Genomic DNA, 975,706 nt, shown 5'->3' on the forward strand with positions numbered 1-975,706 from the left:
CTGTGCAGCACATCCTAAACTAGGTATCACTGTTAGCAGTTGAAATTATTCCTTTGAAGTACAATTTAGTCAAACGGAATATGAACGTATACGTTCAGACGGTTTTTTCCCACCACCGTCAAGATTTTGGGTGCAACGCTAACTGAAAACCGTGTCAAAGGTTGGCCCAACGCCAGGTTTCTGTTCAACCCCCAATGCGTGGACCCCGGGTGTGACGTCTGAACTTTTTGCAATTAAAATAATTCCTCTCGGAATATTCACACAACAGGTATTGTAGATATAGATGATCGCGCCAACCATGAAACAGAACGCACTGTGCGTGTTGAGAACCTTGTCTGACACAGACTACAACCAGATCGCCTTAGAAAACAGAAATAATCACGTTAGTCCAGGGAACAGAGCGTGGCCAATCAGAACAAGATTAAACTTGGAAATCAAGGCTTTCTGCGGTGGTGATTACAAAGAAGCCGGGGGCCATGCTAGATACAGCTGAATTCAAACAAAAGCTAAAGTCAAACCAGCGCCAGATCTAATCCACAGAGTCAAACATGTATATACTGTATGTGTGCATTTATCCTGCAAATCGTATTTGTCCACGGTTCTGCCTCTGTCAATTTGCAAGGTCATGGTTACATGGAATCCACGTGTACAGACAGGCCCTGGAAGAGTTTCTGCTGTTATTTAATCCAGAACGTTACCTATGGGTGGGGATTCTCACTGTTTACCAAATGAGATGAATTGCAGTTTATTTTTTTTGGTTTGACGCTGTTAAAGCGTGGTCTGCGTTCACTTCGGCCCAACATATTCACAGAGAAATGGAAATAGATTGAAGTTAGATCTGGACCCAGCAAGACAACAATAACAGTTGAAATGTAATCATTAAATTGATTGTCTGGGGCTCTTCTGGAAGTGAAAGAGGATTGTGTGTGTGTGTTCGGAGATGTTGATGGTATGGATTTTGTCTGCAGGTTGGATTTCCTGCGCCGGGTAAAAGGTGGCAGGTGAACAAATCGCAGGCCCGGAGCTGCTAGAAACAGCCTCTCTTTTGCAAACGTCACCATCACCAGTACCATCTGCTGTCAGCCGGGGCTACCCACACTAACACACAAAGGTACCAGCTTCCAGCCAGCAACCGTGACTAACTCCTAACAATAGAATTCAAGTCGCAGACTGCTTAATCCACGGGATCGAGGTTTCCACAGATAACTGACAGGTTGTAGATTAGTTACAATTATCTGGCAAATCTCTTGATATTAATAGGTGACATAACGAGCACTATATTCCTCTTCCTACTTAAATGATTTTATCAGAATAGAAAATGCAAGTACTTAATTTCATATAAATTGAATTGTGAATTAAAACCTGTAATTGCTCCTGGCGCCTAATATATTGCTTGATGTTGGAATGGTGTCTTCATCCAGTGTGATTGACAGCCTGTAATTAATCATCGTTATTGCTCTTGTAACTATGCGTTTATTTTGAAACGCTCATCAGTATTTTTTTCGACTACAATAATCAGGCGTTTTATTTTCCTGCGCTCCATGAAACGATAGGATAATAGATTAAATTACAAATAATATGCTTACACGAACAATTTAATAGTGCGTTGATGGCACATTTTGATTGCTGGGAACCCTTGCGAGTAACATTTTAGGGTTGCAGCTCCGCCTAGTTCTCTCTTTCCTGGGTCCGTTTTAGTCAAGTTCATTTTGCAAAACAGTTTTTTTTAAAATCCTGTAGCAAAATATGCTCGTAAATTATCAGTAATGAGAAGTTGAAGTGAATATGTATGTTTGGATTTAAACGCAGGAGACGGGGGGAGGGGTGCAGAGTAAGGGATTGTTAACATTGATAGGCAGAGGAGTACAAGATTTCAGTTCAGCGTGTCATCACAATGCATGTTTATCGACGAAACGGCTAAACTTTAAGAATGTGATAGCGTTCGTGAAGCATCCTTCGGCAGCATGACATCCGCAGCTTTAATTCCTCGCAGTAATCCGAAAGGGGGAGGAAGAACGCAATATGATTGTCTAGTCTTGGATGTCTGAGGCCCTTCACGCAATCTCTGCTCACTGGCACTTCTCTCCAGTTCTACACCACCTCCCACGTCTGATAGAAGGAAGCGATCAGGTTAGTCAGCAGGAGGCGCTCACCAACTTGCAGCGAACAACAAAAGAGATGCATCAGGCGAGCAGGAGGCGAGCGCTTCCACCGCGCAATTAAGAAGTGTTACAATCCTCACACTAATGGCTGGAGTTGAAATTTGACTTACGTAAGCATTTGACCTCGTGATCCCAGAGAAATGTGAGAAGAGCTTTTTCACCCCCCTCCCCTCCTTAAACTGTACAACCGTAAAGCAAACACTTGGACTGTAGACTCCTGGTAAACTTCAGCAATATCATTTCAATTAGCCAACGTGTGGATATGTCGGGCTCTGCAGGGGAGGGGCATGAAAGCTACCTGCCTTAATTGAACAGAAGTTACTGCCTACTGACAACTTCATTTGTCATGGTCTCAGCGCCTAACTTTCACTCCAGAAGCTGGATCCCCAAGACGCGAAGAGTGGGTGTTATGGGATCTCTACATGAAAAATGCACAGGGCTCCACCAACTCAATATAGCACGTAAATACAAAATGAAATACTCGTATAAATCGTAAAACATTTTCCTTTTGTCACTAACATGCAATTCAGTATAAATGGAAATACCTAACACTTAAAGAGGACTGCATGCGTCATGAATGGAAGATCTCAGTTCAGTTGAGTCCCACTTGTCCGTACTCTGTATTGCCTGAAGTCTGGGATACAGTTTGCATTCATGGTCGGTGCCTCCCTCACTTCTCTCTGAACGTACCAAATTCAGCATGAACATCAGATCAAACCTTATCCATGACCTGAGTAATTAGTGCTATTTTAGAAATATGTTATTAACAGGCTCACTTGATGTTAGATAAACTAATCTGCCGCTAACTCCGATTTTAGTGCTCAGTCAACTCATTTTCTCAAGGTGCTGCTGAAATTAATGCATGGATGTTGATTTTTCTGGCCTGTGCCAAAATCAGCCTGAGTTTCACAGCTCTTCCCCCACAACTAGACAACAAACTGTGTTAATCAGAAGGAAACCCAATCCCCACAAAACATTTCCCTGCATTGTTTTACCTGTTTTAAAAGATTACTTCCGAGCAGTGCAGGTTTGACTGCTAAAACTGGTTAATGATATATTCCATCTATTCTGCCTCTGCCATTCCTGATTGGGTAAGCATGTTTTAGAAAGTGCAGCTGTTTAAATGATTGTCAGCGCTCTCGTATTACTTGAGTGTGTTTTGGTGTGTCGTTCACCCTGATTGTTTACAACTTGGTGAGTGTCCGAATGCGATATAACTGTGTGTATGTGTGTGTGTGTGCGCGCGCCTGTGTATTCACTGGGGACTGTATCCTACTGGATTGAAGTATCCTGCTACCCCTCCCCCCTCAGCTCTCCCTGGTATTTAACAGTCTGCCGTCAAAATTATCATACGCCAAGATAATAAAAAAACGCCCCAGTCTGATTTAATTACATGCGAATGTTATGATCTGGACAGTAACGATTTGTTCTAACTGGGTAATTTGGTTAATCAGGGAGCTGTATGAACGGGTCGGAATATTCTCGGCGTTGTAGATTTCAAACTAAAACGTCGCGGAAACAAAAACCATTTAACTCCATTGAGAAATTTGGAGATTTGCAAATCCCAATGTATTTGCAGCGAGGACCAATTATTTCCCTAACCTGCATCCGAACTGTACTCGGCACTGCAACGATTCCATTCTTTCCATCTAATCCTTGCTAACACGTTTAGCTGGAGTGACTGCATTTTTCACAATGGACACTTATTTAAAACAAAACTTTAAAGTCGAGCGTACAGTAGGCTGCAAGAAGCTGCTAACAAGACTACTTCATAATGTCCTTTCCACATCAAAAGGATTCAAGATGCTTAATGTATCCTCGCAAGGAAATATTATTTCGCTCTTTAACTAAAGGGCCCTTTTTATTTGATGTGTTTCTGCACGTTTTCCTCTTTTATGAGCGGAGTTACGAGGTTAGCTGCAGGGGGTATTCGTCTGCGGGAAATCTGTCTACAAATGAACATTTTTAGACGCAGAAGTGTTACTGGAATGTTCGATGCATTCGCTTTCTTAGTTAAAAAGGCGCACAACAGTATGTGATTACCCTGCGGGCTCGGCTTCCAGTTCAGGAGAGCAGCGTTTTAAAAAATAACAACAAAACAGCAAAATGATGTCATTTCCCTTACAAATGTTGCTGTTGTACATATTCACACCCACACTGAGGCCAGTTAATGAAAATGGGAGGGTCAATTTCCCCATCCCATTGTTTGGTGTGAAGCATGTTAAAATATTTGAAAGTGAAGCAATTGGGAATTCGATCTGATCTCAATCTCCCCATCCCTGATATTTAAAATAAAGTGAGATTCCCGGAATTGCGACATTTATTTGTTTTAACCGAATTTTAGTTTATTTTGCACCGATCCGTCTGTTTATAAAGCTGTAAGCAACTTGCTTCCGCAACAAGCAACTGCATATGGAAAAGCATTTCAGAATAAACTGTTTTCTGGGTTTATTTTAGCGATCAGTGCGTACTTTATTTTTCAGAAAATAAATTATTTTTTTTTTAAAAATAAAGTTTAGTGCTTTGCGTTCAGATCATAAAAGTAAACGGATAAAATGAACCTTGTGTGTACCTGAACCGGTTAGCCATTGAGTGGGTGAAATCAGGGTTTCAAATCGGCAAAAACTAAACGGGTGTCCATTACAACATATCTGGAACGCCGTGTGAAATGAGGGACCAGTACATGAAGATGATCAATTAACTATGGCTGATTCGGCCCACCAAGAGCAATAGAGTTAGATAAACCTAAAATGCTTTCATTCACCTCAATGTATTGATGCTAATGTCGCTTAGTCATTTTGATGTCTATCATTTTCATTACTGCTAATAACTGGTAGTTTTCAATTTGGAATTTATTTGTTTTTATATCTATAGGTATCTGTATCACACTGTGGTTCAAACCTCCCACTTCTCATTAAATTGAATCACCTGCAGGAAATATTCCGCGCATCACCCCTGCAACTAAGGGATCGACGTGTAGTTCCATTAATTAAAACTCAAACCGAACACTTAAATGTCGCGCTCCGGAAAAGCCAGCCAAAATGTCCAAAAGGCCCACACACATAAACGCCTTTAAACAAAATTAGAAAGTACACTTCACACATTGAACCGAGCTTATTCCAATCGCACTTTTAACATCTTTGCCCATCATCAACTCAAGTAGCAATTAGCTGGTCGTTTCATTAATTAACTATTCCTGGTAGATTTTTACAGCAGGACAGGGTATTACACCCCATAGCAGGAAGGTGTGAAAAGAATATAGACGTATTTGGCCATTCCCACAATGGGAAAAACTAATTCTGCGTTTTTTAAAAATGTGTGTGTGTGTGTGTGTATTGTTGCTTTGATGAGAAGCGCGTCAACATGTTTCACAGGAAAGTAGTTTAATTAAGTGCCAAGTCAAACATAAAAAAGGTGAAAGGTCAGTTATACGAGTTGAGTGTGATTATGGCCATTTTAGCACTGCCCATCTTCGCCACATCTTCCAACACCATTGAAGTGTTTATTATAGGAACAGGGAGTGTTCAAATTGAAGTATTTTGTGAGTTTCACAAATTCGACCCGAAGACAACCAGAGGCGCACTTAATCTGTGGTTAATTTTTTGAGCCAGTCCATGAGTGAACCACTGGTTGCTTTTACATTTCTTGACACTGACAGAGGCTACTGGTTCAGGTGTCCTGTTGCTATAGGAAAAACTCTGAGCCAATTTAGAGGCGAGTTGGAAAGAATTTCAACAGGACAATTTACTTCCATCGGCCAAACACGGTTAAAGGTAAAATTAGTAAAATCAAACACAATTTAACCTAAGACAGACACACCTTTTATGAGGCTTGGTCCCGTAAGATTATTCCTTAAGTGTGCAGTTATTTTTATAGAATTATTGAATTCCGACAGAGCAGAAGGAGGCCATTCGGCCCATTGAGCCTGCACCAACAACAATCCCACCCAGGCCCTATGCCCGTAACCCCACATATTTACCTTACTAATCGTCTTGATACTAAAGGGCAAGTTAGCATGACCAATCCATCTAACCCGCATATGTTTGGATTGTGGGAGGAAACCGGAGTAACTGGAGGAAACCCATACGGACACGAGGGGAATGTGCGAACTCCACACAGACAGTTACCCAAGGCCTTAATTGAACCCGGCTCCCTGGCGATGTGATGCTGCAGTGCTAACTACTGTGCCACCATGCCACTCTTTTCACTTTTACTTTTCACTGAAAATCACTTTTACACCAGTACAAGATGGCAGGATATTTCGAAAGGCATCTTATCGCTACTTAGAGATAATATCAGTGGAATAAAATGATGTTGTTTATTCAATTAAATGAGTATAATTACAGAAAATTATTGTTATAAATCAGGGTGGGCGATGTACTTAATCCCACAAAGCACACTGGGTGCCACTAATCCCGGGAAAATCTATTAAGTGCCAACATTTTATTCTTTAGATTAAACTTTCATTTGCATTATGTTCAGTAATCTTTATAATTTACTTCATTTTTGTATTAAGTTGTTTAAATCTTTCTGGGTAACATCGCTTCAGTTTAAAGCATGACCCAAAACTCTGAAATTTGACATTTTTGTAGATTTCTTTTATATTTCTGAGGTTTCAGAAAGTTTAAACTTCATTGTTTAAAGTTATCGGGAAACTAAATTGCACTGCTTTCTTTTTAGATTAAAAAAAACTCTGATGTAGGGAGCTCAAGTTATTTCTTTTAATGAGAAAAATCACCCGAAACGAATAGGAACGCCCGTTGTTTGTATAAGAAATTACTGACTCGTGTTTATTCGTTTTGCTTAATCAGGGACTGAAACTCGCACACCCACCACAGGAATCAATCTGTTACATTGATTTGTTCACACCTCTGACCACGTGTGCTGTGAAATCTGCACTGTGACTTCTTACTGCAAGCCACTGTTTGGAAAGCAACTCTTTTTGGTCGAAACATCAACCCAATAGTTCATTTAGGCCCCCTCAAATATCTGTTTAAGGTATAAATAGATATTACAGGGAACACCGACAGACCCTGTTGTCAGCTGCAATTTGTGTTGGGAGATGTCTGGTCAGCTGACGATGTCTGATCCTGGATGTGAACACAGTCTGTTGTAGTAACTGGTCCCTGTTGTACAACAGATTAATCATTAATTCAGCCTGACTGACATCTGTTGACCAGTTGTTACCTCTCTACTCTAACAAGGCGACTGGACTGATAAAACAGTTCAAGCATATTGGACTTTACAATCATTAGTTACTTTAGTTAATCAATTGAGAAGACCTGACCGGTCAAGCCATTAATACCCAGTAAACCAGAATAATTAATACTGTCTGTTAACATTGCGAGGGTGATATGGGGTCAACTGTACGGAATACAACTGTGCCAATGATAGATTTAAGTTTGGATGCTAGCCAATGGGGCACTATAGGTAGACCATAGAATTAGACACGAGGGAATTGTACAAAACACAATATATTCATAGCGCTGGAGAGGTTAAAATTGCAATATAAAGTAGATATTGATTGTTTACTTTTTTAACAAGGTCCAAATATCGATATTTTTTTCCTAGTATGCGTTGAGGGAAAAGGAACAAATATTTAGAAGCTAGCTTTTCAATTGCAGACTGAGGGAGGTAACACTTTATTACATATTAAGAGCGAGCGGAAAATGCGAGTTCTAGAGTGCCCAACGATTGGGAGTATTTTGTAAACATTTGTGTCCCCTAATTTTCATTAAGAAACCTGGTTTCACTAGTGCTCCGCACGTGCTGCCGTTTGTTTTAGTAAAACGTGTCATTTATTACGTTTCGAGTCTTCCTTTTCCCCTTGCAAGTAAGCTCAGTACTAATTGAAATTCAAAGTTACGTTCTCAGTATCTTAGCCCTATTAGTACCTATGCCAATCAATGGATGCCTACATGATTTAGTTTGTTGTATTAACCTGCTCGGTAATGCTCATAACCTACCGCTATAAAATGTTAAGAGTAAGTGTGATTTTATTGTGTGATGGTGTGGGAAGGCGTGGGGTGTTTACATTAGGACTTTCTGGAACATGGCCAGAGTCAATAGCGATTCGCTGACCACAATTTTATATCAAAACACAATTAAATCGTTACTCGGTGGAGAGGTTTGCAATACCAAGGCTAACTTTCTGATTAACTACTTTGCAAACGTATTTGGAAATTCATGACGTTGAATAGGTGTCTTTCCAATCCATCAAAAGGCAAGTGCAAGCTGTCAGCAATTGATGTGCCTTATACTGTCGGATAATATGATCTATGCTGTACACTTTAGCTGTGACATCAATTTATTCCACACTTGATTCATTAATGCAGCCTATAGATCAATCAGCTGTTTGGGTTAGCAACGTATTTCAACCCTCTTCTTCTAATCGTTTACAGCTATCAGTGTCCCGTTCCATTAGTTGTATGTGATGTTTTTATCCATTTCATTCAACAAACTCAAGACCTGTATCCCGAAAGTCTGTCAACTTTCTAGTCAAGGTGCCAGAGATATTAAGTCCGCCCCTCGGGTTCAATTACTTTGTAAATAATGTGGCGAACACGAGCGAAATCACGGCATTTTAACCTACACCAACTTTGGAATGATCACTGAAAACACGCGGGAAGGGGCACGTCCGCGAGTTAGCTGCTGCAAAACTGACAACACAATTCCAACTTGCCAATTTGACACTTGATTCCAAACTCGAATGATGGATTTGCGTTTGCAGAGATTGAACAAGCTGGGAAAAGTTAACTCTACAGTGCATATCAAAGCACTGAGCGTGCATGGAACGTGTATGACAAAAATAACTAGCGCCCTAGCCTGTAACACATTGTGAGAGGCAATCTTATCCAATAATCCGTGAATTTAACCATCGTTCACAAACTGTAAGCAAATCTATCGTTCTATTGATGTACAACTTACACCAGGAAGGAGAACAAACGTTTACTCCCTATTTTTATTTATCTTGGAAGATGTCATTTTTAAATCGGATAGTTTACATTGATTTCAACTAGCTTAACCAACACTACCGGGTGTAGTTGTGAGTGGAACTGAATATTCCAATGGGAAGAGTAAAAATGTCCTCACAGTACTCTGGTAGGTATGGAATTTCTTAATGATGGGAAACAGAGACACGCAGTTTCGGTTTAGTAACAAACTGTCCTGGAGTTAGAATAAAAACAAGGTGTAAAATCGAAGGGGTTTACAAAAAGATGATGCCCACTTTGAAGGACTTATTACAAACTTGCCAACCAAATCACAATCTAGTCTTATTGTATAATGCTAAGTTTAGTGCTATTTACGTTTTAGCATGTTTTATATTCAACCAATATTGGACATCAGGCTTAACACCAAAGAATGGCAAATTTCTTAACATCTCAAAGGATTATAAAATATACAACTGCGTTTAGCTGAAACTAACAGCCTTGTAATTTATGTTAAATAATGGAAGGCAAATTCTTTCAATCGTTTCTTTTTATAGGCAAACTTTTTCAAGGTTCCAGACGATTAAGTTTAAAACTTTACCCAAAGCCAGAATAAAATAAGCACAGGAGATCGCAGTATACATAATGTTCTTTTATTTTCACACAGATTTCACCAGACCCCTTGTTTTGAATGAGATATAAAACAGCACACATTCTGTGAAACAGCTCGATTTCCTGTTTTTATTAACATTCCGACAACACACGTTGTTGAACCAAAGGTAACAGCAAAGATAACAATAAATATATCGCAGGAGGTGGACATTGAAACTATCGAGATATGGATGCAGCGTTTCTGTTAAGCAGAAACACATGAAGACGACATGCAATCTGATATGCCCTGACAGTGTATGTGACACTGCTAATACGGGAAAAGCGCTATAGGAGTAAGTCAAACTATCTGGAAGCGACATTTGGATAATTAGCCACCATTGAACGGTCAATCAAGCGAGCAGAGAAACAGGACAAAAAACCCACAGTGGAGTTGCAAAACAAAAGAAACCTCACCATGCCCAGGATTAACCGCTCTAAAGCGATCTAAATGCTGTTGTATTTGAAAGGACCGGTCCCCACTGTACCGCCGGTAAGCTAATTGTAGGTTAGTCCGGTTTAAACTACCATTTTCATTTTTTAAAAGCATCGCACCAAACCGAGCGCGAAATACCTACTCAAGTACAGGAAAGTGCACACAATACATTTATGTCAAATACTGACACTAGAAAGGCCTGTTTTATCCTTAAATGTTGCATGCCTGCGTTTATTTATGCAATCATAATCAGTATTGATAATTTCCTGTCTATCTGTCTCTTTAAGTCTACTTCATGATGATGAAAAGAATTAAAATCCATAACCTTAAAGCGTCCGCGGATCTACATAATAACATTGCCACTGCTTAAAGATCGGCCCCGTCCTACACGGATCCCATGTAAATTAAAGCATGCAGAATGCTTAATTGAATAAATACATATTTAATACATGCACATTCGATCAGGGCATCATAACGTCTAGATGTTGGTTTATACATTATACATCATTCTTATACACAGGATGTCTGCAGGCGTGTATGAAATATGATATTGCAACATTCACAAACGATTAATGCATCAACCAAGCATAAATTAATCACTGGTGCTAAATCTTCACACTCTAATAAATTTGCAGTTGACTCGAATAACATCACGCCACCATTGGATAAATGATGCCTTACCGCCAGCCAGTCTCGTCCTCTGCTGAGCGCTTTCCAGACTCGTCTCCTTCCAGGACTGTAACCTGGATGTTTATGAGCACTTGGACTATCTGCTGTTCGGTCCTCGCTAACTCCGACGAAACACCACATACAGCTGTGATCTACAGCCTCACTCCCTTTATAATGATTGTGTTTAACTGACCTCTGACCCATCCGCATCGTCAAACTCCTTGGTTGCATCAATTCTTCATCCATTTTTTGAACTTTATGAAGTAGGATCGGATGACTTTTCCTGTTAGAAAGTGTCTCTGATAGACAAGTCAATCACGTTTGATCACCATCTAGGTAACGCCAATGACAACGCACCTCACACCCGTCAGATTTTTTTTAGATCGGAGCATGCACAGTCAACATGCTCTGCCGACTTATTTGACAACAGTGAGATAATCGTGTAATAATCAATTGTAATTAATCCCAAAAGCTAGCACCAGCTCTGCGCAGTTTAAAATAACTAACCCAATAATAATGGGAACGGGGACAGGGTGTTTAAAAATGGTAATGGTTTTGAAATGAAACGTACCTCTGTTGGAATAATTGTTGCATAGCCAGACTGTCTCGGGTAGCAAAGGACCCCATGCACCGCCCGTTTAATAAGTTCAAGACATGCCCTTTACCTTTATTTCCCTTAGTCTCACTCAGTGGAAATCAAATCCTTCCGATGAAGTGCTATACCGGAAACGAATAACTACTTCCACGTCGGTTGCGTCTATTAACAGGGAAAATCATGTTCGCCCCATTATAACAAATGGTTTTTATTACCTTTTTTATAGTCAGCCACCTCGTCCAGCAAAGCCCATTGAAAAGCAAGCACATGTCCTTTCTAACAGCGTGAACTCGGGGACAAGCATGGAGTCTTTAGTGAAGAGAGAAAGGAAAATAGCACGATTCCACTTTTAAGAAGGATGTTTTTACAAACTTGGCAGTTGACTGGTAGAACTGGGTAAAGGAGGACAGCTGGCAATGCGTTCAGAATATGCGTGAAGACAGAAAGAGGGAATAAGTGTTGTTAAAAAGAGAGGGCTGATTATTACTATCAAAGCGCATGATGGACAAATGGCTGCTCCTTTGGGGTTTTGTAATTGCTATTGATTCTTAATCTTGTAGCAGTTTTTGTTTTATTTGCGCAATTCAGTTAGAGTTTATTTTCTGTCTGTAATGCATCTTGTCACAATCCACATTTTCAGGACCTAAGTGAACGCTTCGCGTGTCCCCCCTGTCCCACACTGTCTTCCTCAAAGTTCTGTGAAGTGTCATTATTTGGAAAACAGTCTGTTTGGAGGTGACAAGAATGGTAAGCACCGACTTCATTTACATCATTCATATTACATGAACCTACTTAAAGTCCCAACGTGTGACAGCGCTCTTTCGCTGTAGCAGTAATGTTAAGAGAAACAGTTCAAGTGCTCAGACTCCCTTTACCTGCCCGCATCCCAGGTTGGCATATGTGATGTAGCAGGGCTAGCCATTTTAAATTACCACTGGTCCTCCTGTGTAGGAGTTGATGACCCTGAATCTTTCCGATGATATATTAGAAATGACATTATGATGATTGACACTTTCAGGGACTCGCACTCTAAATTCATATGCTGTAATCCGTACATCATTTGGCACCTCGGTACATTTGGTTTAAAATACGCTCCAATATTAACATAAATAAATGACTATACACGTAACTTTAATGGGCTCAAAACAGAAACACAAACAACATATCAATACCATTGAAAACAAGGAATTAAATTGAGCGGCATTTTAAACCTGAACATGTTCCCGAACGATATAACATCAACTTGCATGCACAGGACTATTTTGTTTTCTGGGATTAATTGGCTCCATCGCAACATTCCATTAAAGGCTTTTTGTAGTAAAGATTTGAAATTACACACAGATTATACTCATAAAACGTAACATTTGGCGTTTGTTGGATTTTTTAATTTATACAACACATAATCGCTGTTGTCCTGCATTTAATTGGACTTACAATTGCCAATAGCGAGATGTTAATCAAAATAAATTGGTGTTAAACAGTAAATCATTAAATCTGTATTGCAATGTAAGTGTAACTAATGTGTTTTGACTTAAAGCAACTGAATGCAAATAATGAATCTGTCACTGAAGATGTGCTCATTAAATAAAGCTCTGTGCACCAGGGTCCATCAGATAGAAATTACATCGTCACGTGTGTGTGTGTGTGTGTGTGTGTGTGTGGGGAGGGGGGGGGGCGGTTTGGCGGGGGGGGATTGTACTTAACATAATGATATGTTAAAAAAACGGAAAAAGTCAAGAAAGATGGGAAGGAAAGAAAACAGCATAGCTTAAAATAAAATACTTCTTCAAAAAATTTGGAGCATCCGTCAGTATAAACTAGAAAGAGCTTTTTGAATATTGACATGTGTAATTACATTAAACTGAATAGCCCACGCCAAAACAGAAGCACTTGAGCGGCATCATGCATTGTTTTTGCTTACTGCAATTATTTGAAAAGTAACAATCTGAATACATTATCAGCTGCAGTTATAGGCCAGGTTGGCGTCAGTGAAATCCAGTCCTAACATTTTTGTACTATGCCATTTCAGAGGGGGATCTTACCTACCCGAATCTTATGTAATACATAGACAAATGTATGGCGGTGAAGAGGTTCTTTTCCCCCCAATTAAATCACCCGACTTAAGAATCATTATGATTGAAATTACTCGGCGATTTCCAGATGTTTCTATTTCCCCTTTCCATAGTTACCTTGGCACCAAATGAAATCCGGGATTCTGATTAGAATTTGAAACCAGACTGGATGGAACCGCAGCAATTTCTTTTGCCAGTAGATGTGAACCTAAGGGGATTTTATTCCCGTATTCTCCGATCCAAGTTTGTGCACTAATGTCGATCTTAAACAATTAAATGTGCCGAAACGTAATAACTACACAGTTCAACCGTCCTCGTTTAATAATCGACCTTAAAATCTGCAATTCTGTTTGTCGATGTCTTTCTCTGCTCTTCAATAGCTATCTTCATTCATCAATCTTTATCTGTCAGTTTTTCAATAGCTGGCCAATATGCATCCATGTGCTGCTAGGTGCCACACGTACCATGTTCTTACCCCAGACTAACGGGTCATTTGGAACTGCTTCTTAATATTAGTTTACAACTGACAGTTCGTGAGGATAACGTATTACTTTGCACAAACGCTGAACTTCTGATATTTTCAACGTACATTCCTGAAGGCAGATAGTTTGCTCAATTTTGAGAACAGGTCTGCCGTATCATTTATTGGAAACTTATTGTCATTCAACTGGAAAGGATCCTCTTGATAAGGTGTTCTTTTATATGAGGGTGACGGTACAGATAAAGCAATTGAATTAATTCAACTTTACACTTTTCTTACAAATATAGATTTTCTTAACCGTGGCCAAAGTCAACTCTATGGGCTCTCCCAAGTGAAGCTGGACTTGCATGATTCACTGTGTAATCCTGCATATTTTGATTTGATATGTTATATTTTGCTCTTTGTGTATTATTATAACTACAGACGGGAACGAGTCTGTGAATGGTTCTGACTAACGGCCCCCCTGTAAGGACAAAACATCCTGTAAAAATCTTTCCCTTTCACTCCCTTCAGTTAATATCGCCATATCTGTGCCATCCATTAGATTCTCTTTATTTCTGAATACTTCGGTGTTTTATACCTCCGTATTGTATTCCTATCCCCGAATTCCTCTCTCGTTTTCTCATTATTCACTGCGGGTCAAGAATTTAATTGCTTCTTAGCTCGTTTCTTCATCGTATTTCACCTGTATTAAAATACCTTTTCCTCCTCCTGTTTCCTAGGGCCACTGGCTCTTCCCAACTGAAGAATTTAGTGTTTGGTTGTTCCCATCCGCTATCAAACATGACCATTAATATATACGTTTGATGCCTGAATGGGGCACTGGGCTGAAGTCAGAATCACTCCAGTTCAAGTCATATGAAGGAATAATGCAGTTGCTTAAACTACATGCTCTATTGTGGTATGAGACTGTCAAGTGGCGTGCCATCAGCAAAAACAATGTTTCTAAAAGGGTGCTCAATTCTTTTCAAAAATTTCAGTGATATCTGTTAAAACATGTAAGATGAATACCAACCCTCCTCCCTTCCCAAATGTAGACACTGGACATTAGTGAACCCACTCTCACCTTGTTATTGTGTCAACCCAGGAGAATGTATTTCTTCCGGTGTCTCTATAACTGATCTTCTCCTGGTTCCAGCTACTGCAGGAAATCAAACTATTTTCAAGTTCTAAAACAAAAGATAATTTTGCATTAGCCTCAATGTAACCAGCAGCTGGGTCGGTCAGAGCAATAACCCGTCAACACGTCTGCTTTTTTTTTAACTCGAAAAAGACTGCTATCCACTGTGTGGAGAATTATGGATGCCAGCCATTGTTTTGCCACGCTGTTTTTCTTGTCGACTCCTGTTCTGTTGGTTGTTTTACTTCTCATGGTCCCTATAACATATAGCATCTATTCATCCCTTACTGCATGCCACTCCATTCCCCGACCCCCTTTATCCCAAAATGTTCCCAGATTTCTCTGCTGTATCTACAATATCTCATTTTGATTTATTTTGGGAAGTTCGCCTCGTATCTCTCATTTCACTAAGGTGGTGTCTTGCACTGAACTATGGTTCTCAGCAAATGATTAATTGTGATTGTGTTCTTCTGGGAAATCTGTGGGCTAGTTTATTTGGTCGTTGGAGATGGCACCAGAGTCGAGCTCTGTCTGCACTTTCAACGCAAAAGCTGAAACCCTGATTGATTTCCCCCCGAAACGCTTGCCAAGGAATGCGGAGGCCAGTTGGAGCCGAGAACAGAAATCATATCCGGTCACTGTTGTCTCGGTGTTGCGCCACTGTATAGAGCTTTCTTCATATTCCTGATCTGGGTTGCTGCCCGTGGTCGAGTTCCATTTCCCCTTTCTTATCTGGAAACTCACGGAATGAACATAGACCCGCGTTAGATAGAGTTGAGAGTTGAGAGGAAGGACGGGACAAAGATATAATGGCAAAATCAAATAATAAACAGCCAGACTCCACAGGGTGGCACGGTGGTACAATGGTTAGCACTGCTGCCTCACAGCACCAGGAACACGGATTCAATCCCGGCCTTGGGTGGCTGTCTGTGTGTAGTTTGCATGTTCTCTCCGTATCTGCGTCGGTTTCCTCCGGGCGCTCCAGTTTCCTCTTACACGCCAAAGGTGTGCGAGATAGGTGGATTGGCCGTGCTAAATTGCCCCTTAGTGTCAGGGGGACTAAGCTAGCGTTATGGGGATGATGCCTGGGTGGGATGTGGTCTGTGCAGACTCAATGGGCCGAATGGCCTCCTTCTGCATTGTAGGATTCTATGATTTTATCACAAACAACCTACTGGTGTCAAGGTGCCCGATATCCACAATCAACTTGTCACCTTCTCCAACAAAGCTAACAGGAAACATATCATTGCTGTGTTCCATAACCACGAGAACATAAGTCGCAGGAACAGAGGTCGGCCATTCGTCCCATCCAGTTTGCTCTACCATTCATTGAGATCAGGGCTGATCTGATGTGATACTCCTCAATTCCGCCTTCCCGTTTTATCCCCACAGCTCTTGCTTCCCTTACTAATTAAAAATCTGTCTATCTCAGCCTTGAACATCCTCAATGAACCAGCCTCTACAACCCTCTGTGGTAAGAATTCCAGATTCACTATCCTCCGAGAGAAAAAATTCCTCCTGATCTCTGCCTTAAATGGGCGACCCCTTACTCTGAGATTGCCCCCTGGTCCTAGACCCTAGAAGGGGAAACAACTTCAGCATCTACCAGTCGGATTTCCCTCCTTCCCCTTCTGTAGATTTGAACATTACTGTTTTTGGCTGGTAGGATTTGCTGAAAAAGGGTCAGGTTAAAAAAAAAGGCATTGTTGCAGTTAGAATCAGACACGCTATCAAGTCAATTCTTTCCACAGGTCGAGCCACACATACAGAAAGGCACCATTTAGCCGCGGGTTGTGTGGAGGATTTTACGTGTGGGAATGGAAAATGATGCAGGAACTCCCTTTGGTCAAATAAACTTTGGTCAAAGCCCAAGGTTTATCCTTCAGTGTTATATGGGGATGGCTAAACATGGGGATGGGGATGTCTTTATAGAAGAAGGCTCTGAGGGCAGTCACCCAACCGGATCGCCGTCTGGATTGTCCCCTTGCCCTTCAGGCACTGGTCCTGACCCTCATTGGCCCCATTCAGCAGCCGCCATCCCCCACCCCCCCCCCCCCCCCCAGCCCACCCCCTCAGCCATTTACACTTCTCGGGATTCGGGGAGAGACCGGCTCAAGGCGTCACCGCCACCACTCCCCCCCCCCACCACCCACCCACCCACCCACACACCCACCTCTCCCCCTCTCCCGCTTGCATCCTGAAGGAAACCCATCTGTCTCTGTTGGGAGACGAAGCTTTGCAGAGTCTAAGCCTGGGCAATTCATTCACAAAACACTAAGTGGATTGCAGAATAAAGTGAACGGGAAAGTTTCACAATATTGGAAAACTATAGTCAACAGTTGGAGAAGTTTCATTTTCATTTCCTCACGTTGTCAATTGTTTTACAAGATTGTTAGCTCATTCATTTTGTTTACTTTTCCCATGTTTACTTTTCCATGGTAATGGGGAGTGTGGGGGCGGGAGGGGGAGAGAGGGATGTAAAGACTCTCACGTGGAAAGTTCTGGGAAGGAATTTGAAGGGGAGCCTGGGGATGGGGCAATCTGATTAACTATCAACTCTCAAGCAAGCTGTATGTACCCTGGCAGCTGTGGAGGAGGAGGGAGGAGGGGGCTACTGAGGTAGAACCAAAGGAGATTCCTCTGTATTAAACAGCGTCTAGATACACACGGTGAGGGTTACAGGTAATTTGGAAGACACTTGCGAAGAAGGCAGGACAAATACTGGAAATAGCCCTCTTCCTGAGAAGATATTAAAGGCGGACCAGGAGTTTCATGTGTAAACAGTTCTTGTTAAAATTAAATGAAATTCTGCCAGCGTCTAACATTCGAGGGGAAAGATCACAGTGTGTGTGCCACACAGACTACAGTTACGTTGCTTTAAGCTGACCTCTTGTAAATAAATGGTAATTGTGGCATTTTTGTGCTCAATGCCCCTGCAGTTCTGTGCGGTGGACACGCTCCCCCGGGGAACACTGGCCTGAGAACGCCCGGACTCATCCTGCAAAAGAGAAGGTAATCCTTGGAGAATTGTCGGAGAAACAATGTAACAGCAGAGAGCAGAGCACAAAAACCGGTGACTAAACGAGCCGCGCCGCGTTCACACAGTAAGGCAGCGGTGCCTTTCTTTGCTCAAGTTAGAACTCAAAAGTGACAGAAATCCGAAAACACTTCGGAGGTCTGCCCATCATTATGAAAACGCTGTTTTTGAAATTGGTGCAAAACAAAAGAAATCGAAACACTTTGGAGCCTTGTTGTATAATTATTTGTGCTCCCGAATAACACTGACAACTATTTCTATCGTCTCGCTGTCTGTCAGCTGGCTCAGATTTGCTGACAGTACATTGAACGGTGTGATATTGCTGAGGTACACAAAAGAAAGATGTTTTTTTGTGGAGTTGATAGCTGCAAGACCCGCCATGTTATGAATTCTCAGCAGCCTAACCTGAGTACACATGTCGCCAGCGATAACCCCGACTTCTGACCCCCGGCACCATCGCTTCATCGCAGTGTCTGGTTGAAGCAAATGAATCAGTCACCCAGCTCCAAAAGTAATTCGCTGTGTGAAGTGGTTTGAGACAGTTCAGGCGACATATAAATGCAGGCAGTGTATTTTTTTAATATACCTGTTGAGAAATAGAACTCGCCGTACAAAGCCATTTTTAAAGAAATTATTCAATTTCTTTAAAAGGGATGTGAAGGGTGGAAAAGACCCCGATCGAGTTGTACAAATGAGATCGTCAGATTGGGAATTGAATTGTTAGATCTGAGTTAGGAATTGCATGGCGAATCAGGCAGAATAATTTAAAAAATATAGTCACGGTTACTATTTTTGAATGTATATTTCCTATATTTCCATAAAAGGGAAATCCTATTTGTAACTTCTTGCGATTTTGGTGCCAGGAAAATCGTGAAACTCTAATCTGATATTAGTGACATCTGAAAGCCACTCAGCCCATACTCATCTAGTGTAAACCTCTTCAACACTGAACTAACTCTCCAGTTCATCGCCATTTGGTTTCTTCAGCTACTACAGGGTGGGATGGATTCATTTGTTCGATGTATTTGTGCTACAGAATTGTCAATGCTTCAATATCGGGACAACTCAACTCCGACCAGGTGGGCCTGGTCGTAAGCAGCGCCAACCTGTTAACAGGCAAATTTCAAGATCCGCAGACAAAAAATGAAGTTACAATGTCGCGATATAAAAAAAACACAGGCGTCGGCACGGTTCTTTCACTCGGATGTAGAGGGATTAGTTTTTATTGATTGTAAAGGATGAAAAGATAAAATTGCTCCACGATGCAGCAGGAAATAAACATGGCTCGAAATATGAGTAAATTTAAAATTGTTAATTCACTCTACCTTAACACACACTCTTCCCTCCTTTAATGAAACACTGGAGAGCCAAATACTAAGGATCACAGGATAAAGTTTTAACACGACCCCGAGACAGGTCTCTCAGTTTTAATATGAAGGAAGGTGTTAGAGGGTGCCGGGGTTGATGAAGTCGTCCCCTCATATCAATGTATCCATACAGGCGAGCAGTGCACAAGTACTAAACAGTTCATGTGATGATAATATAACATCACAATGGGCGTGATTCAAGTGCTGGTTCCTTTTTTTCAGTGTTCTAGTGTCCAGCAGCCCTCTGAGTTTAAGTTTGCTCCAGCTCAGATGCCAGCATTCTGAAACAACACAAATTGTGAAGGGGCAATAGATAAGAAAGCAGGGTAGCACAGTGGTTAGCACTGCTGTGTCACAGCGCCAGGGACCACGGTTCAATTCCAGCCTTGGGTCACTGTCTCTCTGAAGACTGCACATCCTCCCTGTGTCTACATGGGTTTTCTTCAGGTCGTCTGGTTTCCTCCCACAATCCAAATATGTGTGGGTCTGGTTGATTGGCTATGCTAAATTGACCCTGGTGTCAGGGGGATTAGCAAGGTAAATATTCAGGTTACGAGAATAGGGCATGGGTGGGATTATGGTCAATGGTCTCCTTCTGCACCAGAGGGATTTTATGAAATTATGAAGATGTGAACAGGCACAGGCTGCCTCAACGTTTCCTGAATTTAGATCCTCTGGACTCCACCTTTGAAGATTGCAAATCATAACAAATGCATTGATAAGCAACCCCTCTTGCCTCTGCTGTATTGATATCTACAGTAAGAAGTCTCACAACATCAAACTATCAGTACCACATTGCACTGCCATGAATATCAATAATGTGAAGATACCAGCATTGCACTGGGGGGTGGGGGGGGGGCGCACAGTAAGAAGTCTCACAATACTAGGTTGAAGTCCAATAGGTTTGTTTGGAATAACGAGCTTTCGGAGCCTTGCTCAGGCGAGTGGACTCATGATTCCAAATAAACCTATTGGAATTTAACCTGGTGTTGTCAGACTTCTTACTGTGCCCACCCCAATTCAACACTGGCATCTCCACATTATTGATATCCATGGCAGGGCAGTGTGGTACTGATAGTTTGTATCAAGCAACTTGTACAGCTACAGTATGCTTGGAGAATATATGGAGGAGTTAGAAGGGATTTGGAGAACACACAATTACCCACTTTCCCACCCACAGGACATATGGGGTCTTATGAGGATATTCACTTTGAGAATGAAGTCATATGAGGCTCCTCACGCCAGGGTCAGCATGTAACCATGCACACATAACTACAGATGTACTACCCAAAAAACATGCAACACCGTGAGTCCAGCAAGGTATACTAGAAGACTCCTGAGTTGACATATTGTGACTTAGGATCACTGTTCATTTGTGCATGAGCCTGTACTGACAATTTTTACTTCTGTAACCACTGAGGCACAGATTGGGCCATGTAGAGAAAGGGAAGAAGAATAGAAGTGGGAATATCATGAAGCCAAAGTATGAAAACTTCAGCATCAAATTCATACCAGAAGCATGGCATCTGGTTGTTTTGATTATGAGAACTGTTCAAATAATACAAACTTTACATCTTTTAGTTATTCAACAGCGAAGGAGAAAACATAAAGACAACTCAACCCTGGGAATCTGTCCATGACAAAGTGATTAAATCTATTTGTAGAGCTCACTGAGTCGAGAAGAACAACCAGATTTGCCCTCCTGTTGTTGGGGCTCAATCTGCTGTTGGCACTTGAAGTGGTATGTAGCTGGGAATGTGGTGAAAGAAGGCTTTGGTTACTTGTTAATGCAACAGTATGTGGCATAGTATCTGTCTCTTGCATCTGTAGGTGTCTGAAAAACCATATGTGGCAGAAGTATTGAAGAAAGGGGCATTGTTCACTGCGTTATGGATAGTCATTTGTGTCTTCAGTAGCTAAGTAGCACATCTCAGTTATAACATGCTTGTTGTGTCTAGGTATGCAGTGTTTCTCTGCTGGCCCAGGTAACTGATAGAAATATGATACAACTGCTTCCAAGGGCTGTTCTGGTAATCATTGCCTGATAGTTAACCTACAATTCAGTAGCAGCTCTTGCAGCTGTACCTGATAAGAAAAATGGCTATAACGACCATTGGATGCATTTTCTGGGGATTAAAATAATCCAGTGCACAATACTATGTAGGTATATGACACTCCTGTGTCTTTTGTCCCCCCACAATGTTTACTCATCTTCTTAATGGCTATCTATTTTGCAATATCTCCAGAAACCGCAGGTTTTAAATAAGCTCTCTATAATTATGAAAACAAGCTTTTTCCTTTCCCACTCATTACACCAATTTTAGGTTGTGAAAGGAAAACAAACCAGAACTAATAATTCCAGAAAATTAAGTAATTGCCTTCCTTTTCCCAATTTAGGCTTATTTCTTTTACTAAACTGAACACACAGGAAAATACACTCCGATTAACTGTCTCCCAGTTAAAGACTGGGAAGACCCAAGCCATTAACTAGAAGACTCATGAGTTGACATATTGTGATTTGGGATCATTGTTCACTTGAGCATGAGCCTGTACTGACAATTTTTACTTCCATAGCCACTGAAGCTCAGATTGGGCCATGTAGACAGGGGATAGACAGGGGAATTAAGGGTTATGGGGAGAAAGCAGGAAAGTGGAACTGATCCACTTCAGATCAGCCATGATCTTATTGAATGGCGGGGCAGGCTCGAAGGGCTAGATGGCCTACTCCTGCTCCTATGTTCTTATGTTCATTGTAACCCTGCTACAAACTCTGTTCCCTAGACACTAATATCACACTTCTGATTGGCAGCTGCCTGATGCTGAACCAGGCTATTCACAGTCTTGGTATCACAACTGACCCCCAGATGAGACTCCAACCATGTATCATTAAGATACCTCTACTTCAATTGTACCACCCAACTCAGCCGCTACCTCAGTTCAGCTGCTGCTGAAATCCTCATTCTTGTCTTCTTTACATATAAGTTTGACTGTTCCAGTGCATTCTTGACTAATCTTTTACATTCTGACTTTCGTAAATGGGAGGTCATCCAAAACACTCTTGCCCATATCCTAACTCACAGCAAGTTTTGTTTGTTCATTGTCCCCTCGCTTACTGATTTACTTTGGCTCCTGGTGAAGCAATGCCTCAATTTTAAAATTTTCATGTGTGTTTTCAGGTCACTCTATAGCCTTACCCCTCCCTACTTTTGTAAACTCCTCCAACCACACAATCCTCCCAGATATCTGAGATTCTTTAATTCTGGCTCTTGAGCATTCCTGATTTTAATTGTTCTGATGTGGCGATGCCGGTGTTGGACTGGGGTACACACAGAGATGCCACCAGATACACACTTGCAACTCAGCCAACGTTGTCTACCTGATACGCTGCAGAAAATGGTACAGTGGGGAGACCACGCAGACGCCATGATAACGGATGAATGAACACTGCCCGACAAGAGCGTTCTCTTTCTGTTGGGGAATATTTCACTGGTCACGGGCATTCGGCCTCTGATCTTCAGGTAAGTGTTCTCCAAGGTGGCCTTCACAACACATAGCAATGCAGCGTCGCTGAGCAGAGACTGATAGCCAAGTCCCGTACACGTGAGGACGGCCTCAAACGGGATCTTGGGTTCATGTCACACTATCTGTAACCCCATGACTTGCCTGGGCTTGCAAAATCCCACTAACTGTCCTGGCTGGAGACAATACACATCTCTTTAACCTGTGCTTAACCTTCTCTCTACTCACATTGTCTGTACCTTTAAGACTTGATTACCTGTAAAGACTTGCATTCCAACCATTATTTTGTAAATTGAGTTTGTGTCTTTACATGCCTTGTTTGTGAACGGAAATCTCACTCATCTGACGAAGGAGCAGCGAGCACTCAAAAGCTAGTGGCTTTTGGTACCAAATAAACCCGTTAGATTTTAATCTGGTGTTGTGAGACATCTTACTGTTCTACCATTAATGGCTGACAAAGCCCAAAGCTCTGGAATTTTCTGTCTAAACCCCTTCACCTTTCTGTCTTTCTTTTCTCCCCTGAGACACTCCTTAAAACCTATTTCTTTGACCAAACTTTTGGTCATCTAGCCTAATATTGCCTATGTTGTGCCATACCAAATTTTGCTTTGAATGTTTTTTGAAGCATGGTGTGACCTTTTATTATCTTAAAGGAGCTATATAAATATAAATTGTTGTTACAATTCACTAAAGAATATAAATATCACACTCATATAAATATGAGTGTGATATATACAGTACCAAGTAATTTGAACTTACTTGCCTGGAATCTTAAAAAAACCCTTTCACTCATTTACATACTTCACTTTAAATCCATTCTGGCAATTTGCAACATGAAACAGTTTCTCATCATTTTAGAGATGAAGAAAATTTAAACCCACATTAAGAGCAAAATTGTACTAAGCTGCCAAAATATAATCGGAAGGCAGATATAAATTTATTGTCTTTACTTTTTCCAGTGGAGGTCGGTTCAAAATAGAAATGATTATCATTCTTGTTCATTATGTAAATAAAGTGTAGAGTGACTGCAGTTAACCTTCTCAGATTGGTACCTGGAAAATTATGCACAATTGCAGATCTCTTCAAGTCCCAGTACTTTATACCATAAATGAGTTTTGTGAATGCACCCTTAAAACCATGCATAGTGCTCAGTTCTAAGGGCGGTGAACAGTAGTAAGATTGTTTGATCCTTAGGAACAGTAAAAACATTAAAGATTTCAGTAATTCTCAGAAAGCCCAATAAAATATTTGTGGCTCTAGTAAAAAGGGCACTGCTGCCTCACAGCGTCAGGGACCTAGGTTCGATTCCAGTTTGGGTCACTGGCTGTGCAGAGTCTGCATGTTCTCCCTGTGTTGGGGTGGGTTTCCTCCAGGCGTTCTGGTTTCCTCCCACATTCCAATGATGTGCTGGGTAGGTGCATCGGCAATGCTAAATTCTCACTCAATTTACCCAAGCAGGCGCTGGAGTGTGCTGACTCCAGGATTTTCACAGTAACTTCATTGCAGTGTTAATGCAAGCCTACTTGTGACAGTAATAAATAATATTTTTTAAAAATTCAGCTTCACATCAAGTTGGAGTTGTACTGCAGCTGGTATAAACTCAGGCTGATGTGAGATTATCTACTTATTGATGTAAATGTGTTCACACTTCTATGTTCATGCACCAAAAACCGCTTTGTATCAGTGAAACAATGGGGCATAATTACAGCTTTAATCTTCTATATTGATGACTCAAGAATCAACGTCATCACTATGCATTGTTCAGTCTAAATTTTAAAAATGTGTAATTGCTAGTCCAAAAAATAGATGTATAAAACTACCGATCTACGAAGTAGTGAAGGTGCTAACTGTTTTATTGTATAAAATAAGTCATTAGGTGTTAAACTGTAAAATAGATTGCTGCAGTTTGACTTTAAGATCAGTACTGGTACCACAGTTCCCAACCCTGCTGTTTCACAAGCTGTTGTTTTGCTACATTCTGTATTTGTTTAGTGATGTCTAATGACTTGAGCATTCAGATCGTATCTACAATGGTAAACACAAAGCAGCACCATTACAGAAGAAATAACAACAGTGTCATGACTGCAGACATTAATGTAGGAAATTGATATCATTCCAAGTGTGACACCTCAGTATTTAAGTTTGACTTTAGTACAAATCATTCTCCATACTTAGTACTGAGACAAATAATGGAATGTGTTACACTTACATTCTGATCTCATTGGCCCCCAGATCATATTCCCATATTGGAATGTCTTGTTGTACATCCTGAATGGAAATGCATCAAACAGTTGTCCACATGTAATGTCCTCAAGGAGCTGCCCATGGCTGATTGTTGCAAATTGGTGCGTACCAAGGTCCAGTGCATTGTACTGAGGGATATGTTAGAGCTTGGGGCAGATGCTGCAAAGGCTCAATGGGGGAAGGTCATGGTCTCAGATCCTCCTGCCAAAGTACACTGAGGAGCAAGTAAACATGTAGAATCATTTAGATCATATGTACCACTGCTTCATACGAAGTGTAAACGTAAATTGTAAATATAACCTATAACTATAAGTGTGGTGTAACACCACAACATGCCATGTACTGGACTGAAAGAAATTGAACTGTATTTAAATTTTAGTAAGGTCATATTTTAATTGTTATGTAATATAATTTTAAAATCTTGTGAATAAAGTATACTTTTTGGGAAAAAAAATCAAACACTAAATTTAAATGCCCAATGGGTTTATTTTGAAAATGACAATTCTATATTGCTCTGTGTTAAAACTACAAAGGTCATGGAAGATGATCAATAAATCTATCTATGGGCTTTGTGGAGTGTGAGCTGCCTTATTGAATGAGCGGAGGCTCACCCAAATGGAAGCAGCCAAAAGGGGTTTTAACCTGTAACTTTACCTGGACCAGAGTTGTAGGTCCTGGTTTGAAGACTATAAGACATGGGAGTGGCCTTTTCCTTTGGTGCACAATAAAGACTGTTGGTGATGGAAACCAGCATGTGTGGCTGAATTGCCCCTTACATCTCTTTTAAATTTTCCCCCTCTCATTTTCAACCTATGCTCTGAATAATTGACCCTTCGACCCTGGGAAAAAAGACTCTGACTATCCATCCTATCCAAGCCTGTCATAATCTTGTATACCTCTATCAGATCCCCCCTCATCCTCTGACACCGCAATGAAAACAATCCAAGTTTGTCCAACGTTTCTTTATAGTTCACATCCTCCAAACCAGACAGCATCCTGGTAAATCTCATCTGCACCCTTTCCAATGCATCAACATCCTTCCGGTAGTGTGGCGACTAGAATTGTATACAATACTCCAATACAGACAAAGCATACCATATATAAAGAAGGAAAGGACTCAGTGCACAATGTAGTGTTACAATCATAACTAGGGTGTAGAGAAAAATCAACTTAATGTGATGTAGGTTCATTCAAAAGTGTAATGGCAGCAGGAAAGAAGCTGTTCTTGAGTCAGATATTATATTCTCTTAGATTTTTGTATCTTTTTCTTGATGGAAGAAGGTGGAAAAGAGTATGTCCACGGTGCATGGGGTCCTATGCTGGCTGCTTTTCTGAAGCAATGGGAAGTAAAGACTGTCAATGGATAGGAGGCTGGTTTGAGTGATGGACTGAGCTTTGTTCACAACCAGACATACTAAACTATGATGCAACCAGAAAGAATGCTTCCTATGATGCATCTGTGAAAGTTGGTGAGAGTCGCAGCAGACATTTCCTTAGTCTCCTGAGGAACTGGAGGCATTGGTGAGCTTTCTTAACTATAGTGTTGGCATGGAGGGACCAGGACAGTTTGCTGGTGATTGGCTCCAGCAGATTTGGCTCAACTGGTTGGAGATCTGCAGGCTAAGATTGGAGGGACTATGTGAAGTTATCAGTAGATGCCCTGGAGTTTTTCAGGAGGGCCTGGGGAAAATAGAAGGAGCCAAGACCAACTTCTATGTTGACCCAAATGCTACACCTAGAGACAGGCCAGTCCCTTATTCCACGCTGAAGAAGATGGAAGCTGAATTAGGGTGTCTTAAAAGCTTGGGTATAATATTCCCAATAAATTTCTTATTATCAGCAAACTTGAGAATATTACATTTGATTCCCTCATTGAAATCATTGATGTATATTGTGAATAGCTGGGGCCCAAGCTGTGATCCTTGCGGTACCTGACCAGTTACCGCCTGTTGCTCTGAAAAGGACCCATTTATGCCTATTCTCTGTTTTCTATCTGTTCACCAACATTCAATCCATGCCAGTAGATTACCCTAAATCCCAAGTGCTTTAATTTTGCATACTTACCTCTTATGGGACATCATCAAAAGCTCATGTCACTTTTTCTTAATTTGCCCTTTTTGTTTTGCCTTTGCCAACATATTCAAAGACTCTAGAGTTTTCCTGCAATATTGGTCACTATCACCATCCTCTTCCCCCATCTTAGTGCCTCCTCTGAGCTAGTCCTTCATGAATTAACAAGCGTCTCACATCCTACCTTGGAGTCGAACTGTCCAGCTGGAAATAACATTGCTCGCAACCATGTAGATTCGGGCAATGTCATCTTGGCATCAAACACATGCTTGTTGCCTTATTATTCATTATGCCGCTCAGGGACACAGGGCCCATTGTTTCATACCATATGCACCCCTTTTCTGGGCTTTGCATTCACCTTAACTTTTGCTGCTGGCCAATGAAATTATTCACAGTGGTTAGCACTGCTGCCTCACAGCACCAGGAACCTGGATTCAATTCCCGGCTTGGGTCGCTGTCTGTGCAGAGTCTGCATGTCCTCACTGTGTCAGTGTGGGTTTCCTCTGGGTGCTCCAGTTTCCTCCCACAGTCCGAAAGACCTGCTGGTGTACTGTCCATGTTAAATTCTCCCTCAGTGTACCCGAATAGGCGCCAGAGTGTGGCAACTAGGGGATTTTCACAGTAACTTCATCACAGTGTGAATGTAAGCCTATTTGTGACAAACAAATAAACATTTTTTGCATATTCCTATCACCACTTTTCTCTTATTTCCATTGACTTCCATCTTCTTAACATGCCTATACTTTGCCAAATGTCTTACACTATCTGGATCAATCTTCTTCATTACCCCATCAAAGAATTCAAATAAAGTCAGTCAGACATGATTTTACATTATAACAAATTCATAAATTTCCATTTGTTAATGTATAGCTTTCCAAATGCAAGTTTATTTTGTTCCTGCAAATGATTTCCAATACCTTCTTCACCACTGTTGTTAGGTTAACTGGCCTGTAGTTTTCTGGTTCCTCCCCTGTCCTTTTTTGAAAAATGGTGCGACACAAGTTAATAGAGAATTTTTCAAGCATTAACAGAATACAGATGTCAAACTGGGAAATTTAGAGGACACATGGAGTATCGGCATCTTACATTTTCGGTGAGGGATTTAAGATTTAGAGACAAACTGCTGCTCCTGGTAACAGGGAGGCTTAAACAAATTGTTAAACTTTCATACTCCTGCAATAATATCAGAAGCCAAAAGTAAGCTTGAAACCTACTGTGACCAATGTTATCAATAAACACCTTGACCTAGAAGTTGTCTTGTACTGGCCAACTGTGTGTGTGTGTGTGTGTGTGTGTGTGATGTTGAGGGTGCATGCTGAATGACTCTGGGCAGTTTGCTGATGAGGGGGCATTGAATCCCAGGTTGCTTTGTCATCAGCAGCAGCTCTCAGTTGGGTCCTGAGATTTGAGAGGTAATTGAGAGGTTGCCAAGCTGTAGCCAGCTACTGTCTTTGGAGTGGTGTATGCATTCCTGGTCCACCCGGTTCCACACTTAGGTAGCAAATTCACTGTTTAGGTGATGTCCCTTTAACAACCACTGGTTAAGCTGCATGCAGATTGTCCTGGCATGGCTGCATTATGGACAGACCTATTTTGCAAAGGAGACTGCTTATTTGCATATGTTTGTGCAGACTGAGCGAACATATATAATGTCTATTTTATGCCAGTACATTGATAATAATTTCGAAACTTTAGATGCTCACAAATTCTGATCCAGTCTCTGTGCAATGGCATAATTAGTACCTTCTTGAATATAGTTATAAGGCGACAGCACGAAGAGACTAGATAAATTGTTCTCCTAATTATCTAAAGAAACTGAGCCTCCCAACATCTTCCAGCGTTGCACTACTGATTATTCACATACACATCCATTCTCATTTCCTGATATCATCTTCAATTCAGTTAAATTTTACTTTATATATGTTAATCCCTTACAACCAAGTACCCTGCATACCTCATGATATATGTATTATTAAGTGCCAGTTGTACTTCTTATATAAATAGTAGCCAGCTATTTCTGGAAGGGACATAATAATTTGATTACATTGAAGTATGCAGTCCCTGCCCTAATGCATGTAATCAAGATTCTGGTTACTCCATTCCATTGAATGTGACAATTGGACTAAACTACCTGTATGATCAAAATTAGTGTTTAAATAACAAGATTGCCACTGGAGTTATAAAATAGAATGATTAGAAATAATAATATATTTTCAGACATTGTGTCATAAAGTAACAATTAAAGTTAATTCCCATAACAATTTTTCTTTGATTACAAAAATGCATTTAAAAAAATGTATTTATAATGGTAAAAATTTGCAGGAGCTATATTGAATCAAAGGATGGAAATTACAGCTATCATGCTCAAGTGTTGGTACGAAAGTAACAACAAAGTTATCTCCCAGAAAAAATAAGAACAAAGGTGAATTTTATGGCTGCTGAACAGAAATCAAAAGTAAAGTTTATTAGTCACGAGTAGAGTTACATTAACAATGCAATGAAGTTATGGTGAAATTCCCCTAATTTGGCCCCCGTTCGGGTCAAATGCACCTAACCAACACGTCTTTCAGACTGTGGGAGGAAACCAGAGCATCTAGAGGAAATCCATACAGACACTGGGAGAATGTGCAAACTCCACACAAACCCCACTGGTCATCACTATGCTTCACTGGAATTGACCCCAGGTCCCTGGAGCTGTGAGACAGCAGTGTTAACCACTGTGCTACCGTGTTGCAACCTTTGAAGGCTTTGAAACATTAATATTGATAAGGTCTTTTTTTTTACTGAGAAATGGGAATCTTTTTCAAACTTTTTCCAGTAATCATTCATTTGTCAGAACATGAGGCACTTTGTCTTATCAAAACCAAAGACTACAATAAATCTGTAACCTTGAAAAATTGAAGTGCATTGGAAAATTCTTTTGCTTTTATGATCACTGGAATGTTTATGTTTATTGTCTTGCAGTCAATTAAATTTCAATTAAGAGACAAGTCACACAAAATGCTGTCAACTCACTTATAAAGCTATTCTAGATCAATGGGGGTTTAAGGTTAAGGAGGTGTAGCTTGGTGCATTCTATTCAGAAATCTTATGATAATTATAAATCAATCAAAAGAAGATGAAACACATTAGTACATTGAGCAGAGTCTGCCTTTCACTCAACAATGGAAGCAGAAAGAACATTGTCAGCTTTGAGCAGGTTGGTACATGAAGCAATTCTCTGTAGGGAAGGATTTCACTATGGGGAAAGCAAAATGAGCTCACTCAACAAGAGTTCTTCCTATCGACTTGCACATAAAATTATATTCCATTGTGTGAATCACTACTCAGGGCAGGAGAGACACAGGGGGAAAGACTCGAATTAGGGAGGGGGCAAAGGTGCCACTTGAAGTGATAATTTTAATTTGGTCCATAATATAGCAGTGGAGCTTGAGACATAGCTACATAAAAATCAGAACTAGGAATTAAACAATGCTGTGTATAACTTATTTAGAAAAGATAACAAGGGAAAAGGGGCAATGGAGTAGCTGTACTTAGTACAGGGGTAACATAATGTCAGTAGAAAAAAGAGACTCAGCTATCAGCAAGACAAACATAAAATCCATAAGGATAGAGATAAAAGATGACACAGGATCAGTCACACTAATTGTTGTTGTCTACAGACCACCAAGTAATGGAAGAGAGGAGGAGAAAGAAATTTGAGTAAAAACATGGAATAATGTTAACAGGACTCTTTCCTAACCCAAGATGTAAAATGACAAACAAAGGAATAGTTGCTTTGGAACTAGTAATGAGGGATGAATCTGAACAGATAAAAGAAGTAAAAGTAGGGGAACGTCCAGGAAATAATGACATTATATAATACACTTTAAGATGATAATGGAGAAGAACATTAAGTTGATGAAAACCAAGTTAACAGGTTTTAAGTACATAGACAGTAGGGATGTGCATGATAAAAGTAAATATGAAGATATTAGGGCAGAGATTAAACTTAGAAAGGCAAAGAGGAAGTATGAAAGAAAATTATTAAGAAATATAAAGAAAAATAGTAAAATATTTCACAGGCACACCAATTTTTGAAAAAGGATGCTGTGATGGGAACAGGGATAGAACATAGAACATAGAACATTACAGCGCAGAACAGGCCCTTCGGCCCACGATGTTGTGCCAACCAGTTAAAAAACAATGACCCACTAACCTAAACCAATCCCTTTTCGTCCATAAACCTATCCACGGATCTCTTAAACGCCCCCAAACTAGGCGCATTTACAACTGCAGCAGGCAGGGCATTCCAATCCCTTACCACCCTCTGGGTAAAGAACCTACCCCGACATCCGTCCTATAACTACCCCCCCTTAATTTAAAGCCATGCCCCCTCGTGCTAGATTTCTCCATCAGAGGAAAAAGGCTATCACTATCCACCCTATCTAAACCTCTAATCATCTTATATGTTTCAATAAGATCCCCTCTTAGCCGCCTTCTTTCCAGCGAAAACAACCCCAAATCCCTCAGCCTCTCCTCATAGGACCTCCCCTCCATACCAGGCAACATCCTGGTAAACCTCCTCTGCACCCTCTCCAAAGCCTCCACATCCTTCCTGTAATGTGGGGACCAGAACTGCACACAGTACTCCAAGTGTGGCCGCACCAGAGTTGTGTACAGTTGCAACATAACGCTGCGACTCCTAAATTCAATCCCCCTACCAATAAACGCCAAGACACCGTATGCCTTCTTAACAACCTTATCTACTTGATTCCCAACTTTCAGGGATCTATGTACACATACACCTAGATCCTTCTGCTCATCCACACTATTCAAAGTCCCCCCGTTAGCCCTATACTCAACACATCTGTTATTCCTACCAAAGTGAATTACCTCACACTTCTCCGCATTAAACTCCATCCGCCACCTCTCGGCCCAGCTCTGCAACCTGTCTAAGTCTTCCTGCAAACTATGACACCCTTCCTCACTATCTACCACACCTCCGACTTTGGTGTCATCAGCAAATTTACTAATCCACCCAACTATACCCTCATCCAGATCATTAATAAAAATTACAAACAGCAGTGGCCCCAAAACAGATCCCTGAGGCACACCACTCGTAACCGGACTCCATGATGAATATTTACCATCAACCACCACCCTCTGTCTCCTATCTGCTAGCCAATTCCTGATCCAATTCCCTAGATCACCCCCAATCCCATACATCTGCATCTGGGATGGACAGGATAACCCCACAGCTAATGATAGAGAGATTGCAGAAATATTAAATCATTGTTTTGCTTCGCAATTTACTAGGAAGATGAAACAGGTAGACATGACATTAAATGATGAGATGACAAATGAAATAAGAAAACTGAAAATAAAAAAAGGATTTATTGACTATACCAATTAAATTCAAAGAGGATAAAACTCCTGGTCCACATGGTTTACATTCACATATTTTTAAAGAATCTAGGGAAGAGACAGCAGAAGCCTTATCATACATATTTAATAATTTGTTAGAAAAAAAGTGGGATGCCAAATGACTGGTAGACAGCTAATGTAATTACTACATTTAAGAAGGGAGGCAGAACATGCCCCAGTAATTATAAACCAGTCAGTGCAATTTCACTGTAGGAAAAGTAATGGAATCTTTGTTAAAGAAGGGAATAGAAAAACATTTAGAAATGGTAAATATAATAATAAATAGCTGTGCATTCTGTAAAAATCTTGCTTGACCAACCTTACTGAATTTTGTGAGGAGGTAACAGAGAGAGTTACAATGATAATGCAGTAGGTCACCTTCAATATGGCATCCCTTAATAGACTAATGAATAATGTGTAACTAGGAGCAAGTTGAAAAAGGATTTGGCACTCAACAGAGATCTTATATAATACATATTTGAGAAGGTAGTCTATGTAGAAATCAGGGGAATCTTGGCTGTGATTCCCCTATTGTGACCCGCAACTTTTCTGTTGGGTCACAAGTGGGAGATGTGCATCTCCGGCCTTCAACAGAGATCTGTGCTTGTGCTGAGAAAGCATGCGCATCTTCCAGAACAGGCAAACAATCGCCGGTCAGACCATGCTGGAAACCAGCAGGAAGGCAGGTAAGTCAATTAAATCTTTTCTGCATGTATTTTAAATCTGTATAGTTGTCCATTATTGGGACCTGACTGAATCTCCCACCCCGCCAGGAGTACTTCATTCCAGTGGGGTTCAGACTAGCACCCCACATTTGGGGTGAAAGGGGTGCAATCGGGGCCCCCCCAAGGGGCAAAGTGCCCATGCCCAGGAAGCGCCTTGGGACTGCTCACTGGGCGTCAGGCAGTGCCAAGTGTCAGGGCCTATGGGGGCAGGGCCTAGGGGCGATCGGTGAGGGGGTCCTGCTGCCACTCTGCAGACAGGACCGGTTTGGGATGGAGGGAGGGCAGCAATTGGGGCAGGCTGGAGGGGACGGTCTCCGGGGGGGGGGGAGCTGACACCAGGGGAAGTGGTCAGTGGGGAGGGGAGGTGGCTGGGGTGATGGGGTTGAGGGGATCACCACTGCTGGGGGGTGAGGCCTGGACATTGGGGTGCTCGGGACTTGGGGGAATCAGGGCTGGCCCGGGAATTGCTGTGGAGGCCAGCAAATGGGGGATGGCAGGAAAGCCAGTGATCGGGAAGCCGGCGACTGAGGGACCAGTGTGCATGCACTGATCTTTGCACTGACAGATTGGCACATGTGCAGTGGCCTGCTCAGTGCTATGCTGCCGGCCTCTCGGGGGGACTAGGCCCTGCCCTCTGCTTTTCAGAGTGAATCCCGCTGAGGCATTGCCCAAAGTGTTGAGATCATTCGGGTAAGTATACCCAAAAAATGGGCATGAAATACTCCCATTTTCCCACCTGTTGGGCACTTAGATTTGTTTTGGGTGAATCCAAGCCATTATGTTAAACGTGTATCAAAACTTGGTTAGACCACACCCGCATACTTATCTGGTAACCACATCATTAAAAACCCTTACGCATTTGATAGGATATAGAGACAATTTACAAGAATGGTACCAAATCTTTGTAGGTATATACATTAGGAAAGTATGAACAGACTAGTCACTTTTTCTGTTGTAAAATGAAGGTCTTTCGAATTATGAAAGGTTTGATTGTGTGGATACAGGAAGAGTGTTTCCACTTACAGGGAAGAACATAACTAGAGGTAATCAATATAAAATAGTCATCAAGAAATCCAGTAAGTTATTCAGAAGACTGGTGAGAACATGGAACTTGCTACCATAGACTGTTTGACGTGAATAGTAGAAATACATTTAAGGATTAGAAGGCGGACAAACGTGTGGGAGAATGAATAGGGTTACAATGGTGGGAAAGGTGGGAGAGGCTTGAATGGAGCATAAATGCTGACAGGAACTGGTTAGGTTGTATGGCATGTTTTTGTGTGCCATACGCCCTTTGTAACTCTCTGTCCTTCCTGTACATGTGGGAAGGTAAACTCAAGTGAAAACTTCAGTTAGCCAAAATTAAAGAATAATGAAGTATTTTATGAATTCCATTACAATTTTTCAGTCCAAAACAAAAAGAAATCGTAAACCTTGATACTAAAAATTAATATCTATATAGTTAAATATACAGGTTTGCTTTGTTGAATACATTTATTTTTAGCCAGATCATAAATCATTCAAATTTGTACTCTGAATATATTTTACCATGTAAACTGTATACGTTTTGACCTATTTTGTGTGTGACTTTGAAAAATGTTTGCACTCTATCCTGAATAGATTTAACTCTGAAATGCAGTGTTAAACTATTCAGACAAGGCAATGGTAGATTTATATCGCAGATAACATTATTTTTTTCAAAATTTACTATTTTGGGCCAATTCTAAACCCAAACCACATGCAGGAAAGTGCAGGTTATGTATTTGCTTGAACTTGATCCTTTTGCACTATTTCCAATGTTAACGTCCAAGGTTCTGCAGGCTGGTGAAGTGCCTGCTTAAAGCCTGTGCAAGTATCGAGTTCCCATTTTGTCAAAAAGAGTTTTTAACTATGGCCAGAGTGGGGAGCCTGCCATGGTGTCCCCTGCAGGCTGAAGCAGGTTTGCTGGCAGAATAGCTTTCAAACATAAACATAAAACTTTCCTTTGTGGGGCCAGAAGATGTAAAAGTGCTCCCTTGTTTCTGCATAGAAACATAGAAACTAGAAGCAGGAATAGGCCAATCAACCCTTTGAATCCGCTCTGTCATTCATTTTGATTATGGCTGATCATCAAATTCAATATCCTGATTCCATCTACCAGCCCCATAACTCTTAATCCCTTTAGCCCCAAGAGTTATATTGAATTTCCTCTTGAACTTCGACAATGTTTTGGCCCCAACTACATTCTGTGGTAGTAAATTCCACAGATTCACCACTCTTTGGGTGAAGAAGTTTCTCCTCACCTCAGTCCTAAAAGGTTAACCCCTTATCCTCAAAGAATGACCCCCACCATCAGGAACATTCTTTCTGAATCTACCCTGTCTAATCCTGTTAGAATTTTATAATTTTCTATGACATCCCCTCTCACTCTTCTAAACTCCAGTGAATATAATCCTAACTAATTCAGTTTCTCCTCATATGACATGGCTGACCCCAGTTTCCCACCTTGCTGGCAAGCCTTCCCTCAGTGCTAGTAGGCCAGCCTCTCAATGTCTGTTTGTTGCTTCCTGCCTGGAGACCAGCTGTTGCTCTCTGCCTGTTTTTGAAGAGCAGCTGACCAGTGGTTTGAAGCCTATCCTCTCACCCTTGTATTTGATCTGTCTACCAGGTTAGCCAAAATCTACTACAGGTTTATCAAAATGGGGTGGCACAGTGGTGCAATGGTTAGCTATGCAGTCTCACAGTGCCAGGGACATGGGTTCAATTTCCAGCTGTGTGGAATCTGCACGTTCTCCCTGTGTCTGTGTGGGTTTCCTCTGGGTACTCTAGTTTCCTCCCACAGTCCGAAAGGCATAGTGGTTAGGTGCATTGGCCACACTAAATTCTCCCACAGTGTACCCGAACAGGCCCCAGAGTGTGGCGACTAAGGGATTTTAAGAACATAAGAAATAGGAGCAGGAGTAGGCCATCTAGCCCTTCGAGCCTGCCCCGCCATTCAATAAGATCATGGCTGATCTGTCGTGGCTCAGTTCCACTTTCCCGCCCTCTCCCCATAACCCTTAATCCCCTCTCTTATCAAGAACCCATCAACCTGCTTCTTAAAAATATTTAGCGAGGCAGCCTCCACCACTTCAACGGGCAGAGAATTCCAGAGATTCACCACCCTTTGAGTGAAGAAGTTCCTCCTCAACTCCGTTCTAAACCGCCTCCCCTTTATCTTGAGGCTGTGCCCCCTAGTCCTACTGTCTTTTTTGAGCGGGAAGAGTCTCTCCACCTCTATCCTATCCATCCCATTCATCATCTTATACGTCTCAATGAGATCTCCCCTCATTCTTCTAAACTCTAACGAGTACAAGCCTAGTTTATTCAGCCTCTCCTCATAGCTCAATCCCCTCAACTCCGGTATCAGCCTAGTAAACCTCCTCTGCACTCCCTCCAGGGCCAAAATATCCTTGCGCAGGTGCGGCGCCCAAAACTGCACACAGTACTCCAGCTGCGGCCTCACCAATGCCCTATACAGCTGCAGCAAGACCTCCCTACTTTTATATTCAATCCCCCTCGCTATGAAGGCCAGCATCCCATTCGCCTTCCTGACCACCTGCTGCACCTGCAAGCTGGGTTTTTGCGACTCATGCACAAGGACCCCGAGGTCCCTCTGCACCGTCGCCTGCTGCAGTTTTTCGCCACGTAAGTAATAGTCCTTCCTACCATTCTTCCTACCAAAGTGGACCACCTCACACTTGCCAACATTAAATTCCATTTGCCATTTCCTGGCCCATTCGCCCAGCCTATCTAGATCCTTCTGCAGACTCTCCACACCCTCCGCACAATTTGCCTTTCCCCCAATCTTGGTGTCATCAGCAAATTTCGACACCCTGCACTCGGTTCCCTCCTCCAGATCATCTATATAAATGGTAAATAGCTGAGGCCCCAGCACCGACCCCTGGGGCACCCCACTACACAGTAACTTCACTGCAGTGTTAATGTAAGCCTACTTGTGACAGTAATAAACTTAAATAAACTTAAAGTTAAATAGGGGTTTATTTAAAGAATAATAAATTCAGCTTTGAAAATATTTTTGTGAATCAGGGTATAATATTATTTACAATACGATACAATGTAAATAATAGCAACCTTACTTAATTAGCACTGCTGCCTCACAGCACCAGGGACCTGGGTTCAATTCCAGCCTCAAGTCACTGTCTGTATGGAGTTTGAACATTCCCCCCCCCATGTCTGTGTGGGTTTCCTCTGGGTGCTCCGGTTTCCTCACATGTTCCAAGTATATGCGGTTTAGGTTGACTGGCCATGCAAAATTGCCCCTTATTGTCAGGGGGATTAGCAGGGTAAATACATGGGGTTACGGGGATAGGGCCTGCGTGGAATTATTGTTGGTATAGGTTCGATGTGCCAAATGGTCTCTTTCTACATTGTATATTTTAATATTTCTCATTTTTATGCTTCAACAATTGCAAATTTATCTTTCTATTTTTTTCACAAATCTCCCCTTTCCATTAGAAATGACAGATGCCTTATTAAACATCTTTTCCATGTACTGAATATTGTCTAAATGGTCTTCAGTCATGTGCAAATGGCATTATGGTTGAGTCCAGCCCTATCCTCACCCATATAATTTCAGCAGGGTTTTCTGGATGGTGTTCAGCAGGAGTAACTGTTCAATTTGCTTTTCGATGACTGAAGGCCAATTCTATGGCTGACATCAGGCCACTCAACACAAATCAACAATTGCACTTGGAATCTTCCTGATTTGCATGGTCCAGCTATCCTTTGGATAAATGCATTAGGAAAACTAGATCTTTCTATCTGTGACAATGAAGTAACTGATATTATTCTCACTAGCATGGAAGTTTTCATGTTTCACACTTTCCCTTCCGTCAGATCTGGCACTGAATCCAAGTTCAATTACGCCTGCTGTTGTGTTATCTCTTGAAAAAAATCTCAGCACTCTGGCTGTCATGATCAGTCTGAAGCATTCAGAGCCAACTTCATGTTTGATTATAAACTTTGTATATCCACTATAAGAGCTATTAAATGCAATGTTATTCAAAAAATGTATTATTTACTTCCTTCTGCCTTTCCCAAAGGACAAGATGCACTAAACTGGAGATTACAGCTACATTAGTTCAGTATTGATAGCCTGAAAAATGCACAGGCCTATTGCAAAGTGGGCAATGGATGATTGTCTATCAAGACTGAAGGTAATAAACAAAAACCCACCACAAGTTTATGAAAGGAAGTAGTTATCTCCATTGTTAGAATTTTCTGAGGATATATTTGAGTTTGTAGGAAAAGGTATTGCAGTAGAAATGGCTTCCGTCAAAACTACGGATATAAAACTGGAGTAAAGGAATCAGAAGAGATAATGTAACATGGATAGTGAGCTTGCTTAGCAACAGAAAACAGTAGGAAATTTTGAAGAATAATTGTTTACATTGGGACTCCTTAAAGAGCTAAGTCTATAGTGTTTACATTAATTAACCCAACAGTACAACATTTTTAAAGTTTAAATTTGCAGAAGATGCTCATTTATCTAGAAAGGATAAATATACTCAAAGGCTAGATATCAACTGAGGGATTAATAAATGCTTATTATCTGAAAGTACAAGTATTAAGTTACATTCTGTGCTGGCAACATGAAACAACGCATGAAACAAGTGCTTAAAAAAAAGTACCATCAGAAACTGAGGGGCAGGACTATTACTTGATTTGATGTGCTAGTTGAGTAATCATAAAACAAAGATCCAAAATGTAAGGCTGGAAATATAAAAGCAAACTAGGATGTATTACCAAAGGTGTAAGTTATATATCACAGAAATGAATAATGAGAATTAATGATTCATCAATCAATCTCTGCTTGGAGTACCACATTTTTTCTCTTTCAAGCTGTTCCCAGCATACTTTCTAATGTTATCTTTTACTCCCATTTTTTGCTTCTAAAACTTAATTCCAACTCTTTTAAACTCTCTAATAATGATGACTTGACAATGAATACATTCTGTACTCTCTCGTTTCCTTCTCTACAAACAGTATGCTTTGTCTGTATAGCACGCAAGAAACAATACTTTTCACTATATACTAATACATGTGACAATAATAAATCAAATCAAATCAAAATTTCAAACTCTGGTCACCACATCTCCAAAAAGGTATGGGAAGCAGAGTTGGATATGCAACAATGTGGAGAGGGAACATAAAGATCATCCCTGGATTAGACTATACGGCTGTGAGGAGAAGAACAATGTGTTATAATCACACAACTAGAAGCTAAATATCCCACTTTAAGATTATCAACAATTAAAACAAAATGGCAACAAATCCAGTGCTCCAGCATTTACAAGTTTAGGACACACAATACTTGACATTTGTAGATGAACAGTTCTTAATTGGAGAGGCAAGTAGATGGCTGTGCCTTGGTGTTGGCACAATGGAGACAACAGTAAAATTATCTGTGTACATGACAAACTCAGAATATCTCGTCACTGCTGGCATGATCATTTCCCTGTTTCTACTGTAGGGATGGGCGTGTGGCATGTTGCATCAATAATTTATTTTGTACAGAATGTTTAGCTTTGCTTATTTGTGACCAATAGCAATCCAACGCTTCTAAAAATATATATAAAATGCTGCAGATGCTGGAAATCAAAATAAAAATGTTGGAAACATTCAGCAGGTTTGGCAGCAATTATGGAGAGAGAAACAGAGTTATTGTTTCTCGTTGATAAACTCTCATCAGATTTCCAGAACCTGCAATGTTTTGCTTCTCTGCTTGTGTCTAATTCACAGCCACATCTCTTCCAGGAATCCCCTACCAGGAAGAAATTCTGTTCTTCTCTGTGATACGATTTTTTGTTTACGTTTTACCATCTTCATCTTGATTGCTCTCTGCTTTCTTTCTCGTGTGTGATTAGCTATTTGCCAAAAATCACTTTCACAGCCACAGCTTTTTCCTCAGTAACTGTCTCTGGCTCTATTTTTCAATTGAAATGCCATTGCTCATGTTTTGGATTCTCCGCATCCCTTGACCCACCATTCTCGCTGCATCCTGTGATCCAGGCAATGTGGCATTGCATGCCTGCTCCTGGCCTCTCTTTTCAGTAGCACTGACTCCTTCAACCTCAAAGCTCTCCGACATTTCTAAGTTGAATGATGCTGCCAATTAATGGTTCAAAGCATATTTAACATTTACTAATGGATCTCCTGTGATGTTGTTTATGGGAAAAATGTCACAGAAAAAATATTTGGGATTCCCTATATCACCCCTGTGCTTGTTGACAAATCTTAGTTCCCAATCTGTCAATGCCTCAATTTAAAAATTCATATTCTATTTTCAAACCCCTTAATGCCTCATTCTGCTCCCCATCTTTGTAATCTTCTCCAGCTGTTGGAGATCTCTGCACTTCTCAAACTCAGTCTCCTGCCTGATTTTAATTCTTCTGCCATTAACAGTTGTGTCTTAAGATGCCTTGATCCCCATTTCCAGAATCTCCTCCCTTAAACCTCTCTGTTGTCTCTCCTCCTTGGAGGCACATCTGAAAACCTATCCCTTTGGCCAAGTTATTAGTTCTGGAGTGGGAGTGTGGCTTACTAAACCAGATTTGTTGCCCATCTGAAGTCTTCCTTGAGAAGGTGATGGTGAGCCACCTGCTTGAACAGTTGAAGCCTATGTGGTGCAGTTAGACCCACAGGGCTGTTAAGAGAGGAGTTCCATATTTTTGAACCAACATCTGCACTAATGTGGGTTGTGTCAAAAGTGATACATAATTGCAACTTGTTGCTTTTAGAAGGTGGAGCTAATTGTACCATTCTAGAAGCTGCACGGGCAGAATAGAAGCATTTAGACAGCTGCAGATGCTTCTTACCATTATAGTGTTACCTTTTAAAAATTTGTGCATATTTAATTAATTGCATGCAATTTCTTATTTAGCTAAACAATCGAACATTGGCCAGGGTTTTTCACTCCCTCCTGCATAGGCATCATGACAGGTGGGAGCAGAAAATGTTGCGAGAGCAAAAAATTCAGTTTTATGTTGGCAGGGATGACATTGCTCTTGATGTCAACGGTGGTGCATGTGTTTCCTGCCGCTGTATCGTTTTAATATCATTCATACTCATTATAATGACAGGAATCATTCCCCCATGCTGGATCAATAGGTCATGTCGGTGCCCAATTAGACCGATGTGTTTTCCAACTGCATATAAGTGACAGGTACCTGCCCGCCTGTACTTCTGTCACAACATTGAAATTCATTCACCAAACTTGCATTGCACAGCACTTGTGGCACCTCAAATTCAGCACCAGAAATCACAGGAAACAGCATGTTGCTTTCAGCGTGGTATCACAAACAAGGGTCTACCTACCAGACCACGGTAAGGCTTGTCATGGGCTGCAGTGCAAGGGTTCAACTGGGGGAGGGGAGAAAGTGGACAGAGGAAAGAAAGGAGCTGCAGGGCAAGAATTTGACCTGGAGAGGTTGCATGAATAGGGGGTGAGGGGTGGATGTGTCTTCTGATCCAAAATGGGGAAGTATCTCTTACAGAGGGACATAGGGAAGTTAAGTCAGAATATGAGGATGGTGGAGTGAAGGAGGACTTCAGTTTACATACCTGGCCTTGCAAGTAACAAAGAACAAAGAACAAATAAAATTACAGCACAGGAACAGGCCTTTTGGCCGTCCAAGCTTACACCGACCCTGCTACCCAACTGAACAAAAACCCCTTACCCTTCCGGGGACCATATCCCTCTATTCCCATCCTATTCACGTATTTGTCCAGATACCCTTAAAACTCACTATCATATCTGCTTCCATTATCCTCCCCAGCAGCGAATTCCAGGCACCCACCACCCTCTGTGTAAAAAACTTGCCTTGTACTTTAAACATTGCCCCTCGCATCTTAAACCTATGCCCCCTAGTAATTGACTCTTACACCCTGGGAAAAAGCTTCTGACTATTCACTCTGTCCATGCCTCTCATAATCTTGTAGACTTCTATCAGGTCACCCCTCAATCTCCCTCATTCCAGTGACAACAAACCAAGTTTCTCCAACCTTTCCTCATAGCTAATGCCCTCCATACCAAGCAACATCATGGTAAATCTTTTCTGTACCCTCTCCAAAGCCTCCATCTCCTTCTGGTAGTGTGACGACCAGAATTGAACACTATATTCTAAATGTGGCCGAACTAAGGTTCTACAAAGCTGCAACATGACTTGCCACTTTTATACTCAAAGACCCGGCTGATGAAGACAAGCATGCAGTATGCCTTTTGACCACCTCCTTCACCTGCGTTGCCACTTCCAGTGACCAGTGTACTTGTACACCCAGATCCCTCTGCCTATCAATACTCTTAAGGGTTCTGCCATTTACTGTATATTTCCTATCTGTAAAAGACCTTCCAAAATGCATTACCTCATATTTGTCCAGATTAAACTCCATCTGCCATCTCTCTGCCCAAGCCTCCAACTGATCTATGTCCTGCTGTATCCTCTGATGGTCCTCATCGCTAACTGCAAATCCATCAATCTTTGTGTCATCTGCAAACTTATTAATCAAACCAATTACAATTTCCTCCAAATCATTTATATATATTACAAACAGCAAAGGTCCCAGCACTGATCCCTGAGGAACACAACTCTCCATTCAGAAACGCACCCTTCCACTACCCTCTGTCTTCTACGATTGAGCCAGTTCTGTATCCACCTTGCCAGCTCACCTCTGATCCCATGCAACTTCACCTTCTGCACCAGTCTGCCATGAGGGACCTTATCAAAGGCCTTACTGAAGTCCATGCAGACAACATCCACTCCCTATCCTCATCAATCATCTTCGTCGCTTCCTTGAAATACTCAAACAAGTTAGTGAGACATGACCTCCCCTTCACAAAACCATGTTGCCTCTTGCTAATATGTCCATTTATTTCCAAGTGGGAGTAAATCCTGTCTTGAAGAATCCTCTCCAATAATTTCGGTACCACTGATGTAAGGCTCAGTGGCCTGTAATTACCTTGATTATTCTTGCTACCCTTCTTAAACAAAGGAACAATATTGGCTATTCTCCAACACTCTGGGACCTCCCCTGTAGCCAGTGAGGATACAAAGATTTCTCTCAAGGGCCCAGCAATTTCCTCCCTTGCCTCTCTCAGGATTTTGGGGTATATCCCATCAGGCCCTGGGTTATCTTATTGGAATAAATGCAACAAAGACTTGTGGTCTAATACCATGGTGAAATGTTTACTAAGTATATTATGATGAAACCTCTTCACCACATAAATTACTTTCTTTGTCAATCTGAGGACACTTTTTCTTAGCATCTGATAAAGTTCTTGATGCAAATGGCTAATCTTTACCACCTGACATCATGTGGGACAAGGATGCTTCCACTACATATATGTGTCACAGGTAACTACCAATGGTTTAGTTGGATCAAAATGGACAAGCAGTGCTGACAATTGTAAGGCTTGTTTTACTTTTGCGAATGCCATTTTTTGTGCTTCTCCCCATTTCCATCACTGATGATTCTTCAAAAGCTGGTGAAGTGGGGCTAAAATTGTAGACAAGTTTTGTAAGAAACTGCCATAACAGTTCACTATCCCTAGGAACAATTTTAACTCATATTTAGGCTGTGGTACTTCCTTAATGGCTTTAACTTTATTCTCCAAAGGATGTAGGCCTTTGCTGTCTATCCTGAAACTCAGGTACGTATCTTCATCTGCCCGGAAAGTGCATTTCTCTTGCTTCAAATGGGCACCCGCTCTTTAAAATCTTCTTAGAACCTCCTCTAAGTTTGCCCTATGTTCCACGGGGACACTCCCCTAATTAGGATGTCATCTAGGTGCACCACTATGTTGGGAATGCTCTACAATAACCTTTCCATTATACAATGGAAAATGGCACAGACTTATGGAACTCCGAAGGGTAAATGCATACTTTCTGGGTGTTGATGCTTAAGTCTTTTAGTTTAAGTTTATTTATTCATATCACAAGTAGGCTTACATTAACACCGCAATGAGGTTACTGTGAAAATCCCCTAGTTGCCCACACTCAGGCGTTTGTTCGGGTACACTGAGAGAGAATTTAGCATGCCTAATGCACCTAACCAGCACGTCTTTCAGACTGTGGGAGGAAACTGGAGCACTCGGAGGAAACCCATGCAGACATAGAGAGAATGTGCAGCCTCCACACATACAGTGATCCAAGCTGGGAATTGAACCTGGGTCCCCGGCGCTGTGAGGCAGCAGTGCTAACCACACTGCCCCATGATGGTATCTCACCTCTGGGACTATTCATTCAACTCCAGCTGTTGATAGGTGTGACTGAGATCTGATTTGGTGTACTTAAGGCCTTCTGCTAATTTTGTGTAGAGGTCCTCAATTTCTGGAATGAGGTTTCTTTATCTGGGCTCTTCAATTTACAATTGATTTACAATTACAATAGCTCCAAGAGTCGGCTGTTGAGGAAAACACCTATTGTGTTCACCACAAGCTTGTGGTTTTTGCACAAAATAAAATAAGCAAAAACCACAAGCTTCTGGTGAACACAACAGATCTCAACTAGGGCTAAAAGATAATGGGCTCTCTCAAGGTCTTGCTTTGTATATGAGCTCCATCTGGTCGGTTAATTACCAATCCACAGAGAACTCGTATTCAATGAGCCCCACAGGAAGGTCAATCAGTGATTCTCCATGCAAATCAAGGGGATTATCACAATAATCCCCACAGATTCCTACAATGCGATCTGGTTTTATAACAGGGAGTATGGGCACAGAAAACTGTACGGGTTTTATGATCCCCCAAGTCTTACAATCTTCCTAGCTTCAATTCTACCTTATGAAGGAGTGCATAAGGCACTGCCAGGCCCAAAATATTTTTGGAATTGCCTCAGGATCCAAATAAATGTTGGCTTTAGCCTCTTTTATTTGTCCAAGTTCCTTCTGGAAAACCTCAGAGTATCAGCACAGTGGCTCTTGACAACCTTGATCCTGAATATTTAATATCTCCAATATCTCTAATTTAATCTGCTTCAACCAATCTCAATCCATGAGACAAGATCTGTGATCCTCAATCGCTAATTTGGTTTCTGCGTGATTCTGTATCTGTAGCTGACCCTACTATCTTCAACATCACTCCTGTGCAAGTAGACAAAATGGCTCCTGAATCACTCAATCTCAAGGGTTGCAAACCTTTTTGAAGGTAGAGGAATGCTTGCTCCCCCATGACTGTGGCCACAGCTCCTATGTTGACCTCTATTTCAAGAGATTAGTCATTGATTATCAAGGCTATTTCAATTGAAGGCAGCTTATTGAATTGGACATAATTTAAAGTATATAATTTGGATACACTAACAAGCTCCTCATCCAATTTCTTTAACGGAGTTAAACTAACCATTTTTTTTTATGCATTCTGTTCTCACTGCTTCATTCTGCACCATGCTTGTAAATGATCTTCCTTTTACAATGGAAACATACATCATTTCTGCATTGCAAGTTTCTTGAGAGTGTTCTCCCCCATGTCAAAAATGAGCTTCCACCCTGATGCTGTCCTACCCATCTAGGGCTTTGCTGCACCCTCACTCAGGCTGTTCCTCCACCACAAACAGTTCACCTCGTTGGGCAAGCTTTGTGGCTTGCTTACATCCTGTTCAGTGCATTCAGTTGCCTGGACCATCTCCACAGCTTTTCTGAAAGAGATTTTAGTTGCAGCCAGCAGCCTTTTCTGTATTGTGAGGCTATTGATCCTGCAGACCAAACAGTCTCTTAACATCTCCCCTGAAGCTGAGCAAAATTCTGGCCAAGCTTGCTCTGTAACTGGAAAATCCTGCCCGATGTCAGTGAATCTTTTCATTGTCTGCCCCTTGTCTCCTACTATTGACATGGCAGGCAGAATGGGAAAATTCACGTCTTTGTGTCTGGAGCATCAGGCAATGTTACACTCCTCACTAGGCTGTAAATTTGTGGGCCACAGACTGCAAGTAGTATCACCTTTCATTTTTCCTCTGCTGTAATCTCATTACCTTTCAATACATTGCCCCCAGTTTTCTGCTTCTCAATCAAACAGCTCACTAAACATATTTTTATATGGCGCATGTACTTCATAGCTTTTATGGTCACTCTCCGCTCCCCTAATTGCCCACTGCAATTTCCTGATGATGAACAAAGTTTTTCCTCATTGCCAATGTGGTAAGTTTGAAGGCAGCTATTTGTTGCTTCAAGCAATTACTTGATTGATTAACAACTAAAGGTCTGAAAAACTGCAATATATCTCTACTCTCTTCTCCTTCTGGGTTTCAACAGGAAGTTACATAGGAACATAGAAAGTAGAAGCAGGAGTATGTCATTTGGCCCTGAGGTTTGATCATCAAAAATCAATAGCCTGATCTCACCTTCCCCCCCATATCCCTATATCCTCTCCGTCCCATGATGTACACCTTTGCTCCCAATTGGCTTGGCTTCCCACATTACCTCTCCATAGCATTTGGCATGATTATGTGGCCTACAAAGGACTGCCCCCTTAAAAATGCTTCATTACCATATGATCCAATCAAAATCAGAGCATTTCAAGCAATCCCCACATTGTCACCTCTGGAGCGTAATTATAAATTATTTTTAATTTTATTTCCATAGTTGATTTGCAGCATTTTTCAAGATAGAAATACTTTATTTGGTCCTGTTTTTTCTCAAATAATTGCAAGAGTATAAAAGATAAATAAAGGAATATCTTCTCTGTCTTACTTTCTACTATGGATTTGTGCTTTTTGTTGAAGCTGTTATTTGTGTAGCACTGTGGTATGGAAGATTATTTTCCCCCCATTGTTAAGTCTTTAATGAACTGGGCCTTAAACAGATGGCCTTTTAATATCCTCTAGACCTATCTGACTGACTAGATGTAGCATCAGAATTGGATGGTAGCAATGCAAGTGGTTTTTGATTGCTTGTCTTTAGTTCATTCAAAATTTCGATCGATTGGTACCACTAGTATCCCAGAAAGTGGTCATTTCAGCAACTGAGATTGTTTGGTGAAGACTTTTGAGGCGTGATAGCTACTTCTGGAATGTGACACTCAGGGACGTAGTGGATCATTTTGGGAGGGAAAATATAAGGTCAATTTTTGCATCATGTAAGATTTTTATGTCACGGATGCAAAAGTATGCTCAGTTTGTGGCAAGTGGTAATTGAAGATGTATTGCATTGTTATATTTGGAGACAAGGATAGACTCACTTTTTGGCAGCACGCAGCAGATGTTATACTTATTTAGAGACTTGAGTCACTTTTCATTTTTAATATAATAATAATAAGGATTAAACACACAAGCCACTTTGCATCACCAGTCTGTGATTTCTGCCCATTAAAGTGAATGAGCAGAAAATTGCAATCTGGTAAACACCTAAGTGAAAAACCCTAACCACTGTGTTCAGTCTTAGTCCATATCAAAACATCTGCCACGTACATTTACACGCTATATCTATTTCTCATTCATATATTTGCCCCATTAGCTTTCTTCATTATTTATAATATGGATATACAATCTCCATCACATATTATGCTTCATATTGAATATACATTTTCATAACATAAAACTTTTCATAACATTAGGCATTTTAATGTGAGCTGATAAGTAATCCCTAATCTGCTATTAAATTGATAATTATACATGATTTATTAGCCACAAATGCATCAATTTCCATCTATTGATTAAATCTGGCATCTGATTAATTATTTGGGCATATCTCCTCCTTGACACTGGCAGTCTCTGTTGGAAGGCTCCGTCTACACTTCCCACTGCTTCAGAAAAGCAGCCAGCATATTCAAGGGCTCCATGCGCCCCAGAGATATTCCCTTCTGCTTTCTTCCAATGGGAAAAAGATACAAAAGTCTGAGGACATGTACCAACCGACTCAAGAACAGCTTCTTCGCTGCTGCTATCAGACGTTTGAATGGACCCATTATATATTAAGCTGATCTTTCTCTACACCCTATCTGCAACTGCAACACTATATTCTCCACCCTCTTCTTTCCTTGCCTCTATGCACTCTATGAATGGTATGTTTTGTCTGTATAGCGTGCAAGAAACAATACTTCTCTGTATCTCAATACATGTGACAATAATAAATCAAATCAAAGGCAAAATAGGTACTTTTAAAGATCCAATCATAACATTTTGAAAAGGTGAATTTGAATGAAAGTGCAGAATATGTCTTATATAATGAAGTATAACATAAATCACATTGGAATAGCATGCCCTATTGCAATCATGCAAGTTTAATATTGTGACCCTGTATGGACCATCTCTCTAATGGGATCCCTGACATGTTGTTTTGGGAAGCTTGCATGTCAGGGCACTTAACTAACCAAGGTCAGACCTTTCAATTGATTTCAGAAACCAGGGGCAGGACTGGCTGCTGGGCAACCAAATGTTAGCAGATTTCCACTGTCAACTGCATTACCGAAAGTGGTGGCTACTTCCAGTAATGCTCAAGAATCAACCCTGGATCTAATAGCACAGGTGAACAAGGTAGGTTCACTGGAGGGGGCTGGAATGTGTTCAGAGACAAGGGCAGTAGGGTGACTTTCAGTGGCTCCACTGCTCTCCATCAGTAACACTGAATATGTTACAATGGGGTACCACCTCCCCTTGCTCCCTCAGTAAAGCCACAGGGAAATCCATAGGGCTTGCAGCATGTTTTTCTAGAAAAGCAGAAGGAGCACTGTGTGATTCCTAATCCCAATCCCTGAGCCACCACTGAACTCCTGTGGGCTCAGGGATAATTGGTGTCTAGTGGCTCTTTTAGATGTCCTGCCACTGGACAGGATTCCTGCATCAGGCCCTTCCAGTCCCCAACCCAATTGCAGACTGTTTTCCAAACAGCAGCAATCCAATACCTGATTTCAAGGTGAGGGGTAGGAGGTTTCGGAGGGATGTGAGGAAAACCTTTTTACACAGAGGGTGGTGATGGTCTGGAATGTGTGCCTGCGCTGCCTGGGAGAGTAGTAGAGACAGATTGCCTCTCATCCTTTAAAAAATATCTGGATTAGCACTTGGCACATCATAGTATTCAGGTCTATGGGCCAAGCGCTGGCAGATGGGATAAGGTGGGAGTTCAGGTGTTTCTAATGTGTCAGTGTGGACTCAATGGGCTGAAGGGCCTCTACACTGTATGATTCCATGATTCGCCAGATGGGCTCATTTAAATTCTTCCATTGACACTGATTCTCTCCATACCATCTGATCCGCTGGGCATTTTCAACATTTTCTGTAATGTATCCAAGTTTGTTGATGATTCAAGTAAGGTGAAAAAGTAAACTGTAAGAAGGATATGATAACGTTGCAAAAGAACTTACACAGGTTAATTGAGTGGGTAAGAATGGGGCAGATGGAATATAATATGGTTGGAAAATAAAGAAAGCAAAATATTTTTGAGTGGGTGGGATACAAATAAATGTTGGTATTCAGAGAGGCTTAGGTGCCCTTGCACAGGAGTCAGAGAAAATAAACATGCAGGTACAGCTAGCAATTAGGAAAAGAAATGGCATGTTAGCAAAGCAATTACAAAAGAGTAAAGAAGTCTTCAATTTACTGAGACCATATCAAGATATGTAAAGCTTTGGTTTTTCTACAACAATTTGTTTTATATATTGCCTTTAGCATCACAAAACGTCCTAAAGTGATTCACATGAACATTATAAAGCAAAATTGTACTCAACCCCAAAAGGTGATACTAGGATAGATGGCCAAAGATTTGGTTAAAGAAGTGGGTTTTGGGAAGAGAGAAAGGTGGACTGGTTTATGAAGAAAATTTCAGAGCTTTGGGCCCGGACAGATGAGAGCAGGACGTCAATGACATAACAACTAAAATTAGGGATACTCAAGAAACCAGACTTAGATGAACATAGATATCTTGGAAGGATAGAGAGGTGCAAGATCATGGGGGGGGGAGGGGGGGGTGTGGTTTTGAAAACCAGGATAAGAATTTTTAAATCAAGGCATTTCTTAACTGGGAACCACTCTAGGTCAAGGAACTAAAGTGATGGGTGAATGGGACTTGGTGCGAATGGAGACCTGGGCTGCAGAGTTTTGGATAAGCTCAAGTTTATGGAAAATAGAGGTGTTGAAAAGTCATGGATAGGAGTTTCAACAGCAGATGAGCCAAGGCAGGGCTAGATTTAGGCAATATTATGGTAGTTAGCTCAAGGACTGCAGTGGTTCAAGAAGGTGCATCAACATCATCTTCACAAGAACAACAAATGCTGGCTTAGCTAGTGAATCACACATCCTGTAAAAGAATATATATAAAAAAGGTGAAAATAGATGGTCTTAGGGTTGATGCAGAACTGTGATCAGAAGCTCACCTTGGAGTCAAATATGATGCCAAGAATACGAACAGTCTGGTTCAGAGCCTACCTGTTGCAAAGAAGAAGATTAGCATTGTTTGCTAAAGAACATAATTTTTAGCAGGGATAGAAGACAATGGCTTTGGTCTTCCCAATGGTTAAATGGAAGTAAATTTGGCTCCAGTACTGGATATTGGATAAGCAGCCTGATAAAATAACAACAGTTGAGAGAGGAGTCAAACGGGGTGCTGGTGAGAAAGAGCTGAATGTTGTCAACATTAATGTAAAAACAAACACTGCGAATGGAATCTTATGGATTTTGTGTGATGATACTGTGCTATTTTGATATATTTTATGTTTAAGGTGGGGTTGATTTAGGAGGCAGAGTTTGTTACAAGTGCCAATTTGACTGATAGACATGCAACGGTGGCTAAGAATGCAGGGTAACAATTGATTTTAGTTGGGAATGTGTTTATTTGGGCTCTCCTGGGATTTTAGACTAAGTTTACAGAATCATATGGTTAATGGGAAGAGCTAAGCTTGCAGAGAAGAAACACTGTTTCAGTTTCATTTTTAAATATAAGCAGTTGCTGCTAGGTTGCCAGAAGAAACATGTGTGTGTGTGTGTGTGTGTGTGTCTCTCTCTCTCTCCAGAGGTGTTCTGAAAGCTCTAGGACTGTGAACCAAAGGCAAGCAAGAATGCCTGTGTTTTGCTAACAAATTTTAAAGAGGGGGATTAAGTCTATGAGTGAAATATTGCTTGGACTGGAACTCATAACAATAGATTAGCAGTTAAGACTTGTATCTTGGTATGATTAAGTATTATTCAATTGTTAAAGGGTAAGCTAATTTATTTGTTATAGTTAAATTGTGTTATTAAATAAAGCTTGTTTTGATAAAAGTTTTTCAATTTGTCAGTAACTTCACACCTGGATTGAAACATCTTATCCTCACACTAATGCCAAAATTGAAAATTGTTGGGATCTAGTCTGGCTTCACAATATACCTTGTGGTTTCTGATCTGGTACCCTAAGATTAGTCCTTGCTGAAATGGCGGGACCATTTTCAGATCTGGAACTCAGTCTCTTCCTGGGCAGGCTTTGCTGAGCAACTGCATTAGCATCCCAGAACAACTGCATTAGCATCTCACCTCCAGCTTCCCTGAATATTAGGGAGGGTGGTAGGTTCATTCAAAGGAAGATTTTTTTATTAAAGGAACTATGTCACAGTTTCCAAGGGCTTATCAGCACTTGGATTTTTGAAGTTTCAGCATCCGCAGGAATGGAGATGAAACCTGGGACGGCCACCCTCTAGATGGGTCACCTAGAGGTTCTACTGTAGGATCACAGGAAAGGATTGGGGGTAGTGAATTGATCTCTCCCAAGGACGAGAGGATAACTTCTCCAACTAAGCAGACATGGATGAAAGTGGATAGGAAAGTCAGCAGAGTCCCTCCAATCTGAAGACAGTGCAACAAGAGGAGGTGTGACACATGAATGGCATAATAGTTTTAGAAGACAATCTCCACACGTTGACTTGTCAAGTATTCTTGTGCACAGCATTTAAGAACATAAGAACATAAGAACATAAGAAATAGGAGCAGGACTAGGCCATCTAGCCCATCGAGCCTGCCCCGCCATTCAATAAGATCACGGCTGATCTGTTGTGTTTCAGTTCCACATTCCCGCCCTCTCCCCATAACCCTTAATCCCCTTGCCTATCAAAAACCTATCAACCCGCATCTTAAAAATATTTAGCGAGGCAGCCTCCACCACTTCAACGGGCAGAGAATTCCAGAGATTCACCACCCTTTGAGTGAAGAAGTTCCTCCTCAACTCCGTTCTAAACTGCCCCCCCTCCCTTATCTTGAGGCTGTGCCCTCTGGTCCTAGATATATTGCAAAACATTAGCATTCCTTTCAAGAATCCAGAAAGAGCAATCATAAACAGTCATACAGTTAACAATGCAATTTGCAGTTCCACACTTTCCTCTCCGTAGGCACCGCATATCTCTATCTGAACTGCCAACACACCCTCAACCTATTGTTCTCACACATCCACGCCTCATAGTGGGAAAGAAGAAATCTAGGACTAAAAATGTTGTTCATTGACTCAATTGCTATCGGTCCAGACGGACTGCTGGACTCGAAACAGACACATTTTACCTCGCCAAAGTACACATAGTCCCGCATTGGGTAACTAACTCGGGTATAAGACCGTTAGTTCAGTCAGAGCCCTTGTGCTGGTGCAGTCAAAAAATGGACAACGTCCATAACAACACAAAATAACACTTTTGTTGCATAAAATGAGTCCAAACACGCACATACCAATGAAAGGAAACCACTTGCATCAGTGTCACATAGTGACAAGACTTGTCTGATCGCTGATATTGGGGGAAAACAAAAGTTGGCAAAGTCCAGATGATGGACACTTGGGGATGTTTTGGCGTTCACGCCGCGCGTGTGCGCAGTGCACTCTGGAAGTTGTAGTTGTCACTGTGACGTCTCCTAACCGGAACAAGGAGAGCGGGGAGGCGGAGGTGGACTACAACTCCCGGCAGGCACTGCGACCCCACAGGCAGGCGCTCTCCCTCTCCGCCCGGTGACCATGTCGTTCCCCGGCTTTGCGTGAAGGGTGAGGAGGAAAACACCGGGCTTGTTTCTACCGCTCGTTTGAAACGAACGGGCGGCGCAGCTAGCAACCATGGGGTCCAGGATCAAGTGAGTTCATTTCTCTTTCCCTTACTGGCGTGGCTAGATTTTGTGGCGTTTTGTGTGTGTGTGTGCGCGCGTTTCTCCAGCCTGTTGAGTAGCGCTAGGCCGCGGCATTCCTGGAGCTTGCCTGCTTCGGTCCACCAGCGCCCATTTCACTCACAAGGCAAGGTATCCAGAAGCCCCAGCCGCCAGTCTCTTCAGTGTAGTTGGGGTTTCAACGTGCTGATGTTTACAAAGAGTGAGGTGCAGTATGATGTTAATTCAGGCTGTCTCCATATTTGCAAGGGAAAACGACACCTGGATCATGATGCCTTTGGAGCCTTTTAGATGAGATGTCAGCTTCTGCCAGGCATCTGTCACTCTGTCGTCTTCCGTTTCATTTAATAAACATGAGTCCTAATAATCTCGTATGTTTACATGGAAGTAAATTTCATCATGATTCTTGCATCCCAGTTAACCTTTAACACTAGCAACGACATAGCCACTGAGTGCATATGATCCTGATCATATATTGGTGAAGCTACGATGTTTAAGGGATTAAATCTCAAAGATGACATGATTAGGAGAATGATGGACATCAGAGAAATTGTTCTACGTGCTATGGCCAGTGATTGAAGTTCAACATTATGTTTTAATTTATTTTGTTGGAGAGGACAATTTTGGTGGTCTGGATCAGAGTCTTCCTCCCATGATGAATATTCAAACAAGCACTTATGCCTTGTAAAACTTTCTATGGTGTAACTGTTGCTGAAAAAATCTGCAGTCTTTTTAGAGTTCTATATTTTCTTTTAAACATTTTAGTGAATGAACCATGATGATTTCAAAGAAAAGTGATACCAAATCAATATGTAAATATGGCTGCACAGGGTCACCCATCATTTATAGTTAATGTTCATAGTTTGTTTGGTTATTTATTATGGTATAAAATGGTTTTGGTTTTATTTATATAAAAAACTACGGATACAGCTATACGTCCCAATTGATTGCAAGTTAATATAGTTATGGCTTAAAATGGTGTCTTTGGCAGTGAGAGTTGTGCATCAAAAATTTGGCATCAGAAAGTCAAAGTTGGATTCCTGCCTAACTCTTATGATATATTGGGCATAAAAATCTATTTCATGTACGATACCTTATTCTTAATTTGAGAAGCCTAAATGAAAGGCTAAAGCCTTATTTTGGAATATCACTGCATTTAGAAGTAAAATGAGGTAAATTAGGAAATATGGTTCAGTGACATGCAACTTGGGTTTTCAAAGTTGTAGGAAGACTGGAGGGGAGATGTATTAATTCATGGGGTATGGGCTTTGGTGGTGAGGCTGGCATTTACTGCCCAATCCTTATGACCTTGAGAATGGTGGTGGTAGGCTACCTTCTTGAACATCTGCAGTTTGTGTGGTAAACGTAAAGCCAAAGAGCTATTAGGTGAAGAGAAAAGTCTCCTTTTTTTTGTGTCCAGCTTGTTTCTTTAAATGTGGGAGTAATATTAATTTGTTTTTGTCTGGCTGTGCATAGGTGGTACCTTAAAAGAGACAACTTGTGCGATATGCCTTCCATGTAGCTATGTGTAAAGGGATTTACATGAACATTGGCTGAGAATTCCAGGATTTTATTGGTGATGATGAGGGAAGACCAATACGTTTCTGAGTCACGATAGTGTATGACTTGGAGGGGAACTTGGAGATGGTGTTCCCATATGCCTCCTGCCCTTGTCTGTCTAAGGGTAGAGGTTGCAGGTTTCGGAGGGCAGTCAGAAACATTGGTCAGTTGCTGCAATGCATCTTGTATGAGGTACATGTTGCACAATGTTATGTCTGACGAAAGGAGTGAATGTTTCAGTTGGTGGATACTCTGTCCTGGATGGCAGCAAGCTTGTTGAGTGTTGTTGGACTTGCAAACAAGTGGATAGTGTTCCATTACACAGCTGATTGGTGTCTTTTGGGTGGCCCTTGGGGGTCAGAAGGTATGTTACTCACCATTGAATTTACAGCGTCAGACCTCTTGTAGCCACATTATTCTTGTGACTAGTCCAGTGAGATTTGTGGTCCTTGGTGAGCCCCAGAATAATGATTGGGGGATTCAGTTATAGTAATGTACTGAATATCAAAATATTTATAGGATCAAGAGAAATCAGAGTGTACTAGGTGTCGAGATTTTCTTTTCTTGGAGCTGGCCTTTGTCTGCACTTGTGTGACAGTTTGTATTACTTAATGATTTGTCAGTTCAGGTCTTACTGCATGTGGACGTGGACTACTTTATTTTCAGATGAGTTGTGATAGAATTAAACCCCATTCCTTCATCAGAAGTTCAAAACTGGTATTATGTGCTAATGATTGCAAGAACAATGATGAAGAAGTTGAAGATGGTTAAACTTAGGTCATTGTCCTGAGGAGCTCAGGCAGTGATATCCAGGGGCCGAGATGATTGACTTCCAACAGCTATCTTCCTTTCTATAACATATTCCAGCCAGTGGAAATCTTGTAAAGTGGTGAAGGGCACATGAAGATAATGCAAGACCATTGTTATGGGGTAAAAGAGAATAAAGGCTGAAAAGAAAAAGAGAACACCTGTAAAAGCTTTCTCTGAAAAAGAATGAAGGAGTGGCATTGGAAAAACCTCTCGTAATCTGTTTCTAATGCTATCTTCCATTACTAATAAAGGAGTTTGTGGGCACTCCTCTGATATTCTCGTAGAGTTAATCCTTGTGAGACCCCACATCCAACATGGACACTTGCCATTTTGGGTAGTATGACAAACAAGCTGGCAATGAAATCTCTCAGAATTACTCCAACTAAGATTATTTGGTGATTAACTGTGTCACACAAACCAGAAAAGGTCCCAGATTTAATTCAATCATGGAATCATAGAACAAAATATTTGACCCACTGAGCCAGTGCTAGCTCTCTTAAAGATAAATTCAGTTAGTCCCACCCATCTCCTTTTTCTCTACATCCCTGCAATGTTTTAAAAGTACTTTTTGATTTGTTTTTGAAGGTTATTATACAATCTGTATTGGCCAGTCTATCACGCGGCCCATTTCAGATCCTGATCACTCATTGTGTGGTTTTGTAGCCATTTGTTTTTCGCCAGTCATCTTAAATCTGTGCCCTCTGGTTTTCAATCCTCAGTCATTGTAATTACTTTCTCTTTATTTATCCTATATAAACCTTTATGATTTTGAACTTCTGTATTAGATCTTTTAGCATTGTTCTCCTTAGAGCAGAGATAGCTATCTATGCAAACTTAGTTGCTCTCCATTGTAGCAAACACATTACATTTTGTCTTGGGGATTTAACACATTGAGGGGGGAAGCAGGAAAGAATAAGTAATGACGTTTAATTACATTTAGTTGGCAAAAAATGTTGTTGACATGTTTTGTGAAAAAGAATCTCAAGAAGTATTGGTTTTGTAATATAGAACCTGCAGTTTTACCACATTATTCTTGATGAATTTTTTGGTAATTCACTGTCATGTGTGAATTGTATTTATAATTAATGGTTCAAAGGGGAAGCTACAGGGTGCAACTTTAAAACAATAATTTAGGCTAACAGCTAATTATCTGTAATTTAAGCGACAATTAAATGTTAATCCTTATGCAAAATGCTGTCTTTAATTCTTTGGCTACAGCAAAGCTTCATTAAACTGCAACCAATCACTTGTTATGTCTTTGCTCAGAAATATTTTTTCTCTGCAAGTACACATTTATTATTCCAGTGACGTTTGTTATTGATATGATAATCTAGAAGTAAATTTCTAGAGATGTGCAAGATGGCACCAATAATGAAAGTCAATGCATGTTCAGACAGGGAGAAGTACAGCATGGAATTGCAAAGAATTTACAACATGCCAGTAGGCCATTCAGTCTAACAGCTTATGTTTATCCTCTATGCAACCCACCTCCCACCCACTTTCATCTAACCCTAAGATTCATGTTATACTATTGTTTTTGGAATTTTTTTTGTACAATGTTTAGCTTAATGTTTCAGGTAAGCTTCACTTGTAGGTACTAACTCATTACTGGCACAAAGTACAGCTTTGTACGATTAGATCAGTATTTAAAAATATAGGATGTGGTTCAACTTGATTTTGTTTTTATACTTTGAGGGGATTATCTTTGTTCATTGGGCTTCACTCTTCGTTTGAAGTGATAGTTTCTGTAGCAAGCACTGTCCTCGAGAAGGGCTATCATTGACTGCAGACATGATGTGCAGCAGCAAATGGAGCTGAAGGTATTCTTATAGCGCATAAATTTATACTTATTTTGTTACGATTGGATCTGCTGGTGGAGCAACTAAAAATTCTAAACAGTATGCACAGACCAAAAAACATTTGATTTAGGGATAACCCTGTCTTGTTCAGTCAAATGTAAAGTATTTACAAGCTTAAAGCAATCCGAATAAGTCAACAGGTACATAATGCAAAAAAACCTATGTTATGGATCATGATCCTGAGCAAGAATTCATTTCAAAAGTGGTTATTATTGACATAGTACTGATTTGTTTTTATTAACTTCATTTGCTTATCGCTGGTTGCATTGAGGATGTGGTCGTGAGCTGCCTTGAAGCACTGAAGTTTGCGTGGTGAGGGTATTCTCACAATACTATTTGATAGGGAGTTCCAGGATTTTGACTCAGTGACACTGGAAGAAAATTGATATATCTCAAGGTCAGAGTGGTTTGTAATTTGTCAGGGAGCTTGGGAGGTGGTGGTGGTTCCATGCACTTGCTGCCCTTGTTTTAAATGGTGGATTTGAGAGGTGCTGTAGAGGAAGCCTTGGCAAGTTTTCCTAATTTTTCCTGACTCATTCTTCAGGTACTGATTCAAATTTCAGCATGCTTCCATGGAAGTTAGCATCTTTGTGGCATGTTGCCTAAGTGATCATTTACAGTGAGTGATAGAGGGGGTGTGGGGCACTAGTGAGAGGCATCTCTACTGAACTCTAACGTCACCAATTTCCACACAAGAATTTCCATCAAGACTCACTTGATAGTGATCAGAAATAGGGACCTTTTGCTTTTGTTCTTTGCTTCACATTTCCAAAATATTGAAGTTAATTGGCATGCATAACTACCACATTTACACCATAGTCCTGAAACTGGAATGTATTGATCTGTCTGGCTCTTTGCATACTTATTTACTGAGCTAGAGTCAAAATTGGCCAATAAATAGTTGCAGCGATGTGAAATATTCAACCAGGATCCAAAATTCTGGCATGGTATGTTAATACTAAAATAGTGCAAACGACAAGGCTGATGTAATGTACCAATACATTGTCTGTGGTAAATAATGCTTGTTTAACCTTTTTATTTTTCCAAGGACAATTAAACTCTCCCCAGAGTTCATGTTTATCTGGTGAAGATCAGGAAAATCCTAAATTTGATTCTCAGTCAAGGGCAGCACAGTTGCTTTTAGTGTCCTTGGCTTAGAGAAAAGCAAATTAAGCTGTGATTCCTACATCCAATCAATGCCTATATCTGGACAACGTTGAGAGCAGAATTGTGCTCGGCAGTCATGCCAACTCAGTGGGGAAAGAACCTACTAACATTCATTGTCAGGGCTCATTGTACTTGAGTGAGGTAATTGATGCCAACTCTAGCCGCAAGTCAAACCTTTATGAGAGGAGAAAATTAACAATAAGAGAGGAAAAAAATCTTAAGTCTGATTCCTAAGTGATAGCTGAGATCATTTTTCACTGCTACCTGTTACTTTAATAGTCTTCTTTAAATTTTGTAGTTGAGTGACCACATTGAAAATCCTCTTGTTCTAGATTGTATAATTTTTTAGTGGTTACTTGCCAACAAATTTGATTAGTTTTATTATTTATTAGTGTCACACGTAGGCTTACATTAACACTGCAATGAAATTACTGTGAAAATCCCCTAGTCACCATACTCCAACACCTGTTCAGGTACACTGAGGGAGAATTTGTCATAGCGATGCACCTAACCAGCACGTCTTTTGAACTGTGGGTGGAAACCGGAGCACCCAGAGGAAACCACACAGAGACGGGGAGAATGTTTAGACTCCGCACAGACAGTGACCAATCCGGGAATTGAGCCCAGATCCCTGGCAGTGTGCAGCAGTACCACCGTGCCGCCCCAAATTCCAGCAATATCATGTCTATCATGAAAATTAAGGTCTTGAATTCAATATGTTTGTGTTCCTGAATAATTTAAGGAAATACAGTGATTAAGTTAGTCCAATGGCTGTTAAGAACCTGAGCAGCTCTGTGCATCTTTAGATGCAGAGATCGTCAATGACTTCCTCTGCCTCTTTGTAAAGTTCAGCTGACAAACTTTATGTATAAAGTACTAAACAAATGTTAATGATTTTGGCTGATGTCTCATTGCTGATGAGCCACTGAAATATTTCAAATAATTTCAACGCTTACAAGATCAATTTTTTAATGAACACAAATGTATTTTGCTTATTAACTTATTTTCTTAAATCTTGGAGCTTATTTATGATTCTTGCATCTTGACTTGGAATATTAAAATGAAATAAATCATAGTATACCTTCATTGCAGAAGAAGGCCATTCAGCCCACTGAGCCTATGCCAACAACAATCCCACACAGTTACTATCCCTGTAACCCCACATATATACCTTACTAATTCCCCCAGTATTCCTCTCATGCTAAGGGGCAATTTAGCATGGTTAACCAACCTAACCTGCTCATTTTTGGACTGTGGGAGTAAACTGGAGCTCCTGGAGGAAACTCGCGCAGACATGGGGAGGATGTGCACACTCGAAACAGTCACCCAATGCTGGAACTGAACTCCGGTCTCTGGTGTTGTGAGACAGCAGTGCTAACCACTGTGCCATACTAAGAATTTTCAGATAAGAGCATTATTAACGTAATTCCTTAAATTATTCCTTAAGTTAAGTTGGCTGGGTGAGTGGGCGAGGACCTGGCAGATGGAGTATAACGTTAGCAAATGTGAGGTTATCCACTTTGGTAGAAATAGTAGTAGGAGGGATTATTATTTAAAGGGTGAAAAGCTGCAGCATGCTTCAGTGCAGAGGGACCTGGGGATCCTTGTGCACGAATTGCAAAAACTCAGTCTGCAGGTGCAGCAGGTGATCAAGAAGGCGAAGGGAATGTTGGCCTTTATAGCGAGGGGTATAGAATATAAAAGCAGGGAGGTCTTGCTGCAACTGTACAAGGCACTGGTGAGGCTGCAACTGGAGTACTGTATGCAGTTTTGGTCCCCTTAATTGCTAAAAGATATATTGGCCTTGGAGGGAGTACAGAGAAGGTTCACCAGGCTGATACTGGAGATGAGGGGTTAGCTTATGAAGAGAGATTGAATAGACTGGGCCTGGACTCGTTGGAGTTTAGAAGGCTGAGGGGGGATCTTATAGAGACTTACAAGATAATGAAGGGGCTAGATAGGTAGAGGTAGAGAGATTCTTTCCGCTTAGAAAGGAAAACAGAACTAGAGGGCATAGCCTCAAAATAAGGGGGGGGGAGCAGTTTAGAATGGCGTTGAGGAGGAACTTTTTCACTCAAATGGTGGTGAATCTCTGGAATTCTCTGCCTGTTGAAGTGGTGGAGGCTACCTCGTTGAATATATTTAAGTCATGGGTAGATAGATTTCTGATAGACAAAGGAATTAAGGGTTATGGGGAGAAAGCAGGAAAGTGGAACTGATCCACTTCAGATCAGCCATGATCTCATTGAATGGTGGGGCAGGCTCAAAGGGCTAGATGGCCTACTCCTGCTCCTATTTCTTATGTTCTTATTCTTTTATGAATTTGATGGATTCCTTATTTAATAAGGATTTGGAATTTTGGGAAAAGCCTCCCTTTTCTGGAGCCGAATTTTACTGTGCTTGATTGCACCTTTAAATTCTCTGGCTGTGCTTGCATATGACTATGAAACTCTGCACTCAGCATGTGGTGATAATTTCTTCTCAGACTTGGCAAAAGTTTGAAAACTGCTACAAGACTTCTGATTGAGAGCTTCCACCCCCAAATAGTTCATAACACAATTGAACGAACATTGGATAAAACTTCTCAGTGAAGGAATGGGACCTTGAGTATCATGTTTTGAGAAAGCTGCTGGGTGAAATGTTATATTGAAGTTTGCAGGATTTTGGGGCAATTTTGAGTTGCTGTTATTTATCTGAGATTTACAATAACGACTCAGCCTTGATTTCTGTCTGACAAATGCTTATAATTTTTTTTTGATCAGGGAAAATCCAGAGAAGGTATTTGAAGTGTATGCTGAAGTTACACGTCTTGAATCCAGTGGTTCAGGTACAGTGTCTTATCTTTTGTGACTATTCAGTTGCATCTTTCTTAAGTAGTCGAAGTTGCACCCTGTGGCAAGTGGTTGGAGATTTGAACTTCAACAGGGTTCAGGTGAATTTGCAACATTTAATGTCCAATATTTGTCAGATGCCAATGCCACAATCAAGATGTCAACATCACAATTGAGAGGCCTGATATTTCTTATATTTCTATTTCTATTTATATTTCTGATAATTCCCTGAAGCTGTTTCTCACTTATTCTCTTTCCAGTTATCTAGTTGGTTATATCTTGTGTTCACAATACTGGAACAATTTCAGTGTGGGTCATCATTATCTCTGAACCATTCATGTTATTGTACAGCTGCTGATTTGGCAGAAATTGTATTGTTGTTAATACCCAGACACCTGAAATGACCTTGTCATTTGAGCATGATGAATCTGAATGGTTTCTGCACTTGTGAAAGACATGTTAACGGAAGAAATTAAATGTCAAGATGCAAGTTGTATAAGATTCTGGTACGCATTGTACAAAACTTTTTTGGTAATTAACTGCAGATTATTTCCAATAAAAGCCACAGTAATGACATTTTTTGTTGTGTGAATGTCAGAGCGTGCCATCAGTTTGAGTCTGCAAAGACTTACGTAAAAATAAATAGCTGATCATGTGCAAAAGAGAAACCGTGAACTGAATATTGTGAATATTAGTAAATATCAAGAGTGATCAAAAGAGAAGTGAAATGTAATATTGGTGCTTTTTTTGATGACTACAAATCACTTAGATTTTAGACTGTATTTTTATTATATTACTAATCTGTGATTTGTTTCTCCAAGTAAGACCCAAGTTATACTGCAGACTACACTCCCTTCCCTTCTAAGGAAGAAAATTGTGCAGATGTTTAAGCTGTTTGTCAGAGTTTTACACTTATAATGGCTATTTTTAATGTTAGCAGAAAGTGCTGCAGCTTATCACATTAGACATTTTGCATTGAGTCTTTTTAATGTTTTCAACAGGATTTAGTGGAATGCTTGTGCAGTTTTTCTTACTAAATTGATTACTGATGGGACTTTTCTCAACCTACTATGAAGACAAATGGTATGACGCACTGCTTGACCTTGTGCACAAAACCTCATTCCCAGGTTATACTGCCACTTTCAGGTTGTTGCATATTAAAGTGTCTCACTTCAATGTGTATTTATGACTACATCCTTGCTCTTGGGGTTTATGATATCATTTAAGCCATTTGATTAAATAATACATGCATGTAAGCACTATCAAAAAAATTGCTACTTGAATATATGATGATGCTTGGTTAAGAATGAATAACACTGGAGTAATTTATTCAAGGAGTTCAAATGTGGATGTCACCTGGACGACAGGACTTAATTGCTGCCTACAGACTTTCATTAGCCCCAGTAAATAATGTATAACAAGTACAGTAATAGGCTGTATTACTGTTTGCTATAATGCAGTAGTAGTAGTGGAAAATGATTTAACAAATATGACCATTAAAATAGCAAAGACGTTTAATTGAATTATCCATTATGTCTTCAATCACTGTCGGATAATGACATGATTCACAAGAGAGTGTAATAAAGTAAATATTTTGCATGCAGTATGATATCAAATGAAGACGTAGGCTCATGTTAGACTTTACTCCCACACAGTATTTGAGCAAGGTTGAGAAACATCCATCACTAACTACTGATAAACGGTGGGAAGCATTAGCTCGTTATACTTGGTCACATATTTTTACATTGGTTGAACTTTATCATCATCTTGGCCCCCTGGGGTGGGGGGAGGTGGAATGTTGTTGCAATTACACCGGGCCTTGGTGAGGCCACACCTAGAGCATTGTGTGCAGTTTTGACCTCTTTTTCTGAGGAAGGATGTTCTTGCTCTCGAGGGAGTACAGTGGCATTTTTAAGATAATTACTTTAGATTTACGTCATGAATTTAGCAATTGTAACAAGTTAGAACTGATAGTTTGCCAGCCTTGATGTGCACACTTATTTACCTGGACGTTGAGACATAGACATATATGCCGTACGTTTTGTTTTTAATGTCTGTATGTGGGCAGACAATCAATATCAAGACTTTGATAAATTGCGCACTCCTGGACTTATGTTGCAATATGGCGTAACTCCTAACTTAGCAACATTTTGTGATCAATGTGGCATTCTGTGTCCAATGTTTCCAAATGCATTTTTACTTGAGTTTAGATTCCAACAGAATAATCAGTTGTGCCTTTTTCAGATTTTAGAAGATTAATATTGTAGAATGTTTTTATTAGGCATATAAAATCTTCTGTTGTATAACATTAAATGTTAATGGGGTTTTCTGATTCCTGCAGAAAAATTATTTTTCATTTTGTTTCAGGACTGCAAAATTGAACCCTGTGGTTTTGCACAGCTTCCCTCATACTTTTTGGCATTCATGCCAATGCAATTGGTTTTCAGAAGGTTGTTAGGAATGGATGTTTATAAAAACATTGTGTGGTTTATTTGATAACTCAAGCATGCAAATCTAATATGATTAAGTGATCTATTAATTACTGTATATTGACTTCAATTTGTTGGAATATGGTGCTACTGTGCCTCTATAATGCAGGATATAGTTTATACTGTGTTTGAAGAACTCCATTTGTAAAAACTGGTAGAAAGCAAGATAAAGACTTTCTGTAAAATCCCCTTCTGGTTGAGAGGGCGGGAGTTGGGATGTTGTTGGCATCTGTTGCTAGTACCAAGGGTGATTTTCCACTCCCTGTTAATACCTTCACTACTGACATGATGGAGGTCAAGATTGTGGACAGCAACACATAGTTTTGGGCTACTGTCTTGCATCGCCACGTAGTGTAATGTTTTCTCTTTCTCCTATTTAGTAAACGGTGCTAGGCTACGGGGCAAAGCTTTGTTCATTTTTAAGAAAATTGTATTTTTGATCTTAATTCCTTAAGGATGTTGAATCACAAAAAATATCTTTGTCCACATATTCCAAACGCAGCATACAATTTCATCTGTTTTCCCTCAAATGCATAATTTTGAAAAACTGCTTAAGGGTGACACAAAACTCTGTAAAAGCTGGATTTGTTCTGAATTATGCATCAACAAAGATTTTTATACCTTGATTTCCTGCTGTTTACAGGTATGCATTAATCTGAATACCCCAGTTCTTGCACATTTTTGACGCACTAAATTGCCTCAGAATTTAGTGAGTCTTAAGATCCTCAGTTATTTTGACTGATTTTATTCCAGTGTTGGCAAAGAAATCGTTGTTGTGTGATTAGTCATAAACTTGGCTTCTGATTACACCACACCCTCAAAAGTATTTTAGCCTAAGGGATACAAATAGTAGAAAGGTATTTCTAACTCTCTCAGAGTGGCATATTTGTTTTTTCTCTAAACTGTCTTATCTGGTCACTGATAGAAGAATGTAAACACAAGTTATTATTTTAACCTTGGTGTTTTGTTGTTTAATGAGCAGAGGGAAGAAACTTGGAGAGAAAATAGAATTGTCCTGTAATTCCTAGTGCTAGTCCAATACACTCAATGGCAGAAGCCAACAGACATGTCCTTTGCATGTTATCTTGGTCAGGAATGATGTGGTAGAAAGGGAGCTAAGTGTAGATAACTAAAAAACCTTTTGTGCTGTTAGATGACACTGTTGATTAGCAGCGTTTATATAAGAAATAGGAGCAGGAGTAGGCCATCTAGCTCTTCGAGCCTGCCCCGCCATTCAATAAGATCATGGCTGATCTGTCGTGGCTCAGTTCCACATTCCCGTCCTCTCCCCATAACCCTTAATCCCCTCTCTTATCAAAAACCCGTCAACCCGCTTCTTAAAAATATTTAGCGAGGTAGCCTCCACCACTTCAACGGGCAGAGAATTCCAGAGATTCACCACCCTTTGAGTGAAGAAATTCTTCCTCAACTCTGTTCTAAACCGCCCCCCCTTTATCTTGAGGCTGTGCCCCCTAGTCCTACTGTCCTTTCTGAGCAGGAAGAGTCTCTCCACCTCTATCCTATCCATCCCATTCATCATCTTATACGTCTCAATGAGATCTCCCCTCATTCTTCTAAACTCTAACGAGTACAAGCCTAGTTTATTCAGCCTCTCCTCATAGCTCAATCCCCTCAACTCCGGTATCAGCCTAATAAACCTCCTCTGCACTCCCTCCAAGGCCAAAATATCCTTGTGTAAGTACGTCGCCCAAAACTGCACACAGTACTCCAGCTGCGGCCTCACCAATGCCCTATACAGCCGCAGCAAGACCTCCCTACTTTTATATTCAATCCCCCTCGCTATGAAGGCCAGCATCCCATTCGCCTTCCTGACCACCTGCTGCACGTGCAAGCTGGGTTTTTGCGACTCGTGCACAAGGACCCCGAGGTCCCTCTGCACCGTTGCCTGCTGCAGTTTTTCGCCACGTAAGTAATAATCCTTCCTACCAAAGTGGACCACCTCGCACTTGCCAACATTAAATTCCATTTGCCATTTCCTGGCCCATTCGCCCAGCCTATCTAGATCCTTCTGCAGACTCTCCACACCCTCCGCACAATTTGCCGTTCCACCAATCTTGGTGTCATCAGCAAATTTTGACACCATACACTCGGTTCCCTCCTCCAGATCATCTATATAAATGGCGAATAGCTGAGGCCCCAGCACCGACCCCTGGGGCACTCCGCTAGTCACCAACCGCCAATCCGAATAGCACCCATTGACCCCCACTCTCTGCCTCCTATTTGACAACCAATCCTCTATCCACGCTAACACCCTACCCCCAACTCCATATCCCCTGACCTTCTGCTATAACCTCTTGTGAGGTACCTTGTCAAACGCCTTCTGAAAATCAAGAAAGACCACATCCACCGGCTCTCCTCTATCCACCGCCCTAGACACATCCTCATAGAACTCCAGTAAATTTGTCAGACATGACTTCCTTTTAACAAAACCGTGCTGCGTCTGCTCTATCAAGCAATTCCTCTCAAGATGCCTCGCTATTTCCTCCTTGATGACGGATTCTAACATTTTACCTACAACAGACGTTAAACTCACCGGCCTATAATTCCCTGCCTTTTGCCTGGCACCCTTCTTAAACAACGGTGTAACATTAGCCGTTTTCCAATCTTCCGGCACTTCCCCGGAATCCTTAGGAATTGCATCAGATAATTTGACAAGAAATGAGCTATTAGGACAGATGTTTAAAGACTGAGTCAAAGAGATAGTTTAACATAATGTCTCAACGGAACCGTGAAAGGTTTAGGAAAGAAGTTATGACTGGGTAAAGGAAGTGGGTTACAGAAGAGGGCAGAATTGGAGGAATGCATTATTCTCAGAATCTTTGAGACTGTTACAGAGATGAGATGGGGGGAGAGCCACAGAGTAACTTGAACGTGAGGGTGAGAATTTTAAAATTGAGATGTTGATCACCCAGGACCAGTGGGAATGGAGGAATGGGTTTTGGGTGAGTTAAGGAAAGAACACACACAAATTTGCATATATGTAGTTGGGGTACAGAGAGCAGAGCTCAAACTTATGGAGTATGGAGATGGAAGCCGAGCCAGGAGAGCATTGAAATAGTAAAATCTAGAATGAATGAGAGCGTGGATGAGGCTTTCAGTGGCAGATAGGATGAACCAACTCATTTTCGGCAGCTCATATGTAGCATAAAAAAAATGGATAGTGGGTATAGTGTGTGAATGATCTTAATGAGCTGTAGACTACTAAATTGAGTACAATGATCAGATTAACCAAATGAGGCTATTTCACTGAAATTACAGAAACACTGAGCAACGAATATGCAATCAACAGTGAATGTTGATAATTGTCATAATAGAATTCTACCAATGTCCAGGGGAGAAAAATGAAATATGGTTGCCGATGGTATACCTTGAAAATAGGATTTATATCAGAATGATAAATAATAATGAGAGAGAGAGTATCCTGGCCACCTTCAATGAAAGTCCCTTGAATGATTCCAGAATTCCATTATTGTCTCCTGAACTTGTTTCAGACAGTGACATGTTTGGTGTTTGAAACTAATACTGAGCATGCTTTCATCTGTTTGTATCTATGCCCTCTCATTTTGACAGAAAAAGTTACATGTATATAACAGCTTTCATGACCACAGGATATTCCAAAGTGTTTTACTGCCAATTGGGTACTTTTGAAGTATAATTGCTTTCATTGAGTTGGAGACATGGTTGGCAAATTGCACACATCAAGTTTGCACACATAACTGTCTGATACTGACTAGATAAACTGCTTTAGAGATGCTTGTAGAGAGATAGGTATTGGCCAGTATGCTAGGTGCCATCTTTTGAAGTAGTACCATGGGATTTTTATGTCTATCTGAGGGTGCACATGGGGCTTTCGTTTCACATCTCATCTGAAGGATGATACCTCCTTTAATGCCCCACTCCCTCAGTATTGTACTAAAGTGTCGGCCTTGTTTTTGTGCTGAAGTTATGGAGTGGGATTTGGTTCCACAACTTCTGGCCCAGAGGGGAGTGTGCTCTTGATGGAACCACAGCATAATTATAGTTGTTTTAACTAAAAATAGCGTTCCTGAATTAAGTTTCGTATTCTTCCTACTATCTTCTATACCTTCTTTAAAACCCGGTCATTTGATTTCTCTTCAGTACAAATTTATTTTTTTTCTGAGCTTGTGTTGTTATGGATCAGCTTCTTGACCTTTCCGTACAATGTCTTCAGCACTTGGATATTTTCTCAGAACAGAACATAGTGCTCAAGAGTAGTTTGGTCAGAACTCTGCACAGTTTTAGCATGATGACAACTGCTTTTTTTGATTTGACAATGTAGCCTAGCAAAAGTTAGCTTTGTTAACATACCCAGTCATGGCAGAGTAGGAGGAACTATGTCTCTTACAGCTGTCTTTCAGGCTATCCTTTGTATAATATCAAAGAACAATACAGCACAGGAAAAGGCCCTTCTGCCCTCCAAGCCTGTGCCGATCACGTTTACCGATCTAAATCAACTGCTTATATCCCTCTATACCCCGCTTCATATGCCTATCAAGATAAGTCTTAAGTGGCTAATGTAACTGCTCAACTACCTCCCTGGCAGTGCATTCCAGGCCCCCACCACCTTCTGCAAAAAAAAACAAAAATTTCCCCCACACATCTCCACTGAACCTTTCCTCTCTTATCTTGAACTAGTGCCCCATTGTAATTGTCATTTCTGTTAAAGCTTCCAACTGTTTGCTCTATCTATACCTCTCATACTTTTATAAATTTCTATCAAGTCGCCTCCTCAGCCTCCATCTTTCCAGGGAGGACAATCGTAGTTTGTTCAATCTTTCCTCATAGCTAATACAATCCATATTAGGCAATATCCTGGTAAATCTTTTCTGCATTCTGTCCAAAGCCTCCACGTCCTTCTGGTAGTGTAGTGATCAGAATTGGACGCAGTATTTCAAATGTGGCCTAACTAACGTTTTATAGAACTGTAACATAATTTTGTCAACTTTTATACTCGATGCCCCATCCAATGAAGGCAAGCATGTCATGTGCTTTCTTCACCACCTTTTCACCTGTGCTACTACTTTTAAGGATCTGTGAACCTGTACTCTCAGATCTCTCCCTGTGTCTATGCTCCTGATTGTTCTGCCATTTATTCTATAGTTCCCCCCTGAATTGGATCTACCAAAATGCATCACCTCACATTTGTCCAGATTAAATGTCATCTGCTGTTTCTCCGTCCAATTTTCCAATTTATCAATATTCTGCTGTTCTCTGACAATCTTCTTCACTATCCACGATTCCACCAATCTCAGTATCATCTGCAAACTTGCTAATCAGACCAGCTATGTTTTCTTCCAAGTCATTTATATATTATGAACAGCAGCGGTCCTAGCACTGATCTCTGCAGAACACCATTAGTTATAGACCTCCATTCAGAAAAACACCTTTCCACTGCTACCCTCTGTTTTCTAGGACCAAGATGTGGAGATGCCTGTTGGATTGGGGTAAACACAATGAGAAATCTCACAACACCGGGCTAAAGTCCAACAGGTTTATTTGGGAGTATAAGCCACTAGCTTGTGCTACCGAATAAACCTGTTGGACTTTAATCTGGTGTTGTGAGACTTTGTGTGGCCAAGCCCATTCTGAATCTATCTAGCTAGTTCACCCTGATCCTGTGAGGTTTAATCTTTTGCTCCAGCCTGCCATGAGAGACCTAGTCAAATGTCTTACTAAAGTCCATGTAGACAATATCCACAGCCCTTCCCTGATCAATCATTTGTGTTGCTTTCTCAAAAAACTCAGTTAAATTAGTGAACCATGACCTCACACATACAAAATCATGCTCTCTGTCGCTAACGAGACCATTCAGTTTCAAAGGTGTATAGATCCTATTCCTAAGATTTTTCTCCAACAGTTTCACTATCTCTGATGTCAAGCTACGGGCCTATAATTACCTGGGGTATCCTTGTTACCCTTTTTAAATAATGGGGCAATATTGCCTATCCTCCAATCCTCTGATACCTCATCAGTGGCCAATGAAGAAACAAAGATTTCTGTTAGAGGCCCAGCAATTTCATCTCTTATCTTCCTCAGTAATCTGGGATAAATGCCATCTGGCCCTGGAAATTTGGCTACCTTAATGCTTTTTAATTCACTGAACACTTCCTCCCTCATAATGATGACATGTTCTAAAGGGTTTACACACCCCTCCAAAACACCATTAATTGCTGTGTTCCTGTCTTCTGTGAGTATCAATGCAAAGTACTCATTAAGGATCTCGCCCAGTTCCTTTGGTTCTACACATAATTTCCTTCGTCCTTGGGTGGACCAACTCTTTCTCTAGTTACCCTCTTGTTTCTAATATATGTATAAATGCCATGGGATTCTCCTTAATCCTGTCTGCCAAGGACATTTTGTGGTCCCTTCTTGCCCTCCTAACTCCCTGCTTGAGTTTTCTACTTTCACTGTAGTCTTCAAATGCTTCGTGTTATTAATTGTATAGACCTTATGTACATATCCTTTTTTTTGACTAGTGTCACAATTTCCCTGGTCATCCACTGTTCTTGAATCCTGCCTTTCCTGTCCTTCCTATTCATTGACACATCCCTGTCCTGCACTCCAATCAACTGCTCCTTAAAATACCCCCACATGCCAAAAATGGATTTACCCTCGAACAGCCTCTCCCAAAGAACAGCATCCAAATCTTGCCTAATCTGGTTGTAGTTAGTCTTCGCCCAATTCCCATCCATTGACTCTGACAAAGCAACCAGCATAATTAAGGACCCCACGCACTCCGGACATTCTCTTTTCCACCTCCTCCTGTCAGGAAAAAGTCTGAAGTCACGTACCAACCAACTCAAACTGTTGTTGTCAGACTTTTGAATGGACTTACCTTGCATTACGTTGATCTTTCTTTACACCCTAGCTATGACTGTAAGACTACATTCTGCATTCCCTCTTTTCCTTCTCTGTGAACGGTATGCTTTGTCTGTATAGCAAGCAAGAAACAATACTCTTCACTGTATGTTAATACGTGTGACAACACATTCTTTTCCATTAGTATCCAAAAGCTTACAAAATTGTAGTCACGGTTCACCACATGTTCCCCCACTGCAATTTTGTTGATCTGGCTGGGCTCATTCCCTAGGACTAGGTCCAGTATAGTGCCCCCTTTCTAGTCAGACAATCCACATATTGTTCCAGAAAGCCTTCCTGGACACACTTAACAATTCCTCACCATCTGGACCCTTAGCGCTAAGGGATTTCCAGTCAATATGAGGAAAATGAAAATCTCCCACTATAACCACCCTATTATTTCTACATCTTTCCAGAATCTGCTTACATATCTGCTCTTCAATTTCCCCCATGAGCTTTTGGGAGGCTTGTAATACACCCCCGTCATAGTAACTCCCCCTTCTTGTTTCTGAGTTCTACCCACTCAATCTCAATGTCAAACGAGCACAGAAGAGCTGAGCTCCCACAGATGAGGTGAGAATGATTGCCCTTGACATCAAGACAGCCTTTGACTGAGTGTGATGCCAAGGAGCCCTAGCAAAACTGGAGTAAGTGGGATTGCGGAAAAGCTCCCTGCTGTTTGATGTCATGATTAGCACAAAGGAAGATGGTTGTGATTGTTGGAAGTCAATCATTTCAGTTTCAGGGCATTACTTTCAATTCTTTAGGGTAGTGTCTTATGCCTGGCCATCTTCAGCTGCATCACCATTGACCATCTATTCTATCATAAAGTTGTGTGGGGATGCTTGCTGATGGTTGGACATTGTTCACCATTTGCAGCTGTTTTGCCCAAGACCACAGGGAACTACAAAAGGTCGTGAATGTAGCCCAATCCATCATGCAAACCAGCCTCCCATCCATTGACTCTGACAAAGCAACCAGCATAATTAAGGACCCCATGCACTCCGGACATTCTCTTTTCCACCTCCTCCTGTCAGGAAAAAGATAAAAAGTCTGAAGTCACGTACCAACTAACTCAGGAACTGTTGTTGTCAGACTTTTGAATGGACTTACCTTGTATTACATTGATCTTTCTTTACACCCTAGCTATGACTGTAAGACTACATTCTGCATTCCCTCTTTCCCTTCTCTGTGAACGGTATGCTTTGTATAGCAAGCAAGAAACAATACTCTTCACTGTATGTTAATACGTGTGACAATAAATCAAATCAAATCCTCAGATACTAAAGCAATCCATATCTAAATTCAGCAAGACCTGGACAACATCCAAGCTTGGGCTGACAAGTGGCAAGTAACAAGCAATGACCATTTCCAACAAGAGAGAATCTAATCATCGCCTTATATTATTCAATGACATTACTGTCACTGACTCCCCCACCGTTAACATCTTGGAGGTTACCATCCTGTGGTGATTAACTTGTCTCCTGACTCCCCAAAACCTATCCACCATTTACAAGGCACAGATGAACAAAGAAAAAGTAAATAACTCATCTCTCATAGGACTTTGCAGCTTGCATTTCAATTACAATAGTTCTGCAAACTGATACATTGGGCCCTATTTTACCATTTTGATTGTAGGTACTGGGCGGACTTAACGGGGAATGTTTCAGATCCAATTTTTGGACCTGTTCTCCGGCACCCCAATATGCATTCCGCCTGCAAAAATATCAGCGATTCCTAATTGTGCTGCAAAAGCCTGTGGGTGTGGCTAAACGTGCCTGAATCCTGCAGCTCCGAACAGCACCTCCAACTATGCATGCACAGGGCAAAAAAATGATAAAAATGTGGCTCCCCTGCCACATTGCTCCCGTGCCGGATAATGCCTCCCCAACTCCCATGATTTTGCCCCACTTCAACAACAGTACTGACACCCTTATCCCCCCCAACCCATCTGTCACCCAGACCAGTCTCAGGCAGAGTGGCAACAGACTTCCACCCCCCTCCCCACTGATCTCAGGCTGAGTGGCAGAAAATCCAACCCCTCCTTCCCACTGATCCCAGGCAGAGTGGCGGTGGGGACACACACACACCCCAAACGCTGATCATAGGCGGTGTGGCAGTGGACAACCCCGTCCCCCACACAACCCAATCTCAAGTAGAGAATAGTTAGACCTGGTAAAGGGGGAAACCAGCGCAGAGGTAGGTGCAGATCACGCAACTTGCCTCACGCCTGACTTTACCAAGTTTTCGCGCCCGAAAAAGCGTGCAACGCGATGGTAAAATCTGTCCCATTGTGTCTCGGTCCTGCTGTTGTTCCTTGATTGTTTTATCAAACTTGACTGCCTCTTTGGCGTAGCATCCTATATGACGAACTGTGTGGGAATAATGTAGAACTTCAAAAGGATATAAAAGCAAAATACTGCGGATGCTGGAATCTGAAACAAAAACAGAAAATGCTAGAAAATCTCAATAGATCTGACAGCATCTGTGGAGAAAGAATAGAACCAACGTTCCAGTCTGGATTATCCTTTGTCATCAAAAAGATCAACAGGTTGATGGGGTGGTTGGACAAATGGTAAATATGAATTGAGTATTTTTTGTAGGAGAGAGAATATAAGATAAAGGGGACAATTCTAAAGGGAATGCAGGAGCTGATGGATCTGGCAGTATCTGTGCATAAATCATTGAAGGTGGCCAGAGAAGGTGGTTAATAAAGCATACTGCAACCTAGACTTTATTAATAACAGCATAGAGTGCAAAAGCAAGGGAAGTTATGGTAAACGTCTTTTGAACATTTGGTTCAGACTCAGTTGGAATTTTGTGTCCAGTTCAGGCAGCACATTAGGAAGAGTTTGAAGGCGGTAGAGAGTGCAAAAAAAATTGTAAGAATGGTTCCAGGTATACAAAACTTCAATTACGAGAATAAATTGGAGAGGTTGGGACTATTCTCCTTGGAGGTAACAGTTTCAGGGGTGAGGAAGTCCTGTCCAGTAGATAGATTGGAGAAATTGGGATTGTTATTCTTTGTGAAGAGAAAGTTGAGAGGAGATATGATAGTTATTCAAAATCATGAGGGGTCTGGACAGAGTAGATATAGCAAAACTGTTCACAAGAAAAATACTTTTTCATGCAGTGAGTGATTAGAATCTGGAATGCGTTGCCTGAAAGTATGATAAAGGCAGGTTTAATTAAGGTATTCATGAAGTATTTGGGTTATTATTCCAAAAATGAAAACATGTGCAGGGCCATGGAAAGAAGGTGGGGGAGTGGTACTCGGTGAAAAACATTTTTGGAGACCCAGTAAATATTGCAAGCCAAATGACCCCCTTCTGTGTTGTAACAATTCTATGATTCTTCGATGTAACAGTTCAGTCAAAACTAAATTCCAGGCAATTTTATGTTGATTTGATCAATACAGGTTGTAAATAGCTCCATTCAGTATATTCACCCATGCCCAGAAGCACACCTCTTAATGGTATCATCAGAGGATACAGCAGGATATAGATTGGTTGGAGGCTTGGGCAGAGAGATGGCAGATGGTGTTTAATCCAGACAAATGTGAGGTAATGCATTCTGGAAGGCCTAATACAGATAGGAAATACATAGTAAATGGCAGAATTGTTAAGTGTATTGATAGGCAAAGGGATGTGGGTGTATAGGTACACAGGTCACTGAAAGTGGCAAGGCAGGTGAAGAAGGTAATCAGGAAGGCATACAGTATGCTTGCCTTCATTGGCTGGGGCACTGAGTTTAAAAATTGGCAAGTCATGTTGTAGCTTTATAGAACCTTAGTTAGGCCGCACTTGAATATAGTGTCCAATCCTGGTTGCCATACTACCAGAAGGATGTGGAGGGTTTGGAGAGGGTACAGAAAAGACTTACCAGGATGTTACCTGGTACGGTGGGCATTAGCTATGAGGAGAGGTTGGAGAAACTTGGTTTGTTCTCACTGGAACGACAGAGGTTGAGAAGCAACCTGATAGAAGCCTGAGATTATGAGAGGCATGGACAGAATGGATAGTTAGAAGCTTTTTCCCAGGGTGGAAGAGTCAATTACTAAGGGGCATAGGTTTAAGATGCGAGGGGCAACGTTTAAAGGAGATGTATGAGGCAGATTATTTACGCAGAGAGTCATGGGTGCCTGAAACCCGTTGCTGGGGGAAGTAGTGGAAGCGGATACGGTAGTGACTTTTAATGAGTGTCTTGACAAGTACATGAATAGGATGGGAATAGATATGGTCCCCGAAAAGGTAAGGGGTTTTAGTTAAATCAGACAGCATGGTTGGTGTAGGGCTGAAGGGCCTGTTCCTGTGCTGTAATTTTCTTTGTTCTTTGATAGTGGTCTACGAAATTATAAGAGGCATAGACAGGGTGGATAGTCAGAGCTTTTTCCCAAGGTGCAAGTGTCAGTTATTGGGGTGGCACAGATTCAAGGTGAGAGGGAAAGTTTAAGGAAGATTTGCAGGGGATGTTTTTTATGTGGAGAGTGATGGGTGCCTGGAACACACTGCCAGAGGAGTTGGTGGAAGCAGGCACATTAGCAATACTTAAGAGGCATCTGGATGGGTACATGAATAGGGAGAGAATAGAGGAATACAGATTGCAAAAGGGCAGAAGGTGTTTTTTAGTTTAGGCAGGACATTATCAACACAGGTTGGAGGGCTGAAGGGCCTATTCCTGCGCTGTACTGTTTTTTGTTCAAGTACTTAAGATTTCTAGTTATTATTTCACCAATGACTTTACAACATAAGAAGTTTTGATTCTGTTTAAAACGGTATATAACCACCCATGCATGAAAACAGACTGAGACCAAATTTGCATTTTTGGCCAAGGATCTCTCGGCCTTGACTTGTTTATAGTTATAAATTATAGCAGTATAATTGGAAATTGCTTTCTCCTGAGTTGGAAATGTGGGTTTATATTATATTTGATGGGCTCAATGTTATTTGAGGATTAAACACTGTATTTTCTTGAAACCCACATGTTAAAATTTCAACGTCTATCATAAAAGAGCAACTTTCTAACTACCAGTCTTGTTCCATGACAAAGTTCTTGCTTAGAAGTCAAGTTTTGTAGCAACATTATAAACGCTTCTTTATTCAGTCTGAATTTGGTGCATGTCGTTGAACTGTTATCATCCTCTTTGTCGATAGAATCAGCGCTGACGTATTCTTTTGATTCATCCAACAGCTTTTCTAAAACTCCTTCGTTCAAATCTAGTAAATCTTCACAATCTTAAACACTCCTATCAGGTAACCCTCAGTTCTTCTTTTTCTGTAGAGAAGAGCCATAGACTGTCCAATCTTTTCTGATATGTATGATGATGGATTCTCCCATTTCTCCAGATCAGTGATCAGGCAAGGAGACCAGCTACTCACTGTCTAGGCTGGTGTCATATGTGGTGCGTAACTAATTATTGATTTGCAGATCCAGTTGCAGATAAGTCACTATGATAAGGAAGAGTGAAGGCTCAGGCTTTGTAGTGTGCCTGACATGTATTACTTTTCAGTCCTGGTATCATTCTAGTAAATCTTTCTCGCATATGCTCCAGTACCTCATTCATTTTATAGTATGGAGGCCAGAGCTGTTCACATTACAGTCAAGTGTGGTCTAACCATGGATTCATACAAGTCTATCATAAGTTCTCTGTTTTTCAGTTCTGTTCATTTAGCAATGAATTTGACACTCTGTTTCTCTTGATGGCTTTATTAAATCTACGTTACTACCTTTGGTGATCCTTGTATTTGTACTTCAAATCCCCCTGTTCCTTGATTCCCATTTAGACACTTGTTTTCCAAGGAGTACATAGTCTCCTAATTCTTCCCACAAAAATATGCCACCTTGCACTTTGCTATAATGAAAGGAATTTAAGAAAGTTTATTACATCTTTCGATATTTTGGCAGTACGCACGCATGCTTGAACACACACACACCATTTATGTAAACAGTGAATTATGCTGATCCCAGCACAGATAATTGTGGAACTTGCCTTTTGCCTGTTGAAGCACTCTATTTACAAAGCATTCCACACTTCAGGAAAAATCAATTCTTGCAAGCAAGCTTTGGCACAAGAGCTTTGCCTTCACTTAGTGCTAAATTCAATGCAGAAGTTGTTACATTTAGAAAGATAATGTCTGGAATATTATTAAATCCTGTAAAGAATGAACATGTTTTTGTGCAAAATATATACAAAATTAGACATGGTAATAATTAGAAATTACATTTTCAAAGTTCAGTTGAATGACTTATGTGGTTTGCACCATTTCGAACATGCTGAAAGACATGGGGTGGATGTTTCCCAAAAAGATCTGTGTCAGAACAGTGAGAAAACTTAGTAACTCCACACTGGTATCTCAGGTGTTCTCCGCATTACTATCTTTTGACACTCAGTGCAATGAAAGAGCCTCCATGCGCAGTCACACTGTCATGGAGACTCCAGGCATGTGACTTGCTCAAAATGGCCACAGCTGTGCACCACTGACGAAAGGAAGCTACATTTAAACACTAACGATGCACCTGTAGCCGGGAGCTTCACAGTTTATGGAGGGAGAGTTGGGCTGACTACTGGACACAGCAGAGGAGAGCCATCTTTTCCCCTAAGGACAGTTGGCGATTCAGGGTTTGGGCCTGGGCCGCAGTGGTAGTTGCAGTGATGTGGTGGACCAGCAGCCAGTACAGAAAGAAAATGAACAATCTCATTCAGGCAGCAAGGGTGAATGTCCCGTTCATCCTGGCATCAGTCCTATCTGTCGTGCCTGGAATGTCCATGTTGATCCATGCCCTGGCACCCGACCCCCTAGCACTTTCCTCCAACCCCTCTGCAACCCCCATCATTACCCCTGCCTGCTGAGGCACAGTGCTAACATACACCACCATATTGCACCCAAGCCAAAATCCCTGACACCCCGTGCCTTTCCAGCCGTTAGACTTTCAGTTCCCCCTCCTATCCCTGCAGGAAACGATGCTCCATAACAGGAGAGAGCAGGAGAAAACTGGTGGTGGGTTCCCTGAGCTGTGTTTCCTGACTCCCTTTTGAGGAGCATGCCATGGAGCTGTCAGGGAGGCTGAGGAGAGAGCTGTGACTGGCAGCCTGGTTGGCATGCATCACTGAATTGAGGAGCCACAGAACCTTTATTCATATGACCTTTCTCAAGTAAGCTGCGATTTGCCCAGAAACCTGTCCATCCCTTGCATTGAACCATGTGCCCTCTTTTTTGCAGTTTGTGACCCAAATGGGTTGTGCCATCAGATCTCCCCCCCTGCAGCCTCTGTCAATGGAGGGAAGGTCTGAGGAAACCTCAGAGGAAAGCCCCGAAGAAACCTCTGAAGAAAACACTTACCAGTCAACATGGGCATCACGTGCAACATCCACCGGTGTAGACTCATCACCTCGTTGGGAATGTTTGAGATGAAGCTTCTGAGGCACTTTCTAGTGAACATCACACAGCTGTAGATGCACATTGGGTGGAGATGGGAACACCCGAGGCAGGCCGAGGTGTCCTGAAGCCAAAGAGACCACTGGCCCCCAGCCAGATGCTGACCCATGGGATCAGTTCGCCCGAAGCTGCTGAAGAATCAGAGATATAGCTGGGGATTGCAGGAAAGGCTGTCAGAAACATTCCAGCAACAGCAAAGCTGTTTGGGGGAGTCCCACAGCCTTTAAGGTTAAGGAAGTGGTGCTGGCACTGTGTGGCACCCAAGCCAGCACTGCAAAGGTGCAACTGCAGTGGAAAGCCTGCGGCATCAAATGGTTGCCATCAGTGGCAGGGTCTAAGGCATGACTGAATCTGAGGACTATGGGTGACGCCTCAGGAGCATGCTTGAAACACAGCAGTTCATGGCTGCCAGTTTTGCGAGCCTGGCCCAGTCATGGGGGACCATGACTGTGGGCTTTGAGAGATTGGCCTACTCTCAGATGAATATCACTGAGGGGTTCCAGAGCTTGGTCCAGACTCAGAAGCATTGCTCAAGCTTTGCACACCATGGTGCTGACGCAGTTGGGCCTCCAGAACTGGCAGCGCCAGGTGACACAAAGACCTCTGGAGCTCACTTCAGCTGCCCCTCCATCCCATGGAGTGCCCTGGGGACAATGAGCACCCCGAGGGAGGAGGAACCACTGGAGCCCAGACTTGGGCCTGACACTTTCGAGACCCTGGCTGTCCCCAACCCTTCCTGACATTGATGCATCTAAAGGGCAGCGGCTGAACAGAGTGGCACGGTTCCATCCGTTACATGAGAAAGTTGCCCAGGGCCATCCAAAGGTTGCCTGCCATGGGTATCACGGGCTGGGGGAGAGGGGGGGGAACACAGCTGACTGCCTCCACCTCTGATGTATGTCAAGATGAAAGTTAAATTGTAGGGTCACCAAGGGAGCACAAGTGAAGGCGTGCACTAGTGAGGGTTTTGGTAATTGTCAATTTACAGATTCACAAATAAATATTATTTCACCCCACAGCTGTGGCTAATCTGTCTGTGACATTAAAAGGGGCCTGGAACTTAGCAAACTGTTTCCCATTGAGCATGAATCAGATTTTTAGCATCATATTCCATTTTCTCAGCTTGCCACGCTGATCATTGGCCGTGGCGAGGTGGTAAGGTCGCATCCATAGATTTCTTAACTTGGGCTTCAGGTGTTTTGTCCTATATGAAGATTACATTTCGTAATTTCAAATTACTTGGGATAATTTTTTAAAGAAGTGGCCTCTGAAAGCAAATGGTATGCGTCTTTGGCATCTCTATGGTGAGTTTTGATTGATCTCGTTATTAACTGTGCACGCTAACCAAGCAACATTTTATTTAATGCAGCGTCAACATCTGTCGTATAAATTGTTGAGTAGTGCTTTTTTTTTGGTAGGTAGGAGGTGGACTTATGGGAAGAAAGAGAAGGAAGGGGCTGGGGTGAAGGAAGGCCCTTCAATAAAGTACAGATATCCAGAAAGAATTTTGTAAGATACACAAGCCACGGCAGGTTATTGTGGACAAACAATGGCAGTAATTGAACTTTGTTTCAAGTAACTAGGTTATGGTTAAATGATGCATTTTAGTTTAGACAGAATCTAGTTTTTCTTCCTTTTGGGTTAATTTATCTGTTGACGATGAAGAAATACATTGTCTTTAAATTTATTTTCTTTGTACCATTTATTTACCAATATATCCACTGTACTTTGTACTTCTGCAAAATTGGTAAGGGACAATTGTGAAGGGTTTGTAAGGAATCTAGCCTTTTGGATTCACCTGTGAGATAGTGAGAATTGCATTTTAATCATTAACTTTTTTTATCCCTTTTGTTTGTAATCAAGAAGCCAAAATTACCTTTGGATTCAAAAACTGTTCTGGTTAACTTATTTGGGAGCTTATTGAATATATTTGAATGTCTGCAGAGAGAAATTTATTTGTTATCATTAGTCAGTGTACACCTTATTTTCACACTGGCATGATTTAAAAAATTATGTTTATGCAGTGTTGTCAATTATATATTTAAATATATGAAGTCCAGCTGAAAATCTCTTTAAAAAAGAATTAACAGGTTCATGAAGTTCAGGAGTTGTTTTGAAACTTCCACCATAACGAGTTACAAGTTTTGTTCACATTAGTTTTTCTCCATTTTGTTTGGTACTTTTCACACTATGAAGTGTGAGGTCAGAAATATTATTTACTGCTTGACACTTTATTCTCATGGTGGTGCCAAGAGTAGTGTTAAAAGACAAAACCTACTGCCAGACATCAAGTCCTTGTTTGATATCAGTATCTACTCATTCAGCACGCATTCTTGTGAAGGGTAATTGAGTTATCACAGACTTTATCACGATATTTGTCATATGTGTTAGAAGCAATGATGGCTTGGGAATTAGTGTAAGAAAGCGGGGTGTATAACTTACAAAAGCACTAAAGGGTATATCGAAGATTCACTTGAAGCACTGCAACATGATTATTGGCTCTTGGATGACCTAGGCCATCCTTAAGATATCATGGCATGTTGAAGGGAGAGGAGGAGTGAAGAATTTGAGCTGGAGGCAAAAAGTGATGGGGAAGGATTGTCAGTGCCAACAGGAATCAACAAAAGAATCTTGCCAGGAACATGACTATGTGAAGCTTGTTATAGACAATATCTGTCATGCATTGTCCTGGATATCATCAATGCACCGTCTGCCATAAACCAGTGCTGCCTTCATTGTTGGCATATTCATTCTGGAATACCAGTGGTGTGCTACATATCTTTTTAAATTAAAAATATTGCACTTCTAACTCTTTAGAGTAAACCAGATTTTTTTTTAACAATACATGCTTGTTAATCTTACAAGCACTGTTTAACAGAACCTTCCAGATAATATTCCAAACACTTTTACATAGAACAGCGTATTTTTAGAATATCTAGCAAGAATGTAACCATTTTATAAACTGCGATAGCACTTCTCTTTTTTTCTATGAGCCTTACAAGTTTTGGTTTAATTACCTAACTTCCTTCATCCCTTTGCTAGGGTTGAGAAAAGCTACAATTTCATCCTCTCCTAGACCAGTCCCTCAGGATTGTTCAGTCTTTGATATCCACCAATGTCCAACCGCTCAGTTTTGAGTAACAAATCTAACAAACAAATTAACAGATTTAGCATAAAACATTAAATACATTGTTACATATAGAAAGCTACAATTTTAACCAGTTCCATTCTGATTGTTGCACATCATTTGTTTCAGCCAGCTGTAAGTACCTAGAATGTACAGCACAGAAACAGTCCAGTCAAGCCATATGGCCTAAGCTGGTGTTTATGCTTCACACATGTCTGCTTCTACCCGTCTTCATAATGCCATATTGACATAACCATTCTTTTCTCCCCCATTTGCTTATTTAGCTTCCACTTTACATGCACTGAAGCTTTTGTCTCTCCTAAATGTGGAAGTGAAATTCATATTCTAACCACTCTCTGGGTAAACTACCTCTATCTGAACCACTTACTAGATTCATTAGTGACTATCTTTATGCTTAGGATTTTTAGTTTTGGTTTCCCCACAAGTGAAAACATTGCATATACTTTATCAAATATTTTTGTAATTTTAAAGACCTCTATCAGTTGTCCTCAGCATGTACAAGTCATTACTTAACTGATTACATTGGTACATACTAAAACATAGAATGAGAAAAGATTATGTGCTCGCCAAAATAATACTTTTCCAGCATTAATTTCTTCCCATAACTATCCAATCCTTCCATAAACATTTGCAAATTACCTGTCCTACGTTCTCCATGGATAGTAGGGTTGAATCATAGCATTGTTTTTGTGACAAACCAACTGGCTGCTCATGGTACACAGAATTTCCTGACCATCTAATTTTGTAATTTTTCTGGCACGTGCAATTCTTGACTCTGTTTTGCTCTCGGTGGTGCACAATATCCTTGCATGTGAAATCTGTGATTCCCCTCATCACACCACCTGGCTGACTTGTGAACAGTGCACTTCTGGCTGCTTTGAATTTTGAGAATCTGAGATGATTTGAAGCCAAAATTACTCACTCAAGTAGAATTCTAGTCCTCCTCTTGTGCCTATTCAATAAGTGTATCATGCATTTGGTACCATGTTATCTCTTGAAGTTTTGTGAATTACAGGACAGGTCAACTTCTACGGGGATTTTTTTTACCATTTCTGATCTATTGTTGAGCCCTAAACCCAACAAAAATTATGAAGTTGGCCATTGGGGAACATGGGGAGTGGGGGCAAGAAGTCATATCACTGGGCTAGTAATTCAGAAGCCCAGCCTAATGTTATGGGGTCATAGGTTCAAATCCCACCATGGCACCTGGTGGAATTTAAATTCAAATAATCAATCTGGAATATAAAACTAGTCTCAGTCATGGTGACATTTGCACTATCATCTCTTGTTTTTTTTTAAAAAAAATCTGGTTCACTAATATCCTTTAGGGAAAGAAATTTGCTGTCCTTATATGGCTCACCGACATGTAACTCTAGACCCTCAGCAATGTGGTTGATTCTTAACTGCCCATCCCTTGAACTAAGGGCAACAAATGCTGACCTTACCAGCGATACCCATATCCCATGAAAGAATAAAGAATATTGCAACCAAAATATTTCCGTGCACTGACCTTTTTCTAAAGGCTTGTATGCTTGCAATAGTAGCAAAGGTATATTTGACAAGTCCACAGACCGCAGTGCAATTCTGTCTTTCATGTTAAGCCTTCTTAGAATTGCTGAGCTTTAATATGAATGTTTGCAGGGAGTTTGAACTGTACACAAATATTGTACACAAGTACTGCTCAGTAAATCTGAATGATAAATGAGATGTACAGCTCTGGCCTGAATGGATCAACTTTTTTATCTAGCAAACATTAGATTATTGTATTTCTGGTAACTGTTAATGCAGAAATAACCCAAACTCAGTTTTATTATGAAACAAAAATAATTTTTGTCACTGACGTGTATAATTATGTTGATGCATTTATAGTTCCGTGCAGCTCCATGTTTATAAACCTTCAATATTGATCTATTGTGTCAGATTAGCCCTGTTTGTGGCATTCAGGCCTCTGAGTTAGAAGGCTGTTGGTTTGGTCCTCATGGCACGAGATGGAGCTCATAATGCAAGGTGACAGTTCCTTGCCATAATTAAGGAATGCTGGCTCATTAAAGGTATCTTCTTTGCCATGAGGTATTTAACTGAGCTCTTAAATTTTGTTCAGAGGCTGTTAAAAGATTCAGAGATGTATAGGAAATTCTCCTGGTATCCTGACTAGATTTCCTTTCTCAACCATGCCAGTTAAAAATAGATTTATTGGTCATTCAACGCTGTTTGTGGTGGTTTGTTGTGCACAGAGCAGCTGTTGCTTTTTCTTAAATAAGTTACTGCATTCCAAAATGATTGTGTACGTAAAGTACTTTTGAGTCTTTTCTGAGAAGCCTACATGAATGTAAACTTGTCTGTTTTTTCATCAGCCACATCAGTCCATGAATATTTGACCATGGAATCTCTACAGTGCAGAAGGAGGCCATGGAATTCTATGGATTCTATGAAAGCTTGGGCAACTCATGTTGCTTCTCTGTATTCATTTGTTTATAGGATGTGAGTATTGATGATGAGACCAGTATTTATTTCCCATCCTGATTGCCCTTGAGAAGGTGGTAGTTGGCTATCTCCTTGAATTACTACAGTGTGCCTGATGAAGATGCTTCAGCAGTGCTGATGAGAAGAGAATTCCAGGATTGTCACCAGGGGTAGTGAAGGAATGATACATTTCCAAGTCATGGTACATGAGTTGGAAGGGAATTTGCAGGTGGTGTTGTCCCATGTGACTGTTGTGCTTCTTATTCTATGTGGTGGAAGTTTTGGGTTTGGCAGGTGCTATTGAAGAAGTCATACTGAGTTGCTACGGTGTATCTTGTAGACAGTACATACCAAAGCAGTGTGGTAGTGGGCAAGAATGTTTACGGCAAGGAATGGAGTGCCATGAAGCAGACTCCTATGTCCTAGCTGCTGCCAGACTTGTTGAGTGTTGTTAGAACTGCAATCATCCAGGCATATGGAGAGTATTCATCACACTCTTGAATTGTTCCTGGTAGATGGTAGAGGGAGTTTAGAAGGTAAGTCACCACCTCAAAATACCCAACTTCTAACCTACTCTTGTAGGCATAGTGTTTATGTTGTTGGTCTATTTGCATTTTGGACAATGGTGAGCCCATGATATTGGTGATGTGGGATTTAGGGATGGGAATGTCATTGAATGTTGGGGAGCATGATTACACTTTCTCCTGTTGGAGATGGTCATTGCTTGCCACTTTTGTTGCACAAATGTTGCTTGTCACTCAGCCTAAGCAAAAATGTTGTCCTGGTCGTGCTGCAAACGGGAATACTTAAATATCTGAGGTTGCAAATGGAATGCATACTACAGTCATCGGCAGACAATCCTACAATTGACCGTATGATGACAAAAAGATCACTGCTGAAGCAGCTGAAAATGGTTGGCCATAGGATGCTGCCTTGAGGAACTCCTGTATCAACATCTTGGATCTTCTAAAATACTAGTGGGCCGTAACTTCCAGTGGCATGCCAATCAAGTTGGATTGCCACTCTGCCTGTAGATCTTCACGTAGAAATCCAGCGGTTCCTATGGTGCCCAACCTACCAACCCAGGCTATGCAAGATCTGTATTGCGCAATGGGTTCCTTTTTGTCCAGGTTTTGTTGGAGGTAAAGAGGGCACGCCTCCTTTTTGTTCTGCACTAGCTGCTGTAAGCCAAGTAAGTTTAAAGGTCTAGCCACTGAGAAGCCAAGGGGAAGGTTAGTTTATATGGTCACTGTTGAGGGGTGGGTCAACTGGTATGTGAAGAGGGAATGTTGGGGACTTGGACAGGAGGGCAGTCAGGATGGGGGTGTAGCTTTGAGGTGGGGAGGGCTGTTGGGATGTGGGGAAACCATTTGGGGAGGTCATGAGGTCCCTGATGAGGTCAGGAGGCAGGGGAAAGAGCAAGGTCAGGAGAGTTTTATATGGGGGATGGGGGGAGATCATGGGTTCCTAGTGGGGGAGGGGGGAAAAGAGGACAAGGTAGTTTCAGCTGGTGTGTTGGATTGGGGGGGGGGGGTGTTGTGTTGTGGTGGAGATGAAGCTAGCATGGAGGGTGAGAATATGGGTTGGGGGGGGTGGTTCCTGCAACTGGGTTGGTGGGGGAGGGGGAAGAGCAGACCTTTCCGGAGGGTTGAAGTTGGTTAGTGTTGCAATTACACAGAAGTTAGAAGTGGTTTTAATATTTCTAACTGTTTCTGGGTAGTTATTTCTGTAACCAGTCAGAATCATCTGAAGTTTGTGATTTAGATCTCATCATTGGATAGTTCCCAGTGCAGGGCAGTTGCCCATCAGAAGTTTGAATCTGGGAAATTAGTTGCCGCCTAGATATGTTTCCCCCGAGCTCAGCAGGTACAGGCCACAATTACTCATTTGATAATGATTATGGACTGAAATTTGTAGATTTTAACAGTGGGTAGAAGAATTATTTCACAGACTGTTGCAGACCTTTATCAAAAGACTTATCATATTCTTGCTTTCTTCCCTTTTCAAAGATTGCATGCTTGTTGGTCATTATTGTTGAAAAACTGAAAATTGCAGTTTATAAATGGAACACAAACCATTCACCATTTTATTATTCTATTATTCCAGACATTAGCAAAAATAACAAATTCATTAAAGTCTGTTTGGACTTGAGAGTTCAAAAGGTTGATCCTTATTGGAGGATATATGTCAATTTTATTTGAACTGTTCAGAGCAGTAATAAATAAAAAATGCAGACAGATTTCTAATGCATTTTTAAATTTGGCTTTCATGACTGTTGAGGATTGTTTTCAAATCTTTATTGGAACATTTGAAAGGGTTGTTCACTAAATTTTATAATTGTAATAATGTTCCTCATGATCCCCATATTGGTATATACTATGTCACTTGTTACTATGCATTGGTCTGTGCAATTTTTGATTTGTTGTGTTCATTGCCTCCAGGGACAAGGTAAAAACTAACCCTGCCATATACTATTAGCCAATAATAAATGTGACCCTGATAATAAGTGCTGAATGGCTTTCATTTCACTATATGTTTTTGTCACATCAAATTTCACATATGGTATATTTCCTAAATTGGATAGAATTTCAAAATCAGAATATGCAAAGTATTCATTTAACCTTGTGTCATGTACACAAATCTAAATGAAAAGATCTCTTTTTTGCAAGTTACAAAGCTAATTTGTTTGGTAGCTGAGCTTTTAATAATCAGAATCAGCATATTTTGGAATATTGTAAAACAAATGGTAAGAATGAGATTTTAGTGGTTTATCTCATTAAACTTTTAGGATTATGTTCAAAGTTTAGTAAATATTTGGTTTGAAAATTTGTGAGTAGTTACTAAGGTTATGGAGAGTTCTCTACACTAAAAAAAAACAGATTGTGAAGCAATTGTTCGAGGGGTTGATAACAGATATAATGGTTTTTGTGATAAAGTCATTGGTGTATAATGATATGGAAATACAACTGCAGCATATGGGACCGTTTAATGTCTTAGAACAACCCAGGGTGCTTCACAGGATGGTGATCAGAGAAACATGGACTGAGTTAGAGCAGGAATATTAGGGTAGGTGACTAAAAGCCATGCCAAAGAGGCGTTATTTATAGCGTAGAAACAGTCTGTTCAGTCCAGCTTGTCTATACTGATGTTTATACTCCACATCAGCATCCTACCACGTCTCTTCATTTGACTCTATTAACATAATCTCAATTCCTTTGTGCTTATTGGATTTTTTGATGCATGTATCTACGCTATTGCTTCAACAATTCTTTGGAGAGTGAATTCCACGTTTCACCCACTCTCTGGGTAAAGATGTTGCTCCAGAATTTTGTATTGGAATTATTCATGGGCATCTTGCATTTGTGGTCTCCAAATTTGGTAATTTTAATGAGCAGTATCTCGGATGGGAATTCAACAGGCTAGAACCAAGATGGATGAAGGTACAACTATGATGGTGGGATTAGGAACTGTATGATGCATTATAATAGTCAAATCTGGAAGTAACCAAAGAATGGATGAGGGTTTCTGCAGCAAATTGGTAGGGACTGGGATGGAAGTGAAAATAGGCAGTATTGGTGATGGAGAAGATTATAGGATCGGAAATGTAGCTTAATGTCAAGTACAGCATCAAAGTTGAGACCAGTCTGGTTCAGACTTGGACAGTAGCCATAGGATGAAATTGTTGCCTTGGCAATGGAGTTTGTAGTGGGGAGAGGAAGAGGTGACAGCAGTGGCTTTGATGTTCCCAGTGTATAACTGGAAGAAATTTTGCCTCATTCAGACTTGAGCAATCTGAGAACACAGGCAGTTGAGAAAGGTGGTGGTGAAGTAAAGCCAAGTGGTGTCTGCTATATGTGAATTTTGATATGCTTTTGGACAGTATCACTGAGGGAGCAACACGTAAGTGAGAATTATGGTGGGACTAAAGCTAGATCTTGGGATATATGGTAATGGTGCGAGGGCTGGAAGAGAAATTGTTAGAGGAGGCATCTGACTCGCTGGGTAAGAGTAAGAAATAACCAAATTGGAAGACGTTTCAGAATATTTATTCTAAAAATTACATTCAAGTTTCAAGTAAAAAGATCTATCTTATAAGTTACTAAGTGATTATTTTGTCTTTAATTCAGGGTGAACTTATGTAATGAAAAGGGGACAAATGACCTATGTTTGTTTTACCTGGCAATAAACCAATGTGACCAGTTTAGCATGGATGCAGAGAGTTGAGATCACATTTGCTGAAAAGTATATGCCAGATTTAACACCTGAAAACAAAGGTCATCTAGCTTTGCCATGGGTAGAATTATAGATGAAGGCAGCTGTTCTTACTTTACACAGACTTATAAATTTCCAGGCAGTCTAATTTAAAAAAAAGAACATTCTGAAAGCAGGGATAGAGAGAGGAAGCAGCAGCTGTTGTAAGTAACAAGGAAAAGCTGTTCTCTGCTGGCTACCAGGCAGAATGCTAAGGGAACTTGTCCTCTGAGTGCAGAGAAGAAACGTGCAGACATTTAAAGTCACAGGAAGACTCACCCTGAGGAGGTTGGGAGAATGAATCACTGGAATGAGTCTTGTTGCTGGAAGACAGTTTGTGAATTCTCAGAAGACTGAGGGAAATGCTTTACAACAGATGCTGGATATTAAAACGCCAATGAAAGGGAGAGAGAAGTAAACCTATTGGAAGCTGGGGAGACTGTTCCTCATAACAACTGCATTTCTGCAGACGTGGTGCAAAATGGGGTTGTCAGTTGCATTAAAACATTCATGAACATTATCTTTTCTATAGTTTATTTGTTGCCACTAAGCAATCTTTAGTTATGTTGATTTTAGTTTGTTAGAATAAAAGTATTAAAACATAATATTTTGTGAATCCTTTAAGTTGGTAATTGGGAATTCAATTTTTTTTAAATTAGTCAGTCTCTTATGGAGATTTTAACACAATTAATTGAATCTATATCTACCACCAGGTTAGGAATCTCCTTCAAAGACAGTGACATAGGTGTTTTATAATGTGTCAGCTGTCATTCATTTGGTAACATGCTTTCATCTGAGTAGCAAGTTTTACATTGTGAGAACTTGTTGAGCTTACCTCCCCATTGGCTTTTTACCAATTATTTTGTGTCTGCATCCTCTAGTTATTGACCCTCCTGTTATTGGAAAAAAGTTGTGGAAAACTGATTTAAAAAAAACTTACGTGAATATAATTATTCTCAGCACCCTCACTGGTCACAAGTAGCAGATTTGGCAGTGTTCTGTGCCAGTAAGTTGGAGCGTAATGAAACCTATTTTGATTACTAAGAAAATGTATGGTCTTTGGGACTTGGGCAATTTTGGACTTCGAATCATAGAGGCACAGAGTCATTTTGTAATTCATGCAGACTAGTGAATTTGACATTACTGTAAAACATTTTGGAGTCTAAAAAGAGTCATATTTAAGAAATTGTTCCTCACCGTCATGAAGACGAAATCAAACCCTGTCAGGCCTTTATCCTTGCCACCCTGCTGATGGGTGCAAAATCATAGGACTGCTAAAGGTTCTGCATCAAAGCTCTGGAGCACTTCACCAAGACACTGAAGCCCATCATGTGAATTTGATGACAGGACAAAATCACAAGCCCTACATCTGCTGGGCTCAACTGCATGCAAGCCATGCTCCAGAAAATTGAATTTAAATGGGTGTCAAGCCTCCTGCATGGATAACTGCAGAATCCCCAAGTTGATCTTTTACGGAAGTTGTCTCAGGGTAAAGAATACAAGGACATTTTTTTTATGTTGCAAACTATCTCTTTTTGCTAAGTATGTTATAGCTAACTGGCCCATGTGGAGGAAAACGCTGATATTTAGTTCTGTGTGTCTTAAGGATCATCTACCCCAAACTTGCATCATCCAGCATGACCAGAGGAAGGCCACAGTGCAACTGCAGATATTCGTCCTGGCAGCAACAACATGAACTATCAACTCTGTGAACATCCATGCCAATTTCACAGTAGGCTCTTCAGTGAGGAGAAGATGCACAGAAGACGATAAAGTCACAGCTTGGAAAAACTCCAATAATGGGGAATTTACCATCCTACATGTACACAGCTTAAGGAATAACTTTGGTAACCTACTCACACCCAAGTCCTTTTTATCCATCAGCATTGTGCTCCCTGACTATGTTGGCTCTCGATTAAGCATTGCCGTGATTTTAAAATTCTCATCCTTGTTTTCAAATACTATGGCTTCAATCTCCATCTTTCCTCTGAAACCAATTTCAGCCCAACCCTGAGATATATGGACTCTTCCATTCCTGTCATCTCACATATTTGCAAGTTTTAATCACTCTACCATTGGATCTTTGGTTGCCAAGATCCACAGTTCTGAAATTTCTCCCTAAAGCTCTTTGCCTTTCTACCTCTTTAACCAAGTATTTTTCCATTTACCCCAATACCTGCTTGTGCGTCTTGCTGTCAAATTTTGTTTTGAAGCAATAGCAGTAGTTATATGAGTGAAAGTTGTAATTTTGCTGACCCTGGCCTAGTTTCATGGAAAAAATGAGTTTGACTTCATTAGTGAATTTTTGATTGCAATTGGAAGTGCTTGAGTTGTCACAAGTATAGTACTTCTAACATTACTGCGTTTTGGGACTGTCACTGTATTTTGGGTAAAATGGAAGAATGATTTTGTCATTGACTTGTTCTGAATTCTGCCTGACAACAAACTTGAATGGCTTGGTGGTTAAAGGAGGGGGTGTGTGTGTGTTCGCCTCCTCAAAGCATACGTTCTGTCGTATCTGTCTCTCTCTTCTGTGTTCACAACCCCTCTCACATGTACGCTCACCCTCTGATGTACATGCACTCACCTCTCAGATGTGCGCTCACTAACTCTCACAACTTTCACTCACCCAGATGCATGCTCACCTTTTCGCTCACTTGCCTGCTCACTCCCTTACAATTGCCCAATGACACCCTCCATGGTTTCTTACATGTCAGCTTCTGCTCTCGTGCTTGCTCACTTATTCCCGCATGCCCCTACTCACTTGGTCCCTTGCCCACATTCGCCATTCCTCATAAAATTTGCTTGTGGTTGAAGGTAGGTATGATGAGGCCTGGAAGTGCCCAAATGCAGATGTGTTGAGGTGGGGGCGAACCGGGAGCATAACTGGGCAGGGGCACTGACAGCTAGGGGTAAGTGACTGCAGGTAGGCCACAGCACTAGCAAACAGGAGAAAGCATGGGTAGCTCAGCTGGAGCACCAGCAGTGGGAGAAAGTGGCCGCAGCCAGACCAGACCACTAGCAAATGTCCGCAGCCAAGGGACTGCAGCTGTAACTGGGCCTAAGCACCAGCAGCCCCAGGTAAGTGTGGTGAACGTGCACCCCAGAGTGTCTCTTACTATCATTAAGTAGCTGTAATTGCCAGTGCTCATTGTTCCTCCAATTTCTGAAACAAAATAAGGTGTAACCATAACCATAGAGGGAGATTTTCAGTAGTTTTAAAAGTAAATGGGTAATTTTTCTGCAGTTGAAGTACACGTTGCCCACTTTAGTCAATATTGCTTTTGGTTTGTTTGTTGCAGTAAAAGTCTCAAAACACAAAATCTTGTTATGTGATCCTTCCAGTCTGTCTTTCAATATCATCCTAAAAGTTATCGGTCTCTAAAGGGGTCATAACAGAGCACAAGAGTAGGTTGTTGATTCTCAGCCTGCTTGTTAATTGACAAGTCATACATGACAGTTTCTAGTAGATGGATAACAAATTATTTTTCTGTCTTGCTCTGAGTCAATATCTTCTCTGCTGTACGATAGCACAGAATGGTAGACAGACCTGAATACCTGCTGATAATATTGCTGAAATGGGGAGCAGAAAAAGATAGGAGAATTGTTAATGGAATGTAGCTGCAAAAATGGGTTAGAATTGTGTTGATTCCAGGCAAGAAGCCAGCGGCAAACTCTGGTTCCAACTCTTTAGCCCACTGACCACTCCTTTGCTTTCTGTTTTCTACAACTGGCTCCAGTGATTGTCTATGCAGACCAGGGCATTACACTATATGATACACAAGCAATGCTGTTGTTAGGTTTTCAGAAAATTATTTGTGAATACCTTATGCTGGAAGAAGCTTAGTGACAGATTTTGCAATAATTTAGAACAGTTCTCCATGTTGAGTTTTCACTTAAATGCTTGTGGATCAATGGATTTTACTGCATTGGTGACCAGTTCAGTTACCACTGGAGACTGAAAAAAAAATTGATGTTTTGAAGACCAGAATATTGAGTTTATATGAATTTACCAAAGATTGTTTGCATATTATGTTTGTATTAATTTGCTGTCTATCATATCCCACTTTTGGGATATCTGTGTTGTAACTTCTTTCAATTAATATTGTAGTTGATTTGTTTCTGAATGTTTCATGGAATCCCTACAGTGCAGAAGGAGGTAATTCAGCCCACCGAATCTGCACCAACCACAATCCCACCAAGGCCCTATCTCCATATCCCGTTCATTTACCCCAACTAATCCCTCTGATGCTAAGGAGTGAATGAGCATGGCCAATCCACCTAACCTGCACAACTTTGGATTGTGGGAGGAAACTGGAGCACCTGGAGTAAACCCGCACACATACGGGGAGAATGTGCAAACATGACACAGTGATCCAAGGCCAGAGCTGAATCTGGGTCCCTGGCACTGTGAGTCACCAGTGCTAACCACTGTGCCACCCATTTATAGGCAGAGTCTAAAAAACCCCTACTAGTCAAATGTTACTTAAATAAAAGCCAGATATTTCATCCTAGATAATAACTTGCACCCTGAGCAGCTTTTAACTGACTCTCTCAAGATTTATCCTTGGTCACCTCCTATTTCTCATTTGTATGCTGCCCCTTGGTGACCCCCAGCCCCTCCTCTCTGCACTGTTACTAAGTAATCACACAATTTATCTGACATTCAGCATTGGATGAGCAGAAATTCTCTTCAATCAGACCCCTACTCCAAACTTCGTCTGTTGCAGTCTTTGTGTCACTTTTAACGAGATCATCTTCTGACCAGATATTCGCGTCATTACTAAGACTACTTCTTTCTGTCTCTGTAATATTGCTCACTGTTGCTCCTATCTCATCTATTGCTGAAATCCTCATTCAAGCCTTTGCTTCTTCTAGAGTTGACAATTCTAGAACACCCCGGTAGGTTTCCCACAATCTACCCTCTCAACTTGAGACCATCCTAAACTTTGCTGCCTCTGTTTTTTTTCATTTTATTTCTTAGTTACAGAAACCTTATCATGAAGTAAACTGTGGTTCCCCTAAACCATAAACAGTCAGGTCACCTAATAATTTAGTTTGTGGTTATTCAGGGGTTATGGAATAAAACAGAGTTAGGTATGTCCAAGAGCTAATGTTACTACTTCTTGGGTAGCGTTTTAACTTACAGCAAGTCCTGCTGTCTACACCTGTGTGCTTGATGATTGACATTTGACTCATGGTTTGGCAGCGTCTTTAAATGAAAATTTTTGTGCTGATTTTCGAATCCCTCCATGGTCTTTTGGCTGCTATCACTGAAATCTCCTCCACCTGCCCCATAATTCTCTTTGGATTTTCCTCTAGCCTCACATCCTTTGGTGATGTGTTCCTACAACTCTGTCTTCTTGCACAAGGTGGATTTTAGTCACTCGAGCACTGGTAGCTGTGCCTGCAGGTGTGTTCATGTGTGCATGCATTTGCTTATTGACTGGACCCCTGTTGGAGAAACCCATTCATGTAATGTATGTTAGGGATCTAGAGGAGTATACAGCTAATAGGAAGGAAATTAGGAGAGCCAGAAGGGGTCATGAGAAGGCCTTGGCAGGTAAGATTAAGGAGAACCCTAAGGCATTCTACAAATATGTGAAGAGTAAAAGGATGAGATGTGAAGGAATAGGAACTATAAAATGTGAAGGTGGGAAAGTTTGTACAGAACCGGTAGAAATAGTAGAGGTGCTTAATGAATACTTTACCTCGGTATTCATGGTTGAAAAAGATCTGGGTGGTTGTACTGCAGGCTTGCGGCGGACTGAAAAGATTGAATATGTGAGCATTAAGAAAGAGGATGTGTTGGAAGTTTTGAATAGCATCAAGATAGATAAATCGCTGGGACCAGATGGGATGTACCCCAGGTTACTGTGGGAAGCCAGGGAAGAGATTGCAGAACCTCTAGCGATGATCTTTGTGTTGTCGATGGAGACAGGAGAGGTTCCGAAGAATTGGAGGAGAAATGCGAATGTGGTTCCTATATTCAAGAAAGGGAAGAAGGATAGCCTAGGAAATTACCGACTGGTGAGTCTAACCTCAGTGGTTGGTAAGTTGATGGAGAAGATTCTGAGGGACAGGATTTATGAACATTTATGCTCAATAGTAGTCAGCACGGCTTTGTCAAAGGCAGATTGTGTCTTACGAGCCTGGTTGAGTTCTTTGAAAATGTGACTAAATACATTGACGAAGGAAGAGCGGTGGATGTGATTTATGTGGACCTCAGCAAGGCGTTCAATAAGGTCCCCCATGCAAGACTTCTTGAAAGTGAGAGGGCTTGGGATCCTAGGTGCTGTTGCCTTGTGGATCCAGAACTGGCTTGCCCTCGGAAGGCAGAGAGTGGTTGTAGATGGGTCTTTTTCTGCATGGAGGTCGGTCACCAGTGGAGTGCCCCAGGGATCTGTTCTGGGACCCTTGCTGTTTGTAATTTTCATAAATGACCTGGATGAGGAAGTAGAGGGATGGGTTGGTAAGTTTGCTGATGACATGAAGGTTGGTAGTGTTGTTGATAGTTTGGAGAGATGTCAGAGGTTGCAGCATGACATGGATAGGATGCAAGGCTGGGTGGAGAAGTGGCAGATGGACTTCAGACCGAATAAATGTGTAGTGGTCCATTTTGGCAGGTCAAATGGGATGAAGGAATATAATATCAAGGGTAAGTCTCTTAGCAGTGTAGAGGATCAGAAGGGCCTTGGGGTCGGTTCCATAGGACTTTTAAAAATTGATATCATCGGTGCAACTTGTGGGCCGAAGGGCCTGTTTGTGCTGTAGTTTTTCAATGTTCTAAATGCGTAATGGTAAAGAATTGCTTTGCAATATTAACTACAGAAGTGTATTATTTATATAATTTTGATATGTGAGGGTAGCTGCCAGTTTAATTGTTTTCTAGGTAATGGAAAGCATTATCTATTTTCCAAGAAAAAGCCCAAAATAATTGATCAGTGCCTCTTTGATCACTTGTAGCCTGAACTTCTTTCCTCACTTGTGTATTGTAGCAGCAATATTCTTCTCCTCCAAGTGATATCATGACCTAACTCATTGCACTGAATCTTCAAGGAGCCATGGAAGTGAGAGTGTGTGGGTGGGTTGGGGTGGGGGAGTTGGAAACAGGAAGGAAAATTCCACTGGACTGTTTCTACTCACATGGGAACCTGCGAGATATGGGATGAGGTTGAGGCAAGTTATCTGATTAGTCACGGTGGGTCACCAATTAAGCTCCTAGAATCATGGAATAGAATCAGAGAATCCCTACAGTGCAGAAGGAGGCCATTCAGCCCATCAAGCCTGCACTAACAAGAATCCCACCCAGGCCCTATCCCTGTAATCCCACGCATTTACCTGTTACTCCCCCTGACACTAAGAGGCAATTTAGCATGGCCAGCGACCTAACCTGCACATCTTTGGACTGTGGGAGGAAACCAAAGCACTTGGAGAAAACCCATGCAGACATGGGGAGATGTGAAAACTCTACACAGTCATCCAAGCCAGGATTCAAACCTAGGTTCCTGACGCTGTGAAGTATCAGTGCTAACTATTGTGCTATTCTCCTGACACTCTCTGGACTTTCCAATATTGTACAGAGTACTGCCAAACCAAGATGGTTTTGTTTGATTTGATTTATTATTGTCAGATGTATTAGTATACAGTGAAAAGTATTGTTTCTTGTTATACAGACAAAGCATACTGTTCATAGAGAAGGAAGTAAGTGCAAAATGTGGTGTTCCAGTCATAGCTAGGTTGTAGAGAAAGATCAATGCAAGGTAGGTCCATTCAAAAGTCTGATGGCAGCAGGGAAGAAGCTGTTCTTGAGTCAGTTGGTATATGACCTCAGACTTTTGTATCATTTCCCCAATGGAAGAAGGTGGAAGAGAGAATGTCTGGGGTGCATGGGGACCTTAATTATGCTGGCTGCTTTGCCGAGGCAGTGGGAAGTGTAGGCGGAGTCAGTGGATAGGAGGCTGGTGTTTGTGTGATGGATTGGGCTACATTCATGCCTTTTGTAGTTTCTTGTGGTCTTGGACAGAGCAGGAGCCATACTAAGCTGTGATACACCCAGAAAGAATGCTTTCTTTGGTCCATCTGTAAAAGTTGGTGAAAGGCAGAGTGGACATACCAAATTTCCTTAGTTTTCTGAAAGAGTAGAGGTGTTAATGAGCTTTCTTAACTATAGTGTCAGCATGGGGGGGACCAGGACAGTTTGGTAGCGATCTGGACACCTAAAAACTTGAAACTCTCGACCATTTCGATTTTGTCCCCTTTGATGTTGACAGGAGCATATTCTCCAATATGCTTCCTGAAGCTGATGACAATTTCTTTTGTTTTGTTGACATTGAGGGAGAGACTATTGTCATTGCACCAGTCCACCAGATACACTATCTCATTCCTGTACTCTGTCTCATCATTTTTTGAGTTTCAACCCACTATGGTGGTGTCATCAGTAAACTTGAAAATCGAGTCGCAGGAGAATTTGGCATATATAGGTGTATAAGGAGCAGTAGAGGAATGAGAACACAGCCTTGTGGGGCACCAGTGTTGAGGATGTTTGTGGACTTGTTGCCTATCCTTACTGATTGTGGTCTGTGGGTTAGGAAGTTCAGGATCCAGTCACAGACGGAGGAGCTGAGGTCTAGACCACGGTTTGGAGATGAGTTTTGTGGGAATAAGGGTTTGATGACTGAACTGTAGTCAATAAATAGGAGTCTGACAAAGGTGTCTTTGTTCTCTAGGTGTTCCAAAGTTGAGTGGAAAGCCAGGGAGATGGTGTCTGCTGTAGACCTGATTTGGCAGTATGCAAACTATAGTGGATCCAGGCAATCCAGGAGACAGGAATTGATTCATGCCATGACTAGCCTTTTGAAGCACTTCATAATGATGGATGTCAGAGCCACCAAATGATAACCATTAAGCCGCCTGCTTGGCTTTTCTTAATACTGGGGTGATGGTCATTTTCTTGAAGCAGATAGGGACCTCAGCTTGTTGTAAAAAGAGGTTGAGGATATCTGTGAACACATCTGCTGATCCACGCAGGATCTGAATGCTCGTCTGGGTACCCCATCCAGGCCAGTCGCTTTCCATGGGTTGACCTTCAAGAAGGCTGCTCTGATATCTGCAGTGGTGACTTCAGATGCAGGTTCATCTGAGGCTTCCAGGGTGGAGGGCATGCTCTCACTGACCTCTTGCTCAGAACGGGCATCAAATGTATTGAGCTCAGCTGGGAGGGGTGCGTTGGAGTTGGCGATTTTACATGGCTTCATCTTGTAGCCTGTTATGTCTTTCAGACCTCGCCATAGTTGGCGGGGGTCCGTGTGGCTAGCCTGGCACGCTAGCTTGGTCCGGTGCTGTCTTTTGACATTGTTGATGGATCATCTTAGATTGTATCTGGCTTTCTTGTACAAGTCAGGGCCGCCTGACTTGAATGCCTCAGACCTCGACTTCAGCAAGCAGTGGATACCCCTGTTCATCCATGGCTTCCAGTTGGGAAACACACGGATTTGCTTCTTTGGTACACAGTCCACACACTCAGAGGTAACAACTTCCAAGCAGCAAGATGGGTAGTCATTGGAGCAAGAGGCACCATTCAGTGAGGATTTGGAACATCATTAGATAGCCACAACCATTGCAGTGCCCGTTACTGTGGAAGTGTTTTCTCTCTCCCGTCTTACAGTCCAAACCCACTTGGCCCTTCCCATATTGCCTCTTTGTGACTGGTGACTAGGAATGAATTTGCCTTCGCACGTTCCTACATACTTCAGCAGCACCTGTCTCTGAAGTTGGGGCCACCTGTCTCTGAAGTTGGGGCTACCTGTCCTTCAGTGCTGAATGGCCTTCTCTTGATCCTCCAGACTTGGGAGCCCACAACCATTCTTAATTAAAAAGGGTTTCCTAGGACAATCACCCTAATTGATCACCTCCCCAACAATCTACCTCTGTGACTGGCAAAAAAATTTTGTATTACGTCCAACGATGGAACTGGAATCCTGGAACAAAAGCTCTGCCCATTGTAAGGATTGCAGTGGGAGATTTGATAGTGATTCTTAGTAATGCTTAGTGTATTTGTTGAATTAATTTCATAACTTTGCAGTTGGGTCAGCATACGACATCTGTGTTCACATTTTACTGCTAATTAATCAGGGATATGAATTCCTCAGCAGAATACACAATACATTCAACATAGACCTTGAATATATGCTGAGTCAACTAGCCAGTCAGTAGAGATGTGATTTGATCAATAGTATCTCATACAATTCAGCACCGTGTAAAAAGGATTTGTTCATCTAAACAGATTTTTTCACTCGCCAATAGACCCCAGGTTATGAAAAGAATCAGTAATGTTGTTGAATTTAATTAATGTTCCATGAAATCCTAGTGCTTTTTATTTGGAAATCTTGTAGAAAAGTATAATTGGCTCCTATTCGGATAAGTAAGCTTGATTATTAATCATTTACTTAGAGCAGATTTAAATTACAGTGCACAGTTATTGAAATGTATATGATTCAGATGAGGCATTTAAACCTATTCTATTGATTAAAATAAATGATCAGATCTATTGTTATTTTGTTCACAATTTTGTTTTGGTTTGGAGTTTCCCCCGTTCTGTGAAATGCCTCTTAGCTTGACCTCTTCAGGAGTTGTGGTTTATATTGATTCAGATTGAACTATATTTGTTTATTGAGTGTGCTTATATTTTGTTTTCTTTGACCTCCTGAATAAAATGCTTGAACATTTCATTGACATGTTTCTTTAGCTTGTGAAGTTGCAATAGTATTAATTGGTGTAAAAGCTGAGGTCTGTGTTTAACGTGAGGGAAGTATGCATTTCTCAATAATACAAAGATGCTATTGTGTTTCTTTTGCAACTTACATTTGAAGAAAATACTTCAAGATGCTGTAGTTTATTGGTGGACTATTAAATAAAGTTATCCTGGATTTTAGTGAACTTGTACAATGTTCATCAAATATTGAGATGACATTGACAATTCTTTCAGTAATTCACTTTTCTTGTACTATTATGTAGACCAATTTTAGCACTAAAGACAGTTGTATTATTTTCACTTGCGTACTGTTGCGTGAGATTGAAATTAAAGTGACAGGTTAAGAAATTTCCCCAAATAGCTTTGTTTAATGCCCAAAGTAATCTAATGAGGGAGATTTCTTTCTGTAAATAATTGTAATACTAGTAGTTGTATGCCAGTGTCAAGTATGTGCATCAGAATCCAGAAGCGATTGAATTCCAAAGCTGAAGCTCAAGAATGTGAATGCATTCATTGACAGTTGAAAAATAAATTTTCTTCGTTGTTGCTTTGAATGACAGAAAACAAGAATAAGCTGCCAGAGGTAGTAGTAGAGGCGGGTACAATTTTGTCCTTTAAAAAGCATTTAGAGAGCTACATAGGTAAGATGGCTATAGAGGGATATGGGCTTAGTGGTTAACAACGAAAGGGCGGCATGGATAAGTTGGGCCGAAGGGCCTGTTTCCATGCTGTAAATCTCTGACTCTAAAACATTTGTTTTACTGTAAAACAAATTCTTTACTCATAATCACTTACCTGTAGAATGGAAAAAGAGGTTTTTAGGGTGGCACGGTAGCACAGTGGTTAGCACTGCTGCTTCACAGTGCCAGGGATCCGGGTTCGACTCCCAGCTTGGATCACTGAGTTTGCACATTATCCTCGTGTCTGTGTGGGTTTCCTCCGTGTACTCCAATTTCCTCCCACAGTCCAAAGATGTGCGGGTTAGGTTGATTGGCTATGCTAAAATTGCCCTCTAGTATCCTGAGATGTGTAGGTTAGAGGGATTAGTGCGTAAAATATGTAGGGATATGGGGATAGGATCTGGGGGGGAATTGTGGTCGGTGCAGGTTTGATGGGCCAAATGGCCTCTTTCTACACTGTAGGATTTCTGAGGTTTCCTCTAGAAAAATAAACCAACTGAAAAAACAACTTTAATTCTATATACATTTCATATTGATAAATGTCAACTTTATTAAACAAATCTCAGCTAAAATTTTTATGGATGACATATGAATATAAAACATAAACTTTACGATGATCATGGTTATGATTTGGCAGTGTCAATAAGTGTATTCCTCTTGGATCAAGTGCCTTGCTTGCTGTCAGCCATTGAAATTTTTCACACCAGTGAGACATAATCAAACACATTATTGTTGGGATTGACTTTCTCACCTATTTTCACCTGGTGTTGAAAACCTCCGTTAAGCTTGTTCAGTATTTATTGCTTGTTAACCGCCTGCATGGCAAGTTTTTGACTGCTGCATTTTAAAAAAAATAGTTTCAGTGCTTCTTCAAAAGGGGATGAACAATGGTGTCACACAAAGCTGATTTTTGTGATTTTAGGCATTTATTTTGTTGTACATCTTCTTTATCAGTTTGTACATTACTGAATTTTACAATAGGCCTACAATATTTTCCTTGTGTGGAAGGAGGCCATTTGGCCCATCAAGCCTGCACTAACAACAATCCCACCCAAGTCCTATCCCCCTAACAGTAAGGGTCAAGTTAATATGGCCGGTCATCATAACCTGCACATCTTTGGACTGAGGGAATGGAGTAGCCAGAGGAAACCCCACAGACACAGGGAGAACTTAGAAACTCCATTCAGATAGTCAGCTGAACCGAGGTCCTTGGCACTGTGAGGCAGCAGTGCTAACAATATACTACCGTACCACTGTCTTAAAGACACTTTTCCAATGTGTTTGCTGCAAATCTTGCTGTTGGTTTCTGAACACTGACTTTTTACAATAAAGAAATATTTGGAAAATTTAGACTTGAGTGTTAAGCAAATATACCCTCTGGAAATTAGCGCAGTTTAAAAGTATACTTAATCAGAATTGGGTTTGTTTGGTAATGCAAAAAAAGGTTGGAATTTAATTGAAGTAGAATTGTCCTTTAACCTCTGATAAATGTGTTCATAAATATATAAGTTTTAAATTTTAGGACCAGTCATTAGATTACAAAAAATATGTTTGGTTTTTTGAAAAGTCAGGTTCAACAGTTTATCATTTTTAATTGATGGATCTTTTAATGCCAGTTGTGGCTGAACTGACGAGATCCTCAGTATACATTAGGCTCATGGTTAGGAGAGCCGATTGAGCAGAGGAAGTGTTTATGTGTTGAAGGGTCACCCTTCAACACATAAGTTCAACACATAAACACTTTGATTCTTCAATCAACCCCTGATCCGCAGCTCTCAATGTAATGCTAGACTTTCTTGAATTTGATTTGAACAGCCATAATCAGTTGCCCCATAAATGAAACCCAGGTGCATTTCATTACTGGTGTTTTGAGATCTTCAAAAGCAATTTAATTTTTTGAAATTGCAATGTTTTCAGAACTCACTAATGAATACGCCTGTGAAAAATAATCTGGGGAGTTTTGAATCCATATTTTACAATGTTGGTTTTAAGTCTTTGCCAAAAGTAGGAGATGTTTATGTTGTATTGCTTGCAAGCAATGCTTTGCTGCACACTGCCATACCATTTATTTGATTTTTGTACATGTTCAGTTCAGTAAATGGAGACTTTGTAAATAGAACACTTGGCTAGTGATCAAAGTTCACTTTAGTTAAGCAAATTGAAAAATTGAGAGAGATTCATGATTACCTGAGTAATAATTTCCTTGAATAATTTCCATTAACAAGATCCTTTTACCTAGGTGTACTGCATTGCAGGTCAGACAATTTCCTTTTAACCAGCACTGCCTGCTTGAAATTCTGCAGCTGTATGGAAAATGCTTTTATTGAAAGCACTGATAAAATAACAATCAAAGCCAAATCCTCTGTGGTCTGGTGAAGAATAATTCTTAAATTTGCTGAATGTTCTTGCTGTAGCATTGCCAGTAAGTGAATTGTTTTAATGAATGGTTTTTGGTCAGAAATATTTTTTTAAAGAAACCTTGTAATACTTGAATTATGAAGTCAGAATACTGAACTTTAAAAGTTTGAACATTTCGTAATTTTTTTATTATACCTGATCCTTGCACCAGGAGAACTTTTAAAACTGTAGATATAATAATTCATCAGTAAATGTTGCCCATGATTCACAAGTTTGCAGAGTAGCTGTAGAGAGCAGCAAGGTTTCATGTTTAACACCCCTGTAAAAGTTGGTGCAGAAACGATGGAGGATGATTTTTGCCGGTGTCATTTTCTTATAGCTATGAGAGCTGCTTTAATACATTTTGTGTTTGGAATGCTCTTCTCCAACAAGCAGTGGGGGCTAAGTTAATGATTATACATAGAACATAGAACACTACAGCACAAACAGGCCCTTCGGCCCACAAGTTGCGCCGATCGCATCTATACCTACCAAGCCATAGAACTATCTGTAACTCCCAATCCCATTAGATCCCACATACTCATCCAGAAGTCTTTTAAAAGACCCCAGCGAGTTCGCCTCTACCACCACTGACGGCAGCCGATTCCACTCACTCACCACCCTCTGAGTGAAAAACTTACCCCTAACATCTCCTCTGTACTTGCTTCCCAGCACCTTCAAACCTGTGTCCTCTCATAGCGACCATTTTAGCCCTGGGAAATCGCCTCCGAGAATCCACCCTATCTATTCCTTGCAACATTTTATAAACCTCTATCAGGTCGCCTCTCAATCTTTGTCCCTCCAGGGAGAAGAGCCCTAGCTCCCTTAACCTATCTTCATAAGGCATGCCTCCCAATCCGGGCAACATCCTTGTAAATCTCCTCTGCACCCTCTCAATGGCTTCCACATCCTTCCTGTAGTGAGGCGACCAGAACTGTGCACAGTACTCCAAGCGGGGTCTGACAAGGGTCCTATAAAGTTGCAGCATTACCTCCCGACTCCTAAACTCAACCCCTCGATCAATGAAGGCCAGTACACCATACGCCTTCTTGACCACATCCTCCATCTGCAAGGCCGATTTAAGAGTCCTATGGACCTGGACCCCAAGATCCTTCTGCTCTTCAACCCAGCTAAGACCCCTACCCTTGATGTTGTACTCCTGCCTCCCATTGTTCCTGCCAAAATGGACCACTACACATTTATCCGCATTGAAGTCCATCTGCCACTTCTCCGCCCAGTCTTGCATCCTATCTGTGTCACGCTGCAACTTCTGACATCCCTCCAGACTATCCACAACAATTATATTCAAGGGAGTCAGGCAGGAAAGTGGAGTTAAGGCCACAATTAGCCATGGTCTTGTTGAATGATGGTGCAAGCCTGAAGGGCCAAATGGCTACTGTTTTTTCAATGTATATGTGTGTGCAACACACACACGCACATGCGCACACACACACACACCACAACCAGCTCTCTCTCTCTCTCTCTCTCTCTCTTCTCCCCCTGCCCGGCTCTGTGTGGAATCCAGAGCCAGAAGGCTGCATTCTACCAACCTCCTCCAACAAATGTTTGTACAAATAAATTGTGTGATTGTTGTAAATTTGTTCATAAATTAGAAGTTTTTGTTGTAAATGAAAGAATTTTAAAGGAGGATTTGCAGTCTGTTGAACTTAAGGAAGTTTTCTTTTGTCCACAGAAAATAACAAAACAGTTTTGGGAGCATTGTTCTGTCCTTAAAGTCAGATTGAAATCAGTGACCGTTTATATTTTGCTTCTATCATTGTGAGAAAAGACATGTTTGGTTAGGCATTTGTCAGTAGGTTTGCTTGTATTTCTGTTTGCAACTGCTGATGATTAGTACAAAGAAAAGAATCCCTGCAGCAGTAGTTATTTAGGCAGTGATGCTATAATTTATTTGTATTACCAGAAGTCCTGTAAAGAACAAACGTTAAGTTTAAAAATAAAGTTGAAATTAGTTTCCCTTCAATAAAGTAATAGAAAGTCACTCAATTTTGTGGTGTATAAGCTATGAAAATAACAAGAAGTACTGCCTCTTCTGTTGCAGTTTATCATTTAGCTCTTTAAGTTGGTTTGTTCTGCTGGAATCACAACTCCATTTCTCTTCCCAATAATTGAAACACTTGTTTACAGGATTAGCAAAGGAAATGTAGTTTGTATCTCTTTTTACTTTAGAAAGAACTGATGAGATCTTACTGTAAGCTTCTCCACAAGTTTTACTTCCTTCTCTCTCTCTTGTAATTGTACTGTTGTGTGGAAAGAATAGATTTCTTTTTAACAAGGGAACTATTGACTCCAAGCAAGTTAATCACACTCATTGCAAAGACTGATATTTACATTTGAATTGCAGTGGAGTTTAGTGCACCTCTAATCTTGTTCACACAAGAGCATAGAGTTGTCTGCATTTGAGGTTTAAAGTTTGAATACTTCCTATTTTCTGGCTCTTGTGCACAACAGCCAATAGTCTGTAACTAGGAGCGATTTAGAAGCTTCTGATTTGGCATACAGTAGGTGCTCCTATGTATTAAGCAAATGAAAATTGCACCACCTCAGAATGATCAGAGTTGTATGTTTTGAACTGTAACATTTACCAAAGAAATCCAAAGTTAATTCCACAACTTTGATACAGGGCTGTAGAGCAAAAATAACCTCTGTCTTACATGCCCAGCCACTTTTCCTTCTTGAAGAAAAGAACTCTTTGCCTTGAGTACTCCCTATGGGCAAAGTGTTCCATGCACTGAGTAAATGTGTTTGTAGTGGCACAATTTCCCAAGCTTCCTCTCTGGCATTTAGTCAGTTCAGCTGCACCATTGTTTGCCTTCAGTTTCCAATAGCATCATCTTGGTTGTCTTGCGTGTGTGTGAAAAATGGGAAGACTTCAAATATGATGGAGTGTACTGATTACATACCATCTGTAGCTTTTTATGTTTGAATTGTAAATATTTTTTCCAGTTGAAAAGTCAGTTTGTGTCTAACAGCAGGTTGGTGTATGTTTTACATATGTTTTTACACAAAATAGAATAGAGTTCCTACAGTGCAGAAAGAGGCCATCTGGTCCATCAAGTCTGCATCAGTTCTCTGAAAGAGCATCCCACCCAGGCCCTCCTGTCTGCTCTATCCTTGTACCCTGCACACTTACCACAGCTAATCCACCTAACCTTCATATCTTTGGACTGTAGGAGGAAACCCAAGCAAGCAGTGGGAAATGTGGAATGAATTTGTGTAAGTTTTTAACTAATAGATAAAAGCTGTGCATTTTTAATTCATGATTCACTCAAGAGTGTCTTTCAAATTAATATGATTCTCTTTTTACTTTGTTGAGATTAGAGAGAAAACAAATGGAAATTTAAGTGAAGTCTTTTCCTCGCCTTCATTAGTGTCAGACTCATTCCTTCTGCTGCTCTCACTGCTGATTGAGAGTCGCAATCCACTGAAATTCCTACTAAACTTAGGGTTTCACACAAAGTAGTACCATACCAAAAGACCCCAACCTAATCCTTTGACCTCAGTGTTACAAAAAAACCAGGATTTCTCTTCAGTTCTATTTTGCTAATGTCACCAATCTCCAACTCAGCAGTACCTTGGGTGATCTTCTAATTATAGATATTAAAGCCTTCCGTCGTCACTATTTTGAGCAATGCTCTTTATGTGCACACTTAGATATTGGAAAGACTTTTTAATATGTAAATATTTCTCTTGACCATCTTTATAGCCTTTACCTCCATTAGCTGCTTACTGGCATGGAGCTCTTCACAGCACCTGACTGCCTTCATTTCCTCTTAATGGTAAATGGACATTCCTCCTTATTCATTTTAAGGGATGCTGGGCCTGCATTTATTGCCTGTCCCTAGTTGCCCTCCATTTCAGAGGGCATTAGAGAGTGGTCAGATCAGATAAGGATGGCAGATTTCTCTTTGTCTAAAGGACCTTAGTGAACCAGATGGGTTTTTATGACAATTGACAATGGTTTCATGGTTAATTCCAAATTTTTATTGAATTCAACTTCCACCATCTGCCATGGCAAGATTTGAATCCAGGTCCCCAGATTTTGCTCTGGGTCTCTGGATTACTAATCCAGTGACAATACACACACACACACACACACACACACACACACACACACACACACACACACACACAATGCTCCTACTAATTTGTATACTTATATGTTCTGGGCTGCTTTCTATCACTCTGCAGAAGATAAACTGGATAGGGGATAGGAGAGGGGTAATAAGAATGGTATTAGAGCTCCAGTACCACATTTATTTGGTATTATTTTGTTCTCTGGTCAAACCTTTCCTTTTTAAATATATTAACATGTGGAGTATGCATGCTTATCATTATATTTGTGTTTCAGACCTCCGGTGCTAGATGGCACTATGATGTTAAGGCAATGCAGCCACCTTCTTCATGAACTTGACCTAGTGTCCTATTTACTCACAATGTAGAGACCTGTCTGCTTTTGCCCATTTCCTTTCCACCTCACCTGTCTTTTCCCACATTGCCTCTCATTAGAATTTGTCTTTAATGGTGCCTTAGTCTGTCCTATTCTTGCCTCCCCTGTTCCACGGAGTATATTTACTGATTATGAAGGCAGCAGTCCTTGAGGGAGAGCAGTGATAGAAATCTTAGCTGTTTGGGAGTCAGGAAGAAGGATGGAGAAGTGGGATAAGGGGACAGAAGAAGTCGCAGAAGGCACAGAATGAGGATCTGTAAGGAGATGCGGGTCAAATAATGGAATTGGAAGGTCATGGGTAAGGGGTGGTTGCAATACAAGAGGCTGGAGCAAATAATGATGGGTGAAAATAGGGAGGAGCTGCAGGAAATGGTGTCTGGTGGTGTACCTTTTTGGCCCACTTCATTCTTAAGTTGGCGGGAGCTAGAGTATTGGCTGTTTTATGGCACTGTCTGCTACTTCCTTATAGAAGTGTGCATGCATGTGTAATTTCCCAAAGAAGTTGTTTGAGATACTGAAACAACTGAGGGCAAAAAGGGGACTTGAGATTGCTCTGGCAGATAAGGCAAAGGAGAATTCAGAGAGCTTCTACAAATACATAAGTGGCAAAAGAGTAACTCGAGAAAGGATAGGGCCTCTTGAGGATCAATAAGGTCATCTATGTGCGGGGCCATAAGAGATGGGTGAGATCCTACTTCCTTGAAAAGCATAGATGTAAGGGAACTTGGGGAAATAAATAGTAATGTCTTGAGGAGTGTACATATTACAGAGAAGGAGGTGCTGGAAGTCTTAAAGCGCATCAAGGTAGATAAATCCCTGGGGCCTAATGAAGTGTATCTCAAGACGTTGTGGGAGGCTAGAGGGGAAATTGTGGGAACCTAGCAGAAATAATTGAATCATCGACAGCCACAGGTGAAGTGCCTGAAGATTGGCGGGTGGCAAATATTATGGTTTTGTTTAAGAGGGGCTGCAAGGAAAAGCCTGGGAACTACAGGCTGCTGAGCCTAATGTCTGTAGTGGGTAAGCTTTTAGAAGGTATTCTGAGATACAGGATCTATAGGCATTTAGAGAGGCAAGGACTGACTAGGGACAGTTAGCATGGCTTTGAGAGTGGAAGATCATGTCTCACGAATTTGATTGAAGGGGTATCCAAGAAGGTAAATAAGGGCAATGTAGTCTACATGGATTTTAGCAAGGCCTTTGACTGGGTACTGCATGCATAAGGTTAAATCTCTATGGATCCAGGGTGAGGTGGCCAACTGAATACCAAATTGGCTTGATGACAGAAGACAGGGTGGTTGTAGATGGTTGTTTTTCAAACTGGTGGCCTGTGATGTGCCTCAGGGACTGGTGCTGGGTCCACTATTATTTGTCATTAATATTAATGATTTGGATGAGAATTCAGGAAGCAGATGACACCATGATTGGTGGCATAGTGGACAGTGAAGAAGGTAATCTAGGATTGCAAGGGGATCTTGACCAGTTGGGTGAATGGACTGGTGAGTGGCAAATGGAGTTTAATTTAGATCAGTGCGAGGTGATGCATTTTGGTAGATTGAACTTACTCAGTTAATGGTAGGGCACTGCGGAGAGAGTTATAGAATAAAGAGATCTAGGAGTACAGGTTCGTAGCTCTTTGAAAGTGGAGTCACAGGTGGGCAGGGTGGTGAAGGAGGCATTCGGCATGCTTGGTTTCATTTGTCAGAACGTTCAATACAGGAGTTGGGACATCTTGTTGAAGTTGTACAAGAAATTGGTAAGGCCACCCTTGGAATATTGTGCACGGTTCTGGTCACCCCATTATGGAAAGGATATTATTAAATTAGAAAGAGTGCAGAAAATATTTACTAGGATGCCACTGGGACTTGAAGGTTTGAGTTATAAGGAGGCTGGATAGACTGGGATTTTTTTCTTTGGAGTGTTGGAGACTTCGTGGTGGTCTTTTGGAGGTCTATAAAATAATGAGTGGTATAGGTTAGGTAGATAGTTGACCGCTTTTCCCAAAGGTAGGGGAGTCTAAAACTAAAGGGCATAGGTTTAACGTGAGAGGGGAGAGATACAAAAGGATCCAGAGGGGCATTTTTTTCACAGGTGGGTACAATTTTGTCTTCTAAAAGCATTTAGACAGTAATGTGGGTAAAATTGGTATAGAGGGATATGGGCCAACAAGAGCAAATGACCAATTAATGGTAAAAACTGGGTGGCATGGACAAATTGGGTCTAGGGCCTGTTTCCATGCTGTAAATCTCTATGACTCTAAAACAGTGTGGTATCTGCTGCATAATTGCCAGAATCAAAACATTGACTGTGTGATGAGACCTAGAAATGCTACTATATTTATAAGGATATTTATTTGGGTATTTGGACAAGTTTTTCTAAAACAAATAATAATTTAGATTTTTTTTTACCCTTCTAGTATGCTGAAACTCCTTTGTTAGATTTGTTATTTTGGTTTAGACCTGGTGTCTATTTTCTTCATTGAAACTGCTTCGAAATATGTCTTGTTTTGGTGACTTTCTGGACTACAAATTCATTGCTTTGGCCATGGCTCAATACGTGTTGCAATATGTACAGTTAGCCTGCATGTTGATTCAACATTGCATATTTGGATAGTGGCATACTGTGCATGTATGACAAGATGTAAGTTTTATTCTTGATCTTAATGTGCTTACATGCAGGCTGCTGGGTTAGAACTTCAGTATGACCAGGTCATTTGCAACTGGAGCAAATTAGTAATCAGTGAAAACTGGACTCATCAGTGTAAATTTGGCATGTTCTGTATTTGTGTATTTGATATTCAGCTGGATGTCCCTGATGATCTTCCACTATATTTGTAACTCTTGAAATTATTTGGGTAACAGGCTATAAATGTTCTGCAGTGATGTTAGCTGCATTTTGCGATTGTTGGGAGAGAACTCTACATTTTTTCTAGAAATAGTCTACTTCTGATGATTAAAAAATTTGAATGATCTAAAATTATGAATGAAGCAATGTAATTGATACGATAGCGGAGGTTTAGTGCTTATCAGTTCAATTAGCAAATAATTTGAATCAAGGCTATGTTCTGTAGTTTGGTCATATATGATTATGATGCTCTTGTATCTAATAAATTCATGCTGGTGTTTTTCTGTACCTTTTTTGGCCCTCTTTATTCATAAGTTATCAAGTGGGTTTTATACTGCTGTTTCTACTTTCACTAGATAAAGGCTTTCTATTCCCAAAGGTTGACGTGAAAGTGGACCTGGTTTGAAAAGATAGTCTCTCATAATCTTTTACAGAGTGAACCTATTTTACGTTTTTAATGTTTTGTTGGTTTATCTTTCAGAAAAGCTTGACATCTTCATCAAGTTCACAGTGGGCTGGCTTTGTTTGCTTTCGCTTGAATGCTTGATAAGATTTTTGCCCATTGTTTCCTGCCACAAGAACAAGACTTGTCATGGCGGGGGCGGGTTTTTGTGAAACCACAATATGGTCATTGTCTGGTAGTGGATAATTGTGGCTGCTTTCTGTATAACCAGCTCTCAGGCTTTGACTGTGTACCCATTCCTTTTTCCTGCGTGAAAAGGGTCTAATCCATGTAAATATGGCCCACAAAATAAAGCTTTACAGAAAGGAAAAAGTCTGCCAAGTAGGAGGTTGGAGGTCAGCAATTTAACCTTTAACCTAACAAATAAAAAGCATGAAAGTTCTAGAATTAGTTTACAAAGGCAAGCTCCTGTGATCTGTCAGATTTTCTTTTCACCCAAAGAAAAAGTGAGGACGATTGACTGACACTGCAGCTTCTGACTTTGGATGCAAAAAAAGCATATGGAGAACTACAGGACTAGTGATCATTTATCATCTGTGCGTGGATTCCAATTCAAATATTTTGCAGCCAGTGTACACTTTGTTCGTCACATTTATTTTACTGCACTGTTTTCTTCCAATTTGGAATCATCCAGATACTACTTGTGTGAGTCTTTGGTTAAAAAGGTGCATTTCGTAGCTCACAGCTGGGTGTGGGAAGCATAAAAAATTAAATACTTCAACTTCACTCAGGAATATAAGAACCAATGCCTTTGGTGCAGTTGTTGCTTATGCAGGTTTATCCTTTTCTACGTTCCATATTGAGAAACATTTATTATTTCAAAAAATGAATTACACAAGAAAGTCTAATTGGACCTTGCACAGTGTGCTTTTGGTGTTATTTAACAAGGTTTAAGGTTTGACTATTGACTATATAGATTTAAAAGTCACAACTGATGTTTAACATTCTATTCCATTACGGTTGATTATTTTTCTGATACTGATTTTTTTTTTCACTATACAGTTCCAATTCTGTCGGGTTATAAAAAACATAGTGTTCCATAATTCAATATATAATGTTTATGGAACACATTTTAAATATGCACCTCAACCAGCACTTCAAATATATCTTGTGAACAGAACTGTTTTCTAATTTTGGGAATTGAATAAGCTTTTAATTTCTTCAGGATAACTTATACATTTTTAGTTTTCATATCCAAGTGTTTAGTAAACAATTGGGTCACTTGTTTGTTGTTTGCAGCATAGTGAACGCCTTTCCAACCAAATTCTAAGGTCTTAAGCTTTCAGTCCTGCAAATGCTGATCGTCTGATCTTGCCTAAAGAGTAACTGGAGTAAAGCTGCTTTTAAATTACTGTAATGCAGTATTGGTGTTGTTGGCTTCAGATGCCTATGTCTTGTGCAATTGCTGGCAACCTCAAAAATAAACTTGTTGAGATTCAGTAAGGCTAGTTGTTGGGAAGAGATCTTATTTGAACCATTTTCGTTCCCTGGCTTCATCTTATTAAAGTTTATTTAGTAGTCGTAAGTAGGCTTACGTTCACATGGCAATGAAGTTACTGTGAAAATCTCCTAGTCACCACGCTCCACCGTCTGTTCTGGTACACTGACGGAGAATTTAGCATGAACAATTCAGCTAACCAGCATATCTTTGGACTGTGAGAGAAAACCAAAGCATCCGGAGGAAACCCACACAGACACAGGGAGAATGTGCAGGCTCCACAGATAGTGACCCAAGCTTGGAATTGAACCCAGGTCCCCGGTTCTGTGACGCAGCAGTGCTAGCCGCTATGCCACTGTGCTGCCCCATTGCCATCATGCCACCCCACCAGAGGTTGGTGCAGTAATGTGAGAATAAAGCAAATTATTGCCTATTAACCTTTGAACTTGTATTCTTCATTAAATTGCTTTCCAAATTGGTGGTCCACTGCTCCTCCAGTTGCATTTAACTCCTTTGGCTCGTTCAGTATACCTGATATTAGCAGCTCGAGCTGGGGAAATAGTCTTCAGCTACATTGCTATTCATTGTGTTTAAGCATTACAGTGGACCATGGCATTCTAATGCCAATTGGATTTTCAGTTATTCTGGATCTTCAGATCTCAGAAAATCATCTACCTTGGAAATGAAATTCAAAGAGTGGTACATAGGTTAAAATAGGTAATGTGAATCTGAACATTACATTGCACTAGAGCATTCAACATGATACACTTTGCAACGTGATGTGGGGAATGTTGTTTAATAGTGGCTGGACATCTTATTTAAAGGATAATTTTTTAAAAACTATTTTAAAATAAGCTACTTGAAATTTCAATTGGGATTTTTTTTTTAAAAAGTAAGTAAGTTTTGGTTTTCTGCCTGTTGAATTCCAGGCCCAATGCTTCAGCCTCAGCTCTGAGGATAATCAATGCCAGATGTACAACTCCTAGCATGATCACAATTGATTTGACCAATAGCACGTCCCAACTTCTAACCCATAAGTAACAGGTCAGGGGCATGATACATCTCCACAAACGCCAGATCTTGTTTCAAAAAATACTGGCATCCTTGCTTACATTTGTGCAACTATTTGTACATAGGTAGAGGAATGAATGTGTTGGACCAATTTAACCAATCTCTGGCCTTTTTGTTCAATCCTGTGCCAAGTTTCAAATTATAAGTCCTATCTACCAAGAATACTTCATCTGCTTCCAACCTTCCTTTGTAGCAATTGTCATTGAAACTTGGATTTCTGCATTGTAGCGCTCACCAGCTTTCAAGTCCACTCAACATCTGCAACTTGACCACATCATGCTCAACGCATAGTCTTCTTCACTCATCCACCCCATTTTTATCATCCACTGCTAAGTTCTCTTATTCACCACTTTCAAAGTCCACTTGATAGTACAGAATTTGAGTATGCTGAAAAGAAAATAGAAACATACTGTGAAAGCTTTTATGCTTGTACTCATCAGGATTGTACTGAGAATGCCAAATCTGAGGGGACGAGAATTTACATCAGCCAAGCTTACAGTGTGGCTCACTTGCACGTGCTAGAAGCTATATTTATTCCCGCACGCAGCGTCGGTCCTTTGCTAACTAAAAGAACATGCCCATGCTTTGAGCCTTTTTCAGCCAAATAAGAGCTCGGGTGACAGCCATTCTCTCGTTCATTGATCAAGCAGAGTTGACTTGTCTGGTCTGAATTTAAACAAAACCTTGGCAATTAACTACTGCCTGGTGTATTCGCCATGGTAATACCTCTACCAATCAGAGTCCACTTGCCAACCAGCCCCCTCTTCGTACATTATAAATTGTCGTTCCCTTTGAGATTTGGTTTTCTTGCAACTGTCTTGATGAGTTTGAGATGCAAAGCTTCCAATGTGTGTCTCATTTTTTTGGCAACATTGAAAATTTTTATCTTCACTTGCAAATTCCTTCATCATCTTCCACTGTTCCTCTTTAAGCTGTTGAATAATATTCTGTGGTTTCTTATGATCTTCCCTGTGCTCCACCATTGTTAGAAGTCTCAACACCAGGTTAGAGTCCAACCTCTTACTGTGTTTACCCCAGTCCAATGCTGGCATCTCTACATTATCTCCACCATTGTTACCAGAGCTTTTACTTTTGTAGCCCGCTGTTAGGACCTTAAACATTGCTATTTCCTCCCATATTGAAATCTGTCTTTTTGCCTATCCTTCTGGTCAACCTTCAGAATACTTCTGCTGTTGGGTATCATTTTTCCTCTTTGAGCTATCTTGGGACGTTTTTCACTTAAAGGACCCGTATAAATGTTATTGTTTGTGATTCCAGGAAGCTGGGGAGGAAAGATAGTTGCATGAAGATTAAGCATGCATTCATCAAATTCGACACCGTTCTTTAATAAAAAGTCCCACTGAACCAGAAACCCACTTTGATCTCAGCTGCTGGTCATGCACAGCTACACTGATAAATAATAAGTGATAAATAGTACTGAAATACTATTTGCTACTGTTACTTTTTGTATTTCAGTGTTGAGCTCACAAGGTAAGGAGTGACTGTTCTGGCAGTGCAATTTTTTTTTCCAATTTACACCCACTGACAGTATCTCTCACTTTCCTGATTCCAGCATTGATTTCAAACACTGCAGCACCCCTTTATCCTGATTGTGCTTAAACCCCAGCCTGAGAAGAACATCCCAGTATGAAACAATTCCACTTCTTAACAATGTCTTTGAGCTCCTGTCAGGTTGCTGAATTAATGCCGATTGTGTGAAACTGCAAGGCAAGTTTGTTGACTTCAGTCCATGAGAAGTGGGATTGAAATTTCCCAAATTGTTTAATTCAAGCAGCCTTGAGACAAAAGAAAATTTTTTCACCCATGTGCAGGAAGTGAGCGAGCACACTCCTCACCCACTGTGCAGTGCACTTCGCCATTTAGTTTAATTGGTGAGTATTTAAAGATATCAAATCAAATTTCTTCATGATGTGTTATCACATCATGATTTTCAATACCTGCTAGTCAGTATAATTGAAGTGTTTTTGTTATAATTTTGTTAATAAAATTAAAAGGTTTTTGACGCTTTATGGTGTTTCCAATCTGTTGTGTTGGTTTATCCCAGCTGTTAGTGTTGTAGTTAAAAGTGTATTGCACAGTTTGTAAGATATTGTTATCATGGGAGTGACCCTACTTGCAATATACAACCAAGAAAATTGTAAAGAGTTTTTTTATGTTGATGAGAGATTGTGAGTCCTATCGTGATGTCATTTCCACTTGTACTATATCTTAAAAATTTAAATCTGTCTTGCATATATTTTTGTGTTTATTGATAGCCAGATATTAATAACATCCTTTTATTTTCAGGACTGGATATTTGTGTTTCACTTGTGCTGCTTCAATCTATCTGAAGGCAGATCAAGCAAACAATGATGGGATGAGGCTTGATACAAATCATTAAACTGCTTTATTTCACAGCAAGTGAACCTACAGAGCATTAGTTCACTTAGTTCAATAACAACAAATTGTCTTTGCATAATAATAGAAAAATAAAGAACATGCTGTTTTTTCACACATCAGTGGGTTGTCTTGCTTGATTTAAACTAATTTCTCTGTTGTCCTTGCATTGCATTCTCTCAGCCCTTTTCTGAGCCCCTGCTTTCAAGCTTTCGGTTTTAAAAACCCAAACTCCATATCATCCAGTTTCAGAAGCCTCTTGCTGTTTTTGCAGCCGTAAAAATCGTTCAAAGATTTCCCAGTGCATTGGGTGTGAGCTGTTTACTAATTAGAGAAAAGTTAAGGAATAGTTTATTGTTTGTTCTCTGAAAAACAATATTAAAGCTTACTGATTAATATTTGAACTACTATGGTATCAGCTTCCTTTTATTTCTCTTGCGTGAAAATGTTCAGCCTTAAAGTTTGTTATTCAAAAAATACCATATCCTCTCTGCAGAGAAATGACCAAGGATGTGAAGTGTGATAACATAGAAATGAAGTTTTAAGATGGAGGAAACATGGTTATGGCTACAGTGTGACTGTGACATGAGGTGCAAGCCTATGCCTGCGAATTAAAATTTGCCAGTGGTATGATGAATGGTATTTGAGTGAGGAGTACAATGGGTAAAGGAATATTAACTCAACACACAGGATTGTTCATTGATCAAATGGAATGTTAGTTGACTTTGAGTACTAGATCCAATCAGGAAATTTGCTCCTCGATATTCAAGCAGAGATGTGTCAGAATCAGTGTCGGGGAAGCTGATTTATTTGTTGACCCTGACCTGCAGTCATCTTTGGCATGATCCTCATGCTGTGCTTTGTCTTCAGCTCTAGACATTGGCAATTGTTTCTGGTTTCTTTCTTCACACCACAAATGAATCAATCAATTTGTGCCAACCACTGTGGTGACAAGATCAGGGTTAGGTGGTCTTTCGATGACTCCTCTTCAGACCCCACGAAGCCATTCTGCTGTTTTACGAGGCATGAGTGTGATGAAATACTTCGCTGTTGCTTGGATGGATGCAGCAGCCACAACATCATTCAAGAACCGTCAGATCAATCCAATCTGCTCGATCAGAACTGTACCTCTGGACTGTGGACTCAGCATTCAGCCCTCCATTACTAGTGCTCGAGGCTGTAGTTTGCAATATATACAGGATTCACAAAATGGCCTGAGCAAGTTTACTTCGGCAACATTGAATCCCAAGACTTTGGCTGTCAAGAATGACCAGAGTAGCAATATAATGGGAAAGGCATCAATTCCAAGTTCCCCTCCCAAGTTGGATGCTATCCTGATTAGTTTGTACTTTGCTGCCCCTTCATTGTTACAGATTTAAAACCCTGGAATTCCATTCCCAAAACAATAGTGAAAATACTCGTGCTGTATGAATTGCAGCAGATCAAAATGTTGTTTTGCCATTTCTTTCTCAGCATAAATAGGGAAGGGCAATGTATGTGCCAGTTTTTCCCCTTTTCGTTAGAATGTATGCATTGCTGGAAATGACAGCATTTACTGCCCATCTGCAATCATTCTTGAACAGGTGGTGAGCCACCTTCCTGAACTACTACTGTGTGTGGTGAAGGTGCATCTATGGAGCTGTTAGGAATGGAGTTTCAAGATTTTTACCATGAAAGAGCAATGATATACTTCCAAGTCAGGATCTTGTGTGACTTAGAAGGGAGCCTTGAGATGGTGGCATTTCCACTTGCCTGCAACCTTACTCTGCATAGGTGGTAGAAATTTCAGACTTGAGCGATAATATCGGATATTTTGGCAAACTGCTGCAGTACATCTTGTAGATGGTTCACACTACGGCTATATTGTGCTGATGGAGGAAGGAGTGAATGCTTAAAATGATCGATTGGCTTCCTTGTCCGGTATAATGGCAAGCTGTTGGGTGTTGCTCCACACATGTAGGCAATTGGAGAATATTCTGTCACACACTTCATTTGTTCCTTGCATGTACTGGAATTGCTTGTAGAATCATGAGGTGAGTCATTTGTGGCAGCATTTCCCAGCCTCTGACCTACTCTCGTAGCCACAGCACTTACATGACTGGTTCAATTAAATTTCTGATCATTGGTGACCCCTAGGATGCAGCTGCTGTAAATTTGGAGATAGCAATGTGATTGAATGTCAAGAGATGTTTAGATTCTCTCATGTTGAGATGGCCAGTGTCGTGTGAATTCTACTAGTCACTTGTCAGCCAGTGTCTGAATACAATCCAGATCTTGTTACATGCCAGCATGGACTACTTCAAATCCTGAGGAGTTGCAAATGGAACTGAACAGTATGCAATCAGTAGCAAGCATCTGCTCTTCTGTCCTTATGTTGGAGGAATGGATATTGATGAAGCAGCACAAGATGGTGGGGCCCAGGACGCAACCCTGTAAAGAACTTCTGTGGCAGTGTTCTGGGGTTGAAATGATTCTCCCCAACTGCCTTCCTTGGTAGTACTATCAATCACTTTGATGATTGGGAGAAGGCTGATGAGGCAGTAACAAGCTGGGTCAGATTTGTCCTGCCTTTTGTAAACAGGGAATACCTGGGCAGCTTTCATTTTGTTGATTAGATGCCAGTTTTGCAGCTGTCTTGAACGATTTGTCAGAGTGAGGTTAGTTCTGAAGCACAAGGCTTCAGCATTACATCCAGGATGTTGACAGGGTCCATAGCCTTTCATGTGTCCAGTTTATTATCCAGTTTCTTGATATCGTGCAGGGTGGCATAATAATTAGCACTGCTGCCTCACAGTATTGTAGAGGTGCTATGGTCCTTTACCATAAGGAATGAATCAAATTGTGATGGTTGAAACCTCAGAAGGAAGTTGAAGAGGGTTGCAAATATTTTAGTCTTGCCCTTTCTGCTCACTTGCTGGGTTCAGCCTTTCTTGAGGCACATTCATGAAGCCTCATTTTCCCATAATACATTTGCCCACCATATCTGTGACTGAATGTGGCAAGATTGCAAAGTGTTGATCTGCTCCTGTGGTTGTGGGATTGCTTAGCTCTTTGTATTACCGTCTTGTGTTGTAGCTTCATCAGAGTGATGCCTTATTTTTAGGTACAGCTGGTGCTGCTCCTGGCATGCTCTTCTACACTGCTCAGTGATCGATGGTTGGTTCCATGGTTTGGTAGTAATAGTAATGTGATGGATGTGCTGGGCCATGAGTTTACAGATTATAACTGGATACGGTTCTGTTGCTGTTGATGGTCCATAGCACCTCATGAGTGTCCGGCTTTGAGCTGCCAGATCTGTTTTGAGTCAGTCCCATCAGGGCCAGGTAATACAATGAAGAGTGGTGTGAAGTTGGGACTTATCCCCACAAAGGCTATGCAGTTATCACTGTTACCAATACTGTCATGAAAAGAGTCAATATTGAGGACTCTCAAGTCAATTTCCTCCCTCTTGTATGCTACTAAACCGCCACCTCTTATAGTCTGACCTGTCAGTGGGACAGTACACACCCAGGAATCATGGTGGAATTGTCTTGATGTTGGCTGTAAGGTATGATTCTTTTAGTATGGCTATGCTGATCTGTTGCTTGATTTGTTTCCAGGATAGTTCTCCCAATTCTGGCACATGTCCCCAAATACTAATGAGGGCTATTTGGATTGATTTAACAGTGTGTGGCTTTGTTGAATCCAGATTCTGTGCATTGTCAGTTTTCCCCATTTTAGAAGAACAAATAAAAAATGAGGTAGCATTGCTCAGCTATGTGAGACCAAGCGAGTTCTTTTCACAATTGGTGGATGTTTCAAAGCACTTTACAGCCTTGCATCATTGTTGGAGGGTAGGAAATATAGGACAGTACCTTACAAAGATAGAGGGAGGAAAAGTAGTTTATTTTGTGATACTCACTTTTGGCATGTTCCTGACTAATCACTGGATGCTTGACGGAAGTTATTCACACAGTAGAACATGGAATGAGGGGAGAGTCCCTTCCAATTTTATACTGCTTATCGCAGTAGAGTCCCGAAAGAAATGTCCTCGATATGGAGTGCCACCAACCTCTTGGTTAAATTATTTATTATAAAGTCTTATTTGAATATTGGTCTTCATGATCCAAGTGATTTAGCATTTTCTTGGTAAAAGTGAAGGGACTTTCTCCTCCTTTCTGTGCTCTTAAAACATTGCAAAAAATGCAGATTGCATGCATCTGTAAGTCTATCTACATTTTAAAAATCGGAGAAATCATTCTCTTCTTATTGGGATATGATTCCACTTGCGCATCACTTGAATTCTTATTCATTTGTGAGTCTTCATTGTGATTGTTGTTGTAGAGAGTACACAGATTTGGAGCGGCTACAAATGAGGGAGACCATTTGGTTCACCATTAGTGTATATTTGAGCAACTTTTTTTTAATTTGCCTAAGATTCCTTCCTCCCCTTACCACATTCATTGAATAAAGTTTAGAAGTGGGATCCCTTGGAAATTATTTTTTCCCATTTGTATCCAGTTGTACTATACCCAGTTTATCATAGGCTGAGATCAGCTAACTGAGCTTGGTCCGAAATTGTGTCGTTCAGCTACTTGTCGGATTAAGTCATTAGCATGCTCCCTAAAATCTAATAAATCTTATATCACAAAAGCATTTATAGCTTGTAAATTGAAAAGAATATTCAAATATCTGAGAGATAATTGCATTTAAGTGAAAAAAGGAATTATGATCTTTGGCATCCTTTTTATGCTTTGATTATTAAAATGAAAAATGGCCTGGTGTTTTAATATTCATTGATTTATTCTCCGCTCGGTGGAGTAAGTGACACGGGTGGTTAGTATGCTGTATTTAATAATTACCATAGTGAACTCAGATTATTTTATAGCTTAATATCATCTTGCTGGAGAAGCACAAATCTTTTGAAGTTGAGAATGTAAATGTTAATACTTTTTTAAACTCAAATTTTTAATGTTGGATGCTGAATACTTTAAATACCGAGTACAAAATAATTAACAAAGCTGTTGTACTTTTGAAAAGGTAGATTATTGTGAAAGAATATGTTAACATATTTTTTGGAATGCTTGATTGGTGCTGAAATCATAGCAGAACACGTTTACCTTTGGAGTTGTTTTCATAAAAGAGTTCCTCAGACGGCACAATTTTAAAAAAAACTAAGATCAAAAAGATGCGCAGTCTCTGGTTTATTGCAACAATGTGTAGAAATGCAAATTATGTATTGATGACTGCTCGTTTGGAGATCATTAGGAACTGAAGTAATTGTGTTACAGCTTTCTCAACATTTAACTGTGCTTCATCTTTTTCTTAGAAGGCTTGATCTATTGGGGAATGCAGCAACTTAAAAATAAAAATAAAAAAACCCAGGAGGACAGAAATGACTTGGCCAAGCTGCTGTGTTGGATTCAGTCTTTGTGGCCTTTCATGCCAGCACTCGCAATGGTGTGAAATGAAGTAAATTACTGTCTCTGTCAAGGTGTATTCTTTTCAATTCTCACTCATTATTCTTGTCAGATATGTGTTAAATTATATACTCTCAGAAATCACATGTAAGGATTTACAGGACATAAGTTATTAGGCACTTTGATTTTGTGTATATTTTCCTGCCGGGTTGGGCCAATTTTCGCAGTCAAGAATGTCAGCGGGTTTTCTGGTGTGTATCCAGCAGAGACGGCTACAAAATAAATTTGGAATACTAGACTCTGGTGCATGGTTTGAATTCTGTAGTCAATGGATTTCCTGAAATCTGCATATGTTATTGCTGGACGACAAGAAACCTCTTCTAAACACAATTTCAGTTTTTCTATTTATTTCTAACATGGCTACATTTTACCATTGATTTATATATTTGCTGTTTGAGGTTAAACTCTGATGTTGAGGTCTTTTCTGGACATGAAAGTTGCAAGAATTTTGTGCAAGGTTCTGAAATGTAATAATTTCAATGCAGTGTTTCAGTAATGGTTAATGAAATTCAGAACTGGAATGTCTTTAGAGTATACAATTTATGACCAAAAGTTGTTAATTTATACTCATGTTGAGCTTACCATTTATTGGCTACTGGGAAGTCAAGAGTTTTATAGCCGTTGACAGTAAATATCTTTCCAGACACTCCACTCTGTGAAGCACTGATGGTCACTAAGTTTTTTTTTGTCCTGGATCATGTAACCCTTCTGGCCTTCCCTAGACTAAGGTGTTTCTACTACTTGTGATTGCTAGTAAATTATGCTCTTCCAGTGATATAGCCAATGGTTTTATTGGGATTGAGGTATCATGTTTAAACTGATATTCCACTTTTTCCAGTTGCGAATTAAGGCTTAGATGAAAATGTAATTTATTTATTGAGTTTCCCAAACACTTTCAGCCATAGAGTCCTTTTGACTTTCCAAGAGTACTGACCGAATCCCTGAGAAACATTGTTATTATGTTGAAGAGCTAAACTATAAAAAGTTGATTGGCCTGTATACTTCATGGCTCCCTAGAGTCAGATTGGGGGGTACTCCAAAGACAGACTGTTGAACCCCTCTTGGAGGTTCCTAGATAAGGCTTTACCCAACAATTGGCCAAAGAACTAACTTCCCCTGGACAATTGGGCCATGCTAGAGACTATCCATCAAAGTGAATTAAATCACTAACTTCAGATGGTTCTGCCAAATGTTCGTTCATAGTTAATCTGAAAGAGTTATAAAAAATAAAAGCACTTCCAACTCCAGTGTAACTTTCCAAAGACCTAGAGTGAGCCCTGCATGAGGGAAACCACCACACACACACACACACACACACACACACACACACACACACACACACACACACACACACACACACACACACACACCCCCCCACACACACACACACTCTCCCACGGTACCCGCACCATGTCCAAACTCCCATTCACTGACCGTAGAAACTTACCGTCTCCCCCATGATGAGACCTTTCAACTCCCTTGCTTTATGGCAGCAAGTGGTTACATATTATGGAGCAAACTTTGATTTTTTTTGGGTCATGAATGTTTTGAGTTAGGCATTCAACAAAGAGCACTCCATTGAAGCTTTCCTTCCCTATAAATGGGATGTAGAAAAGCACTGAGCCATCAGTAATATTTATTCTTTTCTGTTGCAGTCACTTATGTTTTGAGTAGTAGTTGAGATACTGAGTCGTAGTTGAGATTTTCACAAACTGGAATTGAATAAATCATCCATTTAACAAAGCAGCAGTCGGCCATTAACACTTCAGAGTTATGTTGCCTACCATAGAAGTGCTAAGCTTGTCACTAAGTCATCTGACATCCAATACTAGATGAGCAGAAATTTCCTCCAGTTAAATATTGTAATGATTGAAGTCATTGTCTTCAGTCTCTGCTTCACTCTGTACCCTGGCTACCAACTCCAACCCTCTCTCTGGCAACAATTTGAGACTAAAGCAGTCTGTTTGCAACCTTGATGTCACATTTAACCCCAAGATGCGCTCTGACCTTCTTTTCATGTCATCGCCAAGGTGTTTATTCCCGCTCCTTGACATCAACTGGTGATGTCCCAGTCTCAGCTCATTTGCTGAAACCCTCATCCACTCCTTTGTTACTTATAAACTTGGCTACTCCAACTTGGCTACATAATACCTTGGGGTCATCCAAATCTCTGTAAATTTGAAATCAAACAAACCTTTTCTGCCTGTGTTTAACTCACAGCAAGCCCTGTTCCCCAATCATCCTTGTTCTTGCGGACCTACACTGGCTTCTGGTTATGCAAAGTGTGAATTTTAAAATTCTGATCCTTGTTTTTAAAACCATCCATGGCCTTGCCCCCCCCGTCTCTGTAATCTCCTGCAATTTCACAATTCTTTCCCTGCCCCCAGATATCTGTTCTCTTCAAATTCTTGCCTTATGTGCATTCCCTTCAGTTGCCTGGGCTTCTAGTTCTGGAATTCCCTCCCTACACCTATTCACCTCCTATATTTCGCTTTCCGTCTTTTAAGCTACTCCTCAAAGCATACCTTTTTGAACAAGCTTTTGATCATATAACCTAATCTCTCTTTATGTGTCTCAGTTCCGCATTTCATTAATCATAGAATTCCTACAAATCAGAAAAAGCCACTCAGCCAATCGTGTGTGCACTGACTCTGACTTAGTATCTTGCTCAGGCCCTCTTCCCCCACCCTATCCCAGCAATCCCATACATTCCCCATGGCTAATTCACCGAACTTACCCATTTGGGATACCAAGGGGCAATTTAGCATGGCCAGTCCACCTAACTGCACATCTTTGGACTGTGGCAGGAAGGCGGAGCACCCGAAGGAAACCCATACAGACATGGAGAGATTGTGCAAACTTGACACACACAGTTGTGTGAGGCTCAAATTGAATTGGATCCCCGGAGCTGTGAGTTAGCAGTGCTAACCAGTGTGCTACCGTGCCACTTCTGTGAAGTGGCATTCTATGAAGTGCCTGGGAACATTTCAATCCATTAAATGTGCTTTGTAAATATATGTTGTTGTTGCCATTCCATTAGTAAAGATGCAGTTGGTTACCAGCCATTTATTTTGCTATCTGAAATTAAGAGTGATGATTAAAATGCTGCTTCTCTCTTCTTGAGAATACTTCAATGTGATGGGCTGCTTTTCCTGCTTCTTGATATTTCTGCTGTTGGATGCTGGGAGACATCCTTAACTGTGTGTAATGGGAGTTTGACATCTCTACCAAAAGTTGCATATATATTGCATCAACGATTTCTATTAAATGTAATCTTATCAATGGCAGAGCAATCTCAAGAGGCTGAATAGTCTCTTTCCCCTAATTCATATGTATGTAATCAATTAAAGCTTTTCCATAATTTCCTGAATCATTTAAAGTTTGATAACATACAATGTACATGAACTGCTATGAAGTAGTTTATTAATGTTGTGTTCTTAAGTATCCCTTGCCACTGCTGGAATCTTAAGGGTATTTGTAACCAACTTTAGTGCTGTTTGTTGAATATGCAAAATATAGCAAGCAAATAGCAGTTTTAAGGCGATGTAACCTCATACATTTTTCTCTTCAGTGCTAGTTATTGGATTGCTTTGTATTCTGATTTAAATACACATTATGTAAGAATGTGAACCTCCAACATAAAAGCCTTGTTGGTAGATTTTAAGATTATGAAGTGGAGGATGCATCATTTATCCAAATTTGAGTGTGTTTCAAACAGAGAGAAAAGTGTAAATTATTCAGGTTTAATAACATTGCTTCATAGGCCTAATGTCCCTTGCATCTCCAAAATCTGATACCTCTTGCTCATAATTATAGATTTTAACCAATCCAGGTTCTTTCTCCTTTCTGACAATTAGCAGGATTCATGCATCCTTTTTAAGGAGAAATTGATGAGTGGATCTGATACTGACTTCAAAGGAATAAATGCATGAAGCCTGTGTCAGAAGTTTAGAGCAAATATTTCAAATGTTTTGTCATTGAACTCTTAAATTAGAAGTCTGTTATTGTGGTTAAATAACTTTTCCAACATGAATACAAATCGATTTAAATGTAAAACCAAATTGAATAGTTCAAGACCAATGGATGTCAACAGCACCCTTTTCTCGTCATAGGAGTATGACTGAAGTTTTGAGGTGACTTTTATTACAGTTTTGAAGTGACCCCAAAGCACAACTTCGAAAAAGAGTGTGACAATATTATTTGAGGGGAGGGGGATATAGAGGTGTCCTTTATTTAGAAAAATAAAAGATGCAGAATAATGTTCAATTTTCTTTTCCTACCATTGCGCACCCTCTCCTTCCCCATAATCGCCAGCATTTTAATTTAAGTTGCTTATGGCTGGTTGCTGGCTGCAGGCCAAAAAGATTTCATGAACAGACAGAGGATGAAGGAATACAGGTGGTTGGTCTAGATAGGACAACATGATGGGAGGGCCGAAGGGCCTGTTCCTGTGCTGTATTATTCTTTGTTCTTTATTAGTGCTCCATGTTTCAGGGCATGGTGACAGCACCTGTAGATGAGTAAACAAAATATTGGTGTACTGTTCTCAATGCATTGAGTGATCAGTACATTGATTTATTTTCAACCCTAATTTATGTTCCCTCCCCTTTCTTTTATCCAAATGATTTTTCCAGACATATCCATGTTATTGTGAAATAGGAGAATCAAGCACACTTCCCCATAAATGTTGACATAATACTTCAATAAATGTGGAATGGCTGGATCTATTGTTTTGCCATCTTTTTCTAGATCTTGACTGGTAAATGTGACACCCAGAACCTTGCAGCCATGTAGCTGAAATGACTGTACCATGGATGCTTGCTGTTAATAATGCAGGAGTAGAGATTTGACAAATGCAGAAATGTAGCTTCTGTTGTTTTGCTTCACATAGTGGGGCATCTCTTTCAGCTTTTGATACGTCTGAACTTGTAATCAAAAGAAGGAACTAACAGTCTGCTATTTTCTCCTTCTCAATGGAGAGATGCCATTGTTTCTGCACTGTTTGGATGGGGAATTGATCTGAATGTTGACATTTTGCAGTGAAACCATATTTTGTGCATTCTTTGATTGAATAGACACCAATAAAATGCTCAAGAGAAACCATGAATGCCTAGGGGAGAAAATGGATACTCACAAAATGGACTGTTTGTCCAGTATTAAGTATGGAGTAAAAGGTAGCCCGAGGAGCAGCCAAAACTATTAATCCAAACACACAAATTTATGGTTTCTCCCTTGCTGTTGTTTTCTGTTTCCACTTGGTATATTTCACTGCAAAAAACGTTGCACAGAACCCCTGTTACTCGTTAGTATTGCTGTTAAATGCGTGGTGTAACAATTAAAATTTGTACGTTCCTTGGCTTTGAAACTTTTTTTGCTTTACCTTGAGTTCAAAACTTGAATTGTGTTTTATTTATTACAATGTTAAGATATTTAGTAAATAGAAAATAGTATTCTCATGATATTGAGTTTATACACTTGAAGCAGAGTTGCTCATTTATTCGTGATTGTAGCATTTGGAAATTATGGATATTTCAGAATATAAGAAAACTGGCACAATACAAATAAAAGGTTAGCATTTGATTTATGTTGCTGCCCAAAACCAATTTCACTCTTTGTATTTCAGTCGGGAAAGTAAATTGTACACAAACAAAGTCACAGGTTTTAGGTATTGTATGCTATTTTATTCATTGTTTTCACAATAAGTACAAGAACATCATGTATGGATCTTGAAAATGCAGCTTAGGATGTTGCCTTTTGACGTGCAACATTTCCTTGAAGTCACACATTTCCTTGAAGTCCAGATTATATTTTCTGATCTTTCTATCTTTCATCCTGTCTCTTCAATTTTGCCCTTTATCTTTCTGTCTCTTGCACATGTTCTTTCCTTATCTCTTTATTCCTTTCTACTTCTCTGTCACTCTCAGTTGTATTCCTTATTTTTTTCTCCCTGTCCCTGCCCGTTTTACCCCCTGCCTTCCCTCCACATCCATCTCATACCTCTACCTTTTATTCTTGTTTGCTTGTATGACAGCATCATATCTTTGAGTGACTCCTTCACTCCTCCATTCTTATTCAACATAAAATTTTAAACTTTTTAGCCTTTTAGCTGATCATACTTTTGCTGGTTCCACATTAGAGTTATTTCCCAAAATCCATTTATCTGCCGTTAGCCTGTGTCCTAATGATATTTTTCTTGTCAGATATTTATCCAAACCCCTTTTAAATGCAATGATTGACTCAGCTTTGCTTGCTGTTTTATTTAATTCTTTCACTGCCAAACCTACTTCTACAAATACTCAATCGTATCTGTATAATCTAGTTTCTTATATATTATTAAATTGAAAATGCACCATTTTCCATTGCTCCAATATCGCCTCCTGTAATGGAATCCCCAAAAGTTCTTAGTCCAATTGTAATCTAATATTTGGCTTCTTTAGTACAGCAGAGGCTGGTACCTTGTTCAGATTTGCACTTGTACAAGCAGTACTGCTTCTCTTTTTTGCTTTGTGCTGTTTTTAGAAGCTGATTGTAGGCTATGGCGTGAATGTGTGGGTAGGTACAAAGAGCAGTATTTAAATCAGAAAAGAACTGAATAAGACTCGTAATGCTGATTGACTATCTCCATTGTGTGTACTAGTTTGATAATTATTTTGAGCTATGAGTAGAGAGATGGGTGTACATTTTCCTGGACCTACATTTTGAGGTTTTTTAAAATTAGCTGGTTGCAAAATTGAAGTTGTTCCCTTATGGACATATGCCTTTCCTGCCCAATTCCTTGTATTGCTTTTCAGTGGCACAGGCGTATGGTTGGAAAAATATACCTCATCAGCTTTCAAACATTTTGGGCTTATCAATATATTAAATTTTTATTAATATTATTGCTATGTATCCTTGAAACATGAAAAAAAAGCAAGTTATTGGTGAAAAGTTTTAAACTTCACTTCAAATGAATGTTCTGCATATAAATAGGAAAATAAATCCTGCCCTACACCAGGCACCACCTTCTATTTAACATTTTGGAAGAATTCAATAATGACAGAGTTTGCATTCAGTCTTATTGTTGACTTGACATATTTGCTGGGTAGTCCTTAAAATGGTTAAGAAGAATTTGCCTATTCCCCTTTTCTCCAAATATTAGAATGCAATTACAATACATTTTAGTTTTGTATTACAAGTTAGAAATGCATGCAACATCTGGAACATTCTGTGAATGCAGGATTATTTAACTATATCACCATGACTCATTGACTCACTTACCAGTAGTTCTGAATGAGTAAGAAATGGCTTCAATTCAATGGTGGCAAAATCCTGTTTAGTTGCACCATAACTTCATTTCCACCCTCTTCTGAACAGTTTAATAAAGCTGAGAAAGATGAAATGCTGTACCTTCAGCTTCGTCTGAAATCTCTACTTCCTGGCCATCATCAGGACCATCTATTTTGACCACTCTGTCAACATTGCTTACTTCAATCCCTGCTTCAGTTGCAGTGCAACTGAACTGTTTGTAAAGTGATTCATTTGCTGTAAAGTGCTTTAGGATGTTCTGTGGCTATGAAAGTTGCTATAAAAATGCAAGTCTGTTTTTCCTTCCTTTTTTTCTTGATCCCTGTATGTATTTTTCACCTCGACTTGATCATCGTTGTTTCCCAAGTTCTGCTATTGTTCCACGCCCACAATTCACATCTAGTACTTCATGTCACCCACTGTCCTCCCTGGCCAAAACCGAACGCTTCAAGATTCCGTTCTCATACAGCATCCTTTCTATGACTTGGCCTTTTTTTCCCATGTACGTGCCTGTGTCTTATGCTCTCCGCACCTGTTTACTCCCTTGTCTTTAGCTACAGACCCTTCATATGTCTCAATCCCACAATTTGGAACACGCTCCAACTAAATCACTCCACCTCTTTCAAACCATTACTGAGCACCTGGTTATTTCCACCCCTCTGTTAATTGGAACAGTTTATTTGATTAAGTGTACTGCATTAGTGAAGTTGTGTAATACCTCCAGTATTATCAGCTATTAATGTCATCAAAGACGTGATGAATATCAATAATGGATTCCTGACAAGGAATTGTTAGTTTCTCTCTCATTGTGAATATCGCTTACCACTTGTCTGGCACAAATGTTACCAGTCACTTTTAAACTTTAAACCTGGACGCTGTTCTGAACTTATTGCATGTGGTTATGGGCTGCTTCATTATCAGAATTACAGTGAGACCAAACACGGCAATCATCAGCAAACATCTCCACTTCTGCCCTTCTGAAGGGAAGGGCATTGATGAATCTACAGAAAGTTGTTGGCCCCCTCAAACACTTCCCCAAGGAACTCCTGCAGCAGTGTTCTGAAGCTGAGATGATTTGGCTGCAAATGACCAAATCCATTTCCCCTGTTGTGCCAGGTATGATTCCAGCTTGTAGAGAATTTTCCCCAGTTCCCGTTGGCTTCAGTTTTGCTTGGTCTCCTTGATGCACTCCGTCAAATGTTGCCTTTGTGTCAAGGATCATCACTCTTACCTCACCTTTAGAATTAATCTCCATTGTTCTTGTTTTGAACGAGGGTAGAGTGAAGTCTTGAATCGGTTTTTGTGTAAACCAAACTAAGCATCAGTGATTAGTTATTGGTGAATAGATACCATTTGGTAGCATGGTAGCTGACACTTTCCGTCAGTTTGTTGCTGAATAGGATGGTAATAGGCTGGATTGGATTGGTCCTTTTTTGTATGGAGAGGTCATACTGGACAATTTTTCGCCTGGGTTGTGTAAGTACCTATGTTGTAGCTGTTTGGAATAGCTTGCTAATGGCACAGTGAGTTCTAGAGTGCAAGTTTTTGGCAGTATATCTGGGGTGGATTTGGTGTCCATAGCCTTTACTGGATCCAACATGACCAATTATTTCATAGAATCACAACAGTGCAGAAGGGGGCAATGCAGTCCATCCAGTCTGCACCAAATCTCCAATGGAGCATCTTTCCCAGGCTTATCACTATAACCCCACACATTTACCCCGCTAATCCCCTCAACCTACATGTCTTGGGACAATTTAAAATGGCCAATTAACCTAACCTGGAAATCTTTGAACCAGAAACTGGAGCACCCGGAGGAAACCCATGCAGAGACTGGGAGAATGTTGAACTTCACGCAGACAGTCACCCAAGGCTGGAATCTCTGCTGCTGTGAGCAGCAGTGTTAACCACTGTTGTCACCATTTCTTGATATCATGTGAAGTGAATTGAATCCACTGAAGACTGGCTTCTGTGATGGTAGGGACCTTGAGAAGGCTGAGATGGCACCCAATGTTGCAACTGCTTCATCCTTGACTTTTGTACTAGTGCTGGGTTCTTCCATCATTGAGGATGGGAATGTTCATAGAGCCTCCATGTCCAATCAATCATTCAATTGTGCACCATTATGAATGGATATGAGAAGACTGCAGAGCATTAGTCTGATCTGAAGATTGTGCTGTATGACATGCATGTTCTTCTGTGTTGTTGCTTATCCAGGTTGGCACCTTGTCATGTACACCCAGTACTGCTCCTGGAATGCTCATGGATCACTGAGAAGTGTACATGTGGTTGTTCCCATGACATAATAGGAATGGTAGAGTTATGCACCTGCTAGGCCATGAGTTATAAATTGTGGTGGAATAAAATTGTGTTGTTGGGGTGGCACAGTGGGTGGTACTGCTGCCTCACAGTGTGCAGAACCTGGTTTCGATTTTGGCCTTGGATAACTGTCTCTGTGGAGTCTGCATGTTCTCCCGGTGTATGTGTTGGTTTCTTTCAGATGCTCTGGTTTCCTGCCACAGTCCAAAGATGTGCAGGTTAGGGGGATTAGCGGGGTAAATATGTGGAGCTACTGGGATACAGCAGGGCAGTGGTCTTGGGTGTGATGCTCTGTCAAAGAGTAGGTGCAGACTTGATGGGCTGAATTGCCCCCTTCTGCACTGTAGGGACTCTGTGACATGATGATAGCACAGTGTCTCATTGTGCCAAATTTTGAGCTTTCAGATTTGTTCTTTAGCTCACCCATTTTGTACAGCTGTGTGCCATATAGTGTGATGTAGGGTATCCTCAGTGTGAAGATGGGCTTTGACTCCACAGTGTACAGTAGAAAGGTCAGTGCTACTAATACTGTGTCGGACAGAAGTATCTATGACGGGAGATTGGTGAGGTATCAAGTAGATTTCTCCCTTTTGTTGATTCTCTCAACACCTGCCCCAAACCTGATCCAGTAGCTGTGTTCCTCAGTGGTGCTCTCAGGCCACTCTTGCTGGTGGAAATTAACAGTTCCCACTCAGAGCGTATTCTGTGCCCTTCCTACAGTCTGCATCTTCCAAGTGGTGTTCACCATGGAGGAGTACTGATTCATCAATTAAGGTAAGTCAGTAGATGATAATTAGCAAGATGGTATTCCTGTCCATGTTTGACTTGATGCCATGAGACTTTGTGGGGTCCAGAGTCAATGATCCACCTCCAGCAGATCTGCCCTGCATGAGGAACGGAAAATAGACAGGAAGCGTGATGGAGAAGGCTAGAACTTTGGCTGAACAGCATCTTTCTGTGAGTATGCCTCTGTCAGGCTGTTGCTTGATTGGTCAGTAGAACATTTCTCTTGGCAGAAGTCCTCAGATGTTTGTGCCGAGATCTTTGCAGGGGTGATGGAGCTTGATGTACATTTAAAATGCCAAGTACCTTGGTCAATATCTTGTTGTCCATCCTGGATTTTCTTGTTTGTTGTACCAGTTCGGAACACCTGACTGGCTTGCTAGGCCTTTTAACAGGGCAGTTAAGAGTCAACTAAATTGCTGTAGGTCTGGAGTTTCATAGAGACCAGATTGAATATGGATAGCAGAATATCTTCCCTGAAGGAAGTAGTGAACTACTTGGATTTTTACAACAATCTGGCAGTTTCATTACAAACTGTAAGCTTTGTATTTCAGATTTTATTTTGGTAACCGACTTTAACTTTCCTAAATGCCATTGTCAGATTTGAACTCTTGTCTCCAGACAATTTAGATCTGGATTACTTGTCCAGTAATATAAACAGCTTGTTGCTGCACTTAATAGCACGCAAATAATTCAGCATTTGGTTTTGAAGTCTCAGCGTACAGTACAGGAGGTTCAAACACATTATGACAGAACCTGTCATTTACAATACTGATTTTCTGGCTTCTGGCAGCAGAATTCTTTGCAGTTATGTTTTCTTGAATTTGTGACCACTTAATTGGAGATTCTTCAAAATATAGTTTATCAATTTCTCTCTAAATACATTTTTAATTAAGATTAATTGGTCTCATTAGTGTTTAGGATTAACCATTTCTGGCAAAGGTGCAATGTCAAACTTATAAAAAGGAAATTATTAGAGACCTTTGTCACATCTTTTTCATTCTTGGATCTAAGAGTTATACCCACCATTTAAATGGCATATCTTAGTTATCAGCATGCATTTGGCACCAGCAGCCCAAATCAATTGCAATTAAGCTAGAGGCTGCATTTCTATTACAAGTTCTATTGAATTACGCTCATATAAGCTATTACCAGGAGCATTTATTTACTTATAAAGCATTGATGTGATGTATGACATAGCATGCATTCACTGTTTTGGTCTACATTTGTCTCTAATGGTATCTACTTTGGCTATTGATTTGTGCCTTTCTAATATTTTTATTCATCTAGGTTAAGAGTAATGCCTGAATAAATGGCTCAGATATTCTGAACTGTTATGTGTGCTGTGAACAACTAATGCTGCACCAGTTAATTTATAGTTAACACAAAAACCAACTACTGCAGATGCTGGAAATCTGAAATAAAAATAGAAATGCAGTCCTCAACAGATCTGCCAGTATCTGTGGAGACAGAAACAGATTTAACATTTCTGTAAAGGTCACAAACTTGAAATGTTAACTTTATTTCTTTCTCCACAGATGCTGCCTTTGCATTTTGTGTTTTAATTTTTGATTAATGTTCCCTGACCATGTACCTAGTGCAAGCCCTGGAAACAGCTTGTTGCGTTTCTTAATGTGGACCATTCTTCTTTGCATTTGCAATATCATCTCGGGACTTCTGGTCAGGTTTAACATAATGCATCTAAACAAAGCCACAGCGGAAAGGGCAGGCACTGTGCCCACTGCTCCCTGGAAACCTTGATCTGTTGCCAAAGTATTTAAACAATTTATTGTTTTGGATTTTGTGTGCAACTGTTCCTCAAATCCCTTACTAATTAATCCCGTTAATTCTTTGTAGACTTGTTCTGTGTGGTGCTTATGACCCTCGCTTTGGAGGCAACCGATTTATTTTTTATGTAGAGGAAGGGCCATTGGGAGAAGTTAGTGTTCTTAAGTGAGGACTTGCAGATGTGTCAGGAATAGTTCAGGGTTGGTGGCAGAGTTTGTTTTATCCCATAATGTATTGCTTTACCCTTTGAGTGAGGTTGCCAAGGGATCTGCAAATGTTCTGTCATTACATGAACAATGCTACCAATATTTTCATAGTATTCTGTAATCACCTCTTGAAATGTTGATAGATTATAATTACATTCAGACTTTTATTGCAACAAAAGAATAAATTGCTGATTTGTCCTTTTTAAAATAATAAAATGAAGGAGATTTTCTTTCAACCCTACCGTTACACTCTACCTTTATTACAGACTTAAGCTCGGTGTGAGAGAATTCTATACAACCAGAATTTATTTGCCAAGTTTCTTTGTTACCTCAGCTTTTTAAAAACCCAGGTGAACAATATGTTCACTTTAATTTGTTCTGAGCTTTGCTGGCACCCTAGGTATGCAGAATTTTGAGAAAATATTGCAGCAAGATATAGAGCTGAATGTTGTTTTCCTGATCTTGAGGTTCTGTTGCCAAGTGATCTTGTGAGATCTGCTCTGCTCTGGACTGCCTTCTGGCTCAGTTCGCTCAAAGCTCCTTCTGATCTACTTCCAGTAGATAAAGCTAAATAAGCAGCTGTGTTTCCTACGAAGGAAGTAAGAAGAGGTTTGGGGACATTTGAGGCGCATGTTGACGTGGAAGGTTTAGCACAGCAATGTCATTTCGTCTCACATCTGACATTGAAAGATTGACACAAACGTGAGAAGTAGCTGCCTACTTTTGATTTAAATTACATGACAGTCTGACTGAAATTATTTGAATTTGATTGAAGTTATTTAAATATGTTGAAATAACTTGCATTTAAATCATGGTCATCCTTTAAATAATAGACTTTCCATTGATTTTTTTTTTCTCTGTAATTTAATCTCCCTAACTTTTTGGGGTTGGGAGGGTGGCAGGTGGCTCATGTGTATGGATCATTGAAAATACAGAAAATAATCAAAAATTCTAATGAAATACTGGCCATTATATCTAGAAGACTAGAGGTAGATGTTATGTTAGAACTGCAAAGAACACACTCTGGAGTATTGTGAACAGTTCCAGGCACTACAATTTAGGAAGGATAAATTGGTATTGGTGTCATAGATTTATCAGAATGTCACCTGGACTCCAAGGGTTAAATGCAAGGATAGATTATACAAACTAGGATTGTATTTCTTGGAATTTAGAAGTTTAAACGGTCATTTGACTGAAGCTTTCAAGATTTTAAATGAAGAGACTGGCAGGCTCAACATTTATTGCCCATTCCTAATTATCCTTAACTGTATGGCTTGCTCGAGTATTTCAGAGAGAAGTTAAGAGTCAGCCACGTTTCTGTGGGACTGGATTCACAAATGGACCAGACCGAGTGCAGTGTGCTGGCCGATTTCATTCCCTAAAGGATATTTGGGAACCTGATGGGTTTCTGTGACAGTTTGTTAGTTGCAAGGTCACCATTACTGCTACTAGTTTTTTTGTAATTTCAAATTTATTCATTAACAGAATTTAAATTTCCTTGTCCCTGTGGTGGGATTTGAATTTGCATCTCTGGATTATCAGTTCAGTAACACTGTGCCACCATGGGTAGAGAAAACCTATTTCTGTTTGTTGATGAGTTTAGTACCAGGGGAAATTTGAGTCAGGTATTTCAGAAATAAAGTTAGGAGACAGTTCTACATTCAAAAGTAGGAAGGAAGTTGGAACTTTCTTCTGCAAACAGGCAGTTGATACTGGATCAGTTCACTTTAATTTTTAATATTTTTTGTTAAGAAAAATCCAAGGATACCAGGCAGGACGAAGGCGAAGATATGTAGATGCAGCTTGCAACTTTGGTTCAGTTAAGACCAAAGAGCTGAACTCCAGAGGTGAGGGTGACTGCACTTGATATCAAGCCCATGTCTGACGGAGTGTGGCATCAAAGGGTCCAAATAAAACTGAAATCAATGGGAACCAGAGGGGAAACTCTCTGCTGAATCGGGTCATACCTAGTAAAAATAAAGATGATTATGGTTGTTGGAGGTCAATCATCTCAGGAGCCTGAGTGTGGCGACTAGGGGATTTTCACAGTAAATTCATTGCAGTGTTAATATAAGCCTACTTGGAACACTAATAAATAAACTTCATAAACTTTGTAGGAGCTGCAGGTAGCTGCTTCATCAAGACCTTTCTTCCATCATAAGGTTGTAAGTTGTGACATACGTTGATGATTGATCAGAATTCAACAACTTTGTGACTCCTCGGGTATTGAAGCAGTCCACGTCCAAAAGGCAGAAAGACCTGGAAGATTTCGAGGCTTGGGCTGACAAGTGGCAAATTACAACCATCTCCGACAAACTATAGCCCCTTAACATTCCTGTTGCTAAAACCCCTTCAATTGACATCCTGTGGGTTACCATCGACCAGAAACTGAACTGGACTAACCATGTATCTAGTGGTTAGTCTAAGAGCAGGTCAGAGGCTCAGAATCCTGTGGTGGTTAACTCACCTCCTGACTCCCCAAAGCCTGACTACCACGTACAAGCACAAGGTAGGACTGTGATGGAATGCTGTCCACTTAGCTGGATGAGTACAGCTCCAACAGTACTTGAGAAGCTGAACACCATCCAGGACAAAGCAGCTTATTTGATTGCCACTTCATCCACAAACGTCCATTCCTCCACTACTGAAGCACAATGTCATCAGTGTACTATATACAAAATGCAGGAACACACACCAAGGCTCCTTAGACAGCCCCTTCCAAACCCATGACCACTATCAGCAAGAAGGGCAAGGGAAACAGACACAAGCCACACACTGTCTTGGCTTGGAAATATCTTGGCATTCCTTCGCAGTCAGTGGGACAAATTCTGGAATTTCCTCCCTGACAGCATTTGGGTCTATCTATACACATGGACTGCAGCAGTTCAGTTAAGCAGCTCATCACCACCTTCTCGAGGGCAACTGGGGATTGGCAATAAATGCTGGCCAAGCCAGCGATGCCAACACCCTGTGAATTGATTTTTAAAAAATCATAATGGTGGAACAGGCTTTAGGGATTAAATGGCCTGCTCCCTTTTCTATAAATGAAACAGAGTTTTACCTTAAAAATATGGCCATGGCCATTCTCACCTGGAATCAACCAAAATGCCATGAAGACTGGAATTCCTACTCTAAACTCAAGGTTTTGAAACCCACCCTACTGTATTGTATCCAATAGAAGCACTTATACAGGTGTGTCTGTAATAAAATTAATTGTAAATAAATTGTGATTGATCTTAAATCAAGAGGTTTAAACATTCAATAACAGATTGCATGATATTTACTGCACAATATTATCTATGAAATAGGATAGGAAATTGTTGTGTCTGCATTTGTGTATGTTTATGAAACCTTGAGTGTAACACACACTGGTCCCTGAAGGTACTCCCAGCGGTGTCTCAGCGCCTCTGCTGTAGTCGCAGCTTTTAAGCTTGCTTTTCACCCGCAAATGAGCTCCATGTTATTCATTCCTCTGCCAACTAAATCTTACAATTCAGAAGCAACATTTTTGTTCATAATTGGCATAGGATTATTTGATTATTCAAGCACTTTGTGATTTTGCTTTCGTCCTTTAAGTGCAGTAAGAAGTCTCACAGCACCAGGTTAAAGTCCAACTGGTTTATTTGGTAGCACGAGCTTTTGGAGTGCTGCCCCTTCAACAAGTGAGTGAAGAGTTGGATTCACAAACAGGGCATTTATACACACAGACTCAATTATAAGATAATGGTTGGAATGCGAGTCTTACCAGGTAATCAAGTCTTTACAGGGGCAGACAATGTGAATGGCGAGAGGGTTAAACGCACATTAAAGAGCTGTGAATTGTCTCAAGCCAGGACAGTTAGTGAGATGTGCAAGCCCAGGCAAGTTGTGGGAATTATAGGTAGTGTGACATGAACCCCAAGATCTTGGTTGAGGCCGTCCTCCTGTGTGGAACATGGCTTTCAGTTTCTGCTCGCGATTGAGTTGTCATGTGTCTTGAAGGCCACCTTGGAGAACGCTTACCCGAAGATCAGAGGCTGAATGCCCTTGACTGCTGAAGTGAATAAGCACTGGATAAAATGCACTGGATAAAATACCCTGGGCCTTCCATAGCCACAGAACCACAGTTCAACAGAAAGGATGAACATTAGGATTTCTATATGTTAACAAATAGCAGTAAATGTTTTGGAAAAATATTGAGCAGAAATTGTGTGTTTAAATGAGTCATCAGCCTGATCGCAACCACATTTAAACAGCCTTTGAAAACTAATTTTGATCAAATCTCAAAAAACTGCTTGAATTTCAGCTCAATTTTGGATCATTCCTGAACAGTATTGGTCTGACAGACTGAGCAGGAGATCATTCAGCAGGACTGCACTATCTCAGCTCTTCCCTCTGTAGTGTTCATACCAGTTCCTCCTGGAGCCTCAATTCCTTCCCCAGGTGGATCATCTTGCCAATTTCCATGCTTTCTTGGTGATTCTAGTTGGTGTGTGCAATGATAAAACAGAGACCTCCCCCTGAATGGAGGTGCCTGAAGAACCATTGCTCAGTCTAGGCCAAGCTGTCCACTTTGCACCCTTATCCTGACAGCCTTGTTCCTCTCCAGGTGGGTATGCCCACTCAATATGGGAACCTCTGTCAGAAAGGACTTCCCCAGCATTAAGCTGAAACTTCTATTATTTGAAGCATGTTAATTTGTTATACCAAAGTTGTGAACTGAAGCAGTTGCAAAATAGCAGACTTTCTCAGCTCTGTGGGGAGAGTGTAGAGCCAACGTTTCATGTCTAATGACCCTTTGTTAGAGCTAAGAGCAAAGAGAATCAGCAGAGATTTATGCTGTGAGAGTTGGAGTGGCTGGAATTGGACACAGTGAATGTAAATGATGATGAAGGCCGAGCGAGGTGTTAAAAGCATCTTTTAAGTCCATTCTGCTGCCAAAATGTCTACACCAGAGAAATCAAACGCAGACTGGGTGACCGTGTTGCTGAGTACCTTTGGTGTCCGCAAGCAGGACCCAAACCTTCCTGATGCTTGCCACTTCAACTCCTGTCTACGTGTCCGTCCTTGGCCTTTTGCAATGTTCTAGCGAATCCCAATGCAAACTGGAGGAATAGCACTTTATCTTGCGATTTGGCACTTTGCAGCCTCCTGGACTGAACAGTATGAAGTCTCACAACACCAGGTTAAAGTCCAAAAGGTTTATTTCATAGCACAAGCTTTCGGAGTGCTGTTCCTTCATCAGGTGAGTGAAGAGTTGGGTTCACGAACAGGCCATATGTAGACACAGACTCACTTACAAGATAATGGTTGGAGTGCGAGTCCTAACAGGTGATCAGGTCTTTACAAGTACAGACAATGTGAGTGGAGAGAAGGTTTAGCACAGGTTAAAGAGGTGTGAATTGTCTCCAGCCAGGACAGTTAATGAGATTTTGCAAGCCCAGGCAAGTCGTGGAGGTTACAGATGGTGTGACATAAACCCAAGATCCTGGTCGAGGCCATCCTCACGTGTGCAGAACTTGGCTATCAGTTTCTGCTTGGCGATTCTATGTTGGCGTGTGTCGTGAAGACTGTCTTGGAGAACACTTACATGAAGATTATAGTTTGGATGCTCTTGACTGCTGAAGTATTCCCAACAGGAAGGGAACACTCCCGCCTGATTGTCGAGCGGTGTCCATTCATCTGTTGTCATAGCACCTGCATGGTGTCGCCAATGTACCATGCCTTGGGACATCCTTTCCCTGCAGAGTATCAAGTAGACAACTTTGGCTGAGTCACAAGAGTACATACCGTGTACCTGGTGGATGGTGTTTTCACGTGAGATGATGGCATCCATGTTGATGATCCGGCATGTTTTGCAGAGATTGCTTTGGCAGGTTTGTGTGGTGTTGTGGTCACGATTCTCATGAAGACTGGGTAGTTTGCTGTGGACAGTGGTCTGTTTGAGGTTGTGCGGTTGTTTGAAGGCAAGTAATGGGGGTGTGGGGATGGCCTTTACAAGATGTTCGTCTTCATCAATGACATGTTAAAGGCTCCAGAGAAGATGTCATAGCTTCTCCGCTCCAGGGAAGTACTGGATGACGAAAGGTACTCTGTCCGCCGTGTCCCGTGTTTGTCTTCTATGGAGGTCTGTGCGGTTTTTTGCTGTGGCGCATTGGAGTCGTCAATCGATAAGCCGAGCGCCATATCTTGTTCTTATGAAAGTGTTTTTCTGCATCTGTAGGTGTCTGTTGCGATCCTCCTTATCTGAGCAGATCCTGTGTATACAGAGGGCTTGTCCGTCAGGGATGGCCTCTTTAATGTGTTTAGGGTGGAAGCTGGAGAAATGGAGTATCGTGAGGTTATCCGTGGGCTTCGATACAGTGAAGTGCTGAGGTGATCATCCTTGATGGAGATAAGAGTGTTCAAGGGTTCATCTGATTCTGGAGGATAATCCATGGTGAATCTGAAGGTGGGATGGAACTTGTTGATGTCATCATATGGTTGTCTCAGTGATTGTTCATCATGAGTCCAAAGGAAAAGAAATGTGAAAACAAAGAAAATTACAGCACATGAAGAGGCCATCGGCCCTCCAAGCTTGCTCCAATCATGCTGCCCAATTTAACTAAAACCCCCTACCCTTCTGGGGACCATATTCCTCTATTCCTATCCTATTCATGTAATTGTCAAGATGCCCCTTAAAAGTTACTACCATATCTGCTTCCACTACCTCCCCTGGCAACAGTTCCAGGCACCCACTGTTCTCTGTTTTAAAAAAAAATCTGCCTCGTACATCTCCATTAAACCTTACCCCTTGCAACTTAAACCTATGCCCCCTAGTAATTGATTCTTTCACCCTGGGAAAAATCTTCTAATTATCCACTCTGTCCATGCCTCTCATAATCTTGTAGACTTCTATTAGGTCTCCCCTCAACCTCCATCTCCCTGATGTCATAGAATCATAAAAACCTTACAGTGCAGAAAGAGGCCACCTGGTCCATTGATTCTGCACCGACCACAATCCCACCCAGGCCCTACCCCCACATCCCTACATATTTACTTGCTAATCCCTCTAACCTACACATCTCAGGACTCTAAGGGGCAATTTTTAGTATGACCAATCAACCTAACCTCTTTGGACATTGATGTATCTAGTGTATAGTGTCGGTGTATAGCGTCCTGTGTGGTGAAGAAGTCTTGTTCAAACCTATACATGAACGTGTTGGCATATTGAGGTGTGTATTTGTTCCCCATGGCTGCTCTGTGTGTCTGGATGAAGAACTGGTTGTTGAAGGTGAAGACATTGTGGTCCAGGATGAATTACCTCAGGAGATTGGCAGTTGTCAGCACTGAATACTGAGGCAGTTGCAGCAATTCTGACATCGTGGGGGATGCTAGTGTAGAGTGCCGAGACATCCATTGTGATGACCTGATTTAACTGCTCCATGTGTGCTGAGTTTCTGTAAGAAGTCCATAGTGCCATGACAGAAACTGGGGGTTCTTGGTTTGACAGGTTTTAGGAGCCTGAGAGGTTTTGACACACGGTCCCGTTGCCTGATTGGGACGGCTGGATGTGTTGACCTTGTGTCAGTAAATATCTCCAATGCAGGGGGTCAGTGGGACGAGAGCATGGAGGGTGCTCTGAAAGTCTGGATCAAAGGCCTTGATCAGTCTGTTGAGTTGACAGGTGTGTTCTTTGGTCGGATCTGCGGGTAACTGTCTGTAGTATTCCTCGTTGTTCAGTTGTCTGTGCACTTCTTTGCAGCAATCTGTTCTGTTCAGTATGATGGTGGCCCTTCCTTTGTCTGCTGGTTTGACAATATGACAATGTTGTGGTTGCTCTTGAGAGTGCAGATGGCATTGCGTTCTGCTTGGGGCTGTCCTGTGAGTGTGGCTGATGAATCTGGCATTGACCCACCTTCTGACAGCTTGGGCATACATGTTGAGTCAAGGCTGGCCTTCTGGAGGAGTCCAATTTGACCCTTTCCTCTTTGGTTGCTGCACTGTGGATCTCTCTGTCAGCTGTTCCGGGTTCATTGGCTGTCTCATTGGATTCGGTGTTAGCCTCTTATATTTGTGGAAGAACTCCCGAAGCTGTACTCACCTGACGAGTTCCTCTGTGTCTGCTGCGAGACTGATGGCGTCCATTTTGGTGGTGGGGCAGAAATTGAGCCCTTGGCTGAAAACTTCAATTTTGTCTGGTTGAAGTGTGTAGTCCAACAAGTTGACAATAGACTTTCCTGCAGTGGTACTGTTTTCTACTGTGGTATCGGGAGAGGTTTGGTTGCTGCTGGTGGTGATGCCAAGTTTGTCAAGTTTCTGGTTCTTAATGTGCATGTAGGTGGCGTAGTTCCATTATCTTGTCTGTTTGGCAGTGTTTTGCAGCTGGTCTGCGTCCTGAGTGCAAATTGAGAATATGGACTCTATCTTGGTTTCCAGGTTGTGGCATGTGCTGCAGATGTGGTGTATGAGATGGCTGAGGAGTGTGAGAGAGGTGCGACGGCAAAGTCTCTTAGCGTAGTCTGTATTATAGTTTGACCTGAGTGGGTTCATGATCTGTTGTTCTTTTAGTATTTTATATGCTTTCTTGCATCTTTGCAGAAACTTGATGTCTGTGTCGTATGTGCGAACTTCTTGAAGATCCTCTCCACTTTGAATGGAGAGGATCTCCAAGAAGATCATGCGTATCTGGACTTAACATTGAGTTCAACAGCTTCAGAGCATGAACTCTCCTCCCCACCTTCACACCAATTCCATTTATTTAATTTCGTTTCTTTCCATCTCATTCATCCATTTTATCATCCTTCTGTCTCACTTCCATTTATTTCCATTTTTCCACTTCTTCATTCCAGCTCTCCATCTTACCCCGGCCACTATAAATCTATGCTACCTCTCTTTGCTCTTAACTCTGACGAAGGGTCATCTAAACGTGAAACATTGGCTCTATTCTATCAGACCTGCTGAGATTTTCCAGCATCTGTTTTCTAGCTGTTTTTGATTCAGATTCCAGCACTATTTTCTTTGCTTCTTTTTCAGTTATGTGTTCGGTTATTTGTTTTCTAAAATCTCAGGAGGGCAGTAATCCAATAACATGATTTGATTTCTTGTATGTATGTACACATCTATTCAAAATGATACTTCTGACCCCTACTGTTTATTCAGTATTCTGATGCTTAAATGCACCTTTCCCCAGTTGAGGCACTAATCTTGAAGCCCCACTCTGCGGTTTAAGCCAAAACTCCTCCCAGTCTCGTCTAAAATTAGCAAAACTGCTGAAGTTCAAATTGGCTTTTGTTGAAGTTCAAAATAGCTTAGCAGACACTTTTACTGTGTGGAAAATGAAGGTAGCTCCAACATTTACAAACTTGTAGAGCCGAGCTTTTGAATATTTAGCAGTAGCATATTGATAGTGTTACTTATAATGGTCACAGTTTGAAAGGAAGAATTGTGAAAGATAAGCTAGTAATACCAATGTAAACACGATTGTTCAGCCTCCTCTTGCTGCGGCCTGGTTTTACACTGTGTAGTATGAATGTGATAAGCTGCTCTAAGGAGCTCAGCAATGGAGTTTGTGGTTTAATCTCCTTGTTGATAGCCAGCCAAGGTCTTCCCTCTCAGTGCCAGCCACTTTCGTCTTCATTTATTCAGATACTACACAGAAGACAGCTTTGTATTGCGTAGGCTGTGTAATGTTTAGAGATTTTAAGCCTTCAGCTGAAGTGCTAGTGAAAATGATCATTATAGTCACAATTTGAAAGTTTAGAACAGTAATTCAAAATCAAAAAATATTTAATGTCCATAAAAAGTTCTGTTTTGTGAAAATTAATTTTGGAAAACTTGTCCTAAACTCAAATGTTTAACTCTGTGAAACCATTACCCTTAGAAAATATTGCAGTGTTAACCCTTTGAGTGCTACAAAAGCAGTTATTTTCAATTTTACCAATTTTTTTTCCCGCTTCTGAAATTAGTGATTCATAGTATTGAGGCATGGATACCACAGACATCAACAGTCCTCTGCCAGTTCATTCAAGAACCCATTCCTTTCTTGGGATTCTGAAAATAAACATCCATAAAGAAATTAATGGATGGGGTTATCACTGCAGCACCCATTTCTACCATTCAACAGTCCAAACAGGGGCACATTCAGTAGGGATATCAAGTGAGTGTGGACCCCTGAATTTTTTCTGGTGGGAGGCAAAGAGTCCCCCCAATCCTTTTGGTTGACAAGCAGTGAAACAGGCTGATGAGGGTTTTGGAGTTGAAGTTATGTTTATGAACTTGGAAAAGATGTTTGACAAAAGTACCAAATAATAATAATACTGATTTGCTCACAGTCTATGGAAGCGTGGATACAGAATTGGCTCAGAGCTGGAGAGTAGCAGTGAATAATTTTTTCAGATGGTAATGATGTACACAGTGATCCTGAGCAACATCAATGTTCCTTTTTGATATATATTAATGACTTGACTTCGATTTACTGAGCATAATTTTAAAGCTTGGAGGTGATGTGAAATTCAGAAATGTAATAAAAAAAGAGTTCAGGAGGGTGGACAGACCAATAAAATTTAATGGAGAGAAGTGTGAGGTCATACATTTTGGTGGGGAGCATGAAGAGAGGCAATGTAAACTAAATGATATAATTTTAAAGCAGATGTAGGAACAGAGAGACTAAGAGGTATAGGTACATAAATCTTTGAAAGCAGCAGAATAAGTTGAGAACGCTGTATTGTTATTAGAAAAACAGCAGCTGGGATCTCTGGCTTTACCAATTGCAAGGCAAGGAGGTTATGTCACACCTTGAATAAAACAGCAGTTTGGTCTCATTTGTGTTCATTTCTCAATTGTGTTCCTTTCTGGATACCAATCTTTAGGACGGGAGTCAAGAAAGCTTGTAGAAGAGAATTACTGCAATAGCAGTAGAGAAGATGGATTTCCATTATATGGGGAAGCTGGAGTTGGAGTTAAAGGTTGAGGAGATTTGATTCATAGCCATGAATGGTCTTGATATGGTAAATAAGGAGAAACTGTATCCAGTGGCAAAAAGGTTTGATATCCAGAGGACACAAATTCCAGGCAATTGATAAAAGAACCAGAGGGACATGGGGGAAACATTTTTTTACACAACAAGTTGTTGTGATCTGGAATGGACTACCTGAAAGGTTGTTGGAAGAAGATTCAATAGGAACATTCAAAAAGAAACTGGATATGTACTTGAAGGAAAATACATTGCATATCTATGGGGAATGACCGAGAGAGTTTGACTAGTTGTTGAATAACTACCAAACAGTTGACAGATGGCAGAATGGTCTCCTTCTGTAAAGTATCATTTGATGATTCTATGAAATCAGCTCTGTGGGCACAAATCTGGTACCCACCTGGAAAGTGAGCAATTTTCCTTTTTGATCATGGCATTTTGTATGACAGTTTTAAAAAGCAAACAATTGATGCACAGTTATTTATATAGGTAATTGAATTAAGGAATCATTCATTTCCCTCATGTGGGTGGAAGTATACCCTAGCTTGATAGCTTCTGAGGAAGCTGTGGTTAACCAGGCATGTAAAAATGTCATCATGACATTGTAGAAAAGTATAGCCATGCAATCTCCTAGTTTTGTATTGCACAAAATCTTAGAACCTGTACCATTACACCCATTTTTTTCCCCCCTAATTAACAACTAACAGACCGCTCGTTGTCAAGCTTAGGACGAAATCTCCAGCCTATCCAGAATGGAAGGTTAGATTAGTTGGACAAAACATCAATCATTTTGATACTTTATCCAGCTTGTCTGATTTTTTTTTGGCTTGTTGAGGTTTCTCAACAGATTAAGATGTTGATGTTGAATGTCAAACTTCAAAAAAGTATATACTTGGCTGTTATTTTCATGACAAGTATATAAACAGAGGCTATGTTCTTTAGTTGTATGGTAACAACAGTACCTTGCAGCTTGTTTGTTATAGTAAAATAAATTGTAGTGAGAGAAAAACTGACACATGGCGAATTTTTCCCATTCTGCCTACCATGGAAATTGGAACGCACGAGGGGTGGACCATGGAAAGGTTCATTGACCTTGGACAGGATTTTCTGGCTTTGGGGTGAGCGCGGCCAGAAAGTCCTGCCCATAGCCAAAGAAGGAATGATTAGAAAAGATGGCCAAATGCCTGCTCACAAAGTCAGATTTTAAGGGAGCTTTCTGGAACTTGAGGTCTTGGTGGCTGAAAGATTGTTATTGGTGGTGCAAAGAAGTTGGGAGATGAACAAAGGGCCAGTTGGAGGAATGCAGAATTTCTGGAGGGTTAAAGGAACTAATAAAGATCTGGAATTGTGAGGCTATGGAGGAAATTGAGCATGAGGATGAAAATTTCAGTGAAGCATTAGTGGTCCAGCAGCCAGTGTAGATTAGAAGAAAGCGTAATGTATGAACTTGTGATACAGATAGCAATAACTTGTATTTATATAGGGATATTTAAACCAGGGCAAAAATTTTAAAACGAGGTGTTGCATAACTGGAAACCAATGTGGGTCAGCAAGCGTAGGAATGATAGGTTAGTGGAACGTGATGCAAGTATGGACATAGGCAGCAGAGTTTTCAGTAAGCTCAGGTTTATGAAGGGTAGAATACAGGAGGCCAGAAAAATGCATTGGAATAGTCAGGTTTAGAGATAACAAAGGCACGATTGCGGTTTCAGCAGCAGATAAACTCAGGAAGGGACGAAATTACGGTGGTGAAAATAGGCAGTCTTAGTGATGGTGCAGATGGATAGTTGGAGGTCCCACTTGGGGCCAGATATAACACCAAGGTTGTAAACAGACTGGTTTACTCTCAGATCTTTGTGTGGGAGAAGTTTAAAGTTTATTGTTTATTTATTAGTCACAAGTAAGGTTTACATTAACACTGCAATGAAGTTAACACTCTGAAATTCCCCTCGTTGCCACAGTCTGGTGCCTGTTTGGGTCAGTGCATCTAACCAACATGTTTTCCAGATGTAGAAGGAAACTGGAGCACCTGGAAGAAATCCACACAGACATGGGGAGAATGTGCAAACTCCACGTAGACAGTGACCCAGCTGGGAATCGAACCTGGGTCCCTGGTGCTGTGAGGCAGCAGTGGTAATCGCTGTACTAACCACTGTGCCGCCGAGCCGTCGAGAATCATGGAGTTGATAGTTAAGGAATGAAATGGGGATTGAAAAAATGGCTTCGTCTTTCTCAATATTTAAATGGAGCAATTATCAGCTCATCCAGTACTGGATATTGGTTAAATATTTGAAATTAGTTTGGAAACACTGGAGGAGCCATGAGAAGTTATAGTGCAATAGAGCTGTTATCACCAATGTACATGTGAAAACTAATGTGCTTTTGGATGATGTCACTGAGGGGTGGTATTTGCATGTGAAATCAGACCAAGTTTTAGTGTTTTATGGTGGGTAGAGGATGGAAAGCTAACCAGAAGCACATTGGAATAATTGAATCTGGAGGTAACAGGAGAAAATGGGTAAGGGTTTCAGCAGCAAATAGATGAGGCAGAGATGTGGAATATTACATTGGTGAAAGTTGGTGACCTTTTATGTTGGAGAACTTATGAAATTGGAATCTCAGTTTGGGGGTCAAAAGGACATCAAGTTTGAAAACAATCTGGTTAAGCTGGTGCAGTTGACAAGGGAATTGAATGGAATTGGTGGCTAAGAAAATGTGGCAGGATATGAAGGTAATGGCTTTGATCATCTCGGTTTCTTTACAGGAAATTTCAAATAGCCTGCCAACAAATATGCAGAGGAGAAGTTGAGAGGGTTGATGGTAAGATAGAATTGGGTGCCATTGTGCAAGCGGAACTTGACGTTGTGTATTAATGATGCCACTGAGGGGCAGAATACACTTATGAAATATGAAGGGACCAAGAGAGCTCCAAATGTGAAGATGCAGGGGCAGCAACTGAAGCTACTGCAGAAGATTATCTGGCTTTTATTGAAGGGCAAGTGGAATCAGATGATGGCATAGTAAAAAATGCCACAACACCAGGTTAAAGTCCAACAGATTTATTTGGTAGCATGAGCTTTTGGAGCACATCATCAAGTGAGATGATGGCAATAGAGTAGAGGGTTTGGAGTATCGGGGTGGTCACTTTTCTCAAAGTTTGCAGACAGTTTGAGAAGGATGAAGGGAGACAGTGTGCTACACTGTTATATATGTAACAGCTGTAATCATAGAAAATCCATTATTCTTGGATGATCAAATATAGAGTAAATTAAGAATGCAAAACAAAGCCAGAATTTGGAATTTAGCAGCATATTAGTGTGTGCGCTCCAGCTTGGCTATTGTTATGTTGCTTACTCATTGGTATTACGACATGCATTTGACTACTTGACTTGCATCAAAAGTAAGCCTTTGTAGGATATCTGCATTAAAATCTGTTTTAAGAAAAAACTCATTTATATGATTTCTTGGTACATCCTCGGACATCGCAAAACCCTGCGCAACCAATTAATTACTTTTGGAGTAAAGCCACTGTCATAAAGGCACTGGTTTTAAAAGCTTTAAATAGAGTGCAGATACAAGTCCTTTCATGATTGCATGTACTCAGAAATGTTGAATACAGTGCTTGCCACACAAGATGCTGTATAATTGTGAGTTTTGTCCTCCAGCCTTCTGCTGCTTGTTCAAGCTAATTAATTTGTTTACTTCAATGTTATTCTGTACCTTTCAGTGTTATGAATGCCGATTAATGCATCTCCCTTCTCACTTCTGCAAAATAAGTAGTTAATTGAAACTTTTTTCGTAATATAGTCCCGTAAGGACTGAGGACATCCTGGTCAAACTCCTTTCAATCCTTTTTAATCCAACTTTTTGAAGTTGATTTGATCAAAACTGCATGAATGCCAAGCTCCAAAATAGGCCTCACCATTGCTGTCTACAGTGTTGGCAGTTCATACAGTACAATGCCGTGCAGCTGCGCCCCAGTACAATCCCCAGTCTGTTTTTTTTTTAACCAGAACCTTGTAATGGACATATATTTTAATATTTGTTGTATTTCAGTGATCACTCTCAAAACTTTTCGTGTTTTGCTTGTACTCTAATTTGATTTGTTTTCTGCCTGTAATTATTAAATGTGTAATGAGTTTGGGGAGTCTTAACCCAGGTACCATTGGACATAACATCATTCTGCCCTTAATTTGAATGTTGGCATGCAAAATCACTTTGAAAGATAGTTGTTGTTGGAAGTGAAATAAAATGCTCGTGTGTGTGTGTGTGTGTGTGTGTGTGCGCGCGCGTGCACGCATGCGGGCGGGGTGGATCCATAATGCTGGCACTGAGCGCTGGAAGTGGATATAAGCAAAAAACTGCAGATGCTGGAAATCTGAAATAAAAACAAATATTGGATAAATTCATCAGGTTTGGCAGCATCTGTGAAGAGAGAAACAGAGTTAACAGTGAGTCAGGGTGATTCTTCAGAGCTGAAGAGGGATAGAAATGTGATGGATTATATAGTTGGGGAGGTGGGTGAAGAAGGTGGAGCAGAAATAGATCATATAGTTTTACCTGAAGCACATTAACCTGCTGTAGCAATGTTATGCAGAAACTGGAAGGATTAAATATGCGTAAAGCTTCTACGTCAGTTGGGATATACTACAGAATCTTCAAGGAATGATAGAAATAAATCAGTAATGGTCAGGGTAATAGTTTTCAGAGATCCATAAATACTATAGGAGTAAAGGAGATCTTAAATATTTCTCCACAAAGAACGTTAAGCAAGGCAGCAGTCAGCGAGAGGTGGAACCTGAGGAGAGCTTGACAAGGATGTTATGGACACAAGACAAAGGAAGTGTTCAGCAGCTTCCAATGTGGTCACCTCTGCTTTAGGGAGACTAAATGCAGACTGAGTGACTGCTTTCTGGAATACCTTTGCTGAATTCACAAGTGGAACACCAGCCTTCTTGTCATTGCCATTTCAACTCACCATCTTGTTCTCATATCCAGATGCCCATCCTTAGCCTGCTGCAATGCTCAATTGAAGCCCAACGCAAACTGGAGGAACAACATCCCAAATTCAGATTAGGCATGTTTACAGCTTCCTTGTCTCAGCATTGAGTTCAACAACTTTTGACTGTGAACTTTCATAGATTTTCCAGTGGTGGCGATGTACATCAGCAATGTGAACTTCTATTCATTCGTAATCTGTATTTTCTACCAGTATTAAAAACTATGGGAAAATTCCACAGTAGTTATTCAATTCCAAAATGACTGAAATCAAAATATTCAAGACTAAAAGGGACAGTGGTAAGTATTCGCACTTCATCTGTTATTCGTATAGATTATTTAGCACCTAAATCAAAATCCTTGTATCCTAACTGATTTTCAGTGCAATTAGCCTGACTTGGACTCAGTTTTGCCACCAGACTTTCATTTTGAAACATTGTAAAAGAAAGTTGCTATTTTAATTTCACCTTTTCCAAATCTTATGAAGCAAAATGCAGCAGTCACTCCGTTTCGTCATTGAGGTGATGGAAAGAGAGAACGTGTTTCTGCCCCCAAGTATTTCACAGTCCACAGAAAGGACAGGGGAATCCTTCCCTACTTTAAATTTTATACCACTGAACTAATTCTTAAAACATCTGAAATTAATGATAATCAGATCTCTGCAAGTTATATGTGGTTCAACATGTCCAAGTTGCCACAGGCTTAAAGGACGCACATATTCATATCATCACATGGGAACATATTAAATGCTTCTCTTGTTTGTTTTCAGAAAATAAAATTACCAGTATAAAGTTCAGCCCTCCTTAGTGTTCCTGATTTTCATTAAATGAAGTGCATCTGTTGATGCATATTGCCTGTGTACTTCAGACCTGGATAATTGCCTCATCCAAATCCCTTACATGAGACCTGCCAACTCATCTGTGTAGCAGATATTTGGTACAATTAAATTACTGGAATTTGTAAATAGGAAGATCCCAGGGGCATCACAAATAATGTTACAGACGCAAAAGTAGTTTTAAGAGATTTCTATTTGCATTGGTAAACATTAGAAATTTTAAGTGCGTTTAAGATTTCTATGGAAGGACGGTAACAGCTATAGTTAGATTCATGCTGGATAAACGTCTTTGTGTGTGTGGGAGTTGGTTAAGTTCCAACCATGATTCTGTTGTGCTTAGTGAGGATTATGGTATGAAAGATCTTAAAAAAAAAAGCAGTGTTTGCTTAGCAACTGGGGACCTTGTAAGATAGAAAGCCTTTAAAGTTTTAGATGGAAATATTGCAGTTGAAGAAGGACCCAGAGAATGAACCTGTCTCAACTCTGCCAGAAGAAAGACTGGCCAGGATAGGAGCTGCAAAGAGTCAGGCTTCCCAAAGAACTAGCTGTAGTCTAGATAATGGGGGAATTGGGACAGAAGAGATCTTAAAATGAAGTTAAGAGAACAAAGCCATGTTATTGTTCAGAAGAATTCAAGAAAGAGTAAACAAAGTTTTTGAGTTTAAGAGACAATTGCAGTGTAAGCAGACTTCAGAGGTAAATCAAAAGATTGATGCTATTTTAATAGAGTCTGGGAATTGAGAGTTAAAGCAATTGTGAACAGTTTGTACAGCAGTTAAGGTGATATTGGATCCACTGTTAAAACTGGAGCAGAAATACTATTTAAGAGAGTCATTTGGATTGGATTTCAGAATGCAAACTGCTAATAGAAAGTATTATTGTGGAAGAAGGATTTTAAGCCATGTTTTTAGGAATGGAGTTTGGAAACTTTTGTGACAATAATCATGGGGGAATCCAAGGGGAAATCCAAAGACAATGACTTGGGTTCAGAGTGGTGTATGTGTTAATGAGCCATTGTTACTTAGAAATTTGTAATCTGTTAACTTTAAAATCTGTGTATTGAAAAGCTAAGGGGGATAATTCAAATTTTTCCTGTTAATAAGTTATTTTACTTCTGGTTGTTAAAAGCTAATTAGCAGCCCTGTGACTCTGTTCCTCCATGTTTTATAAAAGAGTAAAAGTTATGGTCTTTTGAGCCAAAGTTCCATTCTAGAATCTTCTCATCCAGATCAACTGGAATCGTAATCGTGGGAAGTAATATTCTTTGAAGCATCTTCCCAGGCAAACCTGCAGAAGATGTTTGAGACTAGCTCATTGTAGTTAGGAATCTGATATTTTCTTACCGTGGATATGAGCAAAGATTATTGAAAAAATTCTCTTTTATGTGAACAGTCAATTTGTAATTACCCAGCCAATAGTTTCCTTTCCTCTCTTCAGTTTCATAAAATCATAGAATCCCTACAGTGTAGAAGGAGCCATTTGGCCCATTGGACTTGCACCAACAACGATCCCACCCATCCCCGTAACCCTGACACCAACAGGCAATTTTTCATGGCCAATCAACCTAACCCGCAGACTTTTGGAGCCTAGGAGGAAACTTGAGCGCCTGGAGGAAACCCTTGCAGATTCAGGGCGGATGTGCCAACTCCACATAGACACTCATCCAAGGTTGAGATTGAACCACTGTGCTGCGCCGAACTACCTATCCTTTACTGACCTACAAAGGTGTACATCTTACCCTTAAACCTCATGATCACAACATGCAAGACTTAATTCTCATAGATGATAACAGATGAGTCAGGATGTGATCCCACTTACACTTACAAAGAAATTGATTTTGGCATCGGAAGCTTTATTAATCGCTAAAAAGATAAGGAGAAATGGTAAACACATGGACATACATTCATACAGGTTAGAAATAAAAATTGAGTCCAATAGTAAGTAAAAATAAATAATGTTATATGGAACAGTGCTTGACTTGAGAGGTGCAGATGATTAAGTGTGCGCTTGTTGTAAATTTATTCCAGTACAGTTGACTTCAGTAGGGAATATTTGATACTTTGATTCTGTGGTTTGGTGGGGAGATTTTAGTTCTTTTAATCAGCTGTGATCCTTTTGCTGTTTGGGCTGATTTTCTCATTCAGAGAGTTTTGATCTCTTCCTGCAAAAGATGCAGGAAATGCAAAGAAAGGCAGAGTTCCAAAGATTATTTTTGCAGGGGCACTGCTCCTATTATTTATAATATTCCTTCAGTGTGGAAAGACTTCCAGCTGCTTATACTCATAGCACACAGATGATCACACCAAGACACAGGCAGACATTGGGACAGCTTTCTCAGCCAGCTTTTAACTCCCTTTGTATATTGCAAGAGGAAACCGGAATACACTAGTCCTCTTAGGCAATTCCACTCTGAGTCTTTGAGATGAGATAGCCTTCGTGACTCTTTGTCTTTACTGGAAAAAGTTTTGGATGCTTTTGGAAGTACCTTGTCTGGAAAAAGGAATGGGTTGTATTGTCCTTAGAGAATCACCCAGCAGCCATTCCTGTCAGTGGCTAACTGTACATTCTCGGCCATCTTTGATTAAATTATATTGGTAATCACTGTTAGCTGCATAAATTATTGTTCTTGAGCATTGTCGCAATTTGAGTTAGAATCACATTGTTTTGTGGGAGGATCTCTGTTGAACTTGGAGGAGGGTTAAATAATTGTATCTAGACTGAAAGGTGACCTTTTTGATGGCCTGTTTATTGAAAAACATTAGATTGTTGTTAGATTAGGATCTCGTATTCTGAACTATATATCTTTGTATCACTATTTAAAATCTTTTATTGTTTGTTTTATCTTAATTGACTTGCTCTTCCTTACCTTTGAAAATTGTTGCATTAGAATTGACAGTTCTGTGGGCGTTATGGATGCCTTACTGAAACAAATGATGCTTCTCCAACTTCATGCACTTTAGTAGCTAGAAATGCAATTGTAGTGTTCCTGTACTTTGCATTCCTGTTCTCTGGTAGTGACAAGGGGGGAGCAGATTATGAAACCACTATGTTTATCTTACATGGTAAGAGAATAACATTGGGCAAATTGCCATGGGTTATTTTGTGTACTAATTCCTTGTGGGTAGCTCAGACATGGAAACAAGCCTCTGGTATTTTGTGGATTATGGCTAGTTGCTTACTTTCCAGAACAGTCACGTGTGATTTGGAAGAATGTAAAGGAGAAAAATTAATACAGGGTCTCCCCATTTATTGCACATTCTAATGCAAATCACACTATGGAATATGCTGAAATACATGATGGGTAGATAGATTCTATCCTTTGCTTCAGTTTGTGTCACTTTGCAATTTTTAGTTTTTGATTATGTTGTTCGTCCATCGTTATCGATGAGGACCTCCGACACCATTAGTCATTTTGAGGCTAGTTGCAGTGTGTCCGAAGATGACTGATCAGGCCAGTTCAGGCATGGAATGTCCTGGCACATGTTGGACAGACTTGTGTAGGCACTGAGGTTGTTGTGCTGGTGGCTGTGGACTTGTGCAGCTCGCGCTTAAGTTGTGCTTCAGCAATACACCTTGCTTCATAAGCTTGACAGCCTTTGTGGATGAGGCAGCACCAGGTAGGGCGGTTTTGTGCCATCATTTCCCAGGTGGCCATGTCTATGTCAAGTGATTTCAGGGGAGCCTTGAGTGTGTCTTTGAAACATTTCTTCAGCCCTCCATACGAGTGCCTTCCAGCAGAGAGTTCCCCAAAAAGGAGCTGCTTGGGTATGCGCTCATCTGACATACGGATGATGTGACCTGCCCACCGGCTCTGCGCTCTTATTAACAGACTGATGGTAGACTGCTCTAGAGAGAACTTCAGTGTCTGATACTTTGTCTTGCCATGTCATGCGTAATGTTCTGCTAAGACAAGTCGTGTGGAAGTGATTGAGCTGTCTTGCATGCCTTTGATACACAATCCATGTTGCATAGGCATACAGGAGCGTAATGAGTACCGCAGTGCTGCAGACCTTCAGTTTTGTTGCTGGGCTGATTCCTCGACATTCCCATACAATGGAGCACAGTCTACCGAAAGCAGAACTTGCCTTTGCTATTCTGCAGTTAACTTCTGTATCAATAGTCACTGCTCGGGAGGGGGTGCTGCCAAGATAAGTGAACTGGTCCACTGCCTGTAGTTTCTGCTCTTTGATTGTGATTATGGATTCTGTGTATGGTGCATGAGGAGCAGGCTGGTGCATGACTTTGGCCTTCTTATGGTTGATTCAGAGGGATTCAGAGTATTGTCTTCCTTGGTCGTTGTCGCATATTTGCCGATTGCCCTTCCTCTTGTCGAGGTGTACAATGGAAGCGCCTTTAAGTTCCTGAGGAATGGATCCTTGCTTCCAAAAGGACTGGAACAACTTGGTGAGTTTCTCGATAAGTACAGGACCAGCAGCTTTGTAGGTCTCTGAGGGTATGGCATCTGTCACTGGGGCTTTGCCACTGGATAGCTGATTGATAGCTTTCGTGAATTCGGCTACTAGTAGTGGATCATCCATGGCGCTGCTGATATCAGTCTGGAGAATCCTGTCTATTGCCTCTTCGTTAATAGATGACGGTCGGTTGAGGACGGCTTCAAAGTGTTCAGCCCATCTCTGCAGCATCTGAGCCCTCTCTGTAAGGAGAATTGTATCATCTGTACTCAGGAGGGGGCAGCTCCTGAGAGATTGAGGTCCGTAGGGAGTGTTGAGGGCTTCATAGAACTGTTTCAAGTTGTTTCTGTCAGCATATCCCTGTATTTCATCTGCCTCGGCGCACAGCCATGCATCCTGCAATTTACGCAGTTTATTCTGGACTGTCTTGTGAGCACTGGTAAAAGCACTTTTTTTGGCAGCTGATGATGGGTCGTTCTGACAGGCCCAATGAAGACGGTGCTTTTCAACAAGTAGAGCCTGTATCTCCTCATCATTCTCATCGAACCAGTCATGCTGCTTGTGGGTAGAGGGCCCAAGCATCTTCAGTATGGACAGCATCCCTGAAGTCGTCCTCAGCACTGCCTGCGAGGTGTATGTCAGCAAGGTTGATTTCTAAGTCTTCCGCCAGTGCTGAAACTATGCTGGGATTCTTTAGCTTGGCCATATTGATTCTTTTCATAACCTTGCTTCCTTGTGGTCACCTCTTGGGTCTGATGCAGAGCCTCATTTTGGAAACAGTGAGCCTGTGATCTGTCCAGCAGTCAGCACCACACATGGCCTTGGTCACTGTAACATCCTGCATGTCTTTTCTGCTGACAATGACATAGTCGATAAGATGCCAATGCTTAGAGTGGGAGTGCATCCAAGAGGTCTTGTTACGGGTAGGCAGATGGAAGGTTGTGTTGGTAATGAGGAGGTTGTGTGCTGCACAGGTCTTCATTAAGAGTAGGCCATTACTATTACACTTGCCCATTCCATGATTCCCTGCCAGATTGCAGAGTCACACCCTACTCTTGCATTGAAATCACCAAGCAAGGTCAGCTTGTCGGTACTGCTCACTGCTGATGGTAGGGCGTCTAGTTCTTTGTAGAACATGTCTTTCACCTTGTCCCGGTTGTTTATTCTGGAGGCGTAGGCGCTGATCAGGGTGGCTTGACTTCTGTTCTGTAGCGGAAGCGATAATGTCACAAGCTGGTCCTTCACACCCTTGGGTAGACTAGCAAGTTTCTGAACAAGGTGACTCCTGACAGCGAATCCAACTCCAGGGTCACGACGCTCATCGCTGCCGCGACTGCTCCAGAAAAAAGTGTATCCACCTCCAGTTTCAGTCAACTAACCTAGTTGGCAAGACGAGTTTCTCTCAGGGCTGCAATGTCAACATTGTAGCTTGCAAGCTCTCTGGCAACTAAGGCTGTTCTTCTCTCTGGCCTGTCAGCTGTAGGGTTGTCCAAAAGCGTGCGCACGTTCCAAGTGCCAGTGGTGAGCCGTGTGACCTTGTGTTTTGTTTGTTCGACTGCAAGAGGGATCCCCGCCAGCCGCAGTAAACTGGCCAGGGTGTAGTGAAGTAGACAATGTTTAGGGCACCTTTTCTAGCCCCTTCCTCATTTCTATGGAGGTGAGCAGTGCGCTCCTGAAGAGGGCTGCTCAGTCGCCCAGGTAGACGCCAAGTTTCACTGGTGCTTCGGTCAGCAGAAAATGACCATTAGACCTAAGCTGCCTGTGTGCAGGTCTGTGACTACAGCTCCCAGTGTATCCACACCTGCTGCTTTGTTGCTCGTCCATCGCCACAGGACTTCAAGGGTTGAACAGGATATTGTTGATGATGATGATGGTGTCAAGACTAGCGCTTGATTTGGGTTAAAGATGAGGGAGAGCTGCGCAGTGTCAGCCTCACTCTCTCTTCCCTATTCCCATCTAGATCCAGTGGCAAGACAAGAGTCAAGACAGCTGGAGATGAGACTAGGCGCAGTGGATGACCAGGATATCTTAAGAACATAAGAACATAAGAAATAGGAGCAGGAGTAGGCCATCTAGCCCTTCGAGCCTGCCCCGCCATTCAATAAGATCATGGCTGATCTGTTGTGGCTCAGTTCCACTTTCCCGCCCTCTCCCCATAACCCTTAATCCCCTCTCTTATCAAGAACCCATCAACCCGCTTCTTAAAAATATTTAGCGAGGCAGCCTCCACCACTTCAACGGGCAGAGAATTCCAGAGATTCACCACCCTTTGAGTGAAGAAGTTCCTCCTTCTGTGTCTTGTCCTGCTCTTTGCGTTCCATGATGCTTGCAGTGACCGTCTTCTTGACCGTTGGACCTTCCGTTGGTCTCATCCGCTCAATCCGCCAGAGTCTGTCTTCACGTGGGATAGACATCGCCCTATCTCGCTGAGGGTTGAGGCCCATCGGCTACACTCACCTGGCTTAGCCGGCTTGTTGAAGCTGTTGCCCGGGGTATGCCTGCTTTCGCACGCAAACAGCTACGGGGAGCCACAGGTGAGAGCTGAGTGCCAGGTGGGGACAAAGGGTGGACAAACTGCCCTGAAAGGATGCGACATGTTCCCCCACCAGAGATACTACCCCTCCCTGACACCCCATACACGCCCTTGGATTATATAAGCTTACTATAGATAGATTCAGTGACTGAATCCTTCAAATATAGCCATGTTACTTCTATGATTTTGGTTTCTGACAAACAACTAGAATAATCTTTTGTGCCAGGCTCCTTTCATTGTTGTTTCTTTTATCCTTAGCCCTTACCAAGCTCGAAAAATAAATGGATGGCATCAAAGTATTTTTCGCCAAGTCCTCCAGTAAGAAGAAAACTGTGAGATGACCCGATAGAAGTCTTTGACATTATGAAGGGGCTTGATAGGGTACACAGATGAAACATGTTAATACGTGGAGTGTTAAAAGATTGGGGTCATAACAGTAAGATAATTACCAAAGATACAATAAGGAACTCTGGAGGAAATATTATCATGTGGAATCTGTTACCACAGCAAGTGGATGAGGCAAATAGCATTGATGAATTTAAGAGGAAGCTAGATAAGTATATAAGGGTGACAGAGATCGAAGCATTTGTAGGATTCTGTGAGATGAATAGGGTGGAAAAAGGTTTGTATGGAACATAAAACAACAGTGTGGCCCAGTTGAACTGAATGTGTTGTAGATTCAACCTAATTCTCAATGTTCTGTACTTGTCGGCAATTAGAAAACTTCTGTTTAATTGTTGTCAACAAGGCCATACTTTTCAGTATATATATTTGTTATATGCCCAGAAGAAAATCGAAGTACAAGGTGTGACAGCACAACACGAGTTGCCTGATATGTTTCTCCACAAAGTAAGAGATGGATGTATGTCTACAGTTCTCCATGTTGAGCTCCTAACCTGTTATGCCTGTAGGGCTAGAGACCCAACAGAAGTCAGATACTTATTTTCTGATATAATGCAAAGAAAAATCTCAAAGACTCCAGAATCATTTTTCCGTCAGTGAGGAAATTAGAGGCCTGTGACCAGATCTTCTATCTGCTTTCTTAGCCTGAGGTTCGGTCCATGGGCTAGCAATGAATTAGAGAGAAGCAAGAGGAAATGAAATAGAAGATAATGGGGTGGAGGGCTCTTTGTGGGTAAATGATGTGATTATTCACTTGTAATCTAACACTTAAAATGATTTTCTGCTTGCAATTGGAAGCACATTTCAAACAAAAGTCAATACAGTGGAGAAAAATAAGTGATAAACTTGATGCCCTGATGTATTTTTGGAATGGATTAGAAATTCAATTGAGATGGTGTTAATAGTGAAAGCCCCAATGTGTGTTCCACTTGCAAAGACCTCTTGTACAGAATCAACCTTCCATTCGCAAGATAAATTCAAAAGCTATTGAAACATTTAGTGTAACAGCATTAAAGTTATAATGTTGGAATTGTAAGTTTACTCAAATTATGTTTTTTCATTATTTGACTAAATTTGGTGATTGTTAATTTTTAAATCTCATTCATCCACTGAAGAAAAATACTTCTTTAGCTTTGTAAATTTATCATGCCACAAAGTTTAAAGCTTGGGGGAATTAGCTCAAATGGTCGCTTAGCATGCGAGAGGTAGTGGGATCAATGCCCACGTTCTCCACTGTGCAGCACGGTAGCACAGTGGTTAGCACTGCTGCTTCACAGCTCCAGGGACCTGGGTTTGATTCCCGGCTTGGGTCACTTCCTGTGTGGAGTTTGCGCATTCTCCTCATGTCTGCGTGGGTTTCCTCAGGGTACTCCAGTTTCCTCCCACTGTCCAAAGATGTGTGGGTTAGGTTGATTGGCCATGTTTAAACATTGCCCCTTATTGTGCTGAGATGCATAGGATAGGGATTAGTGGGTAAAATATGTAGGGATATGGAGGTAGGGCCTGGGTGGGATTGTGTTCAGCGCAGACTTGATGGGCCAAAGGGCCTCTTTCTGCACTTGTAGGGTTCTATGATTCTATATCATGTTGCCAGGGAGAAAAATAGAGATGTGCTTGTTCTGCCCAGTTATCTGTGTTTCAAGTTCCAGTAACACTGCAGGTGACATGTTTTGATTGCATTCATTATCAAAGGGCTTACATTGTATTTTCCTGTAGGAATTGTGGTAATTTTTAGCATAATTTAATTTCAATCAAAAATATAACTATATTGAGCCAAGTTCCAAGCAAAATTGACATTTTGTACCATTACATAGATTGAGAACCTCAATATAGGTATAATTATGATATCCTGTATTGATTCAGAGTATTGAATATAAACTATGATCCAATTTTTGTCACAAACCTGAGAAATCATGTTTCACATTACAGAAGTTGCTAATGATGCCAGAACGAGAGATGTGTCAAATCCCCTGCCACAGAACATGAATAGGTTAGCAGAATGGACAGATGAACAGCAGATTGAATATAATGCAAAGAAAGCTGAGGTAATGCATTTTGGCAGAATGGCTTGGGAGAGGCAACATAAACTTAATGGCACAGCTTCAGAGAGTGCAGGGATAGAGGGACCTTCGGGTTCAAGTGCACAGATTGCTGAAGGTGGCAGGATATATTGAGAGGGTAGTTGGCAAAACATTTGGGATCTTGGGCTTCATCAATGGAACATTGAGTATTAAAGCAAAGAACCTTTGCTGAACTTTTTATAAAGCTCTGGTTAGACGACCATTAGTTCATTGCACCCAGTTCTAGTCACCATTTTTTGTTTGGGAAGGATCTGGAGCCCTTGATAAAATGCCAAGGAGATTTACCAAAATGGTACAAAGAACGAGGGACTACAAGGTTAGTTTGTAGAAGTTGGGTGGTTCTCCTTCAAGCAGATTTAAAATTTATTTATTAGTGTTACAAGTAGACTTGTAATGAGGCCTCAATCAGAATAGATTGAGGATAGATTTGTTAAAGGTATGCAAGATTGTGACAGATTTCAATAAAGTAGAGAAATAAAAGCTTATCCCATTAGCTGATACTGCAAGGACCAGGGAACACAGATTTAAGATTTTGGGCAAGAGATGTAGGGTGATGTGAAGACCGTTTTTTATGGTGGTAATAACCTGGAATTCGCTGCCAATGAGGGTAGTGGAAGCAGAGAAGATCCATGATTTCAAAGGAAAATTGAATGATGAGTCGAGGGAAATAAACTTGCAAGGCTTTTGAGATAGAATTGGGGAATGGAACTAATGAGATTGCTGTACAGAAAACTGGCATGCACTTGATGTGCCAAATGACCACCTTCTGTATGCAGTAAAGACTTTGGCATTGACCACACAGGTGCAGAAGATTATTTTGAAGAAAATGACACATGATTTGCATGAAATTGAATGTAGGCCAGTAAAGTGAAGTAATTTGGAGAATCTATGTCAATTACATCGCGAGTATAATTTCAAAGCACAAACATATTCTTGTTTCTATTCCTCCTTCTCACTTAGTCATGCGGAATAAGTGCTTTGACTGAACAAAATATCATGTGCAGAGGAATGCTGAGATTGAAACTCATTTGACACAAAACGGAAGTAACTTTATCTCTGCATCTCATTGCTAACTTAAGAGCACAATAAAGAAAGTATATTTAAACGATAATTTCCAAGTTCTGTAGGTCAAACTGAAAACAAAATATAATCCCCATGTGCATTCAAACTGCTTACCCTGCACCTATTAATGGTTTCACTTTTATAGTGAAAAGAGAGCTCTGACGAAACAAGCTTTAGTTAGCTTTGTGTCCCATTGCAGCATAAATCCTGTGCACTGTTGGCTACAGTCTTGACAAATCGTATGGTATTGTTGCACTGGAACTTGTACATTCATATTTCATTTTTTAAAAATAGTTGTTAATTATTTTCAAGTATTATAACTGGATGGCGATTTGAGTTGTTATGGAATTGTCTAGATGAAAGACTTTATTCTGCCTTGAATAAGAACAGTGGTAATAGATCCATTTTATTAACACTCTTGTTATATACCATCCCTTCTTCACCTTGCAGTGCTTCATGTTCAGGTGGTAAAGAGCTGTTGTGCTTTTCTTTCCCTAATGTGGCCCTCAAAGAGCCGCCTTATCACAGAATTCCTACTATTGATCTTGGTCTATGCTTTATCGTGTTTAAGCAATAGTGTGGAAATATTAGATAATTAATATTTGGCAGGACAAGAGGTCTTGATAGCTGTGGTTGCACTGAATGGAGATAATGCCATCACTGGGTATCTTGGATGATGTATAAAAGAATTTCAGTAAAGTAAAAATGAGTTAGCAAGATTATGACAGATTTAGATAAGGTAAACCTAGCTCGTGAAACATACTATCATTGATTTTATACAAGCTGTATAATGAGGAAATATTTACTCTTTGAAACATTTAAAATATTTTGAAACAAGATTTAAAAAAGACAAAAGCACCATCCTTGATAGAACTATCTATAATTAGATAATCCATGCTGTGCTAACTCTTGAGGTATTATATTTGTGGTTCTTAAAATGATCTTGCTAAAGCAGTCTTTACATTTTCTAAGCTGCTCTGTAAAATTTTCCAAATTATTTAGGACATTGCAAGATGAAAGTCCTACTCGAGTTAGATTGCGATGCAGTGAAAATGAAGCATCAGTGTCTGCTTTGAGCACTTGGCAGAAAACCATAAAGATAGTTTCATTTTTCTTCTGTTTTGCTGAGCGACTGAGTTGTCCAGTTATTGGTCATGAAAATCTCTGCTGTCGGATTTGTTTATTTAATGTGCTGAAATCAGTCTTGAGTGTAAAGTACTTCAGTGCCTACTTCATCATTCGAGTTTTTAAACAAAGATATGGGAGACGTAATGTGAAGTGGGTGAAGAGGACACATAAGAATAACATAAAACTGTAATGACTGTTATTGTTACTTGGTGAACATGGAAAGTTTATTTGTGCCAGTTAATAGGCAGCTTACTGTAGTTATAAAGATGCTGACAGTAATTTTCTGTAATATGTGTTCAGGGTTTTCACGGTGTAAACACTGAAGAATTTTAATGTCATGGTATGTTAATCAAACCTTCACAAAAATCTTTAAAGTAGTTGTACAAAGTGTAGTGATGCAGAACTGCAGAGAAACATTCTGGATGTTATGATTTCAAGTGAGCCAGCTTTAGTGCCAGAAGAATATCCACACTGCATGAAAAATTACACGTTAGCTAACATTTCCAAACTTAAGACATAAAAAGTAATTGCAGTTTTGTTTTTCATTTTAGACAAAGTTAGCTTATTTTAACATATTTATAGAAGTGGCCTTGATATTTTCCTTATCTTGTGCAGTCTGCCTTTGCCAGGAGAAAAGTTTCCACAGATTCCACTTTCGTGATTTTGTTTCATAACTTTGCCAATTAATTTTCTTATTACTTTTATATTATTTGAAGATTCAGAGTTGTCACTGCGGAGTAAGTTGTATTGTTGCTCTTTTACAGATTTGCAGTTAGGAATGTAAATTAAATTCTGAAGCAATGCATGGTTCCATGAATGTGCTAAATGCACACGCGCACTTCAGTGAGAACAAATGTAATTATTAAGCTGTGGTCTACTGTAGTCCAAATAATCCAAATCTTTTATCCCGGGTCACATCTTATTCTCCCCAAATATATTGCTCCATGTAAACTGCCTATCAGCCACTTCTTGACCTTGTCTTTTCACATGGTGTCACTACTCCGTTGTCTAAATTATAGAGAAGGCTATCTCTGATCACTTCCTTGTATCACACACCGTCTACATCTTGCTACTTTCCTCTGTATCTGTCCCTTGAAAAAAACATTCTCCAATTCTCTTGCAACTGCATTTTTAAAATTTTAACTATCTAGCTTTTTGCCTTCAGTTTGTCACAATATTTCTGCTGTTAATGATTTTCTCAACCACACTCTAACCTCCAGCACTGATACCTTAGTTTCCAATAAAACCATTACTCTTTCTCATTTTTGCAGTTTCTCCTGGTGTGCAACTTACCTCTGTTCTCTTGAGCCCAAACAGTGCAGATTTGAAAAGATCTGGTGGATGACTGGTTTAACCATCTGTCATGAGTCTGTTTAATAACAGCAGGCACAATAATTTAGCAAGGAATGATATGATACGATCTGCCCAGCAACAGGTTAAAAACTTGCTTTGCAACAGCAATAGCCGGCATCCAAAGGGGCTGATGAAAAGCAGCATTCCCAGAAACGAGATTAACAGGCATCCAGACAGAATCAAGTGTAAATGGCGCTATCATCAAGAATGGCTTACCTAGATGACAGAGACCAGCGAAGGTATACAGATGCTAATTTTGAGAGTCACAGAATGTGAGAGATGCAGACAACGCAATTGCATAAAAGGGCAAATCAACCAGGGTATAATCGCCAGCATCTGTACAAGCAGGCAGACATTGTAATATCTAAGAGCCGAGGGGTCAGTTTAACATCTTACAGCTAAGTGGCCATTTTAACATCCAAGAGTTTGAGAGGCCAGTTTGCAGCTCAGAGCTTGAGGGGCAGTTTATATTTAAGAAGTCTTAGAGCCAAGATAGTGCCAAAACGTTCATAAAGACAGTTTAAATATCTTTGCTGGACCAGGAAAAGATGTTTTGTATTGTGTGATAACTATAAGTTGGCTTTGACTTTTATATTTATTTAATTTAGATATTGTTTGGGAATGGGCAACTCTTAAGCAGTTCAGCGATCACATATTTTGGAACAACGGGTAATACCTATATAAACTGTGTGCCTGTTCAGTGATATATTTAATTGTTAGCGTATTATAGTCCTGTTCATGTGTACTTGCCTTTTCTTTAGTTTAATAAGTAAGTCTTTAGTAATTGTTACATACGACTGGGCTGGTTATTCTCACATGACTCCTATCACTATTCCAAAAGCAATACTATACACCAGCATGAACTGGTGTTTAAGCTGAGACGCCCTCGCAGATAACATTCTAGTGGTTTGTGACACATCCACTGCCTGATTTGGCTGGACCACATTAAACATGATCTAGTCCTATTCTTGTCTGGTAAAAGTGCTTACTATTCCAGGATCAATCTGGAATGGAAGTAAAACCCCAGCATTTTTTTCTCTGTTGCACAGTCGTCAAACTGATTTCCTTGTTTCCTCCACCCTTGTCTACAACTACAAGTACAAGGAGCTTGTGAATGTTTCACCAGCAAGTTTAAGACCATTCATTCAGCTACTTCTGCTGCATTCTTCCCTTCCAATAGCCCAATGCACAGAACCTTTTCTAAAACTCCCTGTCCTAACCCTGAGCTTGCGCCTCTTTCTCATCTGTTTCCTATATCTCCCTGTGCCCTCTCTGACTTCATCTTGTCCATGAGACCCATCTCCTGTTCACATTCCACGATTGACCATCTATCTCCCATTCTGGTCCTCATGTTAGCCAAGATTGGTATGTTTTGTTTCTCTTTTTGTTACTAACCCTCTCTCCTTTAAATCTGCTTTCCTCAATAAACCAATCCCTGACCACGCTATCCTTGCCCCTTCTCTAATATCTCAAAGGTCCTTAAGCCTATTGTTGACTTCCAAATCCATGCTCGTTTTTTTCCTGAACTTGCATTTGAATACTCTGATCAGGTTTCCACCCTTGCCACAGTACCAAAACAGCTCTTAAATCACATGTGACATCCTAAGTAAATGTGGCAAAGGTAAGCTTTGCTTTTTTATCCTTTTCGACCTCTGCAGCTTTTGACATGGTTGATTACAGTATCCTTTTAATGTTTCTCTGCTGTCATCCACTGGGTGGATTTCTCTCACCTGGTTCCATTTTTATATGTTGAAATACATTTACAGTGGTTCATCATCTTGCTGCCACACCGTTACTTCTAATGTTCCTCAAAGATCTATTCTTGACATTCTCCTTCTCCTTATTTACATGCTACCCTTTGGTGACATATTCTGAAAACTTAGCATTAGTTTTCACATGTATGCTGATGATACCCCGATCTATCTCACCATCCGTTTTCTTGACTACTCCATTGTTGTGAAATTATTAGTTTACATATCTAACGTCCAGTACTGAATGGACAGAAATTTGACTCCGAGATGAGCTTTCAATTGTATATTTATGCCAACTTGGCCTATCTCCACTTCCGACTTCGTGCCTCTCAGCTCTTTTGCTGCTGGCAGCCTCATTCATGTCTTCGCTACTTTAGGCTTGTTTACTGTTTTGCACCTCTGGCTGGTATCTCACATTCTATCCTTTCTAAACTTGAGATCTTAACTGAGAGCAAGTCTCGCTCACCTAATTTAAGCCAGCAAACAATATCTTGATTTTAACTCCAGGAAGTAGCAGCTAGGGTTAAACTGGCAGCCCCCAAGACATTCTGGCACCACTAATCAATGTTATGTCGTGTGAAATGCGTTCTGTGCTGCTGTGTATGGCTTCTCCATGAGATTGGCCCCTTTCTCAATGGAGGAATTTATGCATGCAAAACTTTGAGTAATGTTGGACACGAGTTGGATGGACTCCTTTGAAGCATGCTGCAGAAGAGCCATATTCAACTTGAAAAGTGAACTCTGTTTCTCTCTTCCACAAATGTTGCCAGACCTGCTGAGTTTTTCCAACACTTGCTGTTTTTATAAGAGATCTTGAGAATTAGCCTTGGCTGCCAAACCTGTCTCCATTGCCAATTAAAGGGCATGGAAAATTGGGGCTGGTGACTGTTACTCCCTGGGTGTGGACTCGGGACATAGAAATGTTCCTGACTTGTGCTTCCTCACACTGGAGGGAAAATTGAATCCTTAATGGGCAGTTTATTTGTGTAACTAACAAGTAGAAAATTAGGCTGCTGTAGGTAGTTTGGATATTTTTACCCCATTCATTTTGTGTCATGTATGAATTAAAAATGTGCCAAAACAAAAAGGTAGTCATTTTTTTTCGTAATGGTAATACCAGTAGTATAAGCTGATCTCTTTCTTCCTGAAAGATCAAATTTCACTAAATTTTTAACTGCTGATATTTCATTGAATAAGATGATGAAAATAGTGTAATGTAGATATATTCTAGTGAGAATTGTTCTGGCCAGTTGTCAAATAACTTATCATTAAACAAAAAAGCTATGTTGCAAATTTTAAAGCAAAGTTTTATTTTGTGTTTTTTGATATATTTGACATTGACAGTCTTGTCACATTGCAACAAACTCACTATATTGTGTGACTGGGGATGATTGTATCAGAAAAGCTTTGTTATTCGATGCAGTTAATGTTTCACTTGTATTTATTTGTGCTTCATACAGATGTAGTTGCGGGGGAGAAAAAAAAGTAAACTGCACGTTGCCCAAGGGATACCAATCTAGACTGCATTTTCTCTTGTGGAATACTGATGGTATGATTCCAGAGTCAACACATAGGCCGGAATTTTACCGGCATGCCAGCCCTGATTCTGGGGTGGGCTCGGCTCGGAGAACGGCATTCTCCATTGGCTTCGTGCGAAACTTGGGCGGACGTGCTGGTAAAATTCCACTCATAGTGTTGACAAAGGGTAGATACCACCCTTTGGAAGATGATCATTTCGAGGTCAAGAATGAGCGCCAAATATTAACTCATCACACTATTATATGTTTCTGCGAATGTCAATTAACTTTAGAAACTATTTATGGCAGATTGAAAAATATGATTCATCTAACATTGAAGTGAAGGTGTGAATAGACAGAAATTACATTTTATCACGATAAATCAGCAGTTGTAAAATTATGTCGTGCAGTGCAAGCTACAATGTTTAGTGTAATTCATTTATGAAAGCCTTTTAAACTAATTCTTCTTGATCTAGCATGAATTCAATTGCAGGAAAATAAAACTGTTTTGGCACTGCACCACCTTATTACTGTTATGTTCCTTGCCTGTTGTAGTTGAGATAGTTAGAAGTGTGATTCAGATGACAATGACTATTTTAATTTCACCTGTAACATAGTTGGTATGTCACAAAGTTCTAGCTAAGTAGCTTTGTGCACTTCTAATATATTAGGTGCAATTCAGCAAGAACCTATAATTGTGTAGATTCATCAGTCATTCAGGGATGCTTGTTTAATCACCTTACTGGTGTATTACACTTACTGGGATATTCATATTTTAACTGTACTGCTGTTGTGAAGTGGTTTAACTTTGAACTTATTTTAGTTCCTTGTGATTGTTTTACATAAGTTTAGCTTTGGTTCAAAGCCAAAACCACTTGTCACTAGTTCCAAACTCTGGTCTGATTGTACTTTAAGAAAATGGTTGGTGGTTCAGATTGGACCTTGCCACGTGTGCAGACCATGTTAACACTGAATAAACAGATGTTCAAGATCATCTAGATATAACTTCCATACATGCTCATGTTCATAGACCATCAGTGATTCAGAAATGGTACAAAAGAATATATACCAAAATTAGTAAAATAAAATAGTTCTTGTGATAATAATTGTCAAAATATGGTATGGATATTTATATGCAAAATTAAAGTCTCTTTTATTGTCAGAATTTGCACTTCAAGGGAGGTATTTAATGTGAACTAGATGCAAACTTCAAACTTGCAGCTTAATGATGTTTCACTATATTTGGTAAATGTATGGTATTTAATGATGAAAGACAAACCACCAATTAAGATGGAACAAGCTTTTAATCTTAAAAAAGGTTTTTTGATTATGCAAAGTTTTGCTGCTGCTCTTTTCAATTTTGAAACGAATGTACATCATTTAAAAAAAACCTATCACGGCCATTAAAGAGAAACTTGCACTTTCAGAAATATTTGAAATAATTCACTCTCACTTAGTTAAATCATTTTTCCGAAGTGTGCTAAACTACGTGTTACTAGAGCAATCCGTTTTAAAGTTTTGTTTGTCAAACCATGAGAGGAATTCAATTACTTTTCCTTTGTGCGCTGTGTATTACAAAGAGTGACATTATTGTGTCTAGCTTATGGTCTGTAGATTTTATAAATCTTTTCAGAGTGTTTTGACAAAAGAAATGACTTTGTTTGTGCCAAGATTTTCTGGAAAGTTGTTTTAATAGTGCAGCGTCAAAGCGCAAGCTGCTAACAATTATATTATCCTTTTCTGAATGCATAGCACCATTGAAGAGTAACACAATTTTCTGCTGCTGGAAAAATACAACCAAGGAATTTTATAGCATAAATGAGCCATTTGGCCCATTAGCAGTGCCAGTGTTATTCTCCTCAGTAGAGACCTAGTCGAATCCTCTTCTCCTGCTCTCAACCTGTACTCTCCAATACTCCACTTTTGCAAGGAACTAATTAGCTTCAAACTTTGTTGCAAAAATTGAATTATCTAATCACTTGAATTAAGTAGCACAAATTACACAGTGGATGTTTAAAGCTATCAAATAATCAGACAATTTGGATGAAGTAACTTCGAATTGGCGATAGCATATTCTTCTGAAACAGGTCTGAGAATTCAATTTCCATTCAGAAATCCAAACACATTTTAGGCTGATGCTCGCACATTATTATGGGAGTGCTTTACTGTTGAAGGTGTTGTCTTTTAGAACAGACAAACTGAGGTCCCACTTGCCGTCTTTGGTGAAAGTAGAAAATGCTGTGACATTATTTTGAAAGGAAAAGTTTGTTGACCAATATTTATCCCTCAACCCAACATTATTAAAACACAAATTCTGGTCAATATCACATTGTTTCTTGTGGCATCTTGCCATGCCTAAATCACCTGTTGCATTTCCTATGTTGTAACAGCAAAGAGCTTTGAAATATTCTGAGGTTGTGAAAGGTGCTATATAAATGCAATTGATATTTTTTTAAAAATTGAGTAGACCTATATGGTAAATTTGTGTCACTTTTGATAAAGCAACAATCATTATTTACTCTAATATCACTCTTCATAATCTTTAACATCTCTATTGGGCCATCTGTAAACTTCTTAGCTCCACTGAATAAAGTTCTCTTATAAAAGCCCTAAAACCACAAATTTCCTTTCATAACTGCAGTGAGTCATCCATAACCATATCCTGGTTAATTTACGGTATTTTTAATTGCTTTTAAATCTTTTCTCAAATGGGATGACCAGACAGTACACAGTTTTCAACTGTAATTTAAGTAAGATCTTCTGCAAGCTTTAAAATTACCTCCTTTGCTTCTGTATCCTATCTCTTCCAGGGGAAAAAATGCCAAGGATCTGTTTGGCTTTTCACACACATAGCTATTTGTGTTGCCATTTTTAATGCCCTGCATCAAAGTTTCACTCCTCCACTCCATTCAAAGCCTCACTATTTAAAGTGTTTTTCCTTTCTGTCTTCTTCCCAAAATATATTGCTTCATTTTCTACCACGAACTGCATCGGCCGCCAATTTTTCCACTCTGCTAACTTTCTGTCCCTCCTGAGATTTTTCGCAATTCTTCTCATCAATCTGGTTGGGGGAGAGGAGATTGTAGAGGCATGGAATGTCACAGAAATGGAAAGGGATGAGGCCATAAAGTCATTTAAAGACAAGAACTAATTTTAATTTGAAGTTTTGCAATATAATTTCCCCCTCAAAATTCTCCATTCCTCTAACTGTAGTTCAGCCAACGTTGCTGCATGCCTTCAGTCTGGCTCAAAGCTTGAATTCCTTTTCTAAACACCGTCTCTCCACCTTCTTCAAAGCCATGATTAGAACCCACCTCTTTAACCATAATTATAATTATTTCCACCAATCTCTTTTCCTATTGCTCCATTTTCTTTTGCCTCTTATATCTTTGTGAATTACCTGTGGATGTTTTACTGTATGAATGGTGCTTTGTAAATGAAAGGTGCTGGGAGTATGAAGAAAAACTCATGGAATTGAGCAATCTTTTATATCAAATTAAAGATGATTGCAAAGCGTTAGGTCTAAGTCATGAAAGTGCTGAAAGACAAATAATGTAGATACAGCAGGCCATTTAATTTGCAATATGAGTCAAAATATTGATGATTCTCAGTTCAGACTAACAGAGTTTTTAAGTTCTTTTCCGAATCCGTGGAGAGCAATGAATGTGTGAAGTTGTGTCCCATCAAAAGCAGTTGGAGTTATTTTGATAATTATGTGAAAAGAATGAGTGAAAATTATAAGGATAGTTATATAATTTATACCTGCAAGAAGTTTCAAGAACAGCGGGGTGGGAGTGAGTATTTCAGGATTAAGAATAATATTTGATAATTTCACTAGATTGGTTTCAAGGCGAAAAAAATTTTATTTTATCCATGTCTAAAATACTGTGCTATTTTTCCAATTCATTGAGATCAAGATCGAATGCACAATCACCTGCTCTAGTTTATTCTTTCTCAGGACTTCAGAAGTATGAAACTTTTAACTTCTTTCAGACTTCTAACATCTACATTTAGTGTCACCTAATCATTATGTCCTTATTTACTGTGACTCTTCTTTTACTGTTTTTACCTTTTGTGTTCTGAACTGGGCTTTCACCTTAATTTCTCAATTACACAAAAAGTTTACTACAATTTTCCTCTACCAACAAAACTGCTTTCATCCATCTCCTTTCATCATCGCAGCCACCTTATTGAATCTTTTGAATTAAAAAAAAATGGCTGCTATTTGTTGCCAGGTTAAATTAGCGCAGAATTCAGAGTAGTACAAGGGTACTAGTTGTTTTTACAGATTATAGAAAAGTTCATTCCGTATTGCTTTCCAGAGATCCACCGTATTCTTGTCATTGCTGCATTATCCTATTCTGCTTAAAAATAGTTCTTGAGATCCATTGGTACACTGCCATGCAATACAGCTGTACCAGATGACAAAGGTAACACCTGCACTTACAGCTGCCGCGAAGTGTTTTTTTGTCCCTTCTTCTTTAAGATGAAGTACTGTACTAGGTAGTTCAATTTAAAATGTGATTACTGTACAACAATCTTGACAGAAGAGAGCTTATGTGACCAGCCTCTGATAATGGCTTTTGAATTCTTGTGTTTCTTGATAAATAGAGTAGATGCATTGAACAATGCTTGAATGAAAGGATTAATCCCTATTTGCATCCAGGATTCATTAACTTGTGTATCTACTGGAAAGATTGAAGTGTATATATTTTTGTGTGTGTAATTGTTTTCACTTCCCACCTGCCAGAAAGAAGGGGAATTTATATTCCAGTATTATTTGTATGTGTCATCTGTGGATGATTTTAGACATTTGGATAAGTTAACGGTCTTTTTTTTCATCAAACACTGCTCCTTTTTCAAAATAGGCAAGCTGGGAGCCATAAACACTGGCTTAGCGCCCTAATAGCTTCAATATGCCTTATTAGGTTTTAACTAAACATCATAAGTGACTTCCTGTCATCAGATGCTGGATTCCTTTTGAAAATGGGTTTGATGTTTTTATTTTGGTGTTGAAAAGCTGTGAGTACTTGAATAATTAATTGTAGTTAAACTCAACTGCAGGTGTGTTCAGATTAATCTTTGACTTGATTTTTGTGAGTAATTTTTTTGTAAGCTGAGAGACTTTGCAGAGGTCCACACAGTTTTAAAATAATCAATTTTGGTTCTTTCATTATGAATTGAGGTAATTTACACTTGAAATACTGCATTTGTGTAGGGAATTAGAGAACCTACTCTCTGTTTCCAGTCTTCTTACTAAATCTTAAATCATGCCAATATTACCCCCAATCCCATGTGTTTTAATTTTGCACACTAACCTGTTATAGGGATTTCATCAAAAGCTTTTTGAAAATCCAAATATACCATGTCCACTGGTTCACCCTTATCTATTCTTCCTGAAGATTTTGTCATGCAACAACCTGCCTTCTACCACCTGGCCTCCACATGCATGCCATTGATCATTCAACATGCCCATCTTTTTAGCACATTCTATTTTACAACCTGATTAGACAATTCTCGACAGTCAAACACAAGTATTTTCCCTGTGCCGTGTCCGATTTCCAAGTCATGCTTGAGCACAAGCATCAAGGCTGACACTCCAGTGCAGTATTGTTGGAGATACCATCTTCTGGATGAGACCATAGCCTTGCCAGCCATATAAGGTGGATGCTTTGAAGAAGAGTGAGGGAGTTATCCCTCAAATAACATTGTGGAAACAAGAGCATTTGGTCATCATCACGTTGCTGTTTGTGGGAGCTTGCTGTACATAAACTGGTTCATCTCTTTCCTACCCTAAAGCAGTGTCTACAGATGAAAGTACTTTGGCTATAAAGCACTTTAATACATCCAGTAGTTGCAAATGCAAGTCTTTTTTTTTTATAATCAATAAGTGAGAGGATTCAAAGAAAATTAATTAAAAAGAGATTATTTTGTATTGCATCAGTTTGATCTTTAATTTCTGAAGAACTGAGGCTGCTAACCCTATGCCTACAGGTGTTCATACATGTTACTTGAACAATGGGAGTAGAAAAACAGTAATATCTTTTAAAATGGGCCTTACCACGTGTAAACCATACATTTGCAATTTTGATATCATACAGATGCCAAGGTCTTGCATGAAAGCAGCATTTATCAAAATTTGTACAGTTAGAAGTTTAGGTTAGACAAAATTGTGACGTATTTGCGTCAGTTAGTGATTCCATTGTTGTATGCTCTTAATAATCACGTTTGCAAAACACCATTGTCAGAGGCAATGTAAAAATAATGTGTGTGTACTTATTTGTTATACAAAGCTAACTGGATTCCAATTAGCATTATTAAAAGTACTAATCTCTGCAGGTGAAGATAATTCTGAAAGCGAGACGAGAGAGAGGAAAAGAAAATCTTATTTTGCTGAATTTTACAGCCTGATTATGTACACCCTTTAAAACATTAATTGAGCTGGGTTTACTTAAAAAATATTTGGGTACATAGGTTTTATGGTAAGCAAGTGTTAAATGGTTTTAAGAGGAAACCTATGCATTGAAAAGCAGGGATCGATTATTGAACTATTCACAAAATACTAGGCTGTTGATGGCCACTATCATTCTTTTAAAAGCTTGAATAATTTGACTCTAAGAACTATGGAGCTGCAGTAATTTTGGAAAGTGAATGGTTTTAAGTTTTAATTTTACAATTATGTAAGGTACAGAAAACAAGATACTCACCTAATATAAGTTATTTCTACCTGTCTTCAGTAGGTTTTGTTGCATAATTCACTTTTTCCAAAATCTTTTTCTTACCTTGCCCTTGTCCCGCTGTTCTTCACACACATACCTTTTAGTATCTATATCTTACCTTTGTTGAAGACTCGAATGCAGGGTTTATCAGTGCAGCGTTGGACGAGTTATGATCTGTATGTGTGAGAGACAGTCAGTAGGCACTCAGGGTGGTATTTGGGGACTTCAGTGTAGATTCTGGACTTGTGTGGGAGAGATTTCCAGAAGAGGATGAAGTGAGTCAACTTCATGCTGGGGTTTGGAACTAGGTGGGTGGTTGGAAGTCTGGGAGAAAACTGCTAAGGATTGTAGATTTATATCATATTTTGCATATTATGCCAATCTTCCTTCAGTGTACAATCTGTGTGATTCAATTAATTAATACATCAGAAATCAAATGCTTGTCTTACTAAAAATCAGCACAAAAATCCAGTAGTTTTATGAAGACCCAGCTGGCCCAGTAATATCTTCCAGGAGAGGAAATTTGCAGTCCTTGTCCAATCTGGTCTATATGTGACTGTAGACTCACACCAATGTGGTTAATTCTTAACTGCTGTTTTAAACGACCTAACAAACTCAATTGTTGATGGATCACCATTACCTGCTCAAAGGGCAAATAGGATTGGGTGTTTGGCCTGGCTGGTGATGGGTTGCTCATATCCCAGAAACAAATTTTTAAAAAGTCGTCATCTTTGAATGCATAATACTATTATGGCTACCTTGGCATAGCCATACTGAAATTACAAACCTTAGATGAAAACTAGTTAGCTTATGAGAGCAATAATTAGAAAGATTTCACAGTTCAAGGAGACCATGAATGTAAAATGGCTACACTGGAAGGAAACTATAAGAATCTTGAAACATTTTGACCAAAGGCTGTGCTTCTTTGACACTAAGCAACTTTTGGAGATGAGAACTGCCCAGAGAAGTGCTACGCAGGAAGGGCAGTGGCCAGGTAACTAATGACAGAAGGTAGTGCTTTACCATTTTCTACATTAAAAATAGAATATAAATAAATGCAAGTTGTTATTAATATAATGCAATGTGAAAAAACTGTGGAGTAATGACTACCTGATAAAATAATTTTAAAACACTAATTTCTGAACCAGTATCTCCTTCTCACAAGTGACATGCCAGACTTTTGAACTGGAGCATAACAAGGTGTCAGTTTCTGTGCTTCTAAAAGTAATAATGATCTTCATTTGCATTTTTTGTAGTGCTAAAAACCAAATTTTAAATTTATGTTAGATTTATCAATGTTGCCAAAAATATCCACTGGGATCAAACTAGCTTTTTTTTAGGAACAAGTAGAAGATTGATTATGCATGTAACTTGCTTAATATGATCTGCAGCATCTTGTTGTGTAGTGGCTTTACTGTATTTACCAGGTGCTAAAAAAGACTTGCACTGGAATTTTTCAAAGATTCAAATTTGGAGGGTAAAAGCCTTTTCTGATGAACCACACATTAGAATGTGCATCTGTGGGTGGAAATTTCCCTATTCTTTCTCAGAAAGCTACAACAATATCATCTCTCCACCTTTGTTCTCTCTTAAGAGGTCTTTGGACAGGGCTTGAAGCATCTTGGTGGCGGTACATGAATAATGCATTGGATGCAAGCCATCTACTCTTTCACTTCCAAACATATTATGATAAAGTTTTGGGGAACAAACAAAATTGCAGTAAGGCTGTTACTTTTTCTCCAGGGAATGTAAAATCATCCAGAATTAAAAATTCTTATCACGGAGCCCTGCAGGCTCTAGATGACCTGGACTTCATGTTGTTTCATTCTTACCTCCATACAAGTCAGTTCACTGGAAATAAGAAAAAAAACTATGCATGAAGATTGATGTTATTGGCAACCAGTGTTCCTTTCAGTATTCAAAGGTTTGTTTTCTTTCTGAAAGAATATCTTATAGATATTAGTGTGCTCACTATAACTTTTTACCAGCATATTGAATATTGGAAGCAAAAATTGACAATTTCTAAATGTTGGTGAGATGGCCATTTTTGAAGTTGAAAGAAAGAGAAACTTGGTCGTGTTTGTAGATTCTGAATTTAATGGGTGATTTTTGCAACTTGCAGGCATTGCATTTTGTGAAAATACAAGAGCATAGTCTATAATATTTCATATGTTAACATTAATGAATAGATTACTGAGATTTCCCAAGTTGTGCATCCTGTGAGCATTGCTGCCCTTGGAAGGGGAAGATAGATTTACTCACTGGAGTTTATTCATTTGTTTTCATCATAGCCTTAGTGACATTGTCTTGCTTCTTCTCTGGCTTTCTTCTAGCCTCCCCTCAGTCTACATCTCAATGTTATCCATTCACCTGATTTTCTTCTTTCTGTTCCTTAATTTCTTCTTCAGTTGTTGCCAGGATCATGCCATCAGGTCATAAAATACTTCTGGTCCCTCAAGCCTTCTCTGTCAATCAGTAAGATATGGCTGATCTGATTGTGGCCTTCACTGAACTTACCTGCCTGCACCCAGAACCTTTTGACTTTGTCGTAGATTAAAAATCTGTCCAACTGAGCCTTGAATGATCTAGCTCTGTGGCTCACTTGGAAAGAGAATTCCAAATGCTAATGCTCCTCCTAAGAGAAAAAATTACTACTTATCCTGTCTTTAGTGGAAACCCCTATTTTTAAACTGCCCCGGTTCTAAATTCTCCCACGAGAAGAGACATCCTCTCAGCAACTTTAAGTCTCCTCAGAATCTTGCATGTTTCAATAAGACTATCCCTCATTCTTCTTTGTTACTTAAATATGGAAACCAAAAACTGTACAAGTACTCTAGGCTTGGTTTCACCAACGTTCAGTGTTATAGCAAGGCTTCCCTACTTTTATATTCCATCCTTCTTACATTAGATCAACCTTCCATTTGCCTTTCCAAGCACTTGCTGTCCTTGCACACTGACTTTTTGTTTCTTGTACAAGGACATGCAGATTCCTCTGTACTGCCATGTCTTCATTTCCTGAATTTCTACTCTTGAGCTAACCCACCCTATTTGTCTTTCTGTCCATCTAGCTGGTTCTGTGGAGTAATATTCATCAAACAAATGCACTAAACTGTGTGGCTAAGTCAGTGGAGACAATGATCCTAAACTGAGCCTTGATGTGTTCAAATCATGCTTCGAGTACTGCATCCAGGTTTTGCGATTGAACATAGAAACATAGGAATTAAGAGTAGAAAGTAGGCAAATTCAGCCTTTCGAGTCTGTTCCACCATTCGGTCAGATCATGGCTTGAGGCAGGGCATAGATGGGCTACAGGATCATCCCTATCAGCAGAATATTAAGATATGAAGAAAGGCTTTTCGGTTTTGAATGGAGGCAACTGAGAGGAGATCTCATGGAAGTATGCAAGGTATTAAATTATGTAGAAAAGTAAAATTTAGAGCACTAATTCAAATTGTAACTCAATAGGACAAAAAGCAGAGGCTCCAAATGGCAAAAGGCAAACATTTAAGTCTAATTTTTGTGTTTTGTATGAGTATGATGAACACATGCAGTGATGTCAGAGTAAATTAGTAGAGACAACAACCTTGTAAGAATGTATTCTATGTTTTAATTGGGCAGTGTGAGATTGTAGGTTTTCATGATGGCAAAGGTTGAATAGGTCAACTTGCCTTCCTTGTTCGTGCTTTCTTTGTAATTTGATAATTATTGGGCAGTTGTCAACAACAGAATACCTATCCTCATTTGGAAAGAAGCAAGCATGAGGATGCTATTTGGTGAACGATGTATCACTTGAATTTGAAATATGGCAGGACCATATTTTGTTGGTACATGCAAAAGAAACTGTGGGTTTGTGGAGTGCTTGCATAACTTACTCTCCATAAGTAGATGTGTAAAATAAGAGAGAGGACTATTTTAGAGCCGCATGTTGCATGTATAATACATGAACCTAAGGACATATTTCAATATCAACATTTGTTTTTAAAGGAAGTAATTGCAGGTGTGTGCATGCAGGAAAAGATGTCTATCTTAATGGCCAATTTGAAGCCTACCTGGATCTTCTGAGGGAGATACTTCTTTGGCAATTTTCCACAGTTTATTAATTGGAATACAACATTTCTGTTTCAATACATTTTGGATGGAATGGAGAGTGTAAAAATATTTAAAATTGCTTTATACATTCTGTCGCCTCTGAATTATATGTAGGCCTGCAGTAGAAGACCTATATGCTTGTATTTCTGTTGGTTATGTCAACAATAACATGTACTTATATAGCATTGTTAACATGAACTGTTCCAAGGCACCTCACAGTATTAGAAAGTGAAGTAAGACACTGAGCCTAAAAGAGGATATTGGGTCAGATAGCGCCATGGGGCAGTATAGTGGTTAGCACTGCTGCCTCACAGTGCCAGGGACCCGAGTTCGATTCCTGGCTTGGGTGACTGCCTGTGTGGCGTTTGCACATTCTCCCTGTGTCTGCGTGGGTTTCTGGTTTCCTTCCACAGTCCAAAGATGTGTGGGTTAGGTGGATTGGCTATGCTACATTGCCTCTTAGTGTCAAAGGGACTAGCTAGGGTAAATGCATGGGGTTATGGGGATAGGATCTGGGTGGGATTGTGGTGGGTGCACACTTGATGACTAAATAGCCTCATTCTGCACTGTAGGATTCTATGATTCTATCTCTGACCAAAAGTTTGGTCAAAACGTTATGTTTTAATCAGTACCTTAAAGGAAGAAAGAAAGCAAGGTGGAAAGGCAGTGAGTTTTAGGGAGAGAATGTCAGAGCTTGGTGTCTAGGCAACTGAAGGCATGGGCACAATGGTGGATGAATTATAATTGGGAATGCACAAGAGATAAAGGAGTGCTGATATCTCAGGGTTGTGCGTTGGAAGGGATTACAGAGATAGGGAGGAGCAAGGTTATGAAGATATTTGGAAACAAAACTTTGCTTGACTGGGAGCCAACATATTTCAGCAAGCAAGGCTCTAATAGTGGGACAGGACTTGTTCTGAGTTAAGACATTGGCAGCAGAAGTTTGGAGGGGTGTATTTGAATAGTTGATGTAGAGGTCACGGAGGGATTGATCAGGGTTTTGGCTGCAAATGAGCTGAGATGGGTAAGGGGAGGGAAAGAGAAGACAAGTGATGAAACAGGTGGTCTTAGTCATGATATGAATATGAGATTGGAAGCTCACCTCTGCATCAAATGTGATGGTTATGAATAGACTGCCTTGTTTTCAGATTGTTGCCAGGGAGAGGCCTGGAATCAGTAGCTAGGGAATGGAGCTTGGACAGAGGAACAAAAATAACGACTTCAGTCTTCCCAATTTTTAATTGGAGGAAATTTTTGTTCATCCACTACTCATCCGAGGGTCACCCTGTTTAAAAAAAAATGGAAATGTTGTTTTCACAACTATAACTACTTTTATAATATTGTGCAATGAATATACCCTCTGAGGACTTTGTTTTAAGGCTGCTGAACCTTGGATGCTGATTAATTTTATGCTACACTGTGTGTTGCATTATATGGTATTCACTGCTTCTTAGCATAACGTGCAAAATGCCTCCCAGGGCCTGGTTTTATAATGAGAGTGGTGTGCATTTCAGTTCGCTTAAGATGTTAACAATTGTCAGAGGATGATGATGAGAAAGCAGTTTTGTTAAGTAGGTAGCGAAATTGAATTCAGTCTTTACTGCTTGAGATTTTTTTTTAAGTCCATAAAATTTTCCACTCTTTTTTTTTGGAAACTTTCCACATTTGCCAGCCCTCATAAAACTAAATTTTTCATCAAATCAGACAAAAGAAACTTTGTCTAACACTATTGATTGATTTTTGTAGATTTTATGCACTGCCTTCAGGAGATTGGTATCTGGAAAAGTGATAGTCCAATTTAAATGTTTGATCTTAAATAGAATACTTTATATTGGATTGTTTTCAATTTATGACCAGGGTTATACAGCTTCAGCAATTTGTGCTGTTTGGCTAAGAAGCTTAGCAATTTACCCTTCGTGGACTAACATGGGACAATGTTCATGCAGTGGAATGGGGCTCCACAACATCTAAAAGACCAATGCTTAAGTATCTTGCTAATGCTCTGTTTTGTGGCATATTCCCATCCTGTCAGCTGGAAAATCATGTCAGGTTGAGATTCAGATGAGAATCTAGCTAAGCCTGCAGTGTAGTCCTTAGAAATACTACTTTGGCTAAGACTCCATGAAATTGTGCAATGAGATTATGTGGTTTACCAGTATCAAAGCTGTGTATTCTAGTCTTCTGATGGTGGTTAGCAAGTTTCCTCATTGTTGGAGCTGAGTCTTTACATAGCATGCTGTGCACTAGCAAATTTACATTAATGCCAAATCTTTATCAACATTTATTGTTTTCACAAAAACTGGAGCTGTAACTTTTTGCTGCTCAAAAGAGGAAAAGTTTCATTTGTAAAAGTCGAAGAAACAATTACGAGGAGTTATAATTAAGTTGCAAGTTTTATATACAAGAATTATAATGCAAGTTGCTACAGATTCATTTGATTTAAATGTAAAACCACCAAAGTTATAGTCATGAGTTTTACAGCACAGAACGAGATCCTTTGACCCACTGTGTCTGCACCAGTCCTCAAGTACCTATCTGTTCTAATCCCATTTTCATAGAATCCCTCCTTACAGTGCAGGAAGAAGCCATTCAGCCCATCAAATTTGCATCGACACTCTGACAGTATCCTACCCAGGCCCCATTCCCATAACCCCACAAATTTACCCTGCTAATCCCCTTAGCTCCCACACCTCAGGACACTAAGGGGCAACTTAGAATGGCCAGTCAACCTAACCTGCATACATTTGTATGTTTCTAGCACTTAGCCTGCAGCCTTGTATGCTATGGCATTTCAAGTGCTCATCTAAATGCTTCTTAAATGTTGTGAGGCTTCCCACTTCTACTACCTTTTTTAGGCAGTTAATTCCAGATTCCTACACACTCTGGGTGAAAAAATTTTTTCTCTAATCCACTCTTAATCTCCTGTTTCTTAGCTTAAATCTATGCCCCCTGGTTATTGACCCCTTGACTAAGGGGAAAAATTTCTTCATATTTACTCTATCTACGACCCTCATAATTTTACACACCTCAGTAAGGTCTCCCCACCGCCTTCTATGCTCAAAGGAAAATAACCCCAGCCTAACCAGCCTCATCATAGATTAAACCTAGCTAAAAGGTAACATAGGTGAAAGATTTTAATAGATTTCCAATTAAAAGTCAATTAATTGCAGCAAATTCAAGTTATATTGAATCTGTTTACCCATTAGTACAAGATTATTCTAAGTTTTAAGCAAAGATAAAATTTGGCCTTTGTTATTTTGCACACAAAACCTCCAATATGCTGGACAATACTTATTGTGCTCATGTCGCTGTTCTGTATGATTCGGAGCCAAGACTGAACTCTTTTTCGAATAGAATTTGCCAAAGTCTTATTTCTAGTCTTGTTGAAATTCTGGACGTTCTTATCAGTATGTAATTTGCATTTACTTGTTACTGCATGGTTATATTGGTTCCTTATTGAGAATGGGACAGATTAAAGAAATAAAAAGAACTGAAAGAGCATTGCCCCTGCTTGTTTCACCAAATAATACAGCATAAAAATGTTCTCTAATTGCATTTGTTTTAGAATTTATATCCTGATTCCATGTGAAATGTTGCAGTATTTTTCACACCTGGAATAAAGTAAAAAAAATCTTGTTGCTCTTGAGTTGTTACTGTCATGTAAAATATCAAAATAAACTGAAAATGACTGTACAGATGATGAGGTGCACGTTATGACTTTAAAGATGTTTTATTACTCATTTCTCCCATCAATATTTTGATTTTTCTAACATCACTTCTCTGAATTAGTTGGACTGTACAAAGTTGGCTGATCCTAACTTTTTAATCAAGAGCAAAATCCATCCTTTCTAGGCTGCAGCATTAATTTTTTTCTTTGCAGTATAGGTTTAAGCAGATTAGAGGGTAAATATATGACCCTCGAGAGAAACCATGCTGTTGCTGTCTCAGTAATTGAGGTGTTATTCAGCTGCAACCTATCGGCTCCAGTGAATCCACGAGTGTTTTCTGTTCAGTTTTATCAATAATTACTTAGCCTCAATCTTGCTTCACTTCAGGAAATACTCGTGGATGATCTTGATCTTGATGAGAGGAGATTTATTTATTTTCTGTGGTTGAACACCTACCTGCAAAAGCATGTGTAAATATCCATTCCATTACAAAAATGGAAGCAGTGTGTCCCTAGCATCTTGATCCTCCAGCATTTTCATAACACTATTTAGTCTGCACTGCCCACAGCAAATAATTTAAAGTTGGCTTTTATTCTTTTCAAATATTGGTAGCTTATGTATGAATTATTAAATGTTGACTGAAATAAGTTTTTAATCCTTACCCATTGTACAAACAGTGCTTAAAAAAAGAAATATAAATGTTGTTGCAAACATTGCTATTATATGCAAAATAATTTTGGATCAAATAGGTAATTCCCTGCATTGGCTAGATTTCAAACCAGTGTATGTTTGAACAGTTCACACAGCGACATTCTGCCCAATTCACCTGAACAAGCACAGTGCTTTTAATTCTATGGGAAAGCTATTCTGTGGGACATATACACCCTGGGTTTGAACTGACCTTCGGCCCCAGCCAACTCTTGTGCTTAAATAAGACCTAAGAGAATGCACAAATGGTGTTGCAAGCCACCCTGGACCCCCCACCCCCTCCAAATTTTTAAGCTATGGATCAACAAATGCTTTCTTGTGCAGAAATTCTAGAAAGCCTACTTCAAAAACTATCTGTATGAAGAAGGTGAGCAACATCCTGTTGGAAAGCTGACATAAAAACCAAAAATGCTGGAAAGACTTGGACTATCTGTGGGGAAAGTAACAAAGCTTCAGGCCAAACATCAGAGCTCAGAACTCTGGTGCAGTAAAATGTACTACAGTGGAATCTAAGAGCCTGCCAGTGGTCCTGCAAGTTAAATTTGAGGCCCTAATCCAGTGGTCAGTTTGGAATAAAAAATGTACATTATTCTTCTAGCCATTCAACTGTTTTAGCTCAAATCCTATTTTGAAGCAGGGTTCTATTTTCGGCATGCAAGCATATAGATGACGATCAGAATTTGGCACGGAGGGCTCTTTAATAGATATTGGCCTCAGTTTTACACAATGTATGTTGTACTTGATACTTTAAGAAACAGCTTAGGAATTAATAGTTGTACAGTTCATTAGATGATGGGACTACAACCTTTACTGATGGCTGAGATTTTTTTGTTTCAAAATTTAAAGTTGAACTTTACTTATTAATGTCACAAGTAAGGCTTACATTAATACTGCAATGAAGTTACTGTGAAATATCCCTAGTCGCTACAGTCAGGTGCCTGTTCGGGTCAATGCACCTAACCAGCGCGTCTTTCAGAATGTGGGAGGAAACCAGAGGACCCGGAGGAAACCCACACAGAAAGGGGGAGAATGTGCAAACCCAACACAGACAGTGATCCAAGCTGGGAATCGAACCCAGGTTCCTGGCACTGTGAGACAGTTAACAACAATTGTGTGACAGCTTAGTGAGAGTGCTAACCACTGTGCTACCATGCTGCTCCTAACTGATTTCCCCACAAGAGTCCGGCTGTACAGTCCACAATATCCCTCCAGTATATTAGCTAAATGACCATGCTTTGAGCTTGGCCCTCTCAAGGGAGAGGAACAGCGGCAGTATGTAACTTCAATCTGCCTTCATCTTTTAGTCTCATTCATATGACCACAGTGTTATTTATACAAATAAATTTTGATCTGCGTGCACAGCTTTAGCCTACAATGGAAATCACCTATACTGCCTAGGTAAATTTGTCCTGATGTAGTTCCACCCTCTCACTATTGCTAAACCATGTAAATAGAGTCTAACTACAGATCAGCAATCTCATTGAAATAGTGACTCCTGTTTCCTGTTATATTTTGCCTTTGCTCCCCCATTTGTATTAGACTTGAATTGGCTTATCCAGTCACAGCTCATTTGTTTTAAAATTCCTACTCTCACTTGCACAGCCCTCCATAGCCACATCCTTTCTTGCCCACTGCACCCTTCTTACCCACCAAGTTATAGTGAGCATTCTACACTCTTGAGTCTCTGACCTTTTGCTTCACCAGTTGCAGCAGAGCTTTGCTCATGGGCACCTATGCTGAGTGCTTTCCCTAAACCCCTCTGCATATCTACTTTGTTACCTTCTTCAAAAGCTTCCATAAATTCTCACCCTTCTGACCACTCTCTGAACCCCTTCCTATTACTGCTTAGCTTTTTTCCTCATCAGAAGGAACAATATAAGTTTTAGCTGCTTTGGAACATGTTTAAATGTTTTAGTTACTATTTTCTAAAGTATCCAATCTGAAGTTTTGAAAATGATTTGAGGCCCTATTTTGAGTAAAGCTGAATTTAAGCAGTGCTGTTTTTGGACTAATCTGTGTTTAGTTTACATTATATTAATTAAAACTGAAACAGTATGTGTAGGAGGATGGGGAATTTTTTGTCAAAGTTACTTATAAATTGGTATCCAAGTTCTTTCCCGTTCAAGAAAATTACTGTCATCTTGTTTCGTTCCATGTTACGAGGATGATCAGAAAACCTATCTTCTGACTGATAAAGACTCTATGGAGACATCTCTGAAAGTGTAAGAAAATCTTAACAGTTTGTTAGCTATTAATGCAGATGTTTGGGCACTCATCTCTTTGGTGTAATTTTGAGGAGGTTTGTTCAAAGACAACAACGTGCATTCATTTAGTGCCTTTAACAGCACAAAAATACCCTAAGGTACTTCACAGAAACATAAGGAAAAAACTAGGGATTGAGCCAAAGTCACTACCCCAGGGATATTCAAAAACGTGGTCAAAGAGTGTTGAGGAGGAGAGGGAGGTTAAGGGAAGCAATTCCAGATCATGGGGCTACAAATAAATTTGAGAATCATTTCACATAAACAGCAGCTAAAACTTGGACTAGTTTCATGCCTCATGTATTTCATCAACAAGGCAGCCACATGGAGTAATTGTCACATATTTACCATGTGTTTACTGTTGTTTGATATGGCTGCAAACCTACACAAAGTTTGGACATAGCTCCCTCTGTTGTAGTATCATTATGTGAGAACAATCTAATCTTGAGAATGGTTAAAAAAAAACTTTAATTTACTTGTTCTGATTCAAACTCATTGCACACTGACCCATGGGGCATGCACTCTTTAAAAACATTAGATTTGGTGCACTTATGGGTAAATAACCAATGGATGCTTGACATTGATTTCTTTTCATCTTCCATGATTTTTTTCTTACAGAAATTGTTGTCCACAATGTGTTTCTCACTGTTGCAGATCAGCTGTCTTGCATTAATTTTAACCAATTGGCATTTTGTGGTTCATTGAGTAAAGTAACATAAATTTAAATACACTAAAGAATGATGCATTGTTTTCAATAATAACCATTTCCAACTGAAGATATACAAGACTTTAGAATGTTACCAGCCTATTTAAAATTCAATGAAATACACTGCTGATGTAATGTAATGCACAAAGTACAGTACTTGTAAAACCACACAGACATGCACATGGAATCCTGCCAAGCAGAAAGTTTTAAGACAGTTTGCTTAGCCACAGGGTGCCAGATTCTTACATGATCCATGCTGCTGCTGTTTGCAAGAAAAGTGTTCTGTTGCTGCTAAAGAATTGCATACAAAGCTGATTATATATTTATTCAATAAAGAATCTCTTTCAGCAGTCTTGGCTACATGAACTTCTGATTTTTTTTATGACACTTGGGTAGTTAAGTAAAAGTCAAATGTTTGGTATTCACATTGCATAACCCGTTAAAGTACATATATAAAAAACTTTTATTCTTTTAGGCCCAATCAATAGTGTTTATGTCTCATGTCAGCCAATAAAAGTGAGGTTGGCATCTTTCTACATATTCAGACAACCGTTAAAAAGATGATGTCTGACTTATGTGCGGTTTTTAATTTTGGTCTGCTGGCTTTAATTTAGTAGCACAGTTCTGAATGTGTTCAAAGAAGGGGGCGGGAATATAGACATGTGTATTGCTTTATACAGTGAAGATTTTGTTTACAAATCAAATTTATTGCTCATACCATGAATATTGATTGCATTGGGAGCTGGTACCTTATTTGTGTTTTTAGTGCAGGAAGGAGCAGCGTCAAGAATTTTTAGAACTACATTAACAGCATAACTGTCATTCTACCGGTGGGTTTCGAATCGAGGATTCTAGTGTGGTTGCCCGGTGGCCAACCACCTTCAGTAGATTACCTGAAATTACTGATCTGAAATTGTTGAACTTAATGTTGAATTTGTTAAGTGATAAAATGCCTAATCTTTCTTCCTTTAATGTTGCCTGTCTTACTGAATATATCCAGCAGTTTCTGTTTTTATTTTGGTAGATTAGTTGTCTACATGACTTGCCATGACAGTGCCCAGTGCATGTTAGAAGTTAATGGTTCAATGGTCTTGCTTTTGGAGGTTGTGATTTGTTCCTTGAGTTCATTTTCCATTTGTCAATTCTTTCAGCTTTTTATCTCCACCTTTGCTGCTTTCTGGTTGCTGTCTTGTGTAGAAGTTACAATGACTCCACTGTGTTCAAATAATATGGTGTAAGGATATTTTTTCAGTGCTCTTCTCCACATCATTGGGAGGGAGTGAAATCAGTGTTACTATGGCCTCTACAGAACAATCATTTGCCTCTCTTGCTCCCCCACAATGTTGACAAAATGTTTGCCAAACATATTTAGGTAGGTGCAGGGCTTTATGGAAGGAATCCTGTAACTGCAGTAAGAAAGTATGAGAAGAATGCCATCTGATTGTTCCAACATTGTGCACAACACCTTGTACATATACTTGAACTAAAATCGCTTTTCAGATTTATTTTCCACAATACATGATCCCAATGTTTTGTTTATTTTGTCTTGAATTGAAATGGCAGTAGTGGCTGGTCCATATAATTGTGTGAGTATCTGGCTGTGTTTAAAGGAATACCTTACTTATTGGGGAGAAACTTAATTTGAGATAATCACTTGACATCACTGTTGTGCCAATATATCACTCATACCCCTTTTCTTCCCCTCACATCTTGCCACTTAGCCTGCTTTCTATTCAGTGGAGTGTCTCTCCGTGATTTTTGTTTAATTTGATTTATTGTCACATGTATTGGTATATAGTGAAAAATGTTGTTTCTTGTGCACTATACAAAGCATAACATTCATAGAGAAAGGAGAGGGTGCAGAATGTAGTATTACAGTCATAGCCATGGTGTAGACAAAGATCAACCTAATGTGAGGTAAGTTTATTCAAAAGTCTGATAGCAAGGAAGAAGCTGTTCTTGGGTCAGTTGTTACGTGTCCCCAGACTTTTGTATCCCTTTCCCACCAAAAGAAGTTGGAAGAGAGTATGTCCGGAATGCATGGGGTCCTTAATTACGCTGGCTGCTTTTCCGAGGCAGCGGGAAATATGGACAGTGTCAATGAGTGCTATAGTATAAAAGGTTCCAAATCTGTATTGCAAGTAGAGTGGGGTTTATTTTATGCATATAAGCTATATATTCTAACTTATTTCACCGATGAGATATAAAAGAGTAGCCAGAACAACAATATGTATTCTGATCCAACTTCCTGTCTAGCTCTGAGTGAATTATGATTTAAATTGAGCATGTATCAAAATACAGATAAATCTTCTGTACAGTATTCCACACCAAAATGATACAGTTAAATACCCATTTTCCTTTCCCAACACCATATTTCATAAATGAGGAGTCTTTGAATATCATAAGAGAATGTTGAAAAACACTATTTTATATGTAACAAAAATGGGAAAGTACTGAAAATACTCAGCAGTTTAGACAGCATCTATGAAGAGAGAGAGAAGCACAGTTGCTGGCTGATGACCTTTTGTCAGAACTCATTTTTATGTTTAGCTTTCCATTCCTTTTGTGAGAAATTGTACTCCATGTCTGAGGGAGAGCTACGAGAGACACACTGAGCAGGGTTCTTTAATCGTGAAGATATATCACAGAGAGGCTCTTGTAGAGTTACATAAGGCATGTAAGATACTTGATAGAGAACGTACTGGTAAATCTGAGATTACAGCAGAACAGGGACTACAGTTTTGAGTGTTGTGAAGGACAAATTTAAGGAAATTAAGGGGCGGTACAGTAGCACAGTGGTTAACACTGCTGCCTCACAGCGCCAGAAACCCAGGTTCAATTCCTGGCTTGAGTCACTATCTGTGTGGAGTTTAATCAGTATTCTGTAAACTGAGTGTGTGTCTTTATATGCCCTGTTTGTGATCAGAACTCCCCACTCACCTGACGGAGGAGCACTCCGAAAGCTAGTGGCGTTTGCTACCAAATAAACCTGTTTGACTTTAACCTGGTGTTATGAGACTTCTTACTGTGTGGAGTTTGCACATTCTCCTCAAGTCTCCGTGGGTTTCCTTCGGATGCCCTGGTTTCCTCCCACGGTCCAAAGATGTGCAGGTTAGGTGAAGTGGCCATGCTAGATTGCCCCTTAGTGCTGGGGGAGGAGGGAGAGGAGACTAGCTAGGGTAAAATGCATGGGATTATGGGTTGGTGCCTGGGTGGGATTGTGGTCAGTGCAGACTCGATGGGCTGGATGGCCTCTTTTTGCACCATAGCATTCTGTGAACTCTATGAAAATGATGGGAAATAGATTCTTATGTTGGATATTTCTATTAATGGTGGTTGAGGCCAAGATACTTCACTCAATTAAGGTAAAAACTCTAAATGCTGCAATGGGAAAATGGTAGAGTTCTGGAAAAATGCATTCAAATTTCCATTTTCATTCTAATCTTAATGGTTTTAATTATTTCTGCAGCCATGGGTTATTTGTCTCAGCCTAGGACTACTTTGTTATATTTTGACTGGTGTGTTTATTTTATGATGCAGCCTTTGCCCAAAAGTGCAGTATCATTAATTTAACTGCCAGTTCGTGGTTTTTGCCAGGGAATTTTTTTGATTGCAAGATTGTTTTTAAATTATAGAGTTCTACCCACACTAACACACGTCTTGTGGACAGGAACAACATTGTTCAGTGGGTGAGTTGCATGCTTTCTTTTACTTCCGACACCTGTATTGCCCTACAGTTTGACCAACAGAATAAGCATTTGGTTTTGTCCTTTGTGGGAAGCTCCACCTGGTGGCTTTACTGAAAAATGGTACAGTTCAATCAAACAATCTGCTACTGTACTACAGTATGCATTAAATTAATACTTCTGCAGCTTCTTGTGCTTTTTTTTTTCAAACCTGGAGTTAAGGGAAACTAATTATTGGGATGTATGTACAAATATTTTTAATGAGTCATAGTGAAGATACTTGAAGCTATTGGGCAGTATTTAAAATGAATTCCAGTACACGGAAATGTGTCAATTTCCTGTGGGAATTGGATTTGACCAGGGACTGCCAAGTCTGAATAGTTGCGGCTTGGCAATTCTGCTTAATTTACAACTTGCACTCCTGTAGCATTCATCATGTATAGAAAGATTCCTTGGAGCGATTTCAGTGTGGTGAACAGAGAGTATAGTGAGGGAGAAAAGTGAGTGGAAGAGGGTGAGAAGGGAATGTCTAGGAGGAGGGAATAAAGATGCTTGAGTACAGGATGGCAGGTGGAAAAGCAGAGATGCTGACAAGGAGCTTCTTTACTCACAGGTAGCTTAAGGAACGATCAGTGATGGAAGTGGGGAATCCAGAAATATATAAAGACATGGAATCAAAGATCATAGAAATTGGAAGAGGCTAGGAATGGTGAGATTTTAAACTATATTTAGAAAGTAAATGCTATGTACTATATTTCACAGTTAAGTAATTAGGTAAAAGTCGATGTATTTGGCGCACTAACAATATAAAATTGTGTCTAAAGTTACTGCAAACTATGTTTTAAAACTTGTTTACCCTTTTCAAGGCATTTTAATAACAATTACTTCAAATGCACAGTAGGGAAACAGGCCATTTGGCCCAGCCAGTCCATGCTAGTGTTTATGCTTCATTCAAGCCTCCTCCCATCCTTCCTCACATAGCTCCATCAGTATAACGTACTATTCCTTTCACCTTCATCTGCCTGCCTGGATTTCCCTTAAATGCTTCGATAATATTCACTACAATTCGTCCCTCTGGTAGCAACTTCCACATTCTTATCACTGTGGGTAAAGGCGTTTCTTCCAATTTTTTAGTGACTACCTCAAATTGATGGCCTTCTATTTTCTTCCCACAGGTGGAAACGTGTTTGCTGTTTAGTTATATCAAAACTTTCATAATATTAAAGAAGTAATCTGAATTAAGTTAATGTGAATAAGTTGTTTTCTATCCAAAGGCCACTCCTTCTTTGCACCCAAAGCTTTGGAGTTCCTATGAACAGTATATATAAGTGGAATACCACTTACTTTGCAGTTTATACCTTGGCATTGGATCAATAAACAGCAAATATAAAAAAAAGACTGAGTATAGTAATGAAATTAGTGAAAATTGGCATAGTTATCCTTGTGTCTTATTATACATGCACATATATATAAATAAAATATATATAATCTGTGTACTGTGAATTAGTAGTTACGTGCACGTATAAGATACATGTCGTTCTCTACAGTGACTCATTAGGACAATGAAAATAAGTTCAACTTGCACCACAGCTAGGCTGTATGGTTGACTTGGTTGACGGTTCAGTTGTCAAGCTAGCTGTCTGCCTGCCTTTTGCTCTGATTATGGAGAGGAGTGTGTATCCTTGCTCCGAGAGCATGTTTTATGACACACAAGAAGAAACTTCTGACTTCAAATTTCCATAGTCTGAGGACTTGACTTTTCACAGCAATATTCCATTAAAATCCACACCAGTGGATCTACAGATCAAGGAAAATGCATCCAAAATAACAGTTAAATCAACAAGAAGTAAAAACAGCAGAATAAAACAATGGAAAACTGTAAATGTGAAGTGTGAGTGGAGGTGATAGTGGAATGCTCAGGGTAATTAATGTAAAATCTAGTGAACACGTTTATTTTCCTGATTATATAAACATGAAAATGAGACCTAGGCAACAGTTTTCTAGGTAGATGGATTCTGGAATAGTAACTTAAAAGTAATTTGAGAGTGATAAAATTATTACAGATATTCATTGAGCTCTGGATTCCAACAAGTATGTAAAATTCATTTTTTTACATGAAAAATCTATTAGCCAGGCTTATGTGAACCAATTATTTTTGCTTTGGAATATTAGATTGATATAGTGAATCAAAAATTTTGTAATGTGTAACCATCTTAGAATTAGATCTACTTCTTAGTTAAATATACATTTAGGCTCTTGCATATTATTTCAGTAATGTTATGCTGAACAAACCCAGACTCTCATGCAACACAATTTCAAGCCAATATTTCAATAACCCCAGTTAGAAACCTGATGCTTAAGATGTATTTCATTAAAGATCTTCTTGATTGTGGTGTCTGTGCTTTTGATGACATTGCAATAGTTTTCCAAGGAATAATATTCAAATTTATTTAAATCACAGCTCAATGGTTGCCCTACGCAGCCAAATAACCTAACACACATTATTGTGACTAGTTAGGTGGAGTCAGATTAATCAGTAGTTACAACTTACTATCAATGAACTTGTGAAGTGAGTTCATATTGTCTGTTAATTCTAGTTTTTCTACTGTTGAGCCATCAAAACCTCTGATTTGTTCGTAATCTTTACAGTTTTTTAAATGGATATTTTTGTCATATCAAGTTTCAATGTTTGCATAGAATAAAGCCTAAAGGGTTAAAGATATGTTCACCAAAATCAATAATGTTCGCAACTCAGGAAATCAAATCATTATGTGGATCAACTTTGTCTGAATTGACTTGCTCGACTGTTTTTTTCCCATTTACCTAGCAGCTACAGTCCTCTAGGGATACCAGAGCATGAATTGAGCGCAAATTACATAAAGTTGCTGGCATCAGTATTAGTACTCTGTTACGTACAAGCATACATCCTATGGCTGGAGGACGTGCTTTGCCTATACATTCTGCAGGAGACTTCTGAACTAATTTTACTCTAGAATTTTTAAAACTTTTTTTTTAAAAACCTGTATTTGTTTTAATACTTTTTTTTGACTCGGGAGTAGGGAGAATTTTCTTTGTTGTTGTTGCAAGATTGAATCAATATGCTACTGATCATTGTTTTTACTGTGTAATGCTGTTTCATCTGGATCAGCAGTTAATTCTAATTTTGTCTCAATTAACTGCATTCATGTAATTGAGGCTAATAGAACTACATGACAATCCCCTGCCAATATACTACATTTCATAATCTAATGACAGCACAGATCTGACAAAACAAGTTGAAGCGTATGTTTTATGAAATATTTTCTGTCACTTAGTGTTCTGTATGTACAGCATTCCTTTTTTTCCCTCCTTAAATCTTTGATACTGTTGTCATGCATGCTGACAAAGGTTCAGCACTGTTCTAATTAGCCTCAAGGAACTGTTTGGAATCAGGGATTTTTTGGAAGAATTCCACGCATTAAATTGACCCTTCTGCATGTCCCCCTATTATTCATAAGTTGATCTCTGATAACACTGTGCATGCTCTGCTGGATGCTGGTAGCAGAACATCAGTAGCTGGCAGAGATGTAGCCTAAATTTGGGACATTTATCTTATTATGCTCTGTAGTCAGCCAAACTAGGTAGCTAATAAAATCACAATCAAAGCAGGCTCTCTGGAATTTGAAAGACCTTCTGATATTCTGGCAACACATCTAGATGACAATTTGCAGCTTGTAGGAGGTTAAGGTAGAAAACTGTCTTGAAGCTAAAGGGTGCGCCAAATATTCTCCTTTTTTCCTAACTGGAGGAGGGAAAAGGGGAAAGCCTTGAACAGTTCTCACTGGCCCTAATCAACATAACAGCCTCAGCTGCCCCTTGGATCCCCTGCCAGGTCCCTATCATCTTCTGATCAAATATTAATGTGTGATACTCTGCTTGCTCGCTAATCCAAAGCCAATTAATATTATCTGTCAATTATTTACAGATCCTGAGGTGCGGAGGCAATTCCCCGAGGACTACAGCGACCAGGTTTGGAATGCGTAATTAACTTTTTTTAACATGGCAAAATTTATTTCAGAGTCACTCAAGATATCACTGCTGTTCAGTTTAATGAAGGAGACAAATGAATTTTTTTGGGGAAGAGATGGGGGTGATAATTAAGAGCCACTGATGAAGATGATGATGACATTGACAGTTTGAAAAGATATACAGTAGTAGGCAAAATTCATAACTCAGCATGGTAATTTTTCAAAGCAATTCTGTGAAGTAAACCCTAAGCTAACAAATATGAACAACAGATGAAATGTGCTATTTTAAATTTTCTTTGTCCCTGTTATCTGGCAAATAGCTGTTTAAATGACAAATTGAAAGTTCAAATAAAAGAGCATCAGTGACATGTGATGCAAACAATGCCTCTGTGAAATTTATGAAGTCCTAATGCATGATTGTACGTCTTGCAGTAAAACAGTTTCTCGGACCAGTTCTCTTCATGGCAGTTCTGAAAAAATGCAGTTTATTGTATACATTATTCTGTTATGACACATGTACAAATATGCTAGTTTATTATAGAATGTTACCAAAGTAAATTATCTTTGAAACATAATATATGACAAATCTTTCCATTTATTTTTCTCTTCCTCCCCGAAGCTCCAAGGCTAAGCGCAGACTGTGGATCTGTTCTGTGTTAGGATATTTTCGTGATGACTGCTAGGAGGCGTGTAAGACCCGCTTGTGTTTCTTGCTCTTTGATCCGCCACTGTCCTTGTAGCAATGACTTGAACTTGACTCGGTGCCTTCTTTTCATAGAATGGGTGAGACCTGATCATTGTCCCGTGTCTGGATCAATGTCCTGTATTTTAAACACTTGTTCCTAATTAATTTTATTATGGATATTGAAAACAGTAAATAACTTCTGAATGCAAGGCTATCACCCAACAATCCCCTTCATCCCCAATCAAATAATTTTGATCTTTTTGATGAAGTTCTGTAAGTGCCGACAGATCTATGGCACCTATGTGAAGTGGCCATCTTTAAGGTGTGAGACAAGAGAGATTGAGAGGGGACATGAATCGAAGGCTGTCCTCCAGTGTACCCTGTTCAGTAGGATTTAGTCCTAGCTTTGAACAGAAAACGCTATTGCGAATAGTTTAGATGAACTAATTGAGCACAAAATGGAATTGGATTTTGGACTTTTCTAGTGTGTGAGGCTCCTGTTATAACAAGTGGTGTGCTTTTCCATTTAACTTTTAGAATATGGGACCATTTTAAGCAATGAGACAGTATTTGAGATAACCAAGGGGCTTAAAAGATGGAACTTGAAAAAATTAATATCAGCAGGGAAAAGTTATTGGAGAAACTTGGACTAAAATCCAATAAATCCCCAGGACCTGATGGCTCCTGTCTGAGAGTTCTGAAAGAGAGAACTGCAAAGATGGTGGATATGCTGATTATGATTTTCCAAATTCTCAGATTCTAGAGCGATTCCAGCAGATTTAAAGTTCACAAATGTAACACCATTATTCAGGAAAGGAGTGAGATACGAAATAAGGTGCTACAGCCTGGTTGACCTAACAATCGTCAGGATACTACTGGAATCTATTATTAAGGAGGCATTCACAATGCACTAAGAAAAAAAAAATTATGATCAGACAAAGCATGGCTTTACAAAAGGGAAAGCATGTTTGACAAATGTATTAGTTTGTTGAAGCTGTAACCATTAGGGTAGATAAAAGAGAACCAGTAGATGTAACATGCATAGATTTTTGAAGGCGGTCAAATAGATGCCACTCAAAAGGTTAATTAAAATAAGGATTGTTTGAGTTGTGGTAATATATTAATATGGATTGAGGATTGGCTAATGGCAATGAAGCAGAGAGTAACGATAAATAGTTTATAGGCTGTGGCGAGTAAAGTGCTGCAAGGATCAGGGCTAGGACTTTGAGCTGTTGGCTAAGATCGAGTGTAGTATGGACATGCTGTGCTTGGTTGAAATCATTTGAAGCAATTTTTAAAAGCGGCATCTCAGCCTTTTGGCTGAGATGCAAATGAGATCAAGACTTGGAGGAGGAACTACGCCTACTCCAATCAACTTGGATCATGAAGATCAAGCCCAAGACAGGAGGTGAGAGCCTTGTCTTGTCAGCTTGGATCGGGAATGTATCAACTTGTTGAGACTCTGAATTGGACTTGATTGGATTGAATTGGAATAAAAACAAAAAAAAATCTACATTAATAATGTAAACAAAGAGACAGAGAGTAATGTACCCAAGTTTCCTGATGATACAAAGCAAGGTGCATCGGAAAGCTGTGGGGAAGACATGAAGTGGTTGCAAAATTGTAAACAAAGCAAAATGTTGCAGATCAAAAATACAAGTGGAAAACACTAGAAATACTCAGCAGGTTACACATCAGTGGCGAGAAACAGAGTTACCATTTCAGGTCAGTGACTCTTACTTACCTTCATTGCTTTCTGTTCCCTATCTTGCAAAGAGATATCGACAGGTTGAGTGATTGGGAAATATGGTGGCAGATAGAGTATAATGTAAAAATATAAAAGTAGAATTTTTTTGAAATTTGAATTCAGTAGAAATCCAGAATTAAAAATCTAATGACAATCGCTGCTGATTGTCGTAAAACCCCAGCATTCTCTAATGCCTTTTAGGGAAGGAAATCTGCTGTCCTTACTTGGTCCCACAGCAATGTGGCTGACTCTTAAATGACCACTGAAATGGAGGGCAGTTAGGAATGGGCAACAAATACTAGCCCAGCCAGCAACATCCACATCTTGTAAATGATTTTTAAAAAAGGCAACGAGGCTGGCGGAGCGCTATGGTCCACACCTTCTATTTCTTGTGTTCTTAATTGTAGCTTTTGTTCTCCCAAAAGATCTTATTTTGTTCCCAGTTTTTGGCTCTTACGGTTGTATATAACATATTCAGCTAAATTTTGCTGCAGTCATAGTGTCTGTCTGCTAAAGTCAATAACGTAAATATTAGTCAACATAAAGCAGTAATCGAACAACGGCCTGCTTTCAAAGAAGTGCTAGTTCGGGCACAGTCAAGATATATTCCATTGAAAGTGAAAGGTAGGGCCAACAAATTCAGAGTCCGTGGATGACAACAGAAATAGAAATGAAGATAAAGAAGAAAAAGTGGGCCGATGTCACACGTCCAGTACAAAATACAGTTGAGAGTGAGGTTGAATATCGAAAGTTCAGAGGCAAGGAGAGGTGAAAAACCAAATAAGAGAAATAAAGATAGGAGTACGTTATGAGGCTTGCAGTTAACACAATGGTGAGACTCAAAATCTTCTGTAGGCATATAAATAGTAAAAGGTTGGTCAAAGGAGGGGTAGGGAAACTGAGAGCTAAAAACAGATTTACAAAGTAGTAAGAGAATACCCAGGAAGATGTTACCCAGGGCAAGAACATTAAAAGTGTTTGTAGTTGAGGAGGAGGAACTATTGGATAGACTTTCTGTATTTAAAGCTGATAAGGCACCAGGATCGGATGAGATACATCAAGGATACAGAGGGAAACGAGAGTGGAATTTGCATAGGCACTGGGCATAATTTTTCAATCTTTCTTAGTCTTAGGAGTGGTGCTGGAGAATTGTAATATTTTGTACAAGAAAGGGTGTGTAAATAAGCCTGGCAACTAAGGCCAGTCATTTTAACTTTGGTGATGGGGAAACTTCAAGAAACAATAACTGGAGACAAAATTAATAGACATGTGGTGTCAACTAAGGAAAGCTAGCTTGGGTTCCTTGATGGAAAACCATGTTTAACTAACTGGTTAGAGTTTTGAAGAGAATTCAGTGAGCACTGATGAGGGAAATGTTCTTGATATGCTGTACATTTGATACTGTGCTGCATAACAGACTTGTGAGCAAAGTTCCAGCTCAGAGAATACATGAGAAGGTAGCAGCATGGATACAAGATTGGCTGAGTGACACAAAACAGCAAGTGGTGCTGAAGGATGTTTTTCAGGCTGGAGCAAGGTTTATAGTGGAGCTCCCTAGCATTGGGAGCCTTGTTTCTCCTAATATGAATGCGTTAGACCTTGGTCTACAAGGGCACAATTTCAAAATTTGCAGATTATACGATACTTGGAAGCAGCGTAATCTGTGACAAGTACGGTGTGGAACTTCAAAGGATATAAAAGGACACCAAAGGATAATTGGCGGAATGGACGGACAGAGGAAGTTCAATGCAGAGAAATGTTGGGTGAATCATTTTGGTGGGAAAAACATAGAGGAACAATATAAAGTAAATGCTGCAGCTGTAAAGTGGTACAGGGGCAGAGAAACATGCTTGTATATGCACCTGAGCTATTCAAGATGGCAGGACAGGTTTAGAGAGCAGTTAAAGAGTTCAGTATCCTAGGCTTTATAAATTGAGTAGAAGAGCATGAGGGCTATGTTCATCTTGAGTGGGATGCTGGTTTTGCCTCAACTTCAATATCCAATTCTGGGTGCCACTCTTTTGGAACAATGTGAAGGTATTGGAGGGAGTGCAGGAAGAATTCATGAGAATGGTTCCAGAGATGAGTCACTTCTATTATAAAAATAGACTGGAGAAATTAGGACTCTCTTTCTTGGAGAAGAGACAGTCGAGAGGAGGTTTGATCAAGGTGCTCAAAATCATGAGCACTCTGGACAGAGTCGGTCAGGAGAAACTTTCCTCACTGATAAAAGGATCGAGAGTGAGAAGGCATAGATTTTAAGTAATTGGCAAAGGTGAAGCAAAAAAACTTTTTCAAACATCAGCCAGTGAAGGTCAGTTGCAGCATTTGAAAGAGAAGGGTTATGAGGAGAAGGCAAGAGAATGACATTAAATGAATTGTTCATTGGAAAGCCGATGCAGACATGATGGGCCAAGTGGCCTCCTTTTGCTCTGGAACAGTTCTGTGATTCTTTTTTCACCTTTAACAAGCCTTTCATAAGAATCCCAATAATTGTGAACTTTCAAAAGCAATCTTCATTTTTACAATTTGACAAGTTAAAAATGAGCAGCTCTTTGTAGTTTCTCCCATGGAGCTTGGCACCAACAATAAAATTTTCCCATCAGTACCATAGTATTACATTATCAAAAATAATGACTGCATGGGAGTAATTTCTCATCTGGGGGTTTAGACAGTTGTTTTAAACTCCTTGAGCTTTTTCGACCTTATGATGTCATTTGAAGCTCTCGATGTGATTGCTGGCCTGTAAATCATCTTGGATGCATATAGGTCTTTATTAATAAGAAAATCTGGAAGATGCTGCCTATTTCTTAAAAAAAAGCCCCATTACTGTTTTCTTTGTATTTTTGGTGTCTACACAAAGAACCACTATTTAATATCTTTCTGAATTAATGGACATATAATATGCACCCACCATAATGAAGATGCATAGCACAATTGCCATTTAAGCCTTGTTCCTTTGTACAAATGTTTGGTGTAGTTTTGCACTTAATTGGAAAATGGTGGCCTTTTTGTCAGCAAGAAGAGTCTATTTGGTGGTTTGTCTGGTAGAAGCAAACATTACACTGACTCAGTCTTGTAACTGCCAAAAGAAAAATGATCTTTTTGAATGTATTGCTTGAAAAGAAGACTACCGAATCTGAATGTGTCTTCTTGTTTGTGGGTAAAATAAATTTTAGATGTACTATAGTCACTGCAGTGGATCAGAGGCTTTTGTTGGTGCTGTTACTACCAGTGAAATTTTATTCCTGAAGGTCTTTATACTACTGCGGGGGACTCTGTCACAAATTATTGTGGCTCGATCCTTTAGAAACAGAAAAAGCATGTTACTTCGGCATCTGTGACTGACTAATGATGGCCAGGCTTTTGGCTTCCCTTGAGCCACAAAGCTATTGCTGCCTTTAGAGAGGAAAAAGCATAAGAAGAAAGGGGAGGGATGAAAGGGAGTCACAAATCTGTGGCCTCGGAGATGTATGACTGCTAGGCTGGTTGTCTGCGTGGTATGATAATCCATTTTGATCTCCTCAGTCTTAATTGTCTGCTAAAGACAAATGGGCAGTAAAAGTTCATCAGTTTCATCTTTGCTTCTCATTTATGGGCAGAATAAATGAGCCATCACTACAGAAGAAACCTTTCTTTTTGACACGGAAGTAATGCAGACCTGATGTGTTATTAAAAGTCTTTCTCCCTCATTATTTCAGACTCTTAGTGCTGATAGATCTCAGTGTTTCATGAAAAATGTAATCTGAAATGTAAATAAGCTGTTTGATACAAAGGGATGATGTAACAAATGAGTTTTCCACATTGTAGGAGCCTTGCTTATAATTATTTACAGAGCGGAATCTATTCCCTCATTTGTGTGTGTATATTTATGGCAGTTGACTTTATGATGTGTGATAGTTAAATACAAAACTTACAGCTGCTGTCTTATTTGGGGAAATAGAATAGTTTGGCACAGTATAATGATTTTAAAATTGATTTTGAAACAAAATTGCACTCCTAAAAAAAAAATGGAGAAAAGTTGATGGGTTACATGGCATCAGTTGTTTTTGAAACTTCACCTGCTGAATGGAATTTTCAATTGTGGAAGGTGCAAAGGAAAACAGATTTTAATGTGCAAGTTGATATTATTTTTAAAAATGTAACATTGTTAAGATCTGAATGGTGGGAATGATGGCCTGAACAGGTGTTCGATCTTTTATTAAACTAGGGGTCACAATCATTATGATAAAGTGTATTATTAATTATGTATCATTTATTATCTATATTCCTATTTATAACAGTGCCTTTTTTTAAATAGTCCACGAGCATTATTAGTTGTAATTTCTTATAATGTACCCCATCAATTGATTAACTGTGTTTCCCCATAAAGGATGACATTTGCATTGCAGTAAGTGATCCATAGTTTTCAGCGGGCTGTCAGGAAAATAAAAGTCTCATTCTGAGCTTGCAAAAAGTCATTGAAGCCAAATCACTCACCCAAAGGATGCAAAATAAAAACATTGAAATGCTTTCCTTAAGTGTTTCAGCAGGTAAATGGATCATATGGTCTATCATTCAGCCTCACAGATACAAATTCCAGGTTTAATTCTCTGGTGTGTGCTGAGTTAGTTGATCCTGGCTGGAGCTTTATAATTGGATTTTAGTTCTGGGGCTCATTTTCTCTTCTGTCCCGTTAGCTCAACAAGAGTGTACATTTATAAGTTGCTTTGAATGTGGCAAAAACATTTCCAGTTGCTTCACAGGTCAAGGTTGGGACCCCTACATAAAGAGGAGGGGAATTCGGGAAGCGATTGAAATTGTATTTAAGGAAGTACATTTTAAAGAGGCTTATCCACATGGATACAGCAAAGAGAGGGAGTTTTGGGTAATAACTGAAAGTTCTTGCTTGTTCTAGTTATTGCTTTTGATTCCAGTAGTTGTTATTGAGAGGTAATGTGTGTGTGGAAAGATGAATATGCAGTTAGACTCAGCTGTGATGCCTTTGTAGAGTAGCACACTGCTCTTGGTTAAAACTTGCATCTGAAAAAAGCTCACTGACTTTGGGAGTATAGGTGAAGACAGAGTACAGTACAGCAATGAGATAGAGGATTAGCCACGATCATGTTGAATTGTGGAGCATGCTCAAAGGGCCGAATGGCCTGATGCTGCTCCTATTTTCTGTATTTCTGAAATGTGGCTGAATTTTTTGTGCACTTAATATTTTCACTTTAAATTGGTTCTCAGTCAGAACCTGATAATTAACAATTTGCTTAATTCAATTAATTCTTCCCTCTGTCTGAGAATATTATAGTAAACAAAATACATTTTGGATGTTAAAGAGAAAAATGACATGCATCAGCATGAGGCATGACAAGCAGATAGCCAGTAAAGTAACATTTTTACAGTGAACCCTAATAAATGCAGTTCTATTGAGGGTTGGGGGCAAAGGGGTGGTAAAGGGTGGGGGTGAATGAATAGGAGGAGAATCAATCCAGTACGTTAACCCATTTATTATACATGAATGGAATAGCATTTGTATTTATGATAAAATTGCTGCCTGATTAATGAAATTCTGAATATAAATATTTGGTTTTATACACTATATGAAGTAGTGGGCTGTGATTTCTAGTTCAGTGGCAAGTAGGTTGTAAAGCATTCCTACTTTGTATGTTGTCTCAAGATTGCAGTTACACTTCTTCGGGTACGGGGTGATGGGAATTGAAGTGACAGGGAATGCACAAAATTCAGGTTCAGCTGTGACTATGGAAGGTTTAAACATGACAGTTCTTTTTGCAGACACTAGTAAGAGTGCTTATTAGCCAGTTCTGGAATGGAACTTGCTGTTTTCATCAAGCTATCCAGTTGCCAATTTTCAAGTAGTTAATGATTGAATTAGTTGAATTGGAGCAGTTAAATGAAATACCATATGCTCATAGCATATTCAGAATCAAATCTGGGCTTTTTAGGAGAATGGTTATAGGCAAGAATATTATTTGCTCTCACAAGGAATTCTCCTCTAAATTGCACATTCCATTGTTTCCTGAATCACCGGAAATAAACTTCAATGGGGACATGCGACGCCAGAATTAACAACTTGCATTTTTCACGTTTTAGGTAAAAGTCTCTTTTTTTTTAATATGAGGACATGAGGAATGACTTGATTTCAATAACACAATTCAATTGTTAGAAAAAAAATCAATGATATATTAAATGAAACACAAAGGTGATGGAACTAAAAATGAAATAAGCATAATCAAAAAACAAGAAGAATTTGTAAAATTGGCAAAACTTATGATAACATGAAAGGAATAACTTGGTTCCCATGAGTAAATTGCTGGAATAATTTACTCAGGCTAAATTTTCGAGCAGTCAAATTTGTTTTTGTGCTAAATGCCAAATAAGTGTAAGGTGGCTGATATATATTGTAGTTGATTCTTGTCAGCCAGTAAACCCAATCCTCAGGCTGCTGGCACATTCAGGGAAACACAACTCTCCCTGAGGCAAGCTACTTTTGCATGCTTTCAGCCCAACCACTGTGACGCTGAAAATGTTGTAGTATTGAAGTTATTGAAACAGGAATTGTTTTGTGATTGTAGTTTTATCCATGAATCACACATTAAATATCTAAAATGCCATTTACATGAAAAAGAAACATCTTAACGGTGTTCACTTTGTAATATCCTTTTGATTTTCTTTCCTCATTTCACTTTGACTCACCTATCATATTAATTATTTGAAGTTTCAAATACCTTTCTTTTCCTCACCATCCCCAACATGACAGAGCCGGGATGAACAAACTTAACAGATTAATACAGAGACATTTCCAGTCACCTTTTCTGTTGTGAGCCTACTTTTCTGTTCTAGTACTAGTTTTATCTTGACATTTTCCTAGCCCTTTCCTCTCATTAATTTCCAAGCATAAATTATTAATAATAGAGAGAAATCAAAGGAGACCGAGATGGTGTGCTTTTCTACTTCAACAGCAAAAACATGACTTGTTAGGTGAGTGAACATTTTTCAAATTTCTGCTGAACATTTTAGAATAGTTTTAGTAGCATGTTTTTTACAGCAACAATGATAGCTTGCACTTACTCGATGGTTTTAATGTACTTAGATTATTTCAAAAATGGGATAGGAAAGGGATAAGTTGTGGAGACCAAATAGCCAGAATCGGGGAGATGATTTGAAGTCATGCTTCAAGAGATGGGTATTGAGGAGACTATTGAAAGCGGAGGGAGACGTAGTAAGGCAGAAAATTCCAGCATTTAGGGCTGGAATTTCTGTTTTCTCAGCTTCCAATCATGAAGTGGAAGGATGGGGTAATGCACAATTGACTTCAGTTGGAAGAGTGGATGCTATAGTCTGAGAAGTAGGACTTGAGAAATTTGCAGAGGTAACGTAAGTGAAGCCATGAGAGGATTTAGAAATAATAATGTATCGGTGCAGGATACGATGTTGGTTGCAGAATATTATATCAGTTGGATTTTGTGCAGGAGCGGTTGATAAAGAGGAAAGGCTAGCCAAAGTTGAAGAAGTCTAAAACTTACTGTCCATAAAAGTGTATTGGAAGTTTTAGCACTACTGGAGATGAGCAGAGGCAGGTGAGCAGTGTTATCAGTAATCACCTGGAAAGACTCAATTCAAGGTAACATTGATGTGAATGGGAGAGCACTTTGGGTTTGGTAATATTGACAAATTTCAGTGCAGTGAAAAAAAAACTTTAATGTCACTAACAACACTTAAAAACATACAGGTTTTTGCCTTTTGTACCAACCTGTTGATTGCTAAGTAACAACTTCTGAGTAACGTGTCTGACAACATGCAGTTCGCTTGCTGCACTTGTTTCGGTACAAATCACAATTCATCTAGGAACTCAGGTCAATGGGGGGCTGCTGTCAGAAATGATGGCCTTTTTAAAATATTGGACCTCCCAAATAAAAAGCAGGAAGGCCACTAAGTCTGGCAGGATGGCTGTACTACAACAGCTTGAGTGAATGTTTGGTCAGAGCTTGGGATTTAGACTGTAAACAATTGCTGGAACTGACATCTGAGCTGGACTTTGATCCACAATGTGAGGCTTGAGGCAGCAACCAATTTGTGGGTTGATTTTGCTTTACCACACTTGCGTTCTCACTCACCACCTGCATAATTAGATTTGAAAAGTTTGCAGCCTACAAGCTATGGATCTGTACCTGATGTGAATTGTCATGAGTTTTTTTAATGTTGTATTGAGCTTGCAATGTTTTTGCTGTTGACGTCAGATCATCATCAGCAGTTCTGTAAGTTAATCCAAATCCTTCTGTCCAAACCACATTGGTTCTGCCTGAGCTATCACCTATTCTGAGCTCTATCCTTAACCAAGATTTTTAATGAATAAATTTGCATTTTGAGAGGAGGTGTGTACCTTGAAAAGCCATCTTTCTTTTAAACCAGCAGGACTTGTTGCAGTTGTTTTGCTTATTGAGCTCCACAATATCAACATAACAAATAATCATACCTTTGAAAAATTATTAATGAACAACTGCATAGCTACTTCTGTTAATTCAGTTTCCACAGAACGTCGGACTTCTTCCTGCCGTTTCCCTTGATGGTGGTATTAGCACTTTGCGTGAGCAATTAGCTCTATGTTTAGAATTGCAAAAATAGAAGAATGTTAAACTTGGTCATAATGGTTTTCAGCTGTTTGCTTGGATTTGCTTTAGTAAGGCTTGGCATTTGTATGGTGTTAATGTATCACTTCTCAGCAGCTGGGTGACCTGCACCTAGACCTCTGTCTATGATGTTTGAAACTGTTTGCTAAAAGATTAGCCATGCCTTCCAGTTCTCTCTTCACTGGAAAATTTGTCCAGGATCTTCCGAGATGGATTTGACTACAATGAGGAAATAACTGCATATCACTTTGAGCATCATAACAATAGGAAATAAGCAAAAAATACATATTTTCTTGCACTTTCATGATCTCAATGTGCAGTCAATGATGAACTTTATCTATCGTAGAATTATAGAATTGCTAGAGCACAGGAGGCCATCCTCTCCCTATAGCCCGACAATTTTTTTTTTCTCTTCAGGTGCTTATCCAATTCTCTTTTGCAAGCAATGATCGAATTTTCCCTGATCACATTCAGACAGGATCAGGAATGCACTAATCACTCGCTGCATAAACATTCATCGCCTGTTGGTTCTTTTGCTAATCACCTGTGCCCTCTGTTTCTCTGCCTTCCACCAATGGGAGCAGTTTGTTTTCTTTATTCATTGAGGGGATCTGAGCATTGCTGGTAGGGTCAGCATTTATTGCCCATCCCTAAGTGCCCTTGAACTGAATTGCTTGCTAGATCATTTCCAAGGGCAGCTAAGCATCAACCACATGTCACATGTACACCAGACCAGGTAAGGATGGCAGATTTCTTTCCTTAAAAGACATTAGTGAACCAGTTGGGATTTTAAGACGATCAATAGTGGTTTCATGATCATCATTAGATTTTTAAATCCAGATTCTTTATTGAGCCCAAATTTCACCATGGATTGAGGTGGGATTTGAACCCGAGTTCCCAAAGCAGTACCCTGGGTCTCTGGGATACCAGTCTAGTGACAGTACCAATACATCACGACATCCCTCTAAGTTTCTTCCTATCTATTTTATCTTGATCCCTCATGGCATAACTATAAGGTTCAAGGCATAACTATAAAGTTCATGGTGGGAGATATAGGAGGGATGTCCGAGGTATGTTCTTTACTCAGAGTAGTTGGGGTGTGGAATGGACTGCCTGCTGTGATAGTGGAGTGGGACACCAGGAACTTTCAAGTGGTTATTGGACAGGCATGTGGAGCACACCAGAATTATAGGCAGTGGGATAGCCTGATCTTGGTTCTGGACTAAGCTCGGCACAACATCGAGGGCTGAAGGGCCTGTACTGTTCTATATTCTAAGATTTTGAACATCTTCATAAAATCTTCTTCTCAGTTCTCTTCTCTAAAGAGAACAACACCAACTTCTCCAATCTAACCAGAAAACAGAAGTTCCTCATCTCTGGAATCATTTCTGCACCCTCTCCAAAGCTTTCACATACAATCTGAAGTACAGTACCCAGAATTGGAAACAATGCATAAGCTGTGACAGAACTATTATTTTATAAAAGTTCATCTGAACTTTCTTGCTTTCCTACTGTATGCTTCTATTTGTAAAGCCAAGGATACTGTAGAACTATTTAGCCAATTTCTCAATCTGCCCTGCCACCTTCAATGATTTCTGCACATATACCCCCAAATCTCTTTGTTCTGGCATGCCCTTTAGAATTGTACCTTTATTTTGCCATTTGTTTTTCTTACCAAAAGGTATCACTTCACACTTTCCTGCAGTAAATTTCATCTACTATTCTGCCTATTTAAGATGCGCAAAATCATATGTCTGCCAATTTGTCTATGTCCTTCTGAAGTTCTACATTATACTTCTCACAGTTCACATTGCTTTCAAGTTTCATATCATATGTAAATTTTGAAATTGTACTCTGTGCACCAAGGTTTAGGTCATTAATGTATATAGTTAAAAGCAAGGGGCCCTGTACTGAATCCTGGGGAACTCTACTACAAATCTTCCTTTAGACTGTAAGAACATCCAATAACTACTATCCGCTGTTTCTTGTCACCCAGCTAATATTGTATTGATGTTTGCTATTCTCCCTTTTATTCCATGAGCTGTAACTTTGTTCATCTGCTGGAGGAAGTGGTAGAAACAGATTCTATAACAAGGTTCAAGAGGCATCTGGATAGATACATGAATATGCAGAGAATAGAGGGATATGGACCATGTAGAGGCAAGAAAATATTAGATGAGAGACACATCTGGGTCGGCACAGACTTGATGGGCCGAAGGGCCTGTTCCTGTGCTGTACTATTGTTTGTTCTTTGTTCTAGCCTGTACTGCGGTACTATATCCAATGCATTTTACAAGTCCACCTGCACCACATGAACATCATTACCCTCATCAACCCTGTCTATTAACCCTTCATTAAAAACTCTCGAAAATTATTTAAACATAGTTTTCCCTTAAACTCATACCGCCTTTCTTTAACACACACTTGCCCGTGTGCCTATTAATTTTGTCCCCGTTTATTGTTTCCGTAAATTTCCCCACCATCAAAGTTAAACTTACTGGCCTGTCGTTGCTGTTCTCATCTATACACTGTTATTTGTATGAGGAAGAACAGCTAAAGTCAATATAGATTTCTTTGTGATCAACACTGGGAAATTAATGGGAACACAGAAACTAAATCAATTTTTTTTGCCTCAGTTATCACAGTGGAGGACACTAGAACCATCGTAATACTAACAGGTAATGTAGAGGCAATTGAAAACGATAAACTTGAAACAATTACCATTATTTGGGAAAACATACTGAGCAAACTCTTGGGATTAAAAGAAGGCAAATCTGCAGTTCCTGATGGCTTACACCCTATGGTGTTAAAGGAAGTAGCAGAGAAATAGTGGAGACATTGGTTACAGTATTCTAAAATTTGTTGGATTCTGGAGAGGACTGCACATAAACAAATCATCAGATGACCCTGTCAATCACTACTCAGAAATCCCAAGGGAACTTAAGTAAACAAAAGCCCATTAACTCAACATAACCACTTGCTAGCTGAAAATGAGTAATTATCCTGCTTTTCCAGCATCTGACTGTATATAGAATAAAGCTGAATTTTTAAACGTTCCCTTTCAACATAATATGTACTCTCAATTGCACTGCTTTCATCACATCCATGAATATTGATATGCCAAATTTTGGAATTGGAATGATTCAGAAACAGTTTGTGAAAATCATGGACAAGACATGACAAGATTCATGATGGTACTAGCTTGCATGGTCAATTAAACAAAATTAAAACCTATGCTAATTTTCAAGCAAAAAGCCATGCCAAAAATGAAGTTCCCTGCAGGAGCTTTTGTGCACGTCTATGACCAATTAGATGGATGAGGATAGAGTGAAGTTATGGATAGTTAAATGTGTGGAATAGATATCCTAGTGGCCTGTGTAAAGAATGCAGCTTATTAAGGTTGGGCCATATATAACCAATATATAACCAATATATAACCAATGAGAGGAAGAGGCAGCATTGAATTATTTACCCCCACCCCCCCAACCCTGCATTGCAGTTAATCTGGGGGAAGAAGTTAAAGTCCATTTTAAAGAATGTATTGGCAAAGTCAGCATGGCTTCATTAAGGGAAAATTATACTTGACAAATTTATTAGAATTTCTTGAGGTGTTGGCACACAAGATGAATAAAGGGGGACTAGTAAATGTAATATATTTGGATTTCTAAAAAGTGTTCAGTATGGTACCACAAAAAATGTTGCTTAATAAGATGAGAAACCATGGAGTTGGGGTTGTATATTAGCATGGATAGAGGATTGGCTAACTAGTAAAAGACAGAGAATTGGGATAAGAGAGGCATTTTCAGGATAGCAACCTGTGACTAGTGAAGTGCCACAGGGAGCAGTGTTGGGGCCACAATTATTTGCAGTATATGTTAATGACTTTGAGGGAAGTGAATGTACTATTTCCAAGTTTGCGGATGACTCAAAAGTAGGTGAGAAGACAACTGCTGAGGATGACAAGAGTCTACAAAGGGATATAGACAGGTGAAGTGAGTGGGCAAAAACATGTGAGATGGAATATAATGTAGGAGAATGTGAAATTATACACTTTGGTAGGCAGAGAAAAGAAGCTGAATATTATTTAAATTGAGAAAGATTGCAGCATAGAGCTCTGGAGGTTCTCGCACATAAATCACAAAAAATTAGTATGTAAGTTTGACAGCTAATAGGGAAGGCAAATGGAATGTTGGCCTTTATTTCAAATGGAGTGGCATTCAAAAATAGGGAAGCCTTGCTAAAACTATGCAAGGAACTAGGTACACCACACCTGTGAACAGCTTTGGTCCCCTTATCTAAGGAACGATATACTGGTGTTGGAGGCAGTCCAGAGAAGGTTCACTAGGTTGATCCTGGATATAGAGGGATCTTCTTTTGAGAGGTTGAGTAATTTGGGCCTGTATTCATTGGAGTTTAGAAGGATGAGAGTCAACCTTATTGAGACGTATAGGATTCTCAGGGACTTGTAAGGGTAGATGCTGAGAGGTTGTTTCCCCTTGTGGGAGACTCTAGGGCCAGAGGGCATAATCTCAGTTACTTGTTACCCATTTAAGACAGTGATGAAATGGAATTTCTTCTCTGAGGGTAGTGAATCTGTGGAATTCTTTACTGTATGGAGGTGGTTCTGCTTAACAAAAATTAAAGAATTTTTCCAAAATTCTTTAACTTTAAACAGTTTTTTAATTTATGAGAAATGGCACAGGAGATTCACTATTTTGTAACAAGAACGTACCTTGAGGCTGAGATCTCAACTTTGGTTTTAGATGGTTATTTTTCAGCCATAGAGATTTTGTTCTTGAGATTTCTCAAAACCGTGAATCAGATTACTGCTTTGTGATCTCTCTTAAGTATCTGAAATTTAATTCTCACTTTTCAGTGCATTTCAAAAAATACTCAAGTCTCTGGAATTGAAAATATTTTTTCTAACTTAATTGCACCAGTTAGCAAGCATCTAATATCGAATGTGGACTGGGGGAGCGCGTTGGAGGGAGGGTCTGCTGAGGAGCAGCGGAGGATCTTTAAGGAGATCTTTCTTGGTGCTCAGCAGAAATTTATTCCGATGGTCAAAAAGGACCGTAGGAGGAGAGGTAATAAGCCGTGGATAACGAAGGAGGTGAAGGAAAGTGTTAAATTAAAAGCGGAGGAATTTAGAGTAGCGAAGAGGATTGGGAGAGGTTTAAATGTCAACAAAGATTGACAAAGAAGTTGATGAAGAAGGGTAGGAGAAACTATGAAGCTGGGCTAGCGCTTAATATAAAAAAGGATAGCAAGAGTTTTTATAAATACATAAAAAGGAAGAGGCTGGCTAGGGTGAACGTTGGTCCTTTAGAGGATGAGAAAGGGGACCTAGTGGTAGGGGATGGGGATATGGCTAAGGTATTGAATAACTTTTTTGTTTCTGTCTTCACGGAGGAGGACGTGAATAATTTGCCGGGTGTTAGCGATGGAAAGGTGGTAGGACTGGAGGGTCTTAATGACATTACTGTTACTAGAGAGGCGGTGCTCGACAGACTGGAGGGGCTGATTGTGGACAAGTCCCCAGGACCGGATGGAATGCATCTGAGGGTTCTGAAAGAAATGGCGGAGGTGATAGTGGATGCCTTGGTGGTTATTTTCCAGACGTCGCTGGATTCTGGGGAAGTGCCGGATGATTGGAAAACGGCTAATGTTACGCCGTTGTTTAAGAAGGGTGCCAGGCAAAAAGCGGGGAATTGTAGGCCGGTTAGTTTAACGTCTGTTATAGGTAAAATGTTAGAATCTGTCATTAAGGAGGAAATTGCAAGGCATCTTGAAGGGAATTGCTTGATAGAGCAGACGCAGCACGGTTTCATTAAAGGGAAGTCGTGTCTGACAAATTTACTGGAGTTCTATGAGGATGTGTCTAGGGCGGTGGATAGAGGAGAGCCGGTGGATGTGGTCTTTCTAGATTTTCAGAAGGCGTTTGACAAAGTACCTCACAAGAGGTTATTGCAGAAGGTCGAGGGACATGGAGTTGGGGGTAGGGTGTTAGCGTGGATAGAGGATTGGTTGTCAAATAGGAGGCAGAGAGTGGGGGTCAACGGGTGCTATTCGGATTGGCGGATGGTGACTAGTGGAGTGCCCCAGGGGTCGGTGCTGGGGCCTCAGCTATTTACCATTTATATAGATGATCTGGAGGAGGGAACCGAGTGTAGGGTGTCGAAATTTGCTGATGACACCAAGATTGGGGGAACAGCAAATTGTGCAGAGGGTGTGGAGAGTCTGCAGAAGGATCTAGATAGGCTGGGTGAATGGGCCAGGAAATGGCAAATGGAATTTAATGTTGGCAAGTGTGAGGTGGTCCACTTTGGTAGGAATAATGGTAGGAAGGACTATTACTTACGGGGCGAAAAACTGCAGCAGGCGACGGTGCAGAGGGACCTCGGGGTCCTTGTGCATGAGTCGCAAAAACCCAGCTTGCACGTGCAGCAGGTGGTCAGGAAGGCGAATGGGATGCTGGCCTTTATAGCGAGGGGGATTGAATATAAAAGTAGGGAGGTCTTGCTGCAGCTGTATAGGGCATTGGTGAGGCCGCAGCTGGAGTACTGTGTGCAGTTTTGGGCGCCGCACCTGCGCAACGATATTTTGGCCTTGGAGGGAGTGCAGAGGAGGTTTACTAGGCTGATGCCGGAGTTGAGGGGGTTGAGCTATGAGGAGAGGCTGAATAAACTAGGCTTGTACTCGTTAGAGTTTAGAAGAATGAGGGGAGATCTCATTGAGACGTATAAGATGATGAATGGGATGGATAGGATAGAGGTGGAGAGACTCTTCCCGCTCAAAAAAGACAGTAGGACTAGGGGGCACAGCCTCAAGATAAAGGGGGGGCGGTTTAGAACGGAGTTGAGGAGGAACTTCTTCACTCAAAGGGTGATGAATCTCTGGAATTCTCTGCCCGTTGAAGTGGTGGAGGCTGCCTCACTGAATATTTTTAAGACGCGGATTGATGGGTTTTTGATAAGAGAGGGGATTAAGGGTTATGGGGAGAGGGCGGGAATGTGGAACTGAGCCGCGACAGATCAGCCATGATCTTACTGAATGGCGGGGCAGGCTCGAAGGGCTAGATGGCCTGCTCCTGCTCCTATTTCTTATGTTCTTTAAACTACCTTTGTATTATTCCGCTCCATTTTGCAAAGCAGTGCTAACAGTAATGAATTGAATGAGCAGCCATGATAGGTGGTCCATTATCTCTGCAGAATGTGAGGTTTGCAAGATTGTGGAGATCATGCCAGCACCTTAATGGGACTCTTAATGATTGGTGCATAAAAGTGGTCTTATTTTCATCATGGTGCATGTTACTGAACATAACACAATTCTCTTTATTAATATAATGGCTCGTGCAGAGTTGGTGATGGAAATAAGGTGTAATGATAACATCATGTTTCTGTTGATTTATGTAGCCACTTAAAACTGGCAAAGAACCCTTGAGAATGAACACTTGTTCATTTCACTGCATTGTTGACCACTATCACTTTTGGTATATTAGTAGCCCAGTGTGCCACAATGTTATTGACAATAGGAGATGCTGCAGAAGCTGCTGCGGCAGCCTCATTTCCTTGGACTTTTAGAATCTCGATCATCATGCTAGCAATTAATGTGTACTGATTCTTAACAGGGAATGTTGGCATCAGGATAAATTTGTTATTATGTCCTTGTTGCTGACTATGTATCTCACATTTCCAAGTGGTTATTGTAATAATTGCGCATGACACAATTATTGAATATAGACCTGGAAAATATTGCCAGAGTTGAACAGTATCTCCATTGAAATTTAAGCACTGAACTTTTAAAATACCATAAAAACCTTAAGCCTGTTCTGGATCTTAACACCGAAGTTGCCAAACCAAGTATGTTTGCGTAATGATTGAACAATACAAATATCAAACTTGTACTGTGCTAGTATTGCAGGCACTGATACTGAATTTGAAGTGGTGATTCTGATAACCCACATGAGACCCATGGTGACCCACTGATTGATCTTCCTGTGGGGCTCCTTGAGTATGAGTTCCCCTGGTAACAGGCAGAGGGCCACCCAGCTGGAACTCATTACCTAAGCAGTTTATAAGGCAGGGCGAGGACTGAGCCTGCTGAACAGTACTCCCAGGCAGAGACTGGTGTGTGTACACTACAGTATTGAATTGTGTAATAAACTGTTTGTCTCTTTCCACTCGGGTTTCCTGAGTCATTAGTGATTTTCCCTCAACTCATAATTTAATTCCATACCTACTTACTGGATTCTTATGCATTCATATCAGCAACACAATTGGCTTTCTACCTTTAATCATTTAACAATGATTGTGAACTTAAATTTTAATGCAGACATTGTTACTAAATAATTCTGGGATTGAAATGTTTCGAAAATATATTGTGCCTATCATGTCTGGAAACAAGTGAAAATGGCTCAATATTGGAGAATGGAAGTTTAAGCTTAAATATTTTCTTGTTTTGAACTGTTGTGTAAAAACAAAATGGATAGGTTTTGGAGATTAATTTAGTGCTGGCAGCAAACCTGAAGCGTCAATGCACAAGCTTGGTGTAAATAAGTAAGGTAGGGCAATCAAGTGCTGCTGGTGCAACCATGAAGCATATTCCATCATACCATGTAAGTAGTAAACAGGCCATGGGGAGTCAGGATGTAAATCACTTGTCATTGAATGTAAAGAGGAGTTGTTTATACTAGTTATTTGAGATGGTCATTGCTCGACGGTTGTGTGGTGTGAATGCTATTTCTCGCATTATTTCAGGCCTCCGGGTTTGTTTCAAATGGACATAAACTTTCATTATTGACATACTGTGTTTGGAACTGAATACTGTACAATCATCAGGAAATGTCTCCACTTCTGACCTTGTGATGGATGGAAGGACATTGACAAAGTAGCTGAAGATACTTGTGCCTAGAGAACTGCCCTGAGAAATTCCTGCAGGCTGAGATGCTTAATCTCCAAAAGCTACAATCAGTTTCCTTTGTGCTCAGTGTAACTGAAGTCAGAGTTCTCTCATAACTTATATTAAATTCAGTTTTACCAAGACTCCCAGTAACCCAGAAACTTGGACTAATGCTTAGAGACACGAGATCAAATCCCACCATGACAGCTAGCGGAATCTTAATTTAATGAACTAACCTGAATAAAATTAGACCAGTAAGAAAGCTTGCAACAGAAAAAAAAAACAATCACACAATCTACAGATGCTCAACTCCTGCTTCTATTTCTTGTGGTTATGTGTACAGGTCAAATCAAAGCTCTGCGTTTGAGGACAAGTAACCTGTGGAGGAGTCTCCCAAAAACATCCTCTCCTCAGTAATTCTTAGCACAGTCAGGATTGTCTGGGAAGTGTTGTTCAATTAAGGATTCACATCTAATGTTGGATACTATGTTTTGAGTTTTGTAAGCACGGGCTGGCTGGGAACACTCGGTACTTGGATTGTTGAAAAAAAGAGAAAAGCTAACTTGATGTTATGGGTTATCACTCTAATTTCATTTCTTAATTCAGCTCTTGTGTCTGCATGTGGAGCTGTACGGTTTTGGCAGAACACAATCTGTTCACTGATGTTCAATTTATCAATGCATACGTGCCACTTGGTGACTCCTTTTATCAGTTTACTGATGATTGGCTGAGTTGGCATATTGCCATCGTCGATTGAGGAAAAAATGAGGAGACTTGGGGGGAGTAGAGAGGATTTCTGGCCTCTCCACAATATATTTCTCAGGGCGGGAGGCAGCACAAAGTTTGCTGGTGGCACGATCTTCTGGTCCTGCCGCTGTTAATGGGATTTCCTATTGACTGCACCTCATGCTGCTGGGAAACCCGCAGTAGGATGCGCTGTACACTGGACCAGAAGATTGCATCAGCATGAACAACCGGAAGATTTCAGCTGAGGAATTCTTCGAATGCTTTTGAGAGAGTTTCTTAGAATTGCATGTTCTGGAACCAACAAAGAGCAGGTTATATTAAATTTAGTATTATGTACTGTGACAGAATTAATTAATGAGCTCAGAGTAAAGAGTAAGTAAAGTTTATTTATTAGTCACAAGTAGGCTTACATTAACACCACATTGAAGTTACTGTGAAAATCCCCGAGTTGCCACACTCCAGCACCTATTCGGGTATATTGAAGGAGAATTTAGCACGACCACTGCACCTAACCAGCACATCTTTGGACTGTGGAAGGAAACCAGAGCACCTGAAGGAAACCCACGCAGACACAGGGAGAACGTGCAAACTCCACACAGATGGTGACCCCAGCCATGAATTGAACCTAAGACCCTGGTGCTGTGAGGCAGCAGTGTTAACCACTGTGGTCCCCCAGGGTAGCAGCAACCACAACATGATCAAATTTTACAGTTAGTTTCAAAGAGGAGAACAATAGTGGTTTAAACATAAACAAGGGCAACAATGTGGGCACAGTGAAGTGAACTGGGATACTAAACTAGGGGATAGATCAGTAGAGAAGCAGTGTAAAACATTTAAAAGGACATTTCAGAATACTCAGATCAAGTATATTTCTACGATAAAGAAAAATTCTAAAGGGGAGAGCCACCATCCATGCTTAACTAAATAAGTTAAGCAAAGTTTCACGCTTAAGGAAAAACATACAACTGCATAAGACAATGAGTGATAGTCCAGCTGATTAGCCAGAATATTAGGGAAGCAGAACATGACTAAGAGTTTAATCAGAAGGAAGAAATTAGAGGCTAGACTGCAGTTTGCTAGTAATGTAAAAACAGACGACAACAACAGTTTCTACAGGTATTGAAACAGGAAAAGAACAAATGAGTATTGGTCCTTTAGAGATTGAGAATGGGAAGTTAATTGTAGATAATAAGGAAATGGAGGATGAAATGAGCAGATATTTTTCTTCTGTATTCAGTATGGAAGATGCAAGGAACATTCCAGTAATATATATACAAATCAGGAGGTGAGGGGGACAGAGGAACTGGGTGAAATTATTATCAGTAGGGAGCTGTGGGCTGACAAGGCAGTAGATATGTTGTTGATTTTCCAAAATTTATTAGACTCTAACATTACGTTCCCTCAGATTGGAAAGTAGCAAGCATCATCTAATCAGGAAGGGAAGGAAGCAGAATACAGGAAACTGTAGCCAGTTAGCTTGATGTCTGTTATGGGACAGTTATAAGAATCATTCATTGAAGAGGATGGAGCTGGGCACTTAGATTAGCTCAAGCTAATTGGGAAGAGTCAACATGGTTTTATAAAAGAAAAATCATGTTTAACCAATTTACCAGAGTTTATTGAAGGAATAATGAGTGTTGTTGTTAAAGGGCAGCCGGTAGACGTACAGTACTTGAATTTACAAAAAGTGTTTGAAAAGTGCCACATCAAAAGTTATTGCAAAAAATAAAAGCTCATAATACTGGGGGAGTTGGGGGGAAACACATTAGATTGGATTGCATGTGCACAAATGGGTCTTTTATGATTGGCAGGATGAGTAGAGTCTTGCAGGGATCTGGTACCTCAACTTTTTACAATTTACATCAATGACTTAGGTGAGGGGAACAGAAGCATGGTAGCTAGATTCATTGATGACACAAAGATATGTAGGAAAGTATATTGTGAAGAAGACATGCAGTGTTTGCAGATAGATATAGGGTACGTAAGTGGAGTGAGTGGACCAAAATCTGGCAGAGGGAGTACCATGTGGGAAAATGTGAAGTTGTTCACTTTGGCAAGAAGAATAAAAAGCAGAATATTATTTCAGGGGTGCAGTGTGTAATCGGAAAGACTAATGAAATGCTATCCTTTATGACAAAAGGAATTGAAAATAAAAGTAAGGATGTTATCCTTCAGATATACAGAGAATTGATGAGAGTGCATCTTGAATACTGTGTACAGTTTTGGTCTCCTTATTTAAGCAAGGATGTAAATGTGTTGGAGGTGGTTCAGAGGATGTTTACTAGATTGATACCTGGAATGGGTGGGTTATCTCACGAAGATATGTTGGAAAGGCTGGGTGTGTTTCCACTAGAGTTTGGAAAAGTGAGAGGTGACTTGATTGAAGTAAGGTTGAGGAAGGTAGGTGGGTGACAGTCACAAACAGTACGCAGTTAGTTCAGGGGCCCCCTGAGGCTGTCATCCTCCCTCTCTCAAACAGATGCATCATTTTAGATCAAAGGATACTGACAGCAGTGACCAGGACAGTGGCACCACTACTGGCTCGATGTACAGCAGGAAGGGTCAAAGTGCAGGCATGCAGTTGTAGCCGGGGATTCAATAGTAAGGGACACAGTCAGGCACTTCTGTGACCGCAGTTGAGACTCCAGGATGGTTTGTTGCCTCCATGGTGCCAGGGTCAAGGACTCTCTCAACAGTCATAGGGCATTCTGAAGCAGGAGGGTGAACAGCCAATAGTCATGGTCCATGTTGGAACTAAGACATAAGTAGGAAGGAAAATGTCGTCCTGCAAAATGAGTTCTGGGAGCTAGGAAAGCAACTGAAATGCAGACCTCCAGGGTTACCTTCTCAGGAATACCCTCTCTGTGGCACAGGTTAGTGAAGAAAGTAATAGGAAGATAGTGCAACTTAATAAGTGGCTTGAGAGTTGGTGCAGGAGAGAGGGCTTTAGATCTTTATGCCACTGGGATCTCTTCCACGGCAGATGGAACCTGTGCAAAAAAGTCGGATTGCATCTTAACTAGAAGGACGCAAACATCCTAGTGGGGAAATTTGATCGTGCAGTTTGGGTGGATTTAAAGTAATAAGACAGGAGTATGGGATCCACAGCAGTAGGTCAGAGTATGGAGACTGTGGAGAACTCAGTAAATGGGTCCAATAAAGCTAAGAGAAATAAAACGCAGGGAGAGTGTATAAAACATGACAGAAACATGGTCTGAAGTACGCTTGCTTTAACGCAAGGAGTATGCCAGGTAAGGTGGATGAATTTAAAGCTTGGATTACTACATGGAATTATGATGTTTTGGCAATTATGGAAATTTGAATGAAAGAAGGGCAAGACTGGCAGCTCGGCATTCCAGGATGTAAATGCTTCAGGTGAGAATGAGAGGGTGCCAAAAGAGATGGGGGTGTTGCTTTACTGATTAGGGTGAATGACACAGCTATACAGAGGAAGGACACCTTGGTGGCATCATGCAGTGAGGCCATATCAGTAGGACTTAGGAACAGCAGCATTGTGATCACACTGTTGGGGTTGTATTACAGATTTCCCAACAGCCAGTATAAAATGGAGGAACTGATATGTCAGCAAATTATGGGAAGAGGTAAAAATAACAGGTTTGTTGTGTTGGGTGATTTCAACTTCCCCAATATAGACTGGGATTCCTTTCGTGCTAGGGGCTTGGACAGCACAGACTTTGTTCAGTGTGTCCAAGAATGCTTCTTGAAGCGATATGTAGATAGTCCAACCTGGGAAGGGTCTGTCTGGGACTGGTTCTGGGAAACAAGTCCGGACACATGATTAATGCCTCAGTGAGGGACCATTTTGGGAACAGTGATGACAATTGTGTAAGTTTCAAGACGCTTGCAGAAAATCATAGAAGTAGTCCCAAGAGCAAAAGTACTAAACTGGGGGAAGGCTAACTACAACAGTATTAGGCAGGAGCGAGGGAATGTAGACTGGGAGCGGCTGTTTGAGAGTAAATCCACATCTGAAATGTGGGAGTCTTTTAAAAGTCAGTTGTGAACAATTCAGGACAAGTATGTCCCTGTAAAAAAATGAAGGATAAATGTGGCAAGATTTGGGAACCCAAGAGAGATTGTGAGCTTAGTGAAAAAGAAGGAGGCATGCATAAATTTCAGGAAATTGAAAATGGATAAGACTCTTCAGGAATACGAAGGTAGCAGGAAAGAACTTAAACAGGGATTTAGGAGGCCAAAAAGGGACCATGCCATGTCCTTGGGAGTCAGGATTAAGGTGAATTCCAAGACTTTATATGCATATAGAAGGAAGAAGAACATAGAACATAGGTGAGGTTAGCTAAGGAAAGGATAGATCCACTCAAGGACAGTGGAGGGAATTTGTGTGGAGCCAAATGAGGTGGGTGAGCTCCTTAACAAATTCTTTGCATTAGCATTCACAAAGAAGAAGGATGTGGTGGTTGGTGAGTGTAGAAAGGAGGATGTTGACATTCTAGGGCATGTTGAGATAAAACAAAAGGAGGTATTGGAGGTTTTGAAAAACATTAAGGTGGACAAGTGCCCAGGGCCAGGTAGGGTCTACCCCAGAATACTGAGAGGGATAAGGGAAGAAATTGCTGAGGCCTTATCCAAAATCTTTTTATCTCTTTAGGTACTGGTGAGGTACCAGAGGATTGGACAGTTGCTCACATTGTTTCTCTCTTTACGGAGGACAGAAGAGACAATGTGAAAAATTAAAGACCTGTGAGCCTTACATCAGTGGTGGGAAATTATTGGAGAAGATTCTTAGGGACAGGATGTACTTACATCTGGAAGTGAATTGGCTTATTTGCGCTATACAGCATGTTTTCTGAAGGAGAGGCTGTGTCTCACAAACTTGATTGAGTTATTTGAGGAAGTGACAAACAAAATTAACTTGGGAAGGGCAATGGATGTTGTATGCGTGGACTTTACTAAAGTCTTCGATAAGATTTGTCATGGCAGGCTGATACAGAAGGTGAAGTCATATGGAATCTGAGATGAGCTGGTAAGATGAATACGAAACTGGCTTGGGCAGAGATTAACTGTGGAAGGATACTTTTCTAACTGGAAGTCTGTGATAAGCAGTGCTCCACAGGATCAGTGCTGGGGCCTTTGTTGTTTGTAATATATATAAATGACTTGGAGGAAAATGTAGGTAGCCTGATTAGTAAATTTGCAGAGTATACAAACATTGGAAGAATAATAAGTAACGAGGAAGACTGTCAGAGGATACAGCAAGCTATAAATCGGCAGGAGACCTAGACAGAAAGATGACAGATGGAATTTAACCTGGACAAATGTAGGGTGATGCAATTTGGAAGGTCTGCTGCAGAAGTATACAGTCAATGGTAGAGCACTTAGAAATACTGGCATGCAGAGGGATATAGATGTGCAGATCCACAGTTCCCTGAAGGTGGCAATTCAGTTGGACAAGATGGTCAAGAAGACACGTGGCATGGTCAGGGCATTGAATATAAAAATTGGAAAATCATATTGCAGCTGTAGAAGACTTTGGATAGCCACATTTGGAGTATTGTATACAATCTGGTCACCACACTACCACCTGAAGGATGTTAATGCATTGGAAAGGGCCCAGAAGAGATTTATCAGGATGTTGCCTGGTTTGGACGGTGTGGACTATGAAGAAAGTTTGAACAAATTTGTATTGTTTTCATTGGAGCGTCGGAGGATGAGGAGGGACCTGACAGATGTTTACAAGATTACGATAGGCTTGGATAGAGACGATAATCAAGAGTCTTTTTCCCAGGATCGAAGGGTCAATTATTCGGGGGCACATGTTGAAGGTGAGATGGGGAAAGTTTAAAAGAGATATATGGGCAAGCTTTTCACACGTTTTACCATTTTGATTCTAAGTGCTGAATCTGGGAGAATTCAGACCTGTTCTCAGGTGCTCCCATATGCACTCAGCCTGAAAAAAAAAGTCACGAGTCTGAATCGCGCTGTTGGTGGGGCTTAACACACCTGAAACACTGCAGCTCTGATCGGAGCCCTCAACTGCGCATGCGCAGTAAAAAATAAAATTGAGAAACATTCCCCTGCCACAACTCCCCTCCCTTCAGAAGCTGGAGCCCCCGAAACAGACCTTTGCCAAGCATGTTTGTTTCGTGCCGAATATGGAGGGGCAAATGCAGTGGTAAAGGGGGGGCATGCTGGTAAGTTTTGGTGTCCAGCTCGTTAAGTCAATGTAAATGCACGCAAATGCATTTAAATTGACGTTGCACCCATTTAGGGCGCTGTTCCGATCATGGCCGTTTTTGGGCGTTGGTAAAGTGGCAATCTGTGCAGGTGCAGATCACACTATTTGCCTCACGCCCGACTTTACCAAGTTTTCGCGCCCGAAAAGAGGCACAACGCAATGGTAAAGTTGGGCCTAGAGGGTGATGAATGCCTGGAATGGGCTGCCAGTGGAAGTGGTGGAAAGCAGATTGTATAACAACGTTCAAGAGGCATCTGGATAAACACATAAATTGGCAGGGAATAGAGGGAGTTTGACCATGCAGAGGCAAGAAAATATTAGATTAGAGAAACATCTGTATCATCATGGACTTGGTGGGTCGAAAGGCCTGTTCATGTGCTATACAGTTCTTTATTCTTTATGTATAAGATCATAATGGCATTGATAAGATAATTGTCGAAAGATATTTTCTCTTTTGGGTGAGTCCAGAACTCACCCAAAATAGGGGGTACTATTTTAAAACTGGTGGCCATCCTCATAGAACAGAGATGAGGAGAAACTTTTTCTCTGAGGGTTGTGTAACTTTGGAACCTTCTGTCTCAGAAGGCAGTGGAAGTGGGGTCACTGAATATTTTTTCAGGTGGAAGTAGATAGTTTCTTGTTGAGTAACAGAATCAAAGGTTATCAGAGGTCTCTCAGCAACCTGGAACTCATTTGTGGAACAAACAGATCAACCGCAATCTTATTGAATGGTGTAGCAGGGTTGAGGGCCCAAATGGCCTACGTCAGCTTGTGTTGCATATGTTCGTATGTTCATATTTGAGGTTCCTTCATTTCAGAACTACTCGTGACTGAACAGGCTTAATATGTGAGGCTCAATGAATACAATAGTTTGATATTGCAAAGTTCTCTTGCATACAGTTTCAGAGCATGTTTTAAGCTGTCTAGGTCCCCTGACTACAAACTACATTGTGTTTACTAGCTGACATTTGTTAGCCTATGTTATTCAATGGAGTATTCCTGTTAAAAAGCTCTTAGAGATAGTCATGTTGCTTCTACTTTTATTTGGTTAGCTGCTAAGATGTCTTCTGACATCAACACAGAAGATTGCAAGAACTACTTTTATCAGTCTCTGCTTCATTATATTAATTTTCTGACATAGCCTATGGTGTGAATAGCTACTGTGCAAATTAAGGTTTATCTGGATGAAAGGGTATGGCAGCTGAAATTTCAGTAGCTGTGTCGATCTTGTACGTTGGGAGGACTTGATTCAAGTTGATCTAAACAAGCAGTACTAATCCCAACTATCTAGGGGGATCCACTGTCAAAACAAGCAGCAGGCCCCTAAGGCAAACAGAACAGGCAAGAAATAAAGGCTGGGACTCAGGATACTCCAGTGAGTTTGCATTTGAGGCTGGCTGGAGACATTGAGTGAGTAAGAAATGGGAAATTAGCATAATGCCCTTTCATTGGGAAATTTGGGAATGCTCAGTGGCCCTGTGGATAGATCTGTGGATACAATACAGTGAGTCTATAGGAAAATCATTGAATGACCCAGCCATATTGACTGAAAAAATAAAAGGACACTAAGTACTGGTTGAGAGAAAGGAAGGACAGACTGCAGCTTTGTTTGACATCTGTTCTACTTCTCGCTAGTTTTGTTCCCTTGAATTCTATGTGGACTTTGGAGAAACCTAAGAAGGCTGAACATGAATCCTGTAATTTTCAGCTGAATATTTATGCAGTGGAACAGCCGTTAAGCTACCCTTTGGTTCAGCCTACTCCTCTCCCATTGTTATACACACTTAAATGAGGGAAGCATTTCAAAAGCTAAATAAATGTTTGTTTGTCTGTGAACAGTTAAACAGATTTGCATAAATTGTTTGCAGTTTGTCAAATTATCCCTTTCCTCTACCTTTACACTAGATATGGAAATATTCAGGAAGGAAATTCTGGCTACTATTTTGCAAAACCTGATTTGTGCATGGACAAATATTGATTGAACCAAGCCCGTGCAGTGTCAGCTTTGAAGAGAGCTGATAGCTGGGTAAAAGAGTTTCAAAGATTGTGTAAAAGGCTGTCAGGAGAAGGTCACAGATGGTGAATGCATGTATGCATTCTGGCATTTGAACAGATATTATGAATCAAAGCAAAATCTTTTTGTACAATGTTTAAGATTTTTAACTCTTTGAAACCCACACCAATCCAAAACTGGATTCTGTCTTGTATCTTTTGCAAAAATTGACATATTATTTTACGGAACATTAATATGAATAGGAATATTGTTAACATCCCCTCAGAATGAAAACCTTTAAAAAGGATGAATTTCCCATATGACCAACAGAGAAAATTAAAGTTTCTATGACTCTACGCTATATTTCAGACTGTTCGCCTCAAACAAACTAAAATGAATATAAATAACCCATTAATTAACAGGCAATTAAAATGTCAAACTAAGAAAAAGGTAAGTTTCACGTTCACTAACGCAACTGAAATATCTTGTGAAATTTATTCTATTCCATAGCTCTGGCAAATATGTAGTATTAGAGGAACCATCCGAAAGTCAATTGCAGCTCTCCACTAGAGGTTCACTTCTCTGGACCATGACTGCTTCAAATTTCTAATGTCCTTCAACAGTTGTTCCACTCCACCTAGGTTTTCCCGGTTACTATTATCATCAAGAAGGCGAAACTCAAAGACTCCCTGTTCCTTCAGTCTTTAAGATCCCCGTCTGTTCTGTTCCCTTTCATTTGAACAGAAACTGAACTCCTAACAACCTACTTGGTTGTTAACTCAAAACAGTTCTCCCTACTTTTTGTTCCTGTACCTCAGCCACAGTTCTTTTTCTGAGATGCTGTGAAAGATGCTAAAACCTTGCTGGGTTTCTATTTGCGTTTCTCTCCATGGCAGCTAGGCCACATTTCTCTGAACTGAGGTGCATATCAGGAATTTGGCCCCCACAACCCTCTTTTTGGAATGTTCTGTCTTGCCTTAGGTTAAAGAGCACATCTTCAAACGTGGTCATCTTGTAAATTTCAGCCTTCACGACAAAAAACTTGATGTTGCTACTAACAATTAACATGGATAATACTGAGCAGCTAAATCGTGTGAATAAAAATTAAAATTGTGATCTGATAGAACTTGGGTAACAATGAGTTTGTGCACTAGTTTTTCATCTCTGCAACCTGAGAGCTCTGGATTTCTCCAACTCTGGCCTCTTGCGCACCGCTTACTCCTTTGCCTCATAAGTACCACACCTTCATAAGTCGAGGCCCAAAGCTATGAGAGATTATTGTCGTTGCATCAGTTCACCAGATTCTTATCTCTTTCCTGTCCTCCGTACCATCATTGTTTGAGATCTGACCCGCTATGGTAGTATCATCAGCAAACTTGAAAAAACTTGAGCTGTAAACAGGAGTCGTAAATAGGAATCTGACATAAATGTCTTTGTTATCTAAGTGTTCCAGGTTGAATGTAGGGCCAGGGCCTGTTGTGGCGATAGCTGAACAAATACCCTGTGCCACGCACAGAAAATGTATGCAAAGCTGGCTGGGGTCTCACATTTTTTTGCATTAGATATGAGCCATGCCTACCTCTAACTGAAGCCTGAGGTGTCAGCCAGGAAGTATGCCACCACAAAAACTCACAAAGAACTGCATGAGTGTACTCGCTTGCCCTTTGGGGTGTCTTCGACTTGTGCCATTTTTCAAGGGGTAATGGAGAACATCCTTCAAGGGGTGCTCAGCATGGCTGTCTTATCTGGATGACATTTTACACTCAAGCTACTGCAAAGGAGCAGTAAGAGAGTTGAGAGGAGGTCTTATGACTCTCTTCTGACGCTGGCACCTGATTAAAAAAGGGAAATGCGTGTGTTCCAGATCAACAAGATATGAACCCCTGAGAACACTCATTGTAATCTCCAATACCTCCCCCTTGGGATAGGAGCAGTATGATCGCACTATTGAGGCTGTGGGATAAAATGTCCAATCACATATGCATCACAAACCCTGGCAGATGCAGAGTGGAAGTATGCCCAGATCAAAAAAGCTTCAGCCATGGCGTTCGCAGTGAGAAGTTCCATCATATGTCTACAGTTGGCATTTTACTGTAGTAACCAATCACAAACCTCTGCTGGACCTCTTCAAGGAAGACAAGGTGATTCCTCCCATTGCAGCAGCCCAGATCCAAAGCTGGGCGCTGCTATTTTAGTTTAGAAGAGCAAGAGGGGATCTCACAGAAACTTATAAAATTTTAACAGGGTTAGGCAGGGAGATATTCAGAAAGAATGTTCCCTATGGTGGGGGAGCCCAGAACTAGGGGTCATAGTTTGAGGATAAAGAGAAAACCTTTTAGAACTGAGATGAAGAGAAATTTCTTCACTGAGGTGGTGAATGTGTGGAACTCACTACCACAGAATGTAGTTGAGGCCAAAACGTTGTCTGATTTCAAAAATAAATCAGATATAGCTCTAGGGGCTTAAAAGAATCAAGGAATAGGAATAGGGAGAGGGGGATCAGGATATCGAATTTGATGATCAGCCATGATCAAAATAGTGGAACAGGAGTGAAAAGCTGAATGGCCTACTGCTGCTTTTCGTTTCTATGCTTCTATTAGTTTCCAATGAATATACCTTAGAAGTTCACCCAGGGAGACTGATAGCCAATGCGGATGCCACTGCTGCTACCCACCCACCTATTTTCTCCTCTGAAGATGGATGAAGTCGTCATGACTCTGAACTTCATGACATTCAGCCAGTATCAGCCAAGCAAATTCAGGCACGGATCCAAAAGGACGCTATGTTGGTACCCTCCTAAATATCAGAAATTGAGTGTGGAAGATTGTATCATCTTGTGGGGAGCCTGGATGGATGTCCTGCACCCAGCAACCAATACTTCAAGAATTGCATAGTTGCTGCCAGGAGTTTTTAAGGTGAAAATGCTTGCAAGGAACTATGTTTGGTGGCCTGGCATAGACAGAGATATTGAAAACATGGTCAAGAACTTGCCAGGAAAATCAGATGACCCCACTAGCAGCCTCTTTGTACCTTTTTGAGAATGGCCAGGGCTAAGTACACGCCGACTTTGCAGGTTATTTATGGGCTCCGTGTTTTTAATTTTCATCAACACCCATTCAAAATGGATTGACATGCAGCAGATGGCCTCTGCTACCTCATGGAGAAACTCTATCAGTCTGTTAATACGCATGGCATGCCTAAGATTCTTGTGACAGACACAGGACCCCATTTACCAGTGGGGAGTTTCAAACCTTCATGAGTAGAAACAGAATAAGGTACATCCACATGGCACCCTACCACATCCTCAAATGGCCTGGCTGAACTGATGGTCCAGACATTCAAAAGTGGCATGAAGAAACAAACCATATTTTCTCTTGAAAGAAAGCTGCATGTTTCCATATTAACTAAAGGACTATGCTGCCTATGATGATGGGAATAGCCTGGCAGGATCTATTGATGGACTGGTTTCTTTGGACTAGGCTTAGCCCGATGTTCCATAATTTGACCGGCAATATCAAGTTAAAACAAGAAGCCCAGAAAAGGGGCCATGATGGACAGAGATCAGATAGAGATTTTGAACTGGGAGATACGGCCTACCTGAGGAATTTCGTCAAAGGGTCTCCATTGATTCTGGGAGTTATCTTCTCAAAACCAAAACCGGTGTCTTACGTGTTAAAACCAAGGAGAATACATTAAAGAAGCACATAGATCACCTCTGTCACAGGGAACCCTCCGCACAGGCAACTGTTTCTGTGGACCTGCCACCAGCTGTTTCCTTCACACCAGCTTGTAGACAAGAAACCCTGCTCGCTTTAAAAACTTAAGAGCCAGTTACTTGGACGTTGAAGATTCTGGCTCGGACGTGGACCTAGGGGAGATGGACACCCAGTCAGAGGTTGCCATTTGAGGATGAATCCCCTGTAGTGACTCATCGATGCCCTTCATGGAAGAGGTTTTCACCTATCTGTTACACACTCATTGCTCAAATCCTATAAGCAATGGAGATGAGGTTGTGGGCAAAGAGATGGAGAAGACGCTGTCACCATGGGAGCGATGGGGCACCCTCAGACTTCCATAGAGAATATCACTGGTTGAACTCCTTTTGGAGCTTGTTGAGTATGAGTTCCCCTGCCATCCAGCTGTGGCCTTCTCAGATAAAATTCTTTACCTCAGCCTAATGTAAGGCCAGCTCAGGATTGGGCCTGCTGAACTGTCCTTATACACTTACATGCCCTGTTTGTGATCAGAACTCCCCACTCACCTGATGAAGGGGCAGAGCCCTGAAAGCTAGTGGCATTCACTGTTGGACTTTAACCTGGCATTTTGAGACTTCTTACTTGTTTACCTCAATCCAACTCAGACATCTCCACATCAGAACTGAATCCCTGGCAGGGAATCGTGTACGTAAACCATGGTAGTGGTTTTACTTTGCATTCTGTAATAAACCATGTTACTTTTCAGCTGGGCTTCCTGAGTCATTATACCAGGCTTTGGGGCAATTGGTGACTTCATCTAAAGATAGACTTTAATTATAAAGTTGTGATGTTGGGAGCTGGTAATTTTCTTTTAAGTTTGATTCTCACCAAGTTTTATTTGTGATTTTCTTTTGGTTTCAGCTGTGGTGTCCATTTAAAATAACTAAAAATAAACTACAAATTGAACTTACTGGATAATTGGTTTCTTCGAAAATGAGCATGTAAATTGTAAATTGACAAAAGAATCCACCAATTTTCTTGAATTATCCTTAATTGCTAGCTTTATTTGCTTAGCAGTAAATTACGTCAGTCAACATTAGAATATTTACGTGCCACAAGGAGTGAGGGTAAGAAGGAGAAAAATAAAAACCTTCTACAACCTTAACGGTTTCTAATTTTTAACTGGGGCTGATGGGGAATGTACCTGTGAGTATATTGCTCAACTTTTAAATAGAAATAAAATGAGTGATAATCAGCGATGTCCAAAGGTTAATAGGCAAATTATTTGGATGCTTAAGTGCTTTGACAATGGATTTGGGATGAGGGAGTTTTCAGGTAGAGTTGGGACCTCAATTAGTATCAAGGAATTGTTGCACTGGGGGCTCGAAATTCTTGGAGCATAATTCAGTGCAAGTAAGGTTTGGGTTAGCACACAATATTGATGTCAAAGAACACAGGATACTCCAAAACATGTCAAACTTGTATGCTGGTATTTTGTGAGGGTTGTGAGGTTCACCTTAAACTTGCATTTATTGACACTTTCCAGAAAAACTGAAATCTTTCTGCAGTTGGGGGAGGTTTCTCTCCTATAGTAATCTGGAAGTGAATTTAAAATATGCTTCATAAATTTATTAAAATTTGTGCCAGGATTGGCAAGATAAGTAATGACATCTGCGCTTGTGAACTGAAATGATACACAAACTTGTACAGGCATAACATTTTGACAAATTTGCATTGTATTTTTACATTCTGAATTGCGTATGGCTTTCATGTTAAAATATAATGTTTATTAGATATTTTATGTACAGAATTTTTAAGATTTCTTCTCTAGGTTTTCACTTTAATATGGTTCTTTATTACACATCCTCCATGCATCTTTGGAATATAGCCTAGGTTTGTGGAAAAAATGTGAATCTGATGAAAGAATTGGTGACGTTATATGTGAATTCTTATTCCCATGCCCGACAAAATCACAGACCTCACTATTTGTAGAAAGAGTGTAGAATAATGTAAGGAAAATACAGAAAGACAGGGTTGCAGACAGGGAGAAGTGGAAAGACGATGGAAATGAGAGAGTGAACCCATTGTGGGGGGCAAAAAGACTGGGACATTGGTGCTTGATGAAGGTGAAGGCAAAGGTTTGTGACTGTGGCAGGATAGAAAATGAGGCCATGATTGATAGAGGGGAGATGAAAGCTTCCTGGTAATGCCAAGGAGAGCACTTCTGCTCTGCCTAACTCACATGGAGTGCCTCAGAAAGCACTTAACTTCATGACCCAGCATTCCCGTCACCTTTTCACTGCCAGATTCCCCAAATGCTGTTGACAACACTAAATTTCAATCCAAACTAATTGTACTGTGGAAGCATAATTTAAATATGTCAATAAAGTACCCTACCTGTCCTTGATGGAACACTTCCACACCACAAAACCTGCACTGAAAATCGTGCATGACAGTTAGGGTTGCATTTCCTGTTTTTTATTATTTGCCATTCTATGTAGCCTGTCATGTAGGGGGCGTCAGTGGCGATGCAATTGTGTCAGTTAATCTTATCTTTAATGAAGTCTCTTTTCCCCTTGTCTCAGACCTCTCATTAAAATTTACAAAGTTATGAACTTGGGAGTTGGTTCAAATAGATAGAAGAGCAGAAATCTTCAAATCGTATGGGTTTCTTGGGTCACAGATAAAGTTCTCATTAGTTTGCATGCATTTCAACCAGGCACTCCTTACAGATTTTATTCTTATATAAGATTTGCTCACCAAAGAGACAATGGCGTTAATAATAAACCTATCTGAACTTTCAAATTATTTCCCCAGATTAATAGAGGACAAACCAATGAATAATAAATACATCTGACCATGTTCCAGGGTTCAAGAATCACTTCCGTATTGAAATATAAAATGCTCTTATTTAAACTCGTAACATGATGTGGAGATACAAGTGTTGGCCTGGGGTGGGCCACAGTAAGAAGTCTTTCAACACCAGGTTAAAGTCCAACATGTTTATTTGGTATCACAAGCTTTTGGAGCACTGCTCCTTCAAAGCACTGTGCTGACCCACCTGGTGAAGGGGCAACGCTTTAGTGTCCAAAGAGTTGTGAAACTCTTAACAGTATAGCCTTTTTTCAATTTCAGGATTCCTAGTTATTGGCATCAGAGAATGAAATTCTGGAAAAAAATCCCAAAAGAGTATTCTGTTCAGGATAATCATTCTAAAAAGGACACACGTACAAGAGCACAAGAAATAGTAGCAGGAGGCCATCAGTTTCTTCAAGCCAGCACCACCATTTAATACAATCATGGCAAAAATTTATTTTCTTGGGATTGATAATACTCAAGGAAAAAATATGTTGGATGCCTCCTTTCACATGCTCAGAGCATCTCAGCATGCTTTCCAAACAAGTGCAGTCTCCTTTTTTAAAGACCAGAATGGCTGCCGGATTGCATGTACGGTCCCCCCAAATAGCAGTGAGCTAAAAATTTTGTAGATTGAGGGATAAATGTTGGTTAGGACATGGAGAATTGTGCTAGTTAGTGTCATGGGATCTTCTGAGTCTCCCAATGATCATTTACAGAGAAAATTCAAATAATTCAAACAAGTTAATTTTAACAGCAATGGCATATTCTATTTATATAGTGCCTAATAAAACTTTCCCCAACAGTTCACGGGAGTGTTGGAAAGCAGAATTTGACACTGAGCCACGTAAGACCAAGCCTCCTCTGGCAGCACTTCAAAATCCTCAATCATCTGGAAGAACAAAGGCAGACAGCACATAGGGACACAACCACCTGCAAGTTACCCTTCAACTTCCACACCATCCTGACTTGGAAATATATCGTTAGTCCTTCACTGTCACTGGGGCAAAATCCTGGAAATCATTTCCTAACAGCAATGTGGGTATACCTATACTACAAGGACTTCAGCAGTTCAAAAAATAAGCTCACCATTCATTAACTTCTCATGGGAATTAGCAGTGGTAGATGAATGTTGACCTTGCCAGTGATGCCTGCTTCCCATTAATGAATAGGAAGAAAAGTAATATTAGGACAAATGCTTAAAAACTTAGTAAGAGTAGGCTTTCAGGAAAGTTTTAAAGGATGAAAGAGAGGTGGAGAGGTTTAGGGAGAGAATTCCATAGCTGATTGGCAAATTGATTTTGATTAGTTGCAGTATTGCTATGGGGAATGCACCAGGGAATTATTATCCCTCGAAAGTGTAATGCCTGGTCATGTTCTTTCTACTTGCAGACGTGTAGGTCCCTATCTTCTAGCAAGTGTAAGTGAACTACATTCTGAGTCTGACCATCTTAATTTAGTTGATAGCGTAACCCCGAGCACGCTCTGGATTGTGCAGAAGGTGCCGTCCAATTACAGAATCTAATGTTAGACATTATGTTTTGAGTTTTGCAACCATTGGATGATTGAGCATGGTCAGTATTCGGCTATTAAGAGCAGTTGAAGGAATATGCTGCTTGATATAATCCGTATCTGGCACCACTCTGGCACTGAAATTGAGATACCATATTGCTGATTTGTGTGGTAGATTTGGCTTGATGGCAGCATCCTTTTGGTGGTATAAGCCAGTCACATTACCATTGCACTGTAGTAGCATGAAATGACTAGCTTTATCTGTTGCTGAAATATTTCACGTACCTTAGGGGTAATTTGAGATTCGATATTTTTTGCGTTGTGGAAAAGGTGGCCTTCAGCTCAATTGTGAATTTGTGATACACAACCAGCGATGATTGGATTGAGGTAGGCATTATCCCACAGGATAGTTGTGTTGTGCCCTTTTTCAGAGCCAAGCCTGCACAGTGAACAAATGGCTCGGGCCCTATTTATGAGCGAGTGATGGTACGGGTGGTAATGGTGCAACAGTGGATAGCACTGCTGTCTGTCAGCTCTGAGGGTTTGGGTTCAATTCTGACCTTGGGTGACTGTGTAGAGTTTGCATGGTTTGCACATTCACTCTGTATCTGTGTGGGATTCTTTCTGGTCCTCCAGTTTCCTCCCACAGTCCAAAGATGTGCAGGTTAGGTGGATCAGCCACGCTAAATTCCCCTTTAATTTCCAAAGATACGTAGGTTGAGTGGATTAGCAAGGTAAATATATGGGATTAAAGGGATGGGGGTTAAGGGAGGGCCTGGGTAAGATATTCTATTAGCGAGTCAGTGGAGACTCAATTGTTAGAATGGCCTCTGCTGCACTGCAGGGACTCTATGATTCTATGAGTGGGCCTGCACAAATCCCAACACCTATATTGACCAGTGAAGGTAGGTTTACAGGATACAGTAGTTAAATGAACGTTAAAGTTGGACCCAGAATTTATTGTCCTATCATTTTCACTACCACTGCATGACTTACAACTGGAGCATTGTGCAAAGGAAAAATTATACCAGAGGACTGAAAGAGCCTTGCTGTGCACATACATAGCCAAATAAAATTGGCAGTGCAAATAAGAAATGGTGTGGAAAAATTGTTACAGCAGAGGTGAGACCTGAAAACTCTTTATGAAGCAGTGATGGAGGTTTCTGTGGAATGAAAACTTAAATATTTTGAAAAGAACGTAAAGGAATGATTGTGCCAACAAGGTTTACCCATGCACACATGTATATTTGATTGTGATGACTGGATAGCTCTTTCAAAGACCTAGTACAGCCACCTCCTGTTAAATTGGTAAATCTTGCCTGTTTTTATAAAAATAAAATTCCCATGCAAACCGAAGTATAGACTTCAGTCATGATAAGCTTGTGTTTACCATAAAATTGAACTGTAGAAGAAAATATTGGTCAGTCTAAAGATGTGCAGGTTAGGTGTATTGACCGTGCTAATATTGCCCTTAGTGTCCTGGGATGCATAGGTTAGAGGAGTGAGGGTTAGATATGTGTTACGGGGGGTAGGGCTAGATGGGATTGTTGTTGGTGCAGACTTGACGGGCCTAATGGCCTCCTCCTGCACTATAGGGAATCTAAGAATTCTATCTATGAAAACTTTGTTTTAGCATGGCAAGAGTCTGTCATATTTGCGTTTTATTGACCTTAAATATGATCATTTAAAAAAAAATCATTGTTCACTGACTGCCAAATATTATGAAACATAAAAATGCTTTTCATGAAGGATTGCATTCATCCCTCGCTTTAGGGCTTGGGCTGTCTTGGAGCTACTCCCCCAGTGTTATCATTAACCCTCACATTGTAAATAAACTGAAAACCACTTCAGTTATTTTTGATAATTTTGATGTGTAATTGGTTAACTCTGGGGATAATTTCAGAATTGAGCTAAGAAGGCTAAATAATAAGTGACTGTCCTTAATAAGTGAATGCCATAAAATAAAATCCTTCTGAAAATTATGATATTGTTTTTCTGAACCTCTGTTTTAAATAGTAAATGTTGATGACCTAATCAGAAAAATTGGCTTGAGGTGTTGCTGAACTGAATACAGTGGTTCAAGGCGGCTCAATTAACACAAATCGAAATCCAGTTATCAACCTGAGGGAGCTTCAGCTGCAAAATAGAGCTCCCTGAAGCTGTTTGAAAAAAAAAGGAACAAATGAATGAGGTGGTAATTTTTTGACTAGATGTACTGATCATGATTGTGAACCTCTTTTGTTATTTTATTTTATGGCTTTGCAGGTGATGGCAGCCACTCATTATTTAGCTTTCTTTGCTCAATTCTGAAGTTATTTCCAGAGTTAACCAGCTATACTGTGAACTATTAAAAAAATTGAAGTGGTTTCCAGTTTATTTACAAATATTGTTTAAACTGGGAAGATTAATGACAGCACTGGGGAAGTAGCTCCGAGGCACCCCAAGCTGTAAAATGACAGAGAAATACAAAATTTCTAAATCACAGTTGAGCAACTAGAGGTATGTTCTTTTTGCTCTGCAGTTCTGTGCCTGGGCAGAGGGTAGTACACGTTTAAAAACATTTAAATCTGGTTTATATAGATCTGCTTGTCCGGGGACAACAAAAGGCTTGTCTTTTTAGCTATCAGGTTTGGAAGAGATATTTTCCACGAGATTGTGAATCCAATCTAGTAATGTACATTGATTCTTGATTTTTGAGGATAAATGAAAAAGTTTATTAATATGGACGAGAAGCATATATTTATAATCAATTGAATATTTAGCACAGCAGCATTTTGTTTGAAGTCAGCATCTTTAAGTATTTTTGCTTAAAACTTCGCAGTTGAAGCTAACTTAATCAATGAGCTGCAGTCATCAATATGTGTATGGTTGGAAGTATTGATTGGTAAGGATTTTAGACAGTGCATGTGAAGCTTATAATGTCAGTGGTAGTTTGATAATGAAAAGAGTGGAACCTGGGGGAATGGAGACAGGTGGTGCATGTCCTATAGCCAGCAGTGACATGGCTGCTTTGAATCCCACTAGAGACATGGATCATGCCCTACTCTTTGCAAATGTGTCTGCTTGGTATATACCAGTTTCCTGTTCAAAATAACAAGCTTGAAACTAGATCACAAAATAAATGGTTGTTGAAATAGGAAACAATAGGATTTCAGGGGGGGAAAGAAGTGGTCTTGGAATCCTTAAAAACAGGTGTAGAGCACAGTACAAATACTTAGCCACCACTAGGTTAAAACTGTTTTACTGCAGTTATTTTTGATGCAAATTTCTAAACAAAGTAATGTTGCTTTTTAATGTACAATACTTACTTGTAATACCAACACAGTGATGATCCCTCTGTTCCATTATCTTTGTACATTCAAACCTCACCAGGTTTGGTGATTCATTTCTTTTTGATAATGTTTAAGTTATTTATATAAAATGCTTGCATTTTCTGTAGAATGCTTTTCTACATTCAGTTGACGTTACTTCACATGACTGGATTTGCTTTGCAATTTTAGTGTGCACAAGAAAATCATATTGATTTTAACTACAATAACTATTTGAGTGCATTTAATTGAATGGAATTCTTTTTTGCTCAATTCCACAGACACGTGCTCCACCTTGTATTTTATTGTTGTATGGTGGAATGTAAAACTGAATGGTAGTCTACACAGTATGGTATGATCATATAATCTAACTCCTCTAAACCTACAAAATTGGACTATTTGCACACTTCTCTATGATAAATATTTCCTCCATAATGTAGTTTTTGTGATCAACAGTTCAGTATCTTAAAATCCTTTTTATTTAGTGCTGTCATATTCTTTATAAATCTTTGTTTGATAAAATGGATGGTATGCCAGAAGAGTATTAAAAACTAATTGGTAAACTTGGGTATTTAAGTAATTCTTATGTGTTGATTAAATGGCCTTAATGGTTAGTAGTGCATTGGAATGGGTTTGTAATTGCAGAAAGGTATGGGTAAATATAATCAATAATATATTGCAGCGAAGAGTGCAAGACTTCCTGAAAAATAGGAGAAGGGCTAATTAGTGTCTTGTGTAATATAGCCTGCAATATTCTATCAGCTGCTTTGCCTGCCTCTGAAACAGTTCCGCCATGAAGTATGTTTACTTTAGCAGCGGAAGGAATTGATTGTTTAGAATTGCAAGAGTTTATGTAAAGATACCAAAGTTAGTTTGTAGAAGGCAGATCTGTGGCAACATGTGGTTGAAGGGTTAAATGGAGTAATGGGTCACACGTGTGATTCTTTGCTGTTGTTTGATTATAGTAATCGTTACAACAGGATTAATTTGTACAATTTAGAACAAACATTTTTGCAGGCAGATCCGTTGTGGGGGAAAAAAATATTTTGCATGATTGGTGATGACTGCATAACTAAGTGCATGGGCTATTTAACCTTAAGTCACTGCTAGAAATGTAGTGTTCGGCATTCAAGAGAACTGGTAAGAAAACTGTTACGTGTGCAAAATAATGTTTAATTTATCAGGAAGGTTCAAATTGGCTTTAGGCAATCCAGCCACAGCTTGAACTGGTTCACTGGGACCACAGGAAAATTTAATTAGCTATTTCTCATCCACATGTAAAATATATGAATATAAAGTGAAAATGTAATTAACATTACCAACCATTTTAAGAAAATTGTTTGTTTAATATATGGCTTATAAGATGCAAACACAAAAGTTAGCTTGCTATAATGAAAATGTAAAAAATATTTTGCCCCATCTGAAGGTGAATAGATTTTTTTCAAGAAGAAAGATGTTTTTTAAAAAGGATTGATATTATGAAAGTGGTATGCAGTGAAATATTTAATATACTCGTAAAGCTGTTTTATTTGATTTTTGACGTGTTGCCCTATTTCCATGCATTGTAGGAAATGTATTTAATATGACATTATAGATTATAACATTTATGGCTATGAAGAAGATGATTTCAAGTAACCTAAATTTACAATTTTAGAGCAATTCCTAACATTGGTTTAAATGATAGACAAATATGTTGAATACAATATAGCCTTCTATGCATATTTTACAGAAGTGGAAAGAACACTAATATTAGAAATATTTAAGTTGCTGTGAGTTTGATTTTAATATGGGATTTCAGCCAGTACAGTGTAGTATCCTTTATCTGAGCAGATGATTTTGCTCATAAGTATCTCTGTCCTTTCTGCCCCCTCCTTGCTTACATAGGTACTGTGCCCTCCAGCATTTTCATTGATTGCATTGTTTCAGCAGCATGCTTTTGAAACTTGACCTCAATACTACTTAAAAAAACTATGTATCTTTTAAACTTTTAATAATCTAAAGTTGCAGTTGTGTGTAGCTTAAAAGATATAATATTTTTAAAAAACCCTTTTTTGTGTTGTAAAATGGTGCATGTGTTAAAACATTTCATGTGCCTACCATTTTGTATTGCTTAAAAAAAATGACAGGCTGGAGAAAGGTGATGCTTTTTGTGGTCTTCCCTTTTGTCCAAAACCACATACTCTACCATTGGTTTTCTAATCCCATCAGCCCCTGTTTCTAGGTAACAGCCAAAGCTCTGGCAGCAGTGGCAGTCTGGGCCAAGATAAGCCCATGTGGTTTGGTGTTATTTAGTATGATCCATATGGCTAAGCTGAAGAGAGTCCCAGGAGAGGTGTTAACACTCAGCATCCCAACCTCCAATCCCCTGGGAGGTTGTGTGAGGTAACCCCTGCAGCCTGTCCATGTGTGAATCTTGATCGGGTTTTCCATATTTAATGAAGGTTGATATTGTTTCTTATTACAAGTGATTGACTGCTCATTGCTTCTTTTTACAAATGATAAGTGCGCTGTTTCTTGAACTGTCTTCCATTTTGTAATGAAGCACAGGAGGGTGGGGAGTGGGGGTTAGCAGGAGAGGAAGGTGTAATTGTATGGTGTAGTTAATATTAGATTTACTGGCCCCATAAGATGCATAAATTCTCTGTTTTCTCTCCACAGGAAGTTCTGCAGACATTGACCAAGTTTTGTTTCCCTTTCTATGTGGACAGGTACTGTTATCATTGCAAAGTTTATGAGATAAAGATGCTATAAAATTGCTCTGGAAAATAACAAAGAAACATGCTTGTGTTTGTGCCTTTAAAACCTCATTTAAAGCACCCCCCTCGCACATAAAAATGAGGAAACTGTTTTTATTTGCCTGTTAAGCAGGTATTGTAATTTACTGCAGGTGCTCTGAATCATAATTCTGTTTAGTGTCATCATAATGCTGCTGTTCTCTTGAAGTTGAAAGCAGTAGAGTGCCTAAGAGAAGCTGTAAATTAAATCTTCACTTCAGCAGAGCAGAACCATGGGTGGTTTGTGAATGTTACACATACCATCCCAGTTTCATGCACTTCAGAAATATTCATTGGACTTTTGGCAGTGTTAATTATAAGTTAATGAAAAGGGGGAACGGTGCTTACTTAAGATTTGTGGGAACTATTTTGTGACTGTTTTATTTTAAAATCTTGACATGGTGTGATTATGTTTGTAACTTTGTCCATCCTTTTCCCTCAGCAACTAATTTTAATTTCAGCTTATTTGCAAATGTTTGCAATAAGATTAATATTCAAATCAGTTCTTGTTTAAAAATTGGCTATACCTTTTGCTTTTTAAAACCTAAACAATATATTTACTTACTTAATAGCGCCCTCTGTAGATATTTTGAGAAATGCTTTGTCATTGAATACTTTTTTTTGAAAGAAAATGATTTATTATTTATCATCATGCACTTATTATTGAGCAAGCTGAGGTGTTAACTTTGGGTTATGTGTGCTGTAATATTGAGTATATTAAAATTATCTTTAAAATTATGAGCAAATTTAGTTTTCATGGCTAATATGTTATTAGAGAAGGCAAAAATTCAACTTTGCTGGCTTAATTTTTTATTAATCACAGTAGATCATATCCAGCAAAGTTCTTGCATGAGCTAACCAAGACCTATAAACTGTGCAGTGCAGTGCAGTTAGTATTGTGCTATCCCCTCCCCTCTGTGCTGCACTCCTCCTTCCATTTGACATTTACCTTTGCTGTGGAATTAGTATCCTTATTGCATCAGTACTTCCTTAAATCCCTATTCCATTTCATCCTTTCCACATCACCCCCATTCGCCCATTCCATCACTCTCCTGCCATCCACTCATCCTTCCCTTGCTGTTCTAATCAATTCCCCAAATCCTTCAACCAGGGCAACTCTGTTGTTGGGCTCCCTTTACCTTGCGCTGTTCCATTCTCCCCGTCACCACTGTTGGTGGCAACTGTTGGCAGCCACATGTGCCTCAGGCACTCCAGTCAGCAACACATTAGAGCAACTATGTCTCACAATGGTAATCACTATCTAAAGGTCACAGAAACCTAAAGGCTCATGTTTGGGGCGGGGAGGGAGAGGGAAGAGCATGTGGACAGATGACAACTTTGAGCTTTGCTTCTCATACTTTCTGATCTCTTGGCCTACATTCATTGGCAGAAGATAGAATGTCTCCCAGCTGTGGGAAGGGTTGGGGTATGGAGTGGGGAGGAAAGGGTACAGGCAAAGTGGAAAATCAGGTGGGAGAGTTCAATCCTTCAACATACAGGACGCCTTGGTGTTGCAGTAAAATTTTACAAGATTTATTAAGCCAGCTGTCAGCCCATGGTTGTAAAATTTCAATGGAATGACAGTTGTGACAGACCAAAAACTCTGTTTTATTATTATTATTATATATTACTCAGCTAATTTATAATACATTTCATGATGAGTGTCACAATACATTCCTAATTTTTGCTGGAAATGTTTAGAAAAAATTTTGGCACTTTGCCAAAGGATAGGAAAATTGTGAGCAAATGTTTGATTGTGACATTTATACAAATACAAGTAGTGGCAGAACAGCACTGCCAGTAACCTGGACTGATTTTCTTGGTTGGAGAGTGGTGATACATGTTAGGTGAGAGGATAGGATTGTGGCAAAGTGCTTTATCCTTCTTTTGAATGAGTTTGCTCGTCAGCAGATGCATTTGCTAATTTGACAATCCCGGACAATTTGAGCTATGTCAATGTATAAGGCATATGTAATGACACTGTGTTCCCATATGCTATTTTGATTTTAGACCTTTGGTTTGTTGGAAACCTCATAGAGAAACTAGTTTTTAGTATATGGAAACTCATTTTTGGATGTTCAGTCATTGAGCATATTCAAGACAGATTGCTAGATTTTTGGATACTAAGCAGTTTTTTTTCATGAGATAATGTTGGCAAAACCAGCATTTGTGGCCCATCCCTAATTACCCTTGAGAAAGTGTTGATAAGCCATCTTCTTGAACAGCTGCAATTTACCTGGTGTAGGTACACTCACTGTACTGTTGGAAAGGGAGTTTCTGTTGCATGACCAAAGGCATTGAAGGAATGGCAGTACAATTCCAACTCAGAATGGCATGTGATTTGTAGCGGAATTCGTAGGTAGCTGTTCATGTTTTTCTAAGTGGTAACAGTTGCAAATTTGGAAGATGCTGTTGAAGGCAAATTGATGTAATTCATCTTGTATTTTATTTATTAAGCTGTCACATCAAAGGTTATTGTAGTAAATAAAAGCTGATGCAGTGGGGATAACATATTAGCATGGATAAAATATTGGTTAGCTAACATGAAACAGAAAGTAGGTATAAGTGGCTAATTTTCTGTTTGGTGAGATGTAACAAGTGGTGTGCCACAGGGATCACCATTTTACAATTTATATAAATGACTTGGAAGAAGATATTGCAGGAGTTTTGGTTGCTACATTTGCTAATGACAAAAAAAAAGGAAAACAAGCTGTGAAGAGGACTTAAGTCTACAAAGGGATATAATTAAGTGAGTGAACAAAGATCTGGCAAATAGAGTATAGTTGTGAAATTGTACTCCATTGTGAGTATAATTGTGAAATTGTCCATTTTGGCAGGAAGAATAAGAAAGAAATATATTATTTAAATGTTGAGATATTACAAGTGAGGTGTAGAGGGATCTGGGTGTCCTAGTGCATGAATCACAAAAGGTTAGTATGCAGATACAAGTAATTAGGAAAGCTAATAGAGGTTATGCTTCAGTTTTACGGGGCATTAGTGAGACCACATCTGGAGTACTGTGTACAGTATTGATCTCCTTATTTAGGGAAGGGTGTAAATGCATTGGAATTGGTTCAGAGAAGGTTTATTAGACTAATACTTGGAATGGACCAGTTTTATTTTCTTTGTTCATTTGTGGACATCAATATTGTTGATTGGCCAGCGTTTATTACCCATTCCTAGTTGCCTTTTGAGCTGAGTGGCTTGCTGGGCCATTTCAGAGGACAGTTGAGAGTCAGCATCCTAAGAGAAAAAGCTTTGGAGTGGTTTGTATCCACTGGAGTTAAGAAGAGCAAGAAATGACTTGACTGAAACATATGGGATCCTGATGGGTCTTGACTGGATGGATGTGGAGAGGATGCTTCCCTTTATGAGACAGTCTAGAGTTAGGGGTCACTGTTTAAAAATAAGGGTTACCCATTTAAGACAGAGTTGAGAATTTTTCCTTTCAGGGTTGACTGTCCTTTGGACCTTTGCTTCCGCTACCTTTTGAGGAAGAAAGCCTTTAAATATTTTCAAGGCAAGGGTAAAGATGTTTGATAAACAAGAGCAGGAAAGGTTATTGGAAATAGGTGGGAACGTGAGGTTGAGGCTACCATCACATCAGCTATGATTTTATTGAATGGCAGAGCAGGTTTGAAGAACTGAGTGGCCTGCTCCGAGGATATATGTTGTATGGAATACACACCGATATCAATTTGCATTGATCATGCAGGGAGTTGATGTTTATATTGGTGGTTTGGGTGCTGATCAAGCAAATGAATGATGTTGAGAGCTGCTTAACTTGGAACTGTACTTATCCAATCAATTGGAGAGTTTTCCATCACAGTCCTGACTTGTGCCTTGTTGATGGTGAAAAGGCTTTGGGAGTTAGGAGTTGTGTTACCACAGAACTTCCAGTCTCTGACCTGCTTTTGCAGCCACAATATTTGTGTGGCTGGTCTAGTTTAGTTTCTGGTCAGTGGTAACCAAGAGGATGTTGATGGTGGTAGATTTAGTGATGGTAATGGAAGGGCAAGTACAGATGATTTGATTTTCTCATTTAAGATGATCATTGCCCGGCACTTGTGTGGTGCAAATGTTACTTACCACTTATCGGCCCAAGCCTGAATGTTGTCCAAATTTGCTGTACACGGACATGGACTGCATAAGTATCTGAGGAGTTGCGAATGATACTGAACACCGTGCAGTCATCAGCAAACATCCCCTCTTATGATCTTGTGTTGGAGGGAAGGTCATTGATTGAAGCAGATGAACATGGTTCGGTCTAGGACCTTACCCTGAGGAACTTCTGCTATAGAGACTTGGGACTGAGATGATCAGCCTATAAGAATTACAAACATCTTTAGTTGTGCTGGCATGACTCCAACCAGTGAAGAGTTTTCTTCCTAATTCCTATTGCCTTCAATTTTGTTGAGGCTCCTTGGTGCCAATTGGTTAAATGTTTCTTTAATGTCAAGGACAGCCACACAGCACATTCAGTTCTTTTGTCCAGGTTTGCTTTTGAGCTGAGTTGCCCTGGAGGAACTCAAACCTGCATTAGTAAACAGGTTATTGTTGCGCAAGCCCCACTTGATAGCGTTGTCAATAACACTTTCCATCATTTTGCTGATGATGAATGGTAGACTGACAGGGTGGTAGTTGGATGGTTTGGATTTGTGCTGCTTTTTTGTAGATAGCACATGCTGGTCAATTTTCCACATTCCAGATGTCAATATTACAGCTTACTGGAATAGCTTGGCAACACATCTTCAGTACCAAAGCCAGGATATTGCCTGGGTGAATAGTTTTTGCTGTATCTCATGTCTTCCATTTCTTGATGATACATGGAGTGAATGAAATTAGCTGAAGATGGGAACTGTGATGCAGGGAACCTGAAGAGGAGGCTGAGTGGGGTCGTCCACCTAGCACTTTTGACTGAAGATGGTGACACATGTTTCAGCTTCATCTTTTGCTCTGACTTGCTAGAACCTGCCATCATTGAGGACAGGGATGTTTTTGGTGCCTACTCCTCTGGTTAGTTGTTTAATTGACCACCATCATTCATGACTTAATGTGGCAGGATTGCAGAACTTTGATCTGATTCATTGGTTGTTGAATTGCTTAACCCTCTTTTGCATGCTGCTTCAAATTAAGGAATATGGAGATAGTGTGGGAAGGTGAGTTGAGGTAATAGATTAGGTTGATCAGATCAGTGGAGTAAGCTCAAACTGCCAGATTGCCCACTCCTGCTCCTATTTCTTATGTACAATTGTACATGGAATCCTAGAAGAAAAGTGTTTAAAATTATATTTTGGAAATGATCGGAATTATGGCAACAGTTGCTCAAAATGAGAGTGCTACCATTGAGCTAAGGCTACACTTACACCATTTCATAGGACACTGTATTTCAAAGTATATAAGTATCAAAACACACGTTACATTGGAAGCAGTTAAAATGGATGAGAACATTTCTTCAAATGTCCTGACAATAATATAAGGATTAGAAATTCAGCATCACTTTTCATACATTTGCTACCAGATTCTCATTACTGATTATTTTAAGAGCAAATTTTGTACAAAGACCTCCTATGAATCTGTCTCAGCAAGCTTTAACCATTCAACTTGGAACCTTTTTTTTCCCAAATAAGTAGAGGAACATTTTTCCCCCTTTGGAATGAGAGTATTGGGGAAATTGTGATGATAATGCAAGAAGAATTAAAATGTATTGAGTTTTATTTTATTATTGGCATATTAGGATATAAACAGTAAAGCTACAGTTGAAATTTGAGTAACTGTTACCATAATTCCAGTCATTTCCACAGCTTAGGAAATAGGAACTTGCTGAATTCAGTCAGTGATTTCCCTGCATCTATCAAGGAATATTAAACTGTAGCTGTTTTCACGTCTCAGAATCACAGAATTGTTACAGTGTAGGAGCCCATTTGGCCCATCATGTCTGCACTGACTGTCTGACTGAGCAATTCACTTGGCGCCGCTCTCCCATTTTCTCTGAACTGCTTTCCTGCTTGTGAAGAATGCTGCATAAATACAAGATGTTCAGTTCAAACACTGTTTTATATTTGTACGACAACCTCGAGTTGGATTGATTTTAGTTGACATTTCAGCAATGAGAAATAGTATTAGACCAGTGATCTTTTTGGTAGAATAATTTTATTTCTGAAGTTGAATCCATTTACTTCTGGCCTTATTCTTTACCAACTTGTTTTTGGTCAACAGCAGAATAAAGTTAGCTCCCTTATCACATGTTTCTTGGTCTTTGTGAGTTATTGCAGTTAGTTACTGTATTTTCCAGGTAAGACATGGTTCCAAAGCTTTCTGTTGTATCCGTAGATAATTGGGCACAGTTCTAATTGGAATAAATACCAAAGTTTTTTTTTTCCTACTGATGACATTCAGGAAACAGGACCAGTCACTGTCATGAATATGTGACAACATTCCTCTACTTATTTGGAAAAAGAAAGGTTCCAAGTTGAATGGTTAAAGCTTGCTGAGGCAGATTCATAGGAGGTCGTTGTACAAAATTTGCTTTTAAAATAATCAGTAATGAAAATTTGGTAGCAAATGTACGAAAAGTGATGCTGAATTTCTAACCTAAAATTATTGTCAGGACATTTGATGTAATGTTTTCATCCATTTTAACTGCTTCTAATGTAACGTGTTTCTACACTTACGTACTTTGAAATGGTTAAAAGTTGGTTAAAATCTTCATCTATTGTGTAAGTGTAGCCTTGGCTCAGTGGTAGCACACTCATCCCTGAGTCACAAGGTTGTGTAATTAAGCTGGATTTTGTAGAGATATGTGTACATAATTTCGACTAAGACTTTTTCACTGCAGAACTAAAGGATGATTGGATTGGCAGAGATGCAGTCTTTCAGATCAGATGTGAAGCTGAAGCCACATCTGCCTTCTTTTGTGGTCATACAAGCTTGCACAGCACTATTTTAGATGAGTAGGGAATTTCTCCTGGTGTCCATGCCAAATTTATCTCTCAGCTCACATCATTAAACAGATTATCTGGTTATTTATCTCATTGCAGTCTGTGGGACTGTGCTGTGTGCACACTGACAGTCACATTTCTATACATTCCATTTAATTGTGTAACACACCATACAACACCGTGAGACTGAATATTTGTTCTTTGCTGAATTACAAATGTTTAAAAACGTAGGCTAAATCCTTTTTTGATCCAAAATTTAAAACACTGTGGTGCACGTTTTATATTTGTAACAATGTGCAAAATATATAACTTAATATTTTTAATTGATGTATAGTTTATCAATGTGTAATGATCTAAAGTTGGTTAAATTATTGAAAATATGTTGCCTTGCATGTTTGGAACTTACTGAAATATTTTGTAAAGCTTATGAGTACTTTATTGAGATTAACCAATTTCAGAAGTTATCCATCAATGAATTAATATTCTTGTTTTGTTGTCATGCTTGCAGAATTTAATGTTACTTCAATCCTTTCTCTCACTAGTGCTAATTTGAAGTGAAAACCAGGCCTTTTATTTAAGCCTCTGAAACTTTTGCAATAAAATGGTAACTTACTGCTTCTGAGCTCTTATATTTCAGTTATTAGATGACTTAGAAAAATACTAAATTGGCTATCTTTTTCCTCAAAGTTAAATGTGGTGTAACTTCCCTTTCTGCTTAGAATCATATAATCATACAATGCAGAAGCGGCCCTTCAGCCCATCGAGTATGCACCGAACACCTGGCTTCCCACTTAATCGCAGCAATACCAGAATAGAATTATAGAATGTGTTTTATCCACAAACCTATTGAAACATTGTCATTCCAAGTCCTTGTGATTTCTCCTAAAGAGATTGGATTGAATCTTTGTTCTGGGGTTGGGACACTGACGTCTGGTACATTTTTCGATCCTGATTTTGCATTACATCTGACACCCATAGCAATGTTTTGCAGATGGTTAATTAGTGCCTAAGGAGTGCATGCACCATACATTTAAGGACTGTGGATGAACTCTTGAGGCCACTAGGAGGCCCTGAGAGATTGATTGGAGGGGAGATATGGCAGCATAGTGGTAACATCACTGGGCTAGTAATTCAGACAACCAGACTAATGTTATGTGAACATGGGCTCAGATCCCACTTCAAAAGCTGGTGGAATTTGAATTCAGTTAGTTAACAAATCTGGAATTGAAAGCTTGCCATGTAATAGTACCATGAAAATATCAGCAACAGTTGTAAAAGAACCATCTGGTCGTAAAAGTCCTTTTGGGAAGGAAATCTACCCTCTTTACCTGGCCTGTTCTACAAGTGGTTTTGCCGTTGCCCATATCCCATCAAAAATACATATTTTTAAAATTCTGTTGTCAATGAAGGGAACTGCTGATATATGTAGAAAAGAGAGTGGGTACCTCGAGGTGGCTGCTGAAGACCTTTGAAAAATTGTCATAGCTGCCAGACAGGTTTAAAAAAAAGACTGTGCTTTTCATGACAACCTGGTGTCTTGAAGTGATTTACAGCCAATGAAGTACTTTTAACATGTTCTAATGCCAAAACACCTCCGCATAAACTGCAGCTGAGCCATCTCGTGGTCATGGGGTGATGCGGCAAAAATGGTTGCTGGATTGTTCGACTCGCTCCACTGGTCTGCCAGCGGGAGGCCACCCCCTTACCTGGGCTGTGTTTCTTGGTGGGCTTGAGGGTGTGTGTGTGCAGGGGGAGAGACTTCCACACTTGTAAATTTAGGTTTCAGTAACAGAGAGGTTGATTAAAGTAATTAAGACTTCTATCATTACATAATGACCTCAAGGAGATAATTGAGGTTGGTCTCTTGGGGTATGAGCCACCAAAAGGTGCCCCTAATTGAGATAATGATTGCCTGCCCAATCATGGAGTGTCATCTGTATACATATTGAGGAGTGTCATGCTACTAGCACTCCCTCCAGGTTCTGATATTGCACCTGAATTTTCTCTTCGGGCTGGAATTGAGTTTTTAAATGAAAGGAATCTGGTAAAGGGACATGAGCCTCTGAGGAGAACAACCCTAAGGAACTTGCTGTGTAACAGCCTGCTTCACTTGGGGTAAGCCATCTTCAGGCATCATGCCTGTGTTTGGGAAACTGGACTCTTTTAACCCTGCTGTGGAGTACCGGGCCCAAAACATGGAACGCATGCCTTACTTTTTAGGGCTAACAACATTATCACCGATGGAAAGAAATGGGTTGTTCTTTTGTCCGTTTGTGGACTGTCAGCATTTGCTGTTATTCACAGCTTAACTTTCCCAAAGGCACCAGATACGAAAACGTTCCAGGAATTGGCAGACCTAGTGAAAGAATATTGTGACCCTAAGCCACCTCTGATTGTGTGTAGGTTCCAGTTTTACTCGGTACTCCAGGAGACGGTGGAATTTGTTACGGGTTTCCTAGCAACGGTGAGGCGACTGGCAGAAGCATGTGGATTTGGGTTGATGTTTGAGATGCTTAGAAAACATTTAGTATGTGGAATAAATAACATAACTATCAAAAATGCCTGTTGGCTGAACCCAAATTACTTCAAATAGTGCTACAGCTGCCCTTATCATTGGAAAATTCTGCAAGTGGGGCATATGAATTGCAAGGTATCCTGATGAAAGTGGACACCCATGCCAGCTCAACTGAGTTCCACTTGTAGGTGATTATGTAGCCTCCCTCAGGAAGTATCCATATACAAGGAAATCCAGGTTTGCCCGCAGTACAGCCCCTAAGCAAAGCCAAGCTTTGACCAGGCAGCTATAGTCCCTTCAGAATCCTGCTTGGCAAGGTATTGTAATTATTGCCGGTATGCAGAGTTGGACTAACAAAGTAAGCCTTCAAGACCTAGATTTGGGAAAACGACACAGGCCAGCTTCCAGAAGAGTGCACACCATGGAAGGTCCATCTACATCTGACTTGGAACAATTAAATTGTGCAGCAGTGTCCTGATTGGACCCAATTAAGATAACCGTAAGATTAAATGAACATCCTGTATTAATGGAGGTCGAAACAGGAGTGGCCAAATCAGCGTTCAGTAAAATTCACACTGGACCCCAAGCCGTAACTTTGATCAAGACTGTGAACTCGTACAGGGGAGCCCCTGAGTATTGTGGGTACAACATTTCTTGCTGTTTTTTATCAAAGGTGACTGGTTTGGTTACCAGGAATGATAGTGGAGGGCTTGGGCTCAAGCCTAATGGGGCAAAACCGGTTGAGAGAAATCCACCTGGATTGGATAAACATTTTCCAATTAGAAAATGGTTGCTTGAGTGAAGTCCTGCTCAAATACCCGGAAGTTTTCCAGGAACAGTTAGGAATCATAATAGGAGCCAAGGCGACTGTAACATGTTGACCAGGACACAGTCCCACAATTTTACAAGGCCCACCTGGTTTCTTTAAGGGAAAAAATGAAACAGAAATGAGAAAACTGAGGTGAGAAGGCATCATAAAACCTATCCAGTTCATGGAATGCACATCACCAGTCGTGCCTATTTTGAAGCCAGATGGTTCAGTCTGTCTTTACGGGGACTTTAAACAAACGATAAACCGTGACTTACAACCGGACAAATACCCGATTCCCCGGATTGAGGATTCATATGCACAGTTGGCAGGTGGACTCTTCTGCTTGAAATTAGCTATGAGCTGTCTATTTGCAGTTAGAGCAGGATGAGGATTTGAAGAAATGTTCCGTGATCAACACTTGAAAGGGCTTCTATCAGTGCACGATTTCCCTTTTGGGGTATTGTCTGTCTGTTGATCTTCCAGAGAACAATGGAGAACAGGTGGTGATTTACCTCTATGACGTTCTCATTACAGGTAAAACAAAGCTGGAGAACCTGAAGGAAGTTGTTTGGCATATGCCACCCCTTGCAAAATGTCTAAGAAGGGAGTAATGCATCTTCCTGGTACCTCAAGTGACTTATCTGGGCTACAAAGTGGATGTCAAGTCAACATCCTCTGGAGGACCAGGTGCAGGTGATTAAAGACGTTCCAGCTCCCATGTCCATCCAGCAATTCGAATTGTTTCTTGGGCTAGTATTTATACCAAACCACACCTCCATCTTGGTTCTGCTACATCAACTGCTAAAAAAGGTTCGAGCTTGGGAATGGTCCGCCAGTCAAGACCTGGCTTTAGAGAATAAAGCAAGAGCTGTCATTATCAAATGTCTTGGCGCATTACGATCCTAACTACAGTACGTCTCCATGTGGCAGGGTATTAACACACGGATGGCCAAATGGAGAGGAATGCCCAAAAGCATCTGTCTCCAGGACCTTGGCCATAGCGCAAAAAAGGTATGCCCATGTTGAAAAAGAAGGTTTGGCAGTAACATCTGGAAAAAAAAAATTCCACCAATGCCTTTATGGGCGGAACTTTGTGATCATCACTGATCACAAGCTGCTACTGGGGCTACTAAGAGAAGACAAAGCGATGCTACTGATAGCATTGGCCTGTATCCAGCAATGTGTATTATTATTGACTGCCTATAACTATCAATTGGATCGACCGGGAGGCTGCGTGGCAAACAGATGCATTGAGTGGGCTGCCTTTGGCAGACACCTCACTGATGGTATCACAAGTAGAAGAGATGGTAATGACCATGAATTTTCTGGATATCCTTCCAGTGGCTGCCCATAATACCTTTGGATGCAAAATGACATCACACTCATGGGAATGATTGGGTAGACCATGGACTAGGCTGCATGTGGATTGTGGAGGCCTGTTCATGGGCTCAATATTTCTAGTCATAGTGAATGTCCACCCTAAATGGATAAATGCCCATAGGGTACATTTGGTGGTGACAACAATAGTGGTAGATAAACTTCACACCTCCTTTTTGACATATGGGATCCCGGAGGTGCTAGTCTCTGACAATGGGACATCTTATGCTAGCCAGGATTTTACCAGGTTCATGAAGTCAAATGGGGATCCACATAAGAAGGCAGCACCATACCATCCATCATTGAACCGCCTCATGGATAGAGCAATCCAGACTTTAAGAGGTAGTTTAAAAATAAGCTGGCAATCTCGATGGACACCAGACTCTCCTGTCAATTATTTGATTATAGGATAACACCCATGCCAATGCAGGAATAGCTCTGGCAGAATTGAACATGAGTAGACGACTCCACACTAGATTGAGGTGAAAAAGTACTGGTAAAGAATTACACCCAGAATCCCACATGGCCACCAGGAAACAGTTGAATCTAGGATGGGGCCAGTATTCTACAGAATACTCGAGGTTGAGACCATCCAGCAAATACATCCCCAACAGGTGCGAGCCTCAAAATCATGTTTGTCCAGGAGCCAACTGTGCCTAATGGGCTGACAACTGAGGAGAGTCCTCCCAGACTGGACTCCCTCAACTCTCTGTTGCTCACAGTTAGGACTTTGGAGTCTGAAATGTAAGCTGTAGATTAAGCCACGATTTACTCCTTTGTCTCATGAATAATGGGATGAATCAGAATTCCAGTGCTCACTTCAAAAGAGATGAATGCCTGTTCAGACGCTGACTTGGAGGAAGCAGACCTGCTGCCGAAATGCCGCAAGAGACCCGTGAGGCACGTGAAGTCCTGAGGTTCCTCAGAACTAAGCAGCATGGCAGTGGGGGTGGGTGCTGGGGAGAGGGGGGAGGGTGGTAGTAATAGTAATGATCTCAAAAGCCCTGACACCACTCATATGTGTCAGCATCTGACAGCACTAATCGCATTGGCCTGTATCCAGCAATGTGTATTATTATTGACTGCCTACAACTATCAGTTGGATCACCGACCGGGAGGCTGCGTGGCAAACAGATGCATTGAGTGGGCTGCCTTTGGCAGACACCTCACTGATGGTATCACAAGTAGAAGAGATGGTAATGACCATGAATTTTCTCATGTGTCAGGGCTGCTGATACTCCTGATCCTGATTTTGTAGCTGAAGCACTCTTAGGAGCAGAATTGAGTTTATAAATAAAGGGAATCTTGTGAAGGGACCCGGTATCTGAGGAGCTATTTCACATTCAAAATTTAGTTTCAGTTGAATGGGCAACCTTCAGCTTTTCTGGTTAGTTTAGTGGGTAACCATCACTGAAGTACAAATGCTGAATTTGTGAGCAAGGTACTTCTATTGTATAGCTTCTGGAGGACCATGTGACTTGAACAGCTGTTCTGGAAGTTGCTGTCTGGTTTATTCCTTAATGGTGCATACCATTAGTCTTAAGGTTATTTGCATTGCAAAATATGGTCAAATAATGTTGGAGTTATTAAAATTGATCAACCTGGTTACTACTGTTTTTGGCCTTTTTAATATTTACCTTTGATGAAGGAATCTCTTGTCCTTGGTGGGTTTGCATATAGTCTTTGTTTGATTTTTGGCTGTAATTGTGTGTTAATAGCATTTGGAAAGGAGCAACTATATATAAACAAAAGGAGGGCTATGCTTTTGCCTGTACAATTTTTATCCACTCCGTCTTAAAATGAATGTCCAAGTTTCCCATTATTCCTTGCACTATATTGCTGTGACAGGTGATGTAAGCTTTGACCAATATTATATTCTGACATTGTTTTTCTGTAGTTAGACATTGGAACAGCTACATAAGTGATGAAAGCATGGTTCTACAAATTCTTTCAAAATTTCTGCTGAATGTTTTGCCATTGATTTACCAAATCTTTGGTCTTGGACATTATTTGAAAGTGCTCTTGAGCAAAAAACAAGACTTTGATCTTGTAGAGCTTTTTACTGAGCCTTGTGGTACTTTGCTTGGAAGAGCTTGTATGTTTTGGAATTTGTATTGCCTCTTTCCCTAGCTTATATCACTCCAAGCTCCCCGCTGTAACCTGTCACCAAAACACTACAACTTGCAACTTGGCCCAAAACCAACAAATTGCTTATATCACTACAAGCTCCCTTCTCTAACCTGTCACCAAAACACTACAACTTGCATTGATGTGTAGGGAGGGATTTTCCAGCTGTACTCGCCCCAAAACTGACAAATTGCACCCAAGATAACAGATTATTGCATGGTCTGCTGATGCCCCCCCCCCCCGCTACACGCGCACACACACGCTTTAATGTAGAAAAAACACTCCAGTGTAAAAACAAAATGGATGCTGGATCAAAGAAGACAACATTAGAAGAAGTTGACGAAATTGTGTTCACAGAGATAGGTTGTGAGGATGAAAATGAGGAGCAGTCGTTGGGGAGATAGCTGAAAGGAAAGCTAAGAGTCAGACAAATGGCAACTTGAGGGAAAGAGGAAGTAATGCCTGTAGAACTGGAGGAGCTTACAAACATAGGGAGGGTGATGCCCTTAGCTTTAAACATGAGGATGAGAACTTTTCATTGGAAGTGTTGGAGGACCCTGGAGACCATGTGGGTGAATGAATGCATGGGTGACATATCAAAAGTGGGCTGTAGCTGTGAGATTAATTCCTTCTACACAAGTATTCAAACTTTTATCACTTACATTCACTATAGGTAATATTTAAATTAGTTTTCTACTCCTCTCTTTCTTCAAAGTGCTCTTAGTTTTATATTCTCATTTTTATAGCTTTAAAGGGGTAAATTGGCAAAATCATATCCAAACTGCTAGTCTGCTTGGACAATGAAAATATCTGGTTTTTGATTTGATTCTTCAGTGGTCTTACTTTGTTAACTAATCTGGAAGAAACTTCAACATATTCTCTTTTCAGCATTTTCAATATACGTTTGACCATCTTCCCATGAATACCTTAACTGTAATTTATTAAGTCTGCAACAACTTTATATTCTGTATTGATGTATTCTATATTCTTATGTTGAAATTTGTAATCCAATTTGCCAAAGTTTTTTCCACAGTCCACTCCAAACACACAACCACTACTTCCTAGAAGGGCAAGAGCATCTGTGAACATCACTGCATGAAAAGTCCCCTCCAAGTTCCCCGCCATATTGACTTGGAAATATATCACTGTTTCTTCACTGTCGCTGGGTCAAAATCCGGGAACTCCCTTCCCAGCAGTGGTGGATCTCACCACCACATTTCCAAGGGCAGTTAAAGATGGACTTTGCAGCTGATGCCCATATTCCGTGAATGAATAAAAGAAATTAACATCCTTTAATCTAGAATAAGGCACGCCGCCCTGAGTTGTGCTCTAAATGCTTTCAGTACAATTTGGACAGTTGATTCTAGTTCCTCTGACTCTTGATTATGTCCAAATCTGTTTTGGTGAGGTAAACAGATTGAAAAATTGGGAAGCCAAATTAGGAATAATTTGTGGCCTATGTAACCCATGAAATTAAATTGAAGATACTCCCATGGCCAGGAATGAATTACATTATATGATTAACTCAAAATTATTTTCAGCCTGCAATGTAGATAGGGTGGACAGTGATAGCCTTTTTCCTCGGATGGAGAAAGCTAGCACGAGGGGGCATAGCTTTAAATTAAGGGGTGGTAGTTATAGGACGGATGTCAGGGGTAGGTTCTTTACCCAGAGGGTGGTGAGGGATTGGAATGCCCTGCCTGCTGCAGTTGTAAATGCGCCTAGTTTGGGGGCGTTTAAGAGATCCGTGGATAGGTTTATGGATGGAAAGGGATTGGTTTAGGTTAGAGGGTCATTGCTTTTTAACTGGTCGGCGCAACGTTGTGGGCCGAAGGGCCTGTTCTGCGCTGTAATGTTCTATGTTCTATATATTCCTTTGTTTTAATTATTTGAAATAACTGTGGCATTACCCAAAGTGAGATAAAATGTTTGTTTTGACTTTGGCAATTTTTTGTAATTTCCAACACAGCAGAAGACTCTTATGTGTTTGCTGCATTGATTTTGTACCACATGTATGTGACATCTGAGTTGACAACCTGAGCAAGATGCATAACATTGGATGTTGAGGGACAAAGTATGGATGTAACAGTAAAGGTATTAAGGATTAGGATAAGTAGATGGATAAATGGAGCTGAGTCCACGAAGATCAGCCCTGATCTTATTGAATGGCAGAGCAGGCTCAAGGGGCCAGACGGCCTACTCCTGCTCCTAGTTCTTATGTAATACTGGTGCCAAAACCAAGATGAAATTAAAGAGAAAGCCGCAGAATTTTAAGAGATGAGATGAGCTTCCGGCACAAAGTGAAGCTGCAATCAAGAGATAAAGATACAATTAACCAGAAAATGCAACGGAGTAGGAGAAAAACAAAGTGGATGTTCAACAAAAGGCTGAGGAAGTTGGATTTAATACAAAAATATTTGGAAAGATGATGGTGCATTGGTGAAGTGCAACTAAAGAAAAACTTGCATTTATATAGCATCTTTTACAAGCACCAGACATTTCAAAATGTCAATGAAGTATCTTTGAATGTGGCAATTTTTGAATGTGAAATATGGCAGCCAATTTGCATGTAGTTGACCCCCCACAAACAAAAATGTAATAATGACTAGATGGTCTGTTTTTGTGGTGGTGACTGTTGAAAGAAGTTGATAAAATATTTTTTATGGAATTCCTGTGCATACATCAAAACCACTGTATAATTAATATAATTATGTCAAAAATGAAATATTTATAAATTTTTGATGGCATTAGTTTGTGGAAAATCTGAGTGGAACTCAGCTATGCTGGTTCAATGACATGATTTGATTAGACGTCTTTATCTTATGGTCAGTTGAAAATACACTTCTGCTTTGTTCTCTTTTTCAGCCTTACAGTCAGCCAAGTTGGCCAGAACTTTACATTTGTACTCACTGACATTGACAGCAAGCAGAGGTTTGGATTTTGTCGCTTATCTTCTGGGGCCAAAACTTGCTTCTGTATCCTAAGGTGAGACAGCCAAGGAACTTAACATTAGCTTCTGGTTTGTGACAAAAATCACATTTCAGCTGACAGACACGATTCTCATATCCTTTCCCAACAGGTCATTGTACTAAGGGGTCAGTCCTAACTGCATTGTTTTGGGGACAAGGACCCTCTCTGATTAAAACGAATCTTTCGTGTATAGTATTTTCAAATTTGTTTTAGGCAAAGGCCCTTTATAGAATAAATAATCACACGCTTCTGGTATTGTTTAATTTTGAACTACACTTTATTGAACCAGTTCACCTACAGTAAACTGAAAAATTAAAAAGGACATTATCTTCTTCACTAGTTTGTGTAATTATATCCTATTTTTTGTTGATGTAACCACTGACAGATTTTGATCTATATTTAGATTGAAGCAATATGTATTCTGTATAGCATAGATCCATGTTTCAGCTTGCAGCATTATCTTTTATTGCAGCATTCTTAGGATAAAACTGGCATGAAACAGATAGATATAATTAAGTAAATATTAAAGTTATAACACTTTGAATTTAGTTCACAAATAAAGAGCAAACTGTAAATCTCTCTTCATAACACCAAAAACTTAGTGTAGTACTCAAGACATTTACAGGATCAAGCTGCCAGTGATAGAATTAAGCTGTTGAAATTTACAATACTCGTTCCTATAGGACTGATAATCAACCAGAAAGTTGACACTGTTTTACGAAACTGATTATTAGAAAGCGATTCTGAAAGTTTAAGTTTTAGCAATAGTTCAAATCAGCTTTCTAAGTTCTACAGCTACTGCTACATTGCATTTTTAAAACTACATTACTTTACAAGAATATATTTGTTGTATGTTGTGGCAAATGTCCAGACAAATGTCTGATTAATAGTAATATTGTTTTTGGTTAGTTAGACTATCACATTATGAACGTGTAATAATTATATCACAATTACCATTCCTTCAATGATTATTAAGTATCATTTTATAGAGAAACCAAGCCCCTATCTGATGTGACACTTGGTACTAGCAAAAATATAAACAAATGAAAGTAGAATAAAACTGCCACATCAATTCTACAATGATTGTAGCTTTTAACAAAAAAAACTTGATTTACAAGTGTGACCTCAGAAGATATAGCCTATCCATTTCTAAACGGGTTGTATTGAATCATTGTTTTTAAAATCTCACTTACACCTCCTTTTAAACTGGTGTTTTTCAAAGATGTTTTTCTTGGCTCTATCCTTATAACTAAAAAATGCTTAAATTTTATATTGCCTTGGTTACCATGCTCTGCACCTTCTCCAGAATTTCAATTTTCTTTTGTACAGGAACAAAAACTGGACACGATACTCAAAATGTAAATGTTCAATGTTTTCTACTCATTGGTCCACGCAATATATTCTAAAATCGTAATGGTTGTCCTTATAACAGTCTCACACTGTGCAACATTTTTAATAAATGGTTGAGTCTAAGCCTAGGTCTGTTTAAATATTTAATCTTTAATGCATACATCTAATTTCACGGGCAAAACAGCTAAATGACACCTGCCATACGTAAGGCCATTCACTTAATGTAACTGAAGCAGCTTTTTGTCACAGTGTATTTACTTATTAGTAAATTAGAAGTTGTGTGTGTGAGACATTAGAAGTGTACGTTATACTGTAAGAGTATCTGGGATGAATAAATTGAAAAGCTATTCTGATTAACTCAAATAACTACTATTAACTAACGTTTGGCTCAAATATTGTCACTTTTAAGAAGCTATTAATGAAAAACAGCAAACTATGTGAAGCCAATAAATGAAATTGTCCTATATAATATATTTATATCTCCACTATTTTGTCTTTCAAACTGCTTTAGGGTACCATTTTGACTTCTGCCTCACTTAAATGATCTGGAGGAAAATGTAGGGGTGTCTGATTAATCAGTATGCAGATGATACGAAGATTGGTGGAGTTGCTGATAGTGCCGGGGATTGTGAGAGGATGCAACAGGATATAGATAGATTGGAGACTTGGGCACAGGAATAGCAGATGGGTTTTAATCCAGACAAATGCAAGGTGATGCATTTGGAGGATCGAATGTAGGTGTGAATTATACTGTAAACAGCAGAACCCTAAGAACATTAACATACAGAGGGATCGGGACATGCAGGTCCACATTTCCCTAGAAGTGGCAACACTGGTGGCCAGGGTGATCAAGAAAGCATATGGCATTGAGTACGAGAGTTGGGAAATAATGTTGCAGCTATATAGAACTGGTTCAGCTGTATTTGGCGTATTGCCTGCAGTTCTGGTCACCACAGTATCAGAAGTTCATGGATGTTTTGGAGAGGGTGAATCTTCTTTGCACTAGGATGTTGCCTGGTCTTGAAGGTGTTGACAATGAGGAGACAGAGTCTGAGGGAAGACCTGGTAGGGGTCTACAAAATCATGAGAGGCATAGACAGAGTGGATAGTTAGAGGCTTTTTTCAAGGGTAGAAGTGTCAATCATAAAGGGGCACAGGTTCAAGGTGAGAAGGGGAAAGGTGAAGGGAGATGTGCACGGGAAGTTTTTCATGCAGTATGTGGTGGGTGCCTAGAACGTGCTCCCAGAGGAGGTGATGGATGCAGGCACATTAGCAATACTTAAGAGGCACCTGGATAGGTACATGAATAGAAAGGGAATAAAGGGATACAGACCGTGTAAGGGCAGGAAGTTTTTTTAAATTTAGGGCATCATGATTGACACAGGCTTAGAAGGCTAAAGAAGCTGTTCCTGTGCTGTATTTTCTTTTTGCTTTCTTTGTTATTTTGGCAATGGTCAAATACACTCTCCCTATTGAACCCAGTGAAAGTCTATGGATTTCGCTTCAGAATTCCCCCGCTTCCCCCAGATCGTTATCACAGGAGAGTTTCAAAACCGCTCCCAAAAAAATCTTTAAAATCTCCTCTCCCAACAATGCTTTCCATCAATGCTTTGCATTCCTAAATCTAGTCCAGGTTTGCTAAGTGACTCTTTTAAACAGCAGTTCCACTCCACTTTTAACACAGAATTATAATCCAGGTTTTATAATTCTCCCTTCAGGACTTCTTTGTTTTGACCGTTGTGTTAAGACCCAGGCCAGAAACTCCAAGGTATTGTCTGAAGTTAGCCTAGACCCCAAGTTTTATATTTGATTTTGGCATGGGTGACCATAAGGTGTTTAATTCCAAGTATGATTCAAGTGATCCACTAGGAAGCTTTTGTCAAATTTTATTTAAGAACACAATTAAAATATAACAAAAAGAATTAGAATAACTTTTACCAATTACAAGACTTAAACATGACACAGTATAGCGCCTAACAGCTAGTTATCTCTGCTGTTCCAAAGTAAAGCAACATCCCACGGACATGCACTATTCCTTAGACTTTGCTAGCACAAAAATAAGTATGCTTACGTGATGCTGCATTTTCAGCTTTGTAACACCTATGGACAAAAACCAAAAGCCAGCAGTTTTCAAAGGATGATATATCCTCAAAGCAGCCAAATTTCAGAGAGGTCAACTTAATCTCTGGTCGCTTCTAATCTTCAGACTCCAGAGAGGAGAAAACCACTGTTGTTTCTCTCAGCTTCTAGACAGCAAAGCTCAAACTCCACAGAAGGAGGGAAAAACTCTGCTGTTTCTCTCAGATGCAAACAGATTCTGAAAACAAAACTAAAACTGGAATGCTCTGAAAAATAGCTGACCTCAGTCACATGATATGACCTGTCAATTACCCCCAACCAAACTCTATTCAGCGATCCCAGGGTAACATTAAAACCACAGAACACTGCAGTAATTCAGATTGATGTCAATTATCCTGCTTCAATAACAATAACAGACGCCGCTACAGACAACATGATGCCAACAAAACATCCTGTAGAGAAACATGAGTAAAATGTACTTCTTAAAGGCATAGTATTGTCACAGCTGTACAAACTGTTCACCATTGCTTTAACTATTGGTTCATATACTACTGAAATGGCATCAAACTTTTGATTTATCCCTGAAGTCTGCTTTCCCATTTTAGCTGTGGTTATTGCAGCTGCCTCTTTACTCAGAGCACTATTTCCCCCTTGAATTCTCCTGAACAATACCTTGATTTCTGATCTCTTAATTTTAGCCTTCTCAAGACATTATTTATGTTCCAATGCCCTGGTTGCCTAGACTGTATCTGGTTTTTTGGGAGGTCTGTCTCTTTGCAACTCCCTTGCCTTGATCAGCTTTTTCTGACAGAGTTGAGAGATGTTCACTCCCTGGTATCCTCCATCAACTACAGCTAAAATTAATTTCAAAAGCCCCCTACCTTATTGGGCCTCTACTTGTTAAGCAACCATTGCTACTTCTGCCAGCTCTATTTACTCTTCACACAGTTTCTGTTGTGCTTGGAGAGGGTTACAAAGTTGAAATTGAAACCAACCCCCGCACATGCATTTTTGTTTAGCATGAATCCAACTGTAGTGTTTTACCCTTCCAGTCTTTAAGTTAAACTTGTTTTAAACCATACCTTATTTCTAATGTCTACCAATAAAAGTATGATTCCCATAAAACTACTTCTGTTTTTCTAATACTAAGTTGTCACCTTGGAGGTTGGCAAATAGTGACATACTCACCATTTCTAACTGGGCTGAACACTGCTGTGACATCTCCTCGCCTGTGCTTGATGCAATCTTGCAGTTTGCTGTCATGGATGAGACAGATAAAGGAACTTCTGCACTTGAGTTTGAGAAGGCCATAGACCACTTAGCAAACAAAGACACATGACAAGGGTGGAATTCCAGCTGAACTGTACAAGTACAGAAAATCCCATTTCTTACCACACTCCTCTGCTGAAAACCAGGTCCTGGTCCACAGGAAATGCATTATGCGAAAATTATCACACTACAAAAGTGAAGGTGATGGAGAAAGTTGCACAACTTCAAGGCACTCCACCCCTTAACATTGGGAAAGGTCATACTTAAAATACTTTAGCCACTTGCAGACAGCTTCTGTGCAGACCGATTGACTGTGTATATGATTTCTGCATGCGTCAGATGCAAGAGAAATGTAGGGAACAGAGTATACCTCTTTATTTTACGTTTGTTGATCTCAGTAAGGCATTAAAACAATACTTCTTACTGTATCCCAATACATATGGCGATAATAAATCAAATCAAAAACTGGCAGTCCAACAGAGTCCCTCAGTTTCATCTGCTAATTCCGTAACACTCTGCTGTGCAGCTTGATAGTTCTACAAACAACAGTTTCTGAGTGAAGAATGGAATGAAATAGTGCTGTGCCCCATTCTGCTTGGCATCCTAATCTCCATGCTCCTGACCTTTGCCTTCCCTTCTGAAAAGGATGGGGTACACTTGCATTCCAGGTCAGAGGGCAGTCTCTAGAGTTTATAAAGACTGAAAGTGAAAACTAAAACACAATACATACTGATCAAAGAAATCTACGCTGATGATGCTGTGCTAAGTGTCCGTACTAAACCTCAGTTACAAAGAAGCATCAACTGTCCGGTTCACAATCTCGGCTCTCATCCTGTCTTCAGTTGTCTATGCTGATTCCATCTTCAGCTGTCTGTCCTGATTATGTGTAACACACACACACACACACACACACACACACACACACACACACACACAACACTGCATCTAAATGTGCCTTCTCTGTACTCTCCTCTGTTGCAGCTCCTTTATGCTTGCCATGACTGGCCATGTGGCTTCTCTCTTAACTTCCTTCCTGTTGATACCATTTCCAGGTGAATGTTTGCCAGATCACATGGATCAGTTTTTCTTCAAGAAGGTTACAACTGATACAAACTCTTAAGTCCTTTTCACACATTCTCAAGAGCAATTGCATATTCCGCATCATTTTTAAAAAATTACAAATTTTCCTTACCATTCAGCTTCCTGGTCAAATATGGTACATGTGCCCAATTAAATGTAAGCGAACCTAACTAAATAGTATTTCTAAAGTTTTTTTAAAAAAGTCAATAAATATCATTTGGATAGTCACATGCCATGGTACTATTATCCAAATTCAGTACCTAAGACATCAAAATAGCAGAAATAGTATACTATTTATATGGCACCAATTTTATTAATTCCATTCAGTTCTTGTTTACTCCTTTCTGCTACTTTTGTTGAAAGAACGTTGATGATTCAACCTTTTAATCGTTTCACTCTGTTCTAGTCTGCCATTCTATGTGGTTTAATACAGGAGAGCTTCCTTGCTTAACCATCAGCTATGACATGCTGTCACTATTGATGCTAGGAACTTATTTATGTTCCTATTCCATTTTAATTGGATTATTACAAGTCTAAAAATTTATGTGGCTCTCAGTCGCTTCCTTTAGAAGTTTGTAACAACAATTTGAAAAAGTCGTATCCCTCTTGTATGGTAATGATAAACACTCTTGTATTATTTCGTAAATTGATGATTCCAGTGTTTTATATTTTAGTTGGGTTTTGTACTTTTTTGTTGTTTCCTCCCGTGGCAAATACTATTCCAACCAAGAGGTTGACGTGACACATGATTATTTCACTTCCTCATCAGTGTCCTGTTATTTGCCCCTGGCAGCTTGGTTGAACTCAGGAATTCAGTTAGTGAGGATCATGGTTGTGAGCTTATAAACTAGCACCCTGCAGTATAGCAGTTAACATGTACCATTTAGCTGCTTGACTCAATGTTTTTATGGTTTCAATACTTAATTAGATGGGGGAGTATAACTCTTCTAAATGAGTTCTAAATAATAATTAAGGCAGGATACAGGTAGCTGACTTTGTGATTGATTGGATATAATTATGTGATGCAGAGTAACTGATACACACTCTTGTGCAGCAGATTGCATGAGATTTATCATCTTGGTTTAATTTGAATTGGTATGAAAAAGTAAGGTTGTCATAGTTTATGTCGCATATTTGTATGCTGCTTTTTGACCATCTTTCTCAACATAGTTCTATCCCACTCCCCTTGCTGTGCTTTGAAACCCAGCTTTATTGTTGCCCTCTGTCTCTTCCTGTTACCTGCTCTCTGCTACTTTTGGCCTTCTTTACTTGCTTTACTTTGCTGTACTTCCTTGGAGTTGACCCATGTTCTACTTCCTGTCATGATGTGGAGATGCTGGCATTGGACTGGGGTAAACACAGTAAGAAGTCTCACAACACCAGGTTAAAGTCCAACAGGTTTATTTGGTAGCAAATGTCACCAGCTTTCGGAGCTCTGCTCCTTTGTCAGGTGAGTGGGAGTTCTGTCGTCCATATTTCACTGTTCCAAAGCTGTGTTTTCTGGTTGTTTCACTCACGGGTTTTATGTACTGAGGTCTGGGACCCCCTTAATATTCTGTTTTATTTCCACTCTTTTCTGTTTTGTGCCTCTCTTTATCTCCAGTTTTGCAATTCATTCCCTCCCACTATACTTTATCTTTTTCCCAGCCTCTGTATAGAGTGTAGAGGTATTTATGCAGCATATATATCACTTATGAATCGTCAAGAATGTATTCAAAATTTAAAAAAAGTTTTTGCTGACCTTGATAATTTGGCTGTTCACTTAATGATAAAAGCCAAGGATTTACAGACTAGTGCTGATCTACATAGACTTCCTCCAACACATAGCCGCTAACTAATCTCAGGCTCATCCTATTTAAACTAATGCTCCACAGCAACTGTCTAAGAAATGTCCTGATTAAATGGATTTATAGCTAATTTTAAAAAATACTCCATTGTAAAAGTTCCAAAGCCAATGCGCCGAGTAGAGAGGGCAGACCCAAATCCATCTCTTCGCTTGTTCCAAAAATATCACAACATTTATCGTGGGTGATCTATTTTCCATTAAGTGCAACTTCTTTTTATAAGACAATTATTATTCAAGATGAACTGGTGGCTAAGCTTACATTCTGGCACAAGACAACAAGATAAAACCAGAATTACACAAGACTTCAGTTTATGCAGTGCCAAAATGTTTAGTTTTGAGAATACTCCACGTTCCATTTAAATTGGAAAAATTGACAGAAAATGATTGGGTAGTTTACTTCACTTGACTACTTTCATTGTTCCATCTACTGTGCATTGCATTTCTGCATTGTATTTTTATCTACATAAATAGAATTATTAATTGCTTATTATTTTTCAGATGTTAATTGTAATCAAAAATCCTTTAAAGCAAGATATTATTACTTGACTGTCTTTTAGTTGGTGGTGAAAGGCAAATTTCAATCAGGAAATAGATTTTCAAAATATGACATTTTTGTCGCTATATTTAATGTTTACATTTAGTTTATATTAAGGATTAGGTTGTCCCTAGTTCTGCAATTCTAAAAATTCTGATGTCGCTGTTTAGTATGATGTGCCTTTTGCTTAGCTGTGATATGTGTATATTAGTATCATTTATTTTAACAGATTGGGAGTTTGGGGCTCTTTAAATAGCATTTATCAACATTCAGCCTGCTCTTGCCAGTGCTGAATTTAAGCATCTGGTGTCTTGTGATGGTTTTCAATTAGCAAATACGTAATAGTTGGCATACGTACTCCAAGTGAAATGTTATATGTAAACAGCTGAATGAAAAATGTACGAAAGGTTGGCTTTGATATTTGAGAGGAAATTGTATAATTAAATTCAGTTTTCCCATTACTGTACATATGCCAGTGAATTCCCTTAAACAGTTGTTTTATTACTACTGCAGATAACTGCTGTCAAAAATTGGGAAGACTTTTGCATTTCTTTCAGATGTTGCTCGGGCAGAATTTTTAAAGGTGCAGGAACAATAGGTACATCTGATGTACAGTATTCAATGGAAGTGTTAATCTGGTGAGCAGAATATGTTACACTTAGTGTCAGTCTCTTTATTTGGAATGCTCTTTTTGTGTTTGTCCGCGTGTTACATTTCCTTTTCCACTGGGCCTCTTTCCCTGAGTGCAGAGGGTGCGAAGTGAGAATTTTTTTTTAATTGAGCAGGAACATGTGGAAGATCAGGGATATCTCGGGGGATTACTGAAAAATTCTGAATTTGTACTTATTGCAGTCTGTGCTTGGAACATGGTCTGCTGGGAATAAATGTAGTTAGTGTGACCTCTGACCTAAGAAACTGTTGACATGGATGACAGCCAGAAACTGGCCACAGAACGCCTTTGTTAAACTCATTCATTGCTCCTTGAAAATTCTAGTCAGTGTAAGTTGCCAGCTCAAATCTGAGGAATGCAGAGCCCTCGTTCCCATGCTTTGGAAACAGAGGCTGCCCCTTAACCAGCAAGACTTCTTTAATGGGTGTATGTAGCCCTAAGCTCAATTGAAATTGACAGTTTCCTGGCTTAAGATTGCCAACTGGCAAATCAGTGAAACATGGGGACAAACAAGGCCCTTTAGGGACCCAAACCAGTGTTTGTATATAGAGAGCACAGCATTAACTCTTCAGCCATTGTTGTGTTCCTCTGCATTTAAACTGATGCAGTGCTGGAGATTTCTGGCCACAGTTTTAAGAAAAGGAAGCCACTGCCCTAAAATTAGATATTTTAAATGTTTTACTGAAGAAAAAAAGTTAAGACTTATACCAAGCTATATTTTGTTTTGGTTAAAAGCCTTTGAGAGGAAAACTTTGCATGAAACTAGAACTTGGTAACAAAGAAACCCAAGAATGAATTAATGGCCAACAAAAAAAGATTTAACTGTATCAAACTGAAGCGAACATAGCAGAATTTCAAATATTAAGGGGTGGTGTTTTACCAACCTGAAAATACATACATTAATATTTCCACATTCTGAGCACATTTTATATAATGGTTCAACGGTTTGTTTTGATCACTTGGAGTGTATAACACTGTACTGTTGAATAGTGTCAGCACATTGCTAATTATTAATGTACTTATGCTAGTTGCTAATCTGTATTGAGAAATAATTATATATTTTAATATAGTTGTGTATTAACAAAATGTCATTGCTCAGTATCTACTGTATGAAATTTATTCAAAGTTCTGGGGCGAAAAAATATAGCACCATGAATATTGTTAATATTGTGCAAGACTAGCACAGTTGTAATCCCAAAGTTAGCATTTAGCCCTAGAACTGAGCCAGTAAAAGAATGTTTAAAAATTTGTTCATCCTTGATTGTCTAACAGTTTTCCCAGTGATGCACACTTTAAAGTTTAATTCTTAAAAATTTTCAGGAGTTAGAAAATGATTTCAGAAATTGGTAATTTATCATTATGAACATAATGATATTGATAGCACAATATATAATACAACAAATGTGTCATCTTTATAAAGCCTAGCTTGAATTCTGGAAATGCAGTAAAGGACAGAATTAGTTGGAAGATCATCATACAGCATCATTTTCAGCAACATTGATTAGACCACCTGAGTGTTTGTACTTTTAGAATTGCATTGTTTTATTAACTCTTGCAAGTAAAATATTTTGACACGCTGGAATGATTTCAGTTTTGCAAAGATTTGGATTGTAATGTTTTGATAAAACTAAACCCAAGACTTTACTTCACAAATCATCGCTACTGTACTAAAAAGACAGGACCTAATGCAATGGAATGTATCCAAAATATAGTGTAGTCTGTCAGGATCTGTTGACTTTTTGGTCCTCAGGTCTTCAATGGTGTGTGTTAATCATTTTTCAAACATTTAATATGAATACACCAAGCACCTAGATTTAAATCTAAATTTAGTTTAATTTGGTATTGTTTTCATAGTTCAAATATGCTTCTCCAAATGAGTCTTGTATGGTGCAAGTTTTGGCCTAAGCTATATCTACAATCTGCTTTGCAAGGCTGGAAAATTGCAGTTGGAAAGCTGGGCAAGTGCAATAAGATCCACCAGACTTTGTTGTGAAGCACTAAATTACTATCATAGACACAATGACCGTTATCTGGCCTAAATTAATGGTTTTCAGATTTAGTTGTGCAGCTGTTTGAGTTAGCGTGGGGCTTATTTATGTTGTTAGTTAAATAACTAAGGACCAAAAAAAAGAAATCAAATAGTTTTTTAATGCAAGCCCTGTGAGGCACAGCAACTTTTGATATCAAGATTTGATATAATACTTTCCATTTTAATTGAACACATTATAGTAACTTTGCACTCAGTTACATATGTAATTGTGTGACCTGAAAAAATATATCAATAGAATTTACTGTTTTAATTGATTTTATGAAGTCCAATCAATGAGGCAACATTTGCTATTGAATATTCTGTTAAATGTCAAGAAATATGTAGTTGAGCATTTGTATAACCATTATTGTCACTTCTAACATGGATATCGAACTTAAGACAATTTCTGTCGATAGTATGATTCAAGCAATAAGAACTATGGGGAAGATTTTCAACTTAATGTTTTGGCATAAAACTGGCATTCTAATCCAGCACTCCTAGCTGAAATGTATCTCTCTGATATAAAATCAACTTTTGTTGATTGATACAATGGATAATGAATGTGTGGATTCAGGCATGGACAATAACCTTCAGCCTGAGGCAGAATAATTCACAGTGGATATATGCTATTCTGTTGTAATATAGCAAAATAAAAATATTATTGGTGTTGTGTTCAAGGAAGAGACAAAAAAAAGTGTGCAAAAACATCCAACAAATCAGGAATTAGGAACAAATCCAGCCTTAATGGGAGAGCTTCAGTTAGAAGAATTCAGAAATATTTTTGCCGAGGAGAAGGATGTTATATTACTGATCATACAAGTTAAGCACTGTACAACAATTTTATTCCTGGATTAATATTATGGTAACCTATGACAGAACTGTTTTGCCTAAGGACTGTACTTAACTGGGCATGATCCAGTGTACTGCAAGTCTACTCGATGGGGCTTCCTGTATATAAATAATGGAACAGTGAAGGGTATCAACTTGAACCAGTGCTTTTTAGTTGAAGCGCTGAATCTGCTTGAAATGTATAAAAACTTTCAAGATGTGCTTGACTGACAGTTTTGAACAAATTAGTTCGGTGTCTTGCTTATTCAGTATGAATTTGCCTGTATGCCATATAATGAGGTTTTCAGAATTCTGGAAACCATTGAATATTTCGAACATGGAAAGTAAACTATTGCAATCTTCATTGCAGTCAGCAGCTATACTTCTAAAGCAAATCAGCATTTTTTCCTTCAGAACAAATACATTTCATTTGATTCAAATGTATTTTGAAATTGTTATTTTAACCAGAGCAAACTCCCAATCGTTATAGGTGGCACACCAACTCCTCAAACGCAAGAGAGTGGAAATTCCAAAGCTGCAGCCTACACTGTTATTGTGCTGTAGAGTTCCAGGAAATGATGGCGCAAGTGAATTTTACTCAAATACAACACCACAATTTCCTCAACTTATGGGGTGTTTGCCAGAAGTTGAATGTTAATTGTCAATGCTCTGCCACAATCAACTGCAAGATTGAGTTTACTGCGTTAATGTCACTGTGATCACTTGCGGACCTTTGAAGAATGATGCTGATGAGTTAAATACGTTCAGTGCGATAATGGAAAATGTTGTTTAAATTGAAAAAAAATGTGCACATCAGTGATGCCTTTCTGATTGTATTTGTGGTCAATAGGTGCAACATGCAAAACAGCAAGAATTGTTAAACTGAATCGTTTTGTAAAGAAAGGGGAAAAAATATGGACATTGCAGTAGGGATGGGTAAAAATCATTGATGAGAGGGTGACTGAGCTCAAATTGTAGGCAGGTGATATGAAGAAGTGCAAGGAAAAGTCTTGTGATCTACTTCGGAGAAAATAGAATTCTTTAGGAGTCATTAGCTGTGACAAATAAATAAAGAAATACAAACAAAAATTACACGTCTGTGAGAGATAATTGCCAGTTTCTGGTCTTAAATTACCATCTGGATATAACTTTTTCTAATAAGTAATTCAAATTGCTAATCCTGTGAATTGTGACTCTGGTGTTAGTGATCACAGTATGTCCATTTACACCTTATTAAAATTTAAGTGGTAAATCAGAAATCGTATTGGGACTACAGACTGCCTCAGCAATTGAAGCCTAAAAGCCTCTGGTTTCTGTTCTGTTCTTACAGCCTCAATAAGAATGGGTGGGGTTCACTGTTCCATCTAATGAACTAACCAGACAGATATAAAAACAGTCCTTAAGGCAATTCAGCTCTTTGACTTGAATTTGTGCTTGTTCCTATCCATCAAATCTACCTTCAAACATTTATTTTAGACATTCCAAGCCTGGGTAGTATCTTATCACAAGGTATTTTTACTTTAGCCATTGGTTGCACTGATTTCCTGCTGTGCTCCCTCTGATGTATATTTTAATTATCTTTGCAGCAAATTATGGCAGTGCAAGATTGAGGATCACAGCAGGCTAATTTATGGTGGTGTTGTACAGTTCGATAAATGAGAGTTCTGCCAATATGACCATTGCACCGAATTATCAGCAGGTGTTCCAGGTTGAAGTCAGAGTCCTGGCACTCAAATATGTCATCTCGATTCAGCAGGATTTGTCAGTTCCAGACAAGGCTAACAGATTGAGCAAAATGAAAAAAATGTTGGGAGATGGAGAGAGAAAAGATTATCAATAGGATATAGTTCAATGTAGAACATAGAACATAGCGCAGTACAGGCCCTTCGGCCCTCGATGTTGTGCCGACCAGTGGAACCAATCTAATGACCCTCTAACCTAAACTATTTCCAATGTTATCCATATGCCTATCCACTGACCATTTGAACACCCTTAAAGTTGGCGAGTCCACAACTGCTGCAGGCAGGGCATTCCACAACCTTACTACTCTCTGAGTAAAGAACCTACCTCTGACATCCGTCCTATAATTACCACCCCTTAGTTTAAAGCTATGTCCCCTTGTGTTAGCCATCACCATCCGAGGTAAAAGGCTCTCACTGTCCACCCTATCCAATCCTTTGATCATCTTGTATGCCTCAATCAGCTCACCTCGTAACCTTCTTCTCTCCAATGAAAATAACCTCAAGTCCCTCAGCTTTTCCTCATAAGACCTTCCCACCATACCAGGCAACATCCTAGTAAACCTCCTCTTCACACTTTCCAATGCCTCCACATCTTATAATGCGGCGACCAGAACTGTACACAATACTCCAAGTGTGGCTGCACCGGCGTTTTGTACAGTTGTAACATAACCTCACGGCTCCGAAATTCAATCCCTCTACCAATAAAAACTAACACACCGTACGCTTTCTTAACAACCTTATCAACCCGTGTGCCAACTTTCAGGGAGCTATGCACATGTACCCCGAGATCTCTCTGCTCGTCAACACTACTAAGAGTCCTTCCATTAGCCCTATATTCTGTACTCCTGTTATTCTTACCAAAGTGAATCACTTGTTATGGTTCTTGCTGGCCAATCCAAGTACATTTGGCAGTTGTGGTGGAAAAGCAGAGTGTCTGGATTATTCATTCTTCAGGATGTGTGATCATGACAGGGTCTTAGAAGTCTGGACCTTGAAATGTAAGAGGAAACAGAATCCCATTTCTGTATTATTTTGCTGGTAACATGACAGTAAATCAATTAAAATGTTTTCAAATAGTAATTAGTGCATTTTTTGGTTGAAGGAGGTTCCAAGACTTGTTTCACTTTTGTGACATCACCTCAATAGATGCTACTTGCAAAATATGAATTTTCTCATTCAATATTACATATGAAATACTTTCAAAAATGAATTGTCTTTTGCTGCATGCATTGCAGACTAGCATCTTCCAGCTGTTTTCAGGCAAAACTGCAAATTTTACCTTTTTCTTTCCTACTAGATTAATTTAGAAAGTATGTAATTTGTAGTATTGGTAAGTAGATTTCTGTTATTATTGATGTGTTTTCACATTTACTTGATGTTTTTTGAGAATAATGATTGACTTAACAAATGTAAGCTTTGAGGAGTGAAGTGTGACAAGCCTAGAACAATGTTGTCTTTTTTTATAAAGACCTCGTTCTTAAAATGCCACTTTGAGTTTGGATTTTTTTTTAAAGGATTAAAATGCGCCATTTTTATTGAAACATTTAGCACCCAAATGTATGGCACAGTAGCAGCCAGGAAGTACCGGTAGTTGTTTACAATGGACTCTTGGATTCACACTCTTTCTGTAGAAGCACTCAAGCAGTAAGCACTCCACAGTCTGTTTGGCACAGTAGCAGCTCTCAGCTGGCCCCTGCCCTCCTGCTGTTAGATGGGGCAAAGGATGTGCCAGAACCCAGGTCGTAACAGAACGAGAACTGCCTGCAAATCTGCTTGTAGTTAGCATGGGGCCTTTTGGCACTGTTCTGTAGCAGATTGATTTAGTTGCAACTCTTTTTGTTTAATATTTTCCATCTGGCAACAATGGCTAATAAAGGCAGATGCAAAGCAGCGTTTGACACAGTGAATCTGGAAGTTAAAAGCTTCGAAACTTAATCTTAGAATAAAAAAGCCCTTTTAGATTAATAGTGGCTGTAGCATTCGATTTTTGTGTATGACCGATTTATAATTATTGGGATCATTTCCTTGCTCGATACATTAATTTGAAACTGGAAAGACTTTGTGGGAGCAGGTTTTCAAGTTTCTGTGCTGTCGGAAAACATGTTGGTCCTTCAGAAATTATTAAACTTCACTTAATTTTATTAGGTATAAATTTTATGGAAATATATACTTTTAGAAATAATGTTAACAAACTTCCTTTTCATGATGTGCAATTCTGCAAGTGAGATACCCTGACTATGTGGAGCTTGTAGCTTACCAGTGATAATAGATTAGCACTCAGAAGGTGCAAGATACTTTGCTCTTGATTCTACCATTCCTCTGGAGAAATCTGTATCTCAAAATGGAAAAGTTAAAATTTGGAGTGGCGCCATTGAAGTCACGTGGGGCTGAATTTATGCTCTACCACTTGGTGGCGCAGCCCATTAATATATTAATCCACTCCGTTCCCAGCTCGTGATCCACAAAGCAAATGGCACTAGGTTACCCAAACTTGGGAGGTGTAAGTAAAAATTGTCATTATAAAAGCAAGCTCGTATGAAAATTGTCTGCGAATTGTTTTACAACATACAATCGGAAATACATGTTGCTGCACACTTGTCAGTATCTTGCAGTTGAATTTGCTTGAAATTTTTTAATGTTTCAGTGATGAATATTTTACAAATCTACAAATAGAATGTTGGAATAAAGCTCTGCCATCTACAGGCATGCATTTTTTTTAATTTTTAAGAGATATGAATGTTGTTCTCAAAAATTAGTGTTTGTGGTCTTCATAAAACAAGTTAATTGGCAGAGAAATTTCCATGCAGTTATTGGTTGCATACTGTTCTTATGACATTTTTTAAAAAACTTGTATATGTGTGCACTTTTTGACCACAACCCTTTCTCCTAGCAGTAATGATTTTCACCCATGCTTTTCTGAGGCCATTGACTATGTAGTCACTTGACTAGTTTTTTTTGCTACGTTTGCCAGGATGTAGTTACAGACTGGCCACTAGGTGACTATAGAGAGGTAATTTCTCTATGTTTCCTCCAATTTCATTGCCATCTTTCACATTGAAGAAACGTCACATTAGCCAATTTATAGAATCCTTAGAATCATAGAATCCCTACTGTGCAGAAGGAGGCCACTCAGCCCATCGAGCCTGCACCAACAACCATCCCTCCTGGTCCCTATTCCCATTACCCCATGTTTATACCCTGCTAATCCCCCTAACCTATACATCTTGGGACACTGAGGCCCAATCAACCTAACCTGCTTATCTTTGGACTGTGGGAAGAAACCAGAGCACCTGGGAGTTTGTGCAAACTCCACACAGTCACCTGGGGCCGGAATTGAATCCGGATCTCTGGCACAGTGAGGCAGCAGTGCTAACCACTGTGCCACGTTCCGCCATAAGAAGTATATCAAAGTAATGTATTTTTTCTTTTGCACCTGTATTTATACTTCTTATAGTAATTAATGAAATAGGTAGATTTCAAATGTGAAAATGTTAATATTGGTACCACATGTTGTACATGTTCCAAACTGCATAATACTCAGTGGACTTAATATTGTGTGAGCAAAAGACAGCCAGTACTCAAGGCTGAAATGTCCTTTCTGTCAGAACCAACAACTGTGGTACCATTGAACGAATTGCCCAATAAAACATAGCTTTTGAAAAGTTGGCACTGAAAATGAATTTCATTAAACATATATTCCCTTCTACAATTTATTTTCTGCACATGTTCACCTGATAAGAAGATGGGCACCTTATCTGATTTCAACATACTTCGAATGCTGCTCTTGGTCTCTTGGTTTACCAAGAGGCAAACAGCAGCAGCTTGAAGTGAATTGCAGCTTTGATGCTGGGTAGGTATCTCGTTTCTGCTGTAGATAGCAACACTGCCAGCAAGCAGTTCTTCTGTGAAGAATTATGTGCAAAGTCTAAATTATGTTAGTCCATATTCCTATCCTAAAACCTCCACATTTTAAGTATTGTACCATTAATGCCAATTCTAGGTTTACTGCCCTTGTGAAAAATAATATTATAATTCTTATACATGGACTTTTACTTATTTTCATGCTGAGGAAACAGCCAAAGAGATGGCATTATAAATAATAAATAAAAACAGAAAATGCTGGGAAAACTTTACGTCTGGTTGCACCTGTGGAGAGACAAACAAAATTAATGTTTCGAGCCTGTATGACTCTTCCTCAGAGTTAAAGGGAAGAATATATGTGTTTGACTTTATGCTATTATGTTATGGGTGGAGCAAAATAGAAGGACAGTGATAAGTGAAAGCTCAGGAGTGATTTGACCGATGTTGCGAGCATGAAGCAAAGGGAAGGTGTTAAAGGCTAAAGAAAATGCTGATACGGCATGAAGGTAAGATAGTAAAATTGTTAATAACAGAACAAGGGCCAGCCATCTGTGAAAGCAAAACTTAAGAACAAATGGCAGGCAGCCCTATGGTGTTGCAGTGGGTTTGTGAGAAAAGAGTGGATTTAAAGATGGGATCAAGATCGAAGAGAGAATTCATAATCTGAACATGTTGAACTCATTGAATCCAGAAGGCTGTGAAGTGCCTACTTGGAAGATGAGCTGTTGATTTAATTTTTTATTGTCACATGTATTATGGTCTTATTAGTATACAGTAAATGCATTGTTATTGCACGTTGTTCCACCAGATTTTTCACTAAGCATCACTGGAACATTGCAGCAAGCTAAGGATAGACATGTGGCCATGAGAGCAAGATAGTAAGCTGAAATGGCAAGTAACAGGAAGGTTGGGGTCATGCTTGTGGATCGAGCAAAGGTGTTACCCTATTACCTCCTTTCCTCACTGTCCAAGGCCCTAAACGCTCTCTTCAGGTGAAACCTCATTTCATTTGCACCTCCTTCAGTTTGGTTTACTGTATTTGCTGCTCCCAGTGCAATCTTCTCTATATCAGGAAGACTAAATGCAGACTGGGTAACCACTTTGTAGAACACCTTCTCTCAGTCCACAAGTATGACCTCAGCCTTTGACATTTCAACTTACCATCTTGCTCTCATGCCTTTAAAAGGCTGTGGTCTGTATATACAGTTGTCTCTGCTGGGTTGCTGGCAACATAAATCTCAATGTAGGGCCAGTACCAGGCTTTAAATCTTCTTCTCAATAGTTGAATACTTCTTTTGGTGCCGACTTAATTTTCTTGAAATATCCCAACGGTTTCTCAGGGCCAAGTTCACCTTCCTAAAGCAACACTGACAACCAAAGTCACTAGCATCCACTGCCAGTTTGAACTACGTGTCGTAATTGAGTGCTGCTGACATAACAATATGGATAGACTTTCAAAAGACTTTTAAGGTACTACATAATGGACCCAACTGAAGTCAGATTGTATGGAGTTGAGACAAAATGGATAGGAAGCTGGCTGTGAAACAAAAAATAGAGATAGTTAAGTATTGCTGAAAAAATAGACAAATTATTGAAGTAGAGGTAGATCAAAAGACCAAATTCAGGATATCAACAAATGATACAGATAACTTACAGGTAAGTTAAGGTAACTTGTTCCCTTTGAAATTTGGCACTCTTGGATCTGTTCTGAGGAGTGAGATGAAAAGCCTTGACAAGCATGTCTTTTTTCAATAATTTTGAAAAATAGTGAGGATGAATGAAAAATAATTACTTAGGATGCCAGAAGGTGGAAAGTGGTGTTTCACAGGAATTAGTGCTGGGGCAACAGTTGTTCACTATTTAGATAAATGATTGGAATCTGTAATTGCAAGTGTAATATCAAAATTTGCAGATGATACCAACTGGAGAGCATAATTAATATTGAGGAAAACTGACAATATATTGGTAAGAACCCCACTGATGTTGCCTGCACAAGAGACTCAAAACCCTGAAGGATAACTCGAAATACTAGTGTTTATTGGTGTATATTTGTTTGGAATAATGTGAGGAACAGTTTACAGTCTGGTGAGGAACCAGTTCAGTTGCTGTGTAAACAATTAATTAAGTGCATTTATTAAAGTAAAAGAAAAGAAAACCACATGACAAAGACCAATATAAGTGATAACACTTAAGTATATTAATCACTAAACAAACTATTTTATCTGAATTTACCCCATGTTCCCAGAGTATGCACACATTCCCTGAACTCACTAAGACATGCTTTTTCCCAAATAACATCCAATTTTTTTAACCCTAAGTCAAATCCAGCTAATAGTTACCACACAGCTTATGTGACCAGGCCTGTGAAAATGTCTTTTTCTGGTTCAGCAAAGGCAAGAAATTGCATCTTTTAGACAAGAACGTCTGCAACTTGCTCCAAATGTTAGATGGAACAGACTTCTGTGGTGCTGATCATAGTTAGAACTGGCTTCTCTGAAGATGAGTTGGAGCTGACTTGTCTGACTGTTGGATGGAAAACTAAATTGATCCTAGTGTCAGGAAGATTAGCTGGGTAAATGTGCAGGGTTATGGGAATAGGGCCTGGGTGGGATTGTGGTTGGTGTAGACTCAATTCTGTGATTCTATGATGACCTCTTTCTCCAATGATGGCTATCTCTGTGTCTCAAATTCCTTGTCTTCGTAAGTTATTATTTGTGTAGCCCCATTGATCTCTGTAAACAGTTTTCCGATTATGGCAATTCACACCTCAATTTCTCTAGATGCCTCTTGTTACTTGTCTGTTATCAAGTTCAACTGTTAACTGTGTTAACTTCCCATATTGCTAATAATATACAGGCATGTGATTTTTCCATTTTTAACAAACTGGATTTTTGTTTTTATTTTGTTTTCGCTCTTCAGGCATTTTTAAAATAACTTTATGCCCCCCTCCCAATCCTGCTGTGTGCCCTCTAAGCTGCTGGCCTGTGTGACCACATAGCAAATTATAAAGTTCACTTTGTTATTACAGCTGTGGACATCCTCCAAAGCTCAAGCTCATTGGTGATATGCAGACATGTCTAATCAGCAGCAAGTGTGGGGTAGGACAACCTGTGATTGGAGGAGCAGCAGGAAAATGAATGAGGGTGCATTAGCACTGGAGTGACAGTGGTGAGACTGAGGGGCAGTAATGGTGAGAGAGATTGAGGGTAACGGGAGGGATCATGAAAAGAGAGACAACTACAGGCACCACAGAGAGGTACTCAGGCAGTCAAGCAAGGAAAGAGAGACTACAGGGATGAGCGGGATAGTGAGACTGTGGAGGTCAGTAAGAGTGAGACAGCGTGTGACAGGCGTCAGTCAACTTTCTTCCTAGCTTCAAGTGCTAATGCTTCAAAAAAGCAATTTTATCCATCACATAGATAGTAAATAAACAAGAATCTCTCCCTCAATGTCAGCAATACGAAAGAGATAGTCATCAACTTCAGGAAACTTAATGGAGAATATACCCCTGTCGACATCAATGGGGCCGAAGTAGAAATGGTGGAAAGCTTCAGTTTTTTTTTGTTTATTTATTAGCCACAAGTAAGGCTTACATTAACACTGAAATGAGGTTACTGTGAAATTCCCCTCATCGTCACACTCTGGCACCTGTTTGGGTCAATATACCTAATTGTCATCTCTTTCAGACTGCGGGAGGAAACCCACTTAGACATGGGGAGATCATGCAGATTCCACACAGTGACCCAAGTTGTGAATCGAACCCGGGTCCCTGGCACTATGAGGCAGCAGTGCTAACTACTGTGCCACCACGCTGCACCTAATTGTAGTTTTTAGGTGTCCAGATTACCAGCAACCTGGCCTGGTCTCCCCATGCCAAGACTACAGTTAAGAAAGCCCACCAACGCCTCTACTTTCTCAGAAGACAAAGGAAATTTGGTATGTCAGCTATGACTCTCACCCAACTTTCCCAGATGCACCATAAAAGCATTCTTTCTGGTTGTACCACAGCTTGATATGGCTCCTACTTTGCCCAAGACCACAAGAAACTACAAAAAGTTGTGACTGTAGCCTAATCCATCACACAAACCAACCTCCCATCCATTGACTCTGTCTAAACTTCCTGCTGCCTTGGCAAAGCAGCCAGCATAATCAAGAGCTCCACACACCCTGGACGTGCCCTCTTCCCCCTTCATCCATGGGGAGAAGATACAAAAGTCTGACGTCAAGTACCAACCAACTCAAGAATAGCTTCTTCCCTGCTGCTATTAAACTTTTGAATGGACCTACCTCACATTAAGTTGATCTTTTTCTACACCCTACCTATGATTGTAGCACTACATTCTGCACTGTCTGGATTCCTTATCCATGAATGATGTAGCGCAAGAATACTTTTTACTGTACACTAATAATATGACAAATCAAGTCAAAAAATCAAATTAAAAAGTTTTTTTACTTTCAATTGTAATTACAATAATTTATAAAATGTGTAGTCATGGAAAGAGTAGTTGAAAAGAAACTACCTGTAAAGGTTATCAAAAAGTTTGTAAATTTGAATGGGATACTCAACAAATATTTTGAGGATCCCCTGCCTAAGGGGGATTTCATGAAATAGCCTTTCACAGTTGGCGAGCCTACCTGAACAGTTCACGAAACAGTTTGACCAACCAGTTCATGAAATGGGCATTGCAAAACTTGTGCAGTTTGTGAAATGGCCAACTTTTCTGAACAATAAATACTATTCCATTCACAAATGCATAATCTGCTGAATTTTCTCCAGTTAAAAGCAAATTACTGTCGACGTTGGAATCTGGAACCAAAAGAGAAAATGCTGGAAAATCTCAGCAAGCCTGGCGGTATCTATAAGGAGAGAAAAGAGCTGATGTTTTGAATCCAGATTACCCTTTGTCGAAGCTTTGTTATTACAGCTTTTACATGATTAGGATACAACAAAAACAAATAAAGAACTCATGTATGCATACTGTGCTATTATTCAATATACATTTCAGATATTTTAGATTCATGGTGACCCAAACCATTCAAATCGCTTCTACATCAATAGTTACAAAAAGAGTATAAATACAAATCATACATATTTAATGTGCCAGCACTAATCAGTGTTGTCAGGTTTTAGTTCTGTGATAGATAGTATTGTAGCAGAGACTTGCTTTCAAGCAATCTTGATAAGTGGTTGCTTCAGCCGTGACACCTCTGGAAGCCTTGACCACCAGAAATATTTTGAGTGTGTACAATCTCATGAAACGCTGAGGTGTTCTGGTGGAAAGCCTTCTCACTCAGTCCATTGTACTGCAGAAATTCAAGCTAATTCTTGGTAAGTTTGTTTTTCAGAATCCCCTTACTGTGTCACCAGAACCATCTGCTGCCAGAACAACATCAATAATGTCTAGTGTGTCACTTTTGCTGTCACCTTTGCTGCACGCACTTGCCTGAGTTTCCCCGCGCAAGTTCGAACCCTGCTCGCAGCGAATCTAATATGAGATGTTTAAAGTTGTAATTTGCTCCTTAAAAGAGGCCAACATCAGCAGCCCAAATTGACTTTGTCAATCGTGCCATCATCCGCTCTGTTTTCTGCCTGCGACACTTTTCTATGCATCGCTAACCCTGCTGTCCTAGAGAAGATCATGGGATGCTTGCATACTTTACAAAGTTTCTTGTGCGTCTTTTCACTACCATGGCCAGTTTAATGTGGGCTTGTCATATGACGTCCAGGACTGCTTCCTTGGTAGTCATGTACTTACCATTGCTCTTCATAATCTTGTTCATACCACCTGGGGATGTAAGCACAAAAGTTGCCAGGACGTAATTACGGTCTCCTTGGAGTTTCTATCGCACACCTGAGGCTGCAATAACCTTCTGTTCATATTCAGCAGACCACAAAACAGCTCTCAATACAGTCATCCAACTTTAATGTTTGCCAGGGTTATGCTAGTTGATGTAGATTTCTATGTTTATCTACTGATTCTACAAAGCGTTATGAATGCCATCACGTTTTCATCTAGTTGCAACAAGGAAAAGATGAACTTGTCACCAATAAATTAAGTGTTCCTTGCCCAATGAGCTTTTGAAGTCAACATCGCCTTCCCTTCATCTGTTTTGAAGTCAAATGAGCAATTGGGAACTGGTACTTTTGAAACTTGTACTGCATTTTACTCATTTTACCGACCGCCATTTGTATCTTCGTAGACAAACTTGCTTTCCCAAATTCACAATGTTTCTGTTGTTACCAAGCAACTTAATACATGATGTTATGCTTGCAACACTTCAGTAATAATTCCACGAATAAGATTTTAAAATTTGTACATGGCCCTGACAGTTCCATGGGCAGTCAAAGTACAAATTTCATTATTTGTGCAATTTGTTTGCCCAGTTTGTGAAATGGATTCTACCAGTGATGATTACTAGGATTATTTTTGTCTTTAGACGTGTCAACTTATTTCTTTAAATGCTGCTGAAATAATGTACCAGAAGGTCCCATCTCAAAACAAATAGTTTATGACCCAACATGTGGAAATTCTTTAAATATCAAGAAAAATTTGACAAATTGGTTAAGGGCAGGCTGAGAGATGACTTAATTAAGGCTTTTAAACTTATGAAAGGGTTAATTCAGGCTAGGGATTAAAAAAATGTATGTTGCTAATAAATCAACAAGGCATTCAGAAGATGATTCTTTACTCAGGGATTGGTTAGAATGTGGAACTTGCTACAACATGAAGTAGCTAAGATGAATAGCTTAAATAGATGGATTACAGGTGAGGATAGAGCAAAAAGTAAAAAGATATGTTGATAAAAATGAGAAAAGTAAAATGGAAGGAGGCATGGATTGAATATAAATAGCAGCATGGACTTCCTCAGCTTCGACCTACCCCTATCCCTGACCCCTTTCCCCGACCCCTTTCCCCAACTAGATAATCAACTACATTTCTACCTCTCTTCAGCTGAGTCGTATGGACTCAAAATGTTAACTTTGTTTCTCTCTCCACAGAGGCTGTCAGACCTGCTGATTTTATTCAGCATTTTCGGTTTTTGTTTCAGTTTTGCAGCTAACATAGACCTGACTGACTGGACCGTACCTGTGCTGTAAAAGCTATGTAATATGTAATAACAGAATGGAATAATGATTCTGCAACTTCTAAAAAAATCTGATCTTTATATGGTAGTATCTATTTGTTTTCATAGTTGAATAATTTTTAATTTAGTTTAATAATGCATTGTTTTAACATATCCAGTTATATTAATGACCAATGCTTGGATCTTATACACTTCAATATCGAATGTATGGCCTACTCCTGCTCCTATTTCTTATGTTCTTATGTACTGAAAAGGAGATGATCACACTTGTTCCAAATAACATTTTCTAACTAGGTATTTTCTTGGCATTAATTTGATTTTTTTAAAAATCCTCTCTGAAATATTTAATACAAGTTAAAGGTACACCAAAAGTGGAGAACTTTAGTTTATGTCTGAAATCACCCAAAATGCTTCCCAGCTGCATTATATTTGAATTAAAAGTTTTAGGTAACCACAAAGAGTCCCACTGTGGTCGACAGCAGAGCTGTTCTCTGTCTGGCTCTGCTTTCAGACTCAATTTATAACTTTCCAATTAAGCTTTCTGTAAACTTTGACAAGAGGGACTCAAAAGCTGTGTTTGCTTCAAGGGCTTCCTTTGTATGCCTTTAACCAGTATGATTCGGAACTAGCAGCGGAAGAGTATCTGTAACTTTTGCTGCCATCACTTCATAGATTTTCTTTAACCCTTTCAGATCTATGGTATATTATACATCTGGTTAGTGTCATGCTAGAAGTTTTAAATACCATTGACAAACCCATGAATCCCTTAGGTGACATTTACAATTTATTGCACAGTTTATTAATGCTGCATAAGATCTCACATTCCATAGCTGGCTATCACGTACTGACTGTTCCAAATATATATGGATTGAATGCACCATCAATTTAATTTAAATATATTTATTAGAATATTAATCTGAAGGTTTTTTTCTCAAGTCGATAGCAGAAATTTTGCAAAATGCCATTGATGATTTGCTAATTCACCAGTTTCTGATGATTGGAGTAAAGTTCTTAACAAGGAACTCTGTCAATTGTAAGAAAATCTTTCAAATTGGATTAATAATAACATTTTTAATAATTAGGATTGGCGTATAAAGTCATGTTTTTCCCTCTTGAAATTTCTGCATAATCATGTAACATTTTTAATAATTGCCACATTTTTGTATAGAAGCTAAGACTGTAGGTAGCAATCTGTTTCTTATGCAGTGAGGACAATAAAGTCCACAGCACATGGAAACATCAGAGAGCAGCAGACTTTTAAGTACAGTAAAGTCATTCACGAAAAGCCAATTAAAAATGTTGCTGACACATTTATGTTCTGGCTGCACCATTAGTCTTACTGTGCCATTTAGAAGAGTAGGAAATCTTAGCAGTTAAGCCACTCTTTTATTTTTCAATAATGTAATGTAATTATGGTTCATGTGTATTTATAACACACAGTCCAGTTTATTTTAAATCTTAATTTTGAATCCAAATCAATAGTCTTTCTTGTAACTTGCAACTAGCATTTTCACATTGCAGTATGCTGTGATGGAAAGCATTTAAGTTGTAGTGTTAAATTTCTGCAAAGGGACAACAATTCATTTTCATGGATTAATAGTAACAGTACATCTTATTCACACTAAGATTTAACTTCTATTAAATTTCTATTTCAGGACTTCTGGGGAAAAAGGGACAGAGATGCAGCAAAGCAATTTATAATTTAAACGTTCTCCCACTTTTTAAATGATTTTCTTCATTCCACTGAGATTCTTTATTATGAAACACATTTCGCCCCCCTCTTTTTCTGTGTGCTAATCAAGAAGTACTTTATTTATTTGGTGCCTCTTCAATAAATTAAACTGTTCTTCAAGAACTGCATGTAATTAATTACTTCAGTTTTGGATGCAATGATGGCTGATATGTAAATAGCTAATCAAATTGCTAATTTTGATGGACAAGTTGTCTGCACACTAAAGATGGCAATGTCCATGATTGACATTCCTACTCACCCCATTAGTAAAAATTCAGTTATTATTTTAAAGTAACCAAAGCCACGTCTTTTAAATTAAAGACAACTTCTGGTTCTATAGAATTGCCTCCGGGGATTTTTTTCATTAAAATAGGCTCATAAATCTGTGTTTTGTTTGTAAACACTGAATAAGCAGATAGTCATGAAGGAGCTAGTGGAACAAGGACTCAGTGATCCTGTACAGAAGTGGTGATATGGTTGCAGGCTGAAGGCACAAAAAACAAACCTACTTTGCAAAAAGCAACCAGGCATATTATGGTGTCTTAGCCTTGCATTTGACTGTTTATGACCTATATCGTTGTAAAATTGTCACCTCAGATTTTGAAGGGAACATTTTGTCTTGTTAAGTGACTGGTGCCCTCATCACAGTAAACTCAAAACACACAAAATATTGTGAATCATCACATTTTGACCTTTTTCTTCTTTTTCCTTCGCTGTATTTATTGATACTTTTATGCCTAATCTTGCTTTCTGAACTTCTGAACTTGAAATCATTGCCTAGATCTTTATTGCTTTTATTCTTTTAATGTCCGTGGCATTAGTCCTCTTTCTATGCAGTGCTCTGGGCTATTTCAGCGCAGAACACCTCTTCCTTTATTTAACCTCTGAACTAAGAAAAATATGAGTTAATCAAAAGTTCTAAAGGGAGCTCAGAGGAAGGGGAAGTATTTGGTTACAGATTAAATGTGTGTGTGTCATTGGTCATAAATTCAGGATAGTGCTACCAGTTGTGCTACTTAAACTGCATGTGGTGAAGGCTGTTTTGGTTATAAATTTGAAATCCAGAATATGTTCACTCAGCTTCCTATAGTTAAGTGTGGGTTGGAGCATGTTGTCTGCACCAGGGTTTCTCTGAAGTAAATTTAGAACAATGTAACCAGGTTTGGCAGTCTTAAGTTACAAAAGGATTTCAATTAGAAGAAAATGCTAGACTTAAGTAGAATAAAATGTGATTTAATTCATAGCAGGTAGTTCTCCTTCCCTTCATATTACTTATGCTTACTTTAAAAATAGTGACCAATTTTAAATCCAGTAAACGGATTTAACTCCAATTTCATGTAAAAATTCAATCCTGGTATGAATCTCAAATCCAACACCTGATGATAAAAGTTCAGTTTTGTGGATTGTTGTTTGTTCTCACAGCAAAGCAAAGCCACAGTAAGAATTTTGCCAATATGCTAAGGGTGTGCTTGTCCACAGGAATGGCCATCTGTTGTATAGCCATTGTCTTCTCTGAACCAGGCTTTACACCATCGACTGAGTAAATGACCCATGTAAGGAACCTGGTTGACTCTGAATCTGAATTTTGCAGATTAAGCTTCAATGTATGATCCTGATTCTGTTGAGGTGAGGTGAAGAGATGCATCATGTTCTTGCATTGAACAGCCCCTAACAAGGATGCCATCAACAATGATCCTGCAAGGTTGGCCTGCGAAGAGTTTTTGCATGCATGCTGGAAGCCCTCGCTACCAGTGGATATCCCATAGGGCATACAAAGAAAATGATATCTACCTGCCAGAGACATGAATGTAGTTAGTTTTGCAGATCCTTCATCTGATGAGATCTGCCAGAACCTGCATATTGCATCGAGAATGCTGAACACCTTAGAATTTGGCATGTCTGAACAAAGAACAACCCAGCACGGGAAACAGGCCCTTCGGCCTAACGAGCCCGCGCCGCCATTTCAGCAAAGCATTTTCCTACACCTACCCTGCCCCATGTGTATGTGAATGGTACTCCTAATGTAGCCAGATTCAGGGGAGAATAGTGTAGGGTCAATTTGGTACCCCAATCAGCCTAACAGCACATCTTTGGGGTGTGGGAGGAAACTGGAGCACCCGGAGGAAACCCATGCAACCACAGGGAGAATGCGCAAAATCCCACAGACACAGGCCCATATCCATGTATCTCCACAGCTAGCAGTGATAGTCACTGAGCTGTTGTGGTGTCCATCTGCTGGTCCAGGATTAAGCACACACAACGACACGAAGTACTAGGCTACTCAAAACCTCCAAGTGCAGCCCGTGTACGACCCACCATGTGCATGCCCCTCATTTGACAACAAGGTAGACCGACACCGTGGATTAAAAGAGACAAAACATTAACATGTGATATTACATTTCCAGTGTCGTCCTGAGGCTCTGACCCTTTTTAATACTGTCTTCTATAACCCTCCATCCCTGTTTCACTCATGTGCCTATCTAAGTAAACCTTAAACAAGTCCAGCGTGCCTGCCTCCACCACCTTACTTGGTAGCGCATTCCATACCCCCACGACCCTCTGCGTGAAAAACCTTCCTCTAGTATCCAAAGTATACTTCTCCCCCCTCACCCTTAGATTGTGACCTCTCGTAATAGTTGTCCCCAATCTAGGGAAAAGCCTACCACTGTTAATTCTATCTATTCCCTTCATTTTTTTATACACCTCTATCAGATCCCCCCTTAATCTCCATCTTTTTAAGGAGAAGAGCCCCAGTTTTTCCAACCTTTCCTCGTAACCCAGTCCTTCCATACCAGGCAGCATCCTGGTAAACCTCCTCTGCACTCTCTCCAGGGTCTCCACGTCCTTCCGGTAGTAAGGTGACCAGAACTGGACGCAGTACTCCAAATGCGGTCTAACCAATGTTCTGTACAACTGAAGCATTAGACGACAGCTCTTATACTCTATACCTCTTCCTATAAAGGCTAGCATTCCATAAGCTTTCTTCACAACCTTCTCTACCTGTGTTGACACCTTCAGAGACTTGTGCACTTGCACTCCCAGGTCCCTCTGCATTTCTATACTCTTAATTGGCCTACCTTCTATCATGTAACTCCTCCCTGCATTATTCCTTCCAAAATGCATCACCTCGCATTTGTCAGGATTAAATTCCATCTGCCATCTATCTGCCCAGTATACCAACCTATCTATATCTTGCTGTGTCACCTGACAATCCGCCTCAGTATCTGCCAAACCTGCCATCTTGGTGTCATCTGCAAACTTGCTGATCACACCACGTACGCCCTCTTCCAAGTCGTTTATATATATTACAAAGAGAAGAGGTCCCAGTACTGAGCCCTGCAACACACCACTGGTGACTGACCTCCAGCCAGAAAATGACCCTTCCACTACTACTCTCTGTCTCCTGTTGCCCAGCCAGTTTTCAATCCATCTAGCTACCTGTCCTTGTATCCCATGTGCCTTAACTTTTTCTACCAGCCTACCGTGAGGGACTTTGTCAGACGCCTTACTGAAATCCATTTAGACGACATCAACGGCTCATCCATCGTCATTTGTCACCTCCTCAAAAAATTCTACCAGATTCGTAAGGCAAGACCTCCCCGAACAAAGTCATGTTGCGTGTCCCTAATCAGATCGCAATGCTCCAAATGCTTATACATCCTATCCCTAAGAATTTTTTCCAATAATTTTCCTACCACCGATGTCAAACTCACTGGTCTGTAATTACCAGGGTTATCCCTACTGCCCTTTTTAAACAGCGGTACCACATTAGCTACCCTCCAGTCCTTTGGGACCTCACCTGTGTCCAAAGAAGAGACAAAGATTTGCATCAGAGGCCCAGCAATTTCATCTTTCACCTCCCTAAGCAGCCTGGGATAAATACCATCAGGCCCTGGAGCTTTATCTGTTTTTATGCTACCTAAAAACCCTAGCACTTCCTCCCTCGTAATGGATATTTCCTTCAAATGAGCTACAGCTCCCTCCAAGACAATACAAGACACCAAACCCCTCTCATTTGTGAATACCGACGCAAGGTATTCATTCAGGATCTCCCCCATTCCCTCAGACTCGATGCATAGCTCCCCTCCTTTGTCCCTAAGAGGACCAATTTTCCCTCTAACCACTCTCTTGTTCCTAATATAAGAGTAAAATGCCTTTGGATTTTCCTTAATCCTATCAGCCGAAGCCATTTCATGCCCTCTTTTTGCCCTTCTAACTCCCCTTTTAAGCTCCCTCCTACTCTCTCTATATTCCTCCACCTATCAACTGTTCTATTGTTTTCACAGATTGATGAGGCCTGAGCAGCACCTTATTCAGGTGCACCCTGTCAATGCATATCCTGACTATGCCATCTTGATTTACTGCAGTCACCATTGCTGAAACTCATTTTGTGGCTTCATCTGTAGGAGTTATGACACCTAGTGTTGTCATCCAATGTAGCTCATTAACAACTTTTTGCTTCATGGTTACTGATATTCTTAGAGCACCCGAATCATCTAGTGGTGTACAACTGGTGAATTACCAATGATATCACAGTTGAAGCAATCTTTTTATGCTTTCATCTCTGGGATCTGATGTTATTGAGCGTGCACTTCTAGACCAAGTTGATTCAACCCCAATGTAATGCTGTCCCAAAGACCTTATAGTGGCTTTGCATTCTGGTCAACTTTGTGAAACCTGAAATTGCTCTGTGTGCAGTATGGAGTAGCTAAACCTTTGGTGCAAATGTCTTAGCCACCAGAAGCCACAATGCCTGCCTGGGAGGTAGAGTCTGGTACTGCACATGGGTCTAGTTCCTGTAACATTTGGCTATGCATTACGTTACAGTTTGCTTCAGTGTTCTCCTTTGTTTCAGTCCTGGGTTACTGCAAATCATGTTGAGTGTGGTGAAGATGGCACTCTGGCAGGAGAGTATTGTTCGAGTCTTTGTAGCTTCACTGCTTTGGCTGAACATCAGTTCATTCACCTTGCTGATGCTCCTACCAAAACTGACCAGCTACCATGTTGCTGATGGCAGAGAAAACTGCTATGGTTTCATTCTGCAGCTTTTAGCCAAGTGATTTCAGTTCCCATATTTGTTGCATCTTTTACCATATGCAAAATTGGCTGTTCTTAAGGTGCCGGTCCTACACTTGGAGCAGGGCATGCCCTGTACTGCGAATATTTATGTTTCCCACCTAAAATCTCTTTGTTTGTTTACCATCCAGATACTAATGTTTGTTTATAATGTTAGATCTTTTTTTGGCTTGCAGACTAAATTGCTGTGATTTCCACAAATGTTCAATCCCTGATTATTTTATCAGTGACAGTCCCAAATTCCCATTTCTTTGTCAATTTTTTCAGTGACCATATAAGATTGTATTGATTCATCTACTCTTTGGTTTGGTGAATTGAATGTGTACCTGTCGAAAATTGTATTTTTTAACTGGAAAACAGATATTTTTCAGAATGATTTCAGGGTTGTCTTTTTCGTACTTGAATGAGCGTAAATTGAGAAAACAATTAGAAATTTTGACAGATCCAAGGACCGTTCTGTTTAATAAGGAATGCCCTTTTCAGACAATGCAGTGGTACAGTAAATGCACCACTCCTCCTTGAATCTTTTCTCAAATACCTGCAATGCTCACATCAAAAGTGAGTGGGCCAATGCAGCGATGACTTTCAGTTACACTGTTAGCTCCTGACATGTAAGTACATTGGATTCCAGAATCACAGGCAACAAGAACTTATAATGAAGAGTAGTTTACTCACTCGCTCAGCAGCTACTTCATGCTTGTACTCTATCCCCACTCCCAGAAATAATTCCTGTGCTCCTAACACGTGATCCCTTTGAAGCCATATCATCACGTGACCACTCGGTCCACAGTTGGAAAGTAAGTATTGATAATTTCACATGAGGAAATTTGATAGTAATATAAAAATGCATTTCCAGTAACATCAGATCGAGCTGTTAAAAAGTTTATTAAATTCTTATTTGCTTAGCACTAATGACATTCTTAGGATATGTTTCCTTTCAAGACACTGATTTCAGATCCACCATGACCAATGATGTTCAATATAATGAATGCATGTTACTGTTTCAGAACGGAGAACAAATACAAGCCAGACTGGGAAAGGTTGTGCAATTTTTTAAAAAGCCTTTAAAAAGAAATTTGCTTTAGAGACTTGATTTAAGATTCATTCAACTGCAATTCAATAGTAACTATCTCTTTCTATATAATAACAACTTGTATGTCTGTTGGACCGTGGGACCTTTTTATGTCAAGGTATCAAACAAATACTGTTACTATTTGGCATTCATCTGTACAGTTTCCTTAATTTATTTATTAGTGTCACAAGTAGACTTACATTGACACTGCAGTGAAGTTACTGCAAAATCCCTCTGCCACCACACTCTGGTGCCTGTTCGGTACACTGAAGGAGAATTTAATATAGGAAGGTATCATAAAATGCACTTTGTTGAGGAAAAAACAGTGGACAGCAGGTAGTAGAGAAAAACAAAGAATAGAGCTATAATTTGTTTCCACACTCAAACATTTGGCAAAGATTCCCTGTTTTTTAAACCTATACCCCTTGTGTGTGTGTGTGTGTGTGTTACCTGCATGCTGTCTGGTTATCAGCAAATGCTCTAGGAACCATAACTTGATTGTGTCCTGTCTTCCATTGGTTAGCTCTTTGAATAACAATTTGAGAATTTACCGAAATTATAGGGGACAAAGAGATATGTTGGTTTTAAAACAGAAGCCATGCCTTTCTCATTAATTTGCTCTATGTGCACAAGTAGAAACTGCAACCAGCTAATAGGACAGAAAAAAACGTGGATGCTATTTATCCATTTTGGAAATGTGTATTGTATGTCATCAGGTGATCTACTCTGGTGTATTTGAGACCCTTTTGGCATGCCTTTTTTTTTTGTACTCCCATCATCAGCAGGAGATTGTTTTAAATGTTCTATCTTAAATCCTCTCTAATGGCTTTTGTACTTGCAGGAAGGAATATTTTAAGCTTGTGTTAATTTCCATTGATGCCTTTTTGAGTGGCAGCCTATATGAGTCTATTTTGGTCTGAATGGTGCACAATTATCTATCTTATCCGTGCCAGTTTCTAGCTTGCATCAGGTGGCATAGAACCATTGCAGTAATTTTTTCTTTTTGCTAACTTCTATCGTTGCACAACTTTTTAAGCCATCTAAAGATATGCGCATGTTTGATGTTTCTTAGCATTTTATGATATTTTCTTTTCCTGCTTTTATACATATTATGGCAATCCCTATGCTGATGTGAGGTCAAATTAACAAATGTGTATCATTAACCCAGTTGTGGCAGTGATGGCTTCAAACTAAATCTATTGTATTTTGTTTTTATAAAATCACGAGCATTAAAAAGAATTTTTTCCAGAACTTCAAATTTATTTCTCAGTTTTTACCTCCAGTTTATTTAGAGCTTACTTTTATGTTGTGAGTTTGATATTTTCAACCTCGCTAAATTGACTATGCTACCTGGTTGAAAATTTTGGCTCATCACTCTGTTATCTGTTTGAATCATTGGCTAAAGACAATACTTTCCCATTGAATTATTTAAAGCATTCACATTTAACAAAAATTTCTAATGAATATATTTGTGAAATAATAATGCTTTATTAAAGCATTATTGTCACAGAACAGTGTGGAAAGTAAAACATCCAACTTAAAAATCTCCAAAGCTTCCTAAAAATTTAAAATATTTTTTAAAAAAATGCAAACCATCAAAGCTGAACATTATAAAGGAAATTGGCAAATTCAATGTTTTGTTTTAGCAGGTGTAATATAATTAAACATTCCAATATTGTCCCTCTTACATTATTGTTGGTGCTTATTTTAATGCCACATGAATTCAAAGATTTTTGAAGATTTCTATTCTCTGCTTATCTGGTGTTGTAAGGTGTTGATTAAATGTGCGCATTGCAGTAAATTATTTTATTCATATGCTTAGAATTTTTAAACAATATAAGTGTGTAAAACAGAGTTTTTAAATTGAAAGACAACACAGATCTCCCATAGAGTTTCTGAACAAAATTAGCAATAACTTTTAACATGCACAAGGAAGAAAAATGACAATGATTATACAAAAAGCATTGGTGCCAAGATACACCTAAACAACAATGCAACATGTGGCATCTTTAATACTTCTGTGGTGTTTAATTCATTTGCAAACATAATAATTGACAATATTCCCATTCTCTTGCTGTTCTCATGTCTGATAGAAATAAAGCATGTAACATTAGATGATGACTAAGCATCTGTTTGATGGTGTTTCCTATTCTTGGCCCTTGGGAGATTTAAATTACTGTATAAAAGTTGCTGCTGTTGAAAAGCATTTCCCAGGTTATAACTTTGTTGTTTATGTTGACACTTCTGTCTGAAACCATTTTGAAGGAAATCTATTTAGCATCTACATTTCTACTCATTTTCTGTTGCACTATAACAAAGTTTTTGTTCTATCTGATGATTGACCAAACTAATTTGCATTCCAGATTTGATGTCCTTGCTGGCTCTTACTTCTGGTCTTAATAGCTTGCATGTTTGACTTAATGGACCAATACAGGAAACTCTCATGGCTGAGTGACAAGATAAGGTTCAGCTGTGAAATTTGGCCTCCCAAAAGAGGAAGTGGCTGATCTTTAAAGTGACGCATGTACTGAGATTGGTTTATTGACTACAGGTTTGGTATTGTTTGATACTGGTCAATCAGTGCAGGAACTGTGGTAAAATACACACAGGAGACCAAAGTGACACGAAAAAGGATGTCCAGCTGGAAAAGAACCAGCTGATTCACAACTGAAAAGACCTTTCAGTTTAACATTTTGCTGTATTTGCATGAAAATGAAGCAGTGAACACTTATTGCTATTAAAACCAATATCCCGTTTAAAAAAAATGTTATCAATATTGTTTAATTGCTTTGGCACATTTTTCAAATTTCATCTTGCTTTGAAAGACGGTAACTTCATAACTCAGGAATTTATAGGGGTGCTTTTTTTGCTACGATACTCAGGCTCACCAATTGCAAACGGATTTAATTGTTTAGAGTAAGTATTCAATTTTATAGTTTTATCATTGAATACATAGACTTAGCTTTGCTTTTTACATTGTTGTGTAACCTATAATTTCAGTAAAATACAGTATATTTTATTCAATTGAGAATAAAAATCACCCAATATTTAGCATTCCCAAAACTCTTAGTTAAAAACAATTTGAATGACCTTGTTTATTGTTTGTACAAGACAAGTTTTCGGCAATGTTTTTAGTTAATAAGAATCTCATATTCACTTTTCAAATGTTAATGAGCACCTAGAATGACACATTTTTCAGCATTAATAGAGAAATGGTTTTACGGAAATTGATGGCATTGAAGGTGGATAAATATCCAGGTCCTGATAATCTTCATCCCAGAGTACTTAAGGGAGTAACTCTGGAAATAGTAGATCCATTGGTGGTTATTTTCCAAAATTCTTTGGACTCTGAAATAGTTCCTACAGATTGGAAGGTAGCTAATGTAAGCTCACTATTCAAAAAGGGTGTTAGAGAGAAAACAGGGAATCATCAACCAGTGAGCCTAATGGCGGTACTGGGGAATTTGCATGGGTATTATCAAGGATTTAATAACTTGGCATTTGGAAGGCAGTGATATAATAAGACACAGTCAGCATGGATTTGCAAAAGGCAAATCATTCTTGATGAATCTGTTGGAATTTTTTGAGGATGTAACTAGTAGATTTGACCAAGAAGAACCAGTGGATGTGATTTATTTAAACTTTCAGAAGGCTTTCGATAAGTTCTCACAAAACAGACTTCTATGTAAAGTTAAAGCACATGGAATTACAGGTAATGTCTTGACGTGGATAGAGAGCTGATTAGCAGATAGAAAGCAAAGAGTTGACATAAATGGGTCTTTTTCTGATTGGCAGTCACTGACTAGTGGGATTCCGCAGAGACCTGTGCAAGGACCCCAACTGTTCATATTATACATAAATGATTTGGAAGAGGGAACTGAATGTATTATTTCCAGATTTGCAGATGATACAAAGTTGGATGGGAGGTTGAGCTGTGAGGAGGATGCAGAGATGCTTCAACGTGACTTGGACAGGCTGAGTGTGTGGGCATCTGCATGGCAGATGCAGTATAATGTGAATAAATGTGGTAGCAATAATAGGAAGACAGATTATTACTTGAATGAGTGTAAATTGAGAGAGGTGGATACTCAACAAGACCTTGGTGTCCTTGTGCATCAGTCACTGAAAGAAAGTATACAGGTACAGCAGGCAGTAAAGAAGGCAAATGGAATGTTGGCCTTCATAGCGAGAGGACTTGAATATAGGGATAGGGACATTTTGCTGTAATCGTATTGCTGAGGCCACATTTGGAGTATTGTGTGCAGTTTGGTGTCCTTATCTGAGGAAGGATGTCTTGCCACAGAGGGAATACAGCAAAGATTTAACCAGGTTGATTCCTGGAATGGCAGGTCTGTCAAATGAGGAGAGATTGCGTCAGATAGGATTTTGTTCACTGGAGTTTAGAAAAGTGAGTGGGGATCTCATAGAAACTTATAAAATTCTACCAGGGTTCGACAGGGTAGATTCAGAGAGAATGTTTCCATTGGTGGGGGATGGGGTGTCCAGAACTAGGGATCATAGTTGGAGGATACGGGATAAACCTTTTAGAACTGAGGTGAGGAGAAATTTCTTCACCTAGAGAGTGGTGAATGCATGGAATTCACTACTGGGATTCAATGTAGTTGAGGCTGAAATGTTGTCTGATTTCAAGAAGAAATTAGATATATCTCTTGGGGTTAAAGGAATCAAGGGAAATGGGAGAAAGGGGGATTAGCATATTAAATTTGAATGAATGTGAATGGTGGAGCAGGAATGAAGGGCTGAATGGCCTGCTCCTGCTTCTAGTTTCTATGTTTCTATTTTCCATTCTGCTTGACTTGGTTGCGTTGATATTTCTTCTTATATCTATCATCTTGTTTATATAGACATTTTATCAGGTGGCACAGTGATTAGCACTGCTGCCTCACAGCATCAGGGACCCGGGTTCGATTACTGGCTTGGGTTGCTGTCTGTGCGGAGGCTGCACGTTCACCCTGTGTCTGCGTGGATTTCCTCCAGGTGCTCCAGTTTCCTACCACAGTTCGAAAGACGTGCCATAAAATGTCAAGGGGTTAATAAGATTCACTCTTGTTGTAAATGGTGATTGCCTGCTACTTGTCTAACATGAATGTTTCTTGCCACTTATCCCAAGCCTGAATATTGTCCATGTCTTCCTGCATATGAACACGGACTGCTTCAGTGTCTGAGGGGTCATAAACCTTTTGAACATTACACAATCGTCAGCGGACATACCACTTCTGACCTTATGGAGGGAACGTTACTGATGAAACCACTGGACGTGGTTAGACCTGAAATACTACCCTTTTGAACTCATGCAGCCATGTTCCGACGCTGAGATGATTGACCTGTAAAAGCCACAACCCTCTTCCTTTATGCTAGATTTGACTCCAACCAGTTGAGAGTCTTTCCTCTGATTCCCGTCGATAGTTTTGCGAAGGCTGTTTGATGCCAACTTAGTGCTGCCTCATTGTGGTCATTCTCACCTCGCCTCTTAAGTTCAGCTCTTTTGTTCATGTTTGGATCAAAGCTGTAATGAGATCAGGAGCTGATGGGTCCTGGTACTACTGAGCATCAGAGAGCAGACTTTTGCTGAATAATTTGACACGTCCACTATGACTCCGTCAGATGCACAATAGAAAGTGTTCTTTCTGGTTGTATCCCTGCTTGGTATGGCTCCTGTCTAAGACCACAAGAAACTACAAAGGGTTGTAAACGAAGCCCAGTCCATCACGCAAACCAGCCTCCCATCCATTGACTTTGTCTACACTTCCTGCTGCCTTGGAAAAGCAGCTAGTATAATCAAGGACCCCACGCACCCTGGACATACTCTTCTTCCTTCAGGAAAAAGATACGAAAGTCTGAGGTCACATACCAACTGATTTCAAAACAAACAAGTTTTTCCCTCTGCCATCAGATTTCTGAATGGACCTACCTCATATTGAGTTGATTTTTCTCTACACCCTGACTGTAACACTACATTCTGCACCCTCCTTTCCTTCACTATGAACAGTATGCTTTCTATAGTGTGCAAGAAACAATACATTTCACTGTATACTAATACTTGTGACAATGATGAATAAATCAAAAAATGCTGCTTGTTAGCACTGTTGAATGACACCTTCACTTTGCTAATGATCGAGGGTAGACTGTTGGGGTTCTAATTAGCCTAGTTGGATTCATCCTGCTTTCTGTGAACAAGACGCACCTGGGCAATTTTCCACATTGCTGAATAGAAAACGGTGTTGTAGATGTATTGGAACAACTTGGCTAGCTGCGTGGCCTGTTATCACAAAGGAGTGAATCAAATTGGCTGAAGATTGATATCTGTAATGCTGAGGAACTCAGGTGGAGACCAAAATAGATCATCCACTTGGCACTTCTGGCTGAAGACAGTTGCAAATGCTTCAGCTTTGTCATTGGAGCCCGCCCTCCTTCAGCTAGTTGCTTAATTGTCCAGCTGCATTCATGATTGGTTGTGGCAGGATTGTAGACCTTCGATCCAATCCATTGGATGTGGGAGAGCTTAGCTCTGAATTGCATGCCAAACAGTGCTGCTTCCACTGTTTGGCATGCAAGTAGTCCTGTGTTGCATCTGAGGTGTTGACACCTCATTTTCAGGCATGCCCTCCCGCATTCTTCATTGAAGCAGGGCTGATCCACTGTCTTTATGATAGTGGGGAATATGCCAGGCCATGAGATTATTGATTGTGATTGAATACAGTTCTATGGCTGCTGATGGTAAATATTGGCTAATGTATAGCGTTCTAAGTAGTGCAGTGACGTCTTTTGCATCCACCTGAGAGAGCAGATGTGTGTGATGGCATTGGGGGCGAAGCAAGAAGGAGATGGAAAACTACAAAGATATCTAGTTTTGACAGTGGAAGTGGTGGGGGAGGAAGAGATTTCATAAAAGGATTTCAGAGCAGTAACAAGGGAAATATTTGTGCTGTTCAAGATGTAGTTGAGCAATTATTTTAATTACTTACAGATTAACTTGGGTTATTGCCAGGAAAATACTTTTAAATAATCTGCCGCAAATAAACCTCAGACTAGCCTTCAGCACAGCTGTTGGCGCAGAGGTCACAGTGGGAGTGAGGCATTCATTTTACCCAGTAACTGCTGAGTATTTGTTTGAAATAAGATAGATTTCCCCAATACTCAGAAAAATTACAAAGTTGAGACCCGGGATGAGAGTATGATCCTATAAGTTAAGAGGCCTATATACCCTGGAATTTAGAAGAATAAGAATTAATCATCCAAGATTCTGAAGGAGCTTGACAGGATAGATGCACAAAATGTTTTTGGCTGCGGAATCTAGAATGTGGAGACACAGTCTGAGGATAAGTGGCTGATCATTTAAAACTGAGGTGAAGAGGAAATATCTTCACTCAAAAAGTTGTGAATGTTCGGAATTCCCTGCTTCAGGGGGATATGGATACTTAATTGTTGACTGTAATTAAACTGGGATAGATAAATGTTTGGCCTTTTAGAGAATCATAGGATATGGGAAGTGGATGGGAAAGTAGAGTTGAAGTCAGATGTGATTGCATTGCATTGAATGGCGGAATAGGTTCAATGGCTCACATGGATCTACTCTTGCTCCTATGTCTTGTTCTTGTGAGTAAATAATCGGTGGCGTAGAGGGTGACAGGTTGCATTCAGTTTCCAAGATGGGCATCACAATACAAAGATGTGTGAGGTGAATAAAAAATAGTGGAGATTATCTTGGCAGTCTCCAAAGTAAGTAAAATTATAGTTTTAAATATAACAGAAGAACATGATTGGTGTTATGTAAATAGCTTGAGGGAAGTGCAAGTGACAAGAAAGTGTTATAGAAGTGATTGTTACTTTTGAAGTGCAAATGTAGAATGCAAAATACCTATTTGACAGTGGTGAAATTTTGTGAAGAAACACAGAAGTACCACAGAAACCAGAATTCAGCAAGTTCAGTAGGGGAAAAAGACATGGATAAAAACTGAATCAAGGAAATTTTTGGATCGTAAGTCAAATTCCATTTTAATCATGTTTAAAATGTTGATACTTCACCTTTCTCAACCCTTTTTGATATTGAAGTAGGCTTCTAGTTGGCTATCTTTAACAGCTAACTGTTGACTTGGCAAGTGCCCATCTCTCTGGCATGGTTGAATGATAAAACTTTGAACCAAACGCTGGTGTACCGAGCAGCCCTCAACTGGTTCAGCAAAGCTGCACATGTTACTTTAAAACTTACCAAGTTTTAGATGAAGTTGTCTGGTGTAATGTCCATGACACTATAAAGCAGTGTACTTTCTGACATACCTCAAGCAATACCTTGGGAGATTCATCAGTTGTATCATTTATTAATCCATGTGATCAAATGTAACTTGCTTTTCGTAAAAAGGTGGCAAACCATTTAAAGAATCAAATATTTTTGAGTTTTCTTTGTCCAGGAAAGATCCTCTCAGCCTCCTCTGAGAAGTTTCTAACATGGTGAAAACACTGACAAATACACCACAGCAGCATGATTGTTTTTAATAATATTGTCTTTTAGTGCTCTCAATAAATTTTTACTTGAAGGTCCCCATTCTATCAGAAGACCATGTTTGATTTGATGCTTTTCTGGGTTATTGAAGCGTCAGCTGAAGAGATTTACTAATAACCTGCAATTCTGTGAGTGATTGCAATCAGGGCGTCTGCATGGTGAAGAATTTCCAGCATGTTTTAGTATGATACTTTCTGTGCTGGCTAAGTGCAATCTTTTCTCATGCTAGAAACAGGATTTGAATTTCTTTCTTTCTCCCAAATGATTTGCAAATGAGCTGGAGGGCAAATTTTAAAAGCTTTCTGAGGTAAAGTTTCCAATGTTTTGGAGCTCTGTGTGATGCTATTTGGATGAGTAAGTGTTGAAAGAACCCGTGGCCTTCCAAGCTGCTGGCTGGATCCAGTTAAGTGGTGGCAGATCCAGTTACGTGTCTCCCTTGATGTCCTGCAGAAAACCAACAGCAATAACTTCCTGGGCCATATTGCAATTGCTGAGTGTTAATTGTTGAAACCATGTTTTCTCAAAAGGTGACATGATCACAGAGCGTTACTTCCAGAGCGATGTTTTTGAGGTATCTGGATTTGAATTATGAGCCATTAAGCCAATCAGACTGCATCTTTTGTGTGCTGACTATCACCTGCCTCACCACACATTATTAGAAACTGGACATTGAAAAGATGTCACCTGCATATTATAAATCGTGATGACTTGATTATTCATCCCTTCAGCAAATTTAGCGAAATAAAAAAATCTTTGAACAGCAATTGTTTTGTTCAAAAATTTGAAAGCACATTGGTTTTCTAATTTGATCTTTTTCTGTTTTAAGAAATTGATAGCAACTTTAATGTCAAACATTGGTTCAAAAATGCTGCTCAGTTTACGATTCAAATCGTTTGAAAAATCTTTGCAGCTTATTCCTGGCCCAACCTGAATGATGTCATGAGAATTTTGAGAATTTGTTTCTGCCACAAGTCCTAAAATTAATGGTTTATGTTGCCAGGTTTTTATAGAAAAAAATAATTATTTCATGCTTTTGTAAGAAATGGCAAGGGGTGGGCCTTGCAAGCAGCAGGTGTTAGCACACATTTTCTATCAAGTAAAATGAAGCACAGTTGGAATGTGAAACTTTGCTTGAATAAAGCTGTTGAACTTCATTCTCCAACTGGTTTTCAAATAATTTAGAAAAAGAAAGGAGCTCCATTCCTGTTGTACTGTGAGGGAAGAGTGTTCAGTTGGAGCCTTGAGAGAATTATCCTGATGTATGCTGCCATATTTTGTATGTACTCAGATTGTAGCAAGCATTCAATGAATTATTGAGAATAGTCACTTTGAAGAAAAGTACAAACTGAGAGCATAGGTTTTTAAGTGTGTCTGAAGCCTTGGTGTGAAAACCTTTTAACAAAATTATCCACAGATACAAGATAATGTTCTGTGGGTAAATATTTAAAACGTGTCAGCTTCAGCAGATTAATCATTTTTAACTTTATTTTGGCAGTAGCAATTTCAGCTACAGTAGAAAGATTGAAGGTTCAATTTTTTAAGTGGCTGAGTTTCTTCTGGCTAGGCTCCCCTTGCTAACAAATTAATGTGTTAACCCCAATTAATAGATGTGCATATCTGTTAATTGACAATGACCAAGTAGAATCCCAGGCTAACCACAAAGAACTCCTGCCAACTATGGCAAGGTCTGTAAGACAGAACAAGCTACAAAATTAAGGCATGTAAAATCATCGGCTCCAATGGACCTGCCCTGATGAGCTCAAGGCATTCTATGCCTGTTTCGAGCAAGAGGTCAGCAAGAGCATTCCCTGCATTCCGGAACCTTCCGACAAACCCGTACCCATTGCAGACAGCAGAACAGCCTTCTCAAAAGTCAACCTGCAAAATGCAGCTGGCCCAGATGAGGCTTCCGAACGAGTACTCAGATCCTGCACAGACTAGCTGGCAGGGGGTATTCACAGACAACTTCAACCTCTCTTTACACCAGTCTGAGGTCCGTACCCCTTCAAGAAGGTGACCATCATCCCAGTACCAAAGAAAAGCCAGGCAGCATGCCTTAATGACTATCACCTGGTGGCACTGACATCCATCATTATGAAGTGCTTTGAAAGGTTAGTCATGGCACAAATTAGTTCCTGCCTCCCAGACTGCCCGCATCCATTATAGTTTGCCTATCACTGGAACAGGACAACAGCAGAAGCCATCTCCCTAACCCTACATTCAACCCTGGAACAGCTAGATAACGAAGTCAACCCCGTCAGACTCCTATTCATCGACTACAGCTCAGCCTTTAACACCATCTTCCTATGAATTTCATCTCTAAAATTCGGGGCCTGGGGCTTGGCTCATCCTTCTGCAACTGGATCCTAGACTTCCTAACCCTTAGACATATCAGTAAGGATAGGCAACAACACCTCCTCCACGATCATCCTCAACACCGGTGCTCCCCAAGGCTGTGTCCTCAGCACGTCACTATAATCCTTATAAACCTATGACTGGCCAAATTCAAGTTTACTGATGACACCGCTGTCGTGGGTCAGATCTCAAACAATGACGAGAAAAAGTACAGCAAAGAGTTAGAGAATCTGGTGAACTGGTGCAGTGACAATAATCACTCCCTCAATGTCAACAAAACAAAGGAGATAGTCATCAACTTCAGGAAGCATAGTGGAGGGCATGCCCCTGTCTGCATTAATGAGGACAAAATGGAACTGGTTGAGAGCAAGTTTTTAGGTGTCCAGATTAGCAACAACCTGTCCTGGCCCCTCCACGTGGATGCTGATAAGAAAGCTGACCAACGCCTCTACTTTCTCAGGAGACTACAACTCTCACCAACTTCGACAGAATTATCATGGAAAACATTCTTTCCAACGTATCACAACTTGGTATGGCTCCTGCTCTGTCAAAGACAGCAAGAAACTACAAAAGACCATGAATGAAGCCCAGTCTATTAGTCAAACCAGCCTCCCATCTATTAACCGTCTATACTTGCTGCCTTGGAAAAACAGCCAGCATAATCATGGAACCCACACACCCTGGGCATGCTTTCTTTTACCTTCTTCCATCGGGCAAAAGATACAAAAGTTTAAGGACACGTACCAGCTGGTTAATCTGTTTAGTCTACACATTTGGAACATTAGGGGCAATTTAGCATGGTCAAACCATCTAACCTACACATCTTTGTGCCACCTTGCTGCCCGTTTTGATGTTTCCACATTTTGCAGGATTGCAAATAAAAACATGGACGTAGGGACCCTCAAAAATTTTCCCAGAGTTTCTGTTTTCCTCCATGGGAGAATTAGAATCCCAGAAGTTAAATCAAAATTAAAGTAATTAAACTAAACACCCCCACACAGCCCGGACAGAAAAAGATACAAAAGTCTGAGATCATCAACCGACTCGAGAACAGCTTCTTCCTGTTGCCACCAGACTTTTGAATGGACCTACCTCGTATTAAGTTGCTCTTTCTCTACATCCTAGCTATAACTGTAAAGCTACATTCTGCACTCTCTCCTTTCCTTCTCTATGAATGGCATGTCTTTTCTGTATAGTGCGCAAGAAACAATATTTTTCACAGTATACTAATACATGTGACAGTAATGAATCAAATCAAAAAATATCAAATTTACTGGAAAATTGTGAATACCAGTCAATTTATACTGCAAGACTGAGTATTTGGACCCAAGAAATTTGCGCATGATGTGTTACAACAGGCTGTTGCACGTAAGAGACACGAGATATGTGTATTTCTCGTGGCATTGCTCACTGTTAGTCATTTTATAACAAAAGGAGTGTTTTATTAAATAACCTAACGTTTTCGATTAGTATCAAGCTACTGATTTATGCTTTCTGGAGATATTTTTGAGTGGTTTGGGTATAAAATTGATTGGTTCTATTTTCCTGCAAAAACTATAAATAAGTGGCCCTTATTCATGATAGTTATTTTTCATTTTACTTTGGCTACTTTTTTTCAAGCTTAGGAAAGTAATAGGTAATGTGAAGCAAATCAGATAAGTGGAAGGGTTAACACATTGCACAAAGCAAGGGACATTTTTACTAGATTGAAAAGCTTTCCAGACTTTAGATAACACTTGGAAGCTTCGTGACACAGTAGATACTGTTTCATTTGTTTAAACAATTGAAGTAGTTACTGATGAGATACAAAGTTCTTTCTGATTGTTTACGTGGACCTGTCATGCTAAGTGGTACTTGAAGATTACTTTTTTTTAAACTGAACTCTGTTTTAGACTGAGATCAATTTGTGAAGTATTATATACATTTGCCATATGGGGATAACAGCTGCCTGAATAATGTAACAAAGAAATGCATTTCATTAACATTACGAAAATAGTCCAAATCATGAGGTGAATAAGACTTTTCAATACAATTCCAGTATTCTGTTTTATAATTAGAATTATGTGTACGTTGTATGTTTGTGTATTAATGGGATTTTCCTATTGGAATTTGAAATTGGCCATTAGCTCTGCCAATATTTCAGATCCTATAACTGTTTTATCTAAGTTGTTGCATTTATCATCAAAGTTCAGATTCTTACAGAGAGAGTTTTCTGTCCAATGAAAAGTCAACGTTCAACTGGTAAATATCCCTTAAGCAGCTAGTGAGTTTGCATAATTGATGTTCAGGAACATAGATGTCCTAGATGTGAATTCAGTAAAGTATCAGCTTTCCTCAGTTGTTACCACACCACCTCGCCAAGGCAGAAGTTTGTGGTTCAAGCCTATCTATGGAGCATAAAATCAAAGCTGACACATGTGGTAGTGAGACCAAGCAGCCTAACACACTGGCATAAGGCTTTAGTGTCTATAGTGACATGGGTTTGAATCCCAGCACTGCCATTAGGGTGGCACAGTGGTTAGTGTTACTGTCTCACAGGGACCTATGTTTGATTCCTGGCTTGAGTCACAGTCTGTTCGGAGTCTGCACGTTCTCCCTGTTTCTGCATGGGTTTCCTCCAGGTGCTTCGGTTTCCTCCCACAGTCCGAAAGATGTGCTGGTTAGGTGGATTGGCTATGCTAAATTCTCCCTCAGCGCACCCGAGCAGGCGCCAGAGTTTGGTGACTGGGGGATTTTCACATAACTTTGTTGCATTAGGGTGCAACGGTGGCATAGTGGTTAGCACTGCTGCCTCACAGTGCCAGGGACCCGGATTCAATTTCCGGCCCAGGGTCACTGTGCGGAAACTGCACGTTCTCCCCGTGGCTGTGTGTGTTTTCCCTGGGGGCTCTGGTTTCCTCCCACAGTCCAAAAGACGTGCTGGTTAGGTGGATTGGCCATGCTAAATTTTCCCTCAGTGTACCTGAACAGGCGTTGGAATGTGGCGACTAGGAGATTTTCACAGTAACTTCATTGCAGTGTTAATATAAGCCTACTTGTGACATTAATAACTAAACTTAAAAAAAACTTAAACTGGTATTTAAGCTTGTATCAAGATCCTGTCTCCCCTTTACATGGATATAATAAAAACATAGGGAACTCACCTAGCTAATACCTGCCTTCAAATCAGCTTGGACACAAGCTCATTTATTCGTTTGCTATTCATGCAGTTGGACAACACCAGTAATTACACTTTAAAAGTAATCAGTTGTATATAAAGTGCAATGCCAAGTCCTAAAGATGTGACACCATTTCAAAGATATCATTTAAATGTAAGTTTCATGCTTTCTTAAACCCCTTTTTCAAACTTCAGATGAATTATCTTGGGCATTAGCTATTTAATATATCACAATGATTATTGAATAAGCTTTCATATCTTGGATTGGCACCTTTAATTCGCACTACCTATAACTCCATTCAGGCAGTTGTTGGGGCAAGCTTCTATTGGGAGTTCCATTGCATTATTGTGAAGTGGAATATACTGCTAAAATTATGTTCCCATTAGTTGTATCACAAGTGCTCTATTTCTAAATTTTCTCATGCAAAGCAGGCCCCTTGCATTGCTAGTTGCTGTGTTTTGATATTAGTCATTTAAATTGAAGACTTTCTTTGCATATAAAAAGGAAAAACTTAAAAAACTGGACATCTAAACTTAGGCATAGTGCTCCAATTGTGTAAAGGTCTGATGCTGAGTTAAATTACAAAGCAGCAGTAACCTGTAAGTTCTCATTATCAGTTGACAGGCCTGATGTGTATTTCCAGCATACTGCTTTTATTTTCGGAGGTATTTTGAGGGAACGTTGGTTCTGTTGTGTTTCTTTCTTAATTTGGTCAGTGGGATGACACCTGTACCTGTCTTGGAGGAAGAGCATTAAAGAAATACTGAGCATGTGAGATTATACTAAAGGAAAATTGCATCCAGACAGCATTACTCTCCAATTCATAGATGCACATGTAGACACCCAACCTTTGTCTCTACATTCATTGTGCCATCTATGTTTTTTTAAATTCTATTTTTGCCTCCAACATCTATTGGAAAAGTTGAAATAACCGTCAAAAATATTTATGGGTTTTTAAATGCTGTATGTGGCAACTTGTCTTTAATTGGCTGTATCCCTTTTAAGCTTCCTATTAGCACTTGTCATCACCTTTTAAGGGCTGCTGGCTTTTTATTTCCCACCTCACATGGCAATCTCCCAATGCCAAGACCTACATGAGCTGGGAAATTGCTGTCTTATTAAAATAAAACTGACATCTGACACTCCAGTGAGGTGGTACTTCATGTTCCACACGTTGGGGGTCATTACAGATGGGTTAAAACTGAAAGTTCCTGGACTGAGCACAGGAACAATTTGAAAATACTAAGTTTTTGATTGCCTACTCAAGTGCAAACAGCTGATCTTTGCAATAACATTGCCTTAAACCATTTAATAAATTAACAGCTTATTCTTCTTATGACAGTTTGGCAACGCTTTTCTTCATATTAAGTTTGTTCTTTTAAAGCTACATTTTACTTTATTTCCATGGGCTTTAATCTCTGGTTGTGTTGTATTTATTTTATCCAAAGAAGTTTGGACCTCTTCTGGCCCCAGATCCTCTTTCCTGCTCTCTTCACCTGTAAGATTGCAACAGAAGGAGATTGCCTGGTAAAGGTTGGGTCTTGATGATGTGATCAGGACTCAAAATGGATTGGTGAACAAAGGACATCTCCAGTTGTGGACCAGTGTTCTTGCTGTCAATTAAAATTAGGCTCAAATTGGGAACAGTAAGCTCATAGCAGTTTCTGAGTGAGTAATTAACCTGGGCCATTCTCACTTCTCACCTTCCCTTTCCCTGCAGGACAGGTACGGGGCAAAATCATTCTCCGTATGCTTGGGATTCAAATCAGTGATACAAGGAAGATATTTGACAAAGTGCTACACTGTCATAAATGTATTGGGTTTTAAAATGGCAGGTTTCTCATGTTGGATATATAAAACTTAATTCATAACACACACCACTATAATAAGTTGCCTTTTCTCCGTATGCTGAACGGAGATTAAAGCTATATGACTTAATGTTTTGCAGTTCAGAGAACTTGCTGTATTAAAAATCATGCTTCTCTTCATTTTGGTTTTGAAGATCATCTGTTAAGTTTTCACCTTTACATTGTGATGCACTTATTGTAATCAACTCAGGCTTGGTTGCCAAGGCTACACTTCATAAATTAACTTTCTGCAAATGCCAAGAGGATTGAGCTCTAAAAACAAAAGAATGGTTTACGTTAAATAGCGCATTCCAAGTCTATCAGCTGTCTCAAAGCATTATGCAGTTGAATATGGAGTCAGGAAATGCAGCAGCCAGATTGTGCACAGCAAGCTCCCACAAATAGCCTTGTGATAGTGACCAGATAATCTATTCTTTTATGTTAATTAATGGATAAATATTAGCCAGGCTGTCAAAGATAACTTCCCTGTTCTTTGAAGTAATGCAGTGGAATCTTTTACATCATGTGAGAGGGCAGGTGGGACCTCAATTTAACACCTGAGCCAAAAGACAGCATCCTCAGCAGTGCAGCACTGCTCAGCATTGTATCCTCAGTACATCACTGGAGTGTCAGCCTTGCCTTTTGTGCTCAAGTTTTGGAATGGGATGAGCCTACAACTTTATGGCTCAGAGATGAGAGTGCCATCAACTGAACCACCGCTGATGCACTGATTTTTTTTATTATACAAGCCATGTTCTGGTTAAGCAAAGAAGTGAAGTACCTGTAGTATTTCCAATTCCAACAGAGCAAGTTTTGAAACTAGCCAATCACATAATTGATTTTTCTTTACTAAGACAACTTTGCTTAAAGTAATCATGAGGTGGAGATGCCGGCGTTGGACTGGTGTGGGCGCTGCAAGAAGTCTCACAGCACCAGGTTACAGTCCAACAGGTTTATTTGGAATCACAGGTTTTCGGAGCACTGCTCCAAACATGCTGTGTTTTTGAACTAAGCACCACTCATCCAATGAAGAAGCAGATGATTCCAAACAAACTTGTTGGAATTTAAGCTGGTGTTTTAAGACTCCTTAAAATAATCATAGCACTGTTTTGCCAATACTTCAGCAACAAAAGTGTTCAGTCTGCCTTGTAATTTTAGTGGATACTTTAGCTTCTGGTACTGTGTGCATTTCCCACACAATTCAGTTCCTGATCTTAGTGCTGTGCTCGGAATGCAGAGGGTAAGTCACCCTGGAAAGCTGTGATGTGCCTCGTCAAGCACAGCTAAGAACAACATTGCCAAAGAGTTGGGAGCAAGTTGATTGCTGGATTTTTAAGAAATAACAAATTTATGCAAAATACTGAACATAATTTTAATCATAACTTTTTTAAAACTGTAGAATTTTACGTGAGACTTTAGGTCTGGATTTTACGTTCCTCTACCAGTGGGTTTGAAGGCAGGAGGAGACTCAAAATCAATTGAATGGCCTATTTGCTGAGTACCTCTCATCTTCAACCTGTTCAAAACTTTATAAAGAGTGATGGAGGTGTCAGCTGGAATACCCACCATTGGGCTTTTTGAGGCTACACCCTATTCCTACTGCTATTTTGCCCATAGCAGAGGGAGGCTCATGCCAAATGGATAGCCTGGTAACATTGGGGTGAGGGGGTGTGGGGAATGACTTCATTTGTTGGCTCGCAGGGCACATCAGGGTCAGTCCCCTCTCCCAACTTCACACCATCCTTTACCCTCTGTCCTCCAACTGCCACCCCACTTTCTGACCTCTCAAACTTGGGCCCCACCCCTCCTAACCCCCTCATGACAGCCTGTCAGCCTGGCCCCAGTGATACCCCAGACTCACCTCAAGTCCGGATTCCTCTTCCCTTGGTCTGTCTGTAGCCCCAGCAGTGGCCACCACTCTCAGCTGGCACTGCTGGAATCACAGAGTTGTCTGTCATCCGGCTGACCAGCAACTAACTCTCTAAGGCAGATTGTCATCCCGTGAAAGGGGCAGATATCTAAGCTCAAATCAATTAATGCTGCTCCCAAGGACAGCTTTCAGCATAGTGGGCGGGCTCGCCACTGTCTTTTTAGCCAGGCAGCCAGGTAAAATCCAGCCCCATAGTGTTCCAGGTATTCAATCTAATGAATTGACTTGGACCTTGACCAAAATGTGTAACAGAATTGAACTTCACTCCAGGTGGAACTTCTGTCATGGTTGCATAACTTTAAAAATGTGTAGTTTTTATGGTAACTCATTGTAGCATTTTTATTTTTTAATACCCCAATGTAATGTTAACTAAAATTGCCAAGACCACCTTGCCCCTTGATTTTTTTTCAACTCTATTAAGCTTGTCCCAGGAGTAAAATTGACTCTTCAATATTTGTTTTCACAGCTATTTACCTTGGTTTGAAGTTTTCTACAGGCTTCTCAACATTTTAGCAGAATACACTGCCAAAGGACAGGTACATTCTTTAACATTTTGAATTAAGGTTTACTAATAAGATATTTCTATCTTTCATTCAAATTCATAAACCCTGCTGAAATTTTTATCTGAAAGAAAAGTATTTCAAATGTATTATTTTTGGCTGTATTTTAAAAATGTACATGTAAACTTTTCCTTTGGATTTTTTTAAAGTCAAACTTCAAAATCGATTCTTTGTTCTTTTGAACAGCATAAACTAATTTCAAAATTTCAGTGCAGTAATTTTACAATTGATTTGGAGCTTGGAAAAGTTTTCTCATTGTGTTGGGTTATGATTTTAATAAGCAGGTTTCTGTAAATTAACTACAAAGAGGACTAATCTGTCTTTTCTCCCAAACCCCTGTGAACGCTGTTTTTAGTATTCTACCACAACAGCACATTTCTTTAAAATGCAAAATTGTACAACTTTCTTCTGACACTTTCTTAATAACTGGTAGCTAAGCTATTTAACTTGATGATATTGAGTAGGTTTTGGCCCTAAAATCTAATCTTCTAGAACTGTCACTTATCAAGCTGAGTATAGATGTGAGCATGTTTTAAAAACAAGTAGTCTGAAGATATGTTTTTGTATCTGTGGAATGTTTCAGGGCTGTCAGTGGAAGGAATTGCTGGAAACACTATATAACCTTCCACTTCCAGAACCAGGCTCAACTGTTCACTTAAGTGTGGTAAGTTGAATGCACTGCTGCACATTAAATTCTGCACATATACAAATATTATCACCGATGCAGTGAGCAAATTCTAACTCTCTTGTTTTTGGAGTTTAATTAGCTGCATCTATCTAAAGGATACATTCACACACCATCTTCAGCATCCCGTTTGTATTTCATCCCGACACATCGGATGGTAAACAGAAACAATATTGGATTTTAACTAGTGTGCAAACTCCCAACACTCAAGGATTTGTTTTCTAGTTTATGGGTGCAATGTGAATGCTGGCCTTTGCAAATTGGAATCCGAGGAGTATAGCAGAGTAGGACATGTATGGGGAAAAAGTGGAAGTGTTCGAAAATTAGACTGTACTGTCTTCTCTTTCTTCATCTCTCCCTGTCTGTGATTTCAGTAAAAGGAAACCTTTCATTTTTCTGTTGTTTGAAGCATATAAAATTGATTATTCCTCTTGAAGATAATTGGAAAAAATCTTGTTAGTTACTTTTACCATGCACCAAACTAGCCTGTGTACATTCAGTCTGACCCCATGAACCATTCGCACCAACTTTCTTGTTGGAGTGTGACTGAAGTGGAAGTTTATGAAGTTAAAATTGACTTTAAAGAGTAGCATTTCATGCGTAGTTAAGAAATTCCGTTCTGTTGGAATGTTACAGTTTTTCAAATGGCTTTATTCTGTGAGGATTGGTTATGAACACAGTCTTTATGCATTACAAATTACAATCTTATTTGCTTCATGTGCTTCTTGTTGCTGTCAAATCTCTTGTCAAGTTTGTATCATTGTACTTTAATATGGCAGTAGTCGTAGTATTCCCATTGCTGAATCAAAAGGTTGTGTGTACAAGCCCCACTCCCAAGGTTTGAGCACAAGAACCAAATTTATTGTCCAGAATGGTGCAGGAGAGATGCTGCACTGTCAGAGGTGAGAGCTTTTGGATGCTGTGTTAAACTGAAGCCCTGTCGGCCCCCTCAGCTGGATGTAACATATCCCACAGCACTGTTTTGAAGCAGAGCCAGGGGATTTATTCCCATACATTTATCCCTTAATCAACATCACACAAGCAAATGATGAAGTCATTATCACATTGCTGATTTTAGGATTTTGCTGTGCATGAATTGGCTGCTATGTTTCCTACATTACAAAGTACTTGATTGGCTGTAAAATGTTTTGACACTGAGGTTTTGAAGGGTGCAGCATAAAAGTGAGTCTTCCTATGTACCTTATCCCCATGACACTATTCCAAAGAAGAGTTGGGGAATTTTCACCAGTGCACTGGCCAATATTTATTCCTTGATCAATGTTACAAAAGAACTGATTATATGACCAATGTCACATTGCTGTTTTTAGGAACCTGCAGTGTGTATTTTGCCTGCTATATTTGTTACATAAGAGTGATTACACTTTTAAAGTACTTAATTAGCTGTAAAGCATTTTTGGTTGTTGTATGGTTATGAAAGGTGCTGTATAAGTACACATTTTTTTATTTTTAATCCCTTAACTCCACATAGCAACGTCCTGGAAGATTTGGCAGTAGATTTTTTAACAAAATATGTATGGATGTTTTATTCGCCATATAGACCATGTCATTGGCAGATTTGACCTGCCATTCATCTATGTTAACTACTTAACATCAAAGGTGTTAATTTGTATGACTTTGTTCTGACTTCAATCCCACTGCTGAATTCGACTATCTCTGTTGGTTTTCCAATTAGTTCCTCTCATGCAGGCAACCTGTGACCGCCTTATTGTATTCCTCCCAATCCCAACCTTCCTATGTGGTCTTTTCTAACCTCCCTAATCATTCTTCCCCAAATCTAGGTTTTGATCCTTCCCAGATTGAAGCACATCCAAACATATCAACTTACATATGACTAACCTGAATCATTGGGTTTGAAATGTAATTTTTGTCTGACCTGAGGGAGTCTTCATCTCCCTTGTTCAGTCTGTTTCTGTCCCCCCCTCCGCAGCTCCGTAGTGCACTACCCGAATCCTAAGTTGCCCTCAGCATTATAGATGGCTTCTTCTAGATCTTGCAATCATGTATTATTCATTTAAATTGGAGTAGGGAGATATTTGGCAGGAGAGGCTTAGGAATGACACATTGGGTACATTGTACTTCCACATGGAGAGGAGACAATGGATCCAATTGTGAAATCATTGAATTCTCTGTGGCACAATGGTTAGCACTGCCGCCTCACACTGTCAGGGAACTGGGTTCAGTTCCCAACTCGGGTCACTGTCTGTACAAAGTCTCCTCTTGTCTCCATGAGTCTCCTCCGGGTGCTCTTGTTTCCTCCCACAGTCTGAAAGATGTGCTGGTTAGGTGCATTGGCCTGGTTAAATTCTCCCTCACTGTACCCGAGCATTCACCAGAGTATGGCGACTCAAGAATTTTCACAGTGACTTCACTGCAGTGTTAATGTAAGCCTACCTGTGGCTCTAATAAATTAAGTAAACCTCGAGTCTGGATCCCAGTCTCTGAGCTGCTTTGTAATTTAACAAGGTTTTTTTTGCTTTCTGTGTAATTAATATGATGATACAAGTTGCATGATTTGGGCAGTAGATATGCAGTTGTTGCTCATCTGTAATTGAAAATGATTTTTCATGCAAGTAAAAATCATTACTTGCTCATTTTCATTTAATTACATTATACACATAGTGACTGTAATGATGAGAAATGAGAGTAGAGTTTTCAACTGATTTTGACATTTGCAACAGGATCTCACATTCTGTTCCACAGATTTTGTCCATCTGATGCTTTCAGACAATTAAGTCACCTGTGTCACATCCTCTCTACATGCCGGTGACGAGTATCTAAACAACTTAATTGTCTCTCAAATTCTTCCTTAGCAATAAACACAAACAGCTGATGTTTAGCAGCTCTTCCCTAATGTTAATCGACAGGTAGCAGTTGTTTGTCCTTGCCAGGTCATTGGCTGGCTGTGGAGAAGACCCAGCTCTACCAAGCAGAGCCTTTGTAGGAACAGCATGCCTGTCTGACCTAAAGGGCAGGCTGTCTCGGAGGCACTGTAGTCTGATGGGATAGTTCAGCTCATTCCAGGCATTTTGTACTATGGTTCAAAAGAATGCTTCTAGTCTGCCCTCTGCTTAAGCATTTCATGGGCAATGGAGCAGGAAAGGATATCAAAGAACAGCTTATGGATGGCTTTGTTTCCTTTAGCTGTTCAGTTGCTGTGGGAGCATTTGAACTGAGTAGTTCAGCTGATGCGGCTAGACAGTTGAAATGGAAAGAGATGAAAAAATGTTTTAAAATTTTTGAAATATTGTAGTTGTCTGCCAGAGACTGGGATCAAATCCAAATCAGGAGGAGATCCTGAGAGAAGGCATTTTGAACAGCTGCTGAGAATGCTAAAATGAGAACGAAGCTTCTCAATTCAGTTCCCAGTGGCATAAAAAGTACCATCACGATTTTAAATTCATGGATGAGGAAGTCGGTGCTCTATTAGAAACGAGTCACAGAAAACAAGTAAAAGACCCAACTCCACATGGAAACAATTCCCATCACAATTTGTCAGAGCAGCAAAGTTCTTCTCAATAAAATGATGGGGTTATAATACTTTTCAGCTGAAGTTTGAAATCTTCATTTTCATTAACTTTTTTCTCTTCATTCTTACTTGCTTCTTCCTCCTCTTTATTCTTATTTGCTTCCCCTACCCTTGAATTTTGAAGGTGTTGATTCAGGTTTGGATGTGGTTCCCTATGTTCCAGCTGGTCTTTGAATTCCTTACTGAACTGTCCCGTTTTCCCTGTGAGATGCTGAAAAATGAATGTGAATGGTCCACTTGATTGTGCTGGTATCACAGCTGAGCCTGACCCTGTTCTCAGCCGACCTTCAGAGATGTGTGTTTCCTGCATGTTTCCTGTAGGATTAAGAGCACTCGTATGCTTTGCTATCCAGCTTGGCGATACTAAAACTACTAAAACAGCCCTGCCATCAACCTCTGATAAAGGACTGTGTGTGAAATTTTCCTAGTATTATTTTTCCAATTGAACAGGTTTTCAAAAAGCTATAGGATTGAAAAATATGCAAGTGAAAACACTTTTTATGTTAGTACAATTTTAATGAAATAACAAATTGATCAGAATTGAGGACGTGTGGCAGATGCATTGTGCCATGCTACATTTAAAAATAGGTCTTTAAAAATACTGTTAGTATAATTTTGATTATATCTTTAGTGCCATAAATGGGTATAAATACAAACATTGAATTTGCAAATTTAAATTGGTTGGTAAGTAGCTAAAGTTTTATTTCTGTATTAGACCAATAAGCAGTCATGTCCTCAGTTTTGCATATTTTCTGATGACAGTATTTTTCGAAAGCAGTTCTGAATATCTCCTTTTCTTGGCAGCATTCATACTTTACTACACCCGATACCAGGGAACTTCCTAGTATTCCTGAAAATGTAAGTACTCTGATGAAAGACTTTTCTGTAAACTGGTTTTAATTTTACAATTGTATGGTGTGTGAATTTTGAGACTCTGCACAGATTTATTCTTGGTGCTATGTTTCTTAGGATATTGCAACTTGATGGTTGCATTGTATCTTCAGTCTATCAGTCAGGTCCCCTTGTTTATAAAAATAGGTGAATATCCTTTACTCCTTGACTGTTGAATTTTATTATCTTTATAACTTTGGAACATTTAAGCATGTGTTGTATATCCATTCTAATTATACCATTAAGATAATGTTTGCTAAGTATTGCAATGTGTCATGCATTAAAACTGAAAAATGTATTTTTACAGATCATTTTAGAAATATGGCATATTGTCATATTTTTATGCTTAAGTTTTTCTTCAGTACTTATGGGCTTAAGAATATAGGAATACTTGAAGAATAAGAAAAAAACAAAGAAAATGTGAATTAGAGTACAAGTGAAAGGAAAAATAAAATGATCTGTCACTAGAGTTGTTAATAAAAGATTACAATTTGATGAACACTGTAGTACAGTTAAGAAATACATCTATGATTTAATTATGTCGAGATGATTCTATTCTCCTGCATAATTAACCTTGCTCATGCAATGTTACGTTGCACATTATATATTCCAAAAAAAGGAACTTAAACAGAATAGGTACTTATAAACTATATTAATTAATTCTCAATCTTTAAGGAGAAATCTTCATTACTGACATGATCAAGAGTCCAGGAAACTTGGTGAACACAGAAAACAATCTGCCAGTAACTTAAAACGCATATACACATGCATGTTGCTGTCAAGATTGTATCATATACTTTGCACACTTTGAAGTACTGAAATGTGGATCTGTGATGCAATAATATCTGCATATATCAAAAGAACTAACAGATACGAAACATAAAAATTAAACATTTAGCAAATTAAACATTCAGCAATTGTGGAGTGATTTGACAGGCTGCCTATGAAGGTCACATATAATGAAAGTGATAGAAAAGCAAGGCATAGCGTGCGATATTGCAACTTGTGAAGGGTCAAACTTTGGAGGCTGACAAGAGCATTTCAGCCATTGAAGCTAGGGGTGACAAAAGCATTTCACTGGTATTGAGAGTGAGGCAAAGGTTCAAGTGGAGGTAGGCAGTATTGGTCATGAACGAATCTCAATTCAGGCTCATTCAAAACACAGATGATTGGAGAAGGCTCAGAGGGTTGTGCAAAATTCTTGGAAGAAGGTATACAAAGTATCTTTGGTCTTGTTGATATTTGGTTTAATAAAGTTACTGCTCATCAGGATTTGAGGTTGGTTAAATAGTCACCCAATGCAGTGCTGGTCCAGCAATTGAGAGTATTGACAGAGGTAGAACTAGGGCCTGATTTTTTTTAGACTGGCGGGGATTGGCCTAGGTGTAAGCGATGTACATTTAATGTACTGATGATTGATATTACTGAGAGGAGGCATGTAAATAAAGAAGGAGCTCAAAATGGCAGACTGGAGTACACTTGTGGTGACCATGCACAGGCTACATGAGATGCCATTAGTAGTTCTCCACTTCAGTTGAAGCAAGTAGGAGTAGAACCAAGCTATGGCAGTGACAGAGGGAGAGGTAGTGAAGGAGGATGGTATGATGACTGTGTTGAGGATTGTAAGAGAGGTCAAAGAGGATAAGGAAGAAAAAGCTTCGCAATTGTGCTTACATTGATAAATTTAGTCAAAGCAGATAGTGTTCGAGAGAGGAATCAGAGGTATTTTTATTTTAGGGCTTAAGGGGTGATGATGACTGCTGCAGTATAATGGGAAAAAACATTGTTCAGATTTTCCTTGTTCAGGCTTTCCTCAAATAATACCAGAATGCACTGGGCCAAGGAAGAGTCATTCTATGATGTTGAGGCAAGAGTGCGAAAGGAGAATCTCAAGGGGGAGATGGGCTTGATAAGGACTGAGTGAGGAGGGGAAACAAAATTGAAAATTGAATTGGGAGAGTTTGTGGCGAGGCAGGGTGAAAATCCAAGTATGAGGACGAAGGAGAGTTTTTTATCTTTCAAATTTAAAAATATTATGGAAGATTGGAAATGATGGGAGAATCAGCCTTGTAAGTTTTGTTTTTGAACCTGTGTGTAGCTAACCCTTGACTCGTGGAATTCTCCAGCTGCCTCTTATGCAGATCAGCTTCTTCCTTAGTCTGCCAGTGTAACTTGTTTCCACAAAGATGTCATTTTGCAGAGTCAATTTCAGATGAATGAGTGCCTCCAAAAGTTTGGTTAAAGCTGACATGACATGAAGCCATTTGGGAATTTTATAAATAATACTGATGCCAAGAGTTGAAACAGTACTGCCCGGAATGGATGTTCCTGTGCTAATAAAAATTGTTACAGCTTTTACATGTTTTTATGCTGCTGTTTTCTAGTTACAAATTCCCAGGTCAGGGATCCATAACATATTCCTTATGATACATATAAAGCACATGTCTTTACTAACTAGCTTAATCTACCAAAAATGCTATTCAAATTCCCACTTTCATTAATATATCTTGGAAAAAAGCTGCCTCAGTATATACTATGGTATTATGATTACAGTAAGTCTGGCAATTAACAGTCAATGAGAAGTCACAAAGCAGCTTTGGTGCTGATTAAGAATATCATAGATTCTGCCAGTAATCCCTACCAGAAACATAACTAGGAATAAAAGAAGCAGCTTCAAAAACTATACACCATATGTTAAACTTAAAAAAAGGAATGACTTCAGAGTTATAAAACCTAAATGTTGGGTTCAGATAACTGTTAGAAACTATATAAAGTTCACTCTTAGAGCATATGATTTAATGTAAGTGTCTCCACTAAGCCGTGGGTGTCCATTATTCTATCTGTTGGTTTCACAGTAATCCAATGTTATGTATCAGCCACTAAAACAAAAATGCAGAGATAGGCCAATACAATGCTGCTGCAGCCTGTGTTCAGAATTGTCCCCAAACATTTGTTCAAGAAGCACACAGTCAGGTTGCACATTTTCACCAAGGATTTCAGTAGTCACTTTAAAATAAAATTATCCCTCTTACATGACAGCTGTCCTCGCCAATAAGTATTGCCTGGAGAAACAAGAGACAGGAAGAAAGAAAAGGCATTCTCTTGCACTCAAAAGCCTACAGCCATCCACATTAACCACAGCTTCAACTAACATTGCTACATCACAAGACAAATGAGCATTACGATGAGTTATTTGCACTTCAGATAGCTTGTGAAAGTCCAATTCAAGATTTCAAAATATACCCAACTCATTTGGACAGGGTACAGCATCTATTATTAAAAAGCTCAAGAATTAAAATACCTGTGTTTATTTCTGTTCAACCCACAATTGAATTCCCAGACTTGTTTACTATTAGGCCCACAAACTTGGCTTTTTAAGTTTAAATGCCCTGAGCCTTAGCAATGATAGATACACTTGCAGTTGGCATATTTTGCCTAGTGAAACAGCCTCTATTTAAAACAAGGGGGGCAAATAAAACAAGTGACTTAGTATATGTCCCGCTACAAATTCCAATACTACTCACACAAACTTTCTTAGTTTGGTTTATGGACATATGGAGGATATATTCCATGACACTATTCCTGATTTATAGTAGTTAGCTTTGGATGAAGAAAAGATTTACTAGGATGCTACCGGGACTTGATGGTTTGAGTTATAGAGAGAGGCTGGATGGACTGGGACTATTTTTCCTGGAGCATAGGAGGCTTAGGGTGATCTTATAGAGGTCTATAAAATAATGAGGGGCATCAATCAGCTAGATAGTCAACATCTTTTCCCAAAGGTGGGAAGTCTTAAACTAGAGGGCATAGGTTTAAGCTGAGAGGGGAGAGATACAGAAGGGTCCAGAGGGACAATTTTTTCACACAGGGTGGTGAGTGTCTGGAACAAGCTGCTGGAGGTAGTAGTAGAGGCAGGCACAATTTTGTCTTTTAACGAGCATTTAGACAGCTACATGGGTAAGATGGGTTTAGAGGGATATGGGTCAAACATGGGCAGTTGGAACTAGCTTAATGGTTTTAAAAAAAAAAGGTGGCATGGACAAGTTGGGTTGAAAGGCCTGTTTCCATGTTGTAAACCGCTATGACTCTATGATTGCAAACAGCACATCAGTGTTTTGTGCCAATAGTGCCAATGACCCTGTGAAAGGGACAGAAATCTGCGTAGAGAGTGAGTAGAAAACATTAGCTAGATGTAGAATCAAACTGCATTCCATATGAATTGAGAAGTGAAAAACAAGTCAATTACATGGACAGACATTTGGGGTTTTTTTCCAGTTTCAGACAAACATATAGAAAAGGTATCTTACATATCATAAGCTAATTACTCTGAAAATGTCCCTACCTTCGAAGGTCTATGCACATGAATCTCCACAGATCCCTCTATCCTTACGCACTGTTTCAAACTGTGCTATTTATTATAAACTGCCTCTCCCTACACTTTCTGTCAAAATGCATCACCCAACACTTCTCTGTATTAAAGAAAGATTTGCATTTATATAGCATCTTTCATGACCACCAACTATCTCAAAGTACTCTAAATGTGTATAGTTACTGTTTTACTGTTAAGGATATTGACACTGTCCTTTGTCACAATGACAAAGTGCACAGAAGGGTGTGTTGCCTGCCTGGTGCTCGGGTCCAGGATGTCACATCTGGGCTGCAGAGGAACCTGGAGTGGGAGGGTGAGAATCCGGTCGTTGTAGTACATGTGGGTGCCAACGACGTAGGCAAAATGCAAACTGAGGATCTGGGGAGGGAGTTTGAAAAGCTGGGAATGGAATTAAAAAGTAGAACCGACAAGGTGGTTATCTCCGGACTACTGCCTGAACCGAGTGCAGACGGGCATAGGGTTAATAAGATTAAGGAAGTGAATGGGTGGCTCAGGGATTGATGTGGGAGGAATGGGTTTGAATTTATGGGGTATTGGCATCAGTATTGGGGTAGGTGGGACCTGTTCAGGTGGGATGGGGTTGGTCTGAACCGTGCTGGGACCAGAGTCCTGGCTAATCGTGTAAATAGGACTGTAGTTAGGGCTTTAAACTAATTGGGGGGGGGGGGGGGGGGGGGGGGTGCGAGGGCAGGTGACGTTACGGGGTCTAAAGTAAAGGAGAGGGTGCAGGTAAGGGGGGAGGCCAAGGATGTCCCAATAATAAAAGGAGTAGGGGGTGTGAGTATGGTTGGTGGCGTTCTGGCAAATAGGGTACAGGTGAAGGCTGGGATGAAGGCACTTTATCTGAATGCACGAAGCATTCGGAATAAAGTGGATGAGCTGGTGGTGCAGGTCAGCACAAATGGATATGATCTGGTGGCCATTACAGAGACGTGGCTGCAAGGTGACAGGGACTGGGAGCTGAATGTCCAGGGGTATCAAGTGTTTAGGAAGGATAGGCAAGAGGAAAAAGGGGGGGGCGTAGCTTTGCTGATTAAGGATAGCATCAGGGTGGTAGTAAGGGATGATATAGGATCCAAAAAGCAGAATGTGGAATCATTGTGGGTGGAGATTAGGAACAGCAAAGGGAGGAAGACGCTGGTGGGTGTTGTTTATAGGCCCCCGAATAATGATTTGGAGGTGGGGCAGGCTGTTAATGCGCAAATAAATGCGGTGTGCAGGAATGGAACGGTGGTAATTATGGGGGATTTCAATCTACCTACTGATTGGCCGACCCATGTTGGACGCGGTGGGCTTGAGGAGGAGTTCTTGGAATGCTGCCGGGATAGTTTCCTCGAACAGTGTGTGTTGGAGCCGACGAGGGAGCGAGCTATCTTGGATCTGGTGTTATGTAATGAGGCGGGTAGAATTAGGGACCTTGTGGTGAAGGATCCTCTTGGGAAGAGTGATCATTGTATGGTGGAGTTTCTGATGCAGATGGAGGAGGACAAAGTGGGTTCCCGGACACGTGTCCTTTGTTTGAACAGAGGGGAGTATGGTAGGATGAGAGAGGAATTGGCGAATGTTGATTGGGGGAGTGCGTTGGAAGGTAGGTCTGCTGAGGAACAGTGGAGGATCTATAAGGAGATCTTTCTTGGTGCTCAGCAGAAATTTATTCCGATGGTTAAAAAGGATCGGAGGAGGAGAGGTAATCAGCTGTGGATAACGAAGGAGGTGAAGGAAAGTGTTAAATTAAAAGCGGATGCGTTTAGAGTAGCTAAGAGTCGTGGGCGAGAAGAGGATTGGGAGAGGTTTAAATGTCAACAAAGAATGACAAAGAAATTGATAAAGAAGGGTAGGATAAACTATGAAGCTGGGCTAGCGCTTAATATAAAAAAGGATAGCAAGAGTTTTTATAAATACATAAAAAGGAAGAGGCTGGCTAGGGTGAACGTTGGACCCTTAGAGGATGAGAGGGGGGACTTAGTGGTAGGGGATGGGGAAATGGCTGAGGCCTTGAATAACTTTTTTATTTCGGTCTTCACAGAGGAGGACGTGAGTAATTTGCCGGGTGTTAGCAATGGAAAGATGGTAGGAGTGGAGGGCCTGAATGACATTATTGTTACTAGAGAGGCGGTGCTCGACAGACTGGAGGGACTGATTGTGGACAAGTTCCCAGGACCGCTTGGAATGCATCCAAGGGTTCTGAAGGAAATGGCGGAGGTGATAGTGGATGCCTTGGTGATTATTTTCCAAACGTCACTGGATTCTGGGGAAGTGCCAGAAGATTGGAAAACGGCTAATGTTACGTTGTTGTTTAAGAAGGGTGGCAGGCAAAAGGCAGGGAATTATAGGCCAGTTAGTTTAACGTCTGTTGTAGGAAAAATGTTAGAATCCGTGATGAAGGAGAAAATGGCGAGGCATCTTGAGGAGAATTGTTTGGTAGAGCAGACGCAGCACAGTTTCGTTAAGGGGAAGTCGTGTCTAACGAATTTATTGGAGTTCTATTAGGATGTGTCTAGGGCGGTGGATAGGGGAGAGCCGGTGGATGTGGTCTTTCTTGATTTTCAGAAGGCGTTTGACAAGGTACCTCACAAGAGGTTATTACAGAAGGTCAGGGGACATGGAGTTGGGGGGTAGGGTGTTAGTGTGGATAGAGGATTGGCTGTCAAATAGGAGGCAGAGAGTGGGGGTTAATGGGTGCTATTCGGATTGGCGGTTGGTGACTAGTGGAGTGCCCCAGGGGTCGATGCTGGGGCCTCAGCTATTTACCATTTATATAGATGATCTGGAGGAGGGAACTGAGTGTATGGTGTCGAAATTTGCTGATTACACCAAGATTGGTGGAACGGCAAATTGTGCGGAGGATGTGGAGAGTCTGCAGAAGGATCTAGATAGGCTGGGCGAATGGGCCAGGAACTGGCAAATGGAATTTAATGTTGGCAAATGTGAGGTTGTCCACTTTGGTAGGAATAATGGTAGGAAGGACTATTACTTACGTGGCGAAAAACTGCAGCATGCGACGGTGCAGAGGGACCTCGGGGTCCTTGTGCATGAGTCGCAAAAACCCAGCCTGCAGGTGCAGCAGGTGGTCAGGAAGGCTAATGGGATGCTGGCCTTCATAGCGAGGGGGATTGAATATAAAAGTAGGGAGGTCTTGCTGCAGCTATATAGGGCACTGGTGAGGCCGCAGCTGGAGTACTGTGTGCAGTTTTGGTCGCCGCACTTACGCAAGGATATTTTGGCCTTGGAGGGAGTGGAGAGGAGGTTTACTAAGCTGATACCGGAGTTGAGGGGGTTGAACTATGAGGGGAGGCTGAATAAACTAGGCTTGTACTCGTTAGAGTTTAGAAGAATGAGGGGAGATCTCATTGAGACGCATAAGATGTTGAATGGGATGGATCAGATAGAGGTGGAGAGGCTCTTCCTGCTCAGAAAGGACAGTAGGACTAGAGGGCACAGCCTCAGGATAAAGGGGGGGGCGGTTTAGAACGGAGTTGAGGAGGAACTTCTTCACTCAAAGGGTGGTGAATCTCTGGAATTCCCTGCCCGTTGAAGTGGTGGAGGCTGCCTCACTCAATGTTTTTAAGACGCGAGTTGATAGGTTTTTGATAGGCAAGGGGATTAAGGGTTATGGGGAGAGGGCAGGAATGTGGAACTGAGCCATGACAGATCAGCCATGATCTTATTGAATGGCGAGGCAGGCTCGAAGGGCTAGATGGCCTACTCCTGCTCCTATTTCTTATGTTCTTATGTTCTAATGTAGGAAGCACAGTGGTACACAGCAAGCTTCCACAAACAACAATGTGATAATGATCCAATGGTCTATTTTTGCAAGGTTAATTGGGGGACAAATATTTGCCAGAACACTAAGAATAGCTCCCCTATTCTCCTTTGAAATAGTGTCATAGATTTTTCAGGTCCCCCTTTGAGAGCAGACAGGACATTGGTTTAATCATCTCATCTCTTTAATAGTGCAGCACTCCATCAGTGCTGCCCTGGAGTGTCAAACTTGATTTTTGTGCTCCAGTCTTGGAGTCTATTTGCCATTTGTCTGCCCATTCTTTTGGTCTGTCTCTGTCCTATTGTAGTTGATTGGTGTCATCTCCACACTTCCAAGTTTAATATTATTAGCAAATTTTAAACCAGCCTTTTATGTGACACTTTTAACAAATTTTTTCTTAAAATCCATAGAGACAACATCCGCTGTGTTTCCTTCGTCAATCATCTGATACCTAATCAAAAAATCCTATTGGATTAGTCCAACAATATCTGCCCTTTATAAACATGCCCTTCCCTAATCAACTCAGCTATTTGAAAATGTGTTATTTTTCTCCCCAATTATGGTTTCTAAAGTGTCGGACACTATCACTTGTACCCTGATTTCACACACACTAACTTTATTCATTACTCTATTATAGGGTATCTTGTCAAAGGCCTTTTAAAAATCCAAACAAATTACAGATACTGCATTTACATTGTCTACTCAATCAACCCCTGAAATAAATCAATGATGTTAGTCTACAAAAGTTTTCTTTTTTGAAATCCAAGCATTCCTTATTGTATTCTCATTTCTAAATGGTTATCTATTCTCTTTTTTAGTGATAGCATTATATTTCCGACCACCGATGACTGACTCGTCCACAATTCCTGGAACGTATCCTGTCCCCCTTAAATATAGCTTTTTCTAACAAATTATTAAATATCTGGAGTTAACTGTCACACTATGTTCGTTGTTCTTTCTTTCTTTCTTTCTTTCTTTCTTTCTTTCTTTCTTTCTTTCTTTCTTTCTTCACTTTCACTCTCAAATTACTGTGATTGTGGTCCTGGTTTGAAAAATTCACCAGACTTTCATCATGTAGCTGTTGGGGGTACTCACTGACCCCACCCGGTAGCGGGGTGCAGCCTGCCTGCTGTTGACTAGTGGTCAGATCTTCTGGCCCTGCCACTGTCAATGGGATTTCCCATTGAATCCACCCCCAGCCACTGCAAAATCTGCAGCAGAGTGCACCGTCTGTGGAATCGGAAGATCTCGCCAGTGGGAAGGGCAGGAAAACCCTGCCCTAAGTTTTCATTTAATAATTTTTCTCCAAATCCCTTGGCATCCAAGCAGCCTTGGTTTTGCTTCTCCTGCCTTTCCCTTTGTTGAAATGTATATCCAGTCCCTGAAACATAGTTCCTTTAAAGAGCACCTTTTGTCCCATTACGGTTTTGCCTGTTGAACTTCTGTTTCAATTTTGCTCTAACTATATCTTCACCCATTTAATTGAAGTTAGCCCTCTTTCAATTTAAAAGTTCTACTTTAGATTATTCTTCCATTACTAACTAAAACTTTTGATACATTGTTGAAGAAAAGTACTTTACAGATATATGGTGAAACACATACATTTCTTCCTCAATGGATAGAGGAAGGATGGTGACATAATGAAATTCAGCAATCCAAGATCCAAGAATTCCCCTCCCTGACACACATTGCAATCTCCAATCTTGGCAGGACAAATTACCTCTTTGTAGCCTTCATTTACTATTCTGTTGTGATTAGCAGAATCAGGAGGTCGATCATGCTGGATTATTTCAGTATATTGGGCAAGACTCTCTGACCTCCCATCCACATGTTTCCCACTGGTGAAAGGCAGTATGCTGTTCGCTAGTGGCGAGATCCTCTGGTCCTGCCGCAATGGGGTTTCCCATTGACATCACCCCACGCCACCACAACCCATGGGCAGGGATGCACTGTTGGTTGGACCGGAAAATCCTGCTGACATGAGAATTCCGTCCATTATCTCTAGGATTCCACTTATTGGACTTTGTATCCCATCTCACCATTACAACTAGTATGACTAGCTGCCTGATATAGGAAGTGTGATATTAACCACCCTAGTACAATAGCTGGTTAAGGGACCAGCCTGAGAGTTTCACTTTCCAGATATAAATTTTGTTATGTTGTCTTATTCCCAAATAGGTAAATTTACTCAGTGGTGCTACTGTAAAATAATACCCCTTGAAAATCATATAGCCTTAAGAAATGAGGCCACCTGCATTCGTAAGTGACAAGTAATGATTGAAACCATTGAATAATTTCTTACACAAGAGACAAATTTTATATTTTGTTACAGAAACAGATGTTGCATTTTTTTTTGAAAAGTGGTCAATTGTTTTTTGTCTTAGCTGCAATGCTAAATCACCTATATACAATCGAAGATAGTGGACTGATAGGTGGGAAGTTGGCATTCAAAAATATGATCATTACTGAAAACATTTTCTGATTTTTATAAACAACATTCTTTTAGACTGATTGAAAAAGGAAGAAATCTGTGACATAATTGGAAATGACCTTTGTTCTAATGTTCTTTATTTCCATACTATCAGCAATTTGTTCCATAAATAAGCAGATTTTGGCACTGGTCTCCTTTTTCCTCTTTTAAATTCTGGAAACGTTTATCTTTTTCAGAGAAACCTGACAGAGTATTTTGTAGCTGTAGATGTCAACAACATGCTCCATCTTTATGCCAGTATGTTGTATGAACGTCGAGTCCTCATCTCCTGCAGCAAACTAAGCACTGTAAGTAGTACTGACAGCAGCAAAGCATAAAATATAGTAAATCTTTATAGCGTTGGCTGTTAAAGAGCCTTGTTTAATACAGCATGTAGATATAGAAACCCTACAGTGCAGAAAGAGGCCATTCGGCCCATCAAGTCTGATATATAATGTGAACTTTACTTAAGGAAGGTATATGTTGAGATTCGTACTAATGGAGAGATGGGTTGCTAAGCATTCAAACTAATACTGTACTAGTGTCCTGTAGCAAAATTCCAAACACCACACTCATCTGTCAAGAAATGGTTCCAGCACAATGTGGAATGCTGCTATACTGTATATATGTAAATAGCCATTTTCCTACCTCTTTGTTTATAAATGTCATCTATATGTGTTTTATGCTGTTCATAAAAAGGGAAATAAAGGAGCATATTGAAGCTATTCCGGTAAATTTCTGGCATCAATAATATCTAACTTCTTAAGGTTACCCCAAAGGATTGGTGATAATCTGCCTGCAGCTCCTGCCAGCGTGCTATAATTTACTGTTCAGTGGGTGTATATAAGCAAAACATGTTACCTCTGTTGTGATTCGACCAGCCACCCAATCCCCACATCTTTTCCCTTGCAAACTGTTGAGCTTTTTCTTCATACCTTCCCAAATGGCTTAAGTCGAGGTTATTCGTATGCAAATCAAAGGCTCAAGTCTTTATACTTTCTAACTTGTTTCACACTTCAGTCTGATCAGTAGACCACCTTAATATTTGTAAAAGGTCAATATTTTCCTTATTTTTGTCTTATGCACTAAACATTTGTAGCTATAGTTATGTTGGACCTTTTCACATTATAGTTGTGTTAGCACGTCAGTCTATTCTAAATATAAATTAGTTACATATTCCTGTTTTCAATCTGCTATGGTACTTTAATATGTTATTGGCATTCAAAACAGTAATTGTAATCCAAATGTAACTCATAAGAACTACCTTAAAATTGCACAGTGATTGCTGCCAGGCATGAAGTTTACTTGATTAGAAAGGACAATTTCCTGTTAACATTCATGTTCCCTTGAGAGAAAATCTTAGTACAATTCGTAGTGTTTCCTGCATAAGGACGACTTCGGGAGACTTAGCACTTGAACAATCCAGGTTTAGACATGCTGTGATGTATTGTTGATTTGTGTTTTTTTATTGAACACTAGTTTGGTTAACTGTATTCCCAATAGTCCTGAAGACAACAGCTGCAAAATAAAAACCACCCACTCAGATGTCAGATATAGAAGATTTTGTTTCTTTGGACTCAACTCCAGCTGCTGCTCTGATCACAAGCTCAAATGTTTGTGTCATCATGAAGGTGCAGGAACATTTCTGTTGATGGCTCAGTTCATTGCCACTGGGCTGTGCAAACAAGAGGGCCCCAAGTTAACTTATCACAACCAAGGTGGCAATTAGCTCCAGTGTGCTTCGACTAAAGTACTCTGTGCAATGCCCTGAGATTTGTTTAAATATTTGGATGCGCTATATATTGTAAGATGTTGAGAAAAATCATGCTGGGTTGTTGCTCCTAAGTGATGTGGACATGAGCCCTAGGAAAGAAGGGTCGGGAAAAGATTGAGCATTGTAATGATCCCTGCCTAGTAGAATAGCTTGCTAGAACCCCCATTAAGGTACCAGTAAACACAGAACTGTATTCCTGAAAGATGCAAGAAAAGAAGAAATGTCACAGGAAAAAAATATATGCAGAAAATGTAATTCTTTATGGACTGTGCATCATATTCAGTGTTTAAGATGTAAACTTTCTATAACTTGCTTGGTACGAAATTAGAGCTTCATTATTAATTTTTTTTGGGGGGGGTAGTTCTGTTTGTTCATTTTTAACTCAGTCAACCTTGATATTGATAGAATCAGGACAAATGGTTTTCTGCCACTTTTCATCTGTCAGGAAATCCTTGAGCACTATTCTGCCACCTCAATGACATAAAGGACTCTTATCAACAGTGTTTACTTCATCTTCGCCTGACAGTGCTTAGGCTCAGTATTACTTAGACTTCTATCAAGTACCAGAATGATGAAAGCTCTGAAAGATCGAGAAGCACTATCACTCTCAAAGATGGTTTCACATCAATGAAATTATGGTCATATTTCTCTCACAGTTCAGATACACATACTGATTTTCTTTTTCCCTTGTACTGATCAATAAGTTTTGATGTGCTGCTGAATACAGATTGACAGCATTTTCCCAGATTATAGGCTTTTGCAGTGTTGAAGCGTAATGAAATATTTCCTTCAAGTGGCTACATAACAGTATAAAACAGCTTTGTTTCTTGTCATATAGCTGAAACCAACCAGAAATAAAGCTAGTGTTTTGGCAAAATATGATATTCTTTATCATATCTGTTACACAATATGAACACATCTACATAGGTGCTAAAGTTAATGACATACTTCCTTGCCTATATTAGTAATATAAACACAAGCAATTTGCTTCTGTAAAGATAGTATTTAGTAAAGGTGGTTTTTATACAATAGTATTCAATATCACCAATAGGTACTGAGTGGTACTTGAATTAATATCTAAACAATGTGCAGTGTGAACAGTTACTTTAATACTTCGCCTGTTTATTTTACTTGGATAAGCATTTAAAACATGCAAGTTAATATTCTGAAGCTACCGCACAAGTAGGTTTCACAAGCATATAAGGGGTTATTTTACATTTATTGTTTTGAGGGGGTTGATGATTTTTTTTGGAGCTTTTTTGTACACAATGCATCTGGCATTAATATATGTAAGCACAGCTTCATGCACTGGAATTACCTCTCTAAACCCCTTGGCCTCTCTATCGTGCTCTTCTCTGTTAAGATCCTTAAATCCAGCACTTTGATCTAGCTTTTGGCATCTGTCCTGATGTATCCTTCTGTGGCTCGGAATCAAAAACAATTAATGGTAATGGTCTGGTTAAGTGCCTTGAGGTATTTTAGTACTTTAAAGGTAGTTTATAAATGCAAGTTGTTGTTGAGAGAGAGCGTGGAAGCATTCAGCTGGTACCTTAGCAAGCTTAATCTACTAATCTAAGATTGTCAAGTATGTTGTATAAATGTCTACTGAGTGTTGCCCAATTGCAGCAAACTTTTCTGTGTGGCATCATGACTGTAACATGATTACCAAATGGAAAGTGGTAGGATACTGTTATCTAACAGAATCATAGTAAAATAATGAGAAAAATGATACGTTTTGGAGGAAATGAGAATTTATGTTCAGAGGGGTAGGACATATTTTGCTGGCTAGAATTATTTCAGTTTTTAAAAACACGATTATTATTAAGGCAACTAACTAGAGTGGGGAGCGAAGGGGAAGTTGCTGAAGTTTTGAAAGTTTGATGTATTAACAAGCTATTGATATTGATGTTAAAGGTCTTGTAAAAATGAGAAAGAATTACCAGGACAGCACAGGAGGAGGAATTGGTAACAGTTGTACAGAAGAATCAAGCAAAGCCTAGAAAGAACATAACAATATGAGCTTCCCTTAAATCTATTCAGTTGAAAATATTGTACCTACCTGAAATAACTCCTCAGAGGCTGGTATTCCTTCACCAGGTTCCCTTTATTTACAAACTCTCTTCCACTCCTAAGAGTGCTTCAGATACAAAGTCAGAATCCAGAGAGCCAGTATACCTGACAATTCCATTTTTATATACAGGTGAGGCTCCCTGATTGGGCAGGCAGTTATCAGGGAGCTCATACTCCAAGAAGCCAACCTCATGGGCCACACTGAAATCATTACACTAATCATCCTATGGAGATTGAATGGGTAATTTTAATAACATTAACTGTGGAATTACCAAAAATAGCAAAGTGTCAAGTTCAGACTGAAAACTGGTGTGTTTCTCTCCAGAGAAACAGGCTGGCTTTTTCCCAGGATCTTATGGCACTTTGTCAAAAATAAGCAGGGATTGTGTTTCTTGCCGTCATGTTGAGGTGTGGGGCCTAACATGCCGGAAAACCTGTCTGCAACGATCAAAACCAACATCCTCTCTCTCCCTTTCCCTCCCTCTACCCCCATTATGGATATGAATCTGGTTATGTCACCGGCAAGTGGTGGCAAAAGTTGGATCTTGCTGGCAAGATCTGCAATTTTGGGTTTTGCCAGATCTTGAGCCCATGCTGCCAATCCTGCAGACAGAGGGCGCAGACTCAAGATTATCATCATCCCCCCCCTACCCGCCCCAGTGTTCTCACTGTGGTGGACATTATTTGTTATCATAAAGGTATGTCCTGGTGCAGAGTTTTTAAAAGGGATATAGCAGAATCTGTAAAATACAGTCTGGGAATTCTGAAAAATCCAGTATTTTGTTTGCTTTACCCTGCAATATTAGAAAAGTCAAAAGTTACCTTATGTTGCATATCTCTCTTTCAGAAATGTTTTAAATAGACTATATGGAATTGTGCGTAGCACGTAACAACAGTCTGTATTTACATAACACGTTTAGTTTGAAAGATGTTTCTTTGTGCTTTACAGAAGTGTAATTGGAAAAAGATTGATCTGATCCCAGGAAAAGACTAATAAGAAAATGACCAAAAGCTTTGGTCAAAGAGGTGGATTTTAAGGAGAGCCTGAAAGCATCAGGACAGAGTGTCAATGTGAAGAGGCTGAGGGAGAAAATTGTAGAGCTGAGGACTTAGACTGCTGAAAGCCTAGCAACCAGTGTTGGAACAAAGGGAGTGGGGAAGATATTACAGTTCAGAATTGGAGGGATGCACTGTTCTTGGTGAAGGTTTGCAGATGGTTTCAGATACATGAAGGGATAGGATGCAGATTTGACGTGCAAGGTACTGGGAGACCAAGAGTCAGTGTCGGTCAGTGAGAACAAGGTGAGAAAAACTTGTAAACAAGTACATATCAATTAGGTGCGGGAGTAAGCCAGTCAGTACCTCAAACCTACTTCGCTATTCAATAAGATTATGGCTGCTCTCGTTGTGGCCTCAAATCCGCATTTCCTACCCTGGTAACCTTTTACTCGCTTGTTAGTCAAGAATCTGTCTACCTCTGCCTTGAAAATATTCGATGACACTGCCTCCATCACATTCTGGGGAAGAGAGTTCCAAAGACTTCCAATCCTCTAAGAGAAATAAATTCTCCTCATCTCTGTCCTAAATGGACTACACCTTATTTTTAAATTGCATCCCCTACTTCTAGTTTCTCCCAGAAGGGAAGATATCCTTTCAGCATTCACCCTATCAAGTCCCCCCAGATCTTCTGTGTTTTAATAAGATCATCCCTCAATCTTCTGAACTGCAGTGAATACAAGCCCAGCCTGAACTCCCTTTTCTCAGATGATAAGCCCCCTAATCCCAGGTATCATTTGAGTAAATGCTCTCTGAAATGCTTCTAACACACTTGTCTCCTTTTTTTAAAAAAATCCAAAACTGTGTACACCATTTCCCCACCATTTCCCTGGCAATAAACAACAATATTCCACTTACCTTCCTAATCACTTCCTGTACATACATAGTAACCTTTTTGTGATTGTGCCAAAACAGCCAGATCCCTCTGCATCTCAGGGTGCAAGAAAGATTATAGGCAGCAGAGTGCCAAGCACTAAAGGAAAATTGGCCATTTTATGTTGGTAACAGGAAATAAAATTTATTATTAAAATGTACAAATGTAGAGTGGTGAGAAAGGTAATGCTATTGGTGAACTTTTTTTGGGGGGAAAACTTACCCAAAGTAATCAAAAGGATTTGAGGAAAAGTACTAAAATAGTTTATGGCAATGAAAAGAACATGCTCCTTCTTTTGTACCTCAAACCTGTGATCTTGCTATTGACCTGTAGACTGAAGGGGCTGTTGGTTTTGGTTGCATTCAATTTTCTTTACACGTTTTGTGGTCCTGAAAGTTTATTGTCATTGCATTGTGCTTATAACATTTAACTTTGAGCTATATTACATAAGTACAAGTTTAAATAATCCTATTTATTCTTATTAATTTAAAAAATTACCATTCACCTTCAAATAACACCAAGCAACAAACTAATATCTACTCCTCATTCTGCAAAAATATTTCCTGTGAAGTTAAGCTGGAAATGGCAGGGTATAACTGAGACAGGTAAGGGCTTGCAAATGGTGAGAACCCATAACATTGAGTCCTTTCCCCTTTTCTGCTTGTCCAAATATTGCTTGCTGTGAGGGTTGAAGTTTTATTGTATTTTTTTCCTGTCATTTGCACCCCAGTATTGCTGCACACCAGGGTTGCATCCATTATTGCTGCAAACAAGCCTCAGAAGCAGAACTTGATTGCATCTGGGAAAGAGCTCAGTAGAGAACCTAGCCCTTGGTAAAATGTTTCAAATGTGGCATAAGCCAAGTGAATAGCCAAGGACTTCTCCCCAAGATAGGGGAATCCGAAACTAGAGAACATAGATTTAAGGCGAGAGGCAAAAGATTTAAGAGAGACCTGAGGGGCAACTTTTTCGCATAGAGGTTGCTGTGCCTATGGAATGAGCTGCCAGAGGAGATGATAGAGGCAAGCACAATTACAACATTTGAAAGACATTTGGACTGCTACATGGATAGGAAGTGTTTAGAGGGATACAGGCCAAACACAGACAAATTCAGATCGGTTTAGTTCAGTTTAGGAAACTTGGTCGGCATGGATGAGATAGGCCGAAGGGCCTATTTCTGTGCTGTATATCTCTGACTCTGTAAGAGAGCAGCCTAGATTATGCAGATCACAAGTTGAAATTGTAACTTGTTTCTGTTTTCAAGAAAATTAAACTGAATAATGAATTTGGCAATTTCTTTTTAATATTAACTGCCTGAATGATACTTTTTGGGCCCTATCTTTCATATTGACTTTATATTTCTTCCTCCCAGTTTCCCCATCTCTAAATATATGCCTGAATGGTGCTACTTAGACTCCAGAGCTTATGAAGTCTTCTTTTATTCAGCAGAATACCTCCCTTCATAGTGGCAGATGGGATCTTCAACTGCGTCTATCTTATTTCCTGTGTCCCTGTTTTCTTCTAACTGCCCACACTCCTCCCCGCCCCTCCCCAACTATGGTGACATTCTCCTTGCATTCTTATTCCACTGCACTAGAATCTTTATTTGCCAGATCACCTTCCACCATTGCTGCCACCTCCTGCATAATCCCATCACCTCTTTTTGCTTTGCAAAAAAATAAATTGCCCCCAAACGTTGTGGTTCATTCATTTGCAATTCTATCACCTGCTGCCTTTCAATTGCATCTTACAAGTGAGTGTAGAAGTTGCAACACCTATCTATTCACCTACCTATAAACCACTGCTCGTGACCCTAAATATTCTCGTCATACATGACTCGATGATTCACTTTTGCTATATTTACTACTTGCAACCCGTTCTTTACTTTGGGAGACCAAGCACATATTAGCTGAACTTGGTTGAGAATATCTTTTCAGCCTGTAAATGCTCAGGTTTGCATTTGTATCCCAAGGCTTCATAGCCAAGTGTAGTCACATATTATTTAAGCAACAACGCAGCAGCCAGTATGCACACTACATGTAGAAGACTTGAGTGCTGACTCCTTTTATAGAGGGAGTTAACACAAGCAAACGAGTTTTTCATTAGTTAGATGTAAGTGAGAATTGACGGATAAGACTGAGCATTACTTTAAAGAGCAAAAGGACATGAATATAGTAAAAAACAAAAGTGCAGAAAGGGAGTGAATGAAGTTTAAAGAGAAATGGAAATTTTACAGAAATGAAGAAAAGCCAGAAAATGCTGGAAGCACACAACAGATCACAGTTTAGCATCTGAAGGAAAGGGGTGAAACAATGGTTAGTACTACTGTCTCATAGCACCAGGGACGCAGATTCAGTCATGGGCTTGGCTGACTGTGTGAACTTTGCATGTTCTCCCCCGGATCTACCTGGGTTGTCTCGGTGCTCTGGTTTCTTCCCACAATCCAAAGATGTACAGGTTAGATTGATTGGCCTTATTGTATTGTTCTTTAGTGTCCCAAGGTGTATAGATCGTCGAAATTAGTGGGTTAAATATGTGTTGTTAAGGGGATAGAGGGATAAGATGCTCTGTCAGAGAGTTGGTGCAGACTTGATGGGCTGAATGGCCTCCTTCTGCAGCATACGGGTTTTATGAAAAGCAAAAGGGACAACTGACCTGCTATTACTTCGCTCCTTCAGATACTGCCAGGCTAGTTCAGGAGGATGTACTGGCATTGTGATTTTTCACTGGATTAGTAATCAAGAGACTCAGGATAATTCCCTGGGAACCTATGTTTGAATCCCATTGCAGATGAATTCAATAATTAATATCTGGATTTAAAAGTCTAATGATGACCAAGAACCCTTGTTGATTGTTGTAAAAACTCGTCTGGTTTACCAATGTCTTTTGGAAAAGGAAATCTGCCATCCTTACCTGCTCTGGCCTTACTTGTGACTTCAGATCCATAGCAATGTTGTTGACTCTTAATTGTCTTCTGAATTGGCTGAGTAAGCCAGTCAGTTCAAGGGCAATTAATGATGGACAATAAATGCTGGCCTAGCCAGAGATGCCCTGATGAATAAAAAAATTGTGTATTTCTTGCTTTTGTAAAGGTGGCTATGGTTTGAAGTTGCTTTATTGAATGATTTGTAACACTTCCATGACATTTTAATATTTCTCATTTTCCATTCCTCTTTCTTCCTTTCTCCTTCCACTTCATTCATTTTCACTTTTGGAGTATTTGTTTCTCTCTCTGTATCATGCAGTATGCAAGGCCTGTCAGCCATCTTCATGGCCTCTTCTTTTAATGACTTGTTTTATAATGTCAATTTCAATAACATTTTACTGCATCAGTGACTGGGTTTCACCTCAATTCAATTTTCAGTAAATCCATTTGCTCACTCCTTATCCAACCCCATTCTGCAACAGGCTTTTACCTATTGTTTTCTCTCCCTTTTTATCTGACTCAACCCTCCTATAAAACCAGCTTTTATTTTCGGTTCTGACAGTGGGTTAATCTGCAAAACATTAACCTGTCTTTTGACGGATGCTGATGGACCTGTATGTTTTCGGTATTTCAGTATTTTTGTTTTTAATGTCTTATCAGAGTAAGTTAACAAAATACATTTCATACATTATTTGAAGATTTCAATGCAGTGTTTAAACAGAAAGACAAACTAATCCCTTCAAATCTTGCAGCAACCCTTTGAAGGCAGGAGCAACAGCTTGCAACTGCATAGCATCTTTAACTTAGGAAAACCAAGGCAATCAGCAAGAGTGTCATCAATTGCAATATCTTGTCATTGAGCCACAGAAGGTGATATCAAGTTGGGTAACCAAAAGCTTGGTCAAGTAAAATAGAGAAGTTGAAAAATTTAGGGATGGCATTCTGTAGCTTGGGGCCAAGATGGCCAAAGCACAGCTGCCAATAATTGATTGAAAATCCACTGGAGTATAAATAATGGATAAGTTATACTATGTTTGAATCTTGGCTCGGGTTAGAAAGGGCACTAGAGCTATGCACTGTCTGATTTAGTCTCCACATTGTGGCCAAGAGGTGACATCAAGAAAGAAGCATACTGAGTTTTTGGTGGAAAGCATATTGCTTTCATAATGTAAAAGCATCTAACTGGGCAGAGATGTTGTGGAATCAAGGGTAATGAAGTCTAGCAGAAGAAATCAAATAACTTTAGGTACTCGCTGAGTGATGGTACAGGGAAGGAATGATCTGGTGTGTGCATTAGGGCAGGTAAGAGTGGAACCAGTTAATGGAAGTGCCACTGTGGTAGACCACAGAAGAGATATAATGGATGATGCTGCAATAGGGCATGCTAGAAACAAGAGGTTAGATTGTAACTGTAGCCCCAGAAAATAGTGTTCAGGGTGTTTGTTAGTGCAGCTTCCATGCTGTGGGTAGGATGGGAATTAAAGAAATTCAAAATGGAAATGTTAGGACAAGTAATGCGTTCAAGGAGGTTAGAATTGGGTGGTGATAGGAGAAAATTAAGAGATCAAATATGGGCTTTTGTGGAAAGCGGCAATAATAATAGTTGTGGACGGTAGGAACAATAAATATAGTGACCCTTAGGGATAGGCATCCTGTTTGGAGGTTTGGATTTAAATTGCAGGATGAGGGAGGGAGCAGGAATAACATCTCAGGAAATGAAGTATGGGCAAGTGTTGTGGGGCTGCTGTGGAGTGGGACAGTAAGAGTGGTAACATCCAGAACACTGGAGCAGACAGATGCAATCTTCAGGTTAGAACAAAAATGAATAGTCTTGACGCAGAAGATGAAAATTGAGGTATTCGGTCATGGGATGAAGCAGGAGAAGATTCCGCATATGACCTTAGTCTTAGTAATAATCCAGGGTAAAAGGAGAGTTTTGCCATGGCAGAGGGATGTACAGAGAAAATTCAATGCTTAAATCCAGCAAGTGCAAGGAGTAGCTCGACCAAAAGGCTGCATGAGGAGAAAAGGAAGGTGGTCACTGAAAAAGGCAATCAGCAGTGAGGAATTTGGAGAGTTATAGGTGGCTTGGAAGTGGGTGAATTGTGCAAATGAGAAGAAATATTGAAGGAATAGGAAAAAAGCCCTTTTTGTAGGAGGGAGGGAGTCATTTTCAATCTAACCCACCTGTTATAAAATTAATGGAATCACATGCAAATAGTTTTACATTAAAGTCAATGGAGTCTATGGTTTTGTCATTCCAGCAAAACAAGTGGGTTTTCTGCTTGGTGAGTTAGCTTAAAATAACCTCATTGCCCATATCCAGATTTGATCAGGTCCAGGATGCTGAATAAACTCATCCCAGATGAACTTGTGGATCAGAAAAAGCGTTTGCCCAAGAATACAAACACTTTGGAGGGTGACCAATGGAAAGCAAATCTTAAGTGGAATTTTCCTGTGGAGATAGAATTTCCTGTGGTACTAGAAAGCCCTGGACTGGGTGGCCATTAGCCCCAGGGTAGCGCAGTAGTCATGTCATTTTGATTGAGCATTTTAATTCAGGTCCTTCACACTGTTCAGGCCCAGTAACTGTTTAGGTATTGGCACTAATGGTGGGATTCATGAAAGGTCATCATCACCAGCACTTTTCTATTAGAACATTATAATCACCTTCCTGATGTGCCTAGTGATATCTCCCCTGTAGAGTTCACAAATTTAATTCTGCAGACTCCTGTGACATTTCTAATAAGAACCATGATATTTTGGCAATTTAATGTCAAAAAAGACTTCAAAAGTAAAAAAAAAGAGAAACAACATGATCCACATGGTTGACAGAAAATTACAGTAGTTTGTGAATCTTGCTCAATTTTTACATTCTAAAAAGCAAAATTTTAACTTCCACTATAATTTAGTATCATAATTTCTACAAAATGTAATCAAAACAAACTTATTTCTACTGCTTGTTTAAAGTAAATAAATACAAATACAAATTGTTGAATTTTTAAAAATCTGTAAGTAGAAATTGCTGCCATCCCACATGACTGTAAAAGCAGAATTTGCCTTTGGAAATAATTTTATTGCCATTACCAGCAAAGAATTTTGCATTTTCTGAAGCAGTTGCCATGGACCTGCTGCAAGCTTGGACCAGCCAATGTCCTGACAGGAAAACAGAGCATTGGAAATTAAATTCTCTATTTGACCAGTTTGAACAGCAAGAATCAGGGCTTTGAATGAGAAAGTCCCTCTGTCTCCCATGGGGTTTTGTTTGAAGGACAACATCAGCTGTATGTTAGCTCTCAGCTTTTGCATGTCTGACTTTATTAAAATGGCTGGCATTATTATCTCATCCAGCCGTGGGTTACAAAAAGAGAACTTCTTCTGGGTCTCAAATCAGTTCTGCCAGAAGCAGTAATTCTCTGTCATGTCCCAAAACCAACGGCTAATTATATGAATTTCAAAAAGATTATTCTTTTCTTGGGATGAAGTTGATGGGGGTGAACCTACTCTGTAAGGATGGCAATATTTCCTTATTCCTGGTTATGTTGTATGTCCTTTCAATTGGCATATATTGAACATAACTAAGATAAGGAATACCCTGTCCCATATCTTGCTCTAGTGACTCATTCCATTGTTACAGGAAATGGCTAGACAAAGGAATATTGGATCACTTTTACTGTTGCTGGCAGTAAACCAGTGTACATTTAACCCAATCTAGTTACCCTTTATAGCTTATGGGCTTGTTGAAAATGCACCTTTCAATGAAGGTATGCGTGTATAGTCAAGCGCATAAATAAGAAGGGAGGATCAAGGATCTGTCTCAACACCCTTTTAACAATGACAAGGTTATCCACACTGTGTTGAAGATATTTCTGATAGGTACTTTGAAGGAGATATGAAAGTGGATGCCTTGAGCAGGGGCAAATACCAGTCTCTCAGTGTATTTTCCATGAGAAGTATCGCAATTGGGTATTACACCTTTGGCATCTAGGGATATGGGAAGACAGACATTCCAGCAAAGTTCTAGAAAAAGACAGAGCCAAAACTTCGGATAAAAGCAAAGCTCTGACAAAGGCTTGTCTGGACTTGAAACATCAGCTCTTTTCTCTCCTTACAGATGCTGCCAGACCCACTTAGATTTTCCAGCACTTTCTCTTTTGAAGCCAAAACTTTGTTAGAATTTTCAGGACTGCAGAACAGTAAATTTCACAGACTTTGCGAATACAGAAGTGATGAGGGTTTTTATACTGCAAGTCCTAAATGTATGAAACTTCACTCAAAGACTAAAAAGGTATTATTTGAATTGGGTAATATCAATAGGGGAAAAACCGATGTTCCACCAAGCTTGATAATAGAAATAAGTAAGCTCTTAGTGCCCTTCCAAAGGAACACAAATCAACTAAGAAGCATTCGCAGAACTGCAGTTGAAGGGAGGGAAGAGTAAATAATACAGCAAAAGAAAGCACTTCAGCATTAGAACATAGCTTCACTTTATGCTGTTATCAATACCAAAAATGCTGCTTTGAGCTCTTGAGAACTCTGTAAATTTCAAAGGGAAAAGGAAATATATATCAAAGTTGAAGTTCTAAAACAACATTACCTTTAATAATTGAGTCAGTGGCTGTACTTGAAGAAAACCCACATAGGTAGCTCTTGGAATTATTCTGCCTGCTCTTATTTTTGAACCAGAAATTGCTTGGAGCTTTGACGTTCAGTCATCGGTCTGTCTCATTATAAACAGCTTGGTTTCAGTATAGTGATCACTAATCAAATGGTGACTGTTACACGTGTGCTATTTCCATGCTTGACAGAAGGTGTAGCCAAAGCTTTTCTCCCTGGAATTACACACAGCAGTCACTACAAGCCCCAGTTGGTGCAAATGAGGTTATCTCTGGGCCATCTAGTTTTCATGCTAATTAACTGCAGTTGCAGTTTTTTTCTGATTTACAACTCCTAGTGAAAAGCACCACATCCCTATTAGAGTGCCAAATGGATCAATGCAGATTATAGAAATATAATGGCATCTCAGCAGGGACATTTAGTTCTGCACCATTCAATTAAATGGCATATATTGATTGGTTTGGCTCAACAAATGAGTGATTGTTATTGGGTGTTGAATAGTTTCAGTACATAACTGGATTGCTTGTATTATTACTGAACTATCCATTGTCTCATGGGATATGTTGACTGTGTTATTTTGTTTGTTGTTGGCATGCAACATTATGGTATTCCCATGTAAAATAATGAGACAGTTGCCATTACCTGAAATAAAGTTGAGCAATGCAAACTATTTTGTTGGCAATGCTCAACTTTGCAGTCATTCTAAGATAGTGTTCTAAGATTTGCAATGCCATGTTTAATGGCTCTATTTGCTATTGTGACAGCAAAGCTACTTGTTTCCTAAATTATGAGTTCCAATGCAGTTTGAAATATTGGTTATTTCATATGCAGATCATGCAAAAATGTTTTATTATGTGTGCTTAGCAATGATTGGAAATCTGGCAAAAGCACTCAGTTTTTTTTCTGTGGGAAAGCCTGGATTGCACCAGTGGCCTCATGTGGAGCAAGTGTCACCACGTAGAGCAGCTTGAGTTCTGGGTTTTGGAGCTTGAGCAGTGACTGGGGGCATTATGGAGCTTCACAAGATTGAGTTTCATGGATAGTACATTTCTGGAGATGATCACCTCGCAGTTCAAACTTGTGTAGGCAGAGAGCAAAAGTTATTTATTCGTGTCACAAGTAGGCTTATGTTAACACTGCAATGAAGTTATTGTGAAAATCCCCTCGTCGCCATACCCTGGCGCCTGATCAGGTACACTTAGGGAGAATTTAGCATGGTCAGCACGCCTAACCAATACATCTCTCAGACTGTGGGAGGAAATCAGAGCACCCAAAGGAAACCTACGCTGACGGATATTGAAAAGCAGGATCTCAAATGTAATAATTTCTGAATTATTTCTGGTGCATTGTGCTAATGAGCTCAGAAGCAAGGAGATAAAGTAATGAATATACGGCTGTAGAGATGATGCAGGAAGGAGGGCTTTCGGTTCCTGTAGCATTGGGACTGCTTCTCAGGGAGGTGGGATCTGTACAAGGTTGTATCTCAACAGGGCTGCAACCAATATCTTTGCAGGGGATTTTGCTGATGCTTTGGTGGAGCATTTAAACTAGCTCAGCAAAGGGAATGAGAATTTACAATTAGATTCGGAAGCGAAAGAAAGGTTGGAAATAGATGGCACATTTGTAAATATATTTGAAAGGCAGAAGAAACAAACTTTAGGAAATAGGTAATAAGTGCATTTGACAGTTCTAAATGTTACACTACAATGCAAGAAATCTGAGGAACAAGGGAAATGATCTGAGAGTGTCGTTTGACGTTGAGGTATGAGATAGCTAATACTGATTCATGGCTGAAAGAAGGATAGGGATGGCAACTCAACATCCCTGGTTGCAGGGTTTTCAGATGAGATGGTGGGGGGCTTAAAAAGGGTCACAATATTGATTAAAGAAACAATCATAGCTATAATGAAATGGCAGAAGATGGAGTGAACTGAAGAAGATTAAAAAGAGGCAATCACACTGCTGAGATTGAACTATTGACCTCCAAACGGCCAGAGGGAGATAGAAGAGTAGATATGTGGAAATTTTGGCCATTTCATTTGCTTGGCTATCTTTTCAAATCAAACATAGAATACCTCTGTTCTTTTCCTCAAACTTTGGGAGAATTTATAGGAATTTAAACATCTCTCCACTAGGTTCTGATCTAGAAATAAACCCATCCTCACCTTCTGGTATCTCTTTAATTGTTTGCCTTTTAAGCTAGAATTCTCTGACTCCTTTTCTTTTTCCTCCTTTAGTAGCTTCTCCATTTCCAGTTCTCTTTTTTTTAGTTTTTCTTTCCACGCTCTTGTCTTTTCCTTTTCCTGCACATTATTTACCTGTGGCCTGGGTCCCTCTGCAATCCTGGGACTCTGGTGCCTATTCTTCCTGCAGTAACCACAGCCTCTCCAGTGGTACTGCTAAGGACTGGGGCTGCCAACCTCTGGCTGGCAGTTGTAGGTAGATGGTTGATTCCAGGGGAAGGCTTGTCGCTGGTTTTGCCACAGCCTGATTGGTGTGTGGTTCAGTAGGTTTTTCTGAAAAGGGTCTCTCATCAGCTCTCTCTAGCTGGCCCTGTTTCTGAATACACTGATGCGTTAGATGAAGGGTAGAATGTGGCAACAAACATAAGACTGTGGAGATTAACAAATTTAAGACAATAGAAAGGAATAACAGTATCTTAGTGCTGGTTGTGGTGGTAGTGGAAGTGCCATGACAATTCAGATACATATCCTAATTTAATATTTTGTTCTAATAGCTTTTATCATTCTTGTGAATTAGCTCCAGCAGACTTGTGCATTCCATCTTATTCCCCATCTTCATTCTGGCCTTTTGCAACTTGATCCATGGGGTATTGTGTTAATTGACAGTACGTAACTGTGAGTTGTTAGTATTAATTGTCACTGTAAAAACCCCCCAGTACAGGTGTTCACATGATTCCTATTGTCTGTTTGTCTAAACAATATGTTTCTTAATAGGCTGATCCTTTGTGTTAATAGACATGGTTCCACTCACTGTGTCAGGTAAATGATTAGTGTTTTAATTTAACACCTTCACAGACTTAGGATCAACTTCCATAAATGTAAATGGCACCCAGGTCTACCTTTCCACCACCTCACCTGATGCAGTGTTGTCATCTTGAATGAGTTGGTGTTTCTTAGCTGAACATAACAAGATTGTAGCTATTCTGTTTGGTCATACCAAAAACTTTGCATCTTTGATGTTGATTTCATCTTCCCATCACCCTTAAACCAGCTGTCTTGGCCGGCTTCCTCAGCTCCATCCTACACAAACTCCAACTCATCCCTAATAAAGCAGATCCTGTCCCATCTCATTGAAGTACTGCATCTCCACCACATTTATCACCCAGAAAAACCATCCTCCTCATTAAGATGTCAGTTTTTGCATGAAGTCATGATTTTTCCAAAATGGCAGTTAGGATGGAACTTCTAAATATTGTAGAATTTGATTTGATTTATTATTGTCACAAGTATTAGTATACAGTGAAAAGTATTATTTCTTGCATGCTACACATTCAAAGCATACTGTTCATAGAGAAGGAAAAGAGAGTGCAGAATGTAGTGTTACATTCATAGCTACGCTGCAGAGAAAGATCAACTTAATATGAGGTTGTCCATTCAGAAGTCTGATGATAGCAATGAAGAAGCTGTTCTTGAGTCGATTGGCATGTGTTCTCAGACTTTTGTACCTTATTCCTAACAGAAGAAAATGGAAGAGGGTATGTCTGGGTGTGTGAGGTCCTTGATTATGCTTGCTGCTTTTCTGAGGCAGCGGAAAGTGTAGACAGACTCAATGGTTGGGAGGCTGGTTTGCGTGATGAACTGGGCTTCATTCATGACCCTTTGTAGTTTTATGTAGTCTTGGTCAGAGCAGGAGCCATACCAAGCTGTGCTACAACCAGAAAGAATGCTTTCTATGGTGCATATGTAAAAGTTGGTGAGTCTTGGTGGACATGCCAGATTTCCTTAGTCTCCTGAAAAAATAGAGGTGTTGGTGGGCTTTCTTTATTATAGCGTCAGCGTGTAGGGACCAGGTGGTTGCTGATCTAAACACCTAGAAACTTGAAGCTCTCGACCATTTCCACTTTGTCCCCATTGATATAGACAGAGGCATGTCCTCCACTACGTTTCTCGAAGTCAATGACTATCTCCTTCGTTTTTCTGACATTGAGGAAGGGATTATTGTCATCGCACAAGTTCACTAGATTCTCTATTTCTACCCTGTACTCCATCGTCTCATCGTTGTTTGAGATCCGACCCACTACAGTGGTATCATGAGCAAACTTGAAAATCAAGTTGGAGGGCGATTTGGCCATATGGTCATAGGTGTATAAGGAGTATAGTCAAGGACTGAGAACACAGTCTTGCAGAACTTGGTATTGAGGATGATTGTGGAGGAGGTGTTGTTGCCTATCCTTACTGATTGCAGCCTGTGGGTTAGGAAGTCTAGGATCCAACTGCAGACCTGTGAATGTTACTCCTGAAACTGCTGGAAGAGACCATTTGCAAACCATTTCTCCAATTCTCTGATCGTACAATGAAAACAGAGTTGGGCTGATTATATTTGGCCAGAAAAAAAAAAATCAGGTTGTGGAATAATATTTCTCTCCTTAAATATTGCGTCTTAGCTTTAGATTGGGTATGTTACACTGTTATAATACTGGAGAGTAGCCGAAATTGAGAGTCAGATCCCACTGGCAGATTAAAGATTGCGATCATTAGCTTTTTTTAAAGAGGTGTGTGCTTTTCACCATAACATTCAATTTATTAATTGTGACCTGGCTTTGGAAGTGAAGGGGGGAATGTTATAACGTTTTGGGACTAGATGTGGTTGTGACCTGTTCAGATGGGATGGTCTTCATCTGAATCGTGCTGGGACCAGAGTCCTGGCAAATCGTATAACTAGGGCTGTAGATAGGGCTTTAAAGTAATTAGTTGGAGGAGAGGGTGCAGGGGTATGGGGAATTACAAAATCAAAAGTAAAAGAGAGGGTATGAGTGCAGGTTAATGTTGAGGACATTCCACTAGTTAAAGGAGTAGAGTGCATGGGAGAGGTTAGTAGCGTTTCAACAAATCGGGTCCAGATAAAGGCTGGCATAAAGACACTGTACCTGAATGCACGAAGCATTCGAAACAAAGTGAATGAGTTGAATCAGCACAAATGGGTTTGATCTAGTGGCCATTACAGAAATGTGAGTGCAGGGTGACTGGGGCTGGGAACTGAATATCCAGGGGTTTCGGACATTTAGGAAGGATAGACTGGAAGAAAAAGGAGGTGGGGTGGCTCTGTTGATAAAGGATAATATCAGGGCAGTAGTGAGAGACGATATAGGCTCCAAGGAGCAAAATGTGGAATAGTTGTGTGAAGGTAAGGAATAGTAAGGGGAGTAAGTCACTTGTGGGTGTGGTCTATAGGCCCCCAAATAATAACTTTTGAGGTGGGGCAGGCTATAAACAAGCAAATAATTGGCGCGGAACGGCAGTAATCATGGGGGATTTTAACCTGCATATTGATTGGTTGACTCAAGTCAGACGCGGTGGACTAGAGGAAGAGTTCTTAGAATGCTGTTAGGATAGTTTCCTTGAACAGTATGTTACAGAACCTACGAGGGAGCGAGTTATCTTAGATCTGGTACTGTATAACGAGGCAGGTAGAATTAGGGATCTTCTTGTGAGGGATCCCCTTGGGACGAGAGATCACAATATGGTTGAATTTCTGATACAGATGGTGGATGAGAAAGTAGGGTCCCAAACCAGTGCTTGAACAGAGGGGAGTATGATAGGATGAGGGCGGAATTGGCTAATGTAGACTGGGGGCGCAGACTGGTTGGTAGGACGGCTGAGGAACAGTGGAGGATTTTTAGGGAGATCTTTTTCAGTACTCAGCAAAAATATATTCCAGTGATAAAGAAGGACTGCAAGAAAAGGGATAAACAGCCGTGGATAACAAAGGAAACAAAGGAGAGTATTAAATTAAAAACCGATGCGTACAGATTGGCTAAAAATAGTGGGGAATTAGAAGATTGGGAAAGATTTAAAAAACAACAAAGAATGACTAAGAAAGCGATAAAGAAAGGAAAGATAGAGTATGAAACTAAACTAGCTCTAAATATAAAAAATGATAGTAAAAGTTTTTACAAATATATAAAGAGGAAGAGAGTGGCGAGAGTGAATGTTGGACCCTTGGAGGACGAGAGGGGGGATTTAATGATGGAAAACAAGGAAATGGCTGAGACTTTAAATAAGTTTTTTATGTCAGTCTTCACGGTGGAGGACACAAATAACTTACCGAATATTAAAGATAGAGGGTTGATACGAGATGAGATCCTTAATACAGTTACTGTTACTAAAGAGGTAGTGCTTGGTAGACTAATGGTACTCGAGGTAGACAAGTCCCCAGGACTGGATGGAATGCATCCCAGGGTACTGAAAATGGCAGAAGTAATAGCAGATGCATTAGTGGTTATTTATCAAAATTCACTGGACTGGGGGGAAGTGCCGGTGGATTGGAAAACAGCTATTGTTACGCCGTTGTTTAAAAAAGGTAGTCGACAAAAGGGGATAACTACAGGCCGGTTAGCTTAATGTCCGTAGTTGGGAAAATGCTAGAATCCATCATTAAAGAAGAAATAGCAGGACACCTGGAAAGGAACGGTTCAATCGAGCAGATGCAGCATGGATTCATGAAGGGAAAGTCGTGTTTGATGAAGTTACTGGATTTGTATGAAGATGTGACTAGTGCGGTAGACAGAGGGGAACCGGTGGATGTGTTTTTAGATTTCCAGAAGGTGTTCGATAAGGTGCCTCACAAAAGGTTGCTGCAGAAGGTTAGGGTACATAGAGTTGGGGGTAAAGTGTTGGCTTGGATTGAGGGTTGGCTATCTAACAGGAAGCAGAGAGTTTGAATAAATGGGTGCTTTTCTGGTTGGCAGTTGGTGACTAGTGGCGTGCCGCAAGGATCAGTGCTGGGGCCTCAACTGTTTACCATATACATCGACGATCTGGAGGAGGGGGCTGAGTGTAGGGTAACCAAGTTTGCTGATGACATGAAGATGAGTGGGAAAGCAAATTGCATGGAGGACGCAGAAAGACTGCAGAGAGATTTGGAATAGGCTGAGTGAGTGGGTGAGAACCTGGCAGATGGAGTATAACGTTGGCAAATGTGAGGTTATCCACTTTGGAAGAAATAAGAGGAGGATGGAATATTATTTAAATGGTGAAAAGTTGCAGCATGCTACTGTGCAGAGGGACCTGGGGGTCCTTGTGCACGAATTGCAAAAACTCAGTCTGCAGGTGCAGCAGGTGATCAAGAAGGCGAGTGGAATGTTGGCCTTTATTGTGAGGGGGATAGGATATAAGAGCAAGGAGGTCTTGCTGCAACTGTACAAGGCACTGGTGAGGCCGCAACTGGAGTACTGTGTGCAATTTTGGTCCCCTTATTTATGAAAGGATATATTGGCCTTGGAGGTTGATACCAGAGATGAGGGGGTTAGCTTATGAGGAGAGATTGAGTAGATTGGGCCTGTACTCTTTGGAGTTTAGAAGACTGAGGGGGGATCTTATAGAGACATATAAGATAATGAAGGGGCTGGATAGGGTAGAAGTAGAGAGATTCTTTCCACTTAGAAAGGAAACCAGAACTAGAGGGCAAATTCCTCAAAATAAGGGGGGGGGGGTGCAGTTTAGAACAGAGTTGAGGAGGAACTTCTTCTCTCAGAGGGTAGTGAATCTCTGGAATTCTCTGCCCGTTGAAGTGGTGGAGGCTACCTCGTTGAATATGTTTAAGTCACGGGTAGATAGATTTCTGATCGATAAGGGAGTTAAGGGTTATGGGGAGCAGACGGGTAAGTGGAACTGATCCACTTCAGATCAGCCATGATCTTATTGAATGGCGGGGCAGGCTCGAGGGGCTAGATGGCCTACTCCTGCTCCTATTTCTTATGTTCTTATGTTTAATGCCTCATCTTGGAGTAACTGATTGACCTAGTTTATAAAAACTGAATTTAAGGGTATACCTTCCCACCCATGCCTCAAATATTGATACAAAGCTGATGTAATGCATCTTTAGTCAAGTGTGCTCACTCACTCACCACTTACATTGCAGGAATTCATCCCACTGCATGAAAGTGATGTACAATTCGATATACTGAGTGTGTAGCTTATTTCGTGAGGGGTAGCCGAAGGCATTTCCACTGATAGGTGAAACTAGAAGGAGGGGACATAGCCTCAAAATAAAGGGGAGCAGATTTAGGACTGAGTTGAGGAGGAACTTCTTCACCCAAAGGGTTGTGAATTCCCTGCCCAGTGAAGAAGTTGAGGCTACCTCATTGAATTTTTTAAGGCAAGGATAGATAAATTTTTGAACAATAAAGGAACTAAGAGTTATGATGAGTGAGCGGGTAAATGGAGCTGAGTACAAAAAGATCAGCTGTGATCTTATTGAATAGCGGAGCAGGCTTGAAGGGCTAGATGGCCTATTCCTGCTCTTAGTCCTTATGTTCTTATGTTCACTCTTATCCGTGAGCTGAATTTCTGGTTAAGTTGTACCAAATGAATACAGGGAAGCTAAATTCCTCTTTAGAATAAGATACATAGATACATTGTGCAAAAGAGTTAACACACTATTGCAGTTATGTTTGGCTGGTTTACAAAATGGGTTTGACAGAAGATTGGGAGTACTGCATTATACAGGAGATCATAAGAATGTAGGATAAAGTCATGTAGAAAATATGGGAAATTTATTAAATTTGCATCCTATTTCCAGACATCCATCTTTTATATATGTAATATTAAAATTATTATACTTGCCTGTGCTTCTTGTCTGCACCATCTGACTTCCTAATGTTGCATTGTTTGTGACATATTTTCCTCATACTGAATTCTTATAAGGTCATTTATAATGTGTCTTGCCAAAGTAAAGCTTGTGTTTACACAATCTAGCTGTTCGGTGGCTTTGTGGCCAAACTGTCAACAATATGGCAGCTATAGTTTCTGAAAATTTCCAAGTATACTTTTCTGAACTACCTCATAGACCCTCAATGTTCAAAGCGCCCTGGCTGTACCTTTTTTTAAACCTGTTATAATTCAAGTCAGAAACTCCAAAGTGTTATATGAAGTCTGCCTGTATCACAAGTTTTGCAATTTGAAATTGGCTATGATTCAAATGACCATTAAGGGATCTTTTATCGTCAAAGATTTTTTAAGAATACAGTTAACATGTATAGAAAGAAAATAAGCAATAAAATCATAAACAAAAAAACCATGATATTCTATGAACCTTAACAGCTAAATACTGTTTCAACTAAACAAATCCCGTTTAAAAAAAAACCTTGCCACAGGTTTAGCACAGAAAATACAAATGCTCACGTGATGCTGGAACGTAGTCCTTTGGTTAGATGCTGAAGTTCTCTTGATTCATACACAGACAAGGTTGATGTCAGAACAGCTTCCCAAAACATCAGAGAGATAGTGTGAGAGAGAGACTTAAGGTACTGGCTAGCAAAATCACCAATAGCAGAATTTAAAAATGAATCCTTGGATTCTTCTGGGGAGGGGCCACTTGACTTGACTTGTCAATCACCCTTCCTCCTCACAAGGCGGGGGGGGGGGGGGGGGGGGTGTCATTAAAAATAAATCCCAGAAAGTATCTAAACTCCCAAGTAAAAATAAAATCTCATTGAAGCAGCAATAGAAGGACTTCTAGCTGACAGCTTAGCAACAGTGAAACCAAAAGGCCTGTTTACAACTGCAGAGAACATGATTTTTTTTTAAAAATCTCAAAGGTACAGTTTTGGTTTAGAGTCAGAAGCTGTCCTGGTTGTCAAGGTACGCTAATATCACAAACGTAGGGTTTGTTTTTTTTAATTTCTTCCCTTCAGTATATTTTGATTTGTGTGATCGCACACTTTAAGTTACTTTATATATTAATTATACTGTACAAAACTACTCTATTACAGTTTACCTGGTTTCAGAATTTCCAAGTAAACATGCCATGCTGTAGCAGCACTTTCACACTAACTGAAGTGCAACAAAATCACCAATGCTGGAACACAATTACAGTGTAACAAGTTTATATGGGCAGTATCTATTCCAAAAGTGGACACAGGAATTTATTTGTATTGGAATTCTGAAAATAATGGCGCTGTATAACTTTAAAGAATACACTGAAGTATGTTTATATGCCACTGTGCCAGCATTTCTCATCATCTAATGCTTTTCCTCCTGAAGATTATACTTGGCCTTAATTCCACAGAAGATCAGTTGGTCATGAAATGAAAGTTGCCCATTTTTTATTGCCTGTAACCATCTGTGCTGCTGCTTTGCTTTACTTTACACTGCTTGATGTTGCTTCATTAGCTCCAGAAGCTGCAGAAACCCATTCCTATCCCTAAAGCATAAATTTGAAGGTAATTTGCTATGTTTTGACTCTGGGTTGCAGAAGAGCTTAACTGATCACCACAAATAAACTAAGCTGGTCATACGTTAAGACCTAAATTTTGTTTATTTATCTCCTCATGAACTGTTACTTCCTGGAATCTTAGTCATGGTACACTTTAAATTTTAGTTTGCTTTGAAGTAACAGAGTTTATTTAAGGACCACAGTAAGATCCAAGGTAGCTACTTTTGTTAAATATGAAACTTCTATTTATTGGATCATTTGGTAAGCATTCCCAAAGTCCTTTTCATATCAAAAATGTTTCAATTAAACTGTTAAAATATTGGTGAAGGGTTCAGATGTCATTTACTTACAGAAATTTTACTATTAGTATGCTACTGGAAAATTGTCTAGCTGTTGTCTTCTGTAACAAAAGTTGTGAGCAACAATGTCCTGAAACAAAGAGAAGGAATAAATGGGTCTTTTCCTGAATGATAGGCAATAACTAGTGGGGTACTGCAGGGATTGGTGCTAGGACCCCCAGCTAATCACAATATGTATGAAATAATTTAGATGAGGGAACTAAAAACAATTCCAAAAACAAAAATGTTGCCACATGTTTAACACACAAAATGCAAATGTTCACCTAATGCTGGAACTGAGTCCTTTGGTCGGATACTGCAATTTTCACACACACACACACACACACACACACACACACACACACACACACACACACACACACACACACACACACACACACACACCATGGAGAGGGAGAGAGGGGCTCTTGGTACAAACTAGCAAATCACCGACAGCAACCTTTGTATTCCAGTAAGGCAAGAAGCCTTGTTTCCAGATAGCTAGTCAAATTTCTAATACCAGGAAGCAAGAGAGAGAAACACTAATGTCCAACCACCTTCTAACTAAATTGGCACCTAGCAGCCAAACTGAAAGTGAAACAAAAACAGAAAATGCTGGAAAGTCTCAGCAGCCTGACAGCATCTGTGGGGAGAGAATAGAGCCAACGTTTCGAGTCTCTTTGCTTTTTTATTTTTTCATTTATATAGAACTTTCAACATAGTCAAATGCCTCAAGCCACTTCATAAGATTGTCAGAACACAACATTTGATACCGAACTACCTAAGGGGGTATTAAGGGCACAAAGCAAAGTCAAAGAGATAGATTTTAAGGAGCATCTTAAAGGAGGAAAGAAAACTAGAGAGGCAGAAATATTTAGGAAAGGAATTCCAGAGTTATGTTCTTAGCAACTGAAGTTGTGACCCAAAAGATGGAGTGAGTAAAATGGGAGATGTGCCAAAGGATAGAATTAGAAGCTGGATTTCTCAGACTTGTAGGGTTGAAAGATGGTTGAAGCCGTGGAGATATTTGAAAATGAAAATTAGAATTTTAAACAGCAGGTACTGGTAGAACAACTCATCTGATGTAGTCTAAAATTAAGATGTTAGCAATTCAGTGCATAATAATATATTGGTTTTCAGCACAAAAGAAACACAATTTTAGCTTGCAAAATTTTAACTTGCTCAATGTAAAAATACTGTAACTTATATGAATTAATTATTTAGATGTTTTAATTTCAATTATGAGATTTTATTTGTGTAAAGAAATATAGAGCTGCTCTTGTATAAATATTTCTACACAAGTTCTATGCTAAATTCTGTTCCTCTGTTGAATTTGTGCATCTAGTTTGTTAATAAAATGAACTCCCTTCATTGGTCTCAGTATAGTGGCCCCTTGGAGGCAAAATATCTTTGATGGAATTGAAAGAGATTAATAATTACCCCTTGATGAATATTCATAATGACTAGATACTTAGGGCAAAATTTACACCAAGTGATTTTCTGTTTGTTTCCTGTGAGGTTTTGATGGGTCACTCTATATGTCACATTGCAGTTGAACAAAGGTGACCTTTACTGACATTCAGTTTACATGTATTTTTCTTAGTTAATTTTTATGCAGTTATACGAATAGGAAAATTATATTGCATTATTTAACAAAATTCATAGACTTATGTGGGGAGATGTTGAACGAATAAAATTTTACCATACACTGCAAGGATGAAGCTGTTTTCTGTATAATTTCAAATATGTGGTGTTATATGCTTGAAATCCAATGTGAAATAGCTATATAGAGTTTTGGGGGGGACAGTTTTACTAAGCTAGATTGTGCTTTATTTGCTTGCTGGAGGAGCCACAATAGCATTTGATGGGAAAAAGTTCCTGCATTTCGACCCATGCAATTTGAGCTACAGTAAAGCATGCCCTTTTCACTGCATTTTATACGGACTGACGTTTTTTGTGCACTTATCTGTCTGTCTTTGTGCATCTGTGTAGATATACATGTATTATAAATAATCGATCCCATCATATTACATATGAAGAATTGATTAAGATCAAATGCCTTGAAGTGAAGTAGATTAAGTGTTATTTTCTATTCTTATTTTTAAATAATATTTTGGTTTTATATTATAACAGTTTAATAACAAAAATGCCAATTTTAGAAGTAGACTTTGTTAAAACAGAAGTTTTACAGCAGTAATGGCTAAGGAATTGGGATGAAAAACCAGATGCTATGGCACCACTGCTTTCAATTACATATGATTGCAAAATGACAAATTTACACAGGCAGTTTCAATTATAAATGTGTGGGTAGGAAATTCTTCAGGTAGAAATTGGCATGAATGTGTGACAATCTGTCAACAGGAACTTAAGGTTTTGTGTATGGGAAATGTGCGCATACAAGAATTTTAATTTCTTCTCAGCGTTTAAAATATTTAAAATAGCATGATGTTTTTAGGTCATACCACACTGTCTGTGTCATGCTTCCATCATCATTCTTCATGTCATGCTTTTCTCATCAGACTCGATTGGCTCAAAATATATGCCTTGAAATAGCAACAAATCAAAACTCGGTTAGCTGTAAGAAATTTCTACCAATGAAAACAGAAAATCAGGTCATCAAATTGCTCAATATTTTTCTAGTTTTTCTATTAACCGCTATTTTTTTCTTCAGACAAACCCATGACACACACTTCAAAATTTGTAACGTAACAAAGATGTAAACAGTGACATATTTGCAATATTCATAACTAAACTTGGCTGCAAAATTACCTTAGTTAATGCTTTACTTGGAGGATTCGGCCTCTTTCAATAACCTAAGCATCGATTTTGAGACTCATTTCAGAGAACTATCCTTCCGTGAACTGAAAAGGGGCAAGTGCAAAGCTTGTACCTGTAATTCCCAAAATACTGCAACCTGTCTCGTGGCCATAACAGTAATAATGCGTTTGTTTTTTAAAACCACTTGGAACACGAGTCTTAAATTTGTCATCTCAGCTATTTAAGTGTGCTTGCTTTTGCTTGGGAGAGGTCAGCAGATCGGAAGTGTAGTTGGTATTGTTTCTGTCTTTCCTTTGTTCATATTGGAAATTTTAAAAGATTTTTGCTTTTTTTTATTTGCTCACGGAATGTGGGCATCGCTGGGTAGGTCAGCATTCATTACCCATCCTTAATTGCCCTTAATGAAGTGGTGGTAAGCCACTGCCTTTAACTGCTGCAATCCATGTGGTGTAGGTACACTCACAGTATTGTTAGGAAGGGAGTTTGATCATGTAATGGTGTAGGAACAGTGTTGTAATTCCAAGTAAAGATGGTGTGTGGGTTGGAGGGGAACCCACAGGTATTGATGTTCCCATGCATCTGATTCCCTTGTTCTTCTATGTGGTAGAGGTTGTGGGTTTGGAAGCTGCTGTTCAAGGAGCCTTGCTGAGTTGCTCCAATGCATTTTGTAGATGGTACACACTGCTGCCATTGTGTATCAGAGGTGGATGTTTAATGTGGTGGATGGGGTGCCAATCAAACAGGCTGCATTGTCCTAGATGGTGTTGAGCTTCTTGAATGTTGTTTGAGCGGCAATCATCCATCCAAGTGGCGAATATTCCATTACATTGCTGACTTGTGCCTTGTAGCTAGCGGACAGGCTTCGGGGAGACAATTACTAGCTGTAGAATACCCAACCTCTGACCTGTTATTAGAGCGACTGTATTTTTAAGGCTAGTCCAGTTCAGTTTCTAGTCAGTGATAACCCCCAGGATGTTGATAGTGGGGGATTCAGCAATGCTAATGCAGTTGAAAGTCAAGGGGCGATTGTTAGATTCTCTCTCGTTGGAGATATTAATTGTCTGTCACTTGTGTGGCACGAATGTTATTTGCCATTTATTAGCCCAGTCCTGAATATTGACCAGCTCTTGCTGCTTATAGACACAGACTGCTTAAATATGTGCTGATTGGTGAATCATCAGCAAACATCCCCACGTCTGACCTTATTGTAGTGGCACATATTTGCTTGCAGAATTTATTTGTTCATGGAGCAATGGTGTATGTTTATATATTGTTCAGTTGTATTGGGTATTAATAAATGTTTTTCAAAAAATCAATTCTAAATGCTTCACATGAGCAGAACTCCTACAAGTGTCTCCCATGTTATTTCACCTCAGTGTGCACCTTTCCCATCAGCATGATCTCAGCCCCTGTCAGAATAACATCTCTGGAAGGCTGATATTATATAAAGTCTGCTGCCTCTCAGCACCAGGGACTTGGGTTCAACTCCAGCCTTGGGTGACTGTCTGTGGACTTTGCCCGTTTTCCCTGTGTCTTTGTGGGTTTCCTCTGGGTGCTCTGGTTTCCTCCCATAATGCAAAAGGCATGTTGGTTGTGTGCATTGGCCTTGCTAAAGTCTCCTTCAATGTACCCGAACAGGCACCAGAGTGTGGCAACGAGGGGATTTTCACAGTAACTTATTGCTGTGTCAATGCAAGCCTACTTGTGACACTAATGAATAAAATTAAACTTTAAAAAAAGCCCCAAAATTCTAATAAGGGCCAAGATGTAATCTAGGTATTATTTGAGTTGCAGACCAGAAACTTTTGTGATGTCTAGTTCCCACAAGATTCTGTCTTGTGGCACAGTGGTTAGCACTGCTACCTCACAGTGCTGAGGGCCCTGGTTTGATTTCCGGCTTGAGTCAGTGTGTGGAATCTGCACGTTCTCCCCGTGTCTGCATGGGTTTCCTCCGGGTGCTCCGGTTTCCTTCCACAGTCTGAAAGACGTGCTGGTTAGGTGCATTGGCCATACTAAATCCTCCAGTGTACCTGAACAGGCACCGGAATGTGGCGACTAGGGGGTTTTCACAGTAACATTGCAGTGTTAATGTAAGCCTACTTGTGACACTAATGAATAAACTTTAAAAAACTAACCTGTATTTAGCTGCAGCCATTTTCTGATGAAGGGTGGTCATGTATGCTTGTTCCACCCACTGCTTTTGTGAAAAGTCTTGTTTGACTGGGGCAAATGTAGATGATCGAAAAGGATATTGCAGGAGTCCAACTTGTAGACTTGTATGTATAATGGCACTAGTTTTAAATGCTTAGGCACATGTACTTTTTTTTGTGCTGCTGTATCAAATAACAAAATGGTTAAAGTTGAAATAGATATTTGCATCTATTCAGAAGTTGGTTTTGACTTGCATCTTTAATAACCAATAGGGAGGAGCACCCATACTTAGAGGATGCTAAAATGATTTGAGGACCTGACATGATACTTGAGATTGTCGTAAAGTCCAGACTGAAAGATAAATGTTTCTTTTATCATTTGAACTCTGTAGTACTGCTGTTAATCTTTGAAGATCCACAATTGCTTTGTTTAAAAATACCTTTGTTGGAAGTATTTTGATGGGAAGTGGAAGTTAATTTGTGGCTTACATTTATGTTGAGTTGACATATGGTCTCCCTGATACTATTGTCCAATTAAAGTACAGTAATTCCAAGTGACAAAAAAATTTCCACGATATTAGACAGGATATTAGAGTCTACCAGAGTTTCAAACAGTGCAGGCTTGGAAGACTACAATGCTAACTTAGAAAATATACTCCTACCCTTATTAAATATCTGCCTGCAATTCATTCTCCAAGCCTGTATTTATTAAATGTACAAGGCATTCCTTCCTTTGCCCAGATCCCTTCCTCTCTTCAATTTCAAATTAGATAGCACCCAGCACCATTTCAGGACTGTTGGTGAAACAATTAGTATGAAACATTTGGGCGTGTAACCTCACAAATCTAAGAGAACAATGGTCATTTAACTGAAAGGTATAAAAAATATAGATAAAGGATGGACATCATCTGAATGAAGATTTAGCTTAATATTGCAACAAAACTGCTTGTAAGGCAATAGTAAATTGGACTGTTTCATTATAAAAGCAAAATGCTGCGGATGCTGGAAACCTGAAATCAGAATAGAAAATGTTGGAGCAAAACTCAGTAGGTCTGGCAGCATCCATAGAGAGAAAACAGAGTTAATGTTTCAAGTTCACATGACATCTTCAGAGCCCTTTATTCACTCACAATAAATGCTGCCAGACCTGCTGAGTTTTTTTCAGTATTTTAAGTTTTCATTTATTGGTAACTGTCTAATTAAAAAAAACCATGCCTAAAATTATCAATGCTGCTGCTTTCAAAGTAGATTGACTGTGAATTGAATAATAGTGCGTGAAGCTTTTTCATTTTAATTCAGCAACATTTTCAGGTGCTAAGTCTATAATTCTGTTCATACTAAATTTAGATCCATTCTGCTGTACCTTAATGCAGTGGGATGTAGCTCATGGTTGTATGCTTCCATTTCGAAAAGTATGACCTGGAGTACCTCATAGTTAGATGCACAGTCGGCCTCTGTCCTTAAGATCACCAGTAGCATTATGCATAATGATGGGATGTTTTTGAATCAAACACCGTAAATGACAGTGATTGAACAGTCAGTGCCTTGTGTGTTTTGAGGCTTGCAGGAAATGCTGTCAACTTTTACAGATGTCTGGAGAGTATACCAAATCTCTTTAGTTTCATGGTCCATCACACAAGCTCTTAGCAGTCCTCTCTCTGGAGGCAGCTGTGGGCAAATTTTGCTATTAGTTTCAAAAGTATTGTTGCACAATCATCTTTATAATAATCTCGAGTGAAACAGTAGAATTTATAATGTTGAAATTATTGCAACCAAAATGCACATGAAAGGTACACTGATTTAACGGTTATGAAACTAAATAGGACTTTTCAGCTCTTTTTGATTTATATACCACTGTAAAAAGAGTGCTCTGGTGTGATAAACAACAATATTAATGTATTAGCAATTACTATTGTGATTTTACCATATTTATGAAGTGACAGCATCTTTTTCTGAGATGTGCATTTTTTTTCCCAATCAGAAAGCATATATCTCCCTCTATCATGGCTGTTAAAATAGAAAATCCTTTCCCGCTTAATTCATTTGGACTTGGAGAGCAAATATTCCCTCACTAATTTTTGATAAGCCTTGAAAATTATGTTTTCAACCCAACTATCCAGTGATTTAATTTTGGCGCTAAACCCTTCTCTCTCCTCTCTGTTACAAGAAGCATTTCAAGATGTATTTGCTTGACAGCGAACTTGAGTGGTTTGAGTGTTAGATACTAAAGAGGATACAGATTGTTAAACTGAAAAGAAGATGAGAGATGTTTACATTTGCAGACAATGGCATCAGCCTGTTTCTAACAGTGGGTAGATCGAGAGTCTCCAAAATTCCGCAAAAGCATTGAGAAGGTTGAGTTGTAAATGGCTGTGCATTAAATAGCCTACTTGCTTCTCAAGGATAGTTAATCAGCATTTCTATCTGGATACAGGCCCCGTGAGATTCATGTCATGATGGACTTGAAGATGGGAAGGCTTCAGATGGAGCCATTGTGATACTGAGTTATCGCTTTTCCCAGTTTATCACCAAATATTATTGCCATGGATGGATTAGTCTGCTAGAATCAGAGAGAGAGAGAGAGCTGCTAGAGGCTGCATGTCTCTATGGTTCACTGGGCTAGAATGCGGGTGGAAACTCTCACTCAGATTGAAAAGACCACATTTGTAAAGAGTTAAAGTAAAGCTGGAAGATGCACCTAGCTTGCATTAGAGGGAGAATCTCCACTAATATTCTCACCGAGAAGGACAGTCCTGGGGCTAAATGTTACCAGACAGAGAAAGGGAAACAACAGAAGTAAATCCTCAGAAGCCAAGTATCAGTTTGGACTGATCTTGAGAATTGAAATGAAACAGTAGAATTTATAATATTGCACACAATTGAAAAAAACACTACTGAAAATGTTATTTTTGTGATTTGTTGGCTTAATTTTGTTTAGAAGTTGGAGATGCTTTCACTGATGCATGGTGAGCTGAGGTCATGTGACATAAGCATGACTTCTGGGCCTAAACATTTCACCAACCATTTGATATGCTGACAGCAAGTTGGTAACAACCACCTTTATTCAGGGAGATGTCTACTTCAAGCACAGTGTAACATCTATCAGTAAAGTGTAATTTTTTTTGATTCAGCTAAAAATAAGAAGGGTGGGTATTCCAATCTGTAGTTTGAAGTACAGGGTGTCTACAAAGATATTATTTGCTCAATGGCCTGTTTAGTGTTCTGTTATAGTAAACATGCAATTTTGTGGCATTCCTTCAAATATTAACCAGAAGTTCATTTTTTTCAAGTTATCCCTCTTGTGGAGATTGTAACCCAGTGCATTGTCTTCTCTATAGTTGTATTGAAACTGTAACCTACTTTCTGTAATATACAAAACCAGTAATTTTGAGTCAGCTCTTATAGGATTGTTTTTGATGTCTAATTAGAAACTGTTTTCATTTAAACGGAATTAAATGTTAGGCAAAAAGGGCAAATTATACCCGGGTTTAAAGATTGCTGTCTATTATACATGATACCTATCTGCAGAGAACAAAATAATCATTTTGTGATTGCTGAAAAATTCTGCAGGACGGATCTTCTTTTTCCTCAAACATTGCTGTGTTTCAAATTTAAAATCTGCACAAGTCAACTACATTGCACACAACTGAAAAATAAAAACAGTTCTGAATTTCTGTGATTTGTTGGCTTAATTTTTTTTAGAAGTTGGAGATGCTTTCACGGATGCGTGGTGAGCTGAGGTCATGTGACATAAGCATGACTTCTGGGTCCCAAATATTTCACCAACCATATGATATGCTGACAGCAAGTTGGCAACGCTTGGCATATAAAATTGTTTGGCAACCTACCCTTGTACCCTTGTTTCATATATCCTTGAAAAACACTTGAGAACTACAGCAAAGCCAGCTACAAAGCTGCGTGTCATCTTCCACCATATTACTCATTTTTAATGCCTTGCAAACAATACAGGATTTATTACAGACAACACCTTTATTCAGGGAGATATGGAGAATAAGCACTTGCTTGTAATTCATTTCATTGCAGTATTATGAGAAATGAAGTGTGGTCATTTGTTTTTACAATCCGGTGAAACTGCATAAAATGCTATTACTCCTTACTATATAACATGAAATAGTGAATCTTTCATACTGGTCACGTGACATGTAGGTTTCAGTGGTGCTGACTGCCAAAATACATTATAGTGAATCATGGATCTACAAACTGGGTTAAGTCAGAAAGCAAAAGTTGTTTGTAACCATGTTTCATTACAAAGGGATGGTTTTACCTGTACTGGTAATATCAGAGACACTTTGTAATGAAAAGATTTGTTTATCTCAAATTTGCATTTGTCTATTTGTTGGTTTGTACTGAAATTCCTTTGCTGTAATGCTGAGATGCCTGATCATTATCCTATTTGCTGTGCACATGTCAGTTACTTAGGCTACAGTAACTGACCCAGAAGATTCAGTCCTGATATTGAAGATAGAGCTTAATTATCTGACAGGGACCGAATAGTGTTTTAATCAGTGTGAAGCCTCCTATTTCAGCCTAACACATGTTGGATTATTCACTGTATTTAGGCCAGAGTGAATGATTTTTAATGTTTCTTTTGGAGATGTATGTTTTTACTGTTTATTCTAATTATTTTAATTTATTGTTGAGTTTAATGTACCTTAATTGCTTATTCAAATTCAAAAATCATGAGATAGTAACATCAATCAGACGATTTCATTTCACATGAACTCCATAGGAAGCAATCTACTTCATTATGAGAGACAGTTTCTGCTTGGAATGTTAATTTAATGATGTTTGATTTGATGAGAATTTTTTCTTTATCTCTTCCAGTTAACAGCCTGCATCCACGGGTCGGCAGCTATGCTATATCCGATGTTTTGGCAACATGTTTACATTCCTGTCCTCCCTCCTCACTTATTGGACTACTGCTGGTAAGATGTTAAGCAAATTTAAATGACAGAAGAATTGAAAAGAATACTCACATAAATGCTACCTGCATGCCTGAGCAGAAAGACAAAAATTTTATTGCAAAGCAAATATTGCTTTACTCTACTAGCCCCTTGGCATTTGACATTTGGGAAGATCAGCATGAAGCTATACAATGGCCCAGCCTTGATGGGGAATTGGAGGGGTGGGGTGGGGAGTTAGAAATTACAAAATGGGAAAATCGACTCCAACCCAGTGTGTGTCTGTGATTGTTTACAATTATACGTTGGTAGATTCATGTCATCCTTGGAAATGTGGGACACTTCATATTTAAATCAAACTATTACAGTGCATTTAGGAACCTGGGTTCACTTTTTTAAGAGTTGCCACCCAAGTTCCTCAGTTCATGCGAAAACCCTATAGTGAAAGGAAAGTGGAAACCATTGGCTGAAGAATGTAAGTGGATTTTGCAGCAATCCTTCCAGCCCAGGGAGAGTAAGAGTGCTCCCTCTCGACCCTTGAGCAAGTCTTCAACAACCCCTCTGCCAGTTGTGGCCTTTTTCCCTCCAACTGCCTCACCTGTCCAGTCCTGGCATCTCATTTGCTCCCTGGTGGCCAATTCCCCATTCACCTTAATCTGATCGCTCACTCCCATGATGGTCAGGACCAACCCCAAGGGTCTGCTGCAGCCTCTTGATGCAGGTTTTTCCATCTGCCAGGCAGCCAAACAGCTTGAGTTTCTGTCATGTTGGCATACAGAAGAATTATAAAGACGTCCTGCCATTAATTACAGTAGAACCTTCCTATGCCTTCCCCAACTCCCCACAGGTATTGTAAAAAAAAGTCTATCTTAATCCATCATTTTTGTTTGAAGAAGGAAAATCTGAAAAATAGCATAAAATTTGTACTCATACAAAAATGTTATTCTGTCTGTGGAAAAAGGGGTCCTGAGATGATCTAATAGTAGTGGTGCATACAAGCTAATCTCAGTCTGTAAATATAACCTATGATTCATCTATTTATTTCACTTTGTGTAATGGTTTTGTCCTATTTAATAACAAAGAAATGTTGTAAGTGACCAACCAGTTATTCATGCTTTAACACTACTACTCAAGTGGAAGACACAGATGACAATAGAAGAAATTGCATCTTTTGTTTATAGCAAATATATTTAACATGCCTTAAAAAAAATCCACCTAGGATTACATAGGATATGCAGCACAGAAACAGGCCATTTGGCCCAGCCTGTCCATGCAGCGTTAATGCTCTATTTGAGGCTCCTTCTATCTTTCTTTATTTAAATCTATTAACGTGGCTGTATAGATTTGAAATAAAAGCAGTGCACAAACTTAATGAAATGTTGCTCCAGCCAGTGAGAAACATACCCCTCACCCATTTAGATTTGCTTTTCTTGGCAGGTTTTTTTCTTCTGTCAAGCAGCAGCTGTTCATCATTCTGCTGCTGCTCTCTAGAAATGTGCTTTGTTTCTTTACTTGTCCCATTATCGTTCACTTTGGCCTTGCACAACCATTCCTTTTATCATTTAACATCTCTTGTTTTTCACCCCTTTTCAGACTATTCCTTTTGTTCTATTTCTGCTCCCCTCTTCCTTCCTTGAAATCTATTACAGTTATAACTTTTCCCAGTTCTGATGAAAGCTCGTTGACCTGAAGTATTAACTCTAATTCTGTCTTTGCAGATGCTGCCTGAGCTGCTGAGTATTTCCAACATTGTCTGTTTTAATTTCAGATTTACGTCATCCATTGTATTTTGGTTTTTGTCCTGTACTGGGTGATTTACTAGGCTGCAGTTAGGACCAAAGAACATACAAAGTCATGAATTGCTGTAGCTGAACAGGGACATTAATTCCACAGCTGTGCGCTCTGAGGCTTAATACAAGACTGAGCCTAAAGCCTACCCTTGACTGGTAACATCACCAGTGCTCATGTGACTCACCTCTTAAAGGGACATTGTCCCCACATAACATACATCAACCATAAAACATAACACTTTGGTTTTGTTAAAATCAAAACTTGTGAGCAGAAGAGCAATTTTAATTTTCAAAGATCAGAAATTATAATAAACTGGACTGACAGAACCATTGTGGTGTCCGCTCTCGTGAGGAATTAGTAAATGTTTATTACATTGTTCCGAATCAAATAGCCTGCCTCACCGTCGCCCGTGAGATAACTTCTGTTTATTTATAATCCAGTACAAAGAATCCCTTCCCAGGCTGCATAGCACAGGAGGGTGCCTAGGCCTTTTTACACATCAGATGTAAGCCATATGAAATATTTGGATTTTATGTAAAATTATGAATGACCTCCTGTAGTATGTGCAGTCCCAAGTTGATTTGGGGCCAGAATGTCCATGTGTAGCTGTGCTGGTTAGACATATACAAGCCCAAAACCAACAAGGAACATGATTCCACCTTTGTAGTCAATCCCCTTACCATCTGTCGTTTTGCATAATATTCGCATACTAGGTTGTTAAACTTGCTTGAATCTCTGTCATTAGAGGCTGATAACCAAGCAGAATGTGAATGTTGGAGGTGTGCAAATGCAGAAAAACAGTACGTTTTCTCCCCTCAGTACAAGCAGAGCATCAGTTTATATTCTTCAGAAAATCCAAGGGATTCAGTACTCTGCATCTATTAATGATTTGCATGTTGCATTAAAGATAAAAGATTATGCTCATTTAATAGCCCTGGCCTATAGCAAAAAAGCATAATGCACAAGTCATGTTTTCATGAGAGATGTATGGCATTTTAGATGTTGGGAATTGAGTTTGGGTTGTCATTTTAAGTGCACAAAGAAAACAGAAGTTCATTTCTTAAAACACAACTTAAAAATAAACCCACTTTACCCAGTTTTATAAAGAGTGAAGCTGCCTGATAGCTTTTTGCTTCAATTCAGGAATCCTCTTCATTTTTAAGGCTATGTGTTGCTTGAGGAAGGGAGAGGGGGTCAGTTGTGATTCAAACACCTCAAAAGTAAACCAAAGGACAAAGGAATAAAAGCTATTTAATTTAACAAGTAAATACAGGACACTTGCCAGCAGCTGTTTCCATAGCTGTTTCAGTTCATTCCTTAGTACTGCTCAAGACATTTTATGCAGTGTTGTGGATTAGTGTCTGTTTGTCAATTTTATTTAATCTGCATTAGCATTGATACATAGGGCTGGAACTTTATTTAAATCTCTTGGGCATGAATAAATGTTGGAATAACTTTTACCACAGTGTATTTGTAAATAGCAGTTCAAATGGGTTCCTTGACTTTTAAAAAAAGTCATTATAATTCTCATACAGTGGTTAAAAGATTGCTCCTTCAGTAATTAGTTAATTCTATTTTGGGCTAATTGAGCTCATCATATGGACATGCAATACAATCATGTCAATTGTAATTTTAAATCCAATTTTTCACCTTTTTGTCTTGGCTATATACTGCAGATAAAGTGACTGTTGCCATGAACAGCGTTATTTCAATATTCATGAAGTATGGAAAGGATAGTGTAATGAGAAATTGTCAGTGGAAGTCCACAGCCTTTATAACACCTGGTAGTGTTCGGATGTAATTGTTTTGCTTACTCCTTTCTGTATTATTGACTCTTAAATATTACATTTTTAATCATAATCTGAATCTCTTTAACTGAGAAAGTTAGAGAATAATGAGTAGTTCATAATAACTCCCATTAAGTAAATTATGAACGTATGTTCTTTTGAAATTTTGGCAATAGAGGTAAAGAGTAACTGACAGATTTTCTATTTGATGATCCAACCTTGGATTTCCTCATCCCACAGGGACTAATATTTAAAAATGTTATTTAGAGCCATGCTGATGTTTTTTTTCTACTCCTAAGTGTCTCCGCATCTGATACTAAAATGTAATTTTCGAAATTCATGATGAATTTGGAAGATTGCAAGACAGAGTACATGATGCATACGGTGCCAATGTTTCAAGATGATACAACAAACTGATGTAAAGCAGGCCACTTTTTAAAATTATTTCATGAGATGTGGGGATCACTAGCTAGACAGGCATTTATTGCACATCCCAAAATGCCTTTGGGAAACTGGCAAAGAGTCACATCTTCTTCAAACACTTCAGTCCGTGTGATGTAGGCATATCACAGTGCTGGGAGGAAGGGAGGTACAGGTTTTTGACCCAGCAACAGTGAAGGAATAGCTATAATTATAGGTCGAAGTGAGAATGGTGTGTGGTTTGGAGGACAACTTGCAGGTGATGGTACTCTCATATATCTGTTGCCCTTGTCCTTTCAGGTAGTAGAGCTTGTGGATTTGCAAGATGCTGCAGTGCACATTCTCAGTGATACTCACTGTTGCTATCGTGTGTTGGTGGTAGAGAGAATGAATGTTAAAGGTAGTGGATGGGGTGCCAATTAAGCAAACTGTTTCGTTGTGGGTAGTGTCAAGCTTCGGGGGTGTTGTTGGAGCTGCATTCATCCAGGCAAGTGGGCAGTATTCCATCACACTCCTGATGTACCTTGTAGATTGTGGACAGGACAGGCTTTGGGAGGTCAGTTGCTTGCTGCAGAGTTCTCAGTCTCTGACCTACTCTTGTAGCCACAGTATTTATATGCTGGTCTAGTTCAGTTTCTGGTCAATGATAACTCTTGGTAATCAGAACTAATTTCTCTTTGAATGACCCAAACATGATGTGGAGTTGAAAATAGCCACTTCTTAAGAAATTCTCCAAATTGATCCTAACAAACCTTTTTTTGAGAGCTATGACAGTGATTAGGATAGCCTTTCAGAGAAGCCTATGCCTGAACCACAATCTGAATAGGGAGCTTTTAACCAGTTTAATATTTAAATTACTTGAATATAATGCTGAGGTAGCCAATTCAGTTCTTTCAGTTGTCTTAAAGAAAAAACATTTCCACGAATCTTTTATTTTCTTTGAGAGTTTTGTGGTCTGCCAAGTCAATTTGTTTTCCCCAGCATCCCAAAGTGGATTGCTTTACATTGGCTGGTCACATTATGCTTAAAAGCCTGCATTTTATGTATTTTGTACTCATTCGTTATCAATTTGGAAAATTATTTCTCCAAGATATCCAATTAGTTCTAAGACTTTTTGCAAAGATACTCCAGTTGGAAGCGCCTTCCTTTCTGGAGACAGGAACCCCAGAGGTTCATCAATTACATTTCTTTTCACCTCTTTGCCGCCTTATTATGAATCTGACAGAAATTAGGGATAGAAAGGTTCTAAATAATTCTCTTTGTTCCCCTACTCATTAAATGAAGTATCTTTCTCTGGCATCATCCAGATGATTATCCAGATCACTGAGCTGATTTTGTTTGCATGGCAAAAGTATCTTGTGTCTCAGCCTTGTTTGCATTTGATATCCTATTTTTTTGAGTTTTAGGCCCAAGTTTTTGGAGCAAATTTTTCCATTACTGGTAGTAATTATTCTTATGACTGTTAAGAAAGCTTCTACCAGTCACATATGCAGCACTAAACCTGTCTGTTGTTGTCAGCAACAAATTTTCAGATAGTTTGTAAGTCTCATTTAGCTTCTTTGTAACGTGTGTATACAGAAAAAGTTTTAGATTGTATGACTTCTTGATGCTATCACAATAAAATTATAGCCCATTTAAAAGCGCATCAGTCAATCTCCATCTATTCTTCTTCAGATCTTGTTGCTCGTGCACTTACCTTGCTTTGTTTCTTAGTCCAGTTTTTTTTTCAGGAAGATCTTCAGAAAATGCTTCAAAACAAATAATGTTTTTAAAAGTGTGTTCAAATGAAACTTTGCCATCCAACTTCACACTCACTGATTGAATATTGCAATTCTTTTGTACTTAGTTTGTGGTTATGTTTCATTGATTGATTCTTGTTACATTGAACTCTTACTTGCTGAATTATTTCACAGGGATATTTCGTAAAAGAAGGACAGTTTGAACCTGCTATTGCCACTTCCTTCTCTTCATAGAGTGACTTGTGTTTATCTTGAGGCGCTGAGAGAATATTGCTCTGAATTATTTCCTCTCAGCAGGTCGTAACTGAATTGCTATAGGCATCATTTTTGATTTGATATTAGCTTGACTCTTTTGTAAAATAAGTTGCCATAAAGAAATATAAAGTGTGGTCTGCGTTGCTTCCTGTTGTAAACAAACAAGTTGCAGCGCCATGATGGCTTGCTAAGAATATGGATGGAAGGATACTTTAAAAATAACATTTTGAAGGTATCCAGAGTTTGTGGTGTACACAATCTTGCACTATTGCTTGTCTTTTAGCTTCATTTCTATATACTAACAGATCTCCCATTGATACACAATAACATTTAAAGACTGCCTGTGGCTTCATGTAACTCTGTTTCTGCTGCCTCCTTGAATTCTTTGCTCCCCTCTGTCTTTTTCTTTCTCTCTTTCCCTTAAGGATTTCCTTTGATATCCCTATGTTGCTATCATCTAAGGCTGCCTTCTCTATTTGCTGCGTTTTCTTGCACTTCATGTCTTAAGTGCTGGAAAAACTCAACAGGTCTGACAGTATCTGTGGAGAAAGAACACAAGAACATAAGAAATAGGAGCAGGAGTAGGCCATCTAGCCCCTCGAGCCTGCCCCGCCATTCAATAAGATCATGCCTGATCTGTCGTAGCTCAGTTCCACATTCCCGCCCTCTCCCCATAACCCTTAATCCCCTTGCCTATCAAAAACCTATCAACCCGCGTCTTAAAAATATTTAGCGAGGCAGCCTCCACCACTTCAACGGGAAGAGAATTCCAGAAATTCACCACCCTTTGAATGAAGAAATTCCTCCTCAACTCCATAGAAACAGAGCTAATGTTTTGAGTCCAATATGACCCTTTTTCAGAACCAGTTCTGAAGAGTTCCAAAGAATCATCGAACTCTAGAATCCCTACAGTGCAGAAGGATGCCACTCTGACCATCTATTCTGCACTGATTGTACAACAGAGCATCTTACCCAGGTTTATCCATCTGCCTTTTCCAGGTATTTACCCTATTAATACCCCTAACTTAAAATCTTGGTATACTAAGGGACAATTTAACATGGCTAGTCTATCAAATCTGCACATTGTTGGACTGTGGGAGGAAACCAGAGCACCAGCAGAAACCCACGCAAACACCAGGGATGGAATTTTCCCATCCTGCCCACCACAGGAATTGTAGCAGGCCAGGACACAGACCATGCACAGGTCCATTGACCTTGGGCAGGTTTTCCAGCCTTGGGGTGAGCCAAGCCAGAAAATTCTGCCCTGGGAGAAAGTGCAAGCTCCACACAGACTGGAATTGAACCTGGATCCCTGACACTGTGAGGCGGCAGTGCTAGCCACCATGCCACCCCTGTCATATTGGACTTGAAACGTAATGCTGCGTCTCATTCCACAGATGCCCTGAGAACTGCTGAGTTTTTCCAGCACTTTGTCTCATTTTGTGTTTGTCTCTCACTTTTGGCTCTCTTGCTTCCTTTCTTCTGCTTTTTTTTTTGTAAGCCCAATTTTCTAATAGCCGCTGCTGCAAAGAGAGAGCAAGGCATGGATTTAGGAGGAAATGCAGTTTAAATGGGGGAAACAGGATAATAATCTGTGGCTGGTAAGAGCCTCAACTTTCAGTTGACTTAGACCAACACTTATACCAAATTTTGTGTCCAAAAATGGCATGGTTTGGAGAGCGAGCAAGAGATGGGCTAGTATGCAACAATGGGCTGGGGTAGCCCAAGTAGAAATGGGTGACTCAGCCAGACATGCAGTTGGGCTTTTGGAATTTGGACTCAGATGTAACCAACTTAAGGCAGAGGAATAGTGATAGGAGCATCAGAGACAGATAAGATTGGACTTGGAAGGAGTAGAAAGACCAGTGTTTTAAGATGAAATTGGGGTTTGGAACAAGTGAGATCACTGAGGTTTGGTTACAAAGGAGCTGAGATAGTTGGAATTTAGGCTTGGAGGTGAAAGACAATATAAAGAGGCACTTGAGAATTGCGTGGGGAGTTACAGGAGTTCATTCCTGATAATGAAATGACAAATTAACCAGTTTTCTGGGTAGAGTATTACAATGTATATTCACAATGTATCTGCTAATCTTTGCCTGGGATACCCTCAGTTGATCAGATATACAAATGGAGTGTTTTTTTTTTGTTTTGCAGCGATTAGAGAGTTAATTCGTACAGAAGGACAGTTTTAATTTCAAATAGTTTGTATTTGTGGTTGTGATCCTAGAACCCCTAAATTTTGGTAAGATCCGGTTGGGGACTTTAGAGAATAAAGCCACAAAATTAGCAAAGCAAAAATGAACATTAAACAAGGTCAGAAAGATAAATCAAGTTGCAATATCCATCTTATACTCTAATATTCAGAGTGAATATAAGGTGCATGTGAATTAACAGGCACATTAGCTGAACACACCACACTGCACGATAGATGATAGCTATGAGGAATAGGATCCATAGATTTCTCACCAACCCAACCAGATGTCAGTAAACTCCGAGGGTCTACCTATTTCCCTGAAATTCTGTCTCTTTCGCGAGGAATTCCTGTCTCCATCTTTGAAGATCTTGCCTTGGAATTCTCTGCACAAGTTGTTCTATCTCCCCAACAATGGTCTAACTTATAGCTTTTCAATGCCATCTCTTGACATTCCATTCCATTTGTGGTAGCAAGTTCCATATTTTTTGCACATTCTTCCCCCGTCTGCATGGATTTGCCCCGAGTGCTCTGGTTTCCCTTCACACTTCACACTTAGGTGAATTGGCCATGATAAACTCTCCCTCAGGGTACTCAGTGTACTCAGCTGCTGAAGTGTGGCGACTAGGGGGTTTTCACAGTAGCTTCATTGCAGTGTGAATGTAAGCCTACTTGTGACTAATAAATAAACTTTAAACTTTTAAACCGAGGCCCTGTCTACCCTTGCGAGTGACACAAAAGGTTCTATGGCATATTTCTTCGTGCCAATATGTATTCCACAATCAACATCACAAAAACAGACTATTCAGCCTTTATCATATTGTATTTTGTGGAAACGTATTGCATGTAAATTAGCTGCTGTGTTTCCTACCTTAAAATAATGACTACACTTCAAATTCATTTCCTTGGCTGTAAAACGCTTTGAGACATTTAATCATCATGAAAAATGCAATATAAATTATTAAAATCCTATTAGGGACCATTAACATTTAAATAGGAGTTTGAACACCCAGCAATTGATTGACAGAATGACACCAGACAATTTCTTATTTTTACAACAAGAATTCAGCAAAGCAAGCGCTAACATGATAGTTTGTCGCTATTTAATGCAGGAACTTTGTTCTACTTTTCAATTCTCCCCAAGAGAAGTCTTATACGTTGAAAAAAGTCTTGAAGGTTCTTCCTTCTTGGGACAAACCCAAGGCATGCTACAGCCGCTTTCCTTGATTCCTCCTCAGTGTTCTAAATATTCTCTGAGGTATGAAATTTCATGGGGATCCTTTCATTAGCTTGGTTAAACAGTCCTCCAAATTCTCTTCTAAACCTCACGCCTGTGGACTTCTCAGTGCAATCTTAGGCTTCACTGAGTTCTTGTTTAGAGATTTATATATTAGCTCCTAATGGCCCTCTTATGCTCCCACAACTTCTGTACAATTGCTGGTCCCACAGCTGATTCCCATCTGTTGGTTGATATTTGTTCCAGGCTGACTGCTTCTAAGCTAATTGCAAACTACCTTCTGCCACAAGGCTCTGTGAGAACCACTGTAGGTTTCTTCCTCTATCTTTGAGGTAGACAAATCTTCTAGATTCATTTATCCTTATGAAATCCAAACTCAATCCAGCCTCACCCACGTTCCATTCAGTGAACTATTAAGGTAATAGTTTCTCAGCTTAAGATGTAGACCTGACTAATTATTTCATTTAGCTCTCCCAACTCAGTGACCTGAAGTCTACACCAAAACTATCAACTTTGATTTGAGCATATTGAACCATTGAGCATCCACAGCTTTTCGGGGTATCAAATTCCAGCGGCCCACAATCCTTTGCACAAAGAATTGTTTTTCTGCTCTTGGTTCTGTCTAGCCATCCCCTTATTCTGAGATTGTGACTCCTAGATCTGGACTCTCCAGCCAGGGGCATCATCCTCTGAGTATTTATTCCTGCTAAGCACCTTAAGGTTGTTTCAATGATAAGAACAAACTCAATGCATTGATCTCTTCAGTTTTGAACAAAAACAAAATGAGATGCAAAGAGCTAAGTATCATCAACATTTTCTGCCAGACTCCCCCTCCCAAAGAATGATTAAACACAAGAGGAAAATTGCAACAAATATCAATTGTTGCGATGGCTTCCCACATTACTTGAAAGCAAAAGCTGGAGAACCCACAGGGGGTTAAAAAAACGAAACTCACTGGGTAACCATAAAATGTTTGTCAGGGAAAAATAAATTCAGGAACTCTGAGAAATACAAAGAATTGGAATCATTCCCCCAAATTCCAGAAAAGGCAGTCAGAAGAATTGAAAGATTTTAGAGATGAACAGTTTTTAAGTATGCTCAGGATCAGAGAGCATGAGGCATGGAGAGAACACGAGGGCATATGATGGGATGGAGTTCAGGAGCTTACAAAAAAGGGATAGAGCAAGGTAAAATTAGGTGATAATGGGACAAAAACAAAGGATCAGTCCCAAAGAGATGCAGATGGGATAGAGGGATAAAGTGGCTGTCAATGAGAAGTGCAGGATTTTTAATTAATATGGAGTAACTGGGAAAATGAAACAGGTTCTTACAGAAAGTGTGTTGGTTAGAAGTATAAACAAGGTAGCTGTGGGAGGATTATTGAAATTGTTACAGCAAAATATCAGAGGAGGATGGGAGCATGGAAAATCTGGCAAAGCAGGGAGGGTTGCAGTGGCTTGAGAATAAGTAGAAGCAAGGTAGGAGCCCCAGCTATCTTGCTAACTAAGCACCAATGGAAGATCCCATCCCAAGTAGCAGTCAATGCCTCCTTTATTCCCAGTGACTCTAGTGTAACCATGCTCCCATTACTAATGCCTGTTGTCTGAAAGAAAATGAGAGTGGTGGTTCAGGTCTAAAGTTATTGATTGCAGTATTAAAGCCCCTGGAGTCGATGGAATCCCTGCTGAAATCCTGAAATACAATGGAGATACACTCCTGACAAGGCTGCACAACGTCATATCCCTCATCTGGGAAGAAGAACACGTGCCACTTCCTGCCAGCAGGGATGCTGTGATTGTGATTAATTTCAAAAAGAGAACTAATTGCAGGAACAATTGCAAAGCCTTCCTGTTGTCTGTGACAGGGAAGTTCATTGTAAAGATCTTTTTAACCATGTCCCACTGGCTGTGGAACTATTTCCAGAGTTGAGATGCACCACAAACATGACCTTCACTGTGTGGCAAATTCAACATTCCCAAAAGAGTCTCAATGTGTTTTGGTAACTTCCTGAATGAGCCTTCCCCATTTTGGTTGGCCAAGAACCAATGTCTCACATGAGGCAGTGGGTATATTTGACTTCTTCAGAAATGCATCCTCTGGGAGTCTAATTTCTGTAAAAAGTCTGACAACACCAGGTTTTAGTCCAACCTATTTATTTGATAATATACTCACTAGCTTTCGGGGTTACCCCCTTCATCAGGTGAATGGAGAGTTCTGGCCTCAGACAGAGCATATAAAGCACAGACAGTTTAGAGATTACTGATTAAAATGCAAATCCTTACACCTAACCTGCTGTTCAAGACCTGAAGGGGCTGATAATGTGAGTGGAAGGAGCACTGATCACAGTTTAAAGAGATGTGTATTGTCTCCAGACAGTACAGTAAGTGAGGTTTTGCAAACCCAGGCAAGTCACGGGGGTTACAGATAGTGCGACATGAACCCAAGATCCCTGTTGAGACCGTCCTCATGTGTGCGGAACTTGGCTATCAGTCTCTGTTCAGCGACTCTGCGCTGTCGTGTGTCATGAAGGCCGCCTTGGAGAATGCTTACCCGAAGGTCAGAGGCTGAATGCCCGTGACCACTGAAGTGTTCGCCAACAGGAAGGGAACAGTCTTGCCTGGTGACTGTCGAGCGATGTTCATTCATCCGTTGTCGTAGCGTCTGCATGGTCTCCCCAATGTACCATGCTTCGGGACATCCTTTCTTGCAACGTATCAGGTAGACAATGTTGGCCGAGTTGCAAGAGTATTTACCATGTACCTGGTGGATGGTATTCTCACGTGTGATGATGGTATCCATGTCGATGATCCGGCATGTCTTGCAGAGGTTGCTGTGACAGGGTTGTGTGGTATTGTGGTCACTGTTCTCCTGAAGGCTGGGTAGTTTGCTGCGAACAATGGTCTGTTTGAGGTTGTGTGGTTGTCTGAAAGCAAGAAGTGGGGGTGTGGGGATAGCCCTGGCGAGATGTTCGTCTTCATCAATGATATGTTGAAGACTCCGGAGAAGATGTCGTAGCTTCTCCGCTCCGGGGAAGTACTGGACGACGAAGGGTACTCTGTCCACTGTGTCCTGTGTTTGCCTTCTGAGGAGATCGGTGCAGTTTTTCGCTGTGGCGCATCGGAACTGCCGATCTATGAGTCGAGCACCATATCCTGTTCTTATGAGGGCATCTTTCAGGGTCTGGAGGTGTCTGTCACGATCCTCCTCATCTGAGCAAATCCTGTGTATACGGAGGGCTTGTCCATAGGGAATGGCTTCTTTAACATGTTTAGGGTGGAAACTGGAGAAGTGGAGCATTGTGAGATTGTCTGTGGGCTTGCGGTACAGTGAGGTGCTGAGGTGAAGTTCTCAGCCGAGGGCTCAATTTCTGCCCCACCACCAAAATGGACCCCATCAGTCTCGCAGCGGACACAGAGGAATTCATCAGGCGAATGAGGCTGCGGGAGTTTTTCCACAAACCCCAAGAGGCCAGCAACGAACACAATGAAACAGTCGATGAACCAGAACAGCCGACAGAGAGATCCGCAGTGCAACAGCCTAAGAGGAAGGAATCCAATTGGACTCCTCCGGAAGGCCGCTGCCCTCGACTGGACTTGTATGCCCAAACCATCAGGAGGTGCGTTAACACCAGATTCATCAGCCGCACTCACAAGACAGCCCCGAACATCACCCAAGCACAACGCAACGCCATCCACGCTCTCAAGACAAACCGCAACATTGTCATCAAACCAGCAGACAAAGGAGGGGCCATCGTCATACTGAACAGAACGGATTACTGTAAAGAAGTGTACCGACAACTAAACAATGAGGAACACTACAGACAATTACCCACAGATCCGACCAAAGAACACACTCGTCAACTCAACAATCTGATCAAGACCTTTGATCCGGACCTTCAGAGCACCCTCCGTGCTCTCATTCCACGTACTCCCCGCATTGGAGATCTCTACTGCCTCCCAAAGATACACAAGGCAAACACACCTGGCCGTCCCATTGTATCGGGCAATGGGACTCTGTGTGAGAACCTCTCCGGCTACGTCGAGGGCATCCTGAAACCCATTGTACAAAGAACCCCCAGCTTTTGTCGCGACACTACGGACTTCCTACTGAAACTCAGCACACACGGAGCAGTTGAACCAGGGACACTCCTCGTCACAATGGATGTCTCAGCGCTCTACACCAACATCCCCCACAACGATGGCATTGCTGCGACTGCCTCAGTACTCAATGCTGACAACTGCCAGTTTCCAGATGCAATTTTACAACTCATCCGCTTTATCCTGGACCACAATGTCTTCACCTTCAACAACCAGTTTTTCATCCAGACACATGGAACAGCCATGGGGACCAAATTTGCACCTCAATATGCCAACATCTTCATGCACAGGTTCGAACAAGACTTCTTCACTGCACAGAATCTTCAACCGATGCTATACACTAGATACATCGATGACATTTTCTTCCTTTGGCCTCATGGTGAACAATCACTGAAACAACTATATGATGATATCAACAAATTCCACCCCACCATCAGACTCACCATGGACTATTCCCCAGAATCAGTTGCATTCTTGGACACACGCATCTCCATTAAGGACGGTCACCTCAGCACCTCACTGTACCGCAAGCCCACAGACAATCTCACAATGCTCCACTTCTCCAGTTTCCACCCTAAACATGTTAAAGAAGCCATTCCCTATGGACAAGCCCTCCGTATACACAGGATTTGCTCAGATGAGGAGGATCGTGACAGACACCTCCAGACCCTGAAAGATGCCCTCATAAGAACAGGATATGGTGCTCGACTCATAGATCGGCAGTTCCGATGCGCCACAGCGAAAAACGGCACCGATCTCCTCAGAAGGCAAACACAGGACACAGTGGACAGAGTACCCTTCGTCATCCAGTACTTCCCCGGAGCGGAGAAGCTACGACATCTTCTCCGGAGTCTTCAACATATCATTGATGAAGACGAACATCTCGCCAGGGCTATCCCCACACCCCCACTTCTTGCTTTCAGACAACCACACAACCTCAAGCAGACCATTGTTCGCAGCAAACTACCCAGCCTTCAGGAGAACAGTGACCACAATACCACACAACCCTGTCACAGCAACCTCTGCAAGACATGCCGGATCATCGACATGGATACCATCATCACACGTGAGAATACCATCCACCAGGTACATGGTAAATACTCTTGCAACTCGGCCAACATTGTCTACCTGATACGTTGCAAGAAAGGATGTCCCGAAGCATGGTACATTGGGGAGACCATGCAGACGCTACGACAACGGATGAATGAACATCGCTCGACAGTCACCAGGCAAGACTGTTCCCTTCCTGTTGGCGAACACTTCAGTGGTCACGGGCATTCAGCCTCTGACCTTCGGGTAAGCATTCTCCAAGGCGGCCTTCAGGACACACGACAGCGCAGAGTCGCTGAACAGAGACTGATAGCCAAGTTCCGCACACATGAGGACGGTCTCAACAGGGATCTTGGGTTCATGTCGCACTATCTGTAACCCCCGTGACTTGCCTGGGTTTGCAAAACCTCACTTACTGTACTGTCTGGAGACAATACACATCTCTTTAAACTGTGATCAGTGCTCCTTCCACTCACATTATCAGCCCCTTCAGGTCTTGAACAGCAGGTTAGGTGTAAGGATTTGCATTTTAATCAGTAATCTCTAAACTGTCTGTGCTTTATATGCTCTGTCTGAGGCCAGAACTCTCCATTCACCTGATGAAGGGGGTAACCCCGAAAGCTAGTGAGTATATTATCAAATAAATAGGTTGGACTAAAACCTGGTGTTGTCAGACTTTTTACTGTGTTTACGCCAGTCCAACGCCGGCATACCCACATCAAGTCTAATTTCTGCCAAGACTAATTTCTGAGCAGAGCAGTTGTTATGATCCTGTTAAGACCGATAACTTTTAAAAAGAGATGAATTTCCTAACCAACTAGAGAACAGGTTATTTTAGATCTAGTATTATAGAACGAAAAATTAAAAATCTTGTCAATTTCCTAGTGTATTGATGATGGAAAACTTAGTAGTAATATATATTGTAAGGAAGATGCAAATCAGCTTCAAGAGAATTTGGACAGCAAGAAAATGGCAAATGTGCAGAGTATTAAGTGGAATGAGATTAGAAATTATAGATGTACAAAAGAACCTGGGTGCCATCGTAAGTAAGTCCCTGAAGACTAATATGGAGACGCAGCAAGCAATTACAAAAGCTAATGTTATGTTGGCCTTTATTGCAAGAGGGTTTGAGTACAAGAGTAGTGAAGTCTTACTTCAGTTGTATGGAAGTTTGGTTAGACTGCACCTAGAGTACAGTGTGCAGTTTTGATCCCCATACCTGAGGGAGGATATTATTGCCTTGGAGGGAGTGTAACAAAGATTCACCACACTTGTTCTTCGATGACAGGACTATCCTGTGAAGGGAGATTGGGGGAAACTGGAACTACATTCTCTAGAGTTACAGAATAATGAGAGGTGACCTAATTGAAACCTACAAAAGACTTCGAAGGATAGGTGCAAGTAGGATGTATCCCCTGTGAGTCTAGAACCAGGGGACACAATTTTCAAAATAAGGGAGAAGGCATTTAAGACAGAAGATATTTTCTTTCCTCACAAGTTTGCAAATCTTTCAAATTCTCTAGCCAAAGGCCTGTGGAAGCTCAGTCATTGAGTTGATTTAAAGCAGGGATTGACAGATTGCTAAATGCCAATGACTTAAAGGGATAATAGGGAGAGTGTGTGAAAAAATGCATTGAAGTAGATGATTAGCCCTGATCGTATTGAATGCAAAGCAGGCTTGATGAACTGAATGGTCTACTCTGGTCTACTCCAGTCTACTCCTGCCCCTATGTTCTGCTCATTTTCGTATGAGCTCTCACCAGCATCCTGGTTGGCTGCTAACACAAGCACAGTCATGCCATTCTTAGCAGCAGTCTCAGAGTCTCATTCAGTTTCTCTGTATCCAGAATGAAATCATATCACTTGATTTTTAATAGGTTTTGGTTTTCCCTATCGCAATCAAATCAGATGGGCGTGTTCTCAGACAGAGGTTTAATATAGCTACCATCTCCCCAATCAGGGGAAATTGTTTCACCTCAAATTAAAGGAGACATTTTAAAACCTAATCATCTCGTAAAGTCTTGCATGCACATAAATAGGCCTGAAACACAGAATGTTCTGCGTATGCCAGAAAAAGGCAAGCATAGATAAGACCCATGTGGGTTCCCATTGTAACATTCCTTATTTGGAGAAAGTGAATAGAAATGGGGCATTTTCTGAACTGTCTTGCATTATGACAATTATTGATTCCCCCATTTGCTATCCTTGGTGGTGATGTGTCATTGAAAATTTTGGGATTTGAACGATCAGATCTTAGCTTTGCAGATATGCATGTTGGATTTCCAGATTTTCAATATAAATATGTGAATTTCTGACAGAATGACCATTACAGTTTTAAAATTAGTGATCTTCACAGGTCAGAGACAAGGTGGTGAAGATGATTCCACTAGGGTGCCGGACTGAGGGCTGTGTTTTTCAAATTTATGATCCTCTGATGGCACTTATCACACTTGGGTTCTCATTACAAAGGTAAAATAACACGGTGTACAGCCTCCTATTTACTCTGGCAACATCAAAAAGTCATTAAACCAGTTGCCAGCAGGGATAACTAGAGTTTAAACTGAAGTGATAGGGGCTTGAAACATTTAAATGGAAGGAGACTGTTCCCTGTGGATGATTTAAATGTTAAATACACAGCCGTCTCAGGATTACATGGAATGTAATCTGAAAATTATTATCTCCTGTTGAAATGAACCTTCAATTTACTCATTGCACAGGAAGGGCAGGTTCTATTCATTTGCACTGCCAGCAGGTGCCCTTTCTTTGCATAATAAGCTTCATATGTGTAATTAACACATAAGGGTTGTGGCTGCCAGTTTTCTTTCAGGTGCATGCTGGTAGGAGTTCCAGGGACACTGGTACAAGCCACAAGAGCATTTGCTTTGGAGCCATAGCTTATATGCATTCAGAGACTTTTTGATAAAGGAATTCTAAGGGGTAAAACATTAAACCCTGCTGCTGAGAGCACAAGTCTGGATGAACAAAATTATTGATTCTTCCCTCAAAACTAAATTCATTTGATAGAATGGATTGAAGTTTTTTTTTAAAGAAAATATACCAAATAAATTACTTGTCAATGTCCTTTTGAGTAACTGGCCATATGACTAGTAATTTTTAAGAATACACTTATTCCAGATTAATAAACACTGACTGATTTATTCAGTTTGACATGACCCCGTTTAGAATTTATAAGGCACAGACTATGTTTGTCTGAATAAATTAATTTAGCTGAAATTTTATCACCTATGTAGTTTCTAAAAATAAACCACAGCTGCTTTGCTGTTTTTACATAAACAAAATTCTGCATTTTTGCACTTTTATAAACTAACAGAGCAGATTTTACCCCTAAGCCCAATGCCCTGCTACTGTTTTTAATTAGATTTATTTAATAAGGTAATCTGTTCAAATGTGAATTTATATTTTTACCACCCACTAGCATGTAGACTGAGAGCAAAAAATGTGACCTTTAAAGAACTGACTTTCAAAAACATCCCAGGGAAGCCTCCCTTTGTACAAGTGTGGCTTTAATTAACATTCAATTGCAACAAATTCTTGTGCAAAGAATGAAACATGCTCATTTAAATTAAGGAAAATTTTATATGCTTGATATCTGATCAATCACAATTATAATCTGGTTATAAATGGTTATCTGAACAGAATTTGGGCTAATTGTTAACTAGGTAGGACTAGATGGATTTTTATCACTCTGGAACTTGAGTAGTTGCCAGCTAATAGCAAAGCTTTGACCTGCATGAATATTTAATGCATGAGAAAGGTACTAAATTGTTTTGATGTCACTTGTCATTCTAGTTTAGACTTGCAGTGTCCAAGCCATATTCAGAATGATCTGAGTGTAATTTGGTCGTGCAAGAAAGTATTCTGACCCCACTTAAAGGGGAGATGTGATGGGTCATTCCTATACTGTTACAAATGATACCTCTTCCCTGGAGCTGTACTTTATTTTCAGACTCTTCTGGTTGACTGGAGTGGGGTGATGGTCAGTTGTTTTGTGTGGGACTCCTACTAATGCATTACTTTGAAACTTTGCGCCATTTCATAAACCATAGTGTGCGCTACGGTCCACTGTAGCCAGTCCTGATGCAATTTGAATAGAACTTGATGCCACTGAAGTGAATGTCTCCAGGTTGCTTCTAACCAGCAGGTAACATGATATGGCTAAGGAACATGTGAGTGGCTTCATGTTTTTTATTCAGTAATTATGGATAAATTCAAATAAGTTCAGACAGCTTTTAGCAATTGTAGTCCCATGGGTGCTACAGTCATCTGGGAGCAATTTCTGAGTATGATGTATAGGGGAGCATCATAATGTGGCAACTGGCCCATATCTACCAACATCCTCATCCTACTTTACTCTGGACGGATTGTGAGGATGGAACTTAATCTCTACAAACTCATCGTGCCGATGTTATGTTCATGAGCAAATTTCATCCCTTTTTGTTTTGCTATCGTGGGGTAAATTCCAAATAAAAGTCAAGTAGATTAATTGGATAATGAGGTGGAAATGTACTGTGCTTAATGTTTATGTTGTAATTAAATGTGATTAGTTTCTTCTGGGTGTTACACAGAAAGTGAGGAATCTGACCTGGGGCTTATTGAATTGCACATATTTTGCAGAGCCAGGAAGGAATATACCAAAAACGTTCGATTTTTTTTCTCTGTTTGAATTTCTGTACTTTTATCTTTGTGTAATGTTTTAGTGAGCACGGTTATTGCCAAGTCACAAAGGACATGAAAGCTCCAAGATAAACACGAATTCCTTTCATCCCATGTACACAGCACCCACTGGATGGCTGTATTTTTGCAGCTGATTATATTTTGCAAGGTCAAGAAATAATTACAGATAAAGATAACAGTTTGGCCAGGTTTATTTCACCCATCCAGAGAGATCTTAATGTCTCCACATTGTGTCACGCAAGTCAAATTTTGCCTTCACTGTTCTAACCAGTTGTGTATTCCATATGTCATTCACTCTGTGTGTGAAGAATTTCCATATCTCCTATGATTACCTTTTCTTCATCAGAACCTGTATTCCTAGTTCTACTCCCACTAATTTATAGCAGTATGTAGGATTAATTTTTCCTATTTTTTAATGACCTTGTATATCTTTAAGATTACCTCAAATACCTGTATTCTACAGTGGAAAAAATTGTTAGTCCAGTTTTAATTGTAACCGTGGCTCTTTTCTGCAATGCCTTTAGAACTAAAATGACTCTAGATTCTTAAGACACAAAAGCCTTTGACTCATGTCAGTCATAGAGACTTGTGAAGTAGCGGCTTCAAATTTAGTTGCCGTCAGAAATTTGTCACCATCCTCCGCTTCCGTGATGCCATGCAAGCTGTGATCCTCATCAATGGAACCATGGCAAAGTCTTTCACAATGAAATTTGGGGTCAAACAAGGCTGTGTCATTGCATCGCACCAATCCTCTTCTGCACTCCTTTTTGCAGTACTGCACCTCATCTTTAGCAATTATCCGTAAGCATGGAGATAATCGAGAGAGCAGATTTTTTATTGTACTTTGTGGGACATGGGTACCACTGGCTGGCCAGCATTTATTACCCATCCCTAGTTGCCCAAGAGCATTTCATGTGCATATCTAAATACTTTTTAAATGTGGTGACAATTTCTGCCTCCATTGTACTTTCAAAAGTTCCAGACCCCCCCACTACTCTCAGTGAAAAAAATTCTCATCAGCTCTCTTTTAATCCATTAATCAATTTGTTTAAATCTATAGCCTGGTTAATGAACTCTGCTAAGGAAAATAATCATTCCTATTCACTCTATCTAAGTCCCTCTTAATTTTATGCACCTTAAATAAATATTCCACTCAGCCTTTCCAGTTTCAAAGAAAATAGCTCTACCAGTCCAATCTTTACTCATAGCTAAAAGACTCCTGCCCTGGCAAAATACTTGGAAATATCCTCTGTATCCTTTACAGTGCAATCACATTCTTCCTGTAGTGCAGTGATCAGAAGTGTACCCAATACTGTAGCAGTAGCCTAAGTAGTGCTGTTAAGTCTCTTCTAATGATGCCTCGGCTAATAAAGAAAAGCATCTTGTATGCCTTCTTAATCATTTTGTTTATCTGCCTTAGTACCTTCAGCGATATGTGGCCCCACACTCCAAGGCCCTTCTTTTCCTGTGCTCTTCTCAGTATCCTCTCGTGTATTCCCTTGTCTTGCTTGCCCTTTCCAAATGCTTTGAGTTTGTATTCCATATGCCATTTTTCTGCTTACAGAACCAGTCCATTAATATCTTCCTGCAGCTAATAGCTTTCTTCTTCGCTGTCAACCATACAGCAAACGTTTGTGTCGTTTATAAATTTTCTAATTGTGCTCCCTACATTTGAGTCTTAAGTCATTAATATATGCCACAAAAAGCAAAAGACCAAAATGAACCTTGCAGAATCCTGTCTAAAGCAATCTTTCAGTCACAAAAACTTGGAAAACTGGAACTCGGGCACATCCAGCTCTCAACGCTGCCTGTGCACGTTTGTCCAAGGCATGAGAAGCATCCTGGTGTTCCCACATGGCAAAGGATGTGCATTCAATGGGAGTGATGTGCCCTGCCATGCCACCATTCATTAGACAATTTTCTAAACTTAAGAGAAATAAATTTAAGACATGATTACTTAATTCAGTTTATTTCTAGGCAGAGTTAAACTAAATTACCTGTAACTTACTCCGGCGCATCTTGTGATGCCACACGCTGTGGATTTTATGTACTCTATTGACGTGCCGTTGCTATTCTGTTAAAATTTCCGACCATTCCTCTGGTACCCCACACTCTGCTCATTGTGCTTCCATCATTTCGTGTAAATCTCTGGACCCTCTGGTTGTGCCTGCCCAGTGTTTAATAGCTGAAAGTTTGTGAGATATTATCTGCTGCTACTGAATGCAACATACCCTTTAGTGTAACTATCAAAAACTGTTTTTAGTACTGTTCAACAGTTCCAAATGGTTTTAATTGATGAAAATACTTATCTGTGCACTTCTCTTTGATGCTTCATACCTGTTGTGCTGATCCATATGAATAATTCTATTACCAATCATAATCAATTCATTTTGTACTTCTACTCACATTTGGCTGCTCTTTACAATTCTCCTGTGCATATGGAACGTTCATTTAATTTTCTCAGTTGCCTGCTAGTTTGTTCATCATGTTTAAAGTGAGTTTATCTGACATCTTAGCTGGAAGTTTCATTATTATGTCTGAGTTACCAGAGTAATTTTGAAGATTGAAAGCAAGATGTGATCCTGTTAATTAAGCTTTGCAGCTACACATTTGCAGTATAAGCTGTGTGACAGTTTTTGTTCCTATCTGGCTTCTGAACATATTAAAAATTACCAGTTTTCTTGGATGGAGTGACCTTCCTGTTTCTGTACAGTTCAGTGACCAGGGTTCCAGTAGACAAGACGTTTGCAGTCTCAAGACTTCCTGCCGTGGTCAAGGCCTTGCTCTTCTGACATCGAGCTGTCATTTTCCTGAATATGCTTAATTAAAAACATGTTCGCTGTATGTCATCTGGAAAGGGTTTAGGCTGTAAGACCTTTCTCTCAGTGATGTGTGAACATTCCTGTGGATAGCAGCTAAAACACATACATGAAATCTTATTTATGCACCAAAGTAAACTGCTTGATGTCAAGAAACCATAATGTGACACTTCGAAGTACTTTGGTAGTGTTCTCGACCAACCAGATCTGTTGCCACTTATTATTTTACATGGCAAATGTGAAATTGTATATTGCCATAAATGAAGTGAAGGTTTATAATCTTTGGGGTTCTGTTGGGAACATGTGAATTTTATCTCTGGTTTTGTCTTCCAAAATCAATTAAACCAGTAAACTGGACAGAAAGAGTGTAGCCTACTTTTAACCCAAAACCCCTTATTTCAAATTATTTAAAAATCATGTATTTTAAGCACTAAATTCCACTTTGCGGTGTTACTTAAATTAACTGTTTAGTGCAGATTAATGGATAATTAAATTTTTTTCTAACAAAGGTAAAGAACAATCTATTTTTGGAATAAACTGCCTGTATTAAAAATGTTCCATTATTCTAGCTCCTCTGAAAATAGCTTGATGTGTTTTTAACACAAAATCTAAGTGTGGAGCATTTTTACAATCTTAATTTAAAGTAGCGCAGAATTGTGAGGATACTACACTTTTCTGTAAGTTTGTTCGGTTTTCTATTTTATTTACCTTCAGTGGCATCCACACTTTCACAGCAATAACTCCAAAGAAAGAAACTGGAGTGCCTTTGTTTTTGCTTCCACTTGAAGAAATTGTCTTTTTACTTGGAAGGAATCCCAGGTATAGTCCATGCAGCACTCATCTTTTATAAAAATCAGTCATAAACCAGTCAGAGGATATTTTCATCATCACTGATAGAAATCATCCAAGTCACTCCAGTCGGGATTATTTTATTTTTGTGTTAATTCTGTGGTATAGATGCAGAATTGCATGTGGATCTTGAAATTGTTGGCAGCAGCCGTCAGATATAACTTGAAATGCTTGGAAATCTTTGCAGATTAATCTAATACTATAGTTACTCCACAGTTTTTATTATCCCAAACGATAAGCCATCAGTGAGGATGTTTGTAATGACCCAAATCAGGAGACAAACATTCTTATTGGGAATAACAAATACATTTTGTGTCTCTTTCCTTCAAATGGTCACCTCCCTCACAGGATAGTGTCTGAACTTGAAGATTATGGCGCCAACTATGCAAGTCCTTGTAGATAAACAAATGTGAACTTTGGGTAGCCTAGTTATCTTTTCAACATTTTCTTTCTTTGTAATTAGTAGTAATGTAGTAGTCAGGTATATAAACAAACAGTAGGCAAGCTGCAAATTCAGTCTTCTCTTGGCACCATGTGAACCAGTTGCTGATTTAACAAAACACTCAGATATTTTCATTCACCACTTTGTGGGGGTTCCTTGACAAGGGCATGTTCAAAACTCATTACTGGACTCTGCGTGCAGAAGTGTAATGATGTGATTCTTAAATATCAGAGTGTTGTTCTTATGGGATGCTTTTCCTTGATTTTTTGTTTCTGTTTAGAGCCCAGTTCTGTCACAAAACACAGCGGCAAAGTTAAGTCTTTCTCATAATCTTTTATTGGTTAGAGAAGATTTGGTTCATTCACTTCCTGGCACACAGCGTGACTGATTCTTCTGAATTTTATTATGGGTCTGTTTTTGTCAAGCACAACCGGGAACTCGACAACTCTCAGATCTTCTAGCTGACAAGATGGTTGCTGAGAGAGCTAGCCTAGAGAGGTGCAGATCAAGTGAATAAAAATTAGATATTCTTTTATACCTCCAATACTAATGAAGTGCCTTGCTTGGTTAATTACATCAAGTAGCAGCCCAGCTGGAAACTAACAAATCTCAATTCAGTTGAGGCAATGGAGATCAGGTAACCAGTAGCCCTGAGACACAACTCACGCCTTGCTTATGATTCTAGTTCTTACACTTGAGAGAACTTCAGTTCAAAAAGGTATGTACTTTCCAGGCAAAATCCCTTCTTATACAAAAACTAAATGCTGTGGATAGTGGAAATCTGAAATGAAAACAGAAAATGCTGAAAATATTTAACTGTTCAGGCAGCAACAGTGAAGAGATGCGGAGTTCACTGGAGTTTAGATGAGTAAGAGGTGACTTGATTGAAACCTTTAAGATTCTGAGGGGTCTTGACACGGTAGATATGGAGAGGATGTTTCATCCTTTAAGAGAATCTAGAGCTAGAGGGTCATTAAGTTTAAAGTTTATTTACTTGTGTCACAAATAGGCTTACATTTACACTGCAGTGAAGCTACTGTGAAAATCCCCTAGTCACCACATTCCGGGTACACTGAGGGAGTACTTAGCATGGCCAATGCACCTAACCAGCACATCTTTTAGACTGTGGGAGGAAACCAGAGCACTGGAGGAAATCCACACGGACATGTGATAGTGACCCAAGCTGGGAATTGAACCCGGGTCCCTGGCACTGTTAACCACTGTGCTGCCATGCCACCCAATCTCAAAGTAAGAGGCTACTCATTTAAGACACAGATGGGATGAAATGTTTTTTAGGAAGGCTGTTTGGAAGTAAGTGTTTGGAATTCTCGTCCTCAAAATACAGTGAAAGCAGAGTCTTTGAATATCTTAAGGCATAAGTACATGGATTCTTGATTAACAAGGGGGTGAAAGGTTATCGGGGGTAGGCGGGAGGTTACAATCAGATCAGCCATGATCTTATTGAATGCTGGAGCAGATTTGAGTGGCCTAATTCTGCTCCTATTTCGTAGGTTCATCTGTATGCAAGTACCACAGACCTGAAGCATTATTTCTGTTCCTCTCGCCATAGATGCTGCCTGGTCTGATGAATATTCCCAACATTTGCTTTTTTTAAAATTTTTTTTATTCAGTTCTGCAAAAGCAGCTTCTCAGACATGCACAATAAAAGGGAAATTTGGTGTTCATGCATGGAAGGTGTTTTTGTTCTGGAGAATTTCCTAAGAAGTGACTCAAAACATTAACTCGGTTTCTCTCTCCACAGATGCTGCCAGACCTGCTGAGTTTTCCAGCATTTATTATTTTTATTTCAGATTTCCAGCATCTGTGATACTTTTGCTTTTATTTTGGACATGTTTTGTAACAGGTTAATTATAATATTGCACAAGAAAACTTGAGTGAACCCCAGAAATTTCAACAAGCGTTAGAATAGACAGTGGAACTCTGCTTAAATATTTGCATGAACAATCCACATCCTAATTATACTTTGTGCATGCACACACGCACACATCCATGCACGCGTGCACTCACACACTTATCTGACCCATTAGGAGATGTACCTAATCTTACATGAGATATAAAAATGAGCTGCATCTGAAGTTTGACATAAGCCAGATGTTATGTTTATAAGAGTACAGCCAGGACTTTTAAGTGCTTCACTATTTGAGAAATCTTTAATGCTGCTAAGGGTAAGATTAGTCGCTATCAGCTAACTGTCATTCACTGCTGAGAATCACTTGCACATCTTGCTTCTGATTTTGTCATTTGTGACTAAAAAAACCACACTCACCAGTATGATATATGGATGACAATAGCAAAATTGTGGTGAGTGACAAGACTTTAATTCAGTTGAACAATTGCAATCATATCAAACTAAGAGGATTAATTTTGAATGGAATGTAATTGCTAGCAGGTTCAAGCGATGACTCAAGTCGTAACCTTCTATTCAAGGGCGAATGTGTATTCAGACTGTGGCATTCCCTATAATTTTGTTTGGTTACCTTGGCAGATCAAGGAGAAAACCCGGAGTTTAAACCTTTTCATTTCCTTCAAGATATCACAAGTTAGTTTGATCTTTCATAAGAAGACAGCACTTATTTGTGGAAGCTACTGGCACAGAAGACCAAGCAACTTTATCTCATTACGTGTTATTCTATGCTTCTAATCCCCATTAGTTAAACATTAACAAATAAAAGGCAGTGCATAGTACATTAAACGTCTTGCAACTAGTGTGTGCTTCCTGTTATTGTGCATTTTCTGTGTCAAGTTTGTCACAGCTTTCTTCTCATATTTCATCATCATTTGTACTTTTCAGTTCCTCCAAAAATATCACTTTTTTAAGATGGTACTTTAGAGATCAGTTTTTCTAGCTAAGTTTACAATATTCCTTGCAAGAAAATTTATTTTGATTTAAAATGTCTTGATTAACTTTAATTTAATTTAACAGTTATTTAAATTTAATCTCTATTGCCATCACAAGCCTCAGTTGCACCCGTTACTGGCATAGTTTTGGCCACCTCGCTTACATGCTTTTGTTCCTTCCACCCTCTCTCCTGCCATCCTGCCAGATCTTCCCAGCCCAGCTGCACAGATCCCCAAAGTGGCCTTCCCACCCTCTCTCCATCAGAATTTTCCACACCCAAAAATCGATGAACTTCTCCTTTTTCTGCCAAAGCCCTCTACCTGACCTTAAGTAGAAAACAATTTTCAATGTATGTTGGGTTGGATATTTCCCAAATAGTTTGCCATGACTTTTGCCTGTTCTATTAAAAGTGCAAATGTTTACACTTTACAGGCTCATTTATCTTTAACTCCTAACTACCTTGCAACACTTTAAGAACCTTCTTGCCCCTGAATTATATTGCACATCTACCTATCTAAAACTGAGACCATTTTCCCACCATTGTGCAGTTTTCTAGCTTTTAAGGAGCTATTAACAAGTTAAGCAACATATGTTAATAATCAAATAAATGCATTGTTGAATTTAATTGTCAAAACACTTGTTTTCTCCTATTATGTAGCACTCACTCGCAGTAGGATAGCTCACAATGTAAGCAGCTCAATTAGAGCAGTTTTCTGTTAATCTGGGATTGGAAAATGAGACAAGGATCTGCAGTACTCCTGGTACTTGGTGATTATTTGCCAACCTTGCAATACTCCCATAGGTTGGGATGTTTGCTAGTTGGATGAGTAGCCGGAAACCTCCAATTGCTATATGAGAGTAAGATGTGCAGTTTTTGTTAGCAAAACTCAGCTGAAATGGATTCAGTTGAGAGTAAGATTAATTCCAGTTATGCAAATTTAAAAGATGCTATATTTGGAGTTGTTGGTTCTGCAAAATTGCTCTAAGTAGTGAACAGCAGAATTTTTTAAAGCTTTATTCGTGGAATGAGGGTGTCGCCGATGAGACCAGCATTTGTTGCCCATCCCCAATTGCACTTGAATTGAATGGCTGTAAGGCAATTTTAGAGGACAGTTGTGTGTACCATATCGCTGTGTGTCTTGGTCAGATTGGGTAAAGTTGGCAGGTTTCCTTTCCTGAATATCATTAGTGAATTAGATTGGTTTTTACAACAATCAGTAATAATTTCCTTGGTCATGATTTATAGCTTTCTATTCCAAATTTTATTAATTCAATTTAAATTCCACCGGCTGCTGTTGTGGGATTTGCATCTACGTTCCCAGAATATTAGCCTCTGGATTACCTGGCCTCTGGATTATTTGTCCATTACATTACCACCACACCTCTATCTCCTCTATCATAGCAAACCCGTGATTCCAGGATCTGTATTGAACTCCGATTTTTTACAACCTAAATACATCTATCTGTATCTTGTGAAACTTTATGATGTCAAAAAATTATGTATATTTCTAAATGTGCAATCAAAAATCATATATTCAAATGTAAAGGAAGGCAAAACTCGGGCTAAAATAGGCTGGGCAGTTGGTTCTGGAAATTCTTCAACAAGCCCGCTTTATGTTGCAATGCCAAATGGAAGATCTCATTCCACTTTTGACTAAATAGTGGAAGCATCATAAATAAGAAAAAAAACAAAACGCGTACTACTTTTCCAGCCGTAACTTGAATGCGTCATATCCTAGCATGTTGAAATGCCAGTTTCTTTACAGGAAAAACTCTGGCTGATCTTTTAACTTTCAAAGACAAGTTTCATGAATGTTTTATGAACAAAGCTTCAGAATGTTTTCATCTTTGACACATGCTGTATTGGGGATTAAGAATAAGATGTTAAAATAGAAGGATAAGATTGAAGATACACTTTCAATCGAGGCCCAGCATGAATTCTGTAATACTATATATACGGAAGTAGGGTTTTGATATATTACTATTTTACTGTATGAAAATATTTATATAGTTGTGCTTTATTCTCTTGATGGCTTAACACATTCAACCTGTTGACTTGTGTGCGTTGTTCCCATTGTGAGTAGTCATGTTGCTTTCACTGAGCCTTGTGCTATTTTTTATATATATTCATTTCTAAACAGTTCTTTTGTAAATCTATCTGTGGAGCACTTTGAGGGGAAAAAATAAAGAATATAGCTTTTAAATGGCAAAGGTTTTCTTCAAGGTGGAAATGAAAACTGGATATGTGTACATTTTATTTCTGGAAGATTTTGTGATCGCTTGTGGAATCATTATACTTCAACAGTTTACTGGTTTTAACAGCAAAACAGCACCATCCAGCACAAAGCAGCCTGCCTGATTGGCACTCCTTTTACCACCTATGCCTAGTAGCAGCAGTATGTACCATTTACAAGATGCACTGCAGCAACTTGTCAAGTCTCCTTCGACAACACGTTTCAATCCTTTACCACCTTGAAGGACCAGGGCCGCAGTTTCCCTCTAAGCTGCACTTGGAAATACATTGCCTTTCCTTCACTGTTGCTAGGTCAAAATCCAGGGACTCCCTTGCTAACAGCATTGTGGGTATATCCAAACCTCATGAACTGCAGTGGTTCAAGAAGGCAGCTTACCATCGCCTTCTCAAAAGCAATTACAAATGGGCACAAAATGGTGGCCTAGCCAGCGATGTATGCATCCCATGAAAGAATTAATGAGAAAAAGCACTGACTTCTGATGGATAAAACTGAATTAGCAACAATTAGGCTGTATTGTGTTTTGAAATGTGTTGTAAATATTTTATATTCTATGACATGGAAGAAAACATCAATCTGTATGGTAGCACAAAATGAGGAATAGCAAATCAACAGCTTCTATTACATACAGCCCAATTTTCATCTCCACTAACTTTAATGAAAATTTATACAAAATTGGCAGCATATGCAATAGGCTGTTGAATTGATATCCCCCATTTCTTACATCAGCGGAAGTCAAATTTCATCCCCAATAACTTCACCTATAATCTGTATGATGGGATACTTGTTGAGTGATTTGTGTACATCATGATCTTATTAGAGGTGCCCAAGTACGTGTTCTGACCAGAATAATTGTAGCTCTAAAAATCTGTACCTATTTTGAGAGAGAAGTTTTTGCTTCATAAAGCTACAGACAGCCTTCTAAATGGATCTAAAATTCACATTCAAAAATACTAATTTTTAAGATTACTGATCTAACTGAAATGGAACTAGATGATTTGTCAATCAATCTGTTTATGAACGCCATGGATAATCACAATGATTAACTTGGGTTCTCTTTTCTGTTCTTAGTGCTCCAATGCCCTACCTCATAGGAGTGCATTCAAGTTTAATGGAGGTAAGTGTATTTTTGATTTGATTTACTATTGTCACATGTATTGGAACAAAGAACAAAGAAAATTTCAGCGCAGGAACAGGCCCTTCGGCCCTCCAAGCCTGCACCGACCATGCTGTCCAGCTTAACTAAAACCCTCTACACTTCCGGGGACCATATCCCTCTATTCCCATCTCATTCATGTACTTGTCAAGACGCCCCTTAAAAGTCACTATCGTATCCGCTTCCGCTACCTCCCCCGGCAATGAGTTCCAGGCACCCACCACTCTCTGTGTGTAAAAAATCTGCCTCTTACATCTCTTTTAAAACTTGCCCCTTGCACCTTAAACCTACGCCCCTTAGTGATTGACTCTTCCACCCTGGGAAAAAGCTTCTGACTATCCATTCTGTCCGTGCCTCTCATAATCTTGCAGACTTCTATCAGGTCTCCCCTCAACTTCTGTTGCTCCAGTGAGAACAAATGACGTTTTTCCAACCTCTCCTTATAGCTAATGTCCCCCATACCAGGCAACATCCTGGTAAATCTTTTCTATACCCTCTCCAAAGCCTCCAAAGCCTCCACATCCTCCCGGTAGTGTGGTGACCAGAATTGAACACTGTTCCAAGTGCGGCCTCACTAAGATTCTATAAAGTGACAACGTGACTTGCCAATTTTTAAACTCAGTACCCCAGCGGATGAAGGCAAACATGCGGTATGCCTTCTCCACCTGTATTGCCACTTTCAGTGACCTGTGTACCTGTACACCCAGATCCCTTTGCCTATCAATACTCTTAAGGGTGCTGCCATTTACTGTATATTTCCTATTTGTATTAGACCTTCAAAAATGCATTACCTCACATTTGTCTGGAGTATACAGTGAAAAGTACTGTTTTTTGCACGCTATACAGGCAAAGTATACTGTAGCCAGGGTGTAGAAAAAGATCAACTTAATGCGAGGTAGGTCCATTCTGAAGCCTAATGGCAGCAGTGAAGAAGCTGTTCTTGAGTTAGTTGGTACGTGTCCTCAGACTTTTGTATCTTTTTCTTGATAGAAGGCAAAAGAGAGTATGTCCTTGATTATGCTGGCTGCTTTTCCGAGTTTTTTTTCTCACTGGAAATGGATCACGTCTGCTATACCTCTTTACAGGCTTATTAGTTATTTCTAATAATCTTATTAAAATGCAACTACAAGTCAGTTTATGTAAGATATAAGCTTTCTTCATATTTTTCTTAAAGCTGATGTTTTCAGAACAAGTATTTAAAAGTTATTAAAATTGTGATCACTCACTTCAGTCTTCTACATTGATATGTGAAAAACACGACATGATTCAAAAATCTGAACTTTGTGATCTTATCAAATCAATAGAAAGTTCAGCATTTGTCACCCTTGGTGTTTTTACTTACGATTGGCATGAAAAACGCAAAGGATTTATTGTAATGAATGTATTATACCCTCTTGTTTTCCTTCTCTTAACATTTAAAAGCATAATTATTGTATACATTTACCAGCATTTCATTTTACCTGAAGAAGTTGGTTTAAATGCTAGGTCAGAGTAATCATGAATTGTGCTGTAGGCCTTTTTAAGAATATAAAAGATTGGCAAACGATGCTTTACAAAATCTTAATATATGCATATGCTTAAAACTGCAGTTCAAACCCACGTTATGTGCATTCTTTGATAAAGTTGAGTGCCTTTTACTGCTTTCTGAAAATAAAATTCCATAAATCTGAAATCATGGCCAGATTTTAGTTATTGGCCGAAAATCTCAGGCCATTCACGCCAGCGGGATTCTCTGGTCCCACCAGCAGTGCAGCCTTGCCCATGGGTTTAACAGTGTGGGGTGCCAACAATGGAAAATCCCATTGACAGCAGCAGGAGTAGAGGATCCCATTGCTGGCGAACAGCGCGCCACCTTCCACCACTGAGAAACATGCAGCTGGGAGGCTGGAAAATTTTGCCCATTGTCTCAGCCTCATACTTTTTAGCTTTAGGCTATGTTTTTCTTTGTTACTGTAATAAACCAGGGTGGGGGGTAGAAAACATATTCAATCAGCCATTTGCTGCTAAGTACAATAACATTGGTCTTTTTTAGATTAGGCAGATGCGTTGTTTATTTTATAATTAAGCCAATCTGTTAATAGTGTCGTCTAAATGATTTTTACCCCAATTAGTGTTTCAGTTTTTCTGCAGGAAAACTTGAAAACTAAAATAAATGCCAGTTTTTTTTTCAAAAGTGACTTTTTTTTGTTTGTCTTTTGGTGTTCCCATGGCAAGGCTGACAGGCAAACCATTAGATGGTCAGCCATCTCTCAGGCCTCTGCTAGTTGAATCATGGACACAAACTTCAGAAAGCTGGCTACCATGGCTAGAGCTCCATTGGTTCTTGTATGAAATCACCCAAGATCCTTGCTTCCACTTGGCATTTTGCGAAAATGATATAGCAAAGATTGTAGATGCAAATATACGCTGGGTCAATTCAACAAGAAAATTATTCAACAAGAGACACTGCTGCATTAATTTCAGTAGAGCTAAATTACAAACAGTACATGTCCCTGATGAAGGTTTGTTCCTTTCTTAAGAATCAAAACCACAGAGGGAGTGCTTTCTGTGCCAGGTACCCCAAAGACATGGAAATTATTACTTTGGATTACCATAGAAAATTACAGCTCAGAAACAGGCTTTTTGGCCCGTCTGTGCTGAACCATTTTTTGCCTAGTGCCACTGACCTGCACTTGGACCATATCCCTTCACACCCCTCTCATCCATGAACCCATTCAAGTTTTTCTTAATTGTTTAAAAGTGACCCCACATTTACCACTTTGTCCAGCAGCTCATTCCACACTCCCACCATTCTCTGCGTGAAGAACCTTGCACTATTGCAAGGAAATTGCACTGTTTTGGCCTTACTTTGTGCTTCCACAGCATTAACTTTTCTCCTGCGCTATGTAACTTCTGTACTAGCAAATATACACTTGCCAGTTTGCTTGTGTGTCAACCCGTAACCTACTTTGTCATTGTTAATTTTCTCAGTTCCTTTCTTGAGAGCCGTGATTCATCCTGGGGTATGGTTTCTGGCCACCCTGAGCCCAGACAGTGAGTGTCATTTGCAGGCTAATTGACCACAGAATATGTCATTGTAGAGCTCCAAATTGATCCTAGCATGCATTCCCAACACCAGTTCCTTCGTAATCAGAAGTGGGAACCTTACTACTTTATTGGATTATCTTGATTGGTAGAGGTTAGGAATTGAATTTGGGAATCTCTTGCCTATTAGACTCGACGCTACCAAAAGGGATACAGTGAAAGATTGATCAGAGAGTGTCACCTTATGAGGAACATAAATCTATTAATTTGATAAATGAAGGTGAATGGCCTAGCATTCTAGTTTGATACAAAATTAAGATTTTCTGGGTCTAAATCTGCATGCATTGTATAGATGCTGCTGGTGGGAGATGAATTCTGTACCAGACATTTAGCTCTATACATTACATAAATGAATGTTGTCACAAAACTCGATGCAGCCCGTTCCCACGATTGCAGGCAGATTCCAGAAGTATCTAAACAAATATTCCACTTGAACAGTAACAGCACTTCTCAACTATTATTCATTATTTTTAATTTTCTACATTACACAAACAGATTTACCAGTTCTAGGAAGGTGTGGGTATGAATTCAGGAATCATTAACATTTTGCAGTCTGTTGCAGTAGTGACCATGATTCTTCAGCTAAGATGAAAATACCATGCTCCACAAAGGAAACCAGACATAAAAGTTAACTGCTTGTTGATTCAAGTATAAGTTATAAATGTCTGGATATTATCAGTAGGGGAAATTGCCTTGATATTGTTTGAAGGGCCCTCTTCTGCTTTACGGAAAACAGCCCTTTCTTCGCAGCTGAAATGTTCCAGCCCAGGCAGCACCTTGGTGAATCGCCTCTGCACTCTTTTGAATGCAATCACATCCTCCCTATAGTGTGATGACCAGAACTGAACACAGTACTCTAGCTGTGGCCAAACAACTTTTTATACAGTTCCATCATAATCTCTCTGCTCTTCCTATTATCTACCTCACCTGATAAAAGCAAGTATTCCATATGTCATCTTAACCATTTTATCTATCTGACCTTTTGTGTTCAGAGACCTACGAACATGCACTCCAAGGTCTCTGTGGTCTTCTGTACTTCCTGACGTTCATTGTTTATTCCATTCCCCTGTTCATCTTCCCGAAAAATGCATCACCTCACACTTTTCAGGGTTAAATTCCATTTACCACTGTTCCGCCCATCTGACCAGCCTGCCTGTATCATCCTGTAATCTAAGGCTTTCCTCCTTGCTATTTACCATACCAGCAATTTTTATGTCATCTGCACATTTACTGTCACCCACACTTACGTCTGGATCATTAATGTACACTACATACATAAGGGACCCAGCACCAATCCCTGAGGTACACCACTGGACACAGGCTTCCAATCACAACATATCTCCAAAAAACTTCTGAATACATTGTTAGACCAGCCGTCTGAATAGTTAATGGTTTGATCGACCTTTTACAATCTGGAAAATGCATGAGAAAGATTTTTGGGCTTTTAATTCTAGTAGTTTAATGAAAATCTTTTGAAGCTTCATTTTCAACAGAAACAAGTCTGTTCACACATGGATTCTTACTAATGCCATATTAACTTTTATAAAGGCAGTAGATTTGTGTGTGATATTCAGCTTAGTCTGTTTTCTGGTGGTTTCCCATATATTTGTTTGATGGGAAAGGATTTCATGTCTCAAACACTCATCTATTTTCAGGACTAAGAATATAGATGATCTGTTGATGAAAACTATTGGAGAAATCCTAAATTAATGGATTGCAGCAATTCAAGAAGGCAGCTCACCAGCACCTTCTTAAAGGTGACTAGGGATGGGCAATAAATGCTGGCCAGCCAGCATTGTCCATATCCCACAAATGAATAAATAAATAGACAATGATCTAGTTTTCCAATCATCACTTATTTTGTATTTATACTGATTTGCTTAATCAAAAGCAATGTGAAAGCCTAAAGAGACCATCAGCTGTTAAAGAAATCTTACAGTATCTGCTGAGTAATGAAGTAAAATTGCAGTAGGTTAACTTAATTTATGTTAAATGAAGAGCAGAGTTTACTACAGATAACTCTACATCTCAGTAACATACATACTGCGCCTTCACGTTGGTACATTAACCTGTTGACTTACGAATGCCTTGACTAATTTGAGTACAAGTTATATTTAGGAATAAATAGTTGAAATGTGCTAATTTAGAGATTGTACAGGTTCCTACACTTTGTTTATTTTCCTGTAAAGATGACCTCTGTTTACCTAATTTGTTCAACCTACATCAAATTAGAATTATCTTTTGTACCTCTATCTCTTTTTAGTCTTCAGCATTATTACTATTGTAATATAAAATGAGATAAATAGACACGCTACCATTGAAACATTTGAACTATATGTTTGTGGTTTGAATATCCTATGATTTGTAGCTAGACTCAAAAGTACATCAGGTACTGGTGCCAATCTACACTGAATATATGAAATCAGCTACTGACTTTTTCGAAATATTGGGTAACTATATAAAAGTAGAATTTTCCATATTCAGAAATCAGAATAATATCCATTTTGATGGTGAAAATAGTTTCCAAACTGGTAAATATAATAGATTAATATTCAGTAAGCATATCTGTCATGAAAATTCCCAAAATGATGTTGACGTATTAGGGCACCAATTGGGCTGGTATGAAAGGTCTAAATTTTGATTTTACCATTGAAAATCAAAATCATAAATATGTCTTTGTTATAACAATGTAACATTTTACAGCATATTTAGATTCAGGCTCATTTTGTGGGTGGATGGTTCTGAGTATGCTTAATTCATAGTAACGTGGGAATTTTGGGATTCTGTCTGTTCATTGTAATTTATATGTATGATTACTTTTTCCTTTCACAACTTGCAGAATGAAACATGGCACCAAATACTTCTTGATTTGGCAACATAAATAAAACACAGAGTTTCCTTTTATTTCCCATGGGTCTATGTATCAACGGCTTTATTTTAAAGGAAGGTAGGATTGTCACCTTGCCAATTTAATCAAGGTTTACAAAATCCAAGAATTTTTTACTGTTGGAAGGAATACTTTCAAGAAAAGGAATTCAGTGGCTGTGATGAATGAAGAGGAATCTAAGCTAAAATACAAATAAAGAGAAAGTAAAGTTGTAATAATAATATAATAATATATACTTGTTTGTACCAGTGAAGCACAAGATCAAGGCAATGCACAACTTAAAATGTATTGTAAACTTTCATGGTGAAGTCATGCACAGAAGGCTGATGTGGAAATGAATATTGGTTTGGCTTGGCTTTGTTTGAATCAAATGGACTTCAAAATGTATAGTAGAAATATTAACTTCATCAGGGGTATAAGATGGGTGATTTCAAATCAACTATTCACTCTACCAATCAGATAGAGTCAATGGGGGCTTATCCTGCACCAAGCCAAACTTGAAAATTTGGTAACTTTGTGGCATTTTGTTGTAATATCCAGTGTAACAACAGTTTCTATACTTCAAAAGTAATCCAGTGATATTGAAGAACTTCTCTAGTTATTTCTTTTCTTTCCCTCTATTTCCTCCTACCTTCTGACTTACTTCCTTAGAAAATGCAGAAGCATCCTTCCACTTTCATATCATCAAGATGCAAGTCCTTCATGGCCAGTTTTATTCACCTTTTGTCATTGCAGCCAATTACCAGACAGCATAATCCTATTCAGGGTGCTTTTGGTTGGGAGATAAAAGTTGGTCAGGATACTCAGAGAACACTTGTTTCTTCTGTAGTGCTGTGATCTCTACCTGAGAGGGGAAATGGAGCCTCAGATGCGTGCCTAGAGGATGGTGCCTCCAACAGTGCAGCAGTCACCTATGTTGCACTGAGGTGTTGGCATTGATCACATGTTGAAATCTCCACAGATCCGACTGATCTAATAGGAGTGCTATCACTGTGCCAATATAGATGAATAATATGTGGAGGGAAAAGGAATGGGAAAATAATATGTTTGATCTGATGTATTATTGTCACATGAATTAACATACAGTGAAAAGCATTGTTTCTTGCGTGCTATACAGACAAAACATACAGTTCATAGAGAAGGAAACGAGAGAGTGTGGAATGTAGTATTTCAGTCATAGCTAGAGTGTAGAGGAAAATCAACTTAATGCAAGATAAGTCCATTCAAAAGCATGAGAGTAGCTGGGAAGAAGCTGTACTTTTGTCGGTTGGTACGTGACCTCAGACTTTTGTATCTTTTTCCCGAAGAAAGAAGGTGGAAGAGAAACTGTCCAGGATGTGTGGGATCCCTTAATTATGCTGGCTGCTTTGCTGAGGCAGTGGGAACTGTAGTAAGAGTCAATGGATGGGAGGCTGGTTTGCGAGATGCATTGGGCTACATTCACGACCTTTAGTTCCTTGCAGTCTTGGGCAGAGCAGGAGCCATACCAAGCTTAATACAATCAGAAAGAATGCTTTCTATGGTTTATCTGTAAAATATGTGGAAGGAAAGGTGAACAACTTGGGCAGGGCTTGTGCTATTGGGAGAGATGCTGCATTCTCCAAATGGCTGTTAACCTGAAGATGCTTAACTGAGAAATCAGCACAATTTTTCCCTTTGTCATTTAGCATTGCAAAAATTAAGAATATATACTTTAACCTGAAATAAAAGAAGGAAATACATAGTTGACTTCCATCGAGTCAGCTAGCATAATCAGTCCCTTTACACAAAACAAGATGGCATCTCCATCTGCATTCCAAAAACAATGGAGAAGAATGAAGTTCAACTAAATATCCTATTGCAGAGTCCAGTAGGATCTCTACAAAAACAATCATGGCATTGTTTTTAATTAATGTCATTGATGCCCAATAGACAATAAGAATTTTAATTTGCAAAGATTCACTGTCTGTGCTCAACAATGGAAACATTGGGAGGCAATGCAATCATTGCAATTGCTTAAACTTTTACCATCAAGGTATGTTGAATGAATCCACTTAAACAGCAGAAAGAGCTATTTTTATAGTTGAAATAAGATGTAGAATTACTAAAGAATGGATTTTGTAATTCATCCTTTTAAGACATCCCCATTTTCCATCTCTCTCATTGCAAGTAATCCCAGTTGCCCACTTTGTTTATAGCTAGGACTGCCTCATGTGCATGCAATATATAATATTTAATTGTTTCACATTAATAGCCATGATGATACTTCTGGGTATACTAAAGTCAGCAGGAAGTGTTCAATTTAAAACTACAACAACAGAAAATGCTCTTCATTGGATTTACCAAAGGGAAAATTTCTTGGGCATCCTTCAAGTTTGAATAGTTAGTTGCAGACCTTTGACAGCCAGTTTGTCACAGCTGTTTGTGATAATATACCCCAAAATCACCTGTTTAGGATCAGTGCTGCTGAGGACTCTAGGTAACAGGAAAGTGGAAAATGCACAGAAGGGGTTAGCAGCCCACACGCTGTGCAAGGATCAAAGAGTTTAAAGGTCAAAGGACATGTCTTGCCAAACCATATCTTTCTGTTGAATAGCTACTTCAGATCGTAAATCTGACGAGGATTTCATTAAGTCGTTCTGTCTGCTGCTGGGGCATGAAATCATAAAATTTTATATCATCAGCTTTTCCTGCTTCTGGCAGCCAGATTGACATATTGTTGTCCGTAAAAAGGACAAGTTTATGTCTTGTAGGAAACAAAGTATATTCTCACCAAAATCCCTTAAATCATTTTAGAGTCAAAGCACTGGTAAAGTTTAAAGTACCAAAAACTGTGAATACCATCGTTGATGAAAATTTAGTTTCATTATTTATTTGTGCTCATTGAAGCTGGGAGAGAATGGACCGAGCGATGAGCCTTTCTGTGGTATTTGAGGTTTTGAAGTCTTATCTTATTTCAGGGATTTGGAGAACACTTTTGTATATTTTTAATTGTCTGAAATTGCATTCAGTCACCCTGAGAAAATGATAGCAAGTGGCAGTGTGGTTAAGTCATATCTTGAAGGAGGGTTTAAAAAGACATATCATCAAGACAAATAGTACTAACTGCTTTCTATTTAATAGGCTGGTGAATAAGGCCCCCTGTAGTTTGTTTGAAAAGTTAATGCATTTTAACTGTGTTGGTGTCATTTGGAAAATTCAAAGCACTGTTTGCACTGAGAAAACAGCTCTTACTGATTAAGTCTGTAATTCTTGGTAAGCTACATTTATAGATGTAATAAACAATGTGTTCAGCAGTTGCTAAGATGGATTTCTGGACCTTTTGATTGCATGGAGTGTTTCGTTCATAATACCAATAATGCATAGATAGGTTTCCATCAGTGTGAGGACTTCAAATGAACTGTAGCACACAGCTAATACAAACTTGACCAACTGATGGAAGCATGGCTTTATTTAATTCTTTTCCAAGGAACTACTTATGGTTTTATTCTGATAGCAATACAAGGAAATGCCAAGTAAATATGCGGTTTTTTTAAAAAAGATTAATTACCTAGATTGTGTTTTCTGATATTCCAAGAAGTGTTGACATTAAATCATTAAAGATTTAAGGCTTATTGTTTGTGACAAACCTTCAAATAAATGCACTATGATAGGTAGATTGACTTATCTCAAATATACGCACCCCAAATGATGTTCTCCTAAACTATCTTGCAATTGCACTTTTCAGTTAAACATTTTTTGAAATTGATAACGTTTATCAGTAACATAACAAAGAGTAATTTGGTTTTTCAGAGTAGTTTTACTCCCAAATGTACAGTCCAGTTTTTATAAACCAATTTAGATTTCAAATAACATTTTTCAAAACTAGGTAGGATATGTTGACACATTTCCTTAAGATGAAATTTTTTGTTGATTTTTTTTCTACAACAGAAAGTGAGGAATATGGCCTTAGAAGATGTTGTGGTATTAAATGTGGACAACAATACACTGGAAACACCATTTGATGATCTTCAAAGCCTTCCTAATGATGTGGTTAGTATGGCCTAGCTCTCTCTTCTGTGTACTTGTATTACTGAACTCAACATTTAATATACCAATTTGTTTTGAAGCTTTTTCTTTCCATTATTCTATTTCATGTCCATTTAACAATGTTATTTAATCTGCCAAGTGTTTTGTTTTTCTATAGTAAGGGGCAGGAGTGCATGAAAGCATTCTGGTACTTTATCAGCAGTCCTCACATTTCACTCCTTTTCATCCTAAATTTAAAATTGTCTCTTTCTGGAGAAACATAATTGTATTATCTGATTTCTTTCTTTTAAAATCCATTTATGGTGTTGTTCTGACAAAATTATTAATTATCTGTGTCCCACTTTTGTTTCCTTCCAATTCTGTTTCATTTTTAAATAATGGAATGGTATTGTGAGCTAAATGGTTTTTGCTTGGCAAGAAAAAGATGTGTCCAATTTGTCTTGCACTGCATCAGTGCCACCTGCTACTGGAGTACTCTTAATTAATAGATCAAAGGGACAAGGCAGAGGTGGTAAAGTGTGTAATTCAACAGAAGATAGCAGCGTACTTTGATCTAAACAAAGTTGTTCCAGAAAGAAAAAGAACGCAATTTCTTTCCAATCCTTTATGATCGATGTTCTGATGCCTTTTTACATTTTATTTAATGTTGTGATTTTTAAGTTTGATAAAGGGTAGAATAGGTTTAGGGTGTTATTTAAAGGTCTAGCTAAAGAAAAATGCCCCTTTTGATGTAGAATGCTGACTTTAAAAGTACAGCAGATAAATGAGAATGGCATACACTGTTACATAGTCCAGTTCTTTTGTGTTTTCTTAAAAGGTGACATTGCTCACATCATTGCTCTATGTGGCACCTAGATGTTAGATGTGTAACCAGTTATTGTGCTGCATCCAGCACCTTTAGTTTGCAACCAGCTTACCATCTGTTTGAAGTACTGGCCTGCTTTGAGTAAGCGCCCAAAATGCTGACAGCATTTTGGATTTACTGCAATAAAAGCAATTTGACATTTACAGACATGAAAGTACATATTGCTCACAAAAAAATCCCCCCATAGGCTTTATTGTGCACTCATTGTGCTCTACAATTTGGCACTGCAATTGGAAAAAATAATTACACAGTAACAACTGTTCTATTTCAGTGGACATAACTTAACCCTTTCAGCGACCCATGTTCTTCATAGCATGGACAAGCTCATGGGATTAGACAAAAGGCTTTTACAGATCAGAGAAACCAGAAAAATGATTATACATCCTGACATTTACTGCCAAAACTATAAACACCTTTAATTATTCATTTTTATAATTCTTTTCATAATAACTTTTCAAAGGTCTAGTTAACTTTGACATCAAGATGGACCTCAATGCTAAGTCAAGTCTGCGCCATTTACAAACTTTTGATGCAGTGGGATAGTTTCAAAGGAAATAGCAGAAAACAAAGTAGATTTTGAGTGAACTCAACCATTCACTGTTAAACCTAAGAGCAACCCAGTTGCAGCACAGCTAGTGTGCTGCATCACAAACCGGAAGACTTGGGGTTACAGTCACAGCCTAGGTTGAATTCACATTTGGTTTACTCAAACAGTGGGGGAATTATCTCTGAGTGATTAGTAGCTAAAATGATGATGGCAGCCAATGTGGCTCAAGCCTGAGAAACTATGGAGGTTTCTTTGTTCACTTTAAAACATCAGATTTTACAATGCCAAATTTAAGTGTTTTAAGCATTTAAGGGTAACTATAGGCCAGTTAGCTTAACTTCTGTAGTAGGGAAAATGCTTGAATCTATCATCAAGAAAGAAATAGCGAGACATCTGGATATAAATTGTCCCATTGGTAAGACATAGCATGGGTTATGAAGGGAAGGTCATGTTTGATTGATTTAGTGGAATTCTTTGAGAACATTACTTGTGCAGTGGACAATGGGGAACCTGTGGATGTGATGTATCTGGATTTCCAGAAGGCATTTGACAAGGTGCCGCACCAAAGACTGCTACATAACATAAAGGTACACGGAGTTACGGGTGATGTATTAACATGGATAGAAGATTGGTTAACTAACAGAAAGCAAAGAGTGGGGGTGAATGAGTGTTTTTCTGGTTGGTGATCAGTGATTAGTGGTGTGTGCCTCAGGGATCAGTGTTGGGACTGCAATTGTTTACGATTTACATAGATAATTTAGAGTTGGAGACCAAACATAGTGTGTCAAAATTCGCAGATGACACTAAGATTGGTGGAAGAGCAAAGTGTGCAGAGGACGCTGAAAGTCTGCAAAGGGATATAGATAGTCTAAGTGAATGGGTGAGGTTCTGGCAGATGGAGTACAATGTTGGTAAATATGAGGTCATTTTGGTAGGAATAACAGCAAAATGGATTATTATTTAAATAGCAAAAAATTGCAGCACGCTGCTGTGCAGAGGGACCTGGGTGTTCTTGTGCAGGAATTCAAGGAGTTGGTATGCAGGTCGGCAGGTAATTGAAAAGGAAAATGGAATTTCGTCCTTTATTGCTAGAGGGATGGAGTTTAAAAACAGCAAGGTTATAAGAACATAAGAAACAGGAGCAGGAGTAGGCCATCTAGCCCTTCGAGCCTGCCCCGCCATTCAATAAGATCATGGCTGATCTGTCGTGGCTCAGTTCCACTTTCCCGCCCTCTCCCCAGAACCCTTAATCCCCTTGCCTATCAAAAACCTATCAACCTGCGTCTTAAATATATTTAGCGAGGCAGCCTCCACCACTTCAACGGGCAGAGAATTCCAGAGATTCACCACCCTTTGAGTGAAGAAGTTCCTCCTCAACTCCGTTCTAAACCACCCCCCCTTTATCTTGAGGCTGTGCCCTCTAGTCCTACTGTCCTTTGAGCGGGAAGAGCCTCTCCACCTCTATCCTATCCATCCCATTCATCATCTTATATGTCTCAATGAGATCTCCCCTCATTCTTCTAAACTCTTAACGAGTACAAGCCTAGTTTATTCAGCCTTTCCTCATAGTTCAACCCCATCAACTCCGGTATCAGCTTAGTGAACCCCCTCTCCACTCCCTCCAAGGCCAAAATATCCTTGCATAAGTGCGGCGACCAAAACTGCACACAGTACTCCAGCTGCGGCCTCACCAGTGCCCTGTACAGTTGCAGCAAGACCTCCCTACTTTTATATTCAATCCCCCTCGCTATGAAGGCCAGCACCCCATTCGCCTTCCTGACCACCTGCTGCACCTGCAGGCTGGGTTTTTGCGACTCATGCACAAGGACCCCGAGGTCCCTCTGCACCGTAGCATGCTGCAGTTTTTCGCCATGTAAGTAATAGTCCTTCCTACCATTATTCCTACCAAAGTGGACAACTTCACACTTGCCAACATTAAATTCCATTTGCCAGTTCCTGGCCCATTCGCCCAGCCTGTCTAGATCCTTCTGCAGACTTTCCACACCCTCTGCACAATTTGCCGTTCCACCAATCTTGGTGTCATCAGCAGAGGTGCTGGTGATGCCACACCTGAAGTACTGTGTACAGTTTTGGTCTCCTTACTTGAGAAAGCGGCACTGGAGGGGATGCAGAGGAGATTCACTAGATTGATTCCGGAATTGAGAGGCTTGGCTTTTGCGGAGAGACTGAGTAGACTGGGTCTATACTCATTCGAATTCAGAAGAATGATGGGAGATCTTACAGAAACATATAAGATTATGAAGGGAATAGATAAGATAGAAGGAAGGAAGTTGTTTCCACTGGTGGGTGAAACTAGAACTAGGGGGCATAGCCTCAAAATAAGGGGGAGCAGATGAGTTGAGGAGGAACTTCATCACACAAAGGGTTGTGCATCTGTGGAATTCCCTGCCCCGTGAAGCAGTTGAGGCTACCTCGTTGAAAGTTTTTAAGACAAGGGTAGATAAATTTTTGAACAGTAAAGGAATTAAGGGTTATGGTGAGCGGGTGGGTAAGCTGAGCTGAGTCCACGAAGAGATCAGCCATGATCTTATTGAATAGCTGAGCAGGCTCAAGTGGCCAGATGGCCTACTCCTGCTCCTAGTTCTTATGTTTTGTTTTTTAATTTGTACTTTTACCATGCTCTGTCAACAATCTTTCATTTGATTTCTTATCATTCTAAAAAGCATTGATATATGATGACTTGAGGTAATCTAGAATGATTAACTTGCTACACAAATACATAACGTTTCCCTCTTAAGAAGCTAAGGTGAGGTGGGAGGGAGCAAAATCATCTAATATGAACGTACTTTTTCTGTCATGCAGAAAAAAAATTAATCAGGTAAAGAGGAGTCGAGTAACTCCTGTTTTCCCCTTTCTTGTTTGACACTAACATGTTTTTTTCATTAAAACATATATACTTGCCACTTCAACATGTGTTTAACTGTTCACATGCTGTGGTCATAAAATACACAGTCAGACAGGTTTTCTTGAGTATTAACAAAGAAAAGAGGATAGCTTTTACTGTACTTAAACTGCCTTAAGTAAAATAATAAAATATGCTCAGACTTTCGTACTCAAAGGTCTCACACAGCAAATAATTTACAGAATGAGGAAAGATAGGTAAAGCAAGTTAGAGTCCAGTAAAATTAAAAGGGTATACAGTTCAAGGAATTTGGTGACTTGCTCGGTTTCAGGCTGAATTTAGCAGTCCTGTCACTTCACTCAATGACCTTAAGGTTTCCAACATGGAAATTATTTAGAGATGCAAATGACGATTTATCTGTCCTTCTGAAAACAGAAAGCTTTGTCTGCAATACCTGGGTTAATCACAATTAGTAAACATTGTTCAAAAGCTCATGAGTTGGATAGAACAAGAGAAAGGAAGGAATCCATGGGTTCTTGTTCTATCAGCGTCTCAGCTACTGGTCCTGTTCTGCACAGAACACAGGTGCTTAAAACACACAAAAGATTGCATTGTCCTCCAACTGCCCCAGGATCTAAATAAGGTCAGAGGGAGTTTAGGATTGTTCGATCATGGATGGAAATCTCTCTCTCTCTTATCCAAGGCCCACATTGTTGAAGGTGTCTTGTTTAATGGTTTGTCTTCACCTGGTTGAGTACCAGGATGAGTGTCTGAACGCTCTGCTGATGTGCTTCATGCACGTTCCCCTGAGATCATAAATTTGGTGTGTTTTTGCAGACAGGTATACTCCATGTACCTCATTGGTGTTGGAATTTGGAAAGCACAGTGCTGCAAATTGTGTGGCCACCCTTGGCTGAGAGTTCAAATCACTAGAATGCAGCTTCAGTCTAGTTTTTTTTAGATTCAAAAATCAGTTTTTGATATAAACAGGTTTTCATGACAACTGTTAATCTTGTCTTTAGTTTTTCTTTGTGTTTTCTGTGTACTTAGTTTTCACATTGGTGAATGATTAAAATATTTTAGTGCATGTGTTAGTGGTGAGTCTTTGAGCCCTGATTTCCATTTTCAACTCCTGATATATGGTATTGGCCCATAAATTCCTGGCTCCTCAGTGTCAGATTTGGGAGGGGTACACCTAAGGTGTGGTGGGGAACCTCCCTTGGAAGTTCCCAGGTAAGGCTTTATGCAGCAATTGTCCAGTAGGGCTAACTTCCCCTGTTGGGAACTATCTGACAAAGCAATATAAATCAGATGGTTCTGCCAGTTTTACACCTGTAGTTATTCTGAAACAGTTAGGAAGAATAAAATCACTTCTAATTTCAGTGTAACTATACCATGCCAACTAAACCATACCCTACTCTCCCCCTCCTCCCCTCAAAACCCCTGTGGGCCCAACACTTGAGTCCACCCCTCATCCACCCACCAGCCTAACTCAACCCCTCTCTAAGCAGCCCTGACCGGACCCCCACAAATTTCATGCATTCCTGGACACTCACCTTTTCCTTGGCCTCTGGGTTTCTCTGAGCCCATTAAACCTATCTGTTTTCTGGCAGCTAATGTAGTATAAAAGACTGGGGGGGTGGGGGGAACAGCATAGTGACATAGCCTCACTGAACTTGCTACTATTGCACTGTGCTGTGATCTTCAAGGATGCTTTCGCTGTAGGCACCAGGCAGCCCCAGTCAGCAGAGGTTTCAGCAAAGTTTCCAGAGCAGCTCAGTGTGTTTTACACTATTGTAATTCCAGTGGGCCATGATTTTAAGCTGCTGGGTGGATGTATGGTCTCATTGTGTTTGCATTCATTCTGCTATCGTGGTGTCAACTCTGAAAGATTCATTTTGGTCCCCAGTTTTATATCCAAGCAGTTGATGTTTGTCTTCCTGCAAGCAACAATATAATTTAGCAACTGCTGATTGTGACAAATTCCCCAACAACAGTGAAACAGAAAAAGTGCTTCAGGAAGCAATTTGTCAACATAAATGAGTGATTACATATGGATGTAATGACGCAAGTATGGATACTTTATTAGTTATGGTCTCAATATTATTTTCTTTTAATGTAGCACTAAAAGATTATTGATCAAATTATTGAATAATTTACCTTCAAAATGAATAATTTCTCAGTTAACGAACAAAATGCCTTAAGCAATCTTGAACTACAAACATTTTCTTCTCTTGCTTTCGATCACTGGCTTTTGCAAAGTGTAAGTCAGCTCCAGTTGAGCCTGGAGTTTTTTCATTTGCTATCCTTTGTCAGTCCTCCCTTTCTATGTCCTCATAATATAATATCCTTGTGATCATCTTTGTATTTATACCATTTTTCAGAAAGAGAATAATTTGAATTTCACTGTGATATATCAAGTACACCTTACAGTTTTGAAAACTTTATTAATTTGGATTTAGTGCTATGCTAGAATCAAATGCTCACACGAGCTGCATCAGTTCTTTTTCCATAGGCAGTGGCCAGTGTACTGTTGCTTTTCGTTGGACAGCCAACAAGTTTGGGCAATATTTCTGCAAATGGTTGAAAAACCAACTACTTTCACTGCTAATAATTTGGATTAATCCTGGATTTGCATGTATCTTAATTAAGCTAATAAAACTTGTCAAGTTGTCCAACAGCAAAGTTGTATTCATATTTACAAACATTAAAATACTGCAAAGAAGATTTACACTTTGTAATCTGTAAATACCACTGAATAAACTGGTATGAAATCAGCTGGGCCATCCTAAAACCCAGCCTTAACCATAGGTATCAGGAGACTGCTGAAATTCTTGAACTATTCTGCTTTCAACTAACAGATGTTCTGTGGCAAAGCTTTTTCAAAGAAACTAGAAGAAGGAGTAGGCCATTTGATCCTTCAAGCCTGTATTGCCATTCATTTTGATCATGGCTGATCATCGAATTCAATATCCTGATCCCCCTTTTATTGAGAGCCTTGGGCTCATTGTGAAGTTTTTGTAAAGCTACCAAAAATCTTCCTTTGAAGTATATAAACCTAGCCCCTTTTAAAAATATTAATTCTTAAACTGTAGGCAAATAATGTTGGACGTCTAGAATAAAGGATCATAGGTATAAGATGAAATTAAGACATTTGAAATAGAAAAAGAAAAGCTACATTATGTAGAGAGATGGTAGCTGTAAAATTTTGTTTCCAGTGTTGGCATTTGAGGCACAAACCATGAACATGAATGTTTAGGTTGGATAGGTGGATGTTGGAAAATAGGGTGAGGGGATAGGCGAACAGGGTGGCAAATGTGGTAAAAACAATTTACTCACCTGAAGGATAAATGCCGATGTGGATTGGTTGGCCTGTCTGTCCTATATGTGTTCTATATTGTAACTTCTCTGTATTTTTATTTCAATGCATGCCTGTATTTAGTTTGCCATATACAATAATTACAATCTTTGGCTGGCCAGTGAAATGTCCTGTCATGTAATGACTTGCACAGTGAAAATGTGACTTTTTTTGATAATTGCATATTATGGCACCAATATACTTTGGCACTGAATCATATTATTAGAATCAAAACAGATACTCTACTCCAGCTAGAGTTCCATTGTATTAGTCTCATAAATGTGGTTTGTCATAAGAAAAGAAACTGACAAAATTATAACTTGCAACGTTGAGATATGGCATATTCAGATATTTATATTTTGTTTTATTTTTTATTACATTTAAGAAAGGAAGGTGGGAGAAACTAGGAAACTGCAAGCCTGACGATGTAACATGAGTTGTGGGGAAGTTAGTGGAATCTATCATCAGTGACAGTGTGGCTGAGCACTTGAACAACTCTCAGCTGATTAAAGAGAGTCAGCATTGATTTGTGAAGCATGAGTCATGTTTGACTAATCCAGTTGAATTTTTTGAGGCGGCTGCTTGGTGGATAGAGAAGTATGTACAGGTATTGCTTGCATGGATTTCCAGAAAAGACTTGTTAAGATTTTGCACAAAAGTTCACTAGATAACAGAATTGGAAGTAACCTTCAGATGGGTTGACAATTAGCTAGAAGGAAGGAGACAGAGTAGCAATGAAGGGAATGTACTCTGTTTGACAGGGTGAGATGTGAACCTTGGGACCTGTACTGAGACCTCAGCCTTTCACCAAATATTTTAATGACTTGGATGAAGGAATCAAAGATTATATATCTAGTTATCTCATGGAGGTTCTTCTTTCTTGGCACATCTGGAGGAGAAACAAATAAAAGGAAACTGCTGCAGAGCTGCACTTTTAGCTTTCAGTTTTTCATGTTTGATAAAAGAAGTTCATGATGTAGTTTGACAGTTAATAGGGGACACTGCTGATTGGAAAGGAAGAGAAGAAACTACTACATTTTCCTCGTCTCTCATTCCATCCCCAAGATCTGAAGAACATATTGCTCAAAGAGGGTGTATATTTGTTGGCCAAACAACCATATGAAAAGTTTCACCAGCTAAGGGGTGAAAATGTCCATGTCTTCTCATTTTGAAGGTCTCTGCATTAGTGATAAAGCTACTTAGTCCAGAGATTCTATAGCTGTTCTGATGTTGGCTAAATTGGCTGGCACTTAGATGGTGTTGCTGTTGTCTTTAATGCAGTTTGATATTGATTTGGAGGCTTCAAACACAAGATCAAAACACAATAGAATTGGGGACAGATCAAGGCATTGATACATCATTTTACAAACACAGAAGATGATTGCCAACCTGTTCTTCAATACAGTGACTTCTTTCAAGTTGTGATTTTCTTATAATTTGGGAGGTTTTATCCACTGAAGGGAAATATCACATTATTGATGTACACATAATTTTAGGTTGCCACTTAGAAATAAAGAATATTCACTAAAACTGAACAGCTGTCTGTTTTCCATAGGAACACTGTCTCGAATTAATCTAGTGCTAAAGAAAAATCAATGAATTAAATAGTAGAGCGGACCAGTTTTTGCAGAGGGTGGGAAAGGGGTCATGGAGTTGTCATTGCTGTTTGAGCCCCTTTTAAAAAGTTGTACCTTGTTCAGTTGGGTGTAACTGAGTTTTAAACAACAATGACAGACTTGACACTGAAAGATAAGTTAAATTCTTTGTATTTTTTTTCGGCCCAACTTTCTTTTTTCCAAAAAATATTTTACCTTTCACCTTTTATTTTTACCCCATGTGTATGCCCCAAATTTAAATTTGTAAAAATTATTAAAAGCAGTTTCATTTTGATGCTTTCTGTTACCTTTTTTGTTTCCTGGAGGGGGGGTTGTGGTGCGGTGCAGTGGTCTATGAAAATCCTTTAATGTGATTGGCTGTTTAGAAAATCTGATGACATTACTGCAGGTCCATTGGTGAATGCCCAGTAAAGAATGCAGCAGGTAGGTGGTTCACACCACACTGGAACTGAAATTTTGACCAAAGCAATCACTTGATTTCTAAGTGAGACTTACTTTATGGTCAGTGTCAAACACCGTTATTTCATAGCTGACCGCGAAGCTTTGAGCCAGTATGTTTTATTATAAAGTTGTACAGAACAAGACCACCAAGGACAGTTAGAATGTGTTTTACTCTCGCTGTGATTATCTTGTAGTATATTGTCCAACATGTGAATTTTTCTGTGCTGTCTGCATGGTGGTCATCTAAAGTTTATTTATTCGGCACAAGTAGGCTCACATTCAACTGCAGTGAAGTTACTGTGAAAATCCCCCAATCGCCACACTCCAGCACCTGTTCGGGTACACTGAGGGAGAATTTAGCATGGCCAATGCTCCCTACCAGCACGTCTTTCCGACTGTGGGAGGAAACCGGAACACCCGAGGAAAACCCATGCAGACACGGAGAACAGAGGCAGGAATCAAACCCAGGTCCCTGAAACTGAGGCAGTAGTGCTAATTGCTGTGCCACTGTGCCGCCCTATCTGAAGTAGGTTGCATATTTTCATTATGCTATTGCCTTAATTTGGACACCAGTAGATATTTTGATGTGCAGTTCGTTTAAACATTTAGAGCACTAGACTGTTAAATTGGCGCAATCTTAATTATATATGGATCTATAGTAAATGAAGATGATTCCAAGGTTCTGAAGTCCAGTATATTGTTTAAAAGGTGAGAAAAGGATGGAGTTTATCCAAAGGAATTCAACATTGAGATGCAGTTAGACAGTAGCTTCTTTTTGTCACTGTTTTATATTCGTGTGAACTGAGGAAGCAGGAATTTGATTTCTGCAAGAGTCTGGTGATTGTGGGAGTTCAAAAAGACACTGGCTGGAATTTTTTGGCTGTTTAGCCCCCACCGCCACTGCAAGTGAGAGAGAAAAATTTAACACTCAGCCAAACCTCCGATCACTGCAGCAGCACCAGAAAATCCCACCATCGTGAATGGCCAGAAAATTTCCCCCCAACTATATTGGACACAGGAGGAAGGGAATGTACAAAATCCTTGTGATTTGTGGGGAGGAATATATATGGCCCACCATGGGAGCCCTGAGAGAATTCTCCGGTTCAAAGTATTCGGTAAGCATAGGCAATGACACTTCCTCCGCAATTATTCTCAACACTAGTGCCCTGTAAGGATGTGTCCTCAGCCCCTCCTGTTCTTTTTATACATCTGTGACCGTGTGGCCAAATTCCGCTCCAACTCCATTTTCAAGCTTGCTGATGACACCATCGTAGTGAGTTGGATCTCAAACAATGGTAAGAAGGAGTACAGGAAAAAGATAGAAAACCTGGTGAAGTGGAGCGATAATCTCTCCCTCAATGTCAGTAAAATGAGGGAGATAGTCATCAACTTCAGGAAGCGTGGTGGAGGATATGCCCTTGTCTACATCAGTGAGAATGAAGTGGAAATAGTCAAGAGCTTCAAGTTTCTAGATGTTCAGATCCCCAAAAACCTGCCCTGGTCCCTTCACACTGATGCTACAGTTTAGGAAACCCCTCTACTTTCCCAGGAGGCTAGGGAAATTTGGCGCTTCTAATATGACTCTCACCACTTTTTATAGCCACACCATAGAAAGCATCCTTTCCTGAGGTATCATTGCTTGGTATGGCTCCTGTTCTGACCAAGACCGCAAGAAACTGCAAAGGATTGTGAACAAAGCCCAGTCTATCACGCAAACCAGCTTTCCATCCATTGACTCCATCTTTATTCCCCCTCGCCTTGGAAAAGCAGTAGCATGATCAAGAACCCCATGCACCCCAGATATACTCTCCTCAACCACCTTCCATCAAGAAAAGGATACAAAAGTCTGAGATTATGTACGAACTGACTCGAACAGCTTCATCCCTGCTGCCATCAGACTTTTGAATGGACTTACCTTATGTTAGGCTGATCTTTCCCTACAGCTTAGCTATGATTGTAACACAATATTCTGCACATCTCCTTCCTCCTCCCCTATGTACTCTATGAATAGTATGTTTTGTCTGTATAGTGTTCAAGAAACAATACTTTTCACTATCCCAATACATATGCCAACAATAAATCAAATCAAAGAGGAATGAAGAATTCTTGCATCATACTCTCCACAATGTAGTGACTCAGGAGGCACAGCTGGATAGTTAATAACATTAGGATAATGTTAAGGAGAGAAGAGGGAATTAGTATGTGTTGGGACAACACGCCCCCGTCTCACTAGGATTGAATGGCCTGTTCCTCCATGACGGGATGGCCATCATGGCAATGGCTTCTGAATTGGCAGCTTCTAGTGATATCCCCTAAGTGGTCCCGCCCTGCCACTCACCAGCACAGGTTGGGAATCCATATTGGTTCTCGCAGCTGGACGCACTGAAAACTAGTAGAACTCGGCATGTCTTTTTTGGTACCTTGCTATGCAAATTATAGATACTGATTTTTTTTTAGGAAGACAAAAATAGAGGGGGCTTGTATTGTTATCCCATACGGTCTACTCGGGATGTTCAAAAAGGAAGAACCATAGCTGTAACGAGGTAAAATACAATGTTATGTAACTGGCACATCGAATTATCAAGCAATTTCCAGAATCATGCTTTGCATACCTAGGATAACTGAAAAGGGCTATAGGACTGGTGATTTTCTAGCTTTCAAATATAAATTTGTCACATTAGTAGTTATATTCATGGGTTCTGCCTTGGTCTAAAGAGTTATAGTATCTAGCCTTGGTGTACTCACTGTAATAATTAAATGGACCCTTTTATTAAAAATAGCAATTCCTTTTTTTTAAAAGCGCCTAGCCTGACCTGACAATCCAGTGCAGTACTAAGAAAGCACTGTACTGTCAGAGGTTATTATTATTGTCTGTCCCTTGCTAGGGAGGATGATTGTCTTCTATGAGTACAACGGCTGATGAGGCTGATTCGGGATCTGCACACAATGGAACATTGGGCATTTGTTGTCATGTGGGATGTCTCTCCCTGTGTTATCAGTTGAGGTCATGGAGTGACAGTGCTGAGGAAGTGTTGTACTGTCAGAGGGTATCGCTTTGAGATGACATGTTAAAATGAGGATCAGTATGCCCTCCCAGGTGGATGCAAAAGATCACCTGAGGCTGTTTTCCCCATGCTGGAATTCACAGATTGTTAGTATTGAAACTTGTCTGCAGTAATATAAGGTGTTATTTACTGCAGAAAGAACCTGCATTTATACTTCCCTTCTTACTATGTCTGAATGCAAAATTGCTTCACAGCTAACAACATTTTTTTTTAAAGTGCAGCCACTTTGTAGGGAAACATAACCATTTTATACATAAGAACTCACAAACAATAATGTGATGAGATAAGCGACCAAATAATCAATTTTGTTGACTTGGTTGAGGGGTGAATGTTGGCCAAGCCATAAAGAGAACACCCTTGCTCTTCAAGAAGTCTCATGGGACCTTTTGCACCCGCCTGAGAGATCATGCACATCCTTCGTTTAACATGTCACATCAAATCGTTCTTCTGACAGTGCAGAGCTTCCTCAGTACTGCACTGGGGCATCAGGCAAGATTGAAGTCAGGTGGATCTTTTGACTTGTAGGTGAGAATTCTCCCACTGATCCGAAGCTGATACCTGTTAGACTTGAAGCTAAGTTTGTTTAAAAAAACCTTTATTCTAATGTTTTATCAGGTTTAAGTAACTTTTAATTTGCTTAGCTACATTAACTCATTTGATTACAAAATACCCTGGAGCCTAGTGATGTGTTTACTCAATTGTCAGAGCTTTTGATTAATTTTTATGTAGCAAAGGAGATGCAGACAGTTCAGCCTTGACTTTTTTTTTGATTACTTGAAAAATGAAAATTTTCTCATTTTTCAGTCAATATGTTTGGAATTTTCTCCTGTATTCAGAAAGGGTGATGTGAGCAAAGAGGAAAAAAAAGCAAGCTAAAAGTGCCTTAAGGCTTTAGAATGGATAAAATGGGGCACATTATGTTAAAATAGTAAAAATAGGATAGAAAATATTGGGGAAAGGGAAGACAGGACAAGTAAAGTACTTTTAGGTTTGTTTTATTGAAAATGATTTTGTGGGTTTTTTTGTAATTTTATCAAATGTACTCTTAGCAATGGAGGACCTGGATTACATGAACGTTAATTTAGGCACCACAGAATGCAGGCTGAAAACAATTTATAAAAATGATTGACACGGTCATCTCAGAATGCTTAGGACACCGAAATTAAACCTTTTCCAGATTTTAATTGCGATTGATTTGTTAATGTTGTAGATAAAATACTTGAGGGTTGATTATACAAAATATTAATCCAAGCAGTACATGTATGACTGCACATCAATTTCATTTAGGTCACTTATTCTAATAATAACAGCTTGCACACCTTTCCAATAAACACACTCCATCAAAGACAGAAAGATGTCTTGACGCTGCCAGGATTAAAAACAAACGTGAAAGCTGGAATAGCTAATATTTCAGGCAGATGCTACAACATATAGTTACAGGTCTAGACAGTGACATTAAATCTACTTGATTTTTAAATGATTACTTTCCTGGGTTCTGACAATTTTGAAACAGCATGGAACTGATTATCCAGGAACTGTCGATTTGCACATAAACAGCATTGACTTGTGCACGTATTTATGCCGGAGTGTCTTTTAAAAGATAGCTGTCATAGGGTGTGCCCTTGAATTATCTGCTTTGGTTCAGCATTATACAAGTGATGGTCTCTTTGAAACAGTAATCCTATGGGACTTATTAAAACGGAATAAAGGAAGTTTGATGCCATACTCATATCCTGCACAGATGTCAAATACAAAGTCCTCGTATACTACACTTCAGTCAGTTTGCATTTTCATTAATACATTCAGCAGACATACCTCAGCATATGAACGTTGCAGCTGATTAAGCCCAAGGGCACTGACAACAGCTTTAGCAGCATCTTTTGTTTATACCATTTATTACAATTACAATCAAAAAGAGTTAGCACAATTGTAATTAAATATATAAAGTCATGAGGATTCAATGTATTTTACACTAACATGCAGAAGCTATCAGGCAATGATCTGAATTCACACATTTGTGTCCTCAACAGATAAACAAACTGAATTGCAGACACCTTTGGATAAATGCCTCTGTGAGTCAGACAGAGCATTCTAGTGTCCCAAGCCACATCACGTTTGTGCTTTTGGATGGAATTCCTAATGGAAGTACACTTAAGTAAATATGTAATTTGGATATAAGTATATCTGGATTCAATGCTTCACACACCCAGTATTTCAGTGTGTGCCAATTTAACCAAGATGTCGCAGTGTATTTTAGAAAACAGCCTTAAATTTGTTTCCAAAATGCACTATATATATATAGATGGGTGTATGACGTTACTCATCTTGATTGTGATATAAATTAGGACCAAGATATATTGAAGAGCACAGAGAACCAATTGTTAACTGCTATTTAGTAGTGGCGGGATTGTGGATAGCTATTGAGAGACATTCTTCTTCTCTTTGGATCAGAATAGTAATTTTTGTCCAATTACGAGGTTCTATTGGTAGAGTATGATGTAGTTTGAGCAGAAACATAGAAAATAGGTACAGGATCAGGCCTTTTGGCCCACCATTCAATATGATCATGGTTGATCATGCACTTTCAGTATCCCAGTCCCACTTTCTCTCCATACCCTTGATCCCTTTAGCCGCAAGGGCCATATCTAGCTCCCTCTTGAATATATCGAACGAACTGGCACCAACGAGTGAAGAAATTCTTCCTCATCGCAGTCCTGAGTGGCTTACCCCTTATTCTTAGACTGTGACCCCTAATGCTAGACTTCCCCAACATCAGAAACATTCTTCCCACATCTAGCTTCTCCAGTTCCATCAGGATTTCAGTCCATGAGATCCTCTCTCATTCTTCTCAATTCCAGTGAGTACAAGCACAGCCAATCCAGTATTTCTTCATATGTCAGTCCTGCCATCCCGGAAATCAGTCTGATGAGTCTTTGCTGCGCTCTCTTAATAGCAAGAATGTCCTTCCTCAGACTGGGAGACCAAAATTGCACACAATATTCAAGGTGTGGCCTCACCAAGACCCTATATAATTGCAGCAAGACATCCTTACTCCTATGCTGAAATCCTCTTGCTATGAAGGCCAGTACACCATTAGCTTTCCTCACCGCCTGCTTACCTGCATGACAACTTTCATTGACTGTTCCACCATGACAGCCAGGTCACGATGTACTTCCCCTTTTCCTAAACTGCCATCATTCAGAGTTAGGTTCTAGATGTTGTGAGTTCAAATCCTATTGTGGCAAATTGACAAATTGAATTCAGTAACATTTTCAGGAAAACGACTACACAAGCTGTTGTTCAGAATCTAAGTGGTTTGTGAATGTCCTTGTGAATATCACTGTTTTCAATATTCCAAGAACAAACATTTAAGAAAATTCAATTGTCATATCCAAAAGTCAAGATGTAACAATTTTGATCCTGTGTTCACCCAGTTAAAAGTATAAAAATCACTTTTGGAACTATCACTGACTTCAGATAATGAGCACAAATATTTGCTGAAACTATATATTCACTAACATGTAAATTATAGTGATCAATTAGGAAATACAAATTTCTGCACAATATATATTCTGGACAATGGAATTTCATGGACGAGAATTTTGATTGACTAGAAAACCAAAGGACAAATGCACAGTGTACCTGACATGTCACTTGTTTGCCAAGGATAGTCTGCTATTTAGCTTGCCACATTTGATTCTGGAGTTAACCTGTTGTCGTATAAGGATGTAAGCAATGAGGGAACTTGGGAAAGGAAGAGAGAAAATATCTGACAACTTTTGCCAAAACTTAGCTACATTGAATTAAAATAAATAGTCTCTTCAATGATGAATCCATAATGGATGCATGATACAGCCAACTAATTTACAAAGAAAACCACGTTATATCAAGCCGAGGTACAAATGGCACACTGACTCCACAAGTTCATTGTAGATGCAGTTGAAACGTGCATCCTCTCAATTTGATCAAGTTCAGCAAAACAACTCATTAATAACCACTCTGGAAATAATACTGCAGTTTAATTCTATACTTAAGTCAGAAATTATGTGCAAACTCATATTGGTAATAATACCCATATGAGTACTAAAGTACTCATATGAAGTACTCATAAAGAAGGGTAGGATAAACTATGAAGCTGGGCCAGCGCTTAATATAAAAAAGGATAGTAAGAGTTTTTATAAATACATAAAAAAGAAGAGGCTGGCTTGGGTGAACGTTGGACCCTTAGAGGATGAGGGGGGGCCTTAGTGGTAGGGGATGGGGAAATGGCTGAGACCTTGAATAACTTTTTTGTTTCGGTCTTCACGGAGGAGGACGTGAATAATTTGCTGGGTGTTAGCGATGGAAAGATGGTAGGAGTGGAGGGCCTGAATGACATTATTGTTACTAGAGAGGCAGTGCTCGACAGACTGGAGGGACGGATTGTGGACAAGTCGCCAGGACCGGATGGAATGCATCCAAGGGTTCTGAAAGAAATGGCAGGGGTGATAGTGGATGCCTTGGTGATTATTTTCCAAACATCGCTGGATTCCGGGGAAGTGCCGGAAGATTGGAAAACGGCTAATGTTACGCCATTGTTTAAGGGTGGCAGGCAAAAGGCAGGGAATTATAGGCCGGTTAGTTTAACGTCTGTTGTAGGTAAAATGTTAGAATCCGTCATCAAGGAGAAAATAGCGAGGCATCTTGAGGAGGATTGTTTGATAGAGCAGACGCAGCACGGTTTCGTTAAGGGGAAGTCGTGTCTGACGAATTTATTAGAGTTCTATGAGGATGTGTCTCGGGCGGTGGATAGGGGAGAGCCGGTGGATGTGGTCTTTCTTGATTTTCAGAAGGTGTTTGACAAGGTGCCTCACAAGAGGTATTACAGAAGGTCGGGGGCATGAAGTAGGGGGTAGGGTGTTAGCGTGGATAGAGGATTGGCTGTCAAATAGGAGGCAGAGAGTGGGGGTCAATGGGTGCTATTCGGATTGGTGGTTGGTGACTAGTGGAGTGCCCCAGGGGTCGGTGCTGGGGCCTCAGCTATTTACCATTTATATAGATGATCTGGAGGAGGGAACCGAGTGTATGGTGTCGAAATTTGCTGATGACACCAAGATTGGTGGAACGGCAAATTGCGCGGAGGGTGTGGAGAGTCTGCAGAAGGATCTAGATAGGCTGGGCGAATGGGCCAGGAAATGGCAAATGGAATTTAATGTTGGCAAATGTGAGGTTGTCCACTTTGGTAGGAATAATGGTAGGAAGGACTATTACTTACGGGGCGAAAAACTGCAGCATGCGACGGTGCAGAGGGACCTCGGGGTCCTTGTGCATGAGTCGCAAAAACCCAGCCTGCAGGTGCAGCAGGTGGTCAGGAAGGCAAATGGGATGCTGGCCTTCATAGCGAGGGGGATTGATATAAAAGTAGGGAGGTCTTGCTGCAGCTGTATAGGGCACTGGTGAGGCCACAGCTGGAGTACTGTGTGCAGTTTTGGTCGCTGTACTTATGCAAGGATATTTTGGCCTTGGAGGGAGTGGAGAGGAGGTTTACTAAGCTGATACCGGAGTTGAGGGGGTTGAACTATGAGGAGAACCTGAATAAACTAGGCTTGTACTCGTTAGAGTTTAGAAGAATGAGGGGAGATCTCGTTGAGACATATAAGATGATGAATGGGATGGATAGGATAGAGGTGGAGAGGCTCTTCCCGCTCAGAAAGGACAGTAGGACTAGAGGGCACAGCCTCAAGATAAAGGGGGGGCAGTTGAGAACGGAGTTGAGGAGGAACTTCTTCACTCAAAGGGTGGTGAATCTCTGGCATTCTCTGCCCATTGAAGTGGTGGAGGCTGCCTCGCTAAATATTTTTAAGATGCGGGTTGATAGGTTTTTGATAGGCAAGGGGATTAAGGGTTATGGGGAGAGGGCGGGAATGTGGAACTGAGACACGACAGATCAGCCATGATCTTATTGAATGGCGGGGCAGGCTCGAAGGGCTAGATGGCCTACTCCTGCTCCTGTTTCTTATGTTCTTATGTTTCTTATGTTCTTATGTACTAAATGTTGCTGTTTGTCCATAATTCAAAAGGAAGAACTGCAATCCTAGGCAATCTGCAAGTACCAATGCATATTTATTGTTAATAATTTATAAGTTAGCACAGTAAAAGTGACAATGTAAGCTTCTGTCTTTGGTAAAAATCTAACTGATTCATTAATGTCTTTCATGAAAGGAAGCCTACTACCTCTACCTGTCAGTCTACATGTGATTCAATCCAGTACTATAAGTGGAATTCTCCCATTTTGAGACTAACTCCCGTAGTGGGGTCAAAATGTGGAATGCCTCCCACCGCGGAGGCTGGTGGAAAAACATGCCAAATCATCCAGTCCTGACGTCATTAATAATGCACACAGATGTTTTGTACCATATTCTGTCATGGGGCAGGGTTGGATAGCATATATAGTCTGCTAACATGTCTGAGTGCTATTGTGAAAATGCATCCAAGGTCACTGACCCACTCTTAAAGAAAGAAGGTCCACCATCTGAAAACTAAAATACATCTCTGAGAACACTCTGAGATCGAAGATGGACACCCTTAGAATGAACATGGATCTGCAGGAACATTCTGAGGCTAGAAAATAGATCCTGTCCAGGACACCAAATCTGGAAGGTACAGCTACAGATGCAGCCCTGACCCACTGCTGTGATGTTCCAGGGTTGTGGGTGCTTTCATCCTAGGCTCTGGAGGCAGCCACAGCCCCTGTTTAGGTGTGTCCCAACATCTCCACACCACATTGTCTCAAATGCAGCCATGATTTCCCCCCAGCAGTGAGGAGAATCCGGTGTGGGGTGGGAGTCAGGCCTTCATCTGCGCTCCATTAACAGTGAGCACCCACGCCTGCTGTCACACCCCTGGGAGGACTAGGATGAATTCTGATCAATGTTATTTTCTTTCACGCCCTAAATGTGGGCAGTAGATATTTTCTTAACTGTTGTCCACGTCCCAGAATGAATTTCTAAAAAATTAAGAACCACAGTAGATTCCGAGGACAAAATCCATTAGCTTCTTGAAGTGGAAGACACCAAGTAAGCCCTCAGAAGTGCAAATTAATCTGATCTCCAGCATAACATGTTTGGAGATGGCTGAACTTATTTAAAAGGGGCAACATGGTGGCACATTGGTTAGCACTGCTGCCTCACATGCCAGTTCAATTCCCGGCTTGGGTCATTGTCTGTGTGGAGTCTGCATATTCTTTCCGTGTCTGCAAGGGTTTCCTCCTACAGTCCAAAGATGTGCTGGTTAGGTGCATTGGCCATGCTAAATTGCCCCATAGCGTCTGGGAGATTAGGAGCTTAAATACATGGGGTTACGGGGATAGGGCTTGGGTGAGATTGCTATTGGTGCAGACTTGAAGGGCCAAATGACTTCCTTCTGTAGTGTAGGGATTCTATGAAAATACCCTACCCAGGACTTAACTAACCAGAACAGACCCAGTGGAAAAGTGGGGAAGGACCCAGAGAAAATGTAGGGAAGGGGAATCAGGGTGCAAAAGGCGGCAGCACGGTAAGGAAATTCAGTGGGCGGGTAAGGGAAATGGGAAGCAGTAGCTTTGACTGTGGAGGAACTCATTGCTCTTACATCCATTGAAAATGCTACAAACATTAGGTCAGGCAATATCAGTAAAGAGAACAAACATTCTGTGTGCAAATTCTTCTTCAGAACTTCCAATTCTAATAAGAAATATGTACACTTAACTCATAACGTTATTTGATCACTCATACATGATGTCTGATCTGCTGAGTATTTCCAACATTTTCGCTTTTGTGTTAGATTTTCACCATCTTCAATAGTTTGGTTTTTGGTCACTGTTATATCTGTCTGATTTTAACCCCATCGGTCATGGGCGGCAGCACCAGTTTAGGACAGTTCAGAGCAATAATGTTTTTAGTGTGTTATGCTGCAAGTAATTGGGTTTACCATTTAAGTTTATTCATTAAAATCACTAATAGGCTTACATTAACACTAACAAAGTTACTGTAAAAATCCCCTAGTCACCACACACTGACGCCTACTGAGGGAGAATGCACTACCTGCACATCTTTTGGATTATAGGCAAAAACCCACACAGACACAGGGAGAACGTGAATTGCGTAACTGTATTCTAATATTAGTCACCACATTTAACAGAGAAGAAAAGGAAAGGGAAAGTATTTGGAAGAAAAATACAATCACACCTCTGATTATTTGAAATAAAGCTTGAACTGTGAATTGGATTTACTGTTATATACTCTTTTATGATGGAAAATTAAGTATATTTGAAGAGAGCACCATTGATATTTGCTCAGTTTCTTGCAATGAATACTTTCTTTGTACAAATGTTAATGAGGCTGTTAAGAACATGTTCACCTGAAGTGCAGCTTTGTGCATTAGAGGTAATTAAACAACCCCAGAGCTAAATACAAGGCTAGGCAAGGTTAAGTGATGAATAATCTAATGCCTAGGTGCTAAGTACAATCTTTACGGAGTAGAACCTAAATGCCAGATGAATAAAAAGCACTATTTTTACAGTGGCAATTCTTTTGGATCCAGAAAACTATTACTACCATTGGAAGCAACAGAATGCATCTAGTTCTCAACTTAAAATATTTCTTGAATTAAAATAGAATTATAGAATAGTCACAGCATGCAGGAAGTCCATTTGGTCCATTGTCATCTTGTTATCTCTCTGTAATAGCAGTTCATTTAGTCACACTTTCCCTACTTTCCCCAGTTGTCCAGTAAATGTTCTTGTGCATCTCTAGTTCCCTTTTGAAAGTCTCGATTATATCTGCCTTCACTGGACCTAGCGTGTATTCCAGATCTTAATCATTTGCTGTGTTAAAAAGTTTACTGTCATGTCGCCCTATGTCCTTTTGTTAAGTCACCTTAGATCAGAGTTCTTAGGTTCTTGATCCTTCTACTAATAGAAACAGTTTCTCCCTATCTGTCTGTTTAGACCTCTTATGATTTTGAACACTGCTTTCACGTGTTCTCCCAGTCATCCATTCTCCAAGGAGAACAATCCCAGCTTCAGCAATTTGTCCACAGAACTGCAATCCCTCGTTGCTGGAAATAATCAAGTCTTTACAGTACCTTCTCTAAAGCTTTCACGTTCTTGTAAACTGCAGTACTCAGAATTGAACATAATGCACAAATTGAAGCTGAAACATCATTTTATAAAATTTCATCATCATGTCCTTTTATATGTATGCCTCTATCTGTAAATCTCAGGTTCCATATGCCTACTTTCGAATCCGTTTTCCAACTGCCCTGCTACATTCAACAATGTTTGCACCTATATCCCCAGGTTCCTCTGGCCCTGCACACCCTCTTTAGAATAGTGTCCTTTATTTTCTATTGTCTCTCCTCATTCTTTCTAGCAAAGTGAATTAGTGGATGCTCCTGTGCGTTAAATTTCATCAGACTTGCATCCACCCATTCAACCAGCCGATATCCTTTTAAAGTCTTTCATTATCCTCCTCAGTTCACAACAGTTCCAAGTTTAGTGTCATTGGCATATTTTAAAATTGTGCCCGGTGTAGCCAAGTCTAAGTCATTAATCTGTATCAAAAAAAGCAATGATCCTCATGCTAACCCAGGGAGAACTTCACGTATAACTTCCTACAATCCAAAAATCCAAACTTCCTGTCAAGAGCAGTCACTCTCACCTTGCCTCTTGAGTTCAGCTTTTTTATCCATGTTTGGATCAAGATTATAATGAGGCCAGGAGCTGAGTGGCTCTAATGACACAAATTGTGCGTCAGTGAGCAGGTTATTGCTGAGTAGGTGTTGCTTGGTGACGCTGCTAATGATCCCTTCCAATCCTTTGCTGATGATCTAGAGTAAAACGATGGGGTGGAGATTGACTGGTTGGATTTATCCTGCTTTGACTGGACAGGATGTGGATGTGCCGGTGTTGGACTGGGGTAAACACAGTAAAAAGTCTGACAACACCAGGTTTTAGTCCAACCGATTTATTTGATAGTAAACGCACAAGCATAAATCGGTTGGACTAAAACCTGGTGTTGTCAGACTTTTGACTGGACAGAACATATCTGGGGAATTTACCACATTGCCTGTTAAATGCCAGTGTTTTAGCTGTACTGGAGCAGCTTGGCTGGGAACGTGGCTATTCTGCAGCACAAGTCTTCAGTACTTTTACTGGAATATTTTCAGGGCCCATAGCCTTCACTGTATCCAGTGTCTTCAGCCACTTCCTGATGTGTGGAGTGAATGTAATTGGCTGAAGACTGACATCTAAAGTTTTAAAGTTTATTTATTAGTCACAGCAAGGCTTACATTAACGCTGCAATGAAGTTACTGTGAAATTCCCCTAGTCACCACACTTCAGCGCCTGTTTGGATCAATGCACCTAACCAACATGGCTTTCAGACTGTGGGAGGAAACTGGAGCACCTGAGGAAACCCGTACTGACACGGGGAGAATGTGCAAACTCCACATAGACAGTGACCCAAATTGGGAATCAAACCCGTGTCCCTAGCGCTGTGACGCAGCAATGCTAACCACTGTGATGCCCAATCTACAATGCCTGGGACCTCAGGAGGAGGTCAAGATGGATCATCTACCTAGCACTTCTGGCTGAAGATGGCTTTTCTGCACTAATCCACACCTGTTCAAATGACCGTTAATGTTATCCCTGACTTTCTTTAAAAGATTTCCAATCACCAAACTTAAACTGACTAGCCTATAGTTGCTTGGTTTTTCTTAACACAGTTTTTCTTTAGCAAGGCTGCAATATTTGCCATTATCCAATTCTCTTGAACCACCACTATATCTAAGGCAAATCAGAAGAATATAGCCTGTGCCTCTTCAACTTTTATGTCCCTCTCATCCTCGGCTAAATGTATAAATAAATTGTATAATGTTGGTCAAAATCATTGTGGAAGTTGAGAGGGAGCGAATTATATATTAAGTTATCACTGTTTTGCTATTATGTTGGAACATTAGTTAGAAATACTACACAGGATTTTCTGCTATTCTCATGGTATGTTTTGAGGTGGCCGAGGCCAATGGTCCTGTCAATGTCAATGGGGTTTCCAGTGTTTGCCCCCTACACTGCCGGGGAACCGGTGACAGGTTTCACCATTAGTGGGACTGGAAAATGCTGCCCATTATGTTTAACAATCGTAATTTACTTGGAAGGTAGGCAAATATTGTTCTGTAGTATCTTGAAAGTTGTAATGAAATGGTCAAGTATTCACTTTGGCTGAATACACAAGTAGGCATTTATAATGTGAAATGGGGAGACAGTGCTGTATTTCTCTTAATCACCTTTTTCATTTAATATTCTTTCATGGAATGTGAGCATTGTTGGCAAGACCAGCATTTTGTCTAATTTCCCTTGAAAAGGCAGTGATGAGCCCCCTTCTTGTGTGCACTCCATGGTGCTGTTAGGTAAAGTATTATGGAATTTTGATGCAGCAACAATGAAGGAGCAGCTGTATATTTCCAAATCAGAATGGCTTAAAGGGAAACTTGCAGATGGAGATGTTCCCATACACCACTTACTCTTCACCCTCTAGATAGTAGCAGTTGCAAGTTTTGAAGTTGCTATCAAAAGATCCTTAAATAGTTGCAAAACTGTATCTTATAGATAGTGCTCACTGCAACCATAGTACACTGGTGGTGGAGATTAGTAAGTCACATGATGAAATTCACTCTGAGTGTAGTGGGTGAGTGGAATCGGCTGCTGTCGGTGGTGGTGGAGGCAAATTCGTTAGGGTCTTTTAAGAGACTTCTGGATGAGTACATGGGACTTAATAGGATTGAGGGTTATAGGTAGGCCAGTAGTTAGGCATATGATCGGCGCAACTTGTGGGCTGAAGGGCCTGTTTGTGCTGTAGTTTTTCTATGTTCTAAATAATACTCAAGATAAAATAAATTACTGTGGAGCTGATACATGACTAAACTTAAGTAATTAAGAACCTGATAATTAATACATCTATCTTCCATTGCATTCTTTCATTGTTTAGGCACTTGAAGCTATCCTTAAATCTGAAGTCCAGAAAATAAAAATTACAATAATGAAACACAAACAAGCTTGAACCATGTTTATACATTTTCTGCATTAGTCAGTATGGCAGTACATTCTGACAGTGGCCATTGCCTAAAGATGTTCCTAATTCCATCAATTTTCCTGCGTTGCGCTCAGAGCCCTATCATTTATTATACCACTTCATCTGCATTCTTATTTTCATTTGCAGTTTTTTGAGATTATTTCACCACGAATGGACCTCGAGGAATAACTTGGTGGAGAAGTTTGTAATATTGCACTCTTAAATTGAACAGAAACATGTGAAAACCAGTTATAGACTTCAGCAAAAGGCAATATTATTCCCGTGAAGATTAATGATATGGACATTGAACTAGTTACTGTCTAGGTGTCCAACTGGATGGGTTGAATGGGAGGAAACATGTACAGGTATGGTGGCCAAGGAACATACAGATTACGCTACCTCAGAAAATTGGATTGATTTCACAAATCATGAAACTCTTCTATATGGCGGTAGTTGAGCATGCTATCCTTTTTGGATGCCTCACTGCCACTGTTGTCTTAGGAAAGCAGAATCTTTAAGGGTACAGAGATTATTGAACCTGGGGAAAAGGCATTTGATGAGCAGATTTTTCTTAATGAAATCATCTTTTAAAGAATAGCAAAGGTAATGAGTGTTATGAAATATGAAAATCGCCTCTTGTCTCAGTATTATTGCTGGTTGTGTTCAGGAAAAAGGTTGCAAACCCTCAAGGTTCTTGAACTTGTTTGTGCCCTTTTTTGTAAAAAAAAACCTTTACCAGGAATTTAATGTATGGATCAGAATATACATTTTGGGTGAGACTCTGAATATTCTGGTACATTGGACTAGTTTTTAATGTATTTTTAATTGTGATTTTTGTAATGGGATCATTTTCTTCTTTGTTATCATTCATTTACATGTCATTTATTTAACAGCTGAGCAGTGTGCCCAAAATTAACTTCCATTTGGACAATAAAGTGAAATTGAAATTGATTACTGCAAAAGCGTCCTAAAATTAGTAGGAGGAAATTTTACTTTCGCCAAAAGGAAATGTATTATTTATGTTGCGGATTTTTCTTTACGCCACAATGCAATGTGATCTCTTACTGTTTCACATTCACCACATTGTGTTACAACACAGCCCTATTGACAAAGAATGGGATCTCACGGCAGGAAAATTGCATCTTGCCTCAGGCAAGGAGGTGTTTGCAGGCGCACTCGTGCTTTCACTGTTTTGAAGGAGAGATGAAAGTACTGCCACAAGGCTCACCATCACTTGACATTTTTGTGAGATGCAATGGCTATGGGGAGTGGAAATGATGCATGTAGAATAATCATATAATACTCAATGAACAGATTGCAGCATGTTCTTGATTCTAAACTCAGTCCCGATTAGTATATTCGTTTCTAGGGCATCGTGTACTTTGTGCCATAATTAGTTTCTGTTCAAATGTTCTTTAATATTTTTATTTGCTAATGGTTTTATATGTTTCTTTCACCCACCGTGCATTGTTTAGTTCAAAATGTTCACAGACTTGTTCTTATGGTGGCTGAAAATAGGTATTTTAAGAGACTAACCTTGTAAAGCTAATGGGTTTTAGACCATTGTATGTTTAGATTGCAGTGAAGCTATGACCAGATGAATCTGCCTTCCATCACCTGCTGATATTTGATTCAGACAAGTTTGATGCCAAATTACACTAAATGGTTCACATCAAGCCAAAAGCTAGTTTGCTTTGGTGGGAATGTAAGGTTGTGAAGAAGATGCAAAGAGCTGTCAAGGGATTTTGATAGGCTAAATGGGTGGGCAAGAATGTGACAGATAGAATATAATGTGGAAAATTGTGAAATTATCCACTTTGGTAGACATGCAGAGTATTTGATTTGATATATTATTGTCATATGCATTGGGATACAATGATGCTTGCTATACAAAGCATACGCTACAAAGAGAAGGAAAGGAGAGGGTGCAGAATGTAGTGTTACAGTCATAACTAAGATGTAGAGAAAGATCAATTTAAGGTAGGTCCATTCAAATGCCTGTTGGCAGCAGGGAAGAAGCTGTTGTTGACTTGGTTGATATATGACCTCAGACTTTTGTATCTTTTTTCCAATGGTAAAAGGTGAAGAAGCTTATGTCAGAGGTGCATGGAGTCCTTGATTATGCTGGCTACTTTTTCAAGGCAGCAGGGAATGTAGATAGAGTCAATAGATGGGAGGCTGGTTTGAGTGATGGACTGAACTTTGTTTTGATTCTTTGTAGTTTCTTGCAGCCTTGGACAGAGCAGGAGCCCTACCAAGCTGTGATCCAATCAGAAAGGATGCTTTCTCTGGTGCATCTATAAAAGTTGGTGAGAGTCGTAGCAGACATGTCAAATTTCCTTAGCCTCCTGAGAAAATAGAGATGTTGGTGGGCTTTCTTAACGTTAACTATAGCATTGGCACGGAGGGACCAGAACATGTTGGTGATCTGGACACCTAGAATATGAAGCTCTTGGCAATTTCCACTTCATCCCCACTGATGTAGATAGGGGCATGTCTTCCATTATGCTTCCTGAAGCAGATGACTATCTCCTTCATAAATTGGGAGAGATTTGGAAGTGTTGATGTCCAAAAGGAACTGTGTATCCTTGTTATAAGTCACTGGAAACAAACAAGCAGGTGCAGCAAGCAATTTGGAAGGCAAATAGTATAATAGCCTCCATTGCAAAGGGATTTGAGTATCGTGGTAAAAAGTCTTGCTGCAGTTGTATAGAGCCTTGGTGAGACCAGAGTGTTGCGTGCGATTTTGGTTTTCTTAGCTAAGGAAGAATATAGTGGCCATAGAGGGAGTGCATTGAGGAGTAATGTCTGAGATGGTGGGATTGTCTTATGAGCAAAGTTTGAGGATTCTGTGGTCCCGTATTCTCTAAAGTTTAAAAGAATGAGAAGTGACCTCATTGAAGCATACAAAATTCTTACAGGACTCGACAGGACAAATGCAGGAAGGATGTTTCCCTTCATTCAGGAGTGGGGGTGTCTCAAACCAGGGAACTCACTCTCAGAATAAGAAGCAAGCCATTTAGGACTGAGATGAAGAGGAATTTCTTCTGTCCAGAGATGGTGACTCTTTGGAATTCTCCACTCCAGAGAATTGCGGAAGTTCAATCATTGAGTATGTTCCAAACAGAGTTCAAACGATTTCTAGACACCAGTTACATCATGAGACATGAGATTAGAGTGAGAAGATGCATTGAGGGAGAAGATCAGCCATAATCTAGCCAAATGATGGAGCAGGCTTGAGGGGCTGAATGGCCTACCCCTGCTCCTATGTTCCTAACTCTGTAATACTATCAGTCGTTGTGTAAATTAAATGTTATTGACTTTCCTCATTTATTTGGATGACAGTTCCTTACAGTCAATAATATATCTATTGTAGCATAAATAAATTGTTTGATTTAATCTAGACATATTGCAGTCTGTCAAACAATTGAACTACATCTGTAAGGCAAATGAAATGCCATCAGTCTCCCATATGGTTTTAATTCATCTATCAACTGTTTCTTCCTGCTGACTTTAGTGCCCTGAATTGTGATCCACATGAAACCACTTTCAGCTTTCGAGAAATGTCATTTTTCAAGTACTACAGCATTTAAAATCCTTCCACAATCTTCATAACAATCCTCCTTATTCTGTTTGTAATCAGTTTAAGTTCCTAACCTCACCTTTCACAACTGTTTCCATTTTATGTACAATGTGTAACTTAAATATATCTCACTGCTATCAGAATTCTGTAGAAATAATAAATGGTTTACATCTATTGAACCAGTTTTCTCATTTTAGTTAGGAGGTTTGCTTTGATATGTATGATGTAGTTTCAATGTTTTAGAAGCTGTGCTGAAGCGTATAAGAGTTGTTTCAGGGTGCTGGATACTGTTTGGTACATCTTGCTGAAGTCCTCACAGTTTTAAATAGTTAACAGTATGCATTTATTAACTACAAGAACTGTGTACTTGTATGCAGTAAACGGGTCAAGCCAGGGCTGTCTCCATGCTTGTTTGTGCATGTGGCTCTGTCCAACGCTAGTCTGAACCTTAGGTGTAGGTCATATGTTCTCTTTTATCACTGTTTGGAAGGCACTGTACTCAATCCCTCATTGACCGTTATGCTACAAGAGTCAGTCCTTGTAGTGATGCATGACTTCATCAGAAACACAAAGGATATTTATTAAACCAGAAAAACTGAGGCAGGCAGACCCTCCACCATGTAACTTTCTCCCACTCTCCAGTGAGAGATTGGGAGAGAATTACACCAATTTTTTTGGGTGAGCTCTCAGACGCAATCGTACGGAACTTAGTGCAAAAAGAAGAGGTAAAGTGTGATTCACAATAGTAGGTGGAGTGGACGGAGTCTATGCTCACTGGGAAGCTAGTTGCTGACTGATAGAGGGCACTATTGAACATGCGCCTTGATCCCTACGTTCTTTCAGGGGTCTTTTGGTGCCCTCTTTCTGGGATCTTTCAGTACCCTTATTCTAGAGTCTTTTATCCACTTTCTGGTTCTTCCAAACTTCCTCTGAGGTCTCCCATTGCCTCCTCTTGGGGCCTGCATTGCCTCTACTGAGGCCTTTTGTTGCCCCTTCCTTGAGGAGGTCATTGCTTCCTCTGATGTCTTGCGTTGTTCTTTCCTTGAGGTCTTTGTTGATTATGGACCTTTTCGAGAGTTGTCTTCTTTCTGGGTTCTTCTCCAATTTTCCTGTCCATAGCCTTTTGTTTCCTTTTGTGGTCGTTGCTTTATGTGCACCGTCACATTAAAGGTATTACCACTTTAAATGCATAACCTTTTTAAATATATTATCACTTTAAGACTGTCAGCTTTTTTTTCAGCTGTCAGCTGCTGCTGGTTCTGCTTTTTTTCCCCACTCGTTTGAAGTTTTGGTATGAATTCTGGATGGTCCTTCTTGGACTTCTGTTTAAACTTTTAAAAGTTCTCTTGTACTGAGTCCTTGTGACAATCTTGGCACCTTTTTATTCACTTTTACTGCCTGGAAAATCAATTCTTTTTCTACTTTTGATGCTCCTTTTGTTAATTTCATTGCAAGATCCAGTGCCATCCGTTCAGGATTTTTTTTTAACACTTTTAACTTTTAGTGGTCGCCTCACTACAGGAAGGATGTGGAAGCAATTGAGAGGGTGCAGAGGAGATTACAAGGATGTTGCCTGGATTGGGAGGCATGCCTTATGAAGATAGGTTGAGGGAGCTAGGTCTCTTCTCCCTGGAGAGACGAAGGTTGAGAGGTGACCTGATAGAGGTTTATAAAATGCTGAGAGGAATAGATAGGTTGGATTCTCGGAGGCTATTTCCCAGGGCTGAAATGGTCGCTACGAGAGGACACAGGTTTAAGGTGCTGGGGAGTAGGTACAGAGGAGATGTTAGGGGTAAATTTTTCACTCAGAGGGTGGTGAGTGAGTGGAATTGGCTGCTGTCGGTGGTGGTAGAGGTGAACTCGCTGGGGTCTTTTAAAAGACTCCTGGATGAGTATATGGGATCTAATGGCATTGGAAGTTACAGATAGTTCTATGGCTTGGTAGATATAAATGTGATCGGCACAACTTGTGGGCCAAAGGGCCTGCTCGTGCTGCAGTGTTCTATGTTCCATAACTTTCTTTCAAACAGGTTGGGGACATCTTCTCAAAACTTTGGAACCTCACTGCCTGCAGTCCCTCAGTGCAGGGATCACTACCCAGACCCTTCGCAGACTCTGCTATGTTCGGGAGCCCAGCAATCTCAGTGTGTTCATCTTCTCACATTCTTTAAGAACTTGCTGCAGCTCTTTGGGGCAATTTCCCTTTAAACACTGCTCTCTGTACTCTCCTTTTGTCCCTCAAAAAATGCTGCAGCAACTATGCCTTGTTTTTAAATTAAGTTATACTTTTCTATAAACTGAAAATCACAGCTCTTGCTTCTGAAGACTTATGTTCTCTTGATTATTTTCTTTTATGCATTTCTAAAGTTTTGACTGCATCGGCCAATTCAGGTCCACTCTGTGTGTATCCCTTGATGATCTGGCAATATCTCAACATCTCAGGTGGGCCTGTTCGCCCAAAAGCAGGCATTCGGGTGAGTATTTCTTTCTTCAGACTTTGATTAAAGCAGGATACTCATATTTGTCGGGCCAGAGGTTATGTTCTCATAACCCATCCTGTCCTCGTCGCCAGTGTAATGATGCATGCTCACAAACTTCATCAGGAACACAAAGGATATTTACTAACCAGGAAGAACTGTACAGAGGCTGGCAGCCCCAATCTGTCCGTGGCTTCAGTCTGTCTTCTACCTAAGAGCAGACTCCACACCCTGGGATGATTATCCACTGTCAGTTCCAATTGGCCCCTTAAGCCAGGTGATCCTCTTCTGCTGTATGTCCCTTAAATGGACAGTCCTTGTGCTGATTGGTTTTCTGTCGATCCTAAATATTTTGAAAGGGTTTGTAATTTATGCAAAGTTGTGGTTTAATAGTTTATTTCTGTTGAAATAAATATTTTTCTATAACCTGTCACTCCCAATAATGTTTTCTTTTCAGTTGCAACTTTGCTTCATGAAGCATTGCTGAAAATTTCAATGAGGATCTGAAAGACACTACAACATCTTTAGAAAATGGTTCAGATTAAAATGGACAATAGAAAATATCTCAAATGGAAAAACTATGTTGGCAATATGTTTTCCTTCTCCAATGAATTTCTGTGTAGAGATATTGCCCAAGAAACATTAGGAACATGTGTAATATTTCAGCACAGTGGTTTCTAAATCTGAAGAACAGTTGCTAAGGTCAGCTTCTGGAATCTGCTGCTGGAATTGATGGAAAAAGCTAACTTCAGCAGGTTGATTGTTGTGATGCCCCCCGCCCTGTTGTATAGACTATCTTGAGTTGGCAACAAGGAAGGAAATTGGTGTTGATGCTTCGCAATGATGGTTTAGGAACATTTCCAAACACTTAGTTATACCTTTCAAAACAATGCCAATACTAGTGATTTTTCATCCAAAATATTATACTTGTCAAGTTGGAGGAACCTGCATGTGCAGCAATACCTTGGATGAAGTTTTCATTGGACATTGCATATAATGCGCTGTAAGAGTTTGGTGTTACCTCTGTTAAGAAACCATATCTCAACAAATTTTTATCACTTGACTTGATAAAGTAAATAGGAATAAATAATTTCTACGGGGCAATGAATTTGTGGCTAGAGGATATTAAATTTAAGATTATCATGAAGTAATAAAGAAAAACCCGAATTATTTTTATATGCAGAAGCTTATTGGAATATGAAATGTCCTATCAAAAACAACGATGGAAGCAGAACATGTAACAGCCTGCTAAAAGAAAGATGGTTAAATATTGAAGAAGGACAAATAAAATGGTGTGGGGAAAGAACAATGTTGGGGTTGAATGAATTGCTCTTTCAAAATGCAGGCAGTTTTGTGCTTTAAAATTTATGCATTTATCATTGCCTCTGGGTGAATGTCTCAGGAAGCCAGCGTATTAGGCAAAACAAAAGAAGAGAAATCATGAAAATCTGAGTCTTCCTTGAATTCAGTATGACTGTCCTTAGAGGAGAAAATGCATTTAGTCGCTCGGTAATACAGAATTTGAATATTGCTAAAGAAAGAGACATGCTGTCAAAGCTTTTCATTGTGCATTCATCAGGATACTACAAAAATTTCAAATTTCAAAAGAAATAACAATCTATACTGCTTAAGAATAAGGGTGCTGATTGGCCAAGACATTGCCAAATATAAGTGGGCCACATTGCAATCCCAACTGATAATCTTAAATAATTAAATTCAGTAGTTGCATTGTTTGCTAGAAGCCACTTATATTCATTCACTTGCAGAGGCCAGGTCCATACGTATGAAATAAAGATACAGTAAGAAGTATCACAACACCAGGTTAAAGTCCAACAGGTTTATTTGGTAGCACAAGCCATTAGCTTTTGAAGTGCTGCCCCTTCATCAGATGAATAGGAGTTTTGTTCACAAACAGGGCATATAAAGACACAAATTCAATTTACAAAATAATGGTTGGAATGTGAGTCTTTACAAATAATGAAGTCCTAAAGGTACAGACAGTGTAAGTGGAGAGAGTTCCGACGTGCCCCTGAAAAACCACACCAACCTCCTCGGAAGACAAATATGGGACACAGCGGACAGAGTACCCTTCGTCGTCCAGTAGTTCCCTGGAGCGGAGAAATTACAACACCTTCTCCGGAGCCTTCAACATGTCATTGATGAAGCCGAACATCTTGCCAAGGCCATCTCCACACCCCCACTTCTTGCCTTCAAACAACCACACAACCTCAAACAGACCATTGTCCACAGCAAGCTACCCAGCCTTCAGGAGGACAGTGACCATGACACCACACAACCGCTGCAAGATGTGCTGGATCATTGACACGGACGCCATCATCTCACGTGAGAGCACCATCCACCAGGTACACAGTACATACATTTGCAACTCAGCCAACGTTGTCTACCTAATACGCTGCAGGAAAGGATGTCCCGAGGCGTGGCACATTCGGGAGACCATGCAGTTGCTACAGCAATGGATGAATGAACACCGCTCGACAATCACCAGGCAAGAGTGTTCTCTTCCTGTTGGAGAATACTTCAGCGGCCACGGGCATTCGGTCTTTGATCTTTGGGTAAGAGTTCTCCAAGGCGGCCTTCACGACACATGACAATGCAGAGTTGATGAGCAGACACTGATAGCCAAGTTCCACACACATGAGGACGGCCTGAACTGGGATCTTGGGTTCATGTCACACTATCTGTAACCCCCACAACTTGACTGGGTTTGCAAAATCTCACTAACTGTCCTGGCTGGAGACAATACACATCTCTTTAACCTGTGCTTAACCCTCTCTCCACTCACATTGTCTGTACCTTTAAGACTTGATTACCTGTAAAGACTCGCATTCCAACCATTATTTTGTAAATTGAGTTTGTGTCTTTATATGCCCTATTTGTGAATGCAACTCCCACTCACCTAGTGAAGGGGCAGCACTCCAAAAGCTAGTGGTTTATGCTACCAAATAAACCTGTTGGACTTTAACTTGGTGTTGTGAGACTTCTTAATGTGTTTATTCCAGTCCAACACCGGCATCTCCCCATCAGAAATAAAGATATCCAGGCACTGCACCTTTTTTGAACTAAACAAACACATGTGACAATATTCCCTGGTACATTTCCCATGGCAGCACCTCAAACAATCAGCTTTAACTTCCAAGCTGATTGCCACCACTTTTTCCATGCAGTATAAATTGCCGCTCCCTTTGAAATTTTGCTTTATTTTGCTTGTTCTGATGAATGCAAGTCAAAAAGCTTAAACAGCATTTTTTAAGTAATTCTCAAGTTCTGTACTAATATGCAATTATCTGTTTTGACCTTTAAGGCAATTACAGCATAATGACACCATTTGTTTTTACATGAGGTGTACTGTCACTGTATTGACAGAAACTTTCATTTATATAGCTCCTTTAAATGTGGTAAAATGTCCCAGAGTGCCTCACTGGAGTATTATAAAATAAGATTTGTTAAGAAAATAAAATAGGACCACATAATGAGATACTAAGGCTTTGTCAAAAAAGTAGTCTGTGAAAGAACAAAAGAGATATTTAAAGAGCGAATTTCAGAGCACAACCTAAGCAGCTAAAGGCACTATTGCCAATGGTGGGGCAGTGAAAATTGGGATGTGCAAGAGGCCAGATGTGGAGGGGTGCAGACATCTTGGAAAGTTGTAGGAATGGAGAAAGATTTGGAGGCAGGGAAGGGTTAGGGCCAGGGAAGGATTGAACACAGATGAGAATTTTAAAGTTGAGGCATTGTCATACTGAGAGCCACTGTGGGTCAGAGAGTACAGGGGTGATGAATGAATAGACTTGCTGCAAGTTAGGGTGCAGGCAGCATTGTTTTGTTGAGCTGAAGTTACAGAGGGTTGAAGATGAGAGGCTGCCCCAGAGTGCATTGAAATAGATTCAGAGATAATTACCATATTGATAACATAACCATCTAATGTTTGATGGAGTTCTGGATTTGCTGATGTATATCCTTAGCAGTAGATGTTACTATCAATACATCTTATTTTATGTTACTGTTCAGTTGTTCAGCAAGACTGTGTGATAATAATGGCTTGAGTTTATTGAAGCTCCTATTAACTCCAATTCTGTCTTCTCTATAACAGCTACGTGACAGTTAATTTTCCCATCGGAATATCTTGTATCTCTACATTTCTGTCTCTGTCACAAATGCTGTCATTTCAATCATCATCTATCCTAACAACCCGAGTATATCTATTATGTCCTACCTCAAAACTGAATCAGACTGCTATTACAACTTCAAACCTAATAACAGATACGATGTATAATACCTGACACTGTTACGTCCTTTAAAGGCCTTATTGCTCTCCAGTTTTCAGTTAGTATTATTTGATCTTGCACAGTTTTCTTTGGTGTTTCAGCACCATCACAAATGGTGTGTCTAATTTCATCTGTATCAGCTACATCAAATTCTGTTTCCACCATGAGCTGTCTGCTTACTATGTTCCCCGTTATGCGTATCTTTTTTAACTTCACTATATAGATTTGACTTGTTGATCTTCAAGTTATTTTGAATAGTCAATGAATAGTCATTCTTCATTATGGATACTGTCTTTTAATCAGTTCCAAAACGGCCATGCGATTCAACCAACAAGAGATTGCCTTCCATTGCAGGGATTTTTTTTAACTTGTATCCTCTTGGAAATAGTGTATTTCCTGAGAAACAGGTTATCAGACATGATGGTTGCCTCACTTGACCATCTCGAATTACTTAGATGCAACAGTCGTACATGTGTAAACATAGTGTAAAACCATGTTTAATATGCTGTATTAGCGTACTGCTATGTAGTCAATAGTTCAGCTTTTGATTTATCATAATTTGTACCAACATGAATCACAAACACTAGATTCCTTCCATTCATTTTAATAGTTTTCTTTGAAACTGTAAATTGGTTTTGAGAGTTTCCCCAAGAGAAGCAAAGGACTGACAAGTTGATTTTTTTTCTGCCTAATAAACCTTTTTATCTGTTTCACTTGCTATAATCATTGTTTTAGGTCAACTTCCATTTGCACACAAAACTGTAGCCTTGACTGTCAAATCTCTGAATGAATATGTCAGAAATATATATGCAAGTAGGAAGAAAATAGCGATTCTAAATACACTTATTGGCTTTTCTGCCATTTGGCCATTCACACCCTTTATTCTCTCTGTGGACTGCCATTAGCAGCCTTTCCCCATGTTTTTGTAGCTATAATTCATTTTCATTCCTTCACCCTGCAGTATAAATATCTCTCACTTTCTATGTCTTTTAGCTTTGACAAAGGGTCATCTGGACTCGAAACATCAGCTCTTTTCTCTCCTTACAGATGCTGCCAGGCCAGATGAAATTATCCAGCATTTTCTCTTTTGGTTTCAGATTCCAGCATCTGCAGTAATTTGCTTTTATTCTAAATGCACTGTCTGGGAAGCATATAAAGTAGTCCAAATCTAATCTGATATTGTCTGACAGAGTTGAACAACTGTAAATGATTTTACTTAAGTATTTCTGTTTATTATAAGTGATTTTATTAACTTATTAAATGAATCAATATTGCAGCTGTGTCACCAATTTTGGAGTTCGAGCATTGGATACAAATTAAGTCATGGTAAATGGCAGCTGTGGATTTTTATTTGGACTAGATTTGTGGTAGCTCTCTTTAGATCACAATAATGTAATGACTTGTTTGTCAGGTGCAAGAGGAAAAGCACAATATTGTAATTAACTGCCCCAATTTAAAATCTGGTTACCAGAGTAAATCTTTAGCTTGGGCTTGGTTCAATAGCTCTCCATAACCCAAATCACAGTGATGCTTGATATTTGAATTATTTTAGATTCTTCAGTGAACTGATTATCTCTTCTTCCTTCCTTATTTTCATTCAAATATACAGTTGTCAACACTAAAGAACAGACTTAAGAAAGTGTCAACAACCACAGGTGATGGAGTTGCTCGTGCATTTTTAAAGACTCAAGCGGCTTTGTTTGGCAGCTACAGAAATGCTCTGAAGATTGAACCTGTGAGTTGAACAAAATTACTGCACTCCTCCTGCCACACAATACATGCATGTTATTCATGCTTAATAATGAACCAGCTGCACCTCTACAGTGTATTAATAATGCAATGACCAATCTATACAGTATTACATTTTGCGCACACACGTTTTTCTAGTTCGAGCTTTAACATAGAATATTTTGTTTAACAATTACTTTTAATAAGAATAATTTATATATGCAGCATTTTCTAGATATTATGGAGGAAATCTATTATATATTATTTTCATTGTGCAATAGGAAACTCTAATCTACATAATTAATTAAGTTGCAGTAGCAAAACAAGTAATTTGAGCTTATGTAAAAATGTAGTAATTTCTTAATTTTTTTGAAAGTTTGGAATTTCATTGTTTTGCCCACTCACTTATCCACTTTAATTTCTTTACCACTACTGTGCCTTATTCTGCTACATGAGAGGGCTGGGAAAATTCATGTCATTTCTAATGTACTTATCATAAGAAATTTTCCCTATCAGCTATAGGAATGAATGTCATAAAAATTAACGTTGTGTGAAAATAGATTGATTTATAGTATCTTGCCTGCAGAGCAATGGTCAGATTTGCATTCAGAACGCATTGTCATATTGATTCTGTGTACAGAAACTAAATACTGAAAGGATGCCATTAAACTGTCATGATTAGTACATATCTCATTTTGCAAAGAAGAAACTATTTTTGGATGATAACTGTTTTATGACCCCTTTGATGGTTTAGCTTATTAAGGCACAAAATAACAGGAGCAGGACATAGCAATTCATTCTCTAGTTCCTAGCCTACGTTTAATCAGTTCATCTCTGTTGTGGCGCTAGAGATGGCCTCAATGCCAGTGGATTAACGAAGGAAAAAATTGCTGTGTGTCCTGATCATTATGCAGTACTCCAGCTGAAAGTGTACATGTTAAACAGCATCAGGCTTGTCTGTGATTTTGCCACCACCTCCAGTGCAATAAATTCACTGACCTGTAGTTAGTATTTTAGCTCAAGATATGAATAAGGTACTTGAAGCATCCCCTAACAGTGACCAGTTTGAAAGGGAGAGATTGAAATGATTTTTAAAAATTATTTCATGAGGAATGGTAATCACTGGCAAAGCATGCATTTGTTGCAGATCACAAATTACCTTTCAGCTGAGTGGCTGAGAGGCCATTTCAGAGGACAGCTAAGAGTCAACCACATTGCTCTTGGTCTGGAATCACATGTAGATCAGATTAGGTAAGGCTCGCAGATTTTTTTCTCTATAGGACCAGATAAGGTTTTATATCAATAATGGATGTTCATTTCAGGGCACCATCACTGACACTAGTCTTATATTCCAGATGTATTAATTGAATTCAAGCTCTACTAACTGCGATGGTGGGGTATTTGAAAATTAGAGTTAATATCACTGGACTACTAGTCCAGTGATATTACCACTATGACTCTAAATCCTCAAATTAGTGAAGATAAAAATAACTGTCTTATTTATTACTTATCATGAAGGATATGTTTTATTATAAATACAACAATGTGAACGGTTCTGCCCTTTCTTGTGGTCACAGCTTCAATTGCTGGCTTGTGTTGAAATGGTTGAGGCTTAGGCAGGTGGAACAGAATTGGCAACTGACGTCAGGAAAGGTGGGAAAATTATCCAAGGGATTCTCTCTCTCATGCTATGTGATCTATGTCTTTGCACAAACATCAGAGCATTCAGGAGTCCACATTCTCTGCTGTGGAAATGGCAGCATTTTCTCAAAAACTAGAGAGTGCTATTCGTGCTGGCAAATTTTCAAGTTCTGATCTTACCGGCTCCTCACTGGTGGAGTGGCTTGAAACACACTGTGGTTCTGCAGAAAGTTCATTTTAGTATATTAGCATGTCATTAGTGAGCACCCTCTCTGGGACTCCCTCCCCCTCCCAGGATATTCAGCAACTAGGGAGGAAGGCGTTGGTGTTGGAGTGGGAGGCGATGATTAGGACGAATGTGGGGAGGGGAGAAGGTGCCAGTGATCAGGGGTGAGGGGCGCTGAGGAAAGCGAAGTGCTGACCCTAATCAGGGGTGGCGAGGAGACCCTGAGAGGTCTGTAATAGGCTGGGAGCAGAGTTTTACTCAGGTTCTGATTGGGATGCTCTTTAAAGATGGTACCTCAATCTTTGTGCAGTGGGGTTTTGCCAGCATGTTTAGGCCCATCTCCTTTTGTGACCATGTGAAACATGCCCCCTTGACTCTTTTGGCAGAGTGTCGTCAGATCTGGAGAGAAAACCAATCAGTTTCTTGGGACAGAAACTCGCTGGAAACGACACTGCCATTTTTTGATGAGATAGTTCCCCTAAGAAGTTATATGATGGTTTTAATGTGGGAAATTCACCACAAGACTTCACAGAATGGAGGAATAAAATGGACAGATGCGAAACTATGGTAGAATCTTCGGAGAGGTGACCAAAAGCATAGTCAAAAGACAGTTTTTGAGAAGGCTTTAAAACTTAATGGGAGAGGAGAGAACACAGAGGATGGAACATAGAACACTACAGCCCAACAGGCCCTTCGGCCCACAAGTTGCGCTGATCACATCTGTACCTACCATGCCATAGAACTATCTGTAACTCCCAATTCCATTAGATCCCATATACTCATCCAGAAGTCTTTTAACAGACCCCAGCGAGTTTGCCTCTACCACCACCAATGGCAGCTGATTCCACTCACTCACCACCCTCTGAGTGAAAAACTTTCCCCTAACATCTCCTCTGTACTTGCTTCCCAGCACCTTAAACCTGTGTCCTCTCGTAATGACCATTTCAGCTCTGGGAAATAGCCTCCGAGAATCCACCCTATCTATTCCTCTCAACATTTTATAAACCTCTATCAAGTCGCCTCTCAACCTTCGTCTCTCCAGGGAGAAGAGACCTAGCTCCCTCAACCTATCTTCATAAGGCATGCCTCCCAATCCAGGCGACATCCTTGTAAATCTCCTCTGCACCCTCTCAATATCCTTCCTGTAGTGAGGCGACCAGAACTGCACACAGTACTCCAAGTGGGGTCTGACAAGGGTCCTATAAAGTTGCAGCATTACCTCCCGACTCCTAAACTCAATCCCTCGACTAATGAAACCAATAATGGAGTGAGAACTCTGCTACCAATTAGAAGGAGAAAGGAAGGAGTGCATAAAAGACCAAAAGAGATTAATTTTGGAAGCACATTGGATCACAGCTGTCAAGGAATTTGAAGACAAGACATCTATATTCCATGTGTTGAGGAACAGGCAGCAGGTGCAGATCAACAAGGATGGATTCGATTGGCACGGAGAATAGGATTTAGACATCTGAGTTTTAATCATATTGCAGTTTACTGAGGTAAGACACCAGCAAGAAAGGTAATAAAAATTATGTCTGGAGGTGATAAAAATGTGGATAAAGATTTAGGTGACTGCAAGGTGGAGAGATAAAGGTAAGCAATGTTTATGTGTGGGAAATGAGCAATCTTAGTGAAGCAGGATGTATGAAGATTTTACATGACTCAAATCAGACTGAGTGAATGAGCAGAACCAGAAGTGGAACTAGTAGCAAGGGAGCAGAGCTTTTGGTGGAAGAGGGAAAAAATAACAACTTTGATCTTTCTATTCTTTAGTTGGAAAATGTTTTGTTCGTTCACAATGTAATGGCAGTCAGTCAATTGACAGTACAACAGTGATTGTAGGGTCAGGGAAAAGCTGAAGAGTTTCTAGCTGGGTATTTTCACCAGTCATATGGATATCAGATAAAACAGGGTTAGCCAAAACTGTTGACGACTCCCTTGTCTGATTATGAACTCCTATTGATTCTTTTAAAAAATCATTTTACAGGATGTGGCTGTCACTGGCTAGCACAGCATTTATTGCCCATTTGTAGTTGCCCTTGGGAAGGTGATGGTGAGCTGCCAACTTGAACCACTGCAGTCCCTGAAGTGTAGGTGCACCCACAGCACTGTTAGGGAGGGAGTTCCATGATTTTGATCCAGTGACAGTGAATGAAGAGTGATATATTTCCAAGTCAGGATGGTGAGTGACTTGGAGGGGAGCCTTCAAGTGGTGGTGTTCTCAGGTATTTGCTGCCCTTGTCCTTCTAAATGGTCATGGTCATGGGTTAAGAAGGTGCTGCCTAAGGAATGTTGGTGAATTCCTGCAGTGCGTCTTGTAGATGGCACGAAGTGCTGCCACTATTGGTCAGTGGTGGAGTGATTGAATATTTGTGACAGGGGTAGCAATGAAACAGGCTGTTTTGTCCTAGGTGCATGCGAACTTCTTGAGTATTGTTGGAGCTGCACTCATCCAGACAAGTGAAGAGTGTTCCATTATACTCCTGACGTGTGCCATGTAGATGGTGGACAGACTGTGGGTAGTCAGGAGCTGAATTACTCGCCACAGGATTTCTAGCTTTTGACTTACTCTGGTAACCACCATATTTATATGGCTAGTGCAGTTCAGTTTCTGGTCAGTGGTAACTTCCAGGAAGTTGATAGTAGGAGATTCAGCAATGATAATGTCATTGAATGTTAAGGGATGATAGTTAGGTCCTCGCTTGTTGGAGATAGCCATTGCCTGGCGCATGGATGGTGTGAATATTACTTGCCACTTGTCAGCCCAAGCATGGATATTATCCTGGTCGTTCTGCATTTGGACAAGGAGTACTTCAGTATCTGAGGAATCACGATTGTCACTGAACATATATCGAAAATAATAGTAGGAGTAGAACATTTGGCCCTTTGAGCCTGATCCGCCATTCATTATGATTATGGCTAACCGTGAAATTCAGTTCCCTGATACTGCCTTCACCCCCATATCTATTTAGCCCCAAGAGTTAAACCTAATTCCTTCTTGAAATCACATAACGTTTTGGCCTTAACTACTTTCTGTGGTAGTGGATTTCACAGATTCACCACTCTTTAGTGAAGAAATTTCTCCTCACTTCAGCTCTAAAAGTTTGACACCTTATCCCCAAACTCTAACCTCTAGTTCTGGACTCCTCCACCATCGGGAATATTCTTTCTAAATCTACTCTGGCTAATCGTTAGAATGTTAAAAGTTTCTGTGAGATCCCGTCACTCTTCGAAACTCCAATGAATATAATTCTAACCAATTTAGCCTCTCCTCACATGGCAGTTCTACTACCATCCCAGGAATCAGCCTGATAAACCTTTGCTACACTCACTCCATAGCAAGAACATCCTTCCTCAGATAAGGACACCAAAATTACACAAATTATTCCAGATGTGGTCTCACCAATGCCTTATATATTTGCAGTAAAACATTCGTATTCAAATCCTCTCGCTATGAAGGCCAACATACTATTGCCGCCTTTACTGCCTGCTGCACCCCTGCGCTTACATTCAGGGACTGGTGCATGAGGACACCGAGATCTCGTTGAGTATCCATCTCTCTCAATTTACACCCATTCAAATAATAATCACCTTTCTATTTTTGTTTCCAAAGTGATAACCTCACATTTATCTGCATTATACTGCATCTGCCATTCATACGCCCACTCACTCAGCCAGTCCAGATCACCTTGAAGCATCTCCATCATCCTCCTCACAGATGACCCTCGCACCCAGCTTTATATCATTTGCAAATTTGGAGATAATGCGTTTAGTTCCCTCGTACAAATTATTAATATATAATGTGAACAGTTGGAATCCTAGCATAGATTTCTACATTGCTCCACTATTCACTGCCTGCCAATCGAAAAAATACCCATTACTCCAACTCTCCTAACCAGTTTTCTATCCATCTCAAAACATGACCCGCAGCCCCGGCACTTCAATTTTGCATAATAATCTGCGATATGAGATTTTGTCGAAAGCTTTTTGAAAATCTAAATAACCCACGTCTACCGATTCACCTTGGTCAACTCTACTAATTACATCCTCAAAGAACTCAGTAGACACGTCAAGCATGATTTCCCTTTTGTAAATCTATACTAGCTTTGTCTGATTACACCATGGCTTTCCAAATGCTGAGCTAAGAAATCCTTGATAATGGACTCTAGCAACTTCCCTATTATTGACGTTAGGCTCACTGGTCTAGAGTTCTTTGTTTTCTCTCTACCTCTCATTTGAATAGCGTGCATACATTTGTTACTCTCCAATCTGTAGGAACCATTCCAGAGTCTAAATAATTTTGGAAAAGATCACCAATGGATCTCATATTTCTAGGGCCATTTCCTTAAGTGCTCTGGGATGAAGATTATGAGGCCCTGGAGATTTCTCTACCTTCAATCCCATTAATTTCCCCAAAACCATTTCTCTGCTAATCTGATTTATTTTAGTTCCTCACTAAAACTTGTGTTTCTCAGAACTTCTGATACTTTATTCATGTCTTCCTTTGTGAAGGCAGAAGTAAAGTATGAATTTAGTTCCTCGGCTATTTCTTTGTTCCCCATTATGAATTTCCCTGCTTCTCGCTCTAAGGGGCCTACATTCATTTTTAACAGCACGTTATGCAGTCATCTGCAACCATCTCCACTTCTGACCTTATGATGGAAGGAAGATCACAAATGAAGCAGCTGAAGATGGTTGGGCCAAAAACAATATCCTGAGGAGCTCCTGCAGTAATGTCTTGGAGTTGAAATGATTGACCTCCAGTCACCACAACTACCTTCCTTTGTGCCAGGTATGACTCCAGCCAGTGGAGGGTTTTCCCCCTGATTCCCACTGACTCCAGTTTTCCTCGGTCACTTTGATGCCATAGTCGGTCAAATGCTGCCTTAATATCAAAGGCTGTCATCTGGCCTCACCTCTGGCATTCAGCTGTTTTGTCAATGCTTGAATCAAGTCTGCAATGAGGTCAGGAGGTGAGTGACTCTGGCAGAATCCAAACTGAGTGTCTGCAAGCAGGTTATTGCTGAGTAAGTGTTGCTTGCAGGAGCTGTTGACCCTTTACACCATTTTACTGCCGATTGAGAGTAGAATGATGGGGCGGTATTTGACCGTGTTTGACTTGTTCTGTTTCTTGTACACTGAACATACCTGGGCAATTTTCCACGTTGCTGGGTAGATGCCAATGTTGAAGCTGTATTGCAACAGTTTGGCTAGGGGCATGGCAAGTTCTGGAGCACAAATCTTCAGTACTATTGCTGGAATATTGTCAAGACCCATAGTCTTTGCAGTTTGCAGTGCCTTCAGCCGTTTCTTGATATCATGTGGAATAAATCAAATTGGTTGAAGACTGACATTTGTGATGCTGATTGTTCCAACTCACCCTTTAATGAATAGAGCAACATGAAGAATCGAAAGTCTGCTGCATACTACATAATATCACAGAAATACTTACAAAAAAGGAGAAAATAAATGTTGTTTGTTTGCCCTATTGTGTATTGTAATCCAGTGATACAATGAAACCAAGATAATAGTTGGGATTCTTTTTACTAACTAAAACAACAATCTCTGAAGTTTATCTTGACCATATTCTAACATTAGTGTAGTATCGAAGTATAGGTTACAACATTTCAAAAATGATCTCATCTTTGATTTAGTACACATACAAGTTGCAATAAATTAATAAATATTATGAAAACTGCACTAAAATGTGTACATTCCACTAATCTTCAAATGCCCTTTAAATAGGGCATATTATCCTCCCTATGAACATTCTATTCCATATCCTACCCTATTAATAAAATTTATGGTATTTTTGCTAAATTTAGTGGAAGATTATGTTGCCTTTATAGAAGACAGTAATTATCTTAGCCCATTAAAATGTACCCTCAAGCATCTAAACCTTTTGTTAATTCTTCCCGCTCCCTCAATTCTTGTCCCCCCCCCCCCGATGTTGCAAAAACTGGGAGATTAATGATACTGTGTTTTCTATTACCAATCGCTCCCTCCATTGACAATTGCTTGCAACTTCAGTAGCTGCTGAGTTTTAGTAGACTTGTGGAAAGCTTCATAAAATAGTGTTCCTCACCAGGCACTTAATTGAATCAGGGAATTTCTCCAACTAGCTATGTTTTTTGTTCCTTTTCGCTTTAGTTTTTGTTCTCCTACAAGCAAAGTCTTCAACGGATTTGTATTATGTTATAGTTTGTAGATATTTTATCATTGAGTTGCTTCCTTATAAATTTTACATTAGATCTATGGAATTGAAAACATGTTTTTCCATCCTCTGATAACATTGCACAGAAGAAAATTTCTGTTAACTTCTTGGTATTCAGTTAGTGACAATTCTCTACAATGACCTCTTGTCACTGACATAATTCAATTTCCCTGTTCAAGGTATCAAAACTCTTCATAATTTTAAAACAATCTCTGAGACTTCCCTGCATCACTTGAAATAGTCCCAATGCCTTGTCTCTCCTCACGTAACTATAGTCTCTCATCACAGATATCGGGCAGGATTCTCCGGCCGTGCTTGCCTCAAAACCAAAGAATCTTGCCTGTGGTCAGTGGACCTTCTTATGGTCTACCCCCCACCTGCTCCGTTTCTCGTGGCGGGCAGGACGGGAGAATTTCATCTATCATCTTGGTGAATCAATACTACACATGCTCAATGGCTTTAGTAGCTTTTAACATTTTTTTCAACAATGAGGCATCCCAAACAGTATAGCAGTTCTACCAGTATAAATGTATCATTGCTCTTTTGATGTTATACCTTGTCTTTAGCCTTTGTTTGTAGCCTTTTAACAATGCAAAAGTGTTGATTAGTGATAATTAACCTCTCTGGCACCGAAAATTGACTACACCAAATGTGGAGCCACATTCTTCAGGTAATTGCTGGAGCGGTTTAAAAAAAATTAATACGTTCACTAATATTTTCTCTTTTTTTTCTTGCTCTTAATCTAATCAATTCCTCTTTCTCTTTATTTCTCTTTCTGAACCTAATTTGAAATTGAATTTGTTCTCTGTACTTTATACTTCTAAAATTCTTCATTCTGGTTGGTTAAGCAAATATAAAGCTTGTTTCCCTACTCACTCATGTCCTAGATGCCTTGTTACCATTACAAATTTGCACTTTTAGCATTACCACAGAGGCTGTAGCACTGTTTGTGATCTGAACTGGACATTTGGGTCTTTCCTACTCATCCCAGTATGCTTCACAAGTCATTTTGAAGGTGACTCAAATTAACTGTTGGTAGGGAGAAAGAAACAAACGTTTTTGGAATTTACATCAGAAAAAATGCAACATAAACCTGAGGTCTTGTATTTCTGTTGAAATGGATGGTTCTAAGTTATCTTGAATGAATTTGAAGACAAGTTCTTTGATTTGATTTGATTCGATTCATTACTGTCACATGTATTAGTATAAGGTGAAAAGTATTGTTTCTTATGTGCTATACAGTCAAAGCATTCTGTTCGTAGAGCTGGAAAGGAGAGAGTGCAGAATGTAGTGTCACAGTCATAGCTAGGGTGAAGAGAAAAATCAACTTATATGAGATTGATCCATTCAAAAGTCTGTTGGCAGCAATGAAGAAGCTGTTCTTGATTTGGTTGGTAGATGACCTCAGGCTTTTGTATCTTTTCCCCGATATATAGATCTCAATTTTGAAACACGAAATATTATTGACTTTGTCATTATGTCTTAAAAAAAATTTGCCTACACACAGCCAAGTGGTATGGTCTACTCAAAATGATTGGAAATGTTCACAATTCTTTTTTTTGAAAGACCCGATGGAAGTGTAAGTCTTAATAAAATAGATGCAACAAGAGCTTATGTGAACATGAAAGGTCAAACTCTCTCCTTTCTAAACCTACCTTTAGATTTGGAGTAAATTGGAAATAAAGTGAAAAAGAATCAAAATGAAGCAAAAGGAAGGTTTGAGGCATGGATGGGGATGATGCAGGTCATTATCATGAAAGACGACAGGCCTGGATGGAGACCCGGATGAGCACTCAGATCCTGTGGATCAGCTGGCGGAGGTTTTTGCAGACAACGTTAAGCTCTCCTTACTCTGATATGCGGTCTCTAACAACTTCAAGACGACCATCATCCCTGTACCAAAGAAAAGCCAAGCAGTGTGCCTTAATGAAAGATTAGGCATGGCACGCATTAACTCTGATCTCCAGATTGCCTGGATCCTCTACAGTCTGCCTATCGCCGCAACAGGTCCACAGCAGATGTCACCTCCCAGACCTTACATTCAACCCTGGAACACCTGGACAGCAAGGACACTTATGTCGGACTCCTTTTTATTGACTATGGCTCAGCCTTCAACACCATTATCCAACTAAATTTATTTCTAAACTCTGTGACTTAGAGCTCAGCTCCTCCATCTGCAACTGGACCGTAGGCTTCCTAGCCCACAAACTGTAATCAGTAAAGATAGGTAACGACATCTCCTCCACAATTATCCTCAAGTCTGTGCCCTCAGCACCTTACTATACTCCGTTTATGCTTCTGACTGTACGACCAAATTCCCCCCCAACTCCATTTGCTGATGACACTACCATTGTGATTCGGATCTCAAACAATGATCAGTATAGGAAAGAGGCAGAGAATCTGGTGAGCTGGTGTGATGGCAATAAATTTCTCCCTCAGTGTCAGTAAAATGAAGGAGATAGTCATTGACTTGAGGAAACGTAGTAGAGGACATGCCCGTGTCTACATTAATGGTGATGAAGTGGAAATGGTCGAGAGCTTCAAGTTTCTACGTGTCCAGACCACCAACAATCCGTCCTGGTCCCTTCACACTGACACTATAGTTAAGAAAGCCCACTAACACATCTACTTTCTCAGTAGCCTAAGGAAATTTGGATGTCCACCACAACATTCTCAACAATTTTTACAGGTGCATCATAGAAAGCATCCTTTCTGGTTGTATCACAACTTGGTGTGGTTCTTGCTCTGACCAAGACCGCAAGAAACGACAAAGGGTCATGGACATAGCCCAGTCCATCACGCAAACCAGTCTCCCATCTATTGAATCTGCCTACACTTCCTGCTGCCTTGGAAAAGCAGCCAGCATAATCAAGGACCCCATGCATCCTGGACATCTTCTCTTATGCCTTTTTCCATCAGGAAAAGGATACAACAGTCTGAGGACACGTACCAACCGACTCAAAAACAGCTCTTCCAGAATGTCATCAGACTTTTGAATAGACCTATCATATATTAAGCTGGTCTTTCTCTTCATCCGATCTGTACCTGCAACATTACATTCTCCACCTTCTTCTTTCTTTCTCTCCTATGTACTCTATGAATGATATTTTAGTCAGTATAGCTTGCAAGAAACAATACTTTTCACTATCCCAATACACATGACAAATCAAAAAAAACTGGAGAACTGAATGATATTTCATTGAACTGACATGACCAGTACAAAAGGGGAATGTAAAAGAAGATGCTTTGAATGCACTGATTTTGACATATTCCTTTGGTTCCTCTTATGGTTAGCCCAAGAGTAATAAAATAATTATTATCTACACCTTTTGGTCTGTAAGATAAATTATTGTCTTCTGTTGAAGTGATTACTAGTGTGAAATAATGTCCTTGTGGTTCTACCTTCCATTATAAATCATTCTTGACTCTTTTCTAACCTTTATTGGTCCAAATAAATGATATAGTCATTTTTTTAGGCAGTTCCATAATTTTAATTGGTAGCCTGAAGTGGTTGGATTTAAAATTAAACTGCTTCATGCAAGGCATATTGATGCCATGTGTTGGTGGACACAGCTTTCTCCCACAGTGCCTCCGATTCCAATTTACTGTCAGTGGTAGGTGCTGAGTATGGGCTTTGGTATCTTCCTGCAAGCTTCAAGCTAGCGTCAGTGGACAAGTTGCTGTGGGCTGTTTGTTACAATTCCTGACAGCCAGCTCAAAAACTGCATAGGGGATAAACTGAGACTTGCTTTCTCTCAGCCACGAATGATCTGTTGTCCAAAGACAAAGATATTGTCTAAGACGGTATCATTCCTCAAGATATGAGGGAGGTGATGGTGAGGAGGGAAATTGTAGTTAATTAACATTTTACTTGTGTAAGTTAGAACACACAGTTTGAGGTTGCAGTATGCTTCCTTGTGTGATATCAAGCCGTACTCCATCAGGAAAAGGCTATTAATCATTCAGAGCAGAAGCCAAAACGTTGGGGAATTTACAGTATTTTGTACAGCCCAATTACAAATGTAGTTCTGTATGTTTAACTATAAATATGAGTGATTTAATTTCTTTTTATCTAATCTGAACCTATCCCATTTATCATATGCACATGCAGCTTCAGTGAAATTAGTAATCATACTTAGAACTCTGTTTACTTCTAACATTTTCTGGATAGTTCGATCTTTTATGCAGCCAATTTAATCTTAATTGTGATGTATTCAAAATGCATCGTGATAATTGTATGCCATGCATGATCTTGTCCTTGTCAAATATTACATCTAATGCAAACAACACAATTGATGTTTTGTTTCATAAATACAGAAGACAACATGGCTTTTAAACTGGTGAAGTACAATCAAAACCCATGCTTCTAACATCATGATTCTATATAATTCTAGAGTTATTTTGACTACACTTAACATAAAACTAAGGGCATATTTTTGTGTAACTTAATGCATCTAAAACATATGCTTGGAATAAGTTATATACCAATTAAATTGCAGCATTCAAATAGTGCTAGTAGATTTCTGATTTCAGTTGAAAGCCTTCTAAATCATTCTTTTTATCAATAAATGTAATATTGCAATCAGTTAACTCGCAGTACTTATAACAAAGTACAGAGTAAGCAATGCCGAGGTTGTAATTCGATCCTCACATATTTTATGTGGATGGCACAGTGAGAGAGTGGTTAGCATTGCTGCCTTACATTGCCAGGGACCTGCGTTTGATTCCCAGCTTGAGTCACTTTGTGTGCGAAGTCTGCACGTTCACCCCATGTCTGCGTGGGTTTCCTCCAGGTGCTTCAGTTTCCTCTCTCAGTGATGGTTAAGTACAGTTGCCATACCCGGTGTACCCAAACAGGTGCCAGAGTGTGGCAACTTGGGGATTTTTACAGTAGCTTAATTGCAGTGTTAATGTAAGCCTACTTGTAATACTAATAAATAAAAATTACCTTTTATATACAATGTATATGAAATATGAATGGAAGTATTGCTTATCTTATGATCACAGGCTGCTAGAATTGAATGTTGATGTTATATTGCTGTTCTTGAACATAACTTTTCATCTTAAAGTTAGCTGTTTTATTTGATGTGATATATTTGAAAATTGACATTCTAGAAAGTAACTATGTATCTGTAACTACAGAATGTTCCTTCGTTAAACAAGCTTTACAAATAACTAATTTGAAATGAACGATAAATTTTGTGCAACGGGCAACTGCTAGTGAACATACCTTCCCTTTGTGGAATTGAAATCCTTTTGTACGTTTTCTCCAAATTTGAGCACTGATGTATTATCAGGCTCTGAACTATTTGACTGCCTGACCATGTGGCCTAAGGCACTTAAGTTGTCCAGCAGTCATTTATCGGGTTCTTTTACAAACCTGCTGAGTAACTACTTCACTTAAGATTGGATTCCCTTGATTCCTATTTGTTATACTCTTAAGAATCAACGGTACTTTTCTTTGAACTTCTGACCAAACTCTTCATGTTAGGAGGTAGAAATATCGGAGAGCTATTTTGGAAAAACTTGGCTGTCAGTTTAGTAACTCAAAACTTCGGCCCTGTACTACTGCAACAAATTCTATTTTATTTTTATATACATCTAGCGATTCAGAATTTTACATATTTGCTGTTTACAATTCCCAGAAGGAAATGCCCAGTATATTTGGTGGAGATTTATTCAGTAAAGATCTTTCAACTCTATGGTGTTTTCGTTGTGCCTACTCAAGAACAAAATTGGTCTTGGGAGTTACAGTTACATCAGCGATTATGGCCTAGATCTTCTGGTCTTTGGATCATCAGGAACCAAACAGCCACCAACCACCGCACCCCCCCCCCCCCAAAAAAAAGATGTGCTATGACCCTTTGAAGTCCCAGTGCACTGATTCAGTGGGAATTGCCAAAAAGTTTGAATTTCTTGTGGGTAGTTTTTTTTGCTTCACAGGACTCTCAAAAATCTCCAACTCTAAGTCAGAGATGGAGACTTTGGACCATCCAACTCACTTATGTAGAATCATAGAATTATAAAATCTTAAAGTGCAGAAGAGGGCCATTTGGCTCATCGAGCCTGCACCAACTATAATCCCACCCAGGCCCTATCCCCATAATCCCATGCATTTAACCTAGCTAGTCCCCCTGACACTAAGGGGCAATTTAGCATGGCCAATTCACCTAACCTGCACATATTTTGGAGTGTGGGAGGAAATTGGAGCACCTGGAGGAAACCCACGCAAACACGGGGAGAACGTGCAAACTTCACATGGACAGTGACCCAAGCCAGGAATTGAACTCAGTTCCTTAGTGCTGTGAGGCAGCAGTGCTAACCACTGTGCCACCATGCCGCCCAAATTACCTGAATAATTACCCAGGAAATGTTAGACAGACGATTCTAATCTCCTGGGTATCAATGCAATTGACACCCCTGACCTGATGACCGTTCCCCCCCCGCCCCCGCAATTGTCCCCTGACCTGACGAACTCTCCCAACCTGCGCTCCCAACCTGCACCCCCACCCCATCTCGTTCTCGTCGGACCTCGCCATCCTACCCACTTACCTCACTTACTTCATCCGCTCTACCCCTTTACTTCACCCATTATATTCCCTTACCCACTTAACTCATTTACCCTATTCACTTACCTCACCCGCCCTACACACTCGCTAGCAAACTGAAAAGCTGTTTGAATGTCCCAAAGCTTTTCACTGTGTTGGTGAATACTTACCAGAAGACAGCAGCTAATGCTGTAAAAGGGGCATGGCTTCTGTGCGGATTCCCTTACTGATGCCTGAGGTTTCCTGCACTGAGTAAGGTTCTCTCCATTGGTATCTTGTAGTTAGCTACATCCGAGTTAGGTACATTTTTCCGTTGTTTAATTCTATCACATCCACGTCAGATTGTAAAGTTTCATTAATTTTCAATTATGCCAAGTCATCATGCTGCCAATAGGGACTTAAGGAAAGCTGAGTGAAGCTGGTTGAGAAGATTGAAATGCAGGATGTGGAGTCTAAGCAAGAAAGCTGGAGAAACTTTATCAAGGGAATAGGTAAACTAATAAAATGAGAATGTAGCCAAGATTGTGTTTGGAATTCAGTGAGGCCAGGAATGTGTATCTATCATGTAGGATGTTGCCTACCAACTGTCAGGTTGACAGCAGCAAGTGGAGTGACTATGAACCGCAGATTAATGTAGTTAGCCGTGTTATCTCTCAGCATCAGGGATCTTGGTTCAATACCAGTGTGGAGTCTGCATAGGTTTCCTCTGGGTGCTCTAGTTTGGTCCGATGGTCCAAAAGTATGCACGTAATGTAGATTGGCTATGGTAAATGCATGGGATAGAGCCGGGGTTGGGATGTGGTTGTAGGCCTGGGAGGGATGCTCTTGATGGGCTGAATGGCCTCTTTCCGCACTGTTGGGGTTCTATGTTTACAGAGTGATCTGTCTATATTTCTGTAAGTGAGAGCTCAAAGTCATTTAACACTTATAGTAACACTTATTCAGTTCCATCATTAGGTTGGAAGTTCCGAATGTTTTGTCCTTTTCTGGAAAAATGCAATCTTTGTAGGCGAATCGCATCAGAAATTGATTATCATGTGCACTGTGTATTAGAATGATCTATTTAATACTATTGTCACTTGTATTACTTGGGAGTATATTTGTACTGAAATAAAAGAAATTTAAATTCTGAGTGTCTCAGCCATAGCTCAGTCATAGCATTCCTGCCTTTGATTCAGAAAGTTCTAAATTTCAATCCTGCTCCAGAGACTTGTGCACAAAACCCAGGTTGTGCGGTACTGAGGGTCTCTTTCATGTGAAATTAACTCAAGGTCCCATCTTCCCCACCCCCTCCCCAACTCTCCTCCCCTCAGATGGGCATTAAAGATCCAGTGGTATTATTTCGGAGAGGGTTCTTTGTGTCTTGACCAATACTTACCCCTTAATCAATGCTACAGAAACCTGATCGTTATCAACATGCTGTGTATTGTGCACACATTTACCTTTCACAAATTACAACAGTGACTGTATTTCAAAATGCATTGACTGTAAAGCTCTTTTGGATATCCTGAGATCAGGAAAGGTGAGTCTTTATGACTTTAGTTCTTTATTTGTATTTTTCTTACCTTTGTACTTTTAGGAAATCGACTGAAACTTTTTTATGATGCCGCTGTGGCATTGGGATGTTATTTCAGGAGAGATACATTTGTTTCTGTTGATGTTTTTCCATGTGCAGGATAGAAATGAAATTACAGGAGTCGATATACGTGCGGTGTTAAAGACTGAGAATAGACTCACCAACCCAGCAATGTATATCTTAGCCGTTCTCACACAATACAAATGGTTAGATCTGTAGTGAATTTCAAATCATGTTTATTTTCAGTAAAAACAAATTTATTGCAAGTAAGTTCAGTTTTGAAGCGCAAGGTTTAAATTTACTACAAAAAATCCCACAAAGGTTTTCTAAAGAGGATGTTAAACAGTTCGACAGTGCACAGTGTCACAGCTCTGGGTCTAAACTTCTGAGAAGTATAAACAAGAAAGAACAAAGGACGTTTATTGATCTTGTTTTATAATTAACTTGCTGTTGCAGGTCCTAATCTGACTGCTTTGCATTGCCTTCAATCCCAAAACATGTATCCTTTGCTGAATCAGCAATTGATTCAGTCCCTTTTGATTGTGTCAATATATACTGTGCTCGGTGACCATTAGTCTGTGCTGTGAGCATGAAGTCTGAAATCACTTTTTTACTTAGAAAATATGCTGTGAACCTCAGGGGGTGATTTTATTTTATTCAGAGTCGTGCCTATTATTTCTGCCTAAACAGTCTTTTGGCACAGATGTCACTGCCCAGTGTACTATCATTAATGTACGGATGACAACGCATGCTGATGATCAACAATTGTGACTGTTGCTATAGGTTTATCGAAGAATACTTTGTGTTGATTACAAGAAATAATAAGGCCGGTGGGAAATCATACATAATATGTGGTCTATGCGATACTGCTGCCTATAGTGAAATTGTATTATACAGTCAGCAAATTATGCGCATTCCATTGACTGCATTGTTTAAATACCAAGTTAGGTTAGTGGCATTTTGTTTTATTAATTTTGTAACTTTTAGCAACATTTTAAAAATTCGAATAATTTTCATTAATGTACTTTTACTGGCTTCCTTACATTTTAATGCAGCACCTACATATACTAAAATCCATCAGTAAGGTATGCATAACACCACTCTTTCGTTTTGTTGTTTTCAGTAACACAATGACTATCACCAAAGGAGATCTTTTTTGCAGGTAGCACCAGCCTCTGCAGAGTAGTTCACTCTCGATCAGGAGGGTGAGCAGCAAATAATTCACTTTAAGCAAACATACAGAATTGGACAGTGGACTGACAAATGGTGTGTGACCGTCAATAATAATGTCAAAAAAGGTTAGGTATGGTATTGCCCTCGTACCTCTTGATTGTGGATATTCTCTTCAATCACTAATATCTAGCACCTTAGCTTGGTAATCATGTCTGAGCTCTGCTGGGACAAATAGGAGATAAAGACAGCTATGATCGTCAGTCAGCAGTATCAGTCTTTTACATACTCCTTTTGGCAGGCTGCTGAGGAAAATACATTCCTTGTTTCAAGACTTTGTACATTCCAAAAACGTCAAAGACAATAAACAGATAAGGGTAGTGTGCTCCATGCAGGAATCCATTCTCAACAGTACAAAAAAGACAAAGCCAACTGTTAGTCCTCTTTAGGATAATGACAGAATGTACTTATTGAACTGTACACAGCACTGAAATAGGAATTCCATTTCTGAAGCAGGGAAGCAAAATGTATCAAAGTTCTATATTAACATTCTGTAATGATGCAAAATCGTTAGAAATGCCATCAACAATAAATCTTTTGCATGTTACTTTTGCTCCCTGTTAAACTCTGGGGTTTATTGGTTTTCAGCAGCAGTGATTTGCAGAAATTTACTAACTGGGTTAAATATTATTCATCTGTTGAATCATGGTGTACATAAGAAATAGCTAGTAGGCTCTTTGGTCCTGCAAGCTTGCTCCACCATTTATGGTCTTCCACATTTATAGAGGAAGTAGTATTAGAACTTCTCTCTGAGCTTTGAGATGTTTGAATATGAGACTGTGCACCTTTGCAGCTGTGTTTGCTACTGACTATGTTCGTAGAAACACCCCAAGTGAACCCCCTGCTAATATCTCTTGCTAATGGCTCCAGTTTTGACCTGAAACCTTGAAGGTTATCTGTGATGGTCAGGATAATCTCATTCGAGCCCTGCATTTTAGTATTCAGCTTGTTCAGATGGCTAAAAATATCTGCAAGATATGCCAGCTAAGCCCCCCCACCCAGTAATGACCAAATAGTAACTCTTGCCATGGTGGTTCATGCATTGTTGAGAACTCTTCGGTTCTGTCTGGAGCTCACGAACGTAGGAGAGAACCTTCCCCTTCGATAACCATTAATATAGATTGCAAATAGTTGAGGTCCAAACACTGATCCTTGTGAAAACCAGTAATTACAATCTGCCAACCGGAAAATGATGCACTTTCTCCTACTTTCTCTTTCCTGTCCATTACTCAATCGATACTAATATATTGCTCTCACTCCTGTGAACCAATAATTTCTTGTATGGCACCTTTATACATGCTTTAAAATTAAAGAGGGTATTATTGCCATTCTCACCCATTGTCGCACTTGAACGATGCCATGGGATTTTTGGATGCTTAACAAATGCCATGATAAATTCAGTAAGGTATTTTTTGCTAGTGCAGTTGCCTTGCTGCACTTTGTTATGCTAATCTATGTTTCAATAAATAGACATTCTTGTGAGTTTAACAAATAGAATGCCTATAGCTTATTACTTAGAAAACATTGATTATACATTTTTAAAAAATCAGATTTCATGTTGTACTAACTTGCATTCTAAAAAACAATTAAAGTCTGATTGTCCCTACCCTTTACAATACACCAGGAAGCAATTACACTTTAATTTAGTTTACCTTTGGTTCTGTTTTTGGTTTTAAGGGATCACAGATACCTCCCCAATAGAATTATAAATTTTGTATTTCTTGGTTTTAACATCTTTCTGTCCTTTAAGACATTTGACATAAACAGAAAGTGCTTGAAAATTTCAGCAGGCCTGATAACATCTGTGGAGAAAGAATAGAGCCAACGTTTCAAGTCAGGATGACCCTTCTGGATTTGTGGCTCTGGATTTGTGGATGAGTTTCAGGTGAGCTTCCCTGTATTTGAGGGTCACAAACAGACATAGATTCAGCCATTTTAGGTCTTTATCCAGTTTTAATTTTTTTAGAAATAACAATGAGCGTATCTCTACATGTTTAAAAAGTTATATATGCTATATCCATGGTGAGGTCTTAGCCCCCTTACACCAATGAGGAAGTTGGATCCAAGCAAGTTAATCCGAATGTTGTTGTTTTAATTCTTTCAGCTCTCAACTGACATTTATAAATGAAGGTAAGGTTTTATAACATGATAGCAACATAAAGTCACTGTAAAATAATCAAACTTATACAATACCAGTTTCTATGCTTAATGATCAAATCAGATGCAGGGCTGAGTCTTGAGTTCATGCAACTCTCCAAGCCCGTTACTGTTAGCTGGAGAGATGTAAGCTGGAAGACCACTGCTTCCAGCATATGCCTGTGCTTTCAATTCAAGAAGTTGTAAGATTTACAGCAAGACTGCCATCTGCAAAACATCTGCTTGTAAATGTCATCCTTTCAGTGCCAAATTGATCTAGATTTTGCAGTGATTGTTGAAGCAAGGGCTCGCTTGCCTTTGATCTCATACAAAGTTGCCCAGACAGATCCCCAGAGTTTGCTTTATGCTGTTTCTGACACTAGTTTAAATCTGGCGCCAAGTCAGCGGGATGCCTTGCCTTGCAGCAACAGTAATGTCAGCAAGCAGCCAATCAAATTGAAGTATTCACACACACGGCAAAACAGCAAGTTAAAAACACTTAATTTCAAAAGGACTTTTTCAGATTGTGAAGCACATTTAGTTGAATTGATTACGATAGAAACAGAAGTAAACATAAACTCTTTGGAATATAAAAATGTTCGCTTTTTTTAAAAATGTACAATTAGTTACCATTATAGAATCCTTATAGTACAGAAGGAGGCCATTTGGCCCATCGAATCTGCACCGGCCACAATTCCACCCAGGCCCTACCCCGTAACTCCATATATTTACCCTAGAAATCCCCCTGACATGAAGGGGCAATTTAATGTGGTCAATCAATTTAACCTGGACATGCTTGGAGTGTGAGAGGAAACCAGAGAACCCAAAACAAACCCACACAGCCATGGAGAGAATGTGCAAGCTCCAAACAGACAGGGCCATAATTGAACAGTCCTTTGTACTGTGAGACAGCAGTGCTTATCAGTGTGCCATCAGGTTATGGAGGCATTTGACATTTAATGTAAAATTAGCATCTCAGGCTGGTAAAAATGTTTAGCTGTAAGCATGATGTTAGTAATCATGAACATTGAGTTGGAGCTCATTCAGCAAGTCATAGTCTCACTGTTAAAACTCCTGAAAAAGCTAAGAGTGGAAGTGCAAGACTGTAAGTTCTCATCAGTTCAGTTGATTCCCATTCAGCGAGTGTTCGGGTTCAAGATCAAAAACTCCAAGGCACATTATAAAATTAGGCTAGACCCCAACTATTTGCTATTTTGATAACGTGAGGATATGACATTTCACTCCAGGCATGTTTCTACTGACAAACTAAGAAGCTTTTATCAAGACAAACTTTATTTAACAATACAGTTTAACTATAACAAATGAATTAGCTTAACGTTTATCAACTGAACAATCCTTAAACATGATAAGATACAGCTCCTCACTGCTAACCTATCTCAATTTGTTCCAATTCAAGCAATATTTCTCTTATAGACCAAACTCCTATTCAAAACTAGTTAGCAGCATAGGCTTACATGCTTGTACTTGGGTTGCCAGTACTCGATCCTTCAGAACATCTCTTGAGAGAGAGACAGAGAGAGAAACCTATTTCTCCTAGCAGCTCCCAAACAGCAGCCTCCAGTGAGAGAGAGAGAGACACCTTTTGGCTTTCAGAACCCAACAGTGCTTTTCCCTGCAAGTTTCACTCCTTCCATTAGCACATGATTCTGTCTCTGTCAATCAACCTAATCAAAACCCTGCTCTGAGAAAACCAAATAAACAAAAATGCATGAACTCAGATTAAAACAAACACCGAGCTAAAATCAATCATTAGCCTTCATTCTTCGCTTGTGACCTGCCTGGCATCTAAACAAATCGGCACCATGTGAAACAGAGCTGACTTTTAAACATGCTCCATATGAGAAACATGATTAAAAAAAAAAAAATTTCTTAAAGGCATAATATCATCAAGAGATTGACTCAGCAGTCTACCCTTTGCGGAAGCTTGGAACCTCTCACAGCAGCTTCTGGTATTCTGTTATTCTGCACAGTGGCGTTTTCCACCAAATAATCTTGTTGGACTTTAATCTGGTGTTGTGAGACTTCTTACTGTGTTTACCCCAGTCCAACGCTGGCATCTCCACATCATTCTGCACATGTGCAAACTCCAGAGATTGCTGTCAGTTTCAGTTAATAATGGTGAATACTGCAAATGTTGCCATTGTTACCAGCACAAATTTTGAGTCATTACTTAGAATGCACATCTCCAAGATAAACCACCTTTCCGAGTTGGTAGAAATGACACCAGTTCTAGTCACCCTACTATAGAAAGGATATTATTAAACTAGAAAGAGTGCAGAAGAGATTTACTTGGATGTTACCGGGACTTGATGTTTTGAGTTATAAGGAGAGGCTTGATAGACTGGGACTTTTTTCTGCTGGAGCGTAGAAGGCTGACGGGTGATCTTACAGAGGCCTATAAAATAATGAGGGGCATAGATCAACTAGAAAGTCAATATCTTTTCCCAAAGATAGGGGAGCCTAAAACTAGAGGGCACAGGTTTAAGGTGAGAGGGGAGAGGTACCAAATTGTCCAGAGGGGCAATTTTTTCACACACAGGGTGGTAAGTGTCTGGAACAAGCTGCCAGAGGTGGTAGTAGAGATGACTACAATTTTGTCTTTTAAAAAGTGTTTAGATAGTTACAAGGGTAAGATGGGTATAGAGGGATATGGGTCAAATGCAGGCAACTGGGATTAGCTTAGGGGTTTAAAAAAAAAGGACGGCATGGACAAGTTGGGCCGAAAGACTTGTTTCCAGGCTGTAAACCTCTGTGACTCTATGACACACTGGCTGAATTTATCAAGTTTTTTTTGAGATATCTTAGAAGTCAAGAATATGTACAGTTTCATGTTAAGTAAAGGCATGTCTTGTTCCTAACTTTAGAAGTGGATTGCATTCAACATATGATTTTCTGGAGCTGTCTTTCTTTTAAAAATAGACACCAAATAGGCTATTAAGATGGCTGCCAATCATGAGGTGACATCCATAATTTCTGCAGACAGAGGATTAACTTATGTCTGAAAATATCTCTAGAACGTTTCAAATGCATATGGTTTTCCCAGGTGCAAAAGAGACCATCCTTAGCACCTCAAGGGAAAGATTTAATCAAATAAAATTTCCCAGCAAGCTAATCATACCCAGTATGTTGACGAGGTTTTAGTCATGCCCCCGCTGTATTTCAACAACCTTGGCTGCAACCTATTATGTGGATAATGGGTTGGAGCCAAAGTTATTGAAATACACTGAAACTTGTCATCGTGTGACCAAAAACAGCTGCAGGTAACAAATTTATTATCCTGAGAACCTGGACAGTCCACAAAGAGCATTCACTGTAGAATAGTAGCTGCAGAAAAATGCAGTAACACCTATGCCTTTTGTAAACCTGGAGACTGCTACATCTTAAAAGTCTCCCAGACTAATTCCTATTCTACATCCAACTGTGGGAAAACTTGACCTCTTGATAAGAAAAGTGATTAACTTCTCAATCTGCTGAGCATCTACCTCTGAGAGAGTCCTGTAATAATCCTGATGTACAACCCAGCTATTGAACCCACGTAAGTACTGCTTTCAGAGTGATTAGTGTTACCTGCAATGGCCTGCAATGACTTTTTTTTTGAACAAGTCAAACACATGATCTATTCTTCTGTTGACAATTTGTAAAGGTGCACTGTTCTCTTGAACTGTATCCTTCTTTCTCACGTATGAGTGAATGACATTGTGTTTAGACTTTTCAGCTGAATATGTGAATGAATAGTGCTCTTTATTTGATCTGATGGAAGCTTGCTGCTATAACAGAAATTCACTGTGCAAAATCCGGGGTCTAAGAAACACACACATCTTCCTTTTCAAAAAAACCATACTGATAACAGACGGTAAGGGAAAGATTCAGGGTTTCAGTTCCCTCTCAACGCTGTCCAGAACAATAATGATGTTCTGCAACTGTCCACAGGTACAGTTGAGGATCAATTATTAATATAGTTGTGAGCCCCAATAAATGGGGAAAGACTCCGAGAAGGTCTGTGCATTTGATAATGCATTCTAAATGCCTACAACAGTTGGATTCTCATTTGTGTTTAAATAAACAAAGTGAGGAAAGTAAGAGTTCTCGATATGTATTGCAATATCATTGCCAATTTGTCCTATACTAGGAAACAAGCCTGTGTGTGTGAGTATGAGTGTGACTGGTTTAATTATACTGGGGACAGTTAGACTGCAGAAGTCAAAATATCAAGAAAAGAGATAAGTGGTTGAAATGGTTGTGAACAGGAATCATGATGTGGAGGTGCTGGCGTTGGACTGGAGTAAACACAGTAAGAAGTCTGACAACACCAGGTTTAAGTCCACCCGATTTATTTGATAGTAAACTCACAAGCTTTCGAAGTTCCCCTCTCCGTCAGGTGAATGGAGAGTTCTGGCCTCAGACAGTACATATAACAACACAGACAGTTTACATGTTACTGATTAGAATGCGAATCTTTACACCTAACCTGCTATTCAAGTCTTAAAGTGGCTAACAATGTGAGTGGAAGGAGCACTGAGCACAGGTTAAAGAGATGTGTATTGTCTCCAGACAGTACAGTAAGTGAGGTTTTGCAAACCCAGGCAAGTCATGGGGGTTACAGATGGTGTGACATGAACCCCAAGATCCCTGTTGAGACCGTCCTCACGTGTGCAGAACTTGGCTATCAGTTTCTGTTCAGCAACTCTGCGCTGTCGTGTGTCGTGAAGACCACCTTGGAGAATGCTTACCCGAAGGTCGGAGGCCAAATACCCGTGATCACTGAAGTGTTCGCCAACAGGAAGGGAACAGTCTTGCCTGGTGATTGTCGAGTGATGTTCATTCATCCGTTGTCGTATCGTCTGCAGGGTCTCCCCAATGTACCATGCTTCGGGACATCCTTTCTTGCAACGTATTAGGTAGACAACGTTAGCCAAGTTGCAAGAGTATGTACCGTGAACCTGGTGGATGGTATTCTCACGTGTGATGATGTCATCCATGTCGATGATCCGACATGTCTTGCAGAGGTTGCTGTGACAGGGTTGTGTGGTATTGTGGTCACTGTTCTTCTGAAGGCTGGATAGATTGCTGTGAACAATGGTCTGTTTGAGGTCATGCACTTGTCTGAAGGCAAGAAGTGGGGGTGTGGGGATGGCCCTGGCGAGATGTTTGTCATCATCAATGTCGCCCAGTACTTCCCCGGAGCGGAGAAGCTACGACATCTTCTCCGGAGTCTTCAACATATTATTGATGAAGACAAACATCTTGCCAGGGCCATCCCCACACCCCCACTTCTTGCCTTCAGACAACCGCACAACCTCGAACAGACCATTGTTCGCAGCAAACTATCCAGCCTTCAGAAGAACAGTGACCACAATACCACACAACCCTGCCACAGCAACCTCTGCAAGACATGTCGGATCATCGACATGGATGATATCATCACATGTGAGAATACCATCTACCAGGTACACGCTACATACTCTTGCAACTCGGCCAACGTTGTCTACCTAATACATTGCAAGAAAGGATGTCCCGAAGCATGGTACATTGGGGAGACCATGCAGACGCTACAACAACGGATGAATGAACATTGCTCAACAATCACCAGGCAAGACTGTTCCCTTCCTGTTGGCGAACACTTCAGTGGTCATGGGCATTCGGCCTCCGACCTTCGGGTAAGCATTCTCCAAGATGGCCTTCATGACACATGATAGCGCAGAGTCGCTGAGCAGAAACTGATAGCCAAGTTCCGCACACATGGGGATGGTCTCAACAGGGATCTTGGGTTCATGTCACACTATCTGTAACCCCCATGACTTGCCTGGGTTTGCAAAACCTCACTTACTGTACTGTCTGGAGACAATACGCATCTCTTTAACCTGTGCTCAGTGCTCCTTCCACTCACATTGTTAGCCACTTTAAGACTTGAATAGCAGGTTAGGTGTAAAGGTTCGCATTCTAATCTGTAAACTGTCTGTGCTGTTATATGCTCTGTCTGAGGCCAGAACACTCCATTCACCTGACAGGGAGGGGAACCTCGAAAGCTTGTGAGTTTACTATCAAATAAATCGGTTAGTCTTAAACCTGGTGTTGTCAGACTTCTTACTATGAATAGGAGGCCAGGGAAGAAGCTTGACTAGGAATTTACATTTAGCAAATTAAAGGAATAGCTTTACAGTGGACTGTTGGATGTCAAAGGAAATACATATAATTGGGAGATTGTAAACGTGTGAGACAAAATGGTAAGTTTGCTTTTTAAATATATGAACTGTAAAGTAATAAAAAGGTTGATCAGTTCTAGGAATAGGAGCTTCTAAAGGATTGTGAAAACAATAGTGTGAAGGATCAAATTGGAAGAAAGCATATTTAAAGAGACTGAAACGTGTGTCTATCAGATTTTGACCAGGATAGTGTGTGATGAAGTCAGCCCTGCGAACAGCAGTTTGCCACCACCCTCAAGATAGGAGTGTGAGAACTCCTTTAGAATAGCAGAGCATTGTGTGATAATGTTACTGGAAGTTTATGGATTAAAAATCTTTGGGGAATGTTGCCATCAAAAGAGTTTTAACTCTGGGTTTATTTAAGCCAATATCTTCTAAGAGTTGCTTGTAGATATATGTGTAAAGCTGTTCTTGTGTTATTTTCTCTTTTTTCTTTATTTTAATAAATGTTTAAATTTGCTATTTAAAGTCACCAGATATGGCCTGAGAATTACTTGTCTTGACTTCAGATACCTCCTGATAGTATACAAATTGCAACCATGATGGCAGCTGGTTTCAAGTTCCTGTTTGGGATTTGGGCAGCCGGACATTTACCACTTGCCTTACCATAATAGCAATGGTCATTTTTGTATCCACTATCCATTATCTACCCCATTGGTGGTCCTGCCACAGCATCCAGTTCTCTTATTCCCCTGTCCTAATGATCGGCATGTCGGTTCTGCCTCTGGGGTTAATCTTTTAAGTCTTCGCTCCAATTTTTGTTTCTTTTCCGTTGGCCTTGATTATTGGGTCTCCCACCATCAGCATGATTGATTTACATTGCTCTCCTGAATATTTATAAACAACACCGTCACCCATGTGCACATGAATAAATAGCTCTACTTTTACGCAACTTTCCTGAGCTCCAAAACCATCTTGCTGTCAGGCTGCCTGTGTGACATAACGTCATGCCTGAGGTAAAGCTTTCCCTGGTTCTTGGTTGATTGAAGCCCTTTTCAGGTATTTCCAGAAAAATCAAAATTTACATCACTTCCACAGTGCAGCTTTCATTGTTTCCAATCTAACCTTCAAACCCCACATTCTATCCATCAGCAAAATCATTTGGTTCTACCTTTGCAAAGTTGCTCTCCTCTGTTCATAACTCATTCCCGTTATCCTATAGACAATTACCTGTATAGACAGTTACATGAATAAGATTACCTGGGTACAGAGAGATATGGACCAAATGTGGGCAGTTGGGACTAGCTTAGGGGTTTAGAAAATAGGGCGGCATGGGCAAGTTGGGCTGAAGGGCCTTTTTCCTGTAAACTTTTATGACTCTATCCCCAAAACTCACCCTACCAAAACCTTTTGATTTCATTACTGCTAACAATAGTACGGACACAATTGGTTGAAGGTCCTCCTTTTGTTTCTCGAGTTCTTCCTGAGCTGCACCCTAAGCAAACTCCAACTTGGGCAAAGCTTTGCTGCCTGCCTTCTGTTCTGCTGTGATTTCTGTTTGCTTAAGAAGCTTGTTCTCATCAATTTGCATTGGTTACCAGTTCCCCAGTACATTAAATTCAGAATCACTCCATTATCTCACTCCGACTATTTCCACAACACTTTGCAGCCTTAATAACCATGCTGTGTCCATTGATGCTCTGACACTCACCTATTTATCCTATTCAACCCCACCAATGATGATAAAACCTTAACCTACCTTGAATCTGTTCTTGGGACATTTATGAACCCTTCCACTCTTTTGCCCTCTTTGAAAGCTGTCTTAAAGCTGGCAATTACATTTTCTCTCTCTCCTCCTAACATTCTCACAGCTGCTCTCTGCTTTCTCCTATAAAAATGTCTTGGGACATTTTGTGTTAAAGAGGTTAGATAATAGCAACGACTATAATTCTGAAAAGTAAGTTACAATTGAAAACATTTATTTTAGTTTATTTTTATAATACCTCTGCTGAGAGAGATGGGAAGATGCAAATTGCTTTATGCTTTATGTTGTAGCCAGTTGCTTCGTAAAGACATTCCATATTGTGACTACTTATTCGCGTAATTTTAAGGGGACAATTTTATTTATCTGTCTGCAGTGGTAATGAAAATAATGTTCATTTTCCAGGAACTAATAAAAATAACAATTACTTCACTGTCTCTTGGGTGATCCCTTATAAAACTCTTTCCATGCATATCACCACCCCTCCACCTCGCAACAGCATTATAATCTTTGACTCTGAACAACATCACAGCAAAAGAAAAGCATGGATATCATAATCAATATCTAGAAAAACTTGCATTTGTATAACTCCTTTAATGACTTCAGGATATTGTAAAACACTTCACAGTTAATCAAGTACTTTGAAAGTGTAGTCACTGGAGTAAAATAGGAAACATGGAAGCCAAATTGCACACAGCAAGATCCCTCAAGCAGCAATGTAATAAGTGAGCAGATCATCTGTTTTTTTAATGTGTTTGTTGATGGATGAAAATCTTGGCCAACACATCGATAAAACACCCCTGTTCTTCTTCAGATAGTGTTATGGGATCTTTTACGTCCACCTGAGAGGGCAGATGGGGCCTCAGTACAACACATCTGAAAAGTGGCACTCCAACAGTGCACCACTCCCTCAGTACTGAACCGAAATGCTAGTGTTAATTATGAGCTCAACTGTCAGGAGTGGAGCTTAAGAGTGCCACCTTTGAGCCAAACCTGATACCTGTCTTACAGGTATATTTGCATATGTGTATGACATTTTGATATTAGCAGAGACCTTTTAAAACATTTGCAATCAAATGAGTATCTTCACTTGAAGACAAGATTTCTGGTTACTCTATCATCAAATATGTTCACAGAATCAAAACTCACTCTGAAAAAACTCCATAAATTGCCCATGTTTAAAGACAGGCCTATGAATATAAATAGAAATTTTGCCAAAGATCTGTCCTTGTGACTTGATTATAGTTTTGATAGTCTGAAATATTGAAAATCTGAAAGTTTATTTGGGAACTGTTTTTTTTCCCCAAGATGATGAGGCAATAATGACACTGAGAGCAGCTCTTTTTTTAATCAAGTCAAAATATTTTTCCAAATTATTTTTAATGTATTGTTGTACAAAAATATATTGTCAGTTAAAATATATTTATATCCATTGAAATGACTTTTCCCAACAGACAAAAACTGAATATTATAATAGATTATTACAACACCTTCATTATCCAAAGTCTAATCTTGGATGAACTTCTACATCCTGGGCCTGATAGAAATCCAGCTCACAAGAGACAATTCCAATTCCCTCATGGAAGTAGCTCAGTCCAGCTATATATTCCATTATCATCTTTGCTTGAACTCTGGTGACCAGCCACTCATTTTCTTAGTGATTAAAAAGTTTAGGAATTTTCTGTGAGTACCAAGGGCAGCATTAAAAACACTTGCACTAAATAAAGAATAAATACAAATAATAGAGGACCACACATTTCAAAACTATTTAAAGATGTGTACATTTAGTTTCTTATCAATTTCCAACTTTTTGTCAGTAGTTTCTGAAACCTTATTTAACACTCTCCTTATGCCAGATCTTTCTGAGCATTATTCACTCTAGCAACATGCTTATTTTACACTATGTATCAGGAGAACGGGGAAATGCTCCATTAGTCAAGTCCTCAACTGGTAGGAAGGTAGCCATGGTTTTTTGGGTGATAGATATGTTTCCATTCCCTATTCAGGATTATTAATGAATAATGTATTGTTTTCTATAAATTAGTCAGTTTCATTTGTGAAGGAATATTTTAGTCTTGACTTGTACCTGTCCTTCATTGCTACATATTGAAATTGTGTATGAAAACTCAGTCTATTACCATAAGCTGTTCTACGTTAACCCAGCAGCTTTGACAGCCTGACATAATCTATTTTGTCATTGACTGTGTAAATCTGACATGTTAGTTCATTTTTGTTTTTCCCTGGGCAAAAGTTTGCTAATGGCAAAATATGTTTGGAGTACCAAATCAGACCCTTATTTTTTTTCCACAGATTTCTGATGCACAAATCTTGCTCTTTAAAAAAACATGCTATCATTTTAGATTGTTCCAAATAACAATCTATTGTTTGTTTCCCCCCAGAAGAATTGAAAAATGTTGAAAGTCACCATGTAGGCTAAAGTAAATGACAAGCTTCTCACCTGCCCTAAAACTATTGGCCGACCAGGAAAGGTCGGAAAATAATGAGGAGTGATTGTATGTTCAACTTTTATATTTGTCATATATTTTTAAGAAATAATCCTCTAGACTACTGTCGGGTAAGTAGAAAAGTGAATCATGCCCAAATCAGGACTTCCTTCCACTGCCCATCGCAAAATACATTATAGGTCAGGATGGTCTTTGGCAGTAGTTGAGATTTGAGTTAGGAAATTCAGAATTGTTATTTTAATGCTTTATGCCTGTTGTGCAGACAGATTTCACAGAAACCACTGATTGCTGAAGCAGCTTAAATATGTAACATAAATATTCTCATAATAGTTCAAATTTGTTTGATATTATATGCAGGACAGTGTAAATGTCACTCACTTTGTTAAGATAGTCTGTAATTCCTGTGGTTCTGACCTCATCATCTTCCTTGCGATACTATCTTTGCCTGACTGACACCTAGTGGGCACTGTTAAACTACAACTCGTAATTTGAGATATCTTACAGTTGTTTACTTCTGATTTTAGCTATCGACATTATAATTTTATAATGCAGATTATTCATAATGTATCATTTAATTTTCCAGCACAAAAATGAACCAACATTCACTCACTGATTTATGTCAAAGAGAGACCCTTCTTTAGGATACTTTGAGGGTACTTTGTGTTTCTGCTTTCAGGAGGCATCCATTTTTCTATTTATGAATCATTCCATAGAGGTCTTGGATAAACTAGAACAAGACTAGAATCTTAGAGCTAATTCACTTTGAGTTTAGATTATACTAATTCAGCTTGAAATGTGTTTTTGTGCATTATGACAGTGACTGAACCTTTGAACAACTTACATCCTTGCAATTTATTTAAACTGCATTGGCTTGAATTTGACTCATCTACTAACAACAAATTGGTAGTGTGCATTGTTTATGCAATTTACTATTTTGAGCACATCATTTAATTCAGTGTGTATTATAGAGATTAGAGTCTCAGTCCAGACAGTATCTTTAAAGTTGCAACTATTAGCTGTACCTTGCATTCAGCTTAATGCTCCCAAATAATTAGCAATGTTAGGAGAGCACAGGCAGGGGTTTTGGTTTGTTACTAAAACCAAAACAACTTAAATGTAATCTATCACTGTGCAATTTTGATTTGCCTGGTAACATTGGGTATTCTCTCCTCATAGGGGTGCATCCCACTTCTTGATGTCTGCTGTGTTTATGTGAAGGTTTGCAGACCCTAGGTTTGCGAACTCCAAGATTCCTTCATCTGGATCATTTAGCCCTTGAGTTGTTCCAATCTTGAATAGGTTAAGGGGATTTGCAGGGTAAATGCATAGGGTTACAGGGATAGGGTGGGGATATGTGCCTGGTTAAGATGCTCTGGTGGAGAGTCAGTACAGACTGGATGGGCCAAATGGCATCCTTCTCTAGTGTAGAGATTCTGTGATTCTATAAGATCATTGCTGGTCTGTGTTCAAATATCTTGTCCCTTAACCCTTTGGATAACAAAATCTGTCAATCTCAGATTTAAAATTAACGCTTGATTTAGCAACAACTGCCGTTTGAGAGAGGGAGTTCATAACTTTCACCATTCTTTGTTTGGAGAAGTGTTTTAAAATATCACTTCTAAAAAGTCAACCTCTCGTTTTTGGGTTTTTTTCCCTAGTCCTGGATTACACAACTAATGGAAATATCTATCTACCCTATCAATTCCCCTTAAAATCTTGAAGTCTTTGATTAAATCATCACTTCTAAATTCCAATGAATCCAACACTACTATGTGTAATCTATCTTTATAATTTAATCCTTGGCGTATAGTTATCATTCCAGTATATCTGTGCTGCACCCACTGTAAAGTCTTGCCCAGAATCAAATATTGTTCTCCTATTGTGGTCAAGCAAGGGGTTTGTATAGCTATGGCATGTCCTAGTCCTCTAGATACAAAAACCAACTTTCTGTTTTGCCTTCGTACTATTTTTGTACCTGCTATTGACATTCTATTCTATGTGCATGGACCTCCAGGTCTCTTTGGACCTCTACTGTTTCTAACTTTTCATCATTTAGAAAACACTGTGATCTGTCCTTTTTAAGTTCAAAGTAGATAATCTCAGACTTATCTATACTAAAATAATTTTGCCACAGTTTTGTTTATTTATTTAATCAATAAAATCTTTATGTAATTTGATGCTTCCTTCTACATAATTTATAATTCTGCCTATCTTTGTGGCAAACTTGAATATGTGGATCCATCATCTGAGTTGTTACTAAACGCAGTGAATAGTTGAGGCCTCAACATATATCCCTGTAGGAGGCCACTAATCATATATAGCCAATTAGAGAGCCTGTCCTATAATCCGAGTTAATTTGCTGGGACTCTGGTCTCAGTCCAATTCAATTGAAGGCTGTGTCAACGGTACAGCTCTCTTTTCCCAATACCAGTGCCAGTATCCCATGAATCAAAACCCATGTTTCCCACACCGATCTTTGAGCCATGAATTTAGCTGTCTGACTTTATTTACCCTCTGCCAATTTTCTCTTGGCTCAGGTAGTAAATTAGAGATTATTGGTTTTGCAGTTCTACTTAGCAGAACCTCTTTCTTTCTTGCTTCTGCTGAAGTCATTAGTACCAGCATGACTTGGACAAATGGATTCTTCCTCTCCCACTCCCACTCCCACTCCAGGTAGTTCTGAGAAGATGCCCTTAACCTTGGGAGGCAAGTCAACTTTTGGGATTTATTCTCTGGACTGCAGAAAATAGTGTTTGTCTAGCTACAAAGACCCTGACTTGTATTACATTCCTTTATATTGCCTCGTATCACGGTGTTGATGTCAGTTTGCTCATCTTCCCTGCACTCCTTGCTGTCTTCCAAACAGATTGCAAGAACCTCAAATCTGTTTAGCAAATGCAAGGGCTGAAGCGCCTTTAGCGCTACCTTCTGGATCCCTATACCTGCCTCATTCATATTTATGCCTTCTTGTCCCTAACCACAATAAAGATATGACTACTGCTGGAACAAATTGTCAATGTAATTTATTTTGATATGTTATAGTATCTGAAGCTCACCTCCAGCCATCAACTCTAAGTTTCTCCAACTGTAGACATTACAGATGTGGTTACTGTCGATCACGCTGGCGTCAACACATTACCTCCCCTGCCATCTCTATTGTAATTTGTTTACCTAATTAGTGCTGCAGATTTAGAAATACCACTTAATGATAATTTGTAGTTAGACTAAATAGTTTAATTAATTCAAATATTAATTGAATACAATGTCAATATCTTCCCATTATGAGGATAAACTACTTTCTCATACAAGAGAAAAAAATGAACCTTAAAATTCACCAATCATAAACTTACCTGCTTACCTAATTAATGTCACGACTTCAGCTCTCGGGTCTTGCCATCTATCGCTCCCTCTCTTGGACTACTCTTTGTTCTGTCGAAGACTAGAGCAGCACAGCTTTCCTCATTGTACTGAATTCCCAAGTCTAGCAGCACTCTGTCCAGCTGGCCTCTGCTATTTACTCCTAACTCCTCTTGACATAGCATTGATGTATCACTGTTTTTCCATTGGCTATAGACCTCATGTTGCTGACCTGACACCCAGCCACAATAGATACCAAGTCTTGGTTGTTTGAACAAATGCTGATAAGGCACAGTATCTCCAGAGCGTTTCCTAAGTTGAATTTTTGGATTTTATTGATTATTAAACTTACTTCCCTTCTTTGGGTTTCTGCAGTTCTGTATCAGACCACTGGATGGAGCATCATTCAACACTGGAATGTTTTATCTCAGGCGAGAAGCAACGATCAGACGTAATGTTGATCGCAATCAAAAATTGTCTTTGGATGAGTAATAATGTTAAATCCACAGTCAGGGTATTCTTATCTTCTAATGGAAGGCTGATGTGTGAGGTATCAGTAAAAGATTTGGAAATGAGAATAAGGTATAGATTTTCTTTAAATTGTGTTTAAAGGGTCAGAGTTTGCTTAAAAAATAATGAATGACACATACTCTTATTAATGTGCAAATCTCCCAGGAGGCTGTGAGGAAAATATACCCTGTGAATTGCAAATTAGTATAAATTACAGGCTGATTTACAATACTCCTCCTTTAGCTTTACGAAGATGCATCACATTCTTAACTACCCCACAAGTTACATGATGTTGTTACATTTGGGTATTAGATACTCCACGTTAAATTAGGTCCAGTAATTAATAGCGTAAATACTCTCTTAACGATGCAATAATTGTCAATGACTGGAAGTGAACAGTTGAGACTGAATAAAAATAAATGTGCTGGAAATAAGTATCTTGAGTGTTTCCAACATTTTCTGATATTTCAAATTTTCAGCATATTCCATATTGAAATTATGTATTATCATTTCTTCAGGTCATGAATTATTGATGGAGATTTTAAAATGCCATTTAAAAAAATAATATTTTCCATTCTGTCTCCTTTGTTCCTCTGTCTCTTAATCCAATCTTTATTTCTTGTTCTGTGCCTGATCTGACATTGAATTCACCCACTGTAATTTATCCTGCTCATCTATCCTTTCCCTCAAATCTTTTTGTTCTTGTTCTCCTTTCATCCCCCATTCCATAAATCTTAATTTAGTTAGTCCTGCTGCTCACCAAGTCCCAGATGCTTGGCAGTCCTTGCTGCATGATTATCATTCCCACTTCCAAAAACTTACAGGGCTAAATATTTTTCAGACAAAAGGTGTAGGAAGGAGTCTGAACTAACCAGGCACCTTTAATGCCCTGCTTCAGCAAATTCCTACCCATTAATTGATGTTTGATTGAAATGATGAGCTTCAAAGCTATGAAAGTGTGCATGTATTTTTGTTTGGAGGACAACTGTGGAATCCAGAAAGGGGGAAAAAAACATGGAATGAAATAGAGGGTGACGGAATGGCAAAGGAGATGGGACTGCTCTTATAATAAAGGATATCAAAAGGACATTAGTGAGAAAGAGTCTGACTTCTGAAGGTCATGAAGTAGAATTGGGTAAATAGGCTAATTAGGTATGGAGATAAACTAACTGTGGAAAACATTTAGCAAAATGTTCAACAAAAATATATTCCTTGAAGAATAAAGTCTCAGCAAGAAATATACATCCATGGCAAACTTGGAAACTTAGGGATAGTATTAAATTGAAGAGAGAGACATGTAATGTTGTAAAAACAGGAGCAAGTCTTAGCATTGGACGTGTTTAACAAACCAGCAAATGGCCACCAAAATGTTAATCAAAAGGGAAAGGTTAGAGTATGAGAGAGAACTAGCCAGATATATAAAACAGATTGTAAGAATTTTTATAATTGTATAAAAAGAGGAAGAGGGTTTCTAAATGTTGGTCTCTTAGAAGCAAAGATAGGAGAAATTGTGGTGAATGAGGAAGTGGCGGAGGCATTGAATAAATATTTAATGTCTTTCTTTACAGTAGAAGTCATAAGTCTCTATCCCAGAAATAGACAAAAGTCTCAGGCTAAAAAGTATGAGGAAATTCAGGAAATGAATATCAGATGAGATGATTGGAGAAACTTTTCAAGAAGAAAGGTTGGGGGGGGAAATGAGCAGTGAGCAGCAGACCAGTTGTGGGAAAAACGTTTGAATATATTGTTAAGAAGTCTTAGGAAAAGCATAGCATAATTAGAACAAGTCAATATGGTTTTACTAAAGGGAAATCATGTTAGACAAATTAATCAGAGATTTTTGACAATGGAATTAGTAGGGTAGTAGAGAACAGAGAAAGATTTCAAAGAAATATAGACAGCTTAGGTGAGTGGGCAACAAGGTGGCAGATGGACAACAGTGGCTCCCAATCGGGTGCGCTGCACACTGGTGTACGTGAAAAATATGCATGAAAAATGATTCAAAATTCATGTAATTAAACTAAAGCTAACCTTTGTCTTCAGCTTTATGGTTGGCTTCTCCAACACTTGATGCATCTTGGACATTCCACGCATGGGCTGGCTGGGAAAGAGCCGCACATGCTTGGTTTAGATTTTTTACATTGGTCAAGCCAATGCGCATGACCAACGGGACTTCAAGCTAAAGACAAAGATCCAATGCATCTGCACGAAAAGCAAAAACTCAAAAAGGGCACAAAATTCCTGAGAGAAGCAAGAGAGACAGAGATTAAAATAAAAAGGTGAGAGGACAAGGAAGCCGTTAAAAATGAAGTTTTCTTGTAAGGAAAGAAAGCAGAGAAAATAGGAAGTGTGCCTCAATTTTTTTTCAATTCAAGTTATGTCTTGACGTATAAAAGATTGGGAACCACTCGGATATACTTTAAGGAAAAGTGAAATCTTTTAGTCATAAGAAAATAAAAGCAGCTTATTATTTAAAAACTGAGAAGCGTGCAAGTATTGATTTTCAAAGAGACTTGGGAGTACTGCAACAGGCAATAAAAAAACGAAATGGGATATTGGTCTTTATTGCAAGGAAATTGAAGAACAAGAACAAAGAGATCTTTAGGATTTCGTGAGACTGTGCCTGCAGTGTTTTGTGCAGTTTTGGTCTCAACATTTAAGAAAGGAAATATTCATATTGGAGGCGGTGCAGTGAAGGTTCAGTAAATTGGCCCCTGGGAAAAGGTGGTTGTTCTATAACAAGAGGCTGAGTAAATTGAGCTTGTCTTCTCTTTTTTTAAAAACTTAAGAGGTGATCTCACTGAGATTCTGAAGGGGCTTGATAAAATGGATGCTGAGAGATTGTTCCCATTATTGGGGGAATCGAAAGCACTGCTGCCTCACAGCACAGGGACCCAGGTTCAATTCCAGCCTGGGGTGTCGTATGGAGTTTGCACATTTTCCCCATGTCTGCGTGGGTTTCCTCCAGGTGCTGTGTTTCCTCCCACAGTTCAAAAATGTGCAGGTTAGGTTGATTGGGCATGGTAAATTGACCCTTAGTGTTAGGGGGATTAGCAGTTGGGTTACGGGGATAGGGCCTGGGTGGGATTGTTGATGGTCCAGGCTGAATGGCCAAGTTCTGCACTGTAGGGATTCCATGATTCTTCTATAAGGGTTGATTATTTGGGACCAAGATGAAGAGAAATTTGTTCATTCAAATGGTTATGAATCTTTGGAATTCTCTACTCCAGAAAGTTGTCAGTGAGTGCTCCGATGTTGAATACATTTAAGCCTGGGATGGACAGAACTTTGGTGTCTCAGGGAATTAAGGGAGGGAAAATCATGTTGAAGCCAGAGATCAGTCATGACCCTATTGAATGATGGAGCAGGCTCAGAAGGCCATGTGGTCTACTCCTGCTCTTATTTCTTATGGCAAACTTGCAACTATGAGATTGTGCAGTTAAAATGATCCATCATAGTAAATAGTCTAACAAAATGAATAAGACAGTCTTCAATACATAAAAATGATAATGAGTGCATGTAAATGGTTATGAAGTACTAATTCAGTCAATGTATTTAAATTACAAATGAATTATGTTCAACTAAATACTGAATTTGAATTCAGGGTGGGATCCATTCCCCCCTCCCCCCCCATTGCACCAAGTTTGGGAGCCGTTCTGCTGTCAGGTCACCACTCCCTCACTCCAAGCACTGTACTTGAAGAGCAGCCACTCATGCCCTTCTCTGTTTTAGCTGCCCATTAAAGAAATGGCACCGAAACCCAAGAAGGCTGCAGTGTCCAGATTCAGTAACAGCTCACTGGAGCACCTGCTGGACACTATCGAGGCCCACCACAATGTCCTCTACCCCTGTTCTGGCTACAGGAGATCTACTAAGGTTGCCAATTGGAGCTGAGGCAGTGGCAGCGGTGGTCATGCCACGCGAAGACATCAGGCATCCAGCAGAGGAAGTGGATAAACAATCTCCCCTTGCCACTAGGGTAAGTCATCCATATCATCATGCTTAACCCATGCAGCTAACAAACCTATAATACATTCATTGGTATCTCACTCACCTGCCAGCTCAAGAGACATCACCACTCACTCTCACACACACCCTCACACTCCAGCTAGGTTCATCTTCTCTGGAGCTTTCGTCCTCATCCCATCCTTGGTTCCACTCACCAACCATAATTGCCAGGCACCCTTACATTTGCCTTGGCGTGCGTGTTGCTCTCATTCTATGTGCCTCTATGCAGGACAAGCCCATGCACAATCGCAGGGAGAGGTCTCAGACTGGGTGGAATGCCAGATCTGAAGGTCCTCTCTTAGTTCAAGAATTGAGCCATAGAGCTGCCTGTGCCGACAGTGAAGTGGACAGTGCATGCCCAAGTGAGGATCCTGCACCATCTCAAGCATCATACAATCATACTGTGAGTGCTTTGTCTTGTTTCGTAGGTAGCTCTGGAAAGCATCCAAGGCTATCCACTAACCAGGCTCTCACCTCCAACACCCGATGACAGCTCGGGTGAGAAACCAGAGGACAGCACCCTTGAAGACCTCAGCGCTCAATAATACCCTCCACCAGTGCAGAGAGACACACGTCAGCAGGACCTTCTTAAAGAACAGGCTTAGGGGCACAGTCTGGTGAACACTTCACACACTCTATTCCACAGCAGATGGAGGCAGGGACATCCAAGGTTGCTGGCACTTAGAGGACTACTGGAGGCACAATTCTGCCAAGTTCAAGTCAGGTGATGAGCTTCTGGACTGAGTCCTGAATCACTTGTTAGAGCTGTAGTATATTATGGGAACAAAAGGAAGGGATGTCAGCTGCACTCCTCCCATTACAATGCATGAAATGGAGTCTGCCTGCATTCAGTTTGAGGTGATGGATCTGGTATAGCGATATTGGCAGCTGCCATACAGATCTTGATCCAGGACATTGGTCCTGCACTGGTGGAGGAGCTGCACATGACTGTAATCATTGGTGCCATTCATCAGTGGCAATGCAAGAGAGGGTGGGGCACCTCGATCTCACCCCAGCTGCCCCTTCTCAAGCAGTCAGCCAGGGGTCCTCAGGTACCCATATGAAGAGGACCAACAGCTGGAATACTGGGGCCATCCACACAGGTGACTCCAGGACTCACCGGCCCATCCAAAACCCCTCTTCCTGTATCCCCATCACCTGAAGCTCCCCAGCCAAGGAGTGTGTATTGGCCCCACAGTAGGCGATCCAAAGCGTGTAATGGCCCTCTGAGCCTCAGACATTCAGAGGAGGCCTGCCAAGGTCATCGCAGACAACAGGGAAAGCAATCTGCAGGCTGCCTCCATCTCGGGGACTGTGGATGTCAGGGACCACCAAGATGCAGTGAAAGGGTTAGACAAGTTACAAGGATTTAGGATCATGACCGTGGCACGGGTGTTTACAATATATAGATAATGTACATAAATATGAATAAATTTGCACCCTGTTCACATTTCCTCTTACGTTTGACTTTTTATGATGAGTTGTGTTGCTGTCGATCATGTGTGATAACATAGTCCCTTCCCTACCTATTGCATTTGTCACGACACGATCATAGGTTTCTCGTTAACGGAATGCGCTTCCACATCATTGCGCTGTGCGGGTATTTTGCAGGCCATTCTTGATATCAGTGATGCCTCAAATATAATAAGTATGCTTGTGGAAACGGCCTTTCTTGTGCTCTGCAGCGTCATATGATGTTTAGTTTTATTTTTGAATATAACTTCTAAAAGGTCAGCCTCTAATCTTTAGGCTGTTTTCCCTCGACCTTGACTATGCAACAGTGTACATGGTTTCTCTCTCTCTGTACTCTATCAAATCCCCTTAATATCTCGAAAACTTTGATTAAATTGCCCTTTAATCTTATACATTCCAGTGAATACAACCCTATGTTGTGTAATCTGTATTCATAATCTAATCCTTGGAATATAGCTATCACTCTCGTATATCTATGCTGCACTCCTTCCAAGGCCAGGTTATCCTCCCTAAAGTGTCTTGCCCAGAACGGAAGACTGTACTCCTGTTGTGGTGTAACCAGAGCTTTGTATATCTGTGGCATGTCTTCTAGCCCTCTAGATACAAAAGAGTCTGGCTAGCCTTTACAATTATTTATTCCTGCTGTTGATATTTTAATCTATGTGACTAGACCTCCAGGTCTCTTTTGGATTTCCACTGCTTCTAACCTTTCACTACATAGAAAATATTGTGATCCACCCTTTTTAAGTTCAAAGGATAACCTCATACTTATCTATCCTGATATAATTATGCCACAGTTTTGTTCATTTATTTAATTAACTAATACCTCTATGCAATTTTATACTTCCACCAACATGGCTTACAATCCTGCCAATCTTTGTGTCATTGCCAAACTTGAATATGTGGCTTCCTATTCTATCGTCTAAGTTGTTATTAAATGCGTTGAATAGTTGAGGTCTCAACATATGTCCCTGTGGGACGGCATTAGTCATATGTAGCCAATTAGAGAACCTGCCCTACATTCTTAGTTATTCAGTTTGCTGGGACCTTGGTCCTCGGCCAATTCAAGTGAAGGCTGGCCCAGTGATACAGATCCCTCTTTCCCAAAGCAGTGCCAATCACCCATTGAATCAAACTGAAACCCCCATGCTAGTCTTTGAGCCATGAATTCAACTATCTGATCTGATTTGCTCTCTGCCAATTTTCTCTTGGCTCTGATAGTAATCCGGAGATTGTTAGCTTTGCAGGTCAGAACTACTTCTTGTCATGTTGTTGGTACCAACATGCACCATGACAAATTGATCCTTCCACTCTCTACCCCTGTAGAGATGCACCTAACCCTGGCAGCGGGCAGGCAACTCAGCTTTCGGGATTCATGCTTTTGGTTGCAAGAAACAGTATTCGTTTAGCTATAATGTCCTCTATTTGTACTACTTCCTTTCTATAGCTCTCTGTTCCGTGCTGTTGATGTCAGTTTGCCCATCCTCCCTGCGTTCCTTGCTGTCTTTCACACAGACGCAAGAACTTCAAATCTGTTAAACAAATGCAAGGGTTGAAGCACCTTCAGTGCTACCTTCTGGATCCCCATACCTGCCTCATTCATGCTTACCCCCTCTTACCCCCTCTTATCCCTGATGAGTTAAATAAAAATGTTAAATTCAAAACTCAGGAACCAATCTTCAATACTGGTATGGCTCATCCAGAATTTCAGCTGCTAACACTTTTTGCAGACTGTTCATGATTTCAAATTAATTTAACTGTGGTTCTGTAGTCATTTAGAATATATGAGAAAATATAAAGATTCTCCAGTGGCAAATTTCAAATGAAATCTTTCATTTATTTCACAAGCAGCATGTCGTACTTGTTAAGTAAATGATACTGTCAAGTTTCTTTTGGAAATTTTAACTTTAACAAAGGTTGGAAAGTTCATGCTTTCTATTTTGTACCAAAAATCCAGTTACGTTTATTGTTCCTGCAAAAAGCGATTTCCTTGGAAAAGTTGTTCTCAGTTTTTCATCAATATGCAAGAAAGAAATGTAGGGCAAGATCAGCTGTGAATGGTCACTCATTTTATCAAAAGAAATCTCTTGGAGATATAGGTATGAAGGCGTCCTAATAATTGTAGCCTGTTAAGTTATTGAATCTCAGCTAACAATGATCATTGAAATGCTCCAAAAATTATACTTTTCAGTGAGGCAAAGATTTGCAATGGAAAACATTATTGAACGCATTTTAAATTCAAACAATGCTACTGAGTTGACCCTAATTGGTTACTAACCTAGTTTTTTTCCACCACATCTGAAACTTCATTAATGCTTGGATAATTGATCACCTCCTTCTGTTGGCTTTTATGATCAATTTTGCTTTCTTACTGATTTTGATTTATTGTTTTCATATGTCTTAGCAGCTCCTCAATAATTTTTGTACCCATTTGATACATCTGCTCCCAAACTCTTCAAGTTTGTATTTTATGAAATTGGAGGAATTTGCATCCAAGTCTTATCCATCTGATACAAGAAGGCAATCAACTGCAATTGTAATGTATAAAATTTGCTGATGATTTTCCTATAATTGAGTGTGACAGAATATGGTCGGATAGATGGTCGTAGTTTAAACAAAAATAAGTTCAGCTGTGGCGTGGAAGTAGTTTCTGTACAGCCACACTGATTTGGGAAAACGAGTTAGTAAAATAGCTAATTTATGATTCATTATATAAAAAAACTAGGTTGTACTAATTTATTATTAAATTGAGTTTGAAAAGTAAGCATCCTGAATGTCCAGAATTGTATAATTAGACTGTAAATGTTTATTTGCTCTAATATGAACGAGCCAAACTACACAGCCCAAGTTGTGTATGTTTCTGAATATGTAAGCAAAGATGTTAGGCCATCCATCACTTTCAGAGAACTCAGATCACGAGTCCCTTTGTTATTAAAAACAATGATATTAGATCATTCCTTTTTACTTTAGATCATTGCTTTTTTGTGCCACTATGATTGTTTGTGAATGCAATGAGACAACATGCAACACCTGAACAGCGCTTTGTATAAAAAGACTTAATGATGGGAGTGATGGTAATTTGCTAGAATTACACAGTGATTAGTCAGGATTTATTCAGAGTCCATCTGTGGCTACATAGGTGAGGTCCAGCTTGGATTTAGGAATTAATGATATAATGAAAATACCCAAGGGATGTTTGGGTTTGAGTCTTAATGTCAGGCCAGGTGGTGCAGAAGGTTATAGTGCAAAATAAATAATGACTAGCTTTGCCAGTTCTTGCTTCTGCTCTACAGCTCAAGAAAATTTGGATCGTTGTTATCAACTTGCTAGCAGCTTAAGATTAATTTCACGTTATGCCTCATTGTCCAATATATTGAAGCTATGAAAATGTTTCCTTGTTTGACTTGTACATTTTATTATCTAAATTACAGAGTAATATCTCAAATTTATTTAAAGCACTGCAGCTTTAAGGATGGGACTTATTCATGTAGTTTCCGTACAGAAGTAAATTTATCAAAAAAAGACAACCAGATGAGACTGAAATTCCCCATGAATAAGAACTTTTAAAATGCAGTTGTTCCTTTTACAGGGCCTACTCAACATTCTTGCTGCAACTGCAGTAGACAATTACAGTAGGAATTTTTTTGGAAGGCAGCCAGATATGTTCTTGCAAGGTGTGTGTCAATGCCAAGTCATAGAATCAAGGAACTACGAGGCCAGCTGAGAGTAGTTTGTGCAGTAATGCTTCAAAAATTTAGCGGTGCTGTACTTTATTACCGATAGCTTCTATTCACACAAGTTCTTTTGGTTCCTTCATTATTGCTCCATTTCCATCAAGTTGCTGCGGGATTCCCAGGAAAGCATGAGACGCATAAATTGGTTCTGGAATTTCTCAAACTTCTTGACATTCTCTTCAAAATACATTTTTTTTTAATTATGCAGAAGAACTTTGGGTGGAATTCTCAGTTTTTGAGACTGTGTGGCGGTGGATGGCTCTGGCCATACTATCCCACTGTCCAGAATATCAGGAATGGCACTAGGTTCTACACTTCGAACTTCATTAATTTTGCATGGGCAAGTTCCCCTCCCAATTTCCTGGGCTGGCAGCTGATTTGGCTGCCTACTGTCAGCTGGTGGGTTTGAAGGTCCAAGTGGCATATTTAAGCACCAGTCCAGCACACTCATATCATGCTCCTCAATCCACCTGTCTTCACCAGACACTGCAAGATGTCAGCAACTCAGAAGGAAAAGGCTTACATCCTCCCCCCAGTACTGTACTGACCAGACACACACTTACAGGATGGTCCATGGATTTGGAAGCATGGTGCTATGCAGCTCAGTATGGGGATGGAAGGCAAGAGCTAGTCTGTCCCAGCAGAGTGATGAACAGCACAAGAGGAGAAGTGCAGCACTAGTATGGCAGAAAGACTTGGCTGCACTCATCTCAAATTCTCTTTTGAACTGAGGACTACCCTGTAAGGCTACTCTTTAGCAGTTGGGTTTTGCACCAACATGATTTCATGCCTGTAAGATTGCAAGTCCTGACAGGATGCCAGGGCCAGCTGTTTTAATGAGCATTCATGTGATGCAAATAAATGCAAATACTGTTCACACCACCAGCTAGTGGGAAGACTTTGGAAGAATTGCTGGCTGATTTTACACCAATGGGTTTCTGACTTTTTGGCTCCCACCAGATTCTTCACTCCTAAACTACCAAACAGGCTGTGGGTGAGATGGGAAAATTCTGCCCTTTTTTTAAGGTTTTTCTTGTGGTCACACATGTTCCCTTTCCACACTGCATGTATTTTTCCATTTTCTTCCTCTTACCCGCAACCCGTCCCATCCTAACCATCCCCATGGATGCCAATCACCTTCCCAGTATCTTGCCTAAGTAGCCAGTATTCATGTGTGCAATCTGGACAGTGAAAATTGATAGCCTGAAGAAGAAATTTCTGCCAATCTTTAATCTTTCCTCGTCCCTAATTCTTACTTTCATTGAATTGTTATAGTGCAGAAGGGGGTCTTTTGGCCTATTTTGTCTTTGGCCTTTACATGGCCATTTGGCCTTGATATCTGGAGGATTTGAATGTAAGGATGCTTAAGTAATGCTGCAGCTATAACAAAAGCCTGGTTACACCCCACTTGGAGTACTGTGAACAGATGAGGGCACAACATCTTAGGAAAAATATATTGGCCTGGAATGCAGCGTAGGTTTACAAGAATGATAGTTGAACTTCAGGGGTTTACTTATGAGAAGAGATTATGTAAATTTGACCTGTTTTCTCTAGAATTTAGAAGATTAAGGGGTGATCTGATTAAAAAGTCTTCAATACACTAACTGGAAAGAACAGGGCAAATAAAGTATTCCTACTGGTTGAAGAGTCGACTAGGGGGCATAGACTAAACTTTAGGGCCAAACCGGTCAGGATAGATGTTTGGAATCACTTCTACACACAAAGAATGGTAGAGATTTGAAACTTTCTTTCACAAATGGAAGTTGATGCTAGATCAGTTGCAGCATTTAAATCTGAGATGGATCCATCTTTGTTAAGCAATGATATTAATGCCAAAGGCGGGTATATGGAACAAGGGCACAGATCAGCCATTATCTCATTAAATGGCAAAACAGGCTTGATGGGCTGAATGGCCTACTCCTGTTCCTATGTTCCTTCCGACCTTTTCTTCTTCAAGGAATATAGTCGCAACTCAGTCTACATAACTGGTTCCAGGGATGTCGTGCCTATTACTTATGATTTTTTTCTGCACTCCCCTTTACATCTTTCCTAAAATGTGGTTTGTAGAATGGGACAAAATATTCTAATTGTGGCCAACCCATTGTTTTAAACAGGTTTATCATAAATTCCTTCCTTTTGTACCCTACGCCCCTGCAAAGCCCAAGATCTTGTGTGGTGTGTTAACCACTCTCTCAACCTACCCTGCCACCTTCAGTGATATATCCCCAGGTCCCTCTATCTCTACTCTAGTTTGTATCCTAGAAGAATCATAGAATCCCTAAGTGCAGAAGGATGCCATTTGGCCCATCAAGCCTGCACCAATAACAATCCCACCCAGGCCTACCCCTGTAACCCCACTTAATTACCTGGTTAATCCCGCTGTCATTAAGGGGTAATTTGGCATGGTCAATCAACCTAACCTGCACAACTTTGGACTGTGGAAGCACCTGGAAGAAACTCACACAAACATAGGGAGAACATGCAAACTCCACACAGACATTCACCTGAGGCCAGAATTGAACCTGGGTCCCTAGCGCAGTGGGGCAGCAGTGTTAACCACTATGCCACCATGCTGCCCTCTTTAGTATTATACCTTTTATTGCCTTTCCATATTCTTCCAACCAAAATTATTCACTTCACAGTCCTCTGTATTAAATTTCATCTGTCACATCCACCCATTTGACCAATCTCTCCCTGTCCTTTTAAAATTTAGCAAGCCTCTCACAGTTCGCAACACTTGTAAAGTTTTGGGTCATCCACCAATTTTGAAATTGTGCTCTGTACACCACAGTCGAGATCCTTAACATATATGAAGAAGAACTGAGTCCTAACACCCACCCAGGGGACTCCAATATAAACTTTCCTCCAGTCCAGAAAGCAACTGTTTGCCAGAACTCTCTTTTCTGTCACTTAGCCAATTTGTATCCTTGTTACCACTGTCTCTTTTATTCCATGAGCACCAACTTTCGTCATAGGTCTCTGTGTGGCACTTTATTGCATGCTTTTTGGATGTCCATGTACCCAACATAAATCACACTACACTTACCTGCCCCCTCTGTTAGCTTATCAAAAAATTGAAGCACGATAATTAAACACAATTGCACTTAACAAATCCATGCTGGCCTTCCTTGATTAGCCCAATTTGCTCGGCTGGCTATTAATTTTGACCCAAGTTATCATTTCTGAAAGTCTCCCCACCACTGAGGAGGAACTGACTGATCTGTTGTTGCTAGGCTTGTCTTTACACCCATTTTTGAACTGTAATTCTCCAGTTCTCTGACATCACCCCTGTTTTTAAGGAGGACTGCAAAATTATGGCCAATGCCTCCACAATGTCCAGCCTTACCTCCCTCAGCATTCTTGGATGCATTTCATCTGTTCCTGATGGCTAAACAACTTTAAGCTTAGCCAACTTTTTCAATACCACCTTCTTATCAATTTTAAACCATCAAGTATCTCAATACCTCCTCTTTAATCTTGACATGGGATAAAGACAGATGCAGAATACTCATTCATTACCACAGCCATGCTCCAAGCATAAATCCCCAATCAAGTCCATGATTAGTCCCACTCCTTTTACTATTTACATGCCTTTTGGATTCCCTTTTGCTTTACTGCATGTTTCTTTTCATGCTGTTTCTTTGCTTCTCTAATTTGTTTTTTTTTAATTTTCCCAAACCTTCTAAATTGAGAATGATTTTCAGTTGTATTATCCACCTTTTAAATATCTTATTTCTGTTTACTGTTGCTCTCTACTTCTCTTGACATCCATAGAGCTCTAGATTTATTTTCTCCGCCTTTTCCCCTGTGAAAACGTGTTCACCGGAAGACTTTCAGTTAGTAGCTGAAATAGTAGCTCTACATGATCTACCTTGGGGCATTGAGGTCAACTTTCCCTATCCACTATGCTGGCTTGAATCAGCCAGAATACAAGAAATCGCTGATCTTTCTGATCAGTATGATTTGACTACTATGCATTAGATAATCATGATGTGTAGTTTTTGCACTGCTATTCAATTCTTTGCTGAATGAACTCTCTGGTATTTTCTTGAGCCTATATAGTCTCGATGTTGACTTCCCGGTCTAATTTTTCAAAATCTCAATTCCAACTTCACCCCCACCTCATCTGTCACCTCCAACAATACATACGAGGCTCATTTAGACTTTTTTGTTCATTTTCTTGTTCAGCTGCACTGCCCTTTACAATGAAGATCCCTCCAGATTCCCCTCGCTCCAGTCCTAAACAAACATATTTCTCTAGTTCCTCCCCTATTATTGTTAACATTATAAATGGTTCTCACTCTTTTCAGACACTGTTCCCCTCTCTTTGATTAAGTGTCAGTGGCAGCTCGGTTGACAGTGCACCCGCCTCTGAATCGCAAGTTTGTGATTCAAATCGCACTCCAAAGCTTGAGCACAAAAATCAAGGCTGACACTCCAATGTAGTACTGACAGAGTGCTACACTGGTCTTTTGGATGAGAGGTTAAATCAAGGCTTGGTTCACCTGGATGTGAAATTCCATGGAGCTGTTTCAAAAAAGAACCGGGAAGATTTCCCCAGTGATTTGACCAATATTTGTTCCTCAGTCAGCATCACAAAAGAACAGATTATATAGTCATTATCATAGTGATTTTTCTGGGACTTTGCTGACTGCAAAGTAGCTGCCATATTTTCTACAACAATGACTTTGCTTCATCGCTGTCAAGTGCTTTGAGACAGCCCTTAGTCGTAAAAAGTGCAAATATTTCTTTAAAGCATTCATTGTCATCCTCTCCTCAATAAAGATACCATTGATCTCCCTGTTGATAAATCACTAATTTACCTCCAACCTCCCTTTCCCCTTCAAAGCTCCTTGAACCTTGGTATCTCCCATATCTACATTTTCTTTCCCACAGCTCCATGTCTTGCCAGGTAGGTTTCTGCCTCTGCCACAGCGCTTAAATGACTTTGACAAAGTCACAAATAACATTCTCTATGATTGTTCATGATGCACTCTGTCAACATCTTTGCAGCCTTTTACACGCCCTTCCCCAAAGCATTACTTCTGTTCTCAGTGGGATTGCTATCACTTGGCTCTTACCTATCCAATTGTAGCCAGTGTGTCTTTACCAATGGTTTTTCTTCCTGTCCCTGCGCCATTACCTTTGGAGTCTTTCAGAAATCGGTTTGGCCTTTTTGTCCTCATCAACATGTTACCACATGCTTACATCATACAAAGACCCATTCAAGTCCAATACGTATGCCATTCCATCGCCTCCCTTAGTCCCTCCATTGCAGTGCTTATCAAATTGCTTTTCTAATATTCAGTCCTGAACGAGCCATGACTTTCTCCAATTCAATGTTGGAAAGTGCAAATTCATTATCTTTGATATGTGCTACTATTTCCAACCCTCTCCCTGGTGAGGAAGAACTTGAACCAGACTGGTCGCAAACTTGACGTACTATTTGACTGTCAGCTCTGGTGACTTTATGACCCCGCATCCTTTCCATCACAAAAACCACCTCTCCCCTTCAATAACATTGCCCATACCCATCCCTACCTCCATCCATTTGCCGTTGAAACTCTATTATCTATCCTTGTCCCCTTCAAGCTTGACTACTTTCATAACCAGCCACCAGTCATATAGTCTACATAAACATCAGCTCATCCAGAACTCTGCTGCCTGTATCCTGTTCACCAATCATCCTTCTCTTTGCTGACCTAAATTACCTCCTATCCCGCAATGTTTTAAATTTACAATTCTCATTCTCCTGTTTAAATGCATTTATGGTCTCTCCCCTCCATATCTCCAACCTCGTCCAGCCCTTCATTTCAAGAATAACTATGCAGCTCTGCAATTCTGCTCTCTATTCCACCAGTGTCAGTCATGCCTTCACCCATATCTCAGTCCTAAGCTGTGGAATTTCACTCCCACATTCCTTTCAGACCATCCTTAAAACCTCACTCTTTAACCAAAATTTCAGTCATCTCTCTACATACCTATTTTATGTTTCAGCATCTGTTTCTCTCTGGCCAGGCTTCTATGAAGTACCTTGGGATAGTTTTCAATCTTTGAAGGCATTCCATGAATGCAAGTTGTCCTTCAATTTAGCAGCAAGGGACCGGAGGTGCCAGAGTTTTGGCAGCATAGGTGATTTTTTTTTGTGCACTCATCAATTGCCTGAATGAAATACTAAACTTTTAGTGCATTGTATGTGATTTGTCAGCTCTTTCAGAAGTGTTAGCTGAATCACTTTTCTGATGCTTTGTGAGTTATTTTTACTATCACTGATAAGTTTGATTTCTCAGGAAGCATACTTCCAAAACCACACATTGCCTTTTACCCACTAATGAAATTCTGTGAACATTAAAACTGAGTATTTAACTACTTATCCCACCACCAAAAAAAACAGACAAAACAATGCCATATTGTTATCCCCAGAATTTCTGCTCCAATAATTCATTCTGCTTCTGCAAAAACATTACAAAATTAGTTGACAACTGAGAATTATTTTCACATTTCTAATCCGGGGAGCTGGACAAAAACGGAACATTCCTGTAAACCACAGTACTCTTAACCCTTAAGATATTCTTAAAATAAGTTAATAATTATCGTGTTGATAAGTTTTTGTTAGTTAAGGGCATCAAGGGAATCAGACGAAGGGGGCTAAATTGGGGTGAGGTACAGATCAGGCAGGAGGTAAATGAATGGTGGAACAGGCTCTAAATGGACAATTTATCCTATGTCCATGTTAGAACTGATTTCATACATAACTTTTCATTTTCAACTATAGATACACCTTCCAAGAATACGGTCAAATAGTAACTGTCAAAAACACGGATATATTTTGTTAGTTTCATTCTCTAATGTATGTCTGTTAGCTTGACAGGCCAGAGATAGTTTTTTCTCAGACTAATGACTTATATACCAAAATTCCTTTAAGTTGCTCCTTTTTAAGACTTATCATTGGTCAGTTAATGGGTGGGTATTTGCATTTACTGTCAGTTTTGTTTTAACATTATTTCATGCTAGATATGATGTAGAGCAGCGCGATCCAATTGTTGGCTGACCCTCATGATCGCTGGCCAACCCCCATGGTCGCTGACTGACCCTCCTCCTCACCAACTCTCCAGCTTGCAGATTTTCCGGAAAACCCTGCAACTTGAAGCTGCTCTTCATACTTCTCACCATTGAGTCTGCACCGACTCTCCGAAGGAACGTCTTACCCTGCCCTATCCCCATAATCCCAAATATTTACCAGGGCTAATTCACCTAACCTACAAATCTTTGGTCATTGGCAATTCACCATGCCAATCAACCTAACCTGTTCATTTATGGACTGTGGGCAGAAACAAAAGCACCCAGAGGAAACCCATCCAGATATGGAGAAAACTTGCAAACTTCACACAGGCAGAGCCCAAGTTGGAATCGATCATGTGTCCCTGGCACTGTGAGACAGCAGTGCTAACCACACTGCCACCTTGCCACATCTTACATTGATTTTCATGGGAAAATTTGATTCTTTTAACAATGCACTTTTCAGGAATGCAATTATCATGTTAAGCAATAACTAACCATTTGACCAAAGAGAGTATTAAATCTATGGTGAGTGAGAAGAATTTAGTAAGGCTTCATAGAAATTTGCGATGAGTTGCATAGAGTAATGAAGTTTGATATTTTGGTGATGAAATCACAAGGAGCGTCTTAGACTCTCTTAAGTCTTAGTTATCATTTCAACTTATACTGTATTTATGACGTCCTGACAGCAATGTTCCTGTAGATGTTCTACTTCAAGGATTAGAGAATTGGGATCTCCTTAAAGTCCTCAGTCTTGAATTCCTCTAGCAACTATCACCTGAAGTTCTTCATTGAACATGGGCTCCAAAATGGACCTGATTTTAGGACAGATTTGTTAACTGTCAGTATACACACACATATATGGAGTAAATGCTTGTGACATTTCTGACAGTCAAATTATGAATGCAAATCTTTATATTGTGTATGTTAGAACAGTATTGAAAAGCTGTTGATCCTGAATTTACTAGAAAAGTAATGAAAAGTTTATGTTACTTGCCATTATTACAATGTTTAAAACCTACCTCCCTAGCGTCCAGTTCAATGTGACCATCATCTTGTTTCTTCTTTCCTTCCCTCCCCTATGTTTTCTATCAACCTTTCATTCCAGTCATAGTCTCTGTCTACTGTTTGCTCTAATGATGTGACCAAAATATTGTTCCTTTCAGTCTTTGTTATGTCCTAATTTCTTCTCTAATCCAGCCATTACCAGCACTTCACCATTAGTCTTTCTGTTTGCATAGGATATATTGCTGTCCTTCCATATGCCCACATCTTGAATGTATTCAGGTTAGCAATATTCTTTTTGTTTGTTGTCCATGTCTCTGAGTTGTTTAATTTGGATGACCAGATGTAGCACCTCAGTATTCTTTTCCTAAGTTTCAGATTCAGTCTATTTGATGTTAACACATTCTTCATTTTGACAAAGCTGGTCTTGGCTTTCTCAATTCTCCTATCATCTGTGATAATCTGCACAAGATATGTGAATCTTTTCACTTGTTCCAGGACGTGTTCGCCTACTCCATTTTTCTACTTCCAGGTTAGGTGTATGCTTCTCACCATTGTTTTGGTCCTCTTCACATTCATGCTTAATCCATGCTCCACTCTCCTTTTCTTCCCTTTGTCTAAAATATCCTTTAGACTGCTTCTGGCACTGCAGTTGGTGCAATGTTTACAGCATATCTCAAATTGTTAGCATTCAACCCACCCAGTGTTACGACTCAGTAAATCTTCTCTGTCTCTGAACATAGCTTCAATGTATAGGTTAAACAGTGTTGAGGACATAACACTAGGGTTGCAACCCACCCAGAATGGCCAGGAGTATCCCCCAGGAATCTGCATCAATGACCCAGTTCCCAAAGAAAGCCTTTGGAGATTTTAAAGTAATATTCCATTGACTTCATTATTTGAGTTGGGCCAATTGGTCCACAAGCATCATCACCTCCGAAACCAGGAAGGAGATTCCTGCAATGCTGGCTGGGGAATGTAATCTCTCTATTGCTACATGCCACACTGGGGGAGAGCAGATCACAAATCCCAATGGACACTGTATCTGGGGGTAGAGTGTCAGTCCAGTGATGTGACTTGTCAAATTAACTACCAGATGTTGAGGTAAAGGGTGAGAATAATGTCTGGATATAACTGTGACGTAAGGTAAGCAGCAGCTCAGTTGAGCTTAAGATTTTATAATTGTTGATGTTTCTCGTATCCATGCCCCTGCTCTTCCCCAAATAGGGGGATAGCAATAAGAGGAGTTTGGGGAGGATTTGAATTTTCTTTGTTCATACAGCTCATAAACCTAGAACCCACTGCCACTTTGCCACCAGCTTTCTGTGACGTCAGTTCTGCTGATGTCTCCTGCAATATGTCCAGCCCAAATTGGCAATCCTACATACTCATCTCTGCCTCATTCCTCTTTCATTGCAAAGCTGCCTGACAAATGCTATGAAGTTTTATCACAGCAGATTGATTCCAATATATCAGTTTCTTATTTCTGTCAGTTTCTGGCTTGCTTAAGTATGCCATTATTTTCTAATGGTAGACTCATACTCTGTAAAGCATAAAACATCCTGTATGCTCAGTACAGTACGGTAGTGCAGAAGCTGCTGCCAGGTACCCTGATGTATTGATAAGTTGTGCTGTTATGGTTTACCTATGGACTTACAATTGAAATGATTGCAACAGTATGAAGTTGCTTGATAGTTTTACACTGTAGGTGGCTGAAAGTGTTAGGGCTGGTGCATTATGTTATGAATCCCATTGATGTTTAATGCAAGGGCATCCCAAATCCCTGAAGGGAAACTTGGAACACCAGTTCTTCACAGTTTATTTTTGCAATTTGGAAAAATGTGAAAAAACAGGTGAAACCTGGTGAGGAAAGGAGTCAGCCTTGTTGTAAATTATTCCAACAACAAAACATTATTAAACTTTAAAACACATAACCTGAAAGGCAACGGTAAAGAACAACATTCACAATTAACTACAATAATGATTACCCAAACAGTATACTTTAATTACCCTCCAATCCAAATCTCTATACCTTCCTAAACCAAGAATACACCTTCCCAAAACCCATAGGTTTTAACACTATGAGCCAATCCAGCAATTAATTACCATATACGTCCTGTAGCTTGTTTTTGGGAAACGTTTATTCTAATTTACAGTGGAACATCTTGGGTCTAACACAGACAGCTTTCTTCTGCTTTTGGCATGACAACTTGACTTTCTCAGAGAGAACAGAAACTCTTTGCAAATTAGGTGTGACTATGTTGCAGATCATTGGACAGCTAAACTCCACTTTGCTTAACAAAGTATCGGTTTCACCCTGCAACTAGCCTAATCTGTATCTCACAAGTCCTTAATACAGTTTCATGCCAATCTTTAGAATTCCTCACTTTTCATTTCATTCCAACTTCTTAACAATTAGGAGTAAGCTTTAACTACATGATGAGTGACAATTACTGCTGAATAACCTTTCTGATCCTAAAGAAATTATTTTGTAAGTGTGGAGTTTCATTCCCTCAGAAGCAAATCAGTGTTGGAGATTTTTTGAAATGCTTGATTTACTCTTTCTGTCTGCTTCTATTATCTTAAATTCCACCTCTATTTTTCAGTCTTTGTTTTCAATCTTTCCCTAAATCAGTTAAAGGTTGTTCGTATTTCCTGTGTTATACTTCCCAGTTTCGAACAGCAGATTTCGGTGAAGATTCTTCAATTTGGTTGATTGTCTTACTCTCGGTTTCCCTATAGAGGATGACACACTTGATCGGATGTTCAATGGCAGATCTACCGTTAAAAGCATATCAAAACTTTATGACCTGTCACCAAAGAGGCAAACCTCAAGTGCCGTTCCTTCACCACTAACATAATCTAGTGGTAATCTAAGTGTAATACTATGTATTTCATATCTTGTTCCACAGAACCACCTCTTGACCAGAACTTGCAACAATTTGAGTTGAAATAACAAAATTGAATGAAACTGTTCATGCAGCAACTTAAGCATTGGCAGAACAGAGTGGTCAAACATAATTGCATTCAGAAAAAGCTTCTGTGAACATATGATGTGCACCTTATATGAGATATATATATATATATATATATATGGAACAAGACTCGGTAAAACATTTATACCCAAATCTATGTTTCACTTCAAAAATTACCACAAAAGAATTATTTTTCATCCTTCCTGTATGTGGCTATTTATTAGCATTTTAGGTTTTCTTGGTTGCGTTAAATCATTTGTAAGTTATTTTCTGTCTAAAAGAATGAGAGTCAGCCTTGTTCATTTTGCAACACGTCTATTCACAGTTCTTGAACTGTTTTCCTTTTTAAAAATAGTCTCCATTGAGTTTTCCTGATGGTATATGAGAACAATTTAGTAGGCTTATGACGCTGATCAGATGATCCAGATATGGAATTATTTTCTGTGCATTCTAGAGACATTGACATTCTAGTTTTATTGAAAATTTGGCTTCTTATGGCATATTTGCTGTTGAAGTGATCTGTGATACAAGCACTGTGCAATGATAAACGAATGTTCATCTTTTTCTGCTAATAACTCAAGTAGGCACTGTTAGCTCCATTCTGTTTCTCGTCTTCAGTAACAGTCTAGGGGATGTCACAAATGCTATTCTCTTTGCTGATGATATCGCACTCATCGAGGAAATGCTGAAATCTCCTTACTGACAATTGAACTATTGAAAATGCATATAAAATTAGATAGTGGGTGGACCAAATGGTTTGCTGTCAAACACGGGTAAACCAAGTCAACAATGGAAAACATTTGCTGTGTTTTTGCCTACTCATTTCTGCTCTAAGTTTCATTATGTTCACCCTTCTATAATGAATATTCAGCTCTTGGCTTGATGTTCTGAGTCTGTGTGTATTCCTGCCACACATTCACACCTTACACTTCAATCATGTCACCCACTACTGTCAAGTATGCTTTTATCCTCTTGATCAACAGTTTTTCTGAAGCTTTCTACATCAGCTTGCCCTATCCTGTGAAAATTATATATACAGCACTTGCCTTCACCAATCCCCTCTAGCTCCCTTACCTCATCACTCCGCCAATCAACCATCACATACACACACATGCGTATTGATTTCAAATTCATCATCCCTGTGTCCAAGTTCATCCATAGTAGTGCTTCACCTTACCTCTGGAGCCTCCTCCCAGCCCTGCATCCAAATCCTTTTAAGCCCTCTGTACATCTCCTGAAATTTAATATGTGGATATACACATGTTGAATCCCTCATGTGTTACTGGGGTTTGCTATATTAGATATTTCTTCTGGTCTTGACTAATCTGGATTTCTAAATGTTCAAGCATGTAAAATTATCAGGCTATAACTTTTGATCTCCCATGTTTCAGATTGGGATGAGTGGGTGCCCCAAAGATATGTTGGGGAACCATTCACAAATGCTAAAACTTCTCGAGCAATTACTCTGTGCTGGGAGCCATCTGAAAATGTGACTTAAATAGCAAATTTTGATGGTTCCAACGGAGTTACTCTATTAGTTATCCAAAAAAGGTTAGAAGAATTGAAACTATATCTAAAGGTCCTGTCGCTACATAAACATGGAGAGGTAGTAAATTGGATTAGACATTGGCTCAGTGGAAGAAGCCTGACAGTAGTAGTGGAGGATTGATTCTCTGAGTGGAGGCCTGTGACTAGTGGTGTGCCACAGGGATCAGTGCTGAGTCCATTGTTGTTTGTCGTCTATATCAGTGATCTGGATGATGATGATGTGTTAAATTGGATCAGCAAATTTGCTGATGATACAAGGATTGGAGATGTAGTGGACAGTGAGGAAGGTTTTCAAAGCTTCAGAGGGATTTGGACCAGCTAGAAAAATGGGCTGAAAAATAGCAGATGGAGTTTAATGCAAACAAATGTGAGGTATTGCACTTTGGAAGTACAAACCAAGGTAGAACATACAAGGTAATGGTAAGACGCTGAAGAGTGCAGTAGAACAGAGGGATCTGGGAATACAGATACATAATTCCCTAAAAGTGGCATCACAGGTAGATGGGGTGGAAAGAGTGCTTTTGGAACATTGGCCTTTATAAATCAAAGTATTGAGGATAAGAGTTGGAATGTTGTGGTGAGGCCAAATTTAGAGTATTTTGTGCAGTTTTGGTCACCTAATTACAGGAAGGATGTTAATAAGGCTGAAAGAGTGCAGAGAAGGTTTACAAGAATGTTACCAGAACTGAGAAACTGAGTTACAGAGAAAGGTTGAATAAGTTAGAACTTCATTCCCTGGAGCATAGAAGAATGAGGGGAGATTTGATAGAGGTGTATAAAATTAAGATGGGTACAGATAGAGTGAATGCAAGAAGGCTTTTTCTACTGAGGCTAGGAGAGAAAAAAACTAGAGGACGTGTGTTAAGGGTGAAGAGGGAAAGTTTAAAGGGAGTATTAGGGGGAGCTTCTTCAGAGAGTGATGGGAGTGTGGAATGAGCTGCCAGATGAAGTGATGAAAGCAGGCTCACTTTTAACATTTAAGAAAAACTTGGACAGGTACTTGGATGAGAGGGGTGTGGAGGGATATGGTCCAGGTGCAGGTCAGTGTAACTAGGCAGAAAAATGATTCGGCATAGCCAAGAAGGGCCAAAAGGCCTGTTTCTGTGCTGTAATGTTCTATGGTTCTAAGTTCTAGGTAATTATTGTACAGACCCAGATCAAACCCCCCTCCCTTCCCAAACCCACACCCTCTCACCCACCCATCACCAGTAGCCAGCTAGCTCACACCTGCATTGCGACTCCTTCCTGCCCCATCTCCAGGTCTGACCACTCCCACCCCCTTCCCCAGAGGCCCGATTTCCTTCCTCCACAAACCAAGACTGGACCCTATTGCCTGCACTCCACCCCCCGGCCTGACCTCTGATCCCTAACAAACTCAAACCCAATGTTCCCCTGAACAACGACCTAACACCACCCCCCAGATCTCCAATCATCTTTCTCTCCCTGCGCCCCCCCTCACCACCACCACCACCAAATCTTAAGTTACTTTAGACACACCAGCCTGTCATTTTCCATGGACCCTCAACCTTATCTGGTTTACAGCAGCTACTGCCATAAGAATGGAGCATGATCTCTTCACTTTGTCTCTTCTGCTCTTCAACACTAGGAGATGCGCTGCACTACCTGGTTCCTCCAATTTGAGTTAGAAGGTTGGATGAGACAGGCTGGGGGAAATATTGCACATAAATAATTAGGCATGCTTATTGCTGCTCTGGCAAATTTTAGACTCATTGTGTACAGCTCGCTCAAGTGGCTTTACTAAGTACTGTGTTTATTTGTCCCTCAGATATACTTGTATCAGTGTTATTTCCTTAATGGCTGTATAAACTTGAAAATAATGATGATTAGAGACCACTTCTATTAATGGATTAATGCAAAAGATCATAGCCTCAATTCAGATTCTCATTTGATCACAGTCTCTAACCCTTCTATTCATTCATTTAAAGATACATTTTAATAAAAGTATTTCATTAATGAATGTGAACAGACATGTTAAGTTGCAGTCCTAAATCTCTGACATCTAATTACTACAATGTACATTGATAACAAACAATTAGAATTCAGATTACACCCATTACCAATAAACAGGAAGCCATGGTGCATGAGGTTAAATTGGTAAAGCAAAAGGCAAATCATATTTAATCATGAGAACTGAACAGCTTTCAGCTTAGAAGATAAACAGATTTCCTCTTGCAACATTGAGAAAACTAAATGGTGCTGAAGAACCAGTGAGCTCTAGGAACCTTGGGGATCTGTATGATTGCAAAAGTGCCTTGCACGACCATAAGTTTAACTTTATTTATTAGTGTCACAAGTAGGCTTACATTAACACTGTGATGAAGTTACAATGAAAATCCCCTAATTGCAACACTTCAGTCCCTGTTCAGGTACACCAAGGGAGAATTTGGCACGGCCAGTACACTTAAGCAGCATGTTTTTCGAGCTGTGGGAGGAAACCAGAGCACTTGGAGGAAACCCACGCAGACGGAGCGGGGGAGAAGGTGCAGACACCGCACAGATAGTGCCCCCAGCCGGGAATCAAACCCAGGTCCCTGGCATTGTGAGACAGCAGTGCTAACCACTGTTGCACTATGCTGCCCTAGCCTCACATTACTTAGAATTATATAGCACAGAAGGGGTTTACCATATCGGCTTTATGGTTTAAAACTAAAGAAGTAATAATCCTTTTAATTTAGTAATATCCCAGAAACCATACACAGTCACAAGTTATTATGAATGCAATGTGTCACCTATAGAAAATGTAACTTTTTGCTGCCATTTAAATTACCTGTTTTGTTAGTGGTCGGTTTTTGCCTACAGAGTTCTTTCAGACTTGTCCAAATGAATATAATATCCTCTGAAATAAAGACAGAAGATGTTGTCAATACTTAGCAGGCCTGGTAGCACCTGTAGAGAGAGAAAGAGAATTAAATTTCAGATCAGTGATTTTGCATCAGACTTATTCCCATGCATTTGAGAACAAGTGTTATCTTGCCACTCCCACTCTTGCCTAATTTAAGAGACAATAAATCTGTGAAGTAAATGCATTTTTTAAAAAAAACTTGCGGAACAGTGGCTGGCCTCTTCACCAGACTGTCATATTTCTGACATTTCCGAGAATGACATTTCTGCAGTTAGACTCGCTTTCCTGTACCAGCAGCTGGAAATAATGAGCCGTGAGGTTGGGAACCGGAGCCCAAACCTAGAAAAGTAATGGGCTGATTTTTTTTCCTCCATCCTGTAAACGTCTTGAGATGGGTTTCTGTACATAAGAAATACTGTCCTAATGTCTTGATCATTGGCCTGGTGTCTTTTTTTTCATATAAACAGAAAATGGGTCTGGCAGCCCCTGTGGAAAAAGAAACTAAGCTAACATTTCAGGTCCAGGACTGACCATCGGAAGTGGGATGTGGGCAGTGCTGGCAAAGCCAGTATTTGTTGCCCATCCCTAATTGCCCTTGAATTGAACCTTTCAGAGCACGGTTGAGAGCCAACCACATTGCTGTAGGTCTGGAGTCTCATTTAGGCCAAACTGGGTAAGAACGGCAGATTTCCCTCATTTAGTGAGCCAGTTAGGCCTTTACAACTATCAGTGATGGTTTTTGATGACTTTCTTCACTGACACCGGCTTTTTATTCCAGATGTATTAATTGAATTCAAATTCCACCAGCTGCCTTGGTGAAATTTGAACCCAAGTCCACAGAGCATTAGCCTGGACCTCAAGATTCCTCTCCAATGAGATCACCATTATGCATCATCACTCTGTAAGACATAATGGGGGCAATCTTCCCCCCAAAAATTCTAAATGTCCTAAAATTCTAACAGTAGTGTTCCACACTCGTTTTCTTGAGCGAGTTTAGCACTGCAATCTTCCTACCTGCAATCTTCCCACACACTGTCAGTTTTACTGACGGCTGAGAGTTTTGCACCGGTTTGAGGGTGGAGCTAAGTAATGCCAGTGTTACCTCAGAGCGTAGAGGCATTTAAAACACTTTGGAAATGTTTCTCGGCATCTTTTCACACTCACATGAGGATCATCTTTGAAATGGAATAGGAATTAGCCACTCCTCCTTGTCCCAATCTGGCCAACTACATTTTACATTGCAGAGAGCAAAGATTTCCACCCCAACCTGGTTGTGTTCTCCTTAAACATTCATATCAGGTTCTGATGAACTTACTGGGCTTTGATCTGCTATTATCGCCTCAGGCCTTAACAGGGGTACAGTAAGAGCTTCTTTGCCAGGCCAGACTTTCTACAAACAGCAACCAGGGTCAGAAGAAGCTGTGTAAGACAGACCGATTTTTGTTTTTTTAATCAGGTTTTCTTGTGGGCCAGTGGGAGCAGCAGTACTTTTTTTGTGCCACTTATGGGACATTTGGACCTCTATTGCTCTTGGGTTTTCCCACCCCTCTGACCAAAATTCAACTACTTAATGAGGGAGAGCTATTTTGTCTGTTCTGGCAGTGGCCTGTTTTTAATCCTGCTAACAGGACCAGCACAAAACCCTTAGAGCCTTGCGAGCATTGCCAGTAGATCACATTGGTCAAATTGCTATGCCAATCCAGCCAGCATCATTAACTCACCAAATTGGGAGACTACACCATGGTATTTCACATTCCTGTTCCAAGCTGCTTCTAATTATTATGCTGCTCACGTTCATTTATTTCTGGATAATTAATATTGTACATTTTATATTCAGGAGACTCTGAGGAGATCGACTAGTACTTGTTATGACTGATGTGGAATCTATGTCTTTGATTTACTTTCATTGTCATAACAGAAGTAAGCCTCTTCTCATCTTGCTACGCTTTAATCGACATGTAAATCGCAGATAATTTTGCATTTGGGGTGATACATGAAAGGTCCCCAAAAAGTTTCCACACTTGTACTAATATTCTATGTTTTTATATAATATGCATTTTTCAAAATTATTTCAACAAAGAATACGCCTTTCTACCTTCGACAGACATTTTCTAATAATTTCCTACTCTCAAGATCAGTTTGAAAAAGGTACAGGGTTGGTAACTATAATTTTGTCATTGCAGTTTTATATTGTTTAGTTTTACTGGAATACGCCCTGACACTGTTCACTGTTTATCAAAGTAGGCACTGTTTTTTGATATGCATAATACAAAAATGATCAAAACCACTGAATCATGGTAAATGAATAAATTAATTTGAATTTTATTGTAATATATGGAAATAATCGTGCCAATTTCCGGTATGCCTCTATTTTATGAATGTTGTAAACCAGTGACCTTTATTATTTAATTAATTCATTCATTTCCTATCTTACCTTTTTAAAGTGTGAGACATGGAGAAGAACTTCCACAATATAGGCAGGCATGAGTATAGTAAGGAAGGGATTGTAAAATCTTGCATATTAGTTATTTAAAGTGCTTGTACTGTAATTCCTATCATATGGTTAGTAATTACAGTACAGTGCAGCAAGTACTTCAAATAACTTTGTAGAACCATAGAATCCCTACAGTGTAGTAGCAAGCCATTCAGTCTTTTAAGTCTGCACCCCCCTCATAATATCCATTTTACCATGGTTGAGCACGAGTAGGAATATATCAAGGACTTGGGAGAAATAGGGGATGGATGGGTGGTAGGGTTCGGGAACAACAGATAAATTGTTCAGCAGACTGTGGAAGAAAGTTCAAAAGTCTGGAAGGAAGTTATGTGCATCTAGATCTACAGATGGGGACTGAGAATAATGGTTTGCTAGGATCAAGGATGTTTGAGGGAGAAGTCTTGTGGTCTGAGAGAATTGCAGAGGGGGGAGTTTTTTGGCCTATTGGATTTTTTTTGTGGGGGAGGAGAAGCTAAGCATTAGTGTATTCCCCACAGAAGTGTTGTAAGACTACATTCAAAGCACCGAACTGGGAATTCTGTTTAATTATTTAAAGTACTTGCTGCACTGTACTGTAATTGCTGACCATATGTTAGGAATTACAGTACAAGCACTTTAAATAACTAATATGCATCTTGGCTCAGCGCTGCGGAAACCATTCTAGAAACTCACCCTGGAATAAGCTTGCAATTGCAATCTTGACCTTGACATAGAATTAGATTGAAATGCTTGAAATAGTTTATTTTACATTTAGTATCTTACTTTATATATATCTATTAAGTTTATATTCATAAATATTTCTACTTTGATAATGTATCTGTACATGTTCAGCAACCTTCTAAAAATCTATTTAAAAGTTTTGTGACTAGTGTGTATTTTTCAAACCTCAGTACATCACATTTAAAACGTCACACTTGGAAATTTCACACATGCAACATGTATATCACACATACACTTGACTGACTCAAATATATTCATAGATCTGTGTCCAGCAAAACATCCATTTCATTAAAATAAGCTTTTATCAAAACAGCTCATTATTTTCCAGAGCTCTGTCCAGGGTCTTCTGGTCTTCCTGGCCAATGCCATGAGAAGCTAAGGAAAAAAATAACACCTTTATAAGGTTTAATTGACACTGGGCTACTTAATGATGGAATTAAAATGGCTGCTTTCCCTCAGTGATGTCAGGTGGGTTACTGTTAATCAGAACTCATGCTTATGTTTGTCAACCAAATAGCATGGATAGCAACCAAAGAGGTAGACCCTCTTTGAACGTGACTGAATAGGTGTTCATTAAGCCTCTGCAAATTTTAAATTGGTCAATAACTTAAATGGTCCATTGAAGTGAAACAATAACTTAGTATAAAATCTGCTGTTCAGAGGGTTCAAAATTAGATTGTAACTGGTTTAAAAGATGTCCAGCATTCTGCAGTTGTTTTCCTGTTGAGACTGGAGAGATAAATAGGCTGTCTTGAAACAGACAGAACTGTATCAGCCACATTACAGGAGCTTGCTGGGCCACCCAGTAATGCTTGCATTGGAAACAAGACACCTGTGCAGAACATTCGAGTTCAGACTCCACCTTCTCATGGCATTGAAACTCACTTCCACTATGTTGGTATTTTGTACCAATTCTCCAGTATAATCCCACGTGATCCCCTTTTGGAATAAGGCATTATTTTATCAGATAGGGAAATACAAATTCCCCATCCCCTACCCCCTTTATTCCACAACTCCTCCACTGGTCTGAAACTTCTGATGATCAATTCAAGTGTAGTATTAACAGGTCTGAGAAAACCACACAAGTGAAAAATCCAAAAGAGAAAGGTAAAATGAATAAAACTAGTGTTTTAAGTGAAAAGTAAAAGGTTTTGATGCCTGCTTTATGCATCATAAAGTGCAAAGTTTATAACAATTGACTTTTTATCAAAGCCAAGAAACAGGAGGAATGTTTCTGGGATTTTCCACCATTTTAAAACTAAAACTCAAGATTGTTTTGTACTTCTGGGATAACTGTAATCTGCTTTTAATTTGTGATTCAACTTCTGTTTCCACAGTTACTTAGCTCATTTTCGTGCATGTTTGCATGGACAACCTTAAATCAGTTCTCTTCAATTGTGTTTCTACCACTTTCCAAAAGATTTGTTGAAGTTACAAATTGCATAAAAGTTAACATGGCCAGTAGCAGTGTAAGAAATATCTGAGATTATCTACCACTGAAGCTGTTAACTTGAAGTTGGTGTGTGTGAGAGAGATGTGCCATTTCCTGGCATCTAGCGGAACTTGCACCAGCTGTGAGCGTCTGGTGCCATATCCTTAGGGTGGCTGAAACATTATACCAGCCAGAAAATGTGTGAATATGACTGCTGCACTAAATCTGAATGTCTACTCTGATGTCAAATCATATTCTCTCCTCTTCCCACCCTTTACCCTTTCAGTTATTTTAAGCGCAGAATTACATCTGCAGAATTTAAATGGATTTGACTATTTGTGCTGAGGATAAAACTGTGTTAACTACTTATTTTGTTTGCTTTATGTATTAGATTTGGATTGTCATTTTATGTACAACAAAGTTATGTCTCTGGTTTTGTGCAAAACAAAATCAAATATTTTTAACACATTATTTCCCGCACTCTATGAGCAGGTTAAAAAACAAACATCCACTCTGACTGCTCTGTGCACACATTAGCTATATTAAACTTTTGTTTCAACTGATTGTGTTAATAATCTTCATGAAGTGTCCCATGCTCCAACCTTAATTGAAGGACATTGTTTCTCATTTATAACTGATAACACATTGAGTTCCTTTATGCTGTCAGTACTGAGAGGGTTAAGAGGTTTCTGTGTTGTTCAAATGACTTTGTGGTCAGGTGCTCAGGTGTCTGAGCCACCCTCAGCGACGTCAGTCACACAGGAGTCAGGTCAGCTGCTGTTATACGGTAGAGATTACACAGTTTAGTCATTAGCTGTGATAAGCTGCAGCTGATGCCAGACTCTAACCCTTTACACCTAATTAGCCTCATTAATGAGCTTTCCCACTCTCCGTAGAATGGTTTCTTCTGTGGGACAGGAGGAAAAAATATATACCTTGCCCAGGTAGATCTGCTTTTACCCTGTAATTAATGCCGACACCTGCAAGCCCAGTGACTTGCTTTGTTTCTGAGGTGTAGTGAATGGGGAAAAGTGAGCACAGTTCTGGCAGTACCCAGCTTTATTATTTTAAAACTATTGTTCTATTTTTTGTATTGCACTGTGACTATATGCTCACTTTAATTCACTCCTAAACAATTAATTCACAACACGACTCTGTTCCATGTTTCTTTTTAGATAGCATTTTTCAAAATTGAACAGAATGTCAGTAGATGCCCAGGAGTAATTATCAGGCAGTAATCTTGTGGAGAGGTTCAGATAAACTGCACTGTGTTCACTCAAGACTACTCGATGTGGCAAATAACAAACTAAAAGATTTAGTGATTGAGAATTACTATGTACAACTAAAGCTTTAATAGCACAGCTAATACAGGTCTACTCCCAACAACGTCCTAACTCCGACTGAAACCTTCCAGCTGCCGATTGGCTCAGGTTTGCGCGCTAGCACTCCTTTGGTTCCAACTTGGTCATGTGGCCTGTGAATGATCGCTCATTAATGGGGCCACATTACCACATAGCTTCTCACCCCCCCTCCCCCTGCAACTTCTTGAACTATGAATTGAATGAAAAGGAAAGAAGTTAACACATAGGCAGAGCAACAAAAATATCACAAAAGGGACAACTAGGTTCATAACACAATTCATAACATAAACTAGCCTGCAGACTCCTGGATCCTTAAGAAGTTCTGCAACTCTGTCAGAAGTCCTTCAGCAGCCAGTGGCACAGGATCAACTGATGGGGTGCATGTGCTAACCACCTCTGGAGTTAGCCCCTTTTTCTGCCTCCACCACTGAAGCCTGACGCAACCTAAGCTTCACTGAGAGTATAGAAATTTCTAGTTCAGAGGCTGGTGCGTACAAACTTGATTCAGGGCCCACTTGCTTGTCTCCTGAAGCTGGCCCTACTCTCTTGTGTAAGTGGTCAACATGATTACCTACTTGACGGCCATGTACCTCCACCACAAAGATGGCCCCATCTTTTCCACGACTCTCCCTAGCACCTAGGCAGGTCCGCCAGCAAAATTCCTTCCAAAATGAGATTGTCAATATTAAATGATTTATCCCTCTTCTGAGCGTCCTAGCCTCCACCCTCCCCAACAAATTTGGGAACGCAGGTGCAAACAGGTATGTAGGCATTGGTCCATTAGCAATTTTGCTGATGTGATCCCGATGGTGGCCTTAGGCATATTGTTCTTGGCAATCACGATGGCAATGACCTATGAGCCTGCTTCTTCATGGAAGCCTTGAACATCTGCATGGCTTGTTCCACCAACCCATTCGAAGCAGGATGGTAGGAGGCTGATCTGACATCACAAATGCCATTAGACTTGACGGAGGTTTGAAATTTCTGAGCCGTGAATGCCGTTATGTTGTCTAATACCAACACTTCAGGAAGACCATGGATCACAACGATCTGCCTCAGTTTTTCAATAGCAGATATAGCTATGGTGGATCTCATGAGCTGAACATCCAACCATTTTAAATGGGCATTGAATAAGATCAGGAACATGTGCCCCAAAAAGGCCCAGCAAAATCTACATGAAGCCATGTAGATTTAGCTTGGCCATTTCCAAGAATGCACATTCACAGGTGGCAGTAATGCTTGCCTAGTCTGACAATTTTCACACGACCCAACCATTTATTCTCTGCACTCTGGCCGAGGCACTAAGTGGCCCTGGTTTATCCTCCTGGAAAAGCCTCAACAGTGGCTTATGGTCAGGGGAAGTGCTGACCATAGATATATTGGTGAAAGTTTTTCATCACATAGATGACTGCTAGACTTTCTTTACCGATTTGTGCCTAATAAAGTCCTCAAAGCATATGCAATTGGCCTCTCTGCCCCATCAACCATTTTATGGGATAGAACTGCTCCAACTCTGTATGGCAAGGTGTCAAAGGGCGGCATGGTGGCACAGTGGTTAGCACTACTGCCTCACAACACCAGGGACCAGGTTCAATTCTGACCTCGGGTCACTCTGTGTGGAGTTTGCACATTCTCCCCATGTCTGCATGGATTTCCTCCAGGTGCTCCGGTTTCCTCCCGTAGTCCAAAGATGTGTGGGTTAAATTGATTGGCCATGCTAAATTGACCCTAGTGTTAGGGGGTTAGCACAGTAAATATATGGGGTTCTGGGAATAGGGCATGGGTGGGATTGTGGTTACCTTTTGCACAGTAGGGATTCTATGATGTGACTACTAATGGCTTGATTGGGTCGAAGTGAACAAGTAATATCTACAACTATAAAACCTGTCTGACTTGGGCAAAAGCCTTTTTCTGCATATGTCCCCACCTCCATGGTTGATGCTATTTTAAAAGCTGTTGTAGGGTCCAGAATTGTTGATGCATTTGGCAGAAACCTTCCATAGTAATTTATTATTCTTAGGAAAGACATCAGTTCTGTCACATCCCTGCATGTTGGAGCTGCCATAATATCTTTCACCTTATCATCAAGGGATGCAACCCCTTTGTTTCTGCTTTGAAACCAAGGTATGTAACCTAATTTGCTTGAAAAGTACATTTCTCATATTTTAAACGTATGCCAGCTTCCTTAAAACACTTTAGGGCCTTTTCCAGGTTTGCACCATGTTCTTCAGGAGACACACTTATAATCAGGATATCATCTGAGTATACTGTCATTTTGGGAATTCTCTGTAACAGGCTCTCCATGGCATGCTGAAAAGTGGCACAGGCTAACAAAACACCAAATGGCAATCCATGTAACCTCTTGTGGGTATTTATTGTAATTAACTTTCTGGAGCCCTCTTCCAGTTCCAGTTGTTGATGAACGTGATTTAGGTTTAGCTTAATGCATTTGAGGCTCCCTGCTAGCTTAGCATGGAGATCCTCTATCCTTGGAATGGGGTAATGATCCAGTTGAGCTCTTCTCTTTGCTGTTAGTTTGTAGTCCCTGCAGAGCCTCATGCTACAGTCTGGTTTTGGGATGGGGACGATGGACGTGGCCCATTCTGAAAGCTGCGGAGATTTGATGATGCCCAGGTCTTCCAACCTTTTAGTTCTACCTCTATTTTCTGGTGTAATACATATAACAAAAAACATAGGCGTAACCTCAGAGTTTAGGTCATTTTTTGCTTTAACCCCTTTCATCCGACTGAATTATCTCTGGAATACCTTCTGATATACGCATTGGATATCTGTGAATCCTCCACCCTGGAAATTAAATATTTCCAGCCAATTCAGTTTTTAACCAGAGACTGGACCTCTGTTCTTCAATCACCACGTTAGGTAGCTGAGCTGACTGGTTCCTTTATGGTACAGGCATGGAGATTGTCCCCATTATTTTTAGTGCCTTTCCAGTGCCTGTCACCAAAGCACCCTCAAAATGGCTAAAACTAAAGGGTTTCAGTACCTTCTGGAGATGTTTGACTGTTTTCTCACCTACGACAATGACTGCAGCGCCCATGACAACCTCCGTTTGTAGGGGGCCATTAACCATTAAAACAGCCTCAATGGGAGGTGTCTTGCTAAGTTGGACTTTATTGAGTATGAAAGCTCAGATCATTCCTTTGGTTCCTCCATCAGTTAATCCACAGGAACTGTTTGCATCATTTCCTTTTCTTCGTTGGAGTGTTCCGTGCAGCCTGGCCTCTATTTTTGCATCTGAAACAGATAAAATTCTTGCCCTGGCATGTCTCTTGGAGCTGGTCTCCCCTGCACTGAAAACATGCCTCAGACCCTGTTGCTGAATAACTCTTCTCAGGCTCTACCACACCCTCACTTGGGCCATTCTTAGCAACAGCTGGTTTCTGCCACAATTGGTTCACCTCATTCTGCACGCCTTGCTCAGCACACCCAGTTGCTTAGGCTATATTTGCTGTTTTGTTTTCTAGTGAAATCTTGGTTTCAGCAAGCGGTTTACTTTGGATGTTGAGGTTGTTGATTTCAGAAACCAAATGATCCCTCATATGTCTTGCAGTGAAAGCCCAAACTCGCAGTGCTGAGCCAGCCATCAAGGTCTAGCCACAAAGCCGGAAACTGTCTCTCCTAATAGCAGAGTGGAATTTGTACCTTTGTATGATAACGTAAAGTTGTGGGTTATAGCAGACCTTAACTAAACTGACTAGCTGGTTGAAGGTTTTTGCGTCTGGAGTCTTGGGTGATGTCAAACTGCTCACCAGGTTGTAAGTCTGTGAGCCACAGACAGTGAGCAGTATCATTTTCTGCTTCTCCTCGGCTGTTACTTCTTTTGCCATGAAAAAATGATGCAGTCTCTCAATGTACTGCCCTAGCTCTGGACTTTGGGATCAAATGGCTCCATTTTCTTGAATAGTGGCATCTTTAAAACAAAGTCTGTACCTTCTCTCCTTTAAACTGTGAGTGATCACTCTCCTTCCTCTCCCAACTCTGGACTGGGCTTTCAACAACTGACCTAATTTGTCCTCCTTGCCAGTCTGGTAACTTGAGGCTACTCAATGTGGCAAGTAATTAATAAAAGATTTATTGATTGAGAAGAACTAAATACAAGTAAGAACTTAACAGCACACCTAACACTGGTCTACTCCTGTCAATGCTCTGATTCCCATTGAAACCTTCCAGCCCCAGGAATACATGCTGTCTCAGGTTTGCATGTTTAAGTTCCATTGGTTTCAGCCTGGCCACATGGCCCACAAAGGATCACCCATTAAAGGAGAACACTACCTCAATCACCTTATCCCTCAGATAAGCCTATTGCCTGGGAATCATTAAGTTACCACTTTTCTGTTTTTTTTATTTAATAATGTATATTAAATGCATATGTGCACATGCTGTGAAATCATAAGATTGCTTGATTTCATTTCCACTTTTGTTTGGGTATGAATACTAGTAACATATACAAGAGGCTAACACATTCTTCTGCACTTGGAAATTATAAATCAACAACTACAATATAACCGTTAAATATTTATTGAATATTGAGAAATAGAAGTGAAAAGTTTCATTTGATGATTTGGTTCTAATTGTACCATACAGATTAGTTCCAATTTCATTTGTGTTAAGTTCCCTCCACCACAAACGAACAATGGTAGCTTTGTGTACCACCTACAAGATACATTCAGGAACTCACCAAGGTTCCTTGGGCAGCATCTTCCAAACCCATTACCACTATTGTCTGGAAGGACAAGAGCAACAGATACCTGAGCACACCATTACATGGAACTTTCCCTCCAAGTCACTCATCATCCCAACTTGAAATATATCACCATTTCTTCACTGTCACTCAGACAAAACTTGGAAATCTCTCCCTAACAGCACTGTGGGTGTATCTACACCATAGGGACTGCAGCGGTTTAAGAAGATAGCTCACCACCACCTTCTCAAGGGCAACTAGGAATGGGCAATAAGGTAGCCAATGATGTCCACAGCCGGCAAGTTATTTTTTACAATGTTAAACAATCTCAGCTAACTGATAATAAAGGTGACACGTTTGGCTGCGGCGTTCCTGAATTAAAAATGCTGAAAAGGTGAGCAAGGATTCATGACTGTTACCCAATGACCTTTGCTGGAAAGTGATGTGTGCTCAAATAAGATGAATGTGGGACCAGTTCATAGTGTGATGTCCTGCCGTAGAGCAGTAGACTACCAACACTTGTGCAGGCCCACAAAAGAATGACTGCTTGAAAGAGGCGAGGGTCGAGGGGAGCAACTGACCCTGTGCAAGCTTCATCCCACCAGGAGCATCTTTGGGACAGAAGTATACAAATTGGTCAACATCCATGAAAAAAACCCACTTCTGCTGGTAAACAGAACAAATGCGAATTAAATTAATCATGTTCATTTTGATACAGTGCAAAAATACTGTAGCAAATTTTAAATGCAGCTGTAAAACAGTCAATTTTATTGGCATATGTCATAGTTTAAATATTTCTTGAAAGTTTTGCAGACACACAGTAACCATATGAATTTGCATACCTCTATTAATGAGATATTTAGTAATGCATTTTGCAGTTGTAGATTGAATGAGTGCACATTCCTTAGTTCAAAAGAACGTATCTTTGCATCTATGGATAACCAGGCTTGGTCAAATCTGTTTCTCGTCACTATTGCGTAATTTTATTGTAAAGACACTTGAATAACTAAGAAATAATAACACGCACTTAATAGTGTAATCACTGCAATTGCATGATATTACTTTATTGTGGCAGTAATAATAGTTTGTACAAGAAGCTCCTAACTGTAATTCAAAGCTCATTGCCTTTTTGACAGTACTATCTTGGCTACCTTATTTGATTCTAAATAAGTTTACTGGACTTGCGACCTGATTTTCAAAATGTCAAAAAAAACACCTTTTGAGAACTTGTCTCCAACCCAGGGAAGTTGAAATATTCAATGAATAAAAGAGTTGGGACGTCTTGTTGAAGTTGTGTAAGACATTGGTAAGGCCACACTTGGAATACTCTGTGCAGTCTGGTCATCCTGTTACAGAAAGGATATTATTAAACTAGAAAGAGCGCAGAAAAGATTTACCAGGATATTACCGGGACTTGATAGTTTGAGTTATAAGGAGAGGCTGGATAGACTGGGACTTTTTTCTCTGGAGCTTAGGAGGCTGAGGAGTGATCTTATAGAGGCCTATAAAATAATGAGGGGCACAGATCAGCTAGATAGTCAGTATCTTTCCTCAAAGGTAGGGGATTCTAAAACTAGAAAGCATAGGTTTAAGGTGAGAGGGGAAAGATACAAAAGTCCAGAGGGTGGATTTGTTTTTCACACGCTGGGTCGTGAGTGTCTGGAACAAGTTGCCAGAGGTAGTAGTACAGGCAGGTACAATTCTGTCTTTTAAAAAGCATTTAGATAGTTACATGGGTACAATGGGTATAGAGGGATATGGACCCAATTCAGGCAATTGGGATTAGTTTAGGGGTTTTTAAAAAAAGGCCAGCATGGACAAGTTGGGCCAAAGGGCCTGTTTCCATGCTGTAAACCTCTATGATACCAAGAGTCTGGCTAAATCTTCCGATGCGACGTAAAGTTGACCAGGAGTATTGTAATGATTCATAATGTGCCTTGTGAAATGGCTTGAGAGGAATTAACACCATCATTCTGCAGTTGTTAAAGTTTGTACAGTTGTTATTTGTCTTATGGTCTTCAACTCACAGTGCAAAACCCACTACTGAATATGGAAGGGAAGCATTTTGTAAAACAGATTGACTTTCCTCCACCACTTTACCTGATAATCATGGGCAATTAGGAGGAAAGAAATCTCCAGTTTAGGCTTGCAGTGTATCTTCTCAACTTTCTACTATTCCAATGGTTATGTATATGGTTGCAAAATTAAGGTATTAATATGTGAAAATTGAATGTTCCATTCAGATGTGTCCACAGCCTTTGATGTGGTTGACCACAAAATTCTGTTCGTGTTCCACTACATGGGTGGAACTGCAGTTACCTAGTTTCATTCCTATCTATTCAGTCACAGCCAGAAAATGACTTGCAATGACCTCTCATCCCACTCCTACAACATTACCTTTTGTTTTGCCCAAAGATCTAGGCTTGGCTCCCTCATATTTCTCATCAATATGCTGCCCTTTAGCAACATCATTCAAAAGTACAATGTCACTTTCCATATGTACACCACTGACATCCAGCAATGCTAAGGGGCAATTTAGCATGGCCAGTCCACTTAACCTGCACATGGACCTGTGAAGGAAACCCATGCAGACATGGGGAGAACATGCAGACTCCACACATCAAATGTGGGTCCGTGGCATTGAGAGGCTGCAGTGCTAACCACTGTGCTATCCTTGACTGGTCTTCACCTCCAACTCCACTTTCCTGCCTGCTCCCTTTTTTTATATACATTCATGGGACATGGGTGTCGCTGGCTAGCCAGCATTTATTGGCCATCCCTAGTTGCCCTTGAGAAGGTGGTGATGAACTGCCTTCACATGCTATGGGTTGATCCACAATGCATTTGGGGAGGAATTCCAGGATTTTGACCCAGTGACTGCAAAAGAACATTGACATATTTTCAAGTAAGGATGGTGAGTGGCTTGGGAGGTAAACTTGCATGTGACGATATTTCCATGTATCTGCTGCCCTTGTTCTTCTAAGTGGAAGTGGCATTGGTTTAGAAGGTGCTGTCTTGGGATCTTTGGTAAATTTCTGCAGCGCACCTTCGAAACAGTACACACTGCTGCTACTGAGCGCAGGTGGAGGGAGCGGATACATATAGATGTGGTGCCAATTAAATTGGCTGCTTTGTCATGGATGGTGGCAAGCTTCTTGAAGCTGCACCCACCCAGGCAAGTGGAAAGTATTCCATTACACTCCTGATTTGTGCCTTGTTGATGGTGGATAGACTCTGGGGAGACAGGAGGTGAGTTACTCACCGCAGTATTCCTAGCCTCTGACCTGCTGTTGTAGCCACTGTGTTTATGTGATGAGTCCAGTTAAGTTACTGGTCAATGGTAATACCAAGAATGTTGACAATGGGGGATTCAGATTGAATGAATGTCAAGGGGCGGTGGTTCGTGTGTCCCTTATTGGTGATTGCCTGGCAATTGTGTAGCACAAATGTTATTTGCCACTTGTCAGCCCAAGCCTGGATATTGTCTAGATCTTGTTGCATTTGAAAATGGACTACTTCAGTATCTGAGGAGCTGTGAATGGTGCTGAACATTGTGCATGGCAAACATCCCCACTTCTGACCTTATGACAGAAGAAAGATCATTGATGAGCAGCTGAAGATTGTTGGGCCTAGGACACCATCCTGAAGGACTCCTGCAGAGATGTCCTGGAACCGTGATGACTGACCCTCCACAACCACAATCATCTTCCTATGTGCCATGTATGACTCGAACCAGAAGAGAGTTTGCCCATTGATTCCAGTTTTGCTAGGGCTCCTTGATACCACACTCAGTCAAATGCATGCATATCCTTTGATTCCCTTAGAGGCCAAAAACCCGTGTGACTCAGCTGTAAATATAAACAAGGAGCATCCACAATCCTCTGGGGCAGAGAATTCTAAATTCCCGACCCTTTGAGTGAAGAAATTTTGCACCTCTATTCTAAATGATTGACCCTATATCCTGAGATTGTGCTCCGGTGTTCTGGATTCCCAGCCAGGAGATTGTTTGCCTGATAAGCTGGATGAGCAGAGATGTCCTCCACTGAAATATTGAGACAACAGAAGCCAATGCGTTTGGTCCCCATTGCCCCCTTGCCACAAACTTCATCTCTCTCCCTGGCAGCCATCTGAAAGTGAACCAAACTGTGCAACCTTGATGCTCTGTTTAAACCCAAGATGAGCTTCTTAGCACAGCATCACCAACATGGCATATTTTCACTTCAGTAACATTGGCCAACTGCTTGCCTGCCTCAGTTCATTTCATCCATACTTTTATTTCCTCTAGAATTTATTACTCTGGTGCACTCCTGGATGGTCCTCCTCATTCTCACCTCTACGAATAAGGTCATTCACAGCTCTGCTCCAGGTATCATAACTCTTACAAGTACTGCTGACCTATTCCACTATGCTCACTAGCCTATATTGATTCCAGGTTAAGCAACACCTTGATTTTAAAACTTTCATTCTTATTTATAAATCTTTCCATGCCCCCACTCCTCCACATCTTTGTGATCTCTTCCAGTCTTCTAGCCCAACACCACCAACAACACCCCCCCTCCCAACTGATCACTGCATTCAGATGGCAGATGGAGCGGTGGTGACGTAGTGATATTATCACTGGGCTAGTAATCCAGAGACCCAGGGCAATGCTTTGGGAACTTGAGGTTTGAATCCCACCACAGCAGATGGTGAAATTTGAATTCAATAAAAATCTGGAATTAAAAATTTTAAGGATGACCATGAAACCATTGTCAATTGTCATTAAAAAACCGTTTGGTTGACTAATGTCCTTTAGGGAAGAAAATCCATGTCCTTACCTGGTCTGGCCCACATATGGCTTCAGATCCACAGCAATATGGTTGACTCTTAAATGCCCTCTGAAATGGCCCACTAAGCTACTCAATTGAAGGGCCATTAGGGATGGACAATAGATGCTCACATCCCATGAACCAATTAAAAACAAAACTCCTCTAATTCTCATCAACAGTCCTGATTTCATCTGCCAAGGCTCTGAATTCCCTCCCTAAATCTCTCCAGTTCTCTATTCCCTTTTCGTCTCTCTCATTAGAAAGAACTCATTAAAATGTTTAATCCAAGCTTTTGGTCAGTTGCCTTGATATCCTCTCTTGTATATCTGTACCAAATTTTGTCTTGTACTATTCGTAAAGTGTCTTGGGATTTTATATTACATTAAAGTCAATATATAAATCAAAGCTGTTACTATTATCTCTGTTAATCAATCCTGACCAGCACCATACACACCAGATAATATGTACCACCTAGGTCAATAGTTCCCATTTATCCAGGTCTAACATTTTGGCATAATAGGATCGTCTACTACAGTCCCATAATTTTTAAAAACTATATTGACCATCTGACTTTATTTTTAGAATCATTTGAGTTTTGTAAGCTAAACAGATGACATTGCTACCACATATGCACTGTTTAAGAAGAAGGAGCTACTGTGTGGCATTAGAACTAATAAATGTTAATGCACAAGATAAAATGATCACAAAATGCAGGTAGGCCTTGAGGGTAGCAGAGTTGGCAGTTTCTGGCCTTGTGAAATGCTGCCCATCTGCTCACTGTCAGAGTAAGTTAGTGGTGCATTTGGATTCGTGCCCTAGAGTTTCAGCTCTGAGCTAGTCATGTGACAGTCGCCACGACAACTCGACAAGACTTGTAAACTGCTGCTTGCAGAGCCAGATGCTCCAGTGCACATGTGGTCTAATTATATGTCGTTTTCTTTGCAATTATCAGAAAATTTGCACTGCTGTCTACATGCAAATGCTTAAAGGCATTATTGGTTCTTGCTTTAAATGCACACAGTAACTTGGGTTTGAATTGTTTTCAGTAAGATACTTTTGCATCATGCGTACAATACTAAAGATTCTGGTTTAGACTGTAGTAATACTCAGAGATTTGGAATGTGAATCATAGAATGATTACAGTGTTGTAGGAGCATATTCAATACATCATGTCTGTACTGACTGGTTGATAGTATCCAATTAGTTCCACTCCCCTGCCCTTTCCCCATAGTACTGCAAATTTTTCCCCTTCAAGTATTTGTCCAATTTCTTTTTGGAAGTTATTATTTAATCTGTTTCTATTAATCTTTCAGGCACTGCATTCCAAATCATAACTTGCCATGTAAAAAGAATGTCTCCCCATCTCACCACTGGTTGTTTTGCCAGTAGCCTTAAATCAGTGTCCTCTGCTACTGGAAATGGTTTCTCTTATTTCCTCTGTCTTTGATTAGAGAATTGAAACGAAAAGGTCTCACATATATTGAAGGGAGAGATGAGCAGCTTGAACGCTGGAAATACAGCAAGTTTAACCAATGAAATTGTATTAATTGCATTATAATAAAATCCAGTATTCAAGATCACAAAGGAAAGCAGCAGCTTGCTTTAATATAGAAAGCATTCCAGGGTCTTTAACAGAGCAGGAAGGTACTGACCTGTACTGGGAAAACGACTGAAGGTTTTGAAGAGGAGAAATTGGACAAAATGGGAAATTTTAGCTGGGGAGTATGGTCAAGTCAGTTAAGACCACTGCAAATACTAACTAAGCATTGAGTGAGGCAGTATGTAAGCAGGATGAAGACTGGAAGATACAGTCATTGAACCAAGTGAAATTTCAAGTTGAATGACACCATGGATGGATTTGTAAACAAATTCAATGAATTGGAGAATAAGTAGTTAGTGAAAGAGGTGGGCAGGACAGGGTGCTGTTTTCAGTGAGTTAGATTTTGTGTTGGGTGATACCCAGGACACCAGCAAGAAGAATGTAAGAAAAATTAAGTAACAAAAGTACAAATAAGGATTTGAGCAGTTGTGGGTTAAGATGAAAACACTCGAGTGGTGAGACATGGTGTCTTAGTTTTGGATAGGATAAAGGGTTTGAAGTGGAAACAGGGTGCAAGGTTGTGCACTGCCTGATCCAGCATGAGAGATCAGCCAAGATAGGGATGCAGACTGGATAAGCATCCAGACATTTTGGCAGGAGCTCCAGTGTTAAGCTGGAAAACATTATGGCGCATCCATTACATTGGATCTGACAATCAGTCTGACAGCAATCTGACAGTGGTTATAAGACAGAGCTAGTTACAACCAGGTAGAACTGGCTGTCAATGGCGTCTATGCATAAACTAATCCGATGGCTGCAGGTAGTGTTGCTAAGGGTGACGTGTGAATGGAGAAAAGGACTGGGCAACAGCTGGAACCTTGGGGATGACCATGCAGGTGAGGGAGAAATTGCCATTATTCATTAATTCAGTGCTATATCACATAATCTTCCCTGTGCGACACAATATTGGCTGAAATTATCGTCAAGTTCACAGTTACCAATGCCCATCTATTAAAATTATAATGTATGATTGTTGGTGGTATTTACTGAATGCAATTTACTTCCTTCAGGGTAATCGCTATCTTCAGAAAAAAATCAAGCAGGCAAAAATAAGATGCAGCAAGATTAAAATCAGTCGCACGTCACTCAGAACACTGATTCTGCTAATGTGTTGAAGATAGCAGACCACAGGTCTGAAAAGTTAACTGTAAAAAGGAAATGATCATCTCAGAGGTGAACTGCTTTGCGGTTTATAAATTCCGATGGTATTGTTTTGGAGGTGATGACCATCATGCTGATTAGATGTTTCTAGTTGACAGTGTTCCATAGAAGAACTTTATTAACCCAGTGACAATTTATGTAAATGATGAAGCTACATTTATGGTGTTTAAAATATTAAACTCAGAAATAGTATTTATTTATTTTGTATTCAGTGCAGTCATTTCTGACATACGTTATTGAATGCCCTGCGTCTTTGTCATTTTCCTTTTAAATTGACAATGTGACGGCATAGTTGAGCTCTGCGATCTAATCTTAGAAGTATGGGCGTCATTTCCTTAATTATAGCTCTGTTCCCGTGATAAGAGGGTGTGAATAGTCAGCAACCGTGGCTGCCTGCACCTTGTTACAATGCACAGACATACACTCCTGCAATAATTGTTGGGCTACTGTGTATTATTCACCTGTGTTATACTCTATAAGTTGATCAGTAATACCAATTTAGCATTTTCTAAAAATCCTCTTTAACATTCGTTCCAAAAATAAATTCCTAAAAATAGGACAAAATGTCATGTGAGGCGTTACCCAGTTAACTTTGTTAATAAAACTCTATGGTAATAGATATCAGTTCAACCACTATTTCTACGAGTTGAAGGAGTGCCTGCAATCAAATCTCCTGCTTTATACATTAAACTCAACCTTGTAATATGCTTTCATTTCTCCAGCCATTTTTTGGGTATCTCATGAAATATATGAACACAAGTAGTAATTATTTAAAGTCATGGGAATGTTGTTCTTGATATTGATTCCTATTCATGTGTTAGAATAGAGAAAATGCAAAATGAATATCCATTCATTGCATTCGTAAGTAATATTCTGAAATTGTGCTGCAATGGTTGAGAAATATTCTGGGTACTTAATTGTTTTAAAGTCTATTTATTACAAGTCAGCTTACATTAACATGTTAATGAAGCTACTGTGAAAATCCCCTAATTGCCTCACTCCAGTGCCTGTTTAACTTGTATTCTCCTTTTAACTGTCTCCAATAATGAACCATTTCAAATATTACATTGATTACATTGATACTCACGTAAGCCTGAGGGTGTTGTCTCAGATAATATGGAGGACATTGCAGAAATTAACTCCAAATTCTATAACTGAACCTCAAATAATGACTTTGTTTAGTTGAAGAATATATAGACAGGATGAAGTTCACAAGGAATAACAATAAATAACAATGTTTGAAACCATGTCTCATTTCCTGTGCATCCCTGATTTTGAATTAAAACAAATTCATTACAGGGAACATCCATTTTGTCTTGACCACCCTTGAATCATATGGGTGAAGTTCGATGGTGTGTTTGTTATTTGATATCTGTATAACGGCTCAATGAACTCCAGCACTTAACATTATAATATTACTGTTGTTTTCAGGAGGAACCCATAACTTTCAATGAAGATGTTTTTGTTTCACACCGCTCCAGTGCCATGAGACAGTTCTTGCAAAATGCCATTCAACTGCAGCTCTTCAAACAGGTAAGAGGTTAATGTCACCATTTAGGATGGTTGGCAGCACACTTCACCCTCGCTGTTTTCCAATGTATTAAAAACCTAAATGCAAGTTGAGCCACAAAAGGATAATTTTTCACTGAGATTGACTAAAATTAAGTTATTCTCCATATAAAATTCCAGCAGTAAACAGTGGCTTAAAAGCAATCATTATGGAAATTGCTAAATTGTAATACTGAAGTTATCAGAAGACTTCAACTAGCAAGAGATGCTTTCAATAAAGATTCAGACGACTTAGAGAATAAGCATGTGTGGAAGAAAACGTTTACTCAAATGTTCTGTCTGTTCAGCACTTCTCTATGATTGTGAAACCTGGACTATAGGCAAGCAAATGATCAAAAGACCCAAATATTTTGCAATGTGAGCATACAGAAAATTGCTTAGAATATCTTGGAATGGGAGAGTAAACATTCAATGTCCTGGGAATGAAATCCAGAAATAGCATGACGGACATCATCATGAACTGGAAATTCAGTTATTTTGACCATCTGATAAAGCTTCACAATATAGACAGAACACTGCTTGAAGGCTGCATCAATGGTAAAAGGATCCAAGAAAGACCAAGAACATCAAGGATGCACAGCCATGGGCTATCAGGAGGCAGTAAGGGCTGTTTACAGTAGAACCAACGGATACAACATTGCATCCAACCCTTGGCAAGAGAAAGGAACCTCAAACAAAATCAGCCAAATATTAGTCATTCGGAAGGAAAAAAGCTGTTTAGCCAAGTATTTTTATTTCCCAGTTTTTACAGTCTTTCCCTTGAGTAGAGGAAATAATAAAATTATATACAGAAGATAAAGTAAAATATTCAGTTATAGATGTTAAGAAAACCTCATCTTGAATAGTGTGGAATTGATTTGAAAGCTGAGTTCACCTATATACAACTTGGGATGTTATATGTGGTTATCATTTTTGCTTGCGAACAGCGGTGTGAGTGGTTTAACAAGCTGTGTAGGGATTGTCCAAATTTCCTTTTGAAAAGCAGGCTTCATGGACCATCATTCTGGACCAAGAGTTTAACGTTTTCCTTGGAAGCTATCTCATCAAGTGAGATAACATTTATGCACAGCCTCATTTTGAAATATTGGCAGATGAATTGGATTGTTTGTACAGTACAGTCCCGTTTTACTTAAGAGATGTGAAAAGAGAACGACACAAAGGGAATGCCATTATTCTAATTTATTATTAAATATTATCACTCAAGTCATTTAGGCAAGGTTGAGCCAACAGAAATTTCAAGAAATTTGATTCCTCAAGCCTATTTGCCATTCAACTAGATCATGACTGATCATCTACTTCAATGCCATTTTCCTGCACTATCCCAATATCCGTTAATATCTTTAATATCTCACAATCTGTCAATCTCTGTCTTTTATATAATCAATGACTGACTCTGCACAGCCCTCTGGGGTAGCAAATTTGAAAAATTAATCTTCTTCCTCATCTCATTCTGAAATGGCTTACTACTTATGCTAGGATTGTGTCCCCTGAACCTGGAATCTCCAGCCAGGGAAAACATCCTTCCTTCATCTACCCTGTCAACCATGTAAGAGTTTTGTATGCTTCAATGAGTTTGGTCTAGAATTCCTCACCCTGTACTGTACCATCATTGTCTTAGAATGAGCCAATGTGCCATGTTTTCTTCACAAGCTACAATGGGCTGACTACATGTGATTCCTACTCAGAATCCCATTATGGATAGTATCTCTTTGGCTAGCTGCTTTCTAATACTTGAAATACTCAGAATTCTGTTTCTCTTTGCCACAAAGAGATTTGCATTTTCCATTGCTCTTATTGATAAATGTATTTCATCCTTGTCAAAATAGTAATTTGCTTTTTTCTGTATCCTAATAAATTATTATGGAAATATAGCTTTTACGTCCCCCCCAAGCAACGCTCACTCCCTGAGGTAGAAAGTAACTAAGTCCACGTTGTTGATTCTTTTTTTTATATTCATTCGTTCACGGGATGTCACCGACCAGGTCAGCATTTATTGCCCATCCCTAATTGCCCTTGAGAAAGTGGTGGTGAGCTGCCTTCTTGAACTGCTGCAATCCATTTGGAGTAGGTACATCCACAGTGCTGTTAGAGAAGGAGTTCTAGGATTTTGACCTAGCGACAAGAAGGAACAGCGATATAGTTCCAAAACAGGATTCCATGTGACTTTAAGGGGAACTTGCAGGTGATGGTGTTCCCATGCATCTGCTGTCTTTGGCCTTCTGGGTGGTCAAGGTTAAAGGTTTGGAAGGTGCTTTCAAAGGAGCCATGATGAATAGCTGCTGTGTATCTTTTAGATGATACACACTGCTGCATTGGTGGTGAAGGGAGTAAATGTTTAAGGTGGTGAGTGGGGTGCCACTCAAACAGGTTGCTTTATCCTCGATGGTGTCGAGCTTCTTGAGTGTTGCTGGAGCATTCATCCAAGCAATTTGAGAATATTCCATTGCGCTCTGACTTGTGACTAATAGATGGTAGGCAGTGAGTTACGCACCACAGAATTCTTAGCCTCTGACCTATGCTTGTCAGTGATAACCCCTAGGATGTTGATGGTGAGTCATTCAGCAATAGGAATTCCATTGAATGTGAAGGGGAAATTGTTAGATTCCCTCTTGTTGGAGATGGTCATTGCTTGCACGTATGGTGCAAAGTTACTTGACACTTCAGGCCAAGCCTGAATGTTGCTGAGGTCTTGCTGCACATGGAAACAGACTGCTTCAATATCTGAGAAGTTACGAGTGGTGCTCAACATTATGCAATCATTGGCAAACTCCCCCACTTCTGACTTCGTGTTTGAAAGAAGGTCATTGAAGAAGCAGTTGAATATGATTGGGCCTAGGACACTGACAAGGTATAATGAATTGGAGGATTTCACAAAATAAAGAACACCTTGTCCCTAAATTGCATCTCTTTATTTGCCTGTATATGTTAACTTACAAACAGAAGTGTAATTTTTTCCTATAATAGTCAATTTGTTTCTATCCGATTTACAGATTCTTTTAATTAGCTCATCCCTATTTAATGGTGTTTTGACAGCACACGAATTGTAAATACTGTGTTTTCTTCAATATCTTGCTTTATGAGAACATTTCACATTTGAACAGTTGTTTTCTCAAAAACATATTTTGTTTTTCAGTTCATTGATGGTCGACTAGATCTCTTAAATTCTGGGGAAGGATTTAGTGACGTGTTTGAAGAGGAGATAAACAATGGCGAATATGCAGGTGGTAAGGCCTTACTGAGCAGATACAGTGAAGCTGAAAAAAGATTGTTTTTGCTGATATTTAGGCCTCAGAATTAAGAGCATGTGCCAGTTTATTGGCCTTGACTCAAGCCAAACTATGGCTCTCTTTTGGGAAGCAAAATCAAGTTTGTGATATGACACTTCTAAATGATGACATTTCTAACTTTGATTACTTACATTTGACACCATCTTTGCTCCCTGTGTCCCCTTTGGGCATAGTGCAGGTCAGCTTATAATGGTGAATATCGGACTATGAGCTTGTTCTCACAGTCAGATTAAAAAATGGTTCTGTTTTCTAATGGCTGTTGCGCAACATGGGAAAAAACAGGTTCTCACTTCGATTTTGAAATTTATCAGTCTTTCAGTTTTTAGTGTTTAAAAGAGGTGTTGAGAAAATGTGATAAAGGAGTATGCTGCACTTCTTTTTCAGTACTATTGTATGAAATGCATCCATGTAATGTCAATTTAAAGACAAATGATCAGATTGGAGTTTTTATTGAGGCTCAGACAGAGAGAAATAGGAGACAAGGCTGGGCAACAGGGCGTTGTGTTCTATCCTGTACCTCAAACAGCATCGTAATTAGGAGGCCACCCAACTCATGGAAAAGTATCAAGAATGTATGCTTGAAAGGAATACTGGGGGATAACACAGTAGGTCTTGCATGTTCTTTATCGTTTTGATTTCCATTACAATTGCATTTTTTTTTTGTTGGGAAAAAGTTTCAGATTTAATTATCTGATGAACAACCTCATGATGAAGAACTGGAACTTGTTAAGAAAGCTCAATTTAAAAATAGAGTTTATTTTAAATTAAAATTTGTTTTCCAATTCTAGGTGACAGTCTCTAAAATATAAAAACTATAGCTATTGTTAATTAAGGTGAATGAAAGTAGTATTTCTGATACCAGCGACTAACAATTATAGCCATTTTTTTAAATCACATTTTAAAGTTCCTGAAGGGGAAGCATTTATGGAGACAGTCATTTAACGCTTCTGAAAGCAAGTATCCAACTTACACAAATATTAAGTTTCATTTAATTTAAAATGATCAATTTAAAAGCTTAAAAAAATGAACTTTATTTCTAAACTTTGGAACTCTTTAACTTTGAGCAAAATGAATTTGGTGGTATGTGTTATTTCACAATGCATGTCTGCTGGTGCTAACATGTAAAAGCAGGTGAATTCTGGGCTCAGAGTTTCTCATTGCTCTCTCTGACCCTTCAAAAGCAATGAATCTCGCTTCACCATTAAATAAAGTCCATATTTTAGAAGCGCATACTAATTATTTACATCAAAAATTGATGCGATGAATAAAAAAGAGCACACTAATCTGGCTGTTTTACATTTTAATTCTTTCATTGTTGTTTTTAATTTTTTTGCCCTTCCTTTATCCCTTCCAGCTGGATTATTGTTAATGTGTGCAGAACTAAAGTTTACTTTAGTGACATACTCATTGTAATTAAATTACTTTATGTAAGGCCTTTGCCTTACATTTCAATTTTGAATTGTGTCCTAGCATTAGAAAAATAACTTAGTGATAATAAAATCTCCAACTTTTAGGAAGGCTGTATTGAATAATATCACGCCAAGGTTGTCAATGAATCAATGAAGAAAGATGCAGGACAAACAATTACTGCCACGATAGCGGGAAAGAAATTGCTGCTAAACAAAGCTAGACAAAAACAAAGGGAAACAATTACAAAAAGCCTGAGTGCAGGTTCAGAACTGGGGTCAACAAAATTAAAATAACAGGAGAAAAAGTGACTAGAACAGAACAAGGACGTTCAAAAAAATGAAAGCAGAATGTTCAAAAAAAGAACAATGAGATAGCACATAGCATGTGCAAGAACGAGATCTATGATCAAAATGAAAGAGATAAGATATCTTTATTGATTTTCTTCCCCACATCATTTTAAAATGAGACATTTTATATGATTTCATATTATGTCCAAACATTAAGATTTAATTTCAATATTCAATTTTTAGCATTAGCAGATTCCGAAATTACCACCTTGGAGTTGTGCTGGTGCATATCAGTATGTATTTGACTGTTCAAATACATTAGTTGATGTATGCATTTAGTATTTTATGCACAGTACAGCAGTGGTTATTTATTTCCACTGACTAGAATGTTAACTTCAGCCTGACTACGATTACATTATAGTTCTGTTGCAAAAATAAAGGATGACAGACAAAAAAAGTTGTGAAAGCAAAAGGATAATCTCTTAGCAAGGTCTACATGGAAGGTACAACATCAAGATGGACAGGAACTGCTTAACAATAAAGTGTACATGTGAAAGGGACATTGTTACAATAAAAAGAAGAAAAGGGGGAAGAAGCAAAGAGGAATGTGAACAGAATCATGAAAGCAGGATAGAATAACTTTTATTCTGTCTTTTCCTATTCCTCACTTTCCCTCCACTTTGTAATTTTTTTTCATGATTCTTCATGTCAGCTTGAAGAATCCAAAGATTTATCTGATTGTGCTCTTAATGCAAGAATTGAGGGGGATGCAAATGGAAAGAAGTGAACAGAATGTGTCCTTCCTGATTTTGTGACGGTGTAAATGCAGAGGCATTGTATTTGTTTTTCCGTGGACTGATTGATTAATGTTCACGTTGACCCAAATCTTTTAGTCTTTAGATGATCAGACCCTGGAGGTAATCTGGAAGATATGATCGATGCACTCACTATGTGGGAATTGTCTGGGCAATTTCAATTTCTATTGGGCAATTACCCTATCTCTGAAGCCCTCTAAAACTCTGATTTAAAACTGAAACTTCAGATGGTTCCATCTCACTGAGCAGAAAAGTAACTCAGGAAAAGTTAGAGGGATTACAGCAAGTTCTAACTCCTGAGCAATTATGCTAGTGATCCCCTGACTCCCCAATTATTGCCCCCCCCCCCCCCCCCCCCCCCCCCCCCCCCCCGCTATCACCCACCCTCCAACCAGCTCCCAGCTCTCCCATTATCACCCACCTCCAGCCGACCGTCTCCAACCCCCCTGACTAGCCCCACACCCTGGCCACCCCAGCTTATGATGCGGAGATGCCGGCGTTGGACTGGGGTAAACACAGTAAGAAGTCTGACAACACCAGGTTTAAGTCCAACCAACTTCAAACAAATCGGTTGGACTTAAACCTGCTGTTGTCAGACTTCTTACTGTGTTCACCCCAACTTACCCTATCCTGCACACCCACTTACCTTATCACCCTGAGATTTAAACTTACCAGCCTACAATAGTTAGTGCTGTTAAAAAGTGCAGATAACATCTTCCCCTGACTCTAGAAAAAAAGCATTTATCAGGTGGCTTGATCCAGAGGTCCAGAAGGACCAGAGCAGACTGGCAATCTAGCTTGTTTCACAGTAGGGTGACATTGCTAAATGGCCATTGGCTGTCCATCAATGACACCCCTTAACTTGCATTACACCAACATAACAGCAGCATCACTTCTTTTTTCTTTCTCACTTTGTCTAAGATTTATTTACTTCTGCTTCCTCCCAACCCAGGTAAGCAAAGTGGCTGACATCTTGTACCTAAAACCCACCTGGTTCACTAGTATGTTGTAGGGAGGGAAATTTGTCATCTTTACCTGGTGCAGCCTACGTTTGACTCCGGGCTTACAGCAATGTGGTTGTCCTCTGAAGTGGCCTAACATGCTTCTCATTGTATCAAACAACTAAAAAGTCTCAAAGATATGAAACCAAATGGAATGCCCAGCATCAAACTAGGCACCAGAAATGACAGCGGCAAACTCAGCCCTGTCAACCCTGCAAAGTTCTCCTAAATAACATATGGGGGCTTGTCACAAAATTGAGAGAGATGTCCCTCAGATTAGCCAAGCAAAAGCTTGACATAGCCATCCTCACGGAATCATACCTTATAGACAATGTCTCACTCACCGTCACCGGCCCTGGGTATGTCCTCTCCCACCAACAGAACAGTCAGAGCCTCCATGTTGAATACTGCTTGCAGGAAGTACTGAGGCTGACAAAGATGAGAATGTACTCTGGGAGGGAGGAATTTAAACTATATGAGCAACAGTGGATTTGTACCACCATGACTGACCAAGGTGGTCGAGTCCTAGAGGACGCAGCTGCTAAACTAGATGTGCGGCAGGTAGTGAGGGAACCAACAAAAGGGAAAAATATACTTGACATCATCCTCACCAATCTACCTGCCTGAGATGCATCTGTCCATGAGAATCAGTAAGAATGATCACCACATTGTCTTTGTGGAGACAACGTCCTGTCTTCACATTGAGCATATCCTCTATTATGTGGTGTAGCACTACCATTGCGGTAAATGGGATAGATTACAAACAGATCTGGTAACTCAAGGCTGGTCATCAATGAGATGCTGGGGACCATCAGTATCAGTGAATTGATCTCAGCCACGATCTGTAACTATGGCCCAGCATACCCTTCAGTCTTCCATTACCACCAAGCCTAATTCAACGGAGAGTGCTGGAGGAAATTCCAGGAGCAGTACCAGGTATAACTAAGAATGAGGTGTCAATGTGGTGAAGCTACAGCACAGGACTATTTGCGTGCTAAACAACATAAACAGCAAATGATAGAGCTAAGCTATTCTACAACCAATTGATCAGATCAAAACTCTGCAGTCCTGCAACATCCAGATATAAATGGAGGTGAGCAATTAAACAACTCACTAGAGGAGAAGGTTCCAAAAAGATCCCTATCCTAAGCAACGGAGGAGACCAGTATATCAGTCATAGAGGTTTACAGCATGGAAACAGGCCCTTCGGCCCAACTTGTCCCTGCCCCCTTTTTTTTTAAACCCCTAAACTAATCCCAATTGCCCGCATTTGAGCCATATCCCTCTTTACCCATTGTACCCATGTAACAATCTAAATGCTTTTTAAAAGATAAAATTTTACCCGCCTTTACTACTACCTCTGGCAGCTTGTTCCAGACATTCACCACCCTTTATGTGAAAAAATCGCCCCTCTGGAACTTCTGTATCTCTCGCCTCTCACCTTAAACCTATGCTCTCTAGTTTTAGACTCCACTACCTTTGGGAAAAAGATATTGACTATCTACCTTGTCTATGCCCCTCATTATTTTATAAACCTCTATAAAGTCACCCCTCAGCCTTCTTCGTTCCAGAGGAAAAAGGTCCCAGTCCATTCAGCCTCTCCTTATAACTCAATCCATCAAGTCCCAGTAGCAACTTAGTAAATCTTTTCTGAACTCTTCTTAGTTTCTAATACAGGGTGACTAGAATTGCACACAGTATTCCAAGTGTGGCCTTACCAATGTCTTATACAACTTCAACAAGACGTCCCAGCTCCTGTATTCAGTGTTCTGACCGATGAAACCAAGCATGCCAAATGCCTTCTTCACAACTCTGACTGTACTTTCAAGGAGCTATGAACATGTACCCCTAGATCTCTTTGTTTTGTAACACTCCTCAACACCCTACCATTAACTGAGTAAGTCCTGCCCTGGTTCAGTCTACCAAAATGCATTACCTCACATTTGTCTAAATTAAACTCCATCTGCCATTTATCAGCCCACTGGCCCAATTGACCAAGACCCTGTTGCAATTGAAGGTAACTCTCTTCACTGTCCACTGTGCCACCCAATCTTGGTGTCGTCTTACTTACTAACCATGCCCCTATATTCTCACCCAAATCATTAACATAAATGACAAATAACAGTGGGCCCAGCAGTGATCCTTGAGGCACACCACTGCTCACAGGCCTTCAGTTTGAAAAACAGCTCTCTACAACCACCCCCTGGGTTCTGTCAAGAAGCCAATTTTGTATCCATTTAGATACCTCATCCTGGATCCTGTGAGATTTAACTTTATGCAACAACCTGCTATGTGGTACATTGTCAAAGGCCTTGCTAAAGTCCATGTAGACAACATCAACTGCATTGCCCTCATCTGTCTTCTTGGTTACCCTTTCAAAAAACTCAATTAAATTTGTGAGACATGATTTTCCACTCACAAAGCCATGCTGACCGTCCCTAATCAGTCCTTGCATCCTTAAATGCCTGTAGATCCTGTCTCTCAAAATACCTTCCAACAATTTACCCACCACAGATGTGAGGCTCACTGGCCTGTAGTAACGATGATTCAAATATCTCAGCTAGGAGACCCGCAATTTCTTCCCTAGCCTCCACAACGTCCTCGGATATACCTCATCAGGTCCCGGGGATTTATCTATCTTGATGCGCTTTAAAACTTCCAGCACCTCCTTCTTTGTAATATGTACACTCCTCGAGATATCACTGTTTATTTCCCCAAGTTCCCTAACATCCATGCTTTTCTCAACAGTAAATACTGATGAGAAATATTCATTTAGGATCTCACCCATCTCTTGTGGATCGGCACATAGATGATCGTGTTGATCCTTAAGAGGTTCTACTCTCTCCCGTGTTACTCTTTTTCCCTTTATTTATTTGTGAAAGCTCTTTGGATTCTCCTTTGCCTTATCTGCCAAAACAATTTCGTGTCCCCTTTTTGCCCTTCTGATTTCTCTCTTAACTCTACTCTTACATCCTCTATACTCTTCAAGAGATTTACATGATCCCAGTTGCCTATGCACATCATGTGCCTCTTCTGCTTGACCAGGTCCTCAATATTCTGAGTCATCCAGGGTTCCCGACTTCTGCCAGCCTTGCCCTTCGCTCAATGAGGAATGTGTTTATCCTGAACCTTAAGAGGCTCTACTCTCTCCCGTGTTACTCTTTTTCCCTTTATGCACTTTTGAAAGCATGCCACTTACCAGACATCCCTTTTCCTTTTCACAGACGCCCCCAATTAAGTTTTAAAAGTTCTTGCCTGATATCATCAACATTGGCCTTGCCCCAATTTAGAATTTTAGGTTTTGGGACAGACCTATCATTCTCCATAGCTACCTTAAAACTAAGAAAATTATGGTCACTGGTCCCAAAGTGATCCCTCACTAATACTTTTGTCACCTGCCCTTCCATATTTCCCAAGAGGAGGTCAAGTTTTCCCCCCTCTCTAGTCGGGCCATCCACATACTGAATGAGAAATTCCTCCTGGATACACTCAACAAATTTCTTTCCATCCAACCCTCTAATACTATGGCTGTCCCAGTCAATGTTGGGAAAATTAAAATCTCCGACTATTACTACCCTATTTTTCTTGGAGCTATCTGTAATTTCCTTACATATTTGCTCCTCAATTTCCCACTGACTATTTGGGGGCCTATAGGACAACCCTATCAAAGTGATTTCCCCCTTCTTATTTCTCAGTTCTACCTGTATAGACTCAATGGCCGAACCCTCGGATATCCCCTCTCATTATGGCCGTGATGCTTTCCCTAATCAAAAGTGCAACTCCCCCTCCTCTCTTATCTCCCGTTCTATCTTTCCTATAGCATCTGTATCCTGGAACATTAAGCTGCCAGTCCTGTCTCTCCCTTAGCCATGTAATTGCTAAAATGTCCCAGTCACAGACCCATCAATGCCCTGAGTTCATCTGCCTTGTCCATCAGGTCTGTTGCATTGAAATAAATTAAGTTTAATCTGGACTTTCCTTGCTCTCTGTCTTGCTTCTATCTGATCTGTTTGGTTCTAGGATTACTGTCAGTCTTTACTAATTAATGTGCTCTCTTTAACTTCCATGCTATCCTCAAACCTTTCTTCTGTCTCCCTACAGCTTTGGATCCCACCCCCCCCCCCCCCCCCCCCCCCCCCAAACTAGTTTAAACCCTCCTGAGTGGCTTTAGCAAATCTCCCTGCCAGGATGTTTGCTCCCCCTCCGGCTCAAATGTAACCCATCCCTCTTCAACAGATCAGCCCTTCCCCAGAAAAGATCCCAATGATCCAAAAATCTAAACCCCTGTCTCCCTGCACCAGCTCTCCAGTCAGGCATTCATCTGCCTAATCCTCCTATTCCTACTCTAAGTAGCACGTGGCAGGGGTAGTAGTCCTGAAGTTACTACCTTCAAGATACTGCACGTCAGCCTTCTGCCGAACTCTCTATATTCACATTTCAGGACCTCATCCCTTTTCCTACCTATGTTGTTGGTACCAAAATGTACAGCGACCTCTGGCTGCTCACCCTCTCCTTTAAGAATGTCCTGCAATCGCTCAGAAGTCCTTGATCCTGGCACCAGGGAGGCAACACACCATCCTGGAGTCTCAATTGCGGCCACAGAAATGCCTGTCTGTGCCTCTAACTAGCGAATCTCCTACTACTACTGCTCGCTTGCTCTTTGCCCGATTCTGTCCCACAGCAGAACCAACTGTGGTGTCACAGGCCTGGCTACTGCTGGTATCTCTTCCTGACAGGCTATCACTTCAACAGCATCCAAAATGATATACCTGTTTGAAAGGGGAATAGACACAGGAGACTTCTGCACCACCTGCCTGCCTCTCCTGGCAGTCACCCATCTACCTGTCTGAACCTGTGGTGTGACAACCTCCCTGCAGCTAGTGTTTATCACACACTCTGTCTCCTGTATGCTCTGCAGTGCATGCACCTGCCGCTCCAACTGAACAATGCAGTCTGTGAGGAGCTGCAACTGGACACACTTCTTGCAGACAAAGTTGTCAGGGAGACTAGATTGCTCCCTAATTCCCTACATCTGGCAGGAGGAGCGTGCCACTGCCATAGTTGTCATATTGCTCTTATACGGATAAAAGAATTGCAATTCACCTCTCCGTTACTTGTGGTCCTCCTGCTGACTTTTATTTTGGATAGGGAGGGAGGAAAACACAGTAGTAGTGTTTGGGTCTTAACTGTCCCCTCACAGCAGCTCCTCCGCAAACTACCACCTGGTCACAATGACTGCACTTATGCAAATGTGACCTGCAATCGCCAATCACCTTCACCGGCAAGTTAGTTTTATACTCACAGTGAGGCTCTGCTCTGCCCTCTGACCACTCCCTGCAGACGAGATAAGGCTGAAACATTTGCTACTATCTTTAGCCAGAAGTACTGAGTGGATGATCTATCTTGGCCCCCTCAGGAGGCCCAAAGCATCACAGATGTTAGCCTCCAGCCAATTCAAGTTACTCCAAGTGAGATCCAGATACCATTGAAGACATTGAATACAGGAAAGGCTATAGGCTCTGACAACAATAGTACTGAGAACTTGTGCTCCAAGACTTGCTCTGTCCATAGCCAAGCTGTCCCAGTGCAACTACAGCAGTGGCATCTAACCAGCAACATGAAAAATGTATGTATGAAAAAAGCAGGATAAATCCAAGCTAGCCCATTACCATCCCATCAGTCTACTCTCAATCATCAACAAAGTGATGGAAGGGAACAGAAACAGTACTATTGAATGGCACTTGCTTAACAGTAACTTGTTCATTGGTGCGAAGGTTGGGTTCCGCCAGGGTCACTCAGCTTCTGACCTCATTACAGTCTTGGTTCAAACATGGACAAAAGAGCTGAACTCTCGAGGTGAGAGTGACTGCTTTGACATCAAGGCTGCATTTGACAGAGTATGGTATCAAGGACTCCTAATTAAAACTGGAGTCCATGGGAATTGGGGGAAATTTTCTCCTGGTTTCTGTCATACCTAGCACAAAGGAATATGGTTGTGGTTGTTGGAAGTCAGTCATTTCAGTTCCAGGATATCACTGCAGAAGTTTCTCAGAGCAGTGTCCTAGGCCCAACCATCTTGAGCTGCTATATCAATGACCTTCCTTCCATAATAAGATCAAAATTGGGGATGTTCATTGATAATTGTACAATGTTCAGTACCATTCGCATCTCCTCACATACTGAAGCAGTGTTCAAATGCAGCAAGACTTGAATATATATCCAGGCTTGAGCTGACAAATTTCCCAACATTCAGGGGCATTACCATTGCTAAATCCCACAGTATCAACATCTTGGGGGTTACTATTAATCAGAAACGTAACTGCTTAACTGGATTGATTTTATTAATGCTGTGGCAACAAGAGCGGGTCAAAGGCTAGGAATCCTGTGGTGGATAATTCACTTCCTCACTTCCCATAGTCTATCCACAGTCTACAAGCCACTAGTCAGGAGTATGATGGAATACTCTCTGCTTGCCTACAATATTGCTCCAACAATACCCAAGGAGTTTGACACCATCCAGGACAAAGCAGACTGCTGGATTGATTGGCACCTCATCTACTAACATTCACTCCCTTCACCACCAACGCGTAGTAGCAATAGTGTGTCCCATCTACAAGATGCAATGCAAGAACTCAGTGAGGCTCCTTGGACAGTACCTTCCAAACCCATGACAACAGTCATCTAGAAAGACCAGGGCAGCAGATAAATGGGAACATCACTACCTGGAAGCTCCTCACCAAGCCACACTCCATCCAGACTTAGAAATATATTGCCATTCCTTTACTGTCATTGGGTCAATATCCTGGAACGCCCTTCTTAATAGCACCACTGGTGTACCTGGACCACATGGACTGCACCAGTTCAGCTCACTACCACCACCTCAAGGGCAATTAGTGATGGGCAATAAATGCTGGCCTAGCCAGAAAAGCCCACATCTCTTGAATAAACAAAACCTGTAGAAATCTTAAAAGAAAAGAATGCAGCATTTTGCAACACTAAGCAATATGCATATATGGAGATGACTTTCCCAGATAAATTTGCATCACACAGTAATAGAACTACATTAGTTCAATTAAATTAAGTATCAGGCTGAGCATAAGCTCCATGCGATATTACCTGCTCCATAGAGCTTTCAAGGCAAATATCTACCCCTTGATGTCTTTTAATTGTATATAACTTGAGTTCAATTATCTGCAAGGTAGGGTATTAATTGGGTTTGCACTTGAGCACATATAAAGAGACAGTTACTGCAAGTGTGTTGAGGTTGGGTTAGGAGGTGTATGTAATGTTCATTCTCTAAGTAAATGGCTCCAGTACTATCCTTCACCACTTGGTTTTCTGTCCAGTGTGAAGTTGCAGCCAATTTTGATTAGGTAAATAAGCAAACTCAGTGAAACTGGATTTGGCATCAAAGCAAATATGTCATTTTTCTTTGTCTTTAGCCTTTCAAAAACAGTTAAATGGCTGCATCCTGCAATTCTCCAAACAAAAACAAAATATTATTCCTATAGTATATGGCATATTTGTCATATACCTAAGAGATCGGTCAAAGACCAATATTCCTTTCAACTATTTTGAAAGGGCTTTAAAAAACATGAACAATTAAATTCTTTGACTTGAAAATTGTTGTTGATATTGGATGACTTTCCAAGTAAAACACATTTTCTGCTTTATGTAGGAAGTGACAAATCTTACCATCAGTGGCTGTTCACAGTGAAGGTGAGTGGAATCTATTATTAAGATGAATAAAAGCTTTCTTAAATGGAAAACTTGTCCAAGGATAAACTGAACGTCAGTTTCTCTTGCATATGTCCTGAAGTGTTCCCCAAAAGTCTATATAGTGAATAAATTAATGCACTTGAAATGGCTGAAGAATACTTACTAAGATCCAAAGCGTCTCGATATTGATTCTCTATCGTAATTGTTAATGCTGTACTTTATTTTTCTGGATTTTCCCAAGTCCTCATCATAGGTCTTTGCTGTCTCCTTTTTTGAGCTCTTTGCTAGAATGTGCTCACTTGTGTGGTTCAGAGAAGTAAACTGGGTGACCTTCTGTATTCCTTCCCTGTAAAAGCTGCCTGGTCTGTGCTCAGTGACACAGTAGTTGAACCTTGCGCAATGAGCACTTGCAGTACTAATCTTCCTTCTGCAGCTATGCCAACATGCTAATCATGATCCTGTTCATCATCTATTCGTATTTATTTCCATTTTTTAAAATTAAGCGTTTACAATATGAGGACATAGTTTAGCTGACATAATGATTTCAAATCATACTTAAAATTAAAAAAAAATTCTATGTTCAGTTATTTCCAAGCAACAGCTATTTAAAATAAATAACTTAATAATGTAGAAACAATTATTATGGTCTTGTTTGTCATAATGTAGATGGAGATGATTAACATCTTGACCTTCCTTTAAGGATGTGAATAAGTGACTTTAGATGTGTTCAGAAATTACAGATAAGAGGATATTTCACGCTTCTCGCCTCACAACACTAACTGAAAGCATTTTTGCTAATTTTATAGCTAGAAGAATGTTTCTTTGTTGAAAATTTTTTTTTAATTAATTAAAATTTCTCATGTGCATTTTAACTTTTGTGTAGAGTTCCAATGCATTTCTCATCAGGTGAAAGCGAAGTATTAGGATTGTATAGCAAGCGTCTTCAGCTCAAGTAATTTGATAGCTGCATTGCCAGAGTATGTCCTTGTGAAAGTAAACTCAATTTTACTGTCGTGTTTGGATATTTTTGACTACTGGGGGAAGATGAAAGTTAGATGGCCCCGAATAGCTCGGTAAGCCTGGGGGGAAAAATATTTCCAGGGGTCTCATAGCTGGGCACAAATCCAGGGGCGACAGAGGTCCAGACCTTCCTTGTAGGGCATGCAGGAACTGGTTAAAATTCCATTGCAGCCATGTGCATAATGAGATGCTGAGTTACATTTGTCAATTAGATTCCCACCAGAGCATGCCTCATTCACCACCCAAAGCAACAGTGAGAAAAGCACAGATGAGATGCTCCATTTTAACTGCTGCCCATTCAGTTCCTGTCAATAGAGGAGAGTTAAAGTTGTTCTTTGCATGTGCAAAGCTGCTATTTAAAGAAATGCTTTTACAGTTGAGTTCAGTATTTGTGTTGTATGTTGAAGAACTGTCTGCAAAAGATTTTAAAATAGTAAGCTTTGTTTCTAGTTGGTTTATATGAGTAAAGGAGGATTATGTAGAAGCAGTTCAATTCCATAAAATATTTATGTTTGGATTCTTCTTTATTTCAGTTCAATGTAAATAATATTCTTTACATGCCTATTAAGCCTAATTATCTCACTAACAGTAGAACAAGAACTAGTCTTGAAAGCATAAACGCAAGGGACATTTCTCTCTGACCTATTTAAGAATGCACGGAAATAAAAAACCTGACTTTCCACACTTATCAGCGTCTGTGGAAGGAATGTGAACAAATTTGTGCATTTGTTTTGGAAAATAAAGATTGATGCATGAATACCTGATAAATCCACAATTTTGAGAGTTTCAATTAACAGTGTTGACATAAAGCTTAAATAATGAATGGAGACAATTCTGCATTGTTTCTGCACTGGAGGTGCAACTACCACCCCACACAGTTACACTCGAGACTAGTGTGTCTCCCACTACATTGAGAAATTTGAGAGTTTTTTTTATTACCTATGTAGCATTGCCATGTTTAGGGTCACTTAACAGAATTGTTCTCTAAGTTTTCCCCCAGTTTTTTTTACTTATGTACTTGAAGACAGTTTATTAAGACCAGCCTACTCACCCCATCTTCCTTGACCTGTCTACAGCTTTTGATGCTGTTGATCACACCCTCCTCCTCCACCCTCTCCATTGTTATTCAGCTGGGTGGGACTGCACTTGCCTGGTTCCATTCTTACTTATCTAACCATAGATAGAGGATTACCATCAGCGGTTTCTCTTCCTGTTCCCACACAGTTACCTCTGGAGTTCCCCAAGAACCTATCCTTCAACTCCTCTTATTTATCATCTATATGCTGCACCTCAGTGTCACCATCAGAAAACACATCAGTTTCTAATGTATGCTGATAACTACCATTTCTTGCAACCTTCTCACACTTTTGAAACTGTCAGATTGCTTGTCCAGCATTCAATATTACATGAGAAGAAAGTGCCTCCACTTAACTATTGGGAGACTCATGCCATTATCTATGGGTTGGTCGCAAACTCTGGTCCCTCGCTGCCAGCTCCACCCCTCTCCCTGTCAGCTGTCCATGACTAAACCAGACTGTTCGCAACCTGGTTGTCATATTTGACCCTGAGATGAGTTTCTGAGCGCACATGTGCCACCAAGACCATCTGTTTCCATCTCTGGTAATGTCACCTGACTGTGTCCCTACCTGAACTCTTCTACTGCTAAAAGCCCTCATTCAACCTTTGTAACATCCAGACTTGATTATCCCAAAGCACCCTGGGCTGGCCTCTTGTTCTACTCTCCAATAACTTGAGGTCATTCAAACTCTGGTGCCTGTGGCCTAACCTCCACTAAAACCTCATTAGCACAAAACAGTTTAATTTCATTATCTAAAGCAGACACTCACAATGTTTATCAAGTTGAACTTAAATCTTGAATCTCTCAGTAATTCAAGGCCAAGACTGCCACTGAAAAAATACGAGATTCTGTTTCATTTCAATGCTGGCGCAATAAAATTTAAAATTTATTCTTTTATGTATCTGCCCTGACCAACTATACATGAACTGTTAACCCACTAAATATAATTTTCAAGGTATGATGCACCTTCAATTTCTTCCAGTTTTTAAGTCACTGAGTGTTTTAATTTATATTTAATGGAAATGATGTAGTTATTTTTTCTGATGTGAAATAATGCATAATTGCAAAATTATACTAGCTACCTTAACATCATACTAGCTACCTTAAAATCATGAAATTTAGGAAAAACCATTGTGGCAACAGTGCTCTTTAAAAGTACAGTAAGGCAATACAAATATAGTTTTGATCTGTTTAAATGAATGAAATATTAAGAGTTGAATATTTAATTTTAAATTAAGATGTAGCTGTAAATTGAAGATGAATGTTTTACAATATATAGGAAATCATTATGCAGCTATTAATTTTAGTGTTTTGAACTTTGTATGCTGTATTTCTGTTCCAACAACTAATGTTTTATAATATCAAGTATTTTGTGCAAATCTTTTTTGACAAATATACTGATTATTGATGAAAAAAAAGACATTTTGTCAAAGCTTTTTGTTCTGCACTCATCAGGATAATTGCATAAAAAGCAATGTCAGGGAAAATAACAGCTTTATACTGTTGTGAGAAGCGTGTGTAGTCAGCTCTGATTGGTGGAGGTATTGCCATGGCGAATACACCAGTTAATGGTGACTGACAATTAATTGCCAAGCTTTGTTTGAAAATTCAAACCAAGTACCTTGACTCTGGTCAAGGCTTGCCCTAAGGAATGAACCAGCAAATGATGGTCACTTACTTCCTTTAGCTGAAACTGGTGCGATGTGTGTACATGTTCTATCTCTCAGCAAAGAACAAGGCCCCTGTGTATTTCTTTTGTATGTTTGCCAACCAATCGGCACACTCTTCTCATACAGTAAAGCTGCTGTTTCCCCTAACATTGGTATTCTTGCAATTGTCTGATGAGTGCAAGATTAAAATGTAACTATTTTTTGAGCAATACAGACAACCTGATAACTATGAATATTCTGACGTTTGAATGTCTAAAAGGCTATATCGCAAAAAGTTATGCTACACTTTTAATATTTAATTTGAAATAATTTATGTTTATGTAATAGTTTTGCACCAGCACCATTCCTCACCCCTCCCCACAACCCCCCAAGTCCCCTTCCTTTATTTCTGGAGCCTCCTGCATGGCTCATTTCTTCGAATACCTCCGTGACTATTCTATTTTCTATTCATCTGCTCAGAACTGAGTTCAGAATACACTAATTTTACTTAGCCGCCTTCCCATCCATCCTGATCTCTGAGACTTTGGCAGACAATTGCCAACTTTCTAGAAATAGAATCCTTTTCCTTGCTGCATTCTCCTGTACCTTTTCGTGCGTCATGCATTTCATGACTTCAGTTTTGACCCTGCAGCTAGTAGCACAAAAAATGAAAGAAATCAGAAAGGGAAAGTCACAAGAAACTAAGAAAATGAAACACACATTTATTCCAGAAAGAAGAATGAATGTATTGGAAAATAGTAAGCATCATCAAGATAAGATTACTAAAATTAAGGAATAATAGTTAAAAAGATGGAAAGGGGAACACTTTAAAAAAAAGAAGCATTGAAATATACTAAACTACAAAAATTAAGAAAAACTTGGACAGTTAATCTTCAATAATTTGGCCTTCATCAGATTCTCTGCTATTGCACTGGGACAGACTACTCTGTCCTGTCAAAATTCTGAAGGAAACAACTTCTATTGACGAGAGTCCAAAGTATTTTTGTATGTAAAATCTTACAGCACAAAAGGAACCAACGAGCCCATTATGCTAGCTCTTTGGTAAAGCTATTCCATTGCTCGCTACCAAGTTCTTTCTCCATAGCCCTTCAAATCTTCATTTTCATTTGTATATTCCATTTGATAGCTATTGTTGAAGCTGCTTCTACCCTCTTTCAGACACTGCATTCCATAACAAAGAACAATAAAAGTTACAGCACAGGAACAGGCCCTTTGTTCCAAGCCTACATTGATCATGCTGCCTGACTGAACTAAAACCCCCTACTCTTCCATCAACCATATCCCTCTATTCCCATCCTATTCGTGTATTTGTCCAGACGCTCCTTAAAACTCACTGTCGTATCTGCTTCCACTATCTCCCCCGGCAGTGAGTTCCAGGCATCCACCACCCTCTGTGTAAAAAAGCTTGTTTCGTACATCTCCTTTCAACCTTGCCCCTCACACGTTAAACCTATGCCCCTTAGCGATTGACTCTTCCACCCTGGAAAAAAGCTTCTGACTATCCACTCTGTCCGTGCCCCTCATAATCTCAAAGATTTCTATCAGGTTGCCCCTCACCTCTGTTGTTCCAGTGAGAACAAACCAAGTTTCTCCAATCTCTTCTCATAGCTAATGTCCTCCATGCCAGGCAGCATCCTGGTAAATCTTTTCTGTACCCTCTCCAAAGCCTCCACATCCTTCTGGTAGTGTGGTGACTAGAATTGAACACAATATTCCAAGTGTGGCCTAACTAGGGTTCTATAAAGCTGTAACACGACTTATCAATTTTTAAACTTGATGCCCCAGCTGATTAAGGCAAGCATGCCATATCCCTTCCTGACTACCTTCTCCACCTGCATTGCCACTTTTAGTGACCTGTGTACCCATACACCCAGATCTCTCTGCCTATCAATATTCTTAAGGGTTCTGCCATTTACATATATTTTCTTTCTTTATTAGACCTTCCAAAATGCATTACCAGATTAAACTCCATCTGTTGTCTCTCCACCCAAGTTTCCAACCTATCCATGTCCTGCTGCATCCTCTGATGGTCCTCATCTCTATCCGCAAATCCATCAACCTTTGTATCATCTGCAAGTTTACTAATCAAACCAGTTACAGTTTCTTCTAAATCATTTATATATATATATTACAAACAGCAAAGATCCTAGCATTGATCCCTGAGGAACACCACTTGTCATAGTCCTCCATTCAGAAACACACCCTTCCACTGCTACCTGAATAACAATTCGCTCCTTAAAAGATGTGTCTAAAGATGTTAGGGTTAGGTTGATTGGCCATGCTAAATTGAATCTTGTGTCAGGGGGATTAGCAGAGTAAATGCGTGGATTTCTGGGAATAGGGCCTGGGTGGGATTGTGGTTGATACAGACTTGATGGGCCAAATGGCCTCCTTCTGTACTGTATTCTATGAAAATTTTGTCAAATATTTTAAATCTGTGTCCTCTGGTCACTGACCTACCCACTGGTTTCTCTTCATTTACCCTATCAGAGCCCTCATAACTTTGAACATCCCTATTAACTCTTCTGTAACCTTCACTCTGAGCAAAATAATCCTAGATTCTCTTGTGTCTCCACATATCCAAAGTCTGTCATCATTGTTATTATTTTGGCATATCTTTTCTGCACCTTCCCCATGGTCTTGACACCCTTTGTTGATTTTTGTTGCTGTGTTTCTTTCATATTTTTGTTGTGAAAATATTCACTGGTGTATATCCTTCATGGTGCTACTTTAGCTTGTGAGGGTGAGTCAAGCCACAAGTTCAGCCAATTATCTATATTTTTAAAAATCCTATACCCCTGTAATTGTCAATAGCCCTTCATTTTCTCGTGCTGTCTGTCTGCTTTTTATTACATATTGGTAAAGTTATTAACATTCTGTAACAAACAATTTATTATAGCTCAGGTCTATTCAGAAATTAGCATTTTCATTGTTACAATCAGGCATCATATCAAGCTACATTAAGTCTGGAAATGCACCAGATTCGTCGAGGGATATGCCACTGCCCCAAATCACTTGTCCTAGTTATTACTGGAGAGTCCTTGTTAAAAAAACATTTAAGGCCTTGATCCTCTGACTGGAGCATTGTGAGAATGTGTTTGCTATGTTAATGGATTTGTGACATTATAAATGTGTTATGCAAAGGAATTAATCACCATTGTACTAATAGAAAGGAAGTGGAGCCATTATAAATACAATGAAGACGAAGGCAAATCCTGCAATGAAGACTGTATACAAGTTTGTAAGTAGGCAATTTTAACATGTTTGAGAAAGATGGAGTTTTGTGCTTCTGTGAATTTAAGTAAATCAGTTTACGATGACCATATGTACAGAAGACGAATATTAATTATGCATCTTGCTGAAATATTTATCTTCCGTGATGTGTTTGTAAGTGAAGAGTTGGCCTTATTATTAGGGGACTTCAAAAGCTCATCAGCAGTATATTCAGATGTTTTAGCTGCTCTGGGTTGAAATTACAAGTGAATTTGCAAAGGATACTTCTCTAGTTTCTGATCGAACCCTGGTTGAAAAAAGAATAAAGCTTCATTTCGTTCAGAAGATGATTGGTTGTGCTTTCATGCCTATGTGCGGCCTTTCTTTCTCTACTAAGGCTTTACGAATTACAATCTTCTTCTAAATACCTGTTATCAGAAGTATAACAACATTGGAGGCTAAGGAATAATTCATTTTATGTGAGCATATGAGAGGTGGGGGGAGATTTCTACTGGAACAGGCAATGCTAAGAGGTTTATTATCATTTTTGAAATAATTATGAAGCATTTTGATTGGGTGAAAAGAAGAAGATCATTGCGTCTGGTTGAGGAGTCATTGATGAGGGGTTATCGAGTTAAAACTCTCTCTGGTAGACTAAGGAAAATGTGAAAATGTATTTTGTGCTGAAAATTAACAAGGAGCTATTGCTACTACAACATTTAAGGGAAAAGTAGATGAAATGTTTCAAGCCAACAAACGAATTGTCCAAGAAAATAACCACTACAAGTACAATGGACTGAAAACTGTTGCTAAGATTCTGTTAAATTGATTGACATCAATATCAAAATGGTATCTCCTGGATAGTCATCTGGGTTTAGTGTAATAACCCTTCCTCCAAGGTCCTCCAATAGACTTCCTTCACCTACTAGGACTGATCATCTAATTGACTATAGGTGCCAACAAAGAAAGAAAAGCACAGGTGTGTATATATAGAAGATCTCAAAGGACCATTATTGATCATGTTTACAAATCATTCTGTTAAACCTTGTTGTTCCATCAAGTGATACAGATTGTGATAAGAGAATATAAATTGGTATGTGGTGTCAGAAGTTGTAAGTCCCCAGAAGCAAATGTGTAAGATTGCATTGCACCAATCATTTGTATGTTGCTACCTGTGTTTATTATTAGACAATTGAGAAAGACTAGATGGACACAGTGGCTCCAGTGAGTCACCTACCCTGAATTAGTTTAGCCTTTTCATATATATAGTTAGAATGTTAGTTCTGTTTCTAGCTCAAGGACTGAACCTTTTCGTTGTAGATCTTTGTCTAGCTAAGAACGATCTTCTGTGGGATATCCCCATTTGAATCAGTCCTTTTCTGTCGGATATTGTGAACAGATTTAGCAGGATTTTTATTTCTGATGAAAGATCATTAACCTGTGCTACGACTGGAATGGGAAGACTCTGTGGTTTCTCTAGCCGCACTGCTTCACAAGTTGCACCATGTGTAAATGTTTAAATCACTCACCAAAATAGCCACTTGTTTGCCTTCACAACTGCTAGATCCAGTGTAGAAAAGATTTTAACCAGATTTCTTTGAATAAACACAGGATAATTGATTGCTCGTGAAACAAAGCTTATTTTTTAAATAGGTTGCAAATTGTAATCTGGAAAGGTAATGATTTATCCCTTTCAAAATCCCAACACACACACAAAACAAAGATCAAGACAAATAAGTTCTCTGCAGAGTTTGGTGCAAGGCTAAATCTGTCCATAATATTCTGCAAAAAAGGAATGATTCAAATGGAGAAGTTAAATTAAAGAGGAAATATCCCACTAAGGGATGTTTTTAGCTATAGAATGCTCTATAACAAAAAGCTTCAATCCTTAGACTGGAAACAGAACTAAAGTTCTAATTAGATGCAAATGTTGAAGGGTAAAATATATATATATGGTAATGCTAAGCTAATTCAGGGGATAAGTAGCTCAATGGGGGCCCCAGTGCCCATATAGTCATTCTCAATTGTCTAATGATAAACACAGATAGCAATATCAAACTGATAGGTACAATGCAAGCTTGCATTGTGATTTCCAAGGACTTGTTACTTCTGACGCGTGCCAATCTTATTGTAATTTGTATCACTTTCTGCAGTGAGATAGCTAGATTCAACAGAAGAATCTGTAAACAGGGTCAATAATGGTCCCTAGAAAAGGGATAAATTTTGAAGATATCTTGATGTTGTTGATTTGGTTTTCCTGTCTTTGTCACAGTAATTTTTCTGGAAATCCTTTGCAAAAGATCTTCAGTGAAACACTGTCTTTGTTAACTCCCACTTGTCATAGCTTTGCAGACTTTATAATGCAGAGTGAGAAAAAGAGAGGAGCAAACTCCCTTCACATATTGCTTTAGTTACAATTCCAGTTGGTGTTATAATTGGATGAGAAGATCCCAGAATGGAACCCTGGCTCAAAAGTCCATAACTTTTAATTTTTTTCCATGAAGCATGGAGGAAGAGTCAGACAGCTGCCTATTAGTTTTAACAAGAAAAAAAACATTTATTAAACATGAAAAAATTGAATTATAATACAATACTAAGCTTGCCTTAACACAGATTTTAAGATTAACACGCTTTATAAAGCACATTGTAAGATGCAGTGGTCTCATTAACACATAAAGTCCCTTTTAAATACAAGATGATGATGGGCAAATACACTCTCTGTTCTGAATCCCAAATGAATGTCTGTGGTTGCCTCCTCAGAATTCCCCCGCATGATTGTCACAAGCGAGTTTCCAAACTCCATTCCCAAAAGCACTCTTTAAAATCTCCTCTCAGAATACTTTCCCTTAGCAGTTTGCATTCTGAAATTCAGACCAGGTTTTCCAAATGGCAGTTTTAAACCAAAGCTTAGGCTCCACTTTTAATCGTGAATCTAGTCCAAGATTTTGCACCAACCCATTTAGGATTTATTTATCTTGATTTTTATCCAAACAGTTTACAATTGCGTTAACTCTCAATTCCCAGACTCTTATTAAAATGACATCAAACATTTCATCTACCTCTGAAATCTGCTTTCCCATTTACTGTCTCTTTAACTCAGAACTCTTAGTTTACTCTTCCTTTAATTCTTCTGAACAATACCTTGCGTTCATTTAACTCCAGTCATCTGAAATATTTTTTCTGTCCCTCTTCCCTGGTTATCTGGACTGTATCTTGTTCATTAAGAAGCTTGCAACTTTGCAGTTCCCTTTCTCTGTCCAACTTCTCCTAGCAGGGTTGAGAGCTGTTAACTCCTCAATGGCCTAGTCCCAACTCCCCTGGCTTCCAGTAAAAACTAAGAACAAAGGAAAGCCTTCAGTCTGGAAAGTGACCCCCTTATTTATTCTTCACACCGTAGCCCTCTCTAAATGTAATAGAAACAGAATTGGAACTTAACCAACCCTCACACATAAAAACATCTTTGTCCAATGTGAATTTAATACAGGTTTTACCCTTCTAAGCACAAAAACATTAAACAGATTTAAAATTAAACTTTATTTCTAACATTTACCAATACAAATATTGGTAAATATTAGAATTCCCTAAAGACTAGCTTTTTTTTTTGCTAACACTTCCAAGACCCACACTGAGTTCAAGAAACATGTTCAAGCAGAACTTCTCCCAAGTTAGTTGTTTTTTTAATAGCCAATTAGCTGGAGCTCACAGCCTGGTAACAGGGATTTTTTTAAATTTACCTCAAGTAACAAAATAACTCCTGTCCTCCCAGGTGTTTCACTGGTCACTTGGCTGAAGTTATGTAATCTCTTGGAAAAATCAGCTTGCTCGCAGACCAAAGTGAACTTGTAACCATTTAGGAAAAAGCTCAGGAACATGTCCAAATAATGTAATGTCCTTTGAATTTTTAAAAAGCATATAGCTCTTGGAGATATGAATTCCTAGTAGTTGAAATATTATTTCCAGCTGTAAAGTTGCTGCCTGACCAACTGTGTATTTTCAGCACTTTTTGTTTTTAATTCAGATTTCTAGCAGCCACATTATTTTGAATTAGTTGATCCTTTATTTGACCAAAAATGTTGGTATCAAAAGAATAGAAGTGTTTCAGAGCTTTTAATTTTGACCTTGATAGAGTGCTGACTTCATAGTAATCACTGGACAAGCTTGAAATGTCCATCAGTATTTCAAAGTTTGCACTTTTCCCTCTGAACTTGTGTTCATTATATTTTCTCTTCTTTAATTGTTCCAAAGTAGGAAAAATAGAAATGGCTTAATAGCAAGCTTTGTTGCTATTGGAGACACATGAAGTACTGTGAAGAGGTTTTAACTTGAATTCTTTTCTGCAATACTAGGCAAAAGATCATGCAAAAATGGGAATAAAAGAGGTGAAAAATCGTTTGAAGCAAAAGGTACTTTGTTCTTCTTACCAAGCATTAAGTACCAAACCAGTAAATGTATAAATGTATTATCTGATCAATATGAAATTGTTTGAAACATTATAACCATACTTGAGAGTGCATTAACAGAGGCGATGCTGAGTGGGCTTTTAGAAAAATATGAAAGATGCCCAAGGTCTCTTAATGCAAAAAGGTGGTATTGTTTCTACCTGAGCTTTACTTTGATATCTGCACAGATGATTAAAATACGAGTTAGATGGTGGGCAAAGCTCTCACTTAATGCCCCAGCAATAGGCCTTCATCTCAACCTCAGCCTCAAAAGAACATCTTGCTGAATTTTTTAATGTTTTTATTTATTATAACACGGAAAGTCGTGTTCTGATTGAGTGAGAGTACTGCACCGGTTCTTAATTTATGGTTAGTTCCCATCCTGTACACTACTGTCCACTTGATAGAAGGTTGAAACTGCTCAAACTCATTCCACTTTGGATTCTGTCCTGTCACGAGATTGAGTTATTTCATGTTCTGGATGCAAAGGTGCAGTCGTGTTCTAATTCAGTTCCAAATGTGCTAAAATAATCTCAGATTTGTCAATATGTTTTCGTGGAAGTTGTATTCTAGTTCCTAATCTGTCCAACTGAATTCTGTCAAAAATTCTGAACAGAACTATCTCTCTGATTTTATAAAAAAGTTTGGATTGGATAATAACAAGCATCATGTTAGCATAGCCAAAATGCTGACCTTTTACACCATATGCATGAGTTAGATGTTGAGGTTAAATCTTTGCCTAATCATAGTGGTCTAGATACACACATGCCATTTTCATTGAGCCATTTATTTTGGTTTAAAAATATGGCAAATTTTAATGGCTGTCGTTCTTTAAAAATCCTATATAATTAAAGCCATAGAGTGCATAAAATCCCTACAGCGCAGAAGGAGGCCATTTGGTCTATCGAGCCTGCACCGATCACAATCCCACCCAGGCCCTATCCCCTTAACTCCACTTATTTATCCTGCTAATCCCTACCAACACTCAGGGGAAATTTATTATGGCCAATCAACCTAGTTCGCACATCCTTGTGACTGTGGGAGGAAACTGGAACACCCGGAGAAAACCAACACAGACACAGGGAGAACATGCAAATTCCACACAGACAGCTACCCCAGGCTGGAATTGAACCCAGGTCTCTGGTGCTGTGAGGCAGCAGTGTTAACCACTGTGCCACCGTGCTAGCCTCTTACTTGGATAACCCTGTGAACTATCTAACTAACTTCAATCATAAATCTCATTCCCTAATATTTCCCTGACCCTGACAGCTTTCCAGACATTTGGGAACTTTTTTTTTCTGCTGTGTCCCCCAATTGCTGATGAGAATGAGGCATCAGTGATACATAGGTCCTCAAGACTCACATTTATAATCAGGTTAGCTACAGCAGTTATCCTGATGTCAGTCTAACCTTGCTAAAAGTGGGTATGACTTTGTTTTCTGATCCAACATTTTCAACCTCCCTTTTGATATGTCTTAAGAGAAGATACTCATTGATTAATGGATTGTTCTTCTCTATGCCACGCTGACAGTTCAATACAGTTATGTCTTTGTTTGCAGTAAGTGATTGATGCGTCACTGACTGTGATTTTTTTTATACTTTTCTTGTCTTCCTAATATCATAATGCTTAGACAGCCTTTTCCCGTAGTACCTTCTCTTTACCCCTTACCTTTAATCAGGAATGTTCCTGGCCATGCAAATCACTTTTTCCTACCATGCAGGAAATGGCAGAAAATGGCTACTCTGTGGCAGGAGAGGATATCCATCAGAAGAGTATCACATCCCCACTGTCTGAGAAGAAAGAAAGCAAGCAGCGAGAGGACCGGCGACCAATAACTGTGCACTTTGGACAGGTACGTAGTTAACTTCTTCAATCTGTGCACTGAATTGACCTTGCTACAAGAAAGGAATATAATCACAAAAAGTGGCATTTCATATCATTCTGCTTTTTTGGTGACTAATTGTACGTAAATGAAGTGATTCCTTTCGTTACACTCCGCATAATCTTTCCTCCTTTTGCTGAGCTGTTTGCTTTTTTCTTATTTAATTGCCAGGAGCACTCCGTAGCTGGTCATTTAGTCTTTATTTCTTTTGCATTCTGTTCCTTGTAAGAATTATGAACCCATTAGGCTACAATGAACCGATGACACTATTAGTTAAGCATTGAAGTTGGTGTTAATGGAGATGAACTTAACATGGAATTGCAGCATGCAGTTTTAATAACTGCATTGCAGCTGTTCAGAATGGACAACCCAAAATCTAAATTATCTACTAGTGGGATTTCATAGTGAAAATTTGCGTACATCAAACTGTTATCAGTATTAGATCAGAAGCTAGCATTTTGCAGCAGGAGTGATTTTTTAGAAATGCATTTATTGCCCAATCCTATTTGCCCTTGAGAAGGTAATAGTAAGCTTTCATCTTGAATCATTGCAGTTCATGGGGCAAGGTGCTGCCACAATGCTGTCAGAGAGTGAGTTCCATGACATCGACCCAGTGATGATGAAGGACTGACTATATCCTTACTGTGTGATTTGGAATTGATGGTGTTCCTATACAAATGCTCCCTTTGTCCTTCTAGGTAGTGAAGGCTTTGGTTTCTGGAGGTATTGCTGCAAAAACCTCGACTAATTTCTACTGTTGCTAGTGCAACCTGCAGCCTTGGTGTTCTGGTGGTGAAGAGTGTTCAAGGCGGTGGATACGGTGCGAATCAAATTGACTGCTTTGACCTTGATGGTGCCAGGCTTCTTGAGTGTTGTTACTATTGCTCTGATCCATGCAAGTGGAAAGTTTTGCATCACACTCCTGACTCCCTAAACTCAGATCTTTAGTAGTGGCTGCAGCATGTATGTGATTGGTCCAGTTATGTTTCTGCTCCATGATGATCACTAGAATGTTGATGGTGGAAGGTGCAGCGATGTAATGCCATTGAATATCAAGGAAAAGGCAACTCAGTCTCCCGTTGTTGTAGATGGTCATTATGAGAAGCTTTTGTGATGCAAATATTATTTGCCACTTGGTGATTTTTGACCAAGCCCTGTTGTGTCTAGGTGCAGACTACTTCATTTTCTGGCAAATTGTGTGTTTGTATGTGAAACTGCAAAAAGTGTGCGTATCCAAATTGTAGCTAAGTTATTCATCTGTTTTTCACTTGTTCAAAAATTATGTCCTACTCTACAGTGTATGGAGAAAAACCTGATGATGACAGATTTTGAGTGGCTGACAAAATTCTCCTAGGACTATCGGTAATATATGTCATGTTTTAAACTAGAGTGCTGCAGGTTCAACAGGGACTTCTCTCTTTCTACACAAAAATAACTCTTAGAACAGGAATTTCAAGATCAGTGTGACCTATTATCCAGAAAGAGTTTTAATTGTGAGGCAACTGCGGAAAAAGAATAGAGTTTTATGATACCTGAAGTAGAAGGTTTAATTTATCTGGGACAAATTTCAGAAAGGAGCAACAATAAGCATTTATATAGAGCCTTTGACACATTTTCTTTTATAGAGATACTAACTGGCGTGATGAATACTTCCTAGTATTTTCTGTTTTATTTCAGAATTCTAGCATTAATATTTTTTTCTTTTCTTAAAATCTCTTCTCATTACTAGTTCTCAATCAGGCTACAAGAAGAAACATGCTACTGAATGAACAGAAAATATTGGATATAAGTTTAAGTAAGTTTATTAGTGTCACAAGTAGGCTTACACTAACACTGCAATGAAGTTACTGTGAAAGTCCCCCAGTTGACACACTCTGATGCCTGTTCAGGTATACAAAGGGAGAATTTAGAATGGCCAATGCACCTAACCAGCACGTCTTTTGGACTATGGGAGGAAACCAGAGGACCTGGAGGAAACCTACGTAGACAAGGGGAGAGCGTGCAAATTTAATATAGACAGTGGCCCAAGCAGGAAATCGAACCCGGGCCCCTGACACTGTGAGGCACCAGTTCTAACCACTGTGCCACATGCACCCGTAAGAAGTGAACTGGGGTAACTATATGTTGATGATTTTATTCCTAGAAGGGAACTCTTCAAAGTCCAATTTTCCTTTTAGGCTATTGTCAACACATTATTTAATAAACTGTTTATAATCATTATACAATGAGTTTTTGCGCATGGCATTCTTTTTAATTTTGAGAAATCAAAAGTACAATTTTCTTTTGTGTCCTTAAATAATTATTAGATTCCACAGATTTCTCAGCAACTCACCCAGATGTCTGTAAACACTGAATCAAAAAATCTTGGTGAAACCCTGTCCCTCAAGAGGAAGAATAAGCTTCTGAATACCCCCAAAGCTGTTCAAACCTAGGCTGCCTCACCGATTGCACACCTACCAGCATTTCAAGCTCATCTCCCTGAGATCCTGTCTCCCTGGATTTCCATGTCTATCGTCCAGCCTCAACTTACTCGCACAATTTCAGCTCTTTAATAGCCAGCTGGCTTCACTGAGCTGGAAATGCCCCTGGATCTCACCAAGCTTCAATCTGTCCAGCTACACCAAGGTATAAAGGCTCCCAGGTCTTCTCCTGAGCCCTCATGCTTTCCAGCGAGAAGCCTGTGATTGTCTGCCACCTTTCCAGACTTCAGGACCTCCGTTGAACCCTATATACATAGAGCTATCAAAAGGCTTCTGAGATCTCTCCTAAGCCCCAATGACACAGAGCCAGCTAACATCAACACTTGTGCTATCTGGAGCCTGCAGACAGCAGCACCTTTTCAGTATGACCTTTTCCCCTGCTGCAGGCCACTTACTTCCCCAACAAACACAGAGATAAGTTGAAACCCTAGAACTTTCTCAAGCTTCTCCATCTCCATGACAATGTAGCCTTCCAGGGCTCGCTTTTAAATTAATTGTAGCTTTAATTCCCAAAACAAAAATACTCTCTGGGCTGCATTTCTTTGCAAGCAGTGTAGACTGTGGACTGTTTCTACTCTCTGGAAAATATAAGCCCACCTGCTGTTTTATAATCTTGCGTCTCGAGCTGTTAACCCTTTAAGTCAACATGGCCCTGACCTATTAAGTGTCATAGACTCCATGATGATTTAGTTGCATTTATCCCACTTTCTATAGTTAAATTTAATCTTCCCACAACTTAAAATTACCTCTAAAATATCACTGTACATGATGAACTAGGTATTTATAACACTTCTGTCCCAAAGAAAAATGAAAATGCCTCACCAAGTGATGCTATTTTATTTACTATTCAGAATATAACTTATATATGTTATATATCTTAAAACTATCGCAAGCATGCAATGTGCACAATAATCAACCCCCCTTTTTCCAATAAAATGAACAAAAGTCCTTCAGCATTCTGCTGAATTCCATGTGGTGAAAAATAGTCCTTGCAAAGTTTTCTGAAACTCTTGCTCTTAGTGTTGTTATAGCCCAAAGATCCATCTAAAGGAGGAGATTTCCCATTGTTGTGTATAGGTGAATTTTCAAACTCTGTTTTTAAGAGAGCCTAAACTGATTCCATCTTTTAATCTTCATTGTCCTCCGCGTCTGTGGCTTTCTCATCTTTAAACTCCACAAAGAAAGCCTCAGTTAAGTCCACAGTCAAATTGTTGTCTTTTTCTTTCACTGTATTTGTATCTTCCTTTTCAAAGGTTATTTTCCAAACGTGAGCATTTTAAATTCTTTTTGAGATAAGAACAACTCGTTCCTTTGAACTAAATCTTCCCTCGCTCCTTGAAGAATGTCACTCAGATGTTTTTTATGTTCGGGTGGGAAGGTCCCATATTTTTGTTTGGTCTGATTTTAAATAATCTGATTTTTTCAATTTTTCCTACTACGGTCTAGAATAAATTTTATTTAATTTTTTCCAAGAGATATTAATAGTTTCTTCATTTTGGACTTTATTGTTCTTTCTGATACTTGAAGTTTTCCATTCAATTCTCAAATCACAACACTCCAATCCTGTTCAGTTTATAAACGGTCTTTTACTAATCATCCACTTGCGTGGATTCCTGCTGCTGTCTCCTGTATCTCAGCACTGGCAATGCCAGGAGTCATTTGACCCTTTCAGATCACTTTGCAGTCTCAATCCTTTTTGTAAATAATTTTTATTTGACAATTCTGCAAGCATTCTTGTGTTTCTCATTACTGAGATGTACATGTGAGGTTTCTTTACTTGAATGAGTTCTTTGCCCAACTGAATCACAAACAGGCAAGGAGAGTTTATTCACAGGAACAACTTTGGAACTGTGACGCTGCATCCCAGGTGGTGGAAAAACAATACTGCCCATTATATAATTGTCCAGTATATAATCTACAACTCCAGACTTACAAAACGCCTTCACCAGAGCGCTATTTAAGTTTACTTCATGCAAATGAATAGACACATACTTCCCATCAATAGCTGTTAATATTGGCCCAAATCCTTTGCTAACAAGCTCTGAGCCAAGCCAGTAGCTCTCAGGATAACAACTTTCCTAGGCTCTTTAAATGGAGCGACTTTGCCATCAAATGTAAACTGCTTAGAACCCTTTGCATCTGGAACTATTTCTAAGATAAAGCTATTAGATCTTACAGTCTTCTATTTATAATGCAGATTTCTCTGTGAAAATACATGTCACCTGCAGTACTGCAACTGATTTAACATCAATTTCATTTCCTGGAATGATCTTTTCTGAGAGCTCACTCCTATTACTGCCACCAGTTTACTTTTCAGTTCCCAACAATTAGATGTCCTGTCCAATGACAACAGAAACATACTGGAGTTCTTTGAGGATGCAACTAGGAGAGTTGACCAAGGAGATGCAATGGATATGATTTAATTGCACTTTCAGAAGATTTTTGACAAGGTTTCACATAGCAGATTACAATGTAAAATTAAAGCCCATGGGATTGCGGGTAATGTCTTGAGATGGATCGAAAGCTGGTTAGCAGATAGGAAGCAAAGACTTGACATAAATGGATGTTTTCTGATTGGCAGGAAGTGACTAATGGGATGCCACAATAAATGTTCACATTATGTTTAATGATTTAGAAAAGGGAATAAAATGTGTTATTTCCAGATTTACAGGTGATACAAAGTTGGGTGGGAGGATGAGCTGTGAAGAGGATGCAGAGATGCTTCAACGTGATTTGGGCAGGCTAAGTGAGTGGGCATATGCATGGCAGATGCAGAATGATGTTGATAGATGAGAAACAGCACAGTTGTTAGCACTGCTGCCTCACATTACCAGGCATCTGGGTTCGATACCCAGGTTGTGTCACTGTCTTTGTGGAATCAGCATGTTCTCCCCATGTCTGCATGGGTTTCCCCTGGGTGCTTCGGTTTCCTTTCACAGTTTGAAAGATGTGCTGGTTAGGTGCATTGGCCGTGCTAAATTGACCCTCAGTGTACCTGAACAGGCACCGGAGTATGGCAACTAGGAGATTTTCACAATAACTTCATTGCAATTAATATAAGCCTGCTTGTGAGTAATAATAAATTAACTTTATCTTCAGTTATCCATTTCGGTAGCAAAAATAGGAAGGCAAATTAGTATTTGAATGGGTGTAAATTGACAGAGGTGACTACTCAGCGAGACCTTAATGTGCTCATGTGTCAGTCGCTGAAAGTAAGCACACAGGTATAGCAGACAGTAAAGAAGGCAAATGGTATGTTGGCCTTCAGTGCGAGGGGATTTGAAAATAGAAATAGTGATGTTTTACTGCATTTGTACAGGTGTTGGTGAGGGTACATCTGGAGTATTGTGTGCACTTTTGGTGTCCTCATCTGAGGAAGGATGTCCTTGCTATAGAGGGAGTACAGCAAAGGCTTACCAGGCTGATTTCTGGGATGGCAAGTCTGTCATATGAGGAGAGATTAAGTTGGTTAGGATTATATTCGTTAGAGTTTAGAAGAGTGAGAAGGGATCTCATAGAAACTTATAAAATTCTAACCAGGTTAGACAGGGTAGATTCAGAAAGAATGTTCCCAATGTTGGTGGAGCCCAGGACTAGGAGTCATAGTTTGAGGTTATGGGGTAAACTTTGTAGGAATGAGGTGAGGAGCAATCCCTTCATCAAGAGAGTGGTGAATCTTTGGAATTTACTACTACAGAAAGTAGTTGAGACCAAAACATTGTGTGATTTCAAGAATAAGTTAATATGGTTCTTTTTTCTTTGGTACCTTTTCATAATTCCTAATCAAAAAAGCCAATTCAAATTAAGTCCAATCGTGGGACCCACTAGGGTCTAAAGAGATCATGGGACACAGGGAGAGGGTGGGATTGGGATATTGATTTTGATGATCAGTAATGATCAAAATGAATGGTGGAGCAGGCTCAAATGGCTGTTGCCATTCACTCAGGGATAATTCTTTCCCTCTTCAGAAAAGTCACAGCGGTTGACAAAGCCATCCTGTTTTTCAATCAGTATTGCAAAATCCGCCATAGAAACCTTATCAATTTCAGCCTCAGCAAATGTCAGCACTCATATTTGCCTGTGGATTTGAAATCCCGCAATAGCAGCAATATTTACAGCGTCAAAAAGATAAAACAATTTACAATATCTGTCTTATACTCTAAAATTTCAGGTTAGTATGAGATCAACTGTGGTCAAACGCACTACATTGTCTGATCAATAGCAAATGTGACCAAGACAGATCTCATGGATTTCTCAGCAACCCAGCCAGATGTCAGTAACAAGTTATCAAGTCTCGATGAAACTGCATATCTCTCACCAGGGATTCCAAACTTTTCATTTTTGAAGATCAAGGCTGTGAATTCCCTCGAGGCTGCTCAGTTTGGATGCCTCAATGACTGCACACCTCCTAGTATTTCAGAACTGTCTCCTGAGACATGGTTCCTTGGATTTCTGAATTGCGCTCCAGCTGCCACAATCTTCCACAATTTTAAACCTTTAGTTGCTGGCTAGCTTCACTAGGCTAGCATTGTCCTTGGACTTCAACAAAATTGAATCTCCCCAACTATGCCAAGCTATAAGTTGTTCCTAGGAATTCTTTTGAGAGCTAATCCATTCTAGCACAGAGCCAGTGACTTTCTACCACCTTAGCTCTCTAGAACTCATCCTAAGTCCTAAATACAAGAGCTATCAAACAATTACTGGGACTAGAGGCGGCATGGTGGCACAATGCTTAGCACTGCTGCCTCACCACACCAGGGACCTGGGTTCGATCCCAGCTTGGGTCTCTATCTCTGTAGACTTTGCATATTTTCCCCGTGTCTGCATGGGTTTCTCCGGGTGCCCCGGTTTCCTCCCACAGCCTGAAAGATATGCTGGCTAAGTGCATTGACCCAAACAGGTGCCAGAATGTGGCAACTAGGGCAATTTCACAGTAACTTCATTGCAGTGTTAATGTAAGCCTTACTTATGACTAATAAATAAGCTTTACTTTTTACTTTCTCCTGATGCCCACAAAACCAGCTAACGGAAATACTTTTGCTGCCTGGACCCCACTAACTGCAGCAACTTTTCAGTTCTTTCCCCAGCTGCAAAACACTAATTTCCCCATCCAACGCAGATACATTAAAACCCTTTCTTGAGCTCCAACCATCTCCATGACAACATAGCCCTTCAGGGTTGAATGTTCTTAAAATAATTGCAACTTTAACTCCAAAAACAAAATCATCTGCATTCTGCAGTCTTTAAGATATTTAACAGTATGTATACTAATTTTAATTGATTTAGCAAAATTTTCAGTTATCAATTGGTCTAATATTCATTTTGTATTGTTCTAAACCTACCTACAAGAACATGACTTTCCTACTGTATGTTTTATGTTGCTCAGAACTTTGTTACAAATTTGCAGCAGTTTTTCTTAAGTTTGCGTAATTTTTGAACTCCTTACTGCTCCTATTGCATGGCAATTGTTTCATTTCAAGGAACACATAAGCCAAACCCATGGAGATTCCAGAACCCACCAGTATAATACATTTCATATTTGCTACAGGAAAATTGCTGTTGGAGCTGAATTCTGAAAAAAATAACCCTTGCCATTTATAGAAGATTTGCTCATTATCATAACTAAAGCTGTTATATGAAGCTTGTAAAGGATTTCATCCATACACAGGAACATAGGAATTAGGAGCGAGAACAGGCAATTCAACTCTTCGAGCCTATTCCATCATTCTGTGATCATAGCTGATCTCCACCTCATCGTACCTTCACTTACCTGCCTTTTCCCCATAGCCCTTTGTCCCATTTTGGTCAAAAATTCATTTATCTATCTCTTGAATCCATTGATTCCGCATCCATTGCACCCTGGGGCAGTAAGTTCCATAGATTCACAACCCTCTGTGAGAAGTAGCTTCTCCTTATCTCTGTCTTGAACCTACCCACTCTTACTTTACAACTATGACCTCTTATCCTAGACTGTTCTAGAACATTTGGTTAACATTTACTTTATCAATCCCATTAAGTATTTTGTATACCTCAATCAAATCCCTCCCTCCCCATTCCTCTGTACTCCAGCGAGTAAAAGAGATAATAACTAAGTAAAGGAGATAATAACAACTGTTGCATTTAGCCAATGCAACCCTCAGCAACTTAGACAAGTTAGAATCAGGTATAGATTATGCTGGTACTGTTAGACTAAAGGAAATTTTAAATGCTACAAGCACAATTTTGCAATTTACTTTACAATTGATTAAATGTTCTGCAGTAAAATAAGGAACTTGACTATAACAAAATAACTGAACTCAATGATTGGAACTTTTTGTTTTAAAGTTTAGTACTTAGTCTGTTAAACTGCTCCCTTTATTTTAAAGTATTTTGTTCTTAGATTGTGAAATTCACACATTTTTCCAACCTATCGTCCAAAGGAAAATTCATTCAATGTCTCCAAGGAGGGTTTTTTCACTTATGCAAAATGATTCCGCAATAATTATCTACAGGTAATCAAGTCTTGTTTGTGCAACATAGAACGGATGGTCAGTAAAATGTAAATTGTTCGTGAAGAGATTGACACCAGAATTCCCTTAATTTAAAATTTAATGCAATTAAGGAAAAAACTGCAAGTTTTTCAAAAATTATACAATTCTGCTGACTTTTCAGTTCCCTGTCAGGTATGTTGATCAGTGGCTGTGGTATGATACTGGCAGCAATTCATGTTGTGCCTACGTTATCTCTCATTACCAGGAACTGGATCTAGCTCCAGCAAATATTGTTTTTGTGGTTTTGCGAGCTTGGCTCTGAGCTTTAGTTTGTTATTTGTGTATGTGAGTCAAGCAGTGGACTGTGCTTTTGTTCCCATATGTGTACACATTTGTCAGTTCACTTTACTTCTGTATTAGACTGGCCACAGCAAATGAGATTGATGCTAAAATCTACGGAAAGTAGTAGATGTACACAAAGTTACAATGAAACTGGAATGCACACACACAACTGGAGTGAGGAATATACTTAAGCAAGAGCAATAGACACATAACTGAAGCTGACTAATTGATTTTCTTACTATTATTAATTTGTATTATTTGACTAATTCAAATTTTCTTTAACATTTTTATTTGATTAATTTACCAGCTGCTTTGGAATATAGAAAGTATTTATTTGCAAAAGTGAAGAGATGGCAATAAAACTGCATTGAATACTAATGTGGCTTCATGCCATCAAGTTTGTTGAAGCCCATACGTAGGTTAGTGCAGCTGAAAGGTGCAACTTTATAAAATGCAAATTAGTTTCCATAAGTAGCAATAGGTATACAAGCTGCAAAATCTGACCGCAAAATATTTTTCCAATGCAGAATTGCATAGTTTATTAGAAGCTGAAGACAGTAGTTATAATATTTTAAAGCTTTCCTATGCAGATGATGAGACGAGCTGTTTTTCATCATTTGTCAACTGCTTAACACATCTGCCAACGTTATCCTGGTGTGCACAAGCAAGACAGGATTTTAAAAATGCATGCATGTGGATTAGGGTCAAGCCCTGTATTTTTCTAATACAGCAGGTTCGCTGATACAACTGCAGAAGTAGATCTAACCAACAGCAGTGAGATGCCTTAATTGAGACATGCTGTCAAAGTGACAAACACATTTGCATAAAGTGTATTTATTTTCACTGTAACGGTCTGCAGTTTGCTGTTGGTTGAACATTCTTAATCAGCTTTCTCTAACCGAGCCTGCTGAAAGCTGTCCTATACACTGTACTCTTCTACATTGCGTGACAGTTTGTCTAAAGGGGGAAGGGACAGAAAGTTGGAATTTTTATGCTGCTGTTTTTGCCATTTTTCTATTAAATCAGCAGGCACATTTACAACCCAAATGCCAGTGGACTTGTTTGCTTGGAGAGAGCACATGAAGAAGGAATGCTATTACTATTGCCTTTACCTCGCATCTATACATATAGCTGAAAACTGTGACTGTTGAAAACAGTTTTCCATCCTGCAGGTCTGTCATATGTATTGTGATCTGCATATCAATATTCTTTGAAAATTAGACATCGCCTTTCAAAAAAGAGACGAGCTTCAAGAAAATGGGTGCTCACACTTCAGGGAGAATATGGGCAATAAATAGCTTACCTTTTACCGTTTGATTCAGCAATCTCCAGTGCATGTGTATTGTGGAACAGTAAGGTAGCGACTTTGTTTGGCCTTTGAAAAATATTTTAGCCAAATAGTTCAGGGTGTACCCACTCCAGTTTTGGAGCCATAATTATCTTCAACAATATTTTACTAATTGATATGAGGTCTGGGAAATTTCATGACTGAAATACAGAATTTCATCAGCAACTTGTTTAGAATTACCTACTTCAGCATAAAATGATCCCTAGGTGTCTTGTAACTTAATTCTTTTTCTCCTGGCCAATCCCCAGTTGAGTTCCACCTCAAAAGAGCAGTACACTTTAGATGCTACTATTGTAGGTTATTAATACAGTGGTCGAATTCCACACTTCCATAAAGCAAAACAAAAATCATTTGGAGGAGGAGATGTACTCGACAGTGACAAAACTGTAGAGGATCAACTGGATGTGGTCTCCCTCAAGTGCTATTCACACACTGAAGAGCTAATGTTGACTTATCTCAACCACATCTGATAAATAAATGAACTTTGGGGGCTTCCTGTGAGAGGAGGTTATGAGGGAATTCTCCCCTAACGAGGGTAAAATGGAAGGTTCAGTCATCACTGAGTTGTTACAGCTCTTGTGTTCAACTTGAATCTAATAATATAATGGTTCTCAGAACCCTCCTATCTGACCCTATGATCTCTGACCTGGATAATATCTATTCTTGTGGCACTGTTAAACTAGTATCATTCAGGAAGGTCAGTTAATGCAATTCCTTGAAGAGGTATCTTCACATTTCATTGCACTCATTTTGAGCATTACCCATGGTTGTATCTCAAACCATGTGGTTGAGGAGATAACAATTATTATTTGAGTCCAACAAAGGTCACAGACTGAGCTATTGCTAATGAATTACACTGTGTTTACTGCCTTTTAACTGGAAGCCAATAGTTTTTATTAATCAAATTCAGTGATATGGGAGAACGAGAGAGGCCAGCGTGTGTGTTACAGATGTGGGATTATACAGCAATTCAGATGAATACACTTCATTGAAAACTGCCTTGTTAAAAGAATGTTTCCATGATGTTAATGACATGAAACTCATCCTAGGAACCATTGAGTTATATCAAAATGACAACATGTAGTGTTATTTGGGGGTCTCATGACAACCCTGAAAATAATGCATACCTGACTGCAGAGGGGAGGGTAACTCTGTGCCTTGTGGCTTTTCAGTGACATTGTTATTGTGATGGTATTAGTATGACAATACTGTGCCTTTAAGAAATGTGTTTGAGTCATGTGCATGTGCAGGATCTGTTGTGACAGATCTTGATAGAACATTTGTTTTAATCTGAAATAAAGCTGTTCTGCTGTTTTGAGTGTTTTCCCCTGGGATTTTGCAGAGGGGGACTTAATTGGGAAGATTTATAGGTACAATCATGTGATGGGGTGAATCTAGGCTTACACAGAATATTCAAACTTTGATGCTGCTTTTAAGTTGAGAGTGCTCTCTCTCAAGTTGGAGACTGGAATCTGCCAAGAGATAAGTCTCTTTCTTGGAGATTCTTTTGTATGAGAGTGGATCTTTCTCTGTGAGTTGCTATTTTAGAAGCTGCAGAGAGAGAGGTATCACTTTCTGTCTCTGACATCTGGAGAGTGGATGCTGCCAGAGATGAACTTTACTTCTCTGAAGTTTTGCTGTTTTGAAGATTCATCCTTCTCGGGAAACTGCTGTCTGGATCTCTGTCCAGAAGTGTTAAAGGCTGAAAATCCAACACCATGCGAGCATACTTGTTTTTGTAGTAACTAATTCTGAAGAAGGGTGTTATGTCTATGGAATACTGCTAAAATTGGAACAATAGAGATAGCTAGTTGTTAAACATTATATTTTGTCATGTTTAAGTATTTTAATTGGTAGAAGCTATGATAATTATTTTTGTTATAATCTAATTGTATTCTTAAATAAAGTTTGTTTTGATAAAAAGCTTCCAAGTGAGCCACTTGTATCGTACCTGGAGTGAACCACCTTATGCTCACCCTAATGCCAAAATCAAATGTAAAACTTAGAGTCTAGGTACACTTCATAATGCACCTTGTTACAACCCATTGAGTCCATTATGAATACTTAGCTGCGTTTCAAAAGCTCCAACCACTTATCTCAGAAGGGAAGGCTGAGTTCACGTTTTAATTAACAATTTTAAGTGGCTATTGAAGAATTAGTTATCTGATGTGGTGAGTGAACAGAATTTTTTTTAGCATCAAATTGATCACTGAGGGAATGAAAATTTTTCAAATGAGTTCCATGATTGGGAGTTTTTTTATGCGTATGAGCAGGAACTTTCTTAGATTAACATGGATAATGTTTTAGTGGCTGTGGAGATAGCATAGGGGGTGAGAGACTTTAGGGTTGGATAGGGTGGGGAAGATGGCCTAACATCCTTTAGAGCAAAAGAGCTGAATTCTCAGAGAACTTAAGCAAGCCTTCTGACCAGCTCACCTCATCAATCATCCACTTATATGGCCACTGGATTCCCTTACATACCCAGCTGTCCAGAACAGAAACGTGGTGGATGTGACTCTTAGAAGAGTCGTGTCTGCCAAGCTGGGAGATTTTTCGAGTCGCGTTTTCCACCTCAATGACAAAATATTGACCCAACATTTCAGGTTGTTGACTTTTCAACAGAACTTCAGACAAAACATCTGCAGTACTTTGCAGTGTACAAAATTTACAGTTCTAATCAATCAAGAGTGGGTTAGTTACCAGATTATGCAATTTGTAAATTGTCAGCAGTTCAAATGTGTCTATGTCACACTCATACTCTATGGCAACTGTTAAATTTACAGCTCACTTATTTTCTGAGATTGTTCTTTTTAATCAAAATATCTTTTGTCTAGTTGAAGTTTAAGGGTGGGATTTTCTGGCCATGCTTGCCCCAAGACCAGAAAACCCTGCCTGAGGTCAGTGGACATTTGCATGCTCCACACCCCCCTGTCACCAAGATTCCCATGGTGTGCATGACCAGCAAATTCTGCCCTAAAAAGCCTTTCAAAAATTCAGGTAATCAAAGTGTTATCTTTCAAAATTCTACTGTTAATCATTTTTTCAACTCACAAGGCTGCACGGTGGCACAGTGCTGAACACTGCTGCCTCACAGCGCCAAGGACCTGGATTCAAATCTCAGCTTGGGTCACTGTCTGTGTGGAGTTTGCACATTCTCCCGGTGTTTGTGTGAATTTCCTCTGGGTGCTCCGGTTTCCTCCCACAGTCCAAAGATGTTTGATTAGGTGGATTGGCCAAGCTAAAATGCCTCCTTAGTGTCAGAGGATCTAGCTAGGGTAAATGCATGGGGTTATGGGGATTGGGCCCAGCTGAGATTATGGTTGGAGCAGAGTAGATGGGCTGCACTATAGGGATTCTATATCGAGTGTAAACCTTTCATGTTTTTTAGGCAATAGATGTTATGTCAAAATATTATTTTTAGAGCTGGATATTCTACGTAGATTCCAATTTTTCTGTACTGAATATCTTTTGTAAATTCTGTTTTTTTTAATGTTTCTCTATTGCATATATGAAAAATTACTGAATTTTGTGCAACTGTAATTAATTCACAGTATTCACCAAGTAACCACAATCTTATATTTTAAAATAAATACATTGGCACATAAATAGGATTGCATTTCTCAAAGGACCTGTCTCTGATGACCTCTGAACACATGCAGCATATTGTCATAGTTAGAGAGCATCCCAGCAGTAAATACTCAAAACTGAAAGTAATACAACAGACTGTGCAACTGAACTCAGACTGCTTCTGGCTCACTCCCAATCCACATCTCTGGAGTCATCCATTATTATTATATAATCCTTGACTGAAGGTTTCTTTGGTTGTTGGGCTTTTCATCAAAAATATTTACCATCTGTTATTCTTATAACATGGAGAACACTTCACATTTTAATTTTCAAAGTACATGTTTATTTAAGTTTTGTTAGTGAAGTTCAAGAGCAAGTTAATTCTGAATGGAGATATCCACATAGACAACTAAAGATATGATAAAGTAAGTATGTTTTCAGAAGCAGCTTGAAGGAGGCAAGAGAAGTTGAAAGTTATGAGAGGAATTTGCCAACCCTAACCCTAACTGTAACTCTAACTCTAAACCTAATGCAAAGGAAATTAGGGTTGCACAAAAAATCAGAATTGGAGGGGTTCAGTGTCCTTGGAGTGCTGTAGGTTGGGAGGAGATTGCAGAGGGAGGCTGAGGCAGGACAAGGGATGGATTTGTAAACAATTTTGAACTCAAATCGTTCTTGAACCTGGAGTCAAGGCAAGTGTATGAATATTTGATACTGAGAGTTATATTCGTTTAATCAACTGTAAGATCTTTCAAAAATGGTGGTTGACTTTTTTTTCTACAGGCGTTGGAATGGAATATTTCCTGCCCCTTTTAGATTCTGATTTTTATTTGAAGGGCTAAGTGATCGAAGCATAGTGTCCTGGCATCTTTTGTAAATTGATCTCTTTTGAAAATTATCGTAACCAGTAAAGGCAAGTCCTATTCATAACTTTTAAAATGAGCTGTAATTGATTTGGAGTTGCTTGGAACTGCCTTTTTTTAAAAATGGGCATTAAAACGCTGCAAAAGTTGGCTGACGAGAGTCACCTGACTTGTTCTGTAGATTTTAGTTACCTGAAAAGGACAAAATAAACACCTTGTAGGATTTGATTTATTATTGTCACATACATACAGTGAAAAGCTTTGTTTCTTGTTAGTTATACAGACAAAGCATACCATTCATGGAGGAGGAAACGAGAGAGTGTGGAATGTAATCTTACAGTCATAGCTAGGGTGTGGAGAAAGATCAGTTTAATGCAAGGTAGGCGTATTCAAAAGTCTGGTGGTAACAGGGAAGAATCAATCCTCTCCCAAAACCATCCACAAGAGTTTCTTGACTTGAATGAATCTTTTCTGAACAAAAGATGGTAGTTGTCTCAGATCGCCACAATGAATGTCTGCACACAAAAACCCAAGTTGTGGCTAATTAACTTCAGCCCAGCACCATTGTTGAAATGGGGCTGTGAAGGACCATATAGTAAAGCAGCCATGTCAGTCGCCCTTTTTGGGGGAAAAAACCTTAAGGAATCTCTGCAGAACTATGACTGCAGAGACAGCAGCAGAAAGGACAGCAACATCTGTTACTTTAAGATTAGGAGACTAGAACATCTTCAGGTCTCCAAACCTGTTCCTTCTCAGGTCAACCAGCAGTCAGCTCCTGGTAATAAGAAGTAACTAACATCATCACCTGCTGAAAATCCATTTCTTCGAAGGAATCCTTCAGTAATCCAAATGTGTGACTACAGTGAATGAAACCACTTACATGCCCTTCAGGGGTGAAAACCCTGAATTCTTCACTAGGCATGCAATGCTTCTTTTTTTGACCAGACGAACCACATGTGAATCATGACTTGAAAAAATGCACTCTTTTAATCTTTAGTATTCCTCGAGTACATGTGAGAGTGGTAAGTGAGATAGCATTAGACGTTTGGAGTCCTTTATTTGAACCCACCAATAGCTGGTTACTCAAATTGACCACACTTTTGGGGTCAGAAACACACACATCTTCCTTTTCAAAAGGCACACTGATTACGGATAGTGAAGGAAGGGAACGGTTTCAATTTTCTCTCTTCCCTGTCTGTAATAGAATGGTTAAGGTGAGCATCTGCATAAGGGAATGTAACTATACTTACTGTTATGAAATACCAAGAAAAATCAGATGAACATCTGGCATGTGCAAATTCTTTGTTGGCTTATGATAATTGGATATATGAAACTGCTAGTCGGTGGAAGAAATAATATTTTCAATGAAAGGTACTTCCTTTTTTACATGTCCCCTGATCAGAGATTTAAGAAAAATATTATCTGTCAGAATAATCCTCTCTGAAATGTGCTTTTGTGGCGTTCCATTACTTGCATATATAAGATAGGCCGATAAGCTCTGTTAATATTGGACGGAGGTTACTTACATATTGTTTCTGCTAAATGTGGTTGAATATCTCATGATTATGATGTTAAGATTGATCAAATGACTTCTGTTCAGCAACATGCTTGTGTTTTTTTTTTAAATTTCAAAAATTATCAAATAACCAGTTTGCCTATGTGGCTTTGAGAAAGGAATATTATGAACAAATGAAATATGTTTGTTTTTGTCAAGAAGGCAATTTTTAAGAGGTGTATAAACTTGCATAATAGGATAAATCCACTGATCACATGCTCCCTGTGGGATGGCTATGCTTGAAGAATTGCCTATATCTGATCCACAGTCAGTTTAATTGTGGGCTTTGAAAATTTACACTGATATCTCATCATCAATGCAAAGAATGATGAATGTTAGACAGGGTAATGTTGAATGACTGAATTCATATTATATCTTGAGTAATATCCTTCTTACACTCAAAATTGCAGCACCATTGGTGGCCGTGCCTTCAATTTGCTATTCCCCAATCTCTGGAATTCCTTCCAGACACATTTCTCTACTTTGCGTTCCTCCTTTAAGACACTTCTTAAAATCTTCATCTTTGATCAAACGTTTGGTCATCTACCCTCATGGACAGAATTTCATGTATTTAGTAGGTTCAGCTGTCTGGTTGAAGAAGCAACCAGTGAGCTGATGGAGTATCTGAAAGGCACTTAACTGGCCCATTTCAGGCCTTCCCCAAAAGTAGAAATCAGAGGCCGGTAGCTCCCCATTACAGGAAGCATCACCAGCTAAGATATTTGCCTCCGGTAGTGCACCCATGGAGAAGCCCATGATCACCAAGGGATCCATAACACAGGTGAGTGCCAACAGCATGGATTCGGTAACAGGAGAGAGAGCCATGGGGTTTTGGAGGCCATGATGTGGAGGTGCCGGCATTGGACTGGGGTAAGCACAGTAAGAAGTCTCACAACACCAGGTTAAAATCCAGCAGGTTTATTTGGTAGCACGTGCTTTCAGAGTGTCACTCCTTTACCTGAAGAAGGAGCGACATTCCAAAAGCTCATGCTACGAAATAAACCTGTTGAACTTTAATCTGGTGTTGTGAGACTTCTTATTGTTTTGGAGGCAAGCATAAAAGGAGTAGCTTTCAGCAGCCACCCACTGCCAATACCAGGTCCCTTTGATCAGGCACTAAATACTTTTGAAAAATGGACCCCCAACAATCCCCTCCAAGGGCACAGGCAAACCCGACAAGAAAGCCATCCCCTCACATGTAATCCCTAAATCCAGTACTAAATTTCAGAGGGCTCAAGGACAACTGGTGTCAATTGGTTTAATAATGAACCCAATTTACAACCTGCTATGAGCGGATGAGTTTTCCCCTGTACGCCCATTCCACCTCCAGTTTAACCAAGAAACTGATGTCTGGCCTTTCCCAATATTAGGTGAGCCCAGCCACTGTTTCCCACCACAACAGCTACATTAAATCCAGTATTTCCTTATGTGACTTAGTGTCATATTTAGTTTCATAATGCTCTTAAAAGGCTGCTTTCATTGTTTTAAAGATGCTATATAAATATAAGCTGTTGCTCTATAAATATAAAGCTAATGCTATATAAATATAAGCTTACAATTCTAAGACGTAAGAAGGGTTTAAATGATGTATGAAGCACATAACTTGTCAACGGCCAACAGTGTATACAGTTCTTGTAAACCTTCCTAGAGAATACTAATACTGCCCCTCCAAAAGAGTAAAGCTCAATAGCCTGCCTCTCAGACAACCCTTTATTGAGTTGAAAGCTGTTTAAATATTGCCTGACTTATCTTTTTCAGTTCTGGACTCTACATGAAAATAATTTCGGATGGAGTTATGCTCTTCAAGCCTGGGCTCAACGTTTCTGACACATCACATGCACTGAGCGCTTAGATATTGATTATGGTCACATTGGGTGCCATTCCTGACTAAACAAGGCATTTTTCTTGTCTCTCCAACTTCATTTTTTTATAAATCTTGCCTTTTTAAACTTGCCTTTTCCAGTCGCCCAGAAAGAAGCAAAGGAGTACTTTGGGGAGCTTATTAAGAGATCCCTAGTGCCGTGAAAATGTTCTAACCTATAATGTGTTTCATCAATTAAAAATGAAAAATTCTGTGTGAACGATATTCAACCTAGCTTTCTGAGCAAAAGTGATGTGAGGGTGCAAGTTCTTAGCGCTCTAACAATGGGGTAATTAATTACAATTTTAAAAATAATTTTGTGAATTAACATAGTCCTAAAGTTGGGAAAGCACCAGAACAATGTTGAGAATTTCACTTATCCTGGAAAAGCCATAAGGCATTGTATGGGAACCGATGAGGAATTCCTTTATGTTCTAGTGCATGGATTGGAATATATCCACACATCAGCTTGACAGGAACATAAAGATGGAAATCATTTAATTTTTATTTGTGACAGTGGATGTAAGGTGTGGGCTGAGATGACACTGGTAAAACCTCTTTGTAATAGTCTTAGCAAGGCCAGTCTTCCATCATCGTCGCTCTTTATTTATGACAAGCTGAAAGCGCAGTTAGCGGCAACATATAAACTAGGAGCAGATCTAGGCCATTCAGCCCTTCATGCCTGCTCTGCTATTCTTAGTAATCATGGCTGATCATCAAATTCAAGATCCTTATCCTGTCTCCTCCCCCAGTATTCCTTGATCTGTTTAGCCCCAAGAGTTAGACCTAATTTCTTCTTGAAATCAGACAAGATTTTGGCCTCAACTACTTTCTGTGGTAGTGAATTCCACACATTCACCAACCTCTGGGTGAAGAAATTTCTCCTCACCTCAGTTCTAAAGGGTTTACCCCTATCCTCAAACTATGATCCCTTCTTCTAGACTCCCCTGCCATTGGGAACATTCTTGCTGAATCTACCCTGTGTAACCTGGTTAGAATTTTATAAGTTTCTATGAGATCCCCTCTCACTCTTCGAAAGTCCAGTGAATATAATCCTAACTGACTCAATCTCTCCTTATGTGACAGACCTGCCATCCCAGGAATCAGTGTGGTAAACCTTGGCTGTATTATCTCTATGGCAAAGACATCCTTCCTCAGATAAGGACACCAAAACTGTACACAGTACTCCAGGCGTGGCCTCATCAGTGCCCTATACAATTTGCCACAAAACATCCCTTTCCCTGTACTCAAATCCTCTCACTCTGAAGGCCAACATACCATTTGCCGTCTTTACTGCCTGCTATACCTGTGTGTCTACTTTTAGCGACTGATGCATGGGGGACAGTAAGGTCTCCTTGAGTATCCACCTCTCAATTTGCACCCATTCAAGTAATAATCTGTCTTCCTATTATTGCTACCAAAATGGATAACCTTACATTTATCCACATTACACTGCATCTACATAGAACATAGAACATTACAGCGCAGAACAGGCCCTTCGGCCCACGATGTTGCGCCGACCAGTTACAAAAACAATGACCCACTAGCCTATACCAATCCCTTTTCGTCCATAAACCTATCCAGAGATCTCTTAAACGCCCCCAAACTAGACGCATTTACAACTGCAGCAGGCAGGGCATTCCAATCCCTCACCACCCGCTGGGTAAAGAACCTACCCCTGACATCCGTCCTGTAGCTACCCCCCCTTAATTTAAAGCCATGCCCCCTTGTGCTAGCTTTCTCCATCCGAGGAAAAAGGCTATCACTATCCACCCTATCTAAACCTCTAATCATCTTATATGTTTCAATAAGATCCCCTCTTAGCCGCCTTCTTTCCAACGAAAACAACCCTAAATCCCTCAGTCTCTCCTCATAGGACCTCCCCACCATACCAGGCAACATCCTAGTAAACCTCCTCTGCACCCTCTCCAACGCCTCCACATCCTTCTTGTAATGTGGGGACCAGAACTGCACACAGTACTCCAAGTGCGGCCGCACTAGAGTAGTGTACAGTTGCAACATTACACTGCGACTCCTAAATTCAATCCCCCTACCAATAAACGCCAAGACACCGTACGCCTTCTTAACTACCTTATCTACTTGATTCCCAACTTTCAGGGATCTATGTACACACACACCTAGATCCCTCTGTTCATCCACACTATTCAAAGTCCTCCCGTTAGCCCTATACTCGACACATCTGTTGCTCCTACCAAAGTGAATTACCTCACACTTCTCCGCATTAAATTCCATCCGCCACCTCTCGGCCCAGCTCTGCAACCTATCTAAGTCTCCCTGCAGACTATGACACCCTTCCTCACAATCTACCACACCTCCAATTTTGGTGTCATCAGCAAATTTACTAATCCACCCAACTATACCCTCATCCAGATCATTAATAAAAATTACAAACAACAGTGGCCCCAAAACAGATCCCTGAGGCACACCACTCGTAACTGTACTCCATGATGAATATTTACCATCCACCACCACCCTCTGTCTCCTATCTGATAGCCAATTCCTGATCCAACTTCCTAGATTACCCACAATCCCATACATCTGCATTTTCTGCAGAAGCCTACCATGGTGAACCTTATCGAACACCTTACTAAAATCCATGTATACCACGTCAACTGCCTTGCCCCCATCCACCTCTTTGGTCACCTTCTCAAAAAACTCAATAAGGTTAGTAAGGCACGACCTACCCGCTACAAAACCATGCTGACTATTTCTAATCAATTCATTACACTCCAAATAACTATAAATCCTATCCCTAATAATTTTTTCTAAAACCTTGCCCACAACAGAAGTAAGACTCACCGGTCTATAATTCCCGGCAAAGTCTCTGTTCCCCTTCTTAAACAATGGGACAACATTCGCTATCCTCCAATCCTCCGGGACTACACCAGAGACCAATGACGACCTGAAGATCTGAGCCAGAGGCTCTGCAATCACCTCTCTAGCCTCCCAGAGAATCCTAGGGTAGATCCCATCCGGACCAGGGGACTTATCTATTTTCAGCCCCTCAAGAATTTCCAGCACATCCCCTTTATCAACCGTAATACTGTCTATTTTACACCCCTGCAACCCAATGTCCTCCTCAGCTATATTCATGTCCCCCTGCGTGAACACCGAAGAGAAATATTGGTTCAATACTTCTCCAATCTCCTCCGGTTCCACACACAACTTCCCCCTGCTGTCTGTAACTGGCCCTAATCTTGCCCTGACCAACCTTCTGTTCTTGACATACCTATAGAACGCCTTAGGATTCTCCTTAATCCTATCAGCCAAAGTCTTCTCATGTCCTCTTTTAGCCCTTCTCAACTCACTCTTCAACTCCCTCCTAGCCAATCTAAAGCTTTCTAGTGCACTATCTGAGCCCTCCAATCTCATCCGAACATAAGCCTCCTTTTTCTTTTTAACCATCGACTCAACTCTTTTAGTGCACCACGGTTCCCTAGATCTACCAAATCCACCATGCCTGACAGGGACATACCTATCAAGGACTCGCAGTAGCTGCTCCTTGAAAAAACTCCACATTTCAGACGTTCCCAGTCCCTGTAATCCCCTAATCCAATCCATGCTTCCTAATTCACTCCTGATAGCCTCATAATCGCCCTTACCCCAGCTAAAATTGCTGACCCGAGGTTCATGCCTATCTCTTCCCATCACTAAGGTGAACGTAACCGAATTGTGGTCACTATCACCAAAATGCACACCAACTTCCAAGTCAAGCACCTGGTCTGGCTCATTTCCCAGCACCAAATCCAATATAGCCTCACCTCTAGTTGGCCTGTCTACATACTGAGACAAAAAACCTTCCTGCACGCTTTGTACAAACACTGACCCCTCTAGCGAGCTAGAACTATAGCAACTCCAATCAATATTCGTAAAGTTAAAGTCCCCCATAACAATTACCCTATTACTTTCACTCCTAACCAGGATTGTCTCCGCAATCCTTTCCTCAACCTCTCTAGAACTTTTAGGAGGTCTATAAAAGACTCCCAACAGGGTGACCTCTCCTCTCCTATTTCTAATCTCCGCCCATACTACCTCAACTGACAAGTCCTCATCAAACTTTCTCTCCGACACTGTGATACAGTCCTTGACTAGCAATGCTACCCCACCCCCCCTTCTACCTTCTTCTCTACTCCGACTAAAGCATTTGTACCCCGGAACCTGCAACATCCATTCCTGACCCTGCTCTATCCATGTCTCAGAAATGGCCACAACATCAAAGTCCCAGGTACTGATCCACGCTGCAAGTTCATCCACTTTATTGCGAATACTCCTCGCATTAAAGTACACGCATTTCAAACCCTGCTCCGCCCCACCCCCACTATGCCGTGCCTTGCATTCCCCAACTATGCCCCCCTCACTTTCACCCCCTTTCCTCACTATCCCTCCCCCCCTCCGAATCAGTTTAAACCTTCCTGCATCGCTTTTGCAAATTTACCCCCCAGGATATTGATTCCCCTCTGGTTCAGGTGTAGACCATCCCTCTTATAGAGGTCCCACCTTCCCCAGAATGAGCCCCAATTGCTCAAGTACCTGAACCCCTCCCTCCTGCACCATCCCCTCAGCCACGAGTTCAAACTTTCCCTCTCCCTATTCCATGCATATTCCATGCATATGCATATGCCATGCATATGCCCACCCAGCCTGTCCAAAGCACGCTGAAGCATCTCTGCATCCTCCTCACAGCTCAGCTTCCCACTCAACTTTGTATCATCTGCAAATTTGGAGATAATACATTCAATTCCCTCTTCCAAATCATTAGTATGTAATGTGAATAGTTGGAGTCCTAGCGCAGATCCCTCTGGAACCCTACTTGTCACCAACTACCAATCAGAAGAATACTTATTTATGCCAACTTAGCTTTCTATTCATCTCAAGGGGTTGCCTGCAATTCCATGTGCTTTAAATTCACATAGTATTCTATTATGTGAGACCTTGTCGAAAGCCTTCTGAAAGTCTAAAACAAACCACAGCCACTGGTTCTCCTTGGTCAACTCTATTAGTTACATCCTCAAAGAATTTCAGTAGATTCGTCAAGTATGATTTCCCTTTTGTAAATCCATGCTGAGTTTGTTTGATTATACCACTGCCTTCCAAATGCTGAGTTATGAAATCCTTGGTAATGAACTCTTGCAACTTCCCCAGTACTAATGTTAGGCTCATGGGTCTATCGTTCCCTGTTTTCTCTCTACCTCCCTTTTTAAATAGAGGGTTTACATTAGCTACCCTCCGATCTGTAGGAATCAGTTCATAGTCCAAAGAATTTTGTAAAATAACCACCAATAGATCTACTGTTTACAGGGCCAATCCCTTAAGTACTCTGGGATGAAAATTATCAGGACCTGGAGATTTATCCATCTTCAATGTCATCAATTTCCCCAAAACCATTTCTCTACTAATGTTGATTTACTTCAGCTCCTCACTAAAACTTGTTTTTCTCAAAACTTCTGGTACGTTATTCATGTCTTCCTTTGCGAAGTCTGAAGCAAAGTACGAATTTAATTTTTCGACTATTTCTTTCTCATTATGAATTCTCCTGTTTCTGATTGTAGGGTACAATGTACGTGTCAGCCCCAAAGTTTTTCACCTGCTGGCCTAAGTGGAACCAGCTGGTTTTAAACCTCCCGCTGTTCCTTCCCTATTGGGTGAGCCTCGTCTCACCTAGTAGGGGAGCTGATATTCTATGAGATCCACTGGGAGATCTATTGACCATCCCCCATGGCCATCATAACACTCTTGGAGTTCAATATCAGACAACACTTTAGTTTGTTACTGCTTTGTAATAACCTCAGGCCATTCCTTCATTGTCACAGCGTCAAAATCCTGGAATTTGTTCTTAATGGCACATGGAATGCAACAGTTCCGGAAGGTGGCTCACGATCATCTTCTTAAGTGTAACCCAACATGGGTAATAAATACTGGCCTTGCTAGGGATGTCCAAATTACATAAATGAATTTTTTTAAATGTTTATCATGACAGATCTGATTATGGTAATTTGCTTAACAGCACAGTATGTGACTGTATTCTTTATGGGTGAACTTAGTTTTCAATCATAAAATGATGCAAAGTCTTCCAATTCAGTGTGCACAGAGCCCATTTTTAGACATTCTAGGTGGCTACTTAAAACAAGCATTTGTTTCTTAGCTCATTGTCAAGATCAATTAGGGGTGGACAATAAATGCTGTCCCTGTTAGTGATGTTTGCATCCTGTGAACGAAAATCACAAAAAAATGAATGAACTACTTAATGCTTCTTCAAAATTTGTTACTTGCAAGTGGGGCAGGTGTTGCGCCTGTCCTATACAGGATTCTTCCCCTGCAATAATGAAATGAAAGTATGTTTATGTGCTTTGAAAGTGATAAATGCTTCCCCCTAACTCCATAGTCTTTGCAATTTACCTTCTCCCCACCCTGCAACCACCCATCCTCATTGCTCACTGCAACCACCCCCCCTCTCTGAATCTTAACAAATAGCTGCTGCCAGCAAGGCAAGCTTTGTGAAAGTGACTTTCTCGTTGGAAAGTTGCGTGGCGAAGAGATGGCTGGTACTGGCAGCCCATCCCCAAATATGGTTCAGGTACAATGGGGGCAGACAGAAATCTATCCTCTGGTGTTTATGGAGATACTGGATCTGTACTTAGCTTGTCCTCAGTAATGAGGCATATGTAGTCTTTGGTCCATTACAGAAGCTATTGGAGCTAGAAGAGTTTCTCACAAAAGTTCCCAATTCCATAAAACCTGACTCTTAATAATTTCCTAACCCCTTTTGAAAAGTAGTAATTTAGTGCAGATATCAATATATTTTCTTTTCCAATGTAATAATTCAAATCTATATGCTTATTCCAGTGAACTGGCCACTGGAAAATTACGTGAACCCAGCAACCTGTAAGCTTTTCCATACATAATTTATTTTTAAGAGCCAAAAAGCAAGTTTTGAAATTGGACATGCTCTTAATATAATTTATTTCAAAATATTGTTTGACATATTGGTTTTAGCGTAACTTAGTAAGGCTTATTTTGTGACCGACTGTCAGTTTTTCGTAAACAATGTACTTTCTTCATTGCTTCTTAAAATACAATCTTCACTATTGACAGAAATGTAAACTTGGTAAGCAGTGAAATTGCACAATCTTACCTTAGATTGAAAATGCTAGGTCGTCAGCTGCCTAGTTCTTGAGAAGTTAAAAATTATGCAAGCAGTCATGAGCCAGAGGTGCCCTTGAGGGTTTTACTCTCTGAATTTCCAACAGTTGCACTTCGTTAGGAGCCTGGTGGTGTTTAATAAGGAGGTTGGACTGCTGGCACCTCCACTGCTTATTTGTTCTCGGAGGGCTCCAGGGCTGCTGCAGTAAGCAGATCGGCCAGAGCTGATCATTACAAGGGCATACGCTGCCATGAATAAAAATGTCACAGGATTTCTGTCCTAAGCAGTGGAAAATGTCATTCCTGTCAAACAGATATTACAGGACTAGTGTGTAGTCAGTACAAATTGGTTAGTTGCATGTTCCCTGAGTTTTTGACATTCATAGATTAAGTCTGAAGAAAAAACAATGTTGACCTATTTATCTGTTATTGCTGATGTATATTTTTTTTTGCATGAAAAAGCATTTGTCAACTACTAATTAAAAATATTTCTGTAAAAAGTGAAGTAAGGTGATTTGTTCATGCTGACAGCAAGTATTTGACTAACCAATACAAGTGGGATATTGCAGGTGCTTTCTGTAATATCCCATACGTAGATAATGATACATTGATAATGAGGTTTTTTTTAATGGCTCACAGTTTGTCCAGCCAGGCCCAGCTTTTTACCTTCTCTGTGACTAGCTGAAGGCAAAGAAATCTATACAATTTTTAAGTTAATTGATAAAGGTATCTTTGTCACTTGTTCTGTGCAGGCTGCTATTTTAGGTGCTGGACTTAATGAAGTAAATCGTCTTGAGATACACTTGACATTTCATCCTCTGTTTCCTCTGGAAACATACATACCTCCCACTGACTGAGCTTAAATGAGAAAAAGCAAACGCTGAATACTCATGGTCATCTTCTGAGCTCATGGATAGTGTATAAGCAGATTGAAGTTAAACGAGGGGAAGAAAAGAAAGTGTCAAAGCAAATATGATGCTACCAAAAATTGCAAGCTAATAAGAGAGAACAAAGTGCATGCAATTTGTTTTCTTAGAACCGGCTGCGATTGGATTCTTTGATTATATTGTCAATGTGCACAGGCTATTGATGAGATAAATGGTGAATATCGTGCAAACTCAGCTCATGGCTCTGTTTGTTTCGTCGATCTAAGTCAGCCAGCGTAATAGGAGGCAATGTAACTTTTGCATTTAAGTTCCTGTTTTGGTTGAACTAAATTCTAACAATAAGAAAAACATTAACCATCCTTTCTGGATGTTGACCATCTAATATTTTTGATGATTTTTCTCTCTATTTATTAACAGTAAGGTTTGGTCTCCAACAATTAAATTGGAGCTGTGCTATTTTTTGTCTTTGGGAAGATTGTCCACAAGATCGGATGTTTGAGTTTCTGACCATGGAGATCAGATGATTTTTCTTCTATTGATAGGTGCTTGTCTCTGTGACATAAATCAACAAATTTCACCTCCTGGCCAGTCAGGGAAACCAGAAAAACAAAGCTATTCACTGGTGAATTTTTGCTGGAGTGGGACATCTAATGTCATTAGCTGTTAGATTGTCTTACCCTCCCTTATTTAAATGTGCAAAGTTTTTGTGTGACATGTTTCTGAAAGTGAGAACTGATAATTCTTAAGGAAACTAGGGCATCTTGAACCTGAGTGAATAGCACAAGCAACTGTGAATCTTCTTAACTAGTTACATTGAGGAATTGTGAAATTAGCACTACATGGACCAAAAGGGAAATGTGAAATAGAATGCATGAATTTGATGTCAAATCAAGTACAGAAAAAACAATGAATAGAGGGGGAAGAAAAGAGAGAGGTAAAAAAGGGACAAGGTTTTAATAAATGTAAATTTTGCACTTTTAAAATCAACAACAATCAAACATTGAAGGAATATGACTCCATAATAGTTTATGTTAGCATCAGAACAGTTAGCTGGCAGTCATTAATACCTATCACACAGTTAAAATGGTAATTAGATTGGGATGGGCAAGATGTAACTTACAGTGGCAATCTATCTATTGTGCAAATACAACAATTTTCATGCATCTCAATGGTGAACATTTAGGTATTCGAATTGATCCACGCATATACTTCAGACCCGAAGTTGCTCAATAATTTCTCCATAAATAGCAGCAAGTGCCATGAACTGCCTGTTATTTTCACAAGAATTGAGCCACGAATGTGTAGAACCCGCTGCCTCTGGTTCTTGCTACAGGTGTGTATTTGCATCTTTTGCATATCTGATATGAACTCTCAGACTTTGGGCTTCACAGAATTGAACTTGCAGGATGCCATCTTTTCCCAAGGGAGATTTGGAGATGCCACGCCACTAACACCCAGTTTCATTTTAATATTTCAATTTTACTGAAAAGCATCCTGTTCTAAATTTTACATCTTTGAGCAAAGCCCATGCTTCATTCATAAAAGTTGAGTGAGCCTTATACTGACTCCTTAAAGGGGGGAGAGATAGGTTTTTTGATACTTTTGTTGGTTTTTATCTCCCCTTTGTTGCATGTTGTACCTCCCTGCCTTGTTGGGTTTTCTTCAGTTTTCGCACTTCTGGGATGTTTTCCCACTGGCATTTTGTTTCATTATTTTTGGTTTGGCATGCAAACGTACAAGAAACAGAACAGAAAGATTACTATGTAATCTGTTAGGTATATAAAACAACCAGAGGGAAAAATTATTGCTAACTCAGGAAAAATATTGGAAAATTCCTCTCATTCCGGAGGCAGTCAAGCAAAGTGGCAGGAGATGTAGTAGTCTATACCATGGCTTTGGTTAACCAGTACTTATCCTCAATAATTGAAAATGCCCTCTTGGCGTGCAAACCTGTCAAGTTTCCTTATAATGTCACACTGTACAGGGGTTGGGCATGGGTGGTTTTGAATGAACTACATAATTGAAATGAGGGACATGAGTTCCTGAAGCTACATTTGCTGGGTCATTTTGGTCAAGTCTGTCAGTGCCCAGGGACATACATTTATTGACTCCCTCCACATTGTATCTTGGACATGTGAAAGGGAAAATGTTTTTGTCACCTCCAGTTTACTGATTTAATCACTAATGCCCTTGTATTCAGCTGACGCCAGGTGGTTTTTAGCTCTAAAGAGCCAACTTGCCTTGGTGCAATTCCGGCAGGAAGAGTCCTAAATTTCCAGTTTCAGGAGGAACGTTGTTGCCCATCTCCATAGTGCTTTTCTAAGCAGTTATACACTGTGAGCGGCAGTGATGAAGTGGTATTGTCACTGGACTAGAAACCCAGGATAATGCTCTGGGAACCTGGGTTCAAATCCCACCACATTTTTCAATAAAAATCTGGAATTAGGAGTTCAGTGATGACCACAATGATTGTCGTAAAAACCCATCTGGTTTTAATCATCTAATGTCCTTTCAGCAAGAAATCTGCCATCCTTACCTGGTCTGGCCTATGTGTGACCTCAGAACTACAGACTGTCCTTTGAAAGGGCCTGGCAAGCCACTCAGTTCAGCGGGTAATTTGAGCTATAATCCTGTTCAAGGGAAATGCGTTCCCATTGTGATGCAGCACACCACCTGTGCTACTACCACTTGCTCCACCAATTTTACAGAAATCATTAAATTAGGGCTATATTATTTTAAAGTAAATACATTTAATTGGTTGGGAGTCACACCACTGAGTTGCCAGCATCTAAAAAGATGTGTCAGGTGGATGCCAGATACTTTCCAATGGAGTGAAAAGTAAAATTAGAGACTAATGCGTATTGGACAGTCAAGTACACTTCTACTGGGTAGCAGGTTGCAACAGGTCTGTAAGTTGCTTGCATTCTGTGAAGGAGCATTAGCAAGAGGAGTACAGAGAATAGCCAAAAGACCTCAAAGACATCTGAAGAAATTATAAAGGAACTGTAAAAGTAATCTGGATAAGCATTCTCCTTTAGTATTATTTCTCATATCTCTGCTTCCTAAAATATAAATCACTTTCATTAAATTAAAAGCTTGTTTACAGTGAATATAAACTCTATTTTGATATCAAAATCTGTGTATAATTTGTCATAGTTACTTGATGTCTTAGTCTTATTCTGTGCTTCTAAACAAATAATGCACATTGCTGAACAAATTAAACTTCAAGTGTCTAAATTTCTTTTGACTGTTGCGTTGACAGGCATAATGGAGTAAAAAGCAGGGTAGATCTATGACATATAGCTGAATTTAATTTTCATTGTTCCAGAAATTTGAATGATCCGAAATGCAGTCTTGACTTTTGTTTTAATATAACACACTTCAGTGAGTCTCTTTGCTATTAGGGCTGTTATTTGGCACCACTGCAGTGACCGTGATGCACAGACTGAGGCAGATTACTAATAAATCCTTTCAAGCATCACTAAAAATAGACTTTTTTTCTTCAGGTTTTATTGGTAAGCTGCTCATTGTAACAATTAATTAAAATGTTTCTTGAAATGTATGACATGGTATCATTTCTGTCATGTAAATGTAATAAATGATTCTTTGCATATTTCTAATACTGAGTTTACAAACCAGAATAAAGCCTATAGAATCGCAGAGCCTCAGGGTCATTTGCAGAGACGGAACTAAGGGAAAAAAACTTATTAGCAATTTCATACCCAAAATATAGCCTTGTCCTCGAAGGGTTTTATTAAATCCAGATGAAATCTGACCCTGTGCAGTTTGTGGATGAAGTCCCAAAGCATTGCTGGGGGGCGGGGGTGGGAAATAAATCTCAGACCATTCTTCCAATAAACTTATGCTTCATTTCCTGTTAGGTTCAATGATTGTGTGAAAATGATATTTCCACCTGTTTGTATTCAAGACTCCCTGGATTGTTTTGCAACATAGAAGGTTATTAATATTTGTGAACATTGAAGAACACATTTTAATTTGGGAAAATTAGAACTATACATTCTTGGGAAGAAAGGTCTCATCTTTTCGTTAAGTGACATAGTTTATTCTTCCAGTGACCTTGGATAATTAAATTGACGATCTATTTTGAGATTCCATTTCGAATTTATTTTCATCTTTAACTGGCTTGTTTTTAGTCCAAGCTGTTTGGAGAGGTACTGGGTTAAAGAATTTGCTTTAAAAAAAATGTACAAATCAAATGAATAATAATTATGCGGTATTGGGAAAATGTACTCCTAGTCACAGTATTGCTTAGGATTTAATGATCTCTGATTTAAGGGAATGTTTGTTGCAATAATTTATATTTTGTTGGTATTTGTTTTCATTCTCCTGTGACAAACTCTTAATGTACTGGAATACAGTAGCTATGTTTGCTCTTGAAATGGAATAACTTTTATTATGTAGGTAAACAGACCAATAACATCTCTCAAACAGCATTGGAATGATTCCGTCTTTAGTGGTACCTGCCAGAAGCCTAATATTGGCCTGGATATTGGGAGAGGTTCCTGTTGTACAGCTAGTATTGCAGATTCTTTAACCTACATCTGAACAGACAGACCTCATTTTTCTTTGCTATCTGTATGACTGCATTTTGACAATGCAGCCCTTTCCAGCACTGGTACGGACTTTAAGGTCAAGCTGCAGTTGGATGAGGTTCTACTTCTAGCTCATGATCAGTGCCCAAAGTTTCATTGACACAAGATGTGGCATAACTTGGAAATCAGGTCAGTAATCTGACCCTCACGTGTACTCACATGCTGTGTACTATAATGGATACCTGGTGTGAAACCATATTTTAAAAGTTTTCACTTAGCTCACTGGTCCGCCTGGTGACATTCGTTAAACTCAAATTATTCAGGCTGGACTCGCATTAAAAATCAGTTGTCTAGAAAGTAAAACTGTACTGTTTACTTCTAACACTAACTTGAGTTAGACCTGCTGCACAGGCTCCTCATAGCATTATAGCTTGGATTCACCTTACAACAGTCACCTTTTTCACAGATTCCATTATTTTAGCTATATAACTGAGAACACAATCAGAATTCAGAGTAAGTATGTGTCCCAATGACTGTTTAATTACCCTGTTGCAGTTCAGGAAACTCATCCTTTTCCCTGTTAAGGGGCATGGGATAGGAATGCACTTCTTGCATTCATTTTGTTGGCCTTGGGTTTGACAAATAATTGCATGATGTAACAGGGGAAAAAACACTTCAACATGGGAAGCTGCTAAAAGTGGAAACTGTTTTGAACAAAGTGAAAAGAAGTGGGTCAAGTGTGTCCACATTAAAAAGTAGCCAAGGACCAAGTGGAGAAGAAAGAAGTGAGTGTGAATTTTCATGATTGGAAAGATTGATCCATGTTATCTTTGTGAAGGTGGAGAAAATACAGTTCCTGCATTCTTTATCGTTGATGCTAAGCATCTTAAAACAAGACCATATTTTAGAGGAAGACTACATCAATTTTCTTGCGTAAAACCTTCTGCTCCCCCTAGATGAAGTGCTCAGCTATTGTAAACACAGTCCAACGGTCTGGCTAAATCTAGTAAAACTCATCAATGAGGAACAATAAACTCCAAGTATCTTAAGAGTGTATTTCAGCTTGAGTAATTTTATTATGGAAAACCAGCATGTGCTAATACAGTATAGCTCCCAGCTTTCCTCGTATGAATATGGGATGTACTGGATGTCATCCCCAGTAATGAAACACAGTGACATTACAATTGACAAGCCAAGCTGAATATCACAGAAATAGAACAAAATCCAAATAAATTCAGTTCAGGAAAGTTTCAATCTTTATTTGCACAAAACCAAATAGATTTAAATCATGATGTCTGCAGGAGCTACTTAATTTGATGAATACTGTACTCGTGATTTGAATAAAAATAATTGTGGTGCTCTGCAGCTTTACATGGAAGTGACACATTTTACAAAATTATGTATATGTATGTAAGGATTTCCACTGTGGGTTTTGACTGTTTGGTTTTTTTATTCCTTTCTCTTACTCCATAATTAAAAATAATGCCTTTTTGAAAGTTGGTGCAGGATAAATTATTTAAAAATATGTATAAGTTTGTTAAAGCGAGAGCCTGTTGTGTCAGATCAAATTCTTGGTATGAATACATGCATTTGAGATAATGAACTCTCAACATGTGCAAATTTCAAACCTGTATTATTTTGTAAGTTGCTTGCATGTTTGTTTTTATTTTAATTGAATTGAAGATGCTTCTGTTCTGATGTTTAAGTTTCCACTTTGATACAGCCAGAGAGAGTCCCTCCACCTCGCCCTCCTCCTCCAAAGATAAACAGTGCTACTTTGCCCGTGAGTAGACAGCAGTTGTGTGTCTCTTTAATTATGTTTAACACCACCTAAGTTGCTTTGCTGACTCTACTTACCCTTTTCTTCAGTTTGTGCTCTTTGGTCTTGTAGCAAGGGATTGGATCTTTGCTCAATTTTCTCTCAGATAGGTGTGAAACTTTGCTTCTTTCTTTCTCCAGTTCCTAATTCTTCTTGTGTTTGGTGTTGATTGTGATTGGCATTAGGATAGAGCCATGGCAGAAATATTGCTCACTTCAGTTGACTCAAGAATCCTGGGTAACACCAGTGCAACTGATATGGAACACTTTAACGCCTGGATATCAGTCTCTAACCTCGACTGCATGCTTGGATTTGGCAGTTTGTGCTTAAACGCAGGAAACATGCATGTTGTACATGCTCAGAGGTGGCCTAACCTTTTCACTGGGCTAATTGCATATTTATAATCTACAATATTCATAAGGTATGTAGTCTTCTTAAATAGCTCCACGCTGCTGTATGCATGAGGTTCATTTCAAGGGGTATTTTGTAGGGGTGTTTTTGCAAGTATTCTGAGATGTTTTCCCATTTCTCAATGTTCAAAGCTTTTGGAAAGTTAGTTCTGTGACTTGACCAGTACATTGTTGAAGTGAATTCTGCACATTCAAATGACTACAACAGAAGAAATGCAGTCGGTGTGGTGAAGTAGTGTGTTACTAATCAAACAAAACATTGTCTGAGTAACATGACATACGTTGACAATGATTCCTCCACTCAGAAGCTCCTATCTCAGTCACGATAGACAGTGGAGGCTAAATTCCTCCTCATAGGGAAGAAAGGAAAATCAGTTTATTACAGGATGGTGAAATCAGGGTGTGGAAACAGGTCATCGATCAGCTTTTTGAACTACTTAAGATTTAAAATACAGAAATAACTTGATCCCAATATATAAATGATTGTGAATTGGAATTGTGTGCATTATTACACTATTCAAATGCTAGACGTACAAGTAAATTAAGAAAATATTGTTCATTTCAACATGTTGTGTTGTCTTTGAGAAGTTTTTATGGTTTATCATTTGAATGCAAAAAAATCCAACTCACTGAAATATCATTCTTCAGACATTTTAGCCAATTGAGATATGTAGATGAAAGCAAATCCAAAGTGGCATAGAAGAAAATTATAGACAAAGCAAATTCAAAGTGGCATAGAAGGAAATTATAGACAATCATGTCAATAATTTTCATCATTGATTTCATCTTTTATACGGTAACCCACTTTAGCATTATCCTGCCTTTGAGGATCATTAAGGAATGTGTGATGCTCAGCAAGGAAGTCACAAGCAGTGAGCAGAATTTGTGCTAACCCATTAGCTGTAGCAATAGGGAACCAACCATATTAGCTGACTGGAATAGGGACATGTTTGACCCTGTGCCCCAGGCTCTGCAATTTGCTCTTAATCCAAAGGACCAAAAGGACAGTTGCATAAATATTAGCTGAGATTTGATTTGAAAAGAAAAGCAAAAGCCAAAATGGTATCAATTAAAGAAATGAAAATTAATGGACTCCTGTCCTTTGTATAAGAGTCGTCATTATCATTGATTTTTACTATTTGCTCCAGTGTCTCAGCCCGCAGTGGATTCTGCACATTCTGCCAACCCTCAGTCACACATCGCAGCAGGGCAAATGTCATGCTTCTGCAGTACCATCACATCAACATATATAAAACCATTCTGATTTATTAGGTATGGTATAGTGGGATGGAATCTGTGACACCTGCTCAGGTATGGTACCAAGTTTAATTTCAAACCGGTATAAACAGCTGACTTTGTGCATTATATCAGAAGGTCTGAAAATTTAGAATATATAACAGTATGATAGGCCTTTGATTCGTCATGAGAGGAAAGAGAGCCTTCTTTCCACAGAAGTCCATTTAACATTTTACCTTTCAGTCACGTCACCAGAAATGGCTCACAACCTCATTGCACCCAGATCTTTTTGAGTTCTGTTTCTGCATTCATGTGCCTGCCATGTCCCACTAATAACTCTGCTGTTTCACACATGCTTTTAGTAAACGCTGTAGTGGCAGTACTGAGATTTGGAATTAAAATTGAACAAGATGAGCAGGAACAATCACAGTCATTCCTTGTTGATATAAACATTACATTCACTTTCCTTACGCCAACTTGGCTGCTGCAAACATAAAGTCAATTCGTTATACCACTCTGAGTCACCTAATATGGTTATATTAGAATATAGTCTACCTGTTAGTAAAACAACTTTTTTTTAAAACTGCAACTTCACTTTATTAAAATGAGTGCAGGGTGTGATGTGGAATTTTTTCAGTTTGATATTAATACCAATGAAAATCATGTGAATTAATCATAAAGATATCTTGCAGCACTTAATATGGTGCACACAGCAACCCTCCAGTATCATTTCAGGAATAGCCAAAGGTTCTCTTCCTCTATAGTTTCATTTCTTACTGACATGTCCCCTTTTATAAGTAAAATTAATTCTCTTTTTTAAGTATAAAGATGTTCATGTTGCACCTTATCAGCATTTAAGGAGTCCTTGGAATAAATTAAATCTAACCATATCATGTTGTGTTACTGAGTCAGAAAGGACTTATTGTTCATTAATGTTGGCACCACATAAACTCCGTGAGGTATAGAGCTGCATTATGTAGTGCAACACCCTACACAAGTTAAATCATTAACATCGTATTTAAAAAAATCAGTGATATTTATTTTCGTACTTTGAAACAAAAAGGTCAGTGTTTTGTGATTATAGATTTAATAATAGTTAATCTCTGCAAATTTTGAATCTTTTCTAAGTACAAATTTGTTATGTAAAAGTGCCGTGCTATTATGTTGCTGCATGCATCATAGTTGCTGCTATTTTGAACATAAGCTTGAATTTTATGTTTAATGATTAAATGTGAGCAGTTGGGTCTAAAGCAAATTCAGCTTTGCCCAGTTGGATTTGTCAGGTTCAGAACACTGTAGGGAATCTGCTTTTTTTTCTGACTTTCCACTGTAGTCCCTTTAGGCTATGGCTCCAATCCTTTTTTGCATTTCTCCCCAGATATATCTGGTGTTGCTGACACTAGTGGGGTAATCGCTGGCTTTTCAAAGCTCTGGCGGAAAGGTGAAAGTATTAGCAGCACGATGACAGGCAAGCTTCACGCATCACCTTCCAGCTCAAGCTTAATTAAACAGCCTCTTTTCTCTTTTTTCCTTCTTCGTTCTATCATCCCTAATGAAGCAGTCTTTTCCATCGATCCTGCTGATTGCCAGGCCTCTCCTTTTGTTTGTTGGCACTGAGCCATTCAGCTGCGGTCTGACAGCTCAGCTCTGCTAATTAGCTCTGTTGTTCTTTTCCCCCATGTTTCTCCCTGTTGCAAGTTCAGGCAAACTTGCCATAAACTTAATCCTTCTGTTCCTACCAATGGGTTCACATGCTTAAGCTGTCTCCATTGTGTGGAAGGGCAGCTTTGTCTGGGGACTGGCCCCCTTCTCAGCAAGTTCACAGCCTGACCTTTCCTGACCCTTTACTTTTCTTCAGTAGCACTGGCTACACTGAGGTCATGGTTTGAACACCCTCCCCCTCGCTGCTAAACTTTTGTTGTATTCTACACAGAGTTAAATCCATGAATACTTCAGTTAATTTACTTTGTTTTTTTTAAATTATAGAACACAGTGAATGTAGAATGGGATCTTTTCCATGATTGATGGGATGTTGCTCACGTATCTTTTGTGATTAAGATGAGTGTTAAAAATAAATATCCTAAACAAATTTGTAACTTCGTAGATTGTTTATGGTTTTACCTTTCTAGTCCTGAACGGCAGTTGACAATACAATCAACATTCCAATCAGTAAATTTGAGAATTTGACTTTCAAGCTCCTGGCACTTATTCTAAAACATGTCCCAGGTTTCTAGTTCAACAATTCCCACAAAGCAACATCTGTGGAATCTTTACTGTTACTTCTTCACATCGAGCCCATTAATCAGAAATTGCTCTTTAATGGTTTTAAACCAGCTGTAATAGTTCATTTGGAAAAAAAGCTTAACTGAAACGGCTAAATATATTTAAAGACTGACATTATGTTCCATTTTGTGTCTGTCAGTAATTGATAATCCCTTTCATTAGCTTGTCTAGTTCATAAATAAAAAAAACTAGTCCAAAGCATCTGATAGACAAAACAACGAGGGAACAAAATGAGCCACAAAAGAAGCCAGCAACACAGCAGCTTTGCACCACTGTGGTTGTGAAGTCGTGTTCCAACAAGGTTCATAAGTGGGACATACCACCTTGAAGGGGAGGGGAGGGATAAAAGCAGTGCTTTTCCCTTTGAGTAGCACAGGGCTATTGGTATGAGACGTTGTAAAGGAAGCAGCTGGTTGAATCCTAGATGTTTGAACACTTATGTAAAAGGGCAGAAGCGCATGGGGTTGGTTTGGGCACAGCATTATGGGGGAGGGCGGGGGGGCAAGTGTTTTGGGGAGGTGGGCAGGGCATTGTGGGGTAGACAAACCGGTAAGAATAAAAGAGGCAAGCTATGCCATATTCAGAATAATTTTTAATTATCGCAAAGTATTTGATCTATATGTTTATAGACTGTAATGGTGTTAAACATTGTTTAAACATTAAACATTGTTTACTGGCTAACAGCTATTTTATTCTGTGATTGTAAATTTTTGGCAATAATTGTACCTTTGGATGACAATCCTGAACATGTTTCAGCCCAGCAGCACCACATGCTACTTATTAGTTTTCTTAATTGCCTTTAAATAGCAACTGTATTAGGTGATAACATCCAAAAACATTGGTTCCAACACTTTAATGCTTCAATATCACCAGATAAAACTGCTCTGCATTTCAACTGGGAGTAAATCAACTCTGTTTTGCAGCTCTCAGATCCCTCGCATAAGCTTTTACTCATTGAGAAATAAGACACTGCATTGATAGACTACTCATGGGTGTATGTATCTACAATTTCAAAATCCAGATGACTGTGAGTGTAACTATTGCTTTTCAGGAATAAGTTCCATTCCTCTTATGTGACGTTAGCTCTTTTTTTTCCAATGAAGAACCCTTTTCATCCATGTGATATGAAGATGCACGGTCATTTCTGTAGTTGGAATAAAGACTCTTGCTCAGGAATGAACACCTAGCATCTTTTAACACATGACCCTTCTCGGGCTCAGAGGCAGCCCTTCCCCTGTATTTCAATTTCTTGTATTACATCCCCTTTATAATTCTGGCACTTTCTGATTGGATGACGCCCCATGGGCCCCCTGCAGCAGAGAGAAATGGCAATGGGGACAGAACAAAGTCACATTGAGAGGGATGGCAGGGAAGGAAAAGCAGTTGTCAAAGGGAGCCTGAACCCAGGGCAAGCAAGCCAGTGAGTCAGATCTATGCACAACCTACATGCCTTCTGTTCACACATTTTAAATATTTTATGCTATAGAATGTTCCAACCGCAAATGATATATTTCTTACATTATCTACCAGGTTATTAGATAGGAAATTTTACAGTAGCTGTCTTGGGATGTTGAAGATGCCGACAAGGCAATATTTATTGTTTATTCTAGTTGTTCCAGGGGCATTAATACAACCATATATGGTGGGTCTGAAGATACATGCAGACCAGATCAGGCAGGGATTATTTTCTATGATAATCCACAAATTATTAGATTTGTTGAGTTCAATTTTATAATTTGCAATGCTAAAATTTAAACTTAATCTCTAGGTGGTTACTCCAATACCATAATCACTGGGCTACCATCCTCTGTTTATTATTGGGATTGTCCTAGTTGATGAAAGCTAATAACCAAGTTTTACTTACCAGTTTGGTTTTCAGTGAGAATATCAGCAACCATACTAATGTGTATAGGAGCCTTGTGAAGTGTTCTTACTAGAGTCCTCAGAACCATTGGTCCACCTGATTTCTATAGCACTGCCAACAGAAAGTTTTTTGGCTTGGAAAACCTTGCCAAACTCGATGGCTGGTATGATACAAAATTTAAGCTCTGATCTGAAAGCAGGCTTTTTTAAATACGATGTATTGGATTGCTGCTATGTTTATTATTTCAACTGTCTACACACTGAAGGGTTAACCCAATTATGCAAGATGAAAGATACTTTTTCACCATTCGCATAATGCTGTGTTATTCAGTATTAATATGTCATGGAATTCTTTGTGAGTCACTTAAGTACACTGCAGAATACTTCACTGAAAGCTGAGAATCTATTGCAATAAAGTTATCTGTGGTTTAAGAGAGCCAATATCCTGGGCTGGCTTAATGTTTAATCCAATCTCAGACTTCAGGGTATTGTATATAAGCTATGATATCATGCAAATCTGTTGCTTGAGGTACAGTGTTGGGAATCGTTCCCTGATACCTACCCATTGATTTGGGGCCTCTAAATATGCAGCTTTTGAGCATGCTCACAGCATGGTGAGCTTTGCACGCCTTGGCTACTTTAACCCTTTCAGCTCTTAGTGCTTAAAGATTCCACTTTAAGGTGACAGAATATTGGTTACATGTTACAAGCTACATGAAACGTTTGTTGTATTATGTGTACAAGGATCTTGCTGTCTTTGTTTATGGATTTGTGACCCTGAATCTGTCTAAATTTTCCCATCTGCTGGGTTCAAGATGCAGGATTCTCTTAATGTTCAGTATATTTCACATAAGTAGCATTGGTTTGATTTCACTATATTTAGGCACATGTTTAAAATAATGTTGGAAGAAGTCCTTATTAATTCAGTTATGGTGTTCACTAGCTGATTGAACATGAGTTGTTCTGATCAGTTGAAGACGTGTTTGATGACCTAGAAGCAGTTATTGGTTGGTAGCAGGCTTCCAATGTCTAAATAAGTTTAGGAAATTGTTTTTTTTTAACCCATTAGCGAAAGCTACATCATTATTTCATTGCATCTGGGTTTGACATTGGTTCATCCTCTAGTTTTTACCGCCTCTACTGGGTTGACCAAGGTTTCCTTTGAAGAATAATGAATAACAAGTTTGGCGCAGAGAATGTTGACAAACTAAAACTAAAGTGATGACGAGTTCTCTGCCTAGGTTTGTTCTGTAACTGTGTAGTCTGTCCTCAGTCTGCATATGTATATTTTCGTTATTACTTGAACTGTCTAATCGGTACTCTGGACTCTAATCTCTGGACACCTAGAATTGTTTTTTTGAGATAATGTCTGCAATTGTTTTTAATACTAACAAGTTTCTTTCTAATATAAATGTGTGTACACAGGCACGTCCTCCAAGGCCACCAGTTAAGAAACCAAGGGGTAATGCGTTGCCAGTTGAGGCTCGAATATCCTCCATTTCAAGCCCAGAGCAGTAAGTATTGGCTGCCAACTTTCGCAGTTAAAAGTTAATATAAAAAACTGAACATTTATAACAGTTCTTACAGTTCACACTTAAAACTTTCTATTTAATAACCCATTTAAACCTGGCATTCTCAATTTGCAGATAATTAAAAGTAGTAAGCTGAGCATAGTGGCCCTGAATTTAGCATATTGAATGCTTTTATTCTTGACTAAACTGCATTGTCAGATAACATGGTAGGTGTGACAAGTGTTTTACTGTGCAACTTCAGTTAATATTTCTCATGTTATACTATAGAAAGAGTCGTGAGACATGTCATGTACTTCAAAATACACCTAACATGTTCATCTTAGTTAAACAGAAGGATTTTTTAAAGCCTAAAAACTTCAAAATGTTTACATATTTTGTACCAATCTTTTAACATTAATTTTCATACATTGCCTACTCCCATATCTCCAGTGATGTTTTTCAGATTGTCTTACTGTGAGTCTTGGCCTAACAGTGTTAGCTCGGTAATGTGAGTCTGAGGTGTCCACTCACCTATGTTAGGAAAACGTATCTCTGCTTTTGAGCCTGTTTTGGTTTCACATGGCAACAGATTGTTGAAATAGAAAATTGACAATTGTGATCACAATCATTCTATTTTCCACTGGTGGTGACACCAGGGTGAATAAAGCAAACTGACAATTTGTTCAGCTTTATTCTGCATTGTTATCAATAATTAATTAAAATAACAGAAGAGGTGCTGTCATGTGGGGATGCAAAAAGATCGATGTGTGCCAGACTGGGCTGTGGTCAGGAAAGAACAGCAAGCAGAATTACAAGCATGAAGTGATCCACATTGTGGTCAACAAGTTAATCTTTCAGAATTTGGTGCAGTTCAAATAATTTGGGTCTTTCTGTTTTTAAAATGATGAGAAGTTTGAACACAGAATGAAATATTGCACCTTTCCATGTATCCCACTATTGTTCCTGTCTGCTATCACGTGAAAGGCAAGTGTATGCACTTTTAAGTGAAACAGTAGCAACAAATGTGAATGTCACAAGGAAAGAATGCTCAAATATTTATACCTAGTGGCCGATGGTGTAATGGAGGGCATTCAGTTTCTTTTGACTTACCCTTGTTTTTTTTATTTTATCTGCGCCCAAATGTTGCTGTGGTGATGACAGCAAAATTGTTTGCATTGGCCATCATTATGCCACTGAAACTAATCACAGCTTCTGGAGATCACACATTAACAGAATAGTACAGAAATTTAGAAATTGCTGCCAGTGATTCCAAGTTTCTTCAGAGAGCACCCACACCTTCTGTTCGCCCCCAGACCACAAACATGCCAATAAATGGAATTGCTGAGAACTTCCACTCAGACATACTTAGTCTCCTGTAAAAACCCTTGACAATGTTGCACCTTATTGAATGAAGTGTTAACTGAGTTTTTAATGGCACTCTAACCTCACAATTATCATGAAACACCCTGGCCATAAGAAGCTAATTTTATATTTATTGGAATGTCAAATTTCTATGTAATAAAAAACCCACATTTTTTAAAAAAAAACTTTATTTAACCTGCTATCTTAATCCAATTATAATTCATTTCACTATTGAAAAACTAAAGCGATAGTGAAGGATTAGAAGCACATTACTGTTTGTGAATACCCCAGTTTGATTAGCTGCCTATCTGCTCAGTGCTGCTGCTGGTCAAACAGCATGAATTAGCACCAGGTTTAAACTTCCATTGGGAAAGGGAAAAACCATGCTTTGAGCCCTTGCTTTACTGTTGACAACAAAATCCAGGCCAATGTTTGCTGAATCATTCTCCATGTTGGGTATCCAGTATCACCAACAAGTACTCACAGATGTAGAATAAAGTTTTCTTCTTACTAACAATTTGGGAGGTAGTGGGTTGATGGCAGGGTAATGGGGGAGAGAGTTAGACTTACTTTTTATTTATAAGATGTTTATGATTGCATAGGCAAGGCTTTTTCTCCAGTTGTTTTCAGCCCAAACTGGCACCCACCATTACAATGCCAATAAAGATTTTTCAACACACTGCCATTCTTCAAGCTTTCTTGAATAAAGTTGCAATTTTGGTGTCAAATTGTGAATCATTAAATCCTTTAGGCTGTATTTATTAGAAACTGTGATGTGACTGTTCAAGCCTACTTTATGTATGACCCTTATAGCCTATTAATCTGGTCTGAATTCAAACCCAAGTTTCAGAAGTCAACACGCCATGTCCTGAACCAATGTAGCATTCAGTTTTTCTCTAAACTCTTTCTACAATGCACTTTTTAAACTTTCACATATTATAAGCCAATAGTCACTTACTCACATCTTTATGCAGTTGAGAATTGATTCCTGTCCACCTTCATCTTTCTCAAACCAACTAAATCGAGAATTCTTGGGCCATAGTTCTTTCAATCATTGCTTTATCATTCACAAGAATTGTGGTTCCTTGTGCCATTGAGTCAGATTTGGAATCTTCTTTACTTCACCCAATTTGAGAAACGTCCAATGCTGCAGCTTCCTTTCCTGTGACTTGAAGGTTAGTGTTCCCCATGCTCCCTGATTCATTATTGAAGGTCAGTCTGTTAGGACTAGTATCCTACTGTTTGGAATTACCTTTCAAAATTGTTTTGCCTTGTTACTCTCTCTGCCCCTGACTTCAAGCCACCCCTTCCTCCTACTTTAACTGTGTTTGTTAACTTCCCTCTACTTTCTGCACTGCCCTTTCTCTCCTCCTCCTCCTCCTCTCCCCCCCACCACTACCCCCCATCAGATATCTGACTTCTGCTCAGTGCCCACATGTCTGCTTTGTTATATGTTCAGGGAAATTTATTAGCATTTCATCTGCATATTGCAGCCAATTCTAGTCACCACCCGGGGAATATTTGAAGGATTCAGGGTTTGTGGTGTAAAAAATTACTGTAATGGTCCTGAAGAATAATGGTTTTAGTTATTAACAGAGATTAAAAATCCTGGGACTGTTACCCCAGAGCAAAAACAGATAAGGGGAGATTCAATGGAGATACTTAAAATCGTGAAGGCCTTTGATAGAACGAGCAGAAACTGTATCCAACTGCAGAAGGGCTGTGAACCAGAATACCTAGACTGGGAACCAGGGACAGCATGATTGAAAAAAAAAATTGTGCTTTGTATTGTTATGATGTGGAAAACACTGTCTGGAGGGCGATGGATGCAGATTCAGTCACAACTTTAAAAAGGGGATTGGATATTTGGAGGAGGAAAAATTTTCTGGGCTGTGGCAAAACTCATGGAAGTGGCACTAACGTGTATCTGTTTCAAAGTACCAAAGTACCTTAATGGGCTGACTGGCCTGCTTCTGCATTGTATCATTCAACAATTCAATGGAAGTTAGAATCGCTATATAAATGAAAGATTTTCATATTGTATAAAGTGGAGAAGAGATAGATAACCTCATGATAATGATTTCTTCTGTCTGAAAATCCTAGTGGACAGGTTAGTTAGCTGTTAAGACAGTTCATTTAAAAGATTCTTGCCTAGTCCAGCAGAGAGTACCAAGGAATTCTTAATAGTGTTCAAACAAAATATCAGCAATTCCAGCCATGCCTTTTAGTAGATGAATGGACTTCACTCATGGACCTTGTGTAAATAACGCACCCTTTAAATTCACACGTCAGCTGTGCAAAACGCAAATTTTAGATTTTAAATCTTAACAATCTCAAAGACTTAGCAAGATTCTCTGGGTCAGACTAAATCCAATGGAGAAAACTCTAATAACTTCTGGATGTAATTCATGATATGCAGAGCAGAAATGTGCATGATATAATGAATCATATTTTTCCAGGGTTTTTTTGCGCAAAGCTGGCCAGTTACAATTTCCTTCCAGTTAATGGGTAAAGAGTGTAAAGGACTGAGAATATATCTGTGCAATTGTCAGTTAGAAAATAGTAGATTAAATTGATGATTACAGTAAGCGTGTACATGCAAGTCAGTCAGCCAGTATGTAATAGATATGAAACTGAATTATATATTGAGACCTAGGGCAGCCTGACTATTTCTTTTACAAAGTGGTTTATTTTCACAGAATTGTGATTCTGTATCGTGCCTGATCATTCAATCTGAGGTTCTTAATGCTTGAATTTATTTGGTGTGCAAGTGTATTTTCTGTGATTGAAGCTAGATAATATGTCAGGTTAGACCGTAATTCAGCAATAAATTCTTTCTTGTTATCTCATGTTGCCGCCATCCTAGTGGCTTTATGTTTTGATCATTGCAGCAGTAAGCCATGACAATATAGACCTGTTCTTCCAAAGCACCATTGATATGTATGAATTTAGACAGAGGACTGGACAAGACTGACAAACTGAACCCTTTATCTCTATTAACACATTTTGCACATGAAATAAACTCACTTCTCATTAAACACCAAACTGTGGCAGACACAGTTGACCTGAAAAAGAAACATGACCCAGTGCAGAAGAAAGCTAAGCTGAGTAATAATCCTGTTTCATACTGTTGGCTGTAATGCTTGCACGTTTATTAACTCGCTCATTTTTTCATACAAACTTTAAGTAATAAGCTGCCAAACAAAATAGAATTGTGAATAGTGTTCTCTTTCGTTGGAAGGTGTGGGTTTGTACCTGCATTGGACAGGCTATGAGAGAAGCTACTCAACACAGGAAAGTAGCTTCCCTGCAGAAAATGGGCACGCAGTTAAACAGGTTACTCTTTGCATGTTGCAGCAGCCATCTGTGAAGGCTGAGAGGAGAATACCTACCTGTTGTCCTCAGTGAGGCAATTAGATGCAACACAGAATTACCGAGAAAGGAAGAAAACAATTCTCACAATTTATTAGGATGAAACCAGGGACGTGATTCCCAATTTTTTTAAAGTTTTGATTAACTTGATAATCTTGTTACAACAAGAGTCAGACTCAGATATTCATTAAGACCTATTTGTTTTGTTTTTTAAATTAGTAATATTTTTAATGTCAAGTTCTTATTTTAATTTGTTTTGCAGCATATACCTTTTCCATCATCATAAATCTTCAACTCAGCTAAGCTAAATGAGCACAGGAGTTTAAATCTTTTGAATTCATATCTTTCTTCCCTAAATATGCACATATATTATGCTATACTTTCATAAATTCTTAGATATTTTAATTCTGAAGGTTGTTAAATAGAATAACTTCTTTTTGTGAAATCTGAAAATAATTTAATCATCGTAAATTGCAGTCCAGTTCTGTTTAAAAACAAGAACACGTTTGTATCTACTGTCACCAAAAGCAATATTATCAAGTAACTTTAAGTTAGATGAGTGTCCATACTAAAGTAAGATAACCTGCCTTCAGTGTTTCCACCCATGTTATGCTTTACTTCTCTTGTGTAGCTTTACTGCCTCCTTGTGGAATAGGGCAGGCAATGCAGTACAGAGTAACTTGAAAGTAAGTGTTTTAATAACAGTTATTATTCTGTTATTTTCCTCTATTTTGCTGCACTTATCAAGTAGAAATAAAATTGATGACGTTTAAAAGGTCTGTCTGTGGGGATAAAACTTAATGGTTCATATTCACTTTAAAACAAAATTAAATCTCCATTCAAAACTTAAACTTTGCATTATGCTTGCCTTATAGTCTCAATTAATTTAATCGATGTATCATATTTAAGATGATGCAACCTTTCAACATTATTTGCACTTAGATATAACATTTGACACACAAAATATTGAGAATTTTATCCATTCATATTTCCAGAGTCCCTATGCACTGATTATGTATTAGAAATCAGTGAGGGCTGTAGTTTTAAATTGATAGTAACCTACTAATAATTGATTCCATGTAGCTCTTTAATTTGACAGTGGAAACAATCTCCTCTAAGGTTTTGTAATATTTTTAATTAGGACTGAACATTGGCCTCTGCTGCACTGGTCAGGTAATTTATAATTGAACTCCATTAGAAAAGGGGGTGGAAGGATATACCCCAATGCATTAAAATTTACATATTTTATTAGCATTTTACCATTACTTGTATATAAAACTATATGAACATCATTAATATTTAGCAAACAATTCACCGCTTCGGACATATATGAATTCTGATGAGCTGCTAGTTCCTTTGAGACAAAGTGCTGTAGAGGTTAATACATTCAGCATGCAAAATCTACTTTTTTAATTGATGCATTTCAATTAAATGTTTCATTTTGCTTCCTGGTGTAATGTTAATAGGGCTAAATGCACTGTATTTTTTAATAGAAATCTTTAGAATGAATTGGGAGGGAGAAGCTCTCAGTTATATTTCTTTGTCACTCAAGGCACTTGGGTAAATACACAGCAGCAAGATGTGAAGGCCATGCAATCTGAGAGAGCAACATCATCTAAACGTGATAACAGCAACTTTCATTTCTTCACTGCCTTTAATGTAGCAAAATGTCCCAGGGACGTAAGAGTGCAGATATCTCTAAATGTTCAAGAGCGGGGAATGTTTACCGTGAGTCGGGGGAGAAGTCATGGAACAATCTGAAAACAAGGATGAGAACTTCGAAATTGAGTAATTGTTGAGCAGGAACCAATGTTGATCAGCAAGAATAGGGCTGGTAGGTGAACAGGCCTTGGTGCAAGCAAGGACACAAGCTAGAGAGTTTTGAATGGCCTTAAGAAATTTCTTTGTTTCTGAGGTTCAGAGTTACAGCAACATCTTCAGATTATTTTCAGGTGATATTGTCTTTTGAACTCTAGATACCTTGGCTGCTAAACTCATGCTTTCATTAAACTACCTTGTTTGTTCAACTTTCTTAACACGATATTGCAGTGAAGTTCTTAATTTCATGCGTCACTTTTTGTTTACAGCAAGCAAAGGATGCAAGATATTCTTCAGGGTTCTTAAAGGATTATCAAAGGAATCCACTTATTTCTTCTCAGTTAGCCCACATCATTTACATGTTACCTTTCCATGACTCACCTTCAGGGCATTTCACTTCCTTGCTATTCCCTCTTGTTCGTTAGATTCATCTGAGGCTCCCAGCCTTAGTGTGGCTAATATTGTGTTTACGATGCCATGGTATGTAGGTAGATCCAACATGGCCACTCTTATTGCAAAAATAATTATTTGTGTAACTGAATAGATCACTTCAGAAAACATCAAGAGTTAACCACATGATGTCACAAGCAGACCAAACATGGTAGGATATGAGTGAACGAGTTGGGATACTAACAACAATCCAGCAGCTTTCATAGCCTTTTTTTTCCTCTGATGCTTGCCTAAAATTACTAGCTTTGTGAGTTCAATTTCAGAATTTGGGTTGGTGGAATTTGAAGTTAGAGCAATGGAATATTGAAGAACAATTCATGTGTGACATTGGGGCCCATGAGCTGCATTTCCTGATAAGTTGTGAATTCTTCATGGTGTCCTATCACACAACACCAATCCATTTTATAAAATAGAGTGGATCTTATTGTGAATGGTTACATTGCAGTGTGTACAATGTAAGAAAATTGCTATGTGGCAGTCGGCTTCTATATGAGTTGATGCAAAAACTGCAAGTAATCCCAGAATTTGTTTATTTCATTCAATATTTAAAGTATAGTAGGTAAAAAAAATGTTTCAACAATACAAACTTCAAATTAACAGAATACAAACAATGTCTACAAATGAATTGGCTCATCAACCCTTTGAGCAATATAGAAAATATTGACTGCGCTTCAGGTCTCTGCATACATTGAAGTGGCAACATGCCTGTGCAAAAGGGCGTCCTTTGCTGCACAAAAATTAGGCACCAGCAGTAAAATGAGGTGTGTTGGGATGCCACAGAGCCATACGGCACCAGCTCTTGCTTCTGATTGCTCATATTCCACACTGCCAGGTTTGGAGACCAGCCACTTCCACAGAGGGGGGAGAAAAACAATCATAGAGACACACAAGGTAGTGGCAAATTGCAGGATGACTTTGGCAAAAGCCCAGAAACAATTTGCCTGCCTTCCCTCAGCCAGAAGATGCTACATTACACAAGAGGACCAAAGGAAGTGGAAACAAATTAAAATAGATTTCAGTCGACAACAATTAAAATGGTTGTGGTTTTATTCACAATCAGCCTTTGAGAAAATTATAAATATAAATTATTATTTTTAATGAGTGCTCCCAAAATGAGAACACGTCAGCTGAAACCCTTTTAAAAACAATGCTTGTTATTTTGTTAAAACAATCTCTAATTGAAAATTTAATTAATTTTATAATTTGTTCTTGTTTTGTTGCAATTGTAAATGTCAATAATTTTATCAACAGCCAGTAAATTTAAATGGATTAGTATATTGTTAAGTTGCTGCGTGCCTTGAATATTTCTAGGATAGTATGAAAATGCTTATGCATGAAACGTGAGTTCAGAACACTTTGTGAGCATGATTAATTCTCAATGATAATGTAGTAATAAAGTCCTGAATTTTGGCATATTCTAGACAAGCATTGTGGATCAAACATTTAGGTGACATCTTAAAGGATCCCAAATGACAGTGCATTGGAACAATGTTCTGAAGCACTGTCTTTTCACCTTCACCAGGTCCGAAGCCAGCCCAAGCAAAAGGGATGATGTTCCATTTTCTGTATCAGCCATTCAGGATCTCAACTGAAAAGCATCATGGCAGCCCAGTTAAGAATTGGACCAGAATCTTCTGTGAATCTCATGTCTGCTGAACAAAACTACCCCAAGCCAGCCATTAATGTTTGCTCTGAGATGGTCTTGGAGAAAGAGCAATTGTTGGTCACAAAGTGCATGGTTGACGTTTGATGCCACTGCAGAATGCAAAGCAATTGAGAATGAAACTATTTTCGAGAAATGTAACTGAACATGTACAACAGATTTGGTATAGGGTGGTCCAAAGAGGGACTTGCAGCCCTCATACGTATCTCTATACCGACTATATTGCTTCATATTTTGTACAACTATTTTTCCAAAAGAAATATTATATAGTATATGACTCTATTTATTTGATTTTGAACACTATATCCCTATAGAATAGATTGCTACCATATTTATACGACTTCATATCAGACAAGGTTCCTTGTAAAATAAAAACTAAAATCACAAAATTTCTTTTTTTCTACTTGTGTCAATTTATTTTATTTAGGTTTAGATTTGTCACATTTCACTTCTAATCACTCGATTGAAATTCATATTTTTATGCATTCTGGTGGTTAAAAAAAACCCTCAAGATGTGGTCCTTCCTCATTAAAATAAACCCACACCATCATAAGCTATGAAGCGAATCTTAGATTTTGTAGAGCTGTATTTGTTACATGATACTTAACAAGGAACAGCCTCTGCTGTCATTGTTGTCACATACTAACAGTAACAGAGGACATGATAACGAGACATTAAAATAGAGGGGCAAGTCATCCACATTGTAACTCAGCCAAGGGATTAGGAGGCAAGAGCTGGTGCAGTCATGCAGAGCTGATGGCGTTTATAGCTGAGACAGACAGAAAATCTTTTTTTTCTTATTTGTGGTTGTTTTCTATGTACCAGCACTTGCTGTGACCTGCCTTTCTGCAGACAGATTCCTCAGTGTGACATCCAAGCAGGTAACAGGTACTGAACGTCAAAATGGGTCACTGAATCAAATTAATTAGGAATATGGGGTGTTTTTGTGAGATTATAATTCTGTTCTTTTTTAAAGGACACTAGAAAAAACAGGTAACAGAATAAACACATTTTTCTTTAAAAACCCATTGTGACCCTGCCTGCTATAGTATGGTTTACATCACAAAGCAATTGTTTATAATATTTAGAACACTGAGCATAGAAATGTTCATTACTTTTAATTTACATATAATTTCTGTTTTTTACAACACCCCACATATTGAACTAGATCAATACTCAACTATGCCTATACTTAACACCTGAATGTGCAAAGTCACCAAATTAAACAAGTGTTTAAGTATTGTGCATGAATACAATTTAAAACTAAATCTGATACATGATACATTTTTAGTGGCACAATACCTGAAAGTACCATACGGAATGTTGTTAAGTGTAGGAACTCCACTTTTTGAGTGCCACATAAACTGTGGCCAACATCTTTGAAAATTTACACCAATTATGGTTTTGAAGTCAACAAACTAGGGCCTTGTTTTCACATGTGGAGCATGCATTGCAGCAGCAATTTCATTCTAGTCTTTTTCCAAAACAAGGGTCGCTGTTGCTGATTGCAGTCCAACAATCCCTGCCAGAAGTGCACAAAGTAGATGTGAAGTCCGAACTGGATTAAGTTTAGATATGATGTTGACCGTTGATGAGTCCCCTACCTGCACTCACTATCCGGACTCCCACATACAAAAAATTACTGATCAAATAAAATATGAGCAAATGACCAGTGCTCAATAAATCATTTTGCAACAAGGAGTCATTCAGGGGAGCCTGTCCGCATTAAGGATGGATTGACAGTTCAATGCAAAATTGGCCATATTGATTCACTGAAATTAAATAGTGGAGTCATCCCAAAAAATAATATGTTACTGGGGAGATCAAATTTTACAAGGGTTTTCCAGCCCCCTTGTAACTTCACTGGAAATCTCAGATAAATGGCTACCTACACATTTTATCCAGTTTCTCTCAAAATTATGGTGGGAAATTCCACCTCACATTGTTTTATTTGAGAGCTATGACATGATCTGCTGACCCAAACCTCTCAAATCCTGTTCCTGTCCCACTGTTTTTGGTGCAGCTGCAGAATATGCCCCTCTGATTAACTTTGCACTAACTTGTGAGAACTGTGCCAATAAATCACAGCTGATCAAGTTTTGAGAGAAATCAAAGGGATTAGAGAGGTGTTCATTCTAAGGATTTTATTACCTCAGTTCAAGAAAGTTAATTAGAAACAAGGTAATTTTTCATTTCTGATATCTGAATAGCAAATAAGGTAGAATTCATTTTTTGAAAGCTGGTATTCTATTAATGTGCACGTGAAATAAGGTGCAGTAGCTTGCCGTTAAATCATAACAATTCAGCTTAGTAATAAAAAAACAATTTTATGTTTTTAAAATATGAGTAGAATTTGAGGTGTTTATGTATGTACATTGTCCTGCAAAATTAGGATTTTTTTAATTTATTGGTATTTAGAATTTATTTATTCTATATTTTATTTAGAATCAATAGTAAACTCCCTCGTGATAGACTAGAAAGTTCACAAGTTCATACTTTAGTCTGCCTCGAGTTAGTTGACCTTATCCTAGGCAGAAGCCAGGTGCTATAATTGGCTTTAAAGATGGCAGAGGTGGTCAGGCTTCCCACTACCTAATAATCCCTAGTGGCAGTATGCATTGTGAGGTGCCATTGGTTACCTATTCTGTCGTCATACACACATGAACAGTTGTCAGATAGGCGCTGGAAGATGACAAGTGGAGTGTACCGAGCAGGGAAAGCAACTCCAGGAACAAACAGTAATGGCAAAGAAAAAAAGGGAAATTGCTTTTTTCCAGCTGTCATCATCTGTAGTATGATGTGCATCTCACATACTGTCTAACTTGTCAGCATACAGGGGCCAACATTTGAATTATTTTATTTACAGAGTATTACACAGATTTAAATGATAATTGCTAGCGCAGCTGGATATATCTGATAATTAAAATCATGCTGTGTGATATACTTATGCTGAAGAGTTAGGAAAGGTGTGCATATTTCCTATCACATGCAAAAAGTCAATGCAGAATCCCATGTACTTTAATGAACTGACCACCACCCATTACTTTTAAGTCATACATGAATTCAAAGCATTTTTCATTTTCATTTCTGGGCATTGTGTCTGGAAAAGTTTGCTAAGTGTTTGAGATACTAATAATGGAAAAAATTGGATTTGTGTTATCTGTTGGAAAATTATAAGAAAGTAATGTCCAAATCCTGCTAAAATCGTAGAAATTACAAGCATCCAAATTTTAGAGTGAAATGTATTGGACTGCCAGCAAGAGACTGCAACTAAATGATGCTGAGATGGATTGGGGACAGGATGTGTAAGAATGCAGAAAGATGCCAAAATCAAAAGGTACTCCAATAGATGTTGGAAATCCAATGTTGAAATATAGCTATTTTGTTTCTTCTTTATTTTCATCTTAAAAGTTGTCTAATTTGTCAGCATATGGGGGCCAATATTTGAATTTGGGATCATGGCCAGTTTGACGTGTTGAATGCTGTGATTTGTGGTGAGAAAGCCATGTGATTTGGAATTGCAGAAATAAGTTCTTTCACAAACTCAGCAGTTTTTTTTTCATTATCAACATTGTTGAATCTTTGTGTAAAGTGTTCCAGCATGTGAAATGTATTCATTTAGTGCAACACTTGGCAAAATTCCATTTTATTTTCCCTTTCCTGTCAGTGTTCATGATGTCTATATGGGAACACTTTACTTCCTTTAGGCACGTTACAAATAATCAGGCAAGATGTTTACCATCTCGTGTTTCAACAGGGTGAAGCCTTTTACTCCTTTTCCATGATTTGATAACTGTGCTTGTGAAGTGATAGTAGAAACCTAAAATTAGAAGTGTAAGTAATTATATCTGTTGTTTGCAGGGTTTCCTGTTTATTTCATGTTCTTGTACCAGCAATTATGTTTTTTATTGGTTATTCCCAAATGAAAAAGAAGTAAAAATCATTTGCGTTATCTTGTCCCAGTCACAGACCCAATGAATTCTGATCAGTATCCGGGATATGACAGATCAAATCCTCAAATTCTGAGATTGCATGAAGCATCGGGGTTTGCAAACCTCCTAATTTGTGTGTATTGTCATTAACAACCTCTAGAAATGCACTTGATAAGCGCAACAGTGAATATGTAATGTTGGAGATGTACATGTATTAAAAAAAAATCTGAATTGTGACCAAAGCCTGCGCCAGCTACATGGGTTGCCGTTATCAGAAAGTTCACAATGATATAAAGTACCAAGATGTAAAGCTGATTAAGTTTGACAGTTCACCATATTTTTAGGCTGGGAAGTTCTTTAGAATTGCTTCTCCTCTGGCAAAGTAATGCCAGCAGAACAGTTCTGAATAACTTTCAACCTTTGTTTCTAACCTTGGCATATCACATTCTATTTCATGGTCTTCTGGACTGCATGATTTTATTTGGCTCATTGTGCCTACACTGGCTGTTTGAGAGAGCTATCCAGATAGCCTCATTCCTCATATCACAGCAAATATTTATCCAATTCTTTTTTAAAAAATTACTATTGAATTTGCTTTAAGATCATGCATTCCAGATCATCATCATACATAAAAAAAAATTTTTCATCTTTTTGCATCAATTCGTTCCATTGACACTTACTTTAAATTTGTTTCTTCTGATTACCAACCCAGTGAAGTCAGTTATTCCCAATCCACTAAGTTAAAACGCCTCATAATTTTGAAAATCTCCTCATAACCTTTGCTGCTGCAAGGAGAGCAATCTTAGTTTCTCTAATCTCCTCATGCAACTGAAATATTTTTCAAATAATTTCTTGAGCTTATTCAGTATTCAAATTCAGCATCTTGGTTCTTGAATATTTTTGCAATTACTGACAATGGACTGCTGAATTTGCGATTTTGCTAAATCTCCATTGATTATGGCCATGTGAAAATGTATGTCCATCCTTTTGAATAGTACAGAAATAACATGTTAAAAGCTATAGAGAAAAGTAAGCAGTCACTTTACATTATTGTCCTCGCGGTTTCTGCTGCATTTGGTGTTTAAACTCAGCATCCGGTGATATATGTGATGGATTCGCCATAGTCTTCTTCCAGCTGCTTTGTGAGACTCTTGGTGCCAGTTGATTTATACTGAGGCTTATGGCTTTGTCGTTCCTCTTCTAGGTATATTGGCATGGAAAGGGGGGGGGGGCAGTGAGGAATTATCTACAATACATAAGTGTAACTGTTTATGAAATGCCATCAGTATTTACTGTATAGATTGTGTAATATATCTTGCACTTGGGATTGGCAAAAAAGTTGACCCTGTAAAAATTGGTAATTTTGATATTCAGAAATAACCTTGTTAATTCTTGATTACTGCCGGAATTTTACTGCCTCGCCTGTCTGAGGCTCATAAGATCCTGCCCAAGGCCAACGGAGGATGCCGTTCTGCAAGCCTTGTCTGCTCCGGTTCTGGGGTGGGAGAGGCAGTAAAATTCCAGCCTAAGTGTTTGCCAGTGCCCTTAAAAACATATTTCAGGCACAGTATAAATATTTGTTTAATGTAACCAGAAAATGAGCAATTGTTTAATAACGAATGAACTCTACCTTGCCCTAGAAAATGTGTATTTAAAAAAAAAAGAAATGTCTTTCTCTTGACATGTGCTAACTATGAATATGAGAATTAGTGAACTATTCATGTAAAAGGAAGCATGTTCTTATGTTCTTATTTAGTGTAGAGGTTTGAATAATTGAAGAATTGAACCTGCCCAATCATAAAACACATTCTGCCACATTCCCACCATGGAAAATTTGGAGTAGCACTGACATGTAATCCTTGAGATCCTTTAAACTATCTCATTTATGTAACCCTCCCCTCCCCCCACTTTCCAATATTTCATTCCGTTAATGTGTCTTGGTTTCAGATTGAAATGTTCCTTTATCCACCCTGAAATCTTTTGTGGGTTCGCCATAAGATGCCTCACAAACGCTTCTTGGCCTTTTGGCTGAGATCAGGCATCAGATCAAGCTCAAGATGGTGTGTAATGCCTTATCCTGTCAGATTGGATCGTGTTTGCCTCTCTTGAGGAGACCATGAATTGGATTCAATTGGATCTTGAATTTGGATTTTGGAGCAAGCAAGAAATGGATTCAAGTTTGCCTGGTCTTTCCTAAAATTGGCTTTGTAATTTTAAGAACAGAGTAAAACATTTTTTTTAAAAAAGCACCATGAGGCAACACACAGATGTAGTAATAAAAGGCAAAAGGTAATAAATACTTCAGATCTGGAAATCTGACATAAAAACGGAAAATGTTGGAAAAACTCTGCCAATCTGGCAGCATCTGTTTAGAAAAACAAGAGCTAACATTTCAAGTCCAATTTCAAGTCTTGCAAACTCGAGAGTTCCAATTTAAAGTCATATTGGACTTGAAATATTAACTTTGTTTCTCTTCATAGATGCTACCATATCTCTTGTGTTTTTCCAACACTTTCCGTATTTATTACACAATTATGATACTTGCTTACAACTACAAAAGCATTTCTATTCTTTTGACTATTCCCTTACTATTATTGTGTTTCCAAATAACATTTTGCTTTCTCCATTGCCATGGTTAGTTTCCTGTGAGTTGTCTTTGTCACAGGGATTCCCTTCGACTGCTTTTTGACTCATTTTCCTACCCAACTTTCCAGTCCACCCCATGGACCAATCAACTCTGGAATATCTCCAGAAAGCTGCAGTATCCTGCAGGTAGTCTAGTATTATGTTCAGAAAGTCTGAAGTTCTCAAACAAAGAAGTCAAAGAGAATTTCCTTTTGCGCCATTCCAGATGTATGACGTATCCAAGACCTTCCTCATTTACATGAACTTCAACAATCCTCAATTCTTTTCTTAAAGCTTTATTGAAATCAAGCCCTAAAAATTGGTGATTAATACCTCTTTATAACAATGAACTCCTATTGAAATTTCATATTCTCTCACTTTCCAGTATTCTTGCTCAAGCTTGTTATCTTTCTAAATCATTTGGGTGTATTTTAAAGTTTAATCTCCTGGATTATGTCACTTTTTCTTGTAACAAACCTTTATCTGTCTGTTGTTCCACAATTCCTGCTTTTACTGATGAGATGTAAGACTAATGAAGCAGCAGTGTGTAGACAATGATTGTCCCAACCAGCAGTACAATGTTTCTAATAAAAATAAAGCCAAAAATGAAAGTAGCTAAATTATACAATAAATATTGGTATCCCAACATGTTTATGCTTCACCTAATACATCCCTGAAGTACAGAGTGGTTTGAAAGTTGATGCTTTAGAATCTCTCAGCCTGAGATGATCTTTATTTGTGGACAGTGATGTTCAGCATTTGCTCTTCATTGAGTAAATTTGAATTTTCTTCCTGTTTTCTTCAGCATCGTAAGGCCCACACGACACTACACAGTCTTCCTTTCTGAGGATTCCTCTGATGATGAACTTCACCATGAAGAGGACTCTATATCTGCCTTCTCTGAAAGCTTTCTCTTCACTCCTTTTGAATGGTCTACTGACTCTTTCATTTATATTCTTTTGATTGAGAAACTTGTGTGTGACTGCTTATGAGTAAATGTGATTTCTACAGAATATACCTATTTAAATACATGGCTGTATCGAATTGAGGAAAAAAATAGCAGACCACATAGATCAAGTGTCTAACAAACTACTGCATTTTCTTTCCTTGGTAGGTTTGGGTAGCACGGTGGCACAGTGGTTAGCATTGCTGCCTCACAGCGCCAGGGACCTGCATTCAATTCCCAGCTTGATCACTGTCTGTGCGGAGTCTGCACATTCTCCCTGTGTATGTGTGGGTTTCCTCCCACAGTCTGAAAGATATGTTGGTTAGGTGCATTGACCATGCTAAATTCTCCCTCAGTGTACTAGAACAGGAGCTGGAGTGTGGCAACTGGAGAATTTTCACAGTAACTTCATTGCAATGTTAATGCAAGCCTACTTGTGACACTAATAAATAAACTTTAACTTTCACAAAACCTAAATCCTTTGCTACTGATCATTTTATTTGCTGAGAGAATTATGTAGCAGCCATTCCTGTTAATCATACAGAAATAGCTTTATACACTGCCAATATTTTAGTTAATCATGTAACTGAATAAAAGTGCAAAGATGCTGAACTAAAATTTGATAGCCAGGAATTTGCCAATGATTATTTCATGATAATTGCATGATGGCATGGGGGAGGTGTTTGTCAATAATATAGTAACCAGTCACTCAATAGAACTCACTTTTCAGCATTATTGCTCTCTCTCTCTTGAACTATCAAAATGAACGCTTGAATTATCAAAGAATGCTGAGAGCATATTTTAAAGTTATGCTCTGATATATTTTCTGTTTGCTTGAGAAGTTCAAGTTGAATTTCTCTTCTGGTTTCTGTCTAAAATACGCCAACAAGTAAATAATATTTTGTCCGTCAATAATTAGCCACTGGACAATGCACCATTGTGGCTGTTCCAGGCATAAATAAATTATCCGTTCGATTGGCAACTTTTGGGTTCACTGTTAGCTGGAAATTCTGACCAATGCTGAAGTTTTATTTGTGTTTTGTACCTGCAAGGACTAGGATAGATTTCTGTTGAAGGCATACCAGTTAACTGCATATTTCAGTCAGAATTCTGTGCTAGAATGATTTTGACTAAAAATCTAAACTGCATTCTGGCCAAAGCACAACTAATTATAATTAATGTGATGGCCCAGTAGGTGGCACTTTTGTGAGATTTCTATCTTGGTGGTAACAATGGCTGAATAATGAACCTAGTTAAATTTTGGAAAATAGACAAAAACATTGTAACAGTCATCTGAATCTATATTCATTTGTTTTCTTTTGTCTGATTAATACACAATACTTTTCTAAATAACTGCTGTGACATATCCAATATTGTATTTCAATAATGACAATTTTAACATATTACAAATAAGCAGAGAGTTGCGGAATAAGGATCTTATTCTATGAGACAATTCACTTGTGAGGTCTTCCACCTGAAGGTAATAAGCTCCGTATACTGCTGTTCCTGTTTGAGTATTCTCTGCTGGCCATTCATATGTAATTTTATTTTAAATTGTTTTTGATGTACCTTTCATGATGAGTTGTAACTGTAAGTATGAGAGTGTTTAATGATCAGAAGGTCCTTTTGAGTTGTCTTTCATTTCCCAAAACTTTGCAATCCCTTTAGCAGGACTGAGGAATTAATTTAACATCTTAGTCTAAGATAGAAGGTATTGCAGCAGTGATTCATTAGGACAGCTGATGTGATTGGAGCTCAGCCAATGTGTGAGAATGTAACAGCTTCATTCAGGAACTGTGCGATCACCTTTTAGAAATTATAGTGGAGCATCAAAAGACATGCAACACAGAGACTGCTGAAGGTGCAAAGAGGATATACAGGGGTTACGTCTCAAGAGGGACTGCTCACTGTTGACTTTGCATATTTATACACTCTTACGACCGTGTCTATTTGCTAGTACCCATGTATTCTGCAAATCACATGGCAATATGACAAACAAAGGACTCATTCAAACCTGAGATTAACCAGGTCACAAATTGATCAGATCTCAACCCCTAAATCAATCAGGCCTGCAGCTTTGTGCCTCCAATTAAATTTACTATGGTGTAGCTATTCTCCTCTACGTTTCTCCCTTAGCTAACTTATTCCCCTACAAAATGACCTATGCTGCTGAAATGGCCGGTGTGCCAATTGTAAAACTATTATGCTTGATTGGGAATCAAAGTTTATGTTCACCAAAAAACTGACACATTGTGTTTTTCTTCAGACGGTAAAGTGAATGAACAAAATGATCAGGGCTGCCAACAAACCTTTAAATATCTTTTAGGCTATTTCAAAAAATACTTAATGTTTAGTTAAATTTAAGGATAATTTTCTAAACAACATTTTTACAACATAACCTGAAAAATCAAGATTGTTTATTAAATCAAACTATTCATTCTTTTAACAAGTCAAGTAATTGGCTTAATAGAATAGGTTCCACTGGAAGATAATACTAGCCTAAAATTGCAAGGAATAGGTTGATCATCCGTCCCATCAAGCATATTCCAGCATTTACTATGGGCTGGACAAACTCATGTACTAACTTAATCGGGCACTTGCACAATGCATAACGTTGAAAATGGTGGCATGAAACCTGGAATCAATCTTCATTATAACAGCTAGAATAACAAAATAACTGCTTTATGTTCTGCGGTAAAATGGTTCAACTTTGCATTTCACAGGTTTTTAACAATAGCAAATATGAAATCATTTAATTAGGTATTCTTCATTCAGATACAAACCTAATTCTGTCTTTTTTTTTGATGTCGCAATACCAGGCCTCAACCATATAAAACATTGAAGGAATCCGATATAGTTGATGGAGAGGTTTTGAGCACAGAGAAAAGACACGGGCCAACTATCTTTCCCAGCCTCTCAGTGCCGGGTAGGAATATGGATGTAAACTTATTGGATGACATTTTCAGCAGTATAAAGGTTACCTCACAACACCAGCCCCTCAGCCAAGCCAAAAGTATGGAAGATCTGAGGACACCTAAAGAGGAAGAAATAGAAAATCCATTTGGACATCAGGTTTGTGCAAATGATTTTGTACTGTTCATATATTTTTTGACCAACTTTGGGAGTGCAGTCAAAAGTCAATTTACTTTCAGTAAGACTGGACAAACCCAGGGATGGGCAGGATTGGAAAATCCCACCCATTCTTATGACCCTTGATCCCAGTGAAGGCTCGCGGCCAGCCAATTCAGTGCCTAGATGCCATTTAATTTGGTGGGTCATCTCTAGAAGAGGCAACATGGGATGCTCATTAGCTCTCCAGCCAGCAGGCAAGAATACCGCGATTGCCTCCATTAAGTACTACCAATTAGTCTGACAAAGACCTAGAATGATGTGGTTTGCTACCAACACAATGAAGATGTAGAATAAAGGAGGGCATATAAGATGGTGATTAATGAAGAGGGAGTGAAAACTTTAGTAGCATTAGTAACTTGGAGAGAGATTGAAGGCTGAAGCTAAGAGAAGTCTTGGTATGGATGAGAAAATTTCTTGTAACTTGTCCAGCATTGACAAACTCCAAGCAAGTTCCTGGGTAATGGCTCTACCACTCTTATTAACTGAAAAACACAGCTCTCGTACTAGTGTGGGACACAGGAGATCTTCCAGATCCAAGTTGCCAGCAGCACCTCCCCATCAAAGCAAACATTGTTTCTTATTAAAGTCCATTCCATAGTTTGATTTCAAGTAGCTTGATGGTGAAGAGGCTAGATCCTTAGAAATAAGTTCTGCCTGGTAACAGGAAAGTAAAAATTGTCAGTTTTTTTCCAGCAATGCTGGAAATGAACTGGTGAGATTTATCCATTGTGCCGTAGAAAGAAGCTATGTCCATATTTTGAAAGCTTCTAATATTTGTCAATATTAGCACATTGGATGACGTCAGCCAAAATTCCGAGTTCTATAAGTTTGTATTAATGAACATTAGAAATTGCTTGGTCACGCAACCAGCCCACAAGACTTTTATTTAGTTCTAATTGGCAATACTACCCAGACAATGCATTGTATTTATTTGTAGATGCAATGCCAAGCTTAACCTTTCAAAACCAATTGTAACAGTACAGTATTGCTATTTTAATATAAATATTTATTACTTTGTCATTGTGTATATATTTGCAGTGGAAAATCATGACATCAGCTGAAAAGGGCAAGACCATGTCAGTAGGACTACATCATACTCTGCCGCATACAAAACTTCGGAGCATGGGTCAAGATGACATGGCTCTAAATAGTAAGTCTATCAATGGTTCATCACCTGGCAGCATTCACTTCGGAAACTTCTTCACTGACATTGGGGCAGAGGCTTCAAACAGGGACAGTTTGGTGCCTCCTTCAGATATCATTACAAGTGGGCAAGGCAGCATTAGAATCCCAAGGCCCCACGGCAGGAAGTCCACAGAAAAGGGAATAATGCTTCCACCTCCAGTAGCTGCTAGTCGAGGAGTTAAACAGCAGGCATTTCCTGGAGTTACTCCAGTATCAACAGTATTACAGGATAGCTCCAAACAAGATACAACTGTGTCCAGCACTGGCTCAGTTTCATACATGTTACAAGAATCAACTGGAACTGAAAAGAAACTCCAAGCATCAGACTTAAGGCAATCATTGAATTCATCTCCTCAGCCTTTGTTAAGTTCACGTGCTGCTGATATCCTGAAGCCTATTAAAGTCAATTTAGAAATGGACAACAGAAATGATCTCTTAAGTCTTCTGGATCCGCTGAGTGCTAGTTCTAGCCTTGAAAGGAGCCAATCTCCTGCTCCTAAAGGTTCTATAGCACCTGCACCGTCCTTGTCTTCAACTCCTACTCCTACTGGTTTTGCTCCACGAGGGACTGACCTTGGAATAAGTACTCCACCCACCTCCTTACAGTTCAGCCAAACACTTGGGTACTCAACTCCTAGCCCAGCGCCCGTAGTTCAATTTCCACAGCCACCATCCTATCCATTTTCTCAAACAATGCCTGCAGCTCTTCAGTATCCTCCGACACAACCCTCTGCAAGTCACTTTGCTCCACCTGCAGCCTCTGCTTTTGTTTCAAGCTTTTTGCCTTCAAATTCAGGTTTTTTCCAACCCCAAATGCCTCACAGAAACTATTCCGCACCTTCCCTTCACCACTTGTACAGTCAGCCTCCGGCTATCCCTCAATCTGGTACTTTTATTCAGAAAAGCGCGATCTCAGCAAGCCTAGGTGGTATAAGCTACCCCAAAACAGCAGAAAGAGCAGGTACAAATGTGGCTGACTCCAATCCAGAACTTGCTGGTGCAACAAAAAATTTGACTGAGCCACCATTAGTCCCACCAAAGCCTTCCAAAGGTCATGAAAGAATATTGCAACCATCCAATCTTGGGGAGGCTCAAGATCCATTTGCAGATTTGCTTAATGCAACTAAGAAGGAGCCTGCACCATCACAAAGTAGAGTGGACCAGCTCAGGAGGAAATGGGAGACCTTTGAATAAAAGCAGAAATCAAAATCTTCAAATAATGAAGTGACAGTAGAACCTCTCTATACTGCTGCCTTTGGGTGCTACATGAAAATGTATTTGATAGCAAGGGGTGCATTATGCAAGAATTGGTTTTCACTGGTTTCTCTGATGGCTAAAGAACTATGAAGAATGCATAGTATATCCAAGAATGTTATAGTGAGGAACTACTACACTATACTCAAAACCTGCAACAAGCCACTTACCACGGCTTGCATGTGGTCTGTTCTGTTTGGTGATTAATTGTGACTTTTGCCGTTATTTTCCTGTAAAGAAAACACTCCAGAAAAATTGCTGAAACTCGGATTGAAGTTGCCTTGTTTTCTTGATTTCTGATTTTTCTTTTTGTAAACTCATATGACGTCATTGATGTGTAATTCGCTAATATTAATGTACTGATATGGCAACTCACCATTTCTCGGCATTGAAGCTAAGCTTTTACATTATGCTAAGGCCATTAGGGTACCACACTTTATAGCTATCAGCATAGACATTACGTTTGCTACACTTTTCAGCTGTAGTGCTTTTGATCCTGAAATATTTTGATAATTATGCAGGATATCATACAATGAATGCTATATTTATCTAAATTTTATCAAACATTCTGCATTTTCCTACATCACAAAACAAAATCAATGCCTCCTGAACATAAATTTTCTTAGAAAATATTAATTACGATAAAGTATTGTGGAATTAATGTAAATACATGTGGATGAAACCTAAAAGCAAGCAAGGTAATCCCACATCCAGCTATATCATGCATTTCTCTTCAGGCTCAGTGTTGCTGCTATAATTCAGTCTTGTTGAAGTATTTACACTGGCTTAGCTATGAGACAGGTGCTGTGTTCATTGATTGTGCCTAGGCTAATGGATAATGAGATTTGTTTTTTAAAAAATCCACAGCTCCACGTCTAATGTACAGCTACTACTAGTGTTATTATAATAATGAGCAACTTTGACTGAGTATTATAATTGTAGACAATATGCCTTGCAGTCCATGTGGAGCAAAGCTCTTGCAGCAGTTCTATAACTGGAAATAAATGATGCAAGCGTGTTCTTGCCACTAGCTGTTCAAACAAAAATACCAATGCAGTGGGCGACAGGAAATCAGAATCTTGTGCTGATTCAGGAGGTAATCTTCAAATTATTATAAGTCCTCTCAAGGCTCATAAATTAAACTCTTGATCTCTTAATAGCCTTTTAACTCATGCAGACTACTTATTTCCACTTCTTAATTTGCATCAATATGACAGTTCTCCTTTGGCTTTATCCAAACAATTTTGGTGATGATCAGAGGAAAGTAATGAGCTTGAACTTCCTCAGATCCTTATTAAACTTATGCTGTATCCTTGATTTGACTGGGTCTTAGCTCATTTCAGTCTGCTACTGTTAAATATTACTTTGGTACCACTTTGCCAAATGTTAAAAGTTGTCTGAAAGAATATCTAAAAGAATAATTTTCCCTTGGGAATCTCCGTTAAATCATATTTCTAATTAGCATCCATACTAAGGCATGTTTGCTACATTTTGAGAAGGAAAAGCCTATTAATGCACTTGGTACTGCTTTTTAATGTGTTTTTCTTCTGTCTGATGCTAATGAACTCGGAAGGGCTTGTTCAGCTGGCTTTCAAGAAGTATGTCTGACATAATTCTTTTTTTTGGACAGTGCAGCTAGGTGAAAAGGGATTGAAAGGCTGAACTTGCAATTTATAAGCCAAGTATTTCAAATCAGACCTTGTTTTGCTTCACATCTATATTTGCTTGGCAAGTTACAGAAACAGTGCAATGTTGTTTAGAAACACTGCATCTTCTAAAGTTTTCTTAGGTCTGCAACCTCCTCTAAGTCAATCTGTTATCTCCAATAATAGTCCAAGCTGAGCCAAGTTTAAAAGTCATAGGTAAGGGAGCCTTTTCTCAGTTTTAGTACACTTAATTTATATTCATGCAACTAATGTAATTGATCATGGATGCAATCACAAGTTCCACAAATCAGTTTTGAGCTTTGAAATAGTGACATTCAGTATTTATAAATTGTTATATATTTATGTGCTAAAAATGGACACCCTCTGTACTTTATTCTTTCCCCAATTTGACCTAATTAGTTGATAATTTAAATGTTTGAGATATTGAGTCATTTTTCACTTGATAAAACTGGAGTTGTTGGTATTATTCCAGTGCCATTTGTAGCTTAGTTACAGTAGAACATGATTGACGTCAATTGCAGACAGTTTTGTAAAGCTTTAGAAATTCTTGTCCCAGCAATTCTCTTGGAAATGGTCTTCCTTTGCCCAAACTGGTGAGGTGACTAAACCATGTATTGCTAGCAATGCTTTGCAAGAGGTATCCACAAAGTGTGTAAAAGTCGATGACTCTCATAAAGGAACATACTTAGACTCTTGCACATGCAGTCTCCTCAGTTGTTAAAAACTCAGTGTGTCACTTCATTTCATTACACAATCTCTGCTGAAACCAATTCCAATCATTTATATGGTAAGGATCAAAGTAGGATTGTGATCACTGCTAGAACATGAGACAGGCACGACAAAATAAAGGCATTTAAACATTTACATGGTCAGTATATAAAGTACTTTTGTCTTTCAAATGTAATTTAACGTTCTGACTTATTGTCATTTTAAAGGTGTACATTTTCTTTTTAATTGGTCATCATGCCCAAGCAATGTCCAACTTCTAACATTTTCTTTTCACTTTTAAATTATTTTTCACCAAGTACTTTCACACATATTGCTCAAAAAGCTTGAAATACTAATTGATCATGCTTGCAATTAATGGCTGCTCAGAACACAGCCAAAACTTTGTTTCACTTTAATTATAGAACTTGCAGTCAATTGAGTTGGGATGTTTGGTAGCTTTCAACATTAATAACTGTTAATGTTGTTGTCCAAATGTTAAAGCTAGAAAGTGACTCTTAAGATAACATGCAGATACCTGCCCAGTGTTTTGTTGTTAGTGTTTTACATTGCATATTTTGCACTGGAACATTGGTATGCAATGATAAGAATGGGACTAGCTTTTTTGGCATGGATGCTCTGCAATTGTAAAGAGTTTGCCTTCATGGCCAAAATTGTTTCTTGTGTATTATTGACACATAAAACAGCGATGAAAAATTATTCTGTTTTACTTTTATGAACTAGCTATTGTGGCCATAATAAAACTTAAATGGTTTCTAAAACCGCAAAAGGTTATGGTGCTATAGCTCAATACTAATGCACATTTATGTTCAGATTATTGTTCATTTCTATCCACATTTAATACAAATACATATTTAAGCAAGGGATCAGTGTGAAAAATCTCTCTTAAACTAAACCTTACAGAAGCTCCTAGGTAAATATTTAATCCTAAGGAACTTTTATACATGCTATAAAATTTGAGGTACTTACAAATGTTAGATTACTGTTATGATGCAGAATTTAAATGTTTCAGATAGACTTTGCATTCTAAATAATCTAAAATTTACTTTTGGGAAATCCAGCTTAATGGGTAATTCAGTGTTATTGTAGTCACTTTTGTTAGTTCACGTGTAAGTTGTGGTACACGCACTTCCTGAAAGTTAGGGCTCCGTATTAACTTGTGCCTCAAATATTTGTGGAATGTACAATGCGGTGATAGTCAGAAGCTGAGGTAATATACAAAATAGTGTTGATGTTAGTGAACCTGTTAGATTTACTCTAAATCTTTGCAGTAATCCTTAATATGATAGCAGCAACCCTCCCCTAGCATTGAACAATATGATGATGGAGACCCTAGCTTGTTTTGGGATTCTTTTCAAAGCTTACACATTGCTTTAGTAACTTGGCCAACTAAGTTGCTGCTAAATAAGTGTACCAGGTTTCTGGAGATGTTGTAAAGTATATTTCTGTTACGGCAGTGCTTGTCAGGTATGCAGTTTTGTTCTATGCATTTATTTCTATTTTAATATAATTGTCAGTAATGCCGTGAATGTGTTTTATGTATTGAACTTTAAAGTGTGCAGTCAAAACATTTAATTCTCTCAAAAGGGTTTACTTAACATATTTAATAACAGCAAAGCAGATTTAGTAAGTGACTGTGATAGTTTTTCCACTGAGCTTCAATGGAGACTGACAGCAGATGCAAGTATACCTACAGTGAATTTCAGTTGGCATTGGCATTAACCAATAGCTAATACATGTTTATTTGTGATTGGAGTTATAGTACATCTAGTATTTTTAATCGAGGCCTCAGTGACACTTTAATCCTAATATCTGCTTTTAGCAGTGTTTCCTCAAGTATTATGGAGTGCCCATCGTTTTCATATGTAAAGATCTCTTATTTTATAGTGGGAGCTTAATTACACTATAATTCAACATTTTTCAAAGATCCATTCAGGAGCACAAATATATGCCTAATGTTTGGTATGATTTGTTCACAAAGAAAAGGTTTTTCCAAAAAAAACAAATTATTTAAACATTTGTCAGGCTTCTATCCCCCTGAGCTTCAAGAGTTCTCTATTTGTGGCTACTTTCCCAAAGTTGGTTGTATATACAGGTTTCTGCATTTTTCTGTCCAAAGACACTGTTTTGTTGATTTCTGAAGAGAATTGGAATCAAAGATATATAGATATTGGTTCACTGCATGTTTTACTACAGTAAAAAAATTGTATAGCACAGAAACAGCAGGGCTGAGATTCAGTGCAATATTATTTTTGTGTTCTGTTATTGGTTCTGACTCATACGACTGTGAACAAATGACTTTTGTAATTAAGATGGCGAATGGAATTGTAAACTGACAGAGCGATGCCATGGGACTCGAAAGTAATAAAAGTAATGATTCTCCTGTGTAATCTCTCTGTTTTTCCTCCATTATTTATTAGAGGTCTATATTTTAGTTCCCCACAGCTGTACTTGTACAGAAAGTTAAATGACTCTTTTAATTGTTGTCAATCTCAGAAGATTCTGCCACAAGAATCTTTTAATTTTTTTTACATGGCAGTGCCCCAGACTTGCGGAAGCGTTGGAAAATAACACTGGAGATACGTTGCTGTCCTGAGGTTCAGTTATTAATACCCAGCTAAAAAACCTAACATACAAAATTGAATAAATTACAAGGGGCTCTTTTCTGCAAAGTTAGCAATAATGAGCACCCAATTAACTTGATGGGCTTTGAATATTCCGCATTCTTGTGGTTATGCTGGAGAAAGGTCCTACTCCAATGGAACAAAGAACTTAAACAGCAATTGAAAAGAAACCTCAGACTTGTAAAGTTGTGAATCTGCAAGCATGTTTTAACATTTCAAAAATCCAGATTAAATTTACCATAACTTTTAGGAACAAAAGTTGAAAGCTTGATTTTTTTTTTAAAAACAGTTTCAGTAACTTTTTGTCAACCTTTGTCAATATTTTCAAAATTAGCTGAGGTTATTACCAAGCACAGACTTTTCTTCTCTTTTTAAGCCCATTTTTATTATTGTCCACGCACTGTGTCAGCCATGGTTCAGCTGGTAGCATCCTCACCAAGCTTGACAATTCAGATTCTGCTCAAAGATTTGAACATTAAATCTAGGCTGATATTCAAGCATGAAATGGCTGCACTGTTAAAGGTGCTGTCTTTCAGAAGAGACATTAAATTGAAGGCCTGTCCTCCTCCTCAGGAGTAAAGGTGTCCACGTCACTAATTGGAAGAAGACTGTAGGGGTTTTCCCTCGTGTCCTGACCACTCTTTAATCAACATCAATAGAAGAGTTTTCCAATCAACAGCATATTGCTGTTTATGGGTACTTAGAATGTGAAAATTCGCTTCTCCATTTCCCTACATTACTATGGTGTCTACCTTGCAGAAGTAATCAATTGTGATGTCCTGCAGTTGTGATAGGCACTCTAGAAAGACAAGTTAAGGTAATAGTCAAGATACAGCAGCCCAGTAGGTTTCATGGTTGACTAGCAGTCCAGAGGTTCCGGGCTGGAATTTCATGCATCCTCCTGTGGCATGTTTAGTTGCAGCGGCCCACCATTGGCTGATGGCAGGATCTCCTGGTTCTGCTATTGTCAGCATGGTTTCCCATTGTTTGCACACGCCCCACTGCTGGATAACACATGACGGAGGTTTGCTGTCAGCGGGACCAACCAGAAAATTCCAATTTGAGAAATTTCCTCCATGACAAGTTGTGTGTTTGCCACTCTGATCTAGCTCACATATGACTCCAGTCGTCAATGCAATTACAGGTGGGCAATGACATCCCAAGAACAAATTGAGAAAATATTTATATAGGAGGTAGATGATTGCACAATGAAAAAGAATGATGAAGAAATACCAAGGCAATGTCTCCATGTTTGTTAAATGGAAAACATACATTCAAAAATTCATGTTTTTTCAGGATTTTTGTAAAGCAGTTTCTAAAATGTTTGCTCTCAGCCACATTTTCATCAATGTACATTTGCATTTATTAATATGTCAAAAAGTGAAGACATGTTGCGAACCCATGACTTTGTTGCAGGAAATCAATCACATTAGATAATTCCCATTAAAATTAAATTTTCATCTTTTGTCTTTTTTTCTGATAAGTACAAAAGAGCCCTTTTAAGATTGTGACTAATTGGCATCCATTTTAAATTACAAACTAGCTTGACTGAGGTTATATGAAAAAATATAGTTGGAGATTTTACAAAGCTCTGCCACTGCAACAATCCAGGCTCAGCCTTTCATGCTCTGACAATCAGAATCCAATCCATCGTTCTTTTAACAATTTCTAGTACTCAGACCCATTCTAACTTGGTCACTACCATCATTGCACTCTGAGTTTAATGTGTTGTTTTCATAAATATCCAAGCTCAGTTTCATCTTCATAATCGTCCAAGCTCAGTTTGTTTTGTTTTTAACCTAGAGCTCGGTTTTTCGTCCTAATTTTCTTTCACCTTCATAATTGGTGGATCTCAATCCTTGGAATTTACGGAGCTCACATCTGTCCTCTTTGTAAGTATAAGTTCATTAAGCAGCAATTTTATTTACAGTAGCTTAGAGCAAATGTTTTCACAGAACAACGGAAAGAAACAATTTAGAATCTCATCACAACAGAGACATGCCTTTAACATGAAGATGAAGGATTCAACTTTTTTACAAGTATGGTGATGTTCTGTAGTTGATGTCACAGATTTATTCTGTGCAAGTACCTAATTTCATAATTCATCTGTTTTAGGAAATAATGTCAAATAAAAGTCTAATGGAAAGACCTGATTGAGAAACTGGTAAACACTCCTGAAGTAAGTGCAATTCAAATAGACCAGTGTATATTTAATGAGGTCAGAATTAGAAGTGGGAAACCTTATTACTGAGCTGTTAGTAAGGACAAGAGGTAAATGTTTATTTAATTTGAGATTTAAATCGTTCATATAGTTCCCAGATCAAAAGAAGCTAAAAACACCTTTGTGAACAAGGAGGTTTCTAGGTGGAAGCAGCAGGTCTGGAAATAGGGCCATTGGTATAATCAGTGATAAGAATTCTTCATCAGGGTCACATAATGAGAGAGTTGTTTTGAAGTTAAAAGATAACTGGTTTACATTTCTGGGAACATCCTCACTATCCTGTAGAAATAGGCTAAACAGAAAGGTATCGTTTTGTGTTTTGGATTTATCTTTGTTTTTTTCTTATGGCAACGAGATTGGCAATTGAAGCCAGAAGTAACCAAGTTGATGTAAGTTATCCCTGAGTTCAGAGACACAGAATTGTTGGCACGGGAGGCCATTTGGTCCATTGTGTCTGCAGTGGCTCTCCAAATGAATATTTTGACTTAGTGCGATTCTCTTTCCCCATGCCCTTACACATGTTTCTGTTCATATAATTAACTAATTGCCCCTTGAATGCCTCACTTGAACTTGCCTCCACCACACTTCGAGACAGTGCGTTCCAGACCCGCTGTGTGAAAATTTTTTTCTTGCATCACGTTTGCTTCTTTTGCAAATCATTTTAAATCTGCGCTCCCTCATTCGCAATCCTTTTATGAGCAGGAACAGTTTCGACACATTTATTCGGTCTGGCTCCCTTGTGATTTTGTTGAACATTTCCAACAGATCTCCTGTCGGCCACCTTCTCTGCAAGTAGAGCAGCCCCAATCTCTTCAATCTATCCTCATAACTGAAATTTCACATTCCCTGGAGCCATCCTTGTAAACCTCTTCTGCACTTTCTCCAATACTTTCGTATTTTTCCTATAGTGTAGCACCCATAAATGTACCCAACATTCAATTTAACAACAATTCGCCAAGAGTTATGGCGCAGCTCTGGATCAGGAGAAAGAGCTATTAGAAATTCATTTAGTATTATACTTAAGTCATTTTGAAGGAATTGTGAGTGACACTCAGATTTAAGCTAAAAGGCCTCTGACTCTACAAGGCAGCCGTGGAAAAGTTTGGAATTGGTCCTAAGAAAATGTATACCCTTTTTAAAAAAAAGCAGCCAATAACTTTCTTGGGGTTGCGGGGGGTGGGGGGTGCGGGGAAGTGGTGGCTGTGGTCAGTGGAAGATTTTAGTCTGAAATATACTTACTTGGTTTTGTTTTACTGTCCTTTTCAATATAAAGTATAATTACCAAAGGCAATGTTTGCTTTCTTGATTCTTGTATATAAAATTAATTTGTTTTAAATTTGAATCTTGTGGCTTTGTTCTTTCAGTAGATAACTGAGACTTTGATTTTTTTTATGCTAGCAGTCTCTACAAAAGATAGTAACGTGTCAAAAAAATGGTTTCTGGAGCTTCTTCAACAGTAATCAGAAACTAGCAGCCAAGCAGCTAGCAATCTTTCAAGACTTATAATATTTGTGGATGCAATTTTTAAAAAAAAACTTTCTACTTTCAGATCCACCAAAGCTAATAGGTGATATCTATTGCTGAGATACTTTTGTTCACTGGGAATAGATGAATAAGAGTGCAGAATGAAAATATATCATGTTGGATTATGATCTTCACTTAAACCACCTTGCATTTTTCATGCAGTCGTGAATTGTTCAACACACAAGTTCCTATTTACAGACCAGATTGTGGTACTGTGTTATCACAAAAATAGTGAAAAGGAGGCCTCAACCAGTATACATTTTACCCATGTTTTGTGATTTTATGAATTTTGAAGACTAACATGGAAGAATACTTGAACAGAAAACCTTGAACACAAAATGGCTGCAAAATGAATAGCAAAATGTTAATTATAAAAAGATGGGGCTTTGTGGGTGGTAGGGGATATACAATATATTAAATATTACCACAGAAGCATAATTCCATTATGCGTTTTCAATTTGGCTTAAAATGTTGCTGGTGATAACATCAAAACAAGCAAATAGTCTAAACATTTCTGGAAGATAGAAGATAAATCGCTTTCAAAGAACAAAACTATATAAATGCCTTGCTGAAGAGAAAAAAATGAGCAGAAACAAAGTAAAAATATATTTAACTTCATACAAAAGTCTGTGTTGGAATGAATTTATGTAATAAATCATATATTCCTAGAAATTGTATTTAATTAAAATTCCTTCTTTAGGAACACCTCCAGTGGTGTTTTACTTGCTCTTTGGGATGTGCAAAGATTTTCTGAGCTGTTTCTCAGCAAGGAAGCTATTATGTGCTCCTGGTCTTGGCTTATCAACCATTGACTTTTTGTTTTTCTCCAGAATTAAAATGCTCCATTACCAAAACACACAAGGACCAGCTGCACAACAAATTAATATTGACATTGAATCGTAAAATCTCTACAGTGCAGAAGAGGCCTTCCAGCCCATCAAGTCTGCACCAACCTACGAAAAGGCGTCTTAGCCAGGCCCACCACCCCACCCCCTGCCATATCCCCATAACCCCGTGTGTTTACCATTGCTAATCCAGTTAACCAGCATAACTTTGAACAATAAAGGAGCAATTTTGCATGCCCAATCTGCATATCTTTGGACTATGGCAGAAAACCAGAGCATTAAAAAAAAGCTCATGCGTATACAGGAGAAAGTGGCAACTCCAAACAGTCACCCAAGCTTGGAATTGAACCTGGGTCCCTGGCACTGCAAGGCAGCAGTGCTAACCGTGTGCCACCATAGTCTCGTGTGAATCAATATTACTATGAAGAAACAGCCAACTTGCACATCTATGGGAATAAATTTTTGGAATATGATGTTCAATTCTGGTCACCTCACTACCAGAGGGATGTGGAGGCTTTGGAGAGGGTACAGATTTATCAGAATCTTGCCTGGTATGGAGGGCATTAGCTATGAGGAGAGGTTGGAGAAACTTGATTTGTTCTCATTGGAATGATGGAGGTTGAGGGGCAACCTGATAGAAGCCTACAAGATTATGAGGGGCATGGACAGAGTGGATAGTCAGAAGCTTCTTCCCAGGGTGGAAGAGTCAATTACTAGCGGGTACTAGGTTTGAGGTGTGAGGGACAAGGTTTAAAGGAGATGTAGGAGGCAGATTTCTTACATCGAGAATGGTGGATGCCTGGAACTTGCTGCCAGGAGAAGTAGTGGAAACAGATACAATAGTGACTTAATTGAAAAATACACAAATAGGATGGGAATGGAGGGATATGGTCCCTGGAAGAGTAGGCGGTTTTAGTTAAGCCAGGCAGCGTGGTCGGTGCAGGCTTGGAGGATCAAAGGGCCCTGTTCCTGTGCTATAATTTTCTTTGTTCTTTGTTAATTGTTCATACAACAGTACAGAATAAGCAGAAATATGATTTGTTTTTCCACACGAAATGTAATTAGACCTTCACAACGTGCTGCTGATTTTGAGTCACACTAAGCAATGGCTTGTCCATACTTGTAGTAATTGTGACTAGTTCATGCTTGAATCAGGAAGTTTAGATGTTTTGTACTTATCATTGTAAATTGCCCCTTAGTTTCCCAAGATGTGTAGGTTAGATGGATTAACTATGGGATAGGGCAGGTAAGATATTTTGCCAGAAAGTCTGAATGACCTCCTCCTGCACTGTACGGATTCTGTGACCATGATTAAGGTGACAGAAGCTGAGGAACAGAACATTCTTGCAGCTTTGCATCCGTTCTGTACATCGTTGTTTTTTCAAATCAGGTGAAGTATGAGGTTGAGACACAATAAATAAAGGTAAAATTGCCATAGTTCCAGATGACCACAAGTTGCTCTTCCTTTTGAACAGAACTACACCAGCATATTGTGGTCTCACATTATAACTTGCTGTTGTAATTTCATGGTAAATTACAGGTGGTGTTATTCAGTGACTTTTTTTGCTATATTCTTTAGGCTTAGGTTGCAATTGCATTAGACTAGAACCCTGGCATCAAATGCAAAGAAGAACATAGAACATTAAACACTACAGCACAAACAGGCCCTTCAGCCCACAAGTTGCGCCGATCACATCTATACCTACCAAGCCATAGAACTATCTGTAAATTCCAATGCCATTAGATCCCATATACTCATCCAGAAGTCTTTTAAAAGACCCCAGTGAGTTTGCCTCTACCACCACCGACGGCAGCCGATTCCATTCACTCACCACCCTCTGAGTGAAAAACTTTCCCCTAACATCTCCTCTGTACTTGCTTCCCAGCACCTTAAACCTGCGTCCTCTCGTAGCGACCATTTCAGCCCTGGAAAATAGTCTCCGAGAATCCACCCAATCTATTCCTCTCAACATCTTATAAACCTCTATCAGAGGTTTATAAGAGACTAACCAAATTTACAGAAGTAAAGAACAATGCACTGTCTCAGTGTCACACCCACATTCCCATGGTCACCTACTTCTACAGTGGCAGTGAATCAAACTTTTGAATTCTATATAGTAGGAATAAATGAGAACCATTTTATAATCCATAATTGTTCTACATAATTGGAATTATTAGTTGAACGTTTGAAAATGTTACACAATGGCAATGAATAGAAAGTGTTTCAATCCACCAGTATTTGGCAATTACGAACATTGGAAGGGAGTGGGTTTCTCCAAGCCTGCATTGCCATTCAATAAGATCATGTCTGACCTGTTGCCCAACTCCATGTACCTGCCCTAGGCCCTTATCCCTTGATACGCCTGCTCAATAAAAAAGTTGTCTATCTCAGAGTTAAGCCTAACAATTGAACCAGCATCCATCGTCATTTGAGGAAGAGTGTTCCAAACACTTTGTGTGTAGAAGTGTTTTCTAACATCCCTGCTGAGTGGCTTGGCCATAATTTTTAAACTATGGACCCTGATTCTAGAGCCTCCAAGTAGTAGAAACAATTTATCCGAATCCACTATGTCCTTCCCTATAAATATTTGATAGACTTCTATCAGATCACTCTGCATCCTCTGAATTCAAGAGAAGTAAGACCTAATTTGTCTAATCTTTCCTCAGAACTTAACACCTGAAGTCCAGGTAATATTCTTATAAACCTGCGCTGAACTCCCTCAAGGGCCAAAACATCCTTCCTAAGATGTGGTTCCCATACCTGCACTCAGTAAAAATTCATCTCATGTTAAATGTAAATGTTTGGATGGAGAAAAATATTTATTGACACATTTAGGATTTCTGTTTGACTTAATGAGGAAATGTTGAAACTGTAAAGAATAATGCAAGTCATGTTTATTTGCCAGTCAGTATTGTATGGGAATTGGTTAATGCAAAAAATACATAGCAAAATCTTTTTAAAAATAAAACAGATGGAATTTCTTGATTAGTGCAATGATGAGTTCTAGCAGCGGTAGTGCATTTAAAAAAAAAATGTATTATGTATAATTACTTCAAGTAAATAGAACAAATATTTCTTGCTGTAAGTACTGATAATTTATTTATTAATGTGTAATCAGTATCCTGAACTGGTGAATGAGTTGCACATTATTATCAAACCCTGTTACCGAGTTTGTTTGTTATCAAGTTGACAAACACCCTTAGGAAATAATTGATATTGTCAAGAGATCATTCAGGAAGTATCCTTTTTAATCACACAACCAAGGAAATAGGTTGAATCACTTTCCGCTTGTTTGTTTTACACAAAATAAACACCAAAGTGTTATGCTTCAGCTGCGTGACATTCCATGTGCTCTTTCCTGGTTGTTGTATGAACTTTTTGCATTTTACTGAAAACTTGCTTCATATTTTTTCAGAAATTTTAGGTCAGATTTCGTCAAAATAATGGGCTAATGGCACTTGCTATTATTTATGTATATGTGAATTTCTAAACATTGCTACCTGCATTGTGCCATTTGCCGTTAGATTCACTAACGCTGTCTGTCTCACCATTGACATGCAGTGAAAGTCATGATGTTGTATTTATGCAATACATGTGAACAAAACCTGCTGTAGATATTTAAGGTTAGTAATTACAAGCTTAAACATCCCTTTAACCTTGACATAGTGTTAATAACTGCTAATTATCCTCTCTTGGACCAGTATTCGTAGAATCATAGAATCCCCACAGTGCAGAAGGAAGCCATTTATCACACCGAGTCTGCATCAATCACAATCCCATCCAGGCCCCATCCCCATAACCCTACTTATTTACCCTACTAACCCTCTGAAGCTAATGGGCAATTTAGCATGGCCAATCAACCTAACTTGCATATCTTTGGACTGTGGGAGAAAACTGGAGCACCTGGAGGAAACCCACACAGACACGGCAAGAACGTACAAACTCACATAGTCAGTGACCCAAGCTGGGAATCGAACTCTGGTCCCTGGCACTTTGAGGCAGCAGTGCTAACCACTGTGCTGCCCTAAGAATCATAGAATCCCTAGTGTAGAAGAGCTATTCAACCCATTGATTTTGCATTGATTGTTTGACAGAGCCTCTTACCCAGGCCATCTCTTCACCACCACCACCACATTCCCTCCTCTCCCCGCATCCCCCCCACTCCCTGTAAGTATTACAATCATAGAATCCCTACAGTACAGAGGAGGCCATTTGGTCCATCAAGTCTGCACCGATGACAATCCCGTCCAGGCCCTATTCCCGTACCCCACACATTTACCTTGCTAATCCCCGACTCTAGGATTAATTTACATAGAACACTACAGCACAAATAGGCCCTTCGGCCCACAAGTTGCGCTGATCACATCTATACCTACCAAGCCATACAACTATCTGTAACCCCCAATCCCATTAGATCCCATATACTCATCCAGAAGTCATTTAAAAGACCCCAGCAAGTTCGCCTCTACCACCACCGACAGCAGCCGATTCCACTCACTCACCACCCTCTGAGTGAAAAACTTACTCCTAACATCTCCTCTGTACTTGAGATCCTTGAGATCCCCAAGATCCTTCTGCTCTTCAACACAGCTAAGACTCCTACCCTTGATATTGTATTCCTGCATCCCATTGGTCCTGCCAAAATGGACCACTTCACATTTATCCGCATTGAAGTCCATCTGCCACTTCTCCGCCCAGTCTTGCATCCCATCTATGTCACGCTGCAACTTCTGACATCCCTCCAGATTAGCATTAGCATTTAGCATGGCCAATCAACCTAATCTGCATATCTTTGCAGTTTGGGAAGAGACCGGAGCACCCGGAGGAAACCCATGAAGACATAGGGAGAAAGTGCAAACAGACAGTCACCTGAGATCAGAATTGAACCTGAGTGCCTAGTGCAGTGAAGCAGCAATGCTAATCACTGTGCCCCATTACAACCTCAATCCTTCAGGCTGTGAATTAATTTAGGAGATCTTGAAATCATTTTTTTCTTGCTATTCCTTTTTGTCTCCTTTTTCACTCAGTCTCTTAATCCAATCTTTCCTTCATTTTTATTTCTCTTTCTGTAGTTCTTTTAACATGGACTGCACCCCTTTTAATTCACCCTCCTTCAATGTCTTTCCTGCGTTTCTTTCCCAATTCTTAAAGCTCATTGGTTAAGGAAATATCAAGTTCATTTATGTCGTGGGTTATCCTGTTTCCCTTGCTGTGCAATTATTAAGTTGCAATTTCAGCAACTTTACTTTTAATTGTGTTTCAGGATGCAGGGGTACAATACCAAATAGCAAATGTCATCAACTCTACAGCTACAACAAAATTGGACAAAATTAGCAAATCTTACTACTAAATAAATATCCTAGAGCGTTGGGGATGATTGTGTAGTGTTTACATCTATATTCCATAATCACGTAACCATGATTGATTTTTGTTACCTGGTTATGTCAGTTTTCCAGGCACCCCACTGATGGAATACTTCCAGCTTAGCCTTCATAAAAGACCTAGATTTTAATCTTCAGAAGTCACCAGAATTATATGTACATTGTGGTGATAATACATTTTTCCTTTTTTTAACGTAATAGTTGTATTTCTTCTTGGGTTTTGTTTCTAAAGGTACTGTTTAGCACCCAATGTGTTCATGTCACTATGAGTTCTGTTAGATGTTTTCTTCCTAAATCAAATAATTTCTTTTGGCACAAATAGGTTTACATTTTGGAAGAAAAGCTGCGTAATTGTTGCTTATTTAATGGAAGTTGGCACTGCAGCAAAGGTAAACTTTGGTTGAATCTTACTTTTATTGCCACATGTTTTAATGATTAAAGTAGCATCCATATAATTGGAGGTCATGTATGTAGCATGTATCATACCACCAAAAAAGTTTTGAAATTTGTTGATTGGATGAAATAACCACATGAGTTAACTGGGGACCAGTCGGAACAGTACCAACTGCAAATTGTTTATTTACCCACACTACAAAATATTCTTTCAAGAATTCTGAAAGACAGTCCAAAACTTACCTATTATATCTTAGCTTTCAAATATGAAGCAGGGAGCATAAAATTATACACACTGGGTAGCCATTTCCTTGTTATGGTGGATAAAATAAATCACTTTTAATGGTAAGCTGAGCCTCAAAAGTCCAAAATGGTTGATGGCAATCAGAGGAAGGAAGAAACAAGATAAATAAAAGATTTTAATGGTATTTTGAAAGGAGTAAGAAAATTTAAAAAATGAGGTTTAATAAAAATAGGGGGAAATTTGGATGATGGCTAACACTACTAAGATATTTCACAATTCCCATTAAACAGGAATGGAATGAGGTGGAGGGTGAATGCGTGGCTGAGGGACTGGAGCAGGGGGCAGGGATTCCGGTTCCTGGATCATTGGGACCTCTTTGGGGGCAGGTGTGACCTGTACAATAAAGACGGGTGGCACTTGAATCCCAGGGGGACCAATATCTTGGCGGGAAGACTGGCTAGGGCTACTGGGGGGACTTTAAACTAGTAAGTTTTGGGGGGAGGGAACGAAGATGAGACTGAGACCGAGGAGGTTAGCCCCCGGGTAGGGAGGACTGTAGACAGTATGAGAGGGAGGTTAGACGGGTGGTGGAGAAGAGAAATGTCCAGACTGAGGGGCTGAGGTGTGTCTATTTTAATGCCAGGAGTTTAGTAAATAAGGTAAATGAGCTTAGGGCGTGGATTGCTGCGTGGGAATGTGATGTGGTGGCCATTACAGAGACTTGGATATCTCAGGGACATGACTGGGTATTTCAGGTGCCAGGATTCAGATGCTTCAGGAAGGACAGGGTTGGGGGCAAAAGAGGTGGTGGAGTGGCACTGTTGATCAGGGACAGTGTCATGGCTGCAGAGAAGGAGGATGCCATGGAGGGACTGTCTACGGAGTCATTGTGGGTGGAAGTTAGGAACAGCAAAGGGTCAATAACTTTGCTGGGTATTTTCTATAGGCCGCCCAATAGTAACAGGGAAGTTGAGGTGCAGACAGGGAAACAGATCCCAGAGAGATGTAGTAATAACAGAGTTGTCATGATGGGAGACTTTAATTTCCCAAACATCGACTGGAATATCCCAAGGGTAAGGGGTTTGGATGGGGAGGAGTTTGTTAGGTGTGTTCAGGAGGGTTTCCTGACACAGCATGTGGATAAGCCTACAAGAGGAGAGGCTGCACTTGACCTGGTGCTGGACAGGTGTCGGATCTCTCAGTAGGAGAGCATCTTGGGGATGGAGATCATAATTCTATCTTCTTCACAATAACATTGGAAAGAGATAGGATCAGGCAGGCTAGAAAGGTGTTTGTCTGGAGTAAGGGGAAATATGAAGACATCAGGCAGATAATTGGACGAATAAACTGGAAGGAGGCGTTCTTGGGGAAAAGTACGGAAGGAAGGTGGCGGATACTCAAGGAATGTTTGACTGGAGCTCTGCACGATAACGTTCTGATGAGACAAGGAGGTTTTGTAGGGCACGTGGTGCACGAAGGTTGTGGTGAACCTAGTCAGGAAGAAAGGAAAGGTGTTTAAAAGGTTCAGAGAGCTAGGAGATGTTAAGGACCTAGAGGAGTATAAGGCTTGTAGAAAGGAGCTTAAAAAGAAAATTAGGAGAGCCAGAAGGGGTCATGAGAAGGCCTTGGCAGGTAAGATTAAGGAGAATCCCAAGGCGTTCTACAAATATGTGAAAAGTAAAAGGATGAGAAGAGAAGGGATAGGACCTATAAAAGGTGAAGGGGGAAAAGTCTGTGTGGAACCGGAAGAAATGGCAGAGGTGCTTAATGAGTATTTGCCTCAGTATTCATGGTGGAAAGTGATCTGGGATGTTGTACTACAGGTTTGCGGCAGTCTGAAAAGATTGAGTATGTGGATGTTAAGGAAGAGGATGTGCTAGAACTTTTAAACTCTATCAAGATAGACAAGGCGCCGGGACCAGATGGGATGTACCCCAGGTTACTGTGGGAGGTGAGGGAAGTGACTGCAGAGCCCAGGCGATGATCTTTGCGTCGTTGATGGAGGTGGGAGAGGTTCCGGAGGATTGGAGGATTGCGGATGTGGTTCCTATTTTCAAGGAAGGGAACAGGGATAACCTGGGAAATTACCGACCGGTGAGTCTGACCTCAGTGGTTGGTAAGTTGATGGAGAGGCTTCTGAGGGACAAGCTTTATGAGCATTTGGAGAAGTTTAGAATGATCAGAAATAGTCAACATGGTTTTGTCAAGGGCAGATCATGCCTTACGAGCCTAGTTGAGTTCTTTGAGAATGTGACTGAGCACGTTGACGAAGGAAGAGCGGTAGACGTGGTTTACATTGACTTCAGCAAGGCGTTTGATAAGGTCCCCCATGCTAGACTTCTTGAGAAGGTGAGAGGGCATGGGATCCAGGGGGCTTTGGCCTTGTGGATCCAGAGCTGGCTTGCCTGCAGAAGACAGAGAGTGGTTGTGGATGGGTCTTTTTCTGCATGGAGCTTGGTCACCAGTGGAGTGTCCCAGGGATCTGTTCTAGGATCCTTGCTGTTTGTCATTTTCATAAATGACCTGGATGAGGAAGTGGAGGGATGGGTTAGTAAGTTTGCCGACGACACAAAGGTTGGTGGTGTTGTGGATGGTCTGGAGGGATGTCAGAAGTTGCAGCATGACATAGATGGGATGCAAGACTGGACGGAGAAGTGGCAGATGGACTTCAATGCAGATAAATGTGTAGTGATCCATTTTGGCAGGACCAATGGGATGCAGGAGTACAATATCAAGGGTAGGAGTCTTAGCTGTGTTGAAGAGCAGAAGGATCTTGGGGTCCGGGTCCATAGGACTCTTAAATCGGCCTCGCAGGTGGAGGATGTGGTCAAGAAGGCGTATGGTGTACTGGCCTTCGTTAATCGAGGGATTGAGTTTAGCAGTCAGGAGGTAATGCTGCAACTTTATAGGACCCTTGTCAGACCCCACTTGGAGTACTGTGCACAGTTCTGGTCGCCTCACTACAGGAAGGATGTGGAAGCTATTGAGAGGGTGCAGAGGAGATTTACAAGGATGTTGCCTGGATTGGGAGGCATGCCTTATGAAGATAGGTTGAGGGAGCTAGATCTCTTCTCCCTGGAGAGACGAAGGTTGAGAGGCGACCTGATAGAGGTTTATAAGACGTTGAGAGGAATAGATAGGGTGGATTCTCGGAGGCTATTTCCCAGGGCTGAAATGGTCATTACGAGAGGACACAGATTTGAGATGCAGGGAAGCAAGTACAGAGGAGATGTTAGGGGTAAGTTTTTCACTCAGAGGGCGGTGAGTGAATGGAATCGGCTGACATCGGTGGTGGTGGAGGCGAACTCGCTGGGGTCTTTTAAAAGACTTCTGGATGAGTATATGGGATCTAATGGGATTGGGGGTTATAGATAGGTCTATGGCTTAGTAGGTATAGAAGTGATTGGCGCAGCTTGTGGGCTGAAGAGCCTGTTTGTGCTGTAGAGTTCTATGTTCTATTTATCAAATGACCCCCAACTGAATTAATTAAGTCCAACTTTGGTACAATGACCATGATCAACATAAAGTGAACTTTGCCAGTTTATATTGAAGAGCTTGATTGACTGAACTGCTGAAATGAATCACGTTTTGCATAGGTAAATCTGTGGTATTACACAAAATGAATTGTTTCCTAATGAGTATCTTCTTTATTTGCAAACATTACTAAAGTGCTGAAGAGATGGGTTATCCCCATCGTTATGTTGTGGCAGTGCAATGTATACAAAACAGCGAACAATCCGAAACAAAGCTCCTCGTTAGTTTTTAACCTACTGACCTGAGAATGGCAACTAAACAGCTTGAAGAGTGCAGCTTAGACAAGCCAGTTAAGTGGTGATTGTTGTAAAATTTATGAGATCATTGCATTTTATAACTGATGGCAGTACTTTTATGGTTCATTGTTATCTGAACTCCAGCCTTGTAAATTACTTGCAACCTTCATTCACTTATATGGTATCAACTTTAAAATATTTAACCTCTTGTTGATCAAGTGGACTGAAAGCAATAATCATATTTTTATGATAAATGTTAATGAAAGCAATGTGACGCTGTCATGTGCCACTCCTAGGCTCATTGGAATGCAACTTGCCTCATTTATCCTGTAACTAAAATTCAAATCTTGCTTTCTGTCATGGATGCTCCTCTATTAAATTATCCCTATTTCTGAGTCCATCAACATTGATGAAGCTTCATGTAAAGGTATATTTATGTGTGTGTCAGTAATATCTGCATCTGGGTCAGTTTTCAATGCATTATCAGTGTGATTGATGTAATATTTCATGGTTTTAAATTCAACTTCATTGTGCCTGCTGCTCCCTCTCAGAACAAAACTTGCTCAAAATGAACCTAATATAATAAGCCTGGAATTATACTTTATCCCAAGAGTCATATATTCTTGATGAATGAATGTTAGATGATGCCCAAATTCACTGTACAGTTCTTTTTTAAGGAGTTCTGAATTCATGTATAATACTATTAGAATAGACTGAGGAGAGAATGAACAATTTGGCTCTATCCTTGATGTGCAATGCCAACTCCAGACGGTTAGCTGTTCCCTGTTCCTTGGTATATATTTGCAAGCTTTTTGGGTGACACCACCTATTGTTATGAATATTTTTCAAGTTCAACATATATATATTTGTGTGTTAAGAAATGTAAAATGATTTCAGTTTCATTTAGATTATGAGCCTTGGCGCCTGGGAGTTTAAATAGACACCTGCATAAAGGTCAGGTCTTTTGGGTTTATATATACATACACGCATATTTGTAATGAAACTTCACAATGCCTGAGCCCTGACGTCAAAGAGATGGGTTAAAAATTTGGTGATCATGGTGGTGGGGGGTGGGTGGGGTGGTGGTGGAGGGGGGGCGGTGGCGGGTGGGGGCGGGGGGGTGGCAGGTGGGGTGGGGGGGGTGGAGTGGTCATGGGGGGAGCGGGAGTGGTGGTGGGTGGGTGGGGAGGTGGGGTGGTGGTGGGGGCACTATTATTTAAGGATGACAACGATTAGCATTTGCCAACCTTCGAGTCAGCGCTTAATGCACAGCTGCTGACTCTCTCTGTCCCACTGTCGTTTGATGTTCAATTGGCCAACAGCTCTTGAACTCAGCCAGGCACAGCACTGCAGTACCAAAAGCAGTACTGCAGTGCTCTGCCTGGGACTAAGTCTTGGGACTTTTGAAACAGTAAGTCCTATGCATCTTGGGAGTGGGAGGACAGGTTCACTCAGGGGTGTTAGGAGAGTGGAGGGGGTAAAGGAGGGCACAATCACAGAACAAAGGGGTTTGTCAAGGAGGAGGGCTCTTGGAGCTCCAATGTCCCTCTCCAAATCTGAAGGGACGTTTGAGGACAACTCAACCGGGGTAAACCATGGGGTACAGGTCTCAGGAGTAGAGCCTGTCCTTGATGCTCAGGTGGGAAGGGGGAAGAAGAGTACAGGGTTAGTGATTGGGGACTCCATAGTTAAGGGGACAGATAGGAGATTCTGTGGGAATGAGCGAGACTCGTGGTTGGTATGTTGCCTCCCAGGTGCCAGGGTCCGTGATGTCTCTGATCAAGTGTTCAAGATCCTTAAGGGGGAGGGGAACCAGCCCCAAGTCATGGTTCACGTAGGCACCCATGACATCGGTAGGAAAAGGGATGGGGATGTAAGTCAGAAATTCAGGGAGTTAGGGTGGAAGGTTAGGGCTAAAACAAACAGAGTTACTATCTCTAGTTTGTTACCCGTGCCAAGGGATAGCGAGGAGAGGAATAAAGAGAGAGAACATTTGAACTCGTGGCTAAAGGGATGGTGCAGGAGGGAGGGTTTCAGATACCTGGACAATTGGGGATCATTCTGGGGTAGGTGGGACCTCTACAAAAGGGATGGTCTGCACCTGAACCAGAGGGGTACCAATATCTTGGGGGGAAAATTTGCCAATGCTATTCGGGGGAGTTTAAACTGATTCAGAAGGGGGATGGGAATCTGAATTGTAGCTCCAGTGTACAGGAGGTTGAGTATAGGGAGGTCATGGATAAGGTTTCAAGGTCGCAGCAGTGTATTGGCAGGTGGGAGGGTGGTTTGAAGTATGAATACTTTAATGCCAGGAGCATTCAGAATAAGGTAGATGAACTTGCAGCCTGGATTGGTACCTGGGACTTCAATGTTGTAGCCATATTGGAGACATAGATAGAGCAGGCACAGGAATGGTTGTTGCAGGTTCCGGGGTTCAGATGTTTCAGTCAGAGCAGGGAAGGTGGTAAAAGAGGTGGAGGCATGGCATTGTTAGTCAAGGACAGTATTACGGTGGCAGAAAGGACGTTTGATGTGGATTTGTAGTATGGGCTGAGATTAGAAACAGGAAAGGAGAGGTCACCCTGCTGGGAGTTTTTTTACAGGCCTCCAAAAAGATCCAGAGATGTAGAGGAAAGGATTGCAAAGATGATCCTGGGTAGGAGCGAAAGTCACAGGGTAGTTGTTATCGGGGACTTTAACTTTACAAATATTGATTGGAAAAGCTATAGTTCAAGTATGTTAGAGGGGTCAGTTTTTGTCCAATATGTGCAGGAAGGTTTCCTGACACAGTATGTAGATAGGCCAACAAGAGGTGAGGCCACATTGGATTTGGTGCTGGGAAATGAGCCAGACTGGGTGTTGAACTTGGAGGTACGTGAGCACTTTGGTGATAGTGACCACAATTCGGTTACGTTTACCTTAGTGATGGAAAGGGATAGGTATATACCGAAGGGCAGAAGTTATAGCTGGGGGAAAGGAAATTATGAGGCAATTAGGTGAGATTTAGGATACATAGGTTGGAGTAGGAAACTGCAGAGGCTGGGAACATCTGAAATGTGGAGCTTGTTCAAGGAGCAGCTACTGCGAGTCCTTGATGAATATGTACCTGTCAGGCAGGGAGGAAGTGGTCGAGCGAGGGAACTCTGGTGTACTAAGGAAGTTGAATCCCTGGTGGAGAGGAAGAAGGAGGCTTATGTAAAGATGAGACGTGAAGGCTCAGTTAGGGCACTGGATTGTTACAAATTAGCCAGGAAGGAGCTAAACAGACAGTTAAGAAGAGCTAGAAGAGGACGTGAGAAGACTTTAGCAGGTAGGATCAAGGAGAACCCTAAAGCTTTCTGCAGGTATGTCAGGAATAGAAGATTGATTAGGGCAAGATTAGGGCCAGTCAGAGACAGTAGTGGGAAGTTGTGCGTCGAACCTGAAGAAATAGGAGAGGCACTAAATGAATATTTTTCGTCAGTATTCACGCAGGAAAAAGTCAATGTAGTTGAGGAGAATACTGAGATATGGTCTTTTAGACTAGACGGGATTGAGGTACGTAAGGAGGAGGTGCTGGCAATTCTTGAGAGTATGAAAATAGATAAGTCCCCTGGGCCGGATGGGATTTATCCTAGGATTCTCTGGGAGGCTAGGGAGGAGATTGCCGTGCCTTTGGCTTTGATCTTTATGTTGTCATTGGCTACAGGTATAGTGCCGGAAGACTGGAGGATAGCAAATGTTGTCCCCTTGTTCAAGAAGGGGAGTAGAGATCATCCTGGGAATTATAGACTGGTGAGCCTTACTTCTGTTGTGGGCAAAGTTTTGGAAAGGATTATAAGAGGATTTATAATCACCTAGAGAGAAATAATTTGATTAGGGATAGTCAACACGGTTTTGTGAAGGGTAGGTCGTGCCTCACAAATCTTATTGAATTCTTTGAGAAGGTGACCAAAGAGGTGGATAAGGGTAAAGCAGTTGACGTTTGATAAGGTTCCCCACGGTAAGCTACTGCAGAAAATACGGATGCATGGGATTGAGGGTGATTTAGCAGTTTGGATCAGGAATTGGCTAGCTGATAGAAGACAGAGGGTGGTGGTTGATGGGAAATATTCAACCTGGAGTTCGGTTACTAGTGGTGTACTGCAGGGATCTGCTTCGGGGCCACTGCTGTTTGTCATTTTTATAAATGACCTAGATGAGGGTGTAGAAAAATGGGTTAGTAAATTTGCGGACAACACTAAAGTCGGAGGAGTTGTAGACAGTGAGGATGGATGTTACCTGCCTGTTACATTCCACTACCTGCCATGGCAGGATTTGAACCCAGGTCCCCAGAACATTGGTTGAGTTTCTAGATTAATAATCTAGCAATAATACTACTCAACCATCGTCTCCCCTATAGTATGGAGTTTGCAGAGGGACATAGATAAGCTGCAGAGCTGGGCTGAGAGGTGACCATTGGAGTTTAATGCAGAAAAGTGTGAGGTGATTCACTTTGGAAAGAGTACTGGTTTACAGAATATAGGGCTAATGGAAGGACTCTTGGTAGTGTCGACGAGCAGAGAGATCTCGGAGTATGTGTGCATAGATCCCTGAAAGTTGGCACCCAGGTTGATAAGGTTGTTAAGAAGGCGTACGGTGTGTTAGCTTTTATTACAGGGATTAGAGGGATTGAATTTCGGAGCCGTGAGATTATGTTGCAACTGTACAAAACTCTGGTGCGGCCGCACTTGGAGTATTGCGTACAGTTCTGGTTGCTGCATTATAAGAAAGATATGGAAGCATTGGAAAGGGTGCAGAGGAGGTTTACCACGATGTTGTCTGGTATGGTGGGAAGGTCTTATGAGGAAAGGCTGAGGGACTTGAGGTTGTTTTCGTGAGAGAGAAGAAGGTTAAGCGGTGACCTAATTGAGGCATACAAGATGATCAGAGGGTTAGATAGGGTGGACAGTGAGAGCCTTTTTCCTCAGATGGTGATGGCTAACATGAGGGGACATAGCTTTAAATTGAGGGGTGATAATTATAGGACGGATGTCAGAGGTAGGTTCTTTACTCAGAGGGTAATAAGGGCGTGGAATGCCCTGCCTGCAGCAGTTGTGGACTCGCCAACTTTAAGGGTGTTCAAATAGTCATTGGACAGGCATATGGATAATATTGGAATAGATAAGGTTAGAGGGTCATTAGATCCGTCCCACTGGTCAGCGCAACATCGAGGGCCGAAGGGCCTGTACTACGCTGTAATGTTCTATGTTCTATGTTCTATTCAGAGTAAAGAGCCATTCCTCTACCCCACCCGAAATGAGGCAAAGTTACTTTCCCATCCTACCACTCCTGCCAACCTAGAAATTGAGGCTGGGCAGGATAAGGCACTTAAATGCCCACTTAAGGACCTTAAGGTAGGTGAAAAGGTGGGTTTCTTGCCTGAGGCCCTGCCCACCCTAGCATGAAATTGCATCTGGTTTTGGGCGGGCAAGTTCCAGGGTGGAATCCCACCCATTCAATTTTACATTGCCCTCCCACTGCCCTAGAACCCTCCTGAGAATAAAATTCTGCCCACAAAGTAGAAAAAAGTTCCATGTCTAGCGACACGTTGCTTGTCAACTGACACAGACACAGGAGTTGTGAAAGAGTCCAGTGTATGTCAGAGAGAGAAGACATCAGCGGGGATTGCTGATCCCCATCAATGAGGACTAGGTGTGATCACCCCACTGGTGGGGACAGAGGCCATTGAGTCCCACCCAACTCCAGAGGTCAAGTTCAGTGGGTGTGCCCAGGCAATGCCAAATTGATGGGGCCAGAGGGACAGAGCCTCAAGGGGGCAGGGCAAATCTGAGCACTCTACAATCGGTGGGAGAGGGAAGGAGGAGGACGATCAGAGCTGCCTGCGGGGGTGGGATCGGGTAGGCTGGCAGTTAGGGGAGGGGGGTCAGGGAAACCAGTGATTGGTGGGGGTGGGGGTGGGGGAATAGCGTAGTTGGGAAGCTGGCAATCGGGGCAAGACGTTAGTGAATCAGATGAGTTTTTCTGACAACCTCACATTTTCCAACCTATTGGGCACTTAGTTTTTTTTTGGTGGGGGGAAGACTCGCTCTCTACAAGGCTATTGTGGGCAGTTGTTGACTGAATTGTTGGTTATAGAATTCAGTAAAGTGATCCAGTATAACAGAGGTACTACTGGAAGACTGAGTTTAGGGAACTCAGTAATTGAAGAAACAGTTGAATTTAGAGTGCAATTTTTGGGCATCTCTGGGAGTGAGAAGAATTGGGTGAAATGCAACAACTGAATGCTCAGGGATTCACTGGAAGGAAACCGTTTGCCATTGTGCTGCACCAAAACAAGAAGTACTTATTTCAAGTTAATGGTAACTCTTCACCGATTTATGTGTTTGTAAACATTGTTGTGCTAAAGTAATAGTATAATTTGAAGTGTCATCTTGTGTTTGTAGTGAGATCTCTCCAACATTTTTATCTGGTGTAATATAATTGTTTTTCTTGTTTAATAAATATTTTATTCTTTGTGTTAAAAGGTCATCAACAGATTCTGGTGAATCTTTTCAGTAACTTTCCTCCTTCCTTGAAAAAAAAGTTAGGATTTATCAAGTTTCACTCTGGGATCTGACTTGCCCAGAATTAACATCTGCTGGGATTGCAATACCATGGAGTGATATATTTCCCCTTGAAGGACTGATTTCTTCATGTAGTCAACACACTGCTGTGGCTCTGGAGTTACATGTGGACTAGACCAGGTAAAGATGGTAGATTTCCTTTCCTAAAGGACATTAGTGAATCAGATGTGTTTTTCAATGATTTCATGATTATTACAATAGATTCTCCAGTCTCAAGTTTTTGTTATTGAATTCAAATTCCACTACCTGCCATGGCAGGATTTGAACCCAGGTCCCCAGAACATTGGTTGAGTTTCTAGATTAATAATCTAGCAATAATACCACTCAACCATCGTCTCCCCTATAGTATGGAGTTAAAGAAGTTATCGAACAGTTTGGCAGGAAAATTGACCTGAGCTCTGTGTTTTTGACCTCAGTCCAGATTTTGTTGTTTACTGCAGGTTAAAGCTCACTGCACAAGAGATTATGCATTCACAAGGGAGCTCATGCATTCTTTAAATTGGTACAATATGGTGCTTTTTGAATGGAATTGGAAAGATAATTCATTTTACAGGGTGGTAACCATACATTGCATTTATATTGTGCCTTTATCTAATTAAACCTCTCAAGGAGTTCCACAAAGGTATTATAATGTATAAGATGATGAATGGGATGGATAGGATAGAGGTGGAAAGACTCTTCCCGCTCAAAAAAGACAATAGGACTAGGGGGCACAGCCTCAAGATAAAAGGGGGGCGGTTTAGAACGGAGTTGAGGAGGAACTTCTTCACTCAAAGGGTGGTGAATCTCTGGAATTCTCTGCCCGTTGAAGTGGTGGAGGCTGCCTCGCTAAATATTTTTAAGACGCGGGTTGATGGGTTTTTGATAGGAGAGGGGATTAAGGGTTATGGGGAGAGGGCGGGAAAGTGGAACTGAGCAGCGACAGATCAGCCATGATCTTATTGAATGGCGGGGCAGGCTCGAAGGGCTGGATGGCCTACTCCTGCTCCTATTTCTTATGTTCTTATTATTTTAAAAAGTGACTAAGCCACATAAGGAGATATTAGGGCAGATAACCAAAAGTTGGATTACAGAGTTTTAAGGAATGCCTCAAATAAGGAAAGATATAAAGGGGCTCAGATGTTCAAGGAGGGAATTACAATGCTTAAGAGCCAAAGCAGCTGAAGGTGTGGCCACCAATAATCAAGTAATTAAAATCTGGATTGTTCAAGAGGCCAGAATTAGAGTAGTGTAGGTCTCATGGAGGATTGAAGGGCAGGAGTAGATAACCTGGACTACAGACAATGAACAGGATTTACAAACAAGGATGAGAACCAAGCATGGTTTAACTGTGAGGCAGTGCAGGTCAGTGAGCAGAGGGGTGATGGGTGAATTGCATTTATTATGAGTTAGGACGTGGGGCAAAGTTTGGATGACCTCATGTTTATAGAAGGTAGAATGTGGGAGGCTGACTAGGAATGCATGAGAATAGTCAAATCTGTAGGTAGCAAAGTCTGGATGAGGGTTTCATCAGCAGAAGAGCTGAGGGAGGGTTGGAGACGGGCAATATTATGGATATGGAATTAAGTAGTCTATGTGACAGTGTGGACATGGCGGTTGAAATCTCATTGGTGTCAAATATAATGTCAAGGTTGTATTTAATCTGGTTTAACCTTTCACAGTTAGCAGGGCCCAGGGAGCAGAGACTGAAGCCAATGGCTTTAAACGTCAACATTTAATTGAAACTTGTTTCTGCTCATCCAGTATTGGATATCAGGTTTACAGTCTAATAATCTGGAGATTGGAGAGTGGTGGTGATGTGATAGAGCTGGGTTTTGTCCAAAGTGTAAACTGATTGTGCTTTGGATCATGTCACCAAGGAACAGCATGTAAATGAGAAATAGCAGGGGAACCCAACATGAATCTTTGGGAGGACACCAGAAATTGCTACAGGAAAGGAAAGAGAAACCATTGTTGGAAATCCTTTGGCTACAATTAGATAAAAATGTAACAAGGTAAGGTTCAGCCTTGTGTGGCTGGATGTGAGTGGATAGGTGATGCAGGATTGTATGATTAACTACAACAAAGTCTGCGGACAAGTCAAGAAGAAAGACAATGGAGAGTTTTCTTCTTTGATCATTGAAACATAAATTAGGAGCAAGAGTAGATTATTCTGCCCATCAAGTCTGTTCTATCATTCAATATGATCATCTATTTCAATGCCATATTCCTGCTTTCTCTTCACAACTCTTGATGCCATTAAAATCTAAAAATATATCTATCTCTTTCGTGAATACAGCCACTGACTTGGCCTCCAAACCTGTGGTAGAGAGTTCACGACCCTTTTGAATGGAAGACATTTTTCCTCATCTCAATCCTAAATGGTCTACCCTGTATCTAAGACTGTGTCCCCTGGTTCTAGATTCCCCAGTAAGAAGTCTCACAACACCAGGTTAAAGTCCAACAGGTTTATTTGGTAACAAATGCCACTAGCTTTTGGACCGCTGCTCCTTTGTCAGGTGAGTGGGGAGTTCTGGCGAAGGAGCAGCGCTCCAAAAGCTAGTGCTGTTTGTTACCAAGGGTGACCAGAACTCCCCACTCACCTGATGAAGGAGCAGCGCTCCAAAAGTTGGTGGCATTTGTTACCAAATAAACCTGTTGGATTTTAACCTGGTGTTGTGAGACTTCTTATTGTGTTTACCATAGTCCAATGCCTGCATCTCCACACCTAGATTCCCCAACAAGGGAAACTATCCTCCCTGCATCTAGTCTGTCCCACCCTGTCAGAATTTTATACGTTTCAATCAGACCTCCTCTCATCCTTCTAAATTCTGGTGAATAAAGGTCCAGTCAAAATAATGTCTCCTCATAAGATAGCCCCACCAATCCCTAGTGAACCTCTGCTGCAGTCCCTCTATAGCAAGAACATTCTTTCTTAGGTATTGCATGCAACGTGGTCTCACCCAAGACCCTATATAACTGCAGTAAGACATCCCTACTTCTGAACTCAAATCCTTTTGCAATGAAGGCCAACATACCATTTATATTCCTAATTGCTTGCTGCACCTGCCCTTCCACTTTTATTGACTGGTGTACAAGGACATCCAGATCTCCCTTTTCTATCCACACTTCCCAATGTATCACCACTTAAATAATATTCTTAGTTTCTGTTTTTCACACCAAAGTATATAACTTTACACTTAACCATGTTGTAATGCATCTGCCATATGTTCGTCCGCTCACTCAATTTGTCTAAATCACTCTAAAGCCTCCTTGCATCCTCCTTACAACTAACAATTCCACCCAGTTTCATGTTGTCCTTGGAAATGTTATATTTGGTTCCCTCATCCAGGTCATTTATATATATCATGAACAGCTGAGGCCCAAACATTGATCTCTGCGATACCCGACGAGTCACTGCCTGCCACTCAAAAAGATCAATTTTTTTCCCACTGTTTCCTGTCTGAACCAATTCTCAATTCATGCTAATAAATTACCCCCATCCCATGTGCTTTAATTTTGCTCACCAACCCCTCATGTAGAACCTCAAGGGTACTCCCTTATTTATTCTATTAATTACATACTCAAAAAGCTCCAATAGATTTGTTAAGCATGATTTGCCTTTCATAAATCCGTGTTGGCTTTGTTTAATTCCATTAATATTTTCCAAATGTTCTATTATCATGTCATATAACACTCTAGCATCTCCCCCAAAACCGATGAGAGGTAAAGTGTTCTGGAATTCTCCCTTTTTTTCTCTCCCTTTTTTTTTCTCTCCCTTTTTTTTCTCTCTCTTTTTTTTCTCTCTTTTTTTTCTCTCCCTTTTTTTTTCTCTCCCTTTTTTTTTCTCTCCCTTTTTTTTCCTCTGCCTTTTCACATAGTGGGATCACATTGCCACTCTCCAATCTGTAGGAACTGCTCCAGAATCTATAGAATTTTGGAAGATGATCACCAAAGCATCCAATATTTCCAAGATCCAAGATTCCTTTAACACTCTGGGATGTAGATTATCAGGCTCTGGTGATTTGCCAGGCTTTAACTCCACTAATTTCCCCAGCACCATTTTCTTACTAATACTGATTTTCTTCAGTTTCGCTTTCTTATGAGACCTTTTGTTTCCTAACATTTCTGAGAGATTATTTGTGCTGACATTTGTGATGACAGACCAAAGTATATGTTCAATTCTTCTGCATTTTTTTGTTTTCCGTTGTAATTTCCCTGGGCACTGGTTGTAGGGTACCTAAATTTGTTTTGATTAATCTTCTTCTCTTCACATATTTATAGAAACTTTTATGATCCATTTCTATGTTCCCTGTAATTTTCCTCATACTCTCTTTTCTCCCTAGATCAATTTTTTGTCCTCTTTTGGTGAATTCTAAAATGCTCCCAATCCCCACTTTCTTTTTCTGGCTATTTTACATGTCTCCCCTTTAGATTTAGTATTATCCCTCATATCTTTTGTAAGCACCAGACAGGAATGAACAATTATAATTCATGCACATGTTCTTTAAATTGCCTATCTATCTACCATCAACCCCCCTAGTAAGGGTCCCCAATTCCGATTCATCCCTCTTACTCTCATAGTTCCCTTTATTAAGATTTGGGATCATAGTTTTGGATTTGAATACTTCATTCTCCATCTTAATAAAGAACTCTATCATATTATGGTCGCTCTTCCCCAAGGGTTATTAACTAATCCTTTCTTATTGCGCAGTCTAGAATAGCCAGTACTCTGGTTGGTTCCTCAATGTATTGGTTTAAAAAACCATCATGTGCACATTTCAGAAGCTCTTTCTCCACTATACCATTGCTAGTTGCTTTGTTCTATCTATGTGTAAATTTAAGTCACCCATGATTGCAGTCATACCCTTATTGCATGCAGCTCTGATTTCTCATTTAATTCCTTCCCCATTTATCTCCACTGCTGTTTGGAGGTCTATAGATAAACCCCAATGAGATTTTCTACACCTTGGTGTTTCTTATCTTTATATATAGAGATTCTGCCTCATGTTTTCTGAGCCAATATCCTTCCTTACTATTGCTTTCCTCCTTTACTAACAATGCTACCCCACCTCCTTTACATTTTTGTCTGTCCTTCATAAATAATGAATACACCTGGATGTTCAGTTCTCATCCTTGGTAACCCTGCAGATATGTCTGTAACTGCAACTATAGTACAACTATTTATATCTATTTGTGCTGGCAATTCACCTACCTTATTGAAAATGCTCCATGCATTAAGACACAAAGCCTTTAGATTTGTGTTTTGATGTAGCAAGGTTCGAGGTGGGCAGTGGGGGATGGGAGGGAGGGTCATTAACAGCTCCTATAGAGACTATATAAATACAATAACTTTATGACCAGCATGCCATTTTGTAAAGAAACAGATTACTTTAAGCGACTAACACATATTCAACATCAATAATTAAAGAAAAGCCAAAGTACCTGAAATAAAAGCGTAAGATGCTAGAGATATTTAACTCAGACCTGGTGGAAGATTATTGACCTTAGAAGTGTTTTTTTTCTCTGCACACGCTGCTTGACTTGCAGTGTTTCCAGGTTTTTCTGTTTTTATTCCTAATAATTCAAACTCAGGAGGGAAGGCATTCACGAGTATTGCCCTTGTATTGGGATTGGAACCAATATTTAGACAACATATAAACATAATTGGAGTTTTTGACTATGTCTGGTGTTTTTTTAATTTGTGAGGTTGGGGAAGCAGTTATAGTTCAATGTCAAGGTTAATAATCCACGCAATGGTTTTGGTAGACCAACAGTGTGAATGGTTATGAAGCTACTGAGAATGGATTTCTTGAGGCAGAAGTTCAGTATGTGGCTAATGGTCTGACTTTATTGGATGGCCACAGTCATTGATTGTATTTGAGACAGAAATGGATAGGCTGGTAAGGGGATTGAAGGTTACGAGAAAAAGGCCTGAGAATGGGGTTGAGACACATATCAGCCATTATCAAATGGCAGAGACTTGATGGGCTAAATTGCCTAATTTTGCTCCCGTATCTAATGATAGTAACAATTTGAGTTATTCTTCATGTGGAGCAAAGGGCTGCACCTTCCCTGGGCCATCGTTAGATGGTTGAGGGCTGATGTTGAGTGGACATGTCCATGTCAGGAAATTATAGCCTGGGGATTCTTATTTGGGCGTTGGAACCATATGTGTATATATAAGCAATCTCAGGTTAGTAGCAGCAACGGCATGAGCTAGGCGTTTTTGGCAGCCCTGCGGAGCTACAGTGCAGAAGAGCCCAGGTGGCCATCTGAGCGCCGTCAGTGGACCAGTTGTACGCATGCTCTGATTGTGCGGCGCGCCCGGGGCAGGGAGGCCTGGCCGATTTGCGCATGTGCGCTAGATAGGGCAGGTGTGGCGGCCGCAGCTCGAGCTGGGCAGGTAGGACCGTTAGAATTTGAATTTGTTTTAAATTGAACTTGTTTGGAATTGAACACAACTGACTTAACCAGGAAAATCAACAACTAGGATTTACTTTTTATTGACAGAAAGCTGAGCTGGATTATTAATTATATTTCGAACAAAATGCTAATGTTAGTTGCTCATTTTAGGATAGATTTAAATTAAAATGCTTATTATTTTAGGATATGTCAGGTAAACCTCCCAGCCTCTTACCGTTGAAATTCTTACGTTATACAGCCATGCCTTTTGATGTTACAAACACAAGTTAACTGCAGCAGTTTCCACTAACACAATTCGTGCCAAAACACTTCACAGAGGTGTAATTTTTTAAAACGTTTATTTACTTGTGACACCAGTGGGCTTACGTTAACACTGAAGTCACTGTGAAAATCCCCTAGCTGCCACACTCGGTTCGGAGGAGAATTTTGCATGGTCGATCCACCCAACCATCACGACTTTTGGACTATGGGAGGAAACCGGATCCTGGAGAAAACCCATGCAGATACGGGGAAAATGTGCAGACCCTGCACAAACAGTGACGCAAGCTGGGAATCGAACCTGGGTCCCTGGTCCCTATGAGGCAACAGTGCTTGCCACTGTGCTGCCCACCATGGAACTTGTGTATAGCTATACGCTTAATATATCGATGACATTTTCATGGTGAAGAGTCACTGAAACAACTACATGGTGACATCAACAAGTTCAATCCTACCATCGGACCACCATTGACTATGCTCCAGAATCAGTTGCATTCTTGTACACATGCATCTCCATCAAGGATGGTCACCTCAGCACTTCACTGTACCGCAAGCCCACAGATAACCTTATGATGCTCCACTTCTCCAGCTTCTCCCTAAACATGTTAACAAAGCCATCCCCTAGGGACAAACCACAGGATCTGCTTAGATGATGAAGAACATAACCAACACCTACAGTCACTGAAAGATGCCCTCGTAAGAACAGGATATGGCACTCGACTCATCGATCAACAGTTCTAACACACCACAGCGAAAAACTGCTTAGATGATGAAGAACATAATCAACACCTACAGTCACTGAAAGATGCCCTCGTAAGAACAGGATATGGCACTCGACTCATCGATCAACAGTTCTAACACACCACAGCGAAAAACTGCACCTACCTCCTCAAAAGACAAACACAGGACACGGCTGACCGAGTACCCTTTGTCGTCTAGTACTTCCCTCGAGTGGAGAAGCTACACAATCTTCTTTGGAGCCTTCAACATGTCATCGATGAAGACGAACATCTCGCCAAGGCCATCCCCACACCCACATTACTTGCCTTCAAACAACTGCGCAGTCTCAAACAGATCATTGTTCACAGCAAAATACCTAGCCTTCATAAGAACAGCGACCATGACACAACCCTGCCACAGCAACCTCTGCAAGATCTGCAGGATGATCAACATGGATGCCTTCGTCTCATGTGAGGACACCATCCACCAGGTACATGGTACATATTCATGTGACTCGGCCAATGTTGTCTACCTGATATGCTGCAGGAAAGGATGTCCTGAGGCATGGTACATTGGTGAGACCATGCAGACGCTATGATAATATGAATGGACATAATCACCAGTCAGGAATGTTCCCTTCCTGTCGGGGAACATTTTAGCAGTCAAGGACATTCAGCCTCCGATCTTCGGGTAAGCATTCTCCAATGCGGCCTTTAAGATACACGACAAAGCAGAATCGCCGAGCAGAAACTGATAGCCAAGTTCCGCACACGTGAGGATGGCCTTAACCGGGATCTTGGGTTCATGTCACACTATCTGTAACCCCTACCATTTGATCTGGACTTGCAAAATCTTACTAACTGTCCTGGCTTGAGATAATTCGCGCTTCTTTAACCTGTGCTTAACCCTCTCTCCACTTGCATTGTCTGTACCTGTAAAGACTTAATCACCTGTTAAGACTCTCATTCCAACCATTATCTTGTAATTGAATTTGTGTCTATATATGCCCTGTTTGTGAACCCAATTCTCCACTCACCTGATGGAAGAGCAGCGCTCTGAAAGCTCGTGCTACCAAATAAACCTGTTGACTTTAATGTGGTGTTGTGAGGCTTCTTACTGTGTGCATGCCTGTTCAATGCCAGCACCTCCAAATCATGGCTGCCCTTTTTAAACAGAGGATCAATATTAGTCACTGTCCAATCCTCTGGTACCTTGCCCATGGTTAAAGAGGATACCAAGATTTTGGCAAGGCCTCAGCAATTTCTTCCCACATCACACTCAGTATTCTGGGGTAGACCCCATCTGGCCCTGGGCACTTGTTCACCTTAATGTTTTTCAAAACCTCCAATACCTCCTTCCCTTTTTATCTCAACATGTCCTAGAATGCCAACATCCTCCTTTCTGTACACACCATCCACTATATCCTTCTCCTTTGTGAATGCTAATGCAAAGTACTTGTTAAGGCTCTCGCCCCCTCATCTGGCTCCATATACAAATTCCCTCCACTGTCCTTGAGTGGACCCACCATTTCCTGAATTACTCCCTTTCTCCTGATTTGTACATAAAAAGTCTTGGGATTCTCCTTAATTCTGCCTGCCAAGGGCATTTCATGGCTCTTCATAGTCCCTGTTTAAGTCCTTTCCTGCTATCTTTGTATTCCTCAAGGGTCTTATCCATTGTCAATTTCCTGAAATTTATGTCTGCCTCCTTTTTCACTAAGCTCACAATCTCTCTTGTCATCTAGGGTTCCCGAATCTTGCCATGTTTATCCTTCATTTTTACAGGGAGACACGCCCTGAATTTGTTAAAAACTGACTTTTAAGATTCCCACATATTAGATGTGGATTTACCCTCAAACAGCCTCCCCCGGTCTACCTTCCCTATCTCCTGCCTAATACTGTCATAGTTATCCTTCCCCCAGTTTAGTACTTTTACTCTGGGACAACTTCTATCCTTTTCTACAAGTATCTTGAACCTTATAGAAATGTGGGCCGTGATTCTCCCATCACAACTTGCATCTTTTCTGGTAGGTCGTGGTTGTCCTTGTCCTGGGATTTACGCATGCATTGGGAATGCATGTGCATCTCCCTGAGCCAGTGAACAGTCACCAGTCAGACCATGCTGGAAACCAGCGGGAAAACAGGTAACTAATTTCAATCTGTTTTAAGTGTATTTTAAATATATTTCTAATCTAATTATTGTGAACTTTCAGGCCCCGATTCAATCTCCCACTGCGCCAGGAGTTCTTCATTCCGGCGGGGTTTAGATCAGCAACCCACGTTTGGGGAACTAGTGGGAGACCCCAGCGGAATGAAGGGGGGGCAATTGGGGCCCTCCCAGAGGGTCAGGTGGTGGGGGGGGTGATGCCCCCTGGGCAAGGGCACCCTGGTAGCCCCAGCATGTGCCTCTTTGCTCACCTTGGCATTGCCCATCGGGCATCAAGCAGTGCCAGTGTGGGGAGCCTATTGTGGGCGGGCCTACAGGTAATCGATAGGGGGGTCCTGCTACCACTCTGCAGACAGGATCATTCTGAGCTGGAGGGAGGGCAGCAGTTGGGGTGGGCTTTGGGGGGGGGGGTCTACTGGAGGTGGGGAGGGGGGGGGCTGCCTATGGGAGGGGTGTGAACTGGGGGGGGATCAGCAGGGAGTGGGGGGGATAACCACTGTTGAGGGAAGGTGGGCTGTGATCGAGGCACTCAGGGATGGGATCAGGGCTGGCCTGGGCCGCAATCAGGCGATTGAGCTGGCCAGCAAATGGGGAGTCTGACAGATTGGGACTACTGTGCATTCACAGACTTCCAGGACTGCCAGATCTGGCGCATAGGCCCCACCCTCCTGGGTTTTTAATTATATTCATGACTGAATGAATGATATACACGGAGTAGAGAGATTTGGGTAAAAAGCAAAACTGACAAGAGTCGGCATCTAGAACAGTTTCCTGCCAATTCAGCACTTTTTGGAGAATCGCGGCTGTGATCACTGTTTCCAGAATGGTCCCCCATTGAGACATCAATCACATGTTTGTGCTCGCTTCCCAGAACCAGGTCGAAAATAGCCTGTTCTGGAATTGGACTATCCACATATTGCTTCAAGACACACTGAACAAATTCTGCCCTGTCCAAGCCCTTAGCCCAAAAGGAATCAAGGAATTTAGTGTCTCCCTGTTTTACTTAGCCAATTTTCCAGCAACATTTGGGCTAGGCCATAAAAAAAGCAACACTGTCAGTGAGTTTTGGGCTGTGGCATGGGCTGTGTTTCTGTAGGAGATGAGAAAGTTTACTCTTTTGGCTAAGATCGTGTAGTATCGACATGCTGTACTTGGTTGAAGTCATTGGGTTACATTTCAGCTTCATTTGAAGCAATTTTTTAAAGCAGCATCTCGGCCTTTTGGCTGAGATGTAAATGAGATCAAGCCTTGTAGGAGGAGCTATACCAACTCCAATCAGCTTGGATCATGTAGATCAAGCCCAAGACAGGAGGTGAGAACCCTGTCTTGTCAGCTTGGATCGGGACTGTCCCAACTTGTTGGGACTCTGAATTGGATTTGATTTGAATTGATTGGATTGGATTGAATTGAATTGGAATGAAGAATAGTGAAAAAATTTTTTTTAAATCCTTTGATCCTTCAATAACTGTACCAACCTCTCTGCCAGTCCAGTGGTGGAAAGATGATGAAGTGCAGTCCTGATTTGCTGCACAGGCATGGTGTCAAAGTGTGTTTGCACCGCTTCTGCTCCTGAGTTCTATCCATATGGCTTCACTGCATAATCCCAAGGAGCCTTCTCTCTGTATAGCTGTGACATTCTCCCTAATCAGCAAAACAATACCCTTGCCTCTTTTGTCACCATCTCTATCTTGCCTGAAGCATCTAAATCCTGGAATGCTAAACTGCCAGTCCTGCCCTTCTTTCATCCAAGCCTCCGTAATTGCCACAACATCATAATTCCATGCAGTAATCCAAGTTCATCTGTCTTACCTGTCATGTTCCTTGCGTTAATGTAAACACACTTTGGACCATTTGTCCTGTCATGTTTTGTACACTTTCCCTGTGTTTTATTTCTCTTAGCCTTACTGGACCCATTTTTTGACTTCTCCACAGCCTCCGTACTCTCCGACCTACTGCTGTGGATCCCATCCCTCTGCCTTATTAGTTTAAATCCATCCAACTACATGATCAAATCTCCCCAGTGGGATGTTTATGTCCTTCTAGTTAAGATGCAACCCAATCTTTTTGTGCAGGCCCCATCTGCTATGGAAGAGGTTCCGATGGTATAAATATCTGAAGCCCTCTTTCCTGCACCAATTAATTGTCCTTCCGGTTAAGATGCAACCCAATCTTTTTGCAGAGGCCCCATCTGCTATGGAAGAGATTCCAATGGTATAAATATCTGAAGCCCTCTTTCCTGCACCAATTCACAAGCCACTTATGAAGCCGCAGCACCTTCCTATCACTTGCCTCACTACCACATGGCACAGGATGTATTCTTGAGAACACAACCCTGGAGATCTTGCATTTAAGCTGCCTTCCTAACTCCCAGAACCCATTTTGCAGAGCAGCATTTTCCTTCCTACCTATGTCATTAGTTCCAACATGGACCGTGACTCTTAGCTATTCATCTCATTCTTCAGAATGCCCTGTGTGTGTTGAGAGAACTTCTTGATCCTGGCACCAGGGAGGCAACAGACTATTGTGGAGTCTTGTTCGCGGTCACAGAAGCACCTGACTATGCCCCTAATTATTGAATCTGCAACTACCACTGCATGCCTGCCCTTTAACCCTCCCTGCTCTACAGCAAAGCAAGCAGTGGTGCCACTGTGTTCAGCATAACCTCCTTTTGTACTCTATACCCCTATATCTCTTTATGTTGGCTGCCATTCTTTTCTCATAATCCCTCTTTGCTTTTCTAATGTGCTTTTTCACCCCTCCTCTGAACCTCCTGTATTTGTCTTGGTTCTCATAAGACCATAAAGCACACCTTTTCTTCCTTATCTTAGTTTCTATTTTCTTTTTCATCCAGGGAATTCTGAACTTGTTTGGCCTTTTGAGGGAATATACCTTGACTGTTCGTAACATTTCTGTTTCGAATATAGTCCATTGTTCAGCTACAATTTTCCCCACTGTCTTTTATTTCATTCCAACTGACCCAGCTCTGTTTTTGCCCCATTGAAGTTGGCTCTCCCTCAGTTAATGATTTTTACCATGGATTTCCTATTTTCTTTTTCCATCATCCTAAACCTTACAATACAATGGTCACTATCTTTTAAATGTCCCTAAATTAGTCAATCTCCCAATGTACTCACTTACACTTGCAGGAAGCTACCTATATTTCTACATAGGGATCTATCCTCATCAAGCAAAAGGAATATGTTCAGACTGCACTCTTTTTGAATGAACAAAAACATGGGCACAATACTTCCCTGGTACATTTGCCATGGCAATGTTTTGACCTAACTTGTCTACCAATCAACACACTTCCTCATTCAGTACAAACCGTTGTTCCCTTTGAAATTTGGTGCTGGATTTCTCACTTCTCACAATCTTATTGACACCAAATATCAGGCAAAATCAGCCTTGTGCCCATTTCTGATGCAAGGCTGAATAAATTATTTAAATTAAATTTAAATGTCATCTTCATAGAATTAACGAGCCTGGGATGTTATCGTCCTGCTCACTTGTTTCTGTGGCCTCACCAGGAGAGGTTCTCCCTGCTGGTTCCAAGCAAGGTCACCTTGCTGGTAAAACTGGAGGCCATTGAGGCCTCCTCAGGAGGCTGGGAGCAAGGGGATGCCCCTTGGGCAATGCCAGCCTGGCACTGCCCACCAGGCACTGGGTAGTGCCACGGGGCAGGGTCTGAGTGATGGACCTACTGGGGTTGGGGGGGGTGGGGGCGTGGTTCAGATGGGGGTTGGCTGATCAGTTGGGTGGGGGGGGAAACCACTGCGTACTCTGCACAGTGATTGGTGTTGAAAGGAGGGCGTTGATTGGGGCTGGCTATGGGGGAGGCAGAGGAAGAGGTTGAGCTGGCCGTTGGGGCTGGGAGTGCAGCTCGGAACTGGTCATGGCGGGGGGAGGAGAGGGTTCAGTTCACGTTGGTGAGCGGTTTGCAGGGTCAATCAGTTCAGGTGGGTGGGGAAGGTATTGCAGGCGTAGATCGGTATGGGTAGGTGGGGAGGAGGCCTGCTTTAAGCGTGGCAGCTAGCTGAGAGTAACAGAAGTTGAGTGACAGGCCTCTTTGCTGTCTCAGCAGAGTGCGCCATTGTGCATGTGCTCGTCCCTCTGCTGCTCTCAGCCAGCATTTGGGCAATTTAAGGCCCCAACAACAAGCGAGAAATGGTTTTTGCTTTTTTTTTCACTGTGCATAAGATCGTAGATTTGAACCCACCCTAAAAAAAGGATCAGAAACTCTCCCATTTTCACACTAGCTCTGGACTTAAATTTTTTCCCTTAAGATTGTCTCCTCCCCACCCTCCAATATCTGTTTTTCAGCAAATACTTGAGCAGCAATGTTGCGGGAACACCATCATTTCCACTCCACCACCAGTGTCTTTTTTTTGCTACCGGCATGAATACCATGTAAAATAATGTTTGGTACTGTAGCAGAGGGATATGTTTGTTCCCTTGAGCTGCATGGCAAGGTTAGGATGTCATTTATTTTTATCTGTTCATGGGGCAAGATTGTCTTAATCCAGCCCCTTGTGCTATACCACTCTGATCAAACCAAATTTGTCCTTCGCATTTCTGAAGAAGACTTCTACATTATGGGTTGCTTTGTGTTGTAGGTTCATCTTGAATGTAATTTAAGATCACTAAAAGAAAATGTCATTGTTTGGACAGAAGAGAGCATAATGAAGAGAAAAACCTGCCCACCATTTTGAAATATCACTTGGCCTTTGAGGAGCCCCACTGGGCCCATCTTTCAACAAATTCTGCGTGGGTTCATTTTTTTACATATCTAAATTAAAGTCACTTTGCCATTTAATGACACTTTATTTTATACAACTCTTCAGTTTCAGATTTTCAAATATAGAAACCTATAAAATTTACAACAAAATCTTGCTTTGTAAATAAAAATACACACCACTTATTTTGTTAACATAACTGAATTTTACATATGTTAGCAGAAACGGAGGAGAAAATCATTAAGTAGTTGATGTGCAGTCATGGTATCAGTTTTGAACATTTATAGTGAAGTTCCTCCTGTTTAAGAGCTGAGAAGCTGTTCTGAATATACTTGTATTACCTGCACCAATGTATTCCGTCATGTAATCTCTATGATCAAAATTCCATGTTCATCAAATCTCAAACTTTGTCTCCTTTGATGTTCGCTGATAAATCATGAATGTTATCTTTGTTTCCTAAATAAATTGCTGTGCCTCATGTTTGTGACCTCACTATTTATTCTAATCCATGCAAAATTGTACATACAATTTCAGAATAATTTGCTTGAGGGATTTAAAACTTCTGAAATAGCGTGTTTCATTGAAATCTGTTTAATTCAACCTTGAGAGGTCTGACATTAACCAATTTATTTCACTTGTGAACTTAACATGCCCTTTTCTTAGAGTTTTCAACACCCAATTGCGAATGAAATTATTTTCCTTGTTTGTGCCAACAATGTGCAGGTTAGATACATTGGCCAGGAGAAATTGCCCCTTAGTGTCCAAAAGATGTGCTGGTTGGGTAAATTAGTCATAGTAAATGCACAGGGTTATGGGGATGGACTGGAGGGGAGGGGCCTGGATAGGCTGAGCGAGTGGGCGAGGGCCTGGCAGATGGAGTACAATGTTAGCAAGTGTGAGGTTATCCACTTTGGCAGGAATAATAGTAGGAGGGATTACTATTTAAAGGGCGAAAAGCTGCAGCATGCTACGGGGCAGAGGGACCTGGGGGTCCTTGTGCACAAGTTGCAAAAACCCAGTCTGCAGGTGCAGCAGGTGATCAAGAAGGCGACTGGGATGCTGGCCTTTATAGCGAGGGGGATAGAATATAAAAGCAGGGAGGTCTTGCTGCAACTGTGCAGGGCACTGGTGAGGCCGCAGCTGGAGTACTGTGTGCAGTTTTGGTCGCCGCACTTGCACAAGGATATTTTGGCCTTGGAGGGAGTGCAGAGGAGGTTCACTAGGCTGATACCAGAGATGAGGGGGTTGGACTATGAAGAGAGACTGAATAGACTGGGTCTGTACTCGTTAGAGTTTAGAAGGATGAGGGGGGATCTTATAGAGACGTACAAGATAATGAAGGGGATGGATAGGGTAGAGGTAGAGAGATTCTTCCCGCTCAAAGGACAGCAGGACTAGAGGGCACAGCCTCAAGATAAGGGGGGGACAGTTTAGAACGGAGTTGAGGAGGAACTTCTTCACTTAAAGGGTGGTGAATCTCTGGAATTCTCTGCCCGTTGAAGTGGTGGAGGCCACCACGCTAAGTATATTTAAGACACAGGTAGATAGGTTTTTGGTAGGCAAGGGAATTAAGGGTTATGGGGAGAAAGCGGGAAAGTGGAACTGAGCCACTTCAGATCAGCCATGATCTTATTGAATGGCGGGGCAGGCTCGAAGGGCTAGATGGCCTACTCTTGCTCCTACTTCTCATATGTTCTTGTATTGGTGCCTCATTTGGAGAGTCGGTGGAGTATGATGGGACAAATGCCTCTCTCTGCATTTTAGGGATTCTGTTCGTTCTCCAGTTTGCACCTAAATGAACTAATTTCTACTCTGCAAAATTTCTAACTTGTGCAAAACTCAGCAATGCAAATTCTGGCACATTAGCATACATCCTCATAGATCTGTATAGGTTATCGGCCCTCCAAAATATTACATTTAATCCTTAACTTCAAATGTTTCATGGCTTTACTTGATCTCCGCTATCTCGCCCAGCCTTATGTCTCTTACACATCAGTCCTAGATCTTTACAGTTTAGTGTTACCCCTTTCCCACTTTTTCCCAGCATTGGTGGCAGAATCCACATTTCTCCAATCAGTACTTAGCACTGCTGTCTCACAGCACTAGGGACCTGGGTTTGATTCCAGCCTTGGGTGGCTGTCTGTGTGGAGTTTGTATGCTCCCCCTGTTTCTGTGTGGCTTTCCTCTGGGCGCTCCAGTTTCCCCTCTCAGTCCAAAGGTGTGCAGGTTAGGTGGATTGGACATGCTAACATTGACCTTTAGTGTCCAAAGAGGTGTTGGTTAGATGGATTAGTCATGGTAAATGCGCAGTGTTACAGGGATAGGGCAGGAAGGGTGCGCCTGGGTAACATGCTCTTTCAGAAAGTGAGTGCACTTTCAATAGACTCAATAGACCAAATGGCCTCTTTCTGTACTGTAGGGTTTCTATATTCTCTGGAATTGGCTGCATAATCCTTCCTGCCTCTCCATGATTAAGGGCAGGAGGAATTTACACCCATCACAGATTGCAAGACTCCTGAAAGATTGAGGCTTTAGAAATTCAGAGGTCATTACTTTTATCTGTTAGAGTGCACATGGGCAAAATTGCACCTTTGCTGTTAACTGTATTGTCATAATCCTAAGACTATTCATTTCAGTTGTTAGTACAGTTTCAACACCCGGAGAAACCTTAACTTTATTTTGAGGCTTCTGTGGAACACTTCCACTCGGGATTGTGGCTTGAGGGGTAAACACCACAAGGCTTCTTTCAGGAAAACCGCTCTGGAAGTTAGAATTCAGCTGACTATCGTATGAATCCTGTTTTTTATCTTCATCTTCTGGAAGGGAGGCCTAATTCTCAAACACAGAAATGCAGATAAGGCAATGTCTGTGCTGAGCTTCAGTATTTGTGGACCCATTTTCTTTTTAATTTTTTATGTGTAAAAAGTACATAGACCTAGATTTTGGGGTAGGACTATAGAATTGGCACTGAGGGTTCAGTAAGTTGGGCAGCAACTTGCTGATTTCTGCGTTTGGCTTTATAGTGTGAGTGATGGACGTTACTGTCAGATCTGTCAAGTTCCTCTTGAAGCTGCACTATATTGGTATCACACCAAGAGACTTAGCATTGCAATACATACAATACTGTGAAGTTGCAGTTCTTGCATGATAGAAATCCACCAAGTGTGCCAGAAAAAGCCTTGATTTATTTAAATGATTTTGAATAGTGTTAAAAATATATCAGTTACTACTAAATAACCTTTCTGGCACTGAAAATTTGCTTTTACAAAGTGAAGTCTTATTCCTTCAGATGTTGCTTACTGTTGGAGATTTAATTTAAAACATTCCCTTGCTATCTCTATTTCACTCCTATCTTCCTTTCCACCCCTCTTTATTTCTCTGACTGTACTTAATTTTACATTGAATTAGACATCCCAGTTTATACTTCCCGGTTTAGATTCTCTGTCCCTTGGTAAGGGTCATTCAATTTGATTTGTTAAGGAGTGGCACTATTGTTTATCTGTTCACACAAGCCTGAGAACTCCTGGAGAGGCCACTGTTTGAAATTGTTCTGTAGTTATTGTAAATATAAATTACTGTAAAATTCAGTAGCTAGCTGAAGTGCACTGAACATTGAGCTTCCTGCATTAACCATTTGAAGGCAGAATTTGGCCCAGTGCTTTCAGTTGTACATTCAGTTAGCCATGACTAGATTGTAACTTGATGGAAGTGTGCTTTATTAAATGTAACAATGTCTCTTGGGCTAGTAATAAAGCCAATTTTGGGAGGCTCTCTTTAAAAATATTCTATAGGTTGTTACAGTTGCATTCATTGATGTTGGTGATGATTTTTCACCATCACATTCACATTATACAGTTCAGAACATCGAGGATTGTTTCATAATTAGTACCTTTCTAGAAGCTAATCTAAAGTGGCATCTTCTAGTGAAGCTCTGTGATCTTCTGGAAACTTTTATTGCAAATGCTGTTAATTCATCAGTGTTTTTTAAATGGTTTTGAAGAACACATTTTCCCAGTGAATTGGTTGATATTCTGTTTTTATACTGTTGTAGTGTTGCAAGGTTCCTGTATGCAAGACCATACCAGTGTCATGCAATGAAGACATCCCACAATATTTTACAATGTAATAACTTTCTTGTTTATCAATAACATTACATACCCCATTTCTCTTCAATCCTTTCACATACTGTACAATGTTATTTTCTGGAGGCCTTTTACAATTATTTAGTTCCCAGTGATGAACAATTAGGTGTATTTTAAATATCACTTCAGTTAAAGTAGATTTTTTATATACATGTGCTACAATTGCTTGTTATGTCAGAAAGTTCAAGAATTATTTGTCAGATTAAGGGAATCAGAGTCTAGAAGCATTATTTGCCTTTTATTGTACTCCTTATACCCAATTAATTCAAATTTGCTTTCAATTGATTGCATAAAAAGAATAAAAGATAAATCACATAATATTTAACTAAAATTAGTTCTATTGTGGGACAAGAATTATTACACTTCGCAAATAAAATTACACCCAATGCTCTTTATCTGAAATCTTAAGGCACTACAGTCTATAATATACCTTGTGATCCAGAATCAAGCAAGAGTTATGTACTAACACAAATCACTGATTTCTAGTGCAATCTGTGCAACTCTAAGAGTTGTCATCACCCAGTATATCTTACACAAAAAACACTGCTTCTGAACAGTTCCCTTCATTAATGTTAGTGTACACTTCTCAATATTCCCTACTTATTTGTTTTTCCACTTTTTTTCTATTACACTTCAAGGACTTTTGTGCATCTCATTCATGCCATTGGGTAAGACACCTTGAGGCATGAAAATTAAAATCTTGACCTATGCTGAAACTGACTCTCCTACAACGTGGGGGATGGTTTTTCCACCCACATTTTCTTCCAGCACCTTAAGAAGCCACAAAGGAAAAATGGGAATGAAAATAATAGTTGTTCTAATAAGTACTGGAAGAAACAATGCATTATTTTAACAACTTGAGCTGCGAAGCTTACAGATCTAATACATAACACATTGGGAAAATAAAACAGTCAATATATCAATCAAATCATGCAACATGGCACTAATATTTCCAGTTTGAAATGTTTGTAAAATTTGGAAGTGTTAGATTACATTGCCTGCACTTTTTCTTTCATTTCATTGTACCCCAGTTCACATATACAAAAATATTTCAATAAACGTTTCTCCTATCACCTGAAGAGAAACTCTCATTAATACTCATGTGGCAAACTGACACAACTTTATGATGAAATACATTTTTATAGAGGAGACATCCAAAGGTTATGCAGTGTATGGAGAAACTGCCTTTAATGTTAGAACAAGATGAATGTTCTTGGAAGGCTCTGGTTAAACAGTAATAGTAAATGCTGTAATTAAGAGTATTTGCATTGATAGGGCTCGGAAGTTCTGTAATAAAACTCAGCTGCTAATATGCTGTGTGATGTATTAATTGCAGTTTGAAACAACTACAAAGCAATCAGTATTAACAATAGAGAGTTAGTCTAGCAGCCAACATATCTGAACAGTTAATATTAAAGTTAGCTTTGGGGCTCTTCATGCCACTGCTGCATGTTGCAAATACATATCCAGCATGATTTGCTAACTGTTTGAATATTTCTTCCTCCTCTGTCCTGAATTTCTGATGAAACTGTTTTTCAAAAATGTGCAAAAATAGAGCTTTTTCGTGAATATGAATGTAATCTTGCATGATAAAAATTGCCAGGGAAGAATTAATTAGCTTACAAAAAAGAAATTAATTTTAACACCACATTGGCAGTTCAATAAATGATTCCATTCACCAAAGCAAGAATGGTAGTGCCATTGGTAAAACTATAGCCAAGTACCATCATGGTTATAACTTTAAAATTAATTCCTGACATTTGTTAATCATCTGCCCCTACCATTTTAATGCAGCATATTTTTTGACAATATGTCTACAAAAATGTAACTATAAAGGTGCTCAAAAATCTTAATCTCTTTTCCAGTGTTGGAAGGAAGAAACACAAACATAGTAGGTAGGCCATTTAGCCCTTTGAGCCTGCTCTACCATTCAGTAAGATCATAACTGAACTGTGACCTAACTCCGTATACCTGCATTTGTTCTGTATCCCCTAATACTTCTGGTTAACCCACATTGATCAATCTAAGTTTAAAATGAAAAAATTATATAGTTTCAGTTGCAGCTTGTGGAAGAGTGTTCCAAACTTCTAGTGTACTTTGCTTCTAGAAGTGTTTCCCAACATCATTCCTGAAAAGTTTGACTTGAAATTTTATGCCTCCTAGTCTTACTGGACTGGCTAATTAGCGGAAATAGCTCTTCTCTATTTACCCTCTCTGTTCCTCCTCTTGAAAACTTTGATCAGTTCACTCCTTAACTTGCTAAACTTTGGGGAATGTAGCACCATTTAGTGTGTGATCTTGTAATTTTAAATTTGAAGTCCAGGTATCATTCTGGTGAATCTACATTGTATTCCCCCGAGAGCAATTGTTCTTTCCAAAAATTTGTTGCTCGAACTGTATCGCAAGTTGACAGCACTTGATCCTGAGACTTCATAAGATTTGATGAAAGGCACTGATGATTTAGGAATCCTCTGTAGCCTTTCTCCAAGTTACCAAACAAAGACCAACTGAATCTCACTAAAACTAAATACTGGAAATTTCTTGATAGCAAAAGGGTAGTGGTCTGCACTTTTAAAATTCCTGACATTATTTCTTCCAAAGGGGGGAAAAAGCTTTAGAGAAATGTTTAGTTCCACTGTACATGTAGTTTGATTTACAATTTTAGCTATTTGGCTAATTTCTAAATATCTCAACTGTTTTGCAAAACGCAGAATGAAGTTTGTGCCTGGCAGAAACAACAATTTTTAATTGATTTTATTTTTAATTAAATATTCCTGAAAATGATGGGTCAGATTAGAAAAAGTATTGCATGCACAAGTCGTGCTAGTTTTAGATTCAAAGCATTAAGAACTCCAATGGTTCCTTATTCCGCTAATTGAAATGGATACAATGTAAATCTGAGTACAGAAATTCATTGACTTTCCTAACCTTCAGTTACCACCTTGTTATTCTGCATGATTACCCCCTGTTCTGTGTTCATATTAATTTTATTTCCGCTACATAATTTAGGAATAACATAGAAGATGTGTTCCGTTTCAGAACCCTTGATGACAGTCTTACTGTAAATAGTGGAAACAAAGCAGTTAATTAAAAACTTAAACAATTGGAATTGTCTTGAAAGTAATCAGTCAGAAAAAGTAAAACTGATCTTTTCAGTAGTTAATTTTAGAAGCAGCATTGATTGTAATTCAAGCTGTGTCAAAGAGTCACTGGAGCCATCAGTCATTTAGAGAGTTCTTGGAACTTCTGTGGTGATATTTAGTGTAAAATCACTCCATGCTTTGCAGCTGAGAGCAGCAAATAATTTGATTTTAACCAGTTGCATTCCTCAGATTAATCTACTTCCACACAGTTTAGGTCTTAGCAGCGTAGTCATACTTAGTGTCGGAGCCTAGTTTTAACTGGACTGATGTATTTTGGAATCACTCTTTACCACCTGAAAAGCATGTCATCAGTTCCATGCAGATTAAAACACTTCTGTTTAATTGTCCCCTCTTTTTAAATAGTCAAATGAGCCTTTCCGTTGGTGGAGGCTTTATAATGTTCCACATCTCCACTCTTGCTCCATCCTTTTCCTGCTGACTGGGGCTATAGGTTCCCTGGGTTGCCCTCTTCTTTCTCATTGTGACTGCTAGTACTGTAATGGCAATGACAAAGATGACAAGTCCTCCAGCTGCAGCCACAGACCCAGCGAATATGGGAGCGTAATTTCTCTGGATAGTTCCTTTCTGTTGTTGAACATTACCATTGAGTAAAATGGAAGTGAGAAAATTAAATTGTTTTATTGTTCTTGTCCAACTAAATGTATCTGGACTCGAAAGATGATATTTTTCACCAAACAGCAGTTATGAAATAAAATAGGTGGGGACACAGTGTGCCAATAATAACTATTGATGCAACAATATAAGTACTTTCAAGCTGTGTATAGATTTGATGATAGTCAACATGTCTTTGACCAGATGTGAAAAACAGAAGGCAATGAATTAGTCCCAAAGAAGATTAGATTTACCCATTTGCACAAGGAGCACCATCACCTAATATTAACATGAAACCCTTTCCCAGCATAAATGCACCTGAAAAAATTGTCTCCTCAATTAACATACAGCTTGTTTTTTTTAATATAACATAAACTTCAGTTTCAAGGTTGCATAGTATTGTACCTTTTTTAAGGAAACATGGTTCATTCAAGACACAAGTTACTTTAAAAATTCACTTAAATAAATGAAAAAATCCACCATAATTTCACATGTCAGAACATAAGCTTATTTAAAAGCTTTGTAGTAAATGCAAGATGCTGACGAAGGATTAGAATAATCAGTGAAATCTGTTTCTGAGATGGATGTAATTTTAGTGGGGTGATGTTGCATTGTTTCATTATATTCATGGGAATGCTTGAATCTGTCTTGGTTGACTTCAGTAGATTAAAAAGTCACTTCATTCATGTGGCATTACAATGAGCAGCACACGTGGTGTGAATTTAAGTTTCACCAGTTGGATTTACTGTGAGAAAATTACACAGCCAATATAAATTGGATATCAATCTCCTGATGAAGCAGATGCCTGGAATGAGAGAATTTGCTTGTTGTTTCAGCAGAAATCAGTAGTTGTCAGCAGGCATATTATTGAAGAAATGCTACCTGTGATGTCAGATATGAGGTCTACTCAATATAAGAGCATCTTTTTTCTCTAAACGTTCAATCAAGTAATCATATCAAACGCTCTTCGGGTGGCACTTTAAGAACGCTATCCATTTCCAGTCGAGCCCCCGCCACTTCCTGTTGGCTTGGATTGTACGTCCCTTCTGTCTGGCGCTTTTTACGTGCAGTAAGAACCACAAAAATAAGAGCTATTACAATCAGCAGCACACTCCCACACACCACTGGCACAGCTATTGCCAGTAGCGGAACAGGGTCGGCCTTTTTCCCTCTCTGTAAAGATAATGGGAGACAATAAGTGGCCACAAACTGCTGCAGAATCTGTTAAATGTATTTTTCACAGTATCCTCTTCATCACCATAAAAATTAGCTAAAAGTTGTATGACGCAGATACCAGAAGCAAAAGTGCAACAAACAATGAATTGGACAGACGGGAATTATACTGAGCATAGTTAATAAACAGCAATGATATTGTGAAGATAACTAATTAATAATGTGGCTTGAATTACCTTAAGTGATATTGATCTATGCCAGTGGCACTTGAGATCTGTTCAGGGAAAATATGGCTGTCTTTCCCCCTCACCCGTCCAGATACATACTTGAATGATCTACTCGCACATTAACAGTAGAATATCCCACATTCAGTGGGTTCATATGCAATTGAAGCAATTGATGTACAGTTATACTTATTATGTGGAACAAAAGGAAACCTTTTGCCATTAATTGAGTACTGAGTGCCTATAAATTTCCAGTTTTTTAATGTGATGAATAACTAACAGCATACATAAACCCATGTCAGAGTAGTTCTGGCAACATTTCTGTTTCTGGCGCTTTCAATGCATTTATTTTTATCATTAGTCATTATATTTAGCCTTGCTTGTGCATCTTACAGTGCTCCATTTGATTAAGCAATTTTAAGTATATCTATCCCTCAATTTACTAGATCAATTGCTCATAAATCTCTCAGAAACGCAATATATAGAATTTAATGCAATACCTTGTAATACACAATAAATACTTTAACTATGAAAGGTGAAATCTACTGATTTTCTTGTCTATCTTGATTCTCATTCTTGCCACGTGAATTGATTTCTCTTGGGAAAATGATTTTCATAATATCTAAAGCTCCAAAGGGTCTAATTGAGTCAGTAACTACCTTTGAACTGGTAACCACTTTCTTAAAATTTCAACTGAAACTAAGATCTGAATTGCTTGAATCTAGAAGTCAATTCTAGGATGAAATCCATCAGGATGTGGAGACTTATCAGCCCGCAGCTCCATTGAGCAGGTTGTTCACATGGGTAGGTTAAAGAGATTGGGCTTTTTTCCACTGAAGTTTAGAAGAGTAAGGGCTGGCTTGATTGAAGTATTTAACAACCTGAGTGGTAGTGACAAGGTGGAAGTTGAAAGTATGTTTCCGCTTGTAGGTGCGTCCAGAACTAGGGGGCGTTGTTCAAAAATTAGGGCTTGCCCTTATAGGACATAGATGAGGAGAAATTCCTTTCTCTGAGGATTGTATGACTTTGGGACACTCTGCCTCAGAAGACAGTGGAAGTGGGGTCATAATATCTTTAAGGTGCAGGTAGATAGATTCTTGTTAGGCAAGTGCATCAATGGTAATCAGAGAATATGGAACTGTCACATAACAGCCATGATTTTATTGACTAGCAAAAGCTTTTGACAGGGTCCCTCATGGCAGACTGGCGCAGAAGGTGAAGTTGCATGGAATCAGAGATGAGCTGGCAAGGTGGATACAAAACTGGCTCGGTCAAAGAAGACAGAGAGTAGCAGTGGAAGGGTGCGTTTCTGAATGGAGGGCTGTGACAAGTGGTGTTCTTCAGGGATCAGTGCTGGGACCTTTACTGTTTGTAATATATATAAATGATTTGGAGGAAAATGTAACTGGATTGATTAGTAAGTTTGCGGACGACACAAAGGTTGGTGGATTTGCAGATAGCAATGAGGATCATCAGAGGATACAGCAGGATGTAGGTCAGTTGAAAACTTGGGCGGAGAGATGGCAGATGGAGTTTAATCCAGACAAATGTGAGGTAATGCATTTTGGAAGGTCAGGAAATATACAGTAAGTGGCAGAACCTTTGAGTATTGATAGGCAAAGGGATCTGGGTGTACAAGTACACAGGTCACTGAAAGTGGCAATGCAGGTGGAGAAGGTAGTCAAGAAGGCATTTGGCATGCTTTCCTTCATTGGCCAGGATATTGATTTTAAAAATCAGCATGTCATGTTGCAGCTTTATAGAACCTTAGTTAGGCCACACTTGGAATATAGTGTTCAATTCTGGTTGCCACACTACCAGAAGGATGTGGAGGCTTTGGAGAGGGTACAGAAAAGATTTACCAGGATGTTGCCTGGTATGGAGGGCATTAGCTATGAGGAGAGGTTGGAGAAACTAGGTTTGTTCTCACTGGAGCAACGGAGGTTGAGGGGAGACCAGATAGAAGTCTACAAGATTATGAGAGGCATGGACAGAGTAGATAGAAGCTTTTTCCCAGGGCGGAAGCGTCAATTGCCAGTGGGCATAGGTTTAAGGTGCGAGGGGCAAGTTTAAAGGAGATGTACAAGGCAGATTTTTTTAACACAGAGTGGTGGATGCCTGGAACTCATTGTCAAGGTAGTGGAAGCGGATACGGTAGTGACTTTTAAGGAGTGCCTTGACAAGTGCATGAATAGGCTGGGAATAGAGGGATATGGTCCCCGGAAGGGTAGGACGTTTTAATTAAATTGGGCAGCATGGTCTGTAGGATTGGTCGGGCCAAGGGGCCGTTCCTGTGCTGCAATTTTGTTTATTCTTTGTTCAGAGCAAACTCGAATGACTGAAAGGCCGACTACTGCTCCTATTTTGTATGTTTGTAGAAGTACTGCAGCTAAACCTGGCCCCTGCCATTCTCACAGCGGCTGGATTCTAAATTTCACATCCATGATTCACAGAGACAGCTGCCCATATAAATCAGGAGCTGCCGCCACTCCTGATTTTGGTGAGATTGGGGTCTGAAACATTAAATGTACAGATTAGACTGGAAGTCTAAGCCTTATGAATTTGTTTTGATAGCCAGGGTATCCTTTTGGATTATGGTTCTAGGATACCTTTGGGAGAGGTAAAGAATTCTTTGGGGTAGGTCAGATGTCCTTTGAGATTGTTAAAAGTACATATGACTGTGTGTAAGAAATGTATAACTCATTGGAGTTGAAGAAGAATTGTCAAGCTGTCAAAGAACTGCTAAAGCTCATTGAAACAATCAGAGTGTCAATAGATAGAATTCTGCTGAGCTTTAATTTTTTTTAAAATGTGTGGCATCTTAAAAAAAAAGTCTCCTATTTAACTCTTGTCAACATAAGCCTGAGGATCATCATTGTAGGATTTGTACTGCATGGATGACTTTACAACCTTACAGGCACCCCATATTGGTAATGTTAAGTGAGCAGTTTCTAGACAGTTCCAAGTGGTCATAAGAGAGTCAATACTTAAGTGAAATGTTTGTTTTCATTAGAGATTCATTGAAGGAATTTTTCAATATTTTTAATAGTGATGTAATAGTATTTTATGTCAGCATGGTCTCTGAGATCTGCCCATACTAGTTGAGTGGCATGGAACAGGTAAGGACAAAGGGTGGTAAGTGTGGGTGCATGGGTTGGCATGAGATGGCACTAAGTTGGCATAGGGCTACTAAGGGCTGTAAGGAGGAATGGGGGTTGGGTTGGCATAGTGGATATGAGGGGTGGTTGGAGAGGGTGCAGGTTGGCATGGAGAGTTTGAGGGTCGATGGAGGTAGAGGTGGCATAGGTTAGCATGGATGGGAATGGGGAGTGTGTGAGGGGCTGGAGGGCTGTTTTTTTTTAATTCTGCAATATTTGTCCTTTTATTTCTTGGTTTCAGATCACTTAACTGTTTAAAATAAAGCAGGGCATCTATTGTTTTCCTGCAAAACATTTTGGTTACTTTTTCTGCCCATTCAAGTTTCAATGATGCATCTGTGTCAGAGAATTCTAATGCTTCATGTTCTATGGATATTGCTTTAATTCCGTTACTTCTAACCATTAATCTTCTGACTGCAAGTAGCATCAGTTGGCATTCTTGATAGATTTGACCAGTGAAGCTGTAAAGCGCCTCAAGTCTGTAACTGGTGCAATCCTGATGAGGATTGGAATTATTCTTTGCATTCGGCTAATGTGTCTCTTTACGGCAAGTTAATGAATACAAAGTTATAATTTACTGGAACTTTCCCACAGACTTTGACTATGAATCTAACTGATATCTCTCTTTTCCTTCTGTGGCATTGGTACTACCTGCAATTTGCAGTGGGCATTTAAAAGCAAGAACCAAATATTAACATTATTTATTCTAGGTAATTTATGTTCTGGATCACGGTTTAATTTACTGGGAAAGTTTTCCTTCTGATCCTTGCTGCCACACTTAGTCAAGGGCAATCACTTGTACCTTAATTCCGGTGTTTGTGCCCATGTTTGGGTCAGGGCTGTAATAATCAGGGATGGAGCCAATTCCGATAACACAATACGTGTTATCAGGAAGTACTTGCTCCCTGATTGCTAATTCCTTCCTGCTGCTGATTGTGCAGTAATTGGAACATCAGATTTGTCCATTTTGAGCATAACTGGGACAATTTGCCACATTTTAATACGGATGCCAATGTTGCTAGTCGATCAGAATCATTTGACTAGGGGCATGGCTAATTCTGGAGCACAGCCAGGATGCTGCAAGAGCCCATAGCCTTTGATGAATCCAGCATTCTCCTATTTGACAATGTCACGTGGATTGGGTGAACACTGTCATCTGTGATGAAGCATTGGGGAGGTCATAAGCATCATCCGCTTTGCTTTTGTCATGTGGAGGCTAAGTAAGTCCCAAATACAATGCCAAGCTTAATCATTGAATAGAGCTAAGAAAAATGTCTTGATAAGCCACTGCTCTCAGACTTGAAAACAGACATTTCCAGTGTCATTCCAATAGATGGTACAGGTTCACACAAATAAACATGTATTGTTAACTTATTGTAGGCAGGAATGCAATGCAAATGTGTTAATAAGTGTGCAGAGGAAATGTAAACTTAACATCATTGGACAGTGAGTGGACAGGTGAGATACCAATTTTTAAAATTTTATTTATTAGTGCCACAAGTAGGCTTACACAGCAGTAAAGTTACTATGAAAATCCTATAGTTGCCACACTCCAATGCCTGTTCAGGTACACGAGGGAGAACTTAGCATGGCCAATGCACCTAACCAGCAGCACATGGGAGAAAACCAGAGGAAACCCACACAGACAAGGGGAGAACGTGCAGACTCCACACAGACAGTGACCCCAAGCCGATAGTCGAACCTGGGTCCTGGCACTATGAGGCAGCAGTGCTCATTAACTACTGCGCCATCATGCAATCCAGCATCAGTCCAACTTTCTGTCCTTGTCTGGGGCATATTTAAATCATCATTCTAAAAATATTCAAGAGGCTGAACTTTGAATGGGATGCTTACTGTTTGTGGATTTGGAAGTTATAGGTTTCTGCTTTGCTGCAGATAAAATCCCATTTGGTAAATGATTGGGCTTGATCGTCTTAATTGGGCCCCAGAACAGGGCTACTGAAGCCCTGCAGGTTGGCTGTAGAAGACTGAATCCAGCTGTACAGCCACACTTATGCATTTAAATATACAGCATAATGAACTATTTTTATGCACAAATAATAGATGTTTCACAATAATGCTGATTCAATAAAAGCTTCAGCAAGGTTTGCACTGTCAACAAGGTGATGCATTTTCCTACTGATAAACAACGGGAGTTAATAGTTGACCTCAGTGGAATAAGGACTTCATAAGGAGGCAATATCAGTTAAGCAAACCAGCAGCTCTTCTTTACTAAAATTCTCAATGCAGTCATTTTTCCAAACTAACACAGACTGCATTGTTAACACATTTCTTAAACAGACTTTGATATTTGGTTTTCTAATGCATTTTGTTTAATGCTGATACTAAAATACCTTTTACAATGCCTTTACACTGTTGACAAATGGGAGCAATTGGGGCAATTGACAGTAATTGCTTCATACTGTCTACTACAGACACAAGAGTCTCATAATTTTGCCAAAAAGTTAAACTGGAATTCTATAACACCATTCATCCACTTTTTGAATTTCAAGCAAATAGGTTTTTAATTATTTTACAATTCAAACTTAGCTTAATGCTAATTGTGAGGCTTTGTTAGCAGCACAAAAATCATTGTGGTTACAGCAGAGAAAGAAGCCACGCAAATCTTTGCCAAGATATTCTTATTTTACCCATTTTATATTAAAATTGCAAGTCACAACAATGAGCTACGATCATTTATTCTTTCTTGAGACAATAGCAATTCTTAATTTCTATTAATTTGTAAGAATGTTTGTTTTATATTCTGTTCAGTTTTGGATATTGTGATATGACCTATTATGTGCCGTCAACTATAGGGGACAGCTTTGTCTACCTTATCCAAGCCTATCATAATCTTATACACCCCTATCAAATCTCTCCTTGATCTCCTTTGTTCTAAGAAGAACAACCTCACTTCTTCATCCTCATCTTGTAGCTATTTCATTCTGGTAAATCTCCTCTGCATTGTCTCAAGTGTAAAACATCAATGGCTAGTTGGTAAGAAAAAAAATCCAAACACATGATTTTACTGCATCAACCATTGGCCATGCTAAATTGTCTCTCAGTGCACCTGAACGCGCTCCGGACAGTGGCAACTAAGGGATTTTCACAGTAACTTCATCACAGAGTTAATGTAAGCCTACTTGTGACAGTAATAATAAATAAACTTAAACTTCAAGTTAATATAATATGAATTCGTATCAATAATTTCCCAATCATATTTTCAACATTATGATCACTTAATTGTTGTGCAGAAGTGAAAATTAGAAACAGCAGTTTCTGTCTATTCCAGATTTTAAAATAGATATTTAAAGGGCATATTTTTACTTTATACCTTTTGCAAGTTGGTTGGAAAAATTTACATGTGAGCCAATTGTCAGCAAGTAAATTGCTTCAAAATATTTTCTGTACAACTTAATATAGTAGAGGAGTTTAATGGATAAGAGTTACTATTCAAATTTATTATACTCTTGGTGTTAAATATTGAGATTATATATAATTACTATTTGCTTTGATACTTAAGTTTGAATGGCCCAGTATTGAAACAGCATGAAGCAAAACACTGTTGCTTAAGACCATAACCCTGCATATTTATTTTGAATTGAATCATGGAACCTCAGTTTTTTTTAATTGAAAACCACATTATTGTGTTCCCAGGTTTTTTCCACCTTGAAACCCCATGCTGATTTTCACACGCATGTGGGAATTCAACACGGCATTAAATGATTATTTGAAAAGAAATAATGTACAGGGGTACGGGGAAAAGGCAGGTGAATGACATTAAGAGAAAATGCTCATTTGTAGAGCCAGTGCCGACACAGTGGGCCAAATGGTCTCCTTCTGCACCATAACAATTCTGTGATGTGTAGAAGTTACATTGTTTTCCTTGTTATAAAAATAATTTAACATTCAAAATAATCAACTTTGTTCATTCGGCATTAGACGTTTTGTATGTGTATTATAACTATTCATAGCAGAATAGTGGATCCGTGAAAACCTGGCCCTGACACCAGAAGCTGAATACATTTCATACTACATAACTTTCCAGGTTTCTTTTAAGTGTCACCTGCCGCTCAGTTGCTAGCATTCTCACCAGTGAGTCACATGATTACAAGGTTCAAGTCCCACTTTAGCATTTTAATCTAGGCTGACTCTCCAGTGCAATACTGAGGAAGCACTATGCTGCTGGAGGTGCTGTTGTTTAGATGGGACATTAAACTGAGACCCCACCTGTCTGCTTGGGTGGGTGGAAAAAAATCCCATGGCACAGTTTCAAAGAAGAGCAGGGGAGCTATTCCTGGTGTCCTGGCTAATATTTATCTCTCAATCAACATCACAGAAAAATAGATTCTCCATTGACTGCATCCCACTCTGCCACTAACCCGTGTCAGGAGAGTGTCATCAGCTGGACCAGGGTGTCCTACTGGCATGAACAGCTGGAACATTCCAGTATAAGTTTGTATCTCATAATAGAGTTCAACTGAGTTAAGATCGAATCTAGAAAGAAATAAAATCTCAATTTTCTGTTGATTCTGGAAAGACCATAAATGAATTTAGTTAAGTTCAATCCTCTTCGTTTAGGCATATAAAAAAGGCACTATTACAATAATATTGGAAGATTTCAATATGTAGGTGAACTGGGAAAATCTGGTAGGTAGTGGATTCCAAGAAAAGGGATTTGTGGAATATCTAAGATTTTTTTTGGAATAGCTTGTGACAGAACCTACTAGGGAACAGGCAATTCTGGATTTGGTGATGTGTAATGAGGCAGACTTGACTAGGGAACTTAAAGAACAAAGAAAATTACAGCACAGGAACAGGCCCTTCGGCCCACCAAGCATGCACCGACCACGCTGCCCAACTGAACTAAAACCCTCTACCCTTCCGGGGACCATATCCCTCTATTCCCATCCTATTCATGTATTTGTCCAGATGTCCCTTAAAACATTGCTGTTGTATCTGCTTCCACTTCCTCCTCCAGCAGTGAATTCCAGGTACCCACCACTCTCTCTCTAAAAATATTGCCTTGCACATCTCCTTTAAACATTGCCCCTTGCATCTTAAACCTATGCCCTTAGTAATTGACTCTTCCACTCTGTTCATTCCCTTCATAATCTTGTAGACTTCTATCAGGTCACCCCTCAACCTCTATTGTTCCAGTGAAACTAAACCAAATTTCTCCAACCTTTCCTCATAGCTAGTGCCCTCCATATCAGGCAGCATCCTGGTAAATCTTTTTTGTACCCTCTCCAAAGCCTCCACATCTTTCTGGTAGTGTGGCGACCAGAATTGAATGCTATATTCCAAGTGCGATCTAACTAAGGTTCTATAAAGCTGCAACATGACTTGCCAATTTTTAAACTCAGTGTCCTGACCGATAAAGGCAAGCGTGCCACATGCCTTCTTGACTACCTTCTCCACCTGCATTACTGCTTTCAGTGACCTGTCTACCTGTACACCCAGATCCCTCTGCCTATCAATACTCTTAAGGGTTCTGTCATTTACTGTGTATTTCCTATCTGTATTAGATCTTCCAAAATGCATTACCTCACACATGTCCGGATTAAACTCCATCTATCCGTCCAAGTCTCCAACTGATTTATATCCTGCTATAAGGTGAAGGAACCCGCGGGAGCAGTGACCACAATATAATAGAATTCAGTTTGAGAGGGACAAGCTGGAATTAGATGGAAAGGTATTACAATTAAATAAAGGTAACTACAAAGACATGAGGGAGGAGCTGCCCAGAGTTGATTGGAAAGGGAGCCTAGCAGGGAAGACAGTGGAACAGCAATGGCAGGAGTTTTGAGAGTTATTTGGGAGGCACAACAAAAATTCATGCCAAGGGGAGGACAAGGGTTGATAAGGGAAGTCAAGGAAAGCATAAAAGCAAAAGGAGTAAGGGAGGAGAAGATGAAATATGAGAGTAGGGTTCTGAAGGAAATGGCAGAGGTGATAGTGGATGCCTTAGTGATTAATTTCCAAACCTCGCTGGATTCCGGGGAAGTGCCAGAAGATTGGAAAACGGCTAATGTTACGCCGCTGTTTAAAAAGGGTAGCAGGCAAAAGGCAGGGAATTATAAGCTGGTTAGTTTAATATCTGTTGTAGGAAAAATGCTGGAATCCAACATCAAAGAAGAAATAGCGAGGCACCTTGAGAAGAATTGTTTGATAGAGCAGACGCAGCACGGATTCGTTAAGGGGAAGTCGTGTCTGACGAATTTATTGGAATTCTGTGAGGATGTGACTAGTGTGGTGGGAGGGGAACCGGTGGATGTGGTGTTTCTCGATTTTCAGAAGGCGTTTGATAAGGTGCCGCACAAAAGGTTGCTGCAGAAGGTTAGGGGGCATGGAGTTGGGGGTAAGGTGTTAGCGTGGATAGAGGATTGGCTGTCTAATAGGAGGCAGAGAGTAGGTATCAATGGGTGCTATTCGGATTGGCGGTTGGTGACTAGCGGAGTACCCCAGGGATCGGTGCTGGGACCTCAGCTATTTACCATTTATATAGATGATCTGGAGGAGGGAGCTGAGTGTAGGGTGTCGAAATTTGCTGATGACACAAAGATAAGTGGAAAAGCAAATTGTGCAGAGGGTGTGGAAAGTCTGCAGAGGGATCTAGATAGGCTAAGCGAGTGGGCGAGGACCTGGCAGATGGAGTACAATGTTACCAAGTGTGAGGTTATCCACTTTGGCAGGAATAATAGCAGGAGGGAGTACTATTTAAAGGGCGAAAAGCTGCAGCATGCTACGGTGCAGAGAGACCTGGGGGTCCTTGTGCATGAGTCGCAAAAACCCAACCTATAGGTGCAGCAGGTGATCAGGAAGGCAAATGGGATGCTGGCCTTTATAGCGAGACGGATTGAATATAAAAGCAGGGAGGTCTTGCTGCAACTGTACAGGGCACTGGTGAGGCCGCAGCTGGAGTACTGTGTGCAGTTTTGGTCGCCACACTTGCGCAATGATATTTTGGCCTTGGAGGGAGTGCAGAGGAGGTTCACTAGGCTGATACCGGAGTTGAGGGGGTTGAACTATGAAGAGAGGCTGAATAGACTGGGCTTATACTCGTTAGAGTTTAGAAGGATGAGGGAGGATCTTATAAGAACATAAGAAATAGGAGCAGGAGTAGGCCATCTAGCCCTTCGAGCCTGCCCTGCCATTCAATAAGATCATGTCTGGTCTGTCGTGGCTCAGTTCCACATTCCCGCCCTCTCCCCATAACCCTTAATCCCCTCGCTTATCAAAAACCCATCAACCTGCGTCTTAAAAATATTTAGCGAGGCAGCCTCCACCACTTCAACGGGCAGAGAATTCCAGAGATTCACCACCCTTTCAGTGAAGACGTTCCTCCTCAACTCCGTTCTAAACCGGCCCCCCCTTTATCTTGAGGCTATGCCCCCTAGTCCTACTGTCCTTTCTGAGTGGGAAGAGTCTCTCCACCTCTATTCTATCCATCCCATTCATCATCTTATATGTCTCAATGAAATCTCCCCTCATTCTTCTAAACTGTAACGAGTACAAGCCTAGTTTATTCAGCCTCTCCTCATAGCTCAACCCCCTCAACTCCGGCATCAGCCTAGTAAACCTCCTCTGCACTCCCTCCAAGGCCAAAATATCCTTGCGTAAGTGCGGCGACCAAAACTGCACACAGTACTCCAGCTGCGGCCTCACCAGTGCCCTATATAGCTGCAGCAAGACCTCCCTACTTTTATATTCAATCCCCCTCGCTATGAAGGCCAGCATCCCATTAGCCTTCCTGACCACCTGCTGCACCTGCAGGCTGGGTTTTTGTGACTCATGCACAAGGACCCTGAGGTCCCTCTGCACCGTCGCCTGCTGCAGTTTTTCGCCACGTAAGTAATAGTCCTTCCTACCATTATTCCTACCAAAGTGGACCACCTTGCACTTGCCAACATTAAATTCCATTTGCCAGTTCCTGGCCCATTCGCCCAGCCTATCTAGATCCTTCTGCAGACTCTCCACACCCTCCGCGCAATTTGCCGTTCCACCAATCTTGGTGTCATCAGCAAATTTCGACACCATACATTCGGTTCCCTCCTCCAGATCATCTATATAAATGGTAAATAGCTGAGGCCCCAGCACCGACCCCTGGGGCACTCCACTAGTCACCAACCGCCAATCCGAATAGCACCCTTTGACCCCCACTCTGTCTCCTATTAGACAGCCAATCCTCTATCCACGCTAACACCCTACCCCCAACTCCATGCCCCCTGACCTTCTGCAATAACCTCTTGTGAGGTACCTTGTCAAACGCCTTCTGAAAATCAAGAAAGACCACATCCACCGGCTCTCCTTTATCCACCGCCCTAGACACATACTCATAGAACTCCAATAAATTCGTCAGACACGACTTCCCCTTAACGAAACCGTGCTGCGTCTGCTCTATCAAGCAATTCCCCTCAAGATGCCTCGCTATTTCCTCCTTGATGACGGATTCTAACATTTTACCTATAACAGACGTTAAACTAACCGGCCTATAATTCCCTGCCTTTTGCCTGCCACCCTTCTTAAACAACGGCGTAACATTAGCCGTTTTCCAATCTTCCGGCACTTCCCCGGAATCCAGCAATGTTTGGAAAATAACCACCAAGGCATCCACTATCACCTCCGCCATTTCTTTCAGAACCCTTGGATGCATTCCATCCGGTCCGGGGGACTTGTCCACAATCAGTCCCTCCAGTCTGTCGAGCACCGCCTCTCTAGTAACAATAAATTCATTGAGACCCTCCAGTCCTACCATCTTTCCATCGCTAACACCCGGCAAATTATTCACGTCCTCCTCCGTGAAGACCGAAACAAAAAAGTTATTCAAGGCATCAGCCATTTCCCCATCCCCTACCACTAAGTCCCCCCTCTCATCCTCTAAGGGTCCAACGTTCGCCCTAGCCAGCCTCTTCCTTTTTATATATTTATAAAAACTCTTGCTATCCTTTTTTATATTAAGCGCTAGCCCAGCTTCATAGTTTCTCCTACCCTTCTTTATCAACTTCTTTGTCAATCTTTGTTGACATTTAAACCTCTCCCAATCCTCTTCTCGCCCACTACTCTTAGCTACTCTAAACGCCTCCGCTTTTAATTTAACACTTTCCTTCACCTCCTTCGTTATCCACGGCTTATTACCTCTCCTCCTACGGTCCTTTTTAACCATCGGAATAAATTTCTGCTGAGCACCAAGAAAGATCTCCTTAAAGATCCTCCACTGCTCCTCAGCAGACCTACCTTCCAACGCGCTCCCCCAGTCCACATTCGCCAATTCTTCTCTCATCCTACCGTACTCCCCTCTGTTTAAACAAAGGACCCGTGTTCGGGAACCCACTTTCTCCTCCTCCATCTGCACCAGAAACTCCACCATACAATGATCACTCTCCCCAAGAGGATCCTTCACCACAAGGTCCCTAATTCTACCAGCCTCGTTATATAACACCAGATCCAAGATAGCTCGCTCCCTCGTCAGCTCCAACACACACTGTTCAAGGAAACTATCCTGGCAGCATTCCAAGGACAACTCCTCGAGCCCACCGCGTCCAACATGGGTCAACCAATCAATATGTAGATTGAAATCCCCCATAATTATTGCCGTTCCATTCCTGCACGCCGCACTTATTTGCACATTAACAGCCCGCCCCACCTCCAGATCATTATTTGGGGGCCTATAGACGACACCCACCAGCGTCTTCCTCCCTTTGCTGTTCCTAATCTCCACCCACAACGATTCCACTTTCTGCTTTTTGGTTCCTATATCATCCCTTGCTACCACCCTGATGCTATCCTTAATCAGCAGAGCTACGCCCCTTTTTCCTCCCGCCTATCCTTCCTGAACACTTGATACCCCTGGACATTCAGCTCCCAGTTCCTGTCACCTTGCAGCCACGTCTCTGTAATGGCCACCAGATCATATCCATTTGTGCTGATCTGCGCCACCAGCTCATCCACTTTATTCCGAATGCTTCGTGCATTTAGATAAAGTGCCTTCATCCCAGCCTTCACCTGGACCCTATTTGCCAGAACGCCACCAACCATACTCACGCCCCCTACTCCCTTTATTATTGGGACATCCTCGGCCTCTTCCCTTACCTGTACCCTCTCCTTAACTTTAGACCCCGTAATGTCACCTACCCTCGCACCGCCCTCCCCCCCCCCCGCCCACCATTAGTTTAAAGCCCTACCTACAGTCCTATTTACACGATTCGCCAGGACTCTGGTCCCAGCACGGTTCAGACCAACCCTATCCCATCCGAACAGGTCCCACCTACCCCAATACTTATAGAGACATATAAGATGATGAAGGGGATGGATAGGGTAGAGGTAGAGAGATTCTTCCCGCTCAGAAAGGACAGCAGGACTAGAGGGCACAGCCTCAAGATAAGGGGGGGGACAGTTTAGAACGGAGTTGAGGAGGAACTTCTTCACTCAAAGGGTGGTGAATCTCTGGAATTCTCTGCCCGTTGAAGTGGTGGAGGCTACCTCGCTAAATATATTTAAGACATGGGTAGACAGGTTTTTGGTAGGCAAGGGAATTAAGGGTCATGGGGAGAAAGCGGGAAAGTGGAACTGAGCCACTTCAGATCAGCCATGATCTTATTGAATGGCGGGGCAGGCTTGAGGGGTTAGATGGCCTACTCCTGCTCCTATTTCTTATGTTCTTAAACTAGCTAGTAATATAAAAGAAGATAGGAAGAGTTTTTCCAATATATAAAAGGCAAGAGAGAGGCAAAAATAGCCATTGGACCACTGGAAGATGAGCCTGGAGAACTAATAATAGGAAACAAAGCTAGCAAAGGAACTGAATAGTTACTTTGCATCAGTCTTCACAGTGGAAGACACCAATGGGATGCCAGAGCTCCAGGAGAGTCAGGGGGCACGGGTGAGTGTAGTGGTCATCACTAAGAAAAAGGTTCTGGGGAAACTGAAAGGTCTGAAGATGGATAAATCACCTGAACAGGATGGACTACATCCCAGTGTTCTAAAAGAGATAGCTGAGGAAATTGTGGAGGCGTTGGTGGTGATCTTTCAGAAATCACTGGAGACAGGGAGGGTAGGAGAGGACTGGAAAATAGCTAATGTAACATCGCTGTTTAAGAAGGGAGGGAGATAGCAGGTGGGAAATTATAGGCCGGTTAGCCTAACTTCAGTCATTGGCAAGATTTTAGAGTCCATTATTAAAGATGAGATTGCTGAGTACTTGGAATTGCATGATAAAGTGGAACGGAGTCAGCACTGCTTTGTCAAGGGGAGGTCATATCTGACAAATCTGTTAAGAGTTCTTTGAGGAGGTAACAAGAAAGTTAGATAAAGGAGAACCAGTGGATGTGATTTATTTAGATTTCCAGGAGGCCTTTGACAAGGTGCTGCATAGGAGACTGTTAAATGAGTTAAGAGCCCATGATGTTAAGGGTAAGATCCTGGCATGATAGAGGATTGGCTGACTGGCAGAAGGCAGAGAGTGGGGATTAAGGGGTCTTTTTCAGGATGGCAGCCGGTGACTAATGGTGTGCCTCAGGGGTCAGTGCTGGGACCACAACTTTTCACAATATACACTGATGATTTGGAGGAAGGACCTGAAGGCACTGTTGCTAAGTTTGCAAATGATACAAACATATGTAGAGAGACAGGTAGTATTGAGGAAGCAGGGGGGCTGCAGAAGGACTTGATTAAGAGAATGGGCAAAGAATTGGCAGATGGAATACAATGTGAAAAAGTGTAAAGTTATGCACTTTGGAAGGAGGAATGGGAGCATAGACTATTTTCTAAATGGGGAAATGCTTAGGAAATCAGAAACACAAAGAAACTTGGGAGTCATTGTTCAAGCTTCTCTGAAGGTTAACATGCAGCTTTAGTTGGCAGTTAGGAAGGCAAATACAATCTTAGTATTCATGTTGAGAGGCCTAGAATACAAGAACAGGGATGTACTTCTGAGGCTATATAAGGCTCTGGTCAGATCTCATTTGGAGTATTGTGAGCAGTTTTGAACCCCATACCTAAGGAAGGATGTGCTGGCCTTGGAAGTGGTCCTGAAGTGGTTCACAAGAATTATACCTGTAATGAAGAGCTTGTCATATGAGGAACAGTTGAGGACACTGGGTCTGTACTCGTTGGAGTTTACAAGTATGAGGGGGGATCTTATTGAAACTTACAGGAAACTGCGAGGTCTGGATAGAGTGGACATAGACAGGATGTTTCCACTAGCAGACAAAACTAGAACCAGAGGGCAGAACCTCAGGCTAAAGAGATGATCCTTTAATACAGAGATGAGGAATTTCTTCAGTCAGAGAGTGGTGAATCTGTGGAATGAGTACAGACCCAGAGTCCTCAACTGTTCCTCATATGACAAGCTCTACATTCCAGGTATCATTTTTGTGAACCACTTCTGGACCCTTTGCCGCAGAAGGCTGTGGAGGCCAAGTCATTGAGTCTGTTTAAGACAGAGATAGATAGATAGGTTCTTGATAAATTAAAAAGGTCAGGGATTATGGGGAAAAGGCAGGAGAATGGGGATGAGAAAAATATCAGCCATGATTGAATGGCGGAGCAGACTCGATGGGCCAAATGGCCTAATATTGCTTTAATCCTTATGGTCGTGTGATTAATGATTCCACTGGAGTGATTTTTGAGGTTGGGTGTGGAAATAATTTGGGGGAAACTCAACAAGAACTTGTTTTTATAGAAATGCCTTAATGTAGAATGATGTTCAAAAATGCTCCACGATCATAATCAGACAACCATTGAGAGCCATCTTAAGAGGCAGTTGATGGCTTGGTCAATAATGTAGCTCTTAAGGTAGGCCTTCAGTGAAAAGAAAGAAGTTTTAGGGAGGGAAGTCCAGAGCTTGGAGCCCAGGTGGCTGAAGGAACAGTTACCAATTGTCAGGTTAAAAAAGTGAGGATGGGTGAGGCCAAAGTTAGGAGATCACAGAGTCCTTGAAGATTTGTGAGGTTGAAGGAAGTTAGAGATGAGGAGAGGCAATGTCAAGAATGGAACTGAAATAAGGATGAGAATTTTGAATTTGGAGATATAGGCCTCTACTGCTGTAATATAACTAAGCGAGCACTGGCGTTAGGCAGTGGGCAGCAAAGATTTGGATAAGATGAAGGATGAGAGGCCATTGAGAAAATTGATTCTAGCAGGGATGAGGAAAGTGTGGAAGTGGATGGGGTGAGGCAAGAGTGGAGATGGGAAATGTTACAATGGTGGAAGTAGGTGGCCTTTGTGATGGACAGGATATGAGGTCAGAAGCTCAGATTGATCAAAAAGGTGTAGAAGTTGCAAACAGTTAAATTCAACCAACAGTATTGGGCATAAAGGGAGATGGAGTTGATATTGGGGGCCAACGAAGATGGCTGTGATCTTCCCAATGAAATTTAAGCTCAGCCAAAACTGGATGGCAGGCAAGCAGGCTGATACTGACCAGGTCTGAGAGGGGGGAGGGTTTTTAATTGTGTTCAGGGATCAGGGGCTCCATGACAAGGATAAATTGGAGAAGTTGAGGCTGTTCTCCTTGGTGAACAGAAGGTTAAGAGGAGATTTCATGGATGTGCTCAAAATCATGAGAGATCTTGGGAGAGTAAATATGGAGAAATCTCAGTGGTGAAAAGGTTGAGAATCAGGAGTCACCCATTTAAGATGATTGGCAAAATAAGTAACATTAACAGACAGAAGAACTTCTTAATGCAATAATTAGTTACAATCCAGAATGCACTGTGTGTGTGGTGGAAGTAGGTTAAATTGTGACTTTGTAAAGGGCACTGGATGAGCATCTTAAGAGAAAGGAAAATGTAGGGCTACAGGGAAATGGAAGGAGGGTGAGATTAACAGAGTTGCTCTTGTAGAGAGCTGTATGGATGAGATGGGCTGAACAGCCTCCTCTTGCACAGTAGTCATCCAATGGTTCTGTTTTGTGGCTCAGTGGAGGGGTCAAGAAAGATTGCAGGATAGTTGAACAAGGTGTGGTCTGCATTTATCTGGAACCTGACAGCATGTCTTTTGATGATGTACTGAGGAACAGCATGTCGGTGAGGAAGGGAAGGGACAGGGAAAGATCTTTTTCCTAAATATATCTTGTGCTAGGCTTGACCTGGGAGTACTTAGTTATTGACACCGAGTTGGAAAGATGTTCCATTCTGCAACACAGACATTCTACAGTGCATTGTCAGAAAGAGAGTACTTAACCATATACAAGGAATATATAAATGTATATATTTACTTCAGAATAGCATATACACTACAAAACCAGCAGAATTTAAGTGCATGTCCTGTCCTCCCTCCCTGTTATTTTCACATTAGCTGTGACAGTGAAACAATAAAAAAAACCTTTAGGCACACCAGATGCAAATGAGGCAGGCAAGTTTGCATCTTCATTGGGTAAGAATCAGGAATAGCCATTTTTTTAAATTGAGAAACCCAATTAGAGAGCCAAAGCGCTTAAAGCAGGGCAGCATCAAGTTTGCAAGAAGATTCAATAAACCAAGAACTCATAATTGGGCAGAATTCAATTTAGCACTCATCAGTAGTGAACTATTATTACATTTCACTCTACACTTGATTTTGTTGACTGATTGTAATAAAATTCTGGTAGGTCCAGACTAATAAAATTCTGGTGGTTCGGATTAAGGTGAGAAAAACACTAGGACAAACTAACTGCAGTCTATTATTCATGAACTGTTCTAATTGCTGCATTTACAGTCATAATGTAAACATCAAAGAAGTGTTTGCAACTTCTATAATACTTTGTGTCATCATTTTAATGTTTCTGATGAGTAACAAGCTGTTAACATAATGAAGCTGCATGAATAATAAGCTCCTTCACTATATCTTAATCTTAATGCTAATTGCAGACGCAGGAGCAGCATGATAAAACACACAGCCATGTGTCTCCAAGATTACCAATTAATGCCACAATCCCATCGGTGACAGAAGATTAATGCCATCCTTACGGAAATAACTGTCAGTCACATCTGTTTGTAAACCTGGACCAATACGTATTCAGATAAACATCCCAGCAGGAAGTGCCATGTGAATATGTCACTGGGTTGGATAATTATCTAAAGTGCCATTGGTATGAACAAGTTCCAACTCTTCCTATGCATTTGGAAAACAGATCCTGGCAAAGATAATTACATTGAAAACAGAAAAAGCACATGAAAAATGATGTATCTAAACCAGCAAAAAACAAATTATTTATTCCAGTGCATATCATGTTATTCAGGAAATGTTAGAAGACAACAATGATTGTTATCTTAGAGCAAATCGTTCATAAAAGCTATATTGGGAAAAATAGCTGTTAAAAAGAAAAGCCGTTAATGTGTTAATTGGAGAACGAATGCTAGTTACTACCAGCAGATTATTCTTATTTATTCACTTTCCAAAAGGCTTTCTCTAGTTTCCCAACAAGGCAATGAGCATGGAGTTCCATACTCTTGACAGCAAGGAAAAAATAATTAGAATACATTGCATTTTGATGAGGCATTCTACATAGAAAAATTGTGAACTATCTTTTAATGAATTGCTGTAGGTCATTATTAAATGGAGAGGATTAGTCTTTAGGAGGCATTATATCCATTTGAATAAGGAAAGATTGGAAGCCTTCCCTCTCCCAAGCAGATAACTAAACACGTTCATTCTTGTACTTGTGAAAGGAAAAGATGTGACAGACCAAGAAGATATACAACAAATAATTTATGCTTTAAACATTTCCCAAGTCAGATGAATGTTTTTTGTTGTATATTAGAACCATCTTGAGGTGTGGAGAAGTAATAACGAATGAGGAGTAAGAAATTCCAAGGTCATAAATAAAGTCATGCTCAGTGTCAAGATTTGAATTCTCATAATATTCACTTGATTAAACACAGTAATTTTCTCCATGGTAACCCATGCTCTTTCATAAACTAAGTCCAGTGTCACCCTAAAGAACCCTGCACATTCCAAGACCACATCAGCAAAAGTATGAGCTCAGCTTGTGAAAACAGGCAGAATGAAACCATGCATTTAGGAAGAAAGAAACCATTTGAATGATAGCAGATTCAAGCATTCCCATAGGATTAAACAAGCAACCCACCATGCACTAAGCTCTGGAATAAAAGTATTAATAGTTCCCTGTCTATCTACAAAATAGTAATTGTGTACATTTAGTTATGATCCATTTACGGAGTCGAAAAAGATTTTTTATATATAAACTGTGCAAGTAACAGTGGTTGCAGCCCATCCTCATGCATATTCTTAATTAAGCTGGTGAATTTGTGGTTGTACAACCTGTTAAGTTCAGAACAAACCCTGAGGGTTAAAGATGTTTCTACCTTGTCAAAAATGACAATAAATTTGGTTACTGTTGTCAGTTTTTCTCTTGGATTTGTAAAGTCATTTTGTTTGAATTAAGGAAATCTGTTTTAATCAAAATATATTAACTTTGAAGTTTTCTTGTTACTTGGCATTATTAGTGAAAGAATGCATTTAAGGACCATTGAAAATCATCAACCCATGAAATCCCCTACTAGGTTAGTCAAGTATTTATTTGAACTAAGACTTGCTGTAAATGTTAATTAGATTTTTAGCTTAGATTTGATTCCAAGTCCTTCTATCGAGTGCTAGTCCTTGCTAAATAAAACTGGGCATGCCTTGTTCTGTTCTGGAACTCCAAAGAAAAGATGCAAAGTGCATATGCAATGATTCAATCTAAATTTTTATTATCCTTACTACAAAGTATAATTGCAGTATCAATATAAGTGCAATTTATTGCACAATACACTGAGATTACTTTCTTAACCAGGTTTTTAAGTTTCTAGTGTATTATTAGTGTGCTTTTACAATCGTCTTATTTTGTGGGAAGTGGCTGGGAATCTCGTAACCAAAATCAATTCTTTAGATTGCTTCCTGAAATCTTACTGAGTGCTCCTTGGTTTATTGTCATTTTAATTTTATGGCTCTGGATAACTTGCTTGCACCTTTAAACTGTGGTTCCCCCAATGATAAATCAAAAAAGTGGAACTAGAATGGCAATACTTAGCAGTACCATTTTTAAGGAAATGCAGTGGAAATCAATCTTGGGGAAGTATGTTTTTCCTATATGAATCATTAATGACTGTAGGGCACTCCTACATATCTGGATATTGGAAAGTGATGACATGACGGCGTGATTAAAGGACCATAGATTTACGATTTAAATGTAAGCGATTTAGAACAGTAGGCAGGAAAATCTCTTCATAATTATGAGGTTGTGAAATTCACTTTCTGGGCTGGTGCTCAGGTGGGAACTATCACATTTCAAGATAAGTTAGGAAATATAAAGGAATTGAATGGATATAAGAACATGGTTTATAACTGTGATTAAATTATATGTTTGTGCAGAGGGTAACACAGACTGGTTGGGCAGAGTGACCTGTTTCAAAATGTATAATTTTTTGTGTTCATAACATTCACACTAGTGAAATTGTACCTCCCATCTAGAAATAGAAGTCCGCTTTATTTTTCTTGTTCCTTGTGAATTGGCAGTGTATCTCAGTGGGATCCCAATGGTACATTACATTGGCATGGAGACCACAAGTTATTAGAATCTTAACAGAGAAAAGACCGATGAATGAAAATGTGGTGTGTTTCTGTTAAATACTCTGCATAGTAACCTGATTAAGAATGGTATAGGACTCTACACATTTAGAGCATACATGTCTGTGCAGGTTCCACAAGAATCAGTAGAACAAGCCAAGTATTGTAACTCTTCTACTGATGGGCAACATCATTTGTAAGACATCAGGACCACCAATGATTTGCCTACAAACTTTCAACAGGATGGAAAATGTCATTACTTTTATGGTATTTCATACATTTTGTCTCAACATACATCTCCTTGGCACATATTAAATCCCTGGGTTTTATCAGATTTGGAAGAACTTAGGCAAATTTAAGGCCTGGTAAACGCAGTGTCCATGTCTGTAAGACTAGAACCGAGAATAGTTTTGCCAAAGCAGCACTGAGCAAAAAAAAAAGATTGCTTACATCAAGTTCACACTGTTCGCCTGCAGAATTGGCTCCACAGATGCACACAAATTTGTTGACCAGGTTCTGGCAGGTCCCTCCATTCTGGCAGGGATTTGAGTCACATTCATTGACTTCTTCTTCACACCTAGGTAAATTGAAGGTGGAAATTCAGCAAAGAGGAGAGACCGTATTAATTTGATAAACTGCTACCTTTCCCAAAATGACAGTGTGTGGCACAGGTGGCTAGTCATTTTTAATCTCTACCAGTTTGTTTACTACTGTCTGGAATTCTCACACAGGTAACTGTCAGCGTTGTTCATTAACACAGCACCTTATGTGCAAAGTTTTAGTTTTGAAATGCCATCTTAGTGTATCAATGATGTGAAGCCTTTCATTCAAGACAATAGATTTTAATTACCTTTTTCTCATCATAAGGACAAACTGGTTATATTCTGGACCTCCAACACATTTTAATGGTTTAAAATTTATTTCAAAGTAATTATGTACATATCTTAATAAGGAAGCAGTACCAATATTTTAACCAGTGCAAATTTCCTGGAGCACACAAATACCCATTTTCAGTTGTAAAACTGAAGAATCCATAAGAGAGTAACATCAGATGTATTGATTTGATGAATGCCGTTACTTTCCAATCATGCATGATTATCCAGAGCACAATCTGTTCCCTGAGAGTTTAGTGTGACTCAGTGAAAATCTCAAGTACCAGATCAAAATTATTTGTAAATGTTTAATGGTTCGGATATGATAATCATTATTTTGTTGGATTGCTAACAGGTGATGCAGTACACAAAGTTTCATTATTTTCTTTTTTTGCTAGTTTTAACCATTGTTTTGACGGCATTTATAAGTTCCCACCTACATTCAGGTATCTACAAGTAGAAGCCTCAGTGGTGAGTGTCAGAACGATATTTGACTACTGGTCATTATGGGAGACAGGGTACAGTTTTTTAAAAATTGAAAGAGCAGAGGAATCTGATGAAGTGACCTTTGAAGGTAGCAGGATATAGTGAAGATTGTTTCACAAAGATGCAAATGAGAATCCTTAACTCTTAGAAGTGAAATCATAGAATTTTTCACCTCTAAAAATGGGTAGATTTGGGTCAGGTTTTTTTTTAAAAGATGAAACTGATAAAACTCATTTCTAGCTTTAATCCAGGTGGGATGGGGTGGAAAACCAAACCTTTTTCAATTTGATCATTTAAATATTCTAAGGAAAGTGCCTCAGAATTAGCTACCATTTAAAGGAGAGGTATGTGCCTTTCCTGCTGGATCCAGTTTACTTGCAATCCTCCAACTCCAAGCCCTCTTATCTTCCATCTATTGCAGACCTCCAATCTTCCATCAACCCTGGACTCTGATCTTCAGCTTCCAATCTCCACATCCCTCAGCCTTTCCAATCCTTCCCTCCTTCCCACTGCTTTTCTACCTGGCTGCAGCCTTCTGTTGAATGCCTACCTGCCAGCTGTCAAAGCTTGTTCTGCCTGGCTGTGGTTGATTTGATTTATTATTGTCATTTGTATTGGGATACAGTGAAAAATATTGTTTCTTGCATGCTATTACAGACAAAAACATACTTTTGTACCCTTTTATTGCTGGGTACAAAAAGGAAAAGGAAAGGAGAGGGTGCAAAGTATAGTGTTGCAGTAACAGGGTGAAGAGAAAGATCAACTTAATATATAATAGGTCCATTCAAAAGTCTGTTGGCAGCAGGGAAGAAGCTGGGGAACGGAGACAAAAAGAGTTAAACAGGTCTTGCCAGTAAATACACCAAGAATTGTGCCGGACAGTAAAATTAAGCTACCCCTTCCATCTCAACTGATAAGATCAGGGCCAAAATCAAGGAATATATGTTGAATCATTATTAAACACTGGTTAGGTCCCAATTAGAGAAATTTGTCTAATTATAGGCACCACAGCAACGTGTACCATCACAAGATGCATGGCAGAAACTTACAAAACTCCTTCAATGGCATCTTCCAAACCTGTGACTTCTATAATCTAGAGAAACAAGAGCAGCTGACACATGGGAATACCACCATTTGCAAGTTCCCCTTCAAAAGACACACCTTCCTAACTTGGAACTATATCATTGTTGCTGGGTCCAAAACCTAGAACTTCCTTCCTTATGTGATTTAACAAAATGCTCATCATCACCTTGTCAAGAACAGTTGGAAAAGGGCAACAAATCCTAGTCTTGCCAGTGACATTTATATCCCAGGAACAAATAAAACAAAACTTCGAGAAGGATATCAAGGCCTTAGAGTGCAGAGAGATTGACTGACATGGTGCCAAGGATGAGAAACTTCAGTTGCATGAAAAGACTGGAGAAGCTCGTGCTGTTCTTCCTAAAGCAGAAGAGGTTTAAGAAGAGATTTGATGCATTCAAAATCAGGAAAGGGCTTGATTGAGTAAGGAAGGAACATATGTTTCCAGTGGCAGAGGAGTCAGTAACCAGAGAATATAGACTTCAGGTAATTGGCAAAAGAACCACAGGTGGTATAAGTGAGTTGTTATGATCTGGAATGCAATGCCTGAAAGGGCAGTGAAAGCAGACTGAATGAAGCTTTGCTCAGAGAGCAACTTTTGAAGGAGAACTTGGATACAAGCTTGAAGAGGCAAATTTTGCAGGATCATGGAAAAAGAGCAATGGTTTAGGATTAATTGGATAACTCGTCCAAGGAGTCAGTACAGGCAATTTGCATCAAATGACTGTCTTGTGGAATGGATCATATTATGATTCTATTGCGATTGAGTGCAATCCGTTGCCAAATTTTTCTGTCCTAACCCTGGAAATCTTAAGCAAGTTGCAGTATCTCTACCAATATTCCAGCTGAAAATAACCAACAGCGCCAATTTGAAAATTGATCTGAGACCTCTGTTACGTAAGGATCAGGGACTCACTTAATATACTTAATAAACATTAGGGAAGAATAAGATTTCCATATCTTCAATTAGAATTCACAGCTGTTTTTATTTAATGACTTGAGATGGGAATGATTGATGCTGAAAATTATGGGGCAGGATTTTCCAGCTGTTTGCTGGCAGTGGGATTCTTCGCTCCCATCAGGAGCGCACTCTGCTTGTGGGCTTCCTGGTGACATGGGGTGGCTTCAGTGGGAAATCCCATTGACAGCAGTGGGACCAGAGAATCCTGCCACAGCGAACAGCATGCTGCCTGTTGCCAATGAGAGACAAGTGGCAGGGAGACCAGAGAATCTTGTCTGTGGTCAGTGAATGGGAAAATCTGATCTTTATGTTATCTATTATTTCTAATTTCAAAAAGTCCACGTTGTTAAACTTGAATATTAAATACTACCTTGGTATTAACATTTGATTATTCCTAGCAATCATACAGCAAAAATTGGATATCATTTAAAATTAAGAATCTGTGGCAAAGTTAATCAATTTAAAATAAGAATCGAAATAAGTATTCAGGTCAATCAACCTTCCACTTTAACTAACAAAATAAAATTTCTACTCTCTTCGACTCTCAAATGCATTTTTATCACAGAATTGGGTAGATGAGAGTAAACCTGTTCTTGATCCAAAGCAATTAAGTAAAAAGCACCAGGACACCATTATTTGTTTCGACCTGTTGCTTTCCACAGATGAAATTGTTCTGTTCAGGACAGGATTAAAGAAAGACACTGTCCTATGCAGAGTAATTAATTGTGGTTATATTTACCTCCCAGAGATTTCCACCTCCACAACAATGAAACAGTTGTATTTAAAGGGATTAATCAATAATGGATTAACTAACGAATGAAATTACATTCAACATATGTGATCTTATTAAAAATCTTACATCTACATATCACGAACAAATTTTCTCCCACCGTCTAATTCCACTTCAACCGAGCATTGCACTTGATCTTGATTCCTGTGATGTGTCACAATAGACTCCTGCACTGTCTAGTCTTATTTGAAGTTTATTACCATTGGGGGTGTGGAGGGTATTTTTAATCTTAAATACACAGACAGAGTTAATGGGACAATTATTTCTTTAAAATGGGAATACATCAAGGAAATTTATTTTCATGAAAAATGACAACTGTGGTAGTTTGTGAAAGTAACTCTCTTGTAGCAACTGTCAAATAGTTTGATTTATTATTGTCATGTATTAATATACAGTGAAAAATATTGTTTCTTGCGTGCTATAGAGACAAAACATACTGTTCATAGAGAAGGAAGCGAGAGTGCAGAAAATAATATTACAGTCATAGCTAGGGTATAGAGAAAGATCAACTTAATGCAAAGTAAGTCCATTCAAATGTCTGACAGCAGCAGGGAAGAAGCTGTTCTTGAGTCAGTTGGTATGTGACCTCAGACTTTTGTATCTTTTCCCAAAGGGAGAAGGTGCAAGAGAGAATGTCCAGGGTGTGTGGGGTCCTTAATTATGCTGACTGCTTTGCCGAGGCAGCGGGAAGTGTAGACAGGGTCAATGGATGGGAAGCTGCTTTGTGTGATGGATTGGGCTACGTTCACGATCATCTGTAGTTCCTTGTGGTCTTGGGCAGAGCAGGAACCATACCAAGGCATGATACAAACAGAAAGAATGCTTTCTATGATGCATCTGTAAAAGTTGGTGAGAGTCGTAGCTAACATGCCAAATTTCCTTAGTCTTCTGAGGAACTAGGGGTATTGGTAGGCTTTCTTAAATAGTGTCAGCACGGGGGGACCAGGACAGGTTGTTATTTTGAAAAAAACCTGAATATGCTGCTCTTCTTCGTCTTTCTAATCATAGAATCCTACAGTGCAGAAGGAGGTCATTCAGCCCATCGCGTCTGCACTGACCATAATCTCACCCAATCCCTACCCCCAAAACCCCATGCATTTATCCTAGCTAGTCCCCCAGACACAAGCAGGCAATTTACCATGGCCAATCCACCTAACCTGCGCATCTTTGGAACGTGGGAGGAAACCCACGCAAACACGGGGAGAACGTGAAGACTTCATACAGACAGCGACCTAAATTGGGAATTGAACCCAGGTCCCTGGCACTGAGAGGCAGCAGTGCTAACCACTGTGCCATATCCACCTACTATTCATAACTTGTATCATGCTTTAAAATTTTGATTGATATTTGAATAATTTCTGTATATTTTGTGCTAATGATACAAAATGTACTATTCATCCTTTTACTTTTGTATTAACCCCTCCTCAAAGCAAATCATCTTTGCTCATTTCAAGGAAGGCACACAAACAAGAGGAGGAGAAAGGAAGCACTTCAAAGACTCCTGAAGGCTTACCTCCAGAAATGCACCATGGGCGTCAGTGATTGGGAGACCTTTGCTCAGAAGAAACTACCTGGAGAAAGCTCCTGATTGAAGGGAAAGAATTCTTCGAGGACATCCAACAGCAAGAGGAGGTCCAGGAGAAAAACTTGAGAAAGGAATGCCAATGATCTCAAGTCCACAAACCAATCCCAGCTCCTGGAAACACCTGCTATGTGTGTCATTGAAGATGTGACTTTTGGGCCAGGCTCAACAGCCACGCAATGACCCACAGAACACATAACTAGTGACAGAATTTCTAAGGTGGACAATCACACTCATTAACACACTGATCAACTCCTCCCCTGCAGCCATGTCTACTCTATCAATCCATCCTTACCCATCCCCCCATGATTGTGTAACTGATCATATGTGAATACCAAAAACGACAATATATAAACAATGTCACCACACCAAAACGAGAAATAAATTAATTTATGAAAGCATGGATACCATATGAGCCATGTTGTGGGTATGCCGGCGTTGGACTGGCGTAAACACAGTAAAAAGTCTGACAACACCAGGTTTTAGTCCAACCTATTTATTTGATAATATACTCACAAGCTTTCGGGGTTAGCCCCTTCGTCAGGTGAATGGAGAGTTCTGGCCTCAGACAGAGCATATAAAGCACAGACAGTTTAGAGATTACTGATTAGAATGCGAATCCTTACACCTAACCTGCTGTTCAAGACCTGAAGTGGCTGATAATGTGAATGGAAGGAGCACTGATCACAGGTTAAAGAGATGTGTATTGTCTCCAGACAGTACAGTAAGTGAGGTTTTGCAAACCCAGGCAAGTCACGGGGGTTACAGATAGTGCGACATGAACCCAAGATCCCTGTTGAGGCCGTCCTCATGTGTGCGGAACTTGGCTATCAGTCTCTGTTCAGCGACTCTGCGCTGTCGTGTGTCGTGAAGGCCGCCTTGGAGGGCGGCCTTCACGACACACGACAGCGCAGAGTCGCTGAACAGAGACTGATAGCCAAGTTCCGCACACATGAGGACGGCCTCAACAGGGATCTTGGGTTCATGTCGCACTATCTGTAACCCCCGTGACTTGCCTGGGTTTGCAAAACCTCACTTACTGTACTGTCTGGAGACAATACACATCTCTTTAACCTGTGATCAATGCGCCTTCCACTCACATTATCAGTCACTTCAGGTCTTGAACAGCAGGTTAGGTGTAAGGATTCGCATTCTAATCAGTAATCTCTAAACTGTCTGTGCTTTATATGCTCTGTCTGAGGCCAGAACTCTCCATTCACCTGACGAAGGGGCTAACCCCGAAAGCTTGTGAGTATATTATCAAATAAATAGGTTGGACTAAAACCTGGTGTTGTCAGACTTTTTACCATATGAGCAACAGATTCATTGGGACTTATAATGACTCTCATTACCTCACTCCAGTAAAGCCTGGCTGGCAGGTACAGTTGGCACCCCATAATCCATCAGTGCAGTGTCCTCCGTTGTTACAGATGAAACTCTCTCCACAACTGACTGGTGGGTAGAACCATCTAAAAAATATTAGGAATACTTTTCATTCACAAGTAAATTAGATTTCATAACAAATGCTGGTGCATGAACAAAAAACACATATGCAGACTCCTTGATATTCAGTGTGTCCTGTGTAAAAGTGAATTAATACATAATTTTATGTTTTGCCTCATGTCAGCTCTTCTACTTGGACAGCGTACAACAGTTTTGGGACAGAAATATATAATTTATTGAGCTGCTAGGATCTAAATATCACTTGTCCATCTAATATTAATCTTTACTGTATAATAGATACACAATGTGTCAGATTAGAGCAAACAAAATGGCTCTCCATTGAGACAGATGAAATATTAATGGATTTTTCCCTTGGGTACTTTATGTTTTTAGAAATAATGATTATTTAGTTTTAACTTCCAACTGAGAAATCTCAACCAATTCTTTTGCATTCCTTCTCAAGTGTTTCCTTTAGATCAGTCTGTTTGTCACATACAATAGCATGCAAATAAAACAATTCAAGAACTAGATATATTTCAATCCAAACAGTTCATCTTCATTGAAGAATTTAAATATTTTATCTGATTTTTTCATTGGTAATGGTTTTTAGATTTGAAATGTAAATTATTTATGCATTATTTTAAAATTCTTTCCATTTAAATCCTCTAAGACCTTCACTTGGGAATGAGCTGAGCAAATATGAGATTGTTCCATACCCCTGTTCAAGGAATTTGGCAGAACATGAGTTCAGATGAAAAAAAGAATAAGTTGTGAAATGTTAGTCTGTGGTTGGCACTGACAGAGAACTGACCACATCAGAAGGATATTGCCAGGTCTAGGACCATAAAAATTTGTACACATTGGTTGGAGCACATTGTGAACTGCAGTTTGTAATGCAGACTGACAGTGCAAGTATTCAGCCAAAATACACATTGATTTGATTATCTGTTGCTGGTTTACCATGAGTTTGCAATGATCAATTGAACTGAGTAAGGCTTTTAAAACAACTGGCAATAGAGCTGTAGGAATCAGAATAAAAATAAATTAGATTTAGAAGAATCTGAAAGCCATTCTCATTTTAATTCCTATTACTTGGATGCTAGTTGTTTTAGATGCCTTGCTCAAATTTTGTGGAGGTTCATTATTTAGAAAAGGTCGGCTTACTCGCAGTATTGTCCAGTGAACTGGTTTGCACAGTTGCAGAAGTATGAGTTGATGCTGTCAATGCAAGTTCCGTTGTTTCTACATTTGTGGTTTACGCAGTCATCGATATTATTCTCACAGTTTCTCCCAGTGTAGCCCAGATTGCAGCTACACTCATAACCTTCCACCAAATCACTGCAATTACCATGAATGCAGAGACTGGACATGCAGTCATCAATGTTGATTTCACACCTTACACCTTCCCATCCTGCAATGCAGTTACACTGGTAAATGTCAAATAAATCTTCACATGTTCCATTATTCTGGCATGGATTTGAGGAACATACTTCCGTGCCAAAACAACCAGTTTGAGGTGGGGGACTGTTCACCATAACAAACTGTTCATTGTTTGTTAAAATCTTTTGATTGAAGTAAGGCAGGTATATGCCACCAATTCGAACCACACCAAGACAACCTGTAAAATTGTTGCTTAGTGTTATATTCACATTGTTTTGAAGAAAATTTAAGTTGCCAGCAGTGACTGGACTGGTAGAATTGGAATTTCCATTAACAATCATGATCCACCTTGATGACATCATAAAAGGCTCCACCATCATAATGACCACTGAATTCCACTGTCCATCTGAGATGTTGATGTTGCTAGAAAGTGTGAGGGCTTCTACACTATTTCCACTATACAGTCTGAACTGCAAGTGAGAATTATGGATACCAAACCAAACTGAATCAGCACCATTGTTGGCCTGCAGCAAAACAGCATCCCTGTCTCTGGTTCTGAGGATCATGGAAATACTTGTGAGATCCCTTCTGATTAATTTGTTGCCAGTGTACACTATTGGATTATCACCTCGAAATGTTGCATCAGTATAACCTGTAAAATATTCACAAAAACAGAAGGTAGTTATTTCACTGAAACCTATGTTGCTGATTCATCCTCCACTTCTTTGTTGCCTTCAACAACATCACATTTCCAACGTACAGATCTGCTTTTGGAGAAACAAAGATATTTGCAACAAATATGTTGATACGTTTAGAATTGATTGCCTCCAAGTGGATAGTGTTTTGTTTAGAAATACCCACACACGAGTAAGTGCTAAATTACATTTGTTCAATTGTTATATTTTAATCCAAATTGTAATTATACAGAAATGGCTGCAATACAAAACGTTTCTTTATTTTTAAAGGTTTTGTTAAAGCCAGCCTTACCAGCAACTAAAATCAGACTTTCCAATTTTTTCTTCATCCACAATGCATGTTATAGGGAGATAAATTCAATGCAGTTTATACACTTTCAGTTTAGATTTCAAAACTTGCAAAAGATTTTAAAAATTGATACTTTTTAAGGATTCTAGCTTCTGAATACTTATGTAGATAAGTGAATTCTTGTAGTTCTTACATTCATATCCATCTGGAAGATTCTGACAGTGACATCCTGCAGGACATGGATCAGTCTCACACCACACTTTTTCCTCACAGGTTCTTCCAGTATACTCCTTTGGACATTTACATTCAAAATCGTTCCATGTCACAGTACAATTGCCTCCATTTTGGCAAGGTACAGTCTGCATAAAATCAGAAAGCATGTCAGTTACACAAACCAATTCCTTGTTCGGTATATATTATGTTGACCCATCAGTCAGTGACTGTGCCATCCTCCAATCTATGTTTCCAAAATTACAGCTGCAGCTTTGCTGCAAAAGTGTTTAACTTCCTATAAAGTGATTTGGGCTGGCCTAAAGTCATGAAAGTGCTATATATACATATAGGTCCTCATCGGTGGATTTTAATGAGCATGTACAAGGATCAGTTTTCATTTTGTGTTTCAAAAGGGAGTGAGAGTGAATCTCTTGAAAGTTCATAGTCACACTCAGTAGAGATAGATTAACTAGATTACTAATTAAATATGGAAAAATGCTAGAAAATCCTCAGCAGGTCTGACAGCATCTGTGGAGAGAGAATAGAGCCAGTGTTTCGAGTCTAGATGACCCTTCGGCAGAACTGAGAGGAAACAGAGCCAGCAGAAATTTATACTATGAGGGTAGGGAGGGGAGGTGGAATTGGATAAAGGAAATGTAAATAAGCATGCAGAAGGCTAAGAAGGTGTTAAAAGCGTCCATTAAGTGATCAGTATGCGTTAATGGCAAAACAAAGGTATAGATCAGAATACATTAATGGCAAAACATTTTCAACACCATCTCAACCTTCTCCATGCTCATTTGCATTCGCTTTGTCCAATTCCATGACCCCTCCCTACCCTCAATAGTAAATCTCTTTCTTCTCAGCTGTGACGAAGAGTCATCTACGCTCAATGTTGGCTCTACTCTCTCTCCATATATGCTTTCAGACCTCTGAAATTTTCCAACATTTTTCTGTTTTTGTTCCAGATTCCAGCGTCTGCAGTATTTTGCATTTATTCTAGTTAAATATGTTTATTTGAACAATACAGAACAGACCTAACACCAGCAAAATATGAGCAAGTGAAAAGATTAGCAGGTATTCACTGTAGCATCGAAATAAGCATTTCCCTTCTGGGGATACATCAAAAATGTGATGAAAATTTGCTGACTATTTCACTATTCCAGTGTAGCTATGGAAATGGAGATGAAAAGTTCACCAACTTTCCGTTCTGTCTAATTGCACAAATAGAAATTGGATTCTATGTATAAGAGCCTCTTTATGTGATTAGCTGATTTTTCCCTGTTAATAACCACGTTTCTACTTATTGAATTACTTTATTTTTACATTTTTCTTTCCCAGTCAAATTTTCACCAGGTGACATGATTCAGTTAATAACATGAATGATGTGCTACTTTTACCTATTCAAACAGATAACTTTGAATTTGCTGCAAAACAGTTTGTCTAATCTTAAATGATACGTAAACCTAAAACCTGGTCATTTAAAGTGTGCAGGCAAGTGTTTTCTCACCGTACAAGAATCATCACTGATGCAGCCCTTGATCATGTTTACAAGTGTTTTATTCTTGTAAACTTCCAGTGATGAGCTATAATTTTCGATTTCCAGTGGGTAAAACTCCAGTTGGATATTGTTGAGCCTTATATCCTGCAGGCAGCCCTTGAAAGGTCCTCCCCCAGCAGTAGTATCAATAGGATCTTGACCAAGGTAGACAGTGTCAAAAGCTTGGATCTTCACAGAAGACAATAGATAGTCTAGCAGAATAACATCTAATTCGCTGACAGTTACCCAGGCTTCATCAAAGCGAATTTCTATCCGTCGTTTGATGCCATCGGCAAGATTCATGGATGAGTTTACCTGCATAGTTTTTGTCTTGATAGTAATGCTGCTGTTGTTCAGATATATTACGAGATAAGGAACTATGCCACGGTTGAGTTGTAATAAGAAGCCATTTGCCTTTCGTGTGCGCATGAAAAAAGAAATAACAAATTTTGTGCCTGGTTCGTCCGTGATCGTAAAAGAGGCAGAACTGCTTGAATTCTCATTGTTGAATGTTGCAGAGATGTATTCTGCAGAAGACAGAAGAAAATGCATTTGGTTGAGTGCTTAAAAATATAAGAGAATATATAAGAACATAAGAACGTAAGAAATAGGAGCAGGAGTAGGCCATCTAGCCCTTCGAGCCTGCCCCGCCATTCAATAAGATCATGGCTGATCTGTTGTGGCTCAGTTCCACTTTCCCGCCCTCTCCCCATAACCCTTAATCCCCTCTCTTATCAAGAACCCATCAACCCGCTTCTTAAAAATATTTAGCGAGGCAGCCTCCACCACTTCAACGGGCAGAGAATTCCAGAGATTCACCACCCTTTGAGTGAAGAAGTTCCTCCTCAACTCCGTTCTAAACCGCCTCCCCTTTATCTTGAGGCTGTGCCCCCTAGTCCTACTGTCTTTTTTGAGCGGGAAGAGTCTCTCCACCTCTATCCTATCCATCCCATTCATCATCTTATACGTCTCAATGAGATCTCCCCTCATTCTTCTAAACTCTAGCGAGTACAAGCCTAGTTTATTCAGCCTCTCCTCATAGCTCAATCCCCTCAACTCTGGTATCAGCCTAGTAAACCTCCTCTGCACTCCCTCCAGGGCCAAAATATCCTTGCGCAGGTGCGGCGCCCAAAACTGCACACAGTACTCCAGCTGCGGCCTCACCAATGCCCTATACAGCTGCAGCAAGACCTCCCTACTTTTATATTCAATCCCCCTCGCTATGAAGGCCAGCATCCCATTCGCCTTCCTGACCACCTGCTGCACCTGCAAGCTGGGTTTTTGCGACTCATGCACAAGGACCCCGAGGTCCCTCTGCACCGTCGCCTGCTGCAGTTTTTCGCCACGTAAGTAATAGTCCTTCCTACCATTCTTCCTACCAAAGTGGACCACCTCACACTTGCCAACATTAAATTCCATTTGCCATTTCCTGGCCCATTCGCCCAGCCTATCTAGATCCTTCTGCAGACTCTCCACACCCTCCGCACAATTTGCCTTTCCCCCAATCTTGGTGTCATCAGCAAATTTCGACACCCTGCACTCGGTTCCCTCCTCCAGATCATCTATATAAATGGTAAATAGCTGAGGCCCCAGCACCGACCCCTGGGGCACCCCACTAGTCACCAACCGCCAATCCGAATAGCACCCATTGACCCCCACTCTCTGCCTCCTATTTGACAACCAATCCTCTATCCACGCTAACACCCTACCCCCAACTCCATGTCCCCTGACCTTCTGCAATAACCTCTTGTGAGGTACCTTGTCAAACGCCTTCTGAAAATCCAGAAAGACCACATCCACCGGCTCTCCTCTATCCACTGCCCTAGACACATCCTCATAGAACTCCAGTAAATTTGTCAGACACGACTTCCCTTTAATGAAACCATGTTGCGTCCGCCCTATCAAGCAATTCCCTTCAAGATGCCTCGCAATTTCCTCCTTAATGACGGATTCTAACATTTTACCTACCACAGACGTTAAACTAACCGGCCTATAATTCCCCGCCTTTTGCCTGGCACCCTTCATAAACAACGGCGTAACATTAGCCGTTTTCCAATCTTCCGGCACTTCCCCGGAATCCAGCGACGTCTGGAAAATAACCACCAAGGCATCCACTATAACCTCCGCCATTTCTTTCAGAACCCTCGGATGCATTCCATCCGGTCCTGGGGACTTGTCCACAATCAGCCCCTCCAGTCTGTCGAGCACCACCTCTCTAGTAACAGTAATGTCATTAAGACCCTCCATTCCTACCACCTTTCCATCGCTAACACCCGGCAAATTATTCACGTCCTCCTCCGTGAAGACAGAAACAAAAAAGTTATTCAAGACCTTAGCCATATCCCCATCCCCTACCACTAACTCCCCTTTCTCATCCTCTAAAGGACCAACGTTCACCCTAGCCAGCCTCTTCCTTTTTATATATTTATAAAAACTCTTGCTATCCTTTTTTATATTAAGTGCTAGCCCAGCCTCATAGCTTCTCCTACCCTCCTTTATCAACTTCTTTGTCAATCTTTGTTGACATTTAAACCTTTCCCAATCCTCTTCTCGCCCACTGCTCTTAGCTACTCTAAATTCCTCCGCTTTTAATTTAACACTTTCCTTCACCTCCTTCGTTATCCACGGCTTATTACCTCTCTTCCTACTGTCCTTTTTAACCATCGGAATAAATTTCTGCTGAGCACCAAGAAAGATCTCCTTAAAGATCCTCCACTGCTCCTCAGCAGACCTACCTTCCAACGCACTCCCCCAGTCCACATTTGCCAATTCTTCTCTCATCCTACCATACTCCCCTCTATTCAAACAAAGGACGCGTGTCCGGGAACCCACTTTCTCCTCCTCCATCTGCACCAGAAACTCCACCATACAATGATCACTCTCTCCAAGAGGATCCTTCACCGCAAGGTCCCTAATTCTACCCGCCTCATTACATAGCACCAGATCCAAGATAGCTCGCTCCCTCGTCGGCTCCAACACACACTGTTCAAGGAAATTATCCCGGCAGCATTCCAAGAACTCCTCCTCGAGCCCACCTCGTCCAACATGGGTCGACCAATCAATATGCAGATTGAAATCTCCCATAACTACTGCCGTCCCATTCCTGCACGCCGCACTTATTTGCGTGTTAACAGCCCGCCCCACCTCCAGATCATTATTCGGGGGCCTACAGACGACACCCACCAGCGTCTTCCTCCCTTTGCTGTTCCTAATCTCCACCCACAATGATTCCACGTTCTGCTCTTTGGCTCCGATATCATCCCTTGCTACCACCTTGATACTATCCTTAATCAGCAGAGCTACGCCACCCCCTCTTTCCTCCTGCCTATCCTTCCTAAACACTTGATAGCCCTGTACATTCATCTCCCAGTCCCTGTCACCTTGCAGCCACGTCTCTGTAATGGCCACCAGATCATATCCATTTGTGTCGATCTGCGCCACCAGCTCATCCACTTTATTCCGAATGCATCGTGCATTCAGATAAAGCGCTTTCATCCCAGCCTTCACCTGGACCCTATTTGCCGTAACGCCACCAATTGGGACATCCTTGGCCTCTTCCCTTACCTGTACCCTATCCTTAACTTTAGACCTCGTAGCGTCACCTACCCTCGCACCCTCCCCCCCCCTAATTAGTTTAAAGCCCTGTCTACAGTCCTCTTTACTCGATTCGCCAACACTCTGGTCCCAGCACGATTCAGACCAACCCCATCCCGCCCGAACAAGTCCCACCTACCCCAATACTGGTGCCAATGCCCCATAAATTCAAACCCATTCCTCCCACACCAATCCCTGAGCCACCAATTCACTTCCTTTATCCTGTCAACCCTACGCCCGTCTGCACTCAGTTCAGGCAGTAGCCCAGAGACGACCACCTTGTCGGTTCTACTTTTTAATTCCATTCCCAGCTTCTCATACTCCCTCCCCAGATCCTCAGTCCGCACTTTGCCTACGTCGCCGGCACCCACATGTACTACAACGACCGGGTTCTCACCCTCCCACTCCAGGTTCCTCTGCAGCCCAGCTGCGACATCCTGTACCCGAGCACCAGGCAGACAACACACCCTTCTGTGCACTTTGTCATTGTGACAAAGGACAGTGTCAATACTCTTCACCCCACTATCTCCAATCACTACTATGTTCCTTTTCCCCTTCTCTTTGCCTATGTCCTGCTGCATCACTGTACCGTGTGCAGTTTGCTCACCAACCTCACCTGCCTCGTCCTCTTCCAGACTGGAAGCAAGAACCTCAAACCTGTTATGCAGATTAAGAGGCTGAGGCATCCGCTCCTCACCCCCCTTCCTCCTCCTCCCAGCAGCCCCCTTTTGTCCCTGACCCTTAGATTTAGCCAGTCTAGGGGCACCCTCTCTCCCCCTGATGAGCCTCAGTGTCTGTAGCTCAGAGGCCAGCTCATCCACCTTGAGCTGGAGCTCCTCCAGCAACCTGCACTTACTGCAGACATGGTCACTGGGAAGGACCCTGGGGTCCGCCAGTTCCCACATCATACAGAAACCACACATCACATGCCCCTCCATTATTCACTGTAATTTTTTATGGGGAAAAAATTTTTTTCCTTGTTTCTTGCTGTAGTAGTTTTGAAAAAATTTTTTTTCCTTGTTTTTTTTTTCAAACAAACTCACCTGGCCTTTTTTCCTCCAAGCCCTTTTTGATATTAAGCCCTATTAACTCACTCTGCTTCCCACTCACTCCGCTGCCCGCTCAGACGCTGCCTGCTGTCTACACCAGGCCTCCTTTTAAACCTGGCGCTGATTTAAAGCAGGCTGGTCCACAAATGCCTTTTCACCACACCCTCAGAATTCTTAAAGCAGTAAATACAATAAATAAATGCTTTAAACAGTTCTACAAAGAGTAAAGTGCTTTAAACTTATTTTAAACAGGTTTTTAACAGGTAAAATCTTAGCTCTCTCTCTCTCAGCTCCAGCAAACAATGGAAGGCTTCACCGTGTGGCCCCTTGATAATTAAAGCAGGCTGGTCCACAAATGCCTTTTCACCACACCCTCAGAATTCTTAAAGCAGTAAATACAATAAATAAATGCTTTAAACAGTTCTACAAAGAGTAAAGTGCTTTAAACTTATTTTAAACAGGTTTCTAACAGGTAAAATCTTAGCTCTCTCTCTCTCAGCTCCAGCAAACAATGGAAGGCTTCACCGTGATCAAAGGTTGCTGGGTGGGAAATAGATTAATTTCATGAATTAGTTCATGGTAGTGAAACGGAAAACTTTGTTCAGTATTTAATAGATTTTTGAATGTTGATGAATTAAATTTAATGTTCACTGGAGATAAACCAAATATTTACCTGGAACACCTCTCCAAATAAATCTTAATTTCAATTCAGAATTTGTTTGTTCAGATTCCAACAGACCAAAGCTGCAGCTTGGTGCAGAGCATTTCTCTGACAAATTACTAATTCACCATTTTCTTTTGGCATATGTTTCAGGTCCCCTGTAAAAGTAATCTGCTTGTCTATTCCCAAAATATATCTGTATCTTGTTTTCTCTCTTTCTGTTGGCTAACAATTTCAATGATTAGTAAACTACTCAATGCAATTGAGTTTACAGTGCACTGTAATTTGTCAATTTGTTTCAAAAAAAGTAGTTGTTTTAACAATATAAATTACTTTGACTTGCTGTTACTTTGCCTATTAATCTGTTTTATTTGGTGTAATTAGATTGGTGTGATCACTGGAAGTAAATAATTACAATACCATTAGCACCTATCAGGTAATTGAAGAGCTTGCAGAAATTACAGTGAAGTTTATAAAGAAGGCAGCCATTCCCAAAAGAATTTTGGAAATCTTGCTCCTATTTGAACTCATGAATGTTTTGGTCTTAAAAACGACTGGAAAAGATGAACAAATTTTAAGTACAAAAATCCTTTTGTTTTAATTCTTTACTGACTTACAAATGTTGCTGGCAAAACCAGTACTTCTATCCTTGAGAAGGTGGTTGTAAGCCGCCATCTTGAACCCTACAGTCCATGTGGTGTAGGTACATTCACCATGCAGTAGGGAGTTTGTAGGATCAAGTGACAGTGAAGGAACAATGACGTAGTTCCAAGTCAGAACAGTGTGTTGTTTGGGGGAGTCATTGTAGATGATGGCATTTTTATGCATCTGCTGCCCTTGTCCTTCTGGATAGTGGAGGTTGTGAGTTTGGAAGGTGTTGTTGAAGGAGGTTTGCCAAGTCACTGCAGTGGATCTTGTTGATGGTAGACACTGCTGGCACTAAATTCTGTTGATCGGGGGGAGTGAATGTTAAAGTAGTAGATTGGGTGCTGATCAAGAAGGCTGCTTTGTTCTGGATGGTGTCAAGTACTGGAATGGCACTCATCCGAGCAATAGTTGCTAACACTCCAGTGGGAATCCACTGTTTCTGTTGACATGAAGTCCTATAATGACACACTGAATATATTCATAATTGCTAATTGCTCTGTCATAAGCTACAAAGTATGGTGTCAGAAAAGTATTGTAATCACCACTAGATAGGAGGAGAACTGATGTATACAGTGGTTAGAATAGGGTTAATGGCTAATATAGTCTGCACTATAGTGAATGCATTGCTATTAATGTGATTCAGTCACTGTCAGTGTTTGATAAAACCACAGTAGGTTGTAGAATTAAGACACTCATTTGTCGCAGAAAATTTAGATTAAATCTTTAAAAATTACAAAGTGTTACATAACATAAGAACAAGGAGTAGGCCATCAGGCCCCTCGAGCGTGCTCCGCCATTCCATAAGATTATGGCTGATCTTTTTGTGGACTCAGCTCCACTTACCCGTCCGCTCACCATAACCCTTAATTCCTTTACTGTTCAAAAATTTATCTATCGTTGCCTTAAAAATGTTCAATGAGGTACCTCAGCTTCTTCACTGGGTAGGAATTCCACAAATTCACAATCCTTTGTGTGAAGAAGTTCCTCCTCAACTCAGTCCTAAATCTGCTTCCCAGTATTTTTAAGCTATGCGTCCTAGTTGTCGTTTCACCCGCCAGTGGAAACAACTTCCCTGCTTCTATCTTATCTACTCCCTTCATAATCTTATATGTTTCTATAAGATCTCCCCTCATCCTTCTGAATTCCAATAAGTGTAGCCCCAGTCTACTCAGTCTGTTCTCATAAGCCAACCCCCTCAACTCTGGAATCAACCTAATGAATCTCCTCTGCACACACACACACACACACACCCCATTGCCAGTATATTCTTTCTCAAGTAAGGAGACCAAAACTGTACATAGTATACCAGGTGTGGCTTCACCAGCACCTTACTCTGCTGTAAAATAAATCCATGTGTGTTAAAGGTAGCATCAGAGGCAGATGCTGAATCCATCATATAAACAATTAACAGTTGCGTTTGATGTTTTGAATAATTAGTGTATTAAGTGGTACTTATAGCTTGCATGTTACTTTTTGAAAGGAAATTGTGATGTCGACAGTTGGAGTTCAGGAGTGAGAAAATTGACCAATGCACATTCAAAAAAGGTGTTGGTAATATGTGTTCTTTTCACAGAAAATAGTTAAAAATGGAAGATCCTATTAATACCTTCTGATGTTTCCATACTGGTACATGGCTTCCTCCCTCTCCCCTATTCATTACTCACTTACCTGGATGAAGCCGCCACTGCCATTAATCCAGTAGCCCAGGCTGCTTTAAACTCTTATTATCCAAAATGAGCAAGTACAGTTTTTGTATGATTACTTTCATTGTTGAAATGCCAGAACTCATTAGAAGATTCCACATACCCTCATTAGAAAGGAAGCTGTGGATAACTTCCTGAATTGTGCAAAATAGCTGTTGTGGTTAATATGATGTAATTGATGTTTTTGATGATAGTGTATGGTCATTAATAATTGCTGAGATATAGGCAATTGTCTGCCTTAAATATAGGTGGTATAATTTGTGGAGAGTGCAATATGAAAATATCTTTGTCTCTTAAACTGCTTTTTATAGAGATTAGCCAGATCATCACCAGTTATGGAATCAGAGTAACCATGAACAGATCTGTGCCAGCCAGTCAGTCACAACATTCCAATCCAAAAAGCTGTTTTAATATCAATAACTGAATTCTAATGGAGAATCCAAAGTAGAAGTATAATAATGTCTTTGGTGTCAGATTTTTGGATCAGAATAATCCTACAGTAGTACACTCTTTACCCTGTACTTTTATCATATTTTCTGATAAGATTGCATTGGGTGAATTTTGTGTTATCGTTGAAAATGACGTTTCAAAAACAATGAAGTAAAAATCATTGCCAGGTCAGTTTTCAGTTTATTCCAACTGCATATCCTTTTAAGTAAAAACACAAATTGCCATATTCCAACTTTGCTGCCTGTAGTTTGAGGGCTGGTCAAGGAAAAGTAACTGCAGATTGCCATGAAGATGGGTTCTCAGTTTAATATACTAATTAAGCTTCATCAGTTTTGGACTCTGTGGTCGTTTTATAAATTAAGGCCCACCAATAACTCTCAACGCGTAGAACCTCATAGCTAGTGAATCAACAACTTACTTTGCAATTGTCATCTTACTGCACAGAACAAGGCAGCAGGGATTAGAACATGTAAATCTGTTTTATTTCAAAATGTTTCACTTTTTTAAATCTGCCTTTGCTTTCAAATCCAAATCTAAATTCTAAATATTTTATGAAAAAGCTTGGTGAGATTCACAAGACTAGGGGCATCCTTAGAAACATTTAGATGCTAGTCTCTTGTATGCTTTTAGGCTTGTTGACAAAATTCTTTAAAGTGAAATGTTCATTTCACTTTAAAGAATTTTAAATGTTCATGTTCATTTCAAATGTTAAATGTTCATTTCACTTTTATTAATGAACTTCCTTTCAGCACTAGTCTAATGTAAGTACAGTAATTTAAACATTTATATTTAGGAAGTGGAAATCAAAATCATGTTACTGCAATGGTGACAGTTGAAGTTATAAAAGGTTTAATTGCAGTTTAATTATAAAAACTTAACTGTCAAACTTTATATTTATAAATAACATAATGAACAAGTTTATTAAAGTTTATTTATTTATTAGCCACAAGTAATGCTTACATTAACACTGCAATGAAATTACTGTGAAATTCCCTGAAGAAGTTCCCCTCCCTACTCTTGTACAAAGCTTTTGCCTCTATTTTCACTTGTGAACCTGACATAATTCTCCTATTCCTCAACCCTCGTGAATTGTCTGTCAGTGCCAGCAGTGAATATAAAGTCTGTACTACAGGGGATTGTGCTTAAAATCATAAGCATTAATTGTTGGGGATTTGTCTTGTTTTTCACAAGTTGGGGCTAAGGCAGGATGTTATTAAACTCACCATAACAATGACAGTTAAGTTGGTTTCCCTGGGATGTAAATGTAATTGGCTCTCAATATTTCTCTAATAAACACAGTAAAATAACACTGCTATGCTTACCGTTAAGGCACGTGGGACCTGTAAATGGTCGGTAACAATCGCACTTATAGCTTGTCCACAGATCCACACACTTTCCATTATTGTTACATGGGTTCTGGTCACACCAGTTTGTCTTCTTGCAGCCAAGTGTAAAACTCTGTGACATATTTTCTGAAATTGTTTCTGGCAATATCATCATTTTATCAATTTCCAAATCTTGCAAGCAACCAGTAAAATAATCCTGAATTGAAAAGTACATTCCTGGGTAGCCACCAATGTGTGAAGTCCGAAATGAATTTGGTGAAGGAAGGGTGGTTGATTCGATGATTTTTGAGCTTGAACAGGTGTATTTTGGACAACTAGGATGTGTTAGGTTTATAAGGAAACTTTTTCCCAGAACAACTGTTAACTGATGCCACTCGCCATCATTAACTTGATAAATGAATGAAATGCTAATTATCTGACCATTTATCACGCCTATGGACATCAGTTGGCCATTATAAAGTTGAATATGTATGTATTCATTGAGTAGATCTCCCCGATAGAATAAGAGCACATTTGGTATTGTTGTCCTAAAGCGGAAACTGATGCTAAATGGTTCATCCCGTGCTGCTGCTCTGCTCTGATTAGTATTTGGCATTTGTACAATCACATAACCACTGAATAAGGAAAAGGTTGTTGATTGTGAACATGTAGTATCATAAAAACCAGGAGGACATTTGCAGTTGTAACTGTGAATATCATCCACCAAGGTTGGGATGCAAGTTGCTCCATTATTACACTGGTGCTCAAGACAGCCAGCTAGTGGAATTGAACAGTCCTTTCCTCCCCATCTGATGCCATCTTCATCCATTGCAGGACAGTGGCATGTGTAGCCTGCAATAACATCTTCACAACTGCCTCCATTTTGACAAGGATTGCTTTTGCATTCATTAATATCAATTTGACATAGCAACCCTGAGGAAGAAAACAAAAATCTTAGAACAGTTTACTTGTAGTTTCAAAACAACATAACTTGTATTCTTGTTTATGCGCTGAATATAAATTACTATTATGTAAAAACAAAAATGAAATTCTGATGGCTTAGTCAAATTGAACCATTTTAATGTGAATTGAATAAATATATATTTAACACTTAAAGGATTCTCTAAAACTAACGTACGCTAAATTATAACCAGATTTTGAAAACAAATGATGATGCATACATCTTTTAATCCTAATGCTGAGAGTTCATGCTTTCCTGGGCTTATTAGGTCTGCTGCTTATAAACTGATACCAACATTATAGCTATTTAAGTGCTAGGATGTGTTTCATTGCTGTAATAACTATAAGTTCTAAAAAATTCTGTTTGCATTTTCTGCTCTAGTTTCTGTTCCTTTCTCTCTCTCTCTCATTTTTAATTTTCTACAACACATCCTTGAAATATGTTTGGGGAGGTAATGGTATGGTGATGTCAGTGGACCATTAATCCCAGGATCCTGGCTAATGCAGTGGGACATGGGTTTAGATACCACCATTGTACTGAAACTTAATTAATAACCAGCTGAAATATGAAGCTAGTCTCAGTTAATGGTCATCTTGACAGCCATCATTGATTGTTGTTAAAACCCATTCAGTTCATTAATGTCCTTTAGGGCAGGAAATCTGTCATCCTTACATGATCTAGCCAACATGTGACTCCAAACCCACAACAATTTGGTTTAAAGTTTTTTAAAGTTTATTTATTAGTGTCACAAGTAGGCTTATATTAACACAGCAATGAAGTTCCTGTGAAAATCCCCTAGTTGCCACACTCCAGCACCTGTTCAGGTATGCTGAGGTAGAATTTAGCATGGCCAATGCACCTAAACAGCATGTCTTTTGGACTGTGCGAGGACATCCACGCAGACACGGGTGAATGTGCAGAGTCTGCACATATAGTGACCCAAGCTGGGAATCGAACTTGGGTCCCTGGTGCTATGAGGCAGCAATGCTAGCCACTTGGGCCACTGTTCTGCCCCATAGTATTGGTTCTGAACTGCCTTCTACAATGTCAGTTCAAGGACAGTTATGGATGGGCAATAAATGCTGGCCTCATCAGTGATGCCCGCATCCCATGAAAGAATAAAAAAATTACCTATTTTCATCCATCTTCATGGTTCCATTTTCCATTTTGGTGAAAATAATTGTCCTTCATTGACTGAAAACTGCTTCCAATGTCCAGTTTTTCAGACAGTTAATGCTGAGTAATCTAACTGTTGATATCGTCCATTTCTCCTTTATGATTCCAAAGCTGTTGCTTGACTCTCCAATTGACTGAATTAGAATTGAGCAAGCAAGACCAAACTCTCTTTTTTAGCTCCTCTAAGTCTCTGTCCTTAACTCCATCAATCTCGCTGATTGCTGTGCAGGCAAGGTTTGGGAGATGTAGGGCTACATGCTGTGTTTCCGTCTATCTAATCCCCTTAATCGTCAATGCCTTTAAATATAACCTGTCTTCATCCCAGCTCTTTTGCTACCTGAGATCCTAATCAAGGTCTTCTTTAGAATTTATTCTTTCATCAAATGTCGCTGTTGCTGTCTAGACCTGTATTTATTACTATACTATTTATCCTCGAAAAGGTGATAATGTGTTGCCTTTTTGAACTACTACTGTCCATGTGGTGTAGATACATGTTAGGAAAGGAGTACTTTGACCCAGAGACAATGAAGGAATGACACTGTGGTTCCATGTCAGGATTGTGTGTGGTTTTGAAGAGAACTTGCAGGTGATGATTTTCCCATGCATCTGCTGCCTTTATCCTTTTACGTGGTAGAGGTCATGGAATTGGAAAACGCTGACAAATGAATCTAGGTTAAGTTGCCTCGAAACTTGACGTTTCTAATGGCCTCCCTGCTTCAATCTTGCAAAACCTGCAATGCATTCAGAAAGCTATGGCTAAAAATTCTTCACTTTCATTATTCCAATCTTCGCTAAGCTCCATTATCTACTTGTGGCTTTACGATCAATTTTGAGATCCTCGTTTTTCATGAACAAAGACTATAATTTTAATACCAAGGTGTTGCACAACTGGGAGCCCAGTGTAAGTCAATGATTAAGTTGTACCTTCTTTGATTAGCAAGTCTTTTACTCTTGTAATTTAGATTGCACAAGGTACCTGTTGATATTTAGATTGAAATGCATCCTGATTTGGTGGTTGGCACAGTTATATCTGAGACAGGAAATTGAAAGCTCAACCTCTGCTAGGCTGCTAATCATGCAGTATTGAGAGTGATATAGTTTTTTAAATAATTAAAACATTGTATAGTTACAATTTTAAAAACATGCCTTCAAAATTAATTTTTCTATCTAGTGGAATCCAGAAGAAATTGTAATTGTAGTACAGCCATCAGGTGGTCCTTTAGAAGGAAACAGTACTGGTTGTGGAATAAGCATAGCCACATTCTTTTACTCAGACATTATTGCATACCAATAAACACTTCATCCATCTCTTTCATTAATATAGTTGAAGAATCTACATCAATATTTCTTTTATTAGGTCACTTTATCACTAGCGATTTGTACCACCAGGGATCTGAACGATTGAATGATTTACTTATTGTTCAAAAAATAATAGAAGTAAATGTTCGCCTGAGTTGTGTTTAAACTAGTTAGATAGGGTGGATAGTGAGAGCCTTTTTCCTCGGATGGTGATGGTTAACACGAGGGGACATAGCTTTAAATTAAGGGGTGGTAATTATAGGACGGATGTCAGAAGTAGGTTCTTTACTCAGAGGGTAGTAAGAGCGTGGAATGCCCTGCCTGCAGCAGTTGTGGACTCGCCAACTTTAAGGGCATTCAAATTGTCATTGGATAGGCATATGGATAACACTGGAATAGTTTAGGTTAGAGGGTCATTAAATTGTTTCCACTGGTCGGTGCAGCATCGAGGGCTGAAGGGCCTGTACTGTGCTGTTATGTTCTATGTTTAGTTTTCAATTTCCTGTATTTCTCATTGACGCTTCTTTACTGAAATGTTCTAACCAGAACATAGTAACATAGTAAAGAGTCTACAGAGGGAAAGTCAGGTTAAATGAATGGGCAGAAACTTGGCAGATGAAATATAATTAAGGAAAACATGAAGTTATGCACTTTGGTAGGAAGAATGAAGAAACTGAATATTATTTAAATGGAGGAAGATGGCAGAAAGCTGCAGCAGAGCGGGATTTAGAGGTTCTTGTGCAAAAACACTAGCATATAAGTTCAGCAGGTAATAGGGAAGGCAAATGAAATGTTGGGCTTTATTTCAAAATGAATGGAGTACAAAAATAAGATTATCTTGCTAAAACTCCACTAGTTAGACCACACCTGGAATCCTGCAAACAGTTTTGTTCCTCTTATCAAAAGAAAGAAATAGGAGGCATCTAGAGAAGGTTCACTAGTTGATCCCAGGTATGGAGGGATTTTCTTATGAGAGGTTGAGTAGCCTGAGTTTGTATTCATTGGAATTTAGAAGAATGAGAGATGATTTTTATAAGACATCTCACATTCTCAGAGAGGCTTGACGGGGTAGATACTGAGAGGTTGTTTCCCTCTGTTGGAGGGTGTAGCACCAGAAAGCATAATCTCAGAGTAAGGTGTCACCCGTTTAAAACACATGAGGAATTTCTTCTCTGAGGGCAATGAATCTGTAGGATTCTTTACTGCAGAGGGCTGTAGAGGCTGGATCGTTAAATATGTTCAAGGATGAGATAGACAGATTTTTAATAAGGGAATAAAGAGTTATTGGGATAAGGCGGGAAAGTGGAGTTGAAGATTATAATATCAGATCAGTCGTGATCTTACTGAATGGTGGATCAGACTTGATGGGCCAAGTGGCCTACTTCTGCTCCTGTGTTTTATGCTCGAGTAGTCTTCAGCTCCTTGAGCCTGCATTCAGTGAGATCATGTCTGATATGTATCTTAACTCCACTAACCTACTTTGGCTTCATATCTTTTATATGCACATTTCGCAAAAATTTATCAATCTCAAATTTAAGATCATTAATTGAGCTGGCATTGACTGCTTTTTGTGGAAGAGTTCAATTTTTCTGCCACCATGTTATCTAACTTTCCTGAAACCCCTGACCCTGATGTTAAAGTTATGTTCCCTTGTCCAACACTATCCCAGCAGCAGAAAGTTTCTTTCTTTCTGACCTATCAATTATTTTCAAAATCCTAAAATCATCAATCAATCCACAATTTAAGTATTTATATTTACATATGTATTTTCTCCTCTTACTTATAACCCTTAGAGCCCTGGTGGCATCCTTCTAAGATCATTATATCATTACTGCTGTGTCCAGAGCTATAAACGGTACTTCAGTTTAGGCCAGGATTTTCGAGCATGTTGTGGTAGGACCTGCTGTGAGAGATTTGGCAGCTCGGCCAAAAGCCCATTAAATTTTGGAGGGTCCAAACAGGCTTGGCTGGATAATCTCACCCATAATTTAACAGGGATTGAATAGCTGAAACAAAACTTCCTCCTCTTTTTATTCTGGTCATTCAGATAGAAAGATTTACATTCCATTAAGCTTAAGATTATTCCTTTATACATCAATGATACTAGTCAGGTCCCAGGTTCAGTTCCCAGCTGTTTCTGATTTGTGGATGCCAGGTATGGGCAAAAATGACAATGGATCTGATATCCATCCCTCCCCGTGTCATTAACAGGCTGTATGTACTATCCAGTTTGATGAATCCATTGCAGTTTCATTGTACTTGTGACTGTGTGGCGTTCCATGTCTAACTTTTCTAGCCTCTGTTCTGACAAATGACTCTTGTGGAACCATTTCTGATTCCTCTTCTATTTGTATTTGTTCCTGGTGTTTTCAAAACAGTGTAGATTTTGTGCTAATTCACTTCTTTATTAATAAATAAATTCATTACTTTATTATCCCCATCCTTGTGTTGAGATTTTCTGTGATATAAACTGTGTTCATGTGATAAACTTTGAAAGACTATCTCAAACAAAGAAATTACACAAAATCACAACAGAATCATGTAGTATTTTAAAAAAGGCCAACATTTAAAATCACTGGATTCTCCCCTCCTCACAATTCCCTTTTCCCATATTTAAAAAAAACTACAAGAATTAATCTCAGCACTGTATGATTGGAAAATCAGCCAAAATTTTAAATTGTACAAGAAAATCAAAATTCACGTGGAACATATATTACCAGTCTTTTGCATGCATAAAATGTTAAAAATGTGGAATATAGATACAATATTCTAAATGTATACTGAATATTTGTTGAGAGTTTTGGTATACACGTTTAAATTTTAAAATTAAATTTCAATACGCTGCAGAAAATTTCCTAGCTCTTTATTAGACGATTTGCATTTAAAATTAATGCAAAGGTAATTATTATGCAGTTGAGATCACCTGGGATTATCTTTGAAGACCCTGAAAAATTACATTGTATTTTTCTAAGCATAAGTTGTAAAAAACAACTTCCAGCAAAAGCTTGAAAACTAAAGCAACAGCAGATTTTCTTTCATGCGTATCTTTCCTGGAACACAATCCGCTCTATTAAACTGCAACAGCAGGTTAAAATTAAGCTTCTATTTCACAAAAAGGCAGTCTTAAATGTAAAATCAAATAATGATGACACCAATACCTGTAATTAGAAAAAGTCCACAAAAGAATACGTGAAAAAGGAAAGATTTCATTGTGGTTTTCCTCTCTGCATTTGTACATGTGTCCGACCATAACAAAACACTGAATGTATTTGTGCTATCCTGGTGCCAGTCAGGCAAAAGCGATTAGTAATTAAACCAACCAATATAGAGAGGGCTTCACTTTAATATAAGTTGGTCTCACCAGTAATCCGCCTCCTCTTTATCCCTTACCCAGCTGGATCCTATCGGGACTGACATGAAGAATGCTTGTTTCCTCTCTTTACTGCATGTTATATATTGCTGCAAAGACCAATCACCATCAATTTGACCTAACATTTCTTTGAACTTGCAGGATTTTCTATACTAGGGAAATAAGTTAGAGATACACAATTGAACCTTAGACTGTTATAGCCATCTACTTTCACGGTTGCACTTTTCAATGCACAGTCCAACTTTTAAGTCTGCAACAGGTGCAGCAGGCACATTGTATCGTGGAATTAACTGCTCATTGGACTTGTGTTTTATTTTTGATTGGTCTGTTCTACTCTACCAGTTTCATTTATCAGGGAAGTTAATATACTTCACTTGGGGACTGAGCCATAAAGAAAATGGCTTCGTATATGCTATGCTTGAGCTATGCATGGAGTTGTTCCAGTGAATTGTTCTAGGCTGCATTTATGAATGAAGATAGTTCTGTAATTTCCCTTGTTCATTTGTTTATGAACTTTTTGTTTTACAAAATGACTCAATCCACTGTTCATATCACATGGCAACCAAACCTCATGCACAGTGTCAACTAGAAAAGCTGCAGCATAACAATCACTCCCTAATTTTTAATTGAGCTGTCATGCCTGGCTCCCTTCCTCTCCAGCAGCTCCTGCCCTCCTGTGCTTCAGATCCAGAACACAAAACTAGTGAAAACAAAGGCATTACATGGCTAACTACAATATAGGAATGGTTTCCTTCAAAGAATGCATTAAGAGCAAAATGGCATCTTTGCTATTTGTATATTAACATGTCTCTATAGCAGGAGAAAAGATCTGTTCATGGAAAGCATGGGTAACAAGAGTGCAAACAATACTATTGTACATTATGGATGTTTTCTGTGTTAAACTGATTATATTCATGTGTTGTTTGTGCTCTTGCAACTTTTCCCAAAGTACATAAGTTTCAGCTTCATTATTTGTTCAAATGTTATCTCGCCAGTCAGATTCTATGTCCTTACTCTGTTTACAATGTTCAACATTGTAGATTTCTTAGTCTGAAAGGTGGCGCATACATCTCGAGAACAGTGACCGACAAGCCTCTGAAATGTTGAAGTTTACATTTTAAAACAGCATTGGAGCATTATTTAAATATGTTCTGAATTATCATTTATGTTTTTATTCTTCAAAATATTTACATACTAAGCACAACTGATTAACAGGAACAGTGGCAGCAGAGATTTATGTTTGACTATCCTCAGTAAGTGAAAAATTAAATCTAGGCTAGCACGATTGCAGGATCTGAAGCCCATAATTAAATCAGCAAAACCTTCATTTTCAAAATTCATAGACGTAAATAACTAAAGACATTTCTTTCCTCTGTATGCAGAGCAGCGTGAAACACTATTACAAATGCAAGGGCTGAAAACACAAGTTTGGGGACCTCTATTACCCTGGGAAAATATATATTCATGATGCATTGATTCTTTACACTAAATATCCCATAATGCATACTTAACTAAAGTCTTCCAGCACACAGTACTTTATGAGGCATTATGATATCAGTCATGCTTTGTACTAATAAGTATACAGAGGAACTGGTCTTAATACCAAACTTCAAAATATGCAGAGTGATCTATAAATTCACAAGAAATATTTTCAATATCCATGGCTAGTTAGGAATGGTTGCGGTTCAAATGAAATGGAGCCGGATAAGAACTGATTTCCCCTATTCCTCCAGAATGACAAGAGAATCATTTTTACTTAAGGTGTGTAATTGGCATTAACTCAATACCACCCATTCTACAACACTGGTCATAGTTAAAATCACCACTGCATTTTTACAGAGTGTGTCATCTTTTGACCTGGTTAAGATATGAAATTTATCCAAGGTTTCAGATAATTGAGTTTGCAACCTGTTTGAGGTTAGGTATTGAAATGAGTTGTTGATTGCCCTCTTCTTTAGGGCTTTCTGAACAAAACTCTCCAGCATTTATATTTATGCAGTGACAGTACTACGCTCTCGCATGTGTATTACAAATGATGCCATTCTTGGATGGAGTCAATTGTAAATCATGTCATGCTTGCATGCAGTGTATTGCAAATGTAGTTGCTGTATTACTACTTAAAACATGAATTACTTAGTTCAACTGAAACAGAAGCTTCATGAGATATTGCTATACTCAGCACGTTGCCAGTTTTCATTTTCAACAGATAATAAGCTCAATATTTTGAAAGGAAACAAAACTTCAAAAACAATAATACTCTTAGATAAATTGGGGAAATCTATTTTATCCTGGTATGATGTAAAACTGTTTGCTGAATATATTTTATGCTGATTCAGGTCCTTATTTTAGTCATTATCAGCTTCCCTAAATCCATGGACTTAACTGCCTGGGGTCAGGGGTTAACTTAATCATAATCTGTTCCATCTGAAATTGGTCAGCATGGGGCATTCAGTCAAAGCTTTAAAGTCTGATCAAATTCTGACTCACTAGAGATCTGAAGTCCTACTCTTTGATTTGCTCTGTTCCTCAACTGCAATGTTTCTGGAATTTTTCAATGGTTCTGTGATGCTAATTTGATGTAATAAGCAGCAACCAGAAGTTTAAACAGTGTGACCATGGCTGGACTAATTTACACAGCAGAGAAGATTAGCCTCTATTATTTTGCTGTCAGCTCTCGCTCCCACGCACATTCATTCAGCCCACTGAATTTAAGAGAGGGGTCAGTGTGACTAAACCACCTGCTGCTGTTTATTCAGCTCCACTGAAATCTTTTCAAAACTTGTTTTGTAAAACTAAAAATGTGACCTTGTCTTTTAGTGTCTTGTATTTTCTCATTACTAAATTTTGCTCGACTTCCCCAACTGTAAGTCAAATTTGGATCAAAGGTCAGTAACCACCAACTACCCTTCTCTGAAATGTGCATTAGAAATCTTAGCAGAGTATGTGGGGTCTCAATGAAAGCCTCAGAAATACTTCATTATCCATGAAGAGAATTGAAAAATTCTACATAATTACAGAGATTGAATGAGCAACCATATTGATTCTATTAATCTTCTTTCATTATATGTCCAATATATGAACTGAAAGTTTCTGTAGTCCTCTTCCCTTCATCAGAAAAGTTTGGGTACTGCTGCATGATTTATATCTGTGTTTATTAGGTGAATCGTGACAATGCTGTGAATAGAAGATTTAACTACCCATTAAACCATGTATTTTCCAAATGTTTACTTGACAATGGACGTGTAGCTTTGTGTTTTCTGAGAGCAATGAGCTGCTTGTGTATCTTCTGTTCACATTCAGACTGAATGGATACCCATAGATCCTAGACCAAAATGGGCATGATCCTGAAGAGTCATGAAGGTGTAGATGAAGAGGATGTTTCCTCTTGTGCGATAATCTAGAACTGGGTGTTGCTGTTTAAAAATAATGGGTGGCCCCATTTAATGATGTGGAGATGCCAGCATTGGACTAGGGTAAACACAGTAAGAAGTCTCACAACACCAGCTTAAAGTCCAACAGGTTTATTTGATAGTAAACCCACAAGCTCTCAGGGATTGCCCTTTCGTCAGGTAAGTGGAGAATTCTGGTCTCAAACAAAGCATATAAAGGCGTTCACCGTTTACAGAATACTAATTAGAATGCGAGTCTTTACAGCTAATCAATTCTTAAAGGTGCAAACAATGTGAGTGAAGATAGCATTAAGCATAGGTTAAAGAGATGTGTATTGTCTTCAGACAGGACAGTAAGTGAGATGTTGCAAGCCCAGGCAAGTCATGTGGGTTGCAGATAGTGTGACATGAACCCAAGATCCCAGCTGAGGCCATTCTCATATGTGCGGAACTTGGCTATCAGTTTCTGCTGATCGACTCTACGCTGTTGTATATCATGAAGGCCACCTTGGAAAACGTTTACCGAAAGATCAGAGTGCACTTCAGTGGTCACAGGCATTCGGCCTCTGATCTTCGGGTAAATGTTCTCCAAGGCGGCCTTCACGATAAATTACAGTGCAGAGTCCCTGAGCAGAAACTGATAGCCAAGTTCCGCACATACGAGGACGGCCTCAACCGGGATCTTGGGTTCATGTCACACTATCTGTAACCCCCATGACTTGCCTGGGCTTGCAACATCTCACTTACTGTCCTGTCTGGAGATAATACATATCTCTTTAGCCTATGCTTAATGCTATCTTCACTCACATTGTCTGCACCTTTAAGAATTGATTAGCTGTAAAGACTCGCATTCTAATCAGTATTCTGTAAACTGTGTGTGCCTTTATATGCTCTGTTTGAGACCAGAACTCTCCACTCACCTGAAGAAGGGGCAAACCCTGAAAGCTTGTGGGTTTACTATCAAAAAAAGTTGGACTGTAACCTGGTGTTGTGAGACTTCTTGCTGTGTCGGCCCCACTTAAGACAGAGGTGGGGTGAATTTTTTTCTCTTGAATGTCTTGAGTCTTTGGAATCCTCTTTCTGGAAAGATGGTGGAAGCAGAGTCTTTGAATATTTTTAAGGCAGAGCTGGATAGATTTTTGGTAAGTGTATCTTTAAGAAAGTTTTTAAATCATGTACTCTGTCATTGTAAACAGACCTTTTCAGTTTGTTTTTCTCATTGTTGCCGAGTTGTCTACCAGATGTCATTTTATTGCTACTTAAATGGGATTTGTTTATTTTTACAGGGATGTTTATGACTCTGCATCGTTAGAAGAAAAACTGGTTGGCAGGTCAGACGATAGAAGTTTTTCTTTCATTTTCAATTTGGAGCTGCAAGTTTGAGTTTTAGTTTTAGAAGGGCCATCAAGCTGAAAAGAAGTCTCTCTCTCCCTGGTTTTGAAAATTCTGCTGGTCATTTGAAAACAAGGCCTTTCTGAAGGGGGGAATCTGCTGTTGGTGGCTTGCCTAGATTTCCTGGTGCTTTGGGAAGCTGTTCTGACTTCACAATGTTCTGAGTCTATCCAGAGAACGACAGACTTCATCCAAAGGACTCAATTCCAGTACCACATGAGCATTAGTCTATGCTGTATTAAACCTGTTTGAAGGATTTTGTTTATGGGATTGGTTTGATTGGGACAGCTCCTATATTCATTAAGGGTTATGTATTATTATGGTTGTTTTGCTGTTGTTTGTAATTGATATAAGTTATTGCTGATATTCTTAAATACACTTTGTTTGATAAAAGCTCCCTAGTGGGTCATTTGAATCATACCTGGTGAAACCTGCTTATTCTAGCCAAATTCAAGATGCAAAACCTATGATCCAGGCGGGCTCCATAAAACATTTTGGAATTTCTGACCTGAACCATAATGTAAGCAAGGAGGCAGCTTTTCAGTCATAAATTACTTAACTTAAGGAATTTCCCATTCCACAATAAATAGTATCGGGGTAGGCAGGATGCAGATTTGAGATTATCAGATCAGCCATAATGTTATGGAATGGTGGAACATGCTTGAAGGGCTGAGTGGCCTACTCCGGCTTCTTGTTCATATCTTCTTTTGCTTTCATTCCTAACAATCAAATGTCTGAAATGGGATTGCTTGCGTGCCCCTTTTTGAACAGTTGCAGGGTGACACCTAGATAGTTGCTTAACCATCCGCTGATAGGGAAAAATGAATAGCGGCAGATGAGAGAATTTCTCTCATAAAAGAAGTGAACATTTACTCCGATTCTTGCTATTAATTATTCCGAATTTTACCAACTGGCAAACTGTCAAGGAAACAAATAACATTGCAAATGTGGAAATGGGTACCTCACATTTACCAAATGACTGCCAGTACACTAAGCCTTCTGTACTTGCTCTGTACATCTTTTTAGAGTAAGAAGTCTGACAACACCAGGTTTTTAGAGACAGGTTTGGTGCGCAGGTCTGCACAATGATTATTTTTGCTGAGGTTTGATGCCTGTGGTCCTGATCATTAAATGAACAGAACTTCTTACCTGCAGAATAGTATATATTTGTCCAATTTCATTTCAAAATATATATACTAGTAGTATAAAAATCCCCAAGATATACTCAATTGTTTAATAATTTAAGACTATCCGAAGGAAATATTTTGTATGCAGACACCCTTAAGCTGTAACCAATGAAAGATGACTAACTGCATGATGTACTCTTGTTCCAACGTTTATTTGTCAGGCAAGGCAATTTATTTTCGCCTCTTAGTTAAACAACACAGCTACTACTCTGAATTCATGCTGAATTCTGTATGCAGTTCTTATATTATACTTCTGCTCCAGTTACAACACTGATACCGAAACGTGTTCTGGATGCCATTATTTCTCCAGATTTTATACATTGCTCAGCTTACTACCAGACAGTGAGAATAGCTTTTTAAAAATCTTTCGAAGTCAAAGATGGGGAATCTCTTATTTAAGTTACTATTTATTATGGAATGGGAAATTCCTTAAGTTATGTAATTTATGACTGAAAAGCTGCCATCAGTAAGGCTCAGATTTTCTTACATGACAATATTGCCATAAAACAAGGTACAGAGTTAGCTGTTGATGCTTGTACTGACTTGCAAATTGATTGTTTTTGATGGGTGCTGAATTTTAATATTTAAATGAGATTATTTTGAGCTGTTACAGTGCCTAACCCCAGTGCTGTTTTTTGTGGTTTATTAATGAGAAGAAATTTTCAAATCTAGAATTTAAACCAATAAGAGTGAAAGTATCACAGTTTATTATTGAAAAAAATCCCAGAGTGTAGGTTTACAAAAGCAATTACTGAAAGGCTGTTCATTAAGGTTACACATGGATCACCACAAAGCATATTTCATTCAAGTGGCAGGGTAAAAATGGAGAAATTGGGAAAAGACAACTTAATTTTAAGTGATGGAAAAGCACTCTGACAGATCAGTTATTGTCCTTTCACCTCTGGAAACCGATATGCTGAAAGTCTTATACTGCCAGTGAACCTGATTCTCTTGACACACATATAAATATGTCACTTGGGCAGGGAAGCGAGGGCAACTTACAGCTGTGGAAATGTTCCCCAACAAGGAGTAGATCTCTTTGAGAGAGGTGGGAAAAAAAAAGCAGCAGAAACACTGGAACTATTACCTGTAAATCCAGGTATACAGTGGCATTGGAATCCATTATTTTCATCTTCACAAGTGCCCTGGTTCATACAAGGACCAGACTTGCATTCATCAATGTTTATTAAGCAGTGTTCTCCTTTTTAAAAAAAGAATAAATAATTAAAAATCTTGTTGCATAACAAATTCTTAACTGTGCCTTCATATGACCTGAATATATTGATGCATGTGGACGGAAACCATGTGTTGAAGCTTTGATGGTCAAGAGCAACATTCAACACAAAGGAGTGTAAGAAAGGGCAGTAAATCCATGTTGCATTTGATTACAGTAACTTCCTGATCATCACTTTACTCATCATTGAGTAAAGCTATTTGCTAAGTTTCAACATGGACCGGGACAAGGCAGGAACAAGATGGCTCAAGTTTTGACACCTGCTTTGAATCATGAACTTTGAATGAAAATTGATTACCTTAATTATTAAGACTCCAAATTATGAGACACAAAAGTAGAAAGCAAAAATAGAGGTATGCTGGTGTCTCGCGTTTTATTTCTGAAATATCCAAAAACCCTATTTAAAGAAAGAGAACATTCAAAGGTTGGACAGTTCGATGGAAGTACCCCAATGATACAGTGATATCAGTGTTGCCAGTATTTTGCTTGATGTCAGCCTCCTTACCTACGCAGAAACCTTCTAAGTTGGATCTTGCTGCTGTGATTTGAATGGGGTCAGTTAAGAGCACTGTCCTATTGATTAATAAGACATGACAGGAATTGTAATTTAAGACTGGCCTGAGACCAATTAAGTTTGACTTGCACAATATATTAGTGCATTATACAGACCACAATATATTAGTGCATGATACAGACCTGAAAACTTCCTATCTCTATAAACTAGTTTTGTCTTTGGTTCAGGACTTGACAATGCTGATATACAGACTATACCAGCACATTTATTTTAGATCTGAATTGTGGCTATAAATTGTTGTGTAAATAGAATTCACATCCTGAAATGATGATAAGAGCAAGTTTGAAAATGATTTTCAAAAAGGGTTGGATATGCCTTTGAACAGGAAAAATACACTTGACTATGGGAGGAGTCTCAGTGTGGAACTACTTAAATAACTCTTCCAAAGAGCCTGCACAGGTATGATGAGCTGAGTGGCCTCCTTTTGTGCTATACCAATCTACAGTTTCATGAGCATAGTTTTAATAATCTTAGCACTGGAGCAAAAGTTCTTTGCATAGATTTGATGCTCTTGCTGTGAAAAATTCTACAAGAAAATTACAGCATAGTAAGTAAGGTGGAATTTTCCATTCTGGAGACTAAGACAGCGAGTTTACCATTTTGATTCTAAGTGCTGAATCTGGGCGTAATTCAGATTCGACTTGTAAACCTGTTCTCAGGCACCCCCATATGCACTTAGCCAGAAAAAAAGTCGCGAGTCTAAATCGCATTGTGGGCGGGGCTTATTGCAACTGAAATGCTGCTGCTCTGATTGGAGCCTTCAACTACGCATGCGCAGTGAAAGAAATTTGAAAAATGCTCCCCTGTCACATCGCACCAGGGCCGGATAAAATGGCCTGGGAGCAATGGCCCCCACAGACATTGCCTCCCATCCACCGCACACCAACACCCCCCCCCCCCCCCCCCCCGGGCTCTCCCTCCTCCTCCCCACCCGAGAATGATCAGGCCTCCGTCCTCTTCCCATGCATACTCCCCCGCCTCCCATGCAAACTCCCTCTTCCTCCCTCACCAGAGAATGAACTGGCCCCCCCCCCCCCCCCCCCCCCACCAACCTGAGAACGATTGGGCCTCCCTGTCCTCATTCCCACCAGAGAATTGATCTGGCCCACTTCCCTAAGTGTGGTTTTGGGTGGGAAAGTCAATGTGATTCAGTAATTGACTCAGAGAGAAATGTTGGCGATGCAATGACAAGCAGAGGAACATCAGGCAGCGTAATTAGAGACTGTCACCAGATTGGAACAAAAGATGGAGGAGTCTGAATATGCTGTGTCTGATGTTGTATCAGAGTCTCTGTGGGAAGGGTGATGGCCACCTTGGAAGCTCAGGTCTAGCAGTTTCTGCCAAATTTGCACTCTGATCTGCACACCATCGCTCTAGCCATGGGTGCTTTATAGCTGTGGCTAGGCGAAAGGGGGCTGAGTACCTCAACCTCACTTCAGGTACTTCTTTTCCTCAAGGAGTGTCTCTTAGGAACTAAAAGGAAAAAAACGCCAGTCAGACAGCTCAAAGGAGAAACTACCAGGACTCTCTAAGGTTGTTCCGTTGCTTTGAATCTCCTCTGCCTGTGGCCCCATCAATCGCAACAGACTAAGGCGGCTGCTCCTGTCCCAGAGCAGGAGACCCTTAGCAAGCCTACAACTGTTCAACAACAGGTCACCTGTTAATTCATCTGTAGTTCGAACTAATCTTGAATGTTGGTGTATAAGATAGATAATGTAAATTGCTTTATCTTCCTGACCTTGTTAAGTAAATTTTAAATTTGTTTGCTCAAGACCTGAGGAATCTTGTGGCTCTATTTTGTGAGCAAGTGTCTTAAATCTCAAACTTTATTTACTTTTTAAACAATACTTTACAGGGCCCTAATCGAATTTCACCAACCACGTGTGGGTCTAGCCAGGGACCATAACAGAACAAAGTGCTAACTTAGTTCCCAACTTTGTGTGCGTACCATCATGTAACAGTTCACTGCATCCTGATGTCTGATGGCTTTTTGGGATGCAGTATCAAGATGCGGTTGCTGCATTAATCATGTCTGGGAGCCGGAGTTTGGAGTGATAGTGCTGGATGTAGCTTCCTCTTGAGATGGTCAAGCACTAACTATTGAAAGTGTTTTTTGTCTTTGAGCTGCCATGCTCAGCTGCAGACAGTGAGGCATGTATGCATCTTATGGGTGCAATAGCCTTTCAGCCTTTTGAAGGATACTATGGCCACTGACACGTTGCTGCCATGGTTGAAAGGGCTACACTATGTGTAGTTGATTAAGAATGTGTGCTTGTGGATTGTCATCACACTTCACATTGACTACATAATCCCTTTGCTACTGCATCTACCAAGGATGACTCTTTGTGACTTGTGCTTCCTCAGTGATCATTGTGAGCTGTAGACCTTTTATGACATGTTGAAGATGATAATGGAGATTTTGTTGTGTTCTCTGCATCGAAGCATGAAGAGAGCTGCATTGTAACAACTTCACCTTATTCCTCCTGAAATCTTGTAACTACGAGCTGTTCACAGACATGTCTTCCATATTATGCCCATGCAATGGCATCCCCTTGGCTCATCTGAATCTCCATCCCCTTTAGATTCATTCCCTTTACATCCTCCTCATTCAGGGAGGCACCTACGTCTTCCTTGTATCCACCTGATGAAACATCACCCCTTTGAAGTAACGGGTTGTGAAGGGTGCAGCAAATAGTGAATATGTGGTGATATTGGAGAGCCCTGCCTGAGCTGTTCAGACATCTCAAACACACCTTTAAGAGGCCAGTAGTCTTCTCTGTTAAAGACTTTGCGACTGAATGCTCAGCATTGGGCAGAATTTTACTCAATGGGCAGAGCAAACTGGTAAAATTGTGGGAGAGCTGAGAAATCAGAATCATGCCGGATTTCACAGCTCTTGCAATTTCATGAGAGCCGGATTTCCAGCGGTCAGCCTCTCAGATCAGGACACTCCTTGATTCAAGCACTCAGTGCAGCCATGCTCTCCATAGTTTGAGCTGCATAGTTATAGGTGCCCCTTCAACCAGAAATGCCTCCCACACACCCTGAGACTCCTCACTGACTATTTTTACTTCTTGTTTTTTTGAATTGCGTCATTGTAAGGTGAAATTGAAAATGTTGCTGCTGACCCTTATATGTGATACCATCTACCAAATTCCCCTAACATCCACCAACTCCCTTCCCTCCTCTTGCATCTGCACTGCCTATTCCCTTCCTTCTCAGTATACAGACTCTTCCTGTCACTCTGTTCCTTGAGCAAGCCCTAGTCCTACCTCTGTTTTCCCCCACCCCACCCATGTACCACACTCTCCCCCCCTCCGGTATTGCCTCCCATACCTACTTTTGGTGCAGCTTCTGATACAGGCACCCAAAATCTCTCAGCAACGTTCCTAATGCTAGGCGAAAGCGGCATCTACATACCTCACAGTTGTTGATGAAATGAAATTCATCAAGTACCACTTTTATATGCAGTTGGCGAACGACTGCTCTAACTAACCGCTTAATTTGAAGGGGGAATGTAGTTCTGGAGAGTTGTTTTTTTTAATGAGAAGTTTAATCAAGTTTGTTGGGCAATTGTTGTCTTTGCTTTATAAGATAAAACCATGTTTCAACTTGTCCACTACTGAAAGATCCCATAAAATAATTGATGGCTTTAGCAATGAAAAACACCAGCAATTCTTCCTCCTGCACCCACTCTGCATTTTCACCTGTAGCTGTGAGAACAAGTATCAAGAGCAGAATTTTGTAATAATGCCCCTCCTGGAATTTGGGAGCAAATTCACCTGCAATTTCTAAAATTGTGAGAATATCGAGGGAGCTGTGTGCATTTGTCCTTTATTCCATGACATTTCTAAGCCTGAATTTTGGGCTGACCTGCAAAGCCAAGTTGACAAAGGCAAATGTAGCCAGACGCTTCAGCATAACTGAAAGAGGAGTTGAATTGTGGGAGGTTGCCATAATATTCTTGAGTGGAGCGTTCCAAACATGTGCCATTATTCAAGCAAGGCTCCATTGTGCATTCATTGATATCAACTTCACAGTGTGGCCCAGTGTAACCTTTGAAATGGATACAAATCACAAACATTAGTTACTTCTCTTAATGTTAAGAGTTAAATTATGACCCTTAATCTCAGCACGGCAACCAGCTTGACTAACTGCTCATCGCATGACACAAAACAGTACTAAAGCTATATTATGTACAGAGCAATTAACGGTAGCAATTAAGAACTAAAAGAATTTGGCTGTATGGTCCACTAGTAGCATGGTCAAGACCCACAGTAAAATAGAGAAATGAGAATTACAAAGATGAGAGTGGAGGGTGAAACCAGATACTCCATTCACCTTACCCAAAAACCTATGATTCTCTCTTCCTTCCATCCATCAAAACACACAACGATTTTAGGATGGAAGGTGAGAACACACAATTAGGCCAGTCAACCCCTCTGATCTGCCATTCAGTTGGATCATGGTTTATCCAGATCTGCCATTCAGTTGGATCATGGCTTATCTGCATCTTAACCCTGTCTGCCTTTGTTGGTTCCATAATCTTTAATATCCTTGTCTAAAAAGCTTTTGTTTGAAATTTTTGATTGATTATCCCCAATAGCTTTAAAATAAGAATGTTTAGTTAATTAGACACATCCCTATCATGATTGTTAACTCCTCAAAAAAAAGTCAACTTGGTTTGTTAAGCATGACTTGCTCTTTGCAAATCTAGGCAGGCTCTTTCTAATCAGTTCATGTTTGTCAAGTACTTATCACTCTGTCCCTGGTATTAGGTTCTTGAATGATTCACAGAACCTTTACCTCCACAACTTCACCCAGAAGAAATTTTCATTGCTTTTCCTTATGCCAAAATAGAAGTGATCAAAGAATGATTCGCCCATCTTAATTCATGCATGCAGCACTATCCTGCAGCAACACCTCCCCCCCCCCCCCCCCCCCGGCCTATAACTGTATCTAATTGTTTTCTGAATAGTTCATCTCTACAAAGTAAAGGGAGGCTATGGTCACTAATATCACCATATTTTAACACATTGGATATTGATGGGGGTCAATCTTTGTTAGTTCCTCTCAAAGATGAACAGAAAACATGAAGTTTTAAAAACCACCTCTACTTGATCTTTTCTACCAGTTCTTCTCTGGAAGCAGATCTTTGGCTTTGGAGTAACATTCCCACCTCTAAGTTATAAAGTGCAGAATCTGAGTCCCACACCAGATGGTCTTGGTAACAGAGACCAAACTCTCGGCTGATACTCAGTCAAATACTCATTTCTAGTGCACATGGATGGTCCCCCTCATTGTGAAAAAACTAACCATATTATTGGTACATATAAAAGTTATTATAGCTCTGGAAGGAGCTTCCACATTGTGGCCTCAGGTTGTTAATCAGTCTGCGAGTCCTTCTGATCCAAGGGAAGAGTATAAAGTGTACAAAGATTTTATAAAGATATAAAAAGACCAAGCAAAAATGGAGACAGAGATTCTGGTTAGAGAGCTTTTCAAGTTTGAAGGAAAATCTACTGTACACAAAATGGATTATATATGAACAAGATGGTTGTTACTAAACAATTTTAACAGTGATTTTCACAGATAATTGAAAAATTATGATGTTTTGTGACTACAAACTTTCTGGAAAAAAGTAGAATGTGTTCCTATAGTTTTTTCATTCCTCCCCCCCACCCCTTGTTCCTCTGGTGTATACTCACCAGCCCAGCAGAGACAAGTGTAGCCCTTCACTCCTTCCAGGCACGTGGCACTGTTAACACAGGGATTGGATGCACATTCCAGGATATCTATCTCACAGTTAATGCCCACAAATCCTGTATCATTGCAGTCACATATATAACTACAGAAACAAAATGGAGAATAAGTATTGATTCCCATTTCCAGCTAATAAAGTAAAAACACACAGAATTTTACTGAAGACGGTAGGTCATTTTAAGGCTGGCATTTTATTTTGTTAGTTATGAGAGAATGTCTGATCTTTTGTTTCAGTATCCTTGTGTACCTCATGCAATGTGTCACAGCTGTAGAATTGTGCTTTCAATTCCCCTCATCACATTTGTCAATTCCACCAATAAAGGAAAATGGGATTGAGAGTAAAAGCCAATCTAATGTGCCACTTACTTGCTCCTTAAGAGCATTTTGTCACAGGCCCATTCCATGCCCTATTGGCTCAAAATGATATGCAATGTGACGGAGAATACATAATCTTATTCCATTTGAAATTCCACAATTTTTGTCATGCCTCAGTTAACATTTTTGTGACGTTCCCCTGGTGAGTCTAGTATTAGTTATTATCTCGCGGTATTCAACATGATACTTCATGGATATGTTAAGCAATATGTTACAAATGTACAGCAGAATTCCGGACCTTCAGCTTTTTCAAATAATTGTGCTGAATTAAAAAATGGCCTGTGGGTTTGCATTAGGTTCTCCTATAGAACTAATCACATTGATACTTGGAGGGTTAACAATTGTTCTGACCAAAGGGTCTAATGTTCAGATTGCATTATCACCTATAAGGGTGGGAGATCAGAGACCCCAAGGTATATTGTGAAGTTAGACTAGATACTAACTATTTGCTATTTTTGCATTAATATCTGTCAACAGAATCACCTCAGGTGTGATTCTACTAACAGACTGGGAAGCTTTTATCAAAACAAACTTTATTTAACAACACAGTTTAACTGTAACAAATTAATTAGCTTAAGCCTTGTTCAAATATTAAATATTAAACATGACAGAATGCAGTTCTTTACTGCTAATCTATCCCTACGAATTCTAATTCAAACAATATTCCTCTTACAGACTTAAAACTCCTCTTCAAAATCAGCAAAACACAGGCTTATATGCTTGTAGTCAGGGTGCTAGGCCTAAAGTTCTCAGAGCACTTTTGGAGAGAGAGCCATATCTTGCTTCTTTCAGAACCAGGCAGAAACTGTTTTCAAATAAAAGATAAACTATGTATCTCCCTGCAAGCTGAGCACCTCCCATAAGTACATGACTCTATCTCTGTCAATCAATCTAATCAAAACACTATTCTGAAACCCAAGGGGGGAAAATCAAGTAAGCACAAGCGCATTAGCTTTGTTAAAAAAACACATCCCTAACTAAAATCAGTCATTATCCGGCATTGTCAACATTTGACTGCCTGTTGCTCAGACAAATTAGCACCATGTAAACAGAGCTGAATTTTAAACATACCTCTTACAAGAAACATGATATAAATACATTTCTTAAAGGCACATTATCATCACACACAGCTGTGTTAATCAAGAAATTGCACAAGTGATAAAATGAAAATTAAGTAATGGGACAAAAGAATGAAAACTTACATCAGTCTTTTATGTCTTTTAAATGCCATGTTCCATTACTCTAACTTATGGGTGACACGGTAGAACATTGATTAGCCTTGTTGCCTCACAGTTTCAGTGACTATGGTTTGATTCTGACCTTGAGTGACTGCCTGCATGGAATTCACACGTTCTCCCTGTATCTGTGTGGGTTTCCTCCATGTGCTCGGGTTTCCTCCCACAAATCTAAAGATGTGCATGTTAGATGAATTAGCCATGCTAAATGTGCAGGGTTCTAGGGATAAGGTGGAGGTGAGGGCCTGGGTGAGATGCTCTTTTGGAGTGTTGGTGCGGACTTGATGGGCCAAATGGTTACCTCCTGCGCTGTAGAGATTCTCTGGTTCTATGTCCAAGCACAGAGTGACCTTGTAGTAAGTACTGTTTTCTCTCTTGATCCTAACTTAAAATCATTTGGCACTGCAAAAAGATGCAATTCCTTGAGAGTTTCAAAATCAGAATCTCTTGAATCGCAGTCTGGTGCAGCCCACTGAGCTTATCCAGTGCTCACCATGTGGATCAAAACCTGGCTAATTCACTGTCCTACCAAAATATGATTGTGCCACTGTTCTGAATTACACTGCATCCATGATGTCCTGATTTGGTTTTCTGGCAACTTTGGAAATATTCAACCCTCAATACAAATCATCCAAAAACTATTAATGTTCATTGTCTCATTTGCATTTGTGGTTGAATGCTGACTACATTTACCTATACATATAAATTGCTGTACTCAGTAATTAGCTGTGCAAAATGATAATGAGATTTCTTCCCTTTTAACATTGTAGAACTTGTATGGGATTCCCATTTCCCATTGCTGTAAACTGTTTGGTACCTGATCAAGGTCATGAACTAAACTTAAATACTGTGGATCCGAGCCTGTAATAGAACCTTTACCTTAGCTGATGCATTGAGGAGTTTGTGATTCTGACCAAGGAACAACTAGGCCTAGATCCAGGCAATGTCTGCTTGATCAAAAATCTTCATTATCCTTCTACTGTGTAATGAAAATAGCAATAGCTGGCCCACTGGCCAATCCCCGTCCCTTCTTATCTATTTGGCTATGAAGATTGTAGGAGTTATGGAAGTTTTCCTGTATCTCACTCCTGACTGGATGATTTATATTTGTTATCTAGAGCGTTTTAGCATTTACAGATCAATCTGAGCCAAATGGTTCATTAATGGAGAATGCTTTATCCTATTCTTGCTTCCCTTTGAGTGTGTCTGTATGTCAGTCCCCACTTTGCACTCTATAATGCACTAGATTAAGTTTGCAGTTGGAAAACAGCTTTGCAACATTTTTACCAAGATGAGATAGCTCACAAATGTGCAATTAAAGTTTTTGGCATGAACTGTGTCATTAGGTCAGAATATTTAGGATGTCAGCAAAAAAAAAGTTGAACCATTTTGACAAAAGTTGTGCCCCATAAATATTCTTTAAACATTTGTCAAAGCAAGAAATGAGGAAAATTTCCTGCAGGGTGAGACGATTTCCTGGTTATTTCTATTTTTAGTTTAAACTTGTTATTTTAGAATACTTTTTGTTACAAGCCATATCTTCTAGAAGCCTTTCTGCTATATTTGAAATTTGGCAACAGTGGGAAGCCTTTTTGCTACATTTGTGCGCCAAATGCCTGTGATGTAGTAACCATCTCTTGGTGGAGCTCAGGGAAACATTGATAGGGCTAGCTGCAAGGTACAAATGTTTTAAGTTACAAACTATGCCACCACCTAGGGGCAGAAATGAGAATACCATTTGAAAAGGCAAAATGATTAAAAAAAACACAAGACTTCTCTTTATCTCTTTCTGTCCCACTTTAAATGGATTTTTTCTTCCTTTAATCCTGGGGATGCTTCAGTAATGAAGAGATGGATAAGTAACCTATTTGCTGGACTGTACTACTTTAACTGACCACAAGGAGGTTTTTGATAGAAAAGGGAATTAAAGGTTATGGGGAGAGAACAGGAAAGTGGAACTGATCCACTTCAGATCAGCCATGATCTTATTGAATGGCGGAGCAGGTTCGAAGGGCTAGATGGCCTACTCCTGCTCCTATTTCTTATGTTCTTAAGGAGACTCATTCAAGCAACCCTTGTTCTAACTTGTCCTTTCTCGCTATTGGGAATTGAGTAGCCTTTGTCACCTTTCCTATGCCACAGTTGAAGTTGAAATTTTGGTAGAAAATCAGAGATGCAACGTTAGCAGTTGCTCCCACAGCTGCCTCCAACTTACTGTGCACAATGCTGTAATTGTCTTGATGTCTGTGTAAATAGTCATGTGTAGAGCACAAATCCTACATTTTTGGGGGTCCATAAACTGAAACATACTGACCCAGATTTTGCAATGGTAATATTGGCAAAGTGGTCAGCTTTCACCATCATTACTTGACTGAAATGGATAGCAGCTTCTGGAGTATACACATGCGCAGAATAATGTGGAAATTGAAATTGACAGCAGCTTCTGGAATATATATGTGCAGAATAATGTGAAAATCCAGAAATTGTTTTGAGGCTTCTCTGGAGGGTGCATTGTTGAGGCACCCTCAGACTGCAATCAATGAAAAATGAATTAAATTGATGCAGCCATCCATGTTACGCTTAGTTCCACTGTAAAAACCCTTGAAAAAGTTATACATTATTAAAATGAAATCCAACTGCATTTTTATTGGCATATTGATGTCTTAATACTGCTAACTCACCTCACTGGCCACCAGAAGCTAATTTTATATATGTGGATATCAAATTTCTGTGTCATAAAATTACACAACATTTTAAAGTTTTAGAAGTTTCTCCTTATTTGCCTTCAGTGTCAGTCATAATTTATTTAGCTACCTGAAAATTTAAATTAAAAATGAAATAGATTAAGTGCTTTTAACTTCCTGCTTTGCTGCGTGAATACTTCAATGTGATTGGCTGTGAACCTACGTGCTGATTCATTGCTACTGCATACCAAGACATTCTTTTGACTTGATGTCAAATTTAAACTGCCATCAGGAAAAGGAGAAACTATGCCCAGAGCAACTTTCTTCAAGGTCAGCAGCGAATGTCAGTGCCAAAAATGGACAGTCTGGAATGAAATGTTACCTTTACACATAGCACTGTGCTGACAGGTGTTAGATTGCATTCAACTTCACAGTTCAGATGTTAGGAAATTAAAAGACCAATATAGATTTTATACATCTCTTATACTTCTACCATTCATTCCATGAGGTCACGACAGTGCGGCCAACTTCTTGCCCACCCCACCACTGGATTTGGTGACCTCCTCATTGATGCATAATTAATAAGCTGAACAGTGGACGATTGCATGTGTTCAGACATCCTGCTGTCCAGTGGGAATCATGCCAACTTTCCCACCTGTTGCCAGACTTAGACTTCAGATTGGAAGATTCTGCCCAATGTTTAGTACTATTTCTGTACCTATTTGTTCAAAACTTTAAATTTAGAAAAAGGTCAAAATTGAAACATTAGACACAAATATTTCATAATTCAAGGTTTAAGGTAAGGTGCTGCAAGTAAATTATTAGTCTGAAATCATTTCTGTAACATAAGGTGTCATAACTATTTCTAGATGGGTTGCAGATGAATCTAAACTTCTATTCTTAGAATTGTCGATTTAATTTTTTTTCCAGAGGATTCATTTTCCTTTCTATAAAGTTCCTATCTGTGTTACTGATTGACTTTCCTTCAACTCAAAAAATAGATCCAGGTGTGACACAGTAGTGGATCTATGAAGACCTTAATGCACATTAGAATGACCATCTTGTGAAGTCTATCTGTCAGCAATGTGATAAGTGTGTTCCTTACCCATTGACCATGTCCTTGCATGTTCCTCTGTTGATACATGGATTGCTAGCACATTCGTCAATATCAGTCTCGCAGTTAAGTCCCTCATAACCAGAAGCGCAAGTACAGTCGTAGAATGCAACGTTGTCTTTACATGTAGCACCGTGCTGACAGGGGTTTGACTCGCATTCATTTATTTCAACTTCACAATTCAGACCTTAGGAAATTAAAAGACAAACATAGATTTTAAACAAAATTTCATGTTTCTACTTTTGATTTTCAGATTGTATCTATATAGAAAGTAATCCAAGTTTTGAAAATTATGTCCTTTATCTCATTTCTTTCCTTTCATTCTATTATAATGTGTGGGAAACAGGTAAGTAAAGACAAAAAGGTGAAGAATTTTCATTGGGGGTCATCTAGAATCCCAGCATTAGCTAATATAGATGTCATCTGCATCTCAATCTGATAGACACTGCTTATGTTATTTCTCCAGTCAGAATTCAAACAGTTTATCATGGTGACAGTCTGTTTCACTGATTGTATTTTGAAATAAACTCAAATTTAAATTCTTTAAAAATGAACATTTTAAAACCACAGCAATGCTCAATAGTTAAAGAAACATACTAAAGAATAAAACAAGAAAACATACACAGCTTGCAAAATTTTAAATAATTGATGATTAAATGTGAAATGAGCTACTTCTGGTGTTAGCAGATTAATGAGCCCATTAACACCTGATGGACATTATTTGAGAGGCTTCATTCAATTCAGACAGACAATTTTATATCTGTTCATCAGATTTTCCATCATTACACAGAAGTTTCAGGGAAATTATCCTTTGGATTTGAGAAAATCTGTGCCTCCACCTGCAGCATTTCACAAAAACACAAGAAATAGGAGCAGGAGCAAACAATATACCCTACTGAGCCTGGTTGTGATTCAGTAGGATCATGGCTGATCTTGGGCTTCAACTCCCATTTCCCGCCTTGCTCCCTATATTCCTTAATTCCCTGAAAGATCAAAAATATCTATCCCAGCCTTAAATGCATTCAACGATGGAGCATCCACAACCCTCTAGGGTAAAGAATTCCAAAGATTCACAACTCTGAATCATAGAATCCGTACAGTGCAGAGGCCATTCAGCCCATCGAGGTTACACTGACTCTCTGACACAGGCCCTCTCCCCAGTCTTATCTCCATAACCCTACATGTTTCCCATGGCTAATCCACCTAACCTACACATCTTGGGACACCAAGGGATAATTTTACCATGGCCAGTCTCCCGAACCAGCACATCTTTGAACCGTAGGAGGAAATCCACGTAGAACATGCAAACTCCATCCAGACATCAGCCAAGGCCGGAATTGAACCCGGGTCCCTGGCACTGTGAGGCAACAGTGCTAACTGTTGTGCCACAGTGTCGTCTCTCAAGTATTTTCTGTTCATCTCAGACTGAAATGATTGGCCCTGTATCCTGAGACTCTGCCCCTATGTTTTAGATTGGAAATGATCTCTCAGTGTCTATCATTTCAAGTCCCTTCAGTATTTTGTATGTTTCAATGAGATCACCTGCAGTCTTCTAAATTCCAGAGAATATAACCCCAATTTACCCAGCCTTTTAAGAACATAAGAAATAGGAGCAGGAGTAGGCCATCTAGCCCTTCGAGCCTGCCCCGCCATTCAATAAGATCATGGCTGATCTGTCGTGGCTCAGTTCCACATTCCCGCCCTCTCCCCATAACCCTTAATCCCCTCGCTTATCAAAAACCAATCAACCCGCATCTTAAAAATATTTAGCGAGGCAGCCTCCACCACTTCAACGGGCAGAGAATTCCAGAGATTCACCACCCCTTGAGTGAAGAAGTTCCTCCTCAACTCCATTCTAAACCGCCCCCCCTTTATCTTGAGGCTGTTCCCCCTAGTCCTACTGTCCTTTCTGAGCGGGAAAAGTCTCTCCACCTCTATTCTATCCATCCCATTCATCATCTTATACGTCTCAATGAGATCTCCCCTCATTCTTCTAAACTCTAACGAGTACAAGCCTAGTTTATTCAGCCTCCCCTCATAGCTCAACCCCCTCAACTCCGGTATCAGCCTAGTAAACCTCCTCTGCACTCCCTCCAAGGCCAAAATATCCTTGCGTAAGTGCGGCGACCAAAACTGCACACAGTACTCCAGCTGCGGCCTCACCAATGCCCTATACAGCTGCAGCAAGACCTCCCTACTTTTATATTCAATCCCCCTCGCTATGAAGGCCAGCATCCCATTAGCCTTCCTGACCACCTGCTGCACCTGCAGACTGGGTTTTTGCGACTCATGCACAAGGACCCCGAGGTCCCTCTGCACCGTCGCCTGCTGCAGTTTTTCGCCACGTAAGTAATAGTCCTTCCTACCATTATTCCTACCAAAGTCATAGGTAAACCTCTCAACCCAGGGATACATTAATGAACCTTCATTGTACTGCCTCCAGTGAAAGTGTATCTTTCCTTAAACGTGAAGACCAAAGCTGCATGCAGTATTTCAGATGTGGACTCTCAAAAACACTGCGCAATTATAACAAAACTTCTTCATTCCTTTACCCCTGCCTTCTTGTAGTAAAGGCCAACATGCCATTTGTCATCCTAATTGCTTTCTACACTGCGAGGTAACTTCCTGTGTTCCTCACATGAACACACCCAAGTCTCTTTGAACATCAACAGTTAGCAGTTTCACGCCTTTTAAAATAGAACATAGAACAGTACAGCACAGTACGGGCCCTTTGGCCCTTGATGTTATGCCGAGCTTTGTCGGAAACCAAGATCATGTTATCTCACTCCCTATCATTCTGGTGCGCTCCATGTGCCTATCCAATAACCGCTTGAAAGTTCCTAAAGTGTCCAACTCCACTATCACAGCAGGCAGTCCAAAAATGTATTCTGCTTTTCTAACCTTAGCACCAAATAAATAATTTAACACTTCCCCACATTAAAATCCATCTACTACCTTGTTGTCCAGTTTAATTTAGTTTATTTATTAGTATCACAAGTAGGCTTACATTAACACTGCAATGACGTTACTGTGAAAATCCCCTAGTTGCCACAGTCCAATGCCTGTTCGGGTACACTGAGGGAAAATTTAGCATGGCCAAAGCACCTAACCACAGTTTTTGGACTGTGAAGGAAACCAGAGTACTTGGTGGAAACCCATTCTGACACAAGGAGAACGTGCAAACTCCACACAGACAGTGACCCTAGCCGGAAATCGAACCTGGATACCTGGCACTGTGAGGCAGCAATGCTAACACCGTGCCACCCTTGTCCACTCACCTAACCTGTCTCTATCTCTTTACAGTCTCTTTCTGTCCTCCCCACCGCTTACCTCTCCATTTGGTTTGGTACCATCAGCAAGCTTAAATACCTTAATCTGTGTCTTCACCTTAGCCGTTAATAGATTGTAATAGCTGAGATCCCAGTACTGATCCTTGTGACACTGCCTGCCATCTTAGAAAAAGCTGGGTTTATGCTCATCTCTGCTTTCTATTTGTTAACTAACCTCTCCCTTGCTAAAATATTAATTCCAACTCCATGAGCCCTTTATGTCTGTCTGAAATCTATTATAAATTTTAAACCCCTTGAATACTTATCTTCATCTTACAAGCTCAATGCCAGTTGAAGCAATTCTGTGTTGCACTGAGAGTCCTAAAATTGTGCAATTTGGAGCTATTTACTTTGTGGCACTTGGAAACCATGGATGAAGACTTTTAGTTGTTGTATTAAACTAAAGGCTACAAAACTGAAGCCACATTGCTGGTCCTTCAGAGGATGTAGTGTTGATCTTGCACATGACCACCACAAATATCAGGTTATGTCGCCATGTTTCTGGCATCTGTTCAGAATGCTTTTCACTCTTTAGGTGGCACTAGTAGCAAAGTCAGGTCGGTCACTATTTAAGCAATATTTAATGGAAAATGTAGCATAACGCAGGATCCAAAAGATAGGTTAAATATTATCTAACAACGAGTCTGATTTATTTATCCATTCAAGGAAGAATTGTGACTGTACAACTTTAACAATTCAAAGTGACTGAACATAAGAACATAAGAAATAGGAGCAGGAGTAGGCCATCTAGCCCTTCGAGCCTGCCCCGCCATTCAATAAGATCATGGCTGATCTGTCGTGGCTCAGTTCCACCTTCCCGCCCTCTCCCCATAACCCTTAATCCCCTTGCCTATCAAAAACCTATCAACCTGCGTCTTAAATATATTTAGCGAGGCAGCCTCCACCACTTCAACGGGCAGAGAATTCCAGAGATTCACCACCCTTTGAGTGAAGAAGTTCCTCCTCAACTCCGTTCTAAACTGCTCCCTCCCTTTATCTTGAGGCTGTGCCCTCTAGTCCTACTGTCCTTTCTGAGTGGGAAGAGCCTCTCCACCTCTATCCTATCCATCCCATTCATCATCTTATATGTCTCAATGAGATCTCCCCTCATTCTTCTAAACTCTAACGAGTACAAGCCTAGTTTATTCAGCCTCTCCTCATAGCTCAACCCCCTCAACTCCAGTATCAGCCTAGTAAACCTCCTCTGCACTCCCTCCAAAGCCAAAATATCCTTGCGTAAGTGCGGCGACCAAAACTGCACACAGTACTCCAGCTGCGGCCTCACCAGTGCCCTGTACAATTGCAGCAAGACCTCCCTACTTTTATATCAATCCCCCTCGCTATGAAGGCCAGCATCCCATTTGCCTTCCTGACCACCTGCTGCACCTGCAGGCTGGGTTTTTGCGACTCATGCACGTCGCATGCTGCAGTTTTTCGCCATGTAAGTAAGTAATAGTCCTTCCTACCATTATTCCTACCAAAGTGGACAACTTCACACTTGCCAACATTAAACTCCATTTGCCAGTTCCTGGCCCATTCGCCCAACCTATCTAGATCCTTCTGCAGACTTTCCACACCTTCCGCACAATTTGCCGTTTCACCAATCTTGGTGTCATCAGCAAATTTCGACACCATATACTCGGTTCCCTCCTCCAGATCATCTATATAAATGGTAAATAGCTGAGGTCCCAGCACCGACCCCTGGGGCACTCCACTAGTCACCAACCGCCAATCCGAATAGCACCCTTTGACCCCCACTCTCTGCCTCCTATTTGACAGCCAATCCCCTATCCACGCTAACACCCTACCCCCAACTCCATGCCCCCTGACCTTCTGTAATAACCTCTTGTGCGGCACCTTATCAAACGCCTTCTGAAAATCCAGAAAGACCACATCCACCGGCTCTCCTCTATCCATCGCCCTAGACACATCCTCATAGAACTCCAATAAATTTGTCAGACACGACTTCCCCTTAACGAAACTGTGCTGCGTCTGCTCTATCAAACAATTCCCCTCAAGATGCCTCGCTATTTTCTCCTTGATCACGGATTCTAACATTTTACCTACAACAGACGTTAAACTAACCGGCCTATAATTCCCTGCCTTTTGCCTGCCACCCTTCTTAAACAACAGTGTAACATTAGCCGTTTTCCAATCTTCCGGCACTTCCCTGGAATCCAGCGACGTTTGGAAAATAATCACCAAGGCATCCACTATCACCTCCGCCATTTCTTTCAGAACCCTTGGATGCATTCCATCCGGTCCTGGGGACTTGTCCACAATCAGTCCCTCCAGTCTTTCGAGCACTGCCTCGCTAGTAACAATAATGTCATTCAGGCCCTCCGCTCCTACCATCTTTCCATCGCTAACACCTGGCAAATTATTCACGTCCTCCTCCGTGAAGACTGAAACAAAAAAGTTATTCAAGGCCTCAGCCATATCCCCATCCCCTACCACTAAGTCCCCCCTCTCATCCCCTAAGGGTCCTACGTTCACCCTAGCCAGCCTCTTCCTTTTTATGTATTTATAAAAACTCTTACTATCCTTTTTTATATTAAGCGCTAGCCCAGCTTCATTGTTTATCCTACCCTTCTTTATCAACTTCTTTGTCATTCTTTGCTGGTATTTAAACCTCTCCCAATCCTCTTCTCACCCACTACTCTTAGCTAGTCTAAACGCATCTGCTTTTAATTTAACACTTTCCTTTACCTCCTTCATTATCCATGGCTGATTATCTCTCCTCCTGCGATCCTTTTTAACCATCGGAATAAATTTCTGCTGAGCACCAAGAAAGATCTCCTTAAAGATCCTCCACTGTTCCTCAGCAGACTTACCTTCCAATGCGCTCCCCCAATCAACATTCGCCAATTCCTCTCTCATCCTATCGTACACCCCTCTGTTCAAAGGACACAGTCATACACATGACTGACAGTGTATCTTATCACACATATTAACTTTCACCATAGCTTTTAGTTTTTAACATGAAATATAATAGTTGTCACCACCAACTGCCCTTATGATAAGGGTCCAACAGGCTATTCATCAGATCCACAGACAAAGTCAGGTGATCAAATAAAATAGTAAATAATATCTTTAATTGTGTTTTCTACAAAATCTGATTCACTTTTGGATATATGAAATGGAAAAAGACTAAAATATATTAGTAGTAGTTACGCAATATATTTTTTAGGCCAGTTTTTATTCTTGTCTGGACTGTATACCATAAGAAAATGATAATGACTCATGATTATCACAGACAGACACACGCACGCACTTTACCTGACTACAAAAGAAAGGTTTTATGTAGAATTAATAAACTAACAGTTGAGCTTCAGTGGAAGCTCAACAAACAGCACCTCATCTTTCCAAACTCAATATTGACTGTAGCAATTTTATAGGATAATGTCTGTCTCCATTTTGTTTCCTTCATCTTTATAACGTTTGGTTTTTCTCTCATTTTTGCTTTATCATTCTACCATTCACACCTCCTCTCGCAAGTTTCTTTACATGTTCCTTTACTTGGCCCACTGTCAATCACTTTGGCTCTGCATTACCGACTCTCTTGTCATTTAATTTCTCCAATCTAACACCCTGTTTAAAAAAAAATTCAATTTTGTTCTTTTTCTACCCTCCCAGCACCCCATTTTTCACTCATTTTAAACTTACTATGTTTCTCACTTCTTCCACAAATATCTCAGCTTTAACTATGTTCAGTGATGATGCATCCATAATTCTCTGGGGTAGGGAATTCCAAAGATTCACCACCTTTTGAATGAAGTAAAGAATTTTTTCCTCATCTCGGTTCTAAATGATGGGTCCTTTATTCTGACACTGTGCCCTCTTGTTCTAGATCCCCCAGTCAGGAGAACCAATCTTTCAATATTGACTCTGTCAAAACCCTATAGAATCTGGTGTGTTTGAACAAAATCCCCCTCATTCTTTCAAATTCCAGAAAGTATAGATCCAACTTAATCAGCCTCTATTATAGGACAACCCTCCCAGACATCAGTGTCGTGAACCTTTGCTCTCCTGCCTCCAGTGCAAGTACTTGAAAGTGTAAGTTCCTTAAAATGGAGACCAAATTTGCATACACTATTTCAGGTGAGGTCTCACCTAAGTCCTGTACAATTGGAGTAATTCTTTATTCTTCTGCTTTAACCTCCTTTCATGTAGGCTAACATGCCAATTGCTTTCCTAGTTGCTTGTTGCACTTGCATGTTAAGTTTGGTGTTCCTTGTACAAATACACCCAAGTCTCTCTGAGCATCAATGTTTTTCACATCTTTAAAAAAAAATTCTGCTTTTCTTTTCTTAAAATTCAAGCGAATAAGTTAGACTTCTCCACATTATATTCCATCTGCCGTCTTGCTGCCCGTCACTTCATTCTCTATTATCTCTTTTCAGCCTCCTTAGTTTGCACTGACACCTAGCTTTGTATCATTAACAAATTTAAATATGTAACTCTATCTCTTTAAGTCGTTAATATAGATTGGAAATAACTGAGGCCCAGAACTGATCCTTGTAGCACTCCACAAGTGACAGCTTGTAAATTGAAAATGCTCCATTTATCTCTACTCTATGCTATTAACTAATCCTCTATCTATTCTGATATATCATCCGCAACACCAGTATTCTGTATTAATCTTTTGTGCGGTACTTTATCAGATGCCTTTTGCATAAAATTGCATGGACACCTTGCCGTGCAGGAATCAATTTTATGGCTTTAAGTCTGTCCTTTCCCCAATTAAGGCCCCTTAAGGGCAATTTTCAGCCCAGCCTCAATTTTTAGCGGGTGCTGGATAGCTCAAGATGCAAAACAGAAAAGTTTTCAATCCTCAATCTCGAGTAGGAAGACAGGGGCAAAGGGGTGTCTCTACTGGAAGCCGCCTTCTGACTTGGAAGGGATGGGGGGGGGGGGCATCTTTCCATCAAGGACTAGACACGTCCGGACCTCCCTTCTTTGGTAGCCCTGTCGCCCTGCTCACAACCTTCCTGGGATTCCCTACACTATCCTGCCCAGGACCCCTACCACTTACTTTGTCTCCATGTCCTGACATTTAGTACCAGGCCACTAAGCACTGTGCCTAGAGGACTGGAGAGCTCCAAGATTGGACTTCCTCCCAAGTGAGGACAGAAGGCTCTGCCTACTGACAATCAACACTCAGACGAGCATAAAATGTCGGAGTTGAGCACGTGCCATCCCAAACTTTCAGGCTATTGGCCAGGTCTCAATGGGGAAAGCTTTATGTGAAATCATTAGGACTGGTGGTTTTGCCTTACCTGTCCATAGCCTCTCCATGTTCCATTAAATCTTCCACCCAAGGCCGCTGCTGCAAGGCCACATTCATTTAACTGGCAGCCTCTCCATATGATGAGAGACTGACAGTGGTGTAAAATTACATTCAATTAGGTTTTTAATTATGGAAATGGGCTGACTGCTTCCTTGTTAGGTGGTACCTTCAGATCCAGCCCTGCCATCAGTAAAATGCCTGATGGCAGGACTGCTTCGGGATGCCCATCTGACCAGGTGTCCCATGATTTTACTGGCTCCCATCCCCAGAGGCTGCTACAGTCCTGACTCATTACTCTGTTTCTCAGAAGAAACTGCCTGACCACTCAAGTACTTCTAACATTTTTTGTTTTGATGTCTGATTGGAGCATCTGTGATGTTTTCCTTTTATACAAATACATGATTAGTTTTCTTTAAGATAATTTAATAAAGTGTCTTTGATGAATTTGTGCTAATTTGTCAAATATATTTATACTCCATCAATGAGTAGAACATACCAGAGACAGCCATGGATGTATTATCTTAAATGAATGATACAATGATTTTTAAAAATGTTGGGTGGAATTTCCCCAAACAAATTCTAAGTGCCAAATTAGCGTAAAAACTGGAGTAAATCCTACTGATTTTTTCAAAGTGAATCTCCCACACTCTAAATCTCAAAGAGCCCCAGTGTGAATCACTGTGAAAAGTTGTGGGCAGGGCCTATTCACATTTAAGAGGCTGGCAGCCTAGCACTGAGTGGGCCAATCCGCATGTGCTGATATGTCGGTGCCGAGATTGGTAGATGTGCACTGGCCCCACATCCTGATCACAGGCCCCAGCACAGCAACCCTGCATTGCTGACTGTGAGACCACCCCACCCCACCTGACCTCTGGGGGGTTGGGGGGGGGGGGTGCCTCCATGTGGTATCCCTTTACTCCAATGGGGTCCAACTGCCAGCTCCCCACAAGTGGGGAGCTGTTGTAAACCCCACTGGTATGAAATCCTCCTGGTGTAGTGATGGTGGGGAGAGAGAGGCTAGTGGGCTCATGCCTGCTATTGAGATGCAAATTCTCATTTAAATAATTTATTCAGCTCTCTGACAATTTCTGAGGTTAATTGTTGGTTAGCTTCAAAGGCTAGGTCTCAACTCCCGTTCTGATTGTGGTAGTTCATAGAGGTCTGCCTCCTTGCCTTGTGGAGTGGTGCTCTTCAAGTTGTATGTAACTAATTGTTATTCTGTAATGGAGAGAGATGCCTATGGTCATTTGTGGACTATGGCTAATTACCTGATTATTTTAATTTTTTTATGGGGACGATCTGATGAATTTTCTCCTTTTAGCATGCTTCATGCCCTTGCTTTTGCATGGAGTAACTCCATAACACTGTGGTTCAGCTGGTGCCCCTACAGTAAGAAATTTGTGGGATTACTATCAAAAAAACTGGTTGGACTTGAACCTGGTGTTGTGAGACTTCTTACTGTGTTTACCCCTGTCCAACGCTGGCATCTCTACATCGCCCCTACAGTCGCCAGCATCTGCTGAGGCTCCTCTCTGACTTATTCCCTCCTCATGTCTGCTACTAAGAACCACAAATTTAATTTGATGCATATCCTTTCACTGTGTCTCAGGTCAGGAGCTATGTGTCACAGGATTCAAATGTTTCTTTGGAGCTTCTCCATGGTAACTGCATGTTCGTGTGAGCATTCACAACTTGTGTCCATCTATAACTACCTTTAATGTGTTTGCATCAACTATATTCAGACCAACAGTTGCTACACTTCAGAAGCACTTCATTTATTATGAAATGTTTTGGAATGTCCTGAGCTGGCTGTATAATATAAATGAATATATTTTTAGTGTATGATGAAAGTAGAATTTAATCTTACTTGATACAATTATGGAAAAAATATTTAGGATTAAAAATATTGATGACCTTTATAAATAGCTAAGAAAAAATCTGTAGGACACACCAATAGTGTAATAGCTTTGGAATTTTTCAAGTTTCAACAATCTTGCTTTAACTTTCATTTATGGTTGCAAGTAATAACATTGAATTGAACTCCTTCAGAATCTAATGGAGCTGAGTGCTTGAACCTTGGTTACTGATAACATTCAGACTGCTTTAGCTTCACTGCCTCATCTATCAGACATAACTCATGGCGTCAGCTCCCTGAGAAGCAGCACACGGTACCAGGGTTTGAGTGGAACCTGGGGCTTAAGTGGGTTTAAGCTCTCTCACTTGAGATGTTGCAGGTTGTTCTGATGCTGCTTTTACTATTCAGGGTGATTCATGGACTGTACAGATACCAGACAAGAATGTTCCAGGCTTTGTCGCAGGTCAGGGCACTTTGGTGGGAATTAACATGAGTAAACAAAATAAAATCCGGTCAGCTGCACACTTAAAGGATGTATAATTTTACAAATGCAATACCATGTAATCAGTGCCAGCTAAGAGTTTTTTACCTCTTCAATCTGTTATGGTGTAATTGTACTTAAGCAATTTTTTTTAAAAACTCCTTTATTATGTTAGAGTTTATAAATACACATTTGTAGAAACAATTTGAAAGAAATACTTTTTGACGTATTTCTGAAAAGCAGTCATTGTAATCTCACCCAGAAGTACACAATCTAAGTGTTGCTTAGTTATGGAAGATTTGCCCTTTTGCATGGAGTAACTCCATAACACTGGTTCAGCTGGTGCCCCTACAGTAAGAAGTCTCACAACACCAGGTTTAAGTCCAACCAGTTTATTTGATAGTAATCCCACAAATTTGAAGGAAGGAAGGAAGATTAAGGATTTTTTTTTGTTTTTGGAAAACCATGAGCCAAATTCTGTTAAGTAAACCCCAATTTTATGGGGCAGATGGCATTAAATTTTTATGTAAATGTGCTTCTTTAACCCCTTTAACTATTGACACAGGAATTTTGCAGCTTATTAAGTCAGTTGATGTATTGGCCAATGTAACACTGTTAATACAACACACATCATTTCTGAGTTGAAAAAAAATGTGCTTTTAACAATAGAGTTTTTCTAAAGGAGATTCCAATCAAATGCGAATTTGGTATTGTTTATTAAAGAAAACTCAAAAATTAAAAATTTCAATATGACTTTGTTTGGCTGACACTAAATAAAGGCAGAAAGCATCTCCTGTATTCACATGCTGTGGTTTTGTGTTTATCACATTATCACTTAACAATTTTAGGAATCTGTAACATTTCAATGGGAATTCACATCTGCTTTTGGCCTCCTTGTGGAAGGAAGGTGTTTTCTTCTTTAAAAAATACAGTTGCTCCAAGGTAGAATATATTTCACCCAGAATAATCAAGTGACATTGATTTACCCTGTCCACACTATCAGCTATTATATAATTTTAATTGCTCCATATGGAAATGGGAGTTCACCTACACTATTGTTGTACGTGCCCTATTCAACTCCTTCCTGAATCCATTCTAATAGCTGTAAACTAAATAGTTTGGGCTTAAAATTATCTGTTCATGATAATTATCTTCATTTATCATATGTAATTATGATAAGCTTTTAACTGGGCTGGATTTTATGTAGCATATCCCTCCCCAACCACCCCTCAGCTAAAAGGTCATTGGGTGGGGAGGAATCCTGACAGCTGACCTTCTGTTCAAAAAGGGCATAGAATGCATTGAGCTCACCAGGAGGGGTGTATTGGAGCCTGTGATTTTACACGTCTTGTAGACCTTGTTATAGTCAGTGGGGATTGGTGTGGCTAGCCTGGGACTCTAACTTGGTCCAATACTGTCTTTTGGCATCTGTAATGGATCTCCTTAGATTGTATCTGGCTTTCTTGTATAGCCAGATCTTGTTTAAGAGTATAAGGTCCACGTCAGGTAGGAATACCAACAGCTTTAACTGCACAAGTTGGTTTGGGCAAGAAAGGAGAGATCTCCCTGGACCAATTGGACCATCCTCTTGAACTTGACAACTCACACTACTCATCAACATTCTGAGAACCTTGGCTTATCAGAACTCCTCAGTGTGATGAAACTGCCTGTAGTCCCATCAGTTTCTAGGACTTCTGGCTGCCACTTCTACAGAACTGCTGGTTAGCCTATGGCATTCTCTGTGCTGGGGCTTCCGACAGATAGAGACAGAAGGACCTTAAAGCAAGTAACACTGCTGTCAACCCTGGAATACCTAGACAACAAGGACACCTATGTCAGACTCCTATTTATTGACTACAGCTCAACCTTCAACACTATTATTCCCATGAAACTCATCTCCAAACTCCGTGGCCTGAGCTTTGGCACCTCCTTCTACGACTAGATCCTGAACTTCCTAACTCACAGTCCACAATCAGAAAAGATAGGCAACAACATCTCCTCTATGATTATCCTCAACACCAGTGCCCCACTAGGCTGTGTTCTCAGCCTCCTACTATACTCCTTATACACCTATGACTGTGTGGCCAAATTCCCCTCCAATTCAATTTTCAAGTTTGCTGACGACACCACCGTAGTGGCCAGATCTCAAACAATGATGAATCAGAGTGCAGGAATGAGAATCTAGTGAACTTGTGTGGCAACAATAATCTCTCCCTCAATGTCCACAAAATGAAGGAGGTTATCATTGACTTCAGGAAGTTTAAAGGAGAACATGCCCCAGTCTGCATTAACGGCGATGAAGTAGAAAGGGTCGAGAGCTTCAAATTTTTAGGTGTCCAAATCACCAACAATCTGTCCTGGTACCCCCCATGCCGACACTATGGTTAAGAAGGCCCACCAACGTCTCTACTTTCTTAGAGGATGAAGGAAATTTGGCATGTCAGCTATGACTCTCACCGTCCACCATTGAAAGCATTATTTCTGGTTGTACCACAGCTTGTTCTAGCTCCTGCTGTGCTGAAGACCGCAAGGAACTAAGAAATGTTGTGAATATAGCCCAATCCATCACGCAAACCAGCCTCTCATCCATTGGTTCTGTCTACACTTCCCACTGCCTCGGCAAAGCAGCCAGTATAACTAACGACCTCACGCACCCCGGACATTCTCTCTTCCACCATCTTCCGTCAGGGAAAAAGATACAAAAGTCTGAGGTCACATGCCAACCAACTCAAGAACAGTTTCTTCCCAACTGCTGTCAGACTTTTGAATGGACTTACCTTGCATTAAGTTGATCTTTCTCTACACCCTAGCTATGACTGTAACACTACATTCTGCACAATCGTTTCGTTCTCTATGAACAGTATGCTTTGTCTGTATAGCACACAAGAAACAATACTTTTCACTATGTTAATACATCTGACAAATAAATCAAATCAAATCAAATGATTAGACTAAGCGCAGGCAAGATGTCCAACACTTTCTCTAATCCCTGTAAAATTTCAGACATGTCAGGGATGGGTAGATAGGTGGCAAGAAGACCACCTACTGGATTGCATGTGCTCCTGCCTTAAATGTTGCAGAACTGGAGCATAAAATCCAGACACTGCTGCTGATGGTTTGAGTTTTAAGGAGAGACTGGATAGATCGGGACTTTTTTCTCTGGAGCGTGGAGAGCTAAGGGGTGATCTGATAGAGGTCTGTAAAATAATGAGGGGCACAGATCAGCTTGTTAGTTCATATCTCTTCCCAAAGATAGGGCAGTCTATAACTAGAGGGCTTAGGTTTAAAGGGAGAGATACAAAAGTGTCCAGAGGAGCAATTTTTTCACACTCAGTGAATGTCTGGAACAATCTGCCAGAGATAGTAGTAGAGGCGAGTACAATTTTGTCTTTTAAAAAGCACTTAGACAGTTACATGGGTAAGATGGGTATAGAGGGATATGGACCAAGTGCAAGCAATTGGGATTAGCTTAAGGGTTTAAGAAAAAAGGGCAGCATGGACAAGTTGGACCAAAGGGCCTGTTTCCATGCTGTAAACGTCGATGACTCTGACCACATTTTATACTTAAGTTAATAGCAGTTGCACATTATTAGCCTAATATTTTATGAAGCACAAAGAACAGTATAAGAAATGTAACAAAAGCACTGTGAAGGACACTATGGCTGGTAGGAGTAAGAAAATAGCTAGCATGTGACAGATGCTTAAAATTCAAAAAGTGTTTTTTTGCTGAAGAATAAATTATGGAAATTTCATTGCTATGTCATCGGCAACATGTAAGCTCATGGAATGGGTAATCAGTACTTGAAACTTTATTCAGTTTAAAGTAGGTAGAAAGGAAAGAAGTTCCATTTGTATTTTGTATAACATCTCTCAGAAGCATCGAAAATACTTCATGTCCAATGGATTACTTTGAAGCACAATGCTTTTTTTATGTCGACCAAATGAACGCATAAGCATTTTGCAATGGCCAATTATTTTCTTTTGGTGATTTGAGTTGAGGAAAGAATGTCGGACGAGACACTCTCTAGAGAGTGCCATGGGATCTCAATCATTCATCTGAAACACCAGAGGAGCATCTTTGACAAAGAAGCATTCTGAAAACTGCACGGCATTGTCATCCTAGGTTATGTCAGGAAGGGGAGCTTGAAACCATAATCTTCAGAAATGAGAGTGCCGTCAACTGATCCAGATTAGCACCTGAAAATACTGAGTTGGGAGGAGAAACAGGAATAGGAAGACTCATGGAAAATGATAAGGCCTGATCTTGCCACTCTGATAGTAAGTTTTGTGAAATCACAAACTCAAGCAGTTTGTGATTAAAGTCACAGCATTTAAAGAACTGTTTTGGATTATTTCAGAGTTTTCTTCTTTTATAATTGTTACAAATAAGTTTTGGGATGTACTGAAACTGCCAGGCTGATTGAATTCTGCTTTTTTCCAGCCTTGGATATATGTCTGTTCCTTAAATATTGCATTACCAGAGATACTGTTGCACAGAAGTGTGTGCCCAGCGCTTTTTGCGTCTTAAAAGGTATTCTGCAAAATTTTCCTAAAACCATACAGTAAACGTAATTTAGTGTATGTGCAGAAATATAGTTCTGAAATTCTAACTTAAGTAAAGCAACTTTGCCTCCAAAAATATGTAATTGTAACAATTTCCAGACCATATATTTTACATTTCTTTTTGGAATACCATTTAACTGAGGGGCATCATTATATTTCTGAAGGAGATGTATTTGTTGTTGGCTATTTTGTATGGGTAGATAATGGCAATCAACAGAATCACTGAGCTTACTATGGACTCAGCAGGTAGCATAATAACATGATTGAAGTGATCATGGGTGAGTGAGCTTCTTGGCCGTTTGACTAGGATCAAGGCCGGAATCTTAGTGCAGAATCAGAGTGGGCAAGGCTTATAAGAACTGCATTCTCCATTGGCCTCAGATGGGATCTTACGAGCTTTGGGTGAGGTGGTAAAATTCCAGCACAAGTGTGGGATCAAGCCCGAGATGAGATGCAATTCTTATCTTGTCAGCTTGGATCTTGTATGTCTGTCTTAAAGAAAACTGGACTACATGCACAGTACACACAGCTCTCCTGCCACTACCTTTAAGCTTTCTACCTCTGTATAAATACTCTTGTGCCTAGACTTTATAAGTGAACCCACAACATGCTTATTTAATCCCTTGTCAATGATTGGCATCATTATATCATTGTAAGAAAGTTAGCTGCAGATTTCTATATCTTAAATTATTTATATTATACCAGCCAGATGGAGTGGAGAAATGGTGGATATCCTTCAGTGGCCTGGGATTGCTCATCACAAATAAATCAGTAATGAACTTTTCTGATTGTAGTAAGTTGATTCATAATTATTGAACAAGGAATAAGTCAGGTCATGAACTGGGATTTTAGATTGTGCAAACATGCAATTCCACAGATAAATGTAAAACGCAAACCAACTTAGTTCGACATCAAAATGATGTATTTATAACACAGTGATGTACCACTTTGTGAAATGTTCTGGAACCATTTTGTTCATGGAATGATGGTGCGATTTGTTCTCTTTGTATTCAGACTTATTTTGGAAGGTTGAAAATTCACCTTCAGCGATAGACACCATCAAGATGTTAATTTTGTTGCCATTATGAATTTGCTTTGAATTGTATTATGTATTTCATAGAATCATACAATGCAGAAGAGGCCCTTTGGCCCATCAAGTCTGCATCTACACATTAGAAACACCTAAACTCCTACCTAATCCCATCTGCCAGCACTCGGCCGATAGCCCTGAATGTTACGATGTGCCAAGTGCTCATCCAGATATTTCTTAAAAGATGTGAGGCAAGCCGCCTCTACCACCAGGTAGCCCATTCCAGACCATAATCACCCTCTGGGTAAAAAGGTTTTTCCTCACATTCCCCTCAATCCCCTCCCAAACTTGAATCTATTCCCCTTATGACTGATCCTTCAACTAAGGGGAAAACTGCTTCTTATCCAATCTGTCCATGTCCCTCATAATCTTGTACACCTCAATCAGGTCACGACCCCTCAATTTTCTCTGTTCCAATGAAAATAACCCTAGCCTAGACAACATCTCTTCATAACTTAAATGTTCCATTCCAGGCAGCATCTTGGTGAATCTCCTCTGCACTCCCTCTAGTGCAATCACATCCTTCCTATAATGTGGTGGCCAGAACTGCACACAGTTCTCTTGTTGTAGCCTCCCTCACCAAAGTTCTATACAACTCCAACATAACTTCCCTGCTTTTGTAATCTATGCCTCGATTGATAAAGGCAAGTGTTCCATATGCCTTTTTCATCACCCGACTAACGTGCCCTTCTGCCTTCGGAGACCTGTGGACAAACATAACAAGGTTCCTTTATTCTACAGAACTTTCTAGTGTCCTACCATTCATAGAGTACTCCCTTGTCACATTACTCCTTCCAAAATGTATCATCTCACACTTTTCAGGGTTAAATTCCATCTGCCAGTTTTCTGCCCATTTGATCATTCCATCTATATCTTCTTATAGCCCAAGACATTCCGCCTCACTGTTAACCACCTGGCCAATCTTTGTGTCATCTGCAAATTTATTAATCCTGCCCCCCACATAGTCATCTATGCCATTCATATAAATGTTTAATAAAAGGGGGCCCACTGGACTGGACACTAGTTTCTAGTCACTTAAACAGCCGTCTGTCATCACCCTCTGTCTCCCACAACTGAGCAAACGTTGAATCCACTTTATCAAATTACCCAGTATCCCACATGCAATAACCTTCTTTCTAAGTCCCCCATGTGGGACCTTGTCAAAGGCTTTGCTGAAATCCATATAAACTACATCGACTGCACTACCCTCGTCTACAAAGCTGGTGACCTAAAAATATTCAGGCAAATTTCAGTCGGCTGTAAATTATCACATGGCTCCCAATTATGAAGTATTCTCCCATTACCAAAGATATTTAAACATGGGGAAAGTGAAAATGCTCATTGGGCTCAATCATGTTTATCTTATCCATACTATGTAATGTACCGTCCTCTCTAGATTCAGGCCACATATAGAGTCAGTATGGGTGAACCTGGAAGTGGTTGAGTGTTTAGAAGTAGATCAGCACATGTTGAGCTATAAAAATATGTGAAAAGCTCTTCTGAGTCATCAGTTTGAGTAATTTATGAATGTTGCATATCCTCAGCATTGGAGGAGAAATTTTTAGATTTTCAGATGAGTGTCAAAGCTGTAAATGTTGTCTAAATGTTAGATTATATTAGAACAGATGGCTGATCATGGATTTTCCCTGTGGAAGGATTGTCATTGCTGCTTCCTCATCGCAAGTGTGTTGAATTAAACCACTGAGTGGATTTTCAAGATACGGCCATGGAAATGGCATTGTCTTGTCACCACTACTTGATGCAGATAATGTACATTGATTTAGAAAGCTGGCTAGACTCACTGGATGAATGGACATGCCATGCTCACTATCCCACCCATTTGCCCTATTGCCACTTGTCCCTCTGGATATGCCCACACTGTGGTCCAGATCCCTCACATTTGCAGTGTAGAGGCACAGAGTCTGAATAAGACAGTAAGGCTGTCAGTTATCATTGCAAGTTACCTTGGAATGAAAGCTGTAAGGTACACGACACCAAGTGAATGTGCAGAGATCTTCTCTCAGCAACACTGTCAACAGTATTCATAGATAACTGATGTAAGCTGATAAAATGATATAAACAGCACAAGTAAGCACAAAAAATTGAATTAAAAGAGTGTAATCTGATTTGCTCATGATCATTCTCACGTTACATTTTCACTAATTAATTAATAGAATATTGCACAGAGGAGCCACTTTGGAAGGGATGGGGTAGCTGCCCTATGCTTTTCTGACCTGCAGTCTTTTTAGAGGAGGTCCAAAGGAAAAGAGAGATCAGCTACTCATCCAAACCATCCAGTGCTGCCTAGAAAGCATGGATTCAAATAGAGGCTACGAGAGATCTGGGATATAGTGCCGCAAAAGGTTCAGGAACCTTTTGTGTTCTGGGAAGGTGAGTAACTTGGATAATAGACAGAGGTCCATGGAAGGGTCAAACTTGCATGCTGCAGATCAAATGCAATATCTGACATGTACAAGCTGCGATGCTGAAGCAGAACTGTTCATCTAGCTGAACACAAAACGGATGTAAATAGGCACTGAAATGCACAGACTCATTGAAGAACAATATTTCTACATGTACTATTGTGGAAGTTAAAATGTTCAGATTGAAATTTCATAGTTTGGAAGTTAAATTGTGTGGAAGCTAAAGTGTTCAAATTAAAGTTTCATGTCTTCTCTGTATAGTAGTAGAAAATGTTTTTCAGCTTACAGACCTTCAAAGGAGTCAATGTTTGCTATTCAGCATGAACAGGCAAATCTTCATCTGCATAGGCCCCATAACATTCTGTATTTCGGCCTTCACCAGAGGGTGACTAAGGCCAGATTTTTCCATGACAAATACCAAAGGCAGGATTTGAGGATATGCTGTGCAAATGAAGGAAAAGTCAGGATTTAATTGGCAAATATGTATGCAAATGAAGAATTAGAAAAATTGCTTGTTTCTGATTTGTTGTAATTAATTATAATTGCTTAGTTGTTTGTCTGTAACTTCAGAAACACTTGCAGGACAACTGCAAGATGGTTTCTCCTTGTGCACAAGTCGTTAAAGGCCTCACATCAGATGATGCATGGTGTCTACTGTTTGTGCTCAAGCCGATTAAGAGTTGCTAAGGTTGCTGATACCCAGGATCTCTGACACTGTATACAAGAGGAACATAAATTTATGTTGTGTTGGAGAACATAAGCACCAAGAATGCCAAAGAGATGGCCCGGACTGTGAGTGGGTCAGCGCGCCTGAGGTGCGAACACTCAGTGGAGCAGATGGCTATGGAGATGGCTCAGATGCCTGAGCAGATGCCTGAGCAGTGATGGTGAATCTTTAGTTGCAGGTGATAAAGAAGGTTTTGAGATTGTTGTCAGTACATGATAGCAGTGTTGGAGGTCATGTTGTTAGCTTGCTGAGCACAATGAGACATTGGCATGAGAGGGAGTACAACAGTGGGATTGTGCAATGCTGTGCATTACAGTGTGCTGTCACACTAAAAAGTGTTTCAAAAAAAACTCCCTTTCTGTCTCACATATGCACACCAACCCCCAGGCCTAGATCACCCTCAGGCATCAAGGCATCATGAAGAGGAAAAGATTTTTGAAGAAACAGTATTACATCATACTAGCCTACATATCACCAACTCAGATACCAGCAAGTCAGAGGGATGAAACGTAGGTTTTGAGTCAGTAGCACAGGGTGAAAGTCATTACAGCAAAGGGGTGGGGGTGTCAGAGAGAAATCTGTGCACAGATCCCTTTGGCGGAAGGAAGAAAGTTGCAATGAATCTCCAGAGGACAGAAATGTGGAGCTTCGAGAGTTATCTGGACACAATATTTGTCCAATCAGGAGCAGGTGTTGGGGTGGCAGTAGGAGCTCTTGTACTATGATTGGAGAGGCTGTCATGAACATCACATTATTCCAGAGGGCTCAATTGCATGAGCTCTGAACATGAGAGATTGGCCATCTGGGCAACACATGCAGCAACACTCGGAATGGATGCAAGAACAGCATTTTGGCCAGGAAAGGGTGCAAGCCTCCCTCACTAATCTGTGTCTGCTCAAAGTCTGAAAACTAACATCCATGAAATACATAGGGTGGGATTCACCCAAAAGAAAGCGCCAAATCCATGTAAAAACTGGAGTAAATTCCATTTTTTTCAGTAGGATTTTCAAAATGAATTTCCCACACCACGCGCTGCAAAATGCACTACAGTGAATCTCGTTTAAAAACCTCTAACCAGCACCCCCATGTCCAGCCGCAATCACTGACCTCCCTCTATCACCAAGCCCGAGTGGAGTGGTAGGATCGCCACTTGCACTGATCTCCCCTGCCTCCCCCAAATCTCCCCTGAGAGGCCCTGTCCCAGTTGGCCCCACTCTCTTGGCACTGTCGGATCCCCAGTGCACAAGAAGCCCGTTACACATGGCCCTCGCTTAAGTCTCCTGGCCTGCTGCACTGCTAGCACTGCGGTCTTGGAGAATTGTCCCTATAAAATTGCATGCTCTTAACAGGACTATCACAACTGTTGGCCCAGGTGTTGCTGGATTGGATGACTATTGCTCACCAACACCAGATCCTTCAAACTTCCCTGAAGGCCAGCCGAGTGCTGTGGAGGTCACTGAAGAGGGTGAAGGTACTCACCTTCCCTAGCCCTCCTCCAGGGCCCTTGTTTTCTCCTCACAGGTGCCAATGACCATGGCTACCCAGGCAAAGATGCAGAGGTGCATTATAAGAGTGTGCCAAAGCAGAGGATGTGGTCTTGCCCAGACCACTAATTGGTTAACTGTGGTTGCTGTCTTCATATTGTGTAAGTTGCATTTGAGCACTTGTTGAATATATTTAATTTCACTTCTGTATGACTCAGTGTGTGCTTGTAGAATGGAGACCTCAAAAGGAATGATAAAGTTGAGGTCGCTTCTTACCACTAATATTGTGACTGGCGTACTGAGTTACATCTCACTAAAGTTTAAAGTTTATTTATTGGTGTCACAAGTGAGCTTACATTAACATTGCAATGAAATTACTGTGAAAAACTGCAGCTTTGCTGGGGTCAGTAATGTGACTTGATTGGTGAAGCAAATGAGAACTTCTTCCTTCTCTTTGTATCACATAAGACCCCAGTGATCAAAGTATCAGGAACTAATATGTTGCTTATATTTTTGTTTCCATCCAGGCATGCCTTTAAAGGAGGCTTAGTGATTCAATTCCCTGGCAAGTGAATCTGAAGCATGAGAGCTGGATGCTAGTGTGGGTAGTGCAACTCAGCAGGCAAAATACTATACAGTTGATTTAAGTTGTGTGCTGTGCCCACTACAATGGCTAAATTGGTATCACCAGTCTCACAGGTGATTTTATGCAATTTGCAGAGATATAGGTAAGCCAAGAATGACACATGCAGTGCCTAGTTATTAAACAGGAGCATGAGCCAGAATGGGTGTAACAAAACTTATTTTAACGAGGTGTTGTAACTGTAATGTAATCATCGTGTGCTAAATGCCATATCTGTATGTAATGCTGACCATGTTTATAACGGAGAGAGTACCTGCAGTTTGAATGTGACTGAATCACACTCACTGATGTTCATTTGCTCCCATGTGGAAGATGGACAGTTCCTAGAGAGATTGTGAGGTAAAGGTACAGAGAAGTTTATGTAGAGGTATGTCACCAAAGGTTGGCTGATGGCAGTTGTTAAATTGGAGGACCTTATGAAAGTCTGTTCTGAAGAGGGACCAATAGTCAGCCTGGGATACATGTCCATGACAATCTGTTGCTTTGCCGCTGGTGGGCTCATCATCTTCATCCATTTCCGAATGACCTTCCTCCTCATCATCATTCTCATCTTCTTCCTGCTCAGAGGTTGGAACTCTGCCCTTGACCTCAACATCATCTATTTTGGAGGCCCCTTTGATGCACAATGTTGTGCAGCATTCAACAGCTATTCTTGAAACCATTGTTAGGGCATATTGAAGAGTTCCCCTAAGCAGTCAAAGCACCTGAATCTTACCTTTAAGATGCCAATGGCCTGTTTGATGATGCTTCTGGTGAGAACGTGGCTGTTATTGTAGTTGCATTCTGCCTCGGATTGTGGTTCCTAACGAGGACATTAGCCAACTTCTTGATGGGTAGTAGTCCTTGTCCTCTAGGAACTATCCACAGATTTGCATTAGGGAATGAAATAGAAGTGGGAGTTGCAAATTCCTTAGTATTAAAGAGTTCTGGCAGCTGCCTGGGACCCTTGTACATACATGAAGAAAGGCCTTATTGAGGTCAAAAATTACCTGAATATTGATAGACTGAAAGGATTTATGGGTCATAACGGTGTCTGCATGCTGACATAGTAACATAGGTGCAGTCAGTGATACCCTGCACTCAGAAGCCAGCAATTTGGATAAAGGCCATGGCTGTCTGAGATACAAAATCCATGGGGAAACTAATGGATTCCCCAGCATGAGCAAGTAGGGCATTAGTCACTTTCCTCATGCATGTGTGTGTTCCTGACTGGGATAAATCGGCCAGATTTCCTGTTAAACCCTGGAAAGAGTATTAGGCACAGTGATTTGGTGTAATGGTTACTTTCACATCCACTGGAAGGGCATGGAGATAGATAGATTGTGGTTCCAATTGCTGTTGGACCATGCAACAAATGTCAGTCATCAGAGCTCATCTGTTAAGGTATGATGTCACTGGTCTGGAGGACCTGATTATCCTCCCTCTCATCCTTCTCCTTTCTGCTGCTCATGCCACAGCCTCTTCCTCCTGAAAGTCAGCCCTCCCTCTAGGCACCGGGTGCTCACATTGACTGGTTTCAAAGGCCCCTGTGAGGAGGCACCAAACCCATCCTCCAAGCTTCCTCAGACAAAGCGCAACGTGCACATATGAAGCACTAGTTTTTTCCCTTGCACCCTGGGTGCAACAGTCAAAAGGGGCAACAGGAATAATACTTCTGCAGAAATACTTCATCTATTCAAAGGGATACTCTGGCTATCCAAAACAAATACACAAAGAACAGACCTGCTCTGCTCTGCATACTTTGGAATCCAGACAGCTGGAGTGCCAAAATCTGAATTTAATGGAGATAGCAGCCAATTTAAATGGCCAAAAGCAAATTACTGCAGACGCTGGAATCTGAAACCAAAAGAGAAAATGCTGGAAAATTTCAGTAGGTCTGGCAGCACCTGTAAGATGAGAAAAGAGCTGACGTTTTGAATCCAGATGACCCTTTGTCAAAGTTAAGAGGCATACAAAGCAGGAGATACTTCATCTTTTCTCCCCCTTTGCTTCCCCTTTCCCCCTCTTTATCAATTTTATCTCTCCCGTCCATCCCCTTCTCCCCCCACGTTTCCCCCCCACAGCTTACCCTCAATTTCAGCTTCTCTGCTGTTTGGCCATTCACACCTTATATTCTCCCTATGGACTGCCATTACATAGAAACGTAGAAGATAGGAGCAGTAAAAGGCTATTTGGCCCTTCAAGTCTGTTCTGCCATTCATTATAATCATGGCTGATCATCCAACGCTAGCTCAATCCTGCTTTTTCCCCATAACCTTTGATCCCATTCACCCCAAATGCTATATCCTTGAATACATTCAAATTGTTGGCATCAGCTACTTCCTGCAATAATGAATTCTGCAGACTCACCATTCTTTGGGTGAAGAAATGTCTTCTCTCCTCTGTTCTATATGGTTCTATCCTGAATCCTCAGACTGTGGCACCTTGTTCTGGACTCCCCACCATCAGGAATATCCTCCCTGCATCTACTCTGTCTAGTCCTGTTGGAATTTTATAAGTCTCTATGAAATACCTCTCATTCGTCTGAACTCCAGTGAAAACCTAGTCAATCCCTCCTCATACATTAGTCCCGCCATTATAGAATCAGCCTGGTAAACCTTTGCTGCACTCCGTCGAGAGCAAGAACATCCTCAGAAAAGATGAAAACTGCACATAATACTCTGGGTGTGGCCTCATCAAGGCCCTGTATAATTGCAACAACACATTCCTGCTTCTCCACTCAAAACCTCTCGCAATGAAGGCCAACATACCATTTGCTGCCTTTATCACCTGCTGCACCAGCAAATGACTTCAATGGCTTGGTGCACAGGGACACCCAGGTCTCGCTGCATACTCCCCTCTCCCAATTTACAGCCATTCAGGTAGTCTACCATCTTATTTTTGCTTCCAAAGTGAATAACCTCACATTTATCCACATTACACTGAAATAGTGGGCTATTTCATCCAAATTGGCCATTAACAGGTCTAGGCAATGCACAACTGAGGGACTCCCTGTCGCTTGATTGTCCCTCTTCTGTGGCTATGTTTGGCACTTGTCATTGGAAAGGAAATATGCAATTTTCACTATATACGCCTTCTGTGATCAGTGGGCAATGTGGGGACTGTGGTTCTTCATTTCTCCCCAGAATGTGATTTTAATTTAAAGTGACTTGCATATGCACCCAACCTGTCCAGATCATTCTGAAGGATCTCTGCATCCTCGTCACAGTTCACCCTCCCACTGACATGGTATCATCTGCAAACTTTGAGATGTTACATTTTTCCCCCTTATCCAGATCATCAATATATATTGGGAGTAGCTGGGGTCCCAGCACTGATCCCTGTGGCATCCCACTAGATACTGCCTGCCAATTTGAAAAGCACGCATTAATTCCTATTTTTTATTTCCTCTCCGCCAACCAGTTTTCCGTTCATCTCAATACACTTCTGCCAAACCCAAGCGCTTTAATCTTGCATGATAATCTCTTGTGCAGGATTTTGCCAAACGTTTTCTTAGCAGCCTTTCCCCTTGCTTTTGTGGCTATGACTCATCTTTCACTCACTCACCTTCAGTATAACGAATGCCCACTTTGTATGCTTTTTAGCTTTGACAAAGGGTATCTGGACTCAAAACTTTACAGATGCTACCAGACCTGCTGAGATTTTCCAGCATTTTCTGTTTTGAATTTAAATGGCCAGCTGCCTCTGTAAACCATGCAGAGGCAAAAGCCAGCCAAATCCCAAACATGTCCCCATGGGAAATGCCATGTTCAGTGGTGGGACTTAGTATTCCTAATGACTTCCACTATTTTTTGCGAAAGGCTGTGTGTGTGTTTAATTTCATGTTCTGGAATCTAATACAGATTTTACTCAGAACAGTGGAATTTTTTGAGAAAGTAAAAACTGAAAGATTTTGAAAGGTTTGTGAATAAGTAACCCAGGGAGCAGAGGGGAAGTTAGGGTTACGACAACAAAAAATACTTTAACACAGGTGACTGCAGGTTTGAGCCTATAACCTTGATTTAGAAGGGAATTGGATACATTTCTGAAAGGAAGGTTGTAGAGGACAAGAAGGACAACCTGGGCTCATCCAAATTGGCCATTAACAGGTCTAGGCAGTGCGCAACTGAGGGAGTCCCTGTCGTTTGATTGTCCCTCTTCTGTGGCTATGTTTGGCACTTGTTGTCATTGGAAAGGAAATATGCAATTTTCACTATATAGGCCTTCTGTGATCAGTGGGCATCGTGGGGACTGTGGTTCTTCATTTCTCCCCAGAATGTGATTTTAATTTAAAGTTAATAAGTGTATATTAGGGAATTTGTTTTGTTTGTCCCTTTAAAGAACTGTCCCCTCCACCCCCTCATTCATTTGAGTGTTTAACTTATTCAATTAATTCAATTTGTTAATTTAATCCCATTTTGTTTTTTCTCAAAAGGATATAGAGAGTAAGCAGGAAGATGAGATTGGAGTACAATTGTTATCGGGCTGAATGGTCTCTGCCTATGCTGTAAAATGCTAGATTCTGTCCTGTTGATTCAACTGTGTTTTTGTTAATTGTTTAGTTCACATTCAGTTGGAATGTATGAGTCAACATGACATAAATTGGTTATATATTTCTCAGGATTCAGCTGCACTTATTAGCCAATACAAGCTGTCCAATTTTCTGATTAGCCATTGTGACCCACAACTTCTGGAACTAGTGTCACTTCACTAGCGACTTGTGTGAGATGCATGTTGAATATGGCAGTTTTCCTTTCAGATGTGAAGCATTTTATTTCCGTAAGATGTCCACCGGCTGAGAACATGGATAGTAGTATTTTGGGGTGCCAAAGGAATACTCAGTGGCTAAGTTGAGTCTTTGGAAGAATGGAGGATCTCTTTAGATAAATTTGTAAAAATAGTGCCCAGAAAACCTTACTAAGAGGAGGAAATGAAAATGGGTTACCAGTGTATGTAGTTGGTCATTTAGTTGCTATAGATGGTCAAAGTTAAATGATTGCAATTTAACCTTGCAATCTTGGGTTGAAACAAAATAACTTAAGTTACTGTTTTTTTAAAAATGTGTTTATGGGATGTGTTGTCACTAGCAAGACCAGTATTTATTGTCCATCCTCAAGTGTACTTGAGAAAATGGTAGTGAGACACCACATGAACCACTGCAATCCATGTGGTGGAGTTAGGAGAGGAGTTCCAAGATTTTGAACTGGCAACAGTGAAGGAACACTGATATATTTCCAAGTCAGGATGATAAAACATTTGGAAGAGAACTTGCAGGTGGTGATGTTTGCATATAGTCACTGTCTTATTCTTCCAAATGGTAGAAGTCACAAATTTCAAAGATGCTGTCAAAGGAACTTTGGCAAGTTGCTGCAGGGCATCTTATCTACAGTAAACATAGAATGCTGATTGTATAAATGTTTGTGTTGGTAAATGGGCACATGCCAATCAAATGGGCTACTTTGTCTGGGGTGGTGTTGAGCTTTTTACATGTTGTTGAAGCTGCAATTGTCCAAATATGGGGAGTAGTCCATCACAGCTTCTACCTGGTACCTTGTACATGGTGGAAATGCTTTTGGAGTCAGGAAGTTAATTATTCATTGATGAGCACCCAGCTTCTGACCTGCACTTGTAGCCACAGCATTTATTTGCTGCCCCAGTTAGATTTTCCTTCAAAGGCAACCCACAGGTTATTAAAAGTGGGGGTTCAGTGATGGCAAGGCTATTAAATGTAAAAGTAGAGATGGTTAGATTTTCTTTTATCATTGATGGTTATTGTCCACAACGGTGTTTTGAATGTTGTTTGCCATTTGTCAGCCCAGGCCTGAATGTTGTCAAGGTCTTGCTGCTTGTGGCCACAGGACGTCTCATGATGTTACAAGTGCTCTGCAATATTCATCTAGCAATCCTATTTCTGACCTTATGATGGAGAGAACATCATTGATGATGCAGCTGGAAATGGTTGGGCCTAGGGGCACTACTCTCAGGTACTCCTGCAGCGATGCCCTGGACTGAAATGATTGGCCTTCAACAATCATAACCTTTTTGCTCACAATGACTGTGTCAGTTGAAAGTTTTCCCTTGATTTCCATCAATACCAAGGACTCCTTGATGTCCCACTCAGTCAAATGTTACCTTAATGTCAAAGGCAGCCATTCTCACCTCACCACTGGAATTCACCTCATCAGTGCATGTTTGAAACAAAATGTAATGACAGCTTGTCCTGATGAAACCTAACCTGAATATCAGTGAGCAGATTATTACTTAGTCAATGCCACTTGATAATATCATTGCTGACACCTTCTTAACTTTGCTGATTGAGAGTAAATCATTGGGTTGGTAACTGGCCACATTTGATTTCTCCTTTTTTATGATCAGGACAGACTGGGTATTTTTCATCTTGGGTACTGGAACAGTTTAGTTTGGGGTGTGGCTAGTTCTGTCTTTAGCACTCCTGCCAGGATGTTGTTTGAGGCCCATAGCTTTGCTGTATGTAGTATCCTCTGATGTTCCTAGATATCAGTTAGAGTAAATTATCTGAAGACTGACATGAAGATTGTCATACTGGAGAGTTCAGGAGGTGGCCAAAATGGATCAACCACTTGACACTTAGTTTCTTCCACTCACGTGTTGGTCTCTGCCATCATTGACATTGGGGATGTTGGAGCTGCCTTCACTGGTTGGTTGTTTGAAGGTCCACTATCATTCTTGATTGCAAATGTTTGACCTGACCTGTTTACTTAGTTCTCTCTGTATCATGCTACTTCACTTCTCATTTATTTTGCAGCCAGATCAGAGTTTCAATCCTAGTTTGGGCTGTTACTTGTATTTATGTTCCCCTTGATAGAAATTATATCAGTGAGATTTCTCTGGACATTGACCAGGGGAGAGATGTTCAAATAAGAGAAATGGACAGGTTGTATACCATCACCTCTTAAATAGACTATCGTGATCAAAAATCATGAGAATTAATTCAGACTGTCTTTGTATCCTCCTTGGTGATAATTGGTATGTGCATCTAATAAGGAGAAGGCCAAATTAGGGAGGCATTTTTTTCTTCCATTGGGTTAGTATAACTTAACAAGCTGTGCAAAACAAAATGCTCTTTCAAGATAACTCTACTGAGCTAGTGAATATTTTGCTGTACGGTGCTTTTTAAGTTTAATTCAGTGTGCAAAAAGGATATTAACTATCAAATCCTGGATCAAGAACCACTGTTAAGAGATACTAAAGGTCAAGTGAAGAGGCATTTATATTGCTCCAAAGTAGAAATGTAAACATTGGAGACTAACACAAGCTGCCAAACTATTAATCAAACTGATATTAATTTACATAGGCTTGACACAAATATTGCATAAAATTTGTCTGTGACAACAAACACCTGAAATAGCAGTATAACTGTTCTACTTGAACTTACTATGTTCTACACAGGAGACATAAATTACCTTTGTAGCCAAGCAGACAAACACACAAGTATCGATCCACATCATGAATGCATGTAGCCCCATTTCTGCATGGTCTGGATGCACATTCGTTGATGTCAATTTCACAATTTGGTCCTTGGTATCCAGGGACACAGAAGCATTTGTACTCATTTTCCACTTCAACACACAGAGCCCCATTTAAACAAGGATTTGATGCACAGGAGTCAATATCAGTTTCGCAGTTAACCCCTGTGTAACCAGGTTGACAAACACAGGTATAATTCCCAATTCCATCGGAGCAAGTTCCATTGTTCTTGCATGAGTTGATAAGGCATTCATTGATTTCTTTTGTGCAGTTTTCCCCTTCATACCCTGGTGAACATTGGCAACTGTATCCATTCACTTTATCTATGCAATCAACATGAACTCCTTGACAAGGATTGCTCTCACATTCATTTATATTTAGGCTACATTGAGTACCTTCAAATCCAGGTAAGCAGGTACAGTTGTACTCTGGACTTCCTGGTGTACTCTCACAGGTGCTGTTATTCATGCATTCGTTCAAATAACAGGCATTAAACTGTAGTTCACAATTCTTTCCCATGTAGATCACAGGACCCTGTTGACACTGACAGGTGTAGTTATTTGGACCATCAATGCAAATCCCATTGTTCTGGCATGGTTGTGATGAGCACTTGTTGACATCTGGAGAACATAAATTACCTGTGTGATTTAAAAAAAAGATAATTTTCATCAAGATATTCAGATAAAATGAATACGTTAATCTTGTAATACTGCGGGTAAGATTTATTCATCTTAAAATCACAAATTCTGGCACGTGGTTAATATCCCAAACTTCCTGTGACTCTTTCTTACTGGGCTGAACATACCAAGTTTTATTTAAATTATATAAATAAATTTCTCAATGGCAATTTATTGTTGGTTAATCGGAAATGGGAAAAGTTAATATATACTCTCAGCAATATATGCTTTGCGTTCGACATAGAAAATATTCCAAGGTGCTATACCAAGTAGAGAAATAGCAAAAAGGATGCAAAGCAATGGGAGGGGAGCTTAGAAAAAAGTGATTGAAAGGGTGGTAGAAGATGCTTGGTTTTAAGAATTTTTATTTTAAAGGAGATGTTAGAAATAAGGAGAGAGGGAGATGATTGAGCAGAGGTCCAGGAAGCCAGACTGAAGCAGCTGAAGGCTCTGCTACTAATGCAGAAAGCAGCAATGAATAATACAAACATATGCATCATTTATTGTAAAGACATTGTAAATAATAAGACTAGTAGCAGCAGGGTTCAGGAGGATATGTGTTGATGAAATGGGCAGACTCATGACGGATGAAGCTTAATGCTGGACAAAATACTCCATTTTGGAAGGAAATACTGAGATAGAATATAAACTAACTTATTCAATTTTAAAAAGGGTGAAGGCAACAGCAGAGGCCTGGGGTTTCATTTACACAAATCTTTTAATGTGGTTGGACAAGTTAAGGAGACTGTTAAAAAAAGTATCCAGGATCCTGGACTTTATGGACAGACGCATAGAGTTAAAAATGGAGTTAAGCTTCATAAATCACTGATAGGCCTTGGCTAGATCATTGTGTCCAATTCTGGATACCACACTTCAGGAAGTATGTTCAAGGATATTAGAAAGGATGCAGAGAGATTTAACAAAAATTTTTACAGGGTGAGGAACATCTGTTATGTGGAGAGGTGGGAAAGCTGGGATTATTCTCCATAGAGCAGAGAATGTTTAGGGGAAATTTTGGGATTTTGATATAATGGGGGGAAACTGCATCCACTGGAAAGAGGGTCAACAGCCAGAGGATAAATTTAAGTGGCAAAAAACTCCAGGAGGGAAATAAGTTCTTTTTACACAGCAAATTGCTAAGATCTGAAAAGGTGGTGGGGGTAGATTCAATAGCACTTTTCAAAGGGGTGTTGGATATAAACTTGAAATTGAAAACTTTACAACATTTGTGGGGAAATAGCACTGGATTGGGACAAATTGGCTAGTTCTTTTAAACAACTGACGCAGATATGATGGATTGAATGGCCTGCTTCTGTGTTGTATGGTTTGATGATTTAACAGAGCAAGGCCCTGAAGCTGCTCACCTGCCTCATGCACAGCGTAGAGCTGTACCTTTGATGTAATAGCAGGAATCACCAAAAAGGAATGTCTGGTCCAAGATCAGTACCCATTATAATTGCAGTATCAGTGCTACATTTGTGCAGGACGGGGCAATCTATGGGGAAAGATTTAATGTAATAGTACTGTAATTTCTCAAAAATGATAAGTTGGGACATCAATAAACTCAAAATGATCATGATGGCTTGTCTAAGCACATCCTTAGGTACTCCAGCACACTAATGTGAATGCAGAAGCCAGTTCGGGTGCTAGCATTCACGTTCAGTTACCACATGTTTGATATGTTCTTACTGGATCGATGTGTTGAATGCCTTGGGGGGAGTAGACCATTTTACCATTTCACTTTGCATCAAACGCACCTCTTGACATTTCAACAAAGGATGGTAATAGTCTTTGAAGTCATTTAAGATTTATTCCACTTACCCATCCTCTTGGCAAAGTGAAGATGGATGAGGCATCAGGACAAGCAGCCATAATTAACCCTGCAGTAATATTACACAGTGACAAAAAAACTCCGCTGCCACAGGGACTGAAGATCTGCGGTATGTGAAGTTTACGCAGAAACTGTTTTATTTAACTAACCTATAAGGTTAGTCTCTAATCTCATTATGTACACTACAACCAGGTCATATTAGTCAGTATATTAGCTAAACAAAATTTTAATTTCTGAATCCTTAAATGGATATGCCTCACCCAGCTTCAAATTATTTCTCTCTGGTCTTACAATGATATATAAACAAAAGCAATTAACCCTTTAACCTACAATGTTTGAATTTCCCAGTGGAACAGATCTAAAGTTGTAAACAACGAACTGCCAAATAGCTGAAGTTTTACTTTATATGCATGTGTTTAGTTTTAAGCAAAGGCTAATTAACAGAAAAATTTGCTATTCTTTAAATTTGGAAGAATGCACATTAAGTGAAAATCAAGTCTATTCCTACTGGGAATATTAGTGAATATTGAAATTAATTGTTTTTGTCAACTTATTCAGAGAACATTTTTACCAGGTTGACGATCACAAATATTCCGAATTGCTGGCAACAACATGAACTGCACAAAAATATAATAAATGCATAAATGGTGTTCCTCACTTAAGGATAATTAATTGCTCAAGATGAAAATAACATGGTTTTGCCCATCTTCCATTCATGTGCAATTTACAAAGGGGCGTTTTACTAAATCTTACATACTTTTAACTGCACATTTATTTTGTGTGTACCTAATATCTACTTTTGGCATGCAGAATGTTTTCAAATTATTAGTTAACTGTATCCAGAGAGCTTTTATGTTTTGTACAGAGTCCCTGCCCCCTTTTGTGCTATTGTAGAATTGCACTCCACACATGAATGAGAAGGGTGGGCTGAACTCTTTATTGTAATGCATATTGTGCCACATCAATGAAATGTGCTTCCCTTTCAAGAGCTCACCCGTTTTCACAAAACATTATGTGAACATTATGTTTCTGATGCAAAGTACAGTCTTAAGTGATTGAGCTATATATTAGCCATCATGAATGTGGAACTAGCCGCTATTCCACACATTTGTGGTTTGGGATTTTTGGTTACCATGTATAAAATCACCAATTTGTTCAATACAGGCAGTTTTCCACACTTGTGCTTCAGGTTTTTTAAAATATGGATACAATATGGATGAAAAAAGTGATCAATATGCCTGTAATTTTCTGATATGTGCTCCCAGCGGGTCAGGTTCCTGGAAGTGCAGTTTTTATAAAGTCAGCTGTTATTTCTCTAGATCCTATGACAGTGATATTTGTGTGATCATTTATGAAAATTATTATTTGCATGCATTGCACAACAGAAAATAGCAATATCCCCAGATTTCCATCTTGTCTTGATCTGAATGATGAACAAACGCATTGCTCAAGTATGTACAATAATATGTAGCAACACTGCTTACAGGGCAGTAATTTTACAGAGAGAGTCAAACAGTGGTGTGAATCATGAAATCAGAACCTGGAATGATAGAAACAAACTCTTAAATTGTTGTCAAATTCCATTCTCTGCTATTTTAACTGAAACATTAATCCATCTGTTTTTAATTGATTAACAATTTTATTACAGAGGAATTTGATATGAATGTATTATATATGCACAACAAAGTGTCACAGGTCATTTCCAGAGTCAAATGCACTAAAATCACTTCAAAGCCTTAAAGCCACTTTTTTAAAAAAGGGATATATGTGTGTGTGTGTACTATCTGGGCAGGTATTAAAAGGTTGAGATCTGTTCTTGCACTTTGATGTTTGTACATGCTGACATTAATCTTGCCATTGATGGGTGATATTACTTGCACTGAAGAATTAATGTCACCAGAAATTTATTTTCTGATAGTTAATGTTTAACAGTTGAGTTGAATTAGCAAGGAGAGTATTTGCAAGGAAGGTGGTTTTACTTGTATGATCTGAACAGTTTTTTGAGTGATTTTAGAATTGCTACCCTCACCTGCCATCTGCCTGTCAAGTGGTTCAAGGTCCAACCAATTTTTGGCCGAAGTTACCATCCTGGCAGTGAATTACTTATAAATTTGGAGCAGCTCCCAGATCAGAAGGGCTTGAATAGCTGGCAGCTGTACCCCAAGGAGTCCAGCCAATTCAAAGTAAATTAAGAGTCCTGGGGAGGGTCATGGTGATTCGAGCATCATGGGGATCAGTGTTAAGCCAGGAAAAGCATCATCATTCTTCCTGACCCTGACATGAATCATTTATAAACTTGTTTTTAAACTTCTACGAACATAAGAACGTAAGAAATAGGAGCAGGAGTAGGCCGTCTAGCCCCTCGAGCCTGCCCCGCCATTCAATAAGATCATGGCTGATCTGAAGTGGATCAGTTCCACCTTCCCCATAACCCTTAATTCCCCTGTCTGTCAGAAACCTATCTACCCATGACTTAAATATATTTAGCGAGGTAGCCTCCACCACTTCAACAGGCAGAGAATTCCAGAGATTCACCACCCTTTGAGTGAAGTTCCTCCTCAACTCTGATCTAAACTGCACCACCCCCTTATCTTGAGGCTATGTCCACTAGTCCTGCTATCCTTTCTAAGCAGGAAGAATCTCTCTACCTCTACCCTATCCATCCCCTTCATTATCTTATACGTCTCTCTAAGATCCCCCCTCATCCTTCTAAACTCCAACGAGTACAGACCCAGTCCAGTTAGTCTCTCTTCATAGGCCAATCCCCTCATCTCCGGTATCAGCCTCGTGAACCTCCTCTGCACTCCCTCCAAGGTCAATATATCCTTCCGCAAATACGGCGACCAAAACTGCACACAGGACTCCAGCTGCGGCCTCACCAATACCCTGTACAGTTGCAGCAAGACCTCCCTGCTTTTATATTCTATCCCCCTCGCTATAAAGGCCAACATTCCATTTGCCTTCTTGATCACCTGCTGCACCTGCAGACTGGGTTTTTGCGACTCGGGCACAAGGACCCCCAGGTCCCTCTGCACCGGAGCATGCTGCAGCTTTTCGCCTTTTAAATAATAATCCCTCCTACTATTATTACTGCCAAAGTGGATAACCTCACACTTGCTCCATCTGCCAGGTCCTCGCCCACTCGCTCAGCCTATCCAGATCTCTCTGCAGACTTTCCACACCCTCCACGCAATTTGCTTTTCTACTCATCTTCGTGTCATCAGCAAATTTCGTCATCCTACACTCAGCCCCCTCCTCCAGATCATCTATATAAATGGTAAACAGTTGAGGCCCCGGCACTGATCCCTGCGGCATTCCACTAGTCACCAGCTGCCAACCAGAATAGCACCCATTGATACCAACTCTTTGCTTCCTATTAGACAGCCAATCTTCTATCCCCGCTAACACCTTACCCCCAACTCCGTGCACCCTAACCTTCTGGCTCTACCAAGCAGCTTGTAACAATTGTTTGAAGAACTGCTGATTAGGTAGCTTAAATGCCAAGAACCATATGTAATGCACAATGTGCTCATTGGTAATATAAAATTGCATCACAGTCCTTTTAAGAACATAAGAAATAGGAGCAGGGGTAGGCCATCTAGCCCTTCGAGCCTGCCCCGCCATTCAATAAGATCATGGCTGATCTGTCGTGGCTCAGTTCCACATTCCCGCCCTCTCCCCATAACCCTTAATCCCCTCTCTTATCAAAAACCCATCAACCCGCGTCTTAAAAATATTTAGCGAGGTAGCCTCCACCACTTCAACGGGCAGAGAATTCCAGAGATTCACCACCCTTTGAGTGAAGAAGTTCCTCCTCAACTCCGTTCTAAACCGCCCCCCCTTTATCTTGAGGCTGTGCCCCCTAGTCCTACTGTCCTTTCTGAGTGGGAAGAGTCTCTCCACCTCTATCCTGTCCATCCCATTCATCATCTTATACGTCTCAATGAGATCCCCCCTCATCCTTCTAAACTCTAACAGGTACAAGCCTAGTTTATTCAGCCTCTCCTCATAGCTCAACCCCCTCAACTCCGGCATCAGCCTAGTAAACCTCCTCTGCACTCCCTCCAAGGCCAAAATATCCTTGTGTAAGTACGGCGCCCAAAACTGCACACAGCACTCCAGCTGCGGCCTCACCAATGCCCTATACAGCCGCAGCAAGACCTCTCTACTTTTATATTCAATCCCCCTCGCTATGAAGGCCAGCATCCCATTAGCCTTCCTGACCACCTGCTGCACCTGCAAGCTGGGTTTTTGCGACTCATGCACAAGGACCCCGAGGTCCCTCTGCACCGTCGCCTGCTGCAGTTTTTCTCCACGTAAGTAATAATCCTTCCTACCATTATTCCTACCAAAGTGGACCACCTCGCACTTGCCAACATTAAATTCCATTTGCCAGTTCCTGGCCCATTCGCCCAGCCTATCTAGATCCTTCTGTAGACTCTCCACACCCTCCGCACAATTTGCCGTTCCACCAATCTTGGTGTCATCAGCAAATTTCGACACCATACACTCGGTTCCCTCTTCCAGATCATCTATATAAATGGTAAATAGCTGAGGCCCCAGCACCGACCCCTGGGGCACTCCACTAGTCACCAACCGCCAATCCGAATAGCACCCATTGACCCCCACTCACTGCCTCCTATTTGACAACCAATCCCCTATCCATGCTAACACCCTACCCCCAACTCCATGTCCCCTGACCTTCTGCAATAACCTCTTGTGAGGTACCTTGTCAAACGCCTTCTGAAAATCCAGAAAGACCACATCCACCGGCTCCCCTCTATCCACCGCCCTAGACACATCCTCATAGAACTCCAGTCAATTTGTCAGACACGACTTCCCTTTAACGAAACCGTGCTGCGTCTGCTCTATCAAGCAATTCCCCTCAAGATGCCTCGCTATTTCCTCCTTGATGACGGATTCTAACATTTTACCTACAGCAGACGTTAAACTAACTGGCCTATAATTCCCTGCCTTTTGCCTGGCACCCTTCTTAAACAAGGGCGTAACATTAGCCGCTTTCCAATCTTCCGGCACTTCCCCGGAATCCAGCGACGTCTGGAAAATAACCACCAAGGCATCCACTATCACCTCTGCCATTTCTTTCAGAACCCTCGGATGCATTCCATCCAGTCCTGGCGACTTGTCCACAATCAGCCCCTCCAGTCTGTTGAGCACCGCCTCTCTAGTAACAGTAATGTCATTAAGACCCTCCAGTCCTACCACCTTTCCATCTCTAACACCCGGCAAATTATTCACGTCCTCCTCTGTGAAGACAGAAACAAAAAAGTTATTCAAGACCTCAGCCATATCCCCATCCCCTACCACTAAGTCCCCCTTCTCATCCTCTAAGGGACCAATGTTCACCCTAGCCAGCCTCTTCCTTTTTATATATTTATAAAAACTCTTGCTATCCTTTTTTATATTAAGCGCTAGCCCAGCTTCTAGTTTCTCCTACCCTTCTTTATCAACTTCTTTGTCAGTCTTTGTTGACATTTAAACCTCTCCCAATCCTCTTCTCGCCCACTACTCTTAGCTACTCTAAACGCCTCCGCTTTTAATTTAACACTTTCCTTCACCTCCTTTGTTATCCACGGCTTATTACCTCTCCTCCTACTGTCCTTTTTAACCATCGGAATAAATTTCTGCTGAGCACCAAGAAAGATCTCCTTAAAGATCCTCCACTGCTCCTCAGCAGACCTACCTTCCAACACGCTCCCCCAGTCCACATTCGCCAGTTCTTCTCTCATCCTACCGTACTCCCCTCTGTTCAAACAAAGGACTCGTGTCCGGGAACCCACTTTCTCCTCCTCCATCTGCACCAGAAACTCCACCATACAATGATCACTCTCCCCAAGAGGATCCTTCACCGCAAGGTCCCTAATTCTACCCGCCTCATTACATAACACCAGATCCAAGATAGCTCGCTCCCTTGTCGGCTCCAACACACACTGTTCAAGGAAACTATCCCGGCAGCATTCCAAGAACGCCTCCTCGAGTCCACCGCGTCCAACATGGGTCGACCAATCAATATGCAGATTGAAATCCCCCATAACTACGGCCGTCCCATTCCTGCACGCCGCACTTAATTGCACGTTAACAGCCCCCCCCCCCCAATTAGTTTAAAGCCCTGTCTACAGCCCTCTTTACTCGATTCGCCAGCACTCTGGTCCCAGCATGGTTCAGACCAACCCCATCCCGCCTGAACAGGTCCCACCTACCCCAATACTGGTGCCAATGCCCCATAAATTCAAACCCTTTCCTCCCACACCAATCCCTGAGCCACCATTGCAGAAGTCCAGCTTAAATTGGCTAATGAGACTCAGCTCATTCAAGAGCACAACAACAGGAAGAAGGATATCAGGAATAAGGTAGTAGGTGCTGCACTGCTGTTTTAATTGCTCTACTGCCTAGCAGTTGGGATGAAAATCAATCCAATTGGATTCTGAATCACGCTGTACTCTAACATATGTTGAGAAAGCAAATCAGTCTACTGGCTATACTAATGAATGTGAAACACTAACCTATCATAAGAATTAATTGTAGTTATCAATATGAATTTTTTTTAGATTATTAACCAATCAAATAATAAAGAAGAATAAATGAGCATAAAACTCATACTGGCATTTGTTGACAGTTTGGTCCTAAATTATATTGCCTGTTCCTTTGTCACTCTCTGCCCAGGAATAATTATAATGAGAAAATTGATGAACAGAATGCCTGTGTTACCACGTGAATGAACACTGCTGCAAACATGACAGAAGCAAAAATATAAAAAGCTATCAAATTCAAATATCTGGCGGACAGCGAGTAAAAGCAAAAATTTCTGATATTTGTAGACTGCAAAGCCTCCCAAGTTGCATTTTTTTAAATATTCAATCATAGGAAGGCAAGGTTAGCATTTATTACTCATCCCTAATTGCCTTTGAGAAGGTTGTTATGAGCTGCCCTCTCAAACTATTGCAGTCCACCTTCTGACTTCAATTTCGTGCTGGCTGACCAATCACTGGCCAGTGTGAAATGCTTGTGGAGATCCCCTCAGCATTGCTAGTGGGGTCAGGAAGTGGGTGGGTGCTAGGGTTTAAAAGTTGCTAGGCGAAAGCTGGAAATAGGTTTTTCCGGCATCTTAGAGCTGCATTGACATTCTGTGGGTTTTGATACATTGGGAAGGTACTCTACTGTCAGCTTGATGGCATCCGGACTTACAGCCCATGGCACTGGTTGATTTGTATATTTGGTTTCATCATAAAAATGTCTCATTATGTGTAATGGCCATGTGCTTTCAATAAGGAATAGGCTGGGAGACATGTGAAATATAAACAAAAGACTGCAAACTTTATTTCAGAGATGGACCTTGATTGTCGCATCAGGAAAGCTCATTAAGGTGGTGTCCCTCTTATCATTACCGTGACTCCTTATTTGAATGCCTAGCTGTAAGCTGTCTGAATCATGGCCTCCCTGGTATCCTTGCCTCCTGTAAGGATTACGATATCAGGATCCTGCTCCATACCCTGGGGCTACTTCAGTCCCTCCTTTGACCCAACCCTTGAGTTATTCTCTGTGACCTGTGCATCAGGGTTGATACCTTCATCCTCTAATGTGTCCCCCATTGACAGAGCTAGATTAAGCAATGCTTAGCAGACAACAGTAATCAGTGAAACATGCTTAGGGTGATATTGAAGTGATCCCTCTGTGATCCAGACAGCAGAACCTTATCTTGTGTAGCCTAATGGTCCTCTCAATTACTGCCCTTGTCAAAACATGACAGAGTGTCAATGGCACCCTGTTCTGAATGGTCAATACGTTCATTCACTCCTGGACTGATAAGGCCAGCCAGACTAAGTGGGCCAAAGGATTTGTTGCAATTGCAAGATTTCTCCATCTCCAGGGAGCCATCGATTTCTCACATGTGCCCATAAAGGTGTCAGTGGAGAGGTGGGTGGCTTTGTCAACAGAAAGGGCTTCCACTTCCTTAACATGCAGATAGTGTACGAGAGACCACAACAGTCAGATTTTGCAGGTTTCCAAGTATCCTGGAAGCTGTCATGGTGCTCACATCTGCTATGACTCCCAGGTGCCATGACTTTTCATTGCTCCAACTCGCTTGGATGGTTGGCTTCTGGGGTATAAAGAGTAGCCGCTGAAAAGGTGGGTCATGACACCCAAGGACAGAGACTAAGGAGAACTGTAACCGCTGTCATGCCTCCAGAAGGGCAAGAATTGAGAGGACCATTGAGAGTAATTAAAAGTCCAAGAGATGAACCCCCACTATCCATGAATAACTAGAAAAGTTCAGTATCAAACTTCAAAAACTGCATATAATTGTGCAGTGATAGGTGGCAGGGAACAAGACTCGACAGAATAAAAGGAACAACAAAGGATGATTTAAAGATTAATGAGGAGGTAAAAATTAGAGTATGAGGGAAAGATGGTCAGAAATATAAATACAGTGTTAACTTTCCTTTTTTCAAGTGTTTATAAAAATATCTTACTGTAGTGAGAGTTGGTTATATAGAAAGTTAGTCTGGAGAATTGATAATGAGAAACAATGAGACAGCAGAATTGAACAGGTGTTTTGCATCAATCTTCACTAACATCCCAGAAGCATCTATAAACAAGGAAATGGAAGAAGGGAGGAACTCAGGAAAATTACAGTCACCAGAGAAACAGTACTGTGTAAATTGTCCCGTGGGACTTCATCCTGGGTCTAGAAAGAAGTGTCTAGAGAGATTGTTGATGCATTGCTTTTAATTTTCCAAAACACACTAGGTTTGGGGAAGGTCCTTTTAGATGGGAAGATAGCAGACTTAACTCCATTATTCAAAAAGAGAAGGTGACAGAAAGTGGGAAAATAAAGGCCCTTTTTTATTATTCATTCATGGCACATGGGTATTGCTGGCTGGTGAGTATTAATTGCTCATCCCTAGTTGCCCTTGAGAAGGTGATGGTGAGCTGCCTTCTTGAATCATTGCAGTCCAGGTGCTGTGGATTGACCTACAATGCTGATAGGGAGAGAATTCCAGGATTTTGACCCAGTGACTGCAAAGGAACACTGATATATTTTCAAGTAAGGATGGTGAGTGGCTTGGAGGGGAACTTGCATGTGGTGGTGTTCCCATGTAACTGCTGCCCTTGTCCTTCCAGATGGAAGTGGCCACAGTTTTGGAAGACGCTGTCTAAAATCTTTAGTGAATTGCTGCAGTGCATCTTGTAGATGATGCACACTGCTGCTACTGAGTGTTGGTTGGAGGGAGTAGATGTTTGTGAATAAGGTGTCAATCAAGCATATTGCTTTGTGCTGGATGATGTCAAGCTTCTTGAGTACTGTTGGAGCTGCACCCATCCAGGCAAGTGGGGGTATTCCATCACAATCCTGACTTGTGCCTTGCAGATGGTGGATAAGCTTTGGGGCGTCAGGAGGTGAGTTACTTGTCACAGTATTCCTAGCCTCTGGCTTGCTCTTGTACTCTCTGTATTTATGTGGCAAATCCAGTTGAGTTTCTGATCAATGGTAATCCCAAGGATTTTGACAGTGGGGGTTCAGTGATGGTATCATCATTGAATGTCACAGGGCAATGGTTATAGTCTGTCTTATTGGTGATGATCATTACTTGGCACTTGTGAGGTGTGGATGTCACTTGCCACTTGTAAGCCTGGATATTGACCAGATCTTACTGCATTTGAAAGTAGACTGCTTCAGTATCTAGGAGTCGCAAATGATGCTGAACATTGTGCAATCATCAGTGAACATCCCCACTTCTGACCCTATGACGGAGGGAAGGTCGTTGATGAAGCAGCTGAAGATGGTTGGGCCTGGGACTCTACTCTGAGGGACTTCTGCAGAGATGTCCTGGAATTGAGAAGACTGACCCTCCACAGCCACAACTACCTTCCTATGTGGCAGGTATGACTCTAATTAACGGAAAGTTTGCCTCCTGATACCCATTGATTCCCGTTTTGCCCGGACTCCTTGATGCCACACTCAGTCGAATGCGGCCTTGATGTCAAGGACTGTCCTCTCATCTCAATTCTGGAATTTAGCTCTAACAGCTTGATCAGGAGCTGAGTGACCCTGTGAAATGCAAAAAGAGTGTCACTGAGCTGGTTATTGCTGAGCAGGTGCTGCTCGATAGCATTGTCGAAGACCTCATCTATCACTTTACTGATGATCGAGAGTTGACTGGGCGGTAATTGGCTGGATTGGATTTGTCCTGTTTTTGTATACAGGACACACGGGCAATTTTCCACATTGTTGGGTAGATACCAGTGCTGTAACTGTACTGGAAGAGCTTGGATAGGGGAGCTGCAAGTTCTGAGGCACAAGTCTTCAGTACTGTTGTTGGAATGTCATCAGGGCCCAGTCCATAGAACATAGAACACTACAGCACAAACAGGCCCTTCGGCCCACAAGTTGCTCCAATCACATCCATACCTAACAAGCCATGAGAACTATCTGTAACTGCCAATCCCATTAGATCCCATATACTCATCCAGATGTCTTTTAAAAGACTCCAGCGAGTTCGCCTCTACCACCACCGATGGCAGCCGATTCCACTCACTCACCACCCTCTGAGTGAAAAACTTATCCCTAACACCTCCTCTGTACTTGCTTCCCAGCACCTTAAACCTGTATCCTCTCGTAGCGACCATTTCAGCCCTAGGAAATAGCCCCCGAGAATCTACCCTATCTCTTCCTCTCAACATTTTATAAACCTCTATCAGGTCGCCTCTCAACCTTCGTCTCTCCAGGGAGAAGAGACCTAGCTCTCTCAACCTATCTTCATGAGGCATGCCTCCCAATCCAGGCAACATCCTTGTAAATCTCCTCTGCACCCTCTCAATAGCTTCCACATCCTTCCTGTAATGAGGCGTCCAGAACTGCGCACAGTACTCCAAGTGGGGTCTGAGAAGGGTCTTATAAAGTTGCAGCATTACCTCCCAACTCCTAAACGCAATCCCTCGATTAATGAAGGCCAGTACACCATATGCCTTCTTGACCTCATCCTCCACCTGCGAGGCCAATTTAAGAGTCCTATGGACCCGGACCATAAGGTCCTTCTGCTCCTCAACACTGCTAAGACTCCTACGCTTGATATTGTATCCCTTCATCCCATTGGATCTGCCAAAATGGACCACTACACATTTGATGAAGTCCATCTGCCACTTCTCCGCCCAGTCTTGCATCCTATCTATGTCACGCTGCAACTTCTGACATCCCTCCAGACTGTCCACAACAACACCAACCTTCGTGTCGTCGGCAAACTTACTAATCCATCCCTCCACTTCCTCACCCAGGTCATTTATGAAAATGACAAACAGCAAGTGTCCTAGAACAGATCCCTGGGGCACTCCACTGGTGACCGACCTCCATGCAGAAAAAGACCCATCCACAACCACTCTCTGCCTTCTGCAGGCAAGCCAGCTCTGGATCCACAAGGCCAAAACCCCTTGGATCCCATGCCCTCTCACCTTCTCAAGAAGTCTTACATGGGGGACCTTACCAAATGCCTTGCTGAAGTCCATGTAAACCATGTCCACCGCTCTTCCTTCGTCAATGTGTTCAGTCACATTTTCAAAGAACTCAACTAGGCTCGTAAGGCAAGACCTGCCCTTGACAAAGCTGTGCTGACTATTTCTGATCATTCTAAACTTCTCTAAATGCTCATAAATCTTGTCCCTCAGAATCTTCTCCATCAACTTACCAACCACTGAGGTCAGACTCACCAGTCGGTAATTTCCCAGGATGTCCCTGTTCCCTTTTTTGAAAATAGGAACCACATCCGCAATCCTCCAATCCTCCGGAACCTCTCCAGTCTCCGTCGATGATGCAAAGATCATTGCCAGGGGCTCTGCAATCACTTCCCTCACCTCCCACAGTAACGTGGGATACATTCCCATCCAGTCCCGGCGACTTATCTATCTTGATAGAATTTAAAAGTTCCAACACATCCTCTTTCTTAACATCCACAGTCCGTTTGGAGTATCCAGCGCTCCAACCAATATCATGTGGAGTGAATCGAATTAGCTGGAGACTGGCATCTGTGATGCTGGGGATCACTGGAGGAGGCCATGATGGATCATCCACTCAGCACATCTGGCTGAAGTTTGCTGTGAATACTTCAGCCTTATCTTTTGCAGTGATGTGCTGGGCTCCTCCATCATTGAGGATGAGGATATTTGTGGAACCTCCTCTCCCAGTGAGTTGTTTAATAGCCCACCACAATTCATGATTGGATGTGGTAGGACTGTAGAGCCTAGATCTGATCTGTTGGTTGTGGGATCACTTAGCTTTATGTTTATCACTTGCTGTTTATGCTGTTTGGCCTGCAAGTAGTCCTGTTTTGTAGCTTTACCAGGTTGACATTCCATTTTTAGGTATGCCTAGTGCTGCTCTTGGCATGCTCTCTTGCACTCTCCTTTCACCCAGAGTTGATCCTCTGGCTTGATGGCAGTGGTTGAGTGGAGGATATGCCTGACCGTGAGGTTGCAGATTGTGCTTGAGTGCAGTTCCATTGCTGTTGATGGCCCACAGCGCCTCATGAATGCCCAGTCTTGAGTTGCTAGATCTGATTGAAGTCTGTCCCATTTAGCATGGTGACAGTGCCAAACAACACAGTGAAGGTTATTTTCAGTATGAAGCCGAGACTTCATCTTCACAAGGACTGTGCGGTAGTCACTTTTGTGATACTGTCATGGACAGATGCGTCTGCAGCTGGCAGATTGGTAAGGATGAGGTCGTATTTTTTTCTCTTCTGTTTGTTCCTTCATCACCTGCTGCAGACCCAGTTTAGCAGTTATATCCTTCAGGACCCGACCAGCTCGATCAGTAGTGCTGCTGCCCAGCCACTTTTGGTGGTGGACATTGAACTCCCTGACCCAGATTACATTTTGCACCCTTGCCACCCACAGTGCTTCCTCCAAGTGTTGCTCAACATAGAGGAATACCGATTCATCAGCCGAAGGAGGATGGTACATGGTAACCAGTAAGAGATTTCCTTGTCCATGTTTACCTGAAACCATGAGGCTTTATCAAGTCCAGAGTTGATGTTGAGGATTCCCCGGACAACTCCCTCCAGACGATACCACTGTGTCGTCACCTCTGCTGAGTCTGGTGGGACAGGACATATCCAAGGACGGTAGTGGTGGTGTCTGGTGTTATCTGTAAGGTATGATTCCGTGAGAATAACTATTTCAGATTGTTGCTTGATTAATCTGTGGGACATCTCATCCAATTTTGGAACTAGCCCAAAGATGTTAGTAAGGAGGACTTTATAGGGTCGACAGGGCTGTTTGTTTTGCCATTGTCCTTTCTGTTTCTTAGGTCGATTTGAAGTGGTCCTTCCGGTTTCATTTCTTTGTTAAGACTTTAAAGCAACTGAAACAATTAAGTGGCTGCTGGGCCATTTCAGACGGCAGTTGAGAGTCAACCACGTTGCTGTGGCTCTGGTGTCACATGTAGGCCAGACCAGATGTGGAAGGCAGATTTCCTTCCCTAAAGACATGTGAACCAGATAGGTTTTCCGACAATCAATAATGAGTTCACGGTTATCAATAGACTCTTAATTCCAGATATTTTTGTTGAATTCAAACTCCATCAACTGCCATGCCAGAATTCAAACATTAGCTGAGTTTCTGGATTAATAGTCTAGCGATAAGACCACAAGGCTATTGGTTCCCCATTAGCCAAACACCTGTTGTAAGGAAAATGTTAGCAACTATTATTAAAGAAGTTACAAGGGTGGCACAGTAGCATAGTGCTGAGCACTGCTGCTTCACAGCTCCAGGGACCTAGGTTCGATTTCTGGCTCGGGTCACTGTCCATGCGGAGTTTACACATTCTCCCTGTGTCTGCGTGTGTTTTCTCCGGGTGCTCCGGTTTCCTCCCACTGTCCAAAGATGTGCAGGTTAGGTTGATTGGCCAAGCTAAAATTACCTCTTAGTATCCTGGGATGTGTGTGTTAGAAGGATTAGCAGATAAATATATAGGGGTATGTGGTATAGGACCTGGGTGGGATTGTTGTTGGTGCAGATTTGATGGGCCAAATGACCTCTTTCTGCACTGTAGGGTTTCTATATCTTTCTATATATTCTATTACAGGACACTTGGATAAACTCAGGAAGAATAAAAAGGTGGCATGTTATCTAAATGGTGAGAGTATGCAGAGGGATCTGGGTGTCGTAGCACATGAAACACAAAAGGCTAGTATGCAGGTACAACAAGCAATGAGGAAAGCAAATAGAATGTTTTTTAAACTAACTTTTCTAGTTTTTCTTTAAATTTTAAACTGGAAGGAGTTTGCAAAGAGGCCTGGATAGTTTTTTTTCCCTTTAAAAGTTACTCACCTTAGAGAATCAACCTCATTGTTCCTTGGGAGCACAGCAGAGAGGCAGAGATTTGTGAGAGGAGAGCTTGAGGGTAAGCTACAGTGATTTTTTAAACTAACTTTTCTAGTTTTTCTTTAAATTTTAAACTGGAAGGAGTTCACAAAGAGGCCTGGGTAGTTTTTTTTTCCCCTCCCCATAAATTGGAACGGTGAGGAATCCCGAAACTCTACGCAGGTAGAGTATCCCACCCTCCCCCATCCTCTAACCTAAAAAAAGAGAGACTCAGTGTGAGAGCAGGTAAGTCTGTTTTTTGTGAGCTGTAAGGGCTTTGGCTCACAGGGCTTAAGCAAAAAGGGCGAGGCAAGGTAAGTTTATAAGGTTTTAATTACTTTTTTCTCTCCTGTATTTCTAAAAAGGGCAATTGTGAGTGTGAGGCCAGTATGTTGTTGCCAGTGCAATATGTGGGAGGTCCTGGAGGCTCCTGGTCTCCCAGACGTCCATATCTGTGCTGAGTGTGTGGAGCTCCTAAGGGACCGTGTTAAGGAACTGGAACTGCAGCTCGAGGACCTTCGTCTCATTAGAGAAAATGAGGAGGCAATTGATAGGAGCTACCGGCAAGTGTTCACACCGGGGCAACGGGAGGAAGGCAAGTGGGAAAGCTCACGTGATGGAGAGCACCCCGGTGGATGCCCCCCTTCATAATAAGTACTCCTGTCTGAGTATTGCTGGGACAGCTCACCTGGGGGACGCAGCGGTAGACGGGTGTCTGGAGCTGAGCCCAACCCAGTACTTCTAACAAGTAAGGAAAAGAGGAGAAAGGCAGTGTTAATAGGGGACTCCATAGTGAGGGGGTCAGACAGGCGTTTTTGCGGACACAGACGGGAGTCGCGGATGGTGGTTTGCCTCTCTGGAGCTGGGATCCGGGATGTCTCTGGACGCATCCAGACATCCTGAAAGGGGAGGGTGAGGAGCCGGAGGTTGTGGTACAAATAGGTACCGCTGACGTAGGCAGGAAGGGGGAAGGGGTCATGAAAAGGGATTATAGGGAATTAGGTGAGACAGCTGAGAAAGAGGAACGCGAGGGTAGTAATTTCAGGATTGCTGCCTGCGCCGTGGGAGAGTGAGACCAGGAATGGAATGAGGTGGAGGGTGAATGCATGGCTGAGGGACTGGAGCAGGGGGCAGGGATTCTGGTTCCTGGATCATTGGGACCTCTTTAGGGGCAGGTGTGACCTGTACAATAAAGATGGGTGGCACTTGAATCCCAGGGGGACCAATATCTTGGCAGGAAGGTTGGCTAGGGCTACTGGGGGGACTTTAAACTAGTAAGGTTAGGGGGAGGGAATCAAGATGAGGTGACTGAGAGCGAGGAGGTTAGCTCCCAAGTAGAGAAGGACTGTAGACAGTGTGAGAGGGAGGTTAGACGGGTGATGGAGAAGGGAAGCGCCCAGACCGAGGGTCTGAGGTGTGTCTATTTTAATGCCAGGAGCGTAGTGAATAAAGTGGATGAGCTTATGGGGTGGATTGCTGCTTGGAAATGTGATGTGGTAGCCATTACGGAGACTTGGATGTCTCAGAGACAGGACTGGGTACTTCAGGTGCCGGGATTCAGATGTTTCAGGAAGGACAGGTAGGGAGCCAAAATGGCTGAGTGGCACTGTTGATCAGGGACAGTGTCACAGCTATAGAGAAGGTGGATGCCGTGGAGGGACTGTCTACAGAGTCTCTGTGGGTGGAAGTTAGGAACAGCAAGGGGTCGATAACTTTGCTGGGTGTTTTCTATAGGCCACCCAATAGTGACAGGGAAGTTGAGGTGCAGACAGGGAAACAGACCCTAGAGAGATGTAGTAATAACAGAGTTGTCGTGATGGGAGACTTTAATTTCCCAAACATCGACTGGAGTATCCCTAGGGTAAGGGGTTTGGATGGGGAGGAGTTTGTTAGGTGTGTTCAGGAGGGTTTCCTGACACAGCACGTGGATAAGCCTATGAGAGGAGAGGCTGTACTTGACCTGGTGCTAGCTAATGAACCGGGACAGGTGTCGGATCTCTCGGTGGGAGAGCATCTCGGGGATGGCAATCATAATTCTATCTCCTTCACGATAGCATTGGAAAGAGATTGGATCAGGCAGGCTAGGAAGGTGTTTATCTGGAGTAAGGGGAAATATGAAGACGTCAGGCAGAAAATTGGACGAGTAAACTGGAAGAAGGTGTTCTTGGGGAAAAGTACTGAAGGAAGGTGGCAGATTTTCAAGGAATGTTTGTCTGCAGCTCTGCCTGACAACGTTCCGATGAGACGGAGGTTTTGGTAGGTTACGGGAACCGTGGTGCACGAAGGTTATAAGAACATAAGAAATAGGAGCAGAAGTAGGCCATCTAGCCCTTCAAGCCTGCCCCGCCATTCAATAAGATCATGGCTGATCTGTCGTGGCTCAGTTCCACATTCCTGCCCTCTCCCCATAACCCTTAATCCCCTCTCTTATCAAAAACCCATCAACCCGCGTCTTAAAAATATTTAGCGAGGTAGCCTCCACCACTTCAACGGGCAGAGAATTCCAGAGATTCACCACCCTTTGAGTGAAGAAGTTCCTCCTCAACTCAGTTCTAAACCGCCCCCCACTTTATCTTGAGGCTGTGCCCCCTAGTCCTACTATCCTTTCTGAGTGGGAAGAGTGTCTCCACCTCTATCCTATCCATCCCATTCATCATCTTATACGTCTCAATGAGATCTCCCCTCATTCTTCTAAACTCTAACGAGTACAAGCCTAGTTTATTCAGCCTCTCCTCATAGCTCAACCCCCTCAACTCCGGCATCAGCCTAGTAAACCTCCTCTGCACTCCCTCCAAGGCCAAAATATCCTTGCGTAAGTACGGCACCCAAAACTGCACACAGTACTCCAGCTGCGGCCTCACCAATGCCCTATACAGCCGCAGCAAGACCTCCCTACTTTTATATTCAATCCCCCTCGCTATGAAGGCCAGCATCCCATTCGCCTTCCTGACCACCTGCTGCACCTGCAAGCTGGGTTTTTGCGACTCATGCACAAGGACCCCGAGGTCCCTCTGCACCGTCGCCTGCTGCAGTTTTTCGCCACGTAAGTAATAATCCTTCCTACCATTATTCCTACCAAAGTGGACCACCTCACACTTGCCAACATTAAATTCCATTTGCCATTTCCTGGCCCATTTGCCCAGCCTATCTAGATCCTTCTGTAAACTCTCCACAGCCTCCGCACAATTTGCCGTTCCACCAATCTTGGTGTCATCAGTAAATTTCGACACCCTACACTCAGTTCTCTCCTCCAGATCATCTATATAAATGGTAAATAGCTGAGGCCCCAGCACCGACCCCTGGGGCACTCCACTAGTCACCACCCGCCAACCCGAATAGCACCCATTGCCCCCACTCTCTGCTTCCTATTTGACAACCAATCCTCTATCCACGCTAACACCCTACCCCAACTCCATGTCCCCTGACCTTCTGCAATAACCTCTTGTGAGGTACCTTGTCAAACGCCTTCTGAAAATCAAGAAAGACCACATCCACCGGCTCTCCTCTATCCACCGCCCTAGACACATCCTCATAGAACTCCAGTAAATTTGTCAGACACGACTTCCCTTTAACGAAACCGTGCTGCGTCTGCCCTATCAAGCAATTCCTCTCAAGATGCCTCGCTATTTCCTCCTTGATGACGGATTCTAACATTTTACCTATAACAGACGTTAAACTAACTGGCCTATAATTCCCTGCCTTTTGCCTGGCACCCTTCTTAAACAAGGGCGTAACATTAGCCGCTTTCCAATCTTCCGGCACTTCCCCGGAATCCAGCGACGTCTGGAAAATAACCACCAAGGCATCCACTATCACCTCCACCATTTCTTTCAGAACCCTCGGATGCATTCCATCCGGTCCTGGGGACTTGTCCACAATCAGCCCCCTCCAGTCTGTCGAGCACCCCCTCTCTAGTAACAGTAATGTCATTAAGACCCTCCAGTCCTACCACCTTTCCATCTCTAACACCCGGCAAATTATTCACGTCCTCCTCCGTGAAAACAGAAACAAAAAAGTTATTCAGGACCTCAGCCATATCCCCATCCCCTACCACTAAGTCCCCCTTCTCATCCTCTAAGGGACCAACGTTCACCCTAGCCAGCCTCTTCCTTTTTATATATTTATAAAAACTCTTGCTATCCTTTTTTATATTAAGCGCTAGCTCAGCTTCATAGTTTCTCCTACCCTTCTTTATCAACTTCTTTGTCAGTCTTTGTTGACATTTAAACCTCTCCCAATCCTCTTCTCGCCCACTACTCTTAGCTACTCTAAACGCCTCCGCTTTTAATTTAACACTTTCCTTCACCTCCTTCGTTATCCACGGCTTATTACCTCTCCTCCTACTGTCCTTTTTGACCATCGGAATAAATTTCTGCTGAGCACCAAGAAAGATCTCCTTAAAGATCCTCCACTGCTCCTCAGCAGACGTACCTTCCCATGCGCTCCCCGAGTCCACATTCGCCAATTCTTCTCTCATCCTACCGTACTCCCCTCTGTTCAAACAAAGGACGCGCGTCTGGGAACCCACTTTCTCCTCCTCCATCTGCACCAGAAACTCCACCATACAATGATCACTCTCCCCAAGAGGATTCTTCACCGCAAGGTCCCTAATTCTACCCGCCTCATTACATAACACCAGATCCAAGATAGCTCGCTCCCTCGTTGGCTCCAGCACACACTGTTCCAGGAAACTATCCCGGCAGCATTCCAAGAACTCCTCCTCGAGCCCACCGCGTCCAACATGGGTCGACCAATCTATATGTAGATTGAAATCCCCCATAACTACGGCCGTCCCATTCCTGCACGCCGCACTTAATTGCACGTTAACAGCCCGCCCCACCTCCAGATCATTATTCGGGGGCCTATAGATGACACCCACCAGCGTCTTCCTCCCTTTGCTATTCCTAATCTCTACCCACAACGATTCCGCTTTCTGCTCCTTGGCTCCAATATCATCCCTTGCTACCACCCTGATGCTATCCTTAATCAGCAGAGCTACGCACCCCCCCCTTTTCCCTCCCGCCTATCCTTCCTAAACACTTGATACCCCTGGACATTCAGCTCCCAGTCCCTGTCACCTTGCAGCCACGTCTCTGTAATGGCCACCAGATCATATCCATTTGTGCTGATCTGCGCCACCAGCTCATCCACTTTATTCCGAATGCTTCGTGCATTCAGATAAAGTGCCTTCATCCCAGCCTTCACCTGGACCCTATTTGCCGTAACGCCACCAACCATACTCACGCCCCCTACTCCCTCTATTATTGGGACATCCTCGGCCTCTTCCCTTACCTGTACCCTCTCCTCAACTTTAGACCCCGTAATGCCACCTACCTTCTCACCCTCCCCCCCCAATTAGTTTAAAGCCCTGTCTACAGTCCTCTTTACTCTATTCGCCAGTTGTAATGAACCTAGTCAGAAAGGAAAGGAAGGTGTACAAAAGGTTCAGAGAGCTAGATGTTAAGGATCTAGAGAAGTATAAGGCTTGTAGAAAGGAGCTTAAAAAGGAAATTAGGAGAGCCAAAAATGGTCATGAGAAAGGCCTTGGCGGGTAAGATTAAGGAGAATCACAAGGCGTTCTATAAATATGTAAAGAGTAAAAGGATGAGAAGTGAAGGGATAGGACCTATAAAAGGTGAAAGGGGAAAAGTCTGTGTGGAACCGGAAGAAATGGCAGAGGTGCTTAATGAGTACTTTGCCTTGGTATTCACGGTGGAAAGTGATCTGGGAGGTTGTACTACAGGTTTGCGGCGGACTGAAAAGATTGAGTATGTGGACGTTAAGAAAGAGGATGCGTTGGAATTCTATCAAGATAGATGAGTCGCTGGGACCGGATGGGATGTACCCCAGGTTACTGTGGGAGGTGAGGGAAGTGATTGCAGAGCCCCTGGCGACGATCTTTGCATCGTCGATGGAGACGGGAGAGGTTCCGGAGGATTGGAGGATTGTGGATGTGGTTCCTATTTTCAAGTAAGGGAACAGGGATAGCCTGGGAAATTACCAACTGGTGAGTCTAACCTCAGTGGTTGGTAAGTTGATGGAGAGGATTCTGAGGGACAAGATTTATGAGCATTTAGAGAAGTTTAGAATGATCAGAAATAGTCAGCACGGCTTTGTCAAGGGCAGGTCGTGCCTTACGAGCCTAGTTGAGTTCTTTGAAAATGTGACTGAACACATTGACGAAGGAAGAGCGGTGGATGTGGTTTACATGGACTTCAGCAAAGTGTTTGATAAGGTCCTCCATGCAAGACTTCGTGAGAAGGTGAGAGGGCATGGGATCCAAGGGGTTTTGGCCTTGTGGATCCAGAGCTGGCTTGCCTGCAGAAGGCAGAGAGTGGTTGTGGATGGGTCTTTTTCTGCATGGAGGTCGGTCACCAGTGGAGTGCCCCAGGGATCTGTTCTAGGACACTTGCTGTTTGTCATTTTCATAAATGACCTGGATGAGGAAGTGGAGGGATTGGTTAGTAAGTTTGCCGACGACACGAAGGTTGGTGGTGTTGTGAATAGCCTGGAGGGATGTCAGAAGTTACAGCGTGACATAGATAGGATGCAAGACTGGGCGGAGAAGTGGCAGATGGACTTCAACGCGGATAAATGTGTAGTGGTTCATTTTGGCAGGTCCAATGGGATGAAGGGATACAATATCAAGGGTAGGAGTCTTAGCAGTGTTGAGGAGCAGAAGGATCTTGGGGTCCGGGTCCATAGGACTCTTAAATTGGCCTCGCAGGTGGAGGATGAGGTCAAGAAGGCATATGGTGTACTGGCCTACATCAATCGAGGGATTGCGTTTAGGAGTTGGGAGGTAATGCTGCAACTTTATAAGACCCTTCTCAGACCCCACTTGGAGTACTGTGCGCAGTTCTGGTTGCCTCACTACAGGAAGGGTGTGGAAGCTATTGAGAGGGTGCAGAGGAGATTTACAAGGATGTTGCCTGGATTGGGAGGCATGCCTTATGAAGATAGGTTGAAGGAGCTAGGTCTCTTCTCCCTGGAGAGACGAAGGTTGAGAGGCGACCTGATAGAAGTTTATAAAATGTTGACAGGAATAGATAGGGTGGATTCTCGGAGGCTATTTCCCAGGGCTGAAATGGTCACTATGGACACAGGTTTAAGGTGCTGGACCAAGTACAGAGGAGATGTTAGGGGTAAGTTTTTCACTCAGAGGGCGGTGAGTGAGTGGAATGGGCTGCCATCGGTGGTGGTAGAGGCAAACTTGCTGGGGTCTTCTAAAAGACTTCGGATGAGTATATGGGATTGGGAGTTACAGATAGTTCTATGGCCTGGTAGGTATGGATATGATTGGCACATCTTGTGGGCCAAAGGGCCTGTTTGTGCTGTAGCGTTCTATGTTCTAATGTTATCATTTATTGAAAGGGAGGTTAATCTTCAGTCGTACAGGGCACTAGTGAGACCACATTTGGAATACTGTGTTCGAGAATTGGTCACTTATTTAAGCAAAGATGCAAATGCGTTGGAAGCAGTTCAGAGAAGGCTTACCAGTAATATCTGGAACGGGTGGGTGGTTAATGAGGAAAGTTTGGATAGGCTCCCTTGTGTCCACTGGAGTTTAGAAGAGTAAGAGGTGACTGGATTGAAACTGAAGGGTCTTGAACAGGGTGGATTTTGAGAGGATTTTTCCTTTTGTGGCAGAATCTAGAACTAGTGGTCACTGTATAAAAATAAGGGGTTGTCCATTTAAAGCAAAGGTTCGGTGAAACTTTTCACTCACCAGGTTGTGAATCTTTATAACTCTGTTCCTGAAAAGGTTGTGGAAACAGTCTTTGAATATTTTTAATACCAATGTGGATGGATTCTCGGCGTGCAGTGGGGTGATGGGTTACTGGAGGTGGCAGGAATCCATGTCCAACTATCAGATTAACCATGAACTTATTAAATGGTAAAGCTGGCTCAAGGAGCTGAATGACTTACTGTTGCACCCTGTTTGTATGTTCATATCTGCCACTGATCTCTTGAGAACCTGTGGTGTAAAAATTCAAGGCTACTGTAACCTTAAGAACCACTGGCATAGGGTGACCACCTACACAGTTGGTGATGATCTCTGGACCAATCATCTTACATTTGGAGGTGACAGTCTCTCTGGGTTGGTGGAAATTCTTTGGCAATGAACCTCAGACATGTTCAGGTTATGGGTGACTTTGCCTGCTAGATAATTGAACCTTTCTGTATTGCACTTTCTGCTGTTCTTTCAACCCTTCTAGCTACACCTACTGATTCACGGGTCCCACTCTGGGATGCTGCTTGCAGTCAACTGGCCTCCACTCCTCTCTGACCCTCTGCTCCTCATCTGAAAAGGACCCTTCAGTTGACTAGATGATCAACTTTTTTCTTCAAAGATGATCATACAAGGTTGTGCACTCAAGGGGCTTCTCAGTGGAGAGCTTCTGCAAATGCTGAGAAATCAGATCCTCCAGAGCAGCAGAAAAATGACAGAAACTATCTGTAAACCAACTCCAAGCAACTCACATCAAAACTCCTATCTACCTACTCACCTTGCCAAGAACCTGTGCACCTTTATCCTGTCTTGGATATAGAACTCATAGAAAATGTGACCTCTGGCCCGAGTGGCCCATATGGCAACTGTAAAAGTGCACGACCACTCAAAGTTGAGAGAACTGCTAGTTAAGTGGCCTTAATCGACCCTTTAATTGTTGGTGGACATACTTGCGACTTGCGCACATGTCCACTAATCAAACTATTATGACACAGCGCAATGATGTTGGGAAGTCCTCCCAACATCCTTGTTCTCCACAAGCCCACTCTATAAGCACAAAATCCAGGCCCTTGTTCCCACTATGGATGTTTCCTGCATGAAAATAAGCAGCTAATCAAGCAGACTGCTTTGTCCTGAGTGGTGTCCAGATCCTTGAGTATTGTTGGAGCTGCACTCATCTAGTAGAGAGTGTTCCGTCACAATTCCAACTTGTACCATGTTGTTGGTGGATAGGCTTTTAAGGAGTCAGGAAATGAGTTACTCATTCCAGAATTCTCCCCTGCTCTGTAGCCACTGTATTTGTATGGTAATCCAGTTAAGTTTCTGATCAATGATAATCTCCAGAATGTTGATTTGAGGAATGGCAGTGATGGTAATGCGCAGAATGTCAAGGGAAAACTGTTAGATTTTCTTGCCTAATGTTGTATAGGTCTTGCTACATCTGGGCATAAATTGCTTTGGCATCCAAAGACATGAAAATAGCACTGAACCCACAATTACTTGCGAATATCTCACTTCTGACATTTGGAGAGAAGGTCACTAGTGAAGCAGCTGAAGAGGCAGCATTTAGGACACTACCTGAGGAACTCCTGCAATGATGTGCAGTGGCTGCCCTGATTCACCTCCGAGACCCACAACCATTTTCCTCTGAGCTAGTGAGCCACCAAGTAGAATTTTTCTCCCTGATTCCCATGGATCTGTTTTACTCAGGTTTCTTGATGCCACACTCAGTGCATTGCTGCCTTTGAAGCCTAGGGCAGTCAGTTTTACCTCATCTCTGAAGTTCAGCTCTTTCATCCATGTCCAAGGCTGTAATGAGGTCTAGAGCCAAGTGGTACTGGCAGAACCCAAACTAGTATTGGTGAACAGATTGTTGCTGAATTAGTGCTCCTTGATAGCACTGTCAATGACAGCTTTCATCATTTTACTGATGATTGAAAATTGACTGGCTGGATGGAAATTGACTGGATTTATTTTCTTTTTGTGGGCAGTGCATACCTGGGCAAATTTCCAAGTTGTCAGCTAGATGCCAGTATCGTAGTTGTACAGAAACAGCTTGGCATGAGGCTCAGCATGGAGCACAAGTCTAAGGTACTGCAGCTGGATTTATCAGTGAGCTCAGCCCTTTCTTGATATCATGTGGATTATATTTTTATAAGACTGCGATGTGGGAGACCTCAAGAAGCAGCTGCGCTGGTTCATCCACTCAGCACTTCTGGCTGAAGATGGCTACATGCATGTCTCTCAACCTTGCCTTTTGCACTGATGTGCTGGATCTTCCCATCATTGAGGATGGGGATGTTTGTGGAGCCGCCTCCTTCGATTTGTTAATTGTCCACCATCATTCATAAATGGATATGGCATGATTATAGAACTTTGATTTGATCCAAATCATTGTGACATCGCTGTGTATAACAGGTTGCTGTTGTTATTTGGTGTGCACACAGTCCTGAGTTGTATGTTCACCAGGTTCCTGTGTTGCTTCCTACTCAACAATTATGAGTTCTGGCATGTATTTACAAATCTTAATTCCAGTTAAGGTTCAATGTACAGAAAAGCCTGGCAAACCTGTCAGCTCTCTGCTTTCATTAAATATTAAAATAAATATTACCTCCCTAAGCTGGTCTCATATTTAATCAGGTGATCTCCAAGTGTCTTCATACCCAAATAAGACACATGGTTTGTGTGGATGTGATGGAATATAATGAACCTATTTATCTAGAGTCCCGATGACGTCCGTAAATAATTTAGAGTTGAGATTTCTTCTGGACTCCTTAATAATGTCAATACCTCAGAATTCTTTCCTATTCCCAAGTATGAAGATGTACGTGAATGAGATTTTAAACAGAGAATGTAGCACCATAACAAAAAAATGATTACAAATTGTAAAATAATACATTTTTTTCTAACGCCCCAGTGTAAAGTATTCAAATACCAAACAAAGACAGCTTACATCATTAAAAGGAGCATAAACTATCTTGAATAGTTTAAGATGCTTTTACGGATAAGTTCGTTCAGGCCAATAAAATATATGCAGCATGTTAAAAGTGGAGGAGAAATACTTTCTGCTTACTGGAGATTTTCGTTTCCAACACGTGTTCAAGCACATTATGCATTTCCCTACCGAATATTTTATCCTAAAAATGTCTTAATGCTTAAGCCTCTCGCAACAAAAAAAAATTTTTGTTGTATTTGAAATATAGCCAAGATCAACTTGTTTTTCTAGTGAAATCACTTTGGTAGAGGCTGCCAGAGTGACACAGCGTAATATTGTCAGCAAGTGCTTTAGGCCAGCTTAGGAGGTCAATAGAAGTTATTTTGACCTTTTCAAGCATGCAAACTTTCTCACTTCCAGGAATCAAAGTATTTCTTTTATGAAGGCCACCCTGCAGGAGTAGGACAGTGAAAGGAGATTGATTAGAAATGTGGAGAACGGGCATCAAAAGGAGCTGTGCTCAAGGGCAGTTTTCAGGGAAAAAAGACAATTTTCCACATGTTAACTATTGTGTTTAGTAAAAGGAGTACATAGAGTTATTGAGGTTTACAGCATTGAAATAGGCCCTTTGGCCTATTTCCATGTCTTGTCCATGCCACCCTTTTTTTAAACCATTAAGCTAGTCCGAATTGTTTGCATTTGGCCCATTTCCCTCTATACTCATTTTACCTATGTAACTGTCTAAATGTTTTATAAAAGACAAAATTGTACCCGCCTCTACTACTACCTCTGGCAGCTTGTTCCAGACACTCGCCATCCTTTGTGTGAAAAGATTGTCCCTCTGGACGCCTTTGTATCTCTCCCCTCTCACCTTAAACCTATGCCCTCTTGTTTTAGATTCCCCTACCTCTGGGAAAAGATATTGACTATCTAGCTGATCTATGCCCTTCATTATTTTATAGATCTCTATAAGATCATCCCTAAGCCTCCTATGCTCCAGAGAAAAAAGTCCCAGTCTATCTAGCCTCTCGTTATAACTCAAAACATCATCCCAGTAAATCTTTCCTGAACTCTTTTTAGTTGAATAATATCCTTTCTATAATAGGATGACCAGGACTATATGCAGTATTCCAAGTGTTGCCTTGTACAACTTCAACAATACATCCCAACTCCTGTATTCAGTGTTCTGACCAATGAAACCAAGCATGCCAAATGACTTCTTCACCACCCTGTCCACCTGTGATTAGTCCACTTTCAAGGAGCTATGAACCTGTACCTCTAGATCTCTTTGTTCTATAACTCTCCCCAACATACTACCATTAACTGAATAGGTCCTGCCCTAGTTCACTCTACCAAAATGCATCACCTAGCATTTATCTAAATTAAACTCCATCTGCCAGTCATCAATCCACTGGCCCAATTGATCCAGATCCCATTGCAATCCTAGATGACCTTCTTCACTGTCCACTATGCCACCAATCTTGGTGTCATCTGCAAACGTACTAAGCATGTCTCCTAAATTCTCATCCAAATCATTACTATAAATGACAAAAAACAGTGGACCCAGCACTGATCCCTGAGGCACACTGCTGGTCATAGGCCTCCAGTTTGAAAAACAACACTCTACAACCACCTCTGTCTTCTGTAGTCAAGCTAATTTTGCATTCATTTGGCTACTTCACTCTTGATCCCATGAGATTTAACCTTATCAACAACCTATCAGAGGCCTTGCTAAGATCAACTTCACTCGTTGGTTACCCCTTCAAAAAACTCAATCAAATTTGCGAGATGTGATTTTCCACTCACAAAGCCAGGCTGACTGTCCCTACTCAGTCCTGGCATCTCTATATGCCTGCAGATCCTGTCTCTCAGAGTACCTTATAACAACTCACCCACCACAGATGTGAGGCTCACTGACCAGTAGTTCCCAGGTTTTTCCCTGCAGCCCTTTTTAAACAAAGGCACAATATTTGCCACCCTCCAGTCTTCAGGCACCTCACCTGTGCCTGTTGATGATTCAGTGCAGAATTTTTCTGAGTTTCTTAAATATATTGCAAATGTGGTATGCTAACTGTAAATATAATGATCTTTGCATCGCGTGGAAGTCATTCTGTAAGTATCATTACTCAGTCTTGTGTGCAATAGACTTGGTTGTGATAGTGAGTACATTTGTCCTCTTTACAATGATTTTCTTTTAGCAAATGCATGTCAGAGAACAACTGAATCAAACCCAAATAGCCTGTGATAGATTTTACACAGGATTACTGGATGATCAGTCTTTGTTCAGTATGACCCCCAGATCATCTCTGGTGCTTTCTGACAAATGTGCATTTGCATTGTGACATTTTGTCCTGCAGGTTTTACTATTCCCCTAGGCTACCCAGCTGGTGTTGTAATTTCTGAGCTGCCAAACTGTGGCTGGCATTTGACTGAAAAGTACCTTGACACTTTGGACAGCTGCACACTGCTGAACTGTATTAGAGTTTTTTTCTTGCAAGTAAATGGTCAAAAAAATGTCTTTGTCCTTTTTCAAAATCATCAAGCAATTTTTTTCATACTAACAAGGGCATGTTTTAAGAGACTGTGTACCATAGATCTGATGTTGACCGTTTTGATGGATGTTAGATGCTTTGTTATCTCTCTCTCGTTTTTAGGGGCAGTGGGAGGGTGGGTGGGGTATTGTAGTGTCAAGGATATTTGTCGGTTATCTAATTGACTAAGAAGAGAGAGGACATCACAATCTCACAGTCCTCACCAAAAGTTCACAAATGAGAAATTTCCCCCAGGGATCCCTTCAGAAATGAAGAGAAGGAAGAATTTAGGTTCTAACTATTTATTTTCCTTTTTCTTCGTGCAAGGATGATATAGAGAATTGTAAGGTCTCTTGCTTTATCAGTACTGATATCAGCTAATTAACCACTAATTGAAGCTGTAACTATACTAAGCAATATACTTGACTGTGCTTTTTAAGATGAGAGTGATTAGTAGTGGCAAATGCAGAACACATTTGGATCAGCTTTTCATATAAACCTTGTTCAAATTTTTAAAAAAGTTTTAATTTAATTATCAATTTCTCCAAGAGAAAGGAAGTAACAACTGATAGCACCAATATCTGGTTTGTGCAAGTCAAGACATTTAAAATGATTGTCCCCACAAGTTCCCATTATGTGAAGTTTCAGTTCAGTTAGAAGCCATTTTCTCTCTTATAAACCTGCACATTGTCTATTGTGGGCATTGTGCAGTGGTTGTATAAAAGTTTTATGATTCTATTATTATCATGATTTTATAAAGGCACTTGCACTGAAAACCATCTCCGTATTCAGTGGCCGTTGCCTGCTGTGTCCAACTGCAGTAAATGTAACTCATGACAGACACAGTGCTGTTAAGGTGTATGAAGATGAAGTTTATGCTGTGGTTTGGTCCCAGAAGAGAAATTAAAGTAGATAGAATAGGAAGCTGTGCTTTATAAGCCTTAAGTTTCAGATTTTTTTTATTGCAGCAGCTTGATAGCATTTGAAGAGGAAAACCTCAGGTAACAAACAGATCCAACACATTTTTTAAGACTTGCAACACAAAAATTTGTTTTAATTTAACTAGAATGTGCATTTTGGTATATGAATGAAAATGAAGCATTTACAAATACTCTATATCTATTGTTCAGTGGCTCGTGTTGTGACTAAACTGCATTGCACTCTGATACCTGCTATTTTACACCAATGTGTACACTCATTTGTGATCATTTCTGACATCACACAATAACTCATTAACTAATTAAACATTGTTACACATTCACGTGTTCAAGTTTTGATTAAAATTTTGCTGGACTTTGGCTGCTTGCAAAATTATTAATGTTTGACTTTTTTATACAAAGAAGCATGTTTGCTGCAAGTTTTAAATTGAATACAATGCTTGTCACTTTATTACTTTTAAAATCCTCTTTTCAATGACCAGATAAAGGGTTTGTATAAGTATCTCAAAACAAGAACAAATCGAAGCTGCGTGGGGGCAAAGGGAGCTGTTTGTGCAGTTCAATGTAAAAAATGCACCGCAGTTTCAGATTGCTATTTTATGACATTCTGTTTGTACCAGAGGAACGGAGAATGATCTAAGAATGACGTGGAACTTTCAAAACCTTGTCCACTGGCTTCTATCAGGGCCAACAAACAGTCACTGAATCATTATCAGGCTCCAAAGCAAGATAACTGTTCCTGACATGTTTTTACTTAATCCCTTTGTGCCTAAAATGAACAGAATTATTTGTCCAGTGTAGCCAATAGGCCAGAGCCTGTTAAAGACAAAATCAGCAGCAGCACCCTGGATGTTTTGTTTCCATGTAGTTCCTTTATTCTGTGATGGTGGATAACTTTAGGAATGGGATTTTGCACTCAGTCTAAAGTTATTCATGAGCCTTCTGATCTATGTAATGCAAAAAGCGTAATTTTATTTCAGTCATTTTCATATAATTTACTTCCTTTATTTTAAAACTGCAACTGCTTAACATTATAAATTTCTATAAATTGAAGCGCCCAGTTGGTAATAGTTCATTGAAACCGGCCAAAGTCTTTTCACAGCCTAGGTGTGAACTGTATTTTCAGAAGCTGCACAATAATAGCGGCTTGTACACAGCCATGAATATTTGGTCAGATGTTGTCTTTAATCTGCTTTTATAATTTTCAAACTGAAGAAATTACTGTTGGTGATGTTAAGGATGAATTCCTCCAAGGTATTTAGGTGAGATACTAGAATCAAATCACTTAGCCAATCAGAAAATCATCCAGATGCATAAAAGCTCGGCGGGACATTATTGGAAAACAAGTATGCCAGATGAAGTGTCTGAAATCTAATATTCTGGGAAACATGCCCCCAAATTCCACTGGAGAATAAATCTCATGCATGATCTAATTTACAATTGCTTCTCTCCAGTGTTTCCTGTCATGAAGATATCGAAAGTAATAAGGACTTAATATTGGGAGGAACAGTGATCCATTATGTTATGCAAACCATCAGGCCTGACCTCGGCTGTCAATATAGGCAAGAGCTGTCATTAATGCCCCTATACTAAGTGTCTCAGATTGGCTGAGTGATCTGATTCCTGTCTTGCTGTTGCATTTCTTATGTTATCTAACTGAAGGCAAGTTCGGAATGCCGGTAAACACTATCTTACAAGATTTAGTGATTTGAATAAAAATGAATAAATTAACTGAATAAAATGGGACAGGTCGTGCACAAGCAATCAGTTTAATCACAGAATTGTTACAGCACAAAAGGAGGCCATTTGACCCATTGTGTTTACACTGGCTCTCCAAACAAGCAGGAAGTCTCACAGCACCAGGTTTAAGTCCAACCAGTTTATTTGATAGTAATCCCACAAGTTTTCGGAAACGGTGTTCCTTCATCAGGTGTGTGGAAGGTTCTGATCAGAGAAAGGCATATAAAGGCACACACTTGTGCTTGTGGGATTACTATCAAATAAACTGGTTGGACTTAAACCTGGTGTTCTGAGACTTCTTGCTGCATTTACCCCAGTCCAACGCTGGCATACCTACATCATCTCCATCATGGTGCCATTCCCTTGCCTTCTCTCCATATGCCTGCATATTGTTTCTATTCAAATAACCTCTTCTGCAGTCTTGAACGCCTCAGTGGAACCTGCCTCCACTGCGCTTATCCACCAGACTTCCACGCAAAGCATTCCAGATCCAAACCTCTTGTGTCAAAAAGTATTATCGCACATCACATTTGCTTTTTTTGCAAATCACCTTGATCCTTTTACAAGCAGGATCAGGTTCTCCCTATCTACTCTGTCCAGCCCCCTCATGATTTTGAACATTTTTAGCAAACCTCCCCTGAGCCGTGTTTTCTGCAAGGAGAAAAGTCCAAACCTCTCCAATCTCTCCTCATAACTGACGTTTCTCATTCCTGGAGCTATTCTTGTAAATCTCGTCTGCACTCTATCCAATGTGTTCACGTCCTTCCTATTGTGTTGCGCGTTAGGGTGTATGGGTGTCAGGGAAGGGTAGTACCTCTGGTGGGGGAATATGTCACGTCCTTTTCAGGGTGGTTTGTCCACCCTTTGTTGCCACCTGGCACTCAGCTCTCACCTGTGGCTTCCTATAGCTGTTTGTATGTGACAGCAGCCATACCCAAGGCAACGGCTTCGACAAGCCGGATAAACCAGGTGAGGGTAGCCAACGGGTCTCTACCCTTGGTGAAATAAGGAGATTCTATCCCAACATGTGAAGACAGACTCTGGCGGATTGAGCGGATGAGACCAATGGAAGGTCCAACAGTCAAGAGGGTGTCTCTGCAAGCGTTGAGGAACGCAAAGAGCAGGACAAGATACAGAAGACGTCCAGGTCATCCTCTGCACCTAGTCCCATCTCCAGCCATCTTGACTCTTGTCTGGCCACTGGATCCAGATGAGAATTGGGAAGAGAGAGTGAGGCTGACGCTGCACAACTCTCCCTCACTTTAATCCAAATCAAGCGCTAGTCTCAACACCATCAGCTTCATCATCATCGTACTGTTCAACCTTTGAAGTTCTGCGGTGATGAGCGAGCGATGAAGCAGCAGGTGCTGATACACCAGGAGCTATAGTCACGGACGTGCACACAGGCAGCTCAGGTCTGATGGTCGTTTTTCGCTGACTGAAGCAGCAGTGAAACTCGGTGTCTACCTGGGTGACTCAGCAATCCTCTTCAGGATTGCACTGCTCACCTCCGTAGAATGAAGAAGGGGCTAGAAAAGGTGCCCTAAACATTGCCTGCTTCATTACATCCTGGCCAGTTTATCGTGGCTGGCGGGGATCCCATCTTGCGGTCAAACAAACAAAATAAAACACAAGGTGACACCACTCACCATTAGTACGCTTTTGGACAACCTTACAGCAGACAGACCAGAGAGAAGAGCAGCCTTAGTTGCCAGAGAGCTTGCAAGATACAACATTGACATTGAAACTCGTCTTGCCAATGTAGGTCAGTTGACTGAAACTGGAGGTGGATACACTTTTTTCTGGAGCGGTTATGGCAACGATGAGCGTTGTGATGCTGGATTTGGATTCATCGTCAGGGGTCCCCTTGTTCGGAAACTTACTAGTCTACCCAAGAGTGTGACCGACCGGCTTATGAAATTACAGCTTCAGCTACAGAACAGAAGTCAAGCCACCCTGATCAGAGCCTCTGCTCCCACAATGAACAACCCAGACAAGGTGAAAGACAAGTTCTACTAAGAACTAGACATCCTACCATCAGCAGTGAGCCGTACCGACAAGCTGATCTTGCTTGGCAATTTCAATCAAGAGTAGGGTGACTCTGCAATCTGGCAGGGAGTTATTGGGAGGTATGGAGTGAGCAAGTGTAACAGTAACGGCCTACTTTTAATGAAGACCTGTGCAACACACGACCTCCTCATCACCAACACAACCTTCCGTCTGCCTACCCGTAACAAGACCTCCTGGATGCACCCCCACGCTAAGCATTGGCATCTTATCGACTATAGTAAGAAGTCTGACAATACCAAGTTTAGATCTTATCGACTATGTCATTGTCAGCAGAAAAGACATGCAGGATGTTACAATGACCAAGGCCATGTGTGGTGCTGACTGCTGGACAGATCACAGGCTCATTGTCTCCAAAATGAGGCTCCGCATCAGACCCAAGAGGCGACCACAAGGAAGCAAGGTTATGAAAAGGAATTAATGTGGCCAAGCTAAAGAACCCCAGCATAGCTTCAGCACTGGCTGAAGACTTAGAAATAAACCTTGCTGACCTACACCTCACAGGCAGCGCTGAGGACGACTGGGAACGCTTGTGATGCTGTCCATTCATCTGCACTGAAGATGTTCGGGCCCTGTACCCGCAAGCAGCATGACTAGTTTGATGAGAATGATGAGGAGGTACAGGCTTGACTTGTTGAAAAGTACCGTCTTCATCGGGCCTGTCAGAACGACCCATCATCAGCTGCCAAGAAAAATGCTTTTACCAGCACTCACAGGACAGTCTAGAATAAACTGCGTAAATTGCAGGATGCTTGGCTGTGCGCCGGGGCAAATGAAATACAGGGATACGCTGACAGAAACAACTTGAAATGGTTCTATGAAGCCCTCAACGCTCTCTACGGACCACAATCTGTCGGGAGGTCCCCCTCCTGAGTACAGATGGTACAACTCTCATTACAGAGAGGGCTCAGATCCTGCAGAGATGGATTGAACACTTTGAAACTGTCCTCAACCGACCGTCTTCTATTAACGATGAGGCAATAGACAGGATTCTCCAGGTCGAAATCAACAGCACAATGGATGACCCACCTTTAGTTGTAGCTGAAGTCATGAAAGCTGTCAGCCAGTTATCCAGTGGCAAAGTCCCAGGCGCAGATGCATACCTGCAGAGATCTACAAAGCTACTGGTCCTGTACTTATTGAGAAGCTCACTAAGTTGTTCCAGTCCTTTTGGAAGAAAGGATCCATTCTTCAGGCGCTTAAAGATGCTTCCATTGTACACTTTTACAACAGGAAGGGCAATCGGCAAGTATGCGACAACCACCGAGGAATCTCGCTGCTCTCCATCACAGGAAAAACCCTCGCAAGAGTCCTGCTAAATTGCCTGGTCACTTAACTGGAGCTGGGCCTGCTTCCAGAGTCACAGTATGGCTTCTGCAAAGGTCACGGGACTATTGACATGATTTTTGCTGCACGCCAACTTCAGGAGAAGTGTCAGGAGCAGAATCACGAGATCTACACAACCTTTGTTGACTTCGTAAAAGCCTTTCACGCTGTCAGCCGACAAGGTTGTGGAAGATCATGTCAAAGTTCAGCTGCCCCCCAAATTCATTCAGATGGTATACCATTCCATGAGGGCATGATGGCCAGAGGACTGGATGGCGAAGAATCCTGTGAAGCATTCCCGGTCACCAATGGTGTCAAACAGGGCTGTGTGCTTGCACCCACACTATTCAGCATGATGTTTACTGCCATGCTAAATGATGCCTTCCAGGACAGTGTTGCTGTCTCAAGTACAGAGTGGATGGGAAGCAATTCAACCTGAGGAAGTCAAGTTATTACCAAAGTGAAGGAGACTGTTCTGAGAGACTTCTTCTTTGCTGATGACTGTGCCCTGTATACTATTGCCAGAGATGCAAGTCAGTATGGACAAATTTTCCATGGCTCGTGACAACTTTGGACTCACCGTCAACATTAAAAAGACTGAAGTCATGCACCAGCCTGCTCCTCATGCACCATACACAGAATCCATAATCACAATCAAAGGGCAGAAACTACAGGCTGTGGAACAGTTTGCTTATCTTGGCAGCGCCCTCTCCCGAGCAGTGACTGTTGATATAGAAGTTAACTGCAGAATAGCAAAGGCAAGTTCTGCTTTCGGTAGACTGCGCTTCACTGTATGGGAATGTCAAGGAATCAGCCCAGCAACAAAACTGACAGTCCACAGCGCTGTGGTACTCACCACCCTCCTGTATGCCTGTGAAACGTGGACTGTGTATCGAAGGCATGCGAGACAGCTTAATCATTTCCATGTGACTTGTCCTGGCAGAATATTATGCATCAGATGGCAAGACAAAGTACCAGACACTGAAGTTCTCTCTCGAGCAAGTCTACCATCAGTCCACACGCTGCTGATGAGAGTGCAGACCTGATGGGTAGGTCATGTCATCCATATGCCAGACGAGCGCATACCCAAGCAGCTTCTTTTTGAGGAACTCTCTGCTGGAAGACGCTCGCATGGAGGGTAGAAGAAGCGTTACAAAGACAGACTCAAGGCCTCCCTGAAGTCACTTGACATAGACACGACCACCTGGGAAACGCTGGCACAAAACCGCCCTACCTGGTGCTGCCTCATCCACAGGGGCTGTCAAGCTTACGAAGCAAGGTGCACTGCTTAAACACGAGCTGTGCAAGTCCAGAGCCACCAGCACAACAACTACAGTGCCTACACAAGTCTTCCCAACATGTGCCAGGACATTCCATGCCTGAATTGGCCTGATCAGTCATCTTCGGACACACCACATCAAGCTCAAAATGACTAATGGTCTCGAGGTTCTCATTGACAACGATGGCCAAACAACAACTGTGTGGTGCCCAGAACTGGACACAACATTCCAGCCAACAGTGGACCAACTAGGGTCTTGTATAAGTTCAGCATAACATTCTTGCTTGTGTACAGTATGCCACTATTAGTAAAGCCCATAATACTCTCTGCTTTGTTAACTGCTCTCAACCTGCCCTGCTACTTCCAATGATCTATGCACATAGGTACCCAGGTCCCTCTGCTCCTGCATCCCCTTAAGAATTTTACCCAAGTAAAAGGCTACACAAGTTTAATGCTTTGCTGGTGCTTCACTTGAACAGCTTTTGTGTCACAAAAGCCCTTGTGGGGCAAAATCATCATTTCTGAATACTTTGTCTACAGCATGCTGATGTATATTTGCCCATTTTTCAGAAATACCTTGAGTATGGAGTGTTGGTAAATGAAAGACTGAGTAAGAGGAAGGTTAGAAAAGGGAACTGGTTTGAATGTGATTTTCATTTTTATTTAGCCTTGAGTAGAAAGTGATGAAAAACTAAATATTTCAAAAGGAGGTAGCAGTTGTGCATATGATAGTATATTACACAACACAAACCAAGCTAAAAATAAACTACATTTTCTGCAATAACTTCAAGTAAAAACCCATGCATGCAGGAGGAGAATGTGCAAACACCACACAGACAGTGACCCAAGTCGGGAATCAAACCAGGTCCCTGGGGCTGTGAAGCAGCAGTGCTAACCACTGTGCCACCATGCTGCTCAAATATCTTCCTCACAATTCATATGTACTGTTAGGTAAAACTGATAGGGCCAGTATTGGTCGTTTAATAATAGAAGGTAGCAAAAATGTTGCAGAATAATTACATGCCAGCATGCCTTTTATTCTGCTATTGAGAATACAAATTCCTGCAAAGTGCTTAAGCTATGAGGGAGTGTGTTTTTTTTTAATAGATATTTCTTCACGTATCCCATTTTCACACAATTTTCCCATCTGTCTGCCTGTCAATACGACTGAAAAGATACACTGCCACAAAAGACTGGTTTATGTTTATGGGTGTCACAATGGTTAGCACTGTTGCCTCACAGCACCAAGGACACTGGTTCAATTCCAGCCTTGAGTGACTGTATGGAATTTGCACAATCTCCCCATGTCTGTATGGGTTTCCTCTGGATGCTCCAGTTTCCCCTCTCAGTCCAACAATATTAGGTTGATTGGCCATGCTAAATTGCCCCTTCAGCATAGTAAAGATGTAGAGTAGGGATAGGGTCTGGATGGGATTGTTGTCAGTGCAGGCTTGATGGGTTGAATGGCCTCATTCCTCACTATAGGGATTCTAGTTTATTTATGATTCATAACTTTTATGATACTGTATTTCTTTTTACATTTATGCTTATGGAGCTTTTTCACATTATCAGTTAAGTATCCCAAAGAGTGTGATTACATGTAGTACAGTGAGTAAGATGTTCGTCCTGCCATCTCTTTCAAGATTCAGAAGAGTAAAGTCAATAGTATAGCCAGACAGTACCCACAGCATCTTGTGTCTGCTCTCCACTTCTGAGAGATTGAAAAGATTCTCCGTCCATAATTTTGCTTTTTAGTTGCTAAAATGTGAAAGAAAGTCTCAGAAATGGGAATTCTCACATGTTGAAACCATTAGAGTGATCAGAACTCCATAATCTCCTTTATGAGAGTGGGTCGGGACAGTGAAATGAGAGAATTCAAACAGTTTTAATATTGCATATCTATTTGTGCATTATTTTCCTTACATATCCACCAGCCTAATATAACATTTGAAATACCAGTATATTTAAGTATCAATTTTCTGTTGCTTTTAATCAGTGATGTGGAGATGCTGGCATTGGACTGGGATAAGCACAGTAAGAAATCTCACAACACCAGGTTAAAGTCCAACAGGTTTATTTGATAGCACAAGCTTTCGGAGTGTCGACGCTCCGAAAGCTTGTGTTACCAAATAAACCTGTTGGACTTTAACCTGGTGTTGTGAAATTTTTTACTATGTTTTTAATCTAAACAATCTGTTATATTTTCCATACACTGATAGTACCTGTAGCAGGAGCACCTTGAATAAGAGGGCACAGATTCAAATTGAAAAGTGGCAAATTTTGCATTGGCCTCAGGAAGATAATCAGAGAAATATTTGAATAGTATAGTAGAATTGTAGAGGAAGAGATCCAGGAATAATTTAGGAAACAGTTGTACCTTTTGAAGGACATACTGTATTCTCTTTTCAAATTGTGAGCTGGGATTAGAAGGATGGCCTTTCTTCTTTGTTAGATATGTTTTCATTTGGAATGTAAAGTATGTAAGTAAAAATATATCATTGGTACAATTCTGAAACCAGTACACAAATACGTATATTCAGAAACAAGTACTGAAAATGCTGGAAAATCTCAGCAGGCCTGACAGCATCTGTGGAGAGAAAATGGAGCCAATGTTTCGAGTCTGGATGACCCTTTGTCAGAGTAAAATGCTTCTGATTATTGTATAGGCGACTGTTGAGGGTCATTATGCAGGAAATAGCTATCATTATGCAGCAGACCCCAGTGCCCATGACTTTGGACATGTTGGGGGTGCTTTGCAGAGACCAGAGCTACATGTGTAACAAGGCTACTGTCCCCACTGGGAACCACTATTAAGAGCGTGGGAACATTTTGCACTGAATACCCAATGCTACATACATCCACAGAAAAATGCACAATCCAATTTTGACACGATGCAGATGTGTTTGAAGGAGTTTTGATTGTGTGCAACACTTTATTTATCAGGTGCCTTGTAAACAGAAAAAAGACTAAAGTAAATGGGGTAACTGAAACAAAATAAATTGTGATTAAGAAGACCAGTGCTTTTTTAAGAGTTAGACATATCAGTGAATTTTAATATTAAATAAGAGAACAGGATTATTTTACAAGATTAAGACTTGATTTTTTCAATGGGAGTGCTAAATAAGACCTTGCTTGCCATTTAGGGTGATGAAAATTTCGAAGACGGTTTTTAACGATCAGCAAGATGCTACTCGACGTGCCCTTAGTGTACAGACCCAACACTTACCCCTTGACCAATACTACTAAAACACATTCATTAGTCATTTTTGTTCATGGGTTGTTTGTAGGTCCTTGCTGTTTGAAAATTGGCAGCTGTGTTTGTGGACATTCCATTGGTAACAATGCATCACAGGTACTGCATTAGCTATGTAACACTTCGGGATGTCCCAAGGCTATAGAAGGCTTATACAAGTGCAAGTTCCTTCCTACTTTGCTGAATGTGCAAGATATCATAAGTTAAAGTTGTGTTGGGTGAGATATGACATTTTTACCTCTTTGTTCTTCAATTACTAGTTAAGAAATATGATTTCATAAACTGAATGTTCGTCATGGAGCCTGTGTGACATTTGGGCCTATCTCTTCTTATGCCTTTGTAATTTCACCTGTATGAATCCCTCTTTTTCACCTCTCCAATGACATTTGTCTGGTCTATTTTCTTAAATTATATTTTCAGGAGCGTGGTCAAACAATAATTTATTTTGGGGATCAACTTCATTCAAATTATTATCACTCTGGTCAAAATGTTCATTTTTGCATGCAAACTGTTTACTACTTGCATTCTTAAACTAAATGGTGTTTTCAATGGAAGATCCAGATTAAACTGTTATCTTTCCTGCACTTGGCTCAGAGCTAGGTCATAACTATCAGGTTTAATATGGTTCAAGAATAGCATAGCTTTTAGATGAGAGTTAGGCTGGAATTCACCACGCTTTCAAATGTGTGCTGGGCAAGAGGTTTGCAAAAAAAAATTGAATGTCATTATTAAATACAGCATCTGTAGAGCAGTGTTAAATTTTAATTGGATATACTCATAGTAAAAATTTCCATAACTATCTGAAATGGTTCATTGTATTTTAATTAGTTAGCTTAAATTTTTAATTTGCCTTTTTGTATTCTTGCTGGAGGCTCCGATGAAAGTCAGCTTTGAGCTAAGTCAGGCTTCTTTACTCAACTGCACTGTTGTGGCTGTCAGTTGCTAAAACAGATTAAAAATAAATAACATGGTAGCAGATTGCTGCCACGCTGTTGTCCTCGTGTTGGGATAATGTGATGGGACAGGTACATGTACAGAGAATGTTGTGTAGGTTCTTTGTGATCTAGTGTATCATTATTAGTGGTTCTGGAATGCACTAGTCTTTACTGGAAACTTAGAAGCACTTTAAAAATCATCCCTAATCAGCTGTAGCTGAAGAGATTTACTGAGGAAATTATTTCAGGTGCCCAAATTAAATTTTGACCATGCATATTTGAGCCTCAAGCTCCAAAAAAAGGAAAAAGAAATTGTTGGATGGTTTCAAATTGTTATACAATGTTTGACAGTAGCGAATTGGGTCTTCTGTGGAATTTGATTCCCCTCCCCCCCCCGGTGTATGAAGCACAAACGGGAGAATTGAAACAAATATGCAGGAAGTGTCTCTCTTCAGACTGGTTAGCAAGCCTTCCCTCCCCTGTCCCTCTGGCTCTATCACTGCCTCTGGCTACAAACCTGCATAATCCAGCTAGAATCAGAAAAAAAACATTTGTTTTCCCTACACTGTTCATTAATATTTCAAACATTCAATGTGTCAGTCAATATTTAAGAGTTGAGATTCTAATACCTCATCCACTGTTGTGTAAAATCATGACACAGAATCTTCTGGACTAGGTTAATAGGTTTTTTGAGACCACAGAATTATTTATTTTACTATCTGTAGAATCTTAATAGTGAAATTTTAAATAAGTTATCTATTAACAATTCAGTAATTCTGTTAATGTAAGCTAACCTCGCACTTGCCCAGCCTTGTTTTCTTCTGGCATCATTCCACATACCCCATGTGTTAAAGTCATTTCTGCCACTTGCTGTTTAATCACCCCTAAAGAATTTGTTCAGAGGAAGCTGAAGTGGAATCTCCAAACCACCTGGGAAGAAATTGCCTGAAGTCTTTAATGATTCCAGAAGCACAGCAAATGTGTTCTCACCCTTGCCAGCATAGAAATGAAAAGTGGGAAATGGAGCATCAGCATTGATACTGACAATGTTGAACAGTGCTGGTGTTTTTGTCTTGTTTCCTTTTTACCATTTCTACTTTGGCCTTCTTATTCTGCACTCCTCCAGTTCAGATGGTTTGTGTTTAATAGGTTTCACTGTGGCTATCATAGAAGTAGTTCTGGATCAGCTCACAGCCATATTTTCAAAGGTCACCTGGAGCACCACACGCAATTACCTCGCTCTGGGAACTGACAAAATCCACTCATCAGGATATTGGCATGGAACTTGCCTCACTAAAACTGAGATTTAAATACACCACCACCCCTACCTTCTGTTTTAAAAAAAAATTCAGTGCTCCACCAGGACATTACTCGTGAAACAAAAGTTTTGAAGCAGACAACTGTATAGATTTAAAATGAATGCTAAATTACATCTGCATGCCTTGACTCAGATATCATTGGCCATAGAATCTCGATGATGCAGAAGGAGGCCATTCGGTCCATTGAGTTTGCACCAACAACAATCCCACCCAGAACCTTTCCCCTTAACCCCACACATTTACCCAGCTAATGCCCTGTCCTTAAGGGGCAATTTAGCATGGCCAGTCAACCTAACCTGCACAACTTTGGACTGTGGAGGAAACCAGAACACCTGGAGGAAACCCATGCAAACACATGGACAACGTGCAACACAGTCACCCAAAACTTCATTTGAGGCCTTACAGATCAGCAAAAAAAAATCAAGCTCCAATATTTTGTCCACCTTAACTCATTTTAGATTAAATCTAACAGAAATGAGGATCAATAAACCAAGTGAGGCACTGGGTTTTATTATTCTTTCATGGAATGTGGGTATTGCTGAACAGCCCAACATTTATTGCCCATCCCTAATTACCCTTGAGAAGTTGACTTTCTTGAACCACAGCAATCCATGTGGTGTAGGTTCCCCACTGTGCAGTTAGAGAGGGAGTGCCTGAATTTTGAGCCAATGATAGTGAAGGAATAATTGGAAGCAAATACTGCATTATCCACATTGTTATAGTCCAGTACCAACCTGCAGTGTAGAAGTGCCATTTTCTATGTCACTTTGGTGTACTGTGCCTTGTTATTTCAGTACTTCCGGTTCCAGCTCAGTGGCAGAAGATACATTGTTGGTTTTATTGTAGAAGATTGTGTGGTAATTTCCTTGGCTCTCTTTTGAACAGAGTTCACCACGTGCCTCCACATACAGGAATCCAATGCTAACCTAGAACCACAGAAGCCTTTCTTCTTCAGGATTTGAATAGTAAGTCTAAGTTCCTATTGGCTTTCTCTGCAAGGATGGAAAGGCTTGAAATAGATTTCTCCTAATGTTACCCTGGTCTGACTCAATTCTGCATGATCTTAGTTATGGAATTTTTTCAAGGACTGTGCCTTCCTTCTGTTGGTCTAGGATACATACTCTTCGCGGGCTTCAGCACTGGTAACTCACATACTTCATGCCTGTGATTAAAGTTCCAAGCTTGGTTGCTTCTCTGTTATTCCTCACACTGTTTGTTCATCCTCTCATGGTTGTTGGTGATAATATTGAGTTTCAGTTTCTGTTCCTGGCTGCTTAGATGTCATTTATTCTAAAAGACAAGTAACGTCTGGCCATTAGACTGATTACTGGGGTCTTGCATGACAATTTGTTGTTCCTTGATGATCTTGGTGAAGTCTTTGAAGAATATTATGCCGACATGCTCTTTTATGGCTGTTCTCCAGTTGACTAATAAATTGGCAATGACTGTGAAGTGTTTGCAGCATTTAAGGTACTGCCATAATATTGGATTACTGGACATATGATGTGATCATCCTTCTAGACAATATTCTCAGACTTAGAGACATTCTTCCTCCGCTAAGGAAACAGTCACACATTTACAATGTCAGCTCATTTGATTGCAATGTCTAGCTGACAAATTTTGAGAATAGATTTACATGATAGGCTCAAAATTGGAAATGCCATAGCTTCCAAACCACACACTGTGATGGAGGGGAAGGGGCAACTTTGTGAAGACAGGTGGCACCAAGATTGCACTCTGGATCTCTGCACCACTGTGGTTTCCAATCTTGGCTTTGCTGCTGAAACTGTAAGTATGTACATAGGCCCCCTCCTCAAAAGACACCAGTGAAGATCTGGAGAGACAGCTGCAACCCCTCCATTTCTGGCATTGGTCTCAGATGGACTGTCATCAGCCACCCATCCTCCGTTGCAGCTTAGGAGAGGATTTTTTACTTATGCAGAAGGTGATCAAAATGCTGTCAGTGTGTTACATTTTGTCACAAGTAGTTTCAAATGTAAAAGCAGTGAAGCATAGCTGCAGTCACACAGATCTGGTCAGATGTCATTTGGAGCACAATGTTCCCATCTGAGCACTTCATTTTATGAAAGATGTACTGATTCATATTTTAATGTGTAAGATACACAAGATAATTAGGGCTTAACATATTGAAGGCTGTCTATGGTCTGTAATTTGTGAATATCCGTCATTTCTGAGTGGCTCATATCTTTCATGACGTCAAATATCTAAAAACAAAATGAAATTTCTGTATGTTATGGCTATTCATCATTTACCCGTGCCTGTAAGACCAGATTTCACTGTCCTCTCCAGGATTAGCTGTCAGTACACATAGCTAGTCTGTACTCGTTGGAGGTTAGAAGGATGAGGGGGGATCTTATAGAGACGTATAAGATAATGAAGGGGATGGATAGGGTAGAGGTAGAGAGATTCTTCCCGCTCAGAAAGGACAGCAGGACTAGAGGGCACAGCCTAAAGATTAAGGGGGGGGGCAGTTTAGAATGGAGTTGAGGAGGAACTTCTTCATTCAAAGGGTGGTGAATCTCTGGAATTCTCTGCCCGTTGAAGTGGTGGAGGCTACCTTGCTAAATATATTTAAGTCACGGGTAGATAGGTTTTTTGTAGGCAAGGGAATTAAGGGTTATGGGGAGAAAGCGGGAAAGTGGAACTGAGCCACTTCAGATCGGCCATGATCTTATTGAATGGCAGGGCAGGCTCGAAGGGCTAGATGGCCTACTCCTGCTCCCATTTCTTATGTTCTTAAGTTCTTATATTCTTAACCTCCATCCTCAGCACACTCCCTTTACACCAGGACAACTTGTGCTAGGCAGGAGACAAAGTCAAGTGTATTTGTTAGTCACAAGTGAGGCTTACATTAACGCTGCAGTAAAGTTACTGTGAAATTCCTCTAGTCGCCACACTCCGGCGCCTGTTCAGATCAATGCACCTAACCAGCACGTCTTTCAGACTGTGGGAGAAGGCTGAACAGTTTCTGCCTCAGATGTATCCTCAGTAATTCTTGGCTGGACAAGTCATCAACACAGAGCTTCTGTAGCATTCTATTTCTGTTAACAAACACATTTGTCTGAAATAACATCTGCACTAGCTTGATCATGTTCATTAGATTGATGACAACTATATATCCAAACACCGCCTGTATGGTGAGCCACTGGGTCAAGATGACAGTGGTTAGCACTGCTGCCTCATAGCGCCAGGGACCAAAGTTCAATTCTGGCTTTAGGCAACTGCCTATGTGGAGTTTGCATGTACTCCCCTTGTCTGCATGGTTTCCTCGTCCAGTTTCCTTCCACAGTTGAAAGATGTGTAGGCTAGGTGGATTAGCCATGCTAAATTGCCATAATTTCATAGAATGTTCTGTGCAGAAGGAGGCCATTCAGCCCATCGAGTCTGCACCAACCACAATCCCACCCAGGCCCTGTAACCCCATATATTTATCCTGCTAATCCTACTGACACAAGGGTCAATTTAGCATGGCCATTCAACCTAACCTGCACATCTTTGGACTGTGGGAGGAAACTGGAGCACCCGGAGGAAACCCAAACCGACACGGGGAGAACGTTCAAAGTCCAGACAGTGACTTGAGGCTGGAATTGAACCTGGGTCTCTGGTGCTGTAAGGCAGCAGTGATAACCACTGTGCTATTGTGGCGTCCTAGGTGTCCAAAGGTGGTTAGATTAGATGCATTAGCCACGGTAAAATGCTTGAAATTACTCTGCACAAGACAGAAAGTTGCCACAACTTCTGTAGAAATGACTAAATAAAACTAAGTTTTGCTTCTTGGAAAGTTTGGCTTCTGTGTCTCTTTGAAATGTTGGTTTCCATTGTGAAGTTACATTTAAAGTTTCAAGTGCTTTTATAGCAACTATTTTATGCCACACTTTTATTAATTAGCAGTTATAACCTAAATGTACCAAGATTTTGCCCAATGGCTGTAAGAAGCTCTGAACTCAAATCAAGCTCTTCTCCTCTCTGCTTTTGTAATCTATGCCCCGATTGATAAAGATGAGTGAACCATATGCCTTTCTGACTACCCAATTAACCTGCCTTTCTGCCTTCAGAAATCTATGGACAAAGACGCCAAGGTCCGTTTGTTCTTCAGAACTTCCCAGTGTCAGACCTTTCAGAGTATAATTCCTTGTCAAATAACTCCTTCTAGTCTATCACCTCTCACTTTTCAGAGTTAATTCCATCAGCCACTTATCCACCCATTTGACCATCTTGTCTATATCTTCCTGTAACTCAAGACACTCAACCTCACTGTTAACCACCCGGCCAATCTTTGTATCCTCGGCAAACTGATACCCCCCACGTACTCATTTATATCATTTATATAAATGATGAACAGTAGGGGACCCAGCATGGATCCCTGTGGTATGCCACTGGTCACTGCCCCACCTCCCCCACCACCCCCCCTCAACCCTGTCAATGAAGCAGCTGTCTGTCATCACCCTCTGCCTCCTTCCACTAAGCCAATTATGAATCTACCTTATCAGATCACCCTGTATCCTATGTGCACTTGCCTTCTTAATATGTCTCCCATGTGGGACTTTTTCAAAGGCTTTGCTGAAATCCATGTGAACTACGTCAAACGCACTACCTCATCTATACACACAGTTATATGCTCAACAAATTCAATCAAATTTGTTAGGTATGACAGCCCTCTGACAAAACCATGCTGACTATTGCTGATCAAACCTTGCCTCTCCAAATGGAGATAGTTCTCTCCTTCAGAATCTTCTCCAGTAGTTTCCCACTCAGAGATGTGAGACTCATTAGTCTGTAGTTTGTCTCTACAATCTTTCTTAAGTAGTGGGACCACTAGCTGTTCTCCAGTCCTCTGGCACCTCCCCAGTGGCCAGAGAGAAATTAAAAATTTGGGTCAGAGTCCCCGCAATTTCATCCCTCACCAGTACCTGGGGCACAATTCATCCAGACCTGGATATTTGTCCACTTTTAAGCCTACCAATACCGCCAACACTCTGTCACCTCTTATGATAATTTACTCTAGGATCTCACAATCTCTCTCTCCAAGTTCCATACCTACCCCTTCATTCTCATGGGTGAAGACAGATGTGAAATATTCATTTAACACCCTACCAATGTCCTCTGCCTCCACCCACGGATTTCCCCCTTGGTCCTTAATGGGTCCTACTCTTTCCCTGGTTATCCTCTTCCCATTGAAATACTTGTAGAATATCTTAGGATTTTCCCTACTTCCACCAGTGTTTCTCATATCCCCTCTTTGCTCTCCTAATTGATTTCTTAAGCTCCATCCTGCACTTTGTATACTCCACTAATGCCTTTGCAGACTTACTCCCCTTTTTCTTGTTAAAAGCGTCTCTTTTCCTTCTCATTGTATCCTGAATGTCTCTGGTCATCCATGGTTCTCGGGTTTGTTACATTTTTCTATTACAGTAGAGGGAACATGTGGGGCCTGTACCCTCCCCATTTCACCTCTGAATGCTCCCTCCACTGGTCTTCCATAGATTTTCCCACAAGTAACATGTTCCAGTCTACCTTGGCCACATGCTGCCTTATTTTGTTAAAATCTACTCTTCCCCAATTCAGAACCTTTTTCTGCAATTTTTCTATTTCTTTGTCCATAACAAATTTGAATTAAACCATGTTGTGGTCGCTATCACTAAGATGCTCCCCCACCAACACATCAACCATTTGTCCGGCTTTGTTCCCCAGAATTAGGTCCAGCACTGTGCCATCTTTTGTTGGATCCTCTACATATTGACCTAAGAAGTTTTCCTGTATACATTTTAAGAACTCTACTCCATCTAAGCCCTTAACATGATATCCCAGTTAATGTTGGGAAAGTTGATATCACCTAATATAGTTACCCTGTTATTATTTTTACACCTTTCTGAGAATTGTGCATATATTTGCTCTTCAATTTCCCGCTGACTATCTGGGATCTATAATAAACACCCAGCAATGTAATTGTCCCTTTTTTATTCTTAAGCTCTACCCACAAAGCTTCATTTGAACTGCCTCCTTAACTAATAATGCAAGCCTCCTCTTCTACTCTTCTTCTGTCTTGCCTGAAGATTCTGTATGTCAGGATGTTGTGCTGCCAATCCTGCCCATCACTCAACCACGTCTCTGTGATGGCTATTATATCATAATTACAGTGTCAATCTTTACCCTTAACTTATTCATTTTACCTTTAATACTCCTGGCATTGAAGTAGAGGCCCTCCAACCTTGTCTTATTCCCTTGAAACTTACTACCGCTGTATTCCCTTTGACCTAATTGCTTTCTATATTATACTGTGTCCCTGTCTGGCTAACAGTCTGGGTCCCCTCCCCCTGCCACTCTTCCCAACAGCACTAGCAAACCCACCAGCAAGGATGATAGTCCTGCTCTTGTTCAGGTGTAAGCCATCCTGCTTGTATTGGTCCCACCTTCCCCAAAAACAGTCTCAGTGGCCTAGGAATCTAAAACCCATCCTCCTGCACCAACTCTTAAGCCAGGCATTCATCTGTGTTATTCTCCTACTTCTGTATTCACTAGCTCATGGCACTGGGAGTAATCCAGAGATTACAACCTGAAAGGTCTTGCTCCTTAATGTATTGCCTAAGTCCCTGAATTCTTGATGCAAGACCTCATCCCTCTTTCTACCTATGTCATTGCTACCAACATGTACTATGATCTCTGCCTTATCACACTCCCCCTTCAGGATGCCCTGCCGCTGTTCAGTGTCATCCCGGACCCTGGCACCAGGGAGGCAACACACCATCCTGGAGTCTCTTTCACGACCACGGAAGTGCGTATCTGTGCCCCTGACTGTGGAGCTCTCTATGACTATTGCTCATGACTATGACTATGACTTTGAACCTCTCTGCAGAACAACAGAGCCAGCTGTGGTGCCACTGCACTGTCCTGCTGTTTTATTCTCCTGGTAGGCCATTCCCCCCCCCCCCGCAATAGTATCCAAAGCGGTATACTGTTAGAGAGGGGGACAGCCTCGGAGGATTCCTGCACTTGACTGCCTGCTCTTCTAGCGGTCACTCATCTATCTGCCTGCACCTTGGGTATGACCACATCTCCTGTCTAAGATGCTTTCCACCACCTGCATTCTCTTAAGTGCATCCAAATGCTGCTCCAACTGAGCCACACAGTCTGTGAGGAGTTGCCATTGGGTGCACTTCCTGCAGATATAACCATCTGGAACGCTGGAAGCATCGCAGACCTCCCACATCTCACAGTTAGAGCACTGCACCCCGCTGACTGACATTTCTAGTCTTAATTAATCAATCGTGTCAAAATAAATAATTATTAAATTTTAGCACTAATTAAGCCCTTCTTTCTTAGTCTTTGTTCAACCAATTCCAGATTTTGAACCACAATATGTATTTTCAAAGTATAGAAAGTGATAAAAGTTATAGACCTGACCCACTACTTACCAATCAGCACTTTCCCCTGTAGCCTTTGCTGCCTGTTTCACCTAACTCCCTGTTTCCACCCAACTCCCTGTTTCCACCCAACTCCAAAAGCACTCTCACTGAGCCAAGCATTTTCATTATCAGATTTTATCTCAGCCCAAAAAAAAGTGTAGCACCTGTCACATCTTCTAGTTGACCCACAGTGCTACACAACCAATTGTAATATAGACAAACAAAGCAGTCCAGTTGTACACAGTAAGGGCTTACAAACAGTAGTGGAATAACTGGTCAGGTAATCTGTTTACTGAATGATATTGGTTGAAAGATGAATGTTGGCCAGAATTATTCTGCTCTTCTTCAAATAATGCCAGGGGATCTTCTGTGAACATTTAAGAGTACAGATTAAGCCTCAGTTTAACATCTTATCCAAAAGACAACGACTCCAAAAATGCAACACTCCCTTGACATTGCACATCTGGTTCACATTTTGATTATCACAGAAATTTAGGGTCTGGCACACTACACTAGATATTCTGCACTACAGTTAGCCCATATTTCCCAGTCTGTTGGTGCTCTCATTCTTTCAATTGTGTACAGGAAAAAAGACATCATTGAAGCAGAACACATTAATGGTCAGAGAAACAAGAAATTTGTACCAATTAGTCTACTGAGGCCACAAACCCTTTCTGCTATGAACTCATTTTATGGCAAATTACCTTCCTTTGTTCTTATAATGAGGCCTTCATTTCTGAGCTTTAAAAACCACAAAACCAGCAAATGTGTCATATGATTCAGTCATTGTGTTTAAAAGCAAAAATCCAAGGGATGTGATAACTTTTAATACATTCTTAAATTCAGTGGTGTGTGTATGGTTAAGAATAAGTGGGCTTGTTTCATTTGAACAGAGGGGTTCAAAGTGAAAAGTTCCAGATTATTTTAAATCTGCTGTCTGTTTGGATTTTAGCTGCAATTTCATTTCCAAAAATTAACTGTAGGCAATTTAGTTATTGATCCAATTTAAAAAGCTGATGATGCTAGGAGTATGGTAATAATATCGTAATGTTACTGGACTAATAATCCAGAGGCCTGCCATAATTAACTGAAGATATGGGATTGGACCTTACAGAGGGTGGACTGCTTACCCCACAGAAGGAAATATTCTGGGGATGAGCTAAGCAAGTTCAAAGTCAGACTTCTGCCACATGGTGAATAGGAATTCCCATCCAATGCAGAGGGTGGGCAGCTCTAGCAGTCCAAACAGTGTCAGCTGAGTAGCATGCGCTGGTGGGCCTGTAATGAGATGCAGGAAGAAGAGCGATGACCAGAAACAGGGGTTTTAGCATGGGGAGGGATCACAACCTAAGTAAGAGGGGCAGGGGCATAGGAGATTGGGATTTGGAGTGCATGTAGAGAGGAACTAAGGGAAGGGTTCCACCTTGGGCTGGTGCCACCAATATGTACAGGGCACACTTTGATGTGCCCACCCCTTCCCGATGTGGAGATGCCAGCGTTGGACTGGGGTAAAAACAGTAAGAAGTCTCACAACACCAGGTTACAGTCCAACAGGTTTATTTGTAGCAAATGCCACTAGTGGTGTTTGCTACAAATAAACCTGTTGGACTTTAACCTAGTGTTGTGAGACTTCTTACTATGCCAACCCCTTCCCGCCTGAGAAGCCCTTTCAAAACAGCCTTCACGTACTGGCCCTCCTGCAGCATTTTATGGCAGTGGAGGTGGATTGAGGCCCTTAATTGCCAATTCATTCAGCAGTTAAAAGCCTCAATAGGTCTAAAGATGGGCAGCCAATTGGGTGACTTACCCACCATCACCCATACTATGAGGAAAAGTTCGAGATAAGTGGGAAGCATGTGGACTGGGCATCCAACATATTTTTATCTTCCACCCAACACAACCCCCCACCCTTGCCATGGGAGGAGGAATGGGGTTGTGGAAACATAGGATCCAGCCCATGAATTCAATTTTTCACCAAGGCAAGTGGGAGAATTTGAACTGATTTAATTAATTTTAAAAAGCTGGAATTTTTAAAAAAAGTTTTACCAGCAATGGTGACCATGAAATTGCTGGATTATTGGAAAAACACACCTGATTCACTAATGCATTTTAGCAAAGGAAATCTGCCTTCTTTATCTGGCCTGGCTTATGTACAATTCCAGACACATAGCAGTGTAATTGACTTCTGACTGCCCTTTGAAATGGTCGAGCAAGCCAATCAGTTTAATGAAAACCACTACAATCGTCACCACTCATACCAAAGCTGTTCAGAAAAGTGCTTGTCCACATTCAAGGACAGATAGGGATGGACAATAAATACTGCCCTTTCCAGGCCATACCATGAATTAAAAATTTATAGATATATATATTCCAAGATACTCCTCAATATCCAAAGCTGAAAGCCGGATTGGAACCATGCAGCTTTGAAGTTTCAGTAAGTTCTATAATCAGTTTTGTTTAACAATTTGGAAATGCACATTAAGATATCATTAAACCTATTTCTACATTAAATGTTTGAGCTGAATGCTTCTCCTGGCCTGACATAAGGAAATATAACTTAGTACCAGCTTCTTAGAGAGATTTGCAGATTGAGAAGAATTTTTATGTTGGAGGCAGCCCAGTGATATGTCAGTTCTCCTGCTGTTTGGTAGGTGGTGAAATGCTTGGCAGAGGGGAAGGGAGTAACATTTTGCTTTTCATCAAGCACACCTCCTGTCAACTGAACAGCATGTGACACTTGCATTTTTGCTTGTGGTTCTAGTCGTTTCTCAACAGGTGATGGTCTCAACAACCTGTATCACTGAAGGGAGTGCAGTAAGTAACACAAGGTTAGCATACCGGACCCTCGGTAGGAGATATCACTTCAAGTTGCCCAGCTGATCACAGTTGCATATCAATGACAACACAAATCAATGTTGTTTCAGTAGATTTTCTGACTAATTCTGGTGCATCCACCTCCATCGTTTTTTTCAAAAATATTGGGATTTGCAGTCTGTTGACACAGATACCATATAGCTGAACAACAGTGACAGATCAAACATCATACTCTTCACAATACTATTAAATAATAATAATTGTAGTACTATTCTTTTGTGTTTTTTCTAAGGAGAATCAATGCAAATTATTTTCTTGCGTGTTTGTTGTAAAATAATCAGTAGAGATATTGACTAACCCGGTAATATTAAGCAGTGCCCAGGTGAGTGATCCAGGTAAATGCAAAAGTTGAAAAGAATGCTGGATTTCATCACTTATAAATTATAGATGGAATTATAGTTACAGAATTAGATGGTGCTCTCTATGGTAAATGAATATTTGGGGACTGGGAGGGAGTGCATCTATGTCCTGTAACAGTAGAAGCTTAACAAAGAATAAGTCTGATGAGGCTGTGGACTAAAACCCTCACTATCGACCGTGGTTACAGGAGAAGGCAAGAATCTTTGATAATGACAATGGGTGGAATCATGCCAAAAAATAGCACCCTGATCTGCATTTAAAATTAGCTGCCCCACCCCCGCTGACTCAGAGGGCTGCTCTCACAAGCATTGGGATGACGTCCACCCATCATGAAAGTATCAGGGAGCACTGTTCCTCCTTCACAGCTATCGTCCACCCCGTTGCTGTTGTTAGGAATCTCCCTTCCCTCCTTACTGTCATTGGGCTTCTCCCCTCCTCCTTGCTGACTCTCCCCCACCACGCATATGGAGAAGCCACCCCACCTTGGAAGAGGGTACCCCCCTCCACAGCTCACTTGGCTCTATCCCCTTCATGTGCCCCCTGGTACTCCCCCAGCACTGGGCAATGTCCAGCCTTGACTCTCAATCCCCAGAGTCTCCAGGTACCTCCATGCCCCTGATATGGTTATTATAACTGGTTTCATTTTTGAAAAGCAGTAGCAATTTGCACTGGCTTGACATGGAGATGCCAGTGTTGGACTAGGGTAAACACAGTAAGAAATCTCACAACACCAGGTTAAAGTTCAACAGGTTTATTTGGTAGCAAACACCTCTAGTTTTCGGAGCGCTGCTCCTTCGTCAGGTTGAGGGGAGTCCTGATAGAAGTCTACAAGATTATGAGAGGCATGGACAGAGTGGATAGTCGGAAGGGTTTCCCAGGGTGAAAGAGTCAATTACTAGAGAGCATAGGTTTAAGATGCAAGGGGCAAGGTTTAAAGGAGATGTACACGGCAGATTTTTTACACAGCAAGTAGTGGGTGCCTGGGACTCGTTGCCGGGGGAGGTAGTGGAAGTGGATATGGTAGTGACTTTTAAGGGGCATCTTGACAACTACATGAATAGGATGGGAATAGAGGGATATGGTCCCTGGAAGGGTAGGGGGTTTTAGTTAAGTCAGCATGGTCGTTTAGTTAAGGCAGCATGGTCGTTGCAGGCTTGAAGGGCTGAAGTGCCTGTTCCTGTGCTGTAATTTTCTTTGTTCTTTCTTTGTTCTTTGTTCCCTCTTGAAACCATTCAACAATTCAGACTCCACCATGCTATGGGGCAGCAAGTTCCACAAATTCACCACCCTCTGCAAGAAGTAGTTCCTCCTCACCTCAGTTTTAAATCTACCGCCTCGCAACCCATACCTGTGACCTCTTGTTCTAGATTGCCCCATAAGAGGAACATTTAGTCAACATTTACTTTATCCATCTCTCTTAAAATTTTATAAACCTCTCATCCTTCTAAACTCCAGCTAGTACAAGCCCAAACTGTTTAATCTCTCCTCATATGTTAACCCTTTCATCCCCAGAATCAATCTGGTGAGCCTCCTCTGAACTGCCTCCAATGCCACCACATCCTTCCTCAAATAAGGAGACAATAACTGGACACACTACTCCAGATGTGGTCTCACCAACACCCTATACAATTGCAACAACACTTCTTTACTTTTATAGAAGTGGTTGTGTGTCCGAATCAGGTTGGTGTGTGACTTGAAGGGAATCATGAAAGTGATAATGATGCTATGACCTTGCTGTTCTGGAATGTGAAAGATTGTAGGGCTAAGAAGCACAGAGTTCAGGATCACTAGGTACCTGCTGCTTCAATTTTTGTGTTCCTTCTGCAAAACTCATACTTTTTTTTCTCTGCACTGTTGCTGCTCGAGCTTACTCAGTGTCTTGGGGCTCTGTAACCATAGACTCCATCCACCTCAATATATTTTGAACTAATCCCCAGCATTCATAATGACCCATGATTATTTTCCAGTTTGTGCACACTTTTGACGACTCACTGGCCAACTTTCAGCTTTTTGGTCTGACTCCGGATTGCATTCTGATCTTCATGCAGACCTCAACTTCTCTACTCTCACGGCACAATTCAACCCTCAAATCTCCCCAGAGATCACTGGATGGCTCTCAAACACTTCTTAGCTGACCACCAATCCTAACTGAGCAAAATATTCTGATAGTACCAAGACACTGAAGCACTCATCTGTAATTTAGGGCAGGAATTGGGCAGGCAGCGACTGAGGTGCGCAGCAAACGCATCTGAACTGGCTAATGTGGATATCCACCTGTGAAGTCTATGGACAATTTTCTTCCTGAAACCACAGTACTATGTCTTGTGTCTCCCAGGAATGTGAAATAATCACGCTATTTTACCCAGATACATGAGTTGACGTCAGATGTGTTCCTCAGATCTCATCATGTGCTGTGGAATGACATGTTGTTGCTTGACACTGACTATAGTGCAGTAATAAGTGATGTGTCATTCTAGATATCTATGTATACGTGTGTAAACAATATAACATGGAGGGAAGACACCTTGAATGTAAGCCCATTGTGGTGAGAGTTGCATTTTTTAATGTTTTTTGAGTTATGTTGGCATTCAGCGCAGATAAAGAAAAATGTGTGGGTGTCTGTCCTGCTCGTGCTCTCTCTTATGCCTACATGTCTCCCGCCTGCCAAGAATGTAGTTTACTTGTGTAGATTTGACCAAGCAACAGTTTTTGGGGGTTGTTCTGTAAAACTGTTTTAATGGTGCAACTTTAATCTGTAGAATTTTTAAAATTCTACAGGTGTCACTGTAGTACTATGATTTTGGGGGGTCAGTAGCTTTCCTCTGTCACAATGTTAAAAAAGGGTTTATGATCAGTGAGACAGACTTCACTCTGGGACCTAGCTTACGCAACAAAAACATCTGCTGTGGATCTAACATCCCAAATGCCTGAAAGTGGCAGGACTGGTAGGTAAGATGGTAAAGATGGCATATGAAAGGTTTCCCTTTATTGCATAAGGTGCAAAATACAAAGGTAGGGATGTAATGCTGAAACTGTATAAAATGCTGGTTAGGCCACAGCTGGAATTTCGTATACAGTTCTGGTCACTTTGTTACAAGGACATAATTGCTCTGGGGAAAGTACAGAAAAAATTTCTCAAGAATGCTGCCAGGGCTGGAAAATTGCAGCTATGAGGAAAGATTGGGAAGCCTAGGCTGGGCAGAGAAGCCTGAAGGGCCTAGACAAAGTAGATAGGAAAGACTTGTTTCCCCTGGTGGAGAGGTTAATTACCGGGAAGACACATTTAAGGTGATTGGTGGAAGAATTAGAGGAGATATTAAGTGAAACATCTTCACCCAGAGGTATCTAGAATTTGCTGCCCAGATTGGCAGTTGAGGCAGAAACCTTCAACTCATTCAAACGGTATCTGGATCTACACCTGATATGCTGTAGCCTGCAAAGGCGTGCTGGAAGGCAGAATTTGAATGGGTGGCTATTTTTTCTCAGCTAGTGCAGTCACAATTGGGCTTAATGGCTTGTTTTTGTACCATAGCCTTTCCATGGCTCCATAACAATATAACATCCCTGTTTTATTAAAAATATATAATGCCACTATTATCAATATAACTGTTTCAATTATTATTTTTATATCTACTCAAAAGACCATTAACAATTGACTTTTCTAATTAAACTGAACACCAAAGAGTCTTTCTCAAAACCATTATCTATGGAATCATTTAAATGATATGCCTCCATTTTATGAAATTGGCATTCATCACTCTCAGAACTCATACATTGTAAAGACAATATTATACATAGTGCTCCTAGTGTTGTAGGACTTGTGCTTGATGTTGATGCTGTGATGGTTGTTGTTGATATTGCATTGGCTTTTGGTGATACAGTTGATCTTGTCTTGCTTGCTAATGATGATGTTGATGATCTTTTCTGCTTTTCTAGCTCTAGGTCAGATATTTGCTGATCGGTTTCAGTCTCACTGATGTGTGAACTTGGGGTCTCAGCTTCACAACAACTTTTGCTGGGATCCAGGTTTTCATGATTGGACTCTGCACCTGTATAGTTTGTTCTCTCAGCAACCTGGGCAAGGATTTGGCATGTTAGTTGAAGTGTTGACTTTCTTTTACCTGTACACCAGTGAGTTGTCATCTTACTTCCTGCTGGTCATTTGGAGGGTACATCTTGCTTTGAAAAGTTGTCTTCTATTTTTTGCCATTGAGTAAATCTGCAGGCAATGTCCTGTCATCTTTGAGAGGTGTACATCAGAGTGACAATAAGGCAATGTTTAGACCTTCCTTTATCTCTTGGCATTTTGTAAGCATACACTGGACCAGTCCCTTGGGAAGATGAGGTGATGATGTTGAATCTACACTGTTCAGCAATTTCCTCAGCTTATGTGGAGGTGAATTAGGCTCCTTTTCCACTTGTTACTCTTTCAGGAATCCTTTGCTGAGATTTCATGGCTTTCAAATTTTTCACCTTTCTGATGAAAGGGAACTTTGAGTAATAGTCTATTACTATCAGATACCATTTCTGATCGTGAGTAAATCAGCTTCTGCAACGTTCCATGGTAAATCATTCTTCAACTGTAAAATAGTGTTTTAGTTGCATCTGCATTTCACTAATTTGCTTTCTGAACTCCACACTGTTTCTTTTTCAAGTATATTTTTTATTTTTAGGACATGCGAGTTAGGTGGATTGACCATGGTAAATTGCCCCTGACTGTCCTGGGATGTATAGGTTAGATGGGTTAGCCATGCTTATGGGGATGGGGTGGGGAGAGGGCCTGAGTAAGGTACTCTGTTAGAGTCAGTGAAGACTTGATGGGCTGAAGGGCCTCCTTCCGCACTCTAGGAATTCTGTGATTCTGTGGTTGATTGACTTCCCTCTTGGATGCCTTCTCTACTAACTGTTGAGGTTGAGTTTATTTTCCATACTTCCATTTTCAACAAGCCACAATATGTGCTGCCTATCCTTCAGCCTTTCCAGGTCAGCGACTTCATTCCCTAGTTCCAACTTTTCATCTTGGAGTGCTGTAAGCTTCTGGAAATCATCTTTAGCCGACTGAACTTTCCAAATTAGCTCTTTTTTCTTTTCTGTCAAGAGCTTTTTGTGTCTTTCAACATTAGCCTTTAGAACTTATATATCTGACCTCTTCATTTAGCTTTGCATGTTATTTCTTGCAATGATGGAATTTATCCAATCTGTGGGTTCTATGACTGTGGCAATCACTTTCCATTCTTCCATCTGTTGAACTCTCTTTCAGACTTCCCTTTTACGTTCATTGGTGCTTTAGACCAAGATTGGGGGAAAGGCAAATTGTGCGGAGGGTGTGGAGAGTCTGCAGAAGGATCTAGATAGGCTGGGCGAATGGGCCAGGAAATGGCAAATGGAATTTAATGTTGGCAAGTGTGAGGTGGTCCACTTTGGTAGGAAGAATGGTAGGAAGGACTATTACTTACGTGGCGAAAAACTGCAGCAGGCGACGGTGCAGAGGGACCTCGGGGTCCTTGTGCATGAGTCGCAAAAACCCAGCCTGCAGGTGCAGCAGGTGGTCAGGAAGGCGAATGGGATGCTGGCCTTCATAGCGAGGGGGATTGAATATAAAAGTAGGGAGGTCTTGCTGCAGCTGTATAGGGCACTGGTGAGGCCGCAGCTGGAGTACTGTGTGCAGTTTTGGGCGCCGCACCTGCGCAAGGATATTTTGGCCTTGGAGGGAGTGCAGAGGAGGTTTACTAGGCTGATACCGGAGTTGAGGGGGTTGAGCTATGAGGAGAGGCTGAATAAACTAGGCTTGTACTCGTTAGAGTTTAGAAGAATGAGGGGAGATCTCATTGAGACGTATAAGATGATGAATGGGATGGATAGGATAGAGGTGGAAAGACTCTTCCCGCTCAAAAAAGACAGTAGGACTAGGGGGCACAGCCTCAAGATAAAGGGGGGGCGGTTCAGAACGGAGTTGAGGAGGAACTTCTTCACTCAAAGGGTGGTGAATCTCTGGAATTCTCTGCCCGTTGAAGTGGTGGAGGCTGCCTCGCTAAATATTTTTAAGAAGCGGGTTGATGGGTTTTTGATAAGAGAGGGGATTAAGGGTTATGGGGAGAGGGCGGGAAAGTGGAACTGAGCCACGACAGATCAGCCATGATCTTATTGAATGGCGGGGCAGGCTCGAAGGGCCAGATGGCCTACTCCTGCTCCTATTTCTTATGTTCTTATGTTCTTATGTTTAGTTCTATTGGTACTTTATATGTGGGATGAATCACTAGGTTCTTCTTCAAGAGAGATAAAAGTTTTGTTTGTTGTCTGTTTATTTTGACTGGTGCAGTAATAGTTTTCTTCAATTAGGGAGTGTGATGAAATGCAAATATTTGCCTTCTTTAGTTTGTGGGGCAGGAACTCCAGTTCCCAAAGAACCTCGGGTTACCTGTGTGTGAGCCAGCTGGGAAAAGGCTGCACATTGGCAGTTCAGTTTTTTTCCCCAGCTCTTCAGGCTGGGAACCAATCCTGCATGTCTGTACAGAAGTAAAAAGCCTAATGGTGCAAAATGGCAGATCACATGATCTGATTGAGAGCACCATCATCTTGGGAGTAAAATATAGGAAGGGACAAAAGAGAAGTCCCAAAAGAAGTTCCAACTAAGGGACAGAGGAAGGGGACAGGGATAGGTCCCCTTAAGTGAAGTTGAAGAAAGGAGCAAAGTAACAGGCTCCAAATTCAAGAAGGTGCTGCATGGAGTAGGCTTTAAGCAAAGCGAGCATAAGAGGAACATTCTGGATCTGCGAAGGCAACGAAAAATTGCTGGTTCTGTGCTGCAGGCTGTTAGGGTAAAGGTATCCCTCTCTAACAATGCTGTTCTGCTTGGCATGGCTGAGATCTGAGATGAGGTTTGAGTATACTTGAAGATACAGGGGAAAAGAAATCTCAAAAGGTGACACGGCATGGTGGCACAGTGGTTAGCACTGCTGCCTCACAGCACCAGGGATCTGGGTTCGATTCCTGGCTTGGGTCACTGTCTGTGTAGAGTTTGCATGTTCTCCCTGTTTCTGTGGGGGTTTCCTCCAGGTGCTCTGGTTTCCTTCTTCAGTCCAAAGATGTGTGAATTAGGTTGATTGACCCTAGTGTCAGGGGGATTAGCAAGTAAATATGTCAGGTTGCGGGGATAGGGCCTGGTTGGGATTGTGGTCAGTGCAGACTTGATGGGCCAAATGGACTTCTCCTGTATTGTAGGGATTCTATTCTATGATGAGTAATTGTTGAAGATGTCCACGTGGGAGCAACCCTTGGAGAGAATTCCAAGGCGAGATCTTCAATTGTGGAGATTGGAAATCCTCGTGAGAGAGACAAACTCTGTATTCAGTGAAATTGGTTGGCTGACAATGTGACAGACATTCAAGTGGGTTGTTGAGAAACCTGATATTCAAATCTAACAGAGGTGAACTCAGGGTGCTGCAGCAATAATTCTATTCAGTTTTCACCATTGTAAGGAATCAGTACCCTTCTAAGTTCATCCAGTTGATGCTTTTGGCATTAATTCCTTACAGAAAATATTGAAAACTTTACAAAAATAAATTGACTTGATGTCAAAATTCATGATACTTTTAAAACAGATTAATTTAGAAAAGGTGCTGGTTGGAAAGTTTGCTGTTCCATATCCCTCTTTCAGCAACTGAATAATTTTTGATCCATATGATTAATTAATTTGGATTTGAATCAGTGCTAATTTCATGTAAATTGTGGTTAATGGTAAAATATATGTTGCCTCTATAACTATCAGCACTGAGTTAAGTGTTCATGTTGAATTACTGCTCAATGTATCAAGTAGCTCCCAATGGAGCCCTCAATGGTTTCCTGTAAGAGGTTTTCCAGAAATTTTCTGTCAGTTAGAGGTGAAAATAATTCACAGAATGGATTTCAGCTGCTAACAGCCCAGTTTTTTTCCCTTGGATTATGTCAGGAGTTCGAATGCTAATTAGCATCCAATGCTTTAAAAATAAAACCTTGTTTCAAGGGATTGTCCAACTAAATATAGTGGTGATAGTTGGGTTAGGTGTTGTGAATTGTGACACAGTCACTGAGCTCATTCTGTTTCATAGATGAGTTTAATCAAGTATTGTGTTTTAAAAACTGCATTAAAATAACCAAAATGCTTAAGTACAATGATGAAGATCATTAAGGTGATGACATGGCTTTGTGGGAGGCAATAGATTTATTGTAATCATGCATTTTTTGGAACAGCTCCACTGAATTGACCTGAACATTTAATCTGCAGCTATGATTTGAATAAACATCTTGTTAACTGCTGTGAGTTCTCAGACTGATAGCTACTGAACATGCAACAAGAAGCCCAGGTGCCACAGTGGTTAGCACTGCTGCCACACAGCGCCAGGGACCTAGATTCGATTCCCAGCTTGGGTCAGTGTCTGTGTGGGTTTTGAACGTTCTCCACTTGTCTGCATGGGTTTCTTCTGGATGCTTCAGATTCCTCCCACAGTCCAAAGATGTGTCGGTTAGGTGGATTGGCCGTGCTAAATTGTCTGTTTGTGTTGGGGGTTGGTAGGGTAAATAGGTGGGGTTACGGGTCTAGGGCTTGGTGGGATTGTTGTTGGTGCAGGCTAGATAGGCTGAATGGTCTCCTTCTGCAGTGTAGGGATTCTATCGAGTGCTTCTTCTTCTTCAGTTGGTAATGGAGAAAAAAACAAGGCTGCCTGAAAATTCATGTGCTGTGTGTTGTACTCTGATTACACCCACCAGTGCCCTCAGCATGATAACCTCCACTGAGTTTTGCAGGATCAGTGGAAGGGCACGTCATTTTTTTGGGACATGTGGGTGTTGGTGCTACCTTGGCAACTCAGTGCCCCAATTGGCAAGTAGCTTTAATGACTACCCATCAGATGGAAAGGTAATTCCCAGTAACTTCCTGCTAATGCTCTAAGCAATGGAACTTGGATATCTTGGTTAGTAACATCTGGGCTCCCCAGTGTTAGATTTGGGGAGGGGGGGTATCCCAAAGATGCACTGGGAATCCCTCTTGGAGGTTTCCAGGTAAGGGTTCACCCAACATTGGCTAGTTTATCCTGGACAATTGCCCTGCCCTACGAACCATCCGAAAAAGCGATTTAAATCACTTTCAATGGTTCTGCCAGGGTCACGCTAATGTTACCCCACAAAAGTTACGAGAAACAAAACCTCTTTTAACTTTTATGTAAATATTTTAAAAACCCAGTCCGACCCCCACAAGACTCCCTTCATGTTCCCGACCACCCAGGGGACTCCCCCAACGCCCTGACCATGGTAATCCCCACTGCCCAATCTCCCCTGGGACCGCACCCATCCTTTGCACCCTTTCACCTGCAAGGGACTCCACCCATCTGCCCCCAAATTGCAGACCCAAATCTCATCTCTGACACCACCTCCCGCCAGTGCATCATCCCGCATCCACCAACCTGACCGGACTCTCCCGCCAAACCCAGCTAATGCCACAAAAAAGGGGCGTGGCCTCCTCCACTCCAGCTCTGTTAGACTTCAACACAGCAGCCGTGCTGCCTGGATCTTGCCTGACCTGAGTCAGGAAGGATGGGTGAGACAGGCACGGAAGAAATTTGGCACAGGTAAGTGGGTGTAGGGTGTGAATCCGATGCTGATTGCCACTCTGATTAAGTTACTGCCTGGAGCAACAGAGTGAGTGTCCCTTATTTCTTTGGATGCTTTTCTGATCGATTGCTGAAGTGACAGCTGGAAAAGTTGCGAGGAGAGCCCACCCATGAACCGAATGTCTGTAGCAAATTAAAGTGTTAAATATTTTAAGGCAAGAATTCCACCCCTATCTTGGGAGGAGGTCCTACCTTAGAGACCTACTGGCCAATTGGATGGCCGGCAGATCTTGAGTTCCAGTAGTTCCAGCAGTGCCAGGTAAGAGCAGTTGCCACTGCCAGAATTACAGGCAGTCCTGACAAAGAAGAACCCAGATTCAGGATATTGTTTGTTTGGCAGGCCTTAGCAAGATGGTGTAGGGGTTTCAGTGATGGTGGGGGAGGGGGTGAGTGTCTATGGTGCGCCTTGGGCACCTGCAATGGAGATTTCCCCACACCCACCCCCTCCTCCACTTGTCCGTAACCACCTTCAAACATGGCATGCCCCTCCCCAAACTGCAGGTAAAATACCAGTGGGGACAAGAAGAGGCTCTTAATTGGTTACTTAAGGTTCTCAGTAGGCTCAGGGATGGGACAGCAACCAATTCCTCCCCCATCCCTCATTCAGACAGATTGGGGAATGAGAGTAGGTGGCATGAAGGCTACCCACTGGATTTTACGAGCCCCTCCATACCTTCAAACCTACTGGACAGGGGGGATAAAATCTAGTCTATTACATTTTGCTTTTTATACCAACACCTAGTTTGCCATGTATACTTTTAAAGACAATAATTCTCTCAATGTCTAACCTTCAATTTAAAAAAGTTACTTCCTCAGATTTCTAACTATGAGTTCTTGAGAGGATTCATTCTTGATATCATCTTCTGGTCCTAAGAAGAAGTGAATTAAGAGAGCAGCGAGAGATTACTATCAAACATCATTTTTATTTTTATTTCATTAATTTCAATTTGAAATTATTATAATTTGTAAAAAAGGGACCATTTGAGAGACCTGGTCCTTATGTCAGTTAATACAACAAAAGGAATGGTGATGTATGTTTTATCAAACATAATCCATGCTGTTTGGTGTTCAGAGAAAACCTTCAGGAAAAAAAGATCATGAGTAATTCTTGAGCAAGCAACTCTTGTTTGCCCTTGGCAGTATTTCAAAAATTAGAGTCCTAATAATAAATGAAAAGCGCAATTGTTAGCCACAATCAATTAGAACATTCCATGTTATTGATCAAACATCTGGCCTCACATTTTCTAACTGAGGGCTATATTCTTTGACTCATATAGAACAATGGAGATTCTACTTTGGGATGTTGTGTATGTGTATGGGCATTAGCCATGGCAGGACTAAGCTTGGCTGTGACACCATTATGCTCTAATACCACACATGATACTTGCTGTGAAAGCTCACAAGAATATATTGTCCACTTGGCTAAGTGCAATGATTGTATATTGGAATAGAGAAAACTGTCAAGAAAAATATTCTGGTTATTGAATTTCTAATGCATCCCCTTCATTGCAGTCCTTATGCTTTTTTGAATCTGCACTTCAAAGCTCCTCACTATTGAATGCTCAGTTTGTCAAAACTAGCTGGTCAAATGTACTCTCTGACATTCTCAGCAAGCAAGGGTGAGGAGTAGAGAGGATTCAGTTTCTAATAACTCAAGGAATATAATAACTTACTTGATTCACAGTGGCTGCTTCCTTTGAGTTCTCGTGCTAATTAAAACTTTCCACCAAAGAATCGCAGTCTGCTTCACAGTTCATTCATTCCCTCATTTTCTTTGTAGAATATTATTTGATCTTGCTGTGTTTTCTCTCCTTCATTCTTTTTATTTCCAGACACCCCACGTTTATAAATTCTTACTGATCTTTATGAATCTAATTGCATTTGGGTAGTGAAAATTCTCCATTTTTTCATTTGTATTAAATGCAGTATTTTGAGATGATCATAGTTTGGACTGTCTCTTTAATTCAAGATAAAATGGAGGAATGAAGAGGGTCACATGATCTATAATTTCTGCTGAATAACAAGATTGTGTAGCTTGTTTACCGTGGGGATAGGGACGCCAAGGTTGAGACTTTTTGGGAGCAGGGTGCTTAATGTTCACACCTGAAAACAAAAATAGTTAGCAGGGCTAACTGTTGACAGACTTTCGGTCTCCAAATTCTGGACAGAAAAGAGATAGGTCTGATTGGTATTCAAAAGATGTAGTCAGCAGGCAACTTGTGTGTTATCTATGAGCTACCAGATAAGAGTTTGAGGAAGGACAGTCTCTGGTTGAAAAGACACATTCTGGGGCAGTCTAAAGTTTCTGGAACATTTGCCCTGGCAAGGCTGGAAAGATAAATCACTGGAGTAGGTCTTACTGCTAGCAATCAGTTTGGAAATTCTCCAAAAACTGAGGGAAGTGACTTTTGACAGTCATTCAACATTATGACTCAGTGAAGCAGAGAGATGTGAATGCACTGAAAGTTGGGAGTGCCTGTGGACTGTTTCCTATAAAGATTGTTATCCAATGAAGAGTGTCTTATAATAAAGGTTGTTATCGTGTGGAGAGTGTGTTATAAAGTTGATGTATGTGATGTGGGGTTATCTATCACATTAAAATATTAATAAAGATTATCATTTCAGTAGTTTAGAGTATTAGTTGACAACTAATTAATCTTTGTTACTTTTAGTTTGTTACAGTAAAAGTCTCAACACTTGGAATCTTATGCGATACCTTTAAGATGGCTGCTGAAATATCTTATAAGTTATTAGCCTCTATAGAGATTGTGACACAAATTTGTAAACATGTAAGAAATTATTTGTATATATAGTGGACCTTGTCACTGTCCAAAGTGATTCATAAGCAATTAATTATTCTTGAAGTTCAGCCATTGTTGTTATAAACAGTTGCACATGACATGGTTCACAATAGCAATTAAGTTAATGACTGGACCTGATGATGTTGATTGAGGCTTGAATTTTCACAAGGCTATTAGGAGAACTTCCTGCTCCCCTTCACAAACATGGCAGTCACTTGAACTACTAGAATAGGCTGGTGAAACCTCAGTGCATCATTTCACCTGAGCCTTCGCATCCCCAGGAATGCAGCATTCTGTCAGTAATGCACTGAAATCTCAGGTAATACTATGTGCTGCAGCCCTTTAGCTTAAATGCACAGGCTTGTGACTCAAAAACAAAAATACTGCCAACTGAACAAAGCTGACATATCTTTGCTGAAAAATAATGTGCCTATTATCATTTTACAACATATACAATAAGCATTTTTTCTGAATTGTGTTACGTATTCATACAGGGGTAGAAATTCACCTTGGCAATATTGAATCGGTTGGGCATTGTAAGCAGCTCCTGAGCAGTCAATGGAATTAAATAGCAGGTGTTGTGTATAATGGGGCACTGATTCTGTAAATCTTTCATTTAGTGTTGGCTTCCAGGTCAATTAGCAGGAAATTTGACAACTTTAGTTTCCACATAAATATTTCATACTGATGGACGATCCAGTAAAATGGTTATTGCAGAATTAGATAGGTATTTCAATTTGCAAAACATTATAAACATCTATCCTCTATTTTGTGATATCTAAGTCTCTTTATTTCACCATGGTAATAATATTGTTTTATGAATTCCTCTTCCAGTAAATTACAATTACTGATGCACTGAATTCACAATAATTGTTTTCTTTATAGAATTTTAAATATTCTATATCATCACTTCAATGCAATGTTTTGAACTTAATCAGTAAGGAAAATCACAACTACATTGATAAATTGTACCCATGTAAAGTTTAGTTATTAGTCACAAGTAAGGCTTACATTAACACTGCAATGAAGTTATTGTGAAATTCCCCTAGTTGCCACATTCCACCTGTTCGGGTCAATGCACCTATTCTGCATGTTTTTCAGACTGTGGGAAGAGCACCTGGAGCAAACCCATGCAGACTCCACACAGACAGTAACCCAAGCCGGGAACTGAACCCAGGTCCCTGGTGCTGTGAGGTAGCAGTGCTAGCCACTGTGCCACCCATATCGACTTTAGCCCTGTTACTATCTCATTGCTAAATTGCACCCTAAAATAATTAAATAAGAAATGCTAAACTTTTTAAAGAATTAGTCAGTTGTATATAAGTGAAAATAATTTATGCTTCCACGATTAAAAAAAACTTCAAATGAGAAAATATTGTCATTGAAATCTTGCAATGGAACACTTTTTCTAGGCTTTGACGTTATTGCCTTCAACATAAGAGCATTCATGAATTAATTAAAGTTGACTTTTTTGGATTCAGACCTATTATTTAACAACAGCCTGATTTATACATTTTTTTTGCTTCTCTCTTCTCTCCGCAACCCCCCCCCCCCCAATTCTTCATCAAGTCTTCATCTTTATCTCAGCATATTTATGTGGAATTTCTACTCCACTGTATCAATGAGTAGGATTACATCTGTTACACAAATCACAAAAGAGCCATCTAATATTGCTAAATCACACATAACAAATACCAGTCATTTGTACTAACATTAATCAAATAAGCTATAGAGAAAATCTAATGCCGGCAGATATAGGAAAGTTTTCCTCAATGTTTTTTGTTTGTTTTGCTGCATTTATAACTTGTTATCTTTGTCCCTGGAAGATTCCAACCAAGTTCTGGAAACTCCAGAAACCATGTGTCCTGGAAACTCTCATCTAAATACTGCTACATTAGCCTCCAAATGGAGACATGTGCAATCAGTTTTCTCAAGTTAGGAAATCAGTATGAACAGGTGGAACATGGCAACATCTTGCATACACTTCTGTTTATAAATCCAGTGAAGTGTTTTACAATATTGTGTCCCTTTTGAGGAAAATATTGTCCTGTTTTTTGCTGTAAAAGTAACAGTGAGGTTATTGATGCTTGCCATTTTAACAGCGTAAATCTGATTGCAACTTAAAGGATCAATGCATACACATTCAATTGTGGAAATAAAATGTTGCTGTCAGAGGAACCTTGTCATGAGATGGGTACACTATGTCTTTGCTGATAGATTCTGTACTGAAAGCGCTGTAATGAGGTGAATGTGGGTATTTGATCATCGATTCTCTGCTAAAAGGGAGCTGAAAAGGTTAAGGCCCATATATTTAGGAATAAGTGAGTTTTTACAGGCATAATAAGTGGTAATTACTCTTGAAGATAAATTTACAAGCGTGGATTCTCAACTCCTCAAGAAAATAAATCTTGCAGATTAAAAAAAAATGGTTTAATATTTTCTGTCTTTTTTGATATCTCTCCCTTAAACCATCTGTACTTTCCGATGTTTATTTTGCTTTACTCCATTAAAAGTAATTTATATTTCCTGCATAATACATCCTGGTTTAGGAGTGCTTTTGTCAGCATGTCTCAATGAAGATTCTACAATTTGATTGAAGAGATTTGCTGTTGCTTGATCTATTTGTAGTTATCACAGATCCCTGTAGAGGGATGTGCTGAGAAAGGCACCAAATTGTGGAAATCTCAGTGGACAAGCCTGCGAAAGGCTGTTTGTCACTGAGAGCAAAATTGGGATGGTAAAACAGTGTTTGGCAAAATGCCACTTCTAATCCAGTTGCTTTCAGTGTTTTGTTGAAGAAAGGATGCTTCTATCCACTGGATGGGAGGAAAAAGGTGAGTAGGTGAGCATTCCTGCTCACTCTCACTATGCATGAGAGTGTTTCCAGGGCAGTCAGTGCCTAGGGCCTCCAGCAGAGACCTGACCTGCAATCCTGCAAAAGGATGACTGATCTCATCCATATCACCAGGATAAGTGAACTCTGAGTTCAGAGATTCTAGTCCAACAGACTTGCACTCCATTGCTGTAGCCATGGGGAGCTTCTGCAGTGGCTCTGTGAGAGGGGGATGTGACACCTCAATCTCCCTCCAGGAGTCACACAACCTTCAGGTGCCCAAAGGGAGGAAGAGTGGCAGTTGGACACTGCTGGTGCCTCCACTCGGGACTATGAGATTATCCTGCCCTTCCGAATTCCCTTTGCCTGTGACCCTTTCAACCTCATTCTCTGTTACCATAGAGGGAGTAGCTATCCCATAACAGGATAGCAAAAATAAACTGGAGTCCACAAAGCCTCAGCTCTCTGGAGGATGAACACCAAGGTCATCGAAGGCAAAATGACCAAGAGTTCAACAGGCTGCCTTCACCCCTGTTAGGTGGGGAACTGAGTTAGTGAAAGAAAAGTTAAAAAGCTCTGAAATCCACAAGTCATTGCATGAGTGCAGTAGGATTGCTACACATATCACAGTTGTAAATATAGTTCACTTGATCCGATCTGGACTTCATTTCATTGAAGTATTCTACGCATAATATCAAAGTGTGGGAGAACAAGGCTGACAAGAAGCTAATTTATTTTTTAATTCTTAAATTTGGATGAAGGTTTGTGATAAAGCGGAATGATTTTCTGATTTTCTCTGAGGAATGTAAGCTGTTGCTTAAAACCTGATACCTAGGAGAAGCTGCCGCATTGAGAACAACCACCCACCCTCTCCCTCTCCCTCCCCAGAAGTTGCTGTGTGAGAATAATCCTCGTGGTTTATGCCTCACCCACCCAGTGCTGCATGTGGTGTTCTGGGTTTGGTTATTGGAGACCTCCATCTTCTTCTGATCTCCGCAAGCTGCCCCAGGCCCTCTTGAAATAAGTGCCAACATGTCCTGGGCCAGTGGTATTTCCCACTTAGGGGAAGTGATCAGACACAGTTGGGGGGCACAGTTCCGGTTGTGTCTTCATCTGCGTCTCATTAGCAGGAGCAAATTGCTTTCACACTGGCTTCTTTCGGGAATTATGACCTACTGTGGTGGCCGGGAGCAGAAGGTCCCACCTTCGTTTTGTGCCACTGGGAAACAATTTTTGAGTTCCACACATGTGGAACTAAACACGTGTTTAGTTCCACATGTGCAACTAAACATGTGTGGGGGGGAGGGTTGAGAAAATGCTGCCCCACATTGGCAATGTCCACCCACCTACCGTGCCTTCTTTTGACTGAATGCAAAATGGCACAATGCCACTGGATATCAATCTGGTCACAGACTGTCTAACCACATGAAAAATATTAGATGCAGATGATAGTATCTTGTGGAGCTGACAATAAATGTGCCTTTATGGCAATGCCTACATCACTGATGTGGCAGTTTATTATTAATCTTAATTCTTTCATTGCAATTGTCTTCTGTTGTTTCAGATTCAGAGACGGGAAAACTGTAAACTTAGAAACTGAAATGAAGTGATGTGTATAATTAACAATGACAAAGCCTTTCTTTATACAGCTACATTTGAACTATTCACCTCTGAGCCAAACCACACTGCTCAGCCTGTGACTAATGCATTAACCCCAGTGAATCCAGCATGACTCCCCTGTACCTGTTACTTTCATCAAACGTGTTGTTTGTCTCAGCAATTCGGTTTATATTTGAATGTATGATCCCTTTAGAGAAAATCAAACAGAATAAAATCAATCCACTCTTTTGAAGGACTTAGCTCAGACATGCTATGACGTTGTGTAAACTAATCCATGTGCTTATTACCACATTGTCTTAAGACAGGATCACAGTGTATTATTCCTGATTCGTGTACTAGGTAGAAAGATAAGGAAAGCTGATGTAACCTCAAGAAGGTTAGCAATTCATAAATGGACCTGAATACGAGGTTATTGAAGATAATAGCTGGAATCTTATATTCATTCACACCGGCAGGATTTTTTGGTTCTGCTGCAGTGAACAGAGATTTGGCTGAGTGCCAAATTCTTCATCTTCACTACAGTGGGAGTGGGACACAAACGCTGGTAAGACCGCACCCAATGAGTTGGATTGAAACTCAGCAGAACAGAAACTCATCACAGTTTAAAATATGGGCATGGCCAACATGCAGGGTGACAATTTAAACAATTGCAGGACCAATGGTGAATTGGCAGATCACTTTCCAACTTGCCTAATTTTCTTTTCCTTTCAAATCACCCACCTGATCCAAGTAGCCCAAGGTTTGATTAGAAATGATCCTCAGGTGTAAGTTGTGTCTCCACAGGTAGCTTGCCCCATAGCAAAGACATAAATGTTTGGCTGCCTACCTCAGCACCAGTGACCCTGAGATAGTTGGGGTTTGATGCAGTGGGGGTGGGTAGTTGCTGGGTGTGGATAATTGGAAAATGCTTCAAGTTGAGTGTGGGAGTGCTGCTGATGGGAGCACTCCTGTTCCTCTGGCTCCAGAGAAACTTATCTGATGTTGGAGAATCCTGAATGTGGTGGGGTTCAACACCTGCCCCACTCCTAGATGGCAAACTTCTCAATGGCACCCTCAAAGAGATGTTAGGTCCCTCAGTTACATACTCAAGAGGTCTAAATAGTGGACCAAAGAGTATAGTATTGGTTCCAATGCCAGAATGGACACACATCTTACCACTTGGTTTACTTTATGCCTGTTTTGTATTCAAAAACACTAGCACAACAAACACAAATGTCTACGCCTTTATTGCCCTCAAAACAGCTGCTGCCAATCTTGAAAATAAGCTTTTATATAAAATGTCAACTGTATCTGGCCTTAAAAGCAAAAATGGAGGCATTTTTACAAATTCCCATTATTTTTAATTTCAACTAATAAGAATTGTATCTGTAATTACTGCTCTAAAAGTCATTGGCCCATTTTAAACTTTTTTGTCAGTAATTTCTAGGACTGGATGGGGGAGAAGGTGGGGGAAGGGGGTCTCTTCATCTCTGATCATCCTTCAGTAGTAGATGAATTGAAACCCAGAAGGAACATTATTTTTACAGGTTTTCTGCCTATCTTCTGGCAAAGTTATGGTGAGAGATTGCAGACTTCTTGAAGAAATTCCCCTCATGCCTCATATTTGTACATAGCCAGCAATGATGGGAGGAAGTGTGGAATTCAAATAGGATTTTTTTTACCCTCTTTTCAACTTGATCTGATTGGTTCTGAAAACCTTCATTTCTTTCTCTTCCAACCAATTGGTTGATACTGACAAGCGTCCACCACAATGGGGGAAAAAAAGTGATTTTCCTGTGGACCACTAATAAGCCAAATCAAGGGCTGCAGAGCTGTCAAAGCTGACAACAGTTGCTGCATATGCACTCACTGTCAAACATATCCTGTGACTTTTCCTTTTTTTTGACATAGACTTGACTTTTTGCATTTTTTTTAACTTATTTAAAACATCATTCCTGAATCTCAGTTGAAAAATAAAGCAATGTGAACTACTTTTACTGTGCTTGTTTTGATAAGGATAATATAAAAGTATGTGTATTAAATTGCAAAAACTCGCTAATACTTTATACACAAGTACAAAAATAGGAAATTAAAAATGAAAATCTCAGGCTGAAGTGTTCCACAGACCAGCACGGCATTAATAGCACAACCCATTGTACTTTCAGAGGCTTCATTCCTCAATATTTTATGTCAAATCGATGAGGCGGTGATCTCGAAGCCTGCTGTCATTTTTATAATAAAAGTACTTTGAACAGTTTTGCAGAGATGATCAAATAGGCACATATGCCCTCGTTATATTGCTAAGCAAAATGGGCACATATTCATCTTTCACCAGGGAATGTAAATTGACACTTCACCTGAGCTCAACTCGGGAGAAATCTGAATTATATTCTGTTACGTCACCAATGACCCATTCGACTTTCTGGGAAAATCAGTTCCACTTTTACCACATGGCCACCAGGAATCAGATAGTTCCTCCAACTGCTGGACTGCTGAATATATAACTTTGCAAAAGCTAGCAGTATAAATACACAGTTGTTGCAAACCAATTATGGTATCTGTCTCAATCATTTTCACCAGTCTGCTGGATAGTTGGTTAAATCTGTCAAATCTGCTGCCTACTGTAATACCCAGCTCACTTTATTTAGCAAAACTAAAATGCCATTATGGAATAGCTTTACTCATATTAGATGAATGTTTAGTAAAAATTAAAATTAGTAGAAATTCAAAAACACAGTATGTCGACTTTGATTAAATTGGTATCCAGTATAATAAACACTAGGCAAATTAAGGATATAAACAGCTACATTCTCATACTGGTTATTTTGAAAGACTTCAATAAATCTTCCTCTTGACATCAATATCTATGCCCCTGACAAAACAAAGCATCTTTATATTCTCACCATAGAACAGACTGTGACACCAAGCATTCTTAATCTTCCTGTGGGAGAGATTTACCCATCGAGATTAAAAGCACAATTTGAGCATTGTCCTATAGTTCAAAATATAATTCTTGGCACAATGTGTGGTTTGTTTCCTTTGCAAAAAATACATTCCATTTCATAACATCACTATAAACTATTGGAGCAACTGAGAACAAAATAATCATAATTTAGGCAACACCCAAAGAGGCAGAATTATGAAAATCAGTGCAGTGCTTTTGTGGTGATTTTATATGTGAAAACATCTTCAAAGCATGTGAAGGTGAACTCAGGATTTTGTATACAAGAGTTATTCCCTAAGAATCAATGTCTCGAATGGCACTATCACTTTTTTGTAGTGTAGAAGGATTTATAAGACAGTACCACTTTTAAGGCTGTGGTGGGTTTGGGGAGGAGGCACATGGGGAAAAGCAAAAGAAAGTAACTAATCTATTCATTTATCAACCCATGTCAAGTCCTGAACTGCCTGTACTGGATGCACTTGTGGTGAGGACAGCACTGAAGTACATAAGTATGAGTAAGATATTATTCTGAATGGGGACATAATATCAAGCTGCAACACTAAGAGAGTCGTGTTTGCCCCATGGAGTATTGGATAACCACTGGTGACAACTGCCCATCATGATGCAAGAATAATGCTGAAAAGTACGTGCTATCCTTGTGTCTTAATTACCTAATTAAAAGTTTTGTACAAAGTATGATGCACATGTCCGCAACCAAAAGGTATGTCGCACTGTTCTGATTGATTCAAACAACTTAAGGGCAGGGATTTCCAGCCGCTCCCACTGCTAGGATTTTCCAGTCACGCTGAAAATCAGTGGACTTCTGGCTGGACTGTTGAATCTCCCAAAGCGGGGAGCCACTACAGGGCTGGAAAATCCTGGCCTTAGTGATCCCTTCAAAATGTTTTTAATAAGCTACCAGTGTTCATTTTGTCTTTTTGCCCAACCTGCCATATATGTCTGTAAGAAACATACCATTGAAAAGGAAAAACAGACACTGTCCAAGAATTCTAAAACATAAATCAGTATAATTACTCATTATCTGTTATCATCACGTCCCTATCTAATATCTTCCTATTCTCAGCAGCTTTCATCTTGTCTTCTGCGGTCCCCAGCAATCCTATTCTTCTCGACGCCTTTTATCCATTTTCTAATTCTGGTGCTGTGATCTCCTGTGGATGTGTGATTTTCCTGCTCCTGTTATTCAGGCCTCTGCAATTTTCAGCATTTTGCATTGCCACATGCTATCACCAAGAATTTCCCACTGCTGGTGGTCTCTACAAGCAATGTTCCGAATCACCTAGAATAATTTTACCCATATAAAATTCCTACAGTGCAGAAGGAGGCCATTCGACCCATCAAATCTGAACCGACAACAGTCCCACCCAGGTCTTATTCCTGTAACCCCATGCACTAAGGGGCAATTTAGCAGAGCCAATCAACCAAACCTGCACATCTTTGGAGTGTGGGAGGAAACCGGAACACCCGATGGAAACCCACACAGATGTGGGGAAAAGTTCAAACTCCACACAGGTACTCACCCAAGGCCGGAATTGAACGCGGATCTCTGGTATTGTGAGGCAGCAGCGCTAACCACTATGTCACCATGTATAATCTGAAGTATTAACTAGTTGAGCACATCAGGAACTTGCCATTCTCACTTTACCTTGTTAGCTTGTGAGTATTCTAATCAAGGAACAATTTAAAGAACTGAAGCTTTATAACAAACAGGACTTATTTTTATTGACATAGCAATTTATTTATCATTTTCTCCAAATTTAAAAAAAATCAGCACTGTAAGCGAACATTTGGCTTTTCAATAATGGAAGCACCTTGTATTAGCAAAACCTGTGTTAATAGTGGGTCTGAAGTAAAAATGGGTGAGTCTGAAATAGTAATGAATGAACAGATCAGTACAAGCAACCTGTTAGATTCAGAAGTCTGCATTTCGCCTTGCTAATTGGCAAAAAATTTGTGTTGATCACATCATAACACAACAGGTGCAGAAATGCTTTACCCTCAATGTGACTGCCCATTCTTCCACTACTCCTTTAGCCTAATGCTTGTGAAGACCATTAGGCTCTGTATATCTGGTTTGCAGAATATCTTCGGTTCATCCGCTAGGAGGACCCAGACCTTCCTGTCGTTTGCCACTTCAACACATCACCCTGCTCTCCTGTCCGCATGTCTGTCCTTGGCCTTTTGCAATTTTCTCGTGAACCCCAACACAAACTGGAGGAATAGCGCCTCATCTTCCAACTGGGCATTTTGCAGCCTTTAAGACTGAACATTGAATTCAACAACTTCAGAGCATGAACTCTCCTCTCCATTTTCACCCCAATTCCATTTATTTTGTTTCATTTCTTTTCATCTCATTCATTCATTTTTTATCACTTTTCATTCTTCCTTCCAGTTTCCACTTCTCAAATCTCACTCTCCATCATGTCCCTCCCCTCCCACCTTCAAAGCAACTCCACATTCCTGAGGTAGTCCCTTAATAATCTGTACCTCTGTTCTGCCATTCACACATTCTGATCACTTAATGGAGGCTTTTAGCACCTTTCTCAGCCTTCACCGTCACCATTTACATTTCCTTTGACCTATTACCCCCTCCCCCCGCCCCACACTCACAATATAAATCATGTTCGATTTTCCTTGCTTTCAGTCCTGACAAAAGGTCACCGAAACTCAAAGTTGTTCTCCACACTTGCTGCCAATCCTGCTGAGTTTCTCCAGCATTCTCTGTTTTTTCTTCGGATTCCAGCATCTGCAGTATTTAGCCTTTTGCTTACTCTATTTAACAGAATTGTTCAGCCTTTGCTGAAGGTCTGGGCACTAAGATTTTCGACTGAACTAAGGTCCCTGGCAATGGAATTTTCCTCCTGTGATTGGGAAGGGGAAGGGGGAGAGAATTTGGTTACAGATTGATAATTGGTTTCCAGAATTATTTGGTGTAATAGTTGTGGTATTGAAAATGTTTCACATATGCCAATTAAAGCATTTCACTGCCACAGAAATCATCTTTCTACTGGCCACACCAGTGTAAGATTTGAGAACTTTCCATTTAATGCTAAAATATGAAGATAGTGAAATAATACAAGTCTCAGTATGACTGATAGTTATATTAGCAGACAATTGCTTAATGCGTTTGGCATTCTACTAATTTAACATAGTTAAACACTTTTTAAAACAACCTTTTAATTAAATGGCAGCCATCTCTTCGCACTTGCCATCACGAGAGTTCAGAAAAGTTATCAATAAGTAGGAGTACTCCAGTTTCTTCCTTGCTCTGAAATGAGTCTGTTACCTACGGAAAGATTTTCCAGCCCTTCCTGCCAGCTGGATTTTCTTGTTTCACCAAAGGTGCCCCGACCTCCCCCCCCCACCCCCCCCCCCCAATCACCACAGCAGGTTCCCCTGCGCGGAGACGGACAAACCACGCAAAATGCTATAGACCTCAGCAGGACCAGAACTGCCCGTTGGTGGCTAATAGTGAGCCACCTCCACTACCAGAAAAGGGGATAGAGAATTCTGCCCTTAAGGTGTGAGTTTGTCAATTTTGAAATAAAGTGACCTCCTTACACTAGTTTATGGATGATGACTAGCATATATTTCCACCATCTTATTTGGAAATTGATGGCATTTAAAAGAAAGACTTTTTAATGACTTAAGCAAAACAGACTTGTTGATAACTTGTTCATGAAATCAAAAGCTTCCATGAGTGCCTCTTATATTCTATCTTCACATTGATGTCTCTGTGAGAATATTATAGGAGGAGCCACCACATTTAGATTGTGAGAGATAACAAAACAATGTCATCTAATGTATACCATTGTTCTGAAATATTGCATGAAGGGTAGCAATGCAAAAATGATTGTGTAACCTAATATTGTAGCAGAAAATGACATAACAGATGATTTAAGCAACTAGAAAGGAATAGCTGATGGATGTTGCTGACTTCATTCACCAGTATTTGCAAACATGGACAATGCTAGCTACATTACATTAGAATAGTGGTTTAATTTAAACTAATAGTCAATAATTTTGAAAAACAAATTCCAGCTTTGCAATAATTATCAGCCTGTAACATAACTCCACAGAATATGCTCAGCTCAAACTTTATAGAATGAAGATCGTTATCCTTGCTTTAAGTCATCTTTGTTACAGGAATTTAACTAGTCTCTTTTACAAACTAGAACCAATATGTGCCTCATTCCCTCGCAATGTAAAGCCAATGCTTATCTGACTCTGACAATCTAGAGTCAACATGTGCCAAATTTCCTGGTAACCTAGTCAGCATTTGCCACAATTCTCTCATGATCTGGACATGCCTGATTTATTTTTGGTAATCTACAGCAATTATGTCTCGACTCGCTGATGATCTAGTTCCAGTACATATTAATTTCCAGGTAACCTGGAGCTAGTATGTGACTCTGTGACAATTAGGAGCTGATACAATTCAGACTCTCTGAAAGTCTAAAGGCAGTGAACGTACGATTCCAATGAGTCGGATCTTCCACTGTTGGATTGCCGCTTTGACTATACTTTTCTGTGCCCCAAAACAGCTCCACATCACTGACTGGGCTTCAGCCAACTTCTCCAGAGATGCAGAGTGTACAGTCCATCAGAGAACTCCATCACAGTATAGTATTATCAAGGAAAAGATTGGACACATCCCCATCTCACAATACTAGTGGTCATAAGGTAAGTTCAAAAAAAAGCTCAGCAGATCTGACAGTATTTGTGGCAAGAGAACAGAGCCAACAATTCTGGATGACTCTGCCTGAGATCTTTCAGAATTTTCTGTATTTGTTTCAGATTCCAACATCCGCAACAATTTGCTTTTATCTGAGGTAAGTTTAAAGATCCACTGTGAGTGTTAGTGAATGGCTGAATGTTGGGGAATGGGAGATTGGGTGATAGAGTGAATAGGTATGGTGCGTTGTGGGTGAGGTAAGTAGTGACTGGTGGGTGAAGTATTAGGTGGCTAGGGTGGCAGATGAATAGAATGGCTGGTCAGTTAGCCGGGTGAGTGGGTACTGGGTTAGTTGGGTTGAGTCAGTGGAGGTAGTGGTCACTCAGTGTGGTTAGGGGGATAAGCCACCTGGTGAGAGATAGTCAGATTTTAATAGGAGTAGTTGGGTTAGATCATGAGAAGTAGAGGAGTGGTGAGTAGGTTAGAAGCTCTGGAGGGATAGTTGGGTTAGTGAGTGGTTGAGGTCAGTTTTGGGACTGTTCTAGAGGGCTGGCCAAGATGGGCCAGAGGGGAGAGGTCAGTTCTGAAGTTACTTGGTGTCGAGATTTTTCTGGTAACTAATCAGGTATGTGCGTCAAACTGTCTAAAGTCTGCACAGAATCTCTATAGAGCAGAAGGAGGCCACTTGGCCCATCGAGCCTGCACTGACAATAATCCCACCCAGGTCCTATCCCCGTAACCCCACATATTGGCCCTCCTAGTTCTCGTGACACCAAGGGGCAATTTATCATGGCCAATCAACCTAACCTGCACATCTTTGGAGTGTGGGAGGAAACTGGAGCACCTGGAGAAAACCCACGCAAACACGTGGAGAACATGCAAACTCCCCATAGACAGTGACCCGAGGCCAGAATTGAAACGGTGAGGCAGCAGTGCCAATGTGCTGCCCCGGTGTCCTTAGGTTTATCCTCATATTCTACCATCTGTACTATCATGTAGCCTAGGGAACGTTCCTGTGCATGAATAATGGTCACAATTTAGTTCTTTTTAATTGAGGAAGTAACTTTAACAAACTTATCTTGTTCTTTGATTTAAACTCAGAAAACAAATAAACATGTGAATTAGGAGCAGGAGTAGGTCAAACAACCCCTCAAGTTTATTCTATCATTTAATAAGATCATGGCTGATCTGACTGTAGCTTCAACCCCACATTCCTGCCTACCCCGATAACTTTTCACCCCCTATCTATCTAGCTCTGCCTTAAAAATATTCAAAGACTCCTGCTTCCATTTCCTTTTGAGGAAGAAATTTCCAGAGACACTCGACCTTCTGAGAGAAAATATTTCCACCTGTCTGACTAATGTTTTATAATCTGAAAATTACTCAATTTCCATTAATGTTTTTGGTTTAGAACTGTTATTTTTTAACAGTATTGGCAAATTATATCCTCGCCAAAATCACAACCATAACCAGCCATATCTGGAATGGTAAATTAGAGGAGTCAATTTTTACCCTTTCTCATGTGGTCAGAATACTGGGTAATTCCCTTAGAGGTCAGCGAGTTGGGATTTTCATGGGGTCCCAAGGCACATTTTGGGTTTTAATCCAGAGAACAGAAAATCTGGGCCCACGACATTATATGTTTGATTTCTGAAATCCCGAGTTAGTAAGCCCTTGACATAATGAGTTCAGTATATCTTTGAACTCGTTTTGGATGTCAGTGCTTTTTACAATGTGAGCATTAATTTAGGAAACCATTCGCTATAATCTCATCCAAATCTGAAACCCATATTTTTCAGAATATCCACGATGACAGAAAGGTATGTGCTTGCATTAGCAACTTTTAGCTGGTTTGGCTTGATTTTGCTTTGATTGTTGGTCACTGTATTGGGATTAGAAGAGTGCCAGAGGCTCTTTTTATATATTGTCCTAGTCATTGAAATTACATTGAGCAAGAATTTGTTTAGTGAGTACAGTAAATTCTGACCCATTGTAATTGTGTAATATGTCCTCACCAATTCTGCTTAATCAGGTTAATTTATTTCAATATGCTGTTAAGTAGCTATTGCTTCTTGTCCTACTCAGGTTAGTGTCTTTTCCAAACAATATATATGGTAACTCATGGTGGAGTACAATTTCTGAAGTACCCAGATAGCCCAAATGTGTTTTCCTTATGTGCAAACCCAAGAGACTGGTGGTATATTACTGTATTTGACTGTCGGCCGTTGACCTTAACCAACATTTTACAGTGAGAGTCATTGGATACTGATTAATGCCTCTTGGCTAAAGATAATGAGGCAAACGATAAGGTTGTTGCTATGTTCCACATGACTGAAATTAACTCTGCATAGAAAAAGGACCAGTTATAAGATTCTTCTGCACTCAACACCCCAGTCCATATGGTCCATGTACTGGAACCAAGTAGAGAAAAATAAATTTAAATAGTGGATGCTCAGAAGAATATGTATAACAGAGAACATTTTAAGTTGAATTAGGTAAAATTGCTTTGTATCTGGATTCTTCCATGGAGTTCTCTGAGTGGACAGTTGTAGATGATCCCTAACCATATGAAAGCATTGAAATGCCCACTCCCATCAGAAAAAGTACTCATGACAGGATGAATGATAGTTGGTGAAAATTACTTTAAATAGTTTAACAAGTAACTGAACTTAGCCAAAAACGTGTATTGGAATTTGAGTAATTTCTCTGGAACCTCTTTACATGATAATTTTCTTTTAATGTTAATGCATGTTTTTGGCCTATTTTATTTCTGCTTCACTGTTTCTTGTGAAGTATTGAATCGATGTGAGAGTCCAGATGCCTATTGCCATTAACAAGTGCCACTACAAACGCAAATACTGATCCATTCTCAACACATTCTGCATTGTACCTATATTTCTATTTAACGCTCGTTAGCAGCTGTCCAATAAATTTTAATCCTGTTTCAGAAGTCAGGTTCAAACTTACTGTTGGTGTTTGATATTATTGTATTCTACAAACTCCTTTAATACTTAACAATATAAGGATTTAATATGTGCGAGATGCTCCCTACAGGCAGAGTTCTGATGGCTTTGCTAAATCATCTGTTAGAGATTCACACCAGGAGTATGCAGTGTCCTCTGCCACATCATGCAGAAAAATCAAAAGACTGCCATTGAGGTTATCTTGTCTAGCCTGGACTGTTCTGGTGTAGAACAGTACCGGTCAAAGGGCTAACTCATGATGTAAAAGTAGGGTAGTGGGGAGGTTTTAGCACTGAATTTCATTCATGACTTATTAAACTTATTATCCGTGGATAGGTTTATGGACGAAAAGGGATTGGTTTAGGTTAGTGGGTCATTGTTTTTTAACTGGTCGGCGCAACATCGTGGGCCGAAGGGCCTGTTCTGCGCTGTAATGTTCTATGTTCTAAACTGGAAATTGATCTATTGTTGCTTAATTGTTAATACTTAATAAGATAAAATTATTTCAAGTAATTTCATTATTCCCTCTATCTTTGGGTTCCCTCTGTCACAATCATTCTCAGAGGTGAGGTAGTTGACCTATTCCAAGACTTGCCATTACTATTCAGACAACTTGAACAGCTTCCAATCTGAGCATTTGTGTAACAACGTGCCGTATGCCACTGAACCATTTAAGAGCTAAAAGCCTGGGTCGAGTGAGTGTTCAAACCTACTAGCAAGACCCAGTACAGGAGTTGTAAATATCAGAAAAGATGTTGTAGCACAGCTTCAAAATTTCAAGTTTCTAAGTGGAGAGATCATTTTGTTCAGTTACTGAAGTCCGATGTTGTACTATTCATTCAAATCTCTTGCTTTACTTGACTTGATAGTTGGTACCTGAGGGTCATTCATGACAATGCCTTCCAAAATGTTGTTGCAGATGTCAAGTAACGAGCTTATATAATATCTCATAATCTTTATATTTAAAAGAGAGAATATTGCTTTGCTATAAACCATGAGATAATTTGTAAATGGGATTGTTACCTTTTTTGAACACTTATTTATGAAATTCAGTCAACCAGCAGTGAATATTGTCAGCTGAAACAGAATCCTTTATCTTGGCAAATGATAAAAAGAGAATTCATTTGCAATTCTGCAGTCAGCTTAATAATAATCTCTTCTTTGCTCCACACCAATGACTTATGCTTTAAGATGCAAATTACATTGAGAAATTTGGAATATTGCTTCCAGAACCTTAGGCAGTTCTAAAGGCAACATTCCACAAACATAAAAATTGTTGTAATGACTTGGCCAGGTCCATAGGCAACGCTGCTTTCCATGTCTGGAGAATTAATAAATTCTGAAGACAGTAAAACGCAAGAAGCAGGAATCCAATGACACACATCGAAACTCAGTTTGGACAACCAGCCAAACATAGCAACATTTAAAACCTAACCATCACCTATTTGATATAAAACACCACAGTTATCCTGAAAGCAGTTTGAAGTCTTGAGCATTCAGTGGTGGTAGATTCTTTGGTTTCCCATGGCAACAGTTAATTGAAAGACTCTGACGTGATTTGAGGTAGAAGAATAGAAAAGCCCCACTGCATTCTTGCCAAATGAAACCCCTAAGAATATTCAAAGCCATCTTTGAACAATTCACTACTACCTCCCACCCACATCCCTCATGGTATAAAAGTATTACTTTTGCACAAAAACTGTTTTTAAGTACCTATGAAGACCACCAAACTTTCAACCTCAAAGGGACTAAATTTAGCTGTAGTTTTACCTACATTTGCAACAGTATCCACACTTTCAATGTTAAGTGACTATTCATTGCCCCTACTTTTTCATAACAGAAAAATATATTCAAACGGTTGTGAGTTTCACAAAGAATGGCATTCTAAACGCAGTTGAACCTTAACAAAGTTGAACAAATTTTATCAACTGATTTACATTGTAACTCGCCGTATTATTGATCCCCCGCCCCACCCACCCAACATCCACCAAGACAGTGATTAAATGAATGGATTTATAAATATCACTGGGCCTTGATATAGGTGGAGTTGTTAATACCAACAAATGGAGCTGACTCAACCACAGGCAGAGGTTGCACACACACGAAACAGCTCTAATGGTGAAATTCATCTGGCACTACCATCTGGCCCACTCAATGTCAGAATTGTCATCAGCCAGCCTTCCAGAGAGAAGAATACTATATTCTTACAAATGTCATCTGCAGTTTCTGAAACTGTTTCACTGATAAAAGCCTGCGCGAAGATTGAATTAAATGATGTCAGATATCAACCATATGCGCCAGGGTGAATGTTTATGCTGTTATTGAAGCTATTTATCATCTTCTTACAAAATGATAATGGGGATCATCAAATAAAAATGATTGAATCATTAGAAAAGTAAATTTAAAATAACTACTACTCAGTCAGATTACATTGAAAGAATTCTTTGCAGTGGGCCAGTGAAATTAGGATCGGAAAGTTTTGAATAACAATATCACCCAGATAAGTATTGAAGCTGGTGGAATACTTATACTCAATGCTAATGTCACCATGCTAATCTGCTTCAGTATGATTGATAGCTACATTGCTTTAAGTAAGTAGATGAGATTGCACCATTATGCCCAATGCAAGTTCTAAAGAGCAAAAACCCCTTTATGTTCTTTTTACTCATCATTCTCCCACGTTACATTTATCTCAGAGGTAGAACCATTAATCTGCTGTGACTTTTCTAACTATTTATCTGGATTTAAAGCAATAAACGTGCACATTACTCTTTCTTGTGAATTTAAACTCCGTCACAAAGTGAAAAGTATTTCTTAACAGTCTGATTGTCTGAAGATCTCAAGTCAAACATGCACTATTTTCAATAACTAATCCCTCATCTCAATCTTCAAGGAAACCATATATGTAAGTATAAGCACAGGCCATTTTTTGTAGTGATACAGTTTTAGTATAACTATAAACAACTTTCAATTCATCCAAAAAATCCAGATTATGGTAGTGTAATTACCAAACACCATTAGCTGTTGTAACTATGGTTACTGCAAGAAAATGCCAGTGTACTGCTTTTGTTTCAAAGGTTCAGAAGTTAAGCAGCTTACATCCAATTAAAACTAAACGCAAGTCGGTGGTAAACAGGACAGCAGTCTGGTTTCAAAACTGATTAATCAAAAAATTGCAAAGTTGATTTTCAATGATCAAATGCAGTTTTTGAGTATTATGTATCATACAACACAAACACTGCACAAAGTATTCAGCTCACATGATGATAAAATACTAATAACTCTCAGCAATCCAGTTTAGTGCTTTGGAGTAAAGACATTGTTGATTGAGTTAAGCCAGTCTGTTTCTGATTGCCTCAGTAGGCAGTTACACTGTCAAAACTAAAGTTTAGACCAAAGTGTTAGTGGAGAAAGTTTAGTACAAAAGACTGACAGCTAACATACCCCAAATGAAGAGGAACAGTAGAATCAGCTCAGCAGAAAACTGAAAATGGGAAGAAGTTCTCTCTACTTCCATGGTTACTGAAGCATGCAGCCTAGAGATTCTCTGTAAAACTATTTGTAACAGCTCCCACAGTCATCTGCTTCTCCAGCATGTCCTTCGAAATCTGCCTACGGACTGATGAGAAGAACATCACAGGCACTCCATGCTCTGTCATTCTGTGAACACCAATGATGCTCTGCCCTGTCCAGTTCCACAAGCTTTACTGAACCCGTTAGAGCATGTTGTAATACATGGCCTGGAGTACTAAACAGGACTGGGTGTGGATTAACTGTGCCTGGGTCAATGAGCCCCAACAGTTGAATTTCTAAATGCTCTTGGAGCTTTTAGGCACAAGACATTTTTATGACAAATGGTTTCCCAAGGGCCTGCTGTTCAATGAATCTTTACAGAATTAATTAATTTTACAGCTTGTACCTAATCATTAGCTAAACTACAGAAAGATATTCATATAATTTCACAAGTGTATGATTCAAAGATATTTTATACAAAGATACTGTCTCAAAGCTCAGGGCAATATCAACTAATCTTTTAATATACTAATTCTGGTTAACTGATAACTTAATATCGTATGGTTGGATAGTGAATCTAAACATTATACAAGGCTATCTTTGTCAATTCCCTTTTATTATAAATGAAATGTATGGATTTTATTTTTTGAAAAGTATCTTGTTTATTTTGTATTTATTTTCTTATTTAATTAGAGGAGTGTGTATACTTCAGAAAGTCATTGCGCGTTTTGATTGCACAATACTTCTGGGAGCTTTTACATTCTTACAGCTAGGTTTCTAGTTCTGAAGTGCTGGTGCTGGGATCAGGACAGGCCAAAGGGTCAAGGCAACTTATTTGATTTTGATCTTGCCTTGGAATTAGCTGGAAATTGGAAATGCCATACCTACAAGTAGTTGGGTTGATTGAGGTTTTTGTCCTTAATGGTTATAAATTAATTGCTCTGTTGAGGCAAAATATGTTCTGGTGATTTCTGAACTGTTTTCCCGTGAAAATTGATTATTAGTGTTTGTCTCACTTTGGCAGTGTGTTCATGTGCTGCACGGTGACGAGTGCATTCATGTGTTGTGCAAAACAAGTTAAAGGAGATCTAAACCCCATTAGAGAAGTCATTATTTTCACTGTTACGTAGTTTTTCTCTAAAATGGTGGTGAAAGTTTGCTATCATGTAGCTCACAGCACCTTGTGGCAGACGGAGGGCAGCGTCGGTACAGGTGGCTGCGGCCCGACGGGTCTGTCCGCTCCAGGATTGACTTCATGTTAGTATCCCGCACGCTCATGGTCAGGTCCACCAACGTCAAGCTGGTGTTCTTTTCTGACCACTGCCTCCTGCTGGCCGACTGTCAGCTGGACGAAAACCAGAAAGTGGGCAGGGGGTCCTGGAAGCTAAATGTAGAACTGTTGACCCCAGAGAATCTCAAGGAACTCAAGAGGGTTTACCACGGTTAGAGGACCGTGGAACTCTTCTTTGAGTCTCCATCGCTCTGGTGGGAAGCCATCAAGGGCAACATCAAAAGCTTCTTCATTCACAAAGGGGTTCAGAAGGCCAGGGAGAGACGGGGGGGAACGTCCCAACTCCATGGGGGTTGATGTCAAGGAGGATCTCTGGGAGGTGAAGAGCCAGCAAGCCTCGCTCATTGCCTTGGAGGCTGCCAAGGTCATCTTCTGGTCCAGGGTTTGCTCCGTGGCGCAGGACGAAAAGTACTCGTGTTTCTTCTTCCAGAAGGTGCACAGAGAAACCTCTGTGATCAGCAGCCTGAAGGAAGAAGATGACTCTATAGGGTCATCACAGTCTGACATTGAGGATCTGCAAATCCTTCTATGCCGGACTGTACAGCTTCAAGCCAACAGACAGCACGGCCTCCCAGTCTTTCCTGTCATCTATCATGCAGGCCTTAGACGACGGCGAGCAGGAGAGCCTGGACAGACCAGTATCTCTGGATGAGCTGACAAAGGCCGTCGAGTCCTTTCAGAAGGGTAAAACTCCTAGAAGCGATGGCTTACCGGCTGAGTTTTACTTGGCGTTGTGGGACTTGACAGGCCTGGACCTCCTGGAAGTATACGAGAATATGCTTCTGGAAGGCAGAATGTCAGAATCCAAGAGGAAAGGCATCATTACTCCCATCTACAAGCAGAAGGGGGAAAGGGAAGAAATTAGAAATTGGCAACCCATTTAACTATTGAACGTGGATTATAAAATTCTGGCCAAAGTCATCGCCAACCAGGTCAAATCTGCTGTGGGATCAGTGATCCACCCTGATCAAACCTGTGCTGTACCTGGCAGGAAGATCTCAGATAGCCTCACGCTACTCAGGGATACGATTGCCTACGTGCAGGACAGGCGGGTGGACATGTGCCTCATCAGCCTAGACTAGGAGAACGCGTTTGACAGAATATCGCACGGCTACATGATGGATGTGGTCTCCAAAATGGGCTTTGGGGAGGGAATCCGCAATTGGATCCGACTGCTCTACACAGGCATCAGTAGTGCAGTTTCAATCAATGGGTGGGAATCAGATAGCTTTCAGATCAGGTCTGAAGTCAGACAGGGCTGCCCTCTCTCCTCTGTCCTTTTTGTGTGTTGCATTGAACCCTTTGCCGAGACCCTCAGAAATGACCCAGGCAGCGGAGGCACACAGGTCAAAGCCTCCCTGTACATGGATGACATGGCTGTCTTCTGCTTGGACCACTCGTCTGTTCGCAGGCTCTTCCAGGTCTGCGAGCAGTTTGAGCTGGCCTCGGGAACCAAAGTCAACGAGAGCAAGAGCGAGGCCATGTTCTTTGGGAACTGAGCTGACAAATCCTTTGTCCCCTTCACCGTCAGGGCAGATTACCTGAAGGTGCTGGGGATATGGTTTGGAGTGACAGGGGCATGTGCCAAAAACTGGGACAAGTGCATCTCAAAAGCCAGGCAAAAACTGGGCTTGTGGGAGCAATGCTCCCTCTCCATCACAGGAAAAAACCTGGTGATCTGATGTGAGGTGCTGTCCGTGTTGTTATACGTGGCGCAGGTGTGGCCTATCCCCAATCCTGTGCTGCAGCACTGACCCAGGCCATCTTCACGTTTATCTGGAGATCAAAGATGGGTCGCATCCGGAGGGAAGCGGTGCACAAATCTCCAGGGAGCGGAGGGAAAAACGTTCCCACCTCGTTACAGAAAGGATGTGGAAGCCATTGAAAGGGTGCAGAGGAGATTTACAAGGATGTTACCTGGATTGTGTGGCATGCCTTATGAGGATAGGTTGAGAGATCTCGATCTTTTCTCCTTAGAGAGACGAAGAACATAACATTAGAAATAGGAGCAGGAGTAGGCCGTATAGCCCTTCGAACCTGCCCCGCCATTCAATAAGATCATGGCTGATCTGAAGTGGATCAGTTCCACTTTCTCACCTGCTCCCCGTAACCCTTAATTCCCTTGTCTATCAGAAATCTATCTACCCGTGACTTAAATGGGTAGATAAAGGATGAGAGGGGACTTGATAGAGGTGTATAAGATGATGAGAAGTATTGATCAGGTGGACTGAAATGGCCACCACAAGAGGATATAGGTTTAAGGTGCTGGGGAGTAGGTACAGAGGAGATGACAGGGGTAAGTTTTTCGCTCAGAGGGTGGTGGGTGAGTGGAACCGGCTGCTGTTGGTGGTGGTGGAGGCAAATTCGTTAGGGTCTTTGAAGAGACTTCTGGATGAGTACATGGGACTTAATAGGATTGAGGGTTATAGGTAAGCCTAGTAGGTAGAGATAAGATCAGCGCAACTTGTGGCCTATCCCCAATCCTGTGCTGCAGCACTGACCCAAGCCATCTTCACGTTTATTTGGAGATCAAAGCTGGGTCGCATCCGGAGGGAAGCAATGCACAAATCTCCAGGGAACGGAGGGAAAAACGTTCCCAACGCCGCCGTTATCCTGATGGCCACCTTTGTGTGCGGCTGCATCAAGCTGTGTGTAGATCCTCAGTACACTAACAGCAAGTGCCACTACTTTTTGAGGTTCTACCTGTCCTAAGTGTTGCAGAGGATGGGTCTGGCCACACTGGCACGAAACGCTCCAGGTAGTTGGATCGTACCGCAGCACCTGTCCTTCGTGGAGAAATTTTTCCGCAAACACACCTTCGACCACATGGCGATCAAGCAATGGTCAGCATGTAACATCCTGGAGGCCCTGAGAGAAAAGGAGATGGCAGATCCTGTTGGATGGTTCCTTGAGCAGACTGTCAGTGTCATCTCTTAGAATGCCTCATCACCAGAACTCACAAACAAACACCAAGATCTGGCTTGGCTGGTGGTGAGAAGGGCACTCCCCATCAGATCCTTTATGCATGCTCGAGGTCTCAACATCACTGCGCGCTGCCCTTGAAGCGGCTGCGGAGCTGATGAGATAGTTGCGCACCTCCTTGTGGAATGTGCCTTTGCATGGAGGTTGGTCACCAGTGGAGTGCCCTAGGGATCTGTTCTGTAGTTTTTCTATGAGCCTATGAGAAAAGGTCTGGAGTGAGATGCAGTGGTATTTGTCGAGGTTCATCCCGAGTGGTTGGGTGACGCAGGACTCTGTGCTGTACAGGCTGTTTCCGGGGGCGCACACCGAGACAAATATCAACTGCTGCTGGAGGGTCATCAACTCGGTGAAGGATGCACTTTGGTCCGCCCGAAACTTGCTGACCTTCCAGTTGAAAGAACTGTCCTCGACCAAATGTTGCAGGCTGGCACATTCCAAGGTCCAGGACGTGGTGCTGAGGGATGCGCTCAAGCTTGGGGCAGCCGCCGCAAAGGCACAATGGGAAAAGGCCACACTGTAAGACCTTTCAACGAAGGCAGACTGAGGGCCCAAGAGCTGCAGAATACCCTCGGCCTGTGTGCCAATCTGAGAAATAACGGCACACTTTAAAATCTGAGGCATGTATATAGTTTTAAGTTTCGAAATGTAATGACAGTAATTTTGCATAGGACCATAATGATGACTTTTTCTGCACTGTTTGCAATTTTTAGATATATAGGCTTGCAATGGTTTAATTGAGATTTATTATGAATAAATTATATTTTTGAAAATAAAAAAATCTCTGTACTCAAATAGGCCACCAGAGCTGCTACAAATGTTTATTTTGCTACTAAATTTAAATATGTTTTTGCTAATTCAATAAACTGCTTATTAGTAATGTCAAATCAGACAACTCTTAATATAGTGAAACTTCCCACATGGTGAAATGCTATCATGCAAAGAGGGAATGTAGTTGATACAAACATCTACCCAAAACCAGCACTCTTGTCAATGCAGCATTCCCTCAGTACTGTAAAGTGTCAGTTTAGATTACAATCCTAAATCCTGAAATTGGGCTTGAAGCCAGAAGCAAAAATCCTACCACTGATTTAAAGTTGCACTAAGTTCATGAACTGTTAATTGTATCCTATTCTGCACCAAACAGAACTTGAGAGGATCTTCGCAGTCATATGTTCAGTTTTCCAGAGGGAGAAGTATTGTGATGGAGTATGAAATGCTTTGCCATTGGAAACAGTTGAGGCAAAGACCATTGCATATTTAAGGAAAGATAAACATTTAAAATTAAAGATTATACAAGGGAATAGGAGAGATTCTCCCAAAAAAATTCTAAGTATCGAATTTGCATTAAAAACTGGAGTAAATTATGCTTTTTTTTCAATGGGAGTTCCAAAATGCATCTCCCACACGCTGTGCACTGACATAATTCAGTTCAAAAAGCTGGGGGCTGTGCCTATTCCTGTTGGAGAAGCCGGTAGGCTAGGCTGAGCGGGCCACTGCATATGTGCCGATCTGTTAGTGCCGAGACTGGCGCATGCACAGTGGCCCCTGTCTGCTGCCCTCCCGATTGCTGGCCAGCTTCACAACCCCTGATTGCCGGCTATGTGGCCTCCCCCGACCCCCCATGACCCTGGCCTCTCTGATCTCTGGCCTCCCGAACATGCCTGGACCAACCTCAACACCCCCCCCCCCCCCAAACCTTCTCCCCCCTCCCACGACCCCTTTCCCTGCAGCCCTGAGCACTTCCCCACCTCCCCCCCAAACCCAAGCAGGCTGCCCCTCTCCACCCCAATGGCCAGCTGATTGCTGACCTTCCCTCACGATTCCGACTGCAGAGTGGTAGCAGGACCCCCCACCCTCACCAATCATCTGCCCAAAGGCCCTGCCCCATCAGACCGTGATATCTGATGGGCAGTGCCAAAGTGCCCATGGGCATTGGCACTTTGTCCCTTGGGCAGTGCCAGGAAACCCATGCTGGCACTGCCAAGGTGGCAATGCCCAGGGCACCCCCTTCCCACTACCCTCTGGTGGCCTTGATTGCTTTCCTTCAGTGGGGTCGGGCCACCAGCTCCCCGAGAGTGGGGAGCTGTACTAAACGTTGCTGAAGTGAAATTTTCTGGGTTGGGAGGAAGAGAGAGAGGCTTCTGGGCCTAGAGATTTCAGTCCCGGGCTCACTAATACTATTTAAAACATTCAGATGAGGGCCTGCATACATTGTACAGCTCCATGCCAATTTCTGGCGTGGAGATGACGGTGCTAGAAATCCAACTGCCGAAGACGCACCAAGGTCTGGATGCCCAGTGAGGAGCCCATGAAATGGCATCTGCTAGAGCCTCCCAGCTCGCTGTACTACAAAAGCAGAGTAAGTTGTCACATAACACCAGGTTAAAGTCCAACAGGTTTATTTGAAAGCAAAACCCACTAGCTTTCGGAGCACTGCTGGCTCTGAAAGCTAATGGCTTTTGCTACCAAATAAACCTGTCGGACTTTAAACTGGTGTTGTGTGACTTATTACTGTATTTACCCCAGTCCATTGCCAGCATCTCCACATCCTGACTGCAAAAGCAGCACAGCAGGCTGGGAGAATCACCCTCCAAAATTTTGGATTTGTGTTGCAAAAAGCTGTGTTGGCATAGTCAGCCAAAGTATTCCCTTTTGTTCTGTAAACTACTTCCGTGGTTAGTGGTTATTCCACTTCTGAACTGTAGAAAGGACATAAGTAGAACTGTATCTTTGACCAAATTATTATGAAGTATTCTTTACTTACTTGAAACATATAGGGCCAAATTTTCCTGAAGAGTGACTAAGTATCTTAAAGGCAAGAAAACCAGAGCAATCCGTGCCAGTCTGTCCAGCACAGACCAGACCGTAATTGTCCCACACTTTGTCATTTTTTGGGAGAGTGGTAAGTTGCATGCCAGCTCTGGCCACTCCTTCATGATCCCACTCAGCCCCCACCCCAATAGCCACCCCACTCATTGGCACGACCTTTGGTATACTGGCAATGTCCACGTGGCAGTGTCCAACGGGTGTGCCAGGTGAAGACTGCCCATCTATGCCCCAGTCATCCAGGGGTTTCAATGCCCCCCTCCCCCCATACCTGATCTCCACTAGTGGAGAGTAGTGGAGATTCTCCCCCAGGTTCTCTCCATGCCCAAGGGTTGGAAGATTCTAGGATAATCCAATGGCTGGAAGGAGGATGGGTGTGAAAAGGGGTCACCCCATGGCTGTAAGGGAAGTGATGGTGAAAGGGGATCACCCAGTGACTGTAGAGGGGGTCCCAACACTTGTCTTGGGGGATGGGAGCCATTCAGTTTGTGCGTTGATAGGGATGCTCAACAATGGCATCCTGAGCTCTAAGAAGCTGGCCTAGCCAGTTTTATCAAGCCACCCTGTCAGTATGATGGTATAAATCCCACCCATCGTGTTTTTTTTACTCAGTGACGCTCAGCCTCCAGAGTGAAAACTGGTCTGTGTCGCTAGAGAGTTCACGCTGGTTTTCAGTCCAAGCCTGACACTTTGGAAAAATATAGGAAAATTCCACCCAGAATCTTGTGTGAACCACAATGAGCTGACAATTATGCAGCGTGTTGACATAAATGATCTGAACACAGCCTCCTTTCAATGTAATAAATATATAGAGGCAAAATACTCAAAATTGAATTAGAAAGGAAATGGTGGAAATACTTAACGCTAAAACAGTAGGAGGGATTCCATCTGACCCTCGCAGGGCGTTTTGCAGCAGTGGAGGGAACTGCCACTGGCCAGCTGTGGGATCTTCTGTCAACAGGGTTTCCCATAGTTTTCACCTTCTGCTGCAACCTATTGGGCTGCTGGGGTGGGTGGGAGGAATTGTTGAGTCGCCATCAGCAGGAATGGTCACAAGATCCTGCCCGTTAACTTTGTTTCTCTTTCCACAGATGTTGCCTGACCAGCTGAGTATTTCCAGTATTTTCTGCTTTTATGATGAAAATACAATTTGATGCTGTGTTAATGTTATGCCAAAAAAATGTCAGTAGCATATTTAGCAAATACTGAGGTTGAGAAGGGCAATCTGTGAAGTCATGCCTATCAAAATTTACCTCTGTACTACCTTAGACCAGAATTAAACATGGAATTACATCAGTAATGCATCAATTGTTCAATTCCCTATATCCAATTGTCTGCCTGAAGCTTGATCATGGTAATCTAAACTTGTTTCAAAATTCACAGGTTTGACCATGTTTGTGAAAGCCACGACAAATCTTCAATCTGCAATTTTCAATATTCAGATTGTTGTCAATGAAATATTTCTCTGAAATGTATTTCATCTCCATAATAAAAATTGACTTTAGTCATTTTTGCACCATTTACAGCTCTCCCCATGCACTTGAAAACCATTCCTTTGATAAATCTCTACTCCATGGGGGGATGATCAGTGCTGACAGTACAAACAGAAGGGAAATGATCATTAGCAATGTGAAAATATTGGCTTTACTTCTGCATTTGGGCTCTATTGAACAAGTTTTTTGTTAATTTTCCTAATGCTTGCTCCTTGGCTTGGTGTCCATTTTTCTCTGATTATGCCTCTGTGAAACACCTGAGGCCATTTTTCTATGTTCATGGCTTCATTTAAAAATGTGTTTAATTGATGTGTAAATTGCTAATCAGTTTGCGACTCATTCAGATTACAATGTTATGAATAAAGGCCAGAATTTCACCCTTCCATTCCCCTGGCAGTTTCTGAGGAGGGGTAGGATGGTGAAATTGAATAAACCCTTTGGGTTGCTGTCTGCCCTGCCCCGATTTTATACTGGGGTGGGCAGGGTCTCAGAGGGGACTCCTTTCCTTTCTTTCAGTAACAACTTAAAGGCTGTTCCGCCCAGCCTCACACTTAAAGCTCGCAAGCAGATGATAGATCTCAAGCAGGAAGATGCAGGGGGTTCAGGCTCCCTCTAAAGCCCCCTCTGACTGGAGGTGCCCTCCCTGACTGTCCAGTGACATACAGGGCCAGTTCCCAGTTCTGCAGGTGATGTAAATCGTTAAAAATTGCCTTCAGTGGAAAATTAAAAGTACCAAACCAATGACCAAATTGCTATCAACTGCATTGCAATAGTGTAAGATAAAATTACTTCCAAAGTATGCTTAATTTAACAGTGGACCCATAAGGGGCAGTTCTCTGACAGATTACCTGTGTTGATATAATTAATGAGTGAGCTTTATCCTCCAATCCCTATATAAAGGCCCATTGACTTCATTAAAATTGAAAGCATTTGGGAAGTACTTTCTGTGTTTGGCAAGTGATGCTGAAGAGCTCATGTCACATGGAAGCATATCACTGTGTTGTGAAACTATCTCTATGTCATTCGTGCTTGACACTATTGCAGCAAAAATGATACCAATTCGAGAATCCAACTTGTATAAAGAATTTGAATTGACTTCAATACTCTGTCTACCATTGCTGGCAATATGTGCTTTTTGTGCAAAAAGTGAAGGTAGATTACATTATCAGAGGATTTGGGGGTTGAACAGGGTTCCTGAAAATGTTGAGTAATCGTTGCATTTGCACTGTTAATTCAAATGTTCTGTAATTTTCGCTCTGAAGTGGTTGAACTTCAGAAAATGTCATCAACCATCCTTTATTTACAACAGAAAGTAAAAACTGAAATAAGAACACAGATTGAATTCTGATGCTGGAGATGTCAACTTGTGAATCCAGAATCCAACTGCACACATCCATACCGGGTCACTGAATGCTCTCTGCTGAGGTTTTGAGAAGCCTGACACGGGCTGCGTGGAAGAGAAAGCCTCATCTCAGGAGCGCACAAGCTCTTAGATGCTCAAAGCCGTAAACAAGCACGGTGACAAGCTTCACACTGCACTGGCTCCCACAGAGCTCAGCTTGGTCTTGTGATTACATGTTGGAGATAGATCACAGCATAAGATGTATACTGTCCTCTTCAAAGCATCTATGATTTGATTTTGGCATTCTTGCATCAATCACATTTTTCAGCCTCCATTGAGAGGAGCAATGCTTGTATTAAAAATGTGCTTAGAGGTATCTTTTTCCTTGGGTAAGGAAAAAGCTTGAAAACTGAGAGTCATTTTTGTCATAATCATGGATCTATGTTTGTGTCATCTTGTGTTTAAAAAGCAATTAAAAAATTTGTCAAACTTTCAAGATCAAATTCATCACCTAAAGTTGAGCCAGTGATGTTGGGTGAATGCTTTCAGTATGACATTTAGAGAAAAAAGGCTTTGATTTTTTTTTCAAGCCAATTCCAGAAATGATTAGTTGGTGATCTTTTCTCTGAACATCTGAAACTAATAGTAAATCCAGAATCCACTTTAAAATCCATTTCAGGTCACCATCCAATTATTCTAGCTGCGCCAGAACAAGTTGCTTTCCAGATAAGGAACACTCTCTGTTGAGCTCTTGAGTTACAAAAACAGACACAGGAACACTTGACTAAACTGTACAGAATTAGGACAAGAAAGGTTTTTTTTCACAACTTCATATCAATATCTTTAATTTTTCTCTCTTTTTTGCCATTCCTACTTAGAATGGCTTTCCCACATCCAGTGATGCATGAGCTAGCCAAACAGATGTTTGTATCTGTTTCCACAACTAGTTTTTCCTGGAGCAGGTTGCTAGACAGTTGCCAGAGGCTGTCGTTTGAGGGGCGCCATTCTACATCAAACATGGCTGACCAGAAGCCTCTCCTGCTCTTACTGCCTACCGTAGATGTATTGAAAAGATTTTTAAGCCAATAATCAATCTTTTTGAGAACATTATGGATTCACCATCCATGGCCATTAAATTCTGGAGTGGGACTTGAACCAGGATCATCTGGCTCAGAACCAGGGCTGCTCACTGCACCACAAGACCTGCTGCTACCCTTCCTGCAGGTACATTCAAATAAAAATCACTGATTTGATGTTGATCAAAAATATTTTAACTTTTAAATGAATCTGTTTTGGATAGATTCTGCTTGAGAATAGCGCATAATGCAGCCTCAAATATAAATCATTTTAGTGATATTTAAAAATTAGGTATAAACCACATTAAAACAGTTTTGTGATTGTGAATGTGACAAGCTTCAATCTGATCGCTGGGACTGGTAGATGGGTTCGAAGACAAATTATTTTACTGGTATTTTTAATATTTCATACAAAGTATTTTGTACAAGGTCTTGTATTCTGAGCTTCTAAATTCCAATAATTTTTTTCTCTCTCTCCCTCTCTCTCCCCCAGAATATAAGCTATGTTTTGAAAACTACTTCCAAAAACCTCATGGAAATGATACAGCATCTGGAAATATAGGGTCTCTCTCTCTCTCTTTACATATATTTGCTAGGGTCTCTCAAAATGCTGAAATTCAGTTTTTGTTAGCCTTAAGCCAGCTGCTGAATTTAAAATTGAATTACTTAGAATCTAAATTGTAGCTCTGAATTACTGGGGCTGAATTCTTTTGTGTGCCTTCTTCCTTATCCTTGTCTCTCAGAAGTTGAAAGTGCAGGTTGTAGTACAGTTTATATACATGCACGTGCGACACACACACACACAAACCACTCCCTCTACAAACCAATGAACATATTGCTGCCTCACAGCACCAGGGACTTGGATTCGAATCCCGGTCTGTGCTGAGTCTGCATGTTCTCCCCATGTCTGCATGGGTTTAAAAAGAACAAAGAAAATTACAGCACAGGAACAGGCCTTTCGGCCCTCCAAGCCTGCACCGACCATGCTGCCCTACTGAACTAAAACCCCCTACCCTTCCCAGGACAATATCCTTCTATTCCCATCCTACTCGTATATTTGATTAGGTCTCCCCCAGGTGCTCTGGTTTCCTCCCAAAGCCCAAATGATGTGCTGGTAGGTGCATTGGCCATGCTAAATTCTCCCTCAGTGTAGCTGAACAGATGCCAGAGTGTGGTGACTCGGGGATTTTCACAGTAACTTCATTACAGTGTTAATGTAAGCCTCCTTGTGACACTGATAAATAAAATTTAAATTAATAAATGAACAATTAGGAGAGATAATCATAAGAATGGCTGAAAAAAGAGACATGCTGTTGAAGCTTTTCATCTAGCACTTATCAGAGGAGCCACAACATCAAATTTCAAAGCGAACAACAATTTATACTGCATGAGAAAGAGGTGTGTTGATTGGTTGGCAAGTAGGCTGTGGTTGATTGAGACATTGTCATGGCAAATGCACTTGGGAGTTATTGTCCTCCACACTTTTGTGTAATGTATGGACATATTCCTTTTTTCTGCAGATGACAGCTCCCTATTTATTAACATACATAGTTTCATGTGAGCCTGTCTGGTCATCTTAAATTTGTTGTTACTGTAATTCTGGGGAGTGCTCAGTAAATGCTACCCTATTGTGGATTCACATCTAACATTAGACATTATATTCTGAGTTCAGGAATAGGTTAGTTGATCACAGTCAGTGCTGTTCCTGTTGAGAACAGCCTGATGAAGGAGCAGCACTCCAAAAGCTCGTGATATCAAATAAACTGTTGGACTTTAACCTGGTTTTGTGAGATCTCTTATTGAGAACAGCCGAAGGGATGTACTGTTTGATACAATCCGCGCTAGTCAATGTGCGTATCTAGCATCACACTGGCACTGAAATTCACATACCACACTATTAACTGTTTAGCAGCCAGAATGAATTTTTAGCTTGGCTGCAGCATCTTATTAATAGAAAACATCACTTGTGTGCCACCGCACAACAGCAATAAAAAACAGCCAACTTTATCTGTTGTTCAAAATTGTTAGATTTGTTACCATTCCAGAGGTAGAATGGACGTTTTTGAGGTCCAAAAGTGGTGGCATTAGTCCCCCATTTGTAGGTGTGCATGATGTGCAGAGAGCAATGATCTGACAGGGGGCTTGTGGCACTGCAGTAGCGTCCCTGCTGCTGGACCAGAAGCTTCAGGTTCAAGTCTAATGCCAGGATTTGTTAGCCGTGGAAGGAGCATTCAACATGGTTCAGTGGGCTGATAGTCACCTCAGGAACCCTTCCACCACCCCTGCGCAAAAGATAAAAAAGCAGTGAGAGTGTGAAGATAATGTAAAAAAAAATCTGATCAATGTGACCATTATCCTGCAGGATTGCTTTGATGTGCCCTATTTTGGCTTCAATCTTACACCATGAGCAAATGGCTCATATCCTATTTAAGATATTGCCGATAAGGCTAATCTTGTACCTCTGGAGCTATAGGAATCCCAACATGTTTATTGACCAGTGAAGATCAATAAACCAGTGAAGGCCGATTAGCACATTGAGGAAACAGTGCTTGTTAAACTGTTCCATTTCAAAAATGAATTTGAGCACAGGTTGGGACACAAAGTGTATAATGAAATTCTTACATATGGCTGCAGATTGAAATATGGCAAAAATGTCATCCATTTATTGGAAATATGCCAAGGAAAGGAAGTTGGGGGTCATCCCATCAAAAACACATTTCTTATGGAAACTGATGAAAATGTTAGTGAGAGATGGAACTTGAAGTGAACCTTTGGCATCTGGGCGTAAATAGTGCCATTAAATCTGAACTCAGCTGCATGAGTTGTTAAGTTCAAATGTTTGATGAATACAGATTCAGAACATGGAGGCGCATTTCGATTGCCATGATATAACAAAGCGGTGTAAATGTCTATGGCTCCCTTGAACATCACATCAGTAATAGGCTTTTGATGTCGAACAAGCTCATTGACACTGCATTGCTGTCGATATATGAAGGTTGCATATTGTCTACAAAAGTGAAGGAATCCTTTGCTATATATGTAATATCTATTCAGAACTGGTGGTAACAACTGACTCAACCATTTGACCAATTCATGTTGTGCAGAACCAGTCAGTGATAAGATAAGGTATAACAGGACATCACTTTTGTGGAAAAGATCTAATTTCTGTAAATATTGCATATTTGTTACTTGACATAACTTTAGAAATACCACAGACAACTGACACTATATACCTCTGGTAACTTTTATACTACTGTGTTTGCCAGTACATTTCTGAAGGGAGATGTCTAGTTCATTACTATATGGTTCCTCCTCCTTCCAAGGAACAGAGATCTTTGTGCACTCTACAGATTTCTAGGATGTAAAGTCTCTGATCAATGTGAATTCTGAACAGGAGGGATCTAACTTACAACATATTGCACTCGATACCAATCCCATTACAGGTTTATTCATCATACTGCTCAATCGCTGACTCATAAAAATCATGTAGTATGTGCTGCACTTAAGCAGAATCTGCCCAAACCCAATTAATTTAAAAGTTAAAATATTATTGATCAACAGGATGAAAAGTATCAGCGATTTTTATTTGAGTGCATATGTGGGAAAGGCAAATGAGAAAAATAAGAGAAATTGATGTGCATTTGTGAGGAAATATAATTCTTCCCTGTTCTATTTAAGAATGATGAAATGTAAGCCAAAACAAGCTGAACCAACTATGTTGGTGTCATGCTGTCTTTTTCTGAATTTATGTATGTCAAAATGATCATGTTGTACCATACCAATTTTGAGGATATATTGTGTTGTTCGCAAAAATGGAAAAACTTTAAGAAAAATATATTTTAGAAAATGTAAACCAAATCCTTCTCATCAATCATTAGCATTAGTTTCAGGTCACAGAAGATCTTTTAACATACTGGAACAAAATTGATCTCTGACTATTTCTGAGAGGCCTTTTCAACTTCAGACAAGTGATTGTTAGAAGGATATACTTCTTTTAAAAAAAATACAATTCCTCATTCTCCTTTTTATGGCTCGATTTTAAAAAAAGCAGTAAATTATAATCCTTTTGCAAGCAGAATTGATTGAGTATAGTCAGTCGATAACGGAGGACTGTTAGTGGGCTAGAATATACAACTCACACATACATATAGTTCTCATGCACAAATAGATCACAGCGTGGGGGGGAAGCAACTGCCCTCCTTCTTCACTTAGTTACTGCCTTTCTGTAGGGGAGGGATGGAGTTGGGACAGAATGAGATGATGTGTAAGTTGTTCTGATTAATTGAGACTCGCCATTATTGGTTTACACTCCTGAATGCTCTGACAAGTGGGTTGTTCGAAGTAGCTATTAATTTGTGACAATTCTTGTTTGGGTAAGAATCTATTTCTTATGGGGTAATTTGTTAGTTTTTGTGTTTGTTCCTGGGACGTCAGTGTCACTGGTAAGGCCAACTTTTATTGTCCTTGAGAAGATGGTGGTGAGCAAATTTACTTTTCTTTATTCATTCATGGGATGCCCACATCCCATGAATTACATATGGATTGTCATTATATGTTTGCATGGGAAGGGGTGGTCATGAGCATTTGTCTGGACGTTGATTCCCCTCAAAGAAGAGTGGAAGAGAGTGAGATAGGACTTATGCTCTATTGATAAGCATGAAAGCCAAAAAGCTGAGCCCTTGTGTAATACTCAGAGATAATGACAGTAATTATCATATGCATATTTACAAATATTAGAAGAATATTTAAATGCCCTCTGAGGGCATTTAAGAGCCAACCGCATTGCTATGAGCCTGGAGTCACATGTAGGCCAGACCGGGTAAGGATTTCCTCCCCTAAAGGACATCAGTGAACCAGATGGGTTTTTACTACAATTGACTGGCTTCATGGTCATCATAGGACTTTTAATTCCAGATTTGTATTGAATTCAAATTTCACCATCTGCTGTAGAGGGATTTGAAACCAGGTGCCCTGATTACTAGTCTAGTGACAATACCAATGCACCATTGCCTACCCTGAACCACGATAGTGGTTTGATACAATTTAATAGCTTGCTAGGCCAGTTAAAAGTCCATTCCCATGGTCTGGTGTCATATGTAGGCCAAACCAGTTACAGGTGGCAGATTTTTATGCTCTAAAGTAATCTCAAGTTCTTTTAATATTTGTAAATATGCATATGATAATTACTGTAATTATCTCTGAGTATTACACAAGGGCTCAGCTTTTTGGCTTTCATGCTTATCAATAGAGCATAAGTCCTATCTCACTCTCTTCCACTCTTCTTTGAGGGGAATCAACGTCCAGACAAATGCTCATGACCACCCCTTCCCATGCAAACATATAATGACAATCCATATGTAATTTAATCACAAAATGATGTGTTTGAATCTCCTGTTTGTTGTAAATGCTGTGATCATGATCATTTGTGTTATGTGTGAAATGTATGTTAATAAATAAATTTACTCCTCTGAAGGATGCTTGTACAGGTAGTTACAGGTAAGGCTAGTACTGTCTCCTAACAATTGAAAAATCTAGGTACGGTATTGGTTAAAACCAACAACATTCATTGTCTGCAACAATTATGAAAACTAGTTACAGAGGACTAGATTGTCAGTCTATACTCTCAAACAATCAACAATATAGGGCAGGAGATAAAGTAAATGAGACACAAACCAGAGAATGTGAAATAAGATGAAAAATAAATCCTTTGGTAATTGAATTAACATAAAGGTAATAACAGTCTGATTCTGATTGCAGTTCATCTCCCCTCACTCACTCTCTGACATTTTAAATGTGACCTTAAGAACAGGGTTTCACATACCATGCCTACACTGTGTTGCAGAGGTCGGATGTTGATCCAGGGTCAGGTCTGTGCTAGAATAAACCAGCAATGAATTTAATGAAGAATTAGTCAGCAGACCAGGCATCTCCTCTCATGCCATGTATCACACTATCGCTGTCTGCTTGCCATCAGCTGATGTGCACTCCATTTTTAAAATTATTAATCTGTGTATCTGAACAGGCAAAGAACCCAGTCCAGCTTTGGCCAATCGTGCCCAAAAAGTCTGACAGCACTAAGTCGGGATTCAAATCCATTACAGTCAACCAGAAGAAGTTAAATTACATTATTTACAACAATTTGGGGGAGCGGAGTGGTCACCACAAAGAGAAAGAACTTGCATACATTTATGTTTTCAAAGTCTCACAATGTCTCAAACTGCTTTATAGCCAACGAAGTACATCTAGAAATGGAATCACTGTTGCAATATAGGGAGATGAGGCAGTCAATAAGTGCATAGCAAGTCCCACAAAAAATAATGAAATATGTAAACAGAAATCTGTTTGTAGCAGTGGCTGAGGGATAATTGCTTGTCAAGGCAGCTCCTTCAAAATATCTTTCCACCTGAGAAGACTGACAGGGTCTCAATGCAAAATTTAATCTGAACAATGACAACTCACCCAATTTAGCACTCCCTCAACAGTAACTATGTGTTTAAGTCTCTGGAGTGAAGCTTGAATCCACTGACCCACTGGAGATACAGCAGACTCTTTGGCTGGGATTTTTAATTGTGCTTGAAGGTAGGAATGGGAGCTGGCATTCTTTGAAAATATCGCTCCTGAATGGTATGTTAGTAGTTCATAGTTAATCCCCTTGAGGGACATGTTAATAGACTGGGAGAGTGAGAAGACAATTTTCAATTAATAAATCATCAAGCCCAACCAGTCTGGTGCACATCTGTTGAGTTCAATTTTTAAAAATTCTTTCACGCATGTGGACCCTGAAGGCTAGAGCAACATTTATTGCCTATCCCTAATTGCCCTGGTGAGCTGCTTTCTTGAACCACTGTGGTCCATGTGGGTGTAGGTACACCCACAGTGCTGTTCGGGAGGGAGTTCCAGGATTTTGCCCAGTGACAGTGAAGGAACAGCAATGTGGTTCCAAGTCAGGATGGCTTGTGGTTTGGTGGGGAATTTCCAGGTGGTGGTGTTCCTATGCATCTGTTTCCTTTATCCTTCATTATGGTAGTGGTTGGGGGTGATGAACCTTTGTGAATTCCTACAATGCATATCGAGCTTCTTCAATGCTATTGGAGCTGCACTCACTGAAGCAAGTGGACAATATTTTTTTACACTTCTGATTTGTGTCTTGTAGATTACAGACTGGGGAGTCAAGATGTGAGTTACCCTCTACAGAATTCCAAGCTTCTGACCTGCTCAAGTAGCCACAGTATTTATATGGTTAATCCAGTTCAGTTACTCAACGGTGTTAACTCCTGAGATGTTGATAGTTAGTTAATTCCATTGAATATCAAGTGGCTATGGTTGGATTCTCTCATATTGGAGATGGTCATTATCTAGGCATTTGTGTGGCATGAATGTTATGTGCCCTTTATCAATCCAAGCGTGAATGTTGTCCAGGTCTTGCTGCATATGAACAGCTTCAGTATCTGAAGAGTTGGGAATGGTGCTGAACATTGTGAAATCATCAGTGGACACCCCCAATTCTGACTGTGTTGGAAGGAAGATCATTGATGAAGCAACATTACCTTCTAGGGAGCAATTAAGTAATTTTTAAAAAAAAGCAACTAGGGGCTTTTATGTGAGTTTGGGCACAGTATCTTTCTATTGGCTGCTTGCCACTTCTTTGTGCAACAAATCTGCTGGCCCTCTGCTGTTTTGCCACCTCTCTTCTGAAAGACCGCAGCAGGCCCTGTCATGGTTGTCACCTCCCCTTTTTGACAATCATGCTTAATACCCAGTTTCCTTACCAAAGCTCAGCTCTGTTGACTGGACACCGGGTCACGTTAGCCTGATTGGGATATCCTATTTCAAGATTGCATTGCAGAAATGATGCAAATACAGACCTGGAAATTACCTGGGTGTTGGGTTCCAGGCCTGGATTGAAAAAACCCTTCAACTCTCCATTGTCCTAGTTTTTGGGCTTCTCGCTAGAGGGGTCAGTGTTTGTACAAAGCGTGCAGGAAGGTTTTTTGACTCAGTATGTAGATAGGCCAACTAGAGGTGAGGCTATATTGGATTTGGTGCTGGGAAATGAGCCAGACCAGGTGCTAGACTTGGAAGTTGGTGTGCATTTTGGTGATAGTGACCACAATTCGGTTACGTTCACCTTAGTGATGGGAAGGGATAGGCATGAACCTCGGGTCAGTAGTTTTAGCTGGGGTAAGGGCAATTATGAGGCTATGAGGAGTGAATTAGGAAGCATAGATTGGACTAGGAGATTACAGGGACTGGGAATGTCCGAAATGTGGAGTTTTTTCAAGGAGCAGCTACTGCGAGTCCTTGATAGGTATGTCCCTGTCAGGCATGGAGGATTTGGTAGATCTAGGGAACCGTGGTGCACTAAAAGAGTTGAGTCGATGGTTAAAAAGAAAAAGGAGGCTTATGTTCGGATGAGATTGGAGGGCTCAGATAGTGCACTAGAAAGCTTTAGATTGGCTAGGAGGGAGTTGAAGAGTGAGTTGAGAAGGGCTAAAAGAGGACATGAGAAGACTTTGGCTGATAGGATTAAGGAGAATCCTAAGGCGTTCTATAGGTATGTCAAGAACAGAAGGTTGGTCAGGGCAAGATTAGGGCCAGTTACAGACAGCAGGGGGAAGTTGTGTGTGGAACCGGAGGAGATTGGAGAAGTATTGAACCAATATTTCTCTTCAGTGTTCACGCAGGGGGACATGAATATAGCTGAGGAGGACATTGGGTTGCAGGGGTGTAAAATAGACAGTATTACGGTTGATAAGGGGGATGTGCTGGAAATTCTTGAGGGGCTGAAAATAGATAAGTCCCCTGGTCCGGATGGGATCTACCCTAGGATTCTCTGGGAGGCTAGAGAGGTGATTGCAGAGCCTCTGGCTCTGATCTTCAGGTCGTCATTGGTCTCTGGTGTAGTCCCGGAGGATTGGAGGATAGCGAATGTTGTCCCATTGTTTAAGAAGGGGAACAGGGACTTTGCCGGGAATTATAGACCGGTGAGTCTTACTTCTGTTGTGGGCAAGGTTTTAGAAAAAATTATTAGGGATAGGATTTATAGTTATTTGGAGTGTAATGAATTGATTAGAAATAGTCAGCATGGTTTTGTAGCGGGTAGGTCGTGCCTTACTAACCTTAGAGTTTTTTGAGAAGGTGACCAAAGAGGTGGATGGGGGCAAGGCAGTTGACGTGGTATATATGGATTTTAGTAAGGCGTTCGATAAGGTTCACCATGGTAGGCTTCTGCAGAAAATGCAGATGTATGGGATTGTGGGTAATCTAGGAAGTTGGATCAGGAATTGGCTATCAGATAGGAGACAGAGGGTGGTGGTTGATGGTAAATATTCATCATGGAGTTCAGTTACGAGTGGTGTGCCTCAGGGATCTGTTTTGGGGCCACTGTTGTTTGTAATTTTTATTAATGATCTGGATGAGGGTATAGTTGGGTGGATTAGTAAATTTGCTGATGACACCAAAGTTGGAGGTGTGGTAGATTGTGAGGAAGGGTGTCATAGTCTGCAGGGAGACTTAGATAGGTTGCAGAGCTGGGCCGGGAGGTGGCGGATGGAATTTAATGCGGAGAAGTGTGAGGTAATTCACTTTGGTAGGAGCAACAGATGTGTCGAGTATAGGGCTAACGGGAGGACTTTGAATAGTGTGGATGAACAGAGGGATCTAGGTGTATGTGTACATAGATCCCTGAAAGTTGGGAATCAAGTAGATAAGGTTGTTAAGAAGGCGTATGGTGTCTTGGCGTTTATTGGTAGGGGGATTGAATTTAGGAGTCGCAGCGTCATGTTGCAACTGTACACTACTCTAGTGCGGCCACACTTGGAGTACTGTGTGCAGTTCTGGTCCCCGCATTACAAGAAGGATGTGGAGGCGTTGGAGAGGGTGCAGAGGAGGTTTACCAGGATGTTGCCTGGTATGGTGGGGAGGTCCTATGAGGAGAGACTGAGGGATTTAGGGTTGTTTTCGTTGGAAAGAAGGCAGCTAAGAGGGGACCTTATTGAAACATATAAGATGATTAGAGGTTTAGATAGGGTGGATAGTGATAGCCTTTTTCCTCGGATGGAGAAAGCTAGCACGAGGGGGCATGGCTTTAAATTAAGGGGGGATAGCTACAGGACGGATGTCAGGGGTAGGTTCTTTACCCAGCGGGTGGTGAGGGATTGGAATGCCCTGCCTGCTGCAGTTGTAAATGCGTCTAGTTTGGGGGCGTTTAAGAGATCTCTGGATAGGTTTATGGACGAAAAGGGATTGGTATAGGCTAGTGGGTCATTGTTTTTGTAACTGGTCGGCGCAACATCGTGGGCCGAAGGGCCTGTTCTGCGCTGTAATGTTCTATGTTCTATGTTCTTGACCTGCTGATTGACAGTGGCAGGTCCACATGAATCAGAATTTCCCATCCCTGGCCATTCCCAAAAACATGACCTACAGGTTATTCCTGAACTGGGAATGGCTGATGATTACACTGGATGCCTCAGGAATAATGTTCCCTATTCCCTGACTAACTTCATAAGGAATATGGTTATAAAAAAATTGTTAACAATTTTTTTTGCATCGGTTTTATTTTAATCTATTCACTGAAGGACCATTTCCTCTTTGCCCCCCCTGTGGTGGGGTGGCCAGTTTCCCTTGTCCTCTTCATCATGATTTTTTGTTACTTTCACAGCATTGTCAGCACGGGATAGCAGCTACCGAGATACACTGGAAACTGATCCCTTGCCCAGGTTATTCTATCATTGCATGTGTGCGTGTGTTGCATGCAAATTCTGCCTCCTGAAATCTGTCAGCAAAGAATTAGAGGGTTCCATCCACAGACTAAAAAGCTCAGGAAGAAACACTGATGAGAAGAGTCAGCTTGTCCATCTTCCACCCCCCTCCACCCTTCATCTGGCCCCACAAGAATGTGAAGTTATTGAAGTGTGCCATGAATGACAACAAATTTGAATAGATCTTTTAAAAGAGCTTCATCAGCTTCTACCAGCACTTTTGTTATCTCTTCACCCACATAGAGGAAATAAGCTTATTGTGGAGGTTTTGTTGATCGAATCTACATTGTGCTCGAAATAGTTTCTAGTAATCTTACTTAACACAGGAGTATGTCATGCTGTAAATTGACAGTTAGTGAAACAACTAACATCAGAATAAGATTCTGCTTAAATTGGACTGTTTTAGACTCTGATGGCCATTTTATATTTGGAACATTCATGGTGTTCCAAATGTGCAAATGATGTTTTTAAATGCAACTAAATTATTTCCCAAAAGATAATTCTGTGTCCTGTACATAAATGCTATAACTTAACTTCATTCAGAAAAATGAGGTTCTGTTTGTACATGGATAACAAGTGGAAGTTAAACATTTTGCATAATCTGTGGGATCTCAGGAATAGCAACCAAAACTACACACTAATGTGCTTCTGATGACAAGCAATTAACAATCTTCCAACAGGAAAACAGCAGCAGATTCTCAAATAGAGGATGGGAGTAGGTTAAAAATGGAATGGTGAGCAAACACAATCCTATTATCAGCCATTGTACTGGATAGCGACTGGATGAGTGACAGGAGGTGTAAGTTTTTAAAAGAATTACCACTTGTATGTTCTGCAATAACAATACATAAGCATTGTGAATCATTTTAAAACATGTTTTATATTCTCTGTATTGATTTTTTTCCTTGGAGTTTTTTCTGTCTTGACTCCTCTGAAGAGGCTGACTTGTGCTGGGAATGCTTCCACAGACATCCCAACCCTCAAGTGTTTTGTCCAAGATCTAATTTTCCCATTATCTCCTTGACGTATTTGACTGTGCTCACTTTCTTCAAGGTCTCAAATAGTTTCCTACCTGCTCTCCTCCTCCCTGCATTTTCCAAATTTAGCTTACCCACCATCCTCCCCCTTTCTCAAGTGATGGTGCTCTGTGGTTTACCAAAAATTAAATCACAAATGATTCAAACCTGACTCATTTCCCTTCACCCACATGTGCTGGCTTAACAGAATATCGTTAGCTATTTTGAAAAGAAAATTATGCAATAATTGAGGAACTTCGATTCAGACAAAAAAAACCCAATTCAAGTCAGTGGTTTAAGATTTCGGTGAAAGTTTATTTGGGGTTTAATTATTTAGGTGGGGAGATTTATTGGAATGGTACCAAGAATTGTTTGCATTAACAGTGGTTAATGCGTCACTCCATTTGCCATGTTCTTTATGTATGTATCTGGATGATGAGTACCAGCAGACAGTTCAACATGGGTGGGAGCCTTTAAGGTCCATTAGAGTACTTTCCTATAGTGGACATCAGTTACAATTAAGAGCAACAGAACCTGCTTATTTTTCAGTCTCCTAACTCAAACTATGAAGCCAATTCTAGTATTCTTAAGATAAACCTTGCAGACCAGGGATTGAACCTGAGACTTTTCTGATATTTATTGATTTGCACCACACCCAGGACACATTACATACTAGTGTGTGTACTTTCATTGTACAATGTTGCACTATAGAACCATTTGGTATATTTGAATAGTCAAATTAATTGTGTTTCATAAACAGGGTTCCAAGATTGTGTTGTGGATAAAGGGAAACCAGTGGATGTACAGTACTTAGATTTCCAGAAGACGTTTGATAAAGTGTCGTATCAAAGGTTATTGTGGAAAATGAAATGGTATAGGGAATAACATATTAGAACATAGAACATTACAGCGCAGAACAGGCCCTTCGGCCCACGGTGTTGCGCCAACCAATTAAAAAGCAATGACCCTCTAATCTAAACCAATCCCTTTCCATCCATAAACCTATCCACGGATCTCTTAAACGCCCCCAAACTAGGCGCATTTACAACTGCAGCAGGCAGGGCATTCCAATCCCTCACCACCCTCTGGGTAAAGAACCTACCTCTGACATCTGTCCTATAACTACCACCCCTTAATTTAAAGCTATGCCCCCTCGTGCTAGCTTTCTCCATCCAAGGATAAAGGCTATCACTGTCCACCCTATCTAAACCTCTAATCATCTTATATGTTTCAATAAGGTCCCCTCTTAGCCGCCTTTTTTCTAACGAAAACAACCTCAAATCCCTCAGTCTCTCCTCATAGGACCTCCCCACCATACCAGGCAACATCCTGGTAAACCTCCTCTGCACCCTCTCCAAAGCCTCCACATCCTTCCTATAATGTGGGGACCAGAACTGCACACAATACTCCAAGTGCGGCCGCACCAGAGTTTTGTACAGTTGCAACATGACGCTGCAGCTCCTAAATTCAGTCCCCCTACCAATAAACGCCAAGACACCGTATGCCTTCCTAACAACCTTATCTACTTGATTCCCAACTTTCAGGGATCTATGTACACATACACCTAGATCCCTCTGTTCATCAACACTATTCAGAGTCCTGCCGTTAGCCCTATACTCTACACATCTGTTATTCCTGCCAAAGTGAATTACCTCACACTTTTCCGCATTAAACTCCATCCGCCACCTCTCGGCCCAGCTCTGCAACTTGTCCAAGTCTCTCTGTAAACTATGACACCGCACCTCCGACTTTGGTGTCATCAGCAAATTTACTAATCCACCCAACTATATCCTCATCCAGATCATTTATAAAAATTACAAACAACAGTGGCCCCAAAACAGATCCCTGAGGCACACCACTTGTCACTGAACTCCATGACGAATACTTACCATCAACCACCACCCTCTGCCTCCTATCTGCTAGCCAATTCCTGATCCAAGTACCTAAATCACCCTCAATCCCATACATCTGCATTTTCTGCAGAAGCCTTCCATGGTGAACCTTATCAAACGCCTTACTAAAGTCCATATATACCACGTCAACTGCCTTACCCCCATCCACCTCTTTGGTCACTTTCTCAAAAAAGCATGGATGGAAGATTGGCTGGCTAACAGGAAGAGATGAGTAGGGAAAATAGGTTGGCAAGATGTAATGCGTAGTATGCCATAGGGATCAGTGCTAGAACCTTCACTGGTTGCAGTTTATATAAGTGATTTGATGAAGGGATGAATGAGGTGGTATCTAAATTTGCTGATGATGCAAAGCTAGGTAGGAGAGTGAATTGTGAGGAAGAAGAGATATAGAGAGGTTAAGTGAGTGGGCAAAGATCTGACAAATGGAGTACGAAATTATCCATTTTGGCAGGAATAATAAAAGGGAAGCATCCTACCTAAAGGGTGAGAGATTGCAGAGATCATACTGACCTGGGTGTCCTAGTGCATGAATCGCAAAAGGTTATTATGCAGGTACAGCAAAGAATTAGGAAAGCTAATAGAAGGTTATCATTTATTGCAAGGACACTTTAATACAGAAGTAGGGAGCTTATGCTTCAGTAATACAGGGCAATGGTGAGACCACATTTAGAGTACCATATACAATATTGGGCACCTTATTTAAAGAAGGATGTAAATGCATTGGAAACAATTCAGAGAATTGGATGGGTTGTCTTCTGAGGAACAGTTGGACAGGCTAGGCTTATACCTGCTGGAGTTTTGAAGAGTAAGAGATGACCTGATTGAAACATATAAGATCCTGAGAGGTCCTGACAGGTTGGATGTGGAGAGGGTATTTCCCCTTGGGGGTGAATCAAAAACTAGGGGTCACTGTTAAAAACTGAATCACCCAGTTAAGATGTTAATGAGGTGAAATCTTTCAGAGGTTCATGAGCCTTTGGAACTCTCTTCCTAAAAAAATGGTGGGAAGCAGAGTCTTTATATTTTTTTAGAGGGGGATAGATTCTGTAAGCGGGGGTGCAAGGTGGTGCTGGTGGCGGGGGGTGGGTGGTGTGATGTGATAAGATAAGTTACAGAGGTCAGTGGGATGCAGATTTATTGGTTACCGTCAGATGTGGCACTTACTTAAACCAATTGAACAAAAATCATGACCACTGCTCCCCCCTCCCCCCAATACAAGTGACCTTTAATTCTGTGACTCTGAAATAAGCTGATATTGTAAGAGTTTTCAGCTGCTTCCTGGTGAAGATGTTGATGATAATGGAAACAAAAGCTGTTAGTAAAGCTGTAGTGATGATCCAGCATGTCTTACGCTCGAGTACAGAGCAACAACTGAATTAAGACCCTAGGATCACTTGAATTATTGTGAGGTTCCTCTGCATCATGAAGCCAGCTGGAAAGTGGCTGGTTATCTTAACAGAAACATTTTTTGCTCTCAGGGCATGCAACACTGACAATTGTTTCAGTTGCTACTTAAGAATTTTGAGTTTTTTTATTCAGTGCAACATTTTGTTCTGTTCTGTTCCTTTCTGTTGCTAGGGAAGGGTTTACTCTGTCAAATGTTACTATTTTGTTCTATTTCTGTATGTTCTTCAGGCAAATGGCCTTTATCAGGTTTATTCACTGTTGACCAAAAAATCAGAGCCTTAGGTTTTATTGAATCATCTATTAATAATTATTTGGCATTTTACTGGTTTCACACATTTGTAACTGTTTACATTCCGGCAATTATGAAATTTGTTTATATTTGTTCCACTATCAATTTTCACACAGCAGAAGAAAATATTCTGGCAGCATGGTTTTCGTCTGCTTTTTGGTTGACTTTTCTGGTACTGGGGCTTGCAGCAAAGGAGGATTAGACAAGAGCATGTTTTAAAGCATCACTGCTGATTTTTGTCCCCATAGCACTTACCTCCATCATTATTTTCTATCACTACAGCTTTGGTAATAGTTCATTAAGAATGCCTACATACAACAGGTGTCCAGCATTGTAAAATGAGATATACTGACAGGAAAATGTGTAAATGATTGCATCAGTAGGAGGTGTATTGATGTGATACTTCTGCTCCTATTTCTTATGCTCTTATGTTCTTATAACTTCTTAGCTCTTTAAACTATTGCAGGTGTCTGAAGCTTGCAGCAACATTAATTTCCAAATGGAGTTGCCAACCCTAAAGGTTTGGCAGCTTTACTGGATCAGCAGTGTCAGTCTGGCTCCATCACATTTCCACTAGTGATCATGCCATTGTGGAAAATCTCTTCCATTATGTCTAACTTAAGAAAATATGTAGGTATTTCCCACCTAGTTAGAGCTATCTTCAATATACTCGGTTATTTCTCCATTTCACAGACCCACAATTTGCACCTGGACTGGCTCTGATGCATATAAACATAATAACAATGCAGAAATAGGTCTTTTAGCCCCCCAAATCTGTTCCAGCATTCAATAAGGTCATGGCTGATCTGTTTGTATTGATAATTCCACATTCTCATCTATTGCCGATAACCGTTGATTCTCTGGTCTAACAAAAATCTATCTACCTCTGCCTTAAAAATATTCAATGACTCCACCTTCACCACCATCTGAGGCAGTGTGTTCCAAAGTTGCAAAGCCCTCTGAGGGGAAAAAAAATTCCCTCATCTCTGTTCTAAAAGGGCAACCCCTAATTTTAAAACGTGCCCCCTAGTTGCAATTCAGCCTGAAGAGAAAACATCCTTGCCATGTCAACCTTAGCAAGACCATTCAGGATCTTATATTCTTCAATCGAGTTCCCCATCACTCTTCTAAATTCCAGTGGAAACAAGCCCAGTCTCTCTAACCTTTCCTCATACGACAATTCATTAATTCCAGGTGTCAATTTAGTAAACCTTCTCTGAACCACCAATGCATTTACATCTTCCCTTAAAAAATGAGACCAAAATTAAACACAATCTTCAAGATTTAGTCTCACCAATGTCCCGTATAAGTAAAGCAAAACATCCTTTCTCTTATGTTCAAATCCTCATAATAATGGATGGCATCTATTAGCCTTCTTAATTATTTACTATACCTGCATATTAACGTTTTGTGATTCATGCACTAGAACTCCTAGATCCCTCTGCACCTTGGAATTGTGCAGCTGTTTTCATTTAAGTATCTCTTTTTGCAAAAGGATTATTGGAGAATGTGGGAATCGATCCCATTACCTTTCACATGCTAAGCAAGCACTCTACCATTTGAGCAATTCCCCACCACAAGACTCATCAGGTAGTTCTTTCAACGACCCAACAAGTAAAACAAACTCAAATTAACGTAGGGACAATTTAAGAGGGGCAGCCCCCAAAAAAGGAGGGGGAGACAGCCTGATCAGAAACCAAAGTCCAGAGGAAACTTAAAACATTAAATCAAAATGTGGTTGTAAGGTCTATAAACACACACCAGTCCCTGCGGTGCCCAGCGGGCTCTGAAGGCGTTGACTGTGCCCGTGGACACTGCATGCTCCCTCTCCAGGGACACCTGGTAATACTCTGCTTTATTTCTCCTACCAAAGTGAACAGTTTCACATTCTTTCACATTATACTCCATCTGGCAGGTTTTTGGCCACTCACTGAACTTACCTATATTCAGCTGCAATTTTTCACAGCATATGTTCCTACCTACCTTTGTGTCATATGTAAATTTACATACCATGCCTTCATTCCCCTCATCTGATATAAATTGTAAAAAGTTGAGGCCCAAGCAAAAAGCCCTTTGGGACTCCACCCGTCATAAGCTGTCAATTTGAAAAAGACCCATTTATACATATTCTCTAAGATTGTGGATGCTGGAATCTGAAACAAAAACTGAAAATGCTGGAAAAGGCTTGGCCTTTTGCAATGTTCTAGCGAACCCCAATGCAAACTAGAGGAACAGCACCTCATCTTCTGATTGAGCATTTTATAACCTTTCAAACTGAACATTGCGTTCAACAACTTCAGAGCATGAACTTGCTCCTTCACCTTGACCCCATTTCCATTTATTTTCTTTCATTCTGTTTCTTTTTTTCATCTCATTCATCCTTTTTTAATCATCCTTCTTTCTCTCTTCCACTTTTCCATTTCTCCATTCCCACTCTCTTTGCGCTCCCCATGCGCCCCCCTTTCAGGGTAACTGCCTTGCCCATCTGTATCTCTGTTCTGCCGTTCACAGATTCTGAACCCTTAATGGACACTTTAAGCACCTCTCTCGCCATCTTTATCTTAATTTACATTCCCTTTGTCTTCCTGCAGCTCCCCCTCCATAGTATAAATCTTTTCTGATTCTCTCTGCCCTTAGCTCTGATGAAGAGTCATCGAAATATTGGCTCTATTCACTCTCCATAGATGCTGTCAGATCTAATGAGATTTTACAACATTGTTTTTGTATGAATATTCTCTGTTTGCTGCCAGCCAGCCAGCCAGTTTTCTATCTGTGCTATGTTATCCCCAACACCATTGGCATTTTTTTTCCATGGCACAGTATTAAATGCATTTTGGAAATCCAACTACAGTAAGCTAAAGGATTTCCTTTATCCACAGATCATGTCATGCTTTCAAAGATCCCCAATTTACTGGTTAAACATGATTTTCCTTTCACAAAACCATGCTGATTGTTCTTGATTACCTCAAGTTTCTCTGTGTCCAGCTGTAACCTCCCTAATGATTGATTCCAACACCTTCCCATCAGCAGACTTCAAGTTAACTGGCCTATAATTTTCTGTTTTCTACCTCCTTCCCTTCTTGAATACAAGGATTATCTTTGCTGCTTTCCAGTCTGATGAAACCTTTTCGGAATCTAGCTAATTTTAGAAAATTAGCACCAATGCATCCGCTTCATTTAGTCACCTCTTTCAAGAACCTAAGATGAAATCCATCACAACTCAGAGACTTGTAAGCCCACAGCTCCATCAGTTTGCTTAGTATGGCTTGTCGAATGTTTGTAATTTCACCAAGTTCCTCTGTCCCTCCATCTCCCGACTTACAGCTATCACTGGAATGTTTTTTCTTCCTCTATAGCCAAGACAAAAGCAAAATAGTTGTTCATTTCACTCGCCATTTCCTTATTATCTATTAACTCCCCATTCTCTATCTCTAGAAGAATAACACTCACTTAACTTATTCTTTTTAAATACCTGTAGAAATTCTTGCCATCCAATTTTACATTTCTAGCTAACTTCCTTTTGTACTCTAATTTCTTTCTCATGATTAACCTTCTAACCATTCTCTGCTGTTCTTTATATTCTCACCAATCATCTTTGCGCAGCTGTATATTTTTCCTTCAGTTTTATGATTTCCTTAACATTTTTAGTTAACCACGAATTATGGGTCCTCCCTTTAGAATTTTTCTTTATAGAAGGAATGTACTTATTCTGAGTGTTCTGAAATGTCTGCCATACTTCTCTATTGATAGCCTAGTGCCCCAGTTTACATTAGCCAGCTCAACTTTCATGTATTTAGTTTAGAATTCTTGTCTTAGGTCACTTTTTACTTTCTCAAACTAAATGTAAAATTCAATCATATTGTGGTCACTAGGGCTAATTTCATTCTGAGGTCATTAATTAATCCTTTCACAATACCAATATGACCTACTGTCTGGTTCCAGAACAGTTAGCTCTAAGAAACTATTTAAAAAACATTCAATGAACTTCTCATCCAGGTGACAACTGCCAATCAGAGTTTCCTAGTTTATATCTGGATTAAAATTATTCATTGGACATAGGCATCGCTGACTGGACAGTATTTATTGCCCATCCCCAGTTACCTGAGGGTAGTTGAGAGTCAGCCCACATTGCTGAGGCTCTGAAGTCATATATAGGCCAGATCAGGTAAGGACAGCAGATTTCCTCCCCTAAAGGACATTAGTAAACCAGATGGGTTTTTCTGACAATCGACAATGGTTTCATGGTCATCAGCCGATTCTTAATTTCAGATATTTTTTATTGGATTCAAATCCAGCCATCTGCTGTGGTGGGATTCGCAGCCAGGTCCCCAGAACATTAGCCGAGTTTCTGGATTAATAGTCTTGCGATAGTACCACTATGCCATCGCCTCCCCTTATGGTTGTCCCCTTATCACAAGCACCCAGCATTTCTTCTTGTATACTTTGTCCTACTTTGTGGTTATTGTTAGGGAGCCTGTAGATCACTCCCACTAAAGATTTATTTCCTTTATTATTCCTCATTTCCATACAAACTGATTTTACGTCCAGGTTATTACTTTGAGGTTTTGGTTCTTCTTAATTTTGCACCTAGCTTCTCATTCTGACTATGCCTCTTTCTTTGTTTTGCCTGTGTCATTGGTATGGAGCATGATGACTGGATTCCACTCCCCTGCCCCACTGCAAATTCCTCTCCAGCCCCAAACAGATGTCCCGAACCCAGCACTGGACAGGAACACAGTCACTGGGACTCTCGCTCTTTGCTGTAGAGAACAGTGTCTATTCCCCTCATTATACTATCCCTTACTACATTCCTGTTTCCTCCCCGTGCTTGAACAGCTTCCTGCACCAAGCAGAGGCAGTGGCATAGCTATATTGTCACTGAACTAATAATCCAGAAACCCAGGGTAATGCTCTGGGGATCTAGATTTGAATCCCACCATGGCAAATTGTGAAATTTGAGTTCAATAAAAATTTGGATTCTAAGGGTGAGCATGAAACCATTGTCGGTTGTCATAAAAACCCATCTGATTCACTAATGTTGTTTAGGGAAGGAAATCTGCTATCCTTGCCTGGTGTATATGTGACTGCAGACCTGCAGCAATATGATTGACTCTGAATTGGCTAGCAAGCTCTCAATTCAAGGACAATTAGGGATGGGCAATAAATGCAGACCCAGCCAGCCACGTCCACATCTCATTAAAGTGAGGTAGAACAGTTGTAAAAACCTAATTAAAATGCAGGCATCTTTTAACATGAGACTAAAACTGAAATCACCTTAAAACACAGCTGCAGATATATAAATTAATCTTAAACTTCAACTTAAATATTTAGCTTATGCCCAAAATGCCCAGATACAAATATAAATTACTGAAAACTATATCTATTCCTAACAGGACATTTTCACTTGTGGGAGAATGTAGAACTGGGAGTCACTTCTAAAAAATACGGGATCACCCATTTAAAACGGAGACATAGCAAAATTCTTTCTGTCAGGGAGTCATGAATCTTTGGAACTCTTTTCCAGGAAAGATTGTGGAAGTAGAATTTTTGAATATTTTTAAGGCTGAGGTGGATTGATTCTGTAAGCAAGGGGGGATGATTGGCTATTGGGGTAGGTGGGATTCAGATCAGATCAACCATAATCTTATTAAATAGCGGAGCAGGCTCAAAGGGCTGAATGGCCTACTCTTACCCCTTGTTCACAAGTATATTTGTATGTATGTATGTGAAAATAACAAGAAAATTCAAGCTTGTTACAAGGAAAGAACTCATCAGATGCTACGTTCTAGCCACTTTCCTGTATGCCTCAGAAACCTGGACAATAAGTAAAAAAAAGTAGGGGCTTTTGAAATGTGAATTCTCAGGCATATGCTAAAAATTCTATATACAGACAATAAGACCAATGAAGAAATACTTGAAATAGCAAGGACTAAAAGAACTCTTTAAAAAAAAGTGACATCCAGAATAGAAAATGTCAGTCTTTTGACCATTTGATCAGACCTGAAAAGTTACAGAGATCTCTTCTAGTGAATAGCTGAATGAGGGATCAACCCAGGCATAGCTAGGTGACAAATGACACAGAATGGTTGCAGACCAGCTATAGTGAATTTGTGAGGATGATGTAAGATAGACCGAATGTGGCATCCCATGACAGCAGCTCTCCTGGCAAGAGTAGCAACAAGCAGCAGCAGCAGGAATAAGGACGGAGTGGACTGAGTGATTACAGAAGTGGAAATGAGCAGTTTAGTCAATGAACAGAATATGAAATTTGAACCTTGGTCCAAACACCATTGGGTTCAAAATGAACAAGCACCAGGGATCAGGATGGATTTGTTTGAAACTGAACAGAAAGGATTTTTTAATTCTTTCATGGGACCTGTGCCTCACTGGCTACTGGGCCAACATTTATAACAGAATGTTAATGTGGAAAATGTTCTGATTCTCAACCACAGCTTAATATCAGGCAATCATTCTGAAATACCAACAGTTGTGAATTTGAAGGCAGTGATGGAAAGATAAAGATGAATATTTTTGAACAGAAATGATCTCAATCCTGATATAAAATATCACACAAAGGCAACATATAGACGAGGAAAAAGAGAAAAGCAGGGATGGAACCTTGGCTATGCTAAAGATGGTAGTGGACAGAAGTGTAAAATCATGATAAGACAGTGACACGTGGGAGGATCATAGCAATGAGGCGATGGAGACCACTGGAGATATTGACTCTGTCAATGGCCACAAAGAGTTGAGATGGATGGACTGGCATCGTTCATGATTTGGACCAGGACTGCCTCAATGTATTTAATGATATGGAAAGCACATTAAGCAGTTTGAACGGAGGGATAACGTAATTTTGGATGGAAGCAATACATTTAATTACTGCAATGATTCTATCATTTTCTCACATTCTGGAAATATAGGATTTTACCAAGTTAAAATTTATTTTCAGTGTTGTAAAGATGTCACAAATTAAAATGTGTTTGTGCACAATGGTAAAAATCCTAACGAGAAACAATTCTGCAAGACAGTAAGGAATCACTACCCTGGCAGCGCACTGAAAACTTGAGACTATGCTACAGACCATTACCTTGCACCTAATTTACTAGTTGGGGTGCAGTTTAACTTCCAATGCATGAATGTGGCATTTGACATATTCTACTAATACTAGTGCTCTCTTTTTTTGCTCAAGCCTTGTTTGTCCAAAATGAGCAGCATTTGAGCCAGAGCATTAGTTTTAAATTAACTGGTGTAGTCGGGAAAGGGCGATGAATTAAAATTTCCTGAACTTAGTTGAAAAGATTTCTTTAAACAGGTAACAAAGGTATTATTCTTTAAGAAAAAAACCAAGTTGAACATTTTCATTAGGCTATAGGCTATTTTTCTGTTAACAACAGTTCAGTAACCGGGGGAGAGTTCACAGTCAGGGGTAGTGTTTCTATAGTGGATAACTGAAGACTCAGTATGTTTAAAATAAACAAACATAACAACTGACAGGGTTAATTAATACAATATTGTATCCTTTGATAGTAATTTCCCATCAGATACAAATCTCTCACATCAGGATAGAGGATTTCTTTTTCCAGGTAATTTAATAATTTTAGCACACTGATCCAGTCTGTACTCCCCACTTTCCACTCCAGTGCACTCAAACGCCATTCGTATCTCTTCTTTGCACATAACAGCTCAGCATTGTGGTCACAGGGTTATCAGAATTTTAAAAGAAAACAGAAGAGGCAGACTGCAATGTTAGAGCAGCATTTGACAGCTTGTTTGAAAGCAACTCTATTGATGTGTTTTTGTTATGTTTCATTTGAGTTAGTTGCACAACTGGAGGATAAATCGATTATCATTAGCATGAGTGCTGAGTTCATGCTATCATTTTTATTTTAGCAACATTTTCTTTTCATGTCTCTCACTGTGGCACTGAGGAACCAGAGTTGATAAAACTGATAAGCAGTAAATCCTTAACCATGTTACCCCATTCAGTGAGTTCTTGATCTCAGTCAAACGTAGAAGAGAGAAAGCAACAGCAAAGGTCCGAGGTGTTTGTTCAAACAAAGAAGGTGGAAAGGGGTCAAATCAGAAGGCAAGTCATCATATGGCAGGACTGGTGGAGAATGGGGTCAGGTTAATATGCTTGTTCCCTGTGCTGGGAAAGTGGCATGTTGCATATTTGAAAGGGACCAAGCAGCGAGAAAATGACAAAAAAATTATAAGTTGTTTAAAACCAATTTCCAACATTAAAAGTAATGCAGAATTCTAAGTTTAAACCAAAAATGTGATCAGAAAGCAAGCTGTCGTTCTGAAACAGATAGACATGGCACTGTGGAATTGCATGTAGTACATTTGTTACACAAACTGACAATGATTGTGGAAAAAGACCTTCAAAATCAGAAAGGAGAATTCTCCGTCAGGAAGATAGCAGACAATACCATAAGTAGTCATAGCATCTGCCACAGTTTGCGAATAGTCATGTTGGTAAGGAACATATTATAATATTTCCATTTCTTGATGGCTGGAGAGAGGTACTTTAACATCTGAAATGAAGAATATCACAGGAAAATGGGGAGCCTGTGATGGATGTGTGTCAGCAGCTCTCCTCCCATTTTCTTTGGAATGAGAGAGTGGGGGTCAATGGGTGCTATTCGGATTGGCGGTTGGTGACTAGTGGAGTGCCCCAGGGGTCTGTGCTGGGGCCTCAGCTATTTACCATTTATATAGATGATCTGGAGGAGGGAACCGAGTGTATGGTATCGAAATTTGCTGATGACACCAAGATTGGTGGAACAGCAAATTGTGCGGAGAGTGTGGAGAGTCTGCAGTAGGATCTAGATAGGCTGGGCGAATGGGCCAGGAACTGGCAGATGGAATTTAGTGTTGGCAAATGTGAGGTTGTCCATTTTGGTAGGAATAATGGTAGGAAGGACTATTACTTACATGGCGAAAAACTGCAGCATGCGATGGTGCAGAGGGACCTCGGGGTCCTTGTGCATGAGTCGCAAAAACCCAGCCTACAGGTGCAGCAGGTGGTCAGGAAGGCAAATGGGATGCTGGCCTTCATAGCGAGGGGGATTGAATATAAAAGTAGGGAGGTCTTGCCGCAGCTGGAGTACTGTGTGCCGTTTTGGTTGCCGCACTTACGCAATGATATTTTGGCCTTGGAGGGAGTGCAGAGGAGATTCACTAGGCTGATACCGGAGTTGAGGGGGTTGAACTATGAGGAGAGGCTGAATAAACTAGGCTTGTACTCGTTAGAGTTTAGAAGAATGAGGGGAGATCTCATTGAGACGTATAAGATGATGAATGGGATGGATAGGATAGAGGTGGAGAGGCTCTTCCCGCTCAGAAAGGACAGTAGGACTAGAAGGCACAGCCTCAAGATAAAGTGGGGGGCGGTTTAGAACGGAGTTGAGGAAGAATTTCTTCACTCAAAGGGTGGTGAATCTCTGGAATTATCTGCCCGTTGAAGTGGTGGAGGCTACCTCGCTAAATATTTTTAAGACGCGGGTTGATAGGTTTTTGATAGGCAAGGGGATTAAGGGTTATGGGGAGAGGGCGGGAATGTGGAACTGAGACACCACAGATCAGCCATGATCTTATTGAATGGCGGGGCAGGCTCGAGGGGCTAGATGGCCTACTCCTGCTCCTATTTCTTATGTTCTTATGATGATTCCCTTTTCTTTGTACAAGATGTCATCTTGGGTTGTCAGTTCATCTCTGTATGCCCAATATGCTTTTGTGGCCACAGGATGCCCTTGATGCTCTCAGTCCAAAAATTCATCATCACTTCTTGCAGCACTTAGAGAGTTGCATCTTGTTGGGTAGTTTGCTTGATGTGAGCAAGACACTTGTCTGTCAGATTCAATGGGTGGGATTTTATGGCCCGGCTTGAACAAGACCGGAAATTCCAGCCTGAGGTCAATGGACATTTTTGTTGCCCGCCCCTCATCTGATCCGATTCCACGGTGAGCAGGGCAGTAGAATTTTACCGAACGTCTCTGCCGGGTTGATGACTCCAGAGAATGTTGAACTGTTGCCTCATATTGAATCTTGAGGATTTCATCTTCTGTTGCAGCTGCCTCAGCTTTCTTCATGGATGGTGCTGCTCTCAACAGTATGTCAGTTATGTACATCTGTTTCTCTTGCTTGTATGCCATGTCCAGGCGTCTGTAAACGAAGTAACATTCTTTGTAGATGCTCTGTCAACAGTTTTACCTATAAAGTGCCTGCTTACGTTATCCTTGTTTATGAAACTGTTACCATTTCCATTTTGGTAGGGTAATAACAGGTACTAGTCCTTACTAATTGTGTTATGTATGTAATTTATCTCTGCTCTGTTTCATCTGGCCCTGTGATGAGCAGTATATAGTAGTAAACTCTGGAGCACAGAAATGTTGCAGGTTCACCAAAAAATTAAACATTGTTCTGACCTTGATTCCGTTCACACTCGTCAATTCCACAGTTCTATCTGGTGAATCTTGACGAATACTTACATAATGAACTATCCATTTCAATCACACATTGGCTACCACTCTGACATGGTTTAAACTAGCACTCACTGATATTGGCATCACAGTCATTCCCAGAAAACAGGTTGGCATTCTCTTCACAGTCATTATTATGCATCTCATATTGGTGGCTTAAAAATCCAACTGGACAAATGAAGCTAAAACCATTAATGAGATAACGGCAAGTTCCATCATAAAGACAGCGAGAACTCCAACACTCATCAACCTTTGAACACTGAGGTCCCATAAATAAACTGATGCAAAATAATGAATGAATGAACAAACTCCATATCACAGTCATCCACAATATTATTATAAATGAAATCAAACACAAGTAAGACAAATTATTCTAAATTTCTGTTATGTTTTCTCCCTAAAGGACCAAATCATTCTTGAATTCTGCGAATGGCATATTTGGAATTGAAGCATCTTCCATCATTCACTAACCACAGGAGATTTGTTGAGCTAGGTCAGTTCATAGGAGCAGGTACAAAGTAATGTAAATTATGTGAATTTAATTTATATTAGTAGATATAAAGTTTGATGAAAGCAACCTACTTATTTTATAAATAATGAGAAATGACAATGTATTCCACATTGCATTTTAATAGCAAAAATATCAATGACAGCAGTAACATAAAAAGGGCTTTGTACTATGTATGCAGGCCAATACAAGGAGATTGAAATTAGCCTTTTCATTTACTCTTCATGTCTGCTTTCATAAACCTTTGAACTAGTTTGAAGAGGTAGATTTTAGTATCTGCATTCATTCCACTGTCTGGTGTAACACTTTGTAATGGTAAATTTTAGATATAAAAGAGGTGATTTTGAGCCTGCACACTCTGTCAGCAGGAATGGCAGCAGGGGCTCATAATTGGAGCTGGCAAGGACTCGGGGACTTGTTCAACTGGGCCTGGGGATGGGGCTCCCAAAATTGCCGTTTTGTGAGGAGGGGTCACTAGGTGTCATTTGCAGGCCTTCTATACCCTTCATGTCAGCACGTCCCTTGCTCTAATGGAGTTGTGAAAGTTGGTTTGCAGGCAGCGCTTCCCATGTCCTCCTTCCAGGGTTCCTGTCCATATCGCAGCTGAGGGAGTGTCCTTCCTTATTGGGGTTTGGCAAGTGGTTGGGAGGGATATAGCACTGCCATTCTCATACTCCAGAGAGATGAGGCGCCGGGTGAGGAGGCTCTTTGGCTGAACAAAGTGAAATTTAATAACAAAGAATCAGAACAAAATGGTTCTATATTCACCTGTACCCACTAAATACCTATGGTTTCTTAACCTTCCTCATCCTCCCACTATGTCTAGATGTATCCCCAGAATCAACAGCCAATATTGAGGTAGTCTGCTGAGTACTAAGTCGTTTTACCTGAGATTAATTTGGTGGGCATTTCCTGTGGAGCCAGGACCTTGAGGGTCCAAGCCTGCTTTCAGGCAGTGCAGATTTTGGACTGCTTCTCTCCTCGATGTCAGGGGCTGTAGGTACGTTGCTCACAGGGAGTGGAAGGGTGTCAGTTAGACTGGTGACGTCCAGGGTCCCCTGGCTGGAGGGCCCCAGGCTGTATTCCTGCCAATCCTCTTCCCTTCAGGTTCCCAGGGATGGAAGACCAGCTCAGTGAGATTCAGAAATGCCAACATCCTCTGGCACAGACATTCGTGGATTGCATGCAGTTGAAGCCCTGCATCACAGTGCCATGGAGTGCATGTCCTGCACCAAGCTCTCCACCATGCATGCTAACCTTGCAATGTTGGCCTTGTGCACTGCAGTGGCAGCACCATCTCCTCGAATAGAAGGCAATGGGACTCCTCCAATCAGCCTTGCATTTTGAGGAGGGTTGCTATCATCCCTTTCTGAGTTTCATGACTCTGCCTTTGCATCTCCAGCAACTGTGGGATGGCCAGGCCCAGGGGTTCATCAACAGCCTGGGGCTCAGCAGAGTCCTGGGCTTCGGCATTCCTCTGAGTGTCGGTTCCCTGGGATGTCCCTGCCTCCGCCTGCTGTGGATCTTCAGCTGTTAAGTGCTCTGAGTGGCCCAAAAGTTTGCCTGCTTATTGGACATGATGTGGATATGCCGGCGTTGGACTGGGGTAAACACAGTAAAAAGTCTGACAACATCAGGTTTAAGTCCAACCGATTTATTTGATAGTAAACTCACTAGCTTTCAGGTTTGTCCCTTTGTCAGGTGAATGGAGAGTTCTGGCCTCAGACAGAGCATATAAAGCACAGACAGTTTACAGATTACTGATTAGAATGCGAATCTTTACACCTAACCTGCTGATCAAGTCTTAAAGTGGCCGACAATGTGAGTGGAAGGAGCACTGATCACAGGTTAAAGAGATGTGTATTGTCTCCAGACAGTACAGTAAGTGAGGTTTTGCAAACCCAGGCAAGTCTCGGGGGTTACACATAGTGCGACATGAACCCAAGATCCCTGTTGAGACCGTCCTCGTGTGCGCGGAACTTGGCTATCAGTCTCTGCTCAGCGACTGCGCTGTTGTGTGTCGTGAAGGCTGCCTTGGAGAATGCTTACCCGAAGGTCAGAGGCTGAATGCCCGTGACCACTGAAGTGTTCGCCAACAGGACACTACGACAACGGATGAATGAACATCGCTCGACAATCATCAGGCAAGACTCTTCCTTTCCTGTTGGCGAACACTTCAGTGGTCACGGGCATTCAGTCTCCGACCTTCGGGTAAGCATTCTCCAAGGCAGCCTTCACGACACACGACAGCGCAGAGTCGCTGAGCAGAGACTGATAGCTAAGTTCCACACACGAGGATGGTCTCAACAGGGATCTTGGGTTCATGTCGCACTATCTGTAACCCCCGTGACTTGCCTGGGTTTGCAAAACATCACTTACTGTACTGTCTGGAGACAATACACATCTCTTTAACCTGTGATCAGTGCTCCTTCCACTCACATTGTCGGCCACTTTAGGACTTGAACAGCAGGTTAGGTGTAAAGATTCGCATTCTAATCAGTAATCTGTAAACTGTCTGTGCTTTATATGCTCTGTCTGAGGCCAGAACTCTCCATTCACCTGACGAAGGGACAAACCCGAAAGCTAGTGAGTTTACTATCAAATGAATCGGTTGGACTTAAACCTGGTGTTGTCAGACTTTTTACTGCTTATTGGACCCATCAAGGTATTGGTATCTGCACTGGTGCTGGATGTGGGTGATAGCTGTGATGCCTTTGCAACAGTGGGATTGAAGAAGTCTCTCTCTACACTGCTGGAGTCCAAGCGAGGAGGGTCCAGCCTGTTCCAGTGGTCGGCCTTCAGGGGAAGGCACAGGGCATTAATGCATTACGTGGGACATGGAGGGGAATATTGATTATGCACTTGAGACTTGATGAATGACAGCATTTGTATGGAGGATTCTCGTTTTTCTTTGCTGCCTCCATTTCACGAGCAGCGCAGGCACTGTCTTCCTCCTCCTCCTCAGCCAGCTCGAAGGCCTGTTCCTCGAAGCATGTGAGGCTTTGCAATTTGAGCAAGATTCCAAATGGCTTGGTCTTCTGACGCCTGTTGTATTCCACTGTGTCCTGCAATGCGATGGGTAGGGAGCACGTAGGTGGGAATATAAACATTTAAGATGGTGATGGAGATTAACAGGTGTGGGGATTGGGTGGGAGTGGAATGTGAGGAGCATAGCAGTTACAGGGGAAATATGCTGATTGTGGGAGGGAAATCTGATGCCTGGTGCTGGCACAGGCAAAGAGTGAGAGAAAAAGTTGGGAATGCAAAGGGGGGCCAGTGGAAGACTGGGGGTGGTTCACTTACCCTGGCTGAGCGGAGAGTTATTCATCTTCTTCCAACACTGCTGCCCCATCCTCTTCTGCAGTGCGCTCACACTCGTCCAGGCAGCCAGTGAAGAATGGTCACCCTGCTGGGTGGTTATCTCCTGCTGTGAGGTTGTCTCTTCTTGCCTCTATGCCACTCCGTCGAGCAGTCTGGTGAAAGTCGCCTCTATAAAGCGCGGTTTTGGCTTTATGGCTGCTATCCCCTTCAATTGTTGTGGACTGAGTTCTGGGGAATGCTGGGAAGCCGTTTATATGGGGCTCTGCAGTACTTGCAGCAGTTTAGTCATTGTAAGGTGGGCGAATCAGAGGGGAGCAGTATGAAACTCTTGGGAATAGAAATTAATACTGATGAGTCATAAGATTTGGCTGAAACACCATTGTTTCACCATGTACCCAACACTCTGCCATTTTTTGATAAGATTTCGCCAGTAACATTTGAAACTCTCCAGAAGGTTTTCATGTTGAACTTTACTCAGTTTTAAAATGTTAAAGGCTAAATTATCTGAATGATGGCACTTTAGGAAAGTAGAAGTACAACATGACCTGGGTGTCCTTGTAGAACTTTCATTGAAGGTTGGCATGCAGGTACAGCAGGTATTGAGGAAAACTAGTGACATGGTAGCCTGCATAGCAAGAGGATTTTAGTATTGGAGTAAGGATGTCTTGCTGCAGTTATACAGGGCCTTGGTGAAGCCACACCTTGAGTATTGTGTGCAGTTTTGGCCTCCTAGTCTGAGGAAGGACATTCTTGCTATTGAGGGAGTCCAGTGAAGGACTGACATATGAAGAGAGATTGGATCGACTGGGCTTGTAGTCGCTAGAACTTAGAAGAATGAGAGGGGATCTCATATATTTAAGAATAAGAGGTAAACCATTCAGGTCTGAGATGAGGAAGAACTTCTTCATTCAGAGAGTTGTGAATCTGTAGAATTCTCTATCACAGAAAGCTGTTGGAGCCAGTTCGTTAGATATGTTCAGGAGAGATGTGGATGTGGCCCTTACAGCAAAAGGGATCAAGGGGTATGGAGAGAAAGCCGTGATGGTATACTGAATGTGCAAGATCAGCCACGATCGTATTGAATGGTGGCGCAGGTTTGAAGGGTCGAATGGCCTACTCCTGCACGTATTTTCTATGTTTCTATGTTTAAAACTTACAGATAGCTCACTGCCAGTGGTTCACCTGATTAAAAGCCTCCTATCAGTCCATTGGTTTAGTATGTAAATACACCATATACTGAACACTAAACCAGACAAGCCAGCTGATAATTGTGCTAATCAGTGTAAATACCATGGGCAGAATCACCGTCACCTGTCAGTGGCAGGGTTTGTGCTGGTTTTGCAGTATTGAAATGCAATCATTACTACCTGGCTTGCTATAGTTTTATGACTTCTGTCATGAGGGAATGTTTGGCAGCAGCCATGTTACAGTTCAATAAAGCGATTACATGAGAAAGACTGTAGCTTTTGAGTTTGTAACAGTAGGTAGAGTTGGACAGTACATTGAGAGCTGAAAAATCAGTTTCCCATCATGGGACCTGATGACAGGAACTTGTGGTCCCAACTATTGTGGTAAGATAATGGAAGTCACTATTCCTGTGAAAAGCCATCGGGAAACTGTTTTATATCTTAGTCAGGGTTTAAATAAACACCCAACACAAACTCTGACCTTCCCCCAGCCCCTTGCCTAATCTGACTGTCCTGCCAGTGAGATGTCACGCCAGCCTAGAACACATCCAAACCAACATACACAACTTGGGTCTTATTGTGATGAATGCCTGGAGTTGATGGTGAAGCAGGAGCTGCCCGTGGAGTGTCTCGACGGAGCAGGAGCTGCCCGTGGAGTGTCTCGACGGAGCAGGAGCTGCCCGTGGAGTGTCTCGACGGAGCAGGAGCTGCCCGTGGAGTGTCTCGACGGAGCAGGAGCTGCCCGTGGAGTGTCTCGACGGAGCAGGAGCTGCCCGTGGAGTGTCTCGACGGAGCAGGAGCTGCCCGTGGAGTGTCTCGACGGAGCAGGAGCGTCGAACAGCCAGTGCAGTATCCAGAAGCAGGTGTATGTCTGAAGCAGGTAATGATGTGCAACAAGAGTGTTTCTGCTCAGGGGCAGGTATTACCTTTGTGGTCAGGGCTGGAGCTGATGGGGTCACAGACCACGTGGAATTGGAATGGCCAGGCATCTTCATAGCAACCTGACTAGAAGCCCCAGAGATATCTTACTGATACTGCTTTTCCCTTTCGGTGTCGAAAGTCCCCTCCCTGATGACTTGAGGGAAAAGGACACCTGGAGAGAGTCATGTTACCCTATGCCTCTCTTGCAAAAATGAGATTTAGAAGTGCAGCTCCTGAGATTAATCCCTTGCTAGCCCTGTAAATTAAATACACTTCATACCATGCTAATGAGTTTACAGACCTGAATGGTCCTGTGTTAAAGCACTGATGCTAGGCTGAATTAGTTGAACTGAGGACACTAGCAGCAGCAGCTTTACTTATTGCATTTAGTGTGCCTGAACTATGTGGGGGAAAACCTGCCGACCAGAAGAATCTAATAAATGGCACTTGGGCCAGTTCAGCAGAATGCTGCATCTGACTTCAAAGCCTTAATGATTTCAATAGAAAAAGGGTAAAAAGAGGAAAGAAATTGGATGAAATAAAGAAGTTATCTTAAATCAGTCCCACCCCATATAATTTTATGGGCTCTTAAGGGATTTTGGCATTCAATTCTTGACAATTAGGATATGTTTTCCTCTGTCTTTCTTGCTTCTCTCCCCCCACCTAAAAAAAAGTCTTGTTCCTTACTTTCTTAGCTGGCTCATGTTTCCAAACATGAAGACGAGTGACTAATCAGTAAGGGACTCTTTGGGTGGCTCCCTGGTGGCCTATCGACATGATTACAGACCAGGTGCGGGGAATTTGAACTAGTTAATGTGGAAAAGCTGTTCAGCAGAAAGTATTTGTAGGAATTAAGGACAAATAAGATGAAGTTAATTTATCTTGGAACAACTGGAAATGGATGGTGTGTTCTGCCTTTTAGCTTCACTGATTTTTAAGACCCAATTAAACAGTAACTTCATTGGTTTCCACTTCATAGTGATGCTAAGATTGTAATACAAAGCCAGATTCAGACATGTAATCTCACAATACTGTGGTTTGACACCTTTGGATCTACTGGAAACTCTTCAAACCTTCTTGGAATTAGTTGGTATTATAGTGCACAACCTCAAAAAATCTTCATTTTAACACAAAAGCTTTCTCCTTTCCTGGAGAATTTAAATTCCAGACAGCCAGTGTAAATGGGCTTTAGTCAGACTGCAATATAAATACAGCATTGACATGAATTCAACTTCCCTTCTTTGGTGTATTGGTATTCAACAGATCAACCCGGCTTTAATCTTCCCTTGAAGATGTCTGAACAGTCTTCTTTCCCTCTGTTTGAAGCACTGCTTAGCAACTTGTGTCCATGTGCTTATGAAACAGCTTTAAAATGGCAAAGTATCTTTCACAGAGGTATAAGGAAAAGGAAGAGTTTAGCAGGGAGTGTCAATTAAGCTTAATTAGAGAGTGGGACACAGATGTGGTGAGATGGCCACAATAATTGGATGGAAGGGGAGAGGAGCTGCATTTAGTCAAAGACAGAGTAGTGAAGAATATGTGGATGTAGGGGCGGAGAAGTTTAAGGAGAGGAAAATGTTTCCCTGTAACCCACCAACCAACAATTTCAGTTTCCCTTCGATTCACAAACACGCAGGTGTTCTGCACATATGATGCTCTATTCACTACTCGTCTTGACCTTTGTGCCTATTTGTGGTTTTGATCCAGGAAAAAAAATGTGAGTAGTGAATTGTAGAAGGAAATCTCAATACATCAAACGCAGCTGTGGAGTTGCCACAAATAGCAGTGTTCACTGCGTATGTGAGATGGAATTATTACAATGGAGCTGGATTGGCAAGGAGAATTGCATCAGGGTGTGGTGTAACAATGATCTCGCTAATAGATCCCGAGCAGTAGCTCAGACAGTACTAAGGGGATTAAAGGATAAAATCATGAACCTTGTACACCCCAGGAAGAGCTGCAAATGAAGAATGTACTAGTAGGAAATTGGGCTACGATATTGCCAAACTGATTCACTAACTGCAATTTGAATATGGATCTCTTCTGGGATTTCAATTAACCATAAAAGAGGTACATGCTGGATAGTGCACAAAAATACTTGTTGGATTTGTGTAAGAGTAACGACTGCCTGGTGGTGTGTGTAAGAGTAGTGAGCTGCCCGGTGGTGTGAGTACGAGTAACGAGCTGCCCGATGGTGTGAGTAAGAGTAACGAGCTGCCCGATGGTGTGCGTAAGAGTAACGAGCTGCCCGGTGGTGTGAGTAAGAGTAACGAGCTGCCCGATGGTGTGTGAATGAGTAACGAGCTGCCCGGTGGCATGCGTATGAGTAACGAGCTGCCCGGTGGCATGCGTAAGAGTAACGAGCTGCCCGGTGGTGTGCGTAAGAGTAACGAGCTGCCCGGTGGTGTGTGTAAGAGTAATGAGCTGCCCGGTGGTGTGTGTAAGAGTAACGAGCTGCCCAGTGGTGTGCTTAAGAGTAACGAGCTGCCTGGTGGTGTGTAAGAGTAACAAGCTGCCTGGTGTGTACAAGATAGGGTTAGTCATCATGATTGTCTGTATCCACATATGCGTGGGCTACCCAAGACATTTTACCTCCTATCCAGTCTTTTTTCATATGCCAGTCTTGCCATCCTGGGAATCAATCTGGTGAACCTTCGTTGGACTCACTCAATACAAGAATGCCCTCAACATGCAGGTTGAGAAATCTGCCAATGGTTTCTCAATTACTGTTTACCACAAGCCAACCGTTGTGGTCAATATATATGTTGGGATCCCTACAGTTCCAAGTGCTGTAAAATTGGTCTGATTGACAACTTTGTAAGTAGGGCCCAATAAGTTTGATAGTGAAATAGGGCACATCAAAGCTATATTTCAAGATAATGTCTATCCTGATGAGATCATAGCTCACTGCATATCACGGGAACCCATCAGTGGACCTAAGGCTGCCTCGTGGAGTTGTGAAAAGTGCCCAGTCTAACTCAGATTATCCATTCAATGGCATTACCATTGCTGAATCCCCTCCTGTCAACATCCTGAGGACTCCACTGATCAGATACTGAACTGGATAAGGCACATAATGCAGTTACAAGATCAGGTCAGAGGCTGGGGATTCTGCAGATAGGAACTCCTGTCCTGACTCCTCAAAGCCTTCCACCACCTACAAGGTATAGGTCAGGAGTGTGATGGAATACTCTCTACTTGCCTGATGAGTGCAGCTACAGCCACACTCAAGAAGCTGGACACCATCCAGGACAAAGCAACTTGCTTGATTGGCACCCCATCCACAAACATTCACTCTTTTCATCACCAATGCACAGTGACAGCAGTATGTTCCATCTACAAGCTGCACTACAGCAACTCCGTAAGGAGCACGTTTCAAACACATGACTGCAGGACAAGGGCAGCATGGGAACACCACCTCCTGCAAATTCCCCTTCAAGTCGCAATCCATCTCTGACTTGGAACTATATCACCGTTCCCTCACTGTCGCTGGGTGACAGTCCTGGAATTCCCTCCCTAAACAGCACTGTGGGTGTACCTACACTACTAGGACTACAGCGGCTTCAAGAAGGCAACTCTCCATTACCTTCACAAGGGCAATCAGAATGGGCAATAAATACTGACCTACCCAACAATGTCCACATCCTGTGAAAAAATAAAAATAGGTCTCTATACAGGCTGAACGATTAATTTCCGTTTTATCATCTGAAAGAGTTTCTGTCATCAGTTATTTTTGCTTTTTGCAAAAGAGATCAACGTTAATGAACAACTGAAACTATCAGAAAAACTTAAATAGTAGTTCCGATTGAGGGTATGGAGAATTGAAAAGACAGTAAGAAGTCTCACAACACCAGGTTAAAGTCCAACAGGTTTATTTGATAGTAAACGCCACAAGCTTTCAGAACGCTGTTCCTTCGTCAGGTGAGTGGAGAGTTCTGATCAGAAACAGAGCATATAAAGGCACACACAGTTTACAGGGTACTGATTAGAATGCGAGCCTTTACAGCTAATCTGCTATTTGAGTCTTAAAGGTGCAGACAGTGTGAGTGGAGATAGCATTAAGCACAGGTTAAAGAGTAGTAAGTGAGATGTTGCAAGTTCAGTCAAGTCATGGGGGTTACAGATAGTGTGACATGAACCCAAGATCCTGGTTGAGGCCATCTTCGTGTGCGGAATTTGGCTATCAGTCTCTGCTCAGCACTGTCATATGTCGTGAAGGCTGCCTTGGAGAACGTTCACCTGAAGATCAGAGGCCGATTGCCCATGACTGCTGAAGTGTTTGCCAACAGGAAGGGAACAGTCTTGCCTGGTAATTGTCGAGCGGTGTTCATTTATCCACTCATGGATAAATGGATGGAATGCATCCGAGGGTTCTGAAAGAAATGGCGGAGGTGATAATGGATGCCTTGGTGGTTATTTTCCAAACGTCGCTGGATTCCAGGGAAGTGCCGGATGATTGGAAAACGGCTAATGTTACGCCGTTGTTTAAGAAGGGTGCCAGGCAAAAGGCGGGGAATTATAGGCCGGTTAGTTTAACGTCTGTGGTAGGTAAAATGTTAGAATCTGTCATTAAGGAGGAAATTGCAAGGCATCTTGAAGGGAATTGCTTGATAGAGCAGACGCAGCACGGTTTCATTAAAGGGAAGTCGTGTCTGACAAATTTACTGGAGTTCTATGAGGATGTGTCTAGGGCGGTGGATAGAGGAGAGCCGGTGGATGTGGTCTTTCTAGATTTTCAGAAGGCGTTTGACAAAGTGCCTCACAAGAGGTTATTGCAGAAGGTCGAGGGACATGGAGTTGGGGGTAGGGTGTTAGCGTGGATAGAGGATTGGTTGTCAAATAGGAGGCAGAGAGTGGGGGTCAACGGGTGCTATTCGGATTGGCGGATGGTGACTAGTGGAGTGCCCCAGGGGTCGGTGCTGGGGCCTCAGCTTTTTACCATTTATATAGATGATCTGGAGGAGGGAACCGAGTGTAGAGTGTCGAAATTTGCTGATGACACCAAGATTGGGGGAACGGCAAATTGTGCAGAGGGTGTAGAGAGTCTGCAGAAGGATCTAGATAGGCTGGGCGAATGGGCCAGGAAATGGCAAATGGAATTTAATGTTGGCAAGTGTGAGGTGGTCCACTTTGGTAGGAAAAATGGTAGGAAGGACTATTACTTACGGGGCGAAAAACTGCAGCAGGCGACGGTGCAGAGGGACCTCGGGGTCCTTGTGCATGAGTCGCAAAAACCCAGCTTGTAGGTGCAGCAGGTGGTCAGGAAGGCGAATGGGATGCTGGCCTTCATAGCGAGGGGGATTGAATATAAAAGTAGGGAGGTCTTGCTGCAGCTGTATAGGGCATTGGTGAGGCCGCAGCTGGAGTACTGTGTGCATTTTTGGGCGCCGCACCTGCGCAAAGATATTTTGGCCTTGGAGGGAGTGCAGAGGAGGTTTACTAGGCTGATACCGGAGTTGAGGGGGTTGAGCTATGAGGAGAGGCTGAATAAACTGGGCTTGTACTCGTTAGAGTTTAGAAGAATGAGGGGAGATCTCATTGAGACGTATAAGATGATGAATGGGTTGGATAGGATAGAGGTGGAAAGACTCTTCCCGCTCAAAAAAGACAGTAGGACTAGGGGGCACAGCCTCAAGATAAAAGGGGGGCGGTTTAGAACGGAGTTGAGGAGGAACTTCTTCACTCAAAGGGTGGTGAATCTCTGGAATTCTCTGCCCGTTGAAGTGGTGGAGGCTGCCTCGCTAAATATTTTTAAGACGCGGGTTGATGGGTTTTTGATAGGAGAGGGGATTAAGGGTTATGGGGAGAGGGCGGGAAAGTGGAACTGAGCAGCGACAGATCAGCCATGATCTTATTGAATGGCGGGGCAGGCTCGAAGGGCTGGATGGCCTACTCCTGCTCCTATTTCTTATGTTCTTATTATTCGAATTGGTAACCTCATCAGAACACCACTCGACAATCACCAGGCAAGACTGTTCCCTTCCTGTTGGCGAATACTTCAGCAGTCACGGGCGTTCGGCCTCTGATCTTTGGTAAACATTCTCCAAGGTGGCCTTCACGACATGCGACAGTGCAGAGTCGCTGAGTAGAAACTGATAGCCAAATTCTGCACATGAAGACAGCCTCAACCGGGATCTTGGGTTCATGTCACACTATCTGTAACCCCCATGACTTGCCTGAACTTGCAACATCTCACTTACTGTCCTGTCTGGAGACAATACACATCTCTTTAACCTGTGCTTAATGCTATCTCCACTCACATTGTCTGCACCAGTAAGACTTCAATAGCAGATTAGCTGTAAAGACTCGCATTCTAATCAGTATTCTGTAAACTGTGTGCGCCTTTATATGCCCTGTTTCTGATCAGAACTTTCCACTCACTGGACGAAGGGACAGCATTCCGAAAGCTTGTGGCATTTACTATCAAATAAACCTGTTGGACTTTAACCTGGTGTTGTGAGACTTCTTGCTGTGTTTACCCCAGTACAATGCTGTCATCTCCACATGAAGTGAAAAGACCCAGTTATAAGTTGTTTTATATGTATTTGTTTCTCCATGTTGTGGTACTGCATTTTAGGACAGGGAGTTTCAGTTCTCAGACAAGGTCTCCTATGGAGATGCCAAGCAGAGAGGAGGTTCTTTTCCTGAACATTAGATTTTAGAGCAACTTAACTCTTTATAATAAAAGCAAAATACTACAAATGCTGAAAGTTTGAAATAAAACAGGAAGTGTTGGGAAAAAGTCAGCAGATCTGGCAGCATCTGTAGAAAGAGAGACAGAAGTTAGGGTTCTGAATCTGTATGACTTCTTCAGAATTAGTTATTTTTTCCTTTTATTCATCCTTAACAACTGGAAACAATTTAAGCAAACACCCAGCTAACAGTTTTTCTCTCTCAATCTTGGCACCTGTATGTAAGATAAGGGGCGGAATTTGAATATATAAGCACAAACAGTTTGTGGTGACATGTTAACACCATTAAAATGTCATAGAGTCATAGAGATTTACAACATGGAAACAGGCCCTTCAGCCCAACTTGTCCACGCCACCCTTTTTAAAACCCCTAAGCTAATCCCAATTCCCTGCATTTGGCCCAAATCCCTCTATACCCATTGTACCCATGTAATTATCTAAATGCTTTCTAAAAGACAAAATTGTACCCGCCTCTACTACTACCTCTTGTTCCAGACACTCACCACCCTGTGTGTGAAATAATTGACCCTCTGGACACTTCTGTATCTCTCCCCTCTCACCTTAAACCTATTCCCTCTAGTTTTAGACTCCCCTACCTTGGGAAATGTTATTGACTATCTAGTTGATCTATGCTCCTCATTATTTTATAGACCTCTATAAAGTCACCCGTCAGCCTCCTGCGCTCCAGAGGAAAAACGTCCCTGTCTATCCAGCCTGTCCTTATAACTCAATCCATCAAGTCCCGGTAGCATCCTAGTAAATCTTTTCTGCACTCTTCCTAGTTTAATAATATACTTCCTATAATAGGGTGACCAGAATTGCACACAGTATTCCAAGTGTGGCCTTACCAATGTCATTTTCAAAGACAAGTCAACTCGTTTTCACAGTCGCCTTTTATGTTTTGATCTATTGTTCCTACTCACTTTTCTCAATTAATTTTGGAAGAAATAAATTTAGTTTTTCAGATGTCCTTTAACCCAGGTTTATAAGGGCAGGAATTTTATTTTTTTCATATTGGCAGTTTCTACTGTATCTGTCAATCAAGCATGAGAGAAATTGGTAATATTTACCAATCTGTTTCCACAGCTAGAATTTTGTTAATCTAACTGCAAGTGGCATTAGGAAGTGAAACAATCAGGGCAAAGTGTGAAGAGACAGCAGGGAGTAAATGAGGTTTTAATTTAAAAATTAATGACGTGTTTTATTGCCCTTTTAAATTGCTAGGTTCCTTTCCTGTCTACGAATTAAATGCATGACTACACTTCATCATGCAGAACAGTGCTGGGTTCCACAATCACTGCTTCAGAGCTGAAGTAAACAATGATCAGTCCTTACTCATAAATCACCCAGAATCAAACATTACCCTTACTGTCAGGAACCTTTAGTATCAGACACCTTTCTATTAATACACGAGCAAATAAGCACTGACTGACTGTAACACAAATACTCCTAATAGACACCAGAGAAATATTACACATACATAGCTTGTCAGATTGCTATTTTATCCTGCAAATTTAAAAAGATACTTTAAGCTGAACAATGCATGCTTAGCATACCACTGTTTGTGCTTCTGTTTGTCACAGATGCTTGGTTTAAACTAATACACAAAATGTTCTCACTGTAGTTAAGGACAAGAAATCTGTAACACCTCTATTAAAGTTACATGTGTATGGAATAAAGCACCATCCAGAGCAATGGAAGCAACATTTCTGATCCATTCAAACACTCAAATCCATTCAGATCATGAGGGTGAATACTCCTGGCACTTACGTTCTCGCATCTTTATTTGAGCAAATAATTCAGTCAGGCCTCAGAGTGCAGATTCAGCTGTTCTGAAACAGGAAGCATATCACTTGACTCTAGGTCCTGCATGAGCTTAAAAATATGCTTTAATTAAAAAACAAAAAGTTTTCAGGGTTAATGATAACACTCAAACCTTCTACCCTGTAAAGAACAGCCAGCCTCCCCACTTCCAGTATATAGACTGACCAGAATAGAGAGTCTTGCTTACACATCTCACTGCCAAGTACAATGAAGAAAAACATTCATTGCTGCCTCCTTTATCTCTTCTAGAGGTTGCCTATCCATTCAGTAACTCCAGAGTCTTAATAAACACAGATTCCTGTCCTTTGGAAACACTCCAGATGTATCTACAAGCAATTCCAATATCTCAGGTAGGAGAACATGATAAGCTTATAAATCCCACACTATTATTCAATGTTTTAGAACTCGTCAAAACATTATAGCGTCACTTTATGTTCTGACTTGAATGATGAATGTACTTAATTGGTTCTGACAAACCCCATGATTAACAAGGGCCAAACTCTGCTCTCATTCTGTTCCTCCTTTGTTTACAGCAAGCTTCCTATAGCTTCAGAGCTCACCACCTGCTCCAGCTTAACCACCTGAACCCCAAATCTCTGCCAGGCTCTGACCACCCACTCAGAGTCTGTGCTAGGCTCTAACCGCCTCCTCTGTCCCAGATCTCAGTTCCTTTCTCACCCATAAAAACTACCTAAAATAATGACTGCCATTGGAACATCCTGGACAGAAGATTACATGGAAGGAAAATGAAGACAGAAGAACTGATCCTAATTGTTTCTTTAGTAATGCAAAATCTAAAAATAGATTGCTTAAAACTGCATAGAAAAAATTGGCTCCAACCACAGTAACACTAAGCGATAAAACAGCCCGATGCATCCAACTGTTCCCATCTTGAATTTTACTTTACTTAGTGATCCGATCTCCCATTGATCGATTGACTGAGTTAAATTTATTCATTCCTGCGGCCAGAATTATCCCCGACTCCTGTCCAGCCCCAGACTCTGTCCCTTGTTCCCTGGAGTGATTAGGATTTGGCATGCACTACTTGATAGGCTGGTGGATGCATATTCAGTAGTAGCCTTTCAAAATAAATATTTGAAGGAAAAAAACTGGAAGAGTCATGTAGTTGGGGACTAACATGATTACTCTTTGAATGAGCCAGCACAGACTCAATGGGCCAAATTGCCGCCTCCTGTGCTTTACACTTCCATTTAACAGGGCACCAAAGATTGAGTGGGTGAGAAGGTAGATACAATTTTAACAGTAAGAGTTGAGAAGTGCAGTGAGAGTGATTGCCTTTGACATTAGGCTGCATTTTACTGAGTGTGACATTAAAGAGATCTGGCAAAATTGAAGTCTGTGGGAATCGGCAAAAGCCTCTGCTGGTTGGAGTTATACATAGCACAAAGGAAGATGGTTGCACATGTGGGAGGTCAATCATTTCAGCCCCAGGACTTTCCCACAGGAGTTTCTCAGGATCATTTCCAAGCATTCAAACATACCAAATTGGATCAGGTATACGCCATTCGGTCCATCGAACCTCCTCTGCCATTCAATAAGATCATGTTTGACCTGTTTGTGTTTTGAATTCCACATTCCCATTTACCCCCTTCATACATCTTCAATTGTTTCATCACTGACCTTCCCTCCATGATAAGACTTAGGGGTGTTTGATAATGATTGAACAGCATCCAGTACCATTTCCCATATACTGAAGCAGTCCATACCCTCTTGCATCAAGACCTGGACAGCACGAAGCTTGTGCTGATAAGTGGTAAGCAACGTTTGTGCCATACAAGTACCATGCAATAACCAACTCCAACAAGATGAAGAATGCTGTGACTCAGGTTTTCATCCACAGAAAAGCCTGTTTAAATAGTAGTCTGGTTCCTGGCCCATTACAGATTTCGCCATTTCTCCTGGCTTAAAGAGTTGAAAATTCTATCCTACATTTCAGAAACAAGGTCACATAGGAATAACAAGAGTGCTAGGAGGGAAAACATGTACTATCATAATATCCCCACTCGGACTTGCAAAAACAAACATTCACAGTAAATTTGCTATATCCAACATACATTATAACGATTGTTTAGATTATGGCCTGATGTATAAGCTAACCATCACACATCAATTATATCTTCCAGCCACTGTACAGTAAACCACTGCTGTGTTTATTAGAAATACATGCTATTCGTTTAGGACTGCTCAGTTTTTAATCCTTTTAAATGAAGAGATCTTTTCTGACCTTCTTCAATGTTTTCCATTGGTTTTAAATTTTCTCTATTGATTTTGAGAAAGCATTTATGGGTTTAACAAAGTGTATTTTTGAAGCAGGACTGACTAGAAATTTTGGAAGTGAATGAACAAAAGTATAATACATTGTACATTAGCAACCTTCCATGGAACAACATTCATTAAAAGATAGATGGTGACTATCAGTGTTGGTCGCACTGTTGGCGTAATATGGACAAATTACCCTGCCAGGCACGCACACTGGTCACATCTTGTACTTGTATTAGAATAGCTTAACCAGTGGAATGGGTTGCTGAATGTTACAATAAGAAGAGTTCTTCTTCTGGAAGGATAAGAGCAAATCAATGATCAAATCATACCTTGTGCTTTAATGAGCAGTTACATCAAGTTAATGCTGTTAACTGTTAAGGGGAATAACACTGCTCCTGTATAATGGGGGAGAATTGTTCTATTCAGTACTTGTAATTTCTTTATATACATGTTTATGATTTTTTATGATACAGGAAATGTCTCTCCCTCCTTAGAAGAATAATCAAATGCCTTTCCATCTGAAATATGTTAACCTCAATCACTTTTCTGACAACCTATTCCAACTGTTGGTCCAAGATAGTATTCACATGAAGAATAATCAGCACATGGAATAGGCTTCCAGATGAGGCAAAATACTGAGGCTGTTGGAATCTGAAACAAAAACGGAAAATGTTGGAGAAACTCAGCAGATCCGACAGCATTTGTGGAGAGAGAATAGAGCCAACATTTCAAGGCATGATGGCTGACAAAAGGTCACCCTGACTCTAAATGCTGGCTTTATTCTCTCTCCACAGATGCTGTCAGACATGCTGAGTTTCTCCAGCATTTTCAGTTTTTGAATGGGATTCCAGGTTCAATTGTGGTGATAGAAACTTTGACATCTAGTTGAAAGAAGAAGATTAAAGTGCGAGGATTGCAGGGCATTTCTGTATTGTTAATCTCAGATGCTTAATATTCATCATTGACTCTAGTGTGGACCAGTAACTCCTGACAACTAATTCAAAACAACGTAGGCAAATGCCTAGAGATCACCTGATAACCTTCTGTGACAGGTAATTGTGTGTTTAGGCATCCTGAAGTGTGGAGGGAAGGGTAAAGATAAAAAGACATCATACCATTTTTAAGTTTGAAAACAATCCGTTCATAAACTATTCATTATTAATCTGTTCAGTTGTTTTTCTACTTCATACAACCAGACTAAAGTACTTTAAGCGCAAAGCATGAAATAGCGTGGTTATACCTTTCATGTCAATGGCTGGCTGGAAACAATGCCCTATTGCACTCTTTAGCAATTCAGAGTGACAAAATAAAACATTTTGGTCAAAAATTTGTCATAATTACAGGTTTTAAACATTGAAGTACATAGGGGGAGTCAAGTCAGTGGGCAAAGTGATATCATCACCGAATAAGTAATCCAGAGTCCCGGAGTCCCTTCATCTGGTGAGTGATGAAGGAGCAGCGCTCTGAAAGCTCGTGATACCAAATAAACCTGTTGGACTTTAACTTGATGTTGTGAGACTTCTTACTAAGCTTCTGTGTGTTAGTGAATGAGTGTTTGAATGAATATGAGAGTGACTGGGTATATGAATGGGTGATTGTGTAAGTAGATCAGATGGGGGGGAGATTGTTATATATTTAACTGGTTGCATGATTATTTTAAGAGCTGATTACGTGATTTGATAGTGATGTCATTTGGGTGTTTCACAGGCTGCTGTTTCAGTTTGTACTCTATACAGGCAACAGCTCTTCAATAAACCTCATTATTGGTGGTTTGAACATACGTGTGCAAACCATGCACAGTGGGTAGTTAGCAGTACTGCCTCACAGCACCAGGGACCCAGGTTTGATACCCTTCTTGGCTCTCTGTCTGCGCAGAGTCTGCACATTCTCCCCATGTCTGCATGGGTTTTCTCTGGGTGCTCTTGTATTCTCCCATAGTCTGAAAGCTGTACTGGTTAGGTGCATTGACCATGCTAAATTCTCTCTGAGTACCTAAACAGGTGCTGGTGTGTGGCGACTAGAGGATTTTCACAACAACTGTTATAGTGTTAATGTAAATCTACTTGTGACACTAATAAATAAACTTTATCTTTTTGTTTAAAACCCACAACCCCTACGTTGTGGGTTAAGACATTAATTTTAAAAAATTAGTGATGAGTCGGGATTTTGTTTTATCGAGAACATTAAGAGAATATCCTAAGTAGGAAAAACATTGTGGGTCCTCATATTTAGAATATTAGAAGACTGAGGAGAAGCAGCGCAGGATTAAAGATTGAAGTGCCAGTACAGGAAGACTAAGTAAGAAGAAAGTTCTCTGTGGGGTTTTAAAAGAGGAGGTATTACAGATCAGAGATTCCAGGCAGTATCTGGCATATTTAAAAGGAGGCAATGCTTTGCTGTATAGCTTGGGGTCATTTGGAAAAAAAATGCATCAAGTCAAAGGGCTCCAGGGTTAAAAGGGGAGTTCTGGGAAGACAGTAAAAAAAAAATACTGAGCAGTTACGAGTCATTGGTGCCTGCAAGAGAAATGACAGGTCGACTAGGATCCGTGTGTCTTTTCAATGAAGAAAATGAATCATGGAATTCCTTTGCAGAGCATTTTCAGTACTTCATATAGGTGAATAAAATTGCAAATGAGTTGCTTGTACCATTTTTTTCTCAGTACAATAGGAAGTAGAACCTTCAATTTGCTCTGGAACTTGGTTTATCTAGCAAAGCCAGGATCCAAAACTTACGATGCCTTAACAAAGATCCTTGAAATTGTACTGTTGAGGAACAAGCTGCTAAACAGGCTTCACAATTTAGTGCAGGAGTGAAGAGCCACAAGTTACCCATAAGTTGTCAAAAAAGCCACAGATGTGCCAAAATGGATCATTTAGTGAGTGAGTACTGGAGCAAGGATAGTTAGTGCAAGAGTTGCGGCAAAATGGGTCACATTGCAAAAGCCAGGAACCAAAACTCTGTTTTCTCCCATAGTCTGAAAGATGTGCTGGTTAGGTGCATTGACCATGCTAAATTCTCCCTCAGAGTACCCAAACAGGTGGCTGGCGTGTGGCGACTAGGGGATTTTCACAGTAATTCTTGACAAAGATTCTTGAGGAGTATTACTCTCCAAAGCCAACTGATCATTGAAAAACAGTTCAGGTTTCACTGAAGAAATCAAGTGAAAGGTGAAAGCATTGCTCAGTTTGTAACAACTTTAAACTGTTGCTTAGGCCAGCTTCCCCCAAGGAGAACATTCAGAAAAAATATCTGGGTATCCGGAAACCATTCGGTCCATTGAGCCTGCACCACCATCAATCCCACCCAGGGCCTATCCCTGTAACCTCACGTATTTACCCTGCTAATCCCCCAACACTAAGGGGCATGGCCAATCCACGTAACCCACGCACCTTTGGACTGTGGGAGAAAACTGGAGCACTCAAAGGAAATGCATACAGGCACTGGGAGAATGTGCAAACTCCACACAGACAGTCCCCAAAGATGGAATTGAACTCGGGCCCCTGGCGCTGTGAGGCAGCAGTGCTAACAACTGTGCTGCCCCTTGTTTTTGTTATTTTAAATCTATGTGTACCTGAGTGGGTAGAGGACTAGTTAGCTTGTGTCAGGGTTGTCAGATGGTGGTTGCTAATTAAGTCAGGTTGGCAGGGTGCTCGGGTCAGGAGGGTCAGTTGGGGGATCAAGGGGATAGTCAAGGGGGTCAGGAGAGGTAGTTGGGGATATCAGGGTGAGTGATTGGATCTTCCATTGTATAGCTATCCAGCAATTAGACTAGGATTTTTTGGGTAACAATACAGAAATAAATCAAGACTGACCATAGTTAGTTAGAAACTTTTCTGGAGGATCTTGAGAGCAAAGGATCTTTTCAAAGAAACTTTTCTGGAGGATCTTGGGAGCACCAACTTGGTGGGAAGTTTGAATCCCATTGGAAATTCAAACTTCCCACCAAGTTGGTGCTTAGGGACTTCTACAGGGTCCCAATGTGCATCTTACATCCAGTCTCAGACGATCCAGGGGCTGGAGGATTTGGGCCAAGGTATTTTATACTATCTGTAATCTTTCAAATATCTTTTATGGTAAGTGATTTTATTTAACGCACTAGGTGCTTGTAGATGCTTGGTTATATTGATAATATTTTCACTAAAATCATTCATTTGGCTTCAACTGCCAATGAATGTCACAGCTCTGTTTACAAACTCCACTCTACTGATTTGCATATCCTAATTTTATATTTGGATTGACAAAAGGGGCAGTATTTCTTAAATGAGACGCACAAATTGAACTATGCTGATACTAATGATTTAAGATAGAAGTATAGATTGAAAAGTCCCTCTTAAATATAAAAACAAGAAGTCAATGTTGAACTTCTCCAAGAAATTGGCCACAGAACAGATGGAATATGACAAGCAGTTCTGGCCATCCCATTGGAAGAAAGATGTTAGATACAGCATGTAACGGATACACCAAATATTTATTTGAACATTGAAAAAAGAATGGAACATGCTCCCCTGCCAACTGAATAGTGAAGATTAAAGAGAAATAATTAATGAAAGTTTCCAAAATTCTGAAAAGTTTTAGGAGGATAAATAGTGAAATTGGCCTATTGGCAACAAGGGAGCATTGACTCAAGATTGTTGCAGGAAGGATGGAGAAGGAACTTAGAATTTTTTTTTCACAATGAGAGTTACTGGAAAACTGTCTGAAAAGTCACAATGAGGCAGTCATTATTTTTTAAAAATTGGATAAGCTTTTGAAGAAAACATGAAAATATACAAGGAAATAAGATTAGGGTAAGCAGTTAATGAACCAGCAGTGCCCGAGGTAAAAAGGGAAAATGGGCTGCTGTTCAGCAACTGCCCTGAATCTATCCTGGTTATGTTCTTAAGTGGTTGATGTTCATTGCCAGAGTTTCCAAGAACAGTTGTTTGCACTTTCAGATGTTTTAAACCTTTGAAGGTCCATAGATTGAAAAATGATTGGTCTTGATACTTTGTGGGTCCCCTCTAAGGTATGACTCATTTCATGTTGCCATTCAATATGTCACATAACAGCTGATCCTGTAACTCTCAATGGATGGAATATTATCTGTTTTTCCTGATAGAAGATAGCTATCTAGACCACCCTGTCCCTGTCTGATGTCTTTGCGAATGTTGATTTAAATTATCTCTAGTACTAGATCCCTGTCAGTCACACCTAACATATGGAATTCATTTCATCCTACATCAATTCCCAGTCCACTCTCCTCTGACCTCTCTATCTGCTGCTTGTTTAAGCTAACCTCCCTTTGGGAGTTTTACCTATCCTGGTTGGCATGTGAGTTTTATGTGCAGGCAGGCAAGAAAGGTTTTACTATTGTTTGTAGGAACTGCAAAGTATTCGTACATATCCACTGGTACCGTAATTGAAAACTCTAAGTCATGTAATTCTGAGGAAACTATCAAACTATAATGTGAACTTATTGGATCCTTTTTAATTGTTACTAATATATTTTAAATGAGGACTCACCTCAAATTGTGATGTTCCCAGTTTCTCAATCATTAAGTAATTGTTAGATGAAGAGAAAAGTCTTGAAGTTGACACTTTGTTAATATTTTTAAATCGAAGTTTCTCTTCATGAAACGACTAACAGATGTTTAACAGAATGATAGTTATTTTCATTAATTATTTTAATCAGGTCAGGAGCTGTGTGTCTGGCACTAAATCTGCCAGCGCCATAGGTAGAAATTCACATAAGTCTTTTTCCAATTGGTGCAATAAAATATATCCATTGTATTTTCGGTAGTTCTGTATTTGTTTTAGGTTTCATTAAAGCTGGAGATAATTGTAAACAGCAAAGCCTTCACAATGGGGAAATAGAGCCAAAAATGTGTTTGATCATTTGACAATGCAGCATGGACCATTATAAGTGTCACTTCACTCAAAATACATAATATCATTAACCACACTTAGAAAATCAGTTTAAGAATCAAATTGCGTCTTAGAAAATAGATATGCCTCAGTGATGCTTTAATTCCATAGTAAATACTCCTTTGAATTTTCCGGAATACAAACCAGCTTTGGTTCAGCGGTGTTTGCAGACATGTTTTCTTGTTCTATTGTAAACAAACACACACAGGTTTGGAGGCACATCCATAAAACGACAATGTCAAATGAGTGTAAAGTTGATGGATTGACTGAACTTCCTGCCCATTGGTGCCAACATGAAGTCTGAATGATTTTGAGGTCCAAGTCACATTACAGCTCATCAGTTGTGGAAAGTAGCAGATCATCTAGAATATCAGTTCTGGGGGCAGCAGGTGAAAGTGTGGATATCAAGGTGAAGTGGGGTAATTAAAATAATGAAACATTAATAGCTTCGAAGTAGGCAAATATACTTATGAGCATTAGCAGCTTTAAAGGAATAGTAAGTATTAGAGCCCTTACTCAGTGCAATGGTTGGGAAAGTAACAAATACACACTTAATGACCTTCACAGGATGGGCAAGCAAAAGTCCTGTGGCATAGGGGCAGCACAGTGGCACAAAGGTTAGCAATGCTTACACAGAGCCCACAGAGAGCTTGGGACTGTGTGTGGAGTTTACACATTCTGCCTGTGTCTGTGTGGGTTTCCTCCGGGTGCACTGGTTTCCTCCCACAGTCCAAAGATGTTTGGGTTGGGTGGATTGGCCATGCTAAATTGCCCCTTAGTGTCAGGAGAACTAGCTAGGATAAATGCATGGGGGTTATCCGGGTACGCTCTGGGTGGGATTGTGGTTGGTGCAGACTTGATGGGCCAAATGGCCTCTTTCTATGCTGTAGGATTTCTATAAGTCTGATCAGAAGCACAGACTTGAGCCATCAGTGAGGTAAACAGGACAGCCGCAGACTGTATATTAGGATGTTAGAGAGTAAGTGTGATGACCAAAAGTATAAATATGTTGCACAGCTTTTCTTTAAGGGAGACAGCCTATAGGAACGAGTTGTGTCTCCCAAGGATGCTTGTGAATAAAAGTCTCTGTTTCTGCAACTTACAGACTTGAATGGTTTCAATCTTTTTCCACGACAGAGGATAGACTTTCGAAAGTGCTGGCAGCAGGCTGAGCTTTTAGAGGATCTTGGGGACTCACCAATAAAGTGCAATCATTAGCCAGGCCTTTTGTTTCAGTAGCCTCCATTGGTTCCTGAAGGACTATCTGTTTGGCTAAAAATCACCAATTATGAATAGACACATTGAATGCTCGAGCCATTTGTGCCTGAAAGTTGCATATGGAGCCCGACAACCAATTTGAATACCAAATTCCACATTTCAGCAGCTACCTTATTGAACAGAGGCTTTCCTGAAAATTGCACCAAGGGCCCTTTGATATGAATGCAACAGCTGAGGTACCCTCTAAATTTTAACATTGTAACTCCTGCCACTAACTAGGAAGATGTCAAGGAGTAGTTACATGTGCACATTTAATCCACACTGTGGCTGCCACACGGGCGCATCTGGTCCTGAGGTCTCTGCACTTGGTAGCAGAGGAACATCTGTGAACAACCCGGCAAATTATCATTTGATAAATCATTTGGGTTCTCAATCCCAGAGTCATTGTCTTGAGCTCCATATTGGGAATGATTTATTCACTTTTTTTTTAAAATGCATTTTTTTTTAATCAAAACACTGAAAAGTTGTGGTGACTAAAAGGACCTTTCTGCAGGTAAAAGAGTTATAATGAGTGAACAGGGGCTTCATGAGAGCGCACAGCTACTGAAGAGTACATTCCTCTAGAAAAAAGTAAACATTAATAAATAATGCAAGGTGGAGTAAGCCCAAATATTTTGATGGTTCTCAAAGCCTTTTTACAGCATCTGCAAAAATTCCTGTTGAGAAAGTAATACCCTGATGTATTTCTGATGAGAATTTTAATAATGATTGACACACAAATGAACAGAACATTTTGAGGAGTAGTCAATCCCAACATGATTTTGTTTCAATTTATCTCCTAATAACAGGTTTCAGTTTGTATCACAAAACTTACAAGGCACCAGCTACACTTAAAAGCATTTCTCACTTCCAGCAACTGTTTCTGTGCATGTGCAAGATGTGCTCCCCCTGGTGTTGCAACACAAATACATGCAGCTGAATTTTAATTATTGGTTGCCCATTCTTCTGGCAAGAAACAGAGAGCCAGCTTTGAAAACTCACCCCAGAAAGTTCACAGGACTACTTAATCATTAATTGGCTTCAACCATTACAGCAGTTTGACTCAGTGGCCTTAAATAATGTATCAATAACACACAATATCACCATATCAGTATAATTTTTTTTTGCTTGCCTTATTGCTCTTTTTCTCATAAATTAAAGTTTTTTTTTAGTCACAAGTAAGGCTTACATTAACGCCGCAATGAAATCCTGTGCAATTCCCTAGTTGCCACACTCTGGCGCCTGTTCAGGTCAACGCACCTAACCAGCATGTCTTTCAGACTGTGGGAGGAAACTGGAGCACCCAAAGGAAACCCACGCAGACAGTGATCCAAGCCGTGAATTGAACCTGGGTCCCTGGCTGCCCAAATAGCATCTGATCTTTTGCAAATGAGGGAAAATTTAATTCCTGCAAAAGCAGTACAGTGGGGAGACAGTGGTGTAATGGTAATGTCACTGGAGTAGTAATCCAGAGGCATAGGCTAATACTTGAATGATTTGCCATGAACAATGACATGGATAATTCATGAGTAGCAGGGATAGAAGGATAATAATTCTGTAGAAAGTTTCTGTGGAATGATGAGAAGCCAATTCTCTCAATCACAGAATTGTTATGGCGCAGAAGGAGACCTGCGCAGCAGGCGACGGTGCAGAGGGACCTCGGGATCCTTGTGCATGAGTCGCAAAAACCCAGCCTGCAGGTGCAGCAGGTGGTCAGGAAGGCGAATGGGATGCTGGCCTTCATAGCGAGGGGGATTGAATATAAAAGTAGGGAGGTCTTGCTGCAGCTGTATAGGGCATTGGTGAGGCCGCAGCTGGAGTACTGTGTGCAGTTTTGGGCGCCGCACCTGCGCAAGGATATTTTGGCCTTGGAGGGAGTGCAGAGGAGGTTTACTAGGCTGATACCGGAGTTGAGGGGGTTGAGCTATGAGGAGAGGCTGAATAAACTAGGCTTGTACTCGTTAGAGTTTAGAAGAATGAGGGGAGATCTCATTGAGACGTATAAGATGATGAATGGGATGGATAGGATAGAGGTGGAAAGACTCTTCCCGCTCAAAAAAGACAGTAGGACTAGGGGGCACAGCCTCAAGATAAAGGGGGGGCGGTTCAGAACGGAGTTGAGGAGGAACTTCTTCACTCAAAGGGTGGTGAATCTCTGGAATTCTCTGCCCGTTGAAGTGGTGGAGGCTGCCTCGCTAAATATTTTTAAGAAGCGGGTTGATGGGTTTTTGATAAGAGAGGGGATTAAGGGTTATGGGGAGAGGGCGGGAAAGTGGAACTGAGCCACGACAGATCAGCCATGATCTTATTGAATGGCGGGGCAGGCTCGAAGGGCCAGATGGCCTACTCCTGCTCCTATTTCTTATGTTCTTATGTTCTTATTTGACCTATCATGTCTGCACTGGCTCTCCAAATGAGCATCATGACTTTGAGCCGTTCCCCTGCCTTTTTCACATAGTCCTGCGAACAAGCAATCAAAATGTTAACAGTTAGTTGTATACCTTGATAGACAGTGTGGCAATAGTTGTTTCCTTTGGATTTAATTCAGACTGTTTTTCAGTTCTGACCAAAGCTAGAAATTGTACATTTATCAAAGCTGCATTCATTACATTATAATCCTATTGTCTTGCCTTCAAGGCAATTTCAAATTAACTGATATCGAATCAGAAGAATGTATCCATTTGTTCTACTTGGCTTTTTTAAGTCTTCTGTTTTGTATCTAATAAATAAATCAAACTTCATGTTAAGCATTTTCAACTTAAAACTACATTGAAAGAGAACAGATTTCCTCTTCTGTCTTTGGCAGTAAGTAAATGCCTGTGCTGAATTCACAGAGGAACGCTGGAGGGGAAAGATGGCATTTCTGTAACAGCTTACCTGCATTTACACCCAAATTCAGAAGAGGAGAAATGCTCAAGAACCTCCCGTTCTTGCAAATTGAATACCCATCAGTAAGTAATCACCTGTTACCTACAGTGCTGTGCCGCATTCAAATATGAGGCGGCACAGTGGTTAACACTTTTGCCTCTCAGCGTTGGGATCCCGCGTTTGGTTCTGGCCTTGGGTGACTGGGTGGAGTTTGTATGTTCTCCTCTTGTCTGCATCAGTTTCCTCTGGGTGCTCTGGTTTCCTCCCACAGTCCAAAGATGTACAGGTTAAGTGGATATTTAGTGAATGAAAGCGAGTGAGGTAAGTGGGTGGGGTGGCAGGTAGTGGGTGGCAGGTAGTAGATGGCAGGATGGTAAGTGGCAGGTTAGGTAGGATGGTAGATATATACTAATGTAACTAATGTAATTGTGACGCAGTGTCACACAACTAAAAGACTAATCTAATGGGAAGCAGAAGTACAACCTCACGTAAAGCACTGAGATATAAATAAGCAAATATGGTTTTTATGAATAATATTATATGGTAGTATTCATAGGGTGATAAACAAATTCTAAAGGAACTTCATCATACTCCCAACCCAAGATGAAACATGGTGGCAACTGTTGCTTTGTCGATTGTTCATATGCATCATCCAAAATGTGGTGGAAGCAGTCAGAACATAAAGACCCAATAAAACCTCAAACTGAGATCTGAAGTACCTCTAAATCTTCGGAAAAGCACAGGAACAAAGGTTGAAGTCTCACCTGAGAATGCAGCATCATGGGTGCTGCAGATGCAAGATGACACACATAGCAATGAGCATATATGACAGTCAAACAGCTACATCCTGAAGCAGCAACAGACCCAGAACTTAATGTAAGCATGAAGTTGACATTGCCACTTTTGAACCGTTCTGAAGAATGGAGGGTCTGCAACAGGCACAACACCGGAACAATTGATGGAAGCAGTTCTTCAAATACAAAACAAGTTCAGGGGAACTTGTATAAGAAGGAACAGAAAGATCAGATCAGTACCTTACTCCATGCAGTAGGAACAATTATTGACGACATTATTGCAAGACAGGGCACTGTTGAGGCTTCTAGTGCAATTGAGGAAATTTTCTGGTACTTAATTCTTTTCTCTGTTCAAAAAACTTGATCATCGAGCAAGAAAAATTTAATAAGAGAAAGTAAAAAAAAATCCATCAGCTCATTTATAAATTACCTGCAGTTCTCAGAGAGAACTGCAGCTATAGAATTCTCAGACGTAAATGAATACATGCTTATATAGTGGTTGGGGTCTTAGATGAAATCCTTATCCGATCTTTTGCAAATAAGGGAAGATTTAACTCCTGCAAAAGCAGTACAGTGGTGAGACAGTGGTGTAGGGGTAATGTCAGTGGACTAGTAATCCAGAGGCATAGGCTAATACTCTGGGGATGTGAATTCAAATCCTATTGGGGCAGCTGGTGGAATATAAATTCAATTAAATAGATGTGGAATTTAAGGCTACAATCAGTAATGGTAACCATAAGGCTATGATTGTTTGTTGTAAAAACCCACAAGGTTCATTAATGTCCTTTAGGGAAGGAAATCTGCCATCCTTGCCTGATTTAGTAAATGTGATTCCAGACCTACAGCTAAAAAGTTGACTTTTAACTGCTGTCTGAAATGGCCAAGCAAGCCACTCAGTTCAAGAGCAAAACAAATGCTGGCTGTAATAATTCCTGTTCAGTTAGGTAAATAACATCTGCAATGTTTAATTACATATAACCATAATACAGAGGCTTTCAGCCTCATGGCTGCCAGTCAGCTTCTGAGAAGGTTTTGAAACAGAAACCCAAGTTCACCCTCAGTCATGTGACCTTACTCTGCAGATGGATCCTTAAAAGGACAAGCACCACATCTCTCCCCCTTTAAACCCTTTTGTATAAATGTCAGCACTCAATTTACACAGTCCAAGATAATTAAACATTTAATACATGAATTCAGTCAATTATAAATAAAGTCTTTCTAGGGGTTTCTGAATCTTTGTGGGGCGTCGTATCTCCTTTGTCTGGGCTCTTCCATAGGATTTCTGTCAGCTGAAACCACAATAACAGCTGCCTCTTCAGGCACAGGCAGTTCATTTCTATCTGCTTCCATAGAGACGTCAGTTGTGCTTGCCTCAGGACGACCAGACAGTTCAGTGTTGGATAGTAGACAACATTCCCAGATGAAAATATAGCTCCAGATGATAACACTGGCTCCTGGGGCACTCTTGCTCTCTCAAATGGTCTGTGTATTTATGAATGATACTTACTTCTATATCCACTTGATAAGACAGTGTTTCAGTTTTGGATACTATTCCAGGCACCCAAGTCAACCCACCTCCAAAATTGCTCACAGACAGGGTTCATCCACTGAAAATGACCATGTTAACCAACATAAATCATGGTTTGACTTGACTTCTCTAGCTGGCCTCTACCCTCCCCAGCAAATTTGAAAGAATGAGGCTCAATCTCATTCTGAGATGATGGTTCATTAGTTTTGCTGCAATGTTCCTCAAATGCAATGTTTGTTCTCCTTGTGAATAACAAAATGTGTGTTCTCCTATCACCGTGGCAGAGGCTCCCGTACCAACATCCATCTTTAAGGGCCTACGGAAGCCTTACTTCCAGCTAGCCTGCAGAATTTACAATACCAGAGAGAGAGAAAGCCTGCCTGCAACTTGACCATGATGTGGAGATGCTGGCGTTGGACTTGGGTAAATACAGTAAGAAGTCTCACAACACCAGGTTAAAGTCCAACAGGTTTATTTGGTAGCAAACTTTGGTAGCAAAAGAGACTTTCACCATTCCGGTCTCCAGATGGTTCAGATATGGACAAACTGTTGAAGATGCACTATTGGACCCATCGCAAGTCCCATCACAAGGAATCTGCAGGAATTGCCCGGGATGTTTCTGTTTCCAATAGGGACTTACCCTGTTCCCTGGAACCCCTCCAAAAAAATCCCCTACTCTGAGTTAGAGTCAGAGGCTTTGGAGGGTTCCAGCTCAAATGAATAGCTACACGGCTATGGACCAGATGCAGGTAGGTGGAATTAGAGAGGGCACCTAGGCATCCTCAGGCTGGTGTGGACAAAATGGGCTGAATGGCCTCATCCTGTGCTGTAACTTTTCTATGGTTCTATGGATATCCACAAAATGTTCGACTGAAAAAATTGTCTGTGTTCCTGGGTAACTATATAACTGACCTCTCTACCCCAACTCACCCCTAATCCTCCAAGTACTGAGCTTTCAGGACTCCTACCCGACATTCCAATTCCACCCTCCCTGACCTTTGACTCCTCCTGACCCAACCTCATTGCCTTACCCACCCTGCAACCCTATGGACCTACCCAGCTGGTACTCTATCCTCTCTGCCATACTACCCAACATGCCATCTATTGTTTTATTTTGGAGCATTGGAGTTTTGATGGGGTTTCATTAGGATTTGCTTGTTACCCTAAGACTGAAACAGTGGACCATTGATAAGAACCATTCTTGTTTATTTCTGCATCTCAGTAATCTACACCAGGTTGTACTTCTGCTTCTCACAGAAACTCAGTCTTTTTCTAATATGACATTGCAATAGTTACGTAAGTATCAGGTATTCATGATACTGACCCTTTGCTCTACATCTTCCCCCCAACCCCCAAATCTTTATCCCAAAATATGTAAACTCCTATTCTCTCTACAAAGTTTCGGATGTCACAGGATCAGTTTCTGTGGCACCCTGATCAGTCTCCATAATTTGATCCTGATTTTAGCACAAGGTTCAGGACAAACTGCACTCTCCCATTGTTCTTCCACCTGGGTTGTTGTAGAGTGGTTTCTTGTTTCAGCTTTCCTAAAAGAGAAAATAGGGATCGAAATTCAATTGCATAATTTAATTTATTCTTTCACGGGATGTGGGCAATGCTGGCAGGCCAATGTGGTGATTGTCCATCTGTAGAGTAAACATCACATGGCCCAGGTAACCAATTGGGAACAGGGTGGGGGAATCACCCTCGTGATTTTGGGTTTCCTCCAAAGTTGACTGGCAGCCACAAGGCTGCAATCCACTGTATTATAGTTAAATGTTACAGGTGTTATTTACCTAACTGGTGAACAGAAATTATTACATTGGTGACGAGAGTAAAAGTGAACCTTGAACTGAGAGTGTACATTTTCCATTGAAGTTGAAACAAAGAAAATTACAAAAATGTCCCTATTTGGACAGATAGATCCTTTTGATGCCTCAGTGGAGAACTGGGCACAATATATAGAGCGTTTGGGCTATTACTTTCAGGCAAATGGAATAGAAGAGGAGAAGAAGAGAAAGCCAATCCTCCCGAGTGTGTGAGGTACCCAGGCTTACAATTTGATTCGTAGCCTCACAACCCAAGTGTGCACAATCCTAAGTCACTCAGTGAGACTGCTGAATTGGTGAAGTCACATTTCCATCTATATTGAATCCGCCGTATTGCAGTGATTTAAGTTTAATTCAAAGTTGGGAGATCCAGGGGTAACTACTGTGGCTTATATTACCAAGTTAAGACAGATCTCAGAGCTCTGCAACTTTGGAGACACTCTCAATGATGTGTGTGGGATTGTTTAGTCTGTGGGATAAGTAATGAGGCCATCTAAAGAAAACTACTAGCAGAGGCAGAAATACATTTTAAGAAGATGCTGGAGATGGCACTGGTGATGAAGAGCACTGAGAAGGGCATACAGGAACATTAGCACATGCAAAATGACACGGTTCATCAGTTACATTGGGAAGTTGCAGTCAGCAGTAGCACCAAAAATGAAGATGTAATTTTAATATAGAAAATAAATCCACAAAAAGAATGAGAATATTTAAAAGAGCAAATCAGTGCCTAGGATTGAAATAGTGTGCTACCGATGCAGGGGTAATCACTCTCCTGAAGCCTGCAGTTATAAAGAGACAATGTTTTTTCTGCCACTTAAGGTCACTCAAGGCATCAATGTAAAATAAGTCATATCTACCCAGTAACAGAGTTAGTAATACATCTCAAGTGCATTATATGGAAGAGTCTGGTGTGACACTAGTGTGCCTTTAAGAAATGTATTTTTTTAAAAAATCATGTTCTCTGCAATTTGTAAGCAATCCTTTTGGTTTTATTGTGGCACTGACTGCTGGCCTCAAAGTCCTTCTATTGTTGCTAATGGTTTAAGTGGGGTTTTCTTTATTTTTACTCTGGGCTTTATGCAGTGTCCAGGACTTCACAATCTTTTGAATTGTTAGGGGAAGAGCAATTGACAAGTCAAAGTCAGGTGGTTCCTTCCCAGAAGAATCTGAGATTCACTTTCAGTTTTGGTTCAGAGTCAGAAATTGTCCTGGTGGTGTTTAACTGTGGATAATATTGTACTATAGGTAGAATGGCAGCTTATATGTGCAGTTGCAGAATGGCTCCAACTCAGATGTTCAGATCTTTCAAACAACTCCCCATAAATAACACACTTTATCTAATGCAAAGTAAAACTCAATTGTACAGCATTGTATCTTTTAATAAAACAAATCTTCCTGTTAAAGTAACAATTCCCATCAAATATTGGTCAGAAAAACAGTACAAAACTTTACCCAGAACACTTGAACCCCTAGTCACTGATTGTCAGTCCTGAGAATGCATGTAATGAATCCATTGCCTGTGCGCCTGCCACATCCATGAAAGTGTTGATAGAAAGACATGGCACATGCTCCTTTAAAGTACTGCGGAAGGTCATTTGTCATTTCTGAATTGCCTCACAAATGACAATTCTGCTATGCATGAAAGCTTCTCAGCAATGACTGACCACTAGCACCCGAATGCACTGAACTTGCTTAAATTCAAACGAACTAAATAAAAACGTACCAGCAAGGCCTTGCTTGCAGGCACACACAAGCACCAAGCCGATTCTCTCACACTTAGTGGTCCAGATTACAATTGGTGCTCACACAATCATCAATGTCCATCTCATGTGTGAAGCGTGTAAACCATACAGATACTGGCAGGTAAACTAGTTGATGCCAGGACTCTCTGTGCAGCTCCCTTCATTTTGAAATGGATAAGTGAAGCATTCATTGACATCAACCTCACAGTAAAATCCTGCCAGTTTGGCACACCGTCACTTGTAAAGGCTCCATTTGTATTATAATAGGTAGCACCATTCTGACAGCAATTATTTTGAATTCATTCATCAAAGTCAATATCACTTCCAGAAAAACATAGAAAAATAAATACTATTCCAATTGATATTTATAGCAATCTGCATTTTTCATTTTCTTGACCAGTTACCATAGTAATGAGAAATCTAGAATTGATGTCTGTATATTTTTAATGGCTCTGAAAAAATGGTGAAATCTGTTGCAGAGTGATATCGATAGCAATTGACACCTGTACATTATTATAGGATTCAGATTGTCCAGCCAGCTCAGTGCAGAGGTTGAAGCAAAGAAGTTTAGCAATGGGCTGCCATAATGTGGATCTCACAGCAGTCAAAGCAAAGAAATTGTAAATTTACAAAGTAAACTAGTTTGAAGCAAACCAAAAGAGTAACACACGAGAGAAATGTCTGTTTATTTCACCATCCATTCCTGATCATTAACTGAGAGAATGTGGGAGGGATTTTCAACTTCAGTCCAAATCGGGATCAAAGTTGGTAGTCCACCCACCCCGAGGCCACAGTCAAGAGGGCGAAACCAATTTCAGGTTAATGGCCTTATTTAAAAGTTACCAGTGAATTGTGTGTTCCAAACAGGCACTGTGTTGCTGGGTTTGGATGGTAGTAAATATCCTGCACAAGTCAGGTCAGTCTTGTTTCGAGGGGGCACAGATTTGAGTAGGAGAGAAACAGCTGAGCACCCTCACAGTGATTTCTTTAAGGAAGGACTATTAGACTACCCAATGTTTGCTACAACTGGACCTAGCACATATGCCACATGCTCCATCAATATGTACATTAAAATTGTAATTGGGGCACTGTAACTGGCGTAGGATAGCAATTTTTATATTTAAATAACCTTTTGCCTGTTTTGGGTGGGAGTGGTGCGTATCCATTTTAAAGAACCTACCTGTAAACTAAATTAGGGAGGTAGATTGGTCTAACATGCCTAGAAGATCATCTTTTGCTGGTCACAAGATTTTCAGTCAAGAAATAGATGGTTAACATTTGTAACAGCTCCAAATAAATCCTTATTCTCATGTCTATGGAACATGTAAACATTAGTTCAGGGTTCAACTGTGATCCTGAACACCATTTAATGAATTCTATCAGTGCGTATCCCTGCTTTTACAATCCTGGTGGTTAGTTATTTATTGGGTTGTCAAAAGCCAGTGACTTATTTACTTGTTCATACAAGACTTGAGTCTGAAGTGAATGAGGAGCAGCAGATTAGGTGCACTTGAATGTTGCTATCCCATTTAAAATACTCCAAGGGTCAAACTTGGTTTGAATTACAATGGTCTGAACTAAATTCTGTCTGATTTTCTTCCAATTTGCCTTTGCATCAAATAATGAATAGAAACAAGTTACAGTCTCCTGCTAGATCTGTGACAATCATGTAGGATAGAAGAAAAAAAATCCAAATTGGATCACTTACACCAGATTCAAATCATTTTCAATGTTTGACTTTTGAATTCTGAGTCCAAGTTAAAAATATGTTTAACTAGAAGTCGCAGTGTGATATTGAGCTGATATTATCAACATCACTTCATTGTATAATTAACATCTATTTTGAAAATGACTTGAGCTTTGGAAACACAATTCAAGTTGCACTTCAACCATAGCATGTGATGAGTGTTTAAATTAACTTTGTCTGAATTTCCTATTTTAAAAAGAGGATCATTTATTTTAATTGTTTTTGTTACCATGATCTTAAAACAATACCCACATCTAACTTTAAAGAATAATGATCTGACAGACTCCAATCCCAATCAAATTTATTCTGACTGTTCACTCCTACCGATTGGATTGATTACTACGTGTTGAAATATTCAGATTAATTGAAATGTTGCCTATAAAATGAGGACGGTTAGCAAGTGTCTCACAACTCATTAAAAATCTGCTTGGAGACTTTAATCAAACTGAAGTAAACATTAGAATACATTTTAAACATAAGGTCAAACTGCTCTTAGCATTATTAATGAGTGAATTTCTTCAGCCGCTATTGAAACAGAGATGCCTAAAACGATGACAAATTAGTTTAAACATTCAGATATTGATATCTGTCATCACTTACAACCAACTAGATTGCAGGATTTTCCTAAATCATCATTACACAAAAATATCGGAAAGCGGTTACTGCAATCTTTATCAGAAAGGACAATCAGTGAGATTGCTGAAGCACTCATTAGTTATTCACTGTGCTGTAGAATTTCCCACTTTCTTAGTGTCAGCTTGGTGACATTTGAAGAAAATCTGAAACTAATATATTTATACAATAAGGATTTTTTTAATACTGGCTTTTTTTAAAATTTCAGTTCATTTTGAACAGTATTATTGGCACTTATTTTTATGCCAAATCTAATTGATACAGGTCGGCTGGTACATTTTTATTCAAAACAGTAGCAAATTTAGAACAATTAATTTACTGTTGTTGTGAATTATATAATTCTCAGGATTGACTGGAAATGGACAAGATAGAAAGAACTCATGACCTTACCAGCAATGAGAATGGTATCTGGTGTTGTACATTGTGTACATAACAACCAGATTTTTGTAAATGCATTAAGAGTCAGAATATGAAAAACCATGATCATAACCTTATATGGATACTATAACAATCATGCGTTTGGAAATTTTGTCCATAGAATTGTAGGAACAATGTACTGGAAATGCACAGCTTTATAGACACTATTTAAGATCAACAAAGTTCTGAAAAAACTAGAACAGTTTGCTCTCATAACTTTACTGCTGACAAAGAACATTATGGCTATAAATTGCCAAAGCATTTTCTACAAAAGGAAAGAGATGTAGCTGTATCTCATTCAGAATCCATCATTAAAGAAGAAATAGTAGGACAACTGGAAAAGAATAGTTCAATCAAGCAGACGCAGTATGGATTCATGAAGGGAAAGTCGTGTTTGACGAATTTACTGGATTTTTATGAAGAAGTAACGAGTGTGGTTGACAGAGGGGAACCTGTGGATGTGGTGTTTTTAGATTTCCAGAAGGCATTTGATAAGGTGCCTCACAAAAGGTTGCTGCAAAAGATTAAGGTGCGCGGAGTTGAGGATAAAGTGTTAGCATAGATTGAGGATTGTCTATCTAACAGGAATCAGAGAGTTGGAATAAATGGACGCTTTTCTGGTTGGCAGTTGGTGTCTAGTGGCGTGCCGCAGGGATCGGTGCAGGGGCCTTAACTGTTTACCATATACATAGACGATCTGAAGAGGGGACCGAGTGTAGGGTAACAAAGTTTGCTGATGACACACAGATGAGTGGGAAAGCGAATTGCGTGGAGCATGCAGAAAGTTTGCAGAGAGATTTGGATAGGCTAAGTGAGTGGGTGAGGATCTGGCAGATGGAGTATAAAGTTGGCAAGTGTGAGGTTATCCACTTTGGAAGGAATAATAGTAAAATGGACTATTATTTAAATGGTGAAAAATTACAACATGGGGGTCCTTGTGCCCCAATCGCAAAAACTCAGTCTGCAGGTGCAGCAGGTGATCAAGAAGGCAAATGGAATGTTGGCCTTTATCGTGAGGGGGATGGAGTATAAAAGCAGGGAGGTCTTGCTGCAATTGTACAAAGGACTGGTGAGGCCGCAGCTGGAGTACTGTGTGCAATTTTGGTCCCCTTATTTGCGAAAGGATATATTGGCCTTGGAGGGAGTACAGAGAAGGTTCATCAGGTTGATACTGGACATGAGGGGGTTAGCTTATGAGGAGAGATTGAGTAGATTGGGCCTGTACTCATTGGAGTTTAGAAGGCTGAGGGGAGATCTTATAGAGATATATAAGATAATGAAGGGGCTAGACAGGGTAGAGGCAGAGAGATTATTTCCACTTAGAAAGGAAACAAGAACTAGACGGCACAGCTTCAAAATAAGGTGGAGTCAATTCAGAACAGAGTTGAGGAGGAACTTCTTCTCTCAGAGGGTAGTGAATCTTTGGAATTCTTTGCCCATTGAAGCAGTGGACGCTACCTTGTTAAATATGTTTAAGTCACAGGTAGATAGATTTCTGGTCAATTAGAAAATTAAGGGTTATGGGGAGCAGGCGGGCAAGTGGAACTGAACCACTATCAGATCAGCCATGATCTTATTGAATGGCGGGGCAGGCTCGAGGGGCTAGATGGCCTACTCCTGCTCCTATTTCTTATGTTCTTATATTCCTGCTACTCTAATGCACAACACAAGCCTATAGAACCTGAGCAAACTTCTAAATTCACACGTATATCTGGTATTGTTTATCATAACCAGAAAGCTTAAATGTTGAAAAAGAGACAAACTTTTATCTTTTGATCCTGTTACTTAATACTATTAACCTCACATTCACTCAATGCAGTAAATGTTTTGGTGACATAACTCTCAGATTTATATCACAGTTTCTTCCCTGCTGCTGTCAGACTTTTGAATGGACCTACCTTATATTAAGCCGATCTTTCTCTACACTCTAGCTATTAGTGTAACATGATATTCTGCACCCTCGCCTTTCTTTCTCACTGATGCACTCTATGAACGGTATGCTTTGTATAGTGCAAGAAAAAATACTTTTTACTGTATCCCAATACATGTGACAATAAATCAAATCAAGATATTTCTTGGCAAACAACAATACTCCAACGCACTCAGTATAATGTGGTTCATGACAGTGAATTACTGGCCAGCAAGAAGGCACTACAAAGCATTTACTTATCAGTACATGGAAATTGTTGGAATACCAATGAATTCAAATATTTAATCTCAGTATACCCATCCTTCTAAATACTTCATTAAAGCATTTTAAATGCCTAATGGGGTCCCAATCAAAATGCCAGGTTCTTGCAATGTTTAGAGAGATCTAAAGGAAGGGATGCTTCTTGAATATGATTAATAGCCCACAATTTACTTTTTCCACTCTGCTGTCTCCAGTGCTGGTGCTGAGCTGGGGCTTCAGCAGATCCATTAATGGAGGACCACCTTGAGTTAGTTTAATATCTCGCAGTGTGGTTATATAAGATGTGATGCAGTTATTACCAATCAAATTGAAGATTCTATTCACTCTGAAAACCTGCACAGCAGTCTAGCAGTCAATGCTTCTAACAAGCATCATACCAGCCTGCATGACAGTCTATTGCACATTGTGGCCAGAATTCTCTGACCTCGCCTGCAGCTGGAATTCTCCAGATCCACTGCTGTGATAGAGATTTAGCTGAGTATCAATTCTCGGTTCCTGCTGACAGAGGGCTGTGTGAGACTGGAGAATTCCAGCTTATATTTCAGATAGGTTGTTTAATATTTGTCCACAGAATCCCTGCAGTACAGAAGGAGATCATGTGGCCCATCGAGTCTGCACCGACTTTCCAAAAGTGCATCTTACCCAGACCCAACTCCCCTGCCCTATCCGTTTAACTTTGCACATTGACTAATCCACCTAACCTAAACATCTTTGGAAACTAAGGGGCAATTTAACATAGCCAATCCACCTAACCTGCACATCTTTGGACTGTGGGAGGAAATCGGAACACCTGGAGGAAACCCATGCAAACACTGGGAGAATGTGCAAACTCCATACAGCCAGTCACCCAAGGCCAGAATTTAATCTTGGTCCCTGATGCTGTGAGACAGCAGTGCTAACCACGGTGCCATCTTGCCTCCCAAGGCCTATAATAGATGCTGGCAACCCATGCCCATTCAGTGAATACCTTAATAATACCAGGTAATTAACTGGAACTATCTTTAGGAAATAATATCTAATGAACATGAGCATCCAAGCAAACAGTAGAAAGCATTATTAATCCTAAATCACAAAATTTAACTCAATTAGCTGAAGATTTGTCACCTGCAAGCAAGTAACAATCGGGCTTTCTTGCTAATTGCCTTTGATTTTTAGATCACCAAATAAGTGGATTTCCTTCAGTGAATACTAGCAGTGGTTAGAGAAAAGACAATTGCTTAGCGGCATGCATGAAAGCTGATCAAAATGAAGAATGTTTCATATTGAATAGATTTTCTTGTTACAAATCTGCTTAAGTAGATCATGTTATGACCAGGTGAGGAGAGGTGAAATGACTTCCCTATTCTCCTACTCCTCCTTTCACTTTAACAGGATTTTTAAAAAGAATTTAAAAAGGGTGTACTTCGCCTATTCTGAAGTGTCCCACTATTTATGTGTTGAGGTTGCAGACAGTCTCTCAGGCAAGTTCTCTTGGATCAAACAAAAGATGAGGTAAATTTATTGAAACTATTCCCAAGCTAAACAAAAATAATAAAAAAAAAACCACCATTTATATGGTCACACATATTCGTCTGGGCTCACACACACACAAAACTACAGATGGCAGAATAAGAGGACAGGCTTAGAAGAAATTTACACTCCATGGATGAAAAAGTGGAGTATACAGTTAGCTGTTTCTTGGTTGGCCTCAGTGTGGTGATTCAATATTGCAGCCATTTAGCTTAGCTTTTCTTCTGGATACAGTCATATGGATTTCCACATTTAAAAAGATTTCAGTTTGCAGTCATTTTCTTCTCAATGCAGTCACTTTACAAACTGAGTGCTGTACCTTGAGAGCGAGAGAGAGGTAAGGCAAATGGCTCCAACAGCTGTTTCAGTACAGCATTGCCATTTTGACTTGTTCCTCCCTCTTGCTTGACAGGGGTTCCTTTGAAATACCTTGCTGGTTATATATTCCAGAGGGACTTGATTAGTTCATGTCTGCTGTAGTTATTGTTTCAGAACAGGTAATTGAATTTTGATGTCTCATCTCAAAAACTAATTGTGGTGTGAATAGTCAGGGGATGGGGTCTTTAATGCTCTCCAGGAGCTTGATTTTCTGTCTTCATTCCCACTTTGTGGAATGCAAATTTGTGTTTTGCTGCAGCTTGGCCTATCTGAGTTGTTTCCTTTTAAAAAAAACACAATTGTTTACACAGGTTCCATGTTAAAATGCAGCCAATCAAAAAATCAAAACTCTTCAAAAAACGTGTCCTCGTGACAATCATATCAGGTCGCTTCCATAACTATTGAGCCAATAGGTCATTATTGGAGTCCTTGCCTATCAACAATCTATCTCCTTCTGTCCACCAGCAATTTTAAGATTTCACATTTCAGATTGGAGTGTAAAAATGTAATGATGTAGAATAGATTTTACTGACACATTTATGATGTGAAGCCTCAGAGTACAGTCCGACTGCAATACTTTCTCCTATCAGGATATCCTATATTCACAAAATTCACTTATTTTCTAGTTTTAAGTATAAGAAATTGACACAAAATTGAATTCTAGATTTTGGAAAAGATCACAGGTAATTGTGTTTAAAAAAGACTGTACAGACCTTAACAATAAAAATGTCTTAATTTAAATTGCTGAATGTCTTTGTACTAGGGCAACATTAGTCTATAAGGAAGATGCATCTTAGAGCTTTCACAAATTAGATTCATGTATCAGTCCCAGGATTATTTTGTTCTTAATGGTATGAGATCATTTTGGGCTATATGAGCAGCAACATTGATTAGATTAAACATGGAAATAAGCATCATCACTGAGTCATGCTAATGCTGAACTCTTAAGACAGAACTCTGGATTCTTTCAGGCTTCAAATCTGAAAGAAGAAGACATAGAAAGAAGATGATAAACCACAGGGAGTGTGAGGGTGGTTGTTTTTAACCAGCATAACCAATCATGGAGAAACAGGTATTAATCATTAGGCCGATCAGTTTAATATTAAAAAGCTTTTTCAGTATTATTAAATTTCAAGATCGGAAATGAATATAGTTTGCAAATGAACAGCTAGATTTTATAACCAGCACACAGATGGATCCTATTATAAACAATAATGGTGGTAACTGCTAGAAACTGTAATGCATTTATATCCATGCCTTTTATTCGCTTACTCTGCTAGGAAGCAAAAAAAAAGTTACTGGTGCCCCATGCCCTCTTCTGGCTTAAGATATATTGGCACATCTCAGCTGATAACTTTCCCCCTCACAAGAGATGGGTAATATCCGAAAAGCATGGATGTTAGGGAACTTGATCTTGAGGAGCGTACATATTACAGAGAAGGAGGTGCTGGAAGTCTTAAAGCGCATCAAGATAAATCCCTGGGACCTGATGAAGTGTATCCCAGAACATTGTGGGTTCCCAAGCAGAGATATTTGAATCATCAGTAGTCACAGGTGAGGTGCCTGAAGGTTGGACGGTGGCAAATGTTGTACCTTTGTTTGAAAAGAGCTGCAGGGAAAAGCCTGGGAACTACAGGCCAGTGAGCCTCACATCTGTGGTGGTAAGTTGCTGGAAGGTATTTTGAGAGACAGGATCTACAGGCATTTAGAGATGCAAGGACTGATTAGGGACAGTCAGCATGCCTTTGTGAGTGGAAAGTCATGTCTCTCAAATTTGATTGAGTTTTTTGAAGAGGTAACCAAGAAGGTAGATGAGGGCAGTGCAGTTGATCTTGTCTACATGGACTTTAGCAAGATTTTACCTGTTAAAAACCTGTTTAAAATAAGTTTAAAGCACTTTGTTCTTTGTAGAACTGTTTAAAGCATTTATTTATTGTATTTACTGCTTTAAGAATTCTGAGGGAGTGGTTAGAAGGCAGTTGTGGGCCAACAGCTTTAAATCAGCGCCAGGCTTAAAAGGAGGCCTGGTGTAGACAGCGGGCAGCGTCGGAGCGGGCAGCGGAGTGAGGGGGAAGCAGAGTGAGTTATTAGGGCTTAATATCAAAAAGGGCTTGAGGGAAAAAAGGCCAGGTGAGTTCGTTTGAAAAAACAAGGAAAAAAATTTTTTTCAAGACTACTACAGTGAATAATGGAGGGGCATGTGCTGTGTGGTTTCTGTATGATGTGGAACTGGTGGACCCCAGGGTCCATCCCAGTGACCATGTCTGTAGTAAGTGCAGGTTGCTGGAGGAGCTCCAGCTCAAGGTGGATGAGCTGGCCTCTGAGCTACAGTCACTGAGGCTCATCAAGGGGAGAGAGGGTGCCATTGTCAATGGGGTGCAAGTGACATCCACCCCCCCCTAGACTGGTTAACTCTAAGGGTCAGGCACAAGAGGGGGCTGCTGGGAGGAGGAAGGGGGGTGAGGAGCGGAGGCCTCAGCCTCTTAATCTGCATAACAGGTTTGAGGTTCTTGCTTCCAGGCTGGATGAGAACGAGGCAGGTGAGGTTGGTGAGCAAACTGCACACGGTACAGTGATGCAGCAGGACATAGGCAAAGAGAGGGGGAAAAGGAACGTAGTAGTGATTGGGGATAGTGGGGTGAAGGGTATTGACACTGTCCTTTGTCACAATGACAAAGTGCACAGAAGGGTGTGTTGTCTGCCTGGTGCTCGGGTACGGGATGTCGCAGCTGGGCTGCAGAGGAACCTGGAGTGCGAGGGTGAGAATCCGGTCATTGTGGTACATGTGGGTGCCGGCGACGTAAGCAAAATGCGGACTGAGGATCTGGGGAGGGAGTATGAAAAGCTGGGAATGGAATTAAAAAGTAGAACCGACAAGGTGGTTATCTCTGGGCTACTGCCTGAACCGAGTGCAGACGGGCGTAGGGTTGACAGGATTAAGGATGGCGCAGGGATTGGTGTGGGAGGAATGGGTTTGAATTTATGGGGCTTTGGCACCAGTATTGGGGTAGGTGGGACCTGTTCGGGCGGGTTGGGGTTGGTCTGAACCGTGCTGGGACCAGAGTGCTGGCGAATCGAGTAAAGAGGACTGTAGACAGGGCTTTAAACTAATTAGGGGGGGGGAGGGTGCGAGGGTAGGTGATGTTACGAGGTCTAAAGTTAAGGAGAGGGTACAGGTAAGGGAAGAGGCCGAGGATGTCCCAATAATAGAGGGAGTAGGGGGCGTGAGTATGGTTGGTGGCGTTACGGCAAATAGGGTCCAGGTGAAGGCTGGGATGAAAGCGCTTTATCTGAATGCATTCGGAATAAAGTGGATGAGCTGGTGGCGCAGATCGACACAAATGGATACGATCTGGTGGCCATTACAGAGACGTGGCTGCAGGGTGACAGGGACTGGGAGCTGAATGTACAGGGCTATCAAGTGTTTAGGAAGGATAGGCAGGAGGGAAAAGGGGGGTGCGTAGCTCTGCTGATTAAGGATAGCATCACGGTGGTAGCAAGGGATGATATTGGAGCCAAGGAGCAGAAAGCGGAATCGTTGTGGGTAGAGATTAGGAACAGCAAAGGGAGGAAGACGCTGGTGGGTGTCGTCTATAGGCCCCCGAATAATGATCTGGAGGTGGGGCGGGCTGTTAACGCGCAAATAAGTGCGGCGTGCAAGAATGGGACGGCCGTAGTTATGGGGGATTTCAATCTGCATATTGATTGGTCGACCCATGTTGGACGCGGAGGGCTCGAGGAGGAGTTCTTGGAATGCTGCCGGGATAGTTTCCTCGAACAGTGTGTGTTGGAGCCGACGAGGGAGCGAGCTATCTTGGATCTGGTGCTATGTAATGAGGCGGGTAGAATTAGGGACCTTGCGGTGAAGGATCCTCTTGGGGAGAGTGATCATTGTATGGTGGAGTTTCTGGTGCAGATGGAGGAGGAGAAAGTGGGTTCCCGGACACGCATACTTTGTTTGAATAGAGGGGAGTACGGTAGGATGAGAGAAGAATTGGCGAATGTGGACTGGGGGAGCGCGTTGGAAGGTAGGTCTGCTGAGGAGCAGTGGAGGATCTTTAAGGAGATCTTTCTTGGTGCTCAGCGGAAATTTATTCCGATGGTCAAAAAGGACCGTAGGAGGAGAGGTAATAAGCCGTGGATAACGAAGGAGGTGAAGGAAAGTGTTAAATTAAAAGCGGAGGCGTTTAGAGTAGCTAAGAGTAGTGGGCGAGAAGAGGATTGGGAGAGGTTTAAATGTCAACAAAGATTGACAAAGAAGTTGATAAAGAAGGGTAGGAGAAACTATGAAGCTGGGCTAGCGCTTAATATAAAAAAGGATAGCAAGAGTTTTTATAAATATATAAAAAGGAAGAGGCTGGCTAGGGTGAACGTTGGTCCTTTAGAGGATGAGAAAGGGGACCTTGTGGTAGGGGATGGGGATATGGCTAAGGTATTGAATAACTTTTTTGTTTCTGTCTTCACGGAGGAGGACGTGAATAATTTGCCGGGTGTTAGCGATGGAAAGGTGGTAGGACTGGAGGGTCTTAATGACATTACTGTTTCTAGAGAGGCGGTGCTCGACAGACTGGAGGGGCTGATTGTGGACAAGTCCCCAGGACCGGATGGAATGCATCCAAGGGTTCTGAAAGAAATGGCGGAGGTGATAGTGGATGCCATGGTGGTTATTTTCCAGACGTCGCTGGATTCCGGGGAAGTGCCGGATGATTGGAAAACAGCTAATGTTACGCCGTTGTTTAAGAAGGGTGCCAGGCAAAAGGCGGGGAATTATAGGCCGGTTAGTTTAACGTCTGTGGTAGGTAAAATGTTAGAATCTGTCATTAAGGAGGAAATTGCAAGGCATCTTGAAGGGAATTGCTTGATAGAGCAGACGCAGCACGGTTTCATTAAAGGGAAGTCGTGTCTGACAAATTTACTGGAGTTCTATGAGGATGTGTCTAGGGCGGTGGATAGAGGAGAGCCAGTGGATGTGGTCTTTCTAGATTTTCAGAAGGCGTTTGACAAAGTACCTCAGAAGAGGTTATTGCAGAAGGTCGAGGGACATGGAGTTGGGGGTAGGGTGTTAGCGTGGATAGAGGATTGGTTGTCAAATAGGAGGCAGAGAGTGGGGGTCAACGGGTGCTATTCGGATTGGCGGATGGTGACTAGTGGAGTGCCCCAGGGGTCGGTGCTGGGGCCTCAGCTTTTTACCATTTATATAGATGATCTGGAGGAGGGAACCGAGTGTAGGGTGTCGAAATTTGCTGATGACACCAAGATTGGTGGAACGGCAAATTGTGCGGAGGGTGGGGAGAGTCTGCAGAAGGATCTAGATAGGCTGGGCGAATGAGCCAGGAAATGGCAAATGGAATTTAATGTTGGCAAGTGTGAGGTGGTCCACTTTGGTAGGAATAATGGTAGGAAGGACTATTACTTACGGGGCGAAAAACTGCAGCAGGCGGCGGTGCAGAGGGACCTCGGGGTCCTTGTGCATGAGTCGCAAAAACCCAGCTTGCAGGTGCAGCAGGTGGTCAGGAAGGCGAATGGGATGCTGGCCTTCATAGCGAGGGGGATTGAATATAAAAGTAGGGAGGTCTTGCTGCAGCTGTATAGGGCATTGGTGAGGCCGCAACTGGAGTACTGTGTGCAGTTTTGGGCGCCGCACCTGCGCAAAGATATTTTGGCCTTGGAGGGAGTGCAGAGGAGGTTTACTAGGCTGATACCGGAGTTGAGGGGGTTGAGCTATGAGGAGAGGCTGAATAAACTAGGCTTGTATTCGTTAGAGTTTAGAAGAATGAGGGGAGATCTCATTGAGACGTATAAGATGATGAATGGGATGGATAGGATAGAGGTGGAGAGACTCTTCCCGCTCAAAAAAGACAGTAGGACTAGGGGGCACAGCCTCATGATAAAGGGGGGGCGGTTTAGAACGGAGTTGAGGAGGAACTTCTTCACTCAAAGGGTGATGAATCTCTGGAATTCTCTGCCCGTTGAAGTGGTGGAGGCTGCCTCGCTAAATATTTTTAAGATGCGGGTTGATGGGTTTTTGATAAGAGAGGGGATTAAGGGTTATGGGGAGAGGGCGGGAAGGTGGAACTGAGCAGCGACAGATCAGCCATGACCTTATTGAATGGCGGGGCAGGCTCGAAGGGCTAGATGGCCTACTCCTGCTCATATTTCTTATGTTCTTATGTACAGCATGGTAGGTTGTTGCATAAGGTTAAATCTCACAGGATCCAGGGTGAGATAGCTAAATGGATACAAAATTAGCTTGATGACAGAAGCCAGAGGATAATTGTAAAGGATTGTTTTTCAAACTGGAGGCTTGTGACCAGCAGTGTGCCTCAGGGATCAATGCTGGGTCCACTGTTATTTATCATTTATATTAATGATTTGGATGAGAATATAGGAGGTATGGTTAGTAAGCTTGCAGATGACACCAAGATTGTTGGCATAGTGGACAGTGAAGAAGGTTACCTCGGTTTGTAACGGGATCCTGATCAGTTGGGCCAGTGGGCTGATGAATGGCAGATGGAGTTTAATTTAGATAAATGCGAGGTGATGCATTTTGGTAGATTGAACTAGGACAGGACTTACTCGGTTAATGATAGGGTGCCAGGGAGAGTTACAGAGCAAAGTGATCCAAGGGTACAGGTTCATAGCTCCTTGAAAGTGGAGTCACAGGTAGACAGAATGGTGACGAAGACATTTAGCATATTTGGTTTCATTGGTCAGAACATTGAATACAGGAGTTGGATGTGTTGCTGAAGTTATACAGGACATTGGTCAGGCCACATTTGGAATATTGTGAATAGTTCTGGTCACCCTATTATAGAAAAGATATTATTAAACTAAAGAGTGCAGAAAAGATTTACTAGGATACTACTGGGACTTGATGGTTTGAGTTATAAGGAAAGGCTGGATAGACTGGGACTTTCCTCTGTGGAGCGTAGAAGGCTGATGGGTGACCTTATAGAGGTCTATAAAATAATGAAAGCATAAACCAGCTAGATAGTCAGTATCTTTTCCCAAAGATAGGGGAGTCTAAAACTAGAGGGCATAGATTTAAGGTGAGAGGGGAGAGATACAGAAGTGTCCAGAGGGGCAACTTTTTCACACACAGGGTGGTGAGTGCCTGAAAAAGCTACCAGAGGTAGTTGTAGAGGGGATACAATTTTCTCTTTTATAAAGCATTTAGACAGTTAGATGGATAAGATGGATATAGAGGGATATGGGCCAAATGCAGGCAATTGGGACTTGTTTACAGGTTTAAAACAAAAAGGGGCAGCATGGACAAGTTGGACCAAAGCGCCTGTTTCCATGCAGTAGGCCTCTATGACAACTCTAAATTAGCCAGCATACCTGAAAAAGTTTAATCAATACAGATTTAAACAGGCATATTAACAATATTTTCTTCTTACTGCCACTTACCAAATTGAGGAATTTGTTTAATTTTACTGTCATGGTGTGACAAGAAGATAGGAATATGTTGCACCTTATTTTTCCTTTCATGCTATTTAAGTATATATATTTTTAAATGGCATAATTTGTTACATGTTTGCCATACATGACCACACCTAGCCAGTAGACAATCTTCAATATGTTATGTTAGTTGCAGATTAACTATTTTTACTAACTGTTCAAATTATTGCTATTTATAATAGCCTGATTGTTTGGGTGAATATTGAATCCACACTGTAATTATCAGCAGAACAAACCACTGAGAATGCTTTTAGATTAAGGGACTTTATTTTGTTTAGGAGTGAGTAAAACAACATGTATATTTGCATAATTCCTGCAAAGTTGGGAAGAAATGGTATTGGGCTTTATTACATTGTATTACATTGGTGTCTTTGTTGAGACCTTAAAATGTAACAAAGAACTTTGAATGTTTAACCATTTATGAATTGATTTCAGATTTAATCAGTGATATAGTGATTGAAGTCAGAAGTCTTAAGAGGACAGGAGGAGACTACAGAGATAGAGAGGGGCAAAATCCAATCATCCTCAGGAATCATGATGCGCATTTAACCAGTTTTCTTTGCTTTTGATGTCAGCAGTAAACTAAAACTGGAGCAGTTTTATGTTGCTTGTTAATTTACATAATTGCTGCGTGCAGCAAGCGCTAAGTAAGCTTTTGGGTGGCCATATGCCTCAGCAGGGGACCTGTGTTTATGTGATGGTAGGGCCACATCAATGACATTTTCTTACTTTGGAGTCATGGTGAACAATCATTGAAACAACTATATGATGACATCAACAAGTTCCATCCCACTATCAGACTACCATGGACGACTCTCCGGAACCGGTTGCATTCTTGGATACACGCATCTCCATTAAGGACGGTCACCTCAGCACCTCACTGTACCACAAACCCACGGATAACCTCATGATGCTCCACTTCTCCAGCTTCCACCCTAAACACGTTAAAGAAGCCATCCCCTATGGACAAGCCCTCTGTATACACAGGTTCTGCTCAGATGAGGAGGATCGCAACAGACGCCTCCAGACACTGAAAGATGCCCTCATAAGAACAGGATATGGCACTTGACTCATCGATCAACAGTTCCACCGCGCCACAACCAAAAATCGCACCAACCTCCTCAGAAGACAAACACGGGACACAGTGGACAGAGTACCTTTCGTCATCCAGTACTTCTCCGGAGCGGAGAAGCTATGACATCTTCTCCAGAGTCTTCAACGTGTCATTGATGAAGACGAACATCTCGTCAAGGCCATCCCCACACCCCCACTTCTTGCCTTCAGACAACCGCACAACCTCAAACAGACCATTGTCCGCAGCAAACTACCCAGCCTTCAGGAGAACAGTGACCATGATACCACACAACTCTACCACAGCAACCTCTGCAAGACATGCCAGATCATCGACACAGATGCCATCATCTCATGTGAGAACACCATCCACCAGGTACATGGTACATACTCTTGCAACTTGGCCAACATTGTATACCTGATACGTTGCAGGAAAGGATGTCCAAAGGCATTGTATATTGGGAGACCATGAAGACACTATGACAATGGATGAATGAACACCACTCGACAATCACCGGGCAAGACTGTTCTCTTCCTGTTGGCGAACACTTCAGCGGTCACAGGCATTCAGCCCCTGATCTTTGGGTAAGCATTCTCCAAGGCGGCCTTCACAACACACGACAGCGCAGAGCTGCTGAGCAGAAACTGATAGTCAAATTCTGCATACGTGAGGATGGCCTCAACCAGGATCTTGGGTTCATGTCACACTATTTGTAACCCGCATGACTTGCCTGGGCTTGCAAAATCTCACTTACTGTCCTGAGTGGAGACAATGCATATCTCTTTAACCTATGCTTGATGCTATCTACTCACATTGTCTGCACCTTTAAGACTTGATTAGCTGTAAAAACTCACATTCTAATCAGTATTCTTTAAACTGAGTGTGTGTCTTTACATCCCCTGTTTGTGATCAGAACTCTCCATTCACCTGATGAAGGGTCAGAGGCCCGAAAGCGAGTGGCTTTTGCTACCAAATAAGCCTGTTGGATTTTAACCTGGTGTTGAGAGACTTCTTACTGGGGCTACTTAAAGCCAGCCTGCACCACTTAAAGGGAATTAATGTCTCTAGATTCTATTCTGGTTGGAGCAAGTGCTGATTGTGGAAGAGAGTCTGAGCAAATATAGCACAACATGGCCAAAAGCTCCAATGGATGGCTTGGTGTAGGAAATGAACGGGAACAGGGATGTGTTCTATCTACTGGAGTGCTATGATACCTTCAAGATAATCTTTGCGAAGGCAGTAGACCGGGGCGTTATAGTGGCTCTATCTAAAGAGACAAGGCCTGAAAATTGGATCGAGTGTGGCAAAATTTTCGATGACTTTACACAAGAGGTCACGGTCAGTGAACATATCTTAAAATGCCATATTGACTAACTGCATCAGTAGCCTCAAAACATGTTAATTAACCATATCCCCATTTGCTCACTTATAAATAATCCTGAGCAATCACAACTCATGCCCTTCATAGCTTCATCTCCCCTTACGACATTAGCACTGCTGAAAACCTCATATCCACATCTTATAGCTTGCATACACTGCCAACTGTTCAACCATGACAATCACATCACCCCAACAGACACTCACTGACACAATGCCCTTTTTCTTCCAGGTCAAGTTGGTGTGTAATGGAAACAGCAGGAAACAACCAGTAGGTGGCAGCACAGTTGCATTTTCTCAGTCCCAACTGCACCCCCTGGTGAAGATGGTGATCACCATCTTTGAAGCAACTATCGCTAAAACCATGGCCAGCAGCAAGGCTGCAACCACTAAAGATGACTGTGTCTTCCAACCTCTTGCTCCATCACACATCCCAAAGGTTGCTCATGCCACAATCTCTTCTGATTTACAAGCCGCTAATGGTGTAAGCATCCACCTCTTGCTTTTTTCTCTTGCCCTCACTGACATGCCTTTCTCCTTTCAGATATCCAAGAACTGCATTCTGGAGGAAGAAGATAGTGATGAAGAATTAACAACATCATTCTCACACATGTAACCATAAGCACAGGCATTGATACTTTGCATATTTTATAAGACAGCTTAGAGATGAGAGCTGCATGTGGTGAGGCACTGGGCTTGTGGCCAGGGCAGAGGGCAAGGTTGCACATGAATTTTGCTGCAGAGAAGGACTCAGTTGAGCACTTGGATGAGGTTGGCTCGGAATAAGGCTGGTAGTTTTTACACAACGAAGCAGTTGGTTCATTTGCAGACATGCCAGAATGCCTGCATGCAATGTCAATGTGCATGGGGGAGATGGTCACCAAATTGGCATTGGCTAGAAGCCTTGTGTAAGGGATGTGCTACCTTAGCACACTTGTGGACACAACCATGATGCAGTGTCTGATGGCGAATGACAGCACGAGCTGAAGTCACCCAATATTGGGTGTGGTGATGGAAGCCCTGACTTCTGTAATGCAAGGTCAGCTTGCTACTGTGGAAACTCAGATTGCCGCCGCCATGGTTGTGGGGATGGCAGTGTTCAAATGGGCTTGTAAGATGTCACAGCATTCCAGCAGTCTGTCCTCCAAAGGATCACCAGGGGAGTGACAAAGTCTCTATCAAGGACAAACCTGCTCATCATCCCAACATTATCACTTTGTCAGTGCTCTTAATGTTACCTTCTGCCATCTAACTCAGACTGCTGGTGCTGGTGCCAAAATTGTGCAATTCGACGTAGGTCTTCTCGGACCAGAGCGACATAAGATTGTCCTTTAAGGACATCTGCAATCACCACCATTGGAAGTTAGTAACCTTTCACTAGCCATGCTATGACCACTGTGTAAGAGCACCAGCACTGAAAACATTCATGGAAAATAAACATTAAGGGAAAGCACAAGTTGATTAGTTGATGTGTTTGTCTGCAAAATGACTTGGTTTCATTAGCCGATACCAGTGAGGGGCTTTTTGTGAATCTCCCAAGTGCTTTTTTTTTAGTGCAACCAGCTTCGCGCTGGAAATCAAGGCTGGCCATGGGGAGGGGGGTACTGACCATGGGAGGTGTATAATGTCATAAGTAGTTGAAATCCTACTGACCTAGCAACAATAAAAAACACAAAGTCACATCTTAATTTCAAAGGAAAAGAGGCTTACAAATGGCGGACACTTTTTTAGATTAAGCTCAAATTATAACATTGAATATTAAGCGGAAAACTCAGAAAGGGGTGTAATTGAGCACAATGTTCCTCTTGGTTCAGGTAAATTGATTTCCATGGAAGTTTAGGAAGTGCATTTTTAAAAATGAGCGTATGGAATAAGTTTTCGGATCCTCGTTTTTTAGAATAAAGAATGAAAATTTGAATTGATGGGAAAGAACCAATAAAGGACTTACAGTAGAATGGGAAAGAACCGTAAAGGAGCAATATAAAGCTTCATTGAAATCATACATGATAACATGAAAGATTTAATACTGTAGCATCAGATGAATTAGACATTATTAAAGTTAGGCTAAAGGTTACCTTGAAAACATTAAAGCCAAAATTATTTCCTGATGAACAAGTGGAATGCAGATTGACAAACATTGTGGAAGAGATTTTTGCACTGCACCAGCAGGTTCTTAGAAAAAAAATAACAAGTCTCTGCTGTCTTTGGTTTTATTGAAGTCAATAGATAACAAACACTTGAAAGACATCATCGTAACAGCTGATATTGAATTCAACAGACAGACCAGCTTTGCCAGTAGCAATGCATGTAAAACCTGGACATTCGAGAAAGATTCCTTTGTTCCTTTGACACGTTATGTAACTGAAGCAAGTTAGGAAAAATCTTCAATTAGAAAGCAGCAACTCAGACCTAGTTGAAAGTTAACATTACATGTTGCATAAATAAGAGAAACTGAATGATATGAGGGGTGAAGGTTGCAGAAAAGTGGCAACAGACCAGCTCTCCATTACACATTCCACCATTGAGGCCAATGTCAGGCAATGTGTATGATTACAACCAGTTGGATATTTTCTGTTTTACACCCTTAGTGAAGTTGAAAGTTTCACTAATGCCCTACAGAAGACAACCACAAAGCTTTCCATTCAGGTTATTACTGGGAAGATATGAAGGGGGTTACTGTGGGCAAATTTACAAAAAAAGCAAAAAGGAAGGCTGGCATCAATGTATCTCAAAGTGCTTCACAATAAATTAAGTATTTTTTGAAGTGTAGTCACTGTTGTAATGGAGGAAATATGGAAGCTCATTTGTGTTCAACAAATTCCCACAAACTGTAATGTGATGATGACCAGATAATTGCTGGAATTTTCTATCTCCCAGCCAAGTACATTCTTGTACTAAAGCAAGTTCACTATTGGATCTTCTGGTCCTCCCAATGTTCATGGCATTTGTCATGTCTTATCCATTTTGGCTCTGGGGACCCTGCAGCAGGGTTGACTTCGGCAGAACCAGAGATTCTGCCGTTAGGAAAATCTTGCTGTATTTTTTAGTGATGTTCATTGATGGATATGTATTGACCAGGAAACCAGGGATAACTCTTCAGTTTAATATTTCATCTGAAAGATGACATCTTCAGCAATGCAGTCCTCTCTCAGTGCTGCTTTACGTTGATTTTTGTGCTCAAGTCCTGGAAAGGAGACTTGTGATTCAGACACAAAGGCCTGAATTTTTGTAAAGATGGAGAGCCTTGCCATTGTTACAAAAATGGCAGTAGAGGTTAAAATCTAGAAGTCCTGTCCCCCAAATCTAGCACTTAGCATTTTTGTAGGGAGGTATGGTGGAATGGGGGCTGGTTTAAAGTTGCACATCCACATTCACAGAGGGAACTGCACATGTTAAAGTACAGCTGCCACTGGCTGATCTGAATTTCATTAGTGGGTTATCCAACACAACTTGTGCACTTTAGACCTAGTAGAAGGTCAAAAGCTGCTGAGGTTCTTCAGAGAGATATGGTACATATCATTTAGTTGTACTCCTCGGACATCTTTTGAGGAAATCAGATGCCATTTGGGATTGTTAAAGTATATATGAATGTGTGTAAAAAGTGCATAAATTATTCAAACTGTAAAGCTCATTGGAACTGTCAAGAGATCTGTCAAAAATAACCTATAAAGAGATATGTCAAAAGGAACCATTAAGAGACGGTCAAAATAAATTATGACTAAAGGAGCTTTTAAAGGGAACTGAGCTGACAAAGGAAGATGTTAAGGCATTTAAAATTCCTGCCGTTTGAATAGTTGTGGGGTTGGGGGCAGGGTGATGGTGTCGGGATGTCTGCAGTGTTTAAAAAAGTGGTTACTATTTTACTCTGCTTGTTGACATATGATAGAGGATTACAATTACAAGATTAGTGCTGCATGATTGATTTCACAAGCTTTCATAATCACAGTGGAGTGCCTGTCAGTTCACAGATTGATTGACAACTCCAAGTAATTATAAACTGTTTGAAATGGGACTATGAATCCCCATGTTTGCTTTTAGAAGAGATTAAAGGAAACTAGAATTAGTGATTGAGTTTTATCAATATGGAAGTTCTATATTATTTGGAATAGTGAATTCATGATTAGAAACTTAGGAACTTTATTTAATCTTAGAAGGTTCTTGAGGTCGGCCCATGGTGGATATCGGGTGAGTGGCATGTTAGGTGCAAGAGCAAATGGTGGTGAATAGAAAGGGCTGGATTAGCACGAGTTGGCAGTAAATTGGCGTGGGGCTATAAAGGACAAAGTATAATAGGCATGAGAGTATGATGGGCAATGGAAGACAGGTAAAATTTGTTGGCATGGAAAGTATGAGGGACCAGAGTTTTGGATGGGAACATGAGGTGGCATGTATTGGCATGGATGGGTCATGGGGAGAGCGTGTGTTTGGGAGGGGGAGTGGGGGAGGACTGCTTTTTGTTCTCTTGTTTGATTGATTTGATAAAATACTAGTGCCACCTTTCGCACAGCCCGCTTCCACACCTGCCAGTCTCTGCTTTGTTTCTGGGATCAGCCGCCAAAACTTCAATTAAACAGGATGCCAGCTCTCCCCACACTCTCCCCTCCCCCGCACACACACTACACACCACACACGCGTGCATACACACACCATGCCACGCACCGCACATGCGCACACACACTCTCACACACAAAGGCGCGTACCCTCAAAAATCTGAAATTCCGGGGCACTTTTCTCCTAATCGGAATTGACCCAACTCTACACTGCCAATCTGCGAGCCAAAATTTGATCCAAAGAATGAAAGAATTTCAAGACTTGTGTTGATAGCTTTAAAGTCAACTTGCTATGCTATGGAATTGAGAAGGCTGGAGACCTACAAGACTTAAGACAGTGAAATCAATGTGCACTGTCTGGGGAAAAAGGTGTGAAAAGAATTGCGAATGAGATACTTGCAGCCAACTTAGTGAGATTTACAGTGTATTGGTAGGTTAGGAATACATGAAAGAAAACAGATGAAACCTGAAGGTGTTGCTGGCTCCTTGCCCTGTCACACCATGACATGCCACTCACACCTTTCCATCCAAGAGCAAAGCAGAAACTGGAAAAGGAAAAATCAAAAAATGACTGAGATGAGGAGAAATTTCTTCACTCAGAAAGCAGTTGAGGCCAAAACATTGTGGGTGGGTTTCCCCAGCCTCTCATCCTTTTTACCTGTATCATTTTTATCAACACGTACCATAATTGCTGCCTTGTCACACTTCCCCCTCAGGATGCCCTACATCTATTTAGTGACATTTTGGACCCTGGTACCAAGGAGGCAACATGCCATCCTAGAGTCACGTTGACAGCCACAATAGCATCTGTTCCCCTTCTTCCTACTCATGGTAAAGCTTTACCTATATTAGACTGCACATTGGAGTTGGTGGTCGCCTGCTGATTTCCACCCCCTCTGACCTGTGATGTTCTTGGATGGCAGCCTCTGAAGGGTCTGGATCCCATTAGATGCACCTGTCTGGTGTGGTGGGGTGGGCAGAAGTTGGATTCAGAAGTGTTAAAGACTGCCAGGTGGCAGAGTTCATGGTGGGAGGCCCTGAGATGACCTCCAGCTCATGCTGGGTAGTTGCTGGCCCCTGAGAGAGCTCCAGATGGCTTAACGGCATCTGGCTCACAAAAGTTTGAGTGATGTTGGCAACATTGTCGGACATGGTCTGCTATACCTGAGCCAAGCAGGCAATTCCCTCAGCAATGGTCTGTGACTGCACCAATGTCTGGAGGGCTGCTGCAGTGTCTATCTGTGTCTTTGACATGTCTGTTTGATACTGAGACGTGCTACCTTGGGCATCAGTGGACAGCAGTGAGTGAACCAAGCCTTGGACATCATCAGTCATTGCTCTGACCTCTTGACACAGGCATTCCACTGCGGCCACCATTCTTTACATCCTTTCAATGTTGACCTTGGTACCACACACTGCCACCACCATCTCCTGTGAAAGTAGGCATCTGGATTGCTACAGATGACCCTGCACTTGCTGGAAGGTTGCTAGCACCCCCTCCTGTAGAACCTGGCTTTCCCTTTGCATCTGCACCTGTACTAGCATGAGCTTGTCCAGATGGTGGGACCCTGGATGGGCCAGCCTCATCTGATGATGATCCTAAAAAAGGAAGGACATGGGGGTTGCATGGAACTGCTGAATGCACCACCCTCCACCACAGGTCCCCATAATGGGGGGAGGATCCCTCCATAGGGGAGGTCAGCAGTAGTTAGAGTGAAAGTTTTTGTCACTGTTAAGATCACAATTCAGTGTTTTTTACACCTCACAGCTGTGACTAATCTGTCTCTGATTCTCCACCACAAAGCTGAGTGTACCCCAATCCCGTGCATTGAGGTGCAGGTTGCTGTGCTGCGCGATACCGGCCCCTCGGCCTGCCTTCTTTCGGAAACATCTACCGGACGCTTTGTCAAACCTTGGCAGCTGCCTCCACTGTCCCCCCGCCCTAATCCCCGATCCATTGCCCCACATGTTTGTGGTCAAAACCCTTATTGCTACATGTGCCCAGGTGCCTGTGTATGGTCAGAGAACCAGTCAGAAGTCAGACTTATGTGACACCAGGCGCAGGATCCCAATGTGCCTTACTGCAAGTTGTCATTACCCTGAAGCTTTGACCAAAAACTTGCTAGCACAGCCAGCCCAGAGCCATCACCCTGTTGTGATGTGACTCAGAACTGGGAATGGGGGAGGAGAAGGGCAGAGGAAGGGGTGAAATTGGATGGGAGAGGGGAAGGGGTTGGAGGGGGCAGCTGCAGCATCTCCTGCGGTATGGTGGGAGGGTGGTGGTTGCAGCCACCACACTGCATGGTAGCAACTAGGTGAAGCAAGCTGCAATTAAAGCATCTCTTACAATCCTGCTCTCTATCCTCCAGCTCCTCAAATGACACTTCCTCCATATCTTGCAGGTAACGATCCTCCTCCCCCTCCTCCTCCAAGTGGTCTCCCTGCTGCTGCGCTATATTGTGCAGAATGCAGCACACAAGCATGATATGGGGAAATCCACACAGGGCTGAATTGGAGCGCATCCCCAGAGCAGTCAAGGCACCAGAACCGCAATTTCAGCAGGCCTATGCACCACTCAAAAGTGGACCGGTCGGCAGCATGGACCTCATTATGATGGGTCTCTGCCTCAGCCTCGGGCCTCCAAACTGGTGTCATCAGCCATGACCTCAGCGAGTAGCCTTTGCCCCCTACAAGCTTTCCCGGCACCTTGGGTTGATCTTCAAATCGCCCAGGAATGTCCGAACACCTCAGGACAGAGCTGTCATGGACACTGCCATGCACAGATCTGCATAAGGATCAGCTGATGGTCACAGACAATCTGGACATTGTAGGACTGCAAGCCCTTCCTGTTTATAAAAGGTTGCCCCTCACCTTGCAAAGGTGGCAGAGTGATGTGCGTCCCATTCATAGCCCCCAGAACATGGGCATTCCAGCTATTGCAGCCTGGGCTTCCTGCTGCGCCTGGCCAACATCAAAGTTGTACTGGCCTGCCCAGGCGTACAAGGCATCTGTGACCTGGTGCATGCACTTGTGTACACAGCGCACAGAGGCCTGCAAAATGTCACAGATATCCCCACTGGGTGCCTGGAACGATCTTGCGGCATAGAAATTAAGGGCTGCCGTCACCTTCACCTGCTGGGAGCGGGGGCCCTCCCCTCTCCTGAGTTGCCAGCTCTGTCAGGACCTGACATAGGTACTACACCACCTAAGACTAGGTGGAGCTGGCACCCGTACATGGCCTCAGGCCTTCAAAGGACCTCCTTGTCCTGTAGAGCCTCTGTCTCTGCATCCTCCTCCTCCTGCCTCCATGTTCCCTCTCCACCACTTCAGGGAGACTGTGCTCCCACTCTATGGACCTCACCACCGCCCCCTGCCCACCTTTTACAGCTTCCACCTCTGGCTGCTTTGTGACTCCTCCACTTTCCGAGCTGCCTTCTCCTCCTCCTCAGCAGCTGCCACCATGGTGGCCAGCTCCAGACCTATAAGTCCAAAATCCATCTGCACAATAGGGGTTAGAGAGAGAGAAAGAAAGAAAGATAGATACAGCTTTTAACTTTCCCAGCACCCATCCCCAAATCCCTCACTGGGACCGGTGCTCGCAACACAATCTGGGGTGCCATGCGTCACCTGATTAGGTTGCTTGCTATTGGCAGCGTGAATACAGCAGGCAGGGAGAGTATATAGTTTGGCGTGCGGGCGTGGCCATTGCACACCTTTGAGCCATTGCCATGGGTGCTACTACAGCATTCCCTTCCAGATGTGTGTTGCAGGTCACAAGATGGTTATCACAAGATGGTTTCCCATTCACTGCAGAGCACATGCAGTTTGAGTGGCTGCATTAACATGATACCCCTGCTTGAAGGACCAACTGCCTGATTTGATGAGCCCTCAAACAGCACATGGTGTTCTTCCCCTCCACCCCTTTCTAAAACCCCAGTACACAATGCAGTCCCTCACCACACCCCACAACTAGGACAATGGAACATCCCTGTGCCTGGAAACAGCAGTCCCATCAGCACTCAGTTTGGTGCCCCACCCCACCACACAGAGAGAACAATGAAACATTCCTAGGCCTGGTGACAGCACTTCCAGTCCAATGCCGGCATCTCCACACATGACAGCACTTCCTGCATTCAATGAACTTCCCCCACCCCACCCTGAAAGTTTCCAGCCTCTACCTCCATCCTCCCCTGCACTCAGGGAGCTACAGCTCCATAATACTTACCTCCTTGCTCCTCTCCAGCGCTGCCATGCCAGGTCCCAACTTTTATAGAGCAGTTGTAAACCCTGCCAGCATGACATCACACTGGAGAGGTGAAAAACACTCGCGGCAGGGGGTGGGGGAAGAATTCAGTCACAAACCAGCTAATTATATGTAAAGATATGATAACGCATGTAAATTGCTGCCCCAGTGTGAATCCGTTCGTGCTGGGAAACGTAAAATGACCACCACTGATGTCTTCTGGTCTACTGCTCTACTCAAGCAACACAGCAGGTTGGGAGAATCACCCCCATAGCTCTTGGAGTGAAGGGGATCAAAGGATACGGTGTGGAAGGTGGGATCAGGCTATTGAGTTGAATCATCAGCCATTATCATAATGAATGGTGGAGCAGACTCGAAGGGCCGAATGGCCTACTCCTGTTCCTATGTTTGTAAGAGAGAAGGAGGACATGGAAGCAGAAGAAACTAGGAAAGGAGGAAAAATGCAGCACAAAAACAACAGTGACCTGTAAGATAGGTATAAAACTTTCTTAAACTTACCGTGTGCAACACCAGATGTGATCCACAAGCAGTATTTGTAGAAACCATATTAAAGTAGTTCCAGCAAAAATAAGACAAATAAAAATAAACAGGATTGGAAAAACTCCCTCCACAATCATTACAGCTGACTCCCAGCAAAAATTACCTACTCCTCTAAATATCATTCTATTTTCCATGGTTGTGAGTTTTTCAGATCCTAACTGAGATATGCTTTAGCACCATTGACCATGAAACATCATTCATCAAAACAAGGCAATGATAGTTTTGCTTTACCTTGTCAAGCAGAATCCCTAAGATTGCAAATAGTTATCTTCAGCTATGTAGGTAAAGGTTGAAATCTATTAAAGCCATGCACCCACTCCATTTCCAGTAAAAGCAAATCAAACACTTAACATTCACTAAGGGAAAATATAACTCATCATGAAGACTCAAATAAAAAATAGGCCAATAATCAAGTACTTTAGATCATATAGAAACTAAAATCTGAGCAACTTAAGGAACCCATAAACTTAATTTAATGTTGCAATATTCTGCTTTTTTCTTTATCATATTTATATTATGACAATTAAATTTAAAGACTTCAGAATGAAACAGTTGAAGCAACGTGTTACAGAGAATCTCTTCAAATATACAATGTTCTATTAAAATCCAAAGAACAAAATATTCATGTTACATCACTATTGCGTTTCAAGGCCCAGTGTGTCTTTTTCAGTGAATTTTTACCCTTGACTAGTTTCTGCTCTTGTTAATTTCTCTGTTAAGCGGTTAAACAACTTTCATTGTTTATTCTCATTCTGCTCCAGTTCTCTGCATGACAATTCCTTTACAATCATTCTCTAATATTCTTTCTTTATCTCAGAGTTGCAGCGTTTGGCTTCCTTCAAGTTTTTGCCATCCTATCTGTCTCAACATTTAGAAATCTCAACTATGAGGTTTACTGAGGATTCTGACGAATGTAAAAACACAAAAACAGGAAAGCTTCACTGCAAACAAAAGACAGGAAAGATAGAAATAGAAAGAGCATCTACTGAAAAACAAACACTAAAGCATTTATTACTTTCATGTCACTATGCTGACCATGCTTTTCACCTGTTTATTTGTTGTGGACAAGGGAGGAGAGAGAAAATGAAGCCCTCAATTTGGTTTCAGTTCACAATCAGTGGTGGTTGATTTGGAAAGGTAGATATGTGTATTTCTAAGTTCACTTTAGCTTATGGTTGATTTAAAGGGCCTGCAGCAGACTTCCAGGGTTTTAAAAGTAAAGATTATTTAATCATAAGTTTGCCCTCAGTCTAAGTGCTTCATCAATCACTCAGCACTCATGCATATACACAGTCGAGAAAAAAATATAGTTAAAGAGAACAGAGGACTTTTACAAGTTGTAAACAAAAGAATAGTTCACATATTTCGTTCACTATGGGAAAACAGCCTTTGCAGATGCAATGCAGAGGGAAATAATGAACGACAAAGATGGCTTGAAAGACCAAATGGCCTGTTCCTGCCCCTGTTTTTTATGTTTCTAACCAGCTGTCCAGGCAGCAGCCAAGACCCTGTCACCTCTGTAAAATTCCCCCACCCCAACCCCCAGTATATTTACCAAGAGTTGAGCCCACTTTTAAATCTTACAGTCGTTCTCCAATGCTTATTCCATCACAGGAGGACATTCTATCACAAATGGGAAGTTTGGAATGCGTGTGAGATATCTAAATTGCCAAGTTTACCATTACAAAAAAATGTAACAACCAGCAGCAATTAATCCATCAGAATGCATATACTTCCAATATAGATTCCATTAACAAAGGCTGAAAAATATTTAGCATTACTAAAGTGAATTATAGAACAGAGTAGATGAACAAACTTCTTCACAATGCTACTCTGAAGCATATAGTAATTAAAAAAGACAAGCCATTCAATATGATAAAATTTGACATCTTATGAGAGCAGCAAGGTGATTTGGGAGCATGTATTAGTAAAGGAACATTATGAAGAAATCTTATTTGTATAGGCAGAAGTCTCATTGTCTAGAATGCAGATTACCTGTAAGACTTCCATCTAGTGTAAGGAGCTCTCTTTTTCACTTTGAGAGAACATTTTCTGCTTCTGTGAATGTGGCATTAAAGTTTCTTGCCAGGAAATCCCTGTGAGACTCTCCTGAGTGGTGAGTGGCAGAAGATTGGCAGAAATCAGTTTAGTCATGTACCTGCAGTTTCTGCCAATCTTGCATCTAATAGATAGATCATCTCCACCACCACCACCCCCCCACCCCAAGGAAATTCCCTGCACCTTCATGCGGCAGTGTCAACATCTGACAGAAATATTGTCAACTTATAATAGTTCCTAAGAGGTTCTCAACATTATCATATTTATATGGAAAAGGGATGTTTCTCAGAACCATGCAGGTATTTCTGATCAGTTTGTTTTTTGGTTTTAGTAGAATAGAGATTTTGTGGCTCACTGTTGTGAAACTTATGCATATTTTCTTCAATCACCTCTAAATGTAAGGTGGCATTATAATGTGTTTATTTTAACAATTCCTCTGGAGCAGGTATTTTCAATGGCCGAAGGCTATGTTGGAAAACACTGTTTCTACTCAGATCTGAAAATCAACTTAAAGTAGCATTGTTTCAATGAGCTTTCTTTTTGGTAAAGTAACATAAAATGATTTGTGAAAAAGAAAGATATGTTTTACAAATGCCCCCTTTATCATTGTTTGAATATTAAAATTATTTGTGGAAATCAACAGTTTTAGTAATACAGTGGACAGAATCTTACCAAATAATGGCAGTGTTAGGATTTGACTGAAAACTGATATGTTCCTCTCCAGAGATACAGGCAAGTTTTCTCTCCAGATCTTATGACACTTTGTCAAAATGATTAGGAGTGTGTGTTTCAAGCCATCATCATGCACCAGTAAAGCTGGCTGCACTGAAATTGAAAGGGTGCCCCACTCAGACTAAGAAATACACCCCCTCCCCCCACCCATAGAGGACTCAGGGGCCCCACCCCATGATCAACACCAGCATCCCCCCAGCCCGCAATCAATGCCAACTCCACCCCCCTAAGATCAACACTGACATCACCCTCTCTCCTCTCCACTGCACACACATCTCCCCCCAGTTGGGCTTCCACTAAGGTCCATCTCTGGCACTGTCCCTGACACAAGTTAGCACTGCCAGTTTGACATGGTGTCAGCCTGACACTGCCACCCTCTGCCTGGGATCATGTTCCTCTCTCTCGAGGGCTATGCTCACCTTTGCACCCTCAAGACGGATCCCCATGACAAGTTCATGTTTGGGTGAACCTGTTGTAAACCTCACCAATGTGACATCATGTTAGCAAGGTTTAAAAATGTGTGAAAGGGAAACATAGGGCAGGGGGGCTGTTAGTGACTTCAAAATACATTAAAATACATTCAAATGAGGTCCTTGCCTTTTGTGGGTATGAATCTCACTACATTACTGGCAAGGTGCAGGGAAAATCACAGAACACAATGTTGAGAGATAATTTTCAGCCTGCATTACTGTTCTCTCTCATGACGAATGTAGGCTGAAAATCATCTCCAGTGAATTGTGATAAACCGAATTCAGATGATAAAATGAGCTACCAATGAAGGACGAGCAGCGGGAGCTTAAAAGCTGCTCTCTTAACCTGCACTGCTATATTGTAGGTCTGGAGACTGTGACTTGGATGAGTCCTTTTCTTTGTGTTAAATAAAGCAGTGTGATCTCAGAAGACTGGCCTTGGTGAGCTTATTACATTGGCGACAAGAGTAAACAGGCCTTTTTTTCTCCTCCCTGCAATCTTCATCATTGAGTACAAGTAGCACCTCTCCAGTAAGAAAATAAAATGCCTCTGTTCATTAAATAATAACCCGATGATGTAAGCAAGAAAGACCGGCCCAATATGCAGAGTGCATGCACGACTACTTCCGGACAATAATATTAAGGGAAATGAAAAACAGAAAGTGATCTTACTAACAGCCCAATGTCCAATGTGATAAACAACCTGACCTACCCAGATACCCCTGACCCAAAGACTTTCAATGAGCTTGTAGACCTGGTTAAAAACATTATGATTCAAAACTCTCTGTCATACTCCAGAGATATCACTTTAATACAACAGGGGGAGTCCCAGAGAACCCGTTAGCACATTTTTGGTCAGGTTATGAAAATTGGCAGAACATTGTGAATTTGGGCTATCCCTGAATGAAATGTTGTAAGACAGATTACTGTGTGGAATAAGCAATTTGATTATCCAAAAAAACTAAGGGCAGAACCTGATTTAGACTTAAAGAAAGCTAATGAAATGGCTCTATCACTGGAAAATGCAGAAAAAGAAGCTTCACAGTGATCCCAATAGCCCACGGACAGTGTCATGAACATGCCAGCAGGTCCAAAGCCACCAGTATTTCAAAAAGTATTTCACAGAAATCCCCATAACAAAAATAGCAGATGTAGACAGACCAAAAAAATTACATTGTCCTGCAAATAGGAAATGCTTTGGGCGGTTAATTGCACCATGCAAGACATATGAAGACATACATATGCAACTGTCAGAAGTAACAGAAACCAAGGGACAAACAGACAAATATACAGAGAGTATCTTCAAAGGGAAACAGTGATATTGGCAACTGTTTTGTGGAAGAATGCAGAATCCATCTAGCAGCCTGAGGTGCAGAGTCCAACTAGCAGCCTGTAGGCTGGTTCTAATTAGCTATGAGGACAGAATATTTTTGTCGAGACAGTTAAAACCCACATCTTCACTGATCCAAGAAGGGATGTTTCCCTGAATAATTACTCAATCATATACAGTGTGATAACTGTAAGCTGGCCTGTATGGTGCAATTGAATTGGATGTTTGGGCAGAGGGAAGTCCTGAAAGAGTTCAAATCTTGTAAATGTACTTTGATCAAAAGGATAATTCCTACTTAAATTGAGCACGCATGGACTTCACCAGACCTTTTATGGGCTCCATGTTTTTGATCCTGACAGATTCAAACTCAAAATGCTTAGAGATACACTGCATGAGCTCCACTATCTGCAAAGTCACAATTGTGAAGTTACAGCAGAGTTTCTGTACACCAGGGATACAAGAACCCTGGTGTCCGACAACGGCACCGCCCTCACCAGTAGTTAGTTCCAAAATCTCATGCTTTCCAATGGCATCAGACATGTCTAATCAGCATGTTATTATAAAGAACAAACATGAGTACATCCTGTGTCGATCATGATGCCCTAAACTGAAAAAAAACATTCTATCCTTACACGGACCATATCCCTCTATTCTCTCCATATTCATGTACCCATCCAGTTGCCTCTTAAATGTTGCTGATGTGCCTATTTCCACCATCTCCTGTGGCAGCACGTTCCAGGTACCCACCACTCTCTGTGTGAAAAATTTCCCCCACACATCTTTAAATTTTCCCTCTCTCACCTTGAGCCTGTGCTCCCTTGTAATTGACTCTTCCACCCTGGGAAAAAGCCTCTGTCTATCCACCCTGTCTATGCTGTTCATAATTCTGTAGACCTCATCAGGTCTCCCCTCAGCCTCTATTTTTCCAGTGAAAACAATTCTAGTTTATTCAACCTCTCTTCATAGCCTACACCCTCGAGACCAGGCAACATCCTAGTGAACCTTTTCTGCACTCTCTTCAAAGCTTCACGTCTTTCTAGTAATGTGGCAACTAGAGCTGCACACACTATTCCAAATGCAGCCTAACCAATGTTGTATCTAGCTGCAACATGATTTTCCAATTCTTGTACTCAATGCCCCAGCCAATGAAGGCAAGCATGCCACATCCTTCTTAATCATCTTGGCCATCTTGTTGCCACTTTTAGGGAACAGTTCCCTGCACACCCAAATCCTAAGGGTTGTGCTATTTACCATATAATTTACATCTAAATTTGATGCTCCAAAATGCATCAACTCGCATTTCTCCGGATTAAACTCCATCAGCCTTTTCTATGAGCCAGTCTCCAATCTATTATCCTGTTGCATCCTCTGACAATCCCTGGCACAATTCGACCAATCGCCCATCATCAAATGGGCGAGCAGAATGGGCAGTGCAAACATTTAAAACAGGCATGAAGAAACAACCTGCAGCATTACACAGACCAAAGTGACACATTTTTTATTTATTGTAGAAAACAAATTATTGTAGGACACAAAAACCAGAATCACTCCAGAAGAACTGTTAGTGGGATGTTGGCTTCATACATAACTAAGCCTACAATTCCCACACCTGGTGGGGAGGCTGAAATCCAGACATGAGGACCAGGAAAGAAATTATGACTCTGCAAGAATAGACAGGACATTCAGAGTAAGCGATCAGGTTTGCATAAGGAACTTCAGGGATTGTGCCAGCTGGGTCCCTGGGATCATAATTGATAAAATGTGGCCAGTGTCCTACAGGGTAAGGTCATAAGGAAATACTTGGACCACATCAGGTGCAGGGAATCCACCCCAGAGCAAGTCTCATTACCAGCCATGGAGGCGGCCGTCACCAGCATAGGGCAACAGCCCAAAGCTAACCCAGTGCCTATCCCTCCAGACGATGAGGAAGCAGGAACTCAGAGTAAATGAGCCCCAAAGAGGAGTCCGCATCAGTAAGACTTCAGCAATTCCTCCGGAAACGAAGGACCCAGATTTGGTTTGTGCTACCAGGTCTGGCAGTACCCCGGCTGACCTTAAACCAGTTGCCAAGCAGTGGCAATAACTTTTTTGCTGTACAGGTACAGGGGAAGAAATGATCCTGAGAGTTGTGGGATGTTATAGTGGGTGCGAAGGACATAAAATATCATCAACACCCTATGAGTTTCATTCAGTACGAGTTTCCCAATTGAGCAAGCAGGAGCTCACTCAATGACAGATGAGCAGTGGGAGTCTCGCTCTCAAGCCAGACCAATGTATTGTAGGTCTGGATCTGAGGACGTGAGTTGCCGCAAATCATGGACATAATCTTTTCTTTGTGTTAAATAAAGTAGTGCAATACTGGAAGACTTGGCAAGGTTGTTACAGCTACAAAAAGACATGGGTTAAGTGACTGGGCAAAGATGTGGAAAATGGAGTATAATGTGAGAGATTGTGAAATTGGCCATTTTGGCAAGAAGAATATAAAAGAAACAACTAGATGGTGAGAGATTGCACAGCTGTGAGGTACAGAGGGATCTGGATGTCCTAGCTATGAATCACAAAAGGCCAGTCTGCAGGCATAGCAAGTAATTAGGAAAGCTAATAGAATGTTATAATTTATTGCAAGTGGAAATTAATACCAAAGTGGGGAGGTTATGCCTTAGTTATTGCGGGACACTGGTGAGTACATTTAGAGTACTGTGTATAGTATTGGTCACCTTATTTAAGGAAGAATGCAAATATGTTGGAGGCAGTTCAGAAAAGATTTACTAGACTAATACCTGAAATGGGTTTTAAGTGGAAAGCCTGGATAGGCTAAACTCGTATCTGTTCCAGTTTAGAAGAGTGAGAGGTGACTTGATTGAAACATATAAGATGCTGAGGGACTTTGTTCGGCTGTACTTGGAGAGGATATTTTCTCCTGTGGGAGAATCTAGAACTAGTGGTCACTAAAAATAAGGGGTTGCCCATCTAAAACATTGATGCGGGGATTATTTTTCTCTCAGTGGGAACCCTCTTCCTGAAAAGATGGCGGAAGCAGAGATTTTGAATATTTTTAATGCAGAGGTGGATAGATTCTTGGTAAGCAAGAGGGTGAAAGGTTGTTGGGGTAGATGGGATGCAGATTTAAGATTACTGTCAGATCAGCCATGATCATGTTTAAGGGCAGAACGTGCAACATGCTCAAAGAGCTGAGTGGCTTATTCCTGCTCCTTTTGTTTGTTCCATAAAATAACCAGGGTCACAAATATTAGGCAATTTGAACATGCCAAAGGGGGATCTGATTTTGCTCTGCATTCCATTAGCAACTGACCTTAACATTGTAGCAGGAGCTAGGCAGCCCAACCAGTCATCTTCAAAGGGACCATTCTTACTGGCTTCACATCGATTTTGTGGGTCTCTGCTGGCTGATGTTCATCCCCCTTCCAATTCCCATGTCGCTTCTTGGACACTGATCAAAGCCAGGACCAGCACCCGAACTGGCCAATCTTCTTTTGTCCCAAGACTGATGATGTGCGTAAATAATGTGATTGTTAATAACCTTGAACTTTTGCACCCAACCCATCTGTTCTCATGTTATGAAAGTTTGTTAACACACTGCCCTGAAGAACTCAGCACAACTTTCTCACTTTAACAAGACCATTATGCACATTAACGAGCCATTAACGAGCTTTCAAACCTTTTCTTTATCAGCCTTTTTTTTGTTAATTGGTTTTCAGCACTCTACATGTACACGGAGAATTAAACTCTGATTTTTCTGTACATTTGCTTTTGGAAAACCATTTCATCAATGATTAACAAGTGATATTATTTTTACCACAAATAAATCATTGGTGATGGTGTCTTTTCTCATTTCAACAAGGCACAAAATCTTAACAAAACAAAAGCTAGGTATTTTATTTTTATAGATAACAGCAGTTTTTATGGCAGTTTGAATTATGGTTTAGATCAACTTTGAAGTCCACACACACGCATAGTCTGAATAATATACATGAGTTTCATGAAAAATTATTTGATTATTGCCTTGAGTCTTCTCTTTATTCTCACCACTAAAATTATGCAGTGCAGTTAATCAGTGACTCTTCCTTTTGAAAATTCTTCCTTTATTCAAGTTCAGAAATCATTAGCAAAATGTTGTGCACTTTATTTTGCTTTTTGCTTTTTTCTATAATAACTCAAGTTGAGATAACAATTAACACAATCCCTTTAGAAAATGGCATATTGGCTCCTAAAATGCAATTAACTATGAATACACTTTCATGAAAATGTCAGCGCTGTGTAATAAGCCAGATGCAGATTTCATCATTTAAAAGCTTTAAAAATATTAAATCGTTCCATTGTTTTTCTACACTGCCTCTCCTAATCCTGCAAAAAATCAAATGCAATTTTTCATCAAATATTTTCCTTTTAATACTATTCTAAAATCTATTTTGTTTGAAATAAAGATTCAAAGGCTGTTTTAGGTTATATGATCCAGCATCAACAATGAAAAAGTGGAGTTTTCCACATCATGTTGGGAATATTTTGGACATGACTGAGAGTTGCCTCAAAAAATAGTCCATCCCTGTGTAATTTCAGGCTGCATGGAAGCTATCACTGATTGTTTTCTTACTATTGTCAAAACCACCTGATTTCCAGTTTTGATAACCCTTGTTCTGAATTTCTTCAACACTCCTTCATCTGATATGTCTGAAAACTTAGTTACAAATTTTGTAAGTACACACAACTCAATTTGAATTGCTGTATCTAGAATGGGTTTCTGTCAGCAATCTGAAGGGCTTGCAGCTCCAACAATTGAATTGTATTATCTTTATACAAAGAATTACCCATAAACTTAATTTAAGTATCCTGTAATTAGACTTATGACCTAAATGACAAATAATTGTGGCATGACACAATCTAATTCTAATTCAGTGTTTGCTTAAACCATTCCTCACAATATGTATTGTTTTTGAAATGTAGTTTAAACCAAGCTTATATTAAGAATCTGATGCTATAGCTACTTAGAAATCTTCCCGATTCCTATTTAAGTTTCTGATTAACTCAGTACATTAGCAAGCCTGTTCCATCTGTTTTAAATTTATTTCAAGCTATAAAATGCTGCATATGTTTTCCTTGAGAATTTGCACATTTATTTTTTCAATGATCACTGTGAGCTAGCAAACTAACTTACGTCTGTATTTTGCTTTCTGCTTTAATTGTAACAAAAACATAGATGTGTGTAAACGGGGGCACTTGTCTGGCAGTCAGCAGTTGTGATGGAAGAAGAGCTCCACCTTGCTTCAAAATATAAAAATCACCACTATATTTTCTTGATATGAAGTATATGAGTGGCTAAATGGTGAATTTGAAATGTGTTCATGGCTTTTTGAAAACAAAATTTTCGTATTTATGTGGGAAATATGAAACCAATAATGGCTGGACGTAGCTGTAGTTTTCAAGTGAGACAGATCTGTTCACAGAATCTAATTGAATCAAGTTTGTTCAACATATGGCATGGTTGTCGAACAGGTAATATTTCAAAATTTGTCTTGTGCAAGTAGACCAAACTCATTGTCTGTCATTGCCACAGCCATTAAGGGTTGTTATGTCAGCTGAAATTTCAAACAGTCCTAATTTTCACATCTGGTTTGGTAAGCAATTCTCCAGACATTAACGGGCTATCGTTGACATCACAGCCTCTTGAGTGATAGAAATAATTAATACTCTAATCACTTGCCTGTTGAGAATGTAGGGATTTTAGGTATGATTAATAAGTTGACAGCAAGACCATCAAATTTTGACATAGTGGAAAGCTTTAATACGTTTAGCAAAATAGGCTGTAATTAACACAGTTTAACAGGTGTTCTCTTTATACTTCCTTTTCAAGCTTTGAATAACTGGGCGTGTAAACACCAAGACTGAATTTTGCTCATAGTCTTCTCAAATTCAGAGTATGTCTTAAATTCTTTTAGTCTTTTGTGGCATCCCTACTTCTGGGTCAGGAACACAAGGTTCAAGTTCCACTTCAAGACATGATGGCCAAAGGTGCGTTAATAACATAGCCAACAGGTTGATTACCAGTTTGCTATGCATGGTTTAATCACAACTCCCGTTGAACACCAGACTTTCACCTTTCAAGAATGTAGACAAGATAGGGGCACATCTCTGCCTCATTCATGCAGAACCAAGAATGTACATGACAGGACCCTGTGACACAAGGTTCATTCAGTTGCTACACTTTGTATGATATGGAGAATTATGTTCAGATGGGACATTCATTGTGGTCAGATAGAAACAGAAATGTAGAAAATAGGTGCAGGAATAGGCCATCTGGCCCTTCAAGCCTGCATCACCATTCAATAAGGTCATGGCTGATCATGCACTTCCGGTATCCCACTCCTGCTTTCTCTCCGCACTCCTTGATCCCTTTAGCCACAGGACTACTTCCAGCTCCCTCTTGAACATATCTAACGAATTTGAACCCAACAGCTTTCTGTGGTAGAGAATGGTAACCTGCTGCACAGAAGAAAGGCCCAGAATAGAGACAATTCAGTTAGTGGGTGCAGGAACCAAGTTATCACATGTGATTGACAGTTACTCAATTCATTGTAAGAAGACACAGACAAGAGGATAAATGAAATGACTGCAAGTGTATTTACATTTATAAGTTATACATATAGTTGACACCCATGCCAAAGTTGTGCAACTACGTCTTTTTCACTTTCCTAATCCTGACGATATATCATGGTGCTTCCCAACATCCACAGCAGAGCTGGAGGAAGCCAGTTGATTGCTATGCTCTGTTATCTGCGTTAACCTTGGCAGACATCCTTTGGATACCCAAGACCTGGAGGGCTCTGGCCTGCTTTGGATGATCTGCTATGGACAAATATACATTCCACAGCCTGGATTGGCTCGGTACTCCTGGACTCCCCTGGGTGGTTGGCTCCTGGGTGCCAAACTGCAGTCCTCCTCTCTATGGGTGTTCGAGGGCCCCTGGCTGACTCCTTGAGGATAAGGGGTGACTCAAGTGAGATCAAGATGCCCCGCAGTCCTCTTGAGTCGACACTGATGGATATCACCAATGACTGCAGAGCTGGATTGCAGCTTCTGCAGCAATGCAGGACCTGTGCCTGGACAAAGATCTCCATACCTTCCTACCAGTACTGACTTTGGTGCGTTGCCATGCTGGTGCTATCACCTCAGACTGAAAGCACACTGACTCCTCTATCATGTGTTGCAATCTGAGGAGTGCAGCTGACATCGCTTCTTGATGTTCCCATGATTATTTTCCTGGTTTTGCTACCAAAGCAGATACCTCACATTTATCCACATTATACTGCATCTGCCATGCAGTTGCCCATTCACTCAGCTTATCCAAGTCACACTGAAGCATCTCTGCATCCTCCTCACTGCTCACCAGCTTTGTATCATTTGCAAATTTGGTGATAATATGTTTAGTTCCCTCATCTAAATCATTAATATATCTTGGAATAGCTGCAGTTCTAGCACTGATACCTGTGATAGTCAACTACCTGCTACTCAGAAAATTACTCACTTATTCCTTTGTTTCCTGCCTGCTAACCTGTTTTTGATCTGACCCAATACACTGCCCTCAATCCCCTGGACTTTAATTTTACAGGTAATTTTATTCCCAAACCATAAGTTTTGCATTTCGAATTTGGCTAGGATAAACATGAGATGTTTCACTTCATGTATGATACAAATGACCCAGTAGGAGCTTTAAGCAAACAAAGTTTATTTAAAGTATAGTTAACATGTATTGTAAGAAAATTAGCAAGAACTTTTATCAATTCCAAACAAGAAACAAAGTAATCACTATCTTGTAAAACTCTTAATCAATATCTCTAATGTGTTCCAATTAAAACTGAAATCCAATAAAGGAAACCCTTTAAGCAGGTTTATCACTGCACAGGCTAACACTCACTTACTACTGGAATCCAGTTCCCTGGGTTGAATGCTGATTTCAAATGATCTTGAAAACTCAGAGCAGCTTGTAGTCTTCAAAACACTAAAACATAGATTCTTTACTGCAGAATGGCAAATAAGATGTGCTTTCAGCTAACTGGTATAACTTTCATAATAAAAACAGAGAGAGAGACTTCTTTCAGCTATGTTTCTAACATTGCAGCCAAAATGAATCTTAAAAAAATAACCCTTGTCACATGACCAGCACAGTTTTTTTTTTCTCCTCCCACCAATCACATCACCTAAGGCTGTAAGCTGCAGGGATCATGATTTAAAAAAAAAATTTAAAGGGGCACTAACATCACATACATACCACGAACGAACAAAATAAAACTTATCAATGTGACTCATGTCTGCAGATCCTGTACATGTGGTATGGAGATTCAGTCTAATGAGGTGTGTCACTGCTGGCGTCATAGTTGGAAGAAACATTTAATGTAATATTTTACGATAATTACTGATGCAGTTTTTCTGACTTTTATGAAATTACCAAATTGTGGAGACCCAGAGAAGTAGTGTGAGGGTTTACATTAAGGATTGATTATGTTTTGGAGACAGTTACTAACCAGAATTGCCTGATTATACCTTCCTACCTTCTGATTATACCTTCTGATGGTGCCATTTTTAGATAAATACATTTTATATTGAAATCTTATAAATGCTAATAGTTTAATTTTTATCTTTTTGCTTCTGTATATTTGGTGAAAAAACATTTTTTAGTCCAAACTATACATTGTATTGTTTCACACATTAGGAATTCCCCATTATCACTAAATTTTCAAATTCACATCTCAAGTAGAGGAACTTTGAATTGAGATGAAGCAATATAAGTAATTAAAGGTAACAGAGATTCAAAAATGTTTAACTATCCAAAGCAAGGCTAGTAAATGGCTCTGATTCTTTGCTCTAATTTGGCACTAATGCATGTAAGAGCCACTGTGAACACACATTCGAGCATAAATTCTTTGATTTCAGGGGCTGTGGTGTACCCTACTGCGGAAATGTCAAACTCGTGTAATGAATGATGAAACATTTGGATTTTGCATTATGTTATTAAAATGTTTCAAACACTGCTAAACTTGCATTCTACTTTAGAGCAAGATTTATGAAAGTCTGATACGTTTTTAATTTGTTTACAAAAAGCTATGTGCCAAGATCCCATAATCTATTCAGTTGCATGTGGTTGCCTCATGACAAAACTGAAACCAATTCCTTTTCATTCCTTCTCCCTTAGGAAGTTGGTGCACAAAATATTTTTTTCATGAAGAAGAAGGTGCACCCATGATTTAATTCCCTTTTCACTAATTATATTCTTACATAGGAATCCTCATACCAAATTCATAAACAAGAGTCTTGAAGACTTAACTATTTTAATTCTTAATGTTTTGAAGACTTCAGTGGAAGATATTCCTGTTAGGCCATCTCTTTTAAATAGTTGTAAATTGCAAGGTAGTAGAACAAAGTGAACATAGACAAGCTTTATGTTATTGAATCAGCCACAAGCCATATGTTATGCATCACAGACTTATCAGATGGTGTTGACTTGAAAGTACAGCTTGGTACAATGAAATATGTTTTTAAAAAAAATAAAAGTAAAAGGCCCAACCTCATAAAGCAAAATTCAGAATAATACTTATTAAAATTGGTTAAGCTTCAACTGGAAAATCTAGTCATTATGCTAATGGTCCTGTTGAATTCTGAGAAATCCATGCATGACACCAGCTGGTGTTCAAACCATTTGTCTAAAAAGTACACTGAAGTGAAAGTCAGATTAAGAAATTCTAGCTGTAGAAGTTTCATATAGCAGGGCAGAGCAATAGAAGACAACTATTACAATTCTGAGTTTATAAGTTAACTCTATTTTTGGACTGTGGCTTTAAATTTAGGGTGAATGAAGGGGGTCATGTGACCTGTTCAGCATTCTGCCCTACAGTAAACCTGGATGGTTTACTGGAGATCAAAGGAAATCTTTAGACAGTTTTATTGGCACAAAGGTGCAACGTATTTATGCATGGATTCAGTGGCAGCAGATTGAATTTACAATGACTGGACCCTGAGCAACCCAAAGTCCCAGAAAGTTGTTGAAGGTATTTGGTTGTAAATAGTTATGCTATATTTGTCCATTTAATTCAAAGATAAAAGAGAGATGGTCAAGAATAACTAATTAGTATTTTTACATGAATGCAATTATTTTTGTATTTGATGTGTTTTCACTTTAGCATTAGGAAGAGGGCAGGTGAAGCCACCTTTGAGGTCAGGTTGCAGGTTACCCTACATATTGATGAATATCACAGACCGACAGTAGTGCTGCATGGTCAGCACTACTGTTTACTTCTGTGAGCTATAACAGCTGGATGTGTGAAAGGGAGAATCCCTAATGATATAGACACATGCTGCAGCCATCTAAGGATTTTGGAGATTTGCCCTGACATGACAAAGGAAGAAGAATCATTGGAACAGGCCTTGCTGCTCGTAGTGGAAAGCACCTGGAGATGGTCAGCCAAACTTACTACTCTGTGATTAGGTTTCCTTCCTCTAAAGATTGTTTGCCAAAAGAACTGCAATTCTGAGGATAGTGCAATGGGTAATAAATAGTTAAATTTGGTTTATTTACTAATGTCACAAATAGACTTACATTCACACTGCACTGAAGTTACTGTGAAAATCCTCTGATTGCCACAATCCGTGCCTGTTCGGATAAACTGAGGGAGAATTTTGCATCATCGTTGCACCTAATCAATACATCTTTTGGACTATGGGAGAAAACTGGAGCACTCGGAAGAAATCCACACAATCATGGGAAACACATGCAGACTCCACACAGACAGTGATCCAAGTCAGGAATCAAACCTGGATCTCTGGTGCTGTGAGGCAGCACTATGCCACCTTGTAATGGATGGAGAATGTCAATTTCTAGTTTGAAGTAAAAGTTGCCTTCGAATTTATGTCTGTGGGGACTAAATTGGAAGAAAAGAGACAGCTGGCTGTTAAGAATTATATTTTGTCATGTTTATGTCTTTAATTGGTAAAAGCTATGCTACTTTTTGTTATTTTCTGTGCTTGCAAATAAAGCTTTTTTTAAATAAAAACTTCCTAATGGGTCACTTGAATCATACCTGGAGTGAAACATTTTATGCTCACCCTAATGCCAAAATCAAAAGGAAAAGTTAGGGTCTGGGCTAACTTCATAATACACCTTGGAGTTTTTGATCTAGTCCTTAACATAATCAAGGATCCATTTAGCTCTGCCTTAAAAATATTCAAAGATTCTGCTTCCACTCCCTTTTGAGGAAAAGAATTCTAGAGACTCAGAACCCTCATGAGAAAATAAATTTATTTGAATCTCCAATCTAATTGAATGACATCAAGAAGGAAAGGTATACAAAGTGGCAAAAATTAAAGGGAATCTAGAGGATTGGGAAATCTTTAAGGATCAACAGAAAGCCATGAAAAATACTACAAAGAAAAGTAAGAAGGATTAAGAGAGTAAACTAATTCAGAATATAAAAACAAATAGCAAAAGTTTCTACAAATATATAAAATGAAAGAGTGGCTAAAGTAAACATTAGTCCTTTAAAGGATGAGAAAGGGGATGTAATAACTGGAAATGAAAAAATGGCTGAGGCATTGAACAGGTATTTTGTGTCGGTCTTCACAATGGAAGACACAAATAACATGCCAGAATTTGATGATGGGAAGGCTGTGGCAAGTGAGGACCTAGAAACTATCACTATCACGAAAGAGGCAGTGTTGGGCAAGTTAATGGGGCTAAAGGTAGACAAGTCTACTGGCCCTGATGGAATGCATTCCAGGTACTAAGAGAGATGGCAGGGGAAATACCAAATGCACTAGTGGTAATTTGCCATAATTCACTGGACTCTGGGATGGTTGGAAAACAGCAAATGTGACACCATTGTTCAAATAAAGGGATAGACAAAAGGTGGGTAACTATAGGCCATTTAGCTAAACTTCTGTAGTAGGGTGAGACATCTGGATATAAATTATCCCATTGGTAAGACACAGCATGGGTTCACAAAGGGCAGTTCATGTTTGACTAATTTGATGGAATTCTTTGAGAACATTACATACGCAGTGGACAAGGGCGAACTTGTGGATGTGATACATTTAGATTTCCAGAAGGCATTTGACAAGGTGCAGCACCAAAGACTGTTGCATAAGATAAAGGTGCACGGTATTATGGGTGATGTATTAATATGGATAGAGGATTGGTTAACTAACAGAAAGCAAAAAGTGGAGGTAAATGGGTATTTTTCTGGTTCGCGATTAGTGACTAGAAGTGTGCTTCAGGGATCAGTGTTGGGACCGCAATTGTTTACAATTTACATAGATGATTTGGAGTTGGGGACCAAGTGTAGTGTGTCAGAATTTGCAGCTGACACTCAAATGAGTGGCAGAGCAAAGTGTGCAGAGAATGCTGAAAGTCTGCAAAGGGATATGGATAGTTTAAGTGAGTGGCATGGGTCTGGCAAACGGAGTACAATGTTGGTAAATGTGAAGTTATCCAGCAAAATGGACTATTATTTAAATGGTAAAAAACTGCAGCAAGCTGCTCAGCAAAGGGACTTGGGTGCCTTTGTGCAAGAATCACAAGGAGCTGGTTTGCAGATGCAGCAGGTAATTAAGAAGGCAAATGGAATTTTGTCCATCATTGCTAGAGAGATGGAGTTTAAAAACAGCGAGGTTATGTTGCAGTTGTATAAGGTGCTGGTGAGGCCACACCTGGAATAGTGTGTACAGTTTTCGTCTCCTTACTTGAGAAAGGATATACTGGCACTGGACGGGTTGACAGGAGATTCACTAGGTTGATTCCGGAGCTGAGAGAGTTGGCTTATGAGGAGAGACTGAGTAGACTGGTGCTATAGGATGAGGGAAGATCTTATAGAAACATAGAAGGAAATTGATAAGATAGAAGCAGGGAAGTTGTTTCCACTGACTGGTGAAACTAAAATTAGGGGGAGCAGATTTAGGACTGAGTTGAGGAGGAACTTCTTCACACAAGGAGTTGTGAATCTGTGGAATTTTCTGCCCAGTGAAGCAGTCGAGGCTACCTCATTGAATGTTTTTAAGGCAAGGATAGATAAATTTTTGAACAGTAAAGAAATTAAGGGTTCTGGTGAACGGGTAGGTAAGTAGAGCTGAGTCCATGAAAAGATTAGCCATGATCTCATTGAATGGCGCAGCAGGCTCTACTCCTGCTCGTAATTCTTATAACTTCTATTTTTACACAGTGAACCCTAGTTCTAGATTCTCTGACATCTACTCTGTAAATACCCCTCAAGATTGTAAAGGTTTTAATCAAGTCACCTCTTACTCTTTTAAACTCTAGTGGATGTAGTTTGGGATTCTGGTCCAGTACCCTAACAGGGATAACATATTGGCATGAATTAAAGATTGTACAGTTTAAAAGAAAACAGAGAGTTGGCAAAATGGGTCTTTTTCTAGCTGGCAGGATGTGACATGTGGTGTGCCACAGGGATCAGTGCTGGGGCCTCAACTTCGTACAGTTTAAATAAATGAGTTGGATAAAAGGACTGTAAGTATGGTTGCTAAATTTGACGATGACACAAAGGTAGGTAGGAAAGAAAATTGTAAGAGAATGTAACCTCTCCAAACTTTCCTCATAACCTTCCCGTTCCTGGTATAGTCTAGTAAACTTTCTCTAAACTGCTTCTAATAAAGAGATCAATACTTTACACAATACTCCAGATGTTGTCTCACTGATGCAGTGCACAATTGAAGCACAACCTCCCTACTTCTGTAATAAATTCCCCTCACAATAAGCATTCTATTAGCTTTCCTAATTACTGGCTGTATTTCCATACTAATCTTAGTGATTAATGCACTCAGGTGCCCAGATCTGCACCCCAGAGCTCTGCAATCTTTCACCATTTAGATAATGGGCGGCACGGTGGTTAGCACTGCTGCCCAGGTTTGAGGGACATACTTTGTGTGGAGTTTGCATATTCTCCCCGTGTCTGTGTGGGTTTCCTCCGTGTGCTCCGATTTCCTCCCGCAGTCTGAAAGATATGCTGGTTAGGTGTATTGATCCAAACAGGCATCGTAGTGTGATGTCAAGGGGAATTTCACAGTTACTTCATTGCAGTATTAATGCAAGCCTTACTTGTGACTAATAAGTAAACTTTAAAACTTTTTAACTTTTAAAAGCTTCATTTTCATTCATCCTGCCAAAGTGGAAAACTTCATATTTGCCTCCATTATACTCAGTTTGCCAGCTTTTTGCACTTACCTATCTATATCTCTTTGTAACCTCCTTACATTCTCTTCACAATTTTCTTTCCTACCTACCTTTGTGTCATCGTCAAATTTAGCTTACAGTCCTTTTATCCAAGTCATTTAATTAAGCTGTAAGAGGTTGACACCCACCACTGATCCCTGTGGCACACCACATGTCACATCCTGCCAGCTAGAAAAAGATCCATTTTGCCAACTCTCTGTTTTCCTTTAAACTGTACAATCTTTAATTCATGCCAATGTGTTATCCCTGTTAGGGTACTGGACCAGAATCCCAAATTACATTAGGAAGCCAGAGCGGACAGTTTTCCTATTCTGGCATAAATGTGAGGATAGGATGCTTCATAGAATAATATAAACCCCACAGTGCAGAAGGAGATATTCAGCCCATGGAGCTTGTACCAACAACAGCCCCACCCATGTCCTATCCCCACATACTTCCCCTGTTAATCCCCCAGACACTAAAAGGCAACTTAGCATGATTAATCCCACACATCTTTAGACTGTGGGAGGAAACAAGAGCACATGGAGGAAACCCACACAGATACAGCGAGAATGTGCAAACTCCAGACAGTCACCCAAGGCTGGAATCAAATCAGGTCCCTGGCACTGAGGCAGCAGTGCTAACCAGTGTGCCAACATGTTGCCTACTCCAGGAGTAATTCCGCTGACAAATTAGACATATTTTATAGTAAAACAAACTTTGTTTAATAACATAGTTTATGTATAATTCTAACAAAATATAACAACTTAACCATTAACAGTTGAGCAATCATTAAAAAAGAAAGGAAACAACTTTAATTTCTAACTCATCAGTGTTTCAGTTCCAAATGAGCAACATAAGAACATAAGAATTAGGAGCAGGAGTAGGCCATCTAGCCCTTCGAGCCTGCCCCGCCATTCAATAAGATCATGGCTGATCTGTCGTGGCTCAGTTCCACATTCCTGCCCTCTCCCCATAACCCTTAATCCCCTCTCTTATCAAAAACCCATCAACCCGCGTCTTAAAAATATTTAGCGAGGTAGCCTCCACCACTTCAACGGGCAGAGAATTCCAGAGATTCACCACCCTTTGAGTGAAGAAATTCTTCCTCAACTCCGTTCTAAACCGCCCCCCCTTTACCTTGAGGCTGTGCCCCCTAGTCCTACTGTCCTTTCTGAGCGGGAAGAGTCTCTCCACCTCTATCCTATTCATCCCATTCATCATCTTATACGTCTCAATGAGATCTCCCCTCATTCTTCTAAACTCTAATGAGTACAAGCCTAGTTTATTCAGCCTCTCCTCATAGCTCAACCCCCTCAACTCCGGCATCAGCCTAGTAAACCTCCTCTGCACTCCCTCCAAGGCCAAAATATCCTTACGTAAGTACGGCACCCAAAACTGCACGCAGTACTCCAGCTGCGGCCTCACCGATGCCCTATACAGCTGCAGCAAGACCTCCCTACTTTTATATTCAATCCCCCTCGCTATGAAGGCCAGCATCCCATTCGCCTTCCTGACCACCTGCTGCACCTGCAAGCTGGGTTTTTGCGACTCATGCACAAGGACCCCGAGGTCCCTCTGCACCGTCGCCTGCTGCAGTTTTTCACCACGTAAGTAATAGTCCTTCCTACCATTATTCCTACCAAAGTGGACCACCTCGCACTTGCCAACATTAAATTCCATTTGCCATTTCCTGGCCCATTCACCCAGCCTATCTAGATCCTTCTGTAGACTCTCCACACCCTCCGCACAATTTGCCGTTCCACCAATCTTGGTGTCATCAGCAAATTTCGACACCCTACACTCGGTTCCCTCCTCCAGATCATCTATATAAATGGTAAATAGCTGAGGCCCCAGCACCGACCCCTGGGGCACTCCACTAGTCACCAACCGCCAATCCGAATAGCACCCATTGACCCCCACTCTCTGCCTCCTATTTGACAACCAATCCTCTATCCACGCTAACACCCTACCCCCAACTCCATGCCCCCTGACCTTCTGCAATAACCTCTTGTGAGGTACCTTGTCAAATGCCTTCTGAAAATCAAGAAAGACCACATCCAACGGCTCTCCTTTATCCATCGCCCTAGACACATCCTCATAGAACTCCAGTAAATTTGTCAGACACGACTTCCCTTTAACAAAACCGTGCTGCGTCTGCTCTATCAAGCAATTCCCCTCAAGATGCCTCGCTATTTCCTCCTTGATGACGGATTCTAATATTTTACCTACAACAGACGTTAAACTAACCGGCCTATAATTCCCTGCCTTTTGCCTGTTCTTCGTACAAACTTAAAAAACACTTTAATTACAGTTAGAAACCTTAACTATACTTAGTATGAAGAATGTAAACAGCTTTGAAACTTGCAGAGAGATTTTGTGGAGGGAGAGCAGCTTGTAGAAAAACCTCTGTCTTCAAAACAAACACAGTCGGAACTGAAAGCTGTTTTATTGCTATATACCTAGTTCCTCTCATTAACCACATGATCTTGTCATTCAATCTAATCAAAAACCCCAGGGAAATCTTCATCCGTAACAAAAATCCACTAACTCTCTCCTAAGCAAACACCATGTGGCTGAAATGAATAAATATGCTGCTTTCCCATGCCTGAGCTGCATTCCCACCAGACATATGGACTGCTTGTAGATAAAAGCTGAATTTTAAAACATTCCCCTTAAACATAAAAAAATCAGTAGCGCACTATCATCACATCCCTGACACCAATAATAATCCAAAAATTCGTAACTTAACAGTGTTGGCATTTGGAACACCAAAAATGTCTAGGTTTCACAAACTGTTACTTGGACAAATCTCAACAGAGACTACAGATTTTTGTTTAAAAAGGTGGTAGGAGCTATAGAAATATCCAAAATTGAGGGATCAAAATGTACCCCACATTGTTTATTCCAGTCTCCCGGGCAGAAGGTGGATGTGAGAAAGAGAAGAAAGTGAAATAAATTTGTGAGATGCAATTATGGACGGCAGAAAGAAAAATAAGTTTAAAAATTAAGAAAAGACATAAAAATAATTGTTGCAATATATTTAATCAATACCAGCATACAAATACTGAAGCTGATTTTAAGAAATTCCTTTATTTGCAATGTCAACAATATTTTAATTATGTGATACTGCTATGTTAAAATTCAAGTAACATAATTTTAAAGCCAAAGATAAGGGAAGAGGAGGAAGCAAAAACAGTTCGACAAGCAGACAGAAACAGAAAAATCAAGCAAAAAAGGAGAGCAACAGGATTGAATACTGACGGAAAGCAGAGAGACAAAAGAAATGTTTTGCAGCAACCGGGGTGGTGACTTGAGAGGAGGGAATGGCCAAGCAGAGAATACACATATAGTAAACAGGAAGAAACTGAGATCTGATAATAAAAACTGAGGGAGAAAGAAAGGCCAGGTATTAGTAAATCTAAGTATTATTTGTATTTTTAAATCAAAATCTATCACTCTTCATGTTTCAACACATCTATTAGTGTGCTTAGACTTTGCTATTTCCACAGGAAAGCCTTGAAGGAAACTCAATGTGCAGATACTAAAAATGTTCAATCATTATTTGAGAGCAAAGCAGTAAATTTGATAAATGTTTTCAACATGCCCATCTTTATACAAAAATAATGACATATTAAATTCAGAAGTATCTGAATGAGTCTTTAATAGGCATCATTTCATTATTTCCATCCCTATAGCACAGTTCTTCGATGAAACTGATGAAAGGCGGGAGAGCTTTCAAATCTAAGAATGGTTCAATTAAAATGAGGATTCTAGGCATTATTATATAAAGGTTTTAAGTAATGATATGAAAGTCCTTGGTATTCTTACAAAAATAAGTAAATGTTTTATATTGTATTTTAAAGTAAAATGATGCTTAAAATATTGTGTTTGATGGAAAAACTTCACAACCATTTATTTAGGAATCTCTACATAATGAAGCAAAAATAAAATTTGCATAATTCCTAAGTTGGTAAGTAAAATAAAAAGATTAAATTGCATTTGGCATAAATCAAATTAGAGCAATGGGAAGTGAATTGCTGAGTTTCCTGACATCAGTCTGATTTAACCCTTGGGAAAGTTTGAGCTGCCTTTTATGAGCCAGTGTGAACAATAGATATCTGTCCACCAACATGTGCTTGAGTAAAGTTAAAGGATACCTTTTACTATTTATTGATTTATTATGTAAAATAGGAAACAATGAAGTGCTAGGATGCAAAATTAATCCCCAAAACAGGTCAGACTGAAAATACAAATCTTACATTGTAAGCTGCAGAGATAATGGGAAATTAGGAAAACCAAGATCTGGATTGAACCATGGCGTTGAAACATGGCCACAGCGAATTCAACACAATCAACCTGAGACTCAGAGCATAGACGCAATAAGAACAGATGTTTGATATCTACTGGAGGAAACCTGCAAGTGGTCGGTCACTTTCTGACAACTTAGTTACACTAACTCACTCCAGGAGAGGGATAATGAGCATGGCACTCTGGGAATTGTGGTCCTCTTTTGGGGGCTGAGATTCTGAACTCCCCCACAGGTAACCAAGAAGAACCACAGTGCCCAGGGGGGATTGCAGTCAGCTGACGACTCTGAAAGTTCAGTCTTTGGTACAAACCAACATACTAAAGGTAAAACAGCCCAACTCCCAGCACCCAAGAAAAGTGATGAAACATGAATCAAGATGTGGATTTCTATATCTTGGTAGTCTTCCAGTTCATAAGTATGTACCATGGTTGTCAACTCTGTTTTAAGCATTGCCTGGTTTGTCTCAAATTCCTCACTTTGGCATGGCAGTCTCTGTTGTATTTTCTGCAGAGGAAGACAGTGGGCTGAAAAGGTGAAAAAATTGTTGGCGTCTGTTTTCTCTTGGCCTTCATCTTGGCAAGCTGAATTTTGTAACTCTGGTCACCTCTTCTAGTGATATTCTAAACAAGCCTCCAGAAGTTACAATCTCAGCGACTGTCTCTCAATTATTAGTATCAATGTTCATCATCTTCATATTGTACTTGCAGGAGTCCTACCAGCAGATGTATGGACACACAGGAGGTCATGATTGATGGCCATTTCACTGTACAGAAAATCTTTGGGTATACAGCTGTCATCCATCTGGTGAATGTGGCTGAGTCAGCACAAGCTCAGTAATGGGTGTGTGCTGATGAAATTCGCACATTCCAAGACCTATGAGTTGGAGACTTATTCTTGCCAAGAGATGCCAAGAATATTTATGATACATCAAAATTGTTTTATGCTCTGAGTCTCAGGTCTCACCACTGTAAAAACAAAATGTGCTGAAAACACAGGATTGGTAGACTCTTAGTTTGGTATTTACAGGTTGCTCTCTTATTTAGCTTGGGCATAACAGCACCTTTTGCAATGTGTGTGTTAATTTCAGCACCAAGTAACAGATTGTTGCTGATTGTGGAACAGATCTATGTGAAGATATCAGCATCCTGCAGCATCATATTCTCAATGCTATACAGCAACATCATGGACGAGGACATTTGTCTTCCTGATTCTGACTATTAAATCAAACTCTTTATAGACATGAGAGTCTGTCCATTTGTCACTGGAGATGTTCCACAGTATGGAAAACTATTGCAACATTGTCAACATATAGCAACTCTCTGATGCAGATTTGGTGCACCTTTGTCTTGGATTTCAGGTGAGCAAAGCTGAACAGCTTTCTGCCAGTTCTGGCATGAAAGCAGACACCCTCAGTTGATGATGTGAAGGCTTATAACAGCAGCAAAGAGAAGTATATACCAAACAGAATCAGTGTCATACCACAGTCTTGTTTTGATCCCATTGATGATGTCAGTAGGTTCTGATGGTGCCTCATCATAGCTGACCTTACCCATCAAGTTGCCATTGCTTTAAGGAGATTACATTGAGCAACTTCAATTGGCAGTCAATGTTCTCCAGTAGCTTATATATACTATCTCTGATCACATGGTCAAAAGTTCCTTGGTGAGATTGATGAAGGCAATTTATAATTGTTTTCTTTGTTCATGACATTTATTTCTCTTTCTCTTAGTTGCTGGACTGAAAAGTCCACATCAGTGGTAGACCTTCTGGTTCTGAAACTACACTAGGATTCAGACTTCAGCCAAAATCTGCAGTCTGACAAGGGTAACATGGGCAAATACTTTTGTCAGTTTCAATAGTTGCTGCACGGTTGTTCCTGTCCTTGTACAGGATTGCAACCTTTGCATTACGCACTTCCTGGGAGACAAACTCCAGCAGAGATGGAATAGTTTGTAAAGATGCTTCAGGAGTACTATTTTCCCATGCTTGATGTGTTCAGGTGGTATAGCAGCAGCACCTGAAGCTTTACCCATGTATTGGCTCTAGCAAGCATGGGCTGGTGAGTATGGTGTATGCTTTGGCTACTACAAACAACTGAAAACATGCATTTGATTTGCAGCCAATCATTGGGACTGGCAGCCTATATACCTGATGCTGCACCAGCAATGAAGTTGACACACAACATTGCTCAATTATGTTGTAAGTGTAACATCTTTTTGGACTGATGGTAGAGTCCTGTTAGCGGAAATTACCACTTGTAAAGTCAGTTCATAGTACCAGTATTAATACTTTGCTTAATCTGTTGTTCTAAATGTCTATTAGATGTGAATCAGCATTTGGGCAGCACTAGCTGAACAGTTCAGAATGCGTTAATAGATACATTAACACCCAATTTAAGATAATCAGCTGAGCTCATAACATGGCTCTTTATGTTTGATATAGGTGACTCCTCAGATTCCGAAGCAGCCCATGACCAAACGCAACAAGAACTGTACAATATCTAGGTTTGGGTTGACAAGTTGTAAGTAACATTCCTGCCACACAAGGTATTGACCATCTTCCAACAAGAGAGAATCTAACCATTACCTGTTAACATTCACAGCATTACCACCACTGAATTCCCCCCATCAGCATTCTGGGGGTTACCACTGATCATAAAGTGAGCTAGACTGGCCACATTAATACTGTGGCTACAAAAGCAGATCAGAAGCTGGGAATTTGGAGGCTAGTAACTCACCTCCTGACTTCTCAAAGCCTGTTTACCATCCACAAGGCTCAAGACTGGGATGTGATGGAATACTTTCCACGTCTTGGATGAGTGCCGCTCCAACAACGGTCAAGAAATGTAACACCATCCAGGACAAAGTAGTCTGCTTGATTGGCATCCCGTTGGCAAATATTCACTCCCTCGACCACCAACGCATATTGGCAACCATGTATACCATCTATAAGATATACAGGAACTCACTAAGGCTCCGTGCATCGCACCTTCCAAACCTACAATTTCTACCATCTAGAAGGACATGGGCAGATGCATGGGACCACCACCATTTGCAAATTACCGTCCAAACCACACACCGTGGAAATATATCAGCATTCCTTCATTGTCTCTGGAAAAAATCCTGAACCTCCCTCCCTAACAACACTGTGAGTATACCTACACCACATGGACTGCAGCAGTCATGGCACAGATATAACAGGCCGAATGGCCTCCTATGCAGCAACAATTTTGTGTGATTCTGAATACATTACTTTGGGACAAAAGTACTCAAAGTATCACTCAAAGTCTATTGATTTATTTTAATCTGTCTTTGTGTAAGGACAACTAAAGGGAGTTCCATAACTTGCCCCCAATTCTATAGTTGCAGCTGCTTAAACAAAAAAAGACTATAATTGATTTACGGTATAAATTGGATTAAGAATTTGTCCATGCTCAAGAACTAAATCCATTGAGGTAGATTGAGAGGCTGTCAATCATATCAACAGAGATTTTCTGTCCAGTTCAATCCCTCTCATGGCATTAAATAATCTGATCACAGTGCAACCAGTAATCGATCTCACCAGTGCTATGTTGCAAATGACTTATAAAATGTACTCAACTGCAATATCTAACAAGACCTCTGATTTCCCTCCTACACTTCCTCAGGGAACCACTTTCCATCATTCACATTCAGTGCAGCTTACTATTGCTCCTGTATAAAAACAAAAAAGATGTATCAAAAATTATAGGCTGAATTTTAACAGCTAAGAATAGATTGGTAGTGTTTGGGATAGATGTTAATATCTTAACACATTGAAACCCAGCTCTAACCCCCTTCCAAGCTGCCTATTTCTAGATAGATAACATTTTATTAAGTTTGTGAACATAACTCCTTACTCACCTGATGAAGGAGGGAGATTCCAAAAGCTTGTGCTGCCAAATAAACCTGTTGGACTTTAAGCTGGTGTTATGAGTCTTCCTACTGTGATTACGCTAGTCCAACGCCAGCATTTCCACATTATTTCTGGATATATCAGAGGTGAAACAAAGTAAGGGCAGCCAACTTAGTGCCAGGAGGTGCTTTTTGCAATTTAAGTATTTTAATAAGACTGGGAGTATCTAATTTACATGCTTTGCTGGTTTTGCAGTGGATGGTAGTCATGATGCGGAGATGCCGGCGTTGGACTGGGTTAAACACTGTAAGAACGCCGGCACACATACACCTGACAAAGGAACAGCGTTTCCGAAAGCTTGTGGGTTTACTATCAAATAAACTGATTGGACTTTAACCTGGTGTTGTGATACTTCTTACTGTGTTTGCAGTGGATACAGTACGAAGTCTGACAACACCAGGTTTATGGCCAGCTTTCCCAGCCCTTGGGAAACATGACAACTGAGGGGAAGTGAGACAGCTTTGGGGAGAAAGTCAGTACCTTTCAGCACTGATTGTTTGGCAGGAGGAGCAGAAACGCTTCGTCTCCAGTCAAAGCAACTTCCGCCCCACTCTTATGAACCCCGGGGTCAGGAATCAGACCCACCTCCTTGGGGTTATGGATCAAAAAAGTGAACTTGTTCATTTTGGCAGGAAGAACAGGAAAGCAGTCTTTATTTGAAAGTAGGGAAAGACTGCTGAACTCTACAACACAGTGGAATTTGGGCGTCCTGCTATGTGAATAACAAGAGTTGCAGCAAGTAATTTGGATGGCAGATGGAATATTAGTGATTATTACAAGGGGAATTGAGTCTACAAGTAGGTAAATGTTGCTGCAGCTGTAAGTGGCCTTAGGTTGCATTTTGAGTACTGTGTGCAGTTTTAGTCTCCTTACTTAAGAAAGGAGAGAATTGCATTAAAAGCAGTTCAGAGAAGGTTCACTCAACTGATTCCTAGCATGAAGGGTTTATCTAATCATGAAAGATTGAGCAGGTTGGATCGATAGTTAACAGAATTTTTTAAAAACAAGAGGTGATTTTCCTGAAACACGTAAGATCCTGAGGGGACTTGGTAAGAGTGGATGCTGAAAGGATATTTCCCGTTGTGGGGAAATCGAGAACTAGATTTAAAAATTAGGGGTTTCCCATTTAAGACTGAGATAAAGTGAATTTTTTTTTCCAACATCATTAGTCTGTGGAATTCTGTTCTCCAGAGAACATTGGAGGCTGGGTCATTGAATATATTCAAGGCTGAGTTAGCTAGAATTTTAATCAATCAGGGAGCCAAAGGTTATGGAGGACAGACCGGAGAGTGGAATCGAGGACACAATCAGATCAGCCGTGATCTCATCAAACAGAAGAGAGGTCTTAAGGGGCCAAATGGCCTATTTTCACTCTGAATTCCAGTGTTCGCCTGATCTACCTGCTCCTGTGACCTGTTTCAAAATCAAAATAGTCAATTAGGTTAACTTGCATGTGGAGAACTTTCAATCACAAAAGACCCATATCGTGACCCAGTTGCAAGCAAGGTCGGAGAATCCAGCCCAAAGTCTAGGGTCTAAATCAATTAGAGCTTAGTTCACACTGTAATAGATATTGGCTGGAATTCTCCGGCGTTCATACTGGCAGGATTCTGAGGTTCCGCCAGCAGCCCAACCCTGCCCGCATGTTGGTGTGTGATGACATCAATAGGAAATCTCATTGGCTGTCATCAGAAAACACCTGGCTGGAAGGCCGGAGAATCTTGCCCATTATCTGTCATCTTAATGTGTTGAATAATACCATTTTTATTCAAATTAAAAATATTATAATCTTCAGATATGTTTTTAGTAAAACTCATTTGTTTAAAGTTGAAATCAAAAAGGTGCCTTTTAAATTGCCTGGTTTCTGAAAACAGTATCTCCATTCATTTATATGAAAGGATGTGATTTTTGAGTACTTACATGATAGATCCCTGTATCTTTTAAACATGCCTGAAAATGTTGGAGCTTGTCCATTCAAGTGTCAGTGAATTTTAATTATGATAGGTTTTAATTACTACCAAACAATTCTTATTTACGTATCATTTATATACCACCTTGTGGCTCAGTTGGTAGCACTCTCAGCTCTGCGACTCCAGGTTCAAGTCCCATCCAGGGCTTGAGTATAAAAATCAAAGCTGACACTCCAGTGCAATGCTAAGGGAATACTGCACTGTCTTAGGTATTAAACCAAAGCCCCTTCTGCCTGCTTGTGTGGATGTAACAAAGCCTATGGTACAATGTTGATAAACAGCAGAGGAGTTACCCTGGTGTCCTGGTCAATATTAGCCCTCAATCACCATCACTAAAAACAGATGATCAGTCTTATCAATTGCTGTTTGTCGGACATTACAACAGTGTCTCCACATTAGAAGTACTTCTTTGGCTGTAAAGTGCTTGGAAATATCCAGTGATTGTGAAAAATACTGTGTTAATGCAATTTTTTCTTTTTCCTTCAGATTTTAATTATTGCTTGAGATTTTAAAAACATAATTGGCGGGATTTTACATCCTCGCCCGGGTGAGATCGTAAAACTCTGCCCGAAGCCAATGAAGATTTCTGTTCTGGGGCAGGCGAGGTGGTACAGTTTCAGCCAATATTTTATTATTTCGTTCTCTCATAATCCTCTCTCTTCAACCCAGTTTACTTTCCCTTCATTTTGCTGCCAGTACAAGATTTAATATGGAATTAACTATTCAAATCTCCATTCCTGTTTCAGATTCTGCAGAAGTAGTTTAAACCTATAGGAATTAATAGGTTTAGGTGCAGTTGGCAATACGGGACAGTATAAATCTGGCAGAAAAGTGCGTTGGGTAGCTCTCTGTAATCTACCAACTTCTGCACTTAAATTGAGCATGTTAGGCAGTTTTTCTATTAACGTCTGCTAATCAGTCAATTTGAGTGCATTCTCAGGTTTTCTGGGCTTGCTGAAACTCACCAGTGTAAGGGTGGCGGCTGATTAAAATGCATGGTAATGAACATAAGAACATAAGAACATAAGAAATAGGAGCAGGAGTAGGCCATCTGGCCCTTCGAGCCTGCCCCGCCATTCAATAAGATCATGGCTGATCTGTCGTGGCTCAGTTCCACTTTCCCGCCCTCTCCCCATAACCCTTAATCCCCTCTCTTATCAAAAACCCATCAACCCGCTTCTTAAAAATATTTAGCGAGGCAGCCTCCACCACTTCAACGGGCAGAGAATTCCAGAGATTCACCACCCTTTGAGTGAAGAAGTTCCTCCTCAACTCCGTTCTGAACTGCCCCCCCTTTATCTTGAGGCTGTGCCCCCTAGTCCTACTGTCTTTTTTGAGCGGGAAGAGTCTTTCCACCTCTATCCTATCCATCCCATTCATCATCTTATACGTCTCAATGAGATCTCCATGCAATAATGCTGAAGTAAGTACTCAGTACTCAAAGCTGCTTTCTCACCTATCTGTGGAAAAGGATTTGTTTATAGTAATTTTGCTGGAAGCTTACTTAATACACTTTGATGGTTTCCTGAATCATATCTGGATGGGTGGCCTGAAATTGGACATTGAATGAGGAACAATGTAAGCAGCCTGCTGTTGAGAGATCTGAGGCTGGACAGTGGAGAAGGGAGCAGAAAGGTGCAGCTTACAGCTTTTAGTGATGGTGATTGAGGGCTAATATTCACTGGGACATAAGGGTATCTCCCCTGTTGTTATCAACACAGTGCCATAGGATCTGTTACATCCACACAAACAGGTAGAAGGGGCTTTGGTTTAATAGGCAAGGGCAGGAATTTTCCGCCTTTCCTGCTGGTAGGATCAGAAGGTCCCACTGACAGAGTACCCTTGGCATGGGTTTCCCAGCAGTGTGGGGTAAATTCAATGGGAAATCCCATTGACAGCAGCAAGATCAGAAGATCTTATCACCGGTCAACAGTGGGTTACTTCCCACGGCCAAGAAACAGGGTGTAGAGGCAGAGACTTGGTTCCCTTGACATGTCAGAACACAGGAAGGTTGTGTCTGACTAACTTGATCAAATATTTTGAGGTGGTAACAAGGAGGATTGATGAGTGTAGTGCATTTGATGTAATCTACATGGATATTAACAAAGTTTTTGACAAAGTCCCATGTGGCATTCTGGTTAGCAAAGTAAAAATCCATGGGATCCAGGGGAATGTTGCAAGTTGATTACAAAACTGGTTCAGTGCAGGGAACAACAAGTAATGGGTGACGGGTGTTTTTGTAAACAAAAGGCTGTTTCCAGTGGGTTCCACAGGACTCAGTACTGGGTTCCCTGCTTTTTGTGGTATATATTAATGATTTGAAATTAAATTTAGGGGGCATGATCAAGATGCTTGCAGACACAAAAATTGGCTGCGTGTTTGATAGTGAGGAGGGATGCAGAAGGAGCATTTAATAAACAGTGCTAAGTGGTCCCACAGGCAACAGATCAGATTAAAGCTCAGCAGTCCTGTCATATCCAGACATAAATCCTCAGTGATGGGGAAACCTAACACATCACTTTCAAAGGACAAGGGAAGCTGTAAATTACAGGAAGATAGCAGTGCAATGGACTGGTCAGGTGGACAGAGAATTGGCAAATGGATGAAGTCCATATGGAGAGGTCAAACAAGGCAAAGGAATACACAATAAATTGGATAATATTGAGAGATATGGAGGAAATGAGGGACCTTGGAATACATTTTCACAGTTCTCTGAAGGCAGCAGGATAGATTGATAAAGTGGTTAAGAAGAAATACAGAATATGTTCCATTAGAATATAAGCAAGGAGGTTATACTGGAATTACATAAAACGCTAGTTATGCCACAACTTGAGCTCTGTGTGCAATTCTGGCCACCTCATTACAAAAAGGATGGATTTGCACTAGAGGGCACAGAAAGAATCTATGAGGACATTTCCAGGACAGGAAAATTGCATTTACAAGGAACAATTCAATTAGCTGGAATAGAGGAAGCTGAGGGAAGATTTGATTGAGTTGTACAAGGTTGTGAGGGCCTCAGTACAGTGGATGGGAAGGAACGTTTTCCCTTAGCAGAGAGTTCATTGACAGGGGGGCATAGATTTAAGTGATTGCTGAAAGGAATCAAGGAGAGATAAGGAAATTCTTCTTCATCCAGAGAGTAGCAGGGGTCTGAAATTCATCCTGAAAGGATAGTAGAGGCAAAAACTCTGAACTCATTTAAAAGATGTCTGGTTAGGCACCTGAAGACATGTACCTTCAGGGTACACACCAAGTGCTGAAAATGGAATTAGGCTATGTGGCTTGTTTTTCAGTCAGCACAGACACAATGGGTAGAGTGGCCTCCTTCTGTGCCATAAATATTTTTACATTTTCTAAATATCGGAAAAGGAGGAGTGTGCAGGGATGTGGGGAGAGAGCAGGGGAGTAGAAGTTTGTGATTTGCTCATGGTTAAGTGGAATGTGAGGAATTACATAGAAAAGGATCAATGTCCTTGCTAGGTAAGTAGATGTGGAATGATACCTGGAATAGGTTTGACAAGGCAGAGTGATGGGCTGAGATGATGTGCACAGCAGGATGTAGGTGAATGTGCAACTTTATTCTCCTTTCCTCATCTGGTTAGTTCATCGAAGTGTTGCCCACTCTGAATCCATGAGTATGGCACAGTGTTCCTGCTGCTGATCTCCTGGCCTACTTCTAGCCATCTTCTTTGTGGATGCAGCTGGTTACTTTCTCATTTGCTGGGACAGCTGTTCAGCTCTTCACAGGCCCCAGCAGCATATCAAGAGAGGTGTGTTTGATGCATGGTGTCATGAATCCATCATCAAAGTTCTTCCTTTCTTGCTTCAACTTCAAATTCTTCCAAATACCATTATTGGAGTGCCCTTTAAGTACTAGAATTGTGATCACACCATGCAAGTCATTGTCAAGCCCACTGTCATGAAATCACCACCAAACTCAGAATTAAAATTAGCTGGCTGTATTAAAATGCCACTGACAAATGCATTGAGCTTAATTTTGGGTTTCCCTCGCAATAGCAGAACTGCTCCCCCACATGCTGTTATTTTTTTCAGCAAGCTCTGGCCAATTGTTCCCAATGAGTAATGTTAAGGAAAACAGCGTTTAATTATTTGAATCAGCTTTGATATTTTAAGACTTTAAGTCATGTTGTTACATATTGCACAAGGGTTAGTTTATTTTCTATTCTTTTGTCAGTTCACTAGAGGGCAGCAAAGACATGTGTTCCAACGATAAGAATAAAACAGACCCAAGAATGGAGGTTGGTATTTATGATGACTTTGGAACTCATGTGATAATATACTTATTGTCATAACCTGCTTATTGTCAAAAAGATACAGAGCAGCAAAATGTTTAGTATTTAAACCTATAAATTGTGTCTATACTACAACAGCATTTGCTATGTCATATAGCAAAACTAGACTGTAATTTATAAAGGACCTGACATCAGTCTTATTAAAGAGGCTCTATTTACAACTGTCTTCCAGTTCCTTAGACTGTGCTGCAGATATATTAATTGAAGTATGATATTAAAATATTTTTAAATTTAAAATTGGGGAATGATTATGATCTGTGTGCCCCATCCAATTATTTCCTGCTTGCCGTTAGTGGAGGGATTGAATCTGATGATGAAAAGATAAAGCTAGTTATCCGTGCGGAACTGTTATGTTACTAAAAGAGTTAAGTTAGTGCTTGTGAAATACTGTATATATTACTTCAAAAATAGTAACCAGTTGTGGTTTCAGTTTCAAGGCAAGCAAACATTTGGAGACTTCTATTTTTAGTTCATCTCTTCTACCCATGAAATCTGAAGGTTGCTTTTTTCTCCTTTTTTGGTAAGAAACAAAGCTATTTAACTCTAAAATGATAATATTTACTACATAATGGCCAGGAAATTTGGGTGTTAATCTTTTGAGCACACAGATCAACTTCAATCCCAAATTTTAAATTAATAATTTTTTTTATATAATACTTCATTTAATTTATCTGCAGGCGTCAAAGAATAATTCCTGCATCTGTGTGGGGAAACCCAAGACACCCCTCATGCTAGATCTTGGGCCATACTTGCAACGAACAACAGGCAATTTGCAGGCAAGGTGTAATTGGAGATCGGGCTGACACTGGTATAGCAGTGGCCCTCAAATGAATCAGGAAGAAAGGCTCACTGGGTTGGGAGGTAGTTGTGGGGAAGGGATAACGGAGACAGCAACCACAGAGTTAGAAGTTGTAGGGGACAGAGCTTGGAGATAGTAACAGAGCAATTGATGAAGAAGCAGCTGTAGCAGTGATTGCCAGTTGGACAGCAGTGGCATGACTTGGTGGGGAGGAGTAGTAACTGGGAATGGTGGAAGGGTGGTAGTGACAGTGATTGGTTGAAGGATGGGAGTAACATAGATTTAGGGTTGGTGATGATAGTGATTGGTTGAGGTGTGGTGATGATATGAACATTATCTTGATTACCTGGAGCAAGCAAAAACACTCACTGCTGCAGAGGAAGCCAGGGATCACTTGCAAAAGTAAGATCAAGTGTAGTTTTGGCATCCTGCATTTGGTTGAAGTCATGAGGTTACACTGAGCCTTCATTTGAGATGATTTTTTAAAGCGGCATCTAGGTATTTTGGCTAAGATGTAAATGAGATCAAGTCTTAGAGAATGCCTGCTCCTATCAGCTCAGATCATATAGGTCAAGGAAGTGGGATGCCTGTCTTGTCAGCTTGGATCAGGAATGTCTCACTTGCTAAGAGTTTAATTGGATTTTAATTGGATCGAATTGGATATAAACCAAAAAAATGCAGAAACAACATATATCTACAGTCAGAAATAAAAATACCTGAAAGTATCATAAATGCTACTTTACATTATCAGAATATCCCAAGTGTTTTGACAGACTGGAGGGGCTGATTGTGGACAAGTCCCCAGGACCGGATGGAATGCATCCGAGGGTTCTGAAAGAAATGGCGGAGGTGATAGTGGATGCCTTGGTGGTTATTTTCCAGACGTCGCTGGATTCCGGGGAAGTGCCGGAAGATTGGAAAACGGCTAATGTTACGCCGTTGTTTAAGAAGGGTGCCAGGCAAAAGGCAGGGAATTATAGGCTGGTTAGTTTAACGTCTGTTGTAGGTAAAATGTTAGAATCCGTCATCAAGGAGGAAATAGCGAGGCATCTTGAGGGGAATTGCTTGATAGAGCAGACGCAGCACGGTTTCGTTAAAGGGAAGTCGTGTCTGACAAATTTACTGGAGTTCTATGAGGATGTGTCTAGGGCGGTGGATAAAGGAGAGCCGGTGGATGTGGTTTTTCTTGATTTTCAGAAGGCGTTTGACAAGGTACCTCACAAGAGGTTATTGCAGAAGGTCAGGGGACATGGAGTTGGGGGTAGGATGTTAGCGTGGATAGAGGATTGGTTGTCAAATAGGAGGCAGAGAGTGGGGGTCAATGGGTGCTATTCGGATTGGCGGTTGGTGACTAGTGGAGTGCCCCAGGGGTCGGTGCTGGGGCCTCAGCTATTTACCATTTATATAGATGATCTGGAGGAGGGAACTGAGTGTATGGTGTCGAAATTTGCTGATGACACCAAGATTGGTGGAACGGCAAATTGTGCGGAGGGTGTGGAGAGGCTACAGAAGGATCTAGATAGGCTGGGCGAATGGGCCAGGAACTGGCAAATGGAATTTAATGTTGGCAAGTGCGAGGTGGTCCACTTTGGTAGGAATAATGGTAGGAAGGACTATCCCTTACGTGGTGAAAAACTGCAGCAGGCGACGGTGCAGAGGGACCTCGGGGTCCTTGTGCATGAGTCGCAAAAACCCAGCTTGCAGGTGCAGCAGGTGGTCAGGAAGGCAAATGGGATGCTGGCCTTCATAGCGAGGGGGATTGAACATAAAAGTAGGGAGGTCTTGCTGCGGCTGTATAGGGCATTGGGGAGGCCGCAGCTGGAGTACTGTTTGCAGTTTTGGGCGCCGCACTTACGCAAGGGTATTTTGGCCTTGGAGGGAGTGCAGAGGAGGTTTACTAGGCTGATGCTGGAGTTGAGGGGGTTGAGCTATGAGGAGAGGCTGAATAAACTAGGCTTGTACTCGTTAGAGTTTAGAAGAATGAGGGGAGATCTCATTGAGACGTATAAGATGATGAATGGGATGGATAGGATAGAGGTGGAGAGACTCTTGCCGCTCAGAAAGGACAGTAGGACTAGGGGGCACAGCCTCAAGATAAAGGGGGGGCGGTTTAGAACGGAGTTGAGGAAAAACTTCTTCACTCAAAGGGTGGTGAACCTCTGGAATTCTCTGCCCGTTGAAGTGGTGGAGGCTGCCTCGCTAAATATTTTTAAGACGTGGGTTGATGGGTTTTTGATAAGAGAGGGGATTAAGGGTTATGGGGAGAGGGCGGGAATGTGGAACTGAGCCACGACAGATCAGCCATGATCTTATTGAATGGCGGGGCAGGCTCGAAGGGCTAGATGGCCTACTCCTGCTCCTATTTCTTATGTTCTTATGTTTCCTAACCAATGAACTGATTTTGAAGTAGTTATTGTTGTAACACAAACAGAATTAACAAGAAATTTGCATGTGGCATTGTCCCTCAAACAGCAGATGATGAAGCAAAAAAATGACCTGTTTTTGTGGTATTTCTTGAAAGAGGAATGTTCACCAAGAGAGCCGTTACTTTTTAGACATTGGCAAACAATCTTTTACATCCAGTTGAACAGGTAGATGAGAAACCCATTAATGTCTCTTTGAATATAGTATCTTTGACAATGCAGCACTCTCATAGTCAATCAACCCAATTTACTTTTGTACTGAGACTCGAAGCTGCAACCTTTTGACAAAAAAAATCCACCAGCATTTACTCACACTATTGCTTCTGAAGTTTTGAGAACTAGTGGGAGGATTGTCTCATGTACGTTGACTCTCGGCCTCCCATTTGCCTCTGGTTCAAAAACACTTGGGGATATTTTCAAAATGTGATGCAGCATTTATGATGATTTCTGGTTTCTTTCTTATTCCAGATATGTTTGCGTCTGCATTTCCTGCTGTTGTAGGTGAGTCCTGGCTCCCTGTGCAGCTAAGAGTGTTTTCACTTGCTCCAGGTAATCAGGATAACATTCACAGCATAGGTAACTAACATTGAGCTTGCTAAACATCATTTCTATTTGTTGTCCTATCCTGTGCCTTCATAAGGTAACATTATACATGACTGATGGAGATTTCAATTGCTGTACAAATTTATTATACAGTGAAAGAATATGTGACTGGCAGCAGTAACACACAATTTATCTGATGTTCATCTCTGCATACGCCAAGGGTTCAAATTGTACTCCAGAGATTCAAATACAAACTCTAGGCTGACACAAGATCATCAAGAGCTTCAAAAAATGGTAGGAACCTGGCACAGCTGGGTTTCCAATCATTTTCCAATGATTTTATTTTGCAGTTTCTTGCCAGAATTGTAGTGTGAAATTGACAGAACTCCTGACAAAATTCAGACCCTGTGTTAAAACTCCGAGTTTGTAGCTGAAAACAAAATGCATCATTACACTGTAATCAGTGAATGCAAAAATATCTACCTACTTGCTGACAATTAATCCTGGCCCTAGTTTTCAGTTTTGTCACTTCACAGTCTTCAAAAAAGAAAATATATTACTTGAAATCATTCTATGTCTGCTCTATATCACCTCACAAAATATTGTGTCTTAGGCACCAGGCCAGGAAAATTGGGTGACAAACTGCTCATATTTTGACATCTTTGTGTAAATATGAACCACATTAAGATAATAGTTTAAAAGCTTTATGGTAGCAATAGTTAATCATATTTTAAACTCTAAACAGTCTGAAATGTTTAACATCTCCATATTTTTGAATTAAAGTTTCATTTTTATCTGTCAGCAGATTGAACAATTGAAAAAACACAGACTGCACATCCTACAAGAGAGAAATTGGGCTCATTAGGACTTTGCTTTGGGCGCTATGTGTGCCTCCAAACAGTGTCCATGGCAAGTGTGCGTCCTTGTGAGATGCATCAAGCCTGATATTGTATTGATGAGAAAGGTTGCATACACAAAGTGAAGTACAAGGGCTGAAGTGTCTGTACTGTGCTGAACTGTTCTATGTTCTATGAATGTGTACCAAAATTATGCAGGGTAGGCAGATCAACAAGCTGCTTTGGATCTCAATGCTCTAGCTAATGCTCTCTGTCCATAGCTGAACACACATTCAGCATCAGGAAGGATACGTTAGCAGTGTTGTTTAAAGATATGTCCACTGCAGCATAAGAATGTTAGGTAGGTGAAGTATGTACTGCAATGGAAGCTGCAACTTGTGTCAATGCTGCATCATGGTTCGGTCTCCAGATGTGTGCAAAGTATGAGATGTGGTGTGAGGCTTGCAGTCGTGCTAATCGGGTGAGGTGAAGTATTTAAGTGATAAATATTGTTGGTCAATGAATAATGGGGATGTGATGATTTGAACAGTGTGCAGATGCTATGAAATAACATTTGAAAATTCATTCACTACTCATAATCATTTGTATAAAATCATTAGTCTGCTTGTGGCACAGCATCCAAATGCTTGAGACTTGACTTCCACAGTTATCTGCTTCCACTAAGTGTAAGTCTGAAGGGTCTCCTGACGGCCCCCCCCTCTTCTGATACAAGATTGATGGAGTGGAGTACTTTCCTGTTCCAGTAAAGGAATTCACATGCCCACAAAACAATGTCAATGCACTCACTGGTACTGTGTACTATGGCAAAGTCAGCAATCCTAGCAAAGCTTCGTGATCTCTCTATCTGCTTCTCTCACCAAGAGAGAATTAAATATATTTAGCTGCACCTCCATTGAAGCTTCCATGACCTGCCTTATGCACAGCTGATGGCAAACTATGAGGTGTTGCAATTACCTCCAACTCCAGCCTGAAAGGAGTCAAATGCACAAAAGTTCATCACCATAGTCAGCTTTACAGGCAATGGCAATGCAATCCTTTCCTTGCTCTAAGGTTACAGTTGTGGCTCTGGCAGGCAGATTTCAGTGAGAATGTCCTGACTGAAATACAGACATCTTACACATTGGCTCCAATTGACTGGGCTTGCTAGCCTCTGGCAGGAATCCTGATTGCCTGCTGAATCAGGCGTCAGGGCTAAAACGGGATTCCCAGTGGGCATCAGACCTATTGTGATTCTCCAAGCATCCTGATGATTGTAAAGCCAGGCTGGCTGGTGTGTTTTGCAGCATGTGTAAATGTAAATAGTTAAGGCGGGTGAATCCTGCCTGAGAGGTGCTGCTAATGTCAATGGGAAACACTTTGCTTTTCCTGCTGGCAGGAGCACTTACGAGTGCAGACAGGTGAATTGTGTCTATTGTTTCTTGTTGAGGTTCAGATAAGATATTTGCTCCCTGAACACCCTGGACAGCTTTAGCTTCCTGCTGAGAGTCCTTTTTTCCCTCCTTCTTCCACAAGCTTGTCTTCGCTGCATGGTCTCTGTTCATTCTTCCAGTTATGCTGCATTCCAAGGGGAATGCCTACAAATGCACCCATATACCCATGTCTGAAAACAACTGGTTTATGTCAATATCTGAAGTGAGCTTCAGTACCTACCTGTAGATGTTTGCAACTTTAAACAATTATGGAAAGCCTCCAACACTTATAGAATTGTAGGAACGACTCGAAGAGATCAAGCAACAACTAATTTTTAAGTAATTGATGAATTCTTTAAATAGTTCTGGTTGAAGTCCTTTCTGGTGCTGTCCAAGGTTGAATTAAGGCAATAAACTGAGGTTTTGAGCTCTAAAATGGAACTGCTTGCATTTAATCAGCATTGCATCATGATCTGCCTACTGTGCGTACTTCTGGCAGCCGCTCCCTGTACACATGACGGAACCATCACCAATATGATATCTAGTATGAATTGCGGAAAACTCCGTAGATGCAATTCTAGAGTTCCAAGGGCACTTATAGAACCCAAAAGATGGCATAGACAATCTCAATCACTCATTTTGAATCTCCTATTACTACTGTATTGACAAAGGGTCATTTGGCCTCAAAACGTCAGCTCTTTTCTCTCCTTACAGATGCTGCCAGACCTACTGAGATTTTCCAGCGTTTTATCTTTTGGACTACTGTATTCCTAACTGAATTACAAAGGTTTCCTTTGCTCAGTCACACTGTCCCATTTGGGGCCATTTCATATTTCTTGGTTTAAATACAGTTCATTTGCTGGTGATGCCCAGTGCCCTCATCCCCTCCAGTACATGCCAGTGCTTGTACTTGCTCAGGGCAGTTGTTTGGCAGCCCTGCACTTGCCTGTTCCTCCTCAGTTTCCTTAAAAACTCCCATTTTAGCTTGCTGAAGATATATTTGAATACATAATTTCTTCCAATAATCTATGAATTAAATATTTTGTTATACAATACAGTGAAATGATGGTCATATCTGCCAATCAGCTTAGCTATAAATACTAATTTGAATAACTTAAAGATGAATATTTCATAAATTGTGAAATTTCTACCATGTATTATCTTATACATTCATTTTGTACAAAGTTATGTTTTATAAATTATAGCACAAATAACTGGATACCATTATACATTTTTAATTTCTATGCAGTTTCTTTCAACAACTGTAGTCTACATATTGACTTGCTGCACACGACCAATAACCAAACAAACAGATGGTGTTCAATTTATATGAGCAGGTTTTAACCTCTGAAATTTTACTTCTTCATATCTCAGAAATACCTTTGTACATCTTCCAAGTTTTTACGATCAAGTCAAGGAAGGTGAATAAATTCCTCTCTTTTCCACTCCTGAGGTTGGTGATAATGGATTTAAATTTTTTTTTTAAAGTTGTGGTCTTTCAATTTAGGATGTATTTGACTGTATGTAAAGTTATATGAAGAAATAAGCCAGTGAGAAATCTTGAGTTAACAAGTAAAGGTGTTAGTTTAATAGTTAAAACTCACTCAGGTAAAAGTCTGAGACTTATTAGACACTGCAACCCTTTCAAGAAAGCGACTCATCATCATCTACTCATGAGCAATTAGGGATGGGCAATAAGTGTTGGCTTAGCCAGTGATGACCACATTCTGTGAATGAATAAAAGCCTGTCTGGAATCCTGTGACATACACACACACTAATGCAAAACAGAACAAGGTACTGAAAGAGGTGGAATTAATAAAATTTAAAGTCCACAAGAAGAAAAAGAGATAAACATTCTGATGTTTCTTAGTGATCTTGAAATTCCAGTACTGTTGCAGCTGATATAAACTGGTTGTTTTTCTGGAGACAGTTTTTTTTTTCCGTGCAATCCAACTTTTCCCAAAGTGGATATTATGATACTTAAAATTCCTTTTAATTCAAATGTTCCATCTCTGTGATGTATTTCAAATGAAACAGAGATAGAGTTCCAAACTTGAGAACAGCAGAGAGAAAGCAATGATGTTACATCCTGCAGCCTTCTTCTTGATGTTACTGGTGCATTCTGAGTCTTTTTTTTGGTGTAAGAAACAGACAATCTTACAATCATAACTTTTCACTAGTGGGCTCCAATCTTGTGACAGCTGGCAATTGGTGAGGGCAATCCATACTAACAAAGGAGTTTGATCTCCAATTGTTTAAGGTTTATTTATTAATGTCACAAGTAGGCTTACATTAACACTGCAATTAAGTTTTTTTTAGTTATATCCAATCAGAGCCCATACCAGAGAGACATTATAGATCCAAGCTGACAAGACAGGCTTTCCCCTTCCCCGTCTTGGGCTCAATCAACAAGATCCAAGCTGATACGGGCAGGCATTACACCCCTCCATTGATCTGAGCTTTATCTTAGCCAAAATGTCACTGTGAAAAATCCCCTAGTTACCACACTCCAGCACCTGTTCAGGTACACTGAGGGAAAATTTAGCATGGCCAATGCATATCTTTCAGACTCTCAAAATGCCATCAAAATACATAAGGGGTCATTAACACCCTCCTTGCGTAATGAGTTTTGTTAGTCCTTCTTTGATCCGAGCAGTTTTTGGAGTCTGGAAATCTGCTGGTCTATTATAGAACATAGAACATAGAACATTACAGCGCAGAACAGGCCCTTTGGCCCACGATGTTGCGCCAACCAGTTACAAAACAATGACCCACTAACCTAAACCAATCCCTTTTCGTCCATAAACCTGTCCACGGATCTCTTAAACGCCCCCAAACTAGGCGCATTTACAACTGCAGCAGGCAGTTCTTGTCTTTTGCAGAGAGTTCAGATAATGATCTATTGTCAGGTGTCGACCCAACATATCACTTAGTAATCCATTTGCAGAGACTTATAGAGACTTTCCAGTTTGCATGTCAAGTAACCTCTGCATCCATTTTAAAATCTAGTGGCTGGAACATTCTGGCATTTTATGCTGACAGAATCTGGTCCTGTCAATGGCACACCCCTGCAATGTGTTTCAATGGGAAATCCCATTGATAACAGCAGGACTATAAGATCCTGCTGCTGGCCAACATGTGGCAGGTGCATGGAAAATCCCACATGGTATCTTTGCAGTTTTAGCTGTTCTGTTTCTTTTTAAAAAAATCCAAGATATTACACCAGCCGATATACCTTGGTGCACATGTATCATCATGACAAAGTATTACAACAGAAGTACTATGGCAATTTCCAGTAACACCCACGTGTTTCCAGAACTTGTAGAGTCAAATTCTACTCTGAAAACTTCACAACATAATCCAGGCTGGCACTGAAATGCTGCATTTTCAAAGTCTTGCCGTCAAATGAAACATTAAACAAAATCATTATTTGCTTTCTTAGGTGGTGTAAAAAAATCCCAGGATACTGTTCTAAGATGAGCAGACAAACCCTGGATAATAATTATTCCTCAACAAGCATCAGAAAAACTAGATAATTTGGTTATCATTTCTCTGTCTTTTTGTGGACCCTTGTTTTGCGTAATTTGGAGGCATGTTTCTTAACATTAACTAATGACTACACTTCAAAGGTATTTCCTTGATACTTTGGCACATTCTGAGGTCATGATACGTGCAAAATAAAACTTCCTTTTTCTTTTGCCCACACAAAATAATTCAGAATACAGGAGATGATTGCATGAAAATTTTGCATTGAAACTTCTCAAAACAGTTTATATAATAAACTACATTTTATTTTAAGCACAATCCCTGCCTTTTTAGGTAGGTAATGTTATGTGCAGACTAAGAATGAAATAAATAACTAATTATGCTTTCATTCGGCTTTTAAAATGTATAAGCAACATGTTGCAGCATATTGATAGCAAGAATAGTGGGAGTGGACTAATAAGGAACTTCTGTGCATTTAATAGATAAACAAAATCTTGTTACGTTGTTACTTGCTGGAGTGTTGCGTGAAGGAAAGCAGAGAAACTGATTCTTGTAGCCTGAGTAATGTATAATAAGTTTAGATGTAAATCTGCCATTTTTCATTTAAACATTTTAAAGTTAGTACAAAATGTTCTTGAGTATTGGAATGCTTTGGAAATTAAGCACCAATTCTGAAAGCTGTTTTGAGTGTCCAATCATAGAAAGGAAAAATCTTCCAAGTTTGTTTAAGTATATGATTTATCTATTCTATTACTAGACAATATAAAATATCTGATGTGTCAGAGAATTATATTTTAATATCAACCTTTATTAATATGAAGATCATGATTAATAAACAAATGATGCACCCATTTGTCAGGTGATTAAATAACATTGTGATATTACATAGTTCCAGCACACATTCAGCGTCAACATTGGCTTAGAGATGTGGTGACTGATTTTTCCATTTCTTTATTTGGTGAGTCTTCCAACTGCTCTTGCTTAAAGAGGCCTCCTTTTACCATCATAAATATGGTGCAAAATGTGGTAAGCCATAATGATTCTGAGCAGGAGTTCAATGATGCTGCAATTTTGCTTCATCCATTGCCCTTCACCCTTCTGAAGTACAATGGACAAGCAAAATTGAGAAAAAAAAGCTGTTGGAATTCAACTAATCATTGTTAGTGAAAAATTTCAAATCCTCCAAACTTAGGACTGAATCTTCCTGGCCCTCAGGAGGTAGGTTAGGAAATGCAGGATACTTCAAAAAATAGCAGGTAGCTGTGTCAGGGCAGTTGCTTGATGCATTCACCAGAGAAATTTTCAAGGGCAGACAGGAATGTTGAATGGCTTCCCATTCAACAGAAGCAGACAGCTAAATGGAGTAATTGGGAACCAAATTATAGGTGAGACTGTTGTGCTTGCTGACATTTTGCCAGCAGTAGGGTGGAGTTTGGGCAGGCCACCACTTCCAGGGAGGTGAGCTCCCAGCAACAGTTGAGGAACCATAGGTATAAGAGGCTGCATTTCACAATAAGAGGGATGCAGGCAACAAAGGGTGCTCCTGCATTCCAATCCAAGAATCCCAACATCCTTTTTAAATTATTTATTTTCTAGGGTTTGAGGGGCCTCCATTTTCAGGCATCCTCCTATTCTCCAATCTGGTTTAGCAATACCAACCTCTCCCAATTGGGCTGATGAGGATCCAGATGTGTTGATCCTCTTATTGGACCCAAACAGTGGCAGCCTGCCAACAGTTCTTAATTTGCACATTGGCGCAGATACAATCAATTAGGATTATCCCTGTGTCAGATTCACTGCCTGCAAGTGGGGGGCTTGGCATCCCCATCCTACATTGAAGTCCAAAAGCCCTGGGAAATATCCAGCCCTTAGTCTCCATACATAACTGGATTGTAGAGTAGCTCACCAGTATTGTATCATGGGTATGATGATGTTTGCAGCCATTTAAATATCATAATCATTATCTGGTCAAGCGGCCTGTATATCTTGGAAACAATATTTTCATATTTTTGTATGTTCTAGTCCTTCTGATTAAATTTATCAGTAGCAATATTGTGCAGTACTGCTAATGATTGTGTAGGTTACTTACATTTCACCCGTTTACCAAAACTCAGAATTATTGATACAGGATGATCTTGAAATGTATCTCTATATTTATTTTGTTAAATATGGTGGCATGGTAACAGAGTGGTTAGCACTGCTGCCTCACAGCGTCAGGGACCCATATTCAATTCCTGGCTTAGGTCACTGTCTGTGCAGAGTGTGCACATTCTCCCTGTGGGTTTCCTTTGGCTGCACCTGTTTCCTCCCATGGCCCAAAAGATGTGCTGGTTAAATGTGTTGGCCATGCTAAATTCTCCCTCAGTGTACCCAAACAGACACTGGAGTGTGGCGACTAGGGGATTTTCACAATAACTTCATTGCAGTGTTAATGTAAGCCTACTTGTGACACTAATAAATAAACTTAGACTCAAATTTAACTTAATTTGTCAGCAGTTGTGAAGCATGGCATTTCTTGAAACATCAAATAACAACCAATAATGTGGTCTTCACATTAAGGTCTAAATTTTTGTAAAAACAAAGACCCTCTGTTGTTATGAAAATGTTGGCAGTATCTGGATCTGGCGGTCGCACCCCTAAACACGTGGGTGGGATAGGGAAATGGGAACAGGTCCTATTTGCATATCCATGGTGCACAGAGGCAGTTGCACCTGTTGAAATGAAACTGCTTTAGACTGATCTGATTTTCATTAATGGGGTACCTAGAATACAACTTGTACACTTCTAATCTGGTAGGGGAAAGTCTAAAGCCAGCAGTATTCTTTGAAGAGATAGGGTTCCTCTCCTTTTGGAGAGATAAGGTACCAAAGTGTGTTTCATTTCAGGTTAGAAACCCTAAAATTTTTTATGAAGCCTGTCTGAATCATGAATTTTGCATCTTGAATTTGGCTAGGATAAGCATGATATGTTCCACTTCGTTTGTGATTCAAAAGACCCACTGGGGAGCTTTTCTCAAACAAAGTTTATTTAAGAATATAGTTAACATGTATAGAAAGAAACTTCACAAGAACTTTTATTAATTACAAACAAAAAACAAAACAACCACTATAGGGTACCCTTAACAAAGATATTTAATATGCTCCAATCAAACCAATCTCATAGACAAAAGATTATTTTGATAGATTTAACACAGCACAGACAAATGCTCACATAATACTGGAAATTGAGTTCTTTGGTTGGAGAATTGAAAATTTTCTGTCTTGATTCAGTCAGAACAAGTTGAAGTCAGTACAGCTTCCCAGAACATCAGGGACTTAAGGCAAACTACTGATAGCAAATTCTTCAGGAAGGCAAAACCTTGCTTTATGATCACCAGCAGAATTTTCAAATAAAACTGGGGGGGAGAGACATCTGTTTAGCTTGCTATTCATTTAAAACCCACCTGTGGCTCAGAAACTCTAATCAGAACGTTAATGAAACTTAAACTCACTGGGGAAAAAAACCTGTCCAAAAACACATGACCATCCTAATAATGCAGGATTGTAAAACTAATCCCAGAGTAAACAAAAACAACCCCATTTAAACCACCTACATAGCAATAAAATGACTCATGACTCATCATAGTTAGCCTGGCAACATAATGACATCAGCTAAGGCTATGAGCTGAGAAACCACTGAAGCTGTGAGCTGTAGAAATCATGTTTTTTTAAAAAAATCTTCCTGAAAGGTATACTATAGTCACAGATACCCTTTTGGATATGATTCCAAGACACCTTTGGAAGCAGTTAAGTGCCTTTGGGAGAAGGAAGGTGCTCTTTGGGATTTGAAAAGTAGACATGAATGTGTGTAAAAAGTACATAAATTAAATTCAAGAAAACTGTCTAAAGGAACGATCAAAAGAGATGTCAAAAAGAGCTGTCAATAGAACTATCAAAAGGAGCTGACTTGCCATCAAATCATTTAAAACTTTGCCCTTTAAACAAAAAATTGCCTGCAGTGTTAAAAAAATAGTGTTCACTATTTCACTCTGTTAACATAAGCCTAATGGTTATCATTACAGGATTAGTACTACGTGACTGACCTTACAATCTTTCATTTTTATGGTGGAATGCCTGTCAGTTCAGTTTGATTTACAGTTTCAAATGGCTATAAGCTCTTTGAAGTGGGTCTGTGAATTCCAAAACTTATCTTTATAAGGGATTAAAGGAAGTTAAATGGGTTTTTATGAATGAGAGTGTATTTTTGAAATAGTGACTTTACCAGTGGACAATTAAAAACTTCATTTAACCACAACATGGGTCCTGAGATCTGCCCATGTTGGATATTGGGCAGGTTTGCATAATAGTTTAAGGGCAAAGGGTGATGTTTGTGGTGGACGTGTGTTGATATGAGTTGGTATTAAACTGGCATGGGGTTATAAAGGGCCAATGTGTGGGTAGAAAAACATACATTAGCACAAAGGTTATGAACGGCCATAAGGGCTGGGCAAAGTGAGATTGTTGGGCATGGATGGGACATGGGAATATGTGGCAAAAGTGTGAGAATGTATACTGAGCAAGAGCCAGAGGCTATTTTTTTGATTTATTATTTTTTAATTTCTTTGACAAAGTGCTGGTGCAACAAGTCATGTCTTTTGCCAGCTTGCCTCTGCACTTGGTCACCCCCACATTGTTTCTGGGATTGCCCACCATGATTCCCATAAAACCCAGCCTTCCACACCGAGAACACACTCTGGGAGGCACTTTTTCCCCATCAGAGTCATGAAACTGTACCACGCAGAAAAGGCCCTTTGGCCCATCAAATCTGCACTAACAACAACTACCACTAAAGGTGCACTAATCCCATTTTCCTCAATTTATCCCATATCCTTGAATGTTATGATATTTCTACTGCTCATCCAAATATTCTTTAAAGGTTACAACGTTTCCAGCCTCCACTACCTTCTCAGGCAGTGCATTCCAGATTCCCACCACCCTCTGGTTTGTGGGAATTGTTCTGACTCTATACTCCCAACCTGGAAGTGAAAATTTGGTCCATGTGTCCAGTCTCTTCAATTAATGTTCACATTCAACAGAAACTGCATGATTCATTGTATTGAGATACTATGTACATAAAGATGGTTACATTGAATTAAAATAATGATTAAAAATAATCACTATTAGGCAGTGATTCACCACTTGGTCAAATGCTGCCTTGATGTCAAGGGCAGTCATTCGCTGTCACATCTTGAGTTCAGCTCTTTTGCTCATATTTGGACAAAGACTTAAATGAAGTCAAAACCCGCATTTGGTGGATCCCAAACTGAGCAGGTTATTGTTTTGCAAATGCCATTTGATAGCACAGTCAACAACACCATCCATCACTTTGATCAAGAAGAGACTAATGGGACAGTAGTTGGCTGGATTGGATTTGTCCTGGTTTTTATAGAAAAGATCATACTTGGCCAATTGGATAATGTATCTGTACTGGAGCAGCTTGGTTAGAAGGTGCTGCTAACTCTGGAGCACAAGTCTTTAATAATACTGCTGACATGATGTCAGTATTGTGATATAATGTGCAAAACCTTTAAGGGGGCACACTTTAAACTACTGTCAATCATTACCACCTTGAGACAGGATATGATTTAGTAGTCCCGTGACTTGTAGTCTTTTGGCAAATAAAGGGTGTAGAAGTCATATTTCCTTTATTTAGCTTGCAGTATACATTGTCTGCATATATATACTTGTATCTTTAAATAAAGAACATACATTATTGTTTCACCAGTCCTTGTGTATGATTGATACGTTTATGTCGAACCAAAGAAGAACATAACAATCTGAGCCCATAACCTTTGCAGTATCCAATACCTCCAGTCATTTCTTGATATCAGCTGGAGTGAATCAAATTGGCTGAAGGCTGACATCTCTGATGCTGGCAACTTCAGGAGGAAGCTGGAATGTCCATCCACTCGGTGCTATTAATTTCATTTTCCTGAATGCTGTTTCCTTATGAGAATCATATACTATATCATAGTATACTTACAGCATGGAAGGAGATGATTCATCTTGTTGTATCTGTGCTGGCCCTCTGAAGGAGTAATTCATCTAGTGCACTTCCATGCCTTTCCCCATAGCCCTTCAAAGTTTTCCTTTTCAGGTATTGATCCAATTCTCTTTCGAAAGACTCAAATGATTCTAACTTAACCACACTCTTGAGCAATGCATTCCAAATCCTAACATTGACTGCATGAAAAAGCTAAAGTAAAGTTTATTTATTAGTCACAAGTAAGACTTACATTTACACTGCAATGAAGTTACTGTGAAATTCCCCTAGTCGCCACACTCCGACACCTGTTTGGGTCAATGCATCTAACCAGCACATGTTTCAGACTGTGGGAGGAAACCGGAACAGCTAGATGAAACTCAAGCAGGTATGGGGAGAATGTGCAAACTCCACACAGACAGTGACCTAAGCTGGGAATCGAATCAGGTCCCTGGCGCTGTGAGGCAGCAGTGTTAACCATTGTGCCACCATGCTGCGCTATTTTTATTCATATTTCCACCATTGCTATTTTTGACATCTTAAATCTGTGCCTTGTCATTCTCAATCCTTCCACCAAATGGAGCAGTTTCTCCTTGTCTATTCTGTCCTATCTTTCTCCTATCACCTCTCAACCTCTTCCAAGGAGAATAACCCTAGCTTTTCCAACTTTTCTATGTGACTGATGTTCCTCATTCATGGAACTATTTTTGTTATTCTTTTCTGCACCTTATCTAATATCTTCACATCTGTCTTAAAGTGGAGGCAGTATTCTAGTTGAGACCGAACCAGTGATTTTTTTAATACAGATTTAATATGCCTTCATTGCTTTTGTACTCTAATACCTTCTTAATAAATCCAAGATGGTATATGCTTTATTAACTGCTTTCACAACCTGTTCTGCCATCTTTAATGATATGCACATATCCACCCATATATCCATTCTGTTTCCCTTTAGAATTGTACCTATTATTTTATGTTGTTTCTCTGCGTTCTTCCTACTAAAATGAATCACTTTAGGCATGTCTGCACTAGGTTTCATCTGCCACTAGTCTGACCATTCCAGCAACTTATTTATGTAAATTTGAAGTTCTACACAATCCTCCTCATGGGTCACAATACTTTCAAATTTTATATTATCTGTAAACTTTGAAATTGCACCCTATACACCAAGATCTAAGTCATTATTACATATATTTAGAAGAACTAGGGTCCTAACCTCTGGGGATCTCTGCTATAAATCTTTGTCCAGTCTGAAAAACAACCTTTTCCCTGTACTTTCTGCTTCCTGTCACTCAACCAATTTTGTATCCATGTTACTTCTGTCCATTTTATGCCATGAGCTTTAACTTTGTTCACAAGTCGATTGCGTAGCACTTTGTCAAATGCTTTATTAGCAGTCCATGTACACCACATCAACAGCAGTACCCTCATCAAATCTCTCTGTTACATGATCAAAAAACTCAAACAAGTTAGTTAAACATGATCTTCCCTTAACAAATCCATGCTAGTATTCCTTAATTAACTTATATCTGTCTATATGACTATTAATTTTGTCCTGAGTAATGATTTCTAAAAGCCTCCCTATCACCAAGGTAAAATTGACTGACCTGTAGTTGTGAGCTTACCTTTACACTCTTTGTTGAATAAGGCCATAACATTAGTAATTCTGCAGTTCTCTGGGATTATCCCTGAGCCTAAGGAAGTCTGAAAAATCATGGCCAGCATCTCCACGATTTTCATTTTCCCTTCCTTCAGTATCCTTGGATGCATCGCATCCAATCCAAGTGCCTTATCAAATTTTAAGTACAAACAACCTATTCAATATATCTCTTCCTTGTTAATTTTGAAACATTCAAGTGAATGAATTACCTTCTGTTTTCATAGAATCAAAAAACCTGTACAATATAGAAGGAGACCATTTGGTCCATCAAGTCTGCACCTACCACAATCCTACCCATGGCCTATTCCAGGAACACCACACATTTACCCTGCCAATCTCCCTGAGACTAGGGTAAATTTAGCATGGCCAATCCACCTAACCCACACATCTTTGGACTGTGGGAGGAAACCCACATAGACATGGGAAGAATGTGCAAGCTCCAAACAGACAATGGCCAAGGCCAGAATTGAACCTGGGTCCCTGGTGCTGTGGGGCAGCAGTGATAGCCACCATGCCACCCCTATGTTTTATTGTGGCCTGTACAGCATCTACTTCCTTGATAAAAATAAATGCAAAGTATTAATTAATACCTCAGCCATGCCTCCTGCCTTTACCCATAAATCCCCTTTTTGGCCCCTAATCGGTCCCCCTCCTATTCTTCCCTGTTTTTCATTAGTTATATGTCTGCATAAGACTTAGGGATTCCCTTCTATGTTGGGCGCCGGTCTCTTCTCATACATCGTCTTTGCTTCTCTGCTATTTCAATTTATCTCTGAACCTACTATATTCATCCTGGTTTGCAATTGCATTATTCATCAGCATCTGTCACAAGTCCACTTTATTTGCTCCATCTTAATCTCTATCTCTTTTGTCATCCAGGAAGCTCCAATTTGTTTGTCTTACCTTTTCCCTTTTAGAGAATATACTTGAGTGCTATGAGAATACTTGAACTACGTCTTCTTTAAAGGCAACCCATTGTCCAAGTACAGTTTTGTCTGCTAATCTTTGATTCCAATTTATCTGGACCAGATCCATTCTTACCCCATTATTGTTGACTTTCCTCAGTTAATTAGTTTTACACTGAAATTTTCCTTGTCCTTTTCCATAGCCAACCTAAAATTAATGATTCAAGGATCACTGCCCTTAAAATGTTCCCCAACTGACACTTAACCCATTCTCCAAAGAACCAGGTCTTCAATCTCTCCTTTCTTATTGAACTGGAAAAACACTGCTGTAGAAACCTCTCCTGAACACAGGAAATTGGTGACAGTACATTGAACTGTTAATTTTTGCTAAATTAATTATTTTATTAATGGTTCAAAATTATCAGAATAGATCAAACTAACCACAATTTGTTTACCCGTATTGCAAACTATTTCATGAAATGCCAGACGATATCCAGATTACAGTAAATACAGGGTAAAATGCAATCTGATGTACTTAGAGTGGAGCACTAACAGTGATATTCAGCACTACAGCAGCCAGGTCAAGTCTGCCATCGTCTTTCCCAGCAAAAACTATGTTGATAGTTAGAATAACTGGGACTTCATAAAATTCAGCTTATACTTCAATAAGGTCCTGAAATGATCTAACATCCAGCTGCGTTTTGTGCTTTCTGTCATCTTACTTCTGGTGCAGCAGAGAGTTAGATGATGCGGTAGGTTCAAGTTCATTTTATACAGCACTGATTGCTAATGAAAACGTCTGGGGTTGGGTCCACAATATGGTAAAAGGTTTGATAAATATGGCATGTTGTTTTACAGTTACATAGAGAGCTGGAATCATCCAGAAATGAGCTTATGGGCTAGATTCTAACACCTTCATTGTTTTCAGACAATAAACGATGCTCGTTTGATTGAGCTCATTTTGGTATTTTGTTCCATGGTTCAGCCGAGTTGTATCCATTCATTTTATGTCCAACAATTTCCATCTATATAGTATCTTTAATATAGCAAAACATCCTAAGGGACCGCACAGGAACATAATCAGACAAAATGTGACACCAAACCACATAAAAGTAATAATGAGGCAAGTGACCAAAAGCTGAGTTAAGGGGGGGGGTGGTGGTTTCAGGCACTGTCTTAAAGGAGCTGAGAGAGGCAGAAAAGTTTATTGACCAAATTCCAGAACTTGAGCAGTAAGCAGCTGAAAGCACAGCTGCAAATGCTGTGCCAATGAAAGTGGGGAATGTGCAAGAGTAAAAAGTCTCACAACATCAGGTTAAAGTCTGTTTATTTGGTTGTAAACACCACTAGCTTTTGGGGTTTGCCCCTTCGTCAGGTGAGTGGAAGTTCTGATCACAAACAGAGCATATACAGGCACAC

At 40.3% G+C, this 975,706-nt stretch overlaps 2 protein-coding genes across 15 annotated transcripts; one reads left to right on the plus strand and one right to left on the minus strand.

The window, feature by feature from the left end:
* The first annotated feature begins 53,389 nt into the window (after positions 1-53,389).
* Positions 53,390-601,177, plus strand: dennd1a (DENN/MADD domain containing 1A). Of its 11 annotated transcripts, none has more exons than XM_080211932.1 (24): positions 53,390-53,519; positions 61,708-61,772; positions 191,623-191,666; positions 234,618-234,667; positions 251,370-251,489; positions 302,007-302,076; positions 302,684-302,764; positions 307,137-307,190; positions 318,044-318,154; positions 351,673-351,773; positions 381,305-381,350; positions 391,270-391,371; positions 428,165-428,290; positions 506,487-506,588; positions 509,758-509,848; positions 521,103-521,143; positions 528,081-528,152; positions 532,471-532,527; positions 534,285-534,416; positions 567,257-567,316; positions 574,570-574,658; positions 590,683-590,808; positions 593,643-593,895; positions 594,994-601,177. In XM_080211932.1, exons 1-24 carry the CDS (start codon positions 53,503-53,505, stop codon positions 596,332-596,334), a joined length of 3,351 nt encoding a protein of 1,116 aa, XP_080068058.1. In that variant the 5' UTR covers positions 53,390-53,502; the 3' UTR covers positions 596,335-601,177. The 11 variants fall into 11 exon arrangements, with proteins under 11 accessions (XP_080068058.1, XP_080068059.1, XP_080068063.1 ...); XM_080211933.1 differs by having other exon boundaries at positions 509,758-509,845; XM_080211937.1 differs by lacking the exon at positions 590,683-590,808.
* On the minus strand, positions 583,320-827,299 carry LOC145358179 (protein crumbs homolog 1-like). Of its 4 annotated transcripts, none has more exons than XM_080211931.1 (13): positions 827,085-827,299; positions 742,500-743,201; positions 713,185-713,380; positions 707,731-707,870; positions 705,896-706,078; positions 701,302-701,415; positions 687,438-688,373; positions 677,981-678,537; positions 676,451-676,616; positions 675,058-675,925; positions 673,803-673,919; positions 667,130-667,256; positions 583,320-583,412 (listed from the first exon to the last, which is right to left on the minus strand). In XM_080211931.1, exons 1-13 carry the CDS (start codon positions 827,155-827,157, stop codon positions 583,320-583,322), a joined length of 4,272 nt encoding a protein of 1,423 aa, XP_080068057.1. In that variant the 5' UTR covers positions 827,158-827,299. The 4 variants fall into 4 exon arrangements, with proteins under 4 accessions (XP_080068057.1, XP_080068055.1, XP_080068054.1 ...); XM_080211929.1 differs by lacking the exon at positions 583,320-583,412 and adding an exon at positions 636,786-644,547; XM_080211928.1 differs by lacking the exon at positions 583,320-583,412 and adding an exon at positions 644,438-645,747.
* Between the last annotated feature and the right edge of the window lie 148,407 nt (positions 827,300-975,706).

This window comes from Carcharhinus amblyrhynchos, chromosome 25 (assembly GCF_965287045.1).
Source record: "Carcharhinus amblyrhynchos chromosome 25, sCarAmb.v2.hapA, whole genome shotgun sequence".
NCBI lineage: Eukaryota > Metazoa > Chordata > Chondrichthyes > Carcharhiniformes > Carcharhinidae > Carcharhinus > Carcharhinus amblyrhynchos.

Excerpts from the sequence above, each read along its gene's own strand:
- LOC145358179 (XM_080211929.1), bottom strand. The coding sequence starts at position 827,157 with ATGGAAGTAGAGAGAACTTCTTCCCATTTTCAGTTTTCTGCTGAGCTG. Across the intron at positions 688,374-701,301 it reads CTGTATACCTGGATTTACAG|GGTTGCTATGTCAAATTGAT; the intron begins GTAATAGTTCCA and ends TTTCTTCCTCAG. Across the intron at positions 667,257-673,802 it reads CCAGGCTTTACTGGAGTGAG|GTGTGAAGAAGAAGTCAATG; the intron begins GTAATGAGAGTC and ends CAATTTACCTAG.
- dennd1a (XM_080211932.1), top strand. Across the intron at positions 61,773-191,622 it reads TCTTGAATCCAGTGGTTCAG|ATCCTGAGGTGCGGAGGCAA; the intron begins GTACAGTGTCTT and ends AATTATTTACAG. Across the intron at positions 307,191-318,043 it reads TTCCTAGTATTCCTGAAAAT|AGAAACCTGACAGAGTATTT; the intron begins GTAAGTACTCTG and ends TATCTTTTTCAG.